A 1,063,061-nucleotide genomic window follows, 5' to 3' on the forward strand; every position below is an offset into this window, starting at 1 on the left:
TCATGAGGAGTAAGTGACTTACTGCAGGTCTTGGGTTTTTTTGTGTTGGAGATCAGTTTAAAATCTTTAAGTCTTAGCCCCACAAGTTATTCTATAAACTAGTGCATCTCAATCTCAATCTTTTTAGTTTTTGTTTCTTTCCACACTTCATTTCATAACTAGTTATTTTCCTCATTTACTAGTAAGGCATGTCTCAGAGCAGTTCAGCATTATACCATCATTGCTCAGAGAGCTTGCCCTTTCAAAAAAACAGAACAGGAGAATTTTTAAAGTATCCATAAAGCAGAAAGTTTGCTATTTTACTCTTATTTTCACCGTACCGATCAAATATATACCATCAAGTCCCGAACTCTCTGGAAATTCATGTTGCACCACTGACAAGCGCTATCCTAAATTCTCCTCTCAAGTTTTAGAGCTTTGGTTCAGATGGACATTTAATTGACACTCTTGTAGTCTTTTCAAAATCTTTTTTTTTTTTTTTTTTTTTCTGTCAGTTAAAGTTGGAAATACAGCAGGACTTTATTAGACTCAGGGGTTTTGTCTCCTCTTGTATAAGTTCAATTATATCCCCATCTGTAATGCTTTTTTAAGTTGGATCAGGATATTAACTATTCAAGCTAACCCTCTAGTCCCACAGAAACTGGAAGAAAAAAAAATAATAAAAAAAAATAACGAAGCTGAAAAAGAAGAAGAAGAAACTGAAAAAATTCTCTTTATTTCAAAGAGAACCTGAAATTTCAGATGAAAGTTTTATCTGACTTCTTTTGATTATAACATCATGGTCTGCTACGATAAGGAACTTTATTCTCCTTGTTTAAAAAGCAAATTTGAGTCAGACCTTCAACTCTAAAAATAACAGATCAGAACCAGGTTGACTAGTAGATGAGCTTGAGAGAACAGGTAGGCTTCAGAGAGTCCTTCCAGGGGAAGAAAGATTAATTACCTGCCCTTGTTCTAAAAGCAATAGCGGTGCTCAAGCATTGGAGCCAAAGGCTGTAATTGCTCATCAGCATCCCCAAATCATCTGTCTCCTACTTACCATGGGGTAGAAGTATGGATGAAGATGAATCATGGGGGTGAAGCTCCTTCCTAAATTGAAACCAGGTGCAACTCAAAGTTATTGGAATAAAATATGCTGAACTTGAACCACTGACCCAAGGCGCATGGAAGTTGGTAGGAACCTTTCAGCTAATGTTACGAGATTTTGCACTGGAAGCTTGCCGCTACTTGGTTGATACTGAAGGTAGCGAAGGCAACCATACGAGAGTAAACAGGGACCAATTCTTCTTTTTTCTCTTTTCCAAAGTAGGAAAATAGCCTAATTCTATCTGTCAGAACCAAAGTTTGTTGAAATCAATAGTAGTCTGTCTAAGTGAGAGCTAGTGAACAGCATAACAGCGACAAACAACAGCTGTGTTATGTACCTTGCTTCAGGTCCTTCTGGAATGAAAGCCGCTAAAAATAGGAACTGCACTGTGCTAAAAGTTAGCCTAGTGAGCATACCCCAGTTTTATCATTGTAAAATTGCTTTCTTACCAGTGGGGGAATTTGATTCCTTGTCTGTGCCAGAGGGATGAAAACAAACAAACAAAATCCTTTATAATTTCTGGACTCTCCTGTATTTTTGTACTTGAGCCAAGGAACAGTTAGAAACAGAGTAGGTTTTGTATTTCTTCTAAAAAATTCTGATGCAGCAGAAAAATTGCAATATCCAGCAAAATTTGGGGGAAAAAGAGTTAAATAGCAAGATAGCCATCCTCTTTTTTCCCCTCTTTTTGTTTAAATCCAAATACCAGCTGACACCAACAGGCATCTGAAAGACATCACAAAGCCTCAACAACTTGAACAAAACCTGGACTGTGCAGGGGAAGTCATACATCACTTGACTCCATTAAATTGACTCCACCAAGTTTGGCTCCACTAAACAAAACTGACAGAAACAAACAAAAAGAAACCCTTTGATACTGCAAAATATACAGCAGAGATTTATCAAATATGTCTTTTGGCAATACAGCCACTTTGCAAACACTGCTGTTGATTCTTATGCAGATAAGGCAATTTAAAAAAAAATGTGTTTCAGCAATTTATGGTTCTCAGAGTTAATGAAGTTATTTTATTAATGGAAAAAAATTCTCCATGCTGGACTTCAGAACCTATTGATTTTATTTGGGTAGCATAGTGGCAGATTGCTAAAGGTATGAGTTCAGGAGAGCTGATGCAGCAAAAAGAAAGATAGTATCTCTTACAAAAATTTAATTATCTTGACACTAAAACTGCATCTTATTTTAAAAATTAATCTCTATTAAAAAAAATAGGCAATGTCTAAAAGTGAAATGTCTGTCATGTGTTATTGGCAAATCTGAAATGAAACTGCAGGCAAGAATGATTGATTATACCTAAAGCAAAGAGCCATGATATGATAATAAAAGTGGTTTGACAGAAGAATATGTGACTGAGAAAGAAACTTAAGTTGGGACTCCAGAAGTGAATGTTCTCATCAAAATACAAGTAGAAGTGTGAAGCTGACTTAAAACCTAAAGCTATCTGGTGCTCTATCTTCTGCTGGATGGTAAAATCAAAGTTCAGCAGAAGAAATCTTGGTGAAATCAACCTGGATCAGTAGCACAATCATCAGTGCTTTTTAACATCTTCATTTTTCCAGCATGGGAAGGGAGGAGAGCCTTCAGCATGTAGCCTCATCTCTTAGCCATGAGAAGATACTTTCAGTTTTTCCCAAGTGGAATTTTTGGTTGAGTTGTCCTGGAGTATATTCCCTGCTCTTTACTACAGTTTGGTACTGGCGTGGATAAAAGTGCAGTTTTCTGGTGATTACAATGTATTACTTACCATAGTATGCTATAACAGTGAGACTCTGTGTGCGTATGTATAGCATATATAGACGTGTATATATTATTGTATTGATTAATATATCATATATAAACACATACAGACTCGCTACTCTATATGTAGAAATACACTTTGTATGCAAAAATTTGTATTAGTAGTAAAATATGCACAGTGTATTTGATATTCTCCTTTCCCTTGGTAGTTCAAGGGTCCAAGGCTGTAGTAATGGTCCCTGCTTCTGCAGGAGCAGCAGACCTGTGTGCTGAAGTGAAGCCCTGGCATGATATCCCTGCGTTGCCAATGTGTAGGAATCATCATTCCTCCCTGGGCATGGGTGTGTTTTGAAGTGCAGCCAGATGTACAGATGCCATTCACACACAACTTGTCCTTCTGCAGAAGACCAGCCTTGACTTGGAGGTTTTAGAGTTAGGACCATGGGTGTTGTAGCAAAGCATGCAACTACGAGACATGGCACGAAAAGGTAGGAGACTCACCCAGAATCACGTGACTATCTTAAAATAATAGTCTTTTATTAAAACATTATTAGCAACCACCTATTTTCTTCTAGTGCCGTGATAATACAAACTCTTTTCAGTGCCAGGAGTGCGTTACTGTCGCATTCCCACCAAACAAAGTCAGAGCCTATTTAATCTTCTCTCTGGGAGGTGTTTAATCCTTCAGCTTTTTTCCAGTCCACGTATGACTTTGAAAAGCTTCCAAAAAATTAAAGGATAAAGTAAAACTGAATCTGATGAGTTTTGCTCATCAGTGAAGATGATTGAAAAAAGAAAAAAACCAAACAGAGCTCTTGCTAAATTGAGTCTTCACATATAGATCCATGTAACTGCCAGGATGGCAACACTTACCTACACAGAGCAGTAGTAAAAGTAAAGACCTGGGAGTCCTATGGATAGAAGGAAAACAATGTATTTATGCTATGGATAACTAGGAGATACAGAAGCTGGACAGTCTGAACAGTGACGATGAAAATCTTTTCCTTATCAGCTTGACTGACGCTTATTTTCCAAGGCAGCAATGAACACAGGCATTCTCAGTGTATGCTGAGTATGAGCCGCCTTTCAACAGTAAAACACAAAAGAGTTTTGCTTATTTGTAAGGTTTGGTACCATGGGACGGCCAGGCTTACCCATAGCAGCCCCGTCCAGCTGCAGTTGTGCTGGTGCTCTCCTGAATAACCAACCTCCCTCAGGTGCTTGCTGGTCCATCCAGCGCTTGGGCTGGAGCAGCTCTGGCAGGAAAAGCCAAACACATCATCTTTGCCTGGGTAGTAGGTCTTCCTGGGCTGGGAGAAGAAAGGTTAGGTCTGTTTATGAGCTGCTTAATTTTTGCCTGCATTTTGGAAGCCTTTCTCAGGGTGAAGAAGTCTGGGGATGTATGTCCACATGCCCCCAGGGAGAGACTTTCCTACACTTTTCTTCAAGGAAAGATCTTGGCCTAGGAGCTTGAAGAAGCAAAGACTTTTTCCTGGGGCCAGCTAGGATAAGACTGGGAATGTTTGATCTTGGGGGTAGGCAAGGGAATGAACTTGGCTGTAAAAATCTCTGCGGTGTTTCACGTTTCTCCTTATCCTTGAGAATATGGACTAAAGGGCCTGAAGCAGAGAGACCTGCTTACTGTGTGCTATCTTAGTGACAGTGAAAAGGCACGCTGGTTTGTGTTTGTGTTAATAAAATAGCTATAAATTAAATTGATATCTACTTTTTTTCCTTTGTGCATCTCAGTAACAAGACACAGCGGCTAAACTTCTGACATTTGTGGTTAGGCTTATTTATAGACCAAGAGAAGGTAAAGAGATAGAGATACATTATTAGAGAAAGTGTATCTTGTTTAAAAGGAAAGGCAGGCTTTCCCAGTATTTGCTAGGTGTGCACATATGGAGCGCAGTAAAAAGCAGAGCAGGAAATAAATCTTAGACATAACAGACCTAGATTTAGATGAAGTCTGTGGATCACATCTTGCTGTTGAAGTTCTTCGTCATGTATAGTTAGAATATGAAAGCAGAATTTTCGAGGCTATAATATTGCAATTAAAATTGATATATGGCCAGAAAGCCTTCAAAGTGATATCCCACTGCAATTTCAGAGCCAAAGGTCTTGCCATCAACAAACAGCTGAGCGCTTCTAGTACATTAATGACAGAGAAGTGTATATCAACCACCAAAAATATGATTGCAAGTTTCACTGTTAAGTTGAATGTATCACATGGACCCCCACCCTTCCCCACAAATAAAGCCCTGAAGATGTCACTAACACAGAATCCAAAGTATGATATATTATTAGGGGAAATGGTATTTATTAGGGCATGTCTGATTTAAGTTTGTCATAATGTCTACTGTCCAAAAGGCTGAAAGAACCTTGCTTTTCACTATGGAGGTCGTTCAGAAAGTTCTGTGCGTCCTTTGTATATGATCAAGTAAGCATCATCATTCACACAAATACACATCCATACATCAATTTCATAGCACTGAGAATTTGTACAGGCTGGATCAAATTACTATATTCTTTTTGAAAAGAGAGACATTACAACTAAAATACTAAACCCACTTTTTAAAAACATGTTAGGAAAAATTATCCCTCCAAATCTGTATTTCAGAGCTGAAAAGCCAACTCTGTCCTTAGTTGATTTTTATTCTAAATGAATGCTTAATACCTAAAGTTTCCACTAAGAGTTGTAGGCACTCAGCATGTTTTAAAATTGAGCAAGAACTATTTACACACAATTTTTGAATTTAAGAACTGTAGTACATAAATGCTTTTTGTAATCTGAGCCCAGGGATTCAACCTGCTTAAGGACATTGATTCCTACTCTTTGTGTTCTTTGCCACCAAGGGGAATCCACACCCCCCCAAATGCCTGAGGAACATGTTCCCCGTATGGAGACCCAGCTGAGCTATGCAGTATGCAGTACCTGGATGAGAGATGAATATCTACCACAGGCTGAAGAGATGCCTTCCACCTGTCATTCAGAACCAGATAATACACAAAAATTATGTAAATTTTACAAAATACATCTAGCAGTGTTTCTACCTCTTTGTTTTATCCACAACTTTTATGAGTTGCAGAAACACATCCAAAAGGTGCTATCGGAGGTCCCATCTCTTGCTTTTCACAAAAATGGGTGAACCGTAGGTCTGCCAGAAATAGGGATGTCTCAAATACTTCTTTGAAACTGTTCTAGTCAGGAGGGGTTGAATTAGTATTCCTGGACATCTGTCATGAAATGATGTAGTGGTTAAGGCATCCTCTAGAAACAGAAGGGAAGAAGGGGGAAAAAAAGGAATCTTTCAGTTTGTGTTTGTTTATCTGAATGTTATATTTTGTTCAAGGTGAAATAGCCTACAGCCTTGTAACATAAGAGATGGGAAAAGCCTAAGGCATTTGATGTGCCTGAATAATTTTGTTGTACTTTTCTATTCACATGATATTTAGAAAAAGACAACTATATATTATGTGTTTTGGCTACTTAGTGGCTTAACATCTCTTTGGTAATGGTTTGGGTGCTATTTTCTGAAATTTGTGTTTGCTTTTTTTCCTGAATAAGATCACACAAGGTTCCTGTTCATGTATTCACAACATATATTTCATTGTAATTCCCTGACAAACTACTGATAGGTGAAAGAAAAGTGTACACTCTTCGTCATTGCATGTCTCATCTTTTCCCTTCCTGATTTATTTTTTCTTCTTCTTTCACCTCTGTGGCTGAGCACACTGATGACTGGAAGACAAGGATCAGATAGAATGGTTTCTCTCTTTTCATTATCTTTATTTATTCTGTGATACAAAATATTTCCTGAAATTTATAAAATAACATCTGAAGAAGGAGATATTTTTAAAGAACTGACTCAAGATTTCTATTATAACCTGCCAAGGAAACACACTAGGCATTTTTCTAGCAAGGGTTTTGAGGAAGTGTTCTCCACTGCGTGAAGGAAAGGAGGGGAGAGAAATGGCAGTAATATCAGTGCTTGCTTCAAGTAATTCTGTTGACGATAGGGGGTAATTAACAAAATTAACCATGTGTTTTATGCATTTTTAAGTAAACACAGAATATTAGTTACAAAGGAAATAGCTCTTATTTGTAAGCATGTAGGAAGGACCACAGGGGTCACACCAAAAATCCATTTAGCCAAGTGCACTGTTTCTTCACTTGGCAGCAATAGGTGCTAAAGAGAAATCAGAAACAGAGACTGCACAGAGGGAGTTTTCCTCCTGGCATGCTGTCCCAGCTTGCAGAGCAGTGTGTAAGCTCAGGGGAGGGGAAAGAGAAATTGGGTTTGAACACTGTCCTATCCTTAACATTTCCAGTTAAGAGATTCAGGATCCCCAGACTCATGGTCAGCTTCTGGATCCCTAGTTTGGTTTTGTTTCACCCTTTTGGCTCCCAGCTCTCCAGAAGCATTATATTGTAAGCCTAAGCACCTAACTATGGGCTCATGTGTCTGTTTTTAAGTCCTTCACTGGATATAGCTCCTCAGCTCTAAATAATGGCTCACAAGGTTTGGGCCTGTGATGACTGTAAAACTTCTCTATTTTTCTTCTTTTCTATTTTTCTGTTGGTTGCTATTAGAATGAACCAGATTCTTCTCTGATACATAATTTAAATTACCCAAGTTGATTTTCTTATCCAGTATTATTCCATCAAGCTTAGAACAGAACAGACCAAATGAACTTTACCACAGTCCCGAAAATCTGACTGTGAAAAGGATAGGCTGGAGTTACATCCCTTTCCACCATGCCTTGTCCCATTGCCAGAGTGTAGGAGGAAAACATTTCAAGATAACAGTGATTGCAGAACAACAGGAAATCATAGGCATTTCGAAGTCTTGGTCCCAAATGTTGCCTACAGGTGTTAACTGATCATTTGTTACTGGATTTGTATTAAAAAGCATTAGAAGTATTGTATGAGGTGGTTGCTGGACACTGCTGAGTGAATATTGCACTTTTTCCCCTCCTTTCTCCATGGCTCCTAATGACAACTAGATGGCCAAATAGGCAAACCATCACCTTCCCACCTTTCAGTTATCTTCTTCCCACTCTCACTCTGCAGGTACCACACACCCTTCTCAAGTGCCTGCATTGATTTTGCAGTCCTTATGTATGAAATTTAAGGTTCTCATTATCTCTGACAGTGCTTTATTTTGGGGCACAGTACACATTCTACTCCATTTTCAAAGCATTATATAAGGGAAAGGGGTACTTTTTTTGGAGATCAGCAAGAATACAAGTGTCTCCCTGGAGGCTGTATCTGGCTCCACAGTCGGGGGTTCATTTTTTCCTGCTGGGCTTACTGAGAGTCTAATAACACTGACTGATTTTCCTGAGGGCTTAGTACAGAAACATGTTCTATTCAGTGTGGTGTGATGAATTCATTTAATTGATTTGGTGCATTCAATATATGTTTGAAAAGTCAGAAGGGTAAAACCAGGTACATGTATGGAATGGCTGCTTTTAACAGCAATACACTGTTGCTTTGGTGACAGTCTACCGAGTCGTGGACCAGCTGTTGAATTCTACAAATTCAGTGTACTAATATGATTTTGGCAGGCCAGGGAAATGGCAAAGGAGAAATAGAATTTTATACAAAGGCAGAGTGCTGGATTTGGGGTTGTTTTTTTATACAAGGCTGGTGCAAATCAGGAATGTTTTAAACCTTACAGAACATCATAGTTCTAATAAATTGTTTTCATTTTCTGCAAATCCTTAAACCAAGTAGTTTAGATCCAGATTTAAGTTTTCTATCCTGACAGTTTGTCAGGGTTTAAGAAGAAGAGAAATGAAAACTCCAAACCGCTACTGATGCTCTTCAGAGATTCAACCTCTTAGAAGCCCGATGCTGAAGCGGAATAGTACCATCCATCTCTTTACCATTAAATGAGAACTCCCTGCGGGTGCACTTCTGCTGCTGCATTGTTGCCTTACCCAGCCCAGGAGAGTGGGGAGACTGAGGACACCTTCTTCACAATATTCTGATTTTCCTTTAATAGAAGGCAACATGCAGAGAATTAAAGGGAGATGGCTTTTAAAATACAGGGTTTAAATGCTGATTTAATCATACTGCTTGAGAGTGTCTTGTCATAGTTATCCCCATAAAGGAAAAGATACTTGTTTGAAGCCTATAACATGTGAAGTGTGAGCCATTCTTTTTCCATCTACACCTCACACGGTGTGAAGAATAGGACCCCCGCACAGACTCTCAGGTCTCACAATAATCAGCAGCTGTGCTTGCACCATCATGTTATGTGAAAATAGGGCTATTCAGCAGGTGAAATGCAGCTTCCTGGGACTATGTCTGAAGCCACCACACAGAGCACGAACTGACTGCTAGCTGAGAAAAGACCTAATGATAACTGCTGCACCTGAACAGTCTTGGCTGTTCAAATAAGAGAGCAGCTATTTTCTCCTGATTATTCTCATCGCCTTCCTTTTCAGAGGGTTCACAACAGAAGGACCACAGTAGCACTGCAAGGCTACAAGGTCAGATCTTCTTCTTCGCTTTCAGACACCAGAGCTTTGCAAAAGTCACAGGTTCAGAGATTTAGAGATCTGAGATTTTTTACATTTATATATATGTATATACACACACACACTTCAGAGTGAATGAGGAACTGCAGCTGAAAGTGATAAGACATTAAGTAAAGTAAGAGATCAGTCAGGAACAGGATCATGGCAATAGACGGAGACCTGGAGCTCTCCGCAGGACCCTCCCAGGTGGGTAGCACTTTGCTCTCAGGCTGCGGTGCGAGTTGGTGGAGACATAGCTGCTATTTTGTTAATCACATCCATTGGGATCTGACGACGCCCATCTTGCCATTTTATTCCTAAAAACTGGATCTCCCGTGCAGGTCCCTTGACCTTACTTTCTTTTATGGCAAAACCGGCTTTCAGAAGGATTTGGATTATTTTCTTCCCTTTCTCAAAGACTTCTTCTGCCGTGTTGCCCCATACGATGATGTCATCAATGTAATCGCTTAGGACCGACTGACCCATGTTCAACTGCTGTTCACATGGAACCCTGCTCCACTTCGGCCTTCAAAGCTCTCGTTTGAATATTTGCTACTACCACCAAGATCTGCACCTGCGGCGGCTCCACCCGGGCCCACGCCCCAGGCTTCGAGGCGCACCGCAGCCTGAGAGTATTGCCTCCTCCACGTTCAGTGTGCTGGGAGACAAAGCCTGAAAACTGAATTAGAGAAGAGGGCATTGGTTTGGGCTGAGTCTTGAGCAAACCTGTACCAAATTTGGCTGTCACCTGCAACCCTGTGAAAATGTGCTGTACAGTACAGGCTGATGTGTGCAAAGGGTGAAGATCCAGGCTCTCTCTTGCTACAGTTTTGTCAAAGCCTTTTTCTTTAAATGTGGAAATCTCAATTTTAAAATGCTCTGCAGAAGGTTGCTTTTATTTGGTTTACTCTGTAGGAAAACAGAAAGGCTTAGATTTTATTTGAATGACTAATTTTAGGGCTCAGAATCAAGAGGCACCTCAACATGAGATCCTTATGTGACATGGCTCCCTGCAAAATAAATAAATAAATAAATACATATACACAAATAAAAGAAATGGGTTATCTTTGGACGTGTAAGAAGCAGTACAGTATATAGATTTAAAAGATCAGTTTTACCTGATTATCCAGCATTGCTGAGACAGATGAAGCAATACTTTATACATTTCTAGTACGAACATATTTTATAAGCTGCTGAAACACTTATATTGGTACAGAAAGAACCACAGAAGAGATTTTAGGAGCTGAAAAAATATACTTCTGTGAAAGACTGGAAGAACTCAAATCTGTTTAGCATCTCAGGAAGATAGAAGATGATTTGATTGCAGTTTGTTAGTATTTTCATGTGGAGAAAATAGTGGATACAAAAAGAACCTTTAATCTCACTAAGACAAGTAGGCGAGAGGCATGGCTGCAAACTGATCTAGAGAAATTCAAATGACAACTTATGCAAATAGTTTTAAGTGTGAAGATGATTAACCTTCAGATTATAAAGAAACAGCAAGAAAAATAGTAGATTGTCTATCTCTTGATACCTCAAATAAAGACTGGTACTTTAGGAGAAAGATGGTTATGCTTTATTGAGCTTAATAGAGGAGTAACTGGATGTAATAGCCTGTGGTATACTGGAGATTGAATGTGATGATCTAATGGTTCTCCTGGCCTTAAAGTTTATGAATCCCTTGAAAATCCATGCAGACAGAATCACGAACGAGAAGGGTTTACTTTAGCCCCTGAATGCTGCTACAGATAAAATGTGCTCAGCTCTGTTTTCTGCACAAATGGAGTGGCAAACACCTGGCCATATTGGCTGGATAGCAGAAACATTCACATCCCGATGTTCTGGTCATCCTTATTTGTGAAACCCATCCTGATTGACAGAAACCCCATTTCAAGAGCATGGGCAGAGAAGTCTCTGTCGGGTTTATTTGTTGATGAAAATGCTTATATGACATTGCTTTCTGAACAAACGTACACTGGTAACTAATTGTGTGAAGTAAAATGTACTGTCACTTTGATTGTCCTATTCGGTCATCAGCATAGCTTGGGTAGCAGCCTTCAGTTTAAGCCTGACATGTTTATTGTCATATCAGCCACACACCTGTGCGTTTATATACACTTCTGGGTCATCATCATCTCACTTTTAGAGCTGGGATTGAACACGGAGCTGATGCCAAGTCTAGTATTAGTCCATTTCAAATCCTTCCATAATGGGGACTTCTGTGGTGTGACCCAGAGGGGGCCAATAGCTATTATCTCCTGCTATATTTTAAAACATGCTTTACTTCACATCATTTCTTGTTAATTAGGCAGGGTTCTAAGGTTTGCATAGGTTATGTATGATTGTGGCCTCCTGAAGTATAAAAACCCACCTAACTGGTTTTGCCTCTAGCAATTCAGTACTTTATTTAAAGTTATTTTGCGGGAAGAAACAGCAAGACTCTGACCAACAGTGCAATATTTCAGCCCCCAGAGTGATCCCACAGATGGGCTCGAAGTTAGAAGAATTTATCCAGCCAAATCTTTAGGTATTCCATTCACCAAATGAACAGCTGTGGGTAGCCTATCTCATCCTGTGTTCATAGTTTCTTAAACTTTTGTGACGCCTCTAGCATTTTAAGGCTCTGCTGAATTCCTCAAGCTTCAGTGCCAGCTCTTGACCTCCACATTGATTTTCCTTAAGAGTGTCCTCAAATAAAACATATAAAATAGGCCCATGTCTGAAATTCATGTTCCTGCCAGACACAGTTCTTATGATATATTGCAACAATACATCAGAGAAAAGCAGCCCTGGTGATCTATTACAGTGATACTATACATCCTTGTACAAGGAATGAACAGGAACTCTAAACTGAGAACTTGAACAGCTTTTTGAAATTATCTTCTGGCAAAGGTACTAACACCTATTGTGTTTGTCAAAAGAGCAAATGTTAAATTTAACCCTTCATACACTACTGGTACACCGATTGGTGATTGTTCAATGTGATTCTGCTTTCTATCTGCAGGAATGAATTACAAATATTCAAGATTTTTTACAGAGGTAGTTTCTGTAACTAAGGGCTAAATACACCCTGATATTGTAAACATGCTTTGCATTTAGAAAGAGAGAAGTAAAATTTTTCTTTTAACTTCATTCTCTGTTTTCATTTGGGTCAGAAAAGAGCAAATACAGTGTTACCCATTAAGGGTGTAATAAAATGTTCACCATTAACATCTGAAATTTGTCGCATAATGGAAAAAAGCTTCTGCAGTTTATTCTATTTTTCTAGAGAGGAAAGGGACATATGATTCACTGTTACTCCTACGGGCTCAACTGTACCAGAAATATTTCTCCTTAGTGATGTTTTACCTGGACCTTTTTCAGTGAGAATTGGAGCGTGTCTTCCCTTGAAGTCATCTTTTCTCAATAATTTTAGCTCTTTGATATCTTGTTTCACTAATGTGAAAAACTTTGAGCTTTGCCTTAGAGTCCTCGCAGTTCGCCTGCTGGGCTCACGTCAGTTGAGTTTTGGGAGGTGGTTCCTGCTGTGATCGCTTGTGTTGTTGCCATGGTCCTTCCAGTTTGCATGCTCAGCTGCTAGTAACTGACCAACAGCATTCCTAAATTTCACTAAATTCACACAGCCTGAAACTTGTGTCTTCAGACTGCATTCCTGCTTTATTAGAACATCAAAAGTTCCTGCTATACACTGAACTTTCTCATAGTAAAGAAGTATTTCTCATAATACCACCACACTGCAGTCATTACTGATCGTTATTCTGCCTGAACATTTGCGTCAAAATGGTATCAATTGTGGGTGTATACAAGAAGGCTAAGTACTTACTTTTAGGCCTCTGCCTCCATTTATTAAATAAGGACTTTCCTGAATCATCCATGAAACTACATTTCCTTTTGAGGCATCTTTGATATGGACAGATTTTGTGCGGTTTGCTTTCCATCTGGAGATCAGCTCTGCTGCCTTCAGGCCAAAGATGTGACTATTGGTACTCTACATCCCACATACTTGCTCTGGCATACAGCTATGTAAAAGGGATCTCTTCCTAATTTTGACCAGAAGTTGTATGATGGAGTCAAGAAAACATCTCTGGACACAAGCTCGGTTGAAACTTGCATGCTTTTGTATGGTTCTGAATTACTCAGTCAGCCCTTTTTCAGAGAAAATGTTCTGCCAGTGCTGCTTGAAGATGTTTTTGCCACAGTGCTTTGGATTATTTGACCTGCCAGCACAGCCATATTGCACTGGAAATGTGTGAAGCTGGGAATGAGATCAGTGGAAAACTCTAGGTCTGGTCTCTTCTGTGTCTTAGGGCTGTTTTTCTTCTACAACGAGTTTTAAGCCTGTTTCCCAAATTCAGTAGGCAAAGACAGGCATTAAAGTAACAGTGGTAAAGAGCTATTACTCAGCTTGCCAATTTTTGCCATTCCCTTGCTTAGCACTGAAGTGTGAGAGCATTTTGTCCTGTGAGCAGTGTTTCTGTTTCTTTATTGCACACATTCTCCACAGTCAACTTTCCCAGGTCCTTATGATATTTTTAGTTTCCTACCCATCAGATTTCTTCATACTTTCTGCCTCTTTTTCGAAAAATAAAGGAGAAAAAAGAAGGAAGAGGAAAGCCTATTTTTTAAAAGAAAATAACATAGAAGGCAATGGCTAAAGGTAATAGTCCTTTCTGGTTTTCTTAATTTCATTTTTCCTTCAAAGCCACCTTGCGTGGTTCTTTTCCAACCTCTCTGTCCATGTTAGTACAAAATGTTGCACAGTCAGTTAAGGTTCAGACCAAGAGGCTCGAGAAGTGCAGACTATTTCAATTTTACTTTCTTACATGATTTCACATTTTATGACATAACTTCCACTTCTGATGGAAGAAAACTTTGGGTAACACCCTTTTAGCACCCCTGTCCATATTTTTTTTTTTTTTTTGTGGAACAAAGTTCTCAACCACTTTCAACTGCTTTAAAAATATAATTTTTATATTTTTTTATAATGTTGGGTATTGTGGTCTTTTGCTCAGTTAGAAAGACACAATTGTTTTATATCTTCTCAGATGATGAGAAATAAGAAGTCTTAATTTATTGTGTTTGGAAGATACATACCCAATCAAATTTGAGAGTTTTTCTGAATCAATGAATTCATTGTACTGCCAGTTTTAGTACAAATGTTCTTGAATTGACACTCCCCCATTTCAGAAACTTCCTAATAACGATTGTATATTATTTCTCTTGAGAGAAGAATATGTACATCTTTATTTAACATGTGTAATACAGTATATAAACTAAGTGCACAAAGCAGCTGAAAAATAACTGAATATAACTGCCACAAGAATACAGATATCTAAATATGGGGAAATGATCTAAGATGCTCACTATTGTTACAGCTAGAAATTTTAAAACAGATGGCACTTATTTTCTGAGAAACAGCCTATCTGCCAGCTTGAAATTAACTTCAAGATTTTAATAAGCCTACAACAGTGAGGTCAGGCAGGTGCTATAGCCTCAACTATAGCAATTGCAAAATCAGAAAGAGTCAGGTTGTCACTTCATGAGGGCCGACTGGCTGGCATCACTGTTGGCTGGCATCCGCTGGAGGAAGACTTGACTTCTTCCAGTTGCCACCTAACTAGCAGGTTCCTCACCAGAAAAATTACCCAGGTGACGTCTGTGTTGCCTTTTCCTCTGTTAGCTGATCTTGAAATAAGCTGAGACATATTTGCCTGTGATTAGGCAGGAGTTGTCCAATTTGATTTGCAGTGTGCTTGTTCTTGAAAACAGGAAAGTTTTCAACCCCATGCTCATTTTTGCATTACAAGAAATATCAGGTCTGCTGTCGGCAGCGATGATCACTGTAGCTAGACCAGCTCTCAGAACAAGTGTGGTCATACAGCTGCCCCTGAGCAGGAGCAAAGCGCAGCAAGAAATCTTGCAAGGACCTGTCTGCCTCTGATCTTCTTGTCCCATCCCTTTTCTGGCTTAATTCCTGGATGTGGCCCTGAGACTGTCCTGCTGGGTCTGATCAGTGAATATGGACCAATCTTGCTTACCCACACTTGGCTTCCTCTAAGCTACTTGCTTATATGATTCTTGGTAGAAGAGAGATATTTTTGTAGAATTCATTCTTTAGTGCCTCCTCTCTCTGCTGAAGGTCATACTTCATATGTCTCTCTAGGGTAAAAAGGACAGAGGTAAGCAAACACAAATGCAGAAATTCTACCTATGTAAAATACTAGATGCTTTCCTACACCTGCCTGCTCTGAACAGTTAGTGTGCATATTGGGAACTTGCCTGAGCCACAGGTTGAATGAGGAGTGCTGGGCATGGACCTCTGGGATGAAGCAATTAGTGTTCGAGCTCTCGCTCTGCAAGAGACATTCTGGGCAGGAGCCTGACATGCCACGGTTGAAATTGCATGGCACTAAAGGCGTCACACCTGAACTCATTTCTGAGAGGCTTCAAAAGACACCAGGATCATGTGGCTCCACAGCAATCTGAGTAAATCGCAACCTTAACACTAAATGCTCTCTACTTTCCCTGACAATACAAATGAAATGGGATTTAGATCTCCTCATCATGTCTTGGAGCACATAGCCACATTGTATAGTAAATTCCACTGATTTGTGATTTTGCCTTTTTATTCATCTCTTTACTGTTTGGAAGTACTTCAGAATTAATATATTTAAAAGAATATCTCAGATCAGAAAGATTTTAAATTAAAATCTACAGGCAGAATCTTTGCTCATTTTTGCTTCAGGCCCTAGGTAAAAATGGAGCATCACCATAACAGCAATTATGGGTGGTTATTACTCTTGATTAAAATTAAATTAAATTGCAGTTGTCAACTAAAAAGATTTAATTATCACATAAAAACTGTCAGCCTTTCGTTTTAAACATCTGCTAGATAAGCATGCCAGTAGCAGTGCTGTGGAGTATTTGCCAGATACCTCGTCAACAACCCCCTTTGTATCATCAGATAATTGAGACAATATGGTCTGAAATGCTTCATTTTTCAAATCTGACTGTATCTCACACACTACATAGATCTTAGAAGTCTTTCTTCAGGTCAGATATAAACAAATCCAATATTTTAGGATTGTTTAATTCTTCACATGAAGTGTTCTCTGGTGGTATGTTGAAAATATTGCTGGGTCCTATCAGTATCCAATGTGTTGATGTTTGGGATCTAAAGGATTTATCTGGCTACTCATCTCTTTTCCTGGCCTGGGTTTTCAATGTTTGTAAATCTCTACAATCCTACTGACATCAGTTCAGCAGACCGATTTCTCAGGCTGACATTTTCAAGGGTATTTAGATGTTTACACATCCCTGAGGACCTCACACTAACACGAGCCACTATCTGAACTTCTGCCTGTGCCTCCTCTGTTCCAGAAAGGAGGGTCATATTCTGATACCAAGCATAAAAGGGACATGTTAGCATATCCAGACATCTGCCTGGAGGAATCGCTAGTTACGGAGACCTCCTCTATGCGACGTGCTGTAAGAAAATGGTGTTCTGAAACTGTGAGTATGCTTAGGAGGACTCTGTTATGACAAGAAAAATTCTACTTCTAAGCTATTGTAATATTTAGATGTTGACTTTAGTGTCTCGAAGCTACCTGGAAAGAAGGTCACACATTTTCCTGAAGTGCAAAATTTAAAAACTTTTTGATGTACAAAAGCAGAAACAAAAAATGCCCCCAGTTTTAACTGACGCACATTGTTAATTTAAACCAGAGACGTGGTCCTCAGTATTCCTGCAAAATCTGAAGGTGTTAGGAAGCCTAGAAATTTTTTATTTTGAGGGCAATGCAAAAATACCAGTTTTGTTTAAATTGCCTTTAAACTCTCACCCGCGTCCTTCAGTAGAGGTGGGAGTGACCTTTGCTGGGTGGAGGGGCACTGCAGCACAGTGCCCACCTCACCGGGGCAGTGCTGCTCCGACTGAATTGCTAGTGCTGCTCCCCACACCAGGTGCTTCTTAAAATTAATTCTTTATTCAGAAATATCTTATCTACCATCGCTGGGCTTATCAGTTGTGCTAAATTCGCAACTCAGCTGGGCCTTCTGGGTAATAAATATATAAATATCAGGACAATCTCAATAAGCTAGTGCATTTAACAGGAAAACTATTGCTACTGTAACATTGAGAAAAAAAAGAAACTTAATCAGCCTTTTGACAATATAGTTTTTAAAAGTCAATACAGCACTGGCTTCTTTGCTTATTACGAACATGCAAAGAAAGCAGAAAGGAAAATAAAGGAGATCATTGAACAGTCATTAGAAGTTACTGCACTTCAGCATTGAGCTCTTTTGTCAGTGCTCAGCCAGAACTGACTGTTCTCCTCAGTCTGCAGGATGGTGGCCAAGTGGAAATGGTACTTTTGGTTGTTTTCTGAAAGTAATTTGTTCTTCCTACCGCTTCTGAAGTTGTGTTTCACATTCTGTCTGCTATGCTTCCCTTACGAGATCAAATCTATAACACAATATTTTATATTAAAATTTTGAAAAAAAAAAAGAATCTAGGGCAGCAGAAGGAATAATTTTATTCAGTTATTTGATTTTTTAAAAATTCATAGGAAGATCTTGACCCATCTGTTGCAACTCTATTACCTTTTTTAATGTGGAAAGCCAGTTACCAATACTTATGTAGGATTCTGCCACAAGGATATGTACTCACGGTGAAGAAATCTGCCAGCAAACGAGGCCTCCCTATTTTAGTGCTTGACAGTCAAGTTAATGCCTTTGTTAAGTTGGAAATGTTCAGATGGAATGTGTAATGTGATATGTAATGTGATTACATGGGATTGAGTGCACCCTCGGCAAGTTTGCCGACAACACCAAGCTGTGTGGTGTGGTTGACGCTGGAGGGAGGGGATGCCATCCAGAGGGACCTTGACAGGCTTGAGAGGTGGGCCCATGCGAACCTCATGAAGTTCAACAAGGCCAGGTGCAAGGTCCTGCACGTGGGTCGGGGCAATCCCAAGCGCAAATACAGGCTGGGCGATGAGTGGATTGAGAACAGCCCTGCGGAGAAGGACTTGGGGGTATTAGTGGATGAAAAATTGAATACGAGCCAGCAATGTGCGCTCGCAGCCCAGAAAGCCAATCGCATTCTGGGCTGCATCAAAAGAAATGTGACCAGCAGGTCGAGAGAGGTGATTCTCCTCCTCTACTCCACTCTCATGAGACTCCGCCTGGAGTACTGCGTTCAGCTCTGGGGCCCCCAGCTTAAGAAGGACATGGACCTGTTGGAGTGAGTCCAGAGGAGGGCCATGGAGATGATCAGAGGGCTGGAGCTCCTCTCCTGTGAGGCCAGGCTGAGAGAGTTGAGGTTGTTCAGCCTGGAGAAGAGAAGGCTCCAGGGAGACCTTATAGCAGCCTTCCAGTACCTAAAGGGGGCCTACAGGAAAGATGGGGAGGGACTGTTTAACAGGGAGTGTAGTGGTGGGGTGAGGGCTAACGGTTTTAAACTGCAAGAGGGCAGATTTAGATTAAATATCAGGAAAAAAGTCTTTGCTGTGAGGGTGGTGAGACACTGGAACAGGTTGCCCAGAGAAGTGGTGGATGCCCCATCCCTGGCAGTGTTCCAGGCCAGGCTGGACGGGGCTTGGAGCAACCTGGTCTAGTGGAAGGTGTCCCTGCCCACGGCAGGGGGGTTGGAACTAGATGATCTTTGAGGTCCTTTCCAACCCAAACCATTCTATGATTGTATGATTATTTATTGATGTACAGAGTGCCTATTCAAATGTCATGTATTATTATTGTTGTTATTATTATTACTACTATTATTATCTTTTATTTATTGACTGTTTTCAGTATGCCTGACATTTAAAGACTTACAAATCTCTTTGCTAAAACATTTGACCTAAAAACAGCCTGTGCAATCTGTCAGTGGTCTACCACCTCTCGGGGGAGACAAAGCCTCTGCGATTCTAGCAGCGAAGTGACTCAAACATCCAGATCAGCAAGGAAAAGTAAACTCTGTCTATGACTTGTATTTTTTCAATGACCAGAAATTTCTTAGGATGCTGGACTTTTAGGATTTGCTTCCATAATCTTGAAAAAAAGCACAAATAACTGAGGATTCTGTGCTACTTCTTGAACTGGCCAATAGAAGGACTAAAAAGTGGGAGGGGGGTCAGACATGTTTTTTCCTCTGAAACTGATCTTTCAGATGACAAGTGAGTGCTGACCCTTCCCCCTTCTGTCTGACATGGGATGATCATCCTGTCTAATCTTGAGCTTCCCCTGCAAGTTTCAGGGCTGCTCCCATGCTAGATTTGCATCTCGTGCCATGCTCTAGGATTCACCCACAGTTGCTATCTCACCCTTTCCATATTGAAAAAAAGTATTTCCAGTGGACTAGGAGTCCAGTGGACTTCCAGTGACCCATTCTCATTTTTTTCCTGTCAACGTCTGCTCTCTGGACTGTTATGCGTCTCATACCTCTTGGCTATATGAAGACTATGATACGTGTTTAGTACACTAGGGAATGCTCACCACTCCTGTTTTCACACACAGTTCCGTGAAACCTAAATGACTTCATCTAAAGAATTCAGAATTGGGCTTTATAGGTTATTTTGCAGCTGAAACTCTCATCTCTCAATTTTCAACCCAGGCAGACATTGCTTTATATTATTTATGTTTTATAACACCTTTCAAAAGAGAAAATTAAAATCGTTATTCTTTTCTCTTTAAAATGTAGAGTGAAGCCCTGCCTTCTGTGTTAACCTGAAGTTCACATGACTCCATCTGTATCATCAGGTGGTTTTATTTCAGTTCAGTTCAAAAATGGATATTTTCCCTAATTTCTCTTCTAACTGGCTCTACTAAGTTACCTGTTGCTGATCCTCACGTGTAAGGAAAAAAAAATCCTGAACAAAGAGCACAAAGATTGCTTCCATGTCTCCAAACTCTCTTTTATGGAAAAAATTCTTTCTTACACTTACTTATTCACCTAGAGAGGTGTTGTATTACACTCCATATGTTTAAACCCAGCTCTCAGTTCTTCTTGCCAAGTGTGTTGTATGAATTGTGTTGCTGCTTTCCAAGGAAAGAGAGGATCTTGCCGAATATGTTTTGAAGCAGTCCAGGTCTCCCCTATCTGTCCTCATAGTGATATTAGATAAGCTACTCAAAAAAACCTATGGGCTTCACCAGTGTAAGGCCAATGTCTCTATTCTTTGCAATATGAGAGCTAAAGAAATGAAGTTAGTTCATATATAAAATTATGATTACAGCTGGGGTGGAAGTGAAGTGCACTTTCAAAGCAGGGAGAAAATGGTTAGAATAGATAAAATCTCTTAAACTGTTTAAAATTAACATGTTGTACTAAACCAAAATTAGGTATAATTGTAGCACTTAATACAACCTGTCAAGAGATGTTTTTAATGAGCTCAGTTCAAATATTTCTGCCAAAGGATGGGGATTTTTTTCTATTTCAAAATTTAATATCAAGCCTTGAAATATTATTTTTGAATGCTAGTAATATGAAGTTGGAAGTTGACATTTGTAAGGACAATATTAATCCTGTTTTGGCCTAGTATGATTACTTTTTCATATCTTTATCTGCATGGAGACAGATTCTGACCCAACCAAATCAGACATGTTTTGTAGGGCAGAAAAAGTGTTTTCACTTTTCTTACATTTTGCTGTAAAAAACTAAATAATTAATCATGCTCGAGGTAGTAAAACCAATAGATTTTGAAATATTAATTGCTTAATAGCTTCACTTTTAACAGGGTAGTAGGCACATAAAGTTCTTTAAAAATCTGGATAAAAGTGCCTGGACAAGTAGCCTATTGATCTATTTTTATTATGAAAGCTTAATTAGTACAAAGAGTAAGCTAGCATCATAAATGACTTAAAATGTATTTTTCAGTTTGTAATTAAAAATTACTATGATTAACAAAGACTATGATTTTCTTATCTTACTGCTGTCTCTGACTTTTTTTTTCCCAATAAAAATTTTAAACTGTTATATCTACTGTTAGTTCCCTGCTGGATCTATACAGACCAGTATATACCTTGTTCCTCTACTGCTCTGTTTATAAGTACTCCTGACCAAACAATTCTGTTTAATTCTGTAATTCAAATGTACTCTTAAAACCATTGTACAGGGGGTTCTTGACTGCTGAATGATTCGGCACAATTTAATTTAATAGTCTATTTTTTCATCATGAGGATAACTTAAGAAATCTTTATCTTGAAAACAAACTTGGTCTTGGGAAAAGCAGAAAAGAACCATAGTGAGGTCTTTGTGAGAGATTAAATGCCATTTCTGTCTTTTCTGTAGCAAGTTACATATCTGTACAAATAAATCTGCAATAAAGCGTAAAGAAACAAGATGCTATTGTGCAAATACCAGCTTTCCTTAAAAAAGCATTACAGCAGAATAGAACAATATGAGATTCCAATTGAGTGGACTAGTGGTAAACTCCCTTGTGTAAACTAAGTCTATGAAACTGCGTAAGGTCAAATAGAAGAATCCATTTAGGAGGTTATTTAATTAAAGTTTCAGTACTGAGGTGCACAAGTTTCAGTAAATAATAAGTAAAGTTATGCACTCTCAGGAGTGCAACGCACACCTTCAGCAGTCAACTTTACAGTGGAAATAATCTCCACACAAATTACTTTCTAGATATCATTAGTAGAATATTGGATGGTACATTTATTATTCTATGTGAGTCTGTATATCTCCAAGGACAGGAGTTCTTGCTAAACAGTGGATATTAATGTGGAAACAATCCAATATATCTAATAGTCAGGATGGTTTGTGCCATTGTTATGGAAAACTTCTCTTCCTTAAAAGCCAATCTAATGCACAAACACTTTGGTAGGTTTGTTTCTCAAGTAAGGTATTCTCAACAAAAAATACAGGTATTTCTGGGCTATTACAAAGATGAAGTTAAGAAATTATTAAAGAACTTTTATTTCAAGTTAGAAAGCCTGTAGCTAAGTCATCTGCCCTGTACTCTATCATAGGCTTATCAAAGGCTTTTTCAGCATCAAAGAATACAGCTACAGTAGTTTTTTTACCCTGTGTTCTTTGATGTCTTTGCTAGACTTTGATATTTTCAATGGCTGACACTTTCCATCAAAAACCAGCCTGATGGATTTCCAAAGACCTTTTGCTTTCATTATACCTTTGCAGGCGAATACTCCTGCAGAAATTTACCCAAAATACATTATGACCACAGTCAGTAGCTTAATGTACCTGTGATTAGGAATCCTGTGATCTTCAGCTGGTTTCAATCATTACAGTTACTATCCACACAGCTACATGAAAACACGGAAAAATGTTTCTGTTATTTGTTATAGTTTTTCGCATTTAAAAATGGAAGTTCAGAGTTTGCAGTGTAATTTGTTAGCTTTGTATGGTAGTGTCTTAATTTTATTTTTCTGAAGTAGCTAAAAATTTACAAATTCCTTAGTACCACAATATCCAAAACTTTCAGTCGTGACAAGCTTGATAGCTACCACGGAGGAGCTCGGGAGCCCTGTGCTGAAGTCTAACAGGTAGACAGGCAGGTGTCCCATCTCACCAGACTGGTGCATTTGATGGTGTGTGCATGCAGCTTATTGTGATGCTGTCTGGCATGCATGTACGTACTTGTTACGTGGCCTGATGTCTGCTACTTGCTTAATGGACGTCTGTCCATCATGGACTAGTTAAATTTTTCTGGCAAGCTATAGTCTAACATATAAAAAGTTGGCTATATTAAGTGATTAGGTGAATCAGTGTTAACAGAAATGAAGAGAGACATATCAGACTTATTCCCAGTTCAGGGGGAATTATTGTCAATTTGAGAGTTAGCATTTGGAAAGGTGGATTAGAATAAAATGAGGGAAAGTAATAGTACATTCAGCATTGCATTCAGACATCAGCTATTAGATTTCTTAATATTCCTGAGAAGGGCTCTGAGAATGACTAAAATAAACATTTAGAATAAGGTTCCAGAAAGGGAAAAGGTGTTAACTGGTGATGAGAAGAAAGTAAATTTGCTGTTTTAAAGTCCTTACAAAAGAAGTAGCATGAGATCCGAGAATCTGAAAGAAGTGTTAGCAAGGAAGAAAACTGTGAACTTCAAAAGCATTCTAAAATTATCACTGTTTTTTAGTATGTTTAGGAAGTGATCATGTGTTTGAAATACCATATTAAGAATGCAGGAAGGAGAAGCAGAAAACACCTTATCAGAATGTTTGAAAATCTTGTAAAAGAGCATTACTTTTTTTGGTGAAACTTAGTATAACTTAAGGACGTAAACCAGGTTAAGGTTGATGTGCTTGATATCTCCACCTACAACTTCTATGGTTTGATTTCTCCAAATGTTTCTCCCCCATCAGCTGACAGGAAATATTGCTAGGTCAGGGAACTTGTGAGGCAGAGTCTCCCTAAGTTGTTTGCTCCCTTGGAACAGAGGAATCACAGAATAGAATCATAGAATCATTTAGGTTGGAAAAGACCTTTAAGATCATTGAGTCCAACCATAAACCTAACACTGCCAAGTCCACCACGAAACCATGTCCCTAAGTGCCACAGCTACATGTCTTTTAAATACCTCCAGGGATGGTGACCCAACCACTTCCCTGGGAAGCCTGTTCCAATGTTTGATAACCCTTTCAGTGAAGAAATTTTTCCTAATATCTAATCTAAACCTCCCCTGGTGCAACTTGGGGCCCCAGTTCCCTCAGCTCCTCCTCATAGGACTTGTGCTCTAGATCCTTCACCAGCTTTGTTGCTCTTCTTTGGACACGCTCCAGCACCTCAATGTCTTTCTTGTAGTGAGGGGCCCAAAACTGAACACAGGACAGGAACAGGAGGGTGTCTGTGCTCCTACCCAGCCCGCAGCAGCAGGGCATCTGCAAAAGAAGGCATGTCATTCCTTCAAGGAAAATATCATTTATTGATGGCCTAGTTCTTTCTCAGCTTCCCAGGTTGATACTATCATGGGCTGAAGTATTTATCCCAGTCACGATTCATCAATATGGGATGAACCCTATGCTCTAAGTTATGTTTCAGAAAAAATACTATCTTAAATCATGCTGTTCTTTAGATAGAAAATCAATTTTGAAACTTAAAAGCATGGGAATATTACTGAAGAGCATTGCTGGTGTTAGTCTGCTGATATAGAGAGGTTAAGACAATCGAAAATGATCATACTGCAATACAGCAAATGGTGAAACGTCAATTTCTTACTCTTCATTTATCCTGTCTGCCTTTGTTAATATCATAGTTTTACTCAATAGAATTATTTTTAAGTGAATCCTAATCAATTGTAGTTATAGCTCTAGGTAATGGAAAGAGTGATACAGGTTCTTCAACATTTCTGAAGATTTTATCATAGGGATAAAGTTTATTTATTCAAATTATTTGTTTATTCAAAATAGCATGAAGTTATTGTGATTTCTTTTTTTGATTGGTACTGTGCATTATGTATTTTATACTGAACACTGCCTGACAAATAAAGCAATAATTAAATGTTTATCCAGCTGTTTCAACTGAATATGCACAAGCCATGCAAGCTACACTATAGCATGTATGGGTGGAATATATTTTCAAGGGACTGTTAGTTACTACTTCTGCTTTTTGTTTTACTCACGAACATAGTGGTAAGGTGATTTTTTCTGTTGTTCTAAAAGAAATATTTTAGCTGAGCTTTCGTCTGAATTTTCCAAGACCCCTTGCATCCACAGGTTCAAATCATGGCAGGATTTGTATTAGGCTTTTACTTCTCAGATAGAGGTAAGCAAAATTAATGGAATTGTATTATAATAAGTTTTCTCAGTAGAACTTTATGTAGGCACTGTTTATTCTGTGACCTTTCCCCTATTTTTATGTAATGCCATTTTAAATAATACAGTGATATTTCAGGAGGCAGTTTCCAACAGTCTGCTCCTGTGTCCCATAAATTAGAATAACTCTATGACTGCTCCGAATTTTTGCTGAGTGCTGTTCAACTCATGGACTGTGCTAAGATTTTTATTTTTCTTTTATTTCACTTTCTAGTCAGGCCAACCAAGGACAAAATGCAGGGAGATTTTAGCCGAAAGTCTGTACATAAACCTGAACTCTATTTTGTACTTCATGCAAGGAATATTTATATGGCACTTGGCCCCAGCTGGAGGACACTTTTGTTTACCCTTTCACACAAAAAAAGGAGATTCTGCTATTCAGAACCTGTATATCCTACTCATAGCACCATAGGTCCAGAAATAGACCACAAAAGCATTTGATTGTTAGCAGAGAAACTAGCACTGAGTAGACCAAAGGGCTGGGTTATTTATCTGTTGTGACAAGAATAGGATGATGGAATTTGAGGGAAGATCCAAATTTGACCTCTCTGCTCGTGCTGTGCTGCAGAAATCTCTGCCAAGGAAAATGTGTAAATGCATAGGGGAAATTATAGCTAAGTTCTTCTCACGTCTGTGCTAGGAAATTAGATACCCGTGAGCTGGAGAAGCATGATCATCTCATGTCAAGAGATCTGAGTTCAATATTACACTGACTGTGTTGGAACAATGTGAGCTTATAAATGCATGACAATATATCTAATTTTATACAGAGTAGATTGAATTCTGCCCTGTCCTTTCCACTGATAATGGAGGTTGATAATAATGAGAAGCAAGATGATAGGAGCATGTGGGTATGTGCCAGTGTTAATAAGACAATATTATATGCCATCATTTTTCATTGCTTATCCCAGCTGAGAACAAGACCTTAAAGTGAAAATACGTTAAATAGATTGAGCCATATCTTTTGACAAATAGCAACCCAAAGGATGGCGTACTGGATATTTATCAAACCTTATCAATGATGTCACAGGCAAAACAGATATGGCAGCTCAACTCTTTCATCTTCTGAAGTAACACTTGTGTGGAGTACTAGGCAGCAGAAGGCAATATAAATAAAAGTTAAATTTGAACACAAATTTAATACAGTAGCACTGGGGTTTTTTCAAGGTTGACTAATACTAGATCAGGTTGGGAATACAGACAGCTGCCATTTGGCTGTTACAAACATTCCAGCTTCCACCCATAAGCTGATAAATAGATTTGTGAGGCTTGAGACAAAGCCTAGATTTCCAAGGAGTACCTGGAGCCCTTTTTGTTATTCTCAGTAATGCTGTCTATCGTTGTTACAAATGCTCAAACAGGGGAGGTTCTGGTGCTAAAAAACTGATTTTAATAAGGCTTCTTCATACTCAGATTTGTACTGTCTGAATAGTCAACGTATATATACCAAGAAATAAGATCAAGAGGAGCATATAAACTTCTGACTGGCTTTTTATACTCTTGTATACAGCTGTGGTGGGTTGACCCTGGCTAGATGCCAGGTGCCCACCAAAGCCATTTTATCACTCCCCCTCCTCAGCTGGACAGGGGAGAGAAAATATACCAAAGAGCTTGTGGGTCGAGATAAGGACAGGAGAGATCACTCACCAATTACCGTCATGGGAAAACAGACTCAGCTTGGGGAAAATTAACTCAATTTATTACAAATCAACCAGAGTAGGGTAATAAGAAATAAAACCAAATCTTAAAACACCTTCCCTCCACCCCTCCCTTCTTCCTGGGCACAACTTCACTCCCGGATTCTCTACCAACCCCCCCCAGCAGCACAGGGGGATGGGGAATGGGGTTTACGGTCAGTTCAGCACACGTTATTTTCTGCCGCTTCATCATCCTCAGGGGGAGGACTCATCACACTCTTTCCCTGCTCCAGCGTGGGGTCCCTCCCATGGGAGACAGTCCTCCATGAACTTCTCCAACGTGGGTCCTTCCCACGGGCTGCAGTTCTTCACTAACTGCTCCAGCATGGGTCCTTTCCATGGCGTGCAGTCCTTCAGGAGCACACTGCTCCAGCGTGGGTCCCCCACGGGGTCACAAGTCCTGCCAGAAAACCTGCTCCAGCCTGGGCTCCTCTCTCAATGGGGCCACAGGTCCTGCCAGGAGCCTGCTCCAGTGCAGGCTTTCCCATGGAGTCATGGTCTTCTTTGGGCACAGCCACCTGCTCCGGCGTGGGGTCCTCCCCGGGCTGCAGGTGGAGATCTGCTCCACCGTGGACCTCCCTGGGCTGCAGGGGGACAGCCTGCCTCACCATGGTCTTCCCCACGGGCTGCAGGGGAATCTCTGCTCCGGCGCCTGGAGCACCTCCTCCCCTCCTTCTGCACTGACCTGGGGGTCTGCAGGGCTGGTTCTCTTATGTGTTCTCACTCCTCTGTCGCGTCCCAAAGTTGGAGCGACTCAGGTTCATGGATTTCCTTTGTCAGAATTAAGGTGAAACGACACCAGGGGAGTTCAAACAACAATCAACATTTATTCAACCTAGCTAACCTTGCCCAAGTACACGTGAACTTATCAATATGAACCTTGCAACATGTCATTAAGCCGCTGTTTGAGAAGAGAGGGGAGGTGTAGAAAAAGAAATGGAAGAAGAAACATGAAATGTATCAGAAGGAGAGCCCTCCCGTTGAGTCACAAGGTTCAGAGCAGACCCCCTTGCTTTCTGGACTCCTTCTCAAAGAGGAGCCTAGGGGCAGCTAGATCCACTCCTAGTCTCAGACTTGGTCAACGGTTTATGTTTAAAAGGATGAGGTGTAGGGACTGTGGAAAAGAGAGAAGGAAAAGAGGGAGAGAGAGAAAGAGAGAGAGAGAAAGAGAGAAAGAAAGAAAGAGAGAAGGAAAGGGTTTCACCAGTCCTGGGCCCAGCGTTGGTCCAGCCAGCGTAGAGATCCAGTTCCGGAGGGCGCGCACTGAGAACTCGTTCTCCCTTCTTTTATAGTGTGTTAGTTGTTGGTCTCGACATGCGCAGTCCCATTCCCAGGGTTCTCTGGAACCGGTCGGAGAGCTTTGGGGGGGGTTCATTGCAGAGTTGCCTCTCTTTCCCTGCTGGCATGACCGCTTAAGATAGAAGCACAGTCCCATCCTCCGTGGGGCCTCCTCCTCCAGGCGCATATGCTGTGCTCCTTCTCCTGGTCACTTAAGATAAGGAATTGTGGCTTTGGAGAAGCGCGGTCCCACCCGCCGGGGGGCCCTCTCCTCCGGCCACATTGTCCTGTTCACAAAACTCCAGCATTTTTACAGAGGCCGTTTTCTCCACCAAAGTTCTTTAACAAATGTTTGAGACATTGACTATAATTTGTCAGACCGTCACACTCCTCTCTCCGGCTGCCGTTTCTGTCTGTCCTAACTTTTTTTCCTTTTTAAAAATGTTATCACAGAGGCGTTACCACTATCGCCGCCAGCGGCGGGTCTGTCTTAGAGCTGGCTGGTATCGGTTCTGTCAGACGCAGGGGAAGCTTCCAGCAGCTTCTCACAGAAGCCACCCCTGTAACCTCCCCCCCCGCAAACCTTGCCACACAAAGCCAATACAACAGCTTTTTCTTTAGTACTGAAGTCATAATATTTGTTTCTTACAGATGTAAATTATATTTAAAATTACTAATCCTAATGGGATCGATAGGGAAATGTTCTTTTGAATTTAGTGACTACAGCATCTAATTTGAATTTTTTTTTTCTTTAAAAAAAGTAAATTTAGTATATTATTGCACATAAACATTAAGAGATTTCTTGTTTTCCCTGCAAATGAATGAGGACTTGTGTTATCAGGTTAATTAGTTCCAAGTCTCTAATATTTATTCACACAAATGAATAGAGACTACATTTGAATACAGCTACTTATTTGCTCCTGGTGCCATATTGAGATTCCAGAAACTTTTCTTCTGTTTGGTCAGTGATGTTAGGAACCAATATTTTGCACAATGTTATTATTAAATTTCAGTATGTATTCAGGACATAATAGGTTTTAGCTTATGGATTGCAAAGTCTCTTCTTTCAAGAGAGTACAACACTTCTGTGTTTTTTTCTTACAAAATAGGAATTAATTCACAGCATTTTTTGAAAATACCTCTCTTAAACAAAGCCCCAGTCATGATAGTAAAAAAACCCAAATGGAATAATAAAGCAGTACTGTTCCAATATAGCAGAAAATTCTGTTTGGTTTTATTTCAGCTACATATTTCATTGAAGACCTTGAGGTTTTCCCACAATAGCTTTGGCTTCTCTTTACCTAATCTTAATATATGTTTTATTCACTTAGAAAATAATCACAAAAAATTCTGCTTTCCTTAGAAATGCATTTTTCTGTTTTCAGTAGCATCCACTGTCTGCTCTGTCCCATTTTCAAATTTAAAATGACCTTTGGCTGCATTGTTCCTTACTGTTTGCCATTATTTCCTAAATTACTGTCATATGCCAAACTGCAAGTTTTTCTCTCGTTATACTAATACAGCCCCCACCCCCCAAATATTGACCATGTTCTGTTTATCTGTATATGACTTTCTGGTTACTTCTCCCTACATTTTTCTCATTACATTTATTTATCCTGAAAGCCCCATTATGAGCTATGTTTTAGCTATATTCATAAAACATAGGATTTGAATAGCAAATGTCTCCCAAAACCAGGTTTTTAAGGAAGTCATGAATATAAACACTTCCTAAACCTAGTAGCTTCTTCCGAATCAGTAACATATTGGTGCAGATGCATTATCCATCTGATGCTTTCTATTCCCTGGATGCTGCAGTGGATAAGATTGCTGTCTTTAGCACTGTGTTACACTTCATAGTGCAAAAAAACCCTGAAAATATTAGCAGAAATTCTGGGCTAAGTACAGAACAGATATAAATTTCTTTCCTCCAAAACTTCTAATAAAAAGCTAATAATATGCTTATATACAACTTTCCTTGCTACTGGATGCTATCACAGCACTAATTGTTACCTCCCTAAATTGCATTAATTACTATTGGCATTGGTAGGAGATGGATGTTCTTGTTAACATAGGTTGAGATTATAACTTAATAAACTCTGAAGAGTTTATAACTTAAACAGGAGAAACAAAGCACAGGGAAAAAGGGACAGCATGCAAACACAGCTGTCTGAAGCATCCTGTTCCATGATTTTTTTATGTCTTACTTATCTGAAATACCTTTTTTTTTTTTTTTTTTTTTTTTAGTTTGCTGGGTCTGGTTTGTAAGGACAAAAGGAGGAGAGGAAAGATAAAGGTGACAACTGCAAAAGATGGAAAGTTAAAGACAAAATGGGGAAGAAGGGGATCACAGGCAACGAGTGCAGCTGAGACTTTACAGAAGCGAGGAAAAAAAGTTGCCTGTCTTCAAATATGTGGAATATAAGGTATGAGTTCCAATGTGATCTCAAACAGAGTCTGTTTACGCTCAGGTTTAGGTGTAAATTAGAGAGAAAGAGTTTTGATAACTTAAATTCAGAATTTCATGCATGCCTCCTACATTACTTCTACTGTTAAATACCCTTAATATGCTTGGCAATCTTTTTATAATGTGATGCAGTCTTTTTACTGAACAGTTATTTGTTTTGTTCTCCAAGGCGTGCTTGTTTGCCGTTTTTCCCTTTTCTGTTTTACACGAGCTGCTGTTTTATACATATCTTCAACGCCAAGATACTGAAACGGGTCTTAGAAAATGGAGATTTTTAGGAATTCAGAAAAATGTATTTGACTGTGAAAGGATTTTAACTTTTCAAAAAGGTGAGGCAAATAGCAATTTGCAGAAAATGGGACACAATTCAAAGCTTTGTAATTTTCTGACTATTTTATAGGAATCCCAAATTAATTACTTTCATGAAGTAAATTTTTGAATGATAGAAATAATTTTGGTTTTTCCTTTTTATTTTTATTGACCAGTACTGCTTCATCTTGCCTCTGTACTAAGCATATATCTCAGATGTAACTTGTTATCTGCACAGGCCCTTTATGGGAGCGTACTCTTCAGGCAGAGGTGCTCCTCTAGCTTCATTTAAAGATGAAGGAGATACTAAAATTTGAGCTTCCTCGTAGGTTTCTCCTTTTTTGTCTTTTTGCATAAACAGTAGCTTGGGGTTTTTTAAGTCCTGTTTAACTTAAATGCTCCTGAAATAATATCAAGACAAATGCTCAGAGTGCATCTTGTTTCTTAAGCTGGGGGAAAAATATGAAAAACTATTTATTTCAAAAGTAAAATTAATTTAAATTGACATACAGTTGCTAAAATATACCAGTTAACTAAATGGAAAATATCCTTCTCTTTCATAAAACTGCTGAACCCAATATACAGTTACTTTTCTGGGATAAGGACTACTCTGATCTGAGCAAGTTTTTTGTCAAAACTAATGTATTGCTGCACCAAAGTTTGATCTCAGTGAATCAAATATTTCTGTTCTACCTTTTGGCATGCAGAGGCTTTTTTCCCCCTATTTCAGTGAGACTGCAGTCCTAGCACAAAAACATGTAGTCTTCAGAGGAAAGTATGAATTACTGCCACTGTTGTCCAGATGCAGGAAAGACAGGATACAAATTCTCCTTAGTACTTCACAGATTTCTGAAAGAGAAAGGGGAACATGAAAGTGGGTATTTTAAATAAATTTCTTTGCTTTGATTTAGATTCAGACTTGGATACTTCTATTGAGCCAACAGTTTTTCACATGAGAAGTACAAATAGTATGGCATCTTTTGGGGTGCAGGGTGCTGCTCTACTTTTTCTAGATATATCTGAAGCTGGCTAGTAAAAACTAAAAATGGTTTATGGCTAATTTGCCCTTTGGTCTCAGCAGGACTGGCCTTTTAAGAAGCACTGCGCAGGTAGTACAGTCCCTCAGGGGGGTGTCCCAGCATGGGTCACCCACAGCCACGGACCCAGGAGGACCCAGCCTGCGTCACTTTACCCAGATCTAGGTGAATCTCGTACCAAACCCCAAGGAGTACTGATGGTAGAGCTGCTGTTGTCAGCTTTATGCCCCTAGAAAAGGCATTATTTGTTGAAAAGCAATTACTAGATGCAGTCTTTTGCTGCTTTATGTTCATTTTGTGATAAAGCTGCTGATAAAGATTAGATACCAGTTGCATATCATGCTTCACTCAGAATAAAAAGCTTCTTAATTTGAACAGCAAATCTCCACGGGCTGTCCCTGCTGACCCTTCCAGCTATGCATCTGCAATATTTTGTAGCTCTTAAGTTGAACCTTATAAAAATAACATTGCTGATATGAAAATGCTTTTCACCCTCCTGATGCCCCCGAGATATGTTTGAGCTTTCTTTGTAACCTTTGATTTTTTGTAAAAATCGTGTTGAAGAAGGAATGCAAGATGGAGAGCATGGTAGGGAAAAAACCAGAAAGGACAAACAACCAGTCAATACTTTTCAACACAAGAAGCGTCTTTGCATCAGATTTTCCAAGATATTTTGCATTGGTCTTGTTTAAATCAATGATAGCATCTCCAGTACACTGAATGGGATCAGAGTTCATTTCAGTTCCGAGTGCTTTTGAAACTCCTTTCCCATTGATACTTAGCAACGACCTTCATTTTCCTTTCCCCAAGTTAGTACACAGCTTTAGAAATGCTAGCTAAAAAGAGAACACAAACTTAGTAGGGTATTTGCCCACTTCTAGTTGGAAACTGTAGAAGGAGGTAACCAGACCACCTACCATCGCTTCAATCACTGTGACTGTATTAGGTTAATTTTAATTCACTTAAATTCAGTCCATTCATTCTCTCTCTTTTTCCATCCAGACAAGCAGAGGAAGCAGATGGAGGTTATTTACTATAATTAGATGAATTTTAGCAAGGCATGAGGCAAAGCAGACTGTGGAGGAGGAGGGCATCGCATGCTGGGGTAGGTGGGTACGAGTTTGCTGCCCTTGTCTAATGTGATGATTTTAATGGTGTCAACACTGATCAAACCCTACTATGGATAGATGGGGGATAGCTTTATTGTGAATGATAAAATGCAAGCTTTATAGTAGTATGTCCTCACATTGGCTTACGATAGGCAACTTTTTCTTCAAAGGCATTTGTAAAGCTTCAAAGCTACACTGAAACCTTGGGTTCTTTGAAGTCCAGCAGTGTTTTGGTACCATCTTCAGTGTCAACAGGTTTCCCTGGTGGGCTTCCCCTGCCGAGGTGCCAGGAAACCCCACCATTTTGTTTGCCTCCCGAGAGTCTCACTGAAGCCGACACAAAAAACGAATCAATGCATCTGTTGTTGTAACGTATTAAATTAATTAGGTCAAGAAAAAGGTGTGTAATACATTTTTAAAGGCATTCATTTACCTGGTCTTCTCTGTGACTTCTGTCTCTGTGCTCTTCTGGAGGAGGCACTGTTTGTACACTATTTTATGTCTTCTACCACAGTTGTTAACGCTTGACAAATTATGCAGATTATTAGTAAACTTGTAGGACTTTTAAATTGAACAAGATCATTTTAACAGGAATTTTAAGAGTATGATGGACTCCTTTAGTAATTTTATTTCTGGAGGTAGGTCTGGTGTGTTTCTTCACTCTTCTGGTTTTGTCTGCACACAATACGAGAGAAGGCTATAGCATTTTATAAATCCTTTGTGCTTCCAGTTATTCAATGGAAATCTTTAAAAGTCATAGACATTAACTCAGTAACATTAACAAGTGTTTTATTAAATTAATATTTAGACACAATGAAGTTTATGTCACTTTATGATAATGAAAGTTATGTGCACTTATAAGTTACTGATAGTAATACTAAATATGACAGTAGAAATAGTATATGCCTGGAAATTGAAGGGCTTAGTGTTTATTTATTGACTAATAAGTTGATTTAACTACTCATTTTCCCATATGTTTAAGTACATTTAATGCTCTGAAATTCTCAGTCAGAATGACAGCTTTATCTTTAGTTGTCACTAAGTAAAATAGAAAACAAGAACCAGACTGACACAGATCCTTTTATATTGAATGACTAAAAAATCCCACTTCTCTATTATTACCTATAGAAAATTAACTTTTTCCCCTGTACAAGGAAATTGTAAGTATCTAGGTCAAAGGCAAGACAATAGTTACTAAATAATAGTGATAACCACACGTGTGTACCCTGAGAAGTTTCTTTCTTTTCCTATGGGACCATAACTCAGGTGCTTGTGTTTGAAATGCCGTTCCTCACACCCAGAAACATTTCTAAGTCCAGGATGACTCACATCAATACATGTAAATCAGTCAGATGTATTTGAGAGAGATCTGCAGTGGGAGGAAATCAACATAATTCTGTGGATTTGTAGAAACTACACCTCGGGGGCACTGAGGATCTGGCCCATTACTCATCATGGCAACAGTGGAGACACAAATTTATACTGGGCTGGATTTGTTCCCGTGACACTTGCTTAACACAGATATCTGTTCCCTCTTCCCATATAATAAACTCTCACGGTTGATTTGTATTCTTGCAGGACACTAGGAAAAGCACAAGTGGCAAAAATTTTGTTCCGCAGGCATTGTATAAAAGCCCCAAACGTATGGGCCCTATTACATTATGTATTTTTCCCAGCTGAAAATCCTACTTCTTGGGGGTTTTTTTCCCCCCAGCTATATTGGAGAGTGAGGTAGTTTTCCTCTAGTAACCATGTTATAACAGTAAAATAACAAGTTTCTGTTGTAAGGTTAACATTTAGAAAATATTTTTTTAATTTCATATTTTCTATCCTTTATTGATAGTATTTGTCATGTTAAATTGGGGGAAAATAATGCAGTACTTATGTTAATTTTACCAACATAAACAATATTATTAATTTTTAAAAAAATATTTTCATTAGTTATTTTCTATTATACTAGGGAACCTTTGTTCAGAAAAACCCAAACTGATCGTGGATAAGTAAGTAATAATGGGTGTTAAAAAAAAAAAAAGATTATTTTATCTCGCAAATACTATTGTAGGCAATATCTTTGTAGTCTCTGAATATAAATCAGTAAAACATTTGACATTTTTATAACTTTAAACTTGGGATAAAAGTTTTCAGCAAAAGTCTGTCTTTTAGGAAAAGTCAATTACAAACTTCATCTGGCCCTCCCAACACTCGTGCTGATCTCAACTCTGAAACAGTACAGGGGAACCAAAATTCTCATCCTTCTCAGTCACAGGACCTTGTCCAGGAGAAGCACCTCTAATGGTCTTTGATTCTGGAGACTTGGGATATGATTCCTTCTTTCCCATAGGTTTTATATCAGCTTATCGAGGGATGAGCCATGAGCACATGTTTAGGTGCAACACTTCAGGGGAGTGTTTGAAGGCTTCATATAAAGTTATAGGTGTTTGGAGTTCTTCTTTGAAACACTAGAGAATCTCATTTCCATCATTTACCAGTTACAGGAAAAGTCTTAAGAAAACATTTGAAAAGCCATTAGTTATAAACTCAAAACAGCATATGAAGCAAAGGAAACATTATGGTATTATTGGCTTAGCATCCCTAAATTGTTTGTTTCCCACATATTTTCCACAGGCACTGTAGTTCTTTTTTTGAAAATAATATTTTAATTTTACAGTTTTCTGTATGCCTATTTACCACGATTGTAATTTCTAGCAATTAGTCACAACATTTTAATCTGTTAACTTTGTAACTTCCCCCCCCCCTACTACTTCTTGCCTTTCCAGGCTATGTTGTAAAATTCCTAAACTTGGTAAATTAAAAATAGATTCATATGTTTTTCAGATATTTTGCACTTGAGCTGAAGAGTTTAGGTTTGACAATTCACTTAATATGAAAGGTGTTAAATACTTTATTTTACCTTAATGAGTGCCATATTCCTCCCTTTCTCGCTCACTCTTTTTCAGCCAAGTAAAACAAGAACACTATTTTCTTCATTTCTGTTTAAATATGTGAAACCATTATTGCTGTTACACACATGCAAATTATTTCACAAACAATTCTCTAGTGCATTGCCTTTAGTTTAAGAGGAAAGAAATGTGGTGGGAAAATAATGTAAGGTTCATAAAGAAAACTTTCTTTCAAACTTTGTCTAGAGGTTTTGCTGTCAGTGGGTTAATGCATTGACTACCCTGTACCCTCCCCACCCCCCGTCTAAGAGTTGATCTTAAAACCCAATTTTGATAACTAGTAAAATGCATGATGGTTCCAGCTGAGCTCGCACATTTGTACACTTCATAAAACTCCCAATCGATTAGGAATAGCCAAATCTTGATCTTCCAGCAAAGCCCTCGCCAGAGCTGAACAGCACTAGCAGACGTGTGGAATCTCTTTGGTCCCTGACATCTTGCCTCATCCAATTCACTTCTTTTCCAGGAGACATCTCCAGGGCTGTAACACTTCAGTAGGCAGACCCACAAAGAAATTCCCCTATTTATGTGAATGCTAAATGCATTTGCACAGTGTTGAAGCAAACGTAGCATTGACACAGTGTTGAAGCAAACATATCAAGAATTTTAAAAGAGGTATTGGGAGAGAGCTTTTGAAGAGCATTATATTTAATATAAAACCTTTTCTTCTGTTTTCTCCACTGTATTTTTCTAACTGCTTGCTTGGATCCTCCAGCAGGCAGACAGCACAGGACCTGCTTATCAGAAGGGCTTTGCAGGACATGTCAATATGTCCTGGGGGACAGCTGTGTACTAGAATGTGCCTTATCCTCCCTATGGTATGGATACGTCTCTGGGTCCCAGGTTTTTATGATTGCAGTGATAAATTACCTATTTTTATAGCCACATTGTTTTATGAATATTTCATTTTATGCAAAATACTTGCCCTGTTGAACGCAAAAGTACCTGTTCCATATTTTTAGCTTTGGTTGCTAAAAGATGAGTTCAAGTGTTTCAGATACTTGACACAGGAGTGCTAATTTATACCAGTCTTTTAGCTGTGGGATTGATCTGCAAACTTATTTCTTTATAGAACTTCACCTTGTCTTTAGATGTCAGAAATGTTTTCCAAACTTCTCTTTCCCACAGTTCTGAATTTTAATGAGTAAATTCAGCAATTATTGTGGGGTTTCTACATCACTTTTATACAGTATAGAAGTTGGAAGATAGAAAGGATGAGTAGGGTTAGAAATACCTGGGTTGTGCTTTTTGGAATTTAATTACCTAAATTATATTTGTTATAGTTTTGTCTCTTTTTATCTTTATTTTTTTAAAGCTTTTGTTTGTTTCTCTGCTATAGTCACACATCAAATTAAAGGAATGAATTAATGGATTAATGTAGTAAGTTACAAGAAATCAAATTCAGTTTTAAAACTAAGGGTTATCATAAAGTATCATTGAAATCTGTCATGTTGTGATTGTGAATAATCTCTTTTGATAGCCAAAAAGAATATAGATTACTTTTCAGTACAGACATGTAAGACAGACTAGGGCAGTGGGTCCTACAAGCTCCATCTGTGGAAGAAATTTGTTAGTGCTGGATCTTCAAGTCAAATTTGGCCTCATTTGCCCTAGTAGTTTTCCATTATATGGGATATAATATTAAAGAATGGAAACTTGGCTGTAATTTCCCAGTTTAAAATTTCATAGCACTTGGATTTGTGGTATTCATAGGAAGATAAAGTTTCAGAATGGACAGTCTAAACCCGTGAGGCTCTGTCACGCTGCTAACTGGTTAGTAACAACCACTTCTGGCAGCTGCGCCTGGTGCTACTCTGCTAGCTCATTCTTCCCAATATTTTCAGTGCTCCACAACATAAACTGAGTTGAGGGCAGATGTTGCTAGCAAGTTTATGTACACCGTGTTTTGATGGTTCTGGGCATACATTAGCAGCATCCCCTACGCAGGGGTATTGATCTAAGTATATTGAACCATGCGTTAGGCTTCGAAGAGCCTTATTCCTGTTAGTGAGAATCCTTGGCAGATTAAATGAGGTGCTTCATAAGAACTGGAGCTCAGCCTGGTTTCCACTGTTACATGTCAAGACCTTCTTTCAGCTCTTCTTCATACACCAGTCGCCAGGCCTCAACTCTGTGGCCTGTGATCACCTGTGTCTACAGGGCCCCCAGTCTTATGGTGTCCATAAAGAGAAGCCAACTGTTTTTATGGGTCACTTGGAGTCAGTATCCATTTCAGATTATACGTGCCCTGCCATTTTCTAACTGAGGGATATATACAGGTATACAAGGACAAGAAAGACAGGGAACATAAGTAAGGACATGTACTGATTCGGCCCTTAAAGGCACCAGAGGGCTTTTCCATAGAGGTGCACTAAGCAAAAGTTAGAGTTCATAACCTCCCATCTACCCTTTGTGATCAAAGTCTGGAGTCTAGGTTGTCCATACACATTAAAAAGTGTGTCCACCAACATCTCTAACATGATGTGGAGAGGGTATCCTGGGTTACAAAGTTCTACTTGCTGTTGGAAATTGCTGTGGCACCTCTCAGGATAACATTTTCACAGCGTAACACATCATAGTTAGGTCATGCTGTGTTTCCTTTATGCACCATCAGTAATTTCAGAGCAAGTATGCTCCAAAGTCAGATGAGACCTTGACGATAAAAGCGGTCCTCTGAACTCTTCCAATCTGGGCAGATGTTGATGGGAACAGGTAAAATGTTTGGGGAGGACTCATATTTGCAGTGCAGATTCTAAGTCTGGTACTGAATAAATCATTGCAGTTATTTGTTTAATAGAACCAAGAGTAGAGTTCTTCATTCTTCCCAGAAATGAGTTGTCTCTTTGTCTCTTGTGAAGGTTACAACTTGAAACCCAGAACTGCAAAGATAAAAAGAGATTACAAAAATGGTGCAAATGTGATGTGCTGAGGAAGGACAGTGCTCCATGTTATGGGGTTTATTTGGGGGGTAAGGGGAAGGTCTGGGAGTGAATTTATTCCAGACTCCATATTAGCATAAATAAAAAGAGGCTCTTTTTCTCTGGGATTTGAAAGTTTTTCAGAGGTTGTTCTGCCAGTGGTGAGTTCTGACTCATATTCACTAAGGGAAGGAGAGGAAAGATAAAAAGAGTAGACTGAGAGTAAAGAAGATTATTTCCATTTCTGTCAAGTGCAGACAGTCGGGGTCTTTTTAATTTATTTGCTTAACAGTTCTGTAAGCATAAATTAGCTAGGATGTCTTAAGCAATGCACCTTTTTTCTTCTTGTCTTGCTCTTTAAATTCCCTTCTTGCAGCGTCAATGCTTAAAATGTAAAGTAGGCTAAATATTTAATAGAAAAGAGGGATACAACCCCTTTTCTTAGGTATGTTTCATGATTTCTGCTACATTTACCAAAGACAGTCCTATATACCTACCCATTTGGGCAGCAGTCAAGTCCTTTTAAGTTTTCTTTTGTTGGAAGTCATCTTCTGTTGAATCCTGAATAGGATCAATAAATGTATTTTTAATGCACAGGAGGTTTCTTTTTATTTAAGCAGCAGATTCTTAAAATATTTAGCATCCTTTCCATTCTCTGTTGAAATACTCTCCTGTTTCTTTGCAATACATGTTGACCTTGGTATTACTGCAGACTGTATTTCTGTTTTGTTTCATAGCAAGAACACTCTGAAGAGAGATGGCTGCTTATTAAACCTATCTGTTGTGGAAGCATAAAAAGATGGTATAGTGTTAATGTACAGCTGGTTCTACAGGCCGGATCTTTACAGGAAGACCTTAGAGAATAGCTAAAATCAACAACACTATTTTGAATTGCATGAGCTGAGAGTCTGACCCATCCTCTTAAATGAAATTACACAGCACTTGCAAAAAGCCTCTCTCTGAAGTTTTCACTGAAGACTCCCAGGGAGCCCCATGTAGGTGGGCTGCTTAAGCTTTTGTTCTGCAAACCCTCATTTGTGCAAATAATCCCATTGAAGCAGATCGGTTTTATTATTGGGTTTAGGCCTGGGTGTCTGATCACATGAATGAAACAGCCAGGATTGTACTCTTCAATCTGAAGAGCGAAAAATTATCACAGTATAAAGTCCATAAAAGAAGCTTCTCTAATCTTTCCTCCACCCTTCCAGTGAAGATTTTATTTAGCAGGATATGATGGGTTTTACACTGTTCTGCAGCTTGGCTCTTCTTTGTTAATGAGCAGAAAGTATCTGGTCTCATTCATTGTTAGAGCTATATCTAAAGAACACTGCTCTTTCCTCCATTCTTTTCCTGCCATCTGCTAGTTCTTAGTATCAGTTGAGATTCACATAGTCAGTTAACTAAAAGCTTTGTTTATTATTTTTCTGGGATAACTGGAAAGGAGAAGTAGTAGAAGAAGCAAAGTATATTTATGGCTCTTAAATGCAGCAAAACAGTTGCTAACTGCCAAAGTTTTCAGAGACGATCAGCAAAACTTTGTAGCCAGAGGGTCTGCTGAATCTCAGAATCTGTCTCTTCCTCACAAAAACCTCTGCAGAAGTTTGAAAAAAAGAAATGTTTCAGAAATCTGAACATCTACTGTATCTGTACAGCCTGACCTTCAAAAATTCACGTTATGCCAGAAATTATACTTCCAAAATTGTCTTGTTAGGAGTTTCTCTGCAAAAAGCTACAATTCACTTCTTTCAAAGTATTATAATAAATGAGCTAACAAGACACTACAGTTCTCCTGGGACTTGACCCAAGACCTGCCTAACTGAACAGACATTTTTCAGAGACTCCAGAAGGAAACACTGCAGCGCCTAAACTTCCTGTGTAGACCGGCCAAAGGGCTTCATTCTTTTAATTCTCTCCTGAAACTAGGGAGGTGCATTTTTACTAAAACATAGCTTTTGTAGAGAAGCTGCAGATATTCCTCTCTTTGTTTCTTTCTCTCTACCATTTTTTATTTCAGCTTCAGTATTCATGGCAGCTGTGGACTAGGTGATATTGTCCTACTGCTTCGTACTTTTATGAAGCTATACTATCTACAGCAATCAACTTGTACTTTAATGAATTCCTTATTTATGCCCGGTGTAATGGGTAATATTAGCTACAATGGGATCTCCATACAGCTGGTGTCATTCTGCAGAGGTCTTTTGACCTCAGAACTACAGTGATTTTACACATCAGTATCTGGTCTCTGCTATATAATAGCAGAGTCCTAATATTACAAGTGTCACTTGAGAAAACACCATGAGAGGGTTCTTTTTTCCCGTTTGTTCTTTTTGTTGTCTGCCATTCTTAAAGCTTAAGCAAAGCAATTTTAAATCTCTTTCATTCTCTGATATTGCTGTACAGTAATCTCTGGATTTTTTTTTTTTAAACACCACAATAAGCTGTACATCACTTTTACTGATGATAAGGATGACCATGACTGTGTGTTGTAGTAAAAAAGCAATTACATATGGCACAGCTAGATTTAGTGAGATGGATATTGTACTTTACTGTGTTTGGGTGGATACTAAGTTACGAGCCTGAAGGTCAATTGATCCCAGAAAGGGATTGTGGAGTCTGAATGCCAAAGTGATCTATTCCAGTCTCAGATCCCAGCTGTAACATGTGGGGTGAGGGGGAAATGGTGCTCTGAAATAGCAATTTGTTTTCCATTACGAAGCACTTCCAGGAGGTTTCTCACTGTGTTGAGTATCCAGCCCCAGCGCTGCTCTGTCTGACAGTGTTTTATTGCCAGAATCGGTGAAGAAGAGAAGTTCCCCTTCATTTCCCACATAATTGATATATTGAATATAGTCTATTCCTTTTAGTCTGTGACACATCCAGGCTGAGGAATTGCATTGAGTAAGGTGAATTGCTGTTTATCTGAAAATTAAGATGCCTGACTGTGTACCAGAAAATCTTTGTCTTTTGGTTGGTAACCTGTTTTTAAAAAGTGTATTGGTTATGAGAAGAGAAAATGCTGAGCTCCTTATCAGTAGTTTTAGCTGTAATGTTAGGCATCCCTGTCTCTTCCACGAGGGAAATAGCTCCCTTGGGCCCCTTGTTCCCGGGTATGGTATGTGATGGGATTTGTCAGCTCTGAGTTATTTAGTAGATGGAAAGGGAGATTGGCTTGCACGTGGCAGGCAGAGGAATAGTTCCAGCCACAGGCGAGTCTGTTCTGTGCTGTGGCGATTACATTTCTTGTCCACTTGGAAAAGTTTGCATAAAGGTAATTACTAGGGGGTGAGGCAGAGAAAAAAAATCTTTATTTTTAAGTATGTATAGTTGCTGTAAAGAAACAATAGGCATTGCTGGGGCACAGAGTGATGTAGTTTTTACCTAACGTTTAGGGCATTCTTTCAAGAAGATGCCAGCTATGTGAGAAAACACTTTGCAGTACGAAGTTGGTCATATTTCTAAACTCCTCATCAAGACAATCATTTTTTTCTTCAAATTATAATAATCAAGTCCTAAGCGTTTCATGTATGTTTTTATGCTTGAATGTATCTCCTGTCATAAATTCTCACTGGTAGCAAGAATTTTGGCCCTGCGTAAGTAGTAGTGGCATCATAGACTACTTTAGCAGCTCCCCACTTCCTCCTGTAAGTACATTTTTATGGGTATTTTATGAAGTATTTATTAGAGGTAGTACTTGAGGTGGTGTAGAGACTTTCTACATCAAGTCTTTAAAAAAACCAGACCGACAGTGTCCTATTTAGAAAATATTTCTTTTGCGAGCAGTCAGGCAAACACTTAGATATATGGGTGGATCATAAAAATAGGTGAAACTACTACTGGTCCAAGGGATATTTTCACTTTTCTGAGGAGGGGCAAAGTTCATATATTCCTTAATTGAATCTTTGTTCTATGCACACACCAAAAAGTTTCTCAGTTTGCTTCCCTTTTACACTTTCTCATTAGCTTTCTCTTATTTTCATTTTTAATTTCCCCATCTTATTGTTTGTGAAAAACAACATATTCTTTAATCACAAATGAAGGAGGAAAGTGAAGGTGCTGTCTGATTTCGAAGGTTTACTTCACAACCTCTTACACTTAGTGTTGCCACGTAGTGTAGCTTGATTTAGTGTCATTGTTCTAAGGGAACCTTTTCTGCCGAAACTTCAGAGGCCTTTTCCAGGCTATGCCCAAGATGTAGGATCACTTCTCTGCTGTACTCATCTTTTCTTTAATAGCCATTATTTTCAAATGTTTTCTTTCTTAGCGAATTCAAATAACCTCTGAGTTTAGGCAACTAGTCAATACACCTAAGTGGCTTAAATTGTGTATCTGCTTATGTGTTTTCCTGGCTCACATTCCAATTTCTCAAAGTTGTTAGAGAAAGCATAGGAGAGGGATAAAAGAAACATAATCTCAAATTGAAAGGAGTTATTCAGTCTCTTCACCAAAGAAGAAACTCCTGAGATTGTGCCTCTTTGTTTTTCCAGAGCACCTGGGTATGCCTCAAAGTGCTCCGGTAATTGATAGATTAGTAGAAATGCTCCTGGTCTTCAAGGTATTTTCATAGATAAATGCAGGCAGTATCAAAATTTTGTGGGCAACCTTCAAGCAAGAAAATAAATCTCTTCAAAAAAAGTCCAATACCTCACTTTTTTTTCCTTCAGCAGCACATAGAGTTCAGTAGAGGCAGAGGGGAGACAATTCTGTTGTCTGTTGCTTTTTTCCTGCCACATCATTAAATCTATTTCTTAAAAATAACATTTTCCTTTTTCCACACTAAAAAAACCCAAACCTCTGCAGTTGGAATACCTAGATTAATTTAAGCTGAACTGAACTATTTAATCAGGAAGAGAGAAGACATTGCTATTTAGGAAATTTTAAAGCCCATTACTACAATTCAGTTCAAACAAATTTCAAACTGAAATAGCCTTTTTTCAAGCCATAGATTGAAACAGGTTTTGGAAATGTGAAATGGCCTTTTAAAGTGTTGTTTGAGACTTCTGCCTGATTCAGGCTCTGACAGATTTGACTTGAATTCATTAAAAATTTTGGTGATGTTAAAACAATTTTTAAGGGAGTAAATTATTTTTGTGGAAAGGTTCTTACACCTCTCATGATGTGTTTAAATTGCCAGGTCTGTGGGGCAAGAGGTGCTTGCACTGAGGAAAGACTGAATCTTGGTTGGTGCCTGAAGGAGTAATGTGATGTAAAGAATAAATGGCAATATCCGCTTCGATTTTATTATACAGTATACCTATCAAGGGTACTGCTTTTCAAGGAGCATCACTCCTTCTGTGTCTGCAGTTCCTCACTGGCATGGGTTGTTGGCATCTTCACACTCATCCTACTGTAATTTGAGATATAATGAACGACGCAGCCGAGGTTGGAAAACCAGTTCCTGGCAGGAGGGATGAATGCCATGGATGTGCCGGCTCCTGGCCGGTCAGTGTGAGCATTTCGCGTGCTCAGGAGGATGGAACTGGATCCCCGCGAGCATGGGCCTAGATCTCCAGCTGCCGCAAACCCCACTGCAGCTTCTGCAAAGGCTCTTGGCAGCAATTGAAATTCTGAGCCCCAGGCTCAGGGTGGGCTTGCGGGGATGCCGGCGGGAGCCCAGGCAGGCGCTGAAGTCCCCGCCTGCTCCTGACCCCACCACGGGTGGGTGCCGTCGCCTGCCTCTGCCTGCCCCGCACCTCCATCCTCTCCTGCCCTCGGGTCTGCGGCACCCAGCAATTGCCTTAATTGCTCTCCCCTTAAAAGGTAAACGAGTTCAGTGATGTAATGAGCCTTTCTGAGGACTGACACCTCTGAGATAGACATGCCTCTCTGCTTCTGATTTACCGTTCATTACTGTGCAGCATTTAAAGGACAGATGTGCTACTTAATTACTAGAAATGGCACAAGTAGGTCAGTCGTGCTTTGCTGTTCATAGTGAAAGGCTGAGTGAGACAGGGCTTCCTCTCCAGGCTTGGCTCTGTCATGTCTTCCACAATAAAAAATGCAGTTGTTTTTTTTTTTTCTTTTTTAAAGTGTACAAGATATTTTAAATTTTTCTAACCCTGCATTTGCTGTTGCTGAGCTAGTGCTTTATAATTCAATTTAAAAGTATTTGCCTCTAAGTGCAATTAAATCTGCCTTTAAAGTCCAATTATCTAACTTAAAAACAATTTGATGAAGCCTCAGACCTTCAGAATGTCTTTCCTCTCTTTCCAGGCTCTCTCCATAGACATATTCTAAAGATAATTTTTATACATGTTTTCAGCAGGTGGTACAGGGCCAGAAAATGTACACACACCAGCTCTGTTCTGAAGTGTCTTTTAAAGGTTTTCACGTACTAATGAACTGAGCTTCTGAGGTAACAAAGAATTATCCTTGTAATCCTACAAGAGCTCTTAGCCTACCCTCTCAGCATTTATCTGTGGCAGTGTTTAATATTTATGCCAAAGCCTGGTGTATATTGATTGTGTTTGGGTTTGACTCAAAGCTTCAGCAGATTTAGTCCTGACATACACCACTGCCAATGATATTGGAACCAAAACACTAGGATTCACATAGGTTTGCTTTTAAAATTGAAGTTACTTGTGCAAATGCACACACACGTGCAGAGGCTGTGCCCATGGGGTATGTGTACCTGCTTTCCAGCATCCCTGTGTACACACACACCATTTCAGACTGGGCATGCTGTATCCGTGTGCATTGGCAGAGTGTAAAATCTTGAAAATGACTGGTGTGATAAATGTTTAAAATTGATTGTATCCAACATTTTAAAAAAGCCTTATCAACAAGGTAACAAAGCTGTTCTGCTTTGTGTTTCTTGTACTGTCTCTTAGTTTAAAAGTGTTTTCCAGACCCAGATTCAAAGGGTCATTATCTCACAGGCATATACATGTGTGTTTCTCCTACAGATCAATAAATGTAAATGTCCGTTCGCCAAAAGAGGCCCCACATTGAAAGAAGGGAGAACCACGAATTTGTAGTACAGCATTTAAAAGTGTTCTTGTTGTTTTTAAATGATGGATTTTGTAGTTGCTTTCTCACTGGGCAGTGCCAGTAGATGTCAGTGCCAGCCTCACTGGTGTCCACTGTACTTGAGCTACACAGAGGCAGAGGGAATTGCTTTCCCTTACAAAAGAAACTCGCTGTCAAGTTGCTGTTAGGTTGAACAATGGATGTAGGTGAAGCTTTTGAGCCACCACTTTAAATTCTGACTTGATGCCAAGAATACTGTCAAGTGTTTGAAAGAAACTCTCCAAAAATAAGTATAATCACCTTAAACACACATACAGTATCTTTCTTTTCAGGCAGCATTCCTAATCAGGGCAGGAACCTTCTCTTTCTTCAATTGATCATAAAAACATCTTTCAGAAATGTGAATGTGCTCCTTCCTATGTGTGATGGGGAAGGTGCCCTTCAGCCTATGCTGCGGGTGAAATCGGTTCCACTTCAAAACCTTGTATTGGTGTCCAGCCTTCAGATCTCAAATTCAAGCCTGAATTTCATGAGTTCTCTCTAAAATGAGGACGAAGTTTCAGGCTTGAGTAATCATATATCGTGAACATGGATTATATCTTACTTATCTTGCACATCTGAAAATATGATTCAATATTTGGATATAGTCCTAATCATGGAGGGTTTAAAATATGAATAGTCTACTTAAAAAATCATACCAGGAATAGTTCATCTTCTATATTGTTTTGACATCCATTAAAAGCATCAATTTATTAATATGACGAGCTACCTCTCACTGCTGCAAAGCAAACAACAAACATCTGAGCAGAAACAAAATCTTCTCTACCCTACAATACCATTGATTATTTCTTATTTATGTTTCTGTCAGCTGCTTTCTGTTATTCTGAGACTTATCTGATCAGGGCTGCAAAAATGTGCATTTATTGCTGTCCTTATCCTGCTCTGTCCTCTTTCCAAATCCTTTCCTATCAGACATATCTGATTTGCTGGAGGTTATTCCTCTGCCCAGATTTCTTCCCATGCCAGATACAGTTGTGTTTCTACAGCTTCTACTCCCTCCTCCTGTTTCTTCCTGAGTGTGGAAGCTTCCCACTAGTTAAAATTCATAAATTATTTCATTTGGATCATTAAATTGTTGTTGTAGTTAGTCTTTTCACCCTATTTTTACTGCATGCGCTCATAAGCTGCACAGATGATAACATTCTTGAAATCTTGTAATGTCTCTTATTTCCCTTTGTTGAATGAAATTGAATATTTTCAAGTGTTGATTTTCACCTGAGTTCACATCCCCAACTGTCAACTTTCCTCCCAGATGTTCCTTTGTTTACCAGTGCTTTATGGAGTTTTCTTCCCATGTCCAAACCAATGAACCTGCATAAAGTAGAGAGGGTCTCCAGCACTCCTGCCCTTAGTTGTGTATGTGTCAAAAATCTCTGTCTTCAGGGGAACTTGGCTATTCCTCAACATATTTGTTTTAGCAAATTCAACTGCGCCATAACTTCCAGGCAGAGAAATGAGGCCAGCTCTCCATAAACCTTTACTGAGTTTTTTACTTGTTATTTGTCCCAGTTATACTAAATAATAACTGGTGGCCTGTCACCTGATTTCTGCAGAGCTCTGGTAGATATTCCAATATATTCTCATCACTGTTAGCATATTTTCTCTGATTATCACATTATGATTCATTTCTACATATGCATACAGTCTCAACATTTTCAGAATACTATTAAAGGGCTTAATATTTATATCTTTAAACATTTATGTGCTAATAAAAATGCTTAAAATAAGTTACTGAATTCAGCTAATTTAAAATGTTTGGAATTCCTGGAAAGGGTGTGATCAAAATTGTGGAAATTGGACTAGCAAAGGGCAATGACGTGCATGGGGTTGCTTGTGAACAGAGGCTCATTTTGGATTCATCCCTCCTGCCTCCGAGCTTTGATTTATGCACAAGGTTTTCTTTGGCTGTTGCGACTCTCCTTTCTCCCATATTCCGAAGCTCTTGCCCTCTAGCAGAGGCACTGCTCACCTGCTAACTGCTGAACTACTGCAGTTAATTGTGCTGTAGATTAAGCTAAAATGGTAATTCATTTACGTTTATCTTTACCAAAAAAAAACCCCAAAGCCTCAAAGGATGGTCTCGATCAGCTTCAACTTTAGAGAGTTTGGATTCAGTAGATATTGAAAGGGGATTTTTATCCTGTAAATTGTGTCTAGTGTCCAAGGGGGGAGTTCATTTTTTCATACACTCATTCTCACAATAAATAAAATATTGCACAGAGCAGTAATAAATGCTACAGAGCGGTAATAAATGCTACAGAGCAGGGAAGTTGCCCCAGTGGAAGAAAGTCCGTTGGTACTTTTGCACTGTGCTGTACCATACCTTTAACAGTCCACGTTAGTCGAGCTGTCATCGTTGAACAGGGGAACAGTTTTAATAGCTGTCAGTGCATCAAAATGAATTGTCTGAATATCAGTTTCATTTCTGTGTCTAGAATTCAGAGACATGGGGGTTTATACTGACACATCTGCAGTTGCACAATATCTTACTTGGTTTGTAATGGTTTGAGGACAGCACAATAGAAAATATTTGATATGAGCATACTACAGTGCTTCAAAAGTAATGTACTGATAGCTTTGGTTTCTTTTATTATTCAGCATCACACGGCTGTTTAAAAGAACCAAGTCTAACCTTAGCATTAGGTAATTTTGTGTTGGCAGTGCTTGCAGCCAAAAAACTTCTCTGTAAAATGATGAAAAGGATAATGAAACTTCAAGTATCATGCTGGTATGTTCCCTCTTTAGAAATTCTGAGGTTACTGCTAACACTTTAGGAAAATAAAAGGCAGAAAAAGATACTTCCTTTCATGTGCTATTTCTAATTGGTTCCTATACTGGAGAGTTACTTTCTGGGCTGTGAGTGATTTATTTGGATGAAGAGCAGTAAATATCTGTCTGGTATTTGAAACACTGTAGACTGAGAGAATGATACGTTACATTGCAAAGGGGCAGAATTTAATGACCATCTTTGACCTTTTCCATGTTTTCCCAAAACTGCCGTGATCAGAAGCAGAATAGAATTCATTAAAGCATACAATTTAGGGACGTAAGGGAATACCACGTTGTGATGCTTCACTTTGTTAAATGACTCCTGCAAAGTAGCAAATGTCGATTTGTCAGTTTCCCTCAATCCCTCGGGGTGAAGTGAAGGATTTCTGTCAGGGGCCTGCCAATTCCAGTTGCAAAATAACAAAAAAAGATACAGCAGGAGATGGAATAGTCCTTCAGTAGGTACTCTTGGGGCAGGCTAGCTCAGCTGTCCCACTGCAAGGCTAGCTCAGCTCTGAGTGCTGCTTTAGACATTGCAGCTTTTGAGTGGAAGACGACACGCGTGCCTTATTCAGAAAGCATTTAACATCTAAGAGCGGGGGAATTTGTTTTGCTTATTCTCAGCTGGGAATGAAGTGTAAATTGAGATTCTGAGAGCATATGTTTGTACCAGTGTCCATGTTCCCTTTCACCAAAGGTATGCATATTAAAAAAGACCATGTCTGTTTCTGTTTCTCCCAAAGCTTTAATGTGAGCCTTCTGTTTTAGTGTAGGGAAAATTTCTCTCTCTTTTTTTCTTTTTTTCCATTTTTTTTCCAAAGACAACCTGACTACATGATCAGATTGAAATAGTTTTAGGCAAAAACCTAGTGCTTGCTATTTACTGGTTGCAGATTCATTTTGGCAAATACAACTTGTTGCATATGTTCCTAATGCAGCCAGCACATCTCTCTCTCCCTATGCCAAAATCTATACAACTGTATGCCATTGTAACTAAGCGTGATGCCCTACATGCAGTAGGACACTGATTATTCTAGAAAAAAAACAGGAAAGGGACAAGGCAAGTCTTTAGGACTTGAATGAAATATGAATTATTGAAATGTGCAGATGAAGGTTGCTCAGCCAAAGTCTTCTACTTTGATTTACTAAAGCCATTACTAGACCTGTTTCCAAATATAATATTATTAGTAGTGCAGCTGGGAGATATTGGAATGACAAGGGCTGGGTAGGGGTGAGCAGGGGAAAGGAATTCACCTCGTAAGAGGTTTCTGGCTTTCAAAATATATTTTGTTTGGGGAAAAAAAAAAAAAAGAATTTTAAGGAGCTCTGCCCCAACACAGAGAAAGCTGAGCATTGAAGATGAATTCTGAGGTGGGAGTAAGTGTTTCAAGCACAAGCTGCTGAACTGACACAGGACTTGAACCAAGTTGCTCCTTGCCAACAAGGGAAAATATTTCTAACACTGAAAACAGAGGAGGAGATCTGGGCATCTGCAGTCTCTTCATAATTTTGTTACAGACTTCCATACAAAGAATGTTTCTGAAAATGTTACTTAACCTCTATTTCTGATTATCTCATTTATTAAGCCTGGTCTTCAGTTGCCTTTTGTAGAACTTGAATTCTGTGATCAAATGTTTTCAGGCATCCACATGTAGAAAGACTATCATAGAATCATAGAATGGTTTGGGTTGGAAGGGACCTTAAAGGTCATCTAGTTCCAACCCCCCTGCCATGGGCAGGGACACCTTCCACTAGACCAGGTTGCTCAAAGCCCCATCCAACCTGGCCTGGAACACTGCCAGGGATGGGGCATCCACCACTTCTCTGGGCAACCTGTTCCAGTGTCTCACCACCCTCACAGTGAAGAACTTCTTCCTTACATCTAATCTAAATCTGCCCTCTTTCAGTTTAAAGTCATTACCCCTTGTCCTATCACTACATGCCCTTGTAAGAAGTCCCTCCCCAGCTTTCCTGTAGGCCCCCTTTAGGTACTGGCAGGCTGCTATAAGGTCTCCCTGGAGCCTTCTCTTCTCCAGGCTCAACAACCCCAACTCTCTCAGACTGTCTTCATAGACGCTTCACATAAGCTGACAGAACTCAAATCTGTTTTCATGTGGTAACACCATATTCCCAATCAGCACTAGAGCACCAGATTTTAGTAAGCATATGGCTGGTGGCATTAAGCCAGTACAAATAGCTTTGATTTTTTAGCATTCAAGTCCAACAGCAGGATTTGGTCTTTCAGACAACACATAGACAAGCCATACTCCTTGCCACAGGAGCTTGGAGATGCTGAAAGTTTTGCTCAAAAAGCAAGTGGACAAATCCACAGAAGAGAAATCCACCCAGCATACTGACCCTGGCCCATGAGATCCCTGAACGACGATTTCCCAGAGGCTGAAAGTACTCTGGGGATTTGCCACAGCAGTCTTGCCATGTTCCTACACTACTCCCTAGGCACCAGCTGTTTGCCATTGCCAGAAATTGATGCTGGCCTGGATGGACCTTTGGTCTGGCTTGGTGTAAATATTGTTAGATGCCAGCTGCCCCACATCTGTGGAAAAGTATTTCTTGCAAGGAGCAACACCCACCAAATATCCTTGCCACAACTGGAGCAAGATGAACATTGTGGATCTCTTCACCTTTTTGGAGAGGAGCACTGTGCATGCACGATTGCAGAGTAACCATAGAAACAGAGACACATGAAGAGATATTGAAGCCAACATCACGAGTGGAATGAGAAGTGGCAAGAGACAAAGACGGGCTTTCATTTATCACGAGAACTAAGGGGTCTTTCATCCCCTCATTAGCTGCCATCTCTTGCCTCCCAGCTGAAGCTCTTACTGCTCTTGCCAGCATGGCACCATGACTGCTCTATAGCTTCTCCTCCCTGAGTCTCAGCTGTAGCTTATTAACCTGTTCATCCAAGGAATCTGGTGCAGAACAGTGTTCCTGTCCCCAGCATTTCTCATGTCTGTCTCTGTAGGCCCTACTTCCCTGTGAGCCATGTGTACTAAAGATGCGTCCCGTCACATCACCCAAAGTGAGCGCAGGGGGCTGATCCCAAGCCCTGGGTGAGCCCAACAGAGGGGTCCCAACTGCATGGCTCATTCTCAGTGCACGGTAGCTCCAGGTGACTCTGGCCCAGTAGGGACCACCTGTGTTGGTTTTACCAACGTTATAATGAAATCTGGAGGCAACTCTGTGAGTCTCTACAGGGGACTTCATACCACTCATGGGTCTTTCCCCTTATCGTTTGTTCTTCCTATCAACTGCAATTGATATAGCCAAGCGTTTTTACATGAATCCAAGGGGAACATCTCCATGGAACACCATGAGGAGGAGTGCTGATACAGACATCAAACCGCTTCTGGAGAGCCTGCAGCTACCCCAAGGCCAGCCTCGCTGGAGCTGGAGGCAGGCCCATCTCGTGGTCCTTCACCTTTTCAAAGGGAAATACTGTAAGCCAGAGAAGTGTGAGAGGACTTGCCAGAGGTAAGAACCTGAGACGTGGGAGCACAGTGAATTGCTCACATCATTAAAGATAAGTATTTTACAGGGCTGAGGAGCCGTGTAAAGAAGCAGAGTACCAGGACTTAGTCTTGCAATAATACAGGTGGCCTCGGGGACGTGAATGAGAAGACTAAAGTAAACATTGGGCATGTGTGTGAAGGATGGCACTAAGTATTTTTGTCAGTTCCTTTTTTGTGTCATTACTCTCCGTTGTTGCTTAACGCCCTTTATTTATCTAAAAATCTGAGTTATTTAGTGAAATCAGGCCCTGTCAACTCCATTTATTCAGAAAGCTCTTAGCAATTGCCAGCTGGCTCTATAGTAGTTTGTAAATTGTCTGGAAAGAGAGTAGCTATACCTGAGCCATAGTGTCTGCCTTTTTGAGGAGGAGATCTTGTTTATTGTCATATGACCTTCTTGTTCTGGTTCGATTCCGTGCTACTATACTCGGGTGGACACCTGGCAAAGATAAAATGCAGGATTGAATTCTCTCCAAATCCGTCTACAGTGAATACTTTCCATTTCTGACACATTTGTTAGTGGAACTGACTGGTAAGAAACTGCCTTGAGAGGCATGACATAAAGACCTTGTAGAATATTGTTCTTTCACAGAAAAGGAAAGTGTGCTAATTGCAACTGTCACTGTTTTGCACAACATTAACATGATCACAAAAGCAATTAGTATTTATAAATTTTAAATGACAACAGCAGTTGGATTTCAAATAAAGTACATCAAAGTTCACGTGCCCCAGATGATAAGAGACCTAAAGTTGGGACTGCCTTTCATCATTCGTGGGTTCATTTTGAGCAATAAGGCACATATATCCCCTGCGCGTTGTTGGTATCATCCTGACAGAGCACTCTCTGCTTTAGATAGTTTCTGTAAATATCATTAGAAAAAACCCTGTTGGAAGCTCACTCCCTGACAACTCTGTATAATGTAGCAGCCCAACTGATCAAGGGGTTCTGGGTTCTTATATTTAAGCCAAAATAATGTGCTTTTCATTTTTAAGAGTTGATCTCTATTTTGAAAAATGACCTGAATATCTGTTTTATCTTCCTAAGCCCATCAAAATCCTGACTGAAAACCACTGAAAAAGTTTCCTATCCCTGTAGGTGGGTGTTGGATAATTGCTGGGCTCTGCCAGTAGCACTGGCATTTGAAAAAGTGGATTGCAACATATTTGTTCAGTTCTAGGCAAGATGAGCCAAGCGACATCTTAACTGAGTTTCACATCACTTTTGCAATTTTAGCATAAGATTTTTCAGCCCCATAATCAGACTGCTACAGCAATTTCTAATACCACTATGGCTCCTATTTGTCAGTTTGACAAGGCAAGCTGGATGGCGATGCCTGAACTGCAGGTTTGTGGTTGATTATAACGCCTGATGGCTGAAGGGAATGCTTTTGCTGACCTCAGATTTAGTACAGGAAGCATCAGCTCACTTTGTTGCAAGCATGATTCTTTAAATCACTGGTGTTAGTTCACATGCCCCCGAAGAGACACAATGTCATATATGCAGTGTTAAAATAGGATGTTCTGAGGGATTTTACTTTACCTCAGAAGCATATTCTGTAAACATTAGTTATAAAATAAATCTGCATTGATTTAATTGTACTAGTTCATGTGAGACTATTCTAAGCGTAAGGTAGATGAACTCTGGCTCCTCATCAGCATTATTTTTGACCTGTGACTTTGGGTGTTGTCAAGTTTTAATACAAATCTGCAACCAGAAGCTAAGCCTCATGTGTTTCACTGAGATTTTTACAATCCTCCTTCCCACCCTCGTGTTGTTAATAACTTGCTAATGATCTGACAGCTACTGTACTTATGTAAACGAGGAGACTGTTGAATCGAGAGTTAACCTTCCTCAAAAAATATGAAATCAGCCTGTCCAGTCTGATAACTCATTGCTTTCCTCATCTGCTTGTAGATAGAGAATATGCATCTGCATCCTGGGTTTGCTAAAGGGGCAAAGCCAGATAAATGTGCACGTTAGGAAAACTGTATTGCACTATGGGTGACTCTGGTAGAGGTTCAGATATAGAACATCTGAATCCTCATGACAAATCATAACGATGGTGTATGTAATAATTAAGACTCAAGCTTTTTGTCTGTATTATGAAGATTTATTATTTAATGAAGATTTCTGTTATATTAGGTAACGATTTGTAAAGTGTATTAGGACTAGTGGATGGAAAATATTACTGCAACTTCATGATAGGGCTTGGATGCTTTAGGCTTTTATCTTCCCTTTTTGTCTTTTTCCCACCAGTATTAGCTGATACACCTATTTTTGTGCCTTTTACTTGTTTGTTCTTATAGATTTCTGTTCCACCAGTCTCCCTTCTCCCTAATGGCAAGCTATTTCACTGTGAAATAGGACAGCCCACTGTTTTAGACATCAAAGCATATCGTTCCTATTATCGCAAGAGTTTGTTAACCTTTATGCCACAGTGGGAATTATCGATAGAAATGTAAAAAAAAAAAAATTAGTTTGCTCAACTCCTCAGCGGTAGGATTCCTTTATCGTGGATGTCTTTATTCCCCTCATTTGTGTGCTGGAGATGGTGACACCCTTCTGTTCCCACCTGAGCATGCGTTGAGAGGAGATGGAGGAGCTCTGGAGGGGTGTGCGCTGGCTCTCTGGGGGTTGCTCACGCCATCCATCGCCTGAACTCTATGAAAACTTTTGTCTGACTTCTGGCAGACGTAGAACAGTAGAGTACCTAATTATGAGATCAAATGGGATGAGCTGAAGACAGCTTTTTTCTTTTTTACAGTACTGCCTAATTCTGGCTCAAACCCCATGTATCCTCATCTCTATCTTATTTCCTCTAATCATGCCCCTAGTAAGGGAACAAGGACAATGACAGTGAATTAACGATAACAAGATGTTCTGTGTTACTATGAACGAAGCACTTGTCTCTAGTTTATCTCTGCCACAAGGGCACACATTTCTGTATTTGTAATGTCTCATCTCCAGACAATTTGACATATTCATATTCAGTCAAAGTATCTGTGATTTGAATTTGTGTTATTAATCATTTCACTCAATTAGATCTGCTGTGATTTGCCCTTTTTGATATATAATGAGATCAGCATTTATTATTCATCACTTGGTTCTCTTTTATCTTAGCTTAAATTTAGCCTAATGTTTTGCTGTGCTTTTTTTCCTTTTTTTTTTTTTCCATTATTTTTCCTGTCCTTATTTTCTTTTTCTTTCCCAATAAGGAGTTAACAGATAACCCTCTCTCAATTGAAGTACATGTGTTTGTGGCATATAAACTAAATTAAAAATAGAATAAGTTACGATACATAATTTTTAGTCACTAATTCCATTATGCAGAGGGCTGAGGATTTTATTTCAATAATCTTAATAGAACGTTTTATTCACATTTTGTTATTATAATGTTTGAATTTAATTTTATATAATTATCCATTTTATCTAATGTATTTTTTTCTATTTGTACATTCATTTTAATTTTGGTGTCCATATAGCTTAGTGATATAAGACTTAACAGATTCTGAAGCAAAGCTCACTGCATTCCTTCCTGTTATTAACATTTTTGGATTGGGCACATGCTGTCTCCAGCAAATAGGTCCAAATGTTCATTTCTTTTTTGTCAGCAAATATGCATATGGTATTATTTTATAACCAAAGCTTTTTGCACATCTAGGGCGATATCCAGAACTCATTAATGTCTTACCTGACTTCAGGGACTTTAAATTAAACTAGTAGCAGAAGGAATTATTTCAAGATCTTGTCGTGATATCCCCTGTCAGCTACACCACTAAAAACTACTTCATATTCTACGAAGAACACAGAAATGGTATTTTAATCATCTTTGCTCAAAGCAAAGAATTGGAGTTGAAGTTCAGCAGTGCTTATAAAACTTGTTTCAGAACTAACAAAGAGTTTTCAATTAAAAATTATAATGGACATAGCAGAAAATTAACTAGTGAAGTTGCACTCTGTGAATGACAGAGACATTCTTGAAAAATTACTTAAGGCAGATGCTGTCTATTTATCAGGTTCCTGAAGAGTTTCTGATTTATTTAATTTTTTTTTTTTTTTTTTTTAGGTCTTAAAATTATTGTGGTATTTTGTTGGAGGTTGGAGTTGCAAGGATTAATGTGGGTTTTGGCTTTCTGCATGTGCTCTTCATTCTGTATATTTTATCCTGGAAAAGTTTGACCAGGTTCCACCCAAGTGAGTAGTAGTTATGGTGTGGAGAGAAAATTATGGAGGGGGAAGAGGGGAAGGGACTAGGTATCTAGGAACATGCTCACTTAGGCATGTCACTGAACTTAGGTAAATTTATGGCTGAATCTGATGAGTTACAAGCTATATGCACAAACACAGGTCTGTCTGCATAAAACTTTAAATACAGAAATGACTTTCAAAATAATACAAGCATGTAAAAATGTGCAAGGCTGTGAGAAATATATTTAAGATGGGGATTATGTGACTCTTAAAACATTTGCTCTACCTTTGATTGTCAGAGAACATGGTTCCAGAAGCCATTCACAAGGATTATTCTATCTTTTAAGAAGTCCTAATAACTAGCAAACTGTTAATCCTTAAATTATGTATATACTTTTATAATTCACTAAAGCATTAAAATTCTGACTTGCTTAACTGGCACAAGATTTTCTTCTAGGAAATATTTTTTTCTAATAAACCATTTTAATTAAGTTCTTAATGTTACCTGTTTAGATAATATTACTTATAAGACCCACATATAGACCAAAAAGAGCTTGACTGCCATTTTTCAAAACTGTCAGTAACTTATCAGGTAGAAATCTGTTTCTGATTCCCTATGCCTACTGTTCTGACTCACAGTATATTTTACCTTGCACCATAGGGGATAGTTACTTTTTTATAGGTAAAACAGAACTGCCTCAACAGGAAAAAAACATATAGTATAGTCTGCAGTTTGACTGCAGCAGAGCTCATCTGAGGGGTAGGTTCCTAGATACAGTTGCTAATATCTTCCTTATATTCCTTAATGATAAAATATACATTCCTACTCTGTGGCCTGCCATTCTCTATCAAAAAAAACCCCCACTAAAGAGTGTCTGAAGATTAAATTTATGATACTGTTTTTCCAAATAAAATATTTCATTGATTTAACTCAATATTTTGTAGTGGCAAACTATACAGTCTTTCTACATGGAGTGCTATAAGATGACGGCTTATGAATTTGCAAAAGCAGTTCAGGCTGCTGAGCTATGCAGACATTTTATGTCATTTGTCCTTTCAGATATTCACCACCCTCATATTATCTGTCAAAAATACTAAACTTCAATCCTGAAATTCAGTAGAGGAAGAGAAATTCTGATTGAATTGAACTTTTTCTTCCACAGATCTTGATCCAAAGTCATTGGGTAAAGGGAGGTCAGCAGAAGACATCTGCAAATTCTGCTGCCTCTTATTTCTCCCTTTTGTCCAAATTATTAAGACTGATATGAAAGATTAATGGATGCATTACCAAGCCTTGCTCAGTTCACTGTTAACTTTTGCTATACTGAGACTGAATGTTTATTCCTAATAACTTGTCCCTATCTCTCATCTTGTTTTTCATCTCCAGTGGGAATTAACCTCCCTTCCATGGCCTCTTTTGTTATGAGCTCTCCATGATAGTCCTTTGTGGCTGCTAGAACCTATTCTATCTTTCCTTCTTCTTCTGTACTGTCCCCAGGTCCTCTGAGAACTCCCACCAAGTTCTGTAGCTATAGATATAGATATCCAATACCCCTTAATTATCTGACCCCTGTCGTGGTTTAAGCCCAGCCGGCAACAAAGCACCACGTGGCTGCTCGTTCACTCCTCCCCCCTGGTGGGATGGGGAGGAGAAAATATAAAGAAAAGCTCGTGGGCTGAGACAAGGACAGGGAGAGATCACTCACCCATTATGGTCATGGGCAAAACCCAGACTCAACTTGGGGAAAAACCAATATCATTTAAATTTACTACCAATCAAATCAAAACAAGGATAATGAGAAAAAACCCAAAATCTTAAAAAACCTTCCCCCCCACCCCTCCCTTCTTCCGCAGCTCAACTCCACTCCCGATTTTCTCTCCCTTCTCCCTGCCAGTGGCGCAAGGAGACGGGGAATGGGGGTTGGGGTCAGTTCACCATGCGTTGTCTCTGCCGCTTCTTCCTCCTCAGGGGCAGGACTCCTCACTCTTCCCCTGCTCCAGCGTGGGGTCCCTCCCACGGGAGACAGTCCTCCACGAACTTCTCCAACGTGAGTCCTTCCCATGGGCTGCAGTTCTGCATGAACTTCTCCGGCATGGGTCCTTTCAGCGGGCCGCAGTCCTTCAGGCACAGGCTGCTCCAGCGCAGGCTTTCCCATGGAGTCCCAGCCATCTTGGGGGTGTCCCCCTTCTCTGGCGTGGGCTCCTCTCTCCCCGGGCTGCAGGTGGGCATCTGTTCCCCTGCTCCCCTCCATGGGCTGGGGGGGGACAGCCTGTCATCTCACCACAGGCTGCAGGGGCACCCCCTCTTCCCCCGCTCCTCCTCCCCTCCTTCCTCACTGACCTCCGTATCTGCACAGGGGTTCCTCTCACATTCCAATCTCCTCCCCTGCTGCAGGTTTCCCTTCTTTAAATCTGTTCTCCCAGAGGCACTACCACCGTCGCTGATGGGCTCGGCCTTGGCCAGCGGTGGGTCCAACTTGGAGGCGGGGAAGCTTCTAGCACCTTCTTACAGGAGCTGCCCCTGCAGCCCCTGCCCTCCTACCAAAACCCTGCCACACAAACCCAAAACAACCCCTTGGGTTCACTTGCAGAAAGGCAGTTCCACTCCTCGTTGGCTGGCTGGGATGTACAAGGTCTCTGAGCCTGCACTCACCAACCCTACGGTGTGGCTTTATCTCAAATAGGGTGCTAAATTGAACCTCTCTTGTCACTCGGCTTCACTTTACATCAAACTTGTCAGGATATAATATCTTTAAGACTTCAAACCCTGCCAAATGTAGCTGAGAGTGATTCAGAACTGGACCACATAACACAATTGCATAAGTCTCATTTACATCGGAACTGTGTTAGATTTGTTTAAAAAAAAAATCACATCTTTAAAAATGAGTCAATGGCTTGAGGTTAGTCTAACTACTTTCTCTGTTACTTGCAATCATAACTTCTATCTTTATGCACAGCACAATACCAAGCAGTTTCTAAAGTGCAAACTTCCTCTGTACAAGATATTAAAAACCCTCCTTTCGGTGGGAAGCTATTTTAAATTTGAGAGAAACAGAGCCCTCTAAGGTAAGGCTTGAAGACGTGAATCAACTTACTAGCTCAGAGGTTGTAAGAAAGACCAGGCAGTAAATACGAAAAACTATCTTGTGTCTGTGGAGAAGAGTAGGGAGGGGTTGCAAAAAAGGTAGTAAATGCAGGAGGAAATGGAAGGAAAAGGGATGGAAGTGTTTTGGACAACATGCAGAAAAATAAATGGCAAACACCGGACGTGTTGAAATGTCATAAGAAGGTGAAATCTACTCCTCAGACTCCACATCCAAGTTTTCCAGCCCATGGACTGTAGTCATGATCTCAGACCAAACAAAGACTAAAGACTTTTCTATGGCTTGCTAGTCATGAATATAATCCTCCTAGCCCTTCATACCATCATACCTTGTCTGTGCAGGATCCTTGTTCCAAGTATGTAGGCAATGGACAAGCATGGTTGTAAGGTTGCCTTTCAGATCAGCATCCTTTGCATGCCCTGCAGCACGTGGTGAGGATGACTCTGTGGGCAGGCCATGCCTGGCCATCTGATTCTTTCAGGTTTTGAATGAATCCATGAAGAAGTGAGATAACAGTGAGGGACACAGAAGGCTTACTAAGAAAAATTCTATAACTTCTTTTTTACTGTTGAATTCCTGTTCACATACCACAACGTAGATTGCCATAATTTATGCCGAAAAGCAGAGTGCATAATGGCCAAGTTCTACTTGCTTTTACTTTGGGTGAAATTTATTCAGGTCACTAATTTAGAGTCTTATCTCTACTCAGCCATCAATTTTCATGAAATCTGTAAAAATTGCTTATCTTCAACACCTTTATTTTTTCCATATATGCTCTATAATTAACAAATAGATTCAGAATTATTTAGAAGGAGAAGGATCTGCGAACAGACAGACATCACAATCACAGATGACCAGATATCACAATCACAGAAATGGCTTTCCCTTAGAAAATCAAGCTACATAAGAACTTGTTGGAAAAGTGGATATCTCATTTTTGTGCATGCATGTATATGGTTCTATGTGAGTCACTGTTTTAATGTATGTTTTCACAGTTTTAAGATGAGGCCTTTAATTTCTTTTTACCAAGTCTATAGCTGATTCTCTGTGTTACCTAACCACATTTCCACGGTGTTTGGAAAGCTATAGCTAAGCTACATGAATGCCAGATCATTAAGAGCAAAATAAGTTTTTCATGGTTAATGTATACCAACGACTACGTAAAAAGAACCAAAACAAAAATTGCTGTGTTAAAAGGATGTTAAGGTTACAAAGTCAAATGCAGAAAAGTTAGGAAACGCTACACTGATAGCTCTGTGCAAGTTTAATTTGGCTCCCTTGTGTGCATGCATTATGATACAGTCTTTAATTACCTGATCGCATACTGCTTTCTCCATGGGGCTCCTACCTCATTCAGTGCACTGGATGAATGTGTCTCACTAAATGAGTAGCTATTCAGTGTTTCCTTTTATTCTCATTATTCAATGCGTATCACCATGACTTATTTACTGATCTTCTAATTCTCTTTGTAAATTCAGACTTTTTTATTTCCTCATGGCCTTTTCAGTGCTGTGCTTCATTAAAGTACCCATGTGCTTCTCATATATCAACACCTTTATCTTCTCAAGGCAGCTGTAAGGTGACATGAAGTTGATACAGTCTTTGAGGGGAAATGGAGGCTGCTAATTCCACCAGTATTCATTACTTTTTACTATCTGCTTTAAGACTTAAAATCTGTATGTCCCTTTAAACTTTTAAATCAATGAGATCTATTCTTCATCTTAGGTAATCCTCAATATTTTATTTTGTATGAGACCTCATAACAAGGAATAAATTAGCATCCCCGTTTTAACTCAGGTTTTAATCACCTTAAGTTATTTAAGTACTGAAATCAGCTTTGGTCTGAGAATTTATGGTTGTCCTCTTGTCCTCTTAACACTTAAATCAATGGGCTCAATACTTGTACATACCAGCACCCAGGTGTGATGTGGTGGGTGCATCCACAGTCCCAGTGGAATGCCTCGTGCCATCAGTGGGTCCTAAAGGGGAACTGAAGGGCAGAATTTGGCATATGTTCATTGTTTGCATCCTTATAAGTCCCCACCTCTGACAAGGAGCTCTGTGTGTTATGGTAAACACCACCTCCTGGCATGATCTTAATATACTTGCTCCCCTTTAAAGCATATATGAAGTCTTGCCTTAGTCTTCCTGAGATCCCAAAGCTCTAGCTGAACATTATCGCCTTTATAGCAGCATTAGTTTGATTATTTTTATATTGCAAATAATATGTTGTATACAGATAGTGTCATAAATACGATTCATCTCAATTTGAGCCAGTACACATTCCTTTTACTTTATAAATGCCTATAGGAAATATTACTCCAGTGGGTAGTTATAGGAAAAGAATTTACAACACAGTTAAACCAAAACATATAAACTCTTTTTCACTTTAGAGAGATTAGAGAGTGGTCATTTAGCACAATATGCATGTTATTTTACATATTTAGTATTTACAATATACTGTATAACTCAATTCTGTAGTGAACTGTACATGATTTAAAATGGCAGAGAATAACAAAACACAGGAACCTCAGTCATTCCAGGTGTATGCAAAAATGGAGATATGCAAGTTTTGCCTGTGGCAAAATCTCAGCTTTGAAACTGTTCAGCGCAGTCTTCTCATTGAACAAGTTGATTTAATACACCACTTTATTTAAACAACATTTATCACTGTCTCCATTTTTGTATAACTGTGAAATTGACTTATTTTGGTACATCACATAATACCTGATTAACCTTTCTAAAGCAATTGTGAATGGAGATATTCAGGAGAAGTCTTCTGTGTGATTTCCCAAGCTGCTCTGTGTTCGCTGTTCTGCAGTAATGGTTTTTGTGCTCTGTGCATTTTAAGAATGGCAGCCTGCCATACAGGCACCCCTATTTTCTTTCTTTTCTATCCTTCTATTTGCTCAAATACCTTAGAATAGAGGAGAGTCCAAGGCACAGTTTCCTTTCTTGAAAGCAGGGGAGGTAACAAACCCCTAATTTTAAACCTTTATTTGGAAAAACAAGGCTGTGATCCTTGCCTTCATGAGTGGTTTTAATTTCGAGTCCTGTCAAATCACTCAGATTCTGCAGTCTAGATTTAAAGTCTTAAACCTTGAAGAGTCCTTAACCTGGAGCTTTACTGGAGGGTATGCCACCAAATTTGTCTGTGACACTGTAAAATCATTTCATTTATGTCTGTTCCCTATCTGCAGAGTGAAATAACATACAAGTATTTTGTGGGAAATATTTCCCTTATGACAAGAAATTTTGATATTTTAAAATTATTTCCAAAGCAAATCAATGTTAAAAAAAATGTTTTAAACATTGCTGTGCTCTAGAAATATAGAAAATTTTCAGACCTGGAAAAATCAAACTACTTTTTAACAGTTGTGAAGTAGGGTCTTTTGTCTTTTATCTTTTTTTCATTTTCTTTAATTTTTTTTTTTGAGAATACAGCACCTACAATGTATTTGAATCTTTTAAACAAAATTTATTTCAAACAAAAATAAAACTGTTCTTTTAGAACATGAACAGTGGGAATTTGGGGGATTTTTGTAAAGTGTATTTTGGATACACTTAGAAAATTAATAGTAGTCTTAATTTTTAGTAGATTTGAATTTCCCTGGAAAATGTCACCTGAAAATTTCTGGTGGTGTCTCAAATGCACTCCTGTATTGCAGAAGTTGCAGTATGATTTATTTAACATTTCTGCACCTTTGTGGAGGTGTAGAGCATTGTAAAAATGTTAAGTACTGGTGAAGAGGGGAGTGACTATGATGCTGTAGCAGCAGAGGGAGAGGATAGAAGTGAAGTAAACATTTCTGTATTGCCTTCAGTTCAGTGTTTATATAGTAACCCATCAGTGAGTGAATCTCCATTGTGGGGAATAAAGGTGAGGAAAGCTTTTGCCGAGGTATTCTAGCTGCTATAAATTATCGGCTGCGTCAGCAAGACTAGGTTCTTTGTCAGGCAATAAACAAGAAACCTTATAAAGGATAAATGACTCACCCAGAGAGAACTCCAGGGGTGTTAAGCCTGAAGGATCAACTTTGAAATTAGCTCCTATGCATTTATGAAATAATCAGAATCGCTATGTAATATTGCTGCTGGAACCGTTGTGAGGCAAAGAAGGAAAAGGTGAATTTTGCCTTAACCTATGCTTGAGCTGCGATCTGGGTTATATAAAAACGAAATTATAGAAAAAGACAAAGACCCTATGATCTTCTCTGGCTCCTCTATTTCACTTAGCAGCTGCAAGATTTGGACAGTAATAGCAGTGAATGATACAGAGATCCTTGAGATTGGCAGTGTATGAGTTTATAAAGCAAAGGGACTGTGGCATAATGCTGCAACACCCTTAGAGCATGCAAAGCATCTGGGTTCACCCGCAGACTGTATAATACAATATATTAAGTACAAATACCTTTTTTTTGCCGACAGCTTTCCAAATCTTGAAAAGACTTTTTCTTTTTTTAGACCTTTTAGGACATTTTTCAGGTTAAATTGTGTGTTCTGCAATAAATTTATCCATCTGAAATAATCTCAGTAGAATGAGGTCAACAGCACAAGATTAATGCCAGTTTCAATAACCTACTAATAGTTGGTATTTGGGTACATTGTACCCCTGTATCTCTAAGTGTCTGATATGGTTACAGTAAGTATGATGTCGCAACCAGTGTCCCATCTAATCCTCATTATTTAGAAGGAGTCTCATGATGTTTCTGAGCATCTCCTGGGAGGAATTCAGATTTTCTTCAATGCCTGCTGAAACCCCAGGAGATGGTTACTTCTTAGCGGTATCTGACACCAAAGCTGCTAAATATTGGCTGCTGATTGCCAAGAATTTTTCAGTGAATTTATCTTTACTTACTTTGCTTAAAGGGCACATTTCAATACAAATTCCTTACTAAGAATAGTGCTTAAGCACATGTTTAACGTTTAGAAGATGTGCAAGTTCAACATCTGACAATGAGGAAGGTAAACATCCAAAAAGGAGAGCTAGAAGCCTGGTGTCCAGGATGGAGAGGCTTGGCAAGTTAATGGGGAAATTTCTAGGAGGAAAAACAGGAAGATTAACTAACTTGTTGAATTGGAGCAGGCAACCAGTACTCTTATGTTTTGACATTGTGTGACTGTCACAACTCAAACTTATGTTAAAAAACCCAATAAAATAAAAGAACAAAACCTCTCCTTAACTTCACAGTTCTTAGGGAAACCTACAAGCACGATCTCAACATAACTGATGCGGCAGAGCTTACCTGAGTCTGAATACAGCCTAAAATTGTCACTCTGAAAGACATAACTAGCGCCCAAACATACTTTCTAAATCATACTGTCCTGTGGATCTACTACCATTTATTTCATCAACTGAAGAATCACTGGCAGGAGAAGAATGAGATAGGGTATTCCTTGCTAGGCAAAGGAGAAGTTTTAATATCCAATACAGAAGTACGAAGCAAAGATGGTGGCAGGTCTTAGTGCTGGAGAAATTTCCTGTAGCTGCTCTGTCTGTCTGGGAAGGGAGGTTCAAATGCTGGTCAGTGCTGCCGTGGAGGGGAGGCTCTCCTTCTGCTGCACCAAGGACACTTCTTTCCAGCATCAAGAGCAGTCTCACCTGAAAGTCTTGTGTTTCAGTGTCAAAGGCAAGTGAGTAAATAATCAGGAGAACTCACAAGAATGTGTACAGCTTGGAATATGGCAGTAGTTCATTGAATTGCAGGGTCTGGGACTTAACTGTCCTGACACTTAAAGCTCTTCTGATTGTGCACAGTGTAATGCTGAATGAGAATGAATCGTTACACTAGTGATATGTTCGTGAATGTCACAGAAACAAATGTATGGCTGATTTTCAGGGACAGTGTATGCTAACCAACTCTGTTCAGGTCATGGCTGTAGCAAACACTGGGTTTTTTTCTGTCTTGTTTTCCTATTTCTTAAATCTTTAAACTCTCTCTACATAGACTACATAGTATAAACTTCAAAAGTTCATTTTAGTTTAGAGGATGCAAGAAACTACAAAGAATTTTCATTCCTAATAGAAAATGGAATATAGAGAAAGAAAGGTTTCTTTTTTAGCCACTTTCTTAATTTTCTTTTAAAAGTGCAGGAAGCAAAGCATCTTTTTACAGTTCTGCTAAAAACAGTGCGCCTCTGCAGATCTTGACTTGAAGTTTTAGCAAAACACCACTAAGTGAAATGTGTGTGGGTCACCTCCTCACTTGTTGTAATAGGGAGATTGGTACGCTGAAGGTAAGATAAGGGTGATAGGACCCTTTTAAACTAGCTTTGCCACTGGAAACATCAAGTTTTCCACCTGGGGAGGAATAACCCTGTGTACCAGTAGAGCTGGGAGTTGGCAGGCTTGAAAGCAGCTTTGCAGAGAAGAACCTGGGGATCCTGGTGGACACTGAGTTGACCGTGAGCCATCACAGCACCCTTGCAGCAAAGGTGGCTAGTGGCGTCCTGTGCTGCATTAGGCAGAGTGCTGCCAGCAGGTCAAGGGAGATGATCCTTCCCCTCTACTCAGCACTGGTGGGACATGTTCAGAGTGCCCTGTCCAGTTCTGGACAGTATGAGAGACATGGACGTGCTGGAGCAAGTCCAGCCATGACGATAATTGAGGGCTTGGAGCATCTGACATACAAGGAGAGGCTGAGAGAGCTGGGACTGTTCAGCCTGAAAAAAGGAAGGTTCAGATGGATCTTATCAATGTGTATCAATACATGATGGGAGGAGTAAAGAAGATGGGGTCAGACTCTTCTCAGTGGTGCCCAGTGACAGAACAAGAGGCAATGGGCACAGACTGAAATACAGAAAATTCCACATAAACATTAGGAAAACTTTACTATGAGGGTGATTAAACACTGGCACAGGCTGCCCAGAGAGGTTGTAGAGTCTCCATCTTTTGAGATACTCAAAACCCAACTGGGCACGGTCCTGAGCAACTGCAGCTGGCCCTGCCCTGAGCAGCAGGTTTGGACTAGAAGATCTTCAGGGGTGTCTTCCAGCCTCAGCAATGCGGGCATTTGATGTTCTGCCTTTAGGAATAGGTTATAACAATCCTTCAAAAAGCAAACCAATTATTTCTTCTCAATTTCATGAGTTCTTAATCTCACTCCTTGCTTATCCCACTCCTTAAATCTTTCCCGATACCCTCAGAAATTACATGTCTGTCATGTTCTTTGATAATTAGTCACTAGCGCAACATAGCATCTGGTGGCTGTTGCATTTTTTGTTGGTTAAATGATCTGGATCTAATGCTGAAACAGAAAAATGCGTCTCAGTAAATAAAGCCTTACAAGCACCTTGCAGGCACTATTAACTGCTCGACGCTGCTGAACTTCCTGAGCAGACCCAGGCAGAATGAAGCTGGGATAATGGATTGGAGCAGCACAACAGCCACAGGGGAAGGCCAGGGGCGATCAGGATATTGAAAGGAGACTGAAATTTATTTGTGCCTCTGTGCTTTTGTGCAAAAGATAGACAGAGGCCACTGCAAAGCTGATTGAAACAGTAGCTTCCTCTGCAGTACCCTTGTGAGCATAAAATTTGAATTTTTGCACCAGATTGCTACCTTTCATCTACTCCATGGTTTGCATTTGCTGAGGTTTGCTTACACTCATTAGGCTTCTCCCACTTGAAGAGCACAGCTCTTCTATAAGGAGATCTCATTTCAGAGCTGAGTCCGTTCAGCTTGCTGTGGAAGAGGAAGCTCTGGAAAAATAATTTTCTGAGCCAAGTTCAGAGATGGCACTAGCTGTGATATTATAGCAAGCTGACATAAATGATCGTAAAATGTTGGTACTTGTATGTCCGGGAGATTATGTTGCAAGGCTGTTTTGTGCAGAATGAATAACTGGGAAGCACAGAGTAGTTGAAACTTCCTAAAAGATGATTTCTTTGTTATCTCCAACCTTCCAGTGAGAAAATTTATGGTTAGAATACACCTCGTTATGAATGTGTTGTTATCATTGCTTTGTAAAGCAGTAGCATCTCTTTCTAAAGCCTGCCTTATCTCTCGCTGACCTCTGAAGCTATAAAGATGAGTGTTGTGTCATTTAGTGCAGGAGATGTCTTATCTTTATAACCAGCACATTTTCAGAGCAAAGTCAGCTTCTTATTGCTTGTATTGCACTATGGAAAAGTTTATTTAAAGCAGAAAGGAATCTGATCACTGCAGTGCCTGGTATGGTTACCCTACCATTCTCTCCCTGTATTTAATGTAATTGTTTTAGACACAACATACTTGCATAGGCCTAAATCCACAGCTTGTATTCAGTTTTCACAGTCTACAGGTTTTCCGTGATTAAAAAAGGATCTTTGATTTTTGTTTAAATGTAGCTTCAACTTAAAATTATCAATAAAAACTGAGAAAGATGTGCTCTTGAGATGACCTTGTTTACATGCAAATGTCTGTGAGATATATACATCTTTGTGTTTATTAACTCAATTACTCATAAATTAAACAGAATCTCCCCTATCAATTTGGGTATACTCCTCCATTCACATGGTCCATTAAGCATTAGTCCCTGAAGGTTTACTTTTTTAGAGTGCCTGTTTTATTGGATACGATTTCCTCATGAATGACTGTTACGCTGAAGGAAACATCATGTATATAAACTAGATGTTTATATACTACAGTAAGCCTTGAGCAAGGTAATACGGTTTACATAATTACATATGTGGGAAAATAGATCAATTAAAACTGAAAGTGAAGTTACTTTCTTAGATTTGTGTTGGGCTGCCAGATGTGGTTTGAAGGTCCTCGGTCTGACTAGCTGAAGAGTTTCAGACTAGTCTGCAGACTCTCTCTCTCTCTAGTAACAGAGACAGTAAGGTTAGTAACTTCATAAACAAAACACTGACTTTTCTCTAGTAGGACCAAAACTTACCCTGGTCTGCAAATTGCACGTTAGCAAAATACTATGTGAGTGAGATCCATTATTTTTATATAACCATTATTTTTACACAACCACTGTTCATTTGGCTGTTAATCACATTGAACCAAACAAATGTAATTTCTTGCCAAATGTTTCTCATTAGTGTATATTGTAAACAACTGGTTACATTCAAGAATTTAAAGAGCAGTTATCAGCTTTAGGTGCTTGGCTCTGGATTTTACTTTCAGGAGCTCTAAGTCGCTGAGGGTAACCTGTCTTATGAAAATCAATCCCCTTTTATTTACTTTTTACCAAGGTCCCAAACTTTAGGGTTAAACACTGGAAAGTGCTTGTTTAAATGAGCATTTGTCAAATGTAGATTACAACAGTTTGTCAGTTCAAAAAAGGAGACTGGGTTAGAGGAAAATATTTGCCTGTATGTGGAAGTTCAAGCTTCTTGAATAGAAAGAAGTATCTTGTTTCAAAATCAGGAGAGACTACAACAGATAAAGGCACATATAATACCTGAGCATGTGGTGAGCCTGCGGCCACGGCTCATCTTTCCACAGGAGCATGGATATCCAGTTTTAATATTTATAATTAGATGTGTGCTGCAAATTAAAGAAATAGAAAATATTGCTGGAGGATGGATCATAATTTAAGAGGGAAATGTTTTATTGGAATTAGCTTTTTTTGCACAATTTTATGCTGGGTGTCCTATTGCCAACGTGGTTTTTCAGCACTCTTGTCCTGTAGTAGAGGAGAGGAACAGTAGACCAAAATTAACATAATTTGTCATAATTTTGCTATCAGGTGTCTTGATGGTTTAAATTTCTTTCTATAATATTACTAAGATTTTTTAATATGCTTAATGGAGCCATATTAATTGGTGCCTTTGGGGAAGTTAGAAGAGAAAATATTTTTGTGAGAGAAAATATATATGAAATATTTTCAGTTGGGAATAATTATAATTTTTTCCTCCACTTTCTAGGCCTTTTTCCCTTAGTCTGACAGCTGCTTAACAATTTACATGATGAAATAAAATTATCTTTTTTTTCTTTTATTTTGTTTAATTTTTGAAAATGAGCATGTTTTGAGGAAAGGAGAGCTGAAGAACATCATGCAGAAAAATCTACTTTGGGAACTCAATGAGTTACAATTGATTTTTCCTTTTCTCTGAACTGCGTTTGCATGCTTTAAATGATTTATGGTTCATTAGTTCAGGTTAGAGAAAACTTTTACTCTGTTATTGTGAACTGCAGAATTCAATAAAAGAAAGGAAAATGCTTCACTTGCAGACATCCTGAAAGAAAAATTATGGTGCTTCAGAGTTTAAATTGGAATATGGTAGCAAGCTGCTTTCTTTTTTAATCCTTACTAATTTAAGAGCGTGAGTCTCATAGAAGCATAATGGACTTACGGTCTGAAAGCTCTCTAAATGGGAATTTCAAATGCACCACTGACTGTTTGTATTAGGTAAAATTGTCCCAGTCCTTGTTTGACCAGACAGGGGGATAATAGGAAATAAGCCTGACCATTACATCTCTGCTTGGCTTCTGCATCCTTTTAGTGACGGCAAAGAGAGGATCTGAATTTATTTCAGCTAATCCTGGAGTGATCCCTTTTAGACAAAGAGTTGACTCTGACAGCTCAATCCAGCCTCAGAATAAAAGGAATTTATATATATCCGCTCTTGGACTCCATTTAGCAAAGTAGATATTACTGCTGCTTTGTGGTGACATGGGTTTTTTTCTGCTCGGGCAGCAAAAGGGACACAGAAATAATGGGGAGAACAACAGCATATCTTTCCTGCCATAAGAGCAAAGGAAATGCACTGGTTAAGATTTGCGAGCAAAGCAACTGTCATGTATCATGATCTGTTTTAAACACCGAGCAAGGAAACCCGTTACGCACTAATTATTAATCAGAAGCAGCAGCTTTGCTTTTCCATTTTCAGGAAACTCAATAGGTAGGATCATTTTCAATGCATCATACCTTTTAATTAAGGCTTTTGCTCTTGTTGCATTTTGTTATGATAAAAGCACCTTATTTCATAACCAAGCACTGCTTCTAGGCCAGATCTCCAGCAGATATAAGTTGACTCAAGCTTCATCCGATGTCGCTGGAACTGCTGCTTTGTTCCCCCTCTTCTCCTGAATGTTTGTGTTACTATTTTTTTTTCCTCTATAGGATGCAATATTTAAGGCAAATGATCATGCTCCCAAGACAGCAGCTGCCAGCTTTATTAAGTAATTGGAGTGCAGGAGTCATGCTTACAGTTCAGCCTTTGTTGACAGGAATTCAGCAGGGAGAGCAGAACTTTATTCCAAAGTACAGCACAGTCCTTCTCCAGAGGGGTCAATGAATGTGAGAGAAATGTATGAACAGGCAAGTCCCCCTGCAACAATCATTACTTATTAATGTTTGAAAGATAAGAGCAGTATGTTAGAAGTCTGCCTCTAGTTTCTAAAAATAGATTTGCAACTGCTTTGGTTATATCAGCTACATTTTCTTACTTCACAGTTTTCTGGATAATGTGGAAAAGAAGGTGAAGGGAATGCCTGTCATGTCAATCACAATTATCTCCTCCCACTGTTTGGTATTTTTTTTCCTTCTTTCTTTCTTCTTTTTTGCATTGTTTTTAAAATGCTGGTGATTTTGTAAATTAAATTTATAATTTACAGCAAAAAGTTGTAGCACTAGTTTGGAAAATATTGAAATTTTCTGTTTATTCCCCTCCTCTTCCTCCATGGTTCATTCTTTTTCTTTCTCTTCCCCAAATCCTATTCATCAAATTTAGTACAGATTTATTGACAATTTTACTGCCCTGAAATTGTGGGGGGGTTTCTTTTAAAAACTAACTGATATTGAAAAACAGCTTTTGCTGAGCTCTCTTTATTAATCATATATTTAACAGTCTAATCACAAGTGTGTTTGTGTATTAGCGAGTACCTTCATTAACCTCCTCTATGTCACTTTATGTCCAAATACACAAAACTTTTCCATTATTCCTTAGTCACTTGCTGTACTGTGACAGATTCTTTACAGTCATACATACTCTTCATACAATTTGTAGGCATGGGAGAAATATACAGGTAAAAGAAAAATAGTTTGAGGATTATAACACAGGCCAGAAACTGGGATCGCTTTTGTCCACAGCACGGGATGTGCTTTGCAGACTTTGTTGTCCCATGTGCATCCTGACTGTCTGTCAAAACAGGATACGGATGTATGCTGTCTGCCACCTATTTATTTTAAAAAGAAATTTGAGTACACAGCTATAGAACAGGATCTGATTTTTTTTTCTTTTTTTCTTTCAATCTGAAATGCTGAGATTGATTTCAGTTTTTATTTGATATGCACAATATAACGTACAGACAGGCTCTTGAGTAGTGGTTTCACTGTTGTTCCACCAGATGCACAGTTCCTGGGCCAAGCAAATAAAAGGTTATTAAAAAAGTGCATAACTCATTAGCAGGGCAATGAGCAGTGTAAATCTGTAATGTGTATTTGGTGCATTATGGAAGGCATGAAAATGAAAAGACACCCAAGGAAAGGTATATAACAGAGGCAGAAGGTGAGAGCTCGTGGGAGGAGACTAAGTAGAAAGGGGAGATTAGAGAATATATTTTGTTTAAAGAAAGCAAACCTTGTGATGTCAGTGATGACATAGAGGTCTTCATTCTTAAGGATGGGTACTTTTCTTGTCTGGTGGCTTCTTTACTTCTGTCTTAAAAAGTTTAGGCAAAAGGTTAAGCTTGAGGATTTAGCATCTTTTTGTAGTGCTGACCTCTTAGAGGAGGTTTCTGTCCTCTGCTTACAAAAAAAAAAAAAGAGCATTAATATCTTCTCTGACATGTACCTAATGCTACTTCATTGATTGGAACCACCCATGCAGGTAGTCAGATCCAACTTCTCCATCACCTTAAACAACATGCTAAGTGAAATCAGATAAAACTCAGCTGGAGGAAATGTGATGATTGTAGCTGGCTGCCTAATTCTGTATCAGCCTGGATCAATTGCTTTAGCAAGAAAATGGTCTTTTTGTTAAAATATGCAGTATTCTATTTTCAAGGAAAGAAAGTCCACTTTACTGCAGAGTTAGGACAGACTTGTGCTTAAGCCATCAGAAAGGAGTAGTGAAGCATGTCTGAAGAACTGTAAGCCAGGTAAAAAACATGTATGAGCTCTGGGACCAGTGTCTTTGTGAAACATTTTTGGTCTGCTACATATTTCAATACTGTGACTATTTCTATTGTTGTAATAAGGAATAAAACACCAGATAGAGGGATGAAAACTTCTCCAACAGCAAATCAGAAGTTTGCTCAAGTATCTGTCTGGTCTCCATGTTCTTTATAATGCCTGAGTGGCCTGGTGAAGAATGACATGGGAATGTCACATAAAATGACTCTTTCTTGACTCACCCTGCTCTGTCTGACAGGCAGCCTCTCTCACGTTCGTAGAACGATAGCCGAGAACCACACAGGCGATGAAACTGTTTAGCGCTCCACAGCATCCTCCACTCCACCTCTTTTTCCCCAGCAAGTTCTGCAAAGTTATGAAGCGGTTTATCTCACGTGTTGCCGTGGTGACGCTCACTTTAGAGATCAGCAAGGCAGAGCTGTCACAGTGAGCGATTGCACAAACTTTGCAAACCGATTAATGTGCCTGGAATGCTGAAAATATTAAACCATAGTCTTTAGTTAATCATAGTGCCAGTGGGACAAAAGCAGGAACAAGACGAATGTTGTGGTTCAAACAGCCCCCGCGGTGAGAGACACTCCGATGTACTCAGAGTGGTCTGTAACCAAGGGCACTACTCCCACCCACCCTTTAGGCCCCAGCTATTCAGCATACACACTTTCCCCTTCTGATGCTGGGAGCCTTTACATCTAATACTAGTGTAAAAACAAGTATCTCTGCAAGACAGATTTTCTCCTGTTGCTCACCTGACTGTGAAAATCATGTAGACAATTGAATTTTTCAAAGCAAAACTGAGTGATCTACTTGTTATTGTTTGCACGATACATTTTTCCCTGGGGGACTTCATGTTCAACTCATCCATTATTTAAAATTCCTGCTGAAATCAATGGGCCCTCCAAGTATGGAATGACTGCCAGAGCATCTCTACATCTGCATAAGTAATTGCTGCTGATCATACACTAGGCCTCATGAAGAGCTTCTTTACTCAAATGAATTCCAGTGGAGCTCACACTAGAAATATGCTTTCTTGTCATGCCATCAGTATTTTGGAATATCAACGAATATTGAAATGTTATGAAATACTGAATGGTAAAAATACTAACTCTAGCTCAGCCTCCTGTGGTCGAGGAACATGCCCTCACACAGTTTTTGAGATGTGCCTTCACAGTGCTCCACCTCTGAAGCTCCAGGTTGCTAACAGTTACACAGGTAAATTAAAGTTGGTGGGAACATTCACCTAAGTAAGAATTATCTTGCATGTGGGGAATCAATACAGCTTAAATATAACTCTCATTTATTAATGGCTCTTCTCCCATTCCTCATAAAGGCTAAATAATAAGTCTTTAGCTGAACTGCCTTAGTTCAAGCAGGGGTTTGTTATGACAGTTCTTTTCTATTTAATCAAAATATGAAATTAATTCTATTTATCTAGTTAGAAAAAAAGCGCAACAATGTAACCAACCTGCTACTCTGATTCTCTCTCTGATTTCCTACCATAACTCTGTATTTGAGCTATATTATTTTCTAGATGTTTCAGCGCCTTACTTTTTTTGACAATTACTTAAAATGTACTTTTTGTATAAAGGAGTGCATGTACTGTAGATTGATATCTATCAGGATGCACAGTCTACAGTAAAAGGGTAGAGCAATAACAATACAAACATATGGTAACCAGATGTCAGCCAAGCATGAAGTCAGGAAAAGGTCATGTGCGGCAGCTTACAGCAGCTCAGCAAGAAACAGGAGAAAACAAAACCACTGACATTTTCTGAACACCTTTTTCTGAACTCTTCAAAAATGCGTGTGAGACACTGTGTTGGCTCATGAATTTAATTTTCCTGTGCATTCCCAGGAAAAAGTCTTCTGAACTTAGGCTGATGAGGAACTGGAGATGGTGGCTCCAATGGTGTGGTTCCTTGGCAGCGTGGCTCCCTGTCCTCCCACAGCCCACCACGCACAGTGCAATAGTACTAAAGATCCCAAAGGTTAGAAAAAGTCTATCAGTTGAATTGCCCCAAATGCAGCCCTCCCTTCCCTTTTATAGGAACTTTGTAGGTTTTCTCTCCAGTCTACAACAGGGCCACGCTGGGAATATTTCAGACCTCCTTTCATGCAGCTTTAAGAGGCACACTGCAGCTGGAGAGACACTCACGTGCTGGGGCAATAGGGGTCTGCAGCTATATTACATGTCATCGACTGAATGTCCCATTGGAAACTTTGGCTTTTACCTGTGTTTAATGCCCTTGATATCTCTGTGCTTCCTCCCGTTGGGGTGACACTGTCTGCAAACCTGGTTTCTGGCTGGTGCCTTGCTCACTTGCTTTGGTGAGCTCGGATGTTTTGGATTTTGTATGTGGAGAAAAGATGGCAGTCAAGCCTTGAAACTGTATGTTTAGATTTTCTGGATAGAAACATTTCTAAATGTTCATGAACAAGAAGTCAATGCAATGCATTCTCCTATGTTACGTAGTATCTCTTCATAAGTCCAAATTACCATAGTATTTTCCCTTTACTTGGTGTAGTTAATAGTACTCAATGAATAATTAGACCATGTTTACTATTTAAAAGGACTGGTTTCATATAGGTGTATTTATCCTATTGTAACCACAAGGTAGACAAAAGCTGCTGCATGTTTCAGTCCTTGTTCATCAGTAAGCTGAAGTGGTATTCTTTAACTGATCTGGGGAAGCAAAAGCTATGTATCTACGTCAGTACGATGTTGTGTACATTACAACCCACGTTAGTGCTAGCTCAGGTATTTTTGAAATGCTCCCTATTGCACAACATAAACTTAATTAACATTGTGCCAGTTCTTTGTCTAGTTTTGACTCCTACAAAGGGACTACTAACTCTTATCCAAGCTTGTGAAAGTCTTTTTATTGACTTGCAATAATTAATAAAACCTCAATTTTCTCAATTCTAATAATAATAACAACAACAACAACAATGTCCCTTCTCCCTTCTTATCTTATGCACTTCTCCTGCAGTCTCCAAGGTCTGTCTTAACTTTTTGATGAGGGTAAGGCGGGAGACAGTACTGAACGCATCTATTTCTCCTCCACTGAGATTGTCACTGCTACGCTTTCCTTTTCAGAAAACATATAAGACAATATTTCTCAAAGTCTGAGAAGAGTGTGAACTATGAAGTGTCAGAAAGATACAAAGGGCCACTGAAGAAGAATTCAGAAGTATTCAGATAGGATGAACCAGGAGATTTATGCAGAAAAGGAGGGGGAAAGAGGAGGATAAAGTGAAAACAGTCTTGAAGCATCATACTTTTACAGTCAGGACAGATGATACACCCTCATTAAGATATGGTGTTTGGAACTTGTAACGGTCAGCTAGAAATGGGAAGGAGTAAAATCCCAATTATGCTGGTGTTGATGAGCATTTTCCTGTATAATTGCTGCAAAGAAGATCACAGGGTGTTATTCCCTTTTCACACTTAACAATATTGTTTTAATAAAGAAATGGAATAAAATTTTAAACTCTCCAGTTACAACTCAAGATTAGAAAGTGTCAAAACATCAGATTATTAAGAATTCATGATTTTTGTAATGGCTTTGTGAAGAAAGCACACAGAGCCAGAACGGAGTACTGAGTGAGGTACTCCAGCTCTTTCCAACTGTTTAAACTGAAAGTTCTGCCTTTAAATTAGCCAGATACATTTCCTCCAGTCCTCAAATGAAAAGCTGCTGCAGGTCTCATTACGCTAATGCTGAAATCGTAGAGAATGGTAAACTCATAACTATTTGGTAGTGAACTTTTTTCATTAATTTTCAAATTAAATCATAATAAATATATCATCCAAGAGAAGAGAAAAGCTGACTGATGATAGAAACACCCTGTCTTATCTCCAGTAGCAGAGGTTGGGTATGGAAGGGTGTAAGAAAAGGGGAAGTGCAGTAGTTGCCCCACTTCCCAGATGCCGGAATCGACATAGACACTGGATAATGGAATTCACTTTTTGAATCCATAATCTTCAACAGTGTTACCAAAATTCTCCCCCCCGCCCCCAAAAAACACCCCTCTTGTTATTTCAAACTATGTTTGTTAGGTTTATAAACCACCCACTCTTCTTTCAAAGCCCATCAAGAAGAACTGCCAGCAACTTGTTATGGAAGCAGAGAGGAAAAATAAACTGTTAACGTTAGGATACGACTTGCCATCTGGTTGTACTTAGTTCAGTAGGATGGAAGGTTTGAAATCAAATGTGTGCTGCTCAATCCCAGAGTTCCTGCTCAGTCACTTAAAAGCATGTCTTTGTAGACATTACCAGTATGCATGCTTTGTGGTCTTCCAAATACACTTGTATTTCTCATTCTGCTGATGATCAGTATGTATAGTTACACATGTAAGTGTCAGTCACTTGTAATTTATGCTTTAAAAATAATTCACTATAATTCAGTTAATGGGGCCATGTGTTGAGTCAGCACTTCAAATCTCTGTTTAATCTATAACCTCCATTGTTAGTCCAAGCTATATATATATATCCACTGCCAATGAAAAATATATCTGGAGCCAGATATTCCACTGATGTTGAGTCCTGCTGTTTTAATGTCAGCTGAGAATCTGGCTTGTGATTCATATTTTCCATTCCTAAACCGTTTGTACTCAAACTAAGTTTTGTGGATGCATTTTTAAATGCATTTTTAACCTATGTGATTTGGAACTGTGAAATCTGACTGTTTAAAATGCAGTCGTTTTGCATGCGGTCACTGAATGAACTGTGACTAGTAGTATCTGTTGGTCTACTTAAAGTTTTTGAGATTGAGGAAATTTAAGTGCTTTCTAATGCAAAGAAAAGTGGGCTCGTCATTCCCTTGTGGTTACATTCAAGCAGGTTATCACATTGTGATAACTCATTACAAGTTGCATAACACTGCTCATCCGTGTGTGCTGCACAGGGCAGAGATACAACAGAGGGCACATAGTTGTGTTTACTCACTGTAAATGATACAACATGCTTTATTGGCCACAACATGGTATATTTTGCATATTGCCTTATTTTTGCTTGATATTCCCCTCAAGTCCCGGTTAGACGTGCTTTAGCTAAGTATAGCACCAGGGTCAATACAAAGATGAGAGAGCACCTAAAAATTGTCATCAGAGCATAGAATAGTGACATTAATTAAATCAATGAAAGATACTCGGTTTCTATATTTGTTATATAAGTGAGGTCTTCATATAAACTGAGACTACTCTGTAAACTCAGATGCTTGACTGAACTTGCTAGTTTTTGAAATAATTATCCCTTGATCAGAAACTGCTGGCAATACTAAGTCCATGCAAAGAGGCATTTATTCTGTTGCAGACAGTAAGTGTTTGAAAACAACAAAGAATAGTTATGCTTACCCTGTATGCTGATTTTCTTTTTGTTTTTAATTTAAATAGAGTATCCAACAGCCTGAAAACTGACTTGTTATTCACTTTTTTACATATGCAGGTATCAGTTTTCTCAGTTTTAATTGTATAAATCTGGTTTAACTACAGGGGAGCTCCTCCAGACTTGGTCCATAATAACACACAGGTTTTGTGATATTTACCTATGTAAAATTGCAAGTCTTTCACAATTAACTCCTCCTGCTAAATGATGTGGCCAATCAGCAAAGTGCAAGCAGCTGGAATATAATTTTGAGGGCTGCATTATCAAATTATCAAAAGATTAAAGTCATTATCAATTCAGTCTAAAGTAATGTGCAAAAGGACATGCAGTTACCTTGGAGGAATGAACAAGCATATTAAAACTGGCAAGGAAAGCCATCAGTAAAACAGGTGATAATCAATCTTGAAGGAGTTTAACAAATGGCTACATCATGAAATGGATGCTGACATGAGCTGTAAGCTTTTTGGTGATGACTGCAGAAGGACAAGAAAAAGAAAATTTTAAACACAATTATGACATCAAAATCTTAGAATCAGGTAAACAAGAAATAGCTTTTATACATTTTGTGTTGGTCAGTACTTTTAAAGAACATCTTAATGAGTAAATACTATTTAGAAATGCAAAATATGCTGACCAATCTCTAAGAGGATTTTAGGGTGAAAAGAACTAATTCTTCAGTTCTTCCAAGGTAACTGTATTTTCAGTTTCAAATCCAAATTTTTTGTTTTCAGCATTTTTCCCATATTGTAGTTTTCACTTGTTGTAAATCATTTTGCTGTTCCAAAACCAGAGCACCAAACAGAGAAATGTAGTTTGATATTAAACCCAATTAAAAAAACCCTTTTCAGGTCACTTCAAAGAAATTTGCTTCAGAGAAACAAGAAAGTTGAGGTCAAGCCAACCTGAAACTGGCATACTGCATTTCTGGTTTTCTGATGGTAGCATGAAACACTTCAGGGTGAAAAAAAGAAACTTTCAAACCAGTCGGGAATGTAGAAACTGTATTTTCAATTGGAAAAGAAAACATTTTGATGCAGCATTTCTCAAGGTGGGATAACAAAAGAATGCTTTGAAACAGTTAACCCATCAGAAAGGGAATGCCAGACTCAAAACAAAGTGGATGGCGATCTTCCAAAAGTCCCCAGGGTATAGCAAAACCCCAGCTGTATAGATTACCAGCTAGCAGGAGGAACTGGAACAAACCTCCATCTAGTCAAGCCAAACACTAGCTGAATTTCTTGAGGATGTTCACTTTTATGGTCATGCTCTTCATCTTGAGGGTTAATAAGGTGTCATCATGAATGATTGTCTTTTGGCCTTGCCTTTTTATGGTGTTTATTTCCTTTTCTTTCCATGTGTTGAAACCTTCATTGTTTTAATTAAATTCAGCTTGGAAAGCCATTAGTAAAAAAGATTAGGTACCTTCTAGTAATTTGTTTTTTGTATCTGGTCTCTGATTTATGAATGTATTAGTATCATGTAACGCCTCTGTTGTTTTAAAGGCTTATTAGTGTCATCTCACCATGGCTATGTTATCATTTTAATTATGTATCAGTAGCAAGAAGTAAAAGATAAAAAGAAAAAAAAACCCTAACAGATCAAGTATTCCTCAAGCCCATGAGAAATATCCAACTCATGGGACGTAAAACAAGGTAGAAATAACTTTAAAATATATATCAGAACTCAGGTCTTTTGAATCCCATATCTCAGCTTAGCTCCAGTGAAGCCATTGGAGTTGCTGAGTTAAGACTGTTGCAGACTTAACGATTAATATATAATGGCTTAGTTTTTGTTGAAAAGTAACAGTATGCCTCGTCTACTGCATCTGTTACTTCTTTCACAAAAGAAATAGATGACACTATAGACCTATTTGAACATTTTTTTTTAAAGATTTATCAATGAAGACAAATTATATTTTTCAGTCAAAGTCTTTCCACCTATGATAAATATAGATAGATTTAAGTATTTAGGAAAAACCTTCCTGTCCTTTCTGATTGTTTTGTATAAAAAAATGAATGATAGTAGCTATTTTAAGTTCTTAAAATTTCATTACAATCAAGCAATGAAAAGCCTCCATACACTCAAATGCAAACTCAGATATTTCAGAATGAAACATTAAATTCAAATTCAATTTGTTTCTATTTCTTTGTTTTAATGTTTTCACAAAAAAATGTAATATTCCTATATAAATGAAAACTTTTTTCCCCAATATCATCAATTAAAGGAAAAACACAGTCAAGCAGACTGCTCTATACTTGTGCACATAACACATAATATAGAAAATCCAATTACACTGACATTTTTCTACATTTTAAAATTTCCTTTAATGTGTTTTGGCTTCATGTAGTCAGGTGCTACAGGGCATAAGAAACTGAGGAAAATGCAAAAGAATTGGGTAGATAAATAAGGGTGGTTTGTGGTTTTTTCCTGAATTTGTTTATGATGTACTTTAAAAAAAAACCCAAACAAGCAAGCCCATCTCATTCTGAAGAAAAGTTAATGAAGCTCTTTAGAGGAATATACTGGTTTGTACTGAAGGGTGTTGCAGTATAAAGATACAGCATGATCACAGCCTTACTGAATGTTTTACCTATTTACATGGATAGGGAAAGCCATATAGAGATGTTATGAAGAAAGGATCTGTTACGCACTATTGGTGAAGGTAAAGATGAAAGAAATCATTGTGGCCATGTGATTTCTATCAGAAATTCAATCTGACAGCAGGAGAAGAAGGAAGAATATTGGGAGTCCAGATTGAAAGTGGACCAGGCAGAAGTTGTCCCGCTGGAGGGAGCAAAGAATTCAACAAACAGGATCAAGGAGGATTACAGCAAAATGAGAAGAGGCAACGGTTACAAATTACAGCAGAAGGCATTCCAACTGGACAGAAGGAAAAAGTTGCAATGTGAGTGATTAAACACCAACATGGGTTGTCCAAAGAGGGTGTAGAAAACGGATGTGGCGTGTCTTATCCATGTCGGTAGCATTTTCCACTTCTCTGCTGGTCTGTCTTTTAGAGTTTTTTTAAAGCACTGTCCCCTTGTGTGGTGAATTACCAATGTTAATGAATATTGATCTTGTCTAAATTACCCAGGAAGAGCAATGCTGCTCCAGATTAGCCTTCTGCATTGCTTAGCAGCCTGAGAAGAAGATCTGTCATGGGCAATAACAAACATTGCAGAGGAAACAAAAGGCACCAGGTGCCTAAAAAAGCACTGAACACTTGCTTGATTAGAAATGGGCAGTTTAAGTACAAAACAAGCAGATAAACTCAAATACATGGAATACCTGATAAAAGATAAGCAAGCCCTACATGTTTTCTTAACAGAGGAAGATTTTTTTTTCCAGGAGAACAGGTTGAATATTTTTTAAAGCAATGATCATTTTATTACAGACTTTCCAGCAAAGTTCTCTAATATCTTATAAAGCAGCAGTCAACCGCAATGTACAATTACACCAGTGTGAATTATTGAATTGCATCTGTATCTCAGAGGCTGTATATATTGATGTTTTCCTTGCCTTCCAGTTATAATCAAATGACAAAGTGATATGCAACACGGCACTGATCTACTAGCTGCAAAGTCCTGCTCTGAGAAAAAGTACAAGTATCTTGGTATCGCTGCAGATAAAGAACACTGCATGAAAGTAAGAACAACATGATTTTTTCATTTAGTTATGATTTTCAAAATCTCTTCCCATGATTTTCAAATGTCTCGGTTTGTGGGCAATCACTCTGACTCCTGAATTTCTGCAAGTGTCTTATCAACACTTTCTGAAAATCAAACCTCTAAATAAAGTTTCAATTTTTATCATTTTCAAAAAATTCATCTCTGATTGTGTCCATCTGATGTGCTTGTATGTGAGTACAAATAGTATACGTACTGCATACAATACATTTTGTAATGTAATTTTGTACATACTATACATTTTGTAAACTAGACTGTTGCTGAGGACTATACAGTGCAAATCTGTTAGTTCTTATTTTAGGTACATAACTCCATGTAGCTAGACTCATAAAATCATGCTATGGATGAATTACTTTATTTGATCTGAGTAACTGAAGGGACTGTTTATTACTGTATTTTTAAGAGATAATCCCCAAACATCCAAAACAGTGAAGGGATGTTCACTTCCTAACATTGTAAATATTTTCACAATGTTACCCTTCCCATCCCAAGTCAATTAAAAAAAGTAGATGTAGGGTATAACATGTTGCTTGATAACCAAAACATTGAAAATAATGCAAGGGCCTAGTTTCAGAATTTAGTGCTTAAAATGTTGTCCCCATTCTATCTTACATCCAGACTCTCAGCTGAACATAAAATGGGGTCAAGTCATGCTGACTGTAAAGGAGTTACATGGAGTGATACCAACTGAATCATAAAATCATAGAATCACTTAGGTTGGAAAAGACCTTTAAGATCATTGAGTCCAACCATAAACCTAACACTGCCAGGTCCACCACTAAACCATGTCCTTAAATGCCACTTCTACACGTCTTTTAAATACCTCCAGGGATGGCGACCCAACCACTTCCCTGGGCAGCCTGTTCCAGCGCTTGATAACCTTTTCAGTGAAGAAATTTTTCCTAATATCCAATCTAAACCTCCCTGGTGCAACTTGAGACTGTTTCCTCTTGTCCTATCGCTTATTACTTGGGAAAAGCAATGTCTGGCTTGGTTGGTTATAGATAAACATTTGATGCTTTCTATTTCTAGAACCTTCATGTCCTTGAACGTGCTGTTGCATTTGAGAAAATGCCATTTTTTCTAATAGGTATATTGATTCACTAACATGGAAGTACCTCTTGATATTTCAGCATCCATGGGACAGAGGGAGATGTTCTTGTACAAGACACTGGCATTTTATGGCTAATCTCAAAATCAAGTAAATGTTACAGAAGAAAAGAGATCCACATTTTGCTATACTGAACTCTTAGAATTTTTTTTCCTTTTTTGTCACACAAGGTAATTAACATTAACTTGAACATCTTAGGACATCTTCATTAGTGTGTTATTTAAAAAGCATATCTCTCTAAGCAATAGGAAATAGATATGAAAAAAAAGCAAAAGCTGAAACATAAACAGATCTAGTAGTTATTATTCTCAAAGTAACTTTGTTTTAAATTCTAAGGTGGTCTTGCTCACCTGTATGGTATTTTTCCAGCTTATTATCAAATGTCTCCCAGTTTATGAAGGTCTGGATAAGAAAATAACAGAATCACATTAAATCAAAGGTTATTATAAGTCTTTTTAAAAAATTAATTTAAAAAAAGAAAAACAAACTGCCATTTTGACTTTTCCCTTTTAAAAACATGCCAGACTCTTGATCTCTTTCTCCTAGAAAAAGTGACCACGTTTGAATGCTGAGTTCAGGAACATGGCACATTAACTATGTGCTTTTTCTGGTGGTTACTAGTTAAAGAGACACTTGAATGCAGGTAAAATTTACTCCTCCCTTTTTAGCACTTAGATGGATACACTTGGTGCAGAGTCCTGTAAGGCCAGTGAAGAAGGGAGAATCCACTGGCTCAACCTCCAGAAAGACACCAGTACCGTTGTCTTAGGTCTGGTGATGAGGGAATTCTGGACCTGCTTTATTTTTGACATTCACATTTTTATGTGCATGCATGGAGTAGGTCTCTAACAGATGCAGAAGCAAAAAGTTGAGTTGGACATTTCTGGCCTTCAGTTGACAAAGTCTTTAGTTGTTGTGAATATTTTCTTCCTGTGGACTGCTGGGAGGGAAGTGATGTGGGAAGTGGCTTTCCTGAGTCATGAAAGCTTTTAATATTTCAGATATTCTCTTACTCTGTTTGGAACATCTGCGTAGAAACCAAAATCCTCTGAGATGATGGTTAGCCTGGGATGTTAGAAAGCCATACGTGAAGGAGACACTGAACCTTTATCTCCCCCAGCAAAAAAGTAAAAGCTTACCTTCTGAGATACCCTTAGGGGACAGGCTTAGCTATAAATTCAGATATGTAGGTACTAGACTGCCATACTGGATCATCTCCGGGATCCAGTTTCTTATATTCTCTTTGGTTCTGAACATAGTCAAGATGAAATATTCAAATGGGATTTCTTAGTTGCATTGTGGAAAGCAGCTCATTTCATGGAATTTGTCCTGAAGACAGATTTTCATAGGCCAGTCTTTTCTTTTTTTTTTTTTTCTTTTCTTTTTCCTCAGAAACAACTTCTTCAAACCTCTGTTTCTAGACTTACGTGCATGCTGAGCATGAGAAGAGCTAAGGTCAGGTGCTTTGACACTGTGCATTTACAAGGCTTTCAGAGAAAAGAAGTAGTATTCACCACCACTCCATTTTCTATGTTCCTTCCAAAGAAGGTCTTATGAATTCATAAAGAATCCAACAATGCCAGATACTAAAACTGGGTGTTTCCAAAGATGATTATTCTGAGTAGAGCCTTGCCGCTGTCCAGGTAGACCCTGTCTGTCTTTGCATGAAATTCCCTAATTGGCAATGAATACTTATTCACTCCCATCATTAGCAAGGTCCAGCACCTGAACTAAAGGAGGGTTTCCAGCATATCTTTTCACTGTGGCAAAACTGAGTCAAAGAACACCAGGAGATAAATGCATTTCACTGTCTCTCCAGTTATCTTCTCTGTTGTCTTTTATGTTTGGAGGAGATTGAGATTGAAACTACGCTCTGAAAACAGAACTTGTCCATCACTTACTGTGAACCCTTGGATTCTTCAGTTGCTTGTTATTCTGGACACCTTTCTTAGCCACAAATACTATGGAAATATTTTAGGACTCTGTCTTGAGGTGTTTCTGAATGAACAAAAACTACACAGGTGGGAAAAAAACCCAGCTAACCCGTACCTCATCTCTCAGCTTGGTTAGCTGAGTATTTCTGACCTAACCTTGAATTCTGCAGCAGAATCTCAAATATATCACCAATATAATCATACTGGGGCATAATATCCAATCATTATAGAGAAAAAAAAACCAAACCAGTTAAAGGCAGTAAATTAAATTAGAATATTTTTAGACCGTCCAGAGATTTGCAAGTGACGTTAGCGTAAATGAATATTTGTCCAAAGGAGTGTTCATTCAGTATAGAACAGTTGCACGGAAACTATTCTGCTTCTTACCTCTGTTTTGCCATAAAACTGGAAATGTTTGGTAGGGACAGAAAGTCTTAGATTTGTATAGACCTGTTAAAGTCCTTTGTAGACACATTTAATGTGTGCAGTTTGGAGCTGCTGGTAACTGCTTACATTTTTCTAATGTACAGAAGCTCCTTAGGAAACCAGATCTCTGTGACCTGCTTTTGTAACCTCTTTGGCTGTACTTCGAGGTTATTTCATCGTGCAGTGTCTCAAATCTGCATTTTCTAGATTAGAATTCTATTTTGCATAAACTGATCTTTTTAATACTGTTCCTAGGAAGGTTTTCAGAAAAAAAAGAGGAACTGCAGTATGTGTGTTGGTGTTCAAGAAATCACCAGAGGAAAAAATCTAAGAGTAAGCCAGCAATGGCTAAAAACCTAAGGCTATAATCAGTTCTCCACGTGTGCCTAACTACTGATGATGCTATGGGGAGTTACATGCGTATCATGTTGAGAATACACGTCATAGAGCTTCTGTCTAAAAGTCAAGGTTTATTAATATGGTATAATTAAATGAATACAAGGGGGAAATATCTGATTAGTGATATGAAACTATAAATCATAATCTGGCTCACAGAAACTGTATGGGTGTGAGTAACTCCTACTGAAGGCAGAACGAGCTCATAGCGTTCAGTGGAATTTCACTGTGGGGGAATAAATGAATAATTTCAGTTCTTCTGTCCAAGTAAGTGCTATTATGAGAATATTTGTCCTTGAGGAAATACTACCTGAGGTTTTTTTCACTCGATAGAAAATTCTTCTATTAGAAGCATGTTTGTGGCTAGAAAGTACTTCTAAATTGAAGTATTTGTCACAACGATTTGATCTACTTTCTTTCAATATCAATATGCTCTCAGGTCAAGGACCATCTGCCAATTTAGGTTTTTCACCCTTGCAGACAGCATGTGTGGATATGTCTACTTAGACAGATGCGTGTGCGTGTGTGTAGATACATGTTTACAATGTCATGATCTGAACTGGCTACGTACAAGCCAGTTCCAGTCCTTGCCAGTCTTTAGCACTGCTGAAAGGCGAGATACCTTAGTTCTGGTGCACATCTTGCTAAGACACTTGCACAGTTTTCACACTAACACTGACCCATGCCCAGTCAGTTCAATGCAACAGAAACACATACGTATCTGCATGCTTCTATGCACATGTACGCGATGATTTCATGAGCAATGCTCTGTTGCCCACACTTGTTTGCATTCCTCCCACCTCACAAATACGATTTTTCCAGATGCTAAGAATATTCACATCATCATCTAGGGCCTGTTTTTCCAATAGTTTTTATTGAATACAGGTGAGCAACTGATACAGCTGCCCTTGGTTTTGAGTTAAAGAGTGGCGAGCATTGGTGGTGACAGGACTCTGCAGTTTATATGACTGGCCAAGGCAATAGGAGAGTGCAAGGTATTAAACACAAACACAGTCTGGGGCATAGTTTGGGCTGAAAGGAATAAACCTGAGGGGTACTAATAGTGCCTGGAACAGGGCTAAAAAACAAGAACAGGCTATGCAAGGGAATTCAGTCCTGAGTGAACTGAATCTTGGGTCAGTTCCCCTCTCCTCATGAATATATATATACACACGCAGGTACGTGTGTGTGCACATAAATATATATATGCATGTATATACTTCTGAAAGAAAGCAGTTTGACAGAAGAGAAAGAGATTCAGACAAAATGTATGGAAAAACCACATAAACTACACTCAGAGCATATTTTCCTGGAGCATCGGTCCGGGCTGTACACTGGATGGGCATCCCTCAAGCAGTGTTAGTCATTGTACAATGTTGTCACATCTCTGTAAAGGTGATTAAAAATTTGACTGTCCTGATGGGCACCTCTAGAATTCTGAAGAAGATGCATTGGGAACTTGCTGCTATTTCTACCTAAGTTAAGCCTAACTTAGGTCTTTGATTCCCCTTGAGTTATGAGTGGTCAAAGATAAAGATTAGTAAAATAAGTAATGTTTTATTTTGGAGCTGTTGCTAGATTTCTTTTTGTGTTGGCTGTAATTGATTGTTGTAATTTCTGCTGATCATCTGAGGCAATTACACTAGAAGATAGATACTTCTCTGGCCTTATTAATTCAAATAGCATTTTTTTCATCTCCCTAATGCCTATCCGCCTGTCTACTCCCATTGACTTATACACAGAATCAGCTTTTCATGCCAGATTGTCTTTTACAGGGAGACACTGGTAACTAAAACGCTATTTAACGTAACAATTTTGAAGAATCAATACTTCAATTAAATTAAAACAGAAGCAGCTTATGACTTTTTCTGCTGATAAACGTGGGTAAAACTCAGCTGAAAGGAATGGATTGACATCATTTACATTAGGAGAGATTTTGGCCTTGATTTGCAATCCTGGAAAGAAATGTGGCATTATACTGTTCTTCCTCTTTGTAGTGACAGAAGCTTTCACAAAAAAGATCTCTTTTAATTTATGACTTGCCATAAAAGACATTGCATGACAGGGTTCTCTGGTACCGTAGTCTCTTGCCAGGGACAGAGCAACTATTCATTATGCCTTATACTGTGCAGTCACTTATCATGTTTCTTACCCCACCGGTCCATCTCATTATTCTCCAGGAAAGCCATTTTAGGAACTGCCAGCAACTTACTTAAATTATAAATGGGTTTATGCCACTTTTGGTTTTGAACAAGGACACAGGCTTTTGTGAATTAGGAACATGGGGTTGAGCCACTCGATAATGCAATGTGACATAGTGACTCATCTAAACAACAAAATATCCCTTTTGAATCAAAATCTGAAGTGGCATTGTTATACGTATTTGTTTCCTCAGATGAATTCATGCAGCCAGAAAGACAAAACCAAATACTCTGGATCTATAAGTTGCCTCTTAACATTTCATTCTTTTTCTTTCTTTTTTTTTTTTTGGTAAATAACAGAAAAGAATTTGTTTCCATTGTAGAAATTTCAAGCTTGGAAAGTTTGATGGATGATAATTTAGCACAGGATGAAAATGAGATAATATAATTCCACACCAGAATGAAACTGGAGTAATGTACTGAAGTGAGTAGCGTTACTCTGAATTTAAACAGCACAAATAAGTCTGACATCTGGTCTTAAGTCTGGATAGTCTCACAGTTGCTCTTGACCTGTCTCGGTACCAATACACAGAGGAGTGATACTATCTTGGCTGGCTGAGGAGAATCTAGAAATGCTTTGACAACCTTGAAAAGAGAAACTTTAAAAGGTAAAGCAGCGTAGCACAGTTGAAACTACCTATGCACCATGAAATCCAAAACAGGGTGAGTTGGGTGTATTGCTGAGCAGAGGAGTGCCACTCTAATTGCAGTGGCATAGCAGGAAGGTGGCTTTGTGTTCTACCATCTACTTATTACAGGCCTCTGGGCTTTGCTCTGATGCTAATTCATCACAGTAGCTTGAATAGTCGGTTGTTTTTTTCTGATCTGTTTTGCAGAAATGATACTGAAGTTGTAGAGCTCTCTTGGGCTCATTGAATAACTAATACCAGCACTTAAGATAAGGGAGGTGCTCAACTCATTTACAGCTGTGGGAGTATAAACTGATTTAGTGTGCTAATAATTTAAAAAATGTGTTTAAATATAGTTTGGAGGCAAAGAGAATGTTTAGTTTAACACAAGGTATGTTTCTCATCTGGTGTCTCAAAAACTTTTTAAAATATAGTTAGATTTTAAAGTGCAATATAATCTCAAAAGAAGAGAAGAAAGTGTCTAAATTAAATTGGAGTTATTTTATGCATCAGTCAAAATAATTCAGTCAAGTTAAGACATATTTATCAAAGGCTTTGTTTGATTTAAATCTGCATTTTCTGTTTTGGCAGAAAAATTGCCTTCTCTAGTCACTTCCAAATTGAAAGCAATCTCTGATTACCAACAGATATATTTAGCAATCTGTATTTTGCAGGTCAATTCTGATAATGTTAGGGCATCAAAATGTTGTTTCAATAATTGGATGCTATCCTTTCAATCTAACATCAGTTGTGTTAACAAACTGATTTCATATGTAACAGTGACATCAGAATAATAAATGTAATTTCAAATGCTGTCTTATTTTTACACTGTGTGTTTTAGTAGTAATAAGAAGCTTATAATTTTTTTTAATATAAAGATATAATTCAGTCTCTCAAACAACAAAAGCATTTCTGTTCCTTTGCAGTGAGGTTCAGGTAAAAAAGTTTCAGTTGCCATATTTTTTTTGAAGTTGAACTGCTCTATACTAATTTCATATGAATTTCTTCACAGTGAAATCACAAACAGATTATCATTTTGGAAATCTCTTTTGATGTCTGTAGTATTAGGAATCTCATTTCATTGTGAATGCCTGGTTCTGATTTCCCTGTAACTTGTTAGAAACTGGAATTCACTCCAGCAACATCAGGCAAGTTTGTTCACATAGTCCAGTAATAAGTGTGATCTGAATTTGGACCACATTTGTTCTTGATCCCAGTATAGGTCTCTTCATCCTCAGGCTCCTCCATCATGGCAGTAGGGCTGCTATCGTACTCCCTGCAAGTGAATTTAATTCTTGTGTGGCACTCGACATCCTGCGTAGGAAGATGATATCAAGAACACATTCTTACTGATATACAATGGTAACCCACAGGGTGTCACTTCTTCCCTTAAGTGTCTTAGCAGCTGCCCTGCTGGTTAGTGCACTTTTTTTCTCCATGGAGAAGGCCTGTCTATAGAGAGGAGTGACCTTGTTTATGCTGCAGCAGCTATCCTGTGATTTTTTTGCATGATGTCTTTCTCAGGGGGAAAAAAAAAAAGAAAAGAAAAACAAACAGCAATTGAGTAAAGGAAGGGGAATTGTTTAGTGATGCTCCATTCCTCAGTAATGAGTATTTCTGAGCAGAAGAGGGTCTTATTGAAAAAGGGGAAAAGTTCTAAGTATGGCTCAGCTGGAAAATGGGTGAAGTGTGTAAATCCATTTTAACTGTGTACTGCAAAGGGAAAGGCAAATACGTGTTTTTCCTGGTTTTATATACTATTTGCTCTGTTTATAATGTCCTTGAAAGCTGGGAACTGAAATCATTCTTTCACTCTTGTCTTTCCACTCTATGTGTGCCTGGGTTGGCTGGTGTATGAATGCTTGGCTGATAGCTCTGTTTGCAATATCAGTGGCTTTGTCATTTATCGAAAAATAAAAAAAGAAAAAAGAAATATACCTTAAATGTGAACACTATAATAATGCTAATATCTCTTTGAAATTAATAGGGATGACATATTTTGGAAAAGATAGGAATAATAATACTTTGAACTTAATAACCTCTTTCATCTGAAATTTAGACACATTAACTAATTAAGCATCACAATTCCCCCACGAGTTAGAAACTTCACAGTAATCACTATATTTACTTGACATCTCTACTATTAGAGTTATTCACTGTGATTTTAAGAAGGCTTTATACTAGCTATTTAATAATGTATGACATTACAAAGCAAGTTGGGGTAGAAAGTGAAGGATACAGAAATAAAGCTTATCCATGGGAGTCAACCCAGGAAACTTGAACTGGATGTACTCTAAAAGGCAATTAGTTAAACTTGACTAAACCCCTGTGTGGAAATTCTTATTCAAAAGTACCATAGTCACAATTGGAGCACAAGTGAATATGAGCATTGTGTAGAAAATTTCCTCTGTAGCTTGTTCTGATTGACTTTCCTGACTGTGACCATGCAGACAATGTGATGATGGAAATGACTGGGAAGTAGGAAACATTTCAAGTAAAATGAAAATATTTTTCACAGTTCAAAATGTGATGTGAAAATTTTGAATATTTTTAAACAAAATTGAATTTTACTTTAGCAGGCAGGGAAAAACTTTTGTATGAAGTGAGGGAATGTGATTTTGTTTCACTGTTTCAATGAAACTTCTTGAACATTCCAATGGCTTCTGAATTTTTAATTTAAAAAAGAGGTATGATCAAACAAATAAATGTCACTGAAAATTTTCATTTTGGTAGAAAAAACATTTTCTATGAATTGCTTATTTTTATGACAAAGAATTATGAGCAGTTCCCAGTCAAGACAGCCCACTGCATTTAGTGTCAGGAAGTATAGGTAGCAATAATGTCTACCAATTTTCTTTTTTTTTTTTTTTTTTTTATTCTGACAGCTTAATAATCCTTGTCTTGTCCTGTATCAAATCTGAAGCACTGATCAATCGCCTTTTTCTTTTTCCCGAGAGCTAAAAAACCTATGGCGGAAAAATGTTGAGGAAAAAAAACCTGTCCACAGGAAAAGTCTTTCTGCAAAACACATTAATTAGATTTTGGCTTTTTTCCTAATGCTTCCTTGTTTCCAAAACTCTTTAAGTATCTGATATTATAAATTACATATACTGTTGTTATTTATGCACAAACCCAATAACTGAGCTAGACATTTGTCCTCTGAAAAGAACTCCCCAAAGTGGCAGTAATTAGATGAAATAAATAGCTCCTATTGAAAAATCTTGGCCCATTGGTCTCATTGGCACCTTTGCTGCACCGTGTCCCATAAGCTGGCTGTGTGAAGAAATACTTCTTTTGCCAGTTTACCCTGCAAGGCTTTTTAGCCAAATCCAGGCAATGCAGAAAAGAGCAAAACATGACTTTTAGTGGTCTTTAAAGGGTTTCCTTCAAGCAAGATGATTCAACTCAAAGTTTGTGTTTGATTAGCGTAAAAATATATACAATGCAAGAAATGCTTATCTTCACTGTATTTGGAAATAGGCCATGTGCGGTATCCTTGTGTTTTAAGAAATGAGGCATTACACTATTCTAAAATAGGTAAATAATTTTGTTGCAGTCAGTAAAATAGAATAGCAGAAGAGAAATCCAGATAAAGACACTAATTTTCCTCGCTATAGGGAAATAATGGGGAAGATAGCTGGAAATTTTTGCTTAAGATTTTTAAATACGGCATGTTTTAATCAACTCTCATAATGAATTACATCCTATTATTGTTGCTTTTGGGCAGTTTCTGCAATGTTTTCTGTTAGACGTAGAAAGACCACTCCCAAGAGCTGCACAAATCCAATTTTAGGTCTAAAGGAATGAGTAAGCTACAAGTAATCACTGACAAGAGAGGCTGTGAAGAAAGCAAGGGCCAGTTTCACTGTGACTTGAACAGAAATGATTGTGATGCAAATGGAAGAAAGGTGTACGGGACATAACAATGAGTATGATATGACATCTTGAGGATATAAAATGAGCCCAGCATGGCAGTTCATCCTACGTCCAGGCAGTGTCCCCAAGGCATTGCAAGCCCCTGGTGCTGCTGTCCCCTCCTGCCCATTTAAAAATATGTCCCCCAGTACCTCCTGTCCCATGATGGAGTGAGTAATGTGTTGGAGGAGAAATGATCATTCAGAGCAGCATCAGGCAGCAGCGATAAGGATGGCACAGGTTTGCTATGAGACAGACACTGACATTTGCAGACAGGCTGGACTGCAGACTAACATCGAAAAGAACATTTCAGGGAGCTGTGAAGTGCTGTATCTGCAAGGGCTGGGGACAGAGCAGATTGCTGTTGTGCCAGAAAGGCATATTTTGTGCCAGGTTGTCAAGAGATACCCAGAACAAGCATCCTTTTGCTGGGAGTGGGCAGGAAACTCTCGGGATAGAAGAGAGGTGGAAGTGCACTGAATAACCAGTGTATTGGAAGGTACACCGCAATCATTATTGCACTTTGTCATGTCTGACTGGGGAGATCCTGGGAGTCTGACTACATTTTGATTTCAGCTTTCAAAATTTCAGCCTAGAAAAGACGTCAATATATTCACTTTTTATAGTAAGGAAACTACAGCCGTTTGCCTTGCTATTCCCTTAATAACGCAATGAGCAGCGGGATTGTTCTCTGTATTGTGCACTCTGATCTTCCTAATCTACCAGGAGGTCAACTCCCTGGGGTGGTACAATGATACCCAGTGCCTCTAGCAACATGAGCAGGAAGCACAGGAGAAGTTATATGGTGGCTCTGGATCTTCAGAAGTGAAGTGTTTGACTTCTCTCCTTGATCTTGGCTTCATACACAAGCAAGCAAGCAAACTGCATCAGCTTTGCTTTCCTTTTCTTTTGGCCTCATACTCTGCTTCCGTTTTAAAGTCTCAGGAGACCAGAAGTGTTCACTGGTGAAATACAGATAGCTGGTCTAGGGAAAGAAACCCATGGTCAGCTCTCTGTGAGTCCCTTCCCATGCATCATGCTGCATTCTTTGCTCTACACGTTTCCAAAGAAATTTGGGTGTAATCTGAGAAATTTCCATTACCAGCTGCTTACAGTATACTCTATCTTCTTCCAGTAGATATGAATAACAGTCATCAAGAACTGCCTAGAACTCAAAGGCTGGTGCACCAGCTTGCTTGTCCTTGAGATGTTTGGTTGAAGGAGCCCAGACAGTCGTTCTTCTGATTTCACAGGGCTTTGAAAAGAAGAGGCGGGGGGAGAGGAGGGATCCATAGAAGGGGTTCCTAAGCCCATAATTAAATATAAGTAGCCTGGCTGAAAAAGGGAGCAGGTTGTTGGACAGTATCCTATAAAGGATGACTACAGCATGGCTGAGGGACTGTATTAGGAAAGTATTGCCGTTGGCTTTCTTTTTTCCTTCCTAGTTGTCTGATTTTGATTGCTGTTGGAGTCTCCTGGGCCAGACGATCCACTGGACTGTCCTGATACATCCATTCCTATTAGTAGTCTCTGCACAAACCCACCTCTGAACTCCACCAGCCAACTGTGCTACCAAAGTAGAGAAGCTGCAAATATTAATGGATATAAGAAAAATAAGAGGTTAGTAGGTCCTCTTCTATATGCTTCCTTAAGTGCTTGTGATATCACTATTAGCTAGAAAACTGCCTGCCTGCAATGTCAACCATCCACATGGTGGTAGAAGGCTTGTTTTGAGGCAAAAGCTCGGGTTATGGCTCTGAAATCTTAGCATGACCTTCCTCTCTCCTCAGATTTATAGATTAGAGCTCTAGTGAAGGCAGTGTGGTTACAACGCTAAAGACTCTCAAAAAGCTTTTAGCAGCTTAAATTCTACAGCCAATTTATTGCTGGGATAAGCCCTGAGTTAGTAACAAAGAAAAAAAAAAAATAATGGTTGATTGACTGAGCATATTGGGCTGTACAAGTGACTTAATTTTCATCACACTTCACTAATGGCAAAATTATATGTTAGAGGTACAAACAGCCTAGGGAAACAGGAATGTCTTTTTTCTAACGCTACTGTTAGAAAGTTATTCTGGGACTCTCTGCACATTGAAAACTGATTACATTTCAGGACGGTACCGCAAGCTGTCCTGGTTGCAAAGTCATACATTTCCCTAACACAAAATAAATAAAGACTCCTACTTGCACTGTTGTTGAGAATCTAGTCATATTGCCCACCCCTGCTCCACACTACAAAATGAAATGCTTCAACTGTTTCAATAGTGAAAAATGTCAGGCCAATCTGTGTGTTTCAGTGTTTTCTTTACCTATTTTTCCTCCTGAGGAAGATTTCTCACTAAACCATTTGTAAAGAGTCCAGAAGACTGGATTTGAAATTTTAGCTCTGTCACAGACTTGTCATGGGATTTTTTGAGAAATGATGTATCTGTCTTCTCTCTCTTCAGTAATGCTGCTGGAGACTTTTGGACAAATTTATTTTAAAATGCTGTGTTATTAGTATGAATTTTTTAATTACAGCTATTAGTAGTTTTGATACATTAACCAATCTTCTAGACTTTCAAAACTGAAAAAAATGTGGGTTTTTTTAATTCTTTAGGAAATTCTGACAGCACTTATATTTGTAAATTCTAAAGGACCAGGGAATGTCCCTGATCACTGGAAATCTATTACCCATTAAACTTTTACGATGTGTGTTTTTCATGTTTTTGCACTCTTAAACAGGACAGAGTTTGGTAGATGGTACATACCAGGGCTCTTTGTCACCAGGCAGTTTGCATGTGGTTACTCTGGTTTTGGAGGCTAAAGGTGCTTAAGAGCATGCGTGGAGTCCAGTCTGTGATACTTGGCTTCAGTGGCAAGGAATAACTCTGGGCACTTTTAATTTACCAGTGAAAATGTAGTCTTGTTTTTCCTCTATTGAAAATAATTTTTTATTTCTTGATATAAAAACAAGAAGAGTAGAATAGCAAGTATCATTTCCTCTAAATTGAATAAAGAGGCCCAAAGGACACTGTTTTCAATGTTCAGCTTATAAATTTGGAAGACTTTAACGTTCAATTCCAATTTTTTTTCCATAAATTAAAAACTATAATCAAAGCCTGGGAAAAATGTTGATATGTCCATCTATAGCAGTTTCTATCCAGGCATCATGTAAGTTAAGTCTTGTTTACATCATAAATTGGATGAAAATTAAATTTGGGTAGACAAAATTTTAATCTTCACTGTGTTTCTGACCTGGTAGATGATACTGGGCAAGTCAACAATTCTATTTCCTCTTTTGTGTGTAAACTTTTGTTTTTCTTTTTAATTTAGAGGGAAAGGAATTGTTTATTCAGTATTCGTTTGCAGTGCCCAGCGCAATGGGATCCGGGTTTAAGATGCTAATGTAATATAGCCATATGTATACGTACACCCTTGTAATATGCAATGTATGAAGTTTGGGTGACTTAAAGTGACAACTGGAACAACTCTACCTATCCATATGCAAATTTTCCCTACAGAGCTAGCAAGTCTTCCATATCCTACCTTTCTACTGTCAGGTACCAACTGCTACAGAACATTAATTGGATCTTTCTTACTCCCAGCAGATTGAATCAGGGATTAAATCTTTGCATCACAGTTCTGGCTACTACCTTGGGAAAACATTTTAAAAAATATACACACCTCTACCCCTTTTCCCTGTCACTGTCAAACTGTATCACACACCTTTGTTTAAAAGAAAAACTCACATAAATTCTTAATATGGAGAGCGTAAGCAGAAAAATCAATGTTTTCTGTCAGACTTTTATGAAACACTGAGACAGAAAAGTTTTGAAGTTCTTTGAATTGCCTATAAACTGAGGATTTTTTTCTGTAGCTTGGATTAGGGCTTGCCCAATGCTTACTAAAGCCAAGACACCAGATATGCCATCAGGTGTCCGGCAATAAGATCTAAAATCTGGGGCTTGAGTGCAGAAAATCGAGAATCACATCTTTTTCCTTATAAATATTCAATACAATCATGTGAGTCAAACTATATTTTCAATTTAAAAATAATGAATGATTAAATTTATTTTCATTGGTGTCTTTTTAAAAGTTCAAGTTCTCTGAGCCCTTGAGCTGAGTTTTCTTGCTAGTATTTTGGAATACTTCAGTGAAAACACTTCAGGATACCTACAGACAGTTTAAGGCAAGCTGAGGGTACCACTAAGGATATGAAAATATTCTGTTAATTTTTAAGAAGAGGGAATTATTAAAAATGCCCAAGCATGAGCAACAGGGATGATAAATAGACATTTGAGTAATAAATTTAGATTGAATATCGAAAACCCGCAGCAAATATTTGGAAGGATATATCCTCTCACTAAAGGGGAAATATAATCACACAGTATTAAACCAAACAATATTCTTAACGGAACATTAATTAATTAGAAACCTTATAGATTCTTCTAAATTTCTAAACATGTTGCATTTATACTTACTTTTTCTTGTGCCAGCTATGTTCTAGGTAGCTCCTCTTTCCCATTGGTATTTGTGTCCCAAGGTAAATGTATGGAGACACTCCGTGAATTTGGTAACTAAATAAGCAGAGCTCTTTTCAGCTGAATATAGTCCTTTTTACAAGGCAAGCACAGCATCATGTTAAGTTGTCTAGTTAGCTTATAATTTCTGAAGTATATACAGGAAATATTTGGGAGGCATGATTTCTGTTTTCCAGATCATCTTTCTTTTTTTGAACAGTTTTCCAGAAGTGTGCTCAATCTCCCTGGAAGTCTTTCAGTGACAAGGAGAAAAACTATAGGGCAGGAGAAATCTCTTTTCTAGGAACGTATTTGGCGTGACAGTAGTAAGCTGACGCATATCTTACAGCATATCACGCAACAGGACTTTGATCTTGACTTTGAAGTGCTACTTTAAAACAAAAACTTAAATAATATGTGAATAAACTAGTCCTTGATCCTTTAAATAATGGTTATGAAATTTGGCATTTGGATACTTATCACAGAGGCAAGTAATGAGCCCCTTATTTAACTTGAATGGCGGAATAGCCACTGCTCTGATTCTGCCTATTAGCCTCCACACATATTTTTACTTTACTTCTTCTTCTGCTAAACTTCTCCAGTTTGAAGGGGTTTGGTTAAACAGTAATTCTCTGAATGTCAAAATACAACAGGAATAAGAAGAAAAAGAACATATAAAGCTGTGAAATGATTTCACATAAAATCAACAAACAGAAACACATTAAATGTTTTAGCTGCCTCTCAGAAATTACACAAACCCACAAGGGACCTCAGGGTTTGATGAAAATGTATACAATTAAAGGAAAGAGCCTGAGGCGGTAGTTGTCTAAGTACCATGAGGCTGTACATGGAGATAGTTCAGAGGTTTGGGGCAAGTTTTTCATCAGAAAATGTCAGTTCATTGGGACTGAAACTCTTCACAAAAATGTATTGGTCTTGACGAATCTTCTACTGGGAAAAGTATCTAAGGTCAAATACAGAATTTCTGTAAGAAGGAGAATACATGAGCTACCTTAAACATTTGAATATTGGGGGAGTCTTGCCCAGCTTCATGTAATTCAAATGCAACTGTAAACACTTTCAGAGCTTACTCAGCAAAATACACACTTCAGTAACTTGTTTTTATAACAGTTTTCATTCACTCCTTTCTTAAATTCTCTGAAAGAATCCAGATATTCCATCTGCAAATTTGAAATTTAGCAAGAAGATATGTACAGCTTTAAGCTTCTGAATGTTACATAACTATGAAAATTGGCTGGGCTACGAAAAAACAAGCAGATTTGCAGATTCAAGAACAAGTCAAAACTGCTGGTTTCCTGCTCTACAAGAAAAAAATACTAAGGAACCTCAGGGAGTCTGAAGGATTTTGTTCATAGAGGCTTTTGCCTGGTAGCTGAAAACAAAGTTTTGGAGGAGTGGAGTGGGGGTAAAAAGAATGGAAAGCAGGGAGCAGCAGTTAGATTTCAATTTAAATAAAACAGGAGTAGAACTGGGAAAAGCAGGGGCAGACCAATCCCAACAAGAGAAGTACCAAAAGTGGGAATTGTTTGATGTTTGTCATAGGTAAATACAGTGTGATCTTTTTGGGTGGTCTCGCTAGGGTTTCATTTTCATTTTAAGTGACTTTTGAAATGAATGGGAAACATGTACAAAAGACTATAAAACTAGATATTATTTAAAATCAAAAGTACTTTTCTACATATTCGTTAATAGAGCTGTGTTCTTAAATGAAGCTAAGGCCCACTGTTGTGAGATTTTGTGTATAAGCATTAAGATAGTCTCTGTACTGGAAAGCATCCAATATACATAGAGAACTGAGTCAAAGTGTTACAGTAATATTCAGTGGCTCACACAGGGAGCCAACTGCAAAAAAAGGAATTTATCCTAGAGCTCTTGAACTTTATTCTAGTTCTTGTGTTAAGTAGAAAACCATCCTCCCTCTTCAACCTTGCTTACTTTCAATGTTACTATGTGTGTCTGTAAGTGACTGAAACCCTCCGACTTTCATCTATGATTGCAAGTAAGATTGGGTATGTGGTACTGCAAATTAGATCTATTACAGGTCACTTGTCCCCCAGTGACTTACATCTTCTTGTTAGCACTTGTTATTACATTTCTGTGTTCTTCCCACATGACACAATGCTCCGTCACTACATTAGATTTAACATATTTTTAGAGACAGTCTTCCTTGACAGTTTATTGTTCTTATACACCTTGTATGTCTGAACCCTTGACTTTGCTAGCAAGATAGAGAATCACGTGTTGAAGCTCTGGGCTGTGGTGGCTCTGGGCTCAAGCTGTGGAAAAATACCACACACAATCTAAGCTGCCTTCCATCATGTCAAGGCAGTAGCCTCCTGGCAGTAGACATTCTGCAGGGTTAAGTAACACTAATTGTCAGTCTCCCATCTTCTTGTCAACCTCATCTCTTGATACTTGTCAGTGGATATTTATGAGATAAGAAATCTCATCTATATATAGCGATCTATGTCAATAATAATGATGAAGAATCAAAGTTAATTAACTGGTAATGGTGACATTTACCTCTTTGTAACTGACCCACAGATTTTCAACAAAAAACCCAAAAGTTTATATATTTCTGTGAATAAAGATGACCTCTGCACTTAATACGATCCCATTTAGAAATTTGACAGGAGTTATCAGTCCTACCCCTCACCAGATTACATTTTGTTCACCATATGGCAGGAAGAAAAAAATAGTATTTCATGCCCATTTCATAACTGAAGCAGTGCACCAGAGGAAAGAGAGGTGTGACAGCCTGCTGAGACAGATGTCAGTGGGTTTGTGCCGCTTGCAAATCTTCAGCCCACCTTCAGCAGGTATCTTTTTTAAGCTCCTTTAAGTCTTGCCATCAGAAATTTTCCATGGGATATTACCTGAGTGATCTGACTTCAAAAATCTATGATTTGTTTAAAAGCTGACATTTTGGTGTCTTTTTTTTTTTTCCCAAAACTGAGGCGCAAGGTGGCATGTTAAGGATGTTTAATAGTTGTGCCACTGCTTTTTGCATGCTGGGGAAGTTCTTTGCTCCCTTGATTTCTTTGGTCATTTTTTCAATTATAATTCTTAAACTTTGGGAGTTTTTTTCTTTGATTTGATTTTCTTCTAGTTTCAGTTGGAATTTTTTACAGGCAAGGAAGATGGCTGCTACCTTTAAGCACATCTATCTGTTGCAGTATGGCTGAAGGTTTTATCTCTTGTTTCAGTAAAGGTGGCATAATGATTGCAGTAGAAATGAGTCTTACAGGCAGCAGAATGAATTCAGCAGTTACTGGAGGTGGTTCAAGAACTTCATCATAACAAATTTCCCAAATTACTTTGGAAAATTTTGGTTAACTCTCTGGCATATGCTTTCCAGTTTTGGGTCTCTTTATATTCCCTTGGACTGGAAAAAGAAGTGTAAAAAGTTGTGGCCCCAAGGTTATCACTGAGTATTTGTCTTCCTAAAGTTTGTTCTTGGTGTACACTTAGTGAGAACAGGGAGGGCTGAAAATAATTTAGCTAAGCAATCAAGCTGTTGGTTGCTTCATCAAATTGAAGTAGATTCACACGTCTGTGAATTAAGTTTCTATAAACAGGAGTTACAAGATAATAGATGTTGCTAATGATCCTTGCAGGGGAGCTTGCACTTCAGAATATAAATTCTTCATGTCATTATTGCCAAAACCACTAGATTCAAAATATCTGTTGAGGAAACTGACTGATGTCTTGAAATTAAATGTTACGAAAATATACTTGTTGAACACCGATTGGCAGGCAAGGACAGAACTGATAGATGGCAGAAAGAATGCAATGGATATTACCAGTTGCAACTGGTACAAATTTAAAAGAAATAATAACAGCAAAACAAAGCTTGCATGAATCTTCTGTTTGTGTTACTGATGGATATTTTAAACCGCACTTTTTAACTTCTGTTTAAAATGCATAACTATTTTTTTTCTCATTCATCCTCTCCTGTTAAAGCCTTGTTGGGAAGCCTGTAACGCTTCTCTGGGCATTTTCTACTTATACTTTGGGTTTTGCCTGGTTGAGCAGCAGCCCTTTAGGCTGTTGTGGGTAATCTTTACTCAGAATTCCCAGATGATCAGATCTCACTGCCTATCTGATTGCATTGATTTTGCTGAATATGTGGTCATTCTACTGTACAGCTGGTAATAGGATGGTGAAACAACGCTGGATTTTGGATATGTGTGAATCCCTAGATACATTTCCATGCACACCCACCCTCTCCTTCAACCAACCACCCTCACACATGCGCACACAGCCACACACATCCATTATATTCGATTAGATCAGGCAGAGAATTAATACATTTGCTTATAGTGTTCCCTATCTGTTAATTACCTTTGGATAAGGTGTGCTTCATTTAGGTATTTATGTCAATAGTCTTGTGAAACCCTGAACTTCATGTTTGCTACTCGTTTGTCCGCACCCGGACTGTTCTCCCAGGGCTCTGCATTGACCGGCAGTCTGCATTCAACTGTGAGTAAAGGGCAGCATATATTTGCTTTTCCCCAGAAGCAGAGCAGAGATCAAATTATAGCCACTTCTCCGTTACTCCCTGGGGAAAACCAGCTCAGCTCTTCTCTCCCAGCTAAGCTCTACCTTCTCCCTGCCCCTCCAGGCAGGAGGCAGCGGTTCGGACAAATTTACCTCTCATGGAGCTTTCTGTTCCTTTATTCCCCTATTTAGCTATACATATATATGTATATATGTGCAGATTCACAACTATATATATGTGTGGATTCACAACTGGACCCTTAAATATTTCATACTCATTGTGTTAGGTTTTAGACCTTAAAAATCCTGAGGCAGAAGAGGAGCCAAAAGGGTGGTTTGGGGAGCTACGGGAGTCACTGTAATTCTGCAGTTCAGTTTTATACAGCAGCCATGGAGCAAATTCATTGCTGGCCCTCAGGAGGTAAGAAACATTTCTGGCACCCAGACCCTGCAATTCTTATGGGGCACAGAGCCGTTACTGGGATGTGTGCTTCGAGAAGGATTTTTATTTTAATGTCCATTTAATAAGCAAACGTCAACTTAAATGAAGTCTCTCTTTCAGCCTGCTGCTCACACTTAATTGTGGGTGGTGTCTTCCATTTTCTTAATTTGCTTTTAACTTGCTCAAATCTTTTGAAGTTTGCTGACATACAAATATTGGAATTCGTCCTCTTTGAAGATCAGGGCTGCTCATTTTACCTTTGTTTTACAGGTGTAGAGAAACCTTATTTATTTCATTTTTAGTATTGTGTCTGTGCTGCTTATCATATGTCTTTTCTCCTTTTTTTGAATTTTTTTTATTAAAGGGTAAGGAAACTGGAAAAAGGATTTATCTTCCTGTATTAACTTTAAAACACATTAGTAAGTAATTATTTGCAAACAGTCTTTGAAAAAGTTCATCTGCAATCTGTTCTTTAATACCATTTATTTTCCTCTACTCTTGATGTGAACGGTTTTATCATACTAACGTTTCTGTACACAGCAGCTCAGCTGCTGTTTGTTAGAAAAAAAACATTGAAGTATTTCCTTTGGGGAAAAGATAGATTCACAAAATTTCATGGGTTTTAAAAAAACTGGAGAAGGAATAGGCCAGACTTCTGACCAAGCTAGAAAAGTCCTTCCACTAAGTCCTTCCTTAGCCGAGCTTCTTTTAAGCTTGTATTTTAAACTAGAATGAGTTGTGGCATATACATCCATTAAAAGTTGGGTAGCATAGATCGTGTTTAAATCCCTCAAGCTCTGAAGACCTGTTGTCTGTGCTCAACTTCTTTTTTGAAGGAGTAAAACCAGATACATTGCCATGGGCTTTTCTTTAGTCACATTACTGGCAAAAATGTGTATGTAGGGTACAACGGGAACAAACAGCCTGCAAAAAAAATGATTTTGTCTTTTTCCCTCCTAATTATTTAAGATTTAACAAGTTTTATCAGGTAAAAGTAGTTTACCCTAATTATTTAAGATTTGACAAGTACTGTAAGGAACAAAGCTGTCTGAATAAAATTATGAGACATGTACATGTTCATGTTCCCTGCTGATGGGACCTGAGTCATTGCTGGCTGAGGTGTACTAATTAATCCCAACAAAGGATTTGTCCTCTCAATTAGCAGCCCCTTAGATACGCTGTCTGGTTGATCTACGGCTGCCTTGTGGGAAATATCCAGGTTATGCAAGTTTTATGATTCTGACCCCCCAGGCCAGTTACAAAGTTATCTCAAGGAGAGGAGCTGATCTGTTTTGCAGAGAGTAATAGCTGCATGTGCTGCATTAGGGCAAATCCCCGGCAGGTAACCACAACAGAAGGCTGGAGCTAGCACCCAAAATAAAAGAAGTGTGCCCTCAGCCTGGCACGCTGCAAATTTCACCTCTGAACCACACAAAGTCCCTATCGTAATGTCTACATTGCTGAAACCTGGGAAAGGGCATTTATGCTCCCGTGACTGTCAGAGAAATTGTTTCTGTACCTGTCTTAAAATCCATTTTTAATTCCACCTGTAATATATATGTTTGTATGTAAACATGTCTATGGTTACTTCGTAGACATGGCTTACACACAGGATCAGAACTCTGAAGAGTGTTAGGGACCCTTTCAGTATATATTATTTACTAACATGAAAGTACCACACACCTTACCTGTATAAGGATTATCACAGCATACCAATGGGACACGTACTTTCTTCAGAGAGGGGCTCAGGATACTGACCTTGAAGACAGTTTAGTTGTGTCAATTTGCCCATCCATTTTCTTCTCTTCAGATTCAGTTTTCTCCTATTTCTCCTTGGCATCGTTATTACCCTTAATTTCTGCCAATGGCTTCGCAGAACAGTGAGCTTAGCCCTGGGCTATGACACACACAGAAGCAGCCTATCTCCCCTGTTTATCCAGGCTAAGACAAGAGGCCGGATCCTGTGCCTACTTAAACTAATCCTGTAGAAATTGCAGACATTAAACTAAAGTGAAATTGGAGCCATGGAGTGGAGAATGTTGCTCTGAAATCTGTTGTGATTCTCTGCGAGGAAGATGCTCATCCTTCCTCACCACTCACAGAGTCTGAGCTTATCACTTCTCTCTTGCTCCAAGCCCTGGCTGCCACCGAGAGACCAAGGCATAAGAGCGCTGGGATTAAACTGTATGCTTTAATACTTTTCTATCCTATTAGCACGGTGCTTAAATATGCTGGGGAATTTAAGGATGATTCAAATTACACACTTAAGGACTTTTTAGGGTTTGGGAAGAAAATAGAATTTTTGACTGATGCAGCCCAAATCTTTTCCCAGCTGTAGCTTTGCGACCTGCACACGCTGGTAATGTAATGGAGGGGGCTGCAGAGCCTCCAAGGGATTTTTAATTTCAAAAGGGATGGCAAATATCCATTCACTAATAATAATAAATCATCTATAGCAGTTCTGCAAGAAAGGAAAAAGGCTCAAGGCATCTAATTTTGGTCTTGTGTACGTTTGCCCACCCTCTGGGTTCATAGAGTTAACAGTTTGAAGTAGGTACAGGCAGATGGCCAGCCACATTAATAGTTGAGACTTGTTGTTTACATAAATTTCATTTTAATTGAGTGCATAGTGAGAGATGTATCAGTCAGTACGATTTTTCCCTAGGACCTTATTCTTGTGCTTCTGTTCCATGGCAGTAGTTTCTTTTGGGCAAGAAAACTCATAGATTTATTGCCTTTCTCTTTCCTGTGCAACCTTGCCTAATAAGACTGTTGCAGTGGCTGCAGCCTGTAAAATTATCCTGCGAACTCTTTGTATCCTTGTCTGTCTGTTTCAATCTCCCTCAGATCAGCCTAGTAAGAAGACTTAACTGTGAGCATATCTGTCTTTTTTTGTTATAGACTAGTGTTGGTTTAGGTGGCAGACTGATGAAATACAGCAGGGATTTCTGCTTCACATTCAGCTTGCGGTGCATTTCTTTCTTTCCCTTTCCGTTCAGCGGGGTATCCACTACTGTCCCTAAAATCAACAATTATGATGTGCATGTGCAACACATAACTATGATGTGCCTATGACTTTTCAGATGGTACTGCCAGAGTAATTTAATTGTTCCATGGCAATAATGCCCATTTGCACAAATTCCCATTTTATATCTACAGTCTGGCTGTGGCAATAGAGACAAAAGAGAATTAACAGGTTTAGATCCAATGCAGTGATAAATATTGGCAGTAAAGTGATTTACTGGTTATCTGCTGAGGTTTTTAATTGATCTACAGGTGTTTTATATACTTACAGCTTGCTCTTCAGCTTAGATACTGAATGTAAGCTCATGGCATTACCTTGTTCAGTATCACTCTTTCAGTTGCTATATGCTGGATAAAATAAAGTGACACTTCTGCACAAATGACTGGGATGCTAGGGCTTTATTAAATATTCAGACGTCTGGACTCTACAGATGCGTATCAGTTTATGCCTTATTTAGTTCAAACAAATCCCCAAAGTCTCCTTTCCAATGCATATAAGTGCTATGAGATCTCTCTGTCTCCTAGTTTGCATGCATGATTTGTGCTAGACTCACGAGAACTAACATATGGTCATGGGCAAGGAGAATTGATCCATTCTAAAATCATGTAGCCTGTTATTTTCTGGAGTTATAGAGTGAGTCCTGTGCCTTTTTTTACCCCTGACTACAGTATTTTGGATAGTTACTCTCAAACTTTAATATGGTGCATGATGCCCATATAGGGAACTTGCTTTTCTAATGAGTGTTTGCACCCCTTAATAATGCCTGTATTAGCCATACCCCTACTGAGTAAGGCGACATCCAGAATAACTTTTTGTTTCAGACTAGCAAAATGAGGATGGATGCTTTGTGCTGCAGGCACTGGCCTGGTGTTGAAAAAATTGGAGCTCAGTTCCTGGCTGTGTCACACAGTGTATGATGGTAGGCGAGTCTTCTAGGGCCAATTTTTTTACAATGCCTAAAGTACCAAGTAAATATCTATTGGCATTTTCAAAAGCAGCAAGGGATTGGCTTCTATGGGGCTTTTCAGCATTCCTCTGGAAAGCACACCTCCGAGCCCAGCAAACCTCCCAGGAGTCACCCTCACTGCCCTTCTCCCTACGGGCTGATGCCATGCCCAGCACAAGGGCATCCCAGACATCTTTGGAGCTTCAGATTTAACTCTGAAAACCAAAAGAAAAGGTAAACAGAGAGCTCGTAAGTCTACAGGCATCCCAGAAGCTACCGCAGTAAAGTTTCCTTTTTAAACCAGACTCAAGGTAAAGGTGTGGCTAATATCACATCCCTGTGCCTAAATTACCACTTGGAGCGACTGGTGGCAATTTCCATTGCAAGCTCTGAATTACTTGCAAAGCAGTCCTCCACGGTAGAGGACTGCATTCCTAAAGACACCCAGGTAATATGTTCATAATATACATAACAAAAAGTATCCGACACTGTTCACCTGTACAATGTCTGATTTTTCCCTCATGAGGCATGAGTTACTAAAAGTATTTTTGTTGATTTAAGCTGACATGACAGGTGAAAACCATTTTCATTATTTTCCTGCACTAATTTTGTCACTCTTAGACTGCTAACAATAGTAATAATAAATAATAATAATATGATAATAATAATAATATCCATCATTTTAATGCTAAATAATCACGGTAGAAACAAATGACCTATTACCCTAAAGAGCTTGCAAGTAACTATTTTAACTTGAGACAAAAGAAAAGTTACTTCATGTACAGGACAGACAGAACTCCTGTGCTTTTGTTTCCTGCTAATCTTGCAGTGATTTGGAATTCATTGCGCTTGAGTTACCGCAGCCCGTGTTTAGGTAGCGTGTTTCACATCTGACTACACTGTCAGGTACGCTGAAGTGGTTGCTGAAATAAGATGCCTGAGAACCCACTCAGCCAAGACGTACCATCTGCTTCCTGATGACTGACAACAGCAAAAGTGTCTTGCGCTACTGCCAGCGGTATTCTCCCTTTCAAATAACGTTGTGCAGTGCCAGAGTCATTCCCTGCCATGTCATTAAAGCTGGGAAGGACTCAGACTTTCTGTTTCACTAGCAATTTTGCAGTTTCTAGTCTTGTTCCTTTGGTCCAAAAAAATGTGGACAACTCAAGTAGTTCTTTCTTATTTTTTACATCTAAGGTTTTTGCAATTTTTTTATTCAAAGAAAGAGTCATATTTTGAAAAGTGATTTTAACTGAAAAATAGAAAGGTTTAATGTTGATATAAGTACAATGCTTATTTTTCTAAATGATGTGGGAAAATGGGGGGGTTTTAGTGCCTTCTTATGCAAAATATTTAAATGAAAATATTCACTCAGTTCTGACTGGTGTTGCTATGTATGTCTCTGCTTCAGTGCAGTGGCAATGCACACTGTGGATTGTTCACATATCAAGAGTCAGTTGGTCAAAAATAGTAGGTAAAAAATGTACTAGATTCTATGGATTTTTAACAGAAAATATGTAAGACAGAATAACCTGCTTGCAGAAATCATTTAACTTCTGTCAGTCTCCAGCACCCCAAGAGAGGGACTGCCCTAGTGGAAGTCACATCAATTTCCTATCAGATTTCTGAAAAACAGAATAAGTCAGTAGTCCTAAATTGGGAGCTTAAGAGGGGAATCACAGAAACACCTTGTTTCCTGGACCAGCCCTTGCTTAACAAATTGATGACATTCATTGCAACGAATACCAAAGGGGGCATTTTTCAGCCATAGCTGAGGAAAATCTAATTGCATGTAGCCACCAAAAGAGATGGTGTCACTCCCTCTGAGTCCCTTCTGCTCTCCATGCCTGTTTGCACACTCCCACCTTTTGCCTTGCACCAGGATTGGGACTTGTTTCACTTGGTGAGCCTGTTTCAAACTCTAAATAAACAGAAAGCAAATTGTTTTGTTTTTGTTTTGGACAGTGGGGGTCTTTTGTTAGTTTGGTGTAAATTACTAAACCTATTTAGCAGGATGAGAATTTGATTGCAAATACTGCCTGCCTGTTTCTATTCCTTCATCTCCTACTCAGCTGTGCTAGCACAGATATTTTTGCATCCATGCCTTGAACTACCTCAAGGGATTGGTACAGGTTTAAAATAACCCAGTAAAAAATGTCTATTATTATTCTGGATCAGTTCTCCCCACAGTGTCACTAACAATTGTACCAGGATGCCTAAAGGGGAGATGTTGGAAGAAGCTGGGTGATCAGGAGAGGGAGAGGAGAAGGGCACAGGCTGCGGAAACAAATGGATGTCAAATCTGCCCTTAGCATGCACTTGGATATCCACACAGGGAGGTAAAGAGCATAGCTGGTATGATACAAATTCACATCCTAGCTTGGCATGCGTTTTTTTCCCCAATGCAGATGAAGCCTCAGCTACTGTGATAATAAAAAGTTTCAATGATGGCGCGGCTGCAAAACACTTGAAAGGGTTTGCAGTTCTTCAGTGCATCTGAAGCAAGAAGCTCAAAGGGAGCTACGCTAATACACTGTTACGTGTTCTGTTCTTTGGGATTTATTTATTCTTCCATTTAAAACACATTTCGCAGCAGCGAGGAGCTGAAATGTGGACTTAAAAATAGAAGGAGACTAAGTATATTATACGAAATGACCTCTAAGTAGACTACCGTGTCTGGCTTGTTTCTTTGCAGTGCATTGTGTGTCTAATAAAACATCATATATTTTGAATTCTACAGTGTTTTCAGCCTGAAACTTCTGTATATGTCCCGTTATGGACCATGACAGGGAATCCTACACAAGTTCTGAGTTTTATGAATACATAAAACTACATACAGAAAATGACTGAAAGTAATCTCGATTTAGAGCTCTCAGGAACAGATATAGAAGCCATATTACTAAGAGTCTCTGAGCACTGGCAGCACCTCTTAGGTTGCTTACCGGAATCTATTGTATCGTTTAAGACTGTTGTTTCATTTAAATCTGAAATGGCTTTGATCCCATGAGAAGTGGGTCCAGGCAAAGCACTTTATTCAGCTCCATCAGCAGGATGCAGGGAAGCTGACAGTCAGACTCATGCCTAAGATTTCTCTTCTGCTCCTCACTAAGTGGATTTACTATTTTAACATACTTTTAAAAATCTTTTTCTTAACTTTTTTTGGTTGCGTATTTGTTAGTTCTGCTCCCCAAGACTTACTCACGGTCATCTGCTAATGGTATTAAGTGGTTTCACATTGTGTGGTCATACTGCTCTTTGCTCTACTTGTACAGTTACACAAGCATCTGTCCCTCCCACACGAAATGCTGGGAGCTGAAATGCAAATCAGCTGCATCATCTGCAAGATTGTCCTAATGAAATTTGGCTAAAGTGGTTAAAGTTGCTCTAGACTAAATGAAACTGCCACATGTTTTTGACAGCTGAGATGACAGTCTAACGCCTCTCTCATAGCTCAGGATGGTATGCACCATTAGATTTACAAAATGTGAAAGAGAAGCATATGCCAGAAGCTACTGTCCTTCAGGCTTTCACATTGTTTTTCCACTTTCCTTGAAATTCAAACAAAGTAGAAGCGTTGAAAGATCAACCATGCACAGATATGGTTTGTCAGCTACTTAAAAAACAAAAGCCGAAAAAAGCAAATAATTCAAAATGCAACTGGTGGTATTTTGCTCTTTAAAGAAAATCCTGTTGTGTTTCTTTTCAGGGGAGCGGGAAGAATTGCAAAGGGAAAAAAAATGTGGACACCAGCGACTGGTGTTGGTATAATGCCCGGAGCAGGAGATGAATGGCTGTTGAGGACTTTCCTCTTTTGGCACATTTCCATACTCTTTTACAGTCTTTCAGTTGGCTGTCCACATTGAAGTGAAATGTTTGTCTAACTGAATAACCCAGACGATATTTTATAGGTGAACTTCTAATGCAACAGCTCAGCCGGACAGCCAGACATCACACAGCACCCACTTCAGTCCAGGGTTGCAATTTGAAATCATGGAGTAAGAACAGTACAACTGTAAGTCTTTAATATATCTTCCACGCCTTGTAAGTCTCCTTGTAGGCCCCAGAGCTCACAAATCTGTCATCCTGCAATCAGCAAGAATTAGATGAAGAAAGAAGTGTCCTATCACATGGGAATTTTCTTCTCAAGGCAGTAGGGACCTTACATTCAGCAGAGTACTATGTCAGATGTGACTCATTTTAAAAGTTATCTTTAACAATAGCACTCTGCATATGTACCATCACTCCCCTCCCCTTAATATTTGTAAGAAATATTTACAAATCTCTCGTATTTTTCTTTGAGATGACAGATGTATTGAAAAGAAAATGTGACAAAAAGCTCTTCACTTCTGCTATGCAAATGATTGTGCAAAGAACATACAAAAACTAGAGATATATATTTTTTGTGGCTTTAGTAGATGGATGTTTGGAGAAACAAGTAATAAAGTAATCATAAATCTCTCTCAGCGTGAGGTGATGGTGGGCAGACTCCTGAGATGGAGTAAAAAGCCCGTCTCCATTCATGCCAAAGGAATTGGGCTGATTGACACCACTGCAGGTGGGAAGGACCTGGGGATGTACACCAAATATATTCCACAACAAAAATGGAGAAGGAAACAAACATCAACCTTTGAAAAATTCCCTCCTGGTTAGAAATGTGCACTAGGGAAAGTAGCTATAAATAATAAATCTTTAGCTCTAGAGAATGGTGTTTTTCACTTAATTTTCTGTAAAGTGAAATATTTCCATTTATTTCTATAAGACCTTAATTTCCCCTCCCCCATGTGCTCTGCCCTTGAGGAAAGCTCATAAATATTTCTGTGTTATTTCACTCTTTCTTAAGTTGGTCCCTGTGAAGAGCTTGCAGGAATTTGTTTATTCACTGTGAATCCTTTCTCTCATCTGTTTTGTTCCTTTGGTCCTGAATGTGAAGCAGCAACACAGGGCTTTTTTAATTCTGTTTGTTCTTTAATTTCCTTTTTTTTTCTTGTTCCTTTGTTATGTTCAGTATTTCACCCTTGAGCTGTCTTTTCAAACTGCATCCTCAGCACACTGGCCACTTAGATTTAGCATGTCATCTCCCATGAAATCGTTACATATTTATTCGCATTCTGACATTAATTTTATATGGCTATTTTTTTATCCCTGACTGTTATTATAGAAGAATTGTCTCACCTACTATCAATTTATTCAATTTATGTTTAGCATGTTGTTGCGTTCCTCCTTTGAGAAGCAGCAGCACTTCTTTGTGCATCACCCCCCCCGTATTTGGCTGGAGGAAGGGCCCTGATCAAAAAGTATCTCTTTTTTTAATCCTGCAAAATTCTTTTTAGTTTGGGTTAGCAAACAGTTAAAAATGTTGATTTTCCCTTTATTGTCTGTTTACTGACTTTCTGAGGAACTTACAAAAAGGCACTTAATTGTGAATGTTCCACACCCAAAGCGTTGGGCCAAGGCTGAGACCAGAGACCGTGTCCTGCTGCCGGCTGCTCGTGGTTTTGCCCACTTTTGTATTTAACTCTGGCTTGAAGCTCAGGCTCCAGCTCAGAAAAACCAACCAGCTCAGCACTATTCTGTCCAAAGGCAGCTGGGAGCAGCAGGCAGCAGGCTGGCCAAGAAACGGCGGTTCTCCACAGTTACCCTGTCTCAGCCAAAACCAGCTCTGGATTACAAATCCTCCTGCTCTGCTTCAGTAGTGATGAGGGCTAAATTGTTTGCAGATAATAATATCACCCGGGAGGTGTTTCTGCCTCCCAGCTGGTCTCCGCGCTGCAGTCAGGCTGTTCATCTTCACCCCGGCGGCGTGAAGCAATCCAGAACTTGTGGAGACAAGCTGGGCTGTGGGCACTGACCATACCTGTCCCCATGCAGGCAGAAAATACCGTCCATTTCCCCGTTAGCCTGTGCAGCACGGCGGCAGGCAAGGTGAGGGAAAAACACGCTCAGCCTCTCGTGGTCGCAGCAAGGGGACAGCAACTAACGCCTCTTCCTCTCAGAAGCACAGCATAGGAGGAACACGGGTAAAATTTGGGTTAATCCTGGGCTAAAGTGCTCGTGGAGGTGCCAGGTGCCCCTCCTGGAGCAGCGCAGTCCCACGAGGGACTGATGTGGGCCATTTCTGCGCTTCAGCAGATGAGCTGCTCCGCTCCTTTCATACCTTCCCCTCATGGGTTTGGACTACCTTCACAAAGAAAGACATACTTCATTTTTAAGAGTTAAGAGTGACAATTGGGATTTCTTTTCCTCTAGCAAAAATATGACAATACTGTCAGAAATGAGTCTTATTTTTCACAGCATTACAGTTCTCAGTTGTCCAAAGAAAATGTAAAGTTACTAAAAACCACAGCAGCCCTTTAGAAGTGCCCTTATCCTATTAAACAAGTCAGATATATTTGGATTCTCCAAAGGACTATTGCATTCATGAACAAGAATTATAAGAACTAGTTCTTGGGCTTTAAAAATTTACAGGGAATTTACAAACATATGGTTTAATGCAATAATCCCTGGTAGCAGAACAAAGCAGTTCTAGTTCCTAACTATCAACATTAATAACTCTGGTAGATGAAGAGAGTTGCCTTTCTCAAAGAATCAAATCCTCTCACAGCATCCTTCTAAAATAATTCCAGCACCTTTATTATTTGTTTTCACTAAGTACAAGCGGTGGCCTGATCCAAACCTTGTTGCAGCCTGAGGAAAGATCCAGTCTCATTGGAGCTGGAATAACTTCTTGAAGAGTTTGGCAGCATGAGTGCGGAAAAGCTCTTTTTGGTTTTATTCTGGGACTTCTTAAAAATATTCTTCTATTTTCTATGTGAGTTTGCCTGCTCTGTAGTCCAAACACCCCATCTGTACACATATTAGCATCCAGGTTGTCTCTTTTTTTCCCTCCAGCTGTACTGAGAGACTTTCCAATTGCTAGTTGGAAGTTAGTTTCACCCCTGATCTCACTTTATTCTTGACATCACCTCTTTAAAGTACAAAAAAAGATTTTTGCATCACGTCTTTCATTAGGCAGTAGCATCTTGACATTTAAAACAGTCCATATTCTCACAATAAAGGCACACAGATCAAGGAAAGAAGTATCTGCCTTTGGAAAAGAAAACAAGAAATACAGAATAGTGTGAAAATTCAAAGGACTTAAATTGATTAAAAAACGCAACCCACCTGTTAGAAATATTTTTTCAGGATAACTTTTTTCCTGTTCCCAAGTGAATCTGATATTAATGGGGGACTTTGCTTCATCGTAACCCTGCTCCTCCCCATAAATTAAAAATGAAGCTGGATGCAGAGCGTGTATTGCTACAGACAGTAGCTGCATGGAAAACTTAACACGGTTTCAGAGCTGCAAGCTTATCCGCTTAAGGATATTACTAAGGAACCAGATGGAGGATAGTTTTCCATAGCTAACCATCTGGGCCTTGCAATGATACACTCTGCCCTAAGCATTACTATGGGAATTGACTTCATGATGGGAAAAAGCAGAGAAAAAGAGACAAGCAGAAAGAAAGAGCATAATATTTTATATTGCAAAATGTGCAGCCAAAGAGTCACCATTTTGTCACACATTGCGGTTTCCTTATCTCTGTGTTTATAATATGTGGGATAAAAGGAAGAGAAAATGAGAGTTTAGCTGTTAATATAGCATCACAGCCAGCTGTGAAGGAAATCAGAGATGGTATATCGTTTTTAGTGGAACTTTGATTGTGTTATTGGAGGTCAAAGTACAAAAAACCAGGGCAACACTTTCTGATAGGGCTAATAATTGTTTACACGGATATGTAATTTTAGGTCTGCTGGGTTATTTTTTGGAGTTCTGCACTTCAGGGCTTCCAGCCCATTCTGTGTCCACAGCTGAGAACTGCAGTGGTTTGCAGAGACCAGAGAAAGGTAAGAAATATGGGATGCTCCATTAGGTTTGTGGAAAACACCAAATGCCTGATAACTAGATGGAGTCAAAGCAAAACCTGGAACGAGTGGTTTTTCTGAGCAGTCCTGCTGTATGGTCTTAACATGAAATCTCTAGGTGAAAGGTTTTCAGGTGTTAGACATACGATAGTCCTGGAACCAGAAGACCTAACTAAGGTCTTTTTTCTCTGGTGTTCATGAGGGCCTATGACCTGCCTTGTTGACTGCAAACTTTAGCTGAAGTTTTCCATGCAGTTCAGGCATTCTGTTTTTTTCTCCTGCTGTGTTGATTCTCCAGCATCTAATACTATGTAATCTTTTGCTATGGGCTTTTCTCTACCAGGGCAGTTATAGGATCTTTTTCCTCTAGCTATTCACCTGCTTTTGCAAAGCCTGTAACAACCTGTTGGAGACCTTTTTCCTTCTGTCACTTTTTGAATGAAATTTGACAATGGCTTTACTTTCCTTAGCAAGTTTGGCTAAAATGGTAGACTTTAAAAAAAAAAATTAAAAAAAGATAAAAAGTAACTAATCCAATAAATCTGATTCACCTTGAAGTTCTGCTGAGTTTTGAAATAACCAGAGAATGCAGGTTAGCTCTAGTGGACTCTTTCATAGTGGATAACAAGTTACTGAAAGTCACTAAGCAAATGTCATCAACCTCCATTGAATATTAGGACCTTACATAGGGTTTCCAACAGGAGCTGCTTCTTTTATGTGTATGACAGGCCAAGAGAAGTGTTAAATAGTCATAAAAACCCAGAGACCAGTCCATTCAGCACATTTCTAGTTTGGATCCCTGGAAAGAAAAAGTTTAAAATTTTCATGTCCTTTACCTAGATAGAACTGTCAATTCTTCTTATGTATTTATGTTACAGCTGGTCTGTAAAGGGAGACAAAATTCCCTGTAATGGTTTAAATCACTGTTGTATCTCATACTTTAACAAAGTCCCACAACACTTCAGCCTGGCACTGTGTGTATGTGTTTATGTGTGTTTATTGCATCTGGATGTTCAGAAGCAAATAACAGAGGTAGGACTGGATGTCAGGTAATCATCAGTTTGTGAACAGATTTTTTTTCTTTTCCCAAAAGAAAATCTAGATGGGAAAATATGTGATAATTCTTTTTTTTGTTAGTGTGTGTCACTGCTGTGGAACAGGCTGCGTGCTTTGTTTAATGTTGAGGTTGGCTTCAGGTATTAATGGCATGAAATAGTTTACGTGGGTGCATATCACAGAGAGCTGCTTATCTCACTCTTAAATTACCTTTGGATGAGAATACAATTAAGAAAACTAATAATAGTAATAATAATAAACCTAGCAGAACTTGCCTGCTTCCCCCCATCAGTCCTTTTCATCATCATTATTGCACTGAAAAAACTTGTGACTTGTATGAAAATCTTGGCTTGGCAACCATAATACATGGCTTGCAAAAGATGGGCAGTTCATGTAGATAAATAGGTCACTGTTTTGCAAAATATTTGCTCCACCTTATTAGTAGTACATTATCTTCTTCTGGAATGTATTGATTCATTGGAAGTTTGTGCAGCTAAGGCATGTTGGAAAAAAGAGAGATTGCCCTCTTTGGACTGATACTTTTCCCAGCTGTCTGGAGAGCAGAGCTTTCATCTGAACCCGCAGTGTTCCTTACTTGTTGGCAGTTGGTCTGTTGGTGACCAAGCAGTAAGCTCTGTTTCTTAATGAGCAAAAAATAGCGATCCTAATTTAAATCTTAGAGCACAGAATACCATGAGAATCATGAAGAAAATTATTCTGGCTATAAGAAGAAAAGCTGTTAGGTTGCAAAGAGAGACAGAAATCTACCCTAAACAAGGAGAAACGTCTGTTCTTGCTTTTCTTACGTGCAAGCCTTGAGCTAAAAAGGATGTGGCAGTGCAAACAGCTGCTCTGAGGCAGCCCAAAGAAAACACCAAAAAGTTGCCTTTATGTCTGAAAAGGTATTATTTTCAGTAGCTTTTCCCTAGAATTTTATTTGTCCAAAGGCCTGTTCCTCTCCTGTAAATCTGACTCTGCCCTATTCTACCCACATTGTGCACAAGTTATAGCTCATAAAATGCATAATTGAATCGCTAATGACATCATTCAGGAAATATCTTTTTTAAACACAGCTTTAAACACTGTTTGTTTTGTGTACTCAAACCGTGCTTGGCTTTTAGTCAGAATCTGCCAAATAGATCTGTTCTGCAAGAGCTGATCTGCAGCCTTTCACCAGGAACGCATGACCCTTCGCCTGATGTTTCTCAGTCCTGCATTACTACAGCACTACTCCTTTGGGAGCCCAGCTAGGGTGACAACCTCATTCAATAAAAAGGGAAGGTGACATGTAAATTAAAGCGGCAGTAAAAAATCCAAATAAGACAGTGTCACCTATGAATATTTTTCGGACAGAAAAGCAAGGCAGGCATTGAAGAATTTCTATGAAAATGTACCCAATGGTTCTTTTGTTTGCCTGCTCTTGAAAACTGTGTTTTTCCTTGTACAAATAGCTCTGTGCAAGGGACAGTTCATTGTTTCAAGCCTTAAGCAATCCCTCACAGATGGCTTCTTGAGAGATGGCAATAGATTCTTGGTCTCTCTGCCTGACCCTGCTGTACACTGAGTAAGAGCAAGCCAAAAGTCTGCCTGCTCTACACGTCTCCTCATCCTGCAAGAAGATCCATTGGAAGGTCCCGAATGGCCAAACCCTGCAGTAGAGATATGAAGACGTTGAATTCAGAAGTCAGCACAGCCCTTATTCTGTCTTTTTTTTTTTCTTTTAAATGCAGTTCTCTGGCTGCAATCAGGCCCCAACTCTTTCAGTTGAAAAATAAACTCATTTAGAGAGATTTTTTGTGAACGGAGGAGACAGACTTTCTCAAGAAGCACTTTATATAAGTTGCCATTCATGAATCTTCAGAAATGGTTGCTGAGTGCGTGACACTGAAGTGATATAAGGCCTGCATTAGATCAGCTTCAGCAGTGTGCAGTACGCTGCCCTAGGAGGGTGAGTGCTCAATGAGGTAAGCTCAATTTGCTCAGAGGGTCCGTTTTCACTAATGGGAAGTGGCATGAGATTCTCAATCATCATTAAGTGGTCAAAGATTTGAATCTGTTCATAAAATTGCACCTAGAGTAATTAAGTTGCTGAGTGTGAGTGTCTCTAATTGTCTTATTGCAGTGTTCCTCTGGCTCTGAAAAATGAGAAAAATAACAAGTTTTGTTAAAAGACAGAATTTACAGTAATTTTAATCTAGAAGCCTAAAGCCCGCACAGACTCATACTGTGTTACAGGGACTGTAGATTTATTCTTTCTGATGTTTGTTTAAATGTACTGTGAACGTATTAAAAAAAAAAGCTAATGCTACATCTAGAAGTCATCTGGGTTTAGTTTTACAAGCAGTGTAGGAAGCATGATCAGACTTCTTTTATCCTTGAAACACATGTGGAACTGAATACTCTAGAATTTGTAGATACTTGAAACAAAGTTTGATATCAGAGATGATTTCAAAATCCTGAACCAAACACCCAGTGAAAATGGAGCTCCTGCATTTGATTGTGATTTCTCTTAATGAACTACACAGCTAAGCCAGGGGAATCATTGACACTCAATGCTGTGTGTGCAAAAAAAGTTTACTTGTGGTAAAAATGTGCCAGGACATGGGGGGGGGAAATGTTTCCTGGCTGACCATTAAACACAGGTTACCTTCGGCTTGGGTTTGAGTAATAAACCTCTGGAGCTGAGAGAGTGCAGGGGGGAATCACGGTTGCGTCATAGCATAGCTCTGATACTCTTCCCTCAACCTCCACTGCTAGCTGCTGTTTGGGACATGAAACTGAGCTAAAAGCGTCTTTCTCATGGGCTGGACACTGCTGGTAGAGCATGGTACCATTAAAGCACCTGAAAATCTTTTTATGCCATGGATAATTCACTAACGACAGGTTTTACCTATTTTAGTTCCCCTTAATAGTGTTAAGCAAGATTTGTCCTTTTGGTTTCAATTTTCTACAGTCTTGTGTTTTCTGTTACCTTTTTTTTCCCCTGATCCTCCATATTGTACTGTTTTCTGTTCTTTTTTTATTTTTATTTTTTCTCTTCACATTCACCTTCTTTACTTCAGTTTGGCTGGTAAGATTCCTCAAACAGGAATGATCATATAAAAAGTATAGTGTGAACACTTACCTTTTATTCTTGGACAAATTGCTCACCGCAAGGTAGAGTGTACTACAGAATTGCTATACATAAAACAATGGCATTTTTATTGTGTTGTGATGAGAATAGTTCACCTTGCTGATGACCTCAGGAAAGCAGGCTGTTTCATGCATGCAATTTTAGCTCATTGAGATTTCAGAGATCCCTTTCGAACATATATCACAAAAAGCCTTCTTTTAGCACATTGACTCTTTGCTCTTCTGTCCTATCATTGAGTTTAACATGCTGATGAAGGCCTGCAGAGAAGGCGGCAATGCCAATATATTGCACTTGGAGAGAAGTGGACTTTGAAGGAATGTGAAATGAGTAAAGAGAAACTTGGCTGAAAGTCAACACCACGTAGAGGAAGTGGGAAAGGACTAGCATTGTCAGATATTAACAGCAAGGCCACTGTTAAATTTCAGGCTACCAAAACCAAATAAATAAAAAGCTCAGAGCCAGATTGCAGAAGCCATATTTTTGTTTGTGCATTCATACAGATCACACTTTAAGTGCCATTCGCTTCTATGAGATTGCTCAATCATAGACATAAAAATTAAACCTGTGCTCTCTACGTGGTTATTTAGCAGGCTCACATCCTCCGGAGACTGGGGTAGCGGGTGCCGGCAACAGAAACAGAGGTTTACGCTAGCTCTTGTGGAGCCTATGGAAGATTATTCACACAAGTGAGTACTCAACAGCACGGGTGAGAATGGCAGCTTCAGAAGACAAGTTACTGTGGCATCCTCAGCATTAGAGACAAACATGACAAAACCTATACAAAGCAGAAGCATAAAACTTGTAAGATCTTTTGATGCTCCCAGTCGCAGTTGGGGAATGCCTGGGAGGTTGTCTAAACTATGTTCTGCAGTTCATTCCTTACAATGTAGCTTTGGCCTGTATTTTTTCTAGCTTTGTTTTAAAAGTCCCAGCTGAAGGGAACAGCGTTGTTTCCACTTTAAGGCACTCGTCCATGACTTAATTTCTCAAATTTGATTCTGCCTCTTCAGTACAAGAAAGGGAGAAGAAAGAATCAAATTCACTCACAGTGCCAAAGAAATGCGTATGAATGTTTCCCTCATATAAATGGACAAGTGGTCTCGTTAAAGTGTCAGGATAAAATGGGTAAGAACGTAGTTTTCCTTTCAGTTTTTTACACTGGAGCCTCTTTAGAGGTTTCCACCCCCTTTTTTCAGAATCTGCTGGAAATACAGAACTTCCAGGCTGTGTTCCCTCCTTACGACTGGAATGAAACTCCTAATATCCTCATAAATCAATTCTGTTCTCACAACGTCCACATTATCAATGAAGGGAAAAGAGAAAGGAAGGAAGATACTTTGTTTGTTTAGAGTGTATTTTTATATTGTTGAGACCCTGCATATAGAGTCTTTGTTCTGCTACATCTTAAGCATTTGTGCTTGAAGACACTGATGTATGCAAATGCCATCGGAAAAAAAAAGGGAGACACAAAGCACTGAAGGCAACCAGGAGTTTTTTCTGAAGTGGATAGGAGGATATAAGGAGATAAAAGCAAGCAAATGACAAACTGAAATTGAAATCTCAAAGGTAAGGAATTTTTAAATCCATATATACTCAATAAACAAGAGAAAGAAAACATAGGCTTGTTTTAAAATTTACAAAAAGTTTATATCAACTGTTACATGATCAGTAAAATTTATTAGTTTTTTCTGATAAAGTCACAGATCAATCTTTGAAAGGCAGCAGGGAAAGAACAGGATATTATAGTAGTGGACAGAAGTGCAAAGTTGTTGCTTACAGAGTGGCTAGGAAGGATTAGCTACAGCAACAGGCCCAGAGAACACGCACACACTTTGGTTTTAGGAAATGAGCAAAGAAATCAGTGAACCTTTTAACTGACATTTAGAAAAGTTCACCATTTCGAGAGTGATTCCTGAGAATTGCAAAGCAGAAAATAAATCTATATCTAGAGAATAGGCACCAGATTCTGCTTTAGATTTATTGCTTTCAAGCAATAAAAGAATTTAGGTTGGAAAACTAATCTGGCCATGACCGTTCATGCAATTAGTTAGACTGACTGACTGCAGAATTAGGTCCTTGCTCGCAACACACGTTTCCTTGTTCCACAGGATCTGACTTAAATACTCCAGAATCAGTTCATCCACTTAGTCCCACTCAAGCCAGGGGGACCAAAGTGTAGAGCTGTGACCCATTTTTCATCTTTCTGAAAGCAAATTGGTCAATACACTTAATGTGACTGAGAGGCCTTAGTCAGAAACCAAGGAGCAAAGGAGTGCTTCAACTGCGTGCTGTTTCCCTGCGCCGGGAATACAGGACGGTAATTTATCTGCCCCCCATAAGCTGCAGCAGAGTCTGAGAGGCAGGACCCCGTCGCGCCCCGAGGTAAAGCTTCATCGCAGCTGGTGCGTGACCCCAGGACACGTATCGACAGCTTTACAGAGGAAATACAGGAGTGGTGACACCGTGTGTGTTAGGCAGGTGGATGATGCACTGCTGCCGATGCCCTATGGCCGGAGAGGCTTGTGAGATGCTTCGCGGGTTCAAGCCGCTGTGTATCACAGCATTTCACATGGTTTTACTCTCAGCTGTAAGCTTCCGTGGAAAGAGGAACAGTCTGGCAACAACTGCTGTGCCCGGTGGTTCACTTCACAGCACAAAGCAAATGAGATGTTTAGGGTAGGCATGGAATGAAAGGTGGTTTGACCCAAGCACAGGCAAAGGAAAACTGGACACCCAGCCTGACAAGATTAATACGGTGGCAAGAATAGACCTGCGTTACTGCTGTCAGGTCATGCTCTGGAGATGTTCAGGGAACATGCACAAGCTAAACCTCAGTACATTTTATGAGGGGTCTCAAAATTGGTAGAGATTTCAAAGGTGTGGATGTACACAGGCCAGAAATTATGAAACTGCTGCCACTGGTTTCCAGTCTTGGCTGTTCGGACACTTAAAAATTGAGCATTCATTTTAAGTGTTTCCACTTGTCCCAGAATTAGAAATGTGTTCCTAGATAGCTAATCCAGCACAGAGTTTTCTGTTACTGCAGTTTCTTTATAAATATTAATAATTTGCCACCAAGTATGACCATTGTGAAGCTAAATAAGTTAATGTGCTATACTCACACATTAATCTTAGTGGGGGCTCAGGGGGAAGGCGGAAGCAAAAGACTTCAATGAGACATTAGCCTGGGTTATTCTCAATGGAAAATTAATCCAGAAATAGTCTCTACATTTTCTACTCATTTACCCAGCACAAGCATTTATTAAATAGTTCCTAAAACTGCAAGAGTTGGGGAGCTTTCCTGTGACAGTTGTGCCATACTTTATTCCTTTCTTTTTCTGTTCTACTATTTTTCTGCTTTACATAATAGCTTCACGGAAAAAAAGTTGAGTGTAAAAGACTTGGGAGGTTCATATTTTTCAGTAGACTTAAGAAAATAAAGATGAAAAGGACTTAATATTTTTTATTACTCTCACTTTGAGAAAAGTTCTTTTTTGGCTGAATCATTACTTTGCCTTGCTTAAAAAAATGTTAGGGGAGGATTTTTTCCAGAAGCGTATAAATTTTATTGGCTTTTAATAGGGCTACAAAATTCTCCAGAATGTGACAGGGTTTTTTTCCATGTGGAAATGGATTTTAGACCTATCTGTAGAAAATTTGGCTCAATGTCCCATGAAAAAGCTTAAGGAAATTTACTGTGCATTGATTCCCATAGATACACACAGATGTTTTGTTTGTCATAAGGAGTTTCTAGGATGCTGTCACCGTGGGACAAGGAATACCAGATATTGTATCATTGTGTAATTTTTTGTCATGGAGCTGAGTACTTTTAAGACTAATTGGAAAAATGGATTTCTTTTGCTGTTGAGAGGAGTTATTGGTGACTTGGCAGTCTGGAAACATCCTTCCATTCCTAGAAAACCCTACTGTTCTTTGGATCCCTTGGTATTATTGGGGTTGTGGCTAAGGAATAATGGGAAGGTAGGATGCTCTGCTGATGAAGCCCTGAGTCTGAGAGGTCCACACTCAGGTCTGTGTATATGTGTACTTATTCACCTGATGTCAGTCTCATAGGTACAGACCTACAAAGAAGGATCTGGAAGAGGGGTTAGCACTCTTAGCATCCTTGGGAATCTCTTCATCTGTGCTTTTGAGGCTAACAGTACTTCCCTGACCCCATATCAGTGTTACAAGAATAAACACATTAAGTGTTACAGAGAATTCAGGAAAGGGACCGTCTGTATACATGGGCAGATAGAGAGAAAGATGATTCACTTTTACCTTAAAAATGAACACTGACATCCTGGGATTTAAGGATAAAGAGATATACAACCCTGTGCTGCCATGGAAGAGTATGCAGTGCATCACAGAAATCTACACTTATCCTAAAACGTGATCGCATTGATATTAATGAAAAAATTTTCTCTGACTTTAAAGGGTGCAGGATTTAGCTCTCAGAATAGGAAATACTGGCATTTGCTGATTTTCCTGATAATCATTTTTTTTAAGGTTGTTTGGCATTCTGCAAAGTAAGCAGCTGTGTAGATGTCTTTCTCCATGTGTATAATTATTTTGTTATAAAAACACGAAGGACAGAGTTGGGTTTGAACAGCCAGATGGACTTCATCACTTTTTTAATAGTCTTGGATAATTTGCTGTAGTATTTATTGTGCTCAGGCTACTGCTTATAGGGCTTTAAGATCTTGCTGTGATTTAGACAACATTTGGAATACCAGTGTGATAATACTTCCATACAAATTCAAGAAACTACCCTTAATTTATAGGCTCAAACTCAAAGTCATCTTTAAAAAAAAAAAAAAAAAGAAAAGGCTAAAAGAGCCAATAGTTTTCAGAAGCAGTTATTCCTTATTCACCTTGGGAAAAGGACAAGAGGGACTTCACTAGCCCCGAGTAAAGAACAGGTGACCTGCACAGCTTCTTTTCCTACATTTTTCTGAGTTACCATGGCTTTACCCATGGCTCCAAACCAGAACCAGTTACTACCCTGCCCCAGAATAGGAGTCAGATTGTGAATCTGTCTGCCTCTAAATTTCTTCTTGTACAGTTGAGTGAATTCCCCACAGTCCCTGGGCAGACGTCCACAGCCTCTCACTGCCCCTCAGAACAGGGACTTCAGCGCCAGGCTGTCCCTTCAATGAGTAGAAAAACCCACCGTATATACACCTTTTGACTCCCACATATGACTGTGTGAGGAAGCCATTTGTTTTCTGTATGCCAAAGTACTAAAATGGTATTATCTCACGAAGCCTGGACTTTACTGCTCAGTAGTCATCGCTGTAGTGGTGGCAGCTTGAAATGATACCAGCCAACCAGAAAAAAAAAAGACTTTCTTACACGCTACACCCACTCCTATTCTTTAAACATTTTTGGGAAACACAAATATTTTTTTAGCATCTCATTTTTCTCTGTTCACAAATATTTGTATAACTGAATTTTTTGCTTGTACAGATCAGTAGAAAACCCAGGCTTTTCCTCCTGTGTTAAAACTCATTTGGGGATTGTCACTTGTGTAAACATGTAAATGCAACTTGTGGAAAATAATACTTGGTCCTCAAGACAGTTACTGGTTTTAATAGGTTTTGGGTTTCTTAGTGGCAGTTATCAGAAAGATGTTATGCTTTAGATGAACAGTTCACATTGCATTACATGTAATTAATGGCAAATACCTAAAAAAGGCAGTTGTTAAATGCATTATAGGTTAAAACAGACATGCATAAACTAGTAAATTTGGAAAAAGCAAACACATTTCACAGTCTATTTGGGCTGGCTAACTACAGAGAATTGTTTATTGAGTAATAACGGTTTGATGATTTCCATTGCATATTTATTTCAGGTTATAATTGATGGGGATATTTTTCCATTAAACATCTCCCTAAATCTTTCAGCTGATGGAGTCACAGTGTAACACTATGAACTTGCCAACAAAATGACTCAACTGAAAGCTTACAAAGAGATTTAGAGACGGAGATTTAAAAGGAGTTTAAACGTGTAAAAGATGTTTGCTATTAATGCTAGAATGTGTGTGCTAGTTTTTAAGTAAATATCCACATGTAGATCCTTTTAACCATGATCTCTTGTCTCACTGTTTTCTTTATTTCTTCACTGTGTCAGAAGGTTGTTTAGATGCTCCATGGTAGGAGCCGTTTGAGCACGTAATGAAATGTGCACATGTTTGAGCACATAATTTCAATGGTTTCCCATGAAACTTTTGTTTTACACAAGTGTAAACAAATGTACAGAGTATAAGAAGCCTCTCTTATGCAATCATTAACAAAAAATGAAATATTTGTTTTCTGTATGTTAAGAGTCTCAGAGCACAGTCCATGTTAAAATTCATCAGCATTTCATTATAAGTAGATTTTTGTCTCATTCAACATTAAGCTGTGAATACAATATGACACCATCAGCCCACAGATTCACAAAAGCACAGCTATAAACATCAATTACCAGGGAATGAACATCATATCAGTGTTTTGCCTTTTAAATAACTAGGTTATCTGCAACCCTGACTGGTACTGACAGATGCCAATAGGATTATTCACTCAGTTTACCAAACAAGTAAAAAACTTATTAAAAATGCTAGTATGTTCTTTAACTGGTACAGTGTCACTAAAATAATACTCTGGAGATGTGCTGTAGTATAAGCATTAACATTCAGCCTATAACCCTTGTCAAGGTATTTGCTTCCCGTGAATGAGCGCTAGTCAAACATTTTAGTATTGAACTCATTGTTCCCATTTGTACCATTTTATTGTGAATGTTATTGCAGCACTTTTTAGAAGTGAACAGAATAGAAATTTGAATAACTGGGGATGGAACTTGGAAACCATAATGTGCTATTAATGTATTTTTCTGATATTTCATCAAGATGGGTAAGCTGTTTGGGCGGTAAAACTAGATGACACTTAATCCTTATTCTGGAAAGTACAGTTTGAAATAGGGAATGCACATGACCAGTATGTTGTAACCTTCAGACCTATCTTGTATAATAGTATTTGCCAGATCCTAGAGACTTGAAAATGAGTTTTTAGTTAGATGTAACTCTTGTCTGCTACTGATAACAAGATTTGGGACCCTATGCGGTTGTTTCGATATGTCAGGTTAAGCCTGTTTAATCTCCTTATGATCAAACTTCATCTTCCAGAGCAGATAGTTAAGGCTGAGTTTATCATGGATAGGATGATTTTTTGTTTTTTTTCCTAAAGGGCAAAGCTTCATATCACAGTTTAAGTAGTAAAGAATAGAGTCTGTAGAAGGCTGCAATGGGAGTAAAGGGAACTAGAAGTGACTGTTTAGACATGTATACACACATATGAGTACCTGCAGACATCTCACAGACTTTCTACCTGCTAGAATAGCTCTGTAAGAGAAGGCAGGAGTTCATGGTTCTGGAATCAAGAGCCTCTGACTGCCGTAGCAATGATCTCCATACAATCCAAGAATGGCTCTTGCAGCAACACCAGCTCCCATGCACGTCCCCATCGACTGTCTTGGCAAAGACAGAAAGCAGAATTAACTTCCGCACCCAAGAGATAAAGGTGCTGGAGAGGGAATCCTGAAAGGTAACTTCCTTGCAGCAGAGTTATAGCTCAACTGTGTGCCTTCAGTGACAGGAATATTTTCTTCCCTTCCCTCTGAAATGATACCTTAGGGGACCGTTGGTAAGCATATATTGCCAGCTGTGATGGAGGAGCTGTCTGGCTGACAGGTCACTTCCCTTTGGTGAGCGCTGTAGCTATTGGTATAGCAGCCAGGTCTTAATTGCCTTTTCTTTTTTTTTTGGAGCACATGAGATAGATGTTCCATGCAAAAGTGAAGTGTGTTCAAGGGTTGGAAATAAGACCTTGAGTGCTCTCTGATTTTTATCTGTCCCGCACAGCCCTGCCCGGTGAAGCGTTTCTCTATAGAGTAATTTTTATCTGTGACATCGGAATTTTCTTGAATAGAAAACATCATTTGGCAAAGAAACCGGGATTTTCTGGGGTGTCTATTATTTCTGCTGGTGAAACAGCAGCCTCTTTGCCTAGTATATCTTGGCAAAGTGCTTAACAATATATGTATTGCAATGTGTATTTCATTTCAGTTGTCAGAAGTCAGAAGGATTTAAATATTTACGTGGTGCTAACAGAAAAAAAAAAAAAACCAAGTACAACAGAATTGCCATGAATCCTTTCAACAGCCCATCGGTACCTCCTCAGGTAAATTAAGCAATTTATGGAAGAAAGAGATGAACTTTCTATTTTAAAAGATGAACCCTATTGAACTCATGGAACCTTCTTAATTCTTGTTTAGTTACAGGCAGGTCTGGTCCTATATCTATACATCAAGGTACAGTGTCAGGGATTTACCAAAACTATTAGTCTTGCAATGTATGCTGAAGAGGATCAGGAATTCTGATTAGTCAGATTTGTTTGGAGAGCTCATACCTCTGCTAGGTCTCTTTGCCTGATCATGCTTTATCTTTGGCTCTCACATCTTTGTCCTGGGCTCTGTAAACTGCATTATCCTGAGGAGCAGAGCAACCTTGGCAGTTCTCATTACATTATATTGCTGTTCCTGTAAAACAATTAAGCTCGAACAGCAAAATTAAGAGCTTGTGCCAGGTAGAGATAACAACTGGAGGTGAGCACCTGGCAAACAGCAGGGACCTTAACTGATAAATATCACCCTTTTGCTTTGTGTGATCCCAGAGTACTTGTGAGTGATTTTTCCTGATATACTTGACATTTGGCTTATTTGTTGAATTATACCACAGACTGACCATGAAGAATCAGATTCTAATCCACATTGTTTAGTTACAATATGTAGTTTGTGCTGCAAGACATATTTTCCATTCTCTGAATTGATAAATACAGAGCTGATAAATACACATTTCTGATATATTTCCACATGTCACACCAACACGTTTTTCTGCATACTACTATGCCAGATAAACTCCACTGCTCAAGGTTTATTCAGATTAAACAAAAGGCAAGAATCTGGTTTCAGCAAATGTTTTAAACGATATTGAAGTAACGGCTTTGAAATTTTCACCCTATTCTCAACCTGGTAAATGTTTGAGGCATTCGGTGGCAAAACATACCACTTCCACATATTTCCAGTGACACTATTTTACTTTTTTTTTTTTCAATTCTATACATTAGGACCAATTTCCAAAAAGATTATTTGCTCACTTTGGGAAAGGAGGATATTAGGATGCTTACAAACCCTTACAAACAGATGTAAGATCTCAGTTGAAGGTTTTTGCTAACTTACATAGAAGTGTAATCATATGCGTATAGGGAAAATCTTATAATCAATCGCATTGCACGTCGTGAAATCCTTGCACAATAGTGGTTTTGCAACTAATGATAAAGGAGTCAGGATTTCACAAGATCAAAAAATAATTGCCAGATTTGTCATTTTCTTCTCATTCTCATGCGTCACTATATTTTTTGGCAGAATCCTGATAAGGACAAGCTACAATTTATATACTGAAGGCAGATTTTGAGATGCACATGGCATTTAGTAAACAAAGCTCTGTGTATACAACATTATGAGGCTGTCATGGCGCCTTTCATATTCTAGATTTAGCATATTAAAATCAACATTAAAAATGCAATAAATACCCTTCTCTAACCAAGCACATATGAATTCTGAATACAAAACAAGGAGGAAAGTATATTGGAAGTACATCAAGAATTAGTAAGTAAATCAAAGAATTCTTAATTAAATTTTGAACATAAAATAGAGAATATGGGCATTTTATAACCTGAACAGAGTTCCAAAAAGTACTGTGTGTCCCTGTACACATACATCCTCTTTATTATCATGCAAATAAGTGAGCTTCTCAAATCAAAGCCCCCTGTGAACACTTATTCTGTTACTCTGCTGGAGACATCATTCATGTGTGGTTTATGTTTTTTTCACAAAATTTTTTTTTCTTTTTTTCTTTTTTTAAATTAAACTGAATATAAGCTCCCTCACATTTGCAAATAGAAGGTGCCAATTTAGTTTGTGGTATTTCATTTTGCATAATGTCATCAGAGTACTTCCCCTGTCTCATACTTTTACCTACTGCAGGGTAGAAAAAAGTGAAAAAAAATTGAGGCTTGACATAACTGTCAATTTTTGTCACTTAGCTGACAAGGTCAGTCAGACTCCTCAGGCTCCCTGTGTTGTCAGTCCAACCAAGAGAGGAAAAAGCTCTCCTCAAGAATCAGAGACACAGTCCTAAGTACCCTGTGACCATGTCCCCTTCCCACTTCCCGGCTTCTTGTCCCTGAGGTTGGCACAAGAAGCAGAAATGTAAAATCCCTTCCTTTTTCTCTCACCTCTCTCACACATGGCATACCAGGTTTCCCTGGCACATTTGTCCATACGGAAGAACTGGAGTGGGCACCTGAGGACCAGGTCCGAGGCACTCACCGCAAACGTCACCAGTTCCACAGCATAGCCATAGATCAAATCACTCTTTGATGAGTGTCTAAAAGAGATATCCTATGTTCATTGACTATAAAGAGAGCACAGGGATATTAGCTGGGCACACTAAGTAGGTCAAACGAAGCAATTTCAATGTGCATTTGCAAATGAACTACGAATTTGTTTTCCTTTGGCACATGGTATGCCAGAGGCATGGAAGTCACTGAGATTTCTAAATAGATGACTGGTGTTAGCTTAAACACCTGTTGCTTCTGTTGATTGCAAGTCCCAATCAGAGGGTTTAAATATGGATGAAAGAAATTATTAACTTGAAAACTTTAGTCAGCAGTAATTTAGGGACAGATATTCTGAAGAAAATAAGATTCTTCTATGCACTCTATTTGCAGGTACAACTAGTCTCAGCACAGATAGTGGACTCTCTGTGGACCAAATCAAACTGAAAGATACATGCCACCTGTGCACCCAATGCATTCCAGCTGTGCACCTAATGCCTTCCAGCTGTGCACCTGATATATTCCAACCTGAGTCAGGTCCAGAGCAAAACCATGTAGAGGCACACAGTGTGGATCTTGAGTTGTCTTCTGATTGCCAAATGATATAGTCACAAGCGTGAAGTCAATGCCATCTAGGGAAGGTTTTCTAGGAAAAGCAGAGAGAATTCTTGGAAGATCTGGCTTAAAGGGCAAATTTAAGGAATTCTAGTATTACAGTCTTCAGCAGAAGAAACCTGCATTGTACTAGGAGGTGCTTTAAAGAGAAGAATACCATGTAAGTGTGTTGAGCACCTTGGCAAGTTAATCCATCACTTTCAATCCATTTTCTCCTACTATGTTGATACATATGTGCTGATACTTTTTAATGATATAACGTGCAGGTATACCTCCTGATTGTGTGCTACAATGTTAAGTTTGGGACTGAGGGGCTCACAATTTATAAAGCATCTTCAATTATCAATGTATATGGATGTATAAACTACGTTCTTAAAGTCAGCTGCTGGGTGGTATGTATCTTCTATATGAAAAGAATGGCATTAAAATGTGTCTTGTGAAGCAATAAAAAGTGCAGTATTCAGAAAAAGAAATAAAACAAAAAGATAACAAAAACAGATCATAGAAAATGAGATAAACAAGACTGCTGCCATAATAGACTCCCATCCACCATTACCCACACACTTCATAAATATGCAATGGGATATATAGCACAGATAACTTATTACTGAGAAGAATGAGTCGCTTGTGCCCACACACTTTTATGTGTATTTTCCAAGTGTGTGGGTAATGGTTGCTGAGAATCTGGTCTGGCATTGTTCTCAAATTTTTCCTGAGCAGAATGAACTACGAGTGAACTTCAGAAACGATTTAAACTCATACATCACATCTGTACATCCTATTCAGACATGCTCACAGTAGCCACTGACAAGAAAAAAGGATGATGTTTAGCAGAAACCAACAAGGGGAAGACAGAAGAGCTGAAAAGTGATACATTTCTCAGTTTAGTAATTCACAGGCAAAACACATGCAGTGTACATTGAACTGAAAAGGAAAGATTTCTAGGGTAGTATTAAAGCAGAGAACCAGCCACAAAAATAATCATTTAAATCACCTCAAAATGCTGGTTTTTTCCAAAGCAATCTTTCTTTTCAGTTGCTTAGTCCCCTGTTTTAATCTTTTTTTTTTTTTTTTTCCTTTTTGGTTTGTGTCACTTTTGAATGAAAAATGCTTTTTCAAAACTGAAATGCTGTTTCATTTAGAAATGTGGAAATGAAACATATTTTAACTTGGAAAATATTCATAGCAAATATTTCAATCCTTTTTTGTGTTCTTATTCCTTCTGCCTTGTTTTTCTCAGCCAGAGTGCCAATCTGGGAACAAATTTATTATTCATCATGAGGACCTTCTTTTTTTAGGGGTTAGAGTCCTCAGTTTCTGGTTTCTGTGGAAGCAGTTCAGGTGCCCAAATAGCTGTGATAGTGCCATCGCAGCCATGTGCACGTATGCAAGCCTTCCAGACAGGCCCAGCTAGTACATCTACGTATCCAAATGTGTCAAAAAATGACATTAAAAGCTTATATTTAGGCAGCATTTTTCTTCTGTCTGAGCCAGGTCAAAATGTTCTTCACAGACTTCCATGTCATCTGTATCCTGAAATAACCCCAGGGGTTGTTTTTTCTTCATTTGCCTTCCAACACCAGGGATTTATGTTGGTTTTTCGTTACTTTTGTTGCTAAGAAGGAAAACCCTGAATGCCCAGATGGAAAGCTTTTTAGGCCTTGTGTCTTGTGAGTTTTGCTCTCCCTAAATTGGATACACTGTTGTAGTCTAACCTGAGAGCATCCATGCATTTCTGACGAGCCAGAGCCCTCAGCTGTTTTTCAAATTGGCAGGCACCAAGTAACTTGTAGCAAAAGTGAAGTGCTTGTTCTTGCTTACATGATTCATTATTATTATTTTTCCCAGTCATTATGAATTGAAATAAGCCATCTGTTATAATAACAGCACGCCTTGCACTAAGAAGCATGGCTCTAACTAGGAGTAGAAAAAAATGTCTATAAAAATTAGTTTGGGGATCCACATACACATCCAAATTAGATAGTGCAATAATAGCAGCAATAGATATGTACATAAAATTTGTTCTGTGAGAATATTTACTGTTGTTTTCAAAGTGAGACACAGAAGGCTGTTACCATTTTAAATTGATAAAACACAATCTATTCACTTGAAAAGAATAAATTTTATTCACTGTCCTTCAATATTAAATCTATGTATTGTTAGACTAATAAGGCAAGTAAATCCGAAACTGGATACTAAGTATGTTTTTCTTTATCATTTTAGATCAGTATTAAAGTAATTTCCAAAAGAGCTTAACAAAAACTGAAAAGCACTAAAAATCTCTAAAGCCTTTTAACATAAAAAAGTGTTTTCAATTACGCACTAAAAGTAATCTACAAAACAAATTGCCATGTCTGTGACAACAGATCTTAACTCTCCTGCAGAGCTCAGTTGGATGGCCTATTCTTCGGGGGTTTTGTCATGCTGCCTTGTCTGTTCTTTGAAAGGTTTATACCTGACACTAAAATAGGACTAAGAATTTTATCACAGTTGTACTTTTTCTCATTTTTTACAAATATTTATATAATCGTATTTTATAAGAAAAAAATTTAAAACGTGTTCTAAGGATGCGGTTTTCACAAGTACCCTTAGGTATTGCAATGCTGTATCCTGTCTTCCCAGTTGCTATTTTCCCATTGTTTCTTCATGTCTGTCCTCGCCTTTATTCTTCCAAGTACGATTCCTTTAGGTCAGAATCGGCATTTGTTCTGTGTTCATGAAGCATTCATCCTATATGGAGAGATCACCAGGAATTTAAAGGTCTGTTTCAATACAGTAATAGAGAAGTACTGTGAGATCTTGTCCAATAAACATCTGCAATGCTTGTAAATTAAGCTCCCTACCAACAAACTCTTTGGGTGCCTGGCCTCTCAGGATGGTTTTCTTTATCTCTGTGTGAGGAACCCATGCACCCAATAGATGGCATAATGCAGCTGGGTCAAAACATGCACCACAACAGACAGACAGTCCAACTCAACTCTGCAAGGTGTAACAGAAGGGACAAATGGGTACAACACAAATTTAAAATCTTATACTTAAGGTATTGTAGTCAGGTTCAAGAAGGTGGGGTCCTACTGAAGATCTGAGGAAAGACCTTTTTTTTTTAGTCTTAAACATGACCTGTAGAGCATTAGAAAAGGAGGCACGGGGTCAATTCCTTCCTCTGGCTAAGGGAATTTTAATCCATGCCTTTCTCTTTCTTTTGTTAAATAAGATAAAGCCTGAAACTAAACTTCCAACTGCAGGTATGTTATGAAATGTATTTACAAAGTGATTTACAAAAGTTTATGATAAAATTCTGCAGCAGAGCCAATATGTGCAGGACATTAAACACAAGACTTATCTTTTCCCTCTTATGTTTGGATTTGTCATTTAAATCAATGGGAATTTTTACCTTGAATTCACTGGGAAAAAAGCCCCAGTTGTTCTCTTCACTAGCACCTTTAGGCTTTGGGGGTTTCTGAGTAATGGATTTCTGTTAACAGCCTGTTAACATTCTTACCAAACAACTGATGACAAACGGATTTCAGTAGTAGGACATAGGCTTTGTCACAAGCTGCAGCTGGAATATGAATGATGTACTCTGGGAGAGGTTGTGCTGCAAACTGAAGAATAGCTCAGGATCCTTATCAAGATATGCTAGATCATGTTGTAAATTTCTGAAAAAATACCAGTATTTATTTGCCAAGTGAGACTGAGGTTTGCATTGGACCTGGTGAAATTCCACCAGTCAGCAGCTTGCTTTAATCAGGAGACCCCTGTAAGCAAGCAGACCACCCTGTCTCACCATCCTAGGTGTGGTAGACCAATTTTTTGTCTTCTAGACTAGGAACATAGGTGTCTGTGCAGCACATAATGCTCTTACTATCAGATGCTTTATGTGATTCCTCTCCATCACTTATTCCAAAGGAGAAACAGCCTCGGAGGGGTTATGTGAGTTTTTCAGGCCTCACAGGCTGAGGCACAGGCTGCAAACTTGACAGACAGTCCTCTCAATGGCAGTACCAATTTTTGCAACTCTTGTCCCTGGCTGTTCTTTGTTATTTTATTTGTTATATTTAACAGATCCATTCGCTACGTGGCCCCTAATTCAATTATACCAGCTCTGTAACAGAGCAGCATGAAGGACATATGCTGCTTATGAAAGAAGGAAAGAAATGTCTGTGGTATCATGGGTTGTCTTGGTTTGCAGAAGGGATAGAAATATTTTTGAAGAACAATGTGCAATCAGACTGGATTTGGAGAAACTGAAAGATGGTGGACAGAAAAAATAATGGAAACGAAGAACCGGGGGTTATATTCTGTGTCACCAGTGAAGAATCACACTCTTTCTTTTTTGCCAGTAAAGGGACATGCAGTCAGGTTCAAAGTAACAGAAGAGAAATTAGTCTAGAAGCTTTCTTCCTTTCATGCCGTTTGCAACTCAATGTTGAAAGGGTCTTTCAGACAACACAACCTTCTCCATAGTAAAGCCCTCCCTGGTAGGAGAGATGATGGAGCATCCTACACATGGGCACTTGGAGTGAGAGGTCCCACTTTGAATATTCCTCTTTCTTGAACTTTTCTGGATCCAAATATAATTTTATACACATTCTAGCAGATGCAAAAATCCTTCTCTGGTAACATTGTACTTCTCATCAGGGATATAGACATTCAAAAAGGGATGCATGAACCTAAGATTTGATTTAACACAAGGAAATAAGTCCATCTTCTTATTTTTTTTAAAAAAGTACTTAAGGGGTAGCAGCCAGTTCATTGAACTAAAAGCGGTAATTCTGACCTAAAAAGGTTACGCTATAATTTTAAGTGTGAGATGACCTGAAGAATAAAAATTAGTAAGGGCATGTCAGCACATTATGATCAGATTATTATTTCAGAAGGGCACACTTGGAAAATACATTTCATTCATTATATAATATCTGCAAAGATTCACTTTGTAATTCTGATCTGCAGGTATTTCTTTCCTACCAAATTTTAGGTTGATAAATCAGCTAACAGCCTTCTTCCTCAGCGCTCTACTTGGGAATGGGAAGTAGTAGTTTACTGGAATGGTGAAAGGATGCGATATACAAGGTGCTTGCATATCTGTTGAAAAGAACTTACGAATATGTAGATAGATAGGTGACATTTTCCCTTGAAAACTATTTATTATCCGTATATTGAATACCCACAGGTTAATTTGGCAAACACCCACACGCACACACAGAGGCATATATAAATCCTTAAGGCAGAGAAAAAGAACCACCTACATAGAGCATGCACAAAACCAAAATGTTCTCAGACTTGGTAACCCATCTAATAAATGACAAGCCAGCCTCAGGACCCATAACCAAATTCTGGTCCTGAGATTGAAAGCAGACTATGGGGGTTATTGTCAATTGTAGCGCTTCTCTTCAAGTGCGGCTAATATTTGGTAACCTCAAAATATATGTCAGTCATCCCTCAGGTGTGCACAACTGCCTGCACATACACACATTCTGTGTCCTCCAGACCCACCTAAATTAATGGAAATCCTTGGAATGGAAAGGGTACCTTAATAGGGCATTGCTGTTGTACCTCATTGTTAGCTATGACGCTATTATATTAGACATTCATCTTTTATCCTTGTTCAGCTCCGGTAATAATGTGTCATCTAAGACTCCTGACTCTTAATTAGAAATCATACTGCTATTCTTCACCTCGCTCTGTTATGCCCTGCTGTGACTTTTCTGTCAGCCTGCTCTTCCCTGTGATATGATACAAGGTGGGGGAGCACAGGGGTTAATGCAATTATTTACATATGGTAATACAGTGTATAGCAGTGAATTAATAGAACAGTTTGCAGCATTTCAGAGCTAAAAAGCAATTAGACACCATCTCATCACTGATTTTCCAACTGAAGTATGCTACATTTAACTTTTAAACTTTATGCTCCTTGCACAATTCCAATGTCACCAGTTTTTTTTTTTTTTCCAAGAACAAAGTGCAATCAGGCTGGATTTGGAGGGACATAAAAAATACTCCTTTACAGTTCTCTTTGTGAATTTCATGGCTTGTTGATGAAATCAGGCATATGAAATTGTCTCCCCTTATATACTTTCTACCCCTTTTTATACTTTGCATTTCTCCAAAGTGGTCACTGTAAAAAACAAAGAAATAATGATGTATGGTTACTCTTTTGAAAGTAATTACGAGTATTAAGTGCTGAGTGCTATCTTTATGAAGAATCCAGACCTACTGAAGTAAGAGGGAAAATTGACTTGACTTGCAGGAGGCCAGATTACCACCCACAGAGGTGCCTGATTGCCAGACGACACTGGGTTCCCGCTGTCCGAAAATCACTGTTGTCTCTGATATCTAACGTTGGGCAGTCAAAAGGTAAGCCGCTGAAATAACCAGTTCAGACTGAAAAAGCCAGATCCTTAGCTCATGCAGAATGGTATCACTCTGACAGCAATTATGCAATGATGATTTATACCAGCTGAGGAACCAGATACATGATTTTGCATGTGCATACACATGTTGTTTTCTTTATATTTATGGCTATACCTTTGAGGAAACATTGATTAAGAATATAAATATTTATGCACAATAATGATTTTAATAAGCAATTACATTCATTATTTAAATATTTTCATAATTGCGCCGTTCATAAAACTGAGCACTAAAAAAGAACATCTGATAATATTATACCATTATTCCTAATAACATCTCATCCACAGACAAATTAATGTTCTTTCTGATACTGTTATTTTAAAATCTATCGGATTGTAACTGCAAACATAGAGACATAGCATCTCAATGAAAGTTGTAACGGAAGGGGATGAATCCCAGAGCTTAGAGCATGCTCTTATCAGTTACAAGCATGAGGCAATATAGAAAAAAACAGATAGGAGAGGCAGGCAGTAGTCTTTTAAGGCTGTTTTCAAAATGCAAGAGCATATGTGGATAGAAACATATTCTATGACAGAGTTTGTATTAAGGGTAATGCTTTAATAAGTATTTAAGAGAAGAAAATGGGAAAAATATGTTCTGCTCACTTTGTGAGTCTAAATGACAGTATCTCAGTATGGCAAACCTGATTCAGGTCAGGATGAAATTTACTCTAACGTAGACATCATGCGAAAACATCAGGAGCTATTCAATCCTCTGCTGTCCCCCAGCTTGCTGATGCTACATCCAAATGAGTAAAAATCCCAGAAAGCTTCTCAAAGCAGCAAAAATTTCAAGATTATAGTCTCAAGCCATCCTGGGGATGTTCCTGTCCCAGGTGTGAGACAGAATTTGCCTCACCAGTTTGTTCAAGCTTGGGTTGGCATAGAATCATGGAATAGTTTGGGTTGGAAGGGACCTTTAAAAGTCATCTAGTCCAACCCCCCTGCCATGGGCAGGGACATCTTCCATTAGATCAAGTTGCTCAGAGCCCCGTCCAACCTGACCTTGAATGTTTCCAGGGTTGGGGTATCCACAACCTCCGTGGGCAACCTGTTCCAGTGCCTCACCACCCTCACAGTGAAGAACTTCTTCCTTACATTTAATCTAAATCTACCCTCTTTTAATTTAAAACCATTACCCCTTGTCCTATCACAACAGGCCCTACTAAAAAGTCTGTCCCCATCTTTCTTATAAGCCCCCTTTAAGTACCAGAAGGCTGCTATAAAGTCTCCCTGGAGCCTTCTCTTCTCCAAGCTGAACAACCCCAACTCTCTCAGCCTGTCCTCATAGGAGAGGTGTTCCAGCCCTCTGACCATCTCTGTGGTCCTCATCTGGACCTGCTCGAGCAGGTCTGTGTCTTTCTTATGTTGGGGGCCCTGGAGCTGAATGCAGTACTCCAGGTGGGGTCTCACGAGAGCAGAGTAGAGGGGGAGAATCACCTCCCTTGACCTGCTAGTCACACTTTTTTGATGGAGCCCAGGATACGGTTGGCTTTCTGGGCTGCTAGCGCACATTGTCAGCTCATGTCCAGTACCCCCAAGACCTTCTCGGCAGGACTGCTCTCAATCCCTTCATCCCCCAGCCTGTGTTGATACCAGGGGTTGCCTCGATCCAGGTGCAGAACCTTGCACTTGGCCTTGTTGAACCTCATGGTGTTCACATGGGCCCATTTCTTGAGCTTGTTCAGGTCCCACTGGATGGCATCCTGTCCCTCAGGTGTCAGACGTACCACTCAACCACATTGAGAGCCTAGTGCCAATAAAAGGAAGATCCATTAGAAAGCCTTGCCCTGGTTGCACTGGCACTACAGGGTAGACCTGACTGTGGTGTGGCACTGACGTAACAAAAGTGCAGGACCATCTTTTTTTCAGATTTAAGAACCTATGAAGAGTGCCCTGGCTGAGTACCACTCAGCAGCAAGTGGCTCTCTGCAACCATAAAAGCCAAAAGGTGATGCTGCACCTGGGGAATGGGTGAGGGGTGGCAGGGGAAGAAGGAGAGTTCTTTAACAAGACCTTATCTATTGGATCAGGTCACTAGATTTTTTGCACACTGGGACTTGAGTATACATTAATGGTAATGGATTTCCCTGGAAATATAATTTCCTCTTCTTAAGCTTGATTGTGCCATGTCTTAGATTAATAAATATCAAAACTGGTAATGACAGAATTAACATTGCCAATTTAGATCAGAATGAATATTGCCCTGAAAAGATTCCAAAGCAAACAAATTTATGCTGTGTTCAGAAACCTGTCAGAAAGAGGTTGGAATGTGCATTAGTCCTTAGCAGAAGTGACTGCAGAGTTTATCCATCATAGTCTAGTCCAGGGATGCTGAAGTCACAAGAATTTATGGAAAGCAGAGAAGGAACCCATAGGCATGCATGAGCAGAGGCAGGGATCCATTTTTCAGTGGAGGCAATACAGTCATTTAAACTAAGAAAACAACCAATAAACAAAACCAGGCAGTGACAGCTATTAAAGTTCTGAATCATTACCATTCTGAATGCAGAATAAATAAGTAGTATTATTTAGTATGTAGAATAAGCAATAGGTAAGTATTTGTGAGTTTTATCAACAATGGTGAAGCTGAGGAACAGCAACTTGGTTCTGAGCCAGGCAAAATGTGACAAGAGACACCGGGTGGAATCCCAGCCCAAATGAAATTAATGAGACTTCTACCGTTGATTTCAGATGGATTAGGATTTAATGCCTTGTTCCCTCCAAGAATCTTACACTGTAAATTAATTCAGCATAGTCTAATACTGTCTGTTGTTAGAGCACATCTCATCACATTGGTATAGGATGGCCAGTCTATGCTCACAGTAAAGTAAAATGGCATGAGTGTTGAAAAATGTGAGGCATTCTTATACATTAAACAGCTCCTTAGGACTACAGAGCTAAAGCTAGGCGGGGGAATTTATCTGCAATCTGGCTTCACTGAAAAGTTCCAATCATCTGCTTTAAATGTTGGTATAACCATGCATCTCCTCCCCCCTTTAGTTCAGACTTGTAAATGCAATGAAATCTTCCATGGTTTATTCTGAGAAAGGAGAATTACTATACTTTTATGGTGGTGTAATTGCTCTATAATAGCTAATAATGATGCATCTGCAATATCATAAGCACAGTGTTATAAAATCCAGTGCAAACAATTAGATCCTGTGTTATATCTCACAAAGTTATTTCAGAAATGGGATGAGGTTCAGTCATTCGTGTAGACAGATGCTATTTTACATTTGGTAATGTAGTGAAGAAGATAGCTTATCTAACTCTTTACAGTCACGATCAGTTGTTTTAGAAGGTCTGTCAAAACAAAAACACTGTAAAAACTACCTACGACTTCGACATAAAAAGCAAAGAAAAAGAGTAAGAAGACAACTGAATAGGAGGAAAGCAGGCGTCCTTGAAAAACAGATGGCACTTACGCATTTGTTCATGCCTTTTGTGCTAGCAACTGTATCGCTTTAAACCCCAGTACTGCAATTTGAGACCCACTGCCTTTTGAGGACTCTGGCAGTAAGCAGCTCCTATGCAATGTGGTGTACGCTCAGATCCTGGACTACACTAGTTTGGTTAACGAACAGCATTAAAGAAAGGTTTTCTTTAGGAAACTGAATTGAAATGTAGTTTTTAACAAATAGTCTTTAAAAAAAACATGCATCTCTTTTGGGAAGGATCAGGGTTATGCAAAATGTCACACATTCAGTGCACTACTAGTGGCTGCCCTGCCGAAAGTGCTGTTGGCTGTTGTGCTTAAATTGATCCACCTCAAACTCCTGCTGATAAATCCTTTGTACCACACCAGTTTGGTTTGTATTCACTTTTCCACATATACAGAATCTATAGATGGCTCTTGGAGATTCATATTCCTGGGACCTGGAAGGTCCCCACACCGCAGCATTGTGTCAGTTTGCATAAATAAATCTCCAGAAGCTCAAGGCTCAACTCTTCCTCAGGGAATCAGTTCATCACAAATACAGGCTGGGCGATGAGTGGATTGAGAGTAGTCCTGCGGAGAAGGACTTGGGGGTGCAACCCAGAAAGCCAACCGTATCCTGGGCTGCATCAAAAGAAGTGTAACCAGCACGTCAAGGGAGGTGATTCTCCACCTCTACTCCACTCTTGTGAGACCCCACCTGGAGTACTGCGTTCAGCTCCAGGGCCCCCAACATAAGAAAGACACAGACCTGCTCGAGCAGGTCCAGATGAGGACCACAGAGATGGTCAGAGGGCTGGAACACCTCTCCTATGAAGACAGGCTGAGCGAGTTGGGGTTGTTGAGCCTGGAGAAGAGAAGGCCTTCTAGTACCTAAAGGGGGCCTACAGGAAAGGTAGGGAGGCATGTAGTGAGAGGATGAGGAGTAATGGCTTTGAACTGAGAGAGGGTAGGTTTAGATTAAATGTAAGGAAGAAGTTCTTCACTGTGAGGGTGGTGAGACACTGGAACAGGTTGCCCAGAGAGGCTGTGGATGCCCCATCCCTGGAAACATTCAAGGTCAGGTTGGATGGGGCTTTGAGCAACCTGGTCTAGTGGAAGGTGTTCCTGCCCATGGCAGGGGGGGTGGAACTAGGTGATCATTAAGGTCCCTTCCAACTCAACCCATTCTATGATTTTATGATATCCGTTACTGTTTTTCTGTTGTGCTTTTTCCTTGTCTTTTGAGGAGCAGAGGAGCTCTTAGCAAACAGTCACAGAGGAAAGAAAGATTTTATGTGAAAAAATAATTCTATAGGTAGCATTGCTCACTTTGAACATAATTAAGATCTGGCTTATTCTGCAATAGTTAAAGTCTCAGAAGGGAATGGCATTCAGGGCATGATGAGAAAGCCCGCCGATGGAAAAAGAGACACATTCCTTTCAGCTCCTCTCCTGTTGATGTTGTGCAGTGTTGTTAGGAAAAGGGTTGGTTTGGGGTTTTTTTCCTTTATTATCCTTTGCTGGCAGCCAAAAATAATGGTCAGACCTGAAACACAGTGGGAGCTTAGAAACAAAACGTGACAATGAAGGAAAGGACTGCAGAAAAAAGATCAAGCAGAATGTCTTGTGTGAGTGAAATTGAAAAGGACTGATAGAAACTAAGCCTGGCCAAGGCTGCCCTGTGACGAGGACTGAAATGGCAAACATATTGTGCTATGTACACTATCTAGATCAGCCTCTGCTGACATAGTGGGACTGGAAACACAAGGACTGTTATTGCAGTCTCAGGTCTATGGGTTTGGCATTAAGAAAATGTCATATACTGTTTAAATTATGCCCTGCTTGCAAAATCCCTTACTCTTTGAAGACTTCTACAGAAAAAGACAATATAGCCTTTATAGGCCTCAGAGGAAAGCTGTAGGTTTAAGCTTTATTTTCTGCTTTGCCCTGGGGAAATCTCCTATTGACTGTGGATGACAGCTACACTACAGACCAAAATTTTTCATAAATCATGCTGTGAGTTAAGTGCATGCTTCTTCATTTGCAACCACCTTCTAAAACCTTGCTTCCTGGGAGGACACTACTCTTCCCACAGCCACAGCAAGCGCTAGGAAAAAGCAAGGTGCCAAATGGGGCAAACATGACCATGCTGCCTCTTAGGAAGATGGGTGGGGACCAAACGCATGTTTCACTAAATACGATTCTTAGCTCTGCCAGAAAAGTCACATACTTCGAGGGCTGTCCCATTTTCTGAGCAGGTGTCCTGCTGTCTCTAGAAAGCAGCCGTCTCTTATTCTGATTGAAAGATGAGCATTTAAAAATATTTCTTCTCTTCACAATGTGGGTGGCTTTGCTTGTCACATACAAACTCATTTCAGATAGACTAGCTATTCACTGGCTTAAAATATTTATTTTAGGTAGCTGTTTTATAAACTGCTCCCTAGAAGCTTTTTATATAATGCCATATCTATTAGCATGAGAAGAAAAATTCTATCCTCCTAGGAAGTTTTCCATTGTGAGCCTTTCTGGCTCCCACACAAAAAGATACCCTCTTTTTAAAAAATCATTTTGCTACACAGCCTCTTCTGAATTGGTCTTCCAGCGCTGGGAGTCCTATAAATTCAAGTGGAACATTAACGTTAGATATTACACATTAAATTCCTTTAAACTGGCTGAAATTTTAATTCTCGCGATAGAGCCTGTCTGTAAATCCCACCTTGTCCACCGATCTGACATGCTCAGCCTCGTCTTGCCGTGTAGGTGGACTTGACATAGGATTTGTCAGGTGGGTTTCTTGTTTTCAGGGCAGTCTGAACACCAGGTTGATATCAAATCAAGCTTAGCATTTTGCACACTGTGCAGTGGAGTCAAAGGGCAAGATTTAGTGTTTGAAAATAGGCCATTTATGGTTCTGCAGGGTGTCTTGCCTGGCCTTCACTTGCCATTCAAGGAGGATGTAGAGCTCCTATACATCCCATGTCACTCCTGCCATGGCAGATGGTATGCTTTTCCAGTACAATGCCCACACACAGGCCACTGAATCCAGCCCTGACTCTCCAGCACCTCAAACCAATGAAGGCAAGTAACAGTTTTCCTTTACATAGCTTGAAAGACTTCTCTATACTTTACATAATGCATTATATATTGGTAACCACATTCTATTCCGGTACCTGCCATTTGCTTTGGCTAGTTACATTATTTCATAAACTCAGAGCACTCCCAAACATCGGCAGCTACACATCTTCAGGCTACGTATCTCTAAGTGATATATCTATTCTTTTTTCTCAGTTTGTACTGCAACACCAAAGACATCTTGTAGAAGCTTTGACACAGAAAGTTCAGCTTGATGTGGCAGGAGTGGTGCTTATTGGTCACACTCAAGTTCTTATTAAGATGGCCAATGACAATAATTAGAGCTGACATTCTTAAGACTTTTTATTGCCTTGTTTAAGCCTGATGCTGGTATTCCTGTCTCTCTCCCTCTCCCTATTACTGTTTTGGAGAAGCAGCTGTAGCCCATGTCCAAATGCCTTTCCTATCCTATCCTTCTATGTTTAAAAGGATTTTATAACCTTCAGGTCAGATATGAAGTTATGTGTTTTCCGCATCTGCACTCCTGAGTAAGAAAAAGATACTAAGGAGGAGAAAATTGAATAAAACCCAGAAACAGCAAGAAATAGCAATATCATGTTCTTGAGGCAGTATCTCCAATTATTCATTCACTTTTAATTATTTCTCATCTTCATCTTTCTTGACAGCTTGTGAAATGAAATTCTTCAGATGATGCAGCTTTTTTTGCATTTACATTTTGTCTATTTTAAAAAATTATGCATTGCAGAACAGAATATTTGCTAGTTAGCAAGAATAATCATTTATTGTACTGTAATTTCACATCATTATGCATTAGTAACAATGATTAGCAATGCAATTTTCTTTGCAATAAAACTAATTAATATTCACCTCATTATCTGCTGTTCAGATACTTCTAAAAGCAGAAGTTGAGATTTTTTTAGCAAGCAGGCCATTAAAAGAAAAAAAAGTCATATGACATGTTAAAAGTGGCATTTGAATACATGAAAAATATGAGTGAAAACTGGCTTTAGAATGAGTATTTCAATTAGGAAATAAAAAAAAGAAACAGTCTCCCCTTTTAGATAGCCCTGATGCATTTCTTCGGGAGAATTAGACTAGTTTTAGCCAATCGTAATAGCATAATATGTCAGCAAAAGGAGGAGATAGGTTTATGACCTCAACAAGTGCAGATGACTTCACCTTTGAAATGGAGCACATTTTCTTAACAATGTATGTCAGTGCTTTCTCTATTGCACCATCAAAATCAATCTTGTACAGAACTGTCTGAGAAAGTTCTTAAAGGTTTTATGACTAATTCCCTCTCACTTCTAAAACAGAAACATCATAAATATAATATTAGTAGTATCAGGTGACTGGGTGCCAAGACATCTGACAAACTCCAGTTATTTTTCACTTTCTTACTCACCAGTTTGTTTCCTGATGATTTTGTAGTGTTCCAAACTTCAACAAAGCTCCAGAAAGCTGCAATAAAAACTTCATAGGCAAAAGAAAATGCAAAAAAATAGCCAGAAAAATGTATTTTCATCTTGAATGGAGAATATATCCATCACATCACTCAACCTATAGCATAGGAAAAAACTGAGAATCTGGAAGTGAGTTGCTGGTAACTGATAACCATTTCTTGAATGACTTAATTACAATTGGTGGCATATTTAATCTTAATGCAATGCCCATTAAGAACCAATCTAGATTAGTAAAGCTGGTTATCTCTAAGGTTATATAAATAGGTTGTTCAAATAACTTCTCTATATTTAGCAGCACCTCTGTAATGGTATATTACTTGTACAAAAAAAAAAAAGAGGGATGACCAGTGTTACAGTCAGAAAGTACATTTCACAGTTCTGAGGGCTACTTTTTGCCTCAATATGTTTTCAATGTGTTGAGGATTCAAGAGCTGGCAGCTCTAAAGAACACAGCTTTCACATTGAAATCAGCCTGGGTATTTATTGGCTTTAAAGGAATCATGAAAATGTTCACAGATCTTTTGCCCAACAACAAACATTTTAGATAACAAATGGTGGAAACTGTCTTTGTGAGAGTGTTTTGTTTGCCATCCCAAAATGTGAGTATATGTGTGTCTACGTACGTAAGCACAGAGGCAACTATGATTGTCATGTTTTCCCACATAGCATGGCTTTAAAAGCATTTTTGATTGCCATTGTTTTTTAAACATCTGAGGAGCAAGGATTTTCAAGGTCCATGTGGCAGAAGCCATGTGTTGCTTGTAGAAAGTCTACAGGAGCAACGGCCACCTTCTCTTTAGTTGTAAACTGATGGAGTTCCATTAACTTCCACAGTGTTTTGCCATGTCTACCAGAAGGGAATTCACTGTGGTCTTTTTCTTACCTAAAGATTTTTAGCATTGTCTAAATGGGATTAATCCATATATTGTTTTCCCTTATTAACCTAAAGAAAGCAGAAATAAGAGTATCTCATGTGACCCAACCACCTAATGATACCTAGATTAACTCCAAATACAGCTAATATATTGTGCTTAGTGGAAGGTCATGGTAATTTGCCTGTGCTGTTTTGGACATCTTACCTTTCTCATTCAGAGCAAGTTTAAGTTTCTCCACATGGTACTGCAGTCTATTATATTAAGACCCTATCTGTAAGCATTTCCAGGTGCCTAACAGTGTGACACCCTGAATCTCCAAGATGTAGGACGTCATGGAGGCTGAATGTTTACATGACTTCAGGAGGAGACTGGACAGGTTCACGTTGGAACAAAACATTTATTGCTGAATACATCCAAAAGACTTTCAGCTGAGGAAGTATCAAAGGTACCTGAAGGAGTACTCTGGGAAAATACCACACCTGCTTGTCACCTTAAACAAGTACCTAGGTATGTTCTTTTGGTCATCTCACAATCTGGTCAGAGATGGTGAGCCACTCAACTCTTCCCATTTTCTAGTTTAGGGCATGTCATGACAAGATTTTTGTTTGGTTTGTTTTTCTTCTGTGATTCAGAGTACTTTGCACATGGTGGGTCTTAAAGGTTTCCAGTAGAAAGCAGTCCAAGAAACTTCATACTTCTTGGTATGGCCATTGAAAAAGTGCGCCTAGAAGTTCCCTGCAACGTAGCTGCATTCTAGAAGTGGCGAGTGGTAGATAACGGACTCCATAAAAACTACATTCCTTAAACGAGATGAAACATGACTCTTATCAGAATGGTATAAAAATGTAACTATTAATCCTGTTACATTTTTAGTTGATGAGCAGTCAAAAGTTTCACACCAATTTATCATATCAAAGCACAGATGTATCATTTTAAAAAAATGTGAAAACGGTAATTTTTCTCTATAGCTATGCAGCTGCTGATGCTGAGGATAGATCACAGAGACCCACGTTCTGGTGAGTCAGCCTAAAAGACCTGGAACATTACGTTTGGTTTACATGTCAGAACTTGAACACCTACTATACCATCAAATATAGAATTAATAAAATCATATCATCGTTCTCAAATTAAGACCCCATATAAGAGAGTCCATGCACTTCTTTGCACTTCTCACTTATGTTTTACTAACTTCCCATCAGATAATTTGAACACTGAAGATTATGCTCAAATGAGGAAAAATATTGCATTCTGTCAAAGCCAAATAGTTTTTGAACTAATTGCAGGAACATGTTAGCTGCTTACAACTACCTAAAATGGTAGGTTCCAATTTCCTGAAATCTTAAATAAATTCCTGTGTATGATTATGAATATCTGATGCAACTTTTTCCTATGAAAAAATTTAGACACATTAGAAGGAATATCAGAGAAAAACTGAGAAATTCTGACATTTAATCCACAGCAATTCTCCTCTCTTTAAGAAATTTTTATTCAAACAGACAGTATTCGCTTATATTCTGAGCTTCTGTAAGAGAAGCTGTTGATGAAGAAACAATATACTATTTATTTTCCTTCATTATAGTCAGTGAATTACGTTACATGAATTGTAGTCATGTAAATGGTGAATCATAAGGATTTCTGTTCCCCAGTCAGGGTTTCCAGTGTTCGTATTTTGGCTTATATTGCTTAAGTTATCACTCCACTGTGGATATAAATTATTTGTGTCTGTGTATCCTATTATTACTCAGAGGGATTATAGTAATAAGTACCTTCATCGTCATCCAGAGGAATATATGATTTTCCTAAATGAACGAGAGTAATCCTGCTCTTCCTTCTTACAGTTTCATTATAGCCAGGGACAGAAAGTGCCCTGCAAGAGCCCACTTTGCTCGGAGAGGTACCCAGAAACCCAGCTACAGGAAAGGAATTCCACATATGAAACATCCAGCAGGGTTTATGGCTTTCATAAGGAAAGCAGCTGGCATGTGGATGTACTTACTGTACGTGGACTAACTCACCTCATTGTGACCCAATGTAATATTTTGCAAACATTTGTTAGACACTTGAAGTTAACAATTTCTAATAAAAATTCTGCCTAAATTTTGTTCACTTTGAATGTTCAGAAGGTATTATTCATATGAATCTGACACCTATATCATGGAGTAAGTTCTGCTTTTGAAATGGCATGATTGAAACTTAAATAGATGAACAAAGGCTAACAGAAATAAAAAAAAACAAGTGAAAAATAACATAAAACAAAACACTATTTTTTGCTTGTAAAGGTTTATGCTACACAGCTATTAAAATATTCTTGTAAACAAACCCCCCCAAACCACAAACACCCATAAGAATGTTAATGAATAGAGAATAAAAAGGGGCACAATCATGGTCAAACCAAACAGCTGCTCAAAATTCAAGTACACATTGCAAACATTGCTTTGCAGAATTCAAAGAGTTTACCTATTTTGCCACATCATAATCAAAGAAACCTGAAGCCCTCCTTGTGCTGCATGCTTGTAAGGATGCTGACCCACAACATTCAGGGTGGCTAGCAAAGGATTTTAGAGAAATGTCAATAGCAGGTTGATATATTTATTAAAACCTTCCTTGGTACTTGATAAAGAAAAAATTGTGAACAAGTTCCCAGTGATTTGAGAGGCTGCTATCTTAAGAAGCTTGTTTAGAAAATACAGTTTATTAACTAATTGTATTGCTTTTCCATTTATTATTGTCTGACAAGGTTGATATTAAAAAATGGTAGTCAAGAATTTAGAATAATTTAGAAACTAGGATGTCATCATCTGTCCAGGTGCCCACTGACAAAGGTCATCAGACCTTTATGTTCAGTAGCCCACCCTCCAAATAGGCACTTGCTCTCCAAGGCAAGTTTATTGTGTATTGAACTTATCTCTAGCTTACAATTTCTCTGTTTTGTAACTTAGTGGCATATGTAGCTCCCTCACCTGTAATTTTCCTGACCTGTAGATTTTAGTCTGTTCATTATACTAGAAACCAAAATTTCCCAAACATAGCCCTGTACTCTTAGAAAATCTACCAGCACCTGGTCCGTAACTCCAGGTTAAAAATATTATTTATATTTTGTTTTGTTTTTTCCTAACAGTAAATGCAAGAAATCCATTTCACTACAGATTCACTACAGCAAACACAGATAAGTGTATTTTATATTTAATTTCATTAAAAAGTAACTTTATGAATATTTATAAATGTAAGCATGCAGAGACACACATAAAGTACACTATAAAGTCACTTATCTGCCAAGCTGCATTGCAACAAGTGGGTCACTTGCCAGAGTGAAGTTCTGGAAGGAATAAGCAGATGGCACAGTAGACAAAGCAGAAAGAAAGCTTTTTGATTGTGACTGTTCAATGTGTTACCCAGTGGAGCTGCGATTATGCTTCCTTTATAGCAAAGGAAGCCATTAAATAATTTACTTAACTCTTATGTTATTGAAGTTGTTCCAGAGCCTAACAGCACATCAGTGCCTTTGGACCCTTGACTCTAAAGAGTGCTTTGTTCATTAAAATTGGAGAAGGGCTTTCATTCTTTGTGTGTATTGTGCACCATACATGTTCTGGTAACTTTGTAGGTTTTGCTATGTAGAAACAGAGTCCTGGCTTTATGGTTTTCATTGCTCAAGGCAAATTGGAAACAATCCCTACCATCATTCATGCTAAATGATCAGATTTCCTGAATGATGTGTATGGATAATGTTCCTAAGGTATCTAGGAACCTTAATGCTTTCTTCTGAATGATGCCAGTGAAAGGAAACACCTTTTACTGGACAACAATGGATTGATGGAAGTTTTGCAGCCCCTTAAGAAAGTCAGTCAAAGGAGAGAATCTGATAATAATAGAGGTTAACTTTAATTACTTAGCTATTGTGAAAGAAGCAGCAGACTCTGGAATATGTTGAGTGTTCCTGAAATACTTGAAGACAGTTTTTCTGTTCAGAAGCTTGCAAAACTTATTAGAATGGGTTAGTTTTGAACTGGATTCTAACTGATGAGAAAGAATTGATTAAATTCAAGTTGTGGGGTATAGGACTTTCTGTTCTTATTGAAACATTATTTATGTGAAAGTGGTCAACTAGAGAAGGACTCAGGATGAAAAAGTAAAGATGGAAAATTTTTTTTTACAAAAAACAAGCTTCGTAAAGATCAAAAACCAGCTAGGGATATTCCCTTGGATGATAGTCTTAACAGACAAAGAAGAACAGCTAGTTTTATAACAACATTAATACATTTCCGTTAGAACTCCATAAAAAGAAGGAAAAAAAAGAAGAAAATTAAAAATATGCTAAAATGGAAGCAGATACATTATTTAGAAATGGTACAAATGACAATGAGAAAGTGTTCTGCAAGTGCATTAAAAGCAAGAGAAATACAAGGTGAGATGTTTTCATAGAACAGGGAGGAGAGCAAATAAATTCATGAAGAAATTTAATTGTGACAAGTAGTTAGATAACGAGAGATAAGAGCAAAGGCCAGAACACAGGAAAAACATATTCTTTTATTTTACCAGAGAAAAACATTCACAGCACCAGGGCCTGGAAAAATTTACCCTTAAGTACTCCAGAAATGAGCCAAAGCAATTCCTCCACAGATTTGAGAACTCTTGGAGAACAGGAACTGGAAAATGGCAAAAGATTATGTCTAGATAGACTAAAAAGACTTGGAAAAATATGTACAGGCCAACTTCATTTTGATTCCAGAAAAGATACTGAAAAAAAAATTTATGAAACAATCAATTTGTGAGCAGGGAAAAAGAAGTTAATAAAGTCAATGAAACTAGATCTGTCAAAAACAATTATGACAAAACAAGCTAATTTTTTTCTTTGACAATGTAACTTGCCTACTGGATAATAAGGAGACATTAAATGTAATACATACATATATTGATTCCGGAAAGCATTTTAACACTTTTCAGTGTCTGATTAGCAAAATAAGAAAATACAGATTTGATGAAATCACCATAGTATTTTGGATCTGGCTACACAGGACGTCAAACAGGGAAAGGGAACAATCATTTTGGAGAATGAGATTAAAACTCAATGTTTTCAGTAGATAGGGAGGTGAAATCAATCAGCTCTAATTCAACCCACGTCCTACACTTCAGAAAGCAAAATGGAAACATGTAAACTGTAGAACAAGCTGTTGGGCTGCCTCTAGAAAGCTTGCAGAAAATAATCCTCAGGTTATAAAAGACAAGTCAACAAATACGGCTTGGAAGGCTTTTTGGAGGGGGGGCTTTTGGGGGGGCTTTTTTTTTCCTCTGCACTGCAAGAGTAAGAAGGTCTTGGGTAAAGACCAGCTGCTTAAACTGCTCTGTAAGCATTGGAATCGCATCAGGTAGAATACAAGCTTCAGTCTTTGAAAAGTGATTGATGAACTGGAGAAAATTATCTATGACAAAACCAGAAATAAGTTATTTAGAAAATATAAGCTATGAGGAAAGGCTGAAGGACTTGTAATATTAAGCTTAGAAAAAGAAAGCTGGAGGAAGGATAACAGCCTTCCTGTATACAATAAGTTTTAATAAAGTAGGCAAAGATCAGTTGCTTTTGGGCAAGTAGACAACATGAGTTTACAGGAGTACACATTATGATAATTTGGTACCATACAAGGTAAAGTGGATTTTTTAGTTATTCAGTTGTGTAAATGAAAAGGGATGGACATTCCAAAAAAACCCCAAACTCAAATTTGCTTTGAAATCCTTTTGTCTTTCTGGAGCTAGTATGAGATTGAATTTGACAGTGTGGTCCTTACCATCTCCTACCAACAGCTGTCACAGAATTTGTGCTGACTCCAGTGACTGCAATTTCCACCCACCAGCTTCACTTACCAGTCAGACCCTGCTGTATTCACTTCAGCCTGAGCCCACTGCTCTGCAGCAGCTGCTGTGAGCAAGAGGAAACCAGCACTTTTCAGGGAGGTAGGAGTGTGCAGATTTGACCCTCTGGATTTCAGCTTACTAATAACATGCTGTTCACTACTCTGTATGTGTGCTTGCGCAGATGATGCGTTCCAAGTAGAGAAATATATTGCAGAAATTAATGGTGTGAGATAGATTTCCAAAATGTTTCTTTTTCATGTATCTATCGGCATCACAGATTTTTCTTTTTATTCAGTCCTATTTATGTTGCTTCTTGGATCATCCTGTTCTCTATATCTTTCTTTTAAAATATTATTTTAATTAACATTTTATTTTAAACAATGACATAATTGTTTGCCTTGCTATTTTTGTGAAATTAAAAGAATATATTTTCAAACTTACTTCTTGTTATATTGCTTACACTCTTCTCTCACTCCCTCCAGCTTTAACAATAAGCATATTTGACCAACTTTCCTTGTAAAGCGGGCAGTCAAAATTTTCATTAACTGGCTCTGAAAGAAATAGAAATGTTGATTTGTTATTGTCTTTAATGTTTGAAAGTGAGGATCAAAATTGTAGGATAAAGAAAAAAGTGACATTATGTTAGAGCAAAGATCTGTCAAAATGCATATTTTTTTTTGTAACATGACAAGAAGTCAACAGCTTAGGAAAGATTTTCTTTGAGAATGGGCTATTTCCCCAAGGTAGCCTCCAAAAACTTATGTTTCGGGTACCTCCTGAGCCAGAGGTAATAGTATCTATTTAACACACCTTGAAGTATTTCTTCCCCATGAACTTGTTTCCCTTTGGTTCCTATAACTTTTAGCATCCACCATGTACTGCAGCAAGGAGCTCTGCAGCTCGAACATATGAGATATAAGGGAAGATGCTTTTCTGTGGTTGGTTTTTTTTTTTCTGCTCACAGCTAATTGCACTTGATGCCTCCTAGTTATTGTACTGGAGGAGACGCTGGATAATCAATCTCTTTTTGCCCTCGCCAGGCCTGATTTTCCAGACTTCTATCAAGTTCTCCTTCAGCTGTCTTTTCTCCAGTAAGATAAGTCCTTGTCTACTTAGTCAAAGTAAGGAAAGTATTCAACATTCCTTTTCATCTTTGTTGCCCTTCTCTGAGCCTTTTTGTAGAGTAGGATGACAACTGCGTAGTATGGATTTACGCAGGAGCAAAAATGTCTTCTATTTGTTCTCTATTCTTTCTCTGATAACTTCTAGCACGCTATTTGCTTTTTTCACTCTCTCTGAGGTAACTGAACTACACATCTCACTCCGAACTACACATCTCACTCAGCTATATTGTTCAATGAAGATCCCCTCATTTTATATGCAAATAACCTTTTTTCACCCATGTGCATTACATAACGTTTACCTAGATTGACTTATATTTGTCCCTTTCATTGCCCAGATACAGTTTTGTAGTATCCCTAGGCCAATCTTTGCAGCCACAATCTTTTGTTCTCACAACCTTATAACTGTATTTTCAGCAAAATTTGTCATATACATTAAGGACTTCCCTTTCAAAAAATCAGATTTGCTGGTTTTATGTTACATTTAATGGCTTGTAATTCTCTGGATTATTCATAGTATATTTCTTGAAAATTTGTCATCTTTACTGTATCTGCTGCTTTCTTGTTCACAGGTATGAAAGTGGGTTTAAGTGATACTTTATATACCTCTGACAGTTGTTCACCTTTCTGGTCCTTGAACTCCTTTTGAATTCTTAGGTAAATGCTGATTGATGCAATTTGTTCCTGTTTTGTTGTTTGCTCTGTAAGATTTATTGGCACTTCAATTTGATTCAGATCTTCAGTGAATACCCAGTAATGAAGGGTTCCAGTGTGGGAACCTCCCCAAGCTCTTCCACAATGAATACAAAGACAGAAAATTAATTTAGTTTTCTGGTTGGCCCTTTTTTCTCTGAGTGCTCCTTTCATGCCTTTATTTTCTATTGACTCTAGGGACCTTCTGGAAGGTTTTTTACTCCTAATGTGTTTGAGGAATAATGTATTAAGTGTATAAAAACTACTGGTAAGTACTTTTCAAGCACAAACTTTTTTTAGTCTGTCTTACTGCCTCTTACATTCAGCTTGCCAGCACCTGTATTCTATTTTTCTCATTTGAAGAGAACATTAGATTTTCTGAAAGCTACTACTCAACTTGAATGATCTACCTTCCCCAGCAGTTCAGCCATACCTTCTTCCTTTCTCTCTTTCTCAGGTCTTTTCTGTAAAGTGATGTGCATTTTTTTTATGCCTTAAAATGTCATTACGTAGCCTACCTGAAGGCCGCAAAGATTTAAGCCCAGCTCCTTCCTCCTAGAATAACTTTAAGCCCAAGATTATGAAAATATTTAAAAATTTAAGAAAAAGTTTGTGAGCATCATATCCATATCAATATATGGAAAACAAATTCATTATGTGCTTTTGTGGCTGCCTGGAATTCAACAATCAGGAGTAATTTAGTTTGATGGGTCAGTTTAGAACAGTTGTACACTTAAAACTGTGCTTATATCAGTGGTACCTCAATGTGCACACACAGAAGAAGAATTTTTTTCCTCCTCAGTTGGATTTTGCATTGGCCATTGCTCAATTATTTCAAAAGTTGAGGATTAGAGCACATACTATAGCAACCTATTAACTTAAAGCTCCTTCCTCCCTATGTTATTTCATGGTAGTGCTGAGCCATTTATGTTAATTCAGGAATGTGCAACAATCATACCTCCAGAATCTAGACAGATTTGCAGCAGATGAAAATTTGGTTTATATTTCCTTTAAAAAATGAAAATGGTCAAAAAGAACTAGCCCCCCACCCCTTTCTTTTTTCCCTGAGATCTTCCTTCCAGGCAAAGATAGCTTTTTGTTGAAGTGCTGTGCAGAAATTACCATGCTTAAGATTTTGGTGAATTAAAAATTAATATAAGAGAGGGAAAAGCAGGAGATACGGAGTTAAATAATGTGAGAGTTCCCATCTTGTATAGCCAAAGCCTAACGTAAATTAACTTTGAATTACTTTTTAAAATTAGCATCTTGTAAAATGAGAGCTGGTTAAGATTTGGTAAATATCTGTTCATTGTATCTGTTCATTAGGTTCAAGAGACTGATATTCAAGGTCCTGGTTCAAAGCACTGGTGAAAAGGATTCTGGTAAATCACTACCCAGTGATCACCTCGGTTACTCAATAGGGCTCAATTGACAAAGGTCAATTTCTGCACACGCACAAAGACAATTGTCTTTTTACCTCTATGCAGAGCAGAGGGCAGTAAAATCTCAAAAACAGAGTGAGAAAAAAAAGAATTTCCTTCCAAATTTATATAAAGCTCATGTTGTAATTAGATGTTAGAATAAATACCACTTTATTCCCTGCCTTTCCCACAACAAAAGAAAAAGGAAAATGAAAGCAGTATCTTATATCTTTAAAAACAGATCATAATAACATATCAGAAATGAAATGCAGTGACATTAAATAATAACGAAAGCCTCTAGAGAAGAAATTTGTATATGTCCTCACAGATTTTATTTTCTCTTTCCCTCCTTTTTGTCTCATCTGTGTTTTACATCTACTCCCTCAGCTAGTGTTTGCTTTTGAAATCATCAACTCACCACAGACTCCTCAGATTAGTCTGATCTTAGGAGTTTGATTAGTCTGATTAGTTGAGCCAGAAAGTTATCTTAGTTTACAACAGGTTATTTGGTTCAGATGCTTCATTTCAACTTTGTTGAAAAAGTTTTGTGAGTTTTTGTTGTTGGTGGTGTTTTCCCCCTTAATCTTGATGCATTTCACATATGACAGTTTAGACAAAGAAGATGGGGAACTTGGTTTCCAGAAAGGTTCTTCCCAAGACTCTTGTTTCTGTCTTACATAAGTGCGTGATTAAACAGGTCATAAAAACCTATAACATTGTTAAGGAGGAAAAAAAATGTAGTACTACACAATCATACCTCTTGTAATGGAAGTTTCAACACTGAAAAAAGTGCCAAAAATAGTCTCAGAGCTCCCTCAATCAAATGGAAAGAGTGCAAATATGTTTCTGTCAGTGGAGGAAATGTGTTTCTAAGAAGGCAAGGAGACCATTCAAAATCTCCAGAAAGTCTTGTGGCTAAATCCCAACATTTTTCTTGGAAAATATATTCCATAGCAGAACAGCCATTTGTCTTAACACCCCATGGCTGCCTATAAACAAAGCGTTCTGCCAATGACTGGCACAAACTTCAAGCTGCAGCCTGAAATCAAGCTGGTCCTTTTTATTCTTTCCTTTTTTTTTTTAATCTCTCAAGGGCACATCTCGTAGCCTGGATGAGAACACAGAGGAAAGCAGATGGCAACACCATTTGCAGCCCGAGTGACAGCAGAGGAAGCCAAAATGCTAGATTAACGGCCTCATCCCATCACAAATCTTTGTTAACTCAACTCTACTTGATTGCATAGCATTATTTGAGGACCCAGAACTGGGCAGGCACCTCTCTAACAACTGAAGGCATGATCCAAAAAGGATCTGCAGGCTATGCTCAACATTGTGGTCCCTAAAAACATCACGGTGATAGGAAAATGCTGGTGAAGGTCGCTGGTTACTGTGCAGCTTGGGAATTTAGGAGGGGGAAAACACCACCTTCACACACCTCTACTGTAGAGTTTAGCTTTTAAGGAGAGGATTTAAAGAGCTCATTCATTGTTTTGCTGTTCTAGGGTTGCCTTTTTTCCCCAGACTGTGGAAAACCTCCAGACCAAGGAAATGTGTGCAAGTTTCTAACTACTCCAGAGCAGCCTAGATGCGGTAGACTGCACTCCGTAGCTGTTGCATAGGCAGAGGAAGAGCTGGTATCACAGGGGTCTGGATAGGAAATAATGCAACCCAGTGAGCAGTGATCTCACAGGAAGGCTAGCATCAGCAAAATATTGGAGGAGATGTTGGAAACCTAATGGTCGCCGTGGAGTTTGGCACACAGAGGAAGGGTTCTTTGCCTGGTCTATAGGACAGAGGCTTCTATTGCAAGATGTACCTTTCTGCTTCGATTAATAATATAGATCCTCTCAATAAATATAGATCTCTTCAGTGGCTGTCCGCTTCATCTAGTGCCTATTTTTACGTATTATCCAGAAGGGATGAAAATAACGAATAACCTCTGAGCCACCATTTCAACCCTGGTGCAGCAGGACAACCAAAGAGTATGAGATAATGTCACATGTTCAGATAAGCTTTTCACATAATGTATGATCCCAGAGCAAGACCAGATCTCTCATGAGATAAAGGGCATGGGATCTACCAGGCTAGATTAGCCAATACCAGCTGCTTCAGAGGGAGGAGGGGGGAAATAAAAGAGAACAAGTGAGAAAACCTTTTGACTAGTTCAGGAGGTTCTGCATAATCCAGAAGTAGTACTCTACCATAGGAGGGCACTGGCAGCACGTCAAAGTGTCAACTAGGAGCTGGTGATCCCCATCTTTCAAAGCAATATTGCCCTTCTTCCAGGGAAAGCCATGTAGACTGAGTGTTATATTAAAAAGATTTCCACTGATTGGTTTTGTAATATCTTTCTCCCTGAAGGACATGGTCCTAGTTTCTTGGGATAACACTTTCTCATGAAGCTGCCTCTTAAAAAACTTTCTCTGTAAGGCACATACTATAGAACAGAAGCAAAACCAAATACCCTACAAAGTTTTTGTTGTGTGTAGCTCTGCATTTAATATTTTTAATATTTTTACTTCTGTTTATCACAAATCTACATGCAATGATTTTAATGATAATTTTCTTGTATACTTAGTGTGAATTACATAGCTGGAAAAATAGAACAAGGTGCCATTTAAAATAGTCCCTCATATTTGATGGAAACTGCACTTTTGTGTCTTGTAACAACCCAGAGGCCAAATGAAGTTCTAGACATAAGATGACCCAGAAGCTTTGAGGTTGTTTACATTTGTTCCTACCTTTTCTCAGTGCTGTACAAATGTCAGCTGATGATTTCTCCCATTAGAAGGAGGAAAAAAGATCAGAGTAGCCAGAGTAGCTGTATTGTTTCTGTCTGGGTAAAATTCACATGTGAGGAGACGATCAGCACAAAAAAGGCATTAGGACATCTGAGGATGATCGTTGGGGACCTGCTGAGGTCTTTGAGCTTGCCAAAGCCACTGAAGCCCAAAACACCCTCTGGTTTATACAGGCATTGTGGTCATGGTCATCCTGGAAGGAAGTGGGGGCAATTTCCCCCAGTGCTTCTAATGGATGGTGTCTCCACTGACTCTAGATTTTCATGCTGGTTTTCTCTTCTCACAGAAAGAATTTAATCAATCTATCTCCACCATGTCCTACTCTCCCAGACCATTTGGTTTCTTAATTTGCCCTCTACAATCCCAATGCACTTTCTATAGTCTATCAGACCCTGTCACTTGGGCTTTCTGTTATCTGTAGTCTACCAGCTTCAATGAATTCTTGATTGCTCCCATCCCTCTCATAGCTGATTTTTATCTTGTTTTCATTACAAGATATACTTAAATCTCTGCCATTCTTCTGCATCCTTCCTGCTGTGTCTTCACACGTTCTTAAGAGTTTCTTTGAAGATAAAATTATTAAACATGTAACACAAATTTATTCCTCTCTTTTGCTTATTTTTCATTTCTCCATTCTTCCCTCTTGACATTGACTGAAAAATGCCATCCAGCCTCTGCACTTTATTGCATCTCATCACATCTGCTGACCATTCTTTCATTCACTGTCATGTTACTTTTGTCCTAAGTTTCTCATATACTGTGGTTTTTATTTTTCCCATCTTCGTTATACAATCCTGCTCTGGTATTTCCTATTAAAAACAATCAATCTCACACTTTAGCCCATTTGCTTCTATAGAGACCACTTTACCTTCCTGTTCTCATTTATCTTTATTCTTATTTACCATGCTGTTTTCAATTCTCCCAATTCCATGCTCAGACCTGTTAGCTCTGCCTTGCATCCTTTGCACTCGATCAATGCAAAGCACTCATGCCAAAATTTTGAATGGCCTATTCTTAGCCAAGTCCCAGAACCTGTACTCTGTCTTCATCTCTGCGACCTGACAGCTGCCTTCAACACTGCCACCATTCTCTTTTTCTTGAAATATTGTCCTTCCCTGATGATTCAATTTTCTCCTAGTTCTCCTCCAAACTATTTATTCACTCATCCTTTCTCCACAGGATTCTCTTTTTAATCCCACAACCAAACCACCTTTGACTATATGATTACCTGATCTATGTCTCAATTCCATCTGTCTCTCCTTTGTTAAAAAATAAAATTTCTACCAGCTTGTCTGGTGGCTTAAGGATGTGTAGTTACATGAGGTCAAACTAAACTTGATTAAGCATAGTTCTTCAATCCCAACCCTACTCTTGCAAGGAACAGTGGTACTGTCCATTGGTAACTAAGAAAGTCAGTAGACAATGCAAAGCCAACTCACACCATAACCCTTTCATGTCACTTTTCAAATTCTCTTTGAACATAAAGCTTGTAACATAATTTCAGTAGTACTTAGGTCATGATATAATTTTTTATTTGGCTGAGTAGCATTCTTCTACACCCTTCCAGTACCTCCCTGTCACTTCTTGTGTCACACACAGGTTGTAGAAAGTTTTGTGCGTGGACCCTCCTTTTGCTCTTTCTACAGTGCCTTGCAGTAAGGGATGTTCATCCCTGAGGAGGTACTTATTATGGCAATCAGGACAATATTGAAGTGGTGTTAACCACAAAAACCTCAGCTTATGGATTGTGTGCAATCTGGTGACCAGACACTTTTCAGGAAACTTTCGGGTTAGTAATCTTTCAGGGAACAAAGCTTGCAGAAGTTTTGCCATTAGGTACTCTTCTACAGTAATCATTGCAGCTTCCACAATAATTTCACAAAGGATGGTACATCTTTGGCATCTCTATACCACTGTGTATATATAGCCCTTCTGACAGACATTTGTATTATGAGATTTCTTCTGTTAGACTATAGCAGTTGTATGTTTGAGAGGTAAGGTCAGTTGGGATTATTTAATATGCACAATAAATAATGTACCTCGTTTGCCTTTTCCTTTCTTCTGCTTTCTGTTTTTATCTTATCTGAACAGGTCGTACCTACATCATAGCAGAAATATTAACTAAGACATAAAAGTATCCTAAAAGAAGAAATTATAGCTTAAATCCGCAAGAGACATATGATTTTACTGCGTTCCTTTGTTTGAATGACCTCTCGCAGGGAAACTCAAGGGTCATTATTGTGGAAACTTTCAGGCAAAAGTGATGTCACCAGAAATCATTTTAATGGAGCCTCATCTTCACATCCTATTGATTTATCTGCTAAGTATGAAGGGAAATCAATAAGCAGAATCATTTTCACATCTTTTAAACATCTACGGTAGCCAAAAAATATTGTCCAGTGAAGACATGAATGATTGGAAATAAAAATCATAGCCATTGATAGGCATGAAAACATTTACTTCTTTATATTAAGAAGGTGATTTTTGTGTTTTGTCTGCCACCTTTTGTTTGATGTGTTTGTACTAAAGGTGAATTTCACGCAGTGACAGTAGAAATTTCATTTTCTGTGAAACAAAGGTTAAAATACTGAGATGGTCCAAATTATAGGGTGAGATCTCAGATAAACCAGTAGAGATTCATTGATGTTTGCTTGCTGCAACAGAAGACCTCAACTGGCTTATTCACTGCTTTTAAATTAGGAACCTCATTCCATAAACAGCTAATAGAGAGAAGATAGCTCTGGAATATTAATTCAGAGAACCCATTTTAAGAGAGCACTTCTTACCATGGATTATTTAGGGAGAATAATATGAAGTGTTTCTAATGTTGGATATATTTCTCATTCACCTCCACCTAGCCACTTCAGTGGCATTGCATTCGCATTACAAAAGAGAACTGCAAAATAAAACAGGTCGTTAATTATCTCATAAACCCATTTAACTCTTAGACAAAGGTGTAAATTAAAAGTTTGACATTTTTTATTTGTATGGAAAGTGCTTCATGTCTGCTGCTATTTCATCTTTCCATGGCTAATTTTGATGTGGTACATGGTGGGAGGAATGCTCCTGAGAAACAAGAGAGCCACTGGTTTTCCAGGTAAATTCCAATACCTTAGAATAAATATACTATTTTGTGTTGTAGGGGAAATACAAGCTAAACGTTTACTTTCTGTGTCATGCTTTGTCTGATTATGTGTGAAGACTATTTTAGTTTGATTATTTACCAATCATTATTAGCCAAATTACAATAAATCAATGTTATTTTGGGTTTTTTCCTGATTATCAAAGAGTTCTTTATCAATAATCTGAATACAGTTCTAAAAAATCTTTCTTCAACCAAATAAGAGAAATATTTTAAATTGTTTTCAGATGATTCAGGTATTGGGTGTCTACCTTTTGACACCTTATAGAGGCTGAGTTTTCTTGCTTGTTACTTGACAAAGGTCAGATCAGTCTAAGGTTCCTTAAGTAGGTCACAAAAAGTTATTTCATTATTATCACTATTGTTACTGAAAACTATGCAAAAAACCATCAAAAATGTGTTGTTTAGCTGCAACATTTGAACCCAGTCATTGATAAATGAATCCAATCATGTCAGATAGCGGGGAAAAGTAGTTTCTGCCCGGCTCCCTTGGCTGCCCATTTCTTTTCAACAGCCAGTTCCTGGAAACTGATCTTCACCTCATGCATCACAGTTAAAATGAAAGGGAATAAAAACGAGTGTAGTTTGATGTGCAAGTAATCATAGATTGAAACTTATTAAGTGATACTATGGCTGCTTCATTCTAAATTCAGTTTCTCTGCTCATTCACAGCTTAACTGTACTGTCAGTTTTTCATCTCACATAACCAGAGGTTACACAGTTGTCATGGTTTAACCCCAGCCAGCAACTAAGCACCACGCAGCTGCTCGCTCTCTTCCCCCCTACCCAGTGGGGTGGGGGAGACAATCAGGCAAAAAAGAAGTAAAACTCATGGGTTGAAGTAAGAACAGTTTAACAGGACAGAAAGGAAGACACTAATGATAATAATAACAATACTAAAATGACAATAATAATAATAATAATAAAAGGATTGGAATATACAAAACAAGTGATGCACAATGCAATTGCTCACCACTCACCAACCGATGCCCAGTTAGTTCCCGAGAAGCAATCCATCCCTTGGCCAACTCCCCCCAGTTTATGTACTGGGCATGACATCACATGGTCTGGAATACCCCTTTGGCCAGTTTGGGTCAGCTGTCCTGGCTGTGTCCCCTCCCACCTTCTTGTGCCCCTCCAGCCTTCTTGCTGGCTGGGCATGAGAAGCTGAAAAATCCTTGCCTTAGTCGAAACACTGCTTAGCAATAACTGAAAACATCAGCGTGTTATCAACATTCTTCTCATACTGAACCCAAAACATAACACTGTACCAGCTACTAGGAAGAAAATTAACTCTATCCCAGCCAAAACCAGGACAACAGTCCTCTACAAGGTTGACTATGAAGTTAGTCCACAGTAAAGGCATCAAATCATTGGGCCAAAATATCCTAAAGATATCTGAAGTTTGACAAGTAACAGCAAACATGATAATGCAAAATTCTGCTATGTCATTATTTGATATAATTATTTTTATAAATATTACTATTTTGTGTGCTGTTGAAGCCACGGATCCATAAATAAGCATCAACAGGATTTCTAATATTGGATGAGAAACATGATGGCTTCAATAAATTCTAGAGGCAACTCTTTTCCAAGAGAGTTTTTGCTGACAAAAAGGTGTATTTGAGTGTCATGTCTGCATGAGTCTCTAACTGGACTTTTCCATTTCTGCAGCCTTTTCCATTCTCTGTGCTCAGAGGATACAGGCTGTGAATTTCACCAACCACCTTTACAAGCAGGCTGAGCTCCAGGTAGTTTCTTTCCCCTTAGCCACTTGCCAGATTAAAACCCTTCCATGTCTCCTCACAAACACTGACCTCCTCTCCGGCCTCCAGCTGTGACTGCTTATGCTATATAACAGCATGGCACCACAGGTAAGGGATGTGCAAATGGTAAAGACAAGGCTTGCTCCTATTCTGTCTGTATAAACTCTTTACTTCAATTATGCTCATCTGGCAGATGAAACACCTTGCTAATTCAAAAAAAGAATTTTTACATGAAGGGCATAGCTTCCTCAAGGCTTTCCAAACTAAATTAGTATTCAATTTAAATCTTTCTTCACCTTCTAATCTTTGAAAATCTAATCATGCATATTTTCTTTCATTGCATTACCACATCAAAGCAAAACTTGTTGTGGATACTTATTATTCTAAGTTCACTGTCTTTGCTTACAACAATACTTTCATGAACAGCCTCAGTTGCCAGTAACCTCATCTGCACTGTCAATTTTTATGTATTTATTTATCTATCTATTTATTTATTTATTTATTGTGGTAGAAGAACATTGAAACCCTTTTCAAAGAATCTACCAACCAAGGACAATTCTTTAGCCAATGTAAATTGTCCTAAGCAGATTGATTTCATCAGGCAATTGTAAAATGCAATCTGGGTATATTTACAACTTACCTGTTGTTACCTCTATCAGCCTCATACAATCTTAATTGTGTATTGACTTGTGAAGAAAATTCAGCAAGGTCAAATTCCAGCCAAAATTTTGAAGAGTGTTTGAAGATATTTATTATGTTTATTGATTTTATAAGTATTTGGTAATACTGCCTAATATATGGACTCAAGAGGTTCAATCTTACAGAGGCTTTCAGCAGACGTGCAGCAAGTCAATAATGTTATAAAATATTTGTTCTGACTGTTAGTACAGAAACTTGTGAAGCTTTGCCTGTAACTGAACTGACCTCAAAATACTTAGCCTGGGATTGTGGAGTAGCCCTTGAACTGGGTGACCTTGAACAGAGAAGATATTCAATCCTGATTTGAGTGAGGATCACCAAGGGCAGGAAGCTGAGGGCAACCCAGCTCCAAAAGCCACCTCAGATCAGCTGGCCTGTCTAAGCTCTGGGCAAAATGAGCGACCTTAGCATGCACATGAGCTTTCCTTTTCTTTCCTTCTTTTTTCAGGTAGCTATGTTACTATGGACATGTAATTGACAACTTGGCTTGAGAGAAGGTGTTATTAATCACTGCATTTTCCATAATTATCAACACTCCTCACAAGTACCAAAGCCACCTGTAACACCAAAGAAAATTTCTAGAAAAAAAACCCTCCTGTAGCTAATGATTGGCTGTTCAGAAAAGAATATGGGTTCTGCCCTGAAATAAATGCTTTTACAGGAGTCAAAGGTGCTGCTAACTCTATAATTGTAACAGTACCTTGTAGAGCACTTGCTTGTTTAAATCAGGTTTTTCATTTACAGCACTGCAGAGACCACGTGTTTCCATGGGCTTAGCAAAGACCGCCCTTTATTCTCATAAAGACAGTGACGTGAAACTGGAAATTCTTGTCAAAGCAGGGTAAACAGACACCCTCTGATCTGTGGGGAAAAAACCCCACCAAACCAAACCAAAAACCAAACGTCTCTTTCTGGGTTCCCAAAAAGCTACAAGGAATTTTGAGGATGTGCCAGAGCAAAAGCTCAGAAAATGCTGTAGTTTGTTGAGTAGAGAAATAGATGTTTGCTAAAAACTGTATCATGCTGTAAGAGACTGAAAGAGCTAATGTCTCAAACATTGTGGTGGGGCAAGTTCTGCCTCAGGACAAACTCTGCATAACAAGGAACCCTGCGTAGCAAGGAACCCCAGGTGAAAAGAAACCGATCAGCACAGAGCAGCAACAGGATGGGGAGGGCGTGCTGGAGGGTGCACAGCTCCCTGTTCTTACCTGCTGTTCTGATATGCTGAGTAGGACAGCTCACCATCTATGGCCAAAGATCACGCCTGCAGGGAAGGGGAAGTTACTCCCCAAACAACCCCCAAGCCCACGGAAAGGTCCTGAAAGCACAAATCGCACATGACACCTAATTAGCCTAATGAGTTCGAGTGCCTGCCCAAAGGAGGGGCAAGGATGATAAAAAGACACAAACGCAAGCCCACTGGAACCGGACCCCTCGGCTGACTGGACCAACGCTGCACCCAGGACCGGTGAAATCTTTCTTTTTTCTCTCTCTCTCTTTTTTCCATAATCCCTACACCTCATCCCCTTAGACATAAACCATTGACCAAGTCTGAGACTAAGAGTGCATCCAGCCACCCTTAGGCTATTCTCTGAGAAGGAGTGTAGAAAGCAAGGGGGTCCGCTCTGAACCTCGTGACTCAATGAGAGGGCTCTCCTTTTATTGTCTTCCTTGAACTGATCCCCAAATAAGCAAGGCCTGTAGTATATGTTTGGTGATATATGGTTAGCACATGTTACACAGTTTACTGATGTAGTTTCATGCCAATTCTTGTGAGCATACCAATTCTTGTTGTGAGTGAATAAAAATTGAGTTTTGTGAGTTAAAGGATCCCTGGTGTCGTTTCACCTTAATCCTGACCTGGGAATCAGCAAACCTAAGTCGTTGTTCTGAGAAATTGGGACGTGACAAATGTCTATTTTATTCCTTACTGACCAAAGCCCATGAACATTCTTAAGTTACAGGTCTTACATGTTCTAGTTAAAACTCCTGTCAGCCCTATCTTGGTTGAATTTTAACAGGCTCAGCCTCAGAGATGGTCCTTTCTATGTTAGGCTCATGGTCAGAGAAAGCAGAGCTGCCATGGTTACTGGACATCTCCTAGGATGTAACCCAAAAACTTACAGCGGTGACCTTTTTTCCATCACTATTGTATCTGAGATCCCAGAGTATTTCCTTTTATATAGAATAGAGTGTTTCTGGCAATGGAGTAAAGGCTTTTGCTTCCAGCAGTGCCTATGTCTGGGCAGTGGCAAGGCAGGCCAGGGAGGTTGGACACCACTGGAAAAGTCTGTCCATAGTTTTTTAAGTCTGTGAGACTTTGTTAGATGTTAGCCGTGAGGCCACTATGAAGTCCTTCACAAAGAAATAATTCTTATGCTGTAGGACATGAGGAAACTCACAATTATAAAACAAAGGAAAAAGAGGAGATTTTGCAACTTGGATCCTTGTTTGAAAGTATCTGAAGAAATAAACATATTTCCCCCAGACAGCTGTTTAAAATGTATTAGAGTACCCACTTGCATTATTTATCTCAGTCTGTGTGTCTGAGCTGATTGTGCCATGTAACTTCTCAAAGCAGGAGAGGAAGGTTTGATTAAACGATGTGTGCCTAACTGCCTTTTTTTGAACTCAATACCAACTACTGTGCAATCACGTCTACCTCTTTTCACCTCATCATTTATGAGCCACAGTTTACTTCAATTTCCATATCTATTTCAGTCAGTCAGTCTTACACAAACACAGCCTATTTTTCACTTTATATTTGGACATGTGAACTATTTGATTATATTTCAATCTAAGGTTATATTCTGAAAAGCATTGGAAAATGCTACAAAGAAATTTCAGATCTTGTATTTAGTTACAACTGACAAATTTTAAGGTAGATTACCATATATTCCTATGTGACAGAGATCAATTATGTCTAATAAGATAAAATTACAGTAACTTTTTCAAACAATTCATATTAAAGAGAAACTAAACCATAACTTTTATATTACAGTCACATTTACTGTTTCATTTTGGAAGCAGGTGTTTTTCAAAGTCTGTCTTGCCTAGTAGGCTCTTTAAATTACAGAATTACTGACCCCAGCTGAAATCTCAGTCTTGTTGAAATCAGTGAGTATCTTACCTTGACTCCAAGGAAGACAAGTCCCGCCTGGATAAAGCCCTAAACAACCTGGTTTTATCTCATAGCTGATCCTACTTGGACAAGGAGGTTGCACAAGAGCTCCCCTCCAAACTTAATTATGCTATGACCCTTTATGCACAATAATTCTGTCTTTTCTTGGACTGTTTTTTACTGAAAAAAGCTAGCAAACAGAATAAATTATTAAATTAATTCCTGCATTCATGCACTAAATAGTACTTCTCAACAAAAAGTCCTTGTACCTACACTCAGTGAAAAGAAGTATCTTCATGAGGTGCCCCGGGAATTTCTCAGTGGTCTCTTGCTTTGACATACTTATTTCTCCAAATAGCTGTGAACCACATTGGACCGCTGTCTAGTGTCTGTGATACTCCATCATCAGTCTTTTGCCGTGATGCACTTCTTGTATTCTCCCTTTTATCCAGCTTTTTATCTCTGCAAGTGCTTTACCTCCCTCCAAAACAGTTGCTTAGTTTTCATAATTGCCTCTTGAAGCCACCACTATAATCACAGGAAGAGAAGAGTCCGTGAAAAAATTGTGAATGAGAAGGAAAGAACGAGAAGGGAAGAATAAGTGAAAAATAAGAAGGGAAAACAAAAGGCCACCTTTGAACTTGGATGCCTTCCATACTGTATCTACCTCCACTGCCAAGAAGCCACAGATGTTCATCAAATAAGCAGATGAAAGTGTTACTGTGACTTGTTTGTTTGTTGCTAGTTCAGAATCTTAATAATGCATATTCTCCCCAGCTGCACTGGTATATTTTTTCTTCTAATTTTTAATACTGAAAACTTTAAAAACGCTGCAGTAGGAATAAGGAAACAAAAGAGATGGTAAACTTATAGAAACCTCTTTAAAAGAAATTCCATACACTTTCTTCTCTTCTCTTTTCCTTTCTATTGTTCACTTTCCCTTACAAAGCTGAAATAAAATGAAGCACTCTCACAGGTCTTGGGTTGCTAAGACTTAATGGAAGCTCCTATTCAGAAGGTGTGGGGTAAGACTGATAAATCATTTCTCCCAGCACTTCAGCTAAGTCATTTCAAATATTGGAACAAAGAGTTACTGCTTAGTAATACTAACATGGTTTGTTCAGTGGTAATAGTGAATATATCCTGTCCCGATCCAATGTCGGGGAAAGTTTCTATATGATATGAGTGAGATTAAGACACAAATGAGGTCAAATGCTGTATACCTCAAAAAAGCTTTTATTATCAAAAGTAGAAAATAGTAGCAATAGGATAGAATGGAAGAAAAGGCAGAAATCAAGCAAGCAGTCGGGATAGGGTTGCAAGGATAGTCACCACCATGGATCCAGTGGCGTCCCGTTGGTCCTCAGTCTTCAATTCTTCGGTGATGGGTGCACACCGCGGCTTGTCTCCACGTTTTTTTATAGGGCATAACCTGATGAATGCACACATGTACTGTTCATGCACTGTTCACGCGCTGCAGGTTTCGTCTATCACACGACCTTCGTGTGATCAACACCAGAAACCAGTACCTTATCTCAAAGACTACAGTTTCCATGAGAATGGTAGTCTCCAAATTCTTCGCTGGCTCCGGCCTGTCTCCTCCCTTGGATGCCTCAGTGGCCTGATAATCATCCTTTTGGACAGAGGAGTGCCCTGCTTAAACAAGCCATCTCTGGGATAAGTGGCTTGTCACAGCAAACAATCCTTGAGACCAATGGCTTGAGATGACAGTCCAGTCTCTCAATCTTTGAGACAAATAGCTCGAGATAACAATTCAGTCTCTCACATACCCACTAACTGATTACAGTACCATTTTTATCTCAGTTGTATTTCTTTCGACATGTTACAGAAGACAGTATTATTTAAAAAAATATCTATTACTACTTAATTGCTTAGGAAGACCCCTGTTAGCCATCTCATTGAATATCATCAGGAAAAGTAATCTTTTCGAAGACCATACCATTTTGGGCTAGCCAAGTACTAATAGATTTCCTTAAAGATATATCTAAAGTCTTCTGACCAGCTGCATCTGGTTGAAGCATGACAAGTAACATGAAAAGCTAACGTCCTGATAGTAGGTATGAATCTTCTATGATCATTTCCCATTGAAAGCTTTTAGAGGTTCAAAAATCGATCAGGTTCTTCATTTCTGATTCACTGAGTTAGTCAATATGGCAAATAGGAGAAGACTTCTCTGGCCTTTGCCCGTACAGGAGCTCCCTGCAGCCAGCATCCACCAAAGGCAGATGCGCAGCTGCTTTGTTCGACAGAAGAGAATCTTAGAATTAGTGTATGTCTTCCTCTGTCTAAACAGTTCGGGAGTGTGATAGTGATTATGGAAGTTGGTCAACTCAATTTTAGCCATTCTGGTCATCTGTGTCATTAAATGACATATAATTTTGTTGTGTGTGAAACTTAATAATATCAGAAATTATTACTGGCAAGAAGAGAGAGTATTAAAAATTTCTAATAAGCTGAGTCTCCCTTTGAGCTGTTGAATGAATTCATTACATTTCTCCTTGAGAGATTCTGCTGAGGGGGGAGGAAAGGTTCCTCTCTGTATTGGGCAAAATTGTCTATATTGTACCAAACAGCTGTCTGAGGTTAACCTTAGTCACTGCCAAACAAACATACTGTGAGAGCATCCTCACATACTGCCTCCTACCTGGCACACCAAATAAAATGGCCTGTCTTTGAAGAAGCTCTGTGCTCTGGTTTGTATCAAAACTTTATTTGTCTGAGATATGACATCAGTAAGGAGTACTGCACTAAAAATTAGAGGTATTTCATAAAGCTAAAGGAAAATTAATCAGGAAATTAGAAATATTAGACAAAAATGGATTATGTAAAAATAGCAACACATCAAGGAATTTTTTACAGGGCACATGCTCAAGAGGTGTTCCAGTTAAAGAATGGATTCATAGAGCCTGTACTTATGGTCTTTAAAGGATCCTAGTGAATTTATGCAGCCTGTAGCTAATGACAAAGGCAAATTTAAACCTGAATGAAATTACACAATGGTTAGAGATCTGCTAGTGACAGCCTTGGTAAAAGATATGTCATAAAAACCAGTATTTTGAATATGAAACTGCTATTACATTGTGGCTCAGAATCATTTAGGGACACATCAAACTGTTTCTAATAAATCTGAACACTGAAAGCCAGAGGAATAGATTTCAAATCCAGATGCATGTGAGGACCTCCTAGAAGCAAAAGCTTGCCATATTCCATTAGCAATGAAACTGAAGTTGAAAAATTCTTGCGTAAGGTAATTGCTAAGGTTTTGTGTGATGGGCCACTACCAAGATAATCAGCCTTCAGATGTGAGATGTGATCAAACTTCCATTTAAATCAGTGGAACCCTGTTGATTTACTGTGGTTAAGCATTTGGCAGCAGATGTTTTTTTTCTTCAATTAATAGATGCAGGGAAAAATAATTGCATAGTTTATGCAATCTGCTGCTACAGAATGGTTTAAAAGTGATTTGCAGCAAGTGACCAAAAGAGAGTGGCTTATGCCACTGTGTACTCTATGGGGCAAGGTATGTGTCAGTGAGCTCTGGAGAAATGGATATACATGGTCAGGAGTTTGCTGTGATAGTGAGGGACACAACTAAAGTAAGTAAATGTGGAGAATGGTGCACAGCCCAAAAAGGAAAACTGAGAGGTCTGCTTCCTTTCTCTCCTGCCCTTGGTAAAATGACTACTAACACACACATCTGGGTAGAAAGGCAGACAAGGGAGGTATGTTTTGAAGGGCATTTAGTTCTAGATAAGAAAACATGCCAACGTATAAATAGGGCCACAAGGGAGATGAAACACTGCATAGTGTTGTGGTTTGATTCAGCTGAAATGGAAAGTAAGGCCTCTCCATGGTTGTCTGAGTAAATATTAACAGATGCAGAATGGAGAGGAGAGTCAAAATGCTCTTCTTAACGGGTTCTCCGCTGCTGAGGTTCAAAGACTTGACAGTTCCCCATGCAAAAGTGCAGGACCTGTGAAACTGCAGACATTGAACACTCCATGGGGCAAAGGAAGAGTTGCTATGTGACCTGAAGAGGATAATTTTTCAGTAGTTATGTGAGAGTCCAGTGATGATCCTGAGATACTTAGGGGGAAAAAATTGCCTGTATATGTTGCAATGGTTTTAGACAACAGGATATTTAGAATAATATATTATAAATATATATTGAGAGAAAGAGAGCGATATCATCACATTTGCTTATCAGCTGGGGTTCTGCCCAATATACTCAGGCTAGCCGTAAAAATGATTAGGCTGTGTTTCTTCCCTAGCTGGAGCAGATGTGGGGAGTATGACTGACACTCCTTCTATGCTATTATCACAGATAGCTATCAGAAAGTCAATCTCTTCCCAGCTTTGCAATGCGTCTCCAGGCTGTGACGGCACTGACATGAGGCATATTTTAAGCTGCCTGTAGATTCCAGAATGAATGAGAGATTTAATATGGGGGAATGTTCACTGATAAAAGTGACTTATTTACCATGCCCACTCTGTGTGCTGCATTCCAAAAAGAAGCAGATAAAAAGCAAGAAATAATAATAAAAAAATATAGGTGGATTTATTCCAATGTGATGTTGTCCGTCACCAGAAAAATATTTGCCTCACTGCAGGACAGAAAACTAGGAGAAAAGGATGGAGAAGGTATGTGTCCTGTCAAGCAGAAGCTGGAGCAAGAAAAAATGCTTTAGAGAGAGAGAGAGCACTAATGTCCATGAAGATCTTGAGGAAGCCAGAATATGTTAGGACATACCTGTAACCCAATCTGCCCTGTGTTTGCAACAAGGACAATCATTTATTAGGTCTTTTCAGCATTAGCATATGCAACTATGAAAACTATGCATCTTTTATGTGTTATTAAAGATACATGGGGGATGTCTCAAAATTCTTCTTTAAATTAAATACATACACCTAGAGCCAGCTGTAGCCAGTGATAAAGTGAGCAGCTGTCTAGGGCAACAGACGTGGGTTCTGCTGCCCATCCCGTCATGGCCCTGAGAAGCCGAGCACTGCACTGCTGCCTAGGGGAGAGGCTGCAGGCATTTGCATTAGCGAGGTGATTTATTCCAGCAATAGGAAACTCCACCACCACTTTAACCATCCCTCCACTAATAGCAGGATAAACCACAGGTATGTCCACAGCGCTCCTTTGGACTGTGTTCCTGCTCCACTCCTTCCTATATCAATGCTTATCAATGAAAACTAGAGCACTATTAGATTTGAGATGGGAATAGTTTGGTGCCAGGTGCTGGGGAAAGGTTAGCTATTTTATAACTTGAAATGCGTTACCAAAACCTTTGCTGTTATCACAAATAAGCTGAATTTATGACTGTAAGGATGGTACCAAAAATGCAATACAGATCACATAATCTTGTTTTCCAGCCAGACCACTTAGCAATGCACATAAAAATATCACATAAAAAGGAGTCTAATGCCTCAGATCTTTACAAATGTCTAACAAATAACAGTTTGAGAGAGAGAGGAAAAAACGTTATGCATAAAACATCATCAATATAGGTTGCCTTATTCAAAGAATATGTTTATGTATTTTGAACATTTGTGTTTTACAGTTTACCGTGAAATATTCTCTTTCCTTCGTTTCAGAGAAGAGGCAGACAGCTGGTGGAGTCACAGATGTAAGAACGTTTTCCCATTTAAATGGCTTAAACAGTTGTCTTTCACGAGGACAGAGACCAGCTACGAGAAGCAGCAAAATTTATCTATGCTTTGTTAGACTGTAGCAAAGGGTGTACTTTCTTGGAAGCACTACAATCTATAGAGGTATAGTATTAGACATATGCCAGAGATATTCTTTGGACTAGGCAATATGTTAAAAATGGCTTTGCAGCATGATCTCCCTATTGGGGTTTTTTTTGTGAGCTTCAGCTGAATGCTTAATGTGGTCTTAACCCTTTCATTGTGGGGCCAGGGGTGGAAGACTTGATTATGAACCAGTGGTAATTTTTATTACTAATTTTAAATTATAATTATGAAATTATATTTTATTATAATTATAAAATTATTGTATAACTATTTATAATACAATTATATAAACATATATATTTAAATATTTATAAATTATTAATTAAAAAGTGGTAAAAAGAAGGTCACATTGCATACTGCCCTTTTTCATGAATTAAAAAGAAAACTTAGACAAGTTAAAGTGAAATTGTTGGGAAGAGAGGGATGAATATTATTATGAGCAAAGAAACTATAACTGTCCACTTTTAGATGGAATCAAAGAATAGGTTCATCGTTTTTCCCTGTGGCAATTTAATTCACGTTTTGTACTGTTCAGGTAGAAGCATATTAATGGCAAATTACAGAAAGCAAGTCGTAATGCAGTGAATAGCTAATTCCATTGTTAAAATGTATCAGTGATTCTCAGTCAAGGATAAATGACGTTGCCTTTTCTATGAATAAGGAAAGATCCTCAGTGCAGTCAGGAAACTAATGAAAGTTGAAGATACCCTGTCTTCTTAGAACTCACATCCTCATCTGAATAGCTCATGCCTGCTGCTCCTGCAAGCCAGGACTGTTAAAAAAAAAAAAAAAATTAAAAAATTCACAAAGGACAAGTGCTGTTTTTCCACATCACGCTGGTGGTTTTGTTCATTTGTCAGCATTCAGGGTATATTGTTCTCACCAATTTCCTTGTACATTTAGTAAAATGGTCCTAACACCTCAGTGACTGTGGGATCGACCAAGCCACAGTCAGTTTCTGGGGTCTGCACAGATCCACAGAGTGTGGAGGAGGAGGGCATTTAAAAGGACTAAGAGAATTGAACTACAAAACTTCACAGTCACTGTAAAATCAGGGGAAAAATCCTAAAATCAGATTTTTTTTTTTTTTTATGCAAAGTAATTTCGGGTCAATAGGCTTTGTTTAACGCAGTTTCCCACCCTTCTGCAGTACTGGGGATCAGTGCATTCTGTGAACCTTCGGGTTCACAAAGAAACAAAAACTAAAAGGATTCCTCTAGTTCCTCTGCAAGTCAATGGCATTTGACTCTGAAGAAGAAAGGGAGAGCCGTGGCAAAAGGAAGCAAGCAAATTGATTTTACCTCCTGGATGTCATTTAAGTTTTACTTAGCATCAAGCACAGCACAGCCTTTCAGATAGATAGCCAAAAGCAACTGCTCTAGTCACCAAAGATATCTTTCCAGGGCGGTATTAATTTTTGCAAAGTTACAACCCTCAGGAACCACAAATATTTTCTTCTTGCTGTGATATTACTACTCTTGCAATTATAAGGAGCTATATGCATGTATATTTTTTATCCCTATGAGTTAATAAAAGCTCTTACTCTGCTCTGAATCTCGATAGCTACTAAGAGTCTTTTCTTTCACTTCATTGTCCTCTTGATAGTTTCCCAGAAGCTCTGACCAGAATACACACATAGAGAAACTGGAGAGTTGTTGAATAAGGTATTTTTTGTTGTACAGAAGCACTGTACAACAAATTTTCTGGTCTAGCTCAACAACTTACCATCCTGAGATATGTTAATAAAAGTGAAATGCAATTCAAAGCTAACGGCAAATTTTCTGTTTCTCATCAGTCTACTTTTCCCATATTTATCATACCTTGTTTTCATTCTTTTCACTTGCTGAAGATGTTCTACTTAGTTGTACCTCAGTAGTTAAAAAAAAAAAGGAAGGATATCTGAGCTTGGGAAAGATTCAGTATTGCTCTGTTGGCTTCATAGGTACACACAAATGTAGGAACAAAATAGCTTAGGAAAGTTTCCTGTTGCCATGGCAAATTCAAATAACATACTTGTCAATTACTAAAACTGGTTAAATAGTTTTCCTTAACAATAAGGCTTTAATATTGAAAAGATGTTGAAGCATTATCATATTAATAGAAATGGAGATAAAAATCTTACTAGATAGTACAGCTGGAGCTGATATTTCCGTCTGTTCTGCTACGGAAAAGAGGAGTGGAGGATTTGCTGCTTTTCAGGTAAAGATCAGGTGAAGTCACAAAACCAGCCCTGAGGATAATCTCATGGGTTGCTTTATTTATCCCTTCCTAGCAGTGGCAGCTCAAACCTGCTTAGTTTAAAAGTCAGAAGTATAGGGTAAGGTTGATGTCTTTGTTTTTACTTCTACCTCCATGAATTAAAGCTGGGGTGCAAATCCATGTGCAGAACAATTTATGCAGAAAAGTTGCAATGCAAATTGCAAACTCTTCAATTACTATGTATTACATTTGTATATACCATCTCTATATGCATACACAAAATACATTGCACTGTATCTACTATCCTTTCCCTGCTTTTTATAAGTAATTTTGAAAACTGGCAAGTAAAATTTAAGTCAGTCCTTTGCTGACAGTTTCTGTGTCACTCATGCTACACATCATCCATCACAGATTGCTCCTACTGCAGGGTCAATCACCAGTGAAAGACTGTGGGATTTGACACCGGGTCATTTTTATATATTATTAATTTTGCCTGTTAGTCTTTCATAGCATAATGTGGAGAACTGGGGGTGGGGGGAAGACAATGAAGTTTTTTAGCACTTTTATATAGCTTGGGTTTTAAGATGTAAATGTTCCTCTCAAAGAAGCCCTGAATCTCTCTGCTTAGAAATAATAGCTAACTTGCCTACTGCCAATCTATTAAATCATGGATAACGACAAGCCACAGACCAAAATCTCCATACGGCTGCATATGTGGGAGAGCTGAAAGATGTGGAATTGTTTGGGTTGTATCTCGAGCACCTATGCGTGGCCAGCCTCTGCAGCTGCCTCAGTCCTGGGGTAAGATTTGCTGCAGCTGCCGCACAGCTCTGCCCAAGTCACTTGCCATAGCACCATGTGGAGGAAGAATTTGATCTGCTGGCAGATTAAATGAAGCTCGAGAGTCAGGTTAAGTACCTACGTTCAGGTATGTATCTACAGGACCAGATCTGTCAGCATCTGACGTTTCCTGTTGAAGACAATCTTTGGGAAGTGCCTGAAAATCAAGACACTCCTTTCCATGAGAATAAAGACTTGGTATCCACCCATTGCGGATGGAAGAAGGAATGAAGTCTAGATATGAAAGAGAAAAGATAAAATTGTGAAAATTGTCCTCTTTTTCTATTTAATATAATTTGAAATCCAACCCAGTACTTTGACAGTCCAATCAATTTAACAGATATGGCCAGACTATGGACATTCATATTAGTTCTCTTGTTCAATTGGTGAAGATTTTCTGTCAAAAGAACTTTTCCATTAAAAAAATCTAGTGGCTACCCAAAGAAGATTTTTTTTTCCTTTTTTCTGTCTTTTTTTTAATGGGAGTTTTCTAGTCTTAGTCCTCAGGGATTGTTGTCTGGATTTTTTTTTACCATCCATCTCCAATGTCAGATAGTAATGACTGACAATAGGAGCAGTAATAATGATAGTAGTACTATTTTACTTTTAGCTAATAGGATACATTTTTCCCCCAGAAGCTTTATTGTTCCATGTCATATATATCTATATATTGGTTGCTAAAATAAATATATTACATAAAAATAATGTTGGCAGTTTTATGTTTCTAGAAATTCTGTTTAAATTGATTTGTTAAAAGAACCAATGTTATTTCACTGTATTTTACCTTCTGCTACAACATCTGATATCCTCTTAAACATTACAGTCTTAAGTATGCATCATTTAATGCAAATATTGCTACTTAGGTGGTTGGGCACATTTTTAAGAAAGCATATATCAAAATGAAACTTGCATTTCTACAGCTATAACATTGCATTATCTCAAGAAATAGAACACAGTGAAATTACTTATTTTCCATAGATTTGCAATGTATTTTTTAGAAGTCCTGACAATGCTACCGAAAGTGTGGGGGGGTTCCCCCTTGTTTTTACAAGAACCAATCAGATTTTGCAAAAACACACACGCACACTCACAGTAGGAAGCTTTGTTCTGAACAGAAATATCTTTTCATGCTCCTGCTGCACTCAGCAGAATTGCACTCATGTGCTCTTTTTTTTCCTACTTGTTTGAATAAGTGTGAATAGTGTCGACCCACGCTCAGGGCTGCCTGCTTCTTGGACAAATCTCCATGCTTGACTTGCCCACATTTCAGCAAATTATCCACTAAATGGAAAGGGCCATGTTTTGGGGAAAGAGAGTGGAGTTGGTACAAGAGTTGTATCTGTACTTTAGAAGGTGACCTTGCCACCTGCACTGTGAAACACCTGGGCTAAAAATAAGTATATCGTGGAAGTTTACACTCCGTTATTTATATTTCTAAAGTGGCATAGTTTTTAAATTTCTGGGCCAAGATTCTCATAGATCATCAAACTTTTGAATCCATGCATGCAGATAAACCACTACATTCACTCCTCTCGAAAAAAACAATGTCCACTCAGCAGCTTCAGCACTGCTTACTTGTCTTATAGTCTGCAAACTGGCACACATTTATTTTATACCTGGCTATTTGGATCAAACATAAAGCAAATCACTAAGAAGTCTACAAACACCAGTTCAGGCATATTCCCCAGACTATTCTGGATTAGGGAAAAAAAAAAATTTAAAAAAAATCTTTCTTTCCTTAAAAGGCTGTTCTTTCATGCCAGCTGCACGTAACAATTTCCAGTGCAGGGAGTCCAGTCCACCATTAAGTCCAAAGTTCAAAGAAGTGCTGTGGTCCAGCAACCACTTACAGGTATGAAGTCTCAGGGTGAGGGGTTTGAAGAGGGACAACAAATTTAGTAAGTTAGCTTCACAAACCAGGTACCTTTAGAGCAATTCAAACTATAAATGGCTTTCCTGTCCTTCATTTCACAGAAAACGCCTAGTCTTATTCCATACTTTCTCACTTTAAATTTCATTATTCACTTTCTGTGCAAAATTACAACTTTTTTAAAAGCAGTAGAATTGCGGTTGCACAAGTTAAACTCAGATACTTATTAAAAATAGAGAACTATTTCAACATACTTTTTTTTCTCAGAATGCTCTTTAAAATGCCCTTTGTCTTAAAAAAATAAACCTGGGAAATTTTCAAGGCAGATCAATTTTTGTAAATAAAGTTATTAGGAGCTAAACATAGGGTTTATAATGGAATTTGGCTGAACTGGAAAGGATTTATGCCTGCAATTAATTACAAAGGCTGCAACATCGCTCTATAGGAAAAAAAAGGGCAAAAGAAGACAAAAACAAAAGCTTGTCTGATAAGCTGAAAATAACAGCTTTGCCACCAAGTTAGGCAAGTAAGAAGGTTAAATATCACAACAGGAAAAAGCTGTCTAAACTACCAGACAATTTTAGCTGAGAGTCCTTAGGGAATATTTATAAAGGGTATGTCAAGTAAAAATAACTTCTTCACAGAGGAGGAAGTACTTCAGAGAAAACAATGGAGGGAAAAAAGAAAAGGCACAAATGCCCTCTTCAGCCTTCTCTAGCAAGTAGGAGGATGCTGGGACGCTGGGTTCAGTTCTTCCTTACTGTGTTGGGGAGTGGGGGGGCAATCACTTTGATGCATAGGCAGGAAAGTCAAAAGTGCTTTCTCCCCTCACCCCAGAATACTAAAATATCATTACATTCTCCGATCCCTTTCAGACTAGGTACTCAAGCCTGACAGCAAGGTAACAAGGATTATTGCTCAGAAAACAGAGAAGACATTGATTGGAAAAGATTCCTTTGCATGTGACAGAAATAAATGTGCTGGGTGCATGGGGTAAGGATGAATTAATTGCATTTTTCAGCTCCTGAACTCAATCGACAGTTTAGTAATACAAGAAAAGAAGAAGGAAAGGGAAAAAAAAGAAGGATTCGTAGTAGTCCTGGGGAAGTTAACACCTAGGAAGAGATAATTCTGTAGGAAAAGCTGTTTCCATACAATGGACTATCCAGATAATATAATTACCCACTTTACAGCAAAAGAGAGAGTTTTGATTTTAAATGAAGGTGGATAATACACGTAAGTCTTGAATTAGTGGGTTGTTGCCAGATGGAGACCTTCCCAGGTGATTTTTCAAAGGGTTGAACTGTATGATAGGGAATTATTTAAAAACAATAGCTTTTGTTCTGTTCTGAGGGGTCTGAAGTATATTGCAAACATTATTAAAGCTTCACAAGCACGGGAGAAGCCCCATGTCTGTCAGAAATGCTGACACAAGTGATGCAGAGCTTGGTGCCTAAATAAAACTTTCCAAAATTATCTGATGTAAAAAATTCAAACTCACAAGCATTCAGCCCTGTGGTACTGATGGGAGAGCCTCTGTGTGTGTGCCGATGTGCTCTCTTGGGACGCGGACAGGTACCTGGCATTTGTCTTCTTAGTTTATTTTAAGCCTTCAGATGACTGTTCTGGAGCATCATCCTCACGTGCCTCCACCACCAAGCATTCCCATTGCACACAGCAGGAATGGCCTTCATCTGAGCTCGAAAACTCGTTAGGTTGAAATTGCATGAAAATATCCAATGAGATTTTTAGATGTTTTATAAAAAACTTGATTAACACATGGTTGGCTTAGCTGAATGGCATCTTTCAAGATATACCTCTCAGTTGTGGTTCCCATACACAGTGGGTGGATGGTACTTTCAGTATAGATGGCTTACTGCACTAAAGGGAAACAGCAAAGAACAAATATAAAACACCTCCATGAAGAAGAAAGCAGTGTTTGTGTTTCTGTCCCTGTAAATATTCAAACTGTTTAATAGCTTTAGCAGCAGGCATGTAACTTTTAAGATTTATAAGGATGGCATGCAGAGTGCAGGCCTGTAGATACAAATGCTACCTTCATAATTATATTCTGCTCTTTCTATTTTGAATTTGTGATTTCACTTGTGAGCAGTATCACGGTGCTGCAATAAATGCCTTCATAGCACATTTCAAACATTTTGTAGATCTCACTCTTATTTTTGTATTAAGGAAATAAAGTATTTTGAAAACATTGCAATATATAGTCCTAATACCTACAGGACTGTTTGATCATCTTTATAAATATCGCAGTAAGATACATCCAAACATTGTCTGCAAATTTGCAGTGATGTCCTCAGCTTGCACATTCAGCCTTCAGTGGGGTAAGGTCATTTCAGTCATACTCACTACCTATGCTTTGGCTTACACCAGCTCCCTGCAAGCTGGTCCTGAGAGATGTAGCCTTAAGCCTTCCTCTTTGTCTGCCTTCTGGCTGGAATCCGCCTGGTCCTGCAGCACTACAGCATGCACCCAGCCTGCAGAAATGGACACAGGTAAAACCAGTCTGAGGAGTGGAGTCCCTTGCTTCAAAGGCAGCATAGTGTAAATTCTACCAGTTGCATAATCTAAGCAAATATTGTTTAATGCTTCCAAAGACAGACCATGAAATATGGACCCTTACAGATTAAAAAAATGGAATCACTCCTCCAAATAAGACATTTTTACTTAGCTTTTTTAATAACTTTCTCATCTGCAGTTTCAGCTCTCGGGGAAGAACTGTGTACATGCAGGCAGAGGATCATGCTTAAAATGTCATGCTGAAATATCACCATGACATACATCATTTTGATGCATCAAAATAGAATCAACGATAAAATGCCAAAGGAAAGGTTTCGCTGATTTCCAGTGACGATATTTGAATAATTATTTCAGTGTGGCTGCAGTGAAGTCAGTTGGTGCAACCTCGGGAAATCCCTTCCTAAATGACACAGTGAACAAAAGCACTTACTTACAGGATCCTTAATGTGCATATTTTGTGATAGAGAACATTATGAAAACCTCAATAAATGACAATGAAGAATCTTTAGTAATTTATTTAAAATAGCAAACCTTTCTGAATACCATTTCTTTACAGTTGATGAGCAAAGCCTACACAAAATCTTTACAAAAAGCTGCCAGCACTCTGCAGTGTTCTTGTGAGCTAATTACTGATATATTACAGTGGAGATTAACCTCTAGAGTTTCTTCTATTTCTTTCATCACATACTCCTCTTCCCACTCAGAAGGTTTTTGTCCCATCCATATGCTGTGTTCATTTACATGAGACTAGAATGGGAATGTGTATTCAGATCATCAAAGAAAACTATAGCTTGCTCCTGGGATCACTAAGGAGGGTTATTAGTGTATTTATAGCTAGCAAGAATGATGGCTTTTTCCACGCAATTATTGGAATCCACTGGAAACTTGCAGTGTTTACAGTTAGTGGTATTTGGGGGCCAGACAAGTCAACAGCTTTGGCTAATAGTGTAACAGTCATTCATCAACATACACACAGCCATGTTCAGCTCGGTGAAGGAAAAGATTTCACTCCATATCCACAAGCTACATGACAAGGAAATCATTATGGTTTCCTATTATCAGGCAGATGCAGATAGTTTCGTTGGAGTTTGGTGAAAAGCTATTTAGGAGCAGGCTGTATGTCACTTCTTCATAACATTTATTAAGAGGTTTGTCAGATGGTATTGTGCTGTTGTGGGGTCCCAGATTAATCCATTCTGGATTTCCAACTGCAAGTCACAGATGTAATGAAGGAGAGAGAAATATTCTGCAGTGAAGCAGCCATAGGCCCTAATGAAATGTGGCACATTAATTTCTGAGCTATGAAATTATATAATCCCAGTGGATTCATGTTTCCAGCTGAAGGATCTCAAGGAAGACAAGAGACAGTCACTTCTGTGAAATGTCTGTTTACTCCACACGTCCCTTGTGGCTCTGTTTCTCTTTCTGTAATTGTCTCTAGGAGCAATCTCTTTCTTGAAAAACTAGAACTCATGAATTATTGTGTGCATTTGTCCAAGAAAGGTTCAAGAAATGTCCACCCTGTTGCTTTATGAAACAGGCCAAAGGACTGCTAGATAGATAGATAGACAGACAGACAGATAGCTATGCAGAGCCCAAGTTTAACCGTTTGATCTGACAGAAAGCCCTGGAAGAAAATACGGGTAATTCATGCCTTGTCTTGTTATTAAACTGATCAGTGATGCTGGGGAATAATTTTAATTTCATTTTCTTGAGAATTAAACTCAAATACCTCTGACTGATTAAAAAAATCCCGGCATTTTAAACTGGATGCATCTGCAGCCTTATTTGCTATACTGCCATCAAGCTGTCAGCTGCCTCACTTCACATTAGGTTTATTCTGATGCATGACATGCAACCATGAAAAAAAAGAAGTGATAAATTCCCATTTGAGATTGTAGGTATGGTGAACATGAATGATATTACCGTGAATAAGCTTAACTTTTTGTCTCTCTGTCCCAAAGACCCCCAGCAAGCCAGCAGCCTTGAAGCATTTTGCTGGGTAGGGGCTCAATTTTCAGCACCTTGCAGATCAAAGCAAGGATGCACCAGAAAGAGCAGAAAGTGCTTTCATCTTCACAGTATGAGCCATGCAATTGTCCTGGACCTTCTTACATCCAGGCAATACAATTTCTTCTGTCATGAGGCCTGAAGCAGAGGAAGAAAATCAAAGCAATGTCACTTGTTGAAGCAGGGGCTCAGGTGAAGAGAACCAGTGCAGCAGCAAGATGTGTTTGCACTGGTGGGACTTGGGAAAAAAACAAAACACAGAACCAAATTCCCATGATCTCTGTGTGTGGAAGGGCCCCTCTGAGCCACCACTGGAGCAGAGATATAGATTCATTTAAGCACAGTCAGGGCTAATGATTTCTGAAATGCAGCTAGTTGGGGACTGGCCAGCTTGGAGTGCAGACAGGGAGAGCTTGCAGCAGAAAAATAGCCCAGCCACAGGTTCGTAGCAGGCCCAGATCTCCCTGGTAACTTACCATAACTTTACTGATGTAACATGTAGGTTGAATTTACCCCACAGCATCCTAAAGATACTGCAAATCCCAGTAACAGGGGAGCCTTTGGGTCCTCCATCCCTTTGCACCATAGGATTTTTGTGCATATGTGATGTATGTCACTAAATCCAGACAGTTGTCATCTTTTTCTATCTCCTTTTTTAAAACAGAATTAGCTTTTTCTTCACTTGAATTCCTCTTGTCTGAGCTGGTTATCACTGTACTGAATATGGCAGGTTTTCCTCAAGCAATATAATTTCCGTATTTACTTGCTTTTTGTTATTGGTTCGCAGTGGATTATTGCAATAGAAATGTAAGTACTCAAAAAAAGCAGCAGCTTCATCCAGGATATGACAGTCAAGTAATGTTTCAAACTGACATATCAAATTACACAGATTACATATTTACCATAATTTTGACTTAATGTTTTCCCAGCACCAACATGAAGCAGGATGTAGAATTATGTGCAAGACTTCTGGGCAGCTATAAGAGTAGTCAGTTGCTAAGTGTCATTCCTTAAAAAAAACACCAACACACTCTTTGCAGTTTGAGTTGGTTATGAGACTTCAAACTTATTTTGAAAGCTTCTCAAAACAGTTCTTATTTTCCTAGGTATTAGACTGGCAACATAATCTAGGCATTAAAAGCAATCTATTGTGCACGGCAATGAAAGCAGAATTATTCTGTTGTCATAGTGAGGTTCACTTGTCAGAAATGATAGCATAGGGAAAAGGATTCTTTGGAAGATGATACACTATGAGGAAATAAATACGAAATTCCCATGCGAATTGCCAGAAAAGATTATTAATGTAGCAACTTACATCATTACTTACTTAACACATCAATTTTAAGTGACACTGAGAGTGCCGTGGTTTAACCCCAGCCAGCAACTAAGCACCACGCAGCTGCTCGCTCACTTCCCCCCTACCCAGTGGGAAGGGGAGAGAATCGGGGAAAAAAGAAAAGTAAAACTCGTGGGCTGAGATGATAAGAACAGTTTAATAAAACAGAAAGGAAGACACTAATAATGATAATAATAACAATACTAATATGACAATAATAATAATAAAAGGATTGGCATATACGAAACAAGTGATGCACAGTGCAATCGCTCACCACTCATTGACCGATACCCAGTTAGTTCCTGAGCAGCGATCCCTCCCAGCCCCACTCCCCCCAGTTTATATACTGGACATGATGTCACATGGTCTGGAATACCCCTTTGGCCAGTTTGGGTCAGCTGTCCTGGCTGTGTATCCTCCCACCTTCTTGTGCCCCTCCAGCCTTCTTGCTGGCTGGGCATGAGAAGCTGAAAAATCCTTGCCTTAGTCTAAACACTGCTTAGCAACAACTGAAAACATCAGTGTGTTATCAACATTCTTCTCATATTGAATCCAAAACATAGCGCTATACCAGCTACTAGAAAGAAAATGAACTCTATCCCAGCCAAAACCAGGACAGAGATGTACTGATTTTACTATTCCTTGTCCCCAGAAACATGAAGTCTCCAATGCTCAGTTAAGACATTGAGACAAGTCCTTGTTGCTTTGCAAGAATTAATCATCCTTTGTCTCCATTTTTTTCCTCATTTCAACTTCCAAGTCAACAAGTTTTTATTTGTTTTGACTTATATTAGAAGGAAAAGATTTTAAAAAATCAACCCATTAATAAGGGCCTATTTTAAGCAGAGTAACAGGGAGTTGGCATTCTTTCCATAATACATCTCAGGTAGCATTGACAGTTTTTCAATACAGAGGAAAACTCGGGAAATGATAGTATCTATCAAGTGATTCTGTCAGAAATGAGAAAGGATGGAAAGAGATTCACACTGAAAATAAAAATTATTAAATACTAAAACACATACATTAGAAATCTGGCACCTCTATACCTTCGTTTTTGCCAAGGCTTGCTTTATAATGCAAGACCTGACATATGATAAAGGTAAATATATATATATATATCTGTCTATCGATCTATTGATAGATAAGAGATATGAAATCATAGGCTGCTTCTTGGCTGTTATCTGAAGAAGTCCAGCTGAAGCTGGACCAAAAGTATATTAATCATTCATGTTCAGGTACAGATCGATATGCTGAGAAACACTTTCATCTTTTCCTTAGAAATAATGTTCATATATCTTCCAGCCTGCTTGATGTCTGCAAAATCTCCTAAGACACTAGTAAGGATTAGTCTTTGTCTATTTTGATTTAAACACATGATGTACAATATAATAATATTATCCACTGACAACACTGTATGAAATGTTTGCTTATTAATTATGAATGGAAAAAATACCTGTGAAGTCACTGGTAAAACTCCCACAGCCCCAGATTAAAGTGCAGGAGCAAGGGTTACTTCTTGGGATGCAGGCTACATCTTGATCCGCATGTCTGTAACTTGGATGAGGAGTCTGAAAATTGTAATATGGCTAAAAGATGTGGGAAGACACTTGAAATTATAAAATTAAAATTATCTGCTTTCTTCCACAGGTATTAACCCAGGAAAAAACACTTAAAGAAAGACCTCCATGTTTAGTGTTGAATGTCTACTGGTTCTATTAATGCCATTTGGAATCAGAGCTACTTGGTGTGCCTGAAAATCAAATCCATAGTACTGCTTATTTGCAAACTATTTAGCAGACCCACCCATTGCCTCTTAACATAAATAAGTATTTTCTTTGCCATTTAACAGATGGAAGAGTTAAAAATATAAAAGAAACCAGACACAGAGAGGAATCTTTCCGAGTGAAAAGTAAAAGAAAAAATGTGAAACACAGCTATTCTCTCCTGCTAAAAAATATAACTGTGTGAAATATTGTGTCATATATTTTGCTAGGTGCAGGACATTATTTCAGATCAAAACAAGAGAGTGAATGCATTAGCCTGGCTCAGACACATCAGCTCTGGGAAAGTTCATCTCACTTGTACCAGCTTAAGGCACTAGCTGGATACACACACACTAAAACATTCCCTTTCCAACAAAAGGAACATTTTTCCTTTCATGAGACTGAGATTTCAGTTGTTCTGCCATTTATACTGCTTGGCTCTCAATAGAGATGAGTACTCTTGTCTAGACTTGCAATTTTGTGTCTCACTTGAAACGGCACTTAGCTTTGGCCTCTTCAAATAGACTTCCTTCCTCTCTTCTCCATTAGCCTCCTGGAGAGTTACCGTGTTGGTTTTGGTATGTCACCTCTCGCCAGGTGTGACCCTGCCAGCTCCCCAGTCTTGATACTTCAAATATAACTCCCACTTTCAAAGACTTCACAAGTTGTCTTCCTTTTACTCATCATACCTGCCTGGGGGAGGACGCTTTCCCTGGCAGCAGCCTGCGATGAGAGGGTCACTGCAACTGCTGTGGAGCGTGTCCCTGATGTCTTCAGCATCACAGCTCATCCCAGCAGGAGCAAACATCCATCAGGTTTCTCTTTGAAACTCTCCTTTGCTGAGAAGCCAAAGAAAAAGACCGTGGGCTGCTGGGGTGGTAGAGTTGCCAAGCTCATCAATAATAGAGCACTATTTTTTGTTGTGCTCCAACTTTTTAATCTGCTCTGTACAGCACCAAGAAGCCTAGGGACCTAGCCCATGCCTAAGGACTCCACATGCTTCAAAAATAAAATTACCAAAAATTATTTATAGTGAACTTCAAGCAGCCAAAAATAAATGTGCTGAAGTGGGCAGGTGGAAGGAAGGCAAGAAGCCATGAGATTTCCAGATCTCTTCACATCTTTCCAAAATGTCTCATTTTAATGACTTACCCTGTGTGATACACCACCCATTGGAGTAGCACCTTATCCAATATGAAAGGGTTTCATCACACTTTCAAGTTAAACTATTAAGAAATACTTCTGTATCAAAAATTTTTACTGTAAATACCTCAAGATGGGCAAATCCTGGCACGAAAATCCTCTGATTTCTTCAACCTGTTACAAATGTGCTGTTAGAAAAGACCTCTGTTGGTAATATGTATTGATTTCAAAGCTCCATTTGCAAGAAGATGTATCCAAAAGTATGCTAAAAAAGCAATATTTTCTAGAGATAATGGAGAATGTTCTTTGACTAAAATTATTTTTTTGCTGCTCTGTCAGTACTCCCTTTTATATATGCCCCATGGCACCTATTGTCAAACTAATATGGCCATTCAACATTTCATTGCTTAATTGTAAATTTTTAAATGAGATATTTTATTTTCATTACTGATCAATCAAGTAGAATTTATAGCTTGTATTGCCCTCACCATCCCCAAACACACTTACCCCCAACGGTAAAATAACTTGAAATGGGTCTAAAAATTGAATTAAATCAATATGTTTTTATTCTGCTCCGGCTCTTTTCCCACTGTTCTACAATTAAAATTCTATGAGGAATATAATATTGAAGAAATAAATCTTACAGTGTTTAATCAGACAAGATTCACAGAAATAAATCACAAAGGAAACATCTTCCAACGAATGCATAAAGGAAATTATAACTATTCAGATGAATGGATAGTTCTGTAAAAATGTTTTTCTTATTTTAACATGTAAAAATTGTTTCATGTCCTATGAACCAGGTTTGTAATGAAGTATTCAAGCTGGTGTACTTAGTATACCTTAAATACAGGCACTTGTGCATATGTTTAAATTCCTTCTTAAGCCAACCCACAGAATCTCTGGTCTTCACCACTTATTGATTCCCTTCTACCTTGCCAGTATGGCTGTCAGTCATGTATTCGCACAATGCGGTACAAAAGCGCTCTCCTAAGATCTAATCTATGCAGAATTTACAGCTGCTGAAGACCTGAATCTGCCTGTTCTGGTGTCAGTGCAGGGGCGGGGGCTGTCGCTGTGTCCATTGGCTGCACAAGGAAGCTGAAGATCTGGAGGCGAAAGAAATATCTGAGCTCATGGGGCGTTCGTGGTCGCAGCAGCACTTACGAGGCATGTTCGGGGCTGAGAGACTGGCATCGATACTGGGGATGCACAAAGATAACTTGTGACTTCCTTAGGTCCCCGTCCAGAAAAGCACTTAAGCCTCATTAACCTGTAGACACCTGAGTAATACTACTGAAATCAGTGGATTTTCCTTCAGGTTTGTACAGAACCGCTGAAGGTTTGTGCTGAAATCCTCACTACTTTGAGACTTTACTCACGTGAGTGGCAAACCAGGTGAATGGCAAACATAGAAAGAGGAACGCTGGAGCAGCACAACATCTGCAGACCGAGGATAACGTTCCCATTCCTGCTCTTCTGCAGGAATAAGGGGACCACAGGTCTGCTGTTATGTTTCTGTAATAGATGTGAGACAATGAGAGTGGCACTGTGGGAGTCAAAACCCGCAAATAAAGTACCTGCATTTAAAAAGAGAGATGAGTGAGGAAAGCGGTTCAGGAAATCACTTCTGACCTTCGTCTATTAGTCTGATTTTGATCCATTACTCTGAAAGAATAATTAAAAACATGAAGATAAATGGCAAATAATACAAGAAAAAGCAACAGGACTGGACAGAAAGATACAGCTAGATGAACCAGAATCTTTTTTTTCAGTATGTTAACTGTCTGAAGGAAATAGAGTAACTCATCCACATCTGAATTTCATGGAGCATTTGATGTGATTCTACATGATGGCTTTTTGGTTGGAGACTATGGGAGATAGTTGAAAGAACAGCAAAAGATAAGGTAGTAAAGCAAAAGTATCAGATGAGAGGAAAGGTTGAAAGTGAATCTGCCAGGTACTGGTTCCATGAAGATCTGGTCATACTATGCCTTTCCCTAACCTCCATTTACTTCATCAGCACAAAAATAAGAGTCTGAGATTTGCTGATGATACAAAGGTGGGAGGCATCATCAACACTGATAATAATCACTGTACTATACTGACTGCACAGCCCTGAGGAATGAGATCATAGATTTGGAGATTAAAGTGCAAGTTCAAGAGCATGGTGCTCAACAGAACACATTTCTGCTGTAAAATGGACTTTATTACTTGGAAATTACAAAAGTGATAAAGATCTGGCAACACTAGCTCGAGGAAGGTCTGCAGCATTAGTGGATTATAGGATGACCGTGAACCTCAACTCCATCAGTCATGAAAGCGTCACCTATCAGATGGTGAAGTGACAGAGAAGCACAAGTGGTATGTCCTCTGCAACACAGGCTGAGAGTAAAGGTGAGTTTTCACAGGAAATTGTACAGAAAGAGTTATTAGAATGATCCGAGGGATTAAGAACTCATCTGAAAATGCAAGACAAAAGCGCCTCCTTCCACTTGTTTAGCTTACGAAAATTCAGACTGAAAGAGGATGTGATTATTGTCTACAGAAAAACTAACATAAACTTTAAGGAAAAAAAACCAAAACCAACAAACAACTACTAACCTAAAAAAAACATGCTGGTAAATGAACAAATTAATACTATTTTTCTTACTATATTTGATCTGGAAATTAGTAAAAAATCCCCACCTAAAGGTCAAAGCAGCAAGAGTATGTCACAGACTTCCCACTGGAGTAAAAGTAAACAAGTTCTACTTTTCAGAGACTGCTTGAGCTGTTTATAAAAGGGATTATATCACAGCGTTGTCTGGATTTAGGGATTTAAGAATTCTATATTAGTCCTGTGTGTCTCAAGAAAGTACTGTGAGATAGACATGCTACAATCCACTTGCTTATCACACCACAAGGTTTGTCCCAATATTTAATGGCCATGTAGTTTTTCATAAGGTTGTCACCACATGTGAACATCCGAGGAAAGTGCAAAGCAAACTAGTATCTGGAAAATGCCAAGAATTATTTAATTATTCAAGAGTGAATGAAACAAAGAAATGTATTTTGCCTATGAAATACAAATTATTCCGTTGTCTTCTGGCACAAACCTGTAGTGGTTTTTTTCTTTAGAGAGGGTTTTGTTATTACAACAAAAGGAAAATTTGCATCATGGTTTTTCTTTTTGTGTGTGTGTGTTTTAGGAGTTTTCTGTTTGATTGTGTATGATTAGATTTAGAAGGCAAGTCAAACAATAGATATTATCTAGATTTAGAAAGCAAATCAAACAATAGATATTATCTATAATAAAATGTTTCAGGAATAAGAGTGAAATATTTCAGAACTTATTTCAGTAACTGAATATAATAATGACTTGCATTACACATGTTTTTAATTGTTGGCATAATTAATATTAAATATTAATTGAATATCCATGTAGACATAAGTACCTGCTCTACACTGTACAGAGGTAGACCTGATCAGCAACTGGAATGCTCATAGGTTTCATTTTTGCATTTTTATTTCTGTAATTGCAGGTTAACACAATTTACAGGACATCTGTTTATACACACAACATGACGTTGCCAAGCAATTTACAGCTGAGAGGCGGCTGTTTGGGCCATGATTAGATGGGTAGTGCTTTGGAAATGTCATGGCTGGATTTCTATGAGCTTCATTCAAATAAACCGAATGAATAATTGTTACCAAGCAAACATTTTAACAACTTCAAGTGAAACAGGCTTTACAAAATATAAAAGATGTATCAGTTACAGAGGAGTTAGGTCATTTTTAGGGATGATTCAAGGCCAAGCATCAGTTCCTGGGGAGCCCAAACAGAACAGGCTTTTCTAGCACAAGTGATTATCTTCCATTATTAGGTGATAAAAGCAGAATTGCTCTCATTTCTTGCCTGTTGATGTACCCTGAATTCAAAAAGATGACTTATTCTCTTCACTATTTTGCCTCTTTATATAAGAATTGTTGATAATCATATAACCATTAAGGAAATTAAGAAGGTATTATTTACTGTTGTTTAGCTGACCCGATGAAGAGTGGTGTAAAATAGACTGTATTGCTATTTTGGACAGAATTACTTCAGATGTTATTGGTTTTTTTCCTCAGCATCAACAAAATGTCTCTCTAAACATCTTGTGGTTCTGGTTGTGTTGCCCAGGCAATGGGGCAAAAAAGAGACCTAAAATCAATTTTTTTTCCAATAAAACAACTCATCTTCACATCATTAAAGTCTGCTATTGCAAAATACACTGTCTAGAATGTTGTTGAAATGTATCTTCCCAGCAAGAAACACATCCATACTGCAATTTATGCTATTAAAAATATTGTTACTAAAAATAATCCTAAAACAAGTAAGCAAATACCATTACATCAATAAAAACAAACAAACAAATAAAATCAAATACATACTTCCTATTCATATTGCATGTAGAAGATAAATACACAAGTTTAAAAAAATTTGAACAGATATAAAAAGTCAGAACTGGTAGTGTTCAGGAATAAAAAGAATAACATCTTTGAAGTGGTAGCATTGTAGGTTATCACAGAACAAACAGTTCAGATGAATTTTGAAGTCTGGCAGCTGTAATAGTAGACTTGACAACTTCTCCCTTTAAATCTGGCATTTTGGTACATTATTTTATATGTTAAAGTTTATAGAAACAGATGGAAGGAGAAACAAAGAAAATGTATCCTAAAACCTTATATAACAGGCCTTAAAGAATTTGCATGATTTCAATATTAAATTTCCTTTTCAATGAAAGTATCTGGGCCCTCTGGGAAATTAAAAAGTCATCTTTCTGAGGGTTTTGAAATGCCTTCTGACATTTAGACTGATAAAGTGCATAAGCCAATAGTTTAGAAGAAGGTAATCAACGGTTGACTTCAAATAAAACTCCAACCACAGACTTGTTTTTATTCACAGATTTTCTGGGCTATAGAAGCAGTATTTTCATCAAAGGGCAATTCTTGCGGGCTTGTATTTTCAGCCTTGAGCTCGCCTGTTTCTCATGTTGTACAATACTACTGTTCCCTTTCCTCTGGTTACCTGCCAACATTCAACACCTCTTTGGACTGAGCCTGACTGCAGAATGAGTAAGAACTTCATTAGAACATTTCTTGGAGGATTTGTTTGGTGTGTACATCTTTGGTTGGAGCAGTATCCCCGTCAACAGTGAAGTACAGCAGAAATTTTTCTTCAGCTTGGCATTTCCAAATCTTTAATGCTTCACTGTTTTTTAATTTCTCCATTTTAACAGCTGACAGTACTCTTGGGTCTATAAAAGGGGTATTTTTCTCCTAATCATTGATCCTTTGTTCATAAACACACAACTTCTTCTGTTGCTGGGACTACAGGGTACAACTGCTCAGTTTGCCATAAGAACTGAGTCTGTTTGGTCCCTGAGTTAACAAAACAACTGAGTATGTACTTAAGCTTAATTGACTTGAGTAAAACAAAGTGACCTAGTATTTTATGGAATAGTGAAGCTTAAACATATCAATGTTCATTTGACATACAGCTTCGATGGTTACACTCTTGGCACATCACAGCAATGCCATCTATGACAGTTATTTGAGATAAAGTTTTCATGTATATGTTTTTGCTACAAGTCATCAGGATTAAAAACAGTGGGAAATTCACTAATCCTCACATGTGGGCTGTCTCTTTATTGTCAGCAATATTTGAATGAAATAGGAGTTTCCTATAGGGTTGGGGGTTTTTTGTATGCAATGAAAACCAGAGTCTGCATCTGCTTTGCACTCAGGAATAGAAGCAGCTAACAGCAGAATTTCAAAATCTGGACTATGCAAAAGAACAAGATGTTTATGGAGAAAATTAGTGTCTGGTTTGGTAAATCATTACCACTAATGCATATGCAAGTACATCTTTCCTGATTTTTGAAAAAGACCTTTCACATCACCTGAGATGAAAGGGTCAAATTTCACATTCGAGATCCTACTCCAATTTAGCTGCCAGTAATGGAAAGAGTAACTGAATTTCAAGATTCAGTAAGAACATGAAAAGAGTCAGTTGATGAGTAATTTGTTTTAACTGGGTGTTTATACTAAACAGCTTGGAATAGTGATAATTATAATTTGCACTTGTATTTCATTTTTCATCTGAGGATTTCAAAGAAGTCCTTTACAAACATTATAATAAATCTTTTCAAACAGTAGCTAAGCTTCACAACACCCAGTGTAGCAGGTAGGACATAGGAAGCAGCTGGAAAACAGTGAGCAGAGAATTGTGAATGGCTTGGTGAAGTTCACAAGCAGATCGGTGAATCCTCGCTTGCACTCTCCTTTCTCACCGCGAGCAAGCACAGACTCTGTATAACAATGATTCACAAAGTGTCCTAGATTAACATTTTTAAAATATCCTGAAGTAAGAATAGCTTAGAGTGGGGACTTTGAACTTCTTTTCCCAGCAGATATTTAGCAATGGAAGTAAAAATCTGAAAGGCACAAGTGGGAGTTGAACACTCATTGATTTGTTGATATGCTGCTACCTGATTGCCTTTGAACCTTAGAAACTAGCTAAAATCAAAATAATTCAGTAGACATCTGATTCAGCAAAGTCAGTAAGGAACCCTTCACTTTAAAAGACTGGGAAAACTTGACCAACTGTAATTCCTATTTCCACACCTTTCCCAGCTGGAATTTTTATGAAGATTGAAGCCTAAAAATAAAAAAAGCCTTTCTTAAGGCATGCTAAATAGCATCTGACAAAAATAGAGACTGACTAATCTAATGTAACAGACACATTAATGAAGGATCACTAATTGCTCTCATTTCACGTTAATTACTGTAAGATATATAGTCAAATGACCTTTGAATACTAAGTCTTTGTGGAGGAAGCTAAAAACTTATTAACTTTTCCTCCTTCCCACACAAATTAACATATTTCTGAATCCAACCACTGCTTTTACAAAGGGTATTTTAAGAAAATACCTTCCTGTTTGCTCTCTTCAGCTAAGGACCAACATTCTTGAAGGACACACTCTCTTCTCCTCTGTCATCTCAAATCTTCCTGAAAAGGTGATTTTTTTCCCCTTGTGTTTTCCATATCTCATAGGAACTTCTCCAAAGCTGAAAATGAAAACCTTTGTGAAAGTTTATTTTAATAAGTAATTTTGTTGTATACTATCTTTATTGCAGTGTGCCTCACCAAATCCATCATACTTTCGGCTTAATTATTCTTTTTTCTCCTGAAAGCATCTGCCAATACTCTGCCCTCATCAGTCAAAACTGCCTTGACTGTTAAATATCAAGGTCCTCTTCTAAATTTTACCTTTTCCTACACTCAAATCTTGTATTTGGTGCTGATTTTTCATTGTTGCCAGCCAAAAAAAGGCTAGAGATTAACTTATTAATTCAGTACAGATCTGAAAGTGAATTACTAACTATTGCATTTTTAGAGGTACAAAGCCTGGTGCCTTCAGTGGACTGATTAAGTCTTAAATCTTTTTGCTTCTTATCTCCTCTTCACTGCTCTGTCTTGACTAACTATTCAGATCAATCAATTCCAAATTAATTTTCACCTTCACTGCTTGGTGTGAAATATCTTTGTGGCTCACGCAGCCATCCATTATGTTTGGGGCATTTCATATAGGCGATCACCTTAGTCACTCTCTTCTTATCTGACAGCAAGGAGTTCCGTTACACCAAACTCCAGTTATAAGCTGTAATACTAGCCTTGCTTCTTAATGGAAGGGGACTTAAAACACACCATCTACAATTACCATGGGAACAGGATCTCTGCAGAGAAAGTCCAGGCAAGCAGAGCCATTTGGTGGCACAGTTTTGCAAAGCCCTGGTGGGGATCTGCTCTTGGTACGGTGAAAGCTTTCGGTGTGCAGTCTTTGACACACATCAGCTGTGGGAGAGCAGAAGGTGTCTAGTGGCAGCTGGGTTAACTTTTGATTTCATTCTCACTGAGGTTTATGTTCTTTCTGTGGCATCTGGTACCTAAGCCTGCATTAAAATTCTCAGTCTGTATTTATTTTATAGCTATATACTTGTATAACAATAACGTAAAGCTACAGTGCTGAATTTTATAGAAATGTGACACCTAACAACCCTGTAGAAAGAAAAAAAAAATCAATGCCTTTATCCACAAATGCAGAAAACTTTCAATTTTTGAGACTCAAGTGATTAAAAAAAAATTCCTTTGTATCCAGCTGTGATCTTTCAACATATGTTTAGCATCCATTTTACTACTGTAGTAAAGTAAAAGGTAACTCACTCTTTCAGCAGAAATTAAATTTAACAGTTGCTCCATTATGGTTGGTTTAGGTGGGGAAGGTCCCTCTAGAAAGTTTTAAGACATTCTACAAATGGTCCCAATATGCAGCTCAAATAAACAAAGCGTACTTGTTCCTGAAAGGAACAGCAAATGCAACGATCGCTTCTGCCAGCATTACCACAATTGCACGGCAAAGTCTGCTCCACCCCAAGGTTATTGCTGAGGACGTTATGGAGGAAGCACAGAAGGGAGGCGAGGGAGAGGGTTTACGCTTCTATTGTTAGTGAGTAGCATTTCCAGGTACCATTAAAATAATTTATCTATCATTTTTTGTTCTCAGCAATTGCCAGATGAGATGAACATCTCATCTGTATGAGGGGCTCACTAGGAGTGCTGCCTTACAATCTTGCCCAAGGCTGTTTCAATACCATATAAAGAATGCTGTAACACAAGGCATTCAACCCAGAATCACAAGTAATGAGTGCTTTATAAATCCAGTTCATTTTACAGTTAAAAGGTTTAATGAAAGAAATTAAGTTTCTTAAAAAACAGACAAAGGCCCAGCAGTTTGGATGAGCAGGATGAATCATGGGAAGCACCATTTCAGCTCTCTAATTAGGGACCCAGGCCTGGAGGCTGATGTAAACTTTAATTTCTGTGATGCCCAAGAACTGGTACACTGTTGGTGCTGTTACACGTCAGGAAACTCAGTGAAGAAGGGTGAAATACTACCAAAACCAGGCTTTCAAAATTCAGGAATCTGGCCTCTAAAATCAGTTTTTATGTAATAGTAAATCTGGAGACCTTTTTATTTATCTCAATGTTTTTGAGTTTACTGGAGAAGACAGGTCAAATATATAAGCTCCCTTTTACCCACGTGTATACAACATATAAGTAAAGTTAACTGAGGTTATTCATTTTTTCAGCGTAAGTCCATGCCTCAAGGCTTTCAGAGGAATACTTGGTATCATAATAGCTGACACATCAAGTGGTCTCTGACTCTTCTGCCCCTAAGACTTCTCTGTAGGGCACAAAGGCATTTTACCTTCACAACTTACCTACCTCAGGGCAACATCTTCAAAATCCACGTCCTGTGCATTTCATTTTCAAGGCACCATCATAGTACTGGAACCTCATGCAACGATGATGGAAAAAAACCAAGGACTGCAAAAGCAGCAAGTAAAAATAAGAAATTTTTTAATTGGGGATTTCAGTAAAAGTTTATGATGGAAAATACACTCCTTGGAACCTGTGTAAAGCCTTCTGCTAGAAAAAAAAAAGTAATAAATTGACCAGTTCAATGAGAAATGTTCAATGGGTTTGGGTTTGATTACAAATGAAATGTTACCATCGTTAAGTCATTGCCTCAAATTCTCGTTTCTCAGACTCCATAAGAAGTACCTGCAGTTCACACATTTTGCAAACTGAAGAAGCTCTCCTCTTTTCAGCTTCCAAAAATTTTGGTGGAAACAAGACAGCATGAAATCAAAGCCCCAGAGTTTTTCAACATCAAGAAAGGTACAATGTTTTACCCACAGAAATCAATTTATATATTCTTTGTTTTGATTGTTCCATAGCTGGTAAAATCTGATTTCTAACAATTCTTCAGGTGCAGACTAGCTGGACTGTAAAGATATTTCTGACTGTTTTTCTGGTTACTTAAAACAGAATGAAATACAGAGGGTCATGACAAGGCTCACATCCACTGACCATGTCTGTATAGATTCTCCCAAATGACAACATAAAATAATTCTCGTTCGATAGCTGGAAAAGTTCCATGGTAGCTATCAGGTGTCTTTCTTTTTTTTTAAGGATTTTTAAGGATTTAATTACCATTACGTAATGCTGTATCTGCAGACTTCTTTTAACTATGATTTCCAAATCAAGCATTTCTCCAACACTGCAAAAACTATTCAAACCTTTTCAACCTAAACCCTGTTCTGCATGTCCAATCCTTCTGCATACATTGCTTTCACACCTGTTTCTTGACTTACCACAGAAAAATCTTGCAAAGATACACCTACAGGAAGGGGAAGGAGATGCACAGGCAAATCTCAGCAAGAGTCAAGGATCAAGGAGTGATCTGTTGCATTTACTGTTCTTCATAAATCTCTGACTCTTAGTTCATAGCTTTCACTAATATCTCAGAGAACTCTTTAAAGGTTTGACCCTGGGCAGACCTCAGCAAGAGTAAGAGTGTATCTTGGGATGGCACAACATTTTCTGCTGTCAGGAGCTAGAGCTGACAAGAAAGTTGTGGAACTTCCTAGCTTCTTTGCAAGACAGCAACTTTGCAACCTAGGAATGAATTTGGACCATTAAAAAATGCCATCTTCAGAAAATTAGGGAAAAAAGAGCTAATTCATAACAAAACGCAGTGGTGAGAGTGATGATGCTACTTTCTGTTTACCCCTAGAGACCGAAGGAGCTTTCTCAGGTTTCTCCATGTGGCCATAGTTTACAACATCTTTGATACTGCTTTAAAGCTGTATAAGTCCTGAGATGGCTTTTGGGTGGATTTCTAAACTAGCAAAAGGAATCCTTGATCTTATGCATGTGCACATTTCAAGTATCGCTTAGATGATATCAGAGGACAAGGCTGGCCTTTTCACTATGCAGCTGCTTCAGCCCACTAGAAATAAGAACATAAACTCAGTTTAAGTGAGTTTGTTTGTTAGTAAAGATCAAAAAAAGACATGTGCAGAGACAGCCGTGGAATAACTCTGTCACTGTTGTTAATGCAGTTCCCATCCAGCGCTCAATCTTTCTGCAGCCGTAGTCTGCTCCAGGAAAGAGAAGAATGGGACCATAAAAGAGTGAAAACCAGGTCAGAAAAGCTGAAACTGAGAACAGTAAGAAAGTGAAGAGCTGCCAGGAACAAGTCCCTTCAGCAAAGCACACTAGTGTAAGATGATGACTGTATCTATACTCACTATATAAACATAGTAGGATTCCTTGCTCTGAACTTGACCCTCTCTACAACAAGCTCTGTTGAGCTCCACAGTAAGCTCAATAAGTTTTTACTCTTGGCCACAGTGAAGCAGGAGTTGGTTATTTCTCTGGAGCGGTAACACACAAACTTCATGAGTTACAAATGCTGGAGAAGTTGCTTCTCGGTAGGGCATTTCCCACTAAATAAAATTTCATCAGAAAGAAACAGTTAGGACTTGTGAGAGTTTAAGCAAAATTTCTATTTTTATGTGATAGTACAGAAATAGAAAATATAGCGCTGAGTGTGCTCCAAAATGCAGTCAGGTGAGCCAGAGCTTGCAGGATTTTTGTCTACATTCTGCAAAGCTTTCTGTTGGCAATTCAGAGTCAGAGAAGCTAGTTTTATTTAACTATTCTCAAGCTGTTTTAACAGACACTTCTCACTCATTTTCCTTTTTATTTTATACATTGATTTTTTTTGATAAAGCAATGCTTTTTATGTCTGAATGTAACCGTGTAGTATGACTGCACTATTTAGAATTATAGGGCTTTGCTCTGCTGCTTTTTAAGTTATGCTGCATAACTGCTTCAGAGCAGGAACTAGACAATAATGTACTACACGCCGTTACAGTGTCCTCAGATAATTACAATATCCATATTTTGAATTAAAAGCAAAGAGTCTGGTCTAACAAGCAGATGATCCTATAGATTCATTTCAGTAAGCCACTGTGAGTCTTAGACAGAAAGGATGTTTTGTAGTTCTTTGTAAGTATCAAATGTTAAAAAACATTTCCATAAGGCAATAAATATATGACTTGGTTTTATATAATTTATAAAGAGAATAAGCCAAAGACAAATGAGTTTTCTTATCTCGCTTTGCTTTGGCAGTGACATTATGGGAGGAGAGCACAGCGGCCATTTATGAAAAACACAGCCTCCGATAACACATTTTATAGGTTTTGATTTTAGACTCTCATCCATGAGCATGCATAATGTTTTGAGGTATCATTTTTTTACACCAATAAAAAACTTGATATAAGATTTTATGTATGGCATTTTGTCACATGGATGGTGAAATGTTAAAATAAGATCAGTTGAAACATTTACCATATACTTCATGATCTCCTGTGAAACGAATATCTGGATAATTGGGAAAGCAAAAATCTTTGGTATAAGGATTTATGAATTGAATAAAATTACCTTCTGCAACATGAATTTCTCTGAGACGGGGATTTTCTTTTCTGCTGAAAAACATCAGGAGTTATGAAGTGTATCCTAACATATTTCTTCCAAGAATGACACTTTTTTCCTATTTTGTATTTAAAACAGAAACTTTCTTTTCCCATCCTCTCTGGACTTCCAGCTTATTAATATTTAGTTTAAAATAATCTTAAAATCTCAAATCCCAATTTTCTGTCAGTTCTCAAACCAGCCTCCTTTGTAGATCATTTAATTAGTAACCCTGTTTACCAAAATCTTTGCCCTGTATTCGTAAGCACAAAATATTCAAAGGGGACTGCACCTTCTGATGTCTGTCCCCATAATTGATACTTGCCCTTTCATACCCTTGGACTGTAAGTCTTTCATTGCCAGATTAAAATGGACAGCAAAATTCTGATTAATTTAAGTGGGATTTAAAGCCAGAGTTTTATCATAGGACTCTTTTGGCCTTTTCAGTTTCTCTCCTCTGAGTCATTATCTTGTTTAGTCAGAACTCAATGAATTGACAGTTTATTTTTTCTAAGGCATAATAGCTCTTACTGGCATCACTGACATCTGTGGATGGTATCCTGACTTGGAAATCAAGGAATATATCAGTCACTTTAAGGAATCAACTATGCATAAGAGGTGTCTCTGGACCTTTCCCCATGTTAAACACTTCTTTTCCATAATTTTCTAGGTAATGTAAATATATATTGCTTACTGTAATTGCAGAATATGACAAAATGGGCTAAATTATTCCTTTAATAGTATATGGTGCCATGCATTTCTGACTCAGACTGTTTGGTCTCTAACATATCTTGAATACAACATCCCATGTGCTGCAATTTCAGGCCACAGGCAGCAGCCATAGTTGTGTATTTTGCAATATCTTCCATCAAAAGTCATATCAATAGCATAAGAAGTTTTTACTTATGTGTGGTCCTGGTTTAGTTACCTCTGCAGAAGTTCCTTTCCCAACAGAGAGAAGAGCCTCCCCGTGTAGCAAGTCACACACAACAGAGGATTAAACAAATAGAAAACAAAACATTTGTGTCCAGCTCAGCGTTAACACGTCTTCTGCACCTAGACACTTGAGAGTTCTACTAGACCAGCTTTATAAAATGTTTTACATGATGATGGATGTGAGACTGCAAGTTCTCTGGTAAAGACCTCAAGGAGAAGCTGCGCTTTCTTGTAGAGTCTCCTTTAGGTTGGTGCCATTGCTTGCAGGGTCACTCTCACTGTGTTTGTTTAAGTAAATAGGGCATATTCAGGGCTCTTGCATTTCTGAAAAAATGCTTTTGGGCCAGGCCTTTCCTAAAGAATGAGCAAGATGCAAAGTCAGTGCTGAATCTTTCCACTGCCACAAGAGGCATCCGTGTCACTGAAAGCAAAGGATAATTTTAATTTAGTGGAGCTTTTATTTTATATTGTCCCCTTTTATTTTATTATCTAAAACTGTAGGTAGCCTGGACTGGAACCAATTTTGGATTTTAGCTCCCTGCAGGCAAAACCAAAGATTACTTTTCTCTCCTTTACTGTCTTTGGATCCCAAAATTTACATTCTTTGTACAGAGTTATTATCTTGCTAGAGCCAGAAGAGCTACATCTGGGGATAGTGCTCAAGTAAAACAGGCATCAAGTCTAAAAACGTTAAAAAAACGCCCTACCAAACAAAACTTGCTCATGTTTACAGCTTCAACACATTTCACATTTCACTGAAAACTCTTTTGGCTTCATTTCTAGCACTGATCAAAACAGAAAAAGAAAAAAACCCATCAACCTGTAAGTAAATGGATCTGTTGTCATATCTACTAGAATGTTAGTCTAAATTACTTTATGTTCTACCATAAAGCTCTTTCATTATTACTCTCTACATTCTTGAGGTTTGCTCATTTAGGATCAGAACAAAGATGCCTATTCCCTGTTTGTATAGTGCCTGTAAAATACAATAAAATGGGGTCCAGGTATATGTTTATTGTGTGAAATCATTATGAAAACACAAATAAGAAATGAATTAGGATTTGTGATTTCCTTATCAGTTTATGACACAGTTCACCTTCGTTATACAGGCAATTTTTTGAAACATTACTGTTTTTAAAATACATCTAATAACATTTCACATTTTTTTTGAAAAGCGCTTAGATGAGAGATATAAAAGAGTACCTAAATACCAAAATAATATTGACCATAAACCATTCTTCATTATTAATTTGTGTATTTCCCAGGGTCATGTTTCATATAAAAATTCTGCACTTCAAAATGGAAATTAATTATGATGGCAGCCAAAAAATGTTTTAATTCATTGATGAATAATCACAGATTTTTTCACATACACCAATAGTTTCCTTGCTGTGATCATATCATACTCTGGATTTTTTTACAACAAAAATAATATAGTATATAATACAGTAAATAAGGGACTAAGAGTAATGTCCAACATTTTGAAAGGCAACATCGGTGTTGATTATACAGTATGTTTACATATCACTTACATAGCTAATACATCCTTACACCTTAACCTTCTCCTTGTTGATATAAACCAAGACTAACATACCGCATGGGCAGAACTCACTGGAGTGGAAATTAGTGCCCTGGCAAGCTGATGAGCAGTATGATAACACAAGCATCATACATCGCCATCTCTCTGAAACTTCTCCAAAATCTGCCAGGCATCCTCTTTCAAAGGGAAAAGGGTCTTCGGGAGAACTCAGTGCTGACTGTACCAACCCCTTTTGCCCATGCCCAATGCTGTAGTTTCTCCAACAGCGATTGCAATTGCTATCAGCCACTGGTAAGACTGTGAGCTTGTGTTGAGCAGGAGTATTCTGAAATGTGGGATTTGTTTCACATTCAGTCCATAGCATTTGAAAGACACACCTTTAATGACATCACCATTGACTTATAAATTACGAGGAAGCAGTAGTTTAGTTGGAAATTACTGACTACAAACTGAGCTGATCATTATCCGGATGTATAACGTTGCGTAAAAGGCTGATCATTCAGCAAGTGCTCTGGCAGGCTCTGCAGGGCAAAATAAATAAATAATTGATTCAGCTAGCATTACCGAGTCTTTTTTGACATCCTAGACAGTTGTCTTTACTGGACACAAGAAAAAAAATGTTATGAATAAATTCAGTTTAAACTCCTTAAAGACAGTAAAATCCAACTGCATTTTGCAATTTTTAACTTTTGTGGGCCAAAACATCTTGGTTTAAGGAAACTTCCTTTTTCAACACCAGATTACATAGATTTCTGCATTTTAAATACCTAAATTATGTGACGCTGTAAATATCTCCAGAACAAGGAACAAAATTTGCTACATATCATAACAAACTAACAAAAAAGCATTTGAGCTTGAGGTTAAGAAAAAAATCAGAGATGGGGATGACTTCTTGTGCCTTTCTTGCACAATGTATTCTTACCTAGAAAGACCATGGTATTTCATAGGAGGATCCAATACTTTTCCTATGAGCCAACAACCGCAGCAAGGGATCCAAGGGGAAGATGAAGTCTGCACAGATGCAGAGCATCCAGCAAGAAGGGAGCTTTTCCAAGTCTTCAGCAACAAGCACCTGGGGAGGTCATTACGTTTTGTTTGACAGGCTAGACAAAAGCATGAGCTTTCTGAATAATACTAGGAAATTTTTTTAGCCAGATACATTGTATAATCCACTGTAAAACCAGAGTGAAGTGCACAGAAGAGAACTGAGGAAGGAGAGGTTTTAAAGGAAGGATTTTTAAAGGGTAAGGAAAAGTATAAAAATTAAGCTTGCTCTGGAGAAATGGGGGGAAAATTAGCATGGATAGTTCAGAGAAAATATGCATGTGGGCAGGCACTTCAAAAAAGGATAAAGGCTATTTAAACTGCCCTGATTGTACTTTAGTATGCAGTAATGACAAGAAATTAAGGGTAGGTGCATTGCAACTACGGTGCACATGATTAAAGGTTTCCAATGGTGCATCCAGGTTAGTTAGTTAGGAATGCAATAATTTGCTATGAGACGTAGTTACAGAACCAGCACTGGAGTGTTCAGAAGTGGTGTAAAGAAGACATTTAGAAGATTAAAGCAATTCCTGCACTAACCGCATAGGAGGTGAATTGGGGGGAAAGGAGGAGGGTCCTTCCACTCACATCAGCTCTGGCTGTACAGATCAACAGCATAAGAGAGCTCAACTGCCTTGTAGAATACAAACACTTCTATGTGAGATTTATTAATAAAAGAAAAGAAGCATCTGATAAAACCAAAAGCTGCTAACTCAGAGTCCTATTCAAAATTCTATGATACCGTTGGAAAAATTCACAGTGCTTTAAGGAAGTATTAGTCTTGGTCCAGAGTATTTATGCAAGGATGACATGTATTCAGCACTTAGTTCATTACATCGCACTCTCAAGCAGGCCAATTCACTGCATAAAGAGTTTTAAAGCAATTCTGGAAGGTGGTGTCTCAAGAAAAATTGCTTTGCCATTGATATACTCCTGTAATGATGAATTGTAAGCCTTCCCAAAGCAATTTTGGATAAGCTGCTGCTCTGGACTGGAGACAAGCTTTTCACTGGTGTTTGGTGCACTGGCAGGGAATTGGCAGTTTTCAATGTGAGTGCCAGATCTGCAACTAGTGCACCGATGATCTTGTAATAACTCCTGTGCTCTTCACCTTAGTTTTCTCATCAGCAAAATGCAGGTAATGTAAGCAAAATTTTATTTTACTCAGGCTAATACTCAGTCCAAGAGGAAATCTTATTCTAGTAATGGGGGCACTAGAGATGCCCCATCAAGGACTTGGGTCTGCTTCCTCACTCTGCCACGGTCTTCCCATGGGACCTCGGGTGAGTCACTTTATCACTTTATTTTCAGCTGTAAAATGAAAATAATCTTTCTCTTGACATTTATTGGGAAGCTTAGTACTAGTCCTTCATCAGTTGGAAGAGACGTAAAGGTTGTAAATCCTGCTGGAATTCACGAACACAACTGAGTTGGGTCTCCTCGGTGAAGAGGCAGGGCGGCACCCGAAGTGCTGCGGAGGAGCATGGCAAGCCTAGCATACCTGCTGTGGGGGACGGGAAGAGTTTCTCCGCTGCCCAGTGAAACCGTTGCAAAACCCTTGTGCTGGCATCAGTGGCCTTTGGGGCAGGACCACACATGGAGCCATTTAGATTAGGGAAGTTCAGACTGGACCTACAAGTTTCTTAGAATGATCACTGGCAGTCTGTGGATTATGAACGTTGAATACAAAGTTTTACACGTAATCTAATCATCTGACATTTTTGGTCTAAACCTTCAGGTAGGATGTTTTAGCTCTGACCACTACCAGTACACAGCTTTCAATAACAGGAAAACACTAGGAAAGTTGCCGAATATTTCAGGTGTGTAACTGTCACTCTACTGCTGCTGCTGCTTTTGCCATGGTTTCCAATCCGTGATGATAAGGACCTGATAGTCTGATCTTATGGCCATGTCTATGCAGAGTGCTTTGTTCTGAGTACCAGCCAATGGTATAGACTAACCACCCAGCTGTGAGTGATAACAAACTCCTTTGCTTCTTTCTTATCCTAAGGACAAGTCAGCTTTTACACTACCCAAGACTATGTCATTTTTACTCTACAGCTGGTCCTTATAGGCATTTTTCTCTGAATGTCACAGGGCAAGTCACATGGTTGCATTTTTTTCACCGCATTTACACAAATACCTTTGTTTCACACTGTAGCATGAGCAAGATTTCCTTCAGCTTAGCTTAAATTAAATTTAGATACAGGACACAGTAGCTGCACTGTAGAAATAGAAGCTTCATAGAAAGAAAGGAAAGGTATTATTTACTCCTTGCAAGTTTTTCCTAACATAATACATATCTCTGAAACCCAGAGGTCATTTATTGTGAATGTAACGAATACATTCATATCCACCAAGGGTAATAAATATTGCAAATTAAGTTGAATCATGACTATACTGTCTATTTCATTTCTACATGAGAGGCACACATGGGACTTAATGTAAGTCAGTATTTATAATGCAATATATGGTATGAGTCTCATTCAAAGTTAGAATTGCAGAAGTGTCACAAACACATTAATTTACTGTTACTGCCTGAGGAACAAGCGAAAAAAAAAAATCATTGCAAACAACCAATGTGTATGGAATTTATAATGAATATCTTAATCATGAACCTACTTTATTTCAAGTTACGACTTTTTTTCTTGTAAGAAGATCTTGGGATTTAAAAGGCTAAAGGAGAAAGGTAATACGGTACAGCAGTTACTAGAAAAATGCTACTTGCCACGTTTTTAACTAGATTGATTGTTTCAAATATACTCTAGGTTACACGAATCTTCAAAATATTTCTATAAGCAACAGCCAGGACATCAAAAATGGAATCGCAATTTTGGGGGAAGAATGGATGACAGGAGGGGAAAAAAAGGCAGTCATTTCCATAAATAAGCATAAATAACTATAATCTAAAATGAGTTCCAGGATGCTGACATGTATACAATGTATACAACTGAGTTTCTAAGAATTTGGTGACATAAATGGAGCACATAAAAATTATAGATCTGTTGTTCCAACCAGCTACTTAAGTTAAGTAGATCTGTGACAGGCTGGTTGACTGAACTTCTTGTGCGAGCTATAGGGAGGTGAAGGAGCATGAACAAGCAACTGCTGTGGTTGGTATAATAGTGAATGAAATTAATTCTTGAGATAAGAATATGAAGATAAGATATTAATAAAAAATAGAGGAAGTCAGATCTTTACCAAAGATCTAGTGATCTTATTTATCACATCAGACAAAGCTGGGAATCATTGCATTTCCTTCTAGTGTGAATTTTTATAGGCTACTAAGTCCACAAATGTATACTACAATTTTTAGATTCCCCCAAAATTATGCAAGGATAGTGAACAGGGACTAAGGTTGCTTAATTGGGTAATTCTTGGTTTAGAAAATTAAAAGACATATTTTCTGCTCACCTGATTTCCATGCCCAGAACTTTAGCAGTTCTTTGAGGATCATAGACGTCCAGCATCAGTGGTGAATATCTCTTGCTGGCGCCCAGCACTCTTCCAAGAACAGAGCTATCCGTATTTGGATAGCAGCACTGAGGCAGTAGGAAACTGAAAACATCCTGTCGTTTGTTTTCTTTGATAATATATACCCTTTACTAATTTTTTGTTCTGATTATCTGCTTCAGAAAATAAAGACATCTTCAGGTTCATGACAACAGATTACTTATACTGTTAGAAACATGGTAATTGATCCAGATTCTGAAGCTGGCATTAGTGTTCTTGTTCCTAAATCCTGAATTATTTTTATTTCTGGCCCAAGGTATCTTGTTCCGTAATTTCAGGGGAAACAAGGTGTGTGTCTAGAAAACACATTTCACTGTATACACTATGTAAAAAGTCTTGCATCTATTATGGAAATAGGAATTATATTGGAACAGTTAGTAATAAGGAACCTGATAAAGACTTTCCTATTGATAAAAGACCTTGCTATGTTAACATCACAAGCAGAGGTCATCCTTAAGTCTGGTACATAAGAGAAGACCAGGCAATCCACTTCATTGTAATAGATGCCTGGCAGTGTTCAGCACAGCTTAGAAAGACACAGTGGCAAATGTCACCTTAGAGTCACCATTACTGCTCTTTTCATTATGGACAAATCTACTCAAGCCGTTTGCTAACCCCAGTGTAAAAGATCTCCAGAATTTTTTTTTTAAGCAGTCGCTGGTAATGAAACAATATAGCAAGTAGGAAATGTTACCAGATCAGAGTAATTTATGCATATGCTCCAATTAGATCTCTTACACAGGTTAAAGAGTTAAAGGTGGAAGAATTTCCTCATTAGAATGACAGTAAAGCAGAAGCACCTGGACATTGTTGCTCCATGATGGAGTCAGTGTGGTGGGTCCATTCCTCTGGCAAGTTATAAGAGCCTTCCCTTTCAGGGGGGACTTTGAATATCTAGGCAATTTTTTTAATGTGTATATATATATATATATATATATGAATGTGTATGTGTGCATGTATATATAAAAAATATATCCAGAGAGTGATAGATATCTCTCCACATATACGTACATATATTTATTTTATATATATACATATTTATAGCTTGGGGTAATAGCCTTTACTTGAAGAAATCTGGGCCATACAGAAAAGTAAACCAGCATTTACTAAAGACATTCTCTTGAGCAACTTTGGTTATCAAGGCTTGTCAGGGTTTCAGTGCTTTCCCAACCATAAAGGCATGTACAGTCAATCTTCCTGGAACCCAGAGTGTGAGTGTTAATGAAATTTGACAACTGATTGATGCCAGATGCAGCTTTGAATTTGGAAACCCAATTACCTCTTTCCCTTTCAAAGCAGAGGTCATTCCAGTCAACACAACTGTACTGCCATACTTTGAAATTCAATCTGAGAGGTTGCAGGAGATTCTGCTCTTCAGAACAGCCTAAAACACACAGGGAGCAAAATTTGCAGATGAAGAAGACACACATTGACTAATGACTGGTCACGTGAGCCAGGTGGAAATATGAACATACCCTTTCTCCATGCGGACAAAGGTTATTTCTATTAGTAAGCTGGTTGTCTGTGGTTGAAGGTGCAATCACAATACTCTATTGCAATATCTCAGTTTCTTAACTCCACGCCTTTTTCCCAATGGTAAATCTTTTTGTCCAGAATTTCCATGGTTCGTACAGATTTTTGTGCTAAAGGTTCAGGGGAATTACAGCTCTATACTTCATTTGGTGCACTGAAGATGATATAAATTAGATAGAGCTGGGACAAATTACACCAGCAGAAAAAACTAGCCAATTACTTATAAGCTCTAACGACCAGCTTTCCAATCTCACACTCAGCTTATTAGGCTCTGCTTGTCTAAAAATGGAACTTGTTGTGCAGATAGCTGCGAGCAGAAATCACTGTGTTGCAATCAGGCAGAAATGAAGATACAGTGATTTCTGTCCTTTCTCCGTTCCTTAACTTGTTAGAGTGGAATAAATGGACATTAAGCAGTCAGGTGGATGTACACCTGCTTGGCATCTGCCCTGGACTTAGTTTTTAGTAATTAAGCATCGTTTAAAGATGCTATAATGTTAACATTTACAAAAGCAATTTTGTTAGAAAATGTAGAATAGTTCCCAAAGCCCCTTGAGGGGAAATAAGAAGAAAGAGATCAACCAGGCTTATGGCAGAGAAGGACCACAACCATTACATTTGTCATCCCAGGTTTCTCCAGGATGCTTGACGTAGTAAATCACAGCACTGATCTGTGAAAAGGGAGCTGGCTTTTTATTATAAGCACTTTGAAGCACTCTCTGGATGAAAGGAGTGAAAGCAATGCAGCTCAGCAACCCAGTCTCAGGCCTGATTCTCCTCGCTCGCCCACCAGTATAAATCAGAATCACTCGGGGGAAGGATTTACACTGCAATTTTGTGCATGTAGCAAAAACTGGGCATGCAAGGTAATGAGGATGCCAGTTTTTTAGAGATCTTCCTATTTTAGTTTTATTTCAGTTTTGAACAGGTGGAAATCTCATCAGCCCTGAAAGAAATGAGACTGCCCCTAAAAACATGTCACCTCTCTGGTCATGTATAAAGATGTTACAAAACACTTGTTTATTTAATCCCATGCATTTTAGGATTAACCTGGAGGTTTCCAAGATTCCTCTTTGAGAGCATTTACCATAATATCTGCTTATCTACATTGCGAATCTCTGCATATCAAGAATCACGAATACCTTCACAAACGTGATCCTCGCTTGGCCCATGCCAAATCCTGCTCCGTGCAGCACAGCCCTGCAGAAGCATCACCCCGCTGGCTGTAGAGGGACTGTGAAGGGGAAAGGAGTCTGCAGACTCCTATACCACTCTGCTGGGATGTATGGACCAGTTGCAGATTTAAAAAGACTCACTGGCTGTTATGTCTTACAGAATAGCAATATCTTTATCACCATGACATTGTGGTAGCTGCCAGTGGTGAATCAGGCTAAATCCTGTTGCGCCAAGTGCTGTTCATAATGAATACAGCTCTTACCTGGAAAGGCTGGCTTTTAAAGAGGAAGGATGTAACAGTAGGTAGATGCTAAAGGTATAGAGAGTAATGAAATCACAGGCATCACCCTTTCCGAGGAGTAACTGAGACAGATCCCACGGGTCCTCATGAGTTTGTTGTACCCAGAGCACAGCTGATGCGCTCCAGCGTTGGGGCAGAGGAGCCGCGGAGGAGCTCTGCCTCTCTGCTGTAGCCCAGGGCGAACAAATTCCTGTCTCCAGCCCTCCAGGAACGCCTCAGCAGTGTGACCGTTCGCCTTGGTACCGGGCCCAGGCTGTGATCCTTTGTGCTGCAGAAAACCAGGTGAGAGCCCGTTTCTTCCCCTACTATCAAACAGCGAAACATTCCTCTCTGCAGTTCAGTGCTTAAACACATAATTGTCTCCAAAATCCACATCAAATACATCATAATGCAAATAATTACTACAGTACCTGGTAACAGCTGCTTCATCTAGAATACTTAATGGAAAAAAAATTCAAGGAAAGAATAGAGAAAACTTAAAAATTAAACAGTTGTTAAGGTTTTGATCCAATATTAATTTGCACATCTGCACTGGATTTAGTGAAATGAAGAGACATGCACAGCAAAAGGTGACGAGAAGATTAATATTTTTCTTTTCTTTTCTATTTTTCAGTGAGTTTAAAACCACAGTACACCAGCCTTTCTGGTGGTCCTGGAGCAATGCTGCCTGCTGCACCACCCAAGAATGACCCTTCAGAAAACAGCCAGGTTTCACGTTTGGGGATTTACATGCTTTGAGGTGCAGGTTTCTCATTTCAATCTCCCTTTGGGATGTGGCTACAAATATTTGGGTCTTCCACTGTGTGGCAAGACAGAATCTCGGCAGTTTTTACCTGGAGTAACTTTGCTGAAGGGGAGCAAATAAATAGCAGTCACTCCTCGGAAAGTGAAGAGCTGGTCCCGGGCTCCCTTCTGCTGGGGGGACACAGATCAGCAGCAGCTCTGGGGACAACTGGTCTGATGCTTTCCCTCCTCTTGCAGGGCAGACACTGCCCTTGTAAAAAACTGCATGGAAACGGCATTCAGAAAATGCATCTAGTAGCAAACACTAACAGAATTTCACATGAATGAAATTGGATAAACCTTCAGTTCCTTATGAGCCTGCCCAAATTTAGGGTAAATGCTGATGAGTCTCCAGTCCTTCCCCACGGCTCTCCATCACCCCCAGGCAAGACAGGCCCATGACTAAACAAGCTACAAAAGGTTTCCCCAGCTGAAAAATTTCGGAAATACGCCTGTTGGCACGGATGTCAGGAGCGGCTGGGAGCTCTGTTCCCAAGAAGAGCAGGCTGGACCAGTGCACGGGCCACGGGTGCTGGCTGCTCACCTCTCGCTGCAGCACGGATCCGCGGGGAAACCCCCCTCCGCCGGGACAGGAGGACAAAGAGGGACAGGGACCGGGGGCCTTCCCACTGGAGGATATCTGCTAAGTGCCAGGCATCTCAGTTTAGGGAAAAAAGTACTCCGTGTAAGCTCAGGCAACTGAAAAATTCTTTGTGTGTGTGTGTGTGTTTGTGTGCGTCGATAGCTGCTATCCTTCTGTGTAAAGGAGTGGGTTTTGGAATGACACACATGAAGAGCGGTATTCATCTGCATCAGTTGTCTGCCCCTTAACTTAAACAATCTTTTCTCAGGAGTTTTTCCAGTCAAATCAGTTATTTTGGACACAAAAAGCGGAAGACAACACAAACCTAACACGTGTAACACTAGCTGCGGATTGTGATCGCCACTCCCAGTTGTGTTCAGGAGGAGGAGGGAGAGCATGTGGTTATTCCAACCCAGGCGAGGCCAGAGGTAACCCAACGCTGCAAATCCTCCTCCCGGAGGGGGACATGGGTAAGCCACCTCCCATCACATTCCTCCAGGCAGGTCTCAGTGGAGCAGTGAGTGCCTCACAGCAACACAAATTTTGATTTTTATTTTTTTTTTTTCATTTTATGTATAGCACAAAAAAATCCAGCCAATAAATGAAACTGAGCAGAGGGAAAGTCTCCTTCAGTGTCAGCCAAAATTCCTGGTTACCTGGTTCATGGACAGTGGGAAAGTTTCCCTTCAGCCAGCACATGAATCAAGACATAAATGTCTCTTCAGAGCACATGGGATTGCCTAGTTTTGTTTCTGATGTATGGGAGACAGGATTATGCGGTGTGCACCCTCTTTTGAATTTGCATTTCTATAATTAATTATTAAGAAAGAACAATAACGTGGAAGAAAGTGATATAGCCCTATTATCTCATAATTTGTTAATGGTGTTAACTTTTTGGCAAAGGGTATCTACCTGCTCTTTGACAAATATGTACTATAGCTAATTAACTCAGGTAAAACAGAGAGTATCCCTCAGGCACCTGGCCTTCAACCTCACATGTCTGATGCAATAATCCTTTTGCTCATTTAAAAACATATAAAAAAATCCTAAGGTCCAGGTCATCTGTCTGGATTCAGGAGAAGCTCCACTCCGAATAAGTGCTGAGATAGATCTATGCACCATTTCAGGGGAGTTTGTTTTGAACTAGTCATGTTATTTAATAAAAAATCATTTCAGCAATTTCCTCTAATCCTTTACACTAGTATTAAAAGTTTAGGACTAACAAAGTCTGTCCTTTAAAACAATAAAATGAAGGGAACCATCAATGTCTTTTGCCTAGGCTTTTGGCAATATCAGTCAGTCTTTCAGGGCAAAACGCAACTTTAAGAACTCAGAATCTTCCTTTTGCCAGGATTTTAAAATTTCACCCCATTCCAAAATCACTTTTTCATTTAAATCACTACCTTGAGGGTTTACAAACCTGCAGATACAAATTTATATTCCTTTTTAAGCAGCGTGTAGAAATTGAATATACTGCTTCACATTAGAATATATAAAGGCTTAACTAGATGGCATAATCTACCCTTCTCTTTTATGAAAAAAAAAAAAAAAATTGAACAGAATTACATTACTCCAAGCCTCCTTTGTGCTCTACATATATTACTGATATAATTTTCTGCCAGAGATATTAATCATTTTGAGAAATTTATCTCTTGGAAAGCGCCAGTTACAGCAGACCAAATTGCATTTTCCAAGAGTAAATGAAGGAGTAGCTTCTTCCTTGTTTAGGCTGCATAATTTGCATGTCAATTGAGATTATCCTCATGATTTTAAAGTTACTCAGCTCATCTCAAGGAATATAGTTTCCTGCAGCTGATGGTAAAGTTTTGCTTTTTCACACTACGCAGCATTTGAAGGAAGACAGTAAACACTAACTTTAAAAGCCCATCCCATATAACTGTGATAAGCCTTCTGGCTGCTTGTTTAGCATGACTTAGTCTTATAGAAGACTAACCTTGCATGGGATGAATTTTCATAACAGGTAAACATTCCTAGAAATAATTTTCATTAATGTTGCAGAAGTTGCTTTGTTGCAAATTGGAACCATGCCATACAGATCAGTTCACAATTTCCTCCTTTATTTACACCAGCTAGGGATGTATTACCCTACAATGATACATGGCTGTGAAAATGGTCTCAACGGGGTTTCTTTCGCCTTTGTTAGATTTTTCTCTGCTAGCAAAAAAATAAATAACAAAGATAACTTTGTCGTTTTTCTTTCTCTCCCCTAGCCTGCTCAGACAAAGGCCTGGAAGAGGGATCAGAGATTTAAAACAAAATCTAAAGGACTATCGTATCTATAGCCGAGTGGAGATTTTACAGTGAAGTATTTTCTGAGCAGCAAATGTCAGTTCATAAACAGAAACACTCTGCAGCAATTTGCCAGATTCAGTGAAGCTTCGTTTAGGGAAAAAAAAATAGCTCTTGCAGGGCTTCAACGAGGAAGAACCCGCAGACAGAGCTGTGCTGCTGTGAGCTAAGCAAGACAGACGTGAAAGGAGAAAAGGACAAAATCAGATAACTCAAAGAGGGGGGAAAAAAGAAAAAGATAAATTTGTCTTTTGGAAAGTGACAAAGAGGGGAGCATTGCTAAAAGCCTGCAAGAAACGGGCAAGATGACATCTCTGTGGGAAGCTAAGCATTGGGACACGCTGGGATGTAGCTGTGCTCTTCTTCTGAGCCCTGTTCCCAAATGCGAAATGATCAAGCAACAGGGGCAGGGTTCATACGGCCATAGAGGAGCATTGTTTGATCTGAAAGCAGCGGGGCTGTGGCAGGAAAGTGCCGGGATATCACGCTCTGCTTTCCTAAGGTACCTGCCACAGCCACCGAGGTGGCCACGGCTGCTCCTATCTCCACGCCGCTCCCCGCGTGGCTGACGCAGCACCGAGGGAGAAGATCTCCGCTATTTGTACGGAAAATCAAACAAATGGTGCTATTTTCCTGGCTTCTCGTGCTTTGATTCTTCCTGCCTGTGTACTCGCAATGGAAAAAAAGCATAATAAAATATATGGGGAGATTGATCATGGGAGATCTGTTTCCTCTAATGCAGTCTATTACTTTGAGTAGTCTTGTTTCATATGACTCAAGTAATGCAATTACACCCATTTCCTTACCAACATACCCCTAATAACATTTTTTTAGTATCTTTGTAGCTGAGGCTTTCTCAGGATCAAAAAGAATTTAAGCGCAATTAGGTTAAATAGGATTTGGAGCACTGAAACACAGCAAAACCCAGTGAAAAAGCAAACAAATACAGGGCAAATTATGCAGTAGGCCAGAGCTGGATGTGCTGCTTTGCACTGAATCCAAAATTTGTGTAACAAGATGTTGCTTAATATCACTGAACATTAGTGCCTCAGACCCTGCTGGGCCTTGAAGAAGACAAGACTTGTTCAGCCTAATTTAGGTGGGATTTTCTTAATCATTGTATTTCTCCATCAGCCACATCAAGGAGTAAAATTTGTTTCTCAGCCTTCCTACTCTGATAACAAATGAGAGGCCATCTTGCAATTAGAAACAGTCCTAATTACACTGAAAATGTATCCTATGGTAAATGTTAGCTAAGAAAAAATACAGTTCTGTAGGATTTTTTTTTTAACCTTGGACTGAAATTATTATTATTTTAAAATATTGTTAGGCTCTAACCATAATTACAAAAGCTCATAGTATTTCTTTTTATTACCCTTTTCTTGTAGTTTGCCAGCAATAAGGAAACCCATGACTATCAGCCTTTGAATGTTTCTGTGTGTTTATAGCTGTCTTGATTAATGCGCTGGTACACTACAAGCCCTGGGAGATTCTAGACTTAATCATAAATAGCTTATTTATAGGGAAGGTATTTTGAAATCCTGATTTGTTTTGTTTTTGTTTTTTTTTTAAAAGAACACAGGCTTTTTTGACATCTACATTACTTCCTGTAATAGATGCAGTATAATCCCATACTTACAGGCTTCTAATATACTACAAGATATTTCAGAAGTCACTTAGTGTTTTGAGTCCACTTCATAAAGAATTTGCATATCTTTTAAGTATCTGAGTTTCTTCTGGCCTAAACACAAAAGAATCTCTAGGGGCACAAATCTCAGAAAGTGTATAATGAATAAATGGAAAGAACTTTGCATACTAATACAATCCTATTCTTACATTTTGTCTTATGAGAAGGCAACTATATTGCAACCAGTTTTGGCACATGGTGGTAACTGCAGTGAATAGCTGCATTGTTAGTGCTGCACAAAAGAAAGCTTATCAAGTCCTGTTTTTTTCTGAATTACCTACATAATGCAAAACCTGAAAAGCTTTCAGAAAACCGCCAAAGAACTACAATTTACCTAAGTGGAAATTCGTCTTCCTTTTTTTCCCTGTTGCTCCTGTTCTATAATTACATCCTAAACACTGTAATACCCATTTAAGGGAACAGAATAGAAATGATAGGACAATCTATTACTTGTGAAAAATACTGCCTGGGGAAAATAAGCAACAAGCAACCTGGGAAGTGATGTTCTGAACATACAAGTGTCTTTAATAATAATGTGTACATATTTCGGTCAATGCCTTATTCTTTAAGTGCTCTCACTCTGAAGCTCTTGGTGTCATTAGGAAGTTCCTGAGTAAACAAAACATAAACTGTATTAAGGGCAAAAATCTCTCCATATTCTTTGCACATCACTGAGGTAAAGAGACTAAAAGATCAACTGAAACTCTCCATTAAAATAACATTTCTAGGAAACATTTTTCACTAAGCAGGAACACCACTGAAAATTTACAATCTCAAAATTTCCATATAAATGAAACCAAAACATCAGCTGCCCTGTTCTCAAGAAGCTGTTGCTAGTCATAAATACATGTTTTGAGAAAATGCTTAGTAAAGGAAAAGTACACTGAACCTTCCTAAAACATCTTTAAAAAACAACTGTACAAAAGATGAAAACTACACTGAAAATTCAAAGCAAAAATAGAAAAGCACTAAGTGTGGGGTGAAAGGGATTTCTAGAGGTGTAAGGTGCCACCCCTTAAGAGAGATTGTGCTACATCTAAACTGCTAAGGACAGATGTTTGTCTAAACTGGCATCTCCAGTGATGGAGAGTCCAGGGGTTTGTTTTTTTTTTACTGCTAACTATGCTCAGTATTACAAAGTTCTTTTAAAGCCTAACCTAAATCTCACTTGATGAAGATTAATCCCGTTATTTCTTACACTGTTCTAAGTGGACATGGAGAATAATTTATTACCCTCTCTTTGCAATAACTCTAGAATGTCTCTAATTATACCACATATGATTTTTGATGGTTATAATTTTAACTAAATCAGGTAATTGGAAGGTTAACTACTGACTGAAAATTATCACAGCTTAAATAAAATATAGATAATGAGTCCCACTCCTAAAAATTATAAAATATGAAGCCATGTTAAGAAATTCTTTAGTTTAATTAATTATCAAGAAGGATAATCACAGTGAATTTACTTTGCAATTGCAGTATTATTCCCATGTATTTACAGTTGGGTGATTCAAAATTAGTGGGATACAAGGCAACAACTGATTCAAAATAAAATAAACATGATTATGAAAAAAGGCTGTAATAACAGTTCCTGAACTTATAACTACTCCATGAAAATGGAAGTAATGCTTAGTTTGCATATGTAGATGGCTATTATGATTTTGAGTAAGAAAGCTACTTAAGCGCATTGATTAAAAGGAGGCTGGCGCTTAATTACTTCCCTGGGCTGTGCATATCTGTCAAAATTACTTTCCCCCAATACTGAGCAGAAAGCAGTAATAGGTTCATAAAGCCTGAACATTGAGGGTCTTTGTGGGCTGGAAGGTGATGAAATACCTGCCTCTAACTCACCTCCTGGCTTCAGGCTGACTTCCCAGCCCCACCACTTGGCAGCTTAGCCTCCAGCTTAGTGACAGTGGCTCAGACCTCCTTCTTCTGCAGCTATGGGGCCAGCGACCAGAGCCACGCACTCCTGTGGCCGTGCCTTCACCCTCCCCGGCACATCCAGGACTGGCACCGACTCCAGGATGCACGAAGGTACGTGTGCTCCTCCCAACCTGCCCAGCTAGAAAAACCCCAGGCGCCCGCTCACCCACCGCCCTGGCACCTCCAGTACCCACCCCAGGCCACCCCCAGGCTCAGGCGGGTTTCAGCAGCCCAGGAGTCAGGAAAAGCTCCATGTATTGCTAAATCAGCAGTACCGCCACGGCCTGCGATGTTTCTTCCACGGTAGTTGTGCTACGGGAGATTGGTGGTGAGGTGCAGATTCTCGTCCATGGGGTGCTTGCTCAGCCACTTGTTGTGCGTACGACCGTAACACCAAAATCTAGTCGTTTGTTTGAAAGGGTGCAGATAGCTGTAGCAACTACAGGGACATTTAGCCACCTTGTTTAGCAATCAGGTATCTCTGTCTTTCCTGCTGTCCTTGGGAGACAAGGAATTATTCCTCTCCGAAGCCTATCTCTGGCTGGACACCGCACTCCCAGCCTCTGTGTAGGAGAGATTGCTGTGCACCGTAGCTGCTGGAGAAATGAAACCCTGCATAAGGATCAAGTCTTGCTCTTTCTCCTTCAGCTCCTCCTTTCCCACAGATCCCTGGGGAAAAAGTAGTGTTTATTATTATCCCATTAGTGCATCGGGAAAACAAATTGAGTTGATTTTTGCAATTACCTTAGATTTTTTAAGTAGGATGAACTAAAACGTATGATGTCAAGGGGTGATTTTCCATCTGAGCGTCAAAAATGGAAAGGGACAATGCTCGAATTCCTCACAACCTGAAAGCAAGAAGTGGCACAGCTTATGGGGTTGATAAAAGAGAAAGCTGTAATGAGGAATTAAAGAATCTGGGCTAGACTCAAGTGATGAGCTCTGACTCCCACAGACACAATGCACATTTTGTACAGTTCTGTCAAAATCAAGGACATATCAACAAAGAAAAATTTTTCAGGTTGCTATTCTCAAGATAAAGGTCTGTAATTGGCCTTTAGCAATACTGTCTATAAATGCATTATCCTTATCCATTTCTATTGTTATAGCACGTTAGGCAAATACCCAGAGAGGGGTTTTAGTATGAGATATTACTTTAGAGGATTAAGAATTTTTCATACAAATATAAACAGATATAATATATACTCACATGTATGTATGCACACATACCTATAGCTGAATAAAGATTGTTTCAAGGCAAGTTAAGATCACATTATTTTCCAAGCAGAGACTGGACGGGAATATGAAAAGATCCAAGAATGTGAGAAGAAATATATTAGCTGCTTAAAAGTATATGTATTGCTGAGGATGAAAAAAAAAAAAGGTGGGGGAATACTTTTCATCTAAAGGCTTAATCTTTCTTTCCTTGAAATTAAAATGCATTGATTTCAGCAGTCTGGGGTAATGGGCATTAAAGGAGGTGAATCAACAACACTCAAATGGGATGGCTGCATTTGGAGAAATAGTGAATTTCCGTACATCTCTAAACTGCAAGGCAAATAATTACACAAGCAAAATGCCTGGATTCATCCTATGCACTGAAGAACTGAAGCTCACCATTGATTTGCCGCCCAGACTGCATTCCTTCTTGGCCTGTTGACCTATCTTCTATGTGTATCACCACATGCTTTATGTAAAAAGTCAATATTTAGCTTAAGGGTTTGCACAAACCAACTCAAAGAGACGTAATAAAGGCTGACAGATTCTAATGTATAAAGTACTTTCTATAGAAATACCAGGTGACAGATTTGATTTTCTCTCTTACATACAAGAAAAATATTTATTCTGCTTAAGGCTTGTGCAACATCTTTGATACCAACTTCATTTGTGTTATGCCTGCTGACATGGGAGAGAACCTGACCTTACGGGAAGACCGAATTGTCTCCTAGCCCCAAGACACAATAGGAATATTTCTTTTGACCTCCTTGACCATAAATCGGGCTCAGAGGTTTCTTTGTTGCAGTACAATAAAAGGTGACTCTCTCTAGGTTTTCTCTGTGATTAAGGTTTGATGTATTAGGCTGGCTGGCACCAGTTTTTCCATATTCAGTGTTGCAATAGAGCTATATCGGGCAGAGGAAAAATTACTGATTGCCTCACAGGCATGGTAAAAAGCCCAAACCCTGAAGCTCTTAAGCAGCTATGGAGGGTGCCTTGTACATCCAAAAAATAAGAGGAAAGTGAGGGTGGAAGCTGGAAATTTCTACATTCCCTTCTGCTTGTCTCTCTCCTCTCTTTAGACTGGAGTGCAGCCTAGTCTCAGTTACAGTGGTTTACTTACTTGCTTACCAGGCAGAATGAGGGCTACGTTCCTCAGGGATATTTAGAAGTAGTACCCCCTCTTTCATTTCAAGATCTGTACTCAGATACTCTGATGCCTATTACTGATACATAGTGCTAAGTCCTTAATACATGGCTAGTTTGGGGGTTGTTTTTTTTTTTTAATTTGCACAGCCTCAGATAGATTGAGCTTTGTTTTGTGTTTGCTTTCACTGGAAGAAATCCTGGCACGGGGCCTTTGGGGCAGAAACTCTACCAGAAGAAGACTGTGCTGGCAGAAGTAAGGGGCTGCTTCTGCCAAGGGAGTAATGAGGGGGCAGAGCTTCTCACAGATAAATATATCTATGGAATTTAAGGCCTGATAGGACAATAAAATAACCAGAGATGACCTTCTGTGTGAGATTAACCATTACGCATGTATTGGTTTTGTGTGGCAAGGTTTTGGTAGCAGGGGGGGTTACAGGGGTGGCTTCTGTAAGAAGCTGCTGGAAGCTTCCCCTGTGTTCGAGAGAGCCCATACCAGCCGGCTCTAAGACGGACCCGCTGCCGGCCAAGGCCGAGCCAATCAGCGATAGTGGTAACGCCTCTGCGATAACATTTTTAAGAAGGAAAAAAAAGTTGGGACGGCGGTATTCGGCAGCCGGAGACAGGAGTGAGAACATGTAAGAGAAACAACCCTGCGGACACCAAGGTCAGTGCAGAAGGAGGGGGAGGAGGTGCTCCAGGCGCCGGAGCAGAGATTCCCCTGCAGCCCGTGGGGAAGACCATGGTGAGGCAGGCTGTCCCCCTGCAGTCCATGGAGGTCCACGGTGGAGCAAATCTCCACCTGCAGCCCGTGGAGGACCCCACGCGGGAGCAGGTGGGTTCCCGAAGGAGGCTGTGACCCCGTGGGAACCCCGCACTGGAGCAGGCTCCTGGCAGGACCTGCGGATCTGTGGAGAGAGGAGCCCACGGAGCAGGTTTTCTGGCAGGACTTGTGACCCCGTGGGGGGCCCACGCTGGAGCAGTCTGTGCCTGAAGGACTGCACACCGTGGAAAGGACCCATGCTGGAGCAGTTCGTGAAGAACTGCAGCCCGTGGGAAGGACCCACGTTGGAGAAGTTCGTGGAGGACTGTCTCCCGTGGGTGGGACCCCACGCTGGAGCAGGGGAAGAGTGTGTGATGAGTCCTCCCCCTGAGGAGGATGAAGCGGCAGAAAATAACGTGTGATGAACTGACCATAAACCCCATCCCCGTCCCCCTGTGCCACTGGGGGGTTGGTAGAGAATCCGGGAGTGAAGTTGTGCCCGTGAAGAAGGGAGGGGTGGAGGGAAGGTGTTCTGAGATTTGGTTTTATTTCTCATTACCCTACTCCGGTTGATTTGTAATAAATCAAGTTAATTTTCCCCAAAACTGAGTCTGTTTTGCCCGTGACGGTAATTGGTGAGTGATCTCTCCTATCCTTATCTCGACCCACAAGCTCTTTGTTATATTTTCTCTCCCCTGTCCAGCTGAGAAGGAGGGGGAGTGATAGAACGGCTCTGGTGGGCACCTGGCGTCCAGCCAGGGTTAACCCATCACAACGCACTAGCTGTGCATTGAGCACAATAACTTTCTTTTGGTCAAAGTATAACCCGTTCTTGGTTAACGTACACCTTCCAGGGAGTTATCCAGTTGTCATCTGAGGAGATGGAGGGCTCTTGCTACTCACCATTGCCTATAATAGCTTGTTCTGGTGGTTAATTCCCTCCACACATATAAAATTATTTGCCTCTTCTTTCCCTCCATCTCTGCAAACACTGCCCCAAAAAAACCCTTATGTCAAATTTAGGGTTTACATCTTTGCCTAATGTCTAATTTATGTTTATCCTATAAATGTAGGTTTTTTCTGCCTTTCACTACCAAGTAGTAGTGTAGTCAGTACAACAGATTGGCTTCTTTTTGTCTCTGGCTGCCAGACATCGCAAATAATGTCTTTGTGGCTCTTCTGTGCCACCTCTCCATTTTTCAGCAGCGTTTAAATAATGTGTGCTGTATGCAGAAGTGTGTGCAGTTTATACTAAAAATTGAACCACTTTAGACAGAAAGGCTATGACCAGGCCAGCTGTCAGATGCTGTGATTCACTGCAGTCTCCCAGCTGCCTTTAAAAATGTGAGTACTCATCTTCCCCCATGTAAAGCCAGCAGGGCTCTGCAGGAACAGGAGGACAGCTTGGACACACGCTCTTATATGGCATGGCATTGCACAGACATAAACAAGTATTACTTTTATCTCCCTACAGTTCTGGAAATCAAGCCACAAAACCTGAAAAATGCTACTTCTTTTCTCTCTCTCTTTTTTTTTTTTTTTAAATTGGTACAATTCAGCTCATGGTTGAGAAGTCCAAGATCCAAAAATCTGGAATTTCTCTTCTTATTTTCCCTAAGGAGCTGATCTGTCAGACCTGCCCTCTGCATGCCTAGCATGAATGACCCTGACACAAAACACAGCTCTGACCACAGCATTCAGAAAAGCCACTACTTTGGGAGAAGATCAATGTTTTGAACACTCATCCAGGACATGGGAGACTGAGTTTCATTGTTCATAAGACACATAAGGCCAGGAGAAAGGCAAGGACCTTCTCTCACACTGCATGTTTTGTTATGGCTAGTTCAACCTGATGGCTCTGGATCCCACACTGAAGAGTTTCGTTCCTCTCATGCACTATCCAGAGTGTACAGCTACTTAAAGCTGGTTTCTGTGTTCAATTCTGAGCGATAAAGACCTAAAAAAATGCATGCTGCAACAGTCACTCCATCAGCAAGTAAATCTGTTGGGAACATAGACCTAAATGAAATGATAGAAAGTCATTTGTCGTTTAGCAAGAGCAGAAAACAAACCTTAAATCCTTATATGTATTAAATTTTCTGCACATAAAATCAGTCATCTTAATCAATGAATATTGATTAGCTCATCAAATGGTAAAAGAGCAGAGGAAAGCATATCATCTTCTAAAACTAAAAAGTGTGCTGGGACAAGTGCAGCCTCTTTTCTAGATAATTTCTGAGGCAGAATAGGCTTCGCACTGTCATTAACACAGTCTGTGAAGTACTTGTTTTCATTCAGTGCATCAAAACACATATTTAAAGACGGAGGTAAGTCTCTGCACACCACAGTGAATGAAGGACTTAACTCTGCCATTGAACATCTGACTCCCAAAGTGACATGAGCGGTTGTTGATTAGTTGTTGGACTTGATTTCATCAGGATGGTTTTGCCCAGAATTGCTTGACTCATGACTACCTGCACATTGCCAATCATCTTGTACACAGCTCAGGACCCAATCTAAATCAATCATGAGGTGCACTCACCTAATACCAACTGTCTTTACTGTGGGTTTAAGCAACAGGCAGGAGACAGACCGGCCTTTTTGCATTGTGAAGGGATTGTACTGCCAATTCCCCTCAGATTTCTTCATCCGCCTGAGCTCCATTTTTAGTGCATCAAAAGTTCTTTCAATTACAGATTTAGAAGATGATGTGCTGCATTTTAATGATAATCTTCTGGAGTTTGAGGGCTAGGAACAAGAGGCTTTCTTGACTTCAGTTGTACCTTAAGGGAATGAAGTGCTGTCAGCTAAAAAGGAAAAAAATATTATTTCAGTTTTATTAAAATTGTTCCTAAAGGGATATATTCTGCTCTCAGAATAACTGAATTGATCTACAAAGAGGTGCTCTGCATTCACGGTGGTAGTAGCGAAAGAAGGACTTAGCCCATGAGCTGTACTGTGAGATATTTTAATTCCAGAAATACCATAAGGAGCAAGGGAACCAAAAGTTCTGCTTTGATGGTATTTTGTCCTCAGACAAACAATTGACTTTCTTCTGGTTTAATTCTGCTTCCATCTTTGCATGCCTGAACAAGTGAAAATGTCTCCACTTCCCATATCTTCAGTTGTTTACATAAAGGAGGTGGCAGGGAATAACATAAAAGATACCCCAAGATCATGGTCTAAGATAGGTATAATGGTAAGGAAAGAGCAGCTGATTATTTTCTCAAGAAATCACTTTTGTTCCCACAAAAAGAGAGACAACCCTTGAAAAACCAGATTTCCTTCTGTCTTGCATCTTTCTTAAATGTAGGCTACAGTATCATACTCTTAGCTATGTCTTAAGTCTTTCATCGTTCAGATGAATCAGTCTGTTTAAATTTAGGATGAAACACTATGAGAAGAGCTTAAGTTATCATTTCCTCTCTTGACTAACATTCCAGAAGCTTTTCTCCATATCAGTCCAATGAAGGCTTTTGCCTCAGAAACAGTTAATTTTATAATCCAGCTTTTGAACACTTTTATGCTGGGATGTCATTTTGAATTCTGGAAGTCAGGCTGATGTAGAAGTCATGGCAGTACTTTTATTCATAATGAATGGCACCTCACTTCACGAGCAGTCCCCTGGGGACCACGAGGCTCTTCCTGATTCACAGGGGAAGGAAACGTAACAGCATCTTCCTCTTACTGAACACCTACCACCTCCTGTTGCCATTCATAAACCCATGACGACCTATTTGGGATTACAACTGGGGGTTTTTTACAGACAAAATGTCTTTCCCTGTCTTAATTTGGTGCTCCACGACATTAGGCAACTTATCACATCCCTTGTCACACAGGGGGTTTCCCAATGCCTATATCAAACTGTCCAGGCAATGATGCTAATAAATTTAGATAAGTGTGCATGGCTTTCTATAGTTATCAAATTCAGTTACTCTCCAAAAGTCTCTCAGGATCTGAACAAGGAAATAACACAAACTAGAAAGACAGATTCTTAATTATTATCCCCCATGCTTTAAAAGAATTAAATTTACTTTTTTGGGGGGTGGGACCGGGGGGCAATTTCTCTAACTCTGCCTGTAGAACAGAATTTCTGTCTCGGAGATGTCTATTTCCCCATGCCTGCCATGCCCTTTCCAGTGTCTGCCAAGTTTTTTTCCTGTTAACATATTAAGAAAAGAAGAAAAAGAAAAAAAAAGACAGTTTACACATAATAAAGTTTTCTCTGCAGAGGCAAAAGCACCAAATGTCTGTAAAAAAATGCAGGTAAATAAAGATAAATAGTGGCTTGGGACCTCTCCAACTGGATGATTCATCATCTAGCTGTTTCTCTGAGATATGTTTGATGCTAACAACATTTATGCAATATACCCGGGCTTGGGCATGACACGGCTTGCCACAAAAGAATAAACAACCTCCTGCTGTGCTCAAGAACTCTATCTAAGCTGCATTACTATCTGCTATTACTACATTAAATTGGCAGAAAATGAGTCTTTTCCAATATGATTATACATCAGCCTCAATAACTTATTTTTGCCTATGTAAAATGCTAGTGCTTCCTAATCTTTTAACTGTACCTGTCCTAGGATATTTTTTTTTATTATTATTATTCATTCAATGCCTTACATAAAAAATATGATGACAGGTCTTTAGGGAAGGGACCATGAGAAAGAATGAGGACACTATCAAGCACTGGCAATACAATCTGAATTAACATTTCCTCAGTTATGACACTGATGAGTAAAGTGTAAACTGCAGCTGACAAAAAAAAAAAAAATCTTTAAAAAGTATACTAAAAGGTTTTCATCCAACATATTCCACCAGCTACAAACACAGGTTTTATCATCTTCCTTGAGGGACATAAGATTATGTGCAAGAATGGTTCAAACACTTCATGCCATCTTGATCAGGCTAGAGAGCTAAATGGGATTTTCATGAATGTAAGTTCGGGACTGGGCACCTGCATCCCTTTTCATGTCGATGATACATAAGAATGGTCCTCCTGGGCAAGACCAGAAAGCCGTATAGTTCAGTATCCTTTTGCTGAGAATTACCGTTTCATACGTATTCTTTTAGTACACACAAAAAATTAAAATTAAGTTTATTGCCTATCTAAGGCTGCTTGAGATTCACTTTGTGCTTAAGTATTGTTATGAAAAATGCCAAACCCAACTATTATTGCTGTGTAACTGCAGTAATGAGGAAACTGAGAGACAGAAAAGCAGTTTAAACACTAAAGAACAAGATATTATAGTCCACCATAATGTTAATGAAGGTCTATAGATGCAGAGGTGGTATTGTATGGAGGAGGATGCACAGATTAGGAAGCATGCAAATGCAGCCTAATAGGCTGAGAGAGTTGGGGATTGTTCAGCCTGGAGAAGAGAAGGCTCCGGGGAGACCTTATAGCAGCCTTCCAGTACCTAAAGGGGGCCTACAGGAAAGCTGGGGAGGGACTTTTTCCAAGGGCATGTAGTGATAGGACAAGGGGTAATGGCTTTGAACTGAGAGAGGGTAGGTTTAGATTAGATGTAAGGAAGAAGTTCTTCACTGTGAGGGTGGTGAGGCACTGGAACAGGTTGCCCAGAGAGGCTGTGGATGCCCCATCCCTGGAAACATTCAAGGTCAGGTTGGACGGGGCTCTGAGCAACCTGATCTAGTGGAAGGTGTTCCTGCCCATGGCAGGAGGGTTGGACTAGATGACCTTTAAGATCCCTTCCAACCCAAACCATTCTGTGATTCTATGATGTATAGCATGGACCGAACACATGGTGTTGCTAATAACTGGATCCATATGGAAAAAGGAATTACCCGGCCAAAAAGAATGATAAAAGATAATAACCAGTAGGAACATATATGAAACAATATATAAGAAACTGGTTAAATCTACATGAAGTGAAATTCTAGCTTGAACTCTTTATGCTCAGCCACAGACACACACACTGTGCTGAGGGGTCAGTTGAACACTTGCCGTATTTCAAATGCATATATATTATACACATATACATAGTATATGTATATATTGGCCACGTAACACAGAGCTCTCAAAACAAAAGCCTCCAGATTTGTTTGGGTTAGAGCCTGAACCTGGTTCCTGGGTGAAAAAAATGACCTGGGAGCAGCAGGTAGACCCTGAAGGGGCTGGTGAATGGGGGTCAGGATCCCTCACCAGCTGCAGCCCCTGGCAGGTCTCAGCCTGCAATAGCCCCAGGGTGAGCAGGAGTTGCAGGCTTTCTGCAGCACGAAGGTGTCTGAGCAAGAACCGCTCCTATGTACAGACCAAGTGTTAACCTGAAAACTGGTCGATAACTCGCTCGGTGCCAGGACAGGCCATGTTGATAGGCAATGAGCGCGCTGAAAGATTTCTGCAAGGTGAATAGCAATAGCAATCGCAAGGCAAAAATTAATAAGCTGTTCAGTATGAAGATCCCAGTTACCGAACAATTTCCCTACCCAGCAGGATAAAGACCAGCTGGAGCCGCAGCACCTTCCAGCTTTCCTGTTAACTTTAACATATGTGCAAACAGCAGCACATTGTTGGATTGAAGTTTTCCAACATATTTAGTAAAGATGAAGAAAAGCTGCTAAATTATTTCACCTGTGTAACAAAGTACAGCTGTTAATGCTGTGTAGTTCACAGTGCTTTGCTTCCAACGCTTCATGAAACACTGCTGCTATAAAATGGACTTTCAAGCTCTGGTCTCTGATGCTACCTTCGAATTCTGACAAATCTGCAGTTCTCCCTAAATATCCTCCCTGCCCAGCTGAGGGTCAGCCCAGGAACTGGATTAGAAAGTTGTCCTTGGGCCCCAAACCTGGTCTTTAGTTGTCACATAAATGCACACCCTGTAATCCCCTTTCATACACTGATCAAAGTCTGGTTTTAAACTAGTTCAAGTTCTCCTTGCTCCTATTGGCTGTCCCAGAGCCTCACCTTCAATGGCTAGCAAGTTTCTTCTCACTTTGTGTTTGTATAGACTGAAAAAACTTATCTCCTAGATAAAAGCATCTCTGATTTTTGCACAGTGAATTAGGATTTGAACTTTTCCCTTCATATTTAAAAAAAAAAAATAAATTGCATATTTGACTACTTTATCATCATATTGGCTATATATCTGGAGCACATGGCAACAAATGTAAGGGTTTTGTTCCTCCCAATCATTGATCCCAGCAGTATACAAGTTATTTCCAATCAAAAATCACACTTTCACTTTCCCCAAGTTACATGTCTGGTCTCTCTACCAGCCCCACAGAAACTGCAGCAATGCCTCACAGAAGACTCTGTGGTGCTTTAAACTAGATCACAGACAACCTCTGAACACAACATTTAATAAAATACAACATTTCCTGGAGAGTGGGAAAAGGTGTTTCATTTGATGGGAAGATGAATGGGCTTGAGTAAACATTGAACATATTGTAACCAAAAAGTCACAGCCTGGTAGAAGCACAGCTCTTGTCTCTTCAGCTCACAGAAATGATGTTTGCAGGCGATGGCAATGCACTGACCCGCCTGGGATGCTGTGGGACCTGGCCCCACACCTTCTCCCAGCCACTCCATGCAACAGAAACCAGGGTGCACAACCTGGAGATCACTTGTGATGTGCCCTCATGGTTTCCCAGACGGCGCAGGGCTGAGAGACTTGCCGAGGAAATCCCCTCTCTTCCACAGCGCAGACACACCAAAGCTCCCACAGGAAAAAAAAATTCCGGATCATTATGGCTTTGAGGCAAGCAGAAGAAATCCCCTTAGGAGCAGAGTCCTGTTTCAGTCATCTTTCATTCCAGCTTGACTGCTCCTGCAGCACTTCCAGCCCGACTAGCAGCTGTAATTGAAGTTTGAGAAAGCATCAGACTTTGTGTAACAACACCCTGTTTTTATGGCACTTCAAGGAAAATTTTGTAGCTGCGCCAAGACTTCGTACAACACAACTTTTCAATGCCGTAATGTTTTGAAACTTTTGCGTAACAAACTTGCCAAGGAATGCAACTTTTACTGCTTTAGAAACAGGAGACTCAGTCCTCCACAGGTGTGGATAGGATCAGGCCTATCAATTGATATTCACATTCTTCAAAATTTGCCCAAAGAAGGACTTCATTTTACTTCCAATTATAGACAGAATATATCGTTTCATTACAAATTATAGCATTTCCTGAAATATTTTACTTTTAACAATTTAATAAAGCCAACAAGGTGGGATCTCAAGCATTTTCTAGTCAAATATGATCAAATCATATCGTATTACTCTATTATCTCTCTCACCAGCTTTCTTATATGTCTATACTTTTCACAGCAACATGGTTTATTTTTCTTTAAACTTGTTTGTTCCAAACAAATCTTCTTTTTGGGCTTCTAAAGAATCTCTCCTCTGAATTTGAAAAAATATTCTTTGAGTCACACTTCCCAAGGTTTCTAAAGCTGCTTTTTGGCCATTTTCCTTTCAGTTATCACCCCTGTCTTCATTTGGCTTGATTGGGTTCCCTGTTAACGCCGTCAGTTCTAATGAGCATCCTTCCATCTCATTTTGTTGGGTATCAGCACATTCAAATTGAGCTCTTCGTGAACAGCCGCGTGTTAACTCCTGTCTGTTTCAGTTGGCATCAAAGCCTGAGCATTTTCTAGCCTCCACTAGCTCTGTTACTCAGCATTTTGTAGGATTTGGCCTGAATGAAAGACACATGTGTTTGTGACTGCCCCCAAGCAGGAAAATTTTCAGAGTCAATCTCTAATTTAGGAAGGGGTGAGAAGAAGGAGATACAAGTAGCTGCAAGCAAATAGGTCTTCCAAAGCCTCAGTTCATTTCCTTTACTAGCCTACAAGGCACCACTCATTTGTTGTGAGAGGATGTAAGAAATGTTTTGCAGCTATCACAGCTTCGTAAGTGACAGACCAAGACTGAAACGCTGGAGTCACAGCTCCCTCTCGGCTGTGGGAAACTCCTCAAACAGCTGTACTCACATGTTCCAATGGATGGTTCCTCTCCCACGTCTACCTCTTCCTCCTCTGAAATGAAAGTATTTTGTTCAGTGGACCTTGAAGAGTACTGTTTCATCACAACATCTCTGTTTCCAATGGAGAAACATGGAGTGGTCCTCCATTTTCCATTTGTAAGATATGGCATAAGCCAGCAGTCGTTGAATTTCATGAGTGTTGATGCAAGTCCTGAGTCCTTCCATGTCTTATCACTAAAATTATCTCAAATTTCTTATCCCAAAACAAGCAACTGGGGCAAGCAACCACTTCTGATTTATTTTCCTTAACCTTGGGAATGAGAACATTTCTGTTTTTTCTTAAATAATTAACTTTTTGTCTGCAAGATCATTACTATACTCTGTGTAAAATCTATGACTCTTCCTAGGTATCCCTTAATGTTTCTGAACCCAGTCTATATGTGCATTAGGCACTTGGGATTCATAACTGGTGTTAATCTACAGCCATTAAAAATGCAAGCTCATTTTGAAAATGGAAAAAAACAGGCAAGCATCTTTCAAATCTGTACCTAGTACTTTTCATGCCTCATTAAATTTCAATTGGTGAAATCTATTGGTCTTCCTTAATCTTTTATCAGGGGGGACTATATCATACACAGACCATCTGCTGGTGAGTAACGGGTTAGCCACAGCGGGCTTTTAGGGGTTCATAACAAACTAGCCTAATATTTCCCAACAGCTGTCAGTTCTGTTTATGAAAGGCAAGCTTACATTTGTGTGATCCCATTCCTTGGACTGACCCTTTCAAACAAGTTGTATAATAGTCCAGAAGTGTTGGGAGGATTTTCTACAAGAATCAATTATAAGCAGGTTCCCTGTGAGAGCGAATGAACTTGGTTGTTCACATGGTAAACTATAATATCTTTTCCCTGGCAAGCTCTGTTTTTCATCACGTGAGCATCTATTGCCTACTTTAGAAACTCTAGGGTGATAAAGCTGTCTGGGGCAGATTGACCTCACCATCGTAAAGCACAAAACAAGTAGTTCAACCAGAGACACTAGGTGAGAACATCTTTAACGTTAACGAGCCAACCTTTGAAAAACATCATTCGTCACATCAGTCAACAAAACCACTAAAACATTTCAGGTATTCCTGATAATTAAAATGATTACATCTAATTGATTAATTTAGCAATCAAAAAAGTGGTAAATTTAATGTCATAGGTTTAGCATACAGGATGCATACATTTCACAGCATCATTTTAAGTGGTCCTCCATTTTCCATTTGTAAGATATTATGTGAATAACCCTTGTTTTTGTCATCATATTTTATGGTTTGGAGAGATAAAAGCTTCACTACTACTTTACTTACTGTCTCCTAAGGACATACAACTTTATACGTTGTTTGTGAGGCAGAAAGACCCGGATACTCAGAGATGAAGTTATGTTAGCTTTAAAAATATTTATAGCATCCTTTCTTCTTTTAAATTACACCCGTCAGTCAAACACAGCACTCACTGAAGAAACTTCAATCCAAAACCTGTGCAGTTTGAACTAATTTCTGTATTTCTGCAAAAGAACATGGATTGCTTTTTTTGCCTGCAGAGCAACTGATGACCTTGTATTGATCACATACATTTTCTTTATTTGACTACTCTTTTTTTGTTTGTCTTCCAGACATCAGCATGCTTTACAGACGGGCAAAGGATATTATCCATCCCATTTCACACTAGGAAATCTAAGCTCCAGGTGGCAGAAGTGACCCAAGTCACCACCAATGCCAATGGAGCCACGTAGCAAGGCCACTAGCAGAGCCTGGGAGAGACAAGAGCCATCACACCAGCCACTCCCCAGGATGCGTGGCAAAGCTCCCTGACTCTGTCTTTGCAGTATCTCAGCCATTCATCCCACAGAAAAGTTTTCCACCAAGTACTGAGCGAGAAAGAGGATTCTTACCAGTCATCGCGTGATACATAATGCAGTCAGCTGGTTCTGGCATGCAAAAGCTTTCAGTTTGTGGACTTATCAGAAGGCTAAGTTACGCCATCTCAAGAGATTTTAGTATCTATACATTTCCTACAGTACCTATCAGTGTTTATCAGCCCTCAACTAATCATCCTTGCAAACAGCAGAAGCCACAATGTGGTCTTTAACATACTGGAGAGTGACGGAGGTTTTAGATTTGACAGTACAACACTATAAAAGATATAACCCACTTCTAAAATCCCATATGATAGGGCAATACTAACGATCATGTCATCATAACACTGCTATTTGGGCTGCACTGATTCTTCCAGTATCCCCAAAGCTGCAGCAGCCACATGCTTTATTGCTTCATCTGTATTGACTGGCTGTGTGGCACCTTTTCCCTTTGCTACAGCAGGAAGGATGTGTGGTTGGCACATACGTACACCTATTTTGATCACTAAACCAACTATATGCATGGCCCAGCTACAGCAGTTAAATCATTTTCCGATGGCAGCTTTTTGCCTACCCTTGGAGAACTGCTTTTCAAGATGACTATAAACAACCTCTTCTGCTGCCCTTTGGTTGCTAAAACAGTGTTCTCCAAGTCACAGATATGATAATATTTTTCTTCGTTCCTCCTCAGTGAAACTGGAAACAAGAAATACTGTGTTATCATCAGTGGGCTGAAAGTAGCTCATTAAATCACAGTGGAACTGCCATAGGATTTGTCTTGCTTTGGTTTTGTCATCTGTTGGCTCTAGAAATACACAGACTTGTCTAAGGGGATGAAGGAGACAAAAAATTTTAACAGCTTGTTCACCTTACACCTCTTAGATATGACAGAAACACAGAATAACTTTGATTGGAAATGACACCTAGAAGTTCTCCTGCCTGCAGCAGGACAAGCAGAGCAGCTTGCTCAGGGCCTTCTCCAGTCAAGTCTTAAGCATCTCCAGGGATGGAGACTCCACCAGCTCTTTGGCATCCTGTTCCCATGTCCAGCCACCCTTGGGATGAAAAATAACCCTCCACATTTTCCAGTTAAATTATTTTGCCCATTAGTAAAATAATTCAAACAGAATAACAACTTTCAAAACTTATATCGAGGTTAACTGTTGGCTTACTGTCAGCAAGTGTATTTCAAAGGCTAAATTAGTGTTTGACATCTCCATTTTCAAACATGTCTTAGGGCTTGAAGGTCATCTAAGGCACTGGGGATTTAGGGAGGCTGGTTAAGAAAGGCTTCAACTATTGACCTCTAAAATTTCCGTTTTTAAAAAAGACATTAGGTGGGAAGGCCAAAAAAATGGAACGGTATCTTTGGAAGTATAATCCTTGACTGGCTCATCAGAAAGACCATATATGATTAACGGTGTGGTTTCTGCATTTAGCTTAATTAAGCTAGATTCTGAGTGTGGCTGTTTCTTTAAACCTGTACATGAAAGCCAAGTGAAGTGAGACAGAGAAAAATACCATGAATTTTTTTTGTTGTTCAGAAAAAGGAAAAGAAAAGAGGGGAAGTAGCTGTAGGGCTAATACTGTTTCCCTTTTTCTAATAAATTTCTTGGGTCAGTTTTATAGCAGAAAGTGATTTTCTGGGATCCTGTGCCATTGTCATAAATGACACAGTGGCAGAAGGTGATTCATTTTGAACCACCAAAAATAAGAGGCCAAAGAAAAAACAATTGCCAAAGTTCAACTCCTGACATGACTTTCGATTTGAGAAGGGTTCACAGCAAACTGAGCAATGGTAGTGCTCACACTCCTCCACTCCTAAGCAGAGTGTAGTGCAGACAGCAGAAGAAGTCAGCTTGTTAACTTAGACATATTTTCACCATTGCATAAATTATCTGCCTTTGTAGGAATGGAAATAACAATTGCTTTGTTATTGTATTTAAGAGAAAGAAAATTTTAGTCTGAACACAGAAAGCACATGTGGAATTATGAAAAGAGGAGGGACGAGCTGTACATCAGTAAAGTCTGAATTCCTGTATATTCATCTCACCTGACAGAAACCTCAGCCTATTCTCAGCTACCACCCGGAGCACTTTGCTCGGCACAGAGCCCTGCATCTCACTCTCATGTGATGGATGGTGCTTTGAATTCTCTAAGCACTCCCCAGATTCAGCAACGACTTCACGCAGGCTGGGGAGAAAGGCTGCATCTGTCCAGCCCATGCTTGCCTTTCCTATCACATTTCTACCATGCAGCCTTAAGAAGTATTGTGAAACATCTCTTCTTTGACTCTGGAGCCTGGGTTTTTCTTATTTTCCTCCAGTGTGGCTGGCACTGTCATGACCAGAGACTGTCACACACATCTTCCAGCCTGCCCTTTGCACACAACCCCCTTTGAATTAGTCCTTTTCCCCAGAGATGAGGATGAGTACCGCAGACAAGGGAGGGGGGCTGAGAAAGTGAAAAAATTGAAAGAAACATTTTTTATGTTTCCCACTACCTCAGTTGATGTGGTTGAGGGGCTTATCATTACCCCAAGGGAAGAAGATAACGGGGTGTCATGTGGCCCCAGCATCAAGCATTGCTTTTGTAACAGGAGAGCAAACGAGCTGTACAGATCCAGGGGGCTGATTGCATTCAGGCAAACAGGGTGTTGAAGGACATTTCAGGAAGAGAAGTGCAAGTGGCCTTGGTCACAGAGAGAGTACTACACTAGATCCCCAGGGTGTACATTGGAATCTTATTACAGAAGCACCTGGGTACAAGTAATGGCACTTATTTTTGTCATCAGTTATTGTAAGCAATATTGAAGATCACAATAAAGCCCCTGGCACTTCCCTGGCAGTACGACAGCTCTCGGACGAGCTAGGCTATTTCAGGAGTGCAGTCCTCGAGCTTGGACCCCCAACAGCAGGGGGGTCACAAGCCACGAGCGTTTGGGTCACTGAGCGCAAGAAAAGGCTCAGGTGCAGAGGCAGGGTGCTCGGATGGGGAATTCTTCCTCTGATGAAAAAAATGAGGAAAGAATTGCATTCACTCCATGTTGCTTGTGTTGGAGGAAATAATAGGTCTGCATAAAGCATCCTCCGTTACTTGTCAGGAGGGTCAGGGAGACGCACAGGGGATTTCTGGGGTGAGAACCTGAGTTTTTCAGTCAAAGAAGGAGCTCTAACTTGCACACTCCCTGCCCCTGCCTCTACCCTTCCCCTTCCAGCCTGGTTTTGCTGGATGCCTTCTACCAAAGTAATATTTTAATTTGTCTTATGCTTCTAGAGATTTGAACCATGCCCAGCAACCGATGTGCCCACATTTTTAGCATAAATAAATTTCAGTAAAGGTAAGGCAGGAGGTTTTATTTCTATAACGTATGCACAAACACTATATTTGGTTTTCAGGAAAGAACCCGATGTTCTGTACAAACACCAATAATGAGCCCTGTAAGCTCACCACGCAGCTCAGGAAAGCAAAAGTACAAGGTGTCTCCAAAGGGATCTTGCACACCACACCAGGCGTGAGCAGCACAGAGCCCGAAGTGGCACCTCCGTCCTGACCAGGTGAATTCCTTCCACCTCAAACACCTCCTCATATCCTCGCACACACCAGAAAGGCCACGGCGCACCTCAGTTACGTGCACAACGTCAATCATACCGGTCAGCGAGCGCTGGGGGCTTGCTTTCAGGCTGCTACAGGCGCACTTCACTGATGGGATCCTTTTAGCTGTGGTGGGCAGAGGAAGGGTAGGTGCACGCTGTCAGCAAGCCCAGAAGAGTTGGGCAGCCCTGTCCCTCCAGCTCCTTGTGTTCACATACATACACAATATTAGTATCCTTGCAACTCTTCACCACCTTTGTCCTAAGCCTGGGTTTACCTACCCTGAAGCGTTTCTCTGCTATAGCCCGAGGTGCCCCACAGGTTACCAGTGTGCCTCTTACAAACAACAAGACCTCCCACTTCCATGCTTGGCCAAATCTTTTCACCTGGTATGTTTGCAGGTTCCTCCGGTCAGTGATTGAGAACTTATTTCAGTGTTCACAGCTGAGCACTATACCTGGATTTTCTTTTATGTCTGTGCTGGTTTTGGCTGGAGTAGAGTTAATTTTCTTCACAGTAGCTAGCATGGGGCTGTGTTTTGGATTTGCGCTGGAAACAGTGTTGATAATTCAGGGATGTTTTAGCTACTGCTGAGCAGCGCTTACACAGAGTCAAGGCCTTTTCTGCTTCTCACCCCACCCCACCAGCGAGGAGGCTGGGGGGCACAAGGAGTTGGGAGGGGACACAGCCGGGACAGCTGACCCAAACTGACCCAAGGGATGTTCCAGACCATACGACCTCACGCTCAGAACATAAAACTGGGGGAAGAAGAATGAAGGGGGGACGGTCAGAGTGATGGCATTTGCCTTCCCAAGTCACCGTTAGGCGTGATGGAGCCCCGCTTTCCTGGAGATGGCTGAACCCCTGCCCGCCCATGGGAAGTGCTGAATGAATTCCTTGGTTTGCTTTGCTTGCGTGCACAGCTTTTTCTTTGCCTATTAAACTGTCTTTATCTCAACCAAAGAGTTTTCTCACTTCTACTCTTGCAATTCACTTCCCCATCCCTCCCGCGGGGAGTGAGCAAGCGGCTGTGTGGGGATTAGTTGCTGGCTGGGGTTAAACCATGACAATGTCCATTAACTGCTCAGGAAGGGAAAAGAAAACCAGTTAAAAGACTGTGATCTACACTTGGATCTTCCTAAAAAACAGGGACCTTATATTCCTCTGGCTCATTTATTCCTGTGTCTTATTCACTTACACAGTCCCCAACAGCTAGCAGTCACCAACAGCTAAATTATAGATGATGTTACAAAATATGCATAGCTATAAAACCTACAGCAAGCACCAAGAAGAAAGGAGAGATTTTATGAATTTTTTTCTTGCTTGTGTGAGAATCTTCTCTTTGCTCTGTGAGCTAATATGATTTAGGAATATTTTAAAAATAAATATCCCACTGCATATCAGGCTTTAAACAACATAACTCCATAAGATCGGTTAGGATAAATTAAAGATTAAGAAGTTTTTGGAAACCTGTGACCTATTTTTTTTTTTTTCCTAAAAAAAAAAAAGAAGGATGTGCTGGTGTTTATGCAAAGCAGCTACACCACATCCAAATTGTATTGATGAATTGCAAATCTGCCAGCTGCATTAAAATGGGCCAATTCCTGAAATTTCTTATTAGGCAAACCTCAGTGCAGCAAATAAAACAGCTGATTTGCCTGCATACTGATAAAATAAACTTTTCAGCGCTTGTGGGTCTATGAAAAGCTGAAAGAAAACTACCCAGTAAAACCTAATACTGAACCAAAGCAGCGATCCTGCACCCCAGGCCTCGGTGTCAGCCCCTGAGCCTCATCAGCCAATTCAGAATTCCCCTGGGCAGCCAGAGATGTTCCTCTGCACTCCCCGGCTCCTTCCCGGTGCCCTGCGTGGCCAGCCGCAGGGCCATCCCTATGAACAAATTCCAGGTATTGCCATAAAGATAGGCCAACAGACAAAAAGTGATTCAAGAGTCAGTGGGAAAGAAAGGTGAATAAGGAGCAAGAGGGCATACATCCTGGTAAGGAGAGATCCCTCAGAAAGACAGAAATCAGAGGGTTGGTTCCCTCATGCTGCCTTAAATTATTGAGTGGTTGCTTTAGATATTTAAGCTGGCAAATTAGAATTAAATTCCATTAAAAAAAAAAAAAGATTTCATGAGTATTCCTGTTAGAACTGGCACAAACCTCCATCTGAACCATCTTCTAGAAAGAGTTGTGGCACATATGATTTGTCTTCAATGCCTGTGTAAAATGCTTATCACAACTATGAAAGCACATAACGGGAAGCATGAGGCTGGAGACAAAAACCTGAGAAGGATACCTTTTTCTTTCCATGACATAGCCTTCCAGCCATAGTCCCACCTTCCAGCAGGCTGTGCAGCACGCTACGTGGATGCACATTTGTCCTAGGGCATCTGATTTATTAGTTATGGGAAAAGGAAAGGACTAACGCAATTTCTGAATAATGCAAATAATGGACAAAGAGGATTGCTGGACCGATCACAGACTTTTGAGATCCAAGCCATCCATCAAACTTACTCCTCCTCCTATTCTTGTAATCCACCACCCTTTCCTTTAGGCAGGCTGTCAATAAATTCTGTATCAGCAGGTCAGAAGGGATGACACAGTTCCCAGCTTCAAAGGACGAAAACCAGCCAAAAATAAAAAGGCAAAGGACATCAGGAAAACTATAAAATACTTTGTTTGCTACATCCTCAACTACAATTGTCCATATTGAACACAGATAACAACACCAACTAGATCAAATAACTAGAAGATAAATAGATAGATATACTATATTTATATACAGGAGATATATACAGATAGATAGATATAGATATATAGAGACATAAAAACCCCTAGGATAATAACACAACCAGGTCAAACATGTCACTTACTTAATGAAGTGATTTTGTTTTTTTCTTTCTAAGAATGTTTCATACATCACAATTCTCAGAGACCCTTCAAACATCCAGAACTAGAAATATCGTATACCTTAGTAACAACTGACTCGATCAAACTTAAGGAAAATGTGAAGAGGTATATTTGTAGAGGATCCTGAGTAGGAATATAGTCATAAAAGTTCAATCATCTGAAGCAAAATAAAATCAGAATAGCCAGGCATGATGGGCCAGATAATGACCTGCAGTACTTACATATGTAAGAAACATTCAGCAAGGTATTCATGAGCTCGTACAAAATCAGCAAACAGATTCACTGCAGTTTGACTTCACGAATTACAGTAAAAATCCAGAGCAATTCCCCAGACAGATGTATACAAATATATAATCTAAAGCAAAGTCAAATCAGAATCTGTCCCCGGACCTTTCCCTTTGACAATACCATCTTCCACTCAAACTACTGGTGTGTACTGCACAAGACATCTTTAATAAAGAAAAAAAATGTACTGTACGTGGTTTCCAAGATTGAATAAGACATTCTATCAACATGCAAAATGAACTAATTCAGCCATTGCAAATGAACAGATTCACAAAACAAAAGATAAACTTTCCACATCTCATTTAATTTATGCTATTATGTTTCCATTCTTCACTGCACTGAGAAAACAGCTTTACCCATTCTCTAAAGTATTCAAATGTTATAAACTTTAATAATCAAAACAAAAACAAATAAACATTATTAACTGCTTGAGAGAATATTTTAAATGAGCAGGAGAATAAAGGAAATATTCCTAATTCACAAGTGTTTGCAGTTTCTGCACTAGAAGTCTCCCTAAGGGTGCATATGAAAAAAATGTGCAAGAACTGGATGCAGTAGGTGCCAGAGACATACTGCTGAGGACAGAATTTGGTTTTCCACACACAAACTTTACTCTTACAAAGATTCCTAAGGGTATCTAAAACCTTTAAAAAATTTAAAACTTATTTACTGGGGTTTGGTTTTGTTATTTGTGCTAGATGCAGGTTGAGATACAGATCTCCAAGGATGGCTCTATACAGAAAACCAGAAGTTTGAACAATTTATTGTATCCACGTCATCTTTTCGAGGTTCAATTGCCTCTAGTGCTCTCACTTTCTAGTTTTGTTAGGCAATTTCAGATTTATCCCTTGTCTGCATCCTTGAGTTACACTTACAAAATGCAATGTTTAATTTAGCTGAATGTTCCCCAGTTGAGCACAGAGCAAGCAGGCTCGCGGAACTTCCTTAGCTGCCTTTTAAGGAGGGAGGGGATTTTTGAAGCACAGATATTTCACTACAGATTGCAACCCTGCACTATAAGAATCATTCTAAAATTTTACATAATCAAAGACTTCTATCCTGTGTCTGGGGAAAAAAAAAAAAAAAGGAAGCTATTTTCAATGATTCATACAGATCTTGAGCTGGGGTCATATCTTCAGACAGCCTAATCTCAGCCACCAAACTGTCATTAGATAGGAAGCCAACAACAAAACATGGTGATTTTCACTGCTTTTATAGCTAGGCCTTTCCCTGAGAAGCTGAGAAGAGGACAGAAGTCAAGAGTTTTGTAATTGTGCCTTGAATTTCTGCAAGAAGCGGTAGAATTTTCTCATGGCACAGGCATGAAGAAACTAGAATTATTCTCCCATTGTCACAAAATAAGACTTTTTAACGATTTTTTTTTTTTTTAATGTCTTGATCTAAGGTGTATTTTTCACTTTTGATCCATTAATGAAATCCTTGATTTACTATCAGGTATCTAGTAGTAATAACACTACCTGGCATGTTTCTGCCTTACAAGCTACAAAATACCAAACTCCATTTTCCTTAAAGTACCTCTCACGAAATGCATTTCTCTCTTTCTTGACATGTATAAATACGTATCTAAAGGTAGTAATTTCACAGCATCTTTCCCTTTTTGTGTAGGCAGTTTAAGTTACCCACTCACCTAAAGAACTGTTTCCGTACTTTAATGCAGGTTTCAGTCCTACCTTGTCCTTGAGTACAAATCAGAAGGAGAACACACATCGAAGATGCATTTTCTCTAAGGTTTTAGCTTGTCATCTACTTTAATTCAGCAACCATGGGGGTGTTTTCAGCAGAAAGGAGGCTGGTTCTTTCTTGTGAAGCTCAGGCAAAGGACAACAAGCTATGTACACTGTAACAATAAGCGCATGTCCTACATCTTAAAATGCCCCAACAAACCAATTTGACAGCTGAGACGTGTTAGTTTAAGCCTGCTGCTGCTTCAGAGAGCATCGTATATATTGTTTGTCTCACAGTGGGAGCTGCAAACCCACTGCAGAGTTGGCCAAAGTGCTCCCAGAGAAGGCTAAGTGCACTTTGCCAGGAGCAGAATTAGCCCCACGGTCTTCTGCTGCCACAAGCCATTCCTGCTGTACGCTACCCACAATTTTGTTTGTGTCTAAAGCACCTGTGAATAATATATATTCCTGAGTGCCTTCTTTCATCATTATTTCATTTAGAGTGATTTTAGGAACATTTCTTTTGTAGAACTGCCTTTAGCCAGTCCAAAGCTGAGCTCTTTTGAAAAAGTCTTTTAAATAACTTTTTCTGTATCCCTTTAGTCTTCAAGAAATGATCCAAGCCAAAAAACTGCTGTTACTCTTTATCTCTGAAGGAACACAGGGTATGAAGAAAAAGAAATCTGGTTTCAAGAGCAAAACCTTTCAACAGCTAGTTGGTTTTAAGCATATGTAAAAATAAAACTGCTAAGTTGCCTTCTTTTTGTCTTTCAACTTCTGTAATTTTTCAACTTTCATTCTTAGGATTGAGATAAAGGGTAAACAGGGCACCTCTCCTTCATTTTGGCAGCAGTAAGAAATAAATTATGTCATATAGTGCTTTTTACCACAAGTCTTTTAAATTTATATACATTTTCAACTGGACAGAAATGCCCAGTCACCTAACCAACTGTTTTCCTAATGAGAAACTGAATTCTGACCCATGTTGCACTTCCAAGTCAACCCCATCTTGCCATGATTCAGCAAGTCATGTATCAGAGAGATACCACTAGAAAAAGAGACAATAGACACCATTAGAAAAACAATCAAATTCCTGCACACTAGAGAAGCAGCAACTGAACTGAAATGATGGAAATACCTGTGGTATCTAGAAAACTTCAGGTACCTTTTTACTTCAAGAAGTAAATATGTCCTTAAATACATTTAAGAGACTCTGATCCTAAACTGCGGAATGGCAATAATCACTTTGTCATGAGGATTTGCTGAGCTGCTGAGGTTACAAGCGTTGTCCTCGAGCTACCTAGCTATAAGGTCACCTGGTTTGAGACATTTCTGTCGGGGGTTTTACACAGCCCAGTCTTCCCTTAGAGGATGCTGAATAGCAATTCTTTCCTACTTCTGTGTCAACAGGGCTTCAGTTCAAGAGTCCTAGCAAATGAATGACACTTCACATTTCTAGGTGTATATGTTTTGTCCAAATGCCACAGACCATGTCTATTTTACTTTTACTTGCAGTATAAACTGACCTTTTATTGTTCATTTGAAAAGTCTTTGCTTCTATATCTCGTTTTCTTCAATTCATTTTTTGGTCCATAACAGATAGGTGCTAGTCAGTAAAGTACTTGAAAAATTACCACTTTAATAATGTATTAACACTATGTAACAGCATGATGAAAGAGGCAGTTTAGAGCATGCTTTAGCATTTCTCCATTCTATTTTTATGGAATGGAAAACATTTCCAATTATTTAATGTTGTATTAACTTCTAATTTGCGTCATCTAGCTGCGATTTATCATATGATTCCATGCCAGAGCTCCGGATTCCTTATAAATCAAAACATGCAAATCAATAAAATGAAATCAAACAAATCGTAGTATTAAATGTTTCATAACCTAGATTTTTATTGGCTTATATAAACTTTAATTAAAGTTAAGTTTAATTCATTTTAGTTAGCTTATCTGCCATTGTATAGCAAAATGACTACTCTGCTGCTTGTTTTGTATTTCTGTTTTATTTTGATATAAAAGTAAGACTTTTGCACAGTACAGTGCTGAAAGGTATGGAAATTACAGGAGAATATAAAGCACGGGGAACATCCTTGGATATCGGTGAAGTAGTTTGACATTTACTGTGATGTTACACAAGGGACTAGACCCTCTAACAGTGACACTCCAGGGAGCAGCATTGTACCGCTTGGCACGTGCCTGACCTAGCAGGGGTTGAAAGACAGTATTTGTGGAAATAAACACCAAGGAAAACAGCGCTAGACCATTAGAAAGTAATGCAAAAATGCCACAGTCTTTAGGTTAGAACATTTCTCAAATCAAGTCTTTCCTTTAATCCTTAACATATTGTTAACTTTTCAGGTAATGCCAGATATGCCAGTTCTCTCCATTTATCTACTGTGTATCACCTCTCAGACAGCAGATCCTTCGTGCCTGTTTTGTATAAAATTTTGGATAAAAACGCACAAACCGATAAATGCATTCTGGCTAAAAATGTATGAAGTCTATCTGGAACAATGATCAACCTCATTAGACCAAATTTCTCCAAATTTCCACTTGGTTTAGTAACAGTCATAGCAATTGACTATTATTGACTCACAATGTTGGCCAATTCTGACGAATATACTTTCTGGGAAACATTTCTAGCAAATCTTTATTGAGTAAGGTCTCAAGATTTAGATGTTCGGAACATACATTTTTACTTGCACCGTGCATCATATTTATAAAGTAAATATTCAAAATTTCTGACTACCAGTGTTTCTAGTTCTATCACATCTTTTTTGAGGGAGGATAACAATACACATGGTATTCAGGACTTCAGGATGGCTTTCTGAAAACCTGATTTCTACAACTGCATAATAATGTTTTCCTTCTTATCCTTTATGCCTCCTCTATAATCTCCAGTGCTTTACTTTCCCTTCTTGCCATTGAACTTCACACAGTATCCAGAGAACAATCCAGAACGGCTTCAAGATCTCTCCCTTGCATAGTAATAGCGCAGTTAGAGCCTACCATGCACAGGAATAGAACAATTTTCCCCCTCTATGCATTAATTTGCATTATTGCCACTGAATTTCATCTGCAATTTTATTGCCCAGTCATCCAGGATTGCAGTATCCTTCTGGACATGTTGGCAGTCAGCTTTGGATTTGTCAGAACAAAGCAATTTTGTATCATCAGCCTAGTTGATGATAGTTGGCTTCATATTTGTCTCTTTTTCTGATCATTTATGAATACCTTGAGTAGAACAGATCCCAACAGAGTTTTTCCTGGAATAACTAAAACCTGATAATTCATCCTCACCTTTGTTTCTCATCTTTTAACTAGTTTTATTACTCTTCTATGACATAAAACTTCAAGTCAGTAAGAAAATTTGGTGAAGGGCCTTGGTAAAAATCCATGCACGTGGCGCTAACCAAACAGTCCTGTGCACATACTTTGGCTCTTACTGCAATAGGGATTTCTCCAAAATTCATGGCACCCATTCCCCACTGTTTCATCCCTATCCACGAGTCTTTCCATCCCTTTCTTTCCGTAGCTCCTATTTCCGTGTCGGATACAGAAATCAGGCTTCCTGCAATGCAGCCACCGCTCCTATGGGCTTTTAGAGATTGGCATTGTTTGCCACTCTACTAAGATATATTTAAACATTACATACTGCCAGTAATAGTTCATCAGTTTTACACTAAAGATCCTCAGAGAGCTTTAGAGCAAAAGCATCTGGGCCTGGCAATTTGTAACTGTAAATTTTATTGATTTGCTTTAAAAACATTTTTACTGAGGTCTCAGCGTGGGACAGTTCCTCGGACTCAGCCCAGCGTGGGTCCCACCTCTGCCGTGAACTCTTGTGCAGAGATTCATTGCACTTGTCCGCGATGGTCCCTTACAGCCTTTCCTCCACCTCCAGCCTAGCCTCGCAGGCGTCCTGCAGGCTCTCTGCCCCGTCAGGTTTTGTGAAGGTTTCTATCATCAGCTTTTAGACCTTCAGGAAGCCATGCCTCAAAATCTTTTCTGATCCATCTACTGTGGTTATACATTTCAGCTACCAGAACTCAGGTTCTTTTCTACTTTTCCCATTCTTACATATTATTCATGTTTTAAAAGGTGTCTTTATTGCTCCTAATAATATTTTTCACACTGCTGCTTTACCTGGACAGCTTTTTTTCCCCTTCTAAACTTCTTTTTTTTAAACAAGGTATTTACATTTACTCCAGGCATCTAATAGAGCATCTTTAAACAACCTCCATACCCCTGCAAGGTGCTCCTTTAATTGGTTTTCTTCATTTTATGTTGTTCCCCCTACAAAAAGGTAAAAGTTACTGTGTTGGGGTTTTAGTGTGTATATTTTTATCTCTGAGGATGTTGAATAGAAAAGTAGTATGTTTACTGATATCGATAGCCTCTTCTACAGTTACATCATTTGCAAGGTTCGATGAACTACTCACAACTAAATCACCAGCTGATTTTCTTCCTTGGGCTTCCCTGACTACTTGGTCCAAGAAAGAAGCATTAACATTTCTAAAAATGTCACCTCTTCACCAAATCCTGTAAGGTATTTATCCTCTTTGCTTAGGGAAAAGTGGAACAGAAAGTATCTCCTGATTCTTGCAAATCAAGGCTGATTTCCTTCCAGAAGCATATTCTCTAGACAGTCTCATATTTTAAATAACCCCAAGTTATTCGGATTAAAGTCTGCTTATTTGGTAAATGGATGTAAGACAAGGAATGGGCATAAAAAGAAGGCCAAATTAATAGTTCCTCCTACATTAAACTTTGAGAGTCTACATTGCTTGCTGAAGTGTCACACATGCTGCTGTGCTCTTGAAACTTACTCAGCAAAGCAAAACCTCGGGGTACAATCAACTGTGTTGCTTCTGGATGCTGGAATGAACTGCAGATCTATATATCCTAAGATGAAAGTCATATTCAAGAGATCCAGGACCTAATTTACAAAGGATAATCATTTTGCACATGTAAACCATGGGTGTGAATGTTCAAAGTGAGCTCTTCTCTCCATTATTCCCACTGCTTTCCCAAATAGGGCTTTACATTTGCAAATCGAGTAACAAGGGAACTAAATGGAAAAATTACACTAGGCAAACTAGTAACAGGATCAGTATGTTACACATAGGCATTAGTGTTTAGCAGCCTAAATTCACAAATCCACCCTAAAGCAGTGATTCTCATGAGGCATTGGAAAGAATTCTGCTTTTTTGGAGGATTTCCTATATATTCCATCTGAAAGCTAATTTAGATTCCTACAGAGTATAACACAGCACCACTAACGCATTGTAGACATTTTGGGTGAAGCAGTTTCTCCTTTCAGGATTTTGCATCCTGAAATACCTACAGCAGATGGTAGAAAGCAGAGAATCCAACTCAGAGCCATCACATTGACTATTGCTATTGACTGCAGGTAACAAGATTTGTGTCACTTCATCAATCAGCATAACTGTGCATAACGCATGGTTAGAGTTTTTACTTACCCAGTAATAACAGGCTATCTTCCCAAGACTCATACTGTAAACAGACCTGCAGGTAGAATTTGAGCAATTGCACCGCATAAACCAGTTGAGAAGGGACTGTGTCAGTGGAGGACAGAATGTGTAGAAGCAGCTAGACTGTGCCTCTGACTTCCTCCTTTCGCTGGCTATAGTGCTAATTCACATCCATGCAAAACACTGAATGAGACTTTGAAAAGAGGTAATCTAAAGGAAATCCATATGGCTATTACTAATTTTCATAGAAGTGAGTCTGTTATCCCCCTTTCTATCAAGCCCTCATCAGTGAGACAGAAGAACCTGCGTATAAAATTGAACTGTGCACAGCAGATGCAGAACGAATGAGATATCAAAGGCTGATAAATGGATCATTCAAACAAGAGTAGGTGAATTTGCCCCCAAGGGCCTCTGTCACTTTCATTATTAAAATAACTACTGACTCATCATTTTATATTCTTTTTACTACACCTTTTACCAAGCTGTATTTACACATCCCTGTTGTACATAAGACCTCACTCACCTGTGAGTACCTGTGGTCCCGTGAGTACAAGCCTAAGCCGTTAAAACGGTAAGCCAATTCTAGATTAACAGGCAAACTAGAGTGTCTTCAAGGATCTCTACTCAAAGCCATTACAGGCAGAACAAACCCTGTCACTGCCCTCCCTCCACCGACTCTCTGAGGACATCTCTCCAAGGCAGCAGGACACAGAGCCCTGTAGGGTTTCCAGCACAGCTGAAAATCAATGTGACCCCACCGGTATTCTGGCTATTTTGCTTTCCTGGATCGACCAGTATCATGAGAAGAGAGGTGGCTTACCCCAAGCCCCTGTGGCTCTGGCAAATCAGCGCAGCTGATCCACCAAAGTTAAGCAGGCTTTAGGACAAGATTGTGGTAGAAGCACAGTACAAAGTGGCCATAATTCCCAGGGAATTTGGCTCATGGTAGTGATTGCTGGGGGGACTATAAAGGAATACAGCAGGAGCCTACAAGTTTTGAATGCCCATCAAATACAAATGAGGGAGCATCAGCGTATCTCATTAGTTTTCATCAGGATAAAGAGCTCAAAATATCATACAAGTGTGTTTCCTGAAAATAAATTTTTGGCAGGAAACAGAGATGTCAACAGCAGGAGAAAAAAATGTGTTCATCAAGAGATGCTTCCTAAACAGACAGCAGGGATGTCACTGAGAGAAGTTTAAGGATGAACAGGTCTTGAAAACCATACTTCATGTTTTATACCACTGATTACTGGGGTCAGAAACCTTCGATCTCTTGAAGAGGCAGGGTTTCAATCTCTTGTACGGGCAGAATTGTCCATATTAATAACAAGGAAAGGGGTTTTCTTGAGTTTGGAGATGAAACACCAGTTTATCCCAATGAATCCAGAAAATTTTTTCCTACTCATTCTGAAGAAGCGTCCTCAGAAACACCAACTAAGGCCTCCACCTGCACAGAACATGAAAGGTACTCCACATAACCAAGACCAAACAGATTAACTCTCTAGCAATTTCACTGCCAGATCAGGAACACACTGATGCACAACGACAGCCACACTTCAAGTACGTTACACAGAAGGAGACATCCCGCTCAGGGATGCTTCACCTCTGGATCCCGCATGCCTTTCCGCACCAGGTAGGTGCCAGCAGCTCTAACACTGCCAAGGAGGAGGATGGTTCAGTTCCATTGAGACTGTTTAAAAACAGTCACTGATTACACATAGCAGACAGAGCCAAGTTCTCCATTTACATGGCAATGGTGCTGCCACAGGTAGCCTGCAAAATGGATTCATTTAAACAGCCTATGTGATTCAGCATCAGAGATACCAACTAGAAGTCATTTCTGTCCATGGGTAATGAGAAAAGTGCAGGAGCAGGTTATCCACAGCATTTAGGCATTTGCACTCCTGATTATTCTTCCTGGTCACCTCCCACCCATGACAGCTGGCAAGGACAGTTTCTCACAAAAAAAAACCCAAAGGGGTTGGGGAGGATGGAGGTGGAAAATCAAAGCAGTTACACAGAAGCTAGCACTGTGAGTTAGCCATGTCCTACCTACCCCATCAGGATGGCAAAGGGAAATTTAAAGGACCTGACTCCTCACTAGTAAACAGGAGGGGGGAAATGTGGGCAACAGCAGGAGGGAGGGAAGTTAAGCAGTTATTTTTCTTTTCCAGTGAGTCTATGGTAAAATTTCAAAACTATGTTAAAACAAAGAGGAATGAAAGAGGCAACAACCCCAACAGGCACAGGATGAGACACCGCAGCCACTGAAGAAAAAGGGTATTTTGTCTGGGAAGCTTTCTCTGGGCCACTTAATTACCACGATAGGTGCTTATTCTGCCTTCTCTTCTCTTGCTAAACATTTACTATTGCACACAGCACTCAACCTTGCCATCAGTAAGGACGGCCATCAATCAGGAGAAACCCACGTCAGTGCGTTTATCTTCCATCCCGTACTCCAGTCTCACCAGGCATCCAGGAGGAGATGCTCAGCTGCGAGTAGCAAGGCAGTAGTAAGTTTCTCCTGCTTTTTATTCCCACCTTCTGACAAAACAGAGTGCAATCAACAGTGGTAATGCACTGCACTTCTGCTGAACATAAATGCTCTAAGAATCAATACAAATAACGATTTAACCATACATATAATGCAGACAGTTTATTTTGCTTAATCCCTTTGCCCTTGCCCCCACAAAAAACTCTGTACAGCATAAATAGGTAATATGACAATGCATTAGAGTTGAGTATAAAGTAAATAAATCACTCCTTTTTTGTGCTTTCTCATAGCACTTTGTGCCTATTCCTCTGCTTCATATATGGGGAAATAGAAGTCCTAGTAGTTAAGTGCTCTTCTTATTGTGTTATAACGTAAAATGTCAAAAGTAAATCTGTGATACCTTTGGAAATTTATGATGTAAACTGTTCTTCCGAGCTAAGCTATCTTTGCAATTTCACTGGATACAGTAGCTTGGTCTTTCAGGTTGGAAGAGCTGTGCTTCACTATGGCCAGAAATGGATTAGGGAGACTGTTAACACAAGTCAGACAAAATTGGCTTGAAGCCTAGTAACCCTTATCATTCTTCTTTAGAGAGGTTATTTACAAATGGGTTAGCAAGACTTGGATTCCCATGATTTATATTTTCATTCTGGCAGAAAAAGTGTGTGCATAGCATGCAGCAAAAGAGATCTCCCCAGTTCCAGAACAGAATAAACCATATAAGAAGTTATTGTCTCACATAAAGTATCTGCAGTGAGAGAACAATACTGTGTCCATCAATGCCCAAAATCCCCATCAGCATTTGCACTCGCTTCATTCGAGTGCAGCTCACAAATCCTGAATCTCTAGTCTCCTCTAGCACATTCAGATGCTGAGAAAAGTCCCTTAGCAAATATAATAGGTGAATTTCTCCTCTCAAAGGAAATAAAAGAACTCCGTAGTATTTGCTCAGTATTTTGTAGTAAGACCAACGTGGTTCCTTCTGTGTTGTCACTGCACGATCTGCACCAGACTAGGGTAGAGACGTTAGGACGAGAGAGCAGGACAGGTCTGATCCAAACCCATTGAAGGCAACTGAAAGGTACCTGCTGACTTCATGGGGCTTTGAATGCAACCCTTTGAGAATCACTGACACTGTTACAAGACTTCTTAAAAAGCCACCTGCCTCAAGCATAGCAGGATTTATGCCTGCTAAAACACCACCACAGAGCTCCCGGCTGCAGAGCTGATGGTGGGGTGCAGCAAGGTTGACCATCCCAGCAGAAAGCACAAGCACGGCGCTGAGTGGGGTTAACAGAGAGGGAGCAAGAGGAGAATTTCCATACTCCTCCCATTAGCTGCTCTAAATTTAAGTGTCATGCTGAATGAGAGACTTGGAAAGGAAACCTAGCTATTATTAACGTGCAGCAATCCAACTGCAAAGATGTCAAGACAATGTTAGGCAGGATAATCTTTTGCTTGAATGTGTTTTAAGTGCAATTATATTGAGAAAAATTTAGCCTTAATGTTTTGTGCATTTTTTTAACTAATTGCTATAGAAACAAATTAAGTTGTCAGATTATCTCTTCCCCGAATTATCCATCAAAAGCCTCCGAGCTATATATTTCTTGCATTGTAACAGGCTAAGGAGCTCATGTCAGAGCCCTCTGTAATGGTTCTGAAGGACAAAAGGAGTGTATGTGTGCAGGGAGGGAGGAGAAACAGAACAGGCCAATTCTCCAGGTATTTTTCTTTGGGCACTGTACTTCATCATAAAAGTAGGGTTTTTACTGTTTATGATCTCCAGCAGAATTTTAGCTTCATGTTGTAGAAATTTGAGATGTGTAATAAAGTGTTATTGGATTCACCTGGAAAGAGTTAGAAGTTTGTTTTGGCCATGTTCTTTTGAAAAACTTTGTGAAAATGCTTTCACCCATAAAGATAAAAGTTCAGTTTCCATCTGTCTGAAAAGGAGTAGGATGCATGTTAAGGAAAAACACGGATGTCAAATAACAGGATAATTAAAATACAGAAAGAAAACTGAGAAGGGGGACTGTCAGGGAGGTGAGTGGCATAAACAACTCCTAAGTATTTTTTCAGCTATTTAGCAAGAGATAATCTTGTTCCAGAGCTGCAAAACAAAATCGCATGTGACAAAAAAGGAATAGACAAGACAGGAGTATTATGCACGTTTTCACAGAGGAATTCAAGGAGCAGAGGAACGAGGGGGGGTTGGATAAACAGGGTGTTTGTGAAGAGTGCAGGAAACTGGGATCTTGGGTCTGTTTCCCACGGGGTGAGGTAGCATTTTCGTCTTGGTACAGAGAAGACTACAACAGGACCTGCCTAAGCACAATCAGTGAATTTAAGGGGGCCAAGGGCAGGATGTCAGCTCTGAGTGAGCCCTGTGGTGTCAAAGTTATTACAGAAATAAACCTCTGAGCTGCAAGTTTTAAGGGATGTAGGAACCAAGTCCCTTTTTGGAGGGGGTAGATAACACAAAATTTTAAGAGAAGGCTCTTTGGCTTGCAGACTTGCTCCCCACCTACTTAGCTGAGGCTTTTGCTGCCTTCAGGTCCCCTGGCTCAGGTCCCAGCTTTAAATCAAGGAATCAAGATGGTTTGGGCACCCACGCTGTAGTTTCACATCCCTACAGCACTGAACACTGCCTTTGACTTCAGCTGACATGCTGCTTTTCTTGCAGCCTTTCAACAGCTTGTCATTTGAAAGCTGGGCGATAGAACCTGAAAACAGCTGGCATAGCTGCCTTATTTGTATATTAGGTCTGGCCACTTGGATTTTTCATCCAGGTATGAACACAGGATTTGGAATCCTTCTTTCCGATAGTCAAAGCATTGTAGCCCACCCCAAATCAGTTTCATCACTTAGCTTTGGTCCTCAAACCCATTTTTAGCACCAGCATTTCAGCTCTACTCAGTGCAACCGTAGAATTTCTCCTTTTCAGGCAGAAATATGGCTGGAAGCCTAAAAGAAACCCCTTCTACAACTGTGCATTTTGGGGCTTGGTTCCTTGGAACCAAGTACATGGCAGGTCTTACCACTTCTCCTTCCTTTGCAAACAGTGATTAGAAGCGTGCAGAACTGAACACAAATGTGTCTTGTGCTCTGAAGGAAGGAAAAGTGCTGATGTTGTCAGAGTCACCCTCCAGAAGCCTCACTTCCCAGATTTTTGCCCTTTTTCACAAGAGGAGATACATCACTTCAAATAGAAATGTATCTTTCCAGTTTCACCACCTCTGTCTTACCATCCTGCCCCTGGTACCTGAGCATGTTATGTCCTGTACATCTACATCACAGGGATATATTATGGCCAGAATTAACTGGATAAATCAAGACACAGAGAAGGCACATGCAGATACAGCAGATACTGTGACACGGGAGCTTCTCCGTATTTTTATCTAAAGACATCACAACACAGTAGCAGAACTAGATCTCCATATCTCTGGCTTCTTATCAATCAACTTTGCTACAAGATCATCCAACCTTTTGTACTGCAAACTGATAGTTCTTACAAATATACTATTACATCAAACATAACCTTCCTCTCTATACATAAACCCCTTAGGTTTGGGTTTAGATTCTCCAGTAATCTGGGTCCAGCACAGATTTCCCACAGAGCAGCAACTGTATAAAACCTCATTCCCTTTTTTTTCTCAACCATGTTAATCTATTCTGTATCTGTGGTAGCTGCATCAGCTGTAGATACATTTCTGCATCACCCAGTGGCGTTTGTAATTCTCTGCATCTCTTAGAACAGTCATATGTGCCAGTTCATATTTTACATTATACAGTTAGAGATACTTAAATGAGACATTGATAATCTGAATAATCAATTTACTTGGACAATCTGAGATGCCCCTCCTCAAGTTGGATGTGTTCTTTTACTTTCATGACATTATTGTAATTGCTTAAACCACTTTTGTTGGGATATTTTTTCCACCTTAATTACCTTGTCATTTACTATTAGGGATGTTAATATGGTCATTAAATGTCAGAAATAGCTTTCAGTTTTTGCTCTCTGTCCGGTTCACATTCCTGCAATTCAGAAATGTCCAGCCATATGCATTTTCTATACTTTGACATGTCTTAAACTATGCTCAGTACCAAGTTTATTACAGCATTAAATTGATGAACTTGCTCTAATAATCAATGTATAAATACTCAATTTAATGCTATAATAAAGAAAACATAAAACAGCCAACTGTTGAGTGTGCTGAGCTGCAGTGACATTTGGTGGTCATGCACAGCAACGTTTGTACAAGCTTCATTTAGAGAAGGTGGCAGGTTAATTGGAACAAAACACAAATGCAGTACAGCATCCATAATAAGCAGCCTGTACCAGTGATCTAAAGAAGGGAAAAAGAACTGAAAACCTCCTTCCACTCCTTCCAGACATCCCCTCTCAAACTAACATTCAGAATAAGCAGATATCTTGAATTAGTACCAAGATGGTTTTATACATTTATATGAAAATATAGTAAGAGATTGCAGCAGGCAACAAGTTGTTTTTCTTCCTCTACAAACAAAATGTTTGTAGCTCCAGACTCCTATTGCAGTAGCTGGATGAAGTGCAGGTTAATGATATAGCTTGCCTGGATTCAAGAGTTGGTTCAAGCAAAATTTAAACTAATGGAAGCTGGAACCAGTATTGGAGGGGTAACACTCCACAGTGTGACACATCGTAAGTGTATGTTACAGTGTTCCTTGGTTTTCAGCTAATGTATACTCATGTATTTCCCCCCACCCCAAAGTTTGCCACAGAGCAAAACCCAAAACAGGAGCTGATGAAGAACTGAAGGCTCCTATGGCAACAGCAACGTTCACCTGTAGAAATTGCAAGCTTCAGCTAGGACTCTAGAAAAGTGCTCTTAAAGCTTTCAAATTTATCGCTAGCCATATTTTATAATGCAGTTTGCGTATCAGTATTTCTGAGAGATGCTCTCTTACCTTCCCAGGGTGCTGTACTCACACTATGACAGTTACAGAGGAACCAAGACTGATATGCTGAAAAATGCTAATTGACAGTCAAAGTTAGCTTTGCAGATGGATTGAACTATAAAAGATACTGTTTTGCCAAAAAGTGGATACTTATCACTGAATTAATTTTTAACATGCTCAGGTTGACCGCATTATTTTTTTTATCAAAACCATAATCCTAAATTCTTGGGTTTGCTTTTTATCTTCCATCTTTCGTGGACTGAAGGGGTTAGATATGGCAGATACCCTAATCCATCACCTCAGCAGAAGCAAAGCACATGAGGAGCGAGTGGGTCATCCTCTCCAGAATCAAGCAGCTGACAAAGACAGGTCCTTACCAGCAGGGTCTGAGGACTCTCTACTTTGTACCACTTCGGCTGGCAATACCTCATGCAGGGCATACGCCACAACCCTGCTTGCAGGTCTGTGGTGGTGCGTTCCACAGCCCCGTCCCCGGCTGCTCTACCATCTCAGGAATTCCCCTTAGGCCTTAGCCTTTGTGCAATGAGCTGGGTGGTTAAGCATCTCTTGAGCGCACCAGGAACTCTTGAATGGCTAAGGTGGGGAGCAGCACTGACCCTACCAAGAATTCCTGTTGCCTGGCTGAGGTGGGGAATGAGAGCAGGAATAATTAGTCATCCCCTGTGAGACTTGGAACATCCCTCTCCTGGATTGGAGCTTGAGTGAAATGGTACCAGTGTTACTGGAATTCCAGTAATTTGCTGGCGACTAAAGACAATCATCTCTTGAACGTATAAACAGGGGTCCTCGGTGAGGCCCTTTGAGCTGTCCTGGACCACAGCGGGCTGCGACCTGCATCTTCCTCTGAGTGGGACGCCTCTCAGAGCTCACGAACTCTCCAGTTTGTGAAAATCGGAGGGTCAACCCTCTGCCCATTGAGAAAATGCCGAGACATTTGATGTGAATATTTCACTGAACTCGAGGGGAATTTTTAACAGGTATATCTTTGTTTACATATATATCTTAGTGTCTGTGTGCACGCGGGTGTGAATTGACCCGGGTATCCAATAGCAAGTATAGTATAAATATTGCCCTTTCGAATCTATAACTAAGTCACCGTTGTGATTGTAGTAAATTTTATTGCATCCCTTTATAAACGTTAAAATGATCAAACTCTGCTAAATCTCATATTCACCTCAAACTGTGAATGAACCTCAGACTGCTGCTATACACATAATCCTTTTGGACATAAACCGTTGACCAAGTCTGGGACTAGGAGTGGATCCAGCCACACCTAAGCTCCATCAGGAGTTTAGAAAGCAAGGGGGTCTCCTCTGAACCTCAGGACTCAATGGGAGGGTCTCCCCTAACTTTTTACATCTCCGATTTCTGTGCAAATCATGAAAAATCAATTCAAACTCAATTTTCCTTTGTATGTTTCTCCCTTACACTTTTGCATCTTCAGTCTCTGTATAAATCATTCTAGTTTGATTCCAACTTGATTTTTCCTTGTACACTTCATCCATGTATTAAGTAATAGAGTGAACCTTGCCATTGAACTTTGTGAAGTTGTGCTTTTATAAATTCCTATTAAATCACTTTTGCAAATACCCTTGACGGTGATTCTTTAAGTGGTCCGAACCACTCATTCGTGACAAGGTCAACTGCCTATCTCATGGGGGCTTTGAAATACTACAGTCCTCCAAAATAAATTTACAATTTGCATTCTCTGTAGGCACTAAAAATAAATAAATGAGTAAGAGCTACGGGATTTGTATCATGTCCAACAGTGGATAACTAGAACATGTGCAGAGTATTCGCCACCCTCTGCACAAACACACTAGATATCGTTACCCCATAGGGCTACTGCAGATTTACATTAATTATTGATATGCACCTCAGCAGCACACTCGGCCCAATTCAAAGTGAGATGCAGCAACACCTGGTGTTTGTGTGCAAACCACCCCAGAAGGTTTACAAATTGAATTAAGGAAAAACGCAATGAGCTGTGGCAGGGAAGATAAGCGTTATGTAGGCAGGAAGGCATTGCTTATAGTAACTAATCCGCAGGCATAGCTCAAGTGCCCGTGCCTACAGAAGTAGAGAGCACGACAGAGATTCAACCTGTGTCCACCAAAGGCATCTCACCAGCTCACAGCCGGCACGCACGTGGCATAAGCCCTGGGCGTTACACAGCCGAGGGCTTTGCTGAGCCTTCGAGTGTCCCCGCAGAGCTCTGCCCTTGAAGCAGACCCACCAACGCCGCGCAAGAGGCAGGCGTTGCACACAAGTGTCTCAGGAGAGCAAAAAAGGGTGTTTGGAGTGCGTGCGGAATGGGTAGAGGCTCTTAATTTGCAGCACCTGGGACACCTGAGGGGTGCTGCAGGACCCCAAGGAAGCAAAGGGGCAGAGGCAGGAGAGGCGAGAGTCTGACCCCCCCTCAGCTCCCTGCGCCTGGCAGCACCAGCAAATGCATCCCCAGCCCCCCATCAAAATCGCCCCAGCCCCCCATCAAAATCGCATCCCCTCTTCCCCCCGGACGTCGTCCCCGCAGACAAGTTTTGCTCTAGCTCTGGTTGTACCCAGGTGAGGATGCCACAGTCCCAAATGCTTAATAAGTGTCGTGATCAGGAGGAAGTGTGTGCTACTGGTATACCAACAAAAAGTTCTCGTCTTTGTATGTGAGGTGTTTCCTCCTTGTGCTTAAACAAGATTTTGAGCAGAGCAGCAGTAGGGTTTCTTTGGGAGGACGGAGAGTCTAGCTGTAATGGTATGTACACAGACTTTGAATATGATAGGAAAACAATCCCTAACAGAAAAGTTATCATCTATAAACCTGAAACATTTCTAAAATGCACTATATTTATGGGACTTAGCCACAGCAATGTTTCTAGTCAAAGCACCGTATGCCATTTAAACATGGAAGCTGTTTTTCCAAAACACACGTTTAGCTCAGATGGCTCTGCTGTCTTAAGAATCACGTGTAAAAGATGCACCGCACATTTCTCTGCCTTGCCATCACCATATTTCAAAAACTGCTTATATAAATTATTGAACTGCCTATTGCAGCATATCCTTCTGAGCCTGGTAGCAGCTTTTCTAGAGGAGAAAGGAGGGGCTTCAGCCAGCATTTAAGTGATCTGCTCACCTCAACAGAAGACCACAGCATGGACCTTCCCTGCCATACCCCCCTCTCACCACCAGACCCAGAATGCTTCTGTATAACGGTTATACAGAGGGAAAAATCTAAGAACTAAGTCAAAAATCTTAAGCGTGGTCTCCAGCACTGCATGTGTCATCGGTTGTGGGTACCACCAGTAACACGCAAGGGGTGGCACCCAAGGCTGCAATGCATCCCTGTTAGATAGCAAGAGCCAAAATATCTGCTGCCTCTGCCCATTACCCACTTTTGGTGGGCATAATAGTATTAAGAGTTAACTGTAGCATAGTAACAACCCAGAAATATCTTCCATGAGCAATCCTGAGTCACAATTTAAGTCCTTATGTTTGAACAGAGATTTAGTTGTCAAATATCCCAATCAAAGCTTTTTTTTAAAAGAGAGGAAGAGGAAGCCTTCTGTTCAGGGATGGCTCAGTTCAGCTGTAGCTCTCTTTTACTACCCTCCCAGTAGGGTTTTTGAGGTTTTGAACTTTTCAGATACTCCACATGAAGGTCCCTCACTGAGAATTCACTATTGCTTAGTCCAACCATGACAGCTTGCATTTAAGGACTCTGCTTCCTGCCTCACCAAAGCATTTCTTTGATACTTTGCCAAAGAATAGCAGGTTGGATTTGTCATAGACCAGCTTGACAGCAGATTGCTGGCCTCTTCCTGTTTTAAAACAAGTGTTGGGGGGGGTGGGGGGTAGAAACAACCCATAATCCTCCTTTTTTTCAGGAGCATTTTCATTTTAACTTCATTTCTTGGTGTTTAAAATCTTATTTAAATCAGACTTGAAGGTTTCTTGCCTTTATTTTATTCCCTCTTTCAGTTTTGTCCTGTTTGGAATAAAAGGAAGAGTCGAAATTTTCTTTCCTGGCAATTTCCAAGCTTCCTCTTTCCAATCAGCCCTATTTGTTCCTATGCTGGGTAGCAGACATCCTGTTCTACTTTACACAGATTTCTGCATTTGTAGAGTTTCACAACCCCACCTACTGCATTTTAAATTGCTACTACTTGCTTTCACACACACACTGATCCAGTTAAAATGTAGAACTAGTCTGATACGTGTAAAGTTGTGATGCGTCTTAAGACTCAGAGAAAAAATGTAATTATTGAAAACATAAAATAGTATTAAGAACGAGGAAAAAAATCGTAAACCATCCATGGTTGGACAAGCAGTAGCTCCCTCACAGCACTCTGCCTCCAGCTGGCTCACAACGCAGGGCAGAGAAGCGCTGGTCCTGTGTGGTTTCCACCAAGGTTTCTTGCCCTGCCGAGTACACGGTGAGTGAAGGGAAGAACTCTCAAAATCAAGCACCACCACCTACTTCCCAAACACTTCGGGGTCACGAGCACATCCCCAGGCCCACTTCAGGAACCTCCACTCTCTCCTTTCTCCCCCAAAGAGCAGGATTTCATCACCCACCCTCTCCAGAACAGCCCCGCGGTGGCACAAGAGGAGATCCGAGAACCAGCTTCCTCCAACCTCAAATATCACCCCAAACCCTTCTCTTGAAAGTTCCCTGTTCCCCAAGGAGGGCAAGCAGAGGAGGAGGCTCTCCTTTCAAGCACGCAGCTCCCTTTCTCTCCCTGCTTTCCCAAGCAGGCCTTTGGGCTGCTGCTCCCCCTCCCCGTGGGTGCTCTTCAACTCTCTCTTCTCTAGTGGCACGGGAAAGCAAGTCAACCATTAAGAGAAGACCCTGACGTAGTCTTGTCAGGTGTCGTGTTGTGCATCTACATTGCACCAGATCCATTTGGCACTCAGCCCCGCAAGTTTAGTCTCTGCTATAATTAATGAATACTCATTAGCACACCAATGGAATTAAACCTTCTCATCCTATTCTCATTACATCATATTAAGACAGAGAAGAGTCTTGTCCTAATGCTGTTTATGAACCACATTTCAATTTCTTCACTCAGGGTAAATAGCACCTTGCTCTGTTTTCCTACTGTGGTGAGGCTTCTTCATGAAGCACTGTACCGCTCACTGCAATCAGCTGAATCTCCTGCTCTTCCAATTTGTTATTGCTAAGCTCTTAGCTTACACTCTGGGCTTTGATTTTTTTTTTTTAGTAAAGAAAATGTACCGATAGTCACTCAGGTCCTTGTTGGAAAAATCTGACCACAACCTTGCTTCCAGCCCCATCTCAGAAACAAGTTCTTGAACCCAAAAATGCAGGACAAAGCAAAGCTACAAAATTTGATACACTCACTGTGCTCCTTTTAAGCCTGAAAGTTCTGCCTAAATCAATTTTCCACACTTCCTTTTCTTTTGTCTTGCTTAATTCCAATTACACTGCCAAATGATCGTACTTGTTCCTTCATTTGTGGTCCTCAGCTTCCTAGGGTAACGTGTATTTTTCATATGATGTTCTATAAAACCTCCTTCAAATATTTCACTGGTATTCAGATTCACTGTATTTCCACAAGCAATTCTTACAAAAACAGATAAGTCCCTCTGCCCAAGTTCAGTACAATTTCCATTCCAATTAAAAAAATATGTCAACCCATCAGTCCAACATACGTACTGTCTAGTACAACCCAAAAGGAAGAACAGTTAACTTGACAATGTAAATAGCTTTAAATGTAACAATTTGCACTGTTTTGCAAAACAAAAGATTTCACCGTAACTGCTTATTTCAAATGTGGAATTATATTTAACAATTTCTATCTTATAATGACTATCTGAAATGTAGGATATAAATTAAGCACAGGACTAAAAATCCGTAAGAAACCATGTAATTAATCATTCTTTTGTTGTGAAAATAACTGAACGTTCTGGCTCTCCTGCATTAGTTTAAAGTTTATTGACTCAAGCGTTGGCTACATTTGTCTCTAAGGTTACCGGGTTTTGTGGTACACGCTAAACCACTTTATTTTAGAGCGAAAGCTCTGAATAGAGCAACATACTGCAATAAAACATCTCTTTGCTTGTCTCCTCACAATACTCTTCTTTCTTACCTCTCTCCTAATGGTGCTGAAAACCTTCTGAAGAATGGATCCTAGACATTAGTTTATTTGTCAAATGTATATGCCAGGAAAAGGCTGACAGGTGCCGCTGCTGGGACAAACCAGCACACTTCTTCAGGCTTGTTCTGCTCTGTTCAAAGATTTTGGAAGGATCCGTTTATTTTATAAAGCAACTCTTCTGCGATATTACCAGAGACGAGACATTCTGTCCATGCATATATTCCTTTTCCTCTTTTTCACAGTGATGTTAGAGCATTTACAGACACTGCCGGAGCTGTAATTTCTGCCAGCTGGCCGCTCAGCTGGAGTGCGTTTGAGTGGATCACCGAGTGGCCGGCCCAAGCTCCCCACCCTCACCTCTGACTAAGGAGAAAAGCAAGACAACCACACTGCTTAGTCATTTTATAAAATACTTTTCTTATTCCTGATGTAACAATTCCCTGTCTTTGCTTATCGATTGCACTCCCGTTCCAGTGTTCTGGATCCCTGCTGGATCTTGACAGACTAAACTCGGCGTAAAACCCTCCTTGGCAGAGAGCTGCAAAGGCTCTGCGCTGGGCGGAGGACGGGACCGCCTGCAGGTACAAGTACCTGCTCCCTACCTGAGCCCTCTGGACATCACCTGTACGTCAACATCTCAATTCTCTTAGAAGCACCCCTGACAGCTGTGCTCTGAGCTCACTTATGACACAAAATACGTTTTAGCAGAAAACATTTTTCTAATCACTTTCCTTAGGGAAGTATCTCCTGAGTATCTTCCTACCAATTATACTCCCGCTGCTGGATTTATCAATCAGAAGCTTTTTTTTTTTTTCCTTTGGTCATGAAATCTAAAAATGGGCTGTTAGCACTTCATGGGATATTTTAATTAAAAAGAATTGTACATATCATTTGTGTCCTCATGGGGTATAGCCAGTATTAAATTAATTTTGTTGTTGTTGAGTTAGACTTATGTAAAGGCAGGATATTGGATTTCTAAACTAATTATACAGGCAAGAAGTCTAGTCCCAAGTTTAATGGAAACTTTGGACTGCATACACTCAGGTGGTTTAATTTCCTTAATTCTATCCAAATAGCCGATCAACTTCATCTACCAGCACTGTAATTTTCAGGCATCGGAAAACAGGCATTTCTTTTACTTACCACTGCACATTTTGGTACTAGGTTTGTAGGAAGCATGTTGTGTTACCTCCCTGGTGACTGAATCACCAACACTTGTCATCCACCTACCTCCTTGAAGCCAGGCTCCTTCTCGACTTTCATGTATGAAATGCAACAGATAGAAGTTTAACTAAATCCTTTCTTTTCTTTTCAAAGCTCCAGGCACCTTGGAAGTTGTGACTCTCCTTAGCCACATCCCACGAGCTCCCCATTCTCTGAAGCACTCTTGAAATTGTTCAAAGGAAAAAGAGAAGGGATCTGAACGGTACTGAAAGATGTTTTGCAGAAGATGCACCAATAGTCAATACCAGTGAGCTTCTTCCTTCCCCAGAGGCAACTGACTCAATAGCAGGAGTTAACTTGAATTAAATATAAAACGCTACGACCACTGCACCTTGCCTATGTGTTTTTAGGCTGTGCAAAAGAAACTGGTATTCAGTCTCTTTGGGCCAGTCTTCCTCTTGCTTCAGTTTCTTCAGTAACATCTAATAAACCTGCAAGGAGGGATACTAGGTTACACCTTGTATCCTCTGCATTTCATTAAAGGAGCCAACACTCAACGCTCCCAAGTTTCCATGGAGAATCTTTGGCTTCAGATCAAATACAGCTCTTCTGTCTTAAAAGGCACAGTTTCTCAACTAAATGAACCTAACTGACTCCATACTCAAACTAAGTGCCAGAACTGAGAGAACAGAGGCAATCATCTTCATTTTCAGACACGGGTAGACCTACATATGCCAAAACCATAGGAACAATGAGCACTTGGTTATAGCAAATCATAGCAGACGTTGATCAAACCAGGTCATAAATAATTCTGTCCTCACTGCAAAAAGATTAAAAAAAAGAATTTAAAAATAATCAGCCTTTCTTTGTACTCAACAATCTGGAAAAAATATTCCAATTGACATGCAGTTACTCCCGATTTTGTAATATAATTGAAATTTCAATATGACCTACAGGTTTCATAGATTTTGCAAGTCCTAATAGCAGAAAAAGGAGAGAGGAAATCAAGAAGGTAGAGATAAGCTGTAGCAAGAAGTAAATGGATGTGCTGATTCCCTAGCTTTCCATAAATTAATGGGTCTAGTCTAGTAAGTGTCATATTTTAAGGACAGCTGAATCAAACAGTCATTTTTCAGACCTAAAATGTCATCACAGTGCTTAACAATGGATAAGTTACAAACCCCCTATGTTTTTCATGCCATTTCTGTGCAAGGCGTACTAACTCTTGATCAATACTGTAGATCACATAGACCAATTAAGGAGTGATTGCCATTAGTTATGTATGTAGGACCTGATAGATAACAATATTCAGTTGTGCTGTAAGGGGAAGAAATATTTGAACAAGTTGGCAAGAGTAGAGATACCCTGTACACCAAATTCTTTAGTCTAACTAGAATCAGAGGCTGCATCTGCAAATACTTTTGCAGTATCTGAATTTAACTCGTACATAAAAATTTCAGAAAGACCAATTAATCTGGGTCTGATGCTCTCCCTCATATACACATTTATGTAAAAATACCTGTATATGTAGGACAGTGTGAGAAATATGAAAAACATTAAAAGCATACCACATTTCCACACAGATAACCCACATTTCAGGTAACACGCTTTTTAAACACACTAGTCCTGGCAAAAGCACTCTTACAGAAGCCATGTCCTCATGCCACCTTCATATTCAGGTAAGTTGATCAAAACTGGAGGCGAGATGCTGGGATAGAAAGAGTAGGGAATGGGGGCCTGAAACAGTGAGTTGAACGGGGAATGGAGGAGACTGGGTGTGGGTTCCACAGATCTGGGATAACATATTTCCTGAGCAGATGCATAATGCTGTTGCTGAGACACAAGCCTTGTTTGTTTTCTTTTGCAGGTAACTAAAGGCTATACAAGTGAAACGTAGCAAATATGAGCACATAGTGGCTGTCTCGCAGAGAAACAGCCAGCGCACACTGAGAAGAATTCGCCTTTTCACGTAGCCTCCGCACGCTGAGTCCATGTGGTACGCTCAACGCGTGTGCCCAGCCTGTGGTTTCTTCGTCTGCATTTGGCTCAGATCGGGAAAAATGTCCCAGTGAATTCAACTGGATTAGGACCTCATTTACCATGTTTGGTTAGGAAAAGCATCAGTATTGTCAGGTGAGCTTTTATTAAGTAATGGGTGTAATTTATAAAATCACAATCTAGAAGTCCCAGCCAATAGAAGACTTCAAAATGTTGCTCCTCTATAGAAAACAGGATTTGCAAAACCTTGTTTGAATTCTCTTACTTTTTTTGTTGTTTTGTATGGTCTTATTGTAGTGCACATAGTAGCCTCCATACATATATACCGTACCTAATACTATACATATGTACTCCATATGGACTATAAATACCACAAAGCAAAGCCATACTTTGTGGCGACACCGGGACCCAAACAAGATATCATTGCACATTAAAATTGTATTAAAATAATTGAAAAATAGTTAAACATTGCTAATAAAACAAGATAAATACTAAACATTAAAAGACAGAGACTTTCCAGTGTTCCATAAAACTGCCCCTTTCAGACAAATTAATTATTTGAATCATAAAAAAATGCTAACTGTGAAAGAAAATACTCCAGAAAAAAGTAATGACTAAAAAGCTTTAGGTGATTTTTGATTACATTAAAAACAATTCCAATTCTCCATAAAATATGCAGAACTTTGCATCTTAAATAGTATAGTTACCTTCAAAAAATTACTTTCTTTTTAATCTTGGAAGAAATTAAACCTTAATTGGGTAGGAAAGTATTTGGAATATATCCAGAAAGAAAAAAAATACAGCTATTCTCATGTAAGCGGCACAGCATCTGTCAAGAGTTTTCACATACCTTCAGGAAGATATCACAAATTAAGTCAACATTGTACTTGATTTCAGTGATCAGAGTTAATATTCTGCAAACCCAAACTGGCTGCCTTGTTTATTTCATAGTTTCAATTTCTATTGCTGTAATTCACCTTGGCAAATAAATGGATGTATGAGGGGCTCACCCTCTGAATAAATAATAAAATTTAACTTGTCAGGAGCTTCCTTTGCCTTGAATGAAAAACATTTCATTTCTTTGTCGTGCTGTTGAAGCTAAATCCTGTTGCAAGAGACTTAATGAGCAGCCCTGGAATAAAAACTAATGTGTGTGTTCCAGCTACGTGGCCACCTTGATGAATACTAGAATTACATCTGAGACCAGATGGAAGAAAAGGAAGATGCGCTATACAAAATATGTCTTCATTTGAGGAGTAAAGTATTACTCAGTGGCATTATACATTGTTAATAAATTTTCTTTATCTGAAACTATAATTTAATATTTATGTATCTAATTTACATGTGACAAAGTAGCATATTCTAAAATTAGAGTGTAACCAGCAAACTATTAACTACTATAAACAATACCAAAACACAACTCAAACATATTTTAAGGAAACAATAGATACATTTTGGACTGGGGAAAGATTTCAATTGCAGATATTGTTATAAATACAGCTGTTAATTATGTCTTGAAAAAAATTCTTCAAGCTGAGAAAGGTTTTCTGCTTAGGGAGTCCTGGGTATATACATAAAGACCAAGAGCACACTACCAAAAAGTCCCTTATTGGTTACTAGTAGGTACAGTAACAATAGTAAATGCTGAAATTGGGGGGAAAAAAAATAATTTTCAGTATCAATGTTATATGATGCACTAGACAATATATCCCCTTTGAGCAGAAACTAGAGAAAATATCGTGCCCTTTATTATCTCTGTGGTTTCTTATGTGTAATAGACAGCAAAAGAATTGCACTTATTGTAACGTTACAGTAAAGTGTTAGATTGCAGCTCACCTTTTAAAATATTAGTGGCCATAATACTTATGATAGGTTGTGCATTATGCAAAGATGAATAAAGATGTGCATTTAAATTAAAAAACGAGCAACCACTTACAGAACCAACAGTGAGGCTTAACATAACAAACATGCACTAACCCTACACTTATGCAAAACTAAGTTCTTCCAGGAAACTGTAACCAACTGTTGACCTTCCACAAAGGTAAAGGTTTTGTCCCTTGGTAATATGTTTGGACTTTGTAGTCGAATTCCAGTTTATTAGCTCATTGTCTGTAAATGTGCTGTTCCACTGTGATATCCTTTAGCTGCCCTTGAGCTTCTGCAGAATCTGCAATCTCACAGTCACTTTTATTTAAGGTTTTATTGAGCCACAAAGTAAGTCCCCTTCAGTACTACACAAATAGGCTTCCTTATTCATCCTCTTCAGGTTCCTGTGGTAAAATTGGTGTCTCCTCCTTTAAACAAGCACTAAAAAACCCAAGGATTGTGCTGTAAAGGTGATATTTGCTTTTCTCAGAAGCAATGTTATGACCTTCATCCGGGTAGATCTAGCAGAGGAGAAAGGACAAAAGTAAATAGTTTTTTAAAGGCTTTTCAAATATTTAGGGCTCTAATTTTCCTTCTCCAATCTTCAAAATGTTTAGATGACAACAGGATGATAACATTAGTTTTATGGCATCAAGGAAAGCTAATAAAACTCAAAGTAAAACTCATTCTCTTGGAATTTGAACTTACATCAAACCACCACTGCAGTGGGATCTGCAGAAGGGAAAAAATTTATATTCCCAGTCATTGAGCTTACAACAGTTTACTTAGCTGGCATTTTCAATAGTGTCTAGGCATCCAAATCCCATTAACGTCAACGAGGATTAATTACCTCATGCTTTTAGGGACCTCTCAATATCCCAGCTTCTAAAGTGTTCAGCGAAAAACCTTTTTATTCACATTTTTAACTATCTTCCTATCTTATCTAAAGCTCATCATCTCTCTCTCCTAGGGTGGATGTGGGCATTTTTACTTCTTAACTCAAATTCCACTGGAAATTTCTCCCAAGTGAGGCTGAACAAAAATCTGCAGGCTGAAGGAAGAAATCCAGGCCACAGGGTTTAGGACAAGAGACTTGCGGTGGCCTGAGGCAAAAAGCTTCAGCTGCTTCCTCAAACTCAGGTTACCACAAGGTTGCACGAGAACGGTTCAATGGGGCTCTTCTGAGAGACCTCTGTCATTCCTGCTTCTTCCTCTCTCCACTGGCCTTCACATCACCTCAGCTGAAATCACAGGGACAGCTGGAACGGATCCTACCCCACTCCGATTTCACACATAAAGTCCTTTTCTCTTCATAAGTAACGCTAACCCCCTTGCTACCGCCTCCTCCCCGATGTGAGCGCACACGCTTCAGTGGAAAGTACAGGTTCACCTGCGGTTCAGCAAGGTTGAGGTTTGCAACGTGTAACATCAGAGATATTTGGAGGAGTGACCCAAAACCACATCGTCTAAGATATTTAAGAAGGTTTAATGCAGTCAGAACCCTTGGCCAGCAACATCCATGTACTCCGCGGTGGGTCCCGTGCAAGTCTCTACGACAGCAGCACGCCCTGTCCTGCTCTCCCCAGCCTGTCCCTCACGGCACCCTCATCCTCCACACAGCTATGGAGAGGGGGAACAGCAGTCTTGCCTTTTAGCTGCCTTTTAATAAATTTAAACGTTGAAAATAAGGAGAAATTAGTTTCATGTGACCCAATACTTTTTTAGGTAAAAAGGGACTAAAGTAGTGATATCTCCATATTACAAAGAGTGCATATAGACTCTAAAGCACTTTGTATAGCATTGTAGGATAAACAGGTGGAAAACAGAAAGATGAGAGAGAGGAGAAAGAGCCCAGAAGAACGACAAGAAGATATGGTTCTTGACATCCATAGTAACAGTGAAGAAAATGGGATTAAACTGAGTTCTGACTGCAAATTGAGGTAATACTGATGCGTTGTGGTACGGAGGGTCCTTCTCAGGGAAGAAATACCAATATGAGGTTAAATGTTGAACTAGGTTTATAGGAAATGTCACAGCTGCACATACCTGCATAGTGTAATTAACTCCAGCTTTTATTAGATGTTTAATTAGTTCTGCTGAATGTTGGAAGTGGACTTTAGCTGCAAGACAACAACATTTGGGTATTATTAGAAAAAGCTATGCTACTATGAAATCCTTATCTGTTAAACAGCTTTGACTGAAAATATTTCCAACCTCTGTAATTACCAGATCTGAAGTTGACTATCTTTCTCGTCAGAAGTGCACAGCCCCACCAGTAAGAGCCATGCGGGGTGTAACAGCGGAGGTTCTGGAGAAGGAGCTGGACGCCCCAAGGGAAGGCATGCTTTCCAGGCACTCTGTGAGGACCCCTCTCTCCACCCGTGATTTACCCACACTGTGATAGTTTAGAGGTGTGTAAAACCGTTCTGTTTGAACATCATGACAATTTATAATTGTGTTAGAGAAAAGCACATTGGATTTTCTAGTGCTTGCGCAGGGTTATTACAGCCCACACTTCTTTAGGTAATGGACTTTCTGCAACATATCAGTAACTTAATCTTTCTGTGGTAAAAACAGGCAACTTTATTACCATGACCTAACGCTGCAGAGCTCAGGCTGCAAGTGGTCTGGGCGGTGTCACTAGATGTGATATTAAGCAAGGGCAGCAAGCAATCAGAGTCCTAGTCTTGAACCCACTGTATTGCTCAGACATCCATCAGAGTTCCAATTCCCTCTAGCACCGTGTTCAGAGGGGTAGAAATTGCTTCTGCCTTTTACAGCCAGCAAAGTCTGAGACCCTCATGCCTGCCCAGTCACCCAGTGTATCTTCTCTGTCCCTCTCCCTCCTGCTCCGGGAAGAAACACTGGGCAGTGTTTGCACCCCTCTGCACTTCGGATCCATAACGTGGGTTTGACAAGTCAGGCCAGGATGACAGGCTGGTGGGTGCCCAACGGCGCGTGTGGGCACTCTCACCTCAGCCATTGTCAGTGCGAGGTATTTACGCCTCCAGCCTAAGAAGCCTTGTATTAGCCCACATTCACCAGGGAAATGCCAGGGAAAGAAGTATGCATGTGAAGCTGTTCAGAGGAGCTTGTTGCAGCACTGTAATTTGTGCCTGCATCAAACCTCGTTTTTTAGGCCTGCATCAGTTAAGAAAGTTCGGAAAAATATACTGCAGTTAAATTTAAATCTGTAATTACAAATTATCTCTTGATTGACACATCTTATGATTCCATTTGAAGTGCTAGAACTTTCTCTGTTTTACTCATTCTCTGTCTTAAAGTACTGCTTAAAGTATTGGTGCTATTAAAAGGTTCCCTACAGCTTCAGCTTCGGATGCTTTGGCACTACCTTGTAATTAATTAGCTGAAAAGTTTAACTTCCCGCTTGGTGCTGTACTTCACCAACTGTACTGATAATTCTTTCTTCAATTGCAGAATCTCTATTAATTTAAAATACCATTAAAAATGTATGTTGTTCTATTAACAATTCATATAATACCTTTCACTAGCAAGTCAGTGGTCCACAAGACTTAAACAAATTAGAACTAACAGCACCTAAAAGGTACAAATCCTCAGCAAAGAAAAGCATGATCAGCTTAGAGTTAGAAGTGACAATTGAAATAAAATAAAAAACCTATCCAAGGGATAATGAATCTAAAAATGTACTTGCTAGGTGTATGCCTAATCAGTCTTTGAATACCTGCCTGTTGGAACCTCTGACTGCAAATGTAATTGCATCTGTAAATACTTACCATCAGCTGTCCCATGAACTATTAGCAAATTTGCTTCTTTTAAACCATGAAGATTGTGTAATACGCTGGATGCCTAGTAAACAAACACACACAAAGTTGGAACTGAATTGCATTTTAAGAGTAAAACAGTCATTTTAAGTTTCTTGTTTATGCTAACTTACCTGATAGGTATTTTCCTCTTTTGATGGAATACCAAGGTATCTTTCTGAAAAAGCTGATGCTGTGAAAGTAAAAACAAAAACTTTTGAATTCATCAAAATTAATTCTATTTTAAAATTCATCAGTTCTGACCTAGAGTCAGGAGAAGCTGTTTAAGCCACGAAATCATCAGAGAGATGTTAATTTAAAACCAGTATGTACTGTTTAAATGTACCATTTAAAACCACTTTTAAATGTTTAAAAAAAACCCAACCAAACCCAAACCCCAAACAACAACAACAAAAAACAACCCACAAAAAACCCAAACCCCAAACCAAAGCAAACCAAAAAACCAAAAACCAAAGAAAAAACTAACGGACCATTAAAATAACTTGATTTCCTGTGTATCACAGTCCATGGTCCATAGCCTGTGCCCAAAACTTCACATACAGAACCAAATATCCTGTGACTGAATGACGACATGATACCCTAAAGAATTCACCACTAACCTTAGAAGATTCACTTGTATTATAAGTCTTGATTCAGGCTGATATACCTAAAGGATTCTTAGGAAATGGGGTACCTGACTGAATTTCAGTGGAAAATGAGAAACACAACTCCTTTGCAAAAATCAGTGGTGTTAATAATATTGTATCTGTTGTGTGTTTTGGCAAACCCTCACAGTGTTAGCTGCCCTTTCGTTTAAAGGAGAGAAGGAGACAGTGAGGTGAAATCTTGTTGATATGGTTACATTATCTGCCCGTAGTTAAAATGAATAGTAGCTCCATGAATAAAAGATATTTTGAATAGACTATCTCACAGGTGTAGGGCAGGGAATACTCACCATACAACTTCATATCTGTAATTGGTGCCACCACAGCTCCACACTTGAAGAGCCGTTCACTGGATTTCAGGATCATTGATGTAATGTAGCCACCGTATCCCTAACAACAGAAATTATATTGAGATTTTTGTTGATGCATTTCTTTTTAGCAACAATAGAGATCATGGTGCTAATCTAGTGGTATCATTTTACAGTATGTATTTATATCTGCAAGTTGCTTTTAAAGGAAATGTAAACCTACATTAAGTTAAGAGTAAATAAAGATCTCATTTGACCTGGTCATGATCTTTAAACTATGCAATTAATAATGAGTCTATTTCAGTTTAAGTTCCATAATTCCATCATGGCAGACTAAGCTATAGTTAGTAAAAGATTTGAAAATTACAGAAAAAACAAACCAAAATAAAAAACAACAGTAAGGCTTTTGGGAACACAGTCTAGACAGGAAGATTTGTACTCAGTTTTTAATATATTTGATGTAAATATTTGCTAATTACCAAGATACACTGAGCATTTTGCTGACACGACACAGATCACTAGAATGGGGGAAACCTGTGAATTGATTGCAGTATGTCCTCCCCCGACACTTGAACCTTCACAGATTGAATCCTATGCTGTTAAAGTGGCTTCTGCTACAGCGTTGTCAAATATCCCCCAGAGAGGTACAGATCCTGCACTGTTTTGCAGAAGTAAGAGCTGTACACAGCCATGTTGCTCAATATTATGTTAATCTCTGGATGCACTTTCTAGCTACAAGAGCATCCATCAGGCTGCTTTGTTACAAAGCAGGGAGGACAGCATGAAGAAGCCGGGAGAAATGGGGCAGAAGGTGGGGAGCTCTCTCCTTGCCTCACCACATTTATCTGTGCTTATGGCATATTTCTTCATCATCTCCCCTGCAAAGTCTACAATACACCTCCCTGGGTGTGACACAAAAGAGAGTCATGAAAGCTTCGCTTTGCATGAAAACATAAAAGATTTAATTTGAGACCACGGATTTCCTTGGAATGATACTGGCAATCCATGTCTGTACACCTATAATCACTCTAGACCCACAGAAAATGAAATTCTGAACTGTGGAGTCTGGGATTAAGGATTTTCTCGTGTATTATAGGCTCTTCAAATTTCTCTATTTGCCATCTTTGTTTTCCCTTCATCAGTGCTGGAAAATTGATTTTAGCAGTTATTTTTTTGTGGCTGTTGCTTTGTGTTTGGCACAACACGCTTCAGGAAGAAGAAATTATCCCATGGCAGGGAAAAGAAAAATGTAAAACACCAGCCAAGCCAAAAAAGAATACTGTGTGTCAAATGCTTACAGAGTTTTCTCATGGACTTTTTTGAATCCTGCCTGCTCCTGTTCTTCATGTCTAAATATTTAATGAATAGATGATTTCTGTGGAAGAACAGGAATATTTGAAAATCCTTTAACCTTAGTTAAGAAAAACAAGCAAAGGAGAGTGTTCTTTGGAATCAACCTATAGTAAATGTGAACAGACACACTAAAGGAAATACAGAATAAGAGCTGGATTTTCCAGGGAGTGTGAGGAACTGACTTATCCCTTTCCCACAGAAATTGCAGCCCAGGAGGCCAAGAGCCGCCCAGAATTGTCCACGTGCAGAAGTAGATTTCACCTAAGAAAGAATTTCTGAGTGGGCACTGGTAACTTGTATAATTCAAAGAGTTTAAGAGAATAGCAACTTTCCTCTGCCTCTGTGTTCTCTACTTCTGCTTTTGTTTAATATTCTCTTTGTGTCTTTCCCAGTAGCTCCACAGCACAATTTTAATCCTAGGATAGCTATTGCCAGGTTATTTATTATTTATGCCATGTATTCATTAAGAGCTTGGCTTAGTTCTCCCGGGAATTTCTTTCCTTTGTGCTCGTGCCCTTGCTTCCAGCCAGGCTTTCCAGGACAAAAACATTACACAGTGAGATCACATTTTTAGAAGCACTTCACAATGACAACGCAGAAAATAGTTCATACATCCTGATGCAAGGAATACATGGTGCCTCACTCATCAGCTGGATTTCTGTGGTTACAACCTAATTGCCGTATTTTCAAGAAGCTGGTTGGCTGTGAAGTTGCAACTTATTTTCAAGCTCTCTTTCTACTTCCATGAATAAAAATGCAAACTGCACGGAAACGCAATTTGCTGTCTAACGGTTCAGAAAGGCCTTTGGATCGTGAATCACTTGGGCTTGTACCCCTCACAGAGATAAGCAAGGTGGTATTGGCAGATTGCCTAGCAGTCAGAAGTAGGTATTTTCCACACTGTGCCCTTCTGGACAATCTTGTTACTCTTCTGCCTAGTTTACATTACTGATTGAGACAAGAATTTTATTTCTGTGTAGTTCTAAAACCTCTTAAAGAGCTCCCTGACAGTGTGCGTGAGTCGAGCTTTATGAGATCAGCATTAAGCAATTCCAGTCATCTTATTTTCAAGCAAAGTGTCCCTTCTGTTTCCATCAGTAAGCCCAATTTAATGTATAGAAAGAAAAAAGAGTTTTCCTATCACGCTGTACATAGTAAAAAGGAAATAAGTTTTAAAGAAGATTTTTAATTGACTCTAAAATAAGCAGAGTGGAGGAAAATACAATTAACCCTAGGAAGTTGTTAAATAGATTTTTTTTTTTCCCTAATTCTAAAACTGACTTTTAAATTTTATGAATTTTTGACATTAGAAAACAACTTTGAGAGGTTAACTTGGAAAGGGTAAATTTCCTTGAATTCAAAGTAACGTTGAAGCTTATCGAATTTCCCAGATTTTGCTCTTTGCTTTCTCACATTTCCACTTTTCATTCCTCAATCTTTCTTTCAGAATATAAATGCAGGAATATCATCATCAATAATACTTGGTGAAAGAAAAAAAAATTGGGGGGCGGGCTTTGGCAGGTATGTAAAACCATTTACATGTATGCTCTATGGTAACTGTCTCATCACATCACTGTTAGGAAACAAGATACTGCTGAATCTCCTACAGAAAACAAGTGGAAATTTTCAAGTAGCAATGAAAAGAATTTCTGAAGTCAAGAAACAAGTGAGCAATTCGGGGTGCTTAGTGGTTTCATTTCAGAAATAACATTTTCAGTCATTTGTGGGAAGAGGATATGGAGAAATGTAGATGCTTCTGTGCATGTGTACTTTCAGATAAATCAGTAACAGGTACTAAAACCTGAATAGAAATGTGTGCCACGATCATCTGGTGGATAGAATCAGCCCTGCTTATACATCCTCAGCCAAAAAATCTTTGGCTGCTGCCCTACAAACCAAATACTGTTTTTGATGCTACCGGAATTCTTGCAACGACCATTTCTTTAGCTCAAGGAGTGTGGCAGGAGCTCAAATCTTTGAGGAAGGTCATGTTCACATGGAACACTGACAATAATAGTCACAAACATTAACTAGTCCTCAGAATGCTACCACGCAGGAGGCAAATATCAATATCCTCATCTCGCATTCAGACAGAGACATGCAGGTTAAATGCCTTGCCCGAGGCCATGCCGCAAGTCAGTAGCAGAGTGGGGATGGGAACTAAGGAGTTTCATACTGGCACACATGCTGCTCTTATAACTGATGACTGGGGGCTTTGTCTATGTCCTCTATCATGGTTTGTTGTTGCTTTCAGGTCAAAGGCATAAAACTCCTTCATTTTTAAGAAAACACTTTAAAAAAAAAACAGGTTGCACTTGCTAGTTCATATAAACAACAGCAATTATGTGGTGTTTCCAATTGCTTTTTTTTAACTAGACATCAGTAAAATGCTATTTTGTTACTAAAGGTTAAGCCTTTGCCTTGTTCTATCTCATGCTAGGGGCAACAACATGCGACACAGCGAAGCCAGCTGACGAAATAGCAAAGGTGAGATTTCCAGATGGCACAAAAAAGGAAGCTGATGACAGTACCATGGGGTTGTTACTCAGCTAACTTCAAGGGTCAGTAAAACATTCAGATATAAAAGTTGTATTAGAGGGACGTTGTCAGTTTAACTACAACCCAAATATAAAAGTGTAAGAAACAAGCTTTCAAAAAACCTAAGCCTATATTAAAAATGTCTAAAGAAAGCAGATGGTTTTTAACAAATACTTTCTCCTGAAGGTTCTGAAACACAAATACTGCAGTACCATAAAACTGAACTGATTGATCGCAAATACGCATTCTGAGAAAAAATTAATATACTGAACATACAGTAAATTATGGAAGGTTTTTTTCCTCTTTTAATAACTGAAATTGTCTTAGAAAAATAGATAAATATGTTTATTTATGAACTGATAGTACTTTCTTAAAGAATCATGATGACACATCCTGCTATTTTTGCACATTACCTTTCCAAATATACTCAGTCTCTTAGGATCAATGAAGGGCTGTTTCAATAGTGATCTGAAAGAAAAAAAAGGTTTTTTTACTTTGGTAAAGTAAAATGGTGAATTTTACTTGTTGAAACCAGTAAGTAAAGAAAATTATTTGTACAGTAAGGAATTGTCATACATGCAGATCAGGTGGAAGAACAAATCACACCAATAAAAGTATTATTGCACTGGGAAATGTGATTTGCTTTCTAATTCCTACTCTAGATGGCAAACAGTTGGTGTTGGGCTCATCTCACCTAACTTTAGATATCTGAATTTGAGCATCTTGTCTAAATTGCCCATTTACATCTGCTCTTCAGTTAAAGGACAGAAGAGAGAGACCCTCAAACAGCCGTTCCTTCGCACCTATGTTGGAAACCTCTCTCAGTCTGGGGAGAATCACTTTCCAGAAATGCCAGGATTTTCCACCAACTAGAGCTTAAATGACTGGCTTTGACCAGGTGCCTAGTTTTTCGATAGCTAAAGGAAGGTAAGATGAATGCAACTTCTTGAATCCAGGTAATTATCCAAATAATTAATTCTCCCATCAAGGCCATTAATCGGCAATGGTGAATTTTATACAGAAAAGACAGAATAACCTGAGGGCAAAATCCAACTGCTTTTGAGACAAAACCAGCTGCCGTACCTCCTCTCAGCCAAGGGCACCCTCCCTTTTTCCCACACAGTGCATCCAAAAAGAGGCCAGATGTAACTTAGCCTAAAACACCTTAGTATTGGAGCAGAGAGCTCAGTTCTCACAGCACAGCTTATGGCCTGCTTCTGATGGCCCTTTTGCAAGGGTCACCTTGAATTGCTCTGCTCAGTGCAGCCCATTCCTGACCAACATGAACGCTAGGAACCCTATTGCTCAGGTATGTCATGTCAGAGACAGTTGCCTACTCATGCAATGGTTGAAACATCAACTCCTTTCAAAAGAAAAAAAAAATCTGGCTTAAAATCTGGCTTTCCTTGCAAAACCCTAGAAAAAGTCCATCCAGACCTTGATATTAGCCATTTTGACATGTGCACCTTGAGTAAAGAGTGTTGTCAAAGCCATGTGTGATTACTCCACAGATGGAAATGACTCTTTTCTGCAGCTGGTGGATTTATATCAGTCTAAGAATGATAATGGAAATGAGAAATAACAGGCATTTGCCCAAATTTTGCTCTCATCTACACCATTACACCTCCATTTGCTTTGTACGATTACTCCAGAACTCTGTGATGGAAATGAGAGCAGTATCCTATCATATAGGCCTAAAATATTGTAACACAAATGCAGTTAAACATTAACATGTGCGCTGCGAGAAATTTTCCTAAGGAATATAGACAAATACAAATCAGTTCAGATGGCATATTTAGATTGCACATGGAAGGACAGCTTTATCAAAGAGAAGCACCAACGCAAAAAGCAAACACCTCTTGATCTTTTATTTGCTGTTTGTAATGAAAAGATTGCTGTTTCAAAATTTGCAACTGCATTAAAAATGAACATTAACAGTATTCACTATGCAAAGAAAACATTCTGGGCAGTTTCAGTTAAAAATGCTCATTCATCAAGGTGGAAGCAGGGTAAAAAAGAAGAAAAGTTTGCACATACGTACTCTATGGCTGCTATTTGGTCCTTCACTTCCACTGATCCTAAGCATCGGTGGACCTCCTGTAGAATCTTAAGGCCTTGAAATCCACTCCCTCTGCCATCAAATCGAGCTACGATGACATTATCAGAGTTGACAAGCACTGAGTCCCAGTCAATGTGAAACTTATCTGTAACCAACTGGCTGCCTGGAGCTTCATCACTGCAAATACCAACACACCAGACACAAACGAAGACTATTGACAATGTGATGCACTTTGCTGTTCTCCGATATTTTATTTAACCTAGATGGCAGAGTTCAGTCGGTTATGCAATCCTGTTGAATTATTGTCACTTCCATCAATACCATCACATTAGCTAGTGCTGGTATCCCTCCAGTAGTAGTAAGCAAAATAATATCTTTAACTTTATAACCGCTACGTTGCCGCGTTGTCGATACCCGAATATATTTTATAGAAAGAAACAGGAAAATCAAGCACATAGTGCTGCTTATAGGTTAATAAAGTGAAAAAAAGAACAAAACCCCAAACCATAATCACTAACGGCTAGCTCAGTTCTGAGAAGGCTCATGTGGAATTTGTTAAGTCACACTAAACAGACAAAAAGGAAAATTCATGCAGTACCCTGGTTATGATTTTGTAGGATATATAATACTATTAAGAAGGATGTAATCTTAGAAAACAAAAATAATTGCATTATTGTATCATTGAATGGATTTTTTGAAATAGGGTACAAAGAAGACTAAAGTACGCACTGGAGAAAATTATATTTTCTCCATCCAAATTCATAGCAAGAAATGGATGCAGGCAGGAGTTATAAGTTTATTTTATGACTAAAAAGAAAAAAAAAGGTGGTTTACAGCAGAAAAGGTGGAATAGAATGGGAGAATGCAGTTTCTAAAGGAACAATAAGCATTTTCCATTGAAGCCAAATACACTATTTTCCTTTCAAAGACAATAAAATGTCAGTTTTAAAAGGGAAGCTTGTCATTATTTTTCCCCCAAGATAAACACAGAATAAGAAAGCAGGCTACCATGAAGTTGTACAAAATGCAAAATACTTCTATACAGGCTGCATGTGCCAGTTGAATGCAAATGAAAATGTAAAAGTGTCTGTGCTGGCTGTATGGAAATTAGATTGGACAGCGTCTGTGGGAATATCCTGTCTAAGGTGAAAGAAAGATGAAGACAGAAATTATTATTTTGCTAAAGAGACTTATATAAACCTGGGGGGAGGAAAGAGAGAGAAAAATCTCCTACAATAACTACTGTCTTATATGTACAATAATGTGCTGAGCTGATTCAGTATCTGGTTTTGGCTGTGGATAACATAGACCATCTTCAGGTCAATCACTGTATTAATTAGCAAGCATACGATGAATACATATGTTCTCAAATTCAGACCGACCTACCTATGTAGTAGCTATATCATGCACTGAAATCAGGATTACTTGGTTATAGACTCAGCCACATGTTATGCTCCATTCACCATTATCTTGTGCATCAAGTTTATACTTGGCTTTATAAAAAGAAAGGAAGGGCATTTTTTTTGTTTGTTTAACCTATTCAGTTGTGATTACGCTAACTGCTAACAATGCAGACCAATAAATTTGGAATACTGATTGTCACGTGAGCTCTGCAGAAAACACACAATTCAGAAGTATATTATCATTATTATTTACAATAGGAGCAGGAGCAGAATGATTCTTTCAATTTCTACTTATTGTACAGAGCAAGGTTTTCAGAAACACTCTACATTGACATAGATGTTGTCACAGAGCTTTTACCACTACTTCCAGTAGTAGCAGCCTCAGACCAGTTATAATTATTTTTTTTAAATTCTTCCAGCTTTCCACAATAAGATATGTCAGAAATATCCTTGTTTGGCTAGGTGTCTTTCCAACAGTTTAATGGACCCCACGCAAGAGAAAATATCATGAGTCAGCCTGCTTTCCTCCCACCTAATATAACAACAAAACAAATACAGTGTTCACATCCTTTTTATACATGTTATATATCTAGGTTATATATACGTGTGTGTGTGTGTACATATATATATGTATATGTTATATATCTAGACACTTGGGATTAGGGGAAGAACCATTACATTTGTAAGCCTTTCTCTATACCAGAAAGTGCTTCAAACCAAAAAGGGTTTTAAATGAAAGATGATAGCCTCAGATAATTTCGTCTATTAAGAAAGGAACAACAGACAGAACCTCAGCAAGATTCTCAGTGAGCGAGAACTGACAGTGGTGTTTTCCCAAGCTCCTTCTCTGGAGGGCATAGCTGGGCTACTTTTAGGCTCAGACTTTAAACACTATACATCTTCCACTCTTGCATGATGGGTTGTTCAATGTATTGCTTTTGGAAGCAATTTTCCGGTGGCTAATTTATTTCGAGAATGTCCATATAAGTAGTCTGTGACGGCATTTAAAGCCATTTCCATTGAGGTACATGTCAAAATTCCCATCACCATCAAAAGGTCTCTTTACTCTTCAGCTGCTACTATAAAATGATACTGATTATCTGAGGTGTGCTTCTGTCCTCCACAGAGAGACAGCATTTATTCTATGCACCATTTAGGCCCCACTTTTAACCTTTTAAATGGGGTTTCTGCAAGGTATTAATCCTTTATGCAAGTTTGAACATCACCCTGAGGGCTCTGTAACGAAGCAAGTTTGTTACTACAGTGCAGTAATAGATACACTGATTTGTGAAGTTTGTCCTGGTATTACAGCTATCTCAAAGGTCAGGTTTTGTTTTATGCTCATCACTACTTACAGCCCAATTATAATTAACTACTGTTCAGCGGTACTCTCTTCATGGAATTATTATTCCTTGACTCCACTAGTAAGCCTGGAAGAAAGTCCGTGTCATTTATGCTTGGGCGTGATACAAAGGCAGAACTCTTCTTCCCACCTGACTATGGATGACCATAAGGGAAACACGGACTAGCCAAAGCCCTACAGCAAAATTGAAGCCAGCACCACAAGGGCTACGCGAAGCTACAGGCTCTTCAACATCCCTCAAGGATTCCTTAAGGAGCATCATCTCCAGAGTCAAACAACAAGAGCAGAATGATTCAAATGAAGACTATGCCTAATTCTTCCCAGTTCATTTTTTTTCCTTGTAAGTGACAGCACTTGCACTTCCCCTTTTTTATTTTGCTCCTGACTTTCAAGGTTCAGAGCTGCCTAGTGTGTGTTTTCGACAGCGACTACACTCAGATTATGAGTCCACCATGGCAGTTCAACTGCTGACGACTTGGGCATACCACTGAAGTTCACCATTGAGGTACCATTTAAATAGACAGAAGCCATCAATAATATACCAATATCATTGACCTTAGTGGGTAATTTGTACGCTTCTTGCAAGGCAGTCACATACATCTTAGACTGTCTGGAAGAAGAGGCAGCTCATCATAAGTTCATATATTGCTGAAAAGATAAGGATCTGTTCTTTCAGATTCTATAACCAAAAGCTTAAACTAAAGTCTCTGTTCATGACTTGAGTTGCAGTCTACAGGGAATAAAACAGTGTTACCAAAGAGGCTGTTGCTGGTGTACTCTGAGCAGTACTCCTCTGCCACTCTGCTATCACGACTGTGGCAAAATTTGTTCCAGGTTTTGCACCATTTAAAAACTAAGTGGCAAGATGTTAAATAGGAATTTTAGAAGTTATAGGGCTGCCCAAGCAGGGAGGGGAGACAATTTTAAAAGATACATGGCAAATAACTGCTATCATCACTGCTTAATTTCAGGTACATCTCTTTCTATTTCTGCAAAACAGTGGATTTGATGCAGCATATGGAAAAGGTAACTTGATAGCAAATATGTGAGAAAGACTACAACTCTGAGCATAAAAGTCATCTTTTGCTTGTGGTGAAACTGAGTGGGGAAAGAAGATCATTTTGCAAAACTGGTGTAATAGAAAATTCCACTTCATTTTCAGATTTCATGAGCATCTCTTTCACAAGCATCAGCTTTCAAGCACACCCATCATTACTGCTCAAAAATCAGGGAACCTGAATAGCCTTAAACATTGAGGACAAAAAATCCCAAATATTTTCTCTCTTTTCACACACCCTGTTTAGATATAGCAAACTGCAACTAAAACCAGACAGTGTGTTTACAACTCCTCCCTGCAGATATGGCCAAACAAATTAAAACACATCACCAGAAGCGATTCCATTACTAGGGTATAATCATGTGATAGACAGGACTGAAGTGGACAGCATAGTGCAAAAAATAAAACTGATATTTTTTAAATATCTTTCTGAAACCCTTGAGGCTGAAGACTTTAAAAATGCAATTTTGAGAACAAGAGATCTAACACTGTTCTGTGTCATAAGAAAAGGAGGTGAAGTTTTGAATCTCCTCTTGTGTTTTTCTAAGGAAGATTAAATGAGCATTTTATTCACATAGTAAGATATGTACTGCTGTGAGGGAAGTGGGAGTAGGGGAGGCTGAAAGAGGATGGATCTTAGCTCAACGATTCCCCAAGCCTTTTGTGGGGACAAGACCGAAGAGAAAGGGAGTGATGAGATCCATCACTGCCCATAGCACCAGGACTGGTACCGCAAATGAAACAGCTGGAGTGAGTCTCCAGTCTACCCCTCTTTTAGCCTAAGCTAAATGAATTCTCCCCCTCGGCCTTGAGAAATATTACAAAGTTCAAAGAATGCGGAATAAAATCTAAGAGTAAAAAAGAAAAGACTCTCCATCAAATACTTTGATGTAACAGAAACACAACAGAGCAGTGAAATACTGCCACACTCAGCAGAGGCAGGATGAATACAGGCATGAAATGGATGGCTTGCAAAGCAATTAGTGAATCATTCACACGTCTCGGGGATCCCCCAAAAAGTAAACTTTGCAGCTGTTCTACAGAGGAAGAACTGGCCAAACAAAAAGGCCTTCAGGGATGTCCCCCTTGCAAGTGTATTGCAATCAAAGTAGTGGAATCCACCACATATTTTTACACTTCACCATGTAGCCAAGCATCATTCCTTCACTTGCAACAGCGGCCAGTTAAAACGAATAATACCCTTCACAACAAATGAAAGGTATGCAAGACAGCTATTAATAGGCAAAGTGTTACCGTACCTCAGATCTTGAATATTTCCCAATACTTGCATTATGCCTCTCTACATTTCTTCTAGTCTTTTAATGAGTTATTCCTGAAGCTGTAAAAAAATCTTCACTTCCAACCCTACTGTCTTATCTTGCTATCAGTCCCAAGAGTGTATTAACTGGAGGCATAAACAGGGTTGATTGCCTGTGCAAGGCATAAAACTTTCATCATTTCAGTAACAGGTGAAGAGATTCCTGTTTATTACTAAAATATAAGAAAACAAACAAACAAACAAACAGAAACCTCTTGCAGACAATTCACTGTTACTTTGGAGAATACCCATTATTTTTTTTCCGTCAAAAATCAGAACCATCTCTCCACTGATTCAGTTTTACAATATCCACTTACATATTGGACAAATTTAAATGGCGTTAAATAATAAATGCTGACATTTAAGATACATTATCTACAGATTTTGAAGGAATGAGGTTAATTATGTTCAAGAAAAAATAAAGAATGATTATCACCTCTCATTTTATTACCCAGACTAAATGCCAGAGTCTTTACTTAATCATTTCCTGTGTGTTACCAAGGAGTGTATCTTCCAACTTTTTTAATGAGTAAGGTGAACCATAATGAGAAAATCAAGGATCTGAAATTTAAACTTTGGTCTTAATTATATAGAAAAGAGATGATAATCACTCTTTCAGGCAATTACTGTACACCTCTCTAATCTATAGCTACACTGTATGTATTATATCAAAAGGAAACTGAGTGTGAAATGTATTAGTGGTTTAGGAGAACAAATGGAAGAAAGGAAAGTGTTATCATCTATTTAGCATTTTATGGCCTATGCATCACAATTCTGGAAAGAAAAATAGTGCTAGGCAACATAACTGGTTTCTACATGAGACCTACCTGTTAGATAGCCCAGCCATACAGATGGACCTTAACATAGCAATAACTTTAACATAGCAATAACTTTAACATAGCAATACAATGATCTTCTATTTGAGCATTGTAGCATGCTTTGCAACTGCTAATGGATGAATCTTCACAAAATCCTTATGATGAATGTTACAGGATATTTAGGGCCTGGTCCTTAAGTTGAGCTTGTGTCTACATGGAGCTATACTGAGATCACGCCCAGGTTTCACACCAGGACCAGAATCCACTGGTACAGGCTCCCTTCCAGGATTCAGCCTTAACACTCAGACACTTGGGTGCCATGTGCTGAAAGCTCAAATTTATCTATAGGCATCCTTGCATGAATACAGGAGCCTTCTTATACTCATGCACCTTTGAAATGGCTACTAGCTTTCAGTGATTTGAAAAAAAATTACCAAATAATACCAAACTGTCTCCCCTTTGTCTATTTCCAAATTCTGTTATTGTAATTGTAACCCTATTGATCCAGAGAGCACATTAACAGCACACAGAAGTAGACGCAGCTGATGGAAATGTACAGTAAAATTATGAACCTCAGCCATCAAAAAACCCACTTTATTCTGAGCCAGCGAAACCAGTCACCAGCACAAAAATTCTGCAGACAGAGATGAGACCACACAGGCAAACCAGATCCTGGCAAAATGTAAGACACAGGGAAGATGAATCTTCACCAGAGGCTTGGTGTGACTCTGAAGCAACGACTGCAGCCAAACAGCCAGTCAGCGCCTGTTAGATTTTATACGCCATATTTACCCTCCAGCTTAGGGGTCAAAGTCTATATGCACTTAGAAGCATATATGCACTTAACCAGGCATTTAAGTTGCACTGCAGAGACATATTAGGTGAATTCCAGGTTTAAACTCACATTCTCTTTTCCTCACCTTCCTTCCTTCTTCCCTCCCTCTCTTAAGTCCTTGTCAAATTGCAGTGCTACTGAGATGGAAAGCAAAAGCCACTTCATATCTGCTAATACTCTGCTTTTCCAGATATATGTCTTCTCTTTATATACATACATCTAAGGGTATGTTGCCTGGATCAAGATATTATATAGAATCTCCTTTGCAAAAAATGGATATACAATTAAACCAACATTCTTACCAAGGACATTGGTAAGTATTCTTTTTCAAACTTTGAATAGCTGGAACAAAATGGTAATTTTATCATGGCTGAGAATGTAAGCAAGCAAGAGGTACAGCTGAACAATATGAAAGGCAGCGCTTGTTATCAGCCACTAATACAATTCTTGTCTAACACTTCTAGCAGTAGGAACAGAGTGTTTCTCAATCAGTCCCAACAGTACCACTCTGGGACTCAGGAAAGTCAAATATCTGGGAAATGATACCATATATACAACTAAGCAGTGTTTCCTGTAAAAGCTACATGTTCTTCTTGGACCTGAATACTTTTTTTTTTTTTTTAAGTAGTATTTCTGATAATGAAATAAACCTTAAGATGTCAATTTGGAGTTGTGTGGGTCAACAAATTACCCTCTGCACGCACACAGATTTCTAACCGTTCATTCTCAAGAGCTAGGCAGAATTTATTAGGCTTAAATAATCACCCCACAAGGGAACCTCCCATAACTTCAGTGACAGTTTTCAGTTTTATATCTCATTCAGGGACATCTTTAAGTCAAAAAAAGGATTGCTGGCAACCTTAGTTTAAAGTCTGTGAAAAGCTGCTGAAGAAATATAACTTCTTTCTCTTCTAGGGAAGAGAGGGACACAAAACATGCAACATTACATGAGCCAGGACAGATTTCAAATTTTCAGTTTCATACTTTCATTAGTACATAGGGATTTCTAAAAATAACTCCTGTTAAAGCTAACATTGAGAATTCAGTATTACAAAAGTCAGGATTTGACTAAAAAGAAGCTAAGTCTCCATATTATAAATGTAGATACCACAATCTGTATTCATAACTGGATGAATTTCCTTGTTATTCTACATGCACATCATAAAAAAATAAAACAATTATAAAACATCCATATGTTACGACTTGGCCACATTATTCGCTCACTGGGTACTGACAACTTTGGTATGTTTAAATTCAGACCTTGCCTCTATACTGTTCTCAGCTATTTCAACTCTTGATATCTAAAACCATTTCATAATAGTATTTCCTTAGCTTTTTTTTCCTTAGTTTTTTTTTCCTTTTCCTGTCATTTTTGGCCTTGGCCTTCTCCAGGTTTCTGATCCTTCCCTCCTGTCTTCTCCAGGTTCTACATGAGCATATAACCTCATGTTCTACCATAACTGTATATGGCAAATTACATATTTACTAGGATACTTAAAAAGGAAAGCATTACACTGCTAACACCTCGGTGTTTCCTTACTCTCAGAAAAAAGAGTAAGCGCAAGTGTTTGCAACTCCCTGTAATGCTGCTCGTGTCAATTCACAGAGTCAGTTTGCCTTTGATACACTTAAAAGAGCTGCTTAAAATATAAACATGCTTCAAGATCATGCTAGCAAATACTGCAAAGATAAAATAATCCATGTGTCCTGTTTCTCCACGAGAAAAGAAAAACATGTTCATGAGCCACTTAAAGCAGAGCGCCTCCACAACTGCAGATAAATACAAGTGAAAAACCTGAGTTTTAAACACAAACTGGACTTAGAAATAAGCAGTTTTATGCCTCTCTATCCTATTATCTAAGATCTGATCTGAGTAGAGGAATTTGGGATCATTCAGCAGCTCAAGCTTGTAAATTTGACCCCACATACAACAATAAGGATCTCTGCTGTCACTAAGGGGAGGTTTACTCCAGGTGATTCAGCTCAGCTAACATGGTATTTTCATGAGTTTAGCAGTGCACTCCTACACCTGTGCTAGTGACATTCACATCAATTCAGAAGCAGCTCTGTAAAGTCCTCTACACCCATGGCAGACCCATGCTGAGCTCAGCTGGAGAGCAACGAATGGTGCCCTGAGCTGGCCATCACCTAGGTAGGCTGCAGGTACGCCTCATGACTCTGCTCTCTTCCTCTGCTACACGTTCTGTAGACATGCAACTTCAAGGCTGACTGTCTCTGAAAGAAATATACACACTATTTCTTTTTAAAAGAACAGCGCAGGTTGCCAGGGAATACCTGCTTCCTCCCATAGAGGTTTTCTACAAACATCAACAGACTTTGGATCACGCCTATAATGCCTTCGGCCATTGATGCTCAAAAATAATTTTGTCTTCTTTCCAGTGTTCCTAAAAGCAGTTTTGCTTTATGCATCTTAACTGAGCCCCTCTTAGAAGCTCTACCCATTTCTATCAGGGATAAAAAGGAGCATATGCTCTGAATGAGATCCTCTGTGGGTAGGGATCAGTATGGATCTAGGAAAGATTGCAGAACTACTCACAGCTACACCATCAGAAGGGCCAGTGCCTCACGTACATAAAAGTACAACGAAGCAGAGCTAGGTTTGACAAGCTCAAAAAACCCCAGGCACCTCTACCAGACAGCACCTATAACAAAATCTTCCCAAGAACAAGCCTTTTGATTTATCAACTCAAATCCATGAGGTACTTTTCCTACACAAGGTAAAAAACCATTTTCTAATTACAGAGTTAGAAGTTTTCTATGAAGTGCTTTTTTATTATTTTGACTGATTCTACACAGATACTTACATTATTAATAGAAGGGCATACTGGTTTCGATCCGTGAAATCTTTTGGCAGTGACAACTGTAAAGGGAGTTCTTTTAAGAAAAGAGCAAAACATTAAAGGCTGGTAGTTACACAGATGAAAAATAGTAACATTGTAAGAAAGCTTTTCGTTTGGTAAAATAACATTTTGCCAAATTTACCGTAATCCTCAATGTGAAGCATTTTAATTTCAGTCCTGGAATTCTTTTTCTTAAAAACAGCTTCTTTCAACACAGCATTATTTTCCAAAATATAAAACTCTATAGAAAATAGGAAGAAAAAGCAAGCTGAAAGGTATGGAGAATCATCACATCAGAGATAAATCAAGACTCAAAAAAGATAAAGAAAAAGAGACAAATGGGCAATGATAAATCTTGTAAATGAATTCCTTCTGTAAATACTTTTTTATAATGCATCTGCTTTGCAATTCAGGAACGGAACAATCAGCTTAATTCAAAACATATACATCTATTTCATTTTCTGGCTTCAGTAGGCTTTGTTTTCATTAAGCACTAACAATGAAATTGCTGATGAACAACATGAATACTAGTATCCCTGACAAATACTAACACAGCAGCTGATGCAGGGGAAGGCTAGTCTGCTGGGCAATATTCTAAGCCTCAAGCAGGCATCCTTTTCAAGCTACATATTCCAAGTCAATATTTAGCCAGCACAGCTCTACTTGATCACTGGATCTCCTTCTCTGTCTTCTGCACTTCAACCAAGAGCAAGACTTCAGTTTGGTTTAAAGCTGCAGACAGATTTGAAGCAATGCTTTTACACATGAAAGAATGATTAATTAGTTCTTTCTTTTTTTTTTTTCTTTTCTCTTTTACTCAAATTACCAATCTTGCTTCCAAAATGTAGATTTTTTTATTAAACAATAAACCCTCCACTTAGGGCCAAAACGGATAATCTAAGGAGAATGTTTGTTCTGGGCAGTCAACCAAAATGGTATAATTATAGTCTGAGGATGGAATAATTGAAGTAATCCTTAATCATTCTTTTATGAACTGAAGAGGATAATCTAATCTTGCACTGAAACATTAATGCTAAATTATCTCTCTTATTATTTGGTTTCTTCTTGTTACAACAAACAACATCCCTCTATCCTGACTTGCTTTGTTTTCCTCTATGATGCTGTACATAAATCTCTTTTACAATAATTCACTATCAACAGTATTTTAGATGCAAGTAATAAAGAGCAAAAGTCTACCTTCACAGGATTGAACAGCTCTACAGAAGTCAATGAATTTACTTTGAGGAGTAGCTATCCGTTATTAAGTTGGATAAAACTCCCTCCCCTTGGTGTGCTATGGCACCAAGCTTTGCAAATACTAACAGTGACATTAAAAAAAAAAAAAAAGCCGAAGTGCAGACATTACATAACACTTCATAGTGTGATACTGTTGATCAGTATGTTACTTCAACATGCAAGATTAGGTCCACTGTTACGGCTGAATAGTGGCTGGCCCATGACAAACGGGATGCAGACAAGTACAGTTCAGGACTGTTGAATTCTGGGAAAAATTCTGGGGATAAACTAATGCATGAAATGAGGATACGTAAGGATTGGTTTAGTGGTTTTGAATGGAAAGATGTCCCCTTTCCTTTAATCCACACCTTCATGCTACGTGGAGCCACAGTGGAGTTGGAGGTAGCAGAGTTGTTACGTCTACTGCACCAGAGAAATACCCAAGTGAGGAAAATTCTGCTGCTGAAGGACACTCTTCCATTACAAAGCACCTCAAGCAGCCAGGAAACAGCAACAGATTTGGTGTCAATATACAGAAAACAATGAGTAAAACCTGAAAATTGAATACCTTCCTAAAAAGCCTTTATTCTTGGGTTTGTCACCATTGAAAATGTCAGCGGAGTGGCTCTGGTTCGAGAAATATAAGAGAATGACTAATTTCATCGTATGTAGGTCAGATTTTATGATCAATCGTCCATGGACTGTACCTTACTTCAAGATAATTGGATTGTAACTTTAAAAACATGTCTAAAAATACAGAAGGTGTATCGTAATGGCAGCATAATTTACATAGAAAGTGAAATGGATAAGACCAACCTGCCATCTAATTAACTCAAGCGTAAATAGAAGATGAATGATATGCACTTAGCATAAAACATATCCAAAAAGCCTGGGAAAGTTTTAGTCATTTGATTAACTTCTTTCCTTGTCATTTGCAGATGTGGATGTTGCTAAAAGGTAATTAATAGAACATTATATGAATGAGCCATCTTTTAGTTCTCATTTACTTGTAACTGCCTTTCCCCTCCCCCACACTCCCCAAACCAATCAAGGACGACAATAAAATATACCTATTCCATAAGGAATACTCACTTGCAGTATTACTTGTACTGTGCACGCTAACAACTGGAACGCCTGGCCCTGTTTTGAGGGGAGAATAAAAAATAGAGGAAGTGTAGGGTAGTTAGTAATCAGGACTTCAGTAACAAAGAATGAGAGCACCAGTTATCACGTAAGACCAGATCCTGGAAGCTCCATACACATCCTTCTCTTCAAACACAGCAGTAACTCCACTGGTGTCTCTTGGGAAAGACACAAGTTAGACTAGGTACCAACAAAGTGTGAAACGGAGACTGCCTTCTGCCTGTTCAGCAAGCAGTCTAGACCCCTGCACCCAGAAGGTGCATTTTTTTATAATTTTGATGTTTTAGCTGTAAGTGAAGAATAAAAAAATTACAGAGGCACTTAATGGCACTGTCTGATATATAGCAGTTTGTCATTCAGAAACAGTAACTTTAGGTTGACTGGGAAGTGAATTAATGATAGTATTCACTTATATTTTCTATGGAAAAAACTACAGAGGATTTGAAAAATTATCACGTTTCACTTAATTATCTGTTTAAGAAGCTCCTTTGGCATGCCAACTCTGCAAGACCAACAGCATCACGGTTAAATCTAGGTGTAACGTAATCTAATCTTATTTCATGGTAATGTCAGATACTATATTTTTACTGTACCCCTAAGAAACTAAAAGCAAATGCACAAGATGGCAGGTAAAACTGGGGTGACCAAACATTCAGCATACTCAGAAGTACAGCTGATTGCTGTACCTGCTCTGAGGACCCCCCCAGTGTAAACTTGCGAAAGAAAATATTGTGTCCCCACCCCTAACATGGAATTTGTGCATGGGAAACTTAGTTTTATCTTGGTGAGACAAGACTTTAAATTACACGCAGGTAGTCGCAATTGGGCTAGGAAGGATGACGCAGAAAAGCCGAAGCCCCTGAGGACCCCATGGCAGATGAAGGCATGGACCCTCTGAAATTAGGAGTTAAGACTCCTCTTTTTTGGAGAAAAAAAAGATTCCCTTTGAGAGCAGTTCAGAGGCAGAGCTTAATTTATGTGTTTTGAGTCATCCTGAGAGGTTGTCTCTCTCAATTAATTATGGCATGAGCCTAGGGAAACTTAAATACCTGAAATAAAAAGCATGATGCCATTCACAGCCTCTGACAGCCTCCACTGAAGATTTTTATCAATTTCGTTCTCTGCCTCAAGGGATAATATTGACAAAAATCTTACAGGTAAATTGCTGACAAATCAAAGCTTTCTGCCTTAGCTCTTCAAGAGGATATTTCTTCAACTGTCTCTTTTTGTTTTGGTTTGTTTTTTCTAGCTCTTTTTCCTTCTTCTGAATTTGTCATATTGCTTTGAATTCCGATTTAAGTAAGACCATTTTTGGAGGGGAAAGCATTGGCATTTTCCAGGTCAGCTCTATTTGTCGTACTAGAAGATGGGAGGATGATGACAGATTTTGAAAAAGGGAGATTACAGTAGATTAAAAAGCTGATCAGAAAAGAGAAAGGCAGGCTTGTTTTACAGGCATTGTGTTACAGCTCATCAGTACTAAGCATAGCACTTGGATTTCCCATTGACCTCCTATAACTAGCACTAAATACACAACTTATTTCCTGCTGTATAAAATGGGAAAAACAATTAGTCCCTTTGTGAAGTATCTTATTTGAATGAAGAGATTAACATCTGTTAGTGTTTATGAAGCGCTAAAGGAAAAATCCACAAGCAGTGAGGAAAGTAAGTGTAAAGGACCCGCTTGCCAAAACTGAGAGAGAGGCTGTAGAGCTGGTCCTCCATCTACCAGGCTAGAAATAATGCCTCACTCAGGAGAGTCTCTGGAGATGGATACAGCTGGTACAGTACGCTGAGACAGATCTCCTGGCTGAGGGTAACTAAGAACGAAAAACTATCCTAATAAAGGTGCTCATGGGTAAACAAGAGGTGGAAGAATTGAAACTTGTATAAATCAAACCAGTCCAGAGTCCCCCAAGGATTTTTCTGGGCAAATTGCTTTTGTAACAATTCAGTCAGGCTTTTTGTTGTGGGAAAACGAGTGTGTATGCACATAGATGTGGTGTCATCTGTCTCCTCAAAGCAGTTCACGTCGTACTCTTACAAGCAGTTCCCTGCAGAAGAGTTTTAATACCTGCTCTATGGTGATGTTGCCATCAACTTTGATACTGTCAAATATCCAACCCACCACAGGCATTTTGCAGAGCTGTGGCAGTACATGGGGGCCACGCTGCTGCTGTAATTGTCAAGCTCTGATGAAACATAAGAGAAGACCTCTGAATAACCCCAAGCTGACAACTATACATTAACGTTAGAGGTAGGAAAAACTTAATGACAGTGTTTTATCATCCCTGCCCAACACCTGCAGCTTAGGGCAGTCTACTAGTTGCAACTCAGTGGAGTGTAGGTTTAATCCTGGGAGGATGATCTACAGTCTTACCAGCTCAAACAGAGAACTGCCATCTCCAAAGTCACTGAAAGTCATGAGCTTGTGAGCAATTTCCTGTGCAACCTCCTACTGACATCAACCTCCTACTGACATTTACATTTTTGTATCAAAGGAACACGTTAAAAATTACAGGCTGAATATACTTTGCTAAAACAATAACAAGCAGCTATGGTTTTGGGCCCTAGCACATTGCTGATTCAAGGCAAAAACCTCTTCCCAATTTACCAACCCTCCCTCTTGCAGGAATCTGAGACTTTCCCCATAGGGACTATGTCAAGCACAAGGGAAAACTCTGCTTAAACCATGAGGACCTCATTACTAGTGCAGTCTTTACTCAGATAAGGGTCTCAGGATTAGCTCCATAACTTCTGCTGCAGCTTTAACCATGTATAAACCATACAGTTGTTTTTTTTTTTTTTCTCATCAGCTATGTATTATAGGTGCACTTCCACAAAAAAACCCGCAACAAACCAACCTTATTTTAGCCAATATATATTCATTGTTTGTTTGTTTGAATAGATTCAATTCTCAAGACGGCAGATATTTTATTTTTGTGCGAAAAAAATGTACAGTTGCAAAAGAAACAGAAAAAATGTATGCAAATAGAATAGGCTATTCACGTATATTTCAGATGAATTGTGTTCTACTCTTTTCCATCTGATGCTAGTTGAGCAAAAATACTGGGAGGATGTTGTCTGCAAAATACTGCAAGTTTCAAGGTCAACAGGTCTAGCTATACAGTTTATTATTGATTGTCTCATGCTTTTCTGAACCTGTTTTTATAATCTTACCTATTTATCAGTGTTTATCTCCTGGGTGTAGGTTATAAATTTCTCAGTGTGGGATGATTCTAGTTTTCTGTTTATACAGAAACTCTTGAACCCAACTGGTGCCATTCAGTGCTACTGGAATGCAGCTAACAATAAAAAGCTAAAAGTTACTTATTGCGATTGTATAGATAAAGAGGATCTGTCTACGTGGATTAAACCATACCTGGTTTTTGGTAGATACACACATACATATGTGGGTGAGTGTGTACAGATATGCTGCATGCATGCTTGTATACACACATAGAGACACAGTGTTACCGAAGGCAGGCCCTCATTTTTTAACTAGGTAGAGTTGCACAAGATCAATGCCAATACATAATATAATGAAGCTGTTATGAACCACAGTACTATCGCTATAAATTCCACATTTTTTGGTGAAGGATTTTTATTTAGGGTAAATTTAAAAGTCAATGTCATTTACTAGGACTGAAGGGTTAGGATTGGAGCAGCTTTCTGATATCATTTGTTATTTAGCTTTTACACAGAACATCTTTACTTACAGTCTTGCAATAAGCTTTGTACAGAACTTTGAGTAATCTGCTACTGAGCTAAATGTTAGACTCCAGCCTAATGCACTTCCCAAAGGAATACATTAATTCAGAAGCAAACACAGTACTATTACATGCTGTGCATTTGACTTACCTTTACAGTGCAGTAAAAAATGCCTATTCATGGGGCTAAACTTTGCACTGAAGTATGTGCACTCCTCTTTCAGGAAGTTACATGAGAGACACTGACGATTCAATGATCCCACTGTTGATACACTGGAGAAAAAATATTATCAGAAACATTTTCCATTGGAATAAAATAAAATAAACCAAGAAATAGCTCAACAGAGTGATAAAATTTGTTTCAGTCCCTAAACTTGCCAAAATACCACTGTCTTATTTTGCGCCTGATGCAAACTGTTTTCAGATGACTCAGTGCACTACTGTTCTGTAAACTGGGCAATGTGGACAGGATCCAAAACCTGCCCAAAGCAGGACTGGGGTTCCAATAGCAGTGCTGTGCGGTAACAGTGTTAGCAGGACACCACGAAAAGCCTCATTAACTTCAGATTTCAGCACTGAGGTTTGTGTAAAGAGGGGGTGCTTTGCCCATACACTTTAAATGGCATGATTAAACCCCACAAATATTATCTTTATTTAGAAGATTTTAACTACTTTTTATAATACAGTCATATTCCATGCTTGCATTTAGGTTTAGTGTTTTAGATGCTTGTAAAGGGCTAATGAAGACAGAAGTGGTAAAAATATTTTGTGTTAAAATCTCTTCCATTTTTTAAAAAATGTAAAGTATCATCAGCATTTTTAGTTTTGAAGAACTGTGATTCCTTCCTTGTTACAGCTCAAGCGTACTAATTTTTACACTATATAAATGATTACCCAAGCCCCAAAGCAGCAATTAAGCTCACAGAACGTCATCATAGCACTTATGGCTTGGGATGAAGAAGCTGTTAACGCAGCCCCGTGTACTTCTTACCTATGTAGCTGTCTTCCTCTTGGGGATTCTTCAGTGCTTAAGAAATAACTGTGCCCAAAAGATGAACAAAGTTAAACTCAGTTTGGTAAACTGTCTGATTTGGGTGGTGTTTAGAGAAGTGTGAGATGTCATAAGATTTTTTAAAATTAAAAGTTCCCAAATATACATAAAGATCAAAAAATATACATAAAGATCAAATACTTATATATAAACCTAAGCTCCAAGATTAAACTTAGACCCAGTATACAGAGCAGTTATTTCAGATGCTATATGATTTCATACTAAACCAGTGACAAACACAGCATTTCATGGTTTCTGTTTAATTCCTGTAATGCCCAGGAGCTCCAGTAGCAACCAGGACCCCTTTCTGCATATTACAAATACAGAAGAGAAAGTTTCTCCTTCACTCCAAGAGTTTGCAATATAAATCCAAGGAGTAGAAAAAGGTCACAATGAAATTATATCATAAATTACAATATGCCTTGTGATACCTGAAAGCCTTTTTGAGCTGTAGAACAACTTTTTCTTCTATCTAGAGACATAATCTAGCACTAGGCAATGGTTTACAGACAAGGTTGCGTGGGTGGAAAAAGGCTTAGTAGAGCTGCTGCAAGAATATCCAGACAAGTCCTTAGTGTTTCCCAGATGAGATCCCCAAAAAGTTTCTGCTTGAATTGGCAGAAAGAGGGTAAGGACTGAGACAACCCACATGCACTCCGCCACCTCTCTGCAGGCTGAGTGCATCCAGACCTCATTTTTTCATCTGAACCTTAGAGAAGTAGCAAGAAATTCTCTATGTATATATTTTCAAAACCCGTGGAAGGACTGGTCAGAAAGGGTGTTTCTCCAATACCAGTGGAGATGACAGGCACTGTTGCAGACTCAAAAAGGTCCTTGCTGAAATATCATTTAAAGAAAATCAGGATTAGACAGATCTGTTTATTTTTTGCCATGTGCAGATACATGTGAGGATTAACCAAGATCCACTGAAGTTATGTGGAGCTTTCAGATGTTTTGTGTCAGTTCTGTACTCCCAACAATCACCAAGTATGTGCTGCATTTCCTTCCCACTATAGTGCTAGGATGGGCTTTGGAAAGACTTCTCTCTGAGTGAGCTGGGCAAGAATCAGGGGTTTGGATAATCTCTCTATATAATTTGAATTTATGAGGTTGAATCAGATCCCCTAAGTCCAGAGACCTCATGCAGTAACGAAGTAAGCATGAAAACTGAAGATCTGGGGTTTTATCAAGTACTAAAAATGTACTATGACTACTTACCTGGAATCCAGGAAAGAAGGCACCAAAATGTTATTACTGCTGCATTGTGTGCTGATTTATTTAAAAAAATACAGTGAGTCAACTGATGTCATGGTACACTCGTTTTCCCTCTGCATAAAAGCGCACACAGTAGTACACTGGCAGACAAATCGTCTTACAACTGCACTTTATGTACTCAGGAGTGTAAAATTTATGGTAATGCTCAAAAATGAAAGAAATATTGTTGCTTAGTTTTAGATATGCTATTTCCAGTTAAATGGATTCCACTTTAATAACTCAGATATTTTCATAAACAAAGAGAACAGTGCTTACATCTTTTGAGTATTTTCATCATATGCCAGGATTTTGATAACTTCCCAGTTTCCCGATGTCAGGTGTCTCACACTGATTTGTTCACTTTTAGCCTGGAGAGAGATGGAAAACATTAACTTTCACCTTGTTACATTTTTCTTTGCCTAGCAGGATTGTCTGCATATGTCATTACTGATTACAGCTTTTTAAACTTTAATATGCAACGTAACATCTTTAAATCACAAACCTCACATTTTGACAGGCCTGAACTTCAAGTATCCTTTCCCTCCCATATATAAACTTTTCGAAGTCATTAAAATCATCTCAGTTTTCATCACAATTTCTCTTTCAGTTGCCCACATGCCAACAAACAATAGAAGTCATATACTTCAAGATAACGATCTTGTCATTACACGTATTTTGTTTCTCTTAGTGTTTCTTTTCCTTTACAGTGGCATGGCAGGAGAATCTGACTCAGACCCTTGTAACCAAAACTCTGCACCAGAGTGTGCTCACCAATTCTTCACGTTTCTCACACACTTGTGCTGAGCCAAGATTACTGCAAAGATGCTGTGCCAAGACGGGACATCAACACCGCCCTCATCAGAGGAAGGAGGCAAACCTCTACGAGGAATGCACTGCACAAACTGAGACACAGAAGTCCATAGGACCTAAACCTATGTAAAGCCCCCGCTCCATCAGGCACTCTGGAGAAGTCTCTCTTTGTCCAGGGTCTATAAGGACAGACTAAGAGTAGCTCCAAATTTTGGCAACTGAACCAAATGCTTACAAGTTGGGGAGCACCCCTTGCTCTCTCCCATAAATTCTTTCAATCCTAGTGCAAGCCTAAAAAAATAACTGCTGCAAGGGGAAATTCAAAATCTCTCTCAGAGAAAGTGATGGCAGTTTTGTCAGCCAATGCACCAGGGACTGAATTAGGAAGCATCAGGATGCACTGCATATCTACCTTCACGCAAAACCAAACTCTTTGGCTGGAAGCTGCAGCAGACTCCTCATCAGACACAGGTTAAAGAAATTGAAACCTGAAGAGTGAGAAGCTCATCTGAGACTGCTTCCTAGTGCAAAAGGTAAAATTCTTGCTTAGGCTTCTGAAGATTAAAACTTCAACCATGAATATACTTGAAGAGTGTTTTTTCTGTACTAGGGCTATGATCCCTGGCCTGGACATAAAAAACCCTAGTTTTCAAATTCAGGACAAATGTTGTAAAGAAAAGAAGTGATACTTCAGCTTATATTTCAGCTTTAGTGGGTGAAACTGAGCAGCTGGAGTTACAAAGGAGGTCAGAGGGAGGATTTAATGGTGCTTTCTGGCCTTGCGCCCTGTGAATCCGGAGCACCAGCCCATACCTAATCACAGTGGCCTCAGTGGTTGTGGCCTACAAAAAAATCATAAAGGCAAAGAGGTTTTTTTTTAATCCCTGTATTTTTGAGCTGTACCTTGTAAACTCTGAGCTCTACAGCAACAGCAGCAGTAACTAGAAAGCAGAAAATGCTCAAGGACACCTAGGAGACATGTCTTGAAATGGCAAGGCAGAAACAAGTCCCTTAGAACTGATCTGTTTTCTAACAGATCCACAATGAAAGAATGATGTAGTAACTCTACGACAAGTATTGCAAGTACCAGCTGAAATCAGGACGTTGTGCGAGGTGCTGTGTATATGTTTATGATGAGGGTTCCCTTGTTCGGGCAGGTTCTGATATTCAGTGCTGTCTCCAGGAATTATTAAAATACGAATTAAGGATTTATTATAAGTGACTATTTCTCCTCTAGAGAAAGAGAAGCTGTAACTATTGAAAGACATATTTAAATACTGAGATCACAGAATCGAACAAGAAACAGCAATAAAAAGCCCAGCCAAGCGTTAATAAACATGGTTATTCTTCAAGGTTACAGCCATAATACATAATTTATGAAGCTTGCAGGAAGTTCTTGCCTTGATCCATTAAAGTTACTTTATAATTCTTATTTTGTGGTTGGAAAAAAGAGATTTTCTAGAGTTGCAAAACCCTAAGTAAGAAATCTTTAGATACATAACACATGATTCAATCCCATTTTGAGATTAGTATCTTTTAAATATTTCATAAGTTACTAAAAGCATTTGAAAACAATAAAACACACATCTAGCCATTCAGACAGTAAATAATATATGATAGACAGTAACCTTTTAAACAGTAACCTCCCCTTGCAAGAAGATTTAATTAGATGCTTCTGCTAACCTGCTTTGATTATGTCATTGACACATGCTTTTCTAAAGTACAGTCAAGGAAATGCAGCCCAAGACTGACCATCATTTGTCAGCACTTGTTGTAAGATTGACAAATAAGCCTCAATGATTAAATTAATCTAAATCGAGCCATTAAAATTTGCTGCTTTGTCACTGTATGTTCACGTTGGTTCTCTGTTTTAACTTTCCTGCACTTGAAGGCTGATTTCTATTAATGAGCTGATATCTGTATGGAGTAGTATAGAGAAGTAATGAGAATCTGAATGCCAAATTCCAACATTAACAGAGCTCCATCATGAAAAAAATGTGATCATCTGGGTACCGGCGACCTGCTGACTGCTTTAAATTCTGCAGGGCACCTGTTATGCCACTGTGGCTCTTACAAGGTGTGACAAACATCTGATGTGACAAAAGACTTTATGTGCAACGGTTAATATAATTTTTATGCCTCCATGTTTGCTTTAGAAATAATGGACAATCAGATTAATGCAGTGTGTAAAACACATCATATAAACACATTTCCTGTCCTTTATTGCTCTGTATCAGCCCCATTACCACACAGAATGTTGCTTATTGATGAATAATGGTTGATACATAGGATATCACATTTCCTCTTCCTCTCAGGAGCAGCTATATACTTAAAGCCAAATTCGTCATTGATGATACCATTCAGACTCGTTTAGTCATGGTGATGGTGGTCAAAATAGAAGTATTTTTGATTTTTGGAGCTGTGCAGTACCGAGGGCTCTAATTCTGCCTAAAAGGGATAGAATACCAAACTCTTAATCATAAGCTTGACTTTAAACATTATTTTGGTAGGATTAAAAAATGTATTTAAAAGTAGGTATATATTTAATCATCTTATGGAATAGGAGTGGTCTTTATCTTTTGCTTAAATATTTTCTTGAATTAGGATCAAGTTTCCTGGGTTCTTTAGCAGTGAGAAATATCAGAGCCTACAGGTTTAAGGCAAATTTGATCGTAATATCCTTGGGAATGTTGCAAGTTAATTTCCAGATCTACATCATTATCATTTCACATATTTTAAAGATACTTATTCATATTGGGAAAGAAACCAAAATAAGATTTGATTGACTAAACGGTTTTGCTCTGGTGTGAATTTTTATGTGGTTACTCTATTAATACACCTTTACCAGACTGTCATATGAGTTAGTGTTTTCTGTAGAAGACAGAATTTGACATGACTTTGATCCCTTTTTTCTTCTCTGATTCTTTCTGGATATATTTACTCTAGGGAGTGAGTATCTTGTTCTTGCTTCTTCAGGTTAAATTTTCATTAAAGTTCTTTTGCTCTTGTTCTGTCTGCAGTACCCTGTGAACATATTTCAGACTTAATAAAGTTCATACCAGAACACTGTCATAAAGGGAGATAATAGAGTTGCCTGGTGCAAAGTCTGCTATTTTGATGTTTTGGGTACCTTGATAATCCCTCCTGTGTCATATGGCTCTGCTAAAGTACCTGGATTAACGCTTTGCTGATTTAAATAGATGCCTTGGAGTGTTCCGTTCCAGGGCATAATTTACTTTATTAGTTCATCACAACTTCATACTGGTGACCTTCAAAGTCACAGTGCAAATTTATCTTCTTTCAGATTCTTCTCTGGAAAAAGTAATGACCCTGGGAAATGGAAGCCAAATGTTGCAAGGGGTAATAAGAGAGTCCTAATTTTCACAAAATTTTAAGTTTTGGGTATTGCCTCCCTTTACTATTATAAGACCAGATTCTGAATATTCTGAATTGACATTTAAAATTATACTTATGCATATATAGTGTATATAAACGGGGTAAAATCAGTGTTCCTGCAGGTCTCTTGAATTTCTGTGGCTAGAAAACATTATTATTGATAGAAGCGTTTAACAAGAAAACATCTCTGCTTGTCTATAGAGGTACAAAGAAAACATGAAATCTTCCAAAGAGAGTATTTTGGAAGTACTTTTCATTTACAGACTTTACATGCCACCACAGGAGAGGTCTAAGAAAAGAGAGAGAATTCCACTTATTCTGGAAGAAGTTATAAATATGTCCCTCCGCACCGAGTGACAACCTGGAGAGGACAAATGACCACAACACAAGTGTTCAGGTTCTACTGAAGCAAAAGCCTCTGCTTGGGTCATGTGTCTTCAGTAGAAGTCCTAGATGACCACCAGGATATTAAGAATAGCCTGAACCAAAACCTTACCTGAACAATAAACATGGCTATGTGGTGAAATTCGCCCCGGCCTCCCTGCTTCACTGGGACAGTCATGAAGAACTTACTGCCATCCTTGGAGAAAACTGGTTCTTCGTTCTATAAATGTAAGATTGTGTTAGTTTGTCACCCTTTCCATTAAACTTCTTAACAAAACAGCTTAGGTTTTTTGTCTCCGTGGTTTTGGTAGTTGCTGTGCTCATAAGACAATCGGAGAAAAAAGCTTAGATTTTAAATATATTCTGCTAAGATTAACAAAAATGTGGTGGCTAAAGCTAAATGTAGTTCACACCAGTAGTTACCATTGTGCAACCTTGTCCTAAAGCACGGGTTACAGCCCTTGCAAAACTCTCCCTCCCAATGAAAGGTCTGGTAGTCTCATCCCTAACGCAGCAGGACTTTCTGGGATATGTTTCTTTACAGACATACAATTAAAGAAGTCCTACTAGTGATGAGGAGAACAAATGTTTCCATGGCCTGGACTCAATGAAACATTACCAAGTACATGCTTAACACGCACTGGTTTTGATAAAGTTGTATGGAAAAAATAAGTACATTGAAGTGATATTTTGAATCACGTTCTTAACATAAATTGTAGCCTGATGTGATACCATCTCTTCATGTCTAACTTTACACAGAAATATTAAACAGCTTGCTATAAAAGCATAGTTTCTTTAAAATGATTTCTCATTTGCACATTGCAAAATGAAGCCTGAAATGTATTTTAAATAGAATGTGTTTCATCCATTTATTGGACAGCTCTTCTGAAGCTATGAAAATGGAATCATCTGCTGACATATTAGTTCAACATATTGTTCTGGGTATGAATTTAGAAATATTATTCTTATGCATTCCAATTATAGCCCGTATGACCTCAGATCTTTGAACTCCTTTGGGTTTAATTTGGTGAGGTTATTTTTTAATCAGAAAAAAATCAGCACAGTATATAGGACATGCTTGGAATGGGATTCATCTGATGCATCTTTAACCGTCCAAGAGTTAGGGAGTTAATCAGCTGGTCATGTAAGTGCTTACTTAACTGAATGCAGAGAGATCAGAAACTGAAGGGAATATTGCCTCCGAAACCCAGACACTTGTCTCAGTTCGAAGGGCTGAATTGCTAGCTGGAAGTACGTATCTCTTTCCACCACTGACCCGGTCAGCTAGATCGCAAAATGTCCTCTGCGTGATGCTAAGTGACAGGATTCCCACTACCACAGAAACAAGCTGCCATTTGCATGTTTACACAGACACTGCTATAATCCTCAGCTGTTAAATTAATTTAGGATCCTAAAAAGTATTCAATTTTAAAAGGAATGGATTTTAATAGCTTATAAAAACCATATAATTAAATAAAAATGACAACTAAGCAATTACACGTTATATACCCAGAAGCAGCATTTATACTATACCTGTTTAGGAAGCCACAGGTCTGACTGCATTTCGTATTTCTAAAAAAGAAAAAATTGCTTTTATGGAATAGCTATAGATCAAAAATATTTCCCACATTCAGCAAAAGGTCTCTAGCTATTTTGTGGGGTTTTTTTCTACTGTGTTACAATCTTCACATCTCTTCATTGACACTTACATTGAAACAAATGATAATTTAATTACAAAGTCAGCTGCTTTATTCAGAGTTTTTGGTAGAACACCACAGGGGACCTAAGAATGCCTTTTTCAGTTCTTTCTGATTAGCTATCAAGAAGCTTTACACAGGCAGTTCTATTTGTTTTTTACCTCTAGGCATCATCTGACAACTGGATATTTTAGGTCCTTCATCAACACTGGGCAAACAGCCAGCATCAAGCTCAAATTGTGAGACCTTTTCAAATCACAATCCCTTGCTTTAATGGGTTGTAGTGTGGCATTAGTGAAGAGAAAAAATAAATGCAAATGATTGTGGTTTATTGGTCACACTCATATTTCACATCATGCCATCTAAAAAAACCTGCCAAATACCATGCACATACTGTTGGGAAAAAATATAGAATATACATCAACTGCTGTAAATTGTCACAGTCACACTGAAGTCATGAAAATTTATTAGCTATAGAAGCATCTGTACATATATGGCCTGAAAAATGAGAAATCTATAGCTACTACAGCAGCTGGTTTTATACAGCACTTTTTGGAATTGAGAACATGTGCAAAATGCTAACAACAACAACAAAAACTTTACAGTTGAAATAAAACGGTGTGATACTAAGTTAAATTCTCACAATAAGGCCTTTCTTCATCCATTACTGAATTCAAGAGCATCACCTATCCCAGCAGATGCAGCATAGGAACCATCCAGGGTTACCAGCATGAGCCCGGTCTGAGCTGCGCTCACTATGGTGACACTGCATTGCTATCCTTCCATCTAAAAAGGTCCTTTGCTGCACTTTAAATCTGCTGAGTGGGACTTCTCAGTCTCTCTCTGTTATATTATGTTCTGGATTACAGCTCCCTGGATACCTACTTCAGACAAGTCCAAGTGACTTTAGAGCACATAAGGGTTTCCTTTCAGAAGCAACTGCTCAGAGTGGTTCATGATGGGCTTTCTTAATAAAAGGGCACAAGGTTTGCAGGAACCAGGTGAAAAGCAACCCAATCAACAAATCTCCATGTTCACAATCTTAATCCATAGTTCGGAGACTTATTCACAGTTCCTGAGCCAGGAAGAGCAACCTGCACTATGTAGCAAAAGAAGCAGACGAGCTTGGAAATAATCCCTAACACTTCAACATGACTGACTTCAGTTGCAGACACTGATGGGAGCCTTTTGACTCAGAGGCCAAACTTAGACCCACATTAATCACTCATAACCATTTACACTGCCAAATTATACCCTCTACTTTGGAGCATCTGTTGGTACTGATATTAGCATGTATAGAAAATATTTATACTTTTAGCTGGTTCTGGGAAGAGAACATGACTCAGAATTGGGAAAGTGGCCAACTGCATTCAAGATGCAAGATTGACTGTGAAAATGAAGAGATGTAATGCAGGAGTGTCAGAAGCCAAAGTCTGGGTCAAGGGATGGGATGTAGCTGGATTCAAATAGAAAAATGTATTTCAGCGTGGCTTACACTCAGAATGAAATATCCCTGTTGCCTTTCAATTTTATTTTTTTCTAAAGTTATTTAATTCTGCTATTGAATTTGCAGGAATTACCAGAATTTTACACCTTTTCCTTAAACATATGTAAGCTGTGAGAGACAGAAAGATCTGAAATGAAACTCTGTAGGGGGAGAAAGGAAAAACCAGACAGCTGAAAATATCTGATGGAAGACAAGCTTGTCACTGCGCTAGCTATATCCAAAGTACACGATGTTCAGCAACTGCAGTTTCCACTGAAGTTAATGAATGAACAAAGCTTAGTAATTCTGAAAATGTCACTCAAAGTTGCTAATTGCATGAAATAATTTCACCAGATTTGGAATTTTCTCACATCCATTTCCTCCCTGTTGACTCATTATCTTCAGCTTGTAACTACTGCATCTGCAAACTGATTTCCAAAAATCTTTTTCTGAATATGAAAACAAAATGCAGGAAGAAACCTTGAAAAGAGAGCTTAGGAAAAATCCAACTTACCCTGCTGCAAGCCCCAGTTGTGGTTTCACAAACTGTAAGGATGGAGATATTCTGAGGTCTGTTTAACCATCTCACCACAGCCTTGGTGTTGCTTACCCATTTCACCATGGTGATGTAATATTCCCTAAGTAAACATTTGAAAACACAATGATGTTCAGATCATTCCTATTTCAGATTAGACTTTTTTAAAAAAACTATATATAGTTCATCAAATGCTGGATTTGTACTGCATGACAGTATCAGTACTGAGGGATGGAGAAAATAACCCCAAATGCCCAGCATCTGTGTTCCTACAAGTGGGAAGGCTCAGTCCTAGTGCACTGTTCCCCTGGGAAATCCGTACTCCATTAGCACCTCCTTCTCAGCCATTTGTAATACATAAACTTTACCAACTGCGAAACATATACTTGTGAAACATATGTTTGCGAATACACGTGAACCATGTACTTGCCAGCCAGCTTAAAAACAAATGCTAAATTCCAACAGAAGCCAGTATCTTCCTCTACCAAATTCCTTCAGAAGACACACATTTTTGCAAAAGAATCCAGCCCTACTGCCAAACAAAAAAAAAAGGTCTGTAAGTCTGTAATGTTAGAGTGCAGGACAGACCACTTTAAAATGTCACTTGTTATAAAATAACAAGTATTTTATAATGGGACTTCTGCATAAAAGGGAAGTCACACACAGTATAAGTGCATGCCAGCTTCCATTTTAAACAAGTAGCTCATAATGTTGGTCAAATTGTCTGTCCGTCACTGACCCTGGCTGAGCAAGAGAGGCTTCCTAGGCACAGACTCATGGTATGGAGTATCTGCCTCCCTCCTCCCAAAATCCTGCTAGACTGTCAGACTGAGGATGTTACAGAGGAAGACCTGTTGCAGCTTGTCAGCCCAGCCAGGCTATTTGCTTCTCTTCTCTTCTGGTGGCAGCTGGCAGCTTTCACATTCCAGCTGAGTTATGAAAACAGTGGAGCAAACTTGTCTGGAAACTCAGCTCCCCTTTAAAACAAGGGTCTTAGCTTGCATATAATTAAGCTTTTAATCTAATACTGATGGACTTCTCATTACTCTTTGACAACACATATTTAATTATACATTCAAAAGACTTCTTACTAGACCAAAGATGCTAAGCAGCGCCAACAGCAAAGTTGTGTACAACTCTGATGCTGCACACAGGAGATGCAAGAGACAGCAATTCACTGCAGCTTCACCCAGCCTCAGTCTGGTGCTATATTTGAAGAACACAGATGAACAACCCAATATGCCCAACTTTTTTTTTGGCTTTTATGTTTGACTTTTAGTAAGACAGGTATTTTCACATGTGGACACCAGAATGATGACTAGAAACAGTGACTTCAGGTATATTCTATTGATCTGCTCAAGGGTAGGAAGGCTCTACAGAGGGATCTGGACAGGCTGGATTGATGGGCCAAGGCCATTTGTATGAGGTTCAACAAGGCCAAGTGCCGGGTCTTCCACCTGGGTCACAACAACCCCATGCAGTGCTACAGGCTTGGGGAAGAGTGGCTGGAAAGCTGCCCGGCAGAGAAAGACCTGGGGGTGCTGGTTGACAGCCGGCTGAATATGAGCCAGCAGTGTGCCCAGGTGGCCAAGAAGGCCAACGGCATCCTGGCCTGTATCAGAAATAGTGTGGCCAGCAGGAGCAGGGAGGTGGTTGTTCCCCTGTAATGGACACTGGTGAGGCTGCACCTCGAGTACTGTGTTCAGTTTTGGGCCCCTCGCTACAGGAAAGACATTGGGGTGCTGGAGCATGTCCAGAGAAGGGCAACCAGGTTGGTGAGGGGCCAAGTCTTATGAGGAGCGGCTGAGGGAGCTGGGGCTGTTTAGTCTGGAGAAGAGGAGGCTGAGGGGAGACCTTATTGCTCTCTGTAACTGCCTGAAAGGAGTTTGTAGTGAAGTGGGTACTGGTCTCTTTTATTGAGTAACTAGTGATAGGACGAGAGGAAATGGCCTCCAGTTGTGCCAGGGGAGGTTTAGATTGGATATTAGGAAAAATTTCTTCATTGAAAGGGTTATCAAGCATTGGAACAGGATGCCCAGGGAAGTGGTTGAGTCACCATCCTTGGAGGTGTTTAAAAGACGTGTAGATGTGGCACTTAGGGACATGGTTTAGTGGCAGACTTGGTAGTGTTGACGGTTGGACTTGATAATCTTAAAGGTCTTTTCCAACTGAAACAATTCTATGATAACATGGTTTTCAGTTTAAAAAGCTTTTTAACTTACTGAGGAGCAAAAATGTATGCCAAAGGTAACACAAGATCTAACACAAGCCCAGGTGACACAGCCAACAAAGCAATGATCCAACAAACAAGCCAAAGAGTGCAACACCAAATTGCAGATAACTGGTTCCCCACAGCAGAACTCAAGAAACAAGAGTTGAAAACTTCTCCCTCTGCAGCTGTGCCTTCATAAGGCCATCCAAAACCACTGCAACTGTGCATATAGAAGCCTGAAGATAGCCAAAATGATATGTTGAAAACATGTATATAGGGACTGCTTCTCTCTGCCAGTACTTAGACACCAAGGTAAGACAGCATCCACTGACAACAAAGCCCCAATTACCCCAGAACTAAATTCTACAAAATAGAGCCTGAGCTGTTCCATTTGAAAAAGTCTTCAGTGAGGGATAGGAACAGGAGATTTAATCAGTCAGAATCCAGCCAATATAGTAATTAATAGTCCAAATCAAACCATAACATCATCTTCCATCACTGACATAAACTCCTTGATCACTGAAGTGAAAGCAAAAGATCATTTAAAAATTTCACTACATTATGATTTGTTTATCAGAAGTGTAATATAGCGTATATACATATACATATGTAGAAAGACACACTGTTCTGAAATTAAATACTGTCTCCAGGTAATGTTCCTTTCCAATTCACAGTTTTGCAGTTAATCTATTGTTTCACATATACAGTGCACATACACACATACAGAGTACTAGCATTGTTGCAGGTCAACAGATATAACCAAGTCAAAGTTTGTAGAAGAAAATTGTATGTTTTATTAGATTTGCTGATACAGTTGAATAAAAACAAAGCAGCCTGCAGGGCAAAAACTGTTTTAGTTCTGAGAAAGCTGCTATCAGTTTGTGTCTCCAAACTTATCAGGCTTTTTTTGCAACTAACCTATTGTTCTAGTAATGAAAATAAGCACTCCCTCTTTCCCTCCAGACCCAAATACACAAATGTATTGGGATTACTAGACTCTCTGCATCTGTACATACATTACGTTTCCTCACAACATCACTTTAAAGAGGAAAGACGATGATTGCTTTCTGGACAAAGGACTGAAGCAAGATATTAATTAAAAATTTACACTCATTTTAGATCCTCAATTTGATACCCATTTAATTAGGTGCTCTACAGCACTTTGCATGTTCAGAGCACAACTTTCATCCTTGTTCAGGAACATTTCTTAAATCAGACAGTGGATTAATTTACTGCATGTCCAAAGAGTAACAAACACAATTACTGATCACCTGTGCAATGTTAGTTTAAACTCACTGCATCCCACAGGGGCTGTGTGGCAGAGACAGAATCTACTTTTAGCATTCAGTTGGCCTAATAAGAGTGGACTTTTCTCTCTTTTATTCAAGCTGCGTCTCCTCACCCCACTCCTAACTTTCTTTTTCCTACACTTTGTGTAGCCAGTTCCAGGTTTCTCCTTATGGATCCCTTTTCTCACAGTAGGGGCACTGCAAGATGATCATGGGAACCATAAAACCCATTTGTTGATACCCATCTCCTCTAGCCCCACCATCTCACCAGTGCTCAGAGTTCCCACTGAAATCCCCGATTGTCAAGAAAACCTCATTCAATTCCTGCCTTATCAACTCGCCTTTTTCGTTTTTAGCCAGTCCCTATTTCATGGTCTAATCAAGTTTTCATCTCAAACTTTTTAGAGTCTCTTCCCTCTCATCTGCCCTGGGATTTTTTCCTTTCAGAATTCCCAAGAGTTAGCTTTCTTGTTTACTCTGTATAAAAGCAGACAGAAAACATGGAAAACACTGAGAAGGCAGTCTCTCTTCCACAGCATCCCATGATCAGTCAATATTGAAGGAGCTTGTACGTGACTCACTTTATTCTAAGCTGGATTGAACCAGGCAATGCACAGAAACAAGAGCTTCAAGCTCCTTGACCAGACAGAGAGCTACTTCTGATTCCACATTCGGTATTTCAATCTGTTGCTTGGCTTCAAATTGGCCAAAGGCAATTATATAAGGTAATCGCTATAAAGAAGGTACAGCTTTCCCTTAGGCCTGTGAACCAGGAACATGACATGTATGCGTCAGCTCAACAGCAGGAGCTGGAACACCTCACGTGTGCCAAGGAGGTGCTGCACACCGAGAAAGGTCAGGTCTTGGGGCCTAAGAGGGATGGAGGATATTCAGTGAGAAAAAAATTTCCAACTGTAGGTGTTAAGAAAGCAAATGACTTTCCTGAGCATGTGGCAATTAACTTTTTTCCAAAGACTTGGAACCGGATGAAATCTGGATTCATTTTTCACTGCTGATAAAAAACATGTTAAATATGAGAGGTGTTTACCATTCTTTGCCAAGCTTGAAGACCCAATTTTTTTTATGTTTCTTTCTTACAGAATGTTTTCCTTTATTTTGATTATCTCAACTGATACACAGTTCTATGGAGGTAGTTTAACATTTTGCTAATACATTTATCATCACTCAAGAATGTCCAGCACGTCTTGTTTCACTTGTAAGTTTTGGGATGCTTGTGACTGGAAAGATATGTATGTGTATCTTGCTGGCTGTGATTGCAAGTGCTTAGCAAAGTCAACAGAGACAACAAGCTGAACAAAGGAAAGGGATTTGCACTGCATTACACTGGAAGCATACTTACAATCGTAATTAAATTTGAACATTAGATACTTAGATTTGAAATAGACAGACTAACATGACGGAAAAATAACCCACAGTATTAAACTTAAAAATAAGAAACTGTTCAAGAAAAAGAGTCAAACTTTGTAACTTCATGCCATTCACTATAATGAAGAAATCTGCTTTAACTTTAAGCCAATGAGCTGATTATGAGAGAAATCTGCTTATAAGAATAGCTGGAAGACATTCAACATTTATGGCAATGGAAAAAGGAACCTTACTTTTGTTGATGGTTTTAATAGATTTGGATTAGGATAATAAATACAACAGGGATCAGCTAAAGAAAGCCAACCTATTATGCTCTACTAGTTTGCTGGCAGGTTGTTATCCAAGAAGGTAAACAACAGAAACTTGCCCCATGCACAATGCTCTAGAATATTTACTATATTCTTAAATTATTTATATTGTTGTATATTGAAAAGGGTATGACAATTTACAGATACTAATAGAAAATGTCATTCTCAGAAACACACGTGGAAAACACCACAAATTGAGACATGACCTGCAAGGTAGCTAAGGTAACTACAGTTTGTTAGTATTTTGGTATACTTTGCATGACTTTATGCACACATTGATGGATGTACTGCAGTTTTCTTCTGAGACTAAGCCACAGGTATTTGGTTGGAAGGAGCTTTTCTAGCTCCCCTTCCCACGGGTGCTGGTGGCCACCATCCTAGCCAGGCTAACAGGCTCTGCTCCCCATTTCCTCACAGCCATGGGCCCTGGCCACGACCATCCTGGTAGCCCACTGACGGACTCTCATCGCCCCCCCTGAATCCCCAAACTGGTGTGGGCGATGCTCTGCCTTTACCGGAGATGGGCAGAGCAACCTCCCTCAGCCTGCTGGCCACACTCCTCCTAGAGCGGTCCAGCCCTGGTGACAACAAGCGCGCAATGTCGTCTCCTATTCAGCCCCAACCACAAATCCCTCGGCAGGATGGCTGGGCAGGCAGCCGCGTCCCAGCCCCTGCTGACCCAGGGGCTTCTCCTGGCCCACGTGCAAAACTTGCATTTCTTCCCACTGAACAGGGAAGGGAATAATCAATAATACCTTGGCATTGTGTGGGAAAGCTTCAATAAAATAAAGTCTGAATATATTTTTATCCTGTAGGCTTTGGCTGAATAGATTACAGCCATTTGCTATAAGGTATGATAGTGAATTAATCCTTTACATTAACCTTGTGAGATAGGTATTGTTATTGCCAAGTTACAGAAGAGGGGAGGGGCAGAAGCGTGAAAGAAGCAACTAGACACAGCATATCTAAGAAAAGCTGAAAGTAAACCCCAGTTTTCTTAATAGAAAATTGCACATGCCCCATCTTTCCAATTTCTAGTTAGAATCAAATAAGCTTTCTATTCCAAAGCAAGGCTCAGATAAACAGGCTGCCAGAAGTATAAAACTAACCCTTCTAGATTCAAAAGGTGATTTCAAACTAGAAGTACATAAATATCCAAATTATTTTTTTTTATTTGGAAATGCATGGATAATAAAAACAGTGGTAAGGCTTGTAAGTGTATTATTTGAATTTACGCAAACTCAATTTCTTAAGTGTTTCCAGTTCCATTACAAAAGATTAATTAAAAACAATGAAAATGATTTAAATCTGTCATACAAAGTCAGAAGGGTCTGACTGTTTATTTCAGTCTCTTTAAAAGCAGGTATATATGAAATGAGAATGTGACATCTAGCATTTTTTCAGGCATTTAAATACTATCGGAAAAAATAAGAAAAAGGACTGACTTAATTTCTTATAGTGCATTTTAAAACTACCTGGTCAGCAGTGGCTGGGAGCAGTGCAGAGCCAATGCAGCTTGCTCACTATGGCTGGGAACGGGGAAAGCAAGCATTGGATGACCCTCATGCAGAGACTTTCAAGAGCTAATACACAGTACTAGTAGAAAAATCTTTTCTTCATGTACGGAAGCACAGCTCTACTCTAAATAACTCAACTGCAACTTCTTTTATGTGTTATCTCATTTTTTCTCTGTCTTAGCGATTTCCACTTTGGAAAAGAAACGAAATTTTTCTGCCTGACAGGTCTAAATTCAAGCATAGGTTTTGAAAAATCAGCTTCCATAATTTCTTAATATCATATTAATATCTTATATCTAAATATCACCAGTTACAAGGATTCTTCAGGTGTCCTATGTTACAGTGGTTTGAACTGACCGCTTGCACACCATATTGCTTCTTCAAGATATGCAGCAGGAGGCGAGTATTAGCTTTCCAACTGAACTTCAGGAGTTGGCAGTGTACGAATCCACACATATTTCATCTTACATGTATATTGGCTTTCTAGGACTAATGAGGAAAAAACCCTGCAGTAGCAAATCATGTTTGCCACCGAAGAAAACATAATGTAATTGTACACATGGAATAGAAACATGAAGGGGGAAACAGGAATTGCACAGAATATAACCACATGTTTAAAGGAAGACTGTCAGTCTTTTTGTGGCATTAGCAATGCACAGTAGATGGTAAATTTTTCCACAGAATAAAACTTTCAGGAGTAAATTTACAAATGTTATTGCTATCTTTATGTCAGAATAACCTCAACAAAACTTGGGAAATACTAGCAAGCACCTTTATAGAATCACTGCAAGCAGTAAATGAAGGTGGAATATTGAATTTACTCTTACATCAAGTTCCCAGATGCCCTTAAAATCAGGGAAACAGTTTTCTGTCTTCAGAGGTCCTGCACCGCATACAATTTGGGGACAGTTGAGAATCTGAATGTTACTTTTTAAGGTTATAAATAACAGAAACCTCATTCCCTACCCATTTGTGTGGTTTCTCTGCGTAGGACCGAATCTCTCCCATAACAGCAGTTGGTTATGACTTGTACAATACGTATTTCCAAAATGCTTCTGCCTTGAAAGATCCATAGAACTATATATGATAGTGTCCCGTGCCATTTAATTCTAAGTCCCATTACCTATTTACTAACAACCCCATAATGAATTGATTAGAAAGGTACTGAAAAAATGTGACCACTAAAAGTAGCTACTACTTTTATTAAAAAAACCTCCCAACCATTACAAACTCCAAAGATTTCCACTCTAGAAAGGCCTGTTCAAAGCTTATTCTTCATACCTGTATATATAGATATATGGATATATATGGATTGATGACCACTGTGATGACCGACTGCTACTCAAATCCAGCGTCAGAATGCAAGATTTAGAGTATACTTGGCTGACAACTACATAATTTTTCTAAATTTTATAGCATAGACATTATACCTTAATAGCTAAAATTAAGATGAAACTAAGTTTTTTCCAGGTTTAAATAGTTTTACTCTGTCTTCTGATACAGCAGCAAAACAGAATTTTAAACATGAATATTATTTCAATTAAACAGCAACAGTATCTTTATCAAGGACTCAAAAATTTGGCAAAGATGCCCCTTAAGGTTCACAAAAGAAATTCCACAAATTGAGCTACTGCTAGCCTTCCGCTTCAAGATGCAAAAAGATTTTAAGATACCAGTATTCATTCATTTGATTCTACTTTTATTTTCAATCTGCTGGGGAGGAAGAATGAATCTGAAAAATCTAGAGGGAATGAATCTGAAAAATCTAGAGTGAAACCGTAACATCTGAACAACATTTTCAAGATTTTTTTTTCCTTGGGGATTTACACATTGCTTTCTCATTCCACTTCTTTGTGCCTTCTGACATTTAAAGGAAAATTTTAATGCTGTTTAAGAGACTTAAGATGCTAATTTGGATGGCAAGGATCTCTTTCAGATTTTATACTATCACTTAAATTAATGAAGGGTTAGGAAGCAGCAGGAGATTTTATTATGTTTTTCAATAGTGGTCCATCAACTGAAAGAAAATACTTCAAAAATCGCAAAATCATTCATTTCACTAACACAATCAGTAAGCATTCCAGCTGACATAAATAATTGCAAGGCATAACTCACTATTAAATTATTCCTGCACTAAATTAGGGTACCTCAATTTGTGTAGAGAGCTACATCAGCTTAAAATTGGTTGCAATGGTTGTAAATCAGTGCCCACTCTTAACATCCTGATTGTTTTGGGAACAATTACCAAAAAATCTTTTGGGTTTTGTGGGAACTGCAAAACTAGCAACTACATTCAGAGTGCTTTTTTTAACTAGAGGTAGTAGCTTCATGGTTGCCAATCCTTTCCATGTCTTTCCCCATATGAAAATGCTGTGAGTGAAGAGAGGAAGTTTCACTTCCCTGGCCCTTAGACTGCAGCCAGATCTGGACTGTGGTAACTCTTTTATTGTTATTATTACTTATATTATGTAATAATTTAGAGTTAGAAGATCATTAGCACTGAAGCGACAATGGGAATTGAATCAATACAACTGCAATTCAACAAACTGGAATATGTGTATGGGAAGGGATGAAAATTTTCTTGCCCTTAAACAAAAGTTTCATGGCCTCTCAAAGTGAGGACAGGTAATCAGGAGCTCAGCTTAAGGTATTAACTTTAGCAGGAGATTCACCACTTGCAGCCAGACCTCATTTCTTAAGCTCCAAAGTCAAAGGGACTGTTAAATTAGCTCAGTGGTTCTGAAGCAGTTTCCCCTGAAAAACACAGCACCGCCCCCCTTGGTCTACGTGATCTGGTGACATCGCATCTCACCTTCTGTCACCTCACTGCCTGTGTCAGCCGTGATGAGAAACAAAACTTCCTGTAACCTACTGGATTTGAACAGAGTATTTCTCTCTAAATGAGGGAACACCCTGACTACATGTTCTGTGCATTTGTAATACACTTGTATATTCTGCAATCTCATTTCAAAAAACTGAAAGCAACAAGCTGGCACACAGCAAGGAAAGGCTGGGAGCGAATGCAGTAACAGCCTCAGAAACAGGGCAGTGTTCAGCTCCTTTAACCATAGCATAAGACTCTTAACTTTGTATATTTCAAGTAAATTGGAGCTTCTCAGGACATCAGACATGAGCAAATACCAGATCCCTGTGATTTTTAAGAGGAGCATCAATCCAATACAGCTGTATTTTATTTTATCATCATTATGTTCTGCCATGGGGACAGAGATCAAGTGCACTCCAGTCAAAGACAAGTGTTGTGTTGATGTAAAAAGGCAACGATTAGCCTGAGAGACAGTCAGGTTAAATTAGACATGAATTTCAAAACAATGAAATTATATACCTTGATTTAAAGCTGTCAGGTGGCATCAGTTCCAGTGTATGTGCTGGTCCATACAGATTAACTACAAACAGCTTTATTGCTGGGTTTGTTTGACCTGCCTTTGAAAAAAAAAAAAAAAATAGGAGCTTTAGAGGCACTGAATCAGTGACAGCTAGACTCACTCATTAACATAATTCAGTATCTTTATAATAATGAGAAGTTATTAAAATTTGAAAATCTTAAATTTTAGAAATGAATTTCACAGCCATATGAATTACACAGATAAAAATATGAAGTATTAATTGAGTAATTCCCTCACTGCCCTTGACTGACGGCAGACCTTCCTGTGCTGAGCAAGTGACCAACGCTAGAAGTGGCTTGGCCCAGTTCAGTAAAGTCAGCTGCAAAAACACAGTCAGGTTCCTAAACCAGCAGTTAAATCCAGCCTCCAGCAAAGTCTTTTCCAGACACTATTGATCCTTCTTCCAAAAATCTGCACTACCTATATCTGGGATGGCACTCCTCCTCTTCTTCCTCTCCCTTCTCTTTCTTTACCATTTTCCCCTACTCTTCCTTCCCTGGTTTGCTGAGGTGGAAATCTCTATTTTTGGCCCTGTTCCGGACCCAGCTGCTTTGGCAGGGCAGCTCTAAGCAAAACAAAATGCTTCTTGCTGCTAAAGGGGAATAAAATGGCAGTTTGATACATATCCACTGGGAAGAGTCTGATAAATCCTGAGGATCTATAGAGAGGTGGGACTCGTCCTTCTCCCGGTAACACGGCTTGTTACTAAAGGATGTTCCCGAGATGAAAAGAAAGGACTGGCGATAGAAAGCAAGGCTCTCCAGAGCTGCAAGGAGATGCTACTAGTCCCATATCCCTGTCCGAGACATATTATATTCAAGCTTCTTTTTCATGTAAGTCACAGGAGTCATGCAACACTATATAGCGTCCTTGGGATACGGAGGATGAAAAGTGTGTCTCTGAATGGGGCTGACTCCTGTTAAATATTGTACGGACAAGGTAAAATCACTGATTCTACAGATTTAATCATAATAAACTACAAAGCTGTATATCTGGCTCTTCACCGGTATATTTAGAAATACAGAATAGCTTGGCTGAAATACACCCACAAGTTCCCTTCAAAAATTTGACTTATCTCAAAATATAGTCCGAATGCTGTATCCACTCATTTCTGAGTGGTATGGGGGACAAGAAAGTGGTATTTGTGTATTTTCACTCGTGCTAAAAAAAAGTTTTGAAAATGGATTTAATTAGACTCCTGGAATTGTTTTTTTTCTTTTCCCCCGTAAAAACTTTTACATTTGCCTCAAAAGAAATGTGCGTCTTTCAAAGGCACGAACACAGCTTACACAAATGCAAAACTGTGGAAGAAAACCACTGAGAGGTCAAGTCCTTAGGACACAACTGCCGCCTCCTTATAACCTTTGAACCTTACATTGACTGCATAGCGGTATCCAAGTACTCTCAATGGGAGGGCTGCCATGAGTAATTACTCTCCAGCATGAATATGAGTTGTAGAGAGACGCTCTAAAGCATGCCTTCACAGCGGGCACGGCCAGATCCGTGCCAGCCCCTGAAGACGAAGACGTACAGCACTCCGCCAGCTCTGCCATGGCCGCTCTGGCCGCGGCCGAGGGCTCAGCGGCACGGCACTGCCCGACGCGGGCTGCCAGCCTGAGCTGCCCTCCGTTCGGGGCCGTACGGCCCCAAAACACTGTCTCCGCTACAAAGAGCTACTCTCTCTGCTAACGGGGGGCCCTACTCTGCTGCGTGGGTAGGTCTGAGCTGCGGCTCTACAGCAGCGGCTTCCAGCTCGATACACGGTCTGTCCCTAGGGCTGGGGAGGTGGGGTGGTCAGCGGGGCGAACGCCGAGCCCCCCCGCAGCCTGCAGTGGACTCAGGCGGCTGAAGGGGGTTTTTCTACCTGAGTAGAAAACTCTCACATCCGCATCTCTCCCTCCACAGTGACTAGCCTCAACACCTCTACCGCTCAGCGTCTCTTCGTGACACTTTAAATAGCATAAATTTTGTATAATACCCAAAACATTTGTTCAGTAGTGCAAGAACTCTTTACGTTGAAATCCTACTTTGTTCTTAATGTATTTAACAAAATTTAACAAACTCCCTTTTTCATGGTTTTTTTGGAAGAATACGGTCTGCGTATGACATACACCGATGCCCATGTTCCAGTATTCACAAACACATATGGGTTTAATTTTATTTTTTAATCATAGATATAATTTTCTCCGATGGTTTCATTCTACAATAAAGACCAACCCTTTTTTTTCATCTCTGTTGCTATACCACAAGCTTCATTACCAATTAATGATGTTTAAAGGGTAGCTAAATTGGCATTAAATGGAGACATTAAATAAAGATAATGTTTCTTCATTAATGAGATTACCGAAGTAGTACTGTGTATCACTTTTATGCTGAATCGCTAATGAAAGGGAATTACTCATTTCTTGTTTACAAAGCTGACTTTTAAAAATACTCCTTAATTTTTTTCTTTGCTCTGTCACTCAAGGCCTTTTGCCAATGCAAGTACGTAAACTACCTCTGAAAACACTTCATTATTTTAGAGTATTATTTCATAGCACAAATACATTATATTTATATTATGCATATTATTGTTTCATAGTACCTGGTACAGTCTAACTGTCCGCCTACCAAGAATAAAGGGTCACCACCAAAAAACAGTAGCAGAAATAGGGTAACAGTAATATTTTCTAAAGCCCTCAATGAACTTCCGTTGAAATGCCAAAGGAGTACCACATACATGGACCTAAATATCCCATCAGAAGGGAACTCAGACACTTTGAAATTGCATGCGAGGGACGGATAAACTAGTACGTTGGAAGATAATACCAGTGCTGGAGCTCAGCACAAAAATGACGGCTAGGGAGGCACCTCATCAGGAAATCCCCAGAAAGTAAGGAGCGATTTCAGACATTACCCCTGTCTGGGCTGTTCTTTCACTTTCCAACACAAATCTAAAACCCCTTCTCTAAATCTTCTCAAACGCGGTGATAGCTCTATTTTTTATATTTTTTTTTTTCTCATTTTGATGTCCAGGAAAAGATTTTACTGTGGCTTATCTTATTCAAGGCCAGTCTGTCCCATTTATTAATAACAGCATCATTTACTGAGATCGATATAACTGCAGTGGAACATGCCCTGTGCTCTGCACACAGCGTGTATGACTCCACTGCAGTTGTGACAGTATCTTTTTTTCTGTGCAGTCCTTCAAACATATTACCCTTCTCTCAGAAGTGGTGGATTGATTTTACCAAGCCATATATCAATGATGAAATCACTACAAATTAGTTTGTCTGCAGGTCTCTCAGATAGTTTCTTTCCAGCAAAAGGTGTTACAGTCCACTGAAAAAAAATGTTATTAATAAGCAACATGAACAAAATCAGTCTCTGTTACTTTCCAGAAACACCTTCCATATGGTTGAATACTATCACTGAACAAGGAAGAGGAGGTGGGGGCTGCACTCACACTAATCTTACCTTAGGATATGGATACTGCTTTCCCTTTGGATATAGACCTCCAGTAAACCGGGGAATAACCATGTTCGGTACCAGAGAGTCATTTATGGTCAGGAATGCCAGTCTTTCACCGTCTGGAGACCACCAGTGGGCAACGTGAGAATGAAGAAGTTCCTCTGCAAAACCAGATTTCCTTAGGGTCCGTAAAAATAACTGTCACATAGTTTCCAGCTCATTCACTTGGCACTGATTTGTTCTTTCTCTGCCTACTTGAAATGTGTCTGCTGTAATTTCAGTAATTTCACATTATTCTGGGTTGAATGTTTGGATAACAAGGCATATCAAAAGACCAAACTTGAACCGTTTTTCTCAAATGAATACTTTCACTGATGTCATTACATCATCTAAATGTGAAAGATGATTGTAACTGCCACACGTTTAGTTCTAGAGTATTCCATTAGATGTGTTTAATTTTTAAACGATTTGGACTATTTTAGTAAGACAGGTTTTTTAGGATTGTCAATCTTTTTTTTTTTTTTCTTTTAATATAAAACTTCAGTATACCTGATTTCTTTGAGCTGTGGCACCTGGTAACATGCAGATCCTCACACAGTAATATTATGTAATCATTTTTGGAGTGCAATATTTTGACTTTCTTGTCTCAGTCTAATGGTCAGCTTTAATTCATAGAAAGTTCAGTTTTCTGCAGTGTAATTTTTTGAAAATCCAAACAAAACTTTTTCTTTTTTTCCAAATTTTGACTTCCAAATAAAAGTAATTCTCCAAAATGTCATGCAATGTTTTCTTACATTTATTGTCATTGTATTTCATATTTGAAAGAAACAGAACAGAAGCAACCCTAGAAGCAGCACCCAAACTCCTGGAACCCCAGTAAAGCAGCTCCTGACCAATTCCAAATTCACCCTGTACAGGTCTTCTGTCTTCCACTTGTGAAAAGACTTAGATTTTTTTTTCACTACGGATTTGATATATTGACTTGGTTTGGTGAGAATTTTGTATTTAAGTTTGAAGAATTTGGCTGGAAAACTAATTGAGAATAGTATATTACCGGGAACAAAGGCCTGACTGCATACCTAATTTAAGAGCTTACCTACAAAACTACTTAAATTATCAATGGACACTCTCCAAGATGCTAATCAGATTCTGAAAGTTTTGAGGTGGCTTAATAGGTTTAATTATCTAAGGTTAGGTGCAATGAAGCTGGGACCTATATTCAAAGTCATATATTCTGGGTCATGCTTCTCTCCCTGGCTGGATAACTAAAAACTTCTACACAGAACAGCCGAGAATGAATGCTGAATATCAGATAGCAAAAATCACAATTGTGTTTGTTTTAAAATATTACTGTTTGCATTCAAACAAGGTTATTCACACAAAGAAAACTATTCCCAAATGCTTCGTAAGGTAAAATGCTAATAACAAACTCATGCAAATGATAAAAGAAAACAAATGAGGTCGAAAGGAGGAACAGTTCTCAATTCAACTGAAAATCTCTTAACTTCATCTGGACAATATTGAGCCTGCTCAGCTTCTGATGCTATTAAAAACACTACTGAAAGTAGAGGACTGCTCTAAGTTAAACAATGGTTAATGGGAAAGACGCAACATATTAGTTCTTGCCAACAGACACAGACTGTGGTCCTCCACCGTGTAGACAGAATTCCCTTTTACCCTGACTTTAATTATGTATACTGTGGAGAAAAGCCCACTGCCTGCCTGCATCCCTGGGAACCCAAAGAGTTCTCTATAAGTCAGGAAATGCAACAGCTATTTGGGCCAGGGATTAAAAACTTGGAAAAGAATGGGCAAAATCACTTAAGGAAGGATTTAGGACATGCATCAGGAAGAAGGCTTTGGGATGCATATCACCTCCCACACCATTTCAGACCATTCACCACATCCCAGACTAGACACCTTTTGCTTTTCCTTCTCATGACAGAGGTATGTGTATAGCTGTAGAGACAGGGAATAAGAAGAACAAACTGGGGTGGTAACTGATGTGAAGGTATAAGATATTTGGATGAATACGCCTGGCCTCCTTTTCAAAAAAAGGAGAAGCAGACTCATGGCCGTTTTGAAAATCAGCCAGGTATGAGACTTATGTATCCATGCATTCACAGGCAAAAATCACCCACAGCACATATGAAGAGGTCTGTGTTTTGTTGTCAGCTAAACAAGTCCCGTGTAGTTTTAAATCCTTTCAGTCCTTAAATATTAATTAATAAAAGGTGCCTGTAGGAATGATGGGCACACACAGAGAAGCAGGAGCACAACCTCGGACAAGCATCATTGCCATTACTGTGCTAGCTGCTCCTGTTCTTTCCAAGTTACCCCATTTTCTTTTTCTGTTCATTATGAAATATTTGCAGTTTAAAGGATAAGTCATTTGTTTTATCAACAGATTTGTTGATCTTTAAAACAAATGAAGTTACAAAAAATCCACATCAGCCTCTTTCAGATACTGTTTCTGAGATACTTAGGTAAACTGAAATATAAAATAAATAAAGCATATTGGCATGTTTCAAATAAAAGAGATTATTTTTTATTCTCTTTAGTTCTTAAATGTAGGTCTCATGAATGCAGAGGTCCAAATCATATAAAAAATCCCACATTTCTTCCATTAAAATGTCTTAAACTTCTATCTGTATAATTCTTAGACTGGGTATACTCCATCCCTTCCAGACAGCTCAGATAAAATGCCTGGCAAATACCAGAACTGATCCATTGCATTAGGCAACCTTTTGGCGTCCCTTCCAGCCTGAATTATCCTATGATATCCTTATGATCCTTTGCAGACTAGGAAGGAATGTTTTTTAAAGAATCTCATATTACATTTTGTTCTGTGGAGTAGAGTTGTATAATGATCCTTCATTACATGTCATTCACTGCAGCTCCATGCTGCACCCAGCTGCACCCCAAAGAGAAAAGAAACACAGGCTGCTCTCTTCTGAATGGGTGTCCTCAAAATGCTTGCAGAATTGCCTTGCTGCATCCATGACTCTGACTCTTACTAACTTCACTTTGGTTTAGCAAAACCTTGATATACTATATCAACTTCAATGAGCTATATATGCTTAAATTCTTCTATTTGCATGCAGTCATGTTCGATTTGAAGAATATGAAGCACATACAAAACTATATTCCATTCCAAAGATGTCCTTTGTCCTTAAGTTTTGAAATATGCTGCCACATTAAAACATTTCAAAACATTAATAGAAACCTTGGAAGTGGGTAACTATCAGACACAGGCATTTATTTGGCTAAGGGATGCAAACTACCATCCTAATTTCAGAGTTTACGTGGGCAGAGATTTTAAAAAATCCCAATGTGAGCTATCTGCTCATAACTACTGAAATGCCAAGAGGTATGGATAGACCATTTCTAAGGACCACACTGAAGTTCCTTGCTGTATGGCTTAACAGCATTCCTAAAAACCACTCTGTCTTGAAAACTCTACATATGACAAATTATATACTTCACGTAACTGAGTATTTAACACTGAGCTATTTAACTATAACATTCATGAGTCCCATAGAAAGAATAACTGAAATGTGTGTTAATTTTAAGCTCTTGTACCAAGCTGGATAATCTGCACCCCCCCCCCTTTTTTTTTTTTTTTTTTTTTATTATTATGTTAAAAGCATTTTGGGTGTAGAGAGAAACATTCTGTGGTACTACACAGAAGGCGGTTTCAGAAGCCAGAGGATATCACAGACTGAGCTGTCCTCCACTCCATTTTGGCACTGCTTGCCAGCAACAGCAAGTTTTCCAGGAGTCTAGTCCAGGCTGATTTAAACAAAAATAGCAGCCACTGTTGAGGTAACAGTATGACACTTTTAGATCTACTCAAAACACTCAAACTGGATTCAAGCATGTTCTTAAAGTCAAGCACAATGTTACTGCCTGGCTTGAGGGGCTGGAGTCTCTCGTGAGTCATGCTAACACACAGCACACCAACCACCATTGAGGCTGAAGGAGAGACACTGATTAAAAAAAAAAGTGAGGCACCAGGCAGTATCATCTTTGATCACCTTGCACTAGGTATCCAATAGCAAAAAGGAAAACGCAGCTAATTGTGCTTCTACGCTATGATTCTTCTGTGTCTTCCTCTATGAGGATGTTTTAACTGTAAATAGATTGGCACTGTTGTTCACACAAGCAACAAACTGAGTCCTTTCCCTCTTCACTTGCATTGTAAACCCAGAATAGCTCCAAAGGTATGAATGGAGTTATTCTAGATAAGCAAAACATACAGGGTGTTTAGTTTTATTTGAATAGCTCTATTTGAAATGCCAGCCCCACTGAAGTTGGCAGTAAAATCCCACATCAAGATTTCACTACTGTAGCATTTTTTTACATGCTACCTAGTGTTCGTAATACATTTGATACATTCTGGTTGAAAAGAAATTCCCTTTTCTCAGAAAATATTGTTATATGCAAAACAGCAGTCAATACAAAGTATGAATAGATACAAAGGCAATCTTGCAAGAAAATGAGAAGGCAAAGAAGCAAAAACAACCTTAGATAGCATTTTCTGAAATGAACAGATTTGTGCTGTTGGGTCTGTACAAGAACCTCTCATCTGTTTTAATAAACAGATATATTTGTCCAGCTTACCTTCATATAACCAGTCTGCAATTCCATTAAAAATAATTCCTTCTTTTCCTGAAGATGTCAGGCGCAATGAGCTACTCTTTACATCAGGCTGATAGTAGATGTTATTTTCAAAAATATAAATCTGGATGAGGTAAGAGGGATGGAGAGAAAAAAGAACATTTTGGTAGATATAAATGGATGTTTAGCAATGAATGCATAATTTCGTCAGGCTTAAAACAGTCTACAGAATAATTCAGCATGAGTTTTTACCAACATTGGCTTCGTATTTCCTTTTATTATCAGTTTTGACAAACTAAGCAAACTTTTAATACTTATGCCAAGCCAAATTCTTCCTTTGAAATTGTCTTCCCAGTTGAAATGTTTCTATTCACTTTAAGAAAGACTATTACATTCCTCAGAATCATACAGGAGACAAGTTTTATAACAGTTGAATAGATGAAGAAATTTTCCATTAATTCCATTCTATCTAATAAAATCATCTGTTTTTCTATCTGTGAAATTAGACACACTTCTGCAAGTACATACAGCACAGTACATACATCATAAATGTAAGTTACAGCTTTATATCATGGTGTGAGAACAGACTGGAAAAGCAAAAATAAATAGCAGACTGCGGTTAACTTTTCTCTGCTTGCTGACACTCTTTCTCTGACACACAAACATTTTACCTCAAGTGTGCTATATAAATGCCCTTTATTTTCAAGTCTAGGCTCCTCCTCCTTTTCCTTGTGAGTAACAGACTAGACAGACAGTCCTTTCCTCCTTCACTGCCACTTCCCAGCCTTGTCTGCTTTTCTTTCACTGTTCACTTTGTTGCAAAGGAGTTCAAGTTCGCTTATTTTGTGAGACTGAGCTCCAGGCTCCATAACATAGTGCAATAAAAGAAAGATAAAGGCCAAAAAAACAAAGAAAAAAAAGAGGAAAAAAAAATAATAAAAGATTTTGGAGGAGTATGGGGATGGCAAAAAGGGCAGGAGACAAATACAGTGATGATGAGGAAGGTTTATAACATGGCAGTTCTTATGTACTCTGATGTATGCCACAACAGGCTATACGTCTGCCTTTCTCCTATCAGCCCAGAGACTTTTGAGCACTTCACTGCAACACAATTTAGATTACTGTTGTCCCAAACTTCTTTACTGGCCCTATCCTTCCCAGTCTAGGTTAATAAGAAACAAATATCTGAGATACTAACAAGCCAAAAGCTACAGACTGGTATAAAAAGCAGAACCACAGCTACTAGCATGTCCTGTAATAAAGCTCCTAATCCTTTTTGTCCGTACTCCTGCATTCCTCATTTTCCTGAGTTGTCAATGCCCGTGACTAGACTCGTATTTCAGCTATAATCATCACAGAGTAGTAGCTTTTTTCTTCACTTTTTTGTTAAATTACAATGGCCACATATGTGCTTGCACAGCTTAACAATAGAATCAAACTAATATCAATATTATGCACTATCTTGATTCACACACTAAGAAAATGTAGCTAACAGCACTAGAGAAGCAACACACAATAGAAATTTTTGTTACATTATTTCATCAATGTACACTGATAATACGGAGTCTCATGGACTGCTAACATGAAGTAAATATATTTCCACCAAAGACCATTTTAAAAGCCTAGTCGTTTATCATTCTCTCATTCTTCTATGATAAACGACTTATGGGAAAATACTAACCAGAGCGCAAAGTTTTATTATCACTATTACTGCTGTTCTCTTTGCTTCTAAATTACCATCTGAAATAGATTTCCCTATGAGTCCCCAAACTAATTGCATTTTTTGATTTTTAACAATAGCCCCTTCATGATTTCTGCTGCAGAAAGCAATAAAGCTGAGGGTTTTTTCCTACCATGAGCAATGCAATGATTTTAACCATTCCTGGGAATCAAGGGTGACTTGGAACAAAGTTCTTTACGGTCAGAAACTCAAAACTCAGTAGTGAGTTCAAAACTGAAGTAAAAATAGTTGATGCAGTTTGAACAATCTAAAATGTACTGACCAGTAATGACATTTATAGTTTTACAAATAATATTTGATATGGCTGAGAATTTATGAGAAGCTGACATATGACCCAGCATTAACAGCACAAGAAAACAAGGATTAGAGAATGCTGGACCTATCAAGCTTTTGAAATAATATCGACCAACATTTCTTGTCAATGTATATTTCCACAGTAAAAATGTACTTTTTTTTCTAAGGTAAAAGAAACAAATACAAGTAGTAACATGGCATGGTTAATTGCTTAACCCAGAAAAACAAAATAATTTAGCTAAATACTTGCTACTTAAATGAACTATAAATATTCCTATCCTACTAAATTACAGACAGTGTAAGTAGTGGGAAGCACTCTATTGACTGTTGTTCAGTAAGGAGTGATTTCTTACAGCTGACAATCTCTTATATAAATAACTGCTTTCAGGAGATTACCAAAAAAGCCTACTTGATCAAGTGATTCCATTTTATTTAAGCTTCTTCAATTAAATGAGCTCAATCTAATTCATTTTTGAAGATCAGAAGTATAATTTTTGCTTCTCTCCCTTCTTTTCAGGCCATTTGTATTTTTAATGGTGAAGATACCCATAGCGTCTAGTCTCTGCAATGAAAAACTTTCATTTAAAGCCATCATTGCCAGTCAAAATACAGGATTAAGAACTACTTGTTTTATGACTGCACCATGAAAAGGTCTTTAATCCTGTTATTACTAGTTAGCAGGCATTGCTAATTCCATTTGACACATTTCAGATAAGTAAATATCTCAGAAGGAATACTCACTGTTGTGCCACTGATTGCCGGCTTCCTTGGCTTTATCCCCCATTCATTTCATAAAGCGGCTTTGTCTCCACCCTCAACCAGTTCTCAGCCACCCTCTGAATATCCCCACAATCCTCTTAGTCTACTCTGTCATGTGAAGTTTCCCTTCTCTCTTCATTGCTCGTGACACGTGTTCTTTCAACTTTGAAATCTACCCCAAAGAACAGGTTTTTTTCTTGAACATATAGACTAGAACATTTTAAAGTTCTTGAAAAACTTCAAAGCCATCCAGCGGCTCTCTCCCTAGCAAGCCTCGAGCTCATTGCTTACTTGAATTTAGCATTAAAAATGATGAATTTATGTTCCTTTGCAAAACATTTATGAAACACAACCGTTCATGTTCCTCCACATAACTAAAGAGCATGTAAAATGCACATTGATGATTTAGGGTTGGTGCACTGGCAAGTATCACTCTGCACTGCCTGCAGCATTTCAAAAGATCAATACCCCCATGCTTGAGCTTGTAAAAACATCTTAGAAAGATTCACCATTATGGTTAGTCATTTAATCTCATCTGTAATTTTGAATATTTGATATATTTCCACACGAAGCCCACAAACTACTGTTTGTACCGACAGGAATGGCTTCGTGCACACTTCTTAACAATGATGCTGCCTAACCCCTGCAGTCAGGTCTGCATGCCCCTCCATTCCTGAACATGCTGAAGTGCTCATCTGTAATTAGTTAACTCATACACCTCTTGGAAATAAGGACTTGGGAGTTAAAATGTTGATTGCCACAGCAAAGCAGGCAGCAGAGTTGTAAAGTGAGTGACAACATTATCGTGAAGGCTGCTGGTAGTAGTGGCCTAAGAGGCTCTTTGCTTTGCTTTGCTTTCTGTAAATCCAGGCTGTGGATTCAATTAAGCACAAGCACTTTGTGCAGCCACAAAACCCAATCTTCCATCTGACATCATTACTGCCAGAGCAATGCAGCCAAGACAGACATTTCTAAAAGGCATACTCATTGTGAATTTTTCTTCCCAGTACAATATTTATATGGTACAAACGTATCTCATATATAACTCTAAAAATACTGACATTTTAATAGATCACTGCTTGAAATTAATTTTGTTCACAAGATTGTGAACAGATCTTGCTTGCTTCTGTCTAGCATTTGCACATACAACACCAACCAGCAGCTAAGCATCTGGGTTTCATGTGCCTCTGAAATAGCCGTGACTAGAAGCAGCATGTGCACAAGAGCTATGGTTTTACCAGAGAGCAGTGAAGTTGGCTTTTTCTGCCTGGTTAGTCCTCTGCTCCCGTTTGCCTGCTGTAGCCACGACACCACTCCCTGCTCCTCCTGCTGCAAGAGGTGCTATCAAATGTGAAGTGACTTTAGGAGGAAAATGGACACTGGTTTTATTTTACATGGGTTATCACGAGCCCGCCAACTAAGAGTAGAAATGGAACTACTCCTCAGCTGAAACATGCAAAAAATACTACAGCAGGCCTCAGAAGCAGAGGAAGTCCTTAAGTATCATGGTCAAACTCTCCCCTCCCTGCATAATACCTAAGTTCCTTTCTTTGATTCATACATTTTTAGCTTTCTTGCTCAATTTAAATATTGCCACCAATGCTTTCTGGTGAAAACAGTATCTCTAGAAAACTCCTTACAGTTCTACTTAATCTGCACTAAAATATATTTCCAAGCTTTTATTTCAAAAACACAAAGACTAGATGGAAATTTTATTTTTTAGGTGGCAGCTGCTGCTGCTGCTTAATTACAGTAGAGCGATACATAGAAGTTGAATTTATGAGCCACAATTTGGTCTTTAAAATTGAGTGAAAGAGAGAGCAAGTGGCTGGGAGAGAACTCGGACTACTACTTTTCCTACAACACAGACTTAAACTCTCAAATACTGCAAAGCAGATAGTAAGTCATGACACTAGGATAAGAATTGTTCATCAAAACAAATCATTCTTGGAGCAGAATCTTGCAAATACATGCGCCTAAAATCCTGACTCCAGTAAGTAAAACTAAACATGTGCCCAAAGGTTTCCAGGGTGGGGACTTCACATACTTCATCACTTCGTATAGTGTGTTTTGGGCAATGTCACATGAACCACAAATTTCCCTTGCTAGTCTATCTCCACTCAGGTATTTGGGAGCAAGTAAAAGTAAAAGGGCTTTTCTTAGTATACACTTGGGTCTAATTACTACATCATGAGTACTAAAACGTTGACTGTAACTACTGAATCTTCCAAAACTACTAAACGAGGAGCTGCTAACTGTGTATCAGACAGGTATTCTCATGAATACACCGGTGGCTTTGTGCCCAAAATGCTTTCACAGCTTTCAGGCATGACGATAAGAAAATAAATTGAAAAAGGCACAAAGTGGAACCAGGCTATGATATCTTATATGAAAATTATTATTGCGCTTTTTTTAACCTCTTCACCACCTATTTCCCAAGTATTTTTAAAGTATTTAAAATTATTTTTTAGCTAAGACCCTTAGCTAATAATGCTGTAAATGGGAATAAATATCAAAATCTATGGCCTTCAAAATTATTTGACTACTTGTTTTCTTATCGATTTTGCACAGCTAATCACATCAAGTCTTAAACCAAGTGAAGAAAAAACCACAGCATTTCTTTAATTATTTTATTAAGTATTTTCCAATTACTGAAAAACTTCTGCAAGAATGTTTTGGATTAGTGAGAGATTAATTCTTGATAATGATCACATTTATTTCAACTGACTGTGAAGAATTTGAGGCTCTGCTTGCTCTAATGTTCTACCTACAGCACTAATCCTTCTCCTTCTTCCACGTCAGCCTCTAAAATATTTTTTCATAAACCTTCTCCTAAATTAATTTCTTCCAAAACATTTATTGTTTGCAACGTGTTTCACAATTACATGATTTTATTTCAGGCTGAGGTCTTAAGCGGAGCACCCAGTCCGAGCAGTTAGATCCAGATGGCAGACAGCTGTGAAAACATAGAGACATCTAATCCCACAGCTGAACGGCAAACCCAGTGCCAAGAGCTGGAGAGGCCCCCTGTGTGTCTTTAATCATTTCAAACACTACAGGCAGAGAAAAGCCACTAAATTACAGAAAAATACTCCACTTTTTCCCTTTAGGTGCTCCACTGAAGCCTTCTGCATGGGCATATCCACACTCAATCACTCCTCTGATTGCAGGGTAGCGTATCAGCAAGAGTTCAAGCTTTTTACTCACCAGTTGGGCAGCAGCAGCAGTTTGCCTGGAGCTGCGTGGAGGTCACCACGCGATTGCTTACCATGCACAGAAGCAGCGAGTGTGTGCGAAGCAGGGCTTCGAGCTCTCTACCAAAGCAGGGGCAGCTTCTCTACCAGAGGCTGCCAGCAGCTCGTTAGCCCCGGCAGTTGAGACAGAGCCACTACCAGATATTTGCACATGTCCTAGAAATTCATCCAGACACCAAAGTTCAGACTTGTACTTATATCCAGAAGCCCAGTTTTCTTCAGGTGGAAGAGAAACAGAGCTGCAGCCCTTGCTGACAAAACCCATCTCCTTCCCTGGAACCAGCCATCAGTTTCTCTTTCAGAGAAAAGCTGCCAAACTGAGAGGCAAATTTCTCTCAAAGCTGATGTTAAGGAGGGAGACTTAACAATCTATCCTTAGTCCTTTCTCTAACTTACGCATGGATAAACTTATTTTTATATGAATATGATAAGTTAGTTTACCATGCGACAAGTTCTTAAAACAGATTATACAAACTCTAGCCGTATAGGTATAATGTATTGCCATTGCTGTTCCCCAATACGACACGGAACCATCTTGGGTCTAGAAGCAACATTACTCACTCATGTCATGCTTCACCCAAGCTGAAGGTATGTCTCCCCACTCTGTACCACAACCTGGTACTTGCTGGCCTGTGTCACGCTTCTTAGCGTAGTGTGGCCACAGTTTAAAAGCCATGAGAAGGTACAGCTGTCCTATAAGGCACAAGTGTGCAGATCCCAGTCTAATATTTCCACATTACCTGATGTGAAATGATAGCAGAAGTCACTAACAACTAACAAATAAAACAGAAGAAAATTAGTTAGCACAGCCTTTAAAATTGTCTTGATATTTATCATAGGGAAAACTTGGACACCTATCCCATAATGGTTAATATACCAGGGACTTATTTTCCTAACTTAATGAGTGAATCTTTCTAATGAATCCTCCAGAGTTTGAGCATGGCAGATTTGTTCGACTTCCTGATTGATACCATCATCAGAACTACATTTTGCCATCAATAATAATAGAAATATGTCATGTAAACTGCAAGTCTCTGTGGGCCACGATTTACCCTTACATAAGTTTCAACGGCTCCTGAAATTAACTTTTCAAGATAAAAAGGTAATACCCAGAATCCAGCATCTTATCTTGAAAAAAAGAAATGGCGGAGTGTGACTAATGGCATGGTTTGTCATTACATGGATTCATCAGGACAAACCCCTAGTTCATGGAAGATGCCAACCAAACTCTGAAGCTACTGAGCAGCTAACTATTCCAGCCTGGAACAACTTCAGCACTCCCACTTAATACCCCAGAGAACACGACAGTCTTCCTCACATTTCACATAGGGAACGTGAGCTACGACAACACAGAAGAATTTCTGATTATGCCCAGAAGGAGACCTTCAGGCATTCAGGAAATGCTTCCACTGCTGAACTCTGCCAGTTGCTAATGACAGTGCTACAGATGCCGAACTAAAGCATCTTCAGGCAGCTCATCTTGGCTATATTCCTGTGTGACCTTGGCAAGGACACACCGTTCTCCACTCTTTGGACTAGGACAGGTGTCTTCAGAGCCCAACGTTCTATGTGACAGACCACGTAACTGCACTTTTTGCTCTATGCAGAGGGGTAAGTATTTTTACTGATGCAGAAACAAGTGTCGTTCTGTGCACCCACATAGATAGTCTGGCTAACCAGCTGTCTCCACCATCACCATGGCTGATAGCTACATCTCAGCATAGGAACTATCAGATTTCTTCATTTCCTAAGCATACGGCAAAATTCCATCCTTTATTCTTGTGAGACTGCCAGCTAATTAGTTGGATAATTAATTCTTCAAAAGCTTCAAGATGTTTTTCCATCTGGGCTTGCCTCTTACCATTTGTTGTGTCTCCTGTCTTACCATACATTAACCAGGGCCAAATCCAACTGCCCTTAGTTAGATCAGTAACTAAAATTTCCAGATGAAGTATGTTTTCTTGCTAACAACTGTTAATACAAATAAGATCAGCTATATATTAGACAGAAGCAAGTCAAATAAAGAATACTTTCTTAGTCACTCAGCCAATTTTGTACTTCGCTCTTCAGAGATCAAATCATGACTTCTCCAGTTTCAGGTACAATACTAAGTTGGCACAGCAGTGTTTTGCAGTTTAACCTCATACCGTGAAGAGAAAGAAGATCCCATGACGTGCACAGCAGCTGTATTTCTCCTAGTCAAGTTCACGTTGGAGCATGCGGTGGAACAAAATACACAGCAGTGGGGGAATCGTAGAATAGAATCATAGAATCACTTAGGTTGGAAAAGACCCTTAAGATCATCAAGTCCAACCGTTAACCTAACACTGCCATGTCTACCACTAAACCATGTCCCTATGAATGAGAATAACTTGTTATGCTACCTCGACCACAGCTAAAGGAGTGCAACATGTAAGTACAGTTTAAATAGCTTTCACATAGCCAGTTTAACCAGCGGTTAACTAGCAGTTAAAACCTAGAGTCGAAGATACTGGCACAGAGCCCTCACACATAAATGTTATGAGGAAAAATTAGCTTGAAGCTAAATAGATTGATCAAAACTTTCTTGGCGGTATTTATACTACATGATAATATGTATGCATACATACATATTATATATATCCAAAGAGTCAATGTTCTTTGTTTCTTGAACAACATGCTGCTCCATATGCAAAGTTCAGCACAAACAAGTGATCTTAAATAAACAAACAAGTGGTATCTTAAATGAAATAATTAATCTTAAAATTATTTTTGAGTGATTTTTTGAAAAAAAAAGTGGTTTTAACTCCTACTGCTGTTTTCACCACAATTATGGAAAATGCAGATATCTATGCACTCACTTTGATTTGTAAATAATATTGGAACTAACGTTGGATTACAGGAAGAAATTAAAATCAAACCCCTGCATCCACACGGAAACCATTTGGTTGCAGTTTTTCAACACTTGCTGTCAATGTAACAAGTCTGGTTTTCATTTAAGTACTTCACATATTTGTTACCACTTTCTGGTTCACAGATCTGAAAAATTATACAAATAGCTCCACTTCAGAAACTTACAATTAGTTTTCACCAATTTAAAAAATATTGCAAATCAGCCACAATATTTGTCAATGCATTACCATTACAAATAAATACCCGGCTTGGCATCTTCTCTACCACTGTTCAGCACCCTCAAAGCTCTGACACATTTTTTTCTAATAGAGCCACTGCTTACATTATTCATAGTCACAGCGTAATGTCTGTTCTCTTCTTCAAGTCCAAACTGAACAAACATTTTCTTGTCATCTATGATTTCACTTACTATACCCCTGGGACTTGCAGGCTTAAATTGAGATCACCAGACCATTATTATACCCACTGCTACAGAAGAGGAGTACCCCCTTCTGCCCTTTTCCCTTGCCAAATCTGATTTACTTGAAGCAGCTTTCCACTGAAGAACAAGGTGTACTTAAGATTATGTGGTTTGTGTATCAATGCAACAACAGTATAACTGCTGTTTTCATTTTCCTTCTCACAGAAAAAAAAAATGCTCATTTTGGGAAGAAAATGCTTTCTCTCATCATCCAGAAGAACTGGACATATAGCGTTATACAGGAACAGTTGTTTATTATACCCAGTTAGAAGTTCCTGATGGCAATCCAAACCTCCTGGTCTGTATCAAAGCTCACCTATGGCCAAGAGCCACAGAGCACATGCTGCAGTGAGCCACAGAAATCCTTCAGGTCTCTATGTGGTTGCAGGAAAGAGGTGGCTGCGTTCTGGGATGAACTGGCGCTGTAATGCCATTTGGCCTGTTTCTACCTACAGCTTGAGACTCAACACCCATCTTCAACATAACTCTACTGAATAAAGTGCTGGCACAGGGGTCTCACAGACTGCTCATGGGCTGCATCCATGTTAAGGATGATGGGTACACCACCAATCTTCCTGTGACAATGCTCTACACATTGGTGTTTCCAAGTTAGGTGTTGATTTATTGTTCCATACATGTGAAACCGAGATCCACTGTATACAAAACCACATAGACAAAACAAATTTCTAGGGGGTACTTTGCACATGTTGGAAAAGTAGCATGATAAAGGGTCAGTATCTGCCATTCTTGCCCACGGTAATAAGCTGCAGAAGAAGCTCCATGGTAATGAACTGGGACACTCACACATTGAGAGGCAAGTAAAATGCAAGGTGGCAAACTATTACCCAAAACAGTTATAATGCATTTCACTGGTGCAACTGATTATTCTGCTGATGTCTTTCTTACAGGTCCTGCAGTGATCTCCAGAACCAAAGAGAATTACTGTATTTTGGGTAACATAAAATACAGGAAAGTGGCTTATAAAACTTTTATAAGTGTGAATTTTGGATGGCTAGAGTATTCATTAGTGACTTTGTCAGTTACAATTACACAGACTTTTTCCAAAATGCTTTGTTTTGTTCACATCTTACAGATTTTCTATCCAGATCATGTATTTTACAGGACGACAATTTCAAGGAAAGTTTTATGGAATTGTATTGCAAAGCATCTTTATGTTATATCCATTTCCTCTACATTGTATCTGTGCTCTGTTTAGATTGTGAGCTCCCACGGACAGGGATTGCAGGCTACAATGTCTGATACAGTTTGCAATACAGTTGCTTTCCAAGTCTCCAGTAGTGCAGAATGGCTCTGATCTCCTCTCTGCAGATTTTTTTCTTTTGCAGGTCAATCTATACTGGTATAAAATTTTTAGAGCTGTTCAGCTCTGTCTTGCTCCAGCTCTTACCCCATAGTTCCATGTGCACCACAGACCACTAAATTATGCAGATATTGGGCACAGCAGGTACTACCAGCAAAGCATGGCAGTAGACAAAAATCTACCCTTATATGATCTATGTTTCAAAATCATCAGACACATTGCAAATGAGGCAGAAAACAAATAATACATAGTAACAAAATTATTATAATTGTAAGCAATAATAAATATATTCATTCTTAAAGGTCCTATTTTCTAAAGGATGTGATTGACCTAGATAGGAATTTTCTTAGAGGAAGCTTTCAAACGTTTTGATTATGTTGTAATTAAGGCAGAGAGGAAGTAGCTGTTGATCAGACTGAAACATGGAGACCTCAAAGCACATACATCCCAATGTCATATACCACCTTTTTTTTATTGTCAGTTACAATATGTTAATTCTATTTTTGCAGTCATCAAGCTGCCAGACATAGCATGAACAACAGAACACTGAAGCACCACTTTTCTGCTGTCTAGATTAATGCCACTGTATCACAGTAATGTGTTAGCACAATCGTTTCTGAACAACTGCAAACAATCTACAAGGCTATTATATTTAATTGCTATTTAGATACTTTATAAATCTACTGTAAACAATAGCGAGGATGCACTCATAATGCAGCTATAAGTTACTAATGCCATGAAATAAACCAGGCCATGAACTCACAGAGTATCAGCAAATCCATGATGTTTATGTCCTTGATTTCCAATAAAAGTGAGGAAGCATTGCCCTCTTTTGTTTAGACACACACTAATTATGTTTCCTTTCCAATGATATTGGATCATGACGTTCACTAAATTCACACCCTGCCTCATCCCATGATAACTTACTCATGAGTGCAAACATTATGCTGTATATGACATAAACAAAATCACATATAATATCTGAACTATGACCTACGCAAAAAGCTACTTATAAATCTTTGTGATTGCACAGAAGATCACAGTAAGACTGCCTTGCCCCCAAGCTCATCGTCTGGATCTACTGCTTCCTCCCTGTGGAGCTGCCTGAAGAACTACGCTGGCTGCAGCACTGTGCAAAATGTCTTTGAGGGATTGGACTGCTCAGCCCTTTGATCTTCATCTGTGTAAGCGATGTGTATAACAGACTTATCTATAAACAGTGTATGCTCAGGAACTCACACTCCTTGTTCCTTGCATTTACTGATAGCTTCTGACTAATGAACCAGCATGGAAGAGCGTGGACAGAAATGTCACTCTTATATGCCTGGGTTGCTCCTACAGACTTATAATACAATCATAATCTGCCCTTACCACAAAATCTTTTAAAATGATCTCTGGTATTTTGAAGGCTCATCTCACACTGATATCAAGCATTCAATTATGCCCAGACTGATCAACCTGTAACAGAAGCTAAAATGAAAAATTTTCAACCTAGTTACTCCGGAAGAAAAAAGGCAATGTTGGGAGATGGGAAAATATCTAAGATAACTGTCTGGACTGGATGCCAGAGGAGGAATTTTCTCTGTTTTGACAAAATGTAAGAAAGTAGCATTCTAACAGCAAGCACCAAAGTCAAAAAAGACAAAATTGAAAATGCTGTGCTGTAAAGTCGTACTTGCATTTTCTACTATTCTTACAGTGGTAGACAATCTTTGAGAACTTTGTACGTTATTCAAATGCTGAAGTAGAACGGCATGCCTCTGAGCATCTTCTACATAAGAAACCCAAGCAGGGTTTAACAAAAAGCTTTGTCCTTTCAGTTACTATTGCTGACCCAGCCTACCTTGTCGTATGGTACGTGTGCCTTCGTCTCCCCACTGTGCACAGTGTTCAAGTTGCCAGTTGTCTTTTAGTGGATGACATCCACCTGTACAGACTTCACAGCCATTTACTACTTCACACAGATCGGGCATTCAATGCAAGAAAGACCATTTGTCTTAAAATATCTCATTAGGAATGAGACAAATAGGAATGAGAAAACTCTGACTAACTCTCATAATAGCATTTCTGTTTGAGACAGTTTAAGACAGTCTGTGAAGCAACACTTGAAAATAACTGTTTGCTTGCTTTCCACACAAAACTTCTCTCTCCTATTTCTGTAAATGCACTGGCACCTGCTATAAAAGGTGAAGTAAAAATGTGTAGTGTTCTGCAATACTATTTATATGACCAATAACTATTAGTCCCTACTGATCAAGCCCTGTTCATATATATAACACGTTTATATGAGCACATGAATACTATCAGTGTATTAGTTCTTCACCACACCCCAGCCCCCAACTAAAGTGATAAATACTTTGATCTGCACAGGTTTCTGTTTTCCTCATTAATGCTGTTTCCACCAGCTTAAAACAGACCTTTCTAATACCAGTTTGTGTCCACAAAATTGAGAGTTTTGAGCGTTGGCTGATTGCTGGGTCCTTCAGCCTTCTTTCCTCTTTGCCAATCAATGCTACGTTTTGTCTTACAAATCAACAGTATACCGGACTTTTTAATCCTTATTCTCCAGGGCTGTCCCGGCCTTGAAGCTGTCAGTGAATATACACTCACCACAATTACACATCTGCAAGCAGTCCTCTGCATTTCACTGTCTGGCTCAGGCTGAGTCAACATGAAAGCCTAAGTCACTTTAACACAGTGCGGCAGGAGTTTAATCTGCTCTGATCCTTCAGCACAAACATGGTGGGGAAGTCATTACCCCACTGTAAGGAAAAAAAATATGCAAGGACATTTACGGGTTGGTGGTGACGGAATTTAATGTCTCTTTTTCAAGAAGGACTTGGCTAAAATAGAGAGAAAGAGCCTACAAGAGCGTCAAACATGCCCAAAGCTGTGTAGTCATAATCTGTTTTTTTTCTCCTCACCACAGCTGTCTTGCTGATAGGAATTCAACAGGGAGGCATGACATCATCATCCATGAAGCATATACAGCTTTCACTTTTTTTTTTTTTTTAATAACTAGGACCATGTACTCTATCCATATGCAATGGGTAAAATCCTGGTTGACTGATGTAAAGAGCCCATTCATCTAAACTGGGCCAGGATGTCCTATTTTGACCACTAGAACAACTGAACTAACTTTCAAGGACACATATCATAAGGGAAAAGAAGGTTCAACCCTGCTGAAGAGGGGAGTCACTGTCACTTCCACTGACAGAAACCTGTCTATATCTTTGATGGACGCTATGTGCCAAATGAGAAAATAAATGTTAACATACAGCAAACAGAACCTATCAATAGAGAAGAGCCAGAGGAACTTTGCCACACAGCAAGAGTCCAGGGGGTTTTGCTGCCAAGTTGGTTTTATCCCTTTAGCTTGTTCCTAGCTGAACTCTGTAGGCACTGGTACCATCACAGAAACTCAGAAGTCTTTTGCAAAAATTTTACAAAAGGTAAATAAAATTTCTGTTTACCATTGGCTAAAACAACCTCTGTCTTAGAACCTGAACTACAAAGGCACTAGAAATGTCAGTTCTTCAGACTCTTCTGTTTTGACATTTTGGTGTCTTACCATAGTGAATTTTCCCCTTCCTCTTCCCTAGGTGGTAAGGAGGTAATAGACAATAGAATATATCTGTTTTTCTTATCTCACAGATAGAACTGACATTTACGTTACATTACTTTACCAAAAGATGAATACAGGCAAATTTTCCACCCCGTCCTGTGGTATATCATATCTTTTTTTTTTTAATATCAAATATGAAGTGACTAAGTGATTATATGATCCATGGACATAGCTAAGCCTGCAATGTTTTTGGGCAGGATTTTGGAGTTATATGAAAATAGAGTCCATAATAAAACTTGTTACCTAATCTTTCCCAACTCTGATTTAGCAAAAGGTTCAATCAGATTTTGACCTCTCTTCTCATTGACTCTGTATTTAGTTTTTATGGGTGGCTATTTCTGAAGAATTTTAGACTTCTGAAGTATAATTTTCTTGTTTCTGCATTACATAAAGCTATGCAATTTTCAGACACAAAGCACAGCAGTCCTATTTTATGAGCCATTGGACTTGCAGTTAGTATTAGCTAACAGACGGAAGTGTGAATATTCAGATATGCTTTGTTACACATACACATGTTGAACAACATGATACTGTAGAAGAGAGACGTGTATTGCTATTTTCACCGCTCCCTGCAGGCTGCTGCACAGAAAAGTCCTGATGATTGCTCCTATCAAACATGTGTGTCTATGCTTTTTTGCATGTGTCTTTGTGGGACTGTGTGTAAATATATATATACACACACACAAATTTCTATGTGAAAAAATAATTTGCTTTCTAGCACAATGATATGTCAAATTTCCAATATATTGTTTACAAAAGAGTTATTGATATGAGACTGGATAGAAAAGTGCACTACCTGTGTGCACGGCTTACATATTGATTCAAATATTAGCTGCATGCTAGAGCAGTGGTAATAGAATGAAAATCTTGATAATAGAATGAGGGGAAAGGAACCATCTTTTATCTCCCTCTCAATTTATTCACTATAAAGCTGCTGGGCCTTTTATTGTTCCACAGGAAAAACAGTAGTGGAGGAATAATGCGTCTATAAAACATATAATTTTCTCATTATTTCTTCACATCTTTCAGATACAGCGAAGTAGCTATTCTTACAAAGGGCTAGCAATATCTAATCCGTAATAGTTAATATTTTTAAGTTATCTTTGATACCAGGACATATTCATTGCATTTCAGTAAGCAAAATGATGAAGCAACTTCCTCTATGCTCAACTTAGCCTTGCTTCCATTTATAAATGTTCCTGCTCTCTAGAGCTCACAAAACTTTTACTGAATATATCCAACCTTGATACGTAAAAATGTATTTTTCCCTGTTTTCCAAAACTGCCTGTGTTTTCTGGCTGCATTCTCCATTCCCTTTTTCTGAGATGGAAAAAACTGCTTTCATATTGAGTATCACTTTTGAAACTAGAGAACATGCATTTAATGCTTATCTTCTCCTCCAATTTCATCTATATTTAAGTGGAGGGGGCACCTAGAAATTAATAATTGAAAATGGAAATTAGTTCAGTAGAATACCTTCAGAGAAACTAATCATTTCCTTCATTCTTTGAAGAATAGTTTGAATTGAATTATTTAGATGGAAAGGCAAAAAACATTTACATTTTACAATGCTAGTTTGAGGAATCCAAGAGGAAATCCAATGTGTAGCAGCAGCTTAGGAGGAATACAGCTTTATCTAAGACTTCTAGGTAACATTCTTACGTGAAGAAAAATATTACATTGCCCATGCTCACCATGACCCTGACAAAAAGCAGTTCTTGTATCAAAAATAAAGTAGCAGAAAGCTTTTGCAAGTACGCTAGTAAGTCTTGCAAAATAATATACAATCTAACTTTAGCTGCTGGTCAAAAGTTGCTATTAAAACAGTCTTTTCGTGTGCCTTTTTTCTGTAAATATTTTCACTTTTTGGTTGAAATCTTCAGCCTCTGACACAGTAAGTTTCTCAGCTGGAATCTAGAAATGTAATAAAAACATTTGGAACAGAAAACAAAAAAGCTTTAGTAGCCTCCTTAATTTTTCCCTGCCTTTAGAAAGACATGAGTTTAGCATTTGCTAGAATTATGGTCAAATCCCTTAAAGACTCAACTAGGTGGGCAATGTTCAACCATACACGTTCCCTTTCCTCATAGAAACATCCTCAGCAAGACAAAGGATCTCCAAATATGCTTTGAAGTACAGAAGTTCTGTAAGGAATCCCTCATAGATTTTAAAAAAGAAATCATACCTGAGGTTAATGTCACATTAAAATGTTCTTGTTTATTTCTGGTTTTCAGAATAAATTCAAGCAGACTTTTTCCTCAGTTTTACTGCCATTTGCCTCATTAGCATCATGATTAAAAGGGAAGATGAAATAAAGCCTTGACATTTCCATATGTGATTTTAAGTTACTCATATAAAAATACAGCAAGTCAAAAGAGCAAAAGACTTTGAAAATAAAAACAGCAGATTAAATATATTTATTTAGGACTTACTTCATCAGCATTAATTAAGCTTCTACTTGGCTCATGAACCCTGAGAGATCTTTTCTTCTTAATTTGCAAATGGAAGTGTTTTTGTCAGGAGGGGGTGCCAAGTACCCACAGCATTAATTACGCAAAAAGAAAACACATGGCAAGTATTTTACAGAAAGATAATTTACGGATTTTTATAATTGTTGTACTTCGAACCTTGATAGAGCAAATAGTAAATGAAGCTTTCAGTAACTACTGGCTGTTAAAGCATCTGTTGAGCAAGGTATGTGTCTAGCATAGTCCTGCTAATTTCTCATTTACTAAAATTAGTCTAGTGCTTATCTGGGTACTTGACAAATAATATAACATCGAAGAACTTTTCTGCTGCAGTATTTCCATTTTCTAAGACAGTCTTTGAAAGCCATAGAAAAAAGCTAAAATTTTGAAGAGAAGTCAATTGCAAGGACATGTCATGTTAATACAGCAATTCAACAGTCTGAGAGATACTTGCATTTTTGTGGGGCAACAGGTGTTGATGGGGGGAAGGTAAAATGAACCTCCAAACAAGACAACCAGGATAAAGATGACTGATCACAAAGCTGAGGGGTAGAGAGGTCTTGAAGTGGTACATTCATTAATAACAATCAAAGCAGGTTTTGTTCTGTTTTGTTTCTGGGTTTCTGTTTGTATGCTTGTTTTGAGGTACTTTTTCACTGGATTTTTTTTTTAATTATTCTTTTTGTAAAGGATTTAGCTGCTAAGCCGTATTATCTGTGAGTACCCTGTTCCATTTTTTGGAACAAGAGGGCAATTTCTTGTTTCCTAATATTTCAAATATTTTCTAAAAATTGATGAGAGAGTCCTGAATCCACAGTTCAGCTACAGTCAACAAATTGTTCTTTGTGTATACATGATAATAGGTAATTCTACACAATGATGACCTAAATTACATTAAAGTGTAGTAAAAGCTCATCTTCAGTCCTACCATTTGATAATGCTATGTTTTGTTGATGGCATCAAATTTTGACAGAGAAAGCCATCATGCTTCTAGAAAATGATCTTTTTAGTATTCTGGATAGCTTTACTATTTTCTTGATTTCTGCTTTGTTAATATAGGCATTTATTTATGCATAGACATTCATACATAAGTCAATCAATCATTACTTATGCTGATCCATCCAAATATATAACCCAAGCTCCCTTCAAAAACACTTAATATATCAAAAGAAAAATGAGCTCAATGCAAAAAATAACATAAAATACCTATTATAAATACAAAGTGACTTGCATGGATATATGTTCATAGAATAAAGTGAAAATAAAGTATTTCATGCAAAATAAACGACATGTGACCACCCAGGCAGAAGAAGCTTCGTGTAAAACTTTTAAGAAAAAGCTATGTCAAACTGAACAACTTCTAACCACACTTCACTTCACACCACTACTTGAAGTAATCCATCCGATAACTAATCAGAAGAATTATCCATAATGCAAGAAGCACTGTAGAGAAAAACTACATCTTTAATAGAAAACTCTGCATACACTGGAGCCCAGAGGTCCGTTTTTATATTCAGGCTTCTACTGCAATACATCTCCGTAGATAGATCCAGACAGAAAGGGCTGTCTCCCCTGTGTCAGATACAAGCCAGGTCCAGCACAGAAACATGAAAACCTTTGCTACAAACTATTGGAGAAGACAAGACCAAAGAAGAGAGAACAGTGGATAAAAAAATGGGTATTTCAACACCAGAGGCCCTTTAAAACTCCCCAAAGCATTCTCCTCCTTAGTAAAGCCTTCCTACCAGGTACGGGATATCTCTTTCTCAGACACATGCAATGAGGTCTCTAATCAAGTAAACTGGAGGCAGAAAAATGTTGACGAAACCAGTTAGGTATCTTGTTGTGCTGGTTTTTTTCCCTGGAAATACTTAATGCTGCTTCTATAAAGGCGAGGTAGAGAGATAATAAACTGATCTCTTTCAAAATTTTAATCAAATATGAGCAAATAGGAGAAATATATAGCAAATACATAAACAGCTCCCTAACATGCTAAGACACACAGAAATGGTATTTTAGATCTGGCACAGTTCTAACACAGTTAAAAGATAGCAATTTAAAGAGTGCGACCTTGAAAACAGTTCTCAAAAATAACAGCTATGTGACCTTAAAATACATTAATTCATTAGATAAAAGTTTCTTCTTCCCAACGGCAAACATTTTCAATTTCACCACCAAAATGTCATGACTCAAACAGCAGATGTTTCTCTGAGCTTTTCTCTTAATCTTTACAAAATCCTCTACTCTAGGTAAATAGCAAGAAACTGAAATAACTTGCAACCACCATGGTGGTTTGAAAACAATGGTATTAGGCCCAGTCACCTGGTATCTCATATAAAACTAACTGTTGTTCTTCACTAGCCACACGTGGCCTGCTGTCCCATTAGACAGCCCTAGAAATTATTCATAACTGTAGACAACTTAGACTGATGCATGATTTTCACAAGGATGTAAAGTATTACTGTATACTTGATTTAACTGCAGTCACATTCCCTCCTACGTGCAATAAGCAGTTCCTGGCTTCATACAAATTTTCCTGCTCAAACATTTCTATTTTTTTTCTCTTCATCTTCTTACATTATCTATTTGAAACTCTTGACAATTCTCCCTCATTTGAAGAACTCAGATTAAGATTCCTGTGCAGGCTACGTTGTTACTTAGGTCTTCTGCAGAACTAAGGATTGGAAACATCTTATTTTACACTATAGCCTATTTATTGAAAATTGTTGATCCAAGTCTATGTGTTATCCCCCATCATTTGGATTTAATCCAGGACCTTCCAAATAGTTACAGCATAAAGTTAGGATCTTTGGCTCAGTCAGACATACCTGTGCCTTGTGTTTCACATCTTGTGTTAATTTTGCTGACGAGTCATGGCTATAGTATTGCTATTCTCTTCTGCACTGCGCCTGGAAGGGTGCAATTCATCTTCATTTTAGAGATCCACATATACTTTGTTTATGTGATGGCCACAGGGTATGTGGGCATGGGTCTTTCTAGATGAAATTTTTATCTGTAAGGTTAATTTGTTCTCCGCTTGTTCTTCAGTTGTAATGAATGGCTCTTGGAGGTTACTCGGGTTAATACACTATGATTATTTTGTTCAGCGTATGTATTCCACTGCTTGTTTTACTTATTATGAATTATTACGATTTCCTTTTTATACGGAAAAGACACATAAGCATTGTTTAAGGGACTTTGGTAAACCAATCATAATGTGTTTGGCAACATGGAACCATGAGACTGCATCTTTCTTTGAACCCAGATACATGCTATTGATAGCTACTGCTGACGGATTACTATGCTTTAGATCTCTCCCTTTATGAATTCCTCTTTACCCAGTCTCACTGCAGATTGCTTCCCGTACTATCTTTATTCAAAACTCACTGATAAAGCGTTTGTTCTAATGACAAATTTTGTAACGGAGAACCATTATGGCAATGTGTCCTCAGTCACACAACTTTTCTCTGCCTAACTTATTCTGCTGGAATGATCTCTACTGCCCTGTTTCTGCTAGAGGCAGCTGTTCCTTTGGACAGTAGCAACAACCATTATTGACAACAGTCTTCACTCATTCATGCTCCTTCTACGTTTTTGGCTTGCTGCTGAAGTGGGAGGGTAATGTAGCAAGGTGTTCTGTCACTTTAGAAACCTCCTTTCACCACATAAACAGCTTCAAGAGGACATCCTTCTTATCAGCAATTCTCATGGAAGTGACCTTCAGTATACTGTCATTGCAGGTGTACATCTATATGACGACACTTGGTATCATTCAGAGTGCACAGAAGATTTTGTGTTTTAATCAAAGTTGTTATTTCCTAATTCTGCAGACCATATGGCACCATAAAGCCCACAGTAGAGCAGATATTTTTAAAGCATGACATTAAATTTACTAGGGACATTAACAAAGATGAGTAATGTTATCCTCACTGAAGTATGAATTATGCCAACGTTTTCAAATTTGGATGATTAAGGTTGTACCTAAAACAACCACCTATTTTTTTGCAGTTCTGAGACTCAATAGGAGGCCACCTGTGCCCATATCTGAAAGTATTCATACCTATTTCCAGAATGACAATCTAAGCAAAACTGATAAAGATAGCATTATTCTGATTCATATATTATTTTTCTGAAGTTTATGATTGGTAAGTCTACTCCTGTTCTTAAGATACATCTCAGGAAAACAAAAAATTCATTTCTGAGTAATCACTGCATGTATTCTTAGTTGTACTTTAGATTACTAATCAGAGGTACAGCACAGACAAATCTTATGAACTGCAATTCAATTTAAAATATTTTTAAATTCTGTTCAGTTTTGCAAATGCATCACCCTTCTGTTAGAACCTACATAGGTTGCCACGTTCCATAATACTGCCTGGTAAATAACCTACGTATTTGTTACCGTGAATCCTGTCACCATGCTCATCATTATTACTAAATTGATGTGGCTAATTATTAAAACATACCAACCATGTTCCAATTACTTTTTCCTTCCTGCCTCCACTTGATTAACGCAATACATTCTAACCAGAAAAATTTTTTACATTCCCACCATCTTGATGAATGATATAAGCAATGGGGTATATTCTCTAGACATTCAACTTCCAGCCTCTCTGCATCAACAAGTCAGACATGCAAAGAGGCTTTGGGATCATGCCTGCAGGCATTCATGAGCTTATTAGAACACTGTAAAAAGGATTATCTGAATTTCTTATTCAGAGAGTTGATGCTTTTTTAAGTCTCTTGCCTTCAACTACCAACACAGGTCAGTTTAAAATCACTGGGGTAAAACAATTTTTTACTTCTCATATTGAGATTGGTCATGATGATCATGGATGATTTATGTTCATAAAAAATGGTAAAACTTTTGGCAAAAAACAATATATGAAACATAGCATTTCTGGTTTTATTATTATGAATTCGTAGCACAACTGACCTTGGCAGTAATTTTCATACTGAAATGAAAACACCACTTTTCATTGAATCCATCACATCCACTTTTGGATGTTAAGCTTTTGCTTTTGCCCACAGTTTTTGTTGATCTTGCACTTGAAAACTTCTCTTCACCTTCAACTTTCCTTCTCTCATAGTAGTAGCCATAAAGATGGTTATTCTGAAAATTACTTGAGTGCATATTTAGATGAAGATGTCATTCTTTCAATAATTGTACAATTAAGGATGTGATTCTTTCAACAATTGTACAATTTCCTTATTGGGAATAGACTGGAAAAAAATGTTCACATGTTTTTAATAAAAAATAAATAAATAAATAGATCCCCTAAAAGCTGTAACAGGACCATGCTAGCATCATGCAGAAATATACAACAAAACTTACCTTAAGGCTTTTTTTTTTTTTTTTTTTTTTACTTCAGTCTTTCTGGAGTAAATACGTTATTAAACCACAGCATTTTTAATGACTGTGCTTACCAGTTGCTGTCCTTGGACGCCCCAGGCTGCATACTGTAAAACTGAATCCTCTACTTCTGGAGGGTTTAACTCCCAAACTTCCCTTGAAAAAATGTAAATATTTTTACTTGAACACACTGGCATCACCTTATGTATAGAACCACTGACAATGACATCATATTGAAAAAACAATGTGACCTACCTTGTGTGTATGTTATAAATCACATATGAAGCTGTATAAGAATAATGAAAAACCTGTGACAAAAAAAAGAAAGCATAAGAATTACAAAAAACAAATACTGGATTAAATACAGACTACCATTATGATAGTCACAGTCTTTCAATCCCTGTAAACACCAATGTCTCTATTACTGAAAGAAAGATTTTACTGAATTAATTATAACCAATAGACTTGAACCAGAGATTGAATGCTGTACGAAGGACACACATACTCATCTATTTATTTAACCAGACATTTAACCTGCACAACAACTGCACAGAAATGGTCCCAATCAGAAAAATCTATGTTCCTGTTTAACAAAAGGATTTTAAAAACCAAACCAAAACCAAACAAAAAAACCCCAAGAACATACATTAGGAAAATATATCACTTTTTCCTGTATTTCTTCATCAAAGTATAGTCAAAATGATTGTACAGGCATCACAGTTATTTTACTTGAAATGCCGACAGGTACAGGTTCATATGATATTTTTCTGACCATCTGCTATGTACAGCCTGAACGACCTTCTGGGCTATGGCTCACAGAACAGAATAGAAAAACTGAGTGCTTACCGGGGCTTTGTTTCATGTGGCTTTCCTTAAATGTGTTTCAGTCTGATTTTGACTGACTTTCTCTGAAATTCAGGGAAAGTTTGTTTTATCTGAGATTTTTCATATGCAGTATTTTGGGTAAAACAAAGAGCCATTTGTCATTAAATCTTCCTAATTCATCAGGAAGTTACCAGTGACTTCTGGTCTCAGAAACCCCAAGATGCTCTGGATGGGAGAGAAAAGCAAATCTAACGTAGAGTCTTATGCTGCTGTCTTTATTTGTTGAAAATTTTGTTGAAGTCAACTAGAATTGACAGAATTGTCATTTAAGTGCAAAATATCAAGGCCTGATGTATGTGGACCCAGAAGATCCATGGTGGGCAACAGCATGGTGCAGTGTATAATGAGATGTACCACCACACCAAATGGCTAAAATCCAAGCAAACTGTTACAGGTTTTCTCTAAAGTCAAACATTATTCTGTATACACACAGTGAATAACAGACATTTTGCTGTCTTCCAGGCTTGGGTGATTGGTTTTAACCTAGCTCATTTCTCTACCACTATGTCTTACATTATGAAAATAGAATAATTCCATAGTATTAATTAGTTTTATTATGAATTGAAATTACTTCATGGTCTTGGAATATAAAATACATTTGTGACTAATTATTACTGTAGTAAGAGAAACTCTTCTTTTTATATGTAAACCACTGTCAGAAAGAAACATGACATCCACTAGACTTACTGTAGCTTCATGTCTACAGAGTGACAGTATCTCTGTTTGGCACATGAAGGACTTATTCCTGGACAGTGTCACGCTAGTTTCAGTTAGATGGAAACAGATACAGCTGTCAAGCCGAAACCTTGATATAGATATATGTGTTGGGAACTCTTTAGTTTATTCCTGCACCAAGAATCTTTCAGTACCTCCTCCAAAGAGAAGAGACAAAGGAGGATCACACAAGAACAGAGCCATCGGAATTTGCCGCTACCGCCCATGAGAGGGGTTTCAGAGGTTGTTATTTTGTCTGGAGGTCATTATTTTGTCTGGAGGTCATTCAGTAACAGAACCATCTGAAACATCCTTCCACTGACTCTGTTTCCATTATTAGCTCCCTGTCAACTCACCCCAAGAATTTAGCATGTCCTAAATCCTTGCTGGCTGATGCAGCAAGAAGCCCACAAAGGTCTGTAATATTAGTAACTGTACTTTATGCAAGTTGAATTTCCCTTCCATAAAATTTCCCTTTTAGACAAGAATCACTTCAGTTTTCCAAGTCTATGATCATTAACCTCAAAAGTGTTGCTTCAGTGAGAAGAATCACACATATATTAATAAATATTCCCCAAACTGTTAGGTTTTTTTATATTACAGCTTATGAAAAAGTGTTTGGTCATGCAAGGTACCAGCCTCTTCTCAGAAGTGCCAAGTGTGACAGAAATAGAGACAAATTATAATAATATTATGATTGCTGTAGGAGGTACAAAGACACCAAGAAGAATATTCTAAGTAATTTGATTGATTTTCTCTAAATAGCTATCATAAACATATCTACTACCATGTCTCTATACTATATATACATATATTTCTAATTATACACATAGTAGAAGGAGACTACTTGCTTATGTACCGTAATGTTTAAAGTTCAGTGGGGTTTCTGGGAAAAATTAACTTGGTAATAACACAATTGAGGGCCTATCAAGATAGTTATTCAAGTACTGCTGGCAAGAGAATGAGACAAACCATTGGCTTCAAAGCTCCTGCTTTCTTTTATAAATCTGATATTGCTAGAGGTAAGAGACAGCAGATCAAAGGGACATAAACGGTTAAATCATGGTGGTTTCTGCATAGGGCGTACATTGCCAGAGGTTACCCAGAGGGGCACTTGCCGGCAGCTGTTAAAGTGGACGGTCTCATACAGCCAGTTACAGCGAAGAAGAATGTGTCTCACCCTTCCAGGAAAGGGGAGAAGTATATCACACATAATGTGTGGAGGGCTGGTAAGTATTTAGAATAGAAATATTTAAAAAGTAAATTATTAGACAGAATATATTTCAACAAGAAATGCTAAACTAATAAGTCATTTTGACAGCTTTAACAGAATTTATGTTATAACAACAAGAACACTTCATATTTCATGTGGAAACTCTCCTCTTGCCTTGTGGTAAAACTTCTATCTAAAACTTTACGTAGAAGTATTAATGTCTTTGTGTTAAAAGTATTAAGATCTTTGAAAGAGCTCCATAACCAGAGGAGACCAACATTACAATGAAGTCACTTTCAGACAGGATGCCAACACTTTTGTCAAATTAGTCACGTTAGTTTCATTTCTTAATAGGAAGGCCATGTATAAATTACAAATAGGCAGTGTCCTAATTCATCCTTCTTGCAATAGCCAGATACTGAAACACAATCATTATTGAAATTAAACAAAAAAAGAGGATGTAGAAAATCTTTCTTTTCCAAGTCTGGCTTATACAGTAAGTGTCTAGGAAGTTCTCATATAAAAGGAAGCTTTTGTATAAAAGCTTACCTGTTTGGCTTCCTTTGCATAGAGCAGATGTCAGTGGCTGGGACCACACATCTCTTGATCCCTGATGTACCATGTCTGGCATCACACAAGAGGAGCCCAGCTGAAGGTACCAAGCCTCACACTTACCATAGGGAGTATCAGCAACCCTCAAAATACCGAGATCAAACCTTCCGCATGGCCACCAGCTGCATTCCCCTTGGAAGAGGCCTGGGGGATTCTACCCTGCAACTCTTGTTTTGTGGGATGCTCACTAATCAGAAAAAAATCTGGTAATTTATGATGGAGTTTGCAAATAAACAGACAGGTAAAGCTTGGGCTGCACTGACCCCTCTCATGGTGTATTTACAGTGAAGGGTGGTCACTGTCTTTACCATTTAAATCCGAAGTGCTATCATTCCTATTGTGTAATGTTTTCAAACTTATCTTGTACTCCATGCCTTCTAACTGGGGTGGTATCGAAAGACTGAACTAAGGCTAATATTTAAACATGGACAGTAAATTACTCCAGCTGGCAAAAAAAATAAATGACATATTTAAGTAGTGTGAAACTGAGGAAAAGAGCGAAAGATTGTATTGAAAAAAGGTACATCTTCCAGGTACAAAGAGGAGAATCAATTAATGAATATGGACACAGGGAACGTCTCTAAGAAGTGAAGCAATGTAGGAGAGCAAAGCCTTTTAAAATATTAAATGCATTACAATAATTTCTGCACTGTCATATCAGTGGAGGAAAATGAAGAGGGGAAAAAGGCCTGGCAGAATTTATTAATATAGCTATACGTGTTAAGGTGGGACACTGTGAAGAACCTTACCTCCACAAGTGACATGTATGCTTGCTAGAGTTCAGGCTTTCTGACAATTAACTAACTTTCCTGTTTCTATTATGATAAGCTGGAAAATGTTCTCCACAATGTTAAGAACCGTGAAAATGGCTTTTTAGATCAGACAGACAGCATACCTTCCCCTCAGTATAATTTATTTAATTTTTCTTTTGCCACAGAATGCAGTAGGTAACAACTGTTGCATATCATATACTTCTGAATTCAGTCTTTCATCAATTCATAAACTGAAGACAGGCTTTCATGTGATGCTGCTCAACATTGAAAAAGTTAGCTGCATTTGTATATGGAAAAAAAATAAAATTACAGAACTATATTACAAAGGACCTAAAAGAAAAAGGTGAAAAAAGTATTTCAAGACAAATTGCTCCAGTCAAAACTTACTGAAATAACGATCTATTATTCAGCTAACAGCCAACAATAAAAAAACCACACTTATCAATCACGATCTGAACTTTTAGATGACATATTGTTTTGGGTTTTATATGTCCTTTATTTTCTACCTTTCAAGGAATGTCTGTCTTTCTAAGGTTTCTAAAAATGAAATACTGTCATGGAACTCAATGCACAGCAAGATGCAGGAAAACAATGTGCCCTATACACTTAGCCAAATACACTCCACTAATTCTGTAATATATACCAGGAAATATTCAGTTCGCTGTCCTTGGGTAATTTGGAAAACATCCCTCAGCAGAATAGTGTTTGTGCTAAAAAGCTGCCAAGAAAACCTCACCAGCAGTATTTCTACAGGATGATGAGGACCCTCAGCTCCAGGGAAATGGAGGAGAGCTGATGACATTAGAACCTCGCAGCGCTATAATCACAAAATGCTTGGGCATGCCAAACACCTTGACACATCCTTTATCCATTTCCTATATTATAAACAACATTCTTTCACAAGTTATTTATTTAGAGCAATAATGATGCCTCCTTGCTAGCACAGCTTTTTGCAAGGTAGTGAACCGACTGTCTGTATTTTAATTTTTACCCATACAGTCACCCATACTCTGAACTCATCACTGTGGTTCTCAGTGCTGCTAGACTCTGTAAATTCTCCTTTCAGGTTCAAATAACACATCTCACAGGGCATAACAGCACTCAGTCTGAGCAAGAACGATAAAGACTGACATATATGTTAAGCAGCCAAATGAGGTATATCTCTCACACACAATATTCCTGCGGTAGGTACCTATTTATTTGTATTGTACCTAACAAATAACAAAGAGACTATTTAAAAGCCATGCCCTTCCCATTAATTAAAAAAAATGCAGCAGAGTATCACTAAATAACTGAAGTTGCAGAATATGCCATCATGCCCATCCCACTTATCTCAAAACACATACATTGACTTGGAAAGAGGCAGTTTCTCAGATAAGGTTCAAAACCATACAGATCTTTATGATTCATCAGTGAGGTATCAGATCTTTTATAGGTTAATTTACACTTCCGATCACGAGACTACTAGTCTGAATGAAAAATGATTACACTATAATTCTATGAATTAATTTAATCAGAATTAAAAACAGAATAATCAACCTTAGCTGTGGAAAGTTTTAACTGCTGCAATATATGTATGCCTCCCAAATAGTATTATTCATAAAAAGCGAAAGATCAAGAAGCTGCTTTTGTTGCTTCACAGACACAAGTCAGTTATTAGGCAGTTCAAAGCTAAGACAACCCGACCTGGAAAAGGTTTTGTGTGCCTGAAAGCTCTTCTATTTTTTCCAGCTACATCAGGTGGTCTAATAAAAGATATTGCTTCTTTCCACAAATCTTGTCTCATTTATCTCTTCAGGCCCTCACATCCGTAACGACAATGTTAGTGAGAAACAAACACTCTTGAGCCCAGCTGAAAAAAAGGACTACATAAAACTAAAGATGATCCTTTCTAATTAATAACCTGTGTTATAGCATATATCACCAAATGCACCTGAACTGAGAAATCAAGGAAAAGGACACGCTGAAGCAGAGAAATAAACAGGAATACATCTTGCCAAGGACACTCACTTCTTCATTCATCCATGGCCCTTCTCACTTTTTAAAATCTTTCATAATACATTAGTGAAATGGTTCGGCATGTTTTCAAACTGCCTTGGTGGGTGCCAGACACAGTCTGAAGAACAGCAACATGAGCAGGATTTTGCCTTCATCCTCTTTTCTACAATTGAATTAAGCATTTGAAGAATTACTGAAAAACCTACTTATGCTCAAAACCCAACCAAAAGACTTTGCCATGGTAAAGCGATTACAGGGCCAAGATAAAAGGTAACCAATCATTCATCCATCATTCATGCAAGGAAGTATTCCCACACAATGACACATGGAATCTCATTCACAGCTCCAGGATCAAACCTTCAATAAACCTTCACTAAAGACTCAAAAATTCAATTTAGAAAAAGAAATGCAAACATATATGCTTCCTTTTTTGCCTTTGGGATAAGTGTCTTAGAAGAAAAATGGAACCTGCAGAACATGCTATGAACTACAAATAATAAGGAAGTACCAGACACAGAGGGGAGAGAATATGAGGGGAACATAATGAAATACAGACACACAGGATGGTTACCGAGACCTTTTGAAGGGATTACTGAAATTAATGCACAATGCTTGCGACACAGTCACATCAAAAGCACGTGACATAGCAGACAATATGAGACTGTGTTGATGACTTTGGGTAAGTCTATCCCACAGATGCACACGACCCATCTAACTCCACATGATTTAACCCCAGTTAACTGGGAGTGCAACGAAGTGCAATGCTGAGCTAGTTGTGCATGAGCTCGTGATAGAGGGCTTTGGCACGGCTTCTCAAGCATGACACTGCACTGATCCAGCCACAGCATTTTCAGACCGCAATTAGTATCTACACACAGTGCGACAACATACAAATTAAGACTAAAAGGAGGTTGGATGGCTCTATAACATTCCGTTGTATGGTAGAGATCTGACTTCTGTTACTTAATTTTCAGCTAGCATGAAATGAGCCAGCCAAAACAAATAATAGTGTTATGTATTTTCAGTAAGCCAAGTTACTATATATTCAAATTCACTCTCTATACAAAATCACAGCCTATACAAATTATACAAAATTATACAAAGTCTATACATTTTAGCTATATAAATTATGCAAATTATATCTAAATTATTTCTCCTCTAGCTAGTGACATTTTACTCAGTTCTGCTCAGTGTACACTGGTGTAATTCAGATTTCCAGCAATGAAAATGAGAAAAGACTTTGAGCAGGTCATTAATGTCATATACAAACTCTTTATTCTGCTACACATTTGGAGAACACCAAATTATTTGTGACCAGATTTCATCCTTTGTGGTAGTCTGCTGAAAGCAAATGAGTTACAGTGGGAGGGTGTTAGTCTTTGCTTTATGCCATCAGGATTCCAAGCAGCAACTTCTTGCTCTCCAAAAAAATGGATCAACATTCACATAACAAACTTCTGTTCTTCATTTCCTTTTTATGAGCTTTAAGACATGTGACTTTGCTAGGACTGCAGTGCAAAGTGAATGGAATCAGTATCTAATGTGCTGAGCCAGAACTTTCACAAAACAATAAAAATGATATATTCTTTTCTTCCCTTTGTATTATGAGATGTGTGACACCCCTGTTAGTAAAACCCGTGATGGAGTTAATAAGATGAAATTAGTAGCAGCATGACTACTGCCAAAGGCAAGGTACAGCTGCTGGATCCTCCATCCATTTTGCAATTTATGTGCTAAATAAATTAATAATGTTAATGTTATCAATAACATTATTAGGTGAAATCCACCTTTCTTTAAAACTCCATTATCGTTCACTTCAAATGTTCCCCATTTGCCTGTCCAGTCTGACTCCATGTGTTCTCCAGCATAGGAACTGCTTCTAAAGGGGATTAATCAACTAAATATGGCATGGTCATGTTTGGTTTTCATGTAATTGGCTGCTAGAGTGTGTAAAAAGTGAAGAGAGATGTCTGCAGCACTGAATTCCAAGCCACAGACACATGAAAACACTATGTAACACTTATACTACAAATGAAGAGTTTGAATAAAATACACACTATATCAATAAGGGACTGACTCTGTGTGTTTATGAAAATAACATCGGTTGAAGTTTAGAATTCTGTTGATTTCATGCCATGGCAACAAATACAGTGAAACCTCAGACTGTGTATTTATACCAAAGCTCAACTCACTTAAGGGTAGAGGCCAAAAATGAAACAGAGTGTGCTTCAGTAAAGTGGTACCTTTTGTTCTTGGGAGGTGTAGTGTTTGGCTGTCATTTTCCTGGTCCTAGATTCAGCAAGAATTTAATCATGTGAGTTAATGACTCATTTCATATGGATTATATCTGGGATAGAGAGAGGCACAGAATTTAACTCCTTCATGAATTGTGGATTTGTACCACAATCCAGTAAATCTTTTCAGCTTACCTTAATTTTAAACTGCAGTTAATGATACATTAATTCATAGTTCATACAGCTAGAAAGGACTGCTATGATCATCGTGCCTGACTACCTACATCTGAAACAAAGTTTATGGGACTTCTCATTTTAAATAGTATGATACACAGATTCCCAATGTGTTCTTCAACAGGTTTCAGAGTAAACCCTGAGAAACAACCAACCAAAGAGTCTATAATAATGAGATGATGAATTTTGATTCATCTTTGAATCCTGTTGTTTCTACCCAATTCTGGAAGCAAAAAACTAAAGGTAAATTTTGCCAATGTGGATGTCTAAATCTCTATAGAGTTTTGCATAATTTTCGGCCTTTATAGGTAGAATATCTTGTTTCTGAAAGCTCTGTACCTAATTGCAAAGAGTTAATCTAAGATAGCTTGATGCATTTGAGCACTGAAGTTAAATGACAAGGTTATAACTTTGCAAAGCATCATATTTATTTGTTTCAATCAACATCAATTACTCGTCATGATTGATAAGAACCACTGCATATCATTGGTAATAATTTATGGTTAGCATTAATACTTTAGGGTATGAAATATTGCCAGCCATAACAACTATATGCTGCCAAACCAAAATAAATATAAAGGCAAGACATTTCTAGACACGTAATTTATCTGTAAGAAAAAAGGCTGTCAAGGAAGCCTAAACAAAAAAGCGCCTCTAGAAAATCTGCTAAAGCTTCAACTGTTCCACATATAATTTTTCAATAAGATTAATTATCTCAAGAAAAAGACATCAACTGCAGAATGTTAATTAATTCACAATCAATTAAACTCAGTTCATCTAACCAACAGTAATGTAATACAAACCACAGTTCAGAATAACTGCAGAAACTTCTTTTTCTTCTCCTACATGAAGAGCTGAGATAGACCACCCTATATTTGGATATGCAACTCCATCATTTTTGAATATATAATAACTTCAGATGAGTGAATTATTCAAAAAAGAATGTTCTGCATTGCTACTTCTGAAAGCCTCATATATCACTGTCACTTGAAATTCTATTAGTTACACTATCACGTAAGATATGTTTCTTGAGTCTTGTATGAGATGACTTACGACAAAAATTTATATGAATTTTTTCTGGCTTATTCACCTTCAGCATTAAAAACCAGGTATGACTTCACTGAAATCATTGTTACATGACAGCGAAGCTGGTAAGTCTCAAGCCTCAAGCATAATGTGTGCATTTTTTACATTGATACACATGTATATGCACATCATTCTCAAGTTTACGCTCACACTTGTATTCAGTATGATTAAAATTTTGTCTTTACAAATATTTCAGGATTTATAGAAACCTATCTCTTCCTGAAATGATTTGCAGGCAGCTTCACAATGTGCATGCATATTTTGATCTGGACTAGCGCAAGGAGAAACGGAAGATATCAATTCTGACAACACAACCAGAACTTTAGCTGCTAAGAAATATGAGGCTGGTGAGGGTGCTTGCTTCTGGTCACTGCAGCTGAGGATACTAGATCTGTCTTAGAAAAATGTGTACTTAAGTGCTTTAATACTGCCTGATACTTTAAACAGTCTGATCTCTTTACAGGGTCCTTCCAGTATAACCTGAATCCCATACGAGAGGCATCCTTTATGGGAAACTTGGACTGAGGAACTCCACGCATATTGAAAACTGTTAATTGAAACCCAAATATGTTTTAAATCACTAATTCTTGAAGGCAGAGCTACATCAAGTCTCCTTAGAGTGTTTTGTGATGGTTTAATTCAGTTAGCTCTTTGGGATACTGTGGAAGAAAGAATCGAGCCAAGACTTGGTTTTCTTCTCAGTTTTTCCAAGGTAATATGTTTCTCACATATTGTATTTATTCAAACAGATTGCTAAAGAGAAAATTGGCAAATGCAGAAAAAATACCACCTTGTTTCGAAGAGACACACTTCTACATGTGGTGATACTTACAAAAATGTGCATAAGCTGATTCAAGTGAAACATTATGTGCAAAGAAATGGGTAAAAAAAGTTGTTGAGAAAATATTTTCTAAAATCACACTCCATATAAAATGAAATGTCCAGGTTCAGACCACAAAACTGAACTCAAGATGCCCTGAAATGATGAGGATGCAAAAGAAAATCAAGGCATACAATGGGACAATTTTGAAGTAAAGACCCCAGTCTCAATATCTCTTTTTCTTCTCTAGACAATCTGACTCACTCAGGCAGCAGTAAGAAAACAGATATGGGATGCTCCTCTGCTGTTTGCTTACAAATGACATGAGGAGATGAAAAGACCCTGTGGAGCTGGAGAAAGGACAAGAAATGAGATAAATGGCCTGTGGGTGTGAAGAAATGCAAAGGGAAAATGGAAAAGAAAACTGGGCTGGGGGAAGCAGATGGGTAAACCAGCAAGAATGCAAGATGGAAGAAGGAAGACAAAAAGATAGGGCTAAAAATATCAGAATAGGAAAAAAGAGAAATAATAAAAAGACAGAATAAGTTCAGAACAAAAGAGAACTCAGTCCTTTAAAGGGCTGAAAATGAAAGGAATCAGATCAAAAGAGAACAGGCAGCAGGGAGGGAAAGCAGTAAGCAGATCTGCAGTGTGTGGGCATGGTGGCTGGAAAACACAGGCTCTTGGGGCTGATGAAGGAAATTTATGCAGAACAGACTGGCATTTAGAGCCGCCTTCTTTTGGAGGATAGAAGACGTGAATGAAAAAGGCAAACGGTTTTCTCAGGAGTCTGACAGTTCACTACCTGAATACAGGAACTTCCTGCCTTACACTACCTTGCTTACCATCATCACTAATTGCTTAGCGTGGATATGCCACATGGAAGACCAGGAATGCAGTGGGTGTTTCTCATGTAATAAGTCATCTTCTCTGGGAGTCTCCCACAGTGATAACCAAGACACCTTTAATGGTATCTCTGGGTGCTAGACTGTCCAGGGAATTTTTTGTATGCTACTGTTTTTTTTTTTTTCAATAGTATTCAATTCCTTATTTAGTCTTTTATAGAGTTTTTGTGAGAAAATGACTGTTTGTCTGTCTTGACTTTGAGTATTTATCTGCCTGTAGGTTGAGCTATGAACAGGTTACCCAACTACTTTTGAAATCCATGTGGTTACATGCTTTTGTACCGCAATAAGACCTTTATGACTCAGCCAACCAACATGGCCAGGACTCCACCCCTCCAAACCATTCCCTAGAAACCCTGTTTAAACTCTTCAAATGATTTAAACACTGCAATTTAGATTTCTCCCCTTCTTAAATCAGTTCGGCCCTGGAGTGTGAACTCCAGTATCTTCAATAAACTATACCTATGTTAAGACAGCATGAAAAGAAAATCTTGTCCATAGGGGTAAGTTCCACAAGCATCACTCTGGCTAAATTTCATCTTTAGTTTTAAACTTCCTTTTTGGTCATGCCCTATTCATCTCCCTTACCTCTATGATTTCTTTGGTGCTGCTGGTCCTGCTAGCTGTCTTACATTGTTCCCCTTCTGTTCCACTGCCTTGTTTCAAAACTGAGCAAAATATCACCTCCATGTGCAGTTTCCAACAATTGAGCTCACAGCTAGTTATCCACTCCAGCACTTCCCATTAGCAAGCCATGATGCTGCTTGTAGTCAACTAGGCCTACCTTCACTAATTTTCTCTTATTGTACCATGTTTCTGTATTAGTCTCTGTTGTGGCCGTTTTATGATATTAAAGTTCCTTTGACGGGGGTAACATGAAGTAGACTCTTGTAGCAAATAAAAGACCTCTTCATGATGAAGCGATTAAAAGGTCATGATAAGAGAGCTATTCATTTAGTACAAGGGACTACTTCACGGCGATCTCAAAGAAGCTATAACAAAGTGACGAATACCTCACACCAAACTCAGCTCTCCAGGAAACATCTAATCTGGTGCTATATTTGCAGACAATAAATAGAATTAAAAAGGTTAAATTTGTGCAGGTGGTTGACTGCCTTCACTGAAACATTAATTTATTGCCTAAGACCCCAGGCTAACAACCTTTCATGCTCAAATACCCAAAAAAGACTTGTCCTTACTTAAAAAGAACACAAAAATTGGATAATAAAAGGGCCACATCTTAATATTTCTCTAAAAAGCAGACCCAACCATTTGATCTGTTAGGTTTGTCACACTATCAGTGTTCCTCAGAGCATGAGACCGAAGCTTGGTTTAAAGCATGATGTGCAACAAAGACAGCTTTGCAAAGATGTGCTTAAAACATTTCTCTGGGACAGTTACATAAAGGTCTAGTCTTTGCCATCTACTTCAAGGTATTTCAACTCTGCCTATGTATTTTAAAAGATCTTTCATTCTATCTGTACCAAAGTAACTGCTAACTCTCATTTTGCAGGAATTCACTTATTCAACATTCCTCCTTTCAACACTGTTGAGAGATGCAAATGCCAGCAGATTTATCTGCTTTCCTGACTGACCTGTTGGCCTAGTCAGAGAAGAGACAGTCAGCCAATTTTTCTTTGATCAAGGAGCCAGGAATGCAGCCAATGCCTCTTCTGAGAAAGATGGGATGGGTTCCTCATGCATAATGTAGATGAGAGATACCCTTGCCATACAATGAGCTACAATAAGTGAATTGTGAGACAGGATGGTTAAAATGTTTGAAAAACACACAGACCTTTTCTGTCTGTGGGCATTTGTTCTGGGACAAAGTTTTCAGTTACAGGATTATGTATTACTTCTTAAAAGCCAAACCAGTGCCAACCATCCCCATTTATATCCATTTGCATGGTGGATTCAATTATGTTGTTGCAATGGTTCTTCTAGTGGAAGGAAGCTCTGCCTTAGCATATTTTAAGCAATGACCTGGGTCAGGCTGACCCTTTTCCTTCAAGCTAAGTAATTCTGTATTACTAGAAAGACACAGGCTTTCCATGAAAGTTACGTGTCCCTGCTTCAATGAAGCAGCAGCAAGTTCCAGATTCCAATGATAAAGGAGCTACTACTTGATACTTTATTTCTCTAGTTTTTTTGTTCTTTGGGGAAATGACTGGTAGAGTGGTGGTGGGTTTTGGTTTTTGGTTTTTTAAAATATATTTTCCTCCTTTTCCTTTGTAGAATGTTCTTAGCACATCTTCTGTTCTATTTTAAAAATAGAACTTTTAATTTATTTTGTTCTTGATGTTAAGTATTTCCCAGAGAACTATTTTCCGCTCTGATTGCACAGTCACAGAACATCAGACCCCTTGTTAAACTGCATTAGATACTAGCTCTTGGTAAGGAATGGCAAAACAGCTTTTTTTGTCTTTTTTTAATTCGCTCACATGAGATCACCATTAACGGTGTACATAGCAATGGCTACTGGCAAAATTTCTTCATTACTGCCACACATCCTCCTTCCATTACCATGTAACACGGCTTTGGTTCCTCTTGTGTTAACATATCTGATAAAATGCAGTACGGTTTGCTTTCTGTTTGCACTGTGCTTTTGCTAAGATGTTTAAAAGGGTGCTGGCAACTATGCCATTCATCATCTTCACCTACTGCCTTGTCAAAGCAAAGAAGGGCAACTTCAACTTCAAGAATGAATTCAGCAGAATAGAAGAACTGTCTATATTTTATTCATCTATGTTGGTTGGTACAGAACATAGCAAAAGTATGGGTCACAGACATTTCTGCATAACTGATACTACAGATGGTATTGCTTGTATTAACATGGCTCCCCTGAGAATTAATTTTGTTGTGATGGTAGACCTTTCCTCCCTGTCTTTCAACATTTCATAATTTTGTTGATTGTATTTATAGATTTCCCCATCTGTCAACTCACTAGCTTCCCTATTTCCATCCAGAGACATCAGTTCCAAGTATTTCATTAAAGCCCTGTTCTGATAATCTGTGCAAACAAGATTTACAAGGTAGTGCATCATGCTTACAAACTGACTGCATTTCATGGTGGTTGCTAGGCATGTGAACAGTGAACAGTTACTGGTTTCGAGCTGTTGTAGGACACCTTTTACTATGAGATACAATCTCAGGTTGCTATCTAAGTACAAAGCTGCACCACTGATTACACTTTAAAAATATTTCTTTAGTAATCTCCAAGTAAAAGCTGCAGTAACTGTGCTCAAATTCTTTCACATCAGTCACCAGCTAAGCAAGTATCAATAACGCTATGTATTTTCTTGTACATGATTAAACATTTCCATGATCCAGCTTCACTACACCAAGTTAAGGACCCAGCTGGAGTTGCTCTTGTAACACCACTGCATGGGCTACAAGTCAATTTTCAAAACCTTCTGACAGGACACTTGCATATTTTCTGAGCTTCTATTCTGACCCCAAAATGTTTGTGAGAAAGCTAGTGATTTCAGCTAAATAATAATAATAATAATAATAATAATAATAATAATAATAATAATAAAAAGTTCGATAAACAAACTGGATCTTCTATGATTTATTACAGAGGACATTCTTTTTGCAGTCGTCTTCTGGTAAGCATGCTTAATTTCAAATGTATTTATCATTGTATATACTGAGTTGAACATGATTATGAATGTGATCTTCAGAGGGACTTTTTTTTCTTTTGTGAGCCTCTGCCCTAGTGACCAAAACTATTTTTTTTATAAAGCTCTGCCTATGAGCTTCACATAGGAACTGTAACTTTTGGATGAAACTTATATAAACAGAAACGTTAAATTGTACATAAACCCTCTGCCAACCCCATAATAATTAGAAAAGGAATATAGTTCAAGAAACAAGTAAAGGTTCTGGTGGGGTTTGCTGCAGCAAAGATTAAGAAGCTCAACAGCCAACTCTGTGAGAAGTGAATTCAAATATGTTTGTAAAACCCAACATAAATGTTTCAGATTACATTTTGAAGCAAATAATCTAGATTCAGATTTTGACAGCTCACCTGACAAAGAAAAGTTGAAAGGAAAAGATTCTTGACAAAAGAAATCCTCTGTTAGGGAAGCCTGTGCTCACTTTAGGCCTTTCAAATCTAGGTATTGGTAAAAATAGTTTACTGCCTGATCCTGTTAACCATTCCCACCTGTGATGTGGGAAAAGAGATGGTTGTAGGAAACTTCTGTCTCCAATAAAAATCTTTTTATTGATCTCTGTAAACTTTGGTTAGTTCATTAATGTGTGATTTGTATCCAGAAGCAAGTAGTACATTTAAATATGCACTATTATTAAATTGACATATATCCTCACAGTAGTTCACTCAGATATATATGTATAGATAGATACATATAAAAGAAATGACAACTGCAGATTTTCAGTTATTTGTACAATTGAAGCCCTAAAGAATTATTTGTTGATGGAGATGAACTAAGTAGTCAGCAACCCACAGGGATAAATTATAACTTCAACAGATTATTCTATGTTGGAGCTCTCTTGCAGGGACAACAATAATACCAGGGTTCTCTCATGGCCATGTTTTACATCATTTTCAATGCTGCTTCTGCATAAAACATATGTGGGGAATAGAATTCTAAAATTTCTAAAGATGGATGCATTTAGGTGTCAGATGAAGTCAATGAGATGTCAATAAGTCAATGAGATGCATGACTCTTTGTCCTGGTTTCAGCTGGGATAGAGTTAATTGTCTTCCTAGTAGCTGGTACAGTGCTATGTTTTGAGTTCAGTATGAGAAGAATGTTGGTAACACTGATGTTTTCAGTTGTTGCTCAGTAGTGTTTAGACTAAAGTCAAGGATTTTTCAGCTTCTCATGCCCAGCCAGCGAGAAAGCTGGAGGGGCACAAGAAGTTGGCACAGGACACAGCCAGGGCACCTGACCCCAACTGGCCAACGGGGTATTCCATACCATGTGATGTCACATTTAGTACAGGAACTGGGAAGTGGGGCAGGGAATCGCCACTCGGGGACTGGCTGGGTGTCGGTCGGCGGGTGGTGAGCAATTGCACTGCGCATCATTTGTACATTCCAATCCTTTCATTATTGCTGTTGTCATTTTATTAGTGTTATCATTATCATTATTAGTTTCTTCTTTTCTGTTCTATTAAACCGTTCTTATCTCAACACATGGGTTTTGCTTCTTTTCCCGATTTTCTCCCCCATCCCACTGGGTGGGGGGGGTGTGAGTGAGCGGCTGCATGGTGCTTAGTTGCTGGCTGGGGTTAAACCACGACACTCTTAAAGACCATCTTTGGTGCTTATCTGCACCTTTAGGCACTCAAATACCTCCGTAAATCTGACATGTAAGCCCTTGGAAATGGTTACCCTTACCCTTTCCACACGCACTAAAGCCATCATAATCAAAACATAAAGAAATCCAAGTGATTTCACATCAAATACCTGATGTAAAGTGCTTATATTCCTCTCACATACTCAAGTGGAGCAAATTCCATAATATAACCACTTATTTGACATTTAATTCATCTTCCTTGTAATTCAATGGGCAGAATTAAATGATTAAACCTAAAGTGATTATGTACATAATGAGTAAAAACAGATCAATCCTTTTTTTAATTTCAGTAGTGGGGGTTATAAAAATGTTTAAGCACCTTTAATATGAGGAACTACCTAGTAAAATTCACATTTGTGTCCTTTTAAAAATAATAATGGGACTTTAATCAAATTAAGCTTCTTAGATTTCTAAGTAAGCAGTGGCTATTTTATTATAATCCACTGGCCAGATTCTCAATTGCTGTACTGTTGTCTAACTCTCTGGACTCTATTGAGCTATGTCCATTTTGAACATCTATGTCTTCTTTTAAAATACTTGATTTTGTCTTTTGTTTTTTAAAATGTGGTTTATTTGTCATAAGAGATACACAATAGGCCACATACTCAAGAGGGAGAACAGACATTTCTGTTTGGTCTGTATCTTGACCATCAAGTTCCCTGAAAGTTTCTCTTCCCTTACAGAAATTTATTGTCAATTTAGCAAAGTCATTACAGAATCTCTGTTACTAATAATGGTGTAGCAGTTTGAATGACTCTTACTCAACTCCCTTTAATTATGTTTTACTTATAAGATCTATACATTCAACATGAAAGCTGAAATTAAAAAAAAAAAAAAAACCACAGAAACATATATGATGATCCAGGCTTCTTTCAAAGATAAGAAACATGTGTCACATTAATACAAGCAGCAAACCTTTGTAGATGGTGAGGAAGAGGGATAGGGTTCATAGTAAATCCACCCTCTTGCAGGGTGCAGATTTATTCTAAATCTGGTTCTGTGGCCCAACACTGAGTGGTGTAACCAGTCCAGCACTCTGTCTCAAAGTCCGGACCTTCTCTGATTGAATTCAATAACAAAATTTCACAGTCCTCAGTGGTACAGAGCACAGCTATCCTCATGAACATAAAGAGCCATTTCACCCATCTATTTCATGTGTAGACCTCAGCTTGCCATTAAACAGATAAATGTTTCATAAGAGTCTGCGGAGTGACCTTACTACGCACCGTTCCCATTCCAGCTAATATTAAATGAGCACAGACATATATGGATTACATGTGAATGTTTTAGGAATGAGATTAAATGTGACCCTAAGAATTAGTACTTGTTAAAAAGCTGATCATTCCTTCTTCTCTCTTTCAATATTAAAGAATGATAATCAGTAAGAGCAGTGCACCCTACAAGCATGGCACTACTGATGTAATACAGGACACACACAGGCCTCTGTAGCCTACTGCTGGTTTATATATGGGTGCAAGCTATATGATTAATTGCATATTCATTTAGTGGGTTAGGAATTTATAAGGGTCTATTAAGAACTTTATTCTTTATTAGATGTGTCAACTTTTTTCTCAACTTTTTTTTTTTTTTTTTTTTTTGTTCAAATTAGGTCAGTGGTACCTGACAGCTAAGATATATATAACTGAACGCTACTGAGTTCTTTCTGTTAGCAGACACTTCTTTACCAGTACTTAGGAAGCAGGTAAAGTTAGTCAGGCAGCTAATGATCTGCTTTGACAAAAGAAATTTTAACTCTCTCATCGTCCATTCCAGTTATTAACTGATGGGGCTTCCTACAGAAGACTGCTTTCTTTACATATGTATTATTCTGGTAGAGCTGATCTAACAGGTTTCACACTCAGGAGCCTATTACTATTTTTATCTAGGAGAACCTGCATTTTCCAGTATTCCCAAGCACACCTTTTTAAATTTCCATTTGCATTTCTGGCATAGCTCCTACCTGAATGAATCTCTATTAGACCACCATTAGCTGTAAAATGTAACACTAAAATTCTCTAGTCTTCCCATTATGGCTACTGCAGCTAATCTGACCACTGAGCTTCTCGAGCAATTACCCTTCTGGTGACTGTAACTCTGAAATACAAAGATGAGATAAAGACATTGTAATGCTTTGTACAGCTACAGAAAGACTATCTAACAAGTCTATCCATTTCATTCCATACTAATAATAACACATTTACTTCTTTAACATCTTCTCAAAGATTTTTATCACACAGCAAAGTGTTGCACTATATTCCATAAATACACTTTAAGAAATAAAGTGGTTTGAATGTAGAGCGCTCTGTCCACAGAGTTTTAGCAGTAAGTTACAAGTTATCATTAACTTTCTAACACTGACAGATGATTCGTTGCCTAATTAAATTAGCATGCAATTAATTCTGAGTACTAAACTGCTGTGTGCAAACTGACAAAAACACCCTTCTTTAGAAAAAAAAAAAATTAAAAAAAATACCTGTAACTTGACATTCTTCAGTGGACTTCTCAAGTGCAACTTCATTTTACTTTAACTAAATATTTGCTAATAAAAAAAAAGAGCCAACTAAAACCGACTTATCATAATTCACAAATACAAATGTTCTATCAATATAGCAAATTACATTACTTTTCAGTAGGACAGACACCAATAAATTTTAGAACTGTCGTTACAGAATATTAAGTTGAAATTCAGTTTTCCATTTATATCTGAAGGCAAAGAGTGTTTACTTCATGATCTCCTGAATTACTTCTTTTGGCAATTTTTTTATTCCTCCTATTCACCTGATTTTCCCAATCATGATGTGTTTTTTCTCCATGCTGTATCAGATTTGGCTTAATATGCATTTCTCTAACATGTTATTGCAAGAGGAGAGCTCGGTGTAGTAAAGAAACTGGAATCTTACAACCTGGTCCGCTAATGCAGAAGAGCTGATCAACATTCTGACCATACTTAATGCAACTTAAACAGGTTTTGCAATCAATAGGAAAAGGGAATTTGTTAAGTCTCAAAGATGTGCGTAAATAGACTTTCTCTGTTATTGGATTATCCTCTGCTCTGAAACAGAGTGAGTAGGGGACTGTAATACTAAGCAGTATCAGATTAAGTATCCAAAATATCAGTGCTTGTTGCAAAAATGAAAAATATGACTGAGAACCAGCCACAGTCTCACCTCAGGACAGAATGAGCTGCCCCTAAAGCATACAGAAGATACTGGTTTAACCAGGTTACAAAAAGTGTCCAAGGGTGGAAACTCTACAAGCTTCCCAAGAAATTTATTTCAGGTCTTAACTATCTTTAGAGTTAGAAAGGTTTCTCTTCATTCTAACCTAAATCTCCTTGGCTACAAGTTAATCCTATTACTTCTCCTACCATAAGAGCATATAAAAGTAAAAAGTTTATCATCTCACTATTCAGAGGAACCTTTTACATATTTGAAGACTTACATCCCCAGCATTCTCTTGTTGAGGCTAAGGAAACTCAATTCTTCTTTAACCTAAGTAATACTTTCAAGACTTCACATGTCCTACAAAAACCACATGCTTAAACAATGAAGTGTGATACTTCCTTTTTTTTTCCTAAACAGTAGGACATTATTTTTATGTGTTCAATTTGCGACCTGCCCCATATCCCCGTATCTTTTTCTACAATACTACTGCCTATAATACTCTGCCTATTTTGTATTTGTTTACTAGATTTATTCCCAACTAAGTGTAAGAGCTTGCCTTGTAGCTATTGAATTACAACCCACATACTCAAATCACTTCTCCAATTTGTTCATATAGCTTTCAATTCTAGCCTTGTCCCCGAGGTTGCTGGTAACCCAGTTTGATATAATCTGCAAATTTAAATAAATTTACTCCATGTTCTATTATCCAAATCATTAAGGGAAATGCTGAATATCACTGGACTCTGGCCAGAGCCCTATAAACCATAAATCCACCTTTTCTGACAGTGAACCATTTATTTACCAGCATTCATTCCAAGCACAGAACTGCAATCTGCTTTTACTTATGGTGGCCCCATTTAGACCATGTTTGCTCAGCTCCCTGATGGCAACACCATGGCCGCTCTTTATCTACTCACCAGGCTTTTTGTACAATTACAGAGAGAAATTCGACTGATTTGTTACACTTTGAACTTTACAGATGGACGCTGGCAGTTACCTACTGCCTTGTTAACTTCTAGGCACTTTCAAGCAGTTTAACTCCTCCCCCCAAATCAATCTTCCTCTGTTTCTCTACCAAAATTCCCCAGAACCTCCTGTTTGGTCTCTTTTGGGGGAAGACCACTGTTTGTCCTTTTCAGTATTACAGATCTTGTCTATCTTCTATATGTCTTCACAGATAACAAGTAATCACAATTACATTACCTTAGCTACTTCCCTACAGCAATTTTTATCAGGGCCAGGAGAGCAATTCTAACCTTTTATTTCACTGTCTGTCCTGGTTTCAGCTGGGATAGAATGAATTTTCCTGCTAGTAGCCAGAATAATGTTCTGTTTTGGATATAGTATGAGAAGAATGTTGATAACACACTGATGTTTTTAGCTGTTGCTAAGTAGTGTTTAGTCTAAAGTCAAGGATTTTTCAGCTTCTCATGCCCAGCCAGCAAGAAGGCTGGAGGGGCACAAGAAGTTGGGAGGGGACACAGCCAGGGCAGCTGACCCAAACTGGCCAAAGGGGTATTCCAGACCATGTGACATCATGCCCAGTATATAAACTGGGGGGAGTGGGGCCGGGGGGGGGATTGCCGCTCGGGAACTAACTGGGCATCGGTCGGCGGGTGGTGAGCAATTCCATTGTGCATCACTTGTCTTTCTTGGGTTGTATTTCACTCTCTGTTATATTTTATTTTTTATTTAAATTATTAAACTGTTCTTATCTCAACCAATGAGTTTTACTTGTTTTCGATTCTTCTCCCCATCCCACCAGGGGCAGGGGGGAAGAGTGAGTGAGCAGCTGCATGGTGCTTAGTTGCTGGCTGGGGTTAAACCGCACCACTATCTTAAGCTAAGTTCTTATCCATTTGTTGCTGACATTAAATGCATTAACCACGAGGTCACAGCTAAGCTTGTTTTTGAACACTGGAGCAAAAGAGACAATCAACTAAAGTGTTGATTAGCAGTTCCTTCTCTCTCTGAGATAGATTGACTTATTCCTCATTTTTCCTTTCATTATTGTTGAAGTACTTTCCAATGACTCTTTACCTTCACTTAGTCACCCCAGGGGGACTTCCCAGGTGCTAGGTCCTATATGTCCTGGCCGTGCCATAACTACACAGACACAAACGACAGGGAACGACAAGTCCCATGTTCCTCCTCCTCTCTTATACTTTCAGTGTGCACTGTGGGAGAACCAGCCATGGTGCCAGGTGGGGAGGTGGGATGCTTTCCTAAGCATCCTCTACACTTCCCAGAGGACCACCATCTGCAGTGCAATTCCTACACAGCTTTCACATCCCTGGCTATGGTATTTGACTGATTTTCTCTACTTGCTCCCATTATTCTGTTTCTGTACAAAGTTCAGCATAAGGCATTTGTTTCTTTCTTTGGGTCATACATTTTCTCCAGACTCCCAGCAAGGCCCATGCAAGAACAAACAAAGGAGATGACATACGAAAACAGGATTTCTCCTGATTTCTACTGCTCCAATAAACTGCAAAAAGAACAAGGGGAGAAACAGAATCAGCTATTGCTCTACAACTACAGGCCAGTCAGGCAGCCTATAGCAACTGTGCTGCCTCTGCTGTGGTTCAGCTAAGCACCCATGCATCAAGATTCAGATGGAAATTAAATATTTAACTGCATCATGTGGTCAAGTTTTTTATTAATTTCAGCTGGAATCCTATGTGAATACAGGATGCATTTTTCAGTATCATTTAAGAGCCAGATGTAAAATAGAACTCAGGTTTGTAAAGTGGATCATGGGCAACACTTTGGCTGCAACCTAATATTGCAGCCCTGGGGGAAAAAGAATCCCTGGAAGAAACTCAGTTATTCACTGCTCCTAGAGGTGTCCTTTTTACATTAAAATTCTTCACGGGGGGGGGGGGAGGGGGAATCACAGTTTTGAAACAGGTGCTAAATTGCTCTGTTATCACACATAAAATACAGTTGATATCCCCAACAGCTGAACTCTTTGCTCTTCTCTATTGAACATCCTCAGACCACTATTCAATGCACCTTCACATGCCATGCCCTGGCAATCACTGCTGCCCTTTCAAACGCTGCTCAAGAAGGTGGCAACCGTCCTGCCATACCCGCCGGCTCCCACAAGCACCGGGGTGTCCAGGAAGGGGTGTTTTCTCCGTGCTTCCATCAGACACTCTCTCCCTGCCCACTGAGATCTGAAGATGCGCTGCACCAGAGACGTGCCCACCCCAGAGACCACTGCTCATGCATCCAACGGGACAAGGACTTCAAGGGCTCCTGCTGTGGTTCACAACCGGCTGCAGCAAAAGACAGTGTACAGCAGGGTCCTCAGCTGGAGACCGCAGGCAGAAGCAGCTCGTGCAATGATTAGTCTGGGCACCAGGGATGTGGTTCAGATATGCCTTCTCCAGCCTGTTTTGAATTTAGTTCTCCCTGCTTTCAAAGCCAACCTCAGGAGAACTTCCTGAGTCACTTCAGGTACAGTTCAAAGATCCAAGTAATTCTAAATTGGACTCATAGGGACATCCTTCTGTGCAAATTTACTTTCAAGCCAGGCAACTTGCAATACTAAATGGAAATACTTTATATTAATAAACAACTAAATCTTGTTTTGTCAGTCCTTAGCAGAGAAGAAATTAGTCTGTTCTCAAAGAGGTATTTTTTGGCATAATAACACAGTATTGTATCTCATTGTTAAGTAAACACATACAACCTCAATGTGTCAATGCTTTGTGCAGCTCTGGCCCTCATGGCTCTGCTTTTGAGGTTTTTTCTACTGTTTTTAAAGTATGGCAACTAATGGGAGAAAAAAAATGACAGACCTTTTTAGACAGACATATTCTGTCTTGTACAAAATATAATGAAGTCAGATTTAAATACATATAACCTTGGGGTTATACAGTCTGAGTTCTTCTAAATGTGCTGTGCTCTGATAATACCTGACATTTAGAGAAACATCTCCCACACTTACACAATAAAGTTGATAACTTTCCAGAATTAAATCCACTCAAAGTGTGAAGTTTTGTACAAAGAGCTGAAAGGGAAGTGGAGAAAATACTCTAAGAACAGGATAAGGTCTACGGGTTTGCCCACATTTGATTTTTTTTTTTTAACTGAGACAAGAAACAATCTGCATCTGATTTCAAGTTAAAAGACCCTTCAAACTTAAAAAAGTAAAGCAAAGCAGGTATGTTGACTACTTATTCTTCATTAGGAGGAACAACTTCATTTCAAACATACTTAAATATTTTACAAAGGTGTAGAAGTTGCTTCATATAATATTTGCCTGTAGCAACAGTTTGCTGGTACCTCTTGAAATATTGCTTTACACACTTAGGACTGGCAGACCTTGAACATTAACATTTTCATTGACTTTTTTTTCAGTACAGATGCCTTCCAGCAAAATACACTGGATTTGCTTTTCCTTATTGTTGAAGGCTTCAAGAAAAACAGTTCTGACATTTCTAAGAACAAATCTAGGAAACTCTTGCTGAAGCAGAGGAGAAGGACAGCTGGCAGCGTGTGGCATAGCAGCAAAAGACTTCTCAAAGCACCACCAGCAGCACCAGTTCCTCGGGGTTAGCTGAACCCCTGTTAAAAGCTCACACACACCTGTGAGCCTGTGGCTCTGAGCCTAGCAAAACGAGGTTCCAGATTTGCCTGGGTTGGAGTAAGAAACTCAACCTTTTTTCTACAGAGGAAAGAAGGAACTGTATTTATGAATCCTATTCTCAAGGAAAGGATGGTGTGGAGAAAGGAGGGCTCCCTACATATATATATATATGCATACACTCATATCATTACATGTTCTGCATTCCTTCACTGGACACAGTCTGCTACTAACTGGTCAGACTACTTTTACTGAAATGATTTAATTTCTTTTTTAAAGCTTCCATTTTATTTTGGGCACATCTGAAACTAATGATATAAACAGTTATATAAAGAAGTTATATAAAGAAAGAAAGAAAAATGGGAAAACTGAATACGTATATATGTATTTAATGTTCCATCTTCTAAGAGTGAAACCTTAGTAGTTGCAGAGAAATTGAAATTGAAGCTTCATCTTTGATGACACCATACTCACTAAACCAACCATTATATAAAACAGTCTCTGCATATTCTTATGATCTTAGAAAATCAAAGAGAAAGATGTGGAATTGCTGTAGGTACCCAAAGTAATATAGGATATACCCCATTTTGCAGAAGATGAAAGGAATATGCAAAAAATGCAAATGTCGTTCTGTGTTTTAAAGTATTACTGTGATAACCATGCCTAAGATGCTGCTTTGCCTTTGTTGTGAAATGAAATATCTTAAATGCAATAATGAATTCCTGGAAGAAGAGAATTACACAATTTTACTAAGAATGTAGTCTCAGGTATGGCCTAACTCTCCCCTGCAGCGGAAATAGAGAAAAGCAGTAGCATTTGCCTGACACATCTTATGTTTTACCAGATATACTCCTTTACGCATACCCACAGCTGCACATAACCTCCTGCGCAAGTCATTTCAATGGCACACCTGGGATCAAAATGGAACCTGCGTTAAGGTTGTTTTGAGAAAAGTCTGCCTCCTGTATCTTCTGTGAGCTGCCCAAACACCCCTTTTTTTGTTCAAATGTTTACTAACAGTCTATACATAACTGCCAATACCAACAACTTCATGGTAATGATTTCAGTGATCTCAGCTAATTTGAAAATTAGAAAAATGTTGGGAAATGCTACTTTAAAATACTTGTAGGTTTTTCTTATCCTACTTGTACTACAAAAACTGTTGTGCTCACATGCATGACAGAAGCCCTGGATGATTCACTTTTATTCTTATAACCTGCCAGAACATGTAAATAAACCAGAAATTTTTAAATCATTTTGTATTAAAAAACAATTTTCCTATATTTAAAACATTTTTAAAAGCACTGCTGCATTTTTATTATTCTGTATTCCACTTTTTAAATGCTCACTTTATGTATCTCTCATACTGGTTTGGGGTTACCATGACAGAAGGTATGGGATTCTGGCATTGCTTCATTACTTGAAATAAATCTGGAGATGATTGAAGCATGTAGAAATTAAAGCTGTATTCATAAAATATTCTGATTACATTGTAAGTTAGGGCAGGATTACTAAAAACACTTCACCTCATAAAAATGAGTATAAAATGCTACTATTTGGATGTGGTATCAGTCTTTATTTAATCTGTGATAAAAGGCAGCACAAGCTATTAAACACTGAAGTATTAGCCCTAGAAGTTTTAATGTTACATTTTCAACCAACATTTTCTGTCTTCCATTTATTCTGTTACAAGTTCAGGTTATGGCAGCCTTATTCATATTTAATAGTACCTTAATTAACTACTAATTCTGCTTATTTAGCTGGCATTACCAAAGAATAAACCTACTCCTCATATATACAGAATGGGGAAGTCGCGCTGGCCACTTACAGTGTACTTTTTGTCTCCCAAGTGCTTTCTTCATAAATTGCAATGCCATTATACAGAGCTATGCCCTCCTGTACTCCTGAAAGCCACTTTCAATGATTTTAGTTAGAGTATAATATAAGGATTAGAAGTAAAGATAAGCTGTACAAACTGATTATTTGTGATCTCAAGATGTACTACTAAGGTGTTAGAAAACATACTTCTCAGGCAATAAATAGAACTGGAAAAGGTATCTAGTTTCTGGTATTTTAGAGGACTAAATAGAGCTCAGAAATTAGAGTTTCTGTGCCAGATAATGAATACAGAGAACAGTATTATGCTTTTCTATTTTTAAGGCCAAAAGTGACCACTAAAATCATATATTTTGAGCCCTTGCCAACATCGTGCTAATGGCAGACATCACTCCACGATTGACACATCATGCCCACAATTTCTGTGTGATTTTGAACATTTCTTTAAGGAAACCATTAAGTCACTGTCATAATCTACAGCCAGCTCATCTTCCTTCTATAGCCAGAGTTACAGCATCAACAAATCCTGTCTTGTTTAGGCAATCACTAAAATAAAGCAAATACATTCACATCTCTGTTTTGAAAAATCCTCCCTAGGATTTCCTTTCCTCTGAGTTAAAATCCTTTCCTCATGATCTGAGTAAGCTTTACTAATACCTAAACACACGCTGCAAATTGTGAAGAGTGAGTAGGACTTTTAAAAGCTAAAGTATGCCCATTTTTAATCACTCATTAACACTCTTCTTGGTAACACTCAAATGCCATTATCAGTTGAGGAAATTATACTTGTGAATGTCTTTATAACTTCACACTTAGCTCTCTGGAAAGAAAGAATTGCTTTATTGCGATGTCTGACAGGTAATGATCTCTGATGGAGGGGTGGAAGAATTCCTCCTTCTTCACTCTCTGAACCAAAGCTCACAAGAGCAGGAGAAGAGGCACTCCTCCCTGCCCTAACCCTCTGACCCGAGGACAGGACAGAGTATGTTCGCTCTCAAAGCAACTCTGCATCTTCGCCTCCCTGCATGCTAACATAGAGCCTTTCCTGGATTTAATGAAAACAATTGTAATAATAAAAAGAAAATTAAATTAAGAATAAACAAACATTATTATTTAAGCTTTCTTTTCCTGAGAGACTCTTCCAGATATTGCTGTGTTGCAATTCCGCATTCCCCCATCCACTGGTTGCCCCACGCTTTGCCATGGGCTTTGTGGATGATGCCTCCTGGACACGACCGGCAGCCCATCTGCATCCCCGCAGCACCACACAGCGCGCAGCCAGATATGGAGGGACTGAGTGGGATGTGCATCTTGCCCGAAATGCCTATCTCATTGGGGATTAGACTCCTCAAACAATAATGTACGTATGGTCATTCTGTTTTCTTGAAAGCACTGTTTCGAAGTCTTTAGGAAACCATGAAGAGAGACATTGAAGGCAGTCTTCTCTATCACCTTATCCACTCACATTAGTATTGTGGTTAGAATAAAATATATGTCATGATGATAACTCCAAGGTGCTGCAGTCTGATTGCCTTATAAGTTCTACTAAATTACACGACTTGGAAATTAAGTTCATTGATTACATTTTTTAGAGTCTCTGAATTTTCTGCACCATACCCTTCTTATTTCTATGCCCTACCCTTTCACAATTTCATTTTTTGTACTTATCTTGGTTTCTCATGCTTAGGTTCCTTTCTTTTCTTTCTTTCAGTTTTGTCTTTTTTCCTCTTAGTCACTGCCCACACTATCCACAGAAAGTTGATGCTTGTCGCACCTTTTCCCTTTTTTATTTTTCCATCTCTTTTTTCCTTCCTCCTAACTCCTTCCTTCCCTTTTCCCTTCTTTAGCAGTTTCTACAGAAGGTAGGCTGCTTCTGCACTGAAACACAGGCCTGCTGAGAGTGAAAAACAATTTCTAGAAATTTCTGAGCTTACTCAGCCTCCCTTCTGAACAAGCCTGTGGGTAACACGTTTCAGACTCAGGTACTCTGCCAGGGCATGGTTTCACAGGAAAACAAAGGAAATGTCCTGATATCTTTAATTTGGCATCTTATCAACAAGATGATCCCATGCAATTTTTGGCTGATGTAGAAATTGTGAGAAAATTAACTAGGATACAGCAGTGTGGGTGAGGATGAAAAATTTCCATTCTGTATTAGAATTCCCCAGACCTTCGCTCCAAATGGGATTTCCTGGCAGGAAATAGACACGAATTGACATGAACAGACATTAATTCCCTGCTTAGGCAGCCACATGAAAACATTCTGTTAAAGATGAAGGATAGCTCTATACAATTTTCCCATTTAGTTTAGGCCCTTCAATGAGACCAAATCCCAGCAACAGGAGCAGGTTTAGCAATTATAAAATGAAACAAAATAACATTTGGATTAGTTGATTATTCAGAATTCCCTGATTGGTTTTCTCTTTTTACAAATCCTACAATCAATATAATTTTTAATCTGTACCTATTTTTATCCTGACAAACACTCTTGGCTCACTAAAATTTGCCTACCTGATTGCAGATTGAAGAAGATTTTCTTAAAAATAAAAGCCAGCATATCTGGGAATCTCCCAACAACCCCTGTGTGATCTTTCACACACAGGAGAAAAGTCAAATTTGTCTATTCAGAGCACTAAGTGCAGGACAGACCTTGGGCTCAGACGCTGCCTACCAAGCTGCAGGCTGCGCTACATCTTATTATGAAGGAGTTTTTTTTCCAAAACCCCTCAAAAAAAAATAGAGTTTTCACAGAAATACTGACAAAGCCATAATTATAGTGGCAATAGTAGGTGATTCTATAATAAACTATATTTCTTCCCCATGAAGATATTAATTTAATTTTTTGAAATGTTCATTGCTAAGCCTATGATTGGGTTTTTGAATTGTGTTCAGAGGCAATTTATTCACAAGTAAAAATACACTCTATCCTAAATGTACAGAACACTAATTTAAAATGATCTATTTGCCATAATATACATTCAATCCCCTACTGAAAAGTTCAGAAGCTTCTCCTCCTCCACATGCAGCACCATCAGGCTATTCTTATGCACCACGAGTCCTGGCATACGTTTCAGATGAATTATGAGGCTTCTATTTCAATTTTTACAGCAAAAAAGGTATGGGTTAGATATATGGGTTAGATGTAGTGCAGATATGCTAGCAAATACAAGTTTCCTAAGGTGCAGATTCAAAAGCATCATCATAAGGGCAGTTTCATTTATCAAAATATCAAGCAGTGCTAATGCTCTACTAAATATGGTTATTTCCAGAAATACTTAAACTTTGTAGGAAAACTAGTATCCATTTACAAGCACCAGCCTGTGAAGCTGAATCGTATTCTGAAAATCAAACCCGATCTTCTTATGTGCCTTTTTTTATCTTCAGTGTTAGAAACTGGAACCCATTCATTTTTTGTACTTAATGAGTCAAAAAAAAAAAAAAAAAGATCACAAAGGCCTGTGTTGGGTATAAGATATAATCCCATCACACCACATCTACATCTGTAACTGTGTGAGATGCTAGCCCCAAGTACTAAGTTAAATAATTTTTTGGACAGAAACTTCTAAGGAAAACTAAAGCACTTAAAAGTGGTTCTGGTTACTCAGAAGTATTTTATCTTAATTATTGAAACAATATCCCGTAACAATGTTTGGAGATCCACATCTTATACAACACGTAAAGCTTGACATTGATTACTTCCAGTTAAAAGTTAGACAGTACAGTTGTTTTGTTAGAAGGAGGAGGTTTAAGTTCCTTGCTCAGTGAAGTAACTACTTAGGCATATTTTGTCAATTAACACCCATTTGAATTTTCAGTAGCATTTTGTATTTTAATTCCTGTTCATCAAAATATTAGGTAAAGTATCTTTGCTAGTATAAAAATATCCTGCACATACACTAAATGTGTGTGTTCAGGAACAACTGTTTGCTGAGTGATATGATAATCATCTGGGAACTACATGCCATAAATGGTCTGCCCAGAGAAAAGTACTTATCTCTGGCAGCGGATCAAGCTTCCTCTGAAGTTGATAGTTTATTGGTTAGAAAGCCCAGCAAGGAGGCATTGGAGATGTAACTATGGCTGAAAGAACACGGGCAGTTTTCAGTAATCTGTAATGACCAACAGGAAAAAAAATATGCTTTAAGTGCCTCCAATTTTAAATAAATTAAGAAAGCTGAAAATCTGATATATTAAAAAAAAAAATCACAGTTCTGTTCATCAGCTTGTTTCTTGTTGGTGCTTCCTCATGGGGTGATTTTACTGAGCTCTCTGTGGTTACTTTGGATTCACATTGTTTTACATAAGATGTGAATTGGGCCCACTGATTTTGAAATTGCTGGGTCTTTTATTCTTCAGGTAGTTTGAGGAAAGGACTATACTCAGCCTCTTCACCTTTTCAATATGTTTTCACTTAGTTAAATAAAGCTATTGTATTGCTCCTTTAGGCAATAGTGCTACATTCACTAAAGTGAAGATAGTATATCGACAACCAATGGAGAGAGTTTGTAGTAAAAGCCTTGTGACCTATATCTTTGTCTTGGACTATGCTCTTAATACCACCTACAGCAGAAACCAAAGCAGCAAGGTCACAGCCCATGCTCAGTCATGAGAAACACAGCGAAAGCAAGCACATCTTAGCATTGTACCACATTTAATTCACTGACAGCAGTATTTCAACATCCTTTACATGGCTTGTCTAAAATCAAACGTGATGTTCCTGCTTCTTTATTATTAATCAAACAGAAATATTCAATTAAGTTTCCCCTTATAATTAAACTTTCACTTTACGTAATATGCCATTTACACAGAATCTGCAGTTGCAATCACTGCTAGAGAAAAGAAATGTCAGCTTCAAAGTTAGTATCTCCTACAAATTAGAAATTCTGTCTTTGTACATGATGGTTATAGGCTGTAGAATCTTAAAATAATTTAAATTTGGCTGAACTCTATTTCAAATTCAATCAAGCACATATTCTTTTCCCATAACACGTGATGATGAAACAGATTATTTGAAACATTTAAACCAGAAGACATTAAAAATACATGAACATATAGAAACACTGAAAAAAAAGTCGGGTAGAAATGTCTAAGCATATACAGCTCATAAAGAATAATGAGAACAGAACTTGTACAAAATTACTATTAAAATTCACACAGAGTTTTATCTTTAATTCACTCTGAGTATCTCTGCAAGTCAATTCATCCAGGTGTATTCTAACCTGCATTCAAGAAAAACAAGGTACATGGTTTTATTATACCAAATTATGCCTAAAACCAAGGTATAATTCGTACTGTAGCAGAACATAATTTGTTTTATGATATGTCCTCAACACCTCTAAAATTTTACCCCAAAGGCCCTTGCTCTTGGGACTTCATATGTACTTTGTAAAGTACTGTGTAGCTTAATAGAACCTTACAAATTAATGAAACTATCATTAATTTGTGGATGCATTTATTGTTAGTTACATGAACTATTCACATCAATCAAACAGGTCACAGTCTCTGCTACAGGATATAACTTCTAACCACGTCAAAGCAACACTGACTGCTTAACATACACAAGAACATTCAGAGAATACTACAGTAGCACCAAAGATGATGAACTTGTAGGGCTAGTTCAATGAACTATAAAAATGTATGCATCAAAAAACCACAGGTGTTCAGGAAACTGCAAACAGCCAGTTAAAACCTCCCATAACCTAGGAAAAATAAATAAATCAGTTCCCTGGCTTAACAGGATACAGTCAAGGTGTTAGGTCAAATAAATAACTTTTCTTAACAGTGATTCCATGAGGGAGATTTTGTCTTTTTTACATTCTGGACTGCAAAGGCAAGGCAGATCTGCAGGTTTCTAAGACTAATTCACTCTAAGCCAGATAAAGTTTCATTAACTAAAGAAGCAATGAAAAAAATAACCCCTTCTGCCCACTGTGGGATAACATGATGTTCTCTAACTTGTCAATGCTGCAATTCGTACCAGAGATATAATGTTAAATAGACTGGTTAAATAAACCTCCATTGTCTTATACTGATTCAATCCTGCACCACTAAGTAACATCTGCCTTCAGCACATACGGATTCCTAAGAAATACACACGTACAATTCAAATATGTTGATCAAGATGGCAGGTGAACAAAACACAGGTGAGATGCTAAAGTAAAAGAAAGAATAGATACTACACACAAAGAAACAGGAAAATTGATTTGGCAACAGCTGGTGAGAAAACTGAGAACAATCAATATAAAACAGTGCTTGAAAAGAGACCCTGTGTGAAAGAGGTAAGAACACAAGAGGCTGAATTGGCAAGTGCATTGAATGTATAACCTGTAACTATCCAATGGCCTCTCATCCTGTCTGGATGACAGTATTTGTGAACCCTTTACACTTAGTAATAGTAGCTTGCTAATGCCATACAAAAACTGAAGTGCATCCTGAAAACAGGGGGAGAAGGTGAGAGGTTAGAGTGGACGTTCCAAGCACAGACAACAGGAATGATATGAATCCTGCAAACTCTTGAGGATTAGGAATGCAAAGAAAGTCAAATATAGAAGAGGAGTCAGCTCGGGATCCCCCAGAATTAAAAGAGACTAACCATTTTTAAATTTTGATATAACCTCTCATACAATATTTTTCCTAATTTCTTTAAGGAAAGAGTTTCTATCACGCATTAATTTAGGTTCCTTGGTAAAAATGAGAAGATAAGTAGAGGAAAACTTGAGGGATATTTGTAACCTTGACACTTCTACTCCTCCTAATTTATTTCATATATGCTGGATAAGGAATGCTAAAGTTCTGATGAGAGATGGGAGAGGAAGAGGAGGAATAACTCATGGTCAACTCCCAGAAACATGATTATTTTAAGGAACCAGTCTAAAAAACTGAAATGTTGACCACTTTGATAAGCTCTTGAATTTCAGCAAGAAAAATAAAACAGGTGAAATGACTATAAAACATTTCTTGAATATTGCAATTGGTTTTAGTAGCACTACATCAGAAAAAAAGGAGGGAAGGAGGGAAGGAAGGAATGAAACAACAATCAGAGCACAGTATCACAGAAATATAAAAAAAAAAGATGTCAGAGAAAAAAGACTGCCATATGATTACAAGCTATTACCAAAAAAAATAAGAACTATAAATATTTCTCAGGTGTACTGTTTCAAGTTTTGATGGAGTTGTACAGAATTACTAAGTCATTGCATGAAAAAGATAAGCACCCTCCCCTGGAGAATTTACAGAATAGCCCAGGTAACCAGATTCATGTTCAGCTTTAATTACTACAAAGAGGCATTTACAGCTACAATGTTGCAAACTATCTAATGCAGGATGAGATATGGTAAAGTTCTTAAAAACCAGACACTTCCTGTTCTATAAAGACCTTCAAGCATTTGAATCCGATTGAATTTTCAAACTGAATGAAACCTGAAAATGTTCTACAGTCCCTTACATCATGCTGTTTAACATGACATTAAAACAAACAAAAACCAACCCCAAACCCAAGAAGTTTCCAAGTAAAAAACCCACACCTGACATTTGCATTCTGCTATTCAGTTAATAATCAACATTCTTAATTTTCTCTAGTAAAGTGTGACAAAACTGGAATGATCTCTTTAAGCATTTATAATTACAAAATCTTTTTAAAAATGTATTTAATCAGTAACTGGAAATATCACAAAGTCTAACTTTACTAGCCTACCATTCTAAGTTAAGGTTCTGCTCTGAATCACCCCTGGAGAGGAAGTTCTTTCTCCATGGAAAATAGTGAGACATCAGAGAGCTAAATCTCATAATTTACACATATAAACTGTGGATTAGGATCCTTTGCATGTCTCTGCTGATAGGTCTTGCTCTTGTTCTGCTCATTTCCATTGATAAGCGTGATTTGTTTCCTTGAACATTTTTAGGGACAGAAAGGGACAGCTTTTTGTTTCGCCTTTTTAGACGTTCAGCCTTATAATCTACAAAACACTTTTCCTTCATGAAAACCCTCAAATCCCACGGAACTGACAGTCTGGAAAACTTCACTAAAAGAAGGGAAGACTGAGCGTTCAGACTTCTCAGAAGGGAGAAAGAAGCAAGACATAGGGCAGATGAACCTCCACCTTCTTCTTCAGAGCAGCCCTGCAGCAAGGACTTCACCTGTCCAGGTTACAAAGTAGGATTCAAAATACTCAGAAGCCTTCACCAAGACCAATTTATCTGAACTGCTTATGCATATTTAACAAAACCACGGGTGAAGTTCTGTCCAGTAAGATTTATAATCATTTACACTTTACCCACCTTAGATATTTTGGTTTTGTTCAGTTATAAACTATATAATTTTAAAGTAAATCATCATCAAAATTTATTTATGCCAAAGACCACTGTTAATCAAAATGAAGACTACCACCTAGGTGTCTTGATTAATTGTATTTATTTATTCCATTTTGTCAACACCTGCTTTTGGGAGTCAGGACAGATCCCTCAAGGAACCTGATGAATCACACTGACACAAGCTTTTCCTTATAAAACCTTACTGTGTTTTAAATTCTTACATATTGAGCACTACGTGCTGTTTCTGTTGCATAGTTAACTTAAAAGAATTGTATGTAGTATCATTTTTTAGTTTCCAGTTCTGGCAAAATATCTCTAAAATTTTAACTCTGATGACCTGCACTTATTACTGGTTGATAAACCAAGGGTTTTCAAATTAAGATTTCATTTAAGATTCTTTGTTCTGTAATATGATTCTAGTATTCTGGAAATGAAAGCAACAAGTGTCCTGTGAACAATCCTCTGATGAAAAACATTTAATAGAAAATTTTCCCCTACAACTACAGATGTTATTCTAGTACACAAGCTCCACTATGTTCCGCCCTTACAATAACTCATTGTTGTATTACACAAGCCTACAGCGCAAGGGAAATGTGGATTCCCAAATCCTCTAGATGGCAACGCTTGCGGCTTCTGCTCTCGCCAGGCCTTCTGCGGAGTAGAAGACCATGGATGGTGTCAGTTTGCTGGAATTTTGGAATCCAACAGCTCTCCAATATTTGCTATCACACTGGGAGAAGACAGATTATAAACAGTGCCATTGCCATTTAAAATAAATTACTTTCACCTCACATAGTAATTTATAACCCGCAAGCTGGCTCCAAAATGTTTTCATAGCAGACTGGAGTATTACTGACATATTCAAACCTGCTATATTAGCAGGTTTGTTATCTATTCCTATTTGGCTTTCTTCAAATTCTTGTCCATCAAGCTTCCCCTCAAGAAAATTTAGTCTCAGAATGATCCCCATTAACTGAGTAGAAATAATGGTTTTAAAGTCTTTATTTCACTCTTGCATGTTGTATGTGAAAAGCTTGATCCATCACCACTGAATCAAGTCAATGAAGACAATGGAATCAGGAGTCAGCTCTTAATCACATTATTTCTTAAGAGCTTAGAAGCTAAAAGTTAAGCACTGAAACAATCCCAGATTTCAAGGACATCATCACAGTGTGGAACTGGATGAGGTACTGAGAAGAATAATGTCTGCTCAAGTCAAGGATATTTACATTACATTTTAGCCTGAAAGCCAGAGTCCACTATCCACAGCAGATTATGCAGGCACTAATTTAAAAAAGAAATACCAGATGAATAGCAATTTTTGATGCCAAAAAAGAAAACCTGACTAGACGACCATTAAAGAAACACGGACAACTGACAACTAGCTCACTGAAATGCAGAACCGATTCTCTTTGTGTTACTTCAAGCTCATTTCCCAGTATACACTGGCTTCCTCCAACTGAGAGCTTTGAAACAAGTTACAAGCTTTACAACATTAATACACTAATTATGTGGTAAAATACGTAACGTGTTGTGCATGAACTTTACCCAGTCCTGTGGTCTACACTCAGTCTACCCTCTTCAAAGGTACTCTGTAAGCAAGAGTTGAGCAACATGGAATAGTGTTTCATGTTACAATGCACCCACCACACCTGCAGATATTATGCATAAGAATGAATACCACATATAAACAGGCTGTAAGTGTCCATGAGTTAGTTCAGAAGATAAATGTAAAAAACTTTCCTGCAGTGCTGTATTGCGGCTGATGATCGTAATTGGAAACAGTAGTGAAAGAAATAAAAGCTTTGCCAACTTGAAATCTTTACCAAGTGCAAGCTGTATTCGCACATCAACAGCTGAAACACACCGCACCCATCTTTTTATATGGACATCTTTCTTGTTTTAGTCTCCATTTATTTGTGCGCATAAGTGCATTCAAAGTCTTCAACTTCACAGCTAATAGCTTGTCTGATAAAGCCTCCTGTATGACATTTGAAATTTTGCCAGTTATGTTAAGTACCCAAAAAACCTGCAATGTTACTGCGAAACAAAAACAGAACAAGGAGATCGGAGAATAACAACCCCCCAAGTGAATGCAATAATGCTGTTGGTTTAAATTTAACAGGGAAGAGAAAACCCCATATGCGGTCTCTGTCATTCTGTTGTATCTGCTGTCTGCTCTATGATTCAGAGTAAATACATGCTGTCACAGTCATATTGCTGTTGCACGTACAGATTAAATGCAGGTCATGTGTCATCGGTCCATTTCCCTTACATATATCATGGCATAGACAGACATAAATGAGCTGGATGAAAAAATTCACTAAAAAAAAAAAGTGTAAAATTTATTTACCAGTACTGAAAACATGTTTATCATAAATATTTGAGGTTTCAGCAATAAGTACACTGTCAAGCTACATTTCCCAATGACTCTTTTTTTTCCTCAACAGGTCTGCCTTGCTTGCATATAACTGTACTTTAGAAATTATTCTGAAGTCTTAGCTCAAAAAAAAAAAAAAAAAGAAGAAAAAAAGTTATATTTAAATTGCAAATTAATCAGAAGCAATTCCAGTTCAGCATTTTAAGTAATGAAAATTGAAAGTCACTCCAATATTTTCTAGAGTGGCTAAAGGCAGCAGTTGGCCTGGATGGAGGGACATAGTATTTCTCTTTGAAGTTCAACCACCGTGTCCACTCAGAGTTTAGAGGCAGAGGGAGTGCTTTGAAGGGAGAAAGGGGCAGTTCTTATAATTACAGTGTGCTCCTGATTTGTTAATATTTTTTTTAATAAAACCTAGGAACAATGCGTTTCACTAAACATGCACCAAAACCAGAGCTACCAATTAAAAAAAATAAAATTCAGTAAAAGAAAAACACATACTATCATACTAGCATTAAGCAACACTAAACCTATGAAAACTTTTTTTTTTGTTCTTATTCCCTGTCCTGTAAAAGAGGATTTCAGGTGTTGTTTACAAAATCTTCAGGCTCCCAAATTGAAATGATACTTATAAAGTAGACTGAACGACTAATGGATCAGAGAAATACCACATTTAATTCAAATCTTTACTGCCAACATATTGTATAGTCTTTGTAGCAGAATTTCTTGGAATGAAGGGGGAGACAAGAGAAAGGAAGATGAAGGGCAACAGCCTTCAAACTGCAGCAGACACAGAGATTTGACCTGTAAGCTGGGGATGTCTGCAGTTCCCCTGGGCAACTCAGCTGATGTGAGGAATAGGAAAGTTCCTCCGTACTAATTTCATCTCCGCAAAGCCCAGAAGTTGCGGGTAGTCTGCTACTGACTATTCTTGCTTCTCATTGGATTTGCAAGTGTGATACGACTACCTAGAGTGTCTCAGAACCACAACTATCTGACCAGCAACAAAATCACAGCACTTAGGAGGAAAAAAGTCCAAACATCTGAAATGTCTAAAAATGAAAAACACTATAGAGAAAACTACTATTATTAGCATATAAATTTAAAAATTCCATTCTGGTAAAAACACTAAGGTCTCTTCAATGCCCTGCCTAACACCATCAAATCCTTGAATCGCACCTGCTTTGGTGCTGAAGGAATTTTTCTGTTAATCTTATTGAAATCTGAATCAGAACCCTTAAAAATCAGCCACCATAAAGGTTCTTCCACTGCCCTGGGCAGCAACCAGCCAACAACTGCTTCCCTCTCAAATGTAAACATGTCAGGTCAAGGCTGACAACAGAAATAGGCTGTACTCGTGTGTGACCATGAAAGCTAGGTAACAATCTCTGCTGAAATTCCATCCAGCATGATCTCCTTGGTAAAATGAATCAGAGACGGCCTGATACTCAGGGTGGTTTGTAGTTTTTTTTTTTTCCCTCCACAAATTCTAGGCACACATTAGACCTGCCTTCATATTCAAAGCTTTAAAAGTGAAATGATCACCTTGCTGAATTGTATGGCATTTTGCTTGAGTAGGATCAAGATTTCAGTAGGCATAGGCCAAAGGCTAGCTAAGCCTAGCTAAAGCAAAGCTCTCACCTCTTCTCTTTTCTCTTTGACTTTACAGACAATACTGACATTAATGGAGATTATAAGGCTGAGAGTTTGCTAATTCTCACCATATATAAATTTTACAAGGTTTCCTTCCCCAATCAAACTATGTACATTTCTTTTTTAGAGCACAATGCAAAATGTGCTTTTCTAAATTCAGCTTCCGGAGCAGTTCAATTAAGGGAAGATGCAGGAAAACAGTGAACATTTATCTCTTTTTTGAGCAATACAATTTTGTTTGCTTCTCATGTACACTATATAAATGCGTTTAACTTTTTTTTTTTTAGCCAACACATCAGTTAAGTCTCCTTCAGAGCAACCTTTCTTATCCCAAGATATCTTCCTCTTAAAATTACAGCTTAAAGCAATCCTTATAATATGCCTAAACTTCAAGATATCTTAATATGAATTCTTGCCCATACAACCTTATCACCCACATACAAAACATACATCATTTTTGTCAAAGCTGGAAGGTCTGTTCCTGTTCTGGGTTTCTGCCCACCTCAATCACTATTCATCTCCATGCAGTGAGGTTACAACATAAATTGGGAGTTGCAGAAGTCAAACACAGACAATTTTCTACTTCTCTTCTTTTTTCCATCTCCCTGCCTTTCTACCTACCTCCTCTTTAGTCTTCCTCCAGTTCAAGAACAGTATCCGTCTTTGCACTTAACCCTCATTTTCCTCAGCAGCTATTCCTGGCTACGAGCATCGTCCCTTTTTGCTTCAGGCTGCGCTCCCAGGGCTTGCAGGAACCCCGACAAAGATGGTATTTCTCAGAGATGCAAGATCCAGGCAAGAGCTGCTCTCTGCACAGTTCTGGCAGTCTGGAGCAAGGACTGCAATCTTCAGGAGCAGAGAGGGGCAGGTGTCCAAGTTATGCCCAAGACAGACATACGAACTCCTCTTTTTGCAGTTGAGCCACTTCTTGGCAGGATCTTTCCTCCATGTGAGACAAAGCTTTCACCTCCCAAAGAATTCAGAACCAAGTTGTGAAACTATGGGGACAGCCATTGAGATAGAAGTGTCAAAAATGATGCTGCAACTGAGTAAATGCTGACATAGTTGCTATTATTTTAAAGGGAGCGAAAGTACTGAAGTGTTTCCTGGGTAGTCATCAAATTAAGGAGGATCCTGGATATGATACATTAAGGGCAGAATCCCTTTAAGGGATTTATGCTGCAGCTTCCTACTTCTTCCTTCTTAAAATACCATCACACTCACACATCTCAAAATGGCTGTGATGCAGAAGAAAAAAAGAATTGTATGCAAATGCATGAATTTGAAAAAGGCAAATAGTTAACTGTGCTGTCATTATACGTCCACCAGAAGTTCTTATAAATAGTCAAAGTGTGTCTTTCTCTCAATGTGTTGTCACAGGTTATGAAAGCATGTTGTTCACAGATGAAAATTTAAGAGAGCACTCATAAAAATGGAGTTGTAACATTTTCTTTGAAAAAGAAGGTCCTTTCTGTGGACAGCATTTGTCAGCTATGTCTTTGCAAACTGTTGCCCTGGACAGCAGCGGAAAAAAATCCATACCACTAGTATTCACAAATTCTGAGAAAATATCAGGCAAAGAGCAAAGCATTAGTTTTCATCCTTTCCCACTGCAGTAGCTCTCTGAGGAGAGATGATGTCAGTAATGGCTATGGGTGAACAGCACTTCTGGATCTTTTCAGGGTTTCTCTACTCCTGGAGGGGAACATAAGCAATACATCAACCTGAACACCCTCCCTACCATGTAAACAGCGGAGCCAGACAATAGGAGCTTCTCCAAAGAAACTACACTTTCATCCCTGAACCATAAATTCACAAACCTGTGCTTTTTCTGTAGCTGTGTATGATGACAGGCTAGAACATCCTTTTCATTGGGGCCATAAGGAAAAGCGAATTGTCCCACAGGGCTCTTAAAGGGATCTTAGGCACGTGGGGAAGACGGGCTCTGCCCTCGGAAACCAGGCAGGTAAGTACCACGCAGCGCGAGCAAGCAGTGCCTAGCACGCGGCAGAACAGCGTGGGCGGGGGAAGGTGTTCTGTCTGCTTCATGCTTGCAGACAAGCGTACAGATACCTACCAATGCAGAGATCACCTCTGACAGCAGTGATGCTACTGCCACTTCAGAATATGAATCCTATATACTAGGAGACTATTAGCTATTTTAGAACAGCTGTGTGTGGGTTGGAGATACTAGTCACAACAGAAAAAAACATTTCAAGGCTTTTTTTTTTTTTTTAAGTTTACTTAACATTTGACAAACAAAATGATTGCCATAGCAACAACACATGTATTCTGTTGAACAAATATCTCTGTAAGTACCACAGACATAAGGGTGTAATTAGCCTATGCTGGTTTACATTGCTTTAAAAACAAATCAATACATTTTATTGCGTACTCTTTTTTTTCTAATTCTGATGTTTATCAAACACGTTTTAGCACTACTTCTTTATTATTAACTCCTTTCTCTGCAGTACACGTTTCTCTGGAGTTGGGAGGGGGGAGAGAAGCAGTGGACTTGAGACAACGGTTTGCTGTGCTCCCATGAACTGACAGCATCCTTATGTGGTACGCACACATGATGGAGTCATGTCTTGGTTTAGTAGTCAAAGGAAACATGAAAGCCACCAAAAGCCCATTTTGAATATTCCTTCAACCCACATTTTCATTCAGTGTCTACCAGTAAAACACAACAAGGCTGGAGAGCTGCAACAGATTTTCATTTCAGTCTCATACTCCGAGAGCTGACTGTGCTCAGGGCTCCCAGCTTCCCACATTAGCCCCCTCGATAAGGCCTCTCCACCCTTGAATATGTACTCATGTCTATTACCAGAACAACAAAACCAAAAAAGCTCAACTGCATGCCTTTACAGATGTATTACGTGGCTGGTGCTACCTTGAAACTGGAATGCCTTGGAGTTTGAATGTCTTAGCCAGAAATCAAGGTTTTCTTTTTTTTTTTTTTAATTTTCAATCAAGGAAAAAGAAATCTGACAACTGCAGGTCTCAAAACTGCAAAACTGTCACAGCTCTAATGGCCCGTCTTTCCACTTTTGTGCAGCTTAATTCTTCCAATTTTCACCACTACTAATTCTCCTCTGCTTGTCAGCATCACAGCTCATTTCGTGACAAGCACATGAGGACTACAGGTTTATTTCTAAATATATGATTTGGATTAATAAAAAAGACATAGAAGAAAAGCACCACCTCCTCACTCTTGACAACGGAAAAGCATTTTGTGATGCTTGAAAATTCTTATGACTTTGCAAGCAGTGGTAAAATGGGAAAGAAGGTGACAAATATTTAAAAAACAACCAAATAAACCTTGGTCATCTGAAAGCTCCTACCTATTACATAGACAAAAGAAGGTTCAAATGTACCTTGGAACTAAACTCTGAATCTTCCTGAGGTTTACTTCTAATTAATATAATTTTCTTGCAGAGCTATGTGGAAGTGCACTCTGAAAATGAACATGCGACCATGGAGAAGAGCCGTGTTCAAAAGCAAAGTACTCTCTGCATGAAAGCCTGATAATGCTCTGAATTTAGAGAGAGGAGGGAAATGGAGATACTTTCTTGGCACATTGATAAATTGGAAAATGAGAGTGACAGTTCCTGAAAGCTCTGCAGCCAGCAGAGATAGCGTGATTTCAGTTGTAATTAAAGCAAACAAAAGTCTTTCTGGCATGGTAGATAACCTAAAAAAAAGCAGTAGATTAGAAATACAGTTTCCTGATTGCGTAAGAACTTGAGAATTTCAGCACTTTTTTCCTCAAAAGGCTATGCAGATTTTTGAACACAAGTTATGCACAAATTTGCATGGTTTCACTTTATTAAAATTTTATGTAAATGCATACAAAAATATGTAACTTTACCATATCTACTGTCCAGAATTTGGATGTTTCTAAAGATTCTCTAATTTACTTACAGGCATACAATTAAGCCAAAGAATTAACAGTTTACTGAAATGTTTATCTGTCCTCACAACTGCTTTCTGTTTGAACTAGCAACACAATTTTTTTCAAATGTCACTACAATGGTAATTTATATCAATCCCCTAGAGGTAGTTTTTACCCATCCATTTCTAAGTTAAAGAACAATAAAATAAAAAAAATGGTGCTTCAATTCAATTACCTGACTTTGGTTATGTAAGCATGGTTAGCTGATTTCAGTTGTTCAGTCAGACCCATTTGGTTTACGCAGTACAACTGAGAAGAGTTTTTAAAGACTCCTTTTTATGTGAATTTCACTCTTGAAGCGGTTGATAAGAAATTAGTACAATTCTCAAAATAACTTTTTTTTTACTAAAAGGTAAAATATTAAGAACCTAACAAATACATTATTTAAGTCAAAACTGAAAGGGGACAACTGTAATAGGATGCAAGGGTAACGTCATATGTGGGAGCTCTGTAAGAAGTGAGAAAAACTCTGCAAACATGGGTTTATTACAAATGCTTCCATCTATTCCTATTCAGGAATAATTAGAAGCTTTAAGTTTCATGGACATTTGGGAATCCTATGCTTTTTTTCATAACCACAATCTTCAACCAACAACTAATTTAAGGACTAGTATGTTACAATTTCCAAATAAAGAGGAAGATGTTTTCAATCCACACACTCAGCTTGACTACCTCAATCTACAGATCACAAATCAAATTTCAGAGGATAACGTCATCGGTTGATATGCCAGATCAGACACAGATTTAACCTTTTAGGTGCTTTGCTTTTTTATTTAGAGAAAAGGAAAAATAAAATTCATTATATTAAATCGAACTTACATTTTATTAACAGGTTCCTTTTAAAAATGCTCTTGTTCTCATTAAATGTACATTTAAACCGTTAGGACAAGACTTTAAGTGAAAGATTGTAACATAAGAGAACTTCATACTCTCTTGTCCTAGTTTTTAATTCACGACTCTTGGCATTTCTTCTTACGTTTTGCATTATTTTCTGACTGAGTAAGCATTAGCAGCGTGTGCTTGAATGACTATGCTCTCTGAAGCTTTACACATTCAGTATAGTTGTGGTTAAGATCTCTGTGGATCTAATTACTGTGTTTGCTATGTAGAGTATGCAACACAGTGCCTAATATTGCAAAAACTGTAATGCTGAATCATTTAATTGTTCTTTATGTTTTCATCCCTTATTTGCCTGTTTCCACACTCCTGTCCCTGCCCTTTTGATCCAGATAGTAAACCACTGTAAAACTGGATGTCTGGATCCAGTGATAGAAGCTGCAATATGTCCACTCTTCAGATATCTTTTCCCCCTTTCTTCCTTCCTGTCAAAATGGCTGGATTCCCAAAGGGGAGATTATTATGTGCAGGGACACAATAAATTATTCCTCAATCAGGAATAAAATAAGAGCCTACATAAAACATTTTCTTTAAGTGTGCATCAATCTAATAACTTATAAGGAAGGGAAGGGAAAAAATGCACTCCTGATGTAACCAATAAGCATGTTTCAAATATCAGGGACCATATATGCTTGTTAGAGATAAAAGAAAGATAAATCAAGTTGTCAACTACAGGAAGGGTCTTGGTAGCTTCTCCTGCTTTGTAGTAAAACAGCAGCAATAAGCCCAAAAAATATGCTTATAGGTTTCTCATTTATTCACTCCATGATTCACTCTGAACTGACCCTTTGGAGTAGCAGGGAGAGCTGTTCAAAAGCAGGTAAAGTCTTCCACCCTCAAACCTTATTCAAAACCCAGTTTTGAAAGGGTTTTATTTTAGCTCTGTGCATCATGAGTGATGTTGACCTTCAGGAAAACCAGAAATAAATCAGGTCAACAATAAACTGGTGCTACCTACATGAACTTCTTTGGCTGTCACTACATAATAATATTTCTCTTTCAGTATAAAGGAGTTCTCAGGAAGTCTGATTGCAAAATCATAAAGATCTTAAACTGCAAACTTCAGTATACCATATAATCTTCAATCAAATGTAAATTCCTGATTTATGTAATGTATTAACTGACTTGTCCTTTAAAATAGTTAAATAAGAGACATGCAATTTTAGTCTTACAGAAACAATTTAGGGAGCATGTTCCACAGATACACAATGGAGAGTCTAACTCTTTATATTCTGTTCTTCAATTCTTCCAACCTTTACACGTTTATTGATCCTCCACACTTTCAGAGACAGGAGAACATTCAAAAGTAACATGATCTTTTTGTTTAATCTGTAATATGGAACTGAGAAATGTGTTTTCCTCTTTATGTAAGCAGCTATAATAAACATGTAATGAGTAATAATTAAGGGGTGAGGTAAAAAAAAAAAAGGGGTAAAAATGGACAAAAATTCTGCAGGTGATTTCCTGATTTCTAGTCTACTACATTGGCCAAAACAGCCCCACAATGGCTTCACAGTGAGTCAGCTGTTGCAGCTGTAGTCTTCTTTACCTAATCCTGCCTTCACTTATGCTAGTCTAGATCTCTAGATCTTAATTTTTGCCAGAGTACTATGCATAGTAGCTGTTTCAACTTATTTAATAGTGGCTTCACTTGAACCAAATACCACAGAACAGCTCTAGCAAAACCCACTATCAATTAGCTCAGTACAATAGTTTTTACTGCATCCACTGAATCAGTAAGAGCTGGGAAGTACAATGAGTAGAAGACTAAGCAGAAATGAAGAGCATATTTTAGGACTTCCCTGAAAGATTCTGCCTTTCTGACACTTCTCTAAACAATATAGATCATTTTTATGTCCTATGCCCATGAGAATAGGAAGAGAGTCACAAATAAAAATAGACCTTTGGTACTGAGAAAGTACTTTATATCACAAGCTTGTCATTCATAAAGAGGTAGTAAACACTATTTCATTACTTATACATATTACTTCATTTTAAGGTTTTATTATGTCTTCCAACAATTTCCGTGAAGAATAACGGAATTCCCTCTTGTGCCAAGTTATTTTTATTTATTGATTTTGTAAGTAAAATCAATACAAAATATTGTCCTCTAGAATATTATATTTGCTACTCCAAAGCAAGTGAACAAAAGGCAAAACAGATACTGTGCAGCAGTGCATTAAGAAGCTCTTATATTGTTAAAAGTACTGTGCCACTACAAGTTTTAGTTGCCATATATGGAACTAGAGATACCACATTTAAGCAATAAGCAGGAACTGAAGGGGGGGGGTGATGGTGGTTAAAAAATACCCTGATCAAGCCAAAGACCTACAGCACTTTGCAATAACGCTTAATGGAGCCTGCAATAATACCTAATAATGTATGAGAGAGGAGCAGGGGAATCAGGCAGGAGCACAATGCAGTGCAGCCCTTGCAGAGACAGCCTTCAAGACAGCCCACCTGTGCAAGATGCACACTGACCCAAGCGGTTAATCCCTGCCTCTTCATACCGTGAAATAGTTTGGCCATGACACTGAACCTCCCTACTGCTTCCAGTGCTTAGTCAAGGGTCTCTGCCCAGCACGCCTTTGCACAAGAAGTCGCGGCCCATGTTGCAGAAGCACAGCTAATCACACGCCTCAACAGAATAATGGTAGCTGCTAGAGAAGCAGAAATTTTACAGGTCACCCTTAACTTGACCAAAGAGAGCTAAAATCTAGTAGTAATGCAAAGGGGTCACAACAACATTCACTGCTTGTCAAGTAAGTTTTCACTGGTCACATCCACACTAAATGTAAGGACCATGACATGCACTACCCTGCACTCACGACTATCCTTTCCCAGCAACTGATTTTTCTCACTTTATGCCAAAGCAGCGACTGGGTACAAACTAGCATGAGAAAGTAGGATATCAGAGAAATAGTTCTCAGAGAGAACAAAAACAGTACACCAAAACCATGACATATATACACTTCTGTATATTCTTAAAATGCTTTGACGTTCATGATTGGAAGACACTATAGCAAATGCAATCTTTACAAGTGATTAAATATTTAGAATGAGAGGAGACTCCTCCTAATTCTACTCCTATCTGTAGATGAATGTCTCTTCTTATCCAAGATAAGATCTAAGTAGCAGTTTTCAGTGTCTTCTTACAGATATGGCATTTCACTGTGTACGCTAAAGTTCGTTACTAAGTCAGCTTTGATTTCAAACTTAACCTGCTTAGGTATCTTCGTGTATTTTGAATCTATTGACAGGATTCAACTCACTCTTACATAGTCTACTTCATCCACTGCCAAAACCTGAGATGGAGGAAAAAAATCCTTAGTACAAACTTCACAGTACTACTTGTTATTTTTGTCTCATTTAAGAGACTGTCTTGACTAACACAGTCAAGTTGAAAAGAACTGGAGAATTTTTTTGTCTGCAATTCCATGGAAGTGAGAGGTTATCCTCTATGTCAGTAATAACAGTGGGATAGGGCAGGAATTCACTACACCAGATTGCTCCAGAAAATTTATTCCACTATCAGAAAAGTTTGCTCACAAACATTTCCGTGTTAACTCACTTTGATGGTGAATGGTTCTGGGTGATAAATCTTTTACAGTAAATGTTTTAAGGAAAAAAAAAGGGAAAAAAAAAAAGGAAAAAGGAAAGGTAATAGATTATAGATGAACAGTGCAGAGGTGGGCAAGAGTGTTTTGTGTAGGACTGGAAATAAATTAATGCAAGTCAGTTGAAAGCAGGAAATCATCAGGGAGAAATACATCACAGTTTGAAGATCAAAGGGATCAAATGCAATTAGACATGGAAATCTTCTCATATATCACCCAGTCCACCTACTTCATAGTATAGAATTTTTCTACTTCCATTATGGTTTTTTTTTTTCTTTGAATTATGTTCACTTTGGTTCTGAAAGTATTTAATGATCAGCTTCTCCAATTTTTAAAAATTCTACAAAGTTGTTTGGGTTTGTTTTTTTTTTTTGATCACTGGAACCACTGCTTGTAAACTGCACCATAACTACTGAGTAAGAAAATTTCAAAAGACTTCTCCTCTATCAAATGTATCCCATGGCTATCATACACAACACTCTCCCAGAATCTCATGCACAGACTGATCAAACTTCCCCCTCAAACTGAGTAGGTTGCTGCCTCCGCTCTACTATTGGAAGATGGGCCCAAGACCCCACTGCTCTTATTCTTCTACTCTGTAGTTTACATTCATTTATTTGTTCTCATGGCAGCCCTGTCCTTTAGCATATAAAGCACTTTCTTACCCCATCCTTTTATAAAACAAATCAAGCATTTTTAGCTCTTCTTACAAGATAGCATATCAATCTCCCTGGATCTTTTCAGGGTCTTCCTTTACACGTCTTGAGCAAAGGTAAGCAAAATTGGTCAGAATATTTTAAAGAAGTCATGAAAAGTGTAAAATATCCAATGCAGACTAACTGTCAGGAGAAAGACACATTGACACGACTATCCCTTTCTTTCAGGATCTTGACTACTACTTCTGCACCCTGCTGCGCAAGGTCACATCAACTGACTTGCAGATCCCCGTGCCATATAGATTTAGTGCAGACGTGTGCAAAGAGTTTAGGGTAATCCATCTTTTTCCACCTTCCTTAAGATACGTTCATGTAATTTTCTAGTAAGTATGGATAAAGAATGATTTCTCCTTTTTCCATGATAGTTTTTAGAGCAAACCCCCTCTAATACAGTGCTGTCATTTAATATGCTGCTCAAAAACAATGCAAGGGAAATGTTATTCAAGACAACTGTGTTGTTCTTATGTATGCAGAAAGCTAGCTGGCAAAGCATTTTATTCCAAAAATTTAAATTATTAAGTTGAGGATATCATTTTCTAACATGTGAGGACACTTCCAAAATAAAAGTTTCTCAGTGAATTATGTTTTTCCTTTGGCATATTGGAATTTATACCTTGTAGGGATAACACAGGAAAAAAAAAAAGACTGTGTAAATGAGAAACATGTCAGAAACACAAATTTCTGAGTGTCTATTCATGTACAGTGTGTTCTATATATTTTTGTCAGCTAACAACAACGTCATTATTTCCAAATATTTTAAAACTTACAAAGGACTAATGTGACATTTCCAATTTTCCTTTATTTTAGCCTCATTTTGGTGGTAATGTCTTAACACCAAATAGGTAAGCTTAATGAATTCTGTTCATTAAGGCTTTCTGTGACTAGTATGTGCTCTCCACGACCCTCCACAATTAAAGACGTGACAGCTAAAGATCTAGTTTCACTAAAATCATCCATAGACAATTCTTTTGGAGATGTTAGAATAATCCCTTTAAACAATCCCTCTGAACAAAGGATTTTTTCCACAGTTTGACTGAATAACTACATAAAGTGCTATCTGTATGTCCAGCCATACTTTCATGAAATATTTTCAGTTTAGAGTAATAAAGTAGCAAGTACAACAGAGATGAAACTTGATATGCCATTTGTGAAGTAAACTACATCTCCAATTTACTCAATAGCTCTTTAATCAATGTCCTGAACCAATTACCACTCATTATTCTTGATGCATTGTAAGAGAACACATGACCATATATCACTCTCAATGATCATAACATTTTATGCTAATTTAATATACTACCATACATATCATCTCAAGGTTAAAAAGGAAAAAAAAAAAAGTCTCAAACATTTCTGAAAGAGATATAGCTCATGAATTTACTTTCATTTCCATTATTTAAGATAGGTAAATGTATTGATTGATAGATATGCTAGCCACTACTGGTAATAATTATCCATGTGGAGTACTTTATCAGATATAAAAAAGTAGAAATGAGGACCAAATTTAGGTGCCATCATTTATCATCTACTGTATTCATTTTTTGCTCTGCATGTTATTTAAACTTATTTCTATACATGGGAACTTTTTGTAGTCTCAGACTTTTTTGATAAACCATTACAATGGTAAGCACTGTATAGCAATTTGAATGAACTGGGCGACCCTTCTAGTTCAGGCCATCTAGCTGCACTTGGCATGAACAAGACCATCTGCTCACTTCATCAGAAGACAGATCCAGTCTCGGTCACGTAACACCTCTGAGCCTAAGATACAACCAGCAAAATGAGCGAAGTTCTGGAATCAGGTATTCTCTTACATTTAATCACTTCCTAAGCATGCTCCAGTCAGTGTAGCCAAATCATAAGAAATTGCAGAGAGACTGTGTGCTCTGAATTCCCATTTTTTGCTGGAACATACTTACCTCACATTTCCTAAGATTGTTATGACTGATTTATCTATAAAAGTATCAAATATAAGACAAGTAATAAGGAAAGTAGATATTACTAATTGTGAGAAGAGGTAAAAAAATAGAGTAGACAGAATATGGATTAAGTGAGGATTTTTTGAGATCAAGAAATATATTTGAAAAGGGAACTTTCTCTCTCAGGGAAAGACAGAAAGAAAAGGAAAATAAAGGGAGTAAGAGAGTGCATAATTGTATCTGGGAGGGGATGGGATTAAGAAACAAAAAGTTAAAGTCTCATGAACACTAAACAAGCTAGAGGAAAGAGAGGCAAGAAGAGAAAAGCCAGAGAAGTAGAAAAGGAAAAAAAGAAGGAGGGGCGAGATAGCTTGGTATTAAACGGTTCTGATTATGGAAGCATACACAGAAAACACAGCAAGCATTTGGGAATGCTCCCTGGGAGAGCATAACAACAAATTACTAGGATAAATGCAAATACCTGGAAGCTTAAGACTATTAAGCTATGTAGTAAAAAAAGAGTTAAGAATGACATAAGATTGGATATCAGTAATAGGGAAGAGAGTGGGAGAGAAGAGCAATCTGTTCCTCACTGTGACCCTGGCTGATTCTGTGTTTCTCCCCATTCATTTGCTTGTCACATTTACAAAAAGTTCTACAATCCTATTTCACTGTAAGGTTGCAAAAAATTACTGGAACACTAATAAAAGCAAAAACACCGAAATAGACAGCCTTTCTCTGAATATTCAAAACAGTTAATGTTGTTGTTCTATTTTTGGAATACTATACAAATAGAACATAAATTGCAATGATCTGCAATAACTTTAATACCAAGCTTATATTCAGATTTTTTAGTTTCCTAGCAGTGTTCACTGTATGATGATTTTAATTTCATCTGAGATACTGAAAGAAGAAATTATGGCACTGCCAAAGCAGATGGCTGCTGTAATGAATACCACAGCTGAGAGTCACAGTGAAATTCTGCTGATGAAAAGTACTATTAATATAGAAGTTTCCTTTCTCAATTTGACAGTCTGCCCTTTTGGGGACGACTGGTTTTTAAGTGTCTCAAGGTGTTGCAAACCAGACTTTGAATTGAATTGCTATATTTTTATTTTATGTGTATATATATTAGCTTAATTGTTTTTAAGCTTCCTATGTTGAAGTCTTACCAACTGTCCACTCCAAATGCTCCTAATCTTTTAATGAACTGAATAATTAGGCCTAACAATACATGATGAAATAGCTCAGAAGTTTTTCATGAAAGCATCCAACTGAGCTTTTTTTAATATTCAAAATTTTTTAATAAAATATGGTTATATTGCTAGTAGAGAACAACTTTCCTGTATCATTTAAAATATAAAAAAATTAAGTTTATAAATATATAATATATTCAAATTTAAAACCACCTTTGTAGGACTCTTGAGAGGTATGACTCATGAATGCTTTCACGTCACTTGGGGATCTCTGAACGAAAGCTACTATGCAGAGTATTTCTATGATCAGAGTAACATCTTTTTTTCATGTCATTGAGACTCCAGAACCTCAAGCACAGCATTATGGGATCACACGTGGGTTGAGACTGAGGCACATGGAAAAAAGAAAGATCAGTCTTATTTTTGAGGTGATTGAAGTTCTCTAACATTCATACAAAAGTCTTATTTAACTTAAAAGATATGAGATCAGGTTACAGAAAAATTAACAAAGAAATAGCCATACACTCCCTACTAAAATGATAAGTAGCACTTCAATTTGCTAATTTATGTCTAACTACAGTATATTTATACTATTTCAAGTAAGTTCTTCAACCACTATGGTAACCTGAGACTTCCTGGTACAATGCCAGGTTCAGATAGCACATTTTTTGAGAAGAGGCTCTTCAGCTTTGACCAACATTCACAGACACCATTACATGACAAATAAAAACCTCGCAACAAAGTGTAAAGGCCTATACAGCGAATTAAACTATTTACGCAATCCACTGTCTGAAAGAAGCCTCCAAAAAAAGGTTACATTAGTACCAATGATCTGCCCTTAACCTCAAGGACATTTTGATGAGCTAAAAGCACATTTAACACCATGTCCTTTAAGATCTTCATTATACCTCTGTACCAAAACTTCCATTACTGTTAGTGTTGCTGATTCAAGAAGACACCTGAGACAAAAAATAAAGTAGCATTAGCATCATGTGCTAAAGAGAGACAAAAAGTTACTTCTGCCAGCTTGATCTTCTGTATCTTACTGAGGACTGAAAATCAAAGTTTTAAAGGAAACTGAGAAAGCCAGATGCATCTTTAGAACACATGAGTATTACATGGTATCAGTAAGGACTAGAGCTAGTAGGTCCATTGCAGCTGTACATTATCTAAATGTATAAACAAATAAACAATCAACTTGTATAACAGCTTATGTTACTAAATGATACAGCATGAAAACAAGAATCTGTTCTCAGCTGATCTAATAATAGGTATAGCCTCTTCCTACTAACCCTCCTCCAAGCTAAGTTTAGAAAAAGGTGAATTTTTGCAGGAATAAACTATATAAAGTCATAAATCCTCCATCAGAACTTGAATGGGAGTTCAAGCCATTGAGCAGAATTTGTTAGATCACAGACACAGCCATCCTCAGGGGACAGTACAGAGACAAGGAATTATCACAGGAAACACCGAGATTCAGATGCGCTTAGCACAGAGGATCGGTAACTTATTTGCTGTACTCTGCGAATCTGGCCAGCATGGCCGGTGAAGATCAGGGAGGGATGCAAAGGCCCTGTTCATCTTCTAATTACTCCTTGATCAAAATCCCAAAGAGAGAACAGCTGATGTGAGTAGGAATGGTACCAATCCAATCCCAACTCCCCATAAGGGAGAAGGAGAAGCAGAAGAATAAACTTGCTCTCACTCCCCTATGCAGCCTCTTAGTCTTAAACACGTTAAACACAGTATGTTCATATACATGACAGTACAATGAAGGAAGGGTCTTAAAAGAATCCATGGACAGATGAAGTTGACCATGACAAGAACTTGAATCAATTCTTGTCTCAACATCTACAAGAAGCAGCTGACAGTCACATTCAGGAAGGTTTCCACTGGAGGAAAATGTAGTCTTAAAATATCTTTAAGATAATGACACTGAAGACAGCAATTAGAACCACTACAAGCTGACACTGCATCAGGACCAAGTGACTTGCACCCAAAATACTACAGAAAATAACAATGATGATAGTGAGCTGTCAAAAGTCTCTGTCATGGCTGTCCCTAAGGAGAGGGAACACCACGGGAAGCAAGATGACTAATGTTCAAAAAGGTGCAAACAACCCACAGAAGTAAAGGCTGACTTATGGCACAATGAGCCTCTGAAAACATTGATAAATCTATCCTCTACAAGATCCTGCTGAAAATCCTAGCGGCGCACTGTGCCTTATTCATTGTCCACCTGGCTCATGGTGTCACATTAGAGAGATGACTTTATTATGTTTGTGTGATAGGTAGACAAGAGCTGATCCAAAAGTCCATTATAAAGTCAATGGAAAAAGTTCCACTGACTTTAATGGCATTTTCATCAAGTTCAGAAGTGGTAAGAAGTTTTGGTGCCTGCTAAATAAAGGTTGCTACTTAAAGGTAATGATATGGCCTGCACAGTGAAAGATTGTGGAAGAAAATTAAATTCTGATGTTCTGGTTCTCTGAAATGTGACAAGCAGCTTTGGAGCTCCTGTGGCACACAACACCCTCCAGCTTCAAGATCATTTTTGTATAGGCATTTGGGAAGAGCAAATATTCTCTATGGGACAGCTTTTAAACATGTTTGCTCATGTTCCAGGCCATTTGCCATTGCAACAGGTTGTCCTTACCACAGGTACTGACACCTGAACTTGTCTTTGGAGTGACTAATTTCTTCCAGAAAGGTGCCAGGATTTTAAGATTTCAACCTACTTGGTTTATTTCTTGTTATGAAAACAAGCAAACAAAAAAAGCCACCCCCCCCAGCAATTTGAGTGAATGCACAATACAGAAAGTCTCTCCTTCAAGACTAAAAACATGTATTGATTAAGAATGTTACAGTTACACTTGGAGTTTGTGCATTAGATTCTTCTGACCAGGAACTTGCAATTTGGAATTAAAAGGCAGTTGCAAGCCTTACCCGCTGCTGTGAATTTTCTTTTCATTTAAGTCACTAATTTTTCTTCCAACTTGTCTATTTTAAGCAAAATTTAATTATTATTCAATGTGCGCTGCTGATAGAGACAGAATTATGCAGAATAACTGAAAAAGCAGATTTCTTTTTTTTCCCCTCTCACATTTTAGAATAATTGCCTTCCCGATATGGCCAGCCTGTTTGACTATTTAATCATAATAAGAAGTAATTGTGAACCTTCAGTCTGAGCTTAGGTTTTTCCTTCATCTGATTTTCCTTGTTTTGCAGAGCACAAACATTTCAGAACTTCTTCCACCCAAATCCAATTGCTGCAGTGAGAATTATATCTGTTCATGTATCTGGAGAGGCAGAGGATGAGATTTCTCATATACACAAAGGTATAGAAACATTTGGAGAGTAAGAATCTAAGTGAACATAAAAGAAAAGGATGAATAAAACTACTGAGAATGGTTTAAGGAATATTTATGTACTATTTGGCACTTTATGAAACTGGACATGTAGGTAGACATTTGTTTTCTTTCTTGGGAACTGTTCCAAAAAATAGATTTTTTTTTTTTTTTTAATCTTGGGAATCTTTATCTAAAGGGGGAATACTGCTGACATGACAATACTGACTCACAGACTCACCCAGGTTGAAAGGATCTTAGGAAGTCATTAGTCCAACTTCCTGCACAAAGCAGGACCACACTGAATCCAGACCAGGTGGCACAGGGCTTGGTCCAGACGGGTCCTGAAAGTGCACAGCCCCTCTGGGCAAAGTTAAATTAAGCTTGATTGCATTTAACAAATGAAGAAGGATATGCATATAATGCTTGGGGGTTTTGATTCCAAGATAGCGTCACTGACAGAATTCAGTCAAAAGATGTATGGCAACACTGGCGAAACTACAGAAGTATTAACTTTTTTGTTTTGTATATGCTTCTACTTTGTCTGTATTGTTATTTAAATTCTAGGTTATTTTAAAATAAATATTTCAATCCGTATTTATTTAAATATATAGATATATTTATATATACATATAATTAAATGCATCCTTATATACATTTAAAATGTGAAAAACAGCAGGGCTCCTCTACAGAGATTTGGTTTAGCTTTCCTAAAGATATTAAAAAAAACGCCTAGTATCTCTGCTATTAATGTGACTTCAACCACATGCTAGCAGATCAATCAATATTGTGGAATAACTCTGCCTCTTAATTTCTATTTTAAACATGATTTTTAACAATCAAAGACAAAGTATTTCAAAAGATGAAAACTTTGGCCTTCTGGACTGTGCTTAAGCTTTCTATTTCAGATATCACATGTATCTGAAAAGATTTTTTTATCAAATGTTGTTGCATTTAGAAAAAAACAGAAACTCACTAAGTCATCCCTAGTTTGTAAATCTAATTCATAACACTGCAGCCAGAGAAAGATGTTAATTCCTTTTGGTATAAAATTCATGACCACTAACAACATATACTAGTTTGGCTGCAAGACTAAAATTCTCAATGCGTGATCAATGACTATTTTAAGATTAAGTGACCATTTGGGATTACATTCATCAATACTAATGGTATCTTATTTAAAAGTTTAATGAGAAAGCTATAATGCATATCACATTTCTCAGTAAGATACATTATTATTGAATTTCAGATAGAGGCTATTATGAAAAATGAAACAAAAGCAAAAAAAAACCCATTGTTTAAAACTGATTTTCTAAGTGTATTGAACACATGAACTGACTGTAGGCATTTGTTAAGAGGGCTATTCTTTAAGTAATTCAATCTTGTTTATTTTCAGTACATATAGAAAGAGTGTGTCTTTTAAGTTAGATCTGATATGAGTCATTATGGAACATGCTGATGCCTATATCATAAAAAACATACATGGCATTTTCAGTAAAATGTTTTAACATATGGGTCAGTCAGATCCATGAAGTGATTTTGCTCCTCAGAAGTCATTTATTCACTGTATTTGAAGATGTGAGCCAGGTCTTGTATTTGAGAAATCAATAAGTGTAGCAGTTGAACTAAAAATGATTCATGCTCAGGGTAAAACCTGTCAAAACTGAGAGATGTGTAAAATATTCTTTTAGTCCATATTCTTTTGGTAGCAAGGAAGGGAATCATTATTTCTTGGGAGCATGGAAGAAACAATTTTTAAAAACAGATGGGTGTATCAGTTGATTCTAATTGCTTGTGGTGAACTCTGGCAGATCTTAATCCAAATTAAAGCTCTGTTCAGCTTTTCCAGACTCTAACAGCTACTAATACAGTCTCCAGTTAGGACTCCTAACAGTCCTTGCCCTGTTATTTATTCAGGCTGTCCTTGAGGTATTGTTATTTAAAAAAACAAAACAAAACAAAACAAAAACAAACAAACAAACTTATTTTTCTATTCAGCATTGCTGAGGAAGACTTATTCTCACAGATATTTGATAAAAATGTCACTAGTACCTCATCTTCTAAAAAAATACATAACAATATAATTGTAAAACTAACTTTCAATTGTACACTATTTCTGGTAACATCATTAGTACACAAAACAGATAGTAGCAAGAAATAAGTGGAATTTTAAAAACCCCACCTGTTAAACACAGTGGTTTTTTGTCTATAGGCTGTGATGGACAAACCCTTCACTTACAATGGACATTTCTGGGACATTTCTGCATATTATCAATGCACAGAAGAGAAATGGGGAGGATGTGATAGGGTTGGCAGTTTCACAGCAGAAGCTAGACCTTATGCTGTATAAAATAAGTTGTTAAAGGGAGCTGCTGACTTAAATAGTGTAATATTGCTTATTTATATAGCATTAGCCCACAGGGATTCCAGTCCTCCTGGATTATTATGTGATGTAGGAATATGACCACGTGAAAATCACAGTTTTGTTAAGACTTCTAAACTGCTGGGTCTTGGTAACTGAACTGGACCCTACCTAAGTCTTCCTGAAATAACAGTATTCATACTTGATAAGAATGACAATATTATTGAAAATAAATACTTTTTCTGTCAATAAACATTTTGTTTGAGAAGATAAATGCCCTAGAATCAATTTTTACTGAACAATAGCAAAGCACAATGTTCTTTTTTCAATACTGTCTTTGAACAATAAGTTGAAAACATGAATTCTGATTTTTCAACTCTGGCAATTCTGAATGAGAAAAAAAAGCCATCTTCTACCTAAATTAGAATTATTTATTTTGTTTACTTATAAAACTTGAGGTTGAACAGCAATCCTGTAAGTATAAATGGAACAGAGAGACCCAGTAAGTTATTTGAAAAACAGCAATACCTTGTCTCATGTCGTTTCCTATGAAAAGTGAAGGGTGTTCTACTTTTTTTAACTGTTACACAAGGCTGAATCTGCATATATGAACGTTTCAGCTGATGAAAGCAAGCACTTTCTAGAAGAAATTAAAAAAAACCCTTCTGAAAAATAAGTAAATGGATGCATATGGACACATATGTGACATGATAGCTTTCATATTAGATTCTAAAAAACAGTGGAAGCATCCAAATAGTACCCCTGTTTCCCTACCTTTTTAGTTCCAGATTTTTTAAAAGGAAAAGATTGTGACAATTCACCCCCTGTTCTGCAGGTGATCATTGTAACGCCCTGGCAGAGAGCAGCCCCATCATCCCATCACAAATATGCCAATAATGTAACTATAATAATGCATATACAAAGACAAATAATACAAAAGATATGCAGATACTCCAGGTATAACTCTGCTACTTCTAATAAGTAGTAAGCTAGTAAGCTGTCTGATGAATTGAATGCAAGTACTTAACAGGACTGCAATTAAACATGGATGAAATGTGAAGAGGCTGTTTATCAGACAAATACTAAACAAACATCAATGCCTAAGATTCTCAACATAAAATACACTCTTTCTATTCTTCCTCATCTTCTATTTATGGGGACTGGTGGTTATTATGTTTTGCCACATAATTTAGACAAAACCCTGGATAGAAGTGGGACACTATGTATTCACATGAATACTCATTCCTATGGGATAATTCACAACAGCACAGTGTCACCAAATTCATTTTGCCATGTTTTAATACAAAGCACAACATCTCAGGCAAAGACCTTGTCTTTTTATATCTTTAAAATGCCTTTCATATCTGTGGAGCTACATAAAATAAAGTCAGATATATGTAATAGATGAGTAGTATGCCAGGATCACCTACAGCCTAGCTATTACGTTAACTAATTCTAATCTATCCAGCTAAAACTTTGACTCAAAGTAAAACAACAGCCTTTAAAAGGGGAAAATTTGAGGAGCCCTCTTCCATTAATTGCTCAATATCTGACCTTTTAAACACCTAATCTTGTTCTACCTAAGAAAGGAATAAAATATATCACAAAAATATTTGCAAGAAATAACTTCAAATTTGGGGGGAGGATCTTACTTAAAATTTCCTTCTTATTTTTTTTCTCACTGCCCTAAGCTGATAAAAATTGGTCTTTCATGTTCTTGATGACAGAGAAAGATGAATGGGAAAGTCATGTCTGGATCAGACTTTTATTTATGATCTCCTAAGTTCAGGAGTATGCACATGCATGATTTGCTTCTGGACTCATCTCAAAATGAACAAATGAAAGATAACCCTCAGAACCTAAATAAATACACATGAAAAACAGGTTTATCTAAAGAAGCATGCATTTCTGGAGAAAAAAGTTGATAGTATGAATTTTATATCAGATCTTTACTTCATAGACAGCTCTACATAAAATGTCATTGTCCAGATCACTGCTTGTTTAAGAAGTCTTTTGTTATTCTTTTGTATGGAATAATCCTGTTGAGAAAATATTGTTTCCATGTGTTAGAAGACAGATTTCATTTCATCCTTGTTGCGTATGTTTCCAACCATTAGCTGGTACTCCAGATAACGCTCATCAAAGTCAGATTTTCATAAGCACGGTATAAACTACCTTGTTGAAAACACCTGCAGATGTTAACACCAAACAGTGTCTTGATTAAAAATAAGACATAATGCAAGGTGATTTCTTTATCCTTGAATTTTTGCAGAAAAAAAAGCAATAATTAATTTCACTGACAAAGAAGATTACTGAGAATTGAACATTTAGTTTCCACCTACTTGGTAGAAAGATAATCTCCTAATGCAGAACAGATAATCATAATTTAAGACTTCATTGAATTTTTCCCCTCATGGATTCTTCTAATCTGCAGACAAACTCCTGAAGATCCTTTCAGTACACTCAAGTAAGCCAGTATCAGAGGCAATCTCTAAGAGTTTGATGAGCATGTCACTTGTTGCTGTTTACCCTCCATTCGCTATAGACTGTGGTCAGTAGTCCCTATCATTATCCTCTAAAAATAGGTATTATAGCAGCAAAGTGATGACAGGCATCAGCACACGGCAGATAAGTAACTTCTTTCTCTTGGGGTTTCTTTGCTTCAGACACTGTATTAGACTCTCATCTTTACTTCAATACATTAAACTACAAATATTCATAAACACTTTTGAAATATTTTTCATTCCTACTGAATGAGTGACTTTTAGATCTAAAACTATTTTTCTCCTACCTTTCTGAAGAGGATTGGATTATTCTTCATCCTGATCTTACCATAAGAATTATTAGAAGCTATTTTCACGGTGTTTTAAGCTAAATACATTGTTTTATTAAAATTCTCTAGCTAAAAAACATTACGGTTTGAAGCCCTAATTCAGGAAAACATTTCCTTTTTTAGAGAGTGTATAAATGCTTATGCTTCTAAACTAGAGCTGAACTTTAATCTCTTTTTTAAACACATTTCTGAACCAAGAGCTAAAAAAACCTGCGCATAATTCATTTTGCATTGAAAGCAGAAAATGATGCATTAGTAATAGTAAAGAGAATAAAGTAGGAAAAAATACTTAAAGTTGGTATTCAAAAGTGATTTGAAAGTAGGGAAGAAGGAAAGGATAGTTTGTAGGAAAAAAAACAAAATCACAAGCAAGGGATTATTAAATCAAGTGAGGAAAAAAAGGGGACTTGCAAAGAAAAAGAGGAACTGATCTCATTTACTTCTTCACTTGCTCTTCTGTGGCATATTATATTCCAGCAAGAGCATGGGAAGAACATGCCTATGATGTCTGAGCAAAAAAACCACTAATATCCAGAATAAAGCTTATTTTCATTTCACGTGGACTCCAGGGACAACTCACCTTCTGCTGAGGGACACCGAAGTTCCCCAGTGGCAAAAGAACTTCTTAGGACCTCAATGCTCACTGCACTGCAAATTGCAAATTTACTGCCCTAATCTTTATCATTAATGCAAGAACAGAGTGTCTGATTTCCATTTTCTAATCAAAACTATAAATCAAGTTTTGGTAGTTGTGAATAACACCACAAGCAGAGTAAGAAAAATTTTAAATGTCATTTTAACACAGTCCTTATTGAAAGCAATAGCGAAATAACCTTTCCTCTGGAAATCTCAACTGGCTTAGATGCTCTGCCTCTCAGAGCATCACATTCTTTGCTCATACCTTGACAATCTTCAAAGGAAAATCAAAAAGATACAGCACTGCAAAACTGTCCCCTCTGCATACAATACATATAATGGTTTCCCTGCTGCTGCGTTCACACAGTCCCAGAAGAATCAGGATGGCAGGACATTCAGCAAGAATGTATGTGTTCATTTCTCAAATTAGTTCCTACTTACTGATCTGTCGCCTTGCAAAATGAGACTTTTTCAGTGATGCTGACCAAATTACCATGAGTGACAGAAAGAAAGTCTGAACTACATACAGTTGATCCATGCAAGTTTTGGCAAAGTCAAAAAACTTGGAGAATTGATGAAAGCATTTCCAAAGCATGAAGAACTATGGAGTACTGCAGCAAAGAACACACAGAAAGCACCTCTAAAATTGCCACAGCCTTCTGTTAAAAAAGAAAAAGCCAGACAGCCACAGTGCTCATACCAGTAATACTGGCTTACATTCTGTGACCTGCTATGATATAGATGGAGGGAATTTGATGTCCAGAAATCAATTTACAACACTTTGAATTCCTTAGCAAAGGAATTTTCTTCCATATGAATTTTTTAGAGCTATACCAAAACAGCTGCTATGCCACATGAAATAGTTTTGTTCCTTCTATTAAGCATGATTTAAATGATTCATTCAATTATTACTTTTGTATTCAAAGATGGCTTATTTTCATGCAGATTTATGTCCCGTTATGCATAGAGGACATTCTTAATTGTGCTGAAACAACTGCAAATTTAATTAAAATTTGCCATTCCAAGCATAAAATAGATTAAAGAAAATGCTGACAACAGTAAACTAAATATTCAACTATTTAATTTAACTCAACATTTATTTTTAATCCAAACATCAAAATAACCTTGTTTCTAATTACAATTTCATGACAAAATGTCTTGAAGAAACATTTGTCTCTATTTTTCTCCAATCTGTTCAGCTGAAACACACTAGCTTATTTATAAAACTGTTGATTAATAAATCTGTTCCAGCTGTATTACTGTATGTTACAAAGAACACAGATTAATGTATGTAAACAACCATTATAATTTTAAAAACCCAAAGTCTTGACAGTCTGCAAAAGCAGAAATCCCATCAAACACATTACAGTGTAATTATACACCTAAATCTTAACAAAGAAGGAAAAATAAGGGGCAAACATAGGTAGTAACGTCCAGGGGTCTGTGGTAATTTGTAGCAGATGGTAAGATCAACTAAATACTTATAATAAGTTACTTGCAGTTCCTTGAACCGGGTATTATTAAAGACTCGACCATGTGTTGTAACAAATTACAATAAGCAAATCCTCAGTTTTGTAAAAAGTTACATTCAAATGAGATATGAAGAAAGAATCTGGCCTGATTCTACTGAAACTAATTTGAAAATCTCTAATTAAGTTATACTGTTTAATATTAATTTAATTTTATAGGCAATAAATTTAATAATTTATAGTTAACAGCCAGGGGAAGGAGTAAGGTAGACAGGCAGATTTCCTCTCATCCAGACCCAATAAGTCTGGCTCTGACTGAGAAAAAAAAAGAAAGAAAAAAAAAAAGGAAAAAAAGAGAAGGCCCAAGAAGAATGAACACTAACTTAACCCTTTGTGTTATTTGGAAGCATTAGTTATGCAGAAATAAAGAGGCTTTCCAAGGCATTGCATACCTTTTCCCCAACAGATTTTGAGAAAACAGAAGTGTCTCACCAGCCTAACAAATGTCCCGAGAATCAAAAAATTTGGAGGAAAAAAGGCTTTTTACCACATATGCACAGTAATATTTTTTTGTAACTTCTAAAAGAATTGGCTTAGACTCTTTTTGGTTATTTTCCCTTCCACCCAAAGCAACAGATTCTTCTCAGGAGGTTAACAGACTTCAACGGCATTTTTATTATTTATATCTGACTGACAACATCCAGTTATTAACCAATTTTAGCACTGTCACCACCACTTCTAGAGGACACAACAATCACAGTATGTTTCTGGTTTGAAAGCCATGAGCCTAGCTGGAGCAAGCATCTTGAGAGTAAGCATCACAAGCCTCATCCAAAGCCATCCAGGACTACCACCACAAATTGCTTGCTAAATCCTGTTCATTTCTCATTTTAATTACTTCTTGTCAATATACTTGAGCAAAGGAAATGGCTAGATGCAAAATCTAAATGCTGCAAACCTCATCCCTCTAAGTAACTTCCAGCAACTGGACTGTAAAAGGAAGGCAAAGCTTCTTTTTGCAACAAAACCAAGAATGAAATACAGAAAGGGAGTTCTACTGCAAAGGGATATATTCAGCATGCATTGAGAGCAATTTGCATGTCAATGGACCATCTTTATTGTGGGGCAGGCATTCATCCCCGATGTTACTACATTTAGATGTAATAAAGTCTGATGGATACTATCATGTTTTCCTTATTTTTCTACAGCAGCTATATATGCTATTACTAAGAAAATCCCAAACGAACCAACCCATCCAAAATGAAAATTTCAATAGATCAGATGAGGAAATTAAGTCAGTATGAGGGATTATTAAACTCTTTCACACAGTAAGAAGCAATCAAGAAGGGAAACAGCAAGGAGCAAGTATTTTTCAGACAGGAATCAAACTGGAACCCTTCACAACAAAAATAGCGAACTGAACAACAGCAGCTCTTTCGTGGTTTATTCATACATGAGTATCATAAAAAGAGCTTGATCCAGAAGCCACTGGAATTGGTAGAAGAAAACCCTACTTGCCTCTAGTACCAAATAAATGAATCATTTTATATCAACACCTTTAGAATATTTCAGATCGGCTTCCAGCACATTTTCCAGTTTGCAGATGTAATTAAAGCTGCGGGTATACAGATCAATACAACAATGTTACCAGAAGGCTGGAACAGTTTGTATACTGACCTGGAAATGAATATTTTATTGTTCTAAGAATTTCAGTCCGCAACACACAGCTATTGTATTATCAGTTCTCAACACAAAATAAATAAACTACTATACTGTAGTATAATGTGATAAACAATAGCAATCTTTTGTCATTCCTGAACATTGACTTCTGATTTTAAGGTCACAGGTATTAACAGGTATTTCTAAATTTTACTGTTTCAAAATAAAAAAACAAAACAAAAAACCCACAACCCAAACTTGCTTGAATAACCACTAAGTCTATCAATCCAGAACTATTCTGTAATGAAGAGCAGTTCATACTTTAATAGTACTTTTTTTGCAAACACCAATATGCATAGAGGAAATTCATAAGACCATTTTCATTTTTGTTTGTGTTCAAAGATTTATTTTAGAAAACTCTCTATGGCATTATTGACTGAAACTCTTTTGACAACATAATAGCCTACAAAATCGCTAAATACTATGAGAAACAAAGAATACACTCCATTATATAGTCCAAGAGACTTTCAGACTATCAGGTTTCAGACTACTGAAGCCAACAATAAAAATTCCATGACATGAATCAGCCTAGTTGTTTTTTTTTTTTTAGTATAGTCCATAAATGACATGTACAGCTGCTTAAAACAGAAGGAATATCAAAAGATAGGCTTTCACATAATCACCTAGTAACAGAACAGTTTAAGGGTTATGAAACCTCTACCACAAAACCGGCATGACACTTCAGAGGAGCCATGGCAATTTACCTCAACTGAGAACCTTGCAGTATGTCTGTACACACTTAAATACATAGTTCACCATCACTGCATCAGAAGGTTTTGGCAAGAGGAATCAAGTGAATGAATCAAATTATATTATGTGGAATCACAGGTGAACTATACAAAACAACAAGGGTGTCAGAGTTTTAGTTCAGAGGCTCTTTGATTATGAATGTTTGGCTTACCTGTTTAACATCATATGCAAGAAGAACAAATCTTAAGTCTGGTGAAACAGAGTATCTTGATGCTTTGAACGTTACCTAAAATGAAGCAACAATAAAAGTGAGTTTGCAATAAGAAGGATCATTTTTTTGAAATTTTCTTACAGCTAATTTAAGAACTTCCCATTCGTAAGACAAATCTGGTTTAGGACACCTATGTAATTTTCACAAAAGAAGGAATCAAATAATTCTTAGTCTAATTTGCTCGTATCAGTACAATGGCAGCAGATGAATCTGTCTTCAACACTAAATACCAGTTAAGAAGCTGATGAGATTTTTATCACGATTGCAAGCACTAAGCTTATGGATAACAACTATAACCAATTCACTTACAGAGGATGAAGGAAGACACTTTGGTTGGTGTGCACTTCAGGAATGATTATAAGGGAGATTCATCACTAGGTTAGGCTTAAAGATAACACAGAAGAAAAAGAATAGGCATGCACTATGTCTCTATTGCTTTTCTTTTAACGCCACATACATAAACATTTTGCTAGACAACTTGCACTAAAGAAGAACTCTTTCTTATAAGAAAGAAAATACTTAGTGGGGAGCAAAGTGAAACATAAGGTAGCAGTATAAAACTAATATTGCTTTACATCTATCCAAGACTACATGACACCCAATTGAATTCAGGGCTGTAATTTAATCAAGGGGTAATGTTGATGTCAGAAAGAATTTAATGCATCTAATGTATGAGTAAGACAAGAACATGCTTTAAAGGGCACTGAAGGAAATAATTTAAATGAAACTCAAGACATCTATTTGCAGAATGAAAGGAAAAGTGAGAAGAAGTGAAAAATGAAGAATAGAAAATGTAGGATAGAAAAAATAATGGAACCACAATGGTGGAAGATGAAAGAAAATAAACGAATACCTATGCAGAACAAGATCTATCCACTATTCAAAGGAAGGCTTTCCCTTATTTTACTTCTTAAGCATCCTGTTCTGGTTAGCCTAATCCCACTGCTAAACTAATGAATTCAACAGGAGTTTAAGCTACACAAACCAGAAGTCACAAACTAATACATTCAGAGTAGCTGAGAAGTTATTCCTAAAAAAAAAAAAAAAAGCAAAAGCTAATCTTCCAATAAACTAAGATGGTTCCTAGGTAATATAATTAGAATCAAGCTATCCAAAGAAATCAAAGAGAAAAAATTAGTTTTGAAGATAAACTGCGTGTTAGTTTTATGGAAGAGCATGACAGTATCAACAGTTTGAGGATAAATCTGCAGTCTTGAGGAAAGAAGAGGAAAAAAGTAAAAGTATCCTTTTGTATCCTACAAAGCATTCAGAACAGATTTCTACTGTGCTCAAACTAGCTTTTATGAGTTAACCATCCTTAAGCAGAGACTATGTTAATTTATGAGTAACATTCACTTTTCTTGGCACATCACTGTAAACATTTTTAGATGTGAAATTTCTCTGCTTTCTAGCAGTTTATTAATTATTGCCCCACTACCTCAGTCTTCAGCAATATATAACCCAGGCAGCTTTCCAAATTTATTCTCAGGGAGTGTGGTACTTACCATTTCAGGCATTTAGTAAGAATCTTCAGTCACTGATTATGCCACCACAAAAGTAATGATACACTTAATGCAAACACCTGAGTAGCTCAGCTGCAAACTATTGGCAGTCTGAGGCAACACCAGCAAGAGGTACTCACATATTCTATATCCAAGTATAGAGTCCTATGGATTTGCGATTTAAAATCATTTGAATCCTACTGAAGATGACCTTGTTCATTCACCTTGCACTCACCTGCAAAATTCTGTTTGCCTCCAGAAATGCCTCAGACACATGGTGTACATGCAATGCCAATAAGCTATAATGTCTTGATTGCAAGTAATGGTTTTGGCAAAATAGTTTTCTGTTTGTTGGTATAATGGCATTTTTCTTGTTAAAAGGAGCATAAAGCTGTTTCATACTTTTTAATGTTTCACTTAAGAAACAAGAAAATAAAAATTAGACCAGCAGAAATCATGTGTTCATTGCCAAAGCTGATAGCAATGCCGATTTCTTTAAATTATCATAAAAACATAACTAGCCCATTTTTTTTTAAGTTGGATTTACAATCAAGCCTTTAAGAAAATATATGTTTAATTCTAATAGAATTTCAGAGAGATTTAAGTGACTTACAGTCACTTAAAGTGATTTAGATTTCCTTAGAGTTCTCTTTTGGTTTTTTTTGTTACAGACAAGCACAATTTCGGCACTAAATTCAGAAACTGTCTACTTGTATGCACAGAAGAAGCCCTTCTAGATTAACAACAGGAAAAAAAAAAAAAAAATCACCTGACTCATTCCTCCTGCCTTACCTGGCAAGTAAGCTCACAATCTGTGAGTTCACTGAAACAGAAGACAGATTGGGGTTTTTCCCCATAAACATGTCTAAGGTATTTTATCAACCAACAGATACCTGACTTCATGACTAAGGAGATAAGATCAGCTGGTGATAGGCTTAAAAGGAAGTTTGAGTCCCTGCTGTAGGAGGTGAGATGTATGCCAGTCAAGCCTTTGGGAGATTGTCTATTGGGACATTCACTACAGGGATTAGATATATTTATTCATTAAAAAGAAGTTTGTGAAGACTCTGACCCCAAGGGTTTGTTCTCTTCTCAGGAGAATATATTTTTGAGTTTTAAAGAAAGTGTTTGAAAAATACCATATTGGAAACATTGGGAATTAAAAAACCTCGGGTGTCTTGTTATCAAAAATCTGGAGGATGCTTGTTCCACTATCATGTCTGCATATCTGCAACTTTTCAAGCTTCTTGCTTTGTCAGGAGCTATTTTGCTTTCGTTCAGGAAGACAGACCTAAATGCTGCCCCTTATGACTATGCCTCTATGGTTTAGCTGTGCTTGATCTCCAGGAAATGTAGCTCTGGACAAATAAGCTCTGAAACAGGGAGAAATATAGCTGCCTAGTTAGGCACGGTCCCTGGATGCAGAAGCAGGGCTAGTTTCCCTTGCATCACTGCACAGTATCAGCTAGTTAGGAGACTGGGGGTAATTCAACACAGTGCTGCACTGTGCACTCCATATATACCCCTATCCCCTTTCCAAACTACAACAGAGGAAAGGCAGAAGAGAAGGAAAAAGGGAAGGTAATTTCCTTATGTCCCTAATATTTGTCAGTTCTACCTAGCCACTTCAAGACTTAAAATCCCTACAGAAACCATCAGCTGTATGCAACTAGAAAACACTTTAACTAGATAAATTGCTGGAATCCCTAAATTAGTTACATTTCATACTGTTGCATAATTCTGAGCCAAAAATTGGTTTTAAACACCTGTACATTGTCTTTGCTTCTTAACTCACAAATCTGTCATCCATTTTTCCTATATTGCTGAATTTGACATAATTTCACTTCGGACGTGAAAGAATGATCCTATATCTGATCTTGCATTCCTCACCCTACCAAAACCCCCACTGACTGTATAATTAGGCCTAACCATATTAAACATTGCATTTCTAGGTTTCTTTGAAATACCGCATGTGATAAGAGTTCTAATTCTTCTCCTGACAGTGATGCATAATGTGACGATCCCATGGACAAGCAATGACTGCTAGTCTCACTGTCACCATAGATTGCAAGGGTAAAAGTCAAATGGAGGCAAAAGGACACAGTGCATTTAAACAGTCTTTTGCCCTTCAGCTTTCCAGCTTCCTTCTCTCATCCACATTCCAAATATGTCTTGCTAAACATAGTTTTGCATGGAAAGAAAAGAAGATGAGAACAGCTTGAGACTGTAAAAATGAAAGCAAAAGGAAAAACAATTCTGCAACAAATAAATGTAAGGGACAACCCCCTGCTACACACACATAATTGGCTTTTCTTCCACCTTTCCATATGGATGATTAAAATGGAAAACAAAATTCCGATGAACAATGTATGATCAAGTTTGATTTCCAATATCAATGTTTTGCATTGATGATTTTTTTTTTTCATTTTGCATTTTATGTGTGTTTTGCTGTTAATAGAAATGCCTGTTATGATTGTGTTTAAGAGAAGATTTAGGCTGGGCTTAGGTTGTGCATCCTCAGCAAAGGCCCCTCAGTAACAGCTCCCTTTTATTTATTCTGTTTTCTTAAAGCCTGGTTCTGAGTTATTGATGTACTGGCTTACTCCCTTCATCTTTGCTCTATTCTTTCAACTACTGTAAAATGTTGATTTTACTATTTTTGTGGATTTTAACTACTATAACATTTAAATCAGTGCCTTATTCATAGTTTTTCAAGAATATGCTATAGAGCAGACAGATGGAAGTTACCTATAACATAGTCTAGCCCAGAGCTGTAAGAATGTATCCTTAACATCTGTCAAACACTTTACAGTACTCTTTTTTCATAGTTTCAGTTGGATAGTTTTAAGTGAAATAATACATCACAGTTAAAACCGATTAGAGGAAATTTTCACTTTTGTGTTTACTTTGTTGTTGTTGTTGTTGGGTTTTTTCCTTTAGTTTTACTCCTCCTTCTGTTTCAGTTTCTTGTACTTCTACTTTTGCCAGAAACTTACATCTTCCACACTCCTATTATTATCTTCCTCCAATTGTTGTTTAGTGCTCACTTTACACACATTTAGGCTTTAAAAATTTTTGTTATTCATCCAGGATAAAATATTTCAAGACCTCTAGAATGTTACTTTAAAGCCTTGTGGCAATACTACTGCATAGGAAATTATACATCTCTCTATCACATACCTACATGTGTATCAGAATTTTAACTTAATGGTGTAACTGAACATCGATGTATGGGAGTTCATTAGCATTCATAGGTATTCAGCTCAACTTATCAGACAGGCATTGACCAAATGGCAATGCATAAGAGGAATCAGATGGGACAGAATTACACTAGCTGCAAAATGAGAAGGCATTTGGCATGTAGCAGTTTCCTTGGGTGGTACCAGCAATCAAGGGAACAACAGGATTTTCCTTCCATTACCACTGCTGCAACTGAAAGGAGAAGATGGACCATGGGGAGGTTAGATGAGAGAGCAGCTGAGAGTGGAGCCTAGCAGAAGGGCAAGCCTAGCAGCAGTAAAAACAGGGCACCTCTGAGAAGAGAGGTTATAAATAGGAAAATGCATGATAATTAGAATGTTGAAAAACTTGGTTTTCCAAGGTTATATTTCATAATGCACTATTTCTTGTGTCACCTGAGCATTTAATCTAGATGCAAAAATGCTGCAAAGCTATGTGTTGTAACTGTTAACACTCAGGCTTCCTATCCTGTGTAAAAGAAGAATGTGCCTTAAAACATGATCTAAGCCCAAACTCTATCCTATGGATGGGGGCCATCCTGGACTGGTCGTTCTCAAAAACACAAACCAAATGCCCCAAACCCACCTGAAACTCCTCATGTAGTTCCAAGATACTTTCACACACAGGAGGAGGTGATTGTAGGGCATAAAAAAGACATGAGCAGACCTGTGCAGCTCACAGGAGGCTCGCACCATTGCCTCCTTAGTAGAAAATAACCTCTAACCAGTAAATCACAGAATTTTCTCCCTTCCATTCCTCCTCTTTGATATAGTTAACCGTTAACTATTTTCTATATCAAGGAATGATCTCATCACAACTATTATTTAGAGAGATCCCACACAGAGCTACCCTAACCTGACAGTTTGGAGTACTGTCCCCTGCACTTTGTATGTTGAAACCTCCTTCACTTGGATAAAAACCGGTGGCCACCACCAAACCACAGTGACTCCAAACCCTTCCATCTGTCAGGCTTCCCATCTGTATGCACAGTGGTGCACTGCAACAATAAACCCTAACTCATAAAAACCCCTCTACTGAAAAGGTTTTGCTGAGGGGGTTATTTAACATTTAGAGGAGCATGGGAGAACAGAGATAATGTTACAATGTTCATAACCACCTATTTACAGCATGTGTGGGTCATTAAAATGTCCAGTTGCAACAATTACTAATATTTATGTCGTTATACAATGTTGTTTAATGTATTTACCATTATTCACCCTCTCATTAATCTCTTACAGAAGGCTCTTAAAATATAAGCATGTAAACTTCTCTTGCAATTAAATCTACATTAATCAACAAAGGCACTGTAATTGCGTTAAGATGCTGCACTGAGTTTCCTGTCAAAAGAGGAAGGGGGTGTGGTGGTGGGGAACACAAACCAAAAAAAAAAAAAAAAAAAAAAAATCAAAAAGAAGAGAACCATCAACAAGAGGGGCTGTTTATGAACAACGCTCTGTAAAACACCACAAAACAGTCCCTGCCAAAAGCTCTGCTCGGACTAAAACTCTCATTCTCTGCTTTTGGCTGCAAGGCCTCCACAGGGTTTTCACAGCTGGGCTGCCACTGCCTACTCATGATTCATGAGCCAAGACTGCTCCTGCTCTGCTCACCCTTCTGATGCCGTCCCCTAATTAGCAGGCAGCAGGAAGTAATCCTTCTCTCTCCATCCTTGTGTAAAAGACTGTCCACAGTAATACGACAATACAACATACTCCAGGGTATACTCCCAGCAAGCCCCTGGAAACCGGTTTGCAACTCAGTAATATTTTTTTGCTGTGCACCAGGATGCAGTTTCACCTTGAGATTGAAAAGAGTTGTGGAAAGGCACCGAAATCAAGGGGGAGAGCAAGTCAGGAACTGCTGGGTTTTAGAAGAGTCCGAAGCATACAGCTGGGGAGAAGCTGTTGTAATTACAAGACCCTATTCTAGAGTTTCCACACTGAAAACAATGATACGTGTATCGTTGGGCATTGCAAACAAAACAACAGCCTCTTATTTGATGATTCAAAATATATCCCATCATCTACACTCAAAAGGCTTAAGGAGTCACTCTAGAGTAATTTCTGACCCAGGATCCTGGACTGAGTATTTGTTCGGGTGTATGCATGGTATCCAAATAATTTTGCATACATCCACCACAAAAGCAGTGGAACTGAGGGCTAACAAATAACAGTCTTGCTACTTTCATAATTATTGCAGCTTTTTTTTAAGAGGGAGAAATGAAGGTAAAGGTTTCTTTCAGAGGATTCAATACATTTGGAAATTACCGTAACAGAACACACAGTCCCTACATGTATTTTCTCTCATCTCTGTGTTTGCTTTTTTCATTTTGGTTTGGGTTTAAGGATTGTAAAACAGACTAGAGAGGCTGAGCTAGAAGCATGATAAAGGACCAGATGGACAACCTCCCCTGAGCAAAAGAATCCATGTGGTCCTCCATGCTCTCCTCTCTCTCACAGATCTTGTGGCTGGGTTGTGTGTGAACTGGTAACCGGCTCCTAATGACTTCATGTAATAGTTGACGGCAAAAGGAATAAATAAAATGCTTGCTAAACACTGAAATTACTTAGATAAATGTGGCATAATATTACTTATTTTTGAACTGTAATGTATAATAAAGTATCGCTAAATGCTGAAAAACTGGTAAGCATGTCACTTAACGATCATGGTGATAGGCACCTCAGATAGATGACAGAGAACATATTGTAATCACATATCGAGGTAGCATCGCAAACATCAGGATGCCACACAGTGATTAATGTCGAGGGCTTTTTTTGGCTCCATTTAATAGAAGACTTGCCCAGCCTCCAGCTGTTAACATTTATATGCCGCTGGCTCAGAATATTAACTGTTTATTAGACAGCTTAAACAGGGTCCACTACACTGATACACTCAGAGGACAAATACGTATTAGAAAATGTCTTTAAATTATGATACCCAGAGATGCTAATAGATATTCTTTGTGCTTTACAAGCTACTCTTTTCACTTATGTCACTGTATTTGTTATCCATAATACTGCTTTGCTGATAGTTTAATTATATAAAGGCCAGATTCTTTTACTAATAGATTGATTATAGAAAAGGATTCCATTTGAAAAGGACAAATTAAGTGCAGTAATTTCTTCTACTTCTGAATAAAACCTAATGAAACTGGAAAAAAAATACTTTAATTCAGGAACTTTGGCTAGATACTTCCCTATGGAGGAGAAATGGGCATCTTAGAATGACAAAACACTAGCCTTTCTTCTTTCCAGGTGCATGGCTATTTTAAAAGGTGTTTTTAAAGTTGGGTTTTTTTAATCTTTTATGCATGTAACATATGTTTTTAAAAATATGCGGTCTGCTTTTTTGCTGATACACATGCATAGTCAGCATAGCAGCTCTTCAGTAGGGCTATTTGACTTTTAGACAATAGGCAACATGAAGAAGGATAAAAGAAATGTACATTGCACAAAAATGGCAGTCTCTAAGATGCGAAAGAAGAGCCAGTGACCTGTACACAGTGGAAGACTGCTTCAGGGATCAGTAATGAGGAAAAAAGAAAATCTCTTCTGAGCTGCTGGTTCAAATACAGCCCAATCAGTAGTGACAAAGAAAGTGACTGAAAGCAGACTAATAACTCCCATCGAAAGGTGACTCTTCCATGACTAAAACCCTTTGATAGGGAAGAATGAGGGAACTTGCATCGCCACTGCCTATGTTGGATCTGTGCTGTATTTTTTATTAATATAAGACATCTCTGCAGAGTCATTAAACCAGCACCATTCTAATTATGCACCAGTGATTAAGCAGATGTGACATTGAGCGAGGAAAATGTTTGATTAACGATCCAGGTGTCTAACTTAGGAAGAATACATCTAGCAGTGTGAATCTGGGGACAGCGGAGCTTAAAACAGGACAGCTTTTGATTTCAGCCGTACAGTCTGCCACTGTAATGTTATGATCTCCTGTTAGGATCGCTGGCCACCTTGTCAACAGATAACTCGGCACAGCAACATTTCCCACTGCTCTCTGCCAAACTTACACCAACAAACTTACTGAGTCTTTTGCTCTGTTTTCAGCTTTTTATTCTACTTCCATATGAATAATCATTGCTGGAATTCACTTTATTTACCTCTAACACTCTTAGCTTTTGGCTGTACACAGAGAGGAGCTTTGCAGGAAAAAACACACTTATGTTTTTATTTGTCTCTGTTCCATACATAATTGTTAAACGGTTGCTTGAATATTATCCATTTTCAATCACTTTCCCACATTTCTAATTAAGAGTAGATATCTAGTGTCTAGAGCTCTCTCAGTCTGTGTGACTTAAGGATAAATCAGTTCCATAAAAAGCCCAGAGAAGAGCAACTCTGTGAAAAGAGGCAACGCTCGCAGTGCGAAGCAGCCTGTCCATACTGATCCATCATTACTTGGCAAGACTGGTTTAGCATAATGGCCTGAATAGCTTGTCAGGCTGGCATTACACTTGACGAGATGAGCCAAATACTTGCAGCCAAAAGTGTATGAATTCATCTGTGAGGAAACTCAAGTCCTGTCATTAAAGTCAAGTTTTATAGCCAGGGATGCCCAAGCAGCTGCTTGCATTCAAGTTATACACTAAAGGCAATACATAGGCCTGACACAGTTAATCCTCTACTTAGCGAGGCAAGCACTCGCGTACATGTACACAGGTAAGAGGGAAAATGCTTCTGCAATACTTTGTAGTTTGTACTTTACAGAAGTTCACCTTTTCACCCACGTTTAATTGTGTCTGCCAGCCTTTCTGGGGCTAAGACGTACCCTCAGGTAAATCCCAGCACATGGAAGGGTGCAGCTTACAGAAAGGGAGCCTCACACACATGCCATTAAAATAGGATTCTCTGCTCCCTTTTCCTTCATCCTTACATTGACCTAGGAAGGCAGCATCAAGTTCTTTTCCCTGAACTTCTACCCTCCTCTTTCTAGTTCGAGGAGTTAGAAGAAAAGGTCACCAAGGGCTTTATGCTTTGAAAGGAGGAATCTGTATCAGCAAAGGCCAGGAATAGACCAGGAATAAAATCAGCCTTTGCCAAAGACGGCTGATGAAAATGAGTCATCCTTTTGGGTCTGCAGGTGCAAAAGATTTTACCAAATTAAAAATACAGGGATTAACAATAACAGCCAGTGGTCTGTATGGAGTATTTATGAGGAAAGATTGACAAACCATGCGTTTATGCTGCAAAAGCCTGATAAACAAGAACTACAGGGCAGGACATAAGTAGTATCACTGAGAATAACAGCAACAAGCAAAGCAAAAGATAATGTAGACTAAGGCATTAAAGCATTTCTTAGCAATTACTGCTAGTCAGAAACATATGCAAACCACTCATGTATATACTATTTACTGGTCAAGAGGAATAATCCCCAATCATCTAGTTTGCCATTAAAGCACAGAGGAACAAGTAAACCAGAGATTAACAGGAGCAGGAAATACATTTTTCTTTGCATATTTAATTGCTTAAAGGAAAACCCTCATATGATTTTTGAACACTTTTCCCCTTTCCTAATAGTGAAAAGCTCTCAACATTTTGAGTAGCATTCCCCCATTTTATGAAATCTCTTATTATAAGAGACATCAGGCAGATTCACCAGCACATATGCCAGGCATGATCCTTCAAATGGCCTGAACAAAGCATGGACTACAGCCAACGACAGTATCCTCCAACATCTTGGTTATTTACACATAGGTTGACTAAAACAACAAATAACTTCAGCCAGAAATCTCTCACTCCTATTGCAGGAAAAAAAGTTAGCAGACTTCCACCAAGAAATAAGTAAATAATATGTATTACTTACAAAAGTTGTATTTTCCAACAATAATGTAGTTGTATTTGTTTCTACATTCAGTTCAACAACATGTCCATTCCTATTTTTATACACCACTGCTGTATCTGCAACAACAAAGGCATTAACAGTTAGCAAACACATTGAGTATTTAATACAACATCTGTAGAGGAAACCAGCGTATTAAAGTCATTAGAATATCTTTATTACAATACGCAAACAAGATTGAGAGAGCAATTGCACTCATAATATCTAGTTTTGTTGATTTGCCTCATGAGCTTCAAATATACCAGTTTATGCCCTATAGCATGTTCACTTCAAAAATATTATTTCATTTAAATGGAAATATTTTCTGTGGCAAAAACATACACAATGGAATTGCTGTGAACGAAGTGACATCTTGAACGTAAAACTGCTCTCACCTAGGTATCACTGTCTTTGGTTGGACTTTAAGGTCCAACCATATTCACTATGAAAAGGGCCATATACCAAAGTAAAGTTTTGCAAAGAAAAAAGCTTTTGTTGGACACCATATTCATATATCTCCTCAGAAGTGATTCTAACAAAACTTCTGTACTATTCTGTATCTCTGGTAACTCAATTGACAATGATATGTACCATATCTTTAAGACTGTCCACATCCTGTATGATTAGTGCTGCGCCACAGAACACCAGATTGTCACACAAGCTGAATGTTAGCAAGGAGGGTTAAAGCTAAATATGTCCATTTGAAGATTTAAACCACTGTGGAATGAACTGTTGTAATTTTTTCCTTCTACCACTTACTTGATTTATAAGGCTTTGTATCTGTTTGTATCAATACCTGCAAAATTAGCAAGAAATACAAAATAACTACATAAGCCTTGATTTAAAAAAAAAAAAGATTCATTTCAAATTTCCCACTATTTCTAATAAGAGATTGAATAGATTGAGTGCTAATTCTTTCATGTTATTTAAAATCCATGTAAGAGATTTATATTTAATCAAATGAAACTATCTTTTTATAAAAATGTAGAAAGCATAAGAAAAGTTCTAAATTAAGCCTAAAGAAAACACAAGAGAACTTTAGTAATGCTCAGTAATGTCTGAGAAATTCATTACAGATCCCCAAATTTTATGAATTGGGAAGTAAACATGACTGGAGAAAAAGGTTATGCCATCATAAAAAATATGCTTCACTTATTCAGAAAAACGTAGCTGTATTTTAATTGACTCCACAGAAACTCTAGATGTACAGCACTAGTGAATGTCCTCTGGTATGTTCTGTAAAATTAATGAAGCCTCATTTGAAGAGCTTACAAAGCTATTTCAGGATCATGGCTGGGAAGTGGGGTCAGATTGATGGAGTTTAGGACAGTATTATCAGAGCTGTTGTTTAGGAAGGAAAATTAGATTGTGAAGTGTGGAATTAATAGCAACTTCTTATAAAGAAAAATATTTCAATATTAATTTTGAATTAAAAAAAGTAACACTTTGTAGAAAATTATTTTGGTTTCAGGTTACCGGCTACTACAGAACATTAAAGTTTTTGCAACTTCTTTTAGGGTTTTTTGCATGTATTCTTTTAGGTACCCTAGCACTGAAAATCCCCAATGACGTTGTACCACGGTGCTAAGCAGTATTACAGAAAAAATAAAGTTGTCTGGCCAAAGAGCTGTCCCCAATTATGAGTGAACCATAATGTGAGAAATGGCACATATAACCCAGAGACATTGAACAGCTGTCAATAACTAGCCACGTTCATACCCCCTGCTTGAGCAATGCTCTGAACAATGCACTTTTGGTCCATAGGTGAGACTAATATGCTACCCAAATCCAAACAACAGTATCAGAATGTAACTCCTTCTCAGTTATTTACTTTTCTACATACCATGTACATTTGGCCAACAGGATTTAATAGCATCATGCCTCATTAACTAATCCTACCAAGAACATTTCACCCAAACAAAGAACTTTCCCTTAAAATTGCTAACAGGACCACAAGTAAAATACGCAGTCCTAGGGCTCTTCTTGCAAGTCACATACGTAGTGTGAAACAGCATCTGGAATAGCAAATACTGTGAATGACATAAATTCAAGCCTTTGTTCTCAAGTTAGAAGAAAATTTATTTAAATGATCAGAATGGAAAACTGAGAGTCAGACCTCTTCAAAAGGCAGAATTTACTGGACAGTAATTATACCTCTGACTGAACTTGGGCTTTCATCTCTATATTGGATTCAGTAGTTAACTCCTGAAGTGCATAAATTAAATGAACGCTTGCAAAATGCATAGAGATTCTCAGATAAAAGATTGTATCAAAATACCGAATAGCGCTGAGCATAAATACAGTCTTCAAAAGTAATCATATTAATTTATAAGGATGTCTCATTCCAATCAATAGCTTGTCAGGCTGGATAATGTGACAGTTGACGGTCACACAACATAATGATGATTTTTTTCATTGATAGCTCTAATGTAAATGAGAGCCATAAACATACATTTGTTTTGAAATTTTTGTTAACTAGAGTCAAAAAGTCTACAAAAGAAAATAATACCTAGTCCTTAACATTGTCCATTTACACAACTGATTGATTCATCTTGTTTATTATCTCAGTGTCTTCACCACAAAGAAGTTCAGGGATCCCTGACACTTCACAAAGCTCTTCAGAGAAGTACAGTTCCTACTTCAAAGAAATTCTCATTTAATTTAAAACAAAGAGTAGTATCATGTAAAAACCTCTTGGCTAGTCACAAATCGCAGCACTGAAGGGCCACATTATCCAAGGACATCACTAAAGTAGAAAGCATTCTGTCTTGAGCAAAGGAGAATGTAAGGAAGCCTCTATAAAGAACATGTGTTATCAAGTCACCAGCCCTGGATGATGTACACAAAACAGTCTTTAAAACAACTCATTGGAAATTTCCTACTTATAATAGTTCTCAAATTTCTGAAAACTCTGGAAACTCCAGAGCATTGGATGACTGCTAAGTTTATTCTGTGCTACTAAAAGGTGAAGACAGACAACCAAGGGTCTGTACATAAGTTATCCTGACATCAGTCCCAAATAAAATAGTGGCACAATAAATCCAGATTCTTCCTACAAAATACTGGCTAGCAATATAATTAATATCTGATAGCATTTTACGGAACATAGATGTTAAACGAAGTTTGACAGGGTTATGTTTGATAGAGGCAACTATGCTGAAACTCTATATTGGGTTTCCTTCAAGGTATTTGATTTATTTTATGACATCATGATTCCAAAGCTTACATTATACAGAATTAACGGGAAACACACCAGGAGGATTAAAAATAGTATCACTAAGAAAAATAAAAGAGGAAGACAGGGTACTCCTACCAAGCGATCTGTCTCACCTGGTTAACTGGTCATTATTGTTGATGGGAGACTGGAACTGAAGAGCAGTGATGGAAAGAAAAGCTTATGGGCTTATACAGATAAATACTGTACTATGTGTTCTCAATGCAATACCATGGCAAAAAGAGTTGATGCAATTCTTCATCATAAGGGGATCACAAGTAAAAGTCCTAGGGTGAACTTGCCTCTGCTCACTCCACTGGTGAGATTGACACTACTGTAAAATGTCCAGTTCCTGGAATGCACACTGTGAGAATGGGAAATGAGTAAAGATGAATGTTAAGAAATTGTCAGTGTAACTCTGGATCAGAAGACAAACATAAAAATGCAAGGTTGGAATGGCTACAATTATTCAGGTTAACAAAGAGAAAGTTCAAAGACATCTAGGTCATATATACATAGTTAGGGAAAAGTTGAGGACAGGTATGGAGGTTGGGATGTATGGAAGAGGTCAGCAAAGGAGATGACAGAATCAGCACCCTGGGACAGTTTTTGTTAACGATATGCTTTAGATCTTTAAGTCAAGATTTAGTTTAGTCTGAATGTGGGTAAAAGGGTTGAGTTTGGATGGCTGTTGCGATCTCTTCTGGCCTGGAATCTGTGCATTTAACTCCCTCTATTGATTTTCTCATCCCCTTCTGCAATGAATCTTTGGGAATACAGGACTGTCTGCACAATATAACTCATGTTTGTAGCTCTGTACTAAGACAATTTTAATAAAAATCTCAAAGCTTGGGTTTTTTTAGTTGACTCCCTGTGGGATCAAGGGATATTTATTTTTCCTTCTGATGCATAATTTGTGTCCTGTTTGTGCCTTGTACTCCACTTTCCTACAAATGATCAAATATTGATCTCAGCTGCAGATGGGATACTGGGGTTGGTTAGTGCTTCAGATTCGTTTAGAGAATCAGTTGGGGTGTATGCCTGCTATGATGCTCAAAGGCACAGCATGCAAATTCCACAAATCTCAGAAGACAAATATCTCCCAGGTGGACAAAATGGACTACAGCTCTTTCTTCCCTGCCCTGCCTTACCCTGCAGAAGGTGGTTTAGTTCACCTGCTGAGATGGTTCTGGTACGGCTTACCAAATTAATTGCTCAATTGCAGGGGGTTGAACAAAGAGTGCCATAAATATCTTTCTTGTTCTCTGTCTTGCATATTTAAGGTCTCTCATCAGAACTGCAGTGTCTAGTTGTCCTGGTTCTAGGTGGGATAGAGTTAATTTTCTTTCTAGTAGCTGGTATAGCGCTATGTTTTGGATTCAGTATGAGAAGAATGTTGATAACACACTGATGTTTTCAGTTGTTGCTAAGTAGTATTTATAATAAGTCAAGGATTTTTCAGCTACTCATGCCCAGCCAGCAAGAAGGCTGGCGGGGCACAAGAAGTTGAGAGGGGACACAGTGACCCAAACTGGCCAAAGGGATATTCCATACCATGTGACATCATGCCCAGTATATAAACTGGGGGGAGTTGGCCAGGGAGGGGGGGATCACTGCTCAGGAACTAACTGGGCATTGGTCAGCGAGTGGTGAGCAATTGCATTGTGCATCATTGTTTTGTATATTCCCATCCTTTTATTATTATTGTCATTTTATTATTATTATCATTATTAGTTTCTCCCTTTCTGTTCCATTAAACTGTTCTTATCTCAACCCACAAGTTTTATCTTTTTTCTTTTCCGATTCTCTCCCCCATCGCACTGGGTAGGGGGGAAGTGAGTGAGCGGCTGCGTGGTGCTTAGCTGCTGGCTGGGGTTAAACCATGACACTAGTTTAATTAAATTCATTGGGTTTATTAGAAGACAAACTTAATGTCTGTCTGAATAAGGTAACAAACTTGGTGATTTAGCAGTCACTCTGATGACAGACAGAAAAAGGTATGGTAGGCTCAGCTGTTATTGTAGATAACTATCTTTGGGAAGAATTTATTCTGTGTTGATTTTGAGCTTATTTCTAAAGATGACTCTGAGGGAGGCTGCACAGTGGACATACAGCTCTGTAGACTAAACCTGCTGCTGAACAGGTTCTCTACAACTTATTTGGCTTCCACAAAGAACCCAACATCAAATAAAATGTTACATGAAAACAAACTCTAAAAACAAAATTATTCTGTGATTATCACAGCATGATAACTTCATCTGAGTCAGCAACATAAATATTACAATCTCTCACAGAATTATATTAGCTGCAGAACCAACAATAATTTATCATTATGAGGCTAAGTGTCCAAATTCTTATGCTATTATATGTTTTTAAAAGTAAATCTTTTCATCATGTGCTTTATCTCTAGGCAAAGAACGTGGAACACATGTTCTGCTGAAATGATTAATCCATACAATTTAAATCATAGTTTGGATGTATATATCAATCATAAATATAACCCTCAGTGATGCAACTATTACGTAAATATGGCATCATCATAATCTCAGGTGTTTTTAAAATGAAAGCAGCATTTCATATAAATAATTTCACTAAGACTACTGTTCCTGGTTTAGGTTCAACACTGGTAAAGGTTCTGCTCAAGATCAGGATATGTGTTGTTGGTAGGAGATGCAGCTCTATACTGTGCCTGGCCTAAGATATATATTGTTCCAGGGAATGTCAAAGTACAGGCAAAATATCATAAAATGCAAAGAAATCGATGCAAAACTTTTCGTATTTGACAAGCAGCTTGACCCCCATCAATTCTGCAGTAGCTTCTTTACCCTCATTTATTGAATTTGCCCTCATTTATTGAATTGACAACACTCTGCCATGTCCTAAATGCTACAGAATTCATTTGCAGCACTCAGTGTTCCAACTAGCTTCACATGGCACCATACATGGTCACATTATCTAAAAAATTCAGGCCCTTTTAAATTCTAATGAAAAATTATGTATTATTTGGGGGAAAAAATGGACTAACTCCCATCCTTAATTACATCACCATCACTGAAAATCAAGCCCTGAATTCTGCTAGTGTAAGAATTTGGCCCAGGGTCTATACGGCCTTTAACGATTTAGCTTTCTGAAAGCAGGACAGTGAATGTTGGTTTATTTGATGAGTATAAACTCTGATTTCACATGTCACTGAAATTAAGCAATTCATCCTGTAACTTAAATTACACAGACTGGGTTGAAAGGGCAAGTTACCATATACTTTGAAGCAAACCTAAATTGTGACTAAACTTCCATATCCCAAACACTTAAAAACTTGCTATTGTTTAGAGCCAGTATTATCTTCACTCAAAATCACTGTACTTGTAAGCAATGCTATTAGAAGTGGTATCTAGACTGCAATTCCTTTGCCAAATAAATCATCTAATTATTTCAAACAACTGTTGTACAACGTTAGTCTACTGCGCTGTTTGTTTATTCTCTTTCACTAGTGTTCCCCAAATGAACATTAATTGTTCTTTCACCAACTTGAAAAACAAGATTTACTTACAGAGAGCCATTGCACCTTACTTCACAAGGATACAATTAATATTAAGTAGGGCAACTATTTCCTCAGAAATCAACCTTTTCCTTGTTTACAGATGCACAAGTCTGTTGTATTAGAAACTTTATTACACACCATCAGTTTCCTGCTCCAAAGAATTAGAATAGACGATACAAAAGGTAATAGATAAAGAGATACACAAAGAGCTGAAGTGATTTGCTGCAGGTCACACAGCCCATCAATAGCACAGTGAGGAACTTAAGTCTCTTGATTTTTAATCCAGTGCCCTATTCACTTTCACCTCAGTATTGATCCAACTATTTAGTACCTGGAAGTTTTCTTTTGTTGGGGGTATCTGCATATTCAGACCTGTACATGACACAAAAAAACTCCAAGCTACTTATCACGTAATTATTTTTTTCTCCCACGGAGTCACTCCAAGAGACTCCCTGTGTGCCTTAAACTGTTGATACACTTATTAACTGCCTATTTCAGCTGTAAGAGTCAAGAGAAAACTAGTCATGTCCTACATGTAATGAACAAGGGTGATGTGAAATGTTTTGCCATTTCTGTAGGTCTCTAAATCTGGTATATATTACAAGAGATCACAGAACAATAGAGATATGAGACATGACCAGTCAACTAAGTACTAAGAGTCATCAGCGTTGTACTTGGAAAGATCCAACAGCTTCAGGAACGGGTGAGGTTTCCCTGATAAAGCATAAAAGCAGGAACCCTGGCCTTCATGGACTCTGAGAATTTATGAAAACTTAAAGAGGCAGTTTAGGCTCACTAAAGCCACCGGAGTTAGGAGATTCCTCAATCTGAGCCTCCAAAATTCTGTGCATGTTTCATCTTAGTCATGCAAGAATTGTGTTGCTACCAGTGGGTTTATTTTATTGAATATTATTCTATTCTATTTATAGAGTTTTTAAGCTGTGAATTTTAACCTGTGAATAGACACTGTGTTTTTCCTCTAGCCTTTAACAATCATCATAGCAATCCAAGCTTATTGTAAAACTAAAAGCTGCCTAGCTTGTAAATCAACATGGCCACCATGTTCACTAAGATTAAATTGAATAATCTCTGCAGATGCTAATAGCAACAAGGATTAACAGAATCAATAGTACTCCTTTGGGGGAAAAAAAAAATCCTACTAAATTCACAGTACTGTTAATGTAAATTTTGTTTGGCAAACAAAAGTACTTTGGTAGAATATTTGTTAGATTTGGATTATTTGTTGATAATAAGGTTTATTTCATGGTAACTCCTGAGATAAACTTGAGTGGATCCATCAATTTCAATGGAGACAAGCCAAGTCCAACTTGCTAGGACCTGGCTCAATACTGTTTTAGAATTTACTAATACTGATATTGAATAGTTTGAAGAAAAAACTGATTTATAAAGAAGGTACACAGAGCATAGACAGCTAATTGCTGGCTAATTTGTACATAGCACTGTAAATCTTAGCCTAGCCGAGTTGCCTAAAGAAGTCCAGAAGTACTAGGCACTAACATTCTTTAAGTATTCACATCCTAACCTCCCCTCACTTATAAATGATGAGCGTTACAGAAATCTGATGGGCTTTTGTCCCCTTTGTTTTCTCTGTTCTCATGATAATACAGAACAGGGACCCAAATCTGGGGCTTTTTGCTATCCAGTGAGTACCATAGCAAGAGGAACACATACATCCTCCCATCCCTCTACCAGAGCGTGCCTTTCGCTCAGCCGGAGGTGGCCCAGCTGATGAGCCCTGGGGCTCCTGTTCGAGGGCAGGGTGCAAGGAATTTGCTGGCGATACAGCAGCATCAGTACTCAGGCAGTTAGAAACCACCAGATATTAAGGCAATCTATCAAACAGTCTTGAGAGCGTAACTAGCATCAAAAAAGTGAAGGAAAGACGAGAGACATCCAAGCAATGCTGAAAATCTGCTCCACAATATCTAGAAATAGGACGCCTCAGGGCAGTCTTCTGAAATTATTGATAGTGTTAACCTGAAGACTGTAAATGCTTGTTTCCCCATTGAAAATATTTACTAAGTTTGGGGTTGTTTAAATAAAATTCTGCTTTGCCCCACAAACAGCAGCATTAGTAAGTCAGAGTCCTCCTTTTCCTTATATTTTACATTTTTTTAAAAAAAACAAACATAGAAGGTTGATACTTTGCTGTCAACACATATGTCAATCAGCCTCTGCTGTACACAGTATTATTAGACCTGCAGATGGCATTTCATTAAATTGATTATAGAAAATGTCATGCTAATTAAAATAGAGAATGCTTTCTGATTTAATGAACAGGAGGTGCTAGACAAATCTTTGTCTAATTAAGTGTTTGCTGATTAAATAAAAGTCATTTATAAAGATATTACAGATACAGACCAAATTTCAATATGTCAGATAAGTCACGTGTCAGCTGAGCAAGATTTCCACTGCTTTTCTAAAAGTTTAGGCTCTTCTTAGTAGTGCTTTCAAGGAAACATTTATTCTGCACAAGTTGCAGAATTGCATTGCACACTGCAATGTAAAACTGTGACTCTTCCAGATAATCCTTCATTATATAGAAGATTCCCTATTCAAAACAGCTTGCAAAGTTGTAGACACAGGTAATTCCTGTACTTTCTGACTTCTACAGTTCTTCTACTTCCCTTTCCCTTCTATGCCCAACACAAACTAACCAAAAACCGGGTGGAGATCTTATGGCACAGTAGCTACAGAAATGGAAGCAACACAGTCAGAGAGGCATCCCACCAGACACAAGCAAATTTGCTCTGCTGAGAAGGTAGATTTCTCAGTTATTACACAGAGCTATCTTAATGTGAAGATAGAGCCCAAGAGACCCAATCTCGACTGTTATGCTGATATTGATGGATTGATCAGCCTAATCAAGAACAACCTGGATATTTTTTTTTAATTATGTTTATTGCATTTTGTATATTTGTGCAGAAAGGGGTAACTAGCACAAACTGTGAGTGCAGGCATTTGCACAGAACCTATCCTACTTTCTTCAATTCCAGAATAAAGTGACCAGGCACACTGGATTGGCCTGAAAAATTCAAATCTCCATCCATAATCAATATATCTTCCTCTCTTTCTAATCTTGTTGTTGGATATCAGATCAAGTCATGCTCAACTCGTGCCGATTTTCAGTGGTCCCGATTACTTCAGTGTATCAGTGTATGAAAATCTTCAACTTTTCTCAACAGTCACTATTCATTTATAAAAACGCAGATTTCATCCCTATCATGCAATTGCATAGGATCGTGCATCATTATTACAACTGCTGATATCCCCATGCCAGCACTTCAGACTGGACAGAGGAAGTAGACAGCTCTTGACTATTAACAAATCCACTGGGGGGTTGATTTACAAGAAAAAAAATACAATAGTGAAATATACAGTGCAGTTAAACCAAGCCTTCTTGAGTTTGTAACTGAAGCAGGTGAGGAAATATTCACTGCAGAGCTGTGGGAGACAGTAAAGTGGACAGTGACCATCATCCACAGGTAGTGATGCCTGTAACAAGCTCAGCTGGAAGAACATGACTGTCTGCTGCCCAAGCAAGTCACTTCTGTACATGTTGAAAAGATGTAAACACAAGGGAAGGAGCTGAATTACTTCATAAAGACAACAAAGATATAGCTACATAGATTGAAATGCATGTAATCACGGAGAATGTAGCTGAATAAAGTTCCAGTGACTGCACTGGGGCTCTATCCAGACACGCTCTGGAATCCAGGTGCGCTGTCAGCTTAGTTTTCACAGCAAAACTAAACCATCACACCCAGGTTTTGAAAGATACATTCCTCTTTTATGTACTGCCATGATAACACAAAGCTGTTCTAATTTAGAAATTTCCAAGTTTTTCCTTCGGTTTTACCAGTTTATTAACTGGTAACTTAAACTGCAACCCCTTGAGGGCTTTGGTCCTGCCATTCATGGCAGACAGCAGAAATAGCTTGCTGGAGCTATTTCTTCTCCAGTCTTCCTGGATGGAGAAATTTTCCTGCAGTTTTCTACTCCCCTGGAACTCTGCTTGGGAGTGAGCATAGAACCTCTACATAGATCTGCTCACTCAGACTTCCCAAATTGAGGCTGCCCCAGCAGGGTCTGTCTCATTTTCTCCGTTTAAAGAGAAGACTCAGAACAACACAGCTACAGCTGAGCTACAGCTTTCTGAAATGGTCAATACACCATGTGACAGCAAGATGGTAACTTACATCGTTGAAGAAGCTGTCTTGTCTAACAATTACAAAAAGTTGAAAGAAAATAGGAGTTATGCCATAATTACTCTCCTATCAGAAGTAGTAAGTCTCCTTCACTTTTAGAACACAACTGGACAAAGCACTACAAAGCAAATGAATAAAAATAAATGAAAATGCGAAGATCTAAGTGTGAACTAGCATAAATGGGAGGCAGTTCTCTAACCCAAAGAGCAATCAGTTGATGGACTAAAGCAGAAGATTTTACTATTTCTGCCATTCCTCCTCACACTTTCCCCATTCCGCTTTTTTTAATGCAGAAATCTCCATCTGTATTTCTGTCATTACTAGGAGGAGATGTTAGGGATATTAATTTCCCCCCCCTAGAGCAAAGCACTAAACATGATTTCATGGTGTTAAAAGCTAAGGATAATAGACTTGAGTCTATTAGTCCATTCCAATTTGTTTGAAATGCAATTAACAGTAAATCAGCACGAAGAGAAAGAGGAGGGGAAGGGGCAGTATTCACAGCAGACAGAGAGCTTTCCTAATAGGCTACATCACTGCTCATGTGCCATGCAGCTCTAGTAAGGTCCACCAGATTATTACTCCTGGGTACCTTCCGGTACCTACATTTTTACCTAGCTGTCCTCTCTGTAAAAAAAAAATATATATATATATATAGGGACTTCACATTAGAAGACGTACTGTACTTAAGGTGCTAAAAAATTTAAAGAAGAAGAGTAGGGAAAGTTATACCAGCACTTTGGTTTTCTCACTCCCCATTGCGCAGTGATGGTGAAACATCACACATTGTTGTAGATGTAATTTTGCCAGCCCAGAACATTCCACCTCTTCCTAAATTTCCCCCAAAACTGCTCAGCTTTCCCAACTACATGGAAACATTTTTGGTTAGGAATAAAAAAAATAATCTCTGGTTGCTTTCTTGCATTGCACCAAGGACCATTACTGAGCCAGCTTAGCAATGGACTCAGCCAGCTGTTGCCCAAATAATGTACATGTCCCTGTACTATTGAGAAAATTAGGGAACAAATTATCAGTCTCAGTCACACATCCTACCCCAGCCTCTTCCCCAGAGAGATAATAAGGTATCTCAATAGAGCAGCACTTCTCTGACGGCCTCAAGAGTTGACCTTTCTGCTGAGACTGTCAAGACGACAAGCCAGACAGGACACGGACAGCTCTGCTCTGGAGTGGGCAGCGTGGCCCAGGCTGGATTTCACACAGATTACTGAATTGGCAAGGCTACACTTATCTAAGATACAGTGATTTCAAGGAAGTTAGATTTATATGCTTCTCTACACTTATATAATTACAATTCTCAGAAAAACCTGGGTATTTCAACCTTCAATAGAAATGTGAGCTTCCTGTGCCTTTCAAACACTCCTGAGACCCCACCACCGTTCCTACTTCTGTGGTGCTCTAGATGCAACTGGCATTTCATAGCCAAGCCCAACAAGTGAGAAAATTAAAATTCAATGGCTATGTACATATCACAGTAAAAGAGCAGTCTCTGGAGCAGCCGTAGGGCTGCAGTTTGCTCACCCCCTTTTGTCCACATGAAGGTGTCTCAGCAAGCTGGTTCAGCCAGAGCTGATGGCTCAATGCCTGCCATCAGGCTCAGGCTGTGGGCTTGCAGTGAAAAGACTGCAAGTATAATATCGAAGTGGCCTCAGGGCTGTCCTTAACAAGCTGTGTAATGTAGCTCTTGAGAATCTGGCACTCCCAGCAGAGCACGTCAAAGGCAAACGAGGTCATGGCATAGGATTTCCGGGTTTACGCTAACAATGTTGATGCTTATTATTTACCACTTTCCAGCTAATTTCTGTAGTATGTGGAAATTGTGCTAAATCCAGTACAGGCTCTAGTAAACTTCTTCTTGAAGAAATTATAATCAAAATAGAGGATACAGAGCACGTGATTATGCAATGTAACATCTAAACCCCAAGTGAGAGCAAGGACAGTCTGGAGTCAGATTATTTGCTACTGAAAAAACTTGCAGATTGTTTTGTGGAAAATAAATATTCACAGGCACTTGAAAGGTGAAATAAATATATGTATACTATCAAATTAGTTTTACCCAGATCTTATCATATGTTTCAGTCAGGATGGGACCACCTTCTACAAATGTATCCTAACTCTCCAACTTCAGTCAGTGGAATCAGAGGACAACATACTATGTCCCAAAAGAAAATACGCATATCGATCCCATTAAATACCAATTTTCAGAGTATGAAAGTGGCAAATAACATTCCCATTCAGTGCTCCATTTTCCTTAATTTTTAATGACTATTCACTTCTTCAGAATAAGCTTTCTACTGTAACGAAAACAACAATCACCAAATTTACCACGGCTGGCACTGCTATTATAAGACTGCATCTCACACACAAGAAAATTACCTCATTAGCCATTACAAAAGCAAACTCTCCTCTGTAATGAATGGTTTGACTGTCTTGAAGCTTGGCCCATAGTCAGTACAGGGAGAGAATAATCTAAGAGTGAAAATAATGTTGATTATTTGGAGTATGCCATAATATTCAACGACCAGGAAAATATTTAATTCTATGCAGCCTAATCTGAATGGCTCTCTATTGCCTTTCCCATGACTAGTACACCACAGAGTGCATCTCCATTCACAAATGGTACTGAATCTTCAGTCCTTATCAAAACCAGGAAATTACTCAAAAGACAAAAAATGTTTTGGATTTATTTACTAATATGAAAAAATATCAGTAACTCAAATAGAGATGGTTCCTTTATGTACACACGGTCTCTTCCTTGACGCTCTGCACATGTGGATGCAAGCGCCCTCCAGTGCCACAAAGACACTGCCACTTTGTTTAAACACTTGCCAACACAGCTGCTATTTTGGCTAGGAGTGAACAAGGTATCTCCACAGCTCAAAGTCTGAGCCTCTACCTCTAGAAACAGTTATGTCATCATCAACTGGATGTTGATAATATACACCATTTGAGATGTGGAACATGCAGTAGAAAGGATTGCTAATTATCTGTGAAAACCAATCCTCTTTATTATTTATTACTTTGTGCGTAGGTCTGAGAGTGAGTATCTGCTAACTATTGAGCAGCAAAAGGTAAAAGTTTGTGATCTTAGATATATAGTTTAAATTTACTCTGAAATTCTGACTTATAGATAACAGTAAGACATATTTCGCAGCTATCAATTTGCTGCCACTGAAAATGAAATTAAATTTAAAAATATGATGCTGAATAATAACTTAAAGTATCTGTGTGCAATAGAAATGCTTCTTATTGTAATAAATATTCATCATTATCTCAGTAGGTACAAAAAATTCAGTAAGCGACTAGTCCATTTACTCTCAGCCCTTTTCAGCAAGATATTTACCATGTGCTTCAATTTCATTGCACTGAATCCAACAGCTTTGCTAGAATTTAGACATCTTTGTTAAAATCCTGACTGTACTGGAGTTAATGAGAGTTTTGCTTCACAGTGCAGTGGACCCACAATTTAGCAGGTGTAGCTAAATGTCACAGAAACACGATTGACAGGACTTGGTTTTATATTTTATACTACCAAAGGATAAACAAAATATTCTAAGTTATTATGAAAATAAACAAAGGTAGGCAGTTTTCTGTTCACACTTAATTATTTAACCTGCTCTTTCCAAAATAGCAGGTGTCTCATTCCGATTTACGAGAAAAACATGTTGATTAAATGAAGATGATTACCTCTTGAGAATTACCATGCAACCAGTAATACATAAACCACATCAAGGCACTGTTTTGTGTTTTTATTTGTATCTTTTTATGAACCTAAAATACCAGTCTATATTAAATTATTTCTACTGATCAGTCATCTGGATTTTGAATAGAAATTAGACACTCAAAAGTCACACATGCCATTAAAATTTTTGCCCAGAAGTATTGAATCCTGTGTATCTAAATTTACCTTATGAAATGAAAGCACTTAAGAGGTCTTGTTTCCGTATGTGTTCATTACCTACCATACTAGTGGAGTTCTTGGGAAATACCCATGCTAGATAATTTGAAAATTAAATGGTGAGTGTGTAGGTCTCTAATCAACATAGATATGGAAACACAGACTTGGCACCAACGTTTGAAAACACTGGCAGAATTTCCTTTGGCATTAATTTATTTTTGGATATCATTGTCTAGTCTGTACATGTAATTCCACTGGTCCGCTGAAACACGGGGAATTAGACAGGCAGTGCCACTTACTGTGCAGGAACACCAGGACGGTGCTTATCCTGATCCAGCGGGTTCTGTCCCACATGGCACACTCAGTGCAAGCTCCATAAGAGCAGGAAGAGGGTCTGGAGGATTAAATGACCTAGGGAACAGTCTTATCCTCAGGATGCAAACAGAAAACTCAGATGTAAGCTTGAAGTCATACAAACAACCCTTCTGATAGAAACAGATCAACTAAAGCCCCTCATACTGGCCTGGAAAGGATTCTGATTGTATTTTGGAGCACTAGCAACAGATTTTATTTGGCTCAAAAATGAAGTCTTAGTTCTAAAGAGAAAGAGACATCAGCAATTAAGTGTCTATCTTAACATTATCTTCATGTGCTTTATTTTACTTCTTTCAAAATTACAAAGGCGACAGCTAGGGACATTTTGTGCAGCCCACCTATGCAATTAATTTAAAATAAAATGTAGCTGAATGGCAGTATTACAACAAGAAGAAAATCAAGGAAAGGTTGCACAAGGGCACTCTTGGCAAGCCAACTGTTCTTTAGCAGCATGAACATCTAGTGGTGATTTGACCACGTTACCCACAAAAGGAGGAGCACAGATCTGCTCCAGGTGTGATGTGCAAGTGAAATAATAGAACTTTTCTCCACACTTTAGTCATACATTAGTTTCAAAGAATAAATATTTAAATTATGGTTCCAAATTTATCCTACTCATTATTCCAGGGAACTACAGTGCTTAACTGCTTCGGATCAGATAATTCAAGCAATTCACCTTTTATTTTCCATTTGAATTATGCTGCCCTTTCAGATTAACATTGTTATTAATTTTATTAGGTTCTGGTTTTCCTTAAGTAAAAGTGTCATTTTTTCATTGAAATGCTAACTTCATTAGTCTATACTTGCTCAATAACTGCTTTAGAAACTTAGAAATTATTCTAAGATTTTTTATTTTTGCATCCAAAAAAACCCAGGAAAATAACCGGAAGGATTGAATAAGCTAGAGGATAAAAGATGAAAAAATATATACCCAGTGCTCAAAATCTATAATTATTAAAATAATTGGATCGAGAATAAGCATCATTATGTCATGAGGAAACCCTGAACAGAAACATTCTTCCTTTTTCTCCTCTACTCCATTACCAAGGATGTATTACAGGGCAAGCAAGAAGGGCTGATCCATAAATATTAACAGGAATGAAATTTGTTTTGGTGTAACTGTGCCTTTGGCAGAACATCCATGTTTTCAAACCTAAATATTTTCCTTTGGAAGACTATTAAATACCTTGCAAAATGAGAGATCTTAAATTTGTTTACATTTATTCATTTTTATCATCTTTATTAAACATTTTCCTGACGCTGAATTCGTCGAGCAGATTTTGTTCTATTATTTTCATTTTCCGTGCAATTAAAAAAAACCTTCATGCACCAAATTGGAACATAGACAGAAATGTTCCGATTTTTTCCAAATGCCAGTCACTTTTATTAGTTCTAAACACGAACTTTATTCTAGTTTACAGGTTGAAATTGAAGTCACTGCAGGGAAGCTACTTAGCAGTTCCACTACTCATCTGCAGTACATGAAGTGGATTTTATCTTCCAAATTACATATTCCAACTACATAAAGGCCGGACAGTCAGAATTGATGTAAACAGAATAAACTGCATTCATTATACACAGTAGATTCAGAGATTTCAAGGCCAAAAGGGCCCATCACGGCCTTCTATCCTGAATTCTTTCAGAGCACAGATTACAGGATTTTGACCTGCAATTCTGGCACCAGGCCTGTAATTTCCTGTTGGGTTTTCTTTTATAAAAAGCATGCAGACTTGTTTTAAACACTTTAATGCAGAAACCACTGTATCTCTTGATATTATAATATGAGCTGACAAAGGAGAAAAACAAATCCTACCATGATGCCATTAACACCTTACCTGAAGAAAGACCTTTCACTATAATAATGCCTGTGGGAACTATCAATAAAAGAAATCCATTTAATTTTACAGTGTAACGTGAAACACACTAAGCAAATGCCAGAACTTAGAGCCTGTTCTGCTCTGTTCTGTGGAGCGCACCACTTGTGCTGTCTGAAGCCAGCCTGTGTCACTGAAACAATTCACTATTAGGGTAAAAATACAAGATTATATCTAAACTTACCCAGCATACTGCAAACATACCTGTGGGGACTGGCCCTACACTGTTGCTTCAGCGCTTTGCCATTCAAGGTCATAGCACAACCACTTCAACTATCTCCTCCTCATCCATTATAGGAAACAGCCTCAAATACTGTCCTTTGATTATTATAGCTTTGCATAGAGGAAACATATTTGTGTTAGGTATTACACATATGAAGAAGCAAATGGTTATACTTGCAAATCCATCAGGATCTGTGCTTTCCAAAACAGTAAAGATCTTAGAGAAATACAGCTTAAAAAATTATGGAAGCAGGTTTTCCTTAAAAATCCCTATGCAGCAATGACGACAGAGGCTTACATGTTCAGCTATTGCTGCCCTGCTCAGAGCTGTGGGAGGGTTTTGCACTCACAGCTGCCACTAAATACAGATCCAGCTAACAGGGCTGTAACCACCTGTAGGGACGGGCTGCATCTCACAGCTGTACAGCACGTACTGCTGACAGCACAGACCCAGGGAGGGTACAAGGGACGGCATAAGAACATTAATTGCCTACAAAAAAAGGAATCTTATAAATAAAAATGTCCAGTACTTCCCTATTGCCTCATGTCTCCCATCAAAACAGCCTACAGGAACAATGTAGAGGCCTCCTCCACCACTGTAGGTCAGACTTCAAGAATCCTTTGTATTCTATACTAAAACAATCACACTACACTTTTTTAAAATGGACCTGTGCCAAAGGCATAGACATGCACAATACCAAAAACAAGTTTTCATAACATATTGGAAAATTTTCTCTATGTAGAGAGAAAAAAAGGGCAGCATAAGTTGTAAACTCACATCCAGTTTCCCAGCATCCTTTTTCAGCCCCACACATTTTCAGGAGCAGTACCTATTAGCAAGGCTCCATTTAGTGACACTATTCAAGTTTTCAGGGGTAAACATATTCTGAATACTTAGAGATGGTTCATTTTGACTCTGAAAATACATTTTTTACTTGGGCCACTGGAAGTCACAGGTAATGTGATACAATGATGAATCTAAAGACCGTCACCCAAATTCTATTACTTAATTTAATTAAGATGTGCATAGAAATTCCTATGCCCCACACAAATTCACACATATTCCATCTGCACAGAGAGCAAACATTCCTTTTTCTGCAGTGGCATCTTCCCTAAATATGACACCCAATAAACAGTGACATCATTACTGTTTCTGTAACACTTATTTTCAGCTTAGACAAAAAAGCATTGGATCAGCTTTAAAGGCACAGCCCTGCACTGGCAATAGAGGTATTCCACTTTTCTTCCTCCAAGAAAAGAACCCCAAAATAGAGTTTCCTAGGAAGGAAACTACTTCCTAGGAAGAAAATAGCTACTACATTTGAGGATGGATGGCTTGTTCCAAGCAGATGTCTAATTTGGGCCAAGAACCCTTGGCCTAATACCAATGACTCTAAGAAAGACTTTTCACATTTCCTACTCAGCAGAAGGGCAGAGGAAGAAAGCTTCCAAGCTCCCTGGAGTGAAATATCATCACTATGAGTCTGTACTCAGTGATGAGGACATGCTTGGCAGGCTTGTTTTTGGGGAGCGGAGAGGAGAGAGAAGTGCCTTAATTCCCACTTAAAAACAAAACAAAAAAAAAAAGAAGAAAAAAAAGAAAGTAGCTAGCTCTTGGCAAGAGCAGGTTACTTATTCCGTACAGCAAGGAGAGCAGCTGGGAGAAAACTGTAACTTTCAAAATATTTGAAACTCATCACTGACAAAGTTTGGCATAGCTTGGCTCTGGCTCTTACTGCAGGACTTAATCACTGTTCTTCCTATCTCTAGGAAAAATATTGGGGGTATACACCAAATAATGCAAAGAAAAATATATTAATTATTTTCACTAAATAAGCAATAATTAAAGGAGTATCTATAAAACATAATTTTATTTTTAGCTATGAAAAAACAGGCAAAAAGCTCTCATCCATGCTTCTGCAGTCTTAAAGCCCATTAAACACTCTTCTGAAATACTACAAGGCAATGGAAAAAATTGTGATGTAATAATAACCTGTATTTTGTTTTTTCTAACACGATAGCTTTTTAAGACAAAAAGCCTTTGAAGTCTTTCAGCACAGAACTGTTTCCAAGTACTGTGTTTCTAGGTACTACTTCTAATTAGTATCTGAGATTCCATTGCATTTATTTTTCACTTGTAAAATAGAGGGCTGGTTATATATATATATACCTGAGGGGGGGATAAACAGTACAATGCTAGCACATCCTAACAGTTAAAGTGATGTGGCATCTAACACTATACAATATTTATTTTTACATATTTGATCAGACAATTTACATACACTATTAAAAATTCAAATAAAAAGTTCTACAAATAATTACCAAATGGTAAATACTAGCTACATTGTATAGACCACATCAGGATTTCTTATATCCCTGTAGAAGAGGTAATATAATACTCATCCTCTTTAAGAGGATACTTATCCTGTTGTGAAGATGTTGTACTGTCTGCCTCATAAGATAGTATCCATACACTTAACTATTCAGCATGTCCAATTAACATCAATCACATCATATAATAATGTGAATATACATCACATACCAATAAAATAATATCAATTCCACAACTTCATATATAGGTTATTTAAAAAAACCCCACAGTTCACATAACACAACGTCAAGTAAATGATTCTCTTCTAAGTAGCAATTTAAAAATATAATGCCTACTAAAATCATGATTCTCATGCAAAAGAAGCCAGGGCAGTATTAACTGTTACAAGACTAAGCAGCCGCTGAGATGGCTGGCCAAGCAGAGGCATAAGCACGGGCTCGCAGGGAGGGAGAAGGACAGCAGTCGCAGTGGCCCAGGCACGTGTGTCCGGGAAGGGCTCATCTCTCAGACCAGATCCTGAACCTGCACTCAGCTGGCACAGCACCAGTCACTTAATCTAGATCATGAATTCAGATAGATTTACTTGTGCACTAGAGATGCTGGCCAAACTAATCTAAAATTAATCAATATAATTGAATATAATATAATGTTTCAAAAAGTGTAAAAATAGTGATTTTTTTTCCTATAAATAGGTTTTTCTTTTATAATTATACTTTAATGATTTTTTTTGTAAATGTTAAATGAATCATTTCAATAATATGTGGGCTTAGAGGAAATGTTGAAATATTTAAAAGCTTAATATATCGGGGCAACTTCTGACTGATAAGTCATAGAAGCAAAACACTAAGAGTAAACGCCAACACAGACAAGGGCAGTGCTTTCTACATCACTTACACTGTACTCACATCCAGAGTATTTTGCCTGTCACCCAGAGCAATTTCAGCTATAAAAGCACCCTGCCTAGCTTTGCATCCTTTGAGTTAGAAAAAATTTCCCTCAACAACCTGGGTGCAGAAACAGAGTTCTCTACATAGTACTTTACAATTGCTCATGGTGCCATTGGCAGTGATAGAAGTGCTCTCTGACATCTTCATTAGATGGTAGCAAAAATTCTAGTGGCCAGAAGGATTAAAACAAGTCACATGTTTCATATGGACAGCAAATAAGATGACCAATATTTCTAATTCAGTTATTATGATAGGTTTATTTATGCCTCTGCATCCTTACATTGGTAATAGACTGTAACAAAGATTGAACTGATACACGCAAAATACTTGAGCTCAGACAGCCAGCTGAGGGAGTCATTCCCTCCCAGGAAAGGGCCACCAGAAGAGGGATTCTGCATTGCATTTCATGGGAGAAATTGTTGTGAAGTCTAGAAGAATGCATAGGAAAACATTTTGCCAGTTTTCCTTCTGCAGACGTTTTTGCTGTAAGAGATGCTCTTACCAATAGCCCTAGGTTTCACGAAGCAGAAAGTTAAAGCATTTACTATTAGTCTAACCATTAATCACTTCTTTTTTTATATTATTTTGTTCTTTTTTCACCAGGTTTGGTTCTATTTACATCAAACTTTTTCCAGCTAAACTGAAGGCTGGAAGCTAAATGGGTAACAGAAAATTCCAGAGCAACTCATACAGTCAGAGACCAGAGACACTGACGCCGAAAGGGACTGTTAAAGTCACCTAGCCTGACCTCTTACACGGCATATTAATAAAATAAACTATCAAAAAGCCAGAAATTCTTTTAAAAAGGTAGTAACAAGTTAGAAGACGTACATACACAAAGCAGAGAGTACCTTGCAGGAAAATATTTAAGAGTAATAAAAGGTGGGCATGTTTCTATACCCCAGTACCTCATTAATACTATGAAGGTATTCATAGATTCAATTTTTTTTAGAGAAGATCATATGAACTCATTAAAGATGAGACAAGAACTGATAAGGAAAAATTTTAATCAGGGTTTGCTAGATATGGTAATAAAGGAAAAATTTGAGTAAGTTTTTAATTTCTCTCTAAAGCTTATAGCTGGAAGGAAACAAATTACAATCAAATGAAGGAGAAAAGAAAAAAAAAAAAACAGTTGTCAGATATACAATATCCAAAGTCGAGAATCAGTAGCTGTGTAATATTATAGAACCATAAAACAGAAGAAGAAAAGAAGGAGATGCCCTTACAGCGAAGGACATTCAGTGCACAAAATGCATTTCCAAATGTGCTTCGCCTTGGTGGGAAGCATCTTCTACAGGAAGCAATGGATGAACTCTCTTATTTATATGCAGACTGGAAAAGATTTGGGGACTCTGTTGCAGAAGATAATTAGCATTGCCTGTGATAGAACTAGAGTGGACATTTACAATCTAGATCAAAAAATAAAAGTTTTGTATTTACTCCCTTATATAAGCACCATGGTAAAATTCTCACATACATTTGGTTGTAAAGTTCACAAGTGAATTCCTTAAATAAATCTTTTCCCTACTAACACTAAGAAAGAATTTTCCTCTCATTACAGAAGACATAAGAGATTGTTTCAGTTCACCAGCTGGTGATTCCTGTAACACAGAGAGACATACAAATTCAAAATATTTCTGTAAAATGTAACACTTAAATTTTGCATTCAGTCAACATTAAGAGGTATTGCTATTCATGGATGATCCATGCAAGTAATGTTTGAGTGTTAGAGGAAATTCATCGACAGCAAATAGAAGGCACTAAAGTAAAAAGTCAGTACACTCAATTTCAAAAGCAAATACATACTTACAGGCAAATATTTCACAGTCTCTTCAAATCTAAAGGAGACAAAATGAGCTGACAAACCTTTCCTTCCTCATACTGCTATTTTTCAATAGATGGAAAAGATATCTGAATGGCTCCACTAGACATTCGTAAGGAGTGATCCTGGAACAGATCCCAGCAAACCTTCAGCAAAGATGAAGGTGTTGGAGTCTGCATGCAAAATCAAGGACTCAGTCATAAACACATTACAGTGGGTGTCTGCACAAGGACAGCATTTGTACGTGGAGTATAAATAAATGGTGGGGGAGTGATGTTCTCTCTTGAATCATGTAACAGTCACTTTGATAGAATTATGGTGGCAAATGACAGGAAGGGAAATATGGTGACTTCTGTGCTGCTATGGCTAGAAAATAAAAATGTGCATTTCCTGCTGAAGCAACAACACATCAACTGTGTGACTTTCATCACTGGCTTTTTGTAATTTTCCAATGACTTCAGCCTCATTATTTTCTGTGCACAGCACTTTATATAGTGCTACATGTAATATCTCCATTGTACTTTTGTCTTTTAAAGCTACATACTAATCAACTTAATATGGTGTATGATATCACCAGGCAGACTTCCCATTAAGTAAGGACATTTGGAGGGTTTTAATACATGTCTTTATCACTTGGTGTCTAGTTCTTAACTGCGCATAGTATTTCTTAGCACAGATTACCCCAATATTGATGTAAGGTAGCAGCACAGCCTATAATTATTTAAGTAAAAGGCACAGGGAATTGAGATTAAACTTGCTTTGAAACAAAATACTACATCCAGCTTAACTAAGTATCCATGTCAACAACGCCTGCAGGTAACAGTGGTAGTCCAAGAGAGACAAAGTAAGTGCTTACAGCTTGCAATTCAGCTTTGGCATTCTGAAATGCTGAGGACATTATCTGAAACCTTCCGGGGATCCACAGAATCAGTTTTACTCTCTTCATATTGTATACTGTAATTTGCGTATCATTCACATGCTAGCCTGTAGTATTTCCTTTAATGTGAAGTTATGTATTTTATGACATATATAGCAGATATACTGTTATCACTTCTTCCCCAGGTCTGAAAAACAGCTATCTTAGCACTGAGTATAACAGAAGCAGCCCCATTATAATGTACTTTAAACTCCTGTCTTTATTTTAATGATGCCCTATTTTTAATGATGTTTTTACTGAGACAGAGGAGATACCTGACTTTTCCCTAGACATGTAGTAATGACTGAAGATTCCTGCACCTTCAACTTCTATCAATATTGACTGAGAGGTTGAAGACAGAAGTCTGAAAAAAACACGCAAATGGTATAACGGTGACTACAAGGTGGAAGAAAAAAAAAAAAAAGAACGTGGTATATCACAAATTTACAGAGTTAGAAGTCTTCATAAATTTCCCCAAAGGATTACTTTGTCATTCTAAAAGAGAAGAAAAGTTATCTCAGTGGCAGAAGCTAGAGGCATGCTGGAACTGGGAGCACTGTGTTTAGAGTTTGATCATTAGGAGAGTAAGTATTTTGCAGACAGGAAAGAGGAAAAAAAATCACTTAAATTAGCTTTTTGAAAATAAAGAGTTCAAGCTGTTTGCTTCAGCTAGAAACGTTTTAATACTATGCCTTCTGACATAACAGGTAGAACAGTCACCCAGTAAGCACGAAATTCAGGTTCAAATAACCTCACCGTCAACTGCCATCACTTTAAGTCAATTTGTAGGAAGTAGGATACAACTGACCTTATAGATAATCTGTCCCTCCCTCAATCTTTGAGTGGGTTGGTCCTAACTTTTCAGACTGATTGATCTGAAAAGATTTAAAAAGACAAATGTCCCAAACACGACAAGATACAAAGGAACTGTGTCTCCTCTCCTGCTTCAAGAATTGTTCGTAAAACCGTTTGTCAGTCAGACCTTTACATTTGTTCAAAATAACTAAAAGCCTCATTTACCTCAAATAAAGTTTCCCCTTTGATGAAAATCCTTATGCATCTTGATCTTTGAGCTGATCCACAATGAGCATTTTACACACACACACACACACACATCCCTGTCTTTCATCAGTTCAGCTGCTATAGCAAAACATTCATTCACTGCAGTCAGTTTTTCAGCTGAAAATGAGCAACCTTCATACTAGTATCAGAAAGGACAAAACACAGTCACTTCAGCACTCACAACCGCCAAACCTTGCTTTAACTGCACATTTCTCTTGAAAAAGAACTGAGAACTGCTATTATGCCTTGAATCAATCAGTCCTGTGAAAGAAGAGGCAGAAAGGACTTCCAGATAGGGTACAGTCATACAGGTGCTGGAGCAATCATACTTTTCATCCTAATTTGCTCAGTTTTATTCAAGATGAACAATTAATTCATAGAGATGGCAACACTGTACATAAAGTGAACGCAAAAACACAATGTATATGCTTCTCTGGAGATGCACCAGAACAAAACATATGGTGAAGTCTAATATTAGCTTTAGGATAAAACCAGTGTATTTCCATGGGCACCATGTATACATATGGTATTGTATATATACTTGAGACTTACAAGGTTCTGTTAGAGGGAGTTATATGGGTGACTATACTCCCTTGCTAATTTGGATTATTAAAAGCCTCTTGCTTCAGTGACATTTGCCTTGACAAGCCTAAGGAAGAACAACTGTGTAAGCAGCAGAGAAAGAAGAGCAACTCTTTTCTCACTACTGTGGAGGGTCCTCATGGGAGTAGAAAAAATTAAGGCTATCAGTAGAAATCAATTACTGTTTAGATTTTTCTCCATTCTCTCCCTGGGATGCTGGGACTACAGGTCACTTCTTCTACTCCCCTCTTCCTATAAACCAAACTGATTGACTGGTCCTGACATGGAGTGGAAAAGTCTTGGCCACAAAGTAGAGAAAACCTACCCAGCAGAAAAATCCACCTTATTCATTAGTTAAAATTTTCTTTACAAATATGTGATTTCCAGCACCAAGAAGTCAGATTAGTTACAAATACTATCAGACCTGTGCTACAAACAGGTAAATCATCTGAAAGCCACCAACAGTTATTGGTTGTTGCATGCTTTTTATTAAATGTATATTTTAAAAGAGCAATATTCCTCAGAAATCTATCTTACCACTAGAGCTTTTATAAGAAAATGCAATGTAAAGAAACATTGTGTAATCATATCTACTGGATTGTGTGTCTTTCACAGGATGAGCTGTTCTGAAATTAGACTGCCTTTAAATAGATTCAAGTGTTTTTCAGCATGCTTCTTTTTCATATATACCATAGGTCCACAAGCAAGACTCAGGATGTCATTGTGATCTCCACTACCTCTGCTTCTCATGGTAAACAGCAGTCATAACTCTTCCTTGATCAGGAAGAAGAGGAGGACTTCTACTGAAAATTGAGAGGTTTTGATATTTCTAGCATTTATCTTCTTTTCCTCAAATCCAGCAATGATTCCTTTTTTTTTTCTTTTCCTTGTATTGCCACATTTCCTTTAGAAGAGTATGACAAAAGGGCCACTATTCATGTAAATGAAACAGCATCTTACTTTGATTCATAATGGCAGTCAAACAAACATGAGAGAGAATATTATCCTAATCTGTAGGCCTCATAGTCTCACACACATAAAAACAGGCATTGACACTATCTCTGGAAGTCATGGGGCCAAAGCACGGCCCCATGACCAAAGTTCAGAAGTACTTCCAGAAACCTTAGGGGACTTTGATTCAGTCCCATGGGCCCTCACTTGCATCTCCTTAGTAAGGAAAGACGAAGTCTTGATACCTGCTGTCACATATCTGAACAAAAAGGATTCCTGAAGGGAGCACTGATTTATAAGGAAAAGCCGCACTGCCCCCAATGATACCATATCAAACACCCAGTGTTTGCATAGGGGTTCCAAGCCAACTCATTGTTTTTCCTTTTATTCTTATATCAGTGTAACTTTCAGACTTTGAAATTTTTAAACATTTAAAAGTCCCAAGTAGATTATTAGAAGCTCACATTTGAACTTTACCAAATCAGCAGTAGCTGATGCATCTCCAAATGTTAACAGTGTAAACACTCACACACGTCACGTTAAGCAGTATTTTTAATAAAATCTCCTGACAAATAAGTAAACATTAGAGCACTTCAGGGTTGTTTGGTTTGCATTTTTTTTGGAATAAGGATTGAGGACTAGCCTGCAACATTTTTCTTGTCGGTAGTTCTAATGTCTACATATAAATAACAGTTGTGGTGTGAACATGGCTCTAAAAGTTTAATCTGGATTGTCTATAAATTAATGGAAAGACTCTTTTTGTTCTCATTTGGAGACATGGATCACTAAAATAAGATATTTCACCACATGTTCTAAGAAAGTATTTATGTAGCCCAGACATGTTATTTACAAGAAAAGAAGAGTATCACTAGTGCTAAAACTTTATTGTCCTGAGTGTGCAATGATCCTCACCCCTGTTTGGGATAACCTCTGGAATGACCTTATAAAGGAAAGACTGTTGACCCAAATAGCTTTTCATTGTCACTGAAGGAGATGAGATAGGGTTTAATGGGCTGCTTAATAAAATCCTTATATATAAATAGTAACTTTATTTTAGAATTGTGAAAAAGGAGAGAAGACAATGGCCTACTTGTGGGAGCTGCTGAGCAAATCTTCAAAGTAGCTAAAGACCATACTATCCACAGGTTAAGTTACTGGGGTGCCACAGCTTCCAGTATCCACAAAAATAGGACAAAGTATACGATCAAACAGAAAATATAACACACCTCCTTTTCTTTCACCACACCACTTCACCTCTTTCAATGCCTGCTTACTTGTGAAAAAAGCAAACAGGTACTCGGGAGTCAACATAAAATTATAACTTTACTGATCAGTGCTTCCTTAGAAGGCATTGAAAAAACCCACCTATTTATGAGTAGAATGGAACACACAGAAACATCCTAAAAGTTGTATAATATGATTCGCTGCTCTGTGAAGACAAAAAGAAGTCTGTGTTAAATAAAGCTTCATGAATGATTCACAAGACCCAGAATTTCCTCTATTTCCAGCCATGTTCTCAAGCCAGTTTAATATTTCTAGGTAAATAATTCATGCTACTTTTGTTTCTAGCAATGATGCATTCTCAGAAATGCCAGCTGCACAGTATGCTGGGCTCTTTCCCTGGACTTTCAGGCTGTGCGGTCTGAAAGTACATCACTTAATTCCACTACCAGAAGTGATCATCACCTTTTTTTGAGTATGAACAAAGAAGAATGAATAACGATGAAGCTTTTCAGACACAGCTTCAGCTCTAATATATGAAAATGGCCATGAACATGGAAAAGTAAAGTTGGTATCTGTATATTAGATACACAGTCACCATAAATGATGGAATATTTCTTTGAGTAGACAGATAGTGAGAACTGAACACTCAGTATTTCCAAGTACAGTCCCACTATAATGAGGAAGAGCACAGAAAGATTTGAAATGACATTTGTGTCTCCTGTATTGTCGTGGTTTAACCCCAGCCAGCAATTAAACACCACGCAGCCGCTCACTCACTCCCCCCCACCCAGTGGGATGGGGGAGAAAATCAGGAAAAGAAGCAAAACCCATGGGTTGAGATAAGAACGGTTTAATAGAACAGAAAAGAAGAAACTAATAATGATAATGATAACACTAATAAAATGACAACAGTAATAATGAAAGGATTGGAATGTACAAATGATGCGCAGTGCAATTGCTCACCACCCGCCGACCGACACCCAGCTAGTCCCCTGAGCGGCGATTCCCTGCCCCACTTCCCAGTTCCTATACTAGATGGGACGTCCCATGGTATGGAATACCTCGTTGGCCAGTTTGGGTCAGGTGCCCTGGCTGTGTCCTGTGCCAACTTCTTGTGCCCCTCCAGCTTTCTCGCTGGCTGGGCATGAGAAGCTGAAAAATCCTTGACTTTAGTCTAAACACTACTGAGCAACAACTGAAAACATCAGTGTTATCAACATTCTTTGCATACTGAACTCAAAACATAGCACTGTACCAGCTACTAGGAAGACAGTTAACTCTATCCCAGCTGAAACCAGGACATGTATATATGCTTATCTCTTATACTTTGCAAGGAGAAAGTTTGCAAGCACTGATGCTCTCCTCAAAAAATGTCTCTCTATATGCCACTTTCTGACTTGCTACAGGGAAGGCAATTATTTTACAAAGATTATTATTTAGCAGGTTTTAACTTTCATTCTGAAAAAGATCTTCCTATAGAAGATAATATAGTATTGTTGTATCCTACAGCATACTAGCTGTGATAGAGCTGTAAAAAATCAGTTACAAGCTTATAGCTATTAAAACAGACAATTTTAGGACATTAAAAAGGTAACATAGTTTTATGCATGGATTCTTAAGCATAATTATCATGCGCAGGTTCAGCCACCAGAACAGGCAGGGAAGAATACCTTTTCTGAGTTATCTGCAGAATTATTTTTATCTTCCAAAAAATGGTGGGAGACTTGAAATCTCAGGGTCTTATAATGGGAGTAGGTTTGGGCCATCATGCACACCAGCGATTATCCCAATCACTGCAGTGATTTATACTGGTGCTGTAATACGGAAGAGTAAGGAACCGTGGTGTTTCTTGCTATTTGTTTCCAGAAGAGCACAGCAGTTGCTCACAATGACTACTCTTGTTATGTTTCTCCCTACCAGTTTTATGTCACAAAACTAAGATGTAAACCCATTATGATCCATCCATGATAATGCTTGCAGAACTACAGTGTGCTTGCATAATGCAATTATGTCACTCAAACATGCATGAAATCCCAAATTGGGAGGGAATACAATTATTCTGAACACAGTTGAAATCCTGTTCACTCTGATCAATAGGAATAAGTGGGCTGAGATCAATTACACAAAGCTCAGTATCAAGCAATAATATTAGTATTGCAGTGATCAAGTGCACGCATAGAAATAGGAAAACTTGAGATGGGAGCTCAAGCTGAGGACTAAGTTTTATTATTTGTGATGCAATCAAAGCAGAGACAAAGAAAAAAGTAATTTGCAATAATATTTAATACCTATGTGCAGATGGGAATACTACCTAGGTATTATCTATTTATTCATTTTGGTAATCTTCTTAAAGAACAGTCTATTAATCACATATTTTACTGCTGTCAGCTTTGTTTGCAGAATTGTCATGAATAATAAATAATTTACTGTATCAGCTCCAGAGGCTCAAAAAAAAGTACAGCAAATTTCTTTCTTCCCAATATGTCTCTCTCCTACGATTTTATGCCTCATTCTATTTCAGTTCTCCCCAAATGATGTATTCCAAGCTTGAGAAGGGAAAAGGCATGAGTTATCAGAGCACGCTTCACTACTAAATATTAATCACTTAGTCTCTCACTGGCAGTGAAATCTACTTTATCATCACTAGTGGTGATACTCTTCAATTCTGACAGAAGCCATTGACACGGACTTGTAACAGCAACCAACAGAAGAACAAAACAGAGTTTTCAGCATTTGGAATTGGTTTCAATGCTATGGTAATTTCAGTTAACCAACAAAGACTGATTCAAGTTGAAGCTCAATATAGTTATTGATTTGACTTTGGATTTTTAAAAACGTAAGTGTAAACATAGTTGCTTCCAAACATTTCTGTAATTGGCATGTTTAGAGCTCTAAATTTTGTCACATTTAAATGTCTATGATAGTCTAAGATAACGATCTGATGTAACTAGTTCCACTGGCATTTAATAACTTTTCCAATCATAGTTAAAAAAATCCCTCCCTCTGCCAACTTAAAAATAAAGGCACAAAGATAAAAATAAATTACAGAATTAGATCAGTGATATAATTCACTATAATGCTATCATTAACTTAATTGACACTAGGCAAATTTACATTAGCTCTGGATATGCCTTTTATTTATAGGCTTTTTATTTTTAAGATACAAACAGTAACCAGAGCAGAATAAATCTTGCAGTTTGAGTGGGTTTAATCAATCAATTAAAACTACAAGATGTACTTTAAAAAAAGAAGCTGGTGAAAAATTGCCAGTACTTTCCTTTGAAATACAGGTGATGTTTACCTATGTGCTAGGTGCTGGCAGAAATGCTATGCAGAATTTATAAGCATCTTCTAAATACAGTTTAAGCAGTGCTTTTGTTGGCTGCCTAATTCCTCTAAAAGTGAATTTCACTCTTTAGAGCAGAACATTTTATAAGCAGTGGTGCTGAATTCTCATGTTTATGTCTCAGCTTAGTCATACTTACAGGTGCTTCTTGTACAATTGTTCCTTCCTTCCAAGAGGCAAGCCTATATAAGCCTGTCTCTTCAGTGTGCAACACCACAGAGGAGGGAGAAGTTTGCAACCAGGAAGTTTCCAATAATCAGATTTCAGCTCAGCCTCTATACATTGCAGACTGATATTAGAACCAAATTCAAATTTTAAACAACATACCAACTGTGGGAATTCTTGATCTCTGCTAAGATGTCCACTGTCATCTTTAAAGTCCAGCACTAAGGTTAGTCTGAAGAAAGATTTTTCACATGCCAGTACACCACCAGAGTCTACTGCAGATGAAAGTGTTTGGGGTTTTTTTCTAATTTCTTTAGAAACCTTCAGTCTTCAAGAGAGTATCGCTAATCCATGCTGTGTTTCCAGCTCTCAGACAGTGCACTAGGTCTCAAGGTTAATTGACAAAACCAAGTGACCTGTGAGGAACAACATAGCTGCAAACATGCAAGATGAAAAGGTGCTTTCTCCCAGCAGCATTAGGAGCAATGACACAATCTTTCAGCCAAGCAGCCATGAGTTCCAGCGTGTTCACTGACAAGTGACCACACTTTCTTTTTTTGTGGTTTGACTGGTGTCCACAGCCACCTTTAGACTGGCTGCTTACTATCACTGCAATACTTTAGCACACAAATATCAGAGATTGGGCCTAAACAGAAATACACTCTACATGGCTGTTACGATTTAAGGAAAAAAAGAAAAAAAAAAAAAAAGTCATTCTGGGAACATGAAAGATAGAGAGAAACACTTGAGAGTGAAGTTTTAGTTTTTTCCCCGTAAATGTCAAACTGCACCTTCAACTCCCTGAGAACATGTAATAGGATAAAAGCAAGTCTGACAGCTATTCAACAACCCAGATATCTCAGTAACAAAACCACAAGTTGCAATATTCTGTAAGCACTGCTAAGAGTAGCCAAGTGTCCTGGTTTCGGCTGGGATAGAGTTAACTGTCTTCCTAGTAGCTGGTATAGTGCTGTGTTTTGGATTTAGGATGAGAATAATGTTGATAACACACTGATGCTTTAGTTGTTGCTAAGCAGTGTTTACACTAAGTCAAGGACTTTCCAGCTTCTCATACTGTCCTGCCTGCCAGTGAGAATTGGGGGGGGGGGGGGGGGGAGCAGGGCACAAGAAGTTGGGAGGGGACACAGCCAGGACAGCTGACCCAAACTGGCCAAAGAGGTATTCCAGACCATGTGATGTCATGCTCAGCACACAAATTAGGGGGAAAGCTGGCCAGGGACTGGGCATCGATCTGCAGGTGGTGAGCAATTGCATTGTGCATCACTTGTTTTGTATATTCTAATTCTATTATTATTCCTTCCTTTTCTGTCCTATTAAACATGAATTTTACTTTTTTTTTTTTTTTTCCAATTCTGTCCCCCATCCCACTCCAGGGGAGGAAGCGAGCAACCAGCTGTGTGGTGTTTAGCTGCCTGCCAGGTTAAACCACGACACCAAGTTTCAGAGGAAGTAAAAACAATCCAATTGTTCCTTGTCTTAAAAAAGAAGTTCACAGATATGAAGAACCTGAATATAAAGTCAGGTTACCAGTTTCTCCTCCTCATTCTCCTTCAGTCATTCAGAGAATGATACATTTACTGCACAAGCTTGTGTAAGCACAGCACCGTAAACATGTAAAATGAATGGGATGTACTCTAACAACTGCAAAATGCACCTTGGTACTTATACATCCTGCATTAAACTATGATTTCTTTAGTAATTTTGAAAAAAACAATCAGCACGTGAATTATAACAATAATAATGGCAACACAATGCACATGTGCTTGCTTTTTTGTTGTCTTTTTTCCAAGAACACAAAGTCCATGGCAGATCACATAGGCTAGGCTATGCTCCTGAAAAGCTTTACTAGCTGTAAAGCACATATAAGACCCTGGCCTTTCACCACATTGAGCTACTGGCCACATTCCCTGAATGAACATTCCACTTTCTGTAGCTTGTGGAAAAGTCATCTATCATTTTAACATGCTCTACAGTTAGTAGATAGAGAGGTGCCAATCATTCTGAGACACTTTCTTTTCCACTTCTCTGGGAGAATAGTGTTCAGAATCATTCAGTTGTCAAAATGTGACACAATAAAGCAATAAAAAAGGCTTCACTTGGTGTCAGATATGGATGAATAATCAGGAGAGTACAATCAACTTCTTTTGGGCCATCAGAATGAAACACAGAGCCTTCAGTCTTCCAAATAAAATTCTTGAGGGCCTGAAGCCAAAATTGTGATCCTGAAAGCCCCCCAATTACTGCCTAAACACAGGGACTCCTAAATGGCAGAACTTTACTTTTTAATGTCACCTTTCTCCAGGTGCTTTAACTCCTGCTTCTGTGCATTCATTACACAACCACAGCTGAGCATCCTGATGCCCACCTGCATTCAAGCCCCAGTCCAGATCAATAACTTAGCTGTCCTACAGCTGAAGTCCTCTGTGGGTCTCAATCCAAGCATTTGAAAACAGACAGAAACTGGACTGAGAGCTTCTGTTCACAGTCAGCTTAGTAGAAATACTTTTCTTCTAGTAACTGACTAATATTCAGCCAGGATATGGAAAACACATTTTTAATCAAACTTCTCCTAAAAGGTTTTACATTCCATCACCTATCTCCCCTCGAAAATGTTGCCAATGCATCAGGTTTTAGATTATTTTAGGAAGCACATTCCTCCTTATTTACTGAAATTATATAAAATAAATGACAATTCATTAGGTAAGTGAGCAGGACTAGTAGGGGCACAGTTCTGCAGCTTAGTGGTTCAGACTTTCATCTGGGATTGTGAGATTCCTTGGAGGAGAGACTGAAGCAAAGGTTCATTTATGTTTTTTAACCAAAAGCTGTCCAACACAAACACAGCTTCCTCTATGACTGTAACTACCCAAAGGCATTTTCTCAAGTCTTTCAAATCTATGTGTGGGTTCTCCCTTCATCATCTAAAATTCTGCAATATGCTTTCAAACCTGGGGACCTCTCAACTGGAAACAGTGTTCCTGTACTGATCCTGCCAGTTCCACATCCTGAGCTAAAAGTTATCTCTCTGCTTCTACTTCTGCTTTAACAGTTGCAGGAGCTATGTGATGGTACCACTTCCCCAGCCATTTTCTGCCAGACCATCACACTGGGAACTCACATGTACTTGCTTATCATGACAGCTAAACCTTTCTCAGGGTCACCGGTTTCTAAAAACAATTGCATCACAACAGTGGTATGACTGTACCACAATCATTTCTTTCCTATGAATACAGGTATTGGGGGCAGGGGGAGTATATTTATTTTACTGTCTTAGAAGAAACATAAAATCATCTTGAGTGCACATAGGTCCATATTGTTGCCATATATGACACAGACAGACGTACAGATTATTTTTACTCACATGAGGATCTCAGCATCATTTACAGCAAATTTTAGCAGCAGTGATTTACTTTGAGTTCACTAATGAACATACCAGGTAGCATGGGACCCACAGCTCACCCATGGGGAACCTCATTCGAACCATTCTCATGACATTGTAACTTCCCACTGACAGCTACATTTTAAGACCTGTCAATCAGCCAATTCTTAATCCATTTAAAATGCACTCTACTGCTATTCTGTACTGCCATTCTGTTTAATGTGGTAGGTGAAATAACTTGCACAAGTCTAAACGACAGTATTTCACTGAAAAGTAGTCATAGGCTGAAGTCTCCCATTTGCATCTACCTTTTCTACTGCGGAACAGATTAGCCTCCAGAAACTAGGTGGAATTTAAGTTTTTAAAAACATGTCTTAAGAGACAACAAGCCTTTAAAGCTAATGGAAGTTTGTGTCTTACTCTCTCAGAGCTAAAGTCTAAGAACTGTAGCCAAAATCCTCCATCTCAAGTACAGGTTACAGAAATGTGTGAAACAGAGCAAGACAGGATGGTTGGAAAAGCTCTTTGAAATGAAAAATAACAGTATGTGGCTGAATGGCTGCCCAGAATTAGACATCCTTGACAGAGAGGCTGGGAAGAAATTGTGCTCCTGGAGGCTTCAATAGCCCTGAACATGAAATACTGGCCACTCAAGGCAGTGGCCCACAGAGGAGGCAGACTGATTTCTTCCTGACCTCTAAGGAGCTCCCTGTGCACCATCTCATCAATGATTTTATGTGGACACTGGGAAGGCAACGCTTGGAATTTCTGTACACTTAGAAACAAATTAACCATCAAATATGCCTCCAAATACATAAAAAGAAAATTGGCGTCCACAATCCCAATTAAATATACATCACAGCAAACCTTCTGACTGTGTTAGGATTTGATTTCAGTTCTTTCACAACACAAAACAAACACACACATAACCACAGGCAATTACAACTGCATTTCTGTACGAAATTCCACAAGATACTCCTGATGGAAAAAGCTGACTTCATTCCTGAAAATTTGTAACTAATTTAAATTTCAATGAAGCAAGTGCACACCTGTCTGCACATTTTGTTCCTAGACTTGAATCTATCAAGTCTAGACTCCTCAGTACCAAACTAGTGAATCTTCTAAAGGAAAAAAAAAAAAATGTAGGAGTTCTGGATTATATTTTAATTTCACAGTTGCCATTGAATTCTGTATTAGCATCTGGTTCATACACTCTATTCTATAATAGCTTTATTGGTATAACGAACATACTACAATAAAACTTGTAAGAGCCAGTATCATGTAATAAGCATTTTTACAATTGCAATAGCGTATCATTCACTGTGTTCTGTTCTTCCATAGATATGGCACTGACAAACACATATCCAGGGAAGAAAAAAAGACTCTGCTTTTCAGAATCTTTAATACATTTTTCATCAAACAGGGATCAAAATACTGTTTTTCCGAAATAAATTGATCCACTTTGGCTGATAGTGGTCTTTCATCAAATAACAAATGTAATTTGGGTTTGTGCAGCTTTTTTGAGGTGACGAAAAGAGGAGTTTGTTTGCTGTATTGTTTTTAATCCAACACTACTTGCAAATATTAGATGACAATGATAAACACAGAGCAGTCAACTGTTTCAATTAATTCCCTGGACAATCTTTGCTATGCATGCCCGTCTCCAGAATATGTATTACAATCAGATATAGTACAGTGGCTTATATGAAAGTTTTACTTTAAATGTAAATTTTAAATGTTAGGTGAGGGCATATCTGTTGAAGCAGCATAAGCTGAGTCAAGTGGACTGTTAATAAAAGAACCAGTGAGCTGCAGAAGCCATGTTCATGTGGCAAGAAAACATCAGATGAACCATCATCACATGGCCCAGGGTCTTCACAATTTCTGGAAAGGCAAAGAATGAATAAAATGTTCTCATGATCACAAAACAAATAGAAAAGAGAGCAAGGAAGAAAAAGGAAGGGAGGTCTTTCAGTTAAATCCCTAGAACCCAGGAGCTGCCAAAAAGATATTAAAAAAGCTTACCTTTCTAGAAATCTGTACTTCTTGTTTTGTTTGCTTGCTTTTTAAACAAGATATGGCTGTTAATCCTGACAAGAGCCCTGATCCAAAGCCAGCTGAATTCAACAGTACTATATTCAAAGTAATTCAAAGTAACCCTCTGGGCAGTTTAGATCAGGTCACTCGCTAAGCATCCCAAGAATTTCAAACTGAGGACACAAAATAATCAACAAACAAGATTTTGATTGTAAGAATCCCTCCTCATGCAAGTAATACCACTGAATTCAATGTTTCTTTGTAAGGACTGTTCACATAATGGTTACTCGAAATTAAGGTGTAATCCTTTGCACATTGCTAACGTCCTGAGCTATAACACAAAATCAGTTCAGGAAATCCAAGCTAAAAGATTGTCATTCCACTGGTGTAAGAGCTTTCAAGCTAAGCCTGAAATTCCCATAAAGTCTCCTACCATGCTCCTCTAAAGGAAAAAAATTGAAATCTCTCTTTCTTACTAGCTTATTACTCTTCTGCAGAAAAAAAAACAGATGAAAGCTGTATGTATATTAGGAAGTGCTGCAGTCCAGCAGGAGCTGATCTGTAGATAGGAAGAGTGCTGCAGATCTGACATCCATCCATATTAACTGTATCTCAGGGCTTTTACTTCAGACCCGCTCTAGAGTGGCCCCATGGACTGAACTTCCCTCAGGGACTGAAGTGCATGTGGAGTACTCCTGGATCCCACCCACTAAGGAAGCTTCATCTGAAAGGAATCCATTTCATGCAGTTTGCAACCAACCCAGAATGCAAACTAAAGCACAGTAACTGGGGGCAATGGGGTAACTCACTTCTTTGAAAGTGCAAGCAAAAAGCTGGATGTAGGAGGCACCCAAAAGATACCACCATCCTGAGGAAAATCCCATAGATCGATGTAACTGGGAAGCCCAGGACTGTCCCTGTTACTTTCACAGAATGAGGCTAACTTAGATCATAGTGCCCCACCTCTCCCAAGCATATTCAACAAGTGATCCTCATTGAGGAAGTGTCTGGAGACTTCCACCACAACAAAAAGGTCCTTTCCAACAGCACTTGTATTATGATCTTGAGTGTTGCGAAAGGGCTGTAATGTTTCATCTACATTGGCTCACAATACCAATATGGTGATTCACAGGAAAAGTTACAGTTCTGCTTAAGAGTTTGCAAGCCTGAGCCTTTAGTCCACATGTTTGCAAAGTGCTGGATTAGAATGGCCACAAATTTGCTCATAGGAGCTTTGCAATGTATAATATACACTATTACTCATCAACAGTAGCTCCGCTAACATCAAAGACAAACAGGGCTAGAGCTGGTAGGCGTGAATACAAATCAAGCTGTAGAAGTCTTGCTTTGCTGTATCTTTTTTCTTGTCCCTAGCGGTAGACAGAAATGCTAATTATAGACAAACAAAAGATTTTACTATGACCTTGGAATCACATAATCAGTATCAAATGAATTTCTGATACCTCGCAAAAATGTTTTAACTCTTATTATACAGTCCTGTGCACAAAAAGGTTATTAATAAGCTTTGTTATGTGGGTCAACCACTTAATTCCTAAATAATGGCTTTTCAGTTAACAGGAAGGAAAGTAAAGGGAAGTAAATTATTGGAGTTTTGAGACTGCCCTTTAACCTTGTCACCTAAAGGACAAAAGAGGCTGTCATTAAATTAAAAGGCTTCCAGATTTTAGACTTATCTTACAATGTGGTTTACACAACTCACTCTTCTTGTAAAGGTAAATACAGACCTGATTCAGAGATGATGAAGAAAGAAAACTGATAGTGCAGTGACCTCTGTGGTCAGAGCCAATGCTAATAGTTCCGGGAACTGATCTTTGATTACCTTCACACACACCCCCGCCCTCTTTTTTTTCTAACCCCTTTGAAATCTATGACAAACAGTTCTCTGTAGTAACTTTTGCACCACTAGTACTATATATACATAACACTTTTTCAGAAGCAGCTTTGCGATAAATGCAATCTTCATAAAGAGTGAAGTAATATTTCTCAAGTCTCGGTTCTCTACAGCCTTATCATTGCTGGTAATGTGTCACTGAGACAAGATCAGAAAGAAGAATAGTAAAGCCATAGTGTCTATGCATGCAAACCAGGAATTTTATCCTGGTTGGACATTTTTTCCTATAGGGACATGGGATAGAAAAGCAATACAGTCTACCTGGCATTTGTAGTTTATTTGTTCCTTAGCAGGGTTGGGAAGGAGAGTGGGGTGTTATTAAGTTATGTACCACATCTTTGCTGTTCCTGGTTTAGGAGAGTGAGTCAATTCAAGGGGTGCATTATGCCTAGGTAAACGTACGAGTCTGGGATGTAAAAAAACATGGTTCAGTCTCTTATACTAATGTAGAGGTCTTGCCTGATGGCAGATGTATCACTCAAATCCTGACTCATTTTCTCAGTTATTAAAAGTGAAAAAAGCATTTTAATTCCTCCATAATACTCACAGTTGTAAGGCAATCCAGTAATATGACAGTTGAGTTTACATGAAAACATAAAGCTAATTACATGGTAAAGTTGGTCTCCAGCCTGTTCCTTCATTGCACGGACACGGCAAAGGAACTGCTGTATGATGGCACTAAGCTACAAGATCCATGAGGACCCCAAATAGCCAGGAACAATATTTTTATAATTTAACCTGGTTTTAAGCATTTAAAAGTCATCAGTGTCACTGAAACTTGCTCTCTATGGTCTCCCAGTTGGTAAGCAAATTATTTTTATCAAATGAGTTTAAATGAGTGAAAAATGTGAAAACGTTTGCATGCCTACTGCAAATTCACAGCATCTATTTTTTATAAGGCTTTTTCAGTAAGCAGCTTACTATGCATGCAATGATTTCATGCAGCTTACATAAAATAATGTTATTTAAAAATTAAAACAGACAGGCAGACAGATTGCAGTCATTCCAAATTGCTTCCTACAGGAGATTACTCCAATAACCTAATAACGAATGGCCCCCCCAGCGCACAGCTAGGACCACTGTACTGGAGCTGTCATTTTCCAGTGTTAAAACAAGCACCATTCAGCCTGATGGCTGTTCCACCATTGCTTTCAGAAAACTGAATTAGGATGAAGAGCAATTCTCATTAAAAATAGAGTGGTAACCCCATTTTATGATTCCTCTTAATCTACTTTGTTTTAATTCGGTTTTGCATAGTTATGGATTTTCTATCCTGGTCTACTTTTACTGACAGAAAAAGATAAATATATATACTCTATAGTTATAAACACAGGACACTGTTTGAGCTAGTGGATTTTTCCAGAGCTGATTATGCCCCTGGCTCCAGTAACAAAAGGCACACAGCTTACTGCTGTGCCTTGGCTGAGCAGAAGCACGTGGCCAGTGAGAAGCACGAAACAAAGCAGAGGCAGCTCAAAGATGCCACTGGTGCCACTGTCAGCACTTGCAAGCACAGCAACTTCTGTAACGTGTACACTCCTCCCCCAAATATTGTGGTATTTTCCAAGCCCTGGTAGTATGGGAAGTAGGAGAGGAAGAGACGAGGAACTGTACTTTGTCTCTACTAATATCTAACCACTGAGATATAGCTGAAGATAAAAAAGTTCAGGTGGCCTATAGCTCCAATGTCCTATACTGTAATTTCTGTGTGTATGCGTATTTACTACCCTATTTGCTGCATTGTCTTAGCAGATGCAGAATTCATGCAACAGGAAAATCCAACCTAATTTTTCATCTCAGAAAAAAAAAACCACAATTGTAATTACATTTGCATTTGATGCCAGTATTTTCCTTACCTTCTGTTTGAGTCTAGAATTTCTAGAAGACTCGGTCTGTTAGCTCTCTATGCACATCCCACAAATGTGTGTATTTTTGCTGAACCAGGCAGGTCTCCCCTGATATGAAATTGTCAGAAGCTGACTGGCACATTCATTCATGAATTTCAAAAATGGCACTTTGTTACAGTTTTTCTTCCCCCCCCAGAAACCTTTAATGCCTGTGCTTTCAATATGGCATTAACTGCTGATGTAACACAGCATTAATAGTCTGATGATGCAACTAAAAGCATTAAAACAATCTCATATGAAGTATTTTAATAACCACAGCTCCACAGAATTAATTGAGAAATAATAAAGGAAGCATTTTATTCATGAAATCATTTCAACAAATTTAAAATGGCTAGGAGGAGAAATGCAAGTGTGCCGACTTTTAAGTATTTCACATTCTGACCGGCGTTCTAGAAGCACTTTGTTTAGGCCTTCGTGTATACAAATCACTTTGCCCTTTCCTGTCTTTTATCTCCCACTGTCCTTTCTTCTGTACATAATGAGCTTCTAAATTTCAAGCCATTTAGTCATATCTAACCTTTATAGCGGTTTTCTTCTGATGGATGTATTCTTAAAAAATGAAAATTGTTCTATAATAGTAGAGATTTTTCAGTAAAATAAAGTAGCACTCGGTATGCAATAAGAAAATGCTAATCACATGAATAGTCTTTCATTGCATTTATGTAGCATAATATTTAATAATGTGGGTTTATCACAGCATTTTACTAAACGATGTAAAATTCACTAATGTTAATAAAGAACTCATTCACCCAGTTGTTCAAAACCTGTTCTCCCTCCTCATCAGTGTTGCATTCTAACATTTAAACTACAGGAAAAGAAAATGTTCTGAAATATAAACTAGATGGCTGTTTTCTATGGGGTTTGTATTTCTTATTGTTAGTGATGGGCTCCAACCATGTTTTTTAATATTTTTTTTTCTTATTTATCCTGGAGTTGTTTTTTGAGGGTTTCTTTAATTCGTTTCAATCTCTTGTACTCTGGAATAAGACTGGACATGAAAAATGAAATAAAATTAAAAAAAAAAAATATATTTGTGGTGGTGTACTTCCCTGAATCGGCAAACAAGACCAAAAGCGACACTTCCCAAGGTGACCTTCCTACCATCTGAACTAACCCCCAGTACAACCGCAAGCACAATTCAACAGAGCAGCGGAGAAGAGCCATCTTCTTTCCCAGGCAAGGTGAACACATGCAACTCCTGACAAAACCTATGCTATGGTTCTACCTGTGCAAGCCAAGCTCTGTGGACAGGTCAGAACACAAAAACCAGAACGGCAAGCGTGGCCCTTCACCCCTGGATGAAAACCCCTGCTATATCCATGATACTCAATGCAATTACTGCCTAGAGATGGCTCTTACAAACTTTTTAGTCCCCTCTGTCTGCCTAGGTTGCCCATACCTCTAAAAGTACTACAGAAACTCACAGTGAATACTATTTGCTGAACTGACTGGGTATGCAATCAAGAAGGTTCTGGTAGCAAACTTCTTGAAGGTGAACTTCTCCTTCAACTGGCTCTAATACTGAAAAATACTATATTGCCCACTGCCAAACTGAAAGTTTCTTTCTGTCTAAAGTAAACTCTGCCAAGGGAATTCACAGACATCTGATCCTATTTTTTTCCATTTCTTCCCTAAAAAGGTATGAAAACAATATTGAAGGAAAAATACATTCCCAATTGCTTAAAGCACCAAATTATGAGGCAGTATATTAAATGACTTTAGTAAGTAATAAGGTAAAAAGAGATTATCATCTTTAATTAGAAAACAAATTTGAATCAATTATTTTACTTAGCTACTGGTTAGCAACTGCAAAGAATAGTTTTTCTGCTAAAAAAAGATAATAAAACCAATTATAAAACTCAACCACTCACAGAAGTACTACTTTACAACAGGTAAATACAATTATTTTTCTTTATAAATTATTTTTCTAAACTCCTCTTCAACCATCACAGACTTCATGTGCAGTCCTACCCATTTTAAACTAGTTGCCATGTTATTCGATTTTTGAATAGTCCTTACTATAGCTACCTCTTAGATACATACTGCATATGCTACTATACCTTGGAGATAAACAACTGATTTAAGGAAACATGTTCTAAAAGGTAGAAAGTGAAATGTCTTTTTTTTTTTTTAACATATTTTAAAGAGAATTCACATTCTTGTGAAAGGTCATGGCAGTTGCAGAAGGTTCCTGAAAACTAGAAAAAAGCAAATGTCATTTCCATCTTCAAGAAGGGCAAGAAGGAAGACACAGATAACCATGAGCCAGTCAGCTCACCCTGGATCCCTCAGAAGGTGATGGAACCACTAATCCTGGTAACCATTTCCAGAACTATGAAGGAGATGATGATGATTGGGAGCAGTTGACATAGATTTACAAAGGTATCGTAGAATCATAGGGTATCTCGAGTTGGAAGGGACCCATAAGGATCAACAGCCTTTTACTGTGACAATGGTCAAACGCTTGAACAGGTTGCCCAGACAGGCTGTAGAGTCTCCATCCTCAGAGATATTCAAAACCTGACTGGCGACAGCCCTGAGCAATCTACTGTAGATGAAACTGTTTTGAGAATGGTGGTCAGACTAGACCACCTGCAGAGGTGCCTTCCAATCTCAGCAATGCTGTGATTCTGAATTCCAAAGTCTTACAGATCAACAGCACTTGTCTCTCTTCGTTGTTTCATAGTGTGGGTTTGGCTTTCAAGTACTAGTACCCTACTTTCTCGGAAAAACAACAGTTAATATTTTAGAGATTGAGTGCTGAATATAAGAAAGAACCTTAGCTGACATAAATCAATGTACTACCATTGACATCAATGGAACTAATTCAAAGAGTGCAGCTGAAGGACCTCCTTCTATCTCTTGAGATGCATCTTTTCAAGTTTTTGCATTAAACATTCATTAGCATTTCACTGACTAGTATCTTAAAGCATTCTAACCATGCAAAAGAAGGTCCACTATGCTTTCTTTGAGAATTTTAATTCTTGTGTTGAAGTCAGTGTCCTATAGCTGGAGACATAATAGTGGAAGAGTATAAAAGAAACAATTTCTATACCAAGAAAGAGTATGTTTCATTAGACCTTTGTTGTGGCTGGGGAAAAAAAATGACCAGCTTTAAGGGAAAAAAAATCTTCATTACCTTTCAGATGTTTCTGCTTTAATTTAACAAAAGTTCAATTTTCAGCTGCCTTGCTTGCAATGAAGCCACATAATAAAACACAGTAGTATAAAATGCTACTGAATCATAAACGCTTGTTTCACTCAGAAAATAATTACTACTGGGCTGAAGAATCTGAGAACAAAACATTTCATCAGAGCCTTCTGAAATTCTCTCAATCCATATGCCCTTACAGTCTGTTTTCTCACTGATGTTAGGACATGCGACCTTCAAACTAATAGTCACAAAGCTCTCAATGCATCAAAAAACCCACTCCCCCAGCCTAGGATTGAATTGGCAATATTTATAGAGCATCCAGTATTTATAACTCGCTGTCATCAGCAATAGTAACCAAAAATTATCTCTCAAAGAAGAAACACTGACGAGATGTTAGCATCGTACACTCAAATATTCAACTCTGTACAATGTTCTTTCTTCAGTGAATTGGTTATTTATTCTGGACCATTCTGGCAAGGGCAGTGCATAACTTCTAAGTGCCACTGCACAAGCAACAGAAAGAAAGTCACATTGACATAATGCCACTTCAGCTAGGATCACACTCCTCTAAACCTTCCTCTGCGGGTCAGAGGGAAGAAAGTTTATATTACAGAATGCTCAATGCAGAAAACTGTTCAGCAAATTATTTCTCTTGCCAGATTCTTCCGGATTTATGAACAGAGTTGGCTGTAAAATTTCTCCTCTGAACCTGAATATTCTTGATCCATTTTCAATGTTACAGTGAATACTAAAAGACTTGGAAAAACTAACAGCATGATGTAAGAAATAGGACTCATGGCTATTAGATTCCTTTCCCCCTTTATGAGCAGGACTGCATCACAATCACATTTCTTGAGCAAAGTCCAGCCCTCATGGAACAAACACAGATGCAGTGCAGCAACAGAGTCCCAAAGATGACTAAAAACAGCAAGACTATTTGGAATTCAGACATCAAAGCACTTCCCAAGCAATGTTGGGTGAACAGACCCAAATTTGTTTGCATTTACTGCCTCTTTCAGTTGCATGACTTGTGATTCAAAAGATAAGTAAAACCACTTGTAAATATTCTTTCTAAACAAATTCTTATATATCGATTCATATAAACCATGTACAACAGGAAGAACAATAAATGTACGTTTTCCTCTTAGGTTGAATACATCACCTAAACCAGAGTCACAGACACATTCAAGACTGCTGGTGATCAACAGCTGGGGAGTTAATTCTTCCTCTCCCTCAAATCTGCAGTTCCCATCCCAGTTTCCCTCAACCATCACCTGTAACATATCAGCCATCCCAGTTATTTCCATCTGCAGGTTTTGAGAACCTGAACATTTCTACTGTAACTTTCACCTCTTTCTCCATCTCATCCTAGTTCTTATCTACCTGGTTAAAAAAGGAAAACCCCAAAAAAGCTTTTAAGTGTAGCAGTGCTCAATTTTTAGAGATTTCACCACCTCCTCTAATCTAAATGTCTTGCCCACTCAGACTGATGTAACCTTCCAGCTTAGTATATTCCTCAATATCCTAGGTTTAGTCTTGGGAAGAACAAAGCCATCTAGGAATTATTTTGTAGACACCAGTGCACACGCATGATTTCTTTATAACATTGTCTTGTTTCATCCTTCTTGTGGTTCCTTCAGCAACTCGTTTTAGTAACTGAGTAAACCACTGGAAAAAGCAGAAGTTTCACACATCAATGAAGAGCTATTTTTATTTCTCAGTACACATGAACAAGCCATTAGATTATCAGCAAGGACAGCGTAAAACAAGCATTATCCTAATTTCTGAAGCAGTTCATGAGTCCCAAGGCCATTCTGTTGCTCAGATTCCTTGGATACAGGTAAATTCCTTCCCTGTCAGTCCTTCTTAGTCAAAATGCCAATGATGCAATGCTACACTGTCTGCAATGTCTTGTAGGATGAGGAAATTATCTGGATCCCATTAGACATAGACAAAGATAGCCTGATACAGAACTCTCCAGTATTTGTTAAATAAACAAATTTCTAGTGATTGTCAGAATCAGGGAAAAAAAAGGAAATGTGAATTTTTAATTTTAGCCATGATAATGTATACTGAGGACAAATTCGGGCTAGAAAAATACTTGGGGTGTGTGGAATTTGAAATCGAGACTTTTTTAAAGCTAACCATGAATAAAACTACAATGAATAAAATTAAAAATGTCACCAGAAGGACGACTTCTTTATATCTTTGTTCTGACAGAAAAACTAGATTTAAAAAAAAAAAAACAACACTATTTCCACCCTGGTGACCATATGAAAATGTACTATTTTTACTGAAGGCAAAGTGCAATATATGCTTAAAATTGCAAAATGTGGGTTGCTTCAGTCACTTCCACTTTCTGTGACACAGAAAAATAAAATAAATTAAAAAAAAAAAATGAAAGAGGTCAGAAGGGAAGGATGCTCACAAAGCGTAATTTCTCTAAATCATAATTGGTGAAAATCAATAGATCTAAACGGAAGCAACCAGAGCACTCCACAAACTTTTTTTTTTTTTCAGAAGGGCAAATGGAACTTTTTTTTTAACATTAAAAATGAGTTTATATTTGTAATATAATTTTTTTGCTATGGTTAAAGTTGTTTCTTTATCTTTGACATTAAATTTCTATATACCTCTATGCTACAGGTAACCATTATCATATATAAATACATGAATATGACAGTAATTTTCTATTGAAGAAAAAAGAAAATGAAAAAAAAAAAACCCACACCAAATAGGTATGAGTAAATAAGCACCTAAATAGAAATGGATTGACTTATAAGTGGATGAAGCTTCCATTACAATGAAGTCAATGGCAGAATTTTTGACATCTGCAGGCTCAGTGAACACCAGGGGATGTAAATTCTTTAAATTTATAAGCTGTGATGTACCTGCTACTCAGTGGAACTGTGTCTGAAATTGCTGCTGAATTGTCCCAGGGTTTTGTTACTGAGTATTAGAAAGCATATGTCTGATAAAACAAAACTGGTTCAGGGTTTTAACCAGCTCACCAGAAATTCCACTTTACTTGAAAGAAATATAACCCAGTATCATAAATATTATTTTTTAAAAAATCAGTAGAGGAAGTGGAAAAAAAACAAAACAAAAATAAACCCCCAAGAACTACTATCAATAATTGTAAATTAAATCATGAATAAAGCAGCATAGCAATCAAATCAAGGTCAAACCAGCAAGCTGACTTCAATATTGTATTTGAATCATATAATCAAATTAATTAAATTGTTAGATTAATACAAAGACAATAAATCCTTTTAAATCTTAAGAAAGATCTAAGGAGGCTTCTGTCAGTTGAATTATAAGCCACAACTAAAGACTTACAACACAACATAATCAAGTCTTTAATTTAGAGCCAAATAAATATTTTAACACCAAAATTCCTATGTAAAGTCTGAACTGATGCCTTAGGACCATCACTTTTTTCCCAATAGATCTCACACATTACAGTCATTTCTTCTTCCAGCAATTAAGAAACTGTCATGCAGCCTTAAAGAAAAAATTCTGATGAATTAAAGTCATAAAATTTCTGTACACCAAAATGTATGGTTAGTTAACATTCGATTATGTTAGATTCTTCAGGACTCAAACGCAAACAGTACAGCAGACACTGAGGAGCATATTACCTAAGCCAAGTTTCAGAGGTGTTTCAACCTGTAGAATATTACCCCCCCCTAATATTTTTATGGATTTTACTGCTGCTTACATGGGCTTACACACAACCATTAAAAGGGATTAAAATAAAAATACTGAAGTAGATACAAAAAAGTGTACAGACTCTCTGCTCTTGCAAGTAAGTAGATAACCCAGGAAAAATAATCTAGGACTAGGATGACTGGGGGGCACAGCTTTTTTTTGCCATTAGAAACCCTGCAGTTGTGATCTGCCAAAAGCTATCAGACATTATTCTTTGGTGTTGCAACTTCCACTCAGTCTTGGGATTCTGGTACGTTAATGTTGTTGTAAGTGGTCTGTTGAACAGCAGAAAGTAGATTTTTGTCTTTACCTTATCTCTCACAGGTTCTCTCTGCTATGGTCATACTCCATACAAATCAGGCACAAAGCCTCCCTCCAAAGCACACTAACTCAGATTTGCGATGTCTCCTTTTCCTAGCATCAAATTGGAAAAGCTAAAAGCTTAAAATCTGTGATTATGAACCACGGACACACCAAAGGATTTAGGAGGCTATCTAAAAACTTATTTTTAGTATATGAGGGTTCATATCTCGAGATGCCATCTGAAGTGAAATCCAAATAAATTAGCCCCTTCAGCAACCAGCTCAGAGCACCCCAGATCGCGGATTGGAAGAGCCTCCTCTTTCTTTCATTTGAGCAGAAAGCACAAAGCTAAAGCGATTAATCTCAACACTTTCAACATTAGCCTCCAAGACAATCCTTTTCTTCTCCCTTTTAAAACTCTCTGACATCCCATACAGTGATACTTTAACACTGAAAGCAAAAAAAAAACCCCACAAGACAATTTTGGAGGCATCTGGCACAACCTTGCCTAGGTGAAGAAACCTTGTGATGACACACTTATCAATTTACAGAACACTCATCCCACAAATTTATAGAAATAGCTAACTGAAAGGAACTAACAATCGCAGCTACTCAGCATTCGTCTGTCAGCAACATTAAAAATAAATTTTAAGTTCTTATGACTAGATGTCACCATTCGTCTTGCAAACAACTAAATTTAGTGGGAACTAGGCCGTAAGTCAAACAGCCCACCTTTGAAACTTCCAGTCTGAAAACAGAAGAGGTATTTAAGAGCTTTACAAAACAGAAACCATTTTAGAACAGAAATTATATTGTATGAAAGGACTGTGTTATCACGTACAGGGTATTTCATGTACCTGTAATTACAGTGTGATAATACTGTACAATAGTGCTGTAATCAAACATTCCAGCAAAAAGAAACCTTGGAAGCGTTTTCTACTTCAGCACTATATTGCTGTCTTTTTTTATTAAATTACATAAAAGCTTCTTACTAACCACTTTCTATTCCAGCATGCAGGCACTTAGCTAACCAGAATTTAGGAAAACTAGAAAAAAGAAAAGAGCATTTTTCAGAGCCACAGTTATGAAGACTTTTCTTCTTTCAGTATTTTTTTTATGAATTGTTTTCCTCTTGTTCCTCTTGCAGCTCAACAGCATTTTGTTGTCACTTACCTGAAATGTGGAAACAAACAGGCTCTGAGACTCACCTTCAGTATCATTCTCAATCTATTTAAAAACTCCTAAAGATCTCTTCTTATCCATGCTTACTGAATTGTTACTTAAGATGATCAAAAAAATGGTATTAGGATCCGTCCCAAAATTGTATCATTACATAATTTTGAGCTATGCAGCAGCAGGTTACGTAGAATATATTGCAGACTTTTGACATCCAGTCTGGGAGTCAAATACCTTACTCCTAGTCAAGTATTTTGCCTATTATCATCTGTGCAGCACTCAGGATCAATGAACATTTAACCATTCTATCCAAAAAGAAACCACTGCAGCACAAAGTGCTGAAAAATCCCTGCTCCAGAACATACCAGATGGTGGTACTTTTGTCATTCATCCAGGAAACAAAAGTCAGTTTCAAATCCCAACAGAAAGAGAGGTTCCTTGGCTATCTGAGGATTTAAGTACATGCCCTACAACCTTCATGATACCACAGTCACATTGGAGCCTAAGAAAAAAAAAAAGAAGAAACTCTATATAAAATTGTAGAGGATGAAACGTTCGCTGCATATTACATGCCGAACAAGTGTTCCACCTCTGGACAGCACAGCACTAGATGCAACTTTGAACCAAATTGATTTTGCAGTTTCCAAAGAAGGGCAAGATATTGGGCCTATGCAAAGGTGATGAGGGTGAATGATCGTAGAAACTATCAATAAAACAAAAGAGGAGTCATCTGAATGTTAATCAAAAGCTCCTGCTATTTCCTCCTGACAAATGGCTGGAGTAAGGGCTGAGAAGCCTTGGAAGAAATTCAGAAGTTTAATGTTAATGACAATGAATGGAAATTATTTGCATCATCTTGGACAGATGATGCTCAAAGATTCAGGACTGCCTGATCTTTTCTTAAATTCTGCAACATAATAATTATTTATCCAAAGTATATGAGAAGAGTTATAGATCTGACATTGCCAAAATAAAATAATGAAGCAGATACAGTTGCAGATAGAAAGATATAAAGATAATATGATTAAAAAGATGAGACTGACCTTCACAACCATAGTGAAGTGACCTTCCTATATTTATTAATTCAGATCTTTTAGTACTACAACCTTTAGCAAACCATATTTATGCAGACTTAACCACTGACAACATTTCATTTTTAAAAGTCAAACTCCAAGGACTAATGATGGGTGAACCAAGGTGACAGTCCATGATCACCAATATTACACCACTTGGTCTTTCGTAATAGTGATTGTTTTCTTAATTAAATAAATAAAATCAACATTAAGCTCAAGAACAGAGCCTAGATTTCTTAAATCTCATTTTTTAACCCAGAAATATAATTTGTGAATTTTTTTTTCTAAATAGTTAATTCAGCTGTTTATGAGTTTTGTGTCTCTGCTCATCACTGCAATATTCAATATCAATCTGAATTAGTCTGACATAGAGAAAACCCTAGCAGGCTTTCAGAATTCCCTTGGCTTTGTTCACCTGGGAGTTAGATACTCAGCAGTTCCCACGGGGCAGACTGGACTTAGTTTGGATTTTTCAAGAATAAAGGAAAATACGCTGTAAAAGGTTTTCCTTCTCAGTGCCAGAGCATATAAGTGCTATGCACAGGGGAGATAGCTGCCTACAGATGATCACATCAAGACTTGTCTCACTTTCCTCTGTTTACTACCCTTATCTCAACCCCCATTTCTCAACTATTTCTTCTGCTATTACTCTATACACAGAGGAGAGTAAGTTGCCCGAACCCACTCCCAAAACTCCATCATAAGTGTGATTCCTTCTCACACAGTCCAAAGCATATGCTTTGGTGATGATAAGCCTCTGTGATGCCACCACTAAAGTTTACGTGTACCAGTAAGAAATGTGCTTTTGCCAGATGCATCAGTGGCAGCAGAGTCAAAGAGGCAGTGTTAGTTTGCTTATCCCCCAAGAGCACCAAGAGGCCCACCAGGGAAACATCATGAAAATTAGAAAAGCATTTAGCATGAAAACAGTTCATCATTTCGTTGACTACACTAGAGTAAGTCTCTTCCCCCAAGGTGACTGGAGGAACAGTTCAATAGGTCAGACAACAAAAAGAATGAAGTAAAGACAAACGAAGAGGCATTAGTGCCTCTGAAAGATTTTTGAAACTATTCTGTCATTGAAGGGAATGTATGCCAGAAGAAGTAGGTACAAAACAGTAAGGAAAGAGACAATTTCAGTTCACAAGTGCTGCTACCCGCAATTCATGCAGTGGCTTTGGAAAAATCACAGACTCTTTCTATTTTAAATGGGGACCATTCCAGAATCTCTGCATTGGTGTCAGGTAGCCGACCCAGACTACATCTGCATATGAAATTGGGCTTGGGGCTGGTCTTCAGGCAGAACCACAAATTTGAGTCCAAGTTTGTGCTGTGAAGAGCAACTTTATATCCCACCACCTGACAGTTCTGTCCAGACAACAGATTATATTACAACGTTCACAGTGCATTTCAATGCTCCCCCTTCCATTTTCCAGTAAAGTGCAATAGCCCATAAAACCAGGAACAAAATGCTATCAGCAGAGACAAGCACAAGCAACCGGACACTGGGAAGAACGTTTTGAAGAATTTGTTTACCAGAGTAAGTTCTGAATTAACTGTAATTTCTTAGGAAAAGAAAACAGAAGAAAACCAGATATATTGTGTTTTCAATGCAGTACAGGATCTGACCGTGACAATCAAACTGCATAAGGAAAAGGGATGTGTTGAAAATGACATGTTAAAAACATAGCCATTTCATAGAGGTACATCTTCAATTCATTTTCTATACCTGTGACACAAAAGAATCCATGGAAAGCGAAAGAATACAGTTAGGAACACAAATTTCCACTTCTAAAAAAATTTACAGACAATATACTCAATTCAAGAAAAAAAAAGATAGATAACGCCTCAAGTACAGTAACAAACAACATTTATGTTGTTTTCCTTCTCTGAAAGAAGTGTTTCCTTGATTACATTAAAATGGAGACATAATATGGATAGAATAAAGATTTTCTCAGAACATATAATGAACCTTTTGATCTTGCTGTCATAGGAGATCTTGAGGCAAGTGGTAATTAGACTGAGCAAAGCTTTGACAGAGCAAAGTGAGATTTATGGTGAAAGCATAACCTCGAGTAAAATGGCAGAAGTCCTACCGATTTTAATAGTAATAGTCTAGTAGTCTCAGGATCAGAATGAAACAGTATTTTCCAGAAACAAGGGAGCTTACCTAGTTTTGGATTTCTGGTAGATCAGACTACTACATGCCTACCTTCATGCTCTCTGGAATGTTTGTTTTTTTTTTTTTTTAAGCTGGCATGCACTTTGCACACAGTTTTTAAGTATTTGTCTTATGGAAAGGCCGTAATTCCAAACATGACACTACCCACTTCTGGAAGAGCTTATCCTTCTGTCACATCTGTGCTGTGAAGTGAGGCAGGACACCCACAAGCTTCACTGTCACTATCCTCCACCCCACTGGGAATAAATACAGCAAGTCTGTACCTAGGGGCAAAAGGACAGAGCTCACTTCTTTCCCTTCTTATAATTGTCAGTCATTTGTATTAGAGCACCAGTGATGTGATTTTTAAGTGACCCCATTAACCCATATATATGATATAATACATCATATTTTATATTACCTATTACACATGCATATCTTGTAATAAATACCATGTAACATGTATAGCCTTTTTTTTAATTAAATAAAATGTATTTGCTTAACAATGGCTTTTATAGTACTAACTGTTCACGTAAGACAATCATTATGCTTCGAGTGACTAGAACTAAGCTCTGTTTAGGTTTCACTGAAGGTTTTAGTCTGGACTAAATACCACAACTTTCAAGTCTGAGGTATCCTGACAAAAGCTAGAAACACTTTTTTGTAGGACTCTGACTTATGAGTGGCTTCTAAAAAATGCCTTATTAGATAATCATCAGACTTTCAGAGGAAATACAAAATGCTTGTCCAGAAGTCCTTCAACATCTGTCCACAGAGAGCTGAAATACCAATTAAAAAATTTGCAAAACAACAACTCACGTCACAGAGGACCTGTTCTTAATAAGGGAAGCTGCACTTCTATCAGAAAACTGAGTAGTACTCCAGAAATCAAGCTGTACAACCTGTCACATTTCTAACTATGCTCAGACTGATGTAATTCACAAATGTAGAATTATTTACTGGTATTTTTCTTTGCACAGCCTAGTATTCTCCTTCCTAATGCCCACTGCCTAAGTAACCATGCGTCTTACTCGTTAGTGCTCCTGAGATCAATCACATCTTTCCTTCACCTAAATTTAGGATGCAAGGCTTTTATGAAAGGTCTGTTTTTGCAGGTGTCCCTACAGGATGCTGCCCATTACACGTCCTGTAAAAATAAGTGTGTTAGTTAATAACTGAATTTTCTTCCACTCTTCATGCTTCTTAGTGTTATACATTTTCCCTAAAATTATCCTGCAGGAAGAAAAGTAAAAAAGAGATTGTCTTTTTTTTTTGGAAACCCCTGATTGTTCAGGTCCCTACCGGTTTGGATTCAACAATGTAACTGGTGTCAATAGCACTACATGTGCATTCAGTCCACCCATTTTCCAGTTTATTAAGGAGGTGCTCCTTCTTTATTCTCAGATCTTTAGGTAACAAAGATTACAACCACCTCCTCCCACTTTGGGTGATGGGGAAAAGTAAGATAATCAATACAAATAAATTTTTGTAATTTGATTTACAGTCATTTCTTCTCCAGCTATGACCAACATGCTACAACACCAACACATAAATGAGATGGCTGATCTGAGCATACAGAATGCAAAATCTCTACAGTGCAAGGCCATATGCAGCACACATGAATTTCTGAATTAAAAATTTACCACAGCGCTAACAGTTTTACTTTAGCCATTTAATCAACTTGTTTCCTTCTGTCAGAAAATACTATTATCTCCCCAGCTAAATAATATTTAAAGATTCCCAGTGTAAAGAGTAAGCCTAAAAAACAAATAACCTCTGGGAGAATCACCTACCATGAAACACATCACTAATCCTGTATCTGAAAAGGATACTCACCTAAGGGTTTTCTGCACTTATCCCTGCCACATTAAATATAACGGAGTGAGGCTGTCAACTCAGTAGTTTTCAATAGGCAAGCGTGTAGCATGTCTTATTATGCTTTGAGGAACAGATTCAAGCTTCTCACAATGAGTCATAAGAGGTGTAAGGGCTGACCTCTCTTATCTGTTTGACCTGTGTGCACTAACACAGTTCTTACCCTGCAGCTCTACACTACTAACAAGGATTTCCACCTGCTGCATTTTGGGTACACCTGAACGAACTGGAACGGACTTCTCCATAGAGAAAACCTAACAAAACCTAAGGAAGCAGATTTATACTCAGGTTGCAGTTAGATGTGACACGAGCTTCCAGGAAGAAAAGAAATGGGACTCCTATGATTTCAGTCATTTCCATACACATAGCCTGCTTGAAGAAGACAGCATTCATGAAATTATGCTTTTCTTCCCAATTCATAAGGTGACATCACAGTTTCTAAGTAAAGAACCTAAATTATTAACGCTTACACTGTTGGAGAAAGGTAATTCCTGAACACCTAGTGTTTCAAGTGCATGGTGGAATACAGGACTCTTTCTTGGATATTTCACTTCTTCACATAGCTTTGTAATTAAAAAATGCCAGTCTGACTTGGTTAGGCTCACTGTCACACCGTCAGCAGGCAAGAGTGAGCCTGTAGATGAAGAATATTTCGGTCTAAGTTTATTGCTACAGAAAACAATAAAGTAACACTTGAAATCTCTGGAGAGGCACTGCTATGAAACCAATGTGAGGCAAAATATACATATCACCAAAATCTATTAACAGAGTTGTTTAACGGAGTTGTAAAAAAAAAGAAAACCCAGTTTCAAATATTTTATCCTTGGGTTTCAAGTTTGCACTTTTTTCTGTGTGGATACACTGTTATCTAAAATTAGACTGCTCTAAATTTGTGATCACTCACCAACTACAGAGTAAGGGGTTTGCCTCATATTACCTCCCTGTGTGCAAGAAGCATTTTCTGCAGAGCAATCCTCTTGGAATCATTTAAAGATTTAACACATTTCCTGGAAATAGTGCTTACCTTGGCAGGTATAGCAGGGAGCAGGGCACAGGCAGTGAGCATTCTGACATTATTCTACTTATTCTTTGGTTTGTTTTAGCAGCTCTGCCTCATTGGGTGCTGATGGGCATGGAAACATCTAGCTTTTCAGGAATAAGCCCCCTTTTTTGAATAACACACAAGGACTCCAAACTCTTGTGGCTTTTACTGATTTCGCCAGCTTCAGCACATTTCTTTCTTTGATCTAAATTTCACCGTTCACTTGTAAGGCAGCACACTGGGGCAGAGGAAAATATGGAGGCTCAGTAAAGCTACTGAAATGCATTTGTTACAGCAACTCCCTTCAAGCAGCTTGATTTGAATTCCGTCTATATTTTTGCCACTGGTTGGAGCACAATCACATTTTTTTGCATTAAGTGCTAAATACTGGCATTTAGACACTGACAGATAGGTGTATGTGAAAAAAAGGTCATTGGTCATTGAAAAGATAATTTGATACCAAAAAAGAATTGCAGGTCTACATAGTGTTGTAAGCTATTATTATTCAAAGATTCCACAATTTTTTTTTTTTTATATTGACTTGATTTTTTTTGCTTTTAGCTTTTTGGGGAACTGCTCATTTAAAAATGCCACACAACAAAGAAATTACTATGTATTGAGGCTAGGGTAAGAGGTGGCTCCCTTCCAGTAACATGTATTTAATCTTTATAGAGCTTCATTCAATAGAAACATGAGTTTCTCTTTAAAAGCATCATAATTTCTTTGTAAAAGCATCATAATAATCAGCACTTTTCAAGAAATTCAAGTTTAAAATGTCTGTCAATTACTATGTACTTTAAAAAATAACTTTCTACTTAAATGTTAGCTTAAAGTAACCTTATTAAATAAAAATCAGTTTCATGAGCAGTGTTGGGCACATGCATTAAAAAAAGTACACACAGTGTTAAGTACACAAAGTGTTCAGTACCTAAAAAACAAAACCTAACAAACATACAATTGCCATTAGGCCATTGAGTATCCCTCCTCTTTACATCCAATCCTGAAAAAAAAAGCACAGAGAAAAATATGCTTTGTGGTATGTAGTGTAATTCAGAATATTTGGGCTTTATCAGAGAAGGTACGCAGCACAGATTTTTCACCCCACTTCATGAAAGTCATCCACTCTGAGTGACTGTGTGATTAACTGCATGGCTTCAGATTAAACACCTTGGCACCTCTGAGCCATCATGAGATGAAATGGGAAAAGACCATTCAGCACAAGTTCTCCTTTCAATTCAAATTAATTAAATAGCCATTACACTGAGTTAAGCACACAACTGTAAATGTTAGTCTAGATATACCACAAACATTCATGGATTACTCTTGGTAATCAATTAAGTCCAATTAAAACAGACCAGCAGTGTAGGCATATCCTTTCGGATTCAATATACACGTTATGTAAATTACATCAGCAGATTTTTCTTTTTTTTAAATTAAACTTTACCTTTAATTGCTCCCCAAGAGCTTTGGGTACAGTCATTCTATTGTTTTGTGAAAAAGTTTTTCAACCCTGGAACGTATTTCTCTCACAATTTGGTATTGGAAGGTAGTCATCACTATAATATGCAAGAAGCACAGCGATAAATAACCATAACAAGGTTCACAATGGATTTCATAGGCTAATCAATATTCCTGATGGGGAGGAATGTCCCACAATAATGGAAACACAGGAAAGGGAGTGAAGAAAGCTGAGTTCACTTCCTAGGAACACTCACTTCCCCTGTGATGCTAGGAAAAGCCTCTGAACTTAAAAATCAGAGAAGAAAGCCTAGAAAAGATGCCAAGGTGGCACTTATTCCCCTCCCTCAAATTCCTTCTTCCCCTGACCTCCTCCTCCTGCAACTTCCCCTGCCCTGCTTAGAAACAGCTATATCTAAACCACTGCTGGCTGATGCTTGTCTCATCATCTGATTTCTCTCCCTTTAACCATGCTTTGTTTCACATCACAGAGCAATCTCAGAGCACACAAACTGGAGTCCTGCATGGTGAAACTAAACTTCTCCGGGAGGCCACCTGATGCATTTCAGCAGCAGTTATCCTTCCATTTACAGGACCAGACTGCAGCTGGTCTGAAATAAAACATCTCTGTTAGCATATGGGGCAGAAGCTGATCTCAGCACCAGCTGATTCACTTTGAAAATCCTCTCCTACAGGCCCACACTACTCACTAACACAGACACAGCCTAAATCAATCATCTCTTGCCATCTCAACCCTGGAAGTAGAGAGTTTATAATTTTCTTCCCTTCAACTACCATTTTCATTTCTTCAGTGCTATGCCTTAATTTCCTCACGTCAGACCAGGGATAGTGATTGTGCTTCTCATTGATAAAGCATGTGAGTATCTATGGAGGAAAATGTGTTATCGAGATGATGCGTATCTTCATTGAGGTCATTATTTCCATGGTTCCAGAAATAAGAGACTCCTGCTCAAAGGAAGCAGCTCTTTTTGCACTGATGAAAAGGGAAGAACTGTAGCTTACTACTAGGTAATGACTTACTAGTTCACATAAACTTTGTTTCACAGAAGATTTTTTATTATGAAAATACGCATTGTTAACACCCAAGTGCTCTTTTAAAACCAAGGATTATAGTAGCATATGGCACTCAATGAAGAGCCAGAGATTTACATCACGCTCCATTCTTCTTTTAAGAGAAAGTTTTAGTTTACATGCACAGGAAAAAAGACTGGCTTATCTCCAAACTCAGGTATGATAGTCGATTTTGTAGAAGAAAAAAGGTATTTCTGTTTATGTTACAGTTCTAATATACCCATAACCATAGGTAGCAATCTTACTTTCTGACACAAAAATCAAAAATGGTTTAAGCTTAATCAAACATACTATCTGTAAGCAAGGACAGATATATATGAAAGTAATTAATACATTATACATATATTAATAAATCAGTCTCAATGCAGGTTAGAAAATAAGATTTGCCAGCTTGTTCCCATTTGTGATGGGTTAACCCTGGCTGAACGCCAGGTGCCCACCAAAGCTGTTCTATCACTCCCCCTCCTTCTCAACTGGACAGGGGAGAGAAAATATAACAAAGAGCTTGTGGGTCGAGATAAGGACAGGAGAGATCACTCACCAATTACCATCACAGGCAAAACAGACTCACCTTGGGGAAAAATTAACTTGATTTATTACAAATCAACCGGAGTAGGGTAATGAGAAATAAAACCAAATCTCAGAACACCTTCCCTCCACCCCTCCCTTCTTCCCGGGCACAACTTCACTCCCGGATTCTCTACCAACCCCCCAGTGGCACAGGGGGACGGGGATGGGGTTTACGGTCAGTTCATCACACGTTATTTTCTGCCGCTTCATCATCCTCAGGGGGAGGACTCATCACACTCTTCCCCTGCTCCAGCATGGGGTCCCACCCACGGGAGACAGTCCTCCATGAACTTCTCCAATGTGGGTCCTTCCCACGGGCTGCAGTTCTTCACGAACTGCTCCAGCATGGGTCCCTTCCATGGTGTGCAGTCCTTCGGGCACAGACTGCTCCAGCGTGGGCCCCCCACGGGGTCACAAGTCCTGCCAGAAAACCTGCTCCGTGGGCTCCTCTCTCCACAGATCCGCAGGTCCTGCCAGGAGCCTGCTCCAGTGCGGGGTTCCCACGGGGTCACAGCCTCCTTCAGGAACCCACCTGCTCCCGCGTGGGGTCCTCCCCAGGCTGCAGGTGGAGATCTGCTCCACCGTGGACCTCCATGGACTGCAGGGGGACAGCCTGCCTCACCATGGTCTTCCCCACGGGCTGCAGGGGAATCTCTGCTCCGGCGCCTGGAGCATCTCCTCCCCCTCCTTCTTCACTGACCTTGGTGTCCACAGGGTTGTTTCTCTTACATGTTCTCACTTCTCTCTCTGGCTGCCGAATACCGCCGTCCCAACTTTTTTTTCCTTCTTAAAAATGTTATCACAGAGGCGTTACCACTATCGCTGATTGGCTCGGCCTTGGCCGGCAGCGGGTCCGTCTTAGAGCCGGCTGGTATGGGCTCTCTCGAACACAGGGGAAGCTTCCAGCAGCTTCTTACAGAAGTCACCCCTGTAACCCCCCCCGCTACCAAAACCTTGCCATTTTAATCCATTCTCCAGTTATGTTGAAGCACAATAAAAGCAAGAAAATCACAGACCAAACTATATCCTATTAGTGCAATTGATATATCTTAACCAAATACCAAGCCAGAAATCTGTAGTTAGGGCTGACAGCTCATCTGTTTCAGCAGAACTCATGCCACTGAGACGGTCTTTTTCCATTTCACAGCTGCTTTAAAATAAGACAAAATGTCATCCTTAACTCTCAGTTTCTTCCCTTTGTCATTTCGTATCACAGCTCTAATTTTATTTAAACATCCTCCTCTGTTGCGATTACATCTCTCAATTTGTTTCAATACAAATTAAGAAGGTACGTGCCAGCTTTTACCATTATCAGCATAGTTTTCTCACTGCATCTTGATTAATTGCCCATTATAATAGATGAAACAACAGAACTTACATTTTGAGAGTGTCTTTTGTTTGCATTATGGAAGGAAATCTAAGTCCCCATAGAGACTTGCTCTTTTGCCATTATGATAATTACATGTTTTCAAACTAAACTATCATATCGGCACATTCACACTGCTGTGGTGAAGGATGCAAGAATTTTCATCATCAGCGCTGTAGTCAAGTAATAGCTTGACTTGAGCCAGTTAGAGAAAATATTTCTCTCATGCAACTCAATATACAAATATAAAAATAAAAGACATCTCTCTAAATGTAGAAAATATGTGTACTGGATAATAAGAAACTGGAGACAAAAAAGAAACACTATCCATAAATGGAGTTCAACATGTCAGGAAAAGACAAAACATCTACTACTAAAATGTCGTCCTCATTTAATGTTAGAATAAACAAGTGGAATTAATTTAATAATGAAGCATCATAATTTCAGCCTAAACTCTCTTCAGAAAACTCTAATATTGTAGAAGAATTTAGCATTAAATATAAAGTAAGAATAAATAACAGTCATGGTAGGACACGCAAAATATTGTGGCTCTAGGCATATAACATAACGAAGAAAAACTTCAGTCCTGATAACTGTTCGAACCAGAGGTTTGTCAGTTATGGCGATTACTCTGGTGGTTCCTTGCAATTGCATTTCAACAGACTGAGGATTTTGCCCTTGCAGCAAAAAACTGACCTTGCAGTCTGGCAGTTTCATAATCCTCATTCCCAAGTCTGTCTTTGGTGACTTCTCATTCACCTGCCTGTAGCTGCCATATTCAAAAAGGTCATGAAGAGCAGGTAGGAAACTATGCAGAGTCACACTCTCCTCCGCAAGTGGCAGCTTTCTAGCTCCACATACTTCACTTCAGGAAGGCATGAAGTACCTGTCCCATCTAGCCTCAGCTGTGCACTGTTTCACCAAGGCTGCTATTAAAGGCTTCTGGAATGCATAATAGCCTTTCCTTCTGCTCCTTTCACATCAGTGGAGGCAGTGACTGTCTTCTAGCTGTCAAGTAAGATTAATTCTGACCACCTCTGGGTAATCTGGATCCATCAAATCTGTTCTTCTGCTCAATGGAAGCTGCATCCAAACAACTACGACAACTAGAAGGTAAATCACAGAATCATAGAATGGTTTGGGTTGGAAAGGACCTTAAAGGTCATCTAGTCCAACCCCCCTGCCATGGGCAGAAACACCTTCCACTAGACCAGGTTGCTCAAAGTCCCATCCAACTTGGCCTTGAACACTGCCAGGGTTCGGGCATCCACAGCCTCTCTGGGCAACCTGTTCCAGTGTCTCACCACCCTCACAGTGAAGAACTTCTTCCTTACATCTAATCTAAATCTACCCTCTTTCAGTTTAAAGCCATTACTCCTCATCCTCTCACTACATACTCTTGTAAAAAGTCCCTCTCCACCTTTCCTGTAGGCCCCCTTTAGGTACTGGAAGGCTGCTATAAGGTGTCTCCTGAGCCTTCTCTTCTCCAGGCTGAACAACCCCAACTCTCTCAGCCTGTCTTCATAGGAGAGATGCTCCAGCCCCCTGGTCATCTTCATGGCCCTCCTCTGGACCTGCTCGAGCAGGTCCGTGTCTTTCTTATGTTGGGGGCCCCAGAGCTGAACACGGTACTCCAGGTGGGTTCTCACAAGAGCTTAGCAGAGGGGGAGAATCACCTCCCTTGACCCACTGGTTACACTTGTTTTGATGCAGCCCAGGATATGGTTGGCTTTCTGGGTTGCAAGAGCACATTGCCGCGTCATGTTGAGCTTCTCATCAACCAACATCCCCAAGTCCTTCTCCGCAGGGCTGTTCTCAATCCACTCATCGCCCAGCCTGTATTTGCACTTGGGATTGCCCCGACCCACGTGCAGGACCTTGCACTTGGCCTTGTTGAACTTCACGAGGTTCGCATGGGCCCACCTCAAGCCTGTCAAGGTCCCTCTGGATGGCATCCCCTCCCTCCAGTGCATCAACCACACCACACAGCTTGGTGTCGCTGGCAAACTTGTTGAGGGTGCACTCAATCTCACTGTCCATGTCGCCAACAAAGATGTTAAACAGTGCCGGTCCTGATACCGACCATATTGTGTATTCTCCACCAAATGAAAGCCTGAGGGGAAATATGGGGGGGGTTGTCTTTTTGCCCTGCCACTCTCTTGCACATTTTAGAGTTGTGGGCTTGGTGTGGTTTGATTTGAAGTTGCTATGGCTTAGCCAGAAAAGTCTTTTCTTTCTTTCTCTCACCCTAGCAGAAGTTCTACTTTCTTGTCTGCATCTCTTTGTACATCCTCTGTCTATTTCCATATTCTGGACTCAATAGTTAGTTAGTCTTCTGCTTTGCAAATACCATAAACTTTCACCCTCTTTGTGGCAGATATTTTAGGTGATGCATTTGCCACCACCACAGTCCCTCAGGCCAAGAGCAAAAAAGACATCTGAGGACTCAACTCCAGCTTGCAGCAAAGTTGAGCTGCAAATTTTACGTTGTGGGTGAACAAGAATAAATACAAAAAGTATCATTACATCTTTATCAATCTTGCTCAGGCCTGAGATCCATGAATCAGAGTTTGAATGCAATTTTTATTCTTCCACCCCCAAATAGTTTCAAGATTTCAATCTTGCAGTGGATTTGTCAGATGCCTAGGCAGCTCTAAAGTCATACATCATGGAAAAGCAACAAAGACTAACATTAATAAGCCGCTTTTGGGAAAAAGACATAATTAGGTCTCTTTGGTCAAACTGATTCATCTTCTTTTGCTTTGTGCTGATCTTCTACATTTACCTATCTGTTTAAAGAGTAAATTGCTTAACTGCTTTTAGTTTCCAGATGAACCTATTGCATCTGCATCACCTTCAATATGAGTGACTACTAGCAACAACTCATCCTTGTTTTACTCAAAGCCATTCAGCCTTTTCTGGAGTGCTGTTTCCTGTTTGCAATTGGATTTGAAGCACAGGATCCAGGGACAATTTATCTGTTTTCTGATGCTTATTGTTTTCTGTTCACAACAGGAAAATTAAGAAAAGGCACAAGGAACACAGCTCACTCACCTATCTGAACTTCAGTCAGATAAAACTTGATCTTAGGTTAACCTTGAAATTGATAACTTAATGGAACAGTTATTCGGCTGTCAGCTAAAGGTAAACAGGCAAAAAAAGAGACCGACAGGAGGTAGGCTAAATATCTAAGAACTGGATGTGAGATGACTTTAACTATCGATATGTCACAATGTAATTTCAACTAAACACGATACTAGTATTTACAAGATTTCCTGACAATATGTCAGTCAACGTCAAAGCATTCACAGAAGAAGAGGGAACAGGATAGAAATTCAGAAAAAACATTTCAACACCAAAGAATCTCTACTTTCAATAACATCTCACATTTTCTTTAAAGTGTTATAATTAATTGGAGTGTAGACTCTTCAAAGCGTAAATGCATAACTCCCATTAGCACTAATGGAAGTTAGACACACTCATCAAAGGGAGAATATACTTCTATCTTTACAAAAAGTAATCAGTGTGTCAAAGCTGTATTTTTCTTAAGTTACAACTCGCATGCTATGCAAGCCGAGTACAAAGGTTTGCATTCATTTAAATTCAAATTATGCACTTAGAAAAGATTTTTCCTTCACTGGAAGGACTGAATGCAGGAAATCAGTTTGCTATTATATTAAAAAAATACATCGCAAAATGCAATAAAAATACTTACCCTTATAATTAAAGGTTGTCATTGCAAAATGCTTTTAAAAATCCCATTATTGAAAGAACTTTTCACTGCTGTTCTGGTAAAGATGTAATCAGGTGATTCCTCTCTATCGTCCTTTATTTAATACTCTCCCAAGGAATCATTACGATTTTGTCCACCAGCAAACTGTTTTGGTATATCTAGATTATCTATTTGGGGACAGACCTTCTAGTAGGGCCTGTTGCGATAGGACAAGGTGTAATGGTTTTAAACTAAAAGAAGGTAGATTTGGACTAGATATAAGGAATACATTTTTTTACGATGAGGGTGGGGAAACACTGGAACAGGTTGCCCAGAGAGGTGGTAGATGCCCCATCCCTGGAAACACTCAAGGTCAGGTTGGACAGGGCTCTGAGCAACCTGATCTAGCTGAAGATGTCCCTGCTCATTGCAGGGGGGTTGGACTAGACGACTTTTAAAGGTCCTTTCCAACCCAAACTATTCTATGAACATGCAGTTACTCATGTCTTAATAAAGACAGTGAACCGATGGCATTTCTAAAATAAAAAACAAGCTCATATTTACTTTTTTCATTTTTTCAGTAAATACTCTGTCAAAGCAGTAAGCTTTATCCCTTCTTGAGGAGTGGGAAAGAGGGAGGCCACGATCAACTCTCAAGGAAAGCACAAGAAATCTTATAGATGCCTATCTCTCTTTTCTGATGCTACTTGTTCATTAAGACTAACCACCCCCAAAAATATTAGAGCCCAGTTCTTATTCCAGCACAAGCTTCAACACTGTTTAAAGAAAGAACACCCCAAAACATAATAAAAAACGTTCCTGAAAAGGCATGCAACAAGCCATCTTTGCCTGCCCTATCAAACCAGTTTCCCTATGCTCAGCACTGTGCACTTGGTAGCACTGTCAAAGTCAGTGGCTGTTAATAGTTTCTCAGTATCAGGTTCCCTATTTGCTAGAAGACCAGATGTTTTTCCTGAAACCTGAGCTCTTCACACTTGTCTGAACATCAACTAACACATAGTTAGGTAACTCCCAAACAAGGAACTCCCTAAATTCTTTCACACCTAAGAAAGAAAAAATGCTATTTTGCAAAGTCTTACGTTTAAATTAGTGTATATATGAGTGCATCACAGTGAGTTGTGGGTGCTCAGCACTCCAAAAAAAAAAAAAAAAATCAAGTTTTGTGTTATTATGCAAATATTTCTTTTTTTCTATTCCACAAATAAAACATTATAAACTGTTATTCAGCAGAGGCATTACATTTACTAGAAATAGCAGAAACTCCCAAGTCCTTTTGAAATTGTAGTTCAAAATTAATATCCATATATTATGACTTCATTTAAACTGAAATATCCTTTTTTGGATCTCCATAATAATTTAAAAATATATTTCATTATGATAATGTACTGAAGTTCAATACTAAGTATTAAAAGAACAGGTATTCAGTGAGTATCTACAGATAAATCAATGTACCCAGTTCAGGATATTGAACAAAATTGTTTGAGAAGTTTTGCTCTGAAGCTTTCTGTGTTTATTAAACAAAAACAGGAAGCAGAGAATAAGATGGATACTAAGTCAATCTCCACAAATACCCTTACTAAGAACTAAAATAAATTTCATCCAACACAGTTGAGAATTAGGAAATTTCATGGTTTGCAACAAAGTATCTGTCTTCAACATGGTGTTCAGAAACTCCCACAGACCAGCCAGGAGTCAGGCTATTTGTAATACTGTCTTCTTGCTCTCATGTCTGGAAAATCTTATTCTCAGATAAAAACAAACTATATTTCAAAGGTAATTTTATTTCCTCAGAGTTTAGCCTTACCTAATCCAAAAAAAACACCAAGCAGGCACAAAAATGAATGCAATTTTTTGAACACTCAGACTTGTTCATTTTCATAACAAGGAACAGAATAACAGATACTGTTATTTCAGGGTATATTTTAATCTAGTGGTGAGGCAATCAATGACTGTGTGTTGTAGTACTCAGGATAGACACATCCTATACTAAAAAAAGTTTGGTTAAAATTAGTAAAAGATCGCTCTGAAGATGGTAATGAGACAGAAAGCATTTAGTCCTGAAAGACATATTGTCTGCCTCTACTTCCATATACTATATAGCAAGTGGGGGGGTAGAGGTGCTTGGGGAGGGGGGAGCCCAACAACAATACCTGAAGCAAAAAATTTGTGCACCTTGACATTCAGCTTTTTCAATACTCAATACTCTTTCCTGTCAGACATTAGCTAAATAGTTAAAAATACAATTTAACTTCATAACTTCTACTGGAATAATACAGTAGAACTATTGTTATTATTTCCATTATAGTAACATGCATGGGCTAATCAAGGTCTTCAAAAATAGAGTTTTGAGGCCAAATTGTTTTCAACTAACAATTTACCACAATAGGAGCTCAAGAAATAGCTGGAAAAGAGAACAGAGTATTAAAACAGAGAAGAACATTTATGTAACACTTTATATGATCATTTTAAATTGCTAAAAAAAGAAAGGACTAACTTCCTGGAACAGCGAGTCCTTGCCTCTAGGAGGACAAGGTACAACACTAGGTATGAAAATGGAAAAAAGATAAGAATTCATAACTTACATAAAATTCATTACATGTGCAGTTACCCAGAAAGCAAAGAACTAGCAACCACCTTTGAAACATCTCATAACAGGAGAGCCCATTTCCCTATCTCTGTACATCTGGAATCCATCAGAAATCAATGAAAATGCTGCAGGTTACAATATTAACTCTGCAACTGATTTCCATGAATGGAACGTGACATCATAGTTTAGGTAATTTATAATGTGGTTTGGAGCTGTAATTGACAATATGGCTTAGAGCCTCCCTCTCTAAATTGCCCATAGAGATGACTAGAAAACAAAATATTGGAGAGTACAAGCATTTTTATTCCAAATTAGAATAAATTGAAAATCTTATCCTTTTTTTTAAGAAAAGATTCCTCAGAATTTCAGATAGAATATATTGAAAAACTTGTTTTTAAATGTTGAACTATTCACCCTGATAATACCAAAATACAGCATTTTTGCATGAATAGTGTGCACAAGTAGTATAAAATACATTAATATAACAGAGAAATGTCAAAATGAAATGATTTTACTAAAGAGAAGATTTCAACATTTAAACAAAAAAGAAATCACATTATCCAAAATGTGAGAAAGCTAAAGTGAACTATTTAAACCTTTTTCACAAAGCTTTTAGAGAAACATTCCTTCATATAAAACTTGCAAGTGAAAACTAAAAAAAGAAAAGAAATTGTCAGAAAACTTTTCTGACAAAATTATCTTCAGCCAACCATAACTGTCACTCTGAATCTAACTCATGCCAGTAGCACCTGAAAAGTTGTCATCACCTGACAGCTGCTTAGTGACCTTTACAGATGAAGTCTCTCAGTCGAGATCCCAGTAACAAATACATAAATATCTGAATCATCATTACAGAATTAACAGACCCATTTTGGCAGACAAGACTGCCAAACTCCATGTAACTCCATGCCTAAGAAGAAAAGAGGCTGCCTTCTTATCCTAGAGATGGTTGCTCTAGGATGGGGTCAATAACTATTACTTTTGAAGCTATTACAACTACTTCTCAGGTAGTGCCTGTCCTGCAATAAAATAGATTAACTTAACTGCTTGATGTTTATTTTGCTATTACTTACAACGAGGACTCTAAACTCCTGGGTTTTCATGGCCACATTTTTTAAGTTTCAAGTACTTTCAATTTTTACTTTCAAATTGCAATTCACAGATCTTTAGGCTTCCAAGTAGGTTTGGCTGAACTTAAAAATCAGCATTTCACATACAGAAGAAATTTTGTCAGCCATATGCCTAAAGTAGGCTACAAGTACAGAAAGCACACTCTACATTTCCGTTTGAAGCACTTGTCACGTAAGATGGTCTTCATTCATCAAGTAAGTTCTCAACTACGGATAAAAAACCCCTCTCAAAACTAAAGATGTGCTTTTTCCCTGAGGAGAAAAATATCGTGGAAAAACTCAGCCAAAACTGGGTTAAAGTTGAATCACTCTCAGCATGGGAAGCCAATATCTAAATTCTGTCAAAAACCCAATTGTTTCCCCCAGTCCCGTGTTTTAATAATTTTATTTTAACAAAGAATTTGTTAATTATCTCACTAGAGAGGCTATGGGTTTGTATAGCCCTATTAATGGGTCAAAATCAATTTATGTTTACAGATTTGACAAAATGATACACCATTGCTATGATGATTACTAGTTGGCAAATATCTCACACAAATTGCATAAAAACTTTGTCAGACTCGATAAACAAGCAAATACCAAGTTGCCTCTGGTTCATCTCAACTCTACAGTCTCATACAGACAGTATGGGGGCCACATTTGATTTCTGCAACAGTAAATTAAAAATGTAATTAAATTGGGTTATCAAAAATGTAATAATTTAAAATTTATAGCACTTTTGTTCTCACTGCACTTCACACATCCCCAAATGAAGACATAGCTACAATTGTAAAGTACAACTTTTGGCCAGATGAAATGGCAGGCAGGTTGTGCCACCAGATGCTCCTCGGGCACTGTGTCAGCAGGATCAGGGCAATAGTATGGCTTTGGTCCAGTTTTGGGGCTGGCTGCATAAGTGACACATCACATGAGTGCCTTTAGCACCAGCATTATGTCTCCTGCTCATCACTGGGACAGCTCTCATCTCTCAAAGATCAGAAACACTATGACTAAGTGGAAGTTCTCACCACCTATACGTGTCCTCCCAGAAGCTGCCTGGAGTTACAGAATAAAGAGATGTCCTTCATAGGAAACACATGTGTCCTGTGGCACTGATGAAGTGCTAACACAGGCCTTTGTGCTCTCCATTGGACTGTCCCTTCACTTCTCTCCTCCTCCTGTCTCTGCTTTCTCTGTACCCAGTTGCTTTCCTTTTTTTCTCATTATGTTTTTGTTGTTACTTGTTCTATGCTTTTACTCGGTAGAGTTCTCCCTCCAGTGCCTGCAACAAGATGCAGTTTGGATCAAAATCGTATAACACTTGTGCCATCTCCTCCTGCTCAACACAAACACTTCATGGAAAAATTTAACAGAACTGATGCACTGAATAGACCCTTGCAAGAATCCTAAATACATGACCTAAGTATATATAGATAGATAGATCCACTTTTCCAAACATACTAAAACCAGAAGTCCTTCTCCATCACACTGAAAGAGATAACAAGCAAAATTGTTCAAGTACCAACCACATTTTCATTTGAAGAATAAACTTGGCCTGGTACCCATTTCTGTGTGTCTGAACTGCCTTGCCACGCCAGAGGTAGAGGATCACTTCATGCATTTAAGAAAAAGAATGCATGGCACAGAAAGCAAAACAGACCAGGGAAATGGATGAATGAATGGCAAATATGAGTCAGTGTCTCTGAAATCTGGCATTTGAACGAGAAAAGAAAAATCAAAGAATACACAATGGAATCAACTAAAGAGAGAAAACAAAAAAAGAACTAAAAGTGTAATAAACTTATATATATGTCCATAGATAAAAAATGCAATTTTTATGGATCCATTATGTAAGTATTTGAGCAATACAGTATGGTATACAAAGCACTGTTTTACTACCTCTTAATTCAAGAAAAAAATGAACAGACAATAAAACATAAGGATTAGAAATGTAAAACTTTCGTTTTTAAAGATAACTACTTTAAACACTGTACAGCTTACTAATCTGCCACAAAACACAACTGAGCATTTGTTAAAGGACTGTCTATTTAGACAAATAAGTAAGAAAACTGAAGAATATTAAAAGGATTTGTTTTAGGCAAATGGGAACAAGGCAGAATCAGCCAACAGTGCTGCTGCATGCAGCTGCGACTGAAGGTATATCCCACTCCCATGCAGCATCCCTTTGAAGAGAGTTGAATTGCTGATGAGCAAATTAGAGCTGACTTAAATGAGCCTGTAAGAAAGACCATAAAACCAGTTGCACATATAAACAGCAGCTTCCAAAGGAAAAGCTAACAGGTCACTACAAATCCAACCCATGGGGAAAGGACTACAGCTCCAGCTGGGCAACAGGTACCCTTGTACTCAGGAACAGTGATGATAAGTGGGGAAAACAGAACAAGGAAGCACAGGATGAAAAGAATACTCTTCACATGTATATAAACCTACTAATGCATGAACACAAACATCTCTGAAGTCTTTATGTATAACAGAAAAAAGCGTGACATTCTGGAGGGAACTCACAAATCTGTTGTATAGCACCCACCGTCTATTATCCTTCCAAAACTCTCAATCTACTGTTCAGGTTTGCTCATGTAGCAAAAATATTTGTCCTAGAGGGTAGCATCCTAAGAGTAATGATGTAGCACATCCAGTTTATACTTGTTCATCATATTAAGGACTGCTTTCTTAGTCAAAAATGTGTTACTGAGAAAAAGTCTCCCCCTTTCATGGACATCGCTATGGTAACCAGAATAGTAACCCTAATAAGTGCACGACACTCAGGAGACTTTTGCTTCAACAAACAGGGAGAACTAAGATTTAAGTGTCTGGTCCACTTTCGTAGGGGTTCACATACAGAATTATTGTACTTAACCCTTCAACATTAGGTTGCTATCTATAAATATTGCTTGAAAAACGTAAACCATTCTGCTAAACTCTTTTGAAATACAATACCTTATACAACAGATACACTCTGCCTGTGTAAGTATTTTCTAAGTAAGTATACTGATCTCTTTGTTAAATTCATAATGCTTTGTGTTGTGGAATAACTAAAAAATCAATAGGGACATAAATTTTAAGAAGGATTGCAATGATTAGCTGTATTTTAGGATAAAGGTGGCAAAAGGTAGCTTGATCTTCCACTAGTTGGAATACTTGATTTCATTTTTCCTAATTTATATCTCAATCTGTGGATTTTGTCCCATACCCATAGATTTCAACAAGCATGGCATCAGTCTACATCTTAATGAATACAACTAGAAGTAAGTTGTTACAACAAGTAAAGCCTCTTCAGGAAAATAAATTTCAGGTACTCTGTGGAGGAAGTATAGTGTGTCTAGTTGAAAAAACAAAAACCAAAACAAAAACAAACAGTCAGAAAACAAACACCCAGGAAGAAACTTTTGCAATCAATAACAGTAATGCTCAAGTGAAGAAGAGAGCTACCAGACAGCGTAGAGGTCATGACTAATACAACGTTGTATTAGTGTACAAAGAATATTGGTGAAGGAAGGGAGATTTCTAAAGAGGCGCACTGAAAAGTCATTTACAAAATACAATGGTGACACAAGTTAATGGCCCTGAATACACAGCACTATTTAATGCTTGTTAACGATCATTAACACTGGCACCAGTATCGATGTAGCAATGGGGCTTAACATAGTTGATCTGAGCAGAAATTACCCCAGATCTACTTCTAAGCAAGCAAGTCATGTGGCACCTTCGAGATATCGATAATACGAGAGCAGAAAGTAGTGCATGCAGCATATCCTAATAGTATGGTCGGGCAGGGAAGATCAGCTAAAATTTGCCACTAAGTAACATTATTTAAAGACTAGACTGCATATAGTCTAGAGGAAAAAATATCTGAGGGAAAAAATCTATTGTGTTACAATCCGTGAAACAAAGAATTTTAATGAGGAGGACAAAGCACCTTCCTGAGCAATAGGCTATACAACTGCTCATCCTCAGGACGGAGAATCAGAGGATGAGAGGAACAGTAACCCTCTGGCCTTCTGCCCACAGGGGAGAGATCTGCTGCCAGCCCAGCGAGCATCCCACAGCTGCAGAGCCACAACATCTAAACAGGCGAGATCCACTCACAAGGACAAGTCTCTGAACCTGAAGCACAAAAGCATCTCTGCTTCATGGAAGAAAATTAATAGTTGCTTTGTGATAATGATTATTGATGAAAAAGACCATCTTTTTTTCTGATAAATCCCTACAGAAATGAAATGAAATCTCCACTTCCATGCAGAAAAAAAGTTTAGGATTTTCCCCATCCTGGTTTTTAAGGGTGCGTGTTACATTCATGCACAGCTGCAACCCAAATTATTTCATGCTTTCTTGTTTGCAATTGTACTCACAATACTGCATAAAATAATTTGTTTCAGTTTGTTTCCTGTTCACATTAACACTTTTGTAGCTTTATGCACCTCACATTATTTATCTTTTGCTTTACATGCATTCTTCATGTGCAATATTTAATAAATTCATTTTCTAACAAGAGAAATGCAGAGAAAACCAAAGAACAACTGCACCTAAACTTAAAAAAAAACAAACCACAGTCCAAAAAAAACAAACAAAGAAAATCTAAATTCTTCCTAAACCAAGATTGGTCATTGTTTGAGAAGCCAAAATTCCTGCATCAGGGAACACAAGGCACATTGTGCCTGGTGCCAGGGGTGGTTACCTCCACAACCTTAGCCTGAATGACCAATTACCCATCTACAGCTGGCTCGTAGGGATGTCTTCAGCATCAGCACAAATACAGCCCCAAACTCCTCCATTCAATTCCCTAATGAGAGAGTTGAATCATTCAATCCATTTCACAAAAAACATTGTTTAAATTCTTTTGTTTAACAAGTTATTTTAATTAATCAGTGGAACAGTATCAATTAAAACTTTTACTCCCTTTTTTAGCAGTTTCTGAGGGAAACTTCAGCCAGCCTGGAGACACTCTATGTATCTTTTCAAAATTTCTGGGGATTTTCCAAAGCTTAGTCTTCAGACTTGGCAAAAATTGGGTGTGTAATTCACACCACTCCTAGAGTTTTATGAAAGAAGAGTTTTAGCTAAAAGCCTCCAAAGATTGCAGCGCTGTCTAGGATTTTTTTACTTGCCCTTCTACATGCTGCTTTTCCCTGCACGAGGAATCAAAGTACAAGCACCCTCTGCTGCCTTTCAGCAATAAACCCTTCACGCTGAACCACAGGCAACAAAACAACTCCCTGGCCTGGCTTCCAGCTTCAGGGTCTGCACAGACAGATTCAGATAAATCATGACAGCTATATGCAGAGCTGGGAAGCGCACCACTGTACACACCTCTCTCCACTTCTGCCCAAGTTGCTGACAGAGCATTAATGCATCCTATCACAGCCTGAATATCTGAATGCCAAACACAGCTCCTGCTACACTGAAAATGCACTTGTGCACAATGGCTGCATTCCAGCCTGGCCACTTCAGGCTCTCATCTAATTTAAGGAACAGGAAAAAAACCAATATAGGAGTTCACTCTTAATATCCATCATAAATTGCAAGAGTAATACCAATACATATAGATATGTAATTCCAATAGAGATATTTATCTGTTTATTGATTCCAACTCAGCAATGACTTTCTGGAGCAGAATCTGTCTTCTTTCATTGCTCAGTGGTGGACTGATTTCTTGTACTTGACCCATATCCATTGGCAAACACCACAACATGCTCAGCTCTGATAAATAAAGTTCATATTTGCCTCATGCACAGGAAAAGCTTCCTTTAAAAAGTGCCAAATGTTTTAAACCGTAGTTTCTTGCATAAAGTTGGCACAGGTGGTACTGTGGAATCTGTGTGCTGTGTTTCCCAAACCACTTCCATTTTTATCATCCACAATTTTTAAAGCAATTTCAACCATCTTTGTGACAGGTTTCCCCAGACTCACTTTTTATTTAATTTTTCAGGATAGACAAGAGCCAACAGAGACTCAAAGAAAGCACCAGCTCAAGCAAAGGCCACCATCTACAAATTTCACTCATGATAAAGGCAGTGTACAGCATGAGAGAGGTGCTAGGGACAACAACAAATAAATCTATGGGAAGCCACTGTCTCATTTGCACCTTAAGGAAACCAAACATGTTATGAGAAGCAATAATACTTCTTCAGCCAGGTAATATCTTTCCATGCTAACTTTAATACAGAGTCTTCAAAATATTGCAGTGAAATGACTGTTCAACTGTAAAGCAAAAGTGGTTTAATATTATTTTATTTTTTTAAAAAACGGAAAAGAGAGACTCTACTAAACACAATATATGTTTGCAAAATAAAATGTGAAGTGGGGACAGGGATTTCCTCCATAAACCAATCCCTTGGTGTCACTGATGTTCAAAAGGGTGGGCATCACCCATTCGTTTTTTTTCCTCAATGCTGATAAAATTGATGTGTGAAACTAAATAAAGATGCCCACATCAGAACCTGTAAATATTACTCAGAAAATGAAAGCCATGCCTCTGCTGAAGCTAATACAGGAAATCTGGAAACAATATAAAGACAAAAATAAAACAAATAAATACAAGAGCTTGAGTTAAAACAAAACCAGACATCTATTGCCTTGATACTGTTCTCAAGGCTGAGTGAAAATATTTCTGACTTGGGACAGAGTGGTTTATTATCATCTCCAAAGAAACACATTAAAACTGTAAAGGGGGGAGGGGTGAAGTGTTGAAGAGTCTTTGCCTTGAAAACATGTGCATGAAAAAATTATTTGCTTTAGAAATTAAATCCAAACAGGTTATAGCTGCTGAGATTGCCGGCACAACCTAGAATTTTATGCTGGGCAAACTGATAAACCTCATTCCAAAAACAGGGTTTTACGACAAAAGAAGGAGGTACAAATACATGTTTCCTCCAGAAATCTCTCATCAAAATGGTGCATTTATACTCAACCTGATTAGTTAAAGAAAAGGACTGTGTTCACCAGGATGACACCAAGGGACAAAACTATCCCCAACTATTTTAGGGTTTTCTGTATCATCTGCAGCAGAGGATGTGAGCACCAACTGCCTCCCTGCGTCTGCCACCACTCCACAGACACGCAGAGCCCTGCTTTAGCAGGGAGCTGCTGTTCCTCTGCAGGGATGGGACAGGGCAGTGGCCGCCCATCTCCAGCAGCCGCCAGTTTGGCAGGCGGCAGTTTGCCAGGGACGGCTGCCCGTCCCGGCAGCCGCCTGCTCGAGGCACAGACCGTTGATCAGCAGCTCCTGTCTGACATGGCACAGGAGTTTACAAGGGCTAAAGGCAAGGAGAAGGTTGATACGTGGAGAAAATGCAGCTTCTCAGTGAGGCAGGAAACCCTTCTTGAAACACAAATTGCCACCTCATCCCCTCCAGGTCTTTTCCCTTGCCACGAGGGTCAAAGTCTTCCTTCCCATATTGCTTCCGACTCCCCATGACTTCCTTATTTTCTCTCTTCCTCCCAAAGACAGAGAGGGCTGCTGCTTGTGAGATAAGTCTGTTTTCAATAAAGTGTGGGGTGCTACAGGAGGGAGTCTCTGCCACCTCCCCACTCCTCTCCCTCACTACTCCAGAATCTATGCTTTTGCATCAGCAGGACTGTGTTTGCCTGAAGAGATGTGATGCTGCCCTGCCATACACCTTACACTACACTCTTCCTGTGACACAGTGTTGCAAGGGTTACTGAATACAGAAACAGACAGCTGCTCCAGAGGCAAGCAAGACAGAAAGAGAGAAATATTTATTTTATCACCTCACAATTTCAGCAAAGCACCTTACAGAAGTTTTATCCTAAGCAGATGCTTACATCCCTCCCAGCTCCATAAAGCACACACGCACATATTCAGGTGATTTGCTGAGCTTTAGCACAAGACAGGATTTCAGGTCACAGCCTGCTGCAGGCCATAATTCAAACTTCAGGTCCTTCTCTGACACTCTTCATACAGATATATGAAAAATATCATAACTGGGCTGACTATATACACCCATCTGACAGAATATGAGCAAGGAGTCAACGCACTCTATCACATATAGGAAAGGTTGGCAAAGATTATCTAAACAGCAAAAATGCAAGCAACTCCCATATTCACAGAAGGAATAAAGGCAAAGATTCTTGAATTTTATGGTCATTAACGGCCAGAGTCCCTGATAATGAGAGATGCAAGTACACCACCAAAGATCTAAGGATTAGACTACAAACCTTTAGAGCCCTCAGTATTTCTCACAGGCCAGCATACATGTTTCTAAGTAACTTAAGAGAAATGAAGAAAATATCCTGAAAAAAATGCTTCAGTATGGTTCAAAGATCCAGCTGCATACTGCCGATATTGGCAGATAAGCAATGATTCATACATTGGTTTATGAACAACTAATAGAGCAATGATATAGTTGTTGTCACTGATACAGCTACTTTAGAACTATGCCCTAATACATCACATATCATGACCTTCCATTAACTGTACTATACTAACACCCAGGAGACATGTTCGTAAAACAAACTGCGGTCATGAAACAAGATGCTACGCCCAACCTGAAGCAGAGACTGGTCCCTGTTGCAAAATGGTTAGAATCCAAGAGAGAAGCAATGTGAGATACACGAAGTCTCTTAACAAGTTTTTTGGAAAGGGAAAGCATAGGGCAAGTTTAACGGCAGTGCTTTCTTAAATTTAATTACTCTGGATATTTTAAACTACATTGCAGTTTTGTACTTAGACTTAAGTAAACCAAGCCATTTTGCTATCTAATGCAAAGCCCTTATCAGTAGCAATGTGCTGTCAGATTTAAGTACTTTTATTATTCTTGGCAGCATTTTAAATTCTCACTTCCTATTAGAAAACCTGAAGATCAATAATGCTAAGGGAAGATGTACTCACATTTAACATCTTCAAAACTATGCCAAGCAACTGGAAGGCTTTCTGAAACCAAACACCCTTTCAGATAACACAGACTGAACTGATTGATGGTTGTGTATGCTCTCCACCATGTCCTTTTAAATACAGTTGAAGTGATCAGGTTTATAATTGAAAAAGCTTAGTAAACTATTATTTTCAAGAAGAATACTAGCCATCATCCATATTTTCTTTCCTTTGTAAATTGTTATCAAAAAAAGACAAAAATCCAAGTCAGGTTTAAAAAAATTTGCCTTTGAAGTAAAACAAAAAAAGAACTAAAAAAAGGAGAGGGAAATCTGAAAGATACCTGCATAGGTACATCTTCAAATTACATTAAATGTGAATATATTTTGTTACTTTTAAAACTAGCTCGAAATTTTTCTTTTATTTTCTTTGGCAAGAGCTGATTATTTCAGATAAAGAACATTTCCTCTGCAGCTTTAAACATTTGCATAATTATTAACTTTCGTGGCAAGCACATAAAATTGTGGACTTAGTTTCAAGCAGAAAAGGAAATGGACTGTAAAGACTTCTGTATGTAGGAGCTTTTCTTTTTAAAGAGTAGACTAGAAATAACCACATAGGGATGATTTTTGTAGTGGAAGAACTTGCAAACAAGGAAGAAATAAGGAGAAATTCAAACATCAGTATGGAAAGTTTCATTAAGTGGCAGCAGTTAAATACTAGACCTTACCTAAGAACACAGTGATTCATCTAGCACTTGAAATCCTTAAATCAGACATTTTTCTACAAAACATGCTCTAGACCCTGCAGAAACTGCTTACAGCAGGAATCACTTTTTCAATCTCTATTCCCATCCCTTCCCAGGAGGTCAAGATGATAAAACTTTCAGATGGATACAAATTATTCTATCCCAAGAGGAGAAAAACTAGTAGTATGTAGCTACTTATTTTCTGCTAAAATCTTCCTGTGCAGAGTCCAGAAGCACTTACCCTGCCAATATCCAAAGAAAGTGCCAAATGCTCCCCTCCAGCTCCAGAGTAATGAATGCTGAATATTAAGTTCTATATTTCATTCTCCATGCATATAATGCCACCACTGCAATGTTACCATGCCAAAAAGGAAAACATAATCTTATCCTAAGTCTTAAAAATAAAACAGAAGCAGGAAGCAGAAATGCTGCTTTGCAAGACTCCTACTCAGTTTGTTTATTATCTAAGATACTGATTTCATTGACCATACTGGGAATTTTCAAAGAAAATGGATTAAAAAAAAAAAAAAAGAGAAAACCTATACATAATTTTTCTGTGTTTATCAGAAATACTAAACAATTAGTAAAATCCTTAATTATCCCCACTATTTCCTCAATTCCCATACACACACATACTCTAATAAGAAAAAAGTCCATTCTTTCCCTTTTTTGGTACTACTGGACTTCATTGCTTCTTTGGCAAATACACACAGGAAAACACCTAACTGCAAGCTTAGGAGTTCCTGTATTGGCTCAGAAAACCGTCACTGCAGAAAGACTGGATATCAGTACAACTATACTGCTATTAAAACACAGGGCCTTTCTTTATTAAATAGTATTTGTAGTAGTATTTTCAATGGATGGCAAAGTTCATAACTATACAATCTCATAGCTTTTAGACTAGATTGTTTACAACTTCCGTTTTTTTGCACGATACTAGTAAAATTATCTTCCATTGTATGAGTTTCTTAAGATGGACTTTGAAGACCACAAAAGAAACCTGTATCCAAGCAAATGTTTAGCACCAAATTCTACATTTCTTTTCACCACATCTGGAAAACTCTTGAAAGAAGCTTTTATCTTATCACAGGTCGTAAAACAGAGTTAAAAATTACAATAAACTACATGTTTTATAGTATCAACAATATTTACCATAACTCAATCCATAAGAGTTGACAAATCCACTGACAATTAGGAGCAATATTTTTCAAGTAGGGTGGGGTTGAAGGCAGTTGCTTTGTGAATTTAACAGATAACAACAAATTCATCAAAAACTGCTTTAGGTTTTAATTAGCCGAACAGTCTTAACTGGAAAAAAGGTTTCTCCCAAACACAAGAAACAGTTCCTCTTGACAACAGCACTGTTCTGGCCTTACCCAGTACCAGAGTTTTTGGCACTGACTGCAGTCAGAAACCAGTCCAAAGAAGAAAGTAAGAGCATCTCAGCAACTGTATGGTCATTGGAGTAGCTGGGGGAAAGGGAGTGGCAGGAAACTAAATTGAGCCTTCCCTCTCTTACCCCTAAACTACTGGATAACAAATAACACCCCTCTCTTACCCCTGAACTACAGGATAACAAGTAACTCAACACCAGAGCTGGTCCTGGAAAAAAATACTGACCATACTTTTCTCCCTTTTAATCCTTTTTTTTTGACACACACTTACCCTCGTTATGTCCATTTCATTCTTTAGAGTATATCATAAAGCAACAATTCAATTCAATCATATAGCTTCCTACAAATGAAAACCAGTTCTAGTTATTACTGAATGCCAAAGTTGATTAATGTAATTAAATCATTATTCCCCATGCAAAGTTATTCTGAATTTACATACGCAGTCACCAGACTTCCGAACTCCTACCTTCCATAGAGCACTCCTTAACAATACTCTATTTTGCACAAAGCCTATTGTTATTCCTTTGATTATAACACCTGGAATAATACAAAGATCCAACTATAATGGCACAAAACAGATGGTCACTATTGTGTTACTTGTACATTGCTTGCAAACAGAAAGAATGTGAACAACCCATGTGATCAAGAGAAAAGGAGTTCAATGAGTTGAAAAAAGTTTGAATCTGTTTTCTTTTTTACATTAAAACTGTGTAATTCTTTGGGAATCTGCATACCATTTATAAATCATTTAATAAAATAGAATATTAAATACAATTTGTAGACATCAGAAAATGACTAAGCTGTACAAGTATATTGAAATATTTAAGAATCCATTCCAGATGAGAGTTAGAATCAGTTCTCAAATCCCAAAGTTCAGATATTAATAGAACAATTTAATTTTCTGAATTGATCATTTTGTGAATCCATAAACAAGATCCAGTTCTTAAAAACAATTCCTCACTGCTTCCAACTGAGTCAGTAGCATAAACAGAAAATTTTAGTGAGTTTCTACTAGATGGAGCTTTAAAATTAGAAAGCCACTTCAAAAATTCATGAAACAGACATGATTCAGAACTACAAGGAAAACTGGGACACTGGCCAATTTCAAGAGAGTTTGAAATTTTAACTGATTCTTTCTCAGTGCCTGGATAGCGATATCATTCAATACTCAAAATTATTACCTAGTTCCAAATTACATGAGAGATTATACACTTACCATTAATCCATTTGGCTTCTGGATTATGAACTATGAACTCTTTTCTGAAGAGATCTTCCAAGGACAATCTGGTTTCTGATGAATTTGCGAGTTCATCTAAAATAAACATAACAAGATCATTTTAGATAGTTATTAAAAACAATGTATTCAGTATAGCTTGCAAAACATTAGAATTACAGAACCAGAATACATAGTTCAAAGGTCCTGTCAAAATTGATAACAGTACCTTGCTCTTACTTTTTTTCACTACAAGAAAATGTTTCATTTTTCTTCAGTAAAGCTTCAGAAAACTAGGCACTGGTACCTTATGGACAGGCCAACTGAAGGATATAGTGTTTGACTATTTATTATACTGGGACCGTAGTAGCAAAGCTCCTTCCCACAGCCCTACGCCGTAAGAAAAGTCTGATTATGAACCAATACAACTGGAGCTTTTCCTTCCAGTGTGTCAGGCATCCACCTTCTCTACGAGAGGATCTTTTTGTTAGTCAGATTTTGTCCTTACAGGTTGCTGATATTAAACAGCGCCACTGATGACAGACCCACAGAAAAATAGTATTTAGAATCACAGCAGTCAAGGAGCAATCTTGTTATCTTGATGTCAACCCAATATGTTACCAGCACATTTTTAACAAAGAAATGTGCTTTGTAAAGGTCGTATCCTGTAATACATTTCAGATGAAAATGCAACCCCTTCACAGTGAATAAAGTCAATCATAGTTTCGTTATTGGTCTTTATTCAGCCAAATTTCTCAATTAGAGGCCCAGCTGAAAGCTTACTGGAATCAACAACAATATGATTTTTTTTTTTTTTTTTACTTTAAATGTCAGCACTGCCTGCTGCAGTCACTTCAGTTAGTATTAATAAGGTACATCCTTGCTGTATTGAAAAGAAACTCCTTTTTAACGCACATCATAAATTTACAATACACTCAAGGCCATCACAGCTGCTCACTCCACGGCGCTGCTGCATTTTGCACGTGCCTCCCTCCCAGGTCTCAGCAGGGCCCCAGTAAGCCCTTACTCACCGTAATCAACTCTTCTTGCACTTGATGTCTTATAAGGCTAAGCATGCAGAGTTGTTCAAATCCGCTCTCATAAGACAAACGTTCTAATCCTTAAATAAGCTTTTTGCCCTCTTCCTACCTTCCAGGGATCAAAACAGCCTGTTTGGGGTTTTTTTAGTCTCCAAGTCCAGCATGGGACACAATATTCCACTTGCAGTCTTACTAGAGCTTTACAGCAGAGTAACATTATCTCTCTTGATTTATACCTAATCCCTCTGTTTACACATCATGGGACATTGTTAGCTCTTGCTCCTGCCACACACTGAGTTTTTATCTTCAAAGTAAGCACATGTTGTTATATATGCTCTACTCAGCTCCACAAATACACTCCCTGTCTTCAAAACACTACTTCTAAGTTAACAGCATCAAATACTGGGCTCTTCATATGCCCATTTACCCCTTCCTCCATAACCTCGCTGACTACCTACCCTCAACAAGCTGTTTTTCATCACCTGTTCTGATTCAACATACCCTGGTCCTGATGCTGTTTATGATCCCAAAAGGATTCCCCTTCTAACCTTTCCTGAGTCTGTTTCTATTTATTGTGACCCCTTATCTCCTGCCAGTTTGCCAAGTATCAATCGAGCTCACACAAGCCGTTATGTTGCCAAAAATTGTCTTACCCAAGACAGTTTAGTTTTCACAGGTTGTGGGGGGTTTTTTTATTAACTCCTTTAATAAAAATTACTAAAACAATATATCAACTGTGTACAGAAAGGCTATTGGAGAAGAAAGGTACACTGGCTCTGTTCTCTGTCTTTTAATTCACATGCCTGCCAAGTAATCTCAATATAAATTGGATTTTAAAGTAACTTTTTAAATTGCTGCTAGCATTTCTAAACTGAAAATCTTGCTTGAAGCATCTTCAAGCAACTTTACTAGATATTTGAAAAGTAATTTTTTTTCTAATGCTAAGTCATTACCAAAATAGAGCCTTGTTTGTAATCCTTGACACTAGCTTTCCACTCTGTCAATATCTCATATTGTATAATTTATAAGAAAAATGTTGATTTGACATCAAAAGACTCTAAAATAGTAATTTAAGTTTCTAAAATGCCTAGTTTATATATAGCAAGATGAATAACACATCATGTGAACTCTCAAAACACTATATTGGGTTAATCTTTCTTGAGGACAAGCACAAATTAGTATGTACTTCACAAAGTACTTGTTTTATTTTAAAGACTGCCTTTTTCCACTTCATGTTTATTACCACATTACCAAATAGCCTACTATCTCTTTTTCATTTCCATTTTAAATTTTATTGAATTATTCCTTGAAGGAATCGTATTTCCAATGTCCTCACACTATTTCCCACAGATTTCTATATTTCAGTCTGAAATTATATATATTATGTATAGAAAATGAACACAGATTACAAAAGATACAAAGTCAAATGTTAAAAACTAAATGGCTACTTTTAAACTACACATCAAACTAACAACAGTTCAACAACTAGTATGTATTTATTCAAAATGACAAACCTGTTTGTGCTTGCTAAACTAGAAGACTGCAAAAGTAGAAATAGCTAGCCTCATTACTTTTCATGAGTTTATAGAATATTATTTTTGCAGGTTAAAAGTAGTCTAAACACCTCATAAAATTTACCTTTTAACTTAGCAAATAAAACTCATAATGATGTAGTGTAGTATATTATTAACTCAAACTCCTTACTGACTTTTCTGTAGAAAAAAATGTTTTAACACTAGAAATTAGGATGAAGGCTCGATGTTAAATGCTGCCTGAAAAGTGGAAAAAAACCAGTAGTAAACTGTATGCAAGCTAACAGGTATATCAATAACTGGGAATTAGTATAGTTTGTATTATGTTTGCATGAAAAAGGAAAAACAACTTGCCAGAAAGTAGTCAGATATCAGAACTTGTTTGCCAATTTACAGTAGTTACAGGGAGCCTATACAGCATTGAACAGAAACCTGAATCTTCTAGTAATGAATCTCCACTTCAGCAAAAATAACTTTTAGTTTGCTTTCCATTTATTTAAGAGTAGAAGAGTAGTATGAGAGATGGTGTGGAGGGGTCAGTCCCAACCCTAATATTCTAAACAGAATATTTATCTATTGGACATAATCCAAATGGATCCTCTTCCGAGAGCTTGATTTTATTCAAAACAATTTCAAAAAAGCATTTTCTGTCAGTTTGGCTGACCTAAATGTTCCCTAAAGGAGTTTTTTCTGCAAAGCTCTCTTTTTTTTTTTTTTGCATCAAGAGATAGCAAAGCAAACTCTGAGTTTGCTTTGAGTCTATGATTAGAGTTACATGCCACTTTGCTCAACAGTAATTACCATATATCAGCATGCATAGTTTCAATGCTAACATCAATATCTCAGTAACGGAGTCCCACATAAAGCATTCGAGTCTGCCACACCTTCAGAAACTGTAAGTTAACATGAAGGTAGAACTACTGTCATTCCCAAAATGAAAAACAGCCTTAAGTGTTGTGGCAAAACACCTGTACAAAGGTGGCAACAACTGTACAAGTCTTAGGCTGTTCTTAGGTGATTTTTCATATAAAAGCTTTCAGCTGCTAGTGCTTCTAATTGAGCATTCCTCAGTTTTGAAATATAGATCTATTTGAAAAATAGATACAGATGCTGATTTGAAGGCAGGAGTGAGGCACTGATCCCAGAAAATCTACCTATGAATATTTCAGTATGTGCAGGTATGTGATGAAACTTCAAAAACATGAAATAGAAAAGAAGCAGAACAAGAAAGATACCTGTGTTATGTTTATACTGACATACAAACCAAATGATGTCATCTCATAAACAGCTATTTCTTTCTCTGCACTGGCCATTAATTCCCAATATAAAGAAAGCTACATATGTAAGATTATTCCCAGGGTATTTTCATCTTTTGTTCTCTCTTAAATACTTCTCCAGTAATCATCTCCAAATATTACGCAAAAATCACTAGATTCATAATTAAATTGCCCCAAAGGACAGACAGGCTCCTACTCTGAAACTCCGAAGTTTTTCCACAATCCAGTCCTTTACTTTAACAGGAGTAACCTCATTCTTTGGTATCTTCATGCACTTTCTTTATCATTGCACTTATCTAACTGTGAAGAAAACTAGCAGGGATACTTGCCTGCAAGCCTTCTACTCCCGGCTACAGAGCAGTGTAGCAATTTGTACTCAGTGGGCACGATAGGGTTTTCTTCCCCATGTACTCCTTAGTCCACAGAGGTTCGCAGAGAGCTGGTGAGCTCCAGCAAGAGGTTACTGGACTAGGAGTCCATTCAGACTCTACCACTAATGTCTTAGATTACTAAATGGTCTGGTCTTCCATTTTTCCATCTCTTTGTTGAGAACACTAATACATTTATAGTTTCTGAGTATTAGCATAGATGAAAAGCAATATAAAAGGGAGCAAAATATTATTAATATTGTTGGTACAATTTACAAAAACAACAATCATAATTGCAACACAGATATTTCATATTTTAACAGAACCCAAGATATTAGTAGGTCAAAATACATCTCTTATTTCAACACAGTTCCTGCTTAGCATTGTATATTCAAGTTATATTTCATGTAATAAAAAACACTAAAAATATATCAAGAATTTCCATTTAGTTTTAATACCACTTGTATCTTTAAGCAGAAGCTAAAGCCTCTTTGAAGCCTTTTGCATGTAACTTACATAGAGATTTTCTTTTAAAAGCATGTTATCTCATACAGAAGCATTGATCCCTCTATTATTAAAGGCAGGAAAACTGTTGCTCAAAGTTTGAGGGAAGTCAAATGACAACTGTTAAAGTGTACACGGACCTAAGACTTTCTTATATTGTGGACGAAGCAATGTATAAATAATTGTAGGCAAAAGAGATCATTTCTGTTGGATTTGTCTTTATCAGTAAATACACTTTTGCCTCCACAAAACTTTCAACAAAACAATCAGGCTTCTGAGCAACGACCAGCTGAAATTATTATCATCTCCATAAAAAGAAGCAGCATGATGTACAGTGTTTAGGGGAATTTATATGAAAACTAAAAAGCACCCTTCAGTACAGGCAGAACTAAATAAGGAGAGAAGTCTCTGATGCTCAAAGTAGTGTTAGAAATGAACTCTCCCAAGGTAATGTAGGAAAAAATTCTCACTACTGCACTGAACATCTTAATTCAGCTCTATTATATTTTGTGAAATGAATTTGCAAACCCAAGCATTTATAATAACAGATTGGTAGCACCTTAGAACTGAGCACCTTGCAATAGCCAGATCGGTGAGAGAGTCTCCAAGTTTTTCCTCCCCTCAAATGCTAGACATCCCAAAGTGATCTTGCATATCTTCAAGACCAGATAGATAACTTCAGCTACGGTGCTTAGTATCTGCCAGCAAAGCAGCAGAGTATCAGAATATTTTCTTCCAAAAACATATTAACTAATCATGAAAGTGAAGGGGGAACAGCACTGATTAGGATCAAAATAGGGGAAGTAGCTGTCCTACAATGGACCTCCAAAGCTTTCTTTGGTAAGCATTTCCAACCTGCAAGAAACCCCAGTTTTACACACCTAGATCATTTTGGGAAAAAGGTTTTTATTTATATCAAGCTCTGCAGTCTCTATGGGGTATCTTAGAGCATCTGAGCTGACAGAACTAGTTTTCACTCGCATGACTTGAACTGAAATGTAGGTCCCAGCTTACATCAAGTTTTCAAGCAAGCTCTCTGGATTTTGAAACAGCCTCAGAGATGTTGTAATTCACTGAGCTTTTTTAACATATTAAAAAAAAAATTAACATTTCCCTAGGTTGCCTATTCTTTTTTCCACGAGTGCCTTCAAAGACTTCAATTTACATTTTTACATCATTAATAATTCTATATAGATATAAAAGCCAGAAATGATGTTTATTATTGTGAGTTCCAGCATAACACTTTTGAGATTTTGCAAGCCTTAAAAAGATAGTTACCTCTCCTTGAAAAGAAAAACAGTCTTTTGTCTTAAACTGTACCAGGATACACCACCATTTGCCCTCAATGTCTGTTTTTATTGGTCCCTAAAGAAACTCCTATACACTGAGACTACAGCAGCACAACTTTGCTTTTATTTTTCTCAAAATGCTCTAAGTGGAAATAAGCAAACAGTCATTTCTTTATCATTCCTTGGACAGCACCATGTGTATGCAGTAGATATTTATGCAAAACAGAGGAAGCAGAATAGTCTGTAGTATTCCTACATACTTGCTCTCCAGCTGTCTTGTTCCCTCTGACAAGCAAAGCTTTTTGATCCTTTTCCATTCAGGCTCACCATCTTCCTTTCAAGCAGCAGCAGTCTACTACTGTACTTGCTCATGCACAGACCCACCCAGCTTCCCTTGATAATTTCATCCAGTGGCCAAATTGTCTGGAACCATTATTTAACTAAAAAGCACTTTGTTAATGTTTTGGTTTACATGAACAGGCCACTTACAGAGCAGAACATCTGCAGACCAATATTTACTATGTAGGCATGCCATCCAAATCAGGTACTTTACATTATAACTTCAAATCTGACAAAAATAATTAAAATATATTTTTTCTTTAAAAGTTGTACAGTGTTTCCTTCTCTTAGTTTCCTAGACATGATTAAATGGTTGCTACCCCAGCAGTAAAAAGAAAATCTTTAGAAAAATAACTCAGATCAAATTAGGAAGAAAAAAAAAAATTAAGCATAATTATTTTATATGTTCAATTGCTTTTCTTGTCTTCTACTTGCCCTTCCCCCCCTTTTTCTTGCAAATGAACCATTAAGTAATTTCCCCTCTCTTTGTTTTTGAGAGAAATAAAAGGGAAGAAGCTTATGCATGTACATATGAAAGATGCATGCTTCTGGTTCAGTGAGAAGTTTCATTCTCAGTATTAGTTTTCCTTGACATACAGCTTTCTCTTAGCTCATCTGTGAATCTAAAATTACACCAAGACACAAGTGACAAAATCTTAATGTCAGCTCACACCTGCTGAGGCTAATGAGGATTGCTTGTAGCCATCTCAAGGCTGACACAATCCTAAGGACCTACTGCCAAAGCCAAATGCTTCTGCTCCACAAGGCCTCCGGTAACTCCTGAGTCCCTACAGGCACCAAATTTATAGTAGCCAGAATTTAAAAATGCTTACTTTAACATTTATATGTAATTTTAATAACTGCATTATGAATCATACACCTTCAGTAAGATAAAATAAAGAAGTAGGTTACCTGGGGTTAAAAGAATGACAGACATAGTGATGAGTGAACAAACAACTAGAATCACCAGCAGCGCAATAGCAATTCCCTTCCAGTTCCTCTGCGGAGGGCTGTTACTTCCAAGTTCCTACAGGAATGGAAAAAAATAAAATAAAAGGAAAAGACCATGTTTCATAATCATATATTTCTAGAACTATTAGTGATAGGAAAATTGCTCTGTGCATACTCATAATCACAGTATGGGAGGTGATCATGATCCCTCCCCTCTCAATAGTACACACAGTCATCCAAAGGTGTGTTAATTCTTATGCTTTTTTAACAGATCGCTTTTTTTTTTTTAAATATATATGTAATTTTATACTCCTAAGAGACAATCAAATGAGCTTATACAAGCTGTCCAAAATACGACTGGTGTTAAAATGTGCTGAGCATAAACTTCAGGACAATATCAACTAGCAGTTTATAAGATAATTACAGAAATGAAATGCAGCAATTTACTGTAATTCCACCTAACGTGGTATGGACGATAAAGGTTTAAATACACATCTTTTTTAATGTACACTATTAAACTTATTTGTAATAGAAAACATTTACAAAACTGCCTGAGGCTCCAAGTATTCCATCCGAAGCCACACAGCTCTTCTTTTCTACACAGTAGTTCAACTGTAAACTGCTCCCCTATTACTCATAAAAAACAAACAGTAGCTTATAACAAATGTTAAACGAATGCTTCTGTAACTACTAGTACACTTAAACCTGCATTCTCTGTGGTTACATGTTTAACTCCTATTAACTCCAGCCAGACGCCATTGAGGTTTGTCAATAGCAGCAATGCATTGCCTGCGTTCATGGTACAGTTTGACCCAAGCAACATGTAAACATCTAGCAACGGAATGACAAAAACGGTACGACAATTGTTTCATACAATCCTAACTTTCTCTCACAGAAAACATTATTTTTTCTATCTATAGCTGGCAAGCATAGATGTTTCCCTGCCACAATTACCCATGCCTGTACTACCTCAGAATTAAATTGCTGCAGCAAGACTCTCTATGAAAAGAAACCTGGGAGGGACTTCTCAGAAGATCCCACTTCAGCCTGCTTACAAAGTTGAGTTACATTACACAAGTGCTTCATGGTCTGCACAAGCTTTCACTAAGCTCCAACTAAATACCAGGTGGGGTAAAAAAATGTGGGCTTTAGCCCACACTTGCCCTTGAAGACACCACCACATAAAAGCCTCTCTCCCCCTCCCAGGACCTGCTGCCATAATGTGCCTCAGCAAAGCCCTGCAAGGCCACCCTCTCCACTGAATACATAGGGAGCGACTGCCACAAAAGATGAGAGATTACTTGGAGTGCCTCCTATTTGATTTGCAATCCTGGGTTTGTTAATCTTTCAAATATATAGCAAGGATATTCTTCTCTCTCTCCCCTTTCTGCCAGACCAAAGGAATGGGAGCAATACTACCACCTCAGCCATCTTGTTCTATGGGGAGGACTAAGGCACAGGAAAACACCTCCTACTATGTTTTATAAGCTTCCCAAGGCATATTAATATTTTTTCACACACAGATTATTTCATTTTGGTTTTCTGAATTATAAATGAGTGAGAAATGGAGATGTTTTAACAACAGAAAATGATAATGTTCTTGTGCTTTCTCAGCTCAACACTATACACCACCCAGAACAGCATCTCTAACAGTGTCTTTTTTTTTTTTTTTAACACCTCACCTGTTCACTACCACCTGTAAAAGACAGTTTCTCTCCAGGAAATGTCAGGGGAATTCCCCTACACGCTCTCTAAGCAATCCCACAGGGGAAGTCCCACAGGAGCCCTCAGCCTGCCACAGCTCCCAGCAAAGAGCCCCCTGCCAGCCCAACATGGCTGCTGCCCACTGGACCCCATCCTCCTGCCTGGCCTGGGTCCAGCTGACCTTGCTCATTTTAGAGATTTTTAGCCTCACCGAAGGGGAAAAGTAGCCAGTCTGTCTACTCAGTTTAAATCCTAGGCCACAGCTGGTCTTCAGGGGACCAGCTCCCTCACCTGCCAGGTGTTAGCCTTCCCCTCCCCACAGCTGAAGCCAGCTCGGGCCTCGTGGTAAATGGCCACCAGCCAGCCCGGGCTGCTCTCCATCCTTCCCTCCCAGTGGCTGTAAGAGTAATTGTACTTTCTTATTATTACACAAATCTCCCCTTTGGTGTTGATACTGACTGAATGGCAGGTAATGGATGATGTTCAATTATAGCACATAGAAGGAAATTATTGAGGTCAGTTGCAGCACAGCATTAGCGGGCAGCCCCTCTCAGACTGGACTCTGTGCAGCTTTCCTGGGGACCACCATGCAGAGAAGCCCGATTACCATAACCAACAACGCATCTTTGATGCCTGTAATTTTTTTACTAAAGTTTAGGACTCCTGTCTTCCACAGGCAGAGGGAAAAAAAATGGTGTAAGCAGGAACTCCTGGCGTCTGCCTCCTTTCCCTATCCCATTGCCCCGGTTCCCCAACCCCTTGCAAACCTACCTGCTCCCCTCATTTTCTCCAGCTCCTTCTGATTCACTCCCACCTCATTAAATACTGATTACCACAGCAAGTTCCTGACTAGCCTTAAAGATGGTTGGTCTTCAAGGCCTGCATGATGGCTTCACAAGCCCCTTTGGTGATCCCTAGGATATGAGGATTGCATGGTTCAATCCCTTCTGGACAGCCCTGGCCACACTGACATCGCAAGGATCCCCAGCCTTTTCACAGAAATACAAAACTTCTATCTCCTGCATGTAAACTCAGATCCAAACTATTTTTTCCCTTAAGTAAGAATTATTTTAATATTAATAGCACAGTCTAGAAAATATAAACTTATTCTAAACATAACAGTATAAACTTTATTCATATGACACTTAACAGAGTCCAATTGTAACAGAAGAACTAGCAGCTCATATAAGCAAGTGGTGGTGAGAAAACAGTAGTTATCCTCAGAGAATTGTGAAACCCTGTTCCAAAGGACTGACTTAAAACAACAGAAGCTGGACAACTTCATGAACGTACCATAGCCTATAAAAAAATGTACCAAGTCCTCATTATTCAGAAGGTTCTTCTCTGCAGCCATGAATATTCAGTTTCTAAAAATAAAGCTCCATTTTAAATACTTCTGAAAATTTTTGCAAGGAGAATATCAAATGGGTAAATCTAGTACTGAGCATACAAAGCTTACTGGTACCCACAGTGGGCAAGAAGGGGGCTTCCAGCTAGCTGCAAATCTTGGAGACTGGCATAGAAAGGACTTATCTCTGAATAAGAATTAAGTACTTGGTTTTAATATTTTGATAAAATTTATGAGTTGTTCCAAATTATTAGAAGTTATTAAAAGGTCATGATGATGTTTCAATACTGAATGACAACATTCTGGTAAGACGTTTGTGAAGTTAACATACACTAACAAAAAAGATTTGATGAAATATTAGAAAAATTACTATAATAAGGTGAATTCATAGTACAACCAGTATCAAGGACATCCAATCAACTTCCTTGATGTTAACCAGTGCAACTCTTGGACTATACCCGAGACAGTTTTAAAATAGAGTAAGCTGCTGTTCTTCAACAATAATATATTTTTAGCCTTGCACTGCTTTTCAAAATGGTCATAAGCAAAAGGCAGTTAAATAGATTTTTAGACCATGTATCATCAGCAAGACAGAAGCTGTCATTTTTGAGTATGACAAGAAGATAGAGGCATTCAAGAGGACACATAATAAAGAGCCATACAATGAGAAGCTTTTGTTATCATACAGTTTCCCCATAACTAACTGCTAACTGGCACATAACAACAATGAACACGCAGATGGAGATTTAAGGATCTAATCTTCTAAATAGGCTGTTCTATTAATGTGGTTTGAAAAAATATCAACTTTTGAATATGGTGTTTTATATATAATACTATCTCTAATATTATTATAGATTTTACAATCTAACTCTAATGAATCAGAAAATGGCTGCTCAAAGCATAATACAACTGCAAGTTTTCTCATTATTTAAAGTAGCTTTTTCACAAACCATTTAATTCCATTGTTGCCAAAAACAATCCTTAAGTAATATACATATTTCTGAATGTAATTTGTGATTGAGTAATACCTTACTAAAACACAGCTACAGAGAGAAAAATCCATTATACTGCATACACAGAAAACTGTACACCAATGTTACAGAACCTAATACTTTTGGCCTATTCCTGCCAAATGCTAAAGACCACATTTTACCATGAGCTTTTAATCACTACCATCAGTGAACTCAAGGTATGCAACCAAAGGGAGGTTCTAGCCTAAGAGCCTAAACTTTCTGCTCTGTGATTATCTCGATTTAATCTCTGTTGAAAAGACCCCTAAAAGAAAAGGTGTAGCTTGCTGTCAGACTGATTTTACAAAAACAGGTTTTATATGGCATTACAGAGGTTGCAAATAGCGTAATTAAGCGATCACACCAAAATTTTGCAATAGTAACCAAAAGAAAGGCTAAAACAAAAATCTGCAGAGACTGGACATGAGAGGGATGACGGGTTGAGGCTGTCAAAGGAGAGCATGAATCATTTCAACCCTTCAGCATCCCTGCATGCTAAATCCCACTTGCCACTGCAAAAGAAAGATATTTCAGATGGAAATGCTGAAAAACTATATCCAGCAAATACAAAAAGCAAATATAAATTTAATATGCTGAAGCATTTTTCTCTCACCTTTTCTAGGCTGATTTCTAAATATATACTCCCTCTCCAAACACAATTTACTGACTGATGATGAACTGATTCACTACAAGCATGAAAATCTTTTAAGCACTAGCAGGACATGGCTTTGAATTTCACAATCTATGGCACATAACCTCATCCAGGAGTTCTGAAGAGTTCTTCTCTATCTTTGAACAAAATACAGAGTCTGACGTGGATATTTCATCTAGAAAATAAAAAAACTACAAAATTACCTCCATAAGGGCTGTGTTACACCTGAATGTAGCAAGAAGATATAACCCAAGTTCCTATTACAATAGAAATAACAACATGAAACTAATTTCCATTAAATTTATTTCATATAGAAATATTTTTTATCCCTTGACACAGAAATGCAAGTGCTTATAATTTAACAGTGCTGTTTCCTTTTAAGTAGTATTGGGGATATCTATTTGGAAAAAAGAATCACTTGAAATTAATAGATGTAGTACCTTAAAAAAAAAAAAGGCAAAAAACCCTCAAATATTTCCATATTTTTAGCTGAATAAACTTACAATCTTTCTTGTAAGTAACATAACCAGAAAAAAAAAAAATCACAGCTTCCTAAAGCTTATCATGTTGCACAGTTTTATTGTTAATCAATGAGGATAAAAAGCCTTTAAGACATAATTTTTCTAGCAAGCATGTACAACTAAGGAGACAACAAAAGGTCAGAAAATATTGCCGTAACATGCTGCATTAATAAGTCAGGTTTTTGAATTATCATAATAGCATTTTCCTGATTTCTTGGAAAACTACTTATGTAAACCACCATACAATTTCTACCGTGGAAATAATGACAGAAGCAGTAGGAGACTGCCTGGTGCAAGGAGACACACTGGCTAAAGCCTGGGGACTAAAGAGTGCCTCTGCCAGGCTTCTCCAGAAGAGGCAGGTTAGTTAAAATGCAGCATCCCCTTTAGGAGAAGAAATGAAAAACAAACTTTTAGAGACAAGCTAACCCTGAGAGCTGGTGTTTAACTACACTGCTTTTTCTCATAGAACTACCTGCCCATGCCACAATCGACCTAGCTGATAAATGGTGCCATGAGCCAAATATAGAAAATATGCATTTATCTATAAAAATTAAGAAAAATAATTCCACCAGTTTTATCTATTTCTGCTGCGTACAGCTCAAAGGAAAGCGGAGATTCTGCCATTATTTCTGCAGTCTGGAGTGAACTTTACCAGGCTGACATACTCAGTGGTACAAGTGTGCAGATGCACGCTGGCGTTTACCACTAGACTGTGGGTATTTGAAACAGAAAACACATCAGCACTGAGCTGCAGCAGTATCTGGTAGTTGCCTGATTTTGTGTTGAGGCACTAACAGCAGATGAAGGATCTTAGAGAAGCCACAGGCTGTCGCAGTTTCTGCCAGCATAGCATCTTCTGAAGCCTTAAGTGAATAATCTTCTTTCTTTTGTCTTTTTTTTTTTTAAACTGTTCCTGTACTGTCACTGGGAAGAATCTAAGAAGAATCTAAGAAGAATGTCTAAGAAGAATCACAGCCTTCCCTTATTTTGGCAAGAATTTCAGGGTCAAAGTGCATTTAGAGTAGGAAAAGCAAATGTAATTTGCTTTGCAGTAGGAATGAGAATGAGTCTCACCCTGTAGCTTAGATGTTATCAAGACAATATCACTTAATGACTCCTCCAGCATCTACTTCATTAAATTCCACCATTTGCATTCCCCAAACATGAAGAAAAGGTGATAAGCGTAAAAAGACAGTTTCATGTTGCATCTCAGGTGTTCTAAAAGACAGACTGAGGATACTTATAATAAAGACTACAGTCTTTCCAGAGTTATTTATATAGCTGGTCCTGCAACTGATATTAAATACTACCTGCCTTGATTTTGCAGTGTACTATTTGCAGCAAAATTACCACAGCAAGCATTTAGAATTTGTGATGAAATGATTGCATCCAATCCTTTCCAGCTGTTTTTGAGTAATCCCATGGCCTAGATAGCAAGAGAGACTAAAAGACAGATCCACAAAGTGGCACAGGATAGTTATAATCCATTTGCATAAGTACCTATCATTTTCATTCCTCATGCTCCCTTTACAACTCGCCGCATTATAAGATCCTATTGCTCCAGTTCTTGTCTGAATGATTATGGTCATATTATTACTTTCCCCGGTCAATATCTTTATTCATCAAAATGTTGGCGCTTCTTTTCAGAGTCATTGTAAAATGCCACTTTCACAGGAATGCATGACTCCCCATCAGCTCTGTGGATAACGGGCAATTTAAAAAGAGAGCAGCTTGTTAGCAATTACCCTTCTTAGAACAGGTGCAGGATTTGGATATGGAAACAATCTGTCTTCATATTTTTATTTCTCTGGTCTGCGCTGGTAAGAGAAACCTCTCCTTTTGCAGAGCCAAACTAAAAAAAACCCAGCCCAATCCAAAACAAATAAAACAAAACCCACCCTTGTCTCAGTAAAAATAAACTAAAAGAATAAATGTGCATGTTAGTCATTCTGAGAAGTGTTAATCATCCACACTGGTTATGTATTTTCTTAACCTTGCAAAACATTTTGTGCTTTTTTTCAGCCTTTGATCATTTTTGTTCTAAGCAGACAGATTTTGTTCCTGGACATGCAAGTGCCCATTCACAAACTGAATTTTGGTAATTTTTGGTATTTCGGAACAGCTTTGTCAACACCCTTAGTTCTGACTACTCACAAAAAAGATCAGCAACAGTTATAGAATCTACTTAATGTACTATGGCTAGCATTAAGAATGCATTTCACATCTTCCAACTCATTTTGCAGTGTACCTTGTAACATTTACTCAAACACAATGAGCTAGCTATTACACTACACAAACAAGTAAAAGCCTAACTTCTAAAGCATTCTACTGAAATCCCTGTTCAAGGTCTAATCACAGTAGATGAGTTTAAAATTTTGGTCATTACTTATACCTGCAATAAATACAAAAGCAGGGAGAAAATGGGGTCAGCACAACTGATCAAAACAGCATGGCACAAGCACAAGTCAGAATTTGTGGCCATCCACTTCTTTTTTATGAACACAATAGTATTCACATTTGCAGCCTAGAAAAGCAAGGGGAAAAAAGCAAACTATCATGGTGCACAATGTTAAAAAAAAATATGTAAAATGCAGGTCATGGAAAATACTGCCATAAGGACTGTAGAGTAGCTGCGGCAGGGGGAGACTTGGATAAAATAACAATGGATGACAAAACTGGTTTATATTTGAAATAAAAACCAGTCATGATGTAGAGACAAGCTACAGCAGGCGAGGGAATTCCTTTGGCTTTTGGGAGCCAAGTTGAATGTAACACACTTCCACGAAGAGGTGTAATACCACATAGAGTTATTGCAGCATCAGAGGCAACTTCATTGAGACTCAGTATTTCTAAGTTGTTATCCCTTTTTATCCTGTGTCTGCAATCTTTTACAGTTTATTTCTAACAAAGTTTCAGAAGTGAAAATACTGTACTCTTTTTCTAGTCCAGCAGAAATACCTGTAGAATTAAGGAGAATAACGATGTTCTAGCAAGATGTAAGTATCTTGAGTCTCAAAAGTACTTATGCACATGAAAGCTAGATAGCCACCTATAGGGATTTTTGCAAGTTCCTAAGTAGAACAGCTGCTGAACAGCTGCTTTATTAAATAGGTCTATTTGCAACACTCATCCAATCTCCCCTGCAAATCTCACCTCCAGACGGTTGTCAAGAGGAGTCACACACCCTTTTGGGGGTCTGAGGCTCACTGCTAGCGCTGGTGTGACTCCAACTTATGTTGTCCAGTGTCCTCATCGGACCAAAGCTCCAATATTCACACTGTGCTACATCTTCTTTTCCTCACACAAATCTCATCTTGAAGCTAATGAGAATTTTGTCTGAATATGAAAAGCTATCTCTGTATCTTGAAGACTGCCTGCAAGATTACATGGAAATAAAGCAAGGGACTCATTTCCAGTGAGCCCATGCGTCATTAGTATGTAGAGGAAATCAACAATTCATTTGCCATAATTAAAGAAAATTCTTAATGTATTTTACTAAAGCAAGTAATGCCAAGGGCAGAAAAAGATGGCAAAGCAGCAGGCACAAACATGATTTTATTCAGGTTACTATGATGTAAAGGAAGAAGTCTATATGAATACTGGCACAGTCATTTATGGCCAAAAATGTATTTTCACATATTCCTATTGATCCAAATTTTAATGAAATGTCACAAGATAGTAATGTATTTCTTCCATTCTTATTATGTTGAAGAAAAATCCCCCAATCAAGTAAAAAAATATATCTCAAATGAAAAGACATTAAAAAATGGATGAATACAGGCTATACATGTTGCATACCTACAGATCTTTGTACAGATATAACAAAGTTGTTTGCTAGAATTTGTCCTTTTCATTACTCAGAAACTAAATTATACTCTGACCGATTTTCTTTAAAAAAAAGCTTTTAAATGTATTTTTATTTCTCAATATATTTGCAAGGTCCCATAACAGATGACTTTTAAAACTGACATAGTTGATTTTGGCATTAATGAGCGGATCTGTTTGACAACATAACATTACACTTCACTGAAGGTTAGGAAAACAGGGAAGGTGCAGTAATGTCACATGAGTCAAATTCAGGTTTATGCCACATAATTTTAAAATTTCAATTGAATACAGTGCCCCTATATTTAGTGGTATAACACCGAGCTCTGCACTGGAGCATAACTTTAAATTAAGACCACTGTTAGATTAGAAGAACCAAAATCGCCTTTTGGAGTTTCTCATTGTTCAGGTATTTGTACACACCCTTAATTTTATGCCATTTAAGAGTCCTGGAGAATGGATTTGACAAAAATACTTTTTTTAGATGAGTGATATTAAATCAGGAATTATCAAAATATGGAACAAATTTGTAAAGGTTATTTTGCAAATTTACATAGATATTTTTTCTATTTGTTTTCAGATTTACACAGAAGGTACTTGCAAATAAAACAAGTAATTTAAATCCAAATGTGACTTAACAAGCTTTTGTGTGCGTATATATATGTACACACATACACGTATCAATGAATATATATACACAGATAAATATTATTCAAGGCAACATTCCTATAAATAAATTAAAATGTAAATAAGCCAAAGAGTGTCAGTACCAGGAAAGGGAACACTGTAATCTCTGCGTTTAGGGGGAATCTAAGGTAGCAGAAAGTTAGATGAGTTTCCTGAGGTCACGTGAGAATAGTAAACCAGAATCTCTTTATGTAAATATTTGTGAACAAAACAGTAGCAAAAAAAATTATTTGGCCAGTATCACTGGGCTCTGATCAGGAATTTATCATTTAGTTTTTCACAGTTCTCTTCATGATTAAGTTACCTGCTTTTCCAAAAAATAGAATTTTATTTATAACAGTAGAATACTATGATTCATCAGAAATAAAGATATGGTTTTCTCCTGCATTTTGTTAGGGGAAAAAGACCAGAGAGGTGATCAGGAAATTTGGAGATTGGATACTATATACCATGTTACATAGAGATTAATACATACAATAACCCAGCAGAACCAAGATCACAGTTCACTTAAAAACAATGCAAGTCCCCACAGCACTAACGACATTACATTTTTCACACACACATGAGAGCTTATAAAAAAGCATTTATAGAAAGACTATGGGTCACCAAATCATCTCCTTACATATACTCCACTCAATTAAAAAGCAAATGCAGTACTAGGAGAAAAAAAAATTCTCAGGAATTTCTTGGCTGTTTTACAGGATTCATTGATTTCAACAGTATACTTCAAGATAATGTAAAAAATCCAGCTTTTTTTTTTTTTCCCCTGCAAATTCTTCTTACCTTAATGGCCAATCCTATCTACATAAAACACTTCAAAGGCCCTTTATCCATTATGTTTCATGGGGAAATGTGAGCCACCCAATAATGTAGTAGCTCTTGGCTGATTTATGGAAAATGGGAATGCCTCTTGGTGGGACAGAGCACTCTCTTCTTCTCTAGGTGTTAAGACAGCTCTGCCACATGGGCATTCCCATCAGCACCTAGCCAAGGGCAAACTTCATCAAAGGCAATAAATAATAAAAACAAAAAATTAATATCTTTAAAATATTATTTTTGGCTCAACTGGAGTAAGTTAAAGTAGTCATCACTTAAGATTTTGAGATTTGTTTCATCAACACATTTTCCAACCAACCATGTGATTTCTCTCGGTATTGATTCAGATCTTACTTGCTTCAGTTGAAAGATTTTGAAGTGTTGAACTGTGATCCTGCCAGGTTCACCTCTGCTACCAGTTTATTAATGCATGGAGGTGGACTTTCAGACCAGCGTACTGTACTGGGTCTGGCTGCGCTGGAGTTAACTTTCTCCACAGCAGCCCCTATGGTGCTGTGTTTTGCATTTGTAGCTAAACCAGTGTTGATAACAAACGAACGTTTTGGATATTGCTGAACAATGCTTGCACAGCATCAAAGCTTTCTCTTTTTTTTTTCTTAACCCCACGATAGGTAGGCTGAGGGGGTGGGACAGAAGTTGGGAGGTGACACAGCCGGATCAGCTGAAATGAACCAGCCAAAGAAATACTCCATACCATGTACTCCATAGCATACCTGAGCTTGCCATACTCGACAATCAAACTGGGAATAGAGGGTGAAGGGGGCGGGGGGGGGGGGGGGGTTCCAAGTGGCCATCGCTCAGAGACTGGCTGGGCATGGGTCTGCTTGTGGGAGGTGGTGAGTGATTGCCTTTGCATCACTTGTTCTGTTTTTTTTCTTTCCTCCACTTATCAAACTGTCCTTCTCTGGACCTACAAGTTTTCTCGCTTTTGCTCTTCCTATTCTCTCCCTGGTCCCACTGTGAGGGGAATGAGCTAGTGGCTGTGCAGTGCTCAGCTGCTGGGCAGATCAACCCACCACAGGCACATACGCGCTCTTACCACAACACTCTCTTGCATCTACGTTTAATGATGACACCACACATTATCTTTTATTTCCTTTCAATGACATTACATCATAGCCGCCCTCAGTATAGCAGGAAACTCCAGTCTCTCTCAAACAGAGAGCAGATTAAGACTCAAGATGCTCCTATTGGCAAGCTTTTCCAGATGCTGTTTTTACTGAAAGCCAAAGACACAAGTAGATACACTAAGGTCTGCTCTAGCAAAGCTTGGGCATTCTGACAAACAACTCAAATGAACCTTTGCTTGTAGGGATAAATAATCCCTTCTGACCTTCTGACTCTCAGTTAAAACTCCGTTTGCTGCAACAGCTGGGAAATTCTTGCCCTGTAAGGGACATAAAGAAATAAGCACAGAAGGTGCCTAGATCTGGTATTTGCAGAGTTAACAGATAAAGCAGGATGGAGAGGAAAACCAGAGGATGATCAGAAGAACCAGACACTTTGTTACTCTACATGGAGTTCCAACTTTACATATAGCTCTTTGTTTAGCTTGGCAGCATAAAGAATACAGAAGAGCAATAAACTGTATTACTGCAACTTATGGAATGGTGCCCAAAGCCCAAAACCTTTACTGGCTGAGGGTTAGGTACTATTATTTCAAGCAGTATGAAATAGCAATAGTTCAGTTATGTCTTGTGCCTAATTTACACTTTTTGTTACATCAGGAAGGATAAGTCTGCACCGCACAGAAAGAGGAGGTAATAATCCACTTGTGTTTCACATTGGGGGCGGGGGGATATAGATTATTAGAACAGGCAAAACCAATATGGAATTAGTAATTGCTGTAGCAATCACAGCTTCTTCTGAACTGTACAGTTATTTTTTAACCAAAGTTACATGTATTGTAATACACTCATTTCTTACTGACCCATGCAAGTACTATGACTGCCAGAACAAAACTATTTCTGAGACACATTCCTGCATAACTGTTAAAATATGGGTGACAAGCAGAAGCAACAAAAATCAGAGAAATCAGATTTAGTGTATTTTTGTAAAATAAATGTAACAGAAGAGCACTGTGACTAAAAGGGAGACCGGGCAGTACTAAATGAAGAATATTTTTAGGGGCTCTGTGATACTTTTAACAAGAGAATAATAGCTAGTACCATGAAAAACAATGATATTGTCACGCACCTCATACATGCTGTAATATTTGTACTAATAAAGGTGAGAGCATATCACTGAATACCTTAGAAATTTTGGCAGAAAACCATCCATACTGGGAATTTTGACTTAGAGCAAGAAATGAGTGGCGCCTTTCATTTTCTCCAGAGTAATATCTCTGGACATTACATTACAGTAATGTTTCTGGACATAAGTGGCAATGATTAACAAGTATCTTTTCAAATTTGTCAAAACCTGCCAAGAATTATTTTTTAGTTAATTCACAAAAAGAGAATGGTATCAAAAGTGCTGGTGTAGTTAATATCTTACTTTTGCAGGAAAATTTCCTTCTTCACATTTTCTGTTGATTCTACACCTGTGGGGTTTCTTCCTGTTTTCTACAGCTCACAATACCGTATGCTCCTTATTCCCTGTTGAATAACTGAATAATCCTTTATATCCTTGTCTCCTTTGTGTAAACAATTTATTAAGTTTTCTGGGAGCAGCTGTATTGCAACTGATGAGGTTACAACTTTAGGCAGCTCTAGCTGTTCCCACAGGATCAAATTTTTTAATTACATTAAAACTAGCCCAAAGATCCTTGAAGCTGAGCTGACGCACACCAAGTGACAAAGCAAGCAGGTGGCTACATGCTGCACCCATGATTTCTGGCTACAGTGGCTCTTGGCGGAAGCAACTCCTGAAGTCAAAGATTATGGAAACACGCAGCCAAACCCCATGCCTCTCTGCTGGGTACGTGACATTGATTGAGTGGGAAAACAAAGCCCAGAGACTGAACTCCATCCTTTCTAACTTCCCCACTAACAGAGTCAGAAGATAGGGAAAAAAAAAAAAACAAAACACAAACAGGGGCGAAACAAACCAAAACTGGCTCTGACAAAACTGACTCTGACACAACTTGGTCTGATGGACCAGCTAGTTCAGAACTTGAAATTTCTTCCCCCCTTCCCCCAGCTGTATTGGTGCTCACAAGCCTCGCAAATAGCCCCATCATACCTCTTAGTGACAGAACACCTCAAGACATTTTTCTGTGCATAGTCTTCTCACCTAGGCTTTCTTGGGTGTGAATGTGGACAATACACAGTGAAGTTTTTTTCATTAAAACTAGTGTCACTAAAAAAGCTCAGCTTCTAAAATCAAATCAGTCAGTAACCTGGAGTCCCATTTCCTTTAATGTTTTTCTACAGAAGTCTTTGAGGGCAAAAAGCATGTCTTATCACCCATTTGAAAGTGAAATAAAAACATTAATCTCATCTGTTCATCAAGACTACCTGTCTACAACAGAATCATTTGCAAGACAACATGATATTTTAATCGCATGATGTTTCAACATGATGCAGCAGAAGAAATTGAAGCAATACATCTTATAGGAAAAGTATTTGAAGTTTCTAATCCAGTATAACAACAACTGCATATCCACATTGGTGATGTTATTCTTAATTCAAATATATCAAAACGGCTGCTTATGTAACATAGTTGGAATGTGGTAAGCTGGGGCATTTTTATAAGAGTCTTTTTTCCGACCTAGCAAAACAGATGTTGGTGGTAACTATTCCATTATTTCCCCTGGAAGAGGAGTATATATACATTATTTTAACTATACTTCATATGATTCTAATACAATCTGAAAGCATACTGCAAACAGGATTTTGCAACAAAATTGAACTAGGACATTTTGACTTGGTAATTTTATTACCTGAGTATTTTTATCCTGTGCAGTTATGAGGAGTATTTACCTCTTACTACAAGCAGAAAGCTAGATTTTTCTTTAAGAAAGAACAGAAAAACTGAATTAAAAATAGACATCTGGAAACATCCAAGAGAGTAACGAAAAGTTTTGCAAAACACAACTGCACCAACAGTAATTGTTTATGTCAGCTTCTGAAACAAGAAGCTACTAAAAATATATACATTAATTCTTCTGGGTGCCTTTACCAAAGAGGCAATCAAAAATTACAGTTTACCCAAAGGCTGTCTATATACCTACCTCTCGGCATCTACCAAGAAATGTACCTCCCCTCTCCTTAACCTCCTCTCTCTGAATATATCTGTGTCAGTAGTCAATGCACTGCAAGACACCGCAATAAGAATGTTTTATTTTCTGTTTTCTATGGATTCCCTGAGGTTATCAGTTGCATATTTAGGTAACCCTGCAAGTCAGCAACGAAAGAAACCCTTGGTGCTTTTGTCAAGTAATTTATTTTAAGGCTGCAATTTCAAATATTTAAGCACACCAAGGAAGAAAAAGGCATAAAGTGTTTAAAAAAATGAGACCCATTCTTGTTCTGTAATATGCCAGCCACCCAATAATTACTGTGTTAATGCGAAGGATACAAAGAAAAGAAAAACATACAATTCAGATTACAAGTCAAGCTATTGTTATAGGACAAAGAAGAAGAATCAAATCAATGCCTTAACTACAGCTGCTTTATCAGGAAATGTCCACAAACAATACTTGGCAGTTCCCTTCATGACCACGCATTAAGGCTGCAAATCTTCACTAGTCCTCCACTTGTGCTCTAAATTGAAGGTGCAATTACTTGTGCTCTGACTGCAGCCAAGTTGATTTGCAGGCTCCATCAGGTAATTAGGCACATGAATGGAAGAAATCATCGGTACGACTAATTGCGGCTCAAGTGTAGAAGACAGCTTCTGAAAATCCTTGTCAGATAGGAACCGATAAGCATAAGGAAAAGCAAGTGGAAATTCACTCAGCTCAAACAGCACAAGCAACTGTGCATGGCTCTACCTCCCCAGTGATTCCTTCCTCTGTGACTGGGTTTCCAAAAGACTCGTTCTTAGGAGAAAAATAAATTATAGTAAGGCCACTCTCATCTCAGAGGAGAATATCTTCATGACCCACATCTATCCTGATACCTGTACCTGATCAGCCAGTTAATGACAGCTAAATTAAGGGCACAGCTAGATATTGCCAGATAGCACTAACACATAAATGTGTATTTAAAGAAACAATGATCACATTTTCAATTATATATCTGATTTTCAATCATACATCTTTTGTGGGTCACTGTCTTCTGAGATTACAACAGTAATTTTTAGACCTAGTTTAGATTGATAATCACAGGATGGGTAAAACTTCATTAAGTACTGTAAATGGTGGCACATTGTACAAAACAGTAAAAAATGTTTTGCTTATGCTAACTCAAACAGAAACACAGGCACCAGCAGTAGCCAAAACATCAGCTATGCTCGTTTCCCCTCGGTTTATTTTGCCTTCTACCAAAATCACTCCACAAAATTTGCCAAAACTGAAGTATTTTATCAGTTATAAGGGGTTCTGAGCCTGACTGCAGTTTAATATACAAGGTAACACAAATGATACAAGGTCAAAGGAAAATAAAATATTACTCAAAATGAGTACAGAAATTTTCCATTACAGAAACCCCACGATTATCTAAACCTGAAAAGCTGCCTAAAATGTGACTATGTAGCTCATTTCCACTTTTATTTTTCTCCTCATTTACAAGTCTTCTATCTCAGTTGTCAACTCTCCATCTAAGTCTATATTCAAACTGGTATCATGGGTTTGTTATACCAAACGAATGGAAAATTCTGTGGAAAAAAAAACTTAGAAGACAAAACACATAAATTCAGAAATTCATAATTTTGTAAGACTGGTAAATCTAGGTGCCTAAAGCTTCATGAAAGCATAGCATTTAGCATAGTTAATTAATGCAATTAGAAAATCTTAGTAAGGTTAGAATGAAAAATAAAATTCTACAACTATCTTAATATCAGTGAAGTTTTCAGTAGACTGAGAACAGCAACATCCTTGTAGTGTATTTCAGAGTACTGTAAGATTTTTATTTGAACATTGAGTGCTTGTCCATTTCAGAAGAATAAAACCAATAGAACAAAATTCATTAGGCAGTATGCGAAGTCTTTTTTTGACTCATTTCCTAAGTCCTCAGAAGGTTTTTTCATTTTGTCATTGTGCCACAGAAGAAATCATCCGGCTGAAGGACTGAGGAAAATCACAACCCTGGTCTACTCAGTTGTTCACAAATGAGATGTTAAAAATGACCACCTGAGGTGCAATTACTTCCAGTAGTCTTGGATTCATACCATCTGGCTTGCTGCTTTACAATACATTAGCCAAATTCAGTCTTCAGGTGTATCTACTCAAACCTTTTGAACTTTGCCACTACTGTTTTAAGACTTCTCTTTAAATTACTAAAATTCTCGTTAACATTAAATTCATTCAGAAAATCATTTTCCTTATTCTGTTTGGTAAAACTGGAAGTACAAGCAGAGAACAGTTGCTGTAGCAGGTGATTGAAAATTCATTCCTGTCCCCATTTAGCCCATTATTCTACACTTACTCTTGTTTTTGTTACCCCTAACGCTGATAGAAGCGAGTTTAAATTATCTCCATTTCTTCAAAAGCTCTCCACTCCGTCTCATCTTTACCTTTCCACATTTTACAGACACCATATAACTCTATCTTTCCCCTTCCACAATTCTCATTTTCTCTACATTACAGTTTTACTATCTCGAAGTATAAGTAGTCCTGTTATCTAGTGTGACCATTAAGAACATGAAAGGTAAAGCCAAATCACTCTGCTCTATCAAATGTTCTTGGTCATAAGAGCAACTTCTAACATTTTTTAATGCATATAAGCACATTGGGCTTTCTTTGAAAAGAGCAATATTAAATAAGATTTAAGTAAAAACTCTGTTTATGAGCAATGTTGCATTGTGAAGCTAATTCATATTTTATCCAAAAATCTTTAATATCTAGGCATCATTTTAACAATCTTCAAAGTTTTACTGCCTATGAATCTGGCAAGATTGTTTCAACTACGCCAGCAGAGAGGCAAGGCTGACTTTTACCTCTACACTCCCTGTGAATGTTAGGACACATGGAAGGGAACCCCCCCAGTTAGTTCACAGTGATGCACCTGCAGTGCTCGCTGTGTTAATTAATCAAAGTTCTTACATAGCCTTCAGTAGCTCCTGTATTTCTGCAGTGCTTTGAGCATACCACGCACAATGCAAAGACAATTTACATTCTCTCCAAATACCTGGTAATCTCCAGGATTTAATGCTGCAATATTTATTAACTCGCATCAAAAAGGATTTGTCAAAAATAAGTAGCACTGCCAATCAAATAAAATCCACACAATTCTTTGCTGTTGTAGATCAAAATCTTTTCTGTCAATTCTTTCTTTTGAGCTAACGTTGTATTTTTGAATGAAGGTAGCACATGATGTGTCTTTGCAGTATGTACAAGGAAATACTACATTATACTAAAAGTTTACGCATACACAATGAACATCTGCGTAACTAAAATACAGCACAACAAACCCGGAAGGACAATGATACTCGTATGCCTTCCCATAGCAACAAGCAAAACTTCAGAATGCTAGAAATGAAAATGAGGAACTTAAAAAAATGTAAAGAGATAGTGGATCAACCTGGAGCAGATGCCATAGGGTACAAATTAAAAGTATAAATTACACCTGAATAAAAGTCATTAGTTTTTGAAATTAAATTAATTTTGAATATCAGGTTTGGGTGTGGACTCTGCTTTAATCCACTAATGTAACCTAAGATTTTATAAATTTGAGTTTTATTTTTGAGAGGTAGATGGAAGGAAGAATTATATTATTATGCCAGTTCTGAGTTAGAGTGAGAAAAATTATGCTTTTTTTCTAAATTAAGATTTAAAATTTGAGGTTTAAGAATTCAGAAAAACTCTCCCCCAAAAATGAAAGCTTCACAGAAACTTCAGAGTGCTTCACTTTATAAGGGAGGAAGTAAAACAATTCATGTTCATAGACAATCAGCTCTTTTTTTTTAATGTGAATTACTAACTTTGAGTGTATACTCTGTAATTGTATTTCGATTCTATGTACTTTGTAAGGGTTCATTCATTATGAATGGATCATACAGAAGCATGGATGGGCCTCAGACCTGATCTAAAGTCCTCAGCAGTCTCTCAGGGTCAGGCTTTTAATAGCACCTAAATTAAGTCTCTTTATTTCAATGGAGATGACTTACTTTCCCCTTAGTACAAACAGTTCCACTAAAGTCCTAATCAAGTTAAAGGACTATGAAAAGCATTGCATTTTAATTTCCCTGTACTTTAGTATTTGCACACAGCAGAATGTAAACCTACCCTATACCACCTGGACATTCTCCCTTCAAAAACAAAAAGAAAGCATAAAAGCAAACGTAAGTATGAGCTGAAAATTGGTTTTGAGCTAACACACTAACTTCTGCTTTTATTATCCCAGTGTATAATCAGAGGAAATCTATCTAGATTCATTCCTTATCTACAAAGCTTAGCTGAGACATTAAAGAGGATCAGCCATTCCAAGTATCTGGGAATCAGTAATTAAATCACAGTGCAGAAAACTTAACTTATGCAGGCATGGACACAGCAATGGGAGACAACCTCTTAACTGGGAAGCCCACAGGGCCCCAAAGCAGCCAGCAAGAGCTGTGTGCCCAAGTGATGAAATGCTGATTCATCCTGAAAATGGGCTCATACAAAGAACAGCAACCAACCTAAAGGATGAAAAGTGCCTTCCCACAGTTCCGAGTTATCCAATTATATAATTTCTTCCACCAGAGGAAGTATATTTTGTTATTTAATGAACCTGATTTAACAGATTTAACAGACATATAAATACTTTTTGCATATCAAATAGAAATATGTATCATTAAGTCGTCCCCCCCCAAAAAACCAACATAAAAATGGGTGTAAAACCATTGAAACAAAATGGGTTTAGCAAGGATGCCGTTTTACCAAGAGGCTTGAGTCCTGAGTTTTAACACATACAGCAGTTTTTCTTAGTAAACATTTTTCCAAGGCAAAATCAATTCTAGAGTCTGTGTCTTCAGAATGATCCTTCTACTCCTTGCACATGAATCTCCAGCTTAGAGGCATCCTGGGTTTAGGTATGATAATTTTCTTAGAGTGGTTGGACGCACTCTGAGCCTACTCAGCTGGGAATTGTCTAGCTCCAGAAAGGAAGAAGTACTAGAGTTGCTTCCCTCAATGTATGTACTCTAGCAAGGCCATTTTGAGGACAAAACCTAATTATCATTTTGACATAGTTTTACCTTCAAAACCAAACATGAAAGTAATAGTATAATATGCCTCACTTCCCTTGTCTATTTTTTCTATTTTAATTTTCTAATTTTAATGAACAAAGACACTCCAGAAGCAGATCTATTACACATAAAAATAGACTTCAGTCTTCAAATATGACCTTTTAATTAAAATATAACAGATCATTTAAAAAAATTATTTCAACACTTGAGAACGCTGAAAATACAATTCTCTTTAAAACTCTATAAAAGAGAGAAGTAGTGGCCAAAGTTACAGACATTTTCATTCTCAAGAGATAACTAGTACTATTTGCAAAGTGAGTGGAGGACACAGGATATCACAATTACACTGACTCATTTTATACTGAACTTGGGCATGGAGGCACAAGTGGAAGTGGTAGACAGCAGAACCTTCAGTTTCCATCAGCACAAATGCACACACATATGCAGGTTGCATTCATGAAACAGCTTTTAATGACTTTTGGAAGAAGGAGGACTACAGTCAGAAAAGAGTGGTGGTGTTTTCACTGTTACAGCTGGAGCATCATCCTAAACGTAGGACCATGGAGCATCCTCTGTGCCCAGCTCAGAGCAGGGGTATGAAACACACTGCTCAGAAAAGATTTAAGTGAGCAATCAAAGCTGCTTGAAGAGCAAGCTAGATAGATAAGAGTTCAGCTAATGCAGATCAGCCAGGAGGCAAATCTGCTAAGGCTCCACATTTTGACTCAAAAACTGTCACAGCAACCTTTCTCAAAAGACAGATCAGATTTGAGGTGCTGGGATGAGATGTTAGTTAATAAGCAACAGATGGTATTATGAATGGAAACAAAGGGTTTTGGAGAACCACCCATATGACAGAAAGAACTAGTGGGATATAAAAGGATACATAACAGGTGAGTGTCTAGCCTGAGAGAAGACCCAACTAGGTTACTATCCAAATTTGTTCCTGGGGAAAGCCTCTGAAGAGAAGCTGCAACCACAGAGGAGGAGAAGCTTGAAGGCTCGTCCCTCGCTCACAGAGCTGCCTGGCTCCTGCATGAACAGAGGCTGTGCGGTCTTGGACAAAACAAGAGCATGTGCCTCTTCACCGATGCTGGATGCTTTGCAAATAACAGTTTCCTCCTGGAAACGTCAGTATTTCTGCACTCCTCCTGACAGAAAGCACTATCTAGCAAGAACAAATAAAACAGCAGCAACTACAGAAACATGAGATGAGCTCTGCTCCCTTGTAGTCATTGAACTCCCACCACGTGGAGCCAGACGACTGGATGGGAAAGCGGAAAACTGTGCTTTTCTAGCAGAGGTTGAGGTGAACACGTGCTGTATCTCCTAAGTAGTCCTGCAGAAAACCTGCATGCCAGCAGCTCACTTTCCTTTGATGTTCACCCAGAGATGGGGGAATTTCCATCATCTCTACACAGACAGTGAGGCCACTTCCAATCCCAAACCTGTGTACGTACTAAGCAGTCTACCAGGAAGAATGATCTTTCATCTTCCCCAGAAGTTTCTACTGGAGGAAAGTCTCTTTTTTTTCCTTCTGCTCTTGATGGCAATAGCGGAAGAGGCAATTCATAACTACAAATGCTCTTCTACAGCTAAGCCAGTAAAATTATCTACCTCACATCATGCTTGCATGCACATCACTGAAGACGGTGTAATAAAATTCGGCGCTCTCAAACCTTTTCCCCACTAAGACAGCTCTTTTTATCAATATTTCTTTAACTTCAGTTTAACAAGAGATACTACTACTACTCATCCGCTACACGTCCATCATGACATATCTATCCTGAACAGATATTTTTATTAATTTTTTTCTTCATTACTTCTTATCTAAAAGATACATTTTCCTTGGACCGTTCGTGACAGAGATAAGATAATATTAGAAAAATGGTCATGTATTGCTTTCCAAACAATGTGAATTGGTGAGTTTCAAGAAAACTTTCTGGGTGCTCCCCATGACTATGGTTTCCAGTGCAAACAGGTGCCCAAGAGCGCTGCCTTTGCTAGAGCGCGCAGCACGTTTTAAAATGAAATACTTTTCGGTGGCTGCACACTCTCTCTTCAGCCTGCTAAATCCATGGGTTTTATTATTAGGCAGAAGGTAACAATTCACACGGCATTTCAAGTTTCAGTATTTGTTTGGTGCCTCACTCTATTACTCAGGAGAGTTCTGATCTCCATACTTCAGATGCCAACATGGATCAGAGCCAGCCTTAAAAGTATGTAAATTTGAACTGCCAGGGAAGTAGTGATTAATTAAAGACACAGGAAGCTGATTCAAAAAATGTTTGAGGTAACATTAATTTAAAAACTGTCTCAATTAGTATTCCACACACATGCCTATGATTTTATGTATTGCCAATCATTAAGACGACGACAACTTTTGAGAAAGATTATGAACAGTATGAGTTTTCACAACAGTCTCTTTCATTTTCTGACTGCAGAAAAATGAGATATGCAAGGCTTTTTTTTCTTCCCATTTCACCATCTGCAAATGTTCTTGTAATTTCCTGGAAATAATTCTCTTTTTGCAGGATACCATAAATCAGTCCCCTATTTCAGGGTTAACAGCCACTTCTTGACAGAAAATGAAGACAAAAAGACAGAGTTGAAGATTAGGGTTTATCCTGCTTCAGAAAGCTGTACATTACAGCGTGCATCTTCACAGGAATATTAACTGGGTTTGGGCTATTTTTTTACAGCTTCTTAAACAACACAGTAGGCCAGATTCTGATTTCGACTACAACTCTGGAGCAGCAGTACCAAAATCACAGGAGATGATTCCAGCGTAGATGAAACCCAGACTGAGCCCATTGTTTTCTTAGGCAGAGCACAGTGGTGCACTATGTATCTCACTGGGCTAAGGTATGGGAGTCACCCAAATATAAATTTCCAAGACAATGACAAGTTCCCCTTCAGCAGCACACCTCATAAACCATATCAAGGATTTGCAGACTGAAACCAGCACACTGTAAAGAAAAGGTAGAACAGGCCCCACCGAAGGGATCGTTACAAAAGGCTCCCCTCCTCGACGAGGGCTTTGGTGATGGTGAGGCACACCAACTACCTCAGGCAGAGAAGATGAGGATTGAATCCGAAGGTAGGGCTCTATATAATTCATCGTTTGAAGCTGTGCCCTTGATGATCCCTCAAAGCTGCCATTGCTTTGGTTGAGTAAGCCCTGAAACCTTCTAGGACTGAAGACCTTTACTTCTGTAAGCTCTTTTCATACAGTACTTGAACAAAGAAAGGTTTTGAAGCAGACAATTCTTTATCGACTTCTCCACACATCCTGAAATGCTCTCTTAAATTTTGTGGATCTCTCAAGATAAATGAACCACCCTTCTGGAATTTAGACAATAGAAAATGCCTTACAATTTCTTTGATCCTTCTGAGAATTGATGCATCCTTATTTGAACAAATAACTGTTATTGTGTGGTAAACCTGGGTCTGGATTACTAGGTGTCCATCACAACAATGAACCGAGCATTACTCAATACCAATAATCTATTTTCAAAATGTAGGGTTTTTTTCTAATATAGTTTGGCTAAGCTTCAGTGCTTCATCTGAATCCTTCTGCATTCAAACTTTGCTTAGGGCATGAATGCAGCTCCAAAGCCTCTTGTTAAATGCTCATTCAACGATGCTTTCCATGCACGTACCACAAAGATGAACTATTACTTGCAATGTTTACACTCACCACATTTCAGTAATTTTAAGTGATAATCTACCTGTTACACAGCATCCTACAAAGTTGCCTTGGTAATCACCTCTAAAGGTTTCTATGGCTATTGTTTGGACCACAAAGAACTCTCCTTTCCAAAAAGGACTGTCTGCAGACATCATGCAGAGAAAGCCCTCCAACAGTAGTGTCTGCCTGCACTCCTTACACGTTTTCTTATTCTAATCTCTCCCTGCTCTTTCCCTATCCTTTACTTTACTTTCTACTTTTTCCTGTATCTTAATACACTTTTGTGGCAAATTGTTGCTGTTCTTGTCCACCAAATATCCCTAAACCTGTCTTAAAGAACTGCCTAATCAAGTTATTTTTCCTATGAACATGCCATATTCATTCAAACTCTTGAATATACTCTGATTTCCTATTCGGGTTTTACCTTTCCTACCTCCTTACAGGATTTTCTGCTGCTCATGCTATCAGTGTTTATAAATCATAACAAACATCTCCAGATCTTCATGAATTGTTGGTCATCTGCTAAGGACCCTGCAAAGCAAAACAAGTATCACAGAAGTAAAATACAAATAAAAATTGTCAATGTTCTCTGCTTTACAGACCAAGCAAATGTGCACAACCAGCCTGTGCCTGTTCCAGCGGAGCTTCCACACCACAGAGTACAGGAAACCAAAAACTTTGCCTTACTCCACTGTAGACATACAACACTTCATAGGCAAAGGTAAAAGTGACAAGGATGTCTTCTGAACTCTTTTCTTCAGCTGTATTACTTGTCCATAATTTCTGTAATGAATGTTTACCTCTTCCCTTCTCTTAATGTTTTAGTAATGTATTACTTACTGGAATATGTGTTTTATATGGCATTCTCAGCCTTCAGACTAACCGAGAACACATGTTTTTCTAGCCCCAGATGAAGAGCCTTTGACTCTCCTTCCTCCGTGCTTCAGTGTCTGTATTGGGCATGCTTGTTATGGAAGGCCCCGTTCAGGTTTGAATACTCAGCCAAAATTGCACCTGCCAGTTTTATGAAGAATTGCAGCTTTCTAATAAGGCACGTAAGACCAGAAAGGGGGGGGGGGGGGGGGGGGGGGGGGGAGGCAGAATCCAAACCACAAAGAAAACCCAGTATAATCCTGTTCTTTTAAAATGGATTAAAACAAAACACAGTAAAAATTAAGAGCATCAACAGAGTACCACCAACTGTGAAGTTAATAAAACTCCTTTTATCATCATGAACAACAAATTGGAAAAAATAGATACAGCTTTTTCCCCTCCTACTTATGTAATACACTAAATGATTCTAAGTGTTTAAAATGCATATTAAATTATTGACCCTACCAATCTCTCTAGTCCATAAAAAATCTTGCAGAGAAAAGCTTTGCCCACACTGCTCAGAGCTATGCTAGCTGCATCCGTGCTGCACAGCACTTGATACAGGTCTCCTTTGGGCCCCACGGGGCATCTTTGTTGCCTTAAGGCATAGTTATTTATTTGTGTGGGACTTTTCTGGTTCAAAATGCCCAAAATAAAACAAGGCATGTGTTGCTTTATTAAAAGCCTGTTTTAACAGCACACAGCACCGAGGAGATATACGGCAAGCCCTGAAAGCCTGTCCCCATGGTGTGCGCCAAGCTTTCCAGAGTAGTATTGCAGAAATATATGGAGCCTGGGGAAGGGATGGGGAGGGAAGGAAACTCGATGAGGTCTCAACCACAGCACCTACAATGAGCAGCTCCTGCACCAAACTAAGCCCAGAAACACATCTGGGTTTTGCCTTCAAAAGAAAGAGCAGGGCCTCTCCAAGGAGAAGCCAGGAGTGACCGAACATGAAGGCAGTTTGGGTGACTGGGAACAGGACCTCAGGGTGAAGCAGGGAGTAAAGTATCTTTGCAATGTACTCTGTGCCCAGAATATTCATGGTGAAAGGACACATACTCATCACATATATATTATTGCAAGCCTTGTATTTCATTCTTAAATATCTGTATTTGTCTATAAAAAATATTCACATGCATTTTAAATACCAACACTTACCTGCATTTGCAGTCATATTTAAGTATCTTGAAAAAAACCAGAATATATAACTGGATATTTAGAACATTGTTTATAAAAATTATGTTGCGGTGACTATGGACAAGCAGCAGCTAAAATTAGAAAATAATGGTAGGTTTTTTCATAAGAATATAACACAGGATATAATTCATATGTCAAAGACGCAACTACCATTTCCTGAGGCAGATGACAAAGCAGCTCATCAAAATAGCTTCGATTATATGAAAGTATGGGGTTTTTTTTTAAATTCAGGACAGCAAAGCAAATGATTTTATAAGTCCAGCACAATGACAGTATGGGAACTTTATGGTGTCTGCATCTTGGTTTAGAATCAGGAAATAAGTCCAGTAACAAGCAGCTTTGTTCAGGATTAAATACCGATATAGTGATACGGCCAACAGATACTGAATAAATGAGTATTCAGTCTGAGTGCATTACGCTTCCACAGCAAACTAGCTAGTCTTGGCTTTAGGTTGGATGTATTTGCTCTCAGTTGCATGCTGTAGAGCTAATATCAGTTCAACCCATTCCAGAAGTATCTGAAGTCAGGAAAGGTAATCTGAATAGCAGCAGTTTCCAAATGTATTTACTATTAATTAATTACACGATTATGAAAAGTCTTGCTAGTAAACTCCATGAGATTTCAGTTACTCAAAAAAACTATTAGTAGTCTGCCTTTCTTTAACCTCAAAGGCTGTAAAAATCTACTCAAATATACCAAAGATGTGACACGAACCTACTAATTCATCTATCCTATGCAGTTTAAATCATTTATTTTGTGCAGTGCATCCACTGCGTTGTTTCTCAGCTAAGCTAGAAACGTTCCTGGAAGATACCTAAATAGCTTCCAAAGACAAAACTTGGGAGTAGAAAACAAATGACTTCTATATGACACAGTAAGATACATGCTTTAGACACTGGCCAAAGGCGGTTCCAAATTTTGGGGGGTATCATCCTCCCACATGCTGTTACGGCAAAAGTATCCCTGGGAAGGTCTCTTCTGGCGCTCTGCTCACCAGCACCTGGTGATCTGTCAGTTCTTGGCCCCCACATTTAGTTTACTATTGCTTTTTTCTCTTTCACATATGACCCGCCAGTGAACTATCTCCAAAGATGTCTCACCTATTCATCAAGCAGCTTTGGCATCGTACAACTGGAATAATATTCCTTTTCTTTCCTCCACTCTCAAGATCAAAGCTCTCCCTAAGCATTTGAGCACACAGACAGGCTGCCTGGCTTCTCGTTCTGTGAACACGCTTCTTTCTCCAGAATCACAGAAGAAAAGACAAATGAAGCCATTTTGTCTTTTAAAAACCACTAGAAAAGAAAAATGTTTTCATGAGTGATGTATCCAAAATGTTCAAATATAAACAGATACATGCTGAATATTATACCCAGCATCTTTCTACAAAAAAGACCGAGAAGTATCTCTTCTTATGGAGGAGTTGTCTAAAAAGCATCTTCAGTTTGTCAAACCAAACTATTCCAATAGCACAAAACAAGCTGCAGGTACCCCAGTCAGCTCTGAACCATCACATCTGCCTCTGAACCATTCACATCCTGCTGAAACTTAGTGCAAAATGGGGCAGAAAAGGCACTATGTATATTAGTTCTGACTTCTAAAAGTCTGAAAACTTCCTGAAATTATTGATAATAACCATTATCTATAATTATTTATAGGTATTCCTTTGTTTAAACTAAACAGTATTAAGTAAATATTATTGACAAGAACTCTCACAGCACTAATTAATTCTTCAAAATGTCCTGAGAAGTTCCATTAAATAAGATACACGTCAAAATCACTGCCAAGACGTACAAAAGAAACCTGCCAATCTGCAATCAACAAGCCTGCGTTTGCCAGCTTGCAGCAAGGACACTTTTGTCCTTCACTACCACAACAAACACTGTAGAGATGATGTATGCATTGCCAATACCAGGTAACAATGCAAAAAGAAATACGTGAGTATCTGCTATCCAGCATAACATCGATTTACACTGCATTGTACTTTGCACTTTACACAATTCGTGTATTGTTCAAGAAGTCTAAGAAGTGTGGGTTTACAAAATGAAAACAACTAATCTGGAGTTTCTACTGTTTCTAGGAAAGCAGGAATAATTTTTTTTTCTTTTATCAATTTCATTTCATTATTGCTTCATCTACTGACCCTTAATTTTGCAAAACGTTCTTGTGAGTTCCACGCTAAAAGTTGAAAATAGTTATGACAATGATGAATCTGCAGTAGGTTCAGTAACTTCTTTCCTAAAAATCAAGGCAATAATATTACGTATGTGTAGATTTTCCTCCATCTTTTATGAAAGAGGAAAAGTATCAGTTTCACTAAACCAGTATGCTCCATTATTTTTGCAAATAGTTTCCAGGGAGTGACATTCAAATTATATACAACCTTACAGCACATGCTGCATGAATCTAGAATAAAATACATCACTGAACTAACCTGCTTCAGTCACTGTGGGCCTGCTTCTGTTCCTATCTCAACAACAACATTCGGTACCCTGTAAGATGAGTATAACACCGTTTAAGCTGACACAATGCTCAGAATATTCACCGAGTTTGCCAAGATAAAAATAAGCGCAGCCTTTGCTGGCAGCAGTTGAACAGTAAATGTCTTCCCACTGGCTGATGAAACCGTCAAGAAGAGTGAGCTCTAGTAGGATAAATGAGGTCACTGTTTGCAATTCCCTGCCAGCTTGCTAGTTGAAGAAAACACCATTCGTCAGTAAACCTAAAGCAAAACACACTATACCACAAAGCTGTTTGAAAGTCATTACTCATCCCCTCCAAAAACAAACAAACAAAAAAATTGCTTTTAATTCTCAAACACATCCTGTACACCCCTTACTATTATAAACGTGATATTCTTTTAACCACTGAATAAAACATAAAATTGAAAAGTAACTTGAAGGTAATCAGGTTCTACTCAAAAAAAAAAAGCCCTAAAATAAATGCAAAGCAACGGCTGTAGCACCGCTTCCTAACCAGCTTCTCTAGAGACATGCTACAAACTCTTGGAGGTCCAATATTTATAGGCGGCCATTAATTCATATGCAGCGCGTTCGGTGCGTTAATCAGCCTTAATAAATAGGTCTACCCCAGGGCTTTGGGCAATCCTTTGATGCTCAATCTGGCTGCATTGAGGAACTGCTCCAGGAAATGAATTTAAGACTTTTAAATAGAATACATACAGAGAAAGCAGCTGTGCTGAAGGGTTTAGAAGTGTTGCTCATGGAAATGGCATGTTCCAGGCCATGGCTTTTCTGAGTCCCCAGGGACCACAGATACTGGCATCAAAGCCTTCTACCAACTCCTGGTTTAAATCCCCTTGTGTTACCACAAAAAGAATAGCTGCACGAGATAGTTCATGCCAGGACATTTGACTAACAAAAAAAAAAATCTTTAACTTTATCCATTTTTAATTAGGGTTTGTCAATAAGAAACCCTGGCTGAGCTTTACACAGGTCCCCACTATTGCCATATGTAATGTTGGCAGTGTTTATCCTCAGCAATTCTAATCCCCATTTGAAAAACAAAGTGTCAGCATCAGGAATTAAATGCATAAAAAAATGAACACAAGAATGATCACACAGGCCATTTGTTCCCTTTAAATACTGCTTATATATAAATAGATAAGAATATTGCAGAGATAACTGAGTATGCTTTGACAAGCCTTTGGGGAAAAGAGCCCGCCACTGCCGACACGGCGCAGGAGCACACCTCTTTTAGAAACATTAACAAGAGGAGGGCACGGCACAAGAAGAACCTCTCACCCCTCTGCAGACCAGGAGTCGGGATGGGAAGGAAGCGGAGGAACGGATCCACCCTATGGCTTTGAAGCAGACACCTCCAAAGAGACACACAGGGACAGAGCCCTGCTCCTCACTTCCCGCCTTAGATCAGGACCAAAAGGTGCTGTCTATTACCTGGGAGAATTAACATCTTCCTCCCTTGGAAAACCCCATGGATATGATACATACCCAGGGCTCCTTGCTGGGGGTTGCAGCTCTGCACCACCCCCGACGTGGGCACGGGTGGGATTTCAGAGGTGAAGGATGTTCTGGTGGGGTGCGGGATCGACTGTAGAAACGAACTTCATGACTTTGGTCACGCAACTCTGCTACCTGCAAGATGATACTCTCTACTATCAATATACAGTTTTTCCAATAAACTAAGCCACATACTTAATTCTTTAATATACAGTAATGATCCTATTTCTTCTGGGATTTTATGATGAAACTGCAGCATGTGAATACAGATTGCTGTGTTACGGCACCGGGACCTTCCAGGCAGCAAGCACCCTGTGGATGCAGCAACACCCTGCCTGACACTTTCGCAGACAGGAGAGCTCCCAGGGGCTTTTCCTTCTTTTAATAACTGAACAACTTAAATCCAGGAGACCCTGACAGAAGTAATACACAAGATACAATGCAATTATTTCCAACTGCTAATTTAACAGTTTCTTAAAATGCTGCTTCCTGGACGGCTGCTCATGCATCCTGGCGGGGGCTGTGCTTAGCCAGGGGAGAGTCTGCATTTCTGGGGTATCTGTCCTTGCACATTATCACAGGCTCCTCTTCAGAGACCCAGCTCCATCCTCGACCTGCAAATACAGCCCACAGCTCAGCCCAGAGCCGAGCACCTGGGCTTGCCTGGGGTCTCGGGCTCTCACTCCACAGCTTGCTCACACCCTCCGGGACTGCTGCGGCATAAAGCCAGCGGGTTTTCCCGAGCAGCAGGGCCTGCCGTAAACACTCCGCACACAGGTGAGCTGGGCAAAGTCACTGCCAGGCAGTTTAGTACGAGCAGTGCACAAAAGCATTTTCAAATAGCATGTCCTTCTACCCTCCTTCTCATTTACTCCTTGATAGAGAATTATATAGACACATATAAATGGGCACACACAGGATCCCTGTCTGCCTTCAGAGTTCATGTACATTTTGAGACATTGCAGGAAAATGCTGCAGTTTACAGGAGCCCTGGGGTTCTCAGTCACGCACAAGGTGTCACAGCTGCCACGACTGCATCCCGACAAGGGTCTGATGTGCAGAGCGTGGAGGGGCACGTGATCTGCACCGTATCCAGACCACATCCAACAGTCCAGAGCTTGCCGTCCACTTAACAAGACACCTCTTGACTCCCTAAAACACATGGGAAGAGACAATCACACCAGCACTCGCCCTGACACAGCTGGGCTGCGTCGGCAAAGAGCAGCCTGCAAAAATGAGGGAAAGAAGCCAGGGACCGTACATGCAAATAGTCCTCTTCACTAGTGAGAGCAAAGACTAACCCAGCCATGCATTGTCAGTCATTCCCAAAATGTTCTGCTTTTCAGTGGGATACTATCTGCGTTTTAGGGCTCTTGCCTTTATGAAGATGGCTATATATATAGCCTGAAGGCACGCTAGCCAAGCCTGCCCTATGGTACCTGTAATTCCTGAGAGCTGGTTGTGAGTGAAGGAGATGCTGCTGTCTACTTTCAAGAAGAAGAAAAAAAAGAAAGAGACTGGGGAAACCAAAACTGATACATGGAGAAGATGGAAATTTTTCCAGAGGCAAATCAAAAATAGCTAAAACATAAGACGCTTGAGAACGTTTTATTTCCAAAACATAGTATCTGGATCCTTTCATCTTCTTAACACACTAATCCAGAACACAGACAGGTGGGGAGCAGTACATAACCAGGACCTTAGAAAGAGCGGTTGGTGAAACAAGATCAACTTGAACAGAGCTTTGGTGTGAAGCTCAACAATGTGCTGTACCAGCTGAGAGTATCCTAAAGGCTCCATTCTTGAGAAAGGTTTTAGAAACGTATCTTTTACAAATAACTTCCATCAGAATCTCCTTTATCTCACATAATGATAAAAGCACTACTGTGGTGAAATGACTTTTAGTTTGACTAGCTGACATCTAGAGTTCTCTGTGAGACATTTTTCAAAAAAGTCCCAACACCATTATTATAAAGTAAGACTGCATGATTATTACTGCTCTTTATTAGAGAATCTTGTACTATGAAAAGGGTGGTAAGACTATAAATCTTGAAAAGTAATCAAGCATTTATCTGACATAAATTTTCTTTTTGTTCTTCTTTCGTGGGAAAAATATAGAGATTGCATCTTGAAGATGTACTCACACCACAGATGAACAAAGATAAAAAACCACATTGCCGGGAAGAAGAAGAAATCACTCCTGAACTTCTTCCTGCTGTCAGCAGTATCTGAGCTACATTCTCTGCCAGGTTTTATCCCATGATGTCCCTGCTCAGTCCACAGACCTTCATGTAGCAGAAATATTCGCCTTTACACTGCCCATTTTTCTTCAAACAAATTTTCATCATGTGCTTGTACATGGACGTGGGGCAGCCCCCAGCGAGGCTGGCAGGCAGCGCGTGGGCAGCAGCCTGCCTGTGCCAGAGCACCAGGGAAGCAAGGCACAAACTATTTTCCAGCACGGCAAGACGCAGGGAGACACGGTGTGGAAGGAAAGGGGAAATCGGGGGGACGTTGCAATACAGCCTATTCTCTTTGCTCTTCTTTTCCATTGAAAATACTGTCTATTTGATCTCTGGTCAAAAATAATTCACCTCTGTCACCTCCTTCCTTCAAGGGCTGCAGCGAATTTCCTGTGCTGTAATGCAAAGCCAGAGGCAGCTAAGCACAACGAAGCCTGTAAAGATATGAACAGTTTCAGTCAAGCACAGAGCACCCTGATGCCAACAAGTGAGGCCATTCAGGCAGTGTCAGAGCTCAGGGCAATGGGGTCGGATATCTTCACTGATAAACAGTATTTTAATCCTCTTTCCCTCCTTGTTGGAGTTATGCTTTGCCATGGTCTCTACGGACCAGTTTTCCTGACTTCGGCCACCTAAGGGTGGACCTGGCTTTGAACCCCAACAGAGAGCACACAAATGTAACGGAGAAGAGCTTTCTACTACAACTTGATGAAAACACTTTGGGAAAAAACACCTGAACTGTAGCTGATGCTTCAGGGAGAACAGTAGCACTTTTGTCTTTCCCTTCTAAAGCCACAGAGTTGCTATGATGATGATTTCCACTCTCTTCTCAGTGAAAATGTAAAACAAGACTGTTAACAGCTTGGGCAATGTTGCATAAGGAACAAATTATTCCTCTAAATTTCAGGGGGAAAACATCTCAGTAATGAAAAATGTAATATTTGTACTACAAAATTTAACTGTGGATCTCAAAGCATGTTCAAGGACTTGGCATAAGCCTCAGAGATGTCAGTGTGCTGTACGTTCCCCGCACTCACGATAGCAAAACTCTCTCATGAACAAGGCCAGTAAACAACTCAAAGCAAAGTGGTGTTTTTACTCAACACTAAGGCTCTCATTACACAGAAAAGTGAATTTTTATGCAGATCCACACATACGCTTTTCTGAACAGCTTGCTGGTTGTTTTTAAAAAATACACAGTACAAAGGTCTTCAGCTTCTTCTTCTTGTTCACAATTACAAAACATTAATCTTTGTCAATCACCTTTGTTGAAGGTTTCCATTTTGTGACACCAGAACACACTGACACAATGCCACTTTCTCTCTTGGGAACCAGCAGCTTGAGCCAACTCTGAAATCATGACATAACTCTAATAAATCCCTAGAATTATGCCAGCACTGTTTGGGTATAAATGAGTCCTGAAGTAGATCCTATGATTTTTAGTCAGCAGTCTTACACCATCACAGCAGTAGTTCAAAGGTATTGCAGACCAAGCCCCCTTTCTTCACTGGTGGTGACCGTCTTGCCTAATTCCTCCTTGCACTGAAGTTTCTTCTGCTGGCTCTCCATTTCAAAAGGAAATGCAGGGAAACATCTGAAGAAAATCCAGCTCAGACATTGCTATGTTTTATGCATAGGAAATGTTCACAAAAATTGACTCAGAGAATGCATTTTTAATAGCAACGAAAAAAAAAAAAAAAGAATTTTTGTATTTCAGATTTAACCCACTTATACTGGGATCTGAAATCATTTCGCCATGCTAAGATCCAGACTCATTTCACCATCGCTGCAGACTTCTAATTTAAGAGCAAAGTCACGCAGGCTTCCGCCTATAATTAACAGCAAAAGACTGATGACCTGAATTGTTCTGTTGAAATACCTAAAATTTGTCTCATCCTCCCTGCTGATTTAAGAACTTCATCTAAAGGCTTAAAGTCAGGTAAGAAGACTTTCAAATTACAAAGAAATTAAAATAAACCCCAAAGAATAAAAAGCAACCCAGAAACCTAGAACAGGAGATTAAGTCTGCTTTAAAAATACAAAAACCAGATGGCTACCCAAGGTCCACAAAATATTTAATGCCTATGCATTAAAATGTGTTAAAAAATTGAATCGGTTTTACAGTTTAATGAAGCAGATGGGCAGAGCATGTGCTGTTTTCTATGCACAAGAGCCCAATCAAAGCAAAACAACATCCCTTGTGATGTCCGCATGTTGGTAAACTCAAGGGATTAATAACAATACAGTCAGAGCGGTAGTGTTTTGCTTCAAAGTAATTTGTAAATGAAGATTAATTTTAATAACTTGATGCTCATTTGATAAATAGCACTAGAAATACAGAAAATAAATGTTTCAAAGTTGTATTTTCAAGCAATTATTTGAACAGGCTTTGTCACAGTGGCGTGAAAATTAGTTACTGTCTACCGGTTTGTAATCGTTTCTGCCTTAGAGTGGTTTCAGGAGCCCAAGTACTCCAGGCTGGATGTTGTCAGCATTTGGCATTTCTGAATATTGATCGGTCACGTTCCACTCCAGAGAAATGATTTTGCAAAATCAGTCTGTGACTTTCTTCTCAGGCCTGCCAATGGCAGAGAGATGTGAAAGCACACTGCAGGATCTTCAGCTCCAAATGGTGGCAAAACATCCTATTCATACCCAGAAACAGGCGGAGTGAGAAAACGCTGTGCCAGCAATATGCTGGTGACAGGTAACGTGTTGACACCGCCACAGCATCCCGACTGCATGCTGTACCAGATGATGCCAAAATTACCAGGAGCTGAACACTGCAGCATCTGTGACACGACACTTCTGCTGTGCTGCCCCAGTTGCACAGGCTGCTGCCACGCGTCCGTCTCCTTCCCCGGCCTTTTCCATTACGACGGTTCAAAATGTGGGTGGTCCAAAGGACAGCAGCACCGCTGGGTGCTGGTACAACCCCGATTTCATGGGACCAGAGACACGTTCTTTTTGCACTGGGCTGCGCCGTGGTGCACAATGGGTGGCCCACCCACACCGCGCCCCTCTTCTGGCATTTAAACTATCAACACCTTGTCTGAAATCTGCAATTATAATAACATAAAAATACCACAAACTGTTACAGTACAAGGTTGTATCATGATCCACTCCCGTATGCTACTGCAGGAGCCCTTCACGCCGGCCAGCAGCAGGGGAGCAAGAGGCAGATTACATCTGGATAACTGGTGGTTTTTTTATGTAAGATTTCTGAACAGGAAAATGGGATTTGGAGCTTTAGCTTAATGTTCAGGGATTGGATGACTGGATTAAAGCTTTTTATTCACTGTTCTGTTACTCCTCTCAAGATTGGTTTATACTGTGGAGGAGAAGGGGTGTTGCTTAGAGGAAAGGGTTATTTGCTCTAAGCTGTATCGCTTGGAGTCAAGGGTTCATACAGATCACATCCAGTTTTACCAGTTCAATATCTTGTAAGAATGGAGAAACTTCTGTGAGGCTGGTTTCTTCAAAGCCGTAGCACGGTGAATTAGAATACGGCTATTCTCTGAGCAGCAGGGCTACTTGTAGCTTCATTAATTTCTAAGAAAAATATCAATAAAATCTCCAACTGAATTTACGCAGCACATATCCCAAGATGAAGACTTAAGTAAATCTCAACAGTAACAGCTACATGTTTATGGGCACTTCTAGTGGGAAGCCCTGTATTTTGGGGAATAATAACAACATTTTGCATTTTCGAAGCACCTATCATTGTAGCATTTCAAACTGCTTCACAAATGTTAACTACCCAAAACGTATACTGCCCTGGGAAGCAGGTATCATTTACATCCAATTACAGCTTGGTTTACTATCACAAATGATTTGGTGCCTCCAAACTTCCAAACTCAACTGCAAGGACTAGGACATCTTCCAGGGACGTGAGTGTATTTTGAAAGAGAAAGAAGAATAATCAGGAGGGGAAGGGCAGACAATAGCTTTAATACATGCTAGGTATCATAAATCCAGGCACAAAAAGGCTAGTCCTGGTCAGTGGCAGAACAATAGAACTCAGAATAAACCATATTGTTTCTTCCAGAAATTATGTTTAGACTCTTTGAAAGGACCGACGAGGGGCACGCACCCAAAAAGGAGAGAAAGTCAGCATTACAGCTGTGAAGTGGGATGAATGCACTCACGATCCTTTTCAGAAGTGACAGCTGGTTTATCTTCCAATGACTGTTTCCAGAGGCTTTTTGCAGCCTCCAGCTTCAGCGGTTCATGCTCGGGCACCCGACCTCCAAGGTTTGGGGCACTACAGCCAAGCAGGACCACAACAGCTCAACACCTGGCATGGCCCAAACGGCAAGAACTCACCCCGGGGTTCAAGATACCAGCCGCGGGTACAGAGTGAACTCTCCAAGTCAGTATAAACAAATAATTATAACACAGTTTGCAGTAGATCTAAGTTATCACTATATGGTATGCTAAAGATGCTCATTTAAATTCATTCCTTACATGCATAAAATTATTAATATTCACCAAAAGTCCTTGAGCAAGAAAGGTCACCATGAAAATGATCCTAAAGTTCTAGTTAAAGGTTCCAACCAAGCCACACTGATACCCTGCAGCTATTTCTTTTCCCAATATACAAACTTCTTGCCTCTTTTTCCAATTTGATGGGCTTGTCTGCCAATATTCTGTTTATGTAGTGATTTTTTAAAATCTAATCACTTCAAGAGAATTAAATACTCTCCCCTCCGCACTCTTCCTCTATTTGGAAAGACAGTGTCCCCATTTCAGAGACAGCCAATGGAAGCTGCTGGTAGGTTTGTCAGACCACAGCAATTCACTTCCATTTTAAGCAGAAAAATGGAAAATGGGGATAACAGTATTCTCTTTCATCCACTTGATACTTATCCTATCTATTTAGATTTCAGAAAAATGCTTTTGTTTCCCTTGATGTTCGAAGAGCAATCCAATCTTGGATGAGGATTGAAGCCTTGTCACAATGTAAATAAAACTTTCAGAAACGCTGATCAACCATCTGCTCTCTCAGAATTAAACTGGAACTGTTGAAGTACAAAACCACAGAAATAAAGTCTTTGGTGCCATGTAGCTGAAGAACGGAGCCCTCAAAACAACAGCGGCTGCTTTGAAGAGAAATAATGAAAGGTCCTACAACCTTGTACAAAAATCTTTCATTGCTCACTGAAAAAGATGGGGTATTTCAGCAACTTTGACAGATTCAGAGCTGTGTGCCTCTGTACCAAAAGCCCTGGTTCAGAGATCCATAAAGGAACAGGCTTTTCTTGGTGAAAACAACTCACCCTCACCCAGATTAACCTCCTGGCAGCCTCCAAATCCTGTTTTTACTTAGAAGTTTTATACTCAAGGTGAACTTCTGGAAAGTCTTAAATTTCATGCTTCACCAACATCAGAGAAGGCTGCATCCTGAATGCATTGCCTTTGGGCAGTATGTTAAAAGCCAACTAACTTGTGATTTTTCCCAAGTGATGTTAAATCTTGATAACAGAGTTGTTTTCAAACACTTCAATGTGAGGTGCAGACACCTCTAAATCTCAGAAGAGGACTGTAACATGATCAGAAAGTAGATGTATTTTTCCTAAGTATTACTTAAAAACTTAATCCGTAAATGCATGAAGGCCTCAGATGATAACAGGTAAGGAACTTTTTGGTAGCACAAAGAGTCACAGGGACAGGGATAGCCATGAAATAGAGCACACACCAAAAACAAACAAAAAAAAAAAAACAGAAAGCGCTTTGTGGTATCGCTGGTTTATCAAGGTAGATTTGCAAGAGACTTAATATTGAAAATACCTTCATAACATGAGAAGATTATCTCCATCATGATCTTCACTTTCTCCGATGTAACCTGACCAAAAAAGCCTTTCTGCAAGGCAGGACAAAACCATTCAAAAGGCAGATTCTTTTCCCATGCACAAAAATCTGCTAATATCATCTGGAAGTTTCCATCTCAGTGGAACAAAAATGTGAAACCTTTGCTGGTTAAGAAACAGCTATTCCTGTGTTTTCTACAGGACTGGTGGAAACCAATGAAGGGTCCCCTCAAGATTTTCACAGAGCTCACTAGTTTATTTGATGAGGTTTGCAAATCCCTCAAATGCCCATGAAATTTTAAGGATTTACACTCTTCACATGTCTCTCTCCAACAATTAGGACTCTTACTTCTAGCCTGAAACTACACATCACATGTTCTAAGCTTTGCACAGATATTTGTGAGCAACGCTCTCTGGTGACTTTGCTTTTTGCAGAAATCATTAGGAGATGGCACTGCACCTCCATGGATGCTGTGAAAGAGAGAAACTGTGGAGGAAGTACAGACAGAGGGGCGAGCTGTTATAATGCATTATATAGACTGATGAGTACAGAAATGAAAACACAAGACATGCAGGACAATGTGTGTGTGTTTTTATATAAAATTTACAAAAATTAGGGACAACTATAAATCAGAATTATGAGTTATTAGAGGAACTGAAACAAGTCTGACTTGTCTCAGGAGAAAACAGTGTTGCAGGGCTTTACAGTGTGTATTGGGTTTGTGTGGCAAGGTTTTGGTAGTGGGGGGCTACAGGTGTGGCTTTGGTGAGAACGTGCCAGAAGCTTCCCCCGTGTCCAACAGAGCCAATGCCAGCCAGCTCCAAGACGGACCCGCCGCTGGCCAAGGCTGAGCCCATCAGCGATAGTGATAGCACCTCTGTGATAACATATTTAAGAAGAAAAAAAAGTTGCTGGGACACAGAAATGGCAGCCGGAGAGAGAGTGAGAACACGTAAGAGAACCAGCCCTGCAGACCCCCAGGTCAGTGCAGAAGGAGGGGAGGAGGTGCTCCAGGCGCCGGAGCAGAGATTCCCCTGCAGCCCGTGGGGAAGACCATGGTGAGGCAGGCTGTCCCCCTGCAGCCCAGGGAGGTCCACAGTGGAGCAGATCTCCACCTGCAGCCTGGGGAGGACCCCACACCAGAGCAGGGGGATGCCCGAAGGAGGCTGTGACCCCGTGGGAAACCCACGCTGGAACAGGCTCCTGGCAGGACCTGCGGCCCCGTGGAGAGAGGAGCCCAGGCTGGAGCAGGTTTGCTGGCAGGACTTGTGACCCCGTGGGGGATCCACACTGGAACAGTCTGTGCCCCGTGGAAGGGACCCACGCTGGAGCAGGGGAAGAGTGAGGAGTCCTGCCCCTGAGGAGGAAGGAGCGGCAGAGACAACGTGTGATGAACTGACCCCAACCCCCATTCCCTGTCCCCCTGCACCGCTGGCGGGGAGGAGGTAGAAAATTCGGGAGTGAAGCTCTGCCTGGGAAGAAGGGAGGGGTGGTGGGAAGGTGTTTTAAGATTTGGTTTTATTTCTCATTACCCTACTCTGATCTGATTGGTACTAAATTAAGTTAATTCTCCCCAAGTCAAGTGTGTTTTGCCCGTGACAGTAATTGGTTGAGTGATCTCTCCCTGTCCTTATCTCAACCCACGAGCCTTTGATTATATTTTCTCTCCCCTGTCCAGCTGAGGGGGGCAGTTATAGAGCAGCTTTGGTGGGTACCTGGTGTCCAGCCGGGGTCAACCCACCACCCAGTGAAAATGAAGGCAACTATCTCTGTTGGTGTACTTCAAAACACACCTCCAGATCTTCACCATGACCAGGGAACACTATCAGAAGAGTATAAACCCCAGTATTACTATGGCAGTAGCCCTTACAAAAGCACCCAAGAAAGCAGACACAGAACAATTAAGAAATATTTGGACAGATAAGTTATCTCACACTCACACAGCGTGTGGTGGATATTCTAAATTTACGTACTGGGTGTTTCTTTGTTGTTTTTCTTTTCCCTAATAGGAAAGAGGATAAGGAGAGGAAATTGGAACTTGAGAAGTTTCCACAGCAGCACTGATGAATCCCACCATGATCTGCATGTGTACACACGGATACATATATGACTCTCTAGACACTGCAGGCATTCAGTAAAAATACAGCTATCATAACAGGAGAGAGGGAAGGGAAAAAATGTTTTAAGTGCTGGAGAAACCCCAAATGAATGGGAGATAAAGCTCAAGCTGGCACCCAAGGCTACAGAGAGCTCTACGAAGCCACCAGGCTCCCTCTCTGCACAGGCTTCCGAGTCCAGCACAGTCACTTCACATGAACTTCCAGCTGGAGAAGCCAAGCCAGTCTTGGCTTGCTGTCCTATTTCAGAAGTTCACAATGCAGTCGGTGTGGTGCCTCTCCCGGCCAGACCTCACTTTCTGCCCACTCCTCATCCCAGCCAGTCTTTCCTGTCCTCTCTGATCTGACTTCAGAGTAACTATGAAATGCCCAAATGTGCTGAAGAACATTCCCCCTCTGCGTTTGCTCCACCACAACTTGTTTTCAATGTTAACATTTGGAGCTGAGATTGTAGTTCCTAAAATGCAAGAACTTACTTCCCCCAGCAAAAAAAAAAAAGTTGTATATATTGTACAGCCTGGAGTCCAACCAACCTCTGTGCTAAGACTAAGAATTCAGATTATTTTTAATTGCAGTGTATGTGGAACAAGCCACACAGACGCTGTCATTTAAAGGCCAGTCATTTGATCCTGGATTTAACTTGATCAGCTACCTAGAACTAAATTACCTCTTTTGAAAAATAAAAATAACTTTCATTTTTTCTTTTGATGAACTGTTGGTGCTGTAAGCAAGCATTATGGGAAAATTTAATTATAATCAACAGAAAGTTCCATTTACTGAACAGAAATCTTATGTCCTTAATGAGATCGTAGAAAGGAAAAAAACCCCGCAGATGTATTAGAAATATTGCACGCTACTCAAGCCATAGCTACGGATATATTGGCGTAAGAAGTATCTTCTCTAAACAATACCTGCTAAGCACACCACAAGAGTATGCAGGTAACTCCGCTGGTGGTTATTTCTGCCATGATAATGGGAACAGACTTGGCTGACCCAAGTTAAGGATATATGGTCTCAATCAGATGAAGGCATTTCTTATCTCTAGGAAACTCAGCACCAAGCAGTCCCGGGCAGCCTGCCCAACCCCATAGGAAGGTGAGGGTCTCTCACTCTTTGGATAAAGGACAAACCCTCGTCCCTCTGTTATATCAGAAGATGCACCCACTGGATAGCAGAAAGATCCTGCCAGGGAAACCACTGGGAATTCCACAGAGTCACAAAACCTACCGTACAATAAACATTTTCATTTGATGTGATGGTTTTAATGACTACCTTCACTTTCATGTGATCATACATGCCTTGTTTCCTTAGGATGATGAAAGAAAATGTTTTTGTGTAGCAACTTTGACAAGAATTTTCACCCAATATGAAAATATGCCATTCCTCAGTGAGTCAATAGATCTCTCGGTGTGCGCACGAGTGTGCATGTCATGTACACAGGCACCTGCAACAGTGAGGTTGATTTGCTGTTAGATTTCAAAGATGACCATTCACTGATTCCTGAACAGCAAGTATATGTATTCCAAGGATGAGGTACTCAATCCAAAGGAAATAATAGCCAAGTAAAATTTTTAAAGGGCTGAAGGAGTTCATGCATTGAAACTCTAAGTGACTGGAAAAAAGAAGGGAGGAAAAAAAAAAAAAAAGCAAGCACAGACGAGTTACTGTAGCCCAGAACTCAGCAGAAATGTATGCAGAGATAATTTATGTAACACATGTGTTTCACATTCCTACTGTTCTGCACCATGCTGTAAAACGTGCTGTTATTACATGCTATACTGGCATGTCTATTACTTTCCAACAAGAAAATCATTACTTTGGCCTGCCTCTCGATCTTGTTGAGTTTTGTATAGCTCACCTGGCCATTTCAAAAACACAAGCTGAAAAATTGCCTATAAATCAGGTACTAGACAGAAAAAGAAGTATTCTGCACTACTTAGCAAAGTGAGGGCTGTAGTGCATCAAGTTCTACTGCCCACTTTTTAACTATGCCATCACTTAGAAAAAACTGCACTAGTACAATGGTTCAATATTCAATGTAATGAAGTAGGCTCAACAGTGCTCCACCAGTCACAGAAGAGACATTACCGTCTACCGTTTGTGAATAAACTTCCCTTTGTCATGATTTAATCAACCTTCATTTTTAATCTGCATACATAAAACATTAACTGCTAGAAGCTTTAATTACTTTGAAAAACACTTGTTAAATAATTTAATCTCAAAGCACAGTTTTCTCCATACCAGGAACCTCGAGAAAGTCCTTAAGGGCAAAATCCTCCCAGTAATCTATCGGCTAAATCCGAGAGCCTTCGTAGAAAGAGTTAACTCATTCTCAATGACTAAACACTACTTCTACAAATACTTTTAAATAGAGACTTTGTCTACATATCATGTGCAATGTCAGGAAGAGAGGTACAATACAGCAAAACAACATTTTAGATTTGGCCCAGTCTCAAAACCAAGCCCAAATATACCAGATGTAAAACAAGACTTTTCTTGTTGGGAGGAAAATACCTCCCTGAGGTACGGAATAACTGATACACCAAACAGATGGAGTCGCTCCACTAGAGCTAGGTGGACATTACTCATTTGCACGGCCAAACATGTACCTGCTAAAGCCACAAAACAAGTGGTAACCTATTTTTGGGCCTCCTTTAACTGAACCACCACTGTGCATATTCACAAGGAAGACACACATTAAGTCTCTTTCACTTCAACAGTCCATGCAATAAAAAGCAGAAAAGAAAGAAGTATTTTCCTCAAAATTTATATAGCAAGTGAGATGCAGTATAATTAAAATTCTTGAGCTGCCAAGGAGAAAAAAAGAAAAGAAAAAAAGAAAAGAAGTAAGAAAGAAGCTTGCATAGTACTGACAGCCAGATTGGGGTTCTAGAACCACAGTTAACACCAGGCCATGGATCAATACTGACCACATACAGCAAAAGTGCAGACTTTGGAATCCCTTTCATAGTCACAGCTTCAGCTTTCAGACCCAAGAGTAAATGCATCTTAAGTTTTGTCAAGTGCTGCATGGAAACTTTCTTAACAGTAGGATTTAATATTTCAGACTGCAGCTCTTCAGGAAAAGTTCTCTTTAGCTCATATATAAGATAGCCTATTATTCCTTTGCTATTACGACAAAGATTTACAATAGCATATAAAAAGGGAAGGAGGAACTTTCTATCATTGTCAAGCAGCAGAAGGGGAAAAAAAAAAGAGAGATGATTGGTAAAGAAGTTATTATTTTTTTCTTGTAGGAGTTCATTTATATCGACTATCAACAATGGTAAAACCACTAATAATTCACTGATTCACCAAGGCATCAAAAGGGTCCCCCATCATTTCACCTCCTGTAGACTGCAACCCATTACATTTCACTCGGACACCTCTGCCCGGGGGCATAGAATTTTTGCTTTGCGTCTTTCTGGAAGCCATTTTTAGCTCAAATGCATCAAAAGGCAGAGTTCAAAACTTACCTCAGCATTTCTCTTCCAAGGATTAAATGGCCTCACTTAAAAAATACACTTCTTATTTCACTTTCCTTTTTTTCTTTTATGTACCTATTGGTTCTCGTTACGATTTCTGCAAGATGGGGGCACCTGAATGTAACACAGACTGGCACGTGGAAGGCACTTCTTACCGTGGATCTGTTTCCTCCCTTAACTAGTCAAAGTGAGGGATTTCAGTCTCATCCATCCCTCCTATTTACACACCTTGTTTCCAAGCTGGGCCCAGCACACGTTTTAGATGGAAATCCACAGTAAAATAGACAAGGCCATTCCCCTCATTAAGGGAAATGGTTTCCATGTAAATGTGACTATGGCTCATTATTCTGTACTTGAGCACACTGTCCAAGTGCAACGCAGACAGACAGACAAAAAAAAAGCTGCTTTTCTCAGGTATTTTGCAATTTGCTAACGATTTTGTGTGCTGCTCCTCTTGTCCTTATTAGCAGTGCAAGTTCCTAGAAATGATGGAAAGACTCACACTGATGTGAAAGCAACACTTAGTACTGGGTCCTCGGTGGCTACAGATTACTGAAAAATAGGTGAGTGGTTAAGATTCCATCCTGCTCAACTGAGTCACCTGGGATTGTGCTGACAGCCAGAAGAGACCAGGAACTTACAGCCCTTATCTGCTGGGTTTAGACAAACAAGGAGTACTAATTCTACCCAAAACCACAGAATTATTCACATAAAATGCTGCCGTAAAGTTTGCCCTATTAACCACTTTATAGCCAATCATTGAAAGATATACTGGATCATACCTGAAGTTCAAAAGTATCCTCGTTATTTACAATGTAGGAGTATTTTCCTAGAATAACAGATGGAGAATGGACAGTACAAGAAAATCAGATTAAACTAATTTTCCTTCCCATCAGTGTATTTTTAATACAGTCTTTTTTCAGGACTTCACAAATTTTCTCACGTGAAACTCCACGCACAGAAGCAATCTGTACTGAAACAAATGGAAAACCTTGCACATGGCATTTCCAGGATCAGCCCGCAGAGATGGTTTTGAGGGCGGCTATTAACAAACTCTGCCATAATCCCTCGGCAGAAGCAGCACACGCTTTATCACAGCCACCCACGGAGCTGCTCCAGTGACACAGCAAACACAGCCTTATGGAAGTGCGACGCTTTGGTAGCAGTAACTGCACCTTAAATGACAACCACTGCGATCACTACATTTAATAGCGTCTCAAGTTCTTGTCTTCAGGGCAGAAATCCAGAGCCTTAGCCAGCCTACCAATAACGCTACCTTCCTGCAACTCGTTTGGATTTTCAGCATACTCCTAAGTCTAAATATTTGTGTTGTTCTCAAATAAGTACATAAATATTAGCAAGTTTAGACTCGCACTAACTACTAACCACTGTCTTACCTATAGACCACTTCCCATATATGACATACCTTCTCTATTTTATTGCTCAATAGCACTTGAAAAAGGCAATCAAGTTTTCCCAAATGTCAACTAGTGTTGAATGCACTGGAGGTCCTTTGTCCAACACAGGTAACTCTGACATTTCGAATTCCCAGAATAAGAACACACCTCAAACTCTGCAGACACTTCTGAAATTGCAGCCATCAAGGACCCACCCAAGTGATATAGAAATTCTGCAACCAGCTAAGAAGACAACAAGGGCTTTGAATCTCTGATTTCCTATTCTCCACCCTCTTCCAAGTTAGTAGCACTCTTTCACAAACACCCACCTACGTAGCACCATGGAAAAATCTCAGTTACAAAAGATCATATGACCTATAAACCTCCAGCAGGACTCATACTCATTTTTTTTCCTTGTGCCTATTCTCTCTCCCAGACTCAGATTCTGAGCGGTCCTCATAGGCATCTCTTTAGCAAAACTGAGACCTCTTCACCACCTGCAACCCTTGCATTTATGCCAGTGTATTTCCATCTTAACTGGGGAGGCAACAAACACTGGTATGTTTGAAAAATAGCAAACAAATACCTCCAGACATGTAAGAAAAAAATCCAGTCTTGCAATAAAGTCTTACAGTCTTACAAGGCAGTTGCATCAGGCCTACAATCAAGTGAAAAACAAAACAAAAGCAGACTATTACTTTTAAATATATACACTTACGCACCACCTTCTCTGTTTGTTAAAGCTATGTGTATATTAGCAAGGAGAGGGGAGCAGAACTGGAGAGAGAAACCATTTGTGTTAAGGACCTGACGTCCACAACCTGTGTGTTTCTGGGGGTTACATGGACCAGCTCTAGTCTGATCCTGGGGATCAAACACCCATTAGCAGCTGGAGCACCCCAAGCGTGCTCCTGGAGCACATCAGCTTGCTTAATTTCATCCTAAAGGAATCCAGTTCACACTCTGAAACTGCTCTGGGTGGCAAGCCAAAAAGTTCAGTAAGTACGATCAGGATTTGTTTCACTGGTACGTTTTTGATCCAAACTAAAATGCTATTGCGGGCTTACCCAAGAGTTATTGCACTGCAATACCGAAATTTACTGCAGACCAAAGGAACGCCGAAGGGCAAGCTGGCATGCAAGCACTCAGAGAATATTATTTTAGTGGAAGTATTTCCTCATCTAGAGGTGAGCAATGAGCAAACACATTCAGCATCTCCCCTGCCCCACTGCAGGAGAGATGGGAGAAGGATGCCTGACAAAAAGAAATGGAATAGGTAATTAAGAGTAAAGAGAATTACACCTTTGTAAGTTATAGTAGTTTAAAAGATATTAACAGTAGCAGGAAAGGACATTTATTTACTTTACACTTTCAATGCATTACTTTGGCAGAAACTGTTCTTCCTTTTTAGAGGGAAGAGAAAAAGTCCTTTACTGAAGCACCATTTCATCCCAGGAAAGAAGTGTTATTGTGCCCACTTAGGATGGCAACAGTGAGATGAACTAAAGCAAAAGCTGGCATGGCATTGCATTGCATTGCACTTGCCTAGCTTACATTTTAGAAAGGAATCTTTACCTACTCAGAAATGAGGCAAGATTTGTGAAGAATATAATTGACAGTTACCTAGATATGAATAACACCCTTAATAAAGTATAACCTGAATGAAGCAAAGGATAAAGGGGAAAAATCTCAAAGCTGGTTTTGAGGGGGAGAGTTGTTCTAGGTTTGGGGTTTTTTGTTGTTGTTATTGTTGTTTTGGTTGGTTGGTTGGCTGGTTTTTAGAATAAAAAGATCCAGCCTGATTTGGATCCCCAGCTGGGCTGGGTACCATAGCCCCAAGTAAAAATAATGCAGGGAGGTGACCAGAATGAGGGAGGTAAACAGACCTCAAGAAAAGGACATTTTCAGTGAAGAAGCTTACTTTTTCTTTACCCACTGAATATATTCCCTTGCTAATACGATATATGGCCCTGCATGTGCTTCTTTCAGAAATTATCTATCATCTCACCATATGGGTTGTACGGTATGAGACTGCTGTAACAGATTCTTGGGTTTGGTGTACAGGATGTAAATACAGTAAAAAGATATCCCCTGCACTGATACACAGGGCCGTGCTGCCCACAGAATTAGTACACGAAAGCCTTTTCTCAAGTTTTTCCTTTTCTTGAATAAGCAGGGGTTTTCAATGCTACAGCTAGTTATACCATGAGGAAGAAAGGAAGGAACCTCCTTTTCCTAATTTTTGTACGAAGAAGATACCACCTACCTCAAAAGCCAAAACATTCTGCTAGTGTCTGTTTATGTTTACTATATACATATAAATACAGCAGAGACCAGAAATGAGAAGAATTCAGATTTCCTCTGACGCATCAATATATGTTGCACAAGGATTACTCCATTTTCATTTGCTGACCAGTGCATTCTTTAAACTACAAGCTTACTGTATATTAATGTCATTAATGTTATGGGACAGGAAATTAGGAGTGTGGAGTTATTCTAACAGAATAAAATTCTATCAAATGTCTGTCTGTCTTCCACTGCTTCCACTAAAGACACCATTCGGGCAGCTGAGAAAGGTTACCACAATGACACTCTGGTTTACCATGAGTCTATTCTCTTCCATGCCCTCAAAGCTAATAGTTTCCCAGTACCTAATGAAATCACTGGATCACAATGGAAGCATCAAAACACATCAATTCATTATACATACACGTTACCGTCCTCTGTTCTGAGTCTCCTCTTACACTGTCAGTGAAAGCTAGCAGTACACTTAAGTGAGACTACGTTCTCCAAAGGACTAGCAATGGGGAAATAAAAGTAAGGAAACAAAGATGACAAAGATGTTGCTTAGCTTACGAAGAGAAATATGACACTGGTAAAGGCAGAATGGCGGCTGGAAGAAAATTATTAGGAAAACTCTGTGTACAGAAGATTAAAGATGGGAAGCTGGGGGGGGAAGTATGGTACAGGAGAGAATCACATGGAGATGTAACCAAACTGAAGGGAAAAAGAAGTGAGAGCACCGAGAACTGCTCACGCAGAACACAGCACTTTACAGAATCAGAAAATAGCTAAGTACGCAGTCCAAATAGACACCACCAACAAAAAGACTTTACTAGAGTCTTCACGAACCCATCCGGATGAGTTTTCACCCTCTTTCTTTCAGTTGTCGCTAGCTATGCCATAATGAAATCAGAAATGGAGGGTCTTAACACTGCTACTTAGGACTGTAACATCAAGTTCATTTCTACCTACAGTAACAGGTCCCCAAAAGGGGCAAATCCCCTCTTCAGTACAGAATTGCATGTAGACACCCTGCAAGGCATACAAGAAAATGTATATGCTAGATATAGGTATAAACCCTGTCTGTCTTGGGTGAGCAAACAACTTGCATAAACTGACAGCTGCCTTCAGGAACCTTTTCAGAGGCTGGCACATAATACTAGAAATGTAGTTCTGTCCTTTTGAATTTGAAAACATGCCACAACACTGAACATTTACTACCAAAAACCTCGGAGAATGCCAGTGACAACATTTTGATAACGACCTTTCACATAGCTTGAGTACTGCAGCTCAATCCATCTTACTGTATACCAAAGGACTTTTTTTCTCAAGATACAATGAAAATTACTACGGTGCAAATTGTATTAGTCCTGCAGACATGCACGTAAGTAGTCCCACTGACTTCAGTGGGGAAATCCATGTAAATAAGCACGTTAGGAATGGGCCAGGATATAGAAATATTTTCAGCCATCTCAGGGACTGAAAGGTAACATATATTCAATGCACCACAATACAATGAACCTTTGAACTAAAAATAGAAAGGAACCTTCTCTAACTAATTTCCTTGCATTGCAGCTACCCACTCATTTCCAAGTCTTCTGACTTTGTGGGCTTATTACCTCAAGAAGATTTAAACTTATATTTATGCTTGATGACATCCAATTACCCGACACAATCATCTGCGCCCTAGAACAAGAAAGCCCTTGACTAAACTTTTCAGTAGGATCTTTGTTATGTTGCTATTTGCACCACGATATTGCAGAAATCTTCCCAAATAAGGTAGAAGTTCCTAAAATGAGATTTCCAGCAGGGACTACCAAGAAGATCTTCCTGAACTGCACTTTTTCTTACTAAAGCCACCCAATTTTTATAGCCATTTTGTGTTTATTTAGAACTGTCATTAGACCATCCGATTTAAACAGTTCTTCTGTAAGACTCAAAACCACAGCACATCATTACTCCTAATTAAGTGTACTTAAGCTCAAATCCTTACTCTGAAAGACTCCCCTAATATATATTAAATGCTTTGATTTAACCAGCCTCTGAAGCTTTAGGATGGGAAAGGGGAAAAGGAAGTCAGCAGCCTCCGCACCGTCAGGAGCAGAAAGAACAAACACGGAGGATGAATGATCAGTCGCACTGGCAGTGTTTGATTTAGTTTCTTGCACTCGCCCAGCATTTCAAACAAGTGTAATGGTTTTCCTACTAGCATTTGGAATTCCCTGCGTATTTCCAAAAAGAAAACTCTTAACATTTGCCCAGCTTGTTTTCTGGGCAACAAAATGCTTTTTTTTTCCTCCCTGAAGGAATGTATATTGCAAATATTGCCCCAGGCAGTCTAAAATAACCTCCCAAAGCATTTAAAGAATCTTTATTTTCCTTAAATTATCACATTGTTTAATACTTCCTAATTGATTTTCTTAAACAACATCCTCCAAACGTCAGAGGGCTTTTATCTTGGTTTAGAATTGTTCAAAACTATTTACAGATTCTCTACATAAATAACACGTAATAAGTTATGTGGCTGTTGCCAGCAGTGTTAAGAACGATTAGAAAAGGTCTTTTAGCTTCAGCCTCAGATCTGTAGGTCATCCAGTGTCCTTCCTAATGGATAAATAGAGTAATTTATCATCATCAGTCACCATCAGCATTATTCTTTTTACTATCATATATTCATGAACATTATTCGATGCAGCTGAGTGGAGCGTAAAAGAAGTGTATGATTAAAGTAGAAAGGGACGGAGTTTGAGACAGTCGAGATTTCGTGACTACTGTATGGACTTGAAATACGACACAGGTCTTACAAGAGTTACAAAGAGAGTGTCAACAAATTACACCTACCTGCTGGCAGGACCCAGGCATTTGTAGCAGCAGATGAGTCTGCCTATGTCTTCCAGTGCAATGTTAAAGAAAGTATAACATGTGAACTACCTAAATGTTTTTCCATAGGTCAGGCACATTTCGAAGCTCTATTAGGTTAAAAAAAAAAAAGAAAGAAAAAGAGAGAGAGAGAAAAGAAACCTAACAACAACAATAACAACAGAACCTAAGATACTTCTCTAGGGATCACGTTACGTTCATCCTTATTACCACCAGGGGAAGAAAGTCTGTATTCACATTTGCGAGTCAGTAACACATGCATGTAATCTTTGAACGTCCTCAAGTTATTAAAAAATGCTAAGATGATAGCTTTCAAATTCTAGAATAACATCAAACAACATCTCAGTTTGCTTAAAGAGTTCCTCCCTCTTGTTAATAATCAAAACAGCTTGCCTGAGGCAATACCTTCAGTTGGAAGATACTGGAAGGAAATATAGAAAGTAGGTTTTAAAATAGCTGATACAATATGTATGTTCAAATATCTGAGGCTACTATGTAACCTACAGCGTGCCTGCAATTCACTTCAACACAGAAGAGCCAAAAAGATTGCCATGTTTCACAGGTTTTGATTTACTGCTTCAAGTAATCCCTTTAATCCACCTGCAAAGTGGAGGACTCTAAATGCTGAAAAGTCAGGTGCTGTGTTATGCTGCACAGGTTCCCACACGTTGTTTTCAAAGCAAGACACGGAGAACCTGCAAAAAGGCATGGGAACCATGAGGGCAGGGTACAAGGAGCAAGAGCGCACAGGCATGATTGCCTTGCCCTGTGTCCACTGACAGAGACCTCTGCAGGGTTGTGCTTCTGGCAGGTTCCCAGGGCAGAGGGTGGTGGATCAAGCACTGGAAAGTTCTCTGTGAAGTTCTCTGTGTTAGGAAACTGAGTTTCTGAAGAGAAGCTCATCACTTCTAAATTTGGAATGTACAGAGAAGCACACTTATGTGCTATACAGCCACTTTAAGAAACTCCTATGACTGCTCTCTCAACCTACCCAAGATCCTATATGTACACAGACTATTTACAAGATGTCATATAAAAGTATGCTTCTCAATTAACATGAAAAGCATTTCACCAAAAAAGAGATCCTACTTGCCCCTGCTCCATGGAGCTCAGACCAGAAGACTAGAAACACAATGAAGATGGAAGATGAGCTTCAGGCTTTTTGTGCTCATCACCGCAATCAGGTACGTGACTGAACTACATCCGAACAGCCACATGGCAAAGAGAAAGTGAATCACGGCCACGTGTAGTGTTTAAAAGATGACATGTCCCGTGCCTTCCCCTAGAACTTGAATCCTGAATGATATTCTAAACCACCACAGTTAACACATTTTCACATAAGCTTCTTGTGCTGCTGGTCATATATTCAACAGATACTGCAAGCCTGTAATACTTCTTTCTGGATCCAGCCAGGATATAGTATGGCATATATATAGTGTATGAAACAGAATTTAAAAGTTAAAGCTAAGATTTAGATGTTAACTCTTTGTGAAATATTCTGGGCATAATAATATAACCTTATTTCTCCACTTTTATTGGCTTTTTTACCTGATGTTTCTGACCTTATGTTGAACCTTGCAAACCAGAAGGTTTGATACATTGCCGCAATAAAACAAGTAAAAAGTTCCGCTAGGTTGGCAAGAAGGAAAAATACAAAGTCACTTTGGATTATGTACTAGAACAGAATTTCTTATTTCAGCCTGAAGCTAACTCTGAACACAACCAAGAGCAGGGGACATGGACTTGACTACCTAACTAAATCTTTCAAGTTACGGGAACTGTGGTACATATGCGATTAAGAGTTCAAGTTTCTCCCTGACCCATCAAGCTCAAAACGACCTGCGTGGGGCAGGGGAGAGCCCTTTTACCTTGATAAAACCCCATTAAGATGAATAGTGCTCTGGACAGACACAGCTATCCATCAACGTTTTTCCCACTGCAAGATCAGTCTATCTTTGGGAAAAAGAAGTAAAGCAATGAAGGACGACATAAGAATATAAACCATTTTGGCTTTAGTCACTGAAAAATAAAACACAGATTGTTCTCTTTTGTTCAGATGTACTTCTAGAATACGCCCTTTGTTTGGTGACCACAGAAACTGGTCCTGAGACAGAGAAAATTCAACTCCTTAAATCAAGGCACTGAAGCAAACAGTAGTCAGTTGTCCTTGTATGTATACTAAACATGTAATTTAAATGCTTACCAAATAATTTCCCTATTTAGTGCAACACGATACAGTCTGATTTCATTTTTACTTACCTGTTTCTAAGCAGAATAATGAAGTAGATTCTAAAATGACATACAGTAAAGAAAAAAAAATCTGGGCTTTTTTTTTTTCCTATTTTAAAATCCATTTTTAAAAGACCTTAAGTTGGAAGAGTGAGAGAGGCTCAGGAGAGAATGATTATAAATTTCAAAGGTCTGTCTTCTATACACACAAAGAACAGCAAGTAGCACCAGGTGGTGTAGATCATCTGGTTTTTTTGTAAACAGACTGAAGCCTCACAAAGGTAATACCTAGAGGAATTATCTTAGTTTTTCATCTGCAAAGACAGCAACATTCATCAACCAGCAAGTCATACAGGTACATTATATTTTTCAAATATGTTGGGTCCACTGACTAGCGAATGGTTGTGCCTTCTAAAAACGATCACTAAACATCATTGTCCAAGACCCCAGGACGGCTCTTAAAAGCTACGAGATGAAAAACACTATTTTTGTACTCTAAGAGGAACTGAGGGAGCCACATTCACTCCCGGCACAAGTGCTCAAGCGACAGAAGTCTAAGCACTTTGACAGAGCTTTCCAGAAATAAACAGAAATACAAGTAATTTACTTTTCTACAGATATATCATCTGAACATAAAACTGTAATTTTGGCAATAAATATGAGTCATAATTTAGTAAAGAGTTGAGAATAAATCTGGCTAATTTATCAAACCGATCGCCAAAACATCAATAGCACTCTTAATGGAAGTTGTTATTAGACACCTTGGCCCAGGGGAGACTTGGTTTAAAAATACCATCAGGGGAAGTGTTGGATATGAAGTTGTATCCTATTTATTTATAAGCTGATGGCTATGGATGCTTCAGTCAGTCGATGCAAGCTTTTATTTAAGTGGAGAGTCCCAGCATTAGCCTGCTATAATTTGAAATTACAGCTCAGGTCCCAAGCCTATAAATTTACCACAAATGCATCAACTTCAGTATGTATGTTCTCAGAGGCATCTGTAAAAACAGACTTTGAAATCAGGAATGAGATTTACACCTAGAAAATCTTGGTGTAATTCCTCGTTCCTTCTTGGACTTCCCACAGGTCCAACCCCTTCTCTACCATAAAACATTTGCTGCTCCTGCTACTTCAGGAAACCCTCTCAGTGCAGATGTGGCTTCTTGTTAAAAATAAACTACAGGTGTCACCTGTAGTGACACTACAGGTTTATACAAGCTCACCAAGCAAAATGCAATGTTAGACAAGAGGACCCAGACAGAGATGGCTTTCTTGAAGGCCCTAAGGCGGCTTCGTTTTCCCCACAGGCCAGCCCGTGACAGTGCTACGGGGTACAGAAAATCAGGGTGAACGTACGAACCCATTCGTTCTTCTCCCCATGCCCACCACAGCACCCACCACAGCTGCAGCTCTGTAACTGCAACCACAAAAAGCCAACAAAAAGCTTAAAACCCGTAATATCCCTCTGTTAAGATCACAGCCACATCATGTTGCTGCAGAAACCCAGAGTCAGACACGGCCTGTGGCCAAGCCCCGGCCAGGGCTGAGCTACGGTCGTGTGGATCTTGGCTGCTGCAAAGGTGCATGAGTGGCCTTGGTGTTCAGAGAGATCCACCAACCGCGGCCTCACTCTGTACGGAGCTCGCTGCGGGATTTAGGCCTGCATCCTTATTATTAGCATTTAAAGCCATAGAAAGACTTGCCATCCCTTAACAGCAACATTTTGTATGCAACACTGTTATATACCACGTGACATCCCTAGCACCTAAGAGAATAGGCAAACAAAGTTGATTCAATAGCAACTTTAACCAAGAAAACCAAACTTGGTCTGAAAAAACCTGATGCAAATATACGGGACTTCGAATTTACACTTCGTGCAGCCAGGCACAGCAGATAGGCCAGTGGATCCCCATGCACCACCAAGGGAGGCTGAGAACGACAGAGCACTTGGGTAATAATATTTTATATTTAGGATAACTTCCTAATATTTAGCATGTTTTAAATTGAGAACCTACTGCTGTTCCTCACTATGACCTAAAAGAACAGTCAAACTGGTAATTTTTGGCATACAATATTAAGCCTGCTTTGAAAAGATTTCCACCTCCAACAACATAAAGCAATTCTGGCAATTCAACGTGTCTGAAATGAATAGAAAGAAATAAAGATTGGTTAAGTTCAAGTACTTTTCATTGTACCTAAAAGCAGTATCCCCCTAAAGCAAAAGAATGTCCCCGAAATTTAAGAGCTCTGAGGCTATTTAAAATGATCTTGACTTTTCTGTAAATTCTACTATTTGCATGAAATGTAAGTACTGATGGAAGTTACCCATCTTTTTCAGATAATGAAACTTATGCAATTAATTTATTCAAGAAGGCTCCTCAAACTCAAACGTATTATTTTACCAGTACTACATGAGAATGTGCGATAATGCATACACTTCTCAGCAAAAAGCATACATCTTTAAATTTATTTAAATGAGTGTGTCCCCTGATATTGGAAGGACTACCCAGAAGCTTAACGTGCAGCCTGGGTGCGCATGCAGGACTGGGTACTCGGATACGGGCTTTCTAAAAACCTAACTGCGCACAGCTGCTGTCACTGTTGGCATTTTTCACCCACTGTTAGCGTATCGGAGGAAAATTAAGCTCTGTAGATACACAAAACAGAGAAAGAAAATGTGAAACGCGCCTCCCCATGTCCTGGAAGCCCCGTTCAGCACGCCGGAGTTCCAAATAGGAGCGGCGAGTCCCGCTAAGGTGCGAAAAAAACCCCCAAAACAACCTTCAATCTCGGAATACCGTTGAAGTTAGCACATTTTTAGGTGTTTGCAGGCGAGGGCGAGCAGCGCCGCGGGGGCCTCACCCGCCGGGCGGCGAGGGCAGGTGCGCGGCTCCGGCTGCGGCTCCGGCCCCGGCTCGGCCCGGCACCGCCGCCCCTGCGGGTCCCCCCCCCGGGGACTTTCGGTGGGAAGGCGCACAGCCCCATCCCTCCTGATGCGTCAGCGCTATCGCCCCGGAGCAGCAGATACGGCGGTCTGGTAATGAAAACTTCGATTTTGTGATGGTGACAGCCAAGTTCCGCTGCTCCCCCGGCACCCATCCTTCACGCGCGGAAGCCGCCCCAGACTCGCCCGTTTCGACAGCGAACCGGTACCGAGAGACCGAGAGACAGACGCCGGCACCCCGGCCGGCCTCACCCCCGCCAGCCCGCGGGGAGGCACCCGTCGGGCCGAGGGACGTGACCGCCGCCCGGGCGCCGCCAAAACCCCTCCGGGAAACCTCCCCGGCCCCGCGGGGCCGCTCCCGCCCCCGCCCGAGCCGCGGAGCGGGCGCCGATGCGGAGCGCGGCCCCGCGCCGCGCCGGGCAGCTCCGCCGCGGGCACAGGGCGCCCTCCGCGCCCCGCTCCCGGCCGCGGCGCCCCGGGCGCCCCGCACCGCCGCCGGCACCCCCGGCCCGCTGCCACCGCTGCTCCCCCGGTCCCCGCAGCCGGCGGCCCCGTCTCGGCGCCGCTGGTGCCTGCCGGCAGGGCGGGATCCCCCCCCCGCCCCTGCGTCTCCCCCCGGCGGCGCAACTCGCGGGGAAGCGGAGCGCAAACTCCTGCGGGACCCGCTGCCGCCGGGGGCCGGGGCTGACCGGCACCCCAGCCCCCGAGGCGGGGCCGGACGAGGCTGGGGCCCCTCCGGGCGGCCCCACCGCTCCCCCCCTCATCCCCCGAGACGGCTCCGCCGGGCTCCCGCTTCCCCCGGCCGAGCCGCCCCGAGGGCGCCCGCTGCCCCCGGACTTTTACCCCCGCTCCGCACAACTTCGCCGGGACGGCGGCCGCCCCCCTCCCCCGGCCCCTCCATCCCCCGGCCCCTCGGCGCTTCCCGCCGCGGGTCCCACCTGGTCGGGCTGCGGCGGCGGCGGGTTCCCCCTGCCGCCCGGGTGCGCCGGCTGCTCCTTCATGGCTGTCATCGCAGGGGGCTCGGCTCGGCTCGGCTCGCCGCCTCTCACTGCCGCTGCGGCCCCGGGCACCCCTCCCTCGGCGCCAGCCGCATGACACCAGCCTCCCCTGGAAGTGGCGCGGCGGAGGAGGAGGAGGAGGAGGAGAAAGGGGAGGACGGGCGGGGGGCGCGGAGCCGCCGCCGCCGCGGCAGCGCCGCTACCGCAGTGCCCCGCCGCGCCGGTGCTCAGGGGGCGCCGGGCCCCGCGGTGCCCGCCGCCGCCGCCGCCGTGCCCCGCGCCGGGGGACGGCCGCGCATCACCGCCGGACGCCGGCCGCGGAGCGCCCCGCGGCGGGCACGCTCTGCCCGCCCCGCTCCCCTCCGCTCCCCTCCGCTCCGCCCGCCGTGGGCCGGCCCGCCTCGGCCCGCCGCCGCCAGCAGGTGTCACAGCGGTTCCCGCCGGCCCGGGAGAGACCATCCGCGCCCCGGCCACGGGGGCGTCGCTGCCGGCTGCGGCGGGGCCGCTCTGCCCGCCCCCGCTGCCGCTACCCGCCCCGCAGGGACCGGCCCCGGCCCGGCGGGGGCTTCCCCCGAGCCCCCCGGCTGCTGCTGCCCCGCCGCCGGGAGAGAGAAACCACGGGGTGGGGGGAGAAGCACAGTTGTGCTGTTTGCTTTTATGTAATGCCTCTTGCCCCCAGGGGCAGGGTAGCCTGCCCTGCTCTGGGCTGCTCTGGCGTTTCAGCAGCGAGTGACCCACCAGCCAAAGGTGGGTCTCCCGAGCTGTACGGGAGCGTCCCCTAGGCTGAGGAGCTCAGCACGGGGCATCACAACACTTGTTTTCACGAAGGCCCTCGCCTTAGGAAGCCCATGGCTGTAAAAGGGGCCTCAAGTACCCGTTTTAGCTGCACTCGGCATAGGAGGCCCTTAGATGGAGCTAGGAAAAAGGAGAACTTCAGGGAAGACCTTAGGGACACCATTTGCTATGTGTCCTAAAGCCGTATCATCAGTTGCTGACAAGGGTTTTTTTATAAAGACCAATAAAGGAGACCACCTGAAATTTGTTTCTAACCAGCAAGAAGGAACAGTCGAAAATGCAGAAGGTAGGTGGTTACTCAAGGGACGGTGAACATGAGCCTTCGTAAGGAGGAAGAACCTCAAACACAAGCAAGCGAAATATTTAGGCTTGGGTTGGGCTGTATGTTAATTCGGATCAGTTTCATGACCCAGCTTTCCATAGGCTCGCAGAATGCAGGATTGTCACTGTGGAGGAGAAGGTGCACCGGGATGGGAATGTATGGCTGACAGGAGCAGCCCCAGGGCTCCCTTAGCCAGCCTGGGTCTCAAGAGACTGCAGGGTAGAAGGAAAGCTGTCAGCACATACTGAGAGAAGTGTTTGATCTTTTTAATATTTTTTGCATCAAACCCCACAAGAAAGATCAGTTCTGACCAGACGGTGAGCGTAATTAATAGCAGTGACAAAGATCTAAGATTTCAGCCTACAGTGGGAACAGGTTAGAAGGGAACAGGAAGATGACAAGGGACTGAGGAATTACAGACCAGCCAGCCACAGAATACAGAGTATTGAGTATTTCCATCTTCCTGTGTCACCCATCGCTGTGTTGACTCCACCAATCAACAGACACAATTTCTCTTGAAGTCCCAATAAAAGTTATAGAAAAAATAATCAAATGAACTTTGCAAGCACCTAGACGAAAACTAGATGACGACTAATAGCTACCATTAATTTGTCAAGAGCAGATCATGTCAAACAAATCCAATTTTCTTTCTTTAATAGGGTAACAGGTGTGTGGATAGGAGAGCAATAAATGTCATCTATCTTGATTCAGAAGGGCTTCCAGCACTCTCTTCCAGGACAGTTTCGTGAGGCAGAGAGAAACACAATCTGAATAAAACTGAAACAAGTATCTACAAAACTGTCTCCACTGCACCATTTCCAGGGGCTCCCAGGCACAGCGCAAGGCTGCAGCGCGGTCGTCCCTCGGTGGTCCGCCCTGCTGGGGTTTGCCCATGTTTCCATCAGCAACACGATGCTCATCAGATTCACAAACAGCGTGAAGCTGGGGAGGATGCCAAGAATGCTGGAGGACACCATCGGAGTTAAATGTGATCTTGACAGACCTAAAGACTTGTGAGCAGTTCAGTAAGGATGTGTGTGAGGGACTGTGTGAGGGATGGAGAACAACAGGTTAGATGACATTTTCAAATGAGGAACAGGACATCACAGAGGATCTCAAAACTACATGTAAGGCAGCGTCCTGCTACGCTGAACCGGACAAATAGTGCGCTGTGACAGACAAGCGGGGCTACAGCTGTCACAACATATGGAGAAATGCTGCCCTTGTCAGTAGTGGCAGGGCATCCATTGAATACAGGGGCCAAGGTCAGGGAATGCACAGCCACAGACATGTAACAAGGAGAATCGGAGGTCTGGCAAGCGTGCACTCTGAAGAAGAACTAAAAATCGCTGGGATCAATTAGTCTAAAGGAGAGAAAACTGGAGACAGATATGGAAACAATGTTCAGATGCTTAAAACGTGCTACAAAAGAATGAAAGTAATCTCTTGTGTACATGGTGGATCAGATAAACAGCAATAGGTTTAAAAAGCAGGAAGAAAGATTCAGGTTAAACATTAGGGAAAAAAAAAAAAACTTATTTCCAAAGGTTGGGGGAGGGCAAAGCCATGGACTGGGTTGCCTTAGGAGGTTTGGGGGCCTCCAGCCCTGGAAGCCAGATAAATGTCTGTCTGGAGTGATACGAGTGTAGTTGGTGCTGCCTAGGGTAGGAGAATTGTCTAAATTAACTGACTCAATCTCTTTTTGTTGCTGACTTTATGATTCCTTTCCAGCATGACACCAAGCACCACCCGCAGCCCCCTGCCTGAGAACCAGCTGCAAGAGCCTGCGATGAGGACTTGCATTGCTCACCCTGGGTGTCAGTCTGCACAGTTGCTTTCTCTCAGCTCAGGAATCAGCCGTTCCTGCGCTTCTCTTCACACCATCTCTGCCCTTACCTCTCCAATTCATATGCCTATTTTCTCGCCTATAATTCATTATTTCCCTAACTTCTGTACCCTTCCTGCCGTGAGCCCTGTCCCTTTACCATCTTGCCTTCTGCCGCTGTTTCTTTTCATGTAATGATCGTGCTGCACAAAGAAAAAGCAAAAAGGGCAACCAAGATGGCATCTTTTGTACGCCAATACCTATAGCTTTGCTTTACTTCCGCAGAGCAGCCTTTACTGCTAGTCCTTCGTGTTGGCTGCATCCTGTAAGACTCGGGATCTTATTTTTTTTCTGAGCAATGGATAACATGGGGAGACTTAGATTTTGCCTGTGGCCTCTAGGTGCTACAGTAATACAAATAATAAGTCTTAGAAGCAGACATGTTCTGATTCATGCTGTTTATGACACAGGTCTATTGCAACTCGACTAATTACTGAGCCCCCATCAGAGCTGAAGAATTCTAGTGATTTAGGGTTTGAATGGGCATGTTTCAATAGAGATTACTTTCAGCTTGTTTTTGATGAGATCAATTGTGATGGAGTTGCACTATTAATCAAGAAGGAAAAAGACATTAGCAGCCCGTTTAGCTGAAGCTTCGTTATTTGTTCACAATGTATTCCCTGTGAGGCTTCATCACTATAATGGATTGAGATATGGAGCGTAAGTTTCATAAAGGTCATGCATGCTGGTTGTTGGGTATTCATAAATCAATTAGAATTATTGGAAACATATTTTGGGGATAGGAGCTTGGGGATTGGCTCTATACACACTGAGTCTTATCTGAAGCTTCTTAAAATCAATACCAAAACTCTTATTAATAGCACTCAATCATCCCTTTTATCATTATTTTTGAATGCTGGTTTGTTGGTTCATAGTACTGATGCTTTGGGGATATTAAATTAATTCACCAGTTTTCACTACTGCCCACACGAGCTTTTATGTGGGTCTTTTTTAGTAAATTACTGTTCAAAAGTCATTTGACTTAGTTGTTTAAAAGAACAGTTGGTTTACAGCCATTAATAGGACACATCTTTGAAGCTGGAGCCTGGTACTAAAACTGATGCCATATGGATAAAAGCAATTAAGATGTACAGTATTTACGGTAGTTTCTTGTGCCATTTTTACCAAAACACCTCATAGTATTCAGCAGGGAAAGCACTTAAGGCTTGGGTGAAGTAGCTGCAGAAAGAAATGGAATTATGTTCTTGATCAGTTCTTCAGAGTCATTACATTAATTCATCTATCTGTCAACTGAAATGCTATGTTACAGACTCCTTGTAATTTCCTCCATCTTCCTCATCACACACAAGGTCTGGGTGCATGAGACAAGACAACATGATGGTTTTATCTTCCACATAAACTGAGTACCAACTCCGTCAGAGTACTATTCGATCATTACAGCTTGTTTCGCATGATGACTTAATAACATATATGTTTTGTTGACATAGGAGACTAATATGTAGTGCCAAGTTTGGACAGGCAGCAAGTAAGCCAGAAAACCCTTAGGGGAGTTAAAGGGCTGGACGTATGTGCAAAAAGAATATAGTGGAGGATGCCACAAGTGAGGGGAATTGTCCCTTTTCTCTCTGAAGAAACCCTGGGGGTTTACTACTCTTCTGGCCAGCTACCACTTCAGGCTAGAGCAGTTACTGAGAGCACCCCTAGGCACAAAATGTTGCACATGTGCCACGTGTTAATCACCCCAGTTAATCACCCCAGTTAACCACCCCCGTGCCCCTGGGAGGTGGGCTGGGAGGTGCAGTGTCTGAGCTGAAGTAAAGATATAAAACCTCGCTTTCAATAAAGTCCCGGTTATCAAGTGATTTAACTGCCTTGTGTCACGCAGATGCTGCCGCTGTACAGATCACCACGAAGAGGCACAGTCGTTACTAGCACAGTGAAGTTCTTGTCCCTTCCTTTGGGAGTGAGTTTTATGTTTGGTAAGTCTGCTGCTGCTCCAGCAGTGGAGTTTCAAAGAACAGAACTTGAACGGGTGGAACAGGTGGGTTTGTTTTCTGTATATTTTATATGGCCCTCATCACTGTGTAATTAATAACTGTACAGACCAGTGAAGATGTAAATACTAGTTGATTGCTAATTATAAGCATTCTCATAAAAACAAGAAGCCCATTACACCTTTTACATCTGGTTGACCCGCTCCTACAAACAGTGTCTGGTTTTTCGCCATGAAGTCAACTGACTGAGATCAAAAGATTCTAGCCTAGAACTTCACGTTTGTATCTCTCTTAATAGCAGTGTTACCGCTCAGGCTCTTATAACCTGAGGAAAAAAGTCTCCTGTCATATCACCCACAGCCTCTATGCAGCCCAACACCAAAGAATTTATGAAAGCTTGTAAGGTCATGGCCTGAGAACTTGTCGGTGGCTTTTTAAAATCAGGTCTTATGAATATACTCTGATTATGGATTTCTAATTCCTTTTAAAGCTCTAGCAACTGGGCTAAAAAAATCCTTGAAATTATAAATCAAACTAATGTGAATTTAAAAATCAAACTAATGTGACCAAAAACCAAGCAAAGTTCAGATGATTGTTCTTCACTGGTGTTTTAAGTGGATCTGTGGCTTGCAAAAACTAAAAATACTTGTCCCAAGGAGAACCACCCTGAGTCACACAAACCTGAAAAACAGACAGAATGTGGTTTTGTACAGAGTGCTTTTTAAATTATGGTTTTAAATGACAGAATATTTGAACTTTGCTTCTTAAGAAATTCTTTCATAGAGGGAAAATTCCAGGCACCTTCTGCATTGAGAAACACATTATATTCTAATACCTGCTTCAGTGAAAGGCTATTTTCTTTGTGAATAAATTGTACTCATGTTTCTCTCTCCTTGTCTTGTTTTAGAAAAACAATCAATGCAAACACTGAGTTAATACAAATAAATGCAAATATATTCCAGCAAGAAAGTTACAGGACTTATTAAAATACACGTGCAAATATTTCACCAAAAGTATCCAGAACAGGACCGCGTTTCTAAAAATACCTCTCGTTAACCAATAAAACGCACGGCCAGCATTCAAAAGCGTTTGAAGGAATAGTTCGTAACAGAAGAACACAGGAGCTCTGATTTCAGATCTATGGCACCCCCTCCTGATTACCTAACAACGTGTGGAGTCATAAATCACAACAGTTTCCGAGAGAAACAGAGATATACAAACACGTGCGTCCGATACCACAGCCTGAAGCTGGGACCGGGGTGGCTACTGCAGTGGCCGGGTGCCACTGTAGATGTCCTGAGGTATCCAAACCACCTGCGCTGACCTGGCAGAGGGTCCTGCAGGACCTTCCTCCCCCACCTCTTTGTGAGCAGTAGCCAGGAGCCAGGTGTGCTTTCATACGATGTCTTTATGGCTACGGGGAGGAATTTCACACATTCAGAGGAAAGCTTTTCAGTTGCTGCAATTCTGACCAGCTTGATTATATTTATAAAATATTTCTTCTTACCAATGTTGCAGGGAGAAAATCTGCAAAACTTAACTACGAAGTGGAAAACAAAGCAATAAGTTTATTCTGACAATAGTATTTGTTCAAAGTTCAAAGGGAGGGCATGCCCTACTCCAGAAATCTCTATACAAATGTATTAGTAGATTTTAAGTCCTAATGGCAGCTAGCTCACAGCAAAAGATCCTGATTTGTATTTCACAAGCAGTTCACTAATATGAAACAGCACCACTCGTGCTCGTCACTAAAACTATTTTTACTCAAGAAAGCAGTTATAAAAGTTACGGATTAGGCGGGGAATAGGCAAAACTAGATCTTAGATTTTGAAACATGTATTTCCCCTTCCCTAGCCATTGCACCGTATCTCTAACCTGGCAAAAGTTACTCTAGGAACCCCTCACCCATGAAGATCTGTTATAGCAGAGTTTGCATACAATAGCTTTCAGCTTACTTTTTAATTCTTAAGAAGACACACCTGAAATTGAGGAGGAAAATAGTACAATTTGTATTGAGGATGGACCTGCATAGCAAACGAATTTTAAGGTTCAGATCTTTAAAATTCTCTTAATGCGTATTTGTAGTAAAATATATGAATCCAGACATATAAATGTATTGTAATCATATATTGACAAATCTGTCAACTTTTTACAGATTAAATCACGTTAAATTTGGTCAACAGATGACTGGCCCGGGAACTCAGAAGTCTCATATTGACATAGGTATAAATCAGAACTGTGTCTAGAAAAAGCAAAAAGATTACTAGTGTAACCTCATGGTTAAAACCACAAGTGGCAAGACTGATTTTTTTTCTCCTTAGTGGTTGCCATACAGCTATTTTTTGACGAACTTCATACGGCATGCATGTACAGTAACATTAAATGGTTCATTGAGGATCTCCTATCAATGGTAAATAATTGATAAAGCATTCAGCCTAATATTCAAACCCATTTTATGACCTAGACCACAGTTTACAAAAATGAAATTGGCACATTCAGGAATCTAAGATCTACTTGCTACTCTGGAAGACTTGTCAGATTCACAGATATTTAACCATGAGGCATGCAACTAGGAAGTAAGTGGGATATTAAAAAGTGCCTCAATAGATTAGGCACATCTTTATTACTAAAAATTGCCCATATTGAATGCTTAATTTAATTGAGTAATTTTGAAAATGTTGCCCTTATACATTACATAAATCAATAGGAAGCCCAAATTTCATTTGCTAATTTGGGGGGTGGGGAGGAGGAAGAGTAGGATGAAAAAGAAAAAGAGAGAGAATGAAGGGAGTTAAAAATCAGAATAGAATTGTAATAAAATGCCATAACCTACAATAAAATTAAATTTGGGGAAAAACCTAAGTGAAATGTTTTAATAGCATTGAAGTATTTTCTTGCTGCTGAAGCAAAATGATACATTTTCCCTACTATGTTATCTAATTTAGTTTCATTATTTGTATTACATGGAAGTAATATTATGTTAATTTTACTACATTGCAAAAATCAAAATTAATTTAAGCCAGAAAGTTAAAGAAAATGTTTTAATACCAATACAAATTATTCTCTGCCTCTTTTCTAAAATTTTGTAAAAATCTGTATAATCCCCCAGACCCTCTTGATCAGACTTCATTCTTGCAGGATGATTGTCCTGTGAAACATTTTCCATCCAGCTCTAATTAACTCTACAACTAAACCAACAAGCCGTATGATGCTAGCAATGATTAAAACCCAATTTTCTATTAGGATTTTTATTTTGCTTTGAAATAGACATATGACTGTGCACTTTATGCTGAAAATTATAAAAATCATCTAACACTGGACAGTTTGGCTTTAAAAACGGTAACTCTGTTGGCCATCATAATTCTAGGATGCCTTAAAACATTGCAGGGAAAAAGTGGAGAACAGTGGTGCCTGTTCTCTATTCAATACTCTTAATTCTGATTAGCAGTCAGTGGATAAGAGTAGGTCTTAGCATCCCAAAAGACTTATTCCTACATCAAAGGGAAGGAGAAGAGATTTTGTGTAAAATTATACCACTGAGCTTTTTTCCATGATGTTATTACAATATGAAATGGAACTGTCACAGAACTATATGATAAGAGCCTATTCATCCATAGCAGACGTTATATAATGAAAGGTATCAAACATTTGTATAATAACACACAAGCATATTATCCATGATTTGTATAGTACCTTTTCTTTCCCAAAGGATCTGAAAAATGTTTTACAAACTGATATACAAATTATCCATGCAGAAAGCTATTCATCCATCAAGGAAACACAACTACAGCCCAAGGCAAAGCAGAACAACTATATAAGTACACACAAAAACCTTTAGTAAATGAAGGAAGTATTCTCCAGTCAAGACCGTGAGGAAGATGGTAAGTATACAGTATGTAAATACACAGGATTTAGGAAGAACCTTGCTTTTATAATCCTGATTCTAGAATAGAATGCAGTAGGATGTCTCTTGAACATTGGCAATCACAACATTAGCTGAAAGTAAATGCTTAAGTATATTAAGTATACTAATAAGAATGCTAGGTATAATCTTAAGTATGTATAAAACTAAATATTAAGAATTAATAAGAAATTTATTAAAACACAGCAATGCAATATATCCAGCCTCACACTAGAGGACTGGCTTAGAAAGAAGCATGCCAGTGCCTCCTGACAGAATAGGAAACAGACCACATTTGGGGATCAAAAGCAAGTAAAGTCAACACAATGACTGAGAAGTCAAACACTGATTAATGGCTTGAATAAGCTATACCTACTAGAGGGCTTATCCAAGCATCTTTTCACATAGTTTCCCTGGAAAACTTTCTAATATGTACTTTTTGCAGTTCTGAGACTAGTTTATTGTATGTCTTCATTCATGTTGCAAAATACTGGTGTCACATTAAAAAAAAAAAAAGTTACGTTGATGCAATTTATCCCAGAAACAGAAGTATCTAGAAAAGCTAAAAAGGAATAATTAAATGAATACAGCACTTCACTCAGCAATAGTCTACTCAATTTCTATCGGCACAAGTTTATGCAACCAAGTGTTTGCAAAATAAAAAATATCACCCCAATTCAACATTGCCATTTGGATTGCATGTGGCTGAACTCTCATTTCAGTCCTAGTTCTGATGCTGGTGACTGGACATTTCATTTGGATAATATTCTGTGATTTTTCACAGCGTTTTCAGCTTGGCAGTCATTTTAGCACTTTTGCTCAATAAAGAAGGTGGCAGAGATACTTAAGGGTACTTGCAGAAGTCACAGAGTGTGATTTGAGGCAGAAAAGAGCTCTTTCCCTTTCAATATAATTACCAAGAATCTCTAATTAGAAGCAAAATGTGTAAGAAAAACACAGACAGTAGGAAAGTTAATATAGTTGGAGACTTAAGAGGACACATTAAGAAGTGTTACAGAAACTTTGGGACTATTTTTAACCTTGAGAATTGGACACAAACCTCAGACTTCCCAACTCTGTTGATAGTGTCCTCTCAGGAGACTTACAGAGGACCACATACTGCCACACCGGTACTTTGATTCTAAATAACTATCTAAAACCCGGCCTCAGCATCATTACTCATCTGGGAGCTACATTCAGAAACCCTCTTGAGGATTTTGACAGGCTATCGGGCAGGAGAGGTGGATAAAGAATTGCTGATGCTTCTAACCCTGGAGAATCCAGTAAGTTTGAGAAAAAAATGCTATTAAGGAGAAGAGCTATCCTTCACATCACTCCCCTAAGCTAGGCTGATACAGTGAAAAAAATCACACAGATGAGCAAAAAAGTGGATATTATGAAAGTCTGAAACTCTCAGGCCAGCTATTTGATTGCGAAATTGAAACAGAATTATAGGAAAGGAAATAACGGAGCCCCCAATTAAGTATCTAAGGAAGTGATATGTAAATGCCATGAAAATGAAAAACAGCTGCAAGAAGCTGAAGTTTTAGCACACAGTCAACAACATAAGCAGCACTATAGCATTAATGGGATGCACTGCGGAATTGGGATTTTGCTGTAGAAGGGTAATAAATTGTTCAAGAGCAGCAGGAGGAGAGAAAAAAGGCGGCCTTGCCTCTGTATCAATAAGACATATCCTGGTTCTGAAGTCTGCAGTTCAACAAGTCAGAAGGAATTACTGTCTTCTTGAATGACTCTGTGTAAAGATAAAAGGGACCACAAATAAGGGTGCTATACTGTAGGGAGTCATTCTTTCCCTATTCAACCTTGAAAATCAAGCACAAGCCTTAGTCTTCACAAATATCCTGAGATTCATGTCTTTGTATTGAAGGGAGTAATAGGCAGAAACATCCTAGGGAAGGATCAGGCAGCAAGGAGGGTTTTTATTACACAAATGTCTGATGGAAAAGCAATACAGGCTGACAAAGATATGTCAATTTTCTGAATACGCTGGAGACAGTATTTTCCAAAAGAAAGGAGAAACCACCAGGGAAATAGAAGGAACGTAAAAAACTGGTTAAGAATCTAAAGTTGGAAAGTTATTCCGATGAGGTGATTAGGAAAAATGAGAAAAAGGTAAAAGAAGATAGAAGTCTTAAGCAAAGGCAGACTTCAAAAGAAGAAAGAGAAAAGGAATAAGGCTGATGTTTCTAATACTTCTGTCACACGCAAAAAATTGAGACCAGATACTTAGTTAATGATGTGCTCACTAATTATGAAGGCCAGAACATGAAAATAAATAAATAAATAAATAAATAAGGCAATTAAATAATTAAATAAACCAACATTCAAATCAACAAATCAGTCTCACTCAGAAATATTTGAAGCTTCAGCTATCGCCGAACCATTTAAGAGAAATCTCCGAGAATTTCAAAAAGACAGGGTAATTCTGGTGGATTGGAGAATGGCAAAAACTCTGCTTGCCTTTAACAAGGAAGAGGAGAATTAAGTATACACAAGCAGCTTATTCTTTAGTTCTCAGAAAGAAATATAAATACAGAACTTAAGTTTATAGAAGATAAGGTGATAAAAAGAACAGTCAGCATTAATTTATCCAGACCAGGTAATATCCAGCCAGTCTAGTTTTGCTCTTTAACAAACTGTGGATAATCAGGAGAAAGTGCTGTAAGACTTCAAGAACAATACCATATGATTTTCTCATAAGAAAATGTCAGCTGGTTGACAAACTATATGTGAAATGTCAGTTCTTAATATTTAATTGCCAAAAGGGGAAGTATTTTCAATTAGGAACTTTCAGGGAATTTTGTGCAAGTCCGTCATTATTCATCATTATTTCAGTTATTAGAGAGTGTTCTTATGGACATTTATAAGTACAAAACTCAGATGTGGGAATGTGCATAAAGGCGGATTACAAACAATGTCAAGAACAGGATCAGAATTGAAAACGGGCTAGAGAAATGATCCAAAATCAACAATGTGAAATTCAATCAAAAAGTGTGTGAAGTGCTACCCATGCAGAGCTGAAATCAGATGCACAAAAGCAACACAAGGACAAACTGCAGTCCAAAAGTAGTAGAGAAACATTGTTCCATGCTCCATGTTGCAGTGAGACAACTCGGCAGTCTGATGTTGTTCCCCAAAAAGCACACGTCGGTCCTGGGACAGATGAATAGAAGGGCTTATATATATGCCAGCAAAAAAAATTATTTGATCTGCTTAATATCAATCTTGTGGGTCTGTGGTTGATTTTGGTCACTGCACTACAAAAAACAAGATGGGGAGCAACAAGACAAGTAGTTAAGAAGGCGTGAGATCTGAGGAGCAGTTAAAGAAATGGGATTTGTTTAATCTAGAGAAAACATGATTAGATTTGATTTGCCTAGATTTGGTAAATCTCCCAGTAGGGGGAAAAGTGTTAAAAGATGGTGGATGCCTGTTTTTTCAAAAGCCTGTTATGGGGAAAGACAAGCATTTTCAGTGCAGGAACCACAGGAATGGTTCAAGAGCGTGTTTCTGATGACAAGGAATTTCCCTCATTACCATCCGGATCTTAATTGACCGGGTACTGTCAGAGGTGGTTTACAGGCACTTCAGGAATGGACAAGAGGAATCTGAGTTCCTTCAAACCTTCAATTTCCATGATTCCCAGCATCCCCTTCCCTTCCCTCCCGCACTCCTCTCTGCATGGTAGCTGAATATTGTCCTGAATTAACTTTTCATCCATCCTTAGATTGCTGTATAAATAAATCCAATGACACTTTACCACATACCTGAAATTAAGCACATGCTTAAGTGCTTTGCTCAACAGCAATATACTTTAAGCACATACTTTAAAACTCTGCAAACTGTGTCTTTATAGCTTCCCAAAGTCATTACAACAGTGACATGGGTCTAAATTATTGCTACACCGGAATGTAATTGCCTGCTGTAAGAGAGAGACCTAGAAAAAGGGAAGAAGAATGCAAAAGAAGACTGCTAATCTTTATTTTGTATGTTCATATTTTTTTCAGAGCAAACTGATGAAACCGATAGTCTTCTGCATAGTCCTGTTCTTAGAGAGGTATTTTCCGAAATCAATTGCCATGCAAATTTTAGGTTCAATAACCTTCACCTAAGATACAGATGACTGCAGGCTGTAGTACTCCACTACACATACATGAATTTAAGAACAAGTTGTGTACACCTGCTCAAAGCAGCTTTATGCAATAAACTCAAATATAATTTTAAAGCAGAAGGAAAGGGGGGTTCTCTGAACATTTGAGGGTTTTGAACCTAAAAAAAAAATAATTAGATGGCTACTTTAATGCTACCAAACATGGCTGGTCTCATAATGACTTTTGGGGGAAAAAGATCTATGACAATCCATATGCTTTTCATCTTTTTTTTTTTTTTTTTTTTTCCTGGCTCCCTCTTTCACTCCTACTAAACATATACTTATTTTGACCCTTGGGTATGAACATTGACAGTTACTTTGGTTTAGTCAATATTTAGCTGTCTGATCAAAAGACCTTCAACAAAAGTCAATATCTGTGTTTTCTTATATGGTAGCAAGCAAAAGAAACTGCAGCATTGCAATTTACTATATTACCTGTCAGAGTGCACAATCTTTTTTTTAATTGCATATTTTATGATATGCTTAACCTGTACTTAATTACTTGCTGCAGAATGAAATCTTTACAAGGGTATCCCATATTGCATCTTTCAACTTGACTTTAAAGAATGAGATGTCTTAGTATCTTCCTAATCTTGAAGCACAGTCTACAATGTAAAGAAAATCATATTTAAACACAAAGATTTAAACACTATTTCTCAGAAAATCTGTCACCATTGGACCTTCATGGAAAAAAGATAGGAAGTAGAAAGGAGGACAAGAAACTCTTTATCTAAAAAACAGATCATCAGAAAATTATTAGTAATTCTTAGTGTTCATACAGTCACTGTTGAAAGTGGCATTATCAGTGACGTGTCATCAAGAAGAAGAATTGCAAAGCCACAAAGAAGACAAAGTAATTTGCAAAAGTACAGTAGGCCATCACAATGATGCCATGATAGCTTTAAGTGATAGAAATTCTATGTATGTTCATGTATTAAATAGTCTAAAATGGCACTTAACCACCGGGGGCAGGTCATAATTTGACATCTTTCTTAATACATTAATGACATTTAGCGATTAAAAATAAGTGTTTGATAACACATCCAAAATTTGACTTCTTTCCCACTGAGAACTTGTCCTTGTTTGCCATTTCTTGCCCTTTAATTAAAAAAAAAAAAAAAATCACAGCTCTAACTGAAGAAAATGGAAGTAACTATCCACTGCTTCATTAAAAAAGAACAGCTTGAATGCACATTTTGGAGGTGGTTAATGAAACAGTTTCAGTACGGTTTACACTATCTTATCCAGTAGCCACAATGTTCTATAACATTTACCGCTTAACAGAGAAAGAAAATTGTGAATACTTTGACATTCCAGAATAATTTTGTTCCTAGTGTCTACTCTGGACAATATTCACCAAAGTTAAAGCTTTTTCCAGACTCCTGCATTTCTTCAGAGTAACTCGGTTAGCTCCAGCCTCAGCCAGGATGACTCTGGAAGCAACAGGTAAATAAATGTTCAGAGACTGACACCCAAAGAGAATCTCCGAATCCCGCCAGCAATGGCTATTTTGCTGCATCGGTGCTGATCTTAGCTTCCAAATGCAGAACTGGGTACCTTGTTCCAACAGAAATTGTAAGACTATGAATGTTAATTGACTGAAACTATTCAGGTTAAAGGGGCCTCCAGCTCTCCATAGGTTTGGTGAAACAATTCAGTATTTCAAAGTACATGATGGAAGCGTTAACTTATAGTGCTTAATCTCAAACTATTTGACATGAAGTACATGGCAAGCATGCAATATGTAGATTATTTAAAGCAGAAAATAAGACTTTAGGCTCAGCCTTCAAGTGAAGCTCAGCAGTCATTAAGCATGGGAGACAGAACTGGCTTCATGCCCTCTTGCAGCATTGGCATCTCTGGGACACTGATACCATTTCACAGCCTTAACATACAGTTACACTTACAAAACTATTGCATACCAACCACCTCTTTGCGCCTAATCTTTGACTTCTACACCTAAGGACAGAATAGGCATGAAGCTGTTTTGTCTTCTTAATCTTAACATAAGACAATCCATCCTTCATAAGAAGTGGAGAAAAAAAGAGGGGGGAAAAAACATTCTGAATTTCCATCTTTTCCTCCTGTTAGTGCTCCTGAAAGAGCACTAACATTTCAAACCCTTCTTAAGAGCTTGTCAACTAGAGCAATAATCAAATTAGAAAATGAGGCTGCACATTTCAGTAGCAACTGTTCCAGTTTTGTTCTGTTCTAACATGACAAGTTGTCTGCTGGGTTTGCCTCTGTGGCAGCAGAAGGTAGCCCACTTTCGCTAAAACTCAATTTTTTCTCATTTCCAGAGAATAAAGAAAACAAGTTATGCTAACTCTTCAAGCTATCTTTCTAGTGAATATTCCAGTGAATGAATACCTCTAGTCATTCTGTAGTATTACAAATGCCAAATATTGAGCCTACTTTACTGTTCCTCTGTAATTTTTGCAATCATTTACATCTCTGTAAACCAAGCAACATACATATAAATATGCTAAATCATTCTGCGAATTACAGAGAGTGAAAAACAGTGGATAATCAAACCCACAACCTATGGTTATTATTCTTTCCAAATTGCTCTGTTAACTCCTAACTTTTTTCTATCCTTGAAGATTATTGCTTGCTGGTAGACAATGTCATTTCCAAATTGAAAAAGAAGAACAAAAGAGAAGCAAGCCATTCTTTCAGTAGCATGTCAAAAAAGGTCAATCATTTTATATTTCCATATAAAGAACTGATTAACATAACTCAAGCTTTATGAAAGCATGCTTGCCTTGGAGAAATCAGTATCTACCGCAAGAAGAATAGCAAATCCTAATACTGAGTGCAGCTAATAACTTGAATACAGGACATATTATAGGGTGTACAAAAAGGAACATTTATTTTCTAAGCAATAGCCAAGGCAAAAGGCAACAAACAAGCAGCATCAGGTGGATGAAGCCCTTCCACATCATTGTAAAAAATACCTTTTATCTGCTGATTGACAGCAGTCCCAATGTATTGCCATATAGCAATAATGATATGGTCTCAGTAAGTTTGGAAGGGTTGTCCGTGACAGATGCATGCTATGGATTTTTATCTACTGGATATGCAACGTGCCAAACCTCCTTCAGAGTTGTCTGAGTTCCCTTAAAAAAATCACTGTTCATTCTCCCTACTCTCAGGGTTGACACTCCAAAGTACACAAATACAGTAAATGAGACACCTTTTCTGCCCTGGGAGTATTTCTAAATTAATTTTCCTACATATTCTTTAATAAGAAAAACCTCTCCCAAGTTGCAACTGTAATATTGGAAATAATGTTCACCTTCTAAAAACAAAATCTTCTGTGAATTTCAGTGAGCACTTAAAACACCTTGTAATAGCTGTAACCATCACCCAGTAACTGATCACTTAAACCAGGTGAAACTAAAAGTGGACTATGGGATAAAAACTTAAAATCTTTATGTTCAGAAAAACATCTCTAAAGGTGTTGAGTCTTAAAAGATCATGAATTTTGTGTATATACATTGACCACCATAGTTTTGAATACCTAATAGCTTTGGATGTTGGACATGCTTACTTTTAAAAGAGAAATCAGAAAACAGCCACATGTGCCTTTACTCCTGTACCTGAACCTGTGTTCCACAAAATAGTAAACAATTTCACTAGATTTTTAGAAAAACTGAAGATGTTATAGAACCAGCTGTGGGTGCAGAAGCTGTTCTGAAGACTGGCGTAAGAGCAAGTTTTTCTCTCTCTAACATTTCAGTGCTTGCCATGTTACTAGAGCAACCCCTCCTCTGAAGAAAAACATGGTACTTGTTAGTACCACTAAATAAGACTTCAAAAATTTGATTATACTGCAATAGCTTTCCCATTTTACCATTTTTTAACTAATTCCGTTATCTGCTTCATTTTTTATCATTAACATCATGGTGGGTTGACCCTGGCTGGACGCCAGGTGCCCACCAAAGCTGCTCTATCACTCCCCCTCCTCAGCTGGACAGGGGAGAGAAAATATACCAAAGAGCTTGTGGGTCGAGATAAGGACAGGAGAGATCACTCACCAATTACCATCACAGGCAAAACAGACTCAGCTTGGGGAAAATTAACTCAATTTATTACCAATCAACCAGAGTAGGGTAATGAGAAATAAAACCAAATCTGAAAACACCTTCCCTCCACCCCTCCCTTCTTCCCAGGCACAACTTCACTCCTGGATTCTCTACCTACCCCCCCCCAGTGGCACAGGGGGACAGGGAATGGGGTTTATGGTCAGTTCATCACACATTATTTCTGCTGCTTCATCGTCCTCAGGGGCAGGACTCCTCACACTCTTCCCATGCTCCAGCATGGGGTCCCTCCCACGGGAGACAGTCCTCCACGAACTTCTCCAACGTGGGTCCTTCCCCCGGGCTGCAGTCCTCCACAAACTGCTCCAGCGTGGGTGCCTCCCCCAGGCTGCAGCCCTTCAGGCACAGACTGTTCCAGCGTGGATCCCTGTCCTGGGTTCAGCTGGGATAGAGTTAATTTTTACAGGAACCTGGGAGGTGGGGGGGGGGCATAGCCGGGGCAGCCGACCTGAACTAGCCAAGGAGCTATTCCATACCATGTGACATCATGCTCAGTATATAAATGGGGAGCGGGCTGGGGGGAGGGCTCTCGACTTTCGGTGGGGGAGCGTCAGGTTCCAGGTGGTGAGCAGTTGCACTGTGCATCACTCTTTTTGTATATTCTTTCATTAGTACCGTTGTTGTTGTTGTAACCTTTTTTTGTGTTGTCCCAGTAAACTGCCCTTATCTCAACCCTCGAGGTTCCAGGTTTTTTTTCTTTTCTCTCCTCCGTCTCCTCCCTGTCCCACTGGAGGGGGGCGGGAGGAGTGAGCGAGCGGCTGCGTGGTCCTTCGTTACCGGCTGGGCTGAAACCACAACAATCCCCCACGGGGTCACAAGTCCTGCCAGGAGCCTGTTCCAGCATGGGCTTCCCACGGGGTCACAGCCTCCTTCAGGCATCCCCCTGCTTTGGCGTGGGGCCCTCCCCGGGCTGCAGGTGGAGATCTGCTCCACCGTGGACCTCCCTGGGCTGCAGGGGGACAGCCTGCCTCACCATGGTCTTCCCCACGGGCTGCAGGGGAATCTCTGCTCCGGCGCCTGGAGCACCTCCTCCCCTCCTTCTGCACTGACCTGGGGGTCTGCAGGGCTGGTTCTCTTACGTGTTCTCACTCTCTCTCTGGCTGCCATTTCTGTGTCCCAGCAACTTTTTTTCCTTCTTAAATATGTTATCACAGAGGCACTACCACTATCGCTGATTGGCTGAGCCTTGGCCAGCGGCGGGTCCGTCTTGGAGCTGGCTGGCATTGGCTCTATCATCGGACACAGGGGAAGCTTCCAGCAGCTTCTCACAGAAGCCACCCCTGTAACCCCCCCCCCCACTACCAAAACCTTGCCACACAAAGCCAATACAAACATTAATAACCTAGTCCACATTTTTTCATATCTTTTACACTTATTTTATACATGTTTTCATTGCCTCAAAGCCTGCCAGTAGTTTGTGCACCTCTGACTTCAGCCTGGGACTTTGCAGCATAGGTGTGTTTGCAGCAAGGAGCAGTATCCACGCTGACACGCTATCCTCGTAAAAATAGGAGAGCTGGAGTAAGCCGGCATTGTTGCATTTGCCTGCTTAACTATTTTAATAATGTCAAGTCTCACCTTTAATGGGTAAGTCTCACACATCTGTTCCCCAGTCACATTAGCCTAACTGAGTGCCCACAGCCAACGCAACTCAAGGCTTTTCTCCGGCTCCAGGACAGACGCAGGTGTCTGCCCCTGCGGCTGGCACACGGGATGCTGAAGCACAAGAAAAGCTGCTCCACAGGGCTGCCAAAAAGTGTGTGTGAGCCTCCGCACAGGCTCAAAGCCATGCTGGGATGGACCTGCGGCGTTGCATTTGGGTCCTCTCTCATCGCACGATCCGATGTAGGGTTTGCACCAAGTGGTTGTTACGACCCCTCGCACTGAGCCTTAAATACTGAGGAGAACGGGGCACAGCTCTGAAGCAGCACTTCATAACCTGTGCTGCCACTGCTCCTGGCTCATGCTTGCTTTATCCGTCGTAGCACAGCCTGTGTTTTATAAAGGTTTCTGCTCCTGGTTTTTGTCTTCACCAGCTAATTTGACCAATAATTAGTCCCTAAAATCATAGTAGCAGAGGAACTGATCCCTCCAAGACTGGGTACAACCACATTGAATGCATTAATCTCTAAAGACCTTGAAAATTTGCAAAGCTTCAGCAGAGGTAACGTGTGTGGAAACAATGAAGCAATGAGTCAATATGAGTCACTCATTACAACAGAACATTACAACGCCATTAAATCCTAAAAAAAAGAAATGACAGTGCCAAAATACTTCATTTGAAAGCAATTCTAACTTCCTAGAGAATATTTAATAAATAGGCATTTGACAATAAGATGAAGTGAGTACTATGTACCACAACCTTTAAATAAACCTGCCAAACAATCACAAGGTTCTAGTATTATTGTAGGAAGAAATGCCTTTAGGAATGTATATGGTGAGCATTATTTTTTCCTTGATTTTAATGGAAACAGCACTCTCTGTGGACATCATTATGGACAAAGAGGTGTTACACATCAGGCCCCGAAACAGTGTGGGTTTTAACCTTCCTTTCAGTTCTGAAAAAAGGTTAATATTCTCACATTTTCATGCCAATTCTCAACAGACTGGGGTAGAAAAGAGAAAACAGAAATTGAAAGCTAGAACACTAGATAAAACAATATATCTGATGAGCCATTATTTCATTTCAAAATACTGACAATAGTGGACTTCTGGATCAATGAAGCTACTGCAGGAAATCAGCCTATAACTACCACTGTTGGCACAAAAAGCTAACAGAGCTTGTCTACGGCCAAAAAAAAAGAATTCTGCATTTATTGATAGTGACTCTTTAATGAGTTACTGAATGCTCAAATCATGGGAAAAGAAATAAAAAATTGCATTTAGTTTTCTTGCTCTAAGCCCTGAAGATATGGCATATCATGTTGGATATATATGATATCCATCATATAGACATGCAAGTAGATTTTCCTTTTATGAAAGAAAATACTCTGTTTCATATGGCTAAACAAACAGATACATTCTAAGGTTTTGTAGCGATGGGCAAAAATCACCATTAATAGAACTACCGATACCAGGAATCATTTCTGAGCATTTTTTAGACTAAGGGAGAAAAAAAAATCACAACACATTGCATTTCTTCAGACACAACCAAAAATATTTGTTGCATCTGTGCTTCTCACATCTTCTCAGTGAAATGGCATGTTCATATGTATGGCTGATCACAGATGGCAAACGTCATTCCCCTCAGAAGAAATCTCAGCTAATCATACCAAAATGCAAAAATTGATCAGAAAAAGCCCACGCCTTAAACATTGCAGATTTGTGAACCATGCAAGCAATGAAAGAGCCTGAGTTAAGTACTGTGCCCTTTTGTGCATGAACACAAAGTGACAAGTCCACAAACCTTTGCTTTCTCTTTTACTCTGGGTAAGCCCCTCCAGGACGCATGGCACTGGCTACTATTACATGTAGGCTCCATTTATTAAAGAGAAAAGGAAAGCAACTGTTTTCCCCCAAATTATCACTGTATAGGTTAGTCATAAACACATTGCAATTATTCTTCAGTATAATTTAATGTACTTATTAAAGTTACAGGAAACAGCTAATTGTGTGTGTAATGTTTTTAGTTTTGTTTCATTAAATAATGTTCAGTATTTATCTCCAGATAGATTAGGTAAGCATATAAACAAACCACAGTAATTTACATCATCTCAGTGTGAAAGGAAAGAAGACATCAGAGATCATTTAATGAGAGATTAAATAGAACATCCCCATGAACCCAGCATCACAAATAAAACTACTTTCACATTATATTTCCATCAGATACAGTTCTGATGTCATATGGTGAAAACAAAGATTCAAAAAGAAGCCTGAAACACTCTATTCACAAAGTCATTTTGAAGTAGCCATTAACTTTATAAAATATCTATTCCCTTTTCAAGTGTCGTAATCTCAATCAGGTGATTAAGGTTTCTCAGTTCAGAATAGGATGGTTTATCCAAGGTGATGCTATAAAAACGAACAACTATCTCACAAATTTTACTTTTCAGGGAAAACATTTAGAGCAAAGGTGAGGGTAACAAATTTAAACTAGCCAAACCCTAGTTTTTCAAAATCAGTTGTGACATCAAAACAGACGTCACAGCCCTGAAACCATGCAGATAGCTCTCAGAAAACAAATCCTGATTTGCACCTGTTTCTTTCCTATTCTCTCTCTTATTTTTTTCTCTCTTATATAATACAGCACAAGCCCTTAATCTAACACACTTTTCTTGGGGGAGGGAGAGGGGCAAGGATTTTCAAAAACAAGGTTTTAATACCTATTATAACATGAAAATTCAGATCCAACATTTTAAGAAACAGGATAACATGAGGTAATAGAGATGGGGATAAAGCTTACCATCCTCTCTGCATCTTTTGCATTGATAGTCTTTCAGTCATATTTGCTGTAACGGGTTTCAAAATTCATCAGAAAATTCACCAAAAACTCTTTTTGTTTTTTAACTAAATTTACCACACACATTTCTTCCTTGAAAAGTGTTGATCTCACTAATTTTTTTTTTTAAACAAATGGGAAAAGGTGCTAAACTGAGTGATAGAGTTCTCTCAAAAAATATTTCAAAAGAATGACAAAATGCAATCTTACTATGAAGTTTTAAAGTAAGAAATATAACAGGATTCTGTAAATGTAAAAGCAAAAGAGGAGGAGCTAAAAAATAAAAATAAAACCCCATTATCTTTAGCATTTTTTTTTTCCTTAACTGAAATAAATAATTAAATCTGAAAAAAAAACCCACCCTCCTCTAAGATTGTTCTTGAAATGGACATATTCCTATTGAAATGATTCAGTTCCAACAAAACTGCATTTTCTGATTAAAAACTGTCATTTGGAAACATTTCAATCAATCATCTCCAGCTGAAAGAGAGTAGCTTCTACTTCACTATCTTCTAAATGTTTAGTCTACTTATTGAGTTAAAGCACTACTTTATTGAGCAAAGTTTATCCTGGGAATATTCCAAAGCAACAGAATGGGGAATTAATTTATCATGCCTATTATAATGACAAAGTGTTGGTATTCGTGCCAATGTCACCTATCTATTTCTAATTCTAGCAGCTTAGCAATAGCTAACAGATATTGAAAATATGCCATTGATCAGTCTTGGACATCTTCCATCAGTATATACTTTTTATTCTCTGATTTAAAATAAAATGTGTTAAAGCATTACATTTGCCAAAAGCAACTGCCTACTTAAACTATTTCTCAAAGTTATTTAATATCTCTTATTATTAGGAACTCATTAAGGAAACTATTCAATGAAGTTTAAAACTTCTTTAATGTTTAATTGCATCTTTGATCATTAATTACATCTGCAGATAGACATAACTTTTTAAATCTTAATTTTCTCATTTAAGTTTGAAATAGAGTTCGTTGCCCAACAAATTTTTAGTGCAAAGACAAGGCCCATGTATTGATGAATGTTTTAAAAGAAACCTACATCTCAATCAGAATAAAATTCTATTCATCTACCATATCATATATGAGAATGAAAAAGTCAACTTTGCAGCTGAAATTTTGAGTTCCATGGAAAGAGTCTTTAAGATTTATTATTTATACATTTTATAATATAAGCCAAGACATGGAGACTTTTTATTTATAAATATCTACTGCAGAAGTAAAGCCCCTGAATTTATTAGCGAAATGAGAGAAGTTCTTGTTCTCCTTGTCCACTACAGAAAACAAACAGTAAGTAGTCCGCAGCGAATATCTACATACATAAGGGTTTATCTGAGTAAGTAGCGCCTGGTGCAAAGCCCTTCCCACACCTCAGGTTCTGCAAGACAACTGCTCCTTTCCAGCTTTGGCACACGTGAAGATTTATATGGCGCATTATCTAATGGTAAAACACTGGCATTCTACGTCTCCTGCACTGAAATAAACACACTTCTCTTCTGGCTTAAATTATATCTGCTGCGCCTTCACAGACACGCTGCCACTGAAGAAAAATGATCCTGACGTTATTAGGTCTTGGAAGGGTGAAAAACTGACTGATCTGACTGAGCGGCAGAACAAGCCCATGAACTCTGTTTATGAATATATAACTCATTCTGCAATGGATTTTTTAAACCACAATGTGGGAATGTTTCTGAGATAACAAACAGTATTTGTTCAATTTAGTAACCTGAGGAACAAACAAAACCCACTTTTTTTTTCCTTTGCAAATAACATTTACCACGGACTTTTTTTTTTACCAGTATTACTCATAAGAAACTTTCCTGCCTCACTTTCTTTTCCTTCCTTACCTCTACCTTTTCCAACATAAGTAATTTGAACTGTCCTATCTGCTACTTGATTAGCTTCTGTTCCTCTACTTCCAGAACTGCATTATTTTCTAGTCAGGTTTAGTTAGGAAGTTCAGGCTTATAAATAACAGATATGAAAATACTAGAAGTCACACGACTGTACTTACTATCTTCTTGAAAATATAATTAGCAAATGCTATTTATGATAGAGACCATTCTGTCTATTAAACTTAGCTGTATGAAAAGTTCAGATGTAAGAAGTGTAGCTGGAAGGAAATGGAGAAAAGGGAGACCAAGTTGCCCATGGTATTTCTGGAGATGGAGATGAACAGGCAGCCAGTTGTATATATCCCACTGCTGTCTAGTCTTTGAAACTTGTGGTTATGACAGAAGGGTTTCAGTTAAAGACTTAACTGTTTGCATTATGCAACCCCAAGAAAGGAAAATAATATATCACTGGAACAGAAGAGAACAGAACAGCAATGAGGGATGCTCAGTATTAGGTAGGCACTGCTGTGTGTGCCTGGTTTTCATGTGCCTATTTAGGTGGCATAAAATGATGTAAGTTTTAAAGATGGACATTGTGTTTACATTTGCACTTTGGAGATTTTTCATTATTCTTATTCCTACCAAGTTCTAGCAATATTTTCAGTATTCCTACTACAGTTAAGCTGAGAAGACAGAAGACTGGAATAATAAAAACATCCTTCACTAAATATTCCTCTGGCTGTTGCTTTATTTTTTTTAAATAATGAAGTGGCATAGGCAATTCCAAGGGACTCCAATTCCTTTTCATTTATAAATACAAAAAGCTTTTGCCCGTTTTTACCAAAACATATTTGGGAAAACAGCTTCTTCAAGTCAGGCAAACATAGAGCTAACACTTCAGTTTCGACGAGAATTAGTCTGAAGACAGACACTTTTTTTAGATAACAACTTTAAAAAATTGTTCAGGGTTAGATAAAAATAAGATAAACATAACAGACTCTTTTTGATGTGTTCCTTCAAGACTATTTCTGTGACAGATTTATTATTCCTTATTCTGTGTGCAAAAGGCTCCATGGCTGATAAGGAAAATGAAGGAGACCATGGACATCTCAGTCACAAGTTTTTTCCTTCTGCTAGGAGCACCTCTAAGAATTTTTCCTATTACTTATCAAAAAGTTTTTAGGCAATTTCATATATTTTGGCAAGTCTGCTACTTCCAGATATTTTTTTTTGTAACTTCAGAGCTCAGGCAGCTCAAGCTTACTGCATTTTAACAGAAATAGTAAATGGTTCACTGAAAACCACAAAAATCTTTGCTGATTTATTTTTAATTGCTAAACCCCTGTTGTTCTTGAAGATCTTACCGCTCTTGAGCAAAAGCTCATCACTACCCTTCCTTCATTCACTTACACCATGTACCTGAGGACTCCACAGCACAGAGGCTTTGATTTATGCACCCAGTCCTGCTCCTGTACTCTAATTTCACTGCTTTTACGAATCCCGTGTGTTGTTTTTCCCTTGACCTCACTTTTCAAATGAGGAAGACCGCTTATCAACAGCTTCCAAACTGCTGATTTACCTGTCTCTGATAGACAGCCTTATACCACTCGTATCATTTATCTGCAGGCATTAAACCATATAGTTTCCAGCTGGTGCAGCAGTGCTTTGTCCTGGAGAAATAAACAATCTGTTTTCAAACCCAGCAATGACTGGGACCTGCCCTGACTAACAAATAGCATTTCCTTCGAGGTGGCATCTGACAATTAAACAGTGCTAATTTCTGAAGATCTTTCTTGCTTCATTAAGGATTATTAAGAGATTAACATTTAATCCATTCTAGTACATAAATGATGAGGGTGTGGATAAAATATTGAATTTCATTCCTCTGGGTACAATTCTCTTTCAGTACTTGGGGAGAATAAATTGCTGGTAAAAGGGATAGGTTAATGCTGCACCTGTTTGCTTATTTGCTTGGTTTTAAAACTAAAAAAAAAAAAAATCAGACTCATCTGAGTAAGGAGTCTGGAATCTATGAACAGATAAAATCTAAAAGGTTCCAGATCTTTCTCACACTGCCATGTTTATGGTGATTTTGAATCTTCAGATCATCTTTTTGCCTTTACTTGGGAACATAGCCCACACCTAATATAACTAATGATTTAGCTATTTAAAACCATCTTTCCTTTTTGAGTTTTAACACGATGTGTTAGGCATTGGAAAATACTGCATTGAATACATTTTGCTCTTTGCCTTATGAAAGTAAAAAGAAATACTGAAGTAATGCTTATGCCCTTGATTCCTCCTGTTTTCAAAATGAGACTTTAAGGGAAGAATAATGCAAGTTGGATTCTTTCCGATGGTCTTGTTCAGCCTTTTGGCACACAGAGGTACTTTACTCTAAAGAGAGGAGACAATGGTAATGATTTAGTTTGCTGCAGAATCTTAATGTTATTTGAAAGCATGACTCCTGTGTTTGTAAATACACTCTGATCATGATTCTGTGCTCAAATCCAGCACTTCTGTAGTTATACTCTGCTTTAATACTCCTTTCCAGAATTGTTCCACATCCTTTCCTTCCTATCTATTCTCCTTAGTTTAAATAACCCACAGTACTAGATGAATCTAACCCCAAATGACTATAACACAACCCAGGTGGATGCTAAATAAACATCTACCTTGTATACACAGAAATGTAGGTGCACTTGTAGCTCCTGTATCAAGACACAGTTTTGATGTAGATAGCACAAGAACCAACGACTGTGAAGACCTTCTGCCATAGATTGCTCGTCCATGCTGAAATCCAGAAGCTCCAGCCACCTGCACAGATAGAGCTGAAATCTGTACCAGCATATCTTCGTATCTGATATCCTACTAAATTGGTTAAAAACCCCAGCATTGGCATGCCTTTCACTGCTACAGCCTATCAATGCTCATTTGTGTAAATCAGCATACTCTTGGACTGCTTCTCATGGGAAGTGCGCTCAGGAGTTAAGGAATCCCAACTCTTCTATTCAGAATAAAGTAGCATTCGGTCCTCCCCGCTGGATAAGAATAATTTACAGAGTCCCTAGGGACCATTCACCATTTTCATTCTTTCTCTGCAGTATTTTCCACCTTCTAGTCACCTACCTTGAACTTTCTGTCCTTCATTCTCAATTTAAAAATATTTGTTAAAAACATGCATTAGAATTATGCCTGTTTCTAGTGAAAACACCGTGAAGTTTCTGCTCATTGTTCTAGTGCTTTGTATGTTTCTCTTGCTTCTTCTAGACTAGTTTCTAGTTTATTTGTTCAATCTTACATTTCAATAACTTTCAATTACAATACCATAACTTACTATATTTATGCTAACTGTTAAAAACAATATCCAACTGTAAGAAGTTCAGAATACTTGATTTTCCCTCAGGAAAACAGAGACTAGTGAAATATTATAATTTGGATAAATTTAATCATAATTGGAATCACTCTTTTTTAATTCACACAAAATAGTTCAGCATGAGTCAGTTCAATTAAATATTGAAGATACATTTCCATGAAATGATCAGACCATACCTGTAGTTATACCTTCAGTCAAAAACTACTTGCTTTGTTGTATTAGGACAGTGTTAACTGAAAATTCCAATAAGGCTTCTTATTGGAATTAAAACTCAAAAGAAACAAAAATCTATACTTCATGCGTGATTTCATTATTCAAGATCTCCATTACAATGAATTTCTCTCAGCAACATTATATTAACAGCATTATTTGGTTATAATCTGGACTTGTGTTTTCAGAGGTCCAGTATGCAGGTAACACAATGCAGATCTTTGCAGTAATGGAGTTTTTTCAAATAGGTATATATATTTATATACCTAAATCTTTCATTTAGTGTAATGTTTGCCAGACCTATTACTTTATACTGACACGTGGATTTGGAAAATCTCTTAGATATGCACGTTTTGTAAAATAGCACTCTGCTGAGCACCCACAGAAGTTTTGTAATATTCTAGGATACTAGAGAGAGGAGGATTTTTAATATTTTTTTAAACAAAGTGTCCTGGTTTCAGCTGGGATAGAGTTAATTATCTTCCTAGTAGCTGGTATAGTGCTATGGTTTTGAGTTAGGTATGAGAAGAATGTTGATAACACACTGATGTTTTCAGTTGTTGCTAAGTAATGTTTAGTCTAAAGTCAAGGATTTTTCAGCTTCTCATGCCCAGCCACCAAGAAGGCTGGAGGGGCACAACAAGTTGGGAGGGGACACAGCCAGGGCAGCTGACCCAAACTGGCCAAAGGGGTATTCCATACCATGTGATGTCATGTCCAGTATATAAACTGGGGGGGAGTGGGGACAGGTGGATCGCCACTCGGGGACTAACTGGGCTTTGGTCAGCAGGTGGTGAGCAATTGCATTGTGCATCATTTGTATATTCCAATCCTTTTATTATTATTATTGTCATTTTAGTATTGTTATTATTATCATTATTAGCTTCTTTCTGTTCTATTAAACTGTTCTTATCTCAACCCACGAGTTTTACCTCTTCTTTTCGATTCTCTCCCCCATCCCACTGGGGGGGGGGGCGGGGGGGGGAAGTGAGCGAGCGGCTACATGGTGCTTAGTTGCTGGCTGGGGTTAAACCACGACACAGAGATAAAGATGTATCTCATGGGGACTCTATAGCTTTAGTGTTTGCATAGTTGTGCAGCCAAAGAGTCTTACGTGTGTAAACACATTCATCCTATCAGGAAGAATCATTAAGCCCAGAATGAGTACCTTCACAATCCACTTCCTTGTTCTGTAGGGTTTGTTTTGCATTTTTATTATAATAATTCTCTTTTCCTTAGTTCCTGGCCACCAGTAAGTATTACTGCTCAGTTTCTCACTAGAGATGGGTTTGAACCAGAAACTTTCACTGGCTAATATGCTTAACTCCTGAAAATTGGTAACCCATTTAAAACTCAAAGTCAAATTTAGGTATGTAGCTAGTGGGCAATTGCCATCAGCTGATACCAAAGTACTTTGGACACAAAACAATTCAATACAATGTTATCTTACTTAGTCTATAGCATTCAGACTTAGGAAAATTTTTAATATCTTTTAATGTGTTTAATACATATATTTTTTATCCACAACAGGAAACTCAGTGGAAAAGAGAGAAGATCAGCAGAAACCTAAGACAGAGGGAGGGACAGTTTCTTTTCAAATTTAGAAGCATAGTAGCTATTCCTGCTCTTCTCCTTTACGGAAATCCCCTAATACCACTTTCCCAATTTCCTGTCACCTGCCAGGAAGCACATGTATCTCTCAACTTCCCAAGGTCTAACAGTTACACGCAAATGTACTGAAAAATGACAGAAAAATTATTTGTGCATCAAACCTAATGCCAAATTCCTTTTTTCAATATAATTTGCATTTTGACTAAGCCAATCAGGTAATTTCCATTATCTGATATAAAGAACATCGAATAATAAAAATGCTCAGTTACTCAATTTTGGCCAGAAATACGAGAAGGCATTTGAAAGACAAGAATTCACAAGAATACTGAGCTGAACATCTTCATACAAACATGCCATTTGAGTTGCTTTATTTCGATGGGGAAAGATTATCCCTCTTCAAGTACTAGACAAGGTGTAGGAGTAAGAGGAGAAGGAAAGAGACCTTTCAAATGAGAACACTCCTGGTGAGTCACCGCTATCGTAAGAGGTAGAGTAAATCCTACTCCTTTTCAAAGACTTCAGAAAGGCATTTGGGTGTTCTGGGTCCATTTATCTGCTTGTAGGATCCAGGGACAGATGAGAAGTGGTGGGGAAAGAAAAATTGATGGACTTTCTGGGCATTTTCCTACCACCCACTCTTGTACAGCTCACAATACTTACAACATTCTTTACTACATGCTCTTCATATTTATTTTGCCAGTGCAAGCTAATAAACTTCAATCATCTTCTTAGCTGACTACCTAGCAAGACGGAGAACAGTAAAAGCCTACACAGGCACTGACAGATTCTGACTGAATAGGTGGAAAAATGGTAATGTTTTTAACAGAGTTGAATTTAAGCTTCTAGCAAATGTGAAACCTCAGGTGAAATGTTGCGATCGTTTTCTGGAGTCCTTTTTCTCCTACACCCACAGCCCAATCAGCTGTGCTGAACAGATAATAAATCCCCCATCAGTCTGCACCAGCCCCTGTAGCACTGCAGCAGTTTTGCATATCCACGCATAACTCTCTCGTGCAAGACTAGGCAGGAAAATAATTTGGTAGTCCCACACTTCTGTAGGCCTGTTAATTACCTGATTTCTCTCCTCGTTTGCTCTCCCCAGCTGAGAACTCCATCTTCCTCAAATAACTTACTTGGCATTTTTTAGGCTTTTAAGTGACCAAATTGGGCTGAGGAAATGCAAATCAGGTGTCGGAAAATAAACAACGAAACTCCATCTAGTTGAAAAAGATTTTGTCTTGAATTGATCTGCTCAGAGTTACTCACACCCTGAGTGAGCCCAAATTCATCCTCTACCTTGGAACTTCTTATGCTTGTTACTAATACATATGAACCTCATATAGGCTGTAATTCAACTTCGGACAGCTGCTGAAGTTCTTCTCTGAGACTTTCTGAAGCTCTTTTTAGTTCAAAGACACCAACATCCTTTATATTTTAGACACATATATCAGGTATCCTAAATCCTCCCACAGGAAGAGGGAGTTTGCCACAAAAAATAGTGGTTGGTGCAAAGGCCAAGGCATACTAATCATACAAACTCATGAGCAGATCGTAATAGCAGCTCTCTTACCAACAACAAAAAAAAAAGAAAAAATTCTCTCATGTATAAGTACTGTATAAGAAAAATAATATGTTTCAAGAGATAGATTGCTTTAAATCATGAAATGCTGAAATTTAAGGTAAACTACTAACAGGGTTGTGCTTTATTAAGATATATTATTATAGCTCTATTTTAGCTGTCCTTTGTGACACAGATTACAGCAAGGTGTTAGCAAAGAAGGACTACTATCTTATAATGATACACAAGCAGCATATTGCCATTGTAAAATGCTTCCTGAACAAAACAGAGTGTTAATTGGATGTTAAATTTCTGGATTTGGCACTTGGAGGCTTTGACAGGATTGGAATGAATGGTAGCCCACTGGGAAGCAGGAAAATAATAGCTATCGTAATGCTGCTAAGTGCACTGCAGACTGCTGATTCAAGGACATATGCAGCAGTCAGGTGAATTTAAAGACACTATATTCACATCTGTACGCAACAGGAATCATGCAAGGCAATGGCGTAGGGAATGTCTCTATGAATAAAATATAATACAAGGCTGTTTCTTGAAGAAAGGGAACTGTACTATGGTCTGAAATACCCGGTGACTCGGCACAGCCTATGTTCTGTACTAGTTAACACACTTGCTTTTCTTTCAGTTAATTGGCTCTTGCTCAGTATAGCTACCGTGCAGATTAGGGCTGTTTAGAGTATAGTGCTTGGGTGAAGTGTAGCTGGAACTGCAGGATCACTGGATTTACAAAACCATGTCTCAAGCAGCAGCCCCCCTCCTGCAAGCAGGCTGGCAACGTATACACAAGAAGGACAAGACCCAGCCCAAATTCACACGCAGATTTCCAGTGCTCTGTAACTTCACCAAAGCCCGTCACATTGTCCTGTGTTGCAACATCCCACTAATTTACCCCAAGAGTACATGTCAGTGTTTGCAGTGTTCTTTTATTTGTGGAGGAACAGACTGAGAGCACTCTGATCTGGAGTTTCTGCACACTCCGGGACAAACACAAAGCAACACACTTGTTAAAATTGGCTTTCGACAGTGCAGTGGCATTGCTCCCCTTGTCTCAGTATGACTGAAAATGGAAGCAATGGGTACTCCAGGTAATTTAATACCACCAAGTACAAGGCCACACATTTAGTGATTAGCAAAAATTTCAGTTAAACTGAGCATCCTAAAGTTAGAAACTGCATAGGAGGCAAGGGATCAAGCACTCGGCAGCTGTGGAGGAAGTAGTGAAAAGGCAAAAAAGTAATTTCTTCTGTGGGCAGAGAGATATTGCCAAGAAGATACGGCAAGTACACACCAGAATTGTACAAGCGCTAGTTCTTGTCTTGAAGGCTCTGAACAATTCTGTTTATCTGTGTTAAAATATAAAGAAGAATTAAAACCTGAAGAGAGCAGAGAGGCATCATAATCAGGGGAAAGTCTTCAATCCTAAGAGAAAAGGTTAAACCAGCCTGCCTTCTTTCACCTAACTAAACAAGGGCTGGGAAGAAGTATGATTGCTCTTAGAAGAGACTTCAAGGACACACCCGGAAGGGAAAAGACTTTTTTTTAAGCTAAAGGATAATACTGGCACAGGAGCAAATGGGTATAAATTGCCTTGAATATATTTAGGCAGGACATTAGAGGATGATTTCGATCAGAAGAGAGAAGTAGTAGAACAGCCTCCCGGGGGATTAGCTGGGGCAAAAAAACCAGAACAGTTTGTAGATGGGATTTATTTAGTTTATTAAAACGATTATATGATATATTCACACACCACAGCAGAAGACTGCTTTTGATGACCCAGAAGCTCTGGGAATCCTGCCTCCCCTGTACACTGGCAACTGTATTTGAGATCAGGACTTAAATTTAAGCAAGGTCTATTCAGTCTTAAGAAAATTCATGTCTGATTCTCTTCCAGACCATGCTATCCAGCCGTGTCAATTCTCATGTAAAAAGAATGGGACACTGTATATTTACTACAGCTGAAAAATACTATTGAAAGCTACCCTTAAATGCATTGCCTTGTTGAATCTCACTAAATGAAAGATGTCAGTGTTAGGTCTTCCTCATGCCAATCTACAGGTACTTTAAGTTTCTGATATATTTGTGCTATTGATATGATAAATATGAAGAGACAACAATTTTATAAAATATGAACCAACCCTATCATGCATTCTTATTATAATTTAAAGCATTTTATATAGATTAGCAGGCATTAAACCAACAATTGCTACCTTAAAAAAGTTCATTGGAAATAAGGATTAATATTTTCCTTTTATTCTAACCATTGATCAAAGACAAGAGTGTAGTCTAGCTCTTTTATCTTTTCATTGAAAAATGCTAAACCATAGCCCTGAAGCGCATGTTTCCTTATACTGACTGGAGAGCAGACATTTACAAAAAGTGAATAATATTTGCATAGCCAATGAATATCTAATAACATGCAGTAAGACATCAAATTTGCATGAGATATTATCTTTTATAAACAGCTAATGTCTCTCATTATCCCCTTTATGAGTCTGTTGTTGAGAGTTTTTTTAAGAGCCTCATAATTTTCATTTGATAGGTTATAAAAATAACAATTTGATTTGGATATTAGCTTAAAATGTTAATCACATTTCACATTGCATAGGATACAAATCAGTGCTATCAGCATTTATATACGCTACAATAAGGTGTGTCCAATTTTAAAACATTCATGACAACTTTGTATAGTATGGCAAAGTTTGATCTGAAATTGGAAATGTTAGGTGCTACTAAGCCTACTTAATCCATAATAATTGCATCTGTGCTGTAGGGCAACTTTTGAATACCAATTCATAGTCCGGAGGACTAGCAGGTGTCTAACCCTGCATCATCTTTACCTATATACTGCAAAGTGTCATTAAAAACCACTGTGAAAAGATTTAACTTTTAACGAGAGCTTCTGGTATTTGCTATTTGCTACTCACATTTGTATCAGACAGAATGATTTGTCTGTGATTAATGCTAATTAACGTTATATTTTGGCTTAGTTTTTCCTGTATAGCAATGAGCAGTCATGTTATCACTTGACTTCTCAGGCTTACGTTCATTGGAGTTTTATCTCATCTGATACTGCAAAGAGAAACTGGCAGTTTTTACTTCATGTGGTTTTGCGGATTCACAGTGAACAGGACATTTTTCTTTTGCTGTTTGAAAACAGAGCAAGATACTTGCTCACATTCATAAAGCATGAGTGAACAGAGAGGGCTCTATTCTGTCCACCCTCACCAGGTTCAGGCTGGTGTAACTTGGCACTAGTACAGTAACTTCTAACTTACCCTTTTGTACTGGAAGTAGGGTACCAAGTTCTGGGATTTTTCTCAGCTGAAGCTGGATGAAGTATACACAAAACAGTTTGCAATATAATGAATGGTTTCAGCAGTCAGCCTTCGTTATTGCCTGGAAGACAAATGAGCCCAATACAGTTGTTTACTGTATTTCAGATATTTCCTATAGTAAGTATAGAAGTTCAGATAGTGTTTGTACTGATTTAACCTTGTTTATTTATATATGGTAATCTAAGCAGCTGGTAAAAGCATGCATTAAACTCATGCACATTTACAGTAACAAGCTGCAATAAAAGATGGATTGTGTATTACTACGTATTACTGTTAATTTTCAATTGATTTAAAGCTAAACCAAGGCTTTCTTTTTAAGAATCCCACTTCTGTTCTCAGACTAGTTGCACACTGATGTAATTAAAATGATTTTGGTACAGTCTTCCTGGAATAACTACGAGACAGCAGATTCAAGTCTGATGCAGAAGAACAACATGCAAAATTCAAAAGGTTCCATTTTTTTTACGCTTTCCAGCTAAATCTCCAACCTCACAGGCTCAACAAGGCAAGTTTGCTATTTTAGCAGTGAGCTGTCAGCTTTGGGGTATTTGGAAATGTGACTGCTCACATGCAAATTGACTCAACACTGAGTTTACCCCAGTCCCTCGCACCTCGAACCCTTCAGATATAGCACTTCACAGGCCAGCAGAACAAGCTCTGTACTTCCCAGGCACAGTGGCTATGGCTGATGGAGCTGGAGGCAGCTTAAAGAAAGACTTCACTGAAGCTGTAAGTAAAGGACAGAGGCTTTTGACATCTGGTGCACCAGGAGGAGTAACACCTTTTCACCACCACCCTCCCCTACACATCCCCCAGTGCCCTCTCCGCCGAGCACTTGGACGTGAGGTGTCGTACACATCTTTGCAATGGAAACAGGTTACACCAGAGAAAAAAGCAGGTGTACAACAACAGCAAAAGGCAGAACTATCAGGAAGAGACTGTTGACTCCGGCTGCGCAATTTACTCCCAAATAATATTTCTAGGTAAACTGATAAACTCGCCCCACCACACTTTCCTACTTTCTCTCCTCACGCAAAAATTGGCACGAACCACAGTCAGCCTGATTGTGTGAGGCTGGAGGGCACAGCACCCTCTTTGCTTGTGGCCTTCTTTAGAGGACGGAGGAGTCAAATCTCTCTGTAGAGGGCACAGATGTTTTCACAGGGGCTGATGAGCACCAGGCACTATGTTGAGAATGGCTGGTGCAGTACATGCTCTTGAGGAACACAGGTGGGACCTGCCCGGGCAGAGCCTACAGAGCTGACCCGTAGGGCACTTCATGCTATTGCTGAGGGGTATCTGGAGATGAAGGTAAAACTTCCTTTACCTTCTCCCCCACCTCCTCTGAGTTTTACAGCAAAAGGTGCATGATTTAGGCCCACGCTTGCTAACAACTTAAAAACTAAAACCAGTAATACTTACTATACACAGTCATGGTGCATTTTACCTTTTGCTGGAACAATCTCATGGAATGTTAATTTTGAGAGCTATCTCCCTACAGTGAAATGGGATAATCAACGAGAAATGATATCAAAACAGACCTGAACTATGCAAACAGACAGGAATGGTTTGTATGTTCCAAAGCTTTGGCAGATCTACTTTTATTCTGAGTAAATGATAGATCTGCATATATTTCAGGCAAAATGAGGAAAGGAATAGAACCTCAATGTTTATTTTGACTCTCTAAGTATTCCTAGTTATTAAAGTTACTACTGTGGTTGTGAATCACGGCATTCAAATCTTATTTGTGTAAATTTACATTTATAAATCTGCTTTACCTATGATAAATTAAACTTTGAAAGCACCAATAAGGTGGAGTGATACAGAAAGGAGCCAATGGACTGCTGGAGTCACTGTGGAAAGCAAACTGTGCAGGGTAAGCGTGACTTTTAATCACAGGCAGTAAAAGTGAAAGTCTGCAAATGCTAATTAGAAAGGATCAGCTCAGTCCTTCACAGACATATACACATGTGTAACTTCAGCTGCATGCAGTTCAGTGTGTCTCCTCACGTCCCAACATCTTGCATACAGGTTGGACTCAAGATGTAGCACTGGGCATCTTCAGCAGTCTAACTGCCTTGAAAACAAACCTCACCTCGGTAAATGTGCTCTGATCTATGTTCTAGAGAAGCTCCTACTGAAACTTCTCATTGAACCTGAGGGTCTCCAGATTAAGCTAAATCGTTATTCATGCTTACATCACAGCAGCACATTTTCAGGCTTTTTTTTTTCGTGTTGGAGATTTTTTTTACCATCTTCAGTAGAAGCAAGGTCGGCCCAAATGCCTATAATGATTGCTCTTGTAACTAGCCTCAGTGAACACAAAGTCGTTCTCATGAGGGGATACATTCACACGACAAAGCTAATCGTTTTGGTATTCTGTTTGGAATTTTATATTCTCCGTTCTTATTAAAAAGTTTTAAAAGGTATTTATTAACTACAGAGAGAAGAAGAACTAGATTAGCAAGACAGTGCAATCACATCATTGCTGAGTTCACAATAAGCTGCTGTCAACTCTTTCAGCGCGTGCAAAATAGAAGAGGGTTTTACAGCCTGTCACCATCTCCTGACAGGCAGGTAAGTCACCGCTAATAATCAAAACAAGGCTCCTTTCTGGGGTCTAACTTCTCCTGGGGATACTCTGCAAGATGACAGTCTTCAGTTAGCTCACAACTAGAACACGTTTTCCCTCCCAGCGTGAAAATTGTGCTCCTTCCCAGAAACAACCAGAGAGCTGAGCTGCCTCCTTTGAACTCTCTTTCCAAGCTTGGCAGGTAACACAGGGGCACCTCAGCCCTGTTTCACATGGCAAAGGTTTGCACCGCTCATTCCTCAGGGATTTTTAGGAGCAGTTGTTACTAGAAGTAGACCCTTCACTGCTGTTTGTGTTATGAGGAGCACCCACTAGATAACCCAGCAGGGTCCTCTTTAGGCTTCATATCTGATAACCATTTCTGAAGCGGTAACAGAAATTTTAGAAATATCACCATTCTTTACCCCAGATTCTTATTCCAGGAATAGGCAAGTGGTAACGAAACACGAAGATGGACATGGGTGTAGGAGACATTGGCCTCTAGTATGGAGCACATGCTTAAACTGCTTGTAAACAACAGGTGAAAACAACAGACCACCTAACTACAGTCCTAAGGTAGCTAAAGGAGGCAGATTGAAAGTGAGGGCTTCAGACACATTTAATGAGTGAATGTTGATGCTTCCAGACCTGCAGGCCAGATGGTCCTATTTCTACAAAGCCCAAGGATGGAAAAAAGTAAAAGCCTCCAGGTGTCTACTGTACACTTCAATCTGTGATAATATTCAAGAAATGACAAGTCTGATAAATTAAAACCCCAGGCGGCAAAGCCAAAAACAAAGAGAATTTATAGAGAAGATATAATTTATGCAGTGACTTATGGAAACAAAATAGCAATTAAAGCAGCTTCTTATAAAAGAATTGTAGTCATTTTATTTAATCCAAAGAATGTAATGCTTTTTAAAAAATGCTAATCTGAAAGAAACTATTATTTACCTTCACCACTACTAAAGTTTTCTTCCTCCTTTGGACTTTACACCACCTGGCTTGTCCAGTCCCACCGTTAATGCCTGTTATGTTGCATACTAATGTATTATTTACACTTTGCACTAACATTATGTATGGCCTTGCTGCTACAGTTAGTCTCAAGCAGATGGATCCTGTGCTTCTGCAAAACCCAATTGCAATAGAAAAGGGACATTGCCTGTACACGAGGTTCACTGAGAAAAAACCTGTTGCAGAATGATGATCTGGGTGAACCATAATTTGGGCATATAACATTTTAAACACCACTTTGGACAGGTGTGATTTGCTGATTCCAGTTTAGCTGCACCGGTTTTCATCAGGAATGCTTTTACATTAGTAATTTTTTTAAATTTAGAAGAAAAAAAGGCTATTGCTTCCTTGATTGAAGATAATGTTGCTTGAGCTATGACATACCTTATTCCAAGTAATATAAGCAAGGTGCTCTGAAAGCAAGAGATTTATTTTCTCAAACAGGCAGGGAAACACACTGTTGAAGTTATTAGAAATACCCATGTGGGTGATCTTATTCCAGCTTCAGTGCTCTCTAGTTTCAGTACAGCAAGGTTTTACAGCATATCACTTTTGTACCATACAGTCTTTCATTAAAATTCCAAGTTCTCAGAAAACAGGAGGTTCATTATTTTTCAAATTTACCTATATTTCAATACCCTGAAATAATTCATCACCAGGAAGCAGAGGTGTTGCGATACAAATACTCACTAAGTGCGTAAGGCATTATCTCATCCAGGTGAGGCATGTGAAACAGAAGCCCACTGAATTTGGTCAATGCTATTGCAAAATCAAGGTGAAGTAGAAAAACTCCTGATGCTCACTCAGCAGATGTGAACTCAGAAGACTTGTGATATTCTAGACATGAATTTGAAAGTTACCCGTCCCACGTGCTATCAGGGAGAAAAAGGATTTTTTTAATAAATGACACAAAGACCCAAAGGGGTAGAAAGAGAAGGTAAAAGAGTCAGACTGATAAAGAAGACCTTGTTTTGAGGAATAATCTCCAAAGGAAAGGAACAAGATATTTTTGTGCACCCAGTGGTATAGAAGCACAGTGGGAAAAGATTTGATGGTTTCAGGAGACAACAGCCAAAGGAAACAAATTAGCTCACAATAGACAACATCCTACTTACTTCCCAAAGATCATTTACACTATACATTACATTTTTTCTTCTGGATTGCTCCAGGTCATGGCCCCTAGGAGTGAGACCACACCGAAAACCACTACCGATTCTGGAGACAGTGCCGTGCCTGAGGAGCAGCGTGGGAGATGTGCTGCTGCCTCTCAAACCTGGCAGCTCCCTGACTACAGAGCACAATGAAAGTCTGTGTCTGCAGTTCAGATGCTCCGTAGGACTGGATGAGCTAATAGCTCCTCTAGTGTTTTGTTTGACGGGGGTTTCTTCTGCCTTTTTTAGCTCTTCTAAGGCATAGTGGATGGATGTACTCTCCAGTCCCACTGCCACAGAGACACGCACTCCAGAATGAGTTCAGGGAAGAGCATATGACAAAGCACACTCCCCACCATGCCAGTTAGTCCTGATGAACACACTCAGCTCACTGACGGCAGCCAGGGAAACATGGCAGTACCCCAGATACCCACATCTCCTTCCTTTGCATCAAGCAGGACGTAGCAACAGAGAAAAATAGAGCCATTCAAATATTAATGTTGCTATGTTATACCTCGTGTTATTTTCCTTTGACCTCCTCCCCACTGCTTTTCATCATCATGCTGCAAGTAAAGGAAGGTCCTGTGACAACTAACTGGGAGAAAAAGTATGCACAGAAAGAAAGAATCATATTTTTTCAAACTGCTGGATTTCTAGGTTATCTATCAGAAAAATCTGATACTTTAGAGTTCAGCACACTCTCACAGCATGTTCCTGGAAATTATGAAATTTGCATATTCTGTTGGGAGGTGAGTTATAAAAGTAGCACCTATTTACTCTATAATGAACTTCAGTGAAACTAGATGTCACTGCAGAGAGGTCTTACATCAAAGGAACCTTGTAAACCAAGACTTGCATAGTAGAGGCACAATGTATCACTTCCATAGCTGCCTCCCACAGCTCTTTGGTTTTCTTTCTTTTGCCAGTCGGAGATGTGTTATATTTAGCCACTACTCCCGCATTGCAGTTCAGTAGGTCCATGTGTGCAATCTCTCGCTTACTTTCTCTCTAAATTTATAAAATCTCTGATTAAGGACAAAGGAAGAAGCTGTTCTCTCCCACAGCTGATCTCTACCAAAGATGTAGTTATTGCACCACTTTCATTTTTCCTGTTCTCCTGCCATGCTGCCCTAATGACACCCCAAGTTTTTGGTCTTATTAGTGGTTATCGTTATCTTTCTTTTTTTCTTTGCTTTTATACATTGTTTTCCAGTTGTATTCCTCCTTTCCAGAATAGAATTTTTCCTCTCTGTAAGGTGCTTCTATGACTGAATCTGCAAGGATGTTCTTGGGCTAAGAATGATAGCAGTGGTGATAGTCCCCTTAGAACTCCACCAGCACCCATCCTGCAATGATTTATTATTTCTGAGTTCCCAAGGCTAAAAAATATACACTAAAATCATCATCTAGTTAAATAAATATTAGAATAAGATTAAGTTGATTAGAGGAAATCATTAAAGGGTAATGACTTCAGTTATAAACCCATGAAAAAATTGATGGGAAAAAAAATCACAGATCAAAAGTAGAAAACACTGATCTAGGACACACGTCAGAGTTGCAGCATGATCAACTATATGCACGTATTTCCTGCCTAATCTGTCTTTAAAGATCTCCAGCGAGGAATACTCCAGAGCCTCTTCAGGCAATCTCTTCCAGTGCTTTGCCATCCTCATCATTAGAAGATTTCTCCTCACATCTACACTGTCACAGCTTTATCCAGTGCTACTTAATGGCATTAACAGCCCCATAACCACAAAACCAATATGAAAATAATTAGGAGGAACATATACAAGCCCTATGATGGTCCCTAAGCTACTTCATATGTAGCAACTGGAAAAAATGGCCGTGCATAAGGAAAAATGCATGACTAACTATGAATTTGTTTTACTATGGTAAATACTGAGCTGCAAAATCAGCTCACTGACACTGGTGTTACTTGAGGCTTTTGTGTGAAGATTGTGATATCCCCTGTTCAAACTCAAACCCAGTATCACGGCAACAGGAGTTGCCTTTGCTGCTACCTCAGCTGCAGCAGAGGATCTGGGTCACTGTATTTTTATAATTCCTGGAGAAGGTGTAGGTTGATTCAGAAGATGAGAAAATGACCACAGAAATGTCTCTGAGCTGCAAGAAATCTGACCAAGGCTCTGCCTTGGAAAGATGCATAAAAACCAGAAAGGTGTGGTTTAAAAATAACATACTACTGCACATTTTTACTCAGATCACAAATGACCTTTACTTCAGGCTGGTTTGGGCTGGGGTAGAGTTAATTTTCTTTACAGTAGCTAGCATGGGGCTGTGTTCTGGATTTGGGCTGGAAACAGTGGTGATAGTTCAGGGATGTTTTTGTTACCGCTGAGCAGTGCTTACCCAGAGCCAAGGGCTTTTCTGCTTCTCATCCCACCCCACCAGTGAGGAGGCTGGGGGGCCACAAGGAGTTGGCAGGGGACACAGCTGGGACAGCTGACCCCAACTGACCCAAGGGATGTTCCAGACCATACGACCTCATGCTCAGCATATAAAGCTGGGGGAGGAAGAAGAAGGAAGGGGGGGTGTTCAGAGTGATGGCGTTTGTCTCCCCAGCTAACCATTCCATGGGATGGAGCCCTGCTTTCCTGGAGAGGGCTGAACCCCTGCCTGCCCATAGGAAGTGCTGAATGAATTCCTTGGTTTGCTTTGCTTGCGCACACGGCTTTTGCTTTCCCTATTAAACTGTCTTTATCTCAACCCATGAGTTTTCTCACTTTTAGTTTTCCGTTTCTCTCCCCCATCCCATGGAGGCAGGGAGTGAGCAAGTGGCTGTGTGCTACTTAGTTGCCAGCTGGGGTTAAAACATGACAAACTTGGATTATCCCAGAATCCATTTATTAATTTCAGAAATCTGGGCCTCATTTTGTTTGATGTCAAGATATAAAATCATGAAAGCCATTGTTTTTTAAGAACCATAAGCCTTTTCAAATTAAAAATGTTAACAGTATCTTATGTCCATATTCTTGGAAAGTACATAGCTTGCCTATATAGAATCAAATTCTTATTCCCTTATCTTTGCTGAAAAACACCTTATTTTACAATTTACTTCACAGTTGCCAGATTAGTTACACTACTCACTAGCTCACTGCCTTCCTGAAACTAAATATAACAAAAAATTTCTCCATAAAAAGGATTTTATCTTTTTTTAGACCTTCCTTCTTTCAAGGTCCCAAACAGAATGAGAAGTGGAAGATGGTATGTATTTTGAAGTAATTATGCAGACTGCAGATTTTCCACTCCTGTTAATGCTTATATAATCTATCTCCTTCTCCTTGATGTACCCGCAACCTTTATAGACCAATGAGATACAGAACTTCTATATTGGAATTTCCTAATGAGCAGAAGCATCTGTCTGAGAATCTTGTAAACAAGCTTCTCAAATGCTTTCTAAAATCTCAGTTTTCTCTAAAATTCTACTACTGATAAAATTTTTAAATATTAGAACTGTGCTATGCTTGTCCTGGAAATTTTCAATCTGAGGAGTGTAATCCCTGCAGATATATCTATGTGCAGTTGCTGAAAATCTGAAACGACAGTTGATGTGACCTTTCAGTAGCAGCCATCTCCCATATCTCTGATGATTCTTTAAACAACAGCATCAGCAGCTAATCCATTGCACCTCAAAGCATAAAAACATCACTAAGTTCTTAAGTAATTAATCTAATAGTCTGCTCACAGCCAAATATAATAAATACAATAAAGTCCAAACAACCTACAAACCTCACCCCGAGCAACATTCTAAACTTTGAAGTGAGGCATCTAAGAGCTTTTATGAGTGCCCCAAAGGATTTTGCAAGCTATCTACTGATTATACTTCACCATACATGCATGTATACAATGATCTGACACAGTCCCTTAGTTTGGTCTGCTATTAATCAATGAAAGGTGAAGTACAGCTTTGAATATACATGCTCTGTGTTCTAACTGCTCATCTTGCAATTGAGTCAGGTAAGGAAAAAGCCTTTGGGGGTCCCAGGCATCTGCAATATGGACAGGGAACTACTGACTAGGAAAAAAAAAAAAAAAAAAAGATGTTGGCCACAGATGCTCAGGTAAGTTTTCACAGATCCTGGCATCCAACAAATAGCTGGAATAGATTATTTAGGCCCATCGTGTCCAAACATGAGCTAATAAATCACTACAGCTTTTATGCAGTCCCTCTGTTATTCCAAACTTGACCATCTCAGGAGAACAAGTGTAGAGGTCCCTGGCATAGGACCTCTCTGGCAGGGCAACCTTGACTTTGCATATGAGTTGAAGAAACTAAATACTTAGCATGTATAAATACATTTTATCAGCAGAGCTTCAACATTCTTAATAAAAGTATGTAATTAACATTAGACAGTCAGAACTTAAGCTACTTGCTAAGAATACAGACAATTGGTGATGGTATTGTGAACTAAATGTGTCTCCATTTGCAGTGAGAATAGACAGAAGGGAGAATGGGGCTTGGCATCCCTCAACAATGAATTATTGGACTATACGGCAATAAACTTAACACTTAGGTTGTAAAAGGAACCGTAAATGGAACCACAAGACCCTGATTTATGTACTAGATAGATCCTGGTTTGAGACCTAGATTAATTCTTTAATAAAGATGTTATCCATCACTGAAAAAGACCTGCCTTGGTTGTTTATTTGCCTATCATGAACAAAGAGTGTTAATTATGTTGTTTCAAATATAGTAGGTCTTCCCTAATACTTACAGTCTGCCACACTGCAATATGTCTTATGCAGGAATGCATTGTATTTTCAATTGAAAACGACTTACCAAATTGAAAACATAATTTTTTGTCATTGTAAGCCATGTAATGTATTACGGCTTGCACTGCTACAGGGTAGCAATAGAAAAAAGAAAACCAAATCTATACCTATTTTTACTGTAAAAAATAAAGTTGTATATTATTTCAATTATCAGTAAAATGAATGTCACTAGGGATGAAATAAAGCTAAGGATTAGTTTCAGGAATGTCAAAATGTCAGTAACTGTTCTGAAAATATTTCTGCATGCAACAGTATAAATGTCATAATTTGAGGCATTCTGGCCAGTTTTCTATCACCTCAAACAGAAATGTCATCACAACAGCAGTTCTTGCACAATCTCACCTCATATTTATTTTGATTATAGGTCCTCTTCTGGGACAAATCCAAACCCCAGCAAAATTAGATTAAGAAAAAAGGATTTATTTGATCACAGCCAAAATGGAAGGTGAGCTGATACTTGCTTGGCCCCAGCTGGCACTTTCTGTTGCTGCTTTTGACTTTTACCACATTGCAGCTGAATGCTACAAAATAAAAACTTCCCCAAGCCCAATGCGTACAGGCCAAACTGCGACAGTTATAACAAAGCCTCCAGGGATTTACCAACTCGAATCTAGGATGCAACTTTAAAACAATTATAATTTTCTCATTATTACCCACTTGCACAATTCATTTAGATCTATTATAGTTATGAAATTGAAAGGCATGAAAATGTGGGTTAAAAACACTAGCTGCTGTAGTGTCATTCAGAAGCGGAAGAATAGGTTTTGATCCTAAAATTAGGTGTTTCTAATTTGAAATGTAGATTAAGTCTATTGCAAAGGCATAAGCTATTTTTTTAACTTAATACTTTGTTTTAAATCTCTGTTTTGTCCCAACAATTAAGTACAATTTGTTGGGTTAAATAGCAGTCAGGAGCCTAATTATGTAACATTAACTCAAGCTCACATTGAGCCTTACCCAAATATCACTGAAACCAATGAGTACCTTCCATTGATTTCAGTAAGTTTTGCATTAGATCCATACTCATTTCCTTCCAACCAATAAAGTGTTGGCATTTTCTCAATATCCTTTTGCAGGCTTCCTTGTTTGCTTCCCTGTGATCGCTACCATCTCTAAAAAAAGATAATGGATTTTACTTTATTTTTTAATTGAAAACAAAGGAAGAAAGACTTTTGCAATACTTCTATATCCTTCAGTCCAACTTCTGGCAATTACCTACATGGCCACTTTATTCTTGTGTTGGAGTTAAAGTGTCCAGTCATTAGAATTTTTTTATCTGAAGTCTCTGGATTAAAAATCCTGTGATGACACAAATGAGAATTTTAGCAGTTCCTGAGTTGAAAAAAGTAATGTTTGGAATCTTTTCTTCCATTCCATCTGCAATCTACAAAATGCAAGCACTCAATCTTATTAAAAATCACATATCAGAACCTGAAGTTTCTTGAGTCTCAGCAGCTCAGCTTTGGCTTAAAAAGTGTTTTGGACAAATGTTTAGATAAAGTGGGTTTTTTTCCTTATTCTGTCTTGTAATCCTGAGACTTACATTTCTTTATCACTGTATTGCTAGTTTCATCTAAAAAGTTTTATTCCTATTCCTTCCCAGGTTGTCAAGATTATGTCCTAATTTACATTTTCATGCTTTCGGCTTCTAACCTATAGTACAAATTTGTGCATGTTTTTTGGTAAGCCAAAACCCCAATGCCTAGAAGGTTTAGCAAATCCTACTTTATAGAAAATGATTTATACTTTTGATTTACAATTTAAAAGCCATAAATGCTTTTTTTTTCCTGAATATATTGGAATGTCCATTATAATTTGTCTTCTTCAAGAACTTCCATTCCCTTTAGAGTTTCTCTCTTTCTCTGAAAGAAATTCCAGTCAGTGGCCATGTAGTCCTGATTAAAACATGCACCAGTTTGACCTTTTAATTTTGTTTTCATTTACTTTAGAGATAACAGAAGACTGATGTTAATGTTTTGTAGCTGGGACACCTGTATGTTGTCAAATCTCCTTTAATACATGGTGGTAAAAAGTGCTTATCTGATGCTCAACCTGCACTCACACTATCCAAAATGTTTTTTCTCCTGATTTACATGATTAACTTATTTAATGAGGCAGAAAGAAGGTCTCATCCATTGTAGTTAGTCACAAGCAATGCAGTACTGAATAAACAGTAACAGCACATTAATCTCTCTGACTTTTCATTATTATCCACTAACAGGAATACATCTGTACCTGCTTTCACGGTTAAATGCACTTGCTTTCTGGTTTTAAGAAGGAAAGAAAAAAGCAACCCTAAAATTATGACACAGCATATTATGAAATGCATTTCAGATATTGAAGAAAGTGCACTAGAGCCCAAGAGGCGCAGTTTGTGCACAGCCATCTGTTAGAGGTCACGCGGACATCTGACACCGGTAGCGAGGTTTAGGAAAGGAGAGCATAGGAAATAACCCACCCACAGGGAGGAGAGCAAGTGCATCAGGGCTCCCTCTCTTCTTTGAGCAAGAGTAAAATAACCAGAGATGAATAAAAGATCCTGGTCTTCCATGTGTGAGACATGGAACTGCACAGTCCTTTTATATGCACAAATGCATGGGGTCTTTCTGTCCCCTCCAGTTGTTGGCCCATGCTGGGGTCCTCCCCCACCGAATCAGTTTCCTCAGAGGCGGAAAACATAATTATCTATCACGTATTACCTTCTCCTACCATTTTCTCTCCAAAGAAGTAAAGAAAAAAATGGCATTTAGTGCTACCTACAGCATAGTTCAGCCTGTCGACAATACTGTGTGAAAGCATTTCTAAGCGCAGCCTACTTCCCGGTCAAATGATCACTTAGAATGGCTGATTCTTCATGGATTTTGTGTGGACAACCATTGGCCAGCACAGAGTACGTGTGGTCCAAAGAGAAGTGCGATGATAACAGTACGACCCCTTCATTACAGCCTTGGCTGGTTTTTTTGGTTACATGACACCTTAGCTCTGGGAGCTGCCCTGTGTCAGCAGGACTGGTATGCCAATATTAAAAGCCACGCACTGTAAACACTGTCTGGCTCAGCAGGACAGTGTGGACAAACAGAACAAGAAATTCCAACAGCACTCCCAGAAGGTAAACCCTTCTGACTCATCCTCATCCTTTCAGTCCAAACCACCACCAAAGTCTTGAACCACTACTCATCTTGAAACAGCTTTTCTCCCCTCCCAGAATGGTTGGAGCAAATGAAGATGATGGAAAACGCTCCTTTACAATCATCTCCACCAATGAGAAAACCCCTTTTTGCAGAAGCCCTGTTTTTAAGACACCATTGTCTAAAAGAGGTGATCAAGGTATGGGTGAGGAACGGGCTCCAGAGGTAACCCCTAGTCCTTTCTTTATTAACCACAATGGATCAAAATTTGGGTGAGATCTCATAAGAGAGCAAGCCAATGAAACAGGCCACCAGTTTTCAGAGCCTGCTGAGGCAGGAATGCAGAGAGAAGGTACAGTGTCAATAAGCCCACACCTCATAAGGTAGCCTCCAAGTGTCATGTGTGATGGGAACATAGACAAGATATGATGGTTCAAGACCTAAGTCTGCAGGTGAAAATACCAAGGCAGGACCGAAAGCCAGGCTTGCCTGAGTTGTTTGCTTTGGTGATTTGGCCTTTCATCTGAACTTTTAGAAAATTTTGCTTTCTACTACATAGTATGTTTGCTAGAGTACAACAGTTGACACAAACCTGTTCTGAACATTATGTCCTTTACCAGGCCACTGGTACTCATACTCACTAACTGATAAGACAAGATCCCTCCAGCCATGATCATAGCTTTTCCACATAGGCTGCACCTCCCCAGACCCTCAGACAGGGCTGCATGCCGATGCCAGTTCACAGCAGATCCCTTCCAGCAGACTCCACGGAGTCCATGTGTAAAGCAGGAGAGAAGCAGCTGTGAGCAGCAAAGTTTAAGAAATGTGTTCATACATATTGCTGATAGCATACTTTTACCATTTGAAAAACTGTCTTTGTAAATACTTTTCCCACAACACTTCCACATCATTGTCATTAGGAAAAGAAACAACAGAATTAAAGATATTAGAAACGCAGGAAACCTTTTAAATTAAAACTATGGTTTCTGTTGTTTGGGGTTTTTTTTTTTCATTTGTTTGGTTATTTATTTATTTTTTTCCTTGATTTATACACACACCAGAATCCTAGATCATAAATTACTTCAACATAGTATGAAGAGACAAAGTATAGTTTTAACTTCTTTTGGCTTTTTTTCAGAGGATATGAATATCATAAGCAATACATTTGTCTTATCCATTATACAAAAACCTTTGTATCCTAGGAATTAAATATTAGGTAGATCTAACCTTGTGTGCATAAAAAGGGCAGTACTGTTGACCAGTAGTACTTTGAAGATGCCAAGAACTCTAGATCAGATTCTTTCCACACAAAGGTTTTTTGTTGGGGTTGGTTTTTTTGTACTTTTTTCTAATGAACCCACAGACAAACTTTGAAGGAAGGAGTATAAAAGTAAGGAAGTGAACAAAGCCAGTTTCCTTTCCATTTTCATCCTTGTGCAGGGTTGGAAAAAAATCTGGCTGGGAATCAGATTTTGTACTGGGCTGAGCTGCCATTGATGCTATTTGTTCAGTCCTAATGCACAAGAGCAGGACCACAATCTTCCTAATCCACTGGATTGATGTAAAGACAGTAGCACATTTTTGAAAGATGGAGGAGCTGTTTTAGACAAAAAGAAGTAGCAATCAATAGGAAATAGAAATTTCTAAATGTAGAAAACCAATAAGAGAAGAGAAACTGAAGGCATGGCAGGGAGGGGGGAGGAACGGCAGGACAATGCAGAGAGAGAAGGGCTGGGACTTGCTTTTGTTTATTTTCTAAACACATTACAATAATACAGGTCTATGATGAGGCAGGACGGTAATGCTTTTAGTAGTATCAATGACAGGGAAGAAGAGTTCAGTAATTGTTTCCCATCAGTATTTGGAAAGAAGATGTGCATACCTCTCCCTTCACTAGTAATCGAAGTCCACAGCAGACAACATCTACTTGGGATGACTTGTAAGCCACTTGTACCCAAGATTCGTAGCTTAATAAATCTTGGGGCTTCACATATGCTCCAGAAGATTGGAAAATTGTGTAGTTGTAACATATTTGACCTAAACATTCTCACTAGGAAATATCCCAAAGACAAAGAACTGGCTGGCTATCTGATAAAACTCAAAAAGAAGTTATCTACCAGAAGTAGATTTGGGGGGAATTAAAAAGAGGTTCTGTAACAAAAAGCAGTAGATGGTCCTAACCAAGATACCCTTAAATGATTTAGAAACAAATGTAAAGTCAACACTGATAAAATCCACAGATGATGCAAAGAATGACCAGGTGATAAACATCAAGGACACAGCAGTCATAGGAGTAAATACAGACTGCTTGATAAGCCGGCAGTATTCAAGTAAGATGTATCTTAACACAGCCAAATGCAAAATTGTGCCATATACACTGAATATCCTCACAAAATGAGAGACTATGTCCCTGAAAGGGAAGGGGTTATAGTGCGTTAATGAGTGAGCTACCACCATGATAATGTGGTTAAAAATGATGGTTACTAAATGTATATTAATAAGGAGGTATTTTTCACTCTGGTGAAACTGGGTATAGATCTAGTATCTACTATTTTTCATTAAAAATATTAGGAACTATAGATTATACCGCAGGCAAGAAAGAATGCCTTACAGTTGAAGGCAGAGCTTTTTAAGCTCTTCAGAAAGACGACTGGAAGTAGACTTGATTAGAGAGTGTATGTACTGCTCAAGAAGAAAAACTGTTGGTACTAAAAGGCTGCTTAATCCAGTTGTGAAGCCAGTGTAATAACCAGTGCTTGGAAGCTAAGCCAGGCAAATTGGAATGGTGCATATGTTTTAAAAGTGAGAGATTAGCCAGTAGAGCAAACTGAGGATGACTGGTTCTCTGTCAGTAACTATTGGACTGTCTGTTATTCTGGGAGTTTTTTTCTCTCTAACCACAAATTCCACTCTGGAACTAGGAAATTACTCGATAAATCTTTATTTTCCAGTGGAATGAGTTTATCCAAAAGTTCCTAACCCGCATTAATCAAGTCAGGGTTTGTGCTATATACAAGTTTCCCCAAAGTTGAGCACAGAACTGTTTATAAAAAACACAAAAATATATAAATACATGTGTCATACACCCTACACCCCGAAGATAACAACCAACTAGTATTACCAGCTTATGTGCTGCTCTTTTTGTTCAAGAAATACAATACATGCCTCTGTTCTGAACTTCTAAATTCATTCTGTATGGATGACCTGAGGAAATGTGTATTCATGAGATGAACAAACCAAAGAACCACACACATTGCACAATAACCCTAACTACATTACATAACAATACATCTAAACTAGCCTTAACTTCATGGTTTTCCAACAGAATTGTGTATTAATTTCTGATTTGGAAGAGCTTTACCTGTCACTTTATATACCTCATATATTCTTGCTCAACCATTCAAAACATAACCATTTTCCAGCCCTAATATTCCATCATATTAAAACAGTGTTAGAGACAGAAGAGATTTCATGTACTGGAGTTTTTCAGTATTTTTCCAGTATTCATAGAAGAGACTACAGTTAGAAAAAAATGAATGGAATAATTTTCCATAAAAGAATGCAGTCTGATCAAATCAAAAACATCTTGCAGTGGAAATGTAGAAAATGAATAATTTTGATCTTGTTAACTGAAGAAGGCAGAAAGGTTCTATTTCAGCTTTCATTTTGAATAATTGAATTTCCATTCAATTTACATTCATATTTACATATGAACAGAATAACCACAAATGAAAGGAATTAACACATAAAATTAAAGCTAGTTGACCCCAAAAAGCTTCATGGTGTCTTTTTACTTCAAAAGAAATTTCAGGACAACATTGTCTGTTGTCTTCAGAGGACTTCTCTAGATGCAGAAAAAATATGTAAGATATTTGTAAAAAACATAGCACAGATCATGTTAATATCACAGATATGTATGGGGGTTATCATAGTTCATTCATATCTCCCATTCTGTCTATGCTGGTCTGATCAGGTGATGCCACTACAGTGATCTTACAGGTCTTCATCAATAAAGAGCTGTCATTGTGACTTGATCAGATAAACAATTACAACTTCAGAGTGCAGAAAATAAAAAGCACATCCTGGATCATCTATTTGCCTCAACTAAGAGTCCACCCAACATGACAGGGTGATTTGCAGGTGTCTAAACACGGTTGCTCCTATGTCACTCTGAAGTTAACATTCACTTTTCCCTGGCAATGGCAAATAATCCACTACAACCAGATGTGCTAACATGCAATGCACATCGACACTACCAGGTTAGACATTTTCCCTGCTAAAATAATTTATTTCTTAGAAAATGGCAAAAATAATTTAAGGACAGAAATGTAATACTAGAAAGACTCTTCAAAGGCTGATGCATAGTTATACCGTCAAGCAGAGTTTCAGTATAGTGATGCTGATCTCTGTTATATTTTTGAAAAGATAATAACTAATGCTGGGATTATGAGTTCAACAAATAATGTAAAACATATGAGGTTTCACAGTTAGTCCCTGGGACACAATTTCACAGGGAAATTTTGGTAATTGTGTGCCATCACTTTGCTCTGACAGCCACAGCCGCAAATCAGCCTACAGGATCCAACAAGTACATACTAACTATTTAGTGCTATAGTACACAAATTAAGTGAAAATAAAGCCCTGCGCATGTTCTCTGCTTTGCTCCAATTTTCCATTTTGCACTGATACAGAAGCATACAAAGAGTTTGTTTCAAAACCACTGATGTCAACTGAAAAATGTAGATATGGGAGAGAAACAAAAAGCAGGTAAAGTGTAACGCAGCAAGGTGCAATCGATAGAAATAAGAATAAAGAGAGAATATTGTAAAAAAAAAAATAGGATCAGAGCTGAGAACAAAACAGTCCACAAGTCCCATTTCTTTAGACTGCAGCATCTCTGGAGCAGGCTGATTCTTTTGATACTACAAGCTGCGTTTATGGAAACCTGAGCACCGTGCAGCCTGATAAACTGCTGCAGCAGCCTGTAGCTCTACCAAGCTGGGAAAGATTTCACCTCGTTGCTCATGCTTGTGATTAACATCTTACTTGCTCCTTATATGTTGTACAAAACTGAGATATTAGGATAGAATCAGAGATACGGATAAACAGGTTAAAACACGCACACAAAAACTACATTGTCATACAGATGAATGAAGCCCATCTCCTCCTTGGCTGTTCTGTCTCATATCTATTTCCATGTGGCAGCTCAGAGGTTTTTCCTCTGTCCACAAAATCTGACACATGCCAGCACTGGAGTCCACACTGAAGTTATAGCGACTGCTTAGGTAGTTTTAAATTTTTATATTTAATTACAATGTTCCATTTCCCAGTACAGATCAAGGACTACCCAGTAGAAACTATTTATTTTAGCTATTCATCACAGCTGTCCCAGATCCACCACAATAGTCTTTCTTTTGGTATTTTGGAATAAATTTTTCGAGACTTGAAACAATAATAAATTACTAAAAAAAAACCACCAAAGCCAACCAAATAACAGTAACAACAACAACAAAACTTTCTGACACTTATTGGAGGTGTAATATTCAACTTCTTTGCAATTACTCTAGCATTCAAGCAAAGAACAAGAAATACACAGGAAAAATCAAAATTCATTCCAACACTGCATTAGATACAGACTACCCAGACATGATACAGTTATTATGTGCAACCATTTCAATTACAAAGACTGCTAAAGCATGTAATTTGACAGCCACTTCATACAGTATCTCTTCAGCTGATCTGACAATAAGGATCAGGGCTTGCAGATTAAGTGTCAACTCCCCAATCACCTGCAAATGCTACCATTTACTTAAAAATCTGTTTTCTCATTTTAATTGCATTGTGTCCACCTGCTAAATCTGAGTTTCTTTCGATGACAAGCATCATAACCCAAATATGCCATTTGTAGAAGAGTCGAGTTACTTAAAATATACACTATCTGCAACATGTTTCAAGCCTGTATTTATGTTCTTTACCACACTAGATCATCTTTTAATGTTGCAACATGTTGTATGTTGCTTAAAAATTAATTAATATTATGACAACAGAAATGTTATAATGAGAATTGTTTACTCTTTGGAATTTTAAGAGTATTCAACAGCCTGGTTAGCATTAGTTTCTGTAAATTAATTTTGAAATCTGGTAATAACAGTCAAAGTCTATGGCAGAAGAGCTTTCATAATGTACACCTAATTATAACACAATCTTAACTATCAAGCATGTAAAAACTGTGTCAGAGATCCCAACAAATATGTCTAATTAAACACCTCCAAAGGGGAAAATTGAATCACTTAGTAGGTTTAATTTTATACTAAACAAACAAGAAAAAAAAATTTCTTCTTTTTCCCCATAGTTTCACATATATTTGTTGCTTTGCAATGTATGGAGTATCTTAGTGGACCAGTGGCAGTAGCAGCCTAAAATATCCATATATTGTCCACAGAAATCACACTCCCAACAAGGAATCATAAAAAGCAACATTTTATTTTCCAGAATACTTTTTTTTCAAAAGTCTTCACAGGATTTTCAGCAGAAAACTTCCATTTAATCAATGTCTCAAACCCAGAGATTTTTCTCTGTATATTTCATGAGAAAATACAGCTGTCCATAACTGTTATAACTAAGGTAACATTTACCAAGCAATACCATATTTCTTGGCATAGGCAAGTCAAATTAGCGTAGCAATAAAACACCTATTCACCTCTTGGCCACCGGGATATGGTATTAGTCTTTATCTATTGACCTTTGATTATACTGCTGAAACTAAAGGGAGGACCTGTGTATTTTTACTTCATTTTTATTTTGTTTATTTTACAAAATAGTAAGAAAGCACTTACCAGATGAATCATTATGTGGACAAAATATCAAGATACAAATTAAGCTACATGTTTGTATAATTATGACTATGAAATGCTTTCTGCATTAGTAACTGATTGGAATTTAAACATTAATTTGGTGAAATAAATAGTTGGATCCTAGAACAAACAACAAAGATAATGCAGTAAATTCAACCTCTGCTCAAGTTTTCTGTGAAGAGAGCACAGAGCAGGGACAGGAGGATACCTTGTCTGCTCCTTTTCTATGATTTCTTGAAAGCTGTGTTAGGTGCCCAGAGACCCTCAATCAGATAATTAAGGAATTTTGTATTTGTATTATGCAAGTACTGATAATTTATTGCAAGCTGTGCAATCATGCCTCATTCACTAGAAATAGAACATGCAGTATCACCCGAACACAATCTACTGGCCATAACTAGAGTCTGGTGCAATGAAGCAATTTTGGGGGCTCATTCTTCTGTGTGTCTCTAAAATTGACCTTTTCCTGGAGAGTCCTTAATATTGAAACTTCCCCTGGTCTGGCTTTCACCTCATTATCTATTCCTCTTCTCCTCCATCTCAACAGTCCTTTAATGTTTATTGCTGTCTCCCACCTTACCTAGAGGCTGTTCTAATATTCTTCAGTGCTCAATTTTTGATACTTCACCCCTCCTCATTCACTTGGTATCTTTACTCACACACAGGTTTTTATTTACAGTACTAGCATAATATAGCACACTCACAAGTCCAACTCAGGCACTTTTCTTTCTGTCTGATCCCAGATATCCTCCAGTCTCAGCATCAGCCACCTCCAGCTTGTCATCAGCATGTCAAAACCTCAACATTTTCCAATCTCTTCTTCTAAAAGCTTCCTTGCTCTCTCTCCCCTTCATCTCAAATGGAAATTATGCTATTTTCCCTGCTGTTCAAATTTGCAATCTCAGGTTTCTTTCTGATGTCCTGCTCTCCCACCTTCTTCCTTACGTGCTTTCTCTCCTTAGCTCTGGTTGCTGCTAAGCACGCACAGCTGCGTACCTTCATGCTGCCAAGGCACAGGGTGAAGGTGTCCATTTTACCCAAACGAACACTGGTGAGAAGGATTCAGCTGTTTTCACCTGATCCCCAGCCACCCAGCAACTACAGAACATGGGAGCCCTAGCAGGCACCTCCATCTGTTCCCTGTCTTCACCAGCTGAAAGAGCCCTGCTCGTATTTCTGGCCATTTACATCTTAGGGAACTAGAAAATCATTTCACTGCCCCTACCAGAAATAACTCAGTTTAGGACTATACATGCTGCCTCCACTCTGTATCCGAGGCACTGCCCAGTTAAAAAGCATTGAGGTGGTGGTGGTGGGTACTGTTTAATACTCAGGATTTGGCTGCATTAGCATTTGTCAAGGGATAGCTGGCACCATTTCCTGCCTTGTCCTGGAGAAGGCACCGGTTATTTCTATTATTGGGAAAAGAGAGGAACAGTAATAACTGTTTTGTTCTCAGCTTTCACTAGCTATAAATACTGTGCCATTTCATGGGACTTCTGGGGATCAGAGAGTATGAAAGGCCACATTCTTTGGCAGGTTGGTTAACAGCTTTCAAGTCAAGTCTCTGATTCAGTGATTTTCACTTGTACTTAGTTATGTTTCCAGCAAAGGACAACGAGATCTTCTTTTAGCTCCAGTCTACTGTTTGGCTAAAGACACTAGATTCAGTACCTTGCTGATGTCTGGAACAACCATGCCAGTAAACATGTTGTGATGGCTATGTTTTGTTTTGGGTTTTTTCCCTTTATTGAACTGACATTCACATTTTACACTTTAAAGCTGCAAATTTCTCGTTTGGTCAATTATTTATCCAAGGTGTCACCTTTTCAAAAAACCTCCCCAAAACAATACACATACTCAGTAAAATTTTATTTGCAATTACTATTGTCTTTCCTAATTACTTTTAAAATCAGAATACTGTCCATGGTGCTCCACTGTTTCAAACCTAGCATGCTTTCCTAAAATATCTTCTCTCCCAACTTGCTCTTGAATGCATGAAGCAATACAGTTTTGCTACTATATCACTGCTAAACCCAATATTTTCACTTTAGCAAAGTAATTTGAAACTTATTGTTTCAGTCTTTTACCCATTTATAAATCCCTTTAAAAAACAGTTGGAAGAATATAAGCTAACATTATGTGGTACCTTCTCCCCTTTCCTTAACATCCCAACTAATATTGTACCTGACTACTCACTTGCAACTGTTTTATTTTCTTAAAGGACAGCTATAAATAGTGCTTCTCCCTCATTGCATGTAAAACTAGAAAATGATGTTATAGACAGGTGATCCAACTTCTCCAGTAATTACACCCCTTATCTTACAGCTACATGCAAACCACTAATTGATATGTTACAGATATTCATTTCTTACTGAGTAGCACCATAAAGTCATTGCTTAAAACAGAGTAAATAGAATATATATTTTTTAATCTGACCCTAGCCAACTTTATTATATGCATTGAACCTAATATAGTTTGTGCAGTCAAGAAGAGAACACCTCCTATCAGCCTGTTTTTACCTCTGCTTCCCATGAATGCTATTAAGTGTTTAATGGAGCTTGCTCTCCATGGAAGCAAAGCAGGGAGTGAATAGTTAATGAGACTGAGCACTGCATAATTTACTTGGAAATACTGAATTCTGTATGTTTGGGAATAAGTGCGTAAAAACCCATAATATGCAGAGGTTATATGCCAAATGCATAAATGACTATTCATGTATAAACTCCATTCTTCTTTACTATTTGTTGATCCCACTTGTTGCAGGCTAATGGTACAACTGAGCAGACTAATCCTGTGGTTTAAATTATTATAGAAGTCACCTGAAATACATTAAAAAAATCAAGATTTTGCCAGCACTGGGAAGTCCTAGCTATATGCACATTGCTGCTCTGAAAGGATGCTTTCATGATGCCCATTTAAAGAAATGTTGCTTCACTTCTATATAGCATTAGCCCTGTGAAACAGCAACTAACTATACAGTAGCTAGATATAAGCACCACCTTGGCTGGTCTCTGTGCATTCTTCCATACAAAAACGCCTCGCTGGTTGGCAGGTCCCCAGAAAGACCAAGGATGCAGTAAGAAAAGTGTAAGTTTCTTTATCAACAAAAATAGATGGCCCATACTAGTGAGAGATGGGGTCCACTGCAACCGGAGCACATAGAAACTCCTCTCACCATCACCCGTGTGGGCAAGTCCAGTGTAGAGAAGTCTGCATTTTACAAGGCCAGAATTATTACTGAATTTCCATGAAAATATTTAAATACAAAAAGCCAGTTTTAACATTTGCATTCCTCCTAAAGAATACAGCCTCTTTTTTTTTTTTAATCATTTAAATAGCAGTAATTTGTTGTCAGTCACATTACCTTCTGAAAACTGGAAGTTCCTAGAGACAGCTGCAGCCAAAATGCCTGCTAAGGTGTGACATTTATGTAAGTGACTTTTGGTCTATGACACTTACTACTGGAAAGTTAAGGCTGCACTTTCTAACACTGGTCCTAGGCACTCTCATGTTCTTTCAAAGTTGTTTATAAATCTTTACTATTACTATCAATTTTAAATAATTGACAATGATATATTTATTCCTTAGATATTACTAGAGTAGTATGCATACATTTCTGGAGAGCTCAGATTAGTCCTTATATGTAGCAATGATATATATAGTGTGCATCACGTGTTTCAAATTTTTAAAAATGTAGTCCAGCTGAGCAAAATGTTTTCAACACAGAAAGATAAAAGGATCCAAACATCTTCACTACAATATTTCTACTCAACTATTTTCACTAGACGAAAAACCCCCACAAGCTGTACAGATAGTAAACATTATTTTTGCAGCCTCTCCTGGCTCTCTATGATTTCTTGGGATGGGGTTGAGACAGAAAAGAAAGGTAGCAAAAGTTAAAAAGTACTCCTTGGAAACAATACCAAAACCATATGTTAGAGTAAAACCAAAAATCTAATTTAACAAAAATTTTGAAAATCCCAGGAAAAAAAAAAATCATTTCCGTAGACCATGAGCAGGTGAGAGTCTAGGTTTGAGCAACTAATTGAAACATCATCACAATTTAAAAAAAAAACCATACAACATATATTTTTGCTAATCAGAATATTTAAATTTTCACATAACCCCTCCTGGTCTGGTCTAGTAAAGGTCTTCAGGTTTGCTTGCTATTCAGTTCAAAAGGTAACGATGAGTAATCTAATATAAAATTCTTGTATTTAAATGTCTTTTAAATGAGATCAGTATTCTTCCAGTAATTACTGCCTAACTGAAGTCCAATACCATCTGAATATTTTCAATAAATCAAGACTTAGATGAAAGATGAAGTGTGGTTATCAGAACTATTGCTGAGGAAAAGACAAGAAGCAGTCTTAGAAGTTAGCTGTATTACTCAGGTAGCAAATAAAATAAATTATATTCATTTCCCTAGTCCCCAGCCATGGACCAGCATCCCTGATGGCCAGCAGCATGCAATCCCAGAGCAGAGAGATCCTGTGTATGCTGCCTGCTCTCCATGGCCTGCATTGCTGAAGTATACACTGACTCTGTCAGTTACATTAGAAGAAAATTAAGACGTTTTAGTTTTCTAAAACATATTTCCAAATTCCCCCATCATAGTAGGTTACACTGTGATGCAATGCAACAGCACCAGTCTACAGATGACTCCTTCATGTGAGGATACACGTTCTCAACTGATTTAAAGAGTAAGAATTGAAGAAACAAGAACATAAATAATAAATATCAGTACAATCCATGTATGTTGTTATTTTCTAAATATGCTTTGTGCTTTTGGATGTTATAGTGTCTTTTGAATCCCAACCAAATTATTAATCTCCTCACAAACTGGCTGATATTATAAAATGAATATTAACTGCATAGCTGCATCTTTTACCTCCTCACTTGCATTTTAGATGAATAACTAATTCAGTTCTTTTAAAAAACACAGAAAAAAACAAAACAAAACCTCAAGTGGCTGCCAAACTTAGCAGGGTACTGCAAGGTACAAGACGTTCACATTTATATTCATCTGTGCAAATGGAAGGTGTAATACTGGGACACAGTGGCTGTTCTTTCCAGATAATTATATTTTGGAATTCCAATGAAGCAAACAGAATTTCTTCTATGCGGTGCAGAATTTCTTACAGCTAAAGATACTACATCTTACTGGTGTGAGCAGATAGCATAGTCTAGGGGTTAGAAAAGCTGTCTGCACCGTGAAAAACAGCCTTTGAGCATTCCTCAGTGCTACTGCCTATGCATGAAATGATCATCTTGAAGTGATCCATAATGCTGACCTTGAGACTATCTACAAAGAACTAGTTTTCTTTCAAGACTTGCTATCCTGATTCCTACAAAAAAACATCCAGGAAGGTGTACATATTGAAGATGGGGGGTTAGGTAATGTTTCTAAAGGACCATCTCTAGCTGTTGTAAGACTCCTGACCAGATTCTCATGAGTGGGCAGTGCTCATCAAAGCCCATCCTGCAAATCTTGCCCTGTCATATATTTGTCTACCAGACACATCTATCTCTTACGTGTCTGTATCTCAGATGTAGATGCAGCCTAGAAATATTGCATGGAGCCCTTCATGAGCAGGAGGAAGAGGTCGAATGGCCCCTGTTCACTGTCTCTTCCAATACACAGGTGAGGGGAAGGCTATAAATAAATAAAAGGAGGTTTTGTCCTTCATGCAGATGTAGTTAGGCTGTGGAAGTCCTTGCCACGGGATACCGTAGTTGCCGATGCTTTATAGTGGTTCACAGGGAAGGTGGCCAGGTCAGGCAAGAGAAATCCTCTCAGGTTTCTAAAGACATAAAAGCAACCCCTGCCTCAGGAAGCCACCAATGTTAGAGGCTGGTGGATCTGGGAAGGAGCAGTCAGTATTGCATGTTTTATGGCTTTTAACACATTTGCTCTGGGCTACTTGTAAAGATACAAATAGTAAAAAAAGCATAGGAGTAAAAAAAATGTTTAGCCTTTCCAGCAACAACTGTCCTGGTTCTTGACATTGCTTTTTAGTTCCTATGTACTAAAAAAGTATTTCTCACCTCTGCCTCCAAAATAGTATTGTCTTAATTCAAAAGCTACCACACACAAACTTGTTCCTCCAATTCAAATTAATGTTAAAGATGTGTTAGCTTTATAGAAATCCAGAAAGCAGTATATATGTAGATTAAAACAATGTATTAGAACAACAGTTTTTAACTGCTAAGGTAATTTTATCTATTGGATATGCAAGGAGGAGTGGAAGAAAGTGATATACAATTAGAGTGGACGTTCAGCTACCAGACTTCATTGTACCTCGACTTCGCAGATTAAGCACTTGGTCACGTTCTTAAAATTCAAAAGAATATGCCAAGTTTCTTCATTCTGTATGAGTTTGGGTGCAAAACTTTGGTGCAAGAGAGCCAGAGGGTAGAAAGTATCAACTTGTCTACTGTTAAGAAGAGGGTTACCAAAAAAAATTGGGCATGTACTTGTTGCTTGTATCAAAGAAATAAAGGGCACAAGAAATCCTGCTGAAAAGGAGATAAAATAATGAAAAATGTACTAAGATTAATTAAAAATAAGAATCCTATGCATGGGAGATAAAAGTACGTAAGCTGAACCAGGCTGACAGGGCACTGCCGTATGCCCTGCACCCATCACTGCAATATGAGAAAAAAATGGAAGTATGACAGAAAACACAGGGCATAGTAATTTGTACTAAGAATTATTCCACAAGAAAATACAAAGCTTGGAATTTTTTCAATAAATACTTCCTTTCCCTGCCCCAAAATGCAGGCTTTCAATGGATGTATCTGCTTCCCAAATTCAGAAGATAGCGTAATCAGGACAAAATTTTACTCAGAAAAGAAAATTTGTTTGGTATTTTAACTTTTCACATGTTTTAATTCAAAATGCCCTCTTGGCCCAAAAAGTTTAAAAAAAAACCCCAAAGTTGGGGAGGGGGAGACACACAATATGATGGCAATGATATTAAATTACCTGATAACTAGTTTTAAATATTTGGGGTAAAATAAAATGTTCTATCTTTTTGTTGTTGTTGTTCACCTTTGTGGTCTTTCACTCTTGTGACACCCCTGTAACCAAAGTTCTGTTTATTTTCTATACTTTCTCAATATTTTCTGTCAAGGCTCTTGGTCTAATTTTAGTAATGAAGAAAAGAATAATAAACGTAAAGACTCGAACAACACTACAGACCCTACATTTGCTGCAGTGATTAGAACGTAATCATGAAAAAAAAGAAAATTAGATTTACATTTAACCTTCTCCAAGCCTGAAAATTCAGGCTCTTGTGAATTTTTATTTAAAAATAGAACAGAAATAAAATAATTCCCAAGTGTGCTGTGAAGAATATACTAACTTTTGGTTCATTTCTTTACTGAAAAACATTACTGACTTTGTTCATTACCAGAAGTCTTAATTTTGAGTTGCATCTTCAGGGCATTTTACAAGATTTGCCTGTATGTGCAGTACAGTAATTACTTTTTTGAAGTGCACTGGAAAAAGGAAATGAAGTCAGCAGGTTTATGATCTCAGAGCTTTTTGATTTAATTAGAAGTCATTAACAGCAACCCCCACTATTCAGTTGCTGAACATGCCCAAATAGAGATCTTAAATGAGAAGCTATAAGCTGCAGGCTTTACAGCTTGCTCAGGTTGAATATATGGCAAAATTCAAGGTTTTACCTGTGCTATAGAGTGGACAGCAAACATGACAATAAAATGAAGATCATTATAAAAAATTAAATGTTGAGCCTAATATGATTAAAGGTTAAACTTAGTAGACATAAAGCACAGTAATTCATATTATATTCCCTTCATTAATGTGTTGTGTATTAAGTCTTTTCTTGATTTATGGCATTAGAAACTTTCTAAGTCACGCATTTTGATGCACACACTCAGTCGCAGCTGAATCACTCACTAATGTGCTATATTCCCCGATGAGCTGGCCAATTTAATATCCAGGCTGATGCCAGAATCTCAACACAATGAAAGCCCCTTCATTGACATTCTGGTGTAATATCTAATAACAATTAGATTTCTTTTCCTTGGTATTGTATCTTGCTATTGTCATTCCAACAACAGATGCTTTTCTTATAAACCACTGAATTTACTCAAATTTAAATGTCAGGCGGCCCAAGTGAATGCACAGTCCATGAACCTGCACTAGGGAAAATGAGCTCACATCTGTCTCATTATAATATATTGTATTTCCATTTCATTTACTTTCAATTCTTAGCATAGTTTCAAGCAATTTTTCAATTTCCAAACCAAGCATCATCTTAGAAAAAGTTAGGTGATTTTTTTTCCTTGCTATGTCAGAAAATATATTGTTTGTTGGTATCTTTTTATGGTGTCACACAAGATCCCAGCACAATGCTGCTCTCACAAATACGTTGTTTAACCAGACAGCAAAACACCACGAGAAACCACTACGCAAAAGTTACCAATGCAGAAATTCTACAGACAGGTTTCCTGATGAACACCAGTGCATAATTCCAGGTATCATATACATAAATGAGTATAAATTTCATACACTGCATAATTAAATGAATGGGATTTCACAGGAGAAAGTAAGAACACAGCCAGGCCCTGGCAATCTACGATTATATGGGTTGCAGTGCTAGAGTTTTACAGATATTTAGTGATGCAGGTAATATCTCAAGGAGTTTCTAAAGTACTTCAGTGTTTAGGGAATTAGGTCCTTAGATGTCTTCTGATACATCTCATTAGTTGCACCTTTAGGTACGTCAGTACATAAAAAAAATCTTGTTACTGAATTCAATATCTGCAGATTAAAATAATGACTTGTAGGTGGATACCAAGTTTGCAGATCAGTCTCCATATAAATCACTTAATGTAAGCAATATTAAATTTTAAGAGCATGATGAACAATTGGTTTGTCTGATATTCTTAAAGACTTGGGGAAAAAAACCCCAATAAATTCTGAAAGTCTAAAATTACGCTAACATGGTGCAACTCCATTTGTCTTAAAATATAAGGCAATCTCAGTTGCTATAGTTTTACCATTATTTCAAAGTGGTGGCGAGTCTCTTGTATATTTGCAAATATAGAATTTTCAGACTGCTTCATCCAAGGTTAGTCTGTTTATTCCCAGTCTTTCAATATTTTCTTATTGTTAGGAATTTTAAATGAACATTTTATTGTCGAGTTCCCTGGCAGCAGTCCATGTGAGTTGGGAGTGTAGTTAGAATACGAATGAGAAAATTAATTAGTTGGTGACAGTTTGGAATATTAGTTTTCAGCTGCCACTTTTTATTAGGTCTCTCTTTTCCTGGCTGTGCGTGAAGTGATTGACAGCGTATTTCAGAAATACATAGAATGTTTTAAAAAATTTTATACTGAAGAACTATATATTCGAACTCATTCTTTTTGGGAAAAAAAAAAAAAAAGCCATATTGTACTTAAGTTGAATGAGTACACTGCACGGAAATGCAGGAGTTTATCCTCTGTTCTGCCAGATTCCACCAGAAATGCCAAGTCTCACACACTATAAAGAGGTTTTGAGACTACAAAAGAATAAATTTATTGTTCTTTTTCTCAAAAGGTCAGTTGCTATATAGCATTATTGTCCAAATGCTGGCCTACAGATGTGTTTTGTAGCTCAGTGGCACCACTAAATCCTAGTGGCTCTGTGAACTACTGCAAAGTTTGCATTAAAAGTGGAGTTAATTACCTCAGGAATAAGAATTTTACAAAAAAAGAAAGTGTTATTTACTTTGAAGAACATATTTAGTGTAAAAATCATGTCTCTTGAAATATGGATTTAATAAATTTACTAGAACATCTGAAAAAGATTAACATTTTAACCTTGTGGAGCTTAACCCAAGTCAATGTAAGGTAAATATCAAACCATGACGGCTTTCTCGCCGCTGTGCTTCCACTTATTATTTTTTATTATTTAACCTTGGCATTTTAATTTCTTTTTTATCTCATTTACATTCTCCTGACATACAACAAAATCAATTTTTAGATCTTGATAGAGCATTTGTAGCTCTACTATATTACTGCGCAAATGTGAACATGCAGATATCTTATTAAAATGTCACTGTTTCAGAGATGTCTTTGGTGCAAATGTTGTTATGTAGATGAAAACTGATTATCACAACAGTAACAGCTCTTGTTCTGTAAAATTTCATTTTAGTCCAGCCTGTTTTAGAAGTCTACAGCTGTCAAACCTCGCATCTTTCTCTCTGATCCCTCAAGCAGATGCACTTTGTTTGTTCTTATAATAAAACATGTGTCTGTCCTTTAGCTGATTAGTGCATCAATGAGAACATAACAAGATAGTCACTGTTTCCAAAGGTTTGCACATCAAAGAGAACTTTAAGCAGCTTTGTGAAATGAATTTGATTTGGTAAAACCTCACAACTGCAGAAGGATGGAGCTGGAGGAGGTAGTCGATGTCTTGCATCTTCCATAATTAGTGTATGTAAGTGGTCCAGATATGCATCTTGGTTGATGAAATTCTTGTGTTTTATGTACGTCAAAACTTTACCATCCTAGCTTTTCTAAATAATTTCTATTACCTTAACTAAGAATCAGTTCTTAAACATACACAGAAATGTAAAAATATTATGCTTACAATTTAAAAAAAACCACAAATCTTTGCAATAACTATATAAAGATAAAAGACATTAAGTCAGCCTGCACAGCAGTGGCTCTTCACCACATAGATCTCTTCAGAGTTCATGGTTGTGCAGCACAGCACCCTGCTGTGCTCATGCCAGGGATTCCTCTCTGAAAGTTATTGCTCCGAATAGTCACCAACAAAAGGCACTGGGTTGGGCATCCCTGGTGAACACTGAAAAAACCACACATTTAAAAAGTACTTAACATAGTGCTCCTATTCTGCTTAGACTGAATAGCTAGATTTACTTATACTAGAAGAGAAGTATCACTGCTTGATCCTGAGAAAAGGACCTAGATTTCAGACTGGCATTTTGTTTTAGCTTACAGAACTCGGATCTGATTCCAAACCTTTATGTACTGCGTAGAGTTGAGAATAATTATTTCTGAAATGAGAATGCAGCTATGATAATATCTGAGACCAGAATCAGAGTGAAAGATAGAGCAAAAGATAATTTTTTAAAATTAGTTCCAAATGTCATTTTCATTTATTAAATTGATTTCTATAAATTTCTATAAATTCCTTCACGCAAAAGACTAAGTTTAGCAATTACTCTTGAAAATAGTATCCATTCCTTTGCAGTATTGTAAAGAAAAAACAATTCTTTCATAAAACACATACAGCAGATACTCTAAATATTCATTATAATGAAATGCTGAATTTTATCTACTAGGTATAAACAGTATTGGGTTAAAATGATGCATGTAACAGCTACAATAGCTTGTCAACTGTTTCTGGAAAGCTTGCATACCATCTTTGCAGCTGTCAGAAGCTTCAGCGGAAATTTTTTTTTTTCCCCATTTTAAACAAATCTTACAAAATGCATACAATACTGCCTGCTGCAAGAGGCGACCTGTTAGCAGACTGTACTCCACGCACTCAGTGGGGGAAATACGGACACCGGGCTCTGGGCTTCCAAGGTGGCCTGCAGCCGGGAGCTCCCTCTCCACGCACAGACCTAACATCTGCAAACTTCCCAGTCACTCGGGTTTCTTCAGAAAAATTGTCTTCATTCAATCCAGTGTCAGAAAGGGAGGAAGATAGCAGCTGCACACATTCACACATTATCTGCAGTTGAAAAGGCAGCTCAGAAGTGGACAAGCAGTGAGCTCTGTAGGCATATCTCCCAAGGGAATTAGCAGCCTCCCCTCCATGGTCAGCAAAGTTCACTGTATACTCGTGAAATGTAAGGCGGTAGGCAAGGTAAAAGAAGAGGGACATACTGATACCTCTCCTGCTATCTAGATTTCTTTATTCAGACTGTGTATGTAGATGTTCATGAATGTAAAAATCAGTTTAACATACCTTTTACATTATTTATCTTATTCCTATAGCGTTGAAGCAAATATATTGGAACAGCAGCAGGCTGCTACCATCTTTGGATCTAAGCTAGCTGGATTTAAATATTTCTTTGAAAGGATCTGTGCAAAAACATTTAGAACAGCAAGCAGTAAAATTAAAGGAACGGGCCAAACTGAGATAGGAAAACATGTACAAATGTCAACACACAATAGCATCTTCACTAACAGCCTCTCAACCCATAATCTTATAATAGACTAGGAGTCCAACAGGTCCTCATGGACTCTCCCCACTATGAAAGCAAGGAGAATTTTCTATTCAAAAATAACGAGGAATAACAAATGTAGATCTATATTTGTGCCAATATATATAAGAGAACGTATTATATAAATTAAAATTGGCAGCAGACATATGAAATTGGTCCTCACAAAGATCCCCTAAAATCATATCAGTGCTGTTTTATCCATGCAGCCATACAATTACTGAACCGCATTAGAGACGTATAGCCTACTAAATGTACACTCTGAACTCATGGTAGGGAACAGAGGGCTTACATTAACAGGTCAACAGAGTTAATTCCCTGTAAAGTCTTTTGCTCAAACATGAATCCTTAACAAATTCACATTTCATAACCACCTCCTTCTTTTCCTAAACTTCTTGCCCCACTTGAAGGTGAAATAAAAACATTGTCACGGAATCATAGAATAATCTGGTTGGCATGAACCTCTGAAGGTTGCTCAGAGGCTTGATAGGCTAAGAAGCCAATACAGCCAACATGGCCACAGAAGAAATAAAAAACACAAACCAAACCCTAATATAAACTTAGATTTCTGTATCTATTCTCTGCATGTCCAAAAGCACATCGTAGCCAGCTACTTCTCCATGTCAAAGGACCTAGTAAGGCATCCTCTAAGGGACTTGCAAAGCCTCAATTAGTGAACTAAGTCTTTAAATAAAAAAATGTCATCTGCATGGGATTTACCTTCCTTTGCAGAAAGGATGATTTGAAACTTTAAAAGAATACCCATATTCCTTTAAGTCTTTCCTCTCTTCCTTATCTATATTCTGCTGCATCACAGCACTGACCTCAAAGGTCAAAGGACTAACAGTCTTTGCTAAAGCAGTAATTCAACTTTAAATCAACTGCTAGGGAGTGTATGGGAGTACTGCCTCTCTACCCAGCCAGAGGAAAGCATAACCTCCACAAATCTCTGATTTACACTGAATTGACATGTGTTTAACCATTTTAGTATTAAATCTGTTATATACTCCAATGGTCCCTGCTCCTTCAAGACTTCACTGTCTGATTACAGCAATTATAAATGCAAACTCTGCATTCTGATTAATGAGTCATGAACATCACAAGGCAGCAGCAAGTGACCTTTTTTGTTCATTTTTGCAAGCCTTCCTGTAATCAGCATCACAAATATTTTGGCAGAGTTTGTTTATCGAATCTGCACTGGAGCAAAATCTATTTTAGAATGCTGTTTTCTTCGTAGTTTGGCTCTTCTACAGGAAATGCAATAGAGTTATAGGTGTCTAGCCTCTAATAGCTGTGTGCTCTGATTCAAACTGTATACAGCCATCTAACCCAAGTTAGTCCATCTAATCAGACTGGGGCAAGGATTGCAGAAAAGATAAATAAAACAAGATTTAAGGAATAGAGTGCAAAAATACTGGGGGGGGAGGGTGGGGAATGAAACTCAGAAACCAAAACCCAACAGAGACAATTAAAGAACTTCTGTATAAAAGTAATTTAATGTAAAATTTTTGCAGGTAGTGCTGTTAAAAAAAGCTAGAATAGAAATAAAAATGATGATGCCAAATACACGAAAAGCACCACATCTCTGCTTATCCTGCTTTCCAGATTGTACTGTGGCTAACAGAGAAAGGAAGTCCTCAAAGAAGGATCCTCTTCAGGGTGTTAAACACATACTGCTAAATCATATTGTTTAAGGTTTCATATCTACTCTTGGAATAGCACAAAAGCACATAACAACTCAAGGTTCTACATCTAAGGTTGAGCCGGTGCTTTCGTTATTGGGGAGTTTGAGCAGCTACACACAACCCCTCTAATGTCATTACTTAAAATACTGTGTATCAGCCACTGTAAGTAAACTGGTAGTGTCAAAGGCAAAAAGGGTTGTTTTGAGACTAGAAACAGGTAACTGATTCTATCAACTCAGATGAAATCTTGATGCTGGATCGGGGAAGTGCAGAGGAAAAGAGCAGTACTTGGCAGTCAAGTGGTGCCCTCCACTTCCCTCCTAACAGCAGGTACCAGGGAACATTATCAGTACCAAAACGACAAACATATTCATTAACCTGAGCAAACTACCAAGAAGGCAGCAGGAGGATGTCAGAGCCACTCTACCCCAACCTCTCCGGAGGTGAGCACCTAAGGCATGGTGGGCACCCGAGAAGAGGCTGGAGAAGAGAGAATATAGCATATAGCAGCAAACAGCTTAAGAAGGAGAAAACTGCTCTCTGCATAATTTTTCAGATACTCTGTGGAAATCATCATTACAATTAGTTCTGGGAATGGAAGAAACAGTGCTGAGCTTAAAACCTAACAAACCCGAGGGATGAACTATGGAAACAAGTATCCTAACTGACCTTCCGAGAAACTAGAGGAAATGCTGCCTTGGAGAACTATAATACATTCTGATCTCATAGAGGTCAAGATAAATCTGAGGCCATTGAGGATATGGCGAATATATACTTCTATAAACAAAAAAGAATGTGACATGTTTTTTTTAAAAAAAGTCAAGCAGAACTGAGTGGTAACCTCATGAAGTTTTATTTTAACTTGTCTCTCAAAAGATTTTGCAGGCTTTTTCGGGTGATTATGGGATTTTGCAGTATTTACAATAGCCATGTAGCCACATATCCAAACAATGGTCATGCAAAGCAGTTGTGCAGACAGAAGTACACTAATTTAAATATTTAAGAGGCAGAAGTCAGCCATGTAGCAGACTTTTTCACGGTACATTAGAAGATTTAGAAACAAAATCTATTAGCATTCTTCTGCACACAAAAGGTTCATTTAGGAGACACTAGATGAATTAATAATCAAATATGGTAATGCATATTAGCTACAGAAAAATCTACTATAGAAGGTACAGACATAGTTGAGAAAGTTTGGTTAAAATGAGTCAAGTACTAGTTGTTTTCAAAGAAAAGGGATCATCCTTGCAAAATGTTATTTTTCTGTGGATCCAGAGCATGTGATCTTCATTCCTTTATTTTGTATTAAGACAAGATAATATCTGGGGGTCTGTTTCCATCACTAGCAAATATATGAATGAACTGGCTTTTTGCCTCAACTGATATTTTCTAAATGAATAAGAGCATTAGCTCTAAGCAAGACACATTGCAGCAGCATGCTGCACAAGGTTCTTCTGTACGCTCTTCTGTGCCAGCAGAGAAAATCGGTTTCCTGATTTTGCCATCTCATTTATTTTCTTAGGGATCTGTTGTGCCTGTAGAATCCTGGCAATGGTAAAGACAATTGTGTGCTGGATAGGAACAGTTGTGACTATCATCATCATTTGTGTGAGAAAGATACTATGGGAAGAGGAAGCACTATAGAGCTCCCTGTCTCTCTTTGCATTCTGTCACAGAGCCCCTTCTCAGCCCTGCTCTCTGCTATCCAGTCTCTCCTGTGGTGTAATAGGTCACCTAGTCACTGCCAAGTAAGCAACCTCTTGATGGCGGGGGCAGTTCCCAGAAGAGGAGGGTCATCATCAGATCCATCAACAGGGCTAGCACCCTTCACTAGACCTGCAGAGTTAATTGTTCTCTCTAGTTCAATATTTGATGTAAACTCTTGTATTGGGTCTGTGTGGCAAGGTTTTGGTAGTGGAGGGGCTGCAGGGGTGGCTTCTGTGAGAAGCTGCTAGAAGCTTCCCCCATGTCTGACAGCCAATGCCAGCCGGCTCCAAGTTGGACCCGCCGCTGGCCAAGGCCGAGCCCATCAGCGATAGTGGTAGTGCCTCTGGGAGAACAGATTTAAGAAGGGGGGGAAAAAGCCTGCACAACAGCAACTGCAGCCGGAGAGGGGAATGAGAACATGTGAGAGAAAGAACCCTGCAGACCCCCAGGTCAGTGCAGAAGGAGGGGAGGAGGTGCTCCAGGCGCTGGAGCAGAGATTCCCCTGCAGCCTGTGGGGAAGACCATGGTGAGGCAGGCTGTCCCCCTGCAGCCCAGGGAGGTCCACGGGGGAGCAGATCTCCACCTGCAGCCTGGGGGGGACCCCACGCCAGAGCAGGGGGATGCGCCCAAAGAAGACCATGACTCCATGGGAAAGCCTGCACTGGAGCAGGCTCCTGGCAGGAGTTGTGGATCTGTGGAGAGAGGAGCCCAGGCTGGAGCAGGTTTTCTGGCAGGACTTGTGACCCCGTGGGGGATCCATGCTGGAGCAGTTCATGGAGGACTCTCTCCCATGGGAGGGACCCCACGCTGGAGCAGGGCAAGAGTGAGGAGTCCTCCCCCTGAGGAGGAAGGAGCAGCAGAGACAACATGTGATGAACTGAGTGCCACCCCCATTCCCTGTCCCCCTGTACCGCTGGCGGGGAGGAGGTAGAGAAAATCAGGAGTGATGTTAAGCCTGGGAAGAAGGGAGGGGTGGGGGGAAGGTGTTTTAAGATTTGGTTTTATTTCTCATTACCCTACTCTGGTTTGATTGGCAATAAATGAAGTTAATTTTCCTCAAGTCGAGTCTGTTTTGTCCGTGATGGTAATTGGTTGAGTGATCTCTCCCTGTCCTTATCTCAACCCAGGAGCCTTTTGATTATATTTTCTCTCCCCTGTCCAGCTGAGGTGGGGAGTGATAGAGCAGCTTTGATGGGCACCTGGCCTGCAGTCAGGGTCAACCCACCACAACTCTCTAGAGCTTAATGAAGTCTGTTGGTACAGGAATGAGGAGGCTGCACTCATACAGTTATTACTGCCCAGACTGCACAGATTCTTTGAGTAAAATGCAACTTTGATCACCAGTGATCTTAAGATGGCTTCTCTCTCAAATGCACCTGTAATGGTCATCTTTTAAAAAGAGAATGCCATGTATGCTTCCAGCAGCAGTTCTAAGTAGAGGTGCTGTGTCTCCCAACTTGAATTCTTGATCAGCTCAGCATCAGACTGTTATTAATAGCATTTCAGAAAAAGAGTACAACCCTGTATCGTCATGAGATTCACATACAAAGATATAATTTTGCTCTTATGCATGCTTCTATATCTTTCAGAGCTCAGGGCGGGGTGCAGTGGGATATTTGCACAGAAAGGCTCTATTTCATAGGACTTACCTTCATTCCTTCATGTGGGCACCTGGAAACCAGGAAGTCCTCGGACTCAACAGATATACCAAGGTATCAATGAATAATAAGAATATTTCTCTTTAAGAGGGCTTCAGGATTTTCTGAGACAGCAAATAATGCCTAGAAGTTTTGCTCCATCCAGATGGAAAGGCAGTAGCCTGGCACTGTCATCCATTCTATGTCCAGAAATGGAACAGCCTCCTCTGCCCCAGGGTCCTTGCCTCGTTCGATGCAGGAGTCGTGCAAGGAAGGACAAGTGGCTATGAGGGAAATGCAGGCAGTGCAGTGAGTAATACAGCAAAACTACAAGCCTCTGACCAGACTGGTGGGAGAAGGGAGGAAGGAGGTCGAAAAAGAAAAGGTATACTACGGAGTCATAATTACTGAATCCCCTGAGGAGAAAATGGTGAAATTATGCCAGTTTTCAGAAACACAGATTAAAACACTTATTAAAAAAAGGAAATACTAAGGAGCAAACAAACTGGTTGTGAATCTAGTATCAACTTCACAAGTACCAAATGGGAGAGATTTTCAGTTACTTTGTGTACTGAATACAAACCAAAGTCTAGAGATTAAATGTCAACAAATGAAGGCAAAGCATTAATCTATTGTGCCATATCACTTCACTCCCAAATCACTAACAAGCTACTATCTATCTTATCTCTGCTTCACTTATTGACAATCTCCATTTGTTTCATCAAGAAAAGGGACAATCCATTCAGGACTCAGCATACATCATCCTAAGCAGAAAGAAACACTTTGCAATAAAAGGCAGCAAAGTGATTGACTTTGTGTGCTATAAGCAGACTGTGCCTTGCTTTGGCACAAAAGTACATAGCAGAAAAGTATAAAAAGCATTATTTTCTGCTTTTTATATATACGTATCTCTCAAACATGCACGCTCAACTTACTCTCTTTGGAGAACAGCAGAAACTATTCCTTTTTCATACCTCTAGAAAAGAGAACCAAGTCTGAAATTACTCCTTCACAGTCCACACTAACGCACCCAACTGCTCACATCAGTTGTTGGGGGGGGAGCAGGCTTCATTCTCTGCACCTTTGAGTAAAATCATGCAACCTCTAGGACAGCTTTCCTGGCATGCTGTGGCTTGCAACAAGATCTTATTTAATGGCACACACCTTTCGGGGAGAACAGGCTTTCAAGCAGACAGCAGTGTCACACACAGTTAAAGAGCTGTATTTAAGAGCTTCTCAAGAACCAAATTATATTGAGGAACCCCAGGAACTCTACATGAGATTCCTCACAGGGAAACAAGAGACATTGTTCCTTATAATCATTACATTTTAAGAGGTGGAGGACACAGTCTTGTATTTATTTATTTCATACCCATACCTCACGTTCTTTAGAAAGGTCCTGTGGTGACTAAGACATCTGCCCTCAACAGACAGAAGGTCATAAAATGAGCAATCTCAATAAAGTTTAGAAAATTCTCCACATTTATCTCCCTTTGTGAGATGCAACACAACAAGCACGTCCAATAGGGAAGCAGAAAGGCTTGTCAGCAAGAGCTTGCAAGGTCCTGCACACAGATTATTTGCAGGTGAAACAAAAAAGTCAAGGGATTCCTGTCTGTTGGCCACTGTCACTACAGTAGGTGTGAGATTTTTGAATAGGAAAAATTAGTTATTAAAAGTCAAAGGAAAAAGTTGGATGCTGTGGTCATGGTGATATTTATAACGTAACCATTACATTTTGAAGTCAAACCTCCCTGAAGTGTAAAGACATTTTTGTTGCTTTAAAATACCAGCAGACCCATGCACGCAGAGCTGCTACAATTCACCTTCCGTTTGTATTCAAAATTATTTCTACATAACTGAAAGGTCCAAACACCTTTTTTTTTAACTGAAAGCTAAGACTGCTTAATGCATTTGTGTAACAAGATGATTCTCTGGCAAACATCAAGGCCAAAACCAAAACAAAAATATCACAAAGTACACAAGATCCCAGGTACAGGTCACCACCAGAGGTGGATAATAGACTTGATGGACCATTAGCCTGTTCCAGTGTGCCTGTACTCAGAGTCAGCAGGGAAGAAGTAGGCAGTAAAAGAAAGACTGCAGATTAGAAAGGAAAGGAGGAAAACAATGTAGGAAGGTCAGCTAAAAAGAGAAGCTTCTCACCGAGTTTCCCACTAACCTTTTATCTCAACATTATGGCCAAAAAGAAATACTTACACCTTGCCAGGTTAAATACTCTGCAAACAAATATATTGCAAGCTGGGCTGAGGAGATGTAAAATCGATGCTATAAACATGTGTCAATGCTAATATTGGCTGTTATTTCTACTGTTTACAGCATTTAACCTGCACCTCAAAGAAGTCAATAATTATTACATCAATAATGAACGTTAAGGTCATCGTGGCAACAGCAACTGAGAATTTTGTAGTTTTGTTATGACAAAGCCTGAAGAAGCATGACACTTCAAACCAAAACTGGACAATTTGGCCAAAATTCTGCCCTGCCTACCTACACACTTATCAAGTGTAATTTTTGTGCTGCATTTATTGCTGTAACTAGAACTGCAGGGTTACTGAATTTAAAAAGAAAAGCCAGAGAACAGGATGCCAGAAAGTTGACTAAAGTAAAGTTCTGATAAAAGCATTACTCAGAATAATCAAATAAAATCAGAAGGTGAATAAGTTCACTGTTAAATCTGAGGAAATGTAACATTCCCGATGCTGAAGGAACAGCATAAATTATTTGCTAATGCAATACAGTATTCACCCTCTAATGCATGACTGTACTTTTGATATAAATGCAGTATAATTAGTTAAAATAATACAGTGACAAATCCTGTCTGTTTATCAGAAAATGTATAAAGCAAGCAGATAAAAGTGCCTTTACCTGGTAATATTTCAAGATTGTTCCAGTGTGTGCCAGACATCCGCAACAGTTTACATTCATGGCAAAGGGATGGAGTGTGTTGATAAGCACAAAATCGGAATGATATGAGCCTGGGCTTAGTCCTTAATGCTAAACTCTCTGTAAATGTGAAAGCTGGGCTCTGGAGATAGCAGGCAAATCTCATGTTTGAACAAATGATATTGGGAAAAACTAACTGGAGGTCCCAGAAATAGAACTACAGTGAGAGAGCAAAACCACGAGGGTAGTTACTTCCCAGATAGCATCTACACTTCATTCAGAACAAGATGGAAGAACACAGATTAGAGACATCTCTACATTGCTCAATCACAGAGAGAAAAACACTCTTAATGGAATTATAAAAGTTTGAGATACAATAGGCATATTTAGGTCACCTAGGCCATCCTCCATCACTTCTGGAACTGAACTACACCACGTGACAAGTGTCCAGATAAGTTTTAAATGACAGGAGGATGCTGGGAATATGCAAGAAGGCAATACAAGTATTCATTTCACTGGCTTGAAATAATGTCAGCATAGCCAGTAACAGCTATACTAGCCAAGACAGTTGTTGAGTATGGCCAGTATTATGTTATGCTTAATGGGACATGGGAACTCAAATCACTGTACTCGAACTGTTTGTTCCTCATGAGTATATTTTTCCTACACTATTCCAGACCTTATTTTCTGACATGCATTCCACTATTTTAATACGTAACATAGGATCTTACTAGGTAACAGATTGATTCCTTTCTAGCTAGTTCCACTTTTTTTTTGTCCGTTTAATCATGCATAGGGACTTAAATACCTCCCAATTTTAGAAACAGAATTACAAAAAAAAAAAAAATCAACAGCATGGCTAGATAATTTCCTACTGGGCCCGACCACTGATACGCTCTCATCATTGTTGCTGTTATGTTTACATGCAAATACACACTTTTCAGTTTCTCAGTTCTCTCAGGGTTACCAAGGTTCTCATTACTCCAGAATCACCAATGCCTCTTTCCTGTATTTTTGGTGCAATTTATTCATACAGCTATTTGCAAGCCATGTTAGTCTCATCTTTCTTCATTTATTAAATGAGTCTGCTTCCTTTTCAGCAAGGTTTGATTTTCAGTACTAGTGACAAATGTACTAGAAAGTCATATATATATATACACGCACACATACACACCAACCATTCATCTGTCTTCCTGTGCAGTTAAAACTGTCAGCTAGATTAGAATTCACTTGTTTTGATATTTTGCTGTTCTAACCTTTCCAAGTCTTAACTAAGATCCTACTTAATTTTGTTTAATCCTTTCTTCTTCTCTTACGACCAGACAAATTTTAAGGGACCACTATAAAATATTTTGCAGATAGTCTTAAAAAACCCACAGGTTAAACACAAGAGAAACAGGGCTTTCTTTGGAAACAGCTAACAGCCAGAACATCTTTTCTCTACAAATGTTTCTCAGTAAACCCTGCAAGTTCAAATCAGCCCTAGACAGCCATCATATCTTATACACTTCCTTAAAAAATAATTCTGGGAAACATCATGAATCTTGCACTGTTTTGGAAAGCCCAGAAGTAAGGAAAGGAAAGGAATTAAGAGTAAGAAAACTTAGGAGTGACTGGCAGTAGCAAGACTTTGCAGAAGACTCAGGAAGCAAAATAATGTTCACTCTTCTCTAAAACGTTTAAAATACTGTTGAGGAGTGAAGTAGGATCTGTTCCTTGCTAGAGGTCGGCTTCAAAACAAAAGTAGCTCAGTAACTGGTAGACATAGAGAAACATTGCTACAGTCAGCGTACAGAAATGGCACAACACAGACTCTCAGAGAACTGAGATGAGTGAACTAAATTTAGAAAGGAAAAAAAAAAAGTTTTCAAGCTCAGAGCTGGTTGTTATTTCCAGGCCCAGGGAAGGCAACACTAACACAATAGGAAAGTAACATTTGATTATTAGTTCAGGAAACCATGCATGCTAATGCCCCAAATATGGCATTTATTAGAGCAGTTAGTGCTGTGCCCACTTCTGGCAGGGCAGAGCACTAAGCCCTTTGCAGCAGCATAGACAAGCACGTGCAGCTTTGTCTTTCTCACTCACACGAGTGTGCAAGCACAGCGCGAGCCATGCACACCCCACAGGAGACCCAAGGAGTGCTGCGGAGGTGCTCAGGGGGGTCTGGCAACTGTTGAAGAGAGAACTTAAAAAGAAGCAAAAATATCTGAACATCCAAAGAAAAACATTCAGCACTATTCAGCACAGCTGCTGTAGAATAATTTTTTTTTTAGCAGAAGTCACCCAATGTGCAGTTTCCAAGTCCTGATCCAAATGAAAGGATTTTCCATTATCTCCTACACCAGTGGAAAGTCTTTTCCTACATAGCAACCCATCCTGAGAGCTGCAGTACATCTGCAACTGAATAGAGGCTCTCATTTATTTCATACTTCCGAGTCATAATCACGTACAGCATTTGAATATCAGAGATCCAGCTTTCTTGTGCAACGTATGCAGTAACTTCCAAAAAACTTAAATATTGGGAAAGCACCTACTGTATCTATTAGTAATGAGCTGGGAAGTAATGTAAAATGTGACAAGGCAGTTTGTGTGGGACCACAGCAATCTCTGATATGTGGAGAATGTTACATAAAAACCGTTGCTTCACAGAGTCTGCTGCTTACTATAGTTTTGGAAAAAAAAGTCTGAAAAATAAGCTGGTGCTAAAGTAAAATAATTTAACTCAAAGGAGTGAAGCTTTTCATGCAAAAAACACCCCACCCCAATTAATTTTGACTGAAAATCCTTCCTACCTTCTTTGCATTTACACAATCCCTTTCTAAATACAGTCCCTATGTAGGGTAATCTGTTCAGGGTCACTCTTTGAGAAAACTGCTTATAACAGTTTCTTATATTTCATTGCTTTACAGATCCCTTTAATATCTATTTCAGCCCAGGACACAGGACAATTTTGCTACTGTGAACAGCTGAGCAGAAAGCATACAGTACGATTTATGAAATCTCCAGTATGTCAAGGCTGGGTTTTCTTAACCCCATATCACTATATCCGCTTCCCACTCCACCTGTTTAATTTGGCTTCTTTAAATATTTGTAATAGAAGTGGAATTGCGGTCACCATGAAAAACTGATTTAAAGGACAAAAGCAGTTAAATTTTTATTAGCACTTCTAAACACTACCTCACTAGGTACCCTTAAACATACACAGTTGTAAATCTGCAATCATTTCTTCAGTAACAAGTATGAATGTCACAAGTTTTTTTTCCCATTTGCTATAACTATCATTAAATATTAAGCAGACAAAAACCTTGAAACCACAGCCCGCAGAAGACTAAGGTCCCAGAGGGAAAACAGCAGAGAAATGGAGTGTCGTAGGAAATTTGTACGTGTTCATTGGAAGACCACCAGATCTTTAGGCTGCACAATCAGATGCTAATGACATCACATCACATCAGACTCTGGTGACAACTACAGAACAAAAAGCAAGAATGTGTTGTAATTGCTTTTTGCCAGACAAGGTTGCTATCAGGACATACCACGGTGTTGTGTTTTAAAGCCAAAATTCCTAAAAATTACTGCATTCCAAAGTAAAACATGTTGACCTCAAAGTTAATAAATTAGAGCTGTAGCTTTAGCTTGCATAACAGATTTACAGAAATGGGTATAGCTACACTAATCGTTACGATCTTTGACAGCGATAAATATGATTTTGAAAACATTGCTCCTCTCATTCACGTTCACAGTGTTGTATGTTGGTTTGCATTGATGCGGACGATTGAAGTGACAGCAAAGCTTCACTTGGAACAATACCAGGAAAATTATTTGGTTTAAAAACCCCTGCAAATTTTCTGAAGTACTTTTTACGAAGGTATATTTAGTCTCAAGTTTTAAAAATATAGTATTACAAATTCCACCTCCTTTATTTAGTAATTCCAACAGAAAACAAATAGGACAAATTTACTGGTTTTCCCCCTTTCAAGCAGTTTAGAGAATTCCAACCCTGTAATTTAAGGTTAATTTCCACCTTGAGAAAAATATCCCTGAAAAGGTGGAACAATATGCCAAAGTGGCAGCACACTTTAGGATGCATCCTGTGCAAATGAGCTCCTGTAGTGGTGCCATTCCCACTTTACTTCCCACCTCCGCATCACAGATTCAGGAAAAGGTAGAATACTAGAGCCACAGCCAAAATATTGCTCGTTTTTAGGTACTACCCATTTCTAAACAAGCCTTTGTAACTACAGGGAGTCAAATGTTGGTTACAGCAGCATTAAAACCGCTTTAACTTAAGCCAGGAGGCAGGCTCAGAGGCAAATGTGATTTAAATCATAGTTTTACATCACCACCAGTTTTAGTATTAGATTTGTCTACCTACAACTATGCAACCCTGACTGGGTAGAGGGTGACTCCACGGTGGGGATTAATTTTACCTTCTTTCTTGTGCATCCCTTGGATCCTTTGGGTATGTAAATTAAAAGAATAGTACTCATCTCCCATTTTCCTTCCTTCTCTTTGCAAGTCCACAGCACCTGATAATTTTAAAATTGTATGTCTAACTTCAGTAGCCTAATTCGTGCTTCTATGTTAATGAAGGAAATTGAAAAGCAGCCAAAAAACCCCGGTGGTACTGTAGAAGGAAAAACAAACTCTCCCTTGACCTTTCCCACTGCCTGAGCCAAATCAAGATGTTCACCATCACCACATCTCACCAACTTCTACGAGCACATCTCAGAGTGCCCGGGTACTCCCCTCCCAGGGCAGCTGTATCCTTCCCCAGCCCCTCACAGGTGACCGTGGTCACCCCTAAATTATGCTTCTCAATCTGAAGCAGTGTGTTATTCTATGCCTTTGCCACAGAGCGCACCACAGAGCTGTAGTATCCTGGAGCATCACATTTCTTTTCCTGAATTGGCAAAACCTCTAACCCCTTTGAAGTTTGCCCTTTGCTAATGGATAAAAATAGATTTTTACAGCTAGGACTGTAGTTTCTGCCTTATTTTCTCTAATTAACACAAGAAAAAGGTAGACTGTATCACATGTTTAACCAACTGCTCATCACCTAACTGCTGATCCTATCAGACCAACAGGGATGATGAGGGGAAGGTGAACAAGGTCACCTAAATCGATGAAAGTGGATCAAAAGAAGATAAATTACTTTAAAAACACTTACTGTGTAGTCGAAACCAACAAAACTGTAAGGATCATGCTCTGTTGCACTCAAGACGAAACTACTAAGAAGAAAAAACCAACAATATGTATATACACATATATATGTATGTCTCAAAGCTGACACCTTGACTCGGTAGAAACAGAACAGAGCTCTGAGTTTTCAGAGCTCACGTGCAATGGTCTTTTCCATTTATAAGTAATCAGGATTACTTTCAAATACGCCCAGAACCAAGGAGATTATGTTAGTCCTAGTAATTATAAATATTCTGAGCTTTTGCATAACCACAAAGTATTCATACGTTTCCATTTTTAATTGAAGAAAATTATTCTCTAGTCGCATTTTTTAAAGTTCTATTTACCATAGTTAAGTAGAAATAATACAAAAGGGTGTGAGCAACCAACTATACATTACACAGGGAGAAAAATCAGCCTATTGCACACTCAGTTTTCATTTTACATTAAGGACTTTCGGGTAGGGAACTTTGAAGCAAACTTTTTGCAACCAGCTTATATTTTTTTATGTAATGAATGAATAAGACTTACAAACATAAGTATATAAAGAATATATGAAGAAAAACTTAAATAGACCCAGACAAGATCCAAAATTAGCATGGAGGATTATTGCTTATTCCTTAAGCTGAGAGCACAGAGCCAGGCAAACAACAATGTTGCGAAGGGTGAAGTTTAGGTATGAAAAGGCACAGGGGAAAGTGGAAGCAAAGTAAAAAGCCTCTCACGGAGGACCTTCTACTGTAGGCAAAGGTTTTAGAGGATTTCAGAGTTTTCACCTAGTAATGACAAAAAATTCTAAAGGAAAAACAGAAATAAAGATAGAATCCACATTTGATTTTAAACATAAAAGGTGTAATCAAATTACTGAATTATTGCTTTCTTTGCATTGTTTCCCCTCAGAGCAAAAATATATAAAAATATATCTTTAAGATCCAGGAGACCACATTCCTTGAGGAAAGAATTTATCAACAGCAAACAATAAAACAGCAGCACTTACTACTTTAATAAAAAATTACCATTTGCTTTGTTTTGTTGTTTCCAAGATGCTTATTTTCTTCTAAAGAAGCTTTTGCATTAATCTTATCCAGCAGTCCATTGTTTTTATCTTGCAGTTAGCTAAACTTCTCTTGTGCTTGATAGTGTTGCTGAAATTATATATGACAGTGCTGATACAGCTATTCACTTGCATGTTCAAGCTTGCATCAGTAATGAGTATTTCTCAAGCTGCTTTGAAGCTTCGGTTATGAAAATAGAATGAAAATGTGATTACTGTCACAGTAATACTGCCAGATTTCTTAATGAGACAATATTCTTTATTTTGTCTCAGACAAAATTTTACAAAAAATACAAAAACATGATTAACACTTAAATTAGGCTTTCCTGTATTACATTATAGATGACATTTATGCAGATGTGTCCTCTTCCCTCATCCTTCACAAAAACTTTCTTCAGATATTATAATTTTGTTAATCTAGGTACAGATCTTGAAGACAAAACAAATAAGAAATAGACTAATACTAATGATGCCCTGGTTTGATGACATAGATTTTTCCTCTCTCCATCCCCAATCTTTCATTAAGCATCCCCTCATGCTTTCTCCCCCATCCTCCCTCCAGAAAATTAGCCAGATCTTCTTGCAGCATCACAAGCAGAAACAAGCCCAAACTGAAACACAGGACCTAAACATCCATGATGTTTTGGCAAATTCAGAGTAAGATTTAATATATTTAAGTTATTATACCAAATACATTACAAAATAAGAGACATTTGCCTTATTCAGAAACACTCAGATTGCAATAAAAACCATGGCACAGGTCAGGCCTGAGGAGCACCACCAGAAATCCATGTGTGGAGCTGACTCTGTCCACCTCCACCATGCCAGGTGCAAGTTATAATCCTACGTCTCTCAATATCATGAGAGCTAAATTCTCTCCAATATTCTTTTAAACTATACCACAATACTCCAGAAGTTCAAAGGGCTCTCTAAATCTCCCTTTTTAAAAGACACAGAAAGCAGAACATATTGGCCCCCAAACCATTATGTTTCAGCTCTTCTGAGTTTCATATATCCATTAGAAAATCCTTAGAAATATAATATATATTATCAAAACTGTCAGGTATTCTATATCACTTGAACAGAATACTGCTATTTCACATAAAAAGATACAATATTGAAATATGGGTCCACATTTTTGTGCTTATGCATACATATATAAAGATAGGGCTATTCACTTAAGGGGAGTATCTTATGAAAGATCCTCTAAAATACAATTTATGTCCAAATATGTGTCATGTTTCTTACTCTGTTAATCAGTGTGGCTTTTCCACCCCAATCATTTAGACTTATTCATTTTAATTTAATTTTTTTTCAAATTTACTTTTATTTTTTTAAGAAGAGAAGAAAAAAAAACCATGCGTCCTAAGTTACTTCATAACCTAATAAATACAAAATGCCTTAGAAGACATGAAGGAGGTAAAAAAAAAAAAGTTTCAGCCTAGCCAGTCACCTTTCCTCACTGAGCTGCTGTGGAAGGGCCACGCTGCAGCAGGTTTTCTGGCAGGACTTGTGACCCCGTGGGGGACCCACGCTGGAGCAGTCTGTGCCTGAAGGACTGCAGCCCATGGAAGGAACCCACACTGGAGCAGTTCATGGAGGACTGTCTCCCATGGGAGGGACCCCACGCTGGAGCAGGGGAAGAGTGAGGAGTCCTCCCCCTGAGGAGGAAGGAGCGGCAGAGGCAACGTGTGATGAACTGACCGCAACCCCCATTCCCCTTCCCCCTGCGCTGCTGGTGGGGAGGAGGTAGGGAAAATTGGGAGTGGAGTTGAGCCCAGGAAGGAAGGGGGGTGGGGGGAAGGTGTTTTTTTAAGATTAGGTTTTATTTCTCATTTTCGTACTCTGATTTGGTTGGTAATAAATTAATTTCCCCAAGTCAAGTCTGTTTTCCCAGGGACAGTAATTGCTAAGTGATCTCTCCCTGTCCTTATCTTGACCCATGAGCCTTTGATTATATTTTCTCTCCCCTGTCCAGCTGAGGAGGGGAGTAATAGAGCAGCTTTGGGGGGCACCTGGCACCCAGCCAGGATCAACCCACCACAGAAGGTTGTATTTTAGCTATGCAATTAGTATCCACACAATATTTATAAGGAAAATCAATTTACTCAAACCAGTAACAGTAAAAATATTGTAAAATATGGAACCATTACTTGAATGCATTTATTTCTTCTTTTTGTATTTGTAATAATAGCTTTGAATGGCTAAATTAATTTCTTTGACCCTACTGACAAACTGGCTGCCATTTTCTGCAAGCCTACCTTTCCACACTTAGGGCTCTCCAGAAAGCTGGGCTTATACTTTGCTGAAATAAGCAAAGAGATGACAAAAGACCATCCTTCCCCAGTCTCCCAGTGTTAAGCATAGTTGTTGGTGCAGAAAGACCAAAGACTTGAAGCTCATGGCTTTTATATCTCAGAAGAATAGCACCGAATAATAACAAACTGTTTGCGCTTTCAATTAATAATTATCCAGATGAAGCTGGTGAGTACCACCTTAATCACTGGGATATGACCATCTGACTTGCCAGCCACCTTAGATGAGTTTCAGGGAAAGACTTGACAGATCTTGCTCCACTGTTCACAGCACATTGATAAGAGGTCACTTGAGTTCTGATTAATTTTTGTGGGTACAGCTATTTTTCAGGCTGACACAGTACTTGTCACTTCACAGTACTTTTAAAATTCTGATAAATTCCTTTCACTTGTTTGCAATATGTAAGTCAGAGAAGTAATAAATTCCTTTGTCACAGTTTTGTGCTATTCGCTTGCCAGGGAACGTGGGAAGATGGAAGACAAGGTGAGCAATGACAAGGACATTAGCAGAGCAGCCCAATAATGCAAGCTCAAGCTATAGAGCTTGCATTATTCAGCCTGGTCTTGGGACTGATGATGATGTGTTTGAACCTTGTAAGGACATGGATATGAGATTTAGAAACACTGCCTAAAATGTTTCCTTTTCCAAATATGAAGCTGTTGGGTTTGTTTTTTTCCCAGCACTCCCACTTTCTTTGTTTTTCTTTCATCAACTTGATAAACTTAGGTTCTATTCTCTTCCTTATTTGCCAAGTATTTACGTATTTGTAATTCCTGTAACTTGTAGCTTTTCTTTAGTTTTATGAATCACTGTGCCATATTTCAACAAGCGCAGAGATAATTCAACTGGGTTATCTGCCTGAGTTGCCGTTAGAAGTTGATCCTAATGATACGGCTCAAATTGCTATGTTATTTACATCCCTCCTTAGACAATTTACAAACAAATCACTTGAAATTAAAGTAAAATTAGTTTCTAAAGCTATGTTAGATTTCTGATACTATAGATAAAGGATGGACATTCAAGGTTCCTATTTTTTTTTTTAAACATAGAACAGGAAATAAAAAGAGAAATAAAGAACAAGAAATTTCCACAATTTCTTCCATTAGCTTCCCAGAAATCAAATCAGAGATTGTTGGTTCACACAGTTTTCAGATGATGAGGGAATCATGACTACGTGGTCACTTGCTGGTATTTTTTCTCCATAATAATAATGAGGCCTAGCATTATCACCCCTCGTATTCAATCAGACCACTTGAATTACAGCCCCAGATTACAATCAATAACTGCTGGCGACTGAGGTTATATGGATGCTATCAGTACACATATCAGGATAAATTACTGTGACCTTCACCTCTCTGCCTGCAAATGATACCAGCATACTTTAAGGCAGATGTTGCTATGGTAGAAAAAGTTCAATTTACTACATGGCATTGAAAGACTGACAAAAAGATAAAACCCAAAAATAACAGCAAAGGAGCGGTGAACAAAACCATGGCATCCCATAAACTTCACCCAGTATTTAAGAAAAATTCTCATCATTTTTTCTCAAAATGTTTGATAATAAGTTATTCTTATTAAACTGCTTGATAGTGACTAAAAGCAAAGGGCTTATTATGTTAATTGCTATGATCTCACTGTTACCTTGTGCCCCTTGCATCTGCTGTTTTTATCTACCTATTGTCTCATCTTAAACGTAAGACATTTGAAGAACAACATATGTGTTTGTGATGTGTACAGGCTGTGGCTAGAATAGCAAGATCATGTTTTCTAACTGGCCTGCAGGTACCCCTGCAATACTAACATTAATAAAATCTAGGGAGGAAAAAAGCAACCTAACTAATTATGGGAACAAGCTCATCAAAGGAAGAAAGATTTTCCAGGAGAGAAAGGCTACTGTTACAGCTGGTGTCAGCAATATTAGGAAACTGAGGGACCAAATGTTAGCTGGGACATTCCAAATCAATCCTGAACTATAAACCAAATGGTAATAAACAAAGCTATTTGTCAGCTGACCCCCCCTTGGATGTTGTTAACAGGCAAACAGCATGCCCATAGCCTATGGCAACTTGCAAACTCCCAGTGATAAAATCATGACAGCTAACAGATGAATCCTTTCTGAATTCTATTAAATAAATTAATAATCTTAGCAACATCATTACAGCAAAACATCCATCTTCTGCAACAGCTGTTCCTTCATTGCTTGTTGCATTTATTTTCTGTGTTCTTGCCATGCCTTATGCAGTACAACTTAACTCCCAGAGACTGAAATTCAGCGTATCAATGGAAGACCTATAAAACCAGATTATTTGCATTTTTTATGCAGTTCCATCAGTTTGTGCAAAACACAAGCTTTTGCTTGAACTGAAAAATATGCCTAGCTACTGTGTCTCTAAAGTAAGCAACAATAAAATTTGGTACTGTCTGACGAGAATCAAATGCAAACCCTAAAAAATAGACAACACTGTTTCATCTAAAACCTTTTCTGAATCTTTCAATTCAGCAACCAAGATATTAAATTAAACCTAATATGCTCTTGTTCTGTCTTTAGCTGACTACATAATGCTAAACAAAACTTGCTACAAGTTAAAGTATTCTTTAAAATGTACCTACCGCTATCAAATTGCTTCCGAGTTTGTTCCAGAGTTACAATCTGCACCTCTCTAACCTGAAAAGTGCTCCTACCATTCTTAGATCATTTCCAGAAGAACACAGCCAAGATAAGCAATAAACAGCTTAGGAAAGAGAAATGACAAAAAGAAAAAACTTCACACTTCACATTGAGCCCAATGATCACTTCTCCAAGTCACCACCTCCATTTGAATTCACAGACCAGTATAATGTTACTGTTTGTGATACCTAAGCACTTGTACCCAATTCTGGACCTGGGCAGGTTTGTTTTGCCTTACCCACTACATGGGTACTCTTTCTAAAATTGCATGGAGAATTTAATTAAACACTTACACTTTTCTATCTCAGATTAAATGATCATACATAGAAGCCTTCGTAACCTTGGAATCATTAAAATCACATTTTACTTTTTGGTGACACCTCCTAGGCTACATGCAACCAAAGTAGTGGTTTCCAGAAGAAGTTTCCCAAAGGAATAAAAATGCACAAACCACAAGTGCTTCTTCTTCTAACAACTCTGACAATCTTTTGAGGTCCCTGGTACAGACAAGTATTTAGCATTAAATAAACATGCTTAGCATCAGACACAGCCTCCTCTATTTCATCCCCTGTATGGGAAATAATGCTTTTCTCACATGCATTTAATCTTGCAAATCAAAGGAGAGAGATCCGTGAGTTCATTTGCTCTTCTAGTCCTTCTATGCTGTGATATCCAATTACTGTAGCAACAATTCTTGTAACTTGTTTTTTTAAATCCTGTTATTGTGGAAAAGGTTTCTCCACTTTTTTAAATCCTGGTTTTGCGGAAAAAGTTTCTCCTAATGGCATAAGTTGTGAGGCCTCTCCATATTTGATCTGTCAAAAATTCTTGTGCAGTTTAGGTTTCCACTTACGCACTTGTATTACAAACATCCATTAGATATTTCATTCCAATGCAGAGCAGACTTTGCCTCAAATTTCTGTAATACAGTTTTCATGTTATTCTCCCTTTCTCTGAACTGGCCTTGGAACATATTTCAGAACCTACTTTTGTCAGACACAAAATTATTTTAAGACTAACTTCCTTTACGTGCTATGTGCACTGCACATACATGGCAGTATTTCAGTGGGGCTCAAGATTTACAGGAAGTTCCCCATGTAGCAGATTTCTGTCCTATTTTTATTTAACTTCTTTAAACTTTTCCTTCTCTATTGCAACACTTCTGTTCACTCAACAGTTAAATTACCTATAAAGTACAATACTCTGTATTGCAGAGATCATCTCAGTGGTATGCTTGCAACAGCACTAGTGGTAGAAGCATCTTGGAGCTTTGGAAAAGCTTCAGCAGCTGTATCCAAATGAGGAACCTAAATGCACAAAAATTGTGTTCTGGATCTGGTTCTGCTACTGACTCACTGTCTGACTAAATTCATTTCCGCTCTTTAGGGCATGGGTATAAAGTGAGGATAACAGTCCTTACCCACCAACCAGAGAACTTATTAAAAATTGTGGCTGACAATGTACATGGCATGGATTTTGCAGTGAGACTAATTTAAATTCAGATGACAGAAGTAACCCTTTACATGTCCTTGAAAAATCACACAATACAATTGCCACACCATCATTATTTTATTTACATTTTCACTGTCTTGTCTGGGTATCTCACACAGAAGGAAAAAATGTAGAAATAATATTTTGTGGAAAATGGATTTTGTATAGGAAGACACTTTTACAAAGCTTATAAACCCCAAAGTCAAGAAAATGCAGGGTTAGTATGCTGTGAGTAGACTGCCTACTCATATCTTTCTTCAATGATGGACACTGTTCAGGTTCTTCTACTATAGTATTAGGTATGTAACATATAGCAAGTAGCAAACATTTTTCTCTGAGCATCCTACAAGAATGTTTATCAGATTTCCCACTCACTGTCTAAATAACAGAACTGAAAGAAAAGGTAAAATTTACTATGCCTAATCATTTAAGATACTACACCTACATAAGCACATTGTCATTAAAGAGCTTCAATGATCATACAACAACTAGAAAAATAATTTAAGCGGTTTATAATGTTGGGAGAACACAGTTAAGCCTAGTCAGTTCCCATCTGCTCTGATTTATATCAGAGTATCTATTCTTGTCTTTTATTTCTATAAGATGATACTTGTCTTATGCAAGGAAGCATTCCCAAGGGCTTCTTTTTCCTCTATTCAGTGCTCCAATGTAACATTGGCTGTCAGGAGGACCGCTTAACAAAACATTATCATATTTAGATGCTGAGCCTAAATCTCCTTCCATTAAGTCTGAAATACCCTTCATCTACCCTTTTGGTTTCCTACCCACACCTGCTGTAGCATCGGAATTCCATTAGAAAAATATTAATTTTTTCTTGCTATTACCCATATCTATGTTACTATGACACCATCAGTCAAATGCAAAACATGAAAGGTGTGAGACCTAAATATACATTACACAGTCATAGATGGAGGATTTTAATAAATTGCTGATTACCAACAGAGAATTTCAAAGCAACAAATACAAAGAGGAGGACATTTGGCCCTCAAATCATATAAATAGTCCATCACCACATCAGTTTTTCACCAAAAGGACACTCAGACCAAAGTTTGAATCACAGGCTTTTAAGTAATTCTAAAAATTCACAATTTCTTCCTGAAGACCACCATCGACTAGAAAAATACCGCTGAGAAACTGAGTTTAGAGTTGTATTTTTAACAACAAGAAAAAACCCCAGACAATTGTTTAACAAAGGAAGTTACACATCTACGGCAGGAGTTGGGTGGAACATGGGGACCTAACACCAAAATTACATAGCTATGATGTCAGTTTCTACTTCACCCAAATTCCATAGTACTTTATTTTCTAGCTTCAACTTCCTTACGTGTCCCCCTTAAGCTGTTCCATGTAGTGGAAAAGATACCATGCGCAAAAGTGCCCGAACAGGAGCATGGAGGGAGAAGGGTCTCCCTGATAGCTAGGAAGGGCAGTCCAGGTCCTGCTTCAAGGATACTTCCATCTTTTATTTAGTGATGGTTCAAAGTAAATTATTTATTTTATGTAAAATAGGAAAAAAAAAAATGGCTAGGAGACCCTTTTCATGAGGAAGAGCACTTTGTCTTCTTTCTCCAGCTCCATATAAAAGCAAGGAGAAAGCCCTGCTTAGGCTTGCCTTCGAGAAGCAGAGTTGGTTTCAGTGGCCCTTTGCTCTCTGCCCTTCTTCTGTTCATGCCCCCATCACCTCAGAGATGCAAGTGTACAACATTGCATATAGGCACATCATAGACCTTGTCAGGAGCTGATGCAGATTAAAGGTGATAGAGAGAGAGGCAGGAGCAAACAGTATCAACAGGGCTGCTTAAACCAGCGCAACATTTGAAAGCAGTGTTCAAATTACAGCCTGATGCTTCCAAGCCCTTTCTCATGATGTGCTTAGGGAGCCAAACTGCTTAACACAGGGTCATGCAACCCACTTGAGAAGCCAGGTACTGAGGAAAGAGGCATTTGTGCTCAAGTCCTTTCTGGATCACAGCCAGAGTATTTTATAGTGGAAGATAAAATTTAATTAAGCTTCATAGGTTAAAAACATTTCCTCACTGTTGTTGTCTGTCATAATGGTTTAGAAATGCATAATCAAGTCTCTTTTTCCCTTTCACCCACACATTTGTTATTAGATTATTGCCCTTGAGAGCTCAGCTGCAGACACTATTTTTTTGTACTTTTAAGTGACTATTGAAACATTTATTCTGAGAAAGAAATAGACATATGGCACAAAATTTGTGGTGCAAAAAATCACACAAAATATGTAAAAAGATCTATGAAAAAGGAAGACACCTCGCGTAGCTGTGAAGGTATAATGTAGACATCTATTTATTCACTCAGAAGGAACACCATCCCTTACAATGAATTATCAGCTTAATATAAGCTCAATCATGGGACTAACCCCTCTGCGCAGGTGAGAGCATTCAGGCTCTATCCAAGCCTAAATTCTTCCTTGCTTAGGAATATGGATGCTGAAAGTTGGGTTTGAAAGGGGAAAATTTTGAATGATCTGTCCAAAGTAGCCTTGGATTGTGAAGGGAAACAGGCTACCCCTAGCCTGTCCCATGTCATGAAGATGCATGGTTGTACAGGAATCAGAAGCCTCAGCTGCTGCAGAGCCACTGAATCATCACCTCAACCACAGAGTAGCTCCTTAGAACCTGGGGAGACAGTTCTGTGGGTTTAACTCTGCTTATTAGCAAAGATAACAAGTTAATAACAGCCCAGTCTAAGGAAGAAAATAGCTACATATATCCTACACATTGCCCTCTCTTCTATTTGCATCAGTGTGGCCCCTAACATCTTGCAAGAGCAGTCGTGGACACCCTCCAAATACAACTGATAGCATTACAGATGACAGGTCAATGACAGAGTGAACTGCAAGTATTGTGCTCCAAATACCTATGAATACCCCTTCTAAAGATCCAACACGGCCTTTTATTTGGGGGCAGGAGAGCGGCCTTCTACTGTTGGAGACTTTAAAAGCACCACTGGTTACACAGGTTTGTTGAGTTGTGACTGTAGTAAGGAACAAAACAAAGATGAATCAAGAAGACCTTAACTAACCTGGGAGCCTGTCATTCATTTTAGTCCATTCCTCTGCTCACTACTGGAAAGTCTTGGCTGCACGTGGAGCAGAGAGCAGAAGCTGGCCTTATTCATCTCCAGCTCCAGGAACAAAAGTTAAGGAATGGCGCACTCCAGTAGTCTTGCCCTCCGCTTTAGAGACTTTGCTCTCACCTGGTGCGTAGCTGCTCAAAAGGTAGTTTCTGCCATCCCTCCCCCCATTATTAATGTACCAGGCTACAAAGTTTCCTGAAGTCCTTTCAATTCACTGGTCTTTGGACCCAGCTTCTCATCCTGAAGAGATGAAAGTGGAAGAATAAACCATTCAGCTCAGAAAGTGAGGTCTAAGTGGCCTAAACAGCAGGAGTTAATTAAATTCAAGATACATCCAACCCAATTTGAAGTTCTATTCTGGCTGACCTGTCCTGGTGATCAGGTCATGCCGTACAAGAGCCAGCCGTTCAGGCTGGAATGGGAAGCAGAAAAGAAACCTTACTGCAGTCTAACGTGGCATCCAAAGCTCTTACCCTAGACACACTTTAATTCATGCCATACAACGTTAAAATGAAAGAGATTGGGGGTGGATCAGTGATTGCTACCTTATTTGTATCAAGTGGGGCTCACTTATCAAACGTACATGTGGTAAGATTTAGGAATGAGATTACTATTCATTACTGTATGAAGGGAAGGTATTCAACTCAATTTCACATATCAGGCAAAAAGTGCCCCCAGGTGCCCTATTGCATCGTGTTCCAGCTAGGGCGGAGGTGTCTGAGTCAGGCAGAAGAGAGAGATAATCCAGACTGAACTGCACTGGCCTGAAGTAGCCACTAGCCCAGAGCAGTCATAAAATTTGGTTCTGTGTATCCACATTGTCCACCTAGGCAGTCTAAACTCAGAGCATCAGACTGTTCATAAATTTCATTGTTCCTTGTGGCAGGTGATTTTGGGGCTTTTGTGGATCTTCTGCCCAATACCATAGACATGCCATCACCACAAGACTGAGATGGGTTATATGAGAGGTTGCCCACACTGCAGACAAATGTGCTCTGAAGCAACCTCTGAAGTACTGGCTTGTTTGCTCTGGAACCGTGAGGACAATGTTAAGGACCCAGAGCAGACAATTAGCAAATCTGGCTTTGGGTCTGACTTCGAAGTCATTCCTGCACCTCGAGTTAGATGCAGCCCATGCTCCCACAGCTTCGCTCCTTGTGCATCAGCCAGATCTAAGATGGAAGTGAAAAGCCTTATGCGATGTTTCTGATTTTAAAAATTTAAATCTGATTTATGGTATCAGCTGATTGAAAATACCAGAACTACAAAAAATCCACTGGATCTTTTACGCTATCATAATTTTGAGGAAAAGTTTGAATTGCAGACCTTAAAGTCCCTAAAAATAAAAACCCATGAAGTTTGTTTTCTTGTTATTCAGAACTCAACTCCAAACATTCATCTATAAATTCTTTAACAGAACTGTCTGCTGTACAGGGTACAACAGCAGACATGCTCAGGTGCTCTTCCTAAAAGCCCTTGTCACACAATTTGCCTCCTTGCTCCACAACTTTTCCAGGTACCCACCAGTGCTTCCATGGACATACAGGAAATAATCTAATTTCTAGTGGGAGCAGCTGTTCCTTAGAAGCACATGGCCTGGAATGTCCAGTTGTGTTACCTCCAGTGCAAAAATTAGGTTTCTCAAAAATTTTGTATCCATCACTCCAAATTACACCACACAGATGCGCTAAGGTTTTCTTTAGTATTGTAATAAGGCAATATAGAAAATAAAGGAGAAAGACTAAGCCACTGCTTATGCTCGTTTGTAAATAAATGATGTTACCTGCTTCTGTTTAACCTGTTGAAGTCTTCTGTACAGCATATTAGACTCCCTAGAATCAGATCAAAGGGACCTTTTTTTTCATACAGCTTTAACTGCCTGCTTAGTAAACTCTAGAATACCAGCAAGTGGAACTATACTTAAAATTTTTTTGGAACAAACTCCCTGAAAAAGATGAGAATAGCAAAAGCAGCAAATTATCCCTAACCTCTTGCAACTTCCCAGATACACGTACTAAAGCATAAGAGTGAAACACACTAATGGCATTTCCAAACCCTTACACAGCACTAATCCACCGTAGAGACGGTACGACTGCCCACAAATCTCAGTTCCTATTCCATGGTGACACCTGTAGCTAGTACCACATTTTCCAGAGTCTTCAACCTACTTTTCACTTAGTACCTGCAATATTGCAAAAGCACTCAGTTGCAGATATAAATTCTGTTGCCCTTTATACCTGCAGATCTGATGTCTGGTTTGTGTGCCTGCAATTCATTGCACTCACGATATTTGGGCCACAATCCTACAAGCCAGGTTGAGGCCCTTGGAAATAAAAACTGTAATGGTCAGTCAAGCTTTTTAGAAAATTCATTAATTTATATTTTGTACAAGCTGTGCAATAAACAGCAATTTCTATCATGCTCTAATTCAAAGCAGATGGGTCACACCTATAGGTATTGCAGGTTCAAACCCCTGGCTTGCCCCCACTGTTTACAACTTTGTCCAACTATGATGCAGAGTAAGGGTATTTTGAACCTAGGGACATGTGTATTTCCTATAGCTCCAGGGCTCTGTAAGAGCTACGTGCCTCTGATCCATTGCAAGAACTTCAGTGCCACTAATTCTGGCAATGTCCAGTCTTGCAACAATCCTGCAACCCAGATGTTTTTCCTCACTGCTCTTCAATATGGAGTCAATTTCTTGTAGTTTTGATTAAAATAGTGAGAAAACATACAGCCTTTGACTATAAAAAGATGTTATGCTTTCTTCCAAGTCTTAAACCACTACATTCTCCTCACCAACAAAATTAGAAAGAAAATTGAAGTATTCAGATAGAATTCCTATATTAGTAACATATACACATTTTCAGATCAGAAACAGAAAAAATTCAGTCCCTATGATTAAAGCATGCAAAACAATAACTATAAGCCTGTGTTATTTCTGATTTTCATTCACAAAAAAAGTGGCTCCCTAAATCATCAAAAAATAACAATAGATTGTTTTGTTAAGATGTCTAACAATTTTACAGGAACTAGGAAAGAAATCCTTCAGGAGAAGAGTTAATAGCTTCTTTCCAGTTTTGTTGGACAGGTGTCCAACTCATAAAAGCTTACAGTCCAAGTACAAAAATAGCTATCTTTTGGAAAATATTGAAGGGTCACACTTTACTGAATTAACCACATCTTTAAATCAAAGACATATCTCTTTCTTCTCAGATTCTTTGCTCATATGTTCATTATCCTGTTACTTTAATCCACAATTACAAAAAAGGCAATATTTTTTCATTGACACACCACAGTGCAGTAATCAAACAAGTTTTAAGGTAAAATTCAGACTTTTCAGTGAATCTTGTTTATGTTATGTGTTAACTCATGACATAAATACAGTTTTGTGCTTATTTTTGATCAGACTTATACACTAATCTGCTGCTTTTTTCACTCAGAGAAAGAAGTAATAAAGCCATGAACGTGATGTACTATCTATCCTTCAGGCAATTCCAGTAGTTCAGCTGGGTAATTACACAAAGCAATTCGCATCTTTTCAGCTAGAGTCAATAACAAACTGTGGAGTAGTCCTAGAAACACAAAAGCATGACAGTGGCTCACGGCGTCTTTGACCCCTTACACAGAGCAAAACAGAGCTGTGCCTGAACTTATCCTTAGAGATCTCCAAACCATTCAAAATGCTTGGAGCTTGAAAAATCAACCTTCAGATGTATGACTGACACTATGAAGACTCATGTACACCTGCACCACCCCAGTGCTTTCAGTGTGTCTAGCTGCATGGTAACAGCCCTGGGCCAAATATTTGCCAACTCTACAGTAAAAATCCTTGAAATGAATATGGTGGGACAAGTGCTGGAGTTCTTGCTCACATGTAAATAGATGCAGCTAAATGCTCAATAATAAAATAAAACTTGAATATTTTCCAGGCAAATACATGAAATAAATTAGGACACAGAAAAAAAAATGAGAGGAATATCATGCAAGAAACCTTCCCTGAAACTCAAAACAGCTTATACTTAACTCTAGAATAAAGGAATACATAGAAATCAAACTTCATAGAATCACAGAATCATAGAATGGTTTGGGTTGGAAGGGACCTTAAAGGTCATCTAGTTCCAACCCCCCCACCATGGGCAGGAACACCTTCCACTAGACCAGGTTGCTCAAAGCCCCGTCCAGCCTGGCCTGGAACACTGCCAGGGATGGGGCATCCACAGCCTCTCTGGGCAACCTGTTCCAGTGCCTCACCACCCTCACAGTGAAGAACTTCTTCCTTACATCTAATCTAAACCTACCCTCTCTCAGTTCAAAGCCATTACCCCTTGTCCTATCACTACATGCCCTTGGAAAAAGTCCCTCCCCAGCTTTCCTGTAGGCCCCCTTCAGGTACTGGAAGGCTGCTATAAGGTCTCCCTGGAGCCTTCTCTTCTCCAGGCTCAACAACCCCAACTCTCTCAGCCTGTCTTCACAGGAAAGGTGCTCCAGCCCTCTGATCATCTTTGTGGCCCTCCTCTGGACCCACTCCAATGGGTCCATGTCCTTCTTATGTTGGGGGCTCCCAGAGCTGAACGCAGTACTCCAGGTGGGGCTTCACAAGAGCAGAGTAGAGGGGGAGAATCACCTCCCTCAACCTTCTGGTCATGCTTCTTTTGATGCAGCCCAGTATACAGTTGGCTTTCTGGGCTGCAAACGCACATTGCCAGGTCACATTGAGCTTCTCATCAACCAACACCCTGAAGTCCTTCTGCTCAGGGCTGCTCTCAATCCACTCATCGCCCAGCCTGTATTTGTGCTTGGGATTGCCCCAACCCACGTGCAGGACCTTGCACTTGGCCTTGTTGAACTTCATGAGGTTCACACGGGCCCACCACTCAAGCCTGTCAAGGTCCCTCTGGATGGCATCCCTTCCCTCCAGGCCCACCACACAGCTTGGTGTTGTCAGCAAACTTGCTGAGGGTGCACTCAATCCCACTGTCTGTGTCGCTGACAAGGATTTTAAATGGTGCCAGTCCCAATACTGACCCCTGACGAACACCACTCATCACTGGTCTCCACTTGGACATAAAGCCGTTGACCGCAACTCTTTGAGTGCGATCACCCAGCCAATTCCTTATCCACCAGGTGGTCCATCCATCAAATCCACGTCTCTCCAATTTAAAGACCACGATGTCGTGCGAGACAGTGCCAAATGCTTTGCCCAAGTCAAAGTAGATGATGTCAGTTGCTCTTTCCAACGCTGTAACCCCGTCGTAGATGGCCACCAAATTTGTCAGGCACAATATGCCCTTAGTGAAGCCATGCTGGCTGTCGCCAATCACCTCCTTATTTCCCATGTACCTTAGCATAGTTTCCAAGAGGCTTATAGTGCTTAATCTGCTTCTACAGCATAGGAAAATGGTACAGTCTCTGCTAAGACTGAGATGTAATCAGAATTTTTAGTTCCATTTGCTTCACCAGATCATGTACAAGTTGCCCTATAACATAAGGCCTGCAGTGGGTAATCTACCATTTGTGGCAGAGATACAAACATCAAGATTGCTATATAAAACAATTGAAAACAAAGCATGACACTGACTGTACCTTTTAGAATCTCTACTTTAAAATATTACTTTATAGTATCAGATCCCTTTTCACACACAATAATTTGTAATAAATTACTTTAATCACAGCAGCATTAACAACATGCCTAGAGCAGATAGGTAGATGCACATATCTAATGGCCTAATTCATGTGGCAACTGATTGCAGAGAAGAAGGGGAATTTCATCAGCTCAGATTCTAATCAAAGAAAAGGTCAAGTTTCCTGTAGCTATAAGTCAATTGTAGGAATGATTAAAGGTGCATCCACCTGCCTGGTAGGCTCTCCTAACCTCACCCATCACATCCCTCCCCGCAGCCTGGCTCCTCTCCTGGTCCTCTAAGGGAATCAGGTGTCTGCCAGCAATTAGCCTTAATGAGCCAGTAGTGCTTTCCTGAGAGAGATGTTGACAAGCCTAATTGCAGAAAGCAACTGTAGAGGCTCTGCCTGCCTGAGACAGAGCTGCAACTCCTGATTTGCCAGGTGGTCTGCAAAGCTCATGCACAGTACAAGTATACCTCCAGACAGTGAAATCGGGTGAGGATGCCAATCTTTTACAGACTTCCTGGAAACTCAAGGGCAGAGTTGTGGTTCAGCGCTTGGAAAATGGTTCATATCCTCAGCGCAGACAACTTTGTTTGTATTTTGGGTGCTGATGTCAGCTCCGAGTTTTGACAGACTTGCTCTCCAGTTAAAACAGTAATGTTTTCTGTGAAACCAACACCTTGTATTTTACTTCTGTAGATAGTTTGTGATGTAGGTACATTAATAACACTGTAGTTACTCTGATTACAATATGGTTCTAATTTTGATGTCTGTAATTACTACCACTTCATATAGCTAGAAGCTTAATTTAATGCCTGAATTACTTTTAATTACCTCTTAAGTTCCTTACTTTCATATTTGATACATGCACTTACTGCAGAATTCCACTATCAGAAGATTAACTTAATTACCTTATTTTCAAGTGAACTTTTATTCTTGGGCAATTCCTAGTGATCTGTGTGCTCACATCTTTAATTAGTCTCTAGGACATTATGCATTTCTCTGTTGAGAATGCACTACTTTAATTTCCATCTTTTTGTATCTGGTAATTGCACACAGTTTTCAAGCTTCCTAGAGTTACATGTGTGACAGGGATGACAGGGATTCAGTTTTATACATAGTTCATCATACCTGACTGAAAACCAGCAGTAAACCAGTGCAAAGATTTTATCAAGCTTGTATTTCCTGAGTTCTGTAAGGAGTATAGTCAAGAAATAAATCTCATACAGTTCCACCAAAAGGTGCTTTGTGATGCTGTGCAGTTTTCTCATAAATTTATAAACTCTATTAAAGTTTATTGGTCTTCATTGTACAAGCGTATGGCTATTGTGTCACAGAATCGCTCCAATAAGTTAAATGCAAAAAAGATTTGCTCCAACCTCAGGGGCCAAATCAGTGTCTAACACACTTCACTTGAGTGGACCTGATCACACCCGCTCAGAGCTGAATTAGTTTCAAAACCAACAGGGTCACCAATGAGTATTAAATGAAGGTCCTTGCCATACCTCCAAAATAACAAACAATTATCTTCCATTGCTACAATGACAGCAACCCCAATAGGTACCCTTGCAAACTTCCATAATAATAATGTCATCCAGTCATTAGAAATTTTGAGCAGATAACAGAATAATTAGATTTGAAACTCACTCATTGTTATCTTTCTGACTAGGAAAAGGACTATTATATCATTTTAGACTGGACACAAAATAATTTAGAGAAATTAATACACTAAAGGTTAAAATACTGTAGGCACCTTTGAATAATTAGAAGCATTAGCTCATATTCAGTGCAGTAAAATACTCTTAATTCATGAGATTTGGATTTACTTTGCAGTTTCTGCAAGCAGAATTTGACATCAAAAGACTAAACCAGACTGTAAAATGATCCAGGTCCTTCATGGTGAGGACTAGTGGGTACTATGCATTTTTACAGTCTATACTATAGCAGGTTCCTGTTTCTTATCAGGCCCTAGAAACAAGCGTAAGGCATATAACTATTTTTCATACAGTGATTAAAATAAGTAGGAAAGCACAAAAATAGCTAATTTTTTCTAGTAGATTTTTCTGACGTATAAAATTTTAAAATAAATGTCTAAGTGCTGAATAGCAATCAGTGCATCTAATCTCATCAGTTAACTGTTGTGAAAAGTGAGATGAGATACGTTAGCCATTTTATGTGCATGTCTAGGCAACAACTTCTACTCCCAAGAGAGCAAGTGACTCAATGCAGGTAGAGGTTTTCTGTATGAGTTGTTCCATTGACTTTTGTAACGCTGTTCAAATGGGTAAAGTTAAGCACTGTTTTAGAACTGAAGTTTCCTGATAGCTACTAATAAGAGATATGATAATGTGCAACTTAAAGAGGAAACCAAACGTTACAAACCACTACAAAACCAAATGAGGTGGGCTTCTTCACTTAGAGAATACCCTCAGTTCTGAATGAGGTCAACAGCACAGCAAGTACTTCTCCCTTTAGAAAACCTGCTTAAACTTGTGAGACAGTAATATGCAGACACCATTTATGCTTAAAGAATGGAAAATCTCAGAAAAGCAACATTCTCAGTTCATTTCTTTCCTTTTCTGTTTGGTGACCAGCAGAATATGAGCACAGTGATGAAATATGTCTGATGACAAATTCTGCTCAGCTATTCAAATCCCTTGCATACAGCATTCCTGATAAGTTAAGGATCTAAAATTGTTTTACCAGTGTTAATGTGCAAGTTAATTGAAGGTCTTATATGAATCCATATACACTAGTGAAGATTGATTAAAATAGCTGTATGAAAGGTACTCTAAGCCAATGCTCTTTTACGCTGTCGATTAGTTTCTTGATGAGATTCCAGAGAGAAAAGAGAGAAAAGAAAGAAATTAAGGGGCAAAATGGCATAGAAAAGAAAAATCCAATGATGCAATTTAAGCACAAAAGCTCTTCTCCACAGTGCATACTGGCTCCTTCTCTGTGTGTATCTGTGTGCATACAGACATACATACACACATACCATATAGAGACAAAGCCCCTGTGGCTCTTCACTCACCCTCCACACTTCCTTCTTCTGCCATTTCATTCTTCAGATACTACCAAAGCAAACAAATAGGGATGATGCTACAGGACACCAAGCTCTCTAACTTTCTGTTCTGTTGATTTTTTGATATGTAGATTTTTAGACTGTTTAGACTGTTGATATTCAGAAAGAGTTATGTAGTGCTACTAATCTATTGCATACAAACAATACATTTTTCACAGCTAGATGTGTTCTGTGATACCAGAAATGTGGGATTTTTATAGGATTTGCAGGTTTTTTTAAAACAGTGCCTTGGTTCTTTTTTGGGGGTGCTAACTATTTTTATATTGTGGAAACTTTAAAAAAGTATCAATAAGTGACAGGAAGAGGGTAAAAAAGTGTCAAAACAATTCTCTGGCTGCCTTTTTCAGCTTAATGTTAACCACCTAACCAACAGCTTGCATAGCTCATAATCACACAGAATTTGTCTAATGTTTCTAATGCTTATTTGCTTGGTAGTTCAAATAATAGCTTACATATTTGTAATTAAACTCTTGCCTAACAACCCTAATTTAACATGGGATAGCTAAAACATTAGTGGCCTCTTTGTCTGTACTGGGCTTTTTCCATTTAAGACAGTCTGCTTCCTCGTGAGAAAAAAAGGTATATTATTATGACTGGTCAAAGTTATATCCTGGATTCAGCTCTTCAGGTCTGAACGACTGAGCTGGTTTGGGTTTGGTTTTTTTCTTTAGAAGATGATGAAGGTGAGAGAGAGATGTGGCATCAGGCATAGGTTTTCTTTACAATAAATCCTGCCTATGCCAGTCTAAAAGAAATAATGATCTTTGCTTGAAGTTTCTGGGTCCTATTGTAAACAAATGGTAATAGAAGAAATAGAAAAGGAAGATATTTGTAAAGGTGTTTAATTGCCCAGGTATCCATGGAACCAGATTTCAAGTGTGATCCTTTCCATCAACTCTTACCTCTCTGTTCTCATTGGCAGTAGCCTGAGGAGTAAGAGAAACATCAGGACGTAGCAAATATGCTTTTTTAAAATACATACACATATATTTGTACACACAAAACACATGCATGCACACACACTTTGCTTACCAGTTCTGAATGATAACTTTTGTTTGCTTGTATATGTAGAAATATTGTAGAAATAAATAAATGCCAACAGTCATTGTTGAGACCTGTAACATTTTTTTTTTAACAGAGCTAAATTTCAAATATATTTACATAGCTGATTCAGATCACCTTTTGTGGGGCTTTTTACTGGATATAAGCCTCACAGCCTACTGAAAAATAACCAGTGTGGGACCTTAAAACACACATAGGATTAGGCTAAAAAGAAAAATTCACAAAACTATGTATCCCAAATTATCTCTCAGCATTTCATTAGCTTAATGGAGAACATTAAACACATAGTATTAATGGAAAAGCTAATTTATTTGCAGGAGTATAGTTATCATGAAAATATTTCCCTCATTTTTAATGTCATATGGTATTTTTAATTAGGTTTGACTCTTTAACGATATTCCACAAACCCTTTTACTTATGCAGCCTATGAATTTTTAAATTAGATTTGATTTTTTTAGTTAACTACTTTCTATAAACCTTATTAATATTCAAATTTAAATTCAGGACATGAATAAAGATACTGACTCAAAATGATGCATTTTGTTTGATGCTACCTTGCCATCCAACATTTTCTGAAGGATACATACCAACTTTCAAATCTCTAAACACCACAAAAGGCTATTTGAGATATTCTTACATATCAAAAATTCTTTCCTAACAAAAATGAATTGAGAAATGAATCCCTGTATGGTTGTTCCATACAGAACACCACTGCATGAATTTTTTTGCACAGTTTGTAACTTAAAATTCAGGAAACAATACTTGCTAAAAGGCCAGATTTTTCACCTTTTCACATGGTGAGTAGTACATTCACTACTGATCTCCCAAATGATTATTCGCATGCTTTATCTATGTCAATAAGCATTTTGAAGTATCAGACAATGTCTACAAAGAAGCATGTGCTCAATCTTCAGAATGAAGTCTTCCCTTTGCAAATAGATCCATGTTCTTGTAGGTAAGTCCCACTGAAATCAACTATCTACCTCTCCAAGATCACACTGCTGTTTCATATAGTCTGACAAATATTTATGTGAAAACAATTAAACAGGAAAAAAGAAGGTGTTGCCAGTTTTAGAGGAGAATACAATTCATCAGCAATGACTGAATCTAGTCCTGACCTTATTGTACTCCAATAGGTTTATGTAAATAAAATACCATGGCTATTTTTGTTTAGGGCTGATTCAAAAACATTTCCTTATTCTACAAAATAATTAAAAGGGAAATTTTTCTTTTTTTTTTTATTCAAAATTTCAATTCTTCACAATAGATTTTTGAAGTAAAAACAAGTCACTGTTTGCGTTTTGTTCCAATTGTCATCGTTTTGTCTCATCAAAAATCGATGTGAAAAATAAAAATGTCATTATTTCCCATAAGAGTTAAAATCACTTTTCCTGTGAAAAATTACATTTTTTACTAAAATAGGTTTTAATGGGAAAATTTTTGCTTTATATATTTAGATAAGCAATGATTTCTCTTTAAATACATGACTAAAAGTACTTGCTTGTCCCTCTCTTAATACTCTTCTATCAGCAACTATTTCAATTTGCTACTTTTTAAAGTACCACCTGAGATTTTCTTAACTCAGTGACAGATGGAGTTATGCTTTTGATGCGAGAAATGTCAGAATTCATGGTATCATTTTATAATGTAGCAAAGTTACAGGCACATAGACATGGTTTATTTTCCATATCAATCAGATAATGTTTCAATGTGTATGGAACTTGGCCACTTTCAGCTACTGGAGATTTTCTGTGAGGGAAGTAGATATATTCTGGTTTAATGTAAATGACAGAATTTCTCTTTTCTCTGTGACTAAAATGTCATCTGTTTTCTTGCAAATACAGGAGACTGTACCTTCAGAGCCTTTACCCTTCTTAATGACCATGTCTGTATAGAGAAATACTGACTTTTTCATATATTCATTTTCAGTTACCATTCCACATTTCTTATTTGACAGACCAACATGATAATGCTAAACTCAAGAGGTAATTACAGAGCAATAAGTTTCATGACTGAAGTGCTGGTTTATCCAATTATTTCCACAGCCGTGTTAGGCTTTTATTTTATTTCCAAAACACATCAAATTGTGCTGTTTGCTCTCCTGTTACATTCAGACATATGGTAATTCACCAATCTTTTCTATCTCTCAGTCTCCCAGCTGATGAGGTGGCTTACATGATATATTTATCAAGCTAAAGAATCTTGTTTTAGATAATTTAACATAATGAAGCCTGGTTGCATGCTAGTTTATCATCAGGGCTTCACCTTACCAATGATGTATTATACTGCAAAAAATACAGATAGTTCAAGGTAATGATGCATTTTGTTGATACATCAAATAATTCAGAGTAATGATTAATTCATTGATATATGATCAGAAGAACATTACATTGGTAATATATTACACTTAATATATTATTGTAACAATATGTCCTTAATGATACTCTGAACATTAATATCAGTGCACCATCAGTTGAGAGGTTTAGAATGTAAAAACCTACACTTGAAATGAAGTCACCATAGAAAACAATTTTAAAGATGCGGCTATCTCCTTAAATGCCTTAATATTTGTTCTTGAAAGAGAAAATATAGAAGAGAAATTCTGCATTTAATTCCTATAGCTTGCTCTAGACTGCAAGGAATGAATAATTCCTCTACATAACAATTAGAGACTGTCTCTAGTGTCAACATGGATAAGCTACAAGAAAATAGGTTTTTGCCAGTTTTGTTTTTTAAAGTTCATGTTTTAAGTACCTGATCATACACCCATTACTGCACTATCCCACCTCTAAAGGTCAAGTAGACATTTTTCACAGATCTTAGAACAGAATCATAGAATCAATCAGGTTGGAAAAGACCTTTAAGATCATCGAGTCCAACGGTAAACCTAACACTGCCAAGTCCACCACTAAACCATGTCCCTAAGTGCCACATCTACATGTCTTTTAAATACCTCCAGGGATCATGATTCAGCTACTTCCCTGGGCAGCCTGTTCCAATGCTTGATAACCTTTTCACTGAAGAAATTTTTCCTAATATCCAATCTAAACCTCCCCTGGTACATGGGGTCAGGGGCTATGTCTTACTTACCAAATGGAACAGCGCATTACAGAGAAACCGTGACAGCAAGATATATTCAGATAAATTCATCTTGGAAAATGAAAACACATTTTTAAAAGCCAAACAGCAAGTGGTCAATGAAAACACATTTTTAAAAGCCAAACAGCAAGTGGTCAAGAAAACGTCTGGGATGTTTGTGAATCTAAACTGAATGTTTTTTTGAGAAGATATGCTTAGGTGGGTATGGGGAGAAGGATATTCAGTTAAAACAGGGTGAAATGTAACGGTTTGTGACATACTGAAGGTCAGGTAAGATGGTCAAAGAGGAGAGTTTGGGCTCCATCACTACAAATGTGTAAGAGCTCAACTCTAAGTGAGGTCAGGAGGAGTTAAATCATCTGAAAGGCAGCATTAAGCCACTTTCTTCCAAGTTAAAAACAGTCTCCTACGAATAGCCGTGGACAAGGTGCCATGAGCAAGGACAAGATCCAGAGGAGAACAAGAACAACCAATAGGTTTTGAGGGTCTATTTGCGGAAAATAGTGGAAAACTGATAATACATTTGTAAGAGGAAATAAGATGAAGAGAACTGGAGAAAGTGAAATCTTCAAGATGCATAGAAGAAAAAGCAGGGTTCAAAATAAATAAGCCCTTTGAAGTGATGGCAAATGGTGGGGTTGAAAAGTCCCATCCTAATGTATTGGTTTTGTGTGGCAAGGTTTTGGTAGCGGGTGGGGTTACAGGGGTGGCTTCTGTAAGAAGCTGCTGGAAGCTTCCCCTGTGTTCGACAGAGCCCATACCAGCCGGCTCTAAGACAGACCCGCCGCCGGCCAAGGCCGAGCCAATCAGCGATAGTGGTAACGCCTCTGTGATAACATTTTTAAGAAGGAAAAAAAAGTTGGGACGGTGGTATTCGGCAGCCGGAGAGAGGAGTGAGAACATGTAAGAGAAACAACCCTGTGGACACCAAGGTCAGTGAAGAAGGAGGGGGAGGAGATGCTCCAGGCGCCGGAGCAGAGATTCCCCTGCAACCCGTGGGGAAGACCATGGTGAGGCAGGCTGTCCCCCTACAGTCCATGGAGGTCCACGGTGGAGCAGATATCCACCTGCAGCCCGTGGAGGACCCCACGCCGGAGCAGGTGGGTTCCCGAAGGAGGCTGTGACCCCGTGGGAACCCCGCGCTGGAGCAGGCTCCTGGCAGGACCTGCGGATCTGTGGAGAGAGGAGCCCACGGAGCAGGTTTTCTGGCAGGACTTGTGACCCCGTGGGGGGCTCACGCTGGAGCAGTCTGTGCCTGAAGGACTGCACACCGTGGAAAGGACCCATGCTGGAGCAGTTCGTGAAGAACTGCAGCCCGTGGGAAGGACCCACGTTGGAGAAGTTCGTGGAGGACTGTCTCCCGTGGGTGGGACCCCACGCTGGAGCAGGGGAAGAGTGTGATGAGTCCTCCCCCTGAGGAGGATGAAGCGGCAGAAAATAACGTGTGATGAACTGACCGTAAACCCCATCCCCGTCCCCCTGTGCCGCTGGGGGGGTGGTAGAGAATCCGGGAGTGAAGTTGTGCCCGGGAAGAAGGGAGGGGTGGAGGGAAGGTGTTCTGAGATTTGGTTTTATTTCTCATTACCCTACTCCGGTTGATTTGTAATAAATCAAGTTAATTTTTCCCCAAACTGAGTCTGTTTTGCCCGTGACGGTAATTGGTGAGTGATCTCTCCTATCCTTATCTCGACCCACAAGCTCTTTGTTATATTTTCTCTCCCCTGTCCAGTTGAGAAGGAGGGGGAGTGATAGAACGGCTCTGGTGGGCACCTGGCATCCAGCCAGGGTTAACCCATCACAGTCTTTTTGGTGGAGAATGCGGGCAAGTGAGGAATTTGAGATAAGGATAGTAACTGAGAGAGGTAACGGGCAAAACATGGACTGAACGCAGCTAGAGAGTTAAGAGCTGCATGACGAGCGGGGAATTTTTATTGTTGTAATTGTGGTGAAGGGACGAGGGGTGGATTGTGTGTAAATTGTCCACTTTTTGTCGGTTTTGTGATGATATTATTTTGATTTTGGTGTGGGGAATTCTTTTTTGTTGATGTGAGTGAAGATTTTGTGTGATGAATGTAGATTTTAATGATAGTTCTTAAAAATGTGATGCACAGAGGCGAGGCACATCAGACCCACAGAAGTATAAGGCTTTGGTAGACACTGGTGCACAGTGTACGCTGGTACCATCAGTGTATAGGGGCACAGAACCCATCTGGATCTCTGGAGTGACAGGGGGATGCCAGGAACTGACTGTATTGGAGGCTGAAGTGAGCTTGACAGGGGACAAGTGGAAAAAGCACCCCATTGTGACTGGCCCAGAGGCTCCTTGTATCCTTGGCATAGACTACCTCAAGAGAGGGTACTTCAAGGACCCAAAGGGGTACCGATGGGCTTTTGGTGTAGCCACTGTAAACGCAGAGAAGATCAAACAGCTATCTACCCTGCCTGGCCTCTCGGAAGATCCCTTCATTGTGGGACTGTTGCAAGTTGAAGAACAGCAGGTGCCAATCGCTACCAGGACGGTGCACCGCCGGCAATATCGGACAAACAGAGACTCCCTGGCTCCCATCCATGAGCTGATCCATCAACTAGAGAGCCAAGGAGTCATCAGCAAGACTCATTCACCTTTTAATAGTCCTATATGGCCAGTGCGAAAGTCTGATGGAGGGTGGAGGTTAACAGTAGATTATCGCGGCCTGAATGAAGTGACACCGCCACTGAGTGCTGCTGTACCAGACATGTTAGAGCTCCAGTATGAACTGGCATCAAAGGCAGCCACGTGGTATGCTACAATTGATATTGCCAATGCGTTTTTCTCCATTCCTTTGGCAGCAGAGTGCAGGCCACAGTTTGCTTTCACATGGAGAGGTGTCCAATACACCTGGAATCGACTGCCCCAGGGGTGGAAGCACAGCCCTACCATTTGTCACGGACTAATCCAAACAGCACTGGAACACCTAGCAGTAAGGGACAGCAAGTGAGAAGGTAGTATTCCTTATACCCTCTTCATGATCTAGGACAATTTGAATATACCTTTCACCTCAGTAATATAGGTAGCTACTCCAAGTTAATGTCAAGAGAAAAAAAATTATTAAAAAATATTTTAAAACACCAAAAAACCCCCTATCCACATGCCTTGTTGCATTTTTGAAGCTACTATTTTACTTTAAAGGTAACTGCAAAATTAATGAAACTAAAAAGACGACTTCCGTGTTATTGTGCAATAAGTGCTTCCCCCTGCCTTCATCAAAACCTAACCTGTGCCATGATCAGTCACAATCTAAGGTCTGGTCCAATTCTGCTTTAAGTCCTTCACTGACAATCACACAACAAGAGGCACAGTTACTAGCATCCTCTTCAAACGTATCTCTATTTGCTGCAATAGGTGCTTTTTCTGTTCTTGTCTGATGCTTTCCTTTCTTAATTTCCTCATCTTTTCTCTATTTTTCCTTCTGTGTCATGTACCATTATCTCCATAATCTTCACATATGACCAGATCCAAACACTAAGTCAATGGAAAGTCCAGCTCTTACGCATTTGGATGTGTTACAACATCTCTCTACTCTTTATATTCTCTGCATCAACTTTATTTCTCCACTCTATTGAGGAAGAATACTAACAAACTTTTCTAACTCTGACCTCTTAGGTTTTTTGAAAGAAATTCAGTTTTCTAAGTCATGCAATAACTTTCTGATGGGAAATTAAAATTGCATCATGTGTTTGCAGAGCTAAATAAACAAGTCAGAAGGACTAGATGAGTTTGTGTGACAAGGTGGGGCTCCCGCACATGAAGGACTTCATGCCAGGTTATACTCCTTGAGGTACCAGCTGATGGCAAAAATCTTACCTGGCAAACCCCTGCCTCTTTGCAGCTGATTAGGCATATCAAATAACCCTGTCTTTCAAAAGGATCTACAGGACTAAGAAGGATTTGAAAATGTCTGAAATTTTGGTCCCTGTGACAGAGGAGATGAAGAACACTTTTAAAACCACAGTGTAACTGCACTATAGAAGGGAGAACTATTTTTAAAAAGGACATAAGCCTTTAGGACACAAGGAAAAGCCATTAAGCCCAACAAAGTTCAATTTCTTCTCTTCTACACTATGAACATATCTAATTATTTCCTGAATGACCCCACTGTTTTTGTGTGCAATCTTGCTGGCTAGAAAGTAGTACATTTGTAACTTTTAAAATATAATCTCCATAAATGCCTCATTATCCTATTATCTGCATTAGGCTGGAAACACTAACTTGAAAAGACATTACCTATAACATTTAAGTTGTCATGTAATTTAACTTTCCTAAACTGACTACATTTTGTAGCCTCCCTAACACACACCTCCTTTTTCCTTTTTAAAATCTGGGATCAGTGTAATTACCATTCTTTCCATTTTTCAAGTACTACAAGATATTTTCGTAATATGCTGATATATTCTAAAGTGAACTATTACCGGAGACAGCTAATCCTATAATTAAACCTGTGTTCTTCCCTTTCAATTGCATGTTCCAGAATTATACTTGCTTTGTTTAAGTAGAACTCCCTTTCTGAGCTCTTAAATTTCCTGTCCTTTGTTTTACACTAAATTCGATTTAATTTTTTTTTAATATCATTTGTTTTCCAATGAACGGGCTAGGGTAATAAAAGAATTACAATGATTTCACATGGTTATGAGAATGCCTACAATACTTTGAATAAGATACCTGTCCTTTATATCACTTATAGAAACAGCTTGTATTTGTAATACTATCTTATGTGACATATAATTTCTTTTCCTTGAAAATGTAGAGTCCAGTACTGAAAAAAAATATTTACATGCTTCATTTTACACTCTATTATTAAAAGTGGCTAGAAAAGTTGCAATTAAACTGTGGAATCTTCTGAAACATTCTGATAAGACAGTTTTTGCTAAAACCCAAAGTTCTGTCATTTTAACAAGATGACAATAGTGATGAGGCCAGAAGGCAAAACTGGTATCTACATAATACTGGTTTTGACCCACAAAATTGCTTTATTACTTGAGTGCATCTACTGAATGAATAAAACGTCCTTTTCTCTGATTCACTGTGCAGGTATACATATTTATATATAAATTAGTACTGGCAAATGCTTAAAATATAGGTATATTGGTTTATATATATATAAAAAATGGTCATTTCAGTGTATATATAAATATATATATACATGTATGTATACACATATATCACATATTTTATATATAAGCACCTGCCATTACTTATTTACTACAAAGGAAGTAATTCCTTTGGCTTCTGATTCCAGTGCCTGTTTGTGGCTAGACTGTACCGATGGTAGTGTAAAGGAGGACACAGCTGCATTTGTAAGAAAACTCATTAACTTCAATTGCTCTGCAAACTTCACAACAGAGCTCTAGATGGCAACCTAATTAATGCAAAAAAGCTATCCTTTTATAGATTAACTCTAAACCTAGAGAGCCAGAAAAACTAAAAGGCATCCAGGATAAAACTCATACTGTCCTGATGTTCTCCAATATCACTTTATTTTCTTACACTGGGGTCCTGTCCTCATTTGACTGATCTCTTTGTAGTCAAATAATTTTTCTACAGTGAACAACATCAGCCATTCTAAATAAAAGTAAAATGACTATTTATTGCAGTTAAGCATAAAATGCTAACTGTGGCTGGGTTGGGTTTTTTTCCTGTGATTTAGGTGAATGCAACCAATCAATGCAACCATGTAAAACTTATTTAAAATAAACCAGCTTTAATTGACTTAGGTGCAATTGCTGTACTTTTGCAAATCTCTGCATACTCCACAATTGCTCAGCAGACTGTAAGCTCTTAGGATATGTATTTAGTTTTATACAGGGCAACAGCTGTGGACACGCAAGATTTCACATTTGATTTCACATTTTCACACCATGGCCACTTGGAATTTCACCAAGATATCAATGATTGAATATAAATCCTCGTCTACAAATGCCAATATCAACCACTTGAAATAAAGAGAATTTCCCGGAGAAAACCTGGCAACTGTCATCAAATCAAGTAGTTTCAGTTCCACACAAGAAAAGGAACAAAGTAAACGTTTGTGGAGCAGCTGCCTTAAATCCTGATCTAGATTGCCTCTTCCACAGTTGTGTGACTGCTCATAAACCTGCACTGGGTGATTAAAGGTGTTTAACAAGGATATAAAGATAGAACATTTTGGATTAAAATGACCATATATTCCTTTCTTTTCTAATTTACTTTTATTCTTCTCTTGACTTAATTCTGCAGAAAGTAGCAGCAGAGGCTCCTACAAAGTGGAACAGGATGATATTGCTCAGTCCTGCAGCAGCAGCTGCAAGCAGGCAATAGCACAGCCCTTCCAGGTAAGGGCATATATACCATAAAAGTGGCTTTGGGACTTTTCTGGCCTGTTTTGCTATTCCTTTATTCTGTCAAGGTGACTTAAAGGTTGTGCAATGTTATGCAACTACAGGGTAGCCCTTTGGGGGATATGCTGTGTATCTGATGGGGCTATAAGAAAGTGCCAGGAAAATTTATTTGGACCAAGAAGAGAAAAATGAATTCTTCCCTCTTCTCTAGGTAGGAAAATGGGCTCCAGTTCCTATAATGTCCAAGACCTGGGTTTCCTGACGATATTCTGGATTTTTATGCATCTTAATAACCAAAGGAATGTTTCTGAAACAATAAAAATTATTGTATTACTACAAACATACACAATATTTTTAACTACAGCTGTTGTTCAAGGAATAGTATCACTAAGTCCTCAAGGGCTGACCTTCAAGTCACCGAAGGCCTGACTGTATTATTCCCACCAAGTCTGTACATCTCTCTACCTCAGCAGGATTTAGCAGAAATCAATAAATTAGTTCTTTGATATTTTTATCAAACACTGTTCCCATCATTTATCACCAGCAGAGCTACAAACAGCAGCAGTCTGAAAACTTGTTTAATCAAAGCAATCTTCTGTCTTAACTAATACTTGCAACCAATGTATTAAATGCTTTGAAACTCACGTGAACATCGGGTCCCAAAAGTGACAAACAGGTTCTGTTTTTCTGAGTTTCTCTTCCCTGGATTTGTACTATTCAAGAAAAAAAAAGACCAAGGACTAATAAAAATAAAAAAAATAAAATTACTTTTAAAGCAGGGAAAAACAATAGGCTTAAATGAGCCAACAGATTTCTTCCTGAGCCTCTAATGTTCTCCCAGATTCTCTGTTTTAATTTGAGCCAAGGAACTTCAGGAAGGTAAAAAAGGGAGATGAGGCTCTGACATGCTTCAACAACTTCTTCAAGTGTTATCACAGTATCTGAAAGACTAAGACCACAAAGAAAGAAGCTAGTGAAACTCAGGACACTTCACAAACTCTACGCTGATGCCATTAAGAAGAGATGTATTGGTGCATATTGCAAAGCTGTTATGCTGCTTTTACAGTTTTGTTCTGTACTGTTTCTTCATATAGCTAATATTTTGTGCAGGGGAGAACCCATGGTATTTTTGAGTGAGAATTTTTAACTTGTGAAAATAATGAGAAAAACCAGTCAATGCTTGGCTATTTAAGTAGGCACAAAAATATTCAGTGCATACCAAAAGCCTTTAATAACTGTTGGAATAACACTCATTAGAGAAGCACAGCTTTTCCACAGAGGTGAGTATTGCGTCCCTCACCTTAGAATCAGAAAAATGAATATGTAATAGAGATTAAGCAGTTTAAAATTTCACACAGTAAGCCAGTACCCAAACTAGAGAGAATACCCAGGAGGGCTGACTTCATCATCTTCAAACTATTGTTACACCACTCCCACCAAATGTTGCTAATTTAAGCAGTAGTTTAAAACAGTGCAAAAATTAAAACGGCTGCTTAGAGGAACATCAAAAATTCATGCTTAATTGTGCACCAAATTCATGCATACCCTATTACTTCAAGAGGGAGGTCCAGCACATCATCATGGCAAATACACACTCACATTATATGCACAGCATTGCACACCTTTTCCTTTACTGATCCCTAACAAACTGAAGTATATTAAAAATGGGAAAGAAAGAACATGTTTAACTTGAAATGTTCATTACACAAACAACTCACGGAATTTTAATGCATAAAACTCAGGGTAGAGGCCATGTATTTTCTATTTATCAAATTTTAATCCACAACTGGAATCAAACTTTCCCAAAAGGAGACTTGAAAACATAACCTCTGACTGGAGGAGCAGGTGAGTCTAGATTTCATAAATGTATGTGTCCACATAAGAACATCACTACTGATAGGACCAGAGCATGACTTTGGACAAAGACTCCGGCAGAGTGCTGGGAATAAATTTCACTGCCCTTCTTCTTGCCTAGTAAGTCAGCAGGGGACACAGCCCCATGCCTCTACAGAATCATGACATTACCCAGCTTGGTTTGACAGGCTCTGTGAGTGTGGACAGAAAATGTAGTTCTCCGTATCAAGCACTCTGCATATCAACATTCAAGCAGCTAACGCATTTCAAGTAAGTTACTAATTTCTTTCCACACAGCCAATAGTGAAGGTCCCAGCACAGCCTATAAAGTACATTTCTTCTAAACGTCACTGCTACCAGACGTGAGCTCAGTGCTGTGTCTGTTTTACAGAGGGAGGAGTTTGGCATCATTAGAATTCAATTATTTACACTTACTTCCTCCATCAGCATTCAAATTAAATAAAAGCAACATTAAGAATAAGCCTCTGAGATCTCTCCTAATACTTTTTTCCCAATAAACTGTAACAATCAAAGCTATCTAAATATCCATGAAATATTTCTGTGGCCCCATCAGCACAGCATCTGAGCAAATAATGGTCTCCACTCCCTCAACTTATAGCACCTTCCTTTTTAGATGTACACCATGGGAGGAAAAGGCAGGATTTTTTTGATGCAACTCCACAAGGTAGTAATGAATAATCCCAGATAGAAAGGATCATTTTCCTTACATCAAACTCATGGCAGACATGCAACTGTCTTTTACACTTAAAAGGACTGTCAAAAGGAAGTGGAAGCAAACATACAAGAAACTCAGTTACATACCACTCCAACAGAATTTCAGTTTTACCTTCAAAACTGTTTTCAGTTGTCTTTGCTCAGAGAAGAAAAAGTCGAGGTGCTTTAACAGACTGAGCTAGAACTAAACTGCAAGTAAGGAAGCACATGATTAATTCAAATTATAAGTGACTTTATAGAGCCTGAATTTCAATTACACAGGAGGAAACTGTTTCATCCATATAGCTCATATCTTCTTATGGTTTGCTATTTGACTTATATTACTACTTTCATTAAGCTGCACATGTTAATGTAGGTATTAGCCCATTGGGTAAGGCATTCTTCAAATACATTCAGCATTCTACAAATAGTGCTATTTAGGAGACCCTTCATTCCTGAAGAAGGTAAAAAGCTTTGTAGATAAGGTCAGACTGTGATCTAAAACATGTTACATCATCCTCAAACCTTTCCAAGGTTAGACACTGCACCCAGATCACCTAATGGCAGGACAATGCCTTAAGAAGATAAGGATGCTCCCCAATAAGTCATACTTCTTTTTAGAATACTTTTTCTAAAAGGCTAGATGTAGCTCGACAACTAAACTTCACTGGAAGCCGGAGTTTCTGCCACGACAAATGGTTCTCTTTCTTACCTTGGCAAATATGTGTGATTTGAACCAGAACTGGGGGAATTATTTTATTTTAGCTATTTTTACACTTCTTTGATAGAAAATGGGTGTAAGATTAGCAACCAGCATTGCTGCTTGGAACCCCAGAAATGATGAGTCATCACGTGTAAAACAAAAGTATTCATTGATTTTTTTCACAAATATTATTAGATGCAATATTCATCACAAGTCAGGCAGTGATATTAGTCCTATAAATATCTATGCAACCTGACAGATTTATGGTCAGTACCAAGATCAGGAACATTGCAATGCATTAGAAGCACCACATTTTGAAACCTTTTTTTGCATACTCGGGGTAACTTCCAACATTCTTGCAGGAAAAGAGCAGTTTTCAGTAATTACTACCTCTAACTACTGGGGGTTTTCACCTCTCAGCTTCCACTTAAACCAAGTTACCTCCCTTTCAACTGGAATTGCACCAAATGAAACATTAAAAGTTATGTCTCTGGGCTGTGATCAAGTAATGATTTAACAGAGCACAAACTGTATTTCCTAAATCCAAACACAACACATCTAATGATGGATGGCTAAGTAATACAGAAGAAATGAAAGGGGCTTTATTGTCTTCAACATTATCTACCATCTGCTACAGTTCCCCTCCTTCCCTCCAGATTTTAGTGGGCTTAGTTTCACAGCAGGAAGAATGAAAAATATAGATTCATAAAAAAATCAGATAGTAGACAGACAACAATTTACTAGAAAAATATGAGACTTCTATACCTAACTCCTTGTGGGAGTTTTTAGGGCTCTGGGTGAAATTTTTTGCACAGAAACTTCACTCTGACAGGACACCAGAGGGAGGGTCCATCCACTTTGCATAGATTTTCAGATTTTTGCTGGGGATTTTTGTCCATTGGAAAAAAAATCTGGATGTCAGAAAAGTAGTTTCCATGAAGGCGGTCATGGAAAAGGATGTAAAAACATCCCAACATTTTCCAACATTCTTTCTTTAGCTTTGCACAACTTTATATACTCTTCTTATATTACCTTTTTTTTAAGATTGGAACCTTGTTCCTACCAAAATCAATGACAAAGATGGTCATCAGTTTCAGAAGAAAGGAAACATTGGAAGCAAATCTCCTGTGCCAGGTAAGGATCACCTAATGAGATACCCAGGTATCAAGAGCTCCTCCCAAGACTGTTGGTTTGACTATACCTAAATCCTGAGGAAATCCCCTTCCCTGAGATAATTTGGACAAAAGAAAGGAAAGACATACTCCTATAGATTTTGTCCTTACAATTTTTCAAGGGAGGGTATATTTAGCAAGAGGTAAGAATTCAGCTCAGGATAACTATTAGTTCAGTCAGAAACTCTAATAGGAAAAGTCTAATCTTACTGCAAGGATCACACAATCTCCAAGGGAAGATACTGCCGACTTTCTTACTCGCCCGTAATGATACAGTATGAGCATTTCAATGTTCACACAGGTTGAGACACATGTAACTATCCATGCATCTATGCCTCCAAGTAGCACAGAAAAATTAAAATTAATGGAATGGCTACTGAATTTGGAAGAAAATCAGTGATCTAGGTAACACTGAAAAAAGTACAGTTTCATTATACACACTCACAACAGGTCCACAATTGAAATACAGACCTGAACACTCAAAAAGAAACACACTCTTCTAGAAACTTCAAGTTAACACCTGATTTGTGAAGATTCCCAATTAATTAACGTTTCCACAGATACTACTACAAGTGGAAGACACAGCTGGCAGCAGCCACCCTACAGCATGCAGACAGGGCTGCGGACACACTGGCTGCCAGCCGACAGTTACAGCCCCCGCACAAACCGAGTTCTGCCTGCCTTTCCCACTGCAGCACTCATTCAGTCTCTACCCTCTGACCAACCACCGATTTTTTCACAGAACATATGGGGACTGAATGTCATCAAAACTTCTGTCAAATTCAGATGGAATTAGCCAACCGGTTTAAAAGCTTTGGGAGTATAGGACACAGAGTGCAACCATATGTGTCTTAGCTCCTTAGAAAACCATGCTAGGGATACTGCAGAAATTGAAGAGTTTTAGAGATAACCAATAAAATCCACCGCAGAAATACAAAGATGTCCTTCTTCAGAGCTCATAAGAGATAGTACACTAAACACAGTATGTTGTACCAGGTCAAACCAGTTTAACAGTTTAATAATTCACATCATTATTTTTCCATTTAGCAAGCATTCATATATATAGCAAGCATACTAGAAAAGGAGAGTGGCTGCACAGCTGATACTTTTCAACATGCAAGAAAAGCCTTCCCCCCCAAAGAAATGGGGGAGTGGGGAAAAGCAGTTTCTCTCTCAAACCTAGTGATGTGGCTCCTTTCACAGTAGGCTCTAACAACTCCTCAGAGTCAGCTTCAGACACAGACAACCATGTTGCAAGGTGTTACATTGTTTAAGAAATTAAACTAAGTATTGTGCATGTTCACTTCTAATCTACACTTGAAAGGTATTGGGATTCCTACATCAGTTCAAGAGCCTAGCATGTCCAGCATCTTCCCAAACAAGTAACTACAGTCTGGTGCAGCAATCAGGACAGACAGTGCAACAGATCTGATTCTTTCTTTGATATTAGATTGGGATCAGGTATAGTGATGTTACTAGCAGATAAAACAGGGGAGCTACAATCTCCTTCTGAGATGTGGTGACTCTGTTATGCAAACAGAGTGCCATCAACTGAAGTGTTTGAAGGGGAAGGAAGGGCGTGAAGTAGTAAGATGCTCCATCTTCTCTTAATGTCCTGTCATCTGGGTCTGAAAGGCAATGATCATTAAGTCAGTTTTTAATGATGTGGTGTATGCTAGCATCTGGATTTATACTCCCGAACTGAGAAAACAGAAAAAAAACAGCGTGTGCAAAGATTATGGTCTGTAGAAGGAAGGGAGTTCATATAATCTAATTAAAATAATGAAAAAAAAGATAAAATTGATCCATTTAACTTTCAAAACATTCATAAACTACCAAATCCAGAGGGTCTATGTGCAAACAGCAAATAAATTACCACCAACAATTATTAAAGCATAAGACAGCAATGATTTTATACTAGAAAGGCATCTAAAATGAGTTTCTCGTGCAGCTGCTTTTTAAAAAGCTAAAGAATCCAAAAATGCAATAGATAATGAGAAGTAAAGCATTCAACAGAAGAAAAGCACAAAGGACACAGAACCCTTCTTGTTATTGAAGTTTTCTATAAGATATGAACAACATATTATTCTAAAAACCTTATCAAGATATACCATTAGCCCAATTTCAGAGTTTTCTCTAAAAAATCATTTAAAGTGTTATTTAGTATTTTAATGACTTTATATTTCTCTGTAACTTCATTTCCTCCTTCATGAAGTAGCATTCTGATTTTGTTCTTTGATGAAACCTTGTGCCTTCACATTGCTGGAAAAAGTATATGGACAAAATAACTAATACATTTTCTGTTTCTTATAATCTTCCAGAGTCTTCCCCCCAGCTTTAAAAATTATAAAATGCACTCAAATAACAACAGTCCTCTTTGTGTCAGGAACATGGGGACAACAATTAAAACTAAGCGCATGAGAAGAATTCTCTGAAAATGTGAAATGCTCTACAGGATTCAGAAGAACACAGTTTTCTTCACACTAGGTGCCTATTACATAGGTCTCAACAGAACTATAAATTAGCACAATCTAAGTATGAAAACAAAAAAGCCAGTTTAAAGCCAGTTTCGTAAATTTGAAATACTGGAATACTGTGTATGTGAGAAAGAATGGTATCTGCATTTGTGTTTATTACCTATTATACAGCTAATAAAATGCACTACAAATAGCTCCCTATGAGGAAAGTGAAGAAAGAAAATAATATGGGAAACAAGGCACTATGGGAGATCTCTCTAATAAATGAGGGTGATGGTTTTCAACAGCAAATGTCTTGAACCCACTGCAATCAAAAAAACAGTGATGATGATTTAATAGAATACAGTTTGCTAATTGTGTTTGTCTCTCTCTCCAGTATTATACCCTAATTAAAGAACTTACCATTCCTCTTCAAAAGAGGAGAGAAGGGGAGAAAAGAGAAGAAAGAAGGAGTTTCTCACTTGTGCAAGTGAGAAATAATCTGCAGAGGAACAGGAAGTTCAGAAGAAACAAAACTTACACAACAATTTACCATAATTACAATTCAAAGTATCAAGAAACAGGCTTCAAAGGATCATGAAAATTACTTAAAATTCTTCAGATCTAACACTAACTTGTAATTCATTCACTTTGGCTTTTAAATTGAATAAATCTGAGATTCACATTTTGAAGTCTGTGGGTACAATCAAAAAGTACTTCATGAAAAGCACAAAATATCGTAACACACATGATAATATCCTAAAAGTGGTCACTGTGAATGTCATCTGAGAAGACATCCCAAAGGCAATCTTTTGCCTCCTGGTGCTATTTTTGTGCCATCACCATTAGGGCATTTGTACAAAGTGTCTTCATATTTCTGGTATTGCAGCAACCCATGTCACACACATCCCTCTCGGACCCTGTACACCTGATCTGTCAGGCTGAGACAACCCACAGGAAATAGAGTGTGCACATATAGATGATACTGTCTCAACACACACACTTAATGTAGTACTCTCTGTGGAAAAACTTAATTCCTCATTACAACTCACCTTGAAACCATTCTAGATTTTTGTCAACTAAACATTGCCAGATCAATACTTTGCTTCACTCTTGTCACAAAATATACAACTGATACAGCTTTACGGGGAAACTGCACGAAACTGGAATAAGTCTTATAAAAATCCTCAAATGGAACTGACTTGTAATTACTGTTATTCTGGCTTGGAGTCACATCACTGGCCAGATGAGTATTGGTTCCTGCAAGTTAGATGCTCTTACTCTTTTTCATCTTTTCCCCAGATAGAAAAATACCTGAAGTCTGCCCAAACAATTCAGCATAATTCAGGTGTTCCCTAATTAAAGATGGCCAAAAATCAAGTCAAGTACATTTACCTATGTGCACTGACGAAGATATGTCTCTGATAAGCCATACAGCACAAAATTTGTTAGCACTGTAACAAGCAAAACACAGTGGTACTGGCAATAGCAATCACTATAAAAATTTGATAATTCAGATAGTTTTTTATGGGACAGCATAAGTCTGTAATTACAGAAAGGTTAAAAGGATCAGAGTAAAGTACCCCAGCTTCTTCATTTCTGTGAAGTTTAAAATAGCAGTGGATGCTTAAATACATTTTTCTAAGGTCTTTGAATGGGAAATAAAAATATTAGGAAGCACAGAAGTCTGTAAGAAACTGTTCTTGAAATACTACTTGAACTATAAGGACAGATGCATTTCTTTCCTCCAAATTTATCTGAATAAATTCTAATAAATACTTTTCATCCTTTTACTGCTAGAAGTTCAACACAATAACACGTACAATTAACATTAGCAATTTTACAGAATGCTCTGTGTGGAATATGTGTGCTTTCTAGTAGGCTCCATCAAGAGAAAGACCATTTTTTTCAATGTTAATTGTAGTTTCCCTTAATCTTAAATCAAGAAAATCTTACATGTCTATTTGTCAGAACACTTGATTCTTACCAAAGGGAAATGATTGTGCATATTCAGGACTTTCAAATACTCGCTAAGAGCTATCTGCACCAAAATTACTCAACTAGTTAATGAAAAAAATACAAAACCAAACCAAAACAAAAAAGAATTTTTGTTGCAAATGTTTTGAGTTGGCTCTCAAAAACAAACAAGAAAAGCCCAATACACATGCACACAAAGCAAGATTCTTTAAATGTTTCCTTAGCCTTCATGGTAAATCAGAGAGATTCATCCTGCTATGACTTGTGCAATTTGACTGGCACAATAAAATGATTTTGCAAGTGAAAACAGCTTTCTGTTTTACAAAATGGAAAGTTCCCTCATCAAAATGAGGAGAGAGAACTGAAGGTCAGAACAATGATTCATCTTCCTAAGGCAGAGTCACATCGAAAAGACCTTGAAAGAGTCAAGTAGTTCGGGCATTTGAAAGAACAAAAAAAAGAAAAATCACATAAATGAAAATGGTCTGAAAATAAGCACCAATTGTCTGTCTGTTTTTGGAGCTATTGTGCCTTCTGCAGTGTATCACTAAGATAGGTGATTATAGCAAATTATTGTAAAAGACAATCTTCTAGGGAAGTTTTTAGAGAGACATTGATTGGTTAGTAAGTGTACAAAAGATGAGGAAAAGACAGAAAATGGATAGCAATAAAGAGAAGGAATACATTAAAGAAGAATAAACTGAAGTCAGACAAAGAAGCTCCTAAAGTTTCTTTTGTTTAACATTAATCCTAAGAAGTGAATGAAACTGTAAGACATCCTTCTTAGCCCAGGAACACATTTTTTGTTTTCTAGTTACAAGTAAAAAAACAATCTTTCCCTCTCCTCTGATTTGGTCTCTGCAAAGAACAGTGCTGAACAAAATTCCCAGTCAAAACAATGGAAAGAGTCCTGGTGACTGCAAGGAAAGTCCTTGTGCATCCACCAAGTAGGTCGTCTCTTTTTCAAACCCTCTGTGTCTGTAACTGTTAACCCCATGGAAACATGTAAACATGGGAATAATCATCTGCATTCAGTGTGCAGAGGCACCAAAGAGTAACTGAAGGATGATCAATTCTCAAAAAGCCAGGTCACAGCATCTATATAGTGCAGCTCATTTGGACACAGTGTGTAGGGAGCTCAGCCTTAGGCCTGGTTCCTACACAGCATTTCAGCTTCCTTTGCGTATTATTAAACAGCAAGACAGAAGAGGGTTTGTAGATGCTCCAGCTTAGAGCCACGGCTGCTAGCCTAAAAGACAAAAATCAATTATTTTACAATGCCAATGTATATGGACAATGGCAGCTCTGTAACCCTTGTTACTGCTTCTTACCTGCAAAAGGAGTGCTACCAAAATATTTATCGAAAAGTAGCTGAAAATCTTTGGGGTTTGATAGGAAGAGTTAAGATGGATGGTTTCTTAATTGTAAGCATTCTCCTGCATTTATATTCCTGTATTGAACTTCCCTTTCATTTTTACTGTCTTCATTTCTCCTCAAATCCCTCTTGCATCATCACATTTCATATTTTGATTTACTAATGCATAGCTTTGTCATGGTCTTTATATCACAGGATCGTCACTGAAATTTAACAGGAGAATGATTTTAACCAAATTAATCTGAATTTAACTGGCTTCTGGCTCATATACAGTACATGCAAGTTTCATTAGAGTGAGAAGAGTATGGTCAGAAGAGAAGGACATAATCCCTTAAAACAGACTGAATTTGGCAACAGAAGCTTTATTTTCCAACTGTCCTTAAAATCAAAAGTATATTTCTTGCAATTTATAAATATTTTTTTACCAATTACCTAAAAATTAACCTCAGTAACCTAATCAGGTTTGCTTTTTATTTTTACTTGTATATGTATTTAGTTTGCAAAATTTTCAGAGTAGCAATTGTTTTCACAAAAAACTGTATATTACTTAGAACAAGAAGGACAGCATCACATGGTAAAGCTTCAATAGACTCTGATGTTACTAAATATGTTTAATCACAAATTATTACGTAATACAGCAAAGTTGTCAACTTTTGTGTAATTAGCTACAGAAAAGCAACTAGTTCATGCGATGCACATGATAGGAAGTATGACTATATGCACAATGTATTTGAACACTACTGTGTCCCACATATATTGTGATATACCAATTCTCAAGAAAAGGCTTCCATATCAAAGTTGTTTTCACACAGAAGTCTAAGTAAATTTTGACTAGATTAATTGTATGTATTATGGTACAGCCTAAAAGCATACCTAAATGAGAGTCTCTTTATGCCCTCTCTTTCACACAAGAAAACATTGCACTCAAGGGCTTCCAAGGTAAGAAAGGAATGATACAAAGCACAAAGGGAAGAAAAACCCTAGAGGTTGAGATTTTCCTGAAGTCACTCAGCAACAGATGTGAAAGGGAGATGTTTCTCTGTATTATGAATACTTCTGTTGCTGGCAATTCAAAATATTTGCTCTTCCAAAGTAGCATGAAGAGTCAGAACTACATTCCCAAATTTTGAAATATCTTGGCTTACTTTCAATAGTATATACATACTTTTTCCTATTACTTAAAGGTTGTTTCAAACTTTTTAAGTGATGAAAGCACAGTAATGGTAAGATTTAAGAATTTTGATTCTGAGTCAAACTCCACTAATAAACATTTATGTGTACATTACAAATAACTTGTGTTCATAATCTATCTCTACTTTTCAAAAACAGTTTCTCCTTAGCCATAACTGATTCTTCTTTTCAAACCATGTTTCAGAGTCAGTGAACTCTATGATTTTCTTCAGTTTCAAAGTGTACGGTAAGTACAAGAGCTCACAAAACTCTTTTGTACAGTAAACAACCTAGAGTAAATTGAACAAAACAGAACAAAATACACCTAAAGCACTCCTGACACATGCCAGAGAGCAAGCATTTGCACAGCATACTGACATCACTCTGTAAAGGCATCAAAGTGAAATAATTCACTCTCATGAAGAACCTTCAAATGAAAACAGTGTGAAATCAAATCATTGTTCTTAAAGTTTTAATACTTAGATGTCATTCAGCCACAGATATGGCATTGACAACATTGTAACATTATTTCCATATCCTTTCAAAATGTAATGTCTGGTGCTATCTCCCCATTCATCATACCTTTTGCTATTATTACAGCTTTAAGGCCACAAGTGTACTATCTCCAGATCATAATGAGAACTGGTGAAAATTATTTCTTTTTCCACTTTGATATCACCTTTGTCATAGCACAGATTAATTCTGTGTCGTCTGGGAACATATATAGTTACACTACTTTAAGAAATGTGTTACCTATGCAACACTACTTTGACTTTTCAGTATTCCAGTACACGTCGTTCCTTCAAAGCTCCTCTCTTTATAATGTTCCTTGATAAGCCTACTTCCCTTTTAGATACCAATTAGTGAATATGAAGCCTGAGTAACACCCCTGTAAAGAGATGAAAAGGCTGACAGTTGATGTCAAAATGAGGGTGGAGTGTATTCTGAATGTCTGCCCAGTCTACACATTCCCTATGGGATAATAAAGCAGTTAAAAAAGAGAGCAGTGGAATGGCTACTCAATCAAATTACAGCGTGTAGAAAAGGTCAAAGCAGTAGAGCACAATGATATAATTCACAGATTATACAAGACATTAAAATTCTGATATGACATTCTATGGGAAAAAAAGATTATAACAAGGACAGAAAATGGCAGGACATTAATGCATTTCCATGACAATATTTGTACCCAAACTGGAAAATGTACAACTGCAACCTTTGTTAAGTCTTTGCTAAGACTGGTTACGTGGCTTAATTTAGGATACTACATACTGAATTCCTGTCAACAAGTTCTGCTTATATTCAACAGAACTGGGCAAAGGGATGAAGTTGAATGACACCAGTTATATTTCCAAGGATATACACAATTTCATCATATCAGCACCTCCTGTTTCAACAAGCAATTGCATGTGCCCTGTACAAGCCTGAACAGATACAGATATAAGTTTAAAGTATATGTAGCAGACATGAACAAGCACACTTGGATGTATAAAATTATGTTAATTAATTTATTATTATTTGTATCCCTGTAGGACCTAAATTTGTCAGTCAAGATTAAGGAACCATCATATTTGCTATTGTAGAAGCAAAGGAAGACATGGTCACCTTCACCCTAAGAATTTACAATCTAATGTTAAACATGACATGACAAGTGAGTGGAGCAGATGGCAGTTACAACTGTAAAGACGATATAAATACAAGGTCCCAACAGGTAGTGAGGAGCCTGATCAAAAGCTGACAGAAATCAGCAGGAATATTCCCACTGCTTGAATGGGCATCGTATCAAGCCTTTGATCACTCCAGTTATTTTCATAGCATTTATACTTTTTATTTTTGTAACACAATAAATTAATAATACCAACTACACCAAACTGTGGCTCACCCTAGCCATCGCCATTCAACCCGCTTCTTGTGTGTCACAACAGAAAAATGTTTTGCAAAACAATTAGAGAAAAAAAAAAGTAGTGGCTGCAGTACACTGTGAGAAAGACATTTGCAAGAGCAGCACATATTACAAGTCCACTTTGACTGAGGCAAACATGGAAAATATTTTGCATAAGATCATTTCTTTAAAATTTAGAACTGAAGGAAACAGTGAGATTCAATAGTAAATGTACCTAAAACTACTTCGATTTTTAATACAGTTAAAATTCTCAGAATAGTTATCTGGGGAATACCTAATGTCCAGCTTTTCATTAACATTAAACCATGCACTTTCATCTTTGACACAGCAGTAGCATTAAAGCTGGTTATAAAATTTTAAGTCAGAAAGGACATAAGCTACAAAGGGACTCCTTCTCTGCCAGTGTGACAATCCTCATACAAATGTAGATTTTATATTCCATTATCTTTGGTGATTAAAGGTCAGTTTGTACATACAGAGCGTACGCTTTCCAAGTGGTTTGGGTTTATGCCTCTACATCATGAAAACTTCCCTATGGGGAAAAAAAAGTCACGAATATAACCATAAAGAATATTGTGTTTGATGATGTAACATGCCAGCTTTATCATTTCTTTCCTGTCTATAGAGCCACAGCAGGTGAAATAGTTATCTGTGTGTTTTGCAGCCAAATCTCAGAGGCAGGATTTCTTGTTCCAGACATTCCACTTAGCCTATGACTGAGATTTATTTGCCCTTATTTCTTGTCATCCTCTTTTGTACTTCAGAACCAAATGACCCTGCACCATAGCTCAAATGTTTAGGCTGGCAGCTTCAAAGACACACTCTGCTAAACACTGAACTGTGACTTGGCCTTTAAAAGGATGTACTACTGTAGTACGATATAATTACATTTTCAGGCTTAATACTTAATGAACTTTCCAGGTTTTTACAATTTTTAAACATTTAAAACCTTTTTGCTTATGTAGAACATGCAAGAGAGACTGGGAACCTTTATCATAAAAACATCAAATCAATTTGTTCTACTCTCCCAGCTTGCATCCCTGGTTATTAATAGTATTAGCTGCATAGCATATACTCCAGTAACTCAGGTCAGAGCACCAAAGAAAGGAATTAGAAAATAATCTAATTTAACAACTGTTTAAACATAAAATCACAAAATCACAGGAAAATCTAGATTGGAGTGGACCTCTGGAGGTCATCTAGTCCAACCTCCTGCTCAAAGCAGGGCTAACTTCAAAGGTAGATGCGGTTGCTGAGGTCCTGAATGAAATATGCATAGGTAGTGCCCAGGACTTCACATTTGCAAGCAGATGTTAGGCTATGGTCTTAAGATCCCTGTTATGTTCTCTCTGGCCTTATAGATCTTTCATGTTTTTTTCAGACAGTAAGTCAACCTCAAAAACTACCTTAGCTGGTTAAAAATGCTGGTCAGAACCTGTTTTCTGTTCAGCGTAACAGAGGCTGGATCTCGACTAGTATGTCTAGAGCAATTACATTCCACACTATTAAGAATACTGATAAAGCAATGCTGTAACAGCTCTCATCATCAGAAACCTCATTCTAAAACCAGATCAGCCCACCAAATTTAAAAGCCAACAGATTTATTAAATTGTACACATACATTCAGGTAAACAGCAGTAAAAACAGTCTGAAAAAAGTAAGTCAGAGTTTTTACTTCAAAGCAGCTATACATCTTCAGATGATCCCATCAATAAACTCAGAAGCAAGCATGGTTCTCTGATGTGTTTTCCCAAATGCTCCTTAAGAAAGTAACGGTGTTGGTTAAAATCTCACAATTACCAAACAATGTCCTGCAGAACATGAATTTCGCAGTATATTAACATGGGGAAAAAAATCCTTATTGAGCTACTAAGACTTAATCCAACACACATTCAAATGAATGAGCAAGTTTGCAACAGGTGTTTAAGTTTTTTATTTCTGCAGCTCCCCAGAAAGTCTCGTTCCATTCCTCAAGAGATCTGAAAATTCAACCCACTCAGACCTCTGCTTGTAGGGTATTGACACACAAACTCTTCTCAGTGCTGAAGCACCTCTGAAATGAATGTGCAGAGACCACACACCTTTCTACGCTTGTTCTTAAAGGTGCCTAATAAAGTTATAAACATTCTTACTGGCTGAATCTCAGAGTAAGAACTACATTGTTCATGCAGTCGACTGTTTTCCTGTTACTTGTAATGAACAGCATCAAAGCTTCTTTCTTTCATCCCTGCCATTATTCTTTACGTTTTGAAGCCAGCGATATCCTGGAATAAAATAACTGTCACAATATGCACTCCTTTCTTTCTGGCAAATTAGAGCTTTGGTGCAAAATACATAAGGCTATTGAAGTCAAAAGAGTTATGCCATGGATAAACTACCCTGGTGATGTTTTACAATTTGAAGTCATTAGAACACAAGCTTTAGCTTGTCTCTGTGACACACAGTGCAATGTTCTTTAGAGAAGTAAACTGTGTTCGTTGCAAAATGTTTCAGATAGGACTCTACTGTCTTTTCCCATTCTGTTTTAAATGTTTAATATGTATATCTTCAGGGAAAGGCCTCTATTTGCAGTGTCTTTAATTCAAAGATATTGCCATCTTCTTCACTTAGGAAGTACTGAAAACATACAGTTTATTACTGGGAAATCTGTGAGCTGAGATGTGTCATATTTCCTAGCCAATATGCTAGGCAAAAAGCAGCACATAGCATTTGGTGGCTTTTACCACTAAAAGAAGAGAGAATGACCTTGCACAATAGAAGAGAAATACACTTCCAGCATTAACTAAGCCAAAGCTCCTGGGAAGCATGTGGTGGCATCATAATTCTTCTACCACTAGTATTGATGTGTGCACTGCTGCAGAGAAGGGTAGGAAGAACAGAAAGGCTGAGATTTAAGAGTAAAAATACAAAAAGATGAGGACAAACAATTACACATACATGATGTTAATTAAAATTATATCACAAAATAGCAATGGATAATTGTACATCTTTCTGTGCAAATCATTATGATCAGCTTAAGTCTTGAGAAGCCATACTACAAGTAAAGATCACACTACTAAATTTATGTCTCCAAAGAGATGAAATGCTGTCAGAAAGAAGGGATATACTGTGATTTTACTTTCTTTTGGTATTTTGTAAGAGACCACAATATAGAGAAAAGTTAGGTCTTAGGTGGCCATATGACAACAAAACTATTCTATAATCTTGTTCAGTTCTATTAATCTTGCCACATACAAAGACAGAGACTAATTTAGGGTCCCCGATACAAAGCAACATCCAAGGTACTTTATGTTTTACAAAAGCTACTGAAGGTTCACATTACCTCTCATTCTAATGTGCTTTAAATAGATCAGTTCCTTGCCACTGAAATCCACCCACTTCTGGGACAAAACACAGCAACTGCATGAGGCTATAAAAATATCATAACACAGGCTTGGACCCACTGGCCCAGTGCTGCCGTATCTCAAATAAACTGGGTTTTCTGATTAGTAACAGACACATGGTATTAACTGAGCATTAGGAGGTGGATATTTCGAACTGGCATGGGGCAACTTCAAGTCACAAGACCTCTCTTCCGACTTCTCCATTCCTGGCACAGAGGATCCTTTATGTTGAGGCCAATCAAGGGTGACAGAGACTACAGATTTCAGAGCTCAGACCAGCAGGAAATGTGGCCTGTGTTCACATTGCATCTGGCCTGAGTCTTTCTATGCAATGGATTGCATAGGAAGCCAACAGATATATACACAAGAGAGACACAGAGTGCATTCAGTACTGAGCCCCAGGTTTTAAAACAGATGCATCTCACGCTGGATATCAGATTATAAATGGCAGTAAAGGGTATGAGATCAAATCAACACTTGTGGAAAGCCATGAGGAGATCCTTGATGATAAGAAGCGCCAAGAACTAAGTTTTCTGCCTGTGCTGAGAGAGAGCACCACTGAAATAGTGGCTAATACTGTCACAGGAACTGAGGTTCAGTACAGACTGAAGGACAATGTCATGTACCTGAACTGCAATGACTCAGACAACACATACACTATATGTTGTTTGGAAACTTTCTCCTCAACATGTCCACTGGGACTATTAGACTGTGTACACATTGGAAAAGCAACTGAGATAGCAGCTGCTTGAGATACAAATGTTAAGCTGGAGATTTACAGAGACTCACAACAATGGCACAGCACCCTCAAAACTCGTATTAGGAACCGTCCCCAAAAGGAACAAGTTTCATGACTGAGACTAATTTAGAGTGAAAGAAAATCTAATCAGTTACCTTCCTGAACAAAAAAGAGGATGACCACTTTTGTCACCCAGAAGACTCAGAGTTGCGGGTTTTTTGTTGTTAATTTTCGATTATGAATAATTTCAATAATGAGACCCTAAACTCATTCCAGCTCCCTGGTGGGATGTCACTTTTCTTGTTATTATTAATACAGCTATTGTTAAAACAGCGCCTAAGTATCAGTCAGGTGACCTCATTCTGCCAAATGACAGTAATAACCATTAATAAAGCAAGCTTGCTAATGGTCTATAATTATCAGATGAAATGATACTGTGTTGCACAGTTTTCCCTTGAAAATTCATGGCTGTCTTTCTAGAGAAGAGCACTCATAGGATGCCAGGTGTGGGAACATGTACTTGTATATTATTCCTTGCATACCTAAAAACTTGAGTCTTTTGGACTCTAGCCCAGTAGAAATCATGGAAAGACTGAATACCAGATCAGGCAATGAGTCCCAAAAATAGATGACAGAATTTTTTCTTTATTATTTACAGAATTTTATCATCACCTAGTTCCCTCCATTTAATACACCTTGCTACAAAGTTCCTCAGATCTGACACCTGGAGCCTGTCACACTCTACCTGTCCTGCATAGCCCTTTCCCATTTGGCTGTGTAATGACTCCTTCTAGCTTACCCAGAGACATACAGACCTCTAAAGGAAGACATTTAATTATTACATGCAAAATAATTATTGACAACAGAACCAAAGGGAGGAAAACAATCCCATTTATGCACATTTTGCCTGATGAACATGTTAATAAAAATGCATTACACTGAATTACTTAATTAAGCAAGTGCAAGAGGAAAATTCAGTTGTATGTTCTATATACACTAGAAGTCACAATTTTATTTTCCATACTACTTATTGGGCCTTCAATTTGCAAAAGCTGAGCAATCAAAAAGTTCTTGCATAGCTTTAATTGCTCCCATATCCAGTGTGTAAGTGCTTACATAGTAATTCTTCTGATACACATTTTAAAAGTGTCAGTTTTCTCATTTTTTAAAGTAGTTAACATAGACCTCACATAATCATCTTAAGCCATTATCAACACTGCATTGTTCTTTTTTAACACTTAAACCTTCTTTTATGGCATATATCTATGTAATTGCAGAAGAGATCTGCTTTTAGATCACTAAATCTTTCTTTAATTTGTATCATTCAGACATGTTTGATGGAGGGATAAATTCTGTGAAAACAGCAAATCTAGTCTAAAAGAATTGGATACATTCCTTAACACATAAAAATAGTAAGTAAAATATCAGAAAAGTAAACTTGTCAATATTTTCCCAGTCTATGACCTTCTGTACAGAACACTGAAGTCTGTTGCAGAAGGTTAAATGGTGACCATACAAATATAACTTTTTATACCAATATCAGCTATTTTAAACTGCTCTGAAGTCAAAAAACCCTCATTTTGGTGCATCAATGATTTTTACTATGATGATGATGATGATATGATAACCTGAGTTATTAGAAGAAGTAATTTCCCAGTTATTGTATTGAAAGGCAGCAATTACCTTTTCAATAAAGAAAGTGAGAACTATTAGTATGGCAAAAGAGAAATAAATTAGCTTTATACCCTACACTCAATTAAACTATCATAGCAAGAAGGCAATGAATTAAGGTACTTTGAGTGAAGGAATGGGATTTTACATCACAAAGTGTTTAAACTTTTCAAAAATCCACTGAAATCAAACATAAGAGCAGCATAATTACACTAACATCTCCTAAGACCCTATGTAAAAACAGACTTATAAAATATAAGTAAAGTATGTCTATTTGTATGGTTCAGCTTATGATTCTGGCACTAAGAGTACACAAAGGTGTTCAACAGGAACAGTCTTCTACGCTAATCTCACCCATTGTAAACTCATGTAAATTGGAGTACCACAAATAAAGATACATTTCCAGCATTAAAAAAATCTCCAAAAGCTTTTAGGAATTTGCCATAAAGATGATGTACTTTTTTATATCATCAAATTTTAGCTATTGTGCATTTTGCATGTACAATAAATACAGTTTCCAAGATTTTCTTTTTTTAAATAGGAATTCAGAATGAGAAGCCTGTTTATTAAATTCCTTTTGACATACTTTGAACCAATCCAAATATTTAGTGCTTTTTCTTTCATCTTTAGTAATTAATCATTTTTTAATTAAGCATGTTTCTATTACATTACACATAAGTCTAAGGTTGTTAATGGAAAATATTTGTCCACCTCTAGTTTTACCCCAAAGTCCTGGTTTTGGCTGGGATAGAGTTAATTTTCTTTCTAGTAGCCGGTATAGTGTTATGTCTTGGATTCAGTATGAGAAGAATGTTGATAACACACTGATGTTTTCAGTTGTTGCTAAGTAGCATTTATAATAAGTCAAGGATTTTTCAGCTTCTCATGCCCAGCCAGCAAGAAGGCTGGAGGGGCACAAGAAGTTGGGAGGGGACACAGCCAGGACAGCTGACCCAAACTGCCCAAAGGGGTATTCCGTACCATGTGACATCATGTCCAGTATAGAAACTGGGGGGAGTTGGCCGGAGGGGGGGGGGGGGGGGCAGATCGCTGCTCAGGAACTAACTGGGCATTGTTTGGCGAGTGGTGACCAATGGCATTGTGCATGACTTGTTTTGTATATTCCAATCCTTTTATTATTATTATTGTCATTTTATTATTGTTTTTATTATCATTATTAGTTTCTTCCTTTCTGTTCTATTAAACTGTTCTTAACTCACGAGTTTTATGGGTTTTTTCCAATTCTCTCCCCCATCCCATGGCAGCGGGGGTGGAGGGGAGTGAGTGAGCGGCTGCATGGTGCTTAGTTGCTGGCTGGGGTTAAACCACGACACCCAACAATCTCAAAAAACCAAAGCAAGCAAAGAATTTTAAATTACAAGTATAGAATAATTCTATAAATCACGTCACAACGACAGTCAAAAAAACTGAGGCAATTGTAAGCTCTGGAAATTGGGAGCGCTTCCCAGGTTTGCATCTCACATGCCAGCTCTGAATCAAGAGATCTGCAAGAATGCTGTTCCCCTTTTTCCAACCATATGCCGCAATTTCCACAGGGGGGAAAAAAACAAAAAAACACCAAACAAACAAAAAGTTAAATACACAGAGCAGAACATAACAACTGCACGTACCCAATGGGGTCTGACAGTGCGGGAAGTCCTGTGTAATCTAACAGTCCACTTAGTCACCTTTGTTGCCCCTTCAATTCTGGGAAGAATGACAGATAAGTAAGGAGATCCTCCTCTTGTCTTTCTTATCTAAGTTGAACAAGTGCTTACCTCTCTCTGGATTATAGAAGAGCTACTGAGAGGCTAGACTCAACTTCAAGATCTCAGGCAAGTGCGTGCAGTAAGGTGAAATGAAAACAAAACTTAAATGTCTTATAAATGAGAGAAAATTTAATTTTGATTCATTTGGTGTTCCTAATTCATTCAACATCAATTTCCATAAGGCTCCTGTTTATGACTCTCAAAAGTTCTATGCTAAGGAGGTTTTATTTATAATTTTTGTTTTCCACATTTTTATGTTGCTTTATAGATCACAACATGAACAATAACTAAAGAAAATAAAATACCATGACATTTTTGTAACAACATGAACTTATCCAATACCTACCAAATATAAGAACATTGGAAGAGAACTGATCAGTCATGAGTTTTGAACAAAGTGACCAAGACTATAGCAAGATGACTATTCAGGTATAAACTGTGATCTTCCCAAATCTAAACCAGAGTATTCAGTCTCTTCTGATTCAGAGAACATTGTCCATTCTAATTTAATAACCAATGCAAAAAGGAAACTAAGTTCTACTTATGTTTAGCTATTAATATGCAGCACAGTTACAAAACATACGGGCAATATTTAGTATTTTCAGGCTTTGGGTATCTGAACTTTTGCATGTAGCAACTTTATCTATTGTACTTCAGCATCTAAGGTTCACAGTTTGTGTGCACAACTTTCATTTTATTGTTCAGTTCCTTCATCAGGCATAGTGCAGTACTGAAGCGAGTTAATCAGTCTTACCGCATTATGTCCTCAGGAGTGTTATGTAGCAGAATATTTCACATATTAGTGCACCATGGCTAGCGTGACATTTAATGGTAATCAAATCTAATTTCTTTTCATGAAACTGACCTAAGAATTGTCTTCAGATCTCCAGGGCATGTAGGAAAAATTATTTCTAACTTTCAGAATATTTGAGGTTAGTGTAATTCAAGCAATTAAACTAACCTTCAAGCTTCTTAGTGGAAGAGCAAGACCATAAGACTTTTTAGGCTAAAATTTTGTAATTTATCATGTACACTCTGTTTCAGAAGTGAATCTGAAGTATTCAAAAGGTAAATTCAAAGATGGTCTTTATTTTCACTGCATGAACGAGGATGAAGACAGAATATTTCCATCGTAAAGTTAGTTTAGTCTCCTATTTGCATTAGTTATCAAGTACTGTTTTATTTTAGCTTACAGTCTCAAGAGGAGTCTTACATCACAAAATGTCCACCTCTTAAAGCATGAGGTCAGACAAATTAACATGTCTCCCAGAGAAGATTCATAGGATTTTACCCCCATATCTTCAGTGAACTAATATTTCATTATATAATATTTTTTTCCTCAAAAGACTAGACATTAGTTCCTCATCACACAAATTTGCTGTTGATTACAGGAATAAGAATTTTTTTCTAATAGTTAGAGATCAGAATCAGGTTAAATCCTTTTGGATTTTTTTCATAATAAGCCCCCTTATTTGCCTTGGCATCTGAGCTTATTAAAAGGATGGTCAGTGATTCCAACCATGATTGCTTAATACGGTCAGACATCTGAGCTGCCCACAGCATTCCATCATCAGTCCCTTCAAATATTATTTTCCCTTTGTTAAGCTTTCAGTGCTCATGCTTTCTCTGGAAGTTGGTACTGGACTAGTCAGCTGCTGGAATTGTATTCTTATCTATTACCAGCCATGCTCTCCCAGACAAAAAAAAAAATATCTACTAGGTTTTGATTAGTTATTCTTATAGATGTTAAATGCTGGGGATTTTTCATTCCAGTTTTAAAGAAATAAAACGTAACCCAGGTAGGTTAATACAGACATGGGTAACAGTGCCTTATATCAGTACCTCATCTGTAATGATACCTATCACTACTGTATACATATATGACATATTTCAGGTTGAAGACAAAGTCTCAATGCAAAACAAAGACTTTACAGTCATAGGAAAGCGTAGGAGTTGCATCTCTTTGATGCTATGATCAGAATCAAACATTACACAGTATATCAAATGCAAGGGAGGTAGGAAGACATTTTGTCCAAGAAGACCATATTCAGAAACAAAAATGACACTGCAAGAGATGCTTTCTTCCCCATAATATTCAACAGCTCTAAAAATTCATTCTCAGAAGAAATCCCGCTAGAGAAAGCCCGCTAGTGAGGTAGCAGTGTATTTGAAATTCTGAAAAGCAGAAATACCGCCATGTATTGTAGTCCTATCTGTTTCAAAAGAAATATTACTGTTAGTACCAGAAATATTACCTCCTTATTTCTTTGATTACCGTGCTTATAGCACACTCAAGCAGTTGAACCAAGCTTTCTTGATTTACTGTGTATTTCACCAAAGGGAACATTTTACCTACTAAAGTAGATATTAAAAATCCAGTATTGAAACAGAAATTCAACAGAAACTCTTCTTACTAAAAAGAAAGTTCAATAACAGCTCTGAAATATTATACTATACAGCAAAATCTCCGTGTTCACTTGATATAGATAAGCCAATTAAATATTTACTGTTCTTGGCTTCCTGTTTATGACTAAGGCCTAACACAATGAAACTAGGTTTTAAAATGCTGAATTTTATTCACCACCATAAAATTACTTTACCCAAAAAACATCAAATACGTTTTAAGTTGTAAATCAGTCTATTTCTATTTTTCTTAACTGCCTTTTTTAAATTATAAATGAGTAATTTTACTGATTGCAATTATAATTGTGCCAAATTACTCTGGCAGAAAAGGAATGTTCAAAGATCTCTACTAGTATTAAAAGAGTGAAAAGTTCACTCATTTCCCACAATATGAATAGGCACATTGCTGTTATAACTTAAGTACCCTGTAGTACTGAGAACAATAACAAATCCCACCTCTGTACTGTTTGACATGGTGCAGACTGGGCTATTTTATTCAAAATTTGATCATGACTGCAGACATTTCACCCGGCCCTCCTTAAGGCAATCTTCCTCCAGCTTCTTCTTCTCCTTGTACATGCAAAGGAATTGAAAATGCATCTGAGTAGAAAATAATTAAGTATCTCCAGTGAAGATAAACATCCATATTACAAAACAAGATGGAATTAGTTGTGTTGATTAGTTAATAGCTAGTTGTTTGCTGGTTCCCTACCAAGTATCTAGACCTTTGCAAGTCTCATTCTTAGGCTAACTCTTATTAACTATTTTACTGAAAATGTAGGCAACTCGGATCAAAGACACCTGAGAGCTCAGTGCTGCAACTTTGAGTAAGCCTCCCTGGGGATCTACCAGCCTTGAAACCCAATGACTACTGAACTAGTAAATAAATAATCTATATTTAAATCCAAAAATACTTGAATCTGCTGAATAATTTATTTTAGGATTTTTAAGTAGCTCATGAGACCAATGACAGAGAGAGTGTTAACTTCTTCATGATACTTATCTTGCACATATAACACTGAAAAGACAACAATCAAAAGAAGACATTCAGTATTAGTGATGCTGTAACATCACAACACAAAGCTAGTGAGATTTTTTACCTTTGTGGGATCAAATTCAAGCAAGTTTAGATTTTTTAATTTATGTCATATGCTCATATATGCACTGAGGTATGGGTGACATCACATGCACTGTAATATAATGCTATTTCACTTACTGAATCAACTTTTAGATTTTAAATCTTGTCTTGTAATACAGAATGAAGCTACAGATAGTCAGTCATCTTTATCAAGTCAACTGCTATTATGGGGATGGGCCATCCTGAGAGGATTCCTGCAAGTGAATTTGAAAGCAGTGACAGAGACCTGATGAGCAAAACAATGAGCTATAGTCAGACATCTTTCTCTGCCATGGAAATCCCCAGAGACAAGCCTCCATCTACATGCCAGAAGTGACTGATGAACAACACCTGAATATAGCATAAATCAAACAGCCTATCATAAGTGTTCATATTTATTTCATATGTTATTATCATCTTAACTGACATAACAAAGGTATTCCAAATTTCCAGTGACCAATTGTTTATATTCATTGTACATACAGTTGATCTTTTTATGAAAGTTTAATAGTTCAGTAATCCTCATTGCCTTTCTAATTCTTCCTCTGAATTTTTCTAAGCAGAAGGAGGTGGCAAGTGACATTTCCTTACCACAATTATAGTATATTTAGCAAGCATTTGGGCACAAATGCACATTATGCTTCTCTTATCTGGACAATTTGGTATATCTGAAATGCTATAAAAACTTTCCTCTACAATCATGTATTTTCCTTTTATATTGTAACCATGGATTACTGCTGAAAGCAGTCATGATGTGAGGCTGAGGAATAAGAAAAGTTTTGTATTCTTTCATGCAGCAGTACAGTGTAGTAGCGCAATGAAATGCAGATTGGTATTTTGAGGATAATGCCCCTAAGTACAACAGAGAGGCTGAAAAGCAAATTTTACTGGGGGGAATTTGCACAGAGTCCCTATACAATCCTGGAGAAAACTAAAGGAATTTTTTGAGGAAATATTTCTGAAAATGTGTACTTTATACAATCTTCTGCAGTAAAAATATGTGGGGACTGTAGAAAACACGCATTTTTCAACCAGTTTCAACACAAGTTTACATTATGGAAACATATGTAGGTACTACTGAAGGCTTTGACTATGTGTGTACATTCTGGGCTGTTTGTGGCACTACTGAGATACCATACTCACTCTCTGCATTTCATATTGAATACAGAAAGATAAAGTCCTACTGCAAAAAGGCACATTTTTAACAACTACTTCCACTATAATAAAGCATTCCAGTAAGGCAGGTATGTCTTCTGTGTGCATCCAAAATCCACATTTTGCTTCAAAGCATAGTAATCTTTGAAAGTTCCTATACCTTTGTCTTTTTCTGCTCATGGTTTTCACTGAAACACCAGCTAAATGCATGCCTTACTTCATAAATATTCATGGTAGCCCTTTCACAACTGCAGGAGATGACTGAAGCCATAACTGTTTAATCACTAAAGCCAACTTTAATAAATTTTCATTTTGATATGATACTTATTACTTGTACATTACTCAGATATATTACTTATCTGTACTTAAATGACAGGCTTACTTGCTCTGCAGCAAGTTTACTTATATGGACTCGATATAATAGCAAGTGCTAATTCACAGATTCTATCTTGCTTCCTGTGGTCCTACACGTACACTAGGTATACCAGGTATTACAAAATAAACTGAGCACTGTGAAATACTGTCATTCACAACAAAGGGCTAGGGGTTTGCAGTTAGCAAGCCCCAAAATAAAAAAAAAAAAACACAAATTCAAGGACATAGCATCAGTTTTAACTGCCAACAAAGTAAACAAGTTTCTTACGTAGCAACTCCTTTGGGACTCTTCATTCCAATAAGTTCCAAAATGCACAAATGGATTTTGTCCCATTCAACCTAAATTGCCCTGCACATACTGGAATACTAAGTAGTTCACCCTCTTTCTCATTATGTGTCTTGGGGGAAACGTGGTGAATTAGTGATTTATTATCTGATTGCCCGGGATAGCTACCATCAGGTAGCTGGACCTTGACTCACCTTGATTGCTGACAAATCAAAGAATGAACTTGCATCTGCATTTAACATAATAATGCAGCTTTTTAAATTGGAATTTAGAAAAAAAAAAAAGGTTTCTGAATAAGAGATGAAAGAGATGACTTACATGGTAAGTCAGGGGAGAAGGAAAAAAGAATTAATTAGACCTGAATAGCCCAACTAGAGGATTTTTTTTTTTTTAATTGAACATATAATTCTGTACCACTGCCCATTACTACAAAGAGAAACATCTTCCATTATATTCAACTGCACTAGTAAAGTCCTATTCATGGATTCTACTTTTCTACATGACACCATGCAAATAGAGTAACCTTACAAAAGAATGGTCATTCTAATTTAAGAAGCAGAGGGGAACAATAACTTTACACCAAAACTGGAATGCAGTTACTGTAGTGCAACTCCACCAACTTGAGGACAATTATTTTAGATTTATGCCATTCTACTAGAGCAGAATCTAGTTACCTTTATTACAACAGGTGACACAAGAAGCGTTTGGAGGCACTGCGTCTTTGTGCATTTCTAAGTTCAAAATCAAAATGTGCATGTGTATCCACAATGTAATTTCAAATTGAATTTACCATACAGTGGCAGGTATCTATCATTTCAACCAATTTAAGGCACACTTACCATTCATCCTGCTTCAAGAACTAGACTGCTAGCCTCCACCGAGTTAGCTTGTCACTGTGAACAAATGCAACCCATCAACGTCAAGGCCTTATAATAAGAAAACAATGCAGGAAATTGCTTGAAATTCTTATCCTGGAAACAAACAGCTCTCAAATATTTATAAGTTTATTATTTCTATTTATCACATGTATTAATTTAAATAGACACATAACAAAACAGATTATGGATAATGGTTTAAGCTTAAAACAGATACCCACTTAACTTCAGGTTTTTGATTAAGGTACACAAGTTAAGAGCTTCTATATACATGAGATACAGAGACACAGACCTCAGAAAGACAGCTCAGAAATCCATCTCGCTCATCCTCTGGTGACATGTATGACATGAGTTGTCCCATGGAGAGCATAGTGTCCTGAGAGTTACAAGATTCCTAAATTCACACTGCTGATGAAGTGACAGAAGTTGGCTGATTTGGGGCCAGAATAACTAAGTTGCTTCTTGGGCTCATATATTGGACAAATCTACTCTTTTTTATTTCTAATGTAGAAACATTGACTGCTGTATAATTCACTATTTATTCCCTAATATGATTAATTACTGAATTGGGCACAACACAAGTCAACTGTTTGGGCATTTATTTCAATCCCAAATAATTCAAAGCTAAATATATAAACTTGAGCCAAGATATGCATATGCAGACATCCAAGAGTAAACATGGTTATACAATTCTCAGTTACAAAACTAGATTGAGGATTTTGCATTATGTCCTATTGTGCAGCATTCACATAGACATAGGTGCATACTACATAGTACATTGAGACATTCAACCATTGTTTTTGTTTGGGAGATTCTCTCCTCTTCTTTAAGTAGCAAAAATAAAAATCTGTATTTTTCAATGGAAAGATTCACAGTGATGAGGTTGAAAAGGCCAGAGCAGCACTCGCAGTCATCTTAAAATTTGAAAACACGTTTAAGTGACACGTGTATTTAAGAGCTTGGAAGGAAATGAAAACCAAAACCAAACAGTCAGATATTTCAAGCACTATAGTGACAATTATGTGGAAATACAAATCTTTTTAAGTTAAATGAAGTATCATTCACAATTTATGTCTTCAGTGCAAAAAGGCTTAATGAGAGAACATAACTCAGAGAAAATAATTTCAAATAGCATTCAAGAAAACAACTTGCATAAACCGCAGACCTTTGCCTCTCACATAAAGCAGCAAACCAAGGACAGCCTTAGCAAACAGGAAAAATGCTTCTTTCCTTCAATTATGCAACAAGGCCTGTTTTGCAGGGTCAATTCTAGAACAAAAATTCAAGTATGCAGGTGTTACAGTGATTACTGTAAACACTATTTTGTTCTGGAAAATACCTGATCTATACATACACACCCTCCCCCAAATCAAGTTAGTGTTACAATTAGGGTTACAAATATTAGAACTTCTGTTATTTCACTATGGAAAAACCCACATCCTCACTTACAAGGAACAGTCAACAGATAGACTTTTAAAACCAGTAATTACCATATTTTAGTTAAAAATTACTTATGATGAGAGAATTTCATTGTTCCTTGCTAATATGTACTGAAAGATTGACTGATTTCTGTTCCCCTCCCCTTTTTCTCTTAAAATAATTCCATTTGAAAAATGTTCTGTTTGCACCCAATGGTAACAGTCACTACATACAAAAACTCCGGAATTTACCTTGTTTGTCAGGTCTAGCGCTAACTCAGTATCAACTATTCCAATGCTAGATCACACATTTCTTTAACACAGTCCTAACTGTATTGAGGTGTTTGGGTAATTACACAGGGAGTCAACTATTCTTATGTGAGGCTACTGTTTACACGAGATACACAATCTTTATTTACTGTAGGATTATCTCTGTTGGTACACAAGTACATTCTTGAGTAGGAGACCATATGGTAATCTATCATCAGTCCCAAGCACCCCTGGTTGATAATGTCACATACAGCAACCTAAGCGGTGATACTTTGCTCTTGGTTCCTGAGAAGACCGTTGTCTTTTTTCCTGAAGTACCGTCTCAAATCAATGATACACTCTGTGGCAAAAGTTGGGATATTCAGGGCAGTTTTAAACCTGGTCATTCCAGTATTGACCTACACTTCACCTTGAGACAGCTTTTTGAGAAAATAACTGGATTTCATAAGCTCTGCACAGCACATTTTATAGATTTCTGGCAGGTCTCTGATTCAGTGTATTGAACAACTTAAAGTATCTGATCAGGTGTCCTTGAAAGGATAGCATTATTGACAGAAGAGCTCTAAAATGGGCTGGAGAGCTATGTAGGTGTCAGCAGCATGGTGGGCTACTTCTATAGCCCTGTCTCCTGTGTCATATTTACACACGCACATAAAGAGAAAGGTTCATTATCAGACAAAATTAAGACACAAAGTAAGTCCTTGCCATAAATACTAAGCAGCCTACAACTCCAGAGCATGACTAGCTCAGTACTAACTAGTCCCAAAACAAGATTATGAAAACATGACTATGATTACTGGATGAAATATATTTACTATTTACTCAACACTCAGGTGATGCCATAAGCTATATCTGCATTGATAAATAAAAAAGGTTTCTGCTGAAAAACTTAAAACACTGGATCTCTGATCATCCATACTGCTTAATTCTTAGCTTACTCCCTAATTCAGTTTTGACAGGTCCAGTTCTCTCTTTCCAATACAAATCTGCTCCAAAGAGGGACAGCCCTAAATAGTATGGGAATGATGAGGCCATGCCACTTAGTTTCCGCAATCAGTCCCCAGTCCTCTTCCATTTAGCAGTACAAATGTAGCAAAAGAGAGCAGAAGAGATTTGTTAAAGGGAGTGGACCCTTATACAGAAACTGCTGATATTATGTTTGAGTCTCATCACTGTCTATTCTGGATAACATGACACTGATAACATGACGCCAAACCAACCCCACGCTACAGCTCTACATATCATTTTATTCCACATTACTGAAACTGAGCTGTTCAGGAGCAATGAAGAACTGATACATTTTTGATTCTGACTGTCTGGTAAAATGAAGATAAGCAGTAAGGCTATTGATTGGCTTCATGGAGTGATGGCAGCTGATACTGGCTCTTGTTCAGCTTTGGTGACTCAGTTTCAGAAATACCCTGCTCAATACATTTTCACTAAGGAATAGCACTTCAGCATCCCACTGCATTGTTGCTACAAGGCTTGGTGAAAAATTAATATTATTACAAATGATGTGTAGCCAAATCATTCCAAAACTCTTACAAAATTTCAGATATGTACTATTCAATTTATAACCATCAGTGTGCCCCATTTACGATAATCATGACATTATTATGGGTTGTGTTGCGTTAGTTTTAGAGCTAAAACTCCAATATCTTACTTATGATGAGCAGGATTAAAATACATAAGTACCTAAATATATTCAAAATCTACTCAATGGATTTTATAAATATTAGACAATTCTACTTTATACTGACTTTGAAGCACTAATTATATAGACATAGGCAACATAATGCTCACCCTGTGACCAAATATTTGGAGTAATACCAATAACACTCAGAAATTACTAAGAGTTTGAAAAAACAACTTATGTTTTCTTGGGTTTTCAAATCAAATTGGTTTCTGAACATTAAAAACATTATTTTCCTTCCAGATTAAGTGATATTACTACTGCTCTTAGCTATATATTTACCTCCAATCACTTCAGGAGTGAAGTGCTCAGCTGGATGTTTAACTCTTTGTGTAAGAGTTCCTTTTACACTCTTCCCCTATTCACTCTGCTATTTTAAAATTAGTTCTCTTACATTTATGTGTAAATATCTTGGATTGTTGAAATCTTTTGAGAAACTCTGTCCTGTATTTTTGAAGAAAGTAAACCAGGTAAACCAGGATAGGAAGAAAGTTCGTCTCTTGTCATATACAAAGTGTTGGAACAATGTAAAAGTTATTCTTGATAGTCAAAACTAGAACTAACTGTAGAAAAAATGCAGAGAGCATCATGATAATAAGTAACTGAGCAATAAAGTCATTGTGCATTGTTCTCAAAATGTCAGTCTGATTCTCAGTGGCGGCAAGTCTTTTCCAATTACCTTAGTTGGTCTAGTAAAATCTATTATATCACTTCTTGCATATATCCTTCCACATATATCCCTCCACATTACTCTATATCGTCTTTCTTTTTGTTCCATTTTACCAAAATATTTACAATATATTATATTCAATCTCCCATAAAACAAAGAAACTTTTTCTTAGTTTAAATATATTTTTATATGGTGCTTAATGCACTTTAATGGCATATTATTTGTTCTTTAAAAAATGGCTTATCTATAAATATTCCATGAAATATCATTTAACTAGGCATACTTCTCACTGAATGCCCTAAGGTCAAACAAAACTAAGTTAATATGAAATGCTACACAAAATGTATGCAAAATTAAGATTATTAATTGAAACACAATCATAATTGGAAAGAGCATTTTAAATTACTCTTAAGATAAAAACTAATGTACACTAATGTAAGCAAAGATGATGACAATTAAACCTCTAGTGTATACTATTTTTTAAATTGCTCCAGTTCTTCAATGGTTGATTAAATATGCCAATCAATGGGCCAAATTCTGAAATCATGGTTCAGGAAGCAATGAAGACTTCAAGCTTTGGCCAAATGATTTAATAACCCAACAATCTTGTTAGTAAAATCTGTGTGTGCATTTAAGATTTATAAATTATTAATGGAGAAGTGAAGTAATTTTTGTACGTACTGCCTTGGCTGACACACCGAAAAGTGAATCAAATAGCAGCAGCCCAAAAGCATGTGCTGGTATAGCCAAAGCTTTCTAATTAGGGAATGTTTATTTCCATTAAGGGTGAGACATGAAATTCAGTCAGAGTCTGAGTCTCAGCTAACAGGCTAAATACTTTCTTTGTTCAAAGTGCACTTGTGCACAAGCATCACTGGGCCACAGTAATTCAAATTCTGGACTAACTTTGCATATGACAGCCATCCCGTTGCCTGAAACAGTTAAGAGAAAACTCACACCTTCTCAGTCAGAGAACCTTTGTGCATTTTCTATTAATCAGGAGCACCTTCAGGAGGTGGGGGAGGGAGAGGGAGAACCTAAAACACTATGTTCTGTTCTCCATTAAGGAATAAACATTTTTAAGTTTCTCTTGAAAGGATGAAAAAACATTTCTTAGCAATTGAAACGTTTTGTTTTACCGATACACAACTGTGTCTCAGAGACTGAATTCTGATGCTTGAGGCATAGCAGCAAAAAGTCTAGAAACTCTGATTTATGACCTTGGAGCAGTCTGACCCTAAAGGGAGTTGACCAAGCCAGCTGCAGGTAAAGCAGGCAAATGTTGCACAGGGAGTAAGTACCTAAGTTTTCAAAAGAGGAGGGGATGATCATCCAGTTGCACATCCATTAGTCTGACTTCGTTAACACATAGAATTTAGAAAACATTTTAAAGGAATGTGCAATGGAAGAAAAGAAAGTAAACAGAAAATGAGATAAAAGCCAATGTAGATTTAGCAAATGTAGATTTGCCAGATAAACTTGATATCTTCTCTGAAGGATAATTGACTTGCTTGATAAAAAGCATACAGTAGATATAATCTCCCTGGATTTCAGGACAGTATTTTATAGGGCATCACCTGGGAAATATTTTGAACTATAGAATGTAGTCATTAATGCAGAATTTACAGTACTACATATACAAGGACAGGCAGAAAGGTTGGAGTTCCTTTGCCTGTAGGTCAAGCTGATCAGTAGCAAGCCAGCAATCCATTAAGAATGTCACTGGAGCACTTTGTAGGTTGGTGTTCTGAAAATGCCACTATTAAGCTGGTTTTCACTGTGAGTTGTGCTGGATTTTATCAATGGTGCTATTCACATAAATAAATATATCTAGATATGCACAGAATCCATGTAAATCCAGCAACACTATTTCAACATGAAAATGAAAGAAAAAGGAACAAATTTCAAGCCACTTTGTTGGGGGGTTTTTTGGCAGATAAAGACTGAATCTAAACCTAAGGTCCCCACCCTGAGTCCTGTAAAGTTAAAATCAAAGTTAAGATATATTATTCACTCCAGCACTGGTAGACCTTACTGTTCCTGAAAAGCAAGTCTTAAAAACTACCATTTATTCATGGGCCCCTGAACAAGCAGAGGACACACATTTGACAGAAAAGGACATGGATTACATTTTGAAATGCTGAGCAGCCTTGTGTACAGGGAGGGGAAAAAAGTCTCAGTGGTCCCTCCCCAACTTTCAAGACTGTATCAGCCTTGAAAGTCAGTATAGAATGTGTTGAAATCTACCATAGAGAACAGAAAGTAGCTAGCATAACTTTACTGCCTGAAATACTAACATTTAAAAATGCTAAACTCCTAAACACCTCTAATTATTTTGAGATAGAAGTGTTACTTTTTTATGGATGGGCGCATGCATGAAAGTAAATTTGAAATCTGTAAAACTTTATGGGCTTGATTTTTATTTTTATGGAGCTAAACCTCCTTTCAAGGTTTGCATTCTCTGAGTGCAATAACCATGATTTTTGGTACCAAGTGTATTGCAACAGGACACAGTCTGGTGCTGCTATAGTCATGCATAACAGAATAGAATAGAATAGAATAGAATAGAATAGAATAGAATAGAATAGAATAGAATGCAGAATGGGCCATGAAAAACTGTAGCTTGAAAAGAACAGGTAGAAAAGACCAAAAGGGCTCTAAGAGGTAGCCATGAAGCATTAGCTGTAACAGCCATAAGCACTGTCTGTAGCAACACAGTAAAGAGACAACAGGCTCCTGTGACAGGAGTAGAAGAGAGCTGACAGGAAGACACAAACAGGAGTGGCATCTACAGAAAGGGCTGAGAAGCATGTAGAAGAGACAGAAGCAGAGGAACAGAAAAAAAGTGATGTAATTTATACAAAGAATCTTGTAACCTAGTCAAGGTTACAAGGTTAAGATTAAAGACCCAGACAAACTGCAAACATGGAGAAACTATAATTGGGAAAAGATTCCTACAAAGATACTGATTACTATGGATTGTGTATTCTACACCAAGAGGCACTGGGTGTAAAAGACAAGGCATTTAGTGTCAGCTCTCTAACACTCAACTTAGCACAGTCTCCAGTCAAACCAAATATACAACTGTCCAGGAATAACAGAGAAAAATGGAGCTCCTTTCATCTTCCATCATACCCAAACACCACACAGCCTGCACAGGAAAGAGATAAAGACAACTGCACACACAAGCAAGCTGCCAGGTTTGGAAATTCCTCTCCTTGGGGCTGTTGCAGAAATTCTGGCAGTCCAGGGAGACCTAAACCAATTCCTCTTTCATTTCTGGACAAAGAATATGAATGTCATGGCCACTACCATGGCCAAACACTAGGACTTGAATTGGAGATAATTTAAAATCAGAAAGTCTCTGCGTTTTGTTTTGTACAGCCATGCTGGAGGAAAGAGCACTAGCAACCACAGATGAGCTATGAACCCTGGATGTAGGAGATACAAAAGTAAAAAGAGATACAGGAAACAGAAAAATATGAGGAGCGCCTTGAGCAACTGAAACCCAGTAATTGATCATCCTGATTTTTCTGTTCCATTGTTACAATGACACAATTAAGGTGTCAAACAGACACAATGTCAGGTTAGTTCCACCTTTAATATGATGTGTAGTCATACATCTTCACATTGAGCTCACCCACCAGGTGAGTCTGGAGCTCAGAGATCAACTGAAATGTACAGAATTGGTATTTATGGCCTTATGTGAGACAGATGAATATTAGCCATTGTTCATTTCCTTGATTTCAGCATCTTTCCCTTCAATGGTCTTTTTTCCTGTTATTTCTGTTAACCCAGAATTTTCTTCTTCACCCTTACATTTACACATGCTTATAAATACATATATTTCAGGTGTTCTTACATATGCACAAAGCTTAGTAGAATAAGAAGGACAATATTTCCTTTCATTTAAATGCTAGTTTTCACTATATATAACTCTACTAACTTCTGTGAAGAGCTTTGACAAGCATTCACCTTATATACAACTGTGAACAGCATTTCAAGGGGGACTTTCTAAAAATGTTTCACCTCAAGAAATGGGTTTGACTCCAGGATACATATGCAACACTCTATACACAGCTGAGATTGTTTACTATACCGTGCTTCTATAAATTTATCCAGACCTACACCACCATAAGCTCAACACACTGTCTCTTACAGGATGTTAAAATCTCCTCCAATTCATACTACCAAGACACAGGGTCACAGAGATTGAACAGAGAAACAGACTGCCTAAAGCTTCCCAATAACGTTTCCTGAATTAAGCACTGTGATGAATAAATGCAAAATTTCCTGTTTCAGCTCAGCCAATGTATTTTCAGAAGAGCAGGCCTGACTCTTGCCTCAGCAGAGCACTATTTTCAGTTCTGATTCTAGGGAGCTTACTGAAGCCCACTTTGCAGAAGAAAGTCCTCTTAGTGTACATACTAATAGACAAGACGTGCTACTGACCTAAAAAGCAAGGTGAGGTCGGTACTGTCAACTGCATACTGATTTTAATGGGGCTACTGCTTTAGAATTTGACTTAGTTTGTACCATTGCACTACTGCACACTTCATGCCTCAGCATCCATCAAGCCAACATTCATTTAAACTGAGAATCTAACACTATTTTATGACTATGCTTGATCTGAAACCAAAATGAAAAAGTTACTATTTGTTATCAATTTTATTTTGCTTTCCAAGAAATCTTACTTTAAAAGGTAAATATTTCAATGGATAGAGAATAAGTAGCTTAAGAAACTGAAACAACGTCAGGTAGCAAGTATGAGCTCTGTAACTAGCAAGAGTGCAAGTACATATTTGGCATTTTACAGAACCTTCAGGCTCAGTTTGATTAGTTATTAAAATTATGGCTAGCCTACAGGGAGAATCACAATAACTGGCATAGGTCATAGATAATCAAAAGTGTCTCTTCCAGTGGGATGAAACCTATTAAAACCAGATATTTAAATCTCTTTACACTTGTATATTCAACTCATGTGCAAAATTATTTGTCCCAAATCTTAGCCTCCAAGGAAGATTGCAGACATTTTTCATTGTTCTTTATTTGGTGCTAATTAACATTTTCAAGAGGTTTGAGACAGACGAAGCTCAGTATACCCCAAAGAAATGTTTCTTTCTAGACGCCAGATCTTTGCTTTATCTTGTTGAAAGAATCAACTTTAAAGCTCTGAATGTTTAGATTACTTCAACCGACATCTCAAAGGCTAATATCTAAAAAAGAATGTTAAATACAGCCAATTATTTCTATTGTGAAGATCTGAACTTAAAACGAATGTTAATCAGATCAATTTTAATTACTGATTGAAAAGTCTAGCTTTGCTATTGAGACTGCTATTGCACTTTTTCCATATTAATAATTGTTATGACAAAGGAATCGGATGAAATCAATAATTATTTTGTCTAGCAAAGTTAAAAAAAAATGAGAAAACCAGTAGACAGTACATGAAAAATAACTGGCCAATATATATTATGCCATGAAGTTTCTTAATGCAAAGTTAAAATGTAACTGTAAGTGCCTGATAAAATCCTATCAAAGCCAAGTGGATGTTTATCACAGACTTCAAAAGCTGTGGGGTTGAATTCTGATAACTGTGCATACTTCAGAGTTTTAGTTAAAGGTAGGATTTTTTTGTGTAGATTTTATTTTTATTCTCATTTAAAATTAAAATTAATCAGATCTTTAGCTATACTTCAAAGACAAAAAAGGAAAAACAGCACCTAGTAATACAAAGCTCTACAAAATTCCTTGTTACTTAACATAAAGCAGACCCTTAACGTACGACTTGGATATTTACTACTCAGATCATTGTATTTGTTGTGGTCTTATTTAGAAATAAAAAGCAAAATTTCTCTTTTCACTAGCCACAATTCAACAAGAGAATAGAAAGGAATTTTGAATAATAGCTGCCTCTGGGGCATACATGTAGCCCTTGATAGTTGGCCTAAAGCTCAAGTTTGAGCTTAAAGCTTTAGCTTTCTGGCACCATTTTAATGACAGATGACTACCTGCTTGCCAGTCTTGCCATTGGTAATGTCACTCCAACCAGCTGTGACAAAAACTCCTTAGAATAATTATACAGTATTTTTTGCAACTTTTTCATGATTCACATAGCCATTCAGTCTCTGGGAATGCTATGCTTTGATTCTCTTTCCTTAAAGTGTAAAAACAATTCCTTTCCTGTAGTCCAGGGTATTTATCCAGTAAATGAAAGTGTGTGAATGGAGAGCAGGAAGAAGGCAGAAACCATGGTTACTTGCCAATCAAGTCAATATACTAAAACAGATCTTACTCACTTTGACAATGTCCCTGCACATACAATGCAGTCACACTATTATTCTTAATAGTTTCACTGTTACTCATCATTTGAAATACATTCCACATTTTCATATTCATGAAAATGCTATGAGAAAGGTGTTAGATCTTTAAAGATTTCACTCAATCAAGGCTGAACATGAATTCAGTGCCTGTACAGAAAAGGATACATGAGAAAGCATTCAGCAATCTTTATTGAACTATGACTAGTGACAAAATTTTTCTTACCTGCCTATAGTGGCATATCATATAAATAAACATTTCTGTTCTTGCCCAGAGAGTGCTCCTTTATGCATGAATGTAAGCGTTGTTACGGACTGTAGAACAAATGGATTCATCTCTACCAAAAGAAAGAGAAAGTCTCCTAATCAGGTCAGCACAGCAAATGACCACTCCAAAGGCACTTGGCACTAATAGAGATTATGCAGAGCCTGATTTGTCTAACTATATAAATGAAGTGCTCACTACTCACCATGACACCTATTAAGAAAATGTGTTGCCATGACTATCTTCATTTTTTAAGTGAAGCAATGCTGATGTAAGCAAGGTCTGGAGCAATACCATAGTACTGCTACCATATTGCAAAAGCATCAGTTAGTCCACAGATCAATCTATCATTTGCCATTCCTTCTTTATAGCTCAAAGAGAGAAGGTAACAGACTGAACAGTGAGAATGAGAGCATGCAGTCAGACACCTCTGTGGTAGGACATGGCAGCTGAGGACCACAGCATTAAGAGCAGCAGACTTGAGAGGTCTTATGAAAAAGGTATACTTTTAAAAAAAAATTATTCTGTATATTTCTTTTTCTTTTTTAAGCCTCACCTTCCTTTTTTGCTGCCCTCTTTTCCTGTTAGGCTGGGGGTGGGGGGTTGGTTCTCTACCCATCTTCTGTGTCAATTCTTACTTCAGACTTTCAGCGTCATCTATGGACGATGGTAATGTGGTAATATAGAAAAGAAAGGAAAAATGCAATCTTCATTTAATGGTCTTTAATGGTTGGGAGCTTGCAAGTCTTGACACAGAGGAGAGAACCAAACCAACCCGCTTAGCTTTCTGTACCAAAATTCACCTCAGATACAGAGAACGATGAACTTTCTAAATAAATCTCAGTGGTAAGCAATTGTGAAATGAGATCAGAAAAGAAGAGAAAAAAGTCTGCTAAAGATGTACTCTGTACTCAGACACACTCTTAACTTTTATTCAGGTTTTAAGAGTGTCCTAATACTTTCATGAAAATAGTTTTCCAATATTTAGTTTACTGGATTGTAACTTAGATGCAGAACCATTAGTTAACAATTGTTGTGTTAGAAGCCCTCCACACGAAGGCATCATCATAATTAGTTTAGCAGAGCAATATGTTTACTGGTAGGAGAACATGTCCAATAATACTACTCAGCAGGAATATCTAACATTATCTGTCATTGGCCTGAGAAGATTATTGAGCAATGCGATGCTTAAACGGACCCAAATCTTGTCACAATTAAAAATTAGACTAAAATTGAAAAGATTCCAGGAAACCAGACTTCTGTATAACATTTTGCCATGTTTTTTTCAAGTGTTCCCTAAAAGAAAATCACAGGCAAGACAATATTTGACATTACTGTCAGCATAGAGTAACAATTATAATTTTTTTTTTTTTTTTTTAGTTAGGAACTAACAACTGTTCATTCCAAGGAATATAACTCCGAATTTCTAAAAAAAAAAAAATTCTTACCCATTAACAGATTGATAACATCGTCGTGTACTTTAACAATCTACAAATGTTAAAGCTTTGCATTACGAGAGATCCCCTTATAGCACTAAACACCTCATTAGTGGAACCTGGCAGAAAATATACCTTGCTGTTGTCAAAGTCTACTTCTAGTAAGTAGCAAAACACTCCCAAACCTGAGCAGGCCATCCCATGAAGTAGGTAGGAAATTCTTCCTTTCCTGAAAGCTCTGATCCTGCTTCTCACAGCAAGATATGGTTTTATAGATACCTGGGACATGAAAGGATTTTATTCTACTCCTTAGTGGAGTGGATCCACTTTGTCAGATGGATCCTGTCCCTCTTTCTAGCAGCCCTTGATTCTCAAAGAGGGTCCCATGTTCATAAAAGCCTAATCCCTGTTGTTGACATCAGCTGTGCAACCATTTGTTGACCCGCAGAATCCATCTACTCCTCCTCAAACCCTTCCTCTTCATGGGCAAGATTGAGGAGAAAACCAGATGGGCCCCTATGCTGTTTGTTGACCATCACCCCTAGAGCCATGCAGTCACAGTTGATATGCTCCATGTCTCCTCTGGCAGTACTGTTGGTGCCCACATGGAAGAATGGTAGGGGATAATAGTCTAAGGTCCAGAAAAGTCTCCACAGTCTTTCCACAACATCCCAGATCCAAGGCCCTGGGGCAAGCCACAAACATCCCAAGACAGCTGCTCAGGTCAACAGATGGGTTTCCTCTGTCCCACACAGCAGAAAGTCTCCGAGGATGATAACTCACCTCTTCCTCACAGATGTCATGCATGGCTTAGGCTAAGCCAGCATAGACACTTTGATGGATTGACATCCTAGGCCCCCACCCGCTGTTTTAGCACTGAACCTACTCTCTAGTTGCCAATCTGCTGGCAGAGGAGCAGACTTCCTCCTGGTGCAAGAAAACACCAGCTTCCAGCCTTCGCTGTCACAGGACTCTTCCATTTCCCAACCTTGTAAGCACACGAGAAGACCACCTCCCCCTGCCCAGGCTCAGTGACAGGCCCCAGGCACTCCCTGCACCCCCGCCTAAAGAGCTGCATCCTGGGCAGGACAGACCAGTAGGCTCACTGAGTTGAGACCCCTGACACGCATGCTCTATAGCCCGTCACCACCTTTGTTGAACATGTATATAGTGTCCTTGGCCAAGATTTTGGCCCCCCTCTGTGTGCACAGCCAATTGCCATGTCTATTGGCTGCCTGCCTTAGCTGCGCTGTCAAACACAGCCCAACACACATCATCTGCCATTCTCCAAACTCTTCCAGCTACACCTGCTGTAAAAACAAGTATTAAAAAAAGAAGAATCAAGCTAGGGAAAAAAATCCTTCAGTCTTGTGGTTAATAGCAGGATGGGACATAGAAATATTGTCTCCTAAGAAAAAAAAAAAAATACCAGTGTTATACAGTTAGATCAAAAATTTTTTCCAGTTCTCCTGATAAGTCAATAAACCCCTGACAGAGAGAAGCCAAGAATGGACAGATGTAACAGCTTTCAGTCACCACATATATCTTCCCAAATGTCCAGTTATAAAGAGACATAATACTGACGTGATGTCAGGTCTTCACACTACAAAATTAATAACACTTTCAGCAACTATGTTATAATCTAATGACAAAAATACTGCAAAATTGTTTTCTCTGAAAACAACTGGAACACTAATATTTCAAAACTGACTTGGTAGGAATGACGGCATTGGTTGTGCCAGAGAAATGCCTTATTGTGAAAGAAAGCCTACAGCCAAATATAATAAATTCAGTGCAACGAGTACTGCAGAACTCCCATGGATTTTTGTTACCTGCATAAAGAAAAAAAGGATTGTGTAAGTGAAATACGACCAACTAATGCACTGAGTCTGAAATGTTAAGCGAGATCACAGAAAAAAAAATATCTTTAAACACATAAATAATGATTCTTTTGAAGCAACTAGTCAGAAAATCCCAAGAGTTCTTGATTTATACACAAATATTGTGCAAGACACGTCTCACAAAGTAACCACTCTGATACTGTACTCTTACATGGTATTCAAATTCAACATCTTTGAAATGAAAAGAAAGGAAAAAAAAAAACACCTACTAAAAAAAGTTTCATTTCAAAAAGAGAAAGTGCATGACAGTGTCAAAACTCACCAAAAAAAATTACAAATGGCCAAAAGACTAAAACATTGTGAACTAAAACGCAACAGAGAGAGTAAACAAACTACTTTAACAGCTGTGACTTTAAAAGCCTTTTTCCTACTTCATTATCCCCCCAAAAGCTGAAAGGGATAAACGACAGAGCTGTAGAGGAACAGCAAGAGTAAAAGATGTTTCAAAACATGGAGGTCACATTCACAGCTTTGTAGAGGAACCTGTGCTATTTGAGACACACATAAGTGATTTGGGAAGAGGATGAATAGAGAGGTGATAATATCCAGTGATGATACAAAATTATTCAGGGTAGTAAAACCTACAATAGACTACAAAGAATTGCAAGAGGATTTCATAATATTGAGAGACTGGATGATAAAATACCAAATGAAATTTAGTGTTGACAAATACGAAACACTGTAAACGGAGAAAAAAGTAACCATACTACACCCATACAGTATTTGGCTCATACTACTCAGGAAGGGTATCTCATGGATAGCTCCCTGAAACATCAGCACATCATTCACAAGCCAGCAAGATGACAATCAGAATGCCAGAAATTCTTCACGAAGGAATAGAGAAAAGGACAAAAATAATACCATTATTCCACTACATAAATTCATGTTGTTCCTGCATCCTGAACAGCACATGTAGTTCTGATTGTTCCATGTCAGGAAGGACATGATAAAAGAGAAGAGCAACAAGGATCATCAGAGATATATAAAGGCTTCAATATGAGGAGAGTTTAAATAGAGTCATACTCCTCAACTGAGGAAAAATGCCAAGTCGGAAAGAACGAATAGAGAATGATTAGTCACTACTTCTCATAAAACAAGAACTAATGGACACCAAATGAATTTTTCAGGCAGCAGGTTTAGAACAAAAGGAAAATCTTTTTCACACACATGTAAATAAATTATTGGATTGATTGCCACAGCCAACGATGGAGATGGATTTAAAAACTGACTATACAAATTCAACAGTGATTAAAATAATAGGCTGAATACAACTTCCTCCAGTTTAGAAAGCCCATGCACTGCAGCCTGCCAACAGTTGTGTGATATTTTGCGTTTTGACTGCTATTTTTTTCTGATATTCCTTTCTAACCTTTGAACTTGCCACGATACAGTTTCAAGTATGGTCTCTAAATAGCTGAATCAGCACAACTGGAAGAGCAACCAGCTTGAGGCCTGGGAGGAAACAACAGCACAAAGGGCTCAGCCCACAAGTTTTTAGATCTGCCATAGCTGTGTAAGCCTTGTTGATGGACTTAAACCAACCCAAGTGCAGCCTGCCTCCAAAAGAGAAGGTCCCACCCTTGCCTCCATGTCCTACCCTAGAAAAAAAAAAAAAAAAAGATGTTCAGTTTTCTAGGATCCCTATCCCTGGTCTGGATTGCTATGCAGCCAGAGGATCAAGCACAGACAAGTTTGACCCGACCATGTGGCAGCTTGAACAACTTCTGCTGGTGGCTCTGCACTGGACTGGTGCACACGGTTTACCAAAAGGCTACCTTCCATATCCTATCCTCCCGCTTGGTAATACCAAGGTGTATTTTGTAGGGACTGTTATTTAATACTGCTAGCTTTTTAATGTATGGATATGTTTTTCTTTAAAAATCCAAAGCTGTTCATGGTCTTAAGGATAAAGATAATATTCTTAGAGTAATGAGCAATTACGAACATACTTTCTCCACATAAAGTCACAATACTTTGAGCTTCTGCATTTCAGTATTTTCTCCTCCATAAATGCAAAGAAACTGCATAGCCTCATTTATTCATTACCGACACATTATATGCTATTGTTCAACATTTACTGTTGAATTATAACTCACTAATAAAACATAACTCCACTTCCTCTGAAATTTGATTCCTTTAACTTCATAAAAATATTTTCTTCCCCTTTGGGGCATTTCAAAGCATTTAAACTGTGATTAGCCTCCAAAATAAATTTTAAGTATCGGATACATGCTGAAGGAAACCAAAGGTACTTTACGATGCAAAGATCACATGTGGACTCTGCACACAAAAGAAGAGCTTCCCTTTTTATTATTTTATAGAATGAGTTCAAGTACATATTTCTGAGTCACACACATACTCAGTAAAATTAAATGACTGTATATAAAGCAGTATAGTTTTGCGTCTAGGAAGCAGCGATTACTATTTTATGTAGTACCTGCTAAAAGCTGCTATCCTGAATAAGACTGATGTTTTAACCTTTCAAGAGACATAAATGATAAAATTGGCCAAGGATAAGATTAGACATTTGTTCCAGAAAGTCTTTCAAAATCCTAATATTAATATGTTCTCAATAAACATACATGGCCGTTTTCAATGATTTTAAATAAAAAATAAGAAATTATACACTAAGCATACCAAATAGTCAATAAAACTTGCAATTAAAATAGGATGATTGTACACAGTTCTAATAAATTAGAATACTGTTCTCTGCTTTGGCAAACTTACAAAATCGCTTATTTTAGTTTCTAGGGGTTTCTCCCCAATATTCTTATTTTGCCATTCAGCAAGCACTACTGCCATCTCCTGATGTTCAGCTGTATATATCAAAATACATCTTAACGTTTTGTAGAAGTGTTGTTAAAGCTCTCTAGAACTTAATGTTCAATGACTCAGCCATTTGCTGTTAGCTTTTTGAAATCTATTTTTCTAGTACGTTGACTTTATTTCTGTAATTCTAAAAGGTTTTCTTTCTTTATGATGTAATTCCTTCCCATCCCCATTTTTCTCATATCATTGACACTGATGTTATCTTAATGATATAATGGGTTTTATCTTCACATGAAGTCATTTTACCACAAACACCACTCCTTTGGCTGGGGTCAATCTGAAACATAACATATTTGGTCCTAAAAACCACCACTAACGTTTCTCATCTAGACATGAACAGTATTCCTTAGCTTTCAAACCATTAAAAATATTCCATCTTGCACTGTAACAAGCATAAAACTTCCCAATTTTTCAAAACAAAAAGAGGATTAACCAGAAGAAGCAACATGCTCTTTAGAGATGGGATCTTAAAGGTCACCAGAGCTCCCAACGTGGTAGTCCCCATCACAGATCTGAAATCCCAATTCATTGTGTCTATTTTGCAGTTTCTCCTCTAGCTTATTAAGTAAATTATATACACAGGAAAGCAGAGAGAATGAAGAGAAAGAAAAGAGACTCTTAGTGATTAGGAACGTGGCAAATGTGCATAACCAGGATTCAGGTCATTGCTTCAATAAAAATAGAGTTTCACTAAGCAGGACAGCTCCTGTAGGAGAGATTTATTAGGCTTTATATCTCCTACCCATCTGACCTGTCAGCTTGTTGGCTAATACAGGTGAATCTCACATTTTAACCAGGAAGGCCAGCCAAGGCCCAAAGAACCTTTCTTGACAGAAGTACGCTAGGCCCTTCCAACATAACATTTATTTTAACACACTGATGTATTTCAAGAAGCATCTAATTATAAAATTTCCAACCAGTTCTCGTAATAGAGACATAGGTCTGAAAAGGGAAAAAGTAAAAATGAATACTGGGCTATGAAAGCATAGCCCAGAGGACCAGTTCTGGACAGAATCACACTGCTGAACCACATCTCCCTGTCTAGAAACTAGTAGAGTAAAGGAGAGACTATCCCAGGACTCTTAAAGTACTTTGGAAAAGATGAGAGGAAAGAGAAAAAAGTATAATGAAAGGAAAAGGCCATCAATAGTAAGAAGCATTGACCTCAGTAGAAGGCAACTGGATTTACCTTTCCTGGCTCACACAGATCTCATCATCATGTTCCAAAGATTTAATAGCATAACTAGTCCTGCAGCCTTCAGCACAACTCCTCATCCGGTTTAAGACTATAGTTAACTGTTTACCAGATTAGACTATATACTAGAGTCTTCTTCAGGGTCACATCTCTATGGAGTCCTATGTATTAGCCAACCACAACCTAGACTTCAGAAATTCCCAAACCAAACATGGCTTTAACAAATAAATCATAAGATCTGGTTTTGCTTATAACAATTTTACCCCAACATAAGTTTGGTGATGTCTGCAGAGTGACTGCTAATATGCAAACAGGAGTTATACTTGAAAAACTATTGTAACATTTAGGTCTTCCTATTGCCAGTAGGGCACACTTACCATTTACTTGTTGCATCCTTTTCTAGGTTTGTTACTTGTATCATTGCTGACTTTTTTTTTCTTCTTCCCTAAAATTACTGTTATCATTAGACAAAATAGACACTTCGACATAGCCATGCAGAAAGCAAACAATGGTTTCAGCTCTGGAACCTCTACTTGACCGGTTTATTCTGTTGTGGATACCACCTCCTGGAAAGCCCTATTTATCTGTATCAACTCTGAAGTGAGGATTTTGTGGATTTAACTAAAAGTGATAACCCAGAACATTAACCAAGTACTGGTTTGGTGCAACCAGGCTTTTAAACAGACTCCCTCTTTGGAGTAAGATTTCACTCATGTAATGGAAACACTTCATCTACCCAGAGAGATCACATTATGTAATCATACATATGTAGCATATAATAATACATATTTCATAATCTGGAATCAGTAAGTTGTGTAATGCCACTTCTCAGTCTAACCAAACTTTTTTTAGAGTTTCTGCCTTCATCATAGTTATTCCTGAAGATATTACACTTTTAACAAATTAAATAACAAACAACATCAATCACAGCATATTTGTAAATTAGTGTAAAAAAGCATATTTAGAAACAAGATGTATCAGGATCTATAAGCTGGACAAGTACAACACTGAAGTTGCATTTTTACTCAATATCTCTAGCCCGATTTTTTGGCACAAACCTGTATTTTTCTACTTTACTGCTGGCTGATATCCATGTTGAGGTTTTTCTATTAGCACAGCCTATTTCCCCTAGCATTTCAGAGGGCTGCATTCAATTTCCTCTCCGGGAATTTGAGCAGAAAAAGGGATTGGCTCGGCATTCTTCTTAAATTTTGAAGCTAGTTTCAGCTAGCTATTTCATCATTATCTTTTTTTTTTTTCCTCCTTTCTTTGAATTGCACCACTGCACTTTTCTTATCCTCCTCCATGACTAAATTGTTTCATTTCCTCCCATAGTCTTTTAATTGGCAACCATATTCATCATCTCAAAGGATTCTCATCTAAGGCATGTCACTCTGAAAATAAGAAACCTTAGTTTGTGCGTTAGAAACCATCTTGGTTTTATGTAGTATAAAAACAAAGTAAAAGGAAAGCCAAAGGTAACATATTAGCCAAAGTTCCTACATGACACTAAAAGTGCAAATACATTTTTTTTTTCCTGGGGTGGGTATTTACTTACAGTTAACCAAGTAGAAAAACAAACATCAATGTAAGATTTCTTTGGCTGTTACAATGCTCCCTAGCACCTAATCCTGAATTATGTTCGTGTAGCCAAAGAAGTCTGTTCCACATGCATCCAGGCTGGAAAAGATAAGGTTTTACTAGTTAAAACAGATCAGTAATTTTTAGTCTTATACAAGCAATAAGGATCCATAAAAATGATCAAAAGTAGGTTGAACTGCTCACTTCATGGCCTGAGTATGCAAAAGTGGCACTGTCCCCTTGGCAGGTGAAGCATAAGCATCCCTTGTCACCCTACAGCGCATTAAAAACATGCTCCAGAAGCAGCTAGGATGACTGGTGTGTGTGATATTTTTGGAGTTAGCACAAATGCTAGAGAGATGTTGTAGGGAATTCAGATATGGAAAATTAACACTGAGAGTGGTATAATTTCATTACCATCTCCTAAATGCAATGTATTATTAGACTATGAACGTGTTTAGGTAAATAAAAACTGTCTTTCCTGATGATTACAGGATGCAGATTAAATAGCTATGGAATCAATATTATGTACTACTTCAGTGTTAAAAGGTGTTAATTTAGGACAAGGCCCACCCTTCTTAAACCACGTGCAACCTTAAAAGAGAATGCAAACACAGATGATGCACCAGTACTTTTTTTGAAAATATAACTTTTGTCCAATGATAACTACCTAATTCCTTTTAAAATACAAATTTATCAACCTATATGAATGGTTTTATCACTTTTGAGGTATAGCTTTCATAGAAGTGTGTGCATACAGGAAGAAGGAGTCTCTTATCAATGGGTTGGTAGTTAACACTGCTACCTTTGGTCAAAATCCTGTTTACCTATAACTAGCTAAGTCAGTCTTTCCACCACTACTGTGGAACTATCTAGATCTAATTACAGGAAGAAATACAATCATGACCAGAAGTTTTCACAAGAACAGAACAAAGTAACATACAATGCCTGCCTATTACTCCTCACATGTTAAGCTTCCCACCTCTAGTCAACATGGAGCAATGGATGAAGAGCAGCAACTCTTACATCCATATGCAATGTGCTGACTGCAGAGTACTGCACAGTCACCACCTGTCATGTTATGGGATTTATTCAGTGCCTTCATTTAAAAAAAAATTAAGAACTCACAGTGAGTTAAGCCATTTCTCTTTGCATTCATTGGGTCTCTATGTATTGTCAGTAGTAAGGTGGACAGTGAACTGAAGAGCAAAACTGCCATACACATACATACACTTCACTGAAATGTCTCATTTAGGCAAGAAGTAAACAGTTTGCCTCATTAAATCCACTGTGTCTTTCTCTTTGACAAAATTAGGAAAAGGTTGAATTTCAAATTCATTAATATTGAACTTGATTTGATGCTAATCCTCTTAAAAACACAAATTATAAAAAGCACTTCTGAATGATAACTTCATACTTCATATCCTGTCTTTCATCCTCTACAAGAAGTGCTGTAGGGTTATTTATACCAGGTGGAATTCAATTATTTGGTATTATTCACAAGGGTGGTACTTCTCTTTCCAGCCATTGGGTTTATTTTTGTGGTGAATTAGTCAACCAATAGTTTCTCATAATTTTAAATGGGCTCTTACCATCACTGTTACAAACTACAACAGGCATCTTTTTTCTAAAAAAGTATAAAAGACTAACAGCACTGCATGTTAGCTACCGAACATCTGTATGATTCTCAAGGGCTTAGATACTTCATGGATTGTAGAAATGTTGTAACGTTAAATTCATCATTTTAAAATTGAGTAAAACTTTTGCAAATACATTTTCTCTCTCTTTGGAAATGCTGCTATTATCAGAAATAAAGGATTAGCGATAATGACAGTCATATTCATCTTTTGGTGATACTTCCCCTTAATAGATTCACTCTCTCTTTAAATGACATTTACATGCTAGGAATTAAATTAAATTTCAGTGTTTGACAACCAAGTGTAAAGGCATTGAGCCGATACATAGCAAGTTCTTTGCTCAGTATTAGATTTTTTGTGTATATGATTTGGACTGATTACTGCACATTCATGAGGAGACTGGCCATGCCCATACCTGACTTCTCCAGGGCACATTGGTCAAATGTGTACCACGCATTTTAAAATAAAATTAGACAAAATCTACATGCATTTGATCTTTTCAAAAAAAAGGAACCAAACATTCAAATGCATCTAATCTCTTGATGCAAAGCTCACTACAATCAATGAGAAGAATCTCACAGGTCTCATTGTGCTTTCGACAGGGGTCTTAAAACCCAGGCTGCCTATTTCTTCATAAACTCCAAGCCCACATCACTCCTTCACACACACCCCCAATAACCAGACTTGATAACTGCAACCTATTTCCTAGACAACATCTGTAAGTAGCTTCCAAATGACTGAACACATTCCCTTTGCTCCTCTGCATAGGTGTGATCTTGCTGCAGTAAGCCTCGAAACCCACAAATACTAACAATCCGGCCTTGAGTGAAGAAGGCATTGCTCTTCCAGTGCTTTTGCCAAATTAATTTACCACCATTAACTCTGACATGAGCCAGCTGGGCTTTTTTTCTCCCGTGACACCACAATGTCAAGCTAACAGACAGCAATGACCCAATTTACTACTTTTTTTTTGTTTAAATTTATGAATCTTCATCTGTCTGAGAATTTCTGAGCACTGACGCACCATCTGAGAATGACTCCATCCATTTTAAAAAGATGCTGCTTTATGGTTTAGTTTTGGTTTGGGGTGGGGTTTTTTTTTGGGGGGGGGGGTATTTTTTTAGTTTTTTGGGAGTTTGGTTTTTGGGTTTTTGTTTTGTTTTTGTTTTTGTTAAGGTTGCCCTGTCCTCCTTCATTTTTGTAGATTCATAGCTGCAAACCAACAGTGCCATCCACTGTTTCTCAGAATAATCTTACTCAATGGATTTTTCCCACTGTTAAATAAAATAAGATGCTCTATTTTAGAGTCTCAGTGCTTGCAGACACTGGGTTCCTGGTACAGGCAAGAGCTTAATGCTTCTAAAGAAAAAAGCCAAACACTAAGTGTAGAGATTTGCATGGAAGATAATACAAAATCCTGACTGAGTTCTACAGAAAACATTACGAGCAATTCAAATTTTTCTCCTGTGACTGTAGTCTTTTATTCAAATATACTGTATATAATTGATTTTTAAAAGGGCTGTAGGCTAACTTCACATCCAAATCACAAAAGGGGCAATTCTGTTATTGCACTGAATTGTCAGCATGATCAGTTCTGGAACTGATGTTTCCTTCAGAGCAGTGAAGCTGCCTGGTGTAAGCAGGGAAGCTGGGCACAATACCTGCACCTGTGCTCAGAAGAGGTGCTACGGCAGTACAAAGCTGTGCTGGTTTTCAGTCATTTCTCCAATAATCTGAATGGAGCTCTATTGCTGGATGCACACGTCATCTACAAATAATTTTTATTTATCAAAGAGGGAACAAGCAACTTAGGAGAGACATCAGAAATTAGCCATTTACAGTGAAATCAGGAAAAGGGGTTAGAATAACATATTCATAACATAGAAAGAAAGGAACAAGTAGGTCAGTAACAGACAGGATGCAACAAGATGTAGCACTTTTGGTATGAAACCATCAAATATTCAATTTGTTTGAGGGATTCTGGCAAAAATATTCTAGGTAGGTTTAAGGAGGTAAGGATGTATGCAACTACATCCAAGTGTCCTTCCCCAAAATGAACACAGTTATATGAACTGTGATCACATAAAAGCTGTAATTACAGACTTAGCAACTAATGTAATGGGGCCTATGCACTGCAGGCCAAAACATACCAGCATATGCAATCTTAGCGTAAACTAAGAGACTACGCTTAAACGCATACAGATAGAGAAAAAACAACACTTCATTATTACTTTTTCAAGAAGTAATACCTTTAGTGAATACTGGAACAAATGTGTTACATAAAATCAGAAATACTGACCCGTATAACTCTAATTCATGTAAAAATTTAAGTTCATATATGCTTTTAGCTGGTAAATAATGAATGTCACAGGCTTCAACAGCCCCATTTAAGGACAAAAATACTTACCTAAGTAATTTGCTATATCCCTGTGTTGGAACAATAATGCAGGCTCACATGGCATTCAGCCATGCATCTCTACAATTAATTCTGTTAACAGTATTGCAACATCTAAAAGGTTTTTTTGCAGTATAATATTTTAAAAGAATTTGATATTCTAATATAGTTTGCTACTTCTGTATAGCTTGGCGTCTACTTAGATACCCACAGGGTAATAAGGAGCAGCGTGTTTATTTGCACTGAAGTATCCTTCCTCACTCACAGCACATAGAAATGGAATTATTTTTAAAAGCAAAGAAAAAGATGTTACCCAGAAAATTTGGGGTTTTGTCATATTATCCCTAAAACAAAGCATCTATTTCTGACAGTATCTACCACTCAGAGTATGTCTATAGGAGTTCTCCCCTTGAAGCTGAAGTAAAATAAGCAGGATTTTCTGCTGATGAATGGAAATATTTCTATGGAAGGTACATAGTTTGCTTCTTACGCACCAAGACATCGAGATTTAACCTTTCATAGTTCATGCAGCTATAAGTAATTTTCATTTAAGCAAAATAAACTTTTCAGTACCTCTGTTATAATACTATGTAACAAGGTATCTGGAATAGTTTGACCATCTGTAGTTTTCCAATATTTATTCCTTTTTCATTGAAATGAAACTCTAATTAGTGAATTACCACCTGTTTATATTTACCAACTGTTTAAATAAACTTTCTAGTATAGATGTAAATTAATGTGTTCTCAAAGAATACTGAAGTATCACCTTTCAAAACAAACAGACCTTATTGTTAAACAGAACAGATAATATGCTGATTTTTTAGATGCATTTTTAAATTAGAGTGGCAGCCAAATGACCTGCAGTATACCTGGATATTTTTTTGTTGAAAACAATATAGTTGTAAATTGGGGAGAATAATTTGTCATGGTTTTCTTTGGCCAGAGATCAGCCTGAGTTTTCAAAACTGAGACTACAGGCTGTAATATAATCTCTATTGTATTCCTTAAGAGAAGTAAGTCTTCCGATGCCATTTGTATGATAAAATAAGCAAAGAATGAACACACACTTTTTTAGCACCAATTTCAGTTCCACAACTGTTACTCAGGAGACAAAAAAGCTCTCCCCTTAAAAAAGAAAAAAGCTTCAGATATAGTCCCCTATATCATGTGCTTCAGCTGCAGGAAGGTTTTTCATTTTCTCAAGAAATTTACATTTGGATTGACCTACACAAGGTTTTTCCAGTTATGATTAAAAAAACCCATAAAACATTATTTGCATACTTTCAGGAGAGATAAAGACCACCTACAACATCTGTAAAGTAGCTATATATGTAAATTGACTGAATACAGCAGAGCCTCACCAAGCCTTTTTGTGAGGACAACCAAAAGAAGGAGATGGTATCAGCTAAGGATTCTGAGGAATTGCATACCCCATACGCTCTGCTGGAAATCCAAATAAGCCCATTTCAGTAGTTTCTCCTAAAAACTCCAAAAAGCACAAACAGATATGTTTTCATGTCAATTGTTTACGAAAAAACAGGTAATGTAGTGAAATATTTATTATTGCAAAGTCACACTCAACTCAGCACAAAGCTCATAAAAACCATGAATATCCATCTGTACTTATAAAGCTAACTAGTAGTAAATGTAAATTAATATGTGCATAAATACTATAATAATACATAGACAAAGCAACAACACAGACATCACATTTTAGATAATAAGCAATGAATGTCATAATTCGATTTCAGTAAAAATATTAGGATTACAAAGTTTGTGGTGTTTGTGCTAGCATGTAACTTCTCAAATACATTCCAGTGAGGTCAAAAAGTATGTATCAAAAGTAGTTAAATAAATGTTTCTTGTACTTTTCATGGACATTCATAACAAGCAGGATTTTTTTAATAACACTTAAAACATTTTCTTGTGATACATCACCATCGACACTAGCTGATAATAAAATCAATCTTGGACAGAATACTTTAACAATTTTTTTTTTTTTAAAACAAGGTTTCAATTCCCTGGTGCAATTATGGAACTTGAAATGTAATTCTCTTTAGAACTGCAAAGGAATTAGACCAGAGAAACCCTGTTAAGGGTAAAGCATGATAAAAAGAAACAGCTTCAAAGACCTCTTTTATACTGCTGTTGCCTCATGTCATGTTATATTCTAAGCCTGCGTTGTGTTAATGTCTGTGACAGGACAATGAGAAAAATCAGAAAGGAATGAAATCTGTGTAGCTTAGCATTTCAAATAGTCACCGAAAAACATTCGCTGTTGTCCTATTGTGATTTAATATCCTACATTGGGATGTGCCTTTGAAATGCAATAGTTACTTGGTAGGATGTTGACAGAATCATCAATAATTATCATTTCACTGAACACTGTAAGGGGGGAGAGCGAAAACCTAGTCTTTAGTCTGATACCACACAGTGGGTAACGGAAATTTTTCTTTACATTACTGTTGTGAAAATTGTATCTTATTTTGAGCATTTCACATTAACAAAAACACTAAGCCTACAACAGATACTGAAAAGCCACAGAAAAAACCAAAACTGTTCAACTCTACACTTCCACAGAAAATCTGGAGAGATCTGCTTCTGTAAAAGACCAGTCTACAGCACAATCAGAAAGGCATGTACAAAGATAGCTTTGTCACATCTGTCCATGCTTTTCCTGGTCAACTCCAAAGCGTGTCTCTTAATTAAATTTGAACCATTAAATGAAATATAAAGCACAAATTTTAGTCTAAGCTGAACAAATTACTATTAAAATTCATGGACCTTTATGATTTCTTCAAATTAACCACCCAACAAAGCCTTATTGTACAGGGATGTCCTGGTTTTGGCTGGGATAGAGTTAATTTTCTTTCTAGTAGCCGGTATAGTGTTATGTCTTGGATTCAGTATGAGAAGAATGTTGATAACACACTGATGTGTTCAGTTGTTGCTAAGCAGTGTTTAGACTAAAGGCAAGGATTTTTCAGCTTCTCATGCCCAGCCAGCAAGAGGGCTGGAGGGGCACAAGAAGTTGGCACAGGACACAGCCAGGGCACCTGACCCAAACTGGCCAAAGGGGTATTCCATACCATGTGACGTCATGCCCAATATATAAACTGGGCAGAGTTGGCCTGAAGGGGATCGCTGCTCGGGAACTAACTGGGCATTGTTTGGCGAGTAGTGAGCAATTGCATTGTGCATCACTTGTTTTGTATATTCCAATTCTTTGATTATTATTATTGTCATTTTAGTATTGTTATTATTATTAGTTTCTTCATTTCTGTTCTATTAAACTGTTCTTATCTCAACCCAGGAGCCTTACTGTTTTTTTCCCCGATACTCTCCCCCATCCCACTGGGTGGAAGGAGTGAGCAGCTGTGTGGTGCTTAGTTGCTGGCAGGATCATGACAAGGCAAAAACATGTATTTCCATTTTACTCATTACATATATGCCAATTATCTATATTATTGATTAGCTCTGTGAAATAAATGTCACTTAGTACGTTTCCTATGTGTGACAGGATTGGAGGTATGGCCCTAAAGGTTTGAACCCAACAGGACTGAATTGGGAAGCAAGACCTCAAATTTGAAATGTCATTTTGGACAAAATATTAGGAGTATTTATCTGATTGATTTCCTTGTTTGAGGACCGCCGCCCTGGTTCTCAGAAGAAAGGCCCTACTGCACCAGTCTCAATGCAGGATCAAAAAGGCGAATGCCCGGGAAGTTGGAGCAGAGCCAACAGCACTCATTGCACCCAGCTGCCAGGCACAGGGTAAGTGTGGATTTCCTACTGTTTGTCTTTCAGGATCATAAGGAAGCATCACAGTTTCCCAAAAGCCAACAAGTCACAACTCAAAAACCAACCACTGATCACTTTCTTTGGCAATTCCTATATTGTCTAAACAGAGCCCAAAGCAGAGCAAATAGAGTGAGAAATAAAACACTGTTATTTTCCTCTGTGTTTTTGATCTCTATTAGCCTCCAGTCTTCCACCAGGATGAGGATGATTGATTCATAGAAATCACACAAATGCAGGTTTTGCTACCCTGGAACGTAGCTCCTTCATGCAAGGATTCACAATTAAAAATTTGTCTTTAAAGTCCTATTGTCTGTACTGTAAGATGAAGCAGCTTAAGATTGGGTTAGTCGATACATCTTTCCTGATTGAGTATTTCCAACTTAGAGAATGAAGGATGTCCCTGGATAGCTGCATTTGTTTGCAGCCGCCCTAAACTGCTCCTAAACAGGAGCAATTAATATCAGCTTTGTTCTGTCCTTCTATATCTTGTTTATTACTCTCTGATTCAGCAGAAAGAGAAGGAAGAACATCAAGAACATCCTGATTCCACTTTATCAGTAAATCTTCAAAAACTAACTTTCACTGTATTTAAACAAAAAAGCATGATGCAGCTGGAGGCAAGTAAGTCCATCTACATCACCTAAAAACTGAAATTTGTCTCCATGACTGTCTTCAGTAACCACTGATGCCTTTCAAACTTATGTTTGAGAAATATTTTATGACTTCAGTCTTGTTTGACTCTTTTTAAAAATCCATACAGTGACAGTAAATATAAGTAGATCTTTATGAAATAATTCATCTCAAAATCCCATATGTTTTAATTTAAAATTAGGAGTATTCAGTTAATCCATTCATGAGACTCTTCTGTAATGTCTGATAGTTTTAGGTAGATCATCTCCAATTTTAATAGTTGTTTCCAAGAAATGGTCTTGAAAAGAGAAAGGATGGCATAAACAGACATTTAGATAGTCTCTGAATATAACTGAATCATTTAAAAAATTCATCTATAGATATATATGCCTCTAAAAATTCATCTACAGATTTCCACTTGTGGTAAGAGAGACAGTCCTGAAACATGAGAGAAAGGAACTGGAAAGATTATATTCACAGTGACACAAATGCTGTCCTGATGGATGTGAAGAAAGATTTGCTTTCTCTTTCCAGGGTTTATACTATTGCTTCCTCTGTTGAAATTATTTCTAGAAGGATTTTGCTATTGAAGGCAGTCACACTATAGTGAAAGCTATTCAAAACAAAGAATGGTGGTGTTTGCACAACTGCCTGGTGGAGTAGCTTCACTCTGGGTTATTCACAGAGTGGGGAATAACAGTGGACAGTGTCCCAAGATGCTCATGTGAGTAAAAAAGAATGGTGGAGAGGAGATGCCAGTCCCATGTCAATAAGATGGAAAGGAAATGGATTACAATGTTTTGCTTTATTTGGCTATGACACCTCAATAATTTAAAAAGATCACTATGTGAAAGTACTATATAAAATACATCAAAGAAAGGATATTCCTCAAACAAAAGACTTGGAAGGACAGAAATTAAGCAGCCAAAGTGGCATGTATCATCTTACAGGACTGTCTGCTTTCTTTTCGCCTTGGACATCTTTGAGTTTTGTGGGAAAATTAGGAATTGGAAGGTGTAAATCCAGAACTGTCAGTCCATTCTGTGTGGGAGAGAAAAGCAGAAGACACTTGGAGAGTAAAATGTTATTCACTACAGCTCACCATGCAAAGTGGGAAATGTCAAATAAGACAAACTTCAAGTTTGCTAAAACTATGAACAATAAATATCCAATTTTAAACTTATTAAATGCATTCCATGAAATCAGAAAAAATAATAAGTAGAGTGTAACAAAAGCCTATGTCAACAACGAATAACGGAATTCCAATACCTGTCTCGGTTGCAGAGGAAAAATCATAGGAAAGGTTGGATATACCCTACTGGCATCGCAGGACTGAAGTGAAGTAGGAGGTGGAATCCACAAAAGTGCAGGACAAGTCCCCAGTTCAGCCTAAAGGAGTTCTGCTGGACTCTATGATGGCACTGTGGTTCTTTTCAAAGGGGTATTCTTTCCACAGTCAAATTGCTCAGAGGAATTAACAAATTTGGAGAAATACAGTTTGAAAGTGGACATGTTATAGCCAGCACCCCAACTGCTCCACCTTTCAAATGTGCCCCTTTCCCAGTACTGGAATTACAGATGGCCATAAATCCGGACAAGACATTTTATTATGCCATGCTTCAGACAGAAACATTGCCAACTCTGTTAGGCTTATGTTTCTGCAGGGCTTGCACAATGTAACTGAAGGTGAAGTGGTTAGACTTCTATAGCTCATGCAGTCCTCTAGTTCTGAGGTTTTGTAACCCCTGTAGAACTACTACACCCATCCCTTCACAGGCATACATTTCTTGAAAATAGCTGCCTGTTAATATGACAATGCAAAGAAAATTACATATTGCAAAGCTTTATATTTATGTTCAAAATTAAAATGAAAAACAGGGGCAATTATCTCAATGACTACCCCACAATCTCCTTGTTATCATCAGCTACAGCAAACACAAGATAAACACAAAGTTCTTTTTGCTCTTACTCTCTCAGAACTTTTTCATCTCACCTGAAACACTGGGCTACCTCAGGTGAACACTTTTACTCTGCTTGAGTGCAGAGCGAGCCAGGTCAGACAGAATCATGAATAATAAAGAAAAAAAGGAAAAATATTCTTGTCTGAGATTCCTAAACTGTCACCTAAAACATGAATAATGCTTGACATGCCAGAAGTTAGAATTTCAGCTACGTTTCTCATATGAGAAATTGTAACAAAATATTAGCTCACACAATCAAAACCAAAGTCAATATTCAGTTACACAGACGGTAACAATATTACAGTCTGTTGATGTAATTTAAAGTTGTCTACGCAGCTATTAGCACATCGTATTCCTGTTATTCTTTGGAGTTTTCATCCCTGTTTTCAGCCAATCTTTGCTTTTACATAATAAAGTCTACTATTATTAAATCCCTGCTCACCTAGTAGAGGTGAGAAAACTGTAAGAGGTTAAACAAGTTTAACAAAAGGCAGGAAAGCAAAAAAAAAAAAAAAAAAAAAAAAACACCAAGAGAAACCATTTAACTTTCTGCATCTCAGTTTTCACGAGAACATTTAAAAGAATGGATGCTCACAAACCAACAGCTCTGATGACTGCCTACTAGTAACAGACTGCTAAGACACACTGCCTGCAACTCAATACTATAAATTTGCAGCTGATACAGTTATGTGGGAATGCTGCTAAGAGAAATTTTTGTATGTTCATTTGTGTACAACACCCTCTTATTTCACCTTTATACATAAATATATAAGAATATCTACCTATCTACCCACCGGACAGTGGAATTCCTTCCCCCATTGTTGACAGGGGAATTGATGGACTGCCCTGTGTAGTGCCTCTTTGCAGATACATTCTATGCAATTAAAAAAACATATAGCAATTGGAATACCTAAAAAATATCACATATCCACAAGCACCCTGACAAAGATATTGATCGCTATGCAGACTAGGCAAAAAAACCTACACTAGTGGTAATTTAAGATCAACTTATCTGTATTTTAGTTTACAATACTCATAATTGAGTCTCATCTGATATTCTCTACCGCCTTCCAAACAACCTCCATCTTTCTGCACTTTTCACATAATCTTACTTCGCAACCTGCTAAAACCATAGCATCTAAAAGGAGTTTTCATCTCAACAACAGTTCTGTTACCCAGTAATGCCATACTATCAGTCACATCCTCAGCTGGTTTAGGTACTTCGATTTAACGGATTTAACTAGAGCAACGACCGTTGTTCTTGACTGGAGAATCTTGACTCCTGCTGGGAGTCTGTTCTACAATATAGAGCTGATGTATTCTATACTTTTTATTTGTAGCAAAAAAGATCTCTGATCTTCAAGAGTTTCACATTTACAGAAGATCAATAAATGACTGAAATCTCATGCATGTTGCATGTTACTTGTTACATGTGTAGCGTGAACGTACATGTGCGGTGTGAATGCAGAAATGCAGCGCAGGAGTGGTATAGCTGGTGATAGACGTATCAATCACGGTTATAAACAACCTACTCGTAAACCCTGAAATACTTACGGTAGTTTAAACAGGAACTGCAACGCTTCAGGGCTATTTTATTTTTATTTACTAACATTTTAATTACAGCCTCTGTGAAACATTACACTGCAAATAGTTGAAACCTTCCCAATCTTTCTCTGTAGAAATTCAGCTTCTACACTCAGTTTATTGGAGAAGCAGAAAGTATGGGTACCAAAGAGTTAATCACCTTCCAGCAGTTGCTAGGTAACATACTCTGCCATCCCTGCATCCCCATCCCAGGCTGTTCAACAAAGTCTACTGAAAATCACTATTGCTTCATCTTAAATTTCATTACTTGAGCACATGTTTCTCTCTTCTCTTTTCCAACCATCCCCCCAGCAGCCAGAATTGATACTGAACAAGTATCATCCTGGAGTAAAACAGACCTAACCTTGATTCAACCTTTCTTAAAACCCTGCTGGTTTTCTCCTTTCCTTGTACCCCAAACTGCAGGCCTGCCTTGTTAGTCTTGCTGTAGTGGCAACAGTGCCGAGAGCTCCCTGGAGCAGGAGCTGCAGGAGGTGGCCCCAAAATGCACAACACAACCTCTGGCTGCCACCAGATGAACCTCTGCTCCCCTTGTGCTCTTCACTGAGTCTTAATTCCCACCTACTGTCCTCAGCTAGTTTATAACCTAGAGAAAACCATATTTCAGTCATATACTTCTGAATTTATTGTTTTTTGTGAAATCACTTCCAATCCAATTTGAGAGTGGGGCTTTTGAGGGGGTATTGTGTTGCAGTTTTTTTTAAAGAAAAATCATCAGTGCTATCACAGACCAGAATGAACTCAAAGCACAGAAAGCCAATGTCATTTCAACAAAAGCAGAATGGGGGTATTAAATAGCTATTTCTGAATTCTATTACAGAGAAAAGTGAACAACCTGCTACTCATTTTTGTCACTAGGTGAGTTTTCCACACCAAAAATTCAGCTGCTATATTTCACAGCTCTTCCTCTGTTAGGTTGACTTTCACCTCTAACAAATGGTCTTCAAAAGACCCATGATGCTACAGAAGGTGAGGTCTCCCATAGCAGACTAAATTTCACTGCTGATTTTTTCATCGGCTCCAAGTTAATGTATTTTAAAATATGCTGATTCCAAAATAAAAGCTTTGAATCTCTCTTGAATTTGAACTGCAGGTGCTGCAGCGATAGATGATTGTGCATAGGGCAAATCCAGTGTCCCTCCATGTGCATGTCATTAGCACACACAGTAGAAGGCATTTCCTGATTGCTAGGACACAAAAATCACCAGACCATGCAAAACTAAAACAATCTAATTATTTTAGTCCTATAATGAACACTCTCTGTTGGAATTAAGTTTGATAAAAACATGTTTTTGTTAGTCAACAGCTCTATGGAAAAGCCAATGGTAAGAAAAGGTACTCAAAAGGACATCCCATTAACTTCTAAAGGATTCAGCTGCATTTTGGTTTGGTTTTTTAACTTGTAAAAGAAACAGGAACATTAGATACAGGCTAGTCATAGAGATTACTGGTAAAAGATTTTTAGTTTTAAACTGATTTCCTTAATGCTCTATTACTAGATGTTCCAAATATTTTTATTTAAATTAAATACCAACAATTTCATTAAAAGTCTTTAAAAAATGGCCAATTATTGAAAAATAGTAGGTTGTTTAAATACCATATCACTATAATTAAGTGAGGAAAAACTAAAAAAAAAAAAGTAAAAGAGATTATGATTATTTTTTAGAGTCTGATTAACAACCACAACCATTTTTCATTACTTCCCACTTCTTTAACAAGTCATTGGGCCTTACTGCTTTAAGCCCTTTATCTTTATTGTTAGCAGATGCTAACTGAAGGGGATAGTTCCCTACATTCTAATTAAACCATTTTTTAATTCCCACTCTGAGGGCATAAAAGCTTGAGAAACAAAATGATTACTGACTGGTACAGAAGTTCAATCGATACAGCCCAATTCATTCATCATGTTGCTTTATAATCCAAATGGAATACTCATTACATGTTACAGAGCAAATAAAACAGCCAGTATGTTACTGTCAGGCTACAAAAGCAACACCACTAATTACTGCTACTCTTGTCTGAGAAAGGGTTTGGGGTTTTTTTGGTGTTCATGTTCGCAAAACATTACATACAAGTATGAATTAAAGGTTTCTGCACTAAAGAATGTCTTGATAATATCTTTTGATTTACTCAGAACTCCTAAAAAACTTAATTTTCAAAATTTAGGCTTTATGTGATCCATTGGTTTTTTGTTATTGGGGGTTTTTTTTCAATTCTCATTTTAAATTATGTTCAAAGTTCTCTCTGTGCAAAAAGTGGGCAGATGCCTGGGACTGTGGATTGCTGAGGGCAGCAAAATGAGGACAGGACAGCTGCCCACTCTGTCTGTGCCAGAGCGCTGGGCTGAAGGGTGCTCCTCCCTCCTGGGAGCATGGGGTGCCATGGAGAAGGTCAGTGTGTATCTGAAAGTGTGTGGTACGAGAGCTGTCAGTCTGAATTTCCAGTTCTCTCCATCCATCCCCTCTCTATTGCCATTTTCTTCCTCTTCCTGTAACAGCCTAGCTCTCACCTCTCTGCCCCAGAACAACAAACTCCTGCACCTGCAGCACCACCAAGCAGCTGAGAGGACGTCCTAGGTAAGTCTACACATTAGATTGTTGAAAATAGGGTATATAAACCTTCATTAAGTTTCATCTCCTGAAGCCACAATCAGATCTAACTACCTTAAAGGCAGCTGAAATGTACCTAAATTCCACAGCATAACATGTGGGGGCACAAATATTACCTCAGGGAACGTCATGTTAAATTTGAGAGGGTTATAGAGTGCCATAAGATCCTCAAAGGGAGAGTAAAAACTAAAATATAGCAATTGGAGTGAACCTTCCCTGCTATTGCTTACACACCTTCACATTGATAGCTGGCTCAGCTCTGAGAGGGAAAGAAATACCTGCTTCTTTTCTCTTTTCTGAGAGCACTCAGTCAGGACTGTCAAGTCCATATACTTGATAAAAATATGGCCTGCTTTGGGAGGCAGGGAAGATGATGGTGCACATGCTAGATTACCTCAGTGTCTCGGGGGTAGCAGCTCGTAACTGCTCGCATCTCTTACCAGTAACCAACTGTATGGATATCAGTAACTTTGTTCCCCTGCATCTCCTCAAGAATCAGCCAGGTCTGAAGGGCAGTCCTGGTCATTCCCAAGCAGAAGGAGTCTCTCCTGTCTTTTTTTTTTTTTTTTTTTTTAAGCAGGGTCCTGTTCTCAGCCAAGGAGACCTGTCTGCTGCATACCAGGTGGTGCTGGTGGGAGGAAGGGAACAGGCACCTTGCCTGCCCAAACTGACAGTGGCTTAGAATAAGGCTAGGGCAGGTGGGCTGGAAAAGACCAAGTGAGCAAGGAGCCTAATTAACATTAGGTCCTAAATAGTAGGGTTTATAAATTACTCCAAGACAAAAGCAAAACCTATAATGTGTACAGGGAAAGCCTCATTTTAAATTTAATCTGATGCTCTTCAATGATTTCAGGAGGACTACTCTCATTTTGACCCTCAAAGCAGAAATACTGATACCAGTCCTAACGCCAAAATATAAAAGCAGATGAAAAACAATTAGATGCAAGCTGGAAATGACAGACCCACAGAGTCATAGTTTTGAGTTATAAAGTGATTATTATTTTATCTATAATTCTTTTTGAGTGCTACATTGTTTCAAGCATTATAAAAGCAGATAATGATAGTCATTGGCCTAAAATGTTTGCAACCCAGGGAACCAAACAGGAAGACGGATAGCAAGACACAGCATATTATTAGAGTAGTTTAGCTATTTTTTTCATTAAGTATTATATTAGAATGGAACATCCTAGTCAGGCTAGAAATCTCATTTTAATGAGTTCTGCAGGAATAAACAAAACCGACAAATGCACATATCTTGTTAACGCTACAGCTATTATAATTATTTTCCCTAAAGGAAAAAACAAATAATCATATTCAGGTTAGTATTTAGTGATAGCTGTATGTGTTTAAAATATGTATATACCTATGCATAAATGTATATGTATGTATATATTATTCATGTATTATATATTTTCAAGTCCCAATAGCTATTTCCCAGCCTGATCATTATTATTACCTAATTTCTTACAGATGTCAAATGTAAAATTCACTTTCTACTAGGTAAACTGGACCAGTTAAATAATCTTGGCGTCCCTCCCCGTGGCAGGGGAGTTGGAACTATATGATCTTTAAGGCCTCTTCCAACCCAAACCATTCTGTGATTCTATAATTCCCAGCTGCCCTGGTTTCAGCTGGGATACAGTTAATTTTCTTCCTAGTAACTGGTACAGTGTCTTTTGGATTGAGTGTGAGAATAACGTTGGTAACACACTGATGTTTTAGTCGTTGCTAAGTAGCACTTATCCTAAGTTAAGGATTGTTCAGTTTCCCATGCTCAGCCTGCAAGCAGGTGCACAAGAAGCTGGGAGGGACCATAGCCAGGACAGTTGACCCAAACTAGCCAAAGGGATATTCCATACCATAGAATGTCAGGCTCAGTATATAAACTGGGGGGAGTTGGCCAGGAGGGTTGGATCACTGTTTGGGCATCAGTCGGTGGTGAGCAATTGCACTGTGCATCGCTTATATTTTCTTGGGTTTTATTTCTCTTTTTGTTATATTCCTTTTCATTACAATTATTATTATATTTTTTAAACTAGTTATTAAACTGTTATCCCAACCCACGAGTTTTACTTTTTTTCCCCAATTCTCCTCCCCAGCCCACTGGGGGGTAGAAGTGAGCAAGCAGCTGTGTGGTGCTTAGTTGCTGGCTAGGGTTAAACCATAACACAAGCTTGAAGTGCAATATTGACATTAATGTGCCATTCCCTTTTAAAGATCATATATATTCAGAAAGTTACATGACAAAAAGTTGCAACAAATAGCAACAAAAATGCTACAACAATCAATTTAAGAGGCAGATTAGCTAATCTAATTCTGCCACTCACATTTCCATGCATGATACTTTATTCTACTAGTAGTTTCAGTGCTTTCAGATGCTCAGAGACAGGTACTGTTTCTCAGAACATGCTGATCATTAAAATTAATAATCTGAAGGAACCTCAGTTTAGACTTTCAGAAGCTGATGTATTCCTATTTTGAAAATTCAGGACAAATGCAGTAGTTTGAGGCTTTTGGTTATTTGAATTTTTAGAGTATTTTTATTCTCATAGGCAATCTTTATTATCAAATTTCAGTGTGCACAGAACTTCTGTGCTAAAGAAACAAAGTTTTAAAATGTATCCAAAATGGAAAACACAGCCAAGCCTTAATTTATATTTAGGCTGGTGAACAAAAATAGGAGTATGATAAGCCAGCAAAGCATATACAAAAGAAAAACCACCACAGGCACCTAACTTAATAGGCAGGGTAGCAAAAGAGGCATTGGATGTTTTGGAAAGGGAGTAGACATTTAAATCACGTACACATCATGAACTAATTATATAAGGGAAGAAAAGAACTTGAGAGTTACAGGTTCAGCTGACAGGCTGCAGTACCTCAATTAAATTACAGAGGCACAACACAGGCAACAAAATGCAACTTCTTGGCTGTATGTGCATTCCCACTGCAGAACAATCTTGCAAACAGATTTCAAAGTGCTGCATGGAACAGGGTGATGTTAAGACAAGAGATGTTGCTATAGATGCTAAAGCAGCTTCAGAAATACCAAAATCCACATGGGAATACATTTGGGGTTTGTCCACCCTTTCATGACATATCAGTTGAGAAGACACTAATTACTGCTCACATAGATTCACAAATAGCTGCTGGTATGTATTTAGATTCCCTGAACTAGTCTCAGTACAAGTAGTAGTTAAATACCTACACTTTAAGATTACCCCATTTAAATCAATAGGACTACTCAGTTAATATTACACACATCCTTAATAGCTTCTCTGGATCAGGATTTACTGCATGTGCTGGTTTTGGCTAGGGTAGAGTTAATTTTCTTCATAGTAGCTAGCCTGAAGCTGTGTTTTGGATTTGTGCTGGAAACAGTGTTGATAGTTCAGGGATATTTTCTACTGCTGAGCAGTGCTTACACAGAGCCAAGGCCTTTTCTGCTTCTCACCCCACCAGCGAGGAGGCTGGGGGGCCACAAGAAGTTGGGAGGGGACACAGCCAGGACAGATGACCCCAACTGACCCAAGGGATATTCCAGACCATACGACCTCATGCTCAGCATATAAAGCTGGAGGAAGAAGGAAGGGGGGGGACATTCAGAGTGACAGCATTTGTCTTCCCAAGAAACTGTTACACATGATGGAGCCCTGCTTTCCTGGAGATGGCTGAACCCCTGCCTGCCCATGGGAAGTGCTGAATGAATTCCTTGTTTTGCTTTGCTTGCATGTGCGGCTTTACTTTCCCTATTAAACTGTCTTTACCTCAACCCACAAGTTTTCTCTTTTACCCTTCTAAATCTCTGCCCCATCCCACCAGGAGGGAAGGAGCAAGTAGCTGTGTGGTGCTCAGTTGCCAGCTGGGGTTAAACCATGACACTGCACAAAGTAAATATTAAGCAATTACCACATATATCAGCAGAGGGTTGACCAGAAACCAAGATTTTATTTCACACAAAAATGTTGAGCTTTTGACATGTTTTCATTCTAAATTAGGAAAAGAGATATAAACAGTTTTAGCATAATTCCAGAAAAAAATGAGATCAGAGACTGACCAGAGGAAGTACACTAGAAAGTACTCTTTCCAGGCTATCCAGCTTGGACTGCATTTATGCAGAAAGAAAGTCTCTACTCTGCTGAGAATGAAGACTTGGAACATTGATCTCCCTTGTAACGTACATCTCTAATGAAGTCACCTATTTATCATGGACCTTTCTGAGTTTTAACTGAACATTTCATTAAGAGGAAAAAAGAAGGGCAAGTGACATTTCTGACATAGTTTCATTTTTTAAAGAAATCATTACTTTCTCTTTGTTGACCAGCTGCAATCAGTTGGTACTTTGTTCCTTTGTGCAACTGCTATACAGGCAGGTAGTAAGCCCTTATGTAGGGAGAGGTTTAAATTGCTAACTGCCAACTTGGTGACAGTGGCCTGCAGTCCCATCCAGGCTGTCAAAATTCCTGAGAGTGTGCCTCTATAAATCACCCTACAGCATATTCTTGCTACAGGAATTACAGTCTGTATGTGGTCCACATTTGCAAAAAAAGTCATACTGCTTTACCTACAATGGTTAAAGCTAACCCATTGCAGCTGAGAACACCGAAGTTCTGAAATTATATAAAAAGAGACAAAACCAGAAAACTGGTAGAACTACAGCAAGGTTTTTATCAAGAGCAAGGCAGAAAAAAATCCTAATCTCTAAATATAAAAAGTTTAGAATAGTTTTAGTACTTAGTTTTGCTTTTTAAAGCCACCAATGACCTCTGAGAACTTAATTGATATTAATTCCATAAATCACTTGTATCATGTGGTAAGCACAAAACCATTTCATATTTCCCTTGTCAGAGTTATTTTTCCAGTAATGTTTAAAGAAATGTAGTTAAGTTGATAATAAAAATATAAACATGCAGCTTATACAAATACATGCTTTTATTGATCTCCATATATTATTTAAAATAAATTTTGATTTTTATGTACCACAGTTTCTGCCAAGAAAAAGAAATCTTCAGCTATCTACTGCCACTAACTCTAAAAAGTTACTAACATTACCACTCTGAGCAAATGGAGATTATGTAAATTCAAATGATGCCTACTGCTATCTTCCTGAGATATATCTAGAGATTATCCAAGAGTCCACAGGAATCTAGGCAATTCCTAAATGCATGGTGTTACCCAATACAGCTCATTAAAAGAATCTAGAGACTTCTCAGCTCTGGTACTTATTTAATTCTGAATACAAACTTTCCTCTCCCAAAATGATAACTTTTGAGAAAAGTAAAAAATGAAAATGCCAGGTTGTTCTCAGAGTATCTCTGGTGAAGGAGCCACCAAAACTATGATATTCTTTGACCCTTCTTCAAACCCTCTATGAGACTTGAGTCAAAGAGAAGCTGTAAGTATAGGATACTGCAAGGCTGAATGTTATTTGGACTCTTCTAGATTTTCCCTACTGAAAAAAACCCAAAACAATAAAAAACTCAGTATGTGAAGCCAGGATAAGTTATTGAAAAGGGAGTGTGCTCTATTTATGCTATTCCTACCTTCACAGTTTCTAAATACTCCCTGGAGGAGAACTCCAAGGGCAGCTATTCATCACCAAGACCCTGGCAGCATGGCTCTTTCACAAAGAATATTTACAGCTGCAGTAATCCATAGACTACATTAAGAAACTCTAATCCGATAATGATTAGCTCCCTTTTTCCTTTGGATCTCTGTGGCCAGATGCCACTTGGGCACCTATTTTAATTGTTTCTGTCTGCAAAAGCCCCTGCAGTGCTTGTGTTTCAGTAGGCAATTCTACATGGCACAGCATAGCACAAGGTCACTACTAACTTAACCACAAATTTTAACTTTTTCCCATAAAGTTTGTCCTACTGCCAGTCATGAGCTAGCTCTTGAATTCAGGCTTTTGCATGACAACCTGTGTTCTTGAAGTTCAGAATAATATGTTTGGTACAGTAGCACTCCTTTTCAAAACCTGCTTTAAGAAAAATCTCTGCTTTTTCTCAATTTTTGCTTTAGGCTCCTTTTCCTTAGGTTTCTTTAAATTACCTACTTGATTGGTTGTTAACATAAACTACCTGTAAAAGCATATTAATTTAAGCAAAAAAACCCCCTTCTTACTACTCAACCGATATAATTTTTTTTCTGAGAAACACTAAACAGCACACCTGAAAAAGTAGTATGCTTCTTTTTTCCAAAAATTCTGGTCAAGAAGTTTGTTTTATTCTTAACAATGACACAACTGTCTTCCTCAAAAATGCACACCATTTGTTTGCGCATTTATTTTCTTGAGTGATCTCTTATCACCTCAGCTACAGCATTTACTTAACACCCATTGAGTTCTACTTAGAGAATAATAGTACACAAACTAGTATTTACGGAGCATGAATATTCTATAAGGTGGTTAGGAATTCTCTAGTTCATTGACTTCACTGTCATTGGAAACAGCATTTTGTTGTTAATTTTTAATATACATATGTAGAATACCCAGGTCTTCCTTTTTGTCAGCAACTTATATCAACATTCTGTGGCAATAAATCATTGCTACAAAAAAGAAGGAAAAACTGAAGAAAACGTTTCAAACGAGCACAGTAGTATCTTGTACTGAAGCATCATCTTAAAATTGTCAATATATGCAAGACAAACTGTGTAAGTAGGCTAGTGCCAAGGACAACCTGTTGTTCCAAACAAGAAACCTGCAGGGATGCCAACAGAAATTCTGATGACCCAGTCTTACATTAGGTGTAAGAGAAAGTTTCCAATATAATTTCTTCAAAGAAAAGCTTAAGTTTCTGAGGGCTTCTAAATCACAGGAGAAATGCCTGTCAGTACAGATCTGCCTGCTTTTGCAGTTTAAGTGATTCTTCAGGGTACCTAGCCCCCTGAAGAAGCTACAACCTAGGGGACATGGCGGGAGAAGCATTGGGTCAATAGCCTCTTCTTGCAGCTCACTTAGATATAGATTAGTGGATTCACTATCATTGAACAATATGGATCACAGTCACGTAAAGAAAGGGCAAAATCAGCTTGAAAGGTTGAATCAGTTATAATTATTCCCCCTAGATTTAATCTACTTCTGATCTCTTTAAAGATATTTGAAGGAACTTCTCAGGAAGAGGAATCTTAGCACAAAACAAGAAAAGCTGATATGAAAAGTATGAGGTATCCAGAAGAAGCGCTGCATACATAAAATCAGAACTTGGCATTTGAAATTGGAATGCATTATCTTTTTTTAATATAACTATGAAATAAAAACCTCTCTAATATGAATTAATATATTTCATGTTACTGATAAGTCATAACCATTTTATACATTTCAGAGTATAAACACATTCAAAAATCACCTTTACAAGCAGATTTAGGAACTTTTTTCCTGCTTTTCTCAAGCTTAAATTAAATTTTTTGAGTAGATAAAGTGCATTATGTATAACATTGTCACTGAAGTTTGCTAGTGATAGTTCACCACATCTTTTACATACCTGCATTTAACAGAAATTGCTCATTTCATTTTAAGTCATAGCTGTATAATTCTGATTTTTGCACATAGAAGCATTTTCAAAACATGAAGCTTAATTTTACTTAATATTCATTTGATAGTTTGATGGACTATGCATTTGAAAGTCAAATGCCAATCCATTTCTTTTATACTCAAGTCCATGTTTAAAAAATATTACAGGTAATTTGCAACAAATTAGAAGAGGAGCCTTCTGCTATCATTCGACAGAAACCAATTTATTTCATTAAACAGAAACCCATATTTCCACCCAACTTTAAGCCTGATACACTTAGCTGAATTTTCGGTCTTCATTTTGTTATGATCCTTTGATTTAAACACCCACAGACGTTTGGAATATTTGGAACAAGGCCATTCAAAACAAAGCAACAGTATTCGTAGACCACATAGATAAGTCTTTCATACAATTTCAGTATGTACATACTTCATGATTGTGCTGAATCAAACCCCTTCCACCACATTTAAAAACTAATATCTATTCACGTTACAATCATGATGAAGTGTCTGCTTATATCTGAAAACAAATGGTAAAAAATATTTATATATTCATGCACAAAAACAACAGTAAAACACTTCAGGTTAAATATTCCAAGTGCTACACATCTGTCATGCAACTGTCAGCAATCAGGTAAGCACAAATGTTGCTAATGTTCTTGCACAAACACATATGTATGCAGTATATATTTATAGAGGATACTGAATATGGAGCACCACCTCTCCAGATTAGTATTATGAATAAAATGCATGTATTTTACAATTTTCAATACACAGCATACATAAGCCATTTCTGACTCCAGGAGTGTGAATCCTACCACAGAATTGCAAAAGACAAATAAAGACATATTGGTTTAGCAATGTATTTTTAAATCACATCTCACGCCATCCTATTAATTTTTTTTGGTAAGAATTTTCCCACTGAATTCTCAGAATTCATTTAGGCCATATTAGAAAAACACTTGCAAGGATAATACTGATTCTTTCCATGAGTCCCACTTTAATGGCCTGGTCTTGAAGCTCTCACATTAACTCACTGACAAAAACATGAACAATATGCAAACAAGTGGGGAGTTGGTCCTTTAAGATTTCCTATACTAATTTTATCTGCTTTTTCTATACCTTGCTGCATACCAGATATTACATTAAAAATAATGTTTGAATGTGTTTTCTGTTTGAGGTTGTTACAGTTGGGGGCCTTATTTTGGGGGGTTTTACATGGTTTTTTGTGGGGTTTGGTGGTGGGTGGGGGTTTTTTGCTTTTTGTTTGGTTTTGAGGTTAGATAGCTATTAATGACTGCCACTTCAATTAAGCAAACAAACCAACCTCCAAATCTATGAACTGCCTATAAAGATCTTCCTCCTAACATTTTTGTAGAAGATTGTGTCTATGTTTTCTAAACTATAGTTCTTCCTTTCTGATAAATTTCAAAAAATTAAACTTGTTGGAATTTTTTTCATATATTTCTCACTCAAAAGGACAGTACCTTCAGAACAACTGAATGACAGCAGAACTATGGAAGGGGACCCACAACAACATTTTCTTCTTCCTAGACTGTCACCCATCCAACTACACTCCCCGCTTTTCTGGGGACTGATTTATACAAATGTTTCAAAACATAAAATCATATTAAGCATTCTATACTTTCTATTTCTCAGGCAGATTAGTCATTAAAATTAAAAATTAATACTATTTTATTTCTTTTCACCACATTTAGAACAGAACTGATAACTAAGTATGCTTTTTAAGTTAAACTACATACATCATTGTCGTGGTTTAACCCCAGCCAGCAACTAAGCACCACACAGCTGCTCACACACTCCCCCCCACCCAGTGGGATGGGGGAGAAAATCAGGAAAAGAAGTAAAACTCGTGGCTTGAGATAAGAACGGTTTAATAGAACAGAAAAGAAGATACTAATAATGATAATGATAACACTAATAAAATGACAACAGCAATAATGAAAGGATTGGAATGTACAAATGATGCGCAGTGCAATTGCTCACCACCCGCCGACCGACACCCAGCTAGTCCCCGAGCAGCGATTCCCCGCCCCGACTTCCCAGTTCCTATACTAGATGGGACGTCCCATGGTATGGAATACCCCTTTGGCCAGTTTGGGTCAGGTGCCCTGGCTGTGTCCTGTGCCAACTTCTTGTGCCCCTCCAGCTTTCTCGCTGGCTGGGCATGAGGAGCTGAAAAATCCTTGACTTTAGTCTAAACACTACTTAGCAACAACTGAAAACATCAGTGTTACCAACATTCTTCTCATACTGAACTCAAAACATAGCACCATACCAGCTACTAGGAAGACAGTTAACTCGATCCCAGCTGAAACTAGGACAATCATATAATACCTGATTCTGGGTAGTGTGGATTGTTTCACTTCAGCATTCCAAATACAGAGTTTTGGTGGGTGTGGGTACTTGTTGACAACTGGAAAGACTGTTGCTTGTCAGAATGAGGCTGAATTTTTTTTTTTTTTTCATTAAATGATTCTGAAGGCAAGTAAATGAAGCCTCAGGTATTTGATTGCCATTCTAATGAAAGCACAGACAGCTTACAAAAATGTTAGAGCCAGCTATAGCTCAGCTGACCTGCCTTGAAATGAATTAAAACAATCATTCTTACTCAAACTGTATTTTTCTTATATGCACGTCTCATTTGAGACATTCATTTTCATAGTTGTATATATAGTTGTGGCTCCTACACCAAGTCACACAAAGACCAAGAGAGAAATTAATTCTTTCCAGTAGATTACTATACAAAGACCCTCTCAAATATCTAACTCCCCAGGTTTCCAAACTTGATCATCTCTTTCCTATAGCATATCCATGCTGAGATTAAAGGCTAGCGTGGAAATACCAGTAGGAACTGGGCATCATTAATAGCACGGTATTACCTTGGAGTATACAGGCTTATTTACTCTGTTTCTTAAAATCTGAGAATGAATTCCAAAATGTATTGCTTTCCATGCAAATCTTTAACTGTAAATACTTCAAAATAGTGTACCTTAACACAGGAATGTGTATTAAAATGGAAGCTTAATTATCAAACTGGTGATTGTGTGTTCATTAGTACTAAAGTAATAGAATAAACCAAACATTCCTCCATCTCCTGTTCAGAATCCAGGAAAAGGGGGTTTATATCACAAAAGGGAAGGATGGTGAAAGTGAAGTCAGAAATTTTTCTTATACAAGCACTACCAAAGTTGCTTTTTTAATATATAAGGGGGGGTTTACCATTTATAAAACATTGTAAGTATAGTCTACTCCAAAAGACTATTAGATTGAGGCAAAGTAAAGAAATTAAATCACATAAACATAGCAAATGAAGTGTAGTTATTGTTCAATAGCAGTCTTACCCAAGACAAGGAAAAAATAATCCCAGTTTGCATGAAAAATATATTAAAAGATTCAGATTTTAAGATGGAACTGTTATCTGATTACGCATCAAATAATTGCCATTTAATTTGTTCATTGCCATTAATACTTATTTTGGGTAATGAAAGGAGGAGTTAAGATTGAAAAGTTAAAACTGTGTTGCACAATATTTAGTAGGGTTTGCACATAGGCAAGAGAATTCTGGAGCATGAACTTTTCATTGTTAAAATAATCACAAGGTATCAACAACACTCATCTGTAATGCTCATCTATTCAGACAAGAAGCACTGAAGGGTGACAGTCAATGTCTACACTTCTGTAGAGTAAAACGTTGAGAAGCCAACATCCACAGTATAGGCATTTCAGGGACTTCTTTTGGTCTAGTGTTGCTGTGAGTGTCATTCAGGAGTTAGAACCATAGCTCCACTCCTGGAGAGCATGTATTAAAGCCATTTAATCAGAAAGGAATCCAGTCTGAGATCTGAGGACACTCCATACTGGTAAGCGGGAACAATTCAGTGATGTGTCAGAACTAAAGACTAAAGCACTCCTGTTACAGACCCTATGGCTGGATCAAGGAAGCAGAAGCTCCATATTTGGAGCAGTGAACTATTCTTCTCCACATTTTCTTTTCCAAGTAACTTGCCAATTCTTGTTACACGGTTTTATAGCATTCCTCAAGATTCATGCAACTTCTATTTCCATACAGAAATAAATAGATATAACTAAAAACAGACAGAAAAGACTAGCTTTTATTACGCCTGACTTCTGTTTTATCACATTTATAGGTTTTGAGAAGTATCTGTATTATGCAGACTTCTGTACTGGTCTGTTTCATTTCAAGAGTCAACTTTTTCCAAGGTTATAGGTTGATTTTCAAGGAGTGTAGCCAAAATAACAAGAATTTTAGAGATCAGAAATTTTACATTATCAGGTATTGTCACAAAGCTAGTACATGTATTCACTGCATTTTACAGCATATCAAAACAGTGCATGAAGTACACCTTTTAAATGTAATTTCAGACTCATTACCAGCTGCCTTTGATCTGCAGATACTGTTATCTTTTGAGTCTACTGATAATTGCTTATGACTTGAATGGACAGCATCACTTCTGTTCAATTCTGGTTCTGACATGTTCTGATTTGGAAAAAAATTTGAATGAACCTTTCCAATAAAATGGAAATTGTGTTCAGTCAGCTTTAGGTTGAGAAGAAATGACTTAGAGGATTATATGTTGTAGAATTGCTCTGTTATGTCTTAAGGAGAGGAATTAATAAATAGAATAGATATACAGGAAAGAAGGTTTTATCATGAGCTTAAAAGATAGTAAAAATGTACTTGAAGTCCAAAGAAAGTGAAAACGTACCTGTGAGGTAAGAAATAAATGTTTCCTTTTTATGTAAAAACATACTCCTGTAGTTCTCCTGCTGGTCTTTACCCACTTTGAGGGATTTGCCTAAAAATTTCATGTACGCAAAATACAAACACTGTGATACCAGTGGTCAGCGATATTAATTCCAGTCACAGAAACCAAATCACAAAACTGATTTGAGACAGACAGTGCAGCCAATGTAATTAGGGCTTGATTCTGTTGTTAAAAATCAACGAGATCCCAAAGCACTTCAGAGTCTTAACTGATGTCTAAAGTTGCAGATGGGAAGAAATAATAATAATTACAATGATAATTATATCAACTTCAATGACACCAAAGCAGAATTTTGCTAGATTAGGTGGGACTTAAGCTCAATGCCTAAGGAGCATTCGAGAGCTCAGACAAATGTTATACTGCCCTTCATGTAAGTTGTAATACAGTTGTTTCAGTGTTGTAATTATCTGTACTGCAAGATTAACTGATTTTGGTATGCTTATACATGCTGCTTTAACACCACTGCAGCAGAAAACATCCCTAAAATGGGGAAAAAATAGAATACTAAACACATTGCACATTAAATACTTTGTATTTTGCTTTATCACCCACATAAGTAGGGGTATGAGTCAGATGTTTTAGAAAGTCCACTCACAGTAGTAAGGAAAGCCCTCTATTTTCAGTTTTTCTTTCAGTTACTGATTCCAGTAACTTAAGATGACATGTAAAAAGAAGAGACAAGAGAAGTGGGAGGCACAAATCTTTGTGCCTATTTCACTGAAGAGTACACAAAACTTCTACCCAAACATGGAGGAGCGATGTCATTTATTAATAAGAGCTTGACCAGTATCAGGTCTCTTTTTTTCGAATCATCATTAAACTGTTGATATATATTTAGTTTGTTTTCTGCTAACACCCAAATAAATTTCCACTGTATTGCTGCCTAGCAAGCTCTCCTCATCTTCTATTTGGGCATTTAACTTCACCTTTCCAGATACAGTATACAATTGTGTTTACTGCGTTTCTCATCTTGCTGATTTTAGACCATGTCACTATTTTATCAAGGTTATTTTATATTCTCTCTGATTTGTCAGGAGATTCTTCCAACATAAGTGAATTCAGTTCAAATACTACCTATAAATTTAATAAATGTATTCTCTACTCCACCAGCCAAATTCTTATGAAATAATGAAATTATGAATAGGGCTGGATTCAGAAATCCCTGGGGGACCAAAACTCTCAGCTGGCAAACAGTATTACAGTGGTTCTTCATAATCCTTTGAGATCTTCTTACAGTGATTTCATCTAGATTATATCTGCCAAGTCAACTAATGGCGTTGCCATATCACATACTGCTTCCACCTTAACCACAAACCACAAAGGCAGTTAACACAGGTTTGATATGCCACCTTCTTGAGCCATCACTGTTGATTTTTTTTTTTTAACCATTTTGTCATTCCCTGTCTGCTTACATATTGACAGTTTTAGAATTACTCCACAGTCTTTCTAGAGATTGAACATAAGGGCTAGCTTGCACACAATTTCCTTAGTCCTTTTGTTCTCCACTTCAGATGTACACTGTTTGCTTTCTTGAATCTTCAGAGACCTCCCTTATCTTCCTTCCCCCCACACACATAATCTGTAGATAATAAAATAATGATTAGTGATTCTAAAATTCCAGCTTGCTTGCTTCCTTCTTCTATGGAAACTTTCATCAAGAATTGTCAATCTGAAATTTCTTTTACAGAAGCAGAGTTTAACTTCTTTTCCTGTTCACATTTGTTTTCTTCCCCTTCTTGGAATTAAATTATGAAAGGATCTGGTCACAATTAATCTTTTCTCTGCAGAAAGGCAGCTGTTTTGGTATTACCAGCCCATTTCTGCATTATCTGTTATTGCAGGTGTCCTAGTTCCTTATATAGGTATAGATTTTATTTTTTTAAAAAAAAAAGGACTGAAAGTTTTAAATAAGATGGCCACCTGAGTGTGTAATAACCTAGCCATTCTTCTGTAGAATCTGAATCATTACAAAGATTATAGACAGGGCTGATAGGACTGCCTGCTAAGGCACTTCCTATTATAAAGCCCTGCTTTCATTTGCTTATAAAACTTTGCCAAAGTGACCGCATTGAAACGTATGCACTATGTCTGCTTCAGGGTGTTATAGTCTCATTCACAAATAATTCAACTGTTTCCCAGAACAAGATGAAGAAATATGAATTATGGTGTTTATTATTTTTCTTTGAAAACTTAATATCCCTATTCTAGCCTCTCCTAGTCCCCCTGACTGAGCAGTCAGCACACATCTGCAGCTCTAACTTCTACAGAAATACTTTATGTTACCACCACTGGGGCAGGAAAGATGCACAGCACAAGGAAAAGAAACCATCTGTCTTAATTGCCTGCAGCTAACCAGTGCTCAGACTGGCCCAAATTAAAAACTTCACAAAAATTCAGTTTGCAGAATTTCAGTTTGCTTTTATCACCCAGGTCTTCAAATATTTCTTTAAGTACAGGTATGAGAGCACAAAGGCAAGCCCAATCACCTAGTATCAGCTGGTCTGGGCTGGTGCTAGCTCCACTCTGCCTGGCCAGAAAGGGGAGCAAACTGATGCCGAGCTCTCCACACCCTGGACAACTACCCATACAGGCCTGGAACATGAAAGCCAGAGATGCTACAACATCAACTTTATGACCCTAGACTCTAACAAGTCTAAGCTAGAAGACCCTAATAAATTCAGTTCAAATTTTTCACCAAATAGCTTGTGTGTCCAAGACAATAAAAAGGTTGATCAGACTTATAGGTAAGCCCATTTTCTGGCTATATCCTCACTGGTTAATAATACCTGTTCCTTTTTAAGAATGCTTTATGGAAATCCAGGAGCAGATCTGCAGACCCACAGACTTTTCCTCTCAGTGCAGAGGACAAAACTCCTGTGCCATCACAGTGGATCCCTGACAGATTCAGTGCAGAAGAGCATGGAGCTCCCTGCCAGGAGGCACACAAATACCTGCATCATGCTGTATTAACAGTATGTTTACCTGAGATACCTTGCTAATTTGTACCCTCCCCAGACAGTTGTCAGGTAACATGATTTTACACATTTGTAAGCTAATTCAGAGACCAAACACAAAATACTACATTAGGGAACAGTATGCATATTGTAACACTCCCAGCAGGCACTCAGATTGGCAGAAAGATGTTATTACCACCTTCTTTAGAGTAGAACTTCCCTGAAAAATATGTTTTATTGTGAATTTTCCTTGCAATTCCTTTTCTAAAACAGACCACTTAAGAGGCAATATAAAACTATTCCAGCCTAACAAAGTTCACACCAACAGAAAAGAAACAGAAAATTATTTTGCAGACTGTTATATCACACCTGTGGGGATAGGCTACAATCCTATGAGGTAGTTTCTTTAACCCTACTAATCTTTGTTGCCCAATCCAGGCTGTTAGTCATATGCTGCTGGCTACCAAAGTTTAACAAGCTTCTCTGCATCGACAGAATTATGTCTTGTTCTCTGCAGAATCAGATATAATGAAGTTGCTCATTAAAAATAATGAGCTGCTTTAGTAATGAGCCCTGATCTACAGCTTCAGTCTGTAGAATATCTTATTTTCAATTGAATCATAATTAGATTCAGTTGAGGTCCCCAAGTTGGGATATTAAAGGTAACCACAAAAATCATACTTAATTATGAAAACTGAATAGACTGAGACTTTCAAAGACTCCCGTGTAATACCTATAGTGTTGAAAGATTGGTAAATATTAGTTAAAAAAAATTAATAATGCCAAAATTATTGAGTAATAGTCCTTAATTGGTTATAGAGCTATTGTTACAAACCTCAAGCCATTACATTTACACCCAATTGCCCAAGGACAATTGTTTACATATTTAAAGTTAATTGCTTAAAGTTCAGCATGTTAAGCTCAAATGATTTCCACTGACACTAATAGGAATTGAGGAAGTCTGACATTGATAAAATCCAGGCCATTAATTTATGCACAGAACTAAAAATCACTCTTGGTGCCAAGTACACAAAGTTAAAAAAATTCCAGTCATAGGATGAAAGCGAAGGTCCAGATATAGGTATCGATGCAAGGAGGCACTATCCAAAGATGATGTAAACCAAGCCTGTACACCAGTGTCTTTGCATGAGGTCAACCAAGTAGCACAGCCAAAAAATGACAGTAATGCACATCTGAGAGTCTCTAAGCTGCTGCTTATCACCACCAGCATTGTGAAGTGAAAAAGGAATTTTCTGAGTGACAATTAATAATATTTAAGAGCAGCTAGCTCTTAAAAGAAATAGCCCAGCCTGTCAAGTTACAGCTCCTGCTGACTTCCAAACACATCTCCGCTGACATCCCCTCTGGCAAGATCTCTAACCCTGAGTCTCTTCCTTCCCTTTAGCTGCTCCATTCACACAAGCACACCCACCATTGCTTCGTATCAAACCAATGCTGCAAAGAATTTGGAGGTTGCTTGGGGTGGTTTTGGAGGGTTTTTTTTTATTTTTTGTGTGTCCCCATTGCTTCTTCAAATATCCTGTCTCTATGCAAAATATCAGGGCTGAACATGGCCTTAAAATGGCCTGTAAACCTAGCTGTAAATATTTTTTAAATGCATAAAATAATGAATTAGCACTCCCAGAGACAGAATCCTATCAAATAAAAACTGATCAGAATAGATTACCTCTAACATCCTAGCATTTATTCTGGGATCACCAAAGCTGCAAATTAGTGCCAAGCTTATTGGTAGATACTCTATGAAGACTTAGGAAGAAACATACTGATGCTATTTTCACACTTAAAGCTCAAGAGTACTGTGAATACATGCAGTTGTGACAAGATCAGGAAAAGGCAATGTAGCTGGTGTTAAATCGTGCTGCACACAGCGCACTCTGCATCAGAGGGTGCTAGTGCTAAACGACCTGTTAGTGTGTTCAGAAGAACCCAGACGTAAGATGTCTGTTATTGAAATGTAGCCTACAATGTCCACCTGAACTGTGGGACTCTTCATGTCTCCAGGTACATGCCCTCAGCCCATCAAGACTCCCAGGGTGGGGGGAGGAAAGGCCATGAGATAGCCATGACATGTTCCTGAAATAACCCTTGACATAAGCAATGTAGGAATTAGAATTATCCCAGTCACTATTCTGCAGCCTGCTGATTTTAAGATAAACCCGTCCCACTGCACAAACTAATGTGATGCAACTCTCCAAACCACTAAAGTAGTTTTACAACAATCATTCCTCAGTGCTGAATAAGAAGGAAGAGATCTTATAGCGTGGGCCAATAAAATAATCTTCCTAAATATTCATATGAGCAATTGAATAAAGTGTTCCGTCCTCAAGTATATTGGCCATTCTTATACTCTACAGTGCCAGTATACCCCAGCTAAAGATATTTAGCAAAAACCAGTAGAAAGGCAGGAAAGCTGGAACAGCTGCTTAAGACCATTTCACTAATTTATTCACATTTTCCTGGTTTGCAGATTCTCTTGCAAACGTTTTAAACCTTGTAATTCTCTTTACATATGAGCATGAAACATGAGCAGGTGTTCTAGCTAATGTACTCTCCGTTTTGACAATTTGTATACTTAATTTAAAATAAAAGTGCTTATCAGAAATATAAAACACTGAAGTCACCAATGAATACAGCTGAACATCTGTTTTGTAGCAATGGAAGCAGAAATAAATGTAAAATTTTTAACTCCTATTACATACACTGCATAAAGTTAGCAACACATACATAGTTTGATACAGTAGGCAAAAATGTGAGCACCCCTATGTACTTTTGCACATTTTAAAAGGGTGGTTTTACTCTTTATGCAGTGGACTTTAATTATGACCTACAAAATGTACAGTAATAGAAAATGCAATTTTATCCCTTCTTAATCTTCATTTTTCAATCTTCTGCTTTTTAATCATTTGCTTCATTGACCACTTACTTGCTTAATTTCACTGAATTATTATATTAAGCCACAGAATATTATACTTTTATCGGTGAGCTTAGAAAGGTAGCTTATTATAGAACTTTAATAACTTTAAAATAGACTTTTGCTTTAGCCAGAAAGCCTTATAAAAATGTTCTACAACATTTACCGTGGATTGGGTAGCAGAGCTCACTTTTTTGTAGTAATTGAAATATTAAAATTTTTTGAAATAAAAATCAGTGTATTGTTACCACCACATACATATTCATTACAACACAGAATGAAAAAAGCCTCAGACTGTGACCCTTATGTATCCAAAACTTTTAAACGTGCTCCAAGATTTTAATGTTTTCATGTGTTTCCTGTACTTCTATGTCAGGCTGTGCCTAGCTTAGCTACAGCCCTGAGTACATCAAGTTATGTACATACTCACCCAACTCCCAGAAGTGGTTGCAGAGAGTTTCCAAGATGCCCACTGGCACCAGAGGGAGGGGATGTCATTAGACAGCTCAAGGCCCTTGCAGTAGCGCTGCACAGAGGACACAGAGGCAAAGCAGAGACAGGTTCCCTGAGGCTTTAAAGCAAAAAGAGCAGAGATTAAAGGAACCTACGAGCATTGCAATAAGGAAAGAAACTTTGGGCAGCTGAAAGAAAAAGCGAGATCTGTGAGGAAAAAAGATCAAGTGAAAGACCTTGGAAGAAGATAAAGATTGACAGCATGTTAGGAAGAGAAAGACAATTCTGTCTTCCCTTGCAAGGAAGTAAACAGAGCTTCAGGCTACAGAAGCAAATGTTTATGCTACAGGTAGTACGGAAAAATGGGGATCTGAAGGGAAAAAGAAAACAAGGAAGAAGTAACCAGAAGGTAAAAGCATCTTAAATAATCTTTTCTCTGCGATAATGGAGCAGCCTCCATGGGGTTTCCAACTGCAGAGCAAGAGAGAAGAGCGAGACTCTGGCAGGCAAAGCACATGGGAGAAAATAAAAGATCCAGCAATGCTTAGAGATGTAGAACATGCAAACTTCTTTCCTTTTCCCACCCTTAGCAATACAGGTATTTGGAAAGAGAACAAAAGTTTAAAAGGATTTCAGTCAGTATGTTCACTTTGGATAGACAGCTGCGGAAGTGGCACACATTGAGGTTACATGATCATAAACTCCAGAGTTGTATTTGTAGTTGAGCAAAGATACAAACTTGCACACCCATCACCTTCACAGCTCTCACAAATCAACTCGAAGGCTCCAATTACTATGTTTCTGCTGTAGCAACGCTAACCTACTGTACCCACCAGGGAAATGGTAACCTGCCAAGAAACAAGACTAAGACAATCTTAATAGCTTAATTCCTCCCTTTCATTAAATTGTTTGCCACCTCTAAATTGTTTGATTCTCACAAGGGTTAAATACACCTCTACAAGTGACCTACAGCAATTTGTTCATCTCCAAATTCACTCTAAGTTGAGTTTTACTACTTATCCCCAATTCATAAACTGCAATTCATGCATTATCCACTGAGGAGGTCAGTTTTACAATGTTCAAAATTTTTATACAGCCATAAGGTTTTGCTGTTACAAGTATGTGAAACTAATAATAACCAAATACAGAGGCTCCAGAATAACTGCAACTTGAAACACCTGCATGTATATTTTATTTTAAAGTTCATGTCATAGTATACATCACACACTAGCTGGCTGTAATGAATAAATATTAACAAAGAAAAATTGCACCAGATGAGATTGCAAATCACAGTTACAGTTCACATTGAAATTAAATATTCCAAACATTATTGTTAATACATAATATATCTCTCAGAAAAAAATGTATTTTATTGTTAAGGAGGACTAGTTGGTTTTTAGTTTTGTATTTAGTGTTTCCTAGACCAAAGAGAAGTGAAAGTGCTATAATTGTGTTTTATTTTAATGATGCTTTTCCTTTTGGCGGAAAAACTCCCCGGGTAAAACCAGAAAGTACTAAAACTTTAGGTCATCTTCAAACAGAAGAGAATAAAGGGGGAATTTACAACATGCAATAGAGCAAGGTGCCAAGATTCCAACAGGAATTCAAACTTATTACAGTACAACCATGCGGCTCAATGGAGTACTGTGTTGTTATTAGTTCAGGATCTGAAGGCTACATGACTATATTTTCTCAGTATTACACTTAAGGTAATTAGCCTATCTCCCAGAAGCAGCTCAGTCACTGCTTCACTAGGACCAATTTCAGCTCCAAAGCTGGGTTACTAACTAGCTTAGAAATCTATGCATTGCACTCCAAAGTACAGCATGGACAAGCCCAAAGTTTGGCAGATTTTGAAAAGCAGCAGCCCTGGGCTGTTTCTACTTTCAGCATCTTCAGTGAGAGCAGACTCAAGTCAATGCAGAACAGTGCCACGCTCCTGACCCAAAACTTCAGGCCACAGACATAAGTTTCAGTTGAGAACCACCCAACATAAGCATTTCATGGGAATCAGGATTTATTTCCGGCCAAATTAAAACACAAGTTTTGCTTTCATCAGTTATGTATCACAACTACAGATTTAAATGCAATTTCTCTTTAAAAAATTTAAAAAAGTCTAAACAGTCTTTGAAGAACTCACACATTTATATAAATATGCAAGCCTTATCACAGACCTGACAAAAGTCGTGCTAAACCACCAGCTTTCTAGAAACCAGGAAACTCAATGCCAATGCAGTCCTCAAAATCATAACATTCAGGCAGATTCCAGGTTAAATCTTGAGGAGATTTAGTGTCTCCTTTTCTGTGAAACCACAGCAAATCTCCACATTCACATGGGACTAATCTAACTAAATGTTAATAAATAGCTGTCAGATGAAGGGTCAAACAGGATTATCACTGAAGCAAATTCAGATTTGCCTGTGTCTGTTCTATTCAGATTCTTTTATGGTATATGGGTATCTTTATTAAAAGCACTCACTAGCAGTGGGATCATCTTATCCATCAAGAGTTAGAGCTATTAGTGACAAAGCAGGTTTTACAAAGGTGCCACTAGCACAAGAGCACAGGAGATAAGAGCACTCAAAAACCTGAAGGTTCAAATACCTGTCAGGACTCCCAACATGAGATACAGCTATCCTCTGAAACAGTGGCATCAATGCAATTGTGAGAAGTGATACAGAACTAAGAGAAAAAATATTTGGATCTTTTGAATGGGTTGGCAATTCACTGACTTTTAAAAGGCCCCACTCATTTGCATGCAAGTTTTTTTGTTAAAGTGTTCAGATCTCTCCAAATCATTATATAACTTTATGCTGTTGATCAATTGTTTGGCAAATATAAAAGCATTTTCAGCAGGATCACGTTCTGACTGTGATATTCCCTGTTCTTCCCAGCATCTTCTCACCAAATACAGCTAGGGCAGCTTTGCACTGACCAGCAGAGACAGAATTTGGAAACCCAAAGGATACACCAAATAGTAGTAAAATTCGGTGGCCCCTAACTCTGTGCTGCATGCTGAGATCATACTCTAACCCACAGGCATCCCCATAGCGATATAGCAATGTTCACAGTTCAGTATCTGCAAATAATTAAAAAAGAGGCCACTTAGTCCAACCCCTGCTATCATACCTGTGTGATTTCTAACAGTCCATAGTGACAGACTTAAAGGCCTACCCATGTAACCTATTCACACTTCACTATCCTCATTGTTGATTGAAAGCTTTTCAGAGCACCAAATCTAAGTCTCCCACACTTAAATTTAATCCCATTACCCTCTGTCTCATCCACAGTGTATGTATCTTATTTCTTTCCATGTTTTATGTCTTAGGACTAGAGATGTGTCTTGCTTTACTCCCCCTCCCGCCCCCCTTATAAGCTACAGTTCTTTCATGGTTTACAAGACTTCTAGTTGTTGGCCTCACGTGAATTCTCCATTTCCCTATTTCACAAAACATGATGCTCAGAACTGAATGCAGCCTCTTATCACTGCTGAATATAGCAAGAATCCTTCATGCATCTTACCCAACATACCAACTTACATTATACAACATCCACAAGGACTTAGGCATTGAATGATTTAAATGTCTGCCCTCCAAAACAGAGGCTCAGATCTATTCTCAACCAGTAACAGCAGCAAAACATTATGAACAACAGCAAAATGTTACGAACTACAGATATTATGGCTTGTTGCACTAGTTCACACAGGTTCAAGGCTTACCCTGTACTGCTATCAATTTGCACCTTCTGTTATTTTAAAGACTAGTAATTGTCAATCCACACCAAACAAGATTCAGCATTTGAAAATAAGGCACATCCGGAGCAGCACGTAGATTTGTTAATCTAGCAAAGCATTAAAAAAAAAATCTTCAAGGGAATCACTCATTCTTAAAGTTAGGCATGTGTATAAAGAATTTGTTGTGATGTTAGCAAAAGTATCAAGAGGCAGAGTTCATTTCTACATTTGTTAACATCATTCAGTGCCTCAGTCAAGAGGCTTAGGAACAGTACCAGCTAAGTCACAGTACTCTCACTAGTAGACTTCAACAGACATGGCATGCCCATTTACAAGTACGGCTAACTATGCCATACTAATTTGTCAAGTTACTAGAGCTATTATAGGCGATTCATTTATTGCCTATCCCATTTTACCTAAAGAATGCAAGTCTTCATACTCATACTCAATTATATATTAACAAAACTTAAAATTCATGTATAAATACCACGTCTAACCATGCAAAATCAATAATTCCATAAATAAAATTAGACCTAATTTTCAGTCATGTATTCTTAGCACAACTTCTATTTAGGCCATCTATTTTATGTTGACAAGAAATCTGGAAGTGGTCTGTTAGATTTTCTTTTTTCCCTCCAATTAAATTAGCACCACATGAATGTAATTAATATATCAATTAGGCAATGCTATTAAAAGCATTTTAAACCAATAAAAATCAAACCCTGCATATTCTGACTTTTTGTGCATACCTATTAAGGGAGAACTTCATAACAGAGTCTATCCAGTATAACCCTGCCAGTATATTCCTATTATTCATGAAAAAGGTGGGAGTGTAAAAAACAAAGAGGCACTTTGTACAAAGGCATAATGATCAAGAATAGCTTTAGCACAACTGCAACTTGTGCAGTTCAACATAAGCTACATACCTACTGGACCCACCTGTTGGACTGTCCCTGCTGCTCCCTTCCTGTAGGCACGGGGCAAGAGCAGTAGGCTTTCCACATTCAGCTCAGTCATGTAACCCATTTAAATCTGATTCCCTTTTTCCCAATTCCCTTTTTAAGTAATAATGGGAAGATGATAAAAGTGTTCTTTGGTGCCTAGTTTAAAATTTATTTCTGAAAGCTTAATTTTTCAGTATTATATAATTTTTTTTTAAACCCATTCAATGCTTTTTTATAATTGAGCAAATTCAATTAGATTCTGATCAATGGCAGTTTATTAAACCTTTTCACTGCTGAATTAAAGAACATATTCCTTTGAGATACAGACATAAAAGCAGGCCTATATTTCAACAGCTGTTCTTTCAAGTCAGAGCATAAGTTAAATAACATCAGGGCAAAGTGCTTATCACGTGTAAATAAATCCACAAGACCATCCAGTTGGCACCGAGAGGGGCAACGCTGAAGCCAAAAGGTGTTTTTCAATAAATTCTACTACAGTTAGAGCAAGATAGTCTGTGCTCATTCTCAGCACAAAAATAATAGAACACGGGCACAATTTTGCAGCAAATACTTTTATAGAGATTTCTTCTGAAAGAAAGTATATCCCATCTGTACACTGGAGCTACAGCTGCTCTGAACACAAACTGGGACAGGCAGCACAGTGGAGATGGGGAGGATAGACATGAGCCATTTCAAACAGCACAAGGAAGCAGGAAGGCACCACTGTCATCAGTGCAGGCACCTATTTGGGAACCCGCTGATGCAGAGCATCAACAAGCTGTAAGTCATTTCCTGACAGCACCATGGGAAAAAGGGAGGTGTTGAAGGGCATTTTGCCAATGGCCTTTTACTGCTATGGGACAACAAGGCCCAGACTTCTCCCACCTGTCACCAGGCTCATCTCTAAAGCAACTGAATTAGGAAGCAAATTGCTCATGGTTTCTTCCCACAGAGCGAGCAATGCACTTTTAGAGAACAATTCAGCCATGGATCTCTGGGTATCAAAGATACAGGAAAGCTGTAGTCACCCCAGATAGCTTCTTGAAATTTGGGAGATTAATCCAGGCTATGCTGCCTGGATATGGGCTAGTCAAATGCGAGGGGGGGGGGGCAGGCACAGGGAAGTAGTGGCTTTTTTAACACTTTTTCAAGAATTCTGATTTCTTCCCAGTCTTGCACTACATTCACAATGTTAAGTTCCTCTTAGATGCTTTGCAGATCTGTGACAGCTTAGCCAGTTTGTGAACTCTTGAAGTATTTTATCGACTTTCTGCCTAGACAAAAGAGTCCCCATCTCTTCCAAACTTCAATCATTTGGTTGAGCCCTGTTCTCCTGAGACTAGTGAGTGAGTACTTGCAAGTGCTGATACTCATATCTGGCTGGACCTGCACTCAGATCTTAGCTGCTACCACAGAGAGTTGGGGATGGGGCTAAGGACTTTAGAGCATGCTGATGCCCCAGGCAGGACTCTGCCTCACTCAGCCACACTCCATGCCACAGCATGAGAAAACCCACGTGCTGCCTCTGTACCTGTGTCTCCACCCACTATTGTTCAAGAAAGGAGTTTTCTTGCTGTGATCCTTAGTCCTAAGCATATTTATCAAGGCTGTAATACTTATTTCTTATTAGTGCTTAGCAATGAAATAATTCCGCATGCAAAACTTAAATCTAACAAAAATAAGCAAAAAATATTTCTTGCTTGACCTGTTGGCAAGAAAAATGAATCTGAAGCAGTCTGTCTTTTTCTCTTGCCACTAGAATAAGAAGTAATAAAGTGATATTCTCCTGATCTTGCCCCAGGGGCTTCAAATTGCCTATCTCACAAGGGAAACAGCAAAAGATAATGTATTTCTGGAGACATGATGAATTATACATGTGCAAAGGATAAATTCTACTAGTCTGACAAAACCAGAAACACCTTCTGAATAACCATTTATTATATTAACTACTTATTTATTAGCTGTTTATATATGGACAGATATCTCATTCTGAGAATCCATATGACCCTTTCCTCTCATCCATACTGTATTTTTTTCATCTAACATCCTATAAAAATTTGCCAAAAACTAATAATATTATCCACACATCCTGGCCATGTTAACCACAGCTAACACCTGCAACTCTGACCTTCTGACAGGGGACAGGAAATAAAGACATCCCGCTGGTAATTAATGTCATGACCTTGTTTTGTAGGCTCTCAACACCTTTGCTTACATTACAGTAAAAATACAGGTTCAGGTATTGTTCGAACCTGAAAAGAATTAATGAACTTAAGTAAAAAAATTGCTAACATTAGAAACAATGCCATGATTATCTAGATATTAATAAATTAATTAAAAACTACTTCTATATATTTCTTATTTTAATGAATCATGGTAATGTAAAATGAATTCTAAAGAAATTAAACCAAAAAATGTATACATAGAATCATACAATGGTTTGGGTTGGAAGGGACCTTAAAGATCATCTAGTCCAACCCCCCCGCCATAGGCAGGAACACCTTCCACTAGACCAGGTTGCTCAAAGCCCCATCCAACCTGGCCTTGAACACTGCCAGGGATGGGGCATCCACAGCCTCTCTGGGCAACCTGTTCCAGTGCCTCACCACCCTCACAGTGAAGAACTTCTTCCTTACATCTAATCTAAACCTACCCTCTCTCAGTTCAAAGCCATTACCCCTTGTCCTATCACTACATGCCCTTGGAAAAAGTCCCTCCCCAGCTTTCCTGTAGGCCCCCTTCATGTACTGGAAGGCTGCTATAAGGTCTCCCCGGAGCCTTCTCTTCTCCAGGCTCAACAACCCCAACTCTCTCAGCCTGTCTTCACAGGAGAGGTGCTCCAGCCCTCTGATCACCTTTGTGGCCCTCCTCTGGACCCACTCCAATGGGTCCATGTCCTTCTTATGTTGGGGGCTCCCAGAGCTGAACGCAGTACTCCAAGTGGGGCTTCACAAGAGCAGAGTAGAGGGGGAGAATCACCTCCCTCAACCTTCTGGTCATGCTTCTTTTGATGCAGCCCAGGATACAGTTGGCTTTCTGGGCTGCAAACGCACATTGCCAGGTCACATTGAGCTTCTCATCAACCAACACCCCCAAGTCCCTCTCTGCAGGGCTGCTCTCAATCCACTCACCACCCAGCCTGTATTTGTGCTTGGGATTGCCCTGACTCATGTGCAGGACCTTGCACTTGGCCTTGTTGAACTTCAGGAGGTTCACACACGCCCACCTCTCAAGGTCCCTCTGGATGGCATCCCTTCCCTCCAGGCCCACCACACAGCTTGGTGTCATCAGCAAACCTGCTGAGGGTACACTCAACCCCACTGTCCGTGTTGCCAACAAAGATGTTAGATGGTGCCAGTCCCAACACCGACCCCTGACAAATGCCACTCATCACTGTTCTCCACTTGGACATCAAGCCGTTGACTGCAACTCTTTGAGTGTGACCATTCAGCCAATTCCTTATCCACCAGGTGGTCCATCCGTCAAATCCATGTCTCTCCAAGTTAGAGACACAGCTGTCATGTGGGATAGTGTCAAATGCTTTGCACAAGTCTAAGCAGATGATGTCAGTTGCTCTTCCCTTATCCACCAACTCTGTAACCCCATTGTAGATGGCCACCAAATTTGTCAGGCACAATTCACCCTTAGTGAAGCCATGTTAGCCGTCACCAATCACCTCCTTATTTTCCATGTGCCTTAGCATAGTTTCCAGGAGGATCTGCTCCATGATCTTGTTGGGCACAGAGGCAAGACTGATTGGCCTGTAGTTCCCTGGATCTTCCTTTTTTCCCTTGTTAAAAATGGGGGTTATGTTGCCCCTTTTCTAGTCAGTGGGAACTTCACTGGACTGCCACAACTCCTGCAATACGATGGATAGTGGCTTAGCCACTTCATCCACCAGTTCCCTCAGGACTCGTGGATGCATCTCATCAGGTCCCACAGACTTGCGTACCCTCAGGTTCCTTAGATAGTCTTGAACCTGATCTTCTCCTACAGTGGGCAGTTCTTCATTCTCCCAGTCCCTGCCTTTGCCTTCTGCGACTTGGGTGGTGTGGCTGGAGCACTTGCTGGTGAACACTGAGGCAAAAAAGTCACAGAGTACGTCAACCTTCTCCGTGTCCTGGGTAACCAGGTCTCTCGTTTCCTTCTGGAGAGGGCCCACATTTTCCCCAGTCTTCCTTTTATCACTGATGTACCTATAGAAGCTTTTCTTATTGCTCTTGACATCCCTGGCCAGACATGACCTATTCAAGCAACCTTACTGTTGCATGCATACTGTGTGATTAAGGAAAAGCAATTAGGGAACCATACCTGAGAAGCACAATCAGAAAACTCTATCTTGAGGGCAATTAAAGAAAAACACTAGGAAGCCACATCTGGAAAGCATTATCAGGAAACTATCTTAATTAAGAAAAAAACCAGGAGTCTCCTAATAGGAGACTATCAGCCATTGTAAAGGGGCCAAAAAACCTACCTACAGAATAGTACAAACCTCTTAAAGCTACCCATAACAGCTTAGGCAGAGATGTCTTTATGCTGTCAGGAAAAAAAAGAACCCACCCCCCAAAAAAAAAAAAACACCAAACAAACAACACCCAACCCCCAGCCCAGCCCCCCCCCCCCCCCCCCCCCCAAAAAAAAACCACAAACTGTAGTTGCATGGTGACCAGTGCTTGAGGATCAGAAATGGAGACCTGATCACTCTGGTATCCTGTAATGTTAAATATTTTAGCATTATTTTAACAATTAAGTGAAACATACTACAAAACCTGTTTACAGTCCACTATCTCATCCTCATTGCTAGGTGGTAATCCGGATACAAGAGTATTTGTGTAGGGAAGAAGAGTGGGCATAAGGGAAAAATAGGACAATAAATATGGCCTTTGAGACAGCTCCTTCCACTAACAGATAAGATTCCTGATGAAGAAAAAGGCTGTTTAAACTAAGGTTTACAGGTGATTTGAGAACGTGTGACTATCATGAATATGTAGTTAGCAGCCCTTTCCAAAGTGGAGAGAATTCTCATTTACAAGAATTTCTAGGCAAACTCCACAAGTGCTGAATTTTCCACATCTTTGAGTACAAATATATCAGTATTCTCACTTGCTCGCAATATGACTAGAATAAAAATATAGAATCAAGAAATTCCCATGACACTAAAAACAATAAGTGTAACTGCCTGTTGTAATTTAAGCCCAGCCAGCAACCAGGCGCTGCACAGCCACTCACTCACTCTCTGCCTCCAGGTGGGATGGGGAGGAGAATCAGAGAAAAAAAAAAAGTAAAACTCATGGGTTAAGACAAGAATGATTTAATAACTGAAGTAAAATAAAATGTAATACTAACAACAACAACAATAATAATAATAAAAAAATATAATACTAATAGTAATGAAAAGGAATATAATAAAATAAAATTAAAAAATAAAACTCAGGAGAAAGACAATGCAATTGCTCACCGCCCACTGACTGATGCCCAAACAGCAATCCACCCCTCCCGGCCAACTCCCTCCAGTTTATATACTGAGCCTGACATTCTATGGTATGGAATATCCCTTTGGCTAGCCTTTGGCTAGTTTGGGTCAACTGTCCTGGCTATGGTCCCTCCCAGCTTCTTGTGCACCTGCTTGCTGGCCAAGCATAGGAAACTGAACAATCCTTAACTTAGGAAAAGCACTACTGAGTAACAACTAAAACATCAGTGTGTTACCAACATTATTCTCACACTAAATCCAAAACACACTGTACCAGTCACTAGGAAGAAAATCAACTCTACCCCATCTGAAACCAGGACACTGCCTTAAGTTTAGGTACATATTAGTCTAATGAAAAATGCTTACAGCACTCACTGAAGAGTTTCAAAGAAAGGGTTTCAAGATAGCATAGTAAATCGAAATCTTTAAGAGCTCTAATTCACGCTTTTCACTTCACTATTCACATACACAAGTCACATCCGTGGTCTCCTAGAACAGGGAGACAAGACAAAATTTGACTTCAGTGTCACTCAGAGTAGAGAATGGAATCCAGATCACCAGACAGCATTTTAACCTTCAGACCGTACTTCATTTACTCTCTATTATAGTTACTAAGAGTGACTGATGAGAAAATAAAATTCTTCCTCTCTGCTGACTGAATTAATTCTGAGTGTGTAGCATCTTTATTGTGCAGCATCCTTGTTGTGCTTGCTGTTATAAAATCCTGTGGTCCAAGTGACACATACTTTCAGATCTCAGCAAGTAACAGGATTTCTTTGTTAAACCCATCCTACCACTTCAGAGACCCTTCTCATGATCCACCCAACAGGGTGACCTGCAACATTGAAGATGTGGATTCTTAAAATTCTCCAGTATTTCATTTCCAGCTTATGTGCTGAATAAGTAGCAGTTAAAGTTTAAAATAAAGTGCATAAATTTAGCTAGGAAATTCAAAAAAAAAAGTCAACAAGAAAAAAAAAAATCACTGCATAAGCACCTAAAAATACTTCCCAGAGAGTACAAGACCAGACTTAAATTCTAGTCTCATACTGGTAGCCATGGCGAAATGAGTGCATAAACAAGTTCAGCCAGCATGTCTGGTGCTGGCTATGCTTTCTTCAATTCCCAGAGTCAGCCTCTTACAGTATTGCAACCTGGAATCTACCTCCAAATGCTAGTGCTCAGTTCCTTCTCATCCATCTGATTAATGTACAACTCCCACACAGCCAGCTGAACCATAGCATGCAAACAAGGATGACAAGAAAGCTTGAGAAGGGAGAAAGTATCCATTATTTACCCAGAGACCCTGTTGTGTTAAGTACTTTCCAAATACAGAAGAGGCAGATGGTCTTTTTCCCCAAGAGTTTATAAGCTCTGTATGAAGCAAAGCATGACTGGACAAGACAGTGGTGCAGAACGAATGCAGAAGGAAGAACTGTATCTGCAATCAGTCAGAAACGCTCCTCTCCAGTTCCTACTTCCCTTTATTTCCATTGTTAGCACAGAGCCATCTCAACAGCAAGCTGTTCACAACTCTCTGCCATAACACTATATAAAGGAAGGCAACAGCTTCCACCATGCTGTTTTCTAGCCTAAAAATTACTCAATATATAGGAGATATACATCATGGAAAAAGTGATTTTGCTTAAAAAGGTATAATTTGGATAACTTTCCCCATTTAGTGGGGCAACGGATTCACATGAATGGGCTTAAAAGCTAAGTGCATCCCATATATGTCTGCAGGTTTATAGTCCAAGTCATAAACAAGACAGAATTTTTTTGGTAGAACAGCTACGAAGTTATTACTTACCAACATAATAACTTCAGGAAAAAGCAAGTGCTATGTGTTTTAGAAGATACTATTTCAAAACAATCTTTATGCTGTAAGAGATTAATACTTCTACTGTTCACTGTATTCATTTACTTTCAGAAGTACTATTTTAACATTTAAAAATAATTTGCAAACACTTATTTTTACACTTATTACATGTCCAAATGTGTCTTTGTATATTTTAAATATATTTTGTGCCTACAAGCCACAATTAAAAAAGTAGTTTTGGTCAGAACAGCATTGCAAAAGGATTAGTTTGCTTCCAGTTACACATTAGAGCTGTACCCTTATAAAATGGAAGCTGAGACACACCCTTCTATTTTTTATTTAATTTTAAATTCAAGAAATACCTACAATTTAATCCAAACTGACCCTACTTAATGAGTAACTGACAGCAGTTCTCCACCCCTGTGAAAGACATTACAAAAGTAGAAATAATGGAAGACATTTTTTGAGAAGAAATTGATGGCATAAAAAAAGTTTTTGTTCTTCTGCTGAGGTAGAAGTAGGTAACTAATTCTCCAAGAAATATTCTTATCTTTCTAATCTATTTTCTACTTCTAAGAAGGTAGAGTTGCTTATACAGTATAGCATAAAAGTACTCATATAATCCTATATGGAAAAATTCCTCACAGATCAAGAGTATTGATCAAAAATACATTACTCCGCCACATTAAACACTGCATATGAACATATCTCAAAAATGAAGAATGTGGCAAATCTACTAGTGTCTTCTTGAAAACCACATCATCATACATGCACTCATGCATTCACAAGTAGAGTGCACTACAGACAGCTGCCTTAATCTTCAGTTCTAATTTAATAAACTGTATTTGTTACTAGCATTTGGAAACATCTTGAGAAAGGAGTGCAGAGTAGATTTCATTTCAATATTTTATTATAAATATAACTTATTTTATATTTTCATTGAAGGGACACTTCATTCTATTTTTGTCTAAATCACATTTTAGAAAATAAAGTATTACTGAAAAAATAGGGGCTTTGATCTTACCTCAAATTTAGCCAAGACTGTATTTCATGTTTCATTTCTTATAATACACTACAAAAAGCACAGAACCACCTGAAGTCATAAAAATGGATTAGAAAGGGGTGACAAAACCACCTTGCTATCATGAGTCTTTTATTTCCCCTTACAGTTGCTAACATGGATGGACATACAAGCAAACTACCTGTTTCTCCAAAACCCATGTGTTTTCCATATATCAGTGTAAAACAATTTGCTGTGACCCATGTCAGAAATCAGACTATTTAGCTTTATATTTTAGCATAAAGAATTCAAGAGCTGTTTTTGACAATTTCTCTACTTTTATGACATTGTATTAGAGCTTTTAGATGAAAAGTTAAACTAAGAATATTAATGCTCTGAGCATCTATAATTAAATTAACAATTAATTGATTACAACTTTCTTTCTCCCTTGGAAAAAAGGTAGTGTTGAAATTAGCTGAACAAACACATGCTGTGCATCTCTCCCCTTATGAGTCTTATTTCCTCCATTCTCTACAATACACTTAATGCTTTCCAGCTTAACAGCTATTACTCCTGCCCTTGATAGAGGCTCAGACAGCCATGCCCCTTCCCAGGGAGAAGGGGCAGCACCAGCCCTCTGTTGCTACCTCTTCCCCAGCACAGCGATAATGGGGAGAGGTGGAAAGGACTCGTGACACTATGGACCAGTCTTCAGGTGGAAAACTAAACCCACAATCATCCAATATAACATGAAGTAATATATGTGTTGCTGCTTGTTAAGCTGTCCTTAGTATCTGTGAGAACATGTTTCTACAACAGCAACCAAATGCACTGCCCCAGAAGAGGATCCACTGTCTTGGTAGAGCTGAGCAACGAGGAAGGGTGCACTAAGACTGACATGCTGTGAGACACACATGACCCGTGTTTAATGGGTTTCATTTCACCCATCAGGTACATACTCATCACTGCTTGAGGAGTGCTGCCCAACCTGACCCTGGGCTACACCATCACTCCCCCAATATTTTTCCTTGGTTGAGGAAAAAATCATTGTCATGCTGAAGTTGAGAAAACTATTAAAATAAGACACAATAAATGTGTTTCAATAATACACAAAAACCTACATCATCTCAGCCGCTTAACCAGAGGCTAGAATGAAGCCCAATAGACCCCTTTCACCTGCACTGCTTCCATTTCAAATTATTAACAGACTGGTCAGCACAGCTTAGCCACTATGTAAGTTTGCTAATAGCCCCATGTATGTGTAATGAAGGTACATATGCTCTGAAAATGTAATACCTGGATTCAAATAAAATATGATACTTCATCTTTTGTCCTCTCCAAGCACCTTCCCAAAATGTCTCCCAAAATGAGGAAAAAACTTTAAAGTTTGAGAATTACTATTTCACTTCTTTCCTGACTTCGCCATCACATTATTTAACTAATTCCTGCTCACCCAGGCTGCTCCAAGCAAGCATACAACAGTGCTCCAAGTAAGCACAAGCTATTCCTTTCAGCTAGGAAATAAAACAGTGCAAACTGGTATTTCCCACAGTTTTATGTATGCCTTTTGCATCCTCTTAACTTCATTTTTCAGCTGAAATATCAGTTATCAGCTTAAAATAATGAGCTGATAATGAATTCCAAAAAAATGTGCAGCCAGAACCATTACACTGGACTCTGAACTCACGTTCTTCCTCAAATCCTGAAGACTGGCCTTAATGTTCAAGTGTCTCCGTATGACTAATTACAAGTTTTGACAGAAAAGCAGATGTATTATGTTTCAGTATTCTTGCTTCTAAATAGCTTTCAAGTGTTTGGGTCACACACTGGTGTTGAATTTGAATATGCCAAATTAGGCCACGCAACAGGAAAGACAGATATCCTTAATTCATTAAAGTTCTCCGTCTAGATGCATAAAATGCTACATCAGGAGAAAAAACAACAAAAAACAAAAAACACCCCACAGTAGGTCTGGGTATAGGGCACAGAAAATGCAGGTCTTGTGCATAAAAACATCTTAACTCAAGCAGGCAAGTGGTCCAAAAAGGCTGAACTGACCAACACTGAGTTGCACTTGCATTCCCTTTCCTCCTAATCCAGCACACCACTTTCTCATCAGCTCAGGCCCCATATTCCCCACACCCCCTGCTTCTCCTGAATATCTTATAGCACACATCTCAATTTCCCTGCCCAAGACAGCCACGCTTCAGACACAGCATATAAGTACCAGGCTCTGGGCACTAAATGGGAGCAGTAAATGAGTTTTACCAGCAACAGCAGACTGTCTACAAGCTCCCCAGTAAAGCTAGCAAGTGCGAGAGTACGGGGAAGACAACTAGAAGGCACAGCCTCCCTGAATAAACAATGGAGGAACACAGCATGCAGTGGGCTACCATTTCAGTAATATATACTAAAGCAGCTAGTGGTTCAAATCAAACTGTAAAATAAGGATCCTCTGGGAAATAAGCCTTTAAAGGTAACTTAAGGTGGGGAAATAAAAATTCAAGTCATCAAATCAGTAGTCGCTTGTGAGGACTTTGCTTTTACACATCCTAGCTCTGGTTCTTATCCTATTTATCATCAAAATATTCAGGTTAATTCCAGTAGAGGAATAAAGATTGGTACTCCTATATGTATAGACAGATATCTACTTTTTAAGTATCCTACTCAACATGTTTGAGGGATCCACTCAAAATAGATTTGTATGAGATTTACTCGAATGATGCTCTCTGTCCTTTAATCTTGGCATAATAGACGGTAGCTTTCAAGAGCTTTGAAATGCATGGTAACATTCACAGTATGTCAAGTTTCCAGCGGCTGTAGAGACTGAAATATATGCTTTTAATTTACTCTGAAATGCAACGTATTCTGGATTTTGTTTGAGAAATTTCTGCTTCAGAAATCAACATCTTCCCATCTGCTTGCTTGTTTTAGAGAATAATGATTAATTTGGGCTGGCTTGTTACTATTGAAATTTATGCAGAATTAAGATCATGTTTATCCCACCGCCTGGAGTTGCACAGGCTGTTTCTACACCCTAGCGGAGAAAGGTGACCAGTGCACGCTTCCAGAGAAACCCTACGGAATAAGCAGCTGTTCTATTAATAAATAGAATATTAAGAGTATGATACAAACCATAGAATGAAGCAAAATAACGACTGAGGCAGACCTGCAACATCAGACCTTTAATATCCAAATTGTGGTGAACTGATTTCTGTGAAACGAGGCCCAAAGTCTGTGGAATTCAAAAAAGTGTGCGACTTGAGAAAGCAGCAGCAAAGTCTACCAAAGACAGTGACATTAACTTACATTTGAAAACACGCATAATTGTCATCCTTTAAATCCCTCTTTCTTACATCTCCTACAAAGGCTGCAGAAAATGTGCTAGAGTATGCAGCAAGATATTTCTGATCGTATGGCCAATATAGCCATTTCTCTTTCTTCATCACTGCAGTTTGTTGCTTCATTTCCTCAAAATCCACAGAACATGAAAATAACATATACTTATGTGAGTAAAATAATCTACCACTATGTTCCCTGAAAGCAAAAGTCCTACGTAATAGAATTTCTGTAAAAATATAAATTAATACTAACAGGAACTTCAGATAATTAGTCACTCAGTTTTCATTCAAACTGAGTTACAGAAGATTTTTTATTCATTACAAAAGAAACACAAAGATAGTTTCAAGTTGAAAAAAAACTCTTTTCTGTACTTTTCTATCAAAACACACATCACAATAACACGTTCTGCAATTGCAATTTTCCTCAGTTCTTACACTACTCTATAAAGAAGGTAAGAGTAAGTAGGGTTTTTCTGGTTTTCATGTAATTGTTATTATTTTTTAAACAAATTCACTCTTGTCCTAATATGTATTTTATACTACCATATGGTTAAAATATGATATGCCTCATTTAGTTTACTCAAACTGAAGTTTAACTAAATCCTTGTATTAAGAGAATTATTGTTTCATAATAACTGCAATTTTTTTTTAATAATTCTATGTTGTTATTATATCCTTAAGCTTCATCTGCAGTACTATATCTCTAGTACAGATATTGTAGTTGATTGTCCTTTATTTTTCTCCTCTAATAGAATAGCTGTCATAAATTTCAGTTTACTGGAACATCACACCATAAGGTCATAATTCCTTTTCAACATTTCAGTGTGGAGTTTCCTGTTCCATCTATTCTTAAAAGCATAGGAGCAGCTTGAAAATCAGGCTTAAATTCTGCACATGGGCATGGTGCTTGTGATGTCCATCAGTCATTTTCTCCTTACCCCAACATATTTTGGACCTATACAAGTCTCAACTAAATCTGGCAACAAATTTCCCATCTTCTGTAGGAAAGAGCAGAGAAAATGCTCCTGCTGAAAGGTTGCATCTTAGGTTCACACTTCACTATAGATGAGGAAATCAACATATAAACTCATCCTCAGGCTATAAAATCCCAGAAGAACAGGCCTCTGTGGTGTCACTGCTAATGGAAACACTTGCTGAATGATCACCACAGCCCAGATCTGGGGACTGCTAGACAAATATGATTATAGTTAGTCTGATTATGGGTTTTTCTTGACCATCTATTACTGATAAACTGTAAGCTCTTCCATGATACAAATTACTAAGTTCTCATAGTTAGATATTTTTAAACCACAAAAGTTTACCTGCAAGTCCTGAATGAAGATTTACTACATGACAGCACAGCTGTTAATCCAACCAGTTCTGTTCTACCTAATCATAGAAGAAACTCCACTGTGGTGGTAACTGTCTCATTTAGCCGCCATGCGTTAAACCTTCCTTCACACGCATACAACTTTCACGTGAGTCAGCAGAATTTGAGTAAAGATTTTTTGCTGTTTCTAAATATCAGTCACTAAGAAAAACATTTAAAAAATAACTTTCACATACAATCTTAAAACACTTTTCACTACTCATCTCTCTGCTTACATATATGTACACTCCACAGAATGGGTGGTCCTTTAAAGAAGTAGAATACTATCAAGGATAGGTTATTTTCTAAGTTTTTCTATATATAAGACTTAAAAGAATGAAAATACAAATTGAAAAGAAGAAATACTCCCCCCCCCATTTAGTTGCTTTTATAAGGCTAAGAAAAATTGAAAAGAAAAAAGTGATTTTTTTTTTTTGTTCTACTGGATTTGCTCTAAATATGCTTTAAAAGAACAAGGAGACAAATTGAAAAGATAAAAATTATTATTTTTTTAAGCTGCAATAAAATCTAGAGGTAGTTTAAAATGAATATCTATAGGGAAACGACTAGATAATGCCGAAGACACTGAGCACCCATTCCCATTCACCATAACTCAGTTGGTGGAGCTCAACACAGAACTTATCTCAGTCCTCACAAATGGATAGATGAACACATTTTCCCAAAATTATTTTTATAGCGCAGAACGTTGCCATATCTTAATTTATAAGATAGCATTTGAAGAGAAACATTTTTGTACAAATTGAGTATTTTATCTTTTGTAATGGTTCTTAACATAGGAAAGGGCAACATCAACTCCTGTAAGTCTTGGCACAATGCTGCAGAAAACAACCTGTTCCCTAAAACATTGCAAAATTATAATTCTAACAGGATTTATAACAAGAAGTGAAGTAAACACTGGCAAAGCTGTTACCTGGTCTGCTATTTCTCCTTCTTTTAATGCAATATAATAGCCAATTGACATTACAACACAAGCCTTTTTAGAAACATGAAGCTAAAATAGTAAAATCATAGATGACTGTTTCTAAACTAATCCAGGACAAAATATTAATTTTATTGCTCCTGAACTGATCCTCATAAACATTTCCTGACATATTTAACACTTAGGAATTCCTTTTTTCTCACTGAAGATGACAAATTTTGCTTTCTGCTAACAGGGGAAACTGTCCTTGAGACTCGGAGTCATTAGAAACAAACAACTTAATGTTATCGTAGGCTTCATCTGAATATAACAACTTCTTATCCTACTTTCATTCTCAGTAAACTCAGTTCATGTGCTACTATTAGATCTGCTAGTTGCATACAACCCACTACAGTAATAAGACCAAAATGTCTCTAAGAACAGTCACGTTCTCCAAAGTCCTCCATTGTTATCCAAGCACTTGCAAATCTGAAAATACAAACACAAATGTAGTGGCTGAGTACCATCTAGAGACAGCAGACTGAGTCCTGGTATTTCTATTTGCTCCATTTGCACCATGTTTCCCCACAACCATCTCTCAAAATCTGGAAAAACAGTGTATGCTCTTCCAAGCATACCATCTGCACATTCTGGATCAAATAACCCTAAAAGTAGCATCAGAGCAACTTCTGTGAGCACTGTGAGATGGCACAGATGATGCCTTTATTTGTGAGAACCACAGGCTGTAAAGAGCCCTCTGAAAGACACGCAGAATCCCTTTGGCACCCCTCTAAGAGCCTACCCATTTCTTAATGGATTAGATACCTCTTATCTATATGATCAAAAATGTAATGGCTACCACTACATTTGGGTGCCTTTTATAAATGGTTAATCCCTTCCCTGCCAGATATGAATTAAAACCAGCTTTCTTAAATAATCAGGTTTCTCAACATTGCATGTACACATATTTGTCATCAGAATTTCTTTCACAACTTCATTTAGACAGGCACTTTTTCAAATCCATCCTATCCTTCACAACTTACAAACAGTTGCCCTCCCTCTGTTGGCCTTGATCCACAGTAATATGTTGAAAATAAGAGATCCATTTTTCTTGCCAGACAGGGCGGATGGTTATCTGAAGTGAAAAGTTTCATTCCCCAGCATCTTTCATTGAAACTATTGCCTGATAATTATACAGAATAGGAAGTAACCATTCATCAAATCCATAATATATCGATTTATCATGGTGATTCTCTCCTTCATGTGAAACATGAGAACCAAAATGAATCAGCCAAACCAAACTCCATCACATCAAAGTTTAAAAAAATCAAATTGATAAAATGCATTTTCCTCATATGGCAGAATGATTGAGGCCCTATAAATGTTAAACTACCTTCTGTCATTATAGGAGATTATTTTAATCTCATCCTTACAATTCAAGCCAGTATAAATTTACTGGCAATTTAAAATTATTAAATGTTATCTGACTCTTAAGTGTGGGTAACAAATAAGATTTTTTCATTCCCATGCTACCACAGGCAATTTAGTTAAAGTAACATTTAAAAGGGAAAATCTTGCATTCCACCAACAAATCCATCTATGCATACATTTGCTTTAGCAATATCTAACCTTCAGCATCTCCTCAACATAAAATCATAAATGCATTAGTGGATTTGTCACTTCTGGCTGGCCTAACATTACTTGACTCATACAACTACACCTTAGATAAGCTATAAAAATTAAAACATATTTCCTGCTGTCTTGATTCTCTATTGTTGCCTATTGGAATGATGTCCACAGAGAATTTGTCATCGTGTACAACAGATGCCAAAGCGTGCATAAAGATGTCATTTCTGAACAGGACACATTCTTCTAACCAGTCAAGATGCTTATAAGGAAAACTATTTAAATTATCTGGATAAATAAGTACAAGGTTGAGCCATCTGGCAGTATCTAAAATAGAGGTCTATGGAGCAATTTGGTCTTCATAGGACTGGATTTCTACTTAGGGAAGTGCAGGAGCAGCAGTCAGAGAATAATAGTCATGCCTGCTCTGACACATTTTACTACCTACCAGGAAGAGTTCATACTGGTAAAGTTACTCCTGTTCCTCTGACCATATATACCTGTGAGCACCACCTCCATCCTGTCCTTTTCCATAACTGCAAAGGGACTGGGAATGTGGTAGGAGAGCAGAGAGACACATGCCTCTGGCCAACACTCTCCCCACTGTTTTGTCACACGACTGTGCAGAAACTAGCAAAGCTCACTTTTCTGTGACAAAATGGAGGTGTGAAACATTTTAAAACTGTTTGGAATATAGAGGTACATGATCCCAAATCCTGCCCAGATTTACAGCAAGCTGAGGATACAGTGGCAAGTTTTGTATATGTCAGAACTACATCAAACTCATAAGCACAAGTTTAGTCCAATGAACTTATAATAATGAAGTATCATAGTTATCAGCTTGTTTTCACATTATTTTTAAATAACCATTTACTTCTGAGGTTGTGTGTTAAACGTCTAACAAGGAGCCAAGTGGAAGGGTAGGCAGAATCTCAATAGCCAAGTAAAGATATTTTATACCTTTGAGAAATAGTAACTATTCTTTTATTCTTACTACTGGATAAGAAGCAATTCTTTCTATGCACCTCCAGTTTTTGGTGATCATGCCATTCTCGCATGAAGAGGGAATTACCCCAAAATCACTAAGCCTGGCAAAAGTCTAGCATGTGTATAATTTGACTTATATACTTCAGCTTATATACTTCTACAAGAAAATTCACTGAGGAAGAATAGGTGCACCTGAATAGCAGAGGTACGTGACCGTGCCACACAGCAAGCCACGCTGGAGGGCTACCACTGCTCCCAAACACCGGGGCCAGATCTCCCTGCCCTCTTCTCATTGTGGAGGTGGGGAATCTCTTTTTAGGTCTTTCAGACATTTTATTGAACTTTGCCCACTGTCTTAGATTCAGGCCTTATTCATTTGACCTCTTAGTTCCTTTCAGGTATATGTTCACTGTTAATGACAGTCCTTTATCTAACATTCTTGTTGGCTTAATAAGCAGGCTACTAAGCGGTTTTAATAAAAAGCACAAGAGCAAGCTCCTTTCCCCGGGTACCCCATTAGTGGCTCTACACAAAGCAGCAGCTTTCCTGTAGGGAGGATGCTGACACCTGAACCTACCTAAAAGACACTGTGACAGAGTCCTAATTTTCTGACATTAATTCTTTCAATTAAAACACACACCTTCCCATGGCTTCCCCCGCTTCAGGACAAGACATTTCTGGCCTGTTATGACCTGAAATACAGTTTGTACATGAAGTACGTTACACAATCTGCTGTAGAATTTCTTTCAAAACTCCTGTTACTGAGATATAAGAAAGTTTAAGAAAGCAGAATTAATCATAAGAACTGCATTAGCAGTGCTTGTGTAGGACATCATCCAAAACTGATGTCAAATTCATTTACTTCCAGGGCTTTGTTGTGCAGCTCTAATCCCTCAGCATAATAAGGCAAAGGCCCAGGTACTATTTTTTTGTACAATTAAAAATTAATGACAAGAATTCAGCAATCATCTTTATTTTTGCCCAAGGCCTTTTTAGTCAATTTACATTTTAAGAATTCAACAAATTATTAGAATATATATTTTTATAGTGGTTCATCTTGCAAAAGCAATGATTATACAGATGACTAATATAGTTCAAGATATTAATACTTTTCAAGAAAGGAGATATTTTGGTACAGTAAAAATTTGCTGCAATAAAATTTTAAATTAATTTCCCAAATATATCTATATTGCATATAGAGATACACATACAAATTGTGTTTGTATACATCAGCAAGCCAGTACTCAATTGATTAGATCCACTGATTGACCACATAGAAGTAAAGGGATTCAGAAAGTGGAGAAACAAAAACATTATTGCCTTGCCCTGATCTTCTAGACCCACTGCTAAGGCCAAAGTTCCAGTCCCAACAGAGATGCCAAGAGGGGGAAAAAACAAGACGAGGTCACAAAGGTAAAATTTTCATGTTACAGCTAACGGGTAGGTCTACACTAACATTTCAGCTTGGGCTTGGAATGCATTTTTCAGGGAATCCCATTGCCCCCCACCTGGCTCATCAAGTTGGGGTTGCAGCACCAAGCAGGCAGGCTGGCATACTCCCAGGGCACCCCAAAGGCACACATCAGGCTGCTGATGGGTGCTCAGACCCACAACCATGGCCCACAAAAGGTGTCCCGCATGGATGCCAGTACCACCCCTCTTCCCGCTGTAAAGACCTACTGCTATGCAGCTGCACCACTTCCTTGGGAAGACATGGCCAGTGCCACCAGCATTAGCTACACCAGGACCTGCCCCACTCCTCCTTCACGTGTCTCATCTTGAATTGCATCTCAACTTCACAATTTCTAACTTTCTCCTAAACTCTGCTGTTAAATTTACTGTCCAGTCACAAAAAGCCACTTTAGAAAACAGTAGAAGATCCATGCTTTGTACCTATCCCCCCCAGAGAATACATTGGAGATAAGTCCATTACTGCCAGGAATGTAGCAACTAAATCAAAGTTCAACACACTATCACCTCCTATTTCCCATAGGCCTTTTCTTTTTAATCTAAGTCCTCCTCTCTGCCCTTTCTCTCAACCTCTGGTTGTCCTTCATGTTAGCTATGCATTAAATTATTTCCACTCCCACTGGCCTCCACCCATGAATCCCTCAGACACAAGGTAGGGTATTTACTGTCACTTACGTGGATGTTTTTGAATCTCAGCAGTGCATGTGTTGTCTTATGTGCTACTTCACAGTGGCGGTAGTGCCCTTAACAGCATCAAGATTTCTGAAGTTAGATAAGAGAACAGCAGTTTCAACTCTTAATTATACCAGCTCTTTGTGTCCTTTTAAAAACAACTGCTTCAACACCTTAACTCAGTGTTAAAATTTCATTTGTATATTCAAGGCTGATGAAACTAGTGTTCTTGTGAAAAAGGCTGGTTTGCAATATGTGTGAAGGCGAGACAAGTGACTGATTGCTCTCGCACAATCCTGGCTAGATATAGCCTGGAGATCAGTTAAACCTGAAGTGTCAGGTGGGGTCTCCCCCACTTCTTGCCCTGTGACTGTTTGCTCTGAAAGTGGATTTTAGCCCCCCTGAAATCTAAATGCCACCCTCCTCCTTACCATCCCCCATCAGATCCCTAGTGATGCTCAGCTAAGGGGTTTGTTAAGCAACTGAAAAGCTTTTCACTAATGGACATTTTAGATAACTGCTTCTTATGAAAAAGTAAAGTACTAGAATGCATTTTTACTTGTCAAGATTGCTTTGAAAAACTGAAATGAGAACTACCATCAAGAGAAACACAGCTGCAAGATCTGGGCACAGTGACATCTTTGCCAGTTGATAAAATAAAAGATTTTAAAATAGCCGCAAAAATAAAAGCAGCTAATAATTCCATGAAGACTCTTCTTGAAGCAAAATAATTCATTACATATTTAAATACATTTGATCATTTATTCAAGACAAATTATGAGTGTATAAGCAAGAGAACAGCAGGGTGAATTTCCCTTTACTTCAAAAGAACCCTGTAATGTCAACATTTGAAGATGTTCTTTTTTCATACTTAATGAACAACTATACACTTACATTCTAAAATGGCTTACTTTACACCAAGCAAGCCTCCTAGAAGGAAAAATAGCAAAGTCTTCAAGAAAGTTCACTATGAATGAACTTTCATTTCACCAACTACTTACAGCTACAAGAATAAAAGCTATCTTTAAGTCTCAACCCGCATGAATTTAATTTTGCAATAAATCTTCAAAAACATAGAAGATATAAGCACCTCAGTATTGCAGTTGCACATAGCACAAAAACCAGCTGAGCTTTCAGGATGCATTACTTTATATTACTTTCTGCCAGTAACATGAGGAGGAACACAAGATACATAGCTCCTTTTTACCTCTTAGCTGTAGAAATGTAACATGAAGTACTCTAAAAATCTCCCAACTGCCTCTGGACTGAGGTCATCCTTCCAGGTTTGGATACAGGAAGCAAAACTATTAGCATATATCTAGAAACGTATTACTCTTCTAGAGAGAAAAATGGTATGTAAAAGAACATCTAAATATATAATATAGTATCATGTACAACACTTACCATAAAAGCTTAAAAAAAAAAAAAAAAAAATCACTGTTGCTCTGTTACCCAGGTTGTTTTTGCAGTTTTGTCTCAAACTATGGAGCAGTACCGGCTACCAGTGTTAGCAGATGGCAGCAGAGCCAGAGCCCTCCTGCAGATCCAGCAGGACTTTACCATCCTCAATCACCTCTGAAATCCAGCTTCAGGACTGCCAGGAAACAATGTGCAAGGCCACTGAGCTACACGACATCAGCTGGCTCTGAAGCATGCAGATCATTGGCTCAATCTACCAGGTTAGTTATTTACACAAAGAAACATGCCATTTCTACAGCACTTTTTAACTGGCCATTTAGAGTCAATACATTTATTCACATTTTTAGTTTCTGTTCATGGTTGTTATGGACAGTTAAAAATTAAAATTATTGGTGCTTTGGCGTTCTAGAATAAGTGCAATAGGTCAAAAATATGCTTGAGTGAAAAATATACTTTAACAGCTCCTGGAGTTTCAAGTCCAAAAGATTCTGCTTTAGGTACTGTTTTCACTTTCCTGTATCAGGGAAGCATTGGATGCTATTACATGGGTTGGATACTTTTGCTTAGAAATTGAGGCTCTGAGCACTCGAAGTGCAGAACTACACTGCCTTTAAATGAAAAAAATTGTTAAAGTACGGCAATTTGAAGTCAAACAAATTACATTGATTTCAGGGAACATTTGAGCACATACTCTACCTTGAGTCAAAGTGCTCTACTTACATTCAAATAAGCCCTCTTAAAATGAATGAAGCGCAAGATCAAGTGACTTACTGACCTGGAGCTTAAACGGTCACAAAACTTGGAATACCATGTCCTTAGGGATTTATGCATTCAAATCACAGGAAGCTTTACATCTTTAAAGGACACTTACTGGCTTCTAAACACTGCTATACTGAAAGCCTGTAGTAACCTTCTTAGTAGAGCACTGTGCTACTTCAAACTTTCTAAGATACAGAGCACTAGTACAGGAGAATTTCACATTCGTTTTGTGCTCTCTGTAAGAGACTGAATTGTTATCTTGAACCATTTGCCTCAAAGATTGTTAGGTGTGAGGGACTGGGCTGTCATCTCAAGGAACTGTGAACTGCTTATCTTGAGCCCTTTGTCTCTAAGACGGCCTGTTTAAGCAGGACACTCCTCTGTCCATAAGGACGATTACCAGGCCATTGAGGCATCCAGGGGAGGAAATGGGGCTGGAGCTGGTAAGATACTGGTTTCTGGTGTCGATCACACAAAGGTCATGTGATAGACGAACCTGCAGCGCATGACATCATCAAAACATGCTCTATAAAAACGCGTAGAGACAAGCTGTGGCAGCCTTTTTGAGCACCAAAGAACCGAAGATTGAGGACCAACGGGACGCCACCGGATCTGTGGTGGTGACCGTCCTTGCAACTCCCACCACCAACTGCTTGCCTGAGGACCAACGGGACACCACTGGATCCATAGTGGTGACTATCCTCCAACTGCTTGCTTAATTTCTACCTTTTCTTCCATTCTATCCTATCGCCACCATTTTCCACTTTTGATACTTTTGATAATAAAAGCTCTTTTGACTATATGGCATTTGACCTCGTTTGTGTCTTAATCTTGCTCTTGGGATCATATCAAAACCTTCCCCAGCATTGGAACGGGACACTCTCCAGTATGTTTCGTACCATTCTTTTGCAGACTTCATTTTGGTGGTTTATTCCCTATATCCTTCAGTAACCCGATTTACACATCTTTAACCCTTTGGCAATTTCCCCATATTTACACATGCTACAGTAAAACAAAAAGCTCTTAAAACCACACATCACTACAGTTGCATAGGTTCTTAATTTACAAACATTTAAAAGGCAGACTTTAAACATTCCGGTGGATTTTCTCAGTCATTTCAATGTTAGTTTTACTACTTTATCCAAAATATTAGCTCTCCAGTCCATATGAGTAATTATTTTGTTGATACTGGATCTTTCCCTCAACGTCATTCCTCAATGTGTAGACGGAATTTTGAGCAGCCTACGTGGCAGGGGAAGGGGGGTTTAGAACAGTAGCAAGCTTACTGAAACATCTAGAATTACAACTAAGGATTTAATAAAAAATTTTGAAGTTTGCAAGCACTAATGATTCATAGTTTAAGGTAACCTCTGGGAGATGGGACCAGTTTTCCAAAGGCAAGTTTACAGTTCCTATAACAGGATTATTTGTACCTTTCACTTGACCAACGGTGTTGCTCACAACAGGCACCAGCAAAACACCCGATTAGATCTGGTACAGCCCAGCCTGATATGACAACTCCTATGCAAAACATTCTCCAAAAAGCGTATTTCATTTTCAGATACATTACATTGCAGTCTTGCAAACAGATGTTGTGACCCAACCATACTGGTTACTGATATGCTTAGAAACCTTTTTCTTTTAGTATTGTGTATTTTTCCTATCTTTCATGGAGTGTATCAGCATTATGCAGACTTGCCATATTCCCCTTAAATGGAGCCTACCTGAAAGACTTTTGTGCCACTAACACCAACTCAAGCTGATTCGGCCACAATGGTGAGGTTTTGAACCTGAACACAATGTACCATTAGAAGTTAATTTTGTTCAAGACTGAGTAGAATCTGTTCTAGTCTGGTAAACAGTAATATAATTGCAGCCAAAGTTTACTTTTCATTTGGGAAGAACTATGCAGTCATGAAAATATTCCACACAAACTATAATTAGGTGATATTGTATAAGTCAAGCTACTCATGGAATAATTTAGCAAAGCCCACAGATTTTATTTGAGCCTTATGATTACTTATTACATTGCTTAATTAGCCATGAGGTATCAAGTCTAATATTGGTTCACGGTTTTCTACCCCCTAACAATTCTTTGCAGCCAAAAAAATACTTACCAATGCATTTTCATTTAATAAAAAAAAAAAAAATCAACTGCAAATATTCCAACTGTAATCCATCTGTCCAATATTAATAAGACTACCACTGGAACACTGTGTTCCAGAAGAGTCATCCTACATTTCAATAAGTTTGTTTCAAACACCTTTATTCTTGTAAATATTTATATTATATGTTAAGTGAAAGTGGAAATAGGGTTTTTTTTCCGGTAAGACGGATTTAATTATCATGATAAAGTTGCAGCACATACCTGAATAATTCACTTACAAACTCAATAAGAGCCCAACATTCTAAACAGGCAATGAATCAAAGTCATTAAGTCAAGACAGTTTGTCCTATTGTTGGAGATATACACGTAAGATACATTTTCATGTATTATAGTCACAGTAACCTATTTCATATACCTTGTAAATATGAATAAGTTTTACTGTATATCTAATAGAATGTGCATAGCATTGTTGATTAGAATACAGAAAAATATATGGAAATCAAAATAATTTGTGTAGAGAGGTTGAGATTGAATTCATATCCAATCTGCTGAAAAAGAATTTCCATTTGAATCTAAACTCCAATTCACAATGCATAAACTATGGCTATTTATTAGTGTTGTGTCATTTGTCACTTTTATAGAATCCACCACATTTTCCAGGCTATAAAATGCCTTAAAATTATGCAGCAATGATGTATGTTATCATTATTTTTCTTTGCCAATGTTTGGATTATATTCAGCAGCACAAAACAGGGCTGATTTATAAACTGAATAAATAACAGCATCCTTCAACAGTGTGTGTCTATGGAAGCTTCATTTACTTCCTGATTCTAAACGTTATATTCAAGACAAATATTTGATCAAATTAAATTCAGAACATCTCATTGCACTGGACCAGTGCAAGTAACTGCGGAGACTGCTGAAAGAACATAACTTTCCAGAAAACATTTCAACAGGAGTGCGCTGCTGCCAGCAACAGGCAGCCAAATTTCATTTACAAACAGATTCTCATTCAGAAGGTAAAAACAGCAACAATTAAAAGTCTGTATAGTAGGTTCTGAATCTCAGAGTTTCTAAATAAATTAATTCCTAAGAAAACTATCCTTTAGTAGTAAATTTACAGTTCAGTCACTCTAAGTAAAGACCGGATATTTCTTTCCAACTACTTTGATGGTTCAGTAATCTCAAACTTGTGAGCCCTTTTTCACTTCATAAGTATACCAGAGGGTCACTTTTGTGGGAAAAATCCTTTAGATTGTAGTAAGAATGAAACCAGTGAGGCTCTAGACAAATAATCAAAATTTTATTAGGAAAAACCTATGTTACCTAAGGAGTTCAACAGAAACTTGTAGGCCTGCCAAATATCCATAGATGATTACAACCCCACAGAAAAGGTTTCATAATCTATTTAATAGCACACTTCCTTCCCCTGAAAAAGTCATAACAAAGATATAAATACCTAGCATGTATTCACTGGCCTTGCTGCAAGCTAATACTGCTCTATTTGGGGTGATTTGGGGGGGGGGGGGGGGGGTAGCAATACAGCAAGTTACTCTTATAAACTCTGTATCACACCTCTGTGCCTAGGAAGCACTTCATGATGCTCAGGGCTGGGATGCATCTACTTTCAGGCATCTGTAAGTGACAGCACAGACCAGTGCAACCATTAGACTGTTTTCCTTGAAAACAAACTGTTTCTCTTGTTTTTATTTGAAATAGCACATTGCACATCAAGAAAGTAAAGTATCAGCAAAAAGCAAAAATACCTAAAGCTCAGAAAGGAACCATTCTGACACCAAATAAGATTTTATTGTCTTCTCCTGCTAACAATGATAATTACAAAATCACCTTGCTCAATTACCAAATTGAGAAAGGAAGAAGCAAGTGGCCCCATGCAGATGAAGGTGATAAACCCTAATAATGCACGCCCAACAGCACTGGGTTCCTTCTGAGCAAGGGAAGATTAGCCCACAGTTCTCTGAAGATATCACACACTAGACAGACTTTCCAGCAAGACTTTCTTAGAATAAAAATATTTAGACAAGTTCAGAAAGGCACTCCAGAGGAAACATATGTTGTTCTTGGCTATAATGGCTGCTCTGATAATTAACTTTCACAAGGACTAAATGCATATCATTAAATATTACATGCATCTTCAAACAGTTGCTTCTAAATACATTTTTGTACATCAAGGTAAAGAGGAATTCAGATTAACTGCAGCACTTTAAAGCGCATTTCTCCAACTCGCTAGTTGTTCAGCATTTCCATTTAAATGACCATGCCCTTGTTTTGCCTTCTGCTTTCTTGTTGACATGGAGTTCTTCAGAGATTATTAGGATGTCTGAAATAGGTTTCCAGAGAGTCACCTGCATCTTCCTGATAGTGCCATAGGGCAGGTGGAAAAAAGGCAAGTCTGAGCCACGTAGAGGAGACATGCACAAGGACATCACCCCATGGGACACCACTTGCCAGAAGTGACAGGAGGGTATTAAGAGCATTAGGAAGGGACTGAGAGAATAAGGGGGACAACAGAAATAGGGAGTAGAAAGATTAAATGAGGGAATACAGACAGAAGTGGAAGAAAAGGAGGAATACAAGTGGGGATCTCTGTGGGACAAAGATTGCCAAAAGAACAAAACACAGCAACAGCACCTCTCCTGAAAAATTACACAGGGCCATATTAGCACGAAATCAGAAGGGTGAAGCCAGGGAACAGCACCTTCAGGTTTGGGATGCTCTACACGAATCAGCTTCACAACGTAGTACAGTTACCTCAGTATTTCATAATTTTGACTAAGTTCCCTCAACATCTCATTTTAAAATAAAGAAAAAAACACCCAGGTTTGTTTTTTTTTTCCATTGTCAGTATTTCTCATAGCAATAAGCTTCAGTCATTCTCCACAAATTCTGGTCTGTTCCCAGGAAGACTACAAAATCCCACAGCCCAAAGACAACTCACACAAATACTTGCCATCAGGAATGCTATTTTATGACTCCAGTCACTAGAAATCTGTCATTTTCCTCTACTGCATCTCCCCATGAACACAGTGTGCTGACAACACCAAGAGATTTTAGCTGCAGTCAAAGCTATAATTTCTATACGTAAGATTTTGCCTGGAAGTGATCTGTGACAACTACAGGAAGGAGATAATTAACTGACTTTGGACGTGAAAAAACCCAAAACAGCATGTACTGTGAGGAAGGGGTAGCCCTTCATCCCGTCTAAGACAAACAAAACATATCTGGAAGGTTGGGCAAAGAGTTGTCATTCTAGAAATGAAGTAAGGGCCGTACAGTCATTCACACCTCTGAAGAATTTAAGCAGCAGATGAATATAGCAGATAAAATACCTCAACTGAAGACAAGATGACAAAGCATATAATGATGAGATGTGATGAAAAGTGTATATGAGAACAGCTGATTGAGAGTTGGCAAGATATAACCAGCAGGAAACATATAGTGAGAAGAGATATTAAAAAAGCAAAAAAGCTTTGCAGAACACAAAAGAAACTTTGATGTATGTTCCATAAGCTTAGGTTATGGATACAGAGCCTGATTTATTGCCACTGAAGTACAAATCTAACTCTAGATGTTAAAGGGAAAGACCCAACATGCTACATAAGACTACTGCCAATAGTATTAGATACACATGGAAGACTGGGATTATTTCTGATCATTCACAAATAAAGGTACACTTTTAACTAGAGAAGGCCCTGGCTCTCTGACCCAAAATCCAGTAACGTAAGCGGAAAGAAAAGACTCCTCGTGACAGCAACAGCCATTACATCAAATGTCAAAGGCAATGCCTACATTCACATTTTTGCAATGACAGAGCCCATTGATGGCACACATGGAAATTTTCCTACTCTAATTGTCTGATACTCTCACAATTAGATGAAGCTGCAAGTATTCAGGTTGCCTCTCAATCCAACCACGCCCACAAAATGAAAGTGTGAATGTCTGGGAATACGCCCCTCACTACCTCACATTCCAGGAGTGCTAAGAATAATTCCCAATCTGATCTGAAATTTCTATGACATTGAAGTTACTCTACTGAGCCCTGGCAAAGTTAGTCTTCACCTCTAATCTTCAAAAAAGACACAAGCAACAGTAATTTTCACACCACATATGAACATAGATTAAAAGCATTCTATGATGTAGCAGGATGAATCTGCTCAAGAAATGCGAACAGCTGGCTGTTTTTCATTTCCTCAGAAATACTGAGACAAACCTGTAGTCCTCTCAATTTTAGGGAACACAAAGACTCTTCAAAATAGTTAAAAGAAATGTTTTTGGTTTTTTCCCTTTCCAAGTTTTTTTTCCCCGCTACATAACCAGACAGGATCTCCGACAGGTCAGGACATTCCAACAGCCTTTCAAGGAAGACGCATTAGCAACCACCCTGCAATTTTTCCCCCTCTGGGTAGTTCAGTCAACTTATGACAAAACTGCTGTCACAGAATAAGAAATGTGTATATATTTTTAAACTTAAAACAGTAACTTCTGGATGCTTTTTTGCCTCCACTGGCAGTATGTTTCATAATTTAACTGTTATAAATTAACTAGAGACCAACAACAACAACAAAAAAATTCATCTGGAATCTGACAAATACATGAGAGAAACTAAGAGACAGGTGAGGACCACTAACAACAAAGCAAACCTATGCGCCTCTTCACTTACTGATCCAACAGCAGCCCCAGCATCAACTTTCAGAGCTAGGCAAAAACACTCCTTAACAGCAGTTTATTACCCAAACCTGGTCCAGCACTTCTCACCAGAATGCATTGAACCATTTCTCCACAAGACAACCATCTCACGGTCTGTATTAGCTGCCCACTGAGAAACTCAGTGATGCACTCCCAAGAGAAAAATAGCTCTCTTCTTTTTTCCCTTTTCAAGGCAAGTAGGTAAGAGACACAGCTGAGCAGCCACAGTAATTCTATGAATATACAATATAACAAACTTCGATCAGTTGAAGAGTAGCAAGTACTTCGCATCCCCAGAGCATGATATACTTTAGATATGGAAGGCTTTATTTTTTCCAATAGGGATGATTTAAACATAATTGAAAACTTGCTCTGGGAAAAAAAAATATCATTATAGGTGTGGTGAGCACCATCTTAGCCATCTCCAACAACTGATGTCATGACTACAGAAGTCAAACTTCTACCACATCAGCTATGCCTCATAAATAACTGCTGTTTCACAAAGCACACCTTTCAGCTGAAAAACCTCAGTTAATGAGATAGCATTAAAAAAACCAAATATGTCTGCCCTACATGTATGTTTTTCCACAGGAAATGGTCTTATTTCCAAATAGTACTGGATAGTTAAGAAAGTCAAATTTAAGCGTTTATCTGCCATAGCAGCATGGTTACACATCCGTGTGTGCAACTTATTTCCATAGAACAATTCTCCTGTTGCTTTACTTGCAACATATCCAAAAAGCTATTAACAGACAGAAAGTCTGCCACACAATTCAAGAAAAAACCATCTTGCCTATCTTTTCACATTGTTTCCTATGAATGAAATTAAAGATCTACTGAATTAGTGGAAAAAAACTTAATGTTTAACAGGGTAAGTATACTTTGGTAGTCCTCTTCATTTATGTATACTTTATGCATTTTGACCTTAGAAACACGGCCTATTTTGGAAAAGGAGGAATAAAAACTGAAGTGGTTTAGGTTTGTAGATGACACGTAACAGTTACTTGAAACAACTTGGAAATCTCCAGGCAAGTAAGTTTTAGCCACTGGGATTGGAATAACAGTTTCATATTCAGAGAAAGAAGAACAAATGAAAAAAGAAATTTTAGCTATTTAACACATCCCTACTACAAAAGTGAAATTCTAAGTACTTTCCAAAGCAAGCTCTTGGTGCATACTTTTCCACATTTGCTGTGAGCCTCCCAACTGTTGCCAAGAACAATCTTTTCATTCTACAATTAAATATGAACCTCATCTCTTCATGAGCTACAGACTATTCAACTATAAAAGAATTAAAGCGCAGGAATCGGCAAGATCAGTACAGCAAAACAGGTCTTTGCATTGAAGGCTTCAGGAGCAGTTAGAGACCTTGCACTATATCAAGCTTCATTACATAGTAAGAAACACTTCCATTACCTTGGATATTGCAGTATGATGTTGTTTATGGTAAATGCTAAACAACAGCTGCTACAACCTAGTCTTTCTACTTACTTTAGAAATGCTTCAGGCATATCAGAGGACACTAAAATGCAACTCAAACCAGACTTTGTCCTAAGAAGAGGTATGTGCAGCCTCTCTGCTTCTATCTCCATAATCTCTCTTGGACCCTCTATTTTAAGCATATATTTTTTCATGATAGACAACAACCTACAGAAAGATGCACTGTCTTTTGGTACCTGGTGCAGTATTGTGTGAACATGACATGGGAACAATGCTGTGAAATGTGCTCAGGGAAGAAAGTAGCCACAGTGCATGCTGAATATTATGAAAACTACGTGCACAAACTCCCTCTGCTCCAGCCTTCTTATATCTGCCTTAGTATCTCAAAGTCTCCATGAACTTCCAGGAGGATATTTGAAAACCTGGATCGAGTCTGCAAAATGGTTAATCTACAGTCAGTGGGAAAAGATGTACAGGCTCCACTGGCAGTTCAAAGTAGAAGCCTCATTTCATTCATAAAAGCTGCCTTTTGGAGGAGCATGTCTTGTCTCCTGAGGGCAGTGGCAGTGTCCCACACCATGGGACTCACCAGGTCCATGGCATGGCGAGTGGCATCAGCCTTTCACCATAGAAAGGAACTCTGCCACTGCTGCCAAGAGACACCTCTCCCCTCTCCTTCTCCCACCCCAGCAGAAATCTAGGCTTTTTTGACAAATCAATCTTCTGCCAAACCATGCCCTGGTCCTACTGGATGACCACATGGACCCTCTCTCCTCTGGGAGGGGCATGGGGTTGTTCTGGGCTATGTCAGAGTAAAATGGCAGCGTAACTGCAGCTAAATATTTGTGACCATCTCCTTTCAGCATCATAGGCATTGATTTCCAGCAACATACAGAGCCAAGAAACATTTAATATATTATTATGTCACATGCAGATGCCATATTTTAGAATAAAAACAGACTTGAATTCCGAAACACAAAAGAACAAAGTTGTCATCTTTATACTCATGAAAATATCATTAAATATGAAAGCCACATGCAAAATTCAAAAGATGCTGATTATCTATTGGAAGTGGTGGCGATTGCTTTCAGAGTTAAGGAAAAAAAAAAATCCGAGTTGCATGCAGCAAAATGTACTCTCCATAATCTATTACTTGAGTTAGTCATATGCCTTCCAGTAGACAGGAAAGTTGAATTGCACCATACTGCCACCGGGAGGCACAGTCAGTTTTTACAGTTTCGATTTTCTTCATTTCTTTATTTCAGAAATAGCCTGTCTTAAGAATTTGGCTAAAAGATATATTCGGTTTTAGTCCAGCAGCAGAAAACATGAGAAAGTTATTCAATCATTAAAAAATATTCCTAAATTCTGTCCACATAAAACTATGAAAGCAATCCACTGCCAGAGTAGATTTTTGCTGTTTCAAGTTGAAGTGTGACTTCAATTCAGTATGAAGGGGCTACCCACAAAATTATTTTTAAGATAGATTTTTTTATTGTATCCTATAGGTGGCTAAAATCAAATACACCGTTAACTAATTCCAGTAGTGTATAAAGAAATTTTCTTAGCAAAAAATGACAATGATATTCTATTAATTGGAGAGTGGAAGATGAATAATTATTTCACTAAAAGAAAGCATGGGGGTTTTAATTGCAATTTCAATGCTGTAGGCTATAAATAGATCTGAATTCAATGGCAGAAGTGTTGCTTGCCGCTGTAAATTATTTTGACTTCAATCATGTTTTAGCCACTTGGAAACCAAATTATTGCTTGATAAAGTGACTTGGTACTTCTTTTAGCAAGTGGCAGCCCCTTTAGTATTAATCTTTCAGTGCAAGTCCCTTCCACAGTGTGATACAGAAGAGGAAGAAATTTTTTAAATGTTTGAGTATGAAATAACAAAAATCAGAGCACCCTCAGGAATTTCTCATCTTGAGCAAACTTTTTTACAAAAGGAAGTTACGATATTAAACATATGCAGGTAATTTTTAATTGCATTATCTTTGTGGTAGATCAGAAAGCCAGCACCAAACAAGCCCCACTGGGTGTGCAGAGGCCAGTACCTGCAGCAAAGGGGACAGGTGTAGCTTTCTGCTTCCAAGCTACTAGATGGTGTTCAGTCTAAAGTAAAATTACCATTAAGTGGTACTGATGTAACACCTGTAACTGCTTTTTAGGCCCTTAACCACCTGAAGGTAAGGCCCTTACAGCTGAACAGATCTAATAGTTGATACAGCTAATGTTCTATAAATAATAGTGCAGAAACCCAATCCAACAGTTTCTTGGGGGTAATTTGGAGAGAGCAAGCCAAGTGCCAGTGCCATTTCCTGACCCTGTCCCTTTTCTGCCCAGAGCCCTCACCCCAGGCTCAGATAGCCCAGACATGACTCAGGCACAGCTAAATGCCTCATTTCAGGATATCCCAGAAGTCAGGCTAGTCTTTGCCCAGGAGCTTTTCAATTGCTCTGGGGGCACACATGGGGGTGAAGGTTTCAAGGCCCAAGACTGATCTTTGTCTAAAACAGAGGCCATGCACCATGGAGATAGATGACGGCAGGAGGCCAGTGCCAGGCATTGATTTGTTGCAGCCATGGAGTTTGGGGGTTGAATGCATGCATTGGGGTGAGCTGGTCCAGTGGGGTCAGATACTGACCTCCAAAATGCAAGTACATACCAGAGAACAGATGTGCCCAGGGTCTGGGGTCTGCTTCTCATTCCTGCTCTGCCTTGAGGCAGGAGGATGATGACAAAAGTACGGACAGAAACTTCATGGAGAATGTCTGAAGTGCAAATGGAGCAGCTGCTAGAGTACACAAGTGCACGGGGGATTCTGGCAGGAGCTTCACACAGCCTTCAGATACATCACACCCATGGCTCTCTGAAGGCTTCCAGAAACTTTGCAATAAAGATGCAATAATGCAGTGTCCCAGACTTATGTGATTTTTATTCAGGAGTGTAAAATGCAGCTGTTATATTTTATCACTTTATCAAATACCATTAAGGTTTAAAAAACAGAAATATGAACCATAGCTTTAATCCAGAAACCTAAGTGTCAGTACACAATCTCCTTCCTACCTACTCACCTACTAACTGAAAAAGTACACTCTGCATTTAGACATAACAGATTCAAAAATGCTTTGATAAATGCCATTAAAAAAATAGCTGGTTTAAGAGCGATATAATCTAAACATGATTCAATCTAAGTTTGGTATGGTTGCTGAATTGCTAAGAAACTTGATAGCTAAAGTACCATGTGTATAATATTTTAGGATAAAGTATTACAAATGATCTTATAAGTAGAATAACCAATTGATATAAAACTGAAAAGCTGAAGAAAAAAAAATGTTAATGTAATAGGTTATCAGCTGGGGGTCTTGCTGTGTAGCATAGAGCAAGTCATCTAGAGTTGTATTTTCAAATATTTATGTAACTAAATATGAAGACAGACAGATTGGCTGCCATCCACACTTTTTGACAACATCCAGATGAGTTAGGTACTTAATTTCCATCGCAGTCAGCAGGAGTTAGTTGCTTAATGTATTTGGATGCTTTAGAAAATCACATTAGGCACTTTACACATTTAGGTGCCTAAATATCTTCCAGTTTATGGCCTTTAGTTTTCAAGTGCCTCAGTCCTGTACTTCTCAACTGAGAATAACTGCATTTGCCTAATTCGTAGGGGAACTGGAAAAAACAATAAAGACTGTGCGGTGTTTGGATATTGCAGTAATAGTATATAAATACCATGGAGGAAGGAGAGACTGATGGCAAAGAAGCAACTGGATGTTAGGGTGCTATCAATAATACAACACACCACCATGATTGTGCAAGTACCAGAGTGAGGAAAAAAAAGAAGAGTCCAGAAGGTAAACACAGAAGTATTTAGCAACTTATTCAGAACAGAAGGCTGTCTACTTATTCATATGAAATCAGCAAGTGAAAAATCCACCCTCAAAAGGTAGGATACCATACCTAGGAGGTCACCTCCTGTCCCTTTTCATGAACACACAAAGAAAATACAGACACTTCAGTACTCTTCACACTGTGACAAATCTGTTGTGAATTCCTCCTTATCTTTTCTATGGATTCAAGCTTCTTGTCTTTTGCTTTAGCATCTGTATAATTCTTTTCCAATCTAATAACAAGCTCTCCATCCCACTAACAGTAATAACTGTCAGGGCCACTCCACCTCACCACCTTCCTCTGGGAGTACCTAAAAGGCAACACACAAAACTGTAACAGAGACTTGAATCTGAGTATCAGGAAAATCATCCTGACTAAAGATGAAGTTTAGTCCCAAAGGAAGCAGAGAAAACTCCAATGAAATTTTCACCTAAGTGCTTAACATAATCCACTTACTGGTATCTTGTTAAAAAAAAAAAAATCTACTGAGAGGAAGAAAAAAAAAATAATCACATCCCTTGACAAGTCTAGGACTGGTGGTAGGGGGGAAGGAGGAAACTAGCAATAAACATATAGTAGCAAATTTCCTGTCCAGTCAGAAGGACTATGAGTGAAGAGGCCTTTTCCATTTCTAGATTCTGTAATTGTCATGATAAATATGCCTAAAGCTTTAGCTTGCCACAATAGATCAAGCAAAGTGTCTGAGATCAAAGTAACTTACACACTTAATTGTCCAATACTGTTTTAAGCATAAAATCAATCCAATCAGTAATTCACAAAATAAATCAATTCTGCATACTCTAGAGAAAGCAGATATCCATTATTCAATAATTGTTACACAGTTGCTATAAATGTACAGTAAAGAAAAATGACCTTGAAAGCCATCAGATACAAGCCCACACTTACCAAAGCACACCTGTTGCACAGTACTGAAACCATCCCTTGGTAAGATTTTTTTTTTTTTTTTAAGTGGAAATTCCATAAAGGCTATAATACTATTTTAGGGTGCCCTTAAGTAGTTCTTACCATGGTGACCAACATGGGTCACCTCTGCTGGTCCTAGAGCGGTCCAGCAAAATATATCCTGCTTGCTAGCTCAGGTGACTGCAGAGCCAGAAGTACGCTGAAACTCAAACCCAAAGCCATGAAGTATGCTACAACCCCAATCAGACCTTCCATACCATGCCCAGGATCACACTGGTAAGCACACTTACCAAAAAAAAAAAACCAGATCAACACCTCAGCATGAGTATGAACCTGCTATGGAGGTTACTTCTGAACCTCCCTGCCCTTTCTCTCATTGCTCTCCCATTTCTCTTTGCACCCCTTTGGGGTTTTCATCTGCTCAGCTGGTTCCTACCTGTGGCTATGCCTGCAGTGGTCAAAACACTGCAAAAAGATAAAACACCTCACAGGGGTCCAATAACCTGCCAGAAGCAACCCTTTCCTTTCTCCCCTGCCATTCATGCCAAGATTTTCAAGATAAATCAGTGCTTTATTATCCATCTACCATGTCTTAAGTGGTCATGTGGATCCTGGACTGCTGAAGGAGTCAAATTCAAGAATGAGCAGGAGCCCCCATCATCTAGAGACTATTCATCCCTGTATCTATTTTGGGAGAAAATAGTGTATTTATGTGTTCACTAACTTCCTTTGCCTTATTAAGCAAATAGTGAGGACAGAGCTTTGACTTTAATCCCCCCTTGCCAGCCAGAATATCCAAGGTGAAGCAGGATAGTCACAGGTCACTGTTGGTGAGGAAGTACACTCACACCACACAGTTTTACACTTGAGTAATTTCAAAATTTCCACTGGATATCTGAAATTATTACAGTAGCAACTATATGTGTTTTTAAAGACCTTGATAGAAACTTAAGAAAGCTGACTTTTGCTCCTGAAGAAATTCTCCACTGTGATAAATCAATGTGGGGATGCTTTAGCAAAATACATAACTTTTTCCCCCCCCCCCATGGTGTTTACTATTTACTAGCTTGAACATGCTTTCTCCCCATTAGGTTTCTTTTGGTCTATGCTTTCTTCCAGAAATAGACAAACATTTGTGTTCATAGTTCCTCTCTGCTCCTGCTCGCAGCACTATATCAAAGCCAGGAAAGTGTGTTGCAAATAAATGCTATTCTTACTAGGACAGTGTGAAAAATAGAGTTTCACTTCAACAACCAAAAAAGATGAAAAATTAATTTCAGGTCATCCCAAACTGAACAAGGCCTCCAGGCCAGCAGGTTTACTCCTCTAGAGCTTCTTGGTTTTGCATTTTCAGCAAATTTTATAAGTACGCTCATAATATTTATGTCAAGGCCATTAACAAATATATTAAACAAGTCTGAAGCATAACCACTGATTTTTCCGGACACATTCATTATCATAGAATGGTTTAGGTTGTAAGGGACCTGTTAAAGATCATCTAGTCCAACCCCCCTGCCATGGGGAGGGACACCTTCCACTAGACCAGGTTGCTCAAAGCCCCATCCAACCTGGCCTTGAACAGTGTCCTGGTTTCAGCTGGGATAGAGTTAACTGTCTTCCTAGTAGCTGGTACAGTGCTATGTTTTGAGTTCAGTATGAGAAAAATGTTGGTAACACTGATGTTTTCAGTTGTTGCTACGTAGTGTTTAGACTAAAGTCAAGGATTTTTCAGCTTCTCATGCCCAGCCAGCGAGAAAGCTGGAGGGGCACAAGAAGTTGGCACAGGACACAGCCAGGGCACCTGACCCAAACTGGCCAAAGGGGTATTCCATACCATGGGACGTCCCATCTAGTATAGGAACTGGGGAGTGGGGGCAGGGAATCGCCGCTCGGGGACTAGCTGGGTGTCGGTCGGCAGGTGGTGAGCAATTGTGCTGCACATCTTTTGTACATTCCAATCCTTTCATTATTGCTGTTGTCATTTTATTAGTGTTATCATTATTAGTTTCTTCTTTTCTGTTCTATTAAACCGTTCTTATCTCAACCCATGGGTTTTGCTTCTTTTTCCCAATTTTCTCCCCCATCCCACTGGGGCGGGGGGGGGGGGGGGGGGGGAGTGAGTGAGCAGCTGTGTGGTGCTTAGTTGCTGGCTGGGGTTAAACCACAACTCACTGCCAGGGATGGGGCATCCACAACCTCTCTGGGCAACCTGTTTTGACATCTCACCACCCTCATCGTAAAAAATTTCTTCCTTGTACACAGTTTAAATCTACGTTCTTTCAGTTTAAAACCATTACCCCTTGTCCTGTCCTGATAAAATATCTCTACCTTATCAGCTGGATTGGTCCACCAAACCAGCTCACCAAACAGCCAGAGGAGCATTACAGGTGGTGGAGGAGAAGGGTGGGGTCTTCTGAATATGCACCATACCGGTAACACTACACATATCACTGCAACTTTAGTTACATACCTATCTTGTTAGTTTCTTCCACCAAATGTGAGCTGGGCTTGCATTTGCCTTTTCCCCTCCAGCAACATCAGGATCGGCTGTCCCCTGACAGGCAGTGGACCCACGCTCTCCCTTTCTGCCATCTCCCACCTCGAAGCTGAGAGGAGGACGGCGTTTCCCAAGTCGCGGACCATTTTCTATCTCCTCTTGTGCTCTGCCAAAAATGGAGTAAGGCACACACCTCGGGACCGAGGATTTCCCAAATTCCTGACATTCGTTACCACTCTCCCCAGTGTGCGTGTGTCGGCAGCGGGGGCTGTGGGGCTCTGTGAGGAGAAGGGTGGGGCTGCCCCTGCCGGACACAACCGGTTCTGCAACGGCCCCGCCACGGGGCACAGCTGAGCTCCGCCCTCCCTCAGTGACACCAGTAGCACCTCAGGGAAAAGGTATTTAAGAACGGGCAAAACGCTGCCCAGCACTGAGGAAAAAAGTGTGAAAAACAGCCTTGTAGCTCCATGATCAGGCAGGGGGGGAGCAGCTCCAGGCACTGGGGTGGGTATTTCCCTGCAGCCCGCTGGAGAGCCCATGGGGGAGCAGGTGGACGTTTCCCAAAGCACTGCGGCCTGTGGAGAGCCCACGCTGGTGAGTTAAACCATACACCCATGGGCTACATTGACTTTTCAGTGCTGCCCCGGTGTTTATGCACATGAAGTGTTTGGGGATGAGAGCACTGAAGTGAAGCTTCAAAGCTTTCCTCAAGCTCTTACAGGAGCCCTCTGATCTTGGGGGGGAATGAACATATTCAGTTAATATGTAAATGAGCTGCTGATCAAGATTAAGAATGCTGAATTTTATTTCCATGCTGCTTCTCCCTTTCTTTCCCCTCACTATCTCAGGTAAATACAAGGAGATAGGTTCTTCTGTCATTCACCCCATCAGGCTTACATACTTACATATACACCTAATAGCTTATAGGTTCTTCTGTCATTCACCCCATCAGGTTTACATACTTACATATGCACCTAATAGCTTACAAATCAGATAAGCCACACAACTAACAGTTGTCATAAGGAAAACTATTAAAAACACAACATGCATTAACTCTTTCATAATCACAAAACTTGCTTCATAAGCTTAAAAGATGACCCCTGTAAGAATAAAAAGGCTTGACTGCACCTACTGTACATTAAAAGCCTATATCCCACAGCAAAATTAGCTCCCAGCAGATACCTAGCATTATTACTATTAACACCCAGGGGAAGGACCTTTCACTTTGTGCTGTTGAATTTCATTTCATTTCTATTACTATAATCAAGGTCATACAATTCTCCCTGTAGGGCATCTCGAGCCTTATTGGCAATCCCTCTTAGCTTTGCGTCTTCAGCAAATCACGTAAGCATACTCATATCTGTGCCAAAGTCATTAATAAATGTATGAAACACGTTTGATCTCCAAACCAATCTACGGGAAGCTCCATCAAAAAACCTACTATTGCCAGTTGCTGCGTCCCCATAACCAGTTGCCATAGCTCCACCACAAACTAATGGTTCCTGAGGTCTCCTGCACTGCACCATCATCTGGGTTTTTCAGCCACATTAGTTTCCAATGCCGCCTTAGCTCATTGATCTGGTTTACTATGCACCTATAAGGTTATCGGTGCTGGCTACAATATTATTTACACTGACTTTGGTGAGGTCTTCCAGCAATTGTGAACTCAGTCCATATAGGAATTAAACTTATTTTCCATGAACAAATCAAAACAGAAAATGGTGTTCTCTGAAAATGCTGAACTCCATTCTTTAAACTTTCCTAATCTTTACTAAACCTTTCCTCCAAGTTTTCTCTGAGATTTGTTAGATTCAACTTAAAGTAAGGAAAACTTCAGGAATTTTAAAATCTATTCAACCATTTTTAACATACTTTCACTGAGCTCATTCTTTACAATCCACTCAATTCTGAATAAGATAACACACATACATGTGCTGGTTTTGGCTGGGGTAGAGTTAATTTTCTTCACAGTAGCCAGTATGGGGCTATGTTTTGGATTTGTGCTGGAAACAGTGTTGATAATTCAGGGATGTTTTCCTTACTGCTGAGCAGTGCTTACCCAGAGCCAAGGCCTTTTCTGCTTCTCACCCCACCCCACCAGCGAGGAGGCTGGGGGGCACAAGAAGTTGGGAGGGGACACAGCCAGGACAGCTGACCCCAACTGACCCAAGGGATGTTCCAGACCATATGACGTCATGCTCAGCACATAAAGCTGGGGGAAGGAGGAGTAAGGGGGGGATGTTCGGAGTGATGGCATTTGTCTTCCCAAGAAACTGTTACGCATGATGGAGCCCTGCTTTCCCAGAGATGGCTGAACACCTGCCTGCCCATGGGACGTGCTAAATTAATTCCTTGTTTTGGTTTGCTTGCATGCACGCACGGCTTTTGCTTTACCTATTAAACTGACTTTATCTCAACCCACGATGTTTTTCTCACTTTTACCCTTCTGATTCTCTCCCCTATCCCACTGTGAGAGAAGTGAGTGAGCAGCTGCATGGTGCTTAGTTGCTGGCTGGGGTTAAACCACAACAACATGGTATACCGGCATAGATCTTCCTACAGAACTACACTGAAATTGTTCCAGACCATAGCTATTACTATAGTGCTACAGGGGACCTTTTTTTTTTTCTTAGCTCCTGGCAAGGATCACTCATAAAAAACTTACATTTTTAGCTTCAGACAGAAAGAGCAGCAGATAAATTCACTGGTATCTGGACTTGCAGAGTCAGGTCACAAGCTATACCAGGAGCCCAGACAGCAAGCACCCGTGCCTGCCAAAAGGGAGTCTCCTTTCCTGCTTTCCTCAGCAGTGGGGATACATTCCTGTCCTTTAGATTAAACATGAAAAAAATATTCTGAAAGTGGATTGTGTACATGCATTGGAACTTATATATAGAACCAAAGTCCAAGCCTTTGACAGATACGCCATCTTGATTTGGCTTTTGAGCTCTGAACTAAGGAAAAATGTTTTATTTTTAGAAGATATTCTAGACCAGAAAAACAATATTTTAAAAAATCCTAATTCTAAAACTACCTCTCATTTTCAAAGTGGACATAAATTCACAAGCAGCTACATCACTTAGACACTATAAATACTTAAACAATATCTTCCTATTTTAAGATGTTACATTTCATTCCAAATTATCCCACAGTTTAGAGCAAAATTAACATCGTATTATAGGTTAAACCATGCATTCTGGTGAGAAAAAATAATTAAACAGAAGCTTTCACCTTCAAAACTAAAGCAAAAGTTAGAGTTTTCAGTAGCTCTAACGTTCAATTCTGTTATTTCATACGACCCACAACCAAAAACCAGGCACCCTATCTCTTCAGCAGCTAGATATTGCTTGCTTTTACAAGCATTTTTTTTCTGAACTGAAAGCATCAAGTTCATACTTGCCTTTATCTTCCTTACCATAGGCCTCCATAAGATACCACAGATAACTGGATTTTTCCCGTTGCATCTTAAATACATCAATAATAGAGACAGAAGTTTGGCTTAGCTACCAGAAACTATATTCCCCTTTCACAGCATATTTAAACAACATCCAGACTCCACAAGCTGCATTCACAGAATTCTAACCACATATACACTAAAAATTATTTGCATAGTTGCATTTAAATTAGCTAATTTTATCCCTTTTCTAGTACAGTATCAAATGACAAGGAATATCAACTGAACAAGCCCTGAGTATCATAATTACAATGTCCTTCCTGCCTGCTCTGCACTACAGTAGCACTTCCCTAAAGCAGGTCCACACTGAAAAATTTCAAACAGCTAGAGAATAAAATCTTACAAGACACACTGGATTGCTTAGGCTGCCTTTTGTAGGTTATTTTGCTTGAAAACAAATGAAAAATAAACATAGAATAATTTGGGGAGAGTGGAGCCTGCAAGTCAAAAAAAATCTGAATCTGGTCCTACATGCAGTGCTACGAATCAGGTACTTTCACCAGTACCAGCTAAGCTACAGCACAGAATAATATAATATGAAAACCAAATTGCATCCTATGTACTTTTGTTCTGTACCTTAGAAGATCATAATTGCTCACTCACAAGCAGGTCAAATGCAGGCAGCAGCAAGGATCAGATTTCCAAGGAAGTTTCTGGTTCAGGGACAGTGATGATAGAACCTGGTTTTTTCCACCAAATTGTCTAATTACCAGCCAGATAGCTGTAAGCAGTAGCAACTGTATTAGCAAATCTGCCTACCAGGAGAAAGCCTGTCCTCAGTAAAGTCTGGAGAGGAATGGCAAAAAGCAATATACCCTTAGAAGAAGGTTATATTGCATGGTTTGCAAGGTGATCCTCCTTAGCTAATTAAACTGATAATGTGAAACAAGGCAGTGAGCAATTTTCTTATGGGCACTCCCTGATTAGGTAGAGAAGAAGGAGATACTGAGTGCTAACACCTGCAGCATGGTGCTAACACCTCAATACTGCAAATGTTATGTAATCAGAAGTTAACTATTATTTTATTGATATTTGAACAGGGTGGAAGATAAAACACTTGTTGTGAAAGAAGTATATAGGTATTCTTTGCAGACCAAAAGTACTCTTTCAGTCACTTTTTAGCCTGCCATTTGACAAATTAATGTATTTTTCAAAACATAGTCAAGTCTCCTAAAGGCATGCTTTTTCTGCCAATAATCATGGACAAAAGGTTAACTAAAAACTTAACGATGAGACAAATCTTATAGCCACACCACTGAAGTTTCAGTCACTGGTATTATTTTTATCATTTGGCCATGCATGCATTTGAACTATAATTTTTGGCCATCAGATTCTTTTTAACTGCTTAAATCAAAGCCTGTACTCTGCACTGAAAATTAACCTGAGTAAAGTGACCAAATTTAGCATGCTTGTTTTGGCAGTCTTAGGCTAATTGTTTTGACCTTAATCTGTCATATTTATTCACAGTATAGCATAAAAGGGCAATGTTATTTTTTCACCTTTTAGAGCATTCTAGTGCAAGTTAATCAGAGCATCCCTCTAAATTTCCAGGTAGAAATTACTTGGGAGCTTAAAGAGTAACTCATTGAAAATAAATATTCAATTACACAGTAAAAAGCTTTTAAATTTATATTTACACTAAGTTTTTCAATAAAAATCCAGAACTATTATTTCTTAAGAAAACATTGCATGAAGGTACTAGTTACAATGTGGTACAATGCATTAAAACATTTTTAGCAGCTCTAAATCTGTTTGCACAATTTCCATAATTTTGTCAACAGAAAAACCCCACATTTTTATTAGAAGAAATTACTTCCTTTTTTTAGTCTACATGAAAGCAAGTAGCAAACATACTCCCTTGTTGCCACAGTTACCAGACTACTAAGCTGCCCATACAAACTTATTCTACAAAAATGAAAGTTATTCCTTCCCCCTTGAACTGCTTCTTTGATGTGTGTTCAAAGGTGGGTGAGCAAGTGGTAAGACTATTAAATGGTCTTCCCTGATCCTTTTTTTTTTCCAGGGGATTGAACTACAGACATATCTATAAAACAGCAAATGCTGTCCTGCACAGGAAGAAAGAAATGCTCCAGCTAACAGAGCAAAAGCTTATCTTTCAAAGCATTATTTCCTAAACTAACAAGTGAAAATAATTTCACAGAATCAACAGGCACACCCAAATACATGAAAAATAATTGGGCAGCAAAAGCAAAGGAGCATAGCTGCCATTAAAGATTTACAGATTTTCATACAAGGGTAAAAATTGCCTGCAGAGAAGCCCACTTAAGCAATCTCTGGCCTGTTGAGACTCAAGCAGAGCCTGTTGCTCTTCTCAAAAAATACCGAGCATATGAATTTCATTGTTGATGCCTCCCCTGAAGCTGTCAGCCAGAGAGGAGCTGCTGCAGCGCCAGGGAGATGCCATGTGTTTCCGACAGTGCTCCACAACTGCCAATAAGGAGACCTGATGCAACATGCCTGACATGGCAATCAAACTTTCCTTTTTGTAGAAAATGTTGGATTTTCTAATGAAAAATAAATTCCCATGTAATTTCTGTTAATTTTTGGAAAAAAACTAACAGTGTCCACACTGTCAGGCAGGGAGAACAGGGCCCTGTAGTCTGAAATTTGGAGAGGGCATGAAGGTGTTTCTCCAGCATTTACCTGCTCTAACGGGCTGCCCGAGGACCAGGTAGCCTGGCAGGAGACTGGAAGGTGAGAATTCCTCCTGGCATTTCTCAGGGAGTGAAGTACGCTTTCCAGAAAATTCCTGCCCATCTGTACAATTTATGGGCAATGAGTCACGCTTCTCAGCTAGCGATGTCTAATGCAGTAGAGGAGTGCAGATCTGTCGGGGTATTCATGGAGGAGGATTATCTGCAGCTCCCAGGTAGGTGGGTGACCAGCATGAGCTTTCTCCTCCGCATCCGTTCTGCCCAGCAGAGGCTTTGCTCTCATCTGCCAGGTTAATCTCCTTGTTACACTCTTCTTTGCCCCATTCATATATAGTGAAGAAACATAATAATTACAGCAAGTTATAATAAACTCTTCTCTTGCCTTTTAAAAGGACAGGCTTTTTTAGCTAATAGAGAATAACTCTTTATGTCATATTATGGTAAAATAGCTCAAGGAGTTATCATAAGGAAGTATGGAAAGTGAATCGCACAGTATTTCATTTTTTCAACTCCCTTTCTGATTTAAAGCCCAGCCTTTCATGATGTCTCTTGACTTCACTCAAGTCTCCTTCTATCCATTACAAATACCTACTTTACTTTTACTGATACCTCACTAAATCAAAATCTCGACAATATTTGCAAGCTGGAAATGGTCATTTACCAACTTAAGTCTAGTGGATGTTCTAAGTATTAATAAATCAGATAATTTATACTAAAATATCCATCTATCACTTTGAAATTAATCTTAGCCTGATCACAGAGTCTGTCTCTACCTCAGAATGGCAAGACAACATGCTGGCATGCTAGACTTTCGGTATCAAACATTAACCATGAGCCCCCATGAAAAACTGGCCAAAATTACCATTTGCAGTTTCTGCAACAACAATGAAATGTTATATATTAAAAGAGGGAGAAAGAGAATCCACACCTCTGCCTTTTTGAATTATGTTGGCTTTAAATCAAATCAAAACCCAGAAAGGCCTATTCTAAAGTAATTTTGCTAGAACAGGTGAATGCATGAGAATTTTATCTTGGAAACTGGAATCCTTTCAGCCCAGGGATAATTCCCTGATTTTTACTTGACTCGTTAACCCTATTCCTCAAACTAAATTCAGACAGAGATCCTAAGAATATACCTATCCTCATCTCTCTCACTGGATGACTTACCATTTCATTCTGTACTGATAACTGCACTTTTTAAAGTAAATTCAATTTGCGTTTCCTAACATGCACTGCAAAATGCAATGGAATATTTGGTACCATAGTATCTAATATCAATAAAAGTGTTTTAAATTCTCGGAAAACAGGACTGGTGGTTCTGTAGATAATGACTGCCACTGTTATTTTGCTCTCCTTTGCCTTGACAAAATGACCTTCATGGTTTGGTGGACTTGGCAGTGTTAGGTTTACAGTTGGACACTCTTATCTTAAAGGTCTTTTCCAACCTAAATGATTCTATGATTCATAAGCAAGTACAAATTGGGTTTATGTACATCTATTTAATGACACCATTGCCCTTATTTTGCCAGCAAGTTTTGAGGGCAAGTTGGGGGGGGTGGTGGTAATTTAATCTTAGTTTATTCAGCTTCGAAATACACCACTGTAAAGTTGAAGCTAGCTGGATAAAAAGAAAAGGCATCTACCTGCCCTAACAAGACACAGATAAGACAAGACTGTCATGTCTCTGGTAAGACATATGGTAGTGTCCAGTGCTTCTTTGATCAATGGTATATTGAATCCACGCAAATGACACGAATTTCAAATTAACTTTCTAGAGAGAAAAGGACATGTTGTAGTATGAACTACAAATGTCTTGAACAGAGGTTAATCCTGTAGCTTCACAGTAACAACACAGGATGACAGCAGCAGCCACATCATGGGCTATTATGTTGGCACCCTTTGTCAGAAACATAACACATTGATTATGGGTAAATGCACAGCAACATGTCAGAGAGTAATTTTTAAGACTATCAGAACTCAGGTCCCTCTTTGGCCCCAAAATGAAGTGACTGTATTTATAGGTGTTCATAATATGCTTTAATCAGTCCATTTTTATAGGTAATTAGGTAGTTCCCTGAGCAGCAAAACTGATGAAAGGGGTTTTCAGACTTTTTTGAGCATGGTCATATTGCTGCATCCAAGGGAATGGAGGCCCAGTCTCATGCTCCTCCATGGCATCATAGCAAAAAAATTTCTTCCTTGGGGACTCAGTGTTGTTTAATGAGGACTGAGCTCACTGACATTTTTCTTTCTCTGGGGGCATTTTCTGTCCATTGGATTTAAACTTGCTGACAGAATGACCATCTTGCAAGCTATGAGAATTAAAAAGCTTTGTTTCTCAGGAAAACCATAAAGAACCATAGATTTTCCATATTTAAAAATTGGTGAATGACACAGGTGGAATTCAAGGCAAAACATGAAATTCAGTGAGTCTAATTTTCAACTGGTTAAATCACAGGACTCTTCACTGAGCTCAGGAGCCCCAATTTAAACCAAGAGTAGATGCAGTACCATTTCTTTAGCTTTTTTCCACTGCTTGCTGAATGCTATTTCTATTTCCGGAGGAGTTAAAATTTAATCACCCACATGTAGGGAAGATGATAGTGATACACAAAGACCTTTATCATCTTTGATACCAATCTAGGTATAACTAAATTCTATGTACAAAAAAAAAAAAAAAGAGTGCCACTGATGAGTAATTCCCAAAACATCGGAAGGTTTTGTTTATCTAGTTTTTCAATTATGAAGTTCCATCAGAGCAGGTAAGGACAATGGTAGTTCATTCACTTGTTAGACAAATGCACAATTGTTGGGCTACTTACCATAACTTTTAAATATTAATGCGTATTAAAAATTTTTGCACCCAGTTTAATGTTAAATTTTGTAAACATGATGTGTGGTACATCTGGAAAATAAAGTTCTAACTAAGCAAACTGCATTTTATTTTAGTTTATTACCTACTTGTATAGCTTTCCTTTCAAATGAAAATTTGTTCACCTAAAAGGGGACAGAGCCTTCTCCACAATTGATCTTTTATAGTCTGTAAACCATCCTGCAAGCAATAATTTCAGCTGCTTCTTTTCAGAAGGGAAATACAGATTTTGTTCAGTAAAGTGCAATAAATATCGCAGGTTTGTCTTCCGGATATTTCCATTACAGAAGAGAAAAGCTCACTTAACCTATGAGCAGAGGTTACTGGAAAACCTGGGGAAATGAAATCCTTGTAAGGTCATCTCTAAAAAATTGCAGTGCACTGTTGAATTAGCAATGTAAGAGACTTGCACGGGGTTCTTTGGTGGGAGGAGGAGAGTTGCTTTTTTTAGCTCAACAGCATTTCTAGGAAATCCATATTCTGTTCTTATTTTGTGGTAAGACTTTATGTTTCTGCATATTGTAACTTGACAAACTCAAGGGCTTTCAGGTATTATCTATGTACCGAATCACTTACATTTTAAGAGGTCTGGGAGAGCTAAGGGAGACAATTTTTTTCTCATTCTGAACCAGGGTGAGAAGTTTTTAAAATACAAAAAAAAAGTTGTGAAATAGGCAAGTGTTCCTTTTCAATATTTCATAAATGCTTTATTTGACTTCAGTGTATTTTTAGAAATATATTAATCACCAAATTGAATTATGAGAGGATACTAATTGTGATTTTTTTCATAAAATTATTTAAATTAAATATTCCCACAATTTCAAAGTTTTTTTCTTGTATTTCATGAGCAAGGCAACACACTGAAAAGAAGCCTTTCCCATTTTGACAAATCAGTATTTTCCAATGACGACCTCTTGTAACACATTTTCTCCGATTTTCAATAGCACTAAATGCCATAGATTTTAATGGGAAATTCAGACAGTTAAAATCAGGTCAAATTAGGTTATCAGTGGTTCAATTATTCTCCTGGAATGGCTTTGCCACTTAAGAAAAAAGATGGCTTCAATCACCATGCAAAACTATCCAACTTTTACGGTATTCTCTCCTGTGACCTTGGCAATATCACCTAACATAAAACTATGCTCTGACAGAAAAGGCAAACCAGCCACAGACTCCATTTGAACACGAGACAGACATAAGTGTAATCAGCAGTCTCAGCCATGCCTTCAGATCTGCAGTGGGGATTGTCAAAAACAGATAGATGTGTTTCCTTTCCCGTAGAGCAAGAAGATATTCACCTCAAAACAATGTTATAGTTCAAAGTAGCTGAATTAGTACTTTGGCATCCTTGGAAGCCCACCTCCTTGGTGGGATTTTAAAAAGCACAACAGTACCTTAAACGTATCCCACTGATTTTCAGTAAAGTCATGTCTATGATTTTTGAAACTCCACATAAATAATTGTTTTGACAGCAGTCTCTCTGCACTATGAAAAAGCCAATTTAAAAAAACATAATCTTAGGGTTAATGCATCACTGTAAACGAGAATTGTAGAATTTCACACTTGTTAGCAATAAACATTTACACCCAACTTACTCTCCCAGAATTTCATCCTTTTCATTTCTTTTTTATTTAAAATGACAGACAGAAGAAATCTAAAAATATGGTAGGAATAAATTGTCTGATCTACTCCTTTTATCTTTCTAAGGAAGAAAATAAATGTTAATACAAAGCAGATGAAAAGGAATGAAGAAGCCATGAAGACAGCTTGGTGACAGAGACCTGAGCACACCCTCACACATTGGTAGCAAGGTGAGCACACAAAAGCAAGGTAAGGGACTGTACTTATGCCAATAAATGCTGCCACAAATCTTGACCACCAACACAACAAACTGCAAAAATGACCCTTCAGGATCGCCTTTGACATAGTGTTTCATTACCTTTCAAGCCTGATTGCCAGATCCAGAGGGAACATTGCATGGCCCCAGCAGACACCTAGAGGGGAGTAAAACTTCAGGTTTGTTTTCACATTTTTCAGAGAATTGTTTTAAGTTACTCAGTAAGGAGGCTGAACTGAAAATGGCATGAGGGAACGAGGGGCTGCCTGCGCTAGGCAGTGAAATAACTTCTTTCATCTCAGGGTCTGTGATGCTGCCCATCCTGTCTCTCTTGGAGGAAAATGGGGGATGAGCCATGCACTTTCACATCCACTTGGGGCCTATACACCCACTCTCTCTTAGCTCGTCCAACCAGGAAGAAAGGTTTGGGGCTAACTGCACAGCTGAGCCCCATTTTGAGGACGGACAAGTTCTCTGTGTGGATCAAAGCTAGGCAGTGTCATGTGGTGATCACTAAGGCCTAGGGATTTTGAAGGCAAAACTGTTTGCAAAAGCAGAATTAAAATAAATGTCTCAGTCCTATCACAGTGTCTAAAGAACTAGAGAAAGACAGTGCTGGCTCATTTAAGCGATAGTTACCTGCACTTGAATTCTCCAAAGCCTCTCCCAAGCAGTATGTCTTTCATCTCCTCCTGTTTCTGAGATTACTATGTGCTGACAAGAGTGTTTTGGAGTGATCTTAAAAGTGCTTTTAAAGGATAACATGTGGAAATAAATAATTCAAATTTTTCTTGAGTGTTTCTTCAGTGTCTCAGCTTACATATAGAGAGTGCTTTTATGGAGTGCTCACCTGTACAATGGCTTGTGCTCTCTGCAAAGTGTTTTGCCCAAATGACTTTTGAATGCTCTTCTTCTAACACAAAGATAGTAAGCTTTTATATCCCTAGTCTAGTCACATTCCTGCTAGACAAGGGATCTATGTTTGAAGTACTGGACACAATTACTGGCACAATTTTTAGCAAAACCACAAATGCTTTATGAGTTAACATGTAATATTATATGAGCTTTTAATAAACTGTGCAAAACCAGGAAGAGTATGAATATGGGAATAAAAAATTTTGGAGAACTTTTGAAACAATCAGGCAAGATTTAATACTGCCAAAACAAAGAGTAACAGAATAAACATTAAGGACCTGAAATTACAGCTGCAAGCATATCCCATAGCAGCAACAGGTAATGCCAACAAAGTGTGTTAGTCTATCTGATGAAAATTATTTATAAAAGAATTACATATGATATGATATTGAGTGAATATATTTTCTCATTATCCCTCCTTGCCAACACATGATCCACATCAAAAGAAATATGCATTTTCTCATGAAAATGCTAGATGTTCTGCTGCCAATTTTTCTTTTAAAATACTCATTTTTTAACACTTGCACATATACTCAGGATCATGCGGTAAGAGAAAGCCACAGTTAGCATATTCTGTGATGTTTTTCTGACATTTTCTGTAAAAAATACTTGTGACTAAAGATTTCAGTAGCTACTGATATGGTTTATAATCCCTTAAAGTTTCACAGGATAGCAGTCTTAAAGTGTTTTAAACCTCTCTTTCTTCCTCCCTCTCTTTATAGCACAGTCTAGGAACCCAGCCCTTAGGAAAGACTTCTGGCTGGTGGCATCAAAATTAAAGCTTTCATGGTGCCTTAACGTGTCTTGGAGGGCATAGATTACTATACAACTGAGATAAAATTAAACATCTTGGTCCAGGGATGTTCAACAGTTTCATTTTAGATGACAAAGTACAGATACTATTTTCATCTCTCAGTTAACAGCCTGCTTGGTAAACTCCTTTGCCTCTGTTTTTCACCACACATGTCCACTCCTACCCAACACAACAGGAGTGGACAGACATTGGATGGGTGAAGTATGTGGGCTAAAGCAGACCAAAATTTCAGTTGACTGATGTGAGGTCAGAAGGGCAGGGACATGGGGGTCTCTCTGCATCGCTGTTGGTGCAGACCAAACTGAGCATTTACACTCCCAAGAACCTCTGTGGTGCAGCCCGACCTAAGTTACCAGACATAACACAAAAGTAATTAAATACGTTTCAAAGCCTGCTATCTACAGGAGATGGGACTGGATGAGCCTCCAAGCATAAAATTTACGACATTACACAAGGAAAAATCAGAATAACAGGAATAGTTGGTTTTGAAAAGGTGAAGACAGATAAAATAATGAAGATTGCAGGAAATTTAAGTTGGGTAGTTTTACTCATCCCCTCTCAGAATATAAAAATAGTTGCCACAGACCAGAGAGGCAGCAAATCAGCCTCCCAGCACCATTAGTGCCAATCTGCCCCAGCAAGGAACAGTAACGGCTGTATGGAAAAGGCCTTGTAACACAGGGACAGTGGCCAACCTGCTACGGAAACCTCAAAAGGTTTCAGGTGATTTTAGCTGACTATACTGAGGTTATCTTCTCCTCTGCCTCGTAAGCAGCAGTTGGTTATAAACTGCATCTTCTCTTTTTCAGTGCAGTACTGCTCTTGTCAACCCAAGACACATTCCTCCTATTCAGCCTTCCTAAATTTCACTGATATATGTAGCAAGTGCAACCCAGTGATAAGATTAGTGGTTACAGTATATTAAAGATTTCTTGAAAAGAACCTTTAACTGAGCTAATGAACTTCCAGTTCCACCTAGATTTACAATTTACATATTCAAAAATCCTATTTGACTATATGTTAGAGCATAGAGATTTATATTTCATTTCCCAGCAGATTCTGGCATAATATCAGAGCAAAATAAAAGATTAAAAATAGAAAACTGTATTGTACTGTATTGTTCCTCCATTGCAGAATGAAAGCAACGAAAATGTCAATTTCTGCAGAAAAACTCGTTATGTATTTGCAAATGGTAAGATAACTTGCACTTTTTGCTTTCACCAGAAGCAGCTGAAAACAGTAGCTAACTTATAGGCAGGAATGATTTATAGTATGTTGTAGTGCCAGGCTGTCAGCTGACCCTTGTAGAAATACCTTATCTACACCTGAGGTTTGGTACCTCCTCTCCAACGTCATCTCTCCTCAAAAGACTCACAGACCACATTTTTCATGCTCTCCTGCTTTTTCTGCTGTTGCTGCTGACAGGAACAAAAAGATGCAGTGCCAGACAGTTTTCTTAGGTTCTAGTTTCAGAAAATGTTGTACTAATTTCTATATGGTACTGACATGTATGTGCAGAGAGTAAAAAATCTTGTATATTGATAATCCTGGTTAGTTATCATGAAACAGTAGTCTCTGGTGATACACAATCATTAAAGGATTCCCCATATGTGTTATGTGTCTGTATTAGTTGTCTTTGGGCTTCAACTTTGGCTACTCTAGGAGCATGCAGAAGGTAAGAAAATGGCTTAACTGGGACAAACTGAGAGCCCAAAGAGACAGACCAGTTTGAGGAGCAACATGGGGTACAGCAGGGATGTAGCCCTGCTGCCCCACACCACAGGGAATGGTCCTCATGTCATGACACACACCCAGCATGGCGCATCATTCACAAAATAGGATTTCAGCTCCTCGAAATGAAGTTGTAGGTGTTTCCTCTTCAAAACTCATTTGCTGAGAAAACATGCTGGTCTGGCTGGTCCTCAGGTCTCCAAGTGGCAACTGAATGCTTCTTCCCACAAGCTCTAAAGAGATAGCAAAAGTTCAAGGAAAACCCTTTTTTCCTAATATACTCCATTAGCTAGCTGTAGGTAGTCCCTCACTCCAAGCACAGGTCCCTCCTGAAGCAAGACCCTCAAAGGAAAGCACAGAAAATACCCTCAGTAATTTATACATCCATTTCTTGACATTTTTCAGCAAGCCCATCCATCACTGTTTCTCCATTTTGCCTGGCAGGTGCAATAGGGGTGCAGAGTATATCATCATTGTTGTCCACAGCAAAATAAAGAATATCTGGGTACCTTTAATTATGTTGTTCTAAAATTACTTTTATGCTATGTTCTTTGCATTTCAAAGCAAAGCATCCATATTTTAAGCAAAATTAAGAACATGCTTCTAAGCACTGCACCAAGGGCATTTCTTTAAGCAGTTTACAGACAGTAGTAGCTTTGATTCCCAATAAGCACTTCTTTCATTCTTGAAATACTTAACTAAAAGAGGATGAGTTATACTAGTCACTTAACTTAGTGCTGTTCTTTATCTGGCTCCTACTTTTCTGTTAGATCAATACTGAATGCCACAAGACAAAAGGAAGATAATCAGATTGCTATTTTGCATTAGTTGGCCTATATGATAATGCCATTCAACTGCATTTAGGAAAATCTTTTTGCTTATATGCATTACAACTCTGCACATAAATTAGTACTGCCTCCCTTGCTAGATAGCTCCCTGTAAACATCTACACAGCTATGTTTGAAGGACACATTCTTTAAAACTTTACCCTGTAGTGACACCTACCACTTGACAATAGCTGAGCTATTTCTATACTTAGATGATGTCTGTTTTCTTGCAAACACTTCCCTCTGACTGTATACACAGGACATCCCTGGAGTAAACCTGGTGCTTAAATGTATGTCTGTAAGGTCATTTTATATGCTTCAGGGTTTCATGGTTGGCCTCCAGCTGATGCCCCAGAAGGACAGGGGTCTCCTGTAGGCACTGTGTCATACATGCCAACCAAAGAGGTATTTCAGATACCCAGGGTTATCTTAAATGACACTGAACACCCATATGTAGGCAGCTCAATCCTACCCCTCTTGTCTTTGATGGCAAGTTCTTCAGGCGCAGGGATCCTCTCTTTCCTTTTTTATGTGCAGTGCCTGTTACTGTGGAGTCCTATATCTAACTTGAATGACATATACATGTGTTTCTACAGTAAGGCACACTAACCAGTGAGTCCTATTTAAATTAGACAGCTGTCAATATAATGCTGTTATATTACATATGTATTTCTATATCATAAACATCAGTACCGCTTAAACCCATCTGAGTCAAGAGACAGCCAGGCTCAGTGAAGGCTTTGAACTGGAGGAGACAGAGAAGGAGAAAAAGTAGTGTATGTAGCTCATTAGTATTTTTGGCCTCACCATTGATCAACTTATGATCTTCATAAATCACTTTTCGTATGTATATTTTCTTTGCCTTTTTTTTTCTGTTTAGCATGAAGATACAGACTGTCTATTTTGGAGGGTCCTTGTGGGCAGAAGCAATTACTGACTTGGGCTAAAAAACAACAGTACCTGAAAAAATTAATATCCTGGGCTTTCCCTTCTGACATGAAATAATGAGTATGAGGAAACTTCTCCAAACCCTCAAATTTTCATGTGGTTTCCCAGAAAGTCATAAACTGTCTTGGTCACAACCAGGCCCAAACTCACTGACAGTTGGCAACCTCTAGAAAGTTCACAGTGAACTAAATTTCAGGCTCCATTATGAAACCCTGTTTTAAAAAAAGCTCAAATAAGAATCCACAGAGCCTTAAGTTCATTTTGTATCAGACTGAATTAAAGTATCTCAGTAATTAAAGACATGAAAGTTGTAATCACTAATGACAGTCTTCCACAGAGCGGCATGGGAGTGGCAATGGCGCGAGGCACCTCTCTTCTCCGTGAGCAGATCAGCCTGGGACAAAAAAAATGCAGTTTGGTGACCTGGATGCTAATTCCACCACAAACTCCACATGGAAAGCTAATGCATTATTTGCATATATTCAAATGCTGAGGGGATTTGTGTGCCCACGGTTTCTGTCTGCCTCCGGCTCAGCCTGTCTATGCTACTCATGCATAAGCAGATATTCCAGAGCACAGTTTTGCAGTATCTGTTGAAGCTGTAAATGCAGGCACTTTTCTAATTAATAGCTTATTAAAGATTATGCATATGTCATTATTAATCAGCTTAAGAAATGTGCCTTCAATTTTGCCTCCCTGGACAGCTAGTCATAAGTAACACAGGACTGCCCAAAAATATGTCCATTTCAGCCATAGCTGTATTAGCTATTCTATACAAATCCTGTTGCTGTTGAAGATTTCTGCTACTTCTGATGGAGTATTTCAACCATCAGCATTTCACTGCATATACTGATACAGTGCTAGGCAGCATAGGGGATTCATCCTTTTCCAAAACTATCTTACATGAATTTTCTTACCACAGAAGAGCAAACTCCAGATCAATGCACAGGTGCTCATTTTTTCAATTTTTCTTAGACTTTATTTACTTCTCAAATTAATTAATTAATTTACTGTACACCAAGAATTAGACCAAGCCTCTTCAATTGACACCCAACAGATGGAGACAACACGTGGCTGCACACGGTTGCAGCCTGATGGGTTGGCTGAAGTTGATATAGCTGGAGCTGGAGCACCAGCAACTGCTCCTGTCATAAACCTACTTAGGCCATCTTGAGTAGCCAGCTGAAGGGAAAAAATTAGGCCAAATTCATCCAATACTGATGCTAATTCTTCATTGGAAGCTGGAAATCATGTCATTTTTAGAAGAGAAAAAGCTAGAAACAACACTTAGCATTTAAGTCTCCAGTTCCCGTTAAGAAACTAACCAGAAATATCTTCAGGGCTGCCATGGGATTGAATTGAAAGAAAACATCATTTTTATCTCCAAGAAAAATCCTCAGAGAGGCTCCCATGAGCTGACTGTATTTGTGAACAGTGCTGTAAGGCAGTAAGAAGAGTTTTAGAAGTCAGATTCAGAAACTCCTGACAGTCCCAGGCAGAGGAAGGAAAATGTCAGTCTTTTAACACTTTGTAAAGCACTACAATTTTATTGTATTTTGAATTTGTTTTGAATCTTTAATGTCAAAAGATCTGCTTCACACACTGCACATTAGGTGTTTTATCACCATTTTGAGTAAAATAAACTTTAATGAGACTGCCTTTTCTTTAAAAGGTACTTGGCATTTTCAAAGTTCCAAAGGGGTTTTTGCCTGCAACCCTTCTGCTCCTCTTCTGGAAAGGCCTGTAAGCCTTCTGCTGCTCACCTGTTTAATCCTACAAACTAAGAAATTAGGGGGATGGAAAGAGAATTAATATTTATTTGTTTACTCTTAAAATGTCTCAACATCCCGCATTGCTTTAAGTTGGGGGGGCAGGCTGTTAAGTTTGACTTACAAAACCAGCTTTGAGATTACTTATTCCTTCTAGAGCAAAAAGTTTAATTTTTACAGAATTTTAATCTCTAAGTCTTCAAAAATTTAAGTCTTATTACAATTAAAGTCTTATTAGAATAATCCATGCTCAAAACAAATGCTGGTTTTCTCCCATGTGATTTTCTCTGCATAGCTATATTTACATTGTATTTTATCCTTCTTCCAGGTCAACAGATAAGCATAATTTTTTTGGAGTCACATTATTCTGAAACTTAGCAGTGAGAAGCACTTGGGGGATCACTAATGAAGTAAATGCTCATCAGTCTTCCCTGAGCTTGTATCAGCTTAAAGACTAGAAGAGAAGGCAGTATCGAACATTTCAGTTGAATCATGTAAAGTGTTTTAGACTCAAGGCAAATTCTGTTGCATTTAATTCCTATGTATAAGACTGTACATTAACAACAACTTCTTTGCCAAATTATTTTTCATTTGTTGGTTTAGGGTTTTTTTCCAAGAATTGGTTAAATTATTCTTAAATGTGAGCTGGAACTGTTCTGAAATAATAACATTTTCTAAAGTCTTCACTTGGTTACCAAAATCAGCCATTACTGATCATCAACTTTACTCCACAATCTGAATCTTTGTATCATTATTAGCACATGAAATTTGACTTCAGTTCAACACAAAGAACTTGCAAAATATGACAGTGTATGGTTGTGCAAAGCCTGAGTACTTCTACTTAAAGTTCCATTTCTATTTTAGAGAAAAAACAGAAGAGTTGCAGTTCTAAAAGTAAGACTAAATGCAAAATAGACAAGTGCTCTGAAAATATTTTTCATTAAAATCTTTCTTAAACTTGCCCCCCTCCCCCCCGCCCTCCCGCTTCAATATCTTTTAAATCTAGACAAGTTGAAAAATACTGCTTATTCTTTGGAGCTTCAGGACCCTCAGATGAGCCAAACCAGCATTTTTTCTTTCAAATGTTGTTTCTTGGAACAACATACCTGGTAGAACCCAGTGGAATAGTACTTGCTCACATGCAGTGTAAAAGCTTGCATCATTCTTTAAATTTTTTATATTTTTTTGGCATATGCCCTGTCAGGAGTAGGAAGCCATGCCACATGCTGACTCTCTGACTGTTCCACCGCATTAGCTATGCTGTTTCATACCACAGCCGACAACCCTGAATCTGAAAAGCTTCCCATCCACAGAGAAGACAGTCTTGCTATAAAATGCTACAGCTCCTTCTGGAAAATGTAGAGAGGTGTATCAATTAAGTATATTCCTGTATTGTTAATTTATAGGGAATTTTATATTGTAGTATCTGGGTAAAAATTTTGAAGGGAAGGAGAAAGAAAGAAAGAAAGAAAGGAAGCCTATTGCCACATACGAGAGAAGTCTCATAGCAATTTCTACTGTATGAACTCTTGAGCTGAAGGAGGAGTTTTCATTTCGCAAGATTTTTTATTTAGAAACAACGAAAAGCCAAAACCAGCAAGCCACAGCTCTACACCAGCTTTGACATGACCTCTATTTTTCAAGCTAATTTAGCCTTCTGTAAGACTGTGTAGAATTTGCATTGCAGAAAATTTAAATAACCCGAAACATCAAGGAAACATCCTCTGTGTCTCAAAGAAACATCTGATGTAGAAACTTTATTTTGCTTATGAACTGGCAAACCTAATTAAAAGATTTAGGATGTTACAGTGACAGATTTGGACACTAACACATATCTAGGAAACAGTCTGGCTTCAAAGTACAACACAGAAGCTTCTACTTATAAATATTTAACTGAAGTATTAATAAAAAAAATGAGAAAATCTCCTTCATTTTATTCCCTAAGGAATTTCTTTGGAACAAAACTACTCATTGAAACTAGCAATTTCTTAATTCTCACAGATATGGGGGGATTTAATATAAACATCTGTTTTAGAAAGGCTTCTGCAAATTTCCAGTTTAGCAACACATGACATGACATTTGACTCCAGTGGTTCCCTCCCAGAGCTTGTGGCTACACCTTCAGCCCTGCCCCATCGCTATCCCAGACTTCAAGGCGGCCTTTTCCTGCTGTGTAAGAAACATCTTTGGGGGCCAGGAGCCCATAGGGAGGGTCCAGCTCTATCCCCCCCTGCCTACACAAACACCTCTTTTAGGACTGCAGTTTTAGGTGCAGGTGCAAATGCCCCTTCCAACTCTCTCAAAAGACCTATCTTGAGTCCCTTCCAGCCCTAGGAGATCTCCAGAGGAGACCTCAGCCAGAGGACAGGTAAATCTCATCAGCTGCTCTTTAAGGGGCTGAAGGTCTTGATAGCTTGTGGTAATTACCCCTTCTCCTTAGACACCTCAATAGCTGCCTGTCCCTCTGGCTGACAGGCCTGGTTGCCCTACCAGCACACATCTACAGAAGCAAGATCTTCTCTCTTCCCCTGCCTGTGCTAGTCCTCCATTTTCATAGTCACACTTAATTATAGCAAAAGTGCCTGATCTTTTAACCAAGAAAATCATCATCAAAATGTTGCAGTATTGTATGCCTGTTAATTACTAAAATGTTATTGGATCGGAAACCTAAAGTGAATCTCACAGTAATTAAATAAAATTTAGAAGATGGCATTCAAATTGACGTAATCATTGGCAGGCTACTAGTCTTAATTGTCCAAGAGCCACCTACTCAAATGGGATTAAGAAGAAGATCAGTGGGAGTTGCTTATCATCACACTAAATCATAAAGTCACCCATTATTTTGTGTGAATTTAATGTGCTTAAACATTCACGAAGTCTTTCTGCCATAGTGGAGAGACCACCTAAGCTTGCTCTCAGTGTAGTCATTAACAGTGCAATCACATGTTTTCAAAACCATTTTGAAATCAAGTAACAAAGGGCACAAACCCACGGTCAGATGTGATCCCATTCTGGCAGCCGACAGAGTCACCCCACATCAGCTGAGCCAGTGTAACCTTCTGTGTGTTCCTACCCAGCCCTGATTAACTGAGTTCACCAGAGCGCAAAAAAGTCGCTGTGCAGCATGTTCCCCTTCCCAGCATGGCTCCGTGAGGCTGCTGTGCAGCAAAAAGGCAACGCAGAGCAGCTGCAGTGCAGCCGTGCTATTGAAACCTGAGAAAAATCCAGACATACTGTTGCAGATGGAGTGACGCACTTCTCTTATAAGACAGAAGTAGCAATATATTTATTGATATAAAACAGTGATTTAACAAAGTTTGATAATAAATGTGACAGTGGTTTAACAAGATTCAATGGCAAGATACACTTGATATTTACTGCACAGAGGACGGGGTCAGATGAAACTGTCAGGGAGGCCCTCCCGTTGAGTCATGAGGTTCAGAAAGAACCCCCTTGCGTTCTAAACTCCTTCTCCAAGGGGAGTTCAGGTGCAGCTGGATCTAAACTTAGTCCCAGACTTGGTCAGCAGTTTATGTCTAAAGGATTATATGTGCACAATTAATCCTTTATATCACTTAGTTAGGATTTCGAAGTTTAGCATGCTATTAATCACTTACCGAGACTCTGTTGTGGCAAGGATTCTCTCAACCTCGAGGAGTAACCTTGAGAGACGTCCCTACTCAAGGGGCGATCCTGGCATGCAGCCCGCTGCCATGCAGGAGAGCTCAACGGGTGCTGGGCTGTCCACTATTTATGGACTAAGATAATTGACTAGTCATATTTACATACCAACTACAGGTGTTAGTTCCTTCCAAGTTTGGCTTGCATCCGGCATCCATCCAGCACCGTGGTTAGGTGGGCGCGTTGTTCAAATTAGCCCTTGGCTATTGTGGTGTTGTCTGTCTCCTCTGAATCCACTTTGAGCTGGATGCAGCCATCACAACCAGATGCATCCATTACGACCGCAAAGGTCAGATTGGGGGCAGGCAGCACACCACCACACATACTTGAACTTCCCTTTAAAACATAAACTTCTACTGAATCTTTGCATAACGAAACTGTTACTACTCTGGTTATCAGTAATTTATCAAATACACTCAGCATCTGCAGCAGATTTCAACAATTACTTATTTTACTATTTCATTCCATCCACATTTCATCAACATGCTACTGTGGCATGCATTATACATGCTGTATATTCCTCCAGCATGTTCGGTATTCTAGAGAGAAATGATGTATCCAATAAGCCCTAGAGTCAGCCTCAAGAAAGTTGTACTATCAAGTTGCCTAATAAGATCATTTGATACACGTTGATTACACTCAACACCCGCTTTCATTTGATCAGGCAACTTGGATCATATCTTGCCTTCAGGGAAAGAAGGGCAAAATCTTTCTACATCGCCACTAAATATAAAGCTACATTATTAAGAAACATAACTCAAACTCCTTCAGCAGAGACAGAGCCAGACAGATTTTTCCAGCTCTGTGGCATTTCTTACTGAAAGACAAGCACATCAATCAAATGTGGTTGGACAGGGAAGACTTTCATTAGATGTCTTGCTTATTTTTTGAATCCGTACTCTGTTCTTCACACAGCAATGAAGATGATAACTACATAGTTCATTACTTTGGCAATGCAAAGATAATTAAAAATTATTCATACCAGTACTCCTTATTTATGGAATATATTTCCTCGAAATTTTATACCATTCTATCTCTTTAGGAAAAGTGAATACGAGTAATATAAATCCTGGCTGAAAGACAAAAAACCAAACAGTACTTTGAACATAGGACTGCCACAGTAATTTTTTTTGTTCATCTTCAAGAAAACTAGGCACAAATGCTAAACATTATTCAATGGGATATTGTTTTCTAAAAATGCAAGCCATAAAAAGTATCTAGGGAAATAAAGTGAAATAGTCTGGATTGCCAAAACCATTATTGATGAAGACCAAAAATAAATTAAAATGGGAAATTAGAAGGAAGTGGTAATTTGAAAGTGGAACGTTTATAAGCAATTCTCAACACAGTAGCAAATGAGAAGTATGTGATCCCAAAGGGCATTTGTTTCAGCTTCTCCCATGCACAAATACTGCACTTCCATCACTGCCCCAGCAGAGCTCTCGGCTCTTGCTAAGGAATGCAAATAGAAGGAAACCAGGCCAGGAGCGACTCTTCCCTCGTGGGTGCTGTGCCACTGGCAAACAGACGTATCTGGTGACATTGCGGGAAACAGCAAGAGGGAGAAATACATTAGCAGCATTATTCTACACCTTGTCTGAAAGCCTAAGGCTGACCTATAGCTCATCAGATACCTGAAAATTTGGCAGCAAATACTGAATTCTAGATGAAGCTTTAGAGGCCATTCAAGTTCAGACTTTGGAGGTTTTTTGATATACTTTGCCCACCAATGGTCCTTCCATGTTCAGGTATGATTTATCTGAGAGGCAGTTGCCTTACTTAAATAACATAATTGTATTTTAATATGAGAATTTAGAACTCACCTATCCAGTGACTCTGTCCTCTCACAAATCAATGGGACTTTTGCCACTTTGTCTTAAAAAGGAGCAAGACTGGGGTTTCAGAGACTGATCATATCAAGATGTGCAACGCTCCTTCTCTGGGTCTCATTGTTCAGGCAACTTTTCCTGTGAGCAAGGAGACTGTAAGTCAGATATACAGAGTGTAAGAGGACAAAGTCATTATTTATTGGGTAATACACATGACAGATAACTGGGATGAATGAGCAATTATGCTAAGGATTAAAACACTCTCCACCCAGATGAGACACCTGATGAGTCTCTGCTGACCAGGGAGTTGGCATTTGGTGGAAAGGATGGGTCAAAATGGGGCGCTCCTTCATTTTGCTGAGTTTCCATCTTCTGATTCTCTTTTTTCTTAGGTTTTTTACAGACTGTTATGTCAGTACTTTTCCTCTTGAATATTGTTGTATCTCAGCTGGGTATTGAAAAGAGACAGAAATCCTCAAGGTCTCATCATCTTTAACACTCATTCCTCAGCAGCCTTGTGCAAGACATTTAAGTTTCCTTCGCCTCAATGCCCATCGTAAAAGGGAATTAATAGTGCTTAATTGTTCATCATGTTGGCATGTGGCAAGAATTTGACCATTTCTTCATGTGTTTTCTGAAAATGTAAATTGTCACCTACAGAAAATTTTACATATCGCAGACCTGACTCAGGAAAACAAATGCAAGAAAACCTCTGAAAAGAAGAACTTCTGATTAAATAATGATTGTGGGATTAGGTCTGTTATTAAAAAGATAAAACCAGTCTATTACCTAGCTTTTGTAGCCATCAATGTTCTCCATAAATCATAATGAATAAATTAGTTACATAAAATAATACTGAATTTAGAAGAGTTATCAGTGTAATTTTAGTATTACTTCTTACTATCTTCATTTTCTTAGAAACTTTTTATGATTTTTTTTTTAAGCATCATTTTGAGAAAACACTGAGAATCAGAAATTTAATATTTTGAAGCAAGCCCCCTTACTGAAAACAGTTACAGTATTTTATCTCTTTTGCTCCCCTTTTCTTCCGAAGCTTCACCAGCTCAGCTCATTACCACTACCTTTTGATCTACATGAGAGTTCTCCACTGGAAGCAGGATGAAAAATACAGTAAAAAGAGAAAAACTTAGCACAAATTAAGGTACAATCCCACAAGACACAAATTATTCCATCTCTTCCAGGCTGCCTCTTGTTAGCTGGGAGGGGATATTATTGACAACTCTGCTGCCATTGCTAGTACTTTTAATTTTCACCTTTTTCATAGAATCATAGAATAGTTTGGGTTGGAAGGGACCTGTTAAAGATCATCTAGTCCAACCCCCCTGCCATGGGCAGGGACACCTTCCACTAGACCAGGTTGCTCAAAGCCCCATCCAACCTGGCCCTGAACACTGCCAGGGATGGGGCATCCACAGCCTCTCTGGGCAACCTGTTCCAGTGCCTCACCACCCTCATCGTAAAAAATTTCTTCCTTACATCTAATCGAAATCTACCCTAGTTTAGTTTAAAGCCATTACCCCTTGTCCTATCACAACAGGCCCTACTAAAAAGTCTGTCCCCATCTTTCTTATAAGCCCCCTTTTAGTACAGAGCCTTCTCTTCTCCAGGCTGAACAACCCCAACTCTCTCAGCCTGTCTTCACAGGAGAGATGTTCCAGCCCTCTGCATCATTTTTGTGGCCCTCCTCTGGACTTGTTCCAACAGGTCCATGTCTTTTCTGTACTGAGGACTCCAGAGCTGGATGCAGGACTCCAGGTGTACCCTGTGAAGTAAGTAAGACTATTTTACAACACAGCTCTACCTTAGCTACATCTTGAAAACTCCCAGCCCTCTCTGCTGCTGATGGCATTTAAGCCACTGGTTGGCAGACAAGAACTTTGATGCTTCCACAAATATCTTTGGCATAAAACCATGTATTTGACATCTTCAACCTTAGGGGTAGAGGGTGATCAGTTCCAGCCTGGATATTTTCTTGGAAACTAAAACTATCAAAGATAATGATAAAGGTTAAAAAAAAAAAAAATAAAGCTGTTTGCGTGGTATACAGTGAATTGATACTCTGCAGGACTGGGCTCACTAATAAAACAAATATCTAAGGACTCCAATTTCTCACTCCATTATGCATTAAGATTGTTTATAATTGAGTAATGATGTATACAGTCTCAACATTTTACTTTTACTGAACATTTTCATATTACAATGCCCAGAAATATTTCCATTAGAAGTCTTTAATGGCAGAAATAGATTGTATCCATCTTATATTGACTGTCATCTGCTATGCGTTACTCCGTGTCAGAGGGAATAGTCATTAGTGTTCAAGAACACCAACTTTATTAGACAGATAGCTAAGAGAACCTACATATTAAATTGAAAACCTGCCATCCAGCCTTTTCCCTTTATATATTTACAGTTTGCATTTATCTTTTTACTCTTCCAATATGCAACTTCTCTGAGATATTTCCTCTAAGACGTTTTATTGTTTGTTTACAGTAATTTAGCTACTTTATCAACCACTTAGATGATATATTTACTCAGCTACTTCATCTGGAACATGTTTCCTTTTATGTCTATTAATCTACATTGCACTTCCTACAGCAGAATTGTAGCTATTCAATAATTTAAACTTTGACATTATGAGACTTTGTCAAACATTCATAGTACTATTCTGGAGAACTCTTACATTATCACATAATACTTTATATATTCCATACTGGTAGGTATTCAACATTTTAATTTAAGAAGTTAAAATATAAATGCTAATTGTATAAGTGTGCATGATCATACAGGTCATCATTAGAAGCAGTTATTAAGTAGAAGCCAAAATTTGTGCTGAACTGTAATGTTAGTCATTTCATCCCTTTGCTCTAAATCTAGAAATAATTAAAGACTGATCAGTGAGGTTTCACATACGTACTGTCTGCTTTCTGCTAGAAGAAATACTGGAAAATAATGAGCACATTGCATTGCTCTTCAAAAAATAATTGAGCTGAGCAAGAAGAAGGCTTGAGAATTGTTAGTGTTTTTAAAAATACTGTACCATAAAAAATAAAATTCTGTCCAAAACCACTGTATCAGTTGCAGGCACTTTTCCAAAATCTTGCAATGCATTTTTTTCTGCAGTGTGTGCAGCATTCATCAAATGAGAGTATACAGTACTTTTTTGATTACAGTTTAAAAATGAAACATAAAAATCTTGAGTCTCAAATGTTTTTTTCATTCAAACTCGTTCTTTTTTATTTCCATGGCATGTAACCCATGCCAGCTTCATTTTGTAGGGCTTTGTACATACAGTACTCAGAGGATGACACATGCAGAAAAAAACATGTTTATAAATCTTTCTCAACCCAAGAAATAAGTTTTTGAAAATCCTGCAGTGATGATTTTTTTCTTTATCAGAATTTCGTGCTAAATGATTTAGATCTGGAGCTATAAAAATAGTTTCAGGAGAAAAGGGGGTAGATTGGTTGAAACTTAAAAGCTTTTTCAACTATTCCATGTAAAAATGCAAATATGCTCTATAAAAGCTGTTTTAATTACAGAAATCTTCTTAGGTATGGTGACCCAAATTCTCTATTGGCCTGGCTCTCTTGTGGCATCAGGAGAGTTAATTCAGCAAGCAATTTTATGCATAACACTCATTCTGAACACTGCCTAAGACTATAAATACATTTTGTGCAGCTCCAGCCCAGAACAAAAATTACACAGCGGTGCTAGGAACACAAGGCCAGGTAAGAATAAGTCTCTTATTTCCAAAGCTATCACATAAAATAGAGAAGAGCTCCCATGTTATCTCTTATGACCTGACATGGTTCCCCACCAACTGACTTTCACAAGTTGGCAGTGCCCAGCTGAGTCCTTGACTCAGACCACCGCAACGGCAGCCCTACCTGGGGCTTCAGCCGGTGCTTTGGATACACGAACAGCTTGATTCAATGTGTCTGAAGCTCAATCCAAATTTAACTTGTCTGCCTCCGGATTGCTACAGTGACCCTACAGAATTTCAAGCCAACATGTATGACAAGAAACAACTGAAAAATCCAAAATTCTTACAGAAAGAAAAAAAAAAAAAGAGCTGTTCAGTTATAATTCATGAAATACATATCTTTCACAGCATAACCACCAAGTTGATGACTTGGTATTTAAGTACTAGTTGTTGGAAACCACAGCTGCCCACCAATAACCAAGGGGCTTAAATTCAATGGCCATCTAAAATTCTTTAGATGTTTGGGAAATGTTTAGAGAGGAGCAAATACTATAAAAATAGAAAACCACCAATGTTTCCTTAATTATTTTATGGATTTGTTTTTGCTGAGCTTTTGTTTGCCCTCTGCAAATATTTGCATAATCGAGTTTCAAAGACATTAATGTTCCCAGAAAACATATTACAGCTGTTGAATTATAAAACTGAGATTTTTCAAACTCGAGACTAAATCTATACAAAAAATATGTACTCATGGATGTAAATTGAGATTTTACTGAAGGCAACTGTGGGGAATTCACAGCTCAAAAATTATCACAGGGAAAGAGAGTCATGGGTAGCATATATTTGGTTTTTAAACAGATAAATCCTTGGTTGTATTGACTGCCAGAAGTCAGATACTATTGTGTGAAAAATTAGTTGAAAATATTTCTTGTATGAGCACAATCCTATCACCTCAGGGTTGAAAGCAAAAATCAAACAAAGTCTAACAGGTGCACACACGAGCAAGGTATGTATGATGTGCCATCAACAGACATGCCTCCTGAGGTCACCAGAGTAGCTCTGAGGGATTCACTTTTCTTCCTCTTCTTGTTATTCAGTCTTTTCCTGCCACTTGTCATCCTTTCTCGCTTTCCTCCCTTTCCCCCAAAACATAGTGCTGCCCCAGGCTTGGCTGAACAGAGCGACACAGGGACCAAGCCAGAGTCGATTCCCTCCAGTCTGTCCAGTGGCTGGCATAATCTCATTTTATGTCGCGGTCGTTCACTTGCTCATGACTCTCCCATGCAAACAACCTACAAATACTCGCACCCAGAAGGAAACACAAAGCCACAAACCCCTCGTGCTATAGCGCAAAGGAAAAGAAAGCGAAAGGTCTCAGCTCCCCTTGCCACAGTGCTAAGGTTACTCTGACCTTCGGGCAAGCTGGGTCAGAGAGGTAAGTCAGCAGAAAGTTTCCTCCCACCTCCAAAAAAGCAGCAGTTAACGAAAAGAGTTTGCCTTAACTCCGTGGAAAAGCTCACCCTAAATAAACAGGTGCAGGATCTCTCCCTGGATGAAGACTGTTACTGCCAGAGGTAACACAGCTTGTCAGCCTACCCCAAATTCCAATTTTCCAGTTTTTAGCTCCAGCCATTAGACACTGTGTCCTGGACAGAAAAACGTCAACTAAGTAATTATTGACATGTGTATAAATTACAGCAAGAAAAACCTTTAGTCAATCATTCCAGCACTGCTAAAATGCTTTTATGGGTTCGGATTAGCGGCGAGGGGAAGGATCCTTACAAGCAACAGAAACTAATACATCCCACAAGGGGCCAACGCAGAAGCACAGCAATTTCCTTCCAACCTCACGGAGGAGCAAGGTTAGGACAGAGATTGAATAAAAGGACTATCATGCTGCTCAGCGCCACACACGGATTTGCTTGTACAGGTAAAAAGTGAGTGATGGGAAAGCTCAAAAGCTTAGGGGTTGATTCCTTTCAGCATTCAGGAGCTGCAATGGTAATCTCAGAACATGTCCAAACTTATTTATACTGACAACGGGCAAGCAGGTTAAAGAAAAAAATAAAGAGTCTCCTCCCTTCCCTACATTTATCCAAAAAGCTAAAGTGAGCCCAAACTCCTCCCTGCTGTTCAGTGGGACCAGCCTCGGTTCAGGTTTTAGAACGCCAGGTTGTGTGCGCTCATAAACAGCCCGTAGCGTTGAACGCAGAGGGGACCGCGTGTGCCCATGCTCCCACGGTGCACGCAGGGACAGGGACACGGCAAAGGCAGACCCACCGGAGCCAGAAAGCAATGCCAGCAACCGCCCGAGCCCGAGGAGGCACGGGGCTGGGCGGGGGGACGGACGGGCCATCAGGGAGGGGGCACCGGGTCTCACACCTGCTCCCCTCCTCTAGCCGGTAGAAAGAAATAAAGGAAAACAGAGGCAGGTTTTGGCTCTCAGTTATCACGCACAAAGAATTATAAAAGCTATTTTTTAACATGATGCTCATGTCTGCAGGTCATCTCTGCAGCAAATATGAAGAGAAATGTTCGTGGCATTAATCCTGCACTGGCAGACTGATACAGCTTTCAAGCTCAGTAAGTGTTTAATGCTCTAAAGGGAAGGGAAAAAAAGATTTCTTTTAGATAAATTGCTTAATTGGGAAGTCAGGAATTCTCCTGCCTAAGCAATTGATTTTACAAAAGAAAAAAAGTTTATTTCAAAATGTAAACCTGCTATTCATCTATAATATCCAGGGAAAACTAAGCCAAGGGATAGACACTCGCCTTTACATTGCTGAAACCACAACTTTAAAAACATAAATAAGGCGCATAAACCAAGATTATTTAAATAAAGTTTCTTCATGCCTTGACGGTTGTACTGAAGAGTAAATCCAGCACCGGGCGCACTGAGTTGCCAGATCACTGACTGATCATTTCCCCAATGGCAGAGGATGAGGAAATGGGGTCCCCAGAGGGGCACTCAGCCCTCACCACTGACATCTAACGGTTTTGGAGGTCAGCTTCCCTTAAGCTTGATGGACTTTGGTGTATTGAATCGCACGGCACTGGAGATCTCAGAGCAAAGCTCCAGTACCTTCCCCTGCCCAGGAAATTCCCCCACCTTAGGCAGGAGCATGAATGGAGCATTTACTGTCACCAGTGCGACCACTGGGCACAGGCGTCTGCCCCCGCTTTCTCCTTCCCCCACGAAAAACCTTCAGCAGGTCTTGGTTTTGTCAGCACCGAAAATGTTTGCATCTCACTTATCCACAAGGTGAGAAAAGTCTCTACCTACCGCGCCTACAGATGAAAACCAGGGCTCTCTGATGAACAACCGCAGGACACATTGCCAGACAGGGACTCCTCCTCCGGCAAAGCACAATTAGCGCAAAGGAGAATTAGGATCACTGAAGGGCTCAAACACAGCGCTTGCCCAGGAGTCAGCAGCAGGAGGAGGAACAGGATTACCACCTTAAAGAACAGGTCCACCTTTGAAGACAAAGTTCATCTTTTTAATGATACAAACTTTAAAGCAAATCTGATATTAAGTGCTAGCATGTCGTAACTTTCTCAAGCTATAGGAAAATAAAACATCCTAAGTGTCGTCCTTTAATACAATAGCATCAATTTTTCCATGCTTAGCAAGTCGCTAAGCACTTCTGATGTTCACTACTGTAAATCACAGGAGCTTGCACACTTTTGTTACACAAATAGCTTTAATTTTGATTTCTCCACAATTGTGTCAACGTAAAAATTCTTAGAAATCTGTGAGCAGAAATGTCACTGGATTACTATCCCTGACATCTCTTACTTACAAAGGTAGCTCAGGTTTTACAGGAAATAATAGGATTATTATTATTATTATTATTATTATTATTATTATTATTATTGGAATATTCATTTTTATAAGCTACATCAATTAAAACATTACAGAATAAGTTTAAAACCACTTATAATTTTGAAAAGACTAAGAATTTAACACCTACATACTGTCATTGCCTCTCATAGTGCTAAACTATTATTGCACAGGCAGCTAAACTTGGAGAAAGATTACTAAAATGTTATCTTTGTATGCTTCCAAAACATTTTTTTTTAAGGGCAAAAATTTGCATAATTATTTTCAGAACTTTTTCAACAAACTCATGGTTTTGGCTTCTTTTTGTTAGTGTTTCTATGTTACTACACAAATCAAGGGACCTAATTGTAACTAACCCTATGTTTATATTTTTCTAGGCTTCTTCCCCCTATTGCCTAACTCTTCCAAATATATATAGAGAGAGAGAGAGAATATATATATATATATGTAAAGTAAATAAAACTAGGTGTAGAAAGTCTATTTAATTTTTTTTTTTCCCCAGCATGAAGTTTGTGGACACTGTGCTACCTTGCTTCTAGGGGGCCACACTGAGATAACATTGCAAACCTCACCTCTGACACTTCTCAATAAAAGTACATTATCTCTGTCTCTTGGTTTCTCTTTAAGGCCATGACTTTCTGTAACAATTTTACCGTGACTGGCCAGATCTAGCAACGTAATCTAATCTAACAGCCAATACCCCTAGTAACGTCTTTTAGCTGAAGCTAAAATACAATACTCCAACCTAACCTTTCCTGACTTGCCAGCTGCGTTTTAAGTCAGTCACACTCTGAGATCCCGTCTTCCTGCAACTCCTGTGTCTCTGCATTCTCCTGCCAAGCCACCGTCACCACCTCGAGGTGTCCTTCAGATATCATCTCTGTTTCCTTCTCAACTTTCTGTAAAACTTCCACAGGGCTCGCCCTCCACATCCTTTTCCCTCTGTAAGGTCACAGACAGGCTCAAACTGAACAGCCTTATCTGTGTTGTAGAGTCACAAACCAGTTCAGTACCAGTCTCCCTCTTTCCAAACTAAAATTTCATATTATTTTTCTGATATATGCTCAGGGAGGAGGTCAGCAGCTCAAGACCAGCATCATTAACACTAAGCTTTAAACATCTCTGGACTCTATCCCATTTCCCTTGAGGCCCCTGGATGGCACCAGCATCCTCCCTCCTTCTGGCACTTCTGATGTGGGGATGAGACCCATTAGATGCTCACAGCACCCGCCCACCATTCAGCTTGTTAGCTGGTGCTCCCTTTGCTGTCAACACTGAGAAATTAGCATTTTAAAGCACAATTCACTCAAACTATTTTACCGGTTAAATTTAATATGAAATAAATCACACCCTCATCTGCAGCAGTTGCATTAACTTCACAGCTCAGGACTTTGGAGACTCTTTAATTAAGCTGATGACTCTGATTCTAGCTGTTGCCTTCCCTTTGGTACCTTGGGTTGGCGTATATTGCTGTGAATCACTCTTAACTCCATTCACAGTCTAAGGAACCTGCATGTCTAATACTCTTTCTTTGAAACAAAAAGCCCCTGAGGCATTCTGCCACTATCAGGTGCCTCATTTTTAAGAATTGTAGAGGTTAATTTGTAGGCCCCCAAGATGATTCTTTGCTTCTGGCACATATGCCAGTAACACTGGGTGTTGTCAACACGTGAGAAGTTGAAGTCACTGATCCAAAAAACAGTCAAACGATTAACACAGCACAATCACTAACCTGGATGTTGCATAATTTAACATTTATAATTCAATTTGAGGACCTCAGATAAAAATGTTTAAACATGAAAGGTCCTAAATAAATTCCAAAACAATATTCAGTTGGTGGACAGCATGCAAGTCTTACCATGCTAAGTTTAAGAATGAAATACTGAACAAAATAATGACTAAATTATCTTTACATATGTTTAGTAAAACAGTTTTGGATTAAGAATGAGAAAGATTAAATTCCTCATGATGTGGTATCCTTTCAGGAAAGTGTTATCTAACACTCACAGACCCATATCTTAAGTGGCTTCAAAGAGAATCAAACTTAATGCCATATTTCTTAAAGTAATGATTTGCGGTAGGAAAATTTTTATATGATTACAAGCCAGGAAAGTACTAACCTAATATTAAATATAGTTTATCATAATATTCATGTATATTTGTGTATATTAGTTTTAAAGTGACTGCCTTCTAAATTCCTAGCATTATCATTAAATTGAAAGCTATAAATTGTGTATGTATTAGAATACACTGGTGTGTGTGGCTATATATATTATGTATATATCAAATCTATACCACAGAATCGGTATATGTACTCAAACATATAGAAATATCCAACATTTACACTTTTTGCTAATTGCTTTTAAGTTTTATGAAAAGAACGGGGAATTAAGAACAGAAAGTTTTGAAAGCATATTAACAGTTTGTACTTGCAAGGAAGAGCCAACAAATGTAACCCACCAGCAAGTTCACAGCAGGCAATGGAACTGCTTTCCCCTGTGAGGAACAACCCCAGCCACCTCCATCTCTGCTGAGGAGCGCTGAGCAATTGCTGCTGGGATCCGCTGTGCCTGAGCATCAGACCTACGCTGACGCTGCACTGCTCCTTACAGCATGAACTTGGGATTTGATGGCATCTCTTTCCCTTTCTCTTTTCTTTTTTTTTTTCACTAGTACTGTGGGGGTTTTTTTACTAGTATTGGTTTTGTTCCAACTGGTACTGTTATGAATTAATATGTATAATATGACTGAAAAAAACAGGAAACTGCTAAAGTCCTGTGTACAGCCCCCATCAGTTAATATTTAAAATAGGGAAACAATAACTAGACATGATTTAGGGTTTAGGAACTAACTATCAGACATCGGGGCTTTATGTTTATGTCAGAAAAGGTAATGGATTGTGGTCTGGCCAATAAACCTTGAAGAACCGCTTGGAACTCCTGAGATTAGGGAAGAAGTAGGTAAAAGGTAATTCCTACAGGGGGAGATCGCGACCACCGACTCATTGACCACCTACTCAGATGATACCACCTACTCAAAAGAAGACAATGAAGGAAGAAGACAGAGTCTGTGCACTAATTTACGTGAAAGGTGAAGAAGAAAACCAATCATTAAGGGAAATAATAATGAATATGTATTACTTACATATATAAATGTGCGAGTTTTTGAGACAAAGGTGTGCTGTCTTGAGACAGGCACCCATTCATGCGCATCAATGAAATTAATTTGAAAATACCTCGACTCTGTGTGTTATTGACTTGTACACTGGGTAAACAAATCCGCTTTTAGGACAACAGTACCCATTGGAAGTTACCTAAATAAAACGAATCTTGATGTTACCTTTGACAAAGAGCAACTGTGTCTTCACAGACTGGAAGGGGAAAAGATAAGTATTTCAAGTGCTTTTTAACTCATTCCTGCGGCTTCTTATTTGTAACCGTGCATCTTCTTATGATGAAGGAAGGGTTGTTTTTAAAAGGAAAACGCACTGGTTATTCTCTGGTAGTACAGATGTTGGCAAGGAGACTGAAACAATACACAAAGGTAATATGCGGAAATGGGAAGATTTACAAGTTGTGATTAGTTCTTCAAATTTCCATCTAGAGACCTCCAGCTTGTTTTCCCCACACATATGTATGTGTCATCATGGCTGTATTTTTGGTCTGCAAAATACTAATTAATCACACCAGCAACTCCACTCAACCCGAATGTGATCAAAACCAGTTTGCCAGAACGGAAGAAAAGCAACTGCAGACGATGAGGATGCAAAAGAGCCCAAAATGCTTTCAGGGATCAAGACTCAAGGCATTTCTATCATGCTCCAAGCCAGCCTCTTTGATTAGTGCTATATCACTTGAGTCTCAAGAACACGATAAACACAAGGGCATCGTACATCTGCTCAGCATTTACAAAAATAAAAATATTTACTTTGTTCTAAACGTGCACTTTGAGATGGCCAGGTCCAGAGGCGTGACAGCGACCTGCCTTCCCCACCGCCAGCCTGCCTCCAGCCTCTACTGCCACCTCCGCACTGCGCTTCCCCAGAGCTGCGGCTCCTCACGTGGCAACATAAACGTGTTTCCACAGGGCACGGCAGCGCTCTCATCACCTAATGCCTTAAACAAAATACCATGCAAACCTATTAGTTTTAAATGTATCATTTTTTCTTGGGTTTTTTTGCATTAGTATGCTGCCACAGACTGCCTTCCTAACAATGACACAGCCCTGTATTACTTCTGCCCTTTGTTACGTATTATCCTGGATAATTCACAATTGAACACTCGCTAAGATTATCTGTTAGTGACTTGCTTTTGATGTAATGGATTTCAGAAATGCTGTTCTCATTTTATAGGGATTTATTTCCTAAACAGCTGGTAGATTTGAATGATTCCCATACCTGCACAAAGCCTGTTTTGTGCACATCCTGTGGGCATTTAAAGATCGAACTACCTGAAGTTTCAATCTGAAAAGTATTACCGAGCAGCCTTTATGAACAGGAACAGCTACATATTAGTATCTCTCTCACTTTAGGAAGAGGTACATGTATAGCAGTTTGCAGGAGCAGGCAGATGTTTCCTGCTCAGGTGCAGGTTTGGTGTAAAAATCTTAGTTGCTGTAAAGACATGTCTAAGTCCACAGGGAACACAAAAAACCCCCTTTAAATATGTGCTCCTTGACCTAATTGTAAATAAGAAAACTTAACTGTAAATAAGAAAACTATTAGTACACCACTATTCATCAATTAGTGAGTGTTAAAACACTACTACAATAAACCTGAAATGTAAAAATTCCTGATACTGTCCCTGGGTACTGATGAAACTTGCTGCAGAATTTTTGCTAAGGACGTATCTGTACTTGCCTTTTATAGTTTACAATCTAAAAGCTAATGAATAAATAAAAGTGAAAGGAAGGCAGGGAAGGAGGAAGAGTAGAATAAAAGGGTATAACATACATATTATATTATGCAGTAATTATGTGCTTCTGAAATGCCAATTAGTAACTCCTTCCATGATCCAGCTCACAGTCAGATCAATATTAGGTTGATAACAGCAGAGAGTCATGATCTGGTAGAGAATGTTTTATTATTAAAGAATGTAGAAAGCCACAGAAATATTAGCTTAACTCCTCTTTTTTTTTTTAAGTGCTAATTGTAGTCCTGACTGCGTTAAGAGCAAGACATAAGTATTTCTGTTTCATGGTCCCTGTAATTTCAGTACAAATGTTTAGTTTGAAAGAATTTATAAAGGCAGACCCTAGCCAGCCAAGATAATAATTCTTTTCTATTTCTGGGTTGTGGTTTTTTTCTTTTTTCCTCCTAACAAGGAAAACAGTGCTTTAACAGACTTTTTCTCTGTCAGGGTAAAAAAAAAAAAATTAAAAAATCATTTGGCCATCAGTGCAACATGAAAGTGCACAACAACAGAGTGATTCCCCTGGAAGAGCTAATTTACTTGTCGTGTTGATAAGATGAGCCAAGAGTGTGAAGAATAAAACCAGGTTCATTGCCCTGGGGGGGCACTCCTGAAGTTGAGGCTGTAATGATACAGAAATAAGGCAGGTTTTTAGCATTCCCAGCTAGACCCTAAAAGTTTTTCTTACAGATCTCAGAGTGAAAGATCATTATTCATAGTAGTGCCAGCAAGGTGGTAAGATTTGCAATCATTTCAGAAAAGCTGTAAAAAGGCTTAGAGGTAAAAGAAGGCTTTATTAGGAGATTTTACATTTTATCCAGGGGGTTTGGTATCTTTGGGCTTTTTTTCTTGCTTTATATTAGATTTCCTCTGTCAGCTTGTTTCTCCATCACCAACGCTACTTTGGATGCAGTACACTCAGTTCTAAGTGCTCATGGATGTAAAAAGTTGCACCCTGCCCTCAACAAAGAAGGATATGAGAAAGGGACGGGATGTCCCTACATCTGGGCACTGGCCCTCCTGCAGCCCCAGGGTGATTCAGAGCAGGAGCCGTCACAGATAAAGTTTGCACAATTCAATTTACTGGACAAGTGGATCATTCTACTCTTTTTTACATGGATTCAAAAGTTTATGCTGCGTTACAGCGCAGTGAGTAGCTGAGCCAAAAAACATTGAGAAGTAACATTACATTGATCATAACGCACAGGAGCCAAGACGTCATGGGTTAGTGGGTTGTAGAGAAACATAAAGTATAACAAAAAGAGAAAAAAGAAGCGGTTTTATAGATCTCGTTCGAGCAGGTGTGAAGTTTTCCTGTAACCTTTTTTCTTGAACCCCCATAATTGCTGGAACTAGTACTGTTTCTTGGCAAGTTATGATTAATAAGCAGTTTACATTTGTCTGGTCACTAACAACGTATTTTCGAAGTAATTTCCAAGACAAGGTCCTCACTACCATAGGGCAGTTACTGCTCATCTATGGTCATAAATACTTTCTCATGGAGTATCTATTTGCCTAGCATGGAAGCACTTGCAACTATTTATAAAGCACATTTTACACCTGACACATTGAATTAAGAGCAGAAAGATGAGACAGTTTTCTAATGGTGCCAGTATTACTGTGTCGGTTGTAAAATGGACTCATGTCTGGAAGGCTCTGATTCATGTTCTCTCTTTTTGAAGACTATTGACTCATCTGGGTCTTTCTTTTTTTTTTTTTTTTTAATGGCATATTGATATTGGTTGTTGTTTTGGTTTGGAAGGCCAGTCAAATGAATGTTATAAATGTTGCTGTCAGTGAAAAATTAGCATTGGCTGTCCCAAATGTAAGAGGAGAATACTTCCCAGAGCAAGTACCACACTGCTCTCTGTTCTCCTGTACTTTCAGAGATAGACCTAGAGAGGATGAAATGGTTTTAAGCAATTTAATATTATATATGCTGACTCTTTGAAGTGGGCCAGGGCAATTGTAATTCATCACTTCCTGTGACCTTGCCCATTTGAGCATGAACTAACTGGCCGTTTATGGTGTAATGGATACAGTTACACGTTACACAACTGGTCATTAGAGCCACAGGTCAACCCCCACCTCGTCCCCGAGCATACAGACATTCTGCATTACTGATTATACACTGCGAAGCGTAATGTAGCCTATATAAAAATGACAGTGCTAATAGAAGATTTATACCTTTAATCCCTTCCTGCCTCAGCTCTAAGTCATGACTTTTCTTCCCAGCACTAACTGGATAAAGCCCAACTGACAGTTTTCTAACACGACGGGCAGTTCAGCTGCTCATTCTGAGACGACAAACAAACCCCAAACCCTCCAACTTTGCCAGCAAATGGAGCCAGCCTCGCACTGGGCGATCCTGAGTCACCGACGGCAAAGCACTGAAGTGAACTTTTCAGGCTTCCACATCGTTTTATGAAACAAAATAGCTGGTGTAAAATTTCTTGTTGTTGTTTTTTCAGAACGGAGAATCAATAATCAAATACTCTCACTGATCGCATTGTTATTTCATTTCAGGAAAAGCCCCACTTACTTGTGCAGAGATACTGCCTAGTGAATACAAATCTGTTTAGGGATTTCATTTTACCACTGTAGAGAGCAGGAACTCGGCTAGAAAGTTGTTTTCGATCAATGCAGAGGCAGGATCGTGCCCGAGGCTGGGGAAGAAGGCAGTCAAGGAGAGAGCCCGCCGTTCCCCTGGGGTCTCCCCCCCATCCTCCCCCCTGTCCAGCCACCGCACCCACACCCATCTCTCACACCTGAGGGCAACAAAACCAGCAAACGCACAACCTCCCATCTTCCAGGATCGTTCCGACCGGGCAACGGCAAAATCGTGACTCCCGAGTCGATTTCACACGGCATTCTTCCAACCCCAGCCCTTAACCGCACCGTCACTACAGAGTAATGATTAGGGAGGCCACAACAGCTCCGTGCCCAGTAGCCACCTCCCCCGGGGCAAACTTTGGGAAGAGACCCGCCGAGGGAGCCGGCGGTGGCGCAGCCGACAGCAGCGGAGCGCCGGCCCCACGGGAGACGGGGGGGTGGGGGGGGGGCCACGGTCGAACCGGCGGGCAAAGTTGTCAGCAACAACACCCCCCCCTCCCGCCGCCGCCGCCCCTGCGGCGTTTCGCCCTGACCCTGAGCAAACTTTCCCCGTGCCCGGCACGGTTCCTCCCCCGCTACGCCGCCAGGCAAGAGGGCGCGGAGGCGGCAGCCCCGCTCCCGCCGAGGGACCGGGCGAGCCCCGCTGCCGCCCGCCCGCCCGAGCCCGGTGGTGCCCGGACTCCGGCCCTACCTTGACGGCCCGGGAGGACTGGCACTGGACGTGGTGGGACACGGTCGCCGTCTGGTTCATGTTGTTGCCGCCGCCGGCTCCGGCGGGCTGCGGGCTGCGGCGCCGGGAGGGCACGGGGCGCCCGCGGCTCCCGGCGCCTCCGAGCGACCGGGGCGGGGAGGGGGGGGGGAATCCGGGTCCGGCTGCGGCTCCGGCGGCTCCGCACCCCGGGGCGCCGCGACAGCTCCGCCCGGCGGGGGCCGCCCGCCCGCTCCGCCCCGCCCGGCACCGCCCCGCACCGCCCGCCGGGCCCGGGGCTGAGCCGAGCCGAGCCGGGGCCGGGGCCGGGGGTCGCCCGGCCGATGCGCGCCGCCCTCGCCCCCGGGGCCGGGCAGCAGAGGCTGGGCGAGATCAGCCCCCGCTCCGTGAAAGCCAAAGCCCGCAGTGCTCGTGGCTGAAATTAGTAAGATTGCAACAGAAAGTTTATGCTGGCTGCTTTTTCCTGCTTGTTGCCCGGCACTTTTTCCTTTCTCCTTTCCCTTCTGCCGCCTCTTCCTTCGGTTCTAAACCGACTCCAGCCCACTGCGGTAGCGGGAGACAGGCGTTATTGTGTAACACAGGTACCAGGCACAAGCCTCAGCGCACACGGGGATTCCCAAAATCTCTGGGGTTTAAGTACTGCAACAGCTCCACGCTTCCCCATGGATCAGAAGAAATGCCGCTCTGATTAGACTTTTACCCAAATAACTTTTTGCGGGTTTGTCGTGGTGCAGTCTAAAAAACTATCCTCTCCAGACTCATGAGCAGGACTTGCCAGAATCCTACAAAATGCTCTTTCCACGGGTCCAGCCCAGAGCTGGTATCAAAGCCAGAGGATTTGGGGATGGAAGCCAGTAAGCTCTGTGAGCAGATTGTGACACCTCAGGCTGATAATGAGCAAGCAATATTTTGTGTATAGATAACATTCTTAAATGATCTCTTACTTTAGAGAAACCTCGCAGTAAAACAAGACATAGTGTGCCACACACCAAGGCATTCCGGGGACGTCTTTGAGGGGTGCATGAAACTGCAGCCAGGGCAGGTAAAGTCGGTTCAGGAGGAAGCAAAGAAGAAAAAAGACAGACTAGAGCCAGAAGCCATGGCACAATCTCCCAAAGAAACTGCTGATTTGGAGTCTCTCGCTGCATGAGACTCCAGCTTCAGGCATCTCTGAAGCATCTGTTCTTTCAAGAGGGAGGCTGTTGAGCACTATTTGATACCATATCAAAAGCTACACTCCCAGCGCAGGAAGCTATTGCTCAAAAATAAAATGACTTTTAAAAAGTCAGGCCCCAGGTTGAGCTCATTATCAGGTTCTGTCTCTTGGTTTTCCTCCCTACCCCCCCCCCTTTTTTTAAGTAATTTGAAGAAACGGTACAAAACATGTCCAAAAAGGTAGGGATACAAGAAAACAAAAGTTTTGCTAAAGACTTCAAGCTGTGCTTAGAGCGGCATGAAGAAATGCCAGGCAGCCACTCATCTCCTCTGAGCACCTGCCCAGAGGCACCTGTGTTCAGGCCTGGAGGTGTGAAGCGAAGGTCCATCTCGCTCTGCGAGGGAGAGACAGGCAAAGGGAGAAGGCTGAGAGCTTGCTGTGCTCACAGCTCAACGTGTACTCCAGGAGGACTACAGGGACCTTGAGCTGTGCTTGTAAATCTCGTTGTGACTTCAGATGTCCACCTAAGCTCTTTTAAGTGGGGTTCATTTTCAGAAGATTTGAATTTCCTGGAAGGAAATCTGCTTTAAATCATCTCAAATCTGGTATCTCCAAAGTCAAAATTCATTTTGCACATCTTAACTCAAACACAGGTACTGCTGCAAGCGGATGGCAAAAAAGTTTGAGCTGGTGAGGAAAAGACTGGTCTTCTGCTCAGTCTGCAGAAAGCTGGCGAGGAAGCCCAGTACGGGAACCAGCCCTGGGTAGAAACATCCCCTCCAGAGAGGGGAGAGCAGTCAGACACTGTTTGTTCCAGTAATACCCAGAAGAACGTCATTTCCAATGGAAGCCAAATGCAGAGTAAAGGTGCAGCAAGAGGGTCCCTCCTGGCCCAGACACGGTCACCTCCAGGCACCACAAGTGCGGCATCCGGGCTGGCCTCTAGCCTGCAGGACTTGCTCACATTACCCTCCTTCACCTTATCAGATTTATTGGATTTTGAGCAATAAAAAACACATTTAGCAAGCATATCAGGGGCTCAGCAGAGCTCTTTCACCTCCCTCCCTTGTATGCAGGCAGGAGTGAAACTTAATAGATACAGATGGGAAAAAGAACTCACAGAAAAAGGAGACTTACGATTCGACTTGAAGGTTCTTCGGTTGGTATCGAGAAGAAGGGAATGAGTAAACAGCTGTTTGAGAAAAGGGCTAACTGTCTAACTTCCACCATACTCTGCCTTGTGCCCAAACATTTGTTCTGAAAAGAAAATGATGACTTCGAGTTACTGGCACTGGGAGCTCAAGCAAGCAGAGGCAACCTGCAGGATTCAAAGACATTCTTCTTCTTCATCTTGAAATATATTTGTGTTTAACAATCTCACATGGGAACTACTTTAAGCCAAAAAAATGAGCTCACAATATTTTTAGTTGGACTAAGTATCTGTGGATTTTTATAAGCTCCTATGAGAACTTTGCGTCAAGTTTTTATGTTTGATTTTATGCTTCACAGTGGCTGACCTTCCATGCAAGCCCCCAAACCAGCTTTAAGCTAACACAGAAATCTCTTCCTTATAATAACAAAGAAAAAGCAGCTTGGGTAAAAAGGCTGCCAAAGACAGAGAAAAGATCAATAATCTGCTGGCGTTGTTTTTAAATGAACTTCTACAAATTTTAGCATATCTATTCCTAGAAAGCATAAATTTTGCTGATTAACCTCCTGCTCTTGGAAGGTGGAACCTAATTAGAGTATGAACCTAAGAAGGGTGATCAGCAGTTGTAATGACTCTGTAAGCGCATCATTTGTCATTATAAAATATCTCAGAAACAAGTTAGATCAATAGAGTGGGATTCCACAACATGCCGACTGAAATCCTCCAGAGCACCTCTCTGCTGTTTACTTCTCCAGTAATGTCATTCACTGCCATCCCTCTGGTTCCTTGACGCAGCCGTTAATCCTCCGTAGTGTGTAATCTTCTTTGGGAACTGGCTGCTTAGCAAAATGCAGTTCACCCTGGATGTTGACTGCTAATGTGAGCATGCACGTTAGCCCTGCAAGGAGGTTTTCAAAAATTTCAGTGCCTTTAGGGTGCAATTAAATAACTGAGTGATAACCAAAATATGCTGGAGAATATTAAAGCTGTGAGCAGATGCCTCTCTTGCATATTGCAATAGAGCAGGTGGTACCTGCTGGTGTCAGAGCAGCCCCTCAGCGCACTGAACAAACCTCCTTCCTGAAATATTTAAAATGAGTAAGAAATCAACATGATCAGCCAGGAAAACTGATTAAGTTCTCCAGAAACTTTAAATGAAAAGAGAATCCCTGTTTCTGACAGAAAACCCTGCCTGCCCCACCGTCCAAACACCACAAGTGGCCATGGCCAGCCGAACTGCTGCTGGAGGCAGCATTTCCCAAAGGTTCCTGATCACTATTCAAGTCCTGCAGTAACCTGCTGTTAGTAACTCCCAATATAGTTCCCTGGCCACACATTTTCCTGCCTCTTGCTTGCTCGCTTGCTTTCTAAGCCTTATGTTCTTTAAAAAAATCCCCACAGCCCTTTCTTCATTTTTTAAGTCACGTTTCATGAATTACATTGTATAATCACCATTCTGAGAAATAAAAAATTAAAGTATATATTGGTAATTATATATACTTCATGACAACCTGTTTTTCTATAGCTGTTTCTTTTCTGTTTTATGCAAGCACATAACATTTACTCTTACTGCTGTTCCACATACCTAGGGCATAATTCTGCACTCGCATACATTGGCAGCTATTGACATGAGTGAACTCAATTTCTAATTCACAACCGTTCATAATCAGATTACAGACTTCTCTGTTTATGGACGAAGAAGTTTTATACTGCAAGGAAGGCTGACTCGGGATCACTGCTAGGCTGCCGGCTTCCTCAGAATTATTAACTACAGGGAGCTGCGCTGTGCGTCAACACTGGGCTTGCGTGAAACAAAGACAGGGCATAGCCTCCCTCCAGTCAACTGTGCAAAAATCCTCTATTTCTTTCCTCTTACCCCACACAGCTGTCAATGGAAAGGCCAGAAGCTATCGTACAGTGCTGGTCGTGGCCAACAAGTTCACACGCAGCTCAAGGTACCACAGGAAAAGCTGTTCTGCAGGATAGCAATGCGGCCGTATGCACACACGTGCGTGCATATGTGCCCACCCCCACGTCCCCTGCAGCTGGCGGTCTGGCTGCAGCTGAGTGAGGCAACGTGAAGGAGAAATCCCTGAAGTAAAGCGTAACTTCAGACAGACTCAATAAATCAGCAGGATGCCAGGCTTCAGTCTGGCTGCAGTGCCAGCAACTGCTGCTGCTCTGTTAGCCCACAATGTCAATGTCTGGTTACTGGAATGAGGGATTCCTCAGGGTGGACAGTTCTCCTACTGAGAAAGCACTGCGTTACCTCTGCAATGTGTTGTCCTACTCACTGAATGTATTTCCAGTCCTTTTACTAGCCAAAAATTCCCTCACAGCTTAATGTCTTCAGGTTTTGAGGGGTGTTTTCTGAACAGCCCAGTGTGGTTCAGTAATTGATATTTTGAACAAAACCAAGGAGAATTCACACCATTGCTTAAAGACATGCTCAAAACTCATAATATCCAGTCCAATATATGGAACTGATGAAGAAACAAGTATAGATTTTCCTCATTTTTACAAGCCAATATCCGCAGAAGTATATGGGTACATTTGTTATGATTACTTGCTGCTCTTATTCACTGCATTTACTTTAATAGAAATTGTTTAGATTAAATATTTGTACCCATTTTTAGAAACAAAAGGTGTACTAAAATACTCTGGTACATGCACAATGATTCCTTCGATTAATTTTCTGTAAAAGTGAAGGTGAGTTGTCTTAAGTTACAGCCAGAAGATGAAAAAATCCTCCCTGTTACAATAACAATGAATTGTTCTGACAAGATTTTGCCTGCAAACATGGGCTGTCATGAAAATAGGATCAGTAATGTCTACATATCACTGGCTCAGTACGGGGACTATGTTGTGAGAAGCGATGGAAGTGAAAAACAGCCTGCATACAACTGCCTTGTTACCAGGGAAGAGAAGCCAGCGGCTTTTGAGATAGGAAGCTGTAAGCAGAGGCAAGAGAAAATGGTCTGTGCCTGAATGAACTGAACGTGTTGCCTGCAAAAACCTGCACAGACAGTCGGTGACTTTATGAGTGGTGCTTCGCAGGGCACCTCTTAGCAGGTCTCTCCAGACTGCTGAATGAATTCTGATGAATCACAAGCAGTGGCAGAAGCAAAGAGTATCTTTAGGATCCCTTCAGTCTGTTTTGTCTATGCCTGTTACCAGACTCAGACAGGGAAGGAGAAAAGAACAAGTATTTACATTGTGGTCATTCCTTAAACATCAGAGACCAAAGTTATACTCTGCGCAGTGTGAATGTACCACTCGCATAGCGTTTACAAACTAGCCAGAAAATGCTCAAAAATGTAGGAAATAATAGAAAAAAAAGAAATTGACAGATACACATACGTTACACACGAGGAGCTTCAGGAAAGAAGAACAAATCCTTTTTCTTCGATCTCACATGAAGTCCATAGTAGAGCCCAGGAGCACTATGCTCCATCTTACTGTATTCGTTTAGCTTTCTATCTGCAGGAGCTATTGCATTCTGAAAAGAAAAAGGCGAACCTGGCTGATTTCAGAAGTAGATTTAATTTCATGCATAACTATTACTCACACTGCTAACAGGATTCAATATTTCTACCATGTGAGAGCTACAGGATTAGTAATGTTTTTGCACACATGAAGACTTAGAGGAACACAGCTAACCATCTCCCTACCTATGAGCATAGCCATGTTCCCAGTCTCACAGCACAGCACCCAGGAACTGTCACAAAATACTGGAGGCATGCCAAAAGTAGTGTGAAGTGGTTTTCTGTACAAGTTTATCCTTCTTTAAGCCTTACAATCTTGCTTGCCATGGAAAACACTGAACCCCATGCAGAACAATTAGTCTGCAAGAACATCACAGCCCTGATCCTCCAGGGACATTTTTGCTCACTGGAGATAGGCCTGAGCATTGTATTTCTGGGTTGAGACCATATCCAAAATCCATAGTCCAGAGGGGCTTTATTGAAGGTTTAAGATTAGGACACAAGCTTGAGTGAAATGTCAAGCAAGACCAAGGGTACTTTGTCTAAGCAGGATCCTCTCCTTTCTTTTCAGTATATATAACAAGCCACTTAGAAGCAACCCCCCTTTTTAAAGATCAGACCCCAGCTGGTAGCTAAACTTCTGAAACATTATAAGAATTCCTACACTGACAGTCAGTCCAGCTTTCCAAGTATTTATGTGCCTAATAGGTAGTCCTGCAAAGTTGTCAAGACTTTGCCAAGCTTACTATGACAGAACTTGATCTGATCAAATTCTTTGTTCCCTCAACATGAAGAAGTTACCCCGCAATTTCTTCTGCATCTGGGATACCTGCACTAGATATCACATGCAAGCAAATTCATTCTGAGCCATTGTGTTGGGCTAAGAAATTTTACTCCGAGCTGTTTGTGTGTCGAGGTAGCATCTTGAAATCAGCCCGAATGAAAAAAAAGGAAAGTTCACATATTTAAAGGGTTTGAAGTTTTAATTAATAGTTTGTAGCTATGGAGACTGAAGTGGGGGAGTAGGGTTTTTTATGTTAGATCTCAGAGGCTGCAGGAAAGAAAGACACTTTCCAGATTAAACAAAACAGAAAAGTTCAATGACAACAGCAAAAAAAGAGAAAGCAAATTGGCTACTGTAGACCTTTTTCCTTCATCTATCTGGGTTAATACAAACCTAAGCAAAATTTTAGAGGCATGCTAACACCTGTGGGCATAAGAAAAAAAAAAAACTTTGGAAGAATACTTGAAACCATAATTATTCCCAACATTATGCTTCAATGTTACTCAATAACAGACCAAAACTCCCTTCCTTCACTCAGTGTAAATCTAATAGCCCATAACATGATGGGGTTTTACAGATGAAAGATAATTTCAAATCAAATGAGTACTTTTCCTAAAACATTGCAGAGTAGGTTGCTCGAGGAGCAACAAGGAGCGGTTGCCATCAGAAATGAAAAGATGCTTTTTCTGCTCCTCAAGCCAATCCAAAGTCTCTTTTCCCTACAAGACATGTATTTCTGTCTCCTCACTTTAAAGATATTTTTATAAGATTCCCAGGATGCTGAAGAAAGCTCTAACTCATTGCCACATGTATAAAATAGCAGGTTAGTGATTAATCTTGTGGTTTATTCTTTCTTCACAGTATTAATTTATTAGTTGGGCATAGTTTGTATACATGTGTCTTTGTCATGACAAAAGCCATCATTTTAATTGAACAGGATGAAAGATGGGATAGCAAACAACGCAGTTAGAAGCACTGCAGCTTGGATTTCCAAGGTGGCTGTTACAAGGACATTGCTGTGTCTCCCCACCTCTGGGGCAAGAGAGAGCAACCTGAGAACAGCAGCAGCATCACTCAAGCTGCTAGCAGTTGTTTTGGTAGTGTTGATATCTGAGAGTGAACCTACCTGGTAAACTAAGGATTCTGCACAGTCTCTAACCATTGCTTCAGTAAATGAAAATGCAAGATGGTACAAGGCAGGCGCTGGTGGGGAAAAAGCTTAAACAACTACTTTAATGAAGGTGGGAGAAGACAGACCACAGGAACTTGAAGGAAGAACCTGGCCAAAGCATCTGTAATGAAAGAGGCAATAAACCTTACAGTTTAGATATAATCCCTACATATAAAGATGATAGTGCGGTTGCAGTCCAGGACCAGAATTGGCCATGCTATGCCCTAGACTGCTATTGCTTATAGCCATAAATGCTGCTGTTTAGCATGTTCCTGGAAGACAGTCCTCTTCTTCCATGTGTAACATTTCTCAGTCTCTTCAGATTTGTGATACTTTTTCAATAAGAAAACATCTGAAATCACCCTTATCTCTCTTTTCAGTCGCAAGTGTGTCAGTCATAAGCCCACACTACTCAGCCACCATGATTGCTGCTGCATTTCAGCTGATAAGCTGTGAAAGTTTTGGCTGCCCAAAATCATTGTGAACAGTTTTACTTCCTTTTGTTAGAATTATGAGGTGTTTGCATCTCATTGCCATGTACCAATGTACCTTCACACATACACATCAGTGAGTTTTAGTGACATCAAGTATCATATCCAACTAGTTAGGAAATACTACCTTGTTAATGAGATGCAACGTTACTGCCAGCTGCTCATTCCAATATCACTTAAACATGCATAGAAATCATTTCCTTATATTTTAGCATCCTTTTCATATTCTGGTTATAAAGAAATAGAACACTACAAGAGGAAAAACAGTGTGGATCTTCCACTCTTGTACTTTGCAATGAACCAAGGACTGTTTCAATGGAAATTACATTCAGTGTCGCAATGCTCAAACTAATCAAGGAAGAAGATAGGGATTAGAAGATAGGGATTTCTTCTTTCTGTTGGGCTGTGAGCCTTTTAGTAAATCCCAGAGAGCTGTTGAGGACCTGTGGGACTCACAGCGTTGGGAGGAATTTGTCAAGAACAACTAAGTCTCATGTGCAGTTACATATTCTCCAGCAATTGTGCAATCTTCTAATAACTAAATCCAGAAATTATATTATCTTGCTCTCATCTTAGGTAAAATACTACAATTTATGCTTATTGGGATGCTGAAGGCCTCAAATGCAGGCTTCACTGACAGCTACAGTACCTCTAGGCAAGCGCTGTTCATTACATCTGCTTATAACTTCGGAGACAAATGTAACATAGCCAACCTGCACACACAATAAAAGGACACTAGCTCCAAACCCATAATCCAACCATTATTTTGATTGCAGTATATTTTCCAAATCATTTTGAAAATATGTTTTTATTAAAGTGCATGATTTGTCAAAAGTGCTTCCAGCAGGTGTGAGAAAAAGAGCAGAGAAATTGGAGCTTGCTTAACCAAGTTTATAAACCTGCTGTTTCAGTCTCAAAGATGAATTACACCGCAGGAGCATGTTCACTACATGTTCGTGCTCTCCTTCTCACCCTCCTACTTATGTTCAAAGAGTAGAATAGAAAAACATAAATCAAAGTCTCAGAACATATTTCTTCTCCAATTCCAAAGCTGCCATATCTCTATACTAGAATCATAACCCCCCACAATACAAATAAAATGCATGGACCAGCAATCACCACTTCAAAATAATTACAGGCAACGCAGTAATTTACACTTATCTAAAGCCCTTCACCCCAAGGAACCCAAAGCAATTTATAAGCAGTATAGATGTGGCTGATATGAAAACAATAATGCCAAGGAGCTATTTGGGAATTGAGGGATTCTATAAACCGTGCCGATCTTTGCAGTCCAAAACTTTACATATGCCCATTATCCTGCTAGCAGTGTGAACCAAATCTATTACAACCTTCTGTCCTGAAGCTTGGGAATAGTCTAGGCATTGACAGGCATGTTCTGAACCTTTCTTTAATTTCAGTTGATGATTTTGAGAAATTAAGAGAGGAAAGGACTTGATAAAACACTGCCCATCAGACATACATAGCTTCAGGACGGTCTTGTCTGAAGCACTACCATGGTTAACACATCCTTCTGGAGAGGAAAAAGGTCTCAATTTCAATGCTGACTTCCCTTTTCCTTTATCAAATTTCTTTCTGATCCATCCAGGCTCTGGGTAAATACTGACGTACAGGCAGAGCCTTGCTGCTTCTGTGCTAGCTCTGAAATATCATCATTTACCTACCAGCTGCTCAGCAAATTAAAGCAGACAGTCTACAGGTGCTTGCTGGAGTCCTAACACTGTCAATAGCACCAGGCCATGGAAGTACAAATTGGTCTTCAAACATAGCTGTGAAATAGCTGCTGGTTCCTTAATCCTCAAACTACACCCCTGGGACGCTGGGTGAAAGGAAGCTTGGGGAACTGAATGGATATGTATTTCTAAAAATTAACTGGTAATCCATTTACATTTTCAAGGTAATTTTCACATGGATAAGGGCTACTGACTCTTTCTATATTATAAAACATGGATTTTTGCATTGGCTTTCCTCCGTCTTCAAAATGCAGACACACAAACTTTGAGAGCGTTAGCTGTTTCACTTTGTAGGATCCCCAAAAGGCAAATTTGGGGACAATAAAATCTCTTTTGCAATGTGAGTTATAGACACCAGCAACAGCAAAGCTCCCTGGCAGTCTTCAGATCCAAAGAGATCATTGCAAACCCCAGCGTTTTTAGGGACAGCTATGTATTTTTACCACATTTTAAAATTGGGAAATTGAATCAAACACCTTAATGCCACAGGACACTTCGGTCTCAAGGGTAGGAAACTTACTCTTTTCCCTTGCTCAGCCGTCTGTAACATGTTTCTCTACTAAAACATGTACATAGGCCTGTCAGGGAAATACAGGATCTTTAGTGGATTGAATGAGAACAGTACATACAGCAGGACTGAAGCATCTCATCGGCATGGCTACTGTATCTGCAGCCAATCTGATCAGTGAAAAGGATTGGCCTCACTGCTCATCATCAGGAGTGTTACTGTCTTAGGAAGGAGGAAAAGCTATGTTGGGGAGGGGGGCTGTTTTGTTTTAATAAAATAACATCGGGGCAAATCTTACCATTTTTGCTGCCTGCATGGCACCACATTTCTGTTTCACTCCCGGGTGGCAGCTGCAGTTTCTCTCAGCAGGGAGACGGGAGTTTGCTGTGAAAGTACAGAGAGAGAAGTGATTGGGTGGGAATTTTTTTGCTCTTCCTCATGATTGCTGGGCTGACAGCTGATCCACTAATGACACTCGAGACAAGTGAATTATTCAAGCAGTTTTCATAATGGGATGCTGGAGATGGTTGATTGCATTGCCTCACACTGGATTTCTTTTCCTTATTACTTTTTTAGGGGGCAAAGAGGCAACAAAATGAACATCTTTCTTTAATTAGAGAGTCCTTAGAAATTGCAAGAATTCACTGTCATCTGTTAAGAGACAGATGCCAAAGAAAAAGAGGTGAATAAATAGCAGACCTCATAATGAGACTGGTTTGGGCTAAACTCTGAAACTAAAACAGTAAATATATAGGGTTTATTTATTTTTCAATCTTCATACTGCTTCAATTTGGGGTTCACATCTTCAAGAAGTGAAAAACAATTTCATTTAGTAGAAAAGCTGACCAAAGAAGCTATGCCAATTTATACCACCTGGGAATCTCACCCTGTGCTAATCTGCTTCATTCATCCCCATTTCTTGACATATAACTGCCAAGGGACTAGCCTGGATCTGGAAACGTATTAGCCAAGTGTCACCAGTACCGCTGTCTCTTTCTCTCCCATTCTCTCCAGAGCATCTAAGCCAGAACAGACTTCACAACTGGATTTGTGAAAGCAAGTGGAGGCAAGGGCAAAAAAAAAAATTGGACTGAAGGAGTAAGTTTCTGTAGTAAATTCTGGATAGAACAGGCTGTCGTTGCCTTTACTGCAGATGGGAATTAATACCATAGTTCAGTTTTATCTTCTGTGTTCATATATTTATGAAAATGATTTATAACATGCAGCTTGTAACTGCGAGGGAGTGTATTAGATGACCCTAATGGTCCCACGAATCTTCATCTGTGGTTTCACTGCTCTCGTGGAGTGCAGCTGCTGTGAGAAGTTAGTCTGGCAATAGCAGGGATTTTGATTATCAGCACAATAGGTCTTGCACCGACTTTGGAGTTCAGTAAATAATCATTGCAGAGACCTGATAACAGGGAGTACATATTTGCTGCTTCCTATGTTTCTAATCATAGTACACTGGACTGGGAAGACATTCCGGGGTATTCAGTCCAGTCCCTTGCTATTGCAGGTGACCAGATAATAAAATCCATTTTATAAACTGATGGATTGCTTTGTTCTGTCACAAGACATTTCGTGTCCTGTAGTTTTATTTCTACTTACAGAAACTTTCAGTCAGTACTAGGCATGCTCTTGATGGAATTGTCTTTTACAGTCTCGGGATATTAAAGTATTAGGAAGGAAGGAAGGAGAAAAGAGACAGGCCCAAATAGGATCCTTAAGCTCAGACACAACTTTACTGTATTAGGTTCCCTTAAGAGAAAAGGTTGTTTAGAAGGAGCTTAATTCTTCAAAATTCAGAAGCACTGGTTTCTCCTTGCCCCATTTCTGAACAGCAAATCTACGCAAGTTCTCACATCAGCTAAACAGGGAAAAAAATTAATCCTTCATATACACCTAACACAGATCTGAACCTTTCACATCCTGATATAACTGGAGACTGCTTTGCCTCAGTGGCTGTGTGTGTTTACTGCCCAACCCTGGGTGGTGCCTGGGGAGTGGCATGAGTGCAAACTCACCTCCAAAACACATCTGTGCACCACGGCGTGCTGTGCTCGGGCCAGGCGGTTGTGCATGTTCTCCTATGCACTGGGATCTTTGAGAGACAGAGTTTGTGTGTTTCCCATGCATCATAGCAGCCTGTGAAACACATGGAGCTCCACGGCTCTGGGAAAGAGCAAGCATCTCAGTATCAAAAAATATCCAATGACATGCAATCAATAAAGAATTAGGATTTAGGAATATACTTATTTACAGTGTACATGCCTGTTTGGAAAATAGGCCTCTCAAACAAAATTCAAGTTGTCCTACCATTAAAGTACAAACTTGGCTGTAAAAGTAGCTGTGCTGATGGAATAAAATTCTGTATCTCATTTGATTTGCTTCCAGAAGATGGTCTAACTGAAAAGAGCACTATGACACTACACAACAAAGTTCATGCTAAATGGATTAAAATTATAGAACTGGTAGATCTTAAAGCATAAATTTAAATGTAAGTATCTGTCTTAGTTCAGTGCTGCTGAACATTGCATTTAGAAGCAGATATAAGTGATCATTAATAAAATTCATAGTAACATTAAAAACTAGTGAGGTAGTCAATAATATTGGAAACTGCTGGATTATGTAAATCAATTGGCAGAGTAACATAGATTTTAAAACTGAAAAATGTCAAGTATTAAAGTTTCTTGAAAGGTAGGAAATAGAATAGCTGGACACGCTGGCAATGAAAGGGACTCGTCATAGAAAATCCCCAATGAAACATGACATCCGCAACTGAGAAGGTGCAAGAGAGAGGGCAGACCAAATATTTGGCTGCATGAGAAGCAGAACCCAAAATGTCCAAAAGGAATTTTTTTCACATTTTTTAAAGGAGCTGTTGAAAATGCTGGAGAAGTGGAAGGGAAGAAGAGGAGGCTGAAGGCAGAACAGGGCAGGACAAGACACAGGAGTAGTGTGATGGACACAGAGATATTATCAGCATTTAATAACTTGGAGCTCACCTGGTATCACATAGGTTTATAATCAGGACGTAAATGTGAGAGGTTTCACTCCCGTCACAGCTACTGTTGGAAGGAGACTTCTCCACCTCTAGCCTGTAAGAATGCTAATGTCTTACAGCTTCTGCACTTCTTGGTAGATAGCTTGCTAGTTTATTGTAAAGCACTTCCCTAAAGTAATACTCTTTCATTCCCTGTTAACTTTGTATCCAGCTTTACACAATTAATTAGTTAAGTGTTCAAAGACCTAGATTTTAAACCACTTAATTAATAAGGAATGAATGTTTAACAGCTATTCCTCTTAGACTATTTAATTTAATGAGAGAATTTGCAAGAAAAAGAAGCAAGAAAAATCGATTTAGTGTATAACAAATTGTAAGAGAAAACAGAAATGTCTGAGATGAACATATGTATCTATCTACTGTTCGACTGTATAAGAGCATCCCTATCAGAGCTCAGGGTGCTGCTCATTTTTGGTAATGGTGACACAACTCATTAGTTCTAAGGAACTTCCCCGCCTGGTCAAACAAACTGGTATTTCCATCACACCCCAGGACATTACTGTTTCCATCCCACCTCCTAAAAACAAAATCCAGAAACACAAGAATAGAGGAGCCCCATCATTTGCCCCAGATCCAAGAAAAGGCTGCAAAAGAGAGCAATGGCCTCTGAGGTCCCGGACGCCCTCCTGAGCGCAGGTGCCAGCGAGTCGCATTCGGCTCAGCATCACGCTGGGCCAAGAGGCTGAAGGCACCTCTTGTGGTATCACAGGAGGAAGAAGACCCTATTCAGAAGGAGATAGGACACATGTGGCACCATAATGTCCCTCACTAGAAAAACTTGTGAGTCCTCATCCTAATGCCCAGATGAGCAATGTGATTCCATGCAGGACCACTTATTTGAACTAAATCTTTCTATTACGGAAAAAAAATCATGCAGCAGCAGCCTATCAGTTTTATTTTGTAAGAGCTGTCACACTGACATCTTTCTAAAAGCAAAATTTCTTTTTATGTCAGTGGAAGGTCTGAATGCCAAATGGTGGGAACATGCCCTTCTAAGTTACTGAAACATTTTTAGTTGTTTCGTTCCTTGAGGTATGTGTCACAAACGAGAAGAGCCAAGACTGAAGACAGGATAACTTACTAAAGAGCACTGAAATACTTCTAATAATATGAGTAAGACCTGAGAAAATATCAGAGCTGCTGTTACACTAAGCTTTGTAAAGACCGTAAAAGAAAATGCCCCTCTACCGAGACATTTCAAATCTAAGCTGTGCTTTTAAAACAAAATTACTCTGGTACATACAAAACATCAGGCTTTGGGTTGGGGAGAGATGTTTCTTTGTTGTTTTATTTTAAGAATTTGGAATTTGGTAAGATCTAAGTATAAGCATTCAAAAAAACATTAAATTTGAAAAAAGCTTCGTTCATCAGTACTGGCAAGACTGATTTGCGTTAAGATGAGATGAGACTCCAACATATATAACATTTCAAAATAAATACTAGCACATAGCATTGCTATGATTTTGCCAGCCATCTGCATGATTCATACCCATATGATGGTTTAGCCACCTATCTGTTTTTGCTAAGGCATTTGGAATATAGGCTTGCTGATACAAAGCATAACGTTTTTTTCCTCATTTATTGCTAATTAAGCCTACCACTTTAATTCGAATCAATTCAGTAAGTCTATTTGAATAAGGAGCTGGATGTCCACAGAACGAGGCCTCTCTTCCACAGTTCATATACGAAAAGTATTTACAGTGAATATTGCTATTCCGCATTAGGAATTGCTTTTTTAAAAAACTAAGAGAGAACCTTTGGTCAAAAAGGAGAGGGGCAGATAGTAGGGAAAGCTTTTTGGCTTTCAGAGGGCAAATCTGAACACAAAGCCCAGGAAGCCCTAAGGAGTAAGGAATAATTAGCATATTGGCCAAAAAGCAGTGAGACTGGCTGGATAAGTGAGCAGACTGGGGTAAACAACAAAATGTTTCCTCAACAAATCCCTGAGCCCACCCCAATAAATTTTAGTCTGGCCAGCAGCAATGTCTCTGCCAAAAAGGCAGGATGTCTCTGCATTTTCTGTTCCGGCCAGGACAGGATTTAACCCTAAACATGTTTTTAAAAAATCATTTGAACTGTAAAATTTATGTAATCACTTATGACTAATTCCTCATTATAAGAGAAGTTATAGTATATGCAATTATCTCTTTAGTTTGGGTTTTAAATTAATATGAGTCATTCTCCTTCCATTTAAAAGCTCATTTTCCACATGTACGACACTTCCAACCAGCTTTGGAAGAGAAATATCAAAGGGGCTAATTCCCCCCTGTTTTAATTTAACTGAAGAAAATAGAGTTACATAAAGGACAGATTTGAATCATTACAGTGTGTCAGAGCTCTCACAAGAAAGACAGAAAGCAATGGCAAATTTATGGGTGCATAAAAAATTCAGTGTCTTTTACTGGTTTTAATGAGGCATTTTTGTTTTAACTGAGGGGAGGGCAGGGAAAGAGGAAGGTATTTCTGCAACACCATACTAAACATATAATGGAAGAAGACTTGTCCTCTTCTCTGCCCCTTACTATGCTCCTGAAATTGCTCACAAAACAAAGCATAACTGATGTTATTGTCAAATCCCCTTTCTCCAAATACCATAATAACTTCCTGCACCTAAATACCATGGGACTTTTGTCGGAAGAGAAGAAAGCTCTCAGCTCCCTCCAAGAAGCGGCAGCTTTCTTGGTACCAGCATTCTGTTTCAACAAAATTATCTAATCTATATGCTAAATTATTCTCACATTTAGAGCTGCACCACTGCTGTGCTGTCACTCTGGCACTGCCCCAGCACGGCTGGTTTTTGCTTTGGGACATTTTGCAAGATACCACACAGGGATGCGAGGGCTGGCGTGTTCGAAGCTTGATCGTGCCGTCTGGGCATCGTGCCTTCTGGGCTTAACCCACCAGGTGCGTTTTGCACCGTCCCTTTACTGTGTGTTTTACAGCCTCGGGAGGCTGCCGCTCTGGCTGCAGACAGAGCACTGTGATGGGCTCCCATGAGCTGCCCATGCCTCTGATGCTTTCCTAACCTGCACCACAGATATACACCTTGGAATACGGAACAATTAATTTTTCAGCTATTTTGACTGATCCTTGCCTGTGGACATCTTGCGCCTGTGGATGTCTTTATGATTCGAAGACTGATTTCTCTCTTTCTGAAGTCTGGGCCTGTCTTGACCATAACAGAAGACTCCAATACTTAACAAGCGGTTGCCTTAAAGATGCATTATTAGCCCTGATTTTTACTGGCAAATGATATAGCAGCCAAATAAATAAAATTTGTTATGATGAACCTGAGAAAAACAACTCTCTCCTATTTATGTCCACTTTACTTATGTATTTTACCAAATTCACTACATGTTCTAGACCAGCTTCCGTAGTATGAATTCCCTTGAATAATAAGAAATTTATAATTGGGTGTATTTTGGCCTCCTTTCTGTGTTTTTGTTCCCATATTAGACAAGCATAAGGATTTATAGTAAGAATGTGTGCATGCACAAATATCAATTCTTGTTTGTTAGTTTTAACTTTAAAATTCACTTCCCAGACAAAATTTGAATGCTCTTAAATGAGCCAGGAAAACGATCAAAGTGAATTATGAAAAAATATTTGAGAATGTTTGAGAAATTTGAGAGCAGCGTTTTGCTTTATTGGTTTGGCTCTGTCTTTCCATGGGAATGATCTGAATGCATGCAGAAGACTATTAAAATGCATCCTTCCTTTGCATGAAAAATAGAAATTCTCTGACAAATTACTTGAAGTGGAATGTATTCAATTCCATCCCAAGAGATAACATTTTGTTTTGAGGAAAGCCAGATGCATAAATGCTTGTAAGCTCTATGCACACAAGTACTTAAAACTGTGTACAGTGTATAATTTAGAAAGCACCTCCCTAAAAAAGGCATTGCTGGAAGGTGACAATTCAGCAAAGAGCCCAGGAAACACCTGGCCCCTTTCTGGTCCAAAAAGGAAGAGAACCCCCAGCAAACCCCTGTCGCAGGAAGGTAGTAGTTTTGGGGGAATCCGGGAATGCCGCCTGGCAGCCAGCCAGAGGCCAGCATGGAGGCAGAGGGCTGCTGACAAGAGCAGCAGCAGCTGCTGAAAACAAACCTGTGCTAAAATAACAGGAGGTAGTAACAGTCAGTCCTAAACTGGTGGTGCTGCTGTTCCAAAATGAAGCATTTCTAAATAAAAATATTCCAGGTTTTGGATTAAATGTTTTCATTTTCAATGTTTTATATTTCAATTCTAGATTTAAAACAAAAAAGCAAATAAAAGACCTTGGTTTTGGCAGAAAGCAGACACTTCTCACCAAAAAAAAAAAAAAATTTTCATTTAACTAGCAAACCAATTCCCCAGTAAAAGACAACTCTGACAGAAAAAGTTGACACACCCTACCTGGCTTCATGCATAATGAAAATGGATTTTAAAAATCCTACAACACCTACAGGGTGAAGCAAATTTCCCTTTGCCCCATGCACAGCATATCCAGTTTGGTACTCAGGATGCGAACACCATCTCTAGAAACTGCACTGGGTTCAGGCAGTGCAATGTACGACACTGCTGTTACGTTTGAAAATACAATGATCATATGAGCATGCTGAATGAATGACACTAACACATTACAAAGATGACAGAAGTAAAAATTGCAGGAGAAGCAAACATCTGTGAATGCTATATTTAAATCTGGCCATGATTTGGAGTAGCTCAGCACACCTTTTCTGTGAAATTATTTCTGTCAGCATTCTTAAAATATTACTGCTAACCAGTAAGAGATGTTCCTCATTAATTTTGACAGGTACATATATTTGAATCTTACCCAGAGATTAGCTATCATTGACTGATGTGTTAAACTTTTCCATGCCAATGTTAATTTGTTTGCAGTGGGGGAAGTAAGCTCTCTGCATCATTTAAATCTCACTGTAGCTTGAAAGACTTCATATTGTCGAAGGTTTCTTTCCTAAGAAACATTCACAAATTTAATGTCTCAAAAGGTAGCTAAGTAATCTGTGATTGACATTTGCGCACACACAATCATATGCAATATATTAACTCAGTGTTTATGGCTCTGCATGCAATTAACAGCGCTGCAATTAAGTTCTGGCACAATGCTACATTTCAAAAGGCCAACAAAAGGATGGATATAAAATGAGCCAGCAGAAACAAGTCCTTTATCATTGCATTTTCTCTTAGGCTGCCTCCTTAAAGAAGGACTCACAAGCACTGGGGCTGGGCTGAGCCTGTGAAATGTTCAGAAATGAGGTACTTTATCACAGTCCCACTGGGGACATTCTGCCTCAAACTTCAGTACCTGTTCTGAAAGCAAAAAGTAAGGCATGAGTCACTTATCCGTTATCAAATAACATACCCAAACTAGATGACAAAAAGATGGTAATTTGCAAAGTGATCAGCTGCTTAATACCGCAGTTTTATTTCTGGTGAAGAATCCAGCTACAAGCGATGCTGTTGTCAGAAACATCTGTAATTAGAAGGATTTCCAAACATCTCAGTGGCATGGATTACCTCCTCTTGGATAGATGCTGTCAGATCCATCTGTACAATACTTGCCCCCCAGTTACAGGGATGGCATGTGCTTTTGATGATGTATTTCCCCCTGAGTGTCCATGCGGAGTTAGCGCCCTTGCACCTCGTCCAAAGAGGCTAAAGGATTGTTGTTGCAGCTGGTCATAAAGTTTCCAACAAAACAGCTATCCATAAAAAAATGCCAGTCTGTAGAAATTAATTCTTGTCTTGCAACATGTCAGTTTTGATTTACCAGAGGCAATTTTTACTTTCCGGTGGGATTTCTGGTGAAAAGTGCGTGGCATGTTTTACTCCAGAGCGCCCATTGGCAAGTGTGCTCATACTGGGCCCTCCCCCTGGCCCATTTCAGACCCCAGGTCTTCTCACACCTCTGGGTAGCTTTTAAAGCACCTCAAGGATTACCATGGGAAATGAACACAGACTTTATGAGGTCATTTGTCTTTAATGCTCTTTCTAAATATTTAAATATGGTACATTGTTTATGACATTTCCTGATGAATTCAGTGTAGCTAACCAGGGGAAAGGCTGCAAGCAGTTTAAATGTCACCACTGCAAGGCAACAGTTGAGCAAGAATTTTCATGAACGTGGTTCTGGAGTTAGGACCATGCACAGCACACTTTGACTGATAGATTTGTTATTACTTTGGAGCTGATCCTAGAAATAGCCCTGATCCTTTAGTCACTCAATGTAAATTGCAAAGGGCATGAACCACGTATCGGGCTAAATAATGCTTGCTGGGTTGTTTTAATCTTAATTGTATAACCTCTTTCTTCAAAATTACTTAATGGATGTAACGCACATAACACATAAATATAGAAAAGGCCCCATATCATTAGCAATCACACTAATCTGCTGCATAGAACTATTAGAAATAAAAGTAAATGTGACTGTGCAAAATGCTCTTCACTTTGGAGACACAAAACACATGGAAGCTAATTTGTTTCTCTACTATCACTCCTTCTCAAGTTGGCAACAGTCTCCTAAATTGAGTCCTATTTTATTCATAAGCATTATACAGCACTTTCAGTAAAGCAGTTGCTAACTACCAGTCATTCTGCTTTTTAAAGGTGAGTAAGCAAACTATTCTGTTTTATTAACTAGTACAGGTTTTGTTAGTATCATCTGTAATACAAGTGATTCAATTCATTGCTTACCAGGATGACATGTGCTGATTAGCTAAATTACACTTTACAAAAAGATCACTCTGAATTCTCGAAGTTTTGTGAGAGGTAGATTATCTGGCTTATCAAACAAATCATTCCAGAACAGTGCATATCTGTTGTATTTTATCCTTGCATGATAATCAGAAAACTGTTTCTGAAAAACTTCTAAGGAGCCAGGAGTGATTCAGAGTTAAAAGGCCAGGACATGTTTTCTGCTTGTGGCAATTTAGCACAGATACTTTAAATGTGTTTGCTATCCAGTTAGAGCTTGTTTCTGTCCTCTGGTACTGCATTAAATCAGGTTAATGAATGAAAATTGCTGATGGTTTAATATCACTTTCACTATTTTGACACTAAGCAGATTTAGCATTGATTTCTAGCATAAGTTAGTTTATTCAAACACAGTTTATGTTTATACATACTTATATATACACATATATTCAACATAAGGCATAATGATCTGTGGAGTGGAATAAGGCTATCTCCTGTATTATAATTCTACAGTGTCAAAAAATCAATTTGAAATTGCATGCCCACATCTATGCAGCACACCCTTCACAAAATTGTATCCGAACATTGCATCTTACTATGTGGTAAGCCTGAGCAAATGGCAGGTGACAGTCTAGTGCTTCAAAATCCAGTTCCCTTCTCCTTTTCCGTCTCCATGGTAAAATGATGACAAGTCTCCCTGTTGATCTTAAAAAAGAAGAAAATAGTTCTATATAAAAAAAATTTAAAATTCATAAAAAATTAAAACAATGTCCTTTTAAACAAAATAGAGCTTGCAGCATCGTTATGGCACATGAATTGTGCGGTCCACAGGTGTGCTGTCCAGCAGGCACTTTCCCCAGCACTAGTCCTGGCATAGGAGAGGCACCACTGCGGCACAGCGTAACCCCTGCCTGCAGGAAGCTGTGTGGAGCAAGGATTTGCCTGTCTTGCTCGGCACAAACTCAGCAAGCCTTGGAGCTTGTGCTCTGGCTAATTATTTATTTAACATCCAGGGAGCCCTAGACCAGGACCGTGGACCATCGGCTGTGACTCTCACTCAGTGCTTTTGCAGGGCAGGAGCTCACGTAGCATGTCCATGTCCTGGTTTCTTTTCATATGCTCAGGCAAGGCAACCAAAGACACTTTTTTGAGTTCAAAAGCATACTCAAGCTGCCCAGTGGCTTCACCAGTGCTGTGCAATGTCTCTGCTCCCCTAATATAGCTATACTGCTCTTCCAGCTACACTCATAAACTCTCTCAGGATACAGAGGTAATTTATATTATCTCCAGTTGCACTTGAGACAATTTCCAAACTGTATTTGTGGCTGTAGCATTATTGCGCTACTCTGCATTGTATTCTAAGTCTTTTTTAATAGTATTCTAAGTATCTTTGAAATAAATATTACAGTATTGGACAGGAAGGCAAATCAGAGGTTCTGGGCATAACCTTTTTCATTTTACCCCTTATCAGACAACGAACCTAGCCTTGCTGGCCATAACTTTTGCCAAAAAGAAAAAGGCCTTCTAAATATTTTTGACAATATGTGTTAAAAATACCACGTATAGCTGCTCCAGTCACATGTTTTGGTCACCCAGAGGGTATAAACACTCTAAAAGAGACATAAAATAGGCTAGCCCATAGCCAATGCAAAACCAAAATCTATTTTGGAGGCAATTGCTCTAAATGTAAGAAAAATGCTCTTTCTTTTGCTGTTTCAGTATTTTAACTTTAAAAAACAAGACTAAGTGAATGCAACTTAGAAAGGCCCTTTGGAGATTAACATTTGAGAAAGTTTTGGGAGCTGTAGGGATTTTTAAAAACCTGACTAATCTCCATACTGCACTTCTACATGCTTTTGAGCTTGAAGTTCCAGCAGTGGTGAACTTATTGTGCAGATTATGTTCAGAAAAGACTGGTTTGCATGGGCTAAAAATATAAACTCAGAAGTGAAATCCTCCTTTTTCCCATTTTGTTTGATCCAATCAATATGCACAGTGTTTGAATTCTTCCACAAAGCATAAGTGAGCTTCACTTGAACAGAACTTCTATTGTTGAAAATCTGACATTGACTGCCATTACCGTTCCTACTGATCTAGGTAGTTTCCGATCACATTTTCCTGCAATATCTTTGTAGAGTCGCAGGATTTATTTCATTTAGACACAATGCATAACTTACCAATCTGATAGTTATCTGAATTCTCCATTAAACTCCTAAAACCAAATGAAGCTGTGTTACTTCCTGGGGGTTATAATGATGAAAAAATATGTTTTGAACAGCAACTATGAACCTATCATAAACTTAAAAGAAACAGAGAGTTTAAAAAAAGTATTTCGCTATCTCCAGTTTCCACAATATCTGACTAGGACTAAAATATTAAAATGTGAGAAGATCAATTATTGAACCATGTTATTTATTCACTAACCCTTTTTGTCAGTTAAGCCAAGTTTCAGTTTCTCAGGCTTGTTACAGTATATTTTATTATGGTAATTCTTCTTGTTGCATTTTTCCTTCAAGTTTGTCTGTTTTTTTAAAACTCCTAGATCACAGAGGTAGACTGCTTCATAAGGCTCTGTAATGTAATAACACCATTTTATTCTGCACCATTTTATTCTTCTGCAAGAAGGAGTTTTCTCCATGATCTTCTACCTCAGGGATGTATGGGATTTTCCTCAGACAGACCTTTTTCCCTTTCCCTTCCCAAAACAAGTCCATTCATGCTTTTTCTCACAGTTAGCCAGAAAACACTATTAACTCCGTACTCTCATTGCAGGAGTCCCTTCCTGCTGGTCAGTGCTATTTAGTGCCACATCCCTCCACACCAGCACCATAGGCTCAGCAGTCTTCAGGTCACTCCTCAGCATCTGCTGGAGGCAAGCAAGGGCATTATAGCTGTATTATTAATTATATATTATTATCTGCAAGGCATATGGCAGAACTGGAATTGCTCCAGCTCCTCTGTGGTGGGTAGCAGTGGTGGGGCAGCCTGAGTGGCTGCAAGGACAAGGACACACGATCCTCCTAAATTAGGACCAGGTTGGAGCAATTTCCCCTTGCAGCCACAGATAACAGATCTGGGGCTGATGGGTGATGAGGGGGCTTATTTTACTAGTTTCTCCATGCTACCTCCTGACTCACATGCTAGCTAGTGCCTGGGAGCAGTACCAGTGACAAAAGAAAAGGGATGGATATTCTCATGGTACCAGGTCCTTACATTGTTTTCCTCTCCAACCAGTCAGAAACTTCTTCTTCAGAATTTCTTTCAGGGTTATTTTTTAAACTACAGTGTTGGCATGATCTCCTTATTAAGCCCTCTTTTCAGTACTGACCCAGCATTGCCAGTTTCCTCAGGTGTGCTACAACTCTTGATTTGAGGGTGTTTTGCCTATTTTGGCATGGAAAGCTATTGTCTCAAAGCCACTACCTTGTTTCATATAGCCACTAACATTTCATGTGCCTTCCACACAGCTACAGCATAACTGAGAGATATCCAAGCTAAGGTTAACATCAGCTGCCCTGCAAAAGAAGGGGTTAAATTAGCTCTGAACTTTATAGCCATGCTCCAGTATCCAGCCTAGCCCTTCTGAAGCTACCTCAGATGCCTTCATGTGACAGTGCTGACTGCACCTGCCTTTAAAGAGTTGGCTATATCACTTCCCTCTGTTTTCAGTGAAACTAAATTCAAACCCTCCTGCAAAATGCCACTGACTCAGCATGATGTTGGTGCTAGGTAAACTATGGTGGGTGGTAGCTACCAACTCACTATTTTGAAGGAAAAAGAGAGCAACAAAAGAAGAGGATTAACTTCAAGCTGCTGGGAAAGACGTTTTTTGTGGGCATGTTTGAGACAGTATTTATTAATGATGCTGTTCAGGGGAAGGATAACTTTCCCCATCACAGGCAAAATATAAGAAAAAAAGAAAAACATTTATACATTTATTATTCCAGAGCACCTTTTGATTTCCCTGGTGACTCCCTGGTACATTCCTCCCTTACAGACATTCATTGGGACTGCTGAGATTTTCAACTGAAGCAGTTGCTGCCAGAGAACCTGCAATCACAAGTAATGAGGAAGCCACATGGGGAGCACAGCACAGCAGCCCTCTCCAAAAGCAAGTCCCCAGAGTGATGTTGCAAGCTCAGGCAAGCTACCATGTCCCATTTTTCACTTGTAGCAAGGCAAAGACCATGCCAGGATAGTGTGCCTGTCTCCTTCCTGGGCCGTTCATACCAGAGTTAGCCTCCCAAAGTGCTCCACTAGGACGCACAGATTGAAAGCATGGGCAGGCACAAGGTGCTGGGGAATGGGACTCCTCTCTCCCTTTGGGCTGTATGTCAGAAATTACTCCCCTACGATAACATAACATTTTGAGCACACTCAAAAATAAGTCGACTGTTAACTCAGAGAGAATTATTAGGATCCTCTTACTATTGTCTATAATTCATTTATAGCACTTGAAATGCAGAAGAGAGGCACTTCAGAGTATGATGAAACTGGAGCAGATGCAGCTTTTGATTGTACAACTGCTTATCCAGCAAACGCAAAGCAAAAAGTGCAGCAGCCAGTTGCTGGCAGCTTGGCTTGCCTGTCTGAATAGCTACTGGTAGCTTCTCAGCTCTGTCCCTTGTTCACTGTATTGGTTTTGTGTGGCAAGGTTTTGGTAGCGGGTGGGGTTACAGGGGTGGCTTCTGTAAGAAGCTGCTGGAAGCTTCCCCTGTGTTCGACAGAGCCCATACCAGCCGGCTCTAAGACAGACCCGCCGCCGGCCAAGGCCGAGCCAATCAGCGATAGTGGTAACGTCTCTGTGATAACATTTTTAAGAAGGAAAAAAAGTTGGGACGGTGGTATTCGGCAGCCGGAGAGAGGAGTGAGAACATGTAAGAGAAACAACCCTGCGGACACCAAGGTCAGTGAAGAAGGAGGGGGAGGAGATGCTCCAGGCGCCGGAGCAGAGATTCCCCTGCAGCCCGTGGTGAAGACCATGGTGAGGCAGGCTGTCCCCCTGCAGTCCATGGAGGTCCACGGTGGAGCAGATCTCCACCTGCAGCCCGTGGAGGACCCCACGCCGGAGCAGGTGGGTTCCCGAAGGAGGCTGTGACCCCGTGGGAACCCCGCGCTGGAGCAGGCTCCTGGCAGGACCTGCGGATCTGTGGAGAGAGGAGCCCACGGAGCAGGTTTTCTGGCAGGACTTGTGACCCCGTGGGGGGCCCACGCTGGAGCAGTCTGTGCCTGAAGGACTGCACACCGTGGAAAGGACCCATGCTGGAGCAGTTCGTGAAGAACTGCAGCCCGTGGGAAGGACCCACGTTGGAGAAGTTCATGGAGGACTGTCTCCCGTGGGTGGGACCCCACGCTGGAGCAGGGGAAGAGTGTGATGAGTCCTCCCCCTGAGGAGGATGAAGCGGCAGAAAATAACGTGTGATGAACTGACCGTAAACCCCATCCCCGTCCCCCTGTGCCGCTGGGGGGGTGGTAGAGAATCCGGGAGTGAAGTTGTGCCCGGGAAGAAGGGAGGGGTGGAGGGAAGGTGTTCTGAGATTTGGTTTTATTTCTCATTACCCTACTCCGGTTGATTTGTAATAAATCAAGTTAATTTTTCCCCAAACTGAGTCTGTTTTGCCCGTGACGGTAATTGGTGAGTGATCTCTCCTATCCTTATCTCGACCCACAAGCTCTTTGTTATATTTTCTCTCCCCTATCCAGTTGAGAAGGAGGGGGAGTGATAGAACAGCTCTGGTGGGCACCTGGCATCCAGCCAGGGTTAACCCATCACATTCACACATCAGAAAATGAAACGGAAAACACATTAAGTGATTTACCCAGAGATCAGGATTATGCCCCTGTTACTGGCCCATGCACCTGCAACCCCAGTTATTTATAGAACTTTAAAGATGTTTTTTGTTTCCTAAACCCAGAAGAGTTTTAAATTCAAATTTGCTGGAGTTCACTGATGCACAAGGCATTTGGAATAACTCAAGACATATGAATCTACTGATGAAAAATTAATGATGAGTTAACAATAATGAAGACTAAGTATTGTACTGGTATAGAATTTTCCCTTTATACACATATAGCGTTTTCAGAAAAAAACAAAAGGCATAAGGACATCCATTTTTAAGTTCTTCAGTGGACTCAGGAAGCTCAGTCTCTGTATAACAGCACTTATCTTTGCAACATTTACCATTTGCACAGTTCAGCCTTCCATCTTCTCTCCTGATCCTATCTAAATCCAAGCAGTAATCCAAAAAAACCTACTTGACTTGTATCCTTGATTTGTTCTACCAATGGCCTTTAAAGCCTGCAAAACACTCCTGCATGTGTTGCACTGTGATTCTGAGGCAGTACAAAACATTATGGGGAAGACAGGTAGGTAACGGCCTTGTGCATGGAGGTGGAGGAGCCAGGGTGAGAGGAGCTGAGGCAGTGGATGGATGTGTACACACATGTATGTACATGTATATATCCTGAACTATCGCCGAACACTGCTTTCCCAAGATGTGGGTGAGACCAGTGAGACCAGTGACCACCAGTGATCAGTGACTAGGCCATCTGACAAATGCTGGCAGCAAGGGGTCAGGACATACATAGACTATTTCTCTATTTTACAGCCTCAGGAGAAAACCTTCTTGAGTCCATGTCTGCATAAAAACCTCTGTGTTTTAACAGCCACTGTGGACCTATACTGCTTAAATATATTTAATAAAATGTTAGCGTCCCGCACCGTCCTGAGGCAGTAAGTTCCACAAAATGACTATGTGCTATCTGAAAAACAATATTTTCTTCTTGATTGAAATAAGCTATTTGTCAGCACTATGTAGAGGGGATGGTGACTCTTGCCTTGACAAGAAGCTGCGGTCACCAGTTCTGGCATGCAAGAGAGCAGTCACCGGTGGAAATCAGGAGAGCAGATGCTGCTAAGAGGAGATAATAAAGAGAATCAGCATCTTCCTCTACACACAAGGGTAAAGGGGCAGCAGGTACAGGTGAACACAGAGCGAAATAATTAACAAATGGAAACATTCTCACAAGAATTAGCATAGATAGTTTCTGTCACTTCTCCAGCAACATCCACATCATGAAAACGGCGCTTGCCTTTCTGTGTAGGGAACCCGCAGCAGAAATGTGTATTTTGGTAAGTATAAACCCGGATCACTAAGCTGGAGAACACACATACAAAACCCACAAAGGCTCACATCATCTAGGTTAGCTGAACGCATGGGCTTGGCTGAAAGGCTGAAGTGCCAGTCCTCAAAGCTATCTAAACATCTAACTCCCACCCTAACCACAATTTCTTGCCTGGGCTTAAATCATTGTTAAACCCTTGATAGACCATACGAACAGGTTATCTGTTTGCAGAAACCATTGCAACAGTTTCACCTGTTAGAAGCTATAATCTATGGGCTATTCATAATTCCCTGAATATGTTGTTTGTAAGCTGTTCACTGTGATCTTTGAAACTACTTCAGGAAATTATTTTTCTTTCCTTTTTTTATTTTTTTTTAAAGAAGTTGCTTACCAACATATAATTCAACAAGGAATTGCAAGCTACTAGCCAGGTAATTCAATAAATAAGAGCCAGGTAGCTGCCACACAGTCTCTGTCTTCCAGGCTGAGTGATCACCCAATACTGCAACACATTTCAGGGGCATATTCATTTACTCTCCTGTACAGGTCCTTTTATCTGTCTTTTCACTGCAGTGTCTGAACACTTTCCTGTAATGCATTAAGCAATATGAATATTATACATCACCTCTATGGTTCTCTTTCTCATGTTCATGTAGGCGATGAGAGAAATATGTTAATGTTAATGATCACTTTATACTTCCTTAATACTTAGCCTGCTTCCAGCTTTTCAGAGCAGGGACTCTTTCTTACTGGTTAGACCATTTGGGCTTAAAGCTCATTCTGGTTTTAAAACATATTACAGTGACAGTCCTTGTATTTTAAGGGACCAGTGGTAATGGATTTAGTAACCTGTCTAAAGCAGTATAAATTTGGGGTGCCCAGGGTCTGTGAGGCACTCATGGAGTTTTCAAGCTGGTGGGCACCCAAAGGACCCTGCAGGGCAGGGTGGCACAGCATGACTGCCTCTCCACCCCCAGCACCATGCCAGGGATGCTCTCCAGAGCCTGGCTGTGCCTGTTGGGGCCGTAGCACTGCTGCCCTATCCTGTGGTCCTCACCATGTGAGGCTGCAAGTACCACCAGCGGCCCTCCTTCATAATTTATTACCCATGCTAACAGTGCCAACAGCAGCATGGGAGATGCGGTGACCATGGGTCTCAGCGAGGTTTCAGTGTGTTGTGTCCTGGCTGTTCCACTCTAGCTGCTTTCCAGTGCTTGAGAGCAACAAGTTTCTTCTCATCTGATTTCTGAAAGTTATCTCTGATTCCTTCAGTCAGCGCACTGATATTTCATCATTCATTGCAGTTTATAGTCAGTCTTACCATATGTGAAACAGCCCAGTAACATTTTCTTACCAAAGGTGTTATGGACAGGCAGTTCAGGCAATTACGGTACATTCCTGTACGACTTGTTCCAAGAGAAAAAGTCTTAAGGCAACTTTTCCAACCTAGTGACTTAGAAAACATCCCCCTCTTTCTCTTGGTGCAAGAGGCAGCCCGAGCGCCTGCAGCCACCCGTGGCGCAGGACCAGTCCCCGGTGCAGGCAGGGATGGCCCAGGGCCAGGGCTTGCCCCACCACCCAGCTGGGTGCCAGGACCACACGATGCACACTGAAATGCTCCTGCCCTGAAATCCTGGTGTGTGCAACCACAGCCAGCCCACAGGCACTCCTTTAACAGATGTCAGTGGAGTACTTGCTGAGACTCACCAGCCCAATCTCTCTCCCCATCTACTCAGTCTCCATTCAGCATTTCTCTTCCAGCTGTCCCAGGGCCTATAGACATCCGCTCCTCTAAGCTGCTGTTCCCTCTTTGGAAATGATTTTTGAAAAGCCATATCATGATGTAAAAAAAAAATCCCCGATTAGTACTTATCTTTCCACTAACATGATTTCCAGTTGTTTGTAGGCTATGTTTAATATCATCTTTTCAATTTAAATGTTCTTATTCCAAGATAAGAAAAACAATTCACCGACTTGCATTTCTTTTATCTGTCCTAATTAGTTTTCTAATTAATTCATAACTCCAAAAGCCTTCATTTATTTCATGTTTCAATTTAACTTCCGAGCTGCCATAATCAGATTAGCAATCAAACCCATTTTGAAAATATTTCTTCTCACAGGAAGCTGGAAAAACTCATGCAAAACTGCCTCTGCAAATCTAATAAGCTTATGGTTTCCGCTTTGTTCTCCCCAGTCTAATTTTCAACTTTGCAAGCATCCCACTCAATCTGATGTGAATTTACCCATACAAGGGTGATTCCTTCCCCCAGCAACAGCTCTGTTATTATTAGTTATTTGTGTTATAGTGCTTGGAAAGGAATCAGAGCTGTAGGCAACTGGGTTACACGGAGCCACACAATGCCTCCCAGGCACAGCTATGCAGGGCCACCCAGACCTTCTGTTTCCCAAAGTAGTGCTTTCCCCACAATGCCAAACTGCACTGCTCTTCAGCAGTAACAAGCAACATTTCACTGGCGTATTTGGAAAGGAGTCCATTAAAAAGTACAAACAGCTGCAGATCAAAAAGTATGTGATCAAGCAGAAGCAGATAGCAGGGAGTTCTATCCTTCTCCAAAACAGTTTCACTGCATCGCTCTGATTCAGGAAAGCATCACCCTTTGGAAAAACACTTAATTATGTGCTCATCTTTGAATATATGCTCGGTCCCGCTGAAGTCTCTGAAAGATAAGCATCCTCAAGAGCATCTTCAATAAAGACAGACTTAGCATGTGATTACGCTCCTTAGCTGATTTGGGATCTGGAAAATGTAACCCAAAAAGTAGGAAGTCATTGTCATGGCAGATTTACAGAGCACTACGACACAGTCTGTGCCTATCACACGGCAACACTAAGATTTCTTATTCTACTTATACTCTCATTCTTGCCAGTTTTGCCCTGGAAATGGAGAAATTATACAACATTCCCTACACCATCCCTTCTAATCTTTCTGCTTTCAAACTTTGGAGATATTCAGAACCTTCTCCCCCATGGTAGTATTTATAACAGTTTTCTAAAAATCCTAATAAACACTGGCTCATTTTTGTGCTCTCCTTCAAGTATTACCTGACACCACAAAGGACTAATTCAAAACAACCCCAACAAACCAATGATTCACACTACATTCACAGTGTCTACAACTTAGAACACTTTTTTTTTAAATGACATAGCATGCTATTTTCTTTCATGTGTGTGAGAAGAGACAGGAAAATGTTAAGAAATGACATAAATAAAGAACTTTTTCATTTACATAAACACAAGTGAAGAAGGAATTGAGAGAATCACATTACAACAACTTTAGCGCAGGCATTGCAAATACAAATTTTTAAATTCTTTGGACATATCAAAACCATAAAGGTTTTTAAATTTAACTAAACATTTACCACCCTACCCCCAGAAAGCCTTGTAGTGTCTGGCCAAGGTTAATGCAATGATTAAAATATGGACACATATAGAAAGAAAGGAATAATACTTATAATGACATGTTCTACTGTGTTACACTAAGGACAAGTTTAGTTGAGTAAAAGCTACTACGTGAGAGTTTTACCAAGGCTCAAAGGTTCATGCATACAGATGAAGAAAGCCTTGAAGAAGACAGCTACAAGAAAGAATTTAAAATAAATATAAATAGCCATGTATTTGTGTAACACTGAAGTTGGTCTTGCTTTTAAAATCACTCAGAAGAAATCTAAATGGTATGACACGACAATTCAGTTTCAATTAAGTCACCCACATTAATCAATATTCATTTATTCTTATAGCAAATAATATAACAGTTGTCAACACTTTATCTTTAAAAAAGGATTAATGACATTAAAAAGAGCTCTCATGATGAGAGAAAATGAAACGTGTGTTCATTCTTGCTAAAGAATATATGTATTGCTCCTATCATGTTATTATATTAGCTTTCAGTGAATTCATAGTATTTGCACATTTGCACATTAAACATTTGTACTCATGAACTGCAGATTCAGTGCTGAAACTGCTAATTGTGCAACTGCATAAAGATTTAAAAAGAAAAAAGGCGGAAAGATTTTTCTTCTTTTAAAAACATTCTGCACATGCTCTCATGTAAAACATTGCAGTAGTTGACAGTACCCAGATTCGGATGTCTGTGTGGGCTGTGTGGGAAATAATCTTCCATTAAATTTCAAATAACTTCTGGATGCCATGAGTCGCATGATGTTCAATGTCATGTTTTTCTTGGGTTTTTTTTGACAACTGAAATCTATTCAGAATTCATCTGCTTATAAAAGGAACCAGAAGAACATGTCAGATGAGGGGACACAGCAGTACCTGTCACACTGCAGTGCACAGGCAGCGCAGCATGCTCTGAGTCTGTCCCCTCAAAAAAACACAGCTCCAGATAGCAACAAAGCAATTTTAAAAAATGGTTGCAGCAAAGGAATGAATACATGCCAGCATCGCAGTTTTTCCCCAGCATACAGTAACACCAGGCATGGGTACAAAAGTGAGGTCTTATGGGTTTGGACTCCAGAACTACTCTCACATGCTGCAACCTATAGTCCAGCCAGATTTGGATCCATTTCCACAGCCCGAGGGGCCATTCAGAAAACGCTGGATGCACCTATGTGCTACATATGCAAAGTCTGGGGACTTTGCCATCTTCTACCCATCCATCCACACAACACATTTCTGCTGGTCAGGAGAATGAAAGTTTACCAAGACAGAAATCAAACCTGCAAGCAGAGCAGTTTGAGGGCTTTAACCTATTTGCAGTTGTCTCCTGCTGTGCAATTTGTGCGTCACTTGGGTTTGTCACCTCTGAGGGACATTGAAATGCAAGGCCGAGGTGCAGCAGCTACAGACATACCTTTGCACAAGGCAGCTTTGATCAATCTTTTTCTCCACAAGGGCTATTATACAGTTCTTAAATCATCACTTTGCTTTAATTTCACTTTACACTAACATACGTAAAGGAAAAATTATGCAGTATTAAAGGATCATTATCTGTAAAAGCCACAATTTCTACCTTTCCTTCTTCTCCACTCATGTCCTACTCAGTACTGCCAGCCCAACAGCGAGAGTAACCCTGGGCAGTGGCACTGCCGGACGTGAGCCAATGCAGCGAAAGCAGAGGAGCAGCAGAGCATTTATGGGCCAAGACTGGGCACATCGGTAATGCAGTGCAACGCTACGCTTTGTAAAACATTGTTTTATATATAATCCATTACGGGATGAAGAATGTGACAGTTTAGAGAACGAGTCACTTTTTAACACCATGCCCGCATATGCGTTATCCTTTCTTACAAAAACACCTTCTGCCTGCAGTGTGGGTGCAGAGCTGGTGCACTAAGGCGTAGCACTCAGCTGCTTTTAGCAGTGCCTTAATGCTTTCCTAAGCATCTTGCTCAAAGGATTTAATACTTCCCATCATCTCCTTTTGCTACGCATCCCTCTGTCTGACATGTAAATAATGAAAGTGTACTCTTCCTATTTTGGTATCTCGTACCGACAATCAGCTGCAGGGAAAACACAGTCAGTCAGTATTTGACAGAAATGAAAGAGAAAGCAGGCTGAATTTGACCCATGCAGTAAGTTTCAAAGGCAATCCTGTAAACTCTCCTCGGCACGGCTGGAGTCTAACAATGCCAGCTGTTGGACATGGTTGCCCCTTTTCAAAAACCCCTAGCTCTGGTAGCAGTTCCTGTAGCCCACTAAATCATATCTTTATCAGAAGAACACAGGAGCATGTAACAGCTCTGACAAGCACATGACCAGCCATATAGCCCTGTGTTTTAGGCTTATGAGTGAGCCTGAAGTGAAAAGCAGAAACTTTCAGGCAGAAATTGCCCACAGCCACACAGGCCAAAATACCTGGATGCCTGGGACCAGAGTGACCTGGGATGGTTGCCCAGGGGCTGGCAAACTCAGATTCATGGGGGGAAAGCTTCAAGGGTTTGGCAGCCTGGTCGATAGAGTGGAAATGTCCATTTGCCAAATCCACTGAGAGGCAACCAGCATTTCACTGTTTCAATATTTCTGAAGCTCAGATTAATCTGACTCCAAGACTAGATTTTCTGAGCTATGAAGATGGTTTTAATATTGATCCTTTTTGTATTCTCTTACATCAACTACTACTTGCAACTGGATGGAAATCTTCCAGGAATATTGCAAACGATAAATGGTTTGACAAAACCTGAGATATTTTATCCACAGAGATGCTCCTTATACTGTAGGAAATAAGAACCCTTCACTAAGCACTTGGGAAATATTCATTATTTATACAACTAAAAACCACTCTCAGGTCTCTGTTTATGTACTTCTCTGTCAAAAGCTTTTACATTTCTCTTATAAGTATCAGAGCCTGCTTTTGATGCTGAAATTTCACATCCTTACTGAAAATTTAGTCTTCCAATAGCTTGCAGCCCCCCTGTACTGGAGTTGATTCACCACTGCTGCATCTTTTACCAAGTATGAAACCTATGCTGAGGTCAAAAAGCAGTTGGTCTCACTCTAAAGTATTTGATCCCTTTCCCCAGGTCCCTTGCATAGTCATCCACGTAACACTAAAGAAGCAAGCCCAGTACTATATTTTAAGCCCATGTAATTCTCACAGATGGTTTTCACTCAGAGGAAATTTTTACCCTAGTGAAAATTTGTATTGTGGAGTTCCTGAAAGTGGGCACTCAGGCACAGGCACCTAAGCCCTCAGCTGCTTCAGTTAAGCAGAGCATATACGACTCATAGTAACATATCGAGCACCAGGAATACCTAGCTTTGGGCACTCGGAGTACTTAGGTAGAAATGTAGTTGCTGATGACCCCATGTAATCCACAGAAGATGATCATGCCCCCTGGAATCACCTCTGTCTCTCCACTGACTATGCAGAGATCCCAGTACAATTACTTTCCTAATCTGGATGCCTCAAGTGAGGTAAATCCATACCCCTTTAATGTAATCTTAGCACTAAAATGCCCTGAGTTGCTACTGTCTTACCTTCACGTTCATCCTCTTCCTTTGTATTGCCGCAGATGTGCAGAAGGCATCTGGTCCTTCCCATTCAGTCCTATAAAAACTAAACTCTTCATTGATTTCTATCATCTCTGACCTTCCAGGACCAGAAAGGAGATGAGAGTGACAGAGGTTTCAAAATCACAATGGATGGAATAAGTAGCTACAAATATTTTTCTTTATGTATGAAAAATAATGACAGTAGCTAACACCAAAATAAGTCTTTAAGACATTTCCTAACTGGAGGGAGAAATAAATTAAAACGTGCAATAAAAGTTTTATCGCAGTTAGTGATTTCACTTTGGAAAACCTGCTAGGAACAAAGTTAATGGCATAATAAATTCTTTTTTTGTGAGAAATGATTATTTGGGGTTTTAAGGTTTGACAATTTCTTATAAATCTAATCAGCCAGCTAGCAATTAATAACATTAAATTGCTTCATGTCTTTCTGCATGAGCACTGTCGTGCTGTGTCAAGGCATACACCTTCAAATGCTCAGATTTCTCTTATAGGCTAGTTCATATTAGCTGCATGCACACAAAAGAAAGCATTTCTAAAAGTGTTAAGTAACTATCAGCACAAGCTCAGGGGAAGGGATCAGAGAACACAAGATTTCTACCAGCATGGTTGGAAGACCCTTTATTTTACTTCAAATTCTGCTTGGTGTATCTTTTGTGTTTCATTTTAACTCTAAGAAAGAAGCAGGTAATTTGAGTCTGACGTGTTTCATATCAACACTCAAACCCTCTAACTTACTGTGTTTTCATCTATTATGCTTTTGATCATTGAAGGGACCAAAATCTGTTTGAACCAAATTATTTTTCACTGTTGTGGATGACACTACAATTTTTAGCCACAGAGTAAGTTCAGATGAGGAACGAGGCAGTGCCAAAATGTCAAAGCCAGGGAGCTAGAGATGGCTTGGGTACTTTTGTTAATTTGGATCCAAGATGATATACTGGACCATCGGGCACAAAAAAGAGTTTGCGGTTGAAATAAACATTAAAAAGATAAGTGGGACAACCCGAGTTCAAAGACAAAATTGAAGAGGTCCATCTCTTTATAACCCCTGCTTCAGAGTTTCACCTTAAAACTGAACTCACCCAGAGTTTAATGGCGAGAGATGATGTGAAGATGAATCAGTGGTTGGCAGCCTGAAGTGAAAATTCATAGCATCATTGCACAGGAAAAGAGGCAGTGCAGTGCTGAGTGAGACTTAAAATCTATATTTGTCCATTATAATACTTTTTCTAAGTTATTACATATCCCTAAGAAAAATGAATGTTCTACAGTGGCTTTATTTAAACCTCAGTGGAGTTTGAAGTTATTTGGATTTTGTCTTTGCACAATTTCATCTATTGCTCTTCTTGTCTCCCATCAGCAGACACATAAGCCAAAATCCTATTACAAAATCAAGTAGCTCTTCATCTTCAAACGTTAATTACCATAAACTCTATGTGAAGCTGGCAAACATCACTGCCCTCCATTCCTCAAATAAGGAGACAGACAGCAGCAAAGCATCTTTCCTGAAACCACAGAGCAACCGTCCCAGAGCCCGAAATGTGATTTAACTTCTGTGCTTTTATAAACTGAGCAGTGGCAGTGACTCCTCATGAGGAGTGTCACTGGGCACAAAGTCAGCAAACACTTTAAATCACTCTTTTGAAAGTCTGTAGAAGCGAACAAACATCCTCACAGCAGAGCCATCCACGGGAACTTGGCCGGTGCAATTCTGTAGATACTTAGCTCTGGCAAAATGTTCTCTAGACTAGCATCCCCACAGGCATACGCAGAGCCAATGGATTGATCCAAGGCAGAAACTGTAGGCAAATGTTAGTAATAATGTAATGCCAAGAAAGGCAGTACAGTTCATCTCTGCACATGATTTTAACAACACACATGAGGGGGTATGAATCCCTTGATCCCCAAACCAATCTGGTTTCAGTCTATCTCTCCCAGCTGGAGCAAACCCTGCTTTTGCCACAGCAGCTCCCTTTACCTCCCATTTCATGTATTTGCTGGGATTCTTATTAGGCCGTGGAGAAAAGGCATAGGAATATATGAACTCCACTTTTCAAGAGCTCTTTGGAAGTGTAATAGCCCTTAACCACAGTTTGGGTTTTTTTCGGTTGAGCAGAAGGTTTATAACAATTGGCATAGCCTGGGTGTTCCTCAGGACAGAGCCTGTATCTGTCTGTCCACAAGAACTTGTACAGCGAGCTCCATATCCATGGCCAAGGCATTTCACATCTTACCACAATATCATACTTGCTCCAAGCATAAAGTACACCACTTTTATCAAAAGTCTCTCACTTCAAAGGGAAACCGCAGTGGAATGGAGCATCAAACAGATCCGTGGGGCTCATAAGCATTTATAAGCCTCCTAAGAGCAAAACCCTTATGGTTCATCTTCTCAGCTAAAAAAAGACTCAGTTTTAGCTTCTTTTTTTGCACCGAAATACCATAAAATCTGTGAGCTATCCAAAGCCCACAGTGAAGATAACTCAGGTATCTTGGTCACTCCCATGCAGAGTTCAGCGCCGAGGACAACCCGAAGCGGTTCACACACCACATCGCCTTATTTCTCTTACGCTGCTTTTCAGGGGTACATAGAAACCATTTGCTCACCCAGGAGCAGGCAGATGGATTATGCCCGTACAGTTCCGCTGCCAGTGGAAGCAGCCTGTCCTGTTGCAAGGAAGCCTGCAGCAGCCCCCAAAGGAAGAGCAGCCCCCGTGGGTCGTGTCTCCCCCCAGGCCTTTGCCCAGCTCAGTGCCCCCCATGACTGCCCTACTGCAACTCAAACCTCACCACTGCCCGACAAGGAGGGCAGCAAGTTGCTCAGCCCTTAGCCTTGAGGCAGCCACATCACGTTCTGCCACCACTGCAGAGATGCCACGAGACAGGTCCCTGGGCAGATGACAGGGAGCTGGGAAATTTGACTGATGATTGCAGGTTCACCGCAAATGTTTATTATTGGACAATTAATCACGAGCGCTAACTCTCACTCCGCCTCCGCTGCAAAATGCAGCATGACGGTCCCTGTACAACGTTGTTGCACACACATGCTGTGAAATTCAGCTCGTCCAAGCAAAGCCAGGCCACCCCAGCAGTGGTGTGTTGGGGCCAAACACAAGCAAAATACATAGCCCAGCACAATGGGGTCATGGAGCAGCATCACATACTCCCTTATCAGCTATTGCCTGGGTTTTGGTCTTTTAAAAAATGAGTAAAATTAGACTTTTAAAAAATCTTATTACAAGTGAGGAATTTGACAGCAAAGAATGTGGTTGCATGCAAAACTCAGGGTACCTATTCCTATGAAAATAATGTGTGAAAGCTTCTACTCAATTAGTGCTGCCAGTGCAAATTGTTTTCACTGGTAATGACGTGATAAAATGTTAAACAGCAGGTGGGAGCTCCATTACTAAATGCCCAGGAGGAAACCAGATGAAGGATTTTTTTTTGTCTGCTGAGAATTGACCATTATTATAATTGAGTAACCTTTTTTAAAAAGAGGTACTAAGCTCAGTTTTCATGACCTTAATTGCTTCGCATAACTTCATACGTCACATGCTATTGTTGTTCCTATCCTAAGTGTCACTTGATATTCATGACAATCCATAAAGTCTATCATTTGCGATAATTGATGTCATTAATATACATTCTTTGAAGGCCTTTCTGTAATCATTAGCTAACCACATGGGATGTAAAATCAATGATCTGAACTATGTCATTAATAATAAGTTAGGTGTGAATGAGTTTTTTCCCAAAATATGAATTCTGCAGGTTATTTAATTTCTATTATCACTGTAGAGAAACAATAACCTTGACACAAACCAAAATTTTCATATCACCCAACACAGTTATTTAACGCTAGCTCCTTTTTTAATTTAGCTAGAAAAAAGGCCCTCGTTATTTTCTATACACCATGTGAAACATTAGTCCCAGATAAATTAAAACTTTCCAGTGGAAACACTGAGGACCAAATCTGCTTTAGTGTAATTACTTAAATAAAGTGTCTGAGTACTGAAAAAAAATCCTGTGGTCCGAGAGGGAAGGAGAACGGTAAAATTTTGCCACTAAATTCATGGATAGTGCAGTATTTTCTCTATTTCCTCCTCCTGTCCACAAAAATCTGGGGGACTTTGCACCCTGTAGGCTGTTCTCTGCAGAAGGCACAAGCATCAAGTCACAGGGAAAACAATATAAAGGAAATCACACAATCTCCTCTTTTCTATACTGTCTCTTTTAATAACTTTTTTCTCATAAATCAAGTCACAGATAGGCTTTGCCCATTGTCCATACACTCACTTGGCAGGAAGGGAAGAGATCACTGCAGTTACCAGGTTTCACTCCAGCTACTGATGGCGGGAAGAGGAGGACTCCTTCCCAGGGATGTACCTGGGTCTTGCAGCAGTGGGGACACTGCAGGCCCTGCCCAAAGCAGGACCAAAAGGCAGCACAGGACATCACGCCTGCTAAATCCCCCTCATGAACTGCCTGACCTCAATTCTGAAGCTTGTTGTCTAAACGCTAGGTGGCTTTTACAGCACTTCAAGACATGAACATCAGCAATTTTTTTTCAGCTGAGAGAATGGATGGACCCAGAAGACAGAGGTTTCCTGGCTAAATACTGCCCCGAGGCATATAAAGCACCATAAGTGCTATTTTCTCCTGTGAACTTTGAGCCAAAACCTATCGAGTCTTCCTGACCTCTGTCACACTGGTATTTTAGATTTAAGGTGATGAGGGCAGTGTATCATCAATGCACCCCCAGCAAGCAGCATGCAGCGGGCACTCAAAGGCCGGCACAGCTCCCAGCTCCTTGGGAAACACAGCAGTGGAGATATTTGAAGCTTTGCCCTGAGAAGCAGTGAGCAACGGTTACAGGGCATAGGCCTGAGAGAGACTTTCTGCTGGAGACACACTGGGAGAAGGTGTCCTGTCCAGAAGTAAGACCCCTCCATGTGCCCTCCCCCCCTCCCCTTGCCCACTCAAGGCTGGCCCCATCACCCCAGCCTCAGCAGTGCTGGGAGTAACAAAAGCAGCTCTAAGAAAGCAAAGGGAAACCTGTGACCATGCCTTATCTTAACAGGAGGTGTTATCATGCCCCAGTCGTGGGTGCTGAGCACTCCTGGCTATCATTATATCCCCATCTGCATATTACATGCAGATCCCAAGCTCTAATTTCTAGTGTCTCTTCTCCTCTTGACTGAAAACTCTCCAAAATGACAGCTTTATGAGAGAGATGTTGCTGAAGACAAGATCTGACTGACAACATCTTTACAAATGAGGTACTGTCAGGCAGAATGCATCTTGATTTGTGGATTTGCGAAGAAAACCATTTAAAATGTTTACTCATAAACTCAGCAGATTTGCTACAAAGAAATTAAAAGATATTAAAGCCTAGAAAAGTTTAATGCCATTTTACGAGAACTACTTTAAAGAACATTACCTCACTACATAAATAATACTTTGCTGTTTAAAACTGAATAATTACCAGTGGAAAAAGCAGCAATGTGGCTGTGAATGCCTGAAAAATCACTGATGTCGACACCATAGATAAAGAGAGTGTATCTGTCTGCTTTTGCCTTAGAGGAATACACCAGTGAAACCCATTTTTTGTTTGGTTGTTTCAGAATACTGAAATTTGTCCAGGGAAACTTCTCCTGAAAAAACTTAGTTTCTCAACAGAAAGTTTCCATTTCAAATCAGTTTCCATTGAAAGAAATGGTTACTCACAGAAGTCCAGGCTGTCTCTAGCCTCTGCCATATGTTTATTAAATCATCATAGACACAGATTTCTCTTTGCAGTTTACTAGCCATTAACAGTATTACTTCTAAGCAGTTTGCTGCAGAATGAAACAATTTACCATGCTAAGTGTCCCCCATAGGAAGGCACCTCGCTGCAGCTTTTTGGTTTTTGCGTGCACACCCAGAGCTAGACACTTGCCAGCATAGGGTAAGAGAGGGAGGCCACGGTTGCAATTGGGGTGTTTGAATTTCCATACTTCATTTCCTTCAGCATGGTGCAGTTTCTGTTTTCATCGAAGATCAAGCTAGCTTTGATCAGGCTATTTTTATTTTGTATTACATTTTTTCATTGCTGCATGATCCCCTCTTCTTGCCTTGAACTGGACCACGACGAGTCATGTCCCTGTTTTCAATCACCTGTTCTTTGGGGGAAAAGAAAACAAGGCAATCACACTGCAGGGACAGCAGCATCTTTTTTTATAAAGATCTTCTGGATGTTTGTCAGAGAGGCTGGGTTTTATTCTCATCCCTTACTTAGAACCAGAGGAACATCCTCAAGAGGCTGAACTGGCATTTGGGCACCTGTCAAATTTGGCTTTCACTAAAACTCATTTCCTTGCACTCTCCTTGAATTAATTCTGTTGGCTGACACATGACTGTCCTGGCTCACTATGAAGTTCATTTCAGATGTCAGAGAAACTGTATTCCTGGATACTTCTCGAAAAGATATTTGTTTTCATTCTAAATTTAATTATTTTAATTGCCAGCCATAAGAATTTGCTTTCATTACACTCACGTAAAGCATAGCATTTTCCCCCTCCTACAATCACTAACCAATTCACATAAAAGAAAATACATTAAATTGATTCTCTTCCATAGGAAATACATCAAGGAAAGGAAAGGATTGATTTCCCTCCATAGGAAACAAGACATAAATGTTTTTAATCCAGCTGCTGCATTCAGTTATCATGTACAGTATGAAAAACTGTGCCATAAAAATGAAACTAAATGCATAATAGCACAGACCACTCTTCCCTCATGTTATCTTAAAGTATCCAGTGTTTTGGCAGGATACAGCATAAACCTTTAAGCATTACCTACACCCAACTATTTTCCAGTGGGTTCCAGTACTTATTTATGCACCTTTCTGGGATGCTCTTTGGAAAGGACCATGTTTCGTCATCTGTCTGCTTTCAGTGAGCAGACTCTGAATGCAATAGTACTTACTAAATTTGAGTAAGAGTGGCAAATCTCACACTGTGCTATGACAGACTACACTCTTCCATCATATATCAATCCCATGAAGATTTATAACTGATGTAATTCACAGCCAGCTTTAAAGATTTTATCTCAGGGCTGCACCATCCTTGACTTTAAAATTATCCATGAAGATTTTCATGGGTCAAAGGTGTAATTATATCAAATTCTAATAAATTTTGTGACCTGTATAAGGCAGAAAAAAGGCAAAGCCAGAAATAACAGATCCAAGCACTGCAAAGTTTGCAGCTTGACTGCTACATTAAAGCTTGGGCTAATCCTTAGAGAAAATACATTAGTCACTATGTCCCTCGGAGGTCATTTTCATGGACAAGCTGCTGCTGAACAGAAGGATTCCCCCACATTTTACATTTGAAAAAATAATTCCCAGCATCTCTTCTTTTCTGTACTGCATGCAGAAGGGGAGAACACAGTTTTCTATGATGTAAGTGCCCGTAGGAGATGCTGAGTGCTATACAGGGGACGTTGTCAGCTGTTCATGTAAAGAGGATCCATGTCCCATCACACCCCCCACTCTGGGCAGGCAGCAGGACCCAGGGAAATGCAGCAGGGCTGACCTGTGCCACCAGTGCCCCCAGTAAAGGAGCAATATTCACTTGCTGCTGACTGATTCACTTCTGAACCTTCTGCTGCCTTGAACACATTTACATTTCTCTTTCTTTTCAAGCCCATTTCCCTGGTTAACAAACACTAGATCTTCTTTGATCAGTATTCAGTAAAAGTTGGGCAGATGCAATCCTTTTGGATGGCATTTTCTGTATCTGTAAACAAAATATCAGCAAAAGGTTGAATCTGTTCTGTCTTCCAAACGGAGAGGGACACAGTTATTGATCCGGACGTTAGACTGCCATTTTATTGAAAGAAAGACTGATTATCTTTGTATCTAAACTGGCAGAAGATATCAATAAGAAACTTCCTATACTTAGCACAAATGCAGGCAGCTCCTATTTTAGGGGTAGTATGTTGACCATTAGCAGAGACATCACTTCCCTCACTGTTCTTTAAGTCATTATCTGCCATTAAAAAAAAGATGATCAGTTTTAGATCAATACATCTGAAATGAAATACATGGAGTGTCATAACTGAAACTGGAGATTAAATGCAGCTTCTGGGGTCTTCTTTTTAATTGTTCAACAAAATAAGCAACCTTAGTTCTTCTAACTGCCCTCTGCCATCAGTGTACCAGAAGTGCCCATGTCTAATCTCTGTCTTTGGTTTTGATTTACGTATGAAGTTCCTTTTAATGTCCTGAGATTTATACACTTTGAGGTTAAAAATAATCAGAAAAACAAAAACCAGCATACTTGCTTTAGCTGTGCGTTCATCATGTCTAAGTTGTGCAGTTGATGTGAAGAAAAGGCCCCACAAAGGGCAGAAGACATAGTCTTCTAGCCACTCTGCAAAGGCAATCAGAAATACTGGTGGTCCTTTGCTGTACACAGGAGACAATTTGTGTGTAGCTGGTTTGTGCTCACTGTGTGAATGTACTGCTCCCAAAGATGCAGGTACCTGTGTAGGCTCTGCAAAGATTTTCGTCACTCTTGTAGACCCTACACTAGGTTTTCTGTCTTGCTCAGACAGAATTTTATTCATCTGCCTTTCTAATATTTTTCTCAAAGGATTTGACTGCCTTTGTATTTTTTTACCAAAGCTCACATAGGTTTCTTGACAGGCTTTAATAATAGCTACTCAGGGGATGTGAAGTTGAGAGTCTCCTACAAGAGTACCACACTTATTTGATGTTCATTTATAGACCAAAGAGTAAACAAATCCACAGAAGACATTCAGGGATGAACTGTCAGCCATGCTGGTGAAATACCCAGACTCATCCTGGGAGATTTCAGCACTTATATTGGCAAGATCTCACATGAAAGGAAGGAACTACTTTGAAAATAAGAAAATGCCTTTTGCCTGAGCTGTTTTAAGTCCCTAAGTCTACAGGGACACACAAGATATAAAGCCATGTCCATGTTAACTCTCACAACTAGCCACAGTCCCAAACACTTCACCCTCTTGCTAGTTAAGGGTTTAAGTTTCTGCAGGTAGCAAGCCAGACCCACAGCATTTGTCAGACCACAGTGCATTAAGGCTTATCCTTTACCTGCCTATGCTGCTGGTCAGGAGATGCTGCAGGTCTCCCTGAGCTCAATTTCAACGTAATAGGCTAATTTCTTTAACTGATTCCTAACCTTAAAGATGCTTCCTAGGAGTGGTGAAGGGAAACCACGCTTACACCACACTTGCTTGGTTTATGGAGTCCTATTCAATATCTCCACCAAAAGCAAATTTGACAATACCTGAATTCCCCTGCCAGCGAGACGTGGATGATACACCCTCTAGTCCTGCAAGGAGCCATGGAAGATCAATCCACCAGTAAGGATCAAACAGTTAAAGCTGAATCCACACCAGTAGGGAGTTACACCACTGGGCAGGAAAAAGGATTGTGAAACATTTGCAGACATAGCTTGGTCCCTTCTGTGGTTGATGCCTGTCATGGTCACCCAGACTAGCACAGACAACAAATAGTCCCCCATTCCTTTCAGACAGCATCAGCAGTGACTAATTGTTTCTATAAACCCCTGTAGACTAGAAGATTTCAGTTTATTGGATAGTGTTTTAACACCAATCTGCATCCCTTTCTTAGGTGTGTTCCTGTCTGTACAACAGTGTGGCAATTTATCTGGACATGGAGCCATCGATATCCAGGAGGGGAGTACAGGACACAACGACATAGGCTGTTATGAGCCATCCTGGATGTCCTCCATTCTCCAGTGGCTTCCCAGAAAGTGTCCCTGTCCTAACCCTCAAGTTATCAATGCCTTCGCATATCTCAGAGATTTCCCATAGCTTCAGGATCAAGGCCATGGTCAAAATCTGTTTCACAGGTTAGAAGACACTTCTTGTCACACGGGCTTCCCGGGCAAGGGGCAGCACTTCCCCACTGACTTGAGCTAGATATTTCACTGCTTAAAAGCCTCTGTGCCAAACAGAGGCCAAAATAAGGTTTTGGTCATCCTTTTCATGCACATAATTCTAAAACAAACTGGGGGATACTTAGGGATTATAGCACAAAGCCACATGCAAAACTTAAGAAAACAATGAGCTGTTTAATAGTGAAATGTCACTGCATATTTGAGAACAATTCATAGTAAAGCTGTCATGAGCTACTGACAGCTTATTTGTTTGATTCTATTAAGCTGTTACTGTGGCAAATGTCACCCTTACTTGCTTGTGTTTTACATGTGGCATCTTGTTATAAACTTCGACCAAACTTCCAGAAAAACAGTTATTATCTCCAGCTATTCATTGTGGCACAAAGGGTCCTGTCCCCCAGATGAGGATCTCCAGCCACTGCACACTTATAAATAAATACAAACTCAAACAACTTAAAGTTATTAAGGAGAAAGACGAAGTTTGCTTATTCTGCCCCAGGTACTTATACCGCCTCTGTTCATTTCAAGAAATAACATTGCTACTCTGGAGTTCAGAAGAGGTTGTAAATTAACTAGCACTGAACTGGATATATTCACAGTTACCATTTGCCATTGCCAACCACCTATAGATTTCCAATAAACAGGCCTCATTCATTGTGAAAATTAGATAATTGAAACTATCTATTTGCTTCAAGGCTGTGGTCTCAGAGGTGGCACTTGCGTGTTGCCATGACAAGTAGGTGACAGCAGCCGTAATTCACTTCCACAGTACTCTCTGCCCATTTTGTTTGTCAGTAGTGAGAGCATTTTATGAGATACTGGAGATTTTCAGCTGGCTTCTGCCCACAGCTCTTCTGCCTGAGGAACACCCCTTTTTCCCTATTACCATCCCTATCTCCATAGAGGTATTTAAAGATGATAAGAGAATGGAATCCTCTCAAAAACAGCAATCCCAAACCACTCCATTATCTTTTCCATGCTGCAGATTGCTAACTATCGATTATTATGCAGGCTCTGAAGTAAATACATAGGAACAAGTGGGAAATGTATAGCAAACACTGCCTAACAAATTTGCATGCAGCCCTTTCCATTGAAGAGTAATGTATCTATCTACTGAAATATTAATTGAGTGTCTTTGCCTTTCTGATTAAAATCTTAGGGTTGAAAATGAGTATTTTGTGTTAGACTGTGCAGTGAAGTAGAAGAGGTAGAGAGAGGTTCAACTGGTATAAAATGTTTGCATGAAGTACAGTCCATTGAGTTATAAGTGTATATCTCCAGTTTAAACAGAAAGCAAACCCAGGAATGAGAAGCTTTCTACTCACAAAATCCCTCTTTATAATTTTCACACCACTCACTTCAACTAATGCTACAAAATGTTAACTGACTCCTCACTACAGTGGAAGTCCACTTAGTCATTAACTGATCAAAACCTGTATTCAGCCGCACCACAAGGAAATGCCTCTTTCTGGGATGGATCTCTCACTTGGTGCTATGCTATTTTTTTTTCAGAACAATCATGATCATCAGATTACATGCTCCCTAACTGAAAATTACTCAAATATATATAGTAGCAGATAACCCGATAGTTCAGGGAGTTGGTGACTGGGTGATCCATCATCCATTTCCTAGGCACAGAGCTATTCACGAGCCACTGTGCCTTGTCATCTGACAAACTACTGCTTGGATCCTTGTGAGGCAGTTTATAAAATCTTCATTTATTACTGTTTATGTATGAAGTAACTTTTCTATTTCATTAAATAATCTGGAGATACCAGACATTATTTAAACTGCATATCATTAACTTGAAAACTTTGATTAATAAAAAGCTGGCTCCATGGAGGGGAGGTCTTGATTCTCCTCTGTACAGAACCAGATCATATCAAAACCGTCCTATTTTACCTTCTGTCGTAATTTTATTATTCTTAGCTACAAAAATACATCTGAAGTTTTTCTACAGAAAACTTAAAACAAAGCCAGCCAGGAATTTTTAAAGGAAACATCTTTTGGTTTAGTGCATGAATTGCTGGCAGCTGGACATGACTTGCACTTGGAAACCAGGAGGCAGAAGAAACTGGTTTGTGTTCCTGTGCTGCCTGAGTTAAGGGCAAGGAGTTGCTCCCAGATCTCCCCTATCACCAGGATCTTCACTGTTGCACCAGAGCTGATCTCTCCTCTTGGAGAGGAGGACTCTGCACACAACTATTCATTTGGACACAGGAAGACCAGCTCATCTTTGAAAGAGAAAGCTTGGCTCAAGACCTTCTTGGTGAACAACGTACCTATGGAAAGTGGGATGGCTATGAGCAGAGATGTGGGGAGACACTCAAGATGTCCCCAGGGTCACAGACTCACAAGAGCTGTACAAGGGTGACCTGAAGACAGTACTCTCACCAGGGAACCGAGGGGATTTGGAGCCTTTTCTCCCATCCTCAACAAGCTCCATAACCACACAGATAACAGGCACATTGGACTGGATGTTTGTCTCAATCATTTTTCATGTAAAGAAAAGTTTCATTGCCATGCAGAAATATTTCCAAAATAATCAAATTCTGTCAAATTTCTGTTTCTTAAAAGCCAGTTTTCTCTTACTGAGAAAATCAGTTTAAACCCCAACATCTCTGTCTGGCTGTTGTTTAGGTGATTGTCTGGGGGCTTCCCAAAGTCATAGCCTTTGGTCAGCTCTTGTGAGATAACCTCACCTCTGCGGGAAGAACATGCCAAAAGCAAAGTAAGAAAGAGGCAGCAGTAAGTGTGGGGCAGAGTAAATTTTGTCCCTTCTCATGTAGGACTTGCTGCAGAGGCATCACTAAAAACAGTCCATTTCCACTGCATTCAGAGATACAGATTTTTGTGTAATCTGTGTTAATAAACAAGGTTGCTCCAGAGGCATACTTGACCTGTATTATCAATTCTTCTCCCAAAGGATAAGAATAAATGAGAATAACACTGGCAACTGCCCAGGCTAAAAGGGCAATATCACTCAAGAGATAGCATCATCAGCTACAGTGGGAACATTTGACTAAGTAACTCAGAAGCATCAAGGCCTCTCCTTTAAAATTACACTATACTTCATACATAATTTCAAGCCACGTTCTGCATCATTCATTTAATGATTAAAAATGATATTTTTACTCTTACTAACAATATTTAAACTATGATGTACCTGCAGGGAAATACACGATTGCCCTGCAAGAGAACATTTCAAATATTGAAATTGGCAAGTCCTTTATCCATAAGCCAAGAGATTCATTGCACTTGTTAAAACTGAAATATGCCATACTGAAAAAGAAGGATATAATTATAATTTATGGAGAGTATTCAGTAAACAGTTTGATTCAAGTCGTTTGTATGTGCTGCTTTAAATTACCGTCCTTCTGCATGAAAAAATCTGAGTTCAAACAACAAATGAAGAACTGGAATTCAAGTTGGTGTTTTATTCCATACAATGACCATTCAAATAGAAAAATCTCTACTGATTACACTCATTTATGGGCCTTGGTAAGGATAAGAAACTATTTTAGCTAATTTATGAAGATTGGAATAGTCCTGACTTATAGGAAACAATTTATATAAGCAGTTCTAAAATATACTTTTAGATCAGGAAAATGCTAAAATTCTGGCAGTGGCTGCATTAGCAAAGAGAAGACACACAATAGTATTGATTAAAATTTGCATAATATCTGCTTAATTAAAAAAGCAGTGTTATATATTGCAACCAATAGATTAATCCACTTTTCAACCACTTTTAAAAGAATAACGTAATTCTAGATCAGAAATATTTTTTCCTTCAAGCAATTTGCCAAATAAGGGGCTAAAATGTAAAATATTTTTTCCATTAGTTTTAGGTAATTGAAATGCAAAGTGCTAAGCGCTTAATCTTTCCAGGCAGGAAAAGCTGCCTGCTGTCAGATTTTATTAAGTCTTTTTGCTGCTCTTTGTATAGTCAATAACAAGTGTCTAAACCCAGGAAATGATGTAGAGGTAGTGTTCAAAGGTAAGGATATGATAAGGTGGTGTTTGCATTCAGGATAATATGAAAAAGTCCAACATGTACACAGAAGATTTTTCTCCATGTCAACTAATTAGCATGTTTATTGGAAGCATTAATTATTCTGACAACCACAGAGATTAAGTGTGTTAACTCCTCACATGCTCCCTTCCTACATGCCTTTCCAGGCAGACTGTTTACATGCCAGTCGTCACAAGTAGATTTCCATATCTTAATAAAGTTAAAAGAAACAGTCCTTTCCAATTCTAGAACATGTTAGGAAGTAAAAAATAAATTCTACCATGAATAAGTGAGTTTCAAAACAAACCCAAGACAAATACAGTTTTGATAAAAATTAGAAAATCCTTGACATCTTCATGGAGGTGACCTTCCATTTGAGCATATGGTGCTATCTGAACCTCAGAAAGATTGATCAGATTTAAACCTACAGCTGGAAAACCAAGTAGCAGTTTACAAGATCCCAATATCAAAGCAGCCACCAAACATAGGCACACATCCATGCCCCAATTGGTCTTGATGGACAACTGCCATATAAACAATGTAGCTTCCTGATGTGTCCCAAAATGCAGTTCCTGGAGGCCCAAAACAGGAAATCTCACCTGCAGTCTAATGTGTCTGGTTCCTGTTACTCTCCCACAGAGATGGGCTCCAGCAGCATCTTCTGTACTTTGGCTCTGGAGCTGGAACCTGCTTTATGCAAGAGCTACCTGCCAAAAGCCTGTGCTGCCACGTAGTGCAGCTGGGGCTGCCAAAAGTGCTAGAGAGGGTTTGGGAGCTGATGCCTAGCCAAAACTAAATCCTGAATAGATAAATAAAAGCATTGGCAGGTTTGATCATTCAATCCCATGTGCAACACTAAATAAGGGTTTGGTGTTTTATCTGTTCATAAATGAAATTAATTTACAGGCAACACGGCTACTTAGAGCAACAACTGCATTACTAGGACCATGCTCTCCCACCAGCCTTTTCCACGGTGTCACTCCTGCTCATGTCTAAATTTTTAGGGCCAAATAATCATTTTCACTGTGCCCAAAATCACTGCTTGGAACAGCATTTTCCAGCCTCAGCCTCACAAAGCTGTTCCTTGCAGAAGAAAAAAGGGATTTTTTTTTTAATTATTTTTTTTTTAAATCTTTGTAGTGTGCCAGTGCATAGCTTTTTGGCAGCAACACAAATATGCCCTATTTTCTCCTATCTTTCTTCTTTCCCATTATTTTCTTTCCACTTTCTTTACAATTTTTCTTTCTTTCATTTCCTCTACTGTTATTTTCTTTCTTGTACATTAAGCTTCCTATTCCCAGTTCTGCCTCTTTACACCCATATCTGAGTCGATCTTTCTTTCCTGACTTCTCCTCACTTTCCCTCACTGCTTGTCTCATCTCCAACTTTTCATTTCACTGTCGTCTCTGAATTGAGGCCTTTCAGCATACGTTTCACACATTCTCCTTCTGCTACATACATGCTTAAAAGTATTTGTTATTGGCATGAACGCATATGCAATGAAAATTGGGTGTTTAATACCTTGCAGTTGCTGAGCTCTGGTTGAGGCTTTTTTACATCCCACTAAATGTGTTTCTGAAGATTTCCTGTTACTCCTGTGTCTGCATTACAGACCAGCAAGACAGGGACCTTTGTCTATATACACTTTGAAAAACTTCAAATCTAGGGCCATCTTTTTCTCAGGTCAGCTTCTCCTGGTTTCCTCTTCCTCTGAAAAACTAAACAGACACAGATCTAATTACCAGTATCTCAGACCATCATTAGCAAAGTAGACACAGAGTGAATTGAATATCACTTCAGGGAGATCATTACTTGAACAATCCCGCAAAGCTTTCTAATATACCTTTCATTAAAACTGCACCCCCAAGCATTTTGCAAAAACTCAGTAATACACTTCTGAGGCTGAATAATTTGGGATAAGAAGAGACAATTTAAGAATCTGCATACAAAGTAAAAAAACCTAAGTCAAGATAAAATCCAAAGAACAGCAAAGTGATTGTGGGTGAGTTGATAATGGTGGTTGCATGCAGATCTGAGCTCACCCCACTGATACTGTCCTGATATAAGAAACAAGTCTGTCATGGACACGCTGGTCTGTAGAAGGGTGTATAGAGAGCAAGTCTTGAAAATGCAAAGCTTGCTTTACAACTGGGGTATTTCAAGAAGGAAATAAAAAGCAATGTTTCTTTTACTCCTCCAATGATGAGCACATCTGCACCATTCATGGGAAAGTACAAAACAGTGTAAGCAATGGGTGCAAATGACAGTTTGGGGCACCCAGTGCTCATCTAGAAGAAATCCCAGCAAGCAGACAGTCTGCTCCTACTGCTACTCAGGCTGAGACAGAAAAGTTTCTATCAAGAAACAAAATTTGAGAGAGCTATTAACGGACTGCACACCTCCACACTTCAACGCAGCTCCTGGGCTGGTGTAACATGAACAGGGCTCCAGTGACTTCAGTCATTTTCTGTAAAAAGTTACAACTCAAGGGTCATAATTTTGTAACTATTTAGGGGTGTAGGGATGCAGATAACTACAGTTCAAAAATCCACCAGAGACTCATCTGCCTTTTTAGGTGTATCAAAATCTACAACCCTGATATTAAATAAACTAGTGTCACATACTAAATACAGCATTAAGTATGACATTGTATGGTTTCCGGACATCTTCCAATCACACTTTTGTGTAGTAGTAAAAACAGTCCAAAAGGAAAAAATAACTAAAAGAACTGGGATTAAGATCCTTTGCACAATCATAATTTCTAACACATTTTTAAATGTACAATATAAAACTTGAGGAGCTAATAACAGTATCATTGTATAAAAGGCAGGAAGAATCCAACTAATCACTCAAAAAAGGTTAAACCAAACATACTTCTAGCACATATTGAGAATTTTTTGCCTTTTAATAGGGGTGTTAAGCAAAGAGCTGAGTTTGCTGCTGAGCTGTGCATTACCGCTTTGCAAGAGCCACGGAAACAAAACGTAACCCCTTCATAACTGGTGGGATTAGTGCCCCTGGGTAAAACTTACTCTAGTTCAATAAGTCCTGAATGTGAGCAGGTGTTAATACTTACAGCAATTTCTAGAACAGAAAAGCACATATGTAATACAAATCCACTCCTCATTTTGTTCAACAAAACATTTAAGGATGTGCATAGTCCCCTTGAGGCTCCAGTAGGAGTGCTCCTGTGCCGACAAGTACATTACTGAATTACAACATCACAGAAATGTACCAAGCTAAAAAAAAAAAAAAAAATGCAGATCTTTTGCAGGCAATATTTTGGCTTGCAGTGAAATCTTAGTGGGCAAAGACAAACTAGCAAAGTCCAGAGGGCTGGTAAACCTTAACTCATTATGCAGGTAAAAGACATTACAGATTCCTTGGAAGGAATTTTCTCATTCGGGAGCTGCAAAATTTTAAGGAAATCTAAAACTTTATATGAGGAGAAATAATAAGTCATGAGAAAAAGAAATCTGTAACCAATTGCATAATTTTATCTGGAGATGCATGCAGTATGTTAGCAGTTCAGAAGGAACTCGTTACAGATACAAGACCACAAGAATGGGTAAATGCAACTCCATAGGAGAATTCTTTAAATAAATAGATCTCACAAAAAGCTACCACATGCCATTTTCTGTACTTGGCAAAGAACGTTCAGCTGATTAAGCAGTTGAAATTGATTTCTGATTTAATTACTTGAATTTCTGATTCTCAGAACATTCACTCTTACATACAGTAAAATGACCTCATGACTGAGCATTAGGACCAAATGAAATCACATCTGAAAAAAAGCTGTAGCAATTTACCTTGCTAGAGACTGCCCACTGAAATGAAAAAACAGTAAATTTACTATATTGTTTGGGGAGTACTCACTGATAACACATATAGTCAGCTTCTTTTCTTCTGCCAGGTTTTCAATAACACTGTCAAGGTGCTATGTATTTCCTCATTTTTAAAAACATTTGCTTTTTCTCCCAGTCTTATTTCTAAAACCCGCTGGAAGTTAGTTGCTTCCCTAGCCTAAAAAAAATGCTATAGTATTTCTTGCATTTTATTATGTGCATGCGAATGATTTATTACTGTAGCAGTATTCTTAAGTACAGGTTGACGCTTAGGATTCTCCCCAAGTTTATGAAATAACTTCATTGCAATTCCAGAATTTTCAATATATTGCTGATTTTAAAACTTGTACTTGCACTTATCTAACCTGTGTTTTAAACACGCAGTCATTTCTAGCATGTTCTTTTATAAATATATTCCATAAAGCAATAAGGAAAGGTCAAACTGGTGAGTGTTAAAGCTGCTACTATTATTTTAAGAAATGTCATGCTAGGAACAAATGAAGTTATTACATGTTAACCATTGTACAAAACAGGCATCTTTCAGAAAATCTCTTTCCCTCTGATCAAAGAATATTTGCAATTCCAAAACAAGGGAAGAGAAACCTCCTCATGAGCTTAGTGATTAAAAAAACTCATCTGCTTTGATCTTTACAGGAGGAAGGTGTTACAAGAAAGTACATTCCCCTCTATTCTGTTCGACAGCCCAAGCCTTAGCAGAAGCTGTTTTATTTTCTTTGGAACCATCTCAAGATGCTGAAAATCTCTTTTTATGGAGGAAACTTCATCACAGTCTCTCAAGAATAAATATGTCAACATGCAGTACCATGAGGAGCTAAAAGGAAACAAGAGAAGGCCTTCCACAAAAGCAGCTGAACGTTTGACAAGTATAGTGTTGATGCTGCTCGTTGTGGTATTGAACCAGGAAAAGCTGGACTTTTCTAATCTTCAGTGTCCTACTCTGTCAAATCTAAGTGTCAGCTCTTCACAAAGAACATAAGACCCTACTCAAGGCCTTATGGCTTTGCTGAAGACTTTGAACATGAAAAACCTGGCTGATGCACACTGTTCTTAGATTACTGAAACTTTGGAGTCACAGTCTGCTGTTAATGAGTGGTACTTGCTTTGATTTTTATGATCAGAGGAGAGAGATTCATTTATACTCTTGATTGCCTTAGAAAGACCATCAAAAGTGCCAAGAGAATTAGGTCAGACTTCTTTTAGAAAACTCAGTGTCCATTATAAGAATGACAAGAGACAGAATACTCTCCAGTGAACCCTATTTAATGTAAATTGAGAGGAACTGCATGTTGAAATGATATACAGCCTTATATCTGAACTCTACAGCATCAACTGTATAAAACAAACAGCTTCTCTTTGTGCTCACCTTTGGTGTGCCTCATTGATGGCAATGGGAGTTCAACACAAGGACAATTTAGATGCCATCCAGAAGACAGGATGCAAACTAACAGCTTTTTCAATTGACAGTTTTCTACAAAGAAACTCTTTCTTGTAAGAGAGTCAATGTTACCTTCAATAAACATGTTTTAGTGTCAAAAGCATTAAAACTTGCCCGAGTTTCAGTTGTGAACATGTCCAGTTCTCAAGTTCTACCAAACTGACCCATGAAGGCTCTCTACAGATCCCTACAAGCCCTGAAACACTATAGTATTCTTCATACAGCAAAGTCCTGTGAACAGAGAACTGCTTTGAATATACAGTTATTTTTGTAGTCTCACTGAGTATAGGTAGCAAGGTTTTGGCAGTAGGAAGGCTGCAGAGGTAGCCTCTTCTCACAGAGAGGCTCCCTGTGCTGAACGTTCTGCGTAGGAGTCAGAAGCACCAAGGTCAATGCTTCAAACACCAAGGTCAGAGAAGAAGGAGAGGGAGGAGGAGCTCCAGGCACTGGAGCTGGTATTTCCCTACAGCCTGTGGAAAGGACCACACTGGAGCAGATATCCCCACTGCAGCCCATTGAGGACCCCAGGCCAGAGCAGGTGGATATTCCCTGAAGCAACGGCAGCTGTGGAGAGCCTATGTTGGAGCAGGTGCTCCTGACAGGAACTGCAGCCCAGCTCCAAATTAAATTCATTTTCCACAAGTTGAGTCTGTTTGCAGTTGTCAGTAATTGGTGAATGATCCCCCCATCTTTATCTCAGCCCACGAGCTTTTTCATCCTATTTTCTCCCCACAGCCAGCTGAGGAGGGGAAGTGAGAAAGCAGCTGGGTGGAAGTCTAGCAGCCAGCCAAAGTCAACCCACCACAATACTACTTCAGTAATTCAGGCATTTGATTTGTGAGGGCACCATGCTCCCCAAATATACCAAGAACACCATGTACACATTAGTATTTGGCATTCTTGGATGTTTTCTTTATTAAGGGAGACTGAAAGAGAAGCCAGAATGTGTCAGGTAGAGTAACAGGACTGGGTCTTGGAAAAAAGTGATTAAAAGATTTGTAATTTTTATGCTCTTTCCGGAGGATAATTCTTCTGTTTCATTGAATAGTCAATCTGGTTGTTTTCCACAATTATTTATGTGTTAATATTTCAGAATGATGTAAAGAAAATGGGAGTTGAGACCTAGTTTTCTTTTTCTGATAACCACCAATTTGTTTTAGCTTCTGGGAAGGCTGTAAACATACCATGTAGTGCCAAATACCTTTGAATCTGACAGCTACTTCCCAATAATTTCTTTAGTTCATTTTTAAAAGGTTCAGAAGTCACCTAGCCGTTCTTTCACTGAGCTGACTTGCTGTGACCTGAAAGACCTGAATTACATTAAACTGAGAAAAGCATCTATTTACAAAGTAAATGTGTTTTCACCCATGCAAAGGGGGCAGGAATTAGAATGTAGTGTCCAATGGGAATGACGAAAAGTCAGCATAAAATGTAATTAAACAAGATGGAGGTAAAGAAGGCGCAGTTAATTTATACTTTTAAGGTTTTCTGCATGCAGAAGGAGACAATAATAATTGGCATGGAAAGCTCAAAAGATTACTTAAAATTTATTTTGAAGGTGTATGTATCTGAGGCAAAAAACTAAGAAACACTTTCATTGAACTTGTAAGCTGCTAAGTCCAACTCTCCTTTGCAACATCATGCAAGAAATCTGGCTCTAGGCACACAAGGACAAAAAGCCTTTATAAATTTCTCCTACCTAAAAATCGTAATGTCAGCTTCTCCCTCAAATTTAATTCAAACAATTGTGGAAACCATGAGCTGAGAATTATCATTTATGAAATATGTGTAGACTAGCATAACAAAATGCTTTGTGTTTCCCATTAATAGTATGACACACACTGCCACATGCCTGGTCTTCCCTCAAAATTTAAATGAGACCAGACACTTGGATAATTTCAAACCGCACCTCATGAGCCTAGTCCTATCTTCAGTTACTGAAGAACCAGGCAAAGAAGTCAGCAGGGAGGAAGACAAGGAGGGCATGCAAAGCTTGTCCCAGAGCACTGACAAGCTGCAAAACTCAGGTCCTGGCCAAGGCAAAGATGTCTTGCCAAAAGGTCAGTAAAGTCAATAAGTATCACAAGGAGTTGGAGCATTTCTGTCTTAGAGAAAAGATGCTTTGGAGCTTGGGGGAGGGGAAGGCAGTTGGTTTGGGTTGTTTTCTTCTTTATGAACTCTCTTCATTCTGCTCCCCTGTCCTTTCTTCTCATCTGTGGAATTTGTGTAGCCTATTTCACAGTGCTGCTGCTGTGGGCAAAGGTGGAGGCCTGGAAGGGGAATAGTTCAATTTGCTTCTGCTGGGATATTTATTTTCACAAGATGGTAGTCTAATGGTGGACTGTGAAATACTGCTGGGCAAAATTTTGTAATTGTTAATTAGCTATTGTTAGGAAGACTGGAGTCTGTTATCCAGACAACTTTTTTTGTTTGTTTGTTTTAGAAAAAGCTAAATGAAAAATTCATAGGATTTTATACATTTGTAATACTTACATTAGTAGGGAGACATTTTCAGCTTCAAACTGGACATATTTTAAAGATAAAGTGGCCATTTTGACATTTAAAAAACAATACAAAAGATTAATCTGAAAAGCCAGAAGCCTAGACTTAGAGCAGAACACTGATTTCCTTCAACTCACAGCTAAGACCTCCGATTTTCTTATGTTGGTGAAATTGTCATGAACAATATTTGCGTTGTTTTACTCTACTATATTTCAGCCTGAAATAACTCCAGCTTTTTATTAACTGCAAGACTGAGTCCTATTCATCAGTTAGGCAGGTGTATTGCCTGATAATGCAATAAGCTTTCCTGGATGTATGAGTTGTTTTATTTCTTTTATACTAGTAATCAGTTCCAAGAGCATAATAAAAACAAAAGGTTTATTTCTTTCTTACTGGTAGCAGAGTTGTAAATTATCATCCATCAACAATAACTGTTGCCATTTAAGAAAAAAATAAACCTTTCCTTAATCTTACATGGAACATAATAGATAAGAATAAAAAATATTAAAGTTGGTGCCAATATGAAGGATTGCTGCAACTGAGGATGTGCAGTGAAGTTATTTATGTAGATAACACAGTTTGGCAACAAAAAGGAACTAATTCAGTTGTAACAAAATAGATAATCCAAACTTTTCTGAAATATAAATAGCTATAAATAGTGATAATCCTAACTCATTCTCCATGTATTTCAAAGACAAAAACATTAGTCAGAAACACAAATTAAATTTAAAAAAAAAATCCAACAAAATCAAGGCTGAATGTTCTTCATACTTCACCTGCAAAATAGCTATAAGCTGTTCACCCAGGAAACCCTGAGGATCTCCAAAGCAGCGTTCCTCTTTCAGTCCTGTCCTGCTTAGCTCAGACCATCGGGCTGTTGCCAGAGTTCGTTCTTTCTGGATTTTTTCAATCTACTGCTGAGCTCAATGTCAACTTTAAACAACCAGCTGGAGATTGCTACTTTAAAAAGTCTGCAAATCTTGCAACCACAGCCAGATATGCACCACATTTTTAAAATCACATACCAGATGAAAAGTTACTGTCTTGAGTAGCTGAAAAAATTCAACAAAAGTCTGAAAAGCCAGGCTTTCAAACACAGTCAGCAAGAACTATTGGATATGAACCTCTCTGCAAGACATGGTTTGTATTTAGATGGAGTGATCAAGCACTTACTCAGAAAAACATGCATGCAGTCTCTAGGAATAGCCAGGACAACCAAAATGAAATGTCTTAACCAAAATCACTGTTTCACCTCTCACTCCAGTCAGGTCACCCCTTTCAGCGTTCTGTCCTAGCATAGACCACCCCTGAGTTTCTCCACAACTAAAGGACTTTTGTGCATTGCTTAACCACTTTCAAACTTTAACATTTCAAAGTGACACGAGTGCCATATTTGTTTGTAATATATCAGGATTCTATAAATATTTCACATTTTGTCATCACATTTCTTTTTTTTGAAACAAGACAAAGTGCACAGTGTGTACAACTGCCCCAAAGCACTCCTTACACCAGCAGCAGAAAAGCCCTTTCCCAGCTACTCACCCTGTGCCTCGCACTCAGAGCTGCCACAGTCCCTGCAGCAGGAAAGGGTGATCAGGAGCTCAATAAACCAACAATAACAACATGTATGAGCAGAAGATCATGTTCCCAGGAAAACTGATCTGTGGATGGACTGATTGTCTTCCCACCTGTTATACTGGGAAGGTGATTATTCATCCTCTATCTTTCAGCTAGGTAAAAATACTCTTTTCCATTTGCACAATGGCCAGCTGGCAGCTGGATCACCACTTCTGTCCTTCAGGAGAGAGGGACCCACTTCTCCACTTGCAGAATGGCAGAGAGGGGACCACAACCCCACTGGAAGCTCCTTCACCTTAGGTTGGTAAGGGGATGGAGGAAGCAGAGCACAGGACCAGACAATGCTGAGGAGCAGTCACTGGATGAATGCTGCCTGCCCCAGAAACCTCATCCAGGCGTGCAGCTGCAAGCTGAGGTTGGGAGGACAGTGCCCACAGCTTCCTATATATCCTGGAATTCAATACTGGCTTCTCTAAATATAGAAATAAGTTAACTACAGGAAAGATGCATTATGACCCAGCAATAAAATTCATAGGGATGTCTTTTTTTTTTTTTTTTTTTTTTTGCTTAAGGTTTAAAAATGGAAAATATCTTTCCATTATCTCTTTTCTCGATATATAAGCTTTATAAATCACTGGCACTCCATTAGTCTACACTAGGAATCCAATTTATATGAGCAAATAATAATGTGATTTCATTACTTTTTCTTTCCTCACAGAGCTGACCAACTTGAGGCCAAGGAAGATGCAGATGAGGGACTCCACAGAATAGAGGATAAAGACACATGGGCCAGAGAGGATGCCAGTGAGGATACATGGGACAGTCAACTGCAGTGTAGCATGGTCACAGGCGGCAGCAGATTAATATCCACTCCTTCTCAGTCACCAACCAGAATGGACCATTAGAACAAGCCATCTGTGAGAAAGGGTTGCACGAAAAAATGTTGATAGAAGAGATAAATATTTATTTCCTACACCTAGTCACTTGATATGGATTAAGGTTAAATTTGGGGAAGTTACATCTCACTTCACTGGCAAAAGTTCTCTTACACTGGCAAAAGTACTGTTACTAACACAGTTGTCTTTTCCATCTCATTCTGTAATAAATTTTTTCTCTCATTCCTCCCCTCTTTCACACTCTCCTTCCCTACTCCCAGTCCCTGACAGCCCAGGTAGGCAGCAGCTCTGTCCCTTTGGCCTTTAGGGCTCATCCTAAAAGGGAAGTTCTGCTGGAGGCTGGTTCCTGAGAATGCATCAGAGCCTGGGAAAAGCCTAGGGTCCCATATGAGCACCTCCAAATTCTTTGACGTGGATGTTCAAAGAAAAATTTGTAGGAGAAAAAAAAATCCTTACTGCAAACATGTTTTAAGGATCACGTGTATCATTTGGCCTCTGCAAAGAGAAAAAGGCTCCAAACTACTTTCCTAATAGGACTTTACAGAAATTGTATAATGTACAAAGGCATCAACTGGTACTAAGAGGAGGGGAAGTTAATTGCAAACATTCGCTAGAACAATGAGTTCAGCAAGACACCCAGTGTAACATTATAGGCTTTAGTATTTGGGCATGAGAAGTCATACTTCATGAACTCACTCATTACATACCCTAAGAAAATCATGACTTTCTTACTGAAGATGGAGAAGGGAGAGAATTTGTTAAATAGTCTCTGAAAATGATGCTATATGCTTCAAAGATTAGCGACATAAAACTTCTTTCATATTAACTGTAGCAATTCTTCTGTGCTATAATAGCTTAACAAATATACTTTGGATTTTTACAATAAAGAGAAAGTGATAAGGCAATTAGTTACTACCCACAAAAAGCTTTGAAACTATTTATTCAACATACCATCAAAATTACACATTAGATTAGCAGGTTGTAAATGATAATCTAGCGCAAACCTCAAATGATGGCTTTTGCATCCCAGAGTGATAACATTATTCCCAGCTAGAAGGAAATAAAAATACAAATTATTTTTTCATTGTGACCATGAAAACTTTCCAGTTACAATTCACATGCGGTTCAGTATTTTATGCACCAGTGAAGGAAGCAAGCAACATTTAAATGACAGAGTTATCAGTCTTTTTTGTATATTGCAGCTGTTTGGAAAGCCACAGGGCAAAGGCATTTATATATGAGATAAGCTCAGTGTGTAGAACAAATTAATGCTGGATTGTGAATTAAATGGCATGTCTTCGGACAGCTAATTAGCTTTGTGCTGCTCAATTAAGCTTTGAAAGGACATGTTGTGTTTCTTGATGGAAGAGAAAACATTTCCAGGCTGTTTCACATCCTAAGTGCTTTCTGTTTCTTTGACTGAGAAGTCCAAGAAAAAGAAAAATCCAGCAGCCTTACTGAAAGGTATCAAAGTCTAAACTACAAAGTATGCAACAAAGTTATTTTCAATAGTCCCCAAAATCTTTGATTTTGTGTCAAATGGCTTAAAAATATAAGCTAGTTTGGGATAGGAAGGAACTATAAATCCATGTCTTCAATGCTTTTTAAACTAGAAAAGTAGCAGGACCTCTCCAAGGAGAGGATAGAAAAGCTGTATAATAGCTTTCAATGATTTGTTAATATTGCATCTTTCTTCAGTTAATCCAAAATTTTCCACCTCTTTTCTTCCCAGCTAGTATCCTAAGCATGTGTATCGAGCAACAAACACTCAAATGTCATTTGGGTTCCTCACTTAACAGTATGAAACAAGCATTAAAGTTTCAAGTCTTGATTCACTAAGAATTATGTTTCTCTTCTTGTTATCCAAATCCTTTGAGACTTAAACAGTAAATGAAAACCTTCCAAGATCATGTTTCTCACAAGAACTTCAGTACTCCCATATTTTTTCTCTGCTGGTAGTAACTAGACAGCTGACTTCTAACTTCTCTTTTTCTGCTTGCCAACCTTAGAGTAGAAAAGACTGGTTAAACTGACAGGGAGAGGGGATAAAACTAAATGAGAGTCCTGGAAAGGAGTAATGGTTTTCAAATCTAAACCGATAGTAATTCAGGCTGCATTTAGCTCTAGCAGTGGGATGTCTCTTGTAGGATGAGAGATCAAATTCTCTTCCTAGTTAAATTTTCACTGCTCTGCACATTAATCTACCATTGAGCTGCAAACTGCACATGCAGAGTATTTATTCAATGTGAGCCAATAACCACCACAAAGGAGAAACCTGTGATCAAATGCTGCCCTTTGGCATCATGGACTTCATGGATCAGCAGTCTCTTATCAGATTTCTGTACTGGGGGATTTTCTTCAGCTTGAATCTTAAAGTTAAGAGCATTTAATAAGTATTGTGGATTGTGAAAAAAACAGACATCAGGCATTTCTGTCATAGATCACTGAAGATCACACTAAAAGTAGGGTAGAAAATCTGAGCAAATTCTGAAGCTATGAAATGGTTTTTCATCTTCAGTCACCGGTTTTACTTACTGTACTTTTCCAAGCAAATTCTGACTTTGAGCAACTGCACCCTGAAGGCAGATGTGGAAATCCAGCCCAAGGAAGGGCTGTCATCTACTAACCTGCAAGTGTGAGTACACACTGCATATATAGCAACATGACTATATACTTAAATATGCATGCATGTGTATTATACATAGCATTAAAGTGGGCCAGTATAAACCTGCATGCTATTCTGGCACTTCAGAGAGATTCCCTTGTCAGAAACAGATAGAATAGCTGCATATCAAGACTATTTTTCTGTAATTATACTTTTAAAGATTTGTACTTCCAAAGCCCCAATTTAGTGTTGTACACCTATGGTGGTATACAAGTATATAAATATACGTATTCTAGATATAAAAATACGTCATGTACACTCATCTGTTAGACCATGTCAGAGAACCCCTTTTAAATAAGTGCAGGTTTTGTACTTTATTTTCTTGCTTGAATCTGTTTTGTCTGAAGAAAACACCTAGTGTTCCTGCTCTTGCAACTCCTGTTCAAGGAGGAAAGAAAAATTCCTCAGGGTTAAATAGGAAAGTCTTTGAAATCAGAGGTTAAATCCACAGGTAGCAATACCAAGAAAGCAGTAGCTTTTATGAGCTCACATGAAAACTCATCCAGAAACCATCAGGAAACATTAATGCTACCTTAACAACCATTTTCAAAGTGATGTTTGGAATTTGTTGGATGGCTGTTAACAGTCAACCTTTAAAATTTAAGCTATACATGCCATCAGGGTCTTCACTGTGGCTTTCCTCAAACTTTAATATGAATTAGCTCTTGGTGCTTCCCAACTAGCCTTGGAAGAGGAAAACAAAATGGCAGCAGGTGCAGCTGGCAGGCACAAGTCCCCGCACTGACAGACAACTGCAGCGTCACAAACAGAGCAAAGAAGCCTGTTGTCCACATAGAGAAATGAGTCTGAGTACATTATTGCCTGGCATTGAGAGCAGTTCTCCCATAAATACATGAAGATTTCCCCCCAAACCGTATTTTCATTAAGAAACCTAATAGGACGTATTTATCAGATGTCAGTAGCAAAACCAACCATTTCATTATTTAAATATCAGAAAGAGGAAAAAAAATTGTAGTTACCTCTCCTCTGTGAGCCACACCTCTGTGACAACCAAAGGGCTGAGATTCTCAAAGCTGGACAGAGGATTTAGATTTGCAGTTGCAACTACTTGCATAATGGTTAAAATGTTCAAATTGCACAAACGGCCTTGAAAATTTTAACAGTTACTGCTACTAAGCAAATATTTTCAATTCTGTGGTTACTCTCATATTACATCTCTCTCTCTCTCTCTTTTTTTTTTTTTTTTTAAGGCACTGTTAGTTTTATTTCTGCCTGGATTCTCTCTCAACATTCATACCACCACATTTAATTAAGCAAACTCTGAAAACTCTGAACACACTTCAGATATGTCAGGCATCATAAGCCTGTATATAACACAGAAGTGCTTCATATAGAAAGCTGTCAGAATTGAGAAACAGCATTTGTCTGAGCTGTATTTAGCATTCTCAGAGTGAATCTGACGTTGTGTCAAGAGTGAAGAATCAGTGAGAGCCGACCATGAAAGGAAGAGAGCTTGCTTTGTTCTGAGTCCAAGAAAACATTCATCATCACTACTTCCTAAATTGTATATGAATCCTGCCCCACTTTGTTATTCAAAGCCCCTAATATGATGGGTTTAAAGCAGGAATACATCAAAATGCACCAGCAATAGGTCTGCAACCATTAAATATTATGCTATATTACCCCTGCAAATTCTGTAGTGCCAGTTCTTAAACTAATGCTATGAAGCCAGCACGGAAGGGAACAGTAGCTCCTTGAGCATTGATTTCTAAGACTTTGCATAAGCTAAGGTCACATGGAAGAAAACCAACACGCACAAAAAGGAAAAGCAGGGGGAAGAATTAAACAGAAAACTCACAATAACTGAAACCCAACAATATATTTTGGAAGAAACAAGAAACAAAATTTTTCAGTAATGTAAGAAATGCTTCTTTCACAGTTATTTATCAGCCCCCAAACATGCGGCCCGTATGTTTTGGTGCTGGCTACAGGGCACCTCTGGACACTGGACACTTTTCCTGTGCCCAGCACTGCGTGCTGCAGCACAGCCTCAGCGATTCCTGCGATTGCGCCTGCACCAGCCTGGGCTGATGAGCAAAACTGCTGCTTTCCTTAGCTGCCTCCCCCATACTCCTTCCCAGCAAGGGCCCTTTCGAGCTCGGAAACCTCTCTCTGTGGGAAATGCAGGGCTGCGGGTAAGTTGTGATAGACATTTCAACCTTAGTAGCCTGTGCGCAAAGATTAATGTCAGCAGAAACCTAGATAAAAGCTTGACTGTGTCGAATGCCAGAAATCTTCCTTATTTCCTCTTTCATTATGAAAAATGATTTTATCTTCACTTTTCAGAAATACAGTGTGATTGCTCTTTCAATTAACTTGGTGTTCTGTTTTCCATTAGTGCAGTACAGAATAACTGTAACCCATTGTACCATCCCAGGCTTTTTTTCAAACACACTGATTTACAGCAGAAAAGGGATTTTGTGTTTCTTGCCAGTTATAAAATTGCTAAGGTAAAGCTGGGAAGCAGACACGTTAGCATTCATTTAATCTTCAGCTCCTTCTCTTTCCCCAAGAAGGCTGCAGCAGGCAGTTCAACATAAAAGAAAGTTATTAAAAATTCCACACCCTTGAAGCAATCTTCATAAAACTGATAATAAATTCAATTTTCAAGTTGCTTAATACAGCCTTCTCTTGACTAACACAGTTATCCTAACTTAAGGACCTTTTAAACTAATGACCTAGAAGGAATAGGGAATATTTCATTTGAATCTGTGCAAAATTTGGAGAACTGCTCCGTACTCCGATTTTCTGCATCTCTTAGTACCATTAGTAGTCCCTGAGCATCCCTCTCTGCCATGGAAACTTACAGGAAAGAACAGGGTGATTCATAATGCAACACAAGTGATTAAGTACATTTGAACTCAGAAATATTAATAAGTTGCTGGTCATATATTTAAAGCAAAGTCATGCATAAGTAATGCCTTACAAGTCCCATTCAAATATTACAATAGGTAAAATGATGAAAGTTTACTTAACTAAACCACCTAGGACCAGGACATATAATAAATGAACTTCAGACTTTGTTTTTGAATTGGAGTTATGATCATTTACATCTTATAGCTCTTTTTCAAATACAACACTTGATTTTTTTTTTTTTTTAAAAAGAGTTTACAGAAAATAGTGGCATGAACTTACATTAAAAACTAGATTCCCAGATTTGTCCAGCTTAATGAATATCAGTTACACCGCTGAGAAGACAGTTTCTAAAAAGCTTGCTTCCCTACATAAGAAAACACATGTAAATCAGTCTGCAGTAAGTCTAAAAATCAAATGGAATCTAAACATTTGTCTTTGTCAGCCCTATTTGAAGATAGTGGCCTAGATTTCTAGAAAGCTTTGTGAAAAACAGCCATGCAGAGGTACAGAGAGATCAGTCGTGTGCGGTCCCAGGTGATGACACTGGCCTCAGTCGCCTGCAGCGCCCTCCCATTCCAGGCTAACTCACACCTGCAGCAAACAGGGGTTCAGCCTCTGAGCTAAACCAGCATCTCCATCGGCTGCCGGAATATTTACCCAGTCTTTACTGGCCCACGCAGTCCATAAAAATTATTCACTCAGACAAGACCTTCCCGTAGCAGACAGCCATGAGCACTGGAGATGACGCTCGGGCAAGCATAAGTGACAGCCAAAGCTCCCAACCTGCATCTTAACAGAAAAGTTTCAAATCACCCAGTTTTGCCTAATATTTACATTCCACTGTACTACTTGCTGACAGAGTTAAAACAGCTGCACCTGACAGGGGGGTGGCCTGCTTTGTGAAGAAGCATGAGCATTTTAAAACAAACATGAGAAAAGGTAATATTTTGCAGCAGTGTTTCCACAGTCCCCATCAAAGCCTCTCAGCCTCTTACAGGGATGAACCCTTCTACACACCACGACTATTCCTTTTGAACTTCTACTGGGGTTTTAGATCTGATTTGAGAACAAGTTTGTGTATTGATCAGCAAGAGAAAGGAAAAATCCAGCTTTGAAACTGTTCTATTGAAGATATTCTCTTCCAACTTCATGTAAATATCCAATGAATTTGGGAAATATTTGCAAGTTCAAGTAGCTGGATACAATCTGAAGTTTCTACTGGGTGTTGCAGAGATTTGGTTGAGCGAGTATCCACTTGGACTCACATGCTAACTCCAAGAGCTACTTTTTTAAGCAAATTAGCAGATCAAAATTAATTTGTATTTCAACAACTGCAGAAATTACTTTCTTTCAAGTACTCACTTTTATAAATTGCAGTTGCAACTTCATTATCTGATTAAGTACAGTGCATGTTGTCAAATTCAGGAAGTGACACATTTATACATTAACTGAGCATATATTTATGAACAGCTTTCATGACTCTTCAAATTTTAATGTATACTATAGGGACATAGGCTAATATCTGGATAACTTTAGCTCTAGAAATTTCTGAAGATGCTTTGATTAGTTGGGCTTAAAAGCAATGTATGTTACAACCAAGCCTCCCTCACACCTGGGAAAAAAGATCAAGCAGCTCACATAGACACAGTAAGACCACTTCAGAGCATGGTCTAAATAGAGACAAACAAATGAGAGGAAAAAGCCTTAAGCCCACTTGACAGAGAATTTAATCTCTGAGCAAGGTCCAGGAGGGAAGTCTCCCCCAGAGCAGGGACCTGAGCCAGCTCCTTATCAAGCCCCATCCAAGGCCTTGGTAGTAAAACTGTCCTTACTCAAAGTGCCCCTTGGTGTCACGCAGAGTGCCGCTTTCGAGAAGTGTTTACTGTTGACCTCTGCCTGCTCCCTTTAAAGTCAATGGCGAAGCTCCTACTCATGGCAGTACAAGCACAGGCAAGCCAATGGGAAGAGGCTTTTAAGATCTTCCCCATAATATGCACAGTGAGAAAGCAATTTTACTTGCACCGTTGGTTTGAACAAAGCATTATCATGCTTTGAGCACACCTATTTTCTAGTGAGCTACAGTGGTTGTTAGAGCATAAGCACAATCTGCCATCACATAATAAAGTCAACACATTACAGTTTAATTGGATAGAGTCATTTACACAGTAATAACAAGGATTAAGACACAGAACACAACAACTCATTTTCTTAAATCTATAACCAGCTGGTTTCACTGCAGGAGTAAAGAGTACAGGCCTTACTCACCTCTTATTAGTCTACACGTTTTGCCAGGTAATTTAAGAAATGCTTACCAAAAAATCCACCGTTTTCAAAGATTGAGGCATTCAGCAACGCAGCTGCTTACAGGGGAGTCAATCTGCACAGGAGTGCAGGAGGGGCTCCTCCAACTTTTACAAAGCTGTGATATTCCTGGATACAGAAAGCAACAACCCAAAAGGCAAATGAACTCCTTTGCCAGAAGAAAAGCCCCAGTGATACAACTGTTCCCTGAAAGCCTTTGCTCTCATGTACAACCCTCAGCTGAATGCTCCTAGAAAACTTTTGGACGATTACTTTGAGGCGTAGGACCACAACCCGTGTTTTTCTGCAGGACATGCCTGTCAGCCACAGTCAAAGATAAATCTGTTTGGAGACTATTTTCCCCACCCTGAGTCTCACTCACCAAGCAATGCCGTGACAGCTGTGCACACACCGATCACACATCATACTGACATGTCCCAGGTGCACACAGGGTTGGCACCAGTTTATAGTTCACACATTGCACCCGGGCAGTTGAGGGGCATAATTCAAAACACAGAGACAAGGGGTTTCTAAGGCTCCTAAAGGCAAAACTCCACTCACTGTGAGTTTCTGAAAGTTTCATATGGCCTCATTCCTAAAAGCATGTAATCATAAACTCTTGGGAGGTAGTAAGTGGTTTCTGAATGTCACCACGCATTTAAAAAGCTTGGACTGAATCCCTCATTTCTCTTTAATTTTTGCTAACCTTCCAGTTCCGGCAGTTTCAAAGGGAAGAGAAGGCAAGACTGAATTTTGCCGTTTCACAGCACGTCTGAGGCTGAGATGTGCTGTGGGGATCAGGCAGGCAACAGCCTCCTCCAGCAGCACTGGCGGGTGCTACATGGGTGCCCCTGTACAGCTGCCTCCACCTTGTTCTTTGCACCAAGGAAAAATGTGAAAACATGGCTAAATGGATAAGCCAAGCTAACGACTTGTTGTTGGGCCAAACTGTCATTCTCTGAGTGTTTTTTTGTATTGTTTGATATTCTTGTGTTACTGAGCTGACTGGCATGAGATGGCATCAGATACGCAGTGTCACCAACACATACAGTGACTAACAGATGACAGACACGGGCTGGTGAGAGCCAAGCCTCCCCCCGGCATGTCTGTGAGCAGCTACCGAGCAGAAAGCAGTAATAACACAGTGCTTATTTTCCAAAATACAGCTTAATTCAGTAAGCTGACAGAGACAAGGATTGTACAATGACGTTTTGAGAGATGCTATTATAGAAGGAGAACAATAAATGTAACCATAAAAGATTAATTATTTCCTGCAAGCTATTTGCCAAATTAAATCTCAGTATTTCTTTTAATGTATTTGCTGGTTACATTTTATTCTAAATGAAACTTTATAACCTTTTAACCACATCTTACTAGTTCACCCTTGCTGGCTTGATTAACACTAATCAGATGAAACATTTGACTGGATAAATACACTAATGTTTTCTCTTCAATTGTAAACATGCATTGTTGTTGCCACTTTGCCCGAGTCAAACATACAACTTTGAAACCTGAACTGCTGTCAAACACCATCTTGCCAATAAACTAAACGTTAGGGATGATTTTAGAAAATAAATTCTAAAGTTATGCAACCCTTGACAAACCTGATTCATTGCCAAATCTAATGAGTGTTTCTATAAGTTCTTTGGCGTAATTCATCTGAATCTCATAATTATGTTTCTTCCCCTCCCAATGTTTGTGGAAGGGTTTAATTTCGAGCAATAGTAAATACTGCTCCACAGTACAGGCAATGCAAAACAGATAATCAAATGGGAGAATATCTACATCCAGAGACTGCCTCTCTGGTCATCTGCTGCATGGGTCAGACTAACCCCCAAATCTGTTTTCTCCAAGGAGCTCTATATTAGAACTGTCTAGAGAATGAAATTGAGATAAAACCCCCAAAAAGTCAGTTCTGTGATATTTCAGCATTTCCAGAAAGAAAATTACATTTCTCAAAGAAAGAAAATATCTTCCCAAGCAAGTATCTTTCCAACTACGATACATTCCTGAGAGCGCCCTGTGCAGCCTGGGCCAGCTCCGGGCACTCGCCAGGTCCTGGCTCAGAGCAGCAGCCTGGTGTGTCTACTGGCATGACACCGGGTGGGTTTCCAACAAAGCCCCTGCTGCATTGAAAGACGAATCCAGTTCAATACATTTCCATGAAAAGTTTCGTTTATGACAAATTGGTATATTCTGACAAAGAAACAAATTGGTATATTCTGACATAAAACTTCTGAATAGCTTCACTTGGTGTGATTTTGCTACACAAATAGATCTTGACAGTGTTTATTGCCATCCACCAGGACTCCATTAGAAGAATGGAAATTCAGCATAAGCTGCTTCTTGTAAAAGGTTGCCATCATTTAAAGTTTCATCTTCACACATAATTATATTTCTTTGCTCCTGTTTCTCTTCAAGAAGTATTTTACACATTATTTTATTGTATTATATGTCCCTGAGTAATCTGTTCAGTCAATTTTGGGGGTAGCAACTCATTGTATAGACTGAGCTAAATATAGGCTTTTAGTCTGTTTAATGCTATCTACTTAGAAACAAATACATTTAAAAACTTTTTTTTTTAGTAAATGTAGTTATAAGCAATACTCAAGATACTTTTATCCATATACGTTATTTCCATAAACAGATTTGAACAATAATCTCCTACCTTCACTAAAACAATTGCTTCTAAATACATATTACTATGTAAAAGAAAGAAAACCGTACAAGCCGGCAGCTCACATTGTATTGTTTGGATATATGTCATAAGATTGTCCCTGCAAAAAATTATCCTTTAAAAGCCCTATCAGGTCCCACGAAGCAAAGGCGTTCCTTCCCGTTGCATTAGGGTCCCTCAGCATCACCACCAACCAGCAGCCGCCCGTTCCCAGGAGCACCCACTTCCCCCCGTGAGGCTGGGTGCAAGCCTGGCACCCATGCCCATGGTGACAGGGCAAAGCCTCAGCCAAGGGCAGGGTGAGTGAGCGCTGAAAAAGAGGGGGGAAGGCAGCTCCACATCTCCCGTTACTGCCCATTCCTCCTCTGACTGTTCCTTCCCCGGCACCCTCCTCTCGCCCCATCCAGATTTTAGCCCATATTGGAGGTGGTTTTCAAATTCAGGGAAAGAATGACACTGAGACACTGTGTGGAGCTTTTTCTTTTATTTGGGATTTGGAAACAGCTGTTGCATAGACAGCAGGTCAGTATATTAAAACATGACTGAGACGTGATATTGGCTACGCAAACTTGGGGAACTTAAGGCCTAATTTTAAAATTGAGAACAGCTTTCTAATGTGTCTAGCACTGACAGCTCCACAGCAAATTAGGACACTTTAATTTTTTTTCCTGCTTTAACATGTAATACAAGAACTGAAATATGCTTATATTATGAAGCATGTGCTTCTCTGTCCACTTGCTGCATATGGAAATTCATGGAATAATGCCTTTACAATGACAGCAAATATTGCAGTCTGGTCATTGCCCATAGACATTTCAGATTTTCAACATTTACATTCAATGCCTAAAATCCTGTGGGAGGTATCCAGAACAAAGTGTTGCGGTAGTTTTTACTGAATTACAAGGTACTTCCGTAAAACCCTCCTTGGTCTCTGACAGAGTTTGATGTGCTTGGGTGAAGGTACAGCAAGAAATGGGGGAACCTATTCCTCCAATTTCTCACTCCGAAGAACTTCCTCCATCACCAGGACCACACTGAAATTAGAGTAAAATTTGCCAAAAATGTTCATTTTAAAAGAAAGCCCATGTCCCAAGGACATGAGTAAGCCCCAGGTCCAATTTGTGTCTTTAAACACAATTGGGAGTAATGGGGTAGATGATAGTTTGTAATTATGTACAAAATATCCTGTTGAAAAACTGAGATTATAACCCTGTACAATCTGACAAAAACTTGTTCTTCGTCAGCTTTATGATTTACCAGGGCAAAATCATCTCTGGCAGGAATTATTTAGTAACATTCATTTTGTACTGAATTTTCCCTAGAGGAAGGGGATTTTGGTTTAACTCCCCATATGTTTGTTGACAGAGCCTTCATGAGGGCTTATCTGCAATAACTTCACTTACTTTAAGAGGCAGGCTAAGAGAGAAGACGTGATTTTACATCTCTGCTGTCGGGAGAGTGGAGGCCAGGGAGCAGGGACACCAAAGCTTGCCCTCTACCCTTCCCCATTGCCTTACACATGGGTTACACTGGAACTTGTACATCCCTTGGTGGTTTGCTGCTTGCTGCACATAATGAGAGAGCAGAAATAGTCCAGGCCAACTTGTCTGTCCAGTGTTAACCACACATTACACCTACCAAGAGGCTGGGAGTGCACAGCAGCCACCTTGGGCTGAACAGGCACAGGTACGCAGCCTTCTGCAGGCTGCAAATGTGGAAGCACAACCTCAAGTTTTTCTTCCAGCACTTGCTAAAAACAGTTTGGATGCTCAGCAAATTTAGGCTCAAGCATTGACCCCCAGTCAGAGACCAGAAAACCTTGTTCCTCTAGAGCATCATCTGCCACTCAGACAGTATGTTGTTCTTATTCCCTTGCTATTCCTCCGTGCTGTCATTGCCGTTATAACACCAATCACTCCTCTTTGCAAACTAAATATTCCTGCACATCTCTTTCATTATCCCTCTAAATGAAGGCACCAAAGTAAATATGAGGTAAGATTAGGCTGAGTATACTCTGGTTTTGATTAAGAATATTGTAAAGGTTGTAGTGAGGTCCAGTACTTCCCCCACCCTTGCTTATCCAGTTAATAGCTTTTCTATGGCACAGACAGGCTGCTAGATGACCTTATCCTGGTAATAAGGGAAAACCAGACACTGCATATTTCTAAGGGCCTAATTAAAGACATGCCTCCTGGGCTTCTGATATGATTTCAGTTGCTACTGAAGAACCAAGAAGATACCGCAGCCAAGGCAACCTATTCCTAGCTAAGGTCACCTGAACGCTTGGCACCTCTTCTCACAAAGGAAAACCAAGTAATAAACGCCTAGGACTTTAGCATCTTAAAAACAGTCAATATTAAATGCTTTAGGAGTAATATTGAAGAACTTGGTAGCCCATGTGGTAAGCAGTATAAGCCTGCTTCCTGCAGGTTCCCAAATGACTCAAGGTGTTGGTTTTATCAGACAAAGCCTTAAATTACCCTCACACCTCTCTATTTCCTAGCAACACAACTGCTGGGGCTGTAGTCGAGCTCATGAGCTGAGCATTGTCAGTATGAAAAAAGACATTCTCCTTTAGAGTCCTTGACCTTTGAAATTCCTATCTACCCAGTCCCCTAGGAACCAGAGACCAATAAACCTTCAAGTCACTCTTGCCAAACGTAGCTTTACACCATTGCCCTAAAACAGACTACAATGGTGGGAAACTAAACAGCAATACTGGGAATTATTTTGGTGCATACGTTATTAGTGGGCTATTTGATTTGGGGTAGGGTTGGGGAAGAATTTATAAAGACCTGCTCTATATTGGATTTCAGAGATTTTTCCAAGACATGCATGGTGTTGGATCTTTAAAAAAATAATCCAAATAAATGTATAAAATGTTGATCTTGTCTGACAAGGCCAAAATAATGCAGAAGTTAAGGTTCTCTACCCTCAATGCACATCAAAATAAGCAAAAAATAAAGCAAAATGCTACAATTAAATGTTTAGGTTTGCGTCTTCCACACCGATATCCTTTAGCTCCTGATGTCCTGCAAACATTTTTGCCAGCTGCTGCTGCACAGAGACATGCATTATTTATGCACTGCACATACTTAGAAAAGGCAAGATCTTTGCCATGCTCAAGTAGTCTCTGAACAACACATGAAAGTGCTGGATTGCACAGAGGAGCCCTAACAGAGGCTCTTCACAGGCCACTCTCTTGCAAACCATAACCCAGGGATGTGCCAGGAATGCAACTGCTGGAAAGGCCACGTCGGGATCGAGCAGCTTCACACAGCTCTGCTGTCGGTGGGCAGCGGTGGCCCAAATGGCACAGCTCCAGGGCAGTGGATAATCAGAGGGTGGCAAAGCAGTCAAAGCCATTTTAATCCCTGTCTTCCTGAGCTGCCCCTTCTGTACTTTGCCTCCTACACACCACAAAATTCTACCCATGGTTTGCTAAATACCTGGAAGTAATGCAAGATAAGAAGTGCTGCAGAATGTGGGGTGTTACAATTCCACACGTATCTCACACAGAAGAGGTACAATCCCTATAAGTGACCTAATGTAGCTGAAGCTGACATGAAAACTGGTTATTTTCACTCACCCTCACAAGCAAAGTGCTGCTCACATTAACATTGCACAGAGGACCTGTGAACTTTTCAGCAGTGGCTGACTCCGAGTCTGGGCCCCTTGTCCTGGGTGCTGTGCAAACAGAGAGCCAAACCATCCCAAGCAAGCAGAAAGTATATGGAAAGACCAGTGGGGATGCAGTAATGGAAACAGACTTCAGCACGCCATTCAGAAGGCCTTACCGTGGTTTATAAGAACACAACTCAATGTAGATTAAAGCCTTTAGCAGAAGAACAGGAAGATGCTGGGGAAAAGCCCCTTTCACAGTCAAGCAGCTTCAGACACAGGTGAGCATCTCATACCTGACCAAACTGGTTTCATCCAAGGGATGGGATCGGCACAGTTCAGGCATTTGGGGGGTAGCAAGGGCAGTCTGAAACAAGACCTGGGACATCTGGAAACAGGGACAGGATTAGGTGGATCTGCCTTACGCACAACTGGTTATGTAACCAAAGTGCTACTTCACTGGTTAAATAACAAAGGGAGGGTTCAGCTTTGCAATCCTTTCCCCTGACCCCAAACTCCTGTTCAGCTGGAGTGCAATGAATAAAGATTTTCAATGAGATTGGGTGAGGTTTATCTCACCATTATTACAGAATGAGATTGGGTGAGGCTGGCCAACCACTAGAGTTTCTTCACGTTTTAGATTCCCAGGACAGATGCTGTTTCTGTTCTTGTTTGTATGTTACTATGCATTTTTATTGCAGTAGTTTTATATGTTTTCCTTAATTAGGATTCTTGGTTTCCTGAATTGCTTTTGGCCACTGGTTATTGCTGGAAGACAGAGGATTACCAACTATTATGTGATTTTATGTGAAATTAAATGAAATATAAGTTTGAAAAAATAGAAAGACCAGTTAGCAGCTATAGCTTGTTTCTTATTAGCCTGCAGCAATTTCACTTAAAACTTCTGCCATTGAGTTGCCTGCTACTTGCCTTTTTAAAAATAAAATACTAACCATCTTTCCAGAGAGGTGATTGGAACAATATATTAAAGATGCAAGTCGTAGTGCCTTCAGGACACACTGTTTCTCAAAAGGCCTTTGCTCAATTAATCAGACATAAAGAGTTTGGCAGTATCACCATCTGTATGTTGGTGTCAAGGACATCACCCATGTGTCACTCCTGTAATCAACCCAATTTGCTAAGCTCCCAAGTTCCTTGCTGCAGCCTTTAGATGGAAATAAAGCCCACTTGTTAATCATGAGGATAATGGATTTTGCTGTAATTGACAGTGACAGAAGTAAAAACAAATTGCCCTGGGTAAACAATGAACTAGCAAAAGCTTCAGCAGCAGCCAGCTATGATCTGCATTTCTGAAATAAAAGCTGCACAAATAATGCTGAAAGTAAGTGGCAGTGAGAGATGTGCACACTTCCCAGTATTTCTTGAGCCATCACGTTCCATTGGTAATTTTATCCAGAGCAACAGGGGACTGAGATATCTCAGGAAATTGAAAGCCTCAGAATATAGGTAGAGAAGAAACAGAGTAAACTCACCCCAATCAGCTCAGACCTGGCCAAAAATCTGCACCTGGTCCCCCACACCCAGGAATTCACCAACTTCAAAACAAAGCTGGGCACAGGGTGACCACAGCAGACACCCTCCCTGCAACCATGCCACTGCCAGCTTGTGGCCACAAGGACCCAGTTAACCCAAAGTTAATCCAAACCACAGAGTGATGGGGCCAGCTCTCCTCAGTGCTACCAGGAGGAGAGCACCGCTGAAAACATCAGAGCTGGTGCAGCCTGGATGTAACTGAGGCCAAGCCAGGCTTACCTGTCTGGGGACTGCACTGCCTCCAGCCCACTGAACCCAAAGCAACATGGCCATGTTTGTGTGGGTAAGGCCTAAAATATCAAATTGCACTTGACCCTAAGTGCCGCTGCGTGTATCCGGATATACAGTATGGGCTGTACCTGCACACATGGCTAGCCTGGAGAAAGCATCCACGACTCCCCGTTTAAGAGCTGCCCTCCCCTTATAGTCTACTGACAACATGAGCAGTGAAGAACATTACCTGGAAATCTGTGCACCTGCTTTAAACAAAGTAAGATGTTTTATTGTTTATTTGTATCACAATGGTACTATTATGCTTCAGTGTCGTGAGATGCATTGTGCCAGATGCAATATATAGCAGGAAACCACTCCTGTCCTACAAGTTAAGACCAGGTAAGATCAGGTGGGACCCAGGTGAAAAGAAAGCTGTCCAGAGCACCACTGCCAGAGTATCCTCTCCTCAAAAGTCTGTATTTGGAATATTCAGTTATACAATGCACTACCCTTTTATCATAACTTAAGGTATTAAAACATCTACCTAAATGTAAAGGAGGAAACGCCTTTTGTGTTGAAATTGTGTTACTCAAAGCTGTAACAATAACTGAAGTCACTGCTATTTAATTTGTAAATGCTGAGAAGTATGAAACATCTAGCCCTTACCATGTGATGCAGAAGCAGCAAAGGCCAGGATTTCCAAGCAAAACTTATCTAGAAAAAAGCTTAATAATGGTCATTTTTATTTGCACCCTGCTGTCACTCCAGTGAGTGCAGTCCAACAACAGATGTCCATTTTGACATCAATCCTTACTTTAGGATTATTAAAAAAATAACCAATTCATCATAACATTTCAGAAAAACATAACAATTTCAGAGCTACCAGCTCCCTGGTTGTGGATCACAGATTTAAAGGGCTACCAGGAGAGTAAGATGGGAAAACTGTTACTTTGGAAAGATCATACATTCAGACTTAGCAATGTAATACAATAATCAGAAAGCAGGATGTGCTCAGTAACGAGTGTGGATATCCAAATTTATCGTTGGCCTAGGAGCTGGGAAAAATGCTTACTGTTTCCAGACATTCACTTTTCCCTTTGTCAACTTGCTATATAGCCTTGTTGCATTGTGAAAACAAGACTGCATTACACTGTAGTTATCTGAAGACTTCACTTAGTTTAGCTTCTCTGGGCACCAGCAGGAGGCAAAACATTTCACATTCGTTTTACAGAAGAACAAACTGAGTAATCATTAAATCAAGAAACTTGCTAAAGGATATTTTGCGACACTTCAGCAAATAAGTGACATTATGGGACCCCATAGGCCATATTAGAGCTCCTTAAGATACTGAGGGTACAGTAAAAGAGAAACCCTATTACTCCCAGGAAAAAAAGATTCTGGACACTGTTTAGTTTCAGCAGCACGTGACATACAGGTAGACATGAAAAATCACTGGTTCTTTTGCTATATCAGTCTATGTATTTCTGCAAAACACTGCATAAACAGGTCTAACTTACAAAGTAATATTAACACATTGGTAGACATCATTAACACTGTAAGTACTACTGGTCCATTATAGAATCATAGAATCAGAATCGTTTAGGTTGGAAAAGACCTTCAAGATCATCGAGTCCAACCATAACCCAACACCACCATGCCCACTAAACCATGTCCTGAAGAGCCACATCTGCGTGTTTTTTGAACACCTCCAGGGATGGTGACACCACCACTTCCCTGAGCAGCCTGTTCCAATGCCTGACAACCCTTTCAGTAAAGAAATTTTTTCTAATATCCAATCTAAACCTCCCCTGGCGCAACTTGAAGACATTTCCTCTCGTCCTCCCATATTTCTGAACCTTCCACATTTAAGTGGTTCTCTCTCTGTAACAAATGTAAGAAGTTTTAGAGTTCTAACCTTTCCTAGGTTTCTTTTTTTCCTTTAAATTTTTACACCAGAAGTACTGTGGACACCATGTTGGCAGCTCCGACACACTGCAAAGCACTCGTGCTCACCTTACAACACTCAGAACATGTCATTGCTGATCCAATGAGTCACAAGCTGCTCTTGTATATGTTATATGTGCAATATGACTCCTGAGAACCTGCTGTCAAACAGCATTATGAAAATTCTTTAGAGCCAAGTTCTTTAAACATTTATGGCTAACTGCTATGCGAGTCAAATGTACTGTTTATATTACCAAATGTCATATCTAATTCCCTGTTATGAACCCTTGAAATAAAATTACGTGATAATTACACAATCTGTTTGAAACCTGACAAATATACTCCCAGTACAAATGATTTATGAAGATAACGTGTTGCTATAGCATAATGGTACTTCTTAATGGAAGCAGTAAAGCTGTTTCCTATGCTCCAATAACCACAGTGATTTCTTACACAACTACTGATTAAGCAATAGATAATGTAGGCATTTTGGAAACTATATACGCTACAGATTTGTTCCAGGCTGTTCAAAAGTTATGGCCTGTCTATCTAACTGGCCTGTTAGCAAGGTATGAGCTTCATTTGGGCTGTTTCACTCGCTCCTACCCAATTTAGTGCCACTGCAATAGATTTATGTTTAGAGTAATGCACAGTTTAGTCTCTTTTTGTAAGAACCGCTGTTAATCAGAAAATTAATGACTTGGCTGGTGTGGTGTGAGACATTAGTAATGCCTACCCTGGTCTCCTGCAAGGGACTTCAGATTAGCAACTGGTGGGCACGCAACTCCCACACCTGAGAAAGGCTCTTTGCTGGTGATTAGCTAGCTCTGATGAGCAAACCCTGCTGCTCAGAGATCACCAGGAGTGACAGTAATTGAGACACAGGCAGCAAAGTGCAGCATAGTGGCATCTTCTGTGTGTCCTCCCTTTGCTCCTCCATTGTGTGCTCTCCCTCCCACCAAGAGGGGAAAATGATGCTCAGGAGAGAAAATTATTCAATATACTTTTCCCAGTTTAAGAGCAGCCCTACGAACTACATATTACATTATTTTCCTACCTCCTTTTCCCACCAAATGAGAAGATAAGGCTCTTCTCAATTGTTTCAGCATCATTATAATTAATATGGATGGCAGATGATCAAATTAATTGTTTCTGGGTTCAAACCTAATACTGGTAAGATGTTAACAATTTAAATGAGACCCTCAATTTTCTACACATTTCTGCAGAGAGTTTAGTAATTGCTTTAGCTTTGTTCGTTCTGCCAATCCATGCTTCACAACACTGATTTCATTAATGAGCAGCTAAACATGACTGCCCTGCTGATGATTTGTCCCCGTGCTACCTGTGAAATGTCATTTGAAATGGCCTAAGCTCTGAAATTCTGGGAAAGTTTATGATTGCACTGGGGTTTGCTTTAACATCTCCCCTGCTACTGACTGAGGTTAGATCTCTTCGTATAAGAGGTTGACTTTTTCAGTGCTCTGTTGCCTGCATATGACCAAGAAGCCTACCAACACTGCTGAAAATTTTTATAAGAATACCTTTAGCATGAAGAAAATAAGATTTTTTTCCTTTAACTTTGTTCTGATTCCACAATTTCAGTTAAAGCATTCCTAAGAAAAGCATGTCTTGTGACACACTAAAGGACTGGTAGTGGGACAAAGTTATCAGCAACAGAAAGCGTGGTCCTAAGGAAAGAAACAAACATACAGCCAGGCACTGTTACCTGTACTGCCAAAGGAAAGATTAGCCCTAAGAGAAGCATCAGCAAAATACTGTCCTCATGAATAATTTTAAGGTGGTTATTTAAATTAGAAGTATGGCAGGTGTTAGATATTGATCAGTTGTGCAAAGTAATCATGTTGGTTCTATGCAATGTAATTGCAAATGAGTGTAACAGGCATTGAAGTAGGGGTGAGAGATAAGAGTAACAAGAGTAAAAGCCTGCAACTACACAGGTGAACTTCATGCATTTACTTATGAGGTAGAAATGGGAACTTCTATTAGTTCTTACTGGACATGTAACCATGCCATGGCTAAGCAGTTACCAAAGTGCAGCAGAATGGATGATGCCGACCATACAGCAGTTATCTGTTGTCCACAACATTTAAAAGAGCAACTTGAAAAATGCAAACAGATTTTGTTAACTGCTGTGTAATAGTCCCATAAAGGAATAAAGTTCACCGATATTTTGAGACATTCTCAGATGTGAGAAGGGAACTTCAAGGAGCGTCAGACAAATTTGATTCAACTGCTGACTGCCCATTTTCCTTTCCACTGCCGTTCATGCACACACATGCTGGAGATCTCCGCCTTCACTCCGGCTTGGGTTGTTGACAGCAAGCCTGAATGTCTCCCAAGAGAGGAGCTGGCTCACCAGGAGGCCACTCTGCAACTTGTCTGCAGGACAAGGCAGGTCCACCAGCAATCCTCTACCTGGGCAGGTTTAGGAGCGTTTTGCCAGCAGTGGGAAGGACCTACTGGAACCTGAGCTTGTGGGGTCCCTGCCTAGAGTGGGTTCTAGGCAACAAGGAAGGATTTGAAAATGTGCGAGAATTTCCGTGGGAGAAATTGGTTGGCAGGAGGAAAGGGTTTGAGGGAGCCAAGACCAACTCACAGGAATGCAAAATATTTTTGAGTTGGGGAAACAGGATAAGGTGGTTTGAGGCTGAGACAGGCCAGAGAGCAGGGAAGGAAGGAGAGGAGGTTTCCAAAAATCAGACCACCCTGTTGAAAACAGGGTGAAGACCATTGAAGACCATTAAAATTTAGCAGTATGGATTAAGTTCACATGATCAAAGCCAAACCTACTGGAGAGGATTGTGTACCTCACAGGTGTACCACAAAGAAGAAACCTAAGAGGTATATTTCCCCTTCAGCTTGCCACCAGCAAAGGAGCCGTGCCCACAATCCCAGCCCTTCACAAGGTTCGCTGCACATTTTGAGGTGCTTCTCCACAGCCAAAAACTTCTCCTGGTCTTATCTTCACAGACATCTCCCAGGCATTTCCCATTCACAGAGTACTTCTGCAGCAGTCACAGGTCCAGGGACTGAAACCCAGGTCCTAGGGGGTCCCCAGTGAACCCTTGATTCAGAGCACAAATCAGCCTTCATGCTCTGAAATTCTGCATTCATCCAAGACAAGCCACAGTCTCATGTTTGATCTAGCTTCAGCTGGAATTACATAGTTTCTATGATGCTTGTTTTTTCTGTCTAACTAGAAGAAAATATTCTACAGTTTCATTACAAGGAAGAAGCTGGGTTTTTTCATGTAGACAATTCATATGTAGACAAATATCTTAAAATCAGTGCAAGGGAAAAGATTTTTCTCCATATTTTGTAGCTATTGACCTTTATCAGTGTCCAAAAATTAAAACATTTGACTTCTGAGGGGGTTTTGGTTGCTTTTTTAATTCTCCAAGAATCCTGGAGTGATGATTAGATCTATTCCTCTCCATTAGAATTTGAAATTAATCTATTTTGCAACTAGTGAGTGCCCTTCTAGTATTTCACCGAGTATTTCTGATAGATGGATGAATTTAAATAAAACAAAAATGTATCTGATAATGAAGTCATTGTGCTTGTTCTGATTTAATCAGAATATTTGTACCATGTAAGTCCATTAGAATATCAATGAGAAGACAATTCATACCAGGTTTCCTCAAGGAAATAACAAACACTTTTAAAAATATACTTCCAACAGCATGACTTGTCTCTCACAAGCATCCACTTTGCACCAAGCTTTGGTATGTTCATTGTGCATCTCTGCAGCCCTATGATCCTATTTCAATGCTTTCTTAACAAAGGTGCTAACTTTTAAGAGGCGCCATATGAAGAACTGCAATTTGCCTTTAAAAGATATTCATAATTCAGATTAATACTTAGAGATAAGGAAGTGTGTGAACACATGTGTAACAAAGCTTCTGGGGAAAATCTGGTATCTGTTTCTCAGTCACATGACAGCCAAGAGTGAGCAAGGACCAGGAAGACGGCATCATCAGTGCTGCAGGACAACAAAATCCTCACACCCACCCAACCCAGGAGTCCCCTGGTGACCAATGACAGGCTCTGGGGACAGGACATTTATGCCCATTTGCCAAACACATGCTGCACCTACTTTTGGGGCTGTCTCCCAACCCCAGCAACAGCGGGGCCATCCCTCCCCACAACTCCAACAGGTTGGATCCCACCCCACTGACCCCAATACAATCTCATGACACAACCCTGACACCAAAGTTTGTGGGGCCGCTCCCTTTGGCCGCAGATAATTGAAGAGCCATCCCCCCTCCATCCCTAAATGGCTGTGGGGCCATCCCCCTGACTCCCAATACTTTTGGAGCCAGCTCCAACCCCAAAAACTTTGGGGCCAGGTCCTGGCTCAAACAAGTTGCATCCCACCTCCTTGACCCCAATGAAATCTCCTAACACAACCCCAACCCTAGTATAATCTCATGACACAACCCCAACCCCAACAATTGTGTGGCTGCCCTTACCAGTACCATATGACTGAGGGACCAGTCCCTGAACCCAAATACTTTTGGGGCCAGTCTTGGACCCCAACAACTGTACTCACACCTAGCCCCTCACAGCCCCAGCTGACCGTGGGCCCTCACTCAAATCTCAAGTTCTTTTTCCCCAGTATTACATCCCCTTGAGGTTTACATCAAATTTCCCCATCATTCTGCATTACCCACCAAGTGTACCTTGGTCCTTGAGTAAAAGCAATCCCTTGAGTAAAAGCAATCCTTCTTTCCCAAGGAAGAAGGAACCCACATGGTCATTCCCAGCAGGTGCCAGGACCTCACCTCCATACACTACATACATAGTGGGTTGATTTAGGCATGTCCAGGTCAGTTAGTTAGCACAGCTTCTAGTGTTAACCAGCCACCTGGCTTCTGCTAAGTTTTCATCCTAGTTCTTGCCTGTCCCAGCACCCATTGGTCTCAGTGTAGTCTCTAACAGTCCATTGCATCTTTCAATCTTCACAGAGGCTGATGCCTGAGGGGGAATGTGATGATACACACAACCAGTGCCATATTCCTTGGCCCAGGTGTCTGAGGCTGTTTCAGAAATGAGCCCCATTTTTTGATTCAGTTCTCTCTGAGGTGCCATGTTGGCACAGCACTTGGTTTTCAAGGCCTTGGATGGTGTTTCAGGTGATGGTATGGGTTGCAGGGGATGTTTCCAAGCATCTGCTGGTCACCTCCCTCATGGTAAACATGTGATGTTTGTGGTAGTATGATGTAATTGATCTGCCAGGCCCTCCATAATGATATCCCAGCCACCATCTTCCATACCAGAGAGGCTTTACATGCTCAGCTTTCTTGATTATGGCATGTGTTTCGCATTCACAGATAACTCGTGCAACTGTGTCAGTGGTCAATTCCACCTCTGCATCACAAGCCCAGCTGTACCTTGCATTGTCCCCTACATGTCCTGATGTGTCATGTGCCTACCGAGCTATGAATAGCTCACTCATTCTCAGTCAAGGTCCACCTCAACCACTTCAATTCTGGCAGCCTGGTTTACCTGCTCATTGTTTCTGTGTTCATCAGTGACACGGCTCTTGGGCACGCAAGCATCTACATGATGTACCTTCACAACAAGGTTCTCTACCAGGACAGTGTCCAGCCACAGTGCAGCAGCCCAGATGGGGTTACCTCTGCACTGCCAGTGGGTCTGCTTCCATTGCTGTAGCCTGTCCCGCAGGGCATTTGCCACCATCCAGGAGTCAGTATAGAGACTGAGTACTGGCCATGTTCTCTCTCCACAGTCTCTAGGGTCAGCTGGATGGCTTTCACTTCTGCAGACTCAATTTGCATTTTCCTTCAATATTTTCTGTGATTTGTCAAGTACAACTCAATACAGCAGCTTTCCACTGCCAATGATTCCCCACAATACAACAGGACCCATCTGTAAACAGCATATTGCTTCTCACTTTCTCGTAATTCCAGTAATGCAATGGAGCCTCTTCAGCATGAGTTGCCTCCTCTGGCAATGCTCCAGAACATTCTCCAGAACTGTCTGCTGGCCAGTCCAGTCAAGGACCAGGCCACAGATGGAGCCAGGGAGTCTGGATTGGTGCCATATTGCCGCCAGCACACCATCATGGTAGCAGCTGGCACCTGCTGTGGATACAGTGCAAATTAAACTACACCAAAAGCCCATTGGTACCACTTTGGGTCCTGGAAGTACCCCCCTCTTAGGCAGTCCATTGCAGGTATGCACAAGGCCTCTGGGCTGGCCACAATAGGATACTTCTACCACTTGTCCCCTGTTTGGCTTACCTCAGATTCCAACACAGACAACTGTTGGGATTCCTCTGTCTTTCCCAAAATCCAGATGGGTTCTGCCCCCTCATACCCTAATGGCATTAGGGTACACTGTGCACTGGTGTCCACCAGAGCTTTGGACTCTCTTGGGTCTGAAGTGTCAGGCCATCAAATCCATGCAATCCAGTAAACCCAGTTGTCCATTTCCTCCACCTGGCTGGAGGTAGAACCCCCTATTCCTGGTTGGAGCATTCATTACCTGACTCCTGTAATTGCAAACCAGAAGTACCTTCAGCAGGATCAGAAGCAGAATCAGCCCTTCTACTACGTCTGGGGAACTGCTCGACGGCAACCAGAATACTAATCTTCCTGGATGAGCTCTTTCATCGCAATTCCCACACGCAGGCTTCTAGGTTTGAGGCAGGTGCACCATCCACTTCTTCATGTCTTCCCTGCAGTGGCGCCGACAGAACCACAAAGGCCCGCAACCATGGTCCCCTTTCCCTTGAGCAGAGAAAGGCCAACTGCATCTGCTGCTCTTGACAGATGAGATGGCAGCTTGCAGGGAGGGGAGGAAGACATTCTCTGAGTTGCTAGACACAACTGTGTCCCACCCACACCCAAAAACTGATGCGGCACCCCCTCACAAATTAACTGCAACATCCCCTGTCCCCTGCCCAAATAACTGCCATTCACTTTGAGTCACTGGACCTGTTGGGATAGTTTGTCCACAGCCAGACACAGGCCTGCAGATTGGGGAGATTCGGCAGAGCTGGCAGGCTGGTCTGCCCACAGCTACTGCCTCCAGCCTGCCCCATTCTGGAGCATGGTCTATGACATCATTGTGTGCTGTCACAGGCCTCTGCCGCACAGACCTGTGCTGATGTCATCCAGGTCACTGTGGAACATCTTCACCACCACTAGTTCCCTCAGACACTGGATACCTCCCTCAGTGGAGGTCCACTTGCCTCAGTAGTTCACAAGGGGATACCTTGCCTTCACGCTCAGCAGGAGCCACCTCCAGAGGCTGCAGACTGCTGCCCCTCTGCCAATCCCTCTGCCAGTCCTCCAGCCTCTGGTGAGAGATCCCAGCTGCTGGGCTTCCTCAGCCTCTCATTCCTGATTGTGGGATCCAGCTGAACAGGTATAACAACTACAGATTCAGCTGAGCCCACTCCAGTCAATTCATCATTAACTCAAACCCCTTGTACTCTACACCGGGCACCAAAAAGGACTGTGAGAAACAGAAGGCCTTGATGCTGTGCAAGCACTGTTCAGCAACAGCGAAAACACTGGTGTGTTATCAACACTGTTTTAGTCACAAATCCAAAGCTCAGCACCATACCGGTTCCTATGAAGAAAATTAACTCCATCCCAACCAGACCCAGCACAGGCTTTATTATCAATATTTTGTTCTATGTCTTCACTAGTGGCATTTAGCAGATATTTACAAGGTCATGTGAAAGATTGTAACAAGGTAAAACACTTCAACAACTTTGAATTACTCATATGAAACTTCACTGTAGGCTTTCTGATGACAAAACAGGATTGTATGTTTCTTATACTCTGATCCCTAAAGGTAGGTCCCCAGGACACATGCCTGCAGTCAACACATCTTTCTTCTGACAAGCCTTTGTGTTGACTGTAAGCATTTCCTCAAGGCTAACCTCACACATCACACAAGGGCTAGAGGAGCAGAAAAGGTATCCATGTAGACAAAATTCAGTAATGTCATTCATTTCTATATTGACTGGTATAAGCTGAGGGCAATTTGACTGAAAGATATTTCATAGTGCCAGTAGAACAGCAGAGGAGGACAAGATCAAAGTGAAGTAGCTTTATGGGAAAATAATGAATTTACAAAATGCTCATAACTTACTGTTGTTTGCAAGACAGTTTTTAAAATTTTAGGTCTGCATGTTATATTTCACATCTTTACCCATATATGGAACAGATGATTATAACTAGTCACTGACAGCTAAACATTAGCACATATTTCTGATTACATCCTAAATATCTAAGTATCTTGAATAACAATGTTCTGACTTTAGTTGAAGTGTTAATATAAATGATACTTTAAAAGTATGACAGACACTTTAGGAAGACAGACTTAGAAATTTCAGCTCCAATATATCAAAGATTTCAACTCAGTCCAGGCTGTAAACCATGAAAAACCTAAGGATAACAGTGCAATGAAACTTGCAAATGGTCCTTAACAAAAAAGGTGGGAAAAAACAGTGTTTCAGTAGTTTTAAGCTTCAGAGACACTTATTTTTAAATTAGAATTGCTTTTTACCTCTTTGTCAAGTACGGGTGGCTGAGAAGAACATCAACACAGCCATTAAAGAAGTAATGCATACAACTCCAAAAGCTGTTTTTCACAGAGAGCTCATGTCTAATGTGGTGGTTGTCTGTTATCTCTTGTAATTAGAAAAAACCCACATACAAACTTAGCAGAAAATTTCCTCTCTGTTACAATAGCATTGTTAAGTAAATACTGAAAATGATCATGAGGGAAAGAGTCCCCCTTCAGCGCCCTGAGGCTGTCAGGAACCATCCCAGAAGCCCACTGCCCTGCGCCAAACTGCTGCCACTAGGTACCAAGACCAAGTCCAACTCCTCCAGAAGAGATAGGAACAGACCTCCTTGGTATTCAGCATTACCCATCTGGCTAAATTCAGTGCTTTTAATTGCCACATGTTTGACTGGACTTAATAAGGAAACAAGAACATTTTCCTTGCTCCTTCATGTTATTCTGACCTGTTGAGTCTCACATACTAGGTGCTTAGCAAAGGTTTCACAGGCCGTAGAGCTCATTTAGCAGTTTATGACCCCAACATGGCAGGGCAACATTGCTCTCCACACTCTCTAACCTCCCTCTACTTCATGACAGTTGTGCAGATCCTCCCTCCTCCCTTTGCCAGCTCCAGAGCTTCACCCTTCACCAAACCATTTAAATTAAAGTAAGAGACCACTAGCCACCTCCCTGTGCTGGTTTTACCTTTCTGCAGAAACCAATGCAGCGAGGACCAGAGCAGGTACAAGGCAGGTGAGGAGAGCACACTGCCAGAAGCCAAACTCCCCTTTCCTGGTGGTGTGGAGTCATTGCACCTCCTCATCTCTTGAATCTGCATCCTCAGACTCAGGCAGCTGCCCCTCACCCACCCAAAGCATAGGGTATTTCCAGTCAGCACTGAGCTACCCTGAGATCCATTTTGCACCTATGAAACCCAAGGCAGTGAAAGATAAGTTTTCCATCCTTCTCCATGTCCCAGAACATAAAACACTTCTCTGTATTTCATATCTTTCCCTTTACTTCTGAAGCAGCATCAGCTCACCTAGAGGTTCTGAGTACATTAAAAAATAAATGTTTTGATAAAAGGCCTATTTGACCTCTGATGGATATTTCCCTTCCAATCATTCTCTTTTCCAAATTGCAGTTCAGCTGAGGCTGCATTTGGTCTAAGTTGTTATTTATTGCTCAGCAACAATTCACTTAACAACAGGCGAGTTATTGACTATTGACTGACACCAAATGCAGTCTCATCCATTTCTGTTATTCTTGCAGCCTGTATAAACCATTTCAAGAGTAACACAGAAAGGAGTGCGGAAAGAGTGCTATTGCATAGCAGAGCATCTTGGCTCTCATTTACTTTGTGTTTGGAAATGAAACAATGATCAAACCAAGTCTGAATGCACAGCTCCTCATAAGAAATCAGTTCATAGCTGGAAGAATTGGTCTTAGAGGGTTGTTTTCTGGAGGCCTGAAAAACCTGCACAGTGTTGAGGCATCTTTCAGAAAGAATTCCCACTCCAAGCATATTAACATTTAAAATCTGCTTTCAGGAAAAAATTACAACATGCAATGTTTCACGAAGCCAGCTATTTTTTTTCTGCCATGGATGGATCAACTATAATTGGAAGACAAGGTTCTCATAAAGCAATAAGCAGTGAAGACATCAAAAAAGTGGTGTCTGCAGGGTTAAGATTAGTTAAAATTCTTGAAGTGGCTTTTATGAAGCATCAGCTTTCCTTATCTCTAACACATATAAAAATCATACACTTATGAGCATTCACTGTTAAGAAGCTAGGTTTCAATTTTTTAGCTACCCTCTTTATTCACACAGGGCAGATAAGTATTGGTGTTGGCTAATGCAGGTGATACATTTGCAAGAGCTACCTGTACATGTCGCATAACTCTAAATTCACAAAGCATCTTCCTGAGTAGCTCAATAAAAATCCCTGCTCTAGGCTACAGCAATGGTCAAAAAAATCTAACCAAACACTTGGATGCCTAGAAAATGTGACAGAAAATCCTGAAATTAGAATAATGTCCTCAGATCAATATTACTCTTCCAGAACATAAAGACTGAACAGTCTAGCTGCAAAGAAAGGTGAAGTTTTAAGCTTCAGTTTTTATTCAGTCTACAGGAAGGCATAGAGCTTGCAGAAAAAAGTGCAAATTGATGGTGCCCTGATTTTAAAATTGCTTGGTCCCCTCATTACAGCAATCAGTGTGAATGTACGCGAGGAACACAAACCTGAGGCTCTGTCAGCATCTGCAAGCTCTACTCACACTCTCAGTCTTACAGGCAGAACACTTTATGGCTCAAGCTGTCTGAAATAGATACTGTGGACAGCAGCACAAATACTGAGTTTGTCAAGAGAGCTGACACTGCATTCAGCACATCTGTAATTGCAATCTGGCCCCTACCAGAAGTAATTCCAAGCAACCACTTAGGAACAATATTTTTCTCCCCCTCCCTTTCTATTTTTAAAGAAACTCGGAGAAAGTCTCTTCAGATGACTCAGCGCTCCTCGTTGCTGCATCCAGCCAGACTGAGAAGCTGACCCATATGAGCACGCACACCCCCACACAACTGGAAAATAGAGCAGCTGCTGCCCATGTCCCCAGTGGATAAGTAGGGTCCTCTCAATCTCTGCTGTGGCACTTGGTGAATAATTTCAGAAGGAAAAGTGTTTTGCTGCAGCAATCCAGTAAACCCCTTTTCCCATTGCAATCCCATTAGCGTCATGCTTTCCCAAGGGAAATGCTGCCTGCTTCACCAGCCAGAAGGAACTACAGAGCTTGTCAGAGAGTATAGATACCTAGGCCATCACTTTCATTAAAATCACAAAATAAAAGCATTTACAACTCCCTTTATCAGCAGTCTCTGAAAGCGCAAAGAGGAATACACCATTTTCACTGAAGGAAGAAGAGTCTTACAGGAAAAAGTACTGTTGCTATCACACCTGGCTAGCACAAAATACACATTTATCTGTTAAGATATGGTCAAGAGGGAATTTTGGTATGGGTAACTTAATTGCCATGTTACTGACAGAAAGGCAATCCCAGGCTGTTAAGGCTCAGAACAGGTGCCAAAGATCTGCTAGCTATCAGTAAGTGCTTAAATCCTGCAGTACTCGGTGGCAGGTAGTGCTAACTGCTGAATTGAGGTCCTCAGTACAATAGCATTCAAATGGTAGCAGACCTTAAACATGTCTATTCATTTTAGGATAACATATAAAAAAATTCTGATACCTTAAACATAAAATCTCTGCTTCCCTTCAACCAGTGAAATTCAAATTTTTAGCTTGCATATTTACATTCATGCATTCTGAAACTTGATTTTATTATTATGCGTCTTCACGCTGGCTTTTGTTTAGAACGGCTTATTTACCACCCTACTGCATAAGATCACAACTGAAGCTAAAGCAAACGCTTGATCAAAGTTGAAGGTGTTTTGCAGACAATGACAAGAACACTTAGAGAATTAAAGCATTTAAGAAAGAATAAAGTTACCCAATTAAAGAAAACAAAAATGTATAAGCTAGAAAGTTGTTACCAGTTATAGTATTTTCTATTTGGATGGCATCCTGTTTTTTTCAGCTTTATGAAATGAATTGCTGCCCCGGCCTATGCAGAACTGGAGCCACTGCAGACACTCAGACCCACAACTTCTTGTACCGCAATTGACATGCTTTCATAGAAAAAAAAATCTAACATTTTTCAGGTAAATTGTTTTGCCAATGTTTTTATTTTTTAAACAAATACTACAAGTTTTTAAAGACAGAAATCAATGACTACTATAATGAGTTTCAGCATAGCAATTCCAATGCCAAGAAGTAATTATGGTTTATTAGATTTTCTATTTTACTGGAAATGCCCACACTGATGAAAAATTGCTACACCACTCGGTCTGGATGCTAGACCACATCTAACATTAGAAGAAACGACAAGTTTAATGAGACTAGCTGTGACATCATGCCAGTTCCTTGCATTCAATGGTACCATCTTCTCCATGAGAAAACTGGAAATATCTGAAACTTTTGATTCCATACAGCTAATGAAATAAATTAAGGTTCAATTTTTTCCATAGACAATTTTTTAATACAAATTTAAAGTTTAAAAGTCTTAATTGCTACCTTTCAGCCATATTTGCTCCACAGTCATTTGTGTATCTTTTATAACTATGGACAAGCATATTTGATTCACAAAGATATTCTCTAATCATTTTTGTGGCCTTATTTTGTTGGGAATATGGCATTAGCATCAGTGAGAAACGCTACAGTGCATACGAGTTTGAAACAACTTGAGCACACCTGAAGTAGTCGCCTCTTCCACAACTTGCAAGCTCTTTCCCTTTGCTATAATGCAGAGATCCACTCGAAGGAAGGGGTAGAAATGAAAGAGATCGCTATAGGCAACTGGGCGTGCTGGCTGTGCCAAGGCCAGCTGCCCCCAGTCCCCCTCATGCCTCTCCGGTCACCACACCACACGGCCCCTCTGGTGCGCTTCTCTCTCCGCCACCATCTGTGGGCAGGAATTTGGTTGTCCACCACACAGGTGGCTGCAGATATTGGCTGCAGATATACATCTTTCTCTCCCAGAACCTTTCTGACACCAGAAGGTCACTGACCACTGACAATGGAAATCTCTGGAGTGGCACAGTTCAACATTTGTTCAGAGGCTTTGAGAGGGGGACGGAGGCACCCAGAGCACACACACATACCTTTATCTCTCCATTTTGAGGCAGCGCTGCCTTTCCAGGCTTGGCTCAGCCCCTGCTGCCGACTTCCCAAGGTCTGACCACACAAAGCTGCCTGAGAGGGACTCATAAACCCCCCGTCCCTCCCGACGCTCCCCTCGCCTGTGCCACCCCGGCAAGCCCCGGTGCTGCTGGCGATGGGTAACGACCCAGATGGGGTCAGCCCTGAGGGGGCAGCCATAACGCCATCAGGGTGTTAGATGGCAGCAGCTCTTTAGGGATAACCAGGGAAAGAGCCCCAAGCTAGTCACAGCCGCAGGCATGGCTGCAAAAGAAGCACTGCTTTCCTAAACTTAGCTCCTGAAGAAAGGAGATGTCTGAGAATCATCAAAGGACTGGAAAAAAAGGAAGGAAAAGTAAAAAAAAAAATAAATATCAACTTACGGCAGATGATGGGGAGGTAGTGACCTGCTGGAGGGCAGCTCCTGGGGCAGCCAGCTGGGCTGCCAGCTCTCCCATGCTCGCCTATCACCCTCTCTTTTTACACTTGTGACTAAAAGTTTGAGTGTTTTTAGTCAAGCCTTGTACCAGGTGTGCATGCCCAGGTGCTGGCTGCAGGGGCTTCTTGTGAGGAGACGCAGGGCCTGCCCCGTGCCAGACACAGCCGGTTCCAGCCAGTTCCAGCTGGTTCCAGCCGGTTGCGGCCGGCTGTGCCATTGTCCCACTACGGGGCACAGCTGAGCCCGTCAGCAATGCAGGTGGCCCTTCAGAAAGGGCAAAACGCCACGGAGGCAGTGAGGAGTGAGGAAAAAAGTGTGAGAAACAGCCCAGCGAGTGCCCGGGTCTGGGGAGGAGGAGGGGGCAGGTATTTCCCTGCAGCCCGTGAAGGGACCACGGGGGAGCAGACACCAACACTGCAGCCCGTGGAGGACGCCATGCCAGAGCAGGTGAACGTTCCCCGAAGGAGCTGTGGCCGTGGAGAGCCCACGCTGGAGCAGGGGAAACGTGTCAGGAGGAAGGAGCAGCAGAGAGGAGCTGTCATGGATTGGCGGCAACAGCCGACGTGTGCAAAATACGACTTCAATGTGCCAAAATGGTGGATATCTTACTTCAATCCATTGACTGAATTATTTACAGCAAGATTTGTCTTGTACCACTCCTCCCCACCATTAGAGACACACCGTTTAGGATTATTGGCCCTTCTGTCTTTACAGCGGGCCTTTATTCACTGCACCGCAGGCTAAGGTTCTGGCACAATTCAAAATGGACGGGAGCCAGCTCAGAACGTGCTTGTATGGCAAACGGCCGAGGCACACGTGCGTCCTAGCGCTTCGGGGGATAGGAGTCTTTCCTCGTATCAAAAAAACCGACAGATTTCTAGGGAATTCAATGCTGTTAAATGATGCATTTCTGAGATTAGAGGTGAGAAACAGCTCATGCCATAAACTAGTCAAATTTAATCAGAAGCATTCATCAGAAGATAGCTACGGTCACAGAGGCTGAAATATTTCTCTCTAAACATTTTAGCTCAGGGGACTTTTGCCGAATCTTCTGCCTGGCACCCGGAGCAGGGCTGATTTCCAGGCAAACCTTGCCAGGATCCTTAGACCTAAGGCAGATCTGCCACAAGGCAGACTTCCTCTGAAGTGGGATGTTATCTCCAAGTCCTGTCAGCCTTTCCAAGACTTTTTAATTTCTGCCGTACACTCAGGAAAATGGCCTTCCAGCTCTGCAAGTTAGAAGCCCCACGAGTGCTGAATGGAATTGGGCTCTGACAGCTTCCAAATTCTTGCTGCAGGGGTGGGACTGAGGATGAAAAGGAGCCTCCTTTGCTTGGGTGTTTAGGTTTTTTCTTAGAATTTTCAGTTGGTAGTAAAATTTTGAAAGTTTGCAGGTTTTCTTCACTTGGGATTGAAACTACATATCAAACCCACACAGGCAGAAAAAATCCTGGCAAATCTCTGCCTAATCTATCCTTTAAACCTCAGCAGTGGAAATTCTATAGCCTTTTTCACTGCGGTTCAAATAAAAAAGAGACATGAAGAAAGAAGAAAATCCTTGCCCATGAACGCTTCCCAGGGAAAACTGACAGACTAGCCAGTTGCCAGTCTGAGAAGTGTTGACTTGGGCTATATTTTAGCACACCATGATGTATTTTGAGCATCCTGACAGAATCAGAGTGCCCTTGTGCTTAGCTAGCCCAGAAGTACAAACATCTTGCTAATGCCTATGTCCCCCTTGCTACAATTTAAGTCCCACTCTTCTTCCTTTACTTGTCATATTCTTGGAAACAGTTTCTTTCTCTTTGCAATATTTTTCTCAGCTATATTTCAGGGCTGAGATCTTCCATCGATCCTCTCTCCTCTATAGGACACAGATACAGCACCTCAGTCTTTGCTCATACATCTCCCTTTCGGTAGCTCTGAACTCCCTTGGACAGGTCCACTTCATATTACTAAGGACGGCACTAAGTACACCAGTGAGACCTTCCCAGAGCGCTGTGTCCACACTACTTCAGACATTTTAAATGCCACACTCTTCCTTAAATATTGCTGAATTTGCTCTTTTGGGGTGGAGAAGAGGAGGTGCAAGAGTATGATGTTTGTGATTTCCCTGACATAGCAGAACAGCTGGAAGATAACTCAGTGTGGGTCAAAGATCCTTTTTAGAAGCATCATTTGTCACCTGCTTTCCACTTTCTATAATAATTCCTTTTAAAATTTCAGGTCACTAAAAAGCTCACAGTTTAACATCCTACCCCTTCTCCACAGCAGGATACTTTGCTCTTAAATTCCTTAAGGAACAGCCAAGCCTCCTGAGTATCTTTTCTCTGTAGATTTGTTTCCCATGTGGAAATCTTACCAATTATTGGAGGGAATCAAAGTGTGCTGTCTTGAATTCATCCTCTTTATTATTTTCTCCTTCTTTGCCTTCCCAAGAACACTATCACGATCATTTCATGATCACAAAAGTGCCTTTCACCATCCTATTCTTAATAAGTCCCCTGTGCTGATCCATTCAAAGCTAGCTGAGCCCTTCTCCCCGCTTTCTCGGCTTCTCTGTCCAAAGTTGTCTCCAGCTTACTTGTGGAACCTCAGTCTGTGTCCCTGAGCAGTCTGTTCCCTCCCATAAAGTGCCTCATCAATCCCAGTCCTCCCTTCAGATGATGCTATTTGTTTTTGTTGAGGTCCCATCCACCTGATATGCTTACCTTGGCCCCTACCACTGACACCCTTATCCTTCATTCCTTTCACATTTAACCAGGGACTATAAGTGGCTTTATTGCCTACTACTTTCTGGACCTCAAAGTAGTTATACAGCTCCTTTCTTGGTTCTTCCTCATTCCTTAACCCCCAGGGTAGTATGCACATGCCTAAGGTGCTCGTAAAAATGAACCTGTTTTTCTTCTTGTCCTTCCCAATGCTGTACCCTGACTATGCAAATTCACATCACCACCCCTCTTCCTCTCATGTCATTGTCCAAGGATGAGCTTGTCAGTCCCAAATCTCATTTACTTGTTAGCAACTTTACAACCAAAGATACTCTTTCCAACATTTAGATTTTAGACCATCTTTTGATTTTCACATCACCTTTTTTTCCATAGGCTGAATCACTCTACTCTAGATATTTAAGAGGGCAGGTTCTCACAAAACTGTTGTTTAGCAAGAAGCAAATAATCACAGTGTTTTGGAACCAGAAGAACATACTTTAGTAATTCCTGGGTTTTTATCATTGATGGAACAAGAACAGAAAACACTTATCTATATGTATATAGAGAGATTTGTGTGTATGTATAGACAGAGGTAAACAGAGAGTTATACATTTATAAATAAAAAAAAATGTTCATCATCAGAATCTATTCCCTCTAGTGCATTTTCCTTTGGCTTTATTATAGATGGCCTTTCTTTAGATCAAAGTCTAGCTTCCTGGAAGCACATTTTCATAATTTATTAGTTTTAGAAAACAAAACCCAAAAATACTGCAAAACATCACATACATATCACATGACACTTACTTTGAATACAAAAGACCAAATGCTGCTGATCTTGCAGCAGTAGAACACCCACTCAATGAAGTTACATTTTTGCTTAAGAAAGAATAGCAGGTTTCAGTCCAGAATGGTATTTGTTTTGATATTTAGAGATTTTTTACTGCAGAATCTTACCGTGAAGATTTCCGCAATGCAAAGCTATGCAAGCATGTTAATCAACTTACAGGTGGACACATCTCTATCACAGAAAATCTGTTATCCCTTGAAGGCAAGTAAGAAAAAAATTGTTTAACTAATGTTAAGAAATGACCATGCAGCCCCAAGAATGCTAAGTGTTTTAAGATAAATGGGGGACAAAAAAGAGAGAGGAATGTGATGATCAGAAGTTAACTTTTAAGACTCCGTAACACCTTCTTCTTCACCAGTTTTTTATTCATCATTTCAACTACATAGAAAACAGTTTCACTTATCATTTTTTGTAATTGAAATATTTATGCTTATCCTATGGCCCAGCCCTGATGCTGAAAACAGAAAAACTCTCCAAATCTCATGCTGCTGCTGAAACCTTACACACACTGAAGGCTACTTACATTAAATAACCCAAAAGCCACTGCTCAGTGTTGCTAATGGGGCTCTGCATGACTGAGAGTCTCCAGGAGCCCCACGGAGCTGCTCCCCAGATCTGCAGAGCACTTGCACACAGGCTTCCCAGGCTGCTCGGCTGAGACTGCTGCCACACCTTGCATGGTTCACAGCAAACGAGCTTACAAAACTTTCCTTGAAAGTTTCATGAATTACCAAGCTCTGGACAGTTTGCAAGACCAGGAGGAGCTCTGTAATTGCTGCAGAAGTCAGCCAGATCGAACTGTTGAGATTGACAGCAGTTGAGAATATCAGAGGATTTTTCTCTCATCGTTCAATAGGAAATATCTCTGCGTATCTGCTGGGTAAACGCAGGCATTATGTTGGGGCTTGGCAAACTGTACATCTTGGCCCAGACCAGAGAACAGAAAGCAAATGCTGGCAAGGACTGCAGGGCAGCATCAGCGCAAGCCACATCCGCAGAGTTAATGAACTCAAGGAGTGAAGCTCTTAAAGGAATGAATATCCCAAAATTAATGAAATTTTTCATTTCATTAGGAAGTGAATACTCTTTCTTTTTATTCTACATCATTGAAACCATAAAGACGGCCCCTATGGAAAGGGAAGACTCATCTGAAAAACTGATTTCATCTTTACCCATTATCTTTCTAAAAGCAGCATCTTAGTGCCTGTGCTTTGAGTGTTCTCCAGAGAGCCAACGGGATTTCTTAATGGACTCTGTGCTGGGCTGTGGCAGGATGGCTCTGGCATTTATTTCCTCGCATAGCTTCACCTAACATTATAAATGTAGCACTGCAGCTGAGGAAGGATGGAAGTTGTCTGTTATTGCCTTGGATGTGAGAATCTCTTTTTCAGTGCATTTGGGTGGGTTTCCTGCCAGAGAGAGCTCCAGTCCAAATTTCTGTGTAATATTTAAAACATAATTGTGTTTAACAAACCCAGCAAAAAGTGGCAAGCAATGCAACAGTGAGGTAAAGCCCAGACTTGCTTCCAAACAAGCCCTGGACTAGTTGAGCCAGGCAGCTCTCAAGAGGTGCCCGACGATGCGTCCAGCAGGATGGGGTGTCACGGAGAGCCGTGAGATGGCTGCGGAAGGTGAGCGGGGCCCTGGCAGGACCAGGGACTGCAAGAGATAAGGTTTAAGGGGACTTTTGGCAGCCTCTGTGCCTGCTTCCAGCACTGTTGGTCTCAGTGCCAGCTCCCATCCCTGGACCCCTCGCAGGAACGGGGAGGGCAGCATGGTCCCGCCATCCGCGGTCAGCAGTGTGGCTGGGTGTGTGCAGAGTTCGGTGCTGGGATGAAGGATGGAGGCGAGAGTGGTTTCACATCTGATTACAAAAGTCTGCAGGTCCAGCCTGACCACTCATGCTGTGAGTAATTAAATAGCACTCTGTTACCTCTCTATTAAGCCCCATACTTTTTGTTTAACCAAAGATGTCCACCCTGGGCTTAAAACAACTGGTTCCGATTTGAAAGCATTGGGAGACTGAATCAGCTGCTTCACTTGGTAATTTGTTCCAGTGATTAATCATCCTCACTGCTAAAAACTGTGCTGGGTTTCTCATTTGAATTTATTTGGCTTCAGCTTTCAGCTATTCATTCTTTTTATACCTTTTTTTTCCCTGAGCCACTTAACTCTATAGTAACCATTATTTTTTCCCTGTGGATTTCCACCGTAATCAAATTACCTCTCCATCTCCTTTTTGATACTCTAAACAATTTAAACTCTTTAAGGCTGCCACTTTCAGATGGAGCCTAAACAATTCTGCAGCCTGAAATTCTGTGTACAGCTTTTTTTTCTATATCCCCAATAGTGTTCTTCAACATCCTTTTTAAAATATCAGTCTCATTAAAATCAGATTAAAATGCATTTTGCCCAAATAAGCCCTGCCTCCCAAGTGATCTGCAAGACTGTAATAGATTTCCCGTTCCTCGTGTTAGTTCTCACTTTGCACCAGCCACAGGTTTATGTGGCTTATATTGTATCATGCTCTGATATTTACTTTGACGAAGTGCAGTAGTGCTGGGGGGCTGCTCCTCTCTGCTGACCCCAGAGCCACCTGGGGCAGGTGGCAGCTCTGCATGCAGCGCTGCAGCATTGCACGTTTAATAAGATCCCACGTGACATCTGCCTTTTTCCCAGCCTGATTCTGCAAAGCTGTGACTTATCCCTCCTATGACAGTGAGCTGAGGGACTGCCTGGGGTTGTACCTGACCCTGCAGAGTGCAGCTGGCTGGGTCGCGTGAGCTGCGGCCCCTGCACCCCTCTGGATCAGCTCCAGCCATCCCTCCTGTCTCACAAAAGCCATTAGATGTATGTAGTACAATGGTATTTACATTCCTCTACATTTGTCGAGGTATTTTCTATGCAGGCAGCATAATAAACAAAACAAGCAAGGCACACTACACAAGGTTTTTGCTGATAGGTCTTTGGTGCAGTCAGAGCTCCCATTGCTGTATACCAATACCGCTTCACCCGTGAGGAGATGTGAAACGAGCAATTGTAAAGCTGAGACCAACTTCAGCTGTTCAACATTTTAGAGATCTCCTTTTTTAAACTACCATAGGTATCATATTTTTTTCATCACAGTACCTTTACAGCTGCCTTATCTTTTTTTCTTTCCAGTAGTGTTGGTGTACCCAGCTCGTTCAAGATTAAAGGCTCAGAAATAGCTCCTTGATTAATTTTAATAGCTTAGCTAAAATTGCTATTTACCACACAAGAGTGACACCAAGAAAACAAAGACTGGGGGATGGCAGAGGGGTGGCAGGAAAAGCATCGCTCTCTGCCTCTGCCATCTCTCCTTCACCTCCACCACCTCGTGCAATCCCACCCACTGCACCTGCGGCCGTGGTTTTTGCAGACCCAGTGGTGGCCATGGCTACATGCCTGACCTTCTGGACTTCCAACTATGTAAAAGAGGAAACGTGGATTCCACACCCTAATGTCTCTAGGGCTGCAGTCACAGTCCTACTGTGGCTTGTATTTATAATTCAATGGAGTTTTGATTGTCTCTGGGGGAATTAAGGAAAATGGGGTTACAATGAAAGATTTGTTTATATTTTCAGAATGTGCCTTGTGAAATCCCTCCCAGGATTCACCTTTATGCATTCCTTGAGTCAGGAGTGAGCAAAGTGATTTAGCTTCTACATTTTATGGGATCTGCAGCTGCAGAATTAGAAACCAGAGCCAAAATAAATAATAAAAATAAAACAAGTGCCAGAAAGACACCATTGCCATTCTAAGCAGAAGGCAGCTCCTGTAAATGGGAGTGCCAGGCAGAGCCTGCTGGGTTTCCTCAGGGAAATAACAGGACAGCATCTTTCCATCACTGAAATCATCTGGGAAACAGCCTCTGTAGGAAGCTCTCTACAGCTCCTTGTTTCTCATGTTGTCTTAAGTTAGGTCAGCCATTACTCAGGGACTTGTCATAGCTTATAATTTGGCAAATAAAGGATCATGTGAGCACAGAGCCGAGTGGCTGGCAGAGAAGCAGGTAACAGCAAGTGTGAAAATGGGCAGCGGTGGCTGGTTTCTGGCCACGCACAGCCTCCTTAGTGGTGCACAGGGGTCGACACTAAGAAAAGCCTGAGTTAATATTTAGGTTTTTATAACTAAAGATGATAGAAGGCTTCACCTGACCTTCTGGGAGGGAGCGAGTTAATGCTTTAGGAGTTATTTTTTTGGAGGCAAACTTAGTATCAGAGAAACCCTTGCCAAATGCCAAGTTTTCTTCCTTACCTCTTTGCTGGCTGGTGTGAGTACTATGTGGCACAGCACAGCAGGTGCAGGGTCCATCCCTTCCACCGTGCAGGGAAAGCGCTGGTACAGCGCTGGAGGATACATGATACAGCCAACTCAGCCCTCAGTGTGGCAAGCAATTTTAAAGCAGATGGTCTGAAGTACTGTACAGTATTAACATATTTTAACTCTCTTTCTTTCCTTCCCTCCCCCTCCAACCACACATCTGTAATAATTTTACTGTTTTATTTGCTAATGGAGTTAAAGCAACCAAGAGCAGCAGCTTTAATGATCAATGAAATGCACCTCCCCTGGAGTGCTGAGTGTGTGAAACAGCACGGGGGAGCGCTGAAAGTCAGGTCGGTCTTTCAGTTAGTTACCTGTGCAGTGAACTTGACATCCACGGCTAGAAACGTGTGGGCTGACAGATAATATATTTTCCTTTTCCCTATCACTTTGCAATAAAAGTCTGAACAGTTTTAATCTTTCAAATACAAATTAAACATATTTTTTTAACAGTTTTGAAACTTCTTTCTGGTTTTATTCTTTTTCCCGGACAAGGACTCTTCTGTCTGGTAATTACTGGAATTGATTTTTAATTCAAATTACTCCACCTCTGGGTCATCCTGTCAGCTTGAGAGGTGCAGCCGTTACATTTCTGCCTTCTCAAGTTTGGAATATATTTTTCATTTTGCAGCTATAGAAATTAGCTCTCTTTGCTGCCAGAAGAGCAGCGGTTACAAGAAATGCACATCTTGAGCAGCAGAAAAGCAAAAAGTGGCATTAAGCGAAGCCCTGGCAGAAAGCCTCGGGAGTGCACCAGTGCCCCACTGCTGTGTTTTGGGGCAGCTCGTCTGTTTGTAGCTAATCAGGCCAAAACTCAGGGAGCTCCCTGGGATGGGGGAAGATGGCTGTAATGAGGGGAAAATGGGTCTCTCAAGGTGCAGCCACACCGCAGAGACAATGATTTGCTGTGATTTCCCTTTGGATACAATGATTAGATCAATACTTTGCTGTGTTCAGGCAGGTAGTTCCACTTCTTTTTTTTTTAATTTTTATTTTAACCCAGTTCAGTTCAGATTTTCCATTAAAATCTGATTTCCATTTGGGATGGAAATTTCCATTTTCCATCAGTTCTGCTGGACTGATGAACTTGGAGTTTCTCCTTTTTTTTGTTTTTTAATGTGGCCAGAGCGCTGCTTCTCCAAACGCTGCATGTTTTCTCCTACCTAGCTCCCATTTATTCTTCTGCCTCTGTGCATGCTGGTCACCTTTCACATTTTGGAAATTGCTTTAGATGCAAATAAATCGATTTGTGGCTCCGCACTCAGGATTTTAAAAGTTACTAGAAAATTCAAAGTAACATATGACAGATCTGAGTCTTCACTGCTGATTCACATAATTGTTTTTAGGGGTTTTGGTTTTCTCATTTTCTTCTTTTATTAACAGATGTTCTCTTCCATTTTAAAGGGCCTCAAAATGTTAATTGTTTAAAATACCAAGCCTGATCATTCTTTATCCTCTCTATGTTTTTCTGCTTTTTCTTTCAGCAAGATCACCAATCAGTACACAGCACATTTAATTCACTCTGTAGACCTCAGTTATAGATAAGTAGACTGATTCCTTTCACACAGCTTGCTGAGATTTAGAGAAATAGAAGTAAGCGGAAAACATCAGACTTTAAATAGGGGTTCAGATACAAAAACAAGGTACCCTGGCTTGGAAAGTTTACAAAGAGCAGCTTGGCTGCAGGAACTGTCCATGTCCATGCTTTTAGCATGAGTCAAACAGGAGGATATTGATTTAGTTTTGTCTACAAGAGGGAAAGATGAGCAAAGTCCAGCTATCTGGTATCTCCTGCAGGCTCAGACCATGCACACAAACCGTAGGCACAGGTCAGCCTGGGCATGGCAACTTCTTCATATATGTACCCATTTTGCTGCCCTTGAGCCCCACATTGCCATTGACTCAGATGGAACATTTTGGATGGGCTATAGGGCATATTGTCTTAATTGTGTTTTATCACTAAATATACGTTTGTGCTTAAGCTTTCTGTAGGTTTCTAGGCAGGTGAGCACTTCCAAGCTGAAACCAAATGAGGGGTTCTGAATGATCACCTGGAGGGTCCTGGCTCCAAAACATGCCTCCAACCACAAGCCCCAGAGCCCCAGGACACTCTGTCTAACTTAGAGCCATGGGCAGGTGTCTACACCTGAAAAGGGTAAAAAGCTTCCCCTTCTCTCCTCAGTTACACTTCCCAGACCCATTCGCAAGGGCCAGAGCACAGTGAAGGAGAGGCCCCAGGGTAGCAGTTAGACAGACATCAGCTTCTCCCTACTTAAAAGTTTATCTCTAAGTATTCAGAAATCGCGTGAAGAAATGTTTTTGACCGTTGAAAGCTGCTGAAGGTGGCCCAGGCAGCAGAAATGAGGCTTTGCCCCTATGTTTCCCCCCTGCTGCCTTCCCTGCTGCCTTCCCTGCTTATTGGACACATCTGTCATGGAGCACTGGAAAATGAAGGGGGGTTTTCTTACCCCCGTGGGCGTGTTTGTGAGCCTCAAACAAAAGTTTTGCAAGACTTGCCTGGAAAGCACTAGAGAAATTCAACATACTGTCAGTGCTGGGGCACAGGCTGACTGAGGAGAGATGACGCACAGTCCCAGGGCTGCCTCAGGGAAGGGTTTCTTGTGCCCTCATTCCTGTGTCTATCCATGTTGCAGCTCCAGCAAAGAGCCCTGGGACAAACACTACTTGGGCCTTTAATAATGCACAGCTTACAGCAAGCAAGACAGCAACCTTGCGTGTGCCATTTCCATTTCAAATGGTCTTTCTCCTCTGTTTTCTCCCTCAAGGTGAGGGGCAGAGGCAGGTTTAACACTTCCCTGGTTGATAGCAGGATGGTTTGGTGATGAAGAGGGGCCAAGCACAAAGGCTCAACACCCAGTGCTGGGGACAGCCAGAGCGATGTCAAACAGGGAGCGTCCTGGGAAGGTGGTACAGAGAGGCTTGGACCTGCTTTCTTCAGTTCTGCCAGTAATTCACCGCTCTTTTTTCGGTGTGAACAGATTTGGCGTATCATGCACTGGTGTCTTGTCATCTTAAGAGCCTACTCCCTGTGGCAATGATATCAAGGGCTCCCTTCAGCTGCCTGAAGGGCTAGTGCCATCTTTGGGGTGATTCGAGGGCATCTGAGACATCCTCAAGGCAGATGTGGCACAGGAGCCAGGGATACCCACCCTGCCGAAGGTGTAGCAGGGTGCTCCATGGGCCATCTCAAATGGCAGCAGATACCCGTGTTGAAGCAGCTGACCTGAGCAGCCACTTTGCAGATGTCTGCTGCCCCACTGGACTGTAACACGGGAGCACAGTTTCCAAAAATGCACATTTCGTACCTTAACATCATTCAACAGTCATCCTGGGATACAAATTACAGATCCAAGTGATGACTTTGCCTGTCACTATTCCCAGGCAAGATCTTTCAGCTGGGCCGATTAAGGCCTGGTCTGGTTACTGCCTGCAAGACATTTCTTTTAGGATTTCAGCAATGGGCCTGGCTGCCAAGTGACATTTCCGAGCACTTTTTTCTAAGCTGAGGCATTCTCTGATGATCCAAGCCACCCTGTGAAGGCATGAACAGTAATCCATTCAAAGACACAACCCTCCTTTTCTCTGAAATGTTGTTGGCAGTTTCATTTCTGAAGGAAAACAGCCAGAACTACGACATGATATACAGTTTATTGCTATTTTTGGACATATTATTTAAACAGATCCCTGAACATATTCTACCTCTTGAAGTTTTTTTATTAGATGGAATAATTTTCACTATTTAAGAAAATCTTCCTGTTGAATTGTGGGTTTTTTTCCTAATTACTTAAACTCCAAATTAATTTCACTGTTAACTTTCCTGATATCCATTTGCTTGGTATGAATAAATGGCACAGATGTCCTGCGACCTGTTCCCTGCTGCTATAAAATACATGCAGCTTCTTTGTAACACGGACCAACTCACTTCTTCTGTAAGAGTGAGGAGATATCCATAAGAGGATATGTCTGAGTGACTAAAAGCCAAAAGCCTTCACTAGCTGTCTCTAATCACCAGCACTGCACTTGGTCAGTGTGGAGCTGGGAAAGAGGCACATAATAAGGAAAAGGGGACTTAGCCAAGACACGTGGTCCCAGTTGAGGTCTTCCTTGAGCAAAGATTTCTTTTCATGCATTGCTTTCGAGATCACCTTTTCAAGTGGGAAAAACCAATGAAACTGCTTAGAGAAAAACCTAAAGGCACAATAGGGATTATTAAAAATGCCACACCTTGCCCATTGCTCGTACCTGCACCTTAGTAAGCCCATGCTGTGGGCAGTGGTATCAAATGCTACAGTCACTTCTTGGGATTTTCTGGATGTTATTTCAGCTGGCTGTAGAGACGGGAGTTCAGAGACAAGTTTTTCAAATTCTGGAGGTGATCAGGTGTGAAGTTTGAGTCTGTTTCATAGTTGGGAGAGGGCAGAATAATATACCGCTTTCTGTATAATTCTGCATTATATAATTTTTCTATCTCATTCTGTCAGCTACAGCATCTCTCTTAGTTATGACTGCAGCCCAAGAAATCCTCACTTTAAATCTTCCACCATCACTTTTCTTTATCATGTCTACACCAGGCTACATGTTATTGTCTCTTTAAGTTTGCTAGGCAGGACTTTATCATGCCTTACACAGTCCTACACATCTCCTCTCATTTTATTTCACATCATTTTTTTTGTATTTCCAGGCAGTTGCCATTTTTGTTAGTCCCATTGTTTTACATTATCCTCCTGACGACTATATGATCTTCCTACTGATTATATTTCACCTTCTGCTTTCCCCAGTTCTTATATTTTACATTTTAACTTATTTTGTTGGCAAGGTTTTGGTGTCAATTCACCAAATAATTCCTGCTGCCACCACCTGCTATTAACATGGGTCAGGTGACCATGTACCTTTGAGAACTTGAGCCCTAATCTCCACCAGTTTTAAGGGGAAACAAGCAGCTCAGGGCTGACCTGCCAGTTTGGAAGCCCTGAAGACTTCAAAGGGTGCCTGTACTGGACTGGGCAGTAGAAATCTCAGTATCATGAATGAGAAAAAGAATGAAAAGAGCAAACACATCATGTTTATTACAACAGTAATGATACCACAGTCGGTATGTGTTGCCTTATTCCGGATTTATAGCTGGGATCTGTGAATGCCCCAGGGCTCAGCATGCAATCTCAAAGACACTCTATTTGCATGTACTCTGCATTCTATAAATAAAAAATGGAAGTGTCACAGAAGCATTTTAAAACACTCTGTTATTAAGCAGTTACCAGCAGATCTTGTGCTCTTTGGTCATTAGTCTTCTACAAGCTCTCCCTGTATGTTGTGACAAGCTGTAGATGTTCTAGCTTTGGTGCCAGACTGAAAGTCAAAGCAAAAGAAAAAAAAAGGAGGGGGGAAAAGTTATCTTTAAATCTGTGTGTCTTCAGATAAAATCCTGTCTGCAGACAGACCCAGCCTGGCAGAAGGAGTGATGGCTAAGCCCCATTTCCTTCTGTGAACAGCCACTTCACTGACAACCTTAGACATGCAGCCCTACGCACCAAGGGATGCTGATGGTCCATGAAATTTGAGCCTGTATCAATGATACATTTAATTTCCCATCCTTCACTCCAGTTCCAGATAGACATAATTCATAAAGGACAGGTTTTGCAGTTAGCAAACAGAAACAAAGCCAGTGTTAACAGAAAAAGGGCAATTTTTTTACCCATCCACTCTTTTTCTACAGAGATTCAGGACCTGAGAGATGATTAAAGCAACACAAGATTATTACTCCGGCAGAAAGCATGAAGATATTCATTCCCTGCGAGGTGTAAAGCATGCAGAGGAAAGAGTGAGACCTCCAAGGTCCCTGAGTAGGGCCCTCTCTCACACCTCTGTCTCCTTTTCGAGCTGTCTGCACTCTCCCCAGCCCAGCTAGCTCTTACCTGTGGCCGGGAGACACAGGACTGTCATTCCTGCAGCATATCTGCTTCCCTGAAAGCCCATGCAAGTGGGCTGACAACCAGCTCTCCCTCCCTCTTCCCCAACACCAGCACGGCTGAAGCTTAACATTCCCTTTCACTGGGGCTGCCAGCCCAGAGCAGAAAACCAGGTGGCCCAGCGGGAGGTCCCTGCATCCTCGCCAATGTCCTCCCCATGGTTACCTGCCCCCCGAAGCTGACCACCCCTGTCCTCTACTTTGCTGTCCCTTTTTCTGCTGCTTTTTCCCTTAACAGGATCTTGTGATTTTGCTTCTGGGCATCACACAGGTTCATGTCAACTAGATAACCCAGGGACACATAGTATATTTAAACAGTACAGTCAGCTCCCTTACTTTTCACCCTCTAGAACATAACTTTTATTTTATTTTTTCTTTTCAGCAGAAGGCAGAACATTGGCATGTCATGACCTCTTTAAGCACCTTTTTGCAAGCACGCCTGGGACTGGGTAAACATGACTTGTGAGCCAAATCCCATCCCTAAACCAGAGCTAAGCCCTGGACTTCCCAGAGCAGGTGGTTACCAGGTGGGCAAGACCACAGGGGCGGAGAGCTCTGACTCCCCATTTCTGCAAAATGAGAAAGCAAGAATTGATCTTCATTCAAGCAATTTCAGGAGCCTGTTTCCAAGGCAGCCCCACAAGCAGTTGCACAGAGAGGACTGCAGGATCAGCAAGCTGCAGCAAGTGGCAGGTGAGAGGGGAGAACGGGGGAGTTTGCAAACTGCCTTTGTGTTTCATACACATCTTCACACTTGGTTTTTTTCGTGTGTCAGTAGAGGGTCCTACCACATGTGAAATTATCTGCACCCCCACAATCATTTTCCTGATTTATTGTTGGGTCATCCCAGAAGAAGAACCATCACAGATGAAGCTGCGAATTTGAAAATCACTGGCTTGGGCTTTTTGATTATTATTCTGTTTCCTCTGTGAGGCATGAGCTGCACTCCCAGCTCTGTGTTCTTTATTTGCAGGTGATTTTTACTTAACTGCGCTATTGATCCCAAGATGGATAGGAAGCCTGGCAGCTTAAGCTCTGTCCCCGAAGGTGTGAAAGCTTCATTAGATTTATGAAATTCTCCAGGATACACTGAGGCTCTGCAGTCCATCTAGCAAAAAGGCTTTACATTTTACTCATGCTCCCATGATTTGTATTCTTTGTTGAATTATTGGGTTTTTATTATTATTATTATTTAGACTTAAGGTTTCTCCTCTAGCTCAACTACATGTGAAATGCAGTCAGTTAATAGATGCAGAGAAGAGCAGTCCACCCCCCATGAGTCTCAGATATCCCATCTCTTCACCTCATCTGAATGCTATAATCTCCCCTTCACGTCCTTTCTCTCTTGCAGGACAGATTTGGCATTTTCCTCTGAGGGAATTAATGAGGCTTCAGGAGCTCCCATTCTTTTTGTCTGGGATAAACAAAGGAATCTTTAGAAATGATCAGAGAAAAGCAAGCAACAATGACCTAGAGGTTAAAGGTGTGTGCTGGTTTTGGCTGGGGTAGAGTTAATTTTCTTCATAGTAGCTGGTATGGGGCTATGTTTTGGATTTTTGCTGGAAACAGTGTTGATAATTCAGGGATGTTTTCCTTACTGCTGAGCAGCGCTTACACAGAGCCAAGGCCTTTTCTGCTTCTCACCCCACCCCACCAGCGAGGAGGCTGGGGGAGCACAAGGAGTTGGGAGGAGACATAACCAGGACAGCTGACCCCAACTGACCAAAGGGATATTCCATGCCATACAACCTCATGCTCAGCATATAAAGCTGGGGGAAGAAGGAGGAAAGGGGGACGTTTGGAGTGATGGCATTTGTCTTCCCAAGAAACCATTTCATGTGATGGAGCCCTGCTTTCCTGGAGATGGCTGAACACCTGCCTGCCCATGGGAAGTGCTGAATGAATTCCTTGGTTTGCTTTGCTTGCGTGCACAGCTTTTGCTTTACTTACTAAACTGTCTGTATCTCAACCTATGAGTTTTCTCATTTTTACTCTTCTGATTCTCTCTCCCATCCCACCGTGGGGGGGGAGTGAGTGAGCAGCGGTGTGCTGCTTAGTTGCTGGCTGGGGTTAAACCACGAAAAGATGCAAATAAAAGCTGGCTTTCCTTTCTGGCAGCAATGCTCAGAAGGAGCATCACCCAGAAGTGGGGACAGAGCTGCAAGGCAGCACACTGCACACCAGGTTTCATGAAGCAATGCTGTACACATAGTCCAGGGCAGCGGCTCCCTAGCACCCTGCTCCAGGTCTCTGAGCAGAGTGTGGGTTTTAGACCTCAGTTACCTATTTAAGAAAAGGAAAAGGGCTGTCAGGATGAGCCACATCAATACGCTGCCTCCTCCCCCGGCCCCAAAAAGAAAAAGTTGCTGCTCTCATCGCATCTCCAGCACCTGCCGAGTTCCCATGGAGAGCAAGACATCCCTGGGTTGCTTCATTGCCTCTTATTTAATGCAATAGTACTGGCTAAAGCATTAGCGGGACAGCAATGGGACTGCTTAGGACCAGCATTATTTAATACATTCCCTCGCCATGCGGCTAGTGGAGTTAGTGGCAGATTCATGACATTTGTAGAACAGACTAATTCAGAGGCTGAGAAGTCCAGAGAGGATAATGAAGTTAGACAGATATCAGGAAAATGAGAAAGGAAAAAGGCCGCCTTGTATATATAGGAAGTATAATCCAAAATGTGGGATTTTTATCCAGAAAGAAAGTGAAGCTTGGAAAGCAGTAACAGAGGAGTAGTCCAAGAATAAGAATGGACAATAAATAAAGTAAGCGTAAGCAGAAAATGGTAGATGTCACCAAAACATGACCGTGCCTCCAGGCTGTTCCATGGAATAGCTGCAGGCTCTGCTGCCCCACTAGAAATACAGGCAGGTGGTACAAACACTGCATGGATACACTGGTAGGATTAGGGAGGAGGATGGCAAGGACTGTTGAGGGGCAGCAAGAATGGTCTTGGAGGGGCTAGGCAAGAGACATGACAGCTACATGCTTGAAGATTTTGCAAAATGGGAGTATCCAAAGAAATGCCAGCAGGTTTCAATATAGCTATGTGTGGAGGGAATGTAAAATAGCCAGCTGGAAGAGCAGGAAAACCTCCCTGACAGCCAGATCAATTTGTCTTTGAAGTCCTGCAGCTTCCAAGAGGTGGGATGCGAGCATCATGCACTCATTTTGGGCCAGCGCGAGCCATCTCCCCGTGGACACTGGTACCCAGGCACGGCCACAGCCCTGGCCCAGCCACCTCCTCCAGGCTGCCACAGAGATAACCTCCTGCCCTCCCAAGCCAATGCTGCTCTCGCAGTTTCCCACTTATCTCAAGATAAAATGAAAACATCCTTGTTTGCCCTTTTCCACAGTTTTGGTGAAAAACCCTTACAGAAATGACATCTTCTTAGGCATTTCTAGTTTTTGTCCATAGCAAGAAAACATGCTTTTCCTTAAAAGAAATAGTGATTGTCCTCACCATTAAATGGCTGTTTGGGTTTTCATTATGTTTCTTACTTGCAAAAACCATTGGATGTGGGCTTTTTTTTTTTAAGCTAGCTCTAGCAATGATAGTAGCAGTTGTAACAAAAATAAGCTTTAAAAGACCCTTTACAGCTCTTTGATTTTCCTCATTTCTGCCCTTAGAGCATCAATGTTTTTGCTTGCTTGTTTTTTCAAGGCAGTATTTTTCAGGACTACTTCTGGTATGGTTTAAGGAGTCATTTCAGAAGCAACATCCCCAGGTCATGGCAGTATCCATTTTGTACATGTATAGTTTTGTCTGTACCTGGTAGTAGCCCAGGTACTGGGGGGTACCACCTGGGGTACAGGAATGACAGCCTGGCCAGAGCGGTCAGATGCGAGATGTAGGATTCATGTGTGCCATCATCAGCCCTCAGTGGGCAGCAGCCAGGGTACCCTCACAAACCAAGCCCCTCACCCTCCCTCACAGTTGCTTTGCAGGTGCAGTATAAGATGGCTCCTTTAGGATCAGACGAGTTATGCCCTGTTTCTCTCCCTTGCCTGCAAAGGGAGCTGGCATGGGGCACCTCAGTGTCCCAGCCCCGCTGCAGAGGGTGACAATAGAGCAGACAAATCCCCCCCATTGCATCCCCTTCGATGCAACCATACCCTCCTTCACAGTGCATGAGGCTACACAAGTCAATGAGTCCTAATACGACTTTGTTTAACCACCAGTAAATAGCAGCAATGCACCGATGTAGAGCAGGCAGTGAGTGGGGATGATTCGTTAGGTGGAGAGTTCCTTGAGCCCCTCAGACAAAAAGCGCTATCAGATGAGCAAAGTGTTACTGTAATTAAAACCCCTTTAATGAAAAACAATTGCAATAGGCAGTCCTGTGCTAAATGACTACTTTCAAATGCAAGCTTCCACGTGTAATTCTGGCTGACCTTTAAAGAGCTTTTCTGCTGTGCCGTTAATTTTCACTGGTCCCTTAGGTGGGCACTTAAGAGAATCCTCACTTGCTTTGCACGCCGCACTTCCAGGGTTATGGTGTTCCCAGACACCACAGCCAAAGACCCGAGCAGGCTTATTTTCTTCAATGTCTATTTTTATACATTCTTTTAATCAAATATTTGTCTGCTGCAATCATCTTGATTAATGAATGTGAGCAGGACCCCTCCTTGTTCAATGACTGGGTCCTTCTCTTCATTTCACACCCACATCACACCGTTCCCCCTTTAATATAGGGATGGATATATACGGCATCTTGTCAGAATCTAATTTATGATTTCTATGAAATGCTAAAATCTATTTCTTCTTCTTGAGCTAGAATCTAAAATAGTGAATTATTTTCCTATAAGGTAGGCTACCTAAATGACTAAACCTGTGACCATGTTGTTTATTTAAGTATATTATTTTTTAAAGCTATTGAAAAAGGTCCACAGCTCTTCAAGACCATTTTTCAAGATCCTGCTTTCTTTAAAAGCATAACCCTCATAAAAACCTCTGAATGAAAACACTAAACATATTTCAAAGCTGTCCAGGAGTTATTTGGGCTGATATAATAAGGCCCATGCATTACAGCTAATCAACACAAATACTGCAGGGACAAAGAGATGCCAGGCAGATTAAGGTCCTGCTTTGGAAAATCACATCGCAAGTACCCACTGCTGCCCCAGAAGAGCTCACAGTAATTACAGCCCCACAAGAGGTGTAATGGGCTGTAATCTAGTGCAGTTTATGAAGTTCAAAGTCCACCTGTGGTGCATCACAATTCTACAAACAACTGTGGCAAACGTTATATAGCTTTCCTTTGGGGACTAGTGAAAATTATACACATAGGGACTAGAAATCTATTAAGTTATTCAGCAGGTAATAATTCCTGCCAGATCAGGCAGTTACGTTAGCTGCTTATTAGCTGTATTAGATACCCCCAGACAGAAGGCATCCGACATTGTTCTGCAGCATAGCATTATCCTTTGATTTGTTTCAGGCCACTTGTATTTGTCACCCCCCACCCCAGGAAGCCACCACCTGAAATACGTTAGCTGTAGGCTTCGGCTCTGTAAATTGATCTTTGTGAATTACGGCAGTACAAACTGTGGGCTGAATTACACCCAGCTGTCTACAGGGTTGTTTTAAGAGAAGATTGTACTTTAAACTCAGGTAAGCCAAGGAAGAGATGAGGAAGTTTTGCTGTTGCAGTACATTGTATCCTGAAGGCTTTGTGGTCTTCCCCAAAACAGTACTGCACAACAAACACATACAGACAAACGACCCAAGTGGTATTAGCGTTTGTATCTGACATAAGACTTAACAGATAAAATAGTCTGTGCTCCTGCAAGATAAAAGTAGAGAGAAGATGCATCAATAGATATTTTATAGACATAAAGGGTAAAAATTAGATTTCTCTAAGTTATGCGGCTCCTTGACCAATTATTGTGTAGTAATCTTGGGCAGCAATCTAATTTAAATTTCTATTTACTGTTTTTATTTTATAGCCACTAAGAACAATGACAGCCAGTTCCCTCCCCTCCTTTCCTCCTGATTGCCTTCACGGTTTTACTGTGGAGCTGCTTAACTGAAACTCCATCTCAAATTCAGCTGACCCAGGAGTACCTTGGGCTGTTTTGGTACCTCGGGTGAGTTACTCGTCTGCTTCATGTCTGGAAGCTGCACCTTACCCGCTGGTGGGAGAGCAGAGCAGCAAGCGTGAGGGACACAGGGGAGCTCTCCTTTATCACTGGCACACGTCACTGGCAAGGTTCCCTAGTTTTTTAGTTAAAATTTTTGTCGAAAGCAACAGTATGAAAACAGATGAAGTGCTGGTGCCAGCAATGCATTCTCCTTAGGCAGATCTGCTTTGTAACAATCTAAAACCTGGTTGTGATGCAGCATATGAGATACTACAGAAATTTCTAGCAGTGCTGCTGAGACATGGGAAAACGTGCTGCTATTATTGGAGAAATATGAATTTCTTGGGACCCCGAAGATATGCAGTGCCACTATCCAGCCTCTGCACTGAATGACCAAAAAGTAAAACAAACCAAAAAAGTCAACCAAAAATCCGACTGAAAAACCTCGGAAAGAACCGATGACCTGGTTTGGGCTTTTCCCCAAATGCTGGCTTTTCTCAGCATTTCCTCCCAAAAGACCTCAAGGTGCTGTTTGATAGCAGGGCCAGGGCACGCGCCAAAGCAGGGAGCAGGTCTCAGCTGTCATGCATGTGGGATGAAGCTCCCAGCCTAAGAGCCGTCCGTGCTGCGGGATTAGCATCCCCCCTCATGTATAAAGAGCTCAGGCATCTTAGTGCCATAAGTGACCCAGTCCTCTATCATGTGACTTACTCAAAAACCATACTGGATTTTAATTATCACCTTATTTCTATGTAATAGCTAAAAAATTATGGTAGAGAGGCACCATGCAAATAAACATTATGCAGCAAGTCATAGAAGACTTGCGCTCGTCATGTAAAGACCTGGCTGTTAAATGGTCTTTTCCATCACATCTTAATTTTTTAATTTAAAAGGGCTGATATAGAGTTATTAGAGTCACTGCTATCTAAAGTCTAATATACATGATTAGCTTCATGGTGCACGATCCAGCCATGAATGAGTAAAATGTCCTTTCACTTCAATACTGCCTGTACACAGTTTTGTTTTCATATCAATATAAAGACAATACTGAAAAGTCAGTTTTGTTTACCTAGTTAACATGCGCATTTTATATGCTCACTTAAGCCAGCATGCTATTTCAGAGGCAAGCCAAAGCTGTTATTAAGACAAGTACAAGTACTATAGAAAAACTTAATTCAGTTTTTATGTCTTTGCAGTTGCATCTTATTTTATGCTCTCCTGGTCCTTTTTTATTCCCCATGTGAAGTGTCGAGCACCATTCCTCTGCTGAAATACTGACACTTCCAGTTATAACCTCACTGCAGTGGAAAAGGCAAAAGCCCCAAGAAGGTGGCTCTGGATCTCACTAGCAAAGCGCTGGGTGAGAGGGTGGCCGGAGATGGAAGTCACCAGGTGGGGCCGGTGGTGCCACACTAACTTGCTGTCCGAAAGCTGGAGGCATGTGGTTTGAAGCAAGGAGTCTCCTGGCTATGCAGCCCCTGCCTTCTGCTTCCTCAGCAGGTATTGATCACTTCCCAGGTGTTGGAAAAGTGCCTTTCTTGACCTACCATCCCAATCGGGTGAGCAGGAGCCCCTGTACCATTATTACCTTCCTCTTTATGTGTGGGCATTTGTTCCCCACCCTCAGGACGGTCTCTGGGAATTCCCAGTCCCCTTCTCCTCTCCTCCACTGCTAAATGTACCCAAAACAAAGTATGTGAAGTTATCTCTGAGCTGAGGCAGGAAAAAAAAAAGCAAACCTACCTAGTACCCGATGTGAATCAGGGCTTAAAGGTGAAAAGAGACAATCCTGGGGGCTCCCAACCACTCTGCCAAAAGAGAGAGGGGCTGTCTCTGCCCCGGATCAGGGGTAAGTCAAGTCACCTACAGAGAGTCTCCAGCTCCTGGTGTATGCTGCTGCCCCTGCAGCCAAACCCAAGCTGATTGCTCAGCTGGCATCTTTAAAATCCTTTTAAGTGCCCCTCACAGTTTGCACAGACACCACTTTCTGAAAGCCGTATGGCAGATATATGCACATGCCTTGCTCCCAGAGAAGGAAATTCTCTGATTTCAAACATTATCCATCCCTAAAAAAAAAGTTTTCACAATGGAGGAAAATAAATCCTGCATTTTAATTAATTCCCCTGAAGTTTTCCAACTATAAAACAATAAAATATTTTTTCCTTGGGGAAAAGAGAGCAAAAAAAGAAGCAAAGTGACTTTCATTACTTTTTTGCTTTAGCCGCCCTAGCAGGAAGGCAGGGGTCACTCTTACAAGGAGCCTCAGGGGACTCGTGGCAGCCCTACAGCCCACAGCCCTGCTGCAGGAGCAACACCTCCTCCGCCTAGATCAGGGCTGAATCCGCTGGGAGCAGCCAGCGCTGCCCACCAGAGAGAGAAAAATCTTGCAGCTATAATCAGACAGGTGCAAGTGTTTTCTGCCAACAGCATTTCAGATTTCCGGTATGTTTTGAATGAAACTTTTAACAGCAATTTTTTTTTTCCAGTGAATATTCCCTCAGTTTTTATTTAAGCTACTCCAACTCACTTAAGTGATTTCCTAACACCAACCTGTCCTAAAGTCCAAGAATTGCATGAAAATTAATGAATTGTTACTTGGCTACGCATTTAAAAAAATTAAATTCCACTCCTAAGGACCAACAGCCTGCGTACACAGCAGAAAGCATGTCTTTGGTGAGGAAAGCTGGCAGGTGAGATGCTCGGACGTGCTGAGGAGTGAGCAAGTAAATCTGCCCCTTCTTCCCAGGCTGGCCCTGAGCACCCACCTGCATCGATCTGCAGGATTCAGCCCCGTGCAACTTCTTAATCTTGCTCTGACTGCTGGGGGAGGCCAAACAGATTTCTCATTTAAAGGATACTTAACCTTTTGGGTGAAAGCCAGGGGTCCAAGCTGCACACAGGGGCTGTGGCTGGGAAAACCGTGGAAAGCCCAGCTGCCATGCTGAAACGGGGAGGGCTGGAGCCGTGCAGCTGGGTGGCTGTCAATTCAAATCCCATTTCACTGCATACCAACCTCTCTATCTACACAAGCCCTAGGTATATTTTATCTGTCCTTCTAACACCCCCTTGTACATGTTTAAACTTTCAGAGCATTGGAAAATACCGTAACATTTGGTTTCTCTGTCTTTTAGAGACTGGAAAAGCCTCCTCTGCATTTCTCATTAAGGTTGGACTGGGTCACAGCACGTGATCTCTGACAGCCACTACCTGGAGAAAGTATTTAAATAGCCCTGCTATTCAGCAGGATTTTCAGCCGGGATAGGAGGTGGGGAGCGGACGTGACAGGGAACATTGCATACAGCCAGTGTGCCTGGCCGGTGACCGTGGCCTGGACCTCACCACAAACGACACAGAGCCCCCTGGTCCTCAGCACTGTCTCCAGTTTCTCAGCCTGGTGCTCAGCTCTGATGCCATTGCCACAGCAAATCCACCCTGCTCATTAAGGGACTGATGGGCATACAGGAAAAAGAAAAAAAAAGGAAAACACAGAAAAAGGCATTTGCAGAGTGCTACAAAACGAGACATCGAACCCACAGGTTGTAGAGCATTGTCTCCTATCATCCCTTTGATCATTAATTTTGACCTATTTAGCTCTGTAGGGCAAAGATGATAAATGAGAAAGCCTTTCCCTAGGTACTACAGAAGAAGGAGAGGGAGCGAGGGACTGTAGGTATTTAACAGGCAGTACTTGTGCCATCAGAGAGCTGCTGTTACCACAGTTTCCCAATGCACAAGCTCAGTTGCTTTTGCCAGCGCAGCATGTCCGTGCAGTGAGGAGCCGAAATACCAAGTGACTGAGTCCACCAGAGAAACCCCTGTGGGCACCCAGAACCACTGGTATCACCCGGGAAAACGCACGGGCTGCAGCTTTGTCGGCACCACATCCCTGCAGCTCCCGTTTGCCCTCTCCATAACCCACGTTCAGCCCCTCCAGCTCAGCTCCCGAGGCATCAGGCACTCTCACCCTAACCATGGAGACAGGCCCCCATTCATCTCACTTTGACAAATTTCAGCAACTTCCAGGGTGCTGCAGCGAGCTGTGTCCTGCAGAATGCAAAAGGGGAGCTGAAGGACAATCAATTGGATGCAATGGCACAGATGTAGCAAAATCATACCCCGCCTCAAGGTGCTTCATAGCTGAGGGAAGGTGTATTTTCCAATTTTGAACCTTGCTGTCAGCTTGCACGGTTTGGCAAATAAGCCACTTTTGACATTTTGTAAGTCAGATGAGTTAATGGAGGTGAGAGAGGAGCAGAAGGTTGTCAGGTCATGACTTTAATAAAATCAAAGTGCATTAGGCAATAATTAGAGGAGTTCTAAAAATACTCAGAGGTCTGTTAAAGGCGAGAGGCACACACGGCTGCTGCCCAGCCCCAGCCCAGGACCACTTCCAGGGCATCTGCTCAGGCTGAGCACTGTAACTACACCCAAACAGCCTGGTTATGGCTCAGCTCCCCAAAAGAGGGCTGCAGGGTGAAGACTGTTTTGGCACATGGCTCCTTAATGCCACATTTCTTGCTGAGCAAGTCCTAATGTATTTTTGTAGACCTCTGACCATCCCCTGCGACACAAGTGCCTTTGCTCCAGGTTGGCTCCCAGGCTTGTGTGACTGCAGCCGGGCAAGCTCAGCTGCGTGGGGGCCACCAGCACTGGCTCCCCCCCACCGTGTCTCCTCCCTGCACCCACTAGGAGCATGACGTTTAGCTGTGGCTTTGCAGCAGCTATGGCAGCAAGAGCCTAGAACAGATTCAAAAGCGATGGGCAGGGAGATACCTCCCCATCCCACTCACGACACCCTTTCCAGCAAAAACAACTGAGCTGGCTTAGGCTGGCATAGTTTGGACGTATTTACGCTGCACAATGCTGTTTGCATTTGGGGGAGGCTCAGCCCCGTCCCCGCTGCCCACCCGCCCCAGGGTTTGAGCATCCCACCTTGCCTGCGGGATGAGCGTGCAGGCAGGCGGGCTGGTGCTTCCCAGCCCACAGGAGGTTCTCTGCAGCCTACGCAAAACTGGGAAGCCTCACAGCTGTCCCAGAACACTTCTCAGGCATTCAGAGATGATATTTAGTCAGAAACAGAACAAAAGTAGAAATGACGGGTTCCCCACCATCACTCATCAAGCTGAATTAAGAAGCATAGGGTCAGGATCTGGGCCGGGGGCTGCGCTGGGGTTGGATGCTGGCAGGACATTTGATCGAGCACCAGAAAAACCTTCCTGATGAAAACATCATGCTGATGGTAAATGTCTGCAAAAACATTCCTCTTTTACAAATCAGCTCTCAGGTAAAACCACGTTTTGCTCAGAAACGCCTGATGAGCTATACTGACAATGTTGCTGTGACATCCATGCAGCAAGTATCATCACATTAGGGTAATATTATCATTATCTACACTTTGTGGATGACAAGTACAACATGCTAATGGCACCTAGTTACAACAAATCTCTATCAAGACTCTGATAGAGCAGAGCTCTGCCTAGCTTTATCTCTGCTTGTGGGTGGATCAGGTCTTACAAGACATTGGCATTGTCCACAGCATCCCCAGGCTGTCTCCTGTGCACTCCCTATGACCAGGTACAAGAAACGTTGAATTAGTTCAGATGTGAATTGCAATGAGAGCACAAAAACTTCCTCATAGTTGTTTCCTGAAGTGGCTTCATGTACTGCATGTGACATCTCCCCACACATTGATTCCCCTCCAATGCATCCCTGACATTCCCTGCGCTGAGGGACTTGGTCCAGCTCAGCATCCATAGGTGATCTCACACCACTTCTGTTGACTGGAGCATTGTGCAGGTGTCTGAGCACCCACATCTGCAGGGAGACGCTGCTTTTTTGGCTCCAGATAGGAAGACAAGGCTCTAATCTTCCTCACTTTGATGTGACTAGAAGGCGTCAGCCTTTCCATGAAGGTTTGCCATCAGGTGATTTCAGTTAGATGCTTTTTTCAAGGCAGGTTGTGCCGAAGGGTTTTCCAGGCTGCAGCAATGCAGGATTTCTTGTGGGAAAGTGCCATCCCGTGGCTAAGTGTGAAACCCTGCCTGCATCGTGCCTGCAAACTCATGCCAGGCAAAGCTTCCTCAGACACCTATAATATAACTAGTAAATATATACTCAAGCGCAGCCATGCTGCAATAAGGCCAATTGCCCACCTCCCACCCCTACAGCATTTCAGCAGCAAATCTGCATTATAACAGACTCTTGCACCTTCCTTATTTTCTGGCTTCCTGGGAGTTTTACTGGATGCTTTGTATTTGTCATCTGTTAGTTAGTATTCTCTGGGGCACAACTTTTGTTATTTTCACCATTAACGGGGTCTGGCTAAATCCCAGAGTTTGGAAGTTGGACAAAACAATAAAAACAAACCAAAACTAAACACCACCTTGCTGAATGGAGGGCTTCAGGGATTTTCATCTCAGACCAGAGCTGCTGCCGACAGACCCCTTGCCACACCATGGACAGTAGCAGCCAGCCTCAGGGTTCTGCCACAAGGCAGGGATGGGGAGAATTCTGGTATGCCTGCCCAGATACGCAAAGCTAGACACATTTTTGCCTTCCCAACTCAAGACAATTTAGAAACTCCTCCTTCCCTGGGCACCCAGCACGGCTCAGGAAATACCTCATCTTCAGAAGAGCTGGACTGTCATCACCTCGAATCGCTAAATTTTAGGTATCAGTACATCAGAAATACCTCTCATAAGACACGACACCTCTACACTGCTGCAGAGTATTGAGCCCACATCTACAGGATTTCCACCTGAAAGGAGATCAAGAGAACTTCTTAATCTGACCTCCATGTTTATTTAAACCTTGAAGCTACCTACACTTGGAACATTTCAAAGGTAAAACGCACTAAACCACAAGAACAATGAACAGCACAGATGCACCAGGATTCGGCAAAGCCTCTGTCTGAGACTGCCAGGACTCGCCAAACCACCAAATTTCCAGCAACGCTTTACAGCAGAGAGCGCCAGCATTCAATATATGTGACCAAAAGAGGGTGGAGGTTAGCTGGGAGGGCGCAGGAGGAGCAGGGTCCAGCTGTGCAAGCAGGAGGAGGTCTACACAGGGCTCTGCAGCTCAAGGATGGGAGCAGAGGCTCACGTCCCAGCAGCAGATGCAGGTAGGGCTGCAGAGCTGCTCCTGCCATCCATGTATTTCACGCCTCAAGCAGAATGGCAGCAGCGGTGAATGCAGTAGCTGTGGGTTGTTACTGCTCTTGCACTCCCAAGTTTTTAGATTCTGCCTTGTGGGGGACTTTGGGTCCCTGAGGGTCTGCCCAGGTTCATCCATCCCCACGGGCAGTGCCAAGCTGAGCCCCCCTGAAGGCAGCAAGCAGAGCAGGGAGCCACTCACCCCAGGCAGCTGGGGAAGGGTGGAAGGAACAGCCGGTCCCCTGGTTCACTGGTGAAAAGGGATTAAGCACCCAATTCAAAACCAAGGGAGATGCAAGCCTGGACTCCAAATTGTGAGGTGTAAGCTTTCTCCCAGGATTAGTCACCCAAACAGCAGGACCAGGGAGAAAACTTACCTTATAGCTTGGTACCCAGGGCATTTAGCTGGGAAGGAGAGATGCATTTAAGCCCCTGCTCCAGTTAATGTTTATTTATAAAAATCGGAACAACTTCAACAAGATCTTAAAGATTTGTCCTGGATGCCCACGAAGCAGGGCATCTTCCAGGCTTTGGAAAAGTGAAAATGGCTTCTTCTGTGCTGATCTGTCTTTCAAACAATACACCTTTCCTGATATTTCTTTTAATTCATGAAAAGAAGGAAAAAAAAAAACCAAACCCCCCTTTGAAAGAAAAGAAAACTTTTCTTTTCTCAAGCATATCAGTGTTACATGTTCTATATCAAGCACATCTTCAGTTGCTATAAACTCATTATTATATTGTCTGGGTCTCTCTCCAGCATTAAATGCATTTGCACTAAAAACCCTGCAAGTCTGGGGACAAAAACCACAGCCATTCACCACGTTACTGTGAATAAGAGCAGATGAGGTGGCTTTCCAAACCACTGTGGTAAAACAGAAAACCCAGGAAACATCTTGAACCTTCATCCAAAACATAATTCACAGGTCTCCCTCTAGTCCAGCTTCAGGAAAGATACAGAAAGGTGTTTGCCAGTTGGAGTAACATCACTTATGAAAGATATCTATGAAAGACATCCGAGTAACGCACAATACAATCACCAGAAAATTTATATCATCTATACAATACAGGAAAAAGCAGCTAGGGTAGCGAGAGCAAAATTCCAGAAATTGTCACCTATCCACTGGTGTGGGGATTCACAAGAGAGCAGTACACCCAAACACAGGGCATCGCTTCTTGTGTGGGTGAGGCACACCTACAGCTAGCACAGGTCAGGCTGTGCCCTGCCTTTGGTAATCAAGTTTTTGATAAAAATTTTAAGAGACGAAAGTGACATCTGCAGTATCCACATAGGAGCTGGGCAGCTCTGTGCTGTTTAAAAGAGGAAACTCAAAGGCTTATATTAGAACAGGGAGGGTGACTGGCACTTGAGGCCGATTATTCCAGCACTTGCTTCTGCAGGGGAAAATAACGAAAAATGAATTAAGTGACAATAACAACTCGTGTATTTCTCTTAATTTTACTGCCACAAAAGTTTCGCAAAAGAATTTTCATCCTACACAAAAAATGACATGGTTATCAGGCAGCAAACAAACAGCACTATCCCACCAGCTGGCAGCAGGAGCACACCCAGCTCAGCATGCCTGGCAGTTCCCTGTGGTCAGCTTTTCAATAACTCATTCATCCCAACAGTACCTTAATGTTTGGTCATAAACGTTTTCACAAAATGAAGAGATGAGCTTAAACTGAGTTGGCAGTGACCTTTGATTTATTCTAAGTTCAGCTGCATGAAAATACAAGCTTTTAACCATGCAGAGCCAATTAAACCTAGAGTCCTACTTTGTTTAGCAGAATAAAATCAAACTCCTGGAGATCAGAAAAGCAAGCCAAGTTCAGGCCCGCCAGTCTGCAACTTTTTAGCGCTCCTTGCAATTTTCTATGCAGAAACAGCACTGCTTCGGGTCACCCAGCAGTCACCAGGACAATGAAAGTACGAGTCTCCTTTATGCTGCTCCGTAACATCAGTCCCATTAAATCCTCCATTACACAATAAGCATAGTGACTGTGTGGCACATTTGATGATTAAGTATAAACACCAACATAGATTTTTTACCACCTCATGTTTCTCCATGTGTTTTGGATGCTTCCAGCTTAGTCACCCACCGCGTCCCACAGCCACAGCTCTGCCCTGGCTGCACCCAGCTCGGCACTGGGAGGGGAAGGGAGTTACAGCTGCACGCTGCATCCATCTCCAGCCAGGTTGTCCATTTGTGCTTCTTTATCAAAGAAACATGGAGAGACTAGGTAAAGGATTTTGTGTATTCTTGGAATGTTAATTACCAACACAACAGGATTTGGAAACAAAGACATTTAAAAAAAAGTTAAATGTGTACATGGGTGCAAATTGTAATTGCCTTCTTTATGTAACCTCCCCAACGACGAGCCTTAGAAGAAAAAATATCATTTAACACTAACCTCTTATTTTTCTTTTTTTTTTGTGGTTTGGTTCTGTTTTGTTTTTTAACACACTTGCCTTTGCAATTAACCTCTTGGATGCTTTAAACCCAACCCAGCGAACAACAACGGGAGGTACAAGTTTAAGGAGAGCAAAGGGTTTTTCTGAAATTGCCTTTTATTCACATTGTACGGTCTTACATGAGCCCTGAGATGACCTGCCCACAGGCTGCTCAGCCCCTCCACCAGCAACGGCACCTCAGATTCAGATCTGGTGTTACAGGTGCAGAACACCGATGTGAACCATTCCCAAAGAGTTACTCCCAGCATACAAGACTGTAATTGAGTATTATATCTGGTATGTTTAAGTATTGATGACTCCCCGTTCAGTCTAAGTCATTAATGGGAGCTGCTCATAAATTTTTAGTTCCCTAACACATCAGAAGTCAGCCATAGCTGTATACCTTCTCCAAAATGATCTCTACAGCATAAAAATATAGAAAACACATTGCAAAAAACTCCCACTTACTTCATTCTATGAGAAGCTTAACATCATTTTAAATTACAGCTACAAGAAAATTACTGTTGTGTAAGGGTACAGGTACTTTCCCATCCTTTCTTTTCTACACAAATGACTAATAGAAGTTTAAAGCAACTTTCTTGGAGCCACAGGAAGATGAACACTTATTGGAACATTTAAGTATAATGGAAGACTTAAGATCCTACATCCCTGATTTTGTAATTAACGTGCAGGTAGCTAGATAAAATTGTACCTGTCTCACCTGAGCGAGTCAAGCAACATACGGGCTGCTCTGCAGCACTTAGGGCACACACACCACCTCTTCTGAGAGCTGAGGCCCATCAGTGAGACAACACAACTTCTCTTCGGAGCATGAGATTTCCAGTTCTGTACACAGGATTGAGTTTGGTACAGAAGGTGCCTAAAACCACACTGTCCTGGGCTGCTTAGCTATTTTTATTCAGTTTTGGCAGCAGGGATCCCTCAACCTAGGAAGAGCAGCTCCTGGCCTTACTCCCAAACATACTGAATTCATGACAAAAACCCCAAGTAGTACCTACAGCTCCCCCACTGAATACAGCTGGAATGCAAAACCCATCTTATTTTACACTAGGCAGCAACTCCTGCTCTCAGTCTGACAGCTTTCACGCTCAAAGATCAACTTCCCCCAATAAAAGAGCTCATATATGAGCTGGCTTGTTTCCTTGACATACCAACTATTTGCTAACCCAGTTATGATTGCGCCAGATACACACAGTCCAGCTCTAGAGGGCTCCCCACTGCTAGGCAGTGCCTATTTCTATAAAACACCAACCTAACAGACCTGCCTGAAGCAGCAAGTCCGTCGGACACCGTCCCCTCCTGGTACAGCCCACTTTCTTCCTATTCCCCCTCCCTGCTCCTCCAAGAGCCCAGCTGCTGAAACAGTACATGAGAATTGCCTGTCTCTCCTTGTTACCCACCATACCCAAGAACAGCCAAATGGTATTTGTGGACACCACCCCTCTCTAATCCAGACAGCCGTTTGCAGAGCAGATCCACCCAGCACCCAAGCCATCTCAACAATTTAAAGGATCTGTAAGAAACCAGATTTGCTTAGAAAGCCTCACTCGGAGCGCCTCTCAGAGCCTCCCCAAATCATCCGCGACCACTCACTCAGCGCCTGCACCCCCAGCTCCCATCCCTCAGGCTCCTTGCACATAATTGAATTCTGCGGGTGCCTTTTCACTGACTGCCTCAGCTCCTCCAAGATGCAGCAGCAGAGGCCTGAACGTGACAGCAAAACGAAATGGGGGAAAAACACATCCAATCTGGGTTCCAAACGATCCACAAGCCAGAGCTATGATTACATCTAGGTCTAGCTGCAGTACAACTTTAAGCTAATACACATCAGCCCTGTCCTTCAGCTAAGAGTGCATTTCCGTACCTATACATTCTGTGCATCTTTGCACATAATTCTAGAGATCTACATATAGCTGTGCGGGACAGGAACCAGTATTCACTCCGTTTCTTTACATTTCCTCACTATGCTTTGTATCTATGTATCAGGAATTTTTGAGTTTTTCAAGTGAATTCTTAAGACTCTACCTCCTAGAGGGGAAAAACACAACCTTGTCTTATCTTCAGGCCATTGCAGTGTATCAAGAAATCCAGTCACTAGAGCACGACACAGTTGCAGAACCAGAAGACTGCTGGAAAAGCGCAGCTTAAATTAACTTTTTTATTTTACACATATTTGCCTATCAGTCTTTCTTACCACATGAATCAGTCAGCAGTTATGACTCAAAAAGTCACTATTTGAAAAACTCTAAAAAATTGTATCCTTGATAGGGAGATGTTAATAATACAGTTTTGTAATACAATTATTTAACATTTTCTTGTTTGCACTAAGATTCTATTTGATTCCAGCATGTGAAGTTTTATAATGCTTGCTGTAAAAATACCTTCCCATATTTATCCTTGTTTTGGAGTCTCATTTATCATGCTTTGAAGCAACTAGAAGCTCTGGCAATTGATAAACTTCTCTGAAAATAATCTGAGGCATCTTTACAACTCAGTAGAAACCCAGAGATCTCCCTCTTGTGGTCTTCTATGTAAACAACTTTAACTACATTTGTGAGTTCAAAAGTGTCTAAGAAGTTTTCTTTCACCAAATATTAACAGAAATTGTAAGTAATTCCACTCAATATATGAAGCATTCTTCCTAGAAAGAATGAGAAAGAGATTGTTTTCACTTTATTTTTATCTACATGGTATTTTCTTGCAGAAAAACCAGAGATTTAAAACGCAGTGCTGTCTCCTGTATACCACCACTTGAAAGAAAGTATGTGGGGGGGAAGTTACAGAACAAAGTAGATGAACAAACCTAACAATGGAGGAGATGTTAGGTTTATATAGGTAAGTGCTATCTAGATGAACATATAAACTGCAGTTCTAAAATGCTCACACTTCAGTTTACACAATGCACATAATGATCTCTACCTCACAGACCAATCTTACTCTTCAAAAACCATAGCGGATATGTAGGAACCCATGCTCACAATTTCCCATGTAATGAGATTAACAAGTCTGACACAAACATAAAAAGAAATTTTGTGCCTTTATTGGAATGGTGTTAGGCTTTAAATACACCAATTTTGATAACCTGATTATTTGGTTTAATTAGAAATGACACTACAGAACTGCAATACTGGTCCAACAGTCTTGTCTTTACTTTTTTTTTTTTTTTAAAGCAAGAGATAGTATGAAAATGCACCAAGTAATCAGAAAGCACTAGCAGGCATCGGTTAATCCAAGATACTAGCTTCTTAGTTCCAAAAGCACTCGCATTGTATGGAACCCAGGATTTAGACTGGTCATGATTTGCAAGAACTAGTTGCATGAGTCATGACTTTTTTTTTTTTTTTAATTTACTTTCAAGTTGGTCACTGGTAAATTTTTTACCTCAAATATTACAGTTTCTTTAATTCATATTTTTCCTCAAAGTATAAAAAAGTATGAAATATAAACAAGCTCCTGCATTGGACCCATGAAAGGGTACAACGGAAGCATTAGAGAGCTGACTATCTACACACCATCAAATCCCATCAAATCTTGGATAATTCATTAATATACAAAATATCAGGGCACAGAAAGAACTAAAATCCACTTTTTTGTTTTGTTACGCACAGGTTCAAATAATCAATCTAAAGAAAAAACGTGATCATTTTGGCTTTCCACTACATCCGCATGTTGAGACACTTATTAAAATAATCCTGCTTAATTGTGTTTGGTCTTTTTCTTATTGTCAAGTCATGTTTGTTATCTTAATACCAGCCATCAGACAAACAAGTAATCAGAAAGACTCCTACTCCTCCTCCTCCTCCCCACCTCCCTATCCCTGACCCCTCCAAGGTCAGTTTTAGGACATAACTCCAAACACAGGGTTGTGACGACAGATGCTAGGACCAATCTCTTCATAATCTTTTTTGGTATGGCATACTTGGTAGAATTCAGGCTGTAAAGGGAAGGGGAAAAAAAAAATAAAATTAGTCAATAGTACTACACCTTATTTTAACAATATTAACATTTATGTAGCAAGTGGAAAAAAACAAATACAGATAACTTGGAAATCCTGAAATTAACATAACATCACGCATGGCTAAACACCAATGCAAACAGTGTATTTTGCCACAAAACTAAAATGCACTATTTAACAGCTCAAATCTGTAATTCAGCTCTCATTTGCTCTTTCAAATCTTTAAAGTCTAATGCAAAAACTTCAAAGGGGGCAGGGAGGGTATATTTTCTATTTGAGGCTTATCAGAAACCCCCCAACTACATTTAACATGAAGTGAAGGACAGATGAGAACTCCAAAAGCATAGCCAGAATGACTAAAACATGCTCAGCTTTATAGCTAACTTACTGTGGAAGCCAGCATTGATCCTCCAAACCAAACAGCGTATCTTTGCATATGGTGTGTAATGACTTGTACATCAATGGGCTTAGGCTATAAAAGGAAAAAAAGGAACACATTAAAAGTCACTTTTGCTGGTAAAAATTAGATCTTTTAAAAAAGGAGCATATATTCCAAGCTTGCTTTTCACAAATTAGTATTTTCTTAAATGCTGGGTATGTAAATTTACAATTATAGCATCAGATTTTCTCTTGTACGGCCCAGACCAAGAAATAGCTCTTGCTTATACATCGCCAGTTACCTACTTTATCAGACATTAAGAGATACTTGCACTCACACCAGTTTTCTCCCAAGAGCTCCACTACAGTGTTCCTCTCCAACTATCCACATTCTATTTTCTGCTGAATTTCTTGAGGGACTGTTTGTTTATGCAGTTGTAAGAATAGATCCATACTACTTAGCCCTTACAAAAAAAACTTTAGAAAGCTAATTTTTAAGTTTCATATCATTATTTTACTAAAGCATCAGTTGCAGATTGAAAGTTTATCTAGGACCAACACAGAGTCATGCTTTGCAAAACTACAACACTCATTCCAGTTAGCCCCTTTCCCTCCATATCCACACAAACCTTCATTCCTTACTTGTGCTTATCAAAAATGGCAGCGTATGTAACAGTTTCAGAAATAATTTGTTTGTTCCAGTGCAACCCGCTGAAATCCGAACAATTTGAAACAGTATTTAAAAGTCTTTTTTAATACATTTGCAATATTCAAGCTGGTGATTACTTGCAATGCCTAGTACTCTGAACAAGGAAAAATCGCATCAGATTTCCTTGTTCATACCCTGCTTCCTTAGTCAGTGGTAAAAGTCTAGTAAGGAGAACTGAGAATAAACTAGGTTACCTCAACCAGAGAGCTGTATATAACTGAAACTTCAGAGTTGTTTACATGGCACATTATGAAGCTATACTGGGGGTTTTAAGGATTGTTTGAGCTCATCTAGCTAGATTACTACTAAAAAAAATAAATGAGGAAAATCACTTCAATCTTGCCTTAAAAGGAAAAAAACACAAAATTTTTATCTCTGCTGGTATCTTTTATGTATGCAGAGTCAACAGAAAAAACACAAAAGTTAGATCAGAGGACAAACGTGGAAAGAACATAAATTAAGGATCACGCAGTTTAGTGAAAATATGAAGTAATTTCACAGAATCATAGGATAATTTAGGTGGGAAGGGACCTCAGAATGTCTCTTGTTCAGCCTCCTGCTCAAAGCAGAGTCAGCTACGAGGTCAGAGGAAGTTATTCAGAGTTTTATCCAGCTGAATCTCAAAAACCTCCAAGGACAGACTACACAACCTCTCTGGGCAGTCTGTTCCAATGCCTGATTATCCCTACAGTGAAAAAGTTTTTCATTTTATCCAAGCTGGACCTCTTTTGTTTCAATTTATACCTTTTTGCCTCTCATGCACCCACCACTCAACACTGTCAAGGGCCTGGTCCCGCTTTCTCCATAATCTTCCCACATATACTGAGGGGCTGCTATTAGGACTCCCAAAGCCTTCTCTTCTCTAAACAAGCCAGTTCCCTCAGCCTTTCTTCACAGGGCAAGTGCTCCAGTCCGCTGACTACCCTGGTGGCTTGACAATGAGCTTGCTCCATCTCTCTCATTAAGTTCAAAAGACTGAGGACAATGATTTGCAACTAATCAATAAGCACTAAGCACAAAAAATGCTGGGGAGCGACCAACTGCTTTCACATAACAGGTGTAAGTCCCATCCTTTCATTAGGTGACACTGATTCAGTTCAATAATAAGGGACAGGCAGCACAAGTGCATACCTGGGGAAATAGTACTGTAGCTTCCTACAACGAAAGGATTATATAAATATTTTCCAATACCAGTCTACCTTTCTCTACAACACACAAATCTCTGAAAAGCTTCTATAAGAACTTTAAATGAAAATAAAGACATTTCAACAAACAAGAACATCATTGCAATATCTTATTTTTGCATTTTCCAGGTAACAAGGGAAAGAAAGATGCTTGTTAAATGCATTAGCTACAAGAACTAACCTTCAGTCTGCCACCACTAAGTTCTTCACTAAGTTTCAGTCTGGCATCAACAGTCCTTTTCAAGTCTCGCTGTAAACGGCGACCAAAGTCCCTGAACATGGTTGAGCCTCCAGAGAGGACAATATTCTGTTTTGAGTAACAAAACTTATTAATCACTTCCGAAAACACAAGTCTTCAACTTTACCCAGTTCTTAAATGCCAAACATAGTTTTTAAAACTACAGTTAGCAGGTATGCTTTTACTTTGTTTTAAATTATCTAACACTTCAGCATGACAGAATACGAATTCACAAAGAGGTTGTCACATTAAAATTGGCTGTGCTTTAAAATCCATTTATACCTAAATACATCTCACTTTCTGCGCTCAGATTTATGTTTCCCTTATTTCTTTTTCTTTTAAATAAGAGTTTGAGTAATGAAACATCACATTCTGAAAAAGTGTAAGTGAACAACATAAAGCCTTCTGCATATTGGACTTATTTCTAGAAAAATGGTTAATTTGGGGTTTGTTTTTTTTAAATAGAGTTTCAAATACCTATTTTAATAAAAAACACAATCTTTCTAAAACAAGTATTAAAAAAAATCATTATAGCTACTGACCTTATACAGAGGACGTCTAACATCAATGGGACAATTCTGAATAACTTCATCTACTACTTCTGAGATTGGTTGCGTAAAGTCAGGATTAGCAAACTGCAATCAAGAATAAAATCAAGACAAGTCAACATGTAGGACCATGTATTGCAAAAGAAAGGGGGCAGAGAGAAAAATGGAATGGAAAGAACCATCCTATTATACTAGAGACATCATGAAAACTAATAATAGAAATACTTACGTTAGCTATTTTTGCTGCCATTTATAAAAGATTTTAAAGAATAATAAACCTAAAGTATCTCTTTAGGTTTTATATATGCTCTATAAGCTGTTCTCTTAGATAGTTTTTGTTAGCTGTAATAGGTCAAAGAATATATGCCCTTCTCAGATGCTGAGCACCAAGGCAAAACAGTGTAACGTGAAAAAAAAACACAACAGAAGAATGTATAGGGATTCGGGGCAGGAAGAGGGGGAGAAAGAAAAAAAAAAAGGCTTTATTCCCTTTTAATTTTTCCCAACGCTGGAAGAGAGACTGAGGGTATAAAGGCAAGAAGACAGAATATTTAGAAACTTGACTTTTCAACAGACAGGTAAGAAAACAGGGTACAATGTGGTGAGACCTGGATATTCTATTAAAAATTGCAAGAAGAAAATATGGGGTTAGTAATCCATTTACTTTAAAAATTTAAAATATAGTGCTTTGTTTAGGTATCAACCTGAATTTGTATAAAGATTACTAGCAATCAAGGATCAAAAACACATTGACTTACAACAATAGCTGATATCTATTTACAAATAAGGAGAAATGTAAGTCGGGATAACCACTTCTTTACAAGTTTGTAAATACTATTTATATGCTATCATCTAAAATACACCTAAAACAAAATGTGTAGACAATTCAAATCAACTTACCTCAGGATGGAAGAAAATCTCTGGCCCCAGGAATCTCTCATAGCCAACATCAATGGTAAATTCTTTCTTTGAGATAGCATTAATTCCAGTATACTGTTTAATCCACTTTGTACCATCTGTGTCATACTTGTTAAATTCTTTTACTAAGTCAGGGCAAACATAACTAAAGCGTTCCTGAAAATTGAGTATGTACAGTTAGAAGTATCTTCTTAAGTAGAGCAGGGAAGACGGTATGAATTTAAAAGTTTAAATAACTACACTTTTTAAAAAATAAGATTTTTAAATTGGCAGATACAGACTAGGCCTCAAAAATGGGTGAACTGACATTTACTGTATACAGTTAGATAATGGCTCTGCTACTACAAATCATTTCTGTGCGGCACTGAAAGCAGCACAGTTTGCTGAGCTAAATTACTTTTCTTCTATTTTTCCTCTAAACTTCTACAACAGTGAGAAATGAGTTCTAAAGTATACTGAAGAACTGGCATAGAAACAAGGTTTAAGTGTACTTTAAGCTGAATGTCTTTCAGAATAGCTTTGTATTACAAAAAAGAACATATCAACATTCAGAAAGTATAAAAAAGTAATTACAGCTCTTTACATTACACATCCCACCAAGAACACTTCCTACTGAATGTTACAATAGTAATAATAAGGGAGGGGAGGAAAGAGGGGAGAATTGAAGAGTGAAAGACTAAAGAGTGAAATTCTAGGCCAAATTGAGTATAACCCAACCTTAAGTTTAAGGTATTTCACGTTACTTTATTATCTAGACATTTTTATATTATTTAGAAACAGAGCACCATTACTTGGAAGGATGATGATTTTAAGAGATTATTGTATTTTAAAAATAGATATCAAGCTCTGATCTAAAATAACATTAACATCTGCAACATTCACGTTACCTTCACTGCTTTAGCTGTTTCCAAGGATTGTTCAGGAGGAATTCCTACTTCTCGCTCCCTCAGCAACTGCTGAATGAAGTATGTTATATCTCGCCCAGCAATTGGAATGTGTTTGATACAGCTGCCAATCACGTATCCTTCAGCCTATAAATAAAATTAATTGGGAGAAAGATACTGACAAGAACTCCTCCAAAGCTTAGGAGAGAGAAAGACATGGAGTCTAAACTCCTATTCACTACCTGTGATTGTGAGATTGAAGCCCTTTAAGACTGGCTCATTTAATTACCAGAAATCCAATTCTTCAGTAGCCTTATTTTACTTATTAAAGTATTTCGCTTTGCATTGGTTCATAGTTCTTACAAGGTTAGGAGGAACAGAAAGGTCACTAGTACATAAGGCAGACAAATAGCTATACTCACTGTTCCTTGGCCTTTATTTTCTCTTCAAAATGAGGTTACTCTTACCAAAAAGGTCAAGGAACCTTGTATCATGAAATATTATTTTAGAATAAATGATGTGGCTCTGCAGTCACAGCCACTGATGTAAGACGTTACAATCCACATGAACCAAAATTAATTTTCTGAAAGCAGGGAGAAAATGCATCATTTCAGCACATTGAGACTGCTTAGAACATCAGACTGGCCCGTATTCATCCATCAGTCTACCCTTTAAGTCACACTCGTCCTGGGGGCATTAAAATGATCTGGTCTAAATGCAGAAACCAAAAGTGTTCAAGACTGGCCTTCAACCTCACCAGACCTGCTACATTCAAACAGATAAATCCAGATATCACACTAATATTAAATGCTTAGAATTTCCTATATACGACTTACATTCCTATAAAAAGTTCTTTCTAACATAGAAAACAATAAAGTCAGTAAAAATGTACCACTATTGTTAGCTTCACTACAGAGGTGTTTGTTAATTCCTCTTTATCTATTTCATTATAAAAGTGATATGCTATTGCTGTCAATTTGTTCAACATGTTTAAAAATTCCAGAAATCAAGTGAATGTCACTCTACAAAGGAGCTTAATGCTTCAAGTGATATAGAATACCTACTCTTAACTTCAGTTAAAAAAACCAAACCCACAAACCAGGAAAAGTTCAACTGTTTTAAACAGCAATTTGAACTACTAAGTACAATTTAAAAAAAGTTACCTATAGAAGGTTTAACTTCTCAATTGTTTCCTACATCTTATTGACATTCCTAGCTATACTTCAGTCTGTGTAGGTGTAAACTTCAGAGAAGTCACAGGACAAACTGTTCACAAGTTAAATTGTTTCCATAGTTCTGATGTATACTTACCACAGGAATAACATGAGTGACACCATCACCACTGTCTATAACTGTGCCAGTCAGCGTTCGTTCTCCTACTTGTCTTGACGTCCAAGACGCAGCTAAGGCAAGGACAGCCTTGTAAAAGAACACATGCAGAAAACAGATCTTAATAAAAGCACTGCATTGCAGATTCCACCTTCTACTACCCCTCCCAAGAATACCCAGACTGACACCCTCATGGTCATTTACAGCATGGAAACTGATATAGTATTATTATATATGGTACACAAGAGCTTATGAAAAAGAGGCTGGATAAATGTAGTTTTTTGACTCCTGCCTGATGCTTTTTTAGCCATGTTCAAACACCTTTTTTGCTACTTCATAATGAGAGGGATTCAATTCTTGGCCTAATACCATTATTATGATGTGGTGTGTTGCTTGCTTGGTTTTTTATTATTATTTATTTATGATGCAACAGATATTATACTCTACCGCTTAGAGGCCTTCTATACAGGTAACAGAAGAACAGTACCTAGCTAACGGACCACAGAATCAATGTGTGTCAAACATAGTGGTGAAACTGCTAACCAAAAGTACATAAAAGTATTCCAAACACCACTCATATAGTTTTCATAGTGAAATTCGTTTTAGCTCAAGGAGAAATACTGTAGGCTCTAACTTTCAACAGCCTTTCCCTTACCTGAACAGCAATATATAGCCCTGGAACATTGAAAGACTCGAACATGATTTCAGCAGTATATTCTCTATTTTCTGGAGTATTTAATGGAGGCTCAGTCTGCGACACAAAAAAAAAAAAAAAGCCAAGTTTTACTTACATTCAAACACTTGACTTAAAAAAAAAATCACGAAATCCTAAGTTTTGAAAGATGAGTCATCCAACAACAATAGCATGTAAAAATAGTAATGTGAAAAGGGTGCTTTTAAAGGCAAATGGTGCAATTAAGAAAATCTAGAAACTCGTCTGACAATAACAGAATTTATGCAAACTGCACTGCAAAAACATGATGGTTTGAGTGAAAACAGAAAAACAGAAGTGCAATAAAAACTTTATAGTAATTACTGCTTAAGAATTTACATCGAAGGTCCCCTTTGTGGGTTGGTTAGCTCATTACAACTTTTGATTTCACTTGAAAGAACCAAGGACTATCAATCTAAATAGGTCAAAGGATGAAGTTTAGCACATTTAAAGAATTACAATTATTTTTAAAAATATTTAAGTGACTCAAAGAAAAAAGCTGTTTTTCTTCAGATGGCAATCACTATAAAACAAGTTGACATGATCAGCTGTAGAAATGTACTCAACTGAGAGAAGCTAACAATAACATACAATATGCTACAATACTATGCTATAATTTCCATTAAAATACCGAACATACTTAATATTAAGTCTCTCCTCTGAAAGAGGATTTTGGTTAGTGCTACAGAATATTTGAGGGGAAAAAAAAAAACTACCACTCTTGCATTGCATCAACTATGTAATAGGAGGGTAAAAAGAGGAGGGAGCCAGTCTCTTCACAAAGGTGACAGGACAAGGGGCCATGAAGACAAACTACAACATGCAAAATCCTAAGTAGGTACTAAGACAGAAAAAAGGTAACGTGAGGGTGGTCAAATATTGGAAAAGGGGCCCAGAGTTGTTATGGCATCTTGATCCTTGTTGATATTCAAAGCTTAGCTGGACACAGCCTTGAGCAACTGGACCTCATTAGACCTGCTTCGAGAAGATTGTTGCATTAGATGTTTTTTAACAAGTATGGCCAACACCTCTAATTCCAAACTTGCTCTATAAACGTCACACTAAAACAAATTGCTATTTCAATGGCCTCAAATAAAATACTAAGGAATAGCAGATGCTTCACAATAACATTGACCTTCATTCAGTTCTAATCTGCCCAAATATGACAATCAATCTTTTCGATTTCACCAAAAAAAAAAAAAAAAAAAGATAAAAATTCACTCTAGACACATCATCCAGGTGGCAGCATTGTACATAATTGCAATTATTTTGTTTTTAAAGTCAAAACATACAAGTACTTTTTTGCCTCAAAAATGTAAACTTGATCATTGAATTCAGTGGATAAGTAATAGAAAAAAAGTGATGAAGCAGACACAGTTTGGAGGGAAACGAGTAGAGAACAGGAAAAAGTTTGCAGTTCAGACACTCTGACATCTTTAGAAAATTGAAGAGCCTGGATGGGATAAGCCAGATCAGGAAAGTTCCAGGTAATTCATATTTACTTTAGTTTTCAAAATAAGCATATTCATATTTAAGAATTATTACATAAATCAGCACAAATATTCTTACCAGTCATATGCAATTTCATAAGTAACACAATTTTACCTACCAAAAGAAAATAATGATCCTCGGGTTCTGCCCTTAGATACTTAAAGATTACTTGCTCCATAAACCTCTCCATCAAGTCCCAGTCTTCAACTATACCATGGCGGATGGGCCACTGTTGCAGAAGAATATCAAAATAGAATTGGAAACAAAAGAAAAAAAAAATTCAGTGTTTTCAACTGCAGTAAAAGCATATTTTCTACAGTTGCAAGAAACCTTGCATTAGGTTTTCCCTGTTCGGATCTGACACCTATTCAAGATTCAGATTCCAACCTTGAATAGCAGAGACAATACATTGCACTTTTCTCAGTACAACAGAATGGTGGCACTAGGATAAACCAAAGGTTCCCCCTAGCCCAGTATCCTGACTCTGACATTGCTGATAGAGGATCCCAAGGAACACGAAAGAACGTGGTTATTTCCGCTTAACACTGTCCTCGCCTCCCTTCACTTCAGAAGAAATACACATTCATGTACTGTTTTGCAAATTCCCACAGGCTCCAGAAGGTCAACAAAACTAATACCAAACCTTATTTTCCATTAAAACAGAGTTAATAAGAAAATAAGATTAAAGTTAACCAAAAAGCATTCTTAAGAAGCTGTTTACTGTATAGCTGATGCTTTCTGAAGAGTATTGGAAAATTATTTTAAAACATTTCTCTTAATACCTTGGTTGCATAAGTTGGTTTTTCTATTGCTTCATCCCCGATAAAGAAGTCTAAATCATCAACACCTTTCAAAACCCTCCTTTGTGCTTGATCGACCACTTTTGCTGATTCTTTGATAGCAATACCTTTAACAGAGAACACAAACAATAGCGTAGATCATATATCCTGCACTAAAAAGGAAAAAACCCCAACATTCAAAAATAGGAACACAAGGTAATTGTATTCATCCTTTGTTTCAGGCATAAGCACAGAAGAGCTTAATAAAACACAGATAATTTGAATTCCAATCATAGGTAAACAGAATTAGGATTTAGAAAGTACAGACCCAAATACAGATTTAATTGTTAGACACTCAACATGCAATCAGGGAGATAAAAAATAAAAAGAATCACTAAGATAGGGTATCCCTACAGATCTCATCTTATTCAAAAGTGTGCTAATTTTCTGCACACTCCGCTAATAAAAAAAAAAAGAATGCAGTCATAGAAGTTGTATAAAGAGCAAGAAAGAAAACATGTTGCCATTATATAAATAGATGTTTTACTTCTCTTGCACCAATTTGATTTCTGGACGTATTATGAAAGTGAGATATGGCACACAAAAGGGACTAAATAGCAACTAAGTAAGCAAATAACATGTACAAAAGAAGGCAGGAAGGAAGAAGTAGGAGAAAACGTAAGGCATACAGAAAAAGAAAATCGGACAGAAATAAAACGAGTATTTTTAAAAGGACAGAAATTTGTATGGCCACATGATGCACCTTTAGATGCTTTAAAACAGATTTTCACAAAGCCTACGTTTAATTTCTCCCTTTAAATCCTACTCCTATCTTATCATTAAGAGTAGGATGGAGAATTTCATTTAAGAAAGACTATAAATCTTTTCCTTCACTTCAAGGAATAACTGGCAAAAGTTAAGAGCTTTATCTTGACAATTTATTCCTTCCAGTATAATTACTCATCATAAATAAAGAAAAAAGTTTTTATCAGAAAAATACTGGCTAAGGCTAAACACACGATCAGTGATTAGATATCGCAGGAACACAGATGTTCCCTTTCCTCATCTTTTGCATCAGCCTCCTGGCTACCAGGGTTGCGGCGCCAGCAATTCCTGCTGTATTTTTTCAAGTCTTACTAATTGCCTTTAAACAATCCTTTACACAAACAACGAAATTCATATATATAAGAAGCATTAATATCAGCCTCAATTATTCAAAGGTTGTAATCCACAAGCTCTTTCAAAGGCAGAATTACTTTGCTAATTCTCACCTTCGGTAAGAAGTTCTGTTTGCTCACAACTAAGATTTTAAAAAAAGTGATGAAAACAGCTGTTGCAGCCTCAAGCCCACCGGACACAGGGCAGCACAGGTACCGGATTTGGAAATCAATAGCATGCTAGGGTAAAACACCGTTAGTTCACTGATGCTCCTCATAGTTCCCCCTTCTCTTCCCATAAAGAGCAACAAAAGCAGAGCTGTGCAGCCAGAGAAACTAAAAAGTTAAGCGGTGTGAAAGACTGAACAGGAGACATTATTTTGAGCTCTTCAGGAAGAAAACTGAATCATACTGTAACTTCTGTAGCAGCTTACAGGAGAGCAGAGAGGAAGCAAAAGGCTGGAGGAAGCCGAATAGCATGGGGGGGGGGGGGGGTAAATAGGAAGTAGAAGCTAAAATCACGGGGAAGGAGATGTCGCAAGGCCAGCGTTTGCTGCAAGTGAAAAGAAGAATCTTGCCGAATATTTTTCAAGTCATCATTACAGAGCTTACACATTTTGGGAAATTATTCTGTCCAGATGGGTGTTATCTTCAAGAATTTTCAAGTAAAATACTATTTCTTGTCACAGGATTATAGAAACTTTCAAGTCAAAGTGGTTCCACCCTGTTAAAAGCCTAAAACAAAGCTCTCAATATTTTGCTGACCTTAACACTAGCCTGTTCAGTCCTGGTTTTGAAAGTCAGAAATGAGAAGGAAACAACCTGAATCAAGAATCATATCCTGAAAACACAAATGGGAAAATAAATCTTGCTGAAACCAGAGCTAGGCTGAAGATGGGCAGCACTCCAGTGGTATCTCAGAGCATTTGCCTTTGGTTTGCTTGGCACAAGAATTAAGAGCTTTTAGAAAACAGAGGACATACTTGCATCAAATCAATTACTCAAGCCATTTTTTTTTCTTTTAAAGGTAAAGAAAGGGCCACCTAACACGTAAACTAACAAAGATAAACTGAAATAGATGACAAATCAACAGAACTACTGCATAATGGAAAGAAGTTGACTCCTATTTTAACATACAGCCAGAAAAAAAAGGATTAAGTGAATAAAAATCAGGCAAAATTAATGATCTGCTAAGATCTAAAAAGCAGCCAGGGAAGAAAGCAGTGAACCCACATCTCTTCAAAAAATTGGCCCAATATATTCTCATTTACTTCATTTTTCAAGCAAGCATTTATCATCTCTACAGAAGCATATTCAGAATAAAATCAAGAACACAACATAAGGAGATAAAAATTTGTTAAGAGCAGGAGTGAATAAGATAAGGAGGAAGTGAACAAGGCAGAAGGAATGCTGCTCGAACCTGTTTAACAGCAAACATTTTTCAGAGAATCAAATTGATAAAATGCAACCACCATTGCTAGAAGTCAAAGGAGAAACCAAACCATTTTTCCACTGGGGATAATATTAAGGAAACTAAAGACACCAAAGTGCTTTGAAAAGATCCACAGTTTTTTGTAACATTTTACTTTGAAACTAGGTACTGCTATACTCTATTTTAATTTCTCTAATGTAGATTACACCAGTACTATTTTATTTCATTTGAGGCTGAGGATTAATGCAAACTCATGCAGTTAGTGTAATTATCTAACTTGAATTACACTACAAATGAGAAAAATGCCTTTTTCATTACGAGAATTGCAGTCAAGGACCATTTCAGCTGTAGGAGCATCTAGACTACAGTGTTTGTTTTTTTAAATACACCACACTGTATCAAAAAGCTGTCAAAAAATCTCATTTCCCCCCTTTTTCTTCTACTTTAATAGCAGCCCTGTTGTATAAATTTCTCTGCTTAATGATCTGACAGGTCATTTCATTCCCAGAATTTGTTTAAAGCATCGTGATATCTCTTCTCTTTTTTTGGAAGAAGAAAGTGATTTTAAAAATAAATAAACAAGATCTGAAGATGTAGAAAAATTATGTAAACTCCATCTATCTCAAATTAAATAAAATAACCATTTGCCCATTTTTAATTTAAATACTGTTATGAAGTTTAAAAAGCAATGTTAAGTTGTTTTCCAATGGTTCAGTAACTTTTTAAATCTAATTTTAAAACTAGTTTTTGTGTGAAAAACAAAACTGAGGAGTATATTTTATACGCCACTAAGATAAATGAAATTAAGTTCTTTTGGAAAACTAAACAAATTAAGAGCTACATATTAGAAGCCAATATAGAAGAGATTGAAAGGATTCTCTCACTTCTACGAAAACAGGAGAATGCATTAAGTGAATTAACCTTAGCTTTCCATGAAAATTGCTTTTTGAACCACGTTTTCTGGAAAAATTAACATAGAGCCTGAACTACCAAGTTTTATTTTACATTGACTGTGCTTAAGTATTATTAGTTCTAGCTCTTTTCCTGTGGCATTTACAAGGAAAACTGGGTGTACTAATTACTCCTTTTTACCAGGATGTAATACGTGATTACTTTGGCACAGATGAACAATGACAAAATGCAAAGTGGTGTAGGAGGTCAAAAGGTGAAGCATTTCTAAAGGAAGCTGAATGAGTTCCACTCTCTAGAGTAGAGCCATATCACTTCAGCTGGGAGAAACAGTTCAGAAGACAGGAAGCAAATAAATAAGCAATTTTACATGGGGAAAAAAAAAATTAAATGTTTTCTTGTTCTATTTGCAAAACACAGTAAATTAACATAGCTGTAATAGTGAAAAATACCTGGCAAGTGTAACGTTTTAAACGCTGAAAACATCAAACCATCCAATTTTTTTTTTCTAGTTATAATCAACTAAAGTTTTACCTGATAAATCACTAATAGGGGAAGAACCTTCTAAAAAGTAAATATAGTCATGCTACTGTATTTTAATATGATTTCAATTTCCAACAAATTAATGACACTTCAAATATTAGTATACTATTTTAATGATTGTATCTTTCTACATTGAGCATCCATAGCAAAACAGAACAGAGCCATGGTATCACTCTGTCATCACTCAGGTTTTTTCAAGTCACTCGTTTTTAACTGTTTTTTACACAGCATGTTATAGAAACTCTTAAGTGTAACTTCAGCACTCATACACAAGTAACAAATACTTACATGAAGGAATAATGAACTGGGGTTCAGTATTACCGGCATATCCGAGCTTTGTATACCTATTGAGACAAAAAAGCTTATGTTATAATATTTAATACTACAAATACCAAAGACATCTCCCTCTTTTAATGAATATACCTCTCTTCCCATATCAAAAAGACCCACGGACTTTCCTTTAAAAAAAGCAAACAAAAACCCAAACAAAAAAAAACCTTAAAGAACTTCTCTTTTTTTAAAAAGATAAAACAATGCTCCCTACCACAAATCAAGCATCATTTTAACTTCTACTCAAGTAAAATTTTACTACAGAACACATAGTATGTAGTTCAATTTATCAATGCTTAGGAGTCCAATTTAGAGTCAAAGTAGTTCTCCCCTGCTCAGCAGTTAGCATTTCTATAGAAATATTTTCACATAAGTGTTAGTGGTAGAAGTGTTTTTGTAACTGCTAACTACAGGGGAAAAAATTCCTTTGCCCCCAGACTGCCAACCGGGCATGTGGCAGGGCTGGCCATCATTACTTCACAAGCATTTCTCAAGATGTACTATTGTAGGTGGCAGGTACTGACTTCTGATAATGACAGTGGTAGCAAAAGAAATTCCATTTAACAAACAGAAAACAGTCTTGAAAATGTGTTTAATAAGACTAAGGAAAGCAAGAGGAAGAGAACTACACACCTTCACTCACCCAACTTCCAGAACGTGCTATGGACATATACAGCATTTTCATTGTCATGATGTAAGAAAACTTAAGAAATCACCAGTGTGTTCATGAAAAATAACTACAAAACTCACAGTACCAAAACTATCCAGCTGCTAGAAATGTTGCTACAAAAGAGTTAAGAGCAGCATAGGCAAATTCTAAAACATGTAGACCAAACCACACACTACATTAAAGAGATACAGCCTATGCACAAGTTGTTAACACAGACATGACAAAGTTCTCATTTTCTTTATACAGTCAGACAGCTGTACTAACTAAATTAGCACCATCAGCAAAAGCATGAAACACTGTAGTAGCACCTCTAGAATTTCAGCACTCTGATATAAACCTGAAAGATCTTAGGCGGTATAAGGCAGTACTAACTTTAACAATCCATAAATTTATGTCAACAACACAGCAAAATGCCTGGCAATAAATATAGGAAGAGGGTGGTTTTTACAGGCTAGAAGAGGAGTGCTGCTGCAGTAGGTTTTGCTGTGATGCTACTGATGCAGCGGTTCACACGTTGCTCACATGTTCGCTAACGCCTACACAATTTCTATGGCTGACATTAATTACACACATTAGTGCTGGGCCAAGAGAAACGTATCCTCAAAAGGAAGGTATATCTCTCTCTAAATAACAAAGTGGTCAGCACAGGACCTCATCTAACACTAAAAATACTTCTCTTGCAAAGCATTTTTGAAGCTGCAAATCTGACCTTGTCTGTAACACACTGTAGCAGTTGACAGTAACCATACAAAAAAAACTTGACTTCATGTTGATCAACAGGAATGTTTACTGAAAAAGAAAGCTTCACAGGCAAAGTAAGATAAATAATGGAAAAAAGAAACTAAATATGAGAAAGAAATCCACACATCATGAAGAGATCAGCATTATGCACTGTATGTGCCTGAACTCAGGATGCGCAACTCGGATTTTGCAGACTCAAGCTACAGGGGTTTTTTTATTTTCTTCTTAAATAGTTCCTAAAAGAAATATCAAAAATTCCACAAACCGGTGCTTCTACAACCTGTCATGCAGAATAAAACTGTTCACTGTATCTATATTGTTTTAAGAGGCTTTTAGTGCCACAAGAAAATTACTAAGAAAACCAGCAAGTACTGACTCACTCCCTCTACCTTCCCCTGCAAATCAGGAACTGTGGCACGTAGATTTTAAAGCTAAATCTACACAGGAACTTTGGAGCCCGAAGGCTACATAAACCTACAACTAGATCAGAAGTGCCTTAACAAGCAAAAAAGTTAAAACTGTTTGATTATTAAACTCAGTATTTCAAAGAAAACAAAAGCTAAACTGTTGCACATAACAGGCTGCTTAGCTGCTTGTGGTGTGGGAGACTTCCCAGCACACACATGCAGCCAGCAGACTGAAAGAAAAACAGTCAAATGAAAGATGCATTTTACATAAAAAGACCGTATTCAGACATAAAATCAGCATATCTAAAAATACTGTGGCCTACTCAGCAAGAAGTTTCCTGAGTCATAAAAAAAAAAAAAAGAAAAAAAAAAAGTCACATTTTTAGGCTTCCAAAAAAAGGGGGGGAGGGGGAACCCACATGGCTTCTGGTCTCTGAATATTAAAGTATTATATCAGCAAGTCTGCAATGTAGTCTCCAACACAATGCTTCACATCTCTAGTGTACCAAGACCTCCTTGCCACACTCTCCCTTCCGCATCAGGAATGCCACCACCGCTTGCCCATTGGTCAGTTAAAATGGAGTTTAAAAATGTGATAGGTGAGACAAAAAAGTAAGTTAAAAAAATGAATAAAAGTTGATAAAAACCTTCAGTTCTCCAAATGCACAATCTAATAACAGTAGGGTTTTTTAAAAATTAACTTTTGCAAAGATGAGGCTTTATTCAGACTGATCAGATCTATTCTACCATTGTCACTTGAAGCAAATATTTAAGTCACACGTGAAAAAAATGATACCGCGGGCAAGCTAGATTTCACAAGTATACAGTTTCCACAAGCAGTTCATACAGGGCAAAGCATGTCTGACTAATGTATGATTCACAGGGGAATGAGGCACACCCTGTCTTCTTCAGAGCAGGAATCACTGCCACTACAGAAAAAAATTCTGATATTAAAGATATCATAAGGCAGTACTAATACTGGATCACAGTATTCCACTAAATCACAGCTTGTCTTGCTTGCTAGATAGCACTGAAGAGCAGCAGGAGGGACTTCCATGGAGACAGGCAGGCACGTGTCATTTAATGAGACATGAACTCAGCTTTCCCACACTGAATTTGGGGCACTCAGCAGTAAGAGAGCAAGGCACTGCACAAATGGGTATAAAAGTATAAGCAGATTTCTATTAAAATCTGTAACACAGAACTGATTTACAAAATCCCAAAGGTGAAAACCTGAATTCAACCTTGATCATTCAGGTGTTTTCCTTTATTTCTCCACATTCAGCTACCTGAAGTGTTTCTGTAAGCCTATTAGCTCATTTAAGTAGAAAAGGAGAAAAAAACACCCAAAAAACAAGCATGGCAAAAAATTTTGTTGGATAATCAGGACCTTCAGATTTACTTTAGAAGATAAGCTACAAAGTATCCAAAAGCAGTCCACAGAGTCTCAATACATGTGTGCATATAGGTATATAGAGAACCATATACATACCCCCCCCATACTATCTATCAATCTACATATACATGGTGCTGGTATTCCCCAGTGACTTCCCCGCAACTTCTTCAAAAGGCAGTGGGGTCTCACACACCATCCTCTGGCCTATGCAGATGTAATGATGTGACAAACAAAACACGATTTTTTTGTAGGGGCCATTCATACCACAAATGGGGCTGCGGTAGCAACTAATGAAGGTTCCTTCTAAGATAACTCTACTAATCCACATGTCAACTATCAATGGAGAAATATCTCTAGTGTCACACCCTCAAACTCACACCCTGAAATTGCAAAGTGGCTGCATACTGATCTGCCCGAGACATCTCTGGAAGGACAGCCAAAAGGCCTTCCACAACGTTCTCAACTGCACTAATGGGATTTCTTGTATGTGCTCTCTCACCTAGAATAGATGTTTCTGAGGCTATGACATGAAAGCAATGTCACTTGAAGGTTATTTACGTACTAGTCATGCAGACAATTTTAAAGCCAAAAGGAAACAGCACTTAGGGTAAGAACTTCTAATGAGAATGTCATTAGCAGAAACCCCGCCTGCAAACCACAAACCATGACCGTGCGCCTTTGCTCCACTTCTTTCCTGTCCGCAACAGATGTCATTCTGTACATATTCTCCCAAGTTATACACCCTAGTTCTAGCACAACTGCAATTTTAACGAAAGGGTGAGGAACAGGGGGACAACTGTTTTGCGGGCAATGCATTTGTTTAGCTGCTCTGAGAAGCACAGCAGAAATGGGATGGCCCAACACGAGTTGTATCCTTGTAATTTTGCTCACAGCTCCATGCAAAGACACAAGTTAGCCAAGCACAAGCAGAGAAGAGCACTAGAGGACGAATGTCACCTCATCTTCAACTTCTGTAGGGCAAATCCAGGTTACAGCCTACCCCTCAGCTACTCCTAATGACCTGGACTAAAAGCAATTTCATGCATAGGACACTTTTTTTTAAATGTACACACAAACAGGAATAAGATGTACCTCCAACATTGGCCCCACTGGAAAGACGCAATGCAACTTTAAAAGCAAACATACAAAGAAGAACCACTTTTCTGTGGGGAGAGAAGAGTTATGGGAGCGGGAGTAACAAACCTGAAACTCTCTGGAAAGAAAGTCAGGACTACACTGAAATCAAAATGGTCTCTCTCTGGTTTACTTTCAAGGTGCATAAAGTTAAAAAAACAAATATATATGTAGAGGGATTTTTTTTCAGGGGGCTTTTTTTGTCATTTTTGCTCATCCAACTGCTGTCTCTTCATGACCGTTCTGAATTACTGTACATCATCTGAGCCACAGCAATGCTGTGCAAGCTCTTACTCAAAAAGCAGCACATCCATTGCCTTGTATCTTACCTTGCAGATGCAATGGGCTTCCCAAGTGCAATAACCTGTACAGCATACATGTTAGCTTGTGTGAGTCCTAAAATTCTGCTTTGGCACATACCACAGCCTGTGCACCAAGCCCAGCAAGGTTTCTCTAACTAAACACACCTCTACATAAGTCCTATCTATGCAGAACCCGTTCAAGGGGTCATGCTCCAAGCAGGTCTAACATTCAGTGATGAGATTAGGCTTTACAAAGTTAAACTGCATTTATTCTTAGAAGTAAACTGATGCTGCCTTTTTGCAAGGTGCCACACTTGCCCAGGCAGCAGGAGATCTGCAATCCGTATCCTCTTCCATCCAAATGGGTTTAGAGCCATTCTCCTGTTTTCCCTAAGAACCTCTTGCCATTTGCTTATAAACTCTCCTGAGGCAAGAGTGCTTTGCATTTCTTTCCTGAAACCATGTGGAAAAGACTCCAAGAAACGAGGGCCAAAGACAAAAAACAAGATCATTGCCCAGTAACCAGAACACGCATCTTAAACCAGGTACGATTAGAGTTTTGATCCCTACTCCAAAGACTGCTTAATTATTTTATTCCATGACCATACAGGCATGGATGTAGATACATTAAAGACATGCTATGTACTGCTTCCTGGAAGAAATTCTGAGTTTTCCAAGTGATATTGTGCCAAGAGGAGTCAAAAATTATCACCACACATTAACAGCTGCACACAATGGCACACCGGCCATTTAAAAGAAACAGTAACAGTTGAGTGGTTTAAAAGAAGTAATTCCTGCTAATTTCTGAATGCAATACTGACACCAGAGCCCAGGAGTTTCAGGCCTGGGAATCATTATTTGATTAAACTATTCTCCTACAGTTTGAAATTGGATGCCCACGACCTGGAAATTTTAAATGCACCTGGCATTTCTGTTGTCTTCCTTCGACAATTCCCACTCACACGCTAGCATCTCCAAATCCTGTGCTGAGCAGCCGAATGCACCAACCTGGATTTCATTCCACAGCTTTCTGAAGCTCCTTCATGGGTCTAACCCAAAGAATTCAACTGAGAAAAAGGCTGCATGGGGCCATTTCTTCAGAGTAACCAAGAGCAAAGAGAAACTCCAGAAACAGAGGCCTCAATTATGTAAAACAAAGAATAGTGAAGAATCTTATTAAGTCTGTTGCCTTTGCGCATCAATTGCCTTCATTTGCATGGTCTGCAAACCATCTCGCCATTTAAATCCAATCTCATAACCTCATTTCTCTCAAGACACCACAGCAGTGTATTCTCCATATATACTACTTGGACACCAGCAAGGACTGTTACAATATTTGTAAGTGAATCTGCTTGCTAAAATAAACTTTATCTATGCAGATCTCCTCCATCATAGCTTGACGCTTTGCTGCATAACAAGTTTTACAGAAAAACAGTTAAAATGATTGCACAAAAGAGTACTTCTCTTTAATATTTCAATTTATGACATTTCAAGCATTACTTATAAATTAATAAGTAAGTAACATTATTATGAATGGCTCAAGATAAGAGATACAAAACCAAGAAAGGTTATTTTACAATTTCACAGTTTCACAGCAGGCCACTGTGTGAAGGCATGCAAGGTAGTGCAGATGCAACTTAAGTTCGTTGAAGCATGTAAATTCTTTGTTACAGGTGTGCATACAGCAGCAAAATTCATTGCTGGCTAAGCTACCTTAACTCTAGGAAAATTGTAATTAAGTGAGCAGGTTGTAGAAGGCACTACAGAGAAGCTCAGAAAGTGGGAAGATTCTAAGGAGGACACACACATGTGGTAATATATTCAAAAGGGCATGAAATAAATCAAATGGGAAAAACTCCAAGTTTTTAAACAGAATGGAAAGGGATTCTGCTCTTCAATCCCCAACTCCTTACAGATGGTCTGTCCATCAAATGCTTCATCAAAAAGCACTTAATATCCTTTCCTGTTTTAACTGAATAAATTCTACATAGACAGAATTTATAAGATACATACAGTGGTTTTACTGTCTGATGTCTTAAGATAATAAAACTGCTTTAAAAAGAAGTGGAAAACTTCTGAAACATGGATGACCCCTTTCATCTTTCTTGTACAACAGATGAGACTGAAAAGTCTAGGGAGTATTTACTTTTCAAATCCCCATAAAGTGAAATAATAAGAAAATGGTGAAAGAGGAAAGCCATCCTGCCCCTTTAAAAAAGGTCCCAGCTCTAGCATCAGGTCCAAACTGGTTAAGCAGCAGCAGAAGTCCCCAAAGGAACTGATTATATTAGGAAAATGGGACTTGTATTAATAAATTAGTTTACTATCTCTTTTCAAACGTCCTTGATAAAACATAAGATAGCAAAAGACTTTGAAATGAGTCACGCTTTTCATATTTTTCTATCTTTAGCTAATATATATATTACCTTTTACCCACCACTAGTTTGCATTTTTAAATAGCAACTGCTTCTGTCAAGTTTTAAAACACTTGTTGATCAAAAATGTTTTAAGTCATCAATAGTGAAAGCCAAAGAATTAGCTCTCTAAATGGAAAAAGCACACAAGATTAGAAGTGGTCTCAGATGAAGAATCTTGTTAAACTGTAGATGAAACACGTGAAGGGATAGTAAAAAGCGAGTATTTCAATGACATACGGGACCCCTAGACACCAGAGATGTTGCAAATCTGGCAGTTTGCAACCTCGGCCTTGGAATTAACTGCATTACTATGTATCTGAAACTATTTTCTTACAATATTTCCCCCGAAAAATATCAGTCCACTCCAACAAGAACTTTCACCTTGACAACAAATACTTCTTTGCCACATACTATAACTGTCACAGTAAACCAAACCATAAGCAGACTGAAGTGCCATGCAATTTGAGAAGTGAGCTCAAAAGCAGCTTGAAAGACAAATGCTTCTAACATTTATTTCCCAAATAGGGAAAAAAAAACCCCTCTATAAAAGGTTAACTTATCTTTAAAAGTATCTATATTGTTCTCTAGAATATTTATCTAGTGCTCTTTTTATCAGCAGCTACATCTAAAACTCAAAGCACAGACACGACTGTAATGCTTGCTACTAAAGTCTAGCTAAAATGGGTAGCAAAAAACCGCAAAGTCATGGTCACAAATAGCCAGACCAGAACCCTCCAAGTGCGTGACTAAGAGGAACATAAAGGCAATAGCAGCCTCTGCTACACAGCATTCAGAATAAATTAACACACATTGTAATAACAGTCTCCAGGTGACAGTTTTTACACCAGTCTGGAGAACAGAGGAAGCTACCACATTGTGCAGCTTCTAATTTTACTAACATCTGGATGGAGTAGAAGAGAATCTACTTTCAAATTTGCTCTATGTTTACTTGCATCAAAACTTAAATAAAAATAAATAAACAAACAAACAGCAGCACTGATAACTTTACTCTGGTAAAGTTCTCTTCTCCTATAAGTAAACCGGAAGATAAGATGCATTTATTACCAAAAGACTCTAGCATATGATTGAGTCATGAAAAGCGTACTTGAAAACCAGCCCATGTTTAAGTGTTTAAGACTAACAAAATCCAGTTCAGGCATCCTGATTATATTACAATCTAAATTTGTAATCCTAGTCAATTTTGTATTTGTAAAATCCATTTCAAATATTTAATGCTGACGTACTTTAACACAGAAAATAAAGTTAGCCTTCCTTTGACTACATTTTCCTCCAAGTAAGAAGAGCAAACGGCTTTGGATATTATCTTTGTATAATGAAAAGTAGTTTGTGTTGGCAAAAGCAGAATGCTCTCTTTTTACTTACTGCTTCCTTTGAGACTTCTAGACTAATTCCTTTTAACAAGTGTCTTAAAAGTGCCTCTGTGTTACACCACACCCACACAATACTAACCTACACTGCTAGGTTTTTTTAATAAATTTATATTTAATTTTTATGCAAGTTTTCTGAGCATTTTCCACATCCTGACTATTCCATGTGATATTTCCAAATAATGAGAAAAGAATGCCCCAAAAGTTTGGAAGTCTGCATGACTAATTATTTCATAGTATAAATTACTTATTTTGAGGGGGAGATTAATCTGGCAACTTTCTACATCATTTGCCCAAAATAAGATGAACATTGCACAGACATTTAACAGGAAGAAAAAAAACAGGAGAATAGATTAACTATACATACATTTCAACAGATAAAACAAGGAGGGATCAATTGAATCAACAAATACATAATTTCCAAATAAACAAAATCTTTCACTTGAAGAAATGAAATAGGCAAAATCTGAGTCATATGATGCAGAGCCATAGCTGATATAAACGTGACTTAATTTGGAAGTTTTTCCAAACAAATGCAATACAGTGGCTAAAACTGTAAGTTATTCCACATTAAAAAAAAACTTGAGCGTTTGCGCTTACTATTTGCACAATTTCAGCACTTGAGAGCTCCAGCTTTGAACCAACAGCTAGTATGCTATCATCCCAACCACACCAATCTGAGCAGAGGGTAAGACGAAACTGAATAGACAGAGCATGGACAGGAGAGAAGGAGCACACAGCAGGCACTGCAGGAGACTCCCAGCACACTTCCAATCTGCCCAGCACACTGGTTACCACTCCAGCAGTTCAGTAGGTAACCAAATGTCTTCCATCAAGAACAGGCTTGCATTAAAACACCAGTTTACATATTTATCATTTTACACCATGTTTCTAATAAAAGACAGCTTCCAATTAGAAACAGTTGTCTTGTAGAAAAAAATGCCCCACAAAGCTGTGGACAATACCATACCACTGAATTTTGTTTAGTATAAAAAGCAGGTCTCATTTAATAAGGTCACAGGGATTTTGAAGTCTGAGTACAAATATGCAAGCAGTCATGTTGTGAAAGCTCTTGCAGATGATAAACAGCATGATAAATCTAAGGCAAGTCATGACAAATAAAATGCTAATACTGAAAAAATAGGTAACAGACACTGTATCAACTAAGAATTAAAATTTGGATTCATTCATTGATAGCAGGGTATAATCAAAATAAAGTATCAACAGACAACCTCTTGTCTGCATCTTGCTCTCTACAGACTGAGCATGCCAAAACACATCCTGTGCACAGCTGCAACCACTTGCAATGACCACAAGAGAATAATAAAGAGAAAAAGGAAACACCAGGGAAAAAAAGAGAAAAAAAAAAACCTAAATTTATCCAGAGTTTTTCCATGTCTAGTCTTAAAAATGCAAACTCACAATCTGAACAAAAAGAGAAAAAATTTAATTATGTTATACCCTACATTAAGTCAGTGGATGAAATGATGACTTTTTCCATTTTGGATATAATCCTCCTTGACAACTGATTAAAAAAAAAAAAAAAGCAAGCAATATATCAGCACTAGCACTTGGAAAGGTCAGATGCTTCATCTTGATGGTTAAAATAATCCTGCTATGGACACTAACAAGTTTGCAGTTAACTTGGTATTTTTAAGCATCTACCCAAGGATGATTTTTGTTAGATTGGTACACCTAAATATACTTTAGTTCAGTGACTAAAACTAAATATTAAAGCAACAGAGATTCCTTTTCCTACACAGAGCAGAAAAGAACTCGTGAATTTCATTAGGGACAAACTGAAATATGTTTTTCATTATTTTACCTTTGAATTTAATGTTTTCTCCTTGAAGTCTTTAAATTAAGAATGTTTGTCCAAAATTAAAGTTAAAAAAAAGTTTGTTTGAAATTGTCAAAGCCTTTTTACATTTCCCAAAGACTACAATGATGAAACTAAATGTTGAAACATCATGTTGAAACATTTAAATTGCATAAACTAAAAGACCAACTGCAAAGTTTCTTACGTGTGCCTATAAAATAATACAGAGGATGGATTACTACACAGGAACTTGTACAGTATTTCTGAACTCCTAGAAACTGTATTTTCAACTAATTTAGACAAGCAAATGTCCACCAGACTCGTGCAATCAATGTACTTTCTGGGCAGAACGTTCAAGCCAGGTACTTAACACCAACCAAGAAACAAGAAGGGAACCTGCCCTGTCCCACCCACAACCCCTACCCTCCCTCAAACCTTTCCTCACTACCAAGGCCGTTCCCTGGCCTCAGTGACTGTGCAAGCTTCCCATGCACACATCAGCAGGAACTTATGTCAAGTGTAAGTGGGACACGGTAAAAGAAAAGCAGAAACAGAAGGACTGGAAGGTGCCGTGCATCTTGGATGGCTTCCGACACGCATTCAAATAAGATATAAACTGATTCCTATAGTGGAATTCCAAAATACACATATATGTGTGTGCGCATAGGAATATATATATATTCCTAACTGAATTCCTATTACTCCTCATTATATTGTATGCTTTGTGCGTTTAGTGTTGCAACATGGACTGTGATGTATTAGAATCATTTAAAAGACACAAGATACCACAGACCATCATGGGTCTTCAGAAACTATTTGCAATGATTTTAAAAATTTAGTAAACCACAATTCTCAATCTAGCACAACTCCTTTTTCCACGTTAAGGATGAAGCATTTCCCCCTCCCTCCCTAACCAATTCAGCTACTGGCAAGCAAAAGATACTCTTAAAATCCTGGAAGAGTATTTTTTCCATATTCCATCAAGGAATTATTTTGTTCATGCTTTCCATACTGAAAAATTACTTCTGGGATGACACAACATAGAGGAAATTCATCCCAAAAGAGAACATTTTCATGAATGCTGGAACCCAGAAAAGGTCATGACAAGATATCCAGTTTAAATATTAACTGCAAGAACATCGCAGGGCTGAAATATTTATACTAAATGGAAGTTATGATTTGAAAATCTGTGGAAATAACCCATGTCTGGAACATTAGGAAAGAAAAATCATTTCAAGGTCCAGTATAAGATACTAAAAAGTTGCAGAGCAAACAAAATACAGGCTGTTATTTCCCCTTACCTTGTTTTTATAGCACTGGATTTCTCATCTCACATGTCTTTGTTGTCTATTGAAAACTATTAGCTTTTCATGGATCTTGTACTTATTTACACTACACGTCAAAACCCACAAGAAAAACAGAACAACGTAATCCTGTCATAACTTCTCACATCAGAAGACACTCAACCCATAAATACTTTGCTCTACTTAAGAGCATGAAGCTATACAGGTGTTGCATGAAGATTAACTAGAGAAGTAGGGTTTGTATAGAAGTCCCCCAATGCAAAGCTCGCTCCACTGTGCACACCACCTGAGCACCAGCCAACTTCAGCTTCTCCTGAGGTTTCACGTGCCCAAGTTTATCCTTCCTTCTTTTACAGCAGAACTGGTTATAGAAATTGAACAGTCAAGAAACTCTCAGAGATATATGTGACTCATTCCAAAGAGTCCAGCTTGCAACTTCATGTCGAGAAAGCTTGGAAATCCTGAGCAGCCTCAATTTGCCAGGCTCTCAGCTCCAAGAAAACCCAGACTGCTGGGAGGTGTCGAGGGACTCTTGTGCTCCCATCACAAAGAGCAAGTCTTTCTCCAGCCAACTGTGAAACCCTTAATTCTCCCCTAGTATTCAGGAAAGAAGTAGTAAAAAAAAAAAAAAAAAAAAAACCCAAACACATCCGTTTTTGTAACCTGTGTAAGGGAAGTGAAAAAGGGGCCTAGCTCGGCATATGAGTGGAGATATAAGAAAGCAAGATGCGAGACAACAGTTTTTCCACACAATCACATAACCAATTTACTCAAGAAAAGGCTAACCAACATACATGATCCTACCAAGAAAAGACTCAGGTACATTAGAGAACCTCATCACCAGTGACACTCAAGTATTGAACGGATCCACCTGAAAGCCACAGAAAAATGGCACGCAAGCCTACAGAAACAGAAAGCCTAGGTGTAGAAAATACAAATCATTTTCTTTAAATCACTTTCATCGCTAAAATTCTCATTTTGGAACTGCAGTAGGTTACACAGCCACTTACTTCAGCTCAGCTGAAGAGCCATTAATTTGAACACTTGCAATTATGTGCCATCCCAAAAGAGTTAACTCAGTGTTATACAAGTTTATACTAAGAAAAAAAAAAAACGCATTCACACAGAAAGACACAGCTAAAATCTACTTGTCAACCTAATCAAGCTAAATTCTGAAGTGGCGTAGGAAGAGCTTTTAATCATGACTTGCAGGCTGTACTGTGCTCGCCTGTAGAACAGGCAGCAAGAACTATTCAAATACCCAAAAGGCACAGAGCAAAAGACTGCAGCCTACGGAGATTAAAAAATGAGTAAAGGCATTTTTCTTTCTTTGGTCTGTTGTTCATATACTTTATGGAAATAATTCCATGTTATTTTTATTTTTTGTATTTTTATTTTAAAATGCATGTAATCCTTAGATACACTACAGTCTGAAGTAAGTCTCATTCACAGCATACATACTAAGTTAGTGAACATCATAAAAATCTACCAGTGTTTGAAAGATATTTAGAAAACAGCACACAGGTGCTACTTCATAGCTCATTGTTGAGGGACATGGTACCCACATTTTCTGGAAAGAAGGGAAGGAAAGGGGCTCAGCAGCCAAGTGAAATCGAATTCAGTATTAACATAGACGAAGATTTCCTGACAATAAGGTCCACAATGTTCTTTTATAAATTGCCCAATAAAACAACAATATACTTAAAACTAAACCAAACAATGCTATCAATTAGAAAAAGAAATAATCCTGGTTTTAACAATCGTGTTAAATTAACGGAGCTCTTCAGATTTTTCATTTCCATGTGTGTAGTGTAATTAAGAGGACACTGCTTCAGACAAGTAGCTTTTTTAAACCACAATTAAGTATCTACCTGCTCTTACTAGGTATCAGTTACCTTACTTTCTAGATACCACATTTGCTTAAGCAAAGAATTCAAATTTGAAGGTAACAAATGTAACACTGGAAGAATTTTTGCTGCACCCATAATCTGATTGCCATGTCACTGACTTCACCCATTTGCCAGCTCCAGCTGTATGACACGTACTTGGATGACCCCAAAAATGTTTGACTAACCTGTTAAAACCTCAAATGACAGGGATCACGTGATCTCCCCAACCTCTTCTGTGCTTTGGTCTCTCTATGCTTTGAAAGGGGTTCTTAAAATTTATCTAATCTGTGCAGGCTGATGCTGAAAAAGCACAACTCCGCCACCTTTCCCACCCATCTCTTTCCCCTCAATCTTAGCTGGCAAAAAGGAACACACACACAAAAAAACCCCACTCAGATCAACAAACTGAACCTGTGGCTACAGGCACAAGACATGTAGGAAGACACCCTTAATACCTCTCCTACATCTGCCCTTTTGCTGATTAAGGTAAATTCTCCTTGGACTGTAAATTAATTATCATCCTCTCCCTCTAAAAAAACCCTACTTACTGGAAAGTTTGTGCAGTTTTAAAGCCTTGCCTGTTCTAAACAAGGCAGTTCCTTTCAAGCTTTCTGCTTTGGTTGTATTTTCAAAACCTCTCTTTTCCTCTTTTCAGGGGCTATCTTTAATTTGTCTGCTTGCTTTCAGTTTCGTAGACAAGACAGTACCCTAGGTGAGACCTCAACTGATCTGCATGGAGCACAAGGCTGACATAATTTATGTGCCATGTTCTCACTTATATACACAAAATGAGATGGGCTGGCAGGGCTGCACCAATTAAAAAAAAAAAAAAGCAGCTATGAGCATGATTATGCTATCACATCCCACTGCACTACTACCCACCTGTTCCTTATCTCAAGTATTAGGTTTTCCCCTTTGTAAATTCACCACTTTATACCTTTGCCTACTGAAATCAATGAATTTCAACCCCAACGCTCTGTAATGTTTCCAATGCTAAAAATCTTTGCCCCCAGTTTCCTGAAGCAGAACTTCAGGGAAGAACAACCTCAGACTATGAAGTGCACGGAAAGGAAAAGCCCGGAGAGCAGAATAGGTTGGACTGTGTTTAAAAAAAAAAAAAAAATACAGGTGCACAATAAAACAGTATCTTAGAGAGATCTTTGAAGACTGGAGGGAAATAAATAAATAAAACGGGAGCAAGACTTGGTTAACATCATATTCAAGAACATTACAGAGTATGCCCTGTGCACTGAAGTTGATTAATGGAGAACTTACACACAGATCTTCCCCAAGAATATTTAACACTCAGGTCCCTCTGTATACCTCTCACACTAAAAAGACGAAGTTGTTTCTTACACAGCTACATGCTAGCATGCTGTTCCTGCTTGGCATCACTGAAAGCTCTAAATGAATCTCTCTACTCCAGTGGTCACAACCTATATTTTGCAAACCTATAAAGTCAGTAATTATGTCTTTAATGGGACTACCTGCAATGCACAAACATGTGGGACGGGAAAAAGCCTCTAGTGGCATGCAGCAGATTACATTACAGATCTTTTGTTTTGAAAGATTAACAGTGCATATACACATCATGTTAAACTCACGTATGCTTCCATTACACTCAGCTACACACTCTCACTCCTGCTGTACTAACCTTCCTTCATCCCACAAAATTCAAGGTTTTAGTTCTTGCTCTAACTACAGGTATGACTTCTTCATACAACTGTTAAACATGCAGACATTATAGACACATATATACCTGCTCTTCTGAAAGACCAATTTATTAATGTCCTACACCAAATAGATTCTCTTGAAGGGAAGATGAGCACATACTTTCAAAAAACAAATGCCTGGATTTCAAAAGAACATGCCCTTTCAGAAGAGTACTGTAAATACCTGTACATATAGAGCATTCATTGAGAAATTTGATTACTTTTAGCAAGATGGACAAGAAATGAAACCAAAAGATGAGTTAAAGAATCTGCATGCCATCAGCAGTAGCTAAAGAGGAAGAGCCTTGAAAATATACCAGTACTTTCCAATGAAAAACTGATACATAATGCCTAAAATGAAATATTTCGTCTTAAAAATCACACCGCAGACAGCAGGTCACAGAGCGGTTTTCACTTCCTGAGCGTGCTCCTGCAAGCGGTACCACGTAACCCTTCCAGGTCGGCTTCCTACAGACACCTCTAAGGGCTTGCTCCCCAACCCAAAGCCTCCAGGAGCCATGCCACGGCGGAAAAGGGAGTCTGAATCCCGAGGGCCTTCTCCCGAATCACTTTTTATGCCATGGATCACTGGCACCGCATTCTCTTCATCATCTGGTAGCTGCTAAATAAAAAGAAGAGTTTCTAAAACGGATTTGGTTCAGGTTTGACACTGAAAACTGCCTTATAAGGTATAAAAGCCCGAAAGCAGGAAGAGGCTTTGACAAAACTAAGGAAGTTCCTCTGCGCTTGCTCCGTGGAGGGGGAGGGGTTTTTTCCTTCCACAGAGAGAAGTAACACAGAATAAATGACATTATCCGCATATTAAAAAAAATTAAAAAATAAATGCATAAGAGCCCCCCCAGACGGCACCCGACGGAGCGGTGACTCCTCCACGCGAGGGCATTTCAGGAGCTCGCCGGCAGCCGCACAGGGCAGCCGCACGATCGTTTTCCCCACTCGCCGCCCCCGGCTCCGGCAGCCGCGCAGGGTCCCCCCGCGCCCCGGCGGGCACCGGCCGAGGAACCGAAGGCGGCTGCTCCGAGCGGCCCCGGCCGGCGGGGCGGCCCGAGGGCTCGGCGAGGGCGAGCGGGGGGGAACGACCGGCGCGGCCCCGGTGCGAGCCGGCTGCCGGAGGCGCGGACTGACGGCGGGGGAGCGGGGCCGCGCCGGGACACCCCGCCCCGCCGGGCGGCCGCGAAGGGCCCGACGGAGAGAGCGAAGGGAGGAGAGGGGAAGGCTGCCGGCTGCTCCCCACAACCCGGCCCGGCCCTCCCGCTACCGGCACCGCGGCGACCCGGGCGCGGCTGCCCTGCCCTGCCCGGCTCCGGCCCCGCCGCGGGCAGCGCGACCCCCGCCGCCATCTGCAGCAGCGGAACCCGCCCGGCCCGGCCCGGCCCCGCCCCGGGCGGCACCGAGCTGTCAGCGGCCGCCCCGGCCGTCGCTCACCCCGTGCCGCAGTCCACCACACAGGCCGGAAGCCGCCCTGCCATGCTCCTCGGTAGCGGCGGTGCTGGGGACGGCGGGCAGCCCTGGGCGCGCTCCGGCTGGGCTCGGCGGCGGGGAGTGAGGGCACTTCCGCAAGGCGGGCGCTCCCTCCCCCGCCCGCTCCCTCGCAGGCACGGCCCGGCGAGCCCAAGATGGCTGACCCGCCCCTCCCTGCGCGCGGCGGCGAGGGCGGGCGCGACAACCCCAGCCCTCGGTGACGTCCGATCTCGCGGCCTCGCCCCTGCGAGGCGGTGCGAAGCGGAGCGGGCGGGAGGGCCGGTTCCTGCCCAACTCCCGCCCCGCCAGCCGCCGGCCTCCTGAGGGGCGGTGAGCAAGCGCGGCTGGCTGAGGTAGTATTGTAACGCTGAAAACCTGAGAGAAGACGGGGCGAGGGGTTGTGAGGCGCCAGGAGGGTGCTGAACGTGACGAGGGGACGACTTCTTGCAGGCCCTGCCGCTGAGGGGCCGAAAGCTCTCCCCAGAAAACGTGTCACCGAGGGGGAAATGCAGGAGGCCACGCTCCTCCTGCTGCTCGTTGGCTTTGCCAGACATTAGTTGAGCTGGCGAACGAAACGCCTGCTGGGGAAAGCACCCCACAGCACCAGCCCTGGGCAGCCCAGCCTCCCTGGAAACCCGCTTCCCCTCAGCTGCATTCAAGGGAAACCCTCCAGCCCATCTCAACCATAGACCTGCACAGGAGCACCGAACCCACACCCCACGCTCCCCATCCTTTAAAATCCTGCAGCCTGAGGCGGGGTGGTGTGCTGCTGCCAGGTGAGCCGAGCAAATAGCTTTTCCCAGCCTCCCGCCAGCGCTGGCTGCCCGCTGCCTGTGCCGCCATCTCTGTGCCACACTCCCACACAAATGGAGGAAACTCGTGTGGCCCTGCCCCGATCGGCTGTCCCAGCACACCCACCGATGGGATCGGTGGCATCCATCGCTGCTTGGGTTTAGCCATACGCCCCCGTCCTCCTTTTGGAGGATTTTTGGTTCCAAAGGGGGCAAGGGTGTGTGCTGTTGGGGCTCTAGCATTCAGCTGGATAAAGTGAAAAAAAAAAACCTGTTCAAGGGCTTGCTCTTTTCTTTCTCTCTCTTTCCACCTTTCACAGCCCTTCAGGCTTTGAAAGGACAGATTGCTGTGTCCACCAGGCCTGGCCCAGTTCTTGCCCCATGGTGTACTGTAGCCACATGCTATTTTTTCTTTGTTTTCAAAGTATTTTGATGTCTTAACAGTCCTGGTATTGGGGCTTTCAGGTATTTTAAGTCCTTTGCTTGCTGCTACAGCTTTAGCAATGTGAGGATGAAAGCTTTGTGGTATAATCCAATGTCATGCTGAGGACAAATTTGGTAGTCCATCAAAAAGAGTAATTGCCAGGGTTCAGCCTGCACTAATGGGCCTTAATGGCCATAATCAGCCTCACCTGGGGCCTCCACCCCACACTCCCTGCCCAAGGACACAGGAGACCCATTTAAGCTCAGCCCTGGGCCCTCAGTTTTTGTCTAAATTATGCTGTAGGTGTGTGTTGTCTTAGCCTTGCTTTCTGGCTTGATATTAGACTTGCCTTGTCGCTATGGGCCTCCTTGGTTACCATCAGTGGCCCTAGTCCTGGTGTGCAGACTGACATACTGGCTTCACCTTGGACCTGTTTCACCACTGTTGTAGTTTAACCCCAGCCAGCAACTAAGCACTGTGCAGCTGCTCTATCACTCCCCCTCTCAGCTGGACAGGGGAGAGAAAATATAACAAAGGGCTCCTGGGTCAAGATAAGGACAGGGAGAGATCACTCACCAATTACTATCACGGGCAAAGCACACTTGACTTGGGGAAAATTAATTTAATTTATTGCCAATCAACCACAGTAGGGTAATGAGAAATAAAACCCAATCTTAAAACACCTTCCCCCCACCCCTCCCTTCTTCCCAGGCACAGCTGCACTCCCGATTTTCTCTCCCTCCTCCCCTCCAGCAGTGCAGGGGGAAGGGGAATGGGGGTTGGGGTCAGTTCATCACATGTTGTCTCTGCTGCTCCTTCCTCCTCAGGGGCAGGACTCCTCACACTCTTCCCCTGCTCCAGCGTGGGTCCCTCCCATGGGCTGCAGTCCTTCAGGCACAGACTGCTCCAGTGTGTGTCCCCCGTGGGGTCACAAGTCCTGCCAGCAAACCTGCTCCAGCCTGGGCTCCTCTCTCCATGGGGCCACAGGTCCTGCCAGTGCAGGCTTCCCACGGGGTCACAGCCTCCTTCGGGCATCCCCCTGCTCCAGTGTGGGGTCCTCTCCAGGCTGCAGGTGGATATCTGCTCCACCGTGGATCTCCCTGGGCTGCAGGAGGACAGCCTGCCTCACCATGGTCTTCCCCACGGGCTGCAGGGGAATGTCTCCTCCGGTGCCTGGAGCACCTCCTCCCCCTCCTTCTTCACTGACCTGGGGGTCTGCAGGGCTGGTTCTCTCACATATTCTCACTCCTCTCTCCGGCTGCACTTTCTGTGCCGCAGCAACTTTTTTCCCTTCTTAAATCTGTTCTCCCAGAGGCACTACCACCGTCACTGATAGGCTTGGCCTTGGCCAGCGGCGGGTCCGTCTTGGAGCCAGCTGGCATTGGCTCTATCAGACATGGGGGAAGCTTCTAGCAGCTTCTCACAGAAGCCACCCCTGTAGCCCCCTGGCTACCAAAACCTGACCACGCAAAGCCAATACAACCACCATGAACTTGTCTAATGACCTGGACTCTTGATTGAACCTGGCCACTATCTTTGGGTCTGCCCGCCTCACCTCAACTGTGTACTGTGGGATGTGCCCAAGCTGGTGAGTCCCCAGCCCTGCTGGCTGTGTTACTGCAGCTGGCTCCATGTCCCTTAGGGAGCTGCCAGCCCTCGAGGTATCCTCACGGTGGTCTTGCTTCCTTCTTCAAGCATTAGTCCTCCTCACTTAATTTAAGCTATCTCTAATTAATAGGTTCATTCCCCGAGTTCACTGTAAGGTTAGACAAGAGTCAGTGTCAGTGCAAAGGAAGGGCTAGGTACATACCCTTCAGGTTGAGATGCAAGGGAGCAAAAACATCCCTTTTTGTAGCAGCAGCTAGACAGTTGAGTTGTGAAGTTCGAGCCACCATCTGGCTTCTGGGGACTGCCAGATCCTGCTGAAGAACATAAGGAAAGGAGATACTGAGAATATTAACATTTTTATTTTAATGTCAAAGCAAATTATGAATAGAACATTATGAGGCAGTTTACAGATAATGAAAGGGATTTCTGCAGGATATTGTGTAGCCTGTGAGACGTGCTGTGCTAGAATATGAAAGATGAGTATCTCTGAAAGCTTCTCAGAGAAACTTTTTTTAATGCACATGCCTGTGTGTGTACCTAGGTACATATTTATCTAAAATAAATACAGTTAGTATATAAAGTAGCATGTGGACTTTTCACTTTCCTCTTGGTTATATTACCTGGTATTCGGGGTTATACATGCAGCAGGTTCAACTCCTGCATCTGGCAGATGGAGTCCTGGAATGAGAGAGTGGCTTAGTGCTCCAGTTGCAGGAGTCAAAGTAACCCCCCAGAGGACCGTGAGAGAAGGGCCAAAAAACTGTGGCATGCAGAAAGCATGGAGCTGACAGGTCTTGTCCTGGCTACACAGCTCATAGAGCTGGCACAGAGGGGATCAGCACCACCAAGTTAGTATGTCCAGCAGGCAATGAGGTTTGAAGAGTGTAATCGGTACTGTACCATAGCTGACTATTCTTTATTACCTAATATTTCCAAATAATGCTCCTGATTAGTCTAGCTAAGATTTAATAGCAAAGTCAAAAGACAGATAGTAGAACTGCTATAAAAGTATGCTGATGACTCTTTGCTAATAGAAGCATCACTTCACTATAAAACATTAAATCATACCCACGAGCACTTACTGTAATGCACTCTACAGAAAATATCCCATAGCTGGATTTATTTTTTTCCTCCTTGTGAGTACTAGTGTTTTCTGCGAAATGGTAGAACACTGAGCAGGAAAAAAACAAAACTGCCGTTCATATGGAAAGTGAAACAAATCTGTTAAGTAACTAACTCCATTGCGACCTCTTGCTATCCGTTTGTGTTCTTCCTGAGTCTGCATTAAGAATGACATTGAAAAAGAGCAGTGCTGGTGCATTTTGTTTTACTGAATTACAGTGGAATTTACATTTCAGGACCAAAAAGCATAGGATTTCTGTCAATATCAAGGTGCCAAGTCAATCACAGTTTTGCAAGGGAAGGAGTTGAAAGACTGAATTCCCTGGCCATGAAATCTCATGTTTCATTTTATTAGTCTTGCCAGATGCAGTTCTTCAGATGGCTGTGGACCCAGGCGTCAGTCCAATAAAATGAAGGTGCAAGATTCCTCTTTAAGCAATATTATCTCACGTTGTTGTACCATAAACACAAGTTTGGCGTATTACTCATCAAAATTCAAATAGATCTATCTAAATTTCCATACTGCTTCCTCAATAGACCCTTTGTAGTTTCGTGCATTGACATCTAGATTATCCTGATGGATATTTTTAGTGTAGAAGTCTTGTACTGAAATTACAAAATTGAGCTTATAAAGCTAAAATTCAGCTAGATCCAGCAGGATTGCAGTGCTGATTGATATATTTCAAAACTTTCTTGCATTCAGATGTTTTCCAACCCTTCCTTACTTCTTCAGTACAGGAACAGTAGGAAAAGCCTAGTCTGTTTTCATAGTGTAATCTTCTGAATCTTTTTATCCTCATTTGGCCAGATCTCAGTTCCAAACTTATGCAAAGCTTTTCACTGTTTCAGGGTGTAGCAGAAATCAAATTTCTAATGTGTAGAGGCAGTGTCTTAGCATGTTCTCAATCTTACCAATGGAATGGGAGTGAATAAAACCCTAAATTGCCTTTATCTGGTACCATCCTATACAGCACACATAATCCAGCAATATCGTCATTCTAAGATGCATCACAGTCCAGCTTTTATAAACACAGTTGGGTTGCAGGTGATCTTTTCCTGAATATCCATGATAACAGAAGTAATTACCATTGCAGAGCATCCTCCTTCTGTTGCTGTCTGCCTCCAGGCAGTTTACAATGTAAATATAAAACAAGAGAATGCAGATGAATACAAACGCGTAAGGTATGAGAAGATAGAAGTTCAGAAGGAAAGTATTTCTATTAGTCAACAAGTAAATACAGGAGCAGTCTAACAGTTTGATTCGGATGGAGGGAATTTTCAGACAACTTTCCACAATTTTTATATAAATAAGTCTTGGGGCTCCAACCTCTTCTGTGATGGAGGTATGATTTACTAGCTCCAGCAATACTACATATTAAAATTTCACAAGTCCTTCAGCCTGAACAAGTGCATACCTAGATAAAAGCATTACAAATCACTTGCTAAGCTATGTGGGAAGCTTTTCAGCATCCTGCTCATTCTGGATTGTTTTCATGCAGTTAATAGCCTGCCCTTGAGCATGCAGAAAGAACTCTGTGAATCCATATATAGATCAAGGCCTGGGAAGCACAGTAAAGTGCAAGGAACAAGAAAAAAACAAAAGGAAGTAGAAGTTGCAGGGAAGAAGGTGTCATGACCCAGACTGGACAGACCAGGGAGTCATGTTTAATTCGAAAGTCACTTGGGCTAAATTAAGGTGAAATGACACCAAATGATCAGTTAAAGATTTTATTCATGACAGAAGCAAGCTGAACTGGGGAAGCATGGTAGTAGGTGGCAGGGTTTTCTCACAACAGGAATTGGCATAAGACTACTTCTGTAAACTGTATAACCCAGGGTAACCATATACATCAATTCAGGGAATAAAGTTGAATCACGAGGTTCAGAGCAGACCCCCTTGCTTTCCAGACTCCTTCTCAGAGAAGGGTCCAGGGGTGGCTGGATGCACTCTTAGTCTCAGACTTGGTCAACAGTTTATGTCTTGAAACTACCTTAGTAAACCTGGTAACCTGTGGTAACCGTATACATTGATTCAGGGAATAAGGAGATCCCTCCCGTTGAGTCACAAGGTTCAGAGCAGACCCCCTTGCTTTCTAGACTCCTCCTCAGAGAAGGGCCCAGGGGCGGCTGGATCTACTCTTAGTCTCAGACTTGGTCAATGGTTTATATCTTGAAACAGATGAGGTGTAGGGATTGTGGAAAAGGAAAGAGAGAAGAAGACAGAGAGAAAGAAAGGAAGAGAGAAAGATTTCACTGGTCCTGGGTCCAGCGTTGGTTCAGTCAGCCGAGGGGTCCAGTCAGCCGAGGGGTCCAGTCCCGGTGGGCTTCCACACCTGGGGCTTCAGTTAGTGTCCTTTTATCATCCTTGCCCCTCCTTCGAGCGGGCACCCGAACTTGTCAGGTTAATGAGCAGTTTGTGAGCCTTTGGGCTTGGGAGTCGTTTGTGGAGTAACTTCTCCTTCCCTGCAGACACGGCCAGTGTTTGATCTTTGTATCAGAACAGCTTATCAGAAGAGGGAGCTGCGCACCCTCCAGCACACCCTCCCCCTCCTGTTGCTGATGTCTGAGCTGATGGGCTTTTCATCTTGGTTCCTTGCTGTGCAGGGTTTGTCTTTAAGCAGAACTTGCCCCACCACAATGTTTGAGACATTAACTCTTTCAGTCTCTCACAGAAGGGATTTTGGAAATGCCCATGATGGCTGAGAATCCAATCTTGCCCTGGTCAGCATGTTGCCATTTAGGTTGGTATAAACTGAATTTAAAGGCAGGTTAATATCCAGTACATCAGTACATCACAATGAACATCCCTTGAGCCCAGGTATGACAATGAAAGCTAGAGAAACAGCCAAGGAAAATCAGGTCTAGGTTACCCGTTAGACAATATTCACTTTAATGTAAGTATTTATTATAAAGTACATTGCTTGATCATTTAACCATCATCTTCTGAGTGTTTCAATATAAGTAAGTTTTACCAATAGTTGGTGGAATACTACAGAGAGCTAAGGAAGAAAACGTTTTATCTACCCTGATATAAGTTGTATGTAGATTTCTTCCAGGAAGGACCACAAGCAAAATTATAGTGTTATTGGTTGATTTTGGCATAGCTATAGCAACAGCCATATGTGAGGCATGTAATTTCATGGAGCTGCACATGGTGAAGTCATGGCAAATTACCAGGATCTCATTTGATGTGGCTACTCTCCAAGAGTTCTGACTTAGAGCAACTAAAACCATTAACTTCCAAAATATAATTAGTCCAACCATATTTATTTTTTTAAATAACAAATAATAAAAAAAAAATTATGATTCTTTGTACACTAAAACAAGTTATATAAGGAGAGAGAGAAACTTATAAACTGGGGCTTGTTTATATCCTTGGACTATTACGATGGTATCACCACCATTGTCCATTGTATTTCCTAGGAATAATAGCAAAATGTGTGTCAAAAGATAAATCTAGAGAATAAAAAGGAAGAATTTGACTAAAAATGTGATGACTTAAATAGGAACTTGATGTTCTGGGCAGAGACAAAATCTGCAAAAGTCATGTTGTCCAGAGAAGCACTGCATTCCTATTTACAGCTTGCTTTTCCATTTAAAATTGTTTATCTTTATGTTGCTGTTCTGTGCTTTCTCATAACAAATACATCTTGTTCCTTTATAAAGCTTCTGTAGTGAATTAGCAGGACGATGGCAGCAGGATTCCTACAACAGCAAAGCAGGATACAAACCTCTGCCTTTGTGTTGTATCTGTACTGCACAGGCTCCACACGGTCACACCTGGGAGCCAAGTAACAGTAATACATAGCTTGGCCGTGATCAGAAAATCTGTGCTTTCTTGTGTAATTGAAACAGTATTATGTGTTCTCAGTTGTACCTATTTACTTTCTTGGCTGGAACAAATGTGTATTGCTACCTTTTTTGTATGACTTATTGTATACTTCAACAGAACTGAGAACCTAAATCAATCACAGCTGTAAGTATCTGACCTGCCTTAGCAGTTGTACTTTAGGCATCAACTTTCATGTTCACCATGTCATGCACCATTAATTTGAGTAAAACCCAAGATAACTTGCAAACATATGTAAAACCAGCATTTTTAATTTAGTGATCTTTTATTTTTTATTCAAAGATGTCATCCATGTGCTAAATCAAATCAGTATGTCACTAGTTTGCAGTTTAGCAGCCATTGCAGGTATCTGTAACCAGTGAGGCTTCCAGCAGAGCGCTGAAGCTCACTGGGGTAAAACCAAGCCTTAAAAAAGTGGCAAGTATAAGAGCAAGAAAAGTGCCAGATCATCAACACTTACAACAGAGGATCAAGATGACCCTAAGTGGGTCATTTCACAAAAGCAGTAGCATGAAGAGTTATAGAGCATGCAACGGCACCATGGATTTTTGAGCTATTTAAACATTTGAAACTGCAAGCAATGAATGTATGACAGGTAAACAAATTAGTTTCTGTTCTGAGACACTTGTTCAGTCTTTAACAGATGTTAACCAACCTTTGAGAGGGTTTTGCTGCTAATATTTGACCTCTCACTCTAAATGGCTTTTCATAAGAGGATTGTTTAGAAACACATGTATTATACCTGTTGGGGTTTTTCCTTGTTTTGTGACTTTTGAAAAAAATACATTCTCTTCCATTGATCCAAACTGTTGACTCCTCGGATTAGCTTTTAGAAGACAATGTTAAAGGCTACTGTATCACAACTACGGTCATTGTGCCATATTACTCTTATTGTACTTACTTCAAGATAATGCAGGAAGGAGAGGAGAACTAGGAGGAGAAATTGGAACTCGCACAGACAGATGTCCTTCTCTGGAAGCAGCAGTGTGCTGCTTGAAAATGGTACCAGCCTTTCCAATCAGCTGGATATTATAGCATCCACAGTTCTATTGGCAGAAGCATGAATAAGCACTCCCTAATTGTCTCCAGACAAAATGAGACATAACTAAAAATATCCTCTCTGATGGGTTAAATAATTTGGCTGCCTTCTTTCTAGCAGGATGAGGAATGTTCTCTCTAGCCAAATAAGGAACATGCTTTCTCCAGCAGCGCTGGGGGATAGCAATGAACAGATTGTGCAGTATCTTTTTCAATTATCACAGCTATCTGGAGCCCAAGTTCCTTGTTAAAATGCATGAATTATTAGAAACAATGAAAAATAATAGTCAAATTAGTCAACAGTGGAAAAAAATACTGTGTTCCTTAATAGATAAATAAATAAATAAATCTTCCTAGTGACAATGCTGCATGCATAAAAAATGGAAACAATTTCAAAACACTATTTTTGAATGCTGGTTACCTCCACACTAGGTTTATTCAGTCTGTTTGATAATATATAGAGAAAGAAACTGTTAACTCATTTCTGTAAAGTTCAGGTTTCTTGCTTGTCCTGCTGAAAGACTGTAGGAAATTTTCCTGAAATAATACCTTAATGGATCATCAAAAAGTATAAAAGCTGATTTGCAGTTCTACAGTGCTGTGTCCGCCACTGTAAGGGTTATATGCATGTCTTTGAAGAAGACTACAGTCAATTTGTAAGAATGTGCTCCTCACATATCTAGTATCAGAAATATATCAAAACTAACAGAAACATTTTATCCAAGTGTTTCACTCACTCTACCTCTTTGAAAAACTACTAAAAGAAAACACTGTGGCAAACAATGCTAATGAATACGTAAATCAGGCAAAATCTTATAGGCAAACAGATTGCATGAATTATGTTAGCCCTTATTGTAAGAATAGGGGCATTTAAATACCTATTTGGAGCATTACATGCCTTTTCAAGTTGGGGTCCCATCCTAACAAGACAACCAACTTGACCTTTAAGGACAACATATTTTGAAACCTTACTATCTGAAAACAATGCACTGGCAAAGCCCCAAATCAGTAGCTCTGCCAGTGCAATTTTTCATCTGATAAACTTTCATTTTTGGTGCAGTTTAAGAGCATCTGCATTGAAAAGACTTGTTAACATTGTAACAAGGTACTTGTTAACGTTACAAGACTTAAAAACCAGAAACTTTCCCTCCTGTATTTCCCTGCAGAATAACTTCCAGTTTAATCCAGTTATGTGCTCTATGTGTAGAACCTATACATACACAGTACGTTTCTCATCATATGGGACATTTGTTCCTTTGATTTAGGCCCTTCTTATGAGTATACCTGACTTATCTTGTATATTGCGCATGCCCAGCAAGGGATCAGTTAACTATTACCATATTGGGCAATACTGCAATTAACTTTGAATAGTACCTTATGTTGCAATGAGCCTTAGTGAATCATTGGGATTATTCATACAGGAATGTGCAAAAAGCACAAATATCAAAATCTGTTCTGTGTTCTCCTGAACATACAGGGTCAGATCACATGCAGTTCCAATGGTTCAGCCTTGTGCTGGGAAAACTGCCTGACTTGACCTTTAGAAAGTTGCTTTTATGACAATATTCAGTGTAAGTAAAAATTACATTTGACTCTATGTTAAGGCCTATTTGTTTTTTTGGATTGCATCTCCAGACAGAACAGGTACGTGTGCTCACACACGCATTTCTGCTAGCTACAGCATTCAAATGACTCTCTACTTGTCAACACGCATGAAGGTTATACATGTGGTCCCCTCCTGCATATGGTTTTTCTCAGTGGCATGGTAATTTTGTAATTTGGAACACTTCTGAAGGTTTACTTTCCATTTACTTTTTGTTTTGCTTGGATAGGCTTCCAAATGTTTTTTTAAATTGTCTTTTTTTAACAAATTATGATCATAGTTAATCTACTGAAAATAATTCAGTGATAGCAATTTAGTCATTTTCAGTCTGGGAAATCCCATTGCCAATTAAGATTCCTGTTTTCTTTACTATTATAAATCAGCAACGTAAAAAGACTGAAATGGGTGATGACAAGTTTCCCAAATGAGTTGTTTTTACTAATCTGTAATCTTATTACTAGCTAAAATTTGCAAGTAATGTTCAGTAGGAAGCAGAAAAACCTCTCGATTCTAGTTCATTTTCTACAGCTATTAAAAGTAGTAGTTGATAAAAAGCTACACGGCAAAAATATTTGTGGTTTTTGCTTCTAATACATCTGCAGCATAACATTTTTTCCTGTAAGTACTGGTAGTTTTCATAGTAATCAGCATAAATTTTATTCAAAATAATAGTTTTAAGAATTCGAGTTTCTTAGAGCCTTGTCATAAGGTAAAACAGTGAAGAAAACAGCCGTGTAACAGCTCAGCAAGGGTCAAAAATACAAAATATTTGTAAATACACAAAAGAGGACTGAGAACAAAACGGAAATTGTAACTATCACAGTCTAAGTCATAATATACCCAAATTTCGATGTTTTCATTTCAGCATCTCAAGAATTGGATTGGGAGCAGGGGAAAGCAGTGAAGATAGTTGAGCAATAGAACCGTCCCTTCCATCACAAACGGCTTCATGCAAAGTGAGACTTGGGATGCAAGGACCCTCCAAGGGCAGTTGAAGACAACTTGCTATTTATGTAACTAAAATATTCACAGCAAGAAAAATAAATATACAATATGTGTATATTTGCAAGATACATATAGTTTTATTACACATGATTACTGAAACTCTAATTCCTAAAAAAGGAACAGTAAAAAAAAGGGGAAAAGAAATCATTCTTATAATAGTTTCTTTTGGAGAAGATACAAGATCATAATGTGAACTTTTACAATAGGAAGTACGTTACTTAGTCAAGAGCTAAAAATACAGAAGTCCTGTGATATTTCTAAGTGTGAAAAGTACAAACTTCTGGGCTTCTGACAATGTTGACCCATTTTTCTTCAAATGCCTCAGGAACCACTGCATAAGTGCCTCATCCTGTGACAAAGAGAAGCCTGGCACTCCACCTCAAGAACTGCAGTTTTCTCCCGTTTGCCTGCCTCAGTCAAAATGTTTAAAATCAAAGCATTGACAAGTTGGATTTAGCTGTGTGACCGCACTGAGATGCAAGCTGCACAGCCTTATAAAAAATAAAGACGAAAACTCACATGCAAGAGAGGACTTGTGGAGCTACACTCAGAAAGATGGTTTTAATTCACAGTTGGGATTTCATGTGCTTTCCACTGTCAAAGGAGACTGAAGGGAAAAAAAAAAAAGATATAAAATCTGTGCATCTCCAGGTATTTTGCCATCCCTAGCACCAGCTACTGCCACTCACTGTGGGACAGCACTTGGCAGGGGCAGCAAACCAAGCTGAGCTTTATTATGCTAGGTCTCAGAGGTGAATTCTCCTTTTCCAGAGCTTTTCTATCAATCACTGTGTGATCAGGTAAGACAGAAAAAGCTGAGAATCTGCACCTTCCCTGTTGCCTTATTTATTCTCCCTGTTCACAAGAACACATGCAGCTTTTTTTTAAATATAAAACATTCACTCCATTTTAATATAAATTATGCATAATTATTTTCAAGACATTAGTTAGTAAAAGCACTATTAGCTATAAAAAAGTATTATGTTTAGTTTCTCTGTCAGAGTACTGTAGTCATAACTCTTTGGTTGTCTTCTCATGTTTTGCTGCTTATTAACTAACTGACCTTGGATAAGCCATGTAAGTTTACTGAATCTCAGTATAAATTCCTAGATGTGCAAGACCTAAGAAAATTAAATGCTGTGAGATTTATACACATTTTTGTAATTACATTTTATATAATTTTCAGCTCCTCCAAATTCCACAGAAAGCACCATTTCAAGAGGACTGCTATTTTCCAGCAGTTTTGTCTAAGAAATTAATTTTACCTAAAATCTCTTTCCAAAGTTGTAAAGTAAAAATTAAAAAAAAGTAAAGTATAAAATATGTATTGCATATTTTGGCTTCAAGGCAGAAGACAGTGAGGACAGAAGCACAACAAATCAATACAGTATCATTTATAATATATACTCAGAATACATCCAAAAAAGACAGTTTGAACCAAGACCATAATTCACCACATTTCCTTGTGTCGTTTAGACTATAAATGTTTCAGGGTAGGGATTGTATCTTACTACTTCTAACAACCAGTTTTATGAGGCATCAAGCTTGTTGGAAGTCTTTTAGTGCTACTATATGCAAATAAAAGTACAGCTATATTAAGAAAGGAAGGCTCACAAAAAAAACCCAAACCAGTTTCAGACTAAACGTTCTTAAACGGTTTTTCTTTTCAAGAAGAAACTTTTATTTATATACAGGAAATAATTCAAGTCCAACAGTAACACTCATCCAGACATATGATGATAAGACATAACATTTTTATATGAGAGATAATGGATGTCTTCAGTCACTAACTTGTAGGAAGGGTTAAATATCGTGTTTTATTTCAACAGTTTGCAAGTGTGAATAGCACTTAATTTCACAGGTATATCATATGTATCACCTAATTACAATTAAATATCATTTACCTTTCCACTCATCTATATAGATTGCTTACTATTATTTCCTAGCAGTTTTTACTCTAAAATTCCGAAAATATGTTAAGAGTTGAATTTTGCAAAAAGATGCATTTACTGAATAATCTGCAACACATTACATAGACCATTGGTTATCTTTAGGTTGGTATTATGAGCTCAATTCATAAATACTAATCAACACAGACTACAAGGAGGTAAAGTGGACTACAAAAACAACACAAGACCAGAACCTGATTTTGTCATTTCATCTAAGCCTATGCTACTTTATTTTACCCACTATTTTTTTTGTACATTTTAACTTTGCCTAATATTTCCTTTTACAGCTTGGTTAGTCAATAACTTATGCATCTCAAAATTAAATTTAAGGTAACTGTGCTTTAATGTAGCTTATATGTCTATACAATTTCACTTTTTTTTATGCTATTAAAAGTGTGTTGAAAGCGAAGCAGACATCTATTTTGAGAATTTAATTAGTTGCCACTAATTCCTGGTCCTGTGAGATTTTGTATCACAGAGCGTGAAGATTATGGTAACCGTGAAACAAAGATTCCACCGTCTCTGCATTTTAGGACATTTCTCAAGGGTCTTGCTCACTTTGGTTTTTACTCCTTCCTTCTTTTTGACGGACTAGTTTCAAGCTCCATCCCACTTCTCCATCTCCAGTTCTTCAGTTTGCGCTCCCTTCCTCTGCCTTCTCTGTTCCTCCATCTTTTGGTTTCTTTTTTTGACCTGCTTACCTCGCGGCTTTGAAAAAGACTGTACAAATGCTAGGTAACGGCTCGTCTGTCCGAAGGCAGCTCTCCTCCGTCAGACCTATCCTACCCGTTCTCTCGTTAAAGACGGCCAACCCGGACAGAACAGCCGGTGCTGCTGCTGCTGCAGCGGACGGCAGCCAGCACCGCTCCCCACAGCCGAGGCGGAACTCCCCAGCCGCAGGGCGATGACCCGTGCTTCTGACGATACGAGCAAAACCCCGCGTTCACCACCCTTTACACCCAGCCCGCTGGCGCCTTCTCGCCCTTCTGAGAAGCGGCGGCTCCGCGTTCCTCACTCCCGCCGCCCAGGAGAGCGCCCGGCGGCCCCGCCGCCTCCCAGCCGGCTCCGGGCAGGACCCCGCGCCCGCCTGCGGCCGCCTCTGCCGGGCGGGGCCCTCCGCTGCCACCCCTCCGGAGCCGAGCCCGGCACCGGCGCGGCCGCGGGGCGAACGCTCAGGATTTTCAAGTCAGCCCTGAAGGAAAGCTGCGTCCCGCGGCCCTGCCTGCTGCCCGTCCCCGAGGGGCCGGCGGCCGGCTACACCGCAGCGCGGGCACCGGCACCTCAGGCCTTTGCGCGCCGAAACCTTTCGGCTCCGTGTCTGAACGGACAGAAGGGATGGGTAGGGGGAGGCGTCCCCCCCCCCCAAAAAAAAAAACCCGCTCTCCGGTGCCAGGCCGCTGAGCGGGAACACCCGCCGCCCTCCCGCCCGCACCCGCTGAGGGACGGGGGGCGGCCGACAGGGGTGGCGAGCGGCTGGCCGAGCGGCTCGATGGGGCCGACCTGCGGGCGGGGCGGGGCCGGCGCTCGCTCGCGGCCTCGGGGATGGATTCTCGGCGCAGCAGCCGCCGCCGCCGCTCGCGCACGCCACCATCTTAGAGGGCGGGCGGGGAGGGAGGGGAGGGAAGCGAAGCGAAGCGGGCGGTGCCGCCGCCGGACGGAGCTCCGGGCCCCTTCGCGGCCTCAGGTACCGCCGTCGTCGCGGGGACGGGGCTGCGGCGAGCCCCAAGCGGCTGTTGCGCGGCGGGAGGCGGGCCGCGGGTTCCGCCGGCTGCTGCCCCCTCAGCCCCGCCGCGCCTGTCAGCTGTCGCCGGGGGTGTCGCGGGCAGGAGGCCTCGCCCGCCCCGGCCCCGGCCCGCAGGGCTGAGGGGGAGGACGAGCCCGGGCCCCGCCTCGCTTCGGGAGAGGAACTCTGCCCCCTCACGTCGCGCGTGGGCGGGTGGGCCGCGCCTGCCCGTGGCGGGCCGGGGAGTGCCGGGGCCGTGCGCCCGTGTGTGTGACCCGTCTCCCGCCGGCCCTTGCCGGCGTCCGGCGGTGGTCGGAGGCAGCGTGTGTCGTCCCCTCCGCTCCGTCTGCCGGACCTCGGCCCCGTCCCACGCACGTTTGTGCCAGCGGTGTCGGGGAGAGCGCTTTCCTCTCCCCGCCTGTCAGCCGATGGTGCCCGCCCTACCCGGGGAAGGAGGGGATGTGTGTGGAGGGATTCCGCTTTCCCGGGAGCGAGCTGGCAGGTGACGAGTTCTCTGTCGTGTCCCGCCTGCGGTGCGAGGAGGTTCGTGCTTCCCCCGGCTTGGGCCGTGTCTTTCTGCCCCCCCCCCCCCCGATCTCCAGTGTTTGTTTTATGTACGAGTGCAGGACCAATACTCGTTCTTCCTCCTCTGTCACCCCAAGGGCTTGAGCCATATTTCTTTCTCCTCAGGCATCCGCTTTTTTCTGAGTGTGTTAAGGAGATTTACTGATTACTTTCTCTTCTGTGTCGCTGCTGCTTTTCCCCAAAGATACCTGTCGGCAGGAAGGAAGGAGAAGACCCCATGCACTCTGAAAGCACGTTTCTGAATGCGGTGATTTTGCCGATTTCTAGCGTGCCTGGAAGGCTCGGCTTTCAGATGCAAGAGTGACTCATAGTTTTGAAGGCTGCTGTGCTTGTTCTTATCAGAGATCTGGGGCTGTTTATCATGTGACAAAGCATGATATGTTTAGATCTTGCACTAGACAAGATCAGATGGGTAGCATGTGGATGTAGGATGTCACTTGTAATTCTTAGCTAATATTAAATGTATAGCTACTGGTGGCTAAGAGATTGCTGTGTACATGGTGAAGCTTAGAGGCATTGGCAGCTTGACATGAAGTTCTTTCTTCTAATCCTATTGGGAGAGCACAAGAAGGAGGGCAATGTCAGTTCCACTTGTCAGCTTTCACTTTGCTAACCTGAAACTACTATGTTTCTAGATGGATGTGGTCATAGATGTTCATGTCCAACAAGGTACTCATGCTGGGGTGCTGTGTGAATGGACATGAGAAGTATGTGGTTACTGTGGTAGCTGGTAAAGGCTCCAAAGTATGCAATAGATTAATATTCTGCATTACTATTCCTATATAAGAAAACTTGTTTGAAACTTTGTTTCATAAATTTTGAGTAAGTGCTGAATAGGAAACTTTTTCAAGTTTGTTAGTATGACTTATATTGTGCGCTGCCAGATCCCTAAAACATCCCTTTATGCTAAGCTAAATTCTCTTATTTTGGTACTAAAATTAATGTGTTTTCTGTGCAAACTTTGGTCTTGTATAACTTTTTATTTACCTAGGAACAGTGATCTCTATCTACTTGCAGTACTCAGTACTGGCATGAAAAGCTTCGCCTCAGTTTCTTTTTTTGTGTCGTTTGCTTCACTATATTCTACAGATTCTACAGGAAACTTTCCCTGAGTAAAGATTACAGGGCCGAAGTGAATATCATTGTCATGTTGCATAGGGCTCACCTTTCCATGTCTTCTGAAGATTCTTGCTTTTGCTCTTATCCTATGATAACCCTTGGAAGTTGAGTGGAGGTCAAAGTTGTGTTAAATTAACGTGTCTTTAATGCACATTTCCAGATTTAGAAGGATGGGTGTAGAATGTCTGTCAGTTTACTTTCAGCTTTTTTCTGGTTAGAGTCGAAGCAATGTCTCTCTTTATCTCATCTCGAAAGTAATCAAATATGAAATGAGAGTCACCTGATGACATTACATATTAAGGGGGGGGAGGGGTTGTATCCCAGAACTTGTATTATTGGAGCAGCCGGTATAACTGGAAAAACTAAAACCATTTCTTCTGTGTGCAAACCTTATCTTGGTATGTTGTCTTTCAAATTGTGTATGAAATAATCTTGAGTAAATACAAGGAAGAATTTCAAGTTGAGTTGCTTGCACCATGGTTTGTGACTGAGGTGCTGTTCTGGGTCTCTTGTTATTCTTGTTATTACATAGGTTTTTTTGGAGTGTGTGTATTTTCTTCATAGAGCAGTTAGAAGCAATACTCCTGTTTTGCAATGGTATGGCAGTTCTTTTAATGTTCTCTTCCCTAACTGTCAACACAATAAAAGCTATTTCATATTTTGCGAACTTCATATGATTTCCTCTTTTAGGGTGGAACTTTTAATATGAAAAAAGTGATAATCTGCACAAAGAAACACTTAGTGCTAATAGAAATAAGATTGTGCATTAAGTATCAATGGTGGAGTTATACATCCTGTCCTTAGAAGTCACTTATTGCATGTTCAGAACACTAGAGTTGGACAGACTATTGAGCCTGTTGGCTTTAGTGTAATCAGCTACGTGAACATACACTGTAGACTACATAGTGAGACCAATTTTTATCTTTTTTCTATATCATAAATTAAAGTGGTGACTCAGCTTAAGTGATCTAGGATACCGTAACATTTTAAAACCAAAATAGTGTCATGACAAGGAAAGTTAAGGTTTTTTTTTTTCATGTTTTTTTGCAGAAGATCTTCATGTAACTGGCTAAAAAATGGTTCTGCAAGATGACAGCACCAACTCTAACACTGTTAAAATGGTAAATAAAATTAAAAAAAAAGACTTAAAAAGATCTCCATGCTATTTGCTGAAAATTATAATGATATTAAGAAGTGCCTTTTAAATGAATATTCCTTCAAATGTCATATTTCAACTGGAATATTTAAAGTTACACCATGTGGAAAGCATATTTATTTCCTAGTAATGGAAACAAAAGGCAAACATATGCTGAACTTTCTACTGTATTTAATAGAGTAGAAAATGGCATTTACTTTTAAACCATAATTTCTATTTCAGCCTGTATGTCTTGAATTTATCATAACTCTGTGTACTTGATGAATTAAATGTTTTTTAAGGATAAAACCATGTTCTCAGAGAGAAGTGTCTTGTACAGTTCTCATTTTAGGTGTCAGATGTTATATTAATATGCTAAACTTTTATCCTTATTCTGAAATGGGTTAATTATTGGTAATAAGCATTAAACAGGGTTCTCTCTGATCAGCCTCAGTCAGGATTACAGCCCACGGCAGATCTTGCATGCTGATAGAGGGTGAGGTATATGTCTTGCGTAATAACCGAATTTAGGTGCAAGTTCTGCACCTGGTTACTTGAGTATAGCTAATATGGATTAAGTGGGGGCTGAAAGTAAGCAACTGAATAGTATCTTTCTCTTAGTGATACTTGGTTTAGTGTGCATGGAGGGAAGAATTTTTAAGCATCTTTTTTGCTTTCTAATTGTATTTGTTATTGTTATATTCAGTTCTTTTGGGTGCATAAATTAGGCATGCACAAACTGTTCGAGCTTTGTATGGATAAAAGTCTTCTGGTTTAAGTTTTGGTTATCTGAGATACTGATCTTAATCTCTAATTAGGTTGGTAGTGTAAGAAGAATATGACCAGCAGCTACTGTTTGTATGTGAGGGTACTGATCTAAATAGGTGTTCAGGATCTACAGCGAGCATAGGCTTTGTGGTAGAGAAGATGGACCACCACATGCCTGTGTCTTAAAACTACATCTTCAATTTTTTTGTTTTTTTAACCAGCTAGAGTGATTTGGTAAACTGTGTGGTAAAGGGCTTGAACTTGCTGGATGCTAAGCGGTGTGTAAGTCTTGATGAGTTCAGTGGGGGCTGAATCACAGGCTTCTGTGGTCCGTCTTTATAGTCTACCTCTTAATCTAATTTGCAGTAGATGAAAAGCATCAGTTTAACTTTTGCCTCCTATTCACAGTTTATAAACTTTCAGCTGTGATTGACAGGTAATCAAAGGCAAAATTTAGGGTAAACATTTAGTTTTGTCCTTACTGTTACCTCTGTTGTGCGCTCTAATTTGTGACTCATTAATATAGGGTATGGCTGCTGTTGATACAGGATATCCGTAAAACAGAGCTTAGCAAGGTTTCACATGAATAAGAAAAGAAAAAATTCCAGCACTTCCAGGCAATAAAACTTACGGCTTTATTATTCTTGGTTGTCAGTTCCAGTTTTGTTGTGCCTTCTCTTGGAGCACCATATACTTGCCAACATCTGGATTTGCAAAGAGTTGCAGATTAGATGGGCTTCTGATGGGTCTAGTATAACATTTTTTCCAAAGTCCTTTATGTATAATGTTTCTTTCCCTATATAACAATTTTAAAGTGGATTTTATTGAATGTGTTTATAGGATCTGAGTTTAAAATAAAAAAAAAAGTTTTATGTAAGGGTGTTGTTGTTTTCTTTTTTTTTTTTTTTGATACAGTAATAATGCTGTATCAAATTAAGGAAAGATACTGGGCTTCCATAAGAAATAGCATGGAGGTATCTTACCTTTGTAGATTATTTTAAGGTCCAAAAGCCTATATGCTTTTCCACTACCTTCCTACTTCTAATGTTTAAATTCTTTCCCTAGGAATGTTGTGTTAAGAAACAGGGCCTTCCTGTGCATAGCTTAAAAAGTTAGAACTTAACATCATCAGGTTCTTCTTTCTCATGTGAACCTCTTACGTTCAATTAATAAGGAAGGGATCATGCTTTTTCAAATATCAGTGCTGTCCGGCTAGCATTTTTGATGTGGACCAATTCTTAAGGTTCTATATCTGTATGTCCCCAACATTTAGGACTTGAGCTGCGGCAGACACTTGTGGAACTTGGAATTTGAGAAAATGTTTTGCAAAGATAAGTGCATAGTATACACACACGCACAATTTTTCAAACTTTGCTTTTTTTTTTTTTCTTTTTAGGAGACTATCTTCACTTTGACATGATGTGTGAAGTTTGTTAGTCAGCATTTTTTGTTTGTTTTTTTTACAGTTATTGTGGAAGGTATGTATGAGAAAAGTAAATCTTGTTCTTTCTGTGTTCATTTTTATCAGAGCACATTGCCGTCAATGCACAGAAGCCAAATATAAAGAAATGTGTGGAATTGTATCTCATTACAAGTTCATGAATACTGGTACTTTGTTAATAAATGGGATAATGTGTCTTGTCTAAAACTTCTCAAAGTAGTAGTTTCTATCTGTCTTTGCATTCTGTGTGAAGTTTTACAGGCTTTAATTCTGTCCTAAAACTTAATATATGTTTCAACAGGGTTCTGTTTTTCTGCTGAACATTACAGGCATTTTAGTATTGCCGCTTTTTAATTTTTTTACTCAACTACTAGCTTGAAGGTGTATCATGCTGCATGATGAAGACTGTGTTGTCACCCTTTCTTGTTAAGTTTTTTTTCCTTGTTATGGAAGAACCAAGCAAAGGGCTATATTAGGCACACAGAAATGTTAAACAGACACTTTGTAGTCAGATGAGAAAGTAATAGCTGCTATTACTGTAACATATAAAAAACTTTAACTTCAAGACATAAGTATGGGCTCCTTAATTAGAATTTTAAAATCTACTTATCATAGGTAGAAAAGAAATGGTACAATGTGTACTTACACTCTGAATAACTTCATATGTAACCTCTTATCTAAGAAGTACTAGATATTCTGTCATCCTTTACTTCCATCCTGCTGAGGGATCTTAAAGCAAGGGATTTGTACAAGCCTAATGAAGACAAGTTCAGTACAATAATAAGCAACTACAGAATGTGCACAATATCTGCATGATCTCTACACACAGTGTATATGTGCTATATGCTTTGAAGCAGTTCGTGGTGAGGACAGAAGAGCTAGGGATGCGAGCATCTGATGTAGAGATGTCAAATTGATCAGGTTACTGCAATTCCTTCCTGTCTCCAGCTGCCTCTCCCCCTCCTACCTGCAGCATGTAACTGGTGGAAGGCTGGAGTGGCTTCCATTTCTGGTATACCTTACCACTGTTCATAGAATCATAGAATAGAATCATAGAATCATTTAGGTTGGAAAAGACCTTTAAGATCATCGAGTCCAACCATGCCCACTAAACCATGTCCTGAAGTGCCTTGTCTACACGCTTTTTGAATACTTCCAGGGATGGTGACTCAACCACTTCCCTGGGCAGCCTGTTCCAATACCTGACAATGTGCCGTGCTGTAGCCTGACAAGGAATGAGATTTCCTCCTTCTAGCTCCTTTGGAACTCTTTTACGCCCAGCTTCCATTTTTGCTGCATGTTGTACAAACACATGAGCAATTTGTAGGCTGTATATAATATAACTTAATATAATGGCTTGTAGGCTATTAGTCATAATAAAATGAAGGCAAAGTTGGTAGAGTATAATATGTAGTATCTATTAGACCAATTCATAAAAAAATGGAAAAACTCTTATAAGCTTTCAAGCATGAAAACCTTTCTGTTAGCTTACTCAAGTTTAAGATAATATCCCTATTTATTCTCTCTTTGAGAACAAATGTTTTCTCCTTTATTCCATATCAAATAAGAACTGCAATTCCTTGCTGAGTCTTTCATAACTTTGCCCCTCCTTACTTACAGACTTCTACTTTCTTTTGTCAATGCCACCATTTTATCAGAAAAGCAGAATAATTATCCTGAACTGATGCCCACACATGGAATACATCAGCATAGATCTAGTGGTATAATTATACTTCAGGAGCTCTACCTGTTGATTTTTCTTTGGAAAGAAGCCTCTTGAGAAATGAAGGAAGTGTCAAGATCTGAACATGGCAGAGGCTGTATTGCAAAGGAGATGCATGAGTCAAAGGCAGGAAACGGTGTAGTGATCTCAAATGCACTTGTGCATATCTAGGCATTTAAATCATTAATCTGAGGAACAGGCTAGTCTGGAAAAAAAAATGTAGCCACTGAAGACATTGTGGCACTGTCTCTTTCATAAATAATTTGTAAATAATTAAAAGACAGTACATGTTTGTATGTTGACACGTGTGGAAAAGACAAAGTGTAATTTAAATTTACTGAACTGTATTAGCAAAGCATATCACCTCTATTTAATGGGAGAGTCAGGAGTTGCTCCATAAAGGTGAATTAGCTTTCAGTTCCTTGAGGAGTTCTCTCAAATATAGTGAGTGTTTGAGTTTATGATGATAAATAGCAAGGAAAGTTATGTAATCTGTAGCGAATTAACTCTTAATAAATTGTTTCTTAAAATACCTACACAAATAAGTTAGTGTTAATCATAGAACTACCATATACATATCTTACTGAGGTTCATTAGAGAGTATGTAAAAAATTCTAATACAAGTAGACCGATGAATGAGACATCAGTCTCTGTCACTTGTATTTGAAGCTTTTTAATAATAAAATTGAAGGTTCTCCCAAATTTAGGTCTTCTAATGGGCAGTCGAAAAGCTGTATCACAAATCTGAATCCCCTTCTAGTAGCACTAGTGGATATAAGACCATGTAGGTCTGGTATGCTCATGATTAGCACTTGTTTGCAGGAGGTCCAGTGGATCTTGTAATTTTTTTGAGTTAAAACACAAACATTTTTAAAAAGCTTGTTTGCCTTGCTTTCTTATTTTTTGGAAAGTACTTTAGTGAGCTTTTAACATAACTTTAGTGTTTTCAGTAATGTTAATACTTATTTTTAGTGCAAGTTGTGCAAAGTCGAGCCCTCTAAAAATCACAATGTACCACTTTTTTGGCCAACCCAAACAATATCAGTTCTGTTCTCTTGTGTTTACTCTGTGCATTGAATAAAGCAGAAGTACTCTGCCTACTGAAGGAAAAGGAAAGAAGGTTGGTCATGATCTATTTACACACTGCTGTAGTACTCATCTCCTGCATAAATGTTAATGTTTTAAATGCAGATAGTCTCCTTACTAATATTAATTTTTGCAGCTCAAGCCGTATCTTCAGAATTTTCTGTTGAGCGGTGTACTCTTACTCTTCCAGTATGTAAAAGCAGTTGGCTATAAGCATTAAACCCAGCAGTGCTTTTCTGATAATTCACTAGAATTGCTTAAATTGACACCTTTCTATTATTAACTTGAACAAAGACTTCTAGGAGCTGTGAGGTGTGTATAGGAAAAGGCAAATAGGTTTGTGTGTGTCAAAATCTGAACTTGTTTATGCTGTAATTTCTGGCAAGTCTGCATGACTTTTGTACTAGATGGCAAGCTTAAAGCTAGTTTACTGCTGTAGTTTTGATTTCTCAGAATATGAAGAGTTCTGAATTGATTATTCTGATGCGTAACGTACCAGGCCACAGTCAAAATCATTATCAATGTTTTGGTTTTTTTGCAATAGGCAAAGCTTTCTGTTGCGTATATTGTACGCTTACTCTTAGTTTGATAGGTTTTCACTAGAATTGGTGCATGCCTGTATTTCATAAATTACCAAATAGATATATAAATCTTTAGAGTTCAAGTGCATGTGTAATCTGATTTTGAAAGTTCACAATTAAATATTCTTTGCGGTTTTTTCTTGAATCACTTTATGCATTAAGGGATCATGATTTACCCAAATGTGTTGCTATGTCTTTGGAAAAGTTTGTTGAATGCTTAAGTTTAAACATGTTTCTGACTACCTTTAGTAGAATTGTATTTCACGCAACACATCAAACTAATTTCTGCTGTTGGCGTAGAGTATCTGAATTTACCAAAACGTAGTGGTTTCAAATTTTGCAGAATTCGTAGCATAGAAATTCCAAAAAGGTATTGTATGTTTTACCTACTTTTGCTTACTTCAGTGGTAGAACAGTTGATAAATTCTTGAAAAGTCAATATTTACTTTCTAATTGCCCCTAATGTCTCAGAAAATCTCATGCCAGATCTGTCAAAGATCTGCTTTTTAACAGACAAGCACGTTTTCCCTGGCATATTGGGTCCATTTCATATACATGAAACACTTGTCCCCACTGTTTGGTTTGGTTTGGGGCTGCTTTTTTTTTTTTTTTTTGTCACTGTTTGTAATCTTTTGGGTTTTATGTCTTTATCAATCTTGAATAGGTTACAAATGGTGTGGGTTTTTATCATGAACCGAATGAGCTCCCAGAGCAGTTCATCCACTCAGCGTAGGCGAATGGCTCTAGGAGTTGTCATTCTTCTCCTCGTTGACGTGATATGGGTTGCCTCTTCAGAACTCACTTCTGTAAGTATTGTTCCATGCATCTTAAAAGGAAAATAAAAGCCTATGTAAGAGACAGATGCAGCAGAAACATAGTCACTCAAACGCTCGGTGAGTGTTCTAGTATAATGTTTAACCACCTTTTCAGTATGGGGAACTTGATACCCTTTGGGTTAGTGAACTAACCTGTATCCACTAAAAGTTACAAACAAGCTCAACTCGGTGACTGTTGCTTTCAAGACAGAAGGTGTTACAGATGACTTTCAAATTAAACAACAAAAGCTCATAACTATGTACTGTAATTAGGGACTTCATTTTGTTTATTGCCATATTGATTAAAATAGTGCCCATATATTTCCCAAGAAGCAGTAGATGAGCTGTAACATTGCAGGCTAGGTGGTAGGATAGATTTTATAGTTCAGAACATCTAGAAGTCTGGGATCAAAGGACTCGGGTCATGGAGTTTAAGCCCTATAATTGCAGACAAGTTTGTCATAATCTAGTTCATATATTCACCATCTTGAAACTGATCTGGTATTTACTTCATCTTAAGTTTTAGGACTTAAAGCAGAGCTTTAGCAATGGAAATAGAGTTTTTAATAAATTCTTGTCAAATTCAGGTTTCTGAACTGTCATTAAGTTGTTATGTTCTATATCAGTTTCAAAACTAAGCATATAAAAATGTTTGTGCTTAACATGCTATTATATTAATAAAACATTTTTTCCAGTGAGCTGGTGGGATCACTATTGATACTGGAATGTTACTTAAACAAAGTAATCTTCTCTAATTTGTGATAACTCTGCTATTGCTTATAAAAGGGGTCTTTCATTTAGGAAATATTTGTATGTAAATGTATTTTCAGTCCTACTTGAGGTCAGTGGCATATCAATAAGTTGCTTGGTTAGATACAAGTAATAAGTAGCTTTTCTCCGGTGCCATTGTATCTTACAAAATGGCTCAGTGCCTTCTTGTCGGCATTTAGGATAGCTTAGGAGAGGGTACCCCCAGAATAGGTATGGCCACTTGTGTCTTTTGGTCATACATGCCAATACTTACAGCACTGTCATTTTGGGAACCCAACTGTTCTGGACTATATACTTAAACCTGTTCATTCTTTTTGTGAATTCTCACCTAATTGGTAATTTTGGATACTGCAATTATTTTCTTTCCACAGTATGTTTTTACAAAGTACAACAAACCTTTTTTCAGTACGTTTGCAAAAACATCCATGTTTGTTCTATACCTCTTGGGATTTATTGTTTGGAAACCATGGAGGCAACAGTGTACTCGTGGGTTTCGTGGAAGGCATGCAACTTTTGTAAGTATTTTAACTCTGTAAATGTTTTGGTATTTGTGGAAGTTTGTATAGAAAAACTTAAAATAGGGACTAGAGAAAAGCAAAGTTTACATATTTGTGAAGTAGTGCTTTCAGAAAAGCAAGTATAAACTGATTCATGGCACAGGAAGACATGGCAATCATAATAGTGGCCTTATGAGAGGAAGAAAAGAAAGGAAAAAGCGATATGAAATGTATCAGGAATCATAAGAAATGCTCTAATGAGCCAGACCATTGGCACATCTAGCCTGGTATTTTATCTTGGAGAGTTGCAGAGGATAATTCTTTCTAAGAAGAGCTTATGAGCCTCACCACAGTTGGCTGTTAGTTCCCTGTAACCAATGGAATCAGTATTGTAGTTGATTTTTATTACTGGCTCTTTTTGTCTCTGGTAGAACTGTGAGCTGTTTGCTAAGAGGTTTTGAGATTTTTAAAGTTACATTTAGGAAAGATGGTAGAATTATGTTTTTGTTGTTGTTAATATTGTATTCTTACAGCCTTTATGCATGAGTGACCTTCTGTTGCCCATTCTAGAACTAGGCATAGTTTGTGCTAGAGTCTAAAATTATTGTCATATTACAGAAATATGTACTTTTTTCCAAGGAAATTAAGAGATGCTGGGAAGAGCACTTGTTCTGTGCCAGTGTTTCAGAATGCTGAACAGCAGGACTCAGGAAGCAGTAAGGCATGTGGCCTGATATTAATCTCACATTAAAATAACAGAAAATGTGATCCAAGAACATGCTGTTAATCAACATGTCTTTATAGAAAATAGCTTGTATGAAAGGAACTGACTTCAGTTCTTCTGGATATATTAGACTTCACTGATAGCAACAGTTGTAGGCATAACATACTGGAATTAAAGTGTTATATGACATTAAGCCAAATTATTTTTATTTAAAAAAAACTCAAAACGCCACAAAAAAGCCCCCCAAAACCAAAACCCAAACAACTAAACCTTTTGTTTAAAAAAGAAAAAAAATCTTGTGTTAAACACATAAAACATTTAGAGTTGGCTGATACCTTGAAATAATTTTTGCTAGATCAGCCTTTAATACCAAGTGTCTGTGCATAGTATGGCACATGTTAGACTTGATGCCATTCAGGATCTTCATAAGATAATCGGGAAATAAACAGAATTTACAGATTCTTTACTGGCAGTAATGACAAATAAAGATGATGAAAGCACTAAAGGATGATTAGCTGTATAGAGCAATTGTACTGAACAGATGTATTAATCTGAGCAGATGAGTACAGTAAGGGGCTATTACCTAGTGTGAATTGTGGTGGTTATATTGACCAACTGAATCTTGTGCAGTGCTATGTCAAAGAAAGAGATAATATGAACTCATATGAACTGGACAGCAAAGAGTAAGACTGCTCAGTCTGTCACATTTTGTGTGTGGCACTCTGGCACCACTACTGGAATCTCATTATTTTTTCTTTTTAACCCTATAAAAAGTAATTTTTACAGTAATTTGTAGGAAATAGCCATTACTTTTGATATTAGCGTGTGTCTTGGTTTAACCCCAGCTGGCAGGTAAGCAGCACACAGCCACTTGCTCAGTCCCCACATGGTGGGATGGGGGAGAGAATCGGAAGAGTAAAAATGAGAAAAATCATGGGTTGAGGTAAAGACAGTTGAATAGGTAAAGCAAAAGCCGCAAATGCAAGCAAAGCAAACCAAGGAATTCATTCAGCACGTCCCATGGGCAGGCAGGTGTTCAGCCATCTCCAGGAAAGCAGGGCTCCATCATGTGTAACGGTTTCTTGGGAAGACAAATGCCATCACTCTGAACGTCCCCCCTTCCTCCTTCTTCCCGCAGCTTTATATGCTGAGCATGATGTCCTGTGGTCTGGAATATCCCTTGGGTCAGTTGGGGTCAGCTGTCCTGGCTGTGTCCCCTCCCAACTTCTTGTGCCCCCCCCCAGCCTCCTCGCTGGTGGGGTGGGATGAGAAGCAGAAAAGCCCTTGACTCTGTGTAAGCACTGCTCAGCAGTAAGGAAAACATCCCTGAATTATCAACACTGTTTCCAGCACAAATCCAAAACATAGCCCCATGCTAGCTACTATGAAGAAATTAACTCCATCCCAGCCAAAACCAGCACAGCATATTTCAAAAGAACAGTGCAGAGACAGGACTGTAGTGTACAGTTATAAGATTCCCCCCTGCCCCCAAGGAGTTTAGTTAAATATTCAACTGTATAATTATTACAAATGTCTTTAAAATGTCTTGTGTTTATTAATCTGGAACAAAAATTATAGATCTATAGATTTTTATTTCGATAATGATTGCTTAGGTAAACACTCATACCTTACTTTTAGGCCCGCTTCCATGTTAGAGGCTTTGTTTAATAGACTTCTTACCAGCATGGTAGAACAGCAAGCTCCAGGTCAGGGAACAGGGGTAGTGGTGCTTGCTGAGATGCAGAAAGAAAGAGGAAAAATGATACTTGACCTCATCCTAATTTAAGCCTTGTTAAAACTAAGGCAGAGTTCCAGGTTTTTATGCAAAGGAACTTTGCCTCAATAAAATGAAGAAACGAGGTTTGTTGTTAATACATGCACAATAATTTAGTGAAGCCTGAAGTTCACAGGTTTTGGCATTCTAACAGCCTGATCCCACGTTGATATCTGGGTAGTTGAGTTCAGTGGGGTTCTCCAAGAGGTACAAAGAATTACTGAAAATATTTACTGAACTTGTAAGCCCTCTTGTTTATTGGGGAGAAGGGCTGGAGGGAGGGAGGGAATTGTGATAGAATTATGGAAAAAGGCATTAAAAAACTTATTCTAAATAAATGTCAGTTATTAATAACTCTGCCTTGATAGATTATTACATTTAAGGTTCTGTAATTAGTTTGCAGATGCTGAAGGTTATTTTGCTCCTTGTACAACAGATAACACTGTAAACAGTTCTCTGGTAAGTGCCTTAATTTGTGAAGGTCAATACTTTACAGTAACATGACACCATTATCCTGACTTATTGTTTTTAAAATACGGTGGTCTTAAATGCAATAGTTTTTCCAAAAGGGATTGGTAACTTGTATGTTGCTAATAAGTGCTGCAAATAATGACATTGCTTATTATGAAAAATACAGGTTCTCAGCTCAATAAAAAACTTGAAAGTTTCTGTAGTAGTTTGTGAAATAAATATTTATGTCGTACAAAGGAAACCTTTACATATTCAGCTCAGTAGTTGCCAAAGCAAAATGTGGAGAGCTAGTGGTAAAGCCAAACAGTTTTCAAGACTAAAATCCACAATGGAATCATTCAGTTAGTTGAGTATCTTGTGTACTGTGATCCTGCATTGCATTTTGACAGAGAAATGGACTGCCTTCTTCCTTCTGGTGGGTGGAGTAACTACTGTTTACTGAATCAAATATCAGTACTGGTATTCTGCTGATAAGCTGCATTTCAGATGGCTTTTTTGTAGTGATTTTCATAATCCATAAATGACAGTTTGTTTTGCCCCTGTTGATCACAGATTGCTGCTTAATCTGCATACCTAAATCAGAGGTCACATGCAGAAATGTATCCAAACCACAAAACTTTGAAGGTTTGCACCATCTCTGTAATAGAGTAGGGGGAGGCAACTGATTGTTGATGACGTACCATATGGGTATTTTATACTGAATAGGGAGTTGAAGAGAGACTTTTTAGAAGTAGTCTTCATTTCATTCTTTGGGGTTTTTCCAACTTTATTTATCTACATTTAAGAATAAAATCTTCATAGTCTGCTCAATTCATTAAGGTCATCTGACTCTAGAATCAGGATTCATTGTTAAACTTGGACAATTTTGCACTAATTTAATTTAAACATCCACAAAAATTCTGGTCCTAAACAAGGAGCCTAATGAAAATGCAGCTACCAGATCTTTTTCATTACTTCACTCTTACAGTTTATTAATTTAATTTAAACAAGCAGCTGAAAACTTGTCTTGTTAGAAGTATTTTAAGCAATTAAAACTTCTGCTAAGTGCTTTATGTATTGGAGTTCCTTTCCCAAAGTTTTTTGACTTTTAGTTCTAGTTCACAAGCTTTTAGGGTCATGAGAGGAAAATGAGTATGTATTCATTTTTGTATATATATTCTGTATTTTATGTTTCTAGTTTTTCGTTTGGACAGAAGCTATAGATCTGATGAAATGTCTGTAATTTTGATGAGTTATTTTTAAATTCTGGATCAGTAGGTTTGAATTTTCTGGGGATGAGTTTTGCGTTCATGAGGATATACACAAAAGCGCACAGTTATTTTTGAGTACTGCATTTTACCAATATGTTTAACATAAAATATAGATTATGTATGAGCATTTTTGACAAGCCTATCCACTGTGTGCAAAACCGCTTTGTTTGATTCTTTTAATATTCACCAAGCTTTTCTTTATTTAGTTTTGTAATTCGCTAAATTAATTCTACTGCTTATAATTTAAATATCCTGTTTAACTATATTTTTACTTATACTGATTCATTTCAGAGTGAACCTTTATATGTTCCTGTAAAGTTTCACGATTTGCCGCCTGAAAAAAATGGCAGTAATAGTAGTGATGCAGAGAAAAGTGAGTAAAGACTTTTGGAATGCTGAAATACTAGTTCTTTCGTGAAGGAATTACTTTCCTCTTTGTTGGTATAACTGCTGTCATGTTGCAGGACTTGCCTTTTATCCCCGCCCCCCCTTTTTTTTCTTTTTTTTCCTTCTTTAAATCTCTTATTGCATGAATTGCAGTTTCATGTATTTACTTTCAAGTGGAGAAAACATAGGCCTATCGTTCAGTTTACCTTTCTTGGTCACTACAGATCCAGCCTATGTTTATCTCAAGGGACCAGCTGGGTTCAGTACTTGTGATTCTTTCCTTCTGGGCTTGTATGACCAGCAGCAGTGAGTCAGCCTCTGGAAAAACAAGCTATTGTCCTTTTTAGAGCAGGAGCAAAGCAGTCAAAGTAAGAATTTTAACAGTCTATGTGCATTCTGATTTTATTTAAGCCTCACTATCTTGTGATAGTAGCTGAAACAGGCCTAGCTGTCCCAGACAATTATAGAAAAGTTGTCTGTCAAAGAATCCAATTATCTGATCCTCAGCAAAAGAGTCCCTGCTTATAAAAGGGAAAGTCTCTGCTAATTTCTAGATGACAGGTGTTAAGAACCACTTTGGTAGGCTCTGCTGTCCTGTGATAACATGCACCAATCACTTCAGGGTTGTTTGAGCTGTAGCTTTTCCCTTCACTTTTTTTAGGAACTTAGGTATTGTTTCATATTGACTTAGGCTCATAAATAAAATAATTTAAAAAAAAATCTGATCCTGGTTTGTGAGATTAGTTAGAGGGTGGATTTCAAATGAGCAAGTGACCTTATGATCTCTGCTAAGCTTTGAGGTCTGTTGGACACTCATCCTCCGAATGAAACGCTGTCCTTGCAGTTAGGTATAGTTGTGTGCAGTTTTTGGCGGTTTGACTATTAAACAATTAAATAAAATCTTACATGTAATATTTATCAATACAGACTAATTCCTACCTAAAAATTTGTTGTTGCCTTGTGTGGATTTTTTTGACACGGAAGGGGGATGGTGCTTTTCAGTGAGGTTTTTGTGGGTGGACAACTGTACTGCTTGAAAACAGTAATTGTGCTTTGTCTTGTTAGTGGCCTATCAAATAACAAAATACTAGTTTAATAAATAAAAATAATGGCATATCTTCTATTTGTATAAAAACCTGTTATTTGTGAAGTATTATAATCAATGCTGTATTAGAACATCATAATCATCATAGTTTTATTTGCATATTGTGTTGGCTTGAAAAGTTTCATGATAATATGCAGCTTTTTTTTTCTTTCTTTCTTTCTTTTCTTCTCTTTTCTTCTTAAGCTCCCAAAAAGCCTCGTGTAAGGTTCAGTAATATTATGGAGATTCGACAACTCCCATCGAGCCATGCATTGGAAGCAAAGTTGTCTCGCATGTCATATCCAACGGTTAAGGAGCAGGAATCAATATTAAAAACTGTAGGAAAACTCACTGCAACTCAAGTAGCAAAAATTAGCTTTTTCTTTTGCTTTGTGGTATGTTCTCCATTCTTTCAGAAAACTTAAGTATAGATGCAATTAAAACTTGTATCGAGATGACTTGTATTCTTTATGCCTCATTTTATAAATATACTATAAGAAGTAAAACTTTCCTCGTGCTGGACGTGAAGATGCAACTTTTTAAAGGGAGGGTAATAAAAAGAGATCCTGGGTGTGTAGTTAACTGTGAGGTCAGTTGTAAGATATGCCATGCTTCTGTGCCATGTTGTCCAGTGTTGGGTATGTTTGGTACAGCAAAATGTGGGATCGGATGTATACAGACTGCATGAAATGGGTAAATACCACTATGACTTCTTTCTGGGCCATCACAGAGTGCCATCTTATGCCTCACCGTGGCATTGTGCCCTCCAGTAGTATGGAGAGAAGATAGTTGATTGTCCTTCAGCTCCATTGAGGGCTGCAAGATTTACTTATGCATTTGTTGGTTGCTGGTGTTTCTGCATCATGCCTCTGTTCTATGGGGAGAGAGATGTAACAGTAGCATGATTTTTGAGAGACAGTAAAAATGTAGAGAGCAGGTCGGTGATATCTTTTCCAGAAGTAGCTTCACTGATACTGCCGAATACGTTATATGTAATGTGGACCCAGCACAGCTTTTCCTTGGGAAGTAGTGCTCTTTAAACGTTTAAAATAATAATAATAATAATAATAATAATAATTAGTATTAGTATTAGTATTAGTATTGTTGATGCATGGGCCAGAAAACAGTGATGTAATTTTCTGTGTGTATACATAAAGAACGTCCACACAGCAGCAAGAGAATAATAAGGCACTCATTTGTGATTTTTGGACAGATGAAATAGCTTTTTTAAAAATGATTTAAAATTCTGTGTGTCTGAGTATTTATATATACACATGCGGATTTTTAGGCTAGAGTCCTGATGTTCAAAACAAGTCCTGTTTATGCTTTTCATGGATGATGCTACTACTGGCATGTATATGTATTTCTTCTTGGACTGTATAAATACTTCCACCTAAGAGTTGAGAGAGTGGTAACTTCCCTGAGGATATATCTGAGATCTTATTAATGAGATCTCAGTCAAGAAATGATAAAACACTTGCCATTTGATTCCTTTATGGAGGAATTAACAGACATGAATCCTTCCAGAATATTTTTGAGGTATTGAATGTAAGTGATGCTTGTTTTTTAGGGTGGAGATGTGTGCCAGTTTTAGGTACTCTAAAAAAAACTCATTAGGCTGACTAATGTCCCATGTATCTCTATCTCTGAAATTTCTTTGCAGCCCTTGTGCAGTTAGGGTCTTGAAGCACTTGCAAAACAAGTTAAAAGTACCTTTAGTTACTATAGAATAGCTATTATAATGTCATTTTAATTATTTAATTATTTTTAAGTTCTGAAGTGTTATTTCATTATTAAACACGTAGTTGAATGTGGTTGGTTTGGGCCAGTTCTAATTTTGCCTGTCTTTTAATGTATCTGCCACTTTAATGGAAGTTAGGAATATATTTGAGGTAAAAGTCTTCTGATTTTATTTTTGGATAAATAGTTGGGGTTTTTTTCCTTTAAGTAGGATTTTATTGCACTGAGAAACTTAAACTCTGTCACTGCTATCCATATGATCACAAAATTATTTTTCTTTTCCCCCAGTGGTTCTTGGCAAATTTCTCTTACCAAGAAGCTCTGTCAGATACCCAAGTTGCTATAGTTAATATTTTGTCATCAACTTCTGGTAAGTTTTATTTACAGCACCAGGTGTGCATTATAAGGCTGTTTATAACATAAAAATCTTTTTTGTTACAATGGACTTGTGTAATGATTTACCTGTGGTTTGGGGGGAATAGTAGGGCTTAAAGCCACTGAATATATGCATTTAAAAATTTCATTATGTATTTGCAGGGGTTTAGGCTATCTTCATGCTTCCCCTGCTTTTTGCTTTTCAAGTTTGTGTGTGTACTTCTGCGCTTATGTCTGTGTATTAAAGAGAGATATTGGGAGAGTAGTGCTTTTGAAGGAAAGGTGGTATAACTTTTTATCAAAATAGATACAATTCAGAGTAAAGTCTTCTTGCTAAATACCATTTTTTTAAAAAATGCTTTTAGGGGTAAAGAACTTAAACCACCTAAATATATGCATATCACTTGCTTTACAGGTTTTATGCAAGGCTGTAATATGAGCTTTAAAGTATATAAATTATGTGACAGTCCGTGTTTTGAGGAATAACTTTTGTTGTTTTATAAAATCAGTTTTAAAAGCACAATTACATGATTTTTCACTGACTTTTCAGGCTTATTGCAGTTTATTTTGTTAGTATGGCTAGCCTTTCTCGAAGTTGAGCATGTATTTGCTCATCTGAGGATTTACATCACAAGGTGATAGTTTCATAATAGTTCTGATTAATATTAGGGATGCTAAGATCGAGTAGTTAAAACAAGTATGTGAAATATAAAGAAGGAAATGTCTGTGCAGTTTTCTGAACAAACTAGTAGCAAAACTTGATTGTATAAACTCTTCTTAATTTCTCTTGCAGGGCTTTTTACTTTAATCTTAGCTGCAGTCTTTCCCAGTAACAGTGGAGATAGGTTTACCCTGTCGAAATTATTAGCTGTTATTTTAAGGTAAGGTAATGGGATGGAACATTTGTTCAAAAACTCCCTGATACAGTGAGAGGACATTGTGTATACCTACTATACTTATGGTATCTGTGACAATATATGATAGGCTTCACTTTTTCAAAAATCCTTGTTTCACAGATAAATTGAGCAAGTGAATTAAGTCTTTTAAAATACTTCATATCATGAACAATTACCTAATCTCATGCTCCTGTAGGAAATTAGATTAATCAGGTTTCTGTTGGAAATATGTGAACTTATTTTCTTGTTATTTACTTACGGTTTCTTTATTTTTGTGTAGATGGGAAAAAGGAAGAGGCTTGACATTCAATGTTGTTGGCCTGTTTCATTAAATGCCTTGTGCATTGTTCAGGGAAGTTGAAAGTGGGGTTTGTTTGTTTGTTTGTTTTTAGCTTAGGATCAGGCCTTAGCAATAGAGAACTACTTCTGGCTTTTCCAAAAGTGGGGTTTGATTAACTAAAGATACCTAAAGATAGAACTGTATTTTTGTATTTTTCTCCCCCTTTTTTTCTGTCTTTGTAAAAACATTCTTGGGTTCAAGTAGTGTTTTGCATTTCTTCTTTTTTTGCTAGCATTGGTGGTGTGGTACTTGTTAACCTTTCTGGATCTGAGAAATCTGCTGGAAAAGATACAATAGGTATTTACTTATTTTTTTAATCCTAGAATATGCAGTGATGAGTACTATCTTTTGGTCTTTTGACAATACTCAGTAGGTCATCTAGCAAGCTATATATTTCTTACTCATGTAACATTTCACAATCTGGCTTTTTAGTTTCAACTTCTGAAACTGGACATTTATGATAGTTTTTTTTCCCCTATGTATATAGCTTAATTGGGAAACTATTTACATTTTTGAGCTTTTTGCATTTTCATACAGTAATGGATTCTGTAATAAACAATTTACCTCTGACAGTTTTATAATAGGTGTATGTTTAGGAGAGTTGATCCTAGTGTGCATGACACATTTGGCATGTCTTAAGTGAGTGTTATTTTCATCTTTACAGGTTCCCTTTGGTCTCTTGTAGGAGCAATGCTGTATGCTGTGTACATAGTGATGATAAAAAGGAAAGTAGATAGAGAAGATAAACTTGACATACCAATGTTCTTTGGTAAGACAAAAAATAACTCTATTGAAAGTTTTAATTCAGTGTGTGATTAAATTGTTTTCTTTCAGGCACTGAATTGTGTATGAGTGGTAAAGGGGCTCAGAAAAGCCAAGGAAGTAGAGAAAGCCTATTGTTCCCGTGGTTATGAGTACTTTAGAGACTGGTTGTGTGAATTGTTTCCTGTTTACAGTCTTAACAGTGAAAGGTAACACTAAGGGTTCGAATGCAGACAGCCCCTTTGACTCAATGGATTTTTTTTTTTTTTTTTCCAAACCTGTAAATATCTGATGTAATTGTTCGTGAATTTCAGGTAGTTTCTTATATTCCTTTCCTCTGAAAGATTTAAAATATGGCTTTGTTGCTGCTTTTATCTATGCATATTGTCAAAATAGCAGAGTTTAGCTGAGATTCTAGTTATGTTGAAGGATATTTATTGTGATTTACTTAATACTGTTTTTATACTCAGGTTTTGTAGGGCTGTTTAATCTGTTGCTGCTGTGGCCAGGGTTTTTCCTGCTTCACTATACTGGGTTTGAAGCATTTGAGTTTCCCAATAAACTGATATGGATGTGCATTGTCATTAATGGCCTTATCGGAACAGTTCTGTCAGAGTTCCTCTGGCTGTGGTATGTACTACATGCTTTGTATATATTTCACATAAATTGTCTTACCTGTGTTCTCAAATGTTGAGATGTCAAATTGTCCAGGTAGGGGGTTTTGCCTTTCCCCCACCCCCCCCCCACCCCCCTCCCATCCACATATGCAGTTTGAGTTAGAGGAAGTTATCCATCACGTCATAAAGTCCTGTTTAAGAGCAACAGCTAACTTTAAAAAGCAGGTGATGTGATCTTGTAATATTCATTAAGATACTGTGTGCTTAGCTCATTCTAGAGTTAACATTTTGAGATGAAAAGACTTTGTGATACAGAATTGCAGTAGTAATTAACAGTTCTTCAATTTCCAAGGCCTTGTGCATGTTGGATATATATGAGTCAGAATCCAGTATTCTATAGTTGACATTTGTTTAAATCTTCAGAGACTTAACGAGCTAAATCTCATCAGAACGCATTAATCATGAAGATACAGCAATTCATAAATTATCCTAGCTTTTGTTTAGTAATTTAATTTTATGATAGTCTGGCAACAGAGGATTGAACATGCGACTTCTACATGAATGGCTCAAAAGCTGTAGCAGACTTAAACCTTTGTGTAGCTGTTAGAAGGCCAGTGTTATTAGAGAACTGTTTGGTAAGTCAGGGTTCCCAGCTTGAGAGAATTCAGGGAGTCTGAGTTTCTTCTGGGCCAGCATTAGGTTAAAATAGGGGTGTAACAGAAAATTCTACAAGTTGAGAAGTCCTATTTTATTCTGGAAACACTGAGGAAGAGTTTCCAAAAAGAGATGTGCTTCCAATGCCATACAGTTGCTCAGTGAATGATGTCAGTTTTGGTGCAATATGTTGAATAGGTGTGGCAGTTAGTGAGTTTTTGCCTGAGAACCCTTGGCGTTCAGCCTCTCAACTCTATGGTAGAGAGACTGGAAAACCTCATGGGATAGCTACTCTGAAATGGAGACGTCTGTAATCCTAGGACCTAAGTTCTGTGACAATAGTACAACAAAAGATCTAGGTGAAGTTCCATGAAAACATTTTTTGGTGTTTTTTGTTCGTTTGTTTTGGTTTGGTTTTGTTGTTTGTTTTCAGACAAGTTTAAAGTTATTTAGGAAATTTAATCATGACATTTTTTGTTTATTGGCAAACTCTTAGACCAGTCCTAGTTACAAATGCATTGCAGCATATGTTTCTTTGTAATTTAATTTGTTTATTGGTGGAATAGTTTTGTGATGTTATTGCCATCTTGTAAGATTAGACTACAGTTCAGTATCAGCTGGTAAAAAGGTTAAGTGCAATTTCAGCATAGGCAAAATAATAAACAAAAAAAACCCCCAAAACAAAACCCAGAGAACCCCCAAACTTGGCTCTTGTCCCAAAATCAAGTACTAGCATAGGGTTAAGTACAGGGTGTGCACAGACTTTTTTATACACATGCTATTTGTGTAATTACTCAGAATGATAATCCAGTCAATTAAAGAGCTATTTTTATTTCCAGTTCCTTTTCCCTAGATTTTTGGAGTAGGACTAATTTCAGAGTTTGTGCTGACATCATCCTTTTACCTGTCCAGTGTGCCACTAGTATGGTCCTCTACTCTTTCTTTGGAAGTAAATAATATCATTTAACCTACTTGTTTATTCCACCCAACCACATAATGCCAACTAAATAATGTAGTGGTAGATGTGACTCTTAATTAATTTTTTTTTTTTTTTAAACCTGCTGAAAAGTTTTCATTGGATTCTGTACCATTTACTCATTTACGGTGTGCTGGTGGACAGATTGGTTCTAATTCAGAAGTAGTGCAGAGATACAGAAGTATTCTCTTATGGTATAGAAGGGGATTTAGAATACTGGGGAGGAAGTTTGCAAAAATGCAGAGTATCTAAAATGCTTTGTTTCCTTTCTGTTCCTGTCTCATCTGCATACGTTTTTCTTTGTTTTAAAGGCACGGAACAACAGAACGTGATTACAAATATCCAAGCTGGTCATTTTTGCTTGGCTGAAAGTTAGTCTTATGGGAGGACCTAATGGCTTGGTTTGGGAGTGCTCTTCTAGTTTAATTAGAGAAATACATGCATGAAGTCATGTTCTAGAAAATGTTTTCCAAATGTGTGTTCAAATCTTTGTCTTTAAAAGGTGTTAACAAACTTCTGTGAGGTGAATTACAATAGCATTTTCTTCACTGAATCACATTTCATTAATATAGTTTCAGTGATGCTGCATCTGTTTAATTTTTACAGTAATCAGAATAAAGATTGAGTAAGTAAAAAACAAATTTCAGAATTCTTAACAAAAATTGCACCTATAAGATTTTTCCTTGTTTAAAATTAGTTGTGTGTGGAACTGATTGCAGTTCCACAAAAAGGCATAGCTGGTACTGTTTTCAGTACTTGCCAAGGATGAGAATTGCCTTTTTCTTAATAAATAAATTCTGGGTGCCTTTGAAATAAGAGGCTGACTCAGTAGTGGGCATTACTGATTTGAATTTTATTTCTTTTCTTCATATGGTAGAATAGGCTATTTCATAGAGGAGTATTTGCTAACAAGCCTCGCTATACTTGGTAACTTTTGTCTTGGTCGATCGTAAAATGGGAATTGCATATATTGGATGTTATGCATTTCACTTGGTATCAAAATGGCTCAGGCTAGTCATGTTTTGTTTATAGAGCCTTATATTTATATTGAAATGCCAAAGATCTCAAGAGCTTATGTGTTCTCTTAGGTCTGTCCTACATATACTTTAAGGTTCTCTTATTATTACTCTTTTTTAAAGAAACTTAATTCAGTGAATCAGTCATTTGCAAACTAAATATGGCTTGCAAAGGAATTTGGGGAAAAAGGGTTAGTTTTCTGTGGCTGTTAATGAGTACTACTCTGACATGCATGTAGTTTCGTTGTTCTGCCACTTATATAAATTGTAATGGCTTTCTCTGACTCAATGATTTAGAGAAGTCTAACGACTGTGTTCCTGCTTAGGAAATATGATGAGACCACTTGTAGAACGCAGAGAAGTCTTACTGAGACTCCAAAGAATGATTTCAAGGGTGCATTTTAGAGTGAGGTTTAAAAAGCAGAGTCTGTTAATTTAATAATTGTCTGTTTGTAAAAAATACTTCTCTTTTTGGGTAGGATTTCTAGACATCGGTAACCTTTCTTTTTTAATTAACCAGACTGGGGCAAAACACATTTAATTGCTATAAGCTGATATTAAACTATTTCAAAATGGAAACAAAATGCAGATTTTTCTAGGTGAAGTCACTACATGGGATGTAGTGAATTTTCTGTCATCTCAAAAGGTTTGTATGGGAATTAAACCCCACTCCAGAAGACATCAATAGTCTGTAAAACTGCATAAAATTCTTAAATAGATTTATGACCGATTGTGGGTATCTCAATTTTTTATTATTAAAACAAACAATGACTAACGGTTAAGCTTGATCAAATGTCTTCTGCAGTTTGATGTATTACTTTAGTAGTCTTTTAACATCTAAATAAGCCATCTTTATTATTATTATTAATTATTATTATTAATTATTATTATTATTTGTTATTTTTAGGGGCTGCTTTCTTACCTCATCACTGATAGGCACACTTGCGCTAAGCCTTACAATACCTCTGTCTATAATAGCTGACATGTGCATGCAAAAGGTAATGTACTACTAAGTTTTGAGCATTATTAACAGAATTTCTTTGATTTAAATGGCAGTGTTATTTTTAACAATGTATACAATGAACAGTATTTTACTTCTGTCACTTGTCAATAATTGTTGAACTGTGTCATAATTAATCCTCTCTTGATATTGACAGTTACAGTAATTTTGCACTTGCAAGTGTGCACTTGCACACTTAAATATATTTGATTAAGATGCATCTTGTAGGAAAAGTACCCAAAGTCATCAGCAATGCCTGGTCAAATGCTTTAGCTTGAACAGGCACTTTCCAGAATTAAAGAACAACTGCAAGTACAGCACACCTTAAATTAATATCTTTACAGTTATAGAATTGTTACAGACTGCCTGTCTTGAAAATACTCAATTAGTGACAAAAACAAAAATCTGCAGGTTTACCGCAAAGGAATGTAGCAGCTACAAGGCTTAATTGTACATTATTAGATTCATATGGATGTTAGACTTCCATTTAACTGTCTTCCTTTAAGTTAGTCTAGTTTCCCTGATAGCTGTGGAAAAACCTTGCATATAAAGAAAGAAAAGAATCTGATAATATGAGTTTAGAATAGAAACTATATGAAGCTAGTTTATATTACTCTTCAAGCTGTATAGATACTTTTCGTGCTGGTGGGGTAGAATTCTCAGTTTTAAATATTTAATTATCTATGAACTTCAACTCTAACTTTTAATATTTGAATTTAATATTTAATCAGTGGCAAGGAATATCAAATTCTTAATTTCATGTGAATAATGGTTATTTAGCACATATTGCAAGCATGCAATTATTGTTTTTTTGGGGGTGGGTTTTTTTTTTTTCTTTAAATCAAAGTCACATAACTGTTCCTATTTCCTGAAGGCAGGATCACTTGTTTCTGCTCTTTATTTTGGATTGAAATAATCCCTACTGCTAAAATTTTAATTTGAAAGTTAAACCACCTGTTTAACTCTTTGAAATAGTTTTCAACCTGATTTTATATTGCATCTATTGTTAAAGCAAGCTTAATTTTTCTTACAGTGATAATGCCCTTCTTTTTTGGCAGGGCATCCCCACATAGTCCACTATGGCTATGCCTTTTGACACCTCTCAGTGTAGACACAGGTGTATTTGTCACTTGGCTAAAATATAAGCATTTCCCATCACATGCTTGTGTGCATTTTGACAATTGGTGACACCTGTATTTCATTGATGTTAAAAGTGTGTATAGTCATGTGGTATGGAGAGGCTGCAGGAGTTTTTTGTAGAAAGCAGGGAGTAAAATTATGTTTCATCTGGGCTGAAAACAGTGAATTAGTCAGCATTTGAGCACCTTGGCGTAAATATAGTTTGTTACTGAAATACAAGAAGTTCTTTACTGAGATGATAAATCTTTATGTGAATTAGGAAGCAGTTTAGTCATGTAATAGTTTAGCTGAAAATTGTGTCAATAAAAGTGGGCAAAACTGACCAAAATTAGAACTATCCAACACTACTTCTGAAATTTTGAATAGACTCAGTCTTGCTCTGCCAGCTGCTGCTGCTTACACTGCTTTGATGTTCTTTTGAGCCTTGTAGCAAATGCAGTTATGTTTAGTTTATAAGCTCTGTGCAAATAGAAATGTGAAAGTATGAGAAGAGAAAAAATCTGACTATGGCTGGAACATAGCTTAAATTGAGCAGTCTCTGAGTAGTTGGTTCCCTGCAGCAAGTGGGGTTTGTGCATTATCTGTGGTGGTTCAATTTATGACTTGTTTTCAGTCATTACATTTGTGTTTTTCTTTTGAGGCTTGTACTTGTTTGTATAAGACTGGTTTATGTACAAGAAATCAGTGAAGTCTTGCACTTAGAATGTTTCCTGCCAAAAAGAAACTTTACTGCTCAGTGTTTTCACAAGCAAAGTGTCAATTTTAATGAGAACCTTTTGACTTCTGAAATTAGCTGGCAGGCATGTCAAAATGGGGAAAAAAAACAACTTGTATTTCACTTTTACTTAACATCAGTGTGGATTTTGGAAAATAAAGTGGAAAAATAAAAGGATAAAAATAAAAAAAGGGAAGTCAAATTGGAAAATAAAAGGAGAGTCAGACCCTGAATAAATACTTGTGTAAAGAACATGTGAGATACAGTACGTTTCATATTAGTATTAGCTGAATATTTCAACATGGAAATACAGCAAAACCTTGCAGTGATTCCAACAATAATAAAGCATTCGTTGGTAAGATAACTGTGTTTCTGTTGCTCTTAAAGTATCTGCAATATACACTTGGGACATAAATTGTAACAAGAAAGTAAATAACTAATGATAGCTATTAAGTAAACAAGGAAAACAAATCTGTAGATTTCTCCCCCAAAAATTCACTTTAGTGAGGTGGAATTAGGTTTATATGTGAGCTAATGCTGGTAGCAAAAAATAAAGATTTCGTATGTATATATGTGTGCATCTATACATATTTTATGTGTGTGTGTGCAAATACATTTTTAGATATGTGTGTATATATATAGTTATATCTATCAATATATGAAAAGCTTAGGTTGTCTGGTTGTCTTCTGAAGTGATTCATCTAAACTTTCTTCTGGAATACCTTGAAGAATGGAATATGCTTTTCTAATTCTCAGTAAACAACTTCATCTCTAGGCTATTTAATCTGAGTAAACACAGAGTCCAGATCTTTAAAATTAATTTATTCTTCATGTACTCATGCAATATTGAGGCATTCGAAAAAGCAGAAACATCTTTAAGGTTCTGTTGGATGACTTGCAGTTGGTGTTGGTAACACAAGAGCAAGCTATATGTCTCTTATTTTTTTAAAATAAATTGCTAGTATTAGAAGCATGGATGAGTGACCCTAATTAAAGGCAACCTCCTGTAGACTTTGAGGTTGGTTGTACAAGTGTACAAAGTAACCTGCTTGGTTGAGGTGGGGTGAGCAGTGGACATTGTCTACCTGGATTTCTCCAAGGCTTTTGGTAACTGTTTCCCACAGCCTCCTCCTAGAGAAACTGATGTGTTACAGTCTATGTAAGTGGTCTGTGTGGTGGGTGGGGGGTGGGCTGACAGGCTGCACCCAGAGGGTGGTGGTAAATAGCTCCTTTTCAACCTGGCAAGCTGTCACAAGTGGGGTCCCCCAGGGATTGATATTGGGCCCAACCCTGTTCAATATCTTCATAAGTGATCTGGATGATGGGATCAAGCATACTATGATGAAGTTTGCTGATGATACAAAATTGCATGGGGAAGCAGACACTTCAGAAGGGAAAGCCACCCTGCAGGAAGACCTGGATAGGCTGAAAGAGTGGACTAACCAGAACTTTATGAAGTTCAACGAGGACAAGTATAAGGTCTTGCACCTTGGAAAACATAATCCAGGAGTACAGCACATGCTGGGATCTACCCGGCTGGGGAGCAGCTCTTTGGAAAGGGACATGGGAATCCTAGTGGACAAGCTCAGTATGAGTGAACAGTGCGCTGCTGTGGCAAAGCAAGCCAACAGGATGCTGGTTTGCATCAACAAGGGCATCACCAGCAGAGATAAAGAAGTCATTATCCCACTCTACTCAGCACTTGTCAGGCCACACCTTGAATATCGTGTTCAGTTTTGGTCCCTGCTATGCAAAAAAGATGTGGACAGGCTGGAGAGGGTCCAGAGAAGGGCCACAAAGATGATCAGTGGACTGGGTAGACTGCCATATGAGGAAAGTCTGAGAATACTGGGTTCGTTCAGCCTTGAGAAAAGAAGGCTTAGGGGATACCCTATCACCACGTTCCAGTATTTAAAGAGTGGCTGCAAAGATGGATAATCCCTTTTTACAAGGTGTCACATGGAAAAGATGAGGGTTAATGGGTACAAGTTACTCCTGGGGAGATTCCGATGGGACACAAGAGGAAAGTTTTTCACAGTGGGAACAATCTGCCATTGGAACAATCTCCCCAGGGAAGTGGTGGATTACCCAACATTGGACACTTTGAAGATTCAGCTGGATGGGGTGCTGGGCCATCTTGTCTAGACTGTGCTTTTGCCGAGGAAGGTTGGACCAGCTGATCCTTGAGGTCCCTTCCAACCTGGCATTCTATGATTCTATGATTTGTGCAAGTATGTCTCTGTAATACAAACATCAAAATACCCTAAACCAAGCCCTATGCTCACAGAAGCCTCAGGTGTCCAAGTTAGGCTGATAGAAATTTAAGCTTCGAACTTCAAGCTTTCCAGTTGGTGCTTCTGGCCAGCCTTGTCTTTACACCACATTTCAGTTTTCTTAAAAGGAACCTACATAACAATGCCACTGGCATGGCTAATAATGTAAATATTAAAATATGACTATATGCAGTCTCCATAGGACTGTCAAATGGTATGTTAACTATACAATATGTGTAATTACTGGCTTCCTGAGTCTTTATTATTCTGTAATAATCTGACATAAATCTGATTCTTAAGAAATTACAACCAAATTTTTAACACTAGTGAAATACTCCTTTTGGTAACTCAGGTGTTTATGAATTTCCGTTAGAAATCAGTAAGGATTACATAAGGCTCTAACATTTGCATTTTATTAGATTTTTGAGAGTGAACCTCAGTGCTAGGTACCAGAACTACCTTTTTTCTCCCAAGTCTTGAACTTTGGGAGTTTTCTCCACAAGGGGGAGCCGCGCTCACGGTCCATGGCTCTGTTAGCCTTGCAGGCAGTTCCGAGTCCAGTTCTTGTTCTTGCACCCTTGGTTTCTCTAACCTTCTGTAATTTTAAGTTTTAAACAGCGTCAGATGATCGCTTCTGAGTGTAGTAGTAGATAGATACAAGTAGTAGTACAGATACAAGTAGAATTTAGTTTAAATTGAGCAAATAATGCACCCTGTCTTTTTTTAAATGGAAAAGAGAATTATTGCAAATTCCCTGTAGCATAGTCTTTCTGTTTGCATTGATTTCAGCAGTTACCATTCAGTGACAGTATATTCATAGTGAATAAACAGGTGCATAAATCTTCCAGGTGAGATCTTTTACTAGGAATTTTTGAAGTGTCTAGGGGACTTTCTCACTGGTAGCAGTCAGACATCTAAAACCTGAAAATGAGACTATTTGGAAATAGCAGTCTTCATCCACACCACCGCGCAATCAGTATGTGCCATTGTAAAGAACGGATCAGTGAAGGTTATTCATTTATTAGAAGTAGCAGTGGCTATAGAAATTGTACCAAATAACTTACAAAAATATTTGTAATATTTCACCCAATTTAAAATAACTGAAACTTCATCTCAAACTTAAAATAATTATTACAAATATACAGTATGCCAATTTTTTTTTTTTCCTCGAGTGAATGATGTTTGTGTTTTAATTCCAGGTGCAGTTTTCCTGGTTATTTTTTGCAGGGGCAGTCCCTGTATTTTTTTCTTTTTTCATTGCAACTCTCTTATGTCACTATAACAACTGGGATCCAGTGATGGTGGGAATCAGAAGAATTTTTGCCTTTATTTGTAGAAAACATCGAATTCAGAGGTAGGACAGTCACAAAGTTTTATCCTGTTTCTTCTTTAGCCTTTCCAATATCCTATACTCTATTATAAGCCACAATACTCATACTGTGTTTATTCTAATTGAATTTTATATTCAGGTGTACTAATTTTTTAATAGTAGTAGTTGCCAATCCATTTATTAACCTATGTAATGCTCAGAAAATGGAAAGATGTGAAGTCTGTTTACCTTTTAAAAAAAGTTTCTTAGTGGCTGTCACAGTTTTCTTTTTCTTCCCTTAATGCCTCTATGATAGTTGCTGTACCCGGAACATGCAGTGAAAATTGTGCAAACTGGAGTATACTTTATGAAGTTAAGGGGTCTTTGTATGTTTTTAATGGCTGCAGTTCAAACAACTAGCATACTTAGTGCTTATGTTGGCTTCATAACAACCAATTTAGTATTACTGTATAACTTTAAATAAATAAATTTGTTTCTTTTAAGAATCCCAGAAGAAAGTGAGCAGTGTGAAAGTCTCATTCCTATGCATAGTGTTTCACAAGATGGAGACAGTTGCTGTTCGTAGACAAAAGGTATGCTTAATAAACTTCAAACAATACAGAGAAAAATGAGGATTGGTTTTCGTGATGGCATTTGTGGTTGTATAAGCACACATTTTTACAGAGCATACAATTAATCTTGTTCTGTATTGATGGGTAGAGTTTTGAAGGGTATCTTCAAAATTATTGTTATTCATTACCAAGCATTATTCTCACCTTGATACAGTTCTTGGTCAGTGGTTTTGAAATGTAGAGTAGTTTTTTACTTAAGACTATTACAATGTTCATCAAAAATTGGACATAAGTCAATAAACCAGAAGAAGCATACAACTTCTTGGTATGTATGATATGTGTGGAAGAGATCTGAAGTAATTATTTCACTCTTTTTAATGCTGCTGAAGTCTTAGTTTGGGCTACTGCAGTTCATGAAAAACATCGACTGTTTAAGGAAGTAGAGGACATGACCAGACTTTATCATTATGGGTCTAGAAAATGGGAAGGAGTCCTTGTGTTTGTGGTTGACAAGAATTACATTATTAAGTTGCATTAAATATTAGGGAAAATATTTCTCATGGTAAGGATGGGGAAACTAGAGTAGAATAGCTAGGCTGTTTGCAAAATATCCCTCTCTAAGAGGAGGTTACACAAACATCTAACAGGAAGATTACATGGTTTATTGATACTGTCTTGGAGCATAAAGATAGACATAGTTTAGGACTCTCTTAGCCCTATGCTTCAGGGCTTAGTTTTCAAATAATGCATGCAGAATTACATGATGAGAAGTATATTTTTATTTTCCAATGTTTCCTAAATCTAATAATGAAATTACAAATATTCTAAGCAAAACAGTAATTGTGATGTCTTCAGCTTAAGAGACACAAGTTATTTCCTTTATTAATAAGATGGAAACAATACATATGGCGATTTCTTTTTTTGTAATCTTTAATTATGTAGCCCTGATAATTTTTTTTTTTCTTCTTCTTAGTTTAAAAATGGAATAATGCCCGGCGAAGAGACAATCTTCTGGAAAAGTCCCTAAGGAATCATGTTTCAGTGCCTATTCTGAATTTGTAGTAAAAATAAGAAGTTTCAGTTCTTTTGAAACTCTAAACTTTTCCTCTTTCTTGCTTTCATCTGGTTTTATAAATGAACAAATTTACTACATGCCTATCACCATAGGGAGTCTTAGCCCATCTGAGCAACCAACCTGCCTTATAACACTGAGCTTGTGAAGTTACTTGACAAAATCAACAAAACAAATGCTGTTAAGTGATTTCTTTCTTTTTTGAACTCACAATTTTGTTAAATGCTGGAAAATATTATTTTTAAAAAATACTTTCAAATGAGTTATGTAAATAAGTTTGCAGGTCATCAAGTCTTACAGGCTTTCAGATGAAAAGCTAAATAGATATGTTACCTGTAATAGGTACAAGTTAACTTTTTTATGTTGTATAAACTATTTGCATATTAATAGAAGAAAATTGAAAAATAATTTATTAAGTACATTCTTGTAATTATTGAGGCAGGATCTTTGTATGGTCCTGGAACACTACATATATATTGTCTTATGCCGTTTTGAGAAGCCTTATAATGGGTGCCGATGTTTAAAAATCTTTTGTTACCTAACAATCTGGAATGTTTAAAATTTTAGTGAATGGCAAAATATTTCTAATTACAGTACATTCGGGTGTACATTCTCAAAATCAATATTTGTTTTAAACAGACTGATTCTGTAACCCATTCTTATTCCCAGTTATCTCACATGGAAAACTAAATTTTGAAAATTTTCACCTGTATAGCTGCCAAGTTATAAAAGAGATCAAATTAATTGTGAAAGTTTTCAGTCAATGGGTTGGCACTACAGTAATCTGCTAAACAGTCTGAAACATAAAGGTGTTTGCATTGATTTTTTTTTTTCCCCAGTTGCATTAATAAATTTATCCTAAAATTGATCATTTTCTGTATAACTTGTATCTTCCTTCCAGTGCAGTGCTTTTGTCCTATGTGATTCTGAAAAGTTATGAATAATTATATTCAGGAATATTTGAAATTAGTCAGTGTCATTTTCCAGCTTCTAGCCTATAAGACACTTATATTAAAGTTAATTTTGGCTTTTGATGGATTTTTTTTTTTAATAATGAATGTAGGATGGATTTTTGGCCAACAGTATTCTCTTCCACATAACAAGTTTATTAATAATAATCCTTCCACAAAAATACAGAAGGATGACATAACACAAATGCCTTTTTATGTTTTGACACTCAGTAATGATCCTTCCAAAAGAAATTTTGGTAGTTTGGTGATACAGCTGTTAGATGAGAGGGAATGCAGGAAAGCAATGTGCTTAGCTATACATTTAGAAGGATTGATTAGCCAGCAGCTAGAATTTCATGTAAAAATCTGTAAGTAGAGAAGGAAAAAAAAATGAACCTGGGGGCTATTCTGGTCAAATATTGCACCTTTCTCAAATTTTTCCTTCCAGTTTTTAATACTGGATTACACTACAAGTCAGTGATCTGAGGCATCTCTTTAAGATGAGATAGTAAGTCCTTCTTTGGACACCTGAAATAGGAATTAAAAAAACCCAAAACCACCACAAACCCAAAACAAACAAAAAGTTTATTAAATTTATGTAGGCATTTTGAAAACTTCACATTTCAATTCCCAAACCCCACAAGTAGAGGGGTTGAAAATCCAGTATGTAGAACTAATTTTACATTTGACTTCGGTAGAATTTTCAGGGATTTTTTGGGAAGTGGAGTTTCCTTAGTTGGTTTTTAAGGAATTTTTTTTTTTTTTCTTCTAAATTATGACAAATTAGAGGATGTTAGCTTCAACTTTTTTTCCAAGAAGTAATGTTAAGGCCTACTGGCAATAAAAAGCTAATGTCTGTTTTCAATTAATGATATGTTTCAGTGAGATCATACCGAATATATAATACCAGGCATTAACTAGAAATTTGAATCAGTTGAGACTTGTGGCACCAGCAAACTAAGCCTGGGAATACTGAGTATGCTTTCGGATGGGCAATTACAGTATTTTTAGTGAAATATTCTAATACTGTCTTTTGAAATTGGTCATACTGATAGAATTGGAGCTGTAATGTATAATGGGCAATTGCTATTCATATTTGCCCTTATGTTCTTGGCTTGAAGCGAAAGATCATCATAGTCCCCAGGTACTAGGAGAATATTCTTCTGTCTCTGACCCCAGGAATGTTGAACAATGTTTTTGTTCGGTAAACTCAAAGTTAGGGCCTTCCCACTGTTTTTGTTTTTATAAAAAAGTGTTAATTTTTTTTTTTTTAAAATACTAAATATTTTAGTCTCATGACACTAGGTAGCTTGAGCAGTCTTTTTGCATTAAATTACAGTTCATTAAAGAATAAGCAAACTGTCCTTCCTGAAAGGATTTTTAAACAGTGCTGCCTCTGTAGTTACAAGAAATGTGTTACAGTTTTAATTACAGAAGCTATGACATGTAACATTGTTCCTGCATTTAATAGAATGTGATGAGCTTTTTCTATGAAGTCGTGTGATTTTTTAGTACAATAATGTTTTATAAATATATTATCTAATTTGAAATGTAAATTGCGTAGCTCTCTAATGGGTGCTTGGTAAATGCACAAGAGATTTAGCTTTGATTCTCAGGTACCTCTGACGTAATGGAGACATGCTGGGTTTTTCTTCCTCATGAAACAACTGGAATGTGAAGGAGCTCTCTCATAAATGCTTTACCTCTGTGTGCTAGCAAAAATTGTCATTGCTCATACTGTTTCAATTTAGGAATGCCTTTATTTCGACTTATTTCTTGTAGGAAGCACATACACTTTGAAAAAAATAACGGAATTTTTATCTCAAGCGTTTCTTTGAATGTCATTAGATGCTTAAGGAACAGTGATTTCCCATGCCTACAAAATGGAAAATGAATACTACATGTGTTGCTCTCTCAAACAGTTGAACTAATTACTGTAATCCTATGAGACAACCAACAATTTCTTCTGTGTGTGATTGAGGTTTTGGAGCTGTTTGGATTTTATATATGGAGGAAATGATGATAATTTGCCAAATGCCACGTAGCATGCCTTCACTTTCAGGGTTTTGGTGAGTCTTGCATAGTTTGATGTACTGTGTACTGTACTCCAGAGCAAAGGGAAAAAAGGATTTCAGTTTTTCTGGCTACTTTTCTGTTAGGTTTCAGTTGTGGTGAAAATGTGTTCACTACAAGGGGCTGTTGTAGATGTGACACTGATTCAGCAAAGGATTGAAATACATGCAACATCAGTACTCAACAATTACTTAGAAAGCATGGGGTACATGAATGCCACTGAAGACACTGAGGGCCCGATGTTTCTGTTGCCCAGTGTGCACTGCATCTTGCTTGTTGGCTTTTTGCCTGTGGAAATGCATGTAAGGGGGTGGGGGCTGTAGTATGTGACTGATTTGGCTTGTCATGGAGTTGGGCTAAAGTGGACCGCACACTGAAACTCAGAAGCTAAGGCACTGCTTGGTTATCTCACTTTGGTGTTGCAAATGCTAAAGTATTTTGCAGAAATACGGTGTTAAGTAATGGTATTGTAGGAATGACAAACCATGGTGCTGCATGTGATACTTGACCTGGTATGCTGGTATACGCATTGCATACCTCCTTGTAATGTACTAGCAAAAATAGGAGAGTCTGCAAATTACTTTTCTTGGTGTGTGGTGTTGTAATTGTCATTCTCTTTCACAATCCCCATTGTGCCTAGGTACTGCTATTCACAACTATGATTGCTTTAAATAAGGTGGCAAAACGATTTCTTTGTAATTCTTGGTTCCATCTCTCTCTGTGTTGAATGTTATCATTCCTATTGCCTACTAAAAGATCCTCCTGTCTTAGGGAAATGAAGTTACTGAGCTAAACCAAGCTATCAGAGGAGGGGGAAAACAAGTTAAATTTTTGACATAGGTTGAGTTTATGGACACACTTTCATATTTCTTATGAAAATAGGCTTCAGTGAGGCAGAGTGTTTGTATGTTTGTAAATGAAGAAGTGGCATACTCAAAAATCAAGAAACAGAAACTAATGTTAATACCACAATGTTGAGTTATATGGCTAACTATAGGATGGTACTTTTAATCAGTTTTCTTTATTTGGGTTAAGTTTTGAGTTAGTTACCATTTCTGTTATGTCTTATGTAGTGTCTGCAATTTAATAGTTATAACTGCAGTAGCATCTAAGTGTTGGCTCATAAACAGTTGTTATGCATGATTTTTTTTTTTTTTCCTATCTAATCCAGGATTGCATTAACGCTGTATTTTGTTTTACATGATTATTGCAAGGCATGATTTCTCAGGGAAATACGGATGATACCATGTGTTGTGAGAGCTGATAACTAATTCCTGCATTTAAAATTGTTACAAATATTTTCAGGTTTCACTTCAAACATTTCACATCACGTAACTTTCATGTTGAACTTCCTTAGGCTTGTCAGGTAAATCATGATGAGAATGTTAACAGCATTTAAAGGTGTCAATAAAATACACTCTGCCCAACACTTTTTTACTTTTTGGACAAACATCCATTCTAAACTGATGCTGCAAGTTATGTATGGTTTTTTCTACTTTATTGTACTGTGCACTATATAAATTAATAGTTGCACTGCTGATTTCGAAGCTGCACTTACGGCATGACAGTGACATTAAATTTCAGGGTTAGGCAATGCTATAGTAATACATAATCTGATTCTGGGGTAGAGTACCGGTATAAATCTTCTAACATATATATATATATATATATATATTCATTTATATAATTAAATTTTTACAAAGTCTGTTCACTTTGGAGATTTTTGTTCTTCCAGTAAAGTTACTTTGGCTAGACTGGGATTTGATCCAAAGCCCATGGGAGTCATAGACAGCATTAATAAAGTAAAACTTTATTGAAAATAAACTCCACAGTCAGGTTGACCTTTATGCCTTTGCAGTATTTCTGTCTGCAGCATACATTTGGAGTGGTTTGCTATAAGACTTCAGTAATACAAATTTGAGGGATTTTAGTGCTGGTAAAAATGGTAAACATACTACTGTAACTAGTCACAAAAATACTTCCCTATAGCCAGCATGCAGCTTAATTATTTAGAAGGCGAATTTGTCTTGCTACATGAATTTTCTTTAAAATTGGCAGTATAAGAAACGTTAACCACTTCACTTAGTTGTATACTTGTAGGAGAATTTTTTGTCAATAGTGAGAATATGTGATCATAGACATCATAGCCTTGAGGATCAACTTCCTCTTGATGATTTCTGATTTGACATTTCCATTTACATTCACTTTGCAAAGAATGCAACAGGGCATTTCCTCTCTAGGTAAGCTACTATAATTGTATTTTGAATGTCCTAGTTCTCTGTATTGTTAGAAATCTAACATAAATCTGATATATAAATGTGACTCTGCTTAGTTATCTGTGTTCTCACTCTCCTCTAAGGTGAAGTTTTGCATCATTACATCTGGTATTAGTAGTTAACCAGACTTTTTCTGGAATGCCTACTGTGATGTGGAACACATCCAGAATTTCATCTAGTTTTCAGTTCCTACTTTTTAAAAGTATAAAAGACTTTTCTCTGAGGATTTTTGTAGAAAGCTGCTGTTTAGTTCTACAAGTGTAGAGTTCTTTAAGTGCATCTCAGTTTATAAAGTTGCATCCAATTTTATTTTTATTTTTTAATGAACTTTTGACTGTTTTGTCAGGGAAGGTGCACAAATTTTGTGTATGTTCCACAGAAGAAATATGACTGGATACTGGAACGGCCTCAGAAATAATAATTCAGGGGTGTTTCTATAGTTCTTTACATATGTTCCTGAAGTTTTTCAACAGTTTTTTAAAAAAAACAACCAACCAAAACCAAACAAAACCCCACATTTATCAAGCTGAGGGGAATTAGCCATTTAGCATAGAACTAATTTTATAATATGCAAATTACTGTGTTTTCATTAGAGATATCCTTCAATATATTACTGATGTTGCCAGCCCAGTTGTCTGTGTTATAAGTGATGCTTCTCTTCTACCTAAATCTGACCTTTTGCATGCCAATTAAACTAGTTTCTCTACCAGAATGAGTAATTTCTAAAATATTTTTAGAATCGCCACCTTCTTCCTCTAGCTAGGGGAACAGCAGGAGCTTTCCAGCCAAACAGTATCCCTTTCCTATTGGAGAAGAAAAAAAAAATTAAAAAATAAAACTTAATCTTAATTGAAAATAAACAATCTTACCGGGCAGCATATAGGATCAGCTGTAAAATCATCAGGGTAATTTCTTACATAGCCCAATTATACATAGGAATTGCTTAGGCAATAGTGTATTGGATTGATCTCTCTCTGGTTGGTCTTGATTCAATATAGAATGTAGGTATTTTAAATAATCATTTCATATTGAAGCTGAATGCTTAAATTAAGCCCTGTGATTGTAAGAAAAAAAAAAAAGGGAAAAAATTATATTTGGAGACTACATACTAAGGAGTTTTCTTCTCTGTGTTTTGGGCTTTTTAGGGGCTTTTTTTGTGAAGTGTTAAAAAGTCCCACATACAATCCAGTTACAAATAAATGCTTTATTAATTGAAAATCATGAGAGGATATTTACACAAAGCTATATTGAAAGCTTAGCCATTTGTTCAAGTTGGCGTTATCTGAATGGAATTAGAGAAGTATAATGTATCTGATACAACTTCAGCATTGTACAGCTGAAGGGGTCCCTGTAATGATTTAAAATTTGTGTAAGTTCTCTTTGGAGTGGGTATTAGTAAAACAAAATGGTTTATGACATTTTTTCTTAGTTGTTTATACAGATTGATTTGTGAAACTTCTAAAGCTTGTGTGCATTAAAAGATGCACAAAACCAATAGTTAGTAGTTTTGATGGTCTTTTTGGCATTACATTTTGTACTAAATTTCAGTGAATTCTGAATAACACTTTTAAAGCAGAAGCTGCTTTAAGTGAAGAACTTTCAAGTGAAGAAAACTGTTGTTTGCATGAAGTCTGTACGGTTTGCTGATAATTCAGATGTTCTGAGTGCACAGCTAGTTCCAGGTATATCCTCTGTGAAACATCTTTATGTATAATCTTAACCATTTTCATTAGTGAGACCAGAATGTGAATTGCTGATGTGTATTGCATTTGCACTTAAATACCTGATTTCAGAGTGTGTTAAACCTTGATCTATTTTTGATAAAAAAGAAATGTAGTATTTTTGTCTAATTTCCATTTAATGATAAGTATATTCATGCAGAGAAAAACATATAATTATGGCTTGATGCAGTGATTTTAAGCCAAGAAAACAGCAGGATGGCAGTAGTAAATCTGAAATGAAGATGCATGTCTCTTCAGAAACTCTGGCTTCTAGTTTCTTCCTTCCCTCTTTATACCAAATTGGTGTCTCCATTATTCCAGAATTATACAGGGGAAGCAAGGACCAGAACTTTTACCCTTTGTTTTTTAAAAGTGAACATTGGCTTTTACCTGGAGTGTCTTTGTCCTGTCACTTCATTTTCTGAGGGGGATCAGTTAAATGAGAAATATAGAATAAGTATTTTTAATTAAAATCAGATTTAAACTATTAATTATTTTGAAATTCTCTATATTAATAGAGATTTAATGAATGGAAATTAAAGGCCTGTATTGCAAATATTGAACAATGCTTATATATTTTTAACAAAGTATATATATATGAAAATTTGAAACATGCGTAAAGGTGAAAATTGGAGGATTGTTCTTGTGTTGATAGGTTTATAAACTGAAATTCTTAAGATCCAATACCAAAACCCTATAAAAGGGCTAATGAAAAGAAAATGTAATGTATTCTGATGAACAGCCTGTGTAATACAATCAATGGGTGTGATGTTTTTGTTCTGTATTATATTTATTATATGTAAGTAAACAATAAAGATTATAAATCTTATTTTCTTAACAGGAATTAGTATTTGGTTGGGGTTAATGCTTAATGTATTTTATACTATCAAGAAAAAACGAATGGTCACTAAGGGTGGGCTGCCGCGGGAGAATAGCATAGTGGTAAAAAGGTCTTGAATTGACCCACTTAATTCCCCTCTTCTACCCTTAAAAGTGAGTCTCAGGATGTCTCGTTTTACCGGAAGTCAGCTAGGATGTCAAAGGTTATAATTTGTTCTCAGATTGGTCTGGTAATTTAAGTAGTAAAATACCAATTTTTAAACCAATTTTCATGGCTGCAGGTGATTTTTACTTGCTAATACATGAATTATAAAATATATAAGAAGATTGTTTCATCAGCAGGGGGAGCTACTGTAGTATCCATCTATCTATTGCATTCCTGAACTCCAGTGTAAGAAATTATATAAGCAGTAAAAAGACAATTAACTTATCTGTTTATCATCCCTGATTCTTGGAGTTAACCAGAACTAGATGTTGACCGTCCTTCATGCAGCTGAACTTTCAGTGTCTTTAATAATTAAAAATCTCTTGGGGCTGATAGACATTTACCTCAATGCTTAATAGAAAAATTAGAAAAAGTGTTTTCCTCATAGGCTTTTCTGAGTTTTCTGGATTACCTACAGCTGAATTCTGTTTACTGATATAATCAATGTTGCTGCACAGCTGTAGCAAGAAGCAGATTTTTACACAAAAACAAGGGGATACTTGCTGTGCCATATCTAAAATATGCAAAAATGCAATATGATGTTACTGACAATGCAGGTAGCAAATAGATGAATCTTAAGTTTTAGACCAGAGTTTCTTAGAAAAATGATAAGCATAGGCATAAAGACATCCTGCCAAATATAAATCACAATGCGGAGAAGCAAGAGTGTGCATGAAACAAATGGCATTTTAGCTGAGGACTTGGGAGGGTGTAAGGCAGGGAGGATTCCTGTCTAAGCCATCTTCACCTACACAAATCCACTGGGAAGAGCCATGGGTTTACCTGCCACTGCTATGTGCTAATGTCTAATATGAAAACTTGTAATGAACAAGGATGATGTAATCAAAACAGTTATTTCATGGAAGCTGCTCTTACAGTGACCACACTGTCTTGTGAATGTTCCAGGACTGGGAAGAACTATTAAAATCAAAGAATAATAGGCCTGTGACATTTTTCTTTTTTTTTTTTTTTTTTACAGTAGACTAATAAATCGTAAGAAACTTGCTTGCTTAACTGCTTTCAGAAACATTTCTACTCTAAAAAGTGTTTATAAAAATCCACTGAAATTGTCACTTATGCAAGAATTTACTCTTGACACCAAACGGAGAAGTATCATATGTGCCCCTGTTTTTAAAATGTGGAAAAGTCTTTGTTCTATCTTACTTGGGAAAGAACTTTGAGAGACATTTAATGTAGTAAAATTTAGTCAAGGCTATAGTGCATTTCAGTACTTACAGTTTTGGGGTGATGTTTTAACTAATTAACATAGAGTTCATGCCATAGTGTTCCCTGACAAGCAACAGGAATTCCGGAACTCAAGAATTTGAAGCAACTTGGCTTAAAAAATTTCTATATGCTTGCAAAGGCCACTTGGCAATAACATGCCTGTTGTTCTTTCTAGTGTCCTAACTGATGGCTAGAATCCCAGTCATTGTGTGATCCCTCCATTTTAAGTCATAGACATATGTAAAATGTGGAATAATTTTCTATTTTTGGCAGGTTCTCTCCTTAAAACATAAACTTAACCTAAAATTTATCACTTTCTTAGGCTATATCAGTACTTCACGAGTTATGCCAAGTGGACAACTGGCTGCATAAATGGCCAGGGCAAGTGGTCGCAAAACCATATGAAATAGGCTTTTCAGTAGAAGTTTTGATAAAGATGTGTGGAGGCCCATAAGGAATGCTGGGAGTCGACAACGGTTTGCCATTGTTCACTAGCCCTGAGAGCGGGGGAGCTACTGGGTAAATGACTGAGATGAGAAGTTGTTTTGTGGTTTGTTTTGTTGGTTTGGGGGGGGTGGGTGTTTGGTTTTTGTTGGGTTTTTTTTATTTTTCTTATCCAAAACATCAATCAATGTATTTTTATTCTGTTAGGCTAGTAAGATCTAAACTATTTTCTGTGATATCTTGGCACCTATTTTTTTCTGTATACAATGGGATAAGCTAGTGCAGGCTAGCTAGATTGCTTTCAATCTCTAGGATGTAATTTGCTGGTATATTATCTTATTCTACTCTGTATACTACTCAGTTTTAGGAGACACATCTACATGAAACTGTCTCTTGCCAGAAGCTCAATGTCACTTGCTAGAAGGTGAGGTTTAAAGCTTCTGAGAAAGATGATTTAAACCCTGTTTTCAAACTTTTTCTTCTTCTATCAATAGTATGTATGTGGGAGATATTCTTGGGTTTTATTTATATCTGCAACCCAAGTATATCCCATTTATATTGATTTTAAAAAAACTTGACAAAGCTTAAGGTTTCCAAAGAAACGATGGTTTATTACCTCAATGTGAACTCGTCTTCCTTTCTTCCCCTCATTTTCCCTTCTCTGCTCTCAACCCCTACTGGAAGCTTATGTAAAAGAAAACCCAGTTCTAATTTGTGGGTTTGCAGGCTTTCAGGACTTCTTTTGGTGGTGTTATCTACAGTGTTACAATTTGCTGTGACATGAAGATGTTCATACCATAAAGATTCCTTAATTACCTAAATAGGCTCTTCTTTGTGGGAACATTCCAGTGTTCTGTCATTTACTAGGCTTTTTTGATTTAACTACTAGGATCATGCTGCTAATGATGATGGAAAACTGATGATTACACTGCAAGTGTGCATTTACACAGTGCGAAGGAAGCTTCATAAACATAAAGGCGCATTCTGTCTATCTGTAACAGTGTTCCCATTTAGAAAGAAGCTCATCTGCCAGTAGATCTGTTTTGGGGTTTTTTTTTAAATCCCATTGGAAGAAAAAAATAATAAAATTTTTAAAAATTCAGGTTATAAGCAGATGGCTTTTGTGGCTGTGGTGTTGCAGGCCAACAGGCAAGCAATGCCCCAAGAGTGGTTTCTGACCATGGGGTGCGTGGTGATGTGAGAGGAATGGGAGATGAGGAAGAAGTCTGATGCAAGGACCACTGATGAATGGAGTTTCGTCTTGTGCATACCTTTCCCCAAGTCCTCCTTGCCTTTTTATGTATTTCCTTACTCGCAAAGGAATGTACAGAAACTCTTTTCACTAATCGAGAGGACATCATTAGTTCATAGTATAAATATTTAAAGAATATTATGGAAGTGTATTAGTAATTTAACAAAAGTCTTTTGTTAAAAACACATTGTGACAAAAGTGCTGACACTGACTTCTGCCTCCCCTCTTCACTGTTGGGTAGAAGCTGCTCTATCTCCATCTGTCACTCTTCTGCATGGGACTTTTTCCCCATAATTTGCATATGATCAGCCACCAGTGAATGGAAATATGTCTTGACTTAAGTAGCTGGTGCTGTTTAATTGAAGTGGCTCATTCTTGTAAGCAAGAAGTGCTTAAAAATGAAGTTGGATTCATTACTGTTCATACAGGACTTTGTTGGCCATAGTGAATTTCAAGTGTAGGAAGAGATGCTCCTGAATAACATGTTCTAGAATAGGGTAAAAGAGAGTCTTACCAAAGTATTTTTCTCAAGGAAATGGTTATGGACTAAGCCAGTGTCCTTTCTGAGATGCAAAGGGGCAGTCAGGACCAGCCTAACCTAAAGAAGAAAAAGAACAAAGTGATCATCTACCAGGAGCTGATGGAGAGCTATGGTAAGGGAATGAAGAGCCCTTTGGACCTGGGAGATGCATAATGGATTTCCAGTAAATGAGGTATACCTGAGCTCTTGCAAAAGGAGTCAGCCTGAGTTGAAATTATTTCTATCCTTGTCAGTTTTGTACTTGAGAGTAGGGTAAGAGGTGGAGCTCTTGATAAAGCTTCAAGACAGAACAATTTTGTGAGAATCTCAACTGTTCCGGTAATAGTGGATGAATAAGCTTCAAATTCTCATGGATTAAAAGTTTCAAAACACCCAAGAACTTAAATGGTAGAAGTGTTTCGTTATTTTAAAAAACACTGATTTGCTTTTAGGGGTCTAACTGATATAAAGGTTTGGTGACACATAGAGTCTGTCTTAAAATAATACTAATGTTGTATTGGCTCTCTGCCAAAGTATTTCCTCAAAACATCTAGTTAATGCTTTTAATGATGCATCTTTGCTTTCTGGCTCTGGTCTGCCATTATACCTGCCAATCTACCTCCTCCCTTTGCAGATGATTTCTAAACCTGGCACATTTGTCTCCCTTTAAATTCTTCCTTTTTCCCTTTTTTCTTTTTTTCCTCTCACAGGTTTAAAAAAAGACTGTTCAATTCTAAATTGTTTGCAAAATTGGCAACAGAGGTATCCTAGCAGGATAATGAAGAGGCACAAGTACAGAGGAGTTGAGAATACTGGCTTTGCATATTTCTCCTCACATACTAGACTGTTTAAATATGAAAGTGTATGTTGGCCTTGAAGTGTATCTTCAAGAAAGTTCTTAACAAAGCTTCTTGTTTTGCATAACAATATTTGGGAGCTTGCTATTCTACATTTAGAGAACATTGTACATTTTGTTTACTTTTGTTTCCAGTAGAGGACAATAGTTTCGAGGTAAAGGTTGCTGTGTGTAAACTCAGCACAAAATGGACTCTAAAGAAACTCTGCCATCTTACAGTCAACTCCATAGTGTTCCTTCTGAATGTGACCTGTACCAAGGACTGGATCTTTTCTGCAATGCTTTGAATGTTGAGAGTGGACACAATACTACCTCTTCCCCTTCCTTATCATTACCGATTATACTTAGGAAAGTCCCTTCACCTTTCAGTGGTTTGGGTTTTCCCCTTCCTAAAATTATGGTAGTGATTATAATTTTATGTTTTTATGAGGTAAAAATGTGATAACAAATTGTTGGCAATGCTGCTGCAGGGCTTGGGCAGAAAGCTGTAGTTCATACTTCCTTAAGAATGCCTCAGTTCTTAAGGAAGTAATAACTACAGCTTTCAAGACCAAGCCCCACAGCAACATTGCCATCTTTCTCTCATATTCCCTTAAATCTCCCTAATTCCTCCTGCCCTGCCTGCCCTGTGCTACATGGGCAGTCAGTCCACTTCCCAAAGTCCTTAATCAGTCCTCACTAGAGATGCCAACACTAATAGATCAGTGCTATTGCCAGTGCTGGGCCAGGACCTTTAATACAGATGCCGCTAGAGAGACACCAATGAAGATTAACTACTATTTGTTAGATTTTTAAAGGTAGTCTTTTAGCTGTTTAAAAAGAGAGTAGGGATTGCTCCAAACAGCTAAAAGACTTATTTCTTCAATGTAACAAATGCCAGTTTATCTCGATTGCTGCTGCTACAGAAGCTGTGCCTGTATCAAAGGGACCAGTGTAGCAGAGCCACAGTAGTGGAGATGTAGAAAAGTTAGAAACTGCGGCTGAGGTTCACAGTGCTTGAGGAACTGACCTAGGCTCCCAGAAAAACGCATCTGTAGGAGACTAGGAAAAGGAATAAGCCAAGGAGGAGAGAGAGGTAAATAGGGTGGCACAAATGCAAAGTGAAGGCTGTGCAAGTCCTCTCCATCTGCCTATCTCTAATTCTGCCTCTTAAGGTAGTTATCAGTAACTCCTGAAGCTGGAAGAGATGGATCAGATCGAGCCCAAGTCTGAAAGCTCCTTCATACAGGACATCTCTGTAGATTAACTTGACTTTGATGAGGTGATCCCTGGAGATATCAATATATGGAGAGGACATAACATTTACATCAAATGCACAGGAACTGAACAGGTCATAGTGCAATGTTTAGATGAAGTCAAGGCACTCATGGTATGCTGAGCAGCAGTCCCCATCAAAGTGCAGTAAAGCAGAGCCTGATCTTCAGGTTCTGGAGTTAGCCAAATGCTGTAATACCAGTTGGACTGTGTTGAACACGGCACTTTTGATTTTAGGTTTATCTATGTGCAGAGATACGTCTCATTCTGGAGAGTTGCCTCAGCATCCCCTTCTGCACAGCTATGCCTTCAAAGTTGCAATGTTGGACCTCAACAACAGATTTATCCTAGTATGAGTCCCACCTCCTTAGCTGCTTTCATAGCCAGGATGTGGCTCACAGAGAATGTGACAAAACCAGGCCCAGTCTAGACGCAGTGTTTTCCATGTTTAATTATTCTATGAGCTATTCCTTTTTAAAGCAGTGAAGTAATCTTTATGGTCAGTATCCCCTTAGCTCAGATGCACCTTGCAGTATTAAAACACCCAAGAGGTGTCTGCATATTTATTTTTCTGTCTTGGAAAAATCTGCATATAGTAAAAAACCTTTTGAAAACATCCTGGTAGCAATAATATTTCATCACTCTCCACCCACAATCTATTGAGACTGAATGTTTGCTTCCTCTGAGCCACCTTATTCCCTCTAAACCTATTCATGTGCCTCTAAAAATGCTTTTGCTGCACTCTGCAAATCACCAAGCTCAGGTTAGGTAGGAGAAATTCCTCCGCTGGTAAATGGACTGATTACAGTGGTACCCTGGTGTGGGTTTTGTCTCTTTTTTAATCATGTGGTAGTCCCACAAACCTACTGTGTTTTTCTTCTCCCCCATCTTTGTATGCACAAACTTGCTCCTTGGAGATAGTCTAGCTTCCAGAAGTTGGGGGAGTCTGAAATGTGTGTCTTTTACTAAAGGGATAATTACTTACATGTAAATTGTAGTTCTCTGAAGATATATCTCAAAAATTACCCCTCGCCCACATATTCACCTTCCCACCGAGCTGAGATTTCTCTGCACTTTATGGGCTTTAAAAATAGGGTGTCCCTCCCCCCTTCTTAATTTGCTGCTGTATTGGGAGGGTTTTTTTACTTTCTTTTGCAGACAAAGTGGACTTTTGGAGAATTCAGGATAGCTGAAACATCTCAGCAGGTGTGGCGTGAAACTCTGCTTGCTGTGAACACTGACTTACAACTTTGAGCTCACAGGCATCCCACTGAGTCTCTGTTCAGGTGAACACAATCCCACTTCTTCCACATTACAGGCTGGATCATCAACTGGGACAAAAAGGCATGGCCCCATTTATTTGAATGGAACTGTGCTAATTTACATCAATTAAAAAAGCCAGTTTTAAAGGATAATCCACAGTTAAGCTGTACAGTGGGTAAGTAACTGCCTCCAAATGTGGCCATTATGGTACTTATTTTCTGTTAATTTGATTTTGTAACTTTTCTGTAGGTTGGTTTTTTTTTTTTTGTAGCAAATTGAAATTTATATGACTGGAAGAGGGAGATATACCTGGGGCTCATTGTTACAGCAAAATGAGAGTAGGAGGAACAACAGAGATTTGTCTTCCTCCTTGATGATTGCATGAGGCAATGTGGATCACTTGAGTTAAAGAATTAACTTAGTGTGTTTTCTTTGTTGCCCACACCCCCAAAAGTAACAGAGTTTGAAATTTTATCCTTCCATTTCTATCTTAATTACTGCCTCAGTTCTTTGCTGTACTGTACTTGGAGTGGTGTCTTTTAATATTATTTCAAAAAAATAGGTTTTTTTATGAATTATATTCATGTTACAGTAATTATATTATTGCTAATCATGTAGTAACTGCAGTGCATAGCTTCTTGGTTTTAGTAGTTTCATGGCTACAGGCTTGTTATCAAGTTTTGGATGTGGCTTAACACAATATGCCAGGAGAGCAGAAGGGGAGACTGCCCTTTACCGTTATTAATATTGTTGGTTTTGCTGTAGGGACTGGTTCTTATGTCACTAGTCTTGATCCTTTTGTAATGTAAGTAGGTACTTGCTACTATTTTAACTTTGCAGAGCATTCTTCTAAGAATCAGTTGCGTACACTAGCATCATTATTTACTCTTAATTAACATGCTAGTTTTATTCATGGCTATTGATGATCTCTTACTGGTAGTCTGTTCTTTTATTTTAAATCCAGGGCTGGCAAAATTTCCCTGCCTGCAGTTGCTTGAGAGAAATGTATACAACTAAATGAGCCCCTTGGCTCTAGTCGATGGCTGGTAGATGTCCATCTTGCTCAAACAGCAGTATAGGATTTTCCAGGCTAGCGGGCTGGTCCGGTATTGAGTCTAGTTTTATTCACTCAGTTCAATTATCATTTGTCCCAAGTGAAAGAAAGGTGAAGACACCTTGTAGTGAAGTATGCTGCAAGAATTAGGAAGCTGATTCACTCTTCAGGTGTTTAGTTATCAACCAGAGATCAAATAATCAAATATACACTGTATGAGTTGATTTATCTAAATAGTAATATTGTATTATGCACAATTTCTAAAATAAATGCAGGAAGCCTAGCTTGATAGCTGACACAACACCTGGTGTTCAGCTTAGTATTGCTCCTTGGCCTTACAGATAGCAAGACATGGCCAGTCAGAAAGGGAGAAGATGCATGTGTTGCATTAATGGATCATCATACTGAAGTGTGTCATTCAAATTCACTTTAGGAAACAGGTCTAGGTATGTAAGGTGCAATAACAAAGTAATCGTATGTAATATTGACTGACATTGAAGGGCTTAAATGCATAGAATTTGCAATTCTACATGGTGTAATAGAAATTAAGTAAAAATACTATGACAAAGACAGACCCAGGTGGGTATATTTGTATAGGTATTCCATACAGCCCTCACGGTTTCCAGCCCACAGAGTTTGTGCTGGTGTCGTAGAGTTTATCACTAAGTGAGCTCACCCAGGCAGGAGTACTAACGTGGTACTCTTGTTGACCATTGTGATGCTAGTCTAAGTAGTGCCACCAAATGTTCTCTCCATCAAGAAACGAGAAGAGCCTTTCCTGTTAGACCCTGTCATCTTTTCTAATCACTTCAAGCACTGAGTTCAGAGGACTGTTTCGCTGAATTTACATAAATGTATGTCCTTGTATCTTAGTCCCACTTTCATATCCTGGCTGGTTTTTTTTATTGTGTTCTTGGAGATGGTAGGCGGAGTGCGCACACCAGCAAGCCAGCTGTGCCGCACTCAGCACTCCAGAAAGTTTAGGAGGGAGCAAGATCCTTACGGTTGTGCTCAGCCTCCCGGGTTTAAACGTCAGAGGGAGACGAGTGAGTGAGAAGCTGCAGTTCATTGCCAGTGACCTGTGTGGATGGAGAGGCTTCTGGGAGTTCATAACCACTGTTTTAAGTTCTGCCTAACGAAGGGAAAATTCGTTGTCCATATGTAAAGCCAGAGGTGCCTGCATGCATAGCAAGGCAGGTGTGGTGGGTCAGCCTTGGCTGAGGGCCAGGCGCCCGCCCAGACCCTCTCTTGCTCCCCCTCCTCAACAGGATCAGTGTACAAAATAAGAGGAAAAAGCTCACGGGTCATGATAAAGACAGGGAGATCGCTTACCAGTCACCCTCACAGGCAAAACAGACTCAGCTTGGGGAAAATGTATTTAACTTATTGCTCGGGCACCGGGAGCGCCTCCTCCCTCTCCTCCTTCCCAGACCCGGGCACTCACTGGGCTGTTTCTCACACTTTTTTCCTCACTCCTCACTGCCTCTGTGGCATTTTGCCCTTTCTTAAATACATTTTCCCAGAGGTGCCACCGGCGTCGCTGACGGGCTCAGCTGTGCCCTGCGGCGGGGCTGTGGCAGAGCTGGCTGGAACCGGCTGGAACCGGCTGGAACCAGCTGTGTCCGGGGTGGGGCAGCCCCGGCCTTTCCTCACAGAGGAGCTCCCGCAGCCAGCACCTGGGGAAGCACACCCAGTGCAGCAGGATTTCTGGGTTGTGGTCTCAAGTCTGGTACGTTTCTGGAGGATTTTGGTGTTGATGGCTGTGGAGAGGGAGCCCCAGCAGCTGCACCTCGGCTTCCAGACGCCAGGAGGGCCAGGTAAACTCCAGAGGCTCCTGTCACAGGCCCGTGTGTGGGAGTATGGGGGGTTTATGGTGCAGTTTGCAGTTAAGAAGCTGGCTAAGCCATTGAATAGGTATCTGGCTCAGTTAGTTTATTCTTTCCCCATGAGGAAACTTCTTTCCCTGTGTCTTTCCATAACCTTGTCCTTCAGTGGCCTTGTAGTCATGACCACACACCCATGGGTTCTCATGGACAAAGTGTTTTGCCAGTTGCCTAAATGACATGAAGTGGTTCTCAAGGACCTGCCAAAATATGGCCTTGAAATCATAATCTTATTAACATAAGCTCATATTGGTGCTGTTTCATTTTGATCTACTTATGCGGTCTCTACAGACTTGCTTTAACATTGTCTTTGTTTCATCTGGACATTACAGTGTGGCCTACATAAATGCCTACTAAATTTATTTTACCACTGGCTTTAGCAGGATACCATCCCACACAGCTACCATGCTGTGATCATGTAAATAAGCTCAGAAAAACACTACAGAAATTACTAGTTTGCTTACTTAGTATGTGTGTGCTTTCATAGACTGGGAGCTATATTCCTCCCATACGCCCTGCGGTACCTTTGGCTTGGTGTGGTTTTGTTGCATGGGGGAGTTTGCAAGTACGTGCTTTCTTTGCGAAGCCTGAGAATTCACCCCCAGTACCTATTGCTCTGGTGACAGCAGCATGTATTCGCTCGGCTTGGTCAGATGTTTGGTGGGCAGCAGGTTGCTGGCAGAATCGAGCTTGGCCCTGTGCTGGGAAGATTTTAAGGCTCAGGCTGAAAGTTGCAGGTAGAGAGATTGCCTCTGTCCCTAAACACATAAATCTGAATCTGGGTTCAGTCAACAGCACCTCACTGGGTTAAGCTCTTGCGCAGGGATGTAAGAGGAAAGCCATTCCCTGGACGAGGTATGCCCTGTCCGCTCCCTTGCTAGCAATCCAGCCTGAGGTTCAAAGAGCAGAGACAAATGGGTGACAGATCTCTCTCCATCCCGCACACTTGCTCCTACTCATGTTCTCTGACTGCCTGGGTAGAGCTCAGTGTCCCAAACCATGCCTTTTTGTAACAGCAAAAAATGAATTTTTGTCTGCTGTGTTCTCTGATTTGAACTTTAATGTACAAATGCGTATCGAATTTTAAAATTCAAAGCCTCTTTCTCATCCTTTCTTGCAGGACATTGTGTTGTCTTGCAAGCCAGGCATGAGGTGACTGAACATGATAAGATTTTGTAATTTTTGATTGCGTAAGTAGACTCTGAAAGTGAAACAAACATAATGGCTCCAGTGGAAGGAGTCCATGATCCATGGATCATGATTTTCTGAGGAAGAGAGATTGGCTTCTTTGTTCAAATGCAACAAGTTTTTACTTTAGTAAAAATTTTTGAAGATATAAAGGGGGGCGCTAAAGGACCTGAACTATAAAGTATTAAATACAAAATAATTTAGCAGTTACATACATCTTTCTGTAGTCTTTTTTTACCAAGAAAGAACGTGTCCATCACATATGATAGTCTTTCAGATAGGATTAGCAGTAGTATAAACTGCTCTTCTGCATAAAAAAGGAAATGAATTCAAATGGCCAGAGTTGCTGTTGCTCCAAAAATTCTTTCTTGAAAACTAAATAAAACAAACATATAGAATAGAACAGCAAAATAAGAATTTGTCTAGAGGTAATTCTTGCTTGCAGCCTCACAGCTGAAGAATTACCGAGGGAGCAGGTAGTCTGAGCCACTCAGAGACTGCAAGTTTGCATGAGAGCTCGGCTGCTTTAAATTCTTGCTTTTCACAGCTTCTCTCCTGGCCTACAGCTGCCAAAGACACAGGCTTAGCAGCCTAAGCCAGATTCTCATTAGAGAAAAGGGATAACAGGAGAGTAGTTTACAGAAGGAAAAGGATACACATCAGGGAGAGGACAATATCAGGAATTAAAAATCCATTTACCTGGTAGTATGTGGGTTGCTCAAGCTCATGGAGATATTATTTCAGATTATTTCATCTTTACTTCTGTGTCTGGTCAGGATTTCTGCAAATATAGGTCGATGAGATCTGGATAGTGTTGTACTATCTCAGGACCTCTTGAGGATGAAAGTCAGGAGAAGCAGCAAATTGGCTTGAGTTTGTCTTTATATGGGTGCCTAACAAACATCTTTTATAGCTACCCCAAAGGGATTGGTAAATAACTAACTACCACCACTATATTTTTTAAAGATTCTATTTTTAATCTTGGCATATCATCTTTGTTCCATTGCTTTTCTAGTTCATTCTCCTTTTTCTTTCTACTCCTAATCAGAACGCAGTTCTTGGTAATATTAGCAATATTTGTTTGGATAAATTTAGACCTAATAATCTTTTTATACTAAAAATTTGACAACATTCATCATCACTGGTAACTGACCCTTTATGAGCTTTTATCTGTGCAAGAGCAGTGACGTTTAAGATCCCTTGAGCCCCAGTTGCGAAAATGCACAAAGAATGAAATTATAACCTTACTGAAGCCAGTGGGAAAACACCTTCTTCAAAGACGGGGGTAAAAGAACACTATTTTGGGAAATGCTGGACATCCATAAATATAAATGCATATATTATGTCTCTTTTTATACATCATCTTAAGATCTAAGATGCTACCTGTTAAAAGAGGCTACAATGGCTGTTATGTTCTCATGGGATTTCTCCCTTTCCAGCTCCCCCCTTTATTAAGTTTTGGAATCTGTGTAAATTTTTGACTCTTAGAAGTACTTTAATTTAACACTTAGAAGTCTTAAATTTCTTACTTTTTGTAATGTATTCTGCAAAGGAACCATGTTCAGCTGGCCTCGGTAGTATCGTTACTCCAAGTAAATGTGTGGGCTAAATGAATTGTCAGGCATCAAATAACAAACGTAAGCATGCACTTAAACACTGTGGATTTCATACAAATAAATTAGTATGGACTATTCGTTCTCATACAGTGTGAACACAGCTTTCCTGTATTTCTAAGATTTTTTTACAAAGCTTCATGACGGTCTTAATTATCCAGTACCTATTATGAGCCTCCAAGAGTGGAACAAGAAGCACATTTCCTAGAAATGAAACATGGAAGTGTTCTCTAAGCTATTTTAATGCTAATTCTTGTTCACTTTTTCAGAGCTTGAGCTTTAAACACCACAACTGTGAAAAGATCAGACCAAATTGAGCCATATTTTGGCCATATCGATGAAATTGTGAATTGGCATTTAATCGTGGAAAGTGATTCTGTACCAGGTTGTTTTAGATTTTTCAATTGGTGTGAGTCAGTGAGCTTTTATGGTAACAAAATTGCACAGTAGGCTTTAATTGTGCATAATTATTGCACTGCGTGGTGCAAAGTACTAAATTCTAGGCATTCAGCTGCATTCTGTTAAAATTTTATTGAACTCTGTGAAGAAGTGTACCTGATGGTATTGATATATGCTTGTTTAATCTGCTCGTGCTTTTTTGTTTAGGAAAATGAAGATAATTACAATAGAATATTTTTTCCTTTTTTTTTTTTCCAGTTTCCAGATGACTAATTATACTGTATAGGCTACCTATGGGTATCTGCTAAAATTAACTGGGGTCTTATTTCTGATTTCAGCTGCAAGAATCTTATGAAAGGTCTTTGAGTTTAGGAGTGTAACTTTAAATAATACAGGGTTCAGGGGTTTTTTATATTCATCTGTGCATTCTTAAGGCTGAATGATACTTTGTGGACTTTCATCTTGTTACTTCAGTAATCTGTAGCTGTTTCCAATTTGATTATTTTTCTTTCCTGAGTATTTTCTGTCTGCTGGATCTGACCAGTGTATCCAGCTAGAAAACAGCCTGTGATTCAGGATTAGGAAAATTTTATTTCCTCCTCTATAAGTAAGTAAAGCATTTTTATCACTGTGGACCTAGTGATTTGTGAAATCCTGTTGTACTTTGTTTTTTCTCCTGCTAAGCTTTCAAGTTGTCAGGAGTGATCTGATTGTTTCCCATCTTTGCACCAATAATGGAACCCAGGCCAGCACTCTGTTGCTCTCATGAATTCAGTTTCACAGCTCTCATTCATCAAAAAGCCTTTATAATGTTTCTGGGATATGACATTTCTGTGGAAAAACAGCTTTGGGTTCGGGGCTTGGGGTTTGGAGGGATGACAAAATAGAGTCTGATATTATTGTAATTACTCTACCACAAGATTCTGTAGTTCTCTTTCTGTGCCAGGGATGAAAGTACTGTGTAACAAATGGTAGCTCTAGCAGATCTTTTTCCCATCTGTACTGATGAACTTGCTGTTGTTATAATGCAGATAACAAACCTTACAATAGTCCTCTTTCTTGTTAGCATCTTCCAGCATAGCAACTTCTGTAGCTGGCCTCCAAGAACAAACCCCAGGAAGAATGAATTTCGATTGCACCACTGCAAAGCCTTTTTTGTCCTTCTTGTTTGTATGGTAAAAATGAAGTAGCAGGAAGAAGCTTCATTTTTTTAATCATCTATTCTGTATTATTCCAAGACATTCTGAAGAATATTGTTACAGGTGGGGTTAAGCCAGGCAGGGATTTTTTCCCCCTTCCAGCCTATTTACCTACACTTACACCTGGTGATCTATATAATTCAAAAGGAATACTTGAAAATTTCTCTAATGGCTTTGCAGTTCTTTCTGTAAGAATGTGTGCATTTGGGAACAATGCAGGATCATTGGCATCCCACCCTACTCTGAATTGCTGAATTTTACCAAGGAGGTGAGCAGTGTCTCTAGCTTTTATCATTTCTGCTTCATTACTTATATCAATGGGAAGTAACTGTACAAACACGAAGTCCTGTCTGACGCCTGCCTTCCTATGGTGCTCTCAGCTAAGAGTGCAGAGAGAACAGACACCTCTGTGGGAGGGTGAGGGGTAACTGTTGATAGGAACAGTGAAAGGAAACATTTAAACACATTAAGATCCTTCTCTTCTTCATAGGCACTAGCTGTTAAGTGGGGTCTGATCCTCAGTTAAATAAGGTCATTTTACAATATGGCAGGTTTAAATGTTTGTTTACTTCAAAAGCCATTGCACTTCAACAGATAATCAAGTCTTTGATGTGCCATAGAACCGCATTAACTGTGATGCTTCAGTCTGCTGTTTTGTTTTTTAAAAAAGGGGTTGGTTTGGGTTTTTTTTTCTTCTTTTTCCCTGCTTTAGTTTTTAAGGGACAGGAGGAGGAGGAGGAGTGAGCAACAATAAAAAGTAAGAAATTCTTACTGATTATCTTACTGCCTTAGAAGACAATTTGGATGTAGTCCCAGATTATATATCAGCTCCTCCAATGTACATCTGAAATAATATTAATACCAAATCAGACATCTGTGTGCTAGATGTGTTTGGCTGCTTGCAAGTGTGCTGCTGCTGCTGCACCTGCAGAGAACAGCCTGAGCTTCCTCCTGTGCTTAGCAAGGAATGGCAAGAGGAAAGAGCAGCCTTTGTGCCCAGGCTCACCACCCAATTCAGAAAGGTCTGTTTGGCATTTCACTCTTCAGTTTTCATCCTGCTTGCTTTAACACCCATAATGTTCTCTAGCTCACATCTGGAGTCAGGTTATGCTTCAGAATTACAAAAGCAATTAAAATAAAAATGTTTTCTCAACGTATTGTTAACTGGACAGATGCCAGCATTGAGGTCCTGATGGTGAGGGGCCTTGAGCACAAGTCTTATGAGGAGCGGCTGAAGGATCTGGGGTTGTTCAGTCCAGAGAAGAGGAGGCTGAGGGGAGACCTTATCGCTCTCTACAACTACCTCAAAGGGGGTTGTAGTGAGGTGGCTGTTGGTCTCTTCTGTCAGGTGGCTGGAGATAGGACAAGAGGAAATGGCCTCAAGTTGAGGCAAGGGAGATTTAGGTTGGATATTAGGAAAAATTTTTTTACTGAGAGGGTTGTGAAACATTGGAATGGGCTGCCCAGGGAAGTGGTTGAGTCACCATCCCTGGAGGTATTCAAAAAGCGAGTGGACAGGGTACTCCAGGGCATGGTTTAGGGGGCATGGTTAATGGTTGGACTTGATGATCTTGAAGGTCTTTTCCAACCAAAATGATTCTATGATTCTATGATTCTATGATCTCTGATGGGAGGTCAGGGCAGTTTTTCCATGCAGGGTTGAAGCCTGAAATGGAGAAAATTGCAATGGCCTGGCCTGCACCAGTTACTCAGGCATACTCGTCTAACTGTTCTTAGCCAGTACAGTTAAATGAATTAAACTTACTTAAACACTTGCAGAATTTCAAAGAAAGCAGAAGCTTTTTTGCAGCTCAGGTGAAGTTACAGGCTGGGGCAGGATAGTGAAAAGGTTTACCATCTTTATTTACTCATATAAATGTATTTATATTTTTGTATTTTGCTAATCCTTCTAACTATAAACTAGTCCCAGAGTGGAAAGAACCATTTATATTTGACATCTTTTGTGAGATAGCTTCATTTACAATGTAGAAAGATGACTGATATTCAATAGGTCCCTCCTTTCAGGTTCCTTTTCCAAAGACTTCATTTATAGGTTGCCAGGTAACCAGAAGTCTTTGACTTTTAAATAATACTTCATACAGGTACAAAAAGTGAGATTCTTCCAGAGCTGAAATGGCAAGAACTATCTGAAATGAGCAGTAGTCTTAGCAAATGCCTGACCACTGATACGCATGCACACAAACGTGAAAGAAGCAATTTGCTCAACTGTTCGGTGGCTGTATGGATCCAATTTCAAGTTCAGACAGTGTGTATTTTCCTAGCTGATTATGAAATTGAATCTGCATAGTCTTACTTAAGGTCATATTGCTGTTCAATAGGTAAACCATATTCTTCATCTCCTCCCGGAAAACCAGGTGTGTGCTGCTCCCAGTCTGCTTTTCCTTCTCCACTGAGTTGGCTAGGGTTTCTGCAGTATGGAAGAGAGGGATAAAAAAGATAAGGGTAATTAAAATTGTCAGCATTAACATGACCAGCCAAATGTCCCTAGAAGACAGCAGCAGCTCTTCCTTCCTCCTTCTTCTACCTTCACCTTAGAAGAAAGAGCCCAGTGCTGTGGATTACCCAGATTGACTCATGGAGCGGGAAGAAATGTGGAGTGCCCCAGAACGAGCTTAGTCGCAGATCTGCCAGTTTTTCAGCCATCTACAAGGCTATGGCTCAGTTGCCATTTAGGTATCTACCTTATTCTGGGGATCTAATCCAATGTAAGTCAAAGTTAAACGTGCTTATTGCTGCCCTATGCTAACTGGCATCAGTGAGAGGATGCGGTTGATTTTAGTTGTAATCCCGTGTAACTAAAGCCCCCCAGTCCAGACTGTGAGTAGGGGCAGGAGAGGCCAAGCTGGGACGGGAGCCTGGGGAACAGGATCTTTACGGATCTCGGAAGTTGTTGGTGTGGCCAAAGACAGAATCAACTTTAACAGCAGTTAAAGTTGTGGCAGTGTGGAGCTAGCCTTAACAGCAAGAAGGTTGTGCAATACGATTGCTTGAAGACTCCTTCTGCCCTAGCTGGCTTTGCAGTGAATCTTGGACAAGAGCAGCTTTTGGTCTGCATCTTGCTGCACTAAGTCCAAGGGGGAAGTTCGTCTGCCTTAGAGTGATTGCCTCCAATTCCTGTCTCTCTCTGATGTTTAGCAACAGGGCAGGAGTTGCAGTGCAGCCCTGTCAGAAGGGAGCTGCCCCGAGACCAGTATCTTGCGTCATACAGTTCCCTGAGAGTCCCAGCGTGGCAGCGAATTTCAGTTCTTGACCAGCTTTGAGTTTAAGTTCTCCACGCAACAACATCTTTCCTTTCCCATTAAAGTCTAGGTTTTGAAAGTTTTCTTTTTCACAGTATTTTTACTGTGGAGGTACTTCTGAGGTCATTGTGAAATATCTTACTCAAACATGCCAGCCAAATCAATTCTATTTCCAGAGCTTTGTCATGGCAGCAATGTATTAGAACAACTTAATAAAATGTTTATATCAATGTCTGAAGTTCACAGTAATCTGAGAGTGTGCAATGACATCTGTAGGATAAGTTATACAGCTCACTGCTGAAACATGACCATGGTACAAAGTATATTGTTTGGAAATCTACTGTTGGACATGAAATCCAGCTTTGCAATTTTTGCTTCAGAATTTACACTGACAACTTCTTTATCATAAATGAGACACACTTACATGCCATCCTTTGGGCATTCCAGTCCAATCTGAGTACTTCAGGATCAAAACTGGTGCAGAAAACACAGCCTGTGTACCATTAAAAACAGACTTCCTAGCAGCATGCTTACGTTAGCTATTCAGATAAGGTAAAACTGATAACACATCTATTATGTGTTTTGCTACATCTGTCCTTCTGATGAAGGGCTCTGAAATTATAGTATAAAGTCTGCAGGTTTATTTCAGGAGAACACGAAAGTCTTAATCCTTTATTGCTGCAAAAGCAAACAACTGTCCTTATACGCAGCCTAAACCAGAACAACAGAACACAGAGAAGAATCCTTCCACACAGAGTCACTGCAGTTCTTGAGTAATAGGTTACCCATTTGTACCTCAGTATATGTTTATTTATGTATGTCAAAATAGTAGTAGTTTAGTAACATAAAGAAGAAATTTGGCATCCACAGCCTGCATTTCTCTGTTTGTATTCCTACCAAAACCCAGTAAAAAACCACAGATACACACCTCCCAAAGTACCAAAAAGCCTACATCAAAGCTAATATATCAGTTTGCTAAAATTGCAAATGGAAGTGATTAATCTCTTCCAGATACTGGCTTCATCCTATTAGTTCAGGAATAGTAAGGAGGTGTGGGGGAGCTGGAAAAGTTCATTTCAACAGCTTTTTTCATTCATAATTCAGGTGGGGTTGGACCCAAACCTGTCAAAGAATTATTGCAGTTGATTGCGGTAGGATTATAGTATCCAAACCTTTACTACGCAGACAGAGAAAAGAAGAGCTTAGAAATGAAATAAGCCATGTGATGCAATGGAATATTCCAGTCAAATAACAGCCAAATCCTTCAGACCCTACTCAAGTGTTAGGCTGTTTCCAGGTGGAGAGAACAAAATTGCTTGTAGTGATTCAGAAATGTTCAATGAAGTTTCTTGGTTGATATCACAGAAGGATGACTAAAACAAGTTTAAATCAGCAGACTTGGATGTCTTGCACTGCAAAACTGAAAAGAGGATTTTTAAAAGGGCATCTCTGGCCCTGTAATGCTTTTTTTTAAATCATGAAATGTGGGGTAAAATAGCTAATGTAATAACATATTCCAAAGGCTTAAAAAACCTGACATGGGTAAGAAAATATACTCTTAGCCTTATATCAGTCCTGGGCAAAATAATGGAAAAGTTAATAAGGGATTTAAATGATAGAGATTAAGAGCATAGAAATATAATAAATGCTAACCAGCACAGTTTTTCTGAAAAATACAGCTTATGCAGCAAACCTGATTTTGATTGAGATTATAAATGTGTTGATAATGGTGGTTGTGTAGATTTTGATAACATTTTCCTTAAATTCTGGTGAAAAATTTTGCGTTCTACAGCGTCAGTGAAACATGCGTTAGAAATAAGCTAATGGACAGATCTCAAAAATGAGATATCATTGGCAATTATTACAGAACTCTTAAAGTGCTCTAGGGAGCTTGGTTCGGGGAACCTTAAACACAATGTGGCAGATAGACCAAGCAGCTAGGGCTAATCAAGGGCTGGAGCCAGTCATCCCCTCTGGGAATCAGAAAAACTTGGATGTATTTCAAACACCTGAAACTACTGGACATTTTCATCAATGATCCAGCTGCAAATACGTGAAATAATGCCTGGGGCAGTGTTGCAGGAGGAGGGTAGGGTATCCCAGTTTGCTGTATAGGTTATTTGATAATCTGAGCCCATGCACAAAATGCAACCAATGCAAAAAGACAAGCTATAAAGAATACATGCAGAAGAGAGAATTTCCTGGAAAACAGCAACTTTAAAGATGTTTTAGGAGATCAAGTGAAATTCAGTGCAACTTGCCAATGTGATACTGTAGCAGAAAGGAGGAGGAAGAAAGAAGCACAAGCTGAGGAACAGCTGATAGGACTAAGAAGGTTTCTCCCAGGTGTACCATCCTGGTGAGACTAAATGCAATAATGTTTTTTGATGTGAAACCCTGACTTAAAAGATGTAAAAAGCTGGATACCATGTAGAAAACAAACAAATATGACTAGAGGGCCAGAGGTAGTACCTTGATATAAATGGAAGAAATAATCAGAAAGACCACGCTTAGGTGACAATACGTAGGTGACTGGAATAGACTATAAGTACTTTTTCAAGAGCTGTTTAACTTAAATTAGAGTCACAACAAGAACTAGTGTCTGGAGGCAAAAATCAAACAAGTTCACATGAGAAACTGTACTCACATTTTTAAGGAACTACAAAAAGAAATGTTGGTGTCTTCATCTCTTGAGGTCTTCAGGTTAAGAAGGGTATAGATATTTTAGCCAAACAGAAGCTAATTTACTCACTGCAGGGGGACTGGGTAATTGTCATGGGATCCAACTAACCTGTTCACTTCTGATCTTAAATGTAATGAACCTATGAATGAAAAAGCACAGCTTTCATTGAAGACAGTTAAATTTTGCCTAGAGAAGTACTGCAGCATAATTCCAGGTTTTTGAAAATTGAACAAAGTTCTTGGTTCTGAATACAAATCCTGCCTTACGGTCTTGCTGTTTGCACACATCACAGAATTCTTGAGCTATTTAATCCTCATTAGTGAAGCATTATTAATCCACAACACTGAAGGACAGGAGGTATAATTTAGAGAAATCCTTATGGGAAGGATCTCAGAGGAGACAAAAGGAATTACAGTGTTTCCATAGACTAGTAATACAAATCATGGCATTCTAATGCAGTTATTTTTTAAGGTTGCAAATTTAAAATTCTGCTAAAGACTTTTGGTTTCCAATCAGTGCTATAGGGTTAGGGAGTAATTTTCATTTTTAACCTGTGTTATATCTATGCTTGGTCTATGGGATTCCCCTCTTTTGTGTTTCATAAGGCTTTCTAGTACTGTAATGCATCAGAGAATCACTGAACTGTTCAGCTCACTATCTTGGGATTATTTTCTTTTATACTCATTAGCAGTTTAACCTGTCAAAAATAATTATTAAACAATTTGTAACATAGTAGAGACATAAATGGTCTCAAAAATCTTATGACTGAAAAAAAGAGCAGTGGCTTGCTAGAGCTCCCGTATCTGTTGAAATCCATAATAACTTCTTTCCCAAAGGTTAAATACTTGAAAAGAATTTGGAAGGTTAGAATATTTGGAAATTATCTGTCTGGGTTTTTGATAACCCCTCTACTGAGATAAACATTGCCATCTTGTGCAACAGCCACCTCTTTGCTGTGGAGCAGGTGCAACCTTCCTCAGACAGAAGGCCTTGCAAAGACAGTAGTGCCTTCAGCTGTGCGAACTGGTATCAGATGAAGTTGTCGCTCTTGGTCAGCTTATGGCCATATTAGACAGGAGTGCTCTTAACAGAAACCCTCAAGTTTGCACTAACCAAGCTAGATCCACTGTGAAAAATAATACAGCCATGTCAGTATGTCACTGCAGAGGCAGGGCATTTTTCCCCCACTTCCTCTCAGCATTTAAAAACAGAGCTGACCCCTCTGTCCACCCCATAACACGACCCCTCTGTCCACCCCATAACACATCCCAGGAGAAAGGGGGGAGAGCTTTATGGCCACCTGCTCAGGGAGAGAGAGAAATCCCCCTGTGCGTGGGAGTCGCTTCCTACATTTCTGGTAGGCATTGTAGAGAGGAGCATTTCTCAGACACATCCCAAGTCGCCTGGGAAGGACGTGCCTCCCCTCAGTTTGAGAAGCTGGATCTGTCATTTCTTACAACTTAGAAGAGATGCAACGCCTTGGAAACGGCAGTCTCCATGAGCGATGCTGCAATCAAAGTGGAAATGAAACAATGATGCTTTACACAGCACAGTCACAGAAAGGGTACAGGCGTGATACTATATTCCAAAATGTTTCAGTGTGGGAGGCAAATTATCTCAGTCAATAACAGCAAAGTGAGCAAATAAAAGAGCTTGTATTTTCACTTAACAAAAGGAAATGGCTGTTTTGACCACGTTTAGTGCTTCCTCAGCTCCTTCTCACTGGATTCATCACATAGTAGTGTTAAAGACATAAGGTACTTACATTTAATACTGACGTTTATTTCTATTGCAGCACTACATAACTTCCAGAGCAACTACCTCCAGTCTGGGGCTTCCTACAACCCCTGCAGTCAGGCTTGACCTCAGTGTTGGTAACATGAGAGTTTGCCATTTCAGGACCAAAATAGGAGAGAAACCTCAGCATGTAGGAGTCTTACTGCAAGTCTGTTGAGCCTGGTCTAAATGGAAGATAACAATTATTCTCTGGCATCCACTAAGCCTCAAGCCTATCTCTTGATTTTCTCGTTCCTTATTTCCTTTTCTTTACCAAGCTGTGTGTACATACACCTCACCTAGGAGAGGAGGACGTTCATGAAACTGCACTATCCTACCCACTTCAGGTTTTCTGTGTGAAAAAGTGGTCTTTGGCTCTGTCTCTCTAAGCATAGTCTTGGGCACAGATCCTCTACCAAGCATTTATTTTGGAGATGGGTGCTGAAAATTGGAGTGCAGTTTCTTCTAAGTCCTGCACAGCCTCCAGAGCTGCACTGCAGCTGCAGAATCCCCGAGTCAATCATTCATTTGGGGACTTCTGTAAAAGTCTCACACAGATTTTGGAAATGTGTTTTTACACTTACATGTAGACAAAACCCAAGACTGACTCTAAAACTTGCAACCTCCTACACACAAAATATTTCCTAGGACACCTTCCTGACTTAGCATCCTTTTAGGATTTTGATTGATGTTTTGCAGTTCCAGGTTTCTTTCTTCCTAGACAGTCTTTTCTTCCTGTAGGTAGTACACAAGTCTGAGTTAAAACTGTATTTTTACAAATTCTAGTTCCTTCTTTCCAGGTAGTATCTGGAGATAATATCTGGAGAGACTATCTTTCTAGGATAGTGTCTCCAGATAACTTCTATTCCTTATCAAATGTTTACTTAGGAGAAAACCAGGCAAAGTCCATCCTGGAAGAATTATTTCCTTTGGCCTAGAGCCAAGACTTTTATCTATTTGAATGGATGTCCTGTAAAACTAATGACTCTTGAGCAGTCTGTATTGCTAACTCTTTTCTGCGTGCAATGATTCTTCCTGATAGCTCTTAAAGAGAAGTTAAGACTGGAAGCTACAATAACAAAGAAAAGTCACCCACCAGTTGGGCAATCAAAGTAACATTCACAAAACATGTGGGATATATCAGCTGATATATATACAAAGATTGGATTTGTCTCACTTGCCTTTACATGCTGTCTCTACACTGTAGATATTACAGCTGTTATTTGTGCTCAGAGCCCTTTTTGTCAACAGAGAGAAAAAGGTACTTCTGGGGCTGCAGGCATATTTTACATGTCTTCTTTAGGATGGCATCAGTCAGGTCTTGGTTCCACTGAGGAAGATCCTCACTGACATCAGGTGATCCTGGGGTGTCAGTGTCAGATGTCAGAGCAGGCCTTGTGGCAGCAGGTTGGCATTTACAGCTGTTTAAAGCACATATTTTCTTAGTAGTAATAGTATGCCACGGAACAAAGATAGAAACTATTGTCAAGAGGGGAGGGAATGAGGGGGAGAGAATTAGAGATTCAGAGAGCAAAGAGAAAAAAGTGATAACTAAAATATTTTCACATGAACTTTATACAATTCATGCTTCAAAAATTACATAATAGCAGTTGGTTTGCTCCAGACAAAGGAGTTTCTATATTTTTTGAAAACAGGAGAGCTCTACTTACCTGGTACGGGAAGTCATAACAATTTATTGATCATATATTTGTACTGATAAGTAGTCCTGTTTGTACTTTAACAACCACTTGGACAGAATATGGTACCACATAAACGCAGGTGAAAACACCATTGAAAAAACAGTTTGAGATCCCATTCCCTATTTATTTCCATGTTCAGTTTCAGGATTTGGATCTGTAGGACAGTAACCAGCCACTTATGTCAACATTTAGTAGAAGAATTTCAGAAGTAAAGGAAGTTACACAGATAAAGTAAGCCTAACTGCATGCCCAAAGCAAATGAGGAACCACACACACACACTGTCCAGGGACATCAGAAATAAGCATTGCAAGCAACACAAACGTTAACTCCTAGGTAAAAAGTGTGCTCTAAATTTAGATCAGCTCACTTTCACATTTGTTTTTTTTATATTTTCTTTGCTTGACTTACATTTACCAATATAGTACTAAATTGCCAAATAGTCCCATTACACTGTTAATATTTGTGTCTGCATTTCAATGACAGCTAAAATGCAGTGAAGAAAAAATGCAAGCCTCCTACGAGTCAATACCGAGCTGACGGGGAAGTATGCCACTGCCATGGAGTTATTTCATTGCCCACTATAAGTGGAGGGCAGGAGAGCTGCTGGGGACCGGTGGGGAGCAGTTTTCCTGTGCCCACAGAGCCCTGACATGAGGCAGTGAGCCTTGCTGAGCCTTTACTGCTTGTCACTCCCCAGCCAGGGTTTCCTTCCAGGGCTGCTCTGGATCTCCACACCATCTCCCCTGTCCTCAGCCTGTGAGTCAAGACTCTTCAGGCTCGCTTTCCCAGTCACCTGCATGGCAATGCTTTTGCTGTGACTGGTGTGCGTGGGACTTCGCATCAGACCCAGCGTGCTCCTGCTGGCTCAAGATGGCAGGCTACCGACCTGGAGTGAGGCTGCAGCCTAAATCATTTAAGGACAGATTGTCCTCCAAAGCTTTCTCAGATTTCCCCAGCTACTGTGTGCTGGGTTGGAGGAATAGCCCAGCATGCAGCCGCACAGAACACCTGCCCCAAGAGGCCCTGGTGATATGCACCAGCATGAGGACAGCAGGAATGAGAACAACTCGGGTCAGTAATTGGAGTCTGGTGGTTCAGCTGGACAGCGACTGAAGGTTCAGTGCTTCACAGAGCCTGCAGTGATGGCATATCCTGGAGCCAAAACTCCTGAAATTCACCTAGTGTTTTCCCTGAGAACAAGAACTGAAGCCCTGCATTCTGGCCAAATTTCAGCTCTGACAGATTTTACGTGTTTTACTTAGAAACCCAGACGTGGCATCCCCTATACCCACAAATTACTATGTAATGTTAATTGTCCTGCTCTACCCAGAGGTAGCTGTACTATTGCAGCAACAGGTGAAACACTCTGCCTTTTTTTAGAAGCTATTTAAAATTGAATTTGTTGAAGTTCCTGCAAGGGCAGGAACTATATAATGGCAAAGTACAAGTTCCTTAAAGTGAGAAGTTGGGTATTTTGAGCCTTGGCATCATTTATGTATTGTAAATGAGAAAGAACAGGGTGACAGAAGTGCCCTTGCTGTGGTGACGTGCTGCTAGGACTCCTTAGAAGCAGGTCAAAAAGCTGTCATTAGTTTGCTTCAGGCTAAACCCCATCAGCTGAGTTTTGAAGAGAGGCAAAACGATTCTGTAATAGCTCAGCTGGGCACATGAGTGCAAGTCCTGATGGTGATGAAATGTCAAGCACAAGAAGGAAGCAAGGAGATACTATTTTGCTTCTCCTTGCAATTGTAAAGCTTAATATTGCTATAAAGAGATTTTTCAGGAGATCAACATATTTTAGAAGATTCTCAGCTGGTTTGTCAGCAAAAAAAAATGTGTACCCTGAACCGCAGTGTTTTGGTACCCACATATGACAGCTATTTCCATAGATTATTGACCTTGCAGATTTGTAACAAAAATTATGGAATTCAGGTTGTGAGAAGATGTATTTTTACAGAAGTTCCTTCTATCTTGCAACTTTAAGCAACTAGCTACATTCAGAGAAAGAAATCTGGAGGTTTTTCTAGGCAATAGCATAACATCCAAAAGTATGAACCTCTGTTAAAAGATGGGTTGGAAAAGTACACTGCATAGAAGTTTTACTAGACAGCTTAAAAATATGGCATAAGGAACTAAGTATGCTCTTCAACAGGAGCTCTGAATTGTGTTTTGAAGCCGTTAACATCTATTTGGACAAGGCAGTTTACAAGCTACACCGATAAAAATGAGATTTGATTCAGTGTGCTGGGGATGGTGCCCCAAGGCTCACAGTCTTGACTTCTTGAACCAGGTGTTGTGCTTTAGTGCCACTGTGCTTCAAAGGGGAGTCTGAACGGATATTTCAGGAAATGCGTTCAATATGGTCGATTCATGATTACTGAGACCTGGGCTTAGCATATGTGTTCATTTTGTTTTTAAGTTACAGCTCCTTTCTCAGGCCTGGGATATAAACAAACTCATTTCCTTTGGTGCCTCATTCCCAAAGGATGCAAAAAGGACCACCTTCTTTCAGGAGGAGACTTGCTTTACTTGCTTTTCCCAGCCTGTCTAATCAGCTTCTCTCCATTTGGGGCCACAGCTGCCAGCCTTTTTTTGACCTCCTAACAGCTACTGCAGTGTCAAGGGACAGAGAAAAGTGCATCTCTTTCTTCATTCCAAGAGTGGAAAATTAACCCTTTCACTTTCTTGCCAGGCAAAGTGCACTCCCACCTAATCACAGCAATCCACACACCTCCTAGTGCATTTGCTTTACTTCAGACAACGCTGCAATTGAGTGAAGGCTTTGAACAGCTTTAATGTCTTTAATTTACCAAGGTGATCAGAAAGCAGGTGGTGTATTGTTCAACAATTCCAGATATGACTAAGTACAATAATTATGTGTTTTGGTGCTGTAAATGTGTTTTAGCTAGTCAGCTGAAACCACCAGAGCAACTAGTGAGGAGCTGTGTAAATGCATTTCTTGCTCTGTAGTCTCTATGCTGCAGGTCATGTGAGGAAGCTAGCTGAAATCCAGCATATCAGTGAGGAAACTCAGGTGTTGCACAGATTTTCTGTATCTCGGATAAACCATTTAGTCTTACTGTCCCCAGTTTCTTCTCATGTTGCTTGCCAATTTGTAAAATACACTGGAAGTAGTGAAGTGCTTTGATCTATTTATTTAGATGGAATGATTTGGAGCAGAGATCACTTTTTACTGTGTATCCTGGAAGCACATTTGAAACCCCTTTCTCTATCTTCCAGATAAGCAAACACTCACAATATGATATTCCAAGAGGATGGCATTACAGCAGGTAACACTGCACATCATTAAATAAAAGATGGCAGCCTTCCATATGTCACCTTGCTAGAGGTAATCTAATTAGATTAGAATTCAGTGTGGATATTCAGGTTACACAGCACATCCATTGCCCAGATTGCATAACCCAGTCTCTCATGTTGCCAGAAGAAAATGAGCCAAGCAGTTAACAGCACGGCGGTTGTTAGACTGTGTTGCCCAAAACCAAACTCTTAGGGAAATTAAGAAGACATGAATTTCACAAATGACTTGTACTTACTTATATTATTAACCGTCATCATAATCTTCCAAAGAAGAAAAATATAATTCAAGAATAACTCACCAGAAGGATACAAAGGGATCTTAACAGTAAAGAAGAGGCTTGTTAGATTTCAGAAAACAGAAAGAAACCTTAAGGTATCTGAATGCAGTCTTTAATTATTTATATTTTTAATGAAAAATAATTTTAGAAGCCAACATGAGCTGTCTCACACAAATTGATTTCTTAAACCATTTAAAATCATTTGGACGCTTCACTTTTGTCTGTGTTGTTTCTTCCTTTTATTCCCATAGCACTTTCCCCTCTGCCTGTGCAGATCAGAGTAGCTGCCTTCTGCGGAACAGCAATCTCATTTTGTTTACCTTGTGTTTCAAAGAGAATTGAACAAGCCCAGGATTCGCTTTCTCTAAACAAATACTGGCAAGACAAAGGTATCACAGCTATTCTAGGGACAAGAGGTTTGTTGCGATGGAGAACGGTAAAGACTGTCAAGAAAAAAAAGTCAATGTGTTTTTATCTGAAAAAAAGTTAATCCTTTTCACAGCCTCATTTTCTTTGCTTTTGAGATAGCTCTCCTTTTTCATTTAAGTTTTAGAGTTTTTCAGCTAAAGGAAGCAAGAAACTGAGGTATTTTCTTTGTTCCTGTCAAGTAGCTTGAACAGTTTGAGAACACAACCAGTCAGAGCAGTGTGATTAGCGTAGCCAATTAGGGTGGATTTGCATATTCACAACACAGCTATCGAGAAATAATTCTGCAGAGATAACACAAGTGTGGCAATGCCTGTCTGCCAATCAGAGCACCCTGGCTCCCATGCTATATGGTAATTGAGAAATAACCATAGGGTAATTCTGCAGATTGGGCACCCCAAGCCAATCCATGTGCTGGCACTATGCAGCTGGGGAAGAAAGTGCATTTGTAAGGCCGTAGCAATATGATAACCCTGCACACTGGAAAAGGTTGATCTACAATCCATTTACCTAAAATGCAACAGTATCTGTCAATTGAGTTCATTCTTCGGAGACTCATTCCAGCTACAACTTGTGCTAACTGCCACTTTTGGGGGCCCAACCTCATCAGCAGTTTGGGGGACTTGGCTTTTAATGAGATGGCAGTTGGCCAAGGACTGAGTGCCTTGCAGCCCCTCCTGCCCTTCAGCTCAGCCAGTAGTCCACGGGCATGACGGGGTGCTAGATGGTGCACTACACAAGGTGCAGAAGGTGAGCTTTGCACAATGGCCTAAAGGATGGATGATAAAGCCCTGCTTTCTTCTGCCCCAAAAGGCCTTTCACCAGGGTGTTATCCAAGGACTGAGCAAGAAAGCAAACAGCCCTTCAGGAAATCTCGTAGACTCTGTTGGATAACAAACTGGGGCGGATGATCGCAGCAGCTTTATTATCTCTGAAAGTGAAAAATCACCTTATATACTAGTGACAACAATCCATGCTCCATCTCAGTGTTTCTCTGGCTCCCACCACTTGTCATCTCCTACCTAAAACTGCCTTGCTGCAAGCATTCAGGTGAGCATGACTGTGGCCGAGTGAGTGGCGCATAGAGCCAGCTGCCACCCTGTGCCCATGTAATCTGCATCTTCAGGATGCTCTGTTTTCTTACCACGGGGCTGACAAGTGATTGGCTGCAGTGTGCAGCATCCATGTGTGCTGATTTTAGAAAGAAATATGGTGATCTCCGTCCTTAATGCTCTTGACTCCTCTTTGGTGCTGGGGGCTGAAGTCGTGCTGTGCAATCGCAACAAATTGGGTCAGGAGGGACTCCCTGGAGCGTTCTCCCAGGTACAGCTACACAGGCCACGTTCACTTTCAAACTGCTAAGGGAAAGGCAACAACACAGAAATTAACTTGTGGTACTCACTGCTACAAGATATTGAAGAAAACTTAACAAAATCCCTAAAATTAGACCATTACACAAATCATAAATTTATAAACTGGTATCGTACCCACCAGGGTAAAGAGCTCTCAACCTCCATGCCACAAAGAGGCATTAAGCACATTTAGTTGGGGAGAAATGTCTCCCTCCAGGAAGATATACTTTTTTTATAATCATCCATGATAGGGAATTTATACCTATCTCTGCAATACTTTCTGCTGGTTTATCTAGTCCACTAACCTATGTAAGATTTTTTTTTTAATGGTCTCAGTCTATGAGTATCCACAATTGTCTCTTTCCTTCCTATCCCCTTTGTGGCACCAGTTCTTTATTAGAAAGTTAATAAACTTTGTGTATGTTCTAAAGATAATATTGAAAACTGCAAAATTGTGTTCTGCATTTTATAATTGGTGTGGAAAAAAGGTGGAGATCTAATCCTATTGGGCCTTCTCTCTCTTTTGCTCTCTCTCTCCCTTTTTCCCTTTTGATGGTAAGCAGCAAATTTTAATTAGCTTCATTTCCACAATTCAGTCATGCATATGTAATCTTTGTTCACACTTTTATAAAGTAAAATTAAGTGAAAGAAATTGGGTAATAATAGAAAGCTTGTCTGAGCAGAACAAATGTGAATTATCAAACATAAGGAAAGATGACTGGGACTACAGGGCTTGAAGTTGTGCAAGGTTTGAGGTGATTTTTCTGAAACAGGAATGCATAAATAATGCATAGAAACAGGTGCTGATTATCCTGTTTTGGGCATCTTTTGTTCATTATATACTTGGGCTGCTGAGGTACAGTGATAACCACTGAATGTGAGGAGACTGCTTAATAACAGCTTTCTAATGTTTCTCTTTTATCATGAGCTGAAAGTGTCACATGAGCTTGTCTAGTTAATAAAAATCACTTCGTGAACCCACTGTTCTTAGATTTGGTATTGGAGCAGATCACTGTACTGGGCCTCTCTCTTGATTATAGCTGCAAAAGCTGTTCTGCCGTTTTGCATTGTAATTTAAAGGTTTCCTAATCCATATACACACCCTCTAATTAAATGGTTCCAGGGGTTACCTTGGGAGCCTTCAGTGCTATGGTTTGAAACTAAAACTAAAGAGTACATTAAATTCATTCCCCCCGGGGTGAGGCACAGGAGGGGGAAGTACATTTTCATCCCTTGCTATTCCAGATTATTTGAAAGCATGAGCTTGATCGGGATTACTAACTTCATTATTTTTGTTATCTAACATGAGAAGATGGGAATTTAAAGGGAGACTATCGATGTGTCTATATCTAGAGTTCAGCTCATTTTATAACTTCTGAGAAGAGTCTTTAGAGTCTAAACAGTTATTTTAAGAAGCTACCAGTTCATCAGCAGCAACTAAAAACCAGAACCTCCTCTTGATGTAAATCAGTCTGTGGCTACACAAGCTGCGTAACAACCACTGCTGCGGCAGATGCCGAGTTCTTCAGTAAAGGAAATGTAAAGTAGTGAAGCATGTTGTCAGTAGCGCATATAGAAGTAAGGTCTGAAGCCCAGTTAATGTTAAACTCATGACCAGATACTTTCTCTTCAGTACCTCTTCACACATTCAGCCTAACCCCACCAACCTAACAGCTTTAGGAGAAACACCTCTTTTTGTACCTGAGAAGGAGCTCATATTACAGGAAGTGAATTTCAGTCATGGGTGACTTGCCTTTTTTTTTTTCTAAACATGCTTTGCTGCCAATGAGGAGGGATAGCCAAGATTTAGATTAATGGTTAACAGAGCAAGTGTAACCACACAGAAACTCTGACTTCCTCCTGCTGGGGCTGGGACCAAAAGCTGCCCTTGCTTGCAGAGGAAGAGGCAAGTGTTGAAAGGAGAGCAGTTCACACCACAAAGGGCTGGAGAGCAGCAGCTTCACTCAGTAGAGAAAGGAGGAGGAAAATCCAAAAGGAGCAAGAAGTGTTTGCCA

At 39.0% G+C, this 1,063,061-nt stretch overlaps 3 protein-coding genes and 1 long non-coding RNA gene across 6 annotated transcripts; 2 read left to right on the top strand and 2 right to left on the bottom strand.

Moving 5' to 3' along the window:
• Positions 1–258,793: 258,793 nt before the first annotated feature.
• Positions 258,794–823,470, bottom strand: DPP10 (dipeptidyl peptidase like 10). Of its 2 annotated transcripts, none has more exons than XM_052792375.1 (26): positions 823,252–823,470; positions 498,739–498,853; positions 491,481–491,576; positions 412,873–412,967; positions 402,254–402,328; positions 338,204–338,256; positions 338,023–338,104; positions 315,785–315,905; positions 311,168–311,322; positions 307,651–307,748; positions 297,575–297,698; positions 295,411–295,449; positions 293,990–294,097; positions 289,564–289,655; positions 287,974–288,021; positions 287,134–287,255; positions 283,222–283,269; positions 281,036–281,134; positions 280,858–280,927; positions 271,221–271,415; positions 269,593–269,647; positions 265,271–265,370; positions 264,450–264,508; positions 264,289–264,361; positions 262,580–262,653; positions 258,794–261,054 (listed from the first exon to the last, which is right to left on the bottom strand). In XM_052792375.1, the coding sequence occupies exons 1-26, from the start codon at positions 823,309–823,311 to the stop codon at positions 260,917–260,919; spliced, it is 2,394 nt and encodes a 797-aa protein (XP_052648335.1). In that variant the 5' UTR covers positions 823,312–823,470; the 3' UTR covers positions 258,794–260,916. The 2 variants fall into 2 exon arrangements, with proteins under 2 accessions (XP_052648335.1, XP_052648334.1); XM_052792374.1 differs by lacking the exon at positions 823,252–823,470 and adding an exon at positions 554,707–555,134.
• LOC128144073 (uncharacterized) lies at positions 387,597–435,772 on the top strand. The gene is made up of 5 exons (XR_008235969.1): positions 387,597–387,673; positions 392,215–392,324; positions 418,512–418,623; positions 420,218–420,342; positions 435,436–435,772. It is a non-coding gene; the product is annotated as an uncharacterized LOC128144073 (long non-coding RNA).
• Positions 823,471–946,115: 122,645 nt separating the features above from the next.
• ACTR3 (actin related protein 3) lies at positions 946,116–977,418 on the bottom strand. Its single transcript, XM_052791823.1, has 12 exons — positions 977,219–977,418; positions 960,552–960,607; positions 956,226–956,350; positions 955,562–955,672; positions 953,896–953,991; positions 953,223–953,330; positions 951,915–952,058; positions 951,010–951,183; positions 950,104–950,196; positions 949,505–949,630; positions 947,441–947,524; positions 946,116–947,031 (listed from the first exon to the last, which is right to left on the bottom strand). Exons 1-12 carry the CDS (start codon positions 977,260–977,262, stop codon positions 946,936–946,938), a joined length of 1,257 nt encoding a protein of 418 aa, XP_052647783.1. The 5' UTR covers positions 977,263–977,418; the 3' UTR covers positions 946,116–946,935.
• Positions 977,419–992,236: 14,818 nt separating this feature from the next.
• On the top strand, positions 992,237–1,031,884 carry SLC35F5 (solute carrier family 35 member F5). Of its 2 annotated transcripts, none has more exons than XM_052791815.1 (17): positions 992,237–992,328; positions 995,122–995,192; positions 997,371–997,452; positions 1,001,470–1,001,611; positions 1,002,763–1,002,906; positions 1,005,783–1,005,845; positions 1,007,399–1,007,480; positions 1,008,783–1,008,973; positions 1,010,607–1,010,688; positions 1,011,487–1,011,574; positions 1,012,162–1,012,226; positions 1,012,594–1,012,698; positions 1,013,162–1,013,321; positions 1,016,862–1,016,952; positions 1,022,282–1,022,436; positions 1,022,896–1,022,984; positions 1,023,937–1,031,884. In XM_052791815.1, the coding sequence occupies exons 4-16, from the start codon at positions 1,001,477–1,001,479 to the stop codon at positions 1,022,975–1,022,977; spliced, it is 1,443 nt and encodes a 480-aa protein (XP_052647775.1). In that variant the 5' UTR covers positions 992,237–992,328; positions 995,122–995,192; positions 997,371–997,452; positions 1,001,470–1,001,476; the 3' UTR covers positions 1,022,978–1,022,984; positions 1,023,937–1,031,884. The 2 variants fall into 2 exon arrangements, with proteins under 2 accessions (XP_052647775.1, XP_052647777.1); XM_052791817.1 differs by lacking the exon at positions 992,237–992,328 and adding an exon at positions 992,548–992,910.
• The last annotated feature ends 31,177 nt before the right edge of the window (positions 1,031,885–1,063,061 follow it).

This window comes from Harpia harpyja, chromosome 7 (genome assembly GCF_026419915.1).
Source record: "Harpia harpyja isolate bHarHar1 chromosome 7, bHarHar1 primary haplotype, whole genome shotgun sequence".
Taxonomy (NCBI): Eukaryota; Metazoa; Chordata; class Aves; order Accipitriformes; family Accipitridae; genus Harpia; species Harpia harpyja.

Excerpts from the sequence above, each read along its gene's own strand:
- DPP10 (XM_052792374.1), bottom strand. The coding sequence starts at position 554,778 with ATGACAGCCATGAAGGAGCAGCCGGCGCACCCGGGCGGCAGGGGGAAC. Across the intron at positions 498,854-554,706 it reads CGCCGCCGCAGCCCGACCAG|GAACTTGGAAGTAACAGCCC; the intron begins GTGGGACCCGCG and ends CCATTCCTGTAG. Across the intron at positions 271,416-280,857 it reads TATGCCCTTCTATTAATAAT|TGATGAAGCTCCAGGCAGCC; the intron begins GTAAGTATCTGT and ends TGGTATTTGCAG.
- ACTR3 (XM_052791823.1), bottom strand. The coding sequence starts at position 977,262 with ATGGCAGGGCGGCTTCCGGCCTGTGTGGTGGACTGCGGCACGGG. Across the intron at positions 955,673-956,225 it reads AACCAACTTATGCAACCAAG|TGGCCCATCCGCCATGGTAT; the intron begins GTATTAAGAGAA and ends CTTCTGCAACAG. Across the intron at positions 952,059-953,222 it reads TCACTCATGTTATTCCTGTG|GCTGAAGGATACGTGATTGG; the intron begins GTAAGTATACAT and ends TTTTATTTATAG.
- SLC35F5 (XM_052791815.1), top strand. The coding sequence starts at position 1,001,477 with ATGGTGTGGGTTTTTATCATGAACCGAATGAGCTCCCAGAGCAGTTCA. Across the intron at positions 1,008,974-1,010,606 it reads GCTTTTTCTTTTGCTTTGTG|TGGTTCTTGGCAAATTTCTC; the intron begins GTATGTTCTCCA and ends CTTTTCCCCCAG. Across the intron at positions 1,011,575-1,012,161 it reads TTATTAGCTGTTATTTTAAG|CATTGGTGGTGTGGTACTTG; the intron begins GTAAGGTAATGG and ends TTTTTTTGCTAG.